The 1,109,215-nt window shown below is 39.2% G+C and overlaps 4 protein-coding genes, 2 long non-coding RNA genes and 1 other non-coding gene across 19 annotated transcripts; 3 read left to right on the top strand and 4 right to left on the bottom strand.

Annotated features, from left to right (window-relative positions):
* The first annotated feature begins 172,625 nt into the window (after nucleotides 1–172,625).
* Nucleotides 172,626–404,774, top strand: LOC130705035 (uncharacterized). 4 transcript variants are annotated; one of them, XR_009005662.1, is made up of 7 exons: nucleotides 340,731–340,825; nucleotides 360,476–360,527; nucleotides 368,177–368,351; nucleotides 381,925–382,058; nucleotides 383,315–383,890; nucleotides 388,451–389,016; nucleotides 403,756–404,774. It is a non-coding gene; the product is annotated as an uncharacterized LOC130705035 (long non-coding RNA). The 4 variants fall into 4 exon arrangements; XR_009005663.1 differs by lacking the exons at nucleotides 340,731–340,825; nucleotides 360,476–360,527 and adding an exon at nucleotides 172,626–172,805; XR_009005664.1 differs by lacking the exon at nucleotides 340,731–340,825 and having other exon boundaries at nucleotides 360,420–360,527; nucleotides 403,761–404,774.
* Nucleotides 312,497–982,649, bottom strand: HTR7 (5-hydroxytryptamine receptor 7). 9 transcript variants are annotated; one of them, XM_057530949.1, is made up of 7 exons: nucleotides 981,360–982,610; nucleotides 897,918–898,676; nucleotides 453,896–453,976; nucleotides 358,003–358,187; nucleotides 326,958–327,020; nucleotides 326,473–326,566; nucleotides 312,497–314,149 (listed from the first exon to the last, which is right to left on the bottom strand). In XM_057530949.1, exons 1-3 carry the CDS (start codon nucleotides 981,902–981,904, stop codon nucleotides 453,964–453,966), a joined length of 1,317 nt encoding a protein of 438 aa, XP_057386932.1. In that variant the 5' UTR covers nucleotides 981,905–982,610; the 3' UTR covers nucleotides 312,497–314,149; nucleotides 326,473–326,566; nucleotides 326,958–327,020; nucleotides 358,003–358,187; nucleotides 453,896–453,963. The 9 variants fall into 9 exon arrangements, with proteins under 9 accessions (XP_057386932.1, XP_057386936.1, XP_057386934.1 ...); XM_057530952.1 differs by lacking the exon at nucleotides 312,497–314,149 and adding an exon at nucleotides 315,885–315,955; XM_057530953.1 differs by lacking the exon at nucleotides 326,473–326,566.
* Nucleotides 479,778–479,838, top strand: LOC114238543 (U7 small nuclear RNA). Its single transcript, XR_003623873.1, has one exon. It is a non-coding gene; the product is annotated as a U7 small nuclear RNA (small nuclear RNA).
* LOC130705036 (uncharacterized) lies at nucleotides 777,139–852,794 on the bottom strand. Its single transcript, XR_009005665.1, has 3 exons — nucleotides 852,725–852,794; nucleotides 850,879–850,988; nucleotides 777,139–777,751 (listed from the first exon to the last, which is right to left on the bottom strand). It is a non-coding gene; the product is annotated as an uncharacterized LOC130705036 (long non-coding RNA).
* Nucleotides 960,049–961,124, bottom strand: LOC103004448 (heterogeneous nuclear ribonucleoprotein A1-like). 2 transcript variants are annotated; one of them, XM_057530957.1, is made up of 2 exons: nucleotides 960,374–961,124; nucleotides 960,049–960,247 (listed from the first exon to the last, which is right to left on the bottom strand). In XM_057530957.1, the coding sequence occupies exons 1-2, from the start codon at nucleotides 961,122–961,124 to the stop codon at nucleotides 960,078–960,080; spliced, it is 921 nt and encodes a 306-aa protein (XP_057386940.1). In that variant the 3' UTR covers nucleotides 960,049–960,077. The 2 variants fall into 2 exon arrangements, with proteins under 2 accessions (XP_057386940.1, XP_057386939.1); XM_057530956.1 differs by having other exon boundaries at nucleotides 960,049–961,124.
* Nucleotides 982,650–999,861: 17,212 nt separating the features above from the next.
* RPP30 (ribonuclease P/MRP subunit p30) lies at nucleotides 999,862–1,028,697 on the top strand. The gene is made up of 11 exons (XM_007187504.2): nucleotides 999,862–999,999; nucleotides 1,001,496–1,001,551; nucleotides 1,002,099–1,002,155; nucleotides 1,003,365–1,003,439; nucleotides 1,006,107–1,006,178; nucleotides 1,013,054–1,013,143; nucleotides 1,021,653–1,021,769; nucleotides 1,022,322–1,022,351; nucleotides 1,022,724–1,022,761; nucleotides 1,023,148–1,023,227; nucleotides 1,026,737–1,028,697. The coding sequence occupies exons 1-11, from the start codon at nucleotides 999,918–999,920 to the stop codon at nucleotides 1,026,844–1,026,846; spliced, it is 807 nt and encodes a 268-aa protein (XP_007187566.1). The 5' UTR covers nucleotides 999,862–999,917; the 3' UTR covers nucleotides 1,026,847–1,028,697.
* A 13,518-nt stretch (nucleotides 1,028,698–1,042,215) lies between these two features.
* ANKRD1 (ankyrin repeat domain 1) lies at nucleotides 1,042,216–1,051,155 on the bottom strand. The gene is made up of 9 exons (XM_007187503.2): nucleotides 1,051,000–1,051,155; nucleotides 1,050,164–1,050,343; nucleotides 1,049,115–1,049,252; nucleotides 1,048,880–1,048,987; nucleotides 1,047,738–1,047,836; nucleotides 1,046,081–1,046,179; nucleotides 1,045,840–1,045,938; nucleotides 1,045,604–1,045,702; nucleotides 1,042,216–1,043,058 (listed from the first exon to the last, which is right to left on the bottom strand). Exons 1-9 carry the CDS (start codon nucleotides 1,051,024–1,051,026, stop codon nucleotides 1,042,948–1,042,950), a joined length of 960 nt encoding a protein of 319 aa, XP_007187565.2. The 5' UTR covers nucleotides 1,051,027–1,051,155; the 3' UTR covers nucleotides 1,042,216–1,042,947.
* Nucleotides 1,051,156–1,109,215: the final 58,060 nt, after the last annotated feature.

The raw sequence follows: 1,109,215 nt of genomic DNA, 5'->3' as shown, positions 1-1,109,215 counted from the left end.
AAAATTAATATATATGGAAAGAAACAGGGAAATGAGTCCCATGGTAAAGAAAAAAACGTGAAGATAAACCTTGACATGGCACAACTGTTGAATTTTGCAGAAACTTTCAAGCAGCTGTTGTGCGCATCTTCAGATTTAAAGGAAATGCTATCAATGAGTAAGGCAAAGGGAATCTCAGCAGAGAGATGGAAAGTATAGAGAAAACAAGTGGAATTTTTAAAACAAATAACTGATGTAAACAATCTGGATAGATTTAACAGCAGATTAGAGGGGTCAGAAGAAAGTATCAGTGAACTTGAAAACAGATCAATTAAAATTGTCCAATCTGAGGATAAGAAGGGAGATTGGAGAAAGAACAGAGCCTGAGAGTCCTATGGAACAATATCAAATGGATTAACAGGTGTAATTGGAGATCCAGAAGGCTAAAAGAATGAAAATAGGGCAGAAAAATATACTTGAAGAAATAACGGCCAAACATTTTACAAATTTTATGAGGAAACATTGGCTTTGAAGCACTGTAAACTCCAATTAAGATAAATCCAAAGAATAGTACACCTAGGAAAATCATAGTCAAACTACTAAAAACCAACAATAAAGAGAAAACTTTGATAGGAAAACCAGCAAAGTCTTGAGAAATACAACAGGTTGCAGATAAGCCGCTGACCTGGAGAAAATACTGCATTATGTACAGGCAGAGCACGTATATATAAAAATATACTAAAAACTCTTAAAATTGTAGTGAGAACACAGCCAACCCAACAAAAATCTGGTAAAAGACTTAAATAGGTGCTCCACTAAAGAAGATACAGGCAGTGATCAGTATACTGTATGTATATTGTATATTGTCACTATACATATGAAAAGATATTCAAGGTTATTGGTTATCATGGGAAGGCAAATTAAAGCCACAAGTAGAAGGAAAACTGCAGTGAGAGAAGGAAGATCAGTGATTGCCTTGAGGCTGCGGTCAAGAGATGGGATCCGAGGACATGAGGAAACTTCTTGGGGAAATGGCTATATTCTATGTCTTGATTGTTTTGTACTCTGTATGCAATTTCTAAAAATAAAATTGTCTTTGAAATGAATGAATTTTATTGTATGAAACTTTACCTCAATAAAAAGCTGGGGAAAAGGATTAAAAAAAAAAAACTGCAAGGAGGTACCATTCTATGGAGACTAGAATAGCTAAAATTAGAAAGATGGACAATACCAAGTGAAAGATTTTGGCTTCTAGCATGATATTTAAAAGAAAAAAAAATTTTTTTTTCCCTGTAGAGTAACTGCACTCATTCTTTATTGTGGCAAGAGAGCATACTTTGGAAAATGTTTTGGAGGCATATTTTGACAAAGAACTGTAAGGTATGGTGACTTAAAAGTAATAGAATTATAATTGAAGCATTTTATTAAAGCTCACTTTAGAATACAGGTATTAATTATTCCACTTGATGAAGTGGTTGATAGCAGATTTGGGGGACAGTTTGAAAATCTGTAGATGGAATTCAAAATGGAATATAAGACAAGTGTAAGTTGAATTAATTCTAAATGCCCTAGGGGAGATCATTAGAGGAATCTTGTTGTGAAGCCTTTTGTAAAGGAAATAATAAGTGTTAATACTCAGGGTAATCACTTTCTAATTTATGTGTTTTATAAGTTTAAATTTTTATTTTTTTCTTATGTAAAGTTATACCTGATTTGTGATTACAAGTCAGTTTAGCAAATGCTTATCAAAAGCTGATGATAAATACTATTTAAATTAATTTATTTTATTTATTTTTGGCTCTGTTGGGTCTTTGTTGCTGTGCGCAGGCTTTCTCTAGTTGCGGCGAGCGGGGGCTATACTCTTCTTTGCGGTGCACAGGCTTCTCGTTGCGGTGGCTTCTCTTGTTGCAGAGCACGGGCTCTAGGCACGCAGGCTTCAGTAGTTATGGCTCGCGGGCTCTAGAGTGCAGGCTCAGTAGTTGTGGCACACGGGCTTAGTTGCTCTGCGGCATGTGGGATCTTCCCGGACCAGGGCTCGAACCCGTGTCCCCTGCATTGGCAGGTGGATTCTTAACCACTGCGCCACCAGGGAAGCCCGATAAATACTACTTAAAAGCATAACAGAAGAAAGCCAAATGTTGTATATCTAAAAATGGAAAGAGGATGTATACTGCTGAGTTCTCCTTTTGGTTGCAGTTTTTTTCGTCTTCAGTAGCATTCAAGAGAAATAAAGACTTTATATTAAAGTTAAGGGAACAACTTCAAAGAAATTTAGTAAAATATTATTGGTAGTATGTTACACAAGCCTGTTATTTTTTGTCCCTATGGCTTTCAGAGGTTTGTTCATCACTTGATCCAATTATACCAGTTTTTGCAAAGTCGTTGTCCATATTCTGAATATTCTCACTGATCTGAGTCTCGAATCTCAGCCAGAAGGAGGAAACCACGAACGTGATGCTCTGGTTACTATAATCCACCATACCAAATTGTGCTTCACTTCCCAGCTGCCCAGCTTCCCTAATCTTGGTCGTCTTCACTACTTTGGAGCAAGATAAAAGTACTGTACTTTACATATTTGATCTCCGCCTACAACCATCACTGCAGATGTAATTGCTATGATTGCAGTTTGGTCAAGATGGGCGTTTTCCTGCCCCTCCACATATTTGGTAAAGCATAGTAGCTATCAGTATATCTGCTTTGGCCAAATCCCAGAGAATGACCAGACTGGGCACTAGACTGGAATTAATCTTCAAAGCTTTTCATTTATTATAGGTGACTAGCACTTTGAACCAATATCTGAACTCTTGTCTCAGTGTCACACACATAGTCAAGTCCCTAGTTTCCCCAAATATGGAACTAATTAAGGAACTACTATATATAAAATAGGTAACTAATAAGGACCTACTGTATAGCACAGGGAACTCAATACTCTGTAATGCCTATATGGGAAAAGAATCTAAAAAAGAGTGGGCATATGTATAACTGATGCACTTCTGCTGTACAGCAAAAACTAACACAACATTGTAAATCAACTATACTCCAATAAAAATTTTTAAAATAATAAAATCAGTAAGAAAATATCTACATTCCTCCCCCACACCCCCCCCCCAAATAAAAAGGAAGTTTAGGCTTTGCTTAGACCTGTTTCATGGCCAAGTAGGCTAAACTTTCATAAATGGGAGACTTCATTGTGGCTTTTTGAACCTAAGGCTTGAGCTAGCAGAGACTAGTCCAATTAATAGTTAGCAAAAAATTTGGTCTTTGGTTCTAAAACTCACTTTTTATTTTCTCTGATCATACCTTCCATGTGCATCAAGAACATAAATTTATGTAAAATAGCAGATGGGCCTCGTGGTATGGACTTGGCATGACTAGGTTCTATATACAATCTAAATTGAGATAATTTCTGTGCAATGTGTACACCAATTCAGAAATATGATGACCGATGGCTAGTCCCACGAAACTAGTGCAGTTAGGCCAGTAGTCTAGCAGTGTATGCTTCAAGGATACAATTTATATATTAACACTTAGCCCCCCTGTATTATCATTCTGTTTATCATTTGTTTTGGGACTCTGCTTGTCCTTAGAAGACCATTTTATAACTTACTTAGCAACGAATAACCATGAATAATCATTTACAACACCAAAATGATGTTCTTGAGATAAAATATGCACATGGATTAGTGGTAAAAGTTAAAACTAGTTTTTGAAAATTTTAATAGAAAACAAATGAGAGATTTAAAATATTCCCTCAGATAACACATTAAGTGGAAATTTGAAGACAAGATACATATCGTTGACCAGTGATCCAGTAGACCAGGGATCTATTTAGTAGACCACAGCCATGCCCTTCACTTATATATCTATAGTTATATTCATACTATAGTGACAGAGTGGAGTGGTTGTGACACCTTGTGGTCTGCAAACCCTAAAATTTTTACCATTTGTCCCTACACCAAACAGAAGATGTTTGTTGGCTCTTGTAGTAGACAGTCCAACATACCTAATGCCAGATGGTAACTGGTACATATCCAGCAAGGTGCCAAACATGTTTGTTCATCATAAATAAGAGGAAGAGCCTAAAAATGCTTAGTATTATTTTTAAAAGTAAATTTTGATTAAAATTTTAATAGTTTTAATAACATCTATAAATGATTTGTGAAGCATTACTTTTTGAGGAACATAGTTTGGAAGGACTGCCCGAGGTCCTCATTACTTAAAGTGCAGTCAATGGCCTGGCAGCCTGGGAATCACTTGGAAGCTTGCTAGAAATACAGAGTCTTGGGCTCCACCCTAGACTCCTGGAAAAAAGCTGCCTTTTTAAACAGGATCTCCAGATAAGTCATGTACAGTAAAGTTTGAGGAGCACTGCCAGTTACATCTCATCAATTAAAACTCCTCCACTTAAGGAGAAAAGCACAAGGAAGACTTGATTCTTAACGAAACTATTTTTTAATATCCTGGTTTTTAAAAATCTTAAAAAATTTTGAAGTACACAAAACTGTATACAGCTCAATGAATTATCACAAAGTGAATACATCTATCTAATGAAAACTCAAAGCAAAAATTCTATCATTACTCTCTTTCCCCGTCTCAGGCATGACATCTCCCTATTACTGAAAGGTATGCAAGAGAGAGGAGATATAGGGATATATGTATAGCTGATTCACTTTGTTATACAGCAGAAACTAACACAACATTGTAAAGCAATTATTCTCCAATAAAGATGTTAAAAAAAAAAAAAGGTAAAGGTAACCAACTATCTTTTTTTTTGGTCGTGCCACTCGGCATACAGGATCTTAGTTCCCGAACCAGGGATCCTCAAACCCAGACCCCCTGCAGTGGAACTGAGGACTCTTAACCACTGGACCGCCAGGGAAGTCCCAACTATCTTAATTTCTAACAGCATAGAATGCTAAAAAATGTATGCATTTGTTTTGTCTGATGCCATTTGTGCTAAATTATACTTGTCAGATTTATCCATGTTTTTCTTTATAGTTTTTTCACTTTTATTGCTATGTGGTATTCCATTATATATCACAATTTATCCATTCTACTATTGATGGACATTTAGGTTTCTAGTTTCTTGTTTTTTTGTGTTTTTTTTTAATTTTTATTTATTTATTTATTTATTTATTTATTTTTAATTTATGGCTATGTTGGGTCTTCGTTTCTGTGCGAGGGCTTTCTCTAGTTGTGGCAAGTGGGAGCCACTCTTCATCGCTGTGCGCGGGCCTCTCACTATCGCAGCCTCTCTTGTTGTGGAGCACAGGCTCCAGACACGCAGGCTCAGTAATTGTGGCTCACGGGCCCAGCTGCTCCGCGGCATGTGGGATCTTCCCAGACCAGGGCTCGAACTCGTGTCCCCTGCATTAGCAGGCAGATTCTCAACCACTGCGCCACCAGGGAAGCCCTCTAGTTTCTTGTTATTTACAAATAATGCTGCCATAAACATGCATATCTATGGGGTGTACCTAGGAATTGAAATTGCTAAGTCATAGGATATATTTGTATGTTCAACTTTAGAAGATACTACCAAACAGTTTCCCAAAATGATTGTAGAAAAGTACATTATCACCAGCAGGGTATGAGAGTTGCAGTTGCTCACAATCGCTTAGTATTGTATGGTTTTATTTTGCATTTCTTTGATTACTAATGAGGTTGAGATCTTTTCATATATTTATTGACTCTTTGACTATCTATCTCCTTTTACTAAGTCCTTTGCCCATTTTTAAGTTGTGTTGTCAGTCTTTTCCTTATTTATTTTTAGGAATTCTGTATCGTCTAGATATGAGCTCTTTTGTCATTTACATGTGTTGCAAATGTTTTTTCTCACTCTTTTCACTCTTTTCATGATACATATTTTGTATAATTTTTAAGTAATACTTAGTGAGAGAGTTGATCAGAACCTTCTAGTCCAGTATTGCCAGAAATAGAACTGGTCTCCTTTTTAATAACTAAATTTTGTACCAATAATGCATGTATTATGATGAAAACAGCCATTATCAGTAGGAATTAGTTTGAGAAGATTTTAAAAAGACAGCAACCAGTTTCAATCTATCTTCATTTGAAGTCTTCTAAGATATGTAAAAATGAATAAATAAGATGTAGCTTCCATATTACATGTGTAAGAACTTCTATAGTTGTATATATGCCTTTTTTAAAAACGAAATTTATTTATTTATTTTTGGCTGTGTTGGGTCTTTGTCGCTGTGCACGGGCTTTTTCTAGTTGTGGTGAGCAGGGGCTACTCTTCCTTGCGGTGCGCGGGCTTCTCATTGCGGTGGCTTCTCTTGTTGCGGAGCACGGGCTCTAGGCGCGCCGGCTTCAGTAGTTGTGACTCACAGGCTCTAGAGCGCAGGCTCAGTAGTTGTGGCACACGGGATTAGTTGTTCTGCAGCATGTGGGATCTTCCCGGACCAGGGATCTAACCCGTGTCCCCTGCATTGGCAGGCGGATTCTTAACCACTGCACCACCAGGGAAGTCCAGTCTAACCCGTGTCCCCTGCATTGGCAGGCGGATTCTTAACCACTGCACCACCAGGGAAGTCCAGATTTAGATTTCTCATATTCTTAACAAGTCCTTGGTGATTTCCCCTCTAGAAATTGTAAAGGGGCCTTTGGAAGATTATAGAATTTGCATACATAGATTGCTCTTTTTCCTTTGTGGCAATCTTAGAGGAGGAATGAATGTCCAATATTCATCATTGATTTAGAGCTTCTTTTAACTCAGTGGTTCTTAACCCTAATTGCACATTAAAATTACCTACGTATCTTTAAAAAAAAATACTGATGGCTGGGTCCTATTCCAGACCTGATTGAATTGGTCTGGGACAGGGCCTGGGTATTGGGATTATTGCAACCCTGGTGATCCTAAAGTGTACCTGGGCCTGAGAACTACAGGTGATGTTGCAAAGATAAGTTTGTTCACCAGAGGGAGACAAAGCACTTCTTTAGGAAAAAGCCCCCACATAAACAAAACCCATTCTCTGACTTCACAGCTGCATCAACTCCAATTTATGTAATGTGCCAAGCAGGGCAAAAATGTGGGAAGATAGGTAAAATTATCTTTGGTACTGTTGCTTGCCAACCAAAGAAGTTCTTGCTATCACTGGGGAAAATTCCAGGAACTAATTTTAAAAGTAATGTGGTTAAAAATATATCTTATTCACCCAATTATCTGGACTAGCATCTAGAAATATTTTCAATCCTTTCCGACCTCACTTTGATAAAATAGACTATATGATAGAAGAGGGTAATATTGTTCATATAAAGTGGGAAATTTTGACATAAGATCACTCCAAGAATCTTGCAAATAGAAATCAACATCAGCAAAAATAAATTAGCTCAAGATATGCTTGCAAGATTTTAGGAAATATGCAGATATAATAATGTGACTTAGATTTATTTTTAAGTTTACATGTACTTGATTGGCATCTCCCAATTTTCATTTCTCCCATCTCATGCCTACTTCCATCATAGAAGCCATAAAAGCTACAAACTTGATCTCTGGCCTCTTGTAGCTGGAGATGGTCCATGAGATGGAGGTGAAAATCACTGGGGAGGGCTTCCCTTCATGAATAAGATGACAAAGAAGTTTCTTTTCTCTCTTTTCCTCACCCCACTTTCTCCATCTGCTTGGGGACATTAAACTTGGAGGTGGAGCAACCATCACTGTCCAAGAGATGACAAGTGTGAGGATAAAGCCAGTATTGCTAAGGATGGCAGAGCGTACAGGCAGGAAGAGCCTGGGTCTCCATCGGTCCTGGGCAGCTACTATGCTAGTGAGGGACTGCCTATCTCTGAACTTGTTAGGGGGAAAAGGGCTTCCTGTTATTTGCAGATAAATTCATTCCTAACTGACCCATCATTGAAAAGTTATGTAGTGGCACATAGACATAAATATATTTATTGTATTGACCTTGGGTATTATCCTTTCTAGTTATTGTTTTTTTAAACTCAAGTTAAAGAAGCCCTGTGGGTTTTAGACAAAGCCAGGAATTTAGGAGCCCAACTTCCTTTTTCAGTTGTTATTTCTAAAAAGCATATATATTTCTAAAAAAGCATAAAAATTATAAATACCAGGCAATTTACCAAGCATTCCTGCCCCAGCCACCTTTTCTGAGCCAAAATACATAGTTTGACATATCACCTGGCTATAGGGTGAATATTTTTAATAGGATGGTGCTCAAAAATCCAGGAGGTCTGGTCACCTTAACTGACATAGCCTGTGATTTCTTCAGGGTCCAAACTAGGTCAAAGCACACAGACCCCTGTTGTGGCCAAAAACACAGTCAACCGACTAGAAACAATAAACCAAATAGTAATAGACCAACAGGATATCAAGACAGGCTGAATCTGATATTAAAGGTAGACATCAAAAAAAGGTACCTAATTTGAAAAAGAACTGGGAAAGAGTAAGATTTCTACATTTTGATTAAGCAGAGTGGCGGGACTTCCCTGGTGGTGCAGTGGTTAAGAATCCGCCTGCCAGTGCAGGGGACACAGGTTCAAGCCCTGGTCCAGGAAGATCCCACATGCCGCGGAGCAACTAAGCCCGTGAGCCACAACTACTGAGCCCGTGTGCTGCAACTACTGAAGCCTGCGCACCTAGAGCCCATGCTCCGTAACAAGAGAAGCCACTGCAATGAGAAGCCCACGCACTGCAACGAAGAGTAACCCCCACTCTCCGCAACTAGAGAAAGCCTGCCTGCAAAAATGAAGACCCAATGCAGTCAAAAATAAAATAAATTAAAAAAAAAGAAATTAAAAAAAAAAAAGCAGGGCTTCCCTGGTGGCGCAGTGGTTGAGAATCTGCCTGCCAATTCAGGGGACACGGGTTCGAGCCCTGGTCTGGGAAGATCCCACATGCCGCGGAGCAACTGGGCCCGTGAGCCACAATTACTGAGCCTGTGCGTCTGGAGCCTGTGCTCCGCAACAAGAGAGGCCGTGATAGTGCACCGCGATGAGGAGTGACCCCCGCTTGCCGCAACTAGAGAAAGCCCTCGCACAGAAACAGAGACCCAACACAGCCATAAATAAATAAATAAATAAATTAAATTAAAAAAAAAAAAAAGAAAGCAGAGTGGCAATTTGCTATTTGATGGCCAGGATATTCAGGATAATTGCTTTTCTATGTTCCAATGTGGGAGGATTTCATGGAAGAGGATTCCCTGGAAATCGGGGGTTGTTTAAAGAATTTGGGAGAACCGAGTTGCAAAAAAGTGGGAAGATATTATAGGCATATGATGTCTCCTTGGAAAGGTCATAAAGGTTGGGCCCTGCCTGGATCACAGCATAGAACCATGTCCCCTGGAACTGCCATATGCTCCCTCTGGGAGCTGCCCAGGGGGCAGTGACAGTGTACTTCCAGAAGACAAAGGCAAAGGTAATTGACTAAGAAGCAGGAGGAAGTAAATCCCTTTAAATGTTGAACTTCATCAGGTCTGCTCCTGATGCTCTTCTCACTTTTAGGCTTTTATTATACGTGGGTATCTCTCAAGTCTTTATCTCCAAACCTAATCTCCCTGACTTTCAAACTCATTTCTAGCTGCTTCCTGGTTATCTACACCTGGATTTTTGCAGTCATTTCAAACTCATGGTGTCCAAAAAGGAACTCATTAAAAGTGTCTTTTTTCCTATATATTCTCTCTCATTCTGTATTTTTGGCAACTATTTATTTAGCCTTATTAAAGTATAATTGACAAAGTTCTAAGATATTTAAAGTATACAACGTGATGATTTGATATATGTATACATTGTGAAAGGATTCCTCCCACCAAGTTAATGAACACATCTTTCATCTCCCATGTTTACCATTTTTTTTTGGATGAGAACATTTAAGTTCTACTTTCTTAGAAAATTTCAGTTATACAATAGTATTGTCAACTATAGTCACCATGTTATACATTAGGTCCTTAGACCTAGTTTTTCTTATAACTGAAGGTTTGTACTCTTTTATCAACTTCTCCCTATTTTCCCTACGCCCCAGCCTGATAACAACTTTTCTATTGTCGCTTTCTAGAGTTATAGACTTCCCCCCCCCCTTTTTTTAATATACCACACATACAATACCATGCAGTATTCAGTATTCATCTTTCTCTTTGACAACTATTTATTGAGTGCTGATTATGTACCACTCACTTTGCTGGTGCTGGTGGTACAAGGATGAGCAAAACCAGACATGATTCTACCCCACTGTGTTTTCAATCTAGAGGGGCAGACTGCCACTAAACAAATAAGCACACAAATGAGTACATATTTCAATCCGTGATGACAAAGGAATGGACACCAGAGGGTATCTGAGAGTCAACAGGGGGACTGCTGTCTATTTAGGCAGAATATCACCCACCTGGTCACCATGGCATCATCCTCTCCTTTCCCTCTCTTACCATTTACATACAACCAACCACCACATCTTGCCTATTTGACCTCCTAAATATTTCTCAAGGCCATCTCCTCTTTCCCGTCCTCATTACCCTAGCTGAGACTGTCTCTATCTTCGATGTAGACTGGGCATCGTGACTCCTTGATACCAGGCTGCGTACATTTTCTCCCTTGCCCTTTATCCCACCCTGCATCCCTTTCTATACTGCCTCCAGACAGCTTTACCCAAAACCTATACCTGACCGTGTCACTTTCTTGCCTAAAGCTTTCCTAGTGGTTTTCTATTTTATGTTATAAAGTCAGGTCAGATTTTTAACCTTGTCATTTTTTCTCATCTTGAACTTTACGCTTGAGCAACACCAAACTACTCCTAGTTCCTTGAGCACACTGGCATTTCATGCCTCTGTGCCTTTGATCATGCTGTCCCGTCCCTGTGGTTGCAACTCACCCTCTCATCTTTGCCTAACTTCCAGTTGGCTTCTATCTCACGTCCCTCCTCTGCTCATAGTGGTTCGTGCTTCTTTACCCTCATTACAGCACTCAGGATCTACATTATATTTCCCATTTGCCTCCCTTTCTAAAATGTGGGCACGTCAAGGGTGCGGGGGGGGGGTCTTACTTTACCTGTCTCTATGTCTAGCAGCATGCTTGGTAAATGCCATATGTGATGGAGCTCATTATGGGATGGAACCAGAGTGAAAAGATATTTGTTTACCTGGAAAGAAATGTATTGATAATTTGATGCCCAAGACAAGGAAGCAACTGACGATTTATGGCTTGAGTGTTTAGCTGGCTCTAAAAGTCAGCAACACAGATATTACAACTCCCTTACACAAACACATGTTCTCATCAGTCCCAAATGGGCACATCTGCTGGAGCCACTGAATTGTGAACATGTGGAGGGCATTATCTTTAAGGTAACACTGACCAGCTGTGCCTTCCACTTTCGACAGGAAAGCCTTCATCTACCCTAATGAAGGTCAGGATTGTTGGGGTAATGGCTGCTGCATCCATAATAGCACATGGAGAGTATGATCTACGAGCTGGGTTTTTGTTGTTCAAACTGGGAATTAAAGAATAGTCTCTCAACAAATACCATATGATATCACTTATATGTGGAATCTAAAACATGACACAAATGAACTTACCTACCAAACAGAAACGGATCCACAGACGTAGAGAACAGACTTGCGGTTGCCAAGGGGGCGGGGGGTGGGTGCGGGATAGATTGGGAGTTTGGGATGAGCAGATGAAAACCATTATATATAGAAAGGATAAACAAGGTCCTACTGTATAGCACAGAGAACTATATTCAATATCCTGATAAGCCATAATGGAAAAGAATGTGAAAAAGAATATACCTATAACTGAATCACTTTGCTGTACTGCAGAAATTAACAAAATGTAAATCAACTACACTTCAATAAAATAAATTTAAAATAAAAGAGTAGTCTCTTGATAGCGATACACTGAAAGCCTTGGTGCTGTAGCAGCTTCAAAGATGAAACATTTATGGACCCTGGTGTTTGGACAGCTGGACAAGTGCAGCTGTATTTGAGACATACTAAAAAATTTTTGTGTTGTTTATCTGATATTCAAATGTAATGGGCATCAGGTGTTCCAACTGGCAACTCTGCACGGAAATAGCTTGAAAAAACATACCCCAAATTAGGGGCTCATTTGATGTGCTAGGAAGAGCTTTGGGAAAAGTGTCAGAAGAACTGGTTTACTAGCCACAGCTCTGCATCTTTCCTCTGCTGTTTCCTTACCTTATGAAATGAGAGGGTTTCAGATTCAGTGATTCTGAGACTTCGCTTGTCTTCAAAAAGTTTGCACGAGTGAAATTTTATTCAGAAGCTCAATATATAAAACAGATGAAAGCTGAGTTGCTCTGACTGACGCTGAGTATGGGTCACGCCCCATCCCAAGGTGGTAGAAAACCACTGGACTTGATTTCTAGAATTCCTTCTACCTGTGACAGTCTGTGAGTCCAGGTGAATTCATTTTACAGGGAGCAATCATCCAGTTTGTGGTTAATCATACCTTGTCCTTTTCTTTGGCACTTAGGAAGGACAAACTAGAACTATTAACTGCCTTCATTTATTCTTTCCACAGACATTTGTTGAGCACTTATTACAGGCAAGGCCATGTATTAGGCACTTTGGAGTGAGACTACAAAGAGAAAACTTTAGAAGGACCTCTTAATTTAGTAGGAGAGCTAAAACGTGTGACAGGTAACTATATCTGCATTTATTAAGATTTGCTATGTGATAGGCATGTATTGCTTCCAATTTTAAAAAGTATTTCCGTGAACATTGGTCTGACTCACAAGTCTTGTTCCTTTCCACCTGCTTTCATCACAACCTTATTTCCTTTCAAATGTTTTTCTAAAACTAATGAGGAGATGATTCCTCTACTTGTTTTTATCTCTGAATTTGCCTGCCTGATTTAGGATATTTCTAAGAAGCCCTGCCATTGCTAAGTGTAGGATAATGAAGTTATAATGTGTTTTTTTTTAAAAAGGCATTCCAGAGACCCAGCCTCCTCCCATAGCATGCCAGGTCCCGGGTCTGTAGTAGAAGAAGTCATTTTGGACATCCTTCTCATCTTCACCCATCCACATGCTGAGGCTCTTATCAAATTTCGCCATTTCTTGCTATTTAGGATTCCTGGCTTTCTCCTTCCTTCTTCCTCGGCCAGGCCTGCTTCCTCACCTAAGTTCTGGTCATCTCGCATTGACCTCACGGCTATTGTCTTCTCCCAAGTCTCTTTCTTCCTCTCTTTAATATTTTTCATGGCTCAGCAAAAGTCCTTCTTGGCCACCTGAAGGCAAGCTGTTTGAACCCACCGCTTTGTCCTTGTCTTTCTGCTACTGAAAATTCCCAGGTGCACGTTTGAACAAATGTCAACATTTTGACATGGCTCTCAATGGCCAGGTATTATTCTTCATTTGTTTTTGGTCTTTAAAAAACATTTTTGTTTTTCTTCCATGGATTACAAAATATCTGTTGATAAAATTTAAGCATGTGCCGATTTTTAAAAAAAGTAAATAAAAATCATTTGTAATTCTACCTCCCCAGGGCGGGAGGAGAGGTGGAGGGGATGAACATCTCTAAGGTATATTCTTTTGGAGTTTTTTCCCTAGGCCTATATATTTTTTTCCTCAACAAAAATAGAAAAAAATGTCCACACCATTTTGGTTTTTTTTTAATACAATTCCGGGCATTTTTATTTTTAAATTTCATTTATTTATTTATGGCTGTGTTGGGTTTTCGTTTCTGTGCGAGGGCTTTCTCTAGTTGCGGCAAGCGGGGGCCACTCCTCATCGCGGTGCGCGGGCCTCTCACTATCGCGGCCTCTCTTGTTGCGGAGCACAGGCTCCAGACGCGCAGGCTCAGTAATTGTGGCTCACGGGCCTAGTTGCTCGGCGGCATGTGGGATCTTCCCAGACCAGGGCTCGAACCCGTGTCCCCTGCATTGGCAGGCAGATTCTCAACCACTGCGCCACCAGGGAAGCCCGTACATACTGTTTTGTAGCTTGCTTTTTCATTTAACAATATATAGTGAACATCTGATTTTATTAAATATTTTTCCCTTGATATCCTTAAAGACTGTGTAGTGTTCCATCAAATGGATGTGCTACGATTCATTTAGCCTACCCCACTTTGTTGGTCATCTGGGTTTCCCAGGTTTTCCCTATTAAAAACATGCTGCCCTGAACAGTATTGGAGCTAAAGTTTAACATACATCAGTGAAATGTATTAAACTTTTTTTTCCCTTAGGTCAATTCATAGAGGAAGTATTTACACTTAACCCACCTTACAGCCAGATTTCACTCGGTGTTTCGGTCAAACTTTCTCGTGGTGCAGCTCCCCAATTCCTGGCTCGCTCCCTCTTGGCCACCTAAGACCTGCTTCCCTCCTTGTCAGTCACACGTCTCTCACTTTACACCACACCCGTGTTAGCAGGTTTCACCTGATGAACACTGCTCATTTTTTCAGTTCTGCAGGTAGAGGGAAAGTAGAGTCACCCACTCCTTTCTCTTTCCAATGTTATTGTTATTCTTGTCTCTTTCTTAGGAACATTAAAGGATGAACAAGTCCCCTAACTACTTGAGCTTCACGTAAGGTGGTGCTGGGGAAGCCTCTCCAATCACTGCGTGACTCATCTCATACACACACACGCTGCACTGCTCAGACCCTCACCTCAGCTCTGAGTCCCAGCAATGCTCGCACAGAGAGCCAGTCTGGGTCAAGCACTGTGGAGCTAGTTCCTGTCTCTGGCTGTGAGAAGAAAGTCAGGCGCTAAGAGGTGTCATTTCCGGAAGTCTCAAGGCTCATTACATGTTATGACATAAAAATTCTTTGGTGGAGGAGGGAAAAACTGTAGTTTTTCAAGCTGGGTTCTGTGAGACCCTTGGTTTCTACCTTAACATAGTAGGGGTCATCGCAGGTGGGGAACAGAAAGCAAAGTTGAGGGGACCTGAGCTGGTTTGTCTTCTTGTCCTGCCAGAGAAGAAGACATGAAGATTGCTGGAAGGAAGTGAGGGGCTTTCTGAAGTAAGCAGAGGTCATGTCTTAACCCAAAGTGCCCAGTCTTTTTCTCTTTTTTGAGAGGAGGCAGCTTCTGAGCATGGGGAGGGCCCAAGAGAATCCCCCAGATGTTGGGAGTTGACTTGGAGATAAGGGCTGGTGCTTGCTTCTGATCTGGAGCCCTGTAAGTGCTGGACGGGGAGGACCGGGCAGAGGCACAGCTGAGAGAGCAAGGGAGAGAGGGAAGGGGGCAGCTGTGTCCCTGCTGCATGACGTGGCAGACACACTGGAGTTCTCCTGTGGGCCCTGAATGATCTGGGAAGTGAGTGGGGAGCAGGGACTGTTTGGTCACTTTTCCACTGCTGGAGGCCTGTGCTGTCAGTGGGTCAAGCCAGGGCCGCTCACAGGGTTTGATGGGGGAGGAAACAGGCCTGTCTCTGTAGGATCACCCATGACACCTCACCAGGTGGGAAAAAATTAGCAGAAGAATAACCAAGAATCTGATGGGTAATGTCATTATCACCTCTGTGCACCCAGATGTTTGGATTGTCCTCCACAAGACTTGGACTTGTGGGATGGGGGTCAGGGGTGAGCTCCCTGGACACTGACACACAGACTGGGAGGGGTCGGGTGTGGTGGGAGAGGACTTAGGAGTCCGTGGTGGCTGATGATAATGATGTTACTTAAGAAAGCGACATTTTAAACCTGAAATGATAGAAAGAAAATGACTAGGTTGAGTCGAGTTTTCCAGATTGGCTTAAATTCAGTTTCATCTTTTCTGAGAACGAATGAGAACTCATAAAAGAAAAATTCAAGTATTTATAAAAATAAAGTGAATCTTATTCTTGCATATAGTTATTTATGGCTGTCTAAGTCACATCTGCTCTTCTATCTTTCAGGTGAGAAATGAGGCCCAGAGAAAGGGAGCGATTTATTCAAGGATTTAGTTATTGAGCAGCAGTGTTGGTCCTGGAACCCCTGTGCTCACTCAGTGCCTCCAGTGGAAAGTCACAGGAACACACTGTTACCAAACAGGATAGGGCTTATTGACTTGCAACAAGGGAGAATGAATGTCATGGAGAAACGTGGCAGGGCAGGGAGAGGGGAGGTGGTAGAATGGACTTACAGGATTTGGGTTTGTGGTAGGTGATTTGGGGGCAGGTTTAAGGAAGTAGGCCTTTGCCATCTTTGCTGAATTGGATGCTGTCTGAAATAAAACATTACTGTCCATTAGGCAGATGACGTATCTGAGGAAGGAATTTGTAGATCAAATATGCCTTGGGACATCTTCTGTTAACACAGGCAATCAGCTTTAATAAAGATGTAACTGAGTTAAAAAGAGAGGCAGATAATTTATAGTGAACATGTAATTTGATGCCATTGTTTTTCCCAAGTGTTGGAAGAGAGAAGGCCAGGTTGTTTTTTAGAAATTTGAATGATGTTGAGTTAAGAGTTAGATTAGGTTTAACATCTAGTTTCCAGCCTTATCATGTTATTACAGAAAGTAAACTGTCCACAAACAAAGAGATCTAAAATACTTGTTTCTTCTCTATTTTTGCCAGTAGGGATTTATCTTGCCTTTCTTCTCCATGGCCCTCACAAATAAGAATCTGAAAATCTCCGCTATCCATCTAATTATAAAGCCCAGGATCTAACCTGGACAGAAAAGAGACCACTGAAACAAAGACCTTGTATATATATTTTGATTTCTTTGTAACTCTGGTAATAATTAAAAATTAAATATTCCTACTTACCTGGGGACAATAATCAGGTACTCAGAGCTCCTCCTCCATTGCATTATGCCTCAGCTTTTTGGGGGAAGAGGGATATGGAACATCTGAGGTGGAAACATTTTCTAGGTTCCTTAGTGGGTATCTGAGTTTGGCTTCTGGCTGGAAGAGGATAAGCTCCTTGGAGAGTGTGTTAGTGAACCCAAAGTTTCAGAATTGGTGGGCAAAAGCTCTACCTAATGAAAAGCCAGGGAAAGCTTGTGGATGTGGTGTTTGTGGGGTTGCATAGATTAATTCCTGACTAAACTCTAGAGCCTGATGAACGGTACATGGCTTGTGAGCTACAGAAAGACCCATCAGCTTCTCTACACATCAGTCAATTAGATAGAAATGTCATTTTGTTCTTAAGTCTTATGAAAAGAAGAGGCATAATGGATGGGGAGCCTCTAAGTGAATCATCTCAGATGCAGAGGAACCGTGTTAGAACACTCTGGAAACATCTAGCTGCTGAAAAAGCTAGGAGAGCAGCTGCGGGTCGGGGGGAGGAAACTAAAGTCTGGGCAAGAGGAAGATCACCCTGTGAGAAAGGCAGTGTGGAGTCCCTGTGGAGTCAGGAAACATCAGTGTCAAAATGCGCTGCTGCTTGGGAGACAAAGTCGAGAGCGTGCATGCTGCCCAGCTGTCTAAGAATCCATGTGCTGCACAGAGGAAGTGAGGGATGCTGGGAGCTTCCACTGTTGAGATACGGGTTTTGAAAAACTTCCTCCTTGCCTGCTCCATGCTAATTAAACTGAACATGGGAAAGGAGCAGGAACCCTGTAGGGAGAAGCAGAGCGTGCCAGGTGAAGGAGAAGCTGTTGCTTGGTCCAATTCCACTGCTTGGATCTCTACTCCATACCTTCTAGCTGTGGAACCTTGACTATGCTCCCCAAATTGTCTGTGTACTGAGTTCCTCATTTGTCAAGGGGAACTGTATTTAAATGCCTTCTTTCTGGGTTGATTTGAGGATGAAGGGAGATGGGCTTTTAAAAGAGCTATGGTGGGTCCTAACACGTAGATGGTTCTCAGTGACTATTGGCTCATTTCTTCCTCCTTGAGCAGAAACGACACTTCCCCTCTGGGTAATCTAGCAAGCTTGGGGTTCTCAGGGACTGCACTCAACTTGGAGGGAAAGGGATTTCACATAACCCTGTTTCTAATTCTTGCTTTAACACAGATTACAAGGAACGGAGGAGTTCTCTGCAGGAGGACTGTCATTTGGATCCGATGCAACCCTTCAAGCTACAGGCCTGAAGACACATACTTCTAATTATCTGGAGTCAGAGAGAGAGGGAGCGGATTGGGTTGACTGACAACACTTATGAACATGGATACTGGTTTATTAATTACTGTCCCCCTTTAAACAGCATGAGGGTCAGGTAAAACTTGGCATTTCCAAATCTCTGCAGGCAGCCAGCAGCTAAAATTGGCAAGAGACTTTCAAATTCTAGTTCTATTTCCATGGAACTAGGTGGAAGTTAGATGGATGAAAACAAAGAAAGCTTAGAAATGGCTGGGGTGAAGAAACCAGCCCTACCTAGGAAGCATTAACTTTTTTTTTTTTTTTTCACAGTTGTAGCCATTCTAGCTCTTCAAACGCACAGCTGTTTATTGAAAGCCAAGCTTCTTGCTACAATGACTAACTCATCCCCATCTACCTGGATGGACTTTTCCTGGCTATATCACTGAAAGTTCCGAGTTCTAGTAAACCTTTCTGTCCTGGACCAACCAGGACAGTTGGTCATCCTCCTGGAAAAGACCAAGAAAAATCACTGAGAAAGAGACAGCCTCAGTGAACTATAGAGGTATGGGCTGGGGTCAGGAGTCAGGGAAGTCAGGTAGGGGGTTGGCTGCTTGAAGTAGGTCCCCAGAGTCACAAAGTTCAACTCTTCAATTACTGGGGAAACCCAGAAGTTGGGGAGGTCACTGAGGCCACTTTGAATAACCAATAAGCAAAATAATCAATTCTGTGCCACCGAAACACAGAAATGAAGAAAATCTACTCCCCACCCGAAGTTGAAATGTAGGCTAGGCTCAAAGACCTCCTCTGGACCTGAGGCAGAGAAAAATTAGTTTTGTAGGGAACTGGTCTGCAGAGCAGGACTCATCAAAATCGCCTGGAGTGCTTATTAAACAGTTTCCTGAACCTCAACCCCACATCTACCAAACATAATTATTAGCTGTTAGGACTGGGAATCTGTCCTTTTAATAAGCACCTTGGGGAATTCTAACATGAAGTGAGGTTTGGGGATCATTTGCTTTCGGGCAGAATCATCAAATATTTCTGACCACTCACCCCTAGCAGTGAAAAAAACTTTTTTAATATATATTGTCGACATATGTATACAAATCTATTTAAAAAGTTCTCTCCCTCTAGTATGCCTACTCATCTTTTAGGTTTCACATTTCACACCTCTGGGAATGGTTTAATCGGATTGGTTTATGTTCTTATCATACCTTAGATCTTTCTTTTCAGAACACATTCCAGTCTGCTAGACTGGAGTTTCATGAGGGCAAAGGGACTATGTCTATATATTTTCTTTCTTATTTATTTATTTATTTATTACACAGCAGGTTCTTATTAGTTATGTATTTTACATATATTAGTGTATATACGTCAATCCCAATCTCCCAATTCATCCCACCACCATCACGGCACGCCCACCCCTTGCCCTGCTTTCCCCCTTTGGTAAGGACTATGTGTATTTCATTTACCTTTGTACTCACAGCAGCACAGTGCTTGGCCCATAGTAGGTGCTCAGTAAAATATTGGTTTGAATTGAATTTGGGACTCCTCTTTAAAAGAGAGAGAGAGAGCTAGTCCATGGAACAGTGCTGCTTAATGCTAACATCGCCTGTCCAAACTGGCACATGTTTCCATGGAAATTCTACGAGTAGTTCACGTAGCCACCTCTACCTGTCAGTGCCAGGTACCCACAATAGTTTAAAATTCCATTTCCTGGTCTCCAGCCGGTTTTCTCCTGCAATGGCAGAACTCCTGCTATAGGAGAAAGGACCCCCCGTTAAAAGAGCAGCAGGAGACATCAGTAAGAGGCTTTCAGTCCAGACAAGTAAAAAGGAAAGGAGTGGAACGCTTCATTCTTCAAACAACACCTCCCCTCAGGAGGCATGACTCTCGGGGAGAAGCCTCCTTGGACAGGTAGAAGGGAGAACAAATGTACTTCACTCTCTCGGGGGGCCTTATTGTTGAGTTCCAACGACTGCTAACATCAATTATGCCATCATTACTTAATAGCACCTTTGAAAATAGGGATTGCTGGTTTTGGAAAAACCTAGTTAGTTTCTTTACTTTGATGGAAAAGATCAACATGAAAATGAAGATCGAAAGACGAGGAGTGCTTCCATGGTTATATAACTGCTTCCAGGCATGGGAGGCAGATGCTGTGCATATTTCAGGGAAATTGTGAAATTGTGGAGTGTTGTAGCTGGAGAGATCTTTGAGATTCTGACCTTCCCTCAATCTGCATCATCACTGAGGTAGGTGTTGTGAAATGACCCAAACTAATTTGCTCTGATACAACCATTAGGTTCTTTCTGCCAAATGTAAGTAGTTCTCAATGATTGGAAGCTCCTGCACATAACTTTCTATTAGATTATGATGGAGGTAAGTTTCAGACCAAACCTGACACACATACATTTAGTAGCCAGCAGGCCCCCAAATGATCAGATCTGATCTTTGAGGCCTTTTGACTATTGTTAAAAAAAAATTATTCCTGATACTTGTTGAAACAATAAGGCAGAACTTATTCAGGACTATCAAGGTAGGTAGAGGGACTAGTGTAATGGGGCTTTGCTGTAAGGGAGAGAGATTGGGCTCAACTCTTAAAACAACAAGGCAAAGTGAGAATTTATAGCCAAGAAACAGTGTGTGTGCAGGACTTGGTGCATGGAAAATTATTAAGAGGAAACATCAAGGGGAGGGGAGGGATTCTGGCTAAATTGATCTAATGGGATTCTTGCTGAAGGCAGGCTGGGTTGATCAGATGTCACCTGGGGAATGGTGGTGAATGGAGACCCTAATTAGGTATGGGGATATGGAGGATGGGGGATTCTGGCTAAACTGACTTAGTAGGATTCTTGCTCTTGAGGACACGCCCAAGGATGGGGCTTAGTTGAAAAAGAGCTCAGAGGATACCAGTTAGAGTTTGGTCAAGGAGAAAATCTTTGTCACCGTATCTCTGTGAGAGGAAAATGTGGCTAGACTCAGCTAACTTTACAGTTATACCCTGACAGCAAGAATCTCCTGAATCAGTAACTGTTCTGTCTGGAATCAAGCTTGGGTACATTTCAAAGGATACAGACTACTGCACTTGCTAGATTTGTTTACCCTGCTCATGCTAGGGCAGGAAGAGATTCCATAATACTTTTAGCCACGTCTTGAAGACCGTTCATACTAGTGGAAAACGATACCTCATTATCACTACCGGGAATTGATAAGGATGGTAGAGACAATCGTGGGAGCCACCTCTGAGGTGTCACTTTCTGTCACAGTCTTTCAAACACTAGCTGCCAACTATGGAGTGGTGTTCCCCTTAGGGCGATGGACCCCTCAGGATTATAATGCCAAGTACTTAATATAAATTACAGACTGCAGGATAGTGGAACTCAGGATTTAAAAAAAAAAAGTCTGTAATCATAACTGGAATAAAGCAAGGCATTCATGTGCTTCTTTCTGGTGTAGTACACCAGTCATACATGGTAGTGATTTTAAGAAAACCCATATCAACAACAAAGGCATAATTTAAAAAAATTTTCTCGGGGCTTCCCTGGTGGCGCAGTGGTTGAGAATCTGCCTGCCAATGCAGGGGATGCGGGTTCGAGCCCTGGTCTGGGAAGATCCCACATGCCGCGGAGCAACTAGGCCCGTGAGCCACAACTACTGAATCTGCACGTCTGGAGCCTGTGCTCCGCAACAAGAGAGGCCGCAATAGTGAGAGGCCCACGCACCGCGATGAAGAGTGGCCCCCACTTGCCACAACTAGAGAAAGCCCTCGCACAGAAACGAAGACCCAACACAACCATAAATAAATAAGTAAATAAATAAATAAATAAATAAATAAATAAATAAATAAATAAAATATATCATAAAAAAAGAGTAAAATAATATATATTAAAAAAAAATTTTCTCAGTCTAACGAGGTGGCAAAGAACATTCCTAATGTATAGCAGAACTTAAAATATTTGTCCCAATCATTGCCTCTCTTAAAATATTCCTCATGGACAGAAGTTGCTTCCAGAAGCTCTCATTTTCTCTCAACTCACAACTTTAAATATTCTTCCATACCCAGACTCACTTCTCTGTCTCCTCTCTTTTCTTTTCTCTCATCATTATTTTTTTCCTTTCTTGTGGAAATCTAGGCTTTCCTGCTGATTTCTCACCATTCTTGCCATCAGCATAATGAAGCACAGAAGTGAGATGTAGGTGGGGAGTTAGGGAGAAAGGCAGGGCCATGGTCAGAATTGTTGGGGGAGGGGAAAAGAATGTGAATATATTTTTTCCCCACCTGTTACATAACTTAAACCCCAGTTTCATGGATCAGTAAGACATCTCTATATACAGATTATTCATTTTGGATCTCTTATGGCTCTTAATCACTCCCCTCCCATTACTATACATAATACTACTACAATTAAAAATATTTTTGTCTTAGATTTACTGTAGCAATAACATATATGCTAATGGTATTATTACAAAATTTCAGCCACTAATGGAATTACTATTTTTCTTGTGCTTAGAAATGATAGCAAAAAAAATTATTCTCAGCTCTACCACTGCAATGTTTAAACACACACAAGATGATAAATAGAGCAACAGGGGACCTGTAACTATATAAATATCCTCTTCAGAGAGAGTTGGCTTTGGTCCCTCTCACAGTGGGAGTCACGTTATTTGACCTGGTAATTAGTGGGAATACGAATGATGAAAGATGGAGAATCCTCCGTCTCGTTGTGCTTCTGTACTGTTCAGAGAAAAGAATATCTGGAGAAGGGCGAAGGTTGTCCTAAGATTAAACCAGCTGGTTAGTGGCCAGAATCTGGTGCTCTTTCCTCTTTTTTCATGCTGTCCCTTTGCCAGGTTTTGGCTGGCAGAAAATGGTTTGTTTTGACTAGGATATAGGAATGTAGAAAAGGAATTTTATTTCTACGCATACGCAAAATTGAGCTTTGGGTAACTGGAACAGTTTGGATAAAAAGAAATAAAGGAAGAGTGCATCCTCCTGCAGCATAATGCAATTTGGCGTATGTTCTCCAGTTTGCTCATAACAAAAGGAACTCAAGTGCATCTCCTAGGCTGTTGCTGTTACGTTGCAAAGTAGCAGCTGGGAAACATTGCTATGATTGAGACTTCCCTTGGCCTGCTGCGAACAGGCAGGGGGATGGCCAGAGCCTCAGAAGGAGGGAGTCTACTTAAAAGAGAAAAGGTTGGCAAAGAAAAATTGCACTGGGTGGAGTTAAACAGGCAAGGAAGACTTAATTTGAGACTATTGCAATAGGGGTCAAGACTATGCAACAAGGGAGGGAGCTCAACTCCATGGGAAAATAAAAAGCCTAGAGGGCTTTTAATATTGAGGTGTGCCAATGGCAAGGTACTGGAGAGTGTTAGGAGGTTGGTTGATGTGATTAGACCACCTGTGTTTGCTTGTTGAAGTTAGCCTCCTACTGCCCATAGATTAGGGCAATAGGAGCCCAATCTTTTTCGATGATTACATTTCCAAGGGCTGCTCCCGGCTGCCCCCGGCCCCGCTTCCTAGAGAATGATTCCTAGGTTGCAGAAGTTAAGTGGCAAAGGGGCAGAGAGAGAATCGACAATACAAATTTTCTAAAGTTAATGCTCTAAGAAAAGGGAGGTCAGTAATGGGTCTATAGTCAGAAAGGAACCAGTCTAAAGGTTAGTCAAGCTGAGGGGCAGGTTAAGGCCTTTGTCAAGGGGTTGAGATCTGGAAGCAGGTAGATACAGGTGTGTCAACTGAGATAAGCTGGGTTATACTGGGAAGAGTCCCTGTTCAAAAATTCCCCGTCCCAGGGAAGCCACCTATGGAAATCACACAGAAAGTGATTCATTCCTCTGGTGTAGGCTTACCCTCCCCGCTCAGTCCACTTTGCAAACAAAGCAGTGAATGGATCTAAGGGAAGGTGGAGAAAGAGCCCCCGCACAAGTGGCCGCCTCAGGGAAGCTGGGAGGGGAAATGTTTGAAGGGATAAAGGAAGATGGTTTTAAAGCATTTTTGAAGTGTGATCTTGGTGAGAATTTACCTTCAACGTAGAGAAGCCTAGAGCATTCCATTTTTTTGCACACCTGCATGCAGATCCAGTGAAGCTCTTCCCTCTCCTAGGTGTAACTCCCTTATGTTTACCTTGGTATCCACAGGCACAATGCTTGGCACCTGGCGGTGCAGTCACTGCTGCTGCAAAGCTCTGCATTGTGCAGGACCTACAGGGGTCTGGCTCTCAACCCTTTTGGCACAGAGGGAGCCCATGGCTTGGCTTCTCTGAGTCTTGGTGGCTGTGAGCGCTCCTCTGCAGAGCGGCTGTACTCCTCACCCCAGGGGCTATTCCTTGTACTGCCACAAGGGGGTGCTGTGCGCTTAGAGTACAACAAGAATGATGCCCCCTGGAGCTGTTCAAGGTGAAGGTTGCAGCTGTCATCTCTCCCAACATCTGCTTCAAACTCCCCCTCCTCTTTGGCCAGTGGGTGTGTTTCCTGCATACTGAAGAGTGTGTGGAAGGAAGACCTTTGCTGTCCTGGCTCTCTTGACCTCTGAGGTAGGTGGTCTTTCTGAATCCCAGGGCGACTGCCAAAAGCTGTTCCAGAAGGTAGAGTGGGCAGGATTCAAAATGACACCCTAGGCTCAAGAAATCTCTTTCTGGAGCATCTTGTTTTCCTCTACCTGGAAAACTCTAATTTTGCATGACCCAGCTCAGATGTTACCTCCTCTGCGACATTTTCCCCTCTTCCCCAGGCAGGATTAGAAGGTTATCGGGGTGGATCCCCTTCCTCCGAGCGTCGTTAGTGTACTGCTTATCCCCTGTAACAGGAATGACCTCATTTATTGAGCACAATCCTCTGTGTCAAGTGTCTTCCTGGGTGTTTTAAATGCATGATCTCATTTAACCATCTCTGGAGTGCACTGAAGTGATGTTATTTTCCAGGTGAGGACCGACCTCAGGAAGGTCAGTTTGTGTGAAGTCACCCACCTAGCAAGGAGTGGAGCTAGGATTCAAACCTGGGCTAATCTGACTCCAGACATGGGCGTGCTTTTCCTCCTATGCATCCTGCATCCTCCATGGTTTCTGCATCGCTCTGCACTGTAATCAACTATCCGCAGCCAACACAAGACCAGATCTGTGAAGTCAGAGACCACATCCTATTACCTTTGAATCTTTGACTCTTAGCAAGCTGCCTGACCCACATAGGAGACCCGCAGTAAATGCCCAAATTGCCACTAATTAGTAATTCAGTTGCATTATCCCACCACTCATACCTCCTTAAAGTTTCCTGAACACAGTAGCAAGAGTGATCTTTTCCCCTCAGATTGATTAAGATATAATTGACACATAACATTGTGTAAGTTTAAAGCACACAACGTGATAATTTGATACACATATGTTTTATGAAATGATTACCACAATAAGATAGTTAACACCTCCATCACCTCACATAATTGCAATTTTTGTGGGGACTGAGGTCATTTCAGGTTTACTTTCTTAGCAACTTTCAAGTATATAATACAGTATTGTTTACTATAGTCACCATGTTATATATTAGATCACTCGGAACTTATTCCTCTTGTAACCGGAAGTTTGTACTCAGCCAATATTTCCCCTACCCCCCAGTACATGCCAACCACTCTTCTACTCTTTATGAGTTGGGTTCTTTTAGATTTCCCATGTAACAGAAAACATACAGCATTTGTCTTTCTCTGTCTGACTTATTTCACTTAGCTTAATGCCCTCAATGTCCATCCATGTTGTTGCAAATGGCAGAATTTCCCTCATTTTATGGCAGAATAATATTCCATTATATATACTATTCCAATGTATATGTATTCCACATTTTTTTTATCCATTAATTTCATCCATTGATGGGGACTTATGTTGCTTCCATGTCTTGGCACTTGTGAATAATGCTGCAATGAACATGGAGGTACAGATATTTCTATGAGATAATGATTTTACTTCCTTCAGATATGTACCTACAAGTTGGATTGCTGGATAATATAGTAGTTCTATTTTTAATTTTTTGAGGAAACTCCATACAGTTTTCCATAGTGGCTGCACCAATTTACATTCTTAACAACAGTGCAGAAGCGTTCTCTTTTCTCCTTATCCTCGCCAACACTTATCTCTTGTCTTTTTCATCATAGCCATTCTAACAGGTGTGAAGTGATATCTCACTGTAGTTTTGATTTACATTTCTCTGATGATTAGTGATGTTGAGCATCTTTTCCTGTACCCGTTGGCCATTTGTTTGTCTTCTTTGGAAAAATATCTATTCAATCCTCTTCCCATTTTAAAAATCAGACTATTTGTATTCTTTGGCTATTGAGTTGTATGAGTTCTTTATATATTTTGGATATTAACTCCTTATCAGATATGTGGTTGCAAATATCTTCTTCCATTCCATAGACTGCCTTTTAATTTTGTTGATTGTTTCTTTTGCTGTGCAGAAGCTTTTTAGTTCGATGTAGTATCACTTGTTTATTTTTGCTTTTTTTGCTTGTGCTTTTAGTGTCATATCCAAAAAATCATTGCCACGACCAATGTAAAGGAGCTTCTTTCCCACGTTTTCTTCTAGGAGTTTTATGGTATCAGGTCTTATGTTTAAGTCTTTAATCCATTTCAAGTTAATTTTTGTGTGTGGTGTAAGATAGGGGTCCAATTTCATTTTTCTGCATGTGCTTATCCAATTTTCCCAACACCATTTGTTGAAGAGACTATCCTTTCCCCATCGCATGTTCTTGTCTCCTTTGTCAATATTAGTTGACAGTATACATATGGGTTTATTTCTATGCTCTCAGTTCCATTCCATGGTTCTTTGTGTCTGTTTTTATGACAGTATTATACTATTTTGATTACTGTAGCTTTGTGATATAGTTTGAAATCAGGAAGTGTGATGCCTCCAGCTTTGTTCTTTTTTCTCAGGATTGTTTTTGGTATTTGGGGTCTTTGGTGGTTTCAGACAAATTTGAGGATTGTTTTTTCTTTTTCTGTGTAAAATACCACTGGAATTTTGATGAGTATTGCATCGAATCTAATAGACAGCCTTGGGTAAAATGACATTTTAACAGTATTAATTCTTCCGATTCATGAACATGAGATATCTTTCCATTTGTGTCTTTTTTAATGTCCTGTAGTTTTCAGCATTCAGATTTTTCACCTCCTTGGTTAAATTTATTCCTAAGTATTTTATCTTTTTTGATGCTATTGTAAATAGGATTGTTTTATTTTCTTTTTCCAAATAGTTCACTGTTAGTATATAGAAATGCAACTGATTTGTGTATGTTGATTTTGTATCCTACAACTTTACTGAATTCATTTAGAAGTTCTAACAGGTTTTTTTGGTGGAGTTTTTAGGATTATTCTATATACAAGATTATATCATCTATAGAGACCATTTTACTTCTTCCTTTTTAATTTTAATGCTTTTTATTTCTTTTTCTTGCCTAATGACTCTAGCTAGGACTTCCAGTACTATGTTGAATAGGAGTGGTGAAAGTGGACATCCATGTCTTGTTCCTGATCTTAGAGGAAAAGCTTTCAACCTTTCACCAATGAGTATGGTATTAGCTCTGGGCTTGTCATATAAGGCCTATATTATGTTGAGGTACGTTTCTTCTATACCTAACTTGTTGAGAGTATTTTTAATTGTGCAAATATGTTGAGTTTTGTCCAATACTTTTTCTGCATATATTTAGATGATTATATGATTTTTATCTTTCATTCTAGTAATGTGGTATATCATGTTTATTGATTTATGTATGTTGAACCATCCTTGCAGCCCAAGGATAAATCCCACTTGATTATGGTGTATGATCCTTTTAATATGCTGTTGAGTTTGGTTTGCTTGTATTTTGTTGAAAATTTTTACGTCTATATTTATCAGGGATATTGGCCTGTAGTTTTCTTTTCTTGTAGTGTCCTTATTTGGATTTGTATCAGGGTAAGACTGGCTCCATCAAATAAGGCTGGGAATGTTCCCTTCTCTTCAATTTTTGGGATGAGTTTGAGAAGGATCGGTGTGAATTCATCTTTAAATGCTTGGTAGAATTCATCAATGAAATCATCTAGACCTGGACTTTTCTTTATTGGGAGGTTTTTGATTACAGATTCAATCTCTTTACTTTTTATTTGTCTGTTCAGATTTTCTATTTCTTCATGATTCTGTCTTGTATGTTTCTAGGTTGTATGGTTATATGTTTTGAGGAATTTATCCAGTTCTTCTAGGTTATCCAATTTGTTGGCATAAAATTGGTTAGACTAGTTCATTATAATCCTTTGCAGTTCTGTGGTATCAGTTATAATGTCTCCTTTTTCACTTCTCATTTTATGTTTTTTTTTTTTTTTGGTTAGTCTAATTAAAGGTTTGTCAAATTTATTGAAAAACCAGCTTTTAGTTTTGTTGATCTTTCCTAATGTTTTTCTGGTCTCTAGTCATTGATTTCTCCTCTGCTCTTTGTTTTTTTCCTTACTTCTGCTAACTTTGGACTTAGTTTGTTCTTTTCTAATTCCTTGAGGTGTAAGGTTATATTGTTTATTGCAGGTCTTATGCTTTTAGTAATGTAGTTGTTTATAACTATGAACAGCTCTCTTAAAATTGCTTCTGTTGCAACCCATAAGTTTTGGTATGTTGTGTTTCCATTTTCATTTGTTTCAAGATTTTAAAAAATTTCTCTTTTGATTTCTTCTTTGATCCATTAGTTATTCAGGAGTGTGTTGTTTAATTTCCACATATTGTGCATTTTCCAGTTTTCTTCCTGTTATTGATTTCTAGTTTCATACCATTGTGGCTGGAAAAAATACTTGGCATGATTTCAATCTTCTTAAAATTTTTAAGGCTTGTTTTATGACCTAACATATGATCTATCCTGTAGAATGCTTTGTGTGCACTTGAGAAGAATGTGTATTGTGCTGCTGTAGGATAAAATGTTCTATATATGTCTGTTAGGTCCATTTGGTTTAAAGTATAGTGAGGTCCAATGTTTCTTACTGACTTTCTGTCTGGATGATCTATCCATTGTTGAAAGTGGGATACTGAAGTCTCCTATTGTTATTGCATTGTTGTCTATTTCTGCCTGCATATGTTAGTATTTGCTTAATATTTATATTTAGGTGCTCCAAAGTTAGGTGCATATTATTTAACAATTGTTATTTCATCTTGATGAATTGACTCATTTATCTTTATATAATGACCTTGTCTCTTGTTACATTTTTTTGACCTAAAGTTAATTTGTCTGATGTAAGTATAGCTACGCCTGCTATCTTTTGGTTTCCATCTGCATGGAATATCTTTTTCCATTGGTTTACTTTGAGCTTACATGTGTCTTTAAAGCTGAAATGAGTCTCTTAGAAGCAGTATATAATTGGGTCTTGTTTTGTTATCCATCCAGCCACTCTATGCCTTTTGATTTGTGGATTTAATCTGTTTACATTTAGAGTAATTATTGATAGGTAAGAACTTACTAATGTCACTTTACTAATTATTTTCTGGCTGTTTTGTAGTTTCCTTGTTCCTTTGATCCTCTCTGGTTGCCTTCCTCTGTGAGTTGATGATTCTGTAGTGGTGTGCTTTGAGTCCCTTCTTTTTTTTTTTATTTGTTTATGTACTGTAGGTTTTTGCTTTGTTGTTACCACAAAACTTACATAAGATATCTTATAGACAGAACAGTCTGTTGTATGCTGACAACAGCTTAACTTCAATCACATATAAAATTCTACCCTTTTACTCCTTCCCCCTTTTTATGTTTTTGAGGTCACAATTTACCTCTTTTTATATTGTGTATTAATTATCAAATTATTATGGCTCTAGTTATTTTTAATACTTTAATCCTTTAACCTTTGTACTACAGTTAAGTGCTTAACACTCCAACATATTACAGTATTAGAGTTTTAAATTTGATTATATACTTACCTTTACCAGTGTGTTGTATATATTCATATGTTTTCTTATTACTAATTAGCATTCTTTTATTCAGCTTGAAGAACTTCTTTCAGCATTTCTTGTAAGGCAAGTCTAGTGGTGGTGAACTCCCTCAGCTTTTGTTTGTCAGGAAAAGTCTTTATCTCATCTTTGTTTCTGAAGGACAGTTTTGCTAGATAGAGTGTTCTTGGTTGACATTATTTTCTTTGAGCATATATCTCTATATATCTATATCTATCTATCTATCTATAGATAGATATAAAACAGTCCATTTCATGCTGATAAAAACTTAACTTTGATGGCATACAAAACTCTACCCTTTTACTACTCCCCCTTGCCACATTTTATGTTTTGATGTCAAGCATGATCTTTCAAAACAAAAGTTAGATCAAGTCATTTATCTGTTCAAAATCCAGTTATGCTAAAAGTAAAAGTCAAAGGGCTTATAATGGCCCACTCCCACCTCTTACCTCCTTGACCTCATCTCCTACTACTCTTCCTATCTCTCTCTCCAGCCACACTGGCCTCTTGCTACTTCTCCAGTCCTGGCATACCCTGGCTGTGGCTCTTTGCCTGGTTGTCTCCTTTGCATCTCTTCACACCTAAGATGTATGCTTGGCCTAATCACTCATCTTCTTCATGTCTACTTGAATATCACTTTCTCAATAAGGCCGACCTGGACCAACCTATTTAATACTCAAGTTGCCTCTTCATTCCACCCTCAACCTCCCTTACCTGTTGTTTTTTCTTTTTTTCAGGGCACTTACAGCTTTTAACATATTGTGTAATTTACTGTGTTTATCATTTATTGTCTGTCATCACTATCCACCGTGGCGGTTCCCCAAGATCAGGTATTTTTATTTGTTTTATTTACTGATATATTTCAAAGGCCAAGCACACAATAGGTATTCAATAAATATTTATTGAATGAATGGATGCAAATGGACTAAAAAATGCCCTGAAAGTGGGAGCTTTGATTTGGATTGGGAGGAAACCCTTTGATAGGGGGAAAAGGGTAAGAAGTCATTCTGGAGCCCAGGCCACCTTGGGGCTACAGTTGGGCATGGGGTGGTTATGGACTGAATTTGTCCCCTCCATATTCATATGTTGAAGCCTTAATCCCTATTGTGTCTATATGTTTAGATAGAGCATTTAAAGAGATAATTAAAATTATATGACGTCATGAGGGTTGAGCCCTAATCCTATAGGACTGGTGTCATTACAAGAGGAAGAGACACCAGGAAATGTGTGCATATAGAGAAAAGGCCACATGAGGACATGGTGAGAAGGTGGCCCTCTTCCAAGCCAAAGAGAGAGGTCTCAGGAAAAACCAAACCTGCCAACAACTTGATCTCAGATTTCTAGCCTCCAAAACTAGATGTGAGAAATACATTTCTGTTATATAAGCCCCCCAGTCTATAGTATTTTGTTGTGGCAGCTCTAGCAGACAGGTAGTATATGGCACGAGAGTTTTTGCTCCTGTCTTGGTTAGAACTGGCAGGAGAAAAGGGGAAGTGGGCAGAAAAATGGGCTTGGAAACTTAGTCATGTGCTAACTGGGATTTTTGCCTAGGTCCCTGTGCTCTTTCCACTCTGCAGGGGTGAAACACATTGGCTACTTGCCTGGTTTCCTTAATAAGCCTTGCTCTCATTTCATGGCTCCCGTTTCAAGTACAGTGGCTGGGGATGAGGAAGAGTGCTGTGTGGCTCGTTTGGTTATTCATTTGTTCATTCACTCATTCAAGGAATATGTGGTAGGTACCTACTATGTGCTAGGCTCCTGTGACGTAGAGATGAATACGATGTGATCCCCACTGTAAGTCAACTCATGTTCTGGTAGTGAAGAAATACATAAACAGATAATTGCATTACAGTGTGAGAAGTTTAATGATAGAGAGGCATTCTTGTTGCAGTAGGGGTAGAAGAAGGCTCTGAACAGGAGGAGCTCTTTGAGTCCTTCTTAGTGACTCCTGAAGTTAACAGATGTTAAAGTTAGCATAGGTGCAAACTGAGCCAAAGAGAGTAATTTTGGCTCATGGATATTAAGAATTTTAAGTTCACAAAGAGCCCTTCAAGGTTTCTGTGAAACAACTGACAAAGCATCATTTCAAAGGTAGCAACATTCCTAAATGGGCACATCTTCATGCTGAAGTCTTCAGGATTTGGAAACCCCATCTACTAAATAAATGCTCTTGATGAAATGTGGGTTTCAAATATTCCATTGCCCCTCAGTTCTGCTGGCCATCTGTTGTGCCTGAATTTCTATGGGGACAGCATTTAACCTTTGGGTTAAATAGTTCTTAAGTGGCACTATGGTGAGGATATTGTCCTATTGTCAAACTATGAATTGCCTCTGTCCCTCAGGTGATATTTTGTGCTTTGTGAGACCCCAAAGTACAGTTTAATGGGAACTGTTGTCACCGTAGATTGGGTAAGGGTATTTTGTCTCAGATTCAGTACTGGCTTAGAGACGGGAAGCAAACTGAGTAGGGAGTAATGCACATTTGTTTTGAAGGAAAAGGATAAACACAGTGGGGTTCCTCAGGGGTTGGTCTGAGTCAGTCTTATTTAATACCTTTATGAATGATCTGCAGAAGGGTTTGTACTGTGAAATCTCCAAGTCTACAGCCAATGCTGCTGAACTATTCTGAATAGGGAAAAACCAAGTTGATGAGTACCAATTCCCTGGTGAGCAAGGAAGACTTAGGAAGCTGTGCTAATGGGCAGGAAAGCGGTAGATGAGTTTAAGTGTGGACAAGTGCAACGTAATGCATTTAGAAGAGGAATATTCAAAAAATTTAAAAGGATGATTCTAAAATGTGACAGGAAAAGGACTCTAGAGTTGTGGTAAATTTTTGCCTAATGACATAAACCCACAAGCTTCTGCAGCCAAATATGTGTATTATTGAGAGGGAAAACAAGGACAATTGTTATCATAAATATGACGTTAGATTTTCTAAAGCTCAGGCTCTTGATCATGCATTAATTTATGTGTTTATGGAGCACGTACTATGCGAAACGTGTGTTTGGCACTGTGCTGAATGGGAACAGGCCTCCAAGGGAGCTGGACTGATAAGTATGCCTCATCTGATAAGTGAAAGTGATGGGAGGAAACCAGTGAGGGTCCTTGAAATTACCAGGAGCCTGGCAGGCAGCCTAGAGTGAGAAGCAGCCAAGAACCTCAGGCACTGGTGGGAATGGCTGCTGATAAGGAAACAGCGATGGTGTCTTAGGAAGGATACCCTTTACTCTTCTGTTGATTTGATACAACAATTGCTGCCACTTAGAAGGGCCTACTATGTGCTCTTAGACTTTGTGCTAAATGCTTTATCTACTTTATTTTGACAATGTGGAACTTTATCTGAGCCCCGTGTCCCTGGAGAGCAGCACCGGTAGAGAAATCCCCCCATTCTTGTGTTCTGGGAAATGGCTAACTGCCCTCACATATGCCAAGGTAGGACCTGTCTCCATCCTTCTTCATGAGACTTGAGGATGACGTCCTTGTCTATCCAACTCTGTAAAAGCCCAGACCCCCTCCCTTTCTTTGACAAAATGAACATTCTCCCTGTTGCATAACCTAGATAAAATCATCATCTCCTTAATTGTCCAGTACATTTTGTTTTTCACGATTTCAAGTAACCAGCTGAAATTTTTATTCACTCACCTATCCTCTGTACATTTGCTCATCAAATGTACTGGCTCTGTATTGGGCTCCAGATGTATAGCACTAAGCAAGGCAGACATAGCTCTCTCCAGAATTCCCAATTCACAATCTAGTAAGGGCATCAGATGATTAAACAAGGAGTTACACTAAAGTGTGATGATTACCAAAATAGGTGATATAAGTGCATTATTGATTGTAAAACAGAAAAGGTTTAATCCAGCATTGAAAAATGCAATGTTTGCATTCCCATTAAATGCTTCTTTAATTTACATCTTAAAATACGGACATTGCTTTTGCCAAGGAGCAATATGACTAATCATACAGAGGCCTGATGTATTTGAGGGGGGGCTTGCCATGCCTCTGTCCTGGCTGCTCAGGGGTCTCCCAGAATGAATAGACAATGGCTAGATGGATTCCCTTTTTTCCTTCATGCTGGAGAGGACTCCACTGTTGAACAAGCAGGCCACCAAACCTCAGGTCTGCTGCAGTCCCCAGACACAAGTTTGAAGGTGGAGAAGGGGATGAAGGTATGTTTCCTTATGTGCTGTGTAAACCTAAATTGCTCTGGATTTTTGATGTTTGACAGAGGGCAACAGGAACTTGCTGATGGTCCATTTAGAAGACAAGATCTCTGAACCAAGGCCTCTGAACAAGAAAGCATTAAAAATATTTCCTTTGAGTCTATTTTATTTAGTGGATTACCATGGCAATGGGCCATTGGGAGGAGACAGTTTTACTTACAAATTTGTATGTGTGTGAAAACTTTGCTCAGAATTGGATTTGGTCTAGGAATTTGCCTGATTCCCGTAGTGCGGAAAACTCACTGTTCACTATTCCCTAAGATTCTGGTGCCCAAATTTTCTAAACTTTTAAAAGTTACCCTGGGGCCTTGAAAGGGACCATGGTAGATATAAACACAGGTCCTGGTTGCTATGAAGACTTTATAGTAATAATAAATATTATTGTTTATGATAATGATGATTATGAAAGTGATCAATATAAAAGTGATTAATTATAAACATTCAGAGAAAAAAATAAGAATAAAATAGTATTTATTAATATTCCCTTCTCAGCGAAGTAGTGATTATCACCTTCATTTTGCGTATGAATAAACTGAGGTTTAAGGTTGAACACCCAGGTCCATCTGGCTGCAAAACCCACACTCAGAACCCCCCTCTGCTATACAGCTTCCAATTCTTAACAGTGTCACGTGAATTCCCATGGCCATTACCTTTAAACATGCTGGCTACTATAAAAGAGAAGTTGCCCCAAACCTGGTGTAGGAAAGAATCTTTGTATATGACATAATAATTTGCAATCTCCTTTCTGGGAAGAAATGAACATTCCCAATAAAATGCTTAAGTAATTTTCTGGTAAAAACTAATGGAACAAATTCTTGTTCTGGGAAACCTGTCACCTGTCCACCCTGCTGACTGACCCTCAACAATCTAGCATCTTCAGCAAATATTCTTTTCCTTTTGTATTTCCCTGTAACATTTTCCTATAAAGAATGCATTTTTGATCCCCTTACTAGAGGCTTTTGCCCTTGCAGCAAGATTGTAATAAACTGTGACAGTGCCCATAAGTAAATAGCCTGAAGGGTTTTCATGAACACTCTAGACTCACATCTCTGTTGTGGAATCTAGTTTTATTATAAATCCAATGCATGAGGATTCTTTCAACTGCCTACTGCTTACCAACCCCTTTCCTGCTTCTCCATTGTCTCCCTCACTGCACAGTGATTCCTGTTCCTAACTGATCTGGACCAGAGACACTGAGATGGCTTAGTCTTTGCCTCTATAGGAGCCTTGTCTTGGAGCATGCTTTTCCTTAAATGATTATGAGCCATATCTCAAATGCTAAGTGCATTTTTTCAGAAAAGATGTCATGGGAGGATGGCTCATGAGGATGAGCTTAACTGCCCAAGATCTAACCCGGAAAGAGGAGAGGTGCATCAGGAAGTAAAATCCCAGCTAATCTATAAGATCAACAGTCTGATCTGGGCGTCAGTAGAAACTGTCCCACCAAATCCTGAGCACAAGAGAGAACAGCCTCCTTTGGAGCTTAAGTGAGACATGCTTAGGATAAAAAAAGGAGATACTACTTCCTGTGGTGGACAGTGAGTTGAGAGAAATATTATTAAGAGATTAAAAATATTTTGATACATTCACCATTAAAAGAGCCATGATTAAAGGACCCTAAAATGCTTGGGAAATGTTGTTCTTGTTAAAATTATAATCAGGGGCAAATTACATCCCAAATGTATTGCTGAAGATGCTGTTGGACTAAATGGACCATTGATCCAATCCAGAAAAGTTATCATTTATTGTTTTTGTTTTGGCTGTGGGGTTTTATTTTTATCATTTTGATAAAAATTATAGAGAAAGAGGCATACTACTTATTTAGCATCTTGCTAAATTTCCCTGTGATAAGGGAAGCAGGGCAGTGGCCATGAAGAGGGCTCAAACAGCATTATATATCATTCCCTAAGGTCTTCAGCATCAAGAAGGTTGAAGAGTACAGTGGCTCTGAGTTCAGACTTGAGAGTCTGAGTCCCACCCAGCTCTGCTATGTGCCAGACTTGAATTTTTCAGCAAGTAACTTCACCTAACTCAGCCTGTTTCCGCTTATACAAAGTGGAAATAACCTTTTCTGTAGTGTATGTAAAGCTATCTACTCCTGTTCTGTTTTTCTTTGCATCACTTTCTGCTTTTTTTTTTTTTTTTGGTAATAATTTTCCTATAGAGAATAATCTCCCCTTAACTTTGATCCAAATAGTTCAAGCCTGATCTCACAGAATGAGCTCGAAGGGTCAGCAGGTGACCCAGACGCGGTAATAAGAGAACCCTCACTGCAGTGATTGTTTCAGTGATGGACTGTGACCTGAACAAGACCAATCAGAATCAATTCTGGGACTTTTGCTGAGGTTGCTGGGGAAACCCTTCGAGTGTTGTGTATTAGTCACCTGGGCTGCCGTAACAAAATACCATAAACTGGATGGCTTAAATAACAGAGATTTATTTCTCACAGTTCTGGAGGCTGAAACTTCCAAGATCAAGATGCTAGCAGGGTTGGTTTCTGGTGAGGATTCTTTCTGGCTTGTAGGTGGCTGCCTCCTCGCTGTGTCCCCACATGGTGGAGAGCACAAACTCTCCTGTGTCTTCATCTACTCTTATAAAGACACCAATCCCATCAGATTAGGGCCCCAACCTTACAACCTCATTTAACCTTAACTGCCTCCTAAAGGCCCTATCTCCAGTATAGTCACATTGGGGGTTGGGGCTTCAACATATGAATTTATTTGGGAGGGACACAAGACAGTTCACAGCAGGTTGTTTGTTGATAGGATGTAAACATGGAACTAATGGCATTCATCTCAAAATAACATAGAGACAACCTGAGAACAAAACAATTTAGAAGGAAGTAGAGCTAAGAGAAGAAAGTGTCTGGATGATATCAGTGAGGCTGTGTCATGTCTTTAGCCAACTATGTTCCAAGACCTCCAGGTATGCAAGCCTATGCCTTTTCTTTTCCTTAAAAATTTTTGAGGTGGACTTTTGCCATTTGCAACCCAAAGATTCTTGACTAATGGTGGGTTATTGAGAAGATAAAATGAGTCTGCACATATAAAATACTTAACACATCACCTGGAGAAGACTAAGTGCTTAATAAATACTAGCTGTTATTATTATTATCAGTGATTGCATCAGTGACAGACTCAAATGATTTTGGATTTTCTGAGACATCTAATGGAAATATGGAACAACTTAATCATCTGAAAAATGTTGTGAGGGTATTTTAGAGAACTATGAGTTTTGTGGAAACTCATTTTTGAAGGGCAGAGGGTGGCTGGACAGATTGCTCTCAGCAAAAAAGAAACAGCTACAGCAGCACACAATCCATAACTTTTAGACAATGTGATTTGTCTTTCCAATGAGTTGAAGGAAGGCCCAGTAGAAATATTTTTAAATGGAGAGGTGAAGTTACAGAAGATGATTACTTTTGGTCTTCAAATCAAAAAAAGTATGAGTAGAAGGGAGAGGAAGAGAAATAGAAAAATATATAATGTTTCAACAAATCATTTAGCTATTTGTACAAACATAGAACAAAACTAGTGGTCTGATGTTTTGGTTTTCATACTTGGTGAGATATTACACTGATGAAAAAACAACTCATGATGTCAGTTGTCACATTTATGATTGACTTTCATAAAGATCACTAGATTTACTTTGTTTTAATGGAAGAAAATATTCTTACTATTTTGCTTATGGAAATATTTTCTATACAGATCTTTTAAGAAACTAGTCATATTCCATTTAAATTTTTGATTTTGAACATTATAAGTTTAAACTGATTTCTCTCTCTCTCCCTTCCTCCCCCCTCCCCTGTACAGGGGAAAAATTTTAAAAGGATTCTGGTATTTTTATCTAGAGCTTAGATAACTCTACAATGCTTAGAGATATTAACAAGATTGCAGTCTTCACCAAGTGAGGAAAACCTAACAAAATGTGTGTGTGTGTGTGTGTTAAGGTGGTATAAGAAATTTTCAGAGCAATGAAAATGCATAGTGATGTGTAGGGGTGTAGAACCTGGAATTATAATTTTTAGAAGTACCTCATCCCCAATGGTCTCTGTCAAAATGTAGAAGACCCAGGACTTTAGAAGAGTCTCTAGTTTTTGTAACCTCAAAAAATAAGAAAATAAATACAAATCCTCAAACTGTTGCCATTTCAAGGTATGAGGAAATAGAAAACATAAAAATAAAATATCTAGGCAGTACAAGGATGTGTTATTCTGTATCTTCAATTTAAAACTATTGATATAAAGCAAAAATTCCTGTTTTGTATTTAGCACCATGTTTGATGTGATAAGGATTTTCAGCAATGTGATCTGGATTTATTTTTGGTGTTGCCATTGGCAAGGACAGACTCTTTATAGAAACACACATTTCGGAGTATCTTGAGTTTAAAAAACCAATATGGAATATGGAATTGGGTCACTGACATCCAAGTGCCTAACTCCTTGAGAGCAGAACTAAAATGGCCCAGATGAAATGTTCTTGTGTCCTTCTCAAAACTTTCAAGAGTGTAAATATATGATTTTACTTTCTATTTAGTCCACTAGTAGAAAAGAAGGGAAAAGTTTCTTTTAAATTTCAGAATGCTAAATTTGTTCAAAATTTGGTATGCAATAATTACCAAATGGATACTTCCCACATTTATCTCCCTATAGTATGTGATATAAGAAAACAAAAGAAAGAAAAAAAAGTCTATTAAAAATGGTGGCAAGGGTGGTTCATTCATTGCCTTCAATCATTGGACAAGGATTTCTATAACACCTTAATATGTCCCAAACATATTAAGATAGAGGACATAGAATGATGTGGAAGACAAACACCATCCTTACCCTAATGGAGCTTCTTGTTTAGTGGGGGAGACAGGCCAAAGATACAAAGGCCTAGATAATAGAGGAGAGGGACCGAAGTCTGTGACATGACATGAATTGGTGGAACCTGTGACAAACCAAAAGGAGGATTTACTGACTGAAGTGTTTCAAGTCTAATGAAAAAGAAAGTGCTCTATGGGATGTACCTTTCTGTAGGCACTTTAGACCCATACACCATTTGAACCCTCTACATTAAAGGAAAATTGCACAAATAATGCTGTAGTTGGAAAGGAGAAAAAGACTATCAAGAACAGTGCAAGATGTCATGAGGAAGTGGCTCCTCACTATAATTCCTGAGGAAGTTTCAATTTATCAGTGACCTGAAAGATCGGTAAGAGTTCGTTAAGCAATAGGGATTGGGGAGAGATTTACACTGAATGCAACAGCAGCACAGATTGTGGGATGGGAAATATCAAGGGATGAGCTGAAGTTTTAGGGACCAATGTGAGATTGAATAGGCTGTCTTGAGAATTTTAAACTTGTCCTAAAATGAATAGGAATTCATTAAAGGGTTGTAAACAAAGGTGATTTAATCATAAGTACATTTTTATAGGAGTACTCTGGTTGGAGTGTGTAGAATTGAATGGAGAGAGGTCGAGATTGGATGTGGCAGGAACAGTTAGGATGCTATTGCAGTAGTTCAGGTGAGATGGGCTGGGCTTGGACCAAGTGGTTGATGGTTGACATGGAGAGATGTTTTATCATTTGAAATTAGGAGTAGCTGTGACTGAAAACTCTGTATTATAAAGTTTAATTTTTATTTATTTATTTATGGCTGTGTTGGGTCTTCGTTTCTGTGCGAGGGCTTTCTCTAGTTGCGGCAAGCAGGGGCCACTCTTCATCGCGGTGCACGGGCCTCTCACTATCGCGGCCTCTCCCGTTGCGGAGCACAGGCTCCAGACGCCCAGGCTCAGTAATTGTGGCTCACGGGCCTAGTTGCTCTGCGGCATGTGGGATCTTCCCAGCCCAGGGCTCGAACCCGTGTCCCCTGCATTGGCAGGCAGATTCTCAACCACTGCGCCACCAGGGAAGCCCAAAACTCTGTATTATAGTAGCTTGGGAAGATAAGATGTTTATTTCTTGCTCACATAATTGAACTCTGCCCATAGTTAGCCTAGAATTAGATTGGTGGCTTCCCAATCGCCGGGGACCAGATCTTTCCATCTTGTTTTCCAACATGTAGTCTCTACCTCCTGGTCCAAGATGGCTGCTCTAATTCCAGCCATGTTATTTTAATTACAGTCAACATGAATGAGGAAGGGAAGAAAAGATTATGTCCCCTCCCTTTAAGGGCATTTATAGAAATTACACATGACATTTTAGTTACAGATTGTTGGAACAAACTTAGTCACATGGCCCCATGTGGTTGAAAGGAGTGTTGAGAAATAAGGTGGTTATTCTAGGACTACAGGTCTAGTTGAAAACCTGGGGTTTTATGACTAAGAACAAAGGGAACAACGAACAATGGAGACAACTAACATCTTCTGCCACAGAAGTATACAAAGTTGAGATATGTTTTGGAGGTAAAATTAGCAGGATTTAATGATTGATTTAATGCGGGGAAGGTGACAGAAAGAGAAGGAAGAAAACTGATTTCCACTTTCCTGACATTATCAATGGGATAAGTGGTAGTACCTTTTTGAATAGGAAGAAATGAAAGAAGGGGCAAGTTTGAGGCGAAGAACTAGAATTAACTTCTGGGAGCTTGTCTACCCTGACTTCAACACTGTAGGGAAGCAGTTTATCAGTTTGTTGTTGCTGTTGTACCCTCCCAGATGTGCTCTGTGACCACACAGTTGTGTGGGTGTCAACGTGTATACAACCTGTGTGTATACATACTTACTTAGACTCATATACGTGCACATTCATTTCTAATTTTATTTCTATGAAATGGTAGTGTTCAATTATCACACCATTATATACCTTGAATTTTTCACTTAATATATCTTGGAGGTATTTCCATGTAAGTGTATGAAGAGGTGCCTTACTATCTTTAACCATCACAGAATATTATACTGTATAGCTGTGCCGTAATTTAGCCAGTCCCTAAGTTGTTTCTAGTTGTTTCCTATTATGAAAAATGCTGAAATGCTGTAATGGATGTCCTTACATATGTCATTACCACATGATTGAATATAATTGTGGGAGAAATTCCTTTAAGTAAAATTGTTGGGTACAAAGGCACATGTATTTGAAATTTTGATTTGCCTATTTCATTTCATGGAGGTTTAAGCAATTTATACCCCCACCAGCAGTACATTAGAATGCCTGTTTTCCTATACTCTTGCCAACTCATTGTGTTAAACTTTCTGATCTTTGCCAAGCATATAGCTTAAAAAATCATACTTAGATTTGGTTTCATTTCGTGTGTTTCTTACTATGAGTGAGATCAAACATGTCAAATGTTTAAAAATCAGTTTTATTTCCTTTTCTATATATGTCTTCAATTTTGCTATTGCATTGTTAATCCTTTTCTTATTGATTTGAAGGAATTAGTGATATATTAAAGAGATCATCTGTTATGTTGTGCAAATATTTTCCTCAGTTTGTTTATTCTTTTTTTTTTTTTAAACATCTTTATTGGAGTATAATTGCTTTACAATGGTGTGTTAGTTTCTGCTTTATAACAAAGTGAATCAGTTATACATATACATATGTTCCCATATCTCTTCCCTCTTGAGTCTCCCTCCCTCCCACCCTCCCTATCCCACCCCTCTAGGTGGTCACAAAGCACCGAGCTGATCTCCCTGTGCTATGCGGCTGCTTCCCACTAGCTATCTATTTTACATTTGGTAGTGTATATATGTCCATGCCACTCTCTCACCCTGTCACATCTCACCCCTCCCCCTCCCCATATCTTCAAGTCCATTCTCTAGTAGGTCTGTGTCTTTATTCCCGTCTTGCCACTAGGTTCTTCATGACCTTTTTTTTTTTTTTCCTTAGATTCCGTATATATATATGTGTTAGCATACTGTATTTGTTTTTCTCTTTCTGACTTACTTCACTCTGTATGACAGACTCTAACTCCATCCACCTCACTACAAATACCTCCATTTCATTTATTTTTATGGCTGAGTAATATTCCATTGTATATATGTGCCACATCTTCTTTATCCATTCATCTGTTAATGGACACAGGTTGCTTCCATGTCCTGACTATTGTAAATAGAGCTGCAATGAACATTTTGGTACATGACTCTTTTTGAATTATGGTTTTCTCAGGGTATATGCCCAGTAGTGGGATTGCTGGGTCGTATGGTAGTTGTATTTGTAGTTTTTTAAGGAACCTCCGTACTGTTCTCCATAGTGGCTGTATCAATTTACATTCCCACCAACAGTGCAAGAGTGTTCCCTTTTCTCCACACCCTCTCCAGCATTTATTGTTTCTAGATTTTTTGATGATGGCCATTCTGACCGGTGTGAGATGATATCTCATTGTAGTTTTGATTTGCATTTCTCTAATGATTAATGACGTTGAGCATTCTTTCATGTGTCTGTTGGCAATCTGTATATCTTCTTTGTAGAAATGTCTATTTACGTCTTCTGCCCGTTTTTGGATTGGGTTGTTTGTTTTTTTGTTATTGAGCTGCATGAGCTGCTTGTAAATCTTGGAGATTAATCCTTTGTCAGTTGCTTCATTTGCAAATATTTTCTCCCATTCTGAGGGTTGTCTTTTCGTCTTGTTTATGGTTTCCTTTGCTGTGCAAAAGCTTTTAAGTTTCATTAGGTCCCATTTGTTTATTTGTGTTTTTATTGCCATGTCTCTAGGAGCTGGGTCAAAAAGGATCTTGCTTTGATTTATGTCATAGAGTGTTCTGCCTATGTTTTCCTCTAAGAGTTTGATAGTGTCTGCCCTTACACTTAGGTCTTTAATCCATTTTGAATTTATTTTTGTGTATGGTGTCAGGGAGTGTTCTAATTTCATACTTTTACATGTACCTGCCCAGTTTTCCCAGCACCACTTATTGAAGAGGCTGTCTTTTCTCCACTGTATATGCTTGCCTCCTTTATCAAAGGTAAGGTGACCATATGTGTGTGGGTTTATCTCTGGGCTTTCTATCCTGTTCCATTGATCTATGTTTCTGTTTTTCTGCCAGTACCAAACTGTCTTGATTACTGTAGCTTTGTAATATAGTCTGAAGTCAGGGAGGCTGATTCCTCCAGCTCCATTTTTCGTTCTCAAGATTACTTTGGCCATTCGGGGTCTTTTGTGTTTCCATACAAATTGTGAAATTTTTTGTTCTAGTTCTGTGAAAAATGCCAGTGGTAGTTTGATAGGGATTGCATTGAATCTGTAGATTGCTTTGGGTAGTAGAGTCATTTTCTCAATGTTGATTCTTCCAATCCAAGAACATGGTATATCTCTCCATCTGCTTGTATCTTTAATTTCTTTCATCAGTGTCTTATAATTTTCTGCATACAGGTCTTTTGTCTCCTTAGGTAGGTTTATTCCTAGATATTTTATTCTTTTTGTTGCAGTGGTAAACGGGAGTGTTTTCTTAATTTCACTTTCAGATTTTTCATCATTAGTGTATAGGAATGCAAGAGATTTCTGTGCATTAATTTTGTATCCTGCTACTTTACCAAATTCATTAATTAGCTCTAGTAGTTTTCTGGTAGCATCTTTAGGATTCTCTATGTATAGTATCATGTCATCTGCAAACAGTGACAACTTTACTTCTTCTTTTCCAATTTGGATTCCTTTTATTGCTTTTTCTTCTCTGATTGCTGTGGCTGACACTTCCAAAACTATGTTGAATAATAGTGGTGAGAGTGGGCAGCCTTGTTTTGTTCCTGATCTTAGTGGAAATGGTTTCAGTTTTTCACCATTGAGGACAGTGTTGGCTGTGGGTTTGTCATATATGGCCTTTATTATGTTGAGGAAAGTTCCCTCTATGCCTACTTTCTGGAGGGCTTTTATCATAAATGGATGTTGAATTTTGTCGAAAGCTTTCTCTGCATCTATTGAGATGATCATATGGTTTTTCTCCTTTAATTTGTTAATATGATGTATCACGTTGATTGATTTGCGTGTATTGAAGAATCCTTGCATTCCTGGAATAAAGTCCACTTGACCATGGTGTATGATCCTTTTAATGTGCTGTTGGATTCTGTTTGCTAGTATTTTGTTGAGGATTTTTGCATCTATGTTCATCAGTGATATTGGCCTGTAGTTTTCTTTCTTTGTGACATCTTTGTCTGGTTTTGGTATCAGGATGATGGTGGCCTCTTAGAATGAGTTGGGGAGTGTTCCTCCCTCTGCAATATTTTGGAAGAGTTTGAGAAGGATAGGTGTTAGCTCTTCTCTAAATGTTTGATAGAATTCTCCTGTGAAGCCATCTGGTCCTGGGCTTTTGTTTGTTGGAAGATTTTTAATCACAGTTTCAATTTCAGTGCTTCTGATTGGTCTGTTCATATTTTCTATTTCTTCCTGGTTCAGTCTTGGCAGGTTGTGTATTTCTAAGAATTTGTCCATTTCTTCCAGGTTGTCCATTTTATTGGCATATAGTTGCTTATAGTAATCTTTCATGATCCTGTGTATCTCTTCAGTGTCAGTGGTTACTTCTCCTTTTTCATTTCTAATTCTATTGATTTGAGTCTTCTCCCTTTTTCTCTTGATGAGTCTGGCTAATGGTTTATCAATTTTGTTTATCTTCTCAAAGAACCAGCTTTTAGTTTTATTGATCTTTGCTATTGTCTTCTTCATTTCTTTTTCATTTACTTCTGAGCTGATCTTTATGATTTCTTTCCTTCTGCTAAGTTTGGGGTTTTTTTGTTCTTCTTTCTCTAATTGCTTTAGGTGTAAGGTTAGGTTGTTTATTCGAGATGTTTCCTGTTTCTTGATGTAGGCTTGTATTGTTATAAACTTCCCTCTTAGAACTGCTTTTGCTGCATCCCATAGGTTTTGGGTCATCGTGTCTCCATTGTCATTTGTTTCTAGGTATTTTTTGATTTCCCCTTTGATTTCTTCAGTGATCACTTCGTTATTAAGTAGTGTATTGTGTAGCCTCCATGTGTTTGTATTTTTTACAGATCTTTTCCTGTAATTGATATCTAGTCTCAAAGCGTTCTGGTTTGAAAAGATACTTGATACGATTTCAATTTTCTTAAATTTACCAAGGCTTGATTTGTGACCCAAGATATGATCTATCCTGGAGAATGTTCCATGAGCACTTGAGAAAAATGTGTATTCTGTTGTTTTTGGGTGGAATGTCCTATAAATATCAATTAAGTCCATGTTGTTTAATGTATCATTTAAAGCTTGTGTTTCCTTATTTATTTTCATTTTGGATGATCTGTCCATTGGTGAAAGTGGGGTGTTAAAGTCCCCTACTATGATTGTGTTGCTGTCGATTTCCCCTTTTATGGCTATTAGCATTTGCCTTATGTATTGAGGTGCTCCTATGTTGGGTGCATAAATATTTACAATTGTTACACCTTCCTCTTGGATCGATCCCGTGATCATTATATAGTGTCCTTCTTTGTTCCTTGTAATAGTCTTTATTTTAAAGTCTATTTTGTCTGATATGAGAATTGCTACTCCAGCTTTCCTTTGATTTCCATTTGCATGGAATATCTTTTTCCATCCCCTCACTTTCAGTCTGTATGTGTCTCTAGGTCTGAAGTGGGTCTCTTGTAGACAGCATATATATGGGTCTTGTTTTTGTATCCATTCAGCCAGTCTGTGTCTTTTGGTGGGAGCATTTAATCCATTTATATTTAAGGTAATTATTGATATGTATGTTCCTATTCCCATTTTCTTAAATGTTTTGGGTTTGTTATTGTAGGTGTTTTCCTTCTCTTGTGTTTCTTGCCTAGAGAAGTTCCTTTAGCATTTGTTGTAAAGCTGGTTTGGTGGTGCTGAACTCTCTCAGCTTTTGCTTGTCTGTAAAGGTTTTAATTTCTCCATCAAATCTGAATGAGATCCTTGCTGCGTAGAGTAATCTTGGTTGTAGGTTTTTCTCCTTCATCACTTTAAGTATATCCTGCCAATCCCTTCTGGCTTGCAGAGTTTCTGCTGAAAGATCAGCTGTTAACCTTATGGGGATTCCCTTGTATGTTATTTGTTGTTTTTCCCTTGCTGCTTTTAATATGTTTTCTTTATATTTAATTTTTTATATTTTTATTAATATGTGTCTTGGCGTGTTTCTCCTTGGATTTATCCTGTATGGGACTCTCTGTGTTTCCAGGACTTGATTAACTATTTCCTTTCCCATATTAGGGAAGTTTTCAACTATAATCTCATCAAATATTTTCTCAGTCCCTTTCTTTTTCTCTTCTTTCTTCTGGGACCCCTATAATTCGAATGTTGCTGCGTTTAATGTTATCCCAGAGGTCTCTGAGACTGTCCTCAGTTCTTTTCATTCTTTTTTCTTTATTCTGCTCTGCAGTAGTTATTTCCACTATTTTATCTTCCTGATCACTTATCCGTTCTTCTGCCTCAGTTATTCTGCTATTGATCCTGTCTAGAGTATTTTTAATTTCATTTATTGTGTTTTTCATCATTGCTTGGTTCCTCTTTCATTCTTCTATGTCCTTGTTAAATGTTTCTTGCATTTTGTCTATTCTATTTCCAAGATTTTGGATCATCTTTACTATCATTATTCTGAATTCTTTTTCAGGTAGACTGCCTATTTCCTCTTCATTTGTTAGGTCTGGTGTGTTTTGACCCTGCTCCTTCATCTGCTGTGTGTTTTTCTGTCTTCTCATTTTGCTTATCTTACTGTGTTTGGGGTCTCCTTTTCACAGGCTGCAGGTTCATAGTTCCCGTTGTTTTTGGTATCTGTTCCCAGTGGCTAAGTTTGGTTCAGTGGGTTGTGTAGGCTTCCTGGTGGAGGGGAATAGTGCCTGTGTTCTGGTGGATGAGGCTGGATCTTGTTTTTCTGGTGGGCACGTCCACGTCTGGTGGTGTGTTTTGGGGTGTCTGTGGTCTTATGATTTTAGGCAGCCTCTCTGCTAATGGATGGGGCTGTGTTCCTGTCTTGCTAGTTGTTTGGCATAGGGTGTCCAGCACTGTAGCTTGCTGGTCGTTGAGTGAAGCTGGGTCTTGATGTTGAGATGGAGATCTCTGAGAGATTTTTGCTGTTTGGTATTACGTGGAGCTGGGAGGTCTCTTGTGGACCAGTGTCCTGAAGTTGGCTTTCCCACCTCAGAGGCACAGCCCTGATGCCTGGCTGGAGCACCAAGAGCCTTTTATCCACACGGCTCAGAATAAAAGGGAGAAAAAATAGAAAGAAAGAAAGAAAGACGATAAAATAAAATAAAACAAAATAGAATAAAGCTATTATAATAAAAAATAGGAAAAAATTATTAAGAAAAAATTTATTAAGAAAAAAATTTTTTAAAATAAAAAGTATAAAAAACTTATTAAGAAAAAATTTTTTTAATTTTTATAAATAGAAAATAAGGAAAAAATTATTAAGAAAACATTTATTAAGAAAAATTTTTTAATTAAAAAAAAAAAAAACCAAAAAAACACGGACGGACCGAACCCTAGGACAAATGGTGAAAGCAAAGCTATACAGACAAAATCTCACCCAGAAGCATACACATATACACTCACAAAAAAAGGAAAAGGGGAAAAATTAATATATCCTGTTCCCGAAGTCCACCTCCTGAATTTGGGATGATTCGTCATCTATTCAGGTATTCCACAGATAAAGGTACATCAAGTTGATTGTGGAGATTTAATCCGCTGCTCCTGAGGCTGCTGGGAGAGATTTCCCTTTCTCTTCTTGGTTCGCACAGCTCCCGGGGTTCAGCTTTGGATTTGGACCCACCTCCGCGTGTAGGTCGCCTGAGGGCGTCTGTTCCCCGCCCAGACAGGACGGGATTAAAGGAGCAGCTGCTTCAGGGGCTCTGGCTCACTCAGGCCGGGGGGAGGGAACGGTACAGAGGAGGCGGGGCGAGCCTTCAGTGTCAGAGGCGTCGTGACGTTGCAGCAGCCTGAGGCGCGCCGTGCGTTCTCCCGGGGAAGTTGTCCGTGGATCACGGGACCCTGGTAGTGGCGGGCTGCACAGGCTCCCGGGAGGGGTGGTGTGGAGAGTGACCTGTGCTCGCACACAGGCTTCTTGGTGGCGGCAGCAGCGGCCTTAGCGTCTCCTGCCCGTCTCTGGGGTCCGCGCTGATAGCGGCGGCTCGCGCCCGTCTCTGGAGCTTGTTTAGGCGGCGCTCTGAGTCCCCTCTCCTCGTGCACCAGGAAACAAAGAGGCAAGAAAAAGTCTCTTGCCTCTTCGGCAGCTGCAGACTTTTTCCCGGACTCCCTCCCGGCTAGCTGTGGTGCGCTAACCCCTTCAGGCTGTGTTCACGCAGACAACCCCAGTCCTCTCCCCTGTTTATTCTTTTATTGCTTCTGTTTTCCTCACAGTAAATTCCATTTTCTGAATTAAATTAGATTATTATTATTTTTTAATTGAGATATAATTGGTTATATTAGTTTCAACTGTACAACATAATGATTCAATATATGTATATATTGCAAAGTGATCATCACAGTAAGTCTAGTCAACCTCCCTCACTGCACATATTTACAAATTTTTTTCTTGTGATGTAACTTTTAAGATCTACTCTCTTAGTGACTTTCAAATAGACAATACGGTGTTATTAACTATAGTCACCATGCTGTACCTTACATCCCCAGGACTTATTTATTTTATAACTGGGAGTTTTGGACCTATTGACGCCCTTCACCTATTTCACCCACCTATCCCTGCCCCCCTCAACTATCAGTCTCTCCTCTGTATCTATGAGGTTTTTTTCTTTAGATTCCACATATGAGATCATATTATTTGTTTTTCTCTGACTTACTTCACTTAACATAAGGCCCTCAATGTCCATCCATGTTGTTGAAAAATTGCAGGATTTCCTTCTTTTTTATGGCTGAATGTTATTCTCTTTATTAGTAATGGCTTCTTATTACGTAGGTTCAATATAGGTACTTCCTGGGGCTTTGAACCTTATTTTCCTTTGCCTACATAATTTTACAAAACGTGCTCACACCATGCATACGATTTAGGTATCTGCTTTTAATCCCACTTAATAATGGAAATCCTTCTATGTCATTCAATATTTTAAAAAATCATTTTTAATGGTTGCATGTATGATTTTGTCACTTGCAGGTACCATAATTTAACCGATCCCCTTACTGTTGTTTAGGTTATTTCCATCTTTAGAAACCAATATTTAGCTACACATTCATGGTAATTTCATTAGGATAAAGTCTCAAAACAAAACTTGTAGGTCGAAGCGCAGAAGTCTCTCTTGGCGCTTCAAGGCCGCTGGCAACTCCGCCAGACTACACGGTCCCGGGAGCTGCTGCTCCAAGCTCGGCCTCAGGGGCGTGGGCGCGAGGCTAGAGGCCTGTGGACAGCCCTGCAGCCCCGTTGCTCACGCCCATCGCAGCCGTTAAGGATGCTGGTGCGTTACCAAACTGCTGTCTCCAAAGCCAGTCAAGATTTGAACTTCTTTCAGAAAAAAAATCAAATATTGCGGGAGAAGAATTGGTTCTTTATTTGGGTACCTACTTTGCAAATTATGTAATACCGACTTTTTCTTTTTTTCCACCCTCCATTCTCCTATTAAACATAAAATGTGTTAACAGTAGTTCAGCTTATCTTGTAGGATATTAAAAGGGAGTGTGATTTATCTAGAAAAGGAATGGACATTCCCTAAAGATAAAGTAACCTGTGGGACTTCACATCCTCATCTGGGGAGAGGCTTAGCGTGCTTTTGGGTGCATCAAGAATAGCTGCGTCCTCTTAGAGGAAGGCTAGATTTTGCTATTGGAAGTTAAATATGGCTAAAAGAGGTGAGTAAGATGCCAATTTGACAAGGGGTGAGCAGTGCTGGTATTGCATGGTCAACTGGCCTAAGCTGGAACTACATTTTCTTTAAGGTTCTGTGTCCGAGTTGGCAAGAGAGATACTTGTGCGAGATTTAGGAGGTGGAAGTGGAGCTGCAGCCGTTAGTGGCTGTAGGTGGAGCTTCGATGTGGTGAGAGGTAGAGGCAGATGTGCTAGCGGGTTCTAGCTTGTTCTCCGTCTCCTCTGTTTTGCTTCCAGCTTCTTCCTCTCTGCCCTGCTGGCCAATAGCAACCCCAAGTCCACCATCAGATGCAGAGGCCACAGCCTTCGCTGGATTTCTTCACCAGCTCTTGTCTGTGTCCCATTCTTACAGCTGGCTGGACGTGCTGTTCCCCAGATTTTCCTGCAAGTTCTGAGTTGCCCCTCACATGACTACTTTGGGAGGACTCGACGGTGGCTTTTCTCTGCTCCTCTCCCTCCTCAGTGTGGACTTTCCTTCCTCAGCTGCTCCTATTATTGTGTAAGTTCTAATTCTATAAGTTATTAGTCCATAAACTCTGGGAAAGTAGGCATAGTGTCTGTTTTGTTCACAGCTATAGCCCCGATGCCTAGCATCTAGAAGAAATTCAATAAACATTTGTTGAACTAGTAAAGGACCTAATACATGTACTTGGCCCATAATGAGCACACAATTAATGATAGCCTATTATTTACCCAGTACTCAGATTCTCAAATATGAGGGTGTGGCCTGAGAAAGAAGGTACATAAGCAACTTGCTTTTACTATCTGGCTTAAAAAGGTTATTAAGGAAAACTACTTTGTAATATTTTGCTCGGCATTTGAGGGTCTCCTGGGCCTCTAAATTCATTCCAGTCCCTGGGAGGCCCCAAATTGCCTTGAGTGATGTAGGTAGGGTGGTCTGAAAACTTCTGGCTTGTACCTCACTGCTCACTGATACCTTCATCATAACTCTTCTCTGCTTTTCCTAGATTTTTTTTCCTCTTCAATATGCTATGGTCTGCAGAATTTTCTTTCCCTACTTCCGTAAAGTGGCGTGGACTTCTTTAAACACTCATTATTTTATACATAACTATTTATTCATGTCTGAGAGAAGAACCATTTTCTTTGCTTTTGTTTTGGCTCAGAGTATCTTTTTTCCTTATTTCCTTTTCAAAATCACACAGCTCACGCATCCATGGATGAGTGCACAGCATTGTGGTATGAACATGCTGTTGTTGGAAAGTTGTTAAAGACTTCAAAGAATCCATGAAAGACACATTCTGAATTTTGGGGGAGAGTAATTTTCTGGGAATAGATTTTCAAATACCTTCAAGGTTTTTGATATACTATATCCTACCTAATATATGCCATTTTAACAGACCATAATAGTCATTCATAAAATATTAATGGTATTTATTCTCTTGTTTTGCTCTTCCTTCAGTGTCTTGTTATGGGGAGCTCATATTTATAACCTATTTTATATTCTTCCATACTGACTCTAACATATTGGCTGTTTCTGGAACTTCTGTTTGATTAGGTTCAGCGTTTTTCACTTTCCTCATTTTCAGTCATTTCCCTCGTTTTGAAGTATTTCTCTTCATCTCCATCATGTTAAGAATTTCACTTTGGCCTCACAGTCTACTCAGTCTCTTTAATGTCCCACGAGCACATCTTTCATGGGTTCTAAGTGTTCTAACGTGCAATTCAGTCATTTTTGCACTTTCTAAACTTTTACAAATTTAAGACACAAATACTTAGAAAAATAGAAAATTCTTCAAGTGAGTATATTAACACTCAGCAATGCTTATAGTTCCTTTAATTTTTTTTTTTAATTTTTATTTATTTATTTTTATATTTATGGCTGTGTTGGGTCTTCGTTTCTGTGCGAGGGCTTTCTCCAGTTGCGGCAAGTGGGGGCCACTCTTCATCGCGGTGCGCGGGCCTCCCACTGTCTCGGCCTCTCTTGTTGCGGAGCACAGGCTCCAGACGCGCAGGCTCAGTAATTGCGGCTCACGGGCCTACTTGCTCTGCGGCATGTGGGATCCTCCCAGACCAGGGCTCGAACCCGTGTCCCCTGCATTGGCAGGCAGACTCTCAACCACTGCGCCACCAGGGAAGCCCCAGTTCCTTTAATTTTAATTTCATTAAAGTAACATATGTTCTCCACCATGAAGTAAAATGTTATATAAGTCATAATGCAAGCCAGCACCCTGTTCTAGTCTTCACCACCACCGATTGTCACTCCCCAAAGGCAACAACTTACACCTCTTTTAACTGTTTCCTCTATTATTTAGCTTCACATTTCTATAACATGTCTCTAATACTATTTATTTTTTAAAGTATAGTTGATTTACAATGTTGTGTTAGTTTCAGGGGTACAGCAAAGTGATTCAGTTTTATGTATGTGTGTGTGTATATATATCTTTTTCAGATTCTTTTCATTATAGGTTATTGCAAGATATTGAGGCTAGTTCCCTGTGCTGTACAGTAGGTCCTTGTTTTTTATCTGTTTTATATATAGTAGTGTGTATCTGTTAATCCCAAACTCCTAATTTATCCCTCCCTCCCCACCCCCCTTTCCCCTTTGGTAACCGTAAGTTTGTTTTCTATATCTGTGAGTCTATTTCTGTTTTGTAAATAAGTTCATTTGTCTAATACTGTTTCTTAATTTTTCCATTTATTTTTTCTCTTTCCTTCCTACTGTAGAAGATGAGTTGGTTTTCTTACAGTTGGACACACATCCCCCTTTCCCGTCTTCCTAATCTAGAAATGTATATTATATCAATTTTCAGTGCTTATTTTGACAATGTATTGTTCACTGCTGATCTAGTATATATTAAGATTACATCTCCTTTCCTATAGACTTGTCTTCCCTTTACTATGTATTGTCTTATTTTTTCTTCACTTAGTTTTTTCTGTGTACTTATTACAAGTCCATTCTGCCAAATTCTGACTGAAGTCTAAATCACCGTTCCATCTGTTCAAATAAAGCTACCCAATTTCTTTTTTTCCCTGGAGGCCAGGGCCACATTATGACTTTTGTAGATCCTAGGCAGTGTTGCCTTTGTGAGCCCCTTCCTCCATAAAAAATAAAAATTATACTTTACAGCTGCATTGGTATAACAATGAATATAATCTAGGCTGGATTCATTATTATATATTCACTGTTATTAAAATTTTTCATAATTTTAAAAGAATTAAAAAGAAAATATATTTGTAAGTCCCTAAAGGTATCATGGGCCCTTGGCACTGTGTCTATTGTGCCTAGTGGAAGAGTTGGCTCTTCTGATGGCATCCATGGCTCCTGGAGCCTTCCTCTCTCTTGCTCCAATCTGGACTTCTTCTCTAGGCCCTGGCATCTCCCTTACCTTCATCCTGACAATTCCTTTCATTCCTCACATATATTGGATCCTCTATTTTTTTAGATCTCATATCTACCCCACCCCCGTATTATTCCCTCATTTTGATGGAGTGCAGCTTTCAGAAGTTTCCTGTCAAGTGATATCTGGGAGGTAAATTTACATTTCAGATCAAGGTTTCAGTTTACTCTTATAATTGGTTGATAGTGTGGCTAGATATAGAATTATAGGATGGAAATAATTCACCTCCTAAATTTTAACTACATACATGTCATTGTAAAGAACTCAAAAACATATAAACAGTAAGAAGAGAGTAAAGGTAGCCTGAAAGCTGCACCCTAAATTAACCCCCAATATTCGGGGAGCCTAGTGGACAAGAGGCTCACTGTTTGGTGTGTAGCTTCTCACTTGTTCCCATGTTTTCAGCACAGCCTTACTGCCTACACAGGAGGCTGGGGCCCTAGAGTCCAGAGCTTTGTTGAATGAGCATCTCCAGGGAGTAAACTTCCAGTCTTCAACCAGTGGAGTGGATATGGACTTCCAGCCACTCTGTGTTCAGGCTCGCATTGACTCCCCTGAGTTTTCACCCACCTGATCCTCCATAGGGTCCCTGACGCCTCCGGTCCAGAGCTTCCCAGGGGCCGCAGCAGGGAGGAGCTTGCTCACACTCTGTTGCTGCTGGTTAGGGTTTGGCTTCCCGCGTTTGCAGAAAAGTTACTACCCATACACACGCATTCTTGCTTCCAAACTTTCATTGCTATTGTCTTCCTGCCGTTTCTGCTTATCCTTGTGGTTTGACCTTGTAAATTATTCCCTCTACTGTCATTTTAGGAGTTATAGGAGGGGAGTGGAGGTAAATGCCCTTGTTCATTTTTTGATGATTGGTGAGAAGTGTCTCATAAAATTCTTATACACATTTTTATACACTATTTAACTTTAGTGTCCTAGAACCCTTAGAGTAACTGTTTTGCTGTGCAAAACAGAGTAACTGTTTTGCTGTGCACCCACACACGCGCGTGCGCGTGTGTGTGTATTGAGGATAAGAGGGCATCAGATGGTAGATGAGCCTTAATTTTATGCTATTACTATATTTATTTAAATCACAAATTAATCTCCTTTACTCATTTTTTCCCCACATTGTTATAAATAGCTTAATTTTTAAAATCTATTCTTTCTTTCACACACTAATGTTAAATCTATGTCAAAACAAGTTCCTTTCCAGGAATGAATAGAACCTGTCTTGCTTGTAACTTAAAAATAATTTTTCAAGACACATTAGACCTCTTTGTTCTTTTTGTTAAACATGCTTGTGCCCCCCCACCTACACCCATTAGGAAAAACTAAACTTGAAAAAATTTGGAAAAATTTAAGATATAAAATTTGTAATAGCTGTAGATATGAGGGTTATAAAAAGACATCTGTAATCATTTCCATTTTTATTAACTCATTTACTTACGATATTAAAGGTCTCTCATGTAAGTCCATTTATGTCTGTAGTCCAAACTAATAGAATCAACAAATGTTAAATACCAATAATATTTAAATACATATATTTTTAATTCTAGAATCTCTTGGGTACAAGTGATGGAAACGCATCTCAAACTAACTGAAACCCAAAAGGTAATTAATTTTTATGAATACTTGGGAATTCCAAGAGTTTATTCTATTCACCTCTAGTTATAGCTGGATCAAAGCGGGTGTTAAAAGATATTGTCAGGGTTCTAGCGTTTCCCTATCTCTCTCTCTCTCTCTCTATATATATGTATACCTATATCTATATGTGTATACAGATATATCTATATCATAAAAACATTTTACAATAAAAATTTTATCATGTTGTCAATAATATTCAGACAAATATCCAAATGAATGTTAATAATTTAAGGTCTTTTTTTTAGGAGGCTAAAACAGTTACTAAAAGCAAAAGACATTTTTATAATTTTTCTTTTGGATTTCCTTCTGAATTAAAGCCACAGAAATCAGTCTGGTAATTTTATAATCATAGTTCATTCACTGGTTCTCATCTGATATACTTTCTCTTATGGACACTTGTGTATTGCATCTGCAATCCCTTGGATGTTTGGTCTTTCCCCAACCTTATTAGCCATAGTGGGATGGAGAGGTTGCCTCACCCCATGGGAGATGAAAATGCCAAACTCTTGCTTTCCTGATAAAGCATAAATCAGCTTATGTCAGTTCTCTGTGAAAACTCTCCAGTGTCTCCCAATTTCTCTCAGATTAAAAGTCTTTATAGAGGACCAAAAGTTTTTCCCCTCAAAACATTCTCATTACTCTGCATTTGATCCCAGGAGAAACTAAGTGCAGGAGGGGATGCTGGGAGGGGAGGGGCCACTTGCTGGGGTCCCCCTGGCCCACACCCCATTTGGGAGCAAAGCCATGTTTTCCTGGACCCCTCAGAGCATCCAGGCTGTTCCACAGGGCAGGAATAGGGAGTGGAGGGAAGGGGAGCCCTTGGTCTAAGGGAGGGATGCAGCGCCATCGCCGGCCAGCGCCCATAACCATCCGTCTCCACGCCAGCTGCGGGGTTGGCAGGCAGGAGCCACTCTGCCCAATCTGTCCCCCAGCCCACGGACAGGCGACACTGTCAGGAAGGGACGGCTGGGAGACAGAAAGATGAGGCAGCAGGGTCCGGTGGGAGGAGCTCACTGCAGAGGAACTAGATGTGGCCCAGATCAGTGCAATCCAGGGTAGCGATGGGGAATAGGACGGTGGGTGGTGGTGTAGTGGTGCTTTCAGACAAAGGCTCTCCTAGAACGGAGAATGCTGTGTCCCTGTCACCAGGGAGACCAACGACCCAGGGGCCCCAGGGGAGCCTAATGTCCCTGCAGCCCCTCCACACTCCCAGCCCCAGAGTGCGTGGGGGAGGGATGGCACAGAGCTGGCAAGGAGGACAGCCACCCCTTGCACAGCGCCCTGTGGAGAAACGCCAGCTCTGGGGAAGGAGGGAGGACTCAGGGCTCGCGGTGTAAGGAGACCAGGCCCCCCCCCCCCCCGCCGCCGCCTCACCTCTGCAGCCCAGGGGCCGAGGTCGGGCAGGCTGCGCTGGTGGTTTGCTTGGAGGGTTAAGTGGGGCGGAGCGGGTAGAGTAGAAGTGGGCCCTGCTAGGGGCCCGAGCCCCTCCCGGGGAACTCCAGAGATCCAGTCTTGGTGTCCCAGTGGAGCGGGGAGGAGAGAGGGCCGCTGGCCAGCAGCTTCCATCAACGCACCCCGAGCCTTCCCTTTCCACCTGGGAGCTTCCCACCGCCCTGCCTGCCTGGGGTCCCTGCCAGACGTAAGTGATGGTGGCCACTCCGCCGACTCTGAGTAAACAGCTGTGTGTTCTCACTGGAGTCGCCTGTGTTTATCTTACAGGGCATCGCGCCTCCCCAGTGGGTGGAAGAGAAGAGGAGGAGGCCGCGGCGGGAGCAGGGTTCCAGGGAGGCGCTCGGCCTGGTTGCGAGTTGGACCAGGTGGGCGAGTGCGGCCTCAGCACGGAGCGCCCCTCCTCTGGTTCCCGGGCGGTGCTTCTGGAGGCGAGGCTTCTGGAAGCTGTGGAGATGAGGGTCCGCGTTTCGATCCCCCGGGTCGGAAGGCCCGCCCTCCCTGCTCGCGAGTCCCGGCTGCCCTCACAGCGGCTGGTCCTGCTTTGACCTCACCTGCAGCTGCTCGCTTGGAGCGCCGCCCGCCCCGCCCCACACCCCCGCACCCTCTCCTGCCCCTGCACCCTCTCCTGCCCCCGCATCCTCTCCTGTCTCCGCATCCTCTCCTGCCCCCGCACCCTCTCCTGTCTCCGCATCCTCTCCTGTCCCCCGCACCCTCTCCTACCCCCGCATTCTCTCCTGTCCCCGCACCCTCTCCTGCCCCCGCATCCTCTCCTGCCCCCGCACCCTCTCCTGTCCCCGCATCCTCTCCTGTCCCCCGCATCCTCTCCTGTCCCCCGCATCCTCTCCTGTCCCCCGCATCCTCTCCTGCCCCCGCATCCTCTCCTGTCCCCGCATCCTCTCCTGCCCCCGCACCCTCTCCTGTCCCCGCATCCTCTCCTGCCCCCGCATCCTCTCCTGTCCCCGCATCCTCTCCTGTCCCCCGCACCCTCTCCTGCCCCCGCATCCTCTCCTGTCCCCGCATCCTCTCCTGCCCCCGCATCCTCTCCTGTCCCCCGCATCCTCTCCTGCCCCCGCACCCTCTCCTGTCCCCGCATCCTCTCCTGTCCCCTGCACCCTCTCCTGTCTCCGCATCCTCTCCTGTCCCCCGCATCCTCTCCTGCCCCCGCATCCTCTCCTGTCTCCGCATCATCTCTTCCCGCTCCATGGAGCTCGTGGTCTCCATCGTCCATCTCAAGTGTAGTGAGCGCGGCTCACTGTTTTATCACTGCCTCGGCTGCTCACCACGTGAGGGAGGAGTGTCTTCCCTCTGTCTTTGCTTTCAGGTTCATTCAGGTTCCTCTGGCAAACCTCGATTTCTTCCTGTCGATTTGGACTTGAACTTCCTGAAGAAGCTCCCAGTGGAGCCGATTGTGGCTTTTGCCACTGGCAGAGGCTGGGGTCTCACCTCAGGGCAGAATGTCTGGGTCTGGCCCTGTCGGGCTGCCCCTGTGGGCGGAGTTCCCTTTGGACAGACCCGGGGCTCCACTCCCTACTGACCTTGCAGGTAGACGGGTGGACTCGGGCACAGGCTGGGGGCTGTGCTGGGCTTGGGCTCCTCACAGGTACTCTCCGTGGGGCGGGGCCGGAGGCCGGCTTCGGCTGCACTTGGATTCCTGGTGCAGGCGGGGCCGGGTTACACTGTGGCAGAAGCACCAGCCAAGGGGACCCCGGACCCTCACGGTTAGGCTGCCTTGGCCATTCTGCACGGAGGCCTGGCTGAGGCTGGCTCTCTCCCAGCGTGGGCGATTCCTGCTCTGGTTTGTGCCGGTGGAGAGGGCGCTGGGGGGTGGGCGGCAGCGGCGGTCTTCTTCCCCTGCCGGCTCGCTGGCTGCGCTGTGGCCCTCCGCCCTGTGCCCTGATCCTCCTCCACATCTGCGTTCCTCCTCGGAGTGTTCTCAGAGCAGCAGTTAGAGGTGGGAATGTGCTGCTTGCAGCTGGCGGGGGCCCTGTGCCGTTCCTGGGGGCGGGGGAAGGAGTGCTGCTGTTAGATCCGCTGAAGGCTGAGGCTTCAGGGTGACCCGGCTCAGATCTCTTATAACCCAGGACCAGATACTGGAACATTACCTTGTCTTTCCAGCCTATCAGTGAGTCCTGAATCTCTGTCTCCACGTGTAACCATGGACGCCATGAATTCAGTCTGCCCGGGGTCCTGGAAGTCAGCGAGTGGCTCCAGGTAGAGCTTTAGTTCCTCATAGCCATGGCCCACAGTAATCCACGGATGCTTCACAGTTTGCTCTGAAGGGCCTCTCTTGTTGGGATCGAGAATGAGAAATTTCTCTAGCAGATATTCACATTCCATCGACAAGAATGGAATGTGATATATTCTGCTCAGAACCCGCTCCCACAGCTCCTTGAGTTTCCATCCTTCAAAAGGCAGGAATCCATCGGCCAGTGTAGACAGGATGACTTCCTGTGGTTCTTCCCTGGAAGAGTTCCGGGCAGCATGAGGGGGACCACCCCAGAAGGTGTCCAGCTTGTTGTCAAAGGTGCATTTGTTGCTGAAGCCCAAGTGTGATGTTCGTGTTCACATGCAAGAGCAGGTTTTCTGCCTTTAAGTCTCTGTGGACAGTACCCTCCTGGTGGACTCTGCTTTCAGCTGCTTTGCGTTCCTACTGCCATGAGCCACGAGGTGCTCAGACACCTCTCCTCCATGAGCGTCCTCCTCTCCGCAAAGGCGGAAAGTTTCCTCAGCCTCCGTCACTTCAAATACTTCACTATGTTGGGATGATCCAAGCCTTCATGATTCCTGCTTTGGGGGACAGTCTCCGGAGGCTGGAGGAGTTCCGCTGAGGCTCATCAACGATCTTCACGGCTCTCGCTTTCCCAGCCGGGATGTGCCGGCCAGCTTCACCGTGGCCCAGTCTCCCTTGCTGATGGTCTCGAGGGTCTGGAGGAGGCCATGTGAATCTGGGTCTCTCCTCAGCAGAGATGGTTAGAGGCCCCGCAGCACGCTGGACTCACTGCTGCGCTTGGAGTCGAGGCGTCCTAAGGTCGGCTTACATCTGGGAAGAGCTGGTGAGAAGCTTGGTCCAAATCAAAAGAAAATCAGTTCAAAGTTCACCCCATGAACTGGTCTTTATGACTGAATCAAAACACAATGCCAGACAAAACTAAGAATAATCAAAAGCAAATACCAACAAAGTAATTTAAAAAGAAGAAACTAAGTAAAATAAAGAGAAACTGAGAAAAGTAGAAATCAAAGAATAAAGAAACAAGAACAAAAAATGAATTAAGAAAAAAAAGGGAGAAACGAATAACAAACGAAACAAACAGAAAACCCGCAGTGCCAAAGCGGAAAAAGCTAACTTTGGTCAAATCCTCCCAGGTCACTGAAAAGCAGCTTTCTGAGCTAGAAGGACTGATAACCTAGGCTCAGCTAGAGATATATTTAGTTCTTGGAATTTAAAAACAATGGCTCCATTTGAGGTCATAGAAGAAATCGACCTGTCATGACTGGGATCATCCACAGTGATTTCTCACTTTTTGGTCTCCAGAATCCTTTACTCGTTTTTTAAAAAAATATTGAGTACCCCAAAGAGCTTTTTGTTTATGTAGGCTGGAGCAATCAGTATTTACCTTGTTAGAAATTAAAACCTGTAGGATGCTTCAGCAGCCTTTTCATTTCTAGTTTGAAAAGCTGTAATAATTTTTGGCTTTTAAAGAGCTCATTATGTCTACATTTTAAATATTTAATCATCTTTTCTTTAAACTCTAAGTGATTGTTCTCAAAATGGTGCCACAACTTGACTGGTATCACGATTCTATACCAAAATGTTCTGTTGCATAAGACACAATAAGGTCCTTTATTAACATCTGAGGGAAGATAGCTATCATCAAATTTCCATTTCTTGTTTATAGTTTTGCCCCGTTTCTTTGCAGTGGATTCCTCTCTTCCATGAGCCAAAGTTTCAGCATCTTTAAATGTAGAAGTTGCAGCTGTGAGTTGAGAAAGCATATCTACTCTTTTTAAGCCAACAATCCGCCATGCTCTGTGTCCCTCTTATTTGGCTTGGGATGGCGGGTAGGGTAGCGGCATCTGGGTGTTGTCACCAGTAGCTCGGAGAAGGAAACCAAGATGCCCCTGCATGATTTTTTTAAAACGTTTTATTGACGGATAATATAGATACAGAAAAGTGCACAAGTCATGTGTGCCACTTGGTGGCTGCTCACAAATTGAACTCACGTACTTAACCGGCATCCAGGTCAAGAAACAAGATGTTACCGGCTCCCCCCGCCACAAGCCCCTTTCCAGTCGCTTTCTCCATGATAGTAATCACTATTTCGTCTTCTAACAGCATAGGTGAGTTTTGCTTGTTTTTGAACTTCAGGTAACTAGAATCACACAGTATTAAACCCTTTGTGTCTGCTTCCTTTGCTCACTGTTTTTGTGAGATTCATCTATACTTCTTGCTTTGTTATTCTAAATGCTGTATAGGTAGCCCATTTTTTATCCATTTTGCTGTCACTGGGCATTTGGATATTTCTCAGTTTTTGGATGTTAAGAATAGTGCTGCTCTGACATCCTTCTCCAGTGTTTGGTGAATATTTACATGGCTTTTTGTTGGATATATACCTAGAAATGGGATTGATTGCTTAAGAGAGCTGCATATTTTTGGTTTTAGTAGACACTGAAATTTGTACCAATTTATACACCCACCAATACTAATACATAGTATTGCCTGCCCTTTAATTTTAATCTTTCTGTGGGTGTGTGGGAGTGCAGCATTGTGGTTTTAATTTGCATTTCCATGATGCCTAATAAAGTAGAACACCTTTTCATGTGTTTACTGGCCCTTTCCTTTTCTGTGAAATTCAGGATCAAGTCTATTGTCCCTTTTTCTATTGGGTTGCCTGCATTTTTCTTACTGGTTTGTAGGTATTCTTACATAGTTTGGCGTGAATGTTTTGTTGGGTTTGGCCCTGGACATACGTTTCCTTTCCTCCCCACCCATCCCTTTAACTCTCTGATGCCACCTTCTACTATTTTATCAATTGCTCATCCCTTCCCTGCAGTTGGACTTCCTTCTTCCTTGAATATGCCTTGCTAGGCACACTCCCATCTCAGTGCTCTGCAGTAGGTCCTACTTCTTCCTGGAATGTTCTTTCCCCAGATCCACTTAGCCCTCTCCCCTACCTCCTTCAAGTATTTCCTTCCAGTGTCACCTTCTTAGTGAGGCCTTCCCTGATTTACATCTTTGGTCTCATAAGGTGTGTTGCAAGAACTATCTGCTACCCCCAATCCATTGCTTTCTTTCTTTTTTTAAAACTTTGTATTGTGTAAAATTTTAAACATACACAAAATTAGAAATATTAGTATAAAGGCCCTTCCTCACAATCTTATTGCAATCTTATTTTATCCATAAATACTTCAGTCTGCATCTTTAATAGGTAAATACCTGTTTTTTAGAACACAGACATCATGCCACCATCCAATCTAACAAAAAGTAATAGTATCATATAATCCTAGTCCATATTCAAATTTCCCATTTGTCTCAAAGATGTTTTGTTACAGTTGATATGTTTGAATAAAGGTCTAAACAAGATGTACCTGTTGCTCTATTATTTTTTCCCATAGCAACATTACCATTCAAATGCTACATATTTTGCTTACTTATTGGCTATTTTTCTGTCCCTCTCCCATTAGACTATCTATTCCATGTGAGCAGTGATTTTTGTCTGTTTTGTTCTTTGCTGTATCTCCAGCACCTAGAACAGTTCCTGGTACATAGTAGACATAAAATAAATGTTTGTAGAAGGAATGAGTGAATGTGTGGGCAAGATGGATGTAATAGCCCAAGGGTTATGCTGTGTCAACAGGGTCACATCTGTTGTTTTCCCTTTCTAAAACTTGGGGCAACTTTTCTGAGCCTCTATTTTCTCATCGGTGATATGGGACCAATAGCACCAACTTTTCAGGGTTATTTTGAGAATTAGACAAAAATAAGTGTACAGTGCCTGGCAGCTATTACACTCTCAATGTAGCTACTAATTTTATTTTTCATTGTTAACTGCCTTTGTTAGCCATATCTGTAAGGCATAAACAGATGAAAATACTGTAGTGAAGAACTTGGCCTTTCCCAAAGAGAGGTCTGGCCTTTGTCCCTGGCTCCTGGGAGGTAACCTGTAAACCCTTGGAATTTTCTGAGTGATAGGAATGTCTTTTTAATTTAGTGTCACACTTATGCTAATGAGGTGACTCCTGGTGGGCCCCTTGGGCCCCTTAATATCAGCCCTACCTCTGGGGTAAGGGAGACAGCTGAATGCTGAGTTCAAGGACATGGGGCCAATCAATCAATTAATTATGCCTTCATAGGAAGTATCTATAAAATCTCTAGACACTGAAGACTGGGTGAGCTTCCCTGGTTGGCCATGCTCCATGCATATTGTCACATATCAGTGATGGGAGGGTAATCTGTCCTGAGGGTAAAGAAGCTTTATGTTTGGAAACCTCCCAGACTCTTCCCTACGTGTCTCTTCACTTGGCTAATATTTTTTTATCTGTATCGTTTCTCTGTAATAAACTGTAACCATGAGTATAAGCTTTCAGTTAACTCTGTGAGTCCTTTTAGTGTATGATCAAGCCTTAGGGTGGTTTTGGGAACCTGCTGGATTTACAGTTTGTGTCATAAGTGAGGACAGCCTTGGAGACTGTGCCTTTTAACTTTACAGCTGGACTCTATCCTGGCAGTTAGTATCAGAAGTTTTGGGAGACTTGACATTCTGAAGGACTATACCCTCAAACCTCACCTTTGGGCTAACTTCAAGTAGTTGGCGTTAGGAGAAGTGGGATTCAGGGGAATGACCCTGACTCACTGAAATATGTGGTTCGGGAAGAGAAAGGATGAGAGAGCAGGGCTTGACAAACCTTTGATTCCTGGTTGGCCACAAGGTCACCCATGGTATGGAATGATGGCTGTGCTGTAATCAGTTACTGGAAGTAGAAAAAGTCACAAGTGGAATATAGAAATGATGAATCCAGCTCCTCAGGAGTTAGCTCATTGGATGCATAAGGAAATGCAAAGTAACAAGAAAAAGGCAGACTACACAGTTCTTTGGTTATTGTTATTTATAAAGAGCTAATATAAAAGTAATCGAGAGGAGTGGTGGACCCAGTGACCGAGCTTGGATTTTGGCAGGACTGAGCTTCTGCTTCCAGCCTAAGGACCACTGCCACTGGGTAAAGTTCAACTGAAAGAAAAAAGTGTGTGGTACATCCTGACACTGGGACAAAATTGAATTCTGGCCATTCTGTGTTACATCCTCTAGCCTCAGGGCCCCTAGCGATGGGTAAAAAGAAAAGCAGAAGAAAGTCTTGGGTAGATCCTGACACTGGACAAAACTTGGATCCCAGCCTGTCCAGGGTACAGCCTCTGGCCTCAGGGCTGCTGCCACCAGGTCAGGTTAAAATGAAAGTAAGAGTAAGTGAGGGTACTTTCTGACGCTGGGCAAGCTTGAATTCCAGCGGGCTGAGCTAGAGCGCCAGTCTCAGTCACTTCCAATGAGAAAAGTTATGATGAAACAACAGCACATCAGTGTATATGTGTACAAAGGTTTCATTTTACCTCTCTTGAGTTCCTGGAAAGTGCAGAGCTTAGTCTAAAGTCAGGTCTGAAATGGCATTTAGTAAATACTTTTGCATGGTGTATTAGAATACTAGACTTGGTGTCCAGAGATCTGCTTTTAAATCCCTTCCTTACCATTTATTATCTTTTTGACTTGGGCTGCCAAACAGAATACCAATGGCTGGTGGCTTAAACAAGAGAAATTTATTTTTTCACAGTTCTGGGGGCTAGACTAGGGTACCATCAGGATTGATGAGTGAAGCCTTTCTCCCGGGCTTGCAGACTGTGTCCTCACATGGCTTTCTTCTGCGTGTGCACACAGAGAAAGATGTCTCTGGTGTCTCTTCCTCTTCTTATAAAGACACCAGTGCTATAGGATTAGGGCCTCATACTTATGACCTCATACAACACTAATTACCTCCTTAAAGGCCTTATCTCCAAATACAGTCAGATTGAGGGGGTTAGGACTTCAACATATGAATTGGGGCTGGGCTGGGGTGGGATACAATCCAGTCCACTGTAGAAATGTTGCTTAATTTTAGTTTGTATCTCATATGTGTCTTGCTTGGTAAGCCTGAAGACCAAATAAGGAGATGTATGTAGTAGACACTTAGTACTTGACTTTAAAATGTGTATCAATTTATTTGGTAGACCTCTGCTATGCACTAGACTATTGAGAGGAGGGGAGATGATAAAAGGAACTTAGAATTTATATAAGTAGATTGAACAGATTACATGTAATTTGATTATATGTTGATTTTCAGCTTATAAATTGATTTTCAGCATTTATGAAAAACACGTAGGAGTTTTTGGAGAAAGAAAACATTCATTTCCTGGATTTATATGCATTCTTTTTACAATGAGCACAAATGTTAAATAAGCCACTTTTAGTCATGACTGTGGGATTGAACATCACCAGAAAGTAATTGATGTTAGAAACCTTTGAAATCTATGAAGTGAAACACAAATGTAAAGCATTTGTGTTATACTTACACCCTGCATCTTTCTCCAAAAGGCTTTGAGGTAGTTTAAAATAAAACCCCAACCCCAAAATGCATTTGGTTGTTTCAGTTTTTTATGGCTTATTGACATCAGTCATGAGTAGTGGAGCTAGCAGTATGAGGGATTTGTCATTTCTGTGACTGAGAACAAGACACAGCCAATTAAAAGAACTTTTAGGTTGCAGTGGGCCTGACACTTTTCGTGCACAGGTAACATAGACTGTGTACATAACCAACTTCTTATTCTGTGCTTTCCAAACAACATTTGCCACACAATCCAGATAATTTTCACCATGTGAAAAACAAGGACTCATCTGGTGGTACAAAAATCCTAATACAATTTTACAGCAAACATTATGTATGTGCTTGCCATGAGCCAAAGGTCAATGCCTACTTGCCAAAACCACCAGGAACACATCACTAGTTGTAGCATTTGGGCTTATTACTCACTGCAGCAAGGGAGAAAGCACATCATAAGGAACTGAGGGGCTTCTCAGTAAGAGGGTATTAGGAGGTGCCTATTATAGGATTTGGTTTCTTTTAGGTGATTTTGTGGAGGGCTTAAGGAAGCAGGAGTTTGCTTTGAATTGGATGTCAGGAAGCTGGGTTCATTCTATGAAAAAAAAAAGGCAGAGAGGAGTGAAGCCATGTATGGTCAGGACACTCAAGATGGCTGTTCTCTTGCTCTCTGTACATCCCCTGCTGGACCAGTGCCTGCTTCTCTTGTACCTTACTCACCTGACTGACCTTCCTATTTGCCCCAGGCCCCAGCTGGTGATTGTTTTCATCAAAGGGGCCGTGAGAGACGTGCCCATCTACTGGTTTCCCTGGTAACTAATGAGCCCACCTGACATCAATTCCCCTGTAACTGATAATCTTCCCCCCGCCGCCCCAGGAGTGAAGACTGCCGCCATGTCCTGTCGTGGTGGGGTGTCGCTCCAGGACCTTGCTTCAGACGTGTAAGCCTCCCCATTCATTAAGTCTCTGTTGCTGACTCCGGGCTCTTTCTTTAGTCAGGAAGCTGGGCAAGCACAGGCCTGGTAGGCCTGCGGGGTGCTGCTGAACAAGCCATCAGGAACGGCAGGAGTGGAGGACTGACTGTGGGAGAAGGCAAACAAAATTAATGAAGCAGAGAGTTTATCTTGTTCATTTGGGGGGTGGGATGGGCAACCAGTAGGCCCTTTGTCTGGGGTGGGTGGTTTGTGCAGTTAGTGGCGGTAAGAGGGGGCTAAGCAATAGGTTGGGGCCAGATTATAGAAGGCCTTGAATGTAGGAAATGGGGAGCCATTGAAGACGTTTGGAAGGAGTGCCAAGAAATCATAAGAAATATTAACCAGCGCTCACAGCTCACCCCGATGTTCCTAACACGGAAGTGGCTTTCATACTCTTCTGACCATGTTACGGTAAGAAATACATTTTACACCAGAACCTAGTACACACACACACACACACGCACACACACACACACGCACACACACACGCATGCACACACACACACGCCTGAAACTTAAGTTCAAGAGAACACGACTCAGCCTCACTACATGAGCTGCCCTCTATTTCCCATTCCATTCGACTACTCTCCACCTCTTTCTATGCCGCTTCGCTCTGTTCTATTTCATGCTGGCTTTTACTCACTAAATTGATTTTTCTTCCTACTCAGGAATGGCCCGAGGTTTGAAAACTATTGTTTTAAGGAGATGAATCAGTGTGGTGAGGGGAAATAGGAGTAGGATGGCTGTTCATAGGGAACAGCAATAGTTCATTTACCAAAAATTCATTAATTCATTCCATCAAAAACATTTATTAAGTATCTCTTACATACCAAGCATGAAGATACAAAGATACCCAGACCCAGTAGTGCCCTTGAAGAGCTCACGGTCCGCAGGGAAGACAGATAGTCAATTCACTGTTGCAAGTCTTTAATAGATAGTTGAGAAAATATCGCAGGATGATCTAAACTACCTGAGGAAACTAGGGAAGGTTTTACAGAGAAAAGGGCATTTGAGGTGGTTCTTGAAGACTGAGTTTGCTGAAGGGAGGGGACTGGTGGAGTGTATCCTAAGGGGAAGAGTCCTATGACAAGGACATGGAGGTTTGAAAGCACAAAGTGTGATCCGGGTAGGGTTTCCAGATTTAGCAAACAAAAATAGAGCATGGGGAATTCCCTGGCGGTCCAGTGGTTAGGAGTCTCTGCTTCCACTGCAGGGGGCATGGGTTCTATCCCTGGTCGGGGAACTAAGATTCGGCCCCGCAAGCCAAGAGGCGGGGCCAGAAAACAAAAAATAGAGCGCAGCCAGTTAAGTTTGAATTTCAGATAAACAATAATGTTTAGCATAAGTATATCCCGTCAATGGCTGGAACATAGGTGAACCTGGGGGTGTATTGGGATCACGTTGTGAAATGTCATGAGAGAATAAGAGTCTCCCCTCTAGACTCAAGCTCACACTGAAGGCGAGTTTGGGGAATAGTCATAGAATGCTTGGAAAGAAATTTAAAAAATAAACACAAAAATATTCAGCCCTTGATTCTTTAGCTTATTAACAATAAAGGTAGAATCCCAGTGTGTGGGTGGGATGATTTTTAATTATTAATGATTATTCATTGCATTTGAGTAATTCTTTCTCACCTTCTATCCTGCTGATTTTAATTGTTTCCAAGAGGCCTTTGTCCCCGTGTTTAGTTGAGAAGAGGGAATGAACACATTTTGCCCTGTATACTGATTTCCTATTACATTCTAGCCTGAAGTCACATTTAGGTTGGTAACAGTCATGGAATGAATAACATGTGTGTGATCAGCCAAGTGAATCTTTGTTGTGTTTAAGCAATTTCCCAGATGTAATAGACACAGGTCGTGTATCTTTCGTCCTGTCCCCTCTACCCGCCTCCCACCCCCATTTGTGGAAACGGTTCCCCTTCCTCAGCTACTCTTCAAAATGTTGGAAGGGTGGTTCCTGGCAGGCCAGGGGGCATGTGACCCAAGCTGGACCAGGCTGACTTCCGTCTCTCTTGTCATAGTTGTACTTGTGACTTTAAACTCAGGAGCTCATGGTAGCCGTGTTTTTCTGCCATAGGGGCTGGAAAATCAGAGGAAGTCAGTCAGTACTGGGAAGTGGGGGAAGGGGACATGGGCAGCCATTCAGTGAAGGAAGGAGAGAGAGCGTGAGCCTTTGTGTTAAAGCAAAAGCATGCTAGAGTGAGAAAGTGAAGAACGAAGAGACCCGGAAAAAGAGGAGAGAGCGAGAAGGAGCTAGAGACAGAGACAGACAGAGATAGACAGACAGATAGATAGATAGGGTTGATTGCATTCCTATCTTTGGGTTTTGTACCATTTTACCTTCTGATGCTTTGATGTTTAAGATCACTTATGGTGGATTCTGGGACTTGAAACGAGTACTAATTAAAAAAATCAGATCACTAAAGTTGTATTGAAAACCACTGTGATTCTCGTGGTTGCGTGGGGATGATGAGAGGGGTGTTCACTCGCTAGGTAGACGCTGACCCCGGAACTCCTTCATGGCGCACAGGAAGAAGTACAGTCTTCATTAAACTGTGTGCACTGCTGCACGTGACAGAAACTACCCAGGCACACAGTTTCTCTTTTCCTCCTGGAGCGAGTTCTGGATTTGTTCTAGGAAAAACCCGTGGGTTTAATTTGAAGCCAGTTTATTTTGGTTGGTTGGGTAGTTGTTTCGTGGTACTTTTAATACTACACAAATTGGTGTTTCCCAGGGTGAGTTCTGTGCTCTCTGAAGCTGCTAGCTCAGCCGTGGACTAAAGGGGGGAAGGTGGTCCTATGGTCGGGTCACGCTGGGGTTAGGTAAACCACTTTGTAGTACCCTGCGGAGCCTTTGCTCTGCTCATATGCATTGTGAATTTCTGAAAGGGAGAGAGCTGCTGCCGCATTTCCTAAACTCACTTGACCATGGCATGGAGTATTTCATCGGACTAGCATCTCCCAGGACACACTGTGGGACAGGATGGCTGAGCACATATGGTGTGGCGGGGTGGCCATCCCTCCTTCTTTGTGTAAGAGGGGACGTCTCCCACCCAGGGCCTCTGGCACGTGGCTTTGCTTTCCAGGTGACAAGAAAATGATCTGACTGCCAGTGATTCTCCAGTACTCTTGATGTTGCTAAGAGAAGAACAGATTATTTAGAAAAGCATCACCCAATAGAAAGGGAAAGCTTGGCACAGTATGTATCTAGGTCAGGGGGTCCACAGACAAGAGATCCATGGAGAAAATTCAGGTGCTCTGTAAACCTGGATAAAAAAGAAAACTGTGTGTTCATTTTCATTAACCTCTGACCGAAATTTAGCATTTCCTACGGTTATGAATGTGGCAACCGACCCCAGTCGTATGAGCAGAACCTGTGACTTTGTCAGCAATAGAAATCATAGGTTTAATCATATTATGTCACAGTTGTTGCAGGTGTTTCAGAATATCATTTATGCTTCTTGCTAGTTTGAAATTATGGTAATTATTATGCCTGCCATTAGATCGATCTTGTTATTTAATGCATTACTAAAGAAGCACATATTTACCAAAGTGGGTTTTTTTTGTTTTTTGTTTTTTGGCCACAGTGTGCAGCATGCAGGATCTTAGTTCCCCAACCAGGGATCAAACCCTGCCCCCTGCAATGGAAGCACGGAGTCTCAACCACTGAACCGCCAGAAAAGTCCCTCTCTGGGATTTAGGTGCCTTTTGTGTAATCTTCACTGGGTTGTTTCAGAGAGAAAGTGGAAAATTAGCCAGGTGAGAATATAATCTGTAGTAGGTTAAATTGTGGCCCCTAAAAGATATATCTAGGTCCTAATCTCTGGTGTTTGTGAGTGTGACCTCATTTGGAAATAGGGTCTTTCCAGATGTATTTAAACTAAGAATCTTGAAATGAGAACATCCTAGATTTAAGATGGGCCCTAAATCCAATGACAGTGTGCTTATACGTGACAGAGAAGGAAAAGACTCAGAGGCACGTAGGGAATAGGGCCATATGAAGACAAAGGCAGAGATTGGGGTGATGCAGCCACAAGACAAGGAATGCCAGAAGCCACCAGAAGCTGGAAGAGGCAAGGAACACATTGTGAGGACACAATGAAAATGTGGTTGTCTATGAACCAGGAAGCAGGCCCTCACCCGACACCAAATCTGCTGGCGTCCAGATCATGGGACTTCCCAGCCTCGAGAACTGTGAGAAATAAAGTGTTGTTTATAAGCCACCCATCTATGGTATTTTGTTATAGCAACCTGACTGGACTAAGACAGACGTTCTTACGCAGCTTCACCACATTTTCCATTGATTCAGAGTCCAGCCCCAGTTGGTTTTGAGCTTCATTTATCTATATTTCTCTCCAGCTACTCTCTCTCTTTTCTTCTCCTTTTATGATAGAATCAAAGGCACCAAAAGACCTAATAATTACTTCCTGTCTTATTCAGAGAGTTGTGTCAATGGCCCCAAATCAACAGGCGTGACTATACCTACCTGATCTGATTCTGTACAAATACATTTTCCCTCCTCTTGTGAAGGTCAGGAGGCTGGAACGATGAGAGACCTGGAAGGAGACGATTGAGGGAGGTCCCACTCTTTCTCTGGGCATTGCCCTGCTCCCACCTGCAAGAGCCTATATCCACACCCTGCCCCTCTACTTGTTCCTCTACTTTTACACACAGGAGCAGGAGAAGAAGGCTTTGCATGGAGGCGATTGTTACTGGCGTGTCACTGTATGGGGTGGTGCCCTTCCGGGGGCCATTTGCGGAAATGCCTAGGAGTTTCCTGAGAGAGAATTTAAGGTAAGGGAAGAGAGAATGGGAGAACACAAATTTGGTCTGGGGAACGTGGCTCAGTGTGAAAGGGAGGGGAGACTTTGGGAGTATTTTGCGTCCCACACCTGCCATCCCTCCCTCCCTGTCCGAGGCACTTGTGCCAGAGCCTCGAGGAGTGGAGATTAAGTACATTAAAGCTCCTCTATCACTACAGTTTCCATATGTGGTAACCCAGCTACATGCAGGGAGTGAAGGCAAACCTTTCTGCCAGCTCACTGGGGAACAGGTGGCCTGGCCAAGGACACCAGGCTCAGCTTGGGCTTTGGAGAGAGCAGTGGCAGGAGTGTCACCATGGCATGTGGAGCAGGGAGGAGAAACCCCATGGGGATTCCATGGAGCTCCCAGACACATTTGGGAGTGGGGGTTGGACTAGGGCAGGGCTGGATTCTGCTCTTGTGGGTGGAAATGGAGCCAGAGAAACAGGGTTTTACTTCTCTCTTCTGTTTCTCTTATGGAGACTCTGGTTTTGACTCCAGGCTGGAATGACCTGGGAAACACTGGTGACAGTAGGGGTCTAATGCCAGTCACATCTGCTGAAAGCCGTCAGTGCTGGAGCTCATTGAAAAACCATAAGCTCACTTTTAAAAGCCAATGAAAAGAACTTATAAAACTTGCAATTTAGTGAAACTGATCAATAAAGATAATTTATTTTGTATAGATGTGGATAGTCAACTTGAATTACGCAATAAATCTCCAGGGTTAGGACACATTAAGGACATCATATCCTTTCTTCTGTTTGCATCATAAACTTGCAGTCGTGTGGCCAAAAGCTGCACCTGCAGTGAGAGGGCAGCTTTGATCCTGCCCCTTCCTCCTCTGCAGCCCGGGCCGGCTCAGTGATGAGGATGTGTAATGCTTCAGGGGGCTTCCTGGTTCTCTGAGTGAAGGTCCTGCTCCAAGGAGCTTCCAGAAAATGTCTCTGTGGCTCTCCTCTCTCGCCTCGGTCTCTCTCAGCCCCCTCAGGCCTGTCAGTCAGGAGGTGTCCAGTATCTGGGAGCGTCTCAGCATCTCCACTCAGGCCTCCACACACCCAGCAGCTTCTCCTGGAAGAGCAGCTGGGAATCCTGGGGATCAGGGACTCCCACTGGGTCACCTTTAATTGTGGGGAAGTGTTCTGGCTTTTCAACCAAGTGCTGTGGTTACTGAGCTACCATGGGCAAGGTGCTGTGTGCTAGGCAGAGTGGGGAAATCTGCAGGGCTCTGCATACTGCCGCCACCCTTAAGAGTGTTTAGGGAGAGAGAACACACACTGAAATTAGAAAAGGAAGAGAGAAGAAAGCAACAGGACAGTGTCATGTAATGGCTAAGAGCTTGGGCTCTGAACTCCCAGTGGCCCTGGGTTGACCCCGTAGGTGCGGGTCTCAGAACTCCTTGTCACCCGGTCGACACTACCCTTATGTAAAGGAACTGGCATCCTGTCAGGTCCCAGGTGCTGGTGGGCGACCTAGAAAATTGTGAGGAAGTCCCTTCAGGAAAGCTCAGGTCCCCTGAGGTGTGGGACAGAGGCATGAGCACATCACCTGCCTGTATCTGCTCCTGGGTTGCCGTGAGGATTACTAGAGCTGATTTATGAAAAGCAGCCAATTAGCACAGCTACTAGCACATAATCTCTCAAAAATAGTACTATTATTGTTTCAGCAGGAAGAATTGCCAGACTCCTGAGGATGGAAGAAATTCCTGGAGGGATTTACTAGAGGGAAGAGATTTAGGCAGTAAGAGGCTTCTGGGATGGGGGGATCTGAGAAAAGGTGACGTCAGGCAGATGTGCTGTAAGATGGCCTTGAAAGTGTCATCAACATATCACCTAGTGACTGGCCTTGGAACTGTGGAGGAAACCTTTATTAAAGATCTGTGGCTTTGTTACTGACCAGGGTTCTTGGCCTTCCTTAATCAATAGAAATTGATGAGAGGCCAGACAAGAAATTCAGGCAAGACTTTAGTGGGGCCCCTGCTGCAGCAGGGGGGGAGCAAAAACAAGGGACAGTTTCCTTGCTCGATCCCTGACGGGGGCGGGGGCTTTTGTCTTATATGGGTGAGGGTAGGGGTGTGTCCAGGGGTCAGGCCGGAGGGGTGACTTAGGTGGTCTGCCCACCCCTTTGGTGGTGGTATGTGCAGGGGCATGCACAGTACCCTACTTTTGCTCCTGGCCCTTCAGAAGTGGAAGTTGGATTTTTGGTCTTTTTGTATCTTACTGTCCATAATTTGCCCCAACTGTGCATGCACACAGGTATTTTTAGTCCCTTATAGTTTCTTTGTATTCTGTTGCTGAAGGAGACCTTTGTCCAGGTGCAAGCACTGCAGCAAAGGGTCCTGGGTCCCAGGTCCCAGCCTGTCTCAGCTTGAGTCCCACAGACCCGGGAGAGCAGGAAGTGTTTTGAGTGGCAGGACCTGAGGGGAGCCAAGGCCCAGAGGCCAAAGTTCAGGGGGTGTTGAGGGAACAATGGGTAAACCCCAGCCCTTCCCAGTTGGAGCAGAGGTTGAGTGCAAACGGTAAAATCGCAGAGAGCATCTTTGAGGCTGTGACATAGGGAGGAGAGAGCTAAGGGGAGGAGATCAGATACCCGGGAAGTCTAGAGCAGCCCCAGAGGGAAGTCACCTGCGGGGCAGTGCTGGGGTGTATGTGGGATGGGGTGCAGGATACCTTTCCAAAGCAGGACTCACCAGAGAAATACCTCTCCCGGCCCCGCTGGAGTGTATACGCTCCTCCCCAACTAATTCGAGGCTCACGCCCCCTTCCCTGCCCTGGGCTGCTGAGCGAGACCGTGGGGAGGCCCGAGGGCTGCCGCTTACTTCAGCAAACAGCGGCAAGCCTGTGCCAAAGAATCCTGAAAACGATTAAGGCTGCAAATTAAAGTTTAGGAAACACACAAAATGAAACAGGGCCTTTTAATATGTAGTCCCAAATAGGCAAACTGCTCTGTTGGAGCTATTCAGCTGCTGTGATGCTGAGCTGCCTGCAGCCGCGCTCTTACAACTAAGGTTGAGCAATGCACGAGGTGACCACAGCCTGTGAGGAAGCCGGCTCTGCACTGCGGCTTTCCGCCCTGCACCCTCCTGGACGCCAGGCGCTCCCTCCTGGCTTCCTGTACACCCAGAATGCGACGGCCTCCCCCTTTCCTGTCAGTAGGGGCAAGCCCAGAAGGATGAGGCTGAGAAAAGGTCATTCATTGGCTGTGGAAGCTGGAGATTGGGTGACCTTTGCAAGGGCAGCTTTCACAGGCCCTGGAAAGCGGAGGGCGCCGACGGGCATCCCCACTAGGGGGCGTGCTTGGCCGACTCACCAGCAGCAGGCCTGTGCGGGGGGGGGGGGGGGGGGGCGGGGAGAGGGGGGCCTCCACCTTCCTCGCCCATGGAGGCCTTCACACCCTCTTCACAAGTGAGTACTTTAAACAACAACACCACTTTCCTTTTGTGTTATTTATTTCAAAACGAATATACAGAAAATTTGGAAAATACAGAAGACCACAGACAAAAAAAAAAAAAAAAAAAAAAAAAAATTGCCCACAATCCCTGAACTAAAGAATTCCTCTGTTAGCATTTTAGTGTGTAATAAGTTGAATTTTTTTTTCTTCTTTTTTTAAATTAAGTAACAGCTGGCATCGGCATTCATCTTTGGGGTGAAATTCTTTTTTCTTTCTCTTTTCTTTTTTTGAGAAAATAAACTGGTACATTTTCTGGTTCTTTTTTGAGAAAAATAAACTGGTACATTTTCTGGAGAACATCTTGCAAGAAGGAGAGAGATGGGGGTGTGGGGACCGGGTGTCCTCTGACAAAGGGGATTCAGAGGTGGGAGGAGGCTGGATGACCTGGCTTTTTTTTTTTTTTTTGCAACAAATTTAAAGAACATTTGTTGCATTGTGTGAATGGGTATTTTGGGGGTGCGGTGCGGAGGTGTTAATTTCAGGTCTAGATCAAAGCAAGCAGCATAAACATGGAGTCTGGGAAGAGGGAACTCAGCAGGCCATGAGCACAGAAACCCACTTGAAGCTGCAGAAATCTCGGGGCGGGCGTTTGGACTTACACAGTCTGTGGTGGACTGACAGGGGTGAGTCAGCTATATCCAGAAATTTGGGGAAGGAAAACATCCAGCTGGGTTATGTGTCGTGCTAGAAATTTATCGTTGAGATCTTATTTGCTTTTTTTGATTGTAACGTGCCTGACATTAAGCTTTTGATTGCTGAGGCATCCACTTCAAAGATATACATCTCCAACAAACACATTGCCAGCTACACAGCTAGATAAAGAGCCAGACCCCTTCCACCCATGAAGTTTCCCCTTTTTTTAGAAAGCTCTGGTTGCCCTAGATAACTGACCTTTTGACTGACCACGCTTTTCCTTCCTGCGCTTTAATCCTGGATCTTAATGGTTTGTTTTTTTTGAAGGGGTGTATTGAATTTATTACCTATTTTTATTAACTGCAGGGACATAGACAGAAATTCTTCACCTTTCCTTGTGTCATTGATAGAAATGTTACCGACTTAGGTTCTTGGACCCTTTAATTAATAGAAATTGATAAGAGGCCAGAGGAGGAATTCAGGCACTCATGCTGCAGCACAAGGGCGAGAAAATAAGAAACAGGTGCCCTTGTTTGCTCCCTGGGAGCTGGTTCCTTAAATGGGGTAAGGGTAGGGGCAGATCAGTGGGTTGAGCTGCAGGGGTGGCTTAGGTGTTCTGCTCACCCCCTTGGTGGTACTGCATGCAGGGATTATAATGCAGTACCCTGCTTTTGCACCTCAAAAGTGGCAGTTGGTTTATGGCCTTTTTGTACCTTGTTGTTCATAATTTGCCCCATCTGCTCATGTGCGCAGTTATTTTTGGTTCCTTATAGTTTCTTTGCATGCTGCTGCCCTAGGAGATGGAGGAGATGTTTGTTCAGGTGCAAGTACGCTGGTAAAGGATCTCAGGTCCCAGGTCCCAGCCTATCTCAGAAATAATAACAAAATTCAAAAATATAAGATTCTGGAGGGAGAGTAAGGTTCTTCTGTAGTCTTTTCTTCCACAAGTGAGTTGTGACTCTTGATTCACAGGGTCTTCTGGGGATTTTTATGCTTTATCTCTTTTTTTTTCTTGATTTAGTTTTTCTGTTGTAGTTTTTGTTTTATTGAGTACCTTTATTGTTTTCTTCTTTCCTGTTTTTGTCATATGTTCTCATCTTTTAAAAAATTATGTCTTTCTTTTTTACTAGCCATTTGTTGAATGCTTATTTCAATTGCACTGTTCTTTGGATTTGCTCATTTAAGATATATTTATCTCTATTATTGTAGTTACATCTCACAACTCTTTAAATGTGATGTGTTCTTTATCATCCTGTTCTAAATATTCTTTTTCCCCCAGTTTTATTGAGATATAATTGACATACACCACTGCATGAATTTAAGGTCTACAGCATAATGATTTGACTTCTATACGTCATGAAATGATTATCACAATAAGTTTACTGGACATCCATCATCTCATATAGATGCAAAATAAAAGAAAAAGAAAATATATTTTTTTCTTGTGATGAGAAATCTTAGGGTTCACTCTCTTAACAACTTTCATGTATAACATACAGCAGTGTTAGTTATATTAATCATATTGTACATTGTATGCCTAGTACTTATTTATCTTGTAACTGGAAGGTTGTACCTTTTGACTATCTTTTTCAACGTACAAAAATATTACATAATTATTGACTATATTCTCCATGCTGTACATTTCATCCTGTGATTCATTTATTTTGTAACTGGAAGTTTGTACCTCTTAATTTCCCTCACTTATTTCACTTATACCCCTTCCCACTGGCAACCACCTCTTTGTTCTCTGTATCTGTGACTCAGTTTCTGTTTTGTTATGTTTGTTCATTTGTTTTGTTTTTGAGATTCCACATATAAGTGAAATCATACAGTATTTGTCTTTCTCTGGCTTAGTTCACTTAGTATGGTAATCCCTAAGTCAGTCCGTGTTGCTGCAAGTGACATTATTTCATTCTTTTTTATGGGGAGTAATATTCCATTGTATATATATACCACATCTTTATCCATTCATCTGTCAGTACACACTTAGATTGCTTCCATTGGATCTTATGTTTTAAATTCACCAGTAAAGAGTGAACACGTGAAACACTAGGCACCCCACCCTTGACTCCAATAAAGGCAGAACTCCAGGTCCTTTCTCTTTCTCTCTCTCTGTCTACCTGTGACCTCTCTGTGTGGTCTCAGGTGTACCATATACCTTCCAGGACATGTGAGTAGTAAGTCTTGAGTTTTCGAAATTCCCTGATAGTTATTGCTGAGGGTGTCTTCCAATTACAATAAGAACCACAAGGGTGAGTCCAGCCAAAATATTGGCTCCAGAAAGGAAATGTCTGTGGGGCTCGCCACAAGTAGTACAGGCCCAGTTAAATGTCCCCAGGCATTTCTGGTCAGTGGCATCACTATCAATAGGCTGAGACTGATCCAAAACGATATTGTTATTTTATATACACACACACACACACACACACAGTTTTTATCCTGTTAAAATTTTTCTTATTTTATATTCTTGGTTATTTTCCCTGTCCATTAAAAAAAGAAATATATATATATATATATATATATATATATATATATATATATATATATATATGCATGTGTGTAGAATTATATATATCTGTTCACACATGCATATATGTATATATACACAACATATATATATGTGTGTAAATACATGTATGAAACTCAAAATGTTTACAAAGTGCAATATATTCCATCATTTAGATGAAATCCTGATGCCTAAATTTTGGATGTTGAGTGTGTTTGTACGGCAGTATTAAAGAAGACCTCCTGACCTGATTTTGAGGTCATGGGTTGAATATTCACTTCTGAAATATCTTCCACAGCTCTGGCCTTTTCTGCCCCAGAAGACCACCCAGGAGTGCCCAGGCACAGTGACGACGATTCTTGCATTGCACTGGACTATTTCAGGTGTGTGTTTCTGCTTCCTCCAGTACACTGGGAGCTCCCTGATCTCAGGACACCTCATGTCTCATCTTCGCAGCACAGCATCAAGCATACTGTGTAGTTTCAGGACATGTTTTAAATAAACATGAGTATTGAGTCAATGAGCAGACCTCCCCGCCCCCACCGAGTCATGGGCGGACACCCACCTCCATCAGGCTTTTCCCATTTTGGTGAAGTGGCATTCTAAGCTGACAGTTAAATCTGCTGTGCACAGTGCTTAGTTGAGCCCTGAGGAGGTGAGCTTTCATGATTCCTGCATCCAGGTAACTGGACTTACATAGATTCTTTTCATGTGTGACACCCAGTGGGTTTTCCCAAGAGTGTTTTGTACTGTCCATTGTTCTGCTTTCTGAAGCTGAAAGTGAGTGGTGGAGGAGATGGGGAAAGAGGGGACAAGCTGACATGCCTTGATATTCAGTTATTATTTTGACTTTCCGTAGGTAAACACTAAAGATTGAATTCCAATTCTGAAAGAACTTAAGACCTCTAGAGGAAAAATGTGAGAACCAAAACTCATGTCTTGCTATTTTGAATTTGAATGGTTCAAAGGATGTCCATGCACACAATTTCACCCAGTCTATGATTCTGTAAACTTTATTGTTTTTAACATTTCTGATACCTGAAGAATTAAGCTAACTAAAAGATAGTCTTCTTTTTATTGGCATCTGAGAAGGACCTTCCAGAACCAACACATCCTTTGTGTGGGAAGTGTTTCCTTTGCTTTTTTCCCCCCAGTAGTTTCTGTTTAGAAAAGCTGAGTCCTGGCGCCTGTGTCAAACAGGTCTCTTTCAGTGGCAAGTAGAGTAGATGGAGTGGCCACTAGGCAGCATGATTCCTTTTTCTCTTCCTACACCACTTGTCGAAGATTATGCAATACATACAGCAAGCTCAGAGAAAAAGAAAACTATAGGTGTTTTTCAGACATTCCATTCAACAGAAGTTGGCCTTCTCCAATTTTTTTTCCTCTCTCTTTCACCTTCTTATTACTGTAACAGAATTTCAATGAGTTAAGATACTTAAGACCAAATCAACTGCCTGGCTATTATACTCTTTGCAAAATAAAAAAGGAAACTAACTTTAACAAACAGAGAAATAGCTGATGTCTTCAATAAAAACACATGCTTTTCAGAGTGCATGGAAGCTTAGAATCTAGAATCTTAGAATCTCAAATCACTAAAAGAGCCCATGGAGTTGACATAGCTAAACCCCTGGGGAATCTGTACTAGCACTCTTTTTTAGTGGCCACGGCAGACATCATTAACTGATCACAGTATTTTCCACACTGTGCAGAGACAGGACCTCAGAATCCTTCTCAGCAAACCATTCTGGTTCTTTATTGATTCATGGGAGGTGGTATTCAAGATGAAAGCTCTTTGCCCATTGTGACTTAGGCATACTACCCACTGTATAATGGGTAGTATAATTCTCTTTTAATGCCTTGGATAGGTGATTCAGGGTTTCCCCTTTCTGCTTCCAATTGATCTCTGTAGCTCCCAACAATTATATATACCATGAAGTTCAGACAAATGAAATGGTCTCTGGTTCCCAAATAAAGCCTTGGTTGTTCTTCTATTACTTTGTACGTCTCCAGCATTGTTACTGCCCTAATAACATTCCAGCATCCTTCAATGATCCAAAAGCTGCCATTGCAGTAAAGACTTCTAACCATTTGTACCTCACAGAATTTTATGATTACTTCTTTATTTTATTTTTTTGGCTGTGCCACATGGCATGTGGGACCTTAGTTCCCTGACCAGGGATCAAACCCGTGCCCCCTGCAGTGGAAGCATGGAGTCTTAACCACTGGACCTCCAGGAAAGTCCAACAATTACTTCTTTAAATCCTCACAACACTCTGCATCTTTTAATAAAGTCTAGTAGGTGTTTTGTCTCCAAGACTTTTTAAAATTTTATACTGGTTTTAAATTCTCTCTTGGCCAACATTTTTGGGTTTCAGAACATCTGGATGAAATATAAAAAGATTCAGATAATCTTTCTAATGTTTGGCTTACCCAGTGCCAAAGTAGTCTGAATTTTTTTCCATTTCCTAGATTTAATTGATTGGAAATTTGATGTTTTTCTCTCCAGTGTGAAATCACTTATTCTTGTTTTCGTTGCCCCAGTCAAATCTGTGTCTCAGCAACTGTTTTTGAGGCTCTTTTCAGTAGCATATGTTTTCATGCAAAACTAGATAACTGTTTCTTTCCCAAAGCATAACAAATATGTAGACAGCTACAGGCTCATTAGCCTGACGATCACGAATTTTATGGTAGAAACTCACTGACATCTCCGTAATGTTATTATTCACAGTAAAATAGAAGTGAGAATAAGACAGGTCTCTCCTAAGGGTACTCAGGTTGTGGTACACTAAAAAATCCAGTTTCATTTTATGGTAATCTCCTGTCCAAATACTGCCTTACATTACAAAGAAGTTTCCACATATGTAGAACTGTGACATAAAAATCACTCTGAAAAATAAGAACTCTCTGACTTCAAACAGAACTTAATGAATATGCATTATATGTGTCATGTAAACACAGACTTCCTTAAATCCATATGTCTGATTATTCTTACTAGTCCTAAACCACAGTTCTTCCCATTTCTTCCTTAGATTTAATGCAAATCTCTCCCTCTTCAGATTGCCAGTTCTTATCTTCTGTGCTCAGTGGAATGGGCTCATGACTAACTACCACTGTTTGTATGATACTCTTTCATCACTTGAAAATTTATAGTCACCTTCTGTTCTTCTAGCTGAAATAATCTTTATTCTTTTAACCTTTCCTCAGAATGTCTGCTTAATCCTTTTTTTAAAAAAATTGCTCTTCTGTAGACCTCTCTGAGTTCACTAGGTTTTGTTCAATTCTAAATTGAACAGAGTAGTTTAATAAAGGTTGTCTTCCATTGTTCCAGTGCAGGTCACTGGGCGATGCTGCATGAGAAAGCATTCTGTGGGCTCCAAAGCAGCCCCCAGATGGAGGAGATGATTGCTGCTTGGCTGCACACCTAGAGCCCGGCTCCTCATTTCTGGAAGTAAGGTTTAAATATTTCTTCACTTGTTTAGTCACTCATTAATTTATTCAACAATAATCTTCCTAGCAAATACTAAGTGCTAGACAAGCATTAGAAGTTGGGCAAAATCCATCTCAAGAGTCTTTACCTCTAAACGCCTATGTGACAGCTGTACTTGCTTTTTCAGTTTTTTAAAAAATTGAAGTATAGTTGATTTACAACGTTGTGTTAGTTTCAGGAGTACAGCAAAATGATTCACACACACACACACACACATATATATACATATTCTTTTTCAGATTCTTTTCCCTTATAGGCTATTACAAAATATTGAGTAGAGTTCCCTGTGCTATACAGTAGATCCTTGTTCGTTATCTATTTTATATATAGTAGTGTGTATGTGTCAACCCCAAACTCCTCATTTATCTCCCCCACCGCCTTTCCCTTTTGGTAACCATAAGTTTGTTTCCTATGTCTGTGGGTCTATTTCTGTTTTCTACATAAGTTCATTTGTATCATTTTTTTTTTCTTAGCTCTTTCAGTTTTAAATCTGTAATAACTAGTGTGAACAAGTTCTCAGGGTAGGGTCAGAGCAACTTTTCAAGACAGCTCTCTCTCCTTGAAGCAAAAGAAAATTTCCTCTCCCTTTAGCCATTCAGTCCCAGAGTCCCAGAACACAACCCAGGCCTCCCAGCTCATTCCTATATGAGGGCAAGTTTCCTGTTAAATGGGACGTATTCTCTCAGACCAAGGGCAGTATCTTTGTCCCTTTGTGTAAATCTTGAGGTTCTAGTGTCCAATTTTTTCCCATCCTTTTTCTCAGCTGGTTCAAAGAGTTTTCATACATGTGGGACACTTATGTTAATTCTATAAATAGGGATGCCATGGCTTAAGCAGAAAGCATTTATCCAATTTATTTAAAAAACCATTCCAGTGCATTTATTGAATACCTAGTATGTTCCATACCATGCTAGCCAATGTCCACTCTCACAAAGGGCTCACACCCTAAGAGGTCGTGGCAGGGATGTGTATAAATGAGACTACAAAAAATTATGTATAATGTAGAGTTTGGGAACCAAACAGAGGACTAGGGATAGGGAAAGTCTTGAGCTGAATCTCAAAAGATCAGAAGATACCGACTTCCTTTGCTGGCCATGATGAGGTAACAGATTTATCCTCTTGTTATAAGAAAATATAAAACTGTGAAAATGATATGAATCAACTGTTTAAAACCATGGGGATAGATTCTTGAGAATAAGGAAATGCATGATGTGAGCTTCCTGTTCACCTCAATCTTTTGCTTGGGTATACTTTCCAAACCTCTGCACAAGGAAGGAGAATCCACGTGGAGATCTGTAGTCTCAATGGGGAGAATAAACAGGGATCAGAGTTTGGTGCTCTTGGATGATTGGAATTGGCGGGGCAGGGTACCCGAGAGGAGGAAACTGCCTAGAAAAGGGCTTCCAGAAATCTGCATAGGGGTTCTCTTCAGTCTTGGGACAGATTTTAAGTTGTGCATGTGCAAGATGAGTCTCTATGATACCTGGCAGAAAATAGCTGCTAGGGGCTGTGAGCCAACTGGAGATTCCAAGGGTTCCCTGGTGCTTGGAGGTAGTGGAGCTCTGAAAAGCTAGAGTGGGAGGCCCTGCCAAACATTCCAGACATATAGCTAAGGGCCCAGAAAGATCATACCTTAAGGATAGGGCTACTTGGGGCATCCCCTGTGGCATAGTGGATAAGAATCTGCTTGCCAATGCAGGGGACACGGGTTCGAGCCCTGGTCCAGGAAGATCCCACATGCCGTGGAGTAACTAAGCCCGTGTGCCACAACTACTGAGCCTGCACTCTAGAGCCTGCGAGCCACAACTACTGAGCACATGTGCCACAACTACTGAAGCCCGCACACGTTCTGCAACAAGAGAAGCCACCACAATGAGAAACCCGTGCACTGCAACGAAGAGTAGCCCCCGCTCGCCATAACTAGAGAAAGCCCGTGTGCAGCAATGAAGACCCAACACAGCCAAAAATAAAATAAAATAAAATCCTTAAAAAAAAGAAAGAATAGGGGTACTCTTGCCATAGACAAATGGCTGCTTAAATTAAAAGGTAGAGAATAATAAACTGGATTACAAGCAAGATCCCATTATATATTTGTAACAGACACATGTTAAATATAAAGGCACAGATAGATGAAAAGGAACAGGATGGAAACAATATTCTCTACAAAGAGAAAGAATGAAAACTAGCATGTGTATGTTAACATCAGACCCAGAAAAAGGGTATGAGTAAAGATAAAGAGGGACATTTTATAACTCTTATGATGGGCAGTGCATTTAGAAGACATCACAGTCCTAACTGTGTAACAGAGTTTCAAAATACAGAAAGAAAAAAATTGAAAGAACTTAAGGGAAAAACAGACAAATGCACAATTACCATCGGAGAATTCAACACCAAAAAATATCTGTAAAGATGCAGAAGATTTGACCAACACTAACAACCCACTTAACCTAGTTGATATTTATAGAAACTGTACTTAACAGCTGTAAAGTACACATTCTTTTCAAATATGTATGGACCATTCATCAAGGTAGACTATACAGTAAGTAATTTAAAAATGTCATTACATTTCAAAGGATTGAAATCATACAGACTATGTTCTCTGACCACAAATTAGAAACCAATAACTAAAAGATATCTAGAAAATCCTTGAATATTTGAAATTAAGCAGGATTTTTCCTAACTAATAGGAAAAAAGGAAATCAATGGGAATTTTGAAAGTAAAAACTAACATATCAAAATTTGTGGGATGCAGCTAAAGCATGCTTAGGAGAAACTTTTGGCTTTTAGTACTTTTATCGGAAAAGAAAGAAAGTTTGGCATAAAGTTCTAAGTTTCCAACATTAAGAAGTTAGAAAAGTCAGAGCAAATGAAGCCCAAATAAATAAAAGAAAGGAAATAATAAAAATATGAGTGGAAACGTTGAAATAGAAAATAGACATTTAAGTCTTTTGTCATTTACAGACAGTTCTGGGTGTACTCTGATGATTTTGCAAATATGTTCCTATAAAAGAGTTTCATCTTCAAGAAATTCATGGAAAAGACTCTGACAAGTACAGGTTTCTGGTAACTGACTGTACTGCTGAACTGAATGAATAAGCATTTTCAGAACTCTAATGAAAAACTGATGAACTCATAAAAGTGCTAACAAAAGATCAAGATGAAAAAAAAGAAATTAATTACATGGGACTGAGTGAACTGATGAGGATGAGTATAATTTTTGTGACTTTCTGTCTGAATTAAAAAAAAAAAATCCCACAAGGACTCAGAGGCAAAGAATATACAAATCAATTTTCACTGCAAAGCAAAGGAGCTGTTACAGTGGAGGATTACTGGACTGAATGTCAACATTATGACATAGTATAAGTGTGTTTCATGTTTGGTAATTGCAATCATTGTTGCTTTTGTTGTGGTCATCCATGTACAATGCTTGGTGTCAGTCTATCTCTTGTAAAAATAAAATACAGTGTGTGTGTGTGTGGAAAAAAAAAAAAAAAAAAGACCATTAAAAAAAAAAAAAAAAAAAAAAAAAAAAAAAGAAAATAGACAAAGAGCAGACAAAATTATCAAAACGAAAGTTGGTTCTTAAAAAGATCAGTAAAATTGATAAACATCTATCTAGATTGACTTTTTTTTTTTTTAAAAGAATTATTTATTTATTTATTTTTGGCTGTGTTGGGTCTTCGTTTCTGTGCGAGGGCTTTTCTCTAGTTGTGGCGAGTGGGAGCCACTCTTCATCGAGGTGTGCGGGCCTCTCACTATCGCGGCCTCTCTTGTTGCGGAGGACAGGCTCCAGACGCGCAGGCTCAGTAGTTGTGGCTCACGGGCCAAGTTGCTCCGTGGCATGTGGGATCTTCCCAGACCAGGGCTCGAACCCGTGTCCCCTGCATTGGCAGGCAGATTCTCAACCACTGCGCCACCAGGGAAGCCCTAGATTGACTTTTAATAACCAATATCAGGAATAAAAGAATGGAATATCATTAGAGACTTACAGTCACTGAAAGGAATGTAAAGGAATGTTATGAACAACTTCATGCCAGTAAATTAAACAATTTAGACAAAACAAATTCCTTGATAGACACAAATTATTGAAACTGACACGAGAAGAACCCTATAATCTGAGTTGCCTACAAAAAAAATTTAAATTTGTTGTTAAAAACCTTACCATGTGAAAAATTCTGGGCCCGGATGCATTTTTTTGTGAGTTCTGTCAAATGTTTAAGGGAAAAATAATACCAATCTTACACTAACTCAGAGAACAGAGGGGGAACTAATAGTTACCAAATTCTTTTATGAGACAGTATAACTCTGATACCAAAACCAGGCAAAGAATTGAGGAACAAGTGAAATTCTGGAGTTGATGAAACTTTCTGTATCTTCTTTATATGAAACCTCATAATAAAAGATATACACATGGCCAATAAACACGTGAAAGAGTTCTTAACATTATTAGTGATCAGGGAAATGAAAAATCCAGTGGGTTAGCACTACACACCTAATAGAATGGCAGAAATAAAACTGATGTAATTAAGAATGTGGAGCAACTGGAATGCTCATAAATTGCTGATGGAATTGTAGAATGGTACAGCCTCTTTGGAAAAAGTGTGACAGTTTCTTACAAAATCAAACATACACCTACTCTTCAATTCTCTGAAATAATAGAAACACAAAACAAAATGGGAACTCCAAAATAAATGGGACTACAAGTCAACAGAAATGCTCATAGAAGAATGTTCATAGCAGCTTTACTCATACCAGTAAAAAATGGAAACAATAAAAAATATCCATCAACAGTAAAAACTAATTGTAATATAAAGTTACAATGGAGTACTATTTAGCAATAAAAAGGAATGAGCGGGACTTCCCTGGTAGCGCAGTGGTTAAGAATCTGCCCGCCAGTGCAGGGGACACAGGTTCAAGCCCTGGTCCAGGAGGATTCCACATGCTGTGGCGCAACTAAGCCCGTGTGCCACAACTACTGAGCCTGTGCTCTAGAGGCCGCAAGCCACAAATACAGAGCCCAAGTGCCACAACTACTGAAGCCCCTGTGCCTAAAGCCTGTGCTCCACAATGAAGAGGAGGCACTACAACGAGAAGCCTGCGCACTGCAACGAAGAGTAGCTCCCGCTTGCCGCAACTAGGGTAAGCCTGCACGCAGCAACAAAGACCCAACGCAGCCAAAACTAAAAAAACAAATAAAATAAAATTTATTAAAAAAAAAAGAATGAGCTATTGACACTTGCAAGCACATAGATGTATCTAGTGGTGTGCTGGTAAATGCTTAATAACTGGCTTTCTAACAGCAAGTAGAAAAAGTTCTGATTTGTAATATTTTCTTATTTTCATGCTATTATTACTGCTATGATGTCCAATTTCCAGCTACCAATGTAATGACGCTGAGCCCAGAATTGGGAAGAAAGGCACAGTAGCACAACTGCTATACAGAAAGGATGGATGTAAATAACCTGAAGAGAATAGATAGTAGTGAAATGCAGTAAAATATTAGGAAATGATGTGTTTTGACTATCTTTGTTTTTGAATATAATTTATTTAATTGTAAGTTTATATAATTTAATTTAATTTTTATTTATTATATTACTTTTTATTTATTAAAAATTTTTTTTTTCTTATTAGTCATCCATTTTATACACATCAGTATATACATGTCAATCCCAATCTCCCAATTCATCACACCACCCCCCCAACACCCTGCCGCTTTCCCCCCTTGGTGTCCATACGTTTTTTTCTCTACTTCTGTGTCTCAATTTCTGCTCTGCAAACCGGATCATCTGCACCATTTTCTAGGTTCCACATATATGCATTAATATACGATATTTGTTTTTCTCTTTTTAACTTACTTCACTCTGTATGACAGTCTCTAGATGCATCCACGTCTCTACAAATGACCCAATTTCATTCCTTTTTATGGCTGAGTAATATTCCATCGTAGAAATGTACCACAACTTCTTTATCCATTCATCTGTCAATGGGCATTTAGGTTGCTTCCATGACCTGGCCATTGTAAATAGTGCTGCAATGAACATTGGGGTGCATGTGTCTTTTTGAATTATGGTTTTCTTTGGGTATATGTCCAGTAGTGGGATTGCTGGGTCATATGGTAATTCTATTTTTAGTTCTTTAAGGAACCTCCATACTGTTCTCCATAGTGGCTGTATCAATTTACATTCCCACCAACAGTGCAAGAGGGTTCCTTTTTCTCCACACCCTCTCCAGCATTTGTTGTTTGTAGATTTTCTGATGATGCCCATTCTAACTGGTGTGAGGTGATACCTCATTGTAGTTTTGGTTTGCATTTCTCTAATAATTAGTGATGTTGAGCAGCTTTTCATGTACTTCTTGGCCATCTGTATGTCTTCTTTGGAGAAATGTCTATTTAGGTCTTCTGCCCACTTTTGGATTGGGTTGTTTGTCCTTTTGATATTGGGCTGCATGAGCCACTTCTATATTTTGGAGATTAATCCTTTGTCTGTTGCTTCGTTTGCAAATATTTTCCCCCATTCTGAGGGTTGTCTTTTCATCTTGTTTATGGTTTCCTTTGCTGTGCAAAAACTTTTAAGTTTCATTAGGTCCCATTGGTTTATTTTTGTTTTTATTTCCATTAGTCTAGGAGGTAGATCAAAAAATATCTTGCTGTGATTTATGTCAAAGAGTGTTCTTCCTATGTTTTCCTCTAAGAGTTTTATAGTGCCTGGTCTTATATTTAGGTTTCTAATCCATTTGGAGTTTATTTTTGTGTATGGTGTTAGGGAGTGTTCTAATTTCATTCTTTAACATGTAGCTGTCCAGTTTTCCCAACACCACTTATTGAAGAGATTGTCTTTTCTCCATTGTATATCCTTGCCTCCTTTGTCATAGATTAGTTGACCATAGGTGCGTGGGTTTATCTCTGCACTTTCTATCCTGTTCCATTGATCTATATTTCTGTTTTTGTGCCAGTACCATATTGTTTTGATTACTGTAGCTTTGTAGTATAGTCTGAAGTCAGGGAGTCTAATTCCTCTAGCTCCGTTTTTTTTTTTTTTTTTTTTCTCAAGATTGCTTTGGCTATTCGGGGTCTTTTGTGTCTCCATACAAATTTTAAGATATTGTGTTCTAGTTCTGTAAAAAAAATGCCATTGGTAATTTGAAATGGATTGCATGGAATCTGTAGATTGCTTTGGGTAGTACAGTCATTTTCACAATATTGATTCTTCCAATCCAAGAACATGGTATATCTCTCCATCTGTTGGTATCATCTTTAATTTCTTTCATCAGTGTCTGATAGTTTTCTGCATACAGGTCTTTTGTCTCCCTAGGTAGGTTTATTCCTAGGTATTTTATTCTTTCTGTTGCAGTGGTAAATGGGAGTGTTTCCTTCATTTCTCTTTCAGATTGTTCATCATTAGTGTATAGGAATGTAAGAGATTTCTGTGCATTAATTTTGTATTCTGCAACTTTACCAAATTCATTGATTAGCTCTAGTAGTTTTCTGGTGGCATCTTTAGGATTCTCTATGTATAGCATCATGTCATCTGCAAACAATGACAGTTTTCCTTCTTCTTTTCCGATTTATATTCCTTTTATTTCCTTTTCTTCTCTGATTGCCATGGCTAAGACTTCCAAAACTGTGTTGAATAATAGTGGTGAGAGTGGACATCCTTGTCTTGTTCCTGATCTTAGAGGAAATGCTTTCAGTTTTTCACCATTGAGAATGATGTTTGCTGTGGGTTTGTCATATATGGCCTTTATTATGTTGAAGTAGGTTCCCTCTATGCCCACTTTCTGGAGAGTTTTTATCATAAATGGGTGTTGAATTTTGTCAAAAGCTTTTTCTGCATCTATTGAGATGATCATATGGTTTTTATTCTTCAATTTGTTAATATGGTGTATCACATTGATTGATTTGCATGTGTTGAAGAATTCTTGCATCCCTGGGAAATCCCACTTGATCATAGTGTATGATCCTTTTAATGTGTTGTTGGATTCTGTTTGCTAGTATTTTGTTGAGGATTTTTGCATCTATATTCATCAGTGATATTGGTCTGTAATTTTCTTTTTTTGTAGTATCTTTGTCTGGTTTTGGTATCAGGGTGATGGTGGCCTCATAGAACGAGTTTGGGAGTGTTCCTTCCTCTGCAATTTTTTGGAAGAGTCTGAGGAGGATGTGTGTTAGCTCTTCTCTAAATGTTTGATAGAATTCACCTGTGAAGCCATCTGGTCCTGGGCTTTTGTTTGTTGGAAGATTTTTAATCACAGTTTCAATTTCATTACTTGTGATTGGTCTGTTCGTATTTTCTATTTCTTCCTGGTTCAGTCTTGGAAGGTTATACCTTTCTAAGAATTTGTCCATTTCTTCCAGGTTGTCCATTTTATTGGCATAGAGTTGCTCGTAGTAGTGTCTTAGGATGCTTTGTATTTCTGAATTATCTGTTATAACTTCTCCTTTTTCATTTCTAATTTTTTTGATTTGAGTCCTCTCCCTCTTGATGAGTCTGGCTAATGGTTTATCAATTTTGTTTATCTTCTCAAAGAACCAACTTTTAGTTTTATTGATCTTTGCTATTGTTTTCTTTGTTTCTATTTCATTTATTTCTGCTCTGATCCTTATGATTTCTTTCCTTCTACTAACTTTGGGGTTTTGTTTGTTCTTCTTTCTCTAGTTCCTTTAGGTGTAACGTTAGATTGTTTATTTGAGATTTTTCTTGTTTCTTGAGGTAGGCTTGTATAGCTATAAGCTTCCTTCTTTGAACTGCTTTTGCTGCATCCCATAGGTTTTGGATTGTCGTGTTTTCATTGTCATTTGTCTCTAGATATTTTTTTATTTCCTCTTTGATTTCTTCAGTGATCTCTTGGTTATTTAGTAACATATTGTTTAGCCTCCATGTGCTTGTGCTTTTTACATTTTTTTCCCTGTAATTGATTTCTAATCTCATAGCGTTGTGGTCAGAAAAGATGCTTGATATGATTTCAATTTTCTTAAGTTTACTGAGGCTTGATTTGTGACCCAAGATGTGATCTATCCTGGAGAATATTCCGTGTGCACTTGAGAAGAAAATGTAATCTGCTGTTGTTGGATGGAATGTCCTGTAAATATCAATTAAATCTATCTGGTCTATTGTGCCATTTAAAGCTTGTGTTTCCTTATTAATTTTCATTTTGGATGATCTGTCCATTGGTGTAAGTGAGGTGTTAAAGTCCCCCACTATTATTGTGTTACTGTCAATTTCCTCTTTTATAGCTGTTAGCAGTTGCCTTATGTATTGAGGTGCTCCTATGTTGGGTGCATATATATTTATAATTGTTATATCTTCTTGTATTGATCCCTTGATCATTATGTAGTGTCCTTCCTTGTCTCTTGTAACATTCTTTATTTTAAAGTCTATTTTATCTGATATGAGTATTGCTACTCCAGCTTCCTTTTGATTTCCATTTGCATGGAATATCTTTTTCCATCCCCTCACTTTCAGTCTATATGTGTCCCTAGGTCTGAAGTGGGTCTCTTGTAGACAGCATATATATGGGTCTTTTTTTGGTATCCATTCAGCAAGCCTGTGTCTTTTGGTTGGAGCATTTAATCTATTCACATTTAAGGTAATTATCGATATGTATTTTCCTATGACCATTTTCTTAATTGTTTTGGGTTTGTTTTTGTAAGTCCTTTTCTTCTCTTGTGTTTCCCACTTAGAGAAGTTCCTTTAACATTTGTTGTAGAGCTGGTTTGGTGGTGCTGAATTCTCTTAGTTTCTACTTGTCTGTAAAGCTTTTGATTTCTCCATCGAATCTGAATGAGATCCTTGCTGGGTAGAGTAATCTTGGTTGTAGGTTCTTCCCTTTCATCACTTTAACTATATCATGCCACTCCCTTCTGTCTTGTAGAGTTTCTGCTGAGAAATCAGCTGTTAACCGTATGGGAGTTCCCTTGTATGTTATTTGTCGTTTTTCCCTTGCTGCTTTCAATAATTTTTCTTTGTCTTTAATTTCTGACAATTTGATTACTATGTGTCTCGGCATGTTTATCCTTGGGTTTATCCTGTATGGGACTTTCTGCGCTTCCTGGACTTGGGTGGCTATTTCCTTTCCCACGTTAGGGAAGTTTTCGACTATAATCTCTTCAAATATTTTCTCTGGTCCTTTCTCTCTCTTCTCCTTCTAGGACCCCTATAATGCTAATGTTGGTACATTTCATGTTGTCCCAGAGGTCTCTTAGGCTGTCTTCATTTCTTTTCATTCTTTTTTCTTTATTCTTTTCCGCAGCAGTGAATTCCACCATTCTGTCTTCCAGGTCACTTATCCGTTCTTCTGCCTCAGTTATTCTGCTATTGATTCCTTCTAGTGTATTTTTCATTTCAGTTATTGTACTGTTCATCTCTGTTTGTTTGTTCTTTAATTCTTCTAGACCTTTGTTAAACATTTCTTGCATCTTCTCGATCTTTGCCTCTATTCTTTTTCCGAGGTCCCTGATCATCTTCACTATCATTATTCTGAATTATTTTTCTGGAAGATTGTCTATCTCCATTTAATTTTGTTGTTTTTCTGGGGTTTTATCTTGTTCCTTCATCTGGTACATAGCCCTCTGCCTTTTCATCTTGTCTATCTTTCTGTGAATGTCAATTTAATTTTAAATAGTATTTGTTTCTAACTTTCAGAATTCCTAAAAATTTGGCACTCAGCTCTTGTGGACCAATATCAGTCAGTTCCAGCACACCAGTGGATGAATCTCAAAAACAGGCTGAAAAGCCTTCAATTTACATGAACCTCTATATCAGGCAAAACTAATCTATGGAGATAGAAATGCAGAATATTGGTTGTCTCTTGGCTTGGGGTGGGGAATAAAATTGACTGGGAAGGAACAGAAGAAAACTTTCTGAGGTGATGGAAAAGTTCTATATCTTAATAGGATGTATGGTTTATCAGATTTTATTGAACTATGTAGACTTAAGATCAGTACTTTTCTTTGCATTTAAACTGTATCTGAATAGTAAAGAAAAGCAAAATGAAATTTGCCATACCAACAGTAAATTTGTTAATGAAAGGAGGACAAAATACACACAGACACACAGACACACTATCAGGCAAGCCAAAAGAGAGGGCCCACCATCAGCAAAGAATATGAAGGTGTGGAAAAAGTCTATTATATGGAACCATTGGCATGAATCCTTGGTTCCATATGTTTGGAGCATCAAGTTTAGTGGGACAACGGCCACAGAGGCAGATTGAAGCCCGATGATGAATGACTTCATACAGTCACCCATGATGTGCCTCTGCTGTTCTGGCCTCAACAAACATTTTCTGTAAAGGACAAGATAGGACATTTTTTAGACTTTACAGGCCATACACAGACTCTGTTCCATCTTCTTCTCCTCTTGAAACTCTTTAAAAATATAAACTATTCTTAGCTCAAGCGTTGTGCAAAAAGCGGTGGGTTGAATTTGGCCTGCATTATGTAGTTTGCTGACCCCTGTCCTCTACTAAGCACCTTGGGTGTATAAAGAATTCCTTCCAACCAGAACCACTATGCAAGGGGTGACCAGAGAGACTTGGGAGCACACAGAAAAAGAGAGGGACTAATTCATCCTGGGGGAGTCTTCTCAGAGGAGATGTGTCTGAGTTTGGAAGGATAAGAATCAGTTCACATGGAGTAAAGCAAGTTGCAGGGGAGGAACATTCCTACTGAGTTGGACTCTGCCATTTGATAATCACATGCTTTGGGGGCAAGGCTTTGCTGGCCCTGAGTTTCTTCATCTTTAGGATGGGTCTTATAGTACCTACCCTTCTAATCTGGGAAGAAATGCAATGCAGGTAAAACAAAACAAAACAGAACACCCCAAAAACCTTGCTTAAAAGAGCTTAAAGTACCTGAAAAATGTGGTTGTTAGACCTTTCATCTTGCCTGAGCCAAGATGACTCATGCCACTCATGTGTGCACAGTAATTGCTGAGATTATTGGGTTTATGCCAGAGTGTTTGGAGCCTACCACTCAGCTCTCAAGAGAGAACAGAATGAGTCAGGAACAGACTTTGGCATCTTCTTGTTGATTGTTATGTGAGCCATTTGCATATTGATCTAAGGCTAAATTTGTCAGCTCCTTGCTTCTTAAAAGTACAAGTCATCGGGGTGGGAGGAAGGGAAATTGGAAGAAGGTGGTCAAAAATATTAGCTTCTAGTTATAAAAAAAGTAAGTACTAGGGGTATCATACAGCACGTGCTGACTATAGTTTACACTACTGTGTGTGATACACATGCAAGCTGTTAAGAGAGTGATTCTAAGGCTTCTCATCACAAGGAACAAAATTGTTCCTTTTTTTGCTTTTTCCTTTTATTGTACCTATAAGAGATGATGGATACTAACTAAACTTTTTACAGTAATAATTTCATAATAGTTTATGCCGGTCAAATCATTGTGCTGTACACCTTAAACTCATATAGTGATGTATGTGAATTATACGTGAATAAAACTGGAAAAAAAAGTACAAGTCAGATGACTTTTTGCTGTTTCCTGAGGAGCAGTGTCTGGATCTGTTCCCCTCTCCCCAACTACTCATTTTTCCATCATTCCACAGTGCCTGATGTTCCAACACAATGGGTCCAAGTGCTTCTTTAGAAAGAAAATAGCTTTTTTGGGGGGTGGGTGGCGAGTAGGACACCATAAACTAACTATTAGCCAGAGAAATCATTTCAGTGCATCAGAGATTCTGAGAAATGAGGAGGTAGAGACATTGGGCTCTGAGGAGACAACCCAGGTCCAAATTCTTTGTGCCAATTATTTAGCTTTTCTGTTTCTCTGTTTCCTTATACAGGACGTGAGGATAATGACACTACCTAGTAGTTGCCATTAGGATGGAATGCACAGCCATATGTCAGGAACACAGGGCCATGCCTGCCAGACAGTCATAGATGTTAGCTGTTATTATTTCTAGTTAAGGCCATGTTGGAACAGAGGGATAGTTTTGTAGCTGGAGCTAGGAGTGGGGAGAGGGGAAAGCTGAGATAGGATTAAATATAAGCATCATCTAAGTTATCATTTTTTTTCACATCCTGGACCTCTGAGTAGTGTGTCTGGGCATGGTGTCTTGCTCTGTGAGCCAGTATTTCTGTCTAGAATGAAAGATCCCCTGTCACCCACTTGGATGAATGTACAACACAGGCTTCACCATAGGGAAACATGGAATGATCACTCTTCCATTTCCTTCCTCTTGTATCTGTTTATTTGACTGTCTTTTCTGCTCTAGACAGTCAGCTACTTGAGGACAGGGCTTCTGTTGTATTCATCTTTTTATTTTTATCACTAGCACAGGGCCACTGGGTACATATTTGATGCTCAGTAAAATTTTCTTTGAATGAACGTGTAAATGAATATCCACATTCCATATTTAATTCCTGGGGAAAATTAGTTGCCTATATGTGTAGGCAGATGTATTTACATATTTATGTTCACAGCTAAATTATTTGGGTCATCAAGATTAGATGCCAAGTACTGTGTACAAGCTTGGGCAAATTCTAGAGATACTTAATCTGTCACTGGTCAATCCAACTAATTCTCCCTCAATTCTAGGGAAAACAAAAGCCTCAATCAAAATGATACAAGCCACTTAAACTCCTCAAAAATCTCTGAAAGTGGATATGTTGCCTAGTGGAGCGTAAGACGAACCAATTTAAGGTGAGGGTTTGAGAAATAAAGTGCTTTACTTGTATTGACAGTGAGCCAATATGATATTAAAACAAAAGGAGAAATTCGGTGAAAAAGGCAGTCCATACCATCTTTGAAAATTCAGTTAAAAAATCAGATTAACTGGTGATTTTCCTGAAGTTACTTGTCATTTTGTTCAGAAAGTTTAATTTGGCAAAATCAGCTTGTTTCCAGGGGGTACCTTAATTGTATCACTTTTCAGAAAAATGTTTCTGTCAATCAGAAACTGTTTTAAGAACTAACCTGCTTGCAAAGCTGAGGCCTAGGAGACCTGGGTTCTTCAGCCAGGAGGACAGCAGGTACCTGTGTCCTGTATCATGGAAGAGAGAACGTTCCATGTGGGGATGGGCGCTGGGATGTTCAGGGAGTGCCTTGGGCCATAAGTTCAAGTTGACATGTTTCCTTTTTGGGGAAGTCCTGTTGGAGGTGAAAGTGTAAGAAGTCATGAATCCTGGTCTTGGGCCTCCTAGTTTCTTTATTTTGAAGGTTTATGACCTGGGGCAAGATACATCTTTTCCCTGTGTCTTGGTTTCCTTAACTAGAAAGTCTGAGTTGAACTGGGTGCCTTCAAAGATATTTTCGTTGTTGCTCTTTAGCTCTAAGCCTATGTGAGTATACAAATCACTCCCCCGAATCCATTTCTGAGGTATTGAGGGGGTTTTAAAACATACTGGGGGATGCTTACAAAGTCAGAGATATTTGGTATTTTCAGGATCACAACTGTTTGCAACTCAGGACCACCTAAGGTGCTGCCCAGAGCATCTAGCGCGGGGATCGGGACAGCCAGGGAGGCTCAGGGAAGAAGCATAGAGTAGATTAAACACCTCTCCCATCAGCTCTCCTCTGACTGTGGTGGCTCAGTAAGAGCTGACTAGTTTGTGCCAAGCAAGACCCATAAGACCACTGTGTGTGCGTGGGCCACATACCCAGAAGTCAGTGAGAAGCAGGGAGCTTTCTGGTGGGGGCAGGGTGGTAAAAGACTATAAAGATTTCTGCCTGATGGAAAGAGAAAAGCACAGATAGATTTTAGGCTGTTTCTGCCATAAATACCTATTCAGTGCCTAGTCTGTGGTAGACACTCCGGATTTAATGCTGAACAGCACAGATAGGGTTCCTGCCTTTGTGGAGCTTATTGCCCAGTGGAGGAAAATACTAAGTAAACAGCAATCCTATTACATATCATGCTAGGGAAAGTATAGGGTCCTGTAGATGCCCATGGGTGGGACAATCTAACTCAGGTGTTGGAAGCTTGGGAGGTTTTCTGAAGAGATGTTTAAGCAGAAAATTGAAAACTACATGGATGGGGAAAGCAGAAGGAAGTGTTTAAGGTGGAGGGGCCAGCATGTCCAAAGGCCTGGAGGTGAGAGATAGCAGGGTGTGTTCAAGCATCTGAAAGCTGTTCAGTATGTCTGGAGGGTAAGAGACGGAGGCAGAGAGTGAATGGTGGAGAGACCGCAGAAATCAGATTCTGGAGGACCTCCTTAAACTACAGGAAGGAATTTGGTTTCTAATTTAAATGCAGTGGAAGTGTCTGAACGACTTTAAACAAGGCAGTGATGGGATCAGATTTGTGTTTTAGAACATTCCTCCTGGCTGCAGAGTGGAGAGAGGATTGGAGGGGGCCAGAGTAGAGATGGGGAAAGATAAGAGAGAGGGCTAGAAGGCTTTTGAAATCCAGGCTGAGAGAGAATGGTACTTTGGATAATGATGGCGGCAGTGGGATTGGAGAGAAGTGATGGGTTCAAGAAATACTTAAGAGGTGGACTAGGTAGGACTCAGTGAATGAGATGATGGGGAGACACACACATTTAGTCCAGAAGAGGTGATATAATAATTTTCACAGTGTTGCTCTACCATTTTGAGACCCCGGTACATTGTAGGTTCTGAACTATGGTGGCTAGCGTATAGAGCTTTTAGAATTGTTCGTCTAGATACAGAGGTAAATAACCATCTATTTCTATGAGAATTGGTCTTCTCTCTGTTTTGTCCCATGATTTGTAAAGATTGGTTTCCGGGCTGAAGTTTTTATCCTGTGTGACCCTAGGTTTCCTGGTCTTGGTCGATTGGATGAAGGGTAGAAACTTAAAGTTTAACAGGAAAATTTGGCTGTTTCTCCTGGGAATTTAAAATTGAGAGTGTTCCGGTAGCTGGACCTTTAACATGTAAACTTGGGAGCTGCAGGGTGAACATCTACCATGTAGATTGGGAAGCAAAGAAAGAAGAGCAGAAAGAAGCATAAAGATTGTGTAAAGATGAGCGTAAGTGAGAGATGGAAAGAGAGATTGATTGATTTATTGAAGTACAGTTGATTTACAATGTTGTGTTAATTTCTGCTGTATAGTGAAGTGATTCAGTTATACATATACATACATTCATTCTTTAATATTCTTTTCCATTATTGTTTATTATAGAATACTGAATATAGTTCCCTGTGCTGCACAGTAGGACCTTGTTGTTTATCCATTCCATATATCATAGCTTAACATCTGCTAACCCCAGCCTTCCACTCCTTCCCTGTCCCAACTCCCTCCCCCTTGGTAACCACAAATCTGTGGACAGTCCTAATGTCTTCCCCGTCCCTTCCTGCAGTTTCTTCTTCAGACCCATGTACATTTCTGCTATGGGGTTCCATGAGATTCTCTTGTATTCCTCTTAGAAATTCTCCCCTCTCCTTTTTTTTTTCCTGGCTAGCTTGAGTTGGTTTCTGCTACTTGCAACAAAAGAGTCTAAGTAAAACACATAACACACTAGATTCCTGGCAAAACATAGGTCTTAACAGAGGCTTCTTGCCTGTACCACCCTTGAATATAGTTCTTTTTTTATGCTTGGCTTGGGCATGCCATTTTACATAGAAGCTTCCCAGAGGTGATGTCCAGTTAGCTCAGTGGTGGCTCTGGACAGCTATATTTTGGCCATGACTTACAGGGCAGTTCCCTTCCTTGGTAGATATCAGAAAAAAGCTTAGAAGTAATTGTACTCCGCTCTTTTCGGAACCAAAGCTGCTTTGATTTGGCATTGTGCCGAGCGTAGCAGCTCGGCTCTGATGGATCCAATCCTTCTAAGAAACTTATGATTAGAATCAGGAACGCTGATAACATTTTATAACCTGCTGAGGGTAATGTTTTTCTACAAATAATGCTCATAAATATCTTAAATTTTCTGTAAATCTAGCCCTGCACCCAAAATGTTTTGGCAAGAATTACAGAGCGTTTTGGGACTTTTATCACATGCTGCTCTCCGAATTTAGTAACTGAGTGAATGCGTTATGTACCAAATTCTTACTTGTTTACAGAAATAAAGAGCTATGTTTTCAAATTTAAGTCATTTTAAGGTTTTGTAGCTGTTAAACTGAAAACAAAACCCCAACACCCTGGCCATATGCGGGCTGAGTCTGCACAGCAAAAGAAAGTCAGGGAGTTGAGGCAATTGGCTGATCAAATCATGAGAACTTAGAAGGGGACCTACTACTTAGTGGTTAAGGGATCTGGTATTGGAGTTAAAGACCCCACACCCGGGTTGGAGCCGAGCCTTGCCTTTTTCCATCCAGGTGGTCCTGAGTCCATTTTGTTACCTTTTTATACTCCAGGCTTCTTTTCTGTAAAATGGGATTGCCATTGTACCTACCTCAGAAGGTTTTGTGAAGTTTAAGCAAGGGGGTGCACATAAAGCACTTGGCCTGACGGTGGGCCATGGTAAAAATCCATCGTGTGTTAAGTAACTATTTGTATTTAGTGCCTGGATGAGGCAGGTTGGGAGAGGGGGGTGCACGATAGGATGGCCCACTGTTAATTTAACAATCCTCCAAAACAGGGTATGGCAAACTATATGCCTGAGAGCCAAATCTGGCTGGCAGCCTGTTTCTGTCTAGTCCACATGAATCACATTTTAAAAGGTGACAACGTTGAATGAACTTCACCTGAGCCCTGTGCGCCTAGAGAAAAGGAACTGTTAAACAATCTCTTCATCTTTTGTTTTCTGAGGCTAATTGTAGAGGACCATCCCACCCTGGCATATTCTGAGATCAAAGTTGTCTCCAATCTCCTTTAAGACTTCTCTAAAACTCATGGATGGTTCCCCTGTGTAGCTCAGGTCCCCTCCCCTTTCTCTGAGACGTTCCTTATTAATGCACGTTGACCCTATTCCAATAGCCTGAATAAAACCAGCACCTTAATTGTCTGGTGCATTTTGTCTTTGCCATAAGGTTATTAAAAACCAAGACCAAACCCAAAAATATGCATGTAACAGGGACTGTTGCCCTCAACGTAAAAAATATTTAATCTGGTTTTACAGACAACCTTGCTGACTCCTGTGTCTGGGATGAAAGGGTCCTGGCCCAAAACTCTCCATCAGCCATGGACATTCCTTTTTATACCCGTTGAACTGTTAAGTGATTCCTATTATAACTCAGATATACCATAAGAATGATCCAATCAGAGCGTTGAAATGGGGGAAGGAAATGAGCAATTTGGAAATTATAGCAGATGAAGAATGGTCAAAGGTACTTGTGCTGGATACTTTCTTGATATTATCTCATTTAATTCTTCATTATTCTGAGAAACAGTAGATACAGGAGAGGCTTTGAAAACTGAGTAGAAGTTACCCTTTTGTAAGGGACGTTTATATTTATAAAGGAAACTTCCATTTGTAAAAGTATTTCACTCTCTGTACCAGGAAGAGAAAGATGATTCTAAATCTTTAGAAATTCCTCTCAGTAGAGAAGGCAGTGACTTAAATCTGCATAACAAAGCTTACTTGTGCTTACCATGATTTTCCTGGTAACCTCTCTAACACTGGCCTCCCTCCCACCCACACTTTTCGTTCTTTTATATTTAGCTGAAGATGGTACTGAAGTTGGAGTTCTAAGCCACCTCTCTGAGTTACTCATTTTTTCCCTGGATATCTCCCATGGATCCATGAGGTATATAAGTTAATAAACTTCCATTTGTTTTTCTCTTGTTAATCTCTTTTATGACAGGGATCTCAGCTAAGAACTCAGAACGGTGGAGGGTATTATTTTCCCTCCCCTACACAATCTTGCAGAGTAGGTAATTATCATCCCAATTTGACAGATTAAGACAATTGAGTCTGAAGTTAAATCATGTGTCCAAGGTCATAGTGAAAATAAGTAGACTGTGAATCTCAAGCTTTCTAACTATAGAGTCCACATTTCTTCTAGTAAAGTCATGTTATGTTCAAGGATTTGAAGCTCCTTTGTGTAGAATAATTAGTAAACTGGGGTACTCTCCCAGAAGGATGGAACTAGGCAATTTATGGCTCATTGAACAGAAAAACTTTTAACAACTAGGGCTTTTAACAACACAGGGGCCTGCTCTGTGAAGTTTTCCATCTGGGATTCTGTATATCGAAAGATGTATTTTCCAATATTTAAAAAAATCTGCAACTCTTGCTACAGAATATTTTAATGTATACAATATAGACTTTGGCAGGATTTTGATCAGTGATTATCAGTGGTGCTTAGGATGGGAGAATAGATCACCTTAAAGGGGGAACACAGCAGAACCAGAGGAATTCTCATTCTAAATGTTCTAACAGGTCTCAACAACTATGAGACTCACTCTTACTTTTGGGAGCGTGTCCTTAGGTTTTGGGGATGAAAAACCATTTGAATACCACTGTTTAGATACATGTGCTGCAAGTTATAACTTAAAAATATCTAAACTGTAAGAGCATTTTGCACCCTAATCCGGAGAATTAATGGTGTCATTTTGTTCCACTTGAACATATTTAATATTATTCTTTCAGCTTTAGGTTTTTCTTTTCAAATATCCCCATACCCTGAAGCCATTTTTGAAGTGGAAATATTTTTTTCTTCTACCTTCTCAGCTGTTGCAAGTGAATAATTGATTTGAATTTAATATTTACCATTTCTTGCCTCCAGAAACATCCCAGTACAGGTTTCCTATAAGCATGTACAAATTCATTCAAATATTGACTTCAGTTTGGGTTTTTTTCCATTTTTCTGGCAATAAAAATGATTAAACAAATCCTAGAGTAGGGTCTTATATAGATGTGTTGATTTGATTTAAATTATTTATATTTCTTGTTGTGCCTTGCTGCCCACCTAGGCTGGGACTGGGGAGTAAATTACCTGCTTTCACTAATCTTTGAAATGGTGATTAGGGGTCTATCTTTGCAGAAATAGTGTGCTGTTAGACTGTTGGTTCTGGAAAATAGAATAATATCTTTTGTCTTTAAATGTGAAAGTTTATTTTTGAACTATAAGATTAATGTTTTGTGATATTCTGAAAGCATTGCATGTGCATGAAGGAATTATTTAGGGTTTAAAATTATTCTGCTTCAACATGTCAGAGGAGGGGCTGTTAATTTTATGTAGCTGGTGCCCTAGGCAGAGAAATCTCTTTGACATTCAAAAGCTATTTAAAAAAATTGGTTTGTCTTCTTTGGCTGTAACTTGACTGGATTTTCAAAGAAGTTTTAATTTAAATAAAAAAGATTACAGATTAACATTCAACAATGCCTGAAGGTTACAATGGGGACCCACATTTGTCATCATTCTGAGCTTTTTTCTTAAACAAAATTCTGGCTTTAACTTAGTAAAACCTATGAGGAAAATATGAATTAAAAACACACAAAGAGGGCTTCCCTGGTGGCGCAGTGGTTGAGAGTCTGCCTGCCAATGCAGGGGACACGGGTTCGAGCCCAGGTCTGGGAAGATCCCACATGCCGCGGAGCAGCTGGGCCCGTGAGCCACAATTACTGAGCCTGCACGTCTGGAGCCTGTGCTCCACAACAAGAGAGGCCGCGATAGTGAGAGGCCCGCGCATCGCGATGAAGAGTGGCCCCCGCTCGCCGCAACTGGAGAAAGCCCTCGCACAGAAACGAAGACCCAACACAGCCATAAATAAATAAATAAATAAATAAATAAATAAATAAATAAATTTATTAAAAAAAAACACACACACACAAAGACTTTTGAAGGGAAACACACACACACACACACACACACGCGCACACACCCAGAATAGATAAATTAAGGCTCACTAAAGGTTTTTAAAAAATATCAGTATAAATAGCTTCCATTTCTTTAATTAGTTTTTTGTATATCTACTATGTGCTGGGCATTAAACTAATTAATATATATTCATCTTGTTTCATTCTCTTAATAATTCTTTAAGAACTATTCCCCCCATTTTAGAGAAAAAAAAGTTGAAAATCTGTGAGGTTAAAAAAATTGCCTAAGGTCACACAACTCTTTCTCTAGTAGCAGAGGATTTAACAGCAGTTCTGACTTCAGTGTTAGAGTTCTTTTGAGTACTAGTTAGCACTCACAAGGGCCAATTAACAAGATGTCATCAATATAGTGGACCAGCATGATGTTCTGTAGAAAGTAAAGATGACCAAGGTGCTTTGGGACTCCATTGTGTCAGAGAGCAGGAGGTGACTTGCTTTGGGGCAAGACATGAATTTACAGTGCTGTCCTTTCTACAAAAAATCAAACTGCTTTTGATCTCTTTACCAATGGGGATTGAGAAGAACACATACAGCGGATCAATTGCTTCATACTGAGGTCCAGAGTCTCTGTTGCTCTGCTCAGTAATGTGAAATGACTTGCCCAAGGAGGCACAGTAAATAGTGGCCAAGGATGGAATAGACCCTGGTCTATCTCTCTCTCAAGTCTGTGTACTGCCCAGCACATTACATAGCCTTTCGTTATGGTTCCTACTAGGTCATTCTACGTGGGAGACATTTTATATAGGAGATATCTTAATCTAGTGATTGGTCACTAAAATGAAAAAAAGCTAGATACCTGAATTGATTAGTTAATTTTATCAACAACTTTGTGACTGATTCGGTTAAAGATTTTATGAAAACCTGGGAAAATTGTGAAATAACCATATGGTGTTTATTATTCTTTTGGGCTTCATTAGTCTGTTTTGATAACTGCATTTATATATTACAGAATATAAGGTATATAGTTAGGGTGAGAGCCAGCTTGGACTCAACTTATTTGCTGAAACTTCAAATACTCTAAACTAGCACCCTTAGTAGTCAGAATCATATTATTATATTTTGAGCCATTAACTTTGTGTAGCACCTACTTCATACTATACAATGACTTCATTAACTTCTAATCACTATTGCTTCAATTGTTCAAGGTGGGTAAAGCAGAGTTTATCTGGAGTTTAAGATTAAGGTTGACAGATTAAATTTGTTCATGTAATCTATTGATTTTTTGTTTTTGTTTTGTTCTGACATTAAAAGAGACATTATTATAACCACAGTCTATTCAAATTATATACTATAATGGATTATATGTGAATAAATTAAAGGATATAGATCTCTAATAATAACACTTTATAGCAGCAGCAGTTCTGTAAATGGATATCTTACTTGTTAAACAAAATGCAATTGAAAAATAAAATACACTGTTACCCAAATAACAGTTCATGTTACAAATAATCAGTTGATGGAGGTACAAGATTTTTCTGGTGCAATAGTAAATTACACTTCAGCAAATTTGTCAAACTGATGAAAATCCCAATCCTATGTGTTTTGTTTTAATTATGTAGAAATATGGACAACAAGATATTTTCTTTCTTTAATCCACTTTAGAATGAACAGAGTAATAATTTCACAAGTGAAGTTTCTAGTGTTTTTCTGGGAAAATCAGGTAATAGCAGTTAGAAATGCCATTAGTTGCTTAAAACAATATTGTTTGTTAAGTTTTTTTTCATAATTGGCATTCCAGGAGTAGGCGGCTACTGGTGTAGGCTCACCCTATCAACTATGCCATCAGGGATCCAGGGACTTTCTATCTTCCTGTGCTGTCATTCTTAGCAAATTAGTTTTCATTCGCCTGTTTGTTGCCTCATGGTTGCAAGATGGCTGCAATAGGTCCGGCCATCAGGAAAAAGGGGGAAGGATCAGGATATTCATGATCCTTTATCAGTCCACTTTCACATATATCTCCTAGACCAGAATTATGTCCTATGTCCATGTCTAATTGCAAGGAGGCTGGGCAAGTGAGGAACAGGATTGGAGTCGTTGGTATGGCCAACCATGACTAATCCTCAGGGGCTAGGCAATTGCTGCCTCCAGACAAAATTGGGGTGCTGTTTAGCAAAAAAGAAGCGTCTGGATGTTGGTTCCACTTCAGAAGTATCTTTATGTTGTTGCTCTTCTTTCCCAATTTTCTCAAAACAGTCTGGACAAGGATGCCACCTTACTGATAACTATTCTCAATGGGTGTGTATGCTTAAGTGTGGATTGTAGGGATTCAGATGTGGAAAAGATCAGTGAGGACAAGAATGGTCATGGAATATCTCATGAAAGACTAGAATTAAAGGGTGAGTAGGATTAAGGTAAGTGGTTGGGAAAGGAAACAGCATCCCAAGCAGAGGAATTGCATCAGTAAAGGCAGGGAGGTTGGCTAAGCATTGTCTAACGACAGAGAAGGAAATCACCTTCTGAGAAGAGTTGAGACCATGTTAAGTGTGCCTTTGTATTCTGATGCTTGGCATCTGGGACCTTGCTGACCTGGAGAGACCATTCCTCCCAGGGCTAGCCAATTCCTAGAGATAGTAAATGATAGTAAATGACTTGCCTGCAGGTACATGCACACCAGCCAATCCAGAGACCATACCCTCCCACTACCTCCTTTATTGAGCTCTTACACTCTGGGCTGCTATCCACCTGCCCTAATCACACCAGGGCCAGGTAGGAGATGACACACCTACATCCCAAAGCCAGCTGGAAGTATTTAAAGTAGCCAGTCCTACGTCTTCTCACCCTGCCTCACTCGTTCCTTCCATGGAAACCACAGTGAAGTCTCCTCCCCATGTTTTCTCCTCACTCCTTCTGCCTCCTGACTGACCCTGGTGCTTCCCTGTTTGGCTCCCCAATGCTGCAGTGCCGTGCCGTGCCTCCTGTGTCTAAGCATCTGTGAGAATAAACTTCTTCCTTCACGGCAGTCACTTCTCTGTCTGCATGTCTTCCCATACCTGATTAAAACACATCCTGGTACATTCTACAACACTGTCCTTTTTGTTTGTTTGTTTTCACCTTATCTTTATTATTTATTTATTTATTTATTGAAGTATAGTTTATTTACAATGTGTTAGTTTCAGGTATACAGCACAGTGATTCAGTTATATATACATATACATTCTTTTTCAGATTCTTTTCCCTTATAGGTTATTACAAAATATTGAGTATAGTTCCCTGGGCTATACAGTAGGTCCTTGTTGGTTATCTATTTTTTTTTTTAAACTTTGGGTTTGTTTATTTATTTATTTATTTATTTATTTATGGCTGTGTTGGGTCTTCGTTTCTGTGCGAGGGCTTTCTCTAGTTGCGGCAAGTGGGGGCCACTCTTCATCGCGGTGAGCGGGCCTCTCACTATCGCGGCCTCTCTTGTTGCGGAGCACAGGCTCCAGATGCGCAGGCTCAGTAGTTGTGGCTCATGGGCCTAGTTGCTCCGCGGCATGTGGGATCTTCCTGGACCAGGGCTCGAACCCGTGTCCCCTGCAGTGGCAGGTGGATTCTTAACCACTGTGCCACCAGGGAAGCCCCGGTTATCTATTTATATGTAGTAGTGTACAACACTATCCTTATTTGAAAGAGCATCAGTGAGACTGGGAAGAGTGAGAAATAAGGTCTCATATTGTGGCCTGAGATTTCTGGTTTTGGTGTGGAGGGGAATAGGAAGCTCGCTGAGCAAGAGAGAGACTTGGAAGCATTCCTAATCTGGCCCCAGGGATCAGAGGACTTGGGTTATTTGGTGGCATGTGGCTTTTTCTTTCAGAGATTCCTCAAAACATGACCGTGTTTCTATGCGAAAGGCAGTTATCTTTCAAAGTGATCTTCAGTTTGCTATTTGTGTCTGAGAAAGATCAGCGAGATTATTAAAAAGATTGAGGCTAATCAGCTACTGATGAGAAGCAATGAGCTCATTTGTAACCTCGTTTCTATAAATGATACAGGTTTTTCAGCGTAAGAAAAAGCGATGTATTGGGAAGGCTAGGAAAACTAGTCTTTTCCCTTCAAACAGAATCTCTTCCTTTTATTCTACCATGAAGTATTTCTGTTGCCCATGTTAATACTCTGTTAAAATTCTAGGAACCCCTCTTAGGAAGTCTACAGTTAATGAGCCCAAATGATTGTTAATACTTTATGGTTGAAATAGCAAGACAAACCAAAAACTAATAAAAACTTGTGGTGATTACCATTTTTACTAGCATGAATTTTCCTATGTAAATAGTCTGCAGTTAAAATGAGAAGAGAGGAGGCCTTGAGGGTAGCGGCTTTTACAAGGATGGACCTTAGCAGTATTGCCACCTGGAGCTGAATTTCCAGCAACCTCCCCTGGCAAATTTCTGTGCTTAGAGGCAGGAGCGAGCCAACTGAGAGAAGAGGCTTAGTTACCCTGCCGGGAGCTGACAAAGAATTGTGATAACTGTTAGCTCTTCAGTTTACTTAAGTTCAATTAAATTTACTCAAATTCAATTAAAGCCGCTTCATATATCTTTGGTAAATCTGAAGTTTCAGAACTCTTGCTGTTAAAATTCAACCTATCGAACTACCCCAAAACACCTTCTCCTCCAAATTAGGTGTCGTAGAATATGTGAAAGATAGGGAAAGAGGCAAATGAATATAGTAACCAGGAAAGACTCCCCCCCCCCCCACATTTTCTTACATGTTAGATGAAAGCCAAAGCCCCTAATAGACTAACATACCGAGAGAACCAGTGTCGCCATCCGAAACAACGAAACGGCTATTTTAATTCATAAAAAAGCTTCATTGTAATAGCTTTCGTTATTAGGCACTTACTCTAAAGCCGTTTAAGAGGAAAAAGAACATGTTGTTCAGATGTAGTAAAAAAACAGGAAGGCAAAACCCCTTTAGATTAGGTTTGGAGATTTTTTATTATTAAACCCATTTTGTAAAAGGGTTTTCCACACGGTTTAAACCAACCATTTTGTTCTTCAAAAGTCTGGATTGTTGTTTTGCATTTTAAAATACAGTCATTCCCCAGGGCACTGTGTCTGATTTAGACGGAGAATTTTATTTTATTTTAATTTTTTAAATAAATTTATTTATTTATTTATTCATTGATTGATTCATTTATTTAATTTTGGCTGCACTGGGTCTTCGTTACTGCGCAAAGGCTTTCTGTAGTTGCGGTGAGTGGGGCTACTCTTCACTGTAGTGCATGGGCCTTCTCATCGCGGTGGCTTCTCTTGTTGCGGAGCACGGGCTCTAGGCTCGCGGGCTTCAGTAGTTGTGGCTCGCGGGCTCTAGAGCCGCAGGCTCAGGCATTGTGGTGCACGGGCTTAGTTGCTCCGCGGCATGTGGGATCTTCCCGGACCAGGGCTCGAACCCGTGACCCCTGCATTGGCAGGCGGATTCTTAACCACTGCGCCACCAGGGAAGTCCTAGAGGGAGAATTTTAAATCCCTTCTGCCACAGAGAGGTGTGTAGAAGAAACACCCAACTGAAAAGTCAGCTTGGCTCTGCCACCCGAGCAAATTAGGTAAATTAGCCCCCCACCTCCAGGCTTTACTTTTCCCCTCTCTAATATGCTAGGGTTGGATGCGATAGTCCACGCAGTGTCCCCCAGCCCCAGTGTCCTGTGATGCCCAGTCTCTGTGACTCACAGCTGTGTAGTCCCGGCAGGTAATGTCATGAGAGGAGAGGGGCAGGTGCCGAGTGGGGCAAACTGAGGGGCGTGTGCTTGGGTTAGAGAGCACAGCTGCCGCTCAGCCCGAGTCCACGGAAGCTGCACAGGACCAGTGTTGCAAACTCTGAGTGTTTCAAGAGTGTCGGCCCAGCAGTCAGTCCTTTTTGCCCTCAGACTTATTCCTCCATTCCCCCCTTCTCCACTCTGAAATGTCGGGGCTGATCCCCACAGGCTGGGGTTACTGGTCTCCCATGTCAGCTGGCTCTTCCTGGCCAGTGAGATGCATTGGAGACAGGGGCTGGGGAGAAAGGGAGAGACCGGGGTATTTCTGACCCTACCTCTCTGCCTTGGACAATGAAGGCTTCCTGTGGCAGAAATATCTCTGCAAGGACCCCAGCTTTTGCAAGGCAGGCCCACTAGGGTTCCAGCTTTCACTGGGTGACCCTAGTCATCTTCTTTTTTTATTTTTAATTTCTGAGATATACATTTCAAAGTGATAACTAGAATTATGACTTATAACATTATACCAGAACATATAAGATTTTTAGAAATTTCATGTAATGTCTGAAACATTTATATTAACATATTTCCATACAAATCACCCAATGAAAGTTTAGTATTAGTTGTTTTGTTTGTTTTTTTTTATACTGCAGGTTCTTGTTAGTCATCAATTTTATACACATCAATGTATACATGTCAATCCCAATCGCCCAATTCAGCACACCACCATCCCCACCCCACTGCAGTTTTCCCCCCTTGGTGTCCATATGTCTGTTCTCTACATCTGTGTCTCAACTTCTGCCCTGCAAACCGGCTCATCTGTACCATTTTTCTAGGTTCCACATACATGCGTTAATATACGATATTTGTTTGTCTCTTTCTGACTTACTTCACTCTGTATGACAGTCTCTAGATCCATCCACGTCTCAGCAAATGCTAGTCATCTTCTTGTCCCATTTTTGCACGCCCTCTCCCCCCATCTCTGCCTCCTTCTCTCCCTCCAGCCTAGATGTGAGACTTTCTCCAATCTAATCCCTCAGGAAAATTCTGGAGCACAGATTACGGCACAGAATTTGTTCCATCTTGAGGCAAGTGGTCAACTAACTACACCGCTATGTGTTAGTTATTGGACAGCTAATCTAACCTTTGGAATACTCATCCTTGTTTCAGCCATGTTTAAGCAGATGTGATTGTTTTAACCTTATTACCTGGGGTAAGGTATGGTGAGAAGAAACTGCAAGGGAGTTTTACAGTTGTGTTATACTCACAGTTCCTTGGGGAGAACACAACACACCATGCAGGGCCACACAGGGAAGTACCAGGGTTGGTCATGAGGCAGAGGGAGAGGGGAACTGTGGGTAAATGCCTTTGTTGTGGTTTTTGTGGGAAGGAATGGGCAAGGCAGGGTAGGCAGGCTTAGGATTGGCTAATTTGAACACTTCCAGAGGGCTCTGGTGGCACAGGGGCTGGCCCTGGTGGTCTGGTACCTGGTCCTGAGGTGATTAGGGTAATTGTATAGTGGCCTGGAGTATAAGAACCCAATATGGGAGGTGCTTGGGGTGTGAACTGAATCTGCTGCTCAAGAAGGGGAGCTGACCAACCTCTAGCCAAGACCTCAAAAGTGGATCAAGAAAACACATACAAAGAACTATATTACAGTGACCCAAATGGAAACTTCTTCAGGGAGATCTTCCTGGGTTGCAGGAAGGTGTTGCCTTTCCAGAGAGACTGGGAGAACTTCCTAGTTCTCCATCTTTGCAAAACTGCTGAGTGACGGTGCCAACACTTCTTGCTCAGCAAAGAGAGAGGTTTGGGGCAGCCAATATTTATTCCAGGCAATGGGCAGGGCCAACAGCCGGTCCCCAGCTATTCCATGGCTCCTTCTATCACTTCTCCCAGCCTCACGGAGGTGAGATGTGCTCTGGACTTGATTGAAAGTTTTCCCTAGCCCCCTCAGGATGAAACACAAGCACATTTAACCTAACGATCATTCTTAGAACATTTCCTTAAGAAAGATCTTTTGTATTTCAACACCCTCAGAGTTGAAAATGACTAGCTTTGAGGTTATAAGAAAGGATCACCTAATTTTTCTCCTTCACCCAGATTTGTTCAAAGGGCAGAAGTAGCAAACCTCAGACTGTGAGCCCAAAAGGAGCTTCATCTTGCTCCCTTTTTGGAAACAGGCTCAGAGAAATGAAGAGACTTGCTAATAAAGTCATGCAGCTAGTTTGGTGACAAAGTCAGAACGGGCATCCAGATCCCTTATTGTCTTGCTAGTGGCTGAATGCTGCTGTAAACCAACTGTCCAATTTTATAGCACACAAAAAAAAACTCAACACGTTGCTAGAATCTGCAAATACGAAGGTTGTTAAAGCTGAACTTTATTTGTTAAAAGTTATGAGAGGAACCTTTCCCTGCCCAGTTTCCCAATGAGGGCAGCGAAAATGGCCTGAACTTGAATCATGCAGCAGGGATGTGCAGATTACTCATGTGTGTGTTTTCTGCTCAAAGAAAGTATTTTATTTGGCCCAGTCTGTGTAGCTGGGTGAACAAACCCGACTTAGCACAATGGCAATTTTAAATGACTGCTCACGGATTGTCTATTTAGTGTGGGTGCTGCCTTATTTGGTCATCACATCCTCCTCCTGAGCACGGTAGGCTGCTTGGAGAGTCCTAGAAAGGAGACGTTATCAGAAGGGCACCTCCCCTCAAAGAGGAGTCACACAGAACTACTGTAAGCAAGAATGGAATGAAAGCACATTTGCACAAAGTCTGCCCAGATTGTTTACAGTCAGCCAAGCTCAGTGCCCTGGGACAACTTCATGATTTTGGCAGCGTAGAGAACCCGATTCAGAGATGTGACCACAATTGCCTCTCCAACAAGTCACACAATTGTCTGGGACCCAACCTTTCTCCAGTACTTTTCAGTGGCTTGAGCACGTGTCTGCAGACAGCTTCTCGTTGTCAGTTGTTAACGGTGATCTTTTTTTTTTTTTTTGAGTGTCCCTCCTTTCTTCCTTAGTTTTATCTGTTTCCTCCTCTACCTTGTATTTCATCTTAAGACAACCAATTAAAATGTCCTAATATTTTTAGTGCTTTAGTCTCAAAGAGCATAAGTTTGATTAATGTCCTTTGAGAGATACAGTTTTATTTGCTCATCTCTAGCGCTGGGTCTTTGCAGCCAGAGAATGAGACACTAGAAGATCATGACTGACCTTGAGTGGATGCTCATATTGTAGATGTGTTTTGATTTCATTTCTTTCTTTTTAAATTTAATTTTTATTTCATATTGGAGTATAGTTGATTCACAATGTTGTGTTAGTTTGAGGTGTACAGCAAAGTGATTCAATTATGCATATACATATATCCATTCTTTTTCAGATTCTTTTCCCATATAGGTTATTACAGAATACTGAGTAGAGTTCCTTGTACTATACAGTAGGTCCTTGTTGATTATCTATTTTATATATTGTCGTGTGCATATAATTAACAGTGATCTTGAAATGAGTAATCACCAACAGCATCGTTCATGTTTTATAGATAAAGACAAACTCCTGTTTGAAAGCCTTTTGTGGCTCCCCGGTGCTCACAGAACGATGCTAAAGCGCCTTGGCTCGATGTGCAGAGAAAGCCCCTGTGTTATCTCCTAATCATGAAGTGTTATTCTCTCATGCCTCTTAGGCTTCAGCCCATTTGGACTCATTCATTCAACAACTATGTGCTGGCCGCACCATGGACCAGCTCTGTGTTGGGCAGCAGGGAGAGAGTGAATCTGACGGGCAGTTTCCCTATCGTGCCCACGGTCAGCACTCTCTTCCCCAGATGTTCCCTGGGTTTCCCCAACCTTGTGTCTCTGGTCTCCCTGTTCCCTGATGGCAGTGACCCCTCCTCTTCATCTCATCACACAACGACTGATGAGCCCTGCAGGCCCTCCCCTCTGAAGCTGTTCTTGGTCTCCCTCGTTCCCATGTGTTTCTGTGGTACTTACCATTTCCAGTCCTGTATTCTAGCCAGCTTTTACAACTCAGATTATTCAAAATATTCATGAACAGGGATCATATCTCATTCCTCTTTTAATCTTTGCTGCCTGGCATGGTGCCTGGCAGCTGTGTGGGGATGAAGAGAGGTGCTCTGGACTGATGGGGGCAATGCCATCAGGCCTCCTGGTCCTGTGGCCAGCCTCCTGATTTCCTCCTCATTTCTTTTCTCATTTATAGTGACTAACATAACTACTAAATGCAAGAAAATGTCCATCGCCCGTGATGTGGAACTCTTAGCGTAGGCTGAGCAGAAGTCAATGTGTGGGAGTTTCCTCCACGTTCAGTGACTCGTTCACTGAGAAATACGGGGTTAATGTACACTTTATTTTTGAGTGTGTTCATTTGTGAATGTTTATTAATATTGTATTTACTTATTCTGATAAGGAATCTTGGTTATTTCCATTTCCATTTACTAGTTTTATTTTAAGCTTTCAGCAGCTGCTTAGAGGAGAGTGAAAAGGATTTTCTTCCAAGAGAATAAAGTGAATATTGTGTGGAGGATAATCTCTAAAGTGTATTGCTCATGTGGCTGTTCAAATGACCTAGTTATTTATGTAAAACTTGCTCTTCATTTCAAAAACTGTTGACTGGACCTAATTGCTTTTTGATTGTAGTGCTAGCAAAACATATTAATCTTAATTACCACGGATTCTATCATTTAAAAAGATGAGATATTTATTTCTGTTTCAGTCTTGAACTAAAAAAGGATATGACCTTCTGTAGGATTTTTCTTTAAAAGCCCAGAGTTGCATGTTTATTTTCATACATTAATTCAAGTGTGAATTACAAGGGACCTTCTTATACATTTTTTGAATTTTGGGTGTTGGAGCTTAAAGCTAAAGTCATCTCTGTATATCTCTATCCCTATATTTATAGCTATACCATCATCTATATATCCATCTCTATTTATCTATATCTATCTATCTATCTATCTATCTATCTATCTATCTATCTATCCATCCATCTATCCATCTATCTATCTATCCATCCTTCCATCCATCCATCCAACTTCTCCATAGAATGAGAGGCAGTAAGATGTGTTTTATGTTTATTTTTGACTACAGTGTGTGGTTGGATTGTTCACCTCTTAATTTTGGATTTATAGTCTAGGGTTTTGCTAAAACTCATAGGTGAGTTTGTTTACACACTGTTTCTAATATTTGAGGAATTACAGAAAATGGAAATGATGCCAAAATACTGGAACAAATTTCTGGATGTATTTGATTCTTTCACAAAAGAGAGAAGAGAATGGAATCTGCAAACCAAAGACTAGTGCCCTTGAGACCAATGTTGGGAAGGATTCTAGAATAAATTATTGAAAGACAGTTACTGAACATTTAGAACAGGAAACAGTAATCACTCAAATTCTCAAGGGTTCATGAACAATATGTTCTTAAAAATAATTTCTACCTGCTTTATTAAACAGGGTTCCTCATCAGACTTTGTTTCCTGAACAATTATATGCAACTCTACCTTCTGCCATTTTTGGAGCTTGGAATACCCTTTTTATCCACTCTTGTCTCTTGAAAGTTTATTCATGTATTGAGATACAACTCAGTGTTTTAGTGAAGCCTTCTCAACTCCCCCAATCAGGGTTAAGTGCAACTTCTCATAGAATAGAGATGTCTATCTCTTTTCCCTTCTTTAATTCTGTGTTACATTTTAGTGTTTACAAATCTGTTCTCTCTCTGTTTATTGAAGACAAAACCTGCCCAACTCAGCCCATGGCTCTCCTTCAGGACAATTGTGAACTTATGTCATGGTTGCTTTCTCCTAGAGTTCTATCACATCTTCATTTTCTTTCAGCTTCTCCTAATTGGATAAAGTTAGCTGTTGAGTTACTCTTGCTCTTTCATTCTCTTACCTTCAAAGGGATGTACTGTGACCACAAGCAGGTCCAACCTTGGTCAGAATCTCTATCTTCAGCAGAATGTAACTTCTATCTCCTGTATCTTGTCTCTGTGCTAGAATCTGTAGCAGATTCACACCAGGGACACACGTCTCCCATTTTCTCTATGGCTGGGAAGCCTGCAGTTTGCTGCATTCTGCTGTTACTTTATCTTGATGGTATTTAACAAAGGTACATCCTCTGGTTTAGATACATCTTCTTTACATCCAGGCTGTTCTTTGCTTCTCCTTACAAAAGCCTGTTTCTCTCAATCAAAATTGAGAATACCATTCATTCACTCATGCATCCAGCAAACATTTATTGAGTCCTTAGTTTTTACTAGGCACAAAGATACAAAAATAAATGAGATACCTTTACTGCTTCCTAGGAGCACTTTGACCTCTCAGAACGATAGATGCTCAAAAGGAACATTTCAATTTAGTGTTCTGAGCTAGTGCCAAAGAGAGGCACAGACTTCATGGGAGCTCTTGGGGACAGTTCTGCCCCTGCTTGTGCAGTGAGGTAGGATAAGAGTAGGTTCCCAGGAGTTGTGATATTCAAGCTCAGCCTACAGACATGAGTAGATATTAGCCCTTAACAGGAATTAGCTATGTAAAAGTGGAGGGTGAGGCGTGGCGGTGGGGAAAAGTTCTTCTGGGCAGGGGGCAAGCCATGAGCAAAGGCATGGAGGTAGAAACATCATGATGTGAGCTGGGAAATAGAAGCCATTGGGGTTGTTGGAATGTGGAGTTCAAGGCAGGGAGTGTCAAGAGTTGAGGCTAGAGAATAAGTCTGAGATCAGATGTCATAGATTCTTTAAACTCAACCAAAGAACTTGGCAGCATTCTTTTTTTTTTTTTTTAATTATTTGTTTATATAACATTTTATTTATTTATTTATTTATGGCTGTGTTGGGTCTTCGTTTCTGTGCGAGGGCTTTCTCTAGTTGCGGCAAGTGGGGGCCACTCTTCATCGCGGTGCGCGGGCCTCATCGCGGCCTCTCTTGTTGCGGAGCACAGGCTCCAGACGCGCAGGCTCAGTAATTGTGGCTCACGGGCCTAGTTGCTCCGCGGCATGTGGGATCTTCCCAGCCCAGGGCTCGAACCCGTGTCCCCTGCATTGGCAGGCACATTCTCAACCACTGCGCCACCAGGAAAGCCCTTGGCAGCATTCTTGTCCTCAGTTCCACCCCAGCAATTCTCAGTAATAACTCTATTGTTATATTTCCTTCTTTGGTTTAAAAACTTAAGTTCTTTTTGGTCTGTTTTCCACAGATACATAAAGCTGGAGCTGATTCCTATTGACTGTTGAATTTTTTAGGAATATTGCAGGTTGATTGTTGAACATAGCCATTATTAAAAATTACATGAAATTAAGTTAAATACAAAGATAATAAATACTGAAAACTCACCACTTTCCAATTATTTTACTACATTTCACTGCACTGTATAGTATCTGCACTCTTATGATTATGTCTTTTGCTCCTGTGTGGTAGAAACACTATATAATGGTGTGCTGCTCTGCATATCCTTTCCCAACTCTGTTTATTACATCAAGTTGGTAGCTTGAAATTGGCCATGGTAGGAATATTTACACCACGGACATCAGCAAACACCGTGAGTCAGGGATTGATTTATTGTTTTGTTGACTGTCTAGACTTAAGAAGGTGAGGGAGCAAATGTAAATAATGCAGATTAAACATAAAAGTGTGTTTGTGTCTGTAGCCATTCCATTGGGAGTAGCGTAAAAAAAAATTGGAAAATATTCTTCCAGTATCTGAAAACTATTTTCCAATTCAGCAAGGAAAGCACTCACATCATGGACAAATGAGCAAAGTTCCAACATATGTCTTTGTTGTTTTGCTTTTGTCCTTACTTGTTAACGTAAATGAAAACATCTACCAAAATTCATTTCAGAACAATGCTCATCTGTCATTTGCAACCAGAGGTTGGATACAGATACAGGAGTTCCGCAAAAATCAACAGAAGCATTTTGTCAGAATCAATTGGCTATACAGAATTTATAGTAAAGAGTATCATATATTTTATCATTATTTGTAAATGGTGAGCTATACATTTTTGTATACATAAAATTTATAATAAACTTTTATGAATATGTATTATATATACATTTTTTTCCTCAAAGAGCTGTTGTTAAACATTTTCCAACATATTATAGCCTAAACTTATCCCTGACTCCAATCTAGCTTATTTTCTTCTGTTGTTCACTGAGTTCTGTCCCACAATGATTAATATTATTTTTCCTATGTAATACACAGAATTTCCCATTACATTTGGTTTTACAAAGATCTGGGCATTTTCTCTCTCCTACCTCACTTTCGGTTTCAATTACTGGTAATCACATTGACAGCTCTCTGGGAAAATATATCTTCTCTCTCTTTTTGTGACTTGCATCATGGCCTTAGCCCATCATTCTATTACCAGGTCCAGAAGATGGAAATTAATTTTGCAACCCCTCTATGCAGCTAGTTGTTCATTTCCCACATTTTTATCTCATGCAGATCTCCAAATCTCAACTCTAAGTTGAAATATATAAAATTCCACTTAGATTTACAAGTCCTCCAGCTTTCCTCCACAGACTTCATCGTCCTGAGAGATGTTTTCTAAGCCTCTTATGGAAGAATTGGCAATCTTCCCATGAATCAGTAGAAGCAGGGAGAGGGTAACTGTCATGGCCTTCGTATTCTCCATTAGAGGGACAGCCACTAGGGGAACATGCCAGGTTTATGAGAACCAAATCTCTGTCATTCCAAGAAGCTATCACTGAGGTCTGAGTGCTTCTTACTGCGGACCAAGAAATTAAAGCCTTCTAGTACCAGGCTTTTTGTCCTAAAAAGCATAAATCACTGCTTCTCCTCTGGGAGGTGCCAATTCTCCTGGAGATACAGCTTCAGGCTGTTATAAAGCTTTCTTGCATGTTTCCTCTCATTATCTTCTTGGTCACATCCTTCCACCCAGCACCCTCTCCCCAGGCTCCTTGTTGCCATCAACTTCTTGGTTATTTTATGTCTCAGATTAGATGTTCTGTCCTCCAAGAAGTCTTCCCTGAGGGGTAGCATTCCTAGGCACTCTGCAGCCCCCAGTATTCTGACTGGAGAAGTGCTGGCCTGACTTCTAAGGTGTCTCCTGTGCTGCTCTGTGAGGGCGGAGACGGTGCCCCTTTTCTCTATGACTTTATTTCCAGCTCCCAGCACAGGACCTGGTAAATGGTAGGCACTCAATATACATGTACTGAATGAAGCAACGAGTGAATAAATGAATGGTTTCGGGTCTGGATGAGGTTCCTCTTGACTCAAAGATCTATGAACTAAGAAGACAAATGTTCTGCTTTCTAACACATAATATAAAATAGTGAAATAATAATATATACTATTAGTGCGGAAGAAATCCAGCCATTACAAAAGGAGAAGACTGGTAGGTACGCAGTAATCACTGGTTTACTGCATTTCTGAAATTTCACTGGGCAGGTGCTGCCAGGTCCTCCTACTCTCAGGGTGGTGAGGAGTCCTAGGTTAGGCTTGCGTCCTGTTTCCTTGGTGTGGCTCCCAGTTCATTGTTCACTATAGCTCCTGGCTTCTCCCCCAGAGATCTTTCTTTTTCCATAAACCTGTTGGCCACTTCTGAACATGGAATTGGAATATATCCTTTGAGTACATTTTTCGCTTTCTTCCTGCCCAGAGAATGTTGGGGACCCACAGACTCTTTCCCAGCTTGAGCATCGTCCGTCTCCTTGAGCTCAGGCTGGCAGTGTCTATATCAACACACCTCTTTGTATATTTGTGGGTTTTCTACATATATGATTTGAGTTTACTCTGTGTGCCAAAGATCACACCAGCATTCCTTTTTTAGGTAGATTTTTCTCTCTGGATTTAATTACTCCTATCTTGGTCATAATTGGTTACTGTGGGACCATGCCCTAAGCTTTATAGAAGCATTTTGTGTGTGTGTGTGTGTGTGTGTGTGCAGTTGAGAAGCTACTTTGTTTCTTCCAGTGGTTTTTAGAAGGGCTGTGCAACCAGATTATTGATTTGATCTTTACCCTGAGGGCGTGTCTAACTAGTGCCCTAGATCTTTGCCCCAGGATTTCTCTTAATTTGAGAATCTTTTACTGGTTGGAGAGGCTGGATAGGAGAAACCAATTTATTTTTCAGATGAGCAGCTCCCTGCATTTCTAGGCTATGCTCCCTCTCAGTTTTGTTTGCAAGTTTGCTAGTTCTTGCTTGCACTGATCTCCCTCTTGTAGTTTCTGGATCATAAACATTAAAAGCAACCAGCTGATGCTTTCAGCGTTGTGTCTAGATACCACCTTGGACAAGTTCAAAATCTTATTATATACCTCTTCTATCTTCCAAGTGACCACAGGTGACAGTTTAACCAAATGTTTCATGTCTACGTAATGCAGACCACAATTTCTTTAGCCTCATACATTTTTCTCACCACTTCTCCAGCTTTCTTTAACACTTTCTTTGCCACTTTCCCAGCCTGCACACATCATCTAGTTCCAAAGTTAATGCCTCATAATTTAGGTTTTTTGTTACAGCAGGACCCACTTCTAGGCACCAATTTCTGTATCACTTAGCTATCGTTATGTAACAAACCATCCCCAAACTCGTTGGCTTAAAATAACAATCAGTTATTAAGTTTTAATTATAAATGGCTCTGATCCACATGGCAAAGGGAATGGCTACAGGGAGGGGTGTTGGGTTGTCATTAAAATAATCTACCCCAAAGATTAAGGCTTTTTACCTTGGAATTATAGAGAAAACATTTTCTGTTGGATAATGGTGTTATTTTCTCTTCACACATTAAAAAAAAGTGTTGATAAAAGCACACTGCTTTCTTTCCAAAAAAAAAAAAATCAAAAGCAGGGTTTTAAGTCTGCAAAAATCAGTAAATGAAGAGAACTGTGGTTTAAAAGTCGTAAATCCAAGTTTGAAGCAACTAAGATTTAGACAAGCTCTTACTTCAAAGGGTAGAGAAACAAGCAGGGCAGCTCGATGGAGGAAAATCTTCTCTTTATTGGCAAAGTCACTCGAGGAACCCATATGTTTTCTTTCCACGAAGGCTTATGGAAGGAACGTATAGAGCTTTGAAGTCAGTTGAACCAAAACCTTTGGGGAAATTACTCAGTAAGGCAGAGACTGAGAATGCAGAAATCGGACTTGGTGGGAAAAGCTTCAGATCTGTATAACCTTAAGACCTGGGGGCTCTGTGGTAGAGTGAGTGAAAGAAAGCAATTTAAGACCTCTTCCCTTCAGTGCTCTGCAAAAAAGGAAGAAAAGTTTAGAGTTCATAATGGGAAGAAGGGTTGTAAATACAACCTTTATACTGAATTTTAAAAATATCGCTCTTTGTATTACTTTTATAAATGTAATAATTAGCTAATATTTGCATACTATGAAATGTTTTTGCCAAAACATCATTGGAAAACAGGTGCTCCATTCTTTGTAATTTAGTGAACTCATCAGGGGAGGCAGAACTCCTTTGAACTCAGTGGTTTAACATAATATAAGTTCATTTCTCACATCACATCACAGTGTCAGTGGATAGAAGGGAGTCACTGCTGGGGGCGGTCGTCCGGGAATCTGAGCTCCTTCTGTCTTGAAACTCCACCCTCTTATGGCTCCTTGTAGTTTTCTCTGTTCAATTGGAAGATGGTGGAAAAGTGTGAGGTGGTTTGAAAATGGCCACATATCCTTTGTGGTCTTTTTATGTGCACACAGCTCCTATGTGCTTGATGAGGTGGCACTTTATTCCCTTCCCATTGAGTGGGGACTTTCTTCTAATGAATAGAAAAATGGAAGTGATGGTGTGTAGCTTCGGAGATTAGATCATAAAGGCACTGCCGCTTCCTGCTTGCTCTCTCTCTCTCTCTCTGACTGTTCACTCTGGGGGAAGCCAGCTGCCGTGTCACAAGGACACTCAGGCAGCCGTGTGGAGAGAGAGGCCCACGTGGTGAGGAGCTGAGGACTTCTGCCAATTGCCAGCAAGGAAGTGAGGCCTCCTGCCAATAGCTCTCTCAGGGAACCACCTGGAAAGTGGATCCTGCAGGTACAGCAAGTCTACAGATGACACAGTCCCAGGTGATGGCTTGACCACAATGACCTTGTGAGAAACCCTGAGCCAGAAACACCCAGGAAAACCACTCCCAGATTCCTGGCCTTCAGAGATTATGTGAGATAAGAGATGTTTGTGGCTTTAAGCTGCTAAGGTTTCGTTACACAGTAATAAGTAACTAATACAGAGAGTGAAGGATTGTACATGGGAGGGTTTTATATTCTGGGCCCGCAAGTACCATAAACTACTTCCTACCCCATTCAGTTGGCTAGAGTGACTCATATGATCACACCTAACAACCCAGCTGCAAGAGGCTCGGGAAGGTCGTCTAGCCGTGGGCCTGGAAGAAAAGGCCAACTTAGATAAACGGCTAGCCACTCTCTGCCATGTTCAGTGAATTTATATTTGGGAATGTTTGGATCACAGGGAGCTGGTGGCAGTTTATCCAAATTCAGACAAAATTCGTAGAGGAAATAAGTAGAGTTTTTGAAATATTAGTATTTATAATAGCCCCTGTTATAGAGTGATGCCAAGAATCTCTGAAGTTACTCAGGAAAATATTAAGAGGCTTTGGTTTGTCTCATTTACTAGAGCTGTCACCATCAGCATAAGCAATAACAGTAATACCACTACCAACAATTAACATTATCGAACACACATGCATCGTATGACATTATTAATCATCACAACAACTGAATGAGGTGGGGAGAATTATCTCAGTTTTACAGATAGAAAAATGAGACACAGAGAGCCTAGGTAACATTCTCAGAGTCTCACAAGCATTTGCCAGCTCTTTAACCCAAGTCTGTATTTCTCCAGGGCTGAGATGCTTGACCTCTCATCAGGGTCAGCAGGGCCTCGAAGGGAGGGTCTGAGCTCGGCCAAGTGTTTTTAGGTGGATGGTGTGGGAGGGGCTCTGACATGCCATTTCCAGGCAGGGGGAATGAGGTTCTGGCACACACTTCTGCACTAAGAAGTAACAGGGCACTGGATGCTTCCAATAAAACTATCATCCTAAAAGCAGGTAGGAAGACATAAACTAGCTGCCTAAAATTCCAACTTGGCCAGATGCACATGTTTTTTCTTCAGCACAGCTCCAGGTAGGATATCTCTGAGCCTCAGTTTCTCCTATATACCAGGAATAAAAATACCCACCAGATGGGCTTGTTGTAAGGTTCCAGCGACATGATGTATGCAAAAACATGTGGAGTATTTCTTGGCAACACTACAGTTTTTTTTCCAAGTCCTTCTATTACCAATGCCATTATTTTCTGGGGGAATAGAGAGCACATCTTATTTATCATTATATATCCTTCGTGCCCAGTACAGTGTCTGACACAGTACAGTTCTGTTGCAGGCACAGGTGAATAAGGCGATAGAATCATTTCTTCTTCATTCTTCCTGGGAGTGAGGTGCTCACTCTGAGATGTGTGGTCCAGTGATCATCTCTTCCCTTTGGGTGCTGCTCGAGCGTTCACAGAGTGCTTTCACACACACAGTCTCCTGGCAGTTCCCCACCAGGACATTGCCACTGCCCACTCCTGCAGAAGTGGGAGGCAACCCTTATTAAAGTACTTTGTCCATTTCAGGATGGAGGAAAATCTGACGAACTCAGAGTGTGCCCAGAGGAGAGCAATAAAAATTGATTAAACAGGCTTTCTGAAGAAAGGTTAAGAGAATTGGGATTATTTCAGCTAGAGCAGCTGGTGGAGGGAATAATAAATTTTCAAGAAACAAAGGAATATCTTGCAAAACTTTTTCTTTTTTTTAAAAAAAGTGGTTACCGTCGGCTATTCCACTGAGGACAGCAGAGAAGGCGTATTGATGACTTTTCTGTTTGACATTAACAAGCAGCCTCTCTCACCCTCTCTGCCCGTGGGATTGTATTGGCCACTTGCTCTCTGAAAATTATTGCTTTCGAACATTCTCTCAAGAGCGTTGTGAGTCTTAGGTACTGTGAGGTCACTGGGCAACGTAGAGAGGAGACATTTGTACTAAGTAAAAGGTTAGATTATATTCATCCCCTGACTTGGAACTTCCAAAGGAGAAGACTATGAACCCAATTAGCCAGAGGCCACAAAGACATTTATAGACACTACGCCTCCCTTCTTTGCTGACATCCCAAGACTCCTCAGGGCTAACTCTTACAAATCTTGCTACATTCCATAACACGTGCATGAGTAACATCCTCATTTTATTCTTGTTCAATTATCTTGTAATATTTATGGACAGAGGAAGATTTCCTAGGACAGCAGGAGCTCAGAAATGGATATTAGTACTACCACTAGGAGCATGATATTCCTTGTCTAAGCCCTGAAGTTAATTTATGTTAACTTTACACAGCTTAATAACACAGCAGATGTTTACTGATTGCATTCTATATGCCAGGTGTTGTGTTATGCACTGGGGATACATACAGTGGTGAGTTGTATATATGTGACCCTTGCCAACACAGGGTCTAAACACAGGCCAGCGGGGATACAGACACATCAAGAGGCAGTTGCAATATTGTGAGATCTGTGCTATGAGACCATATGAGGGACCAACCTAACCCAGAGTTAGGTGGTCAGGGCATGCTTTCTGGAGGATATGATGCCTGAGTCATGAAGATAAATAAGCATTATTAATTATCACTAACTTCTTCTTGGGTCGCAGTATCAGTCCATATATCTCTTATTTTGGAAATGGATGTCATTACCTAAACCATTCAGTCACCCTTCCCCCCACCACCATTTATTACTTTTTGTTTTCTTTTTAAATATTACCTTCATGATCCATCACCTACATGGTTTAGGGATGAAGAAAGTCTCCAGGTATAGTTAACCCAGGTTAAGTTAATGTCAATAATTATATGCTAAGAGTTAATGCTCTCTCCTGAAGCACTTTATTAGTAAAACATCTAGGCAGCCCATATGTTAATGAACGTCTGATCACGAAATTCATATAGGAAAGAACCTACACTCATTTGAACCAGAGAGAGCCCACAGTCCGTTCAGTGATCCAGAGTACTGCCTTGGCATTGGGGCACCATTAGTTTTTAATTATTTTTTGTTTAATAACAATCTGACTGTTGGACTTCCCTGGTGGTGCAGTGGTTAAGAATCTACCTGCCAGTGCAGGGGACACGGGTTCGAGCCCTGGTCCGGGAAGATCCCACATGCCGTGGAGCAACTAAGCCCGTGAGCCACAACTACTGAGCCTGTGCTCTAGAGCCCGCGAGCCACAACTGCTGAGCCCACATGCCACAACTACTGAAGCCCACACGCCTAGAGCCCGTGTCCACAACAAGAGAAGCCACTGCAATGAGAAGCCCTTGCACCACAACGAAGAGTAGTCCCCACTCACCACAACTAGAGAAAGCCTGCGCACAGCAACGAAGACCCAACTCAGACAAAAATAAAAATAAATAAATAAATTTATTAAAAAAAAAGTCTGACTAAGGCCCCAGTATAATAAAAGAACTTTTTGGAATTAAATTTGAGCTGCGCCAAAAGTTAAATAATTAATTGCATTCAGTTTGGAGCAAATACACAAAGCGATGAGTGCCCAGCTCAGGGTGGTTTCCCTTCTTTGGGATGGTGCCCACACAGAGAATGGCCTCCAGTGGCTGTGTGTCTACACTGGCTATAGCTGGTGGATCCAGGGCTGACACCTGTCCAAGCTGGGCCAATCCCATTCCATCTTCGGGAGTTTGGAGTTGGGACAAGAAAGAATATGAATCAGTCTCTCTCGGTGGTAGCTGCTGCAGGATACAAGTCTTGGTCACTGCTGATGACCACGTGACCTTCCCTGGCCTGCATGAAAAGGATGTGAAGAGAGACCCAGGCAAAAATGACAGAGAGAGAGAGAAAGAAAAGGAGAGGGGAGGGGGTGGGAGGAGAGAGAGGAGAGAAGGGGAGGGTGAACATTTTAATGGTAGCACGTGCTTGGCTCCCATAGTTCCCAAGGTCCAGTTATTTATGCGCCTATCTTGCAGTTTGGTTACGTGAGATAGGTCAGTATTCTTTTAATAAATTCCTTGGTCTGCCTAAGCTACATCAAGGTGGGATTTTGTTCCCTGCCACTAAGTGTCCTGCTGAAGACAGGTCTGCAGTGTAGGTGGTTAGAAACCTGCTAATTCACCGAGTGGTGACAGATGGTCATGGGACAGAGCACAAGGCCCTCTGACCTCCTGCTCTGTGAGCTTGCCCGTTGGGAAATCTTTGGGGGCTTGAAGAGTCTTAAGAGACCACACGCTTGGCTCAGCTGCTGAGGTTCTATTCTGTACCTGCATCTGAACCTCAGTACCAGGCTGCATGCTCTCAGCCATCACCTCCTGTGGCTGTGTCTAGGGGCTCTTACTAGCAGGCAGTGCTATGCAGTAGTTACCCACTCAAGTTCTGGAATCAGACGGGCTGTGCTCGGGAGTCCAGCTCTGCTGTTTAGGGGCAGCAGGTGAGTAGCCTTGTGCTAATGATTCACTCCTCTCGGCCTTGGTTTTCTCATCCATAAAATGGAAGCCTCACTTGGTGGTGTCAGGATTAAAGAAGATTTTCACACAGAGTATTGGACAGAGCACCTGGCATATATTAACCACTCAATAAATATTAGCAATTATTCTGATACAAGCCAAGTCTACAAATAGGAAAGAAATGTGCTTGCCCACTCAACTGGTATAAGGCAATGGATGAAGTCAACTTTTCAGACACATAGAGTTACTCTAATCCTGGTATAAAAAATGCTTAGACAGTGCTTTAATGTCTCGGAAGAGACCTGAACAAGGTAAGGGCAAATTGTGATTGCATTGCTGCTTGTGACATAATCTGATGGTCTTGCTTTCTCAACTCCTTTTGGGAAAACCATAGCAGAAACCTTCTGAAACCATTCAGTGACCTTGCTATATTATGCCTCACTTCATCCAGGAATCCCACAGATCCTTTCCAGGGGGTTTAATTACCCAAACTATGCAAATAAACTGATTATAACAACCCAAGGTTACCCTGAAGTTGCATTTATACTCAAACAAAAAGGTCGTAAAAGCTTCCTTGCTCATAGCTCTTGCTTATTTTCCTACAGTTTGAGGTAAAGATTGCTGCTGATTGTAAGAAGAGTTTAAAGTCAGTCAGATTTATTTGTGTTTGTTTTCTTTTTCTGCTCTGAGACCTCTCTCTCCACCACACCCCCTAACTCCCTGGTTCCTGCTCCCCTCAATTTAATGAGAGATTTGAAATAATATAGTTGTTGAGAGTGGCTTGAGAGTCAGATATATCCGAATTTCAACCCCAGCTCAAACAGAGTGACCTACTTCCCCTTGTAAGTACATAATATGTGTCAATAAATGAGAATTATTGCTAATTATTGAAATTTCTCCTATTTCTTCTACGAAAACACCAAAGTGATGATCTAGAACTGTGGTCTGAGGATAACTTTCATCAGAATTGTTCTTACGAAAAATGTAGACTCCTGGGTCTCACTCGGGAGACCCTAGGGAAGGGACAGAGGAATCTGTGTGACAAGCCCACCAGATGATTCTTGTACACATTAAATTCTGAGTCACGAGATTATACTTGAAGATGCCAGAGGTGCAGTCCATGTGTTACCTTTCTCAGTGGTATTTATGTTTTGACCCGACCTCTGACAGGGGAGTGAGAGATTTTGGGATTGTGTCTCAGGCATTGATGAGCAGGAGTGGAAAGCTTTTATGAGCTCCAGGGATTTCTAGTCCCCTGAAATCACACTGGGTTCACATGTAAGGTCAGCCTCAAAGGTAATTCTGTTTTTGTTGTTTGAGCCCTTAGCCTCTTAGCTGTGATGCCCAAATGTGGGTGGTACTGACCCCCAGCCCGCTTGGGCATTTGGGAATGTGTTGGGAGGTTGGTTACCAAAACGACCAGGGTCGGTTCAGAGATGCAAATGTCCTCACATGCATGACGTAGTTCTGCCCAGTGAGGACTGTCCTGTCTTGTAGGACGTCACGTCCTGGCTGAAGGTCAAGGGCAAAGGGAGGCAAAAGGGACAGTTTCCATCACTGCTCACTTGTGATGGCAGAAGCCCTTTCCCAGACCACCTGGAAGCAGAAGACATAGGTGTGCTGTGCTATGTGAGACCTGTTTTGCTTCTGCACAGACGTGCCTCTAGCCCCTCTTTGCCTGGACACCTTCCACGTGCAGGCAGCGCCTCCCTTCTGGACCACAGGAGGTGTGGCTATTACTGGAAATGTCTCTTGATCAGAGCGAGGCAGAGTGACCATAAAGCTAATGAAGCTTGGGCTTCAGAGCCCTTTTATTGCACAGACCCCTGTGGGTACTGAGAGCTATCGAGTGGGGATGGCCATCAGGAAGCTTCTGTCTGTATAAGCATTTCTGATCAGTTGCCTAAGGAGATCTCACAGGAAAGGCACCTGGATCTCTAGGGTGCCAGTAACTTGTGATTTATTTTCTCATTCTAAGCAAATATTTACTTCTGTACCTAGTTCTGTACTTGTAATTTTGCATTTGTTTTCTTAAAAAGCTCCTACTCTCCAAATTGTATAAACTTTAGACTCTTAAAACCTGGATCTGCCCTCCCTCCTGATTGGGGCTCATTAGTTCTCTAGATATATGTTTTGGGGAATTAATAGATTTTCACATGAATTTAAAATGAAGAGCCCAGGGTGGTGTTTGGGGCCACAGGTGAACTGAATACTGTGCTCCATCTTTCATTGGTCAAGAATGGTCACATGGCAGTAAATGCCACCCCCCCCCCTCCATGTTTCCAGGTGCTGACTCAAGACACTCTCAGGTTGCACCTGTGCAGGCTGATTGACCACCCCATCCCCCACCCCGCCCCCCTCAGGGACTGGTCAATGGCTGAAATAAGAGGTGAGGTCGAGCCAATTGACGTGATGCAGCAGGGCTGATAAACGCATCTCCTACATAACCATCACAGCAAAGTCGATCAGGATGGTTCCCTACAGCTATGTATCATCCCACTCCAAAGTTAGCTCTATTGAAGAAGATTCCAGTTCCCAGGAGTCATTAAAAAAATCAGTAACACCTGGTGGATGACTCGTCCATCTATAAGCTAAGAGTTGGCTGCTACTGAGTAGCTGGTAAGTCTTTTGACAGATAATTCTATCTAAGGGTAGAAAGGGAGATGTGAATTAATTTGCTTCTCTCAAAGGAAAATCATGTGTTGACTCTCTGGCCCAATTACTTTTGGAGCTTTTTATCATCAACCTTGAGAAGCTATTTGGCATTGACTTTTGCTTCAGTATTCACTCTGCTTTTTCAGAAATTTTCCATCAAAATAACTGTAATTTTCAGAGAAGCTCTGTTCGACTATTTGTTGAGATTATCCTCACTTCTTTTTAAAAGACCTCTATTCTCCTTCTACCTCTGTGTGCTACAGACAAACTGACCTTGAGCAAATCTTTTACCCTCTCTGGGCTTCAGCATATTTTTGTGTTAAATTTAGGTCAGTTCAGTGGTTCTTACACATCAGTGTACATCAGAGTCACCTAAAGGGCTTGTTAAAACATGGATTGCTGGCCCCAACCCTTGGGTTTCTGATTCAGGTGGTCTGGGATGAGGCTGAGAACTTGCAAGTCTAATGAATCTTCAGGTGAGGTTGCTGCCGCTGCTAGTTTGGGATGGCACTCCTGCAACCCCTGGGCTAGACAAATAGACCCTAACGCTGACTGCTTATCAGAATCATCTGGGGAACTTCCGACCAATGAGGATGCCTGAAGCCCATCCCTGCCTGCCTCAGAATCTCTGGGAGTCTGGGCCAGGACCAGGGTGAGGTGAGTAAGGCACCCAGGGTACAAAAATAAGGATGCACTCACTTAAAATGTTTTTTTCTTTTCCATTATGGTTTATTACAGGATATTGAATATAGTTCCCTGTGCTATACAGTAGGATCTTATTGTTTATCCATTCTATGTATAATAGTTTGCATCTGCTAATCCTAAACTCCCAATCCTTCCTTTCCCCCACCCTCCTCCCTCTTGGCAACCACATGTCTGTTCTCTATGTCTGTGAGTCTGTTTCTGTTTGGTAGATAAGTTCATTTGTGTCATATTTTAGATTCCACATATAAGCAATATCAGATGATATTTTTCTTTCTCTTTTTGACTTACTTCATTTAGTATGACAATCTCCATCCACGTTGCTGCAAATGGAAGATGCAGTCACTTTCAGGGTCGTGCAAGTGCAGACCCTAAGAGCGAGTGCTTCCTTAAATTTTGCACCCTGGACACCTCACTCACCTTCCCCCAGCTTTGCCCCTGTTGGGACTACAGTTGAAAATTTGTATGTAATGCATCAGACTAGCTGCTACACAAATGTCTCTCCAAAGCTTGCTGGAGTGACAAGAGTGTGATAGCCTTTTACCTATTTATAGATTGGGCTATTTCTTTCAATAAGGGATATTGGCGCAGTGATATTTCTAGGGCTAAAGAGTCACAGGCTGTGCTCTTAATAACTGGTTTCAGCTGAATTCCTTCCTTGGGCAGAAACTTTGAGTTACTCAACCTGTTGAGGGTTAACTCCTGATGAACCACTGACCTATACTGGGAAAATATAGAGTGCAATAGAGGGACTGTTGGAGTCGGAGCTGGGGAGATGCTTACTGCAGTAACCGCTCTTTCCTTGTCATTCATATATATGCTTGCAATAATATTTAGTGATAGCATATCACAGAGGCAAACAATGCTTCTTTTTTCTTTTTCCTAAGAATAATTTATTTTGAAACAATTTCAAACTCACAGAAAAGTTGCCAGAACAGTACAAAACACTCCTATTTCCCCATCATCCAGACTTTCCAATTGATAATATTTTATTGCACCTGCTCCATCACCCTGTGTTCTTGGTCCAGGGTCTTATCAGGCACATGTAGTATATGTAGTGTTCAGGTCTTTTGAGTCTCTTCGAGTGTGGAAGACTTCCTTGGTTTTCCCCTGTCTTCTGTGTCCTTGATGGTTTTAAAGAATACAGCCCTTTCATTTTGTAAGATGACTCTCAACTGTCTGATATTTCCTCACAGCCAGGCTCAGGTTGTGCATTTTTGACAGGTGTCCCCCACAGAAGTAACCCCTTTTCAGGGCATCATATCGGGGGCACTCTCTTGACTGGTCCCACTACTGATGATGTGAACCTTGATCACCTGGTCATGTTGGTGTCTGTCAAGTTTCTCCACCAGTTTTCCCTCTGCACTTAATTAGAATTTTCTGGGAGGTATTCCAAGGTCACACTAATATCCTTCCACTTCTCTGGTGGTTGCCAAATGGTGATGCTCCATTTCCATCACTCTTTCTACATTTATTAGCTGCCATTCTACTGAAAAGCTGAGCTTATACATGGACTCATTGTGTATTAGTCAGGGTTCTCCAGAGAAGCAGAACAAATATCTATCTATCTATCTATCTATCTACCTACCTACCTATCTATCTATCTATCTATCTATCTAGGAGATTTATTATATGGTATTGGCTCATGTGATAATGGAGGCTGAAGAATCCCACAATCTGCCATTTGTAAGCTGGAGACCCAGAAAGCCAGTGGTGCAGTTTGGAGGCCTGAGACCCAAGGGAGCTGATGATATAGATTCTTGCCCAAGTCTGAAGACCTGAGAACCAGGAGCACCAAGGAGGGCAGGACAAGATGTCCCATCTCCAGCAATCAGGCAGAGAGAGGGCAAATCCCACCTTCCTCTACCTTTTTCTTCTATTCAGGCCCTCAGTGAATTAGATGGTGCCCACCTGCATTGGGAAGGGCAATATGCTTTACTCAGCCCTCCAATTCAAATGCTAATCTCTTCCCAAAGCACTCTTACAGACACACCCAGAAGTAACATTTAATTAGATATCTGGGTACCCCATAGCCCAGTCAAGTTGATATGTAAAATTAACCATCACACATGGATTCCTATTTTATTTAGTGGTTTGTAATTTGTTACTTTCATTATTTATTTGATGCTCAAATTTTCCACAGTTTGAACAGTGGGAGCCTCTTAATGACGTTTCCATTATTCATTGGCTATTTTCTTACTTTCTGGCACAAAAAAGGATGCTCCAGGCTCATCTTGTACTTTCTGTGTCTCAGCCCAGAAATGAGCCATTTCTCCAGGGACACACTTATAGAGTTCCCCAAACTCCCACCAAATAGCATTTATAAATAAGAATTACATGATAAGAATTCATGTTTCTAAATTTTAGCATAAGCACGTTAACAAATGATAAAAACTCAAACCAAATGTATACTTTAAATGAAATGAGAGCATAGGCCAGAGAAAAGTTTTTATGGCCATTGTTTCCTTCTCCTTGGGTTATACCATCAGCTTACAAATGTGCACACCTCCTAGCATTTTATTTGCACCCTAAATCCTTTTAGTGTTAACTTGCATGTAGTTACTGGGTTTCCTTCTTTTACTGGGGCTTGTTTGATGACCTAGATTGAGGAGAACAGTTCTGGCTGTTGACCTCTCAGTATATCTCCACTGAGATCAACTAGAGGAAGCAAAGTGAAGAGTTCAATCCACAGTTGCTGGTTGAGCTAAAGAAGAATCTGGAAAAGACCAGCTTAATTGTGGGTAGCTTATAGTGCCATTCCTAATGAAACCAAAAATGGTGTCCTGGGAAAGAAATCTGCTGATAACATGTTATTCTGGTGGTGTTCTTAGAAGTTCCCATTGTTTCCCCTGCTGAGCCTCCTTGCCAAATAATTAACTGGCAACCTGGGAACTGCAGTAGGGAGGGTGGAGGGAGAGATAAGACATAATTGCTTCCTGTGGATTTTTGCTTTCCTGAAAAGATTTCAGGCTTTGCAAAGTTCTCTGCTATTTTTAAATGTTCTCATTCTATTGAGAAGCAGACCCTGTGTCATGTAATGGTTGAGTGGTTATGGTAATTGCATTACAGTAAATAGCTGAGGTACTCAGCCCATAGAACTGACCTATGACCCACTGTGCTCTTGCAACAGGGGGCTCTTTAATAGCAACAGATTTTAAGGGGCTGGTATTCCTTTGGACCATTTCTTCCAGGTATAAATAAGGAAAAGTCTACCTTAAGGGCCCTGTGTTGGATATGAGTAATTTTATGTCTTTGCTAAGATGAGGAGTGTTATTATCCAGAGAAAATTATGCTGACACAATTTAGGCAGAAATGATATAGGAGATAGTTGGAAAAAATCAAACCTTTTGTTTTTCCAAGCAAGAAATTATGTGGTTTTACTGGGAGGAAAATGAACTGACAATCACAGTTTTTAAGAACACAACCCTCTCTAGGCTGTGGCACAAGAATACTGGGATCCTCAGATTTATGAAATAGATATGTGGAGATACATTTCATGTATATTCTTTCCCCCCTAATTTCCATTATTGACTGAAGGTGTAAGCTTATAGGAAAAAAAAAAATCATTCATAGGACCCAGTTCACTTGCATTCAAATGTTCTTGTTCAGGGCATGGTGCAAGATGGAATGAAGGATGAGATAGATGTATACAATCTAGCTGTGCCCCTAAATAGCTTATGATCATGGAGTGGGCCAGAGGGGTAATAAGTACTTATGTATCTGAATGCAACACAAAGCTCAGTGTGAAAGAAGCTCCAGGAGTAGTACAACTCAAGGGTGATGTGGGTTAAAGAAGAGAGGAGTATTTAGATGGAAGTGTGTGCGTATATGTGTGTTTGTGTGTATAGGAGTTGTCGACTGAAAAAAAAATGCACAACCTATAAGTTGAGAATTACGTTTTATTCAGTGGACAAAACTGAGGACTTAAGCCCAGACGCAGCATCTCAGGATGACTCTGAGGGACGGCTCCCAAGAGGGAAGGGAAGAGCCAGGCTATATGGCAGTTTTTGCAACAAAGACAAGGTAGTCAGAACATCAAAAGATTACTGTTAATTAAAGAAAACAAGATACTTCAAGTTAAGGAATTTAGTGCTTTTCCATGTGTGGGAAGATGTGGGAGACTGGGTTCACTAGAAACATTCCTTTGATATGCACCTCAGCTCTCTGGGGCCAGTATCCTGTGCTTTCTCATCCTGAGTCCCCTCAGGGTGCACCACTGTGGGTTGCTTGAGCAGTTAACTGCTAGATGGCGGGCATCCTGTTTCTGTCCTGAGTTACCTCAGGGCTCACTGTCGGGGTAGCTGTAATGTCATGACTTGAGGGCTGCAGTATCTTTTACTAATACAGCAGGCAGTACTTTTCATTCACAGTGTGTTTGAGTGTGTGCATGTATGTGTGGCTATAGATGATTCTAATGGAAAAGACACCATTACATCTGGCAAATCAGAGCAAGAGGGCTGGCCGGATACCAGGTGGGGTCTCACAATGTGGTATTTACCTTGGTGAACTCACTAGTGTCCTAAGGACTGGCTCACAGTATTTCAGTGTGAAAAACCGACTTCTCAGTGTCCCAGAGTTGATTGCATTCAGTGATGCTGACTTGGTTTAACAAAGCTTATAAAAGTTTAATGTATAAATCCAGAAAACCCATTTATTAATCCACAATGGGAATTATAAACCTCACTGGACAGGACATTTTTGTTAGCCTGACCAGAGTATTTTTTCCCCGTCGTTTTACATGAGCAGAAGTTCGCTAGGAGCCACAAAATCACAATCAGGATGTTTAGTTATCTGATTTCAGAATATGATGGCATCACGCCTAATTCACTGTTGTTGCATCCATTTCCTAAATGAGGGCACCTTTGATAATAGAACCCATCAGGATGCATCCTTGAGCCTTGATGGAACGTTTTCCCCTGAACATTCTTACCAGCACGGCTTCTGGTGGCCTCTGAGACTCTTTCTTGTATATTTCCATGGATGACTGAAATCCTCCACTTCCCTTTGGATTGACACACTTTTTTTCTTAGTAGAATCTCCTCTCCTCTGGAGAGAGTAGAAGTGAAAGGTGGTGAGTTAAACAACAAAATTGACTAAACTAAAGAATTGTTAAAAATGATGCACATATACTTACATTAAAAACAATTAATAGGTATCAATGTAAATTCACCCCCTAATGTTTTGATGTAGTACCACCGTATCACATTTTCTTTGATTCTTAGTTTGGATTGCATAAATGATACCCATTATGTAGCTTCTATGATTTCTAAGGGATATACGTGTTATAACCATGTAAGGACACTTTATGAAGCAATCCGAGGGCGGAATCTTTCTAGATTTTTATGATTCCCCCCTCACATTATGCTTTTTATAGTTTTCTTAAATGTGCCTCATTTGATAGCAGTTTACTTTTTTCCTTCTCAATGTTTTTTAATCTTTCCAAAGTTTGAAATTTAATAGAAAAGAACAATTATTATTTTCACACTCATATTTCATCTGTCTACTTGTTGTTTAATTAAATAATTTAAGTAAATAGTTTTAGAAAAAACATAATTGACTCTTATGTGCTTGAACTCAACCTGGTATATTAGAGAATATCTAGTCACCCAGAAGTGAGCATTCAGCATGCTAGGGTACAGTCAGTTACATCACAGACAGCATTAGGGAAGCTGCGTTAGTCCAGGGAGTTTCTACTGTATATTAATTGTTCACTTTGTTTACAAGTTAGATCTTGCTGGTCCAGGAGTCATTTCGTCTCTGGCTCTGCATTTCTCTTTATTGGTCCATTATGTGCTATTGAGCAATTAGAGGGAGACCTTATTTCCCTTCATTAGCAGCGTGTACCTCTGGAGATTAGTTTTTTCCCCCTTTCTTTTCTAGTGAAAGAGGTGCCAGAGAAATCATTTTGGAATCACCAGAGACAGCCACACTCCATCCCATGCACCAGAGGGGAAGATGTGATTACTTTGGATCTCCCGGAAGCTTGCCCAGGGGTCAGTGCAGGGTGTAGAGCTCCATTAGCCAGGGAAATGGAGTACAGTCAGATCCTTTGTGTGGAAGAAGCTACCTGCTTCCTTGAGTTAATCCATTGGGAGAGCAAAAGGCTTTGATTCCCGGTTTATGATTATGAAGTGGTGGCAAGAACCAATCCTGATGCAGTATTCCTTGGGTGGGCTAATGCTCTGAACGGGGATGGGTACGTGAAGTGGAAAAGCTGGGCTATGAAAGTTTGGGATCCCAATCATGGGTTACTCTGGAGTGAGCTTAGCATCGAGAGATTGGGTTCTTCATCCCTGTGAACCAGTGTGGTCCATGCAGGGATCTGGGCCAGCCATGTGTTGACAATTTTCTAAAAGTTGGATATATGACAAAGGGAGGGAAGCATGTTCTTTCAGTGTCATGATGGAGCATCGCTTAACGGCGTCATCCAAAAGTTCTTAATTACTTTCATTTTGACTTGCTGTTTTCTATTCATTAAAGCTCAGATTCTGTGAAGTTTCAGGTTAGCGGGTCCATTTTGTTTGCTGCAGATTAAAATGGGTCTGTCTTGTAGAAAAGATAACTCTAAAGTTTATGTTTTTAATGCCTTGTAGGACATTATCAGTTTTATATCCAACCTAGTATCTTATTCTAACATTAAAAGAAAATCAAATACCCAACATCCCAAATTCCTCGAATGGTCTTGGACCCAGCTTGCCCATGAATGAGTTGAATAAGGTTTTGGCATGTGTTCATTCTTTATTTGCTTAAGAGTCAAGTTTGTGTCATGCTTTGATATGCCTCTGTCAGGCTGATTTGGGATCTGTCTCTATTAGTGATGCCATGTGGTAGAGAGAAGTAAAAGCATCTCACCCTGCTGCAGTAGGTGGGAGAGGTGGACTGAGTGCCTCTCTTATTCCACTTAGGTTTCCAAGCTCTTGGAAAATTCAAGAGGAGGACAGCATCCCTAAGTTTTTCTGCTCTTAGTAAAGGAGGTGGGGTAAAGTGGTGGTGGTAGTGGTGAGGATGGGGATCCAGTGATTAACTGGGAAATAAAAGTGATGTAACTACCTTGTTTGTGGAGTAGCTTATATATGAGTTATTTAGAGCAGTGCATTGCTTTTGAATTACTTGGGTAGAACTCATTCTCTTCCCCTTGTATTTCTGATGATAGCATTTGATAGGGGTCCTGAGACTGCAAAGATGAAGGGGTGGGCACAGTTTTGTGGGTCTTAGCACTCAAATAGACGTGTGCTTGCTGGGAGTTACAGAGCAAGGTGTAGCTCCCTTTGAATCATTATAATGAGACTATCTGATCTTGAAATTTTTCAGAATCAGGGGAGAAAATAAATGTGGCCACCCCTCCTTTTGTATGTTTAGCTTGTTCTGAAATTTACCTAGTTGGCAGTCAGGTACTAAATCTAGCACTGGAAGTGTTATACCCATGATGATTACTGTTCCTAAGGTTTATTAAACATTTCCTATCACCAGGCACTCTTCTAATCCCCTACCTGTAGGGATTCACTTTCATAATGAAAAGAGATCAAATTAAGACATATTTTTGTTCTGTAATAAGTGTGATGGCAGCTGTTACAGGTCAGGTTTCCCAGGAAGCAGACTATGAGATGGAGATGTGTGTATACGAGGTTAATTAAGGTTCTGTCTTAGGATCAACACCTTGGGGAAATGAAGGAAGCAGGATGAATCAGAGGGAGAAGTTGGGTGGTGATACAACAAAGACCTCAGCTGATCCCGTAAGAAGCTTTGAGTTTTTGAACCCCTGCGTTGACTAGTCTTTGGATGCAAGCTGACTCCACAGAAGGGTCTCTGACTTTGGGCAGCGTGGTGTTCCTCAGCAGGGGGCTGAGTTGTGAGCTGTCAGTTGTCAACACTTTGAGAAGATGGGGAAATAACGTTTCAGTCCTGGAAATGGTAGTGGGATCTGAGCATCCACTAAGCCAACTTTGGCTTATGTTGTGTTTATAATACAGGCTAGTCTAATTTTCCTATTTTAATACCTGCAATTTCTAGACACCCATGTTTCTGAGCACTCCTTGTAGATCTTTTTAAGGGCTCCTTTGGCTCTTTCCTACTTAAATATTATTTCCTAGGCTCCCAGCCTCAGCCCTCTTCTTATCCCAAACTACATTTATTTTCTAGATGATCTCATCAACACTCATGCCTTTAGCTTCTTATACATAGGACCATCCACCATGTCATTTTTTTTTTAATAAATTTATTTTATTTATTTTTGGCTGCATTGGGTCTTCGTTGCTGTGCACGGGTTTTCTCTAGTTGCAGTGAGCGGGGGCAACTCTTCGTTGCGGTGTGCGGGCTTCTTGTTGCGGTGGCTTCTCTTGTTGCAGAGCACGGGCTCTAGGCACGCGGGCTTCAGTAGTTGTGGCACGCGGGCTCTAGAGCGCAGGCTCAGTAGTTGTGGTGTATGGGCTTAGTTGTTCCGCGGCATGTGGGATCTTCCTGGACCAGGGCTCGAACCCGTGTCCCCTGCAGTGGCAGGTGGATTCTTAACCACTGTGCCACCAGGGAAGCCCCCGCCATGTCATTTTTTATGGATTCCCCTAAGTAGTTATGTGGAGTTATTATTGGGTAGCATATTTCCTTTCCTAGACCTCTTGGTGGTATCAGAATCTTGGGACTGCACACTGCCTTAGCTCTGGCTGCAATAACAAAATATCATAGACTGGTGGTTTAAACAAGACTTATGTCTCACAGTTCTGGAGGCTGGGAAGTCCAAGACCAAGCTGCCAGAAGATTTGGTTCCTTTTTTGATAATAGCTATCCTGACAGGTGTGAAGTGATATCTTGTGGTTTTGAAACACATCTTCCTGATGATTAGTGTTGGTGAGTATATTTGCATATACCTGTTAGGTATTTGTATGCCCTCTTTGTGGAAGTGATAGGCTATTTCTTTGCTTTGTCTTTTGCAGAAAAACATTAGAGGTACAGTGCTTTTCTGCGAGGCAGGCCCAGGGAGTGTTAATTATGCTTCCAGATGTCCCTTGAGAGAGATGGTAGAGTGCAAGTGAAGAGCTTGGGCTCAGTACCAGAATGCCTGGAGTGAATCCTTGAGCAAGTTTCTTGTCTTATTTGTGTGTCTCTTTCCTCATAAAAGAATACCTTCATTAGGCATACAGATGGCCAAGAAGCACATGAAAAGCTGCTCAATATCACTAATTATTAGAGAAATGCAAATCAAAACTACAATGAGGTATCACCTCACACCAGTTAGAATGGGCATCATCAGAAAATCTACAAACAACAAATGCTGGAGAGGTTGTGGAGAAAAGGGAACCCTCTTGCACTGTTGGTGGGAATGTAAATTGATACAGCCACTATGGAGAACAGTATGGAGATTCCTTAAAAAACTAAAAATAGAATTACCATATGACCCAGCAATCCCACTACTGGGCATATACCCAGAGGAAACCATAATTCAAAAAGACACATGCACCCCAATGTTCACTGCAGCGCTATTTACAATAGCCAGGTCATGGAAGCAACCTAAGTGTCCATCAACAGACGAATGGATAAAGAAGATGTGGCACATATATACAATGGAATATTACTCAGCCATAAAAAGGAATGAAATCGGGTCATTTGTAGAGACGTGGATGGATCTAGAGACTGTCATACAGAGTGAAGTAAGTCAGAAAGAGAAAAACAAATATCGTATATTAACGCATATATGTGGAACCTAGAAAAATGGTACAGATGAACCGGTTTTCAGGGCAAAAAAAAAAAAAAAAAAGAATACCTTCATTATAGGATTGTTGTGTGGTAAAATGAGATACTACACACGTGAAACTGTTCTCTGGCACAGTTTTAATGATTGATACACATTAATGATTAATTTAATATCCTTTTTCTGTATATTTAATTTTTAAAAATTTCTACATGCATCTCCTTTTCAATTGCTTTTTTCCTCTCTGCCCACCCAGAGAGAACTGGAGCTGCCCACCCAGTTCCCATTCCCACACACGAGGGCTCACTCCTGTCATGGTCCTGGCATACACACATGTCATATGTTGGATGACTCCAAAACCTCTCTCTGGTTAGCCTCTTCTTCTGGGTTCAGGAAGCCTATTTTTGGCTGCTTGTTAGGAGCCTTTTCCTGAATATCACAGAGATTCCTCAATTCCAGCAATTTCAAAATCAAACTCAGAGTCTTTCTTCCCAAATTTTCTTCTAGAATAACCATACACCAATTTTCCAAGGCAGAAATGTTGACGTCATATCAGATTCTTACTCTTCTTTCATTCCTCATATGCAGTTGTTCATCAAATTCCTGCGGGTTCTACCACCTAGATGTTGCTTCACCTCAATTCATCTCATTCTTTCGAATCCCACTTCTCAGTGTAGGTTTAGGCTCTCATTGTTTCTTTAGTGGATATTGCAATGGTCTTCTAACAGCTCATTTCCCAGGTCCCACTACTGTCTTCTCCAGCTAGACTGACATATAATTTGTCAACTAAATCAGGACACTTTTGAGAGTGAAGCCGGGGTGTTATTAAACCTTACACTCAGACATCAACAAGGACTGTCCCAGGCAAATTAGGACATATGGATAATCCTCTGATTTATCCTGCACAGCTGTTAGAATGTTCTTTCTAAAACACTTGTCTGACCCTGTCACTTGATCTCCCATGTAGTGTGTCTAAGGGGAACGCATGTACTGTTCTAATGACTGGAGCGTTCTGCTCTGCTTGGCTTAGTTTCTTGCTATAAATCAATCAATTAGCTCTCTGCCGCTCTTGCAGTTTGGGGTAAATTTTAGCAAATAGAAGTTTTCCCAGGGCTGGATCACTTCTGAGTATCATAAAAAAGCAAACGTTGGGATTTGCCAAGCTTGGAATATGCTGAGCTGATGCAGACATTATCTGAGACAATTCTACCCTCCCCACCAGGGGCACCCCTACACGACACCACCACCACACAGCCTTCAGCTGTCATCCCTCAACTGCTGGCGGATCAGTGGTTGACTAAATCAACACATGAGCGATTTAATAAATGGCTGAACAAGGCATAAAGTGGCCAGCGAGCCTTCACTTGCTAATGTGAAAAAATACATTAACTTTCTGATTTTCAGGGAAAGTAGCAAAAGAAAAGATTTTTCCTGATGAGAATGCATTTACTTTTCATTCACTGAAGAAAGGAATTCTTACAACTTCTCTGAGGAAACCAGCTAGTCTTTTTTTTTTTTTTTTTTTTTTTAAATTTATTTATTTATTATTTATGGCTGTGTTGGGTCTTCGTTTCTGTGCGAGGGCTTTCTCTAGTTGCGGCACGCGGGGGCCACTCTTCATCGCGGTGCGCAGGCCTCTCATTATCGCGGCCTCTCTTGTTGCAGAGCATAGGCTCCAGATGCGCAGGCTCAGTAATTGTGGCTCACGGGCTCAGTTGCTCCGCAGCATATGGGATCTTCCCAGACCAGGGCTCGAACCCGTGTCCCCTGCATTTGCAGGCAGATTCTCAACCACTGCGCCACCAGGAAAGCCCACCAGCTATTCTTTTAATTGATATTTGCAATCTTTCCTAAATATTAAATTTTTCATTATATAAGAAATCTACATTCATTGCAGAAAAATTGAAAAAATACAGAATAGCCAAAGGAAAAGTACCCATCTTTCTACCTTGTACATAAAATCATATTCATATTGTGTGCATTCCTCAGATGTGTTCTACGTGAATGAGTGTATAAACCCTCACATATAACAAAAATAGGGGCATACTAAGCATGCTGAAGAGCAACTTGCTTTTTTGGCTTAGTAATGAAAAATGCTTTTTACATCAATAAGTGTATCTCGGCATCATTATTTGTAAAGGCTGTACTGTATTCCATTGTATGGTTGCTCCATTCTTTTTTTTTTTTAAACGTTCATGTTATTAAATCTCAACTTTTTTTTTTTTAATTTTATTTATTTACTTATTTATTTATGGCTGTGTTGGGTCTTCGTTTCTGTGTGAGGGCTTTCTCTAGTTGCGGCAAGTGGGGACCACTCTTCATCGCGGTGCGCGGGCCTCTCACTATCGTGGCCTCTCCCATTGCGGAGCACAGGCTCCAGACGCTCATTCTTAACAATCCTATTTGTTAAGACATTTGACATTTAGGAAGTTTCTAACTTTATTGCCATTTAAGAAAATGTTCACAGAAACTCCTGGAATATACATCTTTTCCCATTTTGAGTATTTCTTTGGGGTTCATTTTTGTATGAGGATTTGCTGAACCACTTTTAGCCCTTTGCGCTCTCTGGGCTTGGCATTTGTGTGTGTTACAAAGCCTCACAGCTGCCTGTCTGGGCAGCTTCACTGATGGAGCCTCAAATTCTTTGGTTGCTTATTAGAAAATGATAAATTTTAAACTCAAAGGGATACATTGAACTTTTTTTTTCATTACAATCTTTTGGCTGTGTTTGTGCAGGCAAGCTGGAATAGAATATAGTCTAAAGAATTTGTTCACAGAAAATTTCAAGCCCCATACATATTTTTTCCTCAGAAGTATTTTTGTTGTGGTTTCCTCCTTAACTCTTGGGTCCTTGGGAAGAAACAAACAAAAAAGCATGGCTTCACTTCCTCTCTACCGTTTACCTGGCTAATGGACTCAGTCTAATGACTGAGCACTTCTAGGGAAGATATGAAAAGACATATTCTATATATTTCTAATTTTGAGCAGATATCTATCCAATAGAAGCACTTCGAATTAATCAGGAAAAAATGATCAGAATGTGACATATAATTGAATTCATGTTTTATTCTTCAAATAGTTCTTTTGCGGAATTTGGTATTTTTTTGGATCCACTAAAAAGTAAAGTTTGTGTCAGAGTCCTTTGTGATTGGTGTCAGGTAAAAATTGTCAGCATGACTCAGAATGTGATGGATTGTGGAAGATTGATTCCTCAAGAGAAAAATTGCTGAATGATTCTCAGAGATGGCAGCATTCAGAAGAGTATACATATTCGCCATTTAAAAAGATAATGTCAAAATGAAAGTCAAATTTCTTTAGGTATTTCCTTAGTGACTGTCACCTTGATTTTTCATGTTCTATACTACTTTCCCCTTCCTAAATCAAAGAATTTTTTTCCTGAAATATGCCTCCGTGTCCACCCTGAGTCTCTCTCCAGAGGGATCTTCCTTTCCCTTTAGTCTTTCCACATGGGCAGGAGAGGGATGGGGTGGGGAGTGGGAGTTGAGACTTTGCATCTGGAGTAGCTTCTTACCTCCTGAATTCTGTAACCCTAAAACATTAACCTGGGGGGACAGGAATAATGATAGATGCATCAGTCTTTTTTTCCCTCTAGCATCAATTTCTTGAATCTATTAATAGTGACTTCATCATAGCATACAATTATGGCAAAGGCCGTAATCAGTGGAGCACTTTCCTGATGGCAAATGTAATTGCTAGTTAATGTTTTGATCATGTCAGTAGAATTGGGAGACCATTCAGGTTTCCCAGTTAAGCACAGGGGATTTGAAGGTGTTGCTGCCCTAGTAATAGGCAGTGCTTCTCCTCACTGCCATTCTGCAATAGACAATCTATAGATCACAAAGCTGCAGTTATCTATTGCATCTGTAGAAACTCTCCTGTGTCTAGAATCCATGAATTCTGGGCATCCCCCCACCCAACCTAACGATGCTGAAGCATATGGGATGGCCCCAAGCACAAAGATACCCATAAAAGCCTGCGCTCTTAAGTAGATGTTGAGGATGCCAAGAGCTAACAGATTGGTGAGTTGGCTTCTCTTGGGATAAAGGGTGAGATTTGTAGCAGTGAGTCCACTTGTCTTTCTGGATAATGATCCTTTCATACTTGACCATAAGATGTGGATGGCTACAATGTGGGAAAGAGGGGGATGGAATTGGGAGAAGACAGCAAAAATGTGTGTTGGAGGAAGGGATCTCTGATTTAAATTTGTATAAGTGTGCACATTTTTATGTTTCCTACTTTTATATTCTTTTAAGGAGACCAAAGGGCTTGAATCATAAAAAAGAGCACACTTGTTAGTCATAACAAATAGTATACAAGAGTTTGGAGCTGCCATCTTCTTAACCAGACATATATGTTCTCAAACCAGTTGGTCAGAAATGTGGGTGGCCCAGGAACCCCTGATTTTGTGGCTGAAGTGAGGGCAGTCTAGTGGGGAACTGTGCCCTTAACCTATGAAGTTTGACCTAATTTAGGTAATTAGCATCAGGGGTCAATTGAAATACTAAAAATCATTGGGGAAATAATACAATGAAATAATACAATGCCTGGCACAGACTTGTTGCTTAAAAATGTTAAAGGGTTTTCAGTTAAGCAGGACAAACTCATATTCTATACTGGAATGAAATGAAATGGATAAAATCTACAATTTTGTAGCATCTAACTATGGAAACACATTCAAAGTAATCATGAGTAGAGACAATTTATGCCAGAAATTTTGTCTTATAAAAATATTTGTCGGGCTTCCCTGGTGGCGCAGTGGTTGAGAATCTGCCTGCCAATGCAGGGGACACAGGTTCGAGCCCTGGTCTGGGAAGATCCCACATGCCGCGGAGCAGCTGGGCCCATGAGCCACAATTACTGAGCCTGCGCGTCTGGAGCCTGTGCTCCGCAAAAAGAGAGGCCGCGATAGTGAGAGGCCTGCGCACTGCGATGAAGAGTGGCCCCCGCTTGCCACAACTAGAGAAAGCCCTCGCACAGAAACAAAGACCCAACACAGACATAAATAAATAAATATTTTAAAATATATATATATTTGTCAAAGAAGAAGTGCTATGAATGAAGGCAAAAAGATAAATCCATGAAGATATCTGGCCCGAAATATTTAAAATTTCACTATGAAGAAAATTAGAGTTGAGAACATCATCAGCAAGCAGAATTTACATTTACCAAATACTCTGGCACCAATAGGAAGAATATTTTCTCAGTTAAAACTTATTATGGCTCTTACTACAAAAAGAGTCAATTGAAGATGTCAACAATGTCTAATTTATTAACCATAAAGTGTAACTTTCCAGAGGATTGCAGGCAATTTTTGAACAACTTAAAAATCATAAATCTATATTGAAAAAATCTTTGGAAAAATATCCCTTACATGATATGAAAGGCAGGTGTGGTTGAGAAACTGGATAGTGAAGGGAGCTATGTATTAGTTCACTCAGAATAAAAGCCAAGGTCCTTAGGATGGCCTTTGAGGCTCTCCTAAAGTGCTCAGGCCTCTTTTTCTCCATGACCCCTTCTCCTAACCCTCTCTCCTGGCTGACTCTGCTCCAACCACGCTCCCCTCTTTGTATTCTAGCTCGCATTCATACTCTCCAGACATGCTCTGCTGGCCATGGGCAAGAAGGTTGGTAGACCAGAAAACCCAAAAACATGTCTCGAGTCTCTGATGCTCTGAATGTGCCTTTTGTAATTATTTATTACAAAAATCATTTCCTACTCCCTTTTAGTTGGTTTGAACCACATGAAATTGCCAAATACTGGTGTTATAGAAAAGAGGAAGAGGTTAAATTAATTCCCCCAGTTGTCTAGTTTCAAGCTCTTCTAGAATAAATCAGCAAGTGCCAAGCAAAATGAAAGAGAATGCAATACAGTAGTAAGAAGATACAGACACTGAATAGAAATATTTATATATCACCACAGGAAGATGTATCTGTTCTTTTGTTTACTGACAGGTGTGGTTAAATCCACAGATTTTAATGTAATTAACCCCAGTTACCATGGGGCTAATTATCTAGCCTAGTTTTCATCAACTTTATCTTTCCTTAAACAAGAGGTTTCCACTGCTTCCTCCTCTCATCTCTTTCCATTTTTTCTCTGATGGCTTACACCTGCTCCCAAACACTTTTACTTTTGAAATTTACTAGCGTTGCTTAGTTGCCAGGCTAACCAGCCTTTTCCCAGTCTTCACCCAGTTGTGCCTGAAGGGCTTTTAATAGGCGACCACTCACCAATTCAAACAGTCCATTTTGGTTTTCCATGATGTATTCTTTCTCTCTTACAGTACTGTGACCCTTCTAATCTCTACCTCTTTGTAGAGAGAGATCGAATCTCTAATCTCTCTGTTCCCCCGGTCCACTAACAGCCCTTATTTTTGTTCTCTCCTCTGTGAGCTCATTTACCCTAATGGTTTGTGACCTCTGTAGCACTGACTACCTACTCTCTAAACTCAACCCTACACTCTGGCTCTCTGCTCTAAGACACATTTACAAACACTTACTGGAGCTACCTGCATTTAAAGTACCACCTTGGGCTTCCCTGGTGGCGCAGTGGTTGAGAATCTGCCTGCCAATGCAGGGGACACAGGTTTGAGCCCTGGTCTGGGACGATCCCACATGCCGCGGAGCAACTAGGCCCATGAGCCACAACTACTGAGCCTGCATGTCTGGAGTCTGTGCTCTGCAACAAGAGAGGCCGCGATAATGAGAGGCCCATGCACCGTGATGAAGAGCGGCCCCCACTTGCCGCAACTAGAGAAAGCCCTCACACAGAAACGAAGACCCAACACAGCCATAAATAAATAAATAAATAATTAAAAAAAAAAAGTACCACCTTGCTATGGACAGATGAATGGATAAAGAAGATGTGGTACATATATACAATGAAATATTACTCAGCCATGAAAAAGAATGAAATAATGCCATTCGCAGCAACATGGATGGAACTACAGATTATCATACTAAGTGAAGTAAGTCAGACAAAGACAAATATCATCTGATATCACTTGTTTGTGGAATCTAAAAAAATGATACAAATGAACTTATTTACAAAACAGAAACAGGTTCACAGACATAGAAAACAATCTTACAGTTACCAAAGGGGAAATGGGGGGAGGGATAAATTAAGACTTTAGGATTAACATATACACACTATTATATATAAAATAGATAACCAGGAGGAGCTTCAAGATGGTGGAAGAGTAAGACGTGGAGATCACCTTCCTCCCCACAAATACATCAGAAATACATCTATGTGTGGAACTGCTCCTATAGAACACCCACTGAACGCTGGCAGAAGACCTCAGACTTCCCAAAAGGCAAGAAACTCCCCACGTACCTGGGTAGGGCAAAAGAAAAAAGAAAAACAGAGACAAAAGAATAGGGACGGGACCTACACCAGTGGGAGGGAGCTGTGAAAGAGGAAAGGTTTCCACCCACTAGGAAGCCCCTTCGCGGGTGGAGACTGCGGGTGGAGGAGGGGGGAAGCTTGGGAGCCGCAGAGGAGAGCGCAGCCACAGGGGTGCGGAGGGCAAAGCAGTGACATTCCCACACAGAGGATCGGTGCCGAGCAGCACTCACCAGCCTGAGAGGCTTGTCTGCTCACCCACCGGGGCAGGTGGGGCTGGGAGCTGAGGCTCAGGCTTCGGAGGTCGGATCGCAGGGAGAGGACTGGGGTTGGCTGTGTGAACACAGCCTGAAGGGGGCTAGTGTGCCACAGCTAGCCAGGAGGGAGTCTGGGAAAAAGTCTGGAGCTGCCGAAGAGGCCAGAGACCATTGTTTCAGGTGCGCAAGGAGAGGGGATTCAGAGCGCCGCCTAAACGAGCTCCAGAGACGGGCGCAAGCCACGGCTATCAGCGCGGACCCCAGAGATGGGCAGGAGACGCTAAGGCTGCTGCTGCCGCCACCAAGAAGCCTGTGTGCAAGCACAGGTCACTCTCCACACCTCCCCTCCTGGGAGCCTGTGCAGCCCACCACTGCCAGGGTCCCATGGTCTAGGGACAACTTCCCCGGGAGAACGCATGGCGAGCCTCAGGCTGGTGCAACGTCACGCCGGCCTCTGCCGTCTAAGGCTCGCTCCGCATCCATACCCCTCCCTGCCCCCGCCTGAGTGAGCCACAGCTCACTAATCAGCTGCTCCTTTAACCCCATCCTGTCTGAGCAAGAACAGACGTCCTCAGGCAACCTACACGTAGAGGCAGTTCCAAATCCAAAGCTGGACCCCGGGAGCTGTGCGAACAAAGAAGAGAAAGGGAAATCTCTCCCAGCAGCCTCAGGAGCAGCGGATTAAATCTCCACAATTAACTGGATGTACCCTGCATCTGTGGAATACCTGAATAGACACCGAATCATCCCAAATTGAGGAGGTGGACTTAGGGAACAATGATATATATATATTTTTCCCTTTTCCTCTTTTTGTGAGTGTGTATATGTATGCTTCTGTGTGTGATTGTGTCTGTATAGCTTTGCTTTTACCATTTGTTTTTTTTTTAGTATAGTTTTTAGCACTTGTTATCACTGGTGGATTTGTTTTTTGGTTTGGTTGCTCTCTTCTTTCTTTCTTTTTTTTAATTTTTAAAAATTTTTAAATAATTATTTTCTATTTTTTATTTTAATAACTTTAGTTTATTTCATTGTATTTTCTTTTCTTTTCTTTCTTTCTTTTTTTCTCCCTTTTATTCTGAACCGTGTGGATGACAGGGACTTGGTGCTTCCGCCGAGTGTCAGGGCTGTGCCTCTGAAGTGGGAGAGCCAAGTTCAGGACATTGGTCCACCAGGGACCTCCCAGCTTCACGTAATATCAAATGGTGAAAAATTCCCAGTGATCTACATCTCAACGCCAAGACCCAGCTCCACTCAACAACCAGCAAACTACAGTACTGTACACCTTATGCCAAAAAAATAGCAAGACAGGAACACAACCCCAACCATTAGCAGAGAGGCTGCCTAAAATCATACTGAGTTCACAGACACCCCAAAACACACCACCACATGCAGACCTGCCCACCAGAAAGACAAGATCCAGCCTCATCCACCAGAACACAGGCATTAGTTCCCTCCACCAGGAAGCCTAAACAACCCACTGAACCAGCCTTAGCCACTGGGGGCAGACACCGAAAACAACGGGAACTACGAACTGGCAGCCTGTGAAAAGGAGACCCCAAACACAGTAAGTTAAGCAAAATGAGAAGACAGAGAAACACACAGCAGATGAAGGAGCAAGGTAAAAACCCACCAGACCAAACAAATGAAGAGGAAATAAGCAGTCTACCTGAAAGAGAATTCAGAATAATGATAGTAAAGATGATCCAAAATCTTGGAAACAAAATGGGGAAAATACAAGAAACGTTTAACAAGGACCTAGAAGAACTAAAGAGCAAACAAACAATGAACAACAAATTAAATGAACTTAAAAATTCTCTAGAAGGAATCAATAGCAGAATAACTGAGGCAGAAGAATGGATAAGTGACCTGGAAGATAAAATAGTGGAAATAACTACTGCAGAGCAGAATGAAGAAAAAATAATGAAAAGAATTGAGGACAGTCTCAGAGACCTCTGAGACAATATTAAATGCACCAACATTCAGATCATAGGGGTCCCAAAGAAGAAGAGAAAAAGAAAGGGACTGAGAAAATATTTGAAGAGATTATAGTTGAAAACTTCCCTAATATGGGAAAGGAAATAGTTAATCAAGTCCAGGAAGCACAAAGAGTCCCATACAGGATAAATCCAAGGAGAAACAGGCCAAGACACATATTAATCAAACTCTCAAAAATTAAATACAAAGAACAAATATTAAAAGCAGCAAGGGAAAAACAACAAATAACACACAAGGGAATCCTCATAAGGCTAACAGCTGATCTTTCAGCAGAAACTCTACAAGCCACAAGGGGGTGGCAGGACATATTTAAAGTGATGAAAGGGAAAAACCTACAACCAAGATTACTCTACCAAGCAAGCATCTCATTCAAATTTGACAGAGAAATTAAAACCTTTAAAGACAAGCAAAAGCTAAGAGAATTCAGCACCAGCAAACGAGCTTTACAACAAATGCTAAAGGAACTTCTCTAGGTAGGAAACACAAGAGAAGGAAAAGACCTACAATAAAAAACCCAAAACAATTAAGGAAGTGGTAATAGGAACATACATATCAATAATTACCTTAAATGTAAATGGATTAAAGGCTCCAACCAAAAGACATAGACTGGCTGAATGGGTACATAAACAAGACCCATATATATGCTGTCTACAAGAGACCCACTTCAGACCTAGGGACACATACAGACTGAAAGTGAGGGGATGGAAAAAGATATTCCATGCAAATGGAAATCACAAGAAAGCTGGAGTAGCAATACTCATATCAGATAAAATAGACTTTAAAATAAAGAATGTTACAAGAGACAAGGAAGGACACTACATAATGATCAAGGGATCAATCCAAGAAGAAGATATAACAATTGGAAATATTTATGCACCCAACATAGGATCACCTCAATACATAAGGCAAATGCTAACAGCCATAGAAGGGGAAATCGACAGTAACACAATCATAGTAGGGGACTTTTACACCCAACTTTCACCAATGGACAGATCAACAAAACTGAAAATAAATAAGGAAACACAAGCTTTAAATGATACATTAAACAAGATGGATTTAATTGATAATTATAGGTCATTCCATCCAAAAACAACAGAATACACTTTCTTCTCAAGTGCTCATGGAATGTTCTCCAGGATAGATCATATCTTGGGTTACAAATCAAGCCTTGGTAAATTTAAGATAATTGAAATCATATCAAGTATCTTTTCTGACCACAATGCTATGAAACTAGATATCAATTACAGGAAAAAATCTGTAAAAAATACAGACACATGGAGGCCAAACAATACAGTACTTAATAACCAAGAGATCACTGAAGAAATCAAAGGGGAATCAAAAAATCCTAGAAACAAATGACAATGAAAACACGATGACCCAAAACCTCTGGGATTCAGCAAAAGCAGTTCTAAGAGGGAAGTTTATAGCAATACAATCCTACCTTAAGAAGCAAGAAACATCTCAAATAAACAACCTAATCTTACACCTAAAGAAATTAGAGAAAGCAGAACCAAAAAAAAAAAAAAAAAACCCCAAAGTTAGCAGAAGGAAAGAAATCATAAAGATCAGATCAGAAATAAATGAAAAAGAAATGAAGGAAACAAAGCAAAGATCAGTAAAAGTAAAAGCTGGTTCTTTGAGAAGATAAACAAAATTGATAAACCATTAGCCAGACTCATCAAGAAAACAAGGGAGAAGACTCAAATCAATAGAAATAGAAATGAAAAAGGAGAATTAACAACTGACACTGCAGAAATACAAAGGATCATGAGAGATTACTACAAGCAGCTATATGCCAATAAAATGGACAACTTGGAAGAAATGAACAAATTCTTAGAAAAGCACAACCTTCCAAGACTGAACCAGGAAGAAATAGAAAATATAAACACACCAATCACAAGCACTGAAATTGAAACTGTGATTAAAAATCTTCCAAAAAAACAAAAGCCCAGGACCAGATGGCTTCACAGGCAAATTCTATCAAACATTTAGGGAAGAGCTAACACCTATCCTTCTCAAACTTTTCCAAAATATAGCAGAGAGAGGAAAGCTCCCACACTCATTCTACGAGGCCACCATCACCCTGATACCAAAACCAGACAAAGATGTCACAAAGAAAGAAAACTACAGGCCAATATCACTGATGAGCATAGATGCAAAAATTCTCAACAAAATATTAGCAAACAGAATCCAACAGCACATTAAAAGGATCATACACCATGATCAGGTGGGGATTATCCCAGGAATGCAAGGATACTTCAATATACGCAAATCAATCAATGTGATACACCATATTAACAAATTGAAAAATAAAAACCATATGATCATCTCAATAGATGCTGAAAAAGCTTTCAACAAAATTCAACACCCATTTATGATAAAAAAACCCTCCAGAAAGTAGGCATAGAGGGAACTTTCCTCAACATAATAAAGGCCATATATGCCAAACCCACAGCCAACATCGTCCTCAATGGTGAAAAACTAAAACCATTTCCACTAAGATCAGGAACAAGACAAGGTTGCCCACTCTCACCTCTATTATTCAACATTGTTTTGGAAGTTTTAACCACAGCAATCAGAGAAGAAAAAGAAATAAAAGAATCCAAATCGGAAAAGAAGAAGTAAAGCTGTCACTGTTTGCAGATGACATGATACTATACATAGAGAATCCTAAAGATGCTACCAGAAGACTACTAGAGCTAATCAATGAATTTGGTAAAGTAGCTGGATACAAAATTAATGCACAGAAATCTCTTGCATTCCTATACACTAATGATGAAAAATATGAAAGTGAAATTAAGAAAACACTCCCATTTACCACTGCAACAAAAAGAATAAAATACCTAGGAATAAACCTACCTAAGGAGACAAAAGACTTGTATGCAGAAAACTATAAGACACTGATGAAAGAAATTAAAGATGATACAAACAGATGGAGAGATATACCATGTTCTTGGATTGGAAGAATCAACATTGTGAAAATGACTATATTACCCAAAGCAATCTACAGATTCAGTGCAATCCCTATCAAACTACCAATGGCATTTTTCACAGAATTAGAACAAAAAATTTGACAATTTGTATGGCAACACAAAAGACCCCAAATACCCAAAGCCATCTTGAGAAAGAAAAACGGAGCTGTAGGAATCAGGGTCCCTGACTTCTGACTATACTACAAAGCTACAGTAATCAAGACAGTGTGGTGCTGGCACAAAAACAGAAATATAGATCAGTGGAACAGGATAAAAATCCCAGAGATAAACCCACACACATATGGTCACCTTATATTTGATAAAGTAGGCAAGAATACACAATGGAGAAAAGACAGCCTCTTCAATAAGTGGTGTTGGGAAAAATGGACAGCTACAGGTAAAAGAATGAAATTAGAACACTCCCTAACACCATACACAAAAATAAACTCAAAATGGATTAAAGACCTAAATGTAAGGCCAGACACTATAAAACTCTTAGAGGAAAACATAGGCAGAATGCTCTATGACATAAATCACAGCAAGATCCTTTTTGACCCACCTCCTAGAGAAATGGAAATAAAAACAAAAATAAACAAATGGGACCTAATGAAACTGAAAAGCTTTTGCATAGCAAAGGAAACCATAAACAAGATGAAAAGACAACCCTCAGAATGGGAGAAAATATTTGCAAACAAAGCAGCTGACAAAAGATTAATCTCCAAAATTTACAAGCAGCACATGCAGCTCAATATCAAAAAAACAAACAACCCAATCCAAAAATGGGCAGAAGACCTAAATAGACATTTCTCCAAAGAAGATATACAGATTGCCAACAAACACATGAAAGAATGCTCAACATCATTAATCATTAGAGAAATGCAAATCAAAACTACAATGAGATATCATCTCACACCAGTCAGAATGGCCATCACCAAAAAATCTACAAACAATAAATGCTGGAGAGGGTGTGGAGAAAAGGGAACCCTCTTGCACTGTTGGTGGGAATGTAAATTGATACAGCCATTATGGAGAATAGTATGGAGGTTCCTTAAAAAACTAAAAATAGAACTACCATACGACCCAGCAATCCCACTACTGGGCATATCCCATTACCCTAAGAAAAGCATAATTCAAAAAGAGTCATGTACCAAAATGTTCACTGCAGCTCTATCTACAATAGCCAGAACATGGAAGCAACCTAAGTGCTCATCGACAGATGAATGGATAAAGAAGATGTGGCACATATATACAATGGAATATTACTCCCCCATAAAAAGAAATGAAATTGAGTTATTTGTAGTGAGGTGGATGGACCTAGAGTCTGTCATACAGAGTGAAGTAAGTCAGAAAGAGAAAAACAAATACCGTATGCTAACACATATATATGGAATCCAAAAAAAAAAAAAGGTCATGAAGAACCAGGGGAAAGATGGGAATAAAGACGCAGACCTACTAGAGAATGGACTTGAGGATACGGGGAGGGGGAAGGGTAAGCTGGGACGAAGTGAGAGAGTGGCATGGACATATGTACACTATCAAATGTAAAATAGATAGCTAGTGGGAAGCAGCCGCATAGGACAGGAAGATTAGCTCGGTGCTTTGTGACCACTTAGTGGGGTGGGATAGGGAGGGTGGGAGGGAGGGAGGTGTAAGAGGGAAGAGATATGGGGATATATGCATATGTATAGCTGATTTACTTTGTTATATAGCAGAAACTAACATAGCATAGTAAAGCAATTATGCTCCAATAAAGATGTTAAAAAAAAAAAAGATAGCCAACAAAGACCTACTGTATAGCACAGGGAACTATATTCAATATCTTGTAATAACCTATAATGGAAAAGACTCTGAAGAAGAATACATATATATCATTGTAAAACAACTATACTTCAATAAAAATAAAAAGTAAAAAATTAAAAATAAAGTACCACCATTTGCTCTCCAAATCAATGTAGCAAAATTGAATTCCAAAGCACTTCCCTTTCCCAGTCATCTCATTTCTCTCTTGGGAGTTATTTCAATCTTCCAGGCAACAGAGACTTCAACCCAAAAGAAAAATTTAATTACTAGGAAACTGAAGTCATTATCTTTTCTCCAAAATATTTTCTGCTTTCAGCTTCTTTGTGTCTTCCCTGTATACTCCTGTGTCCCTGCATATGTGGTTGTCCAACAGCATCCTTCCATTTCTAATCCTCCAAATGTGCTCTGTTTCCCCACACCATTCCCTCGACTTGATTTCCGTGCAAGTCATCTCATCTTCACTGAGTAATCCTACTCATTCCTCAAGGCCCAGCTCAAATCTCATCCAGAGCCTCTGGCCAGAATTACTTTTACCTGACACTCACCTGCATTCCTTTAGCACTGAAGTCTTTGGGGATAGAGATATTTCCATACCTGGCTCTCTCTACAGCTCTGTGGTGAGTCCCTAGAGAGCTGAATCCAGGTCTGATTCTTATGTCTTTTAATCCCAAACAGCATCCAGGTGATGTTTATTAAATATTTTTAATTGAAATATAGTTAATGCACAACGTTGTGTTAGTTTCAAGTGTACAGCAAAGTGACTCAGTTATACATACACATATATATTCTTTTTCAGATTCTTTTCCATTATAGGTTATTATAAGATATTGTGTATAGTTCCCTGTGCTATACAGTAGGTCCTTGTTTAAATATTGTTTTAATGGAATAGGATGGAGTCTCCTAGGCGGGGTCTACAGAATAATGAGGCTGATTCTTGCTTAAGCATTTTGAAGCCTTCTTCCGCCTTATTACCTGCAATTAAACGTTAATGAAGGGACTTCCCTGGTGGTCCAGCAGTTAAGACTCCATGCTTCCAATGCAGAGGGCCCGGGTTCGATCCCTGGTCAGGGAACTAGATCCCACATGCTGCAACAATAGATCCCACACACAGCAATGAAGATCCTGCGTGCCGCAACTAAGACCTGGTACAGCCGGATAAATAAATAAGTATTTTTAAAAAGTTAATGAAGAATCATTGGAAGAATGCATAAAGCATAGCTAATAATGTAAGAGGAATGACAGCCTAGCTAAAGATCCAGGCACACATTCACATACCATTAACTAGTCCTTTAACCGTTGTCTCCTGAATTACTGGACACGTAGAAACTGAAGAGTTACACAAGCAGGAACTTATCACAAAAAAGAATACCTGACCAGACTGCCAGGCTTAGTTAGAACAAATATCTCCTGCCGGAGCCTGCCAGGGTATTTGTTCATTCTTCCAGATCGCTTGCAGGAGGAGCTCTGGTGACGGGCTGGAGCTCGTGCCTTAGCTGTCCTTACGAAAGGCATTACTGATGCGTGCGCCAAGCCCAGGATTCAGAGACGGGATTCTCTGATACTGTTCTCTGCAGGGCCTCAAGCTAACTATGGATTCAATCGCCTTCACCTGTCCTCAGCGCTGCCCAAAGTTCCTTCTTACCCAACCCCTCCCCTGACTTTCTCTCTCTATACCTCTGCAAGATGCCTTTACCCATCAGTGGTTGAAAAAATGTTGCGGATACAGGGAGGAGAAATTGGAAAGGGGATAAGTTTTAAATAAAAATAACACATGTATCAATACGTATTTTTTTAAAGTCAGAGAATATTCCAAGGTTAATAACTAAAAAAGCACAGTCACTTGCCTCTTTTCTTCCTCATCTCCTTCTTGTACCACCCAGATGCAACCACTTTCAACTATTTTAGCAGTTTATCCTGGCATTTACCTCCATGTCTAAATAATCTGCTTATGAGCCTACTTAGTTTTGCTTTTGGATATGGAACATTATCAATCGGTTTTCTATGAATGTAATTTAATAAGTTTAGAACCCAACCTCCACCTTCCCAACACACACACACTTCTGCTAAACCCTCAAAATGGCTATATCACAACTGGACGCAAAAATAGTGTTTTTATGAGCTCCGTCACATAGTGTATTATGGTTATGTTTTCTTTCGTATTCAACTTTTTGGGTTTTGTCTAAGTTAATAAATGCCTTGTCTTTTAATGCTTATTTTAATTTTAACTAACTAAATCAGCTCCAAACTTCTCAAAAGAATATCTCACAGTGTAGGCAAGAAATCAAGTCATCGGACTTGCCCAGGGGACTCAGTGGTTAAGAACCTGCCTGCCAATGCAGGGGACACGGGTTTGAGCCCTGGTCTGGGAAGATCCCACGTACCATGGAGCAGCTAAGCCCTTGTGCCACAACTACTGAGCCCACGTGCCACAACTACTGAAGCCCATGTGCCTAGAGCCTGTGCTCCACAGCAAGAGAAGCCACCACAATGAGAAGCCCACGCACCAAAATGAAGAGTAGCCCCTGCTCACCGCAACTAGGGAAAGCCTGCACGCAGCAATGAAGACCCAACGCAGCCATAAATAAATAAATAAGTTTATTAAAAAAATCAAGTCATCTATCAGTTACTTTTTTTCTTTCTTTCTTGGGTCTCCCTTCTGAAGTCTCCTGCGTCAATCTGGTCTAACTGCGCTTGAGACCAACTACACAGCATTGTTCTGGGTCCACCCTCACTCGCGTCCTAGGAATTTCCTTTGTCCCTCTCCTATGTTGGGTGCTCTATTTCTGAGTTCCATGTATTTCTCTTTCTTGTTTTTTGCCCTCATTTTGGTGAGGCACACCTTCCAGTAGCTTCCAGAGGAAGGTGAATAGGAGATACCTATTTTAAAAATTATTTTTTATTGAAATCTAGTTGATTTATAATGTGTTAATTACTGCTGTACAGCAAAGTGATTCAGTTATACATATATATACATTCTTTTTTTAATATATTCTTTCCCATTATGGTTTATCACAGGATATTGAATATAGTTCCCTGTGCTATACAGTAGGACGTTGTCGTTTATCCATTCTATATATAGAAGCTTACATCTGCTAACTGCAACCTCCCACTCCATCCCTCCCCCAACCCACTCCACTTTGGCAACCACCAGTCTGTCTCTATGTCTGTGGTTCTGTTTCTGTTTCACAGGTCCATTTGTATCATATTTTAGATTCCACATATAAGTGATATCATATGTTATTTGTCTTTCTCTTTCTGACTTACTTCACTTAGTATGATCATCTCTAGTTGCTTCCATATTGCTGCAAATGGCATTGTTTTGTTCTTTTATGTGGCTGAGTAGTATTCCATTGTATATATGGACCATATCTTCTTTATCCATTCATCTGGCAATGTATAGTTAGGTTGTTTCCATGTCTTGGCTATTGTGAATAGTGCTGCTATGAACATAGGGGTGCATGTATCTTTTTGAATTATAGCTTTGTCTGGGTATATGCCCAGGAGTGGGATTTCTGGATCGTATGGTAATTCTGTTTTTAGTTTTCTGACGAAACTCCATACTGTTTTCCACAGTAGCTTCACCAGCTTACATTCCCACCAACAGTGTAGGAGGGTTCCCTTTTAGGAGATACATTTCTTAAGAGCTTGCTTGTCTTAAAGTGTCTTTATTCTATGTCCTACTTAATTGATAGTATTTTAAGGGTTATATTTCTGGGTTGAAAATAATTTCTGCTCAGAAGTCTATTGCTTTTGAGAAGTCCATTGCTATTTGGTTAGCTGTCTCTGGTATGTGAGCTGTTTCTTCTCTCCTCCCCTGGGCGCTATCGAATTTTCTTTCTCTAAATCAAGATATTCCAAAGTGCAATTATAGAATTTCAGAATAAAATCTTCTACATCATTTGACCCCTTGCTTAAATTTTTTTTCTTTCTTTTATAAGGATTTGTTTTTAATAATTGCAATTCGCTAAAAGCTTCAAAAGCTGAAAATTTGGGCACTTTATACATGAAATACCACCTCCTAAAACCAGAAGGAGTAAGCACACTTCATTTTAGCATCCTGCATACTGTCCTTGAAAGGGTCTGGGGAAAGGTCAGGAAAAGAGAGAGGGTGATCATTGGTTATTGTCTAGATTTAGCCACAAGTTAAGAGGAGAGGTCTGTTTCCTGCAAATGCATCTCACATGCTACCAAGTGAGAGCATGACAGATGTTGCAAAGTCAAAGTAAAAGTCAACCAATCCCATATAGGCTGATTTTAAAGTAACTATTACTACTAGTAGTACTTTATTACAAATGAAAATAATCTGGAAAAATGGTAAACTAGATCAAAGTGCAGTGGGACTGTTCTAATCAAACTAGGATGTATGGCCACTTTAAATATAGGGCATCTTTAATATTATTGCAAAGAGATCTGTTGCAGAATTTATGGAAGGAGGGTTATATCCTGAAATGTGTATTGGATGTCTCTGTAAATAGCTCTGGCCTGAGCATTCTGAAAAAACTCAAAACAGAGATGAGAGATTTGTAAGGGAAGAGGAGGGTTGCTTGGCTAGAGGAGAGGTGCATAGAAAGTCATACAGGTTGGGCTGTTGCTAGAGGTAAATGCCGTGGATTCATCCTGTAATGGTTGAATAAAACTTCAACCACAAGTTGGATATTTCATACCCTCTTAGTGCTATAAACAGATGTCCCAGTTGGGTGAGGGCTCAGAAAACAGCAAATGTAATGAAATGGCAACTTTCAAATGAACTCTCTAGTTTACAAGGAGTGAGACCTACTTACTAAGTTGCCAGCTTCTAAAAAGGCTAATACTTTTTCTGAAGAGTTGACACATGGTGCTTTTTCTTGAGAAAGCCACACTGCCTCTCTGTTCACCAAGGGCAGTGGCATATCTGAGGTCAAGGAAAAGCTTGACAAAAAGGTTTCATTACGGTGACTTCTATAAAAAGAGAGAAAAATATGTTCACTTGAACTCTGAAACAGATGTTTCAAAACTGGGGAGTTGTTTTAGGACTACTTATCTACCTACTTAAATATATACTATGCATGTTCTTCTTATGTGCCGGGCATTGTACTTGCTGCTGGTTTACAAGGCAGACAAGGTTCCTGCCTTCATGAAGTTTTGAGATGAATACAAGGAAATATTTCTTTGAGTGGAGGTAATTCTAAGGCATTCATTACTTGTCCTTCTTCCCTTCCAACAAGTTGCACATTTCAAGTATAGATTGGTGCCAAGAGGAACAGATTTTTGAGGAGTAAGGGATGTTTGAGAAGTACATTCCTCATCAGACTGATTTAATGGAAGAAAACTATTTAACTCATTGATATAAATAAACAATAGTTATAATGATAAAAATAATATATTGGGTGTTTTCCATGTGCCAGATGCTGTGTTAGGAGCTTTCCATGGATTATTTCATTCAGTCTTCTCAACAATCCCATATGGTAGGCACTCTTGTTATCTCTATCTTTTTAAAAGAAGAAAAGTGATTTACAAAAAGGTTAGGTAACTTACTTGCTCTGGGGGCATTTATAGTGTGTGGATGAACCAAGAACCAAGCCTAGAGAGTCTGACTCTGAAATGTCAGTCTTAACTCCAAACATCCCCTGCTTCCATCAGATTCAGGCTAAGTGGCATCCATTTGTGTGGTCACTGTGGATCGGTCTGCACAGTCACTCTTTTCTGATGCTGGCATGGAGTGAAGGTGTTACTGAAGGGTCTGAAAGGTCTAGTCAACCACTGTTTGGAGCATCACCTTTCATCTAGTACTGTCCTTATTCATGACACAGTGGATGTATTGTCTCTGTCTTGTCAATGCCTCTCTGAGGAACCTCTGTCCAAGAGTCCTAGCATCTGAAAAATGGGCATATACCTACTCAACAGAACCCAGTTAGAAGAAGAAAAGTTTCAATCCCAATTTTTTTTTAAACATCTTTATTGGAGTATAATTGCTCTACAATGGTATGTTAGTTTCTGCTTTATAACAAAGTAAATCAGCCATACATATACATATATTCCCATATCTCCTCCCTCTTGTGTCTCCCTCCCACCCTCCCTATCCCATCCCTCTAGGTGGTCACAAAGCACCGAGCTGATCTCCCTGTGCTATGTGGCTGCTTCCCACTAGCTATCTATTTTACATTTGGTAGTGTATATATGTCCATGCCACTCTCTCACTTTGTCCCAGCTTACCCTTCCCCCTCCCTGTGTCCTCAGTTCCATTCTCTACATCTGCGTATTTATTCCTGTCCTGCCCCTAGGTTCTTCAGAACCCTTTTTTTTTTTTTTGGTTCCATATATATGTGTTAGCATACGGTATTTGTTTTTCTCTTTCTGACTTACTTCACTCTGTATGACAGACTCTAGGTCCATCCACCTCACTACAAATAACTCAGTTTCGTTTCTTTTTATGGCTGAGTAATATTCCATTATATATATGTGCCACATCTTCTTTATCCATTCACCTGTCGATGGGCACTTAGGTTGCTTCCATGTCCTGGCTATTGTAAATAGTGCTGCAATGAACATTTGGTACATGTCCCTTTTTGGATTATGGTTTTCTCAGGGTATATGCCCGGTAGTGGGATTGCTGGGTTATATGGTAGTTCTATTTTTAGTTTTATAAGGAACCTCCATACTGTTCTCCATAGTGGCTGTATCAATTTACATTCCCACCAACAGTGCAAGAGGGTTCCCTTTTCTCTGCACCCTCTCCAGCATTTAATTGTTTGTAGATTTTTTGATGATGGCCATTCTGACGGGTATGAGGTGATACCTCATTGTAGTTTTGATTAGCATTTCTCTAATGATTAATGATGTTGAGCATTCTTTCATGTGTTTGTTGGCAATCTGTATATCTTCTTTGGAGAAATGTCTATTTAGGTCTTCTGCCCATTTTTGGATTGGGTTGTTTGTTTTTTTGATACTGAGCTGCATGAGCTGCTTGTAAATTTTGGAGATTAATCCTTTGTCAGTTGCTTTGTTTGCAAGTATTTTCTCCCATTCTGAGGGTTGTCTTTTCATCTTGTTTATGGTTTCCTTTGCTGTGCAAAAGCTTTTCAGTTTCATTAGGTCCCATTTGTTTATTTTTGTTTTTATTTCCATTTCTCTAGGAGGTGGGTCAAAAAAGATCTTGCTGTGATTTATGTCATAGAGTGTTCTTCCTATGTTTTCCTCTAAGAGTTTTATAGTGTCTGGCCTTACATTTAGGTCTTTAATCCATTTTGAGTTTATTTTTGTGTATGGTGTTAGGGAGTGTTCTAATTTCATTCTTTTACCTGTAGCTGTCCATTTTTCCCAGCACCACTTATTGAAGAGGCTGTCTTTTCTCCATTGTATATTCTTGCCTCCTTTATCAAAAATAAGGAGACCATATGTGCGTGAGTTTATCTCTGGGCTTTCTATCCTGTTCCATTGATCTATCCCAATTTGCTTTCACGTCAATTAAATATGCTATGTCAAAGAGATGGAAGTTGGCTCATAAATGGCAGCTCGTAAATGACTCATCAGTTGGCTTATATTAGTGGTACTAAATATCAACTTGAAAAGCACCAGTGCGTGTTCAGAGTATAGAAGGCTGAGATGTAATCACTTATAATTCCTCTGTATGTGTGTGTGTGTGTGTGTGTGCATCAGTGTGTTATTGTGTGAGTCAAGTAAGTGTCACAAATATTAAATTATTCAATTAGGCAGCAGAAGATTAAGTCAATAAAATGTGCTAACGTGACACATCGTTTCACAACTTTAGGATGGCTTTCTAGGATTCTCCAACATGACAAAAATACCTATTAACTTTTACTGCAGCTTGTCTTAAGATTGAAGTAGAGCCAGCTAATAAATAATTCAAGAAAGAAGTGGTGGGGGGAGGGAACACAAGTTGGAAGTCAGTGTTCTTGAGCAGTGATTTTGTCTTTGTAATCTGCTTTGTTACTTTCCTAAATTCTCCTCAGACATACAAATAAGCTGTCTTATTCTTATTAATCACTTGACAATAATGCCTACTATTTACTGAGTTCTATTCTGATGAATAAACCATGTTTTAAAGAAATAAGTTTTATGCAATACAATAACTTATTGTATATTATTGTTATATGCTATTTATTATTCATATATTATTTGTTACATATTAAACATTGGAAACACTCCACATGCTCAAAAATTGGGAAATGGGTTAGGTAAACTGGGATACAGCCACTTAATGAAATATCATCTAGCTGTTGATGCTAGCAAAGAGGTTTTTTTTTACAAACAAGTAAAAATATTATGTTAAATGAATAAATTAAATTAAAACGTGTTTATATAATCTAATGTTTGTGAAATACCCATAGAAAAAAAGGCTGGAAGGAACATTCCAGAACGTTAAGATTGTTTGCCTCTGGGTTACAATATATGGATGTGAGCTTTATTCCCTTCTTTTTTTTGCTATTCTTTCTGTGTTATTCATATTCTCTGGCATAAGTGTTATTTTCATAATCTCAAACCGAACTAAAAAATCTCATTTAAGAGACATTTGAGGGACTGCCCTGGCGGCACAGTGGTTAAGAATCCACCTGCCAATGCAAGGGATACGGGTTCGAGCCCCGGTCCAGTAAGATCCCACATGCTGGGGAGCAGCTACCCGTGTGCCACAACTACTGAGCTGCGCTCTAGAGCCCGCGAGCCACAACTACTGAGCCCGCATGCCACAACTACTGAAGCCTGAGTGCCTAGAGCCAGTGCTCCACAACAAGAGAGGCCACCACGATGAGAAGGCCGCGCACTGCAACAAAGAGTAGCCCCCACTTGCCACAACTAGAGAAAGCCCGCGCGCAGCAATGGAGACCCAACGCAGCCAAAATAAATTAATTAATTAATTTTAAAAAAGAGAGACATTTGAATTATTCTTAAGTACCAGTGGAAACTTTAATTACCAGAGTCACCATTATGTTTGGGTATTTAAAACGGTTTCAATGTCATGCAATTTTAGTACTTTCAGTAAAAATGATTTGTTCAAAGTATGAAAAAGATACGGGTTAATTATGGCTTTTTATCCAAAGTCCATTTATGGCAAAAGAATCCAGAGTGCCTGGATCACATGTAGACTTCCCGTTGAGCTTGCCCTGGGTGAGTGTGATGCTGGGAGCACAGGGATAGACGATGCCCTCTGCTTGCTGCTCACGTTCTGTCTCCCTGCACCTGGCTCACTCCCACTGCCACTGGTTCAGGGCCTGCTGAGAGGTCGTTCTTTCAGGGAAGTCTTCCCATGCTTCTCTTCTCACTTACCACTCAGGTCCCAGAGAAAGTGACCTGCTAAAAGCACCCTGCCAGCACCTTACATTTCTTCAGGGAGCCCTTTCCATGGTGTGATTGTATGTCCGTGTAATTTATGTCCAGCTGTCCTCCTGCTGCCCTTGACGCTCCATGAAAGGAGGTGCTGTGTCTCTGTGGCTCCCTGTTGCCCTCTGAGCGCCTGGCACAGAGTCCAGTACATAAGAACTCAGTACCTATTTGTTGCACGAACAAGTGGATCCATCACATTTTTAGATGCCAGGTGTAAATTTCAAATGTGTAAAAATCCCCATGCCATTGAAATCGTACTTGAAGGAGAAGCCCGGGAACTGGATCATGATGGGAGTTGGACATGGAGTGGAAAAGTGAGGGTTGTGCCTTCTTTCAGACACATTAGCAGTAAGAGTGTGTGTTAGTCTATCCACCATATTCTTTTATTCTTTTTTTTAAAATTAATTTATTTTTATATTAAAAAAAATTTTTTTTTTTTGGCTGTGTTGGGTCTTCGTTTCTGTGCGAGGGCTTTCTCTAGTTGTGGCGAGCGGGGGCCACTCTTCATCGCGGTGCGCGGGCCTCTCATTATCGCGGCCTCTCTTGTTGCGGAGCACAGGCTCCAGACGCGCAGGTTCAGTCGTTGTGGCGCACGCGCCCAGTCGCTCCGTGGCATGCGGGACCCTCCCAGACCAGGGCTCGAACCTGTGTCCCCTGCATTGGCAGGCAGATTCTCAACCACTGTGCCACCAGGGAAACCCCTATCAATCATATTCTTTTAGTCAAAGCTGAGGTTTAGTAATAGTATAGCATTCTGCCTGCGTACGAAAGCAAACTACTTGGGTTTGCATTCCAGCTAGGCATTTACTATATCCGTGAATATGGCATGTTATTTTATACCCTTATGCCTTAGTTTCTTCGTCTGTATAATGAGCTATAGTACCAATTAAGGTTATTGTAAAGAAAAAATGAGATAAAGCACATACAGAGCTGAACACAGTCCTGGAATACTGTAGGTGTTCACTAAGTCTCTTTAACAGCAGCAGTATTGTTATTATTAATAAATTTTTAGGGACTTCCCTGGTGGCCCAGGGGTAAAGAATCCGCCTTACAATGCAGGGGACGCAGGTTCGATCCCTGGTCAGGGAACTAAGATCCCACATGCCGCGGGACAACTAAGCCCGCTCACCACAACTACTGAGCTCTCGTGCCTCAACTAGAGCTGGCGTGCCGCAAACTACAGAGCCCATGTGCTCTGGAACCCGCGTGCCACGATTAGAGAAGAGAAAACCCCGCAAGCCACAAATGGAGAGAAGCCCGCGCACCGCAGCGAAAGATCCCGCATGCCACAACTAAGACCCGATGCAGCCATAAATAAATAATAAATCTTTAAAAAAATAATTTTTTAATTTCTAAAGTCGTTACCAATTTTCTGAGACAAATTCTCAGTGACCACTAGATGGCATTAAGGTTAATTTAAAATATACACAGTGTGGTCCTTCTTCATATCTAAAAACATGCAATGAAAAGCAATTTCATACATTTTGATTTATAAGATCTGATTTAATAACTAAAGATTTTTCAGTATTTTATGTAGGAAAATCCTTGAAGGGATCGTATTTGATTCAGCTATATTTCCATTAAGGGCTCACCAGGCTTCTTTGGTTTTTCTTGAATTAAGACATTTATTATTGTGTGTTCTGAATGATGCTGTAAAGTAAATGGCCATTTCGGTGCACTGAAAACAAAATTACTGTTTTGTAGCCATGGTGGCATGTACCGATGGTCAGCAATGTGCCAAACTCAGTGGTGAGCAGGACGGCAGGTTCTGTGTGTGGTTTGAGCGGGGAGTTGAAGACAATAAGATAGTGATTATGTGTGAAGCAGATGAGTGTATAAGGGAAATGCCTGAGTGCACCCAGGGGGAAGCCCACTTACTCCCTACCCTGCTCAAGGATGCTGTACTATGAGGCAGGTCCTGTTGCTTCCTCAGCTTTGCAGAATGCAGTATATGAGCAGCAAAAATGCAAATATAACTGTCCTCCTCAAAGATGCTCTGGTGGGCTTAATAATTCAGGATTGCTAAATTTTTTGTTGGTTACCCAAGCATTAATTTGTGAATGTTATCTAATGTGTTGTAGAAGAACTATGTATTTAGGACATTTGCTTGTCACTTAGATGACAAGCAAACTTTGATGGGGTGGGTGGCTATGAGCATAGAGGTACACGAAGGTTAACTGAGGGGAAAGATTAGATTTGTCATAATGGCCAATGAACCTGAGTTGGGGAACCATCAATTTGGCAATTTTGTTCATTGTTAGAGGTGGATTGCCAAATGGTTCAGCTCACCTGTGAACTCCATAGGGGCAGCAAAGGCGTGTATATGTCACCTCTGAATCTTCAAAGCAGAACATAGTTCCTACAGAGAGCATAGTATACATTCAATAAATGTTGGTTGAATAATGAGTAATAAAATATCCAGTCAATTAGACTAAATAAAAGAATCCTATTGGAGGTCAGCAAGGGGGGTTTTTGGTCAAGTTGTTGTAGCATGTTTGTAAGAAGACACTCCCCTTTCAATCCAAATATATGAGAATATAAAATATGAACCAAAAATACGAAAAAGGATCAAAAGGCAAAGTCGAGTTGAAAAATAAGGTAAAGACTTACGTGAACCAGAAATGGAATACAATGACAAAGCAGTGAATGAGGCTGAAGATATAGAATACTGGGCTCCCTGTGTAGGAGCAAGCAGTAGATTTGTGAGCTTTGCTCCTGGGGAAAACAAAGAAAATGTTCTCCTTGTGGGATGGGGAATTGGGCCCAGGCTCACTGCTTGCATTTAACTCTCAAAAGTCTTGATCAGAATTATTAAGAATGTACTTTAACAAGAAGAAAAGTGAACCCACTACAATCTAGACATCTAGCCCTTAGTCTTATAGACTTAAAAAATGTTGGGGTTTTTTTTCTTTAATTTTTAATTTTTTAAATTTATTTTTGGCTGTACTGCATGGCATGTGGGATCTTAGTTCCGTGACCGGGGATTGAACCCACGCCCCCTGCAGTGGAAGCACAGGGTCTTAACCACTGGACTGCAGGGAAGTCCCTGTTGGTTTTTGTTGGTTTGTTTGTTTGTTTTTTAGCAAATGTAGAAAGGAATCATCACTCATGGGAGTGATTCATGTAAGCCAAGGCCCCAGACATTGATGTAAAAAAAAAATAAATCCCCAGAAAACCTAAACTGCAGGTACAGCTAGAAATAATAGATGGCCAAGTCACTCTCTCCTTTGTTGGTATACTACCCAGGAAGTCAAATTATAATCAGAAGTTTGCTTAGTGAGCATGAGATCAGAGTAAGGGGAATTATTAACAGGATTGAAATGATTGAAAAGTTTTATGGTAGAGGTTGGCGAACTTTTCTGTAAAGGGTCAGAGAGTAAATATTTTAGGCTTTGTCAAGACTACACACTGTTGCCGTTATAATGCAAAAGGAGCCATAGATAATGGGTAAATGAATGGACATGGCTGTGGTCCAATAAAACTTTATTTACAAAACAGGATTTGGCCTATGAGCTATAGTTTACCAACCCCTGTTATGCAGCACCAGGTCCTGCATGTCTGATGTATCCCTCTCCATCTCTATCATGTTAATAGAGATACAGTCTGTTTACATGAGGTGCCACGTTCGTGAATCAGGGCTTTCTCTCCCTTAATTAAGCAGAGACGATATTAGTGTCTGTGACTTGGCTTTTTGCAGGCCTCTATGGCCCCCTCCCCCTCATGATTAAGACTTTCTATAGATGTGATCATTCTCCAACTAGATTAGAGTCAAATATTATCGGTTTAGGAGGCTTTCTGTCTTTTTAAGGTGACTTTGCACGTCTCTGTTTCGGTTCACTTTGAGTTTAACTCTCGGGATGTTTTATTTCCCAATTCCCCACTGGTCCCTGGTCCTCTCATTTCCCAGTTCTAAGAGGTTGTTCATGATTGCCCGCACATGGATCCTGCAATGGCAGCTCATGGTGTAGATCCAAGCAAAGGGAACTGTTGAGGCATGGATGTCAGTTGATGCTTGAGATGCTTATTTGTCCCAGCTGTATGGTTTCAGGAAAACTGCCTTAAATTTTATAGCTCCCAGAGCCCTCCTTGTCAGTCTGGGATCCAAAAACACCTTCAGGTGACCCTACATTTTAAATGAAGCAACAGGTAAATGATTTTTTCTTTTTTTCACAAGAACTGTTTATATTTTGTTCTAATTATTCGGGTCTTGTGGCCTCTGATTCCTGTCAATGTGTTACCTTAGTTAGTGATGGAGAAGCGGCCATCTCTCATCTTAAGTGGTGGTATCAGAGTCTACTTTAGCAACTTACGACGCAGACTGTGGGCAGGCCTTCTGCTGCATTAGCATCACCTGGGAGCCAGTTAGAAATGCAGACTCTCAAGGCCCCAGACCTCCTGAATCAGAATCTGCATTTTAACAAAATCCCCAGACAGTAATTCGCGATAATAAAGTTTTGAAGTACTGCTCTAACTTATATTGCATCTTAATATTAATTCTTTAGTTTTTAATGTTTTCAGCTTTGTTGAGGTATAATTGACAAAACTGTAAGACATTTAGAGCATACATAGTGGTGATTTGATGTATGCAGACATTGTGAAAGGATTCCCACCACGTCGTTTATTAGCACATCTACAGCTTAATGTTAGCTAGGAAACAGTGTCTCCTTTTGGTGGCAGAATTAAGAAAGGCCATAACATTAGAGGATGTTGGGGTACCTTCTCCCATATTTTTGTGCCTTTGGGCAGAGCATGAGGTATATGGTGGCCTTGATTGGTGTGGTCATCCCCAAGTGCGTGCATAACCCAAATTAATATGATTAGATAGGGAGGGTTGAGAAGCCTAAAATAAGTGAAATTCTACTTCATCAGCAACCTTGTTTTCCAGAGACTTTTTTAAAAAATTAATTAATTAATTAATTTTTGGCTCTGTTGGGTCTTTGATGCCGCGTGCAGGCTTTCTCTAGTTGCGGCAAGCGGGGGCTACTCTTCATTGCGGTGCACAGGCTTCTCTTTGTTGTGGCTCGCAGGCTCTAGGCGCGCAGGCTTCAGTAGTTGCGGCGCACGGGCTTAGTTGCTTTGTGGCATGTGGGATCTTCCCAGACCATTGCTCAAACCCGTATCCCCTGCATTGGCAGGCGGGTTCTTAACCACTGTGCCACAAGGGAAGTCCCCAAAGACTTTGTTTTTTAAAGCTTTTTATTGTCAGGTTGTGACATTCTTTCTCCTTCATTTCTTTGCAATAAGATATTGACAAACTGGAACACACCTTGTTCCTTTCAGGGCCTTGCAGATCTGGACCTTCACCTTCTAACTCTGTGTTTGACAAAACTCACACATACACACTCAAACCCTCACACAGCAGTCTTTGATTAGCCTTCATTATGTCACTATGCGGCACAATATGGATCACATGAGATACAGCTGAAAGTTTTCTGTGGAACAGGCTTTTAGGGGTATAAAATGGTCTGGTTGTATCTGAAGACAGAAGATAAATATTTGATACTTGGTTTTGCCAGCTTAAGGCTTATTGTGTGTCCTTGGACAAACCAGTTTTTTCCAAAGACGGAATTTATAACAAAATAACATCCTATGCTTTTGGGTCGGGACCTAGCAATCTTAATTTTCTTTTTAAATTGAAGTATAGTTGATTTACAATATTGTGTTACTTTCAGGTGTACAGCATAGTAATTCAGTTTTATATATATATATATGTATATTCTTTTTCACATTCTTTTCTCTTATAGGTTATTACAAAATATTGAATATAGTTCCCTGTGCTATACAGTAGGCCCTTGTTGATTATCTATTTTATATATAGTAGTGTGTATACGTTAATCCCAACCTCCTAATTTATCCCCCCCGTTTCCCCTTTGGTACCCATAAGTTTGTTTTCTATGCAATTTTAATTTTTAAAAAATAGCTTCCTAAGTGACTTGAATGCTTAGCCTGTTTGAGGATAATTAACACATTTTTTTGTTTAACATCTTTATTGGAGTATAATTGCTTTACAATGGTGTGTTAGTTTCTGCTTTATAACAAAGTGAATCAGCTATACATATATATATATATATATATATATATATATATCCCCGTATTTCCTCCCTCTTAATGTCTCCATCCCATCCTCCCTATCCCACCCTTTGAATTTGGCCAGCAAATATTCAACATGACTATTGCCTCTTCCCTCCAACCTATACCCCTGGCAGACATTGCTAATTGATCCAGACTCACTTTACCATGGGGCCTACAGTCGGTCTTGCAGTGGTCAGTACAGTTTTCCAAGTAGCCAGGGAGAATCACATAATTGATATCTAAGGTACAACTTACTTACTCTCCTTGATTTAGCTTAAGTCACCAAAGAAGGCTCTCAGGTAGACTTGAAAGGCTTCTTTGTTCAAGTATCAGAGAAGCATTCTAAAATGTCATAGGAGGCCAGTGAGTGGATAAAGAAGATGTGGCACATTTATACAATGGAATATTACTCAGCCATAAAAACAAATGAAATTGAGTTATTTGTAGTGACGTGGATGGACCTAGAGTCTGTCATACAGAGTGAAGTAAGTCAGAAAGAGAAAAACAAATACCGTATGCTAACATGTATGTATGGAATCTAAAAAAAAAAAAAAAAAAAAAGGTTCTGAAGAACCTAGGGGCAGGACAGGAATAAAGACGCAGACATAGAGAATGGACTTGAGGACACGGGAAGGGGAAAGAGTAAGCTGGGACGAAGTGAGAGAGTGGCATGGACATATATACACTACCAAATGTAAAATAGATAGCTAGTGGGAAGCAGCCGCATAGCACAGGGATATCAGCTCTGTGCTTTGTGACCACCTAGAGGGGTGGGATAGGGAGGGTGGGAGGGAGACGCAAGAAGGAGGAGATATGGGGATATATGTTTATGTATAGCTGATTCACTTTGTTATACAGCAGAAACTAACACACCATTGTAAAGCAACTATACTCCAATAAAGATGTTAAAAAAAGTAAAAAAATAAAAAAATAAAATGTCATAGGAGGCAAAAGAGAAGATAAGGTACAAAGAAAGTCTTACTCAAAATCAGATGTGATTCTTTTACATGGCTGATTGAATATTATTTATGCTTAAGTTGAATGAAACTGCTCCTATGGTCTTTAAACGAGGGCCCAAACTGAAAACCAAAGTTGCTAAATACTCCCACATTCTAGAGAGAGCTGAAAACGAACAGCCTTGAGTTGAAGTCTGAAACCTCCTTATAGGGTTTGTTTATGAAAAAGTAGTCAAATCAGCCCCACTACCACTAATCACCACTGTCTTCCTTCCTGGTCTGTGAGAGAAGCCTGAGAAGCGGGAAAGAGTCATCATTGTCCTCTGGGATTTGGGGGAATTTTCCCTCCCCACACACAGGGAGGTAAGGCTCCAAGAAAAACATCTGTGAAGATAGTTGGTGTTTTCAAGAAGGGAAGACTGGATTACTTTTGTTCCTCATTTGAACAACTTGCTCTCATGTTTCTGTGCTTGTCTGAGCAGGGGAAATGAGAACTGGAGCGACGAGGTGGATCAGAGAGATGGGACAGCAGTAGAGTGCCCGCATGCTGACACTTGGCATGTCAAGGACACATGAGCTTTCCAAGAGTTGGGAAGACACAACAGAAGGTAGCTTGGCCCAGTTTGTCTATCCCCACCAAGGAGGGATGCTTTCTGGGTGTAGGAGTGTCAGTAGTGAAAGGCTGCGACCTTGGCTGCTGGTAGGAGATACTGAAGCAATGACGAAAGAGGTTGAGCCAGAGTTAAAGTTCCCATGTCTGGGACTCTGCAGTGGGAGGCCCCACAGGGCCCTCCAGAGAAGCCTGGCAAGGACGCCACAAGATATTCATCATTAGGAAGCCTACTACACAGAAGACACTGGTTGTCAGAGAGTGTTAGTATAAGAAAAGAAAATCAACAAGAATAGAAATGAGACCTCCCTCAGATATGTGAGAAGACATTTGTGTTTTCCAATGTGGTGGCCAACCTTCAGGATAGCCTACAATAATCCTCACCTCCTAGTAATCATGGTCTTTTGTGGTCCTTTCCCACATGGGAGCAGGGCTGATCTGTGTAACCAGTAGAATACTGTGGAAGAAATGACGTGAGACTTTCTAGGCTACCTTATAAAATACATTACAGCTTCCACCTGGTTTTTTGGACAGCTTTACTCTGGGGGAGCCAGCTGCCATGCTGTGAGGATGCTCAAGTAGCAATGTGCAGAGGCCTGTGAAGAGAGGAACTGAGGCCTCAGGGCCATGTGGAGGAGGATGGTCTGAAGGGTGAGAGACTAGAGACAGAGCGATCAGGGAGAAGCTTGGTGAAATTATTTAGTTAGGGCAGGATGAGTCCTGAGCTGAGATGCACTAAGAGGATGGAAAGGAAGGGGAGGTAAGTCTGAGAAAGAGTTTGGAGACAGTATGTGTCTGGTTGGCTGGCAGGTTGATTGGTTTGATAGGAAAAGGGAAGGTGTTATTATCATGACCAGATGCCTGGCTTGGGTGCTTACAATGATCATGGGGAAAGATAGTTCAGGACTGGATGTGGTAAATATGAGGGTCTGTGGGATATTCAGGGATGCCCATGAAGCATTTAGACTTTTGGATCTGAAGCTCAGGAGACAAAGATTTTGCCGGAAACAAAGATTTAGGCATCGTCAACTTGGAGTAATTAATGTTCTAGGAGTAGATGAAATTGCCCAAGAGACCCATGTATAGAAATATGAAGCCAAAACCCACTGGCTTTTAAGAGATAGCAGAGGAAGTGAAATCCACAAAAGAGATCATACTATGTGGGGAAAATAAAGTCTTAGCACAAGTTGAACCTCAGAAATGCTAAGATGAAATAAACTATTATAATTTTGGCTCCTTTCCTCCTCAGATCCAAAGTTCTTCTCCAGGCCGTTGCCCCACCTCACCCTGCCCACCTTGTGTTGGCAAAGCTTGGGTCAAGGGAGTGTGTGTTTCATGATCCTAGGCTTTATGGGCAAAGGAGAACCCTGTAGGGAGGTGATGATTCATTTTTTCTTTCCTTCAAATAAAAATAAGTCTCATTGAGCCCTGAAGCCCTATCAAATGAGTCTAGACTTGTTTTTGGGTTTTAATCCACTGTAGGCAACAGTTTTTAGCATTTTGGCTCGAACCAGTAAGTGAACACTTAATTCAGTTATTCGAGATCTCTGTATCCACCCACTAAATTAATGAAACAACTACCAAATTACCTTTGTTTTGCCTGTTTTTCAATCAGACCGTATTTATAATATGCAAGGAAGGGATAGATTGAGATGACATCAATGCCGTTGGAGAACACTTGTGAGCTTAATTAATTTTCAGAGGGGATTTGTATCATCTGAAAGATTGCTTTCCTTAGAACCATCTGAATTATACTTGGGAGACCTTGCTCATATCTCTGAGTGGTGTTTGAGATGAACCCCAGACTGCAATTTCCTCAAAAGCAGTTACTAACAAAGGGCCTTATTGAAGAGGTAATGAAGCTGTTCATCATCACAGAAACACTTTCCACCGGGCATGATGAAAACACTTGCTGGGCTGGGTGGGGTGTTTTGTCTTTTTTTTAGTCTCCCTGAGACTATTCCTACTGTACAAGGGAAGTGGGAAGTAGAGGCCAGGATCTGAAATGAACAAGACCAAAAATTTCTGTTGTTGAATAAATATTGACATTATGCTTTTTTCTGAATCATCCAGGCCCAGTATCTACATGAACCCATCAAGTACTCTCACTTTCTTGCTCCCCTGGCTGAATGCAGGCATGTCAATGCCACTCTCGTAGTACAGGATTAGAATGGAATGTAAACTTCTAAATGTGACCTGGCCAGGCTTTCATTCTGCAGCCTCTGAGTCATACTGGGGTGTGAGTCCTGTCTCTGCCACTTCCAGTATGATCTTAGGTGAATTAATTAACTTTGAGAAGGAGACTCGGCTTCCTTATCTGTAAACTAGAGACGATAATAGTAAAGAATAGCCCTCATCTCATAAGGACATTGTGAGGATTAAATAAGTTACAGCATGTAAAGTGCCTGGCAGTCAGTCCGTGCTCAGTGAATGGAAGTCATTATTTATCAAATGAGTAGGTTGGAGAAGTCTATGGGTCTCATACTGAATGGGCATATGACCTGGGGGAAATGTTTAAAAAGTATATTTGGGGGCTTATTTCCTAAAGATTTTGATGTAGTAGGTCTGGGGTGAGGTGCAGGAATCTGCATTTAACCGGTTCCCAGATGATTCTGTTACAGGTGTTTACAAGCGCACTTTGAGAACCACTGGAGAAAATGCGTGGTCTCCCCGAGCCGTCTTAGAGCTCTGAGGCTCTTAGGCTGCAGTCCAAGGTACAGAAAAGAGGAAGCTCACCTGTGATTAAAGATGAGTCCCAGGCAAAGCTCTGCAGGTAGTAGGATTGTGGTTTGATGGAGAAGTAGAGGCAGGGAGGTAGGAGCTAACCACAGGCAGGGGGATGGCAGGTATCATGACAGCGGTCGGAAGGGCAAGGAGGTGTGGCCAGAAAGGTGATCTCCATAACTGAAGACAATAGTGGGAGCTGGAAGGTAGGAGGTGAGAAGAGTCAGCCGAGGAGCCTGGGAGTGTGTGTGAAGAGAGTCCCCCGAAGGTACAGGTTGCAAAGATTATTCTTGTGGGGTTGTGCACGGCAGCCCAGAGGCTGGCGTGTTTATCAGGGGCAGCTGGCAACATTCAGGCCTGGGCTCATTAGGACTGGCATTAAAGGACAGCCATCAGAACAGGAAACCAGCAACAACATCTCTAGGGAATTTCGAGGAACTGTTCACTGCATTTTAAGAGGTGCTCAAGTCCAGCTTTGGGGAATTGCACAGACCCAAACACAGACATTTTACCACCGGACAGTGAATAGGGTCTTTGCTTCAGAGCAACAAAACCTAAAGTATGCAAGGCTGATAGAAACTGTTGAAAAGATTACTATTTAAGCAGACCCCCTTCAGCTCTCCAGTGGTGGTGGAGGGCACACCTGGACCCCAGGTGCAAGGTACTAGATTTGTTCTTTTTCCCTCAGCCTCTGTCTTCATTTTCAAAATTTTTGCCTAACCCAACACATAAGTTGAAACAGTGGGAGGAAAGGGGAGAGAGAAGGTCTGTGACATACTGTCAGGACCCCTGGCTGCGGGTGCTTTTTGCCCCAGCTTGGTGGGTACCAGCTGTGGCGAGAGTGATGTTGACACCCTGGTGCCTTCAGTCTTTTCTCTGTAGTGGCGGCTGGCTCCACCCCGGGAGTGGAAGACTGAGAATCTGTGAGGCCAGGGTGCCTATCATCTCCTCTTTGCTTTCAGGATTTATTCTTAGGTGTGGTATGGAAAAGGCTGGGGAAAACCCATTAGGGCAAATGGGGTGTTTGCAAGGGAAGATGGATACTAACTTTTGATTGCTCTGACAGCAGCAGTCCCTTAACTGCCTCTGGGAACATGCTATATGAGCAAAAACAACGGGACTTTATTGGTAGTAAGTTTTGACTCCAACACAGCATTGCAACTCTGTAATTTCTCTTAAATGCTCTATTTTTCTTGTTCCACCATGGCCAAAATATTTAGAGAGCATCCTTATACTTGTGACTCATGTTTTGCAATTTTTAATGGAATTTGCCTTTAGTCTGGCCAGAGACTTCTTCAAGCCAGCTTAGTTACTGCTTCATAGCAAGCCTCTGTGTAATGTTTCCCCTGTACTTTAATCCTTTCTTCCTTCCTTTTCAATTTACGGTACATTGCTAAACATATCTCACTTTCTGGTTTGCTTTTTTGCTTTCATTATTATTGTGTTTCAGGAAGATGTTTGGAGTAGAGGGTTAGTGGGTCAGGTGATGTAGATAATCACTTTTAAACGTGGCTTTGTTGAGCAGAGACACGTGAGCCTTCTATTACTGTGAATTTTTCTTCTTATTTTCTTTGAAATTTAAGTGATTATTTCAAATCATGAACTCCGCAAATCCACAAATGTAAAGTTAGTGTTCTCCATAATAATAGAATCAGTAGAGCTTAATAAATGTTCCTCATGAGTAAGGCACTGTGACAAATACTTTGTATGCCTTATCTGTTTGAATCCTTTGCAAACTTTATGAGATAGCTGTTGTCTCCATTTAATAAGAAAAAAAACAGGCTCTGAAAGGTTAGGTACTGTGTGGTCAGGCCATTCAAGATGGCCATTTTCCTGCTCTCTGAACTTGCCCTGCTCGACCAGTCCAGGCTTCACTCACATGAGTAGCCAGTCCTCTTAATTATACGGCTTAATCAGTAACTGCCTACGTGCTTGCCCACTGCCCCAGCCGCTGGTTTCCCTGGTAACTGATGAGCCAACCTGACGTCAGTTCCCCCTATAAATGGTAGCCAACCTCTCCCTAGCGTAGTGCTGCCACTTCCTGCCTGCCGTTTGCCGTCCACGGTGGGGTATCTCTCCAGGACCTTTGTTTTGGACGTGTAAAATCCCCTGTCCAAGAAACAGTTGATGCCTCTGTTGGTGTCTCTGCGGTGGGCTCTTCGGTCTCTCAGCTGGGCAGCTACAAGGCTTGCAGGCCTACAGGGTGCAGTCCAACAGGTACATTATCTAAAGTAAGTGGCAAAACAGCAGCATTTCTTTTTTAACCTTTTTTCAAAAAAGTTGAAGTATAGTTGATTTGCAATATTGTGTAAATTTCAAGTGTACCGCAAGTGATTCAGTTATATATGTGTGTATATATATACAATTTTTTCAGGCTTTCCATTATAGGTTATTACAAGATATGGAATATAGTTCCCTGTGCTGTACAATAAATCCTTGTTGCTTATCTATTTTATATATAGTAGTTTGTATCTGTTAATGCCATACTCCTAATTTATCCTTCTGCTCCTTCTCTGTCCCCTTTGGTAACTATAAGCTTGTTTTCTGTGTCTATGAGTCTTTCGGTTTTGTAATTAAGTTCATTTACATCATACTTTAGATTCCACATGTAAGTAATACCATGATATTTGTCTTTGTCTGACTTCATTTAGTATGATAATCTCTAGGTCCATCCATGTTGCTGAAAATGGCATTATTCATTCTTTTTTATGGCTGAGTAATATTCCCTTGTGTATATATACACCACATCTTAAGCCAATTGTCTGTTGATAGGCACTTGGGTTGTTTCTATGTCTTGGCTATTGTAAATAATGCTGCTAGGAACATTGGGGTGCATGTGTCTTTTTGAATTAGTGTTTTCATTTTTTCTGGATATATACCCAAGAGTGGACTTGCTGGATCATATGGTAGTTCTATTTTTAGTTTTTTAAGGAACTTTCTATGGTCAGGCCACTCAAGGTGGCTGTTCTCTTGCTCTCAGTACACCCCCTGCCCAACCAGTGCCTGCTTCTCCTATATCTTACTCACCTGACTCACCTTCCTACGTACTTGCCCCAGGCCCCAGCTGGTGATTGTTCTTATCAAAGGGGCCGTGAGGGGCGTGCCCCTCTGCTGGTTTCTTTGGTAACTAATGAGCCCACCTGACATCAATTCCCCTATAACTGGTAACCTCAACCCCGCCAACCCCCAGCGAAGATTGCTGCCGTGTCCTGCCCTCCACTGCAGTCTGATACACACAGTGGGGTGTCACTCCAGGACCTTGCTTCAGACATGTAAGCTCCCCACTCCATTACACCACTGATGTCTCTGTTGCTGACTCCGGGCTCTTTCTTTGGTCTTGAAGCTGGGCAAGCACAGGCCTTGTAGGCCTGTGGGGTGCAACCGAACAATTGACAGAGCAGCCAGGAGACTGAGAAAACTCCCATGAGCACCGAGATGTCGGCAAATACAGGATGGGGAATGGAAAGCTGCAGGGGCCGTCCACTAGCATGTCGGGCCCAAAAGTTGTGGGTGTAATCCTGAGGTGGTCGTCCACTAACACTTGGGACCCAAAAGTTCCAGGGGTGATCCCGAAAATTACGGGGAAATCCCGAGTTGGCTGTCTACTAGTATGTAGGGCCCTGTGGTGGCCGTCCTTGCTGAAGGGGGACTGCCGAGAGATCTGGAGACCAGTGGCCTCTCATGGCTCTGCTATTGTATCAAAGTGAGCCTTTTGCAATTGGTTAAGCTAGCTCTCCAGAAGGAATTGTTACTTCTGTTGTGCCTTTGAGATGTAAATAATCTGAGCTCTGTGGAACATGTGATCTCTAAGAGCAAAGGAGAAAAAGCTTTTAGGTAAACTATAGAGCAAATGATTATGTTTTGGGAATGTCTATCTAAAATAGTCTTTCCAGATTTTGGTAACTAAACTAGGTGAAATGAAGAGAATTCATTGACTATCTGGGTCATTTCAAATAGGTTAAAATATTGGAATGCTAATTACTGGGAGGGTCTAAGTTTACCTACCCTTGCCTTCATAGGAGAGGAAGACTAAAGCATAAGTTTTCCAATCAGGAAATGCACAATTACTTGCTTTTTGGTTTTTGTCAGAGATTAAGGCTTTTAAGGGTTAAAATTATGATCAGTCATAATTCTAGTTATTGTAACCAAGTTTCTTTATCAATAACATCATAATCAGGTGCTTAACCATGTCTTTTTAAGTCTTTTGTCTTTTATAGACAGTTATTGTTTTATTCTGATGCTTTTGCAAAAATGCTTCATCTTAAGGAAGATTCATAGGAAGTGATCTCCAGTGGCCTCAGCCTGCACTGGCTTGAAGCAGCATTTTGGTTCCTGGCCAGAGACTGAAGTTAGGCAGAAATAAATTCCTACAAAGACGGAAAGTAGTGAAACAAGTAAAGCGTTTATTAGGAGGAAAAAGAGTACGTGTGGATAGACACACGGGTGGACTCAGAGAGAGTTGCGCCCTCGTGGTAGTTTATATCACTTACGTGGGGCATTTCTTTCAGGTTTCCTTTGGCCAATCATCTTGCTTTGCCTGGTTCTGAGTCCATATTTGGTATATCTCAGGATCCTCCCGTGTGTGTGCGCACATCTCTTAGCCAAGATGGATTCCAGCGAAGAGGCCTATGGGTAGGTTGACATCACTCCCCTTTGGACCTCCAAGGAGCTTTTCTGTGCATATATAGGTGGGAAGGTCTCCTTGACCTCAAGAATGAGAAATATGTGGTCTCTATCTTTTATCTGGGCAGGGCTCAGTGTCTTCTATTATTCTCCTGTTAATTTCATCTTGGAGTATTTGTCCGCAGGGGACAAACTCTAGCTGCTCATCCTGTGGCCCATCGATCTCCTGCCTCAGAAGGACCTGTTGATAACAGGTCTCTGAAAAATTTCAGATTATACTGCCGAACTGGGTAAGAACTTAAAGAATCTTAATGGAAGACCCAATGGCTTCATAAAAAGTTAACAAAAGGATTGGTTACTGAGTGAACTGGTAAATATGGTTATAATTTTTATGGGTTTTGTCTGGAATGGTACTGGTTTTGATCTGTGTTTCCCAGATATAGGGAAGCCCTTCCCCTCAAGTTGGTTATGATTTGTTTTATAGCAATTTGGTAAACTACATCTGTGGGTAGAACTGAAGCATTTTCCTTTTTGTCTCTGCCTGGTCCCCCCCAGAAATTGAAGACTCTCGGGTTCTGAGCAGCCTTATCAGGGGAATGGAAAAGACTGTCTCCTGTCATGTGCAGGAATCTCAATATTTTGGGGACCTCTAGAAGAGAAAAATCCACCAAGGCGGAGCCTGATAACAGGCCTTTGGCATGGCTTTCCTGGCCTTGAGAGGCCTTTTGGGAATTCAGTCTGAGACTCGTGAAGAGTTCCCCTTCAACCAGTTTGGAGAAGCCTGTGTGGTCAATTGACCAGACTTATTTTGCAAACAAATTAGTTTTGATTGGCTGTGTTTGGTGGAGGTGAGGGTAATTTTAGAGGGAACAATATTATGTTTCAATGGATGTTAAATTCTAGTTCTGTTAATTGAGGTCTATTTATGACAGTTGTTGAGTTAGCTATACTTTTGCCCCAATGTTCCGGATAGAAAGAAAATTAGTGAAATTCTAGTGAAATTGTCAGAGTATAAGAGCTACTCATGAAGTGTGACACTGCTTGCTTTAAGTCTGCTACTAAAATCATATGTACAATGCTTGTGTGACAGTTGGGTATAAGTGATAAAATGTATAGCCTATAAAGTGTTTCCCCATTAACATACTTCAGAGCTTGTTCACGAGATCTGATTAGTTTTCCCCCAGTGGGAATGACTAGGCCAATATAAAGGAGGCCTAGCACCGAGGGACATGATCTGAATCTGGGGTAGGAGCCAGCACCCCAGCATCTAGGGACGGATATTTTGATAATCAATGCTTTCCACTGAAAGATTTACAATCAAAGGGGGAAATGATGGGAAAATCTATACCTACTGAGGTATAGGGAAGTCATTCTGGCTTATATACATGGTTTAACTTAAATTTTACTGACCAGAGCAGCCCATTTTGTGGTCTTTCAGACAAGCATTGTAACTCTGCTTTGGCCATTGAGGAAGGGAATGCATTTGAAAGTCAAAATGGAGTAGCTGTGGTTCAGACATCCAAGGTAAAACTAGGTGGCCATTGTAAACGTGATTTTATTTTTTTTATTTTTTATTTTATTTTTGGCTGCATTGGGTCTTTGTTGCTGCACGTGGGCCTTCTCTAGTCGCGGTGAGTTGGGGCTACTCCTCATTGCGGTGCGCGGGCTTCTCATTGCAGCGGCTTCTGTTGTTGGGGAGCACGGGCTCTAGGCACGTGGGCTTCGGTAGTTGAGGTCGGCGGGCTCAGTAGTTGTGGCTTGTGGGCTTAGTTGCTCCGTGGCATGTGGGATCTTCCTGGACCAGGAATCGAACCCCTGTTCCCTGCATTGGCAGGCGGATTCTCAACCACTGCGCCACCAGGTAAGTCCCTGTATACGTGATTTAGACACATTCTTGTATTATTGAAAAGTTGAGTCTTCTGTATTGCAGGCTAGGACAAAAACCACAGGTGGGTGTGGTATTATCTCAGAATGTGGTTACTGCTTGTATTGTGCTTAATGGTCATGATCTCCCCTGTGTTGTGCCTATTAGATGTTTTACATTTTGTCCCTAGTCTGGGGGAGGAAATCTGAGGGCTGAGCAGCAACACCGGTCTCACTGTGAAATGAGTCTAATTGCTGGGTCTACAGGGAGATGCCATTGTCCTCCTCTGGACTTCCATGAAAAATCGACCTGGCTAATGTGACTAGGTGGGGACTACTGACAGTGGAGGAAAAGACCATCTTCTGGTACTGTATGGCAATACGTCAGGAGGACCCCTGTTGGTTAACGTTACTGAACAACTGACTGCCCATGAGCACCCCTGGGCTGTGCTATGTGGAATGCAATAGGCTGGCTTCTGGACACACGGTCCAACTAGTGGGATTAAACTGCTTTTTGTTCTGGAAAGACCTAATGGGTCCACCCCTAATGGCACTCAACATAACATGGGGTGACAGATCTGTACTGTGACTGCTGATTCTTGGCTAGGCTACCGGACTGTTTCTTTTAAGGTCAAGCATTCCCTTCCCCATGGGGATGGCTCTGCGCTTGTGAAAACCAGGGTTGGCCTTACCTTCCTTATATCAATAACTGCACAGGGCACTGCTGCTGACTCCCTTTCCGTTGACTCGGTAAGCACTTGGCTCCAGAATGTGCCCACATCCTGGCAAATGGCTGTCCTGAGCATCCTAGGTATCTTACTCTTGCTGCTCCTTGGCTGCTGCCGTCTGTATTGTATCTGTGGTATCTGGTCGCACTGCCCCTCTACATACCTGACCCCAGGGATATTGCAGAAGAGAGGTGGACCAAGATTGTAAGGGTTGTGCAGGGTATGTAGTAGTGGAGTGTATGGTCAGGCCACTCAAGATGGCTGTTCTCTTGCTCTCTGTACATCCCCTGCCCAACTAGTGCCTGCTTCTCTTGTATCTTACCCACCTGACTCACCTTCCTAGGTACTTGCCCCAGGCCCCAGCTGGTGACTGTTCTTATCAAAGGGGCCGTGAGGGGCGTGCCCCTCTGCTGGTTTTGCCTGAAAACTAATAAGCCCACCTGACATCAGTTACCTATAACTGGTAATCCCCGCCACTTACCCCCACGAGTGAAGACTACTGCTACGTCCTGCCTGCTGTCCGCCGCACAAGGTGGTGGGGTGTCGCTCCAGGACCTTGCTTCAGACGTGTAAGCTCCCCCATTCATTAAACCATTGATGTCTCTGTTGCTGACTCAGGGCTGTTTGTTCAGTCTTGAAGCTGGGCAAGCACAGGCCTCGTAGGCCTGCGGGGTGCAGCCCAGCAAACCTCTGTAATGTTCTCCATAGTGGCTGCACCAATTTACATTCCCACCAACAGCGTAGGAGGGTTCCCTTTTCTCCACACCCTCTCCAACATTTATTGTTTGTAGACTTTTTGATGATGGCCATTCTGACAGATGTGAAGTGATACCTCATTGTAGTTTTGATTTGCGTTTCTCTAATAATTAGCGATGTTGAACATATTTTCATGAGGCTGTTGGCCATTTGTATGTCATCTTTGGAGAAATGTCTATTTAGGTCTTTTGCTCATTTTTTGATTGGATTGTTTCTATTTATATTTTTGAGATTGACTTGTGTGAGCTGTTTAAATATTTTGAATATTAACCCCTTTTTGGTCACACTTTGCAAATATTTTCTCCCACTCCATAGATTGTTTTTTCATTTTGTTGATGGTTTCCTTTGCTTTTAAGTTTGATTAGGTCCCATTGTTTATTTTTGATTTTATTTCTTTTGCCTTGGGAGACTGATCTAAGAAAATACTGCTACGATTTATGTTTTGCCTATGTTCTCTTCTAGTTTTATGGTGTCTTGTCTTATAATTAGGTCTTTAAGCCCTTTTGAGTTTATTTTTGTATATGGTGTGAGGATGTGTTCTAATTGCGTTGATTAGCATGTGGCTGTCCAACTTTCCCAACACCACTTGCTGAAGAGACTGTCTTTTCTCCATTGTGTATTCTTGCCTTCTTTGTTGAAGATTAATCGACTGTAGATGGCAGATTTATTTCCGGGTTCTCTATTCTGTTCCATTGATCTATATGTCTGTTTTTGTGCTAATACCACACTAAAAATGTAGCATCTTGATAATCGATTTGTGTCCTATTATGAAAGACTTTTAATCAGCTGTGGAATATTATTGATTCTGGGTTTTTTTTTTTGTGAGTTATGTTTTATTTGGTGATCTTACTGAGGATGACAGCCTGGGAGACAGTCTCTCAGAGGGCTCTAAGGAACTGTTCTGAAGAGGTAAAGGAGGAGCCAGGATACATAGGAGTTTTTGTTTTGATCTCGGGTGACCTCGGCCTGCAGTGGGTTGAAGCAGGATTTCGGTTCTCGGCCAGAGACTGTCAGGCCGCGGCAGTGAGAGCGTTGAATCCCAACCACTAGACTGCCAGGGACCAGTGACAAGGCCCTGGCCTGTCAGCTGTGTAGAAATGAATTTCCACATAGAGATGGAAAGTAGTGAAACAAACTGTTTATTAGGAGGAAAAAGGGTAGGTGTGGATAGACATACAGGCAGGCTCAGAGAGAGAGTTGCCGATTCTGTGTATTTTTCCATTGAATTAAGGATCTGGAAGAGACCAAAACATGTGAATGTCTTTTTTTTTTTTTTTTTTTCCTCTTTTTGAGTGTCAATTAGGTGTAGTGACCAGACAATAATGGAACACTGAGGTTCCATTTCTTCCAGAAGAGCCTTGCTAGCTAATTGTAAATGCTAAAATGGAAGTCCTTGATCTCAGACATGGAGATACCAGATGTGTCATGCAGGTTATGAAACCCCCCCTGTGTGGACCTTGAAAAGAGAGTGGTGATACCACAGTTATTCTGGAATAAATATTGAGAGTCCCAACATGAAAGTGATGCCAATGAACTTAGACTAATGAAACACTCTAGCATATTAGCACCGATATAGAAGGCTAGACAACTCCTCTTGGAAAACAACATTGCAGGAGAAGACGGCAGAAGGAAGAAAGCAGACCACTTTTAAGCCCTGGGGCTCTCACTCAAGTGAGCAAGTCACAGGTAGGTGTAAGGGGCTGGTTTAGCGAGAGGCAGAGATGCAGTGAAACGACCCTCCAAGATGAAATAGTCAAATTCTACTAGGTGAGAAGGCCATAGCAATAATGAATCCATGATGGACTATTAGCTGAACTTTTTTCAGGTAAATGGTACTTAACAGAGTTTGAGGGACCAAAGTTAAGGCTCTGGGCCAAAGGAAAATAGGAGTCCTTGTGGTGGTGGGGGATGAATGAGTTGAAACTTGGGTATAAGGATAAGGCAAGGGCCTTGACTGAGCCAAAGGCAGGGGCTGGATGGTTGAGGATGGTTTGAGGTCCATCAATATGGGCGGTCCATCAATATGGGAGGTCATACCTGGGACTTTATTCCTTGTTCTGACTGGCAAAACAGGACTTGGGAAGCAGCCTGGAATCATACTTCTTATCATTGGCATGCTGAATCTTAGAGTGACACCTATTATAATCTGCATATACCATTCTGTATATATATAATCTGTGCATATACAGTCAGCTTTGAGATTGGATTAGTCGGTAACTTGGACAAGGTAAGATTTTAGGAAGATCTATCCTTGGGTGAAGCTGTGGTCAACCAGTTAGGGCCGTAAAGAAATTGGGAGGAGGCTTGTCTGGACTCTATGAAGGGTAACATAGACCTAGATAGAGGGTCCCTAGCCCAGCAAAATATGCTAGTCTACTTGGTAATGAGTGCCTGGTGGATGCTAAGAGAATGTGAAATTCCAGAGCTGCTCCTCTTCTCCTATTCGTATCATATCTTGCCTTTTATTTTCCTGTTTTCAGTTCCATTCTACCTCTAATCTTGCTTCTCTACCTTTCTTTTTTCTAGAACTTTTTGGCTTTTGAACTTTGGTTTCTGCTATCTTTCCCCTGGCAAGTCATCTTTCCCTGGCAAGTCCTCTTCATTAACTAGCCCTATCTGATGTGGCTCTTGACTTCCCACAAACATTTACTGCTCTCTCATGTAGACCCAAGAGGCAGGGCCCAATTCTGTAAATGGACTTGGAAAGATAGTAGTTGTTGATACTTGTACTTCCGAACAATTCCGTTGTCTCTGGACCATTCCTATCTTGGCTTATCCTCAATATATTCTGTAGAGCAATATTTCCCAAAATATGCTACATAGCATGCTAGTCCTATGAGATATTCTGTGAAAAGAGTTCTGTGACCATAAATGGGAAGCAGAGGATGTTAAGTCCACCTCTCGGAGACATACCATGAATATTAGCACACTAAAGGCTCTGAGAAGTCCTTCAGTAAATGAAACTCTTTAAAAACAAAAATGTTTCCCCAAGTTGCTTGTTCTGCTACTTAAAAAAAATTCCATAGACATAGTGTTCCAAACGACAAATTTGGAGACATACTGTCACAGAGCACAGTTTGTGCTGAATTTTCTGCTTAAGTTATTAGGCTAAGTGAGATTTACTGATAGTTATCAGGTCTAGCAGAGAATAGAATGTACTTTGCAAACATTTTCTCTTGATAGAGAATTCCCATGACCACAAGATCCCTTTTGCACCTGTAGAGGAGATTTCTTAAGATTCTCTTTGTGATTACCTCACATTAGGAGGAGAAGAAACGAAAGCAGTTGCCCTTCAGAATATTATTCAAATACGATTTTGTCTTGGGAAAAAAGTAAAGAATGAACTGAATTTATTTTAATTAGAAATTCACAATAAAGTAGAAATAACTTTGTACTAGTTAACATGACCTGGTCATAAAATGTTGGTTCTTAGAATTAGTGAATTTCTTGTGAAAGAAGATATAGCTCTTCAGCTAGTAATATCAATAATTAGGCCTCCACTTTAATCAGTGGAACATTGAAAGCCAATGAGAAGCAAGTGCTTGTCTCTTATACTGTAATCTCGGGGGAGGGAGACTTGAGGTCTTTGGGCAATAATGCAGTGTACAGAGAGGGCACTATAAAATTTCTGAGCCATATTCACAAGTCTGGGGCTGTTAGTTTTTATGGAATTCAGTTGTATCTTTTATGCTGGTAACCCTTAGGCATTCAACTAAACTCGGTAAGCAATATGTAAGATGGTAAAAGTAGAATTCAGGAGAAATATAATTTCATAGTGCTGGTGATTGTGGCCTATTGCACTCAGTGAGTCCAAGCCTGGGAGAAAGAATGAATGGGAGTGAGTGTAAGCCCACTGTGAAAGAATGTGAATCTTCTTTTCCCTCATTCCCAAGTGCCTCTTCTAGCATGAGCATACTACTGCATCAAGGATGATTTTAGTGGTTAGCGATTTGCATTCCTCATGAAAATGGCCTCCACACACAAACCAATGGCTTCAACTGGAGCTCAACTGAAGAATCAGTGATTTTGTTCTCTTGGATTTATTAAGAGGTTATGTATCAACAAGGTGTAGTGCCTTTCCAAGGGATTTTTCAAGGATAATTTGTCTATATGCAATTTTTACCCTGTGCATGGGCTTTGGAGCTAACCTCCATAGGAAAGGAGACCCTGTTGAACTCAGGTGTCCTGTTCTCTTGCTCTGAGTCTTGATTCTTTTCTGATTCCCCTTCTCAAACAGGGGTCTTGTTGGGGGAGGGGAAAACTGAGTCAAGTTTCAGGAAGAGTCACGAGAGATGCATTTGTCACCAGCCAAATATATTCTAAGGAAGAGAATGTCCTGGCTATACAGAAACTCTTTCCTGGGGGCAGGGGTGGGGTTTTGGTGAACATGGGAAGTTGGTACCACTTTCTTCTTCGTTTACTACACACAGTAAAAAAATACTACCTTTTATAAACTGCTTGATTCAGCCACGTGGCTTGGATTGGGAGGACTGTGAAAAACAGCTAGAAGAATTATGACAGTGGAAACTAACTTAAGTGGCATCATATGAGAGCTGGCAGTGTAAGCCCATTCATTTTTGTGTAGAACTCTTTATGGAAACTGAAATAAAATTTTAATTCTATTAATAAAAGCAAACAACAAATGATAACATATTTGTCTAGCACTGTGAAAATGTCAGGTTGATTCATAGCTTGTAACTTGAATGTAATTCACCCTGGTGAGATCTACTCATAATAGCAAAACAGATTATAACAACTCTGAAACAGACGGTCATGTGTGTCTACATATATCCACTGGCCATGGGCACAGATTGCTGTATCACTGTATTGTTGACCTAAAACAGACTGCCAATTACTTAAGCAAAAATGGGTTTATTCAAGATCAGCAAAGAATTGCAGTTTGGAGTCTGCAACCATGGCCAGTCATGTGTCAGTCCCCCACACAACAAGGAGAGAACTCTCTTCAGGAGGAGAAAAGGAAGTTGGGAAGGCTCAAGTAAATGAAGGGTTCAGTGTAGGAACCGAGAGTTCCAAGTATGGTGGCTTTTCATTGGCTGAGTTGTGACATTGCCTCATAGGCTGAACTCTTGCCAGGCAAGAAGAGGGGGCTTGCCTGGCCCCCTGTTGGGCTGTCTTCCTGTTGGGCTTTCCTAGCATCATAGGATGTGAAAACTTCCTTTCTGCCCTTCCAACTCTATTTTAATTGAGGTTTCTGTTTATTTTCACAGTATGTAGTATGCAGTCATTTGTATTGATTATTAAGTGCTTTAAAGTATAAAGCTTCTGTGCACAGATGCACAAGGAACAGTGGTTATTTCTGGGGAGGAGATCTAGGAGGGTTTGGGGGGATGTTTGAATTTTTAAAATTACATGCATATACCCTTAGTTAAAAAAACAAAAAACAAAAAACTATGGATGGAGCCAACATTTCCATGATGCTAAGCCACCAGAATAGGGAGGGGAAGGCCCAGGAGCTGGGATGCCAAACAATTAGATGATTCCTAGAGAAACTGACACCCCCCCCACCATGGCTACTGGAGCCCCAAGAAGACTTAACTGGGCAAGAGGCTTGTGTTGCCAAGAAACCTACAAAAAATGGGTAATACGGGTCTGTTCTGGGACTCCACCAAGCAGGAGATCTGAGGGGTACCAGGAAGAAAACCCCTTTCTCCTATCTTTTATCTTTGTCCTGGTAACGGAAAGTGGTGAAAGCCAATTTAGGTCCATGCCCAGAACTGTCATGATGGGCTTGAATTTTATCATCCCTCTCATCTCCTCTCTCCTTTCCTTGCCCTTTTTCAGATGGAGGAGTTAGCAGTATATAACGGGCGCTGTGTAGTATGGGAGGGGCCACAAAGTAGAGAAGCAGGAGTCATAGGGGTACTTGGAGCTGAGGGTGCAGAGTGACCCCTCCCTGGATGGGCAGTTCTCTTGGCCAGTCTGCATTTATTCAGTTCTTCTGGAAGAATAGAGTATTGCTCACGTTTCACCTTGATAGATTTTTCTTTCTGCTGTCTCTGCCTGTCTTCACTGAACGTCTATGATATTAGCCCTGTTATTTCTTCAGACTTTTTTTTTTTTTTTTTTTTTTTCAAGAGTTCAGGCAGAAATTCAGACAGCTGCCATTCTGTCTTGGGCCTTTTAGATGGTCGATAGAACTTGGCTTCAGATTCCACTCTTGGTATCCACCTACTCTCTTCAGTGTTGAAGGCTTTGGGACCGCGTCAAGGAGGAGAGTGTGAAAGATGTTTCTACATCTTCTATGGGCTGGATTGTGTCCTTCTGCTTCTCTGCAGAACCCAGACTAACATAGGCTCCTGCCATCCTACAGAGACTGGGAGACGGGGGTGCTATATCCTTCAATGATTACATTTTAAAGGGATGGCTCCCGGGTTCTTGAGAAAGACATCCTTGAGTTGTAAAAACTGGCAAAGGCTGGGAGAAGATTTTCATCTCAACGAGGCAGAAGGAGAATTGACAATTGCAAGTTTTCTAAAGTAAATGCTCTAAGGAAAGGGAGGTCAAGGGCCTAGAGTCAGGAAAAAACCTGTTTAAAGTTTAGTCAAGCAGAGGAGATAAAGGCCATCTTTGTCATGTGCCAGGCACTGTTATGTGTCTCGAGATTCAGAACTATATTTGGGCATCAATACCAGAGGGCATATAATTTTTCCATAATATTTTAAAATGATTTTACATTTAAAAAGTTTATTAGGTACCCTCATGAACAAGAACTTAGTTTCTCCGTGGCAAGAATAATTAACCTAAATGAGAAGATAAAGCATTTTATTAACGTTCACTTATAAGCAAGGCCTGGTTCACAAAATTGATTTAATAGGCTATCTTGTGAAATTTGTCCTGGGTGTCAAAATTCCAGTTTATGGCTCTACAGAGGATGTGACAGTAAATAAGCCAGATGAGATACATGGCTTCCTAGTGGAATTATATTACACAGTGAATATGAAAGCGTCTGGCATAGTGTCTCATATGAGATGCCCTCAAAAAAGGTTTTTTGAAGTAGAAATTGGACTTGTTCCCATTTCCTGGTCCCAGACCAAATGCCAATGGTATTTCACCCCTTGGGTATTTCTACCAGAGGCTTATAATCCTGTGATTTATATTATATATTTTCTTAGCATCTTCACGTGAGAAACTGCTATTCCTTCTGTGCCATCAGATCGCCAGGTATTGCTATCCAGAGATTTCATATGTTACTGGGAAGAACAAGGACATTTGGTGATGGGTGGGAAGTGATGGGCAGTGGGGAGACATGCGAGGGAGTAAAAGAATGAAGGAACAGCAAGAGGGGTGATGGTAAAAGTTTTGAGAAGCTGGGAGGGGAAGAGGCCAGGAATAGACATCAGCCACCCAACAAATATGTGGAGAGCTTGCTGCCCTATCTGATGGCGCGGGGCTGGGTGGGGCAGGCTGAGTCCTGGCCAGAGTCCTCTAACTATTCGGGTTTGCATAGCGATGAAAAGCAGGGGCATATTACTCAACATTAGTGTCATTGATTAAAGAAGGGTAATGATATTTGCCTCATTTGTGAGCATTAAGTGGGATGTGTGTAAACACTGAGCACAGTGGCAGGTACATTTGGGTTAAAAACAAACTACTAAAAGCAGGGGCAGCAGTGGGAAATGCCAATTTCCCCTCCTCAGGTTTTCAGAGGGCTTCCCTGCCAAGGTTTATGCTGCCCCTACTTCTGGTCTCTGGGCTAAGAATAAAACTCATTAAAGCAAGTCCTCTTTGGAGGAGGGGGTAGAAGGGAGGGTTTTGAACCAGCCAGTTGACAGTGTTTTGAGAAAGCAGGAAGTGTGGGCCTGCTGTAGCCGACTAACTGGCTGAGGGTTTGTTTTGCACCTCTGATTATTCATTTTCTGTGATTCAGAAGTTGCCTAAATGTTTTTATTATGTTCCTTTCATTGTATTTTAATGAGCTAATGAATTCTTTCATCCACTTTTTATCCTACAATGGGCCAGTAATTATAACACCCAGAAAATCATTTAAAATTGCTAGGAATCAAAATTCAGTGGAGTTCTTTCCTGGATATTAAAATGAATGTGCTAATTTCGCTAGCTAACAAGCAGCTTTGAACACCTGCTGTTCACTGAGCCCCACACAGAATGAGAGGGATGTGAAATACAAAAGAACCAGAAGTCTACCTTAGGTTTAGTTTTACTTTGGGATGTAAATAAATTATCTCCTCTTCATCTCATTGACTCGTTCATTTGCTTAATAACCATTGGTGGAGCACGCAATGCATGTCAGGCACTGTGCCAGGGACGTTGTGATTGGAAGCTACTGGAGCGTAAACTATAAGGCCAGGATTAGAGAGAGATGAGCTTGAGGTCCATGAGACCAAATCACAGAGACTTTGTATAGAATTAGGTGAAGGGCAGCCATTAAAGGTTTTCAGCAAGGAGTGCTGTGGGCAGATTTACATGTTTTATATAAATGGCTTGGGCTGTAGAGAGGAAAATGGATTAGAGAAAGAGTTACTGGTCATGATGAGACTACTATGGTTTTGCAGGAGAAAATGAAGGCAGTGGAAGTAGGGTTGGATACTGGACATCTGAGGATTCCTCACTTCCTTCTTCCCACTTTTCCAAGAGGCTTGGGTTTCAACTGGGATCTATGTGGTTGTGAGGAAGCTGATTCTACTTGTGGTGCCATTGGGGTAGAGCATGTGATTCGGGCTAAACCAATCACATTGGAGTGAAGAGGATGGAGTGTGCCGAAGAGCATTGACTAAGTGCCTTGCATCACCTGTGGAGCTGGGGATTAGTTTGGAGGTGAACATATTACCTAAAAGAGTCTAATCACAGTGAATCTCAACTTTTCTGGGGATTCTGTGACCAGATACTCTTTCTTGCTCTGGAACGTGTAATGCACAGATATGAGACTCCCCGGAGATCACATTATTTTCCAGAGCCAATGGCAGGTAAATGCAGGGGCAGATGTGAGGCTCAAAGTAGTCACCAGGAGAGCTCTCTAGAACTACCCACTCAGGTCAACAGCATCAAAATGACCACAGAGAACATATTTGGTGCCTTCTTTGACCTTTGCCACCCTTCGCTCTTTCAAGATTCGTTGTCCTCTGTATTTTAAGCCCTTTATATTGACATATATAAAGGGTGTCTTTTTTCCTATCCAAAAGCTGACTGATACAAGGTGGCAGTTAAATGTGTGAGGGAGATTGATATTGAGAGCATCGTCTCCAGTTGGGAAGAGAGATACTTACGTGTGAAACCTTGGGCAATACGAATACTTGGAGATCAGTGGAGGAAGACCAGAAATAAGACCAAAAAGGAACTGTCTGATGCAAAGGAAGAGAACCAGCGGGGTATAGTATCATGAAAACCAAAGCATTAAGTTTCAAAGAGCAGGAGGAATTAGCAAAGTAACGGCACTTAACGAGAAACGGCAAATGATCGACCGGTAGATTTGGTGGATATAAGGTCAAGTAGGACCTTAGCAAGAATAGTTTCAGTTGAGTGATAAAAGATGAAGCCATATTGTAGGGTCAGCTGGGATAACTGACCCAGTCAATTCACTCATACTAAAAGATAGCATGAGTTTTTGCTGCTAGTACACCTTAAACACATATCTCTATTGGGAAATTTTCCCCTTATATCTTGATGTCCCAAGGTAGAAAATAGACATTCTCTTCTTCCCTGACCTTCCTTGCTACTAGAGCAAGGACATGTAACTTGGGCTCTTCTAACCTAAGAAACCCATTTGAGATTTTGATTCAGAAGACATTGACCTAAAGAAGGACGCACAGTGCAACTCTGGTAAAGGTCCACATTGAAAATATTTATGGTACTATATCTTAAGAGCCTTAAGATATGCCTACCCTTTGAGTAATCTCACTGCTCAAAATTGGAAATAATTATCAGAAGCCAAAAGTTAGACTTATGAATATGATCACTGCTGCATCTTTTATCTATAAAAGGAAAAAATGGAAATGAACTAAATGTCCATCCTCAGTAGAAGGGGCAAGTAAACCATGATATATCTACTTTATGGAATTATTATTCAATCTGTAGCTTCCACATTAGTGCCTATCACGTAGTAGTTATTTGTTAAAAGAATGTTATTAAAATGAAAATTATGGCGACTGTGCATGGAAAAACTTACATGGTTTGTTGTGTTAATGCTAAGTAAGAGACAAAGCAAATTTTTATATATATGATTACAGCTATGAAAAGGAAGAATACGTGAATACACAGACTCTAAATGAACTCAAAACTCAAAAATGGAAAGATTTGAGGTAGGGCTGGGGTATGTATGTGATCCACCCCCCCTTGCTCTTTAATATTGTTACTATACCAAAATAAGTTAACATTCAAAATGAAAAAAAGGGAAGAAAAAGCCAAATAAGTCCAGTGCAATTCCTGCTTTGTTCTGGGCTCCAACTGTCCTAGGCCATTCTGCCATCTTAGGTGATCCCATCCACGGGCTTCAAAAGGAAGGTTTCTTTTGATTAGCCCACTAAGCCAGAGAAATTATTACTCATGTCTCAGGAAGTTGGCTGCTTCTGTGACATTGCCATCTATCAACGCTTTCTCTAGAGATTTCCACCTTCATGATCCTTCAGAGAGAGGTGTGAGAACATCCAAGGGGGGAAATGTGTGCTTGGAGCTATGCGCTACTTCTGTTTTACAGCTTTAATTGGGAGTCTGAGAGGCAACAGGATCTGGGAAAGACAAGAGGCTTTGGAGCCTGTATCAGCTGAGTGGTGTACAGATATGTCCAATAGTAAATCTTACTAGGGTGGCTTAAGTCATTTTAAACACTTTTTTATTTTCCTCATATAACAAGAAGTCTGGGGGTAGATAGTCCTGAATGGCTTGATGGCTTACTAAGAAGATCAGTGGTCCAGGCTTTTTCTAGCCTTTGTTCTCTGTGTGTGGCTCCTTGGCCACAGGAAGGCTGTAGTAAACCCACATTCCTCGTAGAGGGAAGATGAAGCACCTGCAGACTTTTGCTTATACATCCTTGGCCAGAACTGTGTCACCAAATCACTCTTAGCTCCAGGCGATGCTAGAAGATTAGTTTTTATTCTGTTTCAGACTTTCTATTTCCTTATCTGAAAAGGGAAATTCAATGAACTTTCTTATATGGTTGTTGTGAGGGTCCAATAAGTGAGTCAGGAAAAGATCTCATCCAGCACCAGGGACCTAAGGTATGTTCAGGGTAAACTCAGTGAAGCTGGGACTGCAAAGAGCCCAACGGTGAGTCACTTTCAAATGAGATGCACGTGTGATTTCAAAACTGTTGAATAGTGTTATATGTTTTTCACTTAAAAAGTTAAATTTTAGGGTTAAAAAAATCATTGCATATATATAGTTGAGAAACAAAAATAGTCCTATAAGACCTCATGAAATCAATAGTCCCTTATCCTCCACACGTCCCTCAATTTCCAGAATGTGATTCTTCAGAAACAATCACTGTGAAATTTTGGAGGAGTATATCTCCTGGAATTTATCTCTTGAATTCTAATATAGCATATTTCTGTTGATATCAGCACCAGATATTTACTGGTATCTACTGATATTTCAATCTTAGTATCCATTGATAAATTACTACAAAAAAGTGAGAGTTTGCTGAACTGGGCTCTACCCACCACCGCACACACATTTCCCTGCCCCTTATATAGTTATATCATCATTTTGGTTAAATCAGTATTCAGTGTTTACCTTATTATTCAGAGCTGAGTCATGTAGCTCCTGCAATGATTAAGCTTTGTTTCGACTGAAGTTAACAGTTGCTTCATTTTAAAATTTTTTGCTGAATTTTTAATGTATCTGTCAATAATTTATGCCAAACTTGGCACCAGAAGTATAGATCTCATCTCCATATGTTCAAACACACGCAGTGTCATGTTTTCCTTCTGGTGCTCTCTGTTGCTGTGTTTAAATATGGGCTGCTGCATGGTAAGCATCCTGGAATTTTTTCTTCTCCGTGGGCCTGGAAATTCTGTTCACTACTCTGTGGGTAGAACGTCTGTCTTCTGGATCCTCTGTCTTTCTTCCTTCTTGGATTGTGCCTTCATTTTGGTATCATATCTTGCATTAATTTCCAGAGAAAGAGTTCTTGGGAAGTAGATTATTTGAGATCTAGCATATCTGAAAACATTTCTTGTCCTTCCTCTACGGTCAATTAATGGTTTAGCTGCATATAGAAATCTAGTGTGCATCTTGTTCCCAAAGACCTTGAAAGCATTGCACCGTAGAAAGCATTGCCTTCTACATTGTCATTATACATTCTAGCTTCTTACATTGTGATTGAGAAATCTGATAAGTTTGATTACTGATTTTCATGTGACTGTTCTTCCCTCTCTAAAAGATCTTAGAATCTACTCTTTACCTCAAAAGTTATGAACTACTTTTTGATCCAATGTTCCTTTTTTTTTTGTTCCTCCAAATAAATATTTATTTGCCCATATGACAAAAAGATATAGGTACAGATGGATAACTAGCTATATACACGCATTTTGACTATTAGTTATTTTAGTAGTTATTTTTATCTATGTATAAAGATATTGATGTAGATATATATACATATGCCCGTTTTTCCTGATTTTTAGCAACATTATACAGTATCTATTTGTATGTTCTGAAGGCTGAGAAGAGTAGCTAATTTTCACTTTCTTCTGTCCTCCCTCTCTCCTTAACCGCCTTATTTATTTATTTTTAAATTTTTATTTTATATTGGAGTATAGTTGATTCACAAGGTTGTGTTAGTTTCAGGTATACAGCAAAGTGATTCAGTTATACATATACATGTATCTATTCCTTTTCAAATCTCTTCCCGTTTAGGTTATTATAGAAGATTGAGCAGAGTTCCCTGTGCTATACAGTAGTTCCTTGTTGGTTATCTATTTCACATATAGCAGTGTGTACATGTCAATCCCAAACTCCCAATCTATCCCTCCCCCGACCCTTCCCCCCGTTAACCATAAATTCATTCTCTAAGTCTGTGTCTGTTTCTGTTTTGTAAATAAGTTCATTTGTATCTTTTTTTTTTTTAGATTCCACATATAAGTGATGCCATATGATACTTGTCTTTCTCTGTCTGACTTATTCACTTAGGACGATAGTCTCCAGATCCATCCATGTTGCTGCAAATGACATTATTTCATTCCTTTTTATGGCTAATATTCCATTGTATATATGTACCACAATGATATTCCTTTTTATAGCCTCCTCTTCTTGCTTTATGGAGACAGAATTTTCTTTTTTGCATATTTAATTCTGAGTACGTTAGGGCAAATTTTCTTCTGTTTCATGCTTTGTCTCTTAGACTTATTTGTGTATTTTAATATGTCTGTCATGCGGAGGGTTTTCTTAAACATCTTAGTGGTTGTTTCACATTTAAGATTGTCTGCTCTAGAAGCAGTGGTGCATATGTACTGGATGGGGTTATTTGAGAGGTTGGCTTTAGTATAGGTTTATCAAGCAGAGACTTGCTATTTTGTTGGGGATCCTCAAATGTCAGCATCATTGGTCTTTTCTTTTGGGCTGGTCACTTTACAGATGGTTCCTCCAATGCAGGCTTGGAGGAACTGGCTAGTTGCCAGTATTCTGTAAGCACATATGGTGAAGGCACTTAGGACTTCACCATGCAGTCACCTAATCCCTGTTACCTTTTGGAAGATCACCTCTTTCCTTACCTGTGCCTTTTGTCCCATGTTTAACCTCTCCAGGAGAGTAAATTCCCAGTCTTCTGTGTGGTGGTAGAGGGATGGTTGGTTGTCTGACAGTGTGGGAGAGGTGTTCTAGAGGTCTATCTTAAATTATTAGGAAATATTTAGGACATTCAAAAGCTATAAAGAATGATAGAGTTAACCAATGACCATATTTCCAGATACTTATCTAGAAAAAAACGTCCTGTTAAGTACACCAAAATAAAATGTAAAATATTGGATGCGTATACACACACCCCCCACACACTTTTTAAAATGAATGGCTAAGCTGCCAGGAACATAGAGAAAATAACCAGAGACTAAACTGAAGCAATACTGTGAATCTAGAGAGGTAAGCAAGTGCTAGAGCAATTGCTAATCCCTGATGATTTTAGGCCTTTGATTTCATGGAGACTCAAGGACAGTTGACAGAGCCCCATGCTTGGGAACATTTTGTAGTTCAGATCAGAGACCCTTGTATGTAGTTAGAACTCCCAGAGGGCTCTGCCCTCAGTGAAAATTGGAGCTAAACACATTCTCCTCTGAAAAGGAGATAGTAAGGCAAAGAAATTGAAGTCGTCTCCCCTTGGTGACTTTCAACCCTTCTCATCTTCCTGGCATCTACCATACTTCAGAGGTTTCTAGAATCTCCAGTTTCTGAGACTTTTGGGGCTCTGTATCATAAATGCTCTTGCTTCTTGGCTTGGTTCCCCACATACAGTTTGCTTTCTGCTCTTTACGATTCACCAAGGCAGATGCCCCATCTCCATGTGTTTCCAAGTTCTGAAACTGCTATCTTTGTCTGCTGTTTCCTGTTCTCTTTATCCTCATGGGTGTCTGCATTTATCCCATTTCTGGAACAGAGTTTTATTTTAGGAACAAGGAGAGGTAAATATGAAGAATTAACTTGTAAATATTTTAAACAGGAAGCCGAAAGTGTAGACCTTTGCTAGTGCTTTCATAGTCCATATATCATAGTAAAGTTTCTTCAAAACACTGCAAACGTTGCTCATTCAGCCCACAATTTCCCACTCAAAGCAGCTGCTCACTTCTCTTTCCCACCAGCACACAGTCTTCTTTCACTGTGTCTACCCCCATCATATCACACTCCTTCCAACTCTGAACACTGGGATTTTTAAAAGTATTCCAGGTGCTACTAAAACGAAAGTTGAGACCCACTGCTTTTCATAGGTTTGTTGATATTTGGATCAATCTAGTGGAGAATATCCATCAACAATTTGGTTAGTAAAGTCCTGGGCTGGGCTTACTCCAGCTGTCTGCTTCAAGTTGTTGAGCCATAGTAGTTTCGACAGCTTGGAGTCTGTCCCTGCCCCTTTCAAAGTGTGTAGATGGCATGTGCACTTGTACACATGAGCACGTGCTCTTGTACTGTGGTGAGAAACTTCACCGACTGCCTTACTGCCTTGGATGGCCACTTGCAGAAACTTCTGAGAAGATCAGACACCGCCTTGTTACCAAAAAGCAACTCCATATGAAAAACACTGTCTGCAATTAGACAACTATACCTCAGTGGGAGAAAAATACAAGCCCAATCTGCAGTGATACCTTTGGGAAGCTGAAATGGTTTTCTGAGTTACGGTCGTCATTCAGCTTTAGGCAATCATAATCCAATACTACATTAAGTCAAAAACATTGGCTAAGTTTCTAACAAGATTACACATAAGTTTGGCTGTCAGAGTAAAAAGGATGGCATATGATGTAGGTGTTTGTATTAACTTAAGTGAACATTGATGGCATCTTGCTTTGGTTGAATTTTGGTATTAAAGATCATGTGAGGAATACAGAGGTGAAAAAGACATTTTCTTATTCTGAGGAATGTACAATCCAGAACAGAATTTATAATCTAGAAGAAAAAGATAACTCCAACTTAAGAAAAAAAACAGACAAAACATTATCATGGAGGCATCATAACAAAGGAATCCTCATAGTAACTTTGCGAACTCCCCAACTCCTTTCTTGCAGCTGTTAGGAGGGTGAACAGAGCTTTATTTTCCAATGTAAGACCTGGAAGATAAAAAGGAAATACCCTCTGGGTCCAAAGAGAAGGGATGAATGCCAGCATCATGCCCATTTGGAAGGTGATTAGTGTTTCTTAAATGCCTACCACATGCTGGCCGTGGAACACAGTTTCAGGGGCCTGTGCTCCCTCCTAGCACAATGGTGTGTGATGTGATTCTGGCTGCTTTGTTAAAAGCATTTCCCATCCTACTTCTAACTGATTCAGGGACTTATTCTCAGAATATCTAGTTTCAGTGATGTTACATGTTACTATAACACATTGGGACATAGAAGATCTGTCTCTAGAAAGTCCCACTGGGCAAATAAGTTCAGCATGAATGATACAACCAAGTGTTCAAAGGGGCCTTAGAGCTCATCTTGTTTGCTCTCTTGCTCCCTTGATATTTCTAATGCAATACCGCTCAGTGTCTATGTGAATACTTTCGTCAATTGGGAGCTAACCATCTCTCAAGGAAGTCTGCCACTTGTAGGCTAGTGTGTACTGTTAAAAATGTTTGTTTTTATTTTGAGGTGAAATTCAATGGACCACATTTAACCTTCTTGAATATTATAGAATTCTGCTGCTTTTTCAGCATATGTAAACATATTGAAAAATCCCAGTCTTGGAAGTCAGCCCTGAGAAAATTCTTCATGAAACAAAAATGTCCTTGGTCTCCTTTATTTCCAATTACCTACTTTTATACTTTGGCTTTGATTTCAATACAAGCTTTGTAGTTCACTAGAATCCAAAGCAGCAATTGATAAATTTCTGGACAAGAACAGCAAACACTGATATTTCCATTTTCAGTCAGTGTAGCAGCAACAAAGAATGAAAAAGCCCAGCTTCTCAAAACACTTTTCACTGAATGGCTGCTCTTCAGTTTTTACACAGAGGGCTTCTGGAAATTAAGCAACAAGGATTTATTGAGTGCCTACTACTTGTTCAGAAAAGCAGCATTAATGGCGCATAGAGATAAAAGACTTGGTCTCGCATCTCAAGGAGCTTGCTGTCTAGCTAGGGAGGCATTGATATGTTTGGAATGAGAGCAAACACTACATGGCAGGTTGGAAAATGCATAAAAGTTTTTTTTTTTTACATTAAGAAAATTTTAGTAGTGACTCATTGAGAAAAATTTGACCTCTGTATTAAATGCAAATTGAGCAATATTTATTGACTTTTTTTAATGGACTTTTAATCTTTAATTAGGCTGATGCATTTTATGAGCAAAGACTAGCAAGAGGTCCTCCCTCTCATGTTTGTCCCACGTCTGTTTCATCTAGGTCAGTTCTGTCCCTCACCAAGACAATGCAAGCCATTGTATAATTAAAAATCTTCCAGTAGACACATTAAAAAACAGGTGCAATTAAGTTTAATAATGTATTATAGAACCCATTATATCTAAAATATTTCAACATGTAATCAATATAAAATTATTGAGATTTTTACATTCCTTATTCCAGACTGAACTCTTCAAAATCTGTTGTATACTTAAACTTACAGTAGCTGTCAATTCAGACGCTGATTTTTTAAAAAATTAATTAATTTATTTATTTGGCTGTGTTGGGTCTTCATTGCCGTGCATGGGCTTTCTCTAGTTGCGGTGAGCGGGGGCTACTCTTTGTTGCCATGCGCGGGCTTCTCCTTGCCGTGGCTTCTCTTGTTGCGGAGCACGAGCTCTAGGCACGCAGGCTTCAGCAGTTATGGCACACGGGCTCAGTAGTTGTGGCTCGCAAGCTCTAGAGCGCAGGCCCAGTAGTTGTGGCGCACGGGCTTAGTTGCTCCGCCACATGTGGGATCTTCCCAGACCAGGGCTCGAACCTGTGTCCCCTGCATTGGCAGGCGGATTCTTAACCACTGTGCCACCAGGGAAGCCCCAGACGCTAATTTTTTTATTAGAAATACTTTGTTTGGATTCTAAAAATTTACAGTTGAAAAGTAAATTCACGTTCCCAAGTTATTCCAAACAATTTTTTTTCTAATAACTGTCAAATATCAGTTTTTAAAATAAAATTAAATTAAATTAAAAATTTAAATGTATTTTCTCAGTTACACTAGTCATAATATTTGAAGTGCTCAATAGCCACATGTGGCTAGTGGCTACCATATAGGACACCTCAGGTCAAGGAGATAAGTTCATGCCCAGGATGCTAATGCAGTAGTCCCCACTTATCTGAAGGTTTGCTTTCCACTGTTTCAATTACAGTCAACTGCAGTCCAAAAATATTAAATGGAAAATTCAAGAAACATAAGTTTTAAATTGCCTGCTGTTCTGAGTAACGTGATGAAATCTCATGCCATCTCGCTCCATCCTTTCCAGATGTGATTCATCCCTTTGCCCAGCATATCCTGCCATTAGTTAGTAGCCATCTTGGTTATCAGATCGACTGTCCTGGTATCACAGTGCTTGTATTCAAGTAACCCTGATTTTACTTAATAATGGCCCCGAAGCACAAGAGTGGTGACACTGGCAATTCGGATATGCCAAGGAGAAGCTGTGAAGTGCTTCCTTTAAGTGAAAAGGTGAAAGCTCTCAATAAGAAAAGAGAAAACGGTTGTATGCTGAGGTTGCTAAGATCAAGGTAAGAACCAATCTTCTATTTGTGAAATTGTGGAGAAGGAAAAAGCAATTCATGCTGGCTTTGCTGTTGCACCTCAGACTGCCAAAGTTACAGCCACAGTGAGTGATAAATGCTTAGTTAAGGTGGAAAAGGCCTTAAGTTTGTACAGTAAGGTATTTTGAGAGAGAGACCACATTCAACTAACTTTTATTATAGTATATGTTTGTAATTGTCCATCTTATCATTGTTGTTAAGCTCTTACTGTGTCTAATTTATAAATTAAACTTTATTATAAGTGTGTATACGTAGGAAAAATATATAGTGCCAAACCCTATGTATACTATCTGCAGTTTGAAGCATCTATTGGGAGCCTTGGAACGTATCCCCTAAAGATAAAGGGAACTACTATATTTGAAGATTTTATAATGTGGAATCTAAAGAGAACTTGTAGCTTTGCATAAAAGTGGCTTTCACAGGTCATTAAAAAATGTGCCTACTAAAGTATAAAATATATACAAAAAAGTGTACATATCAATGAATGTTCACAAAATGACCATACATGTAACCAGACCAAGAACAGAACATTGCTAGGCATCTACAAAACCTCAAGATTTTTACTCTTCTTGGTCATTTGCATTTCCATATATATACTTTAGAACCAGTTTATCAATTACTACAAAATCTGATGGATTTTTAAAAATTTATTTTTTAATGTGGTATAATTGACATACAACATTAGTTTCAGGTGTTCAACATAATGATAAATCAATAAATTGTCACCACAATAGGTCTAGTTAACATCTGTCACTATACATAGTTACAATTTTTTTTCCTTTTTGTAATGAGGACTTCTAAGATCTTAGCAACTCTTAGCAACTTTCAAATATGCAATGTGGTATTATTAAGTATAGTCACCATGCTGTACATTATAGCCCCATGATTTATTTACCTTATAGCTGGAAGTTTGCATCTTTTGATGCACTTCATCCATTTTTGCCCACCCTCCACACCCACCTCTGGCAACCACCAGTCTATTCTCCGTATCTATGAGCTTTGGTTGGTTGGTTCTTTGTATATTTGTTTTGTTTTTTAGTTTTCACATAAAAACAAGATCATATGGCATTTGTCTTTCTCTGTCTGACTTATTTCACTTAGCATAATGCCCTCAAGGTCCATCCATGTTCTCACAAATGGCAAGATTTCATTCTTTGCTATGGCTGGATAATATTCCATTGAGTATATGCACTACATCTTCTCTATCCATTTGTCTCTTGAAGGACACTTAGGTTGCTTCCATATCTTGGCTATTGTAAATAATGCTGCAGTGAACACTGATGTGTATATATCTCTTAGAATTAGTGTTTTTGTTTTCTTCAGATAAATACCCAGAAGTGGAAGTGCTGGATCATATGGTAGCTCCATTTTTAATTTTTTGAGAAACCTCCATACTATTTTCCATGGTGGCTGCACCAATTTACATTCCCAGCAACAAAGGTTCCCTTCTCTCCACATCCTTGCCAACACTTATTATTTCTTGTCTTTTTGTTGATAACCATTCTAACAGGTGTGAGGTGATATCTTATTGCAGTTTTGATTTGCCTTTCCCTGATGACTAGTGATGTTGAGCATCTTTTCATGTGCCTGTTGGCCATCTGTATGTCTTCTTTGGACAAATGTCTATTCAGGTCCTCTGTTTATTTTTTTTTTAATTGAAAAAAAAATTTTTTTGCCATTGAATCATATGCATTCTTTATATATTTTGGATATTAACCCCTCATCACACATGATTTACAAATATTTTCTTCCAATCTGTAGGTTGCCTTTTCATTTTGTTGATAGTTTCCTTTGCCATGCAGAAGCTTTTTAGTTTGATGTAGTCCCCCTTGTTTGTTTTGGTTTTGTTGCCTTTGCTTCTAGTGTCAAATACAACAACAACAAAAATCATCACCAAGACCGATGTCAAGGAGCTTACTGCCTGTTTTATTCTAGGAGTTTTATGGTTTCAGATCTCACATTCAGTGCTTTAATCCATTCTGAGTTTATTTTTGTGTATGGTGTAAGATAGTAGTCTAGCTTCATTCTTTTGCATGTGTCTGTCTAGTTTTCCCAGCACCATTTACTGAAGAGACTGTCTTTTCCCCATTATATATTCTTAGCTCCTTTGTCGTAAATTAATTGACAGTATATGTGCATGTTTATTTTTGGGCCCTCTACTCTGTTCCATTGATCTATATGTCCTTATGCTAATTAGCATACTGTTTTTATTACTATAGCTTTGTAATATAGTTTGAAATTAGGGAGTGTTGTGTAGAATTTTTCTTTAGGAAAGTTTTAAACTATAGATTCAGTTTATTTTATAGGTAAAAAGCTATTCAGATTTCTCTTTCTTTTTGGGCAGTTTTGGTAAGTTGTATTTTTTAAGGAAATTATCCATTTTATTTAAATTGCAAAATATTTTATCTTTTTTTGTAAATGTAGGATCTTAAGTGATATCCCCCTTTTCATTAATGATATTGGTTTTATCTTTTATTTCTTTTTATTTTCTTGATCTGTCTTACCAGTGATGTGTCAATATTCTTAGTCTTATCAAAAAACCAACAGTTGCCTTTGTTTATCCACTCTAACACATCTATTTAATTACTTTATTCTGATGTCTTTGTTTCCTTCTCATGGTTCTTTTGGGGTTTAATTTTCTATTCTAACTTCTTGTAATGGACACCTAGATAATGATTTTAGGAATTTCTTCTTTTCTGATACATGCAAGAAACATTATAAATTTCCTTCTGAGATTATCTCTCAGTGCTTCAAGTTTTCATATACCATATTTTCATTATTGTTTGGCTAAAGGCATTTTTTACAAATTTACATTGTGATTTTTTTGAAACTGCAAAGGTCATTTAGAAATCATTTGTTTAATTTCCAAATATTTGAGAATTTTATAGTTATATTTTTGATACTGATTTCCTGCTTAATATTACTGTCACCAGAAGACATGATTTGTATAATTTCAAAACTGGGATTTGTTGAGCTGCTTTATGGACAAGCACATGTTCAATTTTTGTAAGTCTCCATATTGAAGTTGAAGAGAATGTGTTTTGGAGTGTAGAATTACATATGTGTGTATATATATATATATTATATATATGTCACAAAATTATATAATTTTATATTGTTTACAATATTTAAAGCTTTTACACTTTTTTCTTTTTTGTCTGCTTTTCTGTAAATTACTGAGAGAGGAATGATAGTATCTCCCACTATGATCATATATTTTTTCCATTTATTTTTTTCAATTCTGACAGTTTTACTTTATATATTTTGAGATTCTGATATCAAGTGCATACAGAGTAAATTGTTCTTGTTGGATTGACCCCTTTATCAGTACTAAATATCTCTTTATCTCATGTAATGCTTCTTGTCTTAAAGAACAGTTTCCACAGTGTTAGTAATTACAGCAGCTTTATTTTGGTTTGCATGGTATTTTTTTTTCATTTTTTTACCTTCAACATTTCCGTATAAAGTGTTTTCCTGTAAGTAGAATATAGTCAGATTTTGTTACTTTCAACCAGTCTGACAGTCTTTGTCTTTAAACTGAAGTATTTAGTCCCCTTAAATTTAATATAACTACAGGTACTGAAGTATTTGGATTTAAATATACCTCATTATTTGCTTTCTATTTTTCCACCTACTTTATATTCATTTTTCTATCTTTTTGCTTTCTTTTGCATTAAAGAAAATTCCTCTCCTTCCATTAGCTTCTTTATATGTGTTATTTTACTCTTCTTGGAGTGATTAACCTGGAGATTATGACCTGTATTTTGACATTTTTTTTCTAGTTTTATTGAGAAAAAATTGACTTACATCACTGCATAAGTTAAAGGCATACAGCATGATGGTTTGATTTATATATGTTGTGGAATGATTAGCACAGTAGGTTCAGCTAACATCCATCTTCCCGTATAGATACAATAAAAAGAAAGAAGAAAGGACACAAAAAAATCTCATTGTGATGAGAACTCTTAGGGTTTACTCTCTTAACAATTTTGTATTTTGACATATTAAAGTATAATATACATTAGTATTTTTTACCATTTTCCAGAATGGTAAATGCAACGACCTCTTTCTCACCTTTTATCATTTTTGTTGTGTTTTTAAATTCTATCTCATTATTGCTATTTATGTACAGTCAGTAAACATTTATATTTATTCATATGCTTCCCCTTTCCAATATTCTTCATTTCTTCCTGTATTTCTTTGCTTTCTTCTGTTACCATTTTCATTCTACCTTAAGAACACCCTTTACCATTCCTTTACGGGTCCACTGGTGACACTTGTTGGGTCAGTTTTCATTGGCTTAATTTTTCTTTCATAGAATCCAGGTTGATAGTTACTCTCTTTTAAAACATCGAATGCATAATTCCACTGTCTTCTTCCACTCTTTTTAATGTGACATTAGCTATAATTCCTTTAGAGGTAAACTATCTTTCTTTTGCTGCTTTAAAGATTTTTACTTTTGTCTTGCTTTTCACCAGTTTTACAGTAAGGTATGCAGGTTTGGTTTTCTTTGTTATTATCCTGCTTGAGTTCATAGTGGTTCCTGAATTTGAACTGATGTATATAATCAGATTGGGAAAAAAAGTTCAGTCATCATTCATAATCATTTGGGAAAAAAATTCATCATCTCCATTTGTTGCTTCCTCTTCATTCTGTCATTTCTCCTCTGGAACTCTAATTATACACTGATGAGAATTTTCACTATGTTTTTTCTGCCTCCAATCTACTCTTGGGAATTTTCTATTTTTTTTCTCACTTTTCTTTGGTCTGAATATTTTCTTATCTATCTTTCAGTTCATTAATTTTTTTCTTAGCTGCTGAATCTAATATTCTGTTGAATCCATCTATTTTCTTAACTTCCATTATTATGTTTCCTGTTCTACAAATTTCCATTTGAAATAGAATTTTTATAGTTTCTTCTTTTCCTCTTTTTTTCTCTTGTACATATTAAGCATAATCATTTAAAATTCCATGATAGAAAACCCATGATAGGAAATCTGGATGACTTGTGTGACAATTGCTTTTTGTTTGTTTTCATTCAAGTATTTTATTTTTAGGCCTTTAAAAAAAATTCTTGCTGGGCATAACATGTATAACATTTGTAGAGATAATATGAGGTTATCATAAGATTATATCTCCCTGCAGAGAGGATTTAATTTTGCTTTTGGCAGGCGGTTGGGACAGGGAAGATCACCTTAATTCAGTTAGGGATTGAGCTGTTTGAAGTCGGGCTTCAGACTTTTTGAGGATTACTTATTTTTTTCTCCCTTACTCCAAGAGTGTAGCTTTTGAGGGTTTCCAAATGAAAGTGTGGAATGTTTAATAGGGCTCCACCTCTTGACAGACCCTCAGCTCCAACCACAGCCTATGAGGTTTTCCGAAGGTCTGCCCCATCTCTCAATTGCCACTCTGTGCTCAGTTGTGTAGGCTCTTAGCTGCCCTTTTTGAGTCAGTAAATGCCTTGGTAGAAAAAGCATTGCCAGATGTCAGGCCCACCTCTCTGAACTCCCTTCTGTCTGAAATCTTAATTCTCCAAGCACTCATGGCTTTGGGAGCTCTCAGATGCTTTTTTTTTTTTTTTTAATTAATTAATTAATTTATGGCTGTGTTGGGTCTTCGTTTCTGTGGGAGGGCTTTCTCCAGTTGCGGCAAGTGGGGGCTACTCTTCATCGCGGTGCGCGGGCCTCTCACTATCACGGCCTCTCTTGTTGTGGAGCACAGGCTCCAGACGCGCAGGCTCAGTAGTTGTGGCTCACGGGCCCAGTTGCTCCGCGGCATGTGGGATCTTCCCAGACCAGGGCTCGAACCCGTGTCCCCTGCATTGGCAGGCGGATTCTCAATCACTGCGCCACCAGGGAAGCCCTCAGATGCTTTTAATAGGTTAAAAAACAATTTTGTCAGCTTTTCTAATTGTTTTCAGTGGGAGGGTTGATCTGAAACAAGGTAGTTGGATGTTTCCCTCTAAAATCGTAGTGTTTTCCCCAACCTACCGTACTGACTTCGTGTTCCTTCTTCCACCTTGCTCGCTGTGCTCCAGCCACCCAGAGCTTGTGCTTCCCTGCCTAGGACCTTTGTATTTGCTCTTCCTGTGCCTGGAATTCTTTCTCTCTTTGTCTTCTTCCCCTTGCCTAGGAAATATCTTTACAGTTTGAAAATCTAAGATCAGAAGTCTGTTCTTGCTTCCCAGATTGTCTCTCTTCTATAAACTTTCATTTACTTAATCTTTTTATCACTTACCACAATTGTATTAGATTATTGTGTAATTAGGAGTTTAATGCTTCCCAGCGTATTAATCTCCTATGGCTTCTGTAACAAACTACTACAAACTTGGTGGCTGAAAACAGCACAGATCTATTCTCTTATGATTCCGAAGGCCAGAAGTCAAAATTGATTTCACTGGTCTAAAGTTAAGGTGTTGGCTGGGCTGGTTCCTTTTGGAGGCTCTAGATGCATCCTTGTGATTACATTGGAGGCACCCAGATTATCCGTGATAATCCCTCCATCTTGAAATCCTTAATTTAATCGCATATGCAAAGTCCCTATTGCCATTTCAGGTAACATTCACAGGCTTTGGGATTAGGATGTGAGTATATTTGGGGAGCCTCCATTCAGCTTACCGCAGTTAGCAGGGAAAGTAAACTCCACCTGGCATTGTGTTTTTCTTGTTCACCATTGACTCTCTAGTGTATGGTTTATGGTAGGTACTTTAATATTTGTGGGATGAGTACCCCATCTCCAGTCCAGCAAGGCACATTTTGCATGTTGACACAGAGGCTTTCTCAAGAAAAGTTACTGGAGAGAAAATGATCCCGGACTAATAGTTACAGTGAGCGCCTACAATATACCAGACAATGAGTTAGGAGTTTTACCCTAATGCCTCCTTTAATTTTCACAAAAGCCTTCTGAAATACCTGAAGCTTAGAGAAGTTAAATAACCTGCTCAAAGTCACAAAGCAAGTGATTGGCCAAGCTCACAATCAAATTCAGGTCTGACGGCAGAACTCAAGCTTTTAGTATATATGTGGAATGTTCCCTACAATTAAGGAGCTCATAGTTTAGTAATAATATTTAATATGTGGTTAGTAAATTTTTTACAAAAATTCTGTCTTGACACATGTAGTTTTATTTAAGACTCTCAAATAAGAGGAAACAATATGTATTCTGCAAAGGTAACAGCCATGTGTTAATGAGCAGACACTAATAGACATAATAAACATTTAGCATTTTGACTTGGAAATGTTAGTGTATAAATTAACTATTGAAAAGTATGTATTAATGAGCAATGTCAATGAATAGAAAAACCTACATTGTTCTTAAAAACATAATTGAAATTCAGAGTACACCCGTTTATATGGCCCATTAACATGCTGCTTTTGACAGGTATTCTCCTTATGAAAACTTCACAGGAATCTCTAATTGTGTGCAACTGAAATTTTATTGTCTTTTCATTATTTGATGCTGATAAAAGAAATGGCTGAAATTTTAGAGTTTATAGATCTCTCTTATGTTAGTTAAGGGATAAATTATTCTTTGAGCCTATGATGTATTATTTGAGAATGTGTGTTTTTATATTTTTTCAAAGTCAAAAGGACAGACTTTATTCTTGGTACTTTCTGCCTTTTTGTTGTGTATGGGCATAATCCTGATGTGAAAAAGCTTGTTTGAAAGGATCTAGAAATGTCTGCCTTTTTCTGTTGAATGATGATCTGTTAGCAGAAGTGTTTGCAGGTGGGTTGAATTTGGGGAACTAAAGCCTTCTTCATCAGTATCGGTAAGGCAGTCCTGAATGGGTCATCAGGCAACAGAGGGTGGGAGTCTAGGTCCCTACCCTCGTCATGTGACAGCACCGTCTCTTGTAAGAACAACCCATCTGCCTGCCTGACTCGGGGTGAGAACCCTCTTGGAATGATGCCTATGTGTTCAAACATCTTTCTAACAAATAAGAGCACTTTCTGATTCTCCAGAAGGGAAAAGAGAGGTGTCAGAATATCCCTCCATAGTTCTTTATTAATCTAAAAAATAGCATTTTTCCTGATTATAAAATTAATACATGTTTATAAAGAAAGAAAGTCAGAATAGTTTATAAATCCCCCCAAAATATTGTTTAATATTCTGGTGAATATTCTTCTGAGTTTTTTCCTACATAATATTTATTTTATATGTTATTTCCTACAGATTATTTATAAAAATGAAATACTATTTTTCATAGTTTTAAACCTGCTTTTTCACTTAACAGTATGTTGTTGTCATCTAATTAGTTTATACAGATTTGTTTTAACTATTTCATAGTATGAGTGTACTATAACTTACATATCCCTTCCCTGTTGAGGGGACCTTTGGTTGCTTTCATTGTTTTCTATTATAAACAATCTCCAGTCACATATATCTTTCTACAGCTGGTCTTCATATTAAGTCAGCAAATATTTCTTTATTCCAGGTAATGAAGGTTTGTACCTGATTGAGAGACATTGTCTTTCTCAGTAGGCTTAGAGTAGAGGACTGAAATTAGCCATTATACACATAACTAAAAACAAGATGGTTGTTAAAGGGGAAACTCAAAGTACCATGGGGATGTATAGTAAATAGATTTTCTTGGTTTTGGTGTGTCAGGTACAGCCTATAAGAGGATAAGTCATTTAAATTGATACCTGAAGGATGAACACAAAGTTTGCAGTTGAAATTGATCTAGGGGCACTGGGCACTTTAGGTGAAGCGAACAGCATGTTAAGGGCCAGAGTCAGAGAAAGCATGACATACATATTCATGACTGCAAGGAAGGTCAGGATGTAGAGAGTGAGAAGGAGAGAGGCACAAAATGATGCCTGACAATGAGGCAGGGGCTAGATTTAGTGAAAGAAATATTAAGGATGATCTGGAGGATTTTAGGCAAGGGAGTGACATGGTCATTCTGAATTTAAAACTTTACTTATAAAATTGATAGTGCTCTATGTTGTTTGTATTTTGAGCATGAAAGAGAAGGATCAAGTGAGAATCTCAAGTTTCTGGCTTGAGCAGTATACATGGAAAATGTGTGCCACTTGCCACATCCTTGGTAGAGAAGCAGCTTTGAGGAGGGAAGATGTTATCAGTTTAAGACACTTTGAGTTTGAGTTATATCTAGATGTCAAAATGGAGATGTCTGTAAGTAAACTTTGTTAGCTCACATGAAAGGACTGAGCTACAGACATAGCTTTGCGAGTCATCAGCACCTAGATGGTAATTAAAACCATGGGAGAGGAGACATCGCTCAAGGACAATAGGATGAGGGCCAGGACAGAGCACTGAGAAATTCCTATAATTGAGGGTGGTGTTGGGGATTTGGTGGCAGAAGTAGGTACCAAGAAAGAATAAACCAGAGGGTATAGGATCACAAGAAGCAAGAGAAAAAATATTGCTCTGGATGGAGAAAGTGGTACATTGTGTCAAATGTTGAGGCAGGTTAGGTGATGTTGGAAGTAAGAAGTATGGATATAGTATCATGGAGACCACCGATGACCTTACTGAGAGCAGTTTGGTGGAGTTGAGGGGATGGCATGGGCAATAGAATAAGAAGGGAAGGAATGTGGAAAATGTGTGTGATACTTTCCTTATGTTGTAATTCAAGTAGTGGAATAAACAGGCCAGTGATATATCATATAAATTTTGACACATTTTGCCTATTTACCTTTGGAAAGGTTTTATAAAGTTATAGTCTTTCCTACAGTTTTGAGTGTTCATTTTCACACACCTTTGCCTGCTTTTAAAAAAAAAAGTATCCCCAATTTAATAAGAAACCAAGACAAACCTAATTGATTCTTAATTTGTATTTGACTACTAGTGAAGTTGAACATATTTTCATATTTTTGACCACGTTTAGTCCTTTTGTGAATGGTGTACTTTTCATTTTTGTTATGTACTTTGATTTTTTTAAAAATTGATTTGTAAGGTATTTATATGTCTTTGATTTTAACCTATGTCTGTCATATGTACTGCAGTATTTGATCCTGTTTATCCTTTTATTCTATTTTTTTTGTCATATAGAAGTCTTTAAAAGTTTTATACGTAAAATCTAATTGTCCTTTTCATTATGGTTTCTGTCTTTGGTGTTTTTCTTAGAAAGGTCTTCCTCACTCCAAGTCTATACTTTTCTTCTAATTAATTAAATTGTCTTCTAATTTATGGTTTTGTATTTTTCATTCAAATTTTTAATTCACATAGAATTCCTTTTGATGCAATATCCAAGATAGGGACTGAACTTTATTTGCTTCTAATAGTTAGTTGTTTATCTCAACATGTTCCACAATAATTTAGAGTTGGAATCTGAAGAATGAGTAGATTAAGTAGGTGAAAAGGGAGATTGGAAAGAGAAGAACATTCCAGGTTTAGGTAACAGTATGTTCAAAGGCCCTGAGGTGGAAAGGGTGCCTGGTGATGTCAAGGGTTTGTTAAAAAAAAAAAAAAAAAAAAAAAAAGGGTTAGTATGAGTGGAGGTCAGAACAGGAGAGAGTAGTGTTACATGATGCTGGAAAAGTAAGTGTGGGCCTGGTATTTAAGGTCCTATTAAAGACCTGTTAGTTTTTGTTTCAGGGCAACGGGAAGCCAAGGCAATGTTTTACTTGACAGCATAATCATTTTTACATTTTGAAGCAAACAAAATGCACTTAGTTTGAAATTGGGATAAAGACTGGGAGAGAGCAAGAGTGTGTGTAAGGGGATCATTGGGGGAGATTTTAGTAGCCTAAATAATAGTTGATAGTAACTTAGACTCAGGTATGGGCAAGGGAGATGCGAGAAATAGTAGAATTTAAAATATTTAAAAGGAAAATAATCAAGATCTGCATTAGGGAGAACATCAGCCAGAGTTTGGAGAAATAAAACTACCCTAAGATATTACGAGCAAGAAGGAATTTAAGAGATGGGATTGGGTATTTATTAAACATTGGAAGGGCTGGAGAAATTAAGGTGAGGGACAGCTATCATTAGATCTCAGGTTTCACTGCTAGCTTTCAGGGAGCCAGCAAGTTCCAAGAACCATAGGAAAGGACTGCCGTGATCACATATGTCTCTTGTACCTGGGTGAATGATTCATAGGAAAATATCTGTAAGCCACTGTAAAATTGTCTGCCTGCTGATGTTGAAGAAAAAGACAAAGGCTTTCAATTCTTTCACATTCTAAATTTCATGGTAATGCTTCTTACTATGGCAATCTAACCAAGAATCCACTGGCAGATACCCTTGGGAATAGAGTTCTAGGTTTCTACCCTTTATCTTCCAGGGGAGAGGTACAGAAGGGAGAAAATGGTGTTGAGTTATTAGCAGACAATTTGACACAAGAATTGAAGGAGAGAAAGGTATCTCTCCTTGTGACAACATGGGTGAACCTTGAGGGCATTATACGAAGTGAAATAAGTTCGTATTATTTCAAGTGAAATAATAAAGTGAAATAAAGTATTATATGATTATATATGAAATCTAACAACAGGAACAAAGAACCCCAAGCTCATGGATACAGAGAACAGATTGGTGGTTGCTAGAGGCAGGGGATTGCGGCAGTTGGTGAGGGGGTGGGCAAAATGAACAAAAGAGGTTAAAACGTAGAACTTCCAGCTGTAAAATAAATGTCATGGAGATGTAATATATAGCACAATGGCTATAGTTAACAGTACTGTATATTGTACATTTGAAAGTTGCTAAGAGAATAGATCTTAAAAATTTTCATCATAAGAATAAAAATTTTTGTTGCTATGTATAGTGATGGATATTAATTATACTTACCATGGTGATCATTTCTCAGTATATACAAATAACGAATCATTGTGTTCTATACCTGAAACTAATGTTATATGTTAATTATATTTTCATAAAAATAATTTTTTTAAACAGTTAAGAAACTTGCCAAAGGACACAGAGCTAGTAAGTGGGTGGAGTTGAGATTTCAAATCTGACACTGGAGTCTGTTATTTTAACCCCTATAAACTACTGTGGTAAAATTTATGAACTTGGTTTTGAACATACTGATTTAGAGATGCCTTTGAGGCATTTTAAGAGAAATGTCAAGTAGGCAGTTGTAAAGAACTGTCAAGTAGCTCTATGGTTTGGAAGCTTAGAGGTGAGGTCTGGCTGGACATTTTGAGTGATTGTATTGTATAATACCTTGTGGTTATGAATGAGGTTACCCAGGGAGTGAGTACAGAGTTACAGGAGAGGAATGCTTGGGACTGAGTTTAAAGGAACTCAAACATTTGAGAACTCTGTAGACAAGATTAAGCTTTCTAAGAACCTGGAGAAGGAACACTTAAGAAGGTAGGAGTAAAATTAGGAAATTAGGATATTGTAGAAGGGAATTTTTAAAAAGGAGAGTGTGGTCATGAATGAGTACATTGCTGACCTTACCAGAGTTGATTTCTTAGAGTGACAGAGATAGAAACCACTTTAATGTGGATTAGGAGTGAAGTGGGAAGAATAGAGACAGCAAGTATGGACGATTTTTTTTTAAATTAAATTAATTAATTTATTTATTTTTGGCTGTGTTGGGTCTTCGTTTCTGTGCGAGGGCTTTCTCTAGTTGCGGCAAGTGGGGGCCACTCTTCATTGCGGTGCGCGGGCCTCTCACTGTCGTGGGCTCTCTCGTTGCGGAGCACAGGCTCCAGACGCATAGGCTCAGTAGTTGTGGCTCATGGGCCCAGTTGCTCCGCGGCATGTGGGATCTTCCCAGACCAGGGCTCGAACCCGCATCCCCTGCATTAGCAGCCAGATTCTCAACCACTGTGCCACCAGGGAAGCCCCCTGGACTATTTTTTTTGAGACGTTTGACCATGATAAAGAGAGGAGAGATTCAGTTCTGGCTGCAGGAGAATTTTGTTTGAGAGGTTGTTTTTTGTTTGTTTGTTTTGTTTTTAATTTTGTTTGCTTGTTATCAAGAGGGACAGATTTAAACCTTCCCTGTTTATTTTATTTTTTTAAAATAAGTTACATCAATTAGGATTTATTTTACCTATAAAATTCCCAACTCAAATTACTTTTAACAATATAGGAATAAATTCCTTCGAGTAATTGAAAAATTCAGAACGTTTTGGGTTTCCAGCAAGAGTTGATGCAATAACCCAGCAATGTCACAAAGGAGATGGTGTTGCTCCCTTTCTAGGCTCTGTCTTGCATGGTCTCTGCCTCATCCTCCATCTTGCTCCTGATCCAAGATAGCTGACCTTATCCAGGCTACATGCAGGACTTCAATTTCTTCCCTCAAATATGGAATAAAGTCTTTTTTTAAATTTTTACTTTATATTGGAGTATAGTTGATTAGTAACGTTGTGTTAGTTTCAGGTGTACAGCAAAGTGATTCCGTTATACATATATGTGTATCTATTCTTTTTCTAATTGTTTTCCCATTTAGGTTATTACAGCGTATTGAGCAGAGTTCCCTGTGCTATACAGTGTAGGACCTTGTTGGTTATCTATTTCAAATACAGTAGTGTGTATATGTCAATTCCAAACTCCTAATTTATCCCTCCCTCCCACCTTTCCCCTTTGGTAACCATAAGTTTGTTTTCTAAGTCTGTGAGTCTGTTTCTGTTTTGTATCTCTTTTTTTTTAGATTCCACTTATAAACGATATCATATATTTGTCTTTCTCTGTCTGACTTACTTCACTTGGTATAATAATCTCCAGTTCCATCCATGTTGCTGCAAATGGCATTGTTTCATTCTTTTTAATGGCTGAGTAATAGTCCATTGCATATATGTACCACATTTTCTTTATCCATTCATCTGTTTATGGACATTTAGTTTGCTTCCATATCTCGGCTATTGTAAACAGTGCTGCAAGAAACGTTGGGGTGCATGTATCCTTTTGAACCATGTTTTTCTCCAGATATATGCCCAGGACTGGGATTGCTGGATCACACGGTAGCTCTATTTTTAGTTTTTTAAGGAACCTCCATACTGTTCTCCATAGTGGCTGTACCAATTTGCATTCCCACCAACAGTGTAGGAGGGTTCCCTTTTCTCCACACCCTCTTCGGCATTTATTTATTTACTTATTATTATTTATTTATTTTAAAAATAAATTTATTTTATTTTTGGCTGCGTTGGGTCTTCGTTGCTGCATGCGGGCTTTCTCTAGTTGTGTCGAGTGGGGACTACTCTTCACTGCGGTGTGCAGGCTTCTCATTGCGGTGGCTTCTCTTGTTGTGGAACATGGGCTCTAGGCACACGGGTTTGAGTAGTTGTGGCTCTGTGGGCTCTAGAGTACAGGCTCAGTAGTTGTGGTGCACAGGCTTAGTTGCTCCGCAGCATGTGGGATCTTCCAGGACCAGGGCTCGAACCCGCGTCCCCTGCATTGGCAGGCGGATTCCCAATGACTGCACCACCAGGGAAGCCCTATTATTATTTTTTAACATCTTTATTGGAGTATAATTGCTTTACAATGTTGTTAGTCTCTGCTGTATAACAAGGTGAATCAGCTATATGTATACATATATCCCCATATCCCCTCCCTCTTGCATCTCGCTCCCACCCACCCTCCCTATCCCACCCCTCTAGGTGGTCACAAAGCACTGAGCTGATCTCCCTGTGTGATGCAGTTGTTTCCCACTAGTTATCTATTTTACATTTGGTAGTGTATATATGTCAGTGCTACTCTCTCACTTCGCCCCAGCTTACCCTTCCCCCTCCCTGTGTCCTCAAGTCCATTCTTTACATCTGTGTCTTTATTCCTGTCCTGCCCCTAGGTTCTTCAGAACCTTTTGTTTTTTGTTTTTTGTAGATTCCATATATATGTGTTAGCATACAGTATTTGTTTTTCTCTTTGACTTACTTCACTCTGTATGACAGACTCTAGGTCCATCCACCTCACTATAAATAACTCAATTTCGTTTCTTTTTATGGCTAAGTAATATTCGATTGTATATATGTGCCACATCTTTATCCATTCATCTGTCGATGGGCACTTAGGTTGCTTCCATGTCCTGGCTATTGTAAATAGTGCTGCAATGAACATTGTGGTACATGACTCTTTTTGAATTATGGTTTCTCAAGGTATATGCCCAGTAGTGGGATTACTGTGTCATATGGTAGTTCTATTTTTAGTTTTTTAAGGAAACTCCATACTGTTCTCCATAGTGACTGTATCAATTTACATCCCCACCAACAGTGCAAGAGGGTTCCCTTTTCTCCACACCCTCTCCAGCATTTATTGTTTGTAGATTTTTTGATGATGGCCATTCTGACCAATGTGAGGTGATGCCTCATTGCAGTTTTAATTTGCATTTCTCTAATGATTAGTGATGTTGAGCATCCTTTCATGTTCAGATTGTTGGCAATCTGTATATCTTCTCTGGAAAAACGTCTGTTTAGGTCTTCTGCCCAGTTTTTGGATTGGGTTGTTTGTTTTTTTGATATTGAGCTGCATGAGCTGTTTATATATTTTGAAGATTAATCCTTTCTCCATTGATTTGTTTGCAAATATCTTCTCTCATTCTGAGGGTTGTCTTTTTGTCTTGTTTATGGTTTTCTTTGCTGTGCAAAAGCTTTTAAGTTTCATTCGGTCTCATTTGTTTATTTTTGTTTTTACTTCCATTTCTCTAGGAGGTGGGTCAAAAAAGATCTTGCTGTGATTTATATCATAGAATATTCTTCCTATGTTTTCCTCTAAGAGTTTTATAGTGTCTGGCCTTACATTTAGGTCTTTAATCCATTTTGAGTTTATTTTTGTATATGATGTTAGAAAGAGTTCTAGTTTCATTCTTTTACAGGTAGCTGTCCAGTTTTCCCAGCACCACTTATTGAAGAGGCTGTCTTTTCTCCACTGTATATTCTTGCCTCCTTTATCAAAGATAAGATGACCGTATGTGTGTGGGTTTATCTGTGGGCTTTCTATCCTGTTCCATTGATCTATATTTCTGTTTTTGTACCAGTACCATACTGCCTTAATTACTGTAGCTTTATAGTATAGTCTGAAGTAAGGGAGCCTGATTCCTCCAGCTCCATTTTTCTTTCTCAAGAAAGAAAGATCAGATTATTGCTGATCTGATCTTTATGATTTCTCTCCTTCTGCTAACTTTGAGGTTTTTTTTTTGTTGTTGTTCTTCTTTCTCTAATTGCTTTAGGTATAAGGTTAGGTCGTTTATTTGAGCTTTTTCTTGTTTCTTAAGGTAGGATTGTATTGCTATAAACGTCCCTCTTAGAACTGCTTATGCTGCTTCCAATAGGTTTAGGGTCATCATGTTTTCATTGTCATTTGTTTCTAGGTATTTTTTGATTTCCTCTTTGATTTCTTCAGTGATCTCTTGGTTATTTAGTAGCGTACTGTTTAGCCTCCATATGTTTGTATTTTTTACATTTTTCCCCTGCAATTGATATCTACTCTCATAGCGTTGTTATCGGCAAAGACACCTGGTACAATTTCAATTTTCTTAAATTTACCAAGGCTTGATTTGTGACCCAAGATATCTATCCTGGAGAATGTTCCATGAGCACTTGAGAAGAAAGTGTATTCTGTTGTTATTGGATGGAATGTCCTATGAATATCAATTAAGTCTATTTGGTCTATTGTGTCATTTAAAGTTTGTGTTTCCTTATTTATTTTCATCTTGGGTGATCTGTCCATTGGTGAAAGTGGGGTGTTAAAGTCCCCTACAATGAATATATTACTGTCGATTTCTGCTTTTATAGCTGTTAGCAGTTGCCTTATGTATTGAGGTGCTCCTATATTGGGTGCATAAATACTCACAATTGTTATATCTTCTTCTCGGATTGATCCCTTGATCAGTATGTAGTGTCCTTCCTTGTGTCTTGTAATAGTCTTTATTTTAAAGTCTATTTTATCTGATATGAGTATTGCTACTCCAGCTTCCTTTTGATTTCCATTTGCATGGAATATCTTTTTCCGTCCCCTCACTTTCAGTCTGTATGTGTCCCTAGGTCTGAAGTGGGTCTCTTGTAGACAGCATACATATGGATCTTGTTTTTGTATCCATTCAACAAGCCTGTGTGTTTTGGTTGGAACATTTAATCCATTCACATTTCAGGTAATTATCAACATGTGTGTTCCTATGACCATTTTATTAATTGTTTTGGCTTTGTTTTTGTAGGTCCTTTTCTTCTCTTGTGTTTCCCACTTAGAGAAGTTCCTTTAGCATTTGTTGTAGAGCTGGTTTGGTGGTGCTGAATTCTCTTAGCTTTTGCTTGTCTGTAAAGCTTTTGATTTCTCCATCGAATCTGAATGAGATCCTTGCCAGGTAGAGTAATCTTGGTTGTAGGTTCTTCCCTTCCATCACTTTAAGTGTATCATGCCACTCCCTTCTGGCTTCTGGAGCGTCTGCTGAGAAATCAGCTGTTGACCTTATGGGAGTTCCCTTGTATGTTATTTGCCGTTTTTCCCTTGCTGCTTTGAATAATTTTTCTTTGTCTTTAATTTTTGCGAGTTTGATTACTATGTGTCTTGGCGTTTTTCTCCTTGGGTTTATCCTATATGGGACTCTCTGCACTTGGGTGGCTATTTCCTTTCCCATGTTAAGGAAGTTTTCGACTATAATCTCTTCAAATATTTTCTCGGGTCCTTTCTCTCTCTCTTCTCCTTCTGGGACCCCTATCATGTGATTGTTGTTGCGTTTAATGTTGTCCCAGATGTCTCTTGGGCTGTCTTCATTTCTTTTCATTCTTTTTTCTTTATTCTGTTCTGCAGCAGTGAATTCCACCATTCTGTCTTCCAGGTCACTTATCCGTTCTTCTGCCTCAGTTATTCTGCTATAGATTCCTTCTAGGGTAGTTTTCATTTCAGTGATTGTATTGTTCATCTCTGTTTGTTCTTTAATTATTCTAGGTCTTTGTTAAACGTTTCTTGCCATCTTCTCGATCTTTGCCTCCATTCTTTTTCCGAGGTCCTGGATCATCTTCACTATCATTATTCTGAATTCTTTTTTCAGAAGGTTGCCTATCTCCACTTCATTTAGTTGTTTTTCTGGGGTTTTATCTTGTTCTTTCATCTGGTATATAGCCCTCTGCCTTTTCATCTTGTCTATCTTTCTGTGAATGTGGTTTTTGTTCCACAGGCTGCAGGATTGTAGTTCTTCTTGCTTCTGCTGTCTACCCTCTGGTGGATGAAGCTATCTAAGAGGCTTGTTCAAGTTTCCTGATGGGAGGGACTGGTGGTGGGTAGAGCTGGCTGTTGCTTTGGTGGGCACAGCTCAGTAAAACTTTAATCCACGTGTCTGCTGATGGGTGGGGCTGGGTGCCCTCCCTGTTAGTTGTTTGACCTCAGGCGACCCAACACTGGAGGCTACCCACACTCTTTGGTGAGGCTAATGGCAGACTCTGGTAGGGCTCACGCCAAGGAGTATTTCCCAGAACTTCTGCTCCCAGTGTCCTTGTCCTCACGGTGACACACAGCCACCCCCCGCCTCTGCAGGAGACCCTCCAACACTAGGAGGTAGGTCTGGTTCAGTCTCCTAGGGGGTCACTGCTCCTTCCCCTGGGTCCCGAAGTGCACACTACTTTGTGTGTGCCCTCCAAGAGTGGAGTCTCTGTTGCCCCGAGTCCTGTTGAAGTCCTGCAATCAAATCCTGCTAGCCTTCAAAGTCTGATTCTCTAGGAATTCCTCCTCCCGTTGCCAGACCGCAGATTGGGAAGCCTGATGTGGGGCTCAGAACCTTCACTTCAGTGTGTGGACTTCTGTGGTATAAGTGTTCTCCAGTTTGTGAATCACCCACCCAGCATTTATTGGATTTGATTGTATTGTGATTGCGCCCCTCCTACTGTCTCATTGTGGCTTCTCCTTTGTCTTTGGATGTGGGGTGTCTTTTTTGGTGAGTTCCAGTGTCTTCCTGTCAATGATTGTCCAGCAGCTAGTTGTGATTCTGGTGTTCTCGCAAGAGGGAGTGAGAGCGTGTCCTTCTACTCCACCATCTTGAACCAGTCTCTCCTGAATTCTCTTAACTTTTGCTTGTCTGTAAAGATTTTACTTTCTCCGTCGAATCTGAATGAGATCCTTGCTGGGTAGAGTAATCTTGGTTGTAGGTTTTTTCCCTTTCATCACTTTAAATATGTCCTGCTACTCCCTTCTGGCTTGCAGAGTTTCTGCTGAAAGATCAGCTGTTGGGATTTCCTTGTATGTTATTTTTTGCTTTTCCCTTGCTGCTTTTAATATTTTTTCTTTGTATTTAATTTTTGATAGTTTGATTAATATGGGTCTTGGTGTGGTTCTCCTTGCGTTTGTCCTGTATGGGACTCTCTGCACTTCCTGGACTTGATTGCCTATTTCCTTACCCATGTTAGGGAATTTTTCAACTGTAATCTCTTCAAATATTTTCTCAGTCCCTTTCTTTTTCTCTTCTTCTTCTGGGACCCCTATAATTCAAATGTTAGTGCATTTAATGTTGTCCCAGAGGTCTCTGAGACTGTCCTCAATTCTTTTCATTCTTTTTTCTTTATTCTGCTCTGTGGTAGTTATTTCCATTCTTTTATCTTCCAGGTCACTTATCCATTCTTCTGCCTCAGTTATTCTGCTGTTGATAACTTCTAGAGAATTTTTAATTTTATTTATTGTGTTGTTCATCATTGTTTGTTTGCTCTTTAGTTCTTCTAGGTCCTTGTTAAACGTTTCTTTTATTTTCTCCATTCTATTTCCAAAATTTTGGATCATCTTTACTATCATTACTCTGAATTCTCTTTCAGGTAGACTGCCTATTTCCTCTTCATTTGTTTGGTCTGGTGGGTGTTTTTATTTGCTGCTTCATCTGCTGCATATTCCTCTGTCTTCTCATTTTGCTTCACTTACGATGTTTGGGGTCTCCTTTTCGCAGGCTGCAGGTTCGTAGTTCCTGTTGTTTTTGGTGTCAGCCCCCAGTGGATGAGGTTCGTTCAGTGGGTTGTGTAGGCTTCCTGGTGGAGGGGATTGGTGCCTGTGTTCTGGTGGGTGAGGCTGGATCTCATCTTTCTGGTGGGCAGGGCTGCATCCAGCAGTGTGTTTTGGGGTGTCTGTGAACTTAGTATGATATTAGGCAACCTCTCTGTAATGGGGTTAAGTTCCTTTCTTGCTAGTTGTTTGTCATGGGGTGTCCAGCACTGTAGCTTGCTGGCCATTGAGTGGAGCTGCGTCTTCGCGTTGAGATGGAGATCTCTGGGAGAGCTCTCACTGATTGATATTATGTGTGACTGGGAGATCTCTGGTGGTCCAGTGTCCTGAACTCGGCTCTGCCACCTGGGAGGCTCAGGCCTCACACCAGGCCGGAGCACCAGGACCCTGTCAGCTACACGGCTACATCACAACAGCAAGCTTGTAATAGGGCTGAACTTAGAACTCAGGTCCCCTAGTGCACTTCACTTTCCACTATGTCATTCCAGCTTCTATGTTCTACTTTGTGATGATGCCTTGCAGATGATGCCAGACAGCTCAGAAGAAAAGGGAGACAAAAAAAGAATAATAAAAAATAAAGTAAAATAAAATAAAATTATTGAAATAAAAAAAAATAGTTAAAAGAAAAAAATCAAAAAGCAATACAATAGAGCAACAAAACCAATAAACAAATCCACCAATTATAACAAGTGCTAAAAACTATACTAAGATAAACATAAAAATCAGAAACAAATCAGTCACAGAAAGCAAACCCCAAGTCTACTGTTGCTCCCAAAGTCTACTGCCTCAATCTTGGGTTGACTTGTTGTCTCTTCAGGTATTCCACAGGTGCAGGGTACCTCACATTGATTGTGGGGATTTGATCTGCTTCTCCTGAGGCTGCAAGGAGAAATTTCCCTTTCTCTTCTTTGTTCACACAGCTCCTGGGGTTCAGGTTTGGTTTTGGCCCTGCCTCTGCATGTAGGTTTCCCTCAGCTTCTGTTTCCTGCTCAGACAGGATGGGGTTAAAGCAGCAGCTGATTAGGTGGCTCTGGCTCACCCATGCTGGGGTGAGGGAGGGGTATGGTAGTTATAATTGGAATGCAGGGTGAGCCTGAGGTAGCAGAGGCCGGCGTGACCTTGCAACAGCTTGAGGCGTGCCATGTGTTCTCCCGGGGAAGTTGTCCCTGGATCACGGGACTCTGGCAGTGGTGGGCTGCATAGGCTCCTGGGAGGGGAGGTGTGAATAGTGACCTGTGCTTGCACACAGGCTTCTTGGTGGCTGTAGAAGCAACCTTAGCATTTCATGCCCATCTCTGGTGTCCAAGCTGATAGCTGTGGCTTGCGCCCATCTCTGGAGCTCGTTTAGGCAGTTCTCTGAATCCCTTCTCTTCATGCACCCAGAAACAATGGTCTCTTGCCTCTTAGCCATGTCCAGAATTTTTCCTGGACTCCCTTCTGGCCAGCTATGGCTCACTAGCTCCCTTCAGGCTGTGTTCACGCAGCCAACCCCAGTCCTCTCCCTGGGATCTGACCTCCGAAGCCTGAGCCTCAGCTCCCAGACCCGCCTTTCCCGGTGGGTGAGCAGACAAGGCTCTCAGGCTGGTGAGTGCTGGTTGGCACTGATCCTCTGTGCAGGAATCTGTCTGCTTTGCCCTCTGCACCCCTGTTGCTGCACTGTCCTCCATGGCTCTGATGCTTCCCCCCACCCACCCTCTGTCTCTGCCAGGGAAGGGACTTCCTAGTGTGTGGAAACTTTTCCTCCTTCACAGCTCCCTCCCAGAGGTGCAGGTCCTGTCCCTATTCTTTTGTCTCTCTTTTTTCTTTTTTCTTTTGCCCTACCCAGGTAGATGGGGCGTTTCTTGCCTTTGGGGAAGTCTAAGGTCTTCTGCCAGCATTCAGTAGTTCTGTAGGAGTTGTTCCACATGTGGATGTATTTTTGATGTATTTGTGGGGAGGAAGGTGATCTCCACGTGTTACTCCTCTGCCATCTTGAAGGTCCCCCTCTTCAGCATTTATTGTTTGTAGACGTTGTGATGATGGCCATTCTGACTGGTGTGAGGTGATACCTCATTGTAATTTTGATTTGCATTTCTCTAATAATTAGTGATGTTGAGCATCTTTTCATTTGCCTCTTGGCCATCTGTAGGTCTTTGAAGAAATGTCTGTTTAGGTCTTCTGCCCATTTTTTGTTTGGGCTGTTCCTTTTCTTGATATTGAGCTGCATGAGGTGTTTGTAAATTTTGGAGATTAATCCCTTCTTGGTCACATCATTTGCAAATATTTTCTTATTCTGTGGTTTGTCTTTTCATTTTTTTATGGTTTCCTTTGCTCTGCTAAAGTTTTTGAGTTTAATTAGGTTCCATTTGTTTACTTTTGTTTTTATTTCCATTACTCTAGGAGATGGATTGAAAAAGATACTGCTGTGATTTACGTCAGAGTGTTCTGCCTATGTTTTCCTCTAAGAGTTTTATAGTATCAGGTCTTTAATCCATTTTGAGGATATTTTTGTATGTAGTGTTAAAGAATGTTCTAGTTTCATTCTTCTACATGTAGCTGTCCAGTTTTCTCAGCACCATTTATTGAAGAGACTGTCTTTTCTCCACTTTGTAGTCTTGCCTCCTTTTTTGTAGATTAATTGACCAGAGGTATGTGGGTTTATTTCCGGGCTTTTATCCTGTTCCATTGATCTATATTTCTGTTTTTGTGCCAGTACCATACTGTTTTGAATACTGTAGCTTTGTAGTATAGTCTGAAGTCAGGGAGCCTGATTACTCCAGTTTCTTTTTTCTTTCTAAAGATTGCTTTTGCTATTCAGGGTCTTTTTTGTCTCCATACAAATTTAAAAGTTTTTTGTTCTACTTCTGTGAAAAATGCCATTGGTAATTCGATAGGGATTGCATTGAATCTGTAGATTGTCTTGGGTAGTATAGTCATTTTGACAATATTGATTCTTCCAATCCAAGAACATGGTATTCTTTTCATCTGTGTTAACTTTGATTTCTTTCATCAGCGTCTTATAGTTTTCAGAGTATAGGTCTTTTGCCTCCTTAGGTAGGTTTATTCCTAGGTAGTTTATTCTTTTTGATGAGATGGTAAGTGGGATTGTTTCTTTAATTTCTCTTTCTGATCTATAACACTCCCTGTTTAAAAGCTGATAGAAAGGATTCAAATGAAGGGGAAGAGTTAGAATAGCTAAGAGAAATATGGTCTAATAATTGATATGAAATTCTTTAGAAGGGTTGGAAGGATGAAATTCAACACTTGTGGAAGGTTGGCCGTTGACAGGAGGTGGGATGCTTCTTCTGTTATAATCCTAGGAAGCAGGAGATAGTATTGATGTGGAGGGCTGATAGCATGAGGTGGTTGAGTTTCTGTTGGCTTTAGTTTTTTGTGTAAAAACCTGCTAGAGGGTAGGGTCAGGAAAGTGTGGTAAGGGAGGATAGCAGAGAATAATAAAGATTTGAAATGGTTGTGTTGGTCAAGAGAACATTCTGTGAAACATGATAGGATTACTGGTAAGTGGGCATATGAATTTGAAGATGTTCGTCATACATTTATTAGTGAAATCAATATGACCTATTGTGTGACATTTTTCTAGTAGGGTTTAGCTGCTCAAGGAAAGACATGGAATAAATAGGTAGCTCAACCTCTCCAGGGTTAAAGATTTTGTCAGAGAGGAGCAGCAAAGCATAAAGAGAGAAAGGGTTTTATGGTATTGGTAAGAGTGTGATTAAAATGATATACTGTTGACTCCAAGTTGGATAAGAAGGCACAAAAGAAAGGGACAATGAATTGCAGGAAATTAAGAGGATCAGTGGTTGAAGGTCACGTAGAAGGACAAAGAATGGTCAAAGTGGTAATAGTTGTTAAAGCAAAAGCAAAGTGAACCAATGGTTGGATGCATAGTTAATGATTGAGTATTAGAACAGTTTTTACATAACAAAGTCTCAGGGTCATGAGACTGAGTGGCTGAGGTTGGAGAAAAGTCACTGAGATGAGATCAAGGAATGAGAGGGCTGGATGGGATGTCCAAGTGGACATTAGAGTCAGTCAAATTATGGAAGGATTTGATGTGGGGAGGAAGACGCTGACTCAGAAGTATTTTATATTTCATTATGTTAGTTATACTGTGCTATATTATCTGAACAGGAGGGAAATAGCCAAATGTTATACAACTTTACTCAACAATGAGAAAGAATCAACTATTTTGTTAAGTTGTGGAATTCTCATTAGGCTCAGGGATGGAGCAGCTTCTAGAAGAAAGAATATGTTGCTGCTGGCCTGAGGGAGGTGGGTGTGGTGTTGATAATAGTGGATTTTGGTGTAAGACAAAACTGAATTTGAATGCTGATTCCATTACATAATTTAACTTACTCCTTTCAGCCTGAATTTTCAAGTCACTACAATAGAATTTTTAATGCCAGTTTTATGGAGGTGCTGTCCAGTTTTATGGAGGTACTGTCAGGATGAGACCAGATAAAAGGTGTGACATATGGAAATGCAGTGCCTAGAATTTACCCTGTGCTCAATAAGTCTGAAATCTTCCTCTGTGAAGAGTCCTATCCAGGGAAATTCCAGTATTGAGGGGAAAACTTGTGAGCCGCCCCACTGGATTTTGGTGGAAAAATAGTTTTCTAAATTATAATTTTGTGCAAAAAGACAAGCGAATGAATAGTTTACCAGAAGGGGCAAGATGCCTTACTTCCTAAATTTTTTTATAATATGGAAATTTAATTCCATTCTGTGGTGATTACAATTTAGTCTGTAGAGATAATTGCACCTAACTGTGATCTTGTTAGGAATAACTTTGTAGAGAGAAATGCAGCTGAACAATGAGATTGATTACCTGAGGTTTACAGCATTCAGAGAAATGACAAAAATAGGCCAGAGTCCTTGGCTGATATTGATTAGTGAATGAAAGCCAGGATTTTCTCTGAGATCCAAGAAGTATACTTTTCTTCCAGCTCTAGTGAGGCCTACATAAGGTAGTGACAATCTTAACCACTTAAGGGTAGAAATAGTGTTTTTACTAGTTAATGCTGTTAAGTACAGTTTATTGAGTGCTCATCGTGTGCTCAGTGCTTTCTAAGCACTGACCGATCTTTACCAATGCTCTCTGGGTGAGAGACTGATCCCCATTTTCCAGATGAGGAGGCTGAGGCTGGAGAGTTGAAATGACTCACCCAAGGTTAGTCCTTTGATAACTGGCAACAGCCATGTTTCTTTCAAGCCTAAGTCTCCCCACTATATCACCCTGCCTCCAGGCAAAACTCTGGGTAGCACAGGTGTAATATTTCTTAATTTTTCTAAAAGAAACTCACATGACAAAATTTCTTAGGAGACTGTATTAGTCAGGGTTTTCCAGAGAGACAGAACCAATAGGATGCGTATCTGTATAGAAAGAGATTTATTATAAGGAATTGGCTCATGCAGTTACAGAGGCTGGCAAGTCCAAAGTCTGCAGGGTGGGCTGGCAGGCCGGACACCCAGGATACCCAGTGGGTGCAGTTCCAGTCTGAAGGCAATCTGCTGGAGGATTCCCTCTTGCTCAGGGATGCTGGTCTTTTTGTTGTGTTCAGGCTTTCAAGTGATTGGATGAGTCCCCCCTACATTGTGGAGGGCAACTGGTGCTCACACTTCACTGATTTAAATGTTAATATCATTAAAGTAAAAAACGATCCCCTCCAAGTTGACATAAAGTTAACTATCACAGAGACTTAGGTGAGTCTACTTTTTTTTTTTTTTTTTAATCTTTTGGCCATGCTGCATGGCAGGTGGGATCTTATTCCCCAACCAGGGATCGAACCCTTGCCCCCTGCATTGGAACTGCAGAGTCTCAACCACTGGACTGCCAGGGAAGTCCCTGATGAGTCTACTTTTTAAAACTCATTTCTCCAGGAGGTGGAATTTACCAGGCACTGATATAATTTCCTAACTTAATATTTAGCAGAGCCCACTGAATGGGCTCATGGAAGATTATTGTAGGTTAGATGGTGCTCTAACATCTTAAGAGTGAGCTATAGTTCATGGATGCATAGCAAATAAAATTCTAATTGTAAAACTTCAGTCTCTGAGATTTAGTTTTCAAAGATACCACCTCAGGGAATACCAACAGTCCCCTTAGACTGGCCTTTGTAATCATTATCATCATCATCAATAATAATGATGATAATAGTTAACATTTTATTTTTATTTTATAAATTTATTTATTTATTTATTTTTGGCTGTGTTGGGTCTTCGTTGCTGCACGCGGGCTTCCTCTAGTTGTGGTGAATGGGGGCTGCTCTTCATTGCGGTGTGCGGGCTTCTCATTGTGGTGGCTTCTCTTGTTGCGGAACATGGGCTCTAGGCGCGTGGGCTTCAGTAGTTGTGGCACGTGGGCTCGGTAGTTGTGGCGCACGGGCTTAGTTGCTCCGCGGCATGTGGTATCTTCCCGAACAAAGGCTCGAACCCGTGTCCCCTGCATTGGCAGGCGGATTCTTAACAACTGTGCCACCAGGGAAGTCCAATAGTTAACATTTACTGACTGCTTCTTGTGTGTTGGCACTGGTTCTGAGTTCTTTCCGTGTGTTAGTTCATTTATCTCAGCACTAGGAGGAAGTTACTATTTATTCTTTTACACCTTCTTTTACATGTGTGGAAACAGTCTCAGAGAGGTTAGTAAATTGGCCATGGTAAAACAGCTCGTAAAGGGTGGATCCAGGATTCAAAGAAGGCAGTTTGCTATGCATAAAGATGATTTGGGGTCCCAAAGCACATTTGCCTGAAAATCTCTCATTATTCGTCATAGTGTCTGAAATTGTCACCTTTAGAAGAATCAAACCTTTGAAAGATCAAATAATCAACATTTAGTACTAACTGTGGATCCGGTGCCCATGTAGGTGTAGAGAGGATAGAAAGAATAATAATATAGACTCCCTGCCTTGAAAGAGCTTGCGGTTGTTGGGCAGGGGAAATTTCCCCCTCTACCCTTCTTGAGCTCTTGTGGCTGGACTAATAATAAAATTGACAAAAGACAGTTCAACAGGAGAAAAAGATACAAATTTTAATTTGATGCATGGAAGTCTTATAGAAGTAGGACCTAAGAAGTGGTCAAAGCAGTCAGCTTTTTTACTTTTTAGACAAAGAAACAAGAAATTTGGGAGGAATTTAGAAGACAAAGAAACTTAGGCTTTGGGTGATTAATTAGTGAGGAATCTAAGCAGACTTTGGGCTTGGGGTAGTAAATTGAAGAAGTAACAAGGTTTGTTTATATAAGCTTCTCTGCCTGAATTTCCTATCTCCTGACATAAGTGTGTTCTTTTACCTCCAGATGCAAGGAGTTGCCCCTTTCACATGAGAGATTTATTTCCTGCTTTCAGGGAGACAGAGAGGGTCAGAATGTCCCTCTTGTGTTGGTTATTTCTTAAGTAAATTTAATTCAAAAAAACCAATATGCCATTGAAGCATATTTTGAGGCAGGCTGTTCTGAGTCCCAACACAGTCTCAATGAAGAGGCTTGAATAGACCCAGGAGGAAGAAATGCCTGGAGGCTGAACTGCTATAATCTGTTTGGTATGTTGTTTCCTTGTATTTAGGGAATGGGCATTCTTGCTCTTTTTGGTTTTTGTTTTTTTTAAATGAACCATTTTAATTCTCTCTGGAGTCTTGAGTGGGCCAGAGGCAAAGAACTTGGGTGATTTGGTGGACTCTTAGGTAAATGTATTTAGCAGGATACTTACTAGGACCTATAGAATAAAATAAATCATAATAATAATAGCTATGATTTGAGGAGAGCTCACTAGCTCCCTGGCCTGGGCAGGGGCATGAGTCAGATGCAATTAATTGTATTTGAATTGTATTTGTTTCTCATATGCTAGTAAGATGTGAGCTTTATGAAGGCAGGGGCCATTCTGCCTTGTCATTGTTGAGTTTCCAGCCCTTAGAAGAGAGCCAGAAACATGGAGGGTGCTCAGTAGGTCTTTCCAAAATAAATGAATGGATCTGACAGTTCACTTACGGTCATTCTTTGCTCTGTCAAAATGTAAAAGTCAGAATTGGGTGATCTTTTTTGATCTAAGTATAAAGAATGAGGCCTTCGGAGTTAGGCAGACTTAAGTTCTATCACAATGTTGCCACTTACGTAAAATGTGACCAAAATTACTTTTAAGCCTCAATTTCCTTGTCTGATTCTGCAAAGATGTCAGGGGCAGCAGTTTCTAGTCTTATAATCTTCCCTAATCACCCCCACTCCACCCATAAACAGAGAACAACTAAATAGCAAAATAAGCAAACCACAAAACCCATGGGGAACATTTACAATGAAATTTTGACAAAGTGTCCTCACAAACCCCAAAGGCAAATGGCAGGAACAACCATCAGCCACCAGGAAACCTGTGTGGCATCAGTGTTTGTGTGGGATGAAGAGGAGAGAAGCATTGGCGTGTCTGATGGATATAAAAACAAGAGAACCCCAAAATAGATAACAGGTATTCACTGCAAAACACTGTAGGCTAATTTGAAAACAGCTACTGAAAACTGGGAGGAGTTTTGTCCAATCTAGCGGCAGATGGGTGTAAAGGTTCACATGACTGCACATATTTCCTTGCTAGAAGTTTCTCTCCATCCCTTCATACTCCACCCGTATCACTCCTATTAATTGTTTAGCTTTAAGCTTAGATATCACTTTGCCTGATGTACTAGTTTCTTACTGCTGCCATAACAAGTGATCTCAAACTGATTGGCTTAAAGCAAGATGAATTTTTATCTTCCAGTTCTGTAGTTGAAAAGTGCAGCACAGTTCTCACTAGGTTAAAAATCCAGGTGTCAGGGGGGCTGCATTCTTTTCTTTTCCAGCTCCTAGAGGCCACCCATATCCTTGCTTCATGATCCTTTCCCTCCATCTCCAAAGCCATCAACAGGGGGTTCGGTTTTCTTGACACCACCCCAACTTTCTCTTCTGTAGTCAAATCCCCCGTGGCCTCCCTCTTACACTTTCAAGGACCCTTGAGATTATATTGGGCCCACCTGGATAATCTACAGTAATCTCCCTATTTCAAGATTCCTAGCTTAATCACACCTGCCAAGTTCTTTTTTGCCATATATGGTAATAGATTAACAGGGTTCCAAAGATTAGGACATGGATATCCCTGGGGAGGGGGAATGGCAGTGGTTAGGGTGTACGTTATTCTGCTACCACACCTGAGAAGAATTTCCTGCCCCAAGATGGTACTGGGTACCCCTCTTGTGAGTGCCCATGGATGCTGCCCTGATTCCCTGTTGAGTTGTCTGTCGCATGCATAGATGGGGGGTGTTCCTTAAAGGCAAGTATGTGTCTTCTCTGCCACTCAGTTCCCAGAGTCCAGCACGCTGCTGTTCAACATAACTTATATGGATCAAATTATATTTATCTTAAGTTTTCCAGTGGCCACATTAAAAAAGAAAAATACTCGCACAGTACATTTTAAGACTCTATTTTATCTAACCCAATATATCCAAGATGTTATCATTTCAACAGGTAATCAATATAAAATTATTAGTGAGATATTTTACATTCATTTATTTGGGACTAAATCTTCGAAGTCCAGTCTGTAGTTTTACCCATATAGCATATCTCAATTCGGACCAGCCACCATGCAAATGCTCAGTGGCCATAAGTGGCTGACGGCTACCCTATGGGACAACTCAGTTCTGGCACAATCCCTGGTGTTTAGGAGCGCCCCATGGGAGCTTGTCTGATCATTGGGGGAGGGGACCGATGCGGGGCCAGCATGAGGGCTGAATCTTAGAAGTGAGTGCCAGCTTCAGCGTGCTCCCCTGTTTGTGGCTTAAGTTTTATTAGATTTTACGTAAAAATCAGAAAATCGAATGCCTCGTGAACACACGTCTTTCAGTTTCTAATTTGGCAGTGTGCACCCTTGGGTGAGGCGCCGTCAGTTTCCTGGGGTGACGGAGCAGCTACTGCAGTAAACATTTACGGGCAGGAGTCCTCTTCGGGAGCTCCCAGGAGCGGGAGGTAGTTAGCTTGTGAGGTGAAAAACATATTTTCACATTTCCAAAGGTTTGCCTCGCTTTCATGTATACCTCTTTCAAAAAGTATCCTCAAACCGCATTTTGAAAGCTGACCCTGCTAACTCTGGCTTCCCAAATCGCTTTGAAGTCACAGAACAACCTGAAAACAAAGCATGTTCACAGTGCTGGGACAGAAAAATAAACACACATCGCCCCTGAAGGGGAGACCCCAGCCTCTGAGCTTCAGAGCTCAGTCTGCCCAACAGAGGAGGCTGACTGGTGTCCAGGGCCCTCGTCTCCATCAGGATCACTCCAGATTGGTTTTTTGTCCTCTGCTTTGCTCTTTCAAAAAGCCATGGGAATCCTCTTAATGCATGCACACATTTCCTCACAAACCAGAGCACATGCAGAGTTCTCTGAATTGAGCTACATGTCGAGCCCCTGTGATCTAGTAGGATATTAAACTATAGTTAGAAGCAAATTGTTGCCGTCCCCTGCCAAAAGATGGACTATAAACAGAGATAATCACATAACCACAGTACTCTGTGTGGTTCTTTTCCGCTTTGTGCACTCAACAATGGAGCAAAGAACCAGCCACATGTTAGGTTGCTAAATGGTGTTGAATGCACGCACGAACTGTCCTTTCTTGCTCTCAGCCTTGCAGAGGGAATGGGAGGAGATATCTATTGCTGGGGTTCACGCCATCCCAAGAACACATGTGTAACCAGTTCTCGTGAAAGAGCACCACATTTCAATCTGATCTGCTCACTATCAAAGAGAAGACAAAGGGACACATGCCCAAAGATGTTAGGATTCAGGCTTTCACATAGTCTAAAATGAAGACAAGTCTCAAGGCAAACCAGACACTGCCGAGAACCTGAAGGTCACTTTGTGTTCTGCAGAGCAGACCGGCAGGTTGTCTGTCTGGTGGCTGCTAGAACTACCCGAGGGCAGGGAAGACCCTAGGATTGGAATGAGCGTGAAGATAAAAATCAAGCTGATTGAGCCTGTCTCTGCACCCATACTGTGTAATAGATTTCTGTCGGTTACAGTCGATAAATTGCAGCTTAGTTTCTTTCTTTCTAGCTCCCCTGCATGGTTCAATTTCTCCAAGTGTCCTTTAACCCAGTGCACTTAACAAAGAAGAGAACCTCATTTATTGGGGACATAGATGGAAAAGTAAAGATAGAAATGGCAACATTGTCTTAAACCTCTTCATCCTGCCACTTCTGGGCCTGAGGCAGAAGGGTCTCACAGGTCTGAGCACAATTCCTCTTGCAGATCATATAGGCTACAGCAGTTGTAAGGGTGAGTGTATTCATGCTTCCAGTCATGGGAGAGGAGGTTGGTCCTAGGGCATAACTTTGATAGGGAGCCAGCAAAAGCAGCTGTAGAACCTACCTCACCTTCTGTAGCTCCAGCTTCTCACTGCCGCACTCCTACAAGGTTGCTGCATCAGGGGAGAGATGCGGGCATGTTTGTTTATGTGTGCGTGCAGGAACTTTGTCACTAGCTTATTCCCTCTTAAGAGCCAGCCAGAGTGTCTGATTACCTTTCATTCATGATGTGTTTGAGCTACTTTATAAACTTTGAACAGACTTATATCCTTGACTCTTCCCTTTCCTTCTTTTCTTCCTGTCTAGCAAGAGTGGGGAATCATTGTAAAGGAAACCTGGCACATGTAGTCTCAAATGCATCTTTAAATGCTATTTCTCCACATTTGATTAAAAAAGAAAAAAAAAAAACAACTTGGATACAGATGCACTGTGACGTGGAAAGGTAAAATTGTTGGCCAGTTTTTAAAGGCCAGATGGTGGGCAGTGAAGAATAAAATCAGATTGAGGAATTGGGTGAGGCTGGAATGTAGCAGCTTTTGCAAAGTAATCATGAGTAGTCTATATTAGGGAAATGCAGGACCAAGTGGTGTGGGCCAGTTCAGAGTCTAAGCTTTTTACCTAACTGGGGGAGCGAACAGGCCAGCAATGGATTTCACTTAAGCCAAATGAAAAGAATTGTTGGAAAGCAGATTTGGGACAGGCGGAAGTCAGAAAATTTCCTTGGAATCAGTCAAAGTGAGTAGGGACAGGTAAGCCAAAAAAGAAGGTAGAACAACCAAGTCAGTTTTTCTACTGCCTGTTCTGGTTGCCCGTGTAGCTGCTGAGTGTAAGCAGCTAAGTGCTGAGGCTTTGTGCTCCAAACCAAAAATGAAGGCTGCTAGTAAATTAAGCCTTCTTTTTAGCTACTGGAAGCTGACACTTTATTTGTCCAATTTTTTTTTTTCATTGTAAAAATTGGCTGGAGTTCCATCCACTTGAAAACTACACAATTTTGGTAGGAAATTAAATGTTTGGATTGATGATTGTGAGGTTGACGTTTCAAATATTTTCTCTAAAGTTAGAGGCATCAATAACATTGGGATGGCCACACACTTTTTTTTTTTAACGTCTTTATTGGAGTATAATTGCTTTACAATGGTGTGTTAGTTTCTGCTTTATAACAAAGTGAATCAGTTATACATATACATATGTTCCCATATCTCTTCCCTCTTGCATCTCCCTCCCTCCCGCCCTCCCTATCCCACACCTCTAGGTGGTCACAAAGCACAGAGCTGATCTCCCTGTGCTATGCGGTTGCTTCCCACTAGCTATCTATTTTACGTTTGGTAGGGCCACACAAATTTGATTCATCTATTCAGTGGTGTTTATCCTGGGCTCGTTTTGCTAAATGCTTGGCTGTGGTGTTAGGCTATTATGATAGCCAGGTCACTGTTTTAGGTCAAGTATATGGCTCAGAAATTGAGACCATCTCTCTCTTATCATGTTCTAAATGAGTAAAAATGGTAAATGCTATATGTAATGAGGTGAATTGGCATGGGGAATGGGGCTAGGAAATGCTGGCTATGTTTCTTGATCACTTAGGCTCCTTTGGGGCTGGCATCAGCAGCTTCTAAGCAAATGATTTTGTCTTTGTATTCTTTTAGTGGTTATACTTATTTTTCTAAAAAATGAAACTTAGATGAACAAAATTGGATTACTTATAATCCTGAGTCTGAGTATCATACATCCACTTATCTCTTTTCATTTATTTTTTTTCCTTTTACTCATGATCCCTGGTCCCAAATTTCATTTCTCCTCATCACAGCCACCCATTTTTTTTCTTTTTCTTTTTAATTAGTCAATTCAATCTTATTAGATTTAGAATTATATAAATTATGTTTAACACAATGCAAAAATTTTAGTATTTAAAGATTTGTCAAGTGGTATGTTTGTTCTACAACCATATTTTTTTGTACTTTATGGAAAGTTTTAAATATCTGATTGAAGAATGGTGCAGTTTGATTCAAGAGGAAATGATACCACTTCTAAAGCAGGAAGACATAAAAGGCTGAATGATCCTTGCATTTTTCCTTCCCTTTTTTCTCTCATCTGGGGGAATCTCTAACCCTTTTAAGAATATCTAATCCTTTTCAAAGTTAATTTTTTTTTAATTTTTTTATTTATTATTTATTTATTATTTTTATTTTTGGCCGTGTTGGGTCTTCGTTTCTGTGTGAGGGCTTTCTCCAGTTGCGGTGAGTGGGGGCCACTCTTCATCGCGGTGCGCGGGCCTCTCACTATCACGGCCTCTCTTGTTGTGGAGCACAGGCTCCAGACGCTCAGGCTCAGTAGTTGTGGCTCATGGGCCCAGTTGCTCCGCGGCAGGTGGGATCTTCCCAGACCAGGGCTCGAACCCGTGTCCCCTGCATTGGCAGGCAGATTCTCAACCATTGCGCCACCAGGGAAGCCCCAAAGTTAATTTTTTATATCAGATCACTCTAACTAGGGAGCAATTTTTTTAAACAGAAATAGCATTGGGCAGACCTTTCAAACCCTCATTTGGCAGTAAGGAAAAATTCTATAGGGTATATACAATTACTTAATTCAAGCCATAGAGAAGAAAGCATTCCCAAATAAGAGTTCAGGTTAGTTTCAGCTGTTTCTTATTCACCAATTCAACTTTATGAGCATTTATCACTCGCTGTGTACAGGATGATCATACATTCAAGTTTTCCCAGGACAGTCCCCGTTTAAGTGTGCTTGCCTGCCATCTGTCTGGCGATTATGCCCTTTCACTCTTAAAAGTGTCACAAGCACCCATTCTTGTGCTTTTTAACTTACATAAATATTATTGTATTAAATATCTGTCCTATTCTGCTTCCTACTTTTTTACATTCAATATTAATTACCTCAACATTTGCATATAACGCATTTTGGTTTTCATTTCCTATTGGTGAACACACAGGTGATTTCAAACTCCATTACAGGGTGCACGGCAAATATTTTCATACATGTCTCTTTGTGTATATGTGTTTTTTTTCTGGAAAACATTCCTAGTTATAAAATATAGACATAAAATTTTTCACTAAATACTTTCAAACTGGCCCCCCAAATGAGTATACAATCCTCTCCCAACGTTAAAAAAAAAAAAAAAATCCATTAAAGGAGCCATTCATTATACTGACAGAAGAAGGTATTCTTTTTTTTCCTCTAGCTTTATTGAGATATAATTGATACATAACATTGTGTAAGTTTACGTTATACAACATTATGATTTAATAGTCTTATATATTATAAAATGATTACCACAGTAAGGTTGTTAACATCTCCATCACCTCACACAATTACCATTTCTGTGTGAGAATATTTAAAATTTACTCTCTTAGCAAGTATGTAATACAGTATTGTTAACAGTAGTCATCCCACTGTACATTAGATCCCCAGAACTTATTCATCTTGTAACTGGAAGTTTGTGCCCTTTGACCAACATCTGCCGTTTCCCCCACCTCCCAGACCCTGGCAACCGAGTTTGGCTTTTTTAGATTCTGCACATAAGTGATGTCATACAGTATTTGTCTTTCGCTGTTTGACTTATTTCACGTAGCATAATGCCCTCAAAATTTTTCCCATGTTGTCACAAATGGCACGATTTCCTTCTTTCTCACGGCTGAATGATATTTATCTCTATCTATAACTTTTCTTTATTCATTCATCTGTAGGCAGACACTAAGGTTGTTTCCATGTCTTGGCTATTATGAATAGTGCTGCAGTGAACATGGATGGTGATTTTCATACCTTTGGGTATATACCCATGATATATAAGGATTCCCTTTTCTTCACATTCTTACCAGCATTTGTTACCTCTTGTCTTTTTCATAGTAGCCATTTTAACAGGTGTGAGGTGATATCTCATTGTGGTTTTGATTTGTATTTCCCTGATGATTGATTAGTGATGTTGAGGACCTATTCATGTACCTGTTGACTATTTGTATACCTTCTTTGGAAAAATGTCTACTTATTTTCTCTGTCCATTTTTTAAATTGGTTTTTTCTTTGCTATTGAGTTGTATGAGTTCCTTATATAGTTTAGATATTAACCCCTTGTTAGATGGTTTGCAAATATTTTCTCCCATTCTGCAGGTTGCCTTTTCATTTTGTTGATTGTTTCTTTTGCTGTGCAGAAGTTTTTTAGTTTGATGTAGTTTCATTTATTTATTTTTACTTTTGTTGCCTGTGCTTATGGTGTCATATCCGAAAAACTATTGACAAGACTGATGTCAAGGAGCTTTTTCCCTATGTTTTCCTCTAGGAGTTTTATGGCTTCAGGTCTTATGTTCAAGTCCTTCATCCATTTTTAGTTAATTTTTGTGAGTGGTGTAAGATAGGAGTTCACTTTCTATCTTGTGCATATGGATATACAGTCCATTGTCATATAGGTTGAACATATATTTGTGGGTTTATTTCTGGGATGTTGATTCTGTTCCACTAGTCTATGTATGTATTTTCATGCCCATACCATACCAATTAGATTACTATAGCTTTGTAATATAGTTTGAAATCAGAAGTGTGATGCCTCTAGCTTCGTTCTTCTTTCTCAAGATTGCTTTGGCTATTTGGGTTCTTCTGTGGTCCTATGTGAACTTTAGGATTGTTTTTACTATTTCTGTGAGAAATGGCATTGGAATTTTTATAAGAATTATTTGCATTGAATCTATAGATGGCTTTGGGTTGTATTGTTAATTTTAGCAATATTCTTCTGATCCATAAACAAGGGATATATTTCCATTCATTTGTATTTTCTTCAATTTCTTTCATCAAAGTCTTATAATTTTAGTGTACAGATATTTCACCTTTATGGTTAAATTTATTCCAAAGTATTTTATTGTTTTTGATGCTATTTTGAATGATATTGTTTTCTTTCTTTATTTTTCAAATATTTTGTTAGTGTATAGAAATACAACTGCTTTTTGTATGTTGATTTTCTATTCTTCAACTTTACTGAATTCATTTATTAGTTCCAACAGTTTTTTTGGTGGAGTATTTAGGATTTTTCTATATTTGAGATTAAGATTACATCATCCGGGATATAGGGATATATAGGGACAACTTTATTTCTTTCCAATTTGAATGCCTTTTATTTCTGTTCTCTGTGTGTGTGTGTGTGTGTGTGTGCGCGCACGTGCGCACGCACATGCACGCCTAATTGCTCTGGCTAAAACTTCCACTACAGTGTTGACTAGGAGTGTGGCATTCTTGGCTTGTTCCTGAGTTTGTGGAAATCTATCACACATCCATGTGTCTCTTTTTATTTTCTTTCCTTTTATTATTTATCCCTGATGCCAAATTTTATCATTTGGCAGCCATCAAAAAATAATTCAGGTAAGAATCATCAAAGGATGTTAAAACTCATGGGTGAAAATTTGTTGAGGAATGGATTATTAACACAATTCACCCAAAATTCTCTACAAAATACATAGTAACTGCAAAAGGAAAAATAGTAACTTTACAGTGGAGAATACTGGCACCTGTGACCTTAACCATATAGCAAAGTTAACATCATCAGTATTGGATGGAACATCATGTGACCCCTGACATAATGCATTCAAAAGGACACAGCACCACTTCTGTGGTATTCCTGCCAAAGGTGCATAACATGAATATAATCATGGGGAAATATCAGACAAGCCCTATTGAGGCACATTCTACAAAAGAACTGAATAAAATAGGACTAAATCTAACCAAGGAGATAAACGACTTGTACTCTGAAATTGATAAGAGTGTTATGAAATAAATTAAGATGAAACAAACAAATAGATGTACTGTGTTCATAGATTGGAAGAATTAATATTGTTAAAATGACCATACTACCCAAAGCAATCTATAGATTCAATGCAATACCTATCAAAGTACCAATGGTATTTTTCACAGAACAAATAATTCTAAGATTTATATGGAAATAAAAAAGACCCTAAATAGCCAAAGCAATCTTGAGAAAGAAAAACAATGCTTGAGGTATCACGCTCCCTGATTTCAAAGTATAATACAAAGCTATGGTAATCAAAACAATATGGTACTGTCACAGAACAAACACATAGATCAATGGAACAGAATAGAGAACCCAGAAATAAACTCACATTTACATGATCAATTAATTTACAAGGATGCAAGAATATGTAATGGGGAAAATATAGCCTCTTAAATGGTTTTGGGAAAACTGGACAACTACATGCAAAAGAATCCCACTGGACTACTTTCTTACACCATGTTAAAAAAATCTCACAATGGATTAAAGACTTTCATGTAAGACCTGAAACCATAAACTCCTAGAAGAAAACATAGGCAATATGCTATTTGACATTGGTCTTAGCAATATTTTTTGGATCTGTCTCCTCAGGCATAAGGCAACAAAAGCAAAATTAAACAAATTGGACTACATCAAACTAAAAAGTTTTTGCACAGCAAAGGAAACTACCAAAAAATTGAAAAGGCAGCCTGCTGAATGGGAGAAGACATTTGCAAAGGATATATCTGATAAGGTGTTAATATCTAAAATATACAAAGAACTCATGTAATTCAACATCAAAAAAAGCCCACAAATAACCCATGTTAAAAAAAAAAAAAAAAAAAAAAGGGGCAGAGGACCTGAATAGACATTTTTTTCAAAGAAGACATACAAATGGCCAACAGGCACATGAAAAGATGCTCAACATCACTAGTCATCAGGGAGATGCAAATCAAAACCACAGTAAGCTACCACCTCACACCTGTCATAATGGCTGTCATCAAAAAGAGAACAAATAACAAGTGTTGGCAAGGATGGGAAAAAAAGGGAACCCTCAAGCACTTTTGGTTGGAATGTAACTTGGTGTAGCCACTATGGAAAACAGTATGGAGATTCTTCAAAAAACAAAAAATAGAACTATGATAGATCTAGCAATTCACCTCTGGGTATTTACCCAAAGAAACAAAAAGATATATGCACACCAGAATTCACTGCAGCATTGTCTACCATAGCCAAGGTAAGGAAGCATCAATAGATGAATGGTAAAAAAAAAAAAAAAAAAAAAAAATGTGGTCTCTCTCTCTCTTTATATATACTATATATGTATGTGTATATATATATATATATATATACAAACATATATATATATACGTGTATATATATATACACGTATATATATATATGCAATGGAATATTACTCAGCCATAAAAAAGTTGCCATTTATGACAACATGGATAGCTCTTGAGAATATTATGCTAAGTGAAAGAAGTCAGACAGAGAAATACAAATACCATATGATCTCACTTGTATGTGGAACTAAAAAACAAAACAAACAAAACAGATGCAGACCCATAAATACAGAGAACAAATGGATGCTATCCAGAGGGGAGGAGGGCTGTGAGGTTGAGCAAAATAGGTGAAGTGGATTAAGAAGTATAAACCTACAGTTATAAAATAAAAAAGTCATGGGGATGTAATATATAGCATAAGGAATATGGTCAATAGTATTTTCATGACTTTGGGGATGGATGGTTACTAGACTTTTCATGGTGATCGTTTCATATGTGCAGATGTCAAATCACTATGTAGTATACCTGAAATTAACATAATATTGTACATCAAATATATTTCAATAAAAATAAACTTTCAGCTATAAAATAATGTTATGGGGATATAATGTATGGTGTGGCGACTATAGTTAATAATACTATATTGCGTATTTAGAAGTTTCTAAGAGTAATTCTTAAAAATTCCTATCACAAAAATAAGAAAAGTTCTATAACTTTGTGACAGATATTAACTGTCCTGTAATGATCATTCCTCAATATATAAAAATATTGAATTGTTGTACACCTGAAACTAATATAATGTATGTTGATTATACGTCAGTAAAAATAATCTAAACAAGCAGAACAAAAACAAACGAAAAGCCAAAAACCATATATTCAGAAACAAGAAAGATTGAAAATTAAGGAACTAAGCGCTTAACTCACGACTGCAAAAAACAGTAAAATAATCCTCAAAGAAAGCCAGAGGTGTAGAAAAGCCTGAGATGAAACTCATAGAAATGTTGGAAGGAGTGAGGCTAACTCCAGTTGGGGCTCAGTCCACATTTAGCCAAATTGAAGGGTGAGGATACATGTCCTAGCAAACAACTCTTTTATTCAATAATAATATCTATGGAGATATTTCCTATGATTGACTAGATTCTGAACTTTGTGATTACAACTTCCATCCAAGGGCACTGAAGCTTATTCCCCAGGAGATCTTCAGGTAGAATTTTAAACTTGGACACCATACTGAGGTCAGAGCCTTGGAAAACCTGGCTTCTCACTCCTCTGCTAGCATGCTATTGCTGGAAAAATTTTGTCAGTTATTTATTATTATTTCCCAGGGGTATCTTGACACTAGACTCTGATGTAATAGCAAATTCTTACCTTCTCGAAAGAATTCTTTCAGAAAATTCACCATTCTTTTTTCTCCAAATGAATGTTCATGCCTCCATGACCAACCATAATTTGAACCCAAGGTATAAAATAAATTGATGCCCCATCTGTTTTGTCACCAGAGTCCAAGAATACCCTCTGGCATTTAGAATTCTTCATTCACAAAGCTATCTTGTAACAAATTAACTGCTTTTTAAATAGTGAATATTTGGATTTTGTATTATGATTCAAACTGAGTAGCAATTGCTTTTACAGCTGAGAGCATTATCTTAATAAAAACATTTGGTTTCCAAAAGTAAAACTTTATTTCAGGATTGGATTTCTCTATAATTTTAGTGACTGAGAGAATATATCAAACCAGATACTAAGTTCAAGTCAGTTATTACATTTTATAGATAGCCTTTTGTGTTTCTAGTACATAAGGAATGAATAAATCAACCAAATCAACATACTATATTTATTAACCAGGGCTATGTTTTTACTACTTTTCAGAAATGTATTATCTAGCACTGCTGCCTAATATACTCTGAGAATATTGTTTCCTTCTGTGTTTTCTGATATAATCTGGAGAAATAAAAACCAGAAGCAAACATAATTTTGTCATTCTATTTTTGTTGGAAACAAGGCATTTGTTATTATTTGGTTTGGGGAAAATAAAGGCAACATCTCAGATTTGGAAAATTTCCCAGACTTAAAAATAATATTTGACAGTGTGGAGAGCAAGGCCACTGTGGTCCCTTTTGTATAGGCAGAATAAGCCAGTTTATTTGCAGTTAGATTTTTCTCTTTATGTAGTCAGATCCCATTCACGTGTGGAGATAACTGTAGAGATGCTGAAAACCAAGGACAAAGCATCACATTTTGACAGTTAGCTGTTAGGAATGAACCCTTCAAGAGAATCAATACGGTACCGTGGTTGAGTTCAGCTTTTGCATCAGACATACCTGACTTTGAGTGCCTCTCTGTATCTTACTAGCTGTCTGACCTTACTTTTCAAATCTCTAAAATGGGAATGATAATAGCAACTAAATGATTAGCTTGTTATGAGAATTAAATGAAACCCAACTTAATAAGACTTGCAGCTCTGTGCCTGACCCACAGTGAACTCTTTCCCTGTCTCCAAGATAACTACTAGCATAGAAATTCAAGAAAAAACAGGGAATCATTTACAGTTCATGTGAGGCATCCGTATTTGAGAACAATTGATGAGTTTGAAAACAGAAAAAAGAAAGGCAGTGGAGCCACTGCTGGGGGCGGCATAGAGAGTAGAGGCATTTGACTTTAGGGAAAAATATTGTTACTGAAGGGAGTGATTGAAGGGAAATCAGGGCCATCTAGGGATAACAAAACTTTGAGGATGACTACAGTCTCCTACAGACCATTGTCATGCAGGATGCTGTGTGCATCTGAATTAAGCCCCAGTTCCTCACTCCTTATCCTGACATGCAAGGACTTCACAGGCAGCTCTGACAACCCTATTTCTACTGCTCCCAACCTACAACCCAAATTCTCTGCAAACTGGACCTTCCCTCAAAGATTGTTGCGCTTTCTGGCCTCCTTGGCTTGGTTCCTGCTGTCCTCTCTGGTTTGTTTCTTCCTCCCTTCTCATTTTCTTCCAATTTCTAGCCATCCTCCCTATTCCATCCAAAAGCCACCTTCTCCTTTCTGGATTCCAACATGAAGATTTAATATCTACCTCTTTTGAATTCCTATAGCACTTGTTTTGCACTTCTTTCATAGCACCTACATTATTCATCTTGGATTATAGATGCGATTGTCTCATTACTCCTTCTAAACTTGTAACAGCTTGAGGGAAGAGATGGTCTTACTTATCTTTGTTTCCCCCTTCAAGGTAGCTAGTTCCTGATAAGCACTAAACAAATGGTCATTGACAGGATAGTCATTGCAGATGCATTTCTGAATGGACTACTAATGTGATCCAGCATGGCATGTTTTTTTTTTGATCACATATTGGTAAAAACTACATCAAATATTTATAAAGCATCTACTGTGTACCAGGCACTGTGCTAGATTCTGTGAACAAGGTTGACTTGATTCCTACTCCCTTGTGGTTTATAGACTAATGAGGAAAACAGATTTTAGACAACTAATTAGAACTGCAGTGAGTATAAGGAAAGAAGTAGAAAGAGAAAGGCTCTATTTAAATAGCTTATGTCTCAGAAAGGAGAAAGCGGTTGTTAATACTGAAAAAGTTAAATGGATTAGTTTCCAAATTCTGAAAATCCTGTACCTGTGACTGACTTAGGGTTGAAGCTACAATGTATTATGGGCCACAGGAGCTGCTCTGTGCTCTAGGAGAAAGAGGCTGTCTATAAATTCAGGTTAGCTAATAAAGGAGGTAGGTTGGGAAGTCACGATTGTTAGCCAGCTGAAGCGATGCACTAAATGCAGCATAATATACACTGAGGTCTGCTATTTATTTTCCCCTCAGCTGGCATAAAGTTGTTGAGTTATTGGCTGTAGCAAAGATGGTAAAGTGATACAGTAGCATAATGTATATTATATACAAATTCAGGCATCTACACTCTGAATATATAGGCAGATGCTTCCATTTTATCTTGTTCCGCTAATTTAACTTGGTTTTAGAACATAGGACTTAAAGCACAGTAAATCATTGGAAGTATTTCAGGACACTTACTTCAGAGCAAAGCTATCTCTTTGGCTTAAGACCACTCTGACTACTCTCTAGAAAAAACACTTAAGCAGATGTTCCCTCCTTCTCCTGAGATTCATCTTTCTTAGAGTAGATGGCAAAAAATGACTTTGAATAAAATAATGATATCTCAGAATTTTAATATTTAATTTCAGTAGTTCCTCTAAATGAGGACAGAATTCGGCCTGCAAATAATAATGGCTCTTTGAATTTTCTATATTACCTGAATTTATATCAATCTTGTAAAAACTTGGGAACATTTCTGGGCAAGGTAAGAGACTGCTGTTTTTCTCTGGTAGAAGTTAAAGTGATTAAGCAGCTCAAGTGCCATCCCAACTCACTGAGTTTCCTTTCCTGTGGGTTACTACAATATCTATAGAAAATTTAAAAATTTATTTAAAAATTCCTAATAGAATGATGGAAGTATTTTGTCTACTTTACACAGGCACCTTGAGTACAGCATAAGTAGCTAAACACCAAGGCTCTGAAATGAGAAAGATTTGTGTTCTAATTCTACTATTTATGAGCTGTATGATCTTGATTAAATTATGGAAACTCTCAAAGTCTCAATTTCTGTATCTGTAAATTGTAAGTTATCATATTACCTACTTGATAGAACTGTGGGGATTTAAAGGTGCTAATGCATGAAAGCGCTTAGCATAAAGCCTGAGATGTGGTAATTTCTCAACAAATAAGAGTAGTTATGATTATTAATCTTTATTTACCTCTACCTTTATACCTGAGAGGTACATAGTGAAATGCTCCTTCCAGTGAAGAGTAGAGAGAACCCCAGTTCTCCAGAGGTCTAGAAGCAGTGAAATCACTAAAGAAGAATAGGTATATCCATCAGGATTCTCTTGGTTGTAAGTGACAGAAACCCAGTTTAATCTACTTAAAGCCAAAAGGGGATTTATTGGAAGGGGTAATGTGTTGGGCAAAGAATGTATGTTGCCTTTTATCAGGAGCAGAAGTCCAAACACTTCTAATCACTGCATCTTGGTATTGACCTGCATGCATTCCTCTTGTGCTGCAGGAGAGAGACCTTGTCCCCTCCCCACAAGGGACAGATGTAGTACTGGGGTTGGGTGGGTGCTACATAACACCTGCCCAGTGTTTTAGAGTTTTCAGCATATAGGTCTTTCACCAACTTGCTTAAGTTTATTCCTAGGTATTTTATTTTATTTTATTTTTTAATTTTTATTGGAGTATAGTTGATTTACAATGTTGTGTTAGTTTCAAGTGTACAGCAAAGTGAATCAGTTATACATATACCAACTCTTTTTTAATTTTTTTTTGGATTCTTTTCCCATGTAGCCATTACAGAGTATTGAGTAGAATTCCCTGTGCTATAGAGCAGGTTATTATTAGTTATCTATTTTATTTATAGTAGTGTGTATATGTCAGTCCCAATCTCCCAATTTAGTCCTCCTCCCCCTTGTCCCCTGGTAACCATGTTTGTTTTCTGCATCCGTGACTCTACTTCTGCTTTGTAAATAGGTTCATTTGTACCCTCTTTTTTTTAAGATTCCACATATAAATGATATCATATGATATTTGTCTTTCTGTGACTGACTTACTTCACTCAACATGACAATCTCTAGTCCATCCATGTTGTTGCAAATGGCATTATTTTGTTCTTTTTTTATTGCTGAGTAGGTATTTTATTCTTTTTGACACAGTTTTAAATGGGATTTTTTTTTAACTTTCTCTTTCTGATGTTTCATTGTTACTATAAAAAAGTGCAACAGATTTCTGTATATTACTCTTGTATCCTGCTACCTTGCTGAATTCATTTCAGTTCTAATAGTCTTTTTTTTTTTTTAATTTATTTATGGCTGTGTTGGGTCTTCGTTTCTGTGTGAGGGCTTTCTCTAGTTTTGGCAAGCGGGGACCACTCTTCATCGCAGTGCGTGGGCCTCTCACTATCACGGCCTCTCTTGTTGTGGAGCACAGGCTCCAGACGCTCAGGCTCAGTAATTGTGGCTCATGGGCCCAGATGCTCCACGGCACGTGGGATCTTCCCAGACCAGGGCTCGAACCCGTGTCCCCTGCATTGGCAGGCAGACTCTCAACCACTGCGCCACCAGGGAAGCCCAGTTCTAGTAATTTTTGTGTGGAGTCTTTAGAGTTCTCTATATAGTGTATCATGTCATCTGCAAATAAAGACAGTTTTATCTCTTCCCTTCCAATTTGGATACCTTTTGTTTTTCTTATCTGATTGCTGTGGCTAGGACTTCCAATACTATGATGAATAGAAGTGGTAAGAGTGGGTGTTTTTGGCGTGTTCCTGAATTTAGCAGGACAGCTTCAGCTTTTCACCACTGAGTACTATGTTGGCTGTGAGTTTGTTGTAAATGGCTTTTATTATGTTGAGATATGCTCCCTCTATACCTACTTTGGTGAGAGTTTTTATCATGAACGGATGTTGAATTTTACAAAAACTTTTTTTTTGCGACTATTAGGATGATCATGTGGTTTTCCTCTTTTCTTTTGTTAATGTGGTGTATAACACTGATTGATTTGCATATGTTGAACCATCCTTGCGGCCCTGGAATGAACCCAACTTGATCATGGTGTATGATCGTTTTAATGTATTGTTGGATTTGGTTCGCTAATAATTTGTTGAGGATTTTTGCAACTATAGTTATCAAAGATATTGGCCAAGGCCCCCATTCTCATGTGGTGAAGTTGGAGTAGAAAAACTGCATTCATGTCACTGTGTTTCCCAACAGTATGAGCAGCTTGTGGAACTAAAAGTACTGTAGAAATTATTTACATTAATAAATAAAATTGGGTCTTGAAAGCCACCAGTTATATCTCTGACTGTCTCTCATGTCTGCTTGTTGGCTTCATTTTCTTCTATTATCAAATGACGTATTCCCTTGAAGCATGGATCATGGCTACTGGCAATTTCCAGGGCCATATTTTAACAGCTTGGAAACCAGTGAGGAAACAGTATCTCTCTCTCACCTTCGGCTTAAAAAATTCTGGGGAAGGACTCTGGAATTGGTCAGATGTCCTGTCTTTGGACTGCTTACTGTGATCAGGGAATGGGGTACTAAGACAGGCCTAACCTGGGCCATGTGCCCACCTCTGTTACCTGAAGCAGGTGTGTTATGTGTATGCTGGCAGGTGGGGTTGGGTGGGGTTGAGGGTGGAATCTCTATAGCAGAAATGTGACCATTTAGGGAAGAGTTGTTAGAGAATTTTTCCAAACTCTTCAATTTACAGACAAGAAACTGGAACTCAGAGACAACCAAAGGGTGTTCAAGGTTAGCTGGGCATGACCTTCCTGATGAAGTGTTCTCTGCTGGCTGGAAGGAGGCTTATCTTCATTTGGTCATTGGGGGAATGCAGTCAGTCAGAAGGACTCAAAATACTTTATTAAGCACCCACCAGCCCTCCAGTAGGAAGATTTCTTAGTTGGATTCTCTACATTCGAAGAGGGAGCTAGAGCATAAGAGGGCAGAGAAGGTCACAGGACTTCGATTTGCATCCCTTAGAACAGTTATTTCCTTCAAGCCCTAATGGGATACTAACACCTCATTGGGTTTGCTTGCGGAGGCACAAGTTGTGTGAACACAAGCTTGGGAGGTTTCATTGGCCACCATAGCAGTCTTGGGCATGAAGCTGAGAACAACTTCACAAATTTTGCAGAGGAGAGGGCCCAGTTACAATTTTGCTTCTGAGCACCCCTTCTATCCTCTAGGTCCCTATGGGATTCTGTTCAGCCTGTGAGTGGCCTGGTCTTATTTCTCAACTGGTATAAGATCCCACACTGGGGTGTACTGGGAGGTATTCCATGGGGTGTGCTGGGAGTGTGGGAACCAAACATAAACTAAGAGCATTTTCTAGGTTTGACAATTAAAACATGACTTACAATTAAGACAAGCATTCAAATATTATGCAGTGGAATTTAAGTAGTATTTCAATGTTTACTATGAATCAAGAGATTTTAAAGTCATTTTGATTTTGTTGTCAGTGTCCTGGCCCTGTGTCCTTGGTTCCCTAGGGGTGGGCTTTCATTCTTGTCAACTTCTAGCGGTACCTTAGGTGGAAAGTTTGAGAAACACTGAGGAACTAGTTGTACCTAGAACTTAACTCTGAATTCTGTGGGAGAAAATCATCATACTTAGAATTAGGCTCTTCCTTGGCCCTGCAAGCTTCCAAAAGCTTGTTTCCTTTTGCTAAGGTGATTCTGGAAATGGAAAAACGCTATCGGGGACAGTGTTATCCTTTGCTTTGAAATTCCAGGCTAAAGAACTTGGAGGTCCTTCATTTTTTAAATCAAACTGATTTCCTTCTCTCCTTTCCTTTCATCGTGTTTATTACTTTTCTTATGGAGCTTCCTAGTTCCCTTTAAGTTTAGAATTTGGAAATATAGAATTTAAGAAGTAGAAGATCTAAGAGATTTCCTCACAAATGGAGAGGCTTGAAGCCCAGAGAGAGGAAGTGACCAGCTGAAGATCACACAGCTCGTCACTGTGGCAGAGGCAGGAATGGAACCCACGTTTCTGACTCTCATTCCAGGGCTCTTACCATGATCCCTGATGTCCGTAGACACTAACCCCAAAAGGGTTAGGCTCTTGCTAAAGTTTATGAGGTTTTACTTCTCTGCTTGTGAATGTCTGCCTTAAGTTGGGTTATGTTACCATCTCGAGAGACAGTACTATACTGAGATTCAGCTGCCTTTCAGAATGTATTTGCTCATTTTTCCTTGTATGTGTTGACTTATATGACTTCCATGGTATCTAGAACATTTTTAGGGACTTTTACATTCACTTGTTAATTTCTGAAGTGTCAGCAGATTTCTAATTTCTGAAGTGTCACCTCCTCATCTTAGTGACACCTGTAGAGTCTGCTCTCCTCATCTAAATTCTGTAACTTGTACCCATGGGACACTAATTTGGCAAAGTTTCACCATCAAGACACAGCTTTTTCATCATCTGTGGAAATAATATGTTCTCTTTCATTCTATTAATATCATCAGTTATATTAATGGATTCGCTAATGTTAAAACCTCTTTGCATTCTGAAATGAATCCTACTTGGTTGTGATGTATTATTTTTATTGTAATTTTAGATTCTCTTTGATAGTGTCTTATTAACTTTTTGGGTGTCAATATTCATAAATAAGATTTGTGTAGTGCCATCTTAATCTGGTTTTGGTACCAATATTATTGTTATATTCACTTCTTAAAAAGGATTTGGAGACTTTCCTTTTTTTTTTTTTTTTTCTTTCTATACTCTGGCACAATTTAAACACCTTGGAAATTAACTTATTTCACAGAATTTCCCTGTGAAACCATTCAGGCCTGGTGTTTTTTTCGTAGAGAAGTTTTTTGAAAACATTCTCAATTTCTTTAATGGAAATTGGTCTGTTTATAAGTTCTGTATTTACTGGGGTTTCACTTATGATTTTTAAAATATGTATCAGTAGTTTGTCATTTTGCCACTTCTCATTTTGAATATTCTTCACTCTACCTTTAAAAAAAATTAGGTTAGCGTTTTATATGTTTTTGATTTTTTTGTCCCAATGCTCATTTATTGATTGACTTATTTTTATTTTCTAAATTATTATTCTTTTAGATCAGTCACTTCTTTCTGATGTCTTTTATTAGTTTGCTGTTCTATATCTAGTTTTTTGAATCATTCATTTAGCTCTTCTATTTTACAGTTTTATTTAATGCTAAGAATTTTCCTTTGAGCATTTTTTTAAAGCTACATCCCACCGATTCTGATACGTTTTGTTTTCATTATTTTCTAGGAGTTCTAGAAAAGTCTGTTTTGTATCTCCCCTTTATCCCAAGAGTTGTTTAATAAACATTGTTTATTTATGTTGTTCAGGTGGAAAAAACCTTTTTGTTTTGGGGTTTAAAATTTTATTATTATCTAATAGTTTCATTGTATTGCGTTCAGAGCATGATACTGTTTTTATCAGTATTTTTTAATTTACTGAGGTTTTCTTTGTGGTTGTATAAGTACTCAATTTCTATATATATTCATTGTGTACTTGGAAGTATATCTTCTAATATTTGGATCTGGACCTTCTACACCCTTAGTATTTTTTGATCTATGTGATCTGTTTAGCTCCGAGAGAGGTGAAAAATCTCGCTTACTAGTATGTGTCTGCTTCTTTTTATATACTTTTACTAGTAAAAGATCTTTTATTTTTAACATTTATGAATTATTTTGTTTGATGTATATTTCTTTACATAGCACTGAATTGGATTTTTTAAACCTGTTTAAAAATATTTTTTCTTTATAAATGATGGAAATCCATTTATAAAAATATGACATATATCATATTGCTTTATATTTCATACATTACATAAATTCAGACTTTATGTTATACATACCAAATAAAGTTTTTCACTAGTTGGAATATTTTTATTTCTTACTTCATGGTTTTTAGGAAGGTGTTTATTTTTGTTCTAGTGATTATCTCTAACAAATACTTTTTTTATAAAGTACCTTTAGTTATCTCTTTAGATATTTAGATAGTGTCTCTTGGTTTCCTAATATGAACCATTCTGACATGAGTTATGAATTCTCCTCTACCTCTCCCTTGCCCACTAATTTGTTGCTCAGGGTTTTATCTTTGTAATCTGAGATAAACATCTGTTACTTGATTTTTCAGTTTCAAATGATATTGTTTTATTCTCATCTAATAACCAGTGGCAGTCAGAGACCTTATTCTATTTTATACTTATTGCCTTTCTTATTCTCTCATTTTTTCATTAGTTGCATTATTTCTACATTCTCAGAACATTTGATACTTACTTATAGCTTTGTCTCCTTTTTGCCCATCCTTTAATTTTAGTTCTTCAGTTACTACATTTAATATTAACCCACAGACTTATGCTGGAGCTTTAAAACAATTTTGTATTTTCCTTAAAGTTGGCCTATGGTAGCTTCTTACATGTTCATAACTGGTTGTCTGTGGCCTAAAGTTATACCTGAAGAATAGTTTAGCTAGGATTAAATACCTTGGCTCACACTCTTCCATGAGAATGCCTCCTCAATCAAAATGTTACTGACAAGAAGTCTGATGCCAGTGCTGATTTTCTTTTGCTTTTCTTTGGTTTATAGGTGATTTGGACTTTTCGTATTATGCCCAAAGAATATTTTCCTTATAATGAAAGCCCAGTGATTGTATTGGAATACTTGTTGGTATTGAACATTTTGAGTCAACCTTTCAAGTTATGGAATGCCCTTTCAATACAAATATTGAAATATATATATATATATTGTCTTCTATTACAACAATATTTCCTTAGATTATAGTTTTAAATATTTGTTCCATTGCTTTGGTTGTCTTTTCTGGGGACTCAGATAAAGTGTGTTTCAGGTTTCCCTTGTCTAGCTTCTTGGTCTATCATTTCCTCTAGAAGCTTTTTATTTCTTTTTTTTTTTCTATGTGATTTTTTTTTTATACCTACCTCTTTTTACACTTTATTCCCTTTCTTTGCTTTTAATTGTGCTTATTTTCTCATGTTTGTGTTTGTTCTTTTATTCCTTCTGATTTAGTCTTTACCTCTGAAACATCATTTTTTTCCTAATACATTTTTTATTTCAGTAAGCATTCTTTGACCCCCACCCCATAATTACTACTTAATGCATTAGATTATATCCCTTTTTTCTTTTGCATATTTAAGTGGGATGGGTTTTCCTGGGCTATTCTCAGGAGGTTCCCACGGAAGAGGTAACAGACCAGGGTGGTTTTCACAGTTTCATGTCTAGATGGTTCCCTCCCTTATTATGTTGAAAGACCTAATATTCTTCTCTGTCTCAGAGTTAAGTCTGATCCAGAAATTGGTCTGCTTCAGCCTGTGCCCCTTGCCTCTGATGCCTGGTTCATCTAAGGCCCAGCTCATCTAAGGCCTGGCTGTCATCTTAATGCATCATTGCTATGGCATTTGGGAACTTTCTAGGATCTGTGTTCTCTGGGCCTCTACCTCTGAGATGGAGCCTTCATTCTCCTTGACCTCCAGTGTTTCTGTCCTGCTCAATTGGGCTATTTCCAGTAATCTTTCCTTAGAGTGAGGTCCTGTCCTTCTGGAAGGGAATATTTTATGGATATTTCTGAGTTTCCTCAGGGCTCAGACCAGCAAAACCTTGTTCCATTTTGCACTCATTTGCAACTTGAAGCCTCTGAGAATTGTTCCCAATTTTGCTACTGTCTTAGATCCTCAACCCTGGGTTCTACTCAGAGAATGTTCTTCACTTTGGGGAGTAAGTAACTATGGATTTTTTTTTTTTTCATTTCTGCATCTTTTTGGTTACCTTGCTTGTCCCTTTTCACTTTGTTACTTCTGCCACTCCAGTCTTGATTTTGTGCAGCTTCTATAGCCCTTGGGGTATTGAATCCCATGTCATGCTGCGGCATTCACGTGATTCCGCATCACCTGATGGTGCTGATGATATTAATGGATTAAAAAAAAACTGTCCTGTTAGTCTTGTTTAGAATTTAGGAAGAGTTTTAGAAAGGTCAAAACTTAAACTAAATCTGTGACAACATTACAGAAATTGTAATCTAGAATTAGAATAATATAATCAGCATTGGTTTCAAAAGCATCATGTAGAGTCATTTCTGTGCCAGTAACTAAAGAAATCAAGTCCTGCATTTCAATTAATTTCAAATGATTTATCTGTTCATAGTAAAAATATATATTCATATAACAGTTTTTATTTTTATTGGAGTATAGTTGATTTATAATGTTGTGTTAGTTTCACATATATAGTGAAGTGAATCAGTTAATATACACATATATCCACTCTTTTTTAGTTTCTTTTCCCATATAGGTCATTACAGAGTATTGAGTTCCCTGTGCTATACAGTAGGTCCTTATTAGTTATCTGTTTTAAATATAGTAGTGTGTATATGTCAATCCCAGTATCCAATTTATCCCCCACCTTTCCCCCCTGGTAACCATAAGTTTGTTTTCTACATCTATGACTCTATTTCTGTTGTGTAAATAAGTTCACTTGTACCATTTTTTTTAGATTCTACATATACGTGATATCATGATTGTTGTCTTTCTCTGTCTTACTTCACTCAGTATGACAATCTCCAGGTCCATCCATGTTGCTGCAAATGGCATTATTTCATTCTTTTTTATGGCCGAGTAGTATTCCAGTATATGTATGTACCACAACTTCTTCTTAATCCACTCCTCTGTCGATGGACATTTAGGTTGCTTCCATGTCTTGGCTATTGTAAATAGTGCTGCAATGAACATTGGGGTGCATGGAGCTTTTCGAATTATGGTTTTCTCCATATATATGCCCAGGAGTGGGATTGCTAGATCATATGGTAGTTCTGTAGTTAGGTTTTAAGGAACCTCCATGCTGTTCTCTGTAATGGCTGTACCAATTTACATTCCCACCAACAGTGAAGGAGGGTTCCCTCTTCTCCACACCTTCTCCAGCATTTATTGTTTGTAGATTTTTTTTAACATCTTTATTGGAGTATAATTGCTTTACAATGGTGTGTTAGTTTCTGCTTTATAACAAAGTGAATTAGCTATACATATACATATATCCCCATATCTCCTCTCTCTTGCGTCTACCTCCCACCCTCCCTATCCCACCCCTCTAGGTGGTCACAAAGCACCGAGCTGATCTCCCTGTGCTATGTGGCTGCTTCCCACTAGCTATCTATTTTACATTTGGTACTATAGATAAGTCCATGCCACTCTCACTTCGTCTCAGCTTACCCTTCCCCCTCCCCATGCTCTCAAGTCCATTCTCTACATCTGCGTCTTTATTCCTGTCCTGCCCCTAGGTTCTTCAGAACCATTTTTGTTTTTTTAGATTCCATATATATGTGTTAGCATACGGTAAATATTTTCTCTTTATGACTTACTTCACTCTGTATGACAGTCTCTAGGTCCATCCACCTCACTACATATGACTCAGTTTCGTTTCTTTTTATGGCCGAGTAATAGTCCATTGTATATATGTGCCACATCTTCTTTATCCATTCATCTGTCTATGGACACTTAGGTTGCTTCCATGTGCTGGCTATTGTAAATAGAGCTGCAATGAACATTGTGGTACATGACTCTTTTTGAATTATGGTTTTCTCAGGGTATATGCCCAGTAGTGGGATTGCTGGGTCATATGGTAGTTCTATTTTTAGATTTTAAGGAACCTCCATACTGTTCTCCATAGTGGCTGTATCAATTTACATTCCCACCAACAGTGCAAGAGTGTTCCCTTTTCTTCACACCCTCTGCAGCATTTATTTTTTGTACATTTTTTTAATGAAGGCCCTTCTGACTCATGTGAGGTGATACTTCATTGAGGTTTCAATTTGCATTCTCTAATAAGTAGTGATGTTGAGCATCTTTTCATGTGCTTTTTGGCCATCTATATGTCGTCTTTGGAGAACTGTCTACTTAGATCTGCCCATTTTTGGATTGGGTTGTTTTTTGATATTGAGCTGCATGAGCTGTTTTTATATTTTGGAGATTAATCCCTTGTTGATCGCTTCATTTGCAAATGTTTTCTCCCATTCTTTGGGTTGTCTTTTCGTTTCTGTTTATCATTTACTTTGCTGTGCAAAAGCTTTTAAGTTTCATTAGGTCTCATTTGTTTATTTTTGTTTTTATTTTCATAACTCTAAGAGATGGATCAAAAAAGATATTGCTGTGATTTATGTCAGAGAGTGTTCTGCCTATGTTTTCCTCTAAAAGTTTTATAGTATCTGGCCTTACATTTAGGTCTTTAATCCATTTTGAGTTTTATTTTTGAATATGGTCATATAACAGTTTTAAATCTGACTATTTATCTACATGTACAAATAATTTTACATTTTGGGACACATGCTTGGTAGGGCATTTTCTGGGCCTGCATGCATACCAGTATGTGCTTATATTTAGCAGTATGGTTAGTAACCCAAAATTCCATACACCAAGTCTATAATTCTATTGTTCCTGTGTTCCCCACACCACTACACTCAATAAGAAGTAGGTTTCTGTGTTATACTCTTATAGAATTCTGTACTCTTCATTTTTGACACATCAAATACTGTAGTTATATGGTAGTTGTGTGCTGTGTTACATTCCTGGGGATGCCATAACAAATTGCCACAATTTGGTGGCATAAAACAAGAGAAATGTATTCTTGCAGAGTTCTGGAAGCCACAGTCAGAAAATCAAAATACTGGTAGGGCTGCACTCTGTGGAGGCTATGTGGGAGAATCTGTTCTTTGCCCCATCTAGTTCCTGGTGATTGTAGCCATTCCTTTGTGTTTCTTGGCTTGTGGCTACATCACTCCATTCTCTGCCTCCATCCTCACATCTCCTTCTCTATGTGTCTGTCTAATCTCCTTCTGCCTTTCTTTTATAAGGATACATGAGATTACACTTAGGATTGACTCAGTTTATTCATGATAAGTTCCTTCTGTCTACATGTTCAACTTAATCACATCCTTTGCCATAAAATGTAATATTCACAGGTTCCAAGGATTAGGATGTGGCCCTATCTTTGGGCCCACCATTTAGCTCATTTCTTGTACCAGCCCTCCTACCAAATATCTGGTTGTTTTATTTCCTAAACTTGAAGTCAAGATCATATCCTTTTCTCTCTTGATAAATCCCTAGTTTCCAGCACTGTACCCAATCCATTTAACTAATATTAACTAATAGTCAATAAATAAGTTATTGTGGTATAAGTAAATAAATCTATGAATTATGTATTACTGCATCTCTGTTTACATTTAGTCTGCAGCCTTAGCCTTGAGCAATCTGCTCAACCTATAACGGAATGGGGAAGTGTCTAATGAATTCTAAAGGATCAGACCAACACTTGTGTAAAGATATGGTATGATGCAAGAGATAGCTCTTTTTGAACTGCATTAAGTGCTTTCTAGAATACTGGAAGCATTTCTTCATTTTACCAGACTGAGAGCTCCATGAATTAACTTCTTACATGACTCATAGCAACTATTTCCGTGACCTTTTGTCATCAATTTTTCTTGTATGTTCAGCTTGGTGGAGTTGTATTAAGAAAAGCATTGCTTCAGGGCTGATAGATTGACTACCTTAGTGGCCAGCCATTCTCCTAATTGTGTTCAGCATTTCTTTAAAAATTAATGTTTACCCTGGCTTCTTTCAGTGCAATTTTGAAATAACTTCCATGCTTAATCCCAACAAGCAGAAAATAAAAATACTATTTAAAATATCAGAAACCAGGAAAACAAATCCAGGGGACCTGCAGTGAGGCATCGCAATGCATCATCACAAAGTAGAACATAGAAGCTGGCATGGCATAGTGGAAAGTGAAGTGCACCAGGGGACCTGAGTTCCAAGTTCAGCCCTATTACAAGCTTGCTGTGTGATGTAGCCATATGGCTGACAGGGTCTTGGTGCTCTGGCCTGGTGTCAGGCCTGAGCTTCTGAGGTGGGAGAGCTGAGTTCAGGACACTGGACCACCAGAGACCTCCCGGCCCCACATAATATCAATTGGCAAGAGCTCTCCCAGAGATCTCCGTTTCAACACTAAGACCCAGCTCCACCCAACGGCCAGCAAGCTCCAGTGCTGGACTAGCAAGACAGGAACAAAATGCCACCCATTAGCAGGGAGGGTGCCTAAAATCATACTAAGTTCACAGACACCCCAAAACACACTGTTGGACGTGACACTGCCCACGAGAAAGACGAGATCCAGGCCCACCCACCAGAACACAGGCACAAGTCCCCTCCACCAGGAAGCCTACACAAGCCACTGAACCAACCTCACCCACTGGGGACAGACACCAGAAACAATGGGAACTATGAACCTGCAGCATGTGAAAATGAGACCTCAAACACAGTAAGTTAAACAAAATGAGAAGACAGAGAAATATGCAGCAGATGAAGGAACAAGGGAAAAACCCAACTGACCAAACAAATGAAGAGGAAATAGTCTACCTGAAAAAGAATTCAGAGTAATGATAGTAAAAATGATCCAAAATCTTGGAAATAGAATGGAGAAAATACAAGAAATGTTTAACGAGGACCTAGAAGAACTAAAGAACAAACAATGATGAACAACACAATAAATGCAATTAAAAATGCTCTAGAAGCAATCAGCAGAATAACTGAGGCAGAAAAACAGATAAGTGAGCTGGAAGATAAAATAGTGGAAATAACTACCACAGAGCAGAATAAAGAAAAAAGAATGAAAAGGATTGAGGACAGTCTCAGAGACCTCTGGGACAACATTAAATGCACTAACATTCAAATTATAGGGGTCCCGGAAGAAGAAGAGAAAAAGAAAGGGACTGAGAAAATTTTTGAAGAGATTATAGTTGAAAACTTCCCTAATATGGGAAAGGAAATAATCAAGTCCAGGAAGCACAGAGAGTCCCATACAGGGCAAATCCAAGGAGAAACATGCCAAGACACATATTAATCAAACTATCAAAAATTAAATTATAAGAAAAAATATTAAAAGCAGTAAGGGAAAAGCAACAAATAATATACAAGGGAATACCCATAAGGTTAACAGCTGATCTTTCAGCAGAAACTCTGCAAGCCAGAAGGGAGTAGCAGGACATATTTAAAGTGATGAAAGGGAAAAAACCTACAATCAAGATTACTCTACCCAGCAAGGATCTCATTCAGATTCGACGGAGAAATTAAAACCTTTACAGACAAGCAAAAGTTCAGAGAAGTCAGCACCACCAAACCAGATTTAGAACAAATGATAAAGGAACTTCTCTAGGTAGGAAACACAAGAGAAGAAAAGATGTACCAAAACAAACCCAAAACAATTAAGAAAATGGTAATAGGAACATACATATCAATAATTACCTTAAATGTAAATGGATTAAATGTTCCAACCAAAAGACATAGACTGGCTGAATGGATACAAAAACAAGACCCGTATATATGCTGTCTACAAGAGACCCACTTCAAACCTAGGGACACATACAGACTGAAAGTGAGGGGATGGAAAGAGATATTCCATGCAAATGGAAATCAAAAGAAAGCTGGAGTAGCAATTCTCATATCAGACAAAATAGATTTTAAAATAAAGACTATTACAAGAGACAAAGAAGGATACTACATAATGATCAAGGGATCAATCCAAGAAGAAGATATAATAATTGTAAATATTTATGCACCCAACATAGGAGCACCTCAATACATAAGGCAAATATTAACAGCCATAAAAGGGGAAATTGACAGCAACACAATCATAGTAGGGGACTTTAACACCCCACTTTCACCAATGGACAGATCATCCAAAATGAAAATAAATAAAGAAACACAAGCTTTAAATGACTCAATAGACCAAATAGACTTCTTTGATATTTATAGGACATTCCATCCAAAAACAACAGAATACACTTTCTTCTCAAGTGCTCCTGGAACATTCTCCAGGATAGATCATATCTTGGGTCACAAATGAAGTCTTGGTAAATTTAAGAATCATATTAAGTATGTTTTCTGACCACAACTCTGTGAGACTAGATATCATTTACAGGAAAAAAACTTTAAAAAATACAAACACATAGAGACTAAACAATACGTTACTAAATAACCAAGAGATCACTGAAGAAATCAAAGGGGAAATCAAAAAATACCTAGAAACAAATGACAAATGAAAACACGACCACCCAAAACCTCTGGGATTCAGCAAAAGCAGTTCTAAGAGGGAATTTTATAGCAGTACAATGCTACCTTAAGAAACAAGAAAAATCTCAAATAAACAACCTAAGCTTATACCTAAAGCAATTAGAGAAAGAAGAACAAAAAAAAATCCAAAGTTAGCAGAAGGAAAGAAATCATAAAGATCAGATCAGCAATAAATGAAAAAGAAATGAAGGAAACAATAGCAAATATCAATAAAACTAAAAGCTGGTTCTTTGAGAAGATAAACAAAATTGATAAACCATTAGCTAGACTCATCAAGAAAAAAGGGAGAAGACTCAAATCAACAGAATTAGAAATAAAAAACGAGAAGTAACAACTGATACTGCAGAAATACAAAGGATCATGAGAGATTACTACAAGCAACTCTATGCCAATAAAATGGAGAACCTGGAAGAAATGAACAAATCCTTAGAAAAGCACAACCTTCCGAGACTGAACCAGGAAGAAATAGAAAATATCAACAGACCAGTCACAAGCATTAAAATTGAAACTGTGATTAAAAATCTTCCAACAAACAAAAGCCCAGGACCAGATGGCTTCACAGGTGAATTCTATCAAACATTTAGAGAAGAGCTAACACCTATCCTTCTCAAACTCTTCCAAAATATTGCAGAGGGAGGAACACTCCCATACTCATTCTACGAGGCCACCATCACGCTGATACCAAAACCAGACAAAGATGTCACAAAGAAAACTACAGGCCAATATCACTGATGAACGTAGATGCAAAAATCCTCAACAAAATACCAGCAAACAGAATACAACAGCACATTAAAAGGATCATACACCGTGGTCACGTGGGGTATATCCCAGGAAGGCAAGGATTTTTCAATATATGCAAATCAACCAATGTGATACACCATATTAACAAATTGAAGGAAAATAACCATATGATAATCTCAGTAGATGCAGAAAAAGCTTTTGACAAAATTCAACACCCATTTATGATAAAATCTCTCTAGAAAGTAGGCATAGAAGGAAAGTACCTCAACATAATAAAGGCCATATATGACAAACCTACAGCCAACAACATTCTCAACGGTGAAACTCTGAAACCATTTCCACTAAGATCAGGAGCAAGACAAGGCTGCCCACTCTCACCACTGTTATTCAACATACTTTTGGAAGTTTTGGCCACAGCAATCTGAGAAGAAAAAGAAATAAAAGGTATCCAAATCGTGAAAGAAGAAGTAAAACCATCACTGTTTGCAGATGACATGGTACTATATATAGAGTATCCTAAAGATGCTACCAGAAAACTGCTAGAGCTAATCAATGAATTTGGTAAAGTAGCAGGATACAAAATTAATGCACGGAAATCTCTTGCATTCCTATTCACTAACGACAAAAAATCTGGAAGAGAAATTAAGGAAACACTCCCATTTACCACTGCAACAAAAAGAATAAAATACCTAGGAATAAACCTACCAAAGGGGACAAAAGACCTGTATGCAGAAAACTATAAGACACTGATGAAAGACTTTAAGGATGATACAAACAGATGGTGGGATATACCATGTTCTTGGATTGGAAGAATCAACATTGTGAAAATGTGTATACTACCCAAAGCAATCTACAGATTCAGTGCAATCCCTATCAAACTACCAATGGCAGTTTTCACAGAACTTGAACAAAACGTTTCACATTTTTTATGGAAACACAAAAGATCCCAAATAGCCAATGCAATCTTGAGGAAAAAAAACAGAGCTGGAGGAATCAGGCTCCCTGACTTTAGACTATACTACAAAGCTACAGTAATCAAGACAGTATGGTACTGGCACAAAAACAGAAATATAGGTCAATGGAACAGAATAGAAAGCCCAGAGATAAACCCATGCACATATGGTCACCCTATCTTTGATAAAGGAGGCAAGAATATACAATGGAGAAAAGACAGCCTCTTCAATAAGTGGTACTGGGAAAACTGGACCATGTAAAAGAATGAAATTAGAATACTTCCTAACACCATACAAAAAAATAAAGTCAAAATGGATTAAAGATCTAAATCTAAGGCCAGACAGTATAAAACTCTTAGAGGAAAACATAGGCAGAACACTCTATGACAAATCACAGCAAGATTGTTTTTGACCCACCTCCTAGAGAAATGGAATTAAAAACAAAAATAAAGAAATGGGACCTAATGAAACTTAAAAGCTTTTGCACAGCAAAAGAAACCATAAACAAGATGAAAAGACAACCCTTAGAATGGGAGAAAATATTTGCAAATGAAGCAACTGACAAAGGATTAATCTTCAAAATATATAAGCAGTTCATGAAGCTCAACAGCAAAAAAAAAAACAAACAAACAACCCAATCCAAAAATGGGCAGAAGACCTAAATAGACATTTCTTCAAAGAAGATATACAGATTGCCAGCAAACACATGAAAGGATGCTCAACATCACTAATCATCAGCAAATTTCAAATCAAATCTACAATGAGTTATCACCTCACACCAGTCAGAATGGCCATCATCAAATGCTGGAGAGAGTGTAGAGAAAAGGGAACCCTCTTGCATTGTTGGTGGGGATGTAAATTGATAGAGCCACTATGGAGAACAGTATGGAGGTTCCTTAAAAAACTAAAAATAGAACTACCATATGACCCAGCAATCCCACTACTGGGCATATACCCTGAGAAAACCATAATTCAAAAAGAGACATGTACCACAATGTTCATTGCAGCTCTATTTACAATAGTCAGGACATTGAAGCAACCTAAGTGTCCATCGACAGATGAATGGATAAAGAAGATGTGGCACATATATACAATGGAATATTACTCAGCCATGAAAAGAAACAAAATTGAGCTATTTGTAGTGAGGTGGATGAACCTAGAGTCTGTCATACAGAGTGAAGTAAGTCAGAAAGAGAAAAACAAATACCGTATGCTAACACATATGTACGGAATCTAAAAAAAAAAAAAAGAGGTTCTGAACAACCTAGGGGCAGGACAGGAATAAAGTCACAAACGTAGAGAATGGACTTGAGGACATGGGGAGGGGGAAGGGTAAGCTGGGACGAAGTTAGATAGTAGCATTGACCTATATACACTACCAAATGTAAAATAGATAACTAGTGGGAAGCAGCTGCTTCACACAGGGAGATCAGCTGGGTGCATTATGACAACCTAGAGTGGTGGGGTAGGGAGGGTGGGAGGGAGATGCAAGAGGGGAGGGTATATGGGGGTATATGTATATGTATAGTTGATTCACTTTGTTATACAGCAGAAACTAACATTGTAAAGCAATTATACTCCAATAAAGATGTTTAAAAACATAAAAATAAATAAATTTAAAGAAAAAGATTAATGTTGATATTAGAAGGGATAAATTGTTTATGCAGACCGTGTAAAGGATCAGTATACTTGAGGATGTTAATTATATGTGATATCAAACAAAACAGTTGAAAAGTTTAAGAAAATTATTTGGCATACTGTAAAACAAATAAAACTTGTTTTGCTGCAAAAAAAAAAAAAAAAATACCAGAAATGAAATTAAAAAAGGAGAGGTATAGTTATATTAGATACTTAGGATGAGATAATTATTGTAATCATGTCCTTAGTTAAGCTCTGTTATTACTTGTGGTTAAAAAAGAAACAATACTAAAAAAAAAAAAAAAAAAAAAAGAAACAATACTTAACAAATTAAAGAAAAAGAAGAGTTCATTAAAGGATGTAATATTTTTCCTGACTCTGGATTCTAGGAGGAGGAATTTAGTGTATATATTTTGCTTACAATGTGTCACTGGTTATTAATTAAAATCATCTCACCCCACTCCCTATGTTTTTTCTGAAGCTACTCTCAACCACAAATTTCTTTGTGGCTTTGTGGTAATATGTCAGAGTCAAGGGGAGGTTGAAGGGCAGGCAATAGCGGGGTGCCTTAAGACTTTTCCCCAAATTCATTTTGCTTCTAAATAATGGACATTTAAATAACCAGAGTGATTTTATAAAAAATGTCTATAATCAAGATTGAGGAGTCCTTCAAAATGTTTGGAAATTGATATGCTCACCCCGCTATTGGCAGAAATCACTAGCCTGTAGCAGTGTTCTACCGAATGCATACCTAGTTGGCATGTAGCAATAATAAATGAGTAAGTCCCTGAAGAAATTAGGGCATTATGAGCTAGAATGCAGCTCTACTTTCCTTCCCTGTTTTACATAGATCCCCTCAAGCTGTGTAATTCTCCATTGCCCCTGTTTCTGATCACAAGCTTATCTCACCCTTACAGTCTTTCCTTTCTCTTTTGTGGAGCTGTTTCTCCTCTTTCCTAAGATTAATTCCTACACCTTGTTCACGTCCTTTTGATCTCATAAGGAACTTGGTTCTACCCATCATTTGTTCTCCTTCCTGTAATTTCAACCACTCTATTGTCTCTTTTCTTTCTGTATGTAAACATTTAACAAACAGCTATATGATTCCTATTAGAATACAGTAATGACCAAGGCACCCCCAAAGAGTAATACCCCCAAAGAGAGTATAATAGGACAGAGGGTCAAGTAAACAGGCAATTCTAATACAAAGTAACATGTGTTAGGTGTGAAATAAAATGATACAGGCTCTTTACTGTTCCTTCCTCAAGAGGTGGTGTCTAACTTCCCTCCCCTTCGATACAGGCTGGCCTTAGTGATTGGCTTGACTAACAGAATGTAGTGGAAGTGACATTCAGGGATTTCAGTCTAGGTCTTAAGAAACCTTGCAGCAGGACTGCTCAGAACCTTTAATATGTTGAGGTTCTTTGTAAATCTCCAGGAAGTGGAAATTAATTATTAAGTTTCTTTTTTCCCCCTCGCTAGCTGTCCCATGGTATGTCAGCATGGAAAATACTATTCTATTGTGTTTCTATATTTGAGTAAAACTTGAGGAGAAAATAAGAGAGCTGTGAGAGACAGTGGCTTTGTCGTTCCTTCTCAGAGATGATGTGGCGTAGTAGGAAATAGGTTCTGGGAATTAGGTTAACCTTGTGCTTTTTAAGTACTTTTTTAAGTACTTGTTTGACATTAAATTCCTTACCTTTTATAAGCCATAGATTATTTTAATCAAAAAACAAAGGTTTTGATCTTGATTATAGAATTTTGGATATAGATTCCACAGAGCCCCTAGGTCCATGAACCTTTTGAAATTATACATATGTGGATTTTGGAGGGAGAGGATCTCCTCTATTAGTTTCTCAAAAGGGGTCCCTGACCCAAAAGAGGACAAGAACTTCTAGACTAGATTATTTCTAAGCCTAGCCCAGGTGAATATTGATTCAGTACCGTTTCAAAAAAGAAAAGCATTTATTCAATCTTTATCTTATTGATTTTTAAACCATATGCTTGCACTCGCTTAAGTGACTGGTTCAATTGCAAGAAATATTTTATTATTTTCTTTAAGAGATTAAAAAACTCATTTTCTCCTTCATACTGGAAAACTCCCAACAGTTTTGGTATGCTTTGTAGAGTAACAGGAAGCCCAAAGCTCAAACAATTATGCATGCAGAATTGATCTTGAATTATCAAATCAAAATTGAGGTTGCATTAAAAATGCTTTGAAAGTGATTCTACTCTTGAGTTTTTAACTGATTTTGTTTTAGGCATTAAGAAGAATACTGAGGTGAGTGAGTGAAGAATCTTCCCAACTCAAAAAACATTCACAGTGTGGCTGGAAAGCAAGGGATGAAGCAATTATGTAAATATATAAGAACTAGCTTAAACTATTTAAACTCTTATCTTAATTGCATACTAGACAGGAATGATTTCTTCTTTAGAGGCTCAAATTGTCTAGTTGAGTTTTTTGTCCTGATTAAATTAATTAGATGGATAGATGTTTGCTTGCTTTCTTACTCTTGTGGCAATCACCCTGACATATGTATTTTTTACAGGTGTTTCTTCTAAACATTTACAGGTAAGCTTTATTAGTTGAGTGGAGAAATATCTCTTTATTAAAACTTAGTTTCTTCATTTCTTAGGAGTTACTTTTGGAGGCTTCTAGCTGTGACTTCTCTGGTATCAAATTGAGAAGCTGGTAAACAGGGTCTGGGCATCCATGTACCAGATGGGGTTATGGATTGGGGTGTATTCCTGACACCACTGTTGTCCACTGTTTGTCACTTCTTGCTTCGGGTCTTCTGTTTGTTTCTTGATCTCCATGTTTCACTAAACCAATAGCAGTTGCTAATATCCCTTTCAGGTGAAGTTAATGGGATCTTTTCCTCATTGATCTTCCAGGGATAGTCTGCATTTATTCCTGCAGAGGCCCAAGGGTGGGTCACTGGGCTAATGGTAACTTGTTTCTAGTCTCCTCTGTGGTTGATATAATTGGGTGAGAAATGGACCCAGGTCTATTCCTGAAAGGTATACTTTCACACCTACTGTATTCTATCTTGTCGTAATTTTAGGAGCCAGAGAAGCCCACGTGGTTTTTAGATGGCTAATGCATAATCAGTACACTGCTGGTACTGCCGGTGCCAGTTTCATATTGCCATAGGTACATGGTCCCATCCCCAGAGCCCGAGAGGGAGAATTGGCCATCTGAAGAGCTGACGTTATCCTGACAAACTAGGCGTGGTGTTTTCTTCAGCGGTGTTAGGGGATTACATAATGGGTTTTATCATAGCTTCTTCATGATGGGAATTTTATTCTGCTGGAGAGAGAAGAAAATCATGTTTAGAAATAGGGGAACAAACAGTGATGATCTGGACCACCCAAATGTTGAGAGCTAGAAGGATGCCTTGAGTAGTCAGCTGCTCAGTCACATTAGCGGCAAAGAAAAAAACAAGGTTTGATCCCCAAGAGAAGACAGAGTTGGATTTTTTCCTTGGAATACTACTTAATGGTCACCTCAGTGAAGCTTACCCTGAACATCCTATTTAAAATCAGACTCAGTAACACTCCTTGATCCTCTTTTGTTGGCTCTACTTTACCTTTTCCATAACGCTTATCTTTTCTGTATGTTATACATAACTTATTAATAACTTAAGTTTATTCATCATCCCATGTTTCTCCATTAGAATGTAAGTGCCACACAGGCAGAGATCTTTTTTTGGTTCATGAAAATTCAATTGAACCATATAAAATGAAATTCCATTTTGGGAGATGAATACAGTATGATGTCCCAAGAATATAGAACTGTGCCCGGTACATAGTAGGCCCTCAATGAGTATTTATTGATTGAATAATATAGAAGCAGCACTGATTCTGCACATCAGTAGGACAGCAAGGAGGAGTGTGTGGGAAACATTTTCGTTGATGGTTGAAAAATTTCTCGCAAGCTCTTCCAGAAAAAGGAATGGCTCCAGATAATTATTCAACAGCAAAGTTTTTGGCATGCTAATGTGTATAAAGTATTATGGGAGGAATTGGCATTGCACCTCTACCCATCCCTCTTCCAAAAGCTCATTTCAAGCATTCCACTCTGACTGCCAGCCTGCTAGCATTCTCACTTCAGCAGAGAACAGGAGGACTCCACTCCACTGAGGCCACAGATTTTTCCTTATCGATTTACCCTTTACCTCCTCACTGCCATTCGTACTCTCCATAGTTCCTCATTATAAGTCTTTCGTAAATACCCTCACTCCATTAGTTGTCCCTCCCTCCTGTCATCGCATCTTCTTGACGAACCCTCCACACTGTCTTAGACCAGCTCCCTGAGAAATTGAACCAATGTCTCTTTTTTCACATAAGGAAACCAGAGCTCAGAATTAAGAGATTTATTTAAGGCACACATAGTTAATAACGGTAGTAATTTTAATAATAATAACAAATGCTCTGTGTCAAGCATTGACACAAATACAATCTTGTTTCATTTTCATAATAAACCTTTTCCCCGTGTAGATAAATAAATAGAGGTGCAAGGAGGCTGAGTAAGCTGCCCAGGGTCACCCTGCCTGTCATTCAGGCATTCAGTCTGACATTCAGTCATTCAACAACTGTTAATTGAGCCCATAATCTCTGCAAGCAGTGAACTGGGGACTAAAGTCTACAGTGGTGAACAGAACAGACATAGTCCTGCCCTAATAATGGCACAATGGTGGGCAATATTTATTAAGCTTTTACTAGGTCCTGGGTATTATTTTATTTCACTCTCGCCACAACTCTGATATAGATACTGTTAATATAATATGCAATTTTCAAATGAGAGGTTGAATCTTGAAGAAGGATATTCCCGAGGCCCTATTGCTGGTAGATGAACAGGTTAGGACAGGTATATGAACCCTGACTTCAAAGTTCATTCTTCTTATCACCGTGCTACGGTGGGCATGGAAACTAACAGTAAAGCACAAAGAAACACACGAGAATTTCAGGTTGTCTTATAGACCCATTGGAAGGCAAATCTAGGGCCAGTGGACCTCTTATTACCCTTCGATAACATCACCTTCTTCTGGTTTCCCAGTCCACGGGGGTGAAGGAACTGTGTGCGTGGGTGTCAGCCAGATTGTTCATTCTTGTAATTTGCATGACGTCAAGCAAACCCAACTTTTATAGAATGATTTCTATTGAATGTTTAAAAACAAACAAACAAACAAAAAAGCCTGTCAAGTTAAATAGAAAGAAAGTGCTTCTAAACATTCTAAACATTGTTTTGTGTTGGCTGGAGTTGGAGTCTAAATAAAAGCTCCAAGTGTGACTAATAATTATCATCTAATTTAGTGCACTGAATTGGAAAGGAGTAATTACTGCATAGGACTTTTTGGAGTAAATGATTTATGGTTGACCTACAGTAGATTATTAATTTGAAAAGGGAGGAATTTTATTGCAAATTAATTAAATTTGGAGCCCTTTCTGATTAGGTTGATAGAACAGTGGAAAATTCCAGGGCCTTATTTTATTGGCTGAATTTGGACTTGGGATATGGGATAAACCCTGTGTTGGTGTCTGTAGGACTTAGGTGTGAAGACACAGGCCTCATGCCAGACCCAGAGCTTTTCTGATCTGTTCAGAGAAGAGCCCTAAAAGCAAAACTGTCTTTCTTCAAAAGGAAAATGTCCCCTCATAGAGTGTTTACATGCTCCAAGATATTTGTGCTGTTTCCAATTTGTTGGTCTCTGGAGCCAACAAGAACCATCATCACCACCGTTTACTGAGTGCTTGTGGTGAGCCAGACAGATGTTATGTTCCGGGGTTCTCAACCTTCACAAGATTGACATTTTGCTGTGGGATACTTTTCTGTGCACGTAGGATGTTGAGAAGCATTCTTTGCCTCTACTCACCAGATGCCATTAGCATCTCCCATTGTGACAACCTCAAGTGTTTTCAGACATTGTTGAATATATCCTGTGTGGGTGGGGGCACAGTTGCCCCTGGTAAGAACCACTGTGCCAGACACTTGATGTGCGTTATCTAGTTCATTCCTTACAATACCCTGCAAGGCAGATGTATTAGTGCCCATTTCGTAGGTGAAAAGACTGAGGCTTACAGAAGTTATACTTTACTAGAGTCACATAGGTAATACATGTGGAAGCCAGGATTTGAATGAGGTCAGAAAGAGAAAAACAAGTACCGTATGCTAACACATATATATGGAATCTAAAAAAGAGAAGTTCTGAAGAACCTAGGGACAGGACAGGAATAAAGACACAGACATAGAGAATAGACTTGAGGACAGTGGGAGGGGGAAGGGTAAACTGGAATGAAGTGAGAGAGTAGCACTGACATATCACCTACCAAATGTAAAATAGCTAGTGGGAAGCAGCTGCATAGCACAGGGAGATCAGCTCAGTGCTTTGTGACCACCTAGAGGGGTGGGATAGGGAGGGTGGGAGGGAGACGCAAGAGGGAGGGGCTATGGGGGTATATGTATATGTATAGCTGATTCACTTCATTGTATAGCAGAAACTAACACACCACTGTAAAGCAATTATACTCCAATAAAGATGTCAGAAAAAAACACCAAACCTATATTGACTCAAAGCCCCTATTTTCAGATGAGTTATGTTTTTGAGGTTGTCACGTCTCTCGTTTTTAATAAGTAAGCAGAAGTCAGGCAGTTTAGTTATTTGGTCAAAATTATATAACTAATTTGTAGCAGAGGTTGCACTACAACTTAGGCATCCTTAAACAAGCTGGTCACGGGAAGTGGAGATTCAGCTGATAAATGAAAAGCACATTCACAGTGACTTTGGCTGTGTTGCTGGTCTTAAGTTTTTTCTCTCTTTTCGAATGTTACTCTTTTATTTGTACAGTTTAGCTTTTGGGTATAAAAGGATCTTTAAACTTGTGTCCATTAACTCTCAAACACATACTGAGAGTTTAAATTTTTTTCTTTAATATTGGAAAGAAACAGACCCTTGGATTGCTGCTACGTAATTATGAAAGCATTCCAACCCACTCAAATGTTTTGCCAGCCCATCCTCCCACCAAGGAAAAAGGAAGCCAAAAAATCCAGTGAGGATTCTGTGCTATTCCTAGTATACTCTGACTGCTGGTGGGCCAGTGGGTAAGGGGGTAAGTAGCTGCCTGACTATAATAAAACAGCTTCAGACAGCCTCAAATTGGGTCTTTGCAGTGGCCACTCCAGCCAGCATTATTATTCAAATCCACGTGTAACACAGCGGGGCCTGTTCTGAAATTTCTGCCCAGTGCGTGCCTAACCACGGAAATCAATGTTTTCTCCATAGTAGATAGGCAAGTGCTTTCAGAATCTGTTAGGCTGAAGAAATCTAATAGAGATATCTGCATAATTAGCTCTTTGACTAATCTTGCTCTTGCCTTGGGGTAAGAGGCAATTTAAGCTGCAAAAACAGTTTAAAATATTTGAACTGCAGGAAAAAGATGTTCAGGATTTGTAGACTTTTCAGATCCAGGGCAAGACACTTATTCTTCAAATAGAATGTCTCTGGAAGATCTTCGGCCTTTTGGAATACAGAGTTTCCTGGTGGTGAGCAGGTTTCTTCAGGCTCAGAGGTGCTGCTGGGTTCTGATGAATGTGTGCTCATGGATTATCTGAGGCTAGGGATCCCGACCACAGATGTTGTCAGGGCGTAGGACTAGACCAAGGTGGTAGAAGTCAGCAGGGCAGAGTGAGAATTAGCAGGCAAATAATACCTGCCTGGAGATGATAGACGATATAAAGGAAATTATTCCAAGATTTAAAAACACAGTATAGTACATCTTCTAGGCTTTTGGGTTGACTCTGCTAGAAGGAACCACTGTAGACACAGAGTGTAGGGTTCGAAAGCTCATCCATGGAGTCAGATCACCTGGGTTCCAATCCCAGCTCTCCCTCTCACTGGCTGTGTGACCTGGGGTGAACTGTTTAATTTCTCTTGGCTTTGTTGATCTCATCATAGGACAGGTTTATAATAAGAGCAACCTCATGGAGTTGTTTAGAAGGGTTAGCTGAGACAATGGCAGTAAAGATTTAGATCTGGGCATAACACATAGCACTTAGTGAATGCTGGCCATTATTGGACATTCTAGCTCACTAATGGGGTAAGTAGGGCTCAGAAAAGTAATGGCAGAGCTGGGCTCCATGTTTTCTCCATTCCTAGAATCAAAGGACTGTCATATGAATTGCTATAGCGCCTCCTCACAGTACCATGGCAGGGCAGGGAAATGACATGCAAAGACTCTAGTGGTAGAGTAAGTCTGGCCCAGGTGGGAGCTTTCAGAGCTCCTGAAAAGAAGCACAAGCTCCTTTGCAACCAAAGAACCTCCTTCTTCAACACAGTGACTTCTGGGAATGTGAGTCATTGCTGTTGAACATGGGAAAATTAAACATTGATACCTATCTCATCTTTGTTCATTCAGGACACTATTGGGTACACATATGCCTGACTGAAATTTTAGAATAAAGCAGAAGATCCTAAATGTTTATAGGAGAATATTTCTATCAAAAAGTTGAGATTATCATACCTTGAGGAAAGGTAAAATTAGATCCCTCCCTACATAGGTTTGGGTTTAGATGTTGAATATGTGTTGGTTGATAACATACCCCTTTAAGTACATAGAGTAAATACAGATTTTAACTGGTCAGCCTAACACGGCCACAATTGCTTTAGGTTTTACTGCCTAATAAACTAGGTCTTTCTAAGCAAGATAAAGCAGCTGAACTACTAATCACTGGACCTTCTTTGAACAGTCATTGAGTAAGTCAGTGAGCAGTAAACCTCAATTTCTCACACATTAGTGGGGGTGGACAAACGAACTGGGCCTAATGGAAGGAGCCAGTGGAACAAAGAATGTGGACCAGACCATGAAAGGACTACACCGCAGTCACATGGTGGGCCTTGGAGGACAACCGGATCCATCCTCTGGTCTTCTGAGATCCCACCCTATTCTTCCAACTTTCTCCTAACCAAGTGCTTTGTCAGGTAAAGCTCAATCCAGCCTAATCACAGTTTAGGAGTGGGGTGGGGTTGGGGGTGGGGTGGGGATACTGTATCCATCACCATCCATCTTCATCTTCAGAAAGCCTAGGTCATTGGTATATCCTTTCCTGAGAGTAGGATAAAAGAATGGGAGAGATGGATGATTGGTGTTGCGTTTTTTCTCTGTCCACTTTCCTCTTTTAAAATGCTCAGTTTGATCAGACCATGTTGAAGTAAAAAGGATTAAAGTAATCCAGGATCAATTCGTTACTAACACAGGTGACATTTGTAACAAGGTTATTGCACATCCAGGGAGCAGATAAGCTCTTTCGGACATTGAGGAAAAAGCGCTTACTTTTACATTACCAGGCTCCAGGAGTGGGGTTAGAGGTTATTAGGGATCAGGGGTATTTACAGATGAGGTGACACTTTAACTCCAGGAGATCAGGAGTTGGAAAAGTGATGTCACTTTTTTTTGGACAGCCAGGACAGCTCTTGAAGACTCTGTACATCTCTCTGGTGTGAATGTTGGTGCTTGATAAACGGAAAAATGGTTTATTTATGCTTTTAACATTTCCCATTTCATCTTCCAACTTCAGGTTAATGACTTTCCTTCTTCAGTATTGTGGATGAATTAGATTTTCACAGGCAAAAACACACAATCTGCAAATTCGTCATTTTTTGAGGCTATGGATATCAACAAAGTTACTGATTTTCAGGAACACAGAAATAAAGAATATGATTTATGTTATATAAACTCGTTAAATTGAGTATACATACTTCCAAGTTGCTCTTAATCTTAGGAAAGCAATTTGAGGATTTTATAGAACTTAATGACAGCTTATACAATTAAATTTTTTTTGAAAAAGAAATTAATTTTGTTCCAAAACATTTTGAGGCATTTTATCACTAATCATTGTAGGAACTACCAAAGATCATTAACAATCCTTTAAGTAAAATATCCCATGGGCCCTTGTGTTAGTGAAAGAAGTAAAATGCTAATTTATCGCTTAATTCAATCATAATACATTTACTCATCTCAAGAAAAAAAGGACTTATTTAGAAGTAAGAGCATATCCAGTTTTAAATACTGATAAAAATGAAACAGAACACAAAGATAACCAAATTAGAAATTTTTATTAAAGAACACATCACTGCAGTAAAACACATCCAGGTTCTGACATTTACAAGCTATGTGACTTTGGACGAAGGGCTCACCCTCTTTATGCTCTGCTTTCCTCATGCAGAAAGTATTGATTCTAGGAGGTTTAATTGAGATCGTGTATATAAAGTGTCTGGCACTGTGCTCATTCCAGAGTAACCACTCTACAGATATTATTTTTTTCTTACATACTTGGAATTTATGTATCTTGTTCAATTTTAAGTGGACATAAGACACCTTTAAATATTTTTGGAACAGGCAGGAGTAAATTATAAATTAATATGTTCATTGTGTGGTAGCCACAGAAATGGAGAATGACCCTTTGATGTGGAATTGCTTATTCTTATCTAAAAAAACCCATCTCTTCTACTGAACTGGAGACAGGGACTTGACCAACGCATGGAGGAGAACAAATGTCCTAAATGGGGGATGGTTCAGACAAACTTTTCAGAGGGTAGGATAATCATATATCTGCGGAAGAACCATTGTGGCTCATGCCTGTTGTTTTGGCATAATTACTTATAGCTCCCCTTACGCTTGTTGTGGTTGGACAATACAATTTATGGTCATCCTAATGATAACTCCACCCTGGAAAGAGAATAAGTTGATACTGACTAAGACAGGGGCTTTGAGAGAAGCCAGGGAATTGTTGTTGCTTAGGTCTTGGCCAAAAAGTTGACCTATGTCATCTTACAGAAAAGACTTTTTCAGTGTCTCAGTCCTAATGTCTTAGGGAATTTTTCCATGATTTCATTAAATATGAAAAAATATAGCTAAGCACAGTCCGATTAATTAGATCAGTTGGGTCTTAAGTCTGTGTTTTTCTTTATTTCAATATATTAAAGTTAAGGAGATGACCAAAAAAGTCGTGGATGTGCATGTACTGTTTCTTTGGATGCACTAGGGTGATTGAGCCTTGGTGGAGGTCACTGGAGTTTAGGGTCTGGTCCTCAGCTGTGCAGATCCACAACTTGGATTTTCTAACAGGCTTCTCAGAGCCCAAAGACTGGGTATAGCAGGGAGAAAACTGCTGGTTTCAAGGATGATGAAAATAATAGCTAGCAAGTGTCAAGCACTGTTCTAGGCACTTTGAGTCATTTGAAGTCTTTTGTTTCAAAAGCATAGCATGTGAAGCCGAGTTTTCCTGGGGCATGATCACACTTAATCATAGCAGACACTTAGGGTCATGGGTCATGCTGTGCCCAGCCTTATGTAGTGTCTAAAAAGATTTATATACATTTCAAAAAGACAGAGAAAGAACTTAGAATTATACATTTTCTAAGGTAAATGCCCTAGGTAAAGGAAATTCTAGGGGGAAGTCTATTTATTCCCTTATTTTCAACAGGGAGAATTGAGCCTCTTACTTTATGTAATTTATATTTGTCTCTACACCATTCAGATATAGGCAGCTGATTTTGGAAATAAAGACAAAGACAAAACAAAACAGAAAGCCTTGTTTTCCTAACAAGAAGGATGTGATTTGATGGTTTTGGAGAGTTGGGCTTGCTGAAAATGCCTTCATGATCTTAGTTCAAATCCATTGGAGGGAAGCAGATTTTTCTGACCATACTGTCAGTATGTGATAAGCTTGTTTTAAATTTTTGGCTCAAAGTTCCCCAAACATTACCCAAAGGGTGAACCTCTTCTTCCCCTGGCTCTGAGGACTCATGCTCTAGGCTAATCAGCAAGCCCTAGATGTGTTACTATATCCCATGGAACTAGAATAAGAGTCCAGAAATGATGAAGTCAGCTTAGAATCACAGATTGTTGAATCCCAAAGGTGCCTTAAAGAACACACAGTCCAATATTCACCTAAGGGCACAGCCCAGCTGAGGTAAGTGTTAGGGTCTAGAGTAGGAGAGAGGAGACAAGTAGCTTATTTCTTTTCATAGAGGAAGCTCCATGCCCAGATACTCTGTCTCTGGTCTCTAGTGATTGTAGAATCTAGGAAATGCCATGTCAGAGCAATTGCATTTGGGATTCAGTGTTCTCTCAGCCGTGTGTTAACTGCTTCCTCACTGATCATTATGTAAAGCAAGTGTGGTGAAGTCATTTTGCTGGTGGTGATTACAGAAGACATCCAAGGAGAGTTTCTGGCTAAGGTTGGGAGGCCTAAAAAAAAAAGAAAAGCAAAATAAATCTAGACAAAGAAACTTCTATAGCGTTAAAAACCTGGAAATGCCTGAGAGGTACCATCCATTCACTACTTTCATTTTGCAGATGGGAAAATGGATGAACAGAGAATGTGTTCTCAGCTCTGAGAGGCAGGGTGAACAGCCTTGAAGGATGAGAAAGTGATCTTGGCTTGTAGACTCAGACCATTCCAGAAGATCTATAAGATTGTTCAGCTCCACTTGAACTGTATTTTTCTCTTTACTTCTGCAGTTCACTCCTAAGTGAAGTTGAGCGTGGATGATGTGATGTTGGTGGGCCCTAAAATCCCATTATGTTGTAACAGTGTCACGTGCCATGTCACTACGCACCAAGCTTACTCGTGACATCTCTGCCTTCATGCCCACTCCAGGAGAAAACAAGTCTGGTTGGTTATGGAAAGACTATAAGATTTTATGGGGATAAGCAGGCATCATGTAGAGCTCCCAGTATCTGAAAATGATTGACATTGCTGGTTCTCACACTGTCAGTAATTCATAGTCTGCTTCTAGCACATTCATATTTAGAAAAACAAGGAAAACTTAGGAATTTTTTCTTCTCTTTCAGATTTCTTTAATTTACGTGTTTTGGGAAAATGTTGGCTTCCTTCCCCAATTCTTCAGCTGTTGTCTACTGCAATGAATCAGCTTGAATTTCTCAATCATATCATTTCCTTTTTCTTTCCAACATAATGGAAGAATATAAGCCCTCCCACGCATATCACACCGAGAGATATTGGGGAAAAAAATGGACAAAATGGTTTCTGTGAAGAAATTAATGGCTGATGTTTACAACATGCTTGCTATGTGTTAGCACATAGATGTCTTTTGGGCTTCTCTTCTTTTCTTTGGAAATGCATCAAGCCTTTCATAGTTGAGTGCTGTTCATCCCAGGGAGTCTCAGTGTTCCTGGTCCAATGCTATTGTGTTTACCATTTCAGGGTTTATAAGATGAAACTCTTTTCCATGTCTTCTTTGCATTTTGCATCTTGGGCCTACAAAATGAACCCATTTCCAGATATTTCAGATGATCTTCTTCTTCTTCATTCCACTCATATATTTCTCTCTGAATTTTGGACCTTTTGATACTTTTTAAAAGCATTTTTACTAAACAGGCAGATTTGAACAAACCTTAAACAGACATTGAAAATAATTCTTTAAAGTTCTTTTTTAATTTTATGAGCACTTTTTCACCATTTAGCCAGGAGTTTTCATCACCTAGATTATTATTTTCAAGTACATGGCACAGAGTAAGCAGATGTCAGAAAATCAAATGGTAACCCGTATTTGAGGGTTAATGTCCAGAATGCATTTTGAAAGCAAGCAAGACTCCTAAAACTCAAACTTGAATTCTACTGATTTACTTTTGTAACTTACGGAGCAACTTCATTTTCCCTTAACTCAGCCTTCAATCCTCCCCCCCTCCGGTCTGCTTATGCAGAGTCAACTACCACTGAGATTCCTGCTGAGTTATTTCTGTTATGGGATCTGACCTGCTGCTGAGCTAGTCAACATCTTGTCTCTTATTTGGGTCTTCTGTCTTCCATATCAGCCCCTGGTGTTTTGTCAGCTTATCTGGCCTCTGGTCCTCAGAAAGGACCAAGCCTGGGAGGAGAAGGAGAAAGGCAGGCCCCAGGTGATGTCTATCCCTCATTAATCCAGGCAAGCCCTTCTTCTCTAAACATGAAATCCCTTACCACTAGCGGTTCCTAAAATGTATCTCAATGTTAATAGCTTTATTTAAGAAAAAAAAATTTTTTCTGGTCAAATACATTTACGTGAGCAGTTTCCAAAATTAAATGAGCTTCTTTATTGCAGACCTTCTCCAAGCTTTTAATATGCTAATGTGCATTGTGAATTTCTTAGAGGGTGATGTAGTAGACAGCTTTTCCCAAACTCATTTTACTGAGAAGCATTTTTTTTTCTTCTGGGAACATATTTTGAGACTAATGTTTTATGGAACATTTTTTGCTTAAATAAACTTATTTGAAAAGGAAATTACTGTAAAGGGAAAACAAGGATCTCTTGCCATAAATAGAAAATAATCATGAAATTCAGTAGAATGAAGCAAAGTTATTAATAAAATAAATTCAAAAATAAACTAAAAATAAATAGTGAAATACAGGCAATTATATATTGTGAAGGAGAAAAAATAATTATCCCTCTACCCATCTAGGTTCTTGGCTGAGGCACCCCTGTAATAAAAAGGCCAACGGGGAAAAACAAACAGAAATTTAATAACACGTGTACCTCCTGTAACATGGAAGGTGCCTAGGGAAACTGAGAAACTCCCTAAAATGGTCCAACCCCTCACTTAACATCTCTAGCTAAAGACAAAAGAAGATATTGGGGAGGGAGAGGAATCAAATATGGGAGGTTACCCGGAAAAGCACAGTAAACAAGGGTAAGGTTGCTGTGCAGGTCTAAGTCATTGCCTTCTTCATTGATAAGAGTTTCTAGAGATTTAGAGTCATCTATCTCCTGGTTAAGAGAGGGAGACCCCCTTACAGATAGAGATTTCCCTTGTAGATGTAAATGTCTCTCACAAAAGGGTAACTTCTACTCAGTTTTCAGAACTCTTCTTATGTCTGCTGTTTCCCAAAAATAATCAGCCTACTATAATCCTTATGCCAAAGAGGCATATTTGAGGTGGAATATTCTGCTCTCCTTCAATGTTAAATTGATGTATAAAAATGCATGCTTGAGGATAAGTCCCTCTTGAGAAGAAAGGAGCCAATAATAATCAAATAGTAATAGAAGCAATCTGGTCACTGTTGCTTACTTTGGATAATTATGAGGATTCATTATCGAGAGAATTCTGTTTTCTGGTTGATAGAGAATGTTGATTCCTCTGTGCACATAGTCAAAAAGGCCAAATGCTATTTAAACACTTTCTGAGATAGAGTTGGATATTAAGAACTTATTTCTTAAAAAAATTTTTTTTGGCCAGGGACTTGGTTTTTTCACCTTATTATTTTTTCCTGTTTAATGAAAAATTTCAGACACAGAATGTAGAAAGAATACCACAATAAATGTGCAATATCCATCTCCTCCAGTCAATAAATATTAACATTTTTTCCATATTTACTTCATTTCTCAGCTGAATTATTTTTATGTAAACTTTCTATTGACATGACAGATATTATTGCTGAACTATTTTAAAGTAAATTAATGATATACTTCATTCTTAGATTTTTTAGCATGCATCTCCAAAAATAATATTTTCGTACGTAACCACAATACCAGTATCTATCATACCTAACAAACAACAGTAGTTTCTTAACATCATATAATATTAAGCTCATATTTTAAAACTTTTGTTCAAGAAAACTTTGTTTCAAGAAACCACTGAATGTTCTGTAGATGATTTTCTTTGGAAAATGTCAAGTTATTTGACACTGTCCAATGTTAAAAGATAAACTAAGGCATATTAAAAACTTGAGTTTATTTGAGCAAAAATAAATTTGAATCAGGCAGCATCCAATCTAGCAGAGAAAAAGGAGCTCCACAGAACCACACAAAATGAAAGACTTTTATAGCCAGAAGGGAGCAGGAACCAGGAAGTTATAGTAGGCAAAAAAGCAGGTTGGTTATTGCAAAGTTACTTTCCTTTAGGGGATGGCAGGGGTGTATCAGGCAGATTACCTAACTAGTACTGATCTGGTGATTCTTGATTGTCTGGTTTAAGATTCCATTTCTGGGAGAGCTGAAGTTGTAGTTAAGTCTCAGTTTGTGACAGGGGTCTCCTAAGTGACTCCATTTAGGGGCTGTTGTCTTGTTTTAACACCAGAAAGCGATAAAAAGAATATTCTTTATCCATTCTCCACTGCCATTTAATTTGGGGAAATACTGATGAAGTCTTCTTATAAACATTTCCAGTTTCCCTTCATAACATTCAAAATATTTTCAGTGAGTCTTTCAGATGAGTTGATAAAACATTCCACTTATATGAAGGTTTCAATATTTGTTTGTTGTGAAATGGAAGAACAAGATTAGAGAATAGGGCCCTGGCAGTGCTGTGTCTGATGGATAGAAAGAGAAAGTTACTATATGTTGGGTGCTTACCATGTGCCAAGCACTAGGCTAAGCACTTTGTATCTCAAAACACCTAGGAAATAAGTACTGGATTATTTCCAGGGTGGCTTCCTACAGTTGGGCAAAGGGGTAAGTGGGGCATGAAATCCAGCTTCTGTTCCACTCCCCAAACTGTGTCCACTGGGAGGTTTAAGGGCCTTTTCCCAGTTCACAACAGATTCATGCATGCTGGCTGTAGCCACATGGGGTTTTGCAGCTGAGACATCTGAGGTGCAGGGCAAGACCCCAATCCATGTCTCTTGTAACTAGAATTGTACTCTTTTTTTTAGTATTTTAATTTTATTGGAGTATATTGATTTATAATGTTGTGTGAGTTTCAAGTGTACAGCAAAGTGATTCAGTCATACATATACATATATTCATTCTTTTTTAGATTCTTTTCTCATATGGTTATCACAGAATATTGGGTAGAGCTCCCTATGCTATACAGTAGGTCCTTGTCGGTTATCTACCTTATATATAGTAGTGTGTGTGTGTGTTCATCCTAAGCTCCTGATTTATCCACCCCCCCACCCCAAATGTTCCCCTTTGGTAATCACAAGTTTGTTTTTGATATCCATAAGTCTGCTTCTGTTTTGTAAATAAGTTTATTTGTATCTTTTTAAAAATTAGATTCCACATATGAGTGATACGATATTTGTCTTTGTCTGACTTACTTCACTTAGTATGATAATCTCTAGGTCCATCCATGTTGCTGCAGATGGCATTATTTCATTCTTTTTTATAGCTGAGTGATATTCCATTGTGGAATACATGTGGTATGTATGCACCACATCTTCTTTATCCATTCCTCTGTCGATGGACATTTAGGTTGCTTCCATGTCTTGGCTATTGTACATAGTGCTACAATGAACATTGGGGTGCATGTATCCTTTCAGATTATGGTTTTCTCTGGATATATGCCTAGAAGTGGGATTGCTGGATCATATGGTAGTTCTATATTTAGTTTTTTAAGGAACCTCCATACTGTTTTCCATAGTGGTTGTATCAATTTACATTCCCATCAGCAGTTTAGGAGGGTTCCCTTTTCTCCACATGAAAGTCTATTTTCATGCCCATGATGTTATACTGCCTTCCTTTGGGATATCTAGGAAAAAACTCTTTGTGGTTTTCATTTGAGGGGGCTCTGGAACTAAGGAAGGCTGTTAAATTACCTACAGTCATTGTCCGTTGATTAACTAGTAGGCAGGAGGAGGAAGATGGGGATGAATAAACTAGAAGGGTCAGTGTGACTGTTGGAATCTACAAATGAGATGTGAGCTCTGGAACAGAAATAACACTTCTATAAATAGAGTTTGGTAGGAAAAAGAACCAAGAAAAGGCATCCTGACCAGGAGTGAACAGATGTTGAGCAGGTAGGAGGTGTCTGGAGGACCAACATTTTAATTTTAGCCTAAAAGGAAAATCAGACAAGTCATAGAAGGCTCCACTTTTCTCCTCCCTCCACTTTGTTCTTTTTTTTAATTCAGCTTTATTGAGGTATAATTGACATATAAAGTTATAAGGTATTTAAAGTGTACATCCTGGAGATTTGATATATACAGACATTATGAAAAGATTCCCCTCATCCCATCCAGTTAATTAATGCATCCATCATCTCACATGTTTATCTCTTTTTTTTTTTTTTTTGGTGAGAATATTTAAGTTCTACTCTCTTAGCAAATTTCAATTAAGCAGTTCAGTGTTATCAACTATAGTCACCATGTTTTCCATTAGATTCTTAGGCCTTAACCGTTTTATAGCTGAAAGTTTGTACCCTTTTTACCAACCTCTCCCTATTTCCCTCACCCTCTAGATCCCGACAGCCACTTTTCTACCTTTCTTTCTATGAGTTTGATTTTTTTTCATGTTCCACATGTAAGTGATACCATGCAGTATTTGTTTTTCTCTGTCTGGCATGTTTTTAGCATATTGCCCTCAAGTTCCTTCCACGTTGTTACAAATGGTAGGAGTTCTTTCTTTCTCATGGCTGAATACTATTCTTCCTCTCTGCACTTTCAACTGTAGTATGAAATAAGTCTGAGGAGGAGTTTAGAACCAACTTTTGGGGGGACTTTTGACACCCTGTTAAGCACTAGAGAGAATTATAAGAATTAGAGTAGGCAGTTATAGAAACAAAGCTTTATCTAACAAAAGAATAAGAGAAACACATTTGGTTTTGAATATTCCATGAAAGTTCTAATAACTTAAGGTGTTAAGGTGAAGTTGTTTGATAAACATTTTTTCACTATTTTTCATATGACACAGGAAAAAAGTCTAAATATTTTCCCCCTTAATCCTAAAGCTCAAATTCAGACAGAATTCCAACCAAATCTCAGTCCCTTTGCTAATGACCTTGGGCAATGTCTTAACTGAAGACCTGGTTTCATCAGTTTTAAATGTAATTATGGTATTTAGTTCTTGGAGCTTTTGTGAGAATCAAATGAGATCCATGTGAAACCCTTACTTAAACATTTGGCAAATGTTGGCTCTAAGAAAGTTCTGTGGCTTCTAACCCTACAGTCATAGCGATCCCTATTCCCCACCACCAGGGGTCAGTATATCTAAATTTCCAGGGATGTTCCTCAGGTAAATTAATTCAATTCAACAAATATTTATTGAGTACTTAATATAGGTAAGACACTCTCTTAGACGATGCTGGAGCTATAAAGCTGAATAATATGGTCCCTGATTTTAAAAAGTTTATAACAAGGATTACAAACTGGCTAAATTGGACAGGAAGAATTATTTTATTTGGCTGACATGTTTTTATTTTTGTTCTGTTTTTTATTTTAAATTGATTTAAATGTATTTAGGTATGGTATATACTCTGTTTCACCCTACTACTTCCTTTTCTTGTACTATACTCAACCCAATAATGTTGACTTTCTGGCCCTGGTAGACATTTGAGATGGAAACCCCTGGTGTACTAATGGGTTAAGTGAAGAATTATTCAGCGTAGGAAATATATATATATATATATATATATATATATATATATATATATATATATATTTTTTTTTTTTTTTTTAAACTTTGGGTTTATTTATTTATTTATTTATGGCTGTGTTGGGTTTTCGTTTCTGTGCGAGGGCTTTCTCTAGTTGTGGCAAGTGGGGGCCACTCTTCATCGCAGTGCGCGGGCCTCTCATTATCACGGCCTCTCTTGTTGTGGAGCACAGGCTCCAGACGTGCAGGCTCAGTAATTGTGGCTCATGGGCCTAGTTGCTCCGCGGCATGTGGGATCTTCCCAGACCAGGGCTCGAACCCGTGTCCCCTGCATTGACAGGCAGATTCTCAACCACTGCGCCACCAGGGAAGCCCAGGAAATATATCTTGAGAGCTGAATCTGCACAAACGTGCACTGACAGGAGGAAGGTAAACTGGGGTGAAACTATTTGGCCTATTTAATAGTTTTGCTGAAGCCAACACTGCTCTCTGTTATCTGCTACTTAAAATTGTTTCATGTTCTATTCACTCAAATTGCAAAAAAGTTACAAAATAAAGAAAAGACAAAAACTGCTGACTGGTTTCTAAAACTTTCCAGATGAAAAGGCTGAATAGTGAAGTGTATTTGTACTTATAAAATGAAGCCTCATATGGGAGATATTAAAAAGTAGGAACTGCTATAATGGGTTGGACCATGATACTGTAAGCCCAGTATTTTAGCTGATTTTTACAGCTGCAGGGAAGACGCTTCACGTTTACAGTCATAAAATCTCAGCGTTGGAAGGGAAATAGGTTTTATAAATGGGGAAACTGAGTGAATATATAACTAGATGACTTGTCCCAGGTCCTACAGATTGTGGAAAATGGCAGTACACAAATAAAACCCCTGGTTGCCCAACTTCTAGTGGCTCTTTTCACACTGTAATAATGGAAACAGATAGTATTTTTGGCTTGAGTAATTCAGATTCTTGGTCTATATGATCTATAGTTACCAATAATTCTCACTTCATTTCTCTCTCTGTTTTCGGACCTTGGGATTCTGGGTAGGTGTGTGTACATGTAGCAAAGATTTAGCTTCAGCTAATAGGTTGTATATCACCAGGAAAAGTGAAATAGAAATTTCACCTTGTCATTTGAGCAGTTCAGGGAAAAATAAAAATAATCTGCTACTGAAGGGGAAGAAAAGGGTGTTCAAAATTGATTTTTGACATTGATTCAACCTATTGGGTCTTTGCCCAATTCCTCTCTTTTCTTTATATAAATGGAACCAAGAGTCATAAAGATAAATCAGGATCAGCTAGTTCAAACGATATGACTCAATTCAGAGATTTTATCTCTGAGGAGAAAGCTTGAGAATAAACAGATCCATTCTCTAGGCTGCTCTTGTAGTGGGCTCCAATTCAATTTTGTACTTTTCTGAAATTGGCTATGTCGTAGCACAAAATGTGCGGGGGCCTTGGGTTATCTTTAGAGTATTCACCACTCTTTGAAGTTTGTTCCTGGGTTCCTTCATTCTTTAAACAAATTATTGCTCGTGTCAAGGGGGTATTTATGGATGAAGAATAGGATGAGAAAGCTGCTCTTAAGGAGCTTATGGCTTACTGAATAATGGGGCATAAAATAAGCACGGGCATTTCTACCATGCCAAGTAGACTGTAACAGTGGAAATCCGTTATAAATAGTATCGGGGGAATCAGAAATAATCACAAAAGAGATGTCATTTGTGTTGGATCTTGAAGGCTGGATAAGATTTCTCTAAGCCTTGACTCATGCAGGTCTCTCCACTTAGAATGGCTACCCTACATTTTGGTTGATAAAAAGTAGTGAATGAATCATTATTTTATCAACTACTATTTGAAAGCCTATGAAGTTCTGTGAAAAACTCTATTCCACCTTTACAGCTCAATCAATGCTACCATCTCATTTAAGCTTTCCAGGAACATCTCAGCAAAGATTTCTTCTTTGCATTTCTGGTCTACTTAATTGGTGATGATTATTTTGCACAAACCACATACCTAGGACTGTGGATATTTGTGTATGTGTTTCATTTATGTACTTGGCTTATAAGCGCCTTGAGGGCAGGTATGGTTTTGTGTGTTATTTTAATTCAGCCCAGTGCTTAGTACAGAGTGGGAGTTTAGGAAGACTTTATTGACTAAAATGAGCTAGGTAATTGTCCAATCTTTACTTTGTATTTGTGTGTGTAAGTAGTCTTTGTCTCAGTCATTTGTCTTCTTCATGACAGATACCACCACCATGGTCAAACTTCCATGAGCTATATTTCAGATGATTAAAAAATAAAATGATCAGATGGATAGATCTTGAAGTTCTCTGTTCTCTGTAATGTCTCCTGGGCACAGCCCGGTCTATTCTAATACCTAGTTTTTATGGAAATGGTTTTGAAATTTATTTCAAACTATTCTCCAAAGACAATGAAATATAACCTTAGTAGAAAATTATATAAAGATATATAATTTTGAACTCATGGGGTTTCAATTGTTTGTTATATGTGTGTTAGCTCTTAACATCTTTTAAAATCAGAAAGCTTTGGAGATTAAAAACTAAAAGAGTTTGTGCAGAAGACTGCTCAGGGGTCAAAATGATAGAGCATCTCATTATTTTCTACACTTACCCATCAGTTCAAGCGTTTCCTTTTGTCATATAAAAACTACTGATGTTAATAGGCTGGTTTCAGCCTTGTTCCCCAATCTGCCAGAGGGGTTTAAAGTCAGAATCTGAAGGATGCATATGACATACATTATTGAGTCTGCCTGAATTGTCTTTACACACAGACCTGCCAGAAAAATAAGACAGCTTCAGAGGCTCAGGTTCTTTGTCCCAGAATCCAATGGGATAACATTAAGCATTCAGAATAACTAAAGCTAACACAGCTTAGAATGTATGCTGTCATTTTTCATGCTCAAGAACAGTAAGAGGTAGGTACTTTTTTTATGACACAAACGAGAAAATTGAAGCTCAGAAAGTTTCTGTAAGCTGCCCAAGGTCACTCAGTTGGTGAGTGACAGAGCAATGATTTGAACCCAGGCAGTCCAAATCTATGCCAACAATATTAATCCCCAAGTTATTTTGCCTTTGTTGGAATTCCACCTCCCAATTTTATGTGACACTTTGAGAATACGCCCACTGTCCTCTGAGGAAAGAGACTGACCACAGAAGTAGATTCCATTCTAGATTCTAGATTTTACTACAAGTTGGTTCTTGAACCTTCATGGAATACAGTCTGGTATAATTAAGTGCTACATAGATATTCCCTGAATGAATGAATAGCATGCCCCTAGGTAGATAACTTCTTTACTAAACTCTTTATTGAAATTTTCATTAAATCCTCAATTGGATTCAGTATTGTATAGTCAATGGAGTCTAAGACTATTTCCCCTTTAATTCAAAGGCTGCCTCAAAAAGGAAAGCATTTGGATATGAGTATTAGCAGGGTATTTTCTATGCACTCTATTGCATTTGTGAAATTGCTATTAATTTTCCTCAATTCACTGCCATTTTAAGAGACACTAGGCTGTGATTATATAGAAATTTACTTGCCATCTTTTCCTTTTCCATCAACAATGCCAATGCATAATTAAGCCATGTGCTCTGAGGAAAAGACACTTTTGAGTACAGAGGTAAAAGCAAGATATTGTCTCAAGAAAAGAGCACAGAAACCAATTTAAATACCAAGTTAACATTGGTATATTAATGTCAGTATATGCTTTGGCAAGGGGAACTAACTTGAACAATTTGTTTCCATAGTGCTTTTTAATTTATTGATAGTGTATTGTTGTTGAAGTTTGAAAATATAAAGTTCTCAGCCATAAGATCATATATATAACATATGTTTTATATAACATATTATATAAAATAATTAGACAAAATTAATGATCATTTGATTATTTAGATGTAGCAGTTAAAAAAGTGACAAGTCTGAGTATTCAGAAAGTAATAAGTATATCAAATACTTCAATATAGTTTTTAGGGTTTTTTTTTTTTTTTTTTTGCTACAGATAAGACAGACATTCTGAGTATATAGCCGGCACAGGATGAGCAGATGCAAATGAATGTAAATCCCCTGGAACTCATTTTGCACTAGGTTCTTTGGCATTTTCCCATTTCATAAATAAATGCATCCTATTACATTTATTTATATTTAGCTGCAGGCTAGTAGAGAAAACCCATTTGGCAAATATCAGGCTAAACTGTGCCTGATAATTTGGTAGGGTACATCTCACGGGGTAAGGCAGCTATGAGCTCTAAACATGAGGCACAGAGAAACTAAACACGTGCCGAACACCATTGGCTTGGCTATATTCTACAGATCATGGGCTAGAAGGAAACTTTCTGGAATGTCTCCTTTTTCCTTCCTCTAACTGCTTTTCACCCTGAGAACCTAAGTCAATACTGCTTTCCTTCATAAACCAACTGACCCTTTGCAATGAAGTGATTGTTCACCAGGAAAAAATAGCAAACGTACTCTGGTGTAGGAGCTACTGGATTGGTGAGCCCTTTAAGTTCCTCACAGTCTAACATGATCCCAAATGGCAGAGGAATGCCACAGCTCTGGGCAGCATTTTCCAACCTTCTTTGGTCAAATTCAGGGACCCAAGGCAGAACAAGAGAAAATGAATCTAGAACAAAGGAAAAATACTTTTGAAGGGATCCGTCTATGAAGCTTGGGGCCCACTTCATAGACCTTAAAAATTCAGTTTCTCCTTAGAGTGAATTTGAATGATTTACAGTGAATTAGCGTGAACGAGAACACCCCTTGGGAAGTGATGTGCTGGACCCTGGGCTCTCTCAGGGGGAAGGCTGAACCTTCTGTGCTGCTGCTTGCATCACGTGACACTACATGCTAAACTTCCAACATTAGGGACCCATCCAGTATCCTTTCCACTGAGAGGGGTCTCTTCCTTCAGCAGAGTAAGTTTTCAGGGTCCTCGTTCTTGTCTTCATGTAATCATTTTAAGGAGTTTTATATTTTACTGTTCAATGAAGGACTGCTTTTTATAATAAAAACATAAACAAAACAAACATATCCCCTGATTCTCCTATCAGTGGGTGAACCTAAGAATAAAACAAATCCCTCAGAGGCCTGATACAGACTAAATCTGTGTAGCTTCAGAAGTTGTGATATGGGCATACTGGTGTCCTCCAAAAGTTATCAAAACTTGGGGAATTGCTCAAACATGGTTAATCCCATGGTGTTTCTCTTTGTGTATATATGAGATGTTTGACAAGTAAACATCAGACTGACCTGAAGGTGGATGACCACTGGGACACTGATTATCTATTTGTTATTTTATGTAACATTTAGGTATTTTATAATCTTATGTAATCATTTTTCAAAGTTATGAAATTGTGAAATCCTATTTTTTTTTTTTTTTTTTTTAAGATTTTATTTATTTATTTTTTAATTGATTAATTGATTGATTGATTGATTGCTATGTTGGGTCTTCGTTTCTGTGCTAGGGCTTTCTCCAGTTGTGGCAAGCGGGGGCCACTCTTCATCACGGTGCGCGGGCCTCTCACTACCGCGGCCTCTCCTGTTGCGGAGCACAGGCTCCAGACGCGCATGCTCAGTAATTGTGGCTCACGGGCCCAGCCGCTCCGCGGCATGTGGGATCTTCCCAGACCAGGGCCCGAACCCGTGTCCCCTGCATTAGCAGGCAGACTCTCAACCACTGCGCCACCAGGGAAGCCCTGAAATCCTATTTTTAACGCATGGCAGAAGCCTGTTATTTCAAGGAATCCAATGGTATCTAAGCACCAGATATGCTGGTTTTCCAAGTAGAGATTCCAGCAATATAAGGCATTAATAAAATAATGCTCCCCTAAAGGCCCACAAGACGGTACAACCTTCAAGGCCTTAAGCATTCTCAGCTGATCGTAAAGTTGAGCACACAGGCCTGGCCTGGGTTTCCTGTGTGTGTCTCCCCTCATCAAAGTTACCTGCATTACCAGGCTCAAGTCCAGGCCTGTGGCAACTCCATCTGAGGCATGTTAATGCTGAAAAATGGAGGTAGAAATAATTATCCATATTCCAAGGGCCGTAAGTCATTCATCTGAGGCAACCAACGGTGTCTGGTATGAATTCTGCAATTTGGCTGTCAGTTTTGTTTAACGAATTCATTCAACATACACTTAATGAGTTCCTTTCTGCAGAGCCTTGTCTTAAGTACTGAAGGGGAAATGAAGATATAGAAACATGAATTCTTTTAGTTAGTAGCCCTGTTCCTCCTGTTTTAGTAGCTATGGCCATTTGGCATCCTATGGTGAATGAAATGGAAGATTCTTAAGAGATGTCTTTGGCCCGACTTTCTCCTGTGCAGAGGGGCTGGGTAATGCTCAGCTTCAAGCCAGCATGTTAAAATACCCCAACGACTCACCATCCCCAATTCTTCTACCAATTCTATCCCTCCCCACACACGTGGTGATCCACATAATAAAAGAGAAAAGAGATGGTTCAGATTCTATCTTAACTGGGAATCTTGTCACATCCTGAGATCTTTCTATGATTTGCAAAATCACCAATAGGTTCCGAATTATTGGCTAGACTGATTTTCATCAGGGAGGTGATATTAAAGGTAGTGTTTAAAGCAATTATTTGAGGCAAAAGGAAGAACATTATATAAATGCCTGACCATTCCAGGTCATCTGCCTTGTGGAGCCTTGGCAGAGAGGAGGGAAGACGGAAAGTTTGAAAGTTCTCTGTTATAGGGCCTATTCGGCTTTCTTATCATTATCATCTGCAGGATTTTTAATATTATTCCTTAATAATAATTTCTTATTCCATTTAAGAGATTTCAGTTTAGTGGGAGTAGCTGCAGAGTCACTAGCCCATGTCCTGTCTCCCCTCTTCTGTTTACTTTTTGGGGGGCTTTCACAGGCAGGTTTCATTGCAATCAGTGTTACCCATTCCACAAAGGAGCCATAGAATGTTCTGCTTAAGCCTTAGATCTGTGTCGCATTTCCTTTCCAACAAATTCAGAATTCTCTTTGGCCCAGGACTTCAGAGCTCATGCTAAGTTTTTTGGCAGCACCAATAAAGAAAGATCAGTTTCATTGTGTTCCAGTGTTTTTCAGTAATAAGCTTTTTTTGATTTCAATGAATAGATGAGCTCTTTTTATATAATTGACTAACTTGCTTATTTCATCTTCCTTTTTAAAAAAAGAAAACAGACTGAGAGAGGATACCAGATCCTGAACAACCGTTTGTACAGCTTGGGGCAATCTTAATATAACACGTAACAAGGCACAGGGTTTCTATCTCAGAATTTTGCACACCTTACCTGGATATCAGAGAGGGTAGGCTCTGTTCTCTCAAATCCCTGAGAGGGTTTGTGGTTGCGGTGGGAGGACTGTGGTGGAAAAATTTGTCTCCTCAGTCCCTTTTTTTTAATCTTTCTTTTCATTTGATAATTATATTTTTTATGTAGATCCTCAGAGGATTAAAAGAAGACACTTAACATATGATATACTCAACATTTCTGTACCACCAGGTATATAAGAAATTCACACATTGTATATCACATATTTAGTATTTATGCCTCTCTCCTAATATTAGAACAAATGTATTATGGGGACATTAAATAAATGATAGAAAGCATTATATGAGAAAAATTACAAAGAATTGTGCACACCATTTAGCCTTGCAATGTTATCTGTCATTTCTCATATACTTAATTTATTTAAAGTTTCATTATTTTACTTTTATTTCTGTTCCTCTCCTTAATTTTGGTTTGATTTTCTGGCTGTTTCTTCTTCTGACTCTTCTTACCCTATGCTAGGCTTCTGCATTCTGCCCACGCATGGGGACTCTCCCTCAAGATCAAGAATCAACGCTATTGACAAACACTGTATTTGCAGATAGAAGGTGGTTTCATTGTTAAAGCAAGCAGCAGCTTCAACCGAGAGTTGGCCCTGCTTTGGAGAAGGGTCACAGATCAGCTGTTCTAGAAGTTGATTCAGAGTTATGAATCTGAAAAGTTATGATTTTGGTAGCTGTACTCAGATTTTGCCTGGTTATAGATGTCATCTCTTTGCAGTTTTATCCATCCCCTTCTCCCATCACTCACTTGGCATTAATATTCTTTCGGTTCTACAAACATGTTCCTGCTTCCAAGCTTTCACATATCTTGTTCCTCTCTTTTCATCTCCCCCCTTCAGTTTAAATGCCACCTCCTAAGTGAGGCCCTCATGAACCATCAAATATGTTACACTGTATGATGAACTTTTCCCTCCCTCAGGTGCTTGTTAGAATTTGTCACTGTGTTTTTCAATTCTCTTGCTTTTGTTGTCATAGTAGAATATAATTTTCATGAGGCTGGGAATATGTCTGAGTTGTTCATTATTGCATCTTTATGATTTAGCTGAAGCCTGGAACACAGTAGATGCTCAACAAATACATGCTGAATAAACAGACAGTAGCCTTCATAGCCATTTAATCTCATTTACTTAGCTTGGTATATATATCTTTAACTTAATTCATTGTGGATATATGGGTATATTAGGAATTAGCTTGACTTAAACTACATGGTAAATTTATTGAATCTGTGCTTGGTAGAGTAGAAGTTTGGGAACTCAATTGTTCATCTGTCTCTGTTAATGTGAATTTAAATATTTTATAAAATTCTGATTTTTTTCTTAAAGTTGTAGTACATATTGTGGAGAATTTGGAAAACATAAATATGGCAAAGAAAGAATAAAACTACTGACCATCAGTCAGCAAGTCATTAATATAAGTTGCGTTATCTCTGGCTTTTAGTGTAATATATATTTTTTTTTATTTTTTATTTTTTTGATGGGTGAAGGATATTTATTATCTTGATTGCCATGATGGTTTCATGGGTATAGACTTGTGTCAAACTCATCAAATTGTACTCTTTAAATATGTGCACTTTATTGTATCAATTATTCCTCAATAAAGTTGTAAAAATAGTACAATATAATAATCTAAAAGGAACCCCACCCACAAACATTAGCCCCAGTTTCAAATGCCTAGCATGAACAGTATCCAGATGCATAGAACTAGTTACCTCAAAAAGAAGAGTTTATGAATTTTTTTCCTTCCAGTTTTACTGAGATGTAATTGACATACAGCACTGTATAAGTTTAAGGTGTGCAACATCATGATTTGACTTACGTACATCATGAAGTGATTATCACAGTAAGTTTAGTGAACATCCATCATCTCATACAGACACAAAATGAAGGAAATAGAAGAATACATATTTTTCCTTGTGATGAGAACTCAGGATTTACTCATAACTTTCATATATAACATACACCAGTGTTAATTATATTTATCATGTTGTACATTATATCCCTACTATTTCTTTATCTTGTAAATTTGTACCTTATGACGACCTAATCCAATCTCCCTACCCCTCCCCCCACCGTTGATAACCACAAATCTGATCTCTTTTTCTATGAATTTGTTTAATTTTTTAACATCTTTATTGGAGTATAATTGCTTTACAATGGTGTGTTAGTTTCTGCTGTATAACAAAGTGAATCAGCTATACATATACATACATCCCCATATCTCCTCCCTCTTGCATCTCACTCCCACCCTCCCTATCCCACCCCTCTAGGTAGACACGAAGCACTGAGATGATCTCCTTGTGCTATGCAGCTGCTTCCCACTAGCAATCTATTTTACATTTGGTAGTGTATATATGTCCGTGCCACTCTCTCACTTCGTCGCAGCTTACCCTTCGCCCTCCCTGTGTCCTCAAGTCCATTCTCTACATCTGCATCTTTATTCCTGTCCTTCCCCTAGGTTCTTCAGAACCATTTTTTTTTTTTTTAGATTCCATATATATGTGTTAGGATACGGTATTTGTTTTTCTCTTTCTGACTTAACTTCACTCTATATGACAGTCTCTAGGTCCATTCAACTCACTACAAATAACTCAATTTTGTTTCTTTTTATGGCTGAGTAATATTCCATTGTATATATGTGCTACATCTTCTTTATCCATTCATCTGTCAGTGGACACTTAAGTTGCTTCCATGTCCTGATTATTGTAAATAGTGCTGCAATGAATACTGTGGTACATGACTCTTTTTGAATTATGGTTTACTCAGGGTATATACCCAGTAGTGGGATTGCTGGGTCGTATGGTAGTACTATATTTAGTTTTTGAGGAACCTCCATACTGTTCTCCATAGTGGCTGTATCAATTTACATCCCCACCAACAGTGCAAGGGGGTTCCCTTTTCTCCACATCCTCTCCAGCATTTATTGTTTGTAAATTTTTTGATGATGGCCATTCTGATCTGTGTGAGGTGATACCTCATTGTAGTTTTGATTTGCAATTTTCTAATGATTAGTGATGTTGAGCATCCTTTCACATGTTTGTTGGCAATCTGTATATCTTCTTTGGAGAAATGTGTATTTAGGTCTTCTGACCATTTTTGGATTGGGTTGTTTGTTTTTTTGGTATTGAGCTGCATGAGCTGTTCATATATTTTGAAGATTAATCCTTTGTCCGTTGATTTGTTTGCAAATATTTTCTCTCATTCTGAGGGTTGTCTTTTCATTTTGTTTATGGTTTCCTATGCTGTACAAAAGCATTTAAATTTCATTAGGTCCCATTTGTTTATTTTTGTTTTTATTTCCATTTCTCTAGCAGGTGGCTCAAAAAGAATCTTGCTGTGATTTGTGTCATGGAGTGTTCTGCCTATGTTTTCCTCTAAGAGTTTTATAGTGTCTGGCCTTACCTTTAGGTCTTTAATCCATTTTGAGGTTTTTTTGTGTGTATGCTGTTAGGGAGTGTTCTAATTTCATTCTTTTACATGTAGCTGTCCAGTTTTCCCAGCACCACTTATTGAAGAGGCTGTCTTTTCTCCATTGTATATTCTTGCCTGCTTTATCAAAGATAAGGTGACCATATGTGCGTGGGTTTATCTCTGGGCTATCTATCCTGTTCCATTGATCTATATTTCTGTTTCTGTGCCAGTATCATGCTGTCTTGATTACTGTAGCTTTGTAGTATAGTCTGAAGTCAGGGAGCCTGATTCCTCCAGCTCTGTTTTTCTTTCTCAAGATTACTTTGGCTATTTGGGGTCTTTTGTGTTTCCATACAAATTGGGAAATTTTTTGTTTTAGTTCTGTGAAAAATGCCATTGGTAGTTTGATAGGGATGGCATTGATTCTGTAGATTGCTTTGGGTAGTATATTCATTTTCACAATGTTGATTCTTCCAATCCAAGAACATGGTATATCTCTCCATCTATTTGTATCATCTTTAATTTCTTTCATCAGTGTCTTATAGTTTTCTGCATACAGGTCTTTTGTCTCCTTTAAGTACGTTTATTTCTAGGTATTTTAATCTTTTTGCTACAATGGTAAATGGGAGTGTTTCCCTAATTACTCTTTCAGATTTTTCATCATTAGTGTATAGGAATGCAAGAGATTTCTGTGCCTTAATTTTGTATCCTGCTACTTTACCAAATTCATTGATTAGCTCTAGTAGTTTTCTGATAGCATCTTTAGGATTCTCTATGTATAGTATCATGTCACCTGTAAACAGTGACAGTTTTACTTCTTCTTTTCCGATTTGGATTCCTTTTATTTCTTTTTCTTCTCTGATTGCCATGGGTAAAACTTCCAAAACTATGTTGAAAAATAGTGGTGACAGTGGGCAACCTTGTCTTGTTCCTGATCTTAGTGCAAATGGTATCAGTTTTTCACCATTGAGAATGATGTTAGCTGTGGGTTTGTCATATATGGCCTTTATTATGTTGAGGTAAGTTCCCTCTATGCCTACTTCTGAAGGGTTTTTATCATAAATGGGTGTTGAATTTTGTCAAATGCTTTTTCTGCATCTATTGAGATGATCGTATGGTTTTTATACATCAATTTGTTAATATGGTTTATCACATTGATTAATTTGCATATATTGAAGAATCCTTGCATCCCTGGGATAAATCCCACTTGATCATGGTGTATGATCCTTTTAATGTGCTGTCAGATTCTGTTTGCTAGTATTTTGTTGACGATTTCTGCATCTATATTCATCAGTGATATTGGCCTGTAGTTTTCTTTCTTTGTGACATCTTTGTCTGGTTTTGGTATCAGGGTGATGGTGGCCTCATAGAATGAGTTTGGGAGTGTTCCTCCCTCTGCTATATTTTGAAAGAGTTTGATAAGAATAGGTGTTAGCTCGTCTCTAAATGTTTGATAGAATTCACCTGGGAAGCCATCTGGTCCTGGGCTTTTGTTTGTTGGAAGATTTTTAATCACAGTTTCAATTTCAGTACTTGTGATTGGTCTCTTTATATTTTCTATTTCTTCCTGGTCCAGTCTTGGAAGGTTGTGCTTTTCTAAGAATTTGTCCATTTCTTCCAGGTTGTCCATTTTATTGGCATATAGTTGCTTATAGTAATCTCTCATAATCCTGTGTATCTCTTCAGTGTCAGTTGTTACTTCTCCTTTTTCATTTCTAATTCTATTGATTTGAGTCCTCTCCCTTTTTTTCTTGATGAGTCTAGCTAATGGTTTATCAATTTTGTTTATCTTCTCAAAGAACCAGCTTTTAGTTTTATTGATCTTTGATATCATTTCCTTTATTTCTTTTTCATTTATTTCTGATCTGATCTTTATGATTTCTTTCCTTCTGCTAACTTTGGGGTTTTTTTATTCTTCTGTCTCTAATTGCTTTAGGTGTAAGGTTAGGTTGTTTATTTGAGATGTTTCTTGTTTCTTGAGGTAGGATTGTATTGCTATAAACTTCCCTCTCAGAACTGCTGTTGCTGCATCCCATAGGTTTTGGGTTATTGTGTTTTCATTGTCATTTGTTTCTAGTTATTTTTTGATTTCCTCTTTGATTTCTTCAGTGATCTCTTGTTTATTTAGTAGTGTATTGTTTAGCCTTCATGTGTTTGTATTTTTTACAGATTTTTTCCTGTAATTGATATCTAGTCTCATAGTGTTGTTATATCTTCTTCTTGGATTGATCCTTTGATCATTATGTAGTGTCCTTCTTTGTCTCTTGTAATAGTCTTTATTTTTAAGTCTATTTTGTCTGGTAAGAGAATTGCTATTCCCTCTTCCTGTTGATTTCCATTTGCATGGAATATCTTTTTCCATCCCCTCACTTTCAGTCTGTATGTGTCCCTAGGTCTGAAGTGGGTCTCTTGTAGACAGCATATGTACAGGTCTTGTTTTTGTATCGATTCAGCCAGTCTATGTCTTTTGGTTGGAGCATTTAATCCATTTACATTTAAGGTATTTATTGATATGTATGTTCCTATTACCGTTTTCTTAATTATTTTGGGTTTATTATTGTAAGTCTTTTCTTTCTCTTGTGTTTCCTGCCTAGAGAAGTTCCTGTAGCATTTGTTGTAAAGCTGGTTTGGTGCTGCTGAATTCTCTTAGCTTTTGCTTGTCTGTAAAGGTTTTAATTTCTCCATCGAATCTGAATGAGATCTTTGCTGGGTAGAGTAATCTTGGCTACAGGTTTTTCCCTTTCATCAGTTTAAATATGTCCTGCCACTCCCTTCTGGCTTGCAGAGTTTCTGCTGAATGATCAGCTGTTAACCTTATGGGGATTCCCTTGTATGTTAATTGTTGCTTTTCCCTTGCTGCTTTTAATATTTTTTCTTGGTATTTAATTTTTGATAGTTTCATTAACTTGGCGTGTTTCTCCTTGCGTTTGTCCGGTATGGGACTCTCTGTGCTTCCTGGACTTGATTGCCTATTTCCTTAACCATGTTAGGGAATTTTTCAACTATAATCTCTATAATATTTTCTCAGTCCCTTTCTTTTTCTCTTTTTCTTCTAGGACCCCTATAATTCGAATGTTTGTGCATTTAATGTTGTCCCAGAGGTCTCTGAGACTGTCCTCAATTCTTTCCATTCATTTTTCTTTATTCTGCTCTGTGGTAGTTATTTCCACTATTTTATCTTCCAGGTCACTTATCCATTCTCCTGCCTCAGTTATTCTGCTATTGATTCCTTCTAGAGAATTTTCAATTTCATTTATTGTGGTGTTCATCATTGTTTGTTTGCTCTTTAGTTCTTCTAGGTCCTTATTAAACGTTTCTTGTGTTTCCTCCATTCTATTTCCAAGATTTTGGATCATCTTTACTATCATTACTTTGAATTCTTTTTCAGGTAGGCTGCCTATTTCCTCTTCATTTGTTTGGTCTGCTGGGTTTTTACCTCGCTCCTTCATCTGCTGTGTATTTCTCTGTCTTCTCATTTTGCTTAACTTTCTCTGGGGTCTCCGTTTTGTAGGCTGCAGGTTCATAGTTCTCATTGTTTTTGGTGTCTGCTCCCATTGGGTAAGGTTGGTTCAGTGGGTTGTGTATGCTTCTTGGTGGAGGGGACTGGTGCCTGTGTTCTGGTGGATGAGGCTGGATCTTGTCTTTCTGGTGGGCAGGACAATGTCCAGTGTTGCGTTTTGGGGTGTCTGTGAACTTATTATGATTTTAAGCAGCCTCTCTGCTAATGGGTGGGGTTGTGTTCCCGTCTTGCTAGTTGTTTGGCATAGGGTTTCCAGCACTGTAGCTTGCTGGTCATTGAGTCGATCTGGGTCTTAGCATTGAGATGGAGATCTCTGGTAGAGCTTTCACCATTTGATATTACGTGGAGCCGGGAGGTCTCTGGTGGACCAATGTCCTGAACTCAGCTCTTCCACCTCAGAGGCTCAGGCCTGACACACAGCCAGAGCAGAAAGACCCTGTTAGCCACACTGTTCAGAAGAAAAGGGAGAAAAAGAAAGAAAGAAGGAAAGAAAGAAAGAAAGAATAAATAGGGGAGGGAGAAGATGGCGGAAGAGTAAGACGCGGAGATCACCTTCCTTCCCACAGATACAGTAGAAATACATCTACACGTGGAACTGCTCCTACAGAACACCCACTGAACGCTGGCAGAAAACGTCCGACCTCCAAAAAGGCAAGAAACTCCCCCCGTACTTGAGTAGGGCAAAAGAAAAAAGAAATAACAGAGACAAAAGAATAGGGACGGCACCTGCACCAGTGGGAGGGAGCCGTGAAGGAGGAAAGGTTTCCACGCACTAGGAGCCCCTTCATGGGCGGAGACTGCGGGTGGCAGAGGGGGGAAGCTTTGGAGCCACGGAGGAGAGCGCAGCCACAGGGGTGCGGAGGGCAAAGTGGAGAGGTTCCCGCACAGAGGCTCGGCGCCGAGCAGCACTCACCAGCCCGAGAGGCTTGTCTGCTCCCCCGCCGGGGCGGGCGGGGCTGGGAGCTGAGGCTCGGGCTGCGGTCGGATCGCAGGGAGAGGACTGGGGCTGGCGGCGTGAACACAGCCTGAAGGGGTAGCGCACCACAGCTAGCCGGGAGGGAGTCCAGGGAAAAAGTCTGCAGCTGCCGAAGAGGCAAGAGACTTTTTCTTCCCTCTGTGTTTCCTGGTGCGCGAGGAGAGGGGATTCAGAGCACCGCCTAAACGAACTTCAGAAACTGGCGCGAGCCGCAGCTATCAGCGCGGATCCCACAGCAGCAGGGGCGCAGAGGAAAAACGGAGAGATTCCCGCACGGAGGCTCGGTGCCGAGCAGCACTCAGCAGCCCGAGAGGCTTGTCTGCTCCCCCGCCGGGGCGGGCGGGGCTGGGAGCTGAGGCTCGGGCTGCGGTCGGATCGCAGGGAGAGGACTGGGGCTGGCGGCGTGAACACAGCCTGAAGGGTTTAGTGCACCACAGCTAGCTGGAAGTGAGTCCGGGAAAAAGTCTGCAGCTGCCGAAGAGGCAAGAGACTTTTTCTTGCCTCTTTGTTTCGCGGCGGGCAAGGAGAGGGGATTCAGAGCGCCGCCTAAACGAACTCCAGAGAAGGGCGCGAGCCGCGGCTATCAGCGCGGATCCCACAGCAACAGGGGCGCAGAGGGAAAAACGGAGAGACTCCCGCACAGAGGCTCAGCGCCGAGCAGCGCTCACCAGCCTGAGAGGCTTGTCTGCTCACCCGCCCGAGAGGCTTGTCTGCTCACCCGCCGGGGTGGGCGGGGCTGGGAGCTGAGGCTCGGGCTTCGGTCGGATCGCAGGGAGAGGACTGGGGCTGGCAGCGTGAACACAGCCTGAAGGGGTTGGCGCACCGCAGCTAGCCGGGAGGGAGACCGGGAAAAGGTCTGCAGCTGCCGAAGAGGCAAGAGACTTTTTCTTGCCTCTTAGTTTCGCTGCGCGCAAGGAGAGGGGATTCAGAGCGCCGCCTAAACGAACTCCAGAGAAGGGCGCGAGCCGCGGCGATCAGCACGGACCCCAGAGACGGGCGTGAGACGCTGGGGCTGCTGCTGCCGCCTCCAAAAAGCCTGTGTGTGAGCACAGGTCACTCTCCACACCGCCCCTCCCAGGAGCCTGTGCAGCCCGCCACTGCCAGGGTCCCGGGATCTGGGGACAACATCCCTGGGAGAACGCACTGCGCGCCTCAGGCTGGTGCAACGTCACGCCGGCCTCGGCCGCCGCAGGCTCGCCCCGCCTCCTCTGTACCGCTCCCTCCCCGCGGCCTGGGTGAGCCAGAGCCCCCGAAGCAGCTGCTCCTTTAACCCCGTCCTGTCTGGGTGGGGAACAGACGCCCTCAGGCGACCTACACGCAGAGGCGGGTCCAAATCCAAAGCTGAACCCCAGGAGCTGTGCGAACAGGGAAGAGAAGGGGAAATCTCTCCCAGCAGCCTCAGAAGCAGCCGATTAAATCTCCACAAACAACTTGATGTGCCTGCATCTGCTGAACACCTGAATAGACAAGGAATCAGCCCAAATTCAGGAGGGGGACTCTGGGAGCAGGAGATATTAATTTTTCCCCTTTTCCTTTTTTTTTTGTGAGTGTATATGTATATGCTGCTGGGTGAGATTTTGCCTGTATAGCTTTGCTTTACAATAGCTTTATTTTACTTCACTATATTATAGCCTCTTTCTTTCTTTCTTTCTATTTTTTCTCCCTTTTACTCTGAGCCGTGTGGACGAAAGGCTCTTGGTGCTCCAGCCAGGCATCAGGGCCGTGCCTCTGAGGTGGGAGAGCCAACTTCAGAACACTGGTCCACAAGAGACCTCCCAGCTCCACGTAATACCAAACGGCAAAAATCTCCCAGAGATCTCCATCTCAACATCAAGACCCAGCTTCACCCAACGACCAGCAAGCTACAGTGCTGGACACCCTATGCCAAACAACTAGCTAGACAGGAACACAACCCCATCCATTAGCAGAGAGGCTGCCTAAAATCATAATAAGGCCACAGACACCCCAAAATACACCACCAGACGTGGACGTGCCCACCAGAAAGACAAGATCTAGCCTCATCCACCAGAACTCAGGCACTAGTTCCCTCCACCAGGAAGCCTACACAACCCACTGAACCAACCTTAGCCACTGGGGACAGATACCAAAAACAACGGGAGCTACGAACCTGCAGCCTGTGAAAAGGAGACCCTAAACACAGTAAGATAGGCAAAATGAGACGACAGAAAAACACACAGCAGATGAAGGAGCAGGCTCAAAACACACTGGACTTAACAAATGAAGAGGAAATAGGTAGTCTACCTGAAAAAGAATTCAGAATAATGATAGTAAGGATGATCCAAAATCTTGGAAATAGAATAGACAAAATGCAAGAAACATTTAACAAGGATGTAGAAGAACTAAAGAGGAACCAAGCAATGATGAAGAACACAATAAATGAAATTAAAAATACTCTAGATGGGATCAATAGTAGAATAACTGAGGCAGAAGAAAGGATAAGTGACCTGGAAGATAAAATGGTGGAAATAACTACTACAGAGCAGGATAAAGAAAAAAGAATGAAAAGAACTGAGGACAGTCTCAGGGACCTCTGGGACAACATTAAACGCGCCAACATTCGAATTATAGGGGTACCAGAAGAAGAAGAGAAAAAGAAAGGGACTGAGAAAATTTTTGAAGAGATTATAGTTGAAAACTTCCCTAATATGGGAAAGGAAATAGTTAATCAAGTCCTGGAAGCACAGAGAGTCCCATAGAGGATAAACCCAAGGAGGAACACGCCAAGACACATATTAATCAAACTGTCAAAAATTAAATATAAGGAAAACATATTAAAGGCAGCAAGGGAAAAAAAACAAATAACACAAAAGGGAATCCCCATAAGGTTAACATCTGATCTATCAGCAGAAACTCTGCAAGCCAGAAGGGAGTGGCAGGATATACTTAAAGTGATGAAGGAGAAAAACCTACAACCAAGATTACTCTACCCAGCAAGGATTTCATTCAGATTCGATGGAGAAATTAAAACCTTTACAGACAAGCAAAAGCTGAGAGAGTTCAGCACCACCAAACCAGCTTTACAACAAATGCTACAGGAACTTCTCTAGGCAAGAAACACAAGAGAAGGAAAACACCTACAATAACAAACCCAATACATTTAAGAAAATGGGAATAGGAACAAACATATCGATAATTACCTTGAATGTAAATGGATTAAATGCTCCCACCAAAAGACACAGGCTGGCTGAATGGATACAAAAACAAGACCCATATATATGCTGTTTACAAGAGACCCACTTCAGACCTAGAGACACATACAGATTGAAAGTGAGGGGATGGAAAAAGATATTCCATGCAAATGGAAATCAAAAGAAAGCTGGAGTAGCAATTCTCATATCAGACAAAATAGACTTTAAAATAAAGACTATTACAAGAGACAAAGAAGGACACTATATAATGATCAAGGGATCGATCCAAGAGGAAGGTATAACAATTGTAAATATTTATGCACCCAACATAGGAGCACCTCAATACATAAGGCAAATACTAACAGCCATAAAAGGGGAAATTGACAGCAACACAATCATAGTAGGGGACTTTAACACCCCACTTTCACCAATGGACAGATCATCCAAAATGAAAATAAATAAGGAAACACAAGCTTTAAATGATACATTAAACAAGATGGACTTAATTGATATTTATAGGACATTCCACCCAAAAACAACAGAATACACATTTTTCTCAAGTGCTCATGGAACATTCTCCAGGATAGATCATATCTTGGGTCACAAATCAAGCCTTGGTAAATTTAAGAAAATTGACATCGTATCAAGTATCTTTTCCGACCACAACGCTATGAGACTAGATATCAATTACAGGAAAAGATCTGTAAAAAATACAAACACATGGAGGCTACACAATACATTACTTAATAACGAAGTGATTACTGAAGAAATCAAAGGGGAAATCAAAAAATACCTAGAAACAAATGACAATGGAGACACGACGACCCAAAACCTATGGGACGCAGCAAAAGCAGTGCTAAGAGGGAAGTTTATAGCAATACAAGCCTACCTCAAGAAACAGGAAACATCTCGAATAAACAACCTAACCTTGCACCTAAAGCAAATAGAGAAAGAAGAACAAAAAAACCCCAAAGCCAGCAGAAGGAAAGAAATTATAAAGATCAGGTCAGAAATAAATGAAAAAGAAATGAAGGAAACAATAGCAAAAATCAATGAAACTAAAAGCTGGTCCTTTGAGAAGATAAACAAAATTGATAAACCATTAGCCAGACTCATCAAGAAAAAAAGGGAGAAGACCCAGATCAATAGAATTAGAAATGAAAAAGGAGAAGTAACCACTGACACTGCAGAAATACAAAAGATCATGAGAGATTACTACAAGCAACTCTATGCCAATAAAATGGACAACCTGGAAGAAATGCACAAATTCTTAGAAATGCACAAACTGCCGAGACTGAACCAGGAAGAAATAGAAAATATGAACAGACCAATCACAAGCACTGAAATTGAAACTGTGATTAAAAACCTTCCAACAAACAAAAGCCCAGGACCAGATGGCTTCACAGGTGAATTCTATCAAACATTTAGAGAAGAGCTAACACCTATCCTTCTCAAACTCTTCCAAAATATTGCAGAGGGAGGAACACTCCCAAACTCATTCTACGAGGCCACCATCACCCTGATACCAAAACCAGACAAAGATGTCACAAAGAAAGAAAACTACAGGCCAATATCACTGATGAACATAGATGCAAAAATCCTCAACAAAATACTAGCAAACAGAATCCAACAGCATATTAAAAGGATCATACACCATGATGAATTGGGGTTTATTCCAGGAATGCAAGGATTCTTCAATATATGCAAATCAATCAACGTGATACACCATATTAACAAACTGAACGAGAAAAACCATATGATCATCTCAAGAAATGCAGAGAAAGCTTTCGACAAAATTCAACACCCATTTATGATAAATGCCCTGCAGAAAGTAGGCATAGAGGGAACTTTCCTCAACATAATAAAGGCCATATATGACAAACCCACAGCCAACATTGTCCTCAATGGTGAAAAACTGAAACCATTTCCACTAAGATCAGGAACAAGACAAGGTTGCCCACTCTCACCACTATTATTCAACATAGTTCTGGAAGTCCTAGCCACAGCAATCAGAGAAGACAAAGAAATAAAAGGAATCCAAATCGGAAAAGAAGAAGTAAAGCTGTCACTATTTGCAGATGACATGATACTATACATAGAGAATCCTAAAGATGCTACCAGAAAACTCCTAGAGCTAATCAATGAATTTGGTAAAGTAGCAGGATACAAAATTAATGCACAGAAATCTCTTGCATTTCTATACACTAATGACGAAAAATCTGAAAGTGAAATTAAGAAAACACTCCCATTTACCATTGCAACAAAAAGAATAAAATATCTAGGAATAAACCTACCTAAGGAGACAAAAGACCTGTATGCAGAAAATTATAAGACACTGATGAAAGAAATTAAAGATGATACAAATAGATGGAGAGATATACCATGTTCCTGGATTGGAAGAATCAACATTGTGAAAATGACTCTACTTCCCAAAGCAATCTACAGATTCAATGCAATCCCTATCAAACTATCACTGGCATTTTTCACAGAACTAGAACAAAAAATTTCACAATTTGTATGGAAACACAAAAGACCCCGAATAGCCAAAGCCATCTTGAGAACGAAAAATGGAGCTGGGGGAATCAGGCTCCCTGACTTCAGACTATATTACAAAGCTTCAGTAATCAAGACAGTTTGGTACTGGCACAAAAACAGAAACATAGATCAATGGAACAGGATAGAAAGCCCAGAGATAAACCCACACACATATGGTCAACTTATCTTTGATAAAGGAGGCAAGCATATACAGTGGAGAAAAGACAGCCTCTTCAATAAGTGGTGCTGGGAAAATTGGACAGGAACATGTAAAAGTATGAAATTAGAACACTCCCTGACACCATGCTCAAAAATAAACTCAAAATGGATTAAAGACCTAAGTGTAAGGGCAGACACTATCAAACTCTTAGAGGAAAACATAAGCAGAACACTCTATGACATACATCACAGCAAGATTCTTTTTGACCCAGCTCCCAGAGAAATGGAAATAAGAACACAAATAAACAAATGGGACCTAATGAAACTTAAAAGCTTTTGCACAGCAAAGGAAACCATAAACAAGACCAAAAGACAACCCTTAGAATGGGAAAAAATATTTGCAAATGAAGCAACTGACAAAGGATTAATCTCCAAGATTTACAAGCAGCTCATGCAGCTCAATAACAAAAAAACGAACAACCCAATCCAAAAATGGGCAGAAGATCTAAATAGACATTTCTCCAAAGAAGATATACAGATGGCCTACAGACACATGAAAGAATGCTCAACATCATTAATCATTAGAGAAATGCAAATCAAAACTACAATGAGATATCATCTCACACCGGTCAGAATGGCCATCATCAAAAAATCTAGAAACAATAAATGCTGGAGAGGGTGTGGAGGAAAGGGAACACTCTTGCACTGTTGGTGGGAATGTAAATTGATACAGCCACTATGGAGAACAGTATGGAGGTTCCTTAAAAAACTACAAATAGAACTACCATACGACCCAGCAATCCCACTACTGGGCATATACCCTGAGAAAACCATAGGTCAAAAAGAGTCATGTACCAAAATGTTCATTGCAGCTCTATTTACAATAGCCAGGACATGGAAGCAACCTAAATGTCCATCGACAGATGAATGGATGAAGAAGATGTGGCACATATATACAATGGAATATTACTCAGCCATAAAAAGAAATGAAATGGAGGTATTTGTAATGAGGTGGATGGAGTTAGAGTCTGTCATACAGAGTGAAGTAAGTCAGAAAGAGAAAAACAAATACAGTATGCTAACACATATATACGGAATCTAAGGGAAAAAAAAAAAAAAGGCATGAAGAACCTAGTGGCAAGACGGGAATAAAGACACAGACCTACTAGAAAATGGACTTGAGGATATGGGGAGGGGGTGGGGTGAGATGTGACAGGGTAAGAGAGTGTCATGGACATATATACACTACCAAATGTAAAATAGATAATTAGTGGGAAGCAGCCGCACAGCACAGGGAGATCACCTCGGTGCTTTGTGACCACCTAGAGGGGTGGGATGGGGAGGGTGGGAGGGAGGGAGATGCAAGAGGGAAGAGAAATGGGAACATATTGTATATGTATAACTGATTCACTTTGTTATAAAGCAGAAGCTAACACACTATTGTAAGGCAATTATACTTCAATAAAGATGTTTAAAAAAAAAAGAATAAATAAAATAAAATAAAGTTAGTAAAATAGAAAAAAATTATTAAAAATAAAAGTAATAAAGAAAAAGAAAGAAGAGAGCAACCAAACTAAAAACAAATCTACCAATAATAACAAGCACTAAAAACTATACTATAAAATAAAAAACAAACAAACAAAAAAACGGACTGTCAGAACTCTAGTACAAATGGCAAAAGCAAAGCTATACAGACAAAATCACACAAAGAAGCATACACATACACACTCACAGAAAGAGAAAAAGGAATATATATATATATATATATATATATATATATATATATATATATATATATATATATATATATATAAAATAAAAAAAGGAAGAGAGCAACCAAGTCAATAAACAAATCTACCAATGATAACAAGCTCTAAATACTAAATAAGATACACATAAAACCAGAAACAAATTAGATGCAGAAATGAAATCCCAAGTCTACAGTTGTTCCCAAAGTCCACTGCCTCAATTGTGGGATGATTCGTTGTCTATTCAGGTATTCCACAGATACAGGTACATCAAGTTGATTGTGGAGATTTAATCCGCTGCTCCTGAGGCTGCTGGGAGAAACTTCCCTTTCTCTTCTTTGTTTGCACAGCTCCTGGGATTCAGCTTTGGATTGGCCCTGCAGGTCGCCTGAGGGCGTCTGTTCCTGCCCAGACAGGATGGTGTTAAAGTAGCAGCTAATTAGGGGGCTCTGGTTCACTCAAGCCGGGGGGGAGGGAGGGGTACAGAATGTGGGGCAAGCCTGCGGTATCAGAAGCCAGCATGACCTTGCAACAGCGTGAGGAATGCCGTGCGTTCTCCTGTGGGAAGTTGTCCCTGGATCATGGGACCCTGGCAGTGGTGGGCTGCACAGACTCCTGGGAGGGGAGGTGTGAATAGTGACATGTGCTTGCACACAGCCTTCTTGGTGGCTGCAGCAGCAGCCTTAATGTCTCATGCCCATCTCTGGGGTCTGCGCTGATAGCCGTGGCTCACACCTGTCTCTGGAGCTTGTTTAGGTGGTGCTCTGAATCCCCTCTCCTAGCGCACCCTGAAACAATGGTCTCTTGCCTGTTAGGCAGGTCCAGACTTTTTCCTGGACTCCCTCCTGGCTAGCTGTGGTGCCCTAGCCCCCTTCAGGCTGTGTTCACGCCACCAACCCCAGTCCTCTCCCTGGGATCTGACCTCTGAAGCCTGAGCCTCAGCTCCCAGCCCCCGCCCGTCCCAGCGGGTGAGCAGACTAGGCTCTCAGGCTGGTGAGTGCTGGTCGGCACCAATACTCTGTGCAGGAATCTCTCCACTTTGCCCTCTGCACCACTGTTGCTGGGCTCTCCTCCATGGCTCTGAAGCTTCCCCCCCCCCCCCCACTCCTCATCCCCACCAGTGAAGGGGCTTCCTAGTGTGTGGAAACTTTTCCTCCTTCACAGCTCCCTCCCAGAGGTGCAGGTCCCATCCCTATTTTTTATCTCTGTTTTTCCTTTTTTCTTTTGCCCTACCCAGGTACGTGGGGGAGTTCCTTGCCTTTTGGGAAGTCTGAGGTCTTCTGCCTGTGTTCAGTAGGTGTTCTGTAGGAGTTGCTCCACATGTAGATGTACTTTTTATGTATTTGTGAGGAGGAAGGTGATCTCCACATCTTACTCCTCTGCCATCTTGAAGGCGCCCCAATATATATTTATTTAAAAAATCTATATATTGGGATATACAGTATGAACTTTTATTTGAAATTTGCTTTTTTTGCACTTAATGTCATGAGCAATTTCAGTACCATTAGGTATTGCTCAAAAATGTTATAAGTGGCCACATGGTAGTTAATCCAAATCCCTTCTTTGAGCCTAAATTGGTTGGAATTGGGTTTAAGGTCTTATAACCAAAAGAATCTGCAAAAATATAAATACCAAGGACTTTTACATATGGTTTTGCACTACATGAGGTCAGTGAAAAATCTTGGCTAGTTATGGAAAATGATCTGAAAAAACTCTCTTCTAGAAAATCCTATTTCTATCCCTGAATTAAGTTACAGGAGCAGAGTGCTATAATCCGCGATTATTTTGCATTGGCCCCTTTTAGAATCTAAACTTTGGAGTGAGGGAATCAGCAGATACATTAGGACCCATTAAGAAAGAGCCCACATAATATATTGACATTTGTGCTGGAAAGGATGCTATTTAGGATAGTGTCTGTTTCATTACTCATTGTCTTTATATGGGGACCCTAGTTAGAAATTCCTGTCTTGTCTTGGTATAAGAGAACTTCAGTAGATGACAGGGGCAATAATTTGTTCTGTGAATCCAATGTCTATTTTAATATACTGTACTCATATCTTAAGAGTGAATGAGAGAGCCTCCCATCAAGCCTCTTAGATAGCCTCAACCACCAGAGGGCAGACAACAGAAGCAAGAAAAACTACAATCCTGCAGCCTGTGGACCAAAAACCACAGTTACAGAAAGACAAAGAAGATGAAAAGGCAGAGGGCTATGTACCAGATGAAGGAACAAGAAAAAACCCCAGAAAAACAACTAAATGAAGTGGAGATAGGCAACCTTCCAGAAAAAGAATTCAGAATAATGATAATGAAGATGATCCAGGACCTCGGAATAAGAATGGAGGCAAAGATTGAGAAGATGCAAGAAATGATTAACAAAGACCTAGAAGAATTAAAGAACAAACAAACAGAGATGACCAATACAATAACTGAAATGAAAACTACACTAGAAGGAATCAATAGCAGAATAACTGAGGCAGAAGAACGGATAAGTGACCTGGAAGACAGAATGGTGGAATTCACTGCTGCGGAACAGACTAAAGAAAAAAGAATAAAAAGAAATGAAGACAGCCTAAGAGACCTCTGGGACAACATTAAACGCAACAACATTCGCATTATAGGGGTCCCAGAAGGAGAAGAGAGAGAGAAAGGACCAGAGAAAATATTTGAAGAGATTATAGTCGAAAACTTCCCTAATATGGGAAAGGAAATAGCCACCCAAGTCCAGGAAGCGCAGAGAGTCCCATACAGGATAAACCCAAGGAGAAACACGCCGAGACACATAGTAATCAAAGTGGCAAAAATTAAAGACAAAGAAAAATTACTGAAAGCAGCAAGGGAAAAACGACAAATAACATACAAGGGAACTCCCATAAGGTTAACAGCTGATTTCTCAGCAGAAACTCTGCAAGCCAGAAGGGAGTGGCATGAAATACTTAAAGTGATGAAAGGGAAGAACCTACAACCAAGATTACTCTACCCAGCAAGGATCTCATTTAGATTTGATGGAGAAATCAAAAGCTTTACAGACAAGCAAAAGCTAAGAGAATTCAGCACCACCAAACCAGCTCTACAACAAATGCTAAAGGAACTTCTCTAAGTGGGAAACACAAGAGAAGAAAAGGAACTACAAAAACAAACCCAAAACAATTAAGAAAATGGTCATAGGAACATACATATCGATAATTACCTTAAACGTGAATGGATTAAATGCCCCAACCAAAAGACATAGACTGGCTGAATGGATACAAAAACAAGACCCATATATATGCTGTCTACAAGAGACCCACTTCAGACCTAGGGACACATACAGACTGAAAGTGAGGGGATGGAAAAAGATATTCCATGCAAATGGAAATCAAAAGAAAGCTGGAGTAGCTATACTCATATCAGATAAAATAGACTTTAAAATAAAGAATGTTACAAGAGACAAGGAAGGACACTACATAATGATCCAGGGATCAATCCAAGAAGAAGATATAACAATTATAAATATATATGCACCCAACATAGGAGCACCTCAATACATAAGGCAACTGCTAACAGCTATAAAAGAGGAAATCGACAGTAACACAATAATAGTGGGGGACTTTAACACCTCACTTACACCAATGAACAGATCATCCAAAATGAAAATAAATAAGGAAACAGAAGCTTTAAATGACACAATAGACCAGATAGATTTAATTGATATATATAGGACATTCCATCCAAAAACGGCAGATTACACGTTCTTCTCAAGTGCACACGGAACATTCTCCAGGATAGATCACATCTTGGGTCACAAATCAAGCCTCAGTAAATTTAAGAAAATTGAAATCATATCAAGCATCTTTTCTGACCACAACGCTATGAGATTAGAAATGAATTACAGAGAAAAAAACGTAAAAAAGACAAACACATGGAGGCTAAACAATACGTTACTAAATAACCAAGAGATCACTGAAGAAATCAAACAGGAAATAAAAAAATACCTAGAGACAAATGACAATGAAAACACGACGACCCAAAACCTACGGGATGCAGCAAAAGCGGTTCTAAGAGGGAAGTTTATAGCTATACAAGCCTACCTAAAGAAACAAGAAAAATCTCAAGTAAACAATCTAACATTACACCTAAAGAAACTAGAGAAAGAAGAACAAACAAAACCCAAAGTTAGCAGAAGGAAAGAAATCATAAAGATCAGAGCAGAAATAAATGAAATAGAAACAAAGAAAACAATAGCAAAGATCAATAAAACTAAAAGTTGGTTCTTTGAGAAGATAAACAAAATTGATAAGCCATTAGCCAGACTCATCAAGAAAAAGAGGGAGAGGACTCAAATCAATAAAATCAGAAAAAAAAAAAAAAAAAAGTGAATGAGACAGAAGATGGTGGATATTTCTGTTTGCAACCTCACTTGGCACCACTAGGAGGCAATAGCATGACCACAGTCTATAATTCACTTGACACAACAATCATGAAGTTATGCACTAAAAAATTGGGGGAACCACTATTCCAAAATTTGTGCAAAAGTGGGAGTTTATTACTAGTTTTATATTGCATTACTTGAAGTTCTCATAAAATACAATTACACTCTATTAGGAATGGTTGAACTTCTCTTGGAAAATTGTTCTGTTTGTATCTTGTGAATATTATGGGTTATGTAATTGAGCAGGTTTCCCCATTTTTGTTGTTAGCTAAAAATCAGAGATAAATTTGTTTCCCATTTATAGAAAATGCATAATTATAAAATTTAACCTCATTTCTGGTTTGTAATTAACCTCATTCTTGGATTCAGCTTATATCCATGCCTTCTGGTTACCCACTTACTTATAATCTGTTTTATCTTCCTTTGGCTCATGAATATTATAAATTTAAATTCTTATTAGAAAATAATGAAATATAAGAAGATAAATATATTTTTGTTACCTCTTTTAAGATGATACTTCTGGGTACGCCCCTGCCATTTATTTCCGTTACCTTGTCCAATGACTATCAAGTCTTTTGTTTGTTTCCTTCTCCCCCATTCCTTTCCTTTGGTAAGGGTGTATTCCTCCTCCAATTTCATGTACAATGTTTTAGCCAGCACCTGATTTTGTAAAATACCCCATGGCCTTTTGTTTTGTCTTAATTTGCCTGGTACACATCCTCTTAAAAATTTATTTATTAAGAAATCCATCAATTTCTATTTTTATAAGTATAGTTTAAAATAATTCTTTGCATAATTCTCTTCTGAACCTTTTTTTTTAGGGATGCAAACTTTGTCACTCAGTCTTGCATCAATTTTTATTTATTTTATGACTTTGTTTTTAGAATAGTTTGTCTTGAGGTGAAGGCTCCACTGTGGCCTCATGAGGATGACATGGCAGGGGTCCCCAGTTCACAGCATGCCAGCCTCACTGCTAGGATCTCAATGAGACTAACAGTTGGCATTGGAAAGTATTCAGTCTTTTCTTGTTTGGTAATTATAGCTTCCATTTCACCAGGTAGAATCGTTTTACAGCTAAAGATCCACAGCTAACTAGGGAGCATAAGCAGAAAAATAATTATGCTTCTTTACTATTGGTTAGACTTTATCTTTGTCACATGATGTGGTTTTAGATGCTTACTTTTTCCCCCTGTATTTTAATTACCAGTATCCCTTTTTCAAATCTCATCTATGTGATATCATTTATATACATATATGTATATACATATATGTATATATGTGTGTATATATGTATATATGTATATATATGTGTGTGTATATATATATGATATATATTTAAATATATCTCTATTTACCTTCTCATTTTGATGTTTCCATTTTCTAATGCACTAGTGACTTCAGGATGATTCTTAGCTCATAACAACTTCATTTCTCTGAGAACTGTCCCCACCAGTAGGGAAGGGTCTTTGCAGACAATCTGTATGACTCTGTCCCTTTGCCAAAACACCTGATCTGGATGTCCAGTCATATTTTCTCTCTGTGAGTGAGCCTGTGTGGGTGTCTTGAAATGACATAAAGCTGTGAGAAAGTCATCTTCCACCACCTTCTGTGCTGGGAAAAGGAAGTGAACTCTCAGAAGTAGGAATGGAAAGCCTGGCTGGTTTTCTTGGTAACTTTCCTGTTTCCAAAGCCCCTGAGGTCTGGCTATCCTTGAGCTTGGTGTGTTACTCAATATCCTCCAAATAACTTTTTCTTCCCTTTCCTAAGGCAGCTTCAATTACTTTCTGGTAGCACTAGAAGAACTGTGACAAAGTCATGTTATTAAGAAGTGAAGAGCCTCCAATATAGTATTTTGGAAACAGCAAACTCCCTTCTTCATGTTCCATCTTGTTTTTCTCACAGAGTCTACATTAGTATCGTCTTCCCTCAGAGCCCTATAGGAACCTTGAGTTCCTTTGGCACATCTGTTACATGTTCCTGTTGTGAATTGTGCTTTTGTCCCAAGTTCACGTGATTTTTCTTACTCTGTCAAGTACTCCTCTAAGCTTTCTTTTTCTCTGTCTCTTGCTGTGCTTCTTGCCCTCATTTAGGTTGGGGTATTCCACATTCTTTTGGACTCAAGTTCCATCTGCAACGGGCCTGTTGTTCTCTTTGGCTTTGGTCTCCCTCTACATTAATCCCCTTGCATCTTTTCTCCTCACTTCCATTCATTCTCTCTGGGTTTTTGACAGAGCTGCTCCTACTGAGGCAGGTACCTGTGTCTGTTTTCTTCTGCAAGAACAATTTTCTTCCTACACTTTTCTCATGGTAGCTCTTTTTCATCGCTAGACACTTCCCCTTTTCCTTTTATTTATTTTCCTCTTGGAACGTAAAGTTTCTTCTTTATATTCATTGAGCTGTTCCTGGAGTTGTATCTTACTGTGTTCTTATTGGCCCATGTGTCTCTTCTGCATTCATTCAGGCTGAGATCCCAGCTTAGTCAGGCAGTCTGAATATGGCCAGTTCTTAGGAAATTTGTCTGAGTAGGTCCTTTGTAGTTCCAGAGGTTAAAAAGGGGAAGAATGTATTAGTCTGGGTTCTCCAAAGAAACAGAATATATGTATGTATTCCTAATAAAAAATAAGGAATTGGCTCATGTGGTTTTGGAGGCTGAGAAGTCCCAGGATCTGCAGTCAGCAAGCTGTAAATCCAGGAGAGCCAATGGTGTAAACTTCAGTTTTAGTCAAGTCCGAAGGCAGGAGTAGACTGATGTTCCAGCTTGAAGACAAGATAGCCAGAGAGAGTCTCACTCAGCAATTTTGTTCTATTCAGGCGTTCAACAGATTGGATGGGGCCCACCCACATTGGGGAGGGCAATCTGCTTTACACAGTCTGTCTATTCAAATGTTAATCTCATCCAGAAACATCCTCACAGGCACACCCAGAATAATGTTTAACGAGATATCTGGTCACTCTGTGGTCCAGTTAAACTGACACATAAAACTAGCCATCTCAGAGAGTTAAATAAAATTACCTCAACTGCTCATCCATATCTGGTAGGCATCCAAGACCTGGTGAATCCCTCAGGACTCACCTTCCCTTGGTGTTTTATGGATCTGAGGTCTTGTTCTCAATGAACTCTTTACTTTTTTTTTTTTTTTTTTAACTTCTCTTCCACGCTGATACAGAGAAAGAATGAACCTTTTTTGTGCAAATTCACATAAGGCATTTGAAGATAGCTAGACCTACAGATGGGATGGGAAACAGAAATTGTATACTATATCAGTGCCATAAATCAAAATTATATAGTAGATAGTTCTATTTTTAAAAAAATACCCAGTCACTCCACCTTCAGAATTTCCTCACTGGGCATCTTTCTCCCACCAGGTGCCTCAGCTGTGTCCTCTTCTTCTTACTCTATCTCCTCCTCTCTGTTCTGAAACCCACAATTCCTGTTTGATTCATTTGGACAGCAGTTTAGTTAATTCTTTGTTGCAGTACAGCCTTCCAAAGTGTAATGTGTAGATTCACTTTTCCTACCCAAAGATAGTTCCCTCCTAAAAAGCTATTAAAATGATAGTTTATTCACTCTGCTTTGTTTATGCAAGTAATCATTCATTCATTAAACTTTAACAAGTACCTATTTAGTGTCCATTAAACATGGTGAAGCAACAGAAAGGCAAAAATTGTGTCAAATAGTTTTTTAAGTGGTGCTATTAGCTATTATGTGTTATAATTTAGTATCTATTGCATTAAGAAGGAAGATTTAGAATAAGAAGGAAAGAAATGAATTGTCTCATAGCTTTAGGAATTCCCGCTAGCATAAGGGCTAAAAAATAAAACTAAAATATGAATGATAAAAGAAAGAAATCACATTTGTTAAGGCTACTGCTTGAAAAACACCACCACCAACAACAACCTTTCCATTGCTTAGAGAATTTACAGACTAGTAGCAGAGACAGATAAGCAAAGAGCAAATTGTAGCACAGTGTGATAGAACAGAGGTAAACGTGGGATGGCATGCATGCGCAGTGGTCATCATAGTATATTTTCTAGAAATGGTACCATCTAAACTGAGTTTTAGTTGTTGAGAAGACATAGGCTGGTAATGAAGTATTTGTGTGTTCTTGTGTATTGGCAGGTAAAGGTGAGTGGAGGTGGGACATGATGATGAGGAAGTCAACATCTCCACAGGGATGTCCTACTGATAGGACTCAACATATCCTAAATTAAACTCTTATCTTTTTCTCTAGTTCTGCATTTCTTCTACCATTCTCTCCTCAGTAGATGACACGAACACTCACCTAACTGTTCATCCAAAAGTTGGGCAACATCTTAGTACATCCTGTCCCTCAACAAACATATATATCCATCGGTTACCAAGTCTGGCCATTCTGAACAACTTTCAAAATCCTAAATATGCCGTGACTCCTTTTTTTTTTTTTTTAATTTATTTATTTATTTATGGCTGTGTTGGGTCTTTGTTTCTGTGCGAGGGCTTTCTCCAGCTGCGGCAAGCAGGGGCCACTCTTCATCGCGGTGCGCAGGCCCCTCATCATCGTGGCCTCTCCTGTTGCGGAATGCAGGCTCCAGACGCGCAGGCTCAGCAGTTGTGGCTCACGGGCCCAGTTGCTCCACGGCACGTGGGACCCTCCCAGACCAGGGCTCGAACCCGTGTCCCCTGCATTGGCAGGCAGACTCTCAACCACTGCGCCACCAGGGAAGCCCCCGTGACTCCTTTTATCTCTGAATGTTTATTTCCTCTGTCTGGAACAGGGTTCCTCTCTCACACATTACCCACCTTAGCTTGGCTAACTCATACTCACTTTTTGGTTGCTTTCTATTTTTTAATTGACTTACAGTTGACATACAATATTATATTAGTTTCAGGTGTACAACCTAGTGATTTGAGATTTATATACATTGTGAATTGATCACTATGACAAGTCTAGTAATTGTCTATCACCACAAAAAGTCATTGTAACATTACTGACTATATTCTCTATGCTGTACATTACATCCTGGTGACATCTATTTTATAACTGTAAGTTGTACCTCTTAAACTCCTTCACCCATTTTGCCTAACCTCCCACCCCCTTCCCCTCTGGTAACCATCAATTTGTTCTCCACATCTATGAGTCACATTCTCTTTTGTTTTGTTTGTTCATTTGTTTCATCTTTTAGATTACACATAAAAGTGAAATCATATTGTACTTGTCTTTCTCTGTCTGACTTATTTTCACTTAGCATAATACCCTCCATATCCATCCATGTTGTTGCAAATGGCAAGATTTCATTCTTTTTTATGGCTGAGTAATATTCCAGTGTGTATATGTGTGTGTGTGTGTGTGTGTGTGTGTGTGTGTGTGTGTATCAACCATATCTTCTTTAGCCATTCATCTATCAACGGGCACTTAAGTTTTGTCCATAACTTGGCTACTGTGAATAATGCTGCAGTGAACATAGAGGTGCATAAGTCTTTTTTTTTTTTAAAGATCTATTTTTTATTTATTTATTTATTTTTATTTATTTTTGGCTGTGTCGGGCCTTAGCTGCGGCATGCAGGATCTTTGTTGAGGCATGCAGGATTGCGGCACACGGGCTCTTTATTGTGGTGCACAGGCTTCTCTCTACTTGTGGTGTGCGGGTTTTCTCTTCCCTAGCTGTGGAGCGCAGGGTCCAGGGCACGTGGGCTCTGTAGTTGTGGTGTGTGGGTTCCAGAGTGCATGGGCTCTGTAGTTTGTGGCACGTGGGCTTTAGTTGAGGCACGTGAGCTCAGTAGTTGTGGCACACAGGCTTAGTTGCCCCACGGCATCTGCAAGTAGTGACAGTTCTACTTCTTTGCAGTTTGGATGGCTTTTATCTCTTTTTCGTCTCTGATTGCCATGGCTAGGACTTCCAATACTATGCTGAATAAAAGTAGTGGGAGTGGACATCCTTGTCTTGTTCCTAATCATGGAGGAAATGCTTTCAGCTTTTCACCATTGAGTGTGATATTAGCTGTGTGTTTGTCATATATGACCTTTATTATGTCGAGGTATGTTTCCTGTATCCAAACTTTGTTGAGAGTTTTAATCATAAATGGATATTGAATTTTGTCAAATGTTTTCCTCTGCATCTATTGAGATAATCATATGATTTTTATTTGTTGTTAATGTGATATATCATGTTAATTTGTAGATATTGAGTCATTCTTGCTTGCCTACCTGGAATAAATTCCACTTGATCATAGTTTATGATCCTTTTAATGTATTGTTGAATTTAGTTTGCTAATATTTTGTTGAGGATTTTTGCATTTATGTTCATCGGGGATATTGGCCCATAATTTTTTTTTTTTGAGTGTTTTTATCTGGTATTGGTGTCAGGGTAATGTTGGCCTTGTAGAATGAGTTTGGAAGCATTCTTTCCTCTTCAATTTTTTGGAATAGTTTGTGAAAGATAAGTATTAAGTCTTCTTTAAATGTTTGGTAAAATTCACATGTAAAACCATCTTGTCTTAATGTTTTGTTTGTTAGGAGTTTTTTGATTACTGAATCAGTTTCATTACTAGTGATCTGTTCAGCTTTTCTATTTCTTCCTGTTTCAGTGTTGGAAGATTGTATGTTTTTAGGAATTTATCCATTTCTTCTAGGTTGTTGAACTTGTTGGCATATAATTGTTGTGATGCATTTTGATCCTCTGTATTTCTGTGGTATTGGTTATAACTTCTTTTCATTTCTGATTGTATTTATTTGGATCCTCTCTTTTTTCTCAATGAGGCTGTTTAAAGGTTTATCAATTTTGTTTATCTTTTCAAACAACCAGTTCTTACTTTCATTGATCTTTTCTGGTTTTATTTTTATTTATTTACTTTTTTAGTCTCTATTTCATTGATTTCTGCTCTGATCTTTATTATTCCTTCTTTCTACTAATTTTGGGCTTTGCTTGTTCGTCTTTTTACAGTTCTTTTGGGTGTAAGTTTAGATTATGTATTTGAGATTTTTGTTTGTTTCTTGAGGTAGTCCTGTATTGCTATAAACATCCCTCTTAGAATTTTTTGCTGCATACCATAGATTTTGGAACATTTTGTTTCCATTTTAATTTGTCTCAAGGTATTTTATGACTTGCTCTTTTATTTCTTTGTTGACCCTTTGGCTGTTTAGTAGCATGTTGTTAAGCATCCACGTGTTTGTGGTTTTTGCAGTTTTCTTCTTGCACTTGATTTCTAGTCTCATACCATTGTGGTGGTTGATATGATCTCAATATTTTTAATGAATTGAGACTTGTTTTGTAGCATAATATGTAACCTATCCTGGATAAAATGTTCCATGTGCAGTCAAAAATAATGTGTATTTTGCTGTTTTGGCGTGGAAGGTTTTGTGTATATTTATTAAATCCATTGAATCAAATGTTTCATTTAAGGCCAATGTTTTCTTTCTTTTTTTAAAATATTTACTTATTTATTTGGCTGCACTGAGTCTTAGTTGTGGCACACAGGACCTTTTTTAGTTGCGGCATGCAGGATCGTGTGATCTCTTAGCTTCAGCATGTAGGATCTAGTTCCCTGACCAGGGATCGAACCTGGGTCCCCTGCATTGGGAGCACAGAGTCTTAGCCACTGGACCACCAGGGAAGTCCCCAGGCCAATGTTTTCTTAGTGATTTTTATCTGGATGATCTGTTCATTGATGTAAGTGGGGTTAAAGTCCCCTGCTATTATTGTATCCTTGTCAGTATCTCTCTTTATGTTTATTAATATTTTCTTAAGTATTGAGGTGCTCCTAGGTTGATGCGTAGATATTTACAGGTGTTATATCTTATTGTTGGATTGATTCCTTTATCATTATGTAATGCACTTCTATATGTGTTTTGTTATAGTGTTTGTTTTAAAGTCAACTTTGTCTGATGTTAATTATTGCTACTCCAGCCTTTTTTTTTTAATTTTAATTTTCATGGAATATCTTTTCCATTATTTCACTTACAGTCTTGTGTGTGTCATTAGATCTGAAGTGAATCTCAGAGCAGGAGCCATTTTGGAGGGGTGCCAGTGCCAGCCAGGCCTGCCCACTGGGTGGAGGAGGGTGGGAGCCGCTTTGGAGGGGCTGGCTGGGTTGAGTCGGTTATTTCTCAGGGGAACACAAGGTGTCCAGTGTTAGGTAATTTGATGGAGAATGACAGAATGACAGACATGGCACCTGCCAGTGCAGGACCAGCTAGGTGAAAGAAGAGTTAAAAAAAAAAAAAAATGTCACCTGCTAGTGCTTCTGTCTCTGGAAGAAGTTCTACCAGATCACTGTCCTTCTATCACACACCCTAAAATTAGTCAGTAAATTTTCTTGCATGGCCCAGGTGCTTGTATGGCTCAGCTGCAGCCTCTGCATTGGGACTTAGAATGAGTGAGTTTGTACAAGAGTCCTTCAAGAGTGCAGTCTCAGTTTCCCACAGCCCTCTGGCTCTCCTGGATGTAAGCCCCACTGGTTTTCAAAGCCAGACATTATGGGGGCTCATCTTCCTGGTGCAGGTCCCCCAAGTTGGGGAGCCTGACATGAGGCTTGGACCCCTCATACCTCAGGGGGGACCTCCATGGTTGTGATATCCCTTCTGCTTGTGAATTGCTACAACAGGGGTATGGGTTCTGAATAGACCATGTCTCTGTCCCTCCCACCTGTCTTGATGTGGCCTTTTCTTTATATCCTTAGTTTTAAAAATCTGTTCTGCTGTTCTTCAGGTCATTTGCAGAGATAGATGTTGTAGTTTTGATGTGTTTGTGGGGAGCGGTGAGCTCAGGATCTCCATACTCCACCATCTTGATCTGGATCCTGTCCCTCCTCTTGGCCTCCTCATACTCATTCTTTTTCTTCTTTTATTTTGTTGAAGTATAATTGATTTACAATGTCATATTAATTTCTGAAGTGATTCCATTATACATACATATATTCTTTTTCATATTCTTTTCTATTATGGTTTATTACAGGATATTGAAAGTAGTTTCCTGTGCTATACAGTAGGACCTTGTTGTTCATCCATTCCACACATAACAGCTTGCATCTGTCAATCCCAAACTCCCAATCCATCCCTCCTCCACCCCCTCCCCCTTGGAAAGCACAATTCTGTTCTCTATATCTGTGAGTCTGTTTCTGTTTCATAGATAAATTCATTTGTGTCATATTTTAGATTCCACATATAAGTGGTCTCATATGGTATTTCTCTTTCTCTGTCTGTCTTACTTCACTAAGTATGATAATCTCTAGGTCTATCCATGTTGCTGCACATGGCATTATTTCATTCTGTTTTATGGCTGAGTAGTATTCCTGTGTATACATGTACCACCTCTTCTTTATCCATTCCTCTGTCGATGGACATTTAGGTTGTTTCCATGTCTTGGCTATTGTGAATAGTGCTGCTATGAACATAGGGGTGCATTTAACTTTTCGAATTAGAGCTTTGTCTGGATATACGCCAAGAGTGGGGTTGCTAGATCACATGGTAGCTCCATTTTTAGTTTTTTTAGGAACCTCCATACTGTTTTCCATAGTGACTGTACCAACTTACATTCCCACCAACAGTGTAGGAGGGTTCCCTTTTCTCCACACCCTCTTCAGCATTTGTTATTTGTAGACTTTTTAATGGTGGTACCTCATTGTAGTTTTGATTTGCATTTCTCTAATAATTAGAGCTTATACTCATTCTTAAAGTTTCAGCTTAGACTTCACTTGTACAGGAAGCCTTGCATGACAGCCTATATCCAGATCAGATGTTCTTCCTGTGGGTTTGCCAGCAAAGCATTTATGTCATTCTATTGTAATTGCCTGTTAGTTTTTCTGTCTCCTTCATTAGTTTGTAAGTTCCACAAAGGAAGAAATATTGTCTTTTTTAACTGCAACTACTTTTACAGTGACTAGCACAATGGTCGGCACAAGGAAGGTATTCAATAGGCATTTGTAAAATGAATGAGTAAATGAAAGATTGAAATTTAACAGGTAGAAAATTCCAATGACAGTAAAAGCCATGGTGTGTTTATGGTTCTGTGTGGCAGAATAGAGGTGGAGTTGAAAGTCACTAGAATGGAGAAGGCCAAAGACTTGTCTACCTTGTAGGTGTCTGGAGGGATTGAAGTTGTTCAGGATGATAGAGGAGTCATGAGGCAGATAGAAAGATTATGAGCCACAGGCAAGGTCTTTAGTGAACATAGTGAGTAGACCATGAGGGTCAACAGATCAGAGGCGAGAAAGGGTAAATGGTACAATAGCCGGAATCTAAGAGTGTCAAGGAAAGAAGGAATTTTGCACAAACACGAAGGAATATTTTTTACACCAGAAACATTTTTCCTGTCCGTACAAAGCTCTCAGATTTTCTTCAAGCCCCATCTCTAGCATATATTTACTGTCCTTAATAAAGCTTTAATATTGGACCCCTAAGATGAAAGTATGTGGCGAATATTTTCCACTGTTGCCTTTCAGTTTTTCGTTTCCAAGTTCAGACTTCAAGTCTGCCACTCCTTTTATTGAGACTGCCGGTCCGTCATAATGCCTTTGAAAACAATCACAATGCCTCCTACAGCAACTGTTTCCTCCCTGGAGAGAAAAAAAACATGTTTTTAATCTTAGCTTTCAAAGTATGCTCTCTCACTGGCTCATTCTTTTTCTTTTAATACTCTTCAAAATCCAATTTTTCTAATGCTTTTGTGGCTCACACTGAATCACTTATTTCCAGAGATTTGAATAGCTGCAAGCGGGTCTCTTGGGTGCATCCTAGTGAAATCAATAATAGGCATTTCTACCATGTAACAACGTGCCAGGCAGTGTTTTGTATCCCTTTTTATTTAGATCATCCCAGTGAATCTTTATATAATGGTGTCCTTCTCTGCAAGAGGTTTCCCTTTTACTTTTTTGCCTTCCTTCTCAACTCCTGTAGCTGGTAGGAAAGGCATGATGGAGAAATCAGTGATGTTAGTTTCTTTCTTTCCCATCTTTCTCACATTCACCTCTCCTTTTCTACTCTGACTTCTCCCATTCCAATTCTTCAGTTGTATCTTGCTGGCCACTTTTAAGAGGCTGATACAGAGGCGCCTGAGAGACTCTCTCACTCTCAACGAGACAGTCTCACTCTGAAGGACTCACAGGGCAGACCTTTGATCTCTGGTCCCATGGAAGAGGCTCCTCCCACCTTGACTCTGCCCCCTCCTCACCCCAGGGTTCTGCATGGTTTGAACAGACCCCCACTCCCTGTCACCAGTGCCCTCCACTCTCTCATTTCTTGTTCTTCACTTAGGTCTACTGCAATATCCCCAACAGTTACTCACCCTACTGCAGGACATACATTTCCACTCCATGAGACCACAACTTGATTTGGATAATTGAATTTCGTCAGATATTGAAGGAAAGAAGGCCTTTGAAATGATCTCTATGAAGCCATTTTAACTGATTTGAGGCCTCCTAGCAGAGTATAATAAATGTTGCCATTTAAATTAGTGACATGTGACTATCATATGATATTCATAGAATTTGGTCCTCATTATTTCAGAAGGTTGTCTTCTTTGACCTAGAAGGCAGCTTTAGTAGGAAGCATGAGAAAGGAGAGAGAAATTAAGTCAGCCTGGTAACCAGTGTGTGACAGATGTTGTTCATAGATCATGCTTCTGAGTAGAATTTCTTCTCACGAAACCAAACAGGAACCGTGGCAATATAAATGTTGGCCTGTGGCCTGCTTTCTCTTCTTGGTGTTGTAAAAAGGCTGAAGTTGAAAAGAAAAAAACAGAAGTCTGGGGTTTTCTTTAAGCTGATAGTTTTTCTCTCAATATTAGGATACCCTGATAAATACTCCTTGACTTTCCAACTTCTGCCTTTCTAGGTTATTAGAGGAGACCACACAGCCTTTCTCAACTGTATTTCCCTCTTAGAAATTCCTTTAAAAGAAATACTGATTTAGAGCCCTAGGCCTTTGTTTGCTGCTGGTTCTGATGCTTCTCTCCAATATGAGAAGCAGGCAGAGGAAAAGTCAGAAGGACAACTATTCCAGTTCAAGATGAATTGCCGTAGAGCATACAGCAAACCCATGCCCACTACCAACTCCAGGGTGAAGACGTGGGCCTTCAGAGGCTGCTTGTGTTCCTACAGTGGGATGGGAGCCAGGGCAGATATCTCTGTGCTTTCTTTGTGCTTTTTATAGTCCATAAGGTAGGTGGAGAATCTACTGTTACACCATTTTAGAAATGAAGTGGAAGCAAAGCATGGCTATGTGTCTGGCCAGAGGACATCAGAAACACATCAGAGATGCAACTGAGCCTAGGCCCCAGGTCTTCTGACAACCAACCTGGCTTCTTGCTGTTGGTATAAGTTGCCTCTCTCAAGCCTCCATTCTTGGTTAGAAGTCCTATTATTCTGAACGAAAAGAAGAAGCTACATTAAAAAAAATTCTAAGCATGTTGTTTGTTCTCCAGTCACTGAGCTGAAGCGTTTATCTAATCTGTACACACAGAGCTTTGACTTCCTTGTGTTTTGCTAGAATCACATTCCAGGGCTTTGTGGTCGATATTTTACAATGCCATTTTGCTGGTTTGTGCTCTGCCAATTTTTTGGAGCAAGCTTAAATATGCAAATATTTAATACTTGATAATAGATTATTCATTATAGTCATGCTCAATTATTTATTTTTTATGCATGGCCCCCATTACTTGGACAGAGCTTAGTAACAGCCCATCTCACATCTAACAAGAAGACACAGGCAAGGACATAATTCTGATGCAGGTCAACTGCTCTTATGAGCGTCAAGCTGCATGAGGAAAAATCACATTTGAGGCAAGGCCAACTATTTCTAGGGAAAATGCCAGCTGTTATTGCCTGTCTGTTATTCCCTCAGAGGCCATTTCATGGGACAGGAGGAGCAGTGACACTTAGAGGCAGTAGGACATTACTTGAAATTATGGGTTGAAGGTGAATGGAAAAGAAACCTGTTTGGTCACTTCCACTGATTCCTAAACTGCAGCATTTCCCCATTTGGGCCACTTCTAGCTTTAGGGATAATAAAAAGGGACCTGGAGGGAAAGCAATGAAGTAGAAATGTGCTGGGGTGTTTTATCCTTCTCAGAAGAAAGTAAGTGAAAACAATGCTACTGAATGGAAATAGAAAGGCTGGCTGTCTTTAACTTGTTCATTTTTCCACGTGTCATGACCTTATTGACACGGGACATTTGCATGTTTAAAGGGACTTCACTCTGCCCCTCAGACTTGGATAACTGTTACTCATCATATAGATATCATTTTAAATGTTATTTCTCCCAAGAAGTCTTCCCTGAATACTTCACCTCCATCCTCAACCCCAAAATATGTTATGCACCGCCCTAGTATCGTCTGGTAGAATAAGGTACATTACTTATCAGACCACTTATTTCACTTAATGGGATTACTTGTTTAATTGTGTGAAGGTGAAGATCACGGCTATGCTGCTTACTGATGCACAGCCAGCACCTAACTCAATGCTTGGGAGATGGTAGCCACTTAACAAATATTTGTTGAATAAAATAATAAATGAATGAATGAATAACTGATAGGAAGTTGTGATGGGGGTTCAGGCTTTGCTTTGGTATTTAAAGTCCTATTGAAGTTCAGAAAAGCTCACCTAACTCTGTGGTAATGTCTGTTTCTAATTGTGAAAGACAGCAATATCTTTTCTACTGTGTAGTTGTGGCTAATTGATTGATGAGTTTTGTGAATACAGTGGACAGTGGTGGCTAAAGTATTTGTCCAGCAAACTTTCCCTTAATCCTTCTTCTGCTAACCTGCTCTGTCCCTCTTCTCCTCCACTTGCCCCATAACCACCAGAGGAGTGGGAACAGAACCCAGGACTAACCAGCTATGACTTTTCACCAGGATTGAAATTGGAAGAAAGCATATTTTTTTCCTAATGGGTTATCGCATCAGAGGATTTGGGTCTGAGACCACTGGTAGCCATCTCGTCTACTGTCTCACAGAGAGTCTATAGGTGAAGCCAATCAGGAAGCCAAGTAGAAATTCAGATAGAGCCTAAGATCCTGATTCCTGCACATCTTTCTTCGCTGCCATGACCTTCCTCTGCACACAGTTTCATTAGGAAGCCAATAAAATACTTTTTCTTTCAGTCAATATGAGTTTGATTTCTGTATCTTGCAACTGAATGAGATCTGCCTAATGTATTGATTAAAGTACATTTACTTTTGGGACAAAGGGAGTCAGCTGAAGTCAGCAGAAAAGGCTGCCACAATCATAGTTTCCATGTTTAAATGGGCTTCTGACTTTTAAAACTCAGTGTCCTGATAAGTAAAGAAATTGTTACCGAAGGCCGGATTTAAGGGTCATGTTCTGACATTTCTGGTATTGGCGACTAAGTACAAGAATCAGATCAGAAATAAATTGGGATTTTAATTGTGAATGTGTTAATCTCAGCTAGCCTATACAATATCCCTAATGACGTAGCCCAAGATCAGAACTGCTATCAAAAATTCAGGGATGAGAAACCCAGGATACAGAAAAGCTGATGGTTCTTCTAAGGCTGCAGGGGTGGTAGAGGTAAAACTTGGACTTGAATCTAGTCTTTTTCTTCTTTTTTTTTTTTTTTAACATTTTGACTAGAGATAGATTAGTAACTTTTTTTTACAGCTTTTTTTTTCTTTAAATTAATTAATTAATTTATTTATTTTTGGCTGTGTTGGGTCTTCGTTTCGTGCGAGGGCTTTCTCTAGTTGTGGCAAGTGGGGGCCACTCTTCATCGTGGTGTGCGGGCCTCTCACTATCGCGGCCTCTCTTGTTGCGGAGCACAGGCTCCAGATGCGCAGGCTCAGCAATTGTGGCTCACGGGCCCAGTTGCTCCGCGACATGTGGGATCTTCCCAGACCAGGGCTCGAACCCGTGTCCCCTGCATTGGCAGGCAGATTCTCAACCACTGCGCCACCTGGGAAGCCCTAGTCTTTTTCTTCTTGGTAACATATGAGACTTTGTAGAGAAGGCTGTCCATTGGGATAAGAAACAAATCATAGAGCATTGGTAAACTGGTGGAATCTGGGCCACAAACTCAATTGTGACCATATTTTAATAATTAACAAAACAAACCAGAAAGCCAAATCTGTATCACTAGTCAAATTGTGCTAGTAGGGGGGAAAAATAACCCCAAAAACTGAAAGCTGCCATTTGGAATTTCTTATGTGCTATTCACCAAATCCCAGCCACAGAGGGATAGAAAAATATCACTTTTGAACAACTTGCATTTTCCCTGTTTTAAGTAAAATTCAATACATCATAGGCCCAATGACATTTTAAGAGTTTCAAGTCTGTAGTGGCTGTCATGACATGAATCATTCAGAGGGAGGCCACCGTCCTGAGCAGTGACTCAGAGTAAATAGCTTGAAGAGAGAAAAACATATTTTCTCTCTACTTGGAGCCATTATTCAAATGAAATGAACCTACCCACGTCATGACTACCTTCCAGAACTGGATGGCTTCTATCGTGTCTCCAACAGAAACCTATTCTTAAGGCGAGTTCATCAAATGAAGGGTGGGGACCTCTCAAGGTCAGTCCCTTATCCATCACTAATGAAAACTATGACCCCAGGCAGGTCTTTTCAATTTTCCTTGCCTCAGTTTCTTCATTTGTAAAATGAAACAGTTAGACCACATAGGCTTAGAGGTCGCCCTGGTTCTAAGAATTGTTGATTTCTGGTCGTCTTACTCCAGTACTGGTGATGTTATTGCTTCCAGGTATTTTCTTACCCATTGAGAAAAGCTAATGCGTGGAGTAAGGGACACCTCAGAGCACAGCAGGTGCTGAGGAGTTGTTCCTGGTTCAACTACCACTGTGGCCAAGAGAGGTAGAAGATACAGAGTTATCACTTGGGTGGTAAATACTTTAATTTGCACGAGGATGTTTCTGTACCTTAGAGGGAGTCACTAGGTTCTTACTTACCTAGTGTCTTACCAGGAAACCTCCTTTGTCATGGCAAAGGAAAGCACAGTAGCCAGTAGTTCCATTGCACTTTTGTGTGCTTTGCTATTATGATTCCTGGATTTCGACGTTGCCTCTTACCTCAAGATGAGGAGAAATGGGGAAGGCAGAGAGGATAGAACTGTTTTATCTGTGGCAGGGATGTGGTGGAGCAGTCACCTGTCTGAGGGATAGGGTTGGTTTCTAACTGCTAGTTGGATGATAAATTGGATGATAGCAGAGAATTTTTCTTTAGATTCAGGCACTCATTACCTGTCCTTCCAGATATGCTTAAAGCATCGTTTTGCTTAGGCCAATGTAGCTCCTTGATGAAAGCTTTCATTTATTAATGGATAACTTTTTTCTTAGGGTCAAATTTTTCTGGCAGTGGGGGTTCTATTTCAAATGCCCACTTTTTCAACCAATAACATTCAAATGCTTTAAAGAGTTAAATTATTCTATCAGGTGTATACTCATAATACTAATTCTCTTATAACCTAATTAAACCCATTGAATTTGAAGAGTCATACAATTCTTGCCAATACACAATTCAAGCCATTGTTTCATAATAAGTTGTTTAAAACTGCGGAGTGCAGTGGCCTCCTGAAACCATCACCTGGGAGGCATCCCAGTATTTCCTATCAGGGACATGCTTGTCCTCGCAGGGGATTTATCAGGGTTGCCCAGTATAGACAGTTTGGGATGCTTTCAGTGGTCCTAGGATAGGATGCAGCAAATGCTAATAGACTCATGGTTTGTACAATATCTGGCATGGGGGAGAGTCAGGAGTGGGCATAGTGGCTTCTAGTGCTGTATTTCTAAAAAAAAAAAAAATTGTGGTAAAGTATACATAACAACCTTTACCATTTGAACCATTTTTAAGTGTACAACTTTGTGGCATTAAATACTTCACAAAATTATGTAACTATCACCAGTGTCCATTTCCAGAACTCTCTAATCATCCCATACGGACACTCTGTACCCATTAAACAATATCTCTATTCCCTCCTCTCCCAGGCCCTAGTACCCTCTATTCTACTTTCTGTTTCTCTAAATTTGCCTATTTTAATTACCACATATAAGTGGAATCATGCAATATTTGTCCTTTTGTGTCTGGCTTATTTCACTTAGTATGTTCTCAAGGTTCAGCCATGTCATAGTATGTGTCAGAATTTCATTTCTTTTAATGGCTAAATAATATTCCATTATATGATATGCTACAGTTTGTTTATCCATTCATCTGTTGATGGACAGTTGGGTCGTTGCCTTTTTCTGTTGTGAATAATGTTGCTATAAACATTGGTGTACAAGTATCTTTTAAGTCCTTGCTTTCAATTTTTCTGGGTATATATCCAGAAGTGGAATTTCTGGATCATACAGTCATTCTATGTTTAACTTTTTGAGGGACTATGAAACTATTTTCCATGAAGTTTTCACCATTTTATATTACCGTCAGATGTGCATGAGGGTTCCAATTTTTCCACATCCTTGCCAACGCTTGTTATTTTCTGGGTTTTTTTTGTTTTTGATACTAGCCATGCTAATTGTATGAAGTGGTATCTCATTGTGGTAGTGCTGTATATTCAATAGAGCAAAGGGAAGCAAGGAATAAGAAGAGTACTTTTGCTTGGAAATTTAGCCATTGACTATATCCCAGAAGAGGCAAGTTCTGCATTGCAGTTGTGAGGTCCATCTAAAGCAAGTTACTTGGAGAGTTCTCAAGATGGCAGAGTGGGAAGATCCTGAGCTCACTTCCTCTCACAGGCACGCCAGACTTACAACTATTTACAGAGAAACTATTGATGAGAAATACTGGAAGTTACCAGAAAAGACCTTCTACAACTGAAGCTATAAACAAGGAACCACAACAAGACAGGCTGGAGTGGCAGAGCTGCAGTATAGTCAAGGTCCATACCCCTAGGTGGGCAACCCACAAATGGGAGAATAACTACAATTGCAGAAGTTCTCCCCAAGGAGCGAGGGGTCTGAGCCCCACGCTGTGCTCCCCAGCCTGGGGTTCCTGCACCAGCCGGCAGAGCTCCCAGAACGTTTGGCTTTGGTGGCCAATGAGGCTTACTTTTGGGAGGCCCAGAGAGCTGTGGGAAATAGAGACTCCACTCTTAAATGGCTCACAAAATATCACATGCTCTGGGACCCAGGGCAGAAGCAGTGATTTGAAAGTAGCCTGGGTCAGACCCACCTGCCGATCTTGAGCATCTCCCAGAGAGGCAGGAGGCAAGTGGGACTCACCCTGGGGACATAGACACTGGTGGCAGCCCTTTTTGAGTGCTCTTCTAACAGGAGGACACTGGTGCTAACAACCACCATTTTGGAATCCTCCCTCTAGCTTATTAGCCTCAGGACCCAGACCCACCCCTGCCCACCAGCCTGTAGGCACCAGTACTGGGACACCTCAGTCCAAGCAACAATCAATGTTTGCAGATGACATCATACTATACATAGAAAATCCTAAAAATGCTACCAAAAACTACTAGAGCTCATCAATGACTACTAGAGCTCATCAATGAATTCAGTTAAGTTGCAGGATATAAAATTAATATACAGAAGTCCATTGTATCTCTTTACACTAATAATGAACTACCAGAAAGAGAAATTAAGGAAACAATCCCATTTATAATCACATCGAAAAGAATAAAATGCCTACGAATAAATCTAACTAAGGAGGTAAAAGACCTGTACTTGGAAAACTATAAAACTATAAGACACTGATGAAAGAAATTGAAGTGACACAAACAGATGGAGAGATATACTGTGTTCATGGATTGGAAGAATTAATATTTTTAAAATGACCATACTACCCAAGGCAGTCTACAGATTCAATGCAGTATCTATCAAAATACCAATGGCATTTTTCACAGAACTAGAACAAATGATTTTAAAATTTGTATGGAAACACAGAAGACTCTGAATAGCCAAAACAGTCTTGAGAAAGAAGAACAGAGCCAGAGGTATCATGTTCCCAGACTTCAGAGTATACTAAAAAAAACTATAGTAATCAAAACCCTATGGTACTGGCACAAAAATAGACACATAGATCAGTGGAATAGAATAGAAGGCCCAGAAATAAGCCAATGCAATTGTGACAAAGGAGGCAAGAATATACAATGGAGAAAAGACAGTCTGTTCAATCAGTGATGTTGGAAAAACTGGACAGCTACATGTAGAAGAATGAAATTAGAACAATTTCTTACACCATATATAAAAATAAACTCAAAATGGAGTAAATACTTACATGTTAGACTGGAAACCATAAAAATCCTAGAGTAAAATATAGGCAGAACACTCTGACATAAGTCACAGCAGTAATTTTTTGGAACTGCCTCCTAAGGCAAGGAAACAAAAGCAAAAATAAACAAATGGGACCTAATTCAACGTAAAAGCTTTTGCACAGCAAAGGAAACCATGGACAAAATGAAAAGACAACCTACTGAATGGGAGAAAATACTTGCAAATGACATAACAGATTAGGGGTTAATATGCAAAATATATAAAAAGCTCATATAACTCAATATGAAAAGTAGAAACAATCTGATTAAAAAATGGGTTGAAGACCTGAATAGACATTTTTCCAAAGAAGACATACAGATGGCCAATATGCACATGAAAATGTTCTCAGCATCGCCAATTATCAGAGAAATGCAAATCAAAACCACAATGAGATATGCACCTCGCACCTGCAGAATGACTTATCATCAAAAAGACCACAAATAACAAATGTTGGTGAGGATGTGAAGAAAAAGGAACCCTCATACACTGGGAAAGAAATTTGGTGCAACCATTACAGAAAACAGCATGGAGGTTCCTCAAAAAACTAAAAATAGAACTACCCTATGATCCAGCAATTCCACTCCTAGGGGTATAGCCAAAGAAAATAAAAACAATAATTCAGAAAGATACATGCATCCCAATGTTCATAGCAGTGTTATTTACAATAGCCAAGATATGGAAGCAACCTAAGTACCCATCAACAGATAACTGGATAAAGAAGATGTGTATACATATGCAATGGAATACTACATGGCCATAAAAAGTGAAATTTTGCCATTTGCAACAACATGGATGGACCTGGAGGGTATTATGCTTGGTGAAATAAGTCAGACAGAGAAAGACAAATACTGGATGTTATCATTTCATATGTGGAATCTAAATAATAAAGCAAATGAATGAATATATCAAAACAGAAACAGGCTCACAGAGAACACACTAGTGGTTACCAGTGGAGAGAAAGAAGTGGGGACGAACAAGGTAGTGGTAGAGGATTAAGCGGTACAAACTATTATGTATAATATAAATAAGCTACAAGGATATACTGTACAGCACAGGGAATATAGCCAATATTTTAGACTATTATCTATAAAAACTTTGAATCACTATGTTGTATACCTGAAACTATTATATTGTGAATCAACTATACTGCAATTAAAAAAAAAAACAGTTAAGAAAAATAGTTACTTAATCGCTGACCCACTTTTCTTCCCCAGTACCTGTGATCATGAAGCTCAAAGTAAATAAATCACCTAGGAAATGCCGCCTGCACCAGCCTAAGTTCAGAGCACATGCTGAATGGTGGGCCATGTTTCTTGCTGATTTACTTGCCTTTGATAGTTTATAGATACGGCACAATTTGGTTACGACCGAAGTATAATAGACTACATTTTTTGAAAAGATAAAGATTACAGTTCCTAACTAAAACCTGTTACTTTAAAACACATTCCGTTCAAAATACTGGCCACTTTACTTTTTGAAACTATGAGTTTCTCAAGCTAATATTTTAGATGAAGGGCCTGTGGGATTTAGCCACTGCTGTTCTATGGGGATAATAGTCACTTCATACGGGATTCTATCAGGAATAATATAGAACTATTTGTCATTTTGATTGACCTTCAGTCAGCTTTTGGTTGTGAACAAAAAATTGATTAAATCAATTCAAAATACCTTTCTCTCTCTCTCTCTCCCCCCACAATGCTCACCTACTGATGCTTATAAAGAATCTGAAAATAATATTCCACAAGACTCCAAGTGAGTAGGGGTGCCTCTTAATCAAATAGTCAAGCTTTTTCAGTGAGACAAAGCATGGCTATGTCCTGACTTCCCTTCATTTTAATTAGTTTCTTATCATCTGATAACACACTGGGATGAACATTCTTTTATGTAAGGCTGCTGTGTTTTCAATATTGTGATCTAGGAGAGATCTTAGTAGACAACCTAACATGCCATCTAATTATTACAGAAGAGAAAAACTACAGATTATGTATCCTAAAAGGAAAACTATTCTGCAGAGAATTACTTTTTAATTAATTCATATTTAATAATTTCACATAGCAAGTCACCTCAGTGCTCTTGGTCCATGTTTCTCATGTAAGAAATAGCAGGAAATAACATTCCTCAAAATTAGGCATTCCGTGAATGACATTTTAAAATGGTGGAGCAGTCATTTGGCTATGGAATATTCTGGCTTAAGCAATTTTGGCCATTCTATTTAGAGCCTTCTGGAATGTAGATTGCTTTTTAGTCTGTGAGGTTAAGGTAGAGGGATGCAGATATAAAGATGAATACAAACTCAACTTTCTTCCCACATATTGCCTGAATCCCCTCGCAGAATGGAGGTGAGATGTATATCCTTGTTAGGCTTCTCAAATTTCACAAAAGAATGTCAACTGATCCTCTAACTCAGCTTCAAGTTTAAAGTGCCCAAGCCAGGTAATTGTCAAGGATTACAAATCTGAATTCTCTTGGGCTCTATTCAAACTCTTAGTCAAGAGAAAAATATTTGTAGAGAAGGGCTTGTAGGATAGACAATCTATTAAGTCCTCCAAATGAGTGCTTCTCAATTTCTCTTTAACAAGGGAGATACTAAAATTAGTATTTATTAAAAACAACGTTGCTCTTTGACACCTGGTACAGCACTTGCACTGACCAGTCGGGATGGATGGTGGCTGTAAAGGACTATACTGTACGAGTTGTGTCTTTGAAGATGGAGTTTGTTTGCGTATTGTGAAGTCATGTGGAGCCCCTCACCCACCATTTCCACATGATAATAATTTTACTTCTAGTGTCTATTGTCAAGTAGAGAATGAGAAAACAAGCCTCCACGAATTCTGTACCAAATTTAAGTGTATTTTGCAATCATAATAATATCTATACATATTTGAACACTGTTCATATATCAGTGAGTGAGACAATTATTTATGGCATAGATATATGGGCACTACCTTTGCAAAAACTTTAAGTTTCCCCAGGAATTTGTTGTGCAGAAGCTAGAAGTCACAGAGTAACCTAAGTAAATTATGCTGTGCGATCACCAGATGAAAAGCAAAAACATCTCTTGGAGGGTGCTGAGGGCCTGGTTTGTTATATCACACAATGCCAGACCCCTTCAGTGAAATTTTTCGCTTTATTTATGAAAAACTATTGCTTTTCTTCTTGGCAAATAGTTTGATTTTATCTTTGGGAAGCAGAATCATATGACAAAAAAATTGAACCGTTAGAAAATTTGGAGGCAAATGTGCCACTTTCCTATAACGGGCAAATAGTGCTTCATGAAAGGTATTTTATATCAGCCTCATTTCATTACTATTGTATTCCCGTGCTTTATCGTCATCATCTATCTCTAATTTCTTATCTTGACATATATGTCTTTGATAATGTAAATCTTTTTTGGAATATAACTGGATATCAATAAACAACTGGCTGCTGTCTGTAGGGTGGCAAGTCGACACAAGCAAAAGGACAGAGGTATGTATTTGTTGATTCCTTGTGTAAGCTCTCTGGCCATTTGAATATTATGTCAAGATTTCTCTGCAAATCCTGTAAGCCCCTGCTTCCCTTACAAGGTGGATAGGTACGGTATAGCTGGGAAAATCACTGGAGTGAGAGGAAATTCTGGGCTTTAATTGTTAGCTTTGGTGTCAATTAACAGTATTACCTTGATCAGGGCTTTGGGGCATTTGTTCTTTTAAAAGTCAAGTGTTGATCAGTTCAGAAATCAGAGCTCAGTGCTTTCAGGGGTCCAAGGAACTCTGTAAGACAAAGGCAGAGGTGGGTACTTCGGGGAATGGAGAGCCCCTGCCCCACCTGGGGCATACCAACCTTTTCAATACTCTGTGCCAGCTGAGCAGTGGGGGTCAGATTTGCCCAGAGGCTGTCAGGTGTTTTGTTTTTCTTTGTATAACCCCTGGTCCCAGTGATCCTGCAGGGTCCCGCGGTTCTGTCATTCCGTGGTGATAATTCCATTGTTAGCACAGACCACCTCTTTCAGGCTAGGCAAGTGTGAAGAACGAAATGACAGCCAGAGTGGGGATCGCAGGCAGGGAGACAGGAGAAACCTTTTAAGAATTCATTGACAGCCTCCAGCACCAGGGCAGAGCTGCCGCTGCTTGGGGAATGGCAGGCAGCAGCTCACAGACCTACCTGACTGGCTGCAGGGAGGGGCGGGCTGTCCTCGCCGAGCTTGACTTTGGACTGACCGTGAACCTAAGAAGCAGAATCACAAATAGTGACAGGCGGTAATAAATAACTCTTTCCCAGCTTCCCTTTCTTCCCTCCCCTAGACCCTTAGGCGTTCAGCCTACTTTCTGCTCCTTTTAACAGCTTTCTCATTATATTCTACCCTTCACTCAAGTGCAGTTCAATTGCCAGTTTCTCCTCAAAGCCCTCCTGTCTCTGCAGTTGGAATTCTCTGGGCTCTGTGTTTGGTTTAGATTTCACTGGGTGCAGACTGCATTCTACCAGGCACTGGTATTATTATACATAGTCTGTTTTCCCCTGCTGGAACGTAAGCTGCTTGGGAAAAGGGATCACTTTCTCCCTGCTTTTCTGTCTCCCTCTCGGTGCCTAGAACAGTGTCTTGTCAATCAGGTGTTCAGGAAATAAGGTAAAAAAGCCTAGGCTCTGTGTCCAGAAACACAGACTCAGTCTGGGCTGCTGGACCCATTAGCTATGTGACTTTGGATGAAATAGCAACCTCTCCAAATTTCAGAGTTTAGTATTAGTTGTTTGTTTGTTTTTAGGATTATATGATAAACTCGAACACAGTTCTCAGCATAATAATACCTGTTGCCTGGATCAATGTTAAATGTTAAGAGCTATGTTGCTTCGTGTTGCATTCTATGCCCAGTGTAGCCAGTCCCTTTCTTCATTATCTGAAAAATGAGTTTATGCATGTTGATGAAAAATGGGGCTTTGTGAATGATGGCTTTATGATGGACCAGAAATGTACTGACAAAAATTGGAAAACAAGGATTTGGCATCTTAGATTTCGAGGAATAGGGAGAAAAGGTGACTGACTGCTATTGGAAAGCAGAAATTGCAAACTAATTATGAAGAGAAGGCCTGAGGTAAACAGAGTAAATTTAATTAAGATGAGCAGTTGGACGGGCTGTCCAGAATGACAAGTGTTTTTTCAAAAAAAAAAAAAAAAAAAGAGGAAAGAGTCAGAAGAAAAAATGAGGTAAAAAGTGAGAAAAATTCAAAGAGAAAATCTCCCTGTGGAATCTGTCCTAGGACTAGGGTGCATAGCTGCGGTGGAGAGGGACCAGGAATTCCTGTTGGATGGAATCCTGTTGGATGTATGGATACCTGAGGGTTGAGCAACCCACTTAGCGGCCTAAAGCTGTGCCTGGGACAGGAGACTCACACCAGATCTCACCAGAAAGGACCAGGCATCCTCAAAGCTCAGGGAAGAGGGGTCCTATCTTCTCTGGGAGTGAAATAGCCTCAAACTGAAAAGTCCTGCTCACCTGTAAAAACATGCTAAGCACAAGTTGGTGACAGCTGTGGACTAGTCATCTCCCTCTTTCCCTAGAGCCAGGAATTTCAAAATTCCTTATAATTTTGCAAGTTGATCTTCATTTCTAAAGCACCTGTGAAATGAGTGAATGAAGGTTGCAATAATGGAAGGATTTGGGAGTGGATGAAGTTTCATTTGAAGCCAAATAATTAGAGGTTGCTGGCTGAGCATGGAATTAAACGATCATATTTCATTACTTCTAAGATACATATATTATCACATTTTAATATCTCCAAAATTATGATATGTATTAGACAATGGTGTCTTATTATCATGCTAGCCAGGCAGCAGTCGAGATGGGGCTTGTTAAAATCTGCATACACATAAAATCAAAAGTGCCAGCGTCAAAACTTGCATAATGGGTGCATGTGTCTTTTTGAATTAGGGTTTTCTCAGGGTATATGCCCAGTAGTGGGATTGTTGGGTCATATGGGAGTTCTATTTTTAGTTTTTTAAGGAACCTCCATACTGTTCTCCATAGTGGCTGTATCAATTTACATTCCCACTAACAGTGCAAGAGGGTTCCCTTTTCAACATACCGGTATATTAATGGACATATGTGGAATCTAGAAAAATGGTACAGATGAACCTGTTTACAGGGCAGGAATAGAGACGCAGATGTAGAGAATGGACATGTGGACACAGTAGAGAGAGGAGGGTGGGATGAATTGGGAGATTGGGATTGACATATGTGCCCTGCCATGTGTAAAACAGATAGCTAGTGGGAACCTACTGTTATAGCACAGGGAGCTCAGCTTGGTGGTTTGTGGTGACCTAGATGGGTGGGGTGGGGGGGGGTGAAGGAGGTCCAAGAGGGAGGGAATATATGTATACATATAGCTGATTCACTTTGTTGTACAGCAGAAACTAACAACATTGTAAAGCAACTATATCCCAATTAAAAAAACCAAAAAACTTGCAAAATAGGTCAGCACCTTGGGAGAAAATATGGAGACAAATGTGAATAACTGTTTTAAGAAATGTGAACTCGCCATGACATTGATGGCACAGGGGGTGGAAAAGAACATGAGTGGCTCTTACACAGAAAGTGCTTAGGAAGAATCAGGCTTGCATTGTGAAGAAATCTCAAAAAGAGTTTTTATTTAACTTATATTTTTCAATTTATGTGGGTAGAAGATAAAAATGCCTAAATCAGTTTCTATCAGCTAAGACTCAACAAGAGGCTATTTACACATGCGGTAGGGAAACACAGGGGTAGTGGAATAGTACTGTGACCTGGGAATGGTAACAGCAAAGCCTTTGCCACCACTGGGCAAAGGGCTGGGGTGCAAACTAGAGGCCAGAGTGAGAGAGTTGTGAGACAGGGCTTAGGAGGAGGGGTACAAGCAGCACAAGTGACCCTGCAGGGAGAGAGCTGGGGGAATAAACATCCCCACCTCTCTCTCCCTCATTCTCTGATCTCTTGCAGGGGCTCCCCATTGGTCAAACCCAGTTGGAAGTCAGAGGTAAGAGGATCCATTTACGTAACCTACCAATTTTCAAGCTTTTTGGTCTCAGAACTCCATTACACTCTTAAAAATTATTGAGAACTTCTGTTTATATAGCTTATATCCATTGATACTTACCATATTAGAAATGAAAGCTAAGAAACTAAAAAAAATTATTAACTCAATTAAAAAATAATAAACCCATTGTATGTTAATATAAGAAACATTTCAATGAAAAACAGCTCCTTGTTTCAAAAACTAGTGAGTATGTGGCATTGTTTTACATTTTGGAGAAATGCTAATGTTTGGCTTCATGGAGGACAGCTGGATTTTCATATTGATTTCTGCATTCAAAATGTGGTGACATTATTTTGATTGAAGTGTATGAAGGAGGTATAGCCTCATACCTACATGCAGTTAGAAAAGGGGTCTTTTAAGTATCTTTTCCAAAAATCATGTATAGTCTACTTTAATAATGCACCAAAGCTCAGCAAGTAGTTTCTTAAAGGTTAGTGAAATGTGGAATCTGAAATTATAACAATGAACTTTTTGTATTTGGTTACATTAAAATCCATTGGTCTGTATTGCACTTTGAATGTACCTTTTACCCATGCATGATTTTGTAGTTTTATGCCTTGGTCCTTGGTCGTTTGGAAAATATTGGTTTAGTGAATTAGGCAGATCTACTACATATTGACACATTTGAATATACAATATCAAAAAAAATAACATTTGTTAACACCACCACCAATCTCATCTGAAAAATCTCGGAACTTTGGGAAATTGTCAATCTCACTGTGGCAGATATGTTTCAAAAATTCTAATATTTGCTTAAAAGCTCAAGTTTTATCATTGGCAACAAATATGTCTTTCTCAAAATGACAGACTCACTTGTGTTATTTTCAAGAAAATACCTGCCAAAAGCCAATTCTGAATAACTACAGTTTATCTGGTAGTCTTATTTCCAAATGGTGTTCCATGAGAAAAGCAGATATTCAGCCTGCAGTTGAAACAATCCTGTCGATGCTTTTCTTGGAAATAAACCATCATGCTTTGGTATATCGCAGAAGTATGCTTTATGCATACTCCCATTTCATTACATGGAATATTAAAAAGACATGGACGCAAAAGATGTGAGACTGAATGAAATTAATACTGTTTTTTTGCTGTTTTGTCATGGGCATTCTTAAATGAAACTGGTATTTCTTAAAAAATTGGGATAGTGAAGAACACAGTGACTACCAGCGGTTGGTGCCACTGCCTTGATTCCTGCAAAGGCTCCAGAAGTTTTATCCACCTTTGCTTTTTGCACCATCAATTCAAATTGAAAAAGGCAAGTACTGTCTTAGTTTTCTTATAAAAATCTTTCTGACCTGTGTACCTCCTGAAAAAGTCTTGAGGAAACCCAGGGGTTTGGGGACTATACTGTGAGAACTGCTGAGGTAGCCTATCCAGATCAGTCCCCTGGGTCAGAAGGCAGCATGGAGAAAGGTGAGGAGTAGATTTTGGAGTGGTGGTGGGCAACAGGAAGCTATACAAAATAAAGCCTTAATCAGCACTCTGCTTTAGTATAAAATAAAAAACAAAGCTCAATTATAAGACTACTTAATCTTTGGTTCCCAAGAGCTTGCAGTTTAGAAGGGATAAGTCAAGAGTACAGGTAACAACAGCAACTCAACAGTGGATGGGATCAAGATGGCAGAGTAGGAGGATGTGGACCTTACCTCCCCCCAACAAACACATCAAAAATCAATCCACAAGTGGTACAATTTTCACAGAAAATCAGCTGGAAGCTGGCAGAAGATCTCTTATACAACCAAAGCTGCAAGAAAGACAACCCCCACCCCCGCCATGTATCCAGGTAGGCAAAAAAAAAAAAAAAAAAAAGGCTTCAGGATGGAACTGGCATCCCTAGGAGGGATGTGTGAAGGAGGGAGGGTCCCCACAGGCAGGCCCTCATCCTGGGAAGCCTCCCTGTAGCCTGGGACAGATAGAGGGGTTGTAGGAGCCTGGACTCTGTCCACGAGGAGTGCCTGTGTACTAGCTTGCTAGCAATCAGGGTACAGAGAGACCAGTGCTGATGGCTGCCACCGAGCCCAAAACATGAGCCCTGTGGGGCTGCTAATACGCACAGCACCTACGTGCTGAAAATTGGGCAGACAAACCCTGTGGTCGGGGCTGAACCTTAGAGCCCATTGTCAAGGTGCCTAGAGCAAGGCACGGCTCCTGAGGTGGCAGACTTTGTTAGCATGCACATGGCTGGGGCAGGGCTGACATCTGAGCCCATTATCAGCACTCACAGACTTGGGGCAGAGGGGAGATCCGAGGGTGGGTCCAGCACCTGTGGACTTTGTTGGCATGTACACCGGGTAGTCGACAGCATCACAGATTTGCACAAGTCCAGTGGAAAGCCCCTGGAGAGGAGTATGCAGGGGTTCCTTTCCTGGTGGGAACACTCTGGTTCCACCTACCTCACACTGCAGCTTGGAGACGGATCTGGGGCAGACAGGTCCTGGGAAAGCCCTAATAGAGAGGCAGCTCAGGTCTCAGGCAACAGCAAAACTGCCTTGATTCCTGCAGGTACCATGCCCCAGGCTCTGGTGCCAGCCCTGAACTAGGTCTGGAATGAACACAGTAGAGAAAGGAATACGACCTTGGGCTGCTTCTGGGCAGAACTGTGGATACCTGCACAGGTGCTGCACAGGTTCACTATGACCACATGGGCATCACTTGCTTCAGCACTAACCTCCCTGGGGACAGAACACACACTTAAGGGACCCTTATTGAACCTGACTCTCAGGGCTTCTACTTCAACAACTGGAGCACAGACCCTGCCAGGGCTGTGACAGTCATGGAACAAAGAGGAGGCCCCGCCCAGTATCCATTGCAGGCTCTAGACACCACAACATCAATCACATCCCCTATCAAGGGGATAACAGCCATCATACTCTGAGGAAAGATGTGGCAGCATCCATACCAAAAACAGCCCTTGCATAAAAATATCGGACTAACACAGTCTATACAGGGACACTCCCACATAATAACAACACTTTAAGACCACAGTAGATAACTTTCTCTGTTTCTATGAATTTAGGAAGAATAGTTAAGTTAAATGAAACAGCAGAGAAACTACTTCCAATTAAAAGAACAAGAGAAATACCCCAAAAGAATAATGAAAATGACCTTGCCAGTCTACTAGACCCTGAGTTCAGAAAGGAAGTAATAAAATGCTAAGGGAATTAAGAATTATTGATAGAAATTCAGATCAGTGTAACAACTAGAAACTGTCTTTCTAGGAACCAATCAAAATTAGACAACTCAATTACTGAGATAAAAGCCAATCTAGAAGCAATGAATAGCAGACTAAATAACAGAGAAGAATGCATAAGTGATCTGGAAGATAGGATAATGGAAAGCACCCAATCAGAACAACAGAAAGACAAATGGAAAAAAAAGAAAGCAACATACAAGATTAATGAGATAATATAAAGCGTGCCAACCTCTGCATAATAGATGTTCCAGTAGGAGATGAGAGCGAGAAAGGGATTAAAAATGGATTTGAAGAAAACAGATATCCAGGTACAGCAAACACAGAGGGTCCCAAACAGACCCACACTGAGACATATCATATAGATATATAGATATATATATAATTTTTTTTTTGATGTGGACCATTTTTAAACTCTTTATTGAATTTCTTACAATATTGCTTCTGTTTGATGTTTTGTTTTTTTTGGCTGCAAGGCATGTGGAATCTTAGCTCCCTGACCAGGGATCAAACCTGCACCCCCTGCATTGGAAGGCAAAGTCTTGACCACTGGATGGCCAGGGAAGTCCCGTGACATATTATATTTAAAAGGCAAAAGTTAAATATTCTAAAGGCAGTAAGAGAAAACAAAGAGTCAATTACAAGGGAATTCCCATAAGGCTATCAGCTGATTTCTCTGCAGAAATTTTTCAGGGCAGAAGGGAGTTGCACGATATATTCAAAGTCCTGAAAAGGAAAAACCTGCAACCTAAGATACTCTACCCAGCAAGATTATCATTTAGAATAGAAGGAGAGGGAAAGAATTTCTCAGACAAGCAAAAACTAAAAGATTACAGCAGTACTAAACCTAACCTAAAAGAAATATTCTATTTCTTCTCTAAATAGAAAAGAAGAATCTATAGGAAAGGAAAAATCACAATAGGAAAGGCAAATAGATAAAAAAGATTGAGTATCAAATAAGTCAGTACAAAGATTAAAAGCCAATAAAATTTTTTGTAAAAGTGAGTGTAAGCACAATTAACAGCAGAAGGTAAACATGAAGATGTAAAATAGGACATCAAAATCACAAAATGTGGGGGAAGGCAGTAAAGAAAATGTAGATCTTTTAGATATATGACCATCAGTCTAAAGAAATAGATATAGTTATGGGTTAATATACATGAAAACCAGGGTAACCACAAATCAAAAACATACAGTAGAGTAACAAAGAACAAAAAGAAAGGGAATTCAAGCATAATACAAAAGAAAACTATCAAACCATGAAAGGAAAAACAAAAAGAACAAATGAAGAAAGAACTATAAAATCAACTGGACAACAAGGTTTGGCAATAAATACATGCATATCAATAATTACCTTCAATGTTAATGGACTAAGTGCTCTGATCAAAACACGAGTGGCAGATTGGATTAAAAAAACAAGAATATACAGTATGCTGCCTACAAGAAACTCACTTTAGGGTGAAAGACACACATATATTGAAAGTGAGAGGATGGAAAAAGATATTTCATGCCAAAGAAAATGACAAAAAAGCAGGGGTAGCAATACTCATATCAGACAAAACAGACTTTAAAACAAAGGCCATAAAGAAAGAAAAAGAAGGACACTATGTAATGATAAAGGGATCAATACAAGAGGATGATATTACACCCAATATAGGAGCACCGAAATATATAAAACAAATACTAACAGACATAAAGGGAGAAATTGAAATTGATAAGAATACAATAACAGTTGGGAATTTTAACACCCCACTGATATCAACAGACAGATCTTCCAGACATAAAGCAAGAGATCCTAAATGACACAATAGAACAGTGAGACTTAGTTGATATCTAAAGGACACTACATTCAAAAAACCCAGAATACACATTCTTTTCAAGTGTGCATGGAACATTCTCTAGAATTGCCACATACTAGGACACAAAATAAGCCTCAACAAATTTAAGAGGATAGAAATTATTTCAAGCATTTTTTCCTAACCACAATGGCATCAAACTAGAAATCAACCACACACACACACACACACACACACACAAACAGAAAAAAAAAATCACATGGAGACTAAACAACATGCTACTAAAATATTAATGGGTCAATGATGGAATCGAAAGAGGAAATCAGAAAATACCTCGAGACAAATGACAATGAAAACACAACTTTACAAAATCTATGGAATGCAGCAAAACCACTTCTAAAAGGGAAGTTCATAGCAATACAGGCCTTCCTCAAGAACGAAGAAAAATAACCTAACCTACCACCTGAAAGAAGAACAAACAAAACCCCAAGTCAGCAGAAGGAAGGAAATAATAAAGATCAGAGAGGAAATAAATAAACTAGAGATCAAAAATCAATAGAAAAGATAGATAAAACCAAGAGCTAGTTTTTTGAAAAGATAAAATCAACAAACCTCTAGCCAGACTCACCAAGAAGAAAAGAGAGAGGAACCAAATAAAGAAAATAAGAAATAAAAGAAGAGGAATAACAACCTATACTGCAGATACAAAAAAATCATAAAAGAATACTATAAACAGCTATATGTCAACAATTTGGACAGCTTAGAAGAAATGGACAAGTTTCTAGAAACATACAACCTGCCAAAATTGAGTCAAGAAGAAATAGATAATTGGAACAGACCAGTCACTAGATGTGAAATAGAATCTGTAATAAAAAAAAAAACTCCCTGCAAACAAAAGTCCAGGACTGGATGGCTTCACTGGGGAATTCTACCAAATATACAAAGAACTTATACCAATCCTTCTCAAACTATTCCAAAAGACTGAAGAGGAGAGAACACTCCCAAATTCATTCTATGAAGCCACCATCACCCTGATACCAAAACCAGAAGATACTACAAAAAAAAAAAAAAAAAGAAAATTATAGGCCAATATCTTTGATGAATACAGATGCAAAAAACCTCAACAAAATATTAGCAAACTGAATCCAACAATACGTGAGAAGGATCATATACCATGATCAAATTGGATTCATTCCAGTGTTACAAGGATGGTTCTACATACCCAGATCTATCAACGTGATACACCACATTAACAAAAGACAAAAAACATATGATCATTCTCAGTAGACACAGAAAAAAAAAACAGTAAAATTCAACATCCATTCATGATAAAAACTCAACAATATGGGTATAGAGGGAATATATCTCAACATAATAAAACCTATTTATGCCAAACCTACAGCCAATATAATACTCAATGGTGAAAAGCTGAAAGCCTTCTCACTAAAATCTAGAACAAGACAAGGATGCCCACTCTCACCACTTCTATTCAACATAGTATTGGAAGTCCTAGTCACAGCAGTCAGACAAGAAAAAGAAATAAAAGGTATCCAAATCGGAAGGGAAGAGGTAAAACTGTCACTGTTTGAAGATGACATGATACTCTATATAGAGAACCCTAGAGACTCCACACAAAAACTATTAGAACTAATAAATAAATTCAGTTAGGTAGCAGGATACAAGATTAATATACAGATATCTGTTGCATTTCTTTATACTAACAATTAAATATCAGAAAGTTAAAAAAAATCCCATTTAAATCTGTCAAAAATAATAAAATACCTAGGAACAATCTTAACCAAATCTTAACCAAGGAGGTGAAAGACCTATACACTGAAAACTCTAAAATATTGATAAAGGGAATTGACTATGATTCTAAGAAATGAAAATAAATCCCATGCTCTTGAATTTTTAAAATGACCATACTACTCAAAGCAATGTACAGATTTACTGTGATCCCTTATCAAAATACCCATGCCATTTTTCACAGGATTAGGACAAATAATCCTAAAATTTATATGAAATCACAAAAGACCCAAAATTGCCAGAGCAATCCTGAGGGAAAAAATAAAGCTGGAGGCATAACCCTCACAGACTGCAGACAATACTACAAAGCTACAGTAATCAAAACAGTGTGGTATTAGCACAAAAACAGACATATAAATCAATGAAACAGAATTAAGAGCCCAGGAATAAAGCCATACACCTATGGTTAATTAATCTATGACAAAGGAGTCAAGAATATACAATGGAGAAAAGACAGTCTCTTCAGCAAATGGTGTTGGGGAAGCTGGATAGCTGCATGTAAATCAATAAAATTAGAACACTCCCTCAAACCATATACAAAAATAAACTCAAAATGGTTTAAAGACCTAAATATAAGACATGGCACCATAAAACTCCTAGAAGAGAACACAGGCAAAACCACCTCTGACATAAATCATAGCAATATTTTATTAGATCAGTCACCCATGGCAAAAGAATTAAAAGCAAAAATAAACAAATGGCAACTAATCAAACTTAAAAGCTTTTGCATCAAAGGAACCCATCAATAAAACAAAAACCTATGAAATGGGAGAAAATATTTGCAAAGGATGAGACCAACAAGGGATTAATTTCCAAAATATACTAACAGCTCATACAACTCAATATCAAAAAAAAAAAAGACAACAACCCAATCCAATTAAAAAAATGGGCAGAACAGGGGTGGGGGACAGAGAGGGATGGACTGGGAGTTTGGGGTTGGTAGAGGCAAACTATTATATTTAGAATGGATAAACAAGGTCCTACTATATAGCACAGGGAACTATATAAAGTCTCCTGGGATAAACAGTAATGAAAAATAACATAAAAAAATGTCTCTATGTGTACAACTGAGTCACATTGCTGTACAGCAGAGATTGGCGCAACATTGTAAATCAACTCTACTTTAATAAGAAAATGGGCAGAAGACCTAAATAGACATCTCTTGAAAGAAGACATACAGATGGCCAACAGGCACATGAAAAGATGCTCAACATCAATAATTATTAGAGAAATGCAAATCAAAACCACAATGAGGTATCACTTCCCACTGGTCAGCATGGCCATCGTCAAAACATCTACAAATAATAAACCCTGGAGAGAGTGTGGAGAAAAGGGAACCCTCCCACACTGCTGGTGGGAATGTAAATTGGTGCAGCCACTATGGAAAATGGTCTAACAATCCTACTCCTGGGCATATATCTGGAAAAGATGAAAACTCTAATTTGAAAAGATACATGCACCCCAATATTCATAGCAGCAGTATTCATAATTGCTAAGACATGGAAACAACCCAACTGCCCATCAACAGACAATTGGTTTAAGAAGATGTGGTATATATTTATACAATTGAATATTACTCAGCCACGAAAAAGAATGTAATACTGCCACTGGCAGCAACATGGATGGACCTAGAAAATTCTATGCTTAGTGAAATGTCAGAGAAAGACAAACATCATAAATCACTTACATGTGGAATCTAAAAAATAATACAAATGAATCTATATACAAAATAGAAACAGACTCACAGACATAGAAAACAAATTTATGGTTACCAAAGGGGAAAGGGTTTGGGGAGGGAGAAATTAGGAGTATGGGATTAACAGATACAGACTATTACACGTGAAACAGATAAGCAACAAGGATTTACTGTATAGTACAGGGGACTATATTCAATATCCTATAATAACCTATAATGGAAAATAATCTGAAAAAAAAACTGAATCACTTTGCTGTATAACTGAAACTAACACAATATTGTAAATCAACTATATTCAGTTAAAATAAAACTCAAAATGTATAGCTTAGTGTAATTGTAGCTCTTCTTTTTCTTTAGTGGTATATAAAATAGAATACATCTTTGAACTGATTCTTTAAGTCTTACATTCTATGATGTATGATAAGTAGAGAGAATCAAATGAATCACATGTTGGAGTGACCTGATGCATCTCTGTCCATGCTAAGGTATAACTGCCACTGGGACCAAACCCGTCAGTCTTTGGGACAGATTTCCTGCTCCCTATGTGGAACACCATGCATACTTATTTTAGAAACACTTGGTTTTCTAGCCTTCCATTGTTTATGAATCTCCTTTCTGAGAGATACATTTTATCTTCTAAACTTATGAATGTACAAATGAATGGGTGAATGAATAAATATGAATGGCCTAGAAGTCACTGTGCCTCCTTCAAGGGACTTCACCTATCCACTCTGGTGGGATGATTTTGTACCTATCATCGCACCAGAGATGATAATTTCTCGGGTGTCCAATTTCCTTTCACGCTTGGATAGGAAGGATCATTTTACTGTCATCCTGTATTCCTTGCTTGCTATACGTATGGACTTAATAAATGAGGCAGACGGATACACTATACTGCCTTCAGTCACTCTTCCACGAATGCCCAGCCTTGGCTGAAGAGGAAGGTAATGTTATCTGCAAACTGCAATCACTTGAGTTTACATTTGCAAGGGAAATGGTAACCTAGGAACAATCCTTTACTTCGAGGGGATTAGCTCTTCAGCTGATTTTGGACTCTCTTATTTGTTTCTATAAATTTTTAACAGCTTGAAATGGCATTAAACTCTGCAGAGAGCACAGTATAATGCCACTAATCCTGTTGATCTTACATTGCTTTACAGAGGCAAGAACAGCAATAAATCCTTTTATGTGTAAATCAGGAGAGATGTTAGCCATTTCTCTGCAAGGACATACTTTATTACTAGAGTTGGCTGATATAAGTTAGAACTCAAGTATTAAATTTGAAATGTCTTTTTTTCTTCCCTTTACTAGTCCACTGATTCTCTTCCTTCTCTCATTTCCCCTTCCCCAAATAATTGAACCTTTCCTATATCTATCTATCCATCCATCCATCCATCCGTCTATGCATCAACTTGCAAAATCTCTGTGTTTGACCATCCTGCCACTTTAGGACACATTTCTGTAAAGCATTGTGACAGATGCTTTCTGAGGGAACACAGTAAGACCTGGTTTCTAAGACCTTGCTGTCTAGTGGCAGGGATAAGTCAAGTGCACAGGTAACAGAAACTTAAGGTTGGATTTGACAGGATATTGGTTAAGGGCAAGGGGTCAGCAGATAGTCTATGCTTGTCTCTATCATTTCCTACCTGTACATCCCCAGGCAAATCCTTTGACGTATCTGAACCTCAGGTTCCTCATCTTCAATGTCAACCACATACGATTGTTGTGATGATTAAATAAAGCATAAGTATTTAGCACAATGCTATTTATTGCCCTAAATAATATTAAATATAATTTGTGCTCAGAGATATATAAGCAATAACCAAACTGACCCCTAAATTATTAATAGTACATTTACCTAACCACCAATAAAATGTATCAAATTTGGTTTTCGTTGTGTATATCTTTCAGAAATAAAGCTAGCCAAGAGGCCCTGAGCTGTCACCAGCATTATACATATAGTAAAGTTGTTTCTTACACAGATGATATGGCTATGCCTAAGAAAAGATGCTCCCTGAATTATCTTTCTTATGGTAGACATATGTTGTGGGAAACCACCTGCACTGTTTCAACTAATCCCTACTCTTACAAGCAATTATATCCAAATGTGTTACCTGCCCAGAGCTGGATTTATCCAGACCAAAGATTGTCATGTCCAACATAGGTCATCATATTTGCTGTGCTTGGTCCTATACAAACCAATCCCACTGCTTCAGCCAGTTGCAGGTTTGGCTGACCCCTGTGCTTGGTTTCTGCCCATCTCATCTTATACTAGTTTGAATCCCATCAGTTTCTACTCTTGAAGCACCTCCCCCGCCCCACCCCATTCCAACACAGCCCTCACTGATTCATATAGGTTCTGGGGAAAGAAAGGACCACAGTCTCCAGAACTTCAGAGGACCAGAGGAGACCAATCTACTTCAAGATGTTGGCAGTCTGGAGTTCCCACTGGAAGAGAGGAACAATGGGGGAAAAGGTAAAGGGCCTAGAATCAGAACCTCAGAGTGACTTCTGGCCCCAGTTCTGATTTACTCTGTCATACTGAACAAATCACTGAGACTTTGGGGGCTTCAGCTGACCCATCTACATAGTGAATGTATTGTGCTAAATAATCTCAGCTTATTGCATTCATCAGTTCATCCATTTAATATTTATAAAGTGCCCAATTCTGCACTGTGCAGAAGACACATTTCTATAAGGGCTACACACACACACACACACACCATGGCTCAGAATGTTATATGAGCCACAGATAAAGATACAAAATGTGAGGGGTTGCAGCTGTTCTGTTGTGGGTCTTTAAGCTACTTCTCAGTTCTAACCATTAGGCCAGACCTATCCTTTATCTCTTCAAGTTCACTAAAATGCCATGGAGCATCATCTCTCTGGGGCTCTGTTGTCTCCTCTGGAAAATGAAGCAAATGAATTTAACAGCTATTTCCAAGAATTTTTTTTGAGAGGGGAGGTGAAGAGGAGAAAATCCATGGGGATATATAATTCAGTGGTCACATAACTTTATCACATTTGTCTCCGAACCTCATTGTGAATTGGCCAGTGAAGATATCCTTATATTATTTTGATACAGCAGGAAACTGAGGCTCATAGAAGCTGAAGCACTTACTGGAGGAAAAATCAGGGTGAGGGCGCTCAGTATAGTACTGTAAATATAATGCACAGAGAAGTTACGGCTAGGTTAATTCTCCAAACCGAAAACTCACTTTTGCCATCAATATTTTCTTCTCCTGATCTATAACACATCCAGGGGAGGGGATAATGTACGGTGACACAAGTTTCTTGGTTAATAATCTTCATCTGAGTTGAGGTTTGTGTGTTTAGGATGAGCTAAGCCAGACGATGTTTCCTCCTGCCAATAGGTGGCAGGGGAGGCAAATTTGTCTGAGAGTGGAAATAAAATCTGAAAGGAGGGAGCTTGGGTTGGGATCTCCTGTTTGGTCACCCTACGTTTAGCAAGCACCCACACTGCAAAGCCCACTGCAAAGCAGTAAAGACTTGAAAAAGACAGGGTCTCTACATCTTTTGGAGTTCCTGGTTAGCAGATCCATTACAAAAACAAACAAACAAACACCTTTCCCCTCTTCCAACAGGAAACATTATGCAAATAGTTTCAACTAGAGTAAAAGACACAAAGAACAAAATGCACCTTTGTTAAAGAAACTCCACATTTCTTACCTTCTCTAGATTTGATGCATTCCTTAGTCTTAACTCTATAGACAACTACTCTGTAATTAAGGACACCAGACTTTACTAATAATGAACCCTAGACGAACAAACAAAACAAAACATACATCAACAATAAACCCCCCAAACTTCAGCTCAAACCGAGGGCCCTCAGCCTTCTCTGAAAGAAACAAATGCCTTTTTCTTTTACTATCAACAGACACTGCCTAAAGAACTCTAATATTTTCTCTAGAACAAGCTGTCTTTCTTCCATTCCTTTGAATGACCAAAGGAAACCCACTGAAACTATGATTTAAAGCTTACATAAAGAAGACACCACTTGTGAAGGATATTCTGAATTTGTCCAATTACATACTGAATTAAGTAAAAGGCAAGGAATGGAGGTTGAAAATACCAACAAACCCTTATTTATGGTCTAAAGCTCAGCAAAATCAATGTCTCCTTGGTTAAGGCCTTCCTGTCTTTTAAATTTATTCCCCCTCTCCTCTGGGCTCTCATAGTACCTTCTACCATCACATACACTTAACCTAGGCTCTTTTAACTAATTTTTTTTAAATCTGTGTATTTGGCTCACTAAACTGAGATCTTGGAGGTCGTGACCATAAAATCAGTCCTCTTGTTCCTACAGTGCCAAATACAGTAATCATTAATTATCTGTTGAAGAAATGAATTTATAACTAGACAGATAGGTGAGAAGGAAGGACCTGGGATGTTTTCTAAACTGCATCACCATTTTCAGAGGAAGGCTGAGGTGACCATGGAAAAACTGAGACACGACAGAAAGTTTGGTGACATAGCCTTTGTGACACATTAGCTGTAACACATTTCAGAGCCATATCTTAATTCATATATGACTCTGTCACATATTAGCAAATAATTTAACATCTCTGAGCTTGTTTACTCATGTAAAATAGGAAACATAATGCTTCAAAGAACTGTTATCAGCTTAAGTAGCTAATAAGCACGTTTAAGTTATACATTTTAACATAACACACATATAAAGGATGGTGACTACTATTATCTCTGCAACAAACCATTTTCTCTTTGAAATGATTTTTGATATCTTTAGAGTCAGCAAAATAACTAGCAAATCAAAAGTAGTTTATTCTTTTTGTTGTATCACCTGACTTTTCTCCCAAAGAAGTAAAGGCAATTTTGCAGGTAAAAAATGGTTGATGCACTGAAGGAAAAAATGTACTTGCATTTGTGATTTATTTGTACTATTTTCTCTTATGAACAATTTAGAAATGAAAAGGACTTATTTTATGTGGCGTTGATTTTTATGCTGAATTTTTTTTTTTTTTTTTTTAGAAATTCACGTTCTTTTATTTATTTATGACTGTGTTGAGTCTTCGTTTCTGTGCGAGGGCTTTCTCTAGTTGCGGCGAGTGGGGACCACTCTTCATCGCGGTGCGCGGGCCTCTCACCATCGCGGCCTCTCTTGTTGCGGAGCACAGGCTCCAGACGCGCAGGCTCAGTAATTGTGGCTCACGGGCCCAGTTGCTCCGTGGCATGTGGGATCTTCCCAGACTGGGGCTCGAACCCGTGTCCCCTGCATTGGCAGGCAGATTCTCAACCACTGCGCCACCAGGGAAGCCCCTATGCTGAATTTTAAAAGCGTTTTTGTAAAGACACTGAATTGTGTTATCTATTTGATAGATCTTAGATGCTTTTTTTTCTGGAAGACTTATAAATTAAAATTTAATTTGGTGGAATATAATTAAAACTATGACTTTAAGTTGAAATTGAGGTCTGTGAAAGTTTGAAAATAGAGAACCCTTTTGGCAAAGAGAAAATGCTTGAAATACGTTTGTGGTTCAGCAAGCTGCTTATAGAATGATTCAAGAACTGTCGCTGGAAAATCAGAGGACTGACAATCCTGTTAAATTGGCTGTGTTACCAATGTTGTACAGTCTCCTCCTTCCAGCTCAGTCCTGGGTCATGGTACCTGCATCCATAGCTGTTGGGTCAGAATGCATATGAGGAACAAATGTCTCATCAAACAGTAGAACCTATGCATTCCAGGGCCAGACACCAGATCCTACCATAATTAAAAGACCATAGAACAATAGTAGGAAGTGACACAATCTCCACATGCTGAATTCACCTCAATTCCTTAAAGTTAGTTTTTTCTTGAGGACATGCAGCTTGCAAAGCCCATGCTTTAAAAATGTACTGTAATTTTATCACCCCCACCTCCTGTCTTAAGCTCTGTCCAGAAGGATTTCTTCTTATTTATGTCTGTGGAATGAGATTTTCTTTTCTAGTGCTTGGGAGCTTTCCATGGTGTCCTGTGGATGCTTCAAAATGAAGCCTTCTCTTTTTTAATCCTTTCCTTTTCTTAGACAGAATTGCCTGTTGTAATTTCTTCTTTCTTGTTAAAAAAAAATCAAAAGAAAAGAATAAAAAGCAGCAGAAGGAATCTAGTTCGAGACTGCAGCCCAGGTGTTCTAGAAGACAATTCCTATAATTAGTTGTTAAAAGTGGCATTGCCATCATTTTCCCCACAGATTGAAACTGACTTTTCCTCTCAACATTTCCTTCTGGGGCTAGGGAAATTAACCAATTAATTGATTTTAATGAAATAAGTGTTTAAAATATGTTCAACTACTGGCCTCAAAGAGAAACAAAAGTGTTTTCAAGCATCTCTCTCCTGAACCAAAATTTTGCATAATCTACATGGTGCAGTGTGTGAGTGCTGGTGTTCAAATACTAAATCATTCGAGATCTGTTCTCAGTATACATTTTTCTCATTGAGAAATCTCACACATGATTTAGCATAAATTGTAGCCTATTGTAATGCTCATCCATAAGTGAAATACTCTCATTTGTGTTAAACTGTTGTTAACTGATTGGGGATATCTGAAAAAGATCATGTGATAGCCATGTGTAACTACTCAGGAAAAAGAAAGAGGTTTCCAAGGAAATGAACCTTACTCTCTACTGCTGTGGTGAGCTTTGGAATGTCCAAGATCCCTTCAGTCATTATTGGAATATTGTGGCACTATGAGTGACACAAGTTAGTGCAAGAAAATAGCATCCATGAATACAAATAACCAGCTTACTGGTATGAGCAGTCTCCTACTTTGCTGATACCAACTTTCTGTAGGAAAATTTGGGAATACTTTGAGAAAATATAAAAATGTGCCCATCCCTTCGCTCCTCAATTCCATTTCTAAAAATGTATCCTAATGGAATTTAGGATGTGTGTAAAGATTCATTTACAAAGATTTTCATTGTAAAATTATTTATGATAGAGAGAAATCAGAAGCAATCAAACTAGCCAACAATAGGGTACTTATAGTACTGGTTAAATAAATCATGGTATAAATTTCAACAATGCTATACCACTCAGCTTGAAATGTACTGTGAAGTCAATGGAAACAGGTTACAAAAGTATTATATGTAGGTATAATTCCGTTTTTTTTTTTTTTGCAACTAAAGCATATGAAAAAATTCTAGAAAGTATACTTTAAAAGCTTACTAATATGGTTATCTAATAAGTTATAGGGTTATAGGGGTTTTTTTTAAATTTTTTTTTTATTTTTTATTTTTTAATTAATTAATTTATTTATTTATGGCTGTGTTAGGTCTTCATTTCTGTGCGAGGGCTTTCTCTAGTCGTGGCAAGCGGGGGCCACTCTTCATCGCGGTGCGCGGGGCCTCTCACCATCGCGGCCCCCCCCGCTGCCAAGCACAGGCTCCAGACGCGCAGGCTCAGCAATTGCGGCTCATGGGCCCAGCTGCTCCGCGGCATGTGGGATCTTCCCAGACCAGGGCTCGAACCCGTGTCCCCTGCACTGGCAGGCAGACTCTCAACCACTGCGCCACCAGGGAAGCCCGGTTATAGGGTTTTTTAAAAAAAAAAATCCTTTTGCTTCCTGGTATTCTCTACTTTTTCTACAATGAATGTGTGTTGCTTGTATCAATATAATAAAGTTTCCATAAGTGGTGCTGGGAAAACTGGACAGCTACATGTAAAAGAATGAAATTAGAATACTCCCTAACACCATACACAAAAATAAACTCAAAATGGATTAGAGACCTAAATATAAGACTGGACACTATAAAACTCTTAGAGGAAAACATAGGAAAAACACTCTTTGACATAAATCACAGCAAGATCTTTTTTGATCCACCTCCTAGAGTAATGGAAATAAAAACAAAAATAAACAAATGGGACCTAATGAAACTTAAAAGCTTTTGCACAGCAAAGGAAACCAAAAACAAGATGAAAAGACAACCCTCAGAATGGGAGAAAATATTTGCAAACGAATCAACGGACAAAGGATTAATCTCCAAAATATATAAACAGCTCATTCAGCTCAATATTAAAGAAACAAACACCCCAATCCAAAAATGGGCAGAAGACCTAAATAGACATTTCTCCAAAGAAGGCATACAGACGGCCACGAAGCACATGAAAAGATGCGCAACATCACTAATTATTAGAGAAATGCAAATCAAAACTACAATGAGGTATCACCTCACTCCTGTTAGAATGGGCATCATCAGAAAATCTACAAACAACAAATGCTGGAGAGGGTGTGGAGAAAAGGGAACCCTCTTGCACTGTTGGTGGGAATGTAAACTGATACAGCCACTATGGAGAACAATATGGAGGTTCCTTAAAAAACTAAAAATAGAATTACCATATGACCCAGCAATCCCACTACTGGGCATATACCCAGAGAAAACCATAATTCAAAAAGACACATGCACCCAAATGTTCATTGCAGCACTATTTACAATAGCCAGGTCATGGAAGCAACCTAAATGCCCATCAACAAACGAATGGATAAAGAAGTTGTGGTACATATATACAATGGAATATTACTCAGCCATAAAAAGGAACGAAATTGAGTCATTTGTGGAAAAGTGGATGGATCTAGAGACTGTCATACAGAGTGAAGTAAGTCAGAAAGAGAAAAACAAATATTGTATATTAATGCATGTATGTGGAACCTAGAAAAATGGTACAGATGAGCCGGTTTGCAGGGCAGAAGTTGAGACACAGATGTAGAGAATGGACATATGGACACCAAGGGGGGAAAACTGCGGTGGGGTGGGGATGGTGGTGTGCTGAATTGGGCGATTGGGATTGACATGTATACACTGATGTGTATAAAATTGATGCCTAATAAGAACCTGCAGTATAAAAAAACAAGCAAACAAAACAACTAATACTAAACTTTCATTGGGTTATTTGTATGGAAATATGTTAATATAAATGTTTCAGACATTACATGAAATTTCTAAAAATCTTATATTTGTATTTGTATGGAAATATGTATGGAAATATGTTAATATAAATGTTTCAGACATTAAAAAAAAAAAAAACCTTAAAAAAAAAAATAAAGTTTCCCATTGGCCCACACTCCTCCACTTTGACATGGCTCAGAGCCTCCCCGTTCACCTCAAAATAGCCACAGTAACCATCCTGGGCAAAACTAGAATCTTTATTCTAGAATGTGGAATTGGAATCTCTTTAGAATCTAAAGATTTCGCCGTTGTAACATCTTATCACTTTCTCATTTCACAATATGTTTTATATGTCTTAAATATATACTTCCTAAAAATACGATATTATACATGTTAATGTTTTAAAGTAATATATTTATTCTTATAAATTTATTTGAATATCTCTTGTGATAACTCTTTGCATAATTGGGAACATCTAGGGCTTGGAATCACTCCTTCAGAAAGTAAATTTGTTTTAGGCTCTACTTCATGGATTTGAATTTGAATTTGTATATGGATACATATAACCACATATCCCCTCCCTCTTGCGTCTCCCTCCCACCCTCCCTATCCCACTGCTCTATGTTGTCACAAAGCATCGAGCAGACCTCCCTGTGCTATGCGGCTGCTTCCCACTAGCTGTCTATTTTACATTTGGTAGTGTATATATGTCAGTGCTACTCTCTCACTTCGTCCCAGCTTACCCTCTCCCCTCCCCGTGTCCTCAAGTCCATTCTCTACATCTGTGTCTTTATGACTGTCCTGCTCCTAAGTTCTTCAGAACCTTTTTTTATTTTTTATATTTCATATATGTATGTGTTAGCATACGGTATGTGTTTTTCTCTTCTGACTTACTTCACTCTGTATGACACACTCTAGGTCCATCCACCTCACTACAAATAACTCAATTTCATTTCTTTTTATGGCTGAGTAATATTCCATTGTATATATGTGCCACATCTTCTTTATCCATTCATCTGTCGATGGACACTTAGGTTGCTTCCATGTCCTGGCTATTGTAAATAGTGCTGCAATAAACATTGGGGTGCATGTGTCTTTTTGAATTATGGTTTTCTCAGGGTATATGCCCAGTAGGGGGATTACTGGGTCATATGGTAGTTCTATTTTTAGTTTTTTAAGGAACCTCCATACTGTTCCCCATAGTGGTTGTATCAGTTTACATTCCCACCAACAGTGCAAGAGGGTTCCCTTTTCTCCACATCCTCTCCAGTATTTATTGTTTGTAGATATTTTGATGATGGCCATTCTGATCTGTGTGAGGTGATACCTCATTGTAATTTTTATTTGCATTTCTCTAACGATTAGTGATATTGTGCATCCTTTCATGTGTCTGTTGGCAATCTGTTTATCTTCTTTGGAGAAATGTCTATTTAGGTCTTCTGCCCATTTTTGGATTGGGTTGTTTTTTTTTTCGATATTGAGCTGCATGAGCTGCTTATATATTTTGGAGATTAATCCTTTGTCAGTTGCTTCGGTTGCAAATATTTCTCCCATTCTGAGGGTTGTCTTTTCATCTTGATTATGGTTTCCTTTGCTGTGCAAAATCTTTTCAGTTTCATTAGGTACCATTTCTTTATTTTTGTTTTTATTTCCATTTCTGTAGGAGGTGGGTCAAAAAGGATCTTGCTGTGATTTAAGTCATAGAGTGCTTTGCCTATGTTTTCCTCTAAGAATTTTTATAGTGTCTGGCTTTACATTTAGGTCTTTAATCAATTTTGATTTTATTTTTGTGTATGGTATTAGAGAGTGTTAATTTATTTATTTATTTATTTTATTTTTGGCTGGATTGGGTCTTTGTTGCTGCGCATGGTCTTTTCTCTAGTTGCAGCGAGTGGGGGTTACTCTTTGTTGTGGTGCGTGGGTTTCGCATTGTGGTGGCTTCTCTTGTTGTGGAGCACGGGCTCTAGGTTCATGGGCTTCAGAGTTGTGGCACACAGGCTCAGTAGTTGTGGCACACAGGCTCACTTGCCCCGAGGCATGTGGGACCTTCCTGGACCAGGGCTTGAACCCGTGTCACTGCATTGGCAGGCGGATTCTTAACCACTGCACCACCAGGGAAGCCCTAGAGAGTGTTCTAATTTCATTCTTTTACATGTAGCTCTCCAGTTTTTCCAGCACCACTTATGGAAGAGGCTGTCTTTTCTCCATTGTATATTCTTGCCTCCTTTATCAAAAATAAGGTGACCATATGTGTGTGGGTTTATCTCTGGGCTATCTATCCTGTTCCATTGATCTATATTTCTGTTTTTGTGCCAGTACCGTACTGTCTTGATTACTGTAGCTTTGTAGTATAGTCTGAAGTCAGGGAGCCTGATTCCTCCAAGTCCGTTTTTCTTTCTCAACATTGCTTTGGCTATTTGGAGTCTTTTGTGTTTCCATAGATATTGTGAAATTTTTTGTTCTATAGTTCTGTGAAAAATGCCATTGGTAGCTTGATAGGGATTGTATTGAATCTGTAGATTGCTTTGGGTACTATAGTCATTTTCACAATGTTGATTCTTCCAATCCAAGAACATGGTATATCTCTCCATCTGTTTGTATCATCTTTAATTTCTTTCATCAGTGTCTTACAGTTTTCTACATACAGATCTTTTGTCTCCTTAGGTAGGTTTATTCCTAGGTATTTTATTCTTTTTGTTGCAATGGTAAATGGGAGTGTTTCCTTAATTTCTCTTTCAGATTTTCCATCATTAGTGTATAGGAATGCAAGAGATTTCTGTGCCTTAATTTTGTATCCTGCTACTTTACCAAATTCATTGATTAGCTCTAGTAGTTTTCTGGTAGCATCTTTAGGATTCTCTATGTATAGTATCATGTCACCTGCAAACAGTAACAGTTTTACTTCTTCTTTTCCGATTTGGATTCCTTTATTTCTTTTTCTTCTCTGATTGCCATGGCTAAAACTTCCAAAACTATGTTGAAAAATAGTGATGAGAGTGGGCAACCTTGTCTTGTTCCTGATCTTAGTGGAAATGGTTTCAGTTTTTCACCATTGAGGATGATGTTGGCTGTGGGTTTGTCATATATGGCCTTTATTATGTTGAGGTAAGTTCCCTCTATGCCTACTTCTGGAGGATTTTTATTATAAATCGGTGTTGAATTTTGTCAAACGCTTTTTCTGCATCTATTGAGATAATCATATGGTTTTTATCCTTCAATTTGTTAATATGGTTTATGACATCGATTGATTTGCATATATTGAAGAATCCTTGCATCCCTGGGATAAATCGCACTTTATTATGGTGTATGATCCTTTTAATGCGCTGTTGGATTCTGTTTGCCAGTATTTTCTTGACGATTTTGCATCTATATTCATCAGTGATATTGGCCCGTAGTTTTCTTTTTTTGTGACATCTTTTCCTGGTTTTGGTATCAGGGTGATGGTGGCCTCATAGAATGAGTTTGGGAGTGTTCCTCCCTCTGCTATGTTTTGAAAGAGTTTGATAAGAATAGGTGTTAGCTCTTCTCAAAATGTTTGATAGAATTCACCTGTGAAGCCATCTGGTCCTGGGCTTTTGTTTGTTGGAAGATTTTTAATCACAGTTTCAATTTCAGTGCTTGTGATTGTTCTGTTTATATTTTCTATTTCTTCCTGTTTCAGTCTCAGAAGGTTGTGCTTTTCTAAGAATTTGTCCATTTCTTCCAGGTTGTCCATTTTATTGGCATATAGTTGCCTGTATTACTCTCTCATGATCCTTTGTATTTCTGCAGTGTCAGTTGTTACTTCTCATTTTTCATTTCTAATTCTGTTGATTTGAGTCTTCCTTTTTTTCTTGATGAGTCTAGCTAATGGTTTATCAATTTTGTTTCTCCTCTCAAAGAAGCAGCTTTCAGTTTTACTGATCTTTGCTATTGTTTCCTTCATTTCTTTTTCATTTATTTCTGATCTGTTTTATAGGATTTCTTTCTTTCTGCTAACTTTGGGGTTTTTGTTCTTCTTTCTCTAATTGCTTTAGGTGTAAGCTTAGGTTGTTTGAGATTTTTCTTGTTTGTTGAGGCAGGATTGTATTGCTGTAAACTTCCCTCTTAGAGCTGCTTTTGCTGCATCCCATAGGTTTTGGGTCATCATGTTTTCATTGTCATTTGTTTCTACATATTTTTTGATTTCCTCTTTGATTTCTTCAGTGATCTCTTGGTTATTTTGTAGTGTATTGTTTACCCTCCACGTGTTTGTATTTTTTACACTTTTTTTCCTGAAATTGATATCTAGTCTCATAGTGTTGTTATATCTTCTTCTTGGATTGATCCCTTGATCATTATGTAGTGTCCTTCTTTGTCTCTTGTAATAGTCTTTATCTTAAAGTCTATTTTGTCTGATATGAGAATTGCTACTCCAGCTTTCTTTTGATTTCCATTTACATGGAATGTCTTTTTCCATCCCCTCACTTTCAGTCTTATGTGTCCCTAGATCTGAAGTGGGTCTCTTGTAGACAACATATATACGGGTCTTGTTTTTGTATCCATTCAGCCAGTCTATGTCTTTTGGTTGGAGCATTTAATCCATTTACATTTAAGGTAATTATTGATATGTATGTTCTGTTACCATTTTCTTAATTGTTTTGGGTTTGTTATTGTAGGTCTATTCCTTCTCTTGTGTTTCCTGCCTAGAGAAGTCCCTTTAGCATTTGTTGTAAAGCTGGTTTGGTGGTGCTGAATTCTCTTAGCTTTTGCTTGTCTGTTAAGGTTTGGATTTCTCCGTCAAATCTGAATGAGATCCTTGCTGGGCAGAGTAATCTTGGTTGTAGGATTTTCCCTTTCATCACTTTAAATATGTCCCGCCACTCCCTTCTGGCTTGCAGAGTTTCTGCTGAAAGATCAGCTGTTATCCTTATGGGGATTCCCTTTTATGTTATGTGTTGCTTTTCCCTTGCTGCTTTTAATATTTTTTCTTTGGATTTAATTTTTGATAGTTTGATTAATATGTGTCTTGGCATGTTTCTCCTTGGATTTGTGCTGTATGGGACTCTCTGTGCTTCCTGCACTTGATTGACTATTTCCTTTCCCATATTAGGGAAGTTTTCAATTATAATCTCTTCAAATATTTTCTCAGACCCTTTCTTTTTCTCTTCTTCTTCAGGGACCCCTATAATTTGAATGTTGGGGCGTTTAATGTTGTCCCAAAGGTCTCTGAGACTGTCCTCAATTCTTTTCCTTCTTTTTTCTTTATTCTGCTCTGCAGTAGTTATTTCCACTATTTTATCTTCCAGGTCACTTATACGTTCTTCTGCCTCAGTTACTCTGCTATTGATCCCTTCTAGAGAATTTTTAATTTCATTTATTGTGTTGTTCATCATTGTTTGTTTGCTCTTTAGTTCTTCTAGGTCCTTGTTAAACATTTCTTGTATTTTCTCCATTCTATTTCCAAGATTTTGCATCATCTTTCCTATTATTACTCTGAATTCTTTTTCAGATAGACTGCCTATTTCCTCTTCATTTGTTTGGTCTGGTGGGTTTTTACCTTGCTTCTTCATCTGCTGTGTATTTCTCTGTCTTCTCATTTTGCTTAACTTACTGTGTTTGGGGTCTCCTTTTCGCAGGCTGCAGGTTTGGAGTTCCCATTGTTTTTGTTGTCTCCCTCCAGTGGGTAAGGTTGGTTCAGTGGCTTGGGTAGGCTTCCTGGTGGAGGGGGCTGGTGCCTGTGTTCTGGTGGATGAGGCTGGATCTTGTCTTTCTGGTGGGCAGGACCACGTCTGGTGGTGTGTTTTGGTGTGTCTGTGAACTTATTATGATTTTAGGCATCCTCTCTGCTAATGGGTGTAGTTGTGTTCCTGTCTTGCTAGTTGTTTGGCATGTGGTGTCAAGCACTGGAGCTTGCCGGTCGTTGAGTGGAGCTGGGTCTTAGCGTTGATATGTAGATATGTGGGAGAGCTCTCGTCGATTGTATTACGTGGGGCTTGGAGGTCTCTGGTTGTCCAATGTCCTCAACTTGGCTCTCGCATGTCATAGTCTTAGGCCTGCCACCCGGCCGGAGCACCAAGACCCTGTCAACCACATGGAGATCCCAGAGGGGAGTCACTGCATGCCATGCAGGGCCACAGAGGAAGCTCCAGTTTTTGGTCGGGTGGCAAAGACAGGACAAGAGAAAACTCTAGGCCAGAGCCTTCAATGGGGTTTCTGAACTTGAGTTTACTTGGGAATAGCAGAGGAACTGCAATTCTAGAAGGCACAGTGTTGCAAGTTACAGGCCAATCTGTGGAGAGTTCAGGATGTGCTGTATTTCAATAACTAAAAATTTGACATTCTCCTTGTGAAGAAAGCATAGGATAGAATGTCCATTTACTGTTAAAATAACCTTATGTCTGGACTCGTAGTGATAAAAAGCAAGAAAGGAAAGCAATGTTTTATAGTGCCCATTTCATGATGTATAAGGCCTGAAGAAACATAGTAGTTTTTCTCTCTATTGCATAAGTCAATTTGAAAAAGTGAATACTTTACAGCTGTTTGACTGCTGGGGCATATATATGCATATTCAGTTACTGCTCAATCTCCTCAGATATCTTTTTTTCCAATAAAATTGCAGCTAACTTCTGCAAAAGGCTGATATGATTCTGTCACTCAGAAATCTTATACTGTATCAGAGTTGCTGCAGCAAATATCAGCCAGCACACCCAAGCTTGTTTGGAGCAATGAACAGTCAGTACAGTGGCAGATTTCATTGCAAAACTGCAGTGGAATTAAAGAAGCTTTTACTTTCTCAGGCACTAGAAATGTTTGAGTGTATCATTACTAAGAAAAAGTACATTCTTTCTGTGTATTTTTCCTCTTCTGCTCATATCTGTTTATTTCTATAATGTATGAAGCCCTAGTCATCACATGTAATTTAGGGGAAAAATGTCTCATAATGACAGAATCAAGGAACTCCTGAAGTAGCCTGAAATTCATATAGTAAAACACATTGGGTTAAAATCTTGTCTTTAGCTCTAGGACTTGGAGGGTGTAAGTTAGACACTTCTCCATTCTTAGAGGTCAGTTCAACAGCAAAATATGTTAGGTGTAAATTAAGTGTCAGACAATATGCTGGGTTCCTAGTGGGTGTTGGGAACAGAAAGAAGAATAGGTTGAAATGGCTTTTCTTGAGGGGCTCACAGTCTGGTAGGGCGATAGGACAATATGATACATTGTAAGGACAACCAGAGAGGGCTTTGAGGTCGTAGTGGAGGGACATATCTTCTTCCATATCTTCTTTTGCAGTTACATTCATTTTCTCATTTTTATCACTTGTAACTCTAGGGTCCTGGCTATTGATAGTCTTTTAGTTCTAGTAAACCGGGATCATCATTCCCTAGTCCCTGTAACCTATACAGGGACTTGGGATCCATGGCTATGTCCCTGATCTTTTATCTCTGTCCTTGGTTTGGGACGGTTCTCAATACCTACTGCCAGAATACAGCTGATATTCCTCGGTTTTCAAACTGCTCATTTGTCTCACCTGGTTACACACTCCTGGCTTTTTCACTCCAGGTTTTTCCTCTATCATCTGTCTCTTCCTGGGTCCAAACCACAGCAATCCAGTCACAGAATTCTGTTGGCAAGTTGCTGAATGCAGCTGCCAGACAGGGACTTCTGTCTATTGTTTCAAAAGGCCAGCGGATTTACTGTTGTGTCATGGAACCCTAGGGGACAACTAGCCCTTTCTAGTTGCCACTTTAAGAGACAATTAGGTCAGATTAGATCCAGTAGAATGGAAATTTAATTAAGCAAATTATTTCATATTTATTCAGTGAGCATTTGCTGAGCAGGTTTTGGGTGTCTGGCACTGTGCTAGGAACTGGAAATTCAGAAATGCTCTCATGTAATTGATAGCCAAACAGGGGACACTGACATCAAACCAGATAGTTACACTGTCATGGAAGCTAAATAGAGACTTTGAGGGGGCAGAGGACAGACCTGGAGAACTGAAGAAACCTCCACAGAAGCGGTAACATTTCAGCTGGTCTTAAGAGACCAGGACTTCATCAAGGAGTACAGAACAGTCTGTTCCGAGGCATCAGAGTGGGAGAGAATGCAGTGTGATTGGGGAACGATTTTAGTGCAGCTGTGGGAAGAAGAAAGAGGATTCAAGGGATTGACAAGTTCTGCCTGAGATCTAAGTGGACTGTTCTCCTGCCTGTGCATTTCCTGTTATGTTTTTCCTCTCCTTATGTGGAGGAGAATCTCCATTTCCTCTCTTCCTGCTAGAGACCAGATATTTAATAACTCACTATTCTCAAAATATTGATTTCAACTTGTTTTGGGGGAAAATGTTACATTTTTGACCGTGACCAGGGATGCTAAACTTTATTAGGTGGTATCCAGCTGATCTGAAAGAGTGAATACAATTCTTTAAAAGTGAAATTTACCCAGCAATTTACGTTTAAGGAGTAGTTAAAACACTTACCATCATACAAAATGGGGCCCTGCAGCTTATAAACAACTGCTCTCAGGGTATATGCCCAGTAGTGGGATTGCTGGGTCATATGGTAGTTCTATTTTTAGTTTTTTAAGGAACCTCCATACTGTTTTCCATAGTAGCTGTATCAATTTACATTCCCACTAACAGTGCAAGAGGGTTCCCTTTTCTCCACATCCTCTCCAGCATTTATTGTTTGTAGATTTTTTGATGATGGCCATTCTGACCTGTGTGAGGTGATACCTCATTGTAGTTTTGATTTGCATTTCTCTAATGATTAGTGATGTTGAGCATCCTTTCATGTGTTTGTTGGCCATTTGTATATCTTCTTTGGAGAAATGTCTATTTAGGTCTCCTGCCCATTTTTGGATTGGGTTGTTTGTTTTTTTTTTGATATTGAGCTGCTTGTATATTTTGGAGATTAATCCTTTGTCAGTTGATTCATTTGCAAATATTTTCTCCCATTCTGAGGGTTGTCTTTTCATCTTGTTTATGGTTTCCTTTGCTGTGCAAAAGCTTTTAAGTTTCATTAGGTCCCATTTGTTTATTTTTGTTTTTATTTCCATTTCTGTAGGAGGTGGGTCAAAAAGGATCTTGCTGTGATTTAAGTCATAGAGTATTCTTCCTAAATTTTCCTCTAAGAGTTTTATAGTGTCTGGCCTTACATTTAGGTCTTTAACCCATTTTGAGTTTATTTTTGTATATGGTGTTAGGGAACGTTCTAATTTCAAAAAGAGTCATGTACCACAATGTTCATTGCAGCACTATTTACAATAGCCAGGACATGGAAGCAACCTAAGTGTCCATTGACAGATGAATGGATAAAGAAGATGTGGCACATATATACAATGGAATATTACTCAGCCATGAAAAGAAACGAAATTGAGTTATTTGTAGTGAGGTGGATGGACCTAGAGTCTGTCATACAGAGTGAAGTAAGTCAGAGAGAGAAAAACAAACACCGTATGCTAACATATGTATATGGAATCTAAAAAAAAAAAAAAAAAAGTTTGTGAAGAACCTAGGGGCTGGACAGGAATAAGGACGCAGATGTAGAGAATGGACTTAAGGACACGGGGAGGGGGAAGGGTAAGCTGGGATGAAGTGAGAGAGTGGCATGGACATATATACACTACCAAATGTAAAATAGATAGCTAGTGGGAAGCAGCTGCATAACACAGGGAGATCAGCTCAGTGCTTTGTGACTACCTAGAGGGGTGGGATAGGGAGGGTGGGAGGGAGACTCAAGAGAGGGGGGATATGGGATTATAAGTGTACATATAGCTGATTTACTTTGTTGTACATCAGAAACTAACACAACAATGTAAAGCAATTATACTCCAATGAAGATGTTAAAAAAAATGGTAAAATAAACAACTGTTCTAGTAACGTACTTTACACCCATAAAATGATCTAGACAGCTCACAGTCATCAAGGAGAGCCTTTGTGTTCTTAAACTGAAATACTAATATGATGAGTAAGAAGTTGATTCATACTATAAGCATTCACACTTTGGGAATTTTAATTTTTCAAGACTGAAGATGAACAATTTGGAGAGAGATAGACCAAACTAGTGATTCTCAAGCTGGATGTACATCAGAATCACACATGGAACTCATTAAAAATAAAGGGGGAAGGATCTGGAAGTCAAAATTAAAAAAAAATTCCACGGGTGGCTCTTGTGCACAGTCAGGTTTGTAATTCCATGGTCTGATGACCTTTTGTGATATGTACAGTCATAAGACTGTTAGGCAGTTTTCTCGGTGAATAACTAAATGATGTAAAAATAATCCACCTGAATCTAAAAACACAATACAAATAAATGTATATGTAAAACAGAAACAGACTCACAGACATAGAAAATAAATTTGTGGTTACCAAATGGGAGGCGGGGGGAAAGATAAATTAGGAATATGGGATTAAAGTATATAAACTACTATATCTAAAATAGATAAGCAACAAGGATTTACTTATAGTACAGAGAATTATACCCATTATTTTGCAATAACCTATAATGGAATATAATCTGCAAAAATACTGAATCACTATGCTCTATACCTGAAACTAATACAATCCTATAAATCAACTATATTTCAATGAAAAAACCCCCACCTATTCAAGATTGAATTGTATATATAAATAATTTGTTGGAGTAGAATGCCCAAGTGTTTTTTTGAATTGTGTAAGATTGTTTTAAAAACCGTATTCGACCACAAACCATTCTGTGGGTCCAGTATAGCAATAGATACACACTATATACACTATATATAGTTCAATATAATTGAGAGGAATCTAGAGTTTACCTGTTCTTCTCATTCCTATTAGCAATACTTCTCTCACTTTTGGTCATTGATTCATAAGTGTCTTCACCCCCAGGCAAACGCAGATGGGAATGTGCTGTTACTTCTCTTGGTGAAAGCAGGTAACCACTTCTTCTCTTTTTCCTTTTTCTCCTTGTCCTTCTTTCCTCCAAGTTACTTCCCTGTTTCTTGTCAAGATGAATGTAGAGTTGGAGAAGTGTACAGAAAAAAGGTTTAGGGAAAATGAAAAAAGTGTTGTGAGAGAGAAAATAATATAAAAATAAGAAATGAAAGCCTTAAAGACAGTCTGTTACTTTGCTATAGGAATAGAGACTAATGCAGGCCTTGCAGATTGAGATAAATTAGATGGAAAGAGTCATGGTCACTAACAATTGGCAAAGCTTTTAAACTATTCTTTTGGACTTTTAAGACTCCTTTCTGAAGACGCGTGAAGTGCAAGAGGATTCTTCCATGTGTCTAAAGGGATGGAAACTGTCCTGCTTCCTCTTCCATGGCTTGGAAAGCAGCCTTTAATACAAAGCTTCCTAAAGTGGCATGTGGGAGGAACAGGGAAACAGAAAATCAGCTTTGACACAAGAAAAGAACTTGAAGATGGGAAAATCGAAAAGACAAGCACTGAAAAATATGTAATTGCTTAGATGTCACCTGTGGTTCTGTGTGGACGAAATTTTCACTAAAGGCATAATGTAAGGAGATCACGGTTTTGAAGACTCTTTGGTGAAAGGGTAAAGGTTTAGACAGCTGTATATGGAGTTCATTCCATAATTTTTTGAGGTTCACTTTTATTTTTAATAATGGAAGCAAATATAAGTTACCATCTAAATTTAGACTTGCTAACCGAAGACAATGGATTTGAGGCATGGACGTCATAAACTCACAGGATTTTGGCAACTCTGACCCATCTGAAGGCCTTTGTGGGAGGAAGGGAGATTTAGTGAGCCAGAGGAAATAAGATTTAAGTTTTAATTTCAGATGCAATACACACTAGTCTTAGCGACTTGCACAAGTGGTGGTTTCTAAAGCAATCTCACAACTGTGAAATGGGGAGGAGATAATGAGCAGTCATTTTAATGACCCAACATAGTAAATGCCTACTTGTCATTCACAGTACATATCCATCTCAGGTCAGCAGGCGTGTCCCACTCATTGTAGCCACTTAGGGACACAGGGTGATGGAGGCTCTATCTTGATACATGTTTTTATAGTCACCAAAGCAAGGAAAGATGATGCAGTAAATCATCTTTCTTAAAGCTTTCTGCCAGAAAGTGACACGTGTTAGTTCTGCTCATAATTGAAAAGCAAGTCATGGGACCACATCTAACCTCAAAGCGGGAAGAGAAGGGCAATCCTCACACCCGGTCATAGAATAGGAATATATGCAAACAATTCCATTGCTGACCACACATAGCAAAGGCCACTTAATACAACCTAAATGAATGCATGTGAAGAGCACAAGTATAGGGCTGAGAATAACTTATCCTGTCATATTAAATGGTTGCTTTAAGTAGTCACTGACCCTAAACTCTAGAGCCTTAGCTCTTGACAGGATCCCATGTATCAGAGCAGCGGTCCCCAGCCTTTTTGGCACCAGGGACTGGTTTCATGGAAGACAATTTTTCCACGGACCAGGGGTGGGGGTGGGGGGTGGTTTCAGGATGATTCAAGCGCATTACATTTATTGTGCACTTTGTTTCTATTATTATTACATTGTAATATATAATGAAATAATTATACAACTCACCATAATGCAGAATCAGTGGGAGCCCTGAGCTTGTTTTCCTGCAACTAGATGGTTCCATCTGGGGGTGATGGGAGACAGTGACACCTGAAGTGTGTTGCTTATGTCCAGTCTGCTCTGTAAGATGCAGCTTGTCACTTGCCACTCACAGATAGGGTTTTGATACGTCTGGCAAGCAATTGATTTATTATGGTCTCTGTGCAGTCAAACCTCTCTGCTAATGATAATCTGTATTTGCAGCCACTCCCCAGCGCTAGCATCACCGCCTCAGCTCCATCTCAGATCATCAGGCATTAGATTCTCATAAGGAGCACGCAACCTAGACCCCTTGCATGCACAGTTCACAGTAGGGTTTGCACTCTGATGGGAATCTCATGCCGCCGCTGATCTGGCAGGAGGTGGAGCTCAGGCGGTAATGCGAGTGATGGGGAGCAGTTGTAAACACAGATGAAGCTTCTCTCACTCACCTGCTGCTCACCTCCTGCTGTGTGGCCTGGTTCCTAACAGGCCACAGACCAGTACCAGGGGTTGGGGACCCCTGTATTAGAGTGTTGTTTCTCCTTCTAATGACATACTTCCACACCTTTTTATCTTGTAGTCAGAGGGTACCATCCTTTGGATTCCAAGGTTTAATGATTCTTTTCCTTTTTCCTAGGATAAAGACAACCCATTTTCACCTCAGCCTTACTGACACTGGCATTACCCATTTCTCTTAAGATAAATCATCTTCCACTGCTGCACCATATGTGACATGGTATTCATGACCCAGGTAAATACAGTATTCAACAGACTAGTTCCTAGTGGGCTGTTCAATCTGAATGTGGGAGATTTCTTCCCCTCTCACTCTCTTTTTTCTTCTACCGCATCTCACTCCTTCCTTGATTGAGGTCTTGGGTAAAAATGAAAAATGGTTGAGGATCTGTTGGCATAATACTGGAAGTTCTGCTATGAGAAGTGGTCAGATCAAGGTATTGGGTCTCCTAGCTACAGCAAACCCTGGAGTGGTAGAAGGGACATTATTCTTTGCCCCTGTGAGGTAGTCATATTAATTTGCATGAATTTGTCCCCTCTTGAAACACTGGGGAAAAGTTTCTCTGCTTCCTTGTTTCTCCAATTGCAATGCTATAGGATTTGCTTTTCCTCAGTCTCAGGTTTGGGGTATAGTTTTTGGCTCAAATGCATAACTTCTCTGATCCCTTGTAGTTCCCAAGGGGTCAGAAAACCTGCTCTCTCTCTCACACATACACACACACACACACACACACACAAACAAACACACACAGCTACACAAATTCCCAGGGATATTTCTTTGATGGCCAACCCTCTCAAAGAACTTCAACCTTCAAATGCTTGCCCTAGGCCTCTCCACTCCTGGGACTGTAGCTCCTGCCTAATGCAGAGGTAAACTAAGTTCTGTTCTTGCCTTTAACTTTATAGCAGGTGTGTCATAAAGGCTATTCCAGGGTGCCCATTTTAGTTGTTGTTTTGCTTTGGAGATAATGCAGAATGGGACTTGGAAAGAATAAGACATCAGCAACACACACTCAAGTACCATCTTCCCAAAATATCTACTCACAGAAATATTTGCTTACCCCATCTGAAAGGATAATTCTGATGGGATGATACATTTTTGTATATTCCTAGGCTTATTTATGGCTTCTACAATATTCTTTCCTTGGGCTAGTTCCTGCCCAAATTCTCGCCCTTTGGTGATAATATAAAAATAATTATTTTAAGTGACATTTCTGAGCATTTATGGTATGCCAGATTCTGTGTTAAGCACTTTATGCATATTATTTCATTTACTTCTCTTTACAAGCCCACGTGTAGGTGTTGTTGTTTCAGTTTTACAGATTCCAATTCCAAGATTACCAAGGAATTAGAAGAAGAGTCTGATTTTGAATCTAGGTGTTTATCACTCAGTTCATATGCTCCATGTATATAGATAGATTATTCTTCTTCTGTCTAACTGTGGCTCATAATTCTTTATATTTACTTACTTAATAATAGTATTGAATGGTACTTAAGTGATCTCTATGTGCTCAGCCCCCCTTTAAGAGAAAAAAAATAGAAAAAACAAAAACAAACAAAAGGAAAAAACAACAAACAAGTGAAAATCCAATAACCCAATGTTAAATAGCAATTTCATACTATAGTTTTATCTGCCAGCCACTCCATTGAGGTTGTGACTGTTACATAGAGAAATGAATCAATTGCCCCTTTTGCTAGTCTCAGTTTCCAGGCTGAGCACGTCTCCATGTTGAATGTATTTTAAACGGACCCTTAACCCTTAGCTGAAGTCATTGACTTCATCTAGGGCTCATCAAAGGAAACCCCAACAGGAAAAAACACAGGGAAGAAAACTGCTCTTAAAGAGTGATGTGTATCAGTTTCCAATATGGCACCCTACTTAGGATTTTTTAAGGGTAATTTTGATCAGGCTCATTCTTACGTTCTGCTGGCATCAGAGCACACCATGACACTTTCATCATGACATATGCAATATCAGAGAAGGGACCTTCAAAGCCATTTGGAACAACCCCCTCAAAGTATAAAGACCAGGAAACTCGGGCAGAAGAAGTTAAATGGCACATCCAACAAGACTAGAATGAGTTACCCCAACCCCACCCTGTGGGTAGTAGGCAGTGGTCAGGACTAGGATTCAATGCCTGAGTTACAGACCCAGCTCTATCGTTACCATCTCTGTGCCTATGAGGTTTATTTTTGTCCATTCACAGATGTTGAATAAAATAATATCTCCCTTTTTTCTTTTCGTTGCTGGTAAGTGAAATAATCCGTGTAAACCTGACTTCTAAAATACTAGTATAAATATAAGGAATTATATTGTGTTAATTTTATCTATACTAGGCTGCCTCTTTTTACCTTTGCCCTGCCTCTTCTGCTTCCTCTGTCTCTAAATTCATAACTGTCTACTGTTTGATGCTTCTCTATCTGTAGTAAACCAGTAGTTTTGTAATTTTGACCCCCGTGCAGATGTTTCCCGCATGCTTATAGGGCATAAGCTTGGGTTAAGAGTCCAAAAAGAATCAGACTGTGTGGGTAGGAGATATGTGAGCCTCTCCGTTAGAAGGAAGAAAGAATTCTCAAGTTTGATGCCTCACAGCTTGCTTCTTCATCTTTCCAGGAAACTAACAATTTTTATGACAGCGGAGTATAAACAGGCTTGTGAGGAACGTCCAGAAAAAGGGCTTGATTAGCTATTTATGTGTCCATTAGTATATACGGTGTTCCATGTGGGAGTGACAGTTGCTTTTTTCTCAACTTAGAGGTTTTTGTGCTGACTCAATGTGATGGTCCTGAAACCTAGATGTGATGAGTGAGATTAGTAGTATCACATGTGGGTTAAAAGTATCTTTGGGTAAAAACATCCTGGGTGGGGTGAAAGCTCTGAGAATGTCCAGTTTTGTGACTTTCAGCAAATTATTTAATCTTTCTGAGTCAGGATTTCCTCATGTTAAAAATGGATACACGGATGTGTCAATCTCCATTCATCAGTTGTAACAAAGGTACCACTGTGGTAGGAGATGTTGATAATGGGGGCGTCTGTGCATGTGTGGGGGTAGGGGATTTATGGGAAGTCTCTACCTTTCTCTCAATTTTGCTGTGAACCTAAAGCTGTGTAAAAATAAGTCTTCAAATAGTAAAAGATATAGATATACTGTTTTTACTAACCTTATTAGTGTTGCTGTGAGAAGGATCTAATTATGGATGTACGATACTATACATGGAAAATCCTAAAGATGCCACCAGAAAACTACTAGAGCTAATCAATGAATTTAGTAAAGTCACAGTATACAAAATTAATACACAGAAATCTCTTGCATTTCTACACACTAATAATGAAAGATCAGAAAGGGAAATTAAGAAAACAATCCCATTTATCATTGCAACAAAAAGAATAAAATACCTAGGAATAAACCTACCTAAGGAGGCAACAGACCTGTATGCAGAAAATTATAAGATACTGATGAAAGAAGTCAAAGACGACACAAACAAATGGAGAGATATACCATGTTCTCGGATTGGAAGAATCAATTGTGAAAATGACTATACTACAGAAAGCAATCTACAGATTCAATACAATCCCTGTCAAACTACCAATGGCATTTTTCACAGAACTAGAACAAAAAATTTCACAATTTGTATGGAAACACAGAAGACCTCAAATAGCAAAAGCAGTCTTGAGGGGAAAAAAAAAAAACAACAAAAAAAACGGAGCTGGAAGAATCAGGCTCCCTGACTTCAGACTATACTACAGGGCTACAGTAATCAAGTATGGTACTGGCACAAAAACAGAAATAGAGATCAATGCAACAGGGCAGAAAGCCCAGAGATAAACTCACGCACCTATGGTCACCTAATCTATGACAAAGGAGGCAAGAATATGCAGTGGAGCAAAGACAGTCCCTTCAATAAGTGGTGCTGGGAAAAATGGACAACTACATGTAAAAGAATGAAATTAGAACACTCCCTAACACCATACACAAAAATAAACTCAAAATGGATTAGAGACCTAAATGTAAGGCCAGGTACTGTAAAACTCTTAGAGGAAAACAGGCAGGACACTCTTTGATATAAATCTCAGCAAGATCTTTTTTGACCCACCTCCTAGGGTAATGAGAATAAAATAAGCAAATGGGACCTAATTAAATTAAAAGCTTTTGCACAGCAGAGGAAACCATAAAAAAGATGAAAAGACAACCCTCAGAATGGGAGAAAATAGTTGCAAATGAAGCAACTGACAAAGGATTAATCTCCAAAATATACAAACAGCTCATGCAGCTCAATATCAAAAAAAACGAACAACCCAATCAAAAAATGGGTGGAAGACCTAAATAGACATTTCTCCAAAGAAGACATACAGATGACCAACAAACACATGAAAAAAAATTATTAGAGAAATGCAAATCAAAACTACAATTAGATATCACCTCACACTGGTCAGAATGGCCATCATCACAAAATCTACAAACATTAAATGCTGGAGAGGGTGTGGAGAAAAGGGAACCCTCTTGCACTGTTGGTGGGAATGTAAATTGATACAGCCACTATGCAGAACAGTATGGAGGTTCCTTAAAAAACTAAAAATAGAACTACCATGTGACCCAGCAATCCCACTCCTGGGCATATACCCAGAGAAAACCATAATTCAAAAAGACACATGCACCCCAATGTTCATTGCAGCACTATTTACAATAGCCAGGACATGGAAACAACCTAAATGTCCATCAACAGAGGAATGCATAAAGAAGATGTGGTACATATATACAATAGCATATTACTCAGCCATAAAAAGGAATGAAATAGGGTCATTTGTAGAGACATAGATGGAGCTAGAGACTGTCATACAGAGTGAAGTCAGTCAGAAAGAGAAAAACATATATTGTATATTAACGCATATATGTGGAATCTGAAAAAAAAATTGATATAGACAACCTTATTTACAAAGCAGAAATAAGAGACACAGACGTAAAGAACATATGTATGGATCCCAAGGGGGGTGGATGAATTGGGAGATTGGGATTGACATATATACACTATTGATACTATGTATAAAATAGATAACTAATGAGAACCTACTGTATAGCACAGGGAACTCTACTCAATGCTCTGCGGTGACATAAATGGGAAGGAAATCCAAAAAGAGAGGATATATGTGTACGTATAGTTGATTAACTTTGCTGTACAGTAGAAACTAACACAACATAGTAAAGCAACTCTACTCCAATAAAGATTAAAAAAAAAAAAAAAGATCATGGTGTTTTTAAAACATAGTTGCAAATTCACAGTTCCCATCCAGACTTGGAGTGCATGTCCCTTCTCCTCAAACTTGGACAAAACTTTGTGATGACCTGGATGAAGAGAATGCGGTAAAAGGACACAGCATGGCTTTTGAGTTTAGGTTGGAAAAGACCATGCAGCTTCTGCCTGTCTTCTCCTGGGATTCTGGCAATCTTCACCTGCCAAGTAAGAAGTCTAACTAATGCAAGTTCACTATTGGGAGAGATCCCAAAGAGAGAGGGAGAAAGAAAAAGACAGAAAGACAGAGAGAGAAAGAGGTGTCTGAGCTCCAGTTGGTCCAGTGCCCAATTTCTGAGTCTTCTAGCCCAGGTGCCATGTGAGTGAAGAAGCTTTCAAGACGATCCCAGCCCTAACCCTTGTCTACCTGCATCTGTCTGAGAGACCCCCCAGCATGAACCACCTAACTGAGCCCAGTCAACCCTCAGAACCTTGAGAAATAGTAATAATAATAAATAAATTATTGGTGTTTAAGGCATTATTTTTGTTATACCAGAACAGAGCTTAACACCTAAGGTATTGTTCTAAGTTTCTCTCTGTATGCTTAACTCATTTAATCCTCCTAGCTCTATTATTCTTCCTATTTTACATATTGGATAGTTGATGTACAGAGAAGTTAAATGCATCAGGTGGGTTTTTTTTCTGTGTAACAAATAACCCCCGATCCAGTAGCATAAAATAATAATTCTGCTGGTCTGGGTGTGGCTGAAATGATCTTAGCTGGCCTCGTTCATGCATCTGTAAGTAGCTGTTGGCTCACTGAGGGGTGGGGCGTCTGCAGTGGCCTCACTCACTCACACTTCTGGCCGTTGATGAGTTATCTGGGGATACTGGGGTGACTGGGCCATGTCATCTTTCATCACCTAGCAGGCCAGTCTGGGCTTGTTCACATGGTGGTGGCAGCATTCCAGGAGAACGAGTGAAGCATTGAAGGGCTCCTGAGGTCTAACCTTGGGACTAGTACCATGTCATTTCTGCTGTATTTTGTTCATTAGAGCCAGTCACAAGGCCAGCCCAGAGCCATGGGGTGAGGAAAATAGAATCTGCCTCTTGATGGAAAATCATGTTACAAAGGGTGAGGATACAAGAAGCAGAGTCTTAGGGCTGTTTTGCAACAATTGGCCATATTATGTAACTCGCCCATTCTTATACAGGTTGTAAGTGACAGAGCCAGGATCTGAACCCAGGCAGCAGGGCTCCAAAAAGCATATTTTACCGCACTGCCTCTGAGTATATTATAGCTATTATTCATGGTGAAAACCACCTTAAAAGACAGGCTGGCTCTTCTATCAAATCAGGATCCCAAGGCTTTCAGAGTATGTTAGAGCAGATAGTTTGAATCTTTGCTTAACTACTTGCCAGCTCTTTGTTCTTGGGTAGTTTACTCAAACTCCTCAAATCTCAATGTCCTGCTATGAAAAATGATAATTTTTGTAAGAATTAAACAAGATAATAATAATACAGTCAGTTCTACTGTAACATAACATATGCATTCCCTAAAATCACTGTACTATGCAAAATTACAAAATAAAAACCACAAGCTTACAGGAAAGATGAGTTTCACTAAAACATCGGTGAAACACAACAAAAAAGAAGAAGAGGACACTTTAATGAAAATGGTAGTGCAATTTTACATGATAAGTGGTTAAGAAATATATAGCTACTACAATAAATATGTCCCTTTATGGGGAAAAAGACCTGGAGTTTTCTGTGGAACTGAGTGTCCAAAGTGTTGCAGCTTGTGGGTTATCGTGGAGCGGTGGATGGAGGGTTACCTGAAATTGGAAGGAAAGTTGTGACACTGGATATGGCTGAGTTGACTCATAACATGTGGGGAACTGAGGCAGCTGGTAGGTGTCATATGTATGTATATGTATGTGCTTTGTGTGTTCATAACAGTTGGATTCAGCAGAGTAAAGTTTTTGTTTTGGCCTAGAGCTTCCTGCAGACAAAACAGTGTATAAGCAAACGAATTCTCATTATGTTCCAATCGTTCCCTAATATATCAATTGTTTTGGAACAAGTTTGTGTTTTCAAAACAAGCATTTAAGCAGAACGGACTGTGGAGTGAGCATACATCCACCACTTACTACCACTCAATAAATATTAGCTCATGACTATTAATAATGAGGACTCATTGAATGTAGAAAAAAGACAGACGCTCTTCAATGGCATTAATGCAGGTGAAGACAGAATATGCGGGTGTCCAGCAAGGAATCTAGACAAAGGAAGGCCAGTGAGCAAGTATTGTTAATCTGTTTCCAGCACTGGCCAGAGAATCCAAGTGTCGTGCCTTCCTGGCAGGTCAATCTCAATTTGGAGATGGGTGTGTCAGGCTTACTGACACCAGTTCTTAAGGCCATCCAACTTCCTCCTCCTGCCTCAAGTCCATGCTCACCCAGGAAACTTCAGATTATGATTTACCTCCTCTTGTCTTTAGCAGGCTGCATTCTCCTGCTGACATAAACATTTGGAACCACTTGGCAGTAACATTTCTTAGTATAAATTGCTAAATTGGCACTCTGCTTTGTACCCCAGTCTCTTGTAAATTCCCAGGGATTAATCAACTACAAGCACACTGACACATTCCATTTTCAGGATCTGCAAAGCTGAGGAACAGATGCTGGAATGCTGTGACCCTGAGACGTGACTGCGCCCTGCCAGGCCCAACAGCTGCCTCTCCAGATGACACATTTACCCCTTCTCCAACCGCAAGTGTACTGGCATGTAACTGCATCAGATCTGGACACACGTGCATGTGAGCAGATAGAAGGTAGGATGCGTCTAAGGTTCCATTTCTTATGGAATTCGGACCAGTTTCTTTTTTCATTAGCAATTCATTTCAATGGCTGGAATCTGAACCTCAGTCAGAGTATCTTTAGTTATAACACTGGGATTTTGGATAGCTGACTTTGAATGAATTTGCACCTGCAAAAACTGATTTTTCTTTTTCTTCAGGGGGTAAATTACCTTAGAAAGAAAACGAGTATGACATTCAGCTGTCTACTCTATTCCCTATTCATTTTGAACCAAACCTGAACTAACAAAAAGCACACATGATTAGTGTCATCAAAGACAGAACTTGGAGAGAAATAGACTCTTTTCTTATTTTTTTCATTGCAATACTGTCAGACATCTAACTCCATGATTGGGTCTGAAATGCACCACTTTAGAAGATGCCAGGTTTGCAATCTTTTCTATTACCAATTGAGAGAATTTGTCGGCTTCACCTATGGATGCGCACATACTAGTGCAAACAAACCAAAAATCTGCAAAAAGATGTTTGCAGATATTTGTTGTAGTTTAAAGGCAAAAATAATTGGCCAATTAGGTAAATTGGAACCATTACCATTCTCTGAAATTTTTCAAAACTTGTAAAGTTCAATATATCAATACCTGTCATTTTATAAGAATACCTTAATATTTAACTCAACTGTAGTTTGTATATTTCAAGAATGAAACACCAATTTTCTATGGCTGCATGCATTTTCATTGTCTTTAAGTATTCACTCAATAAGTTAATGATTTGTTCAACAAACATTTACTAAATGCATTAATTCAATTCCCGGCAGCATATTATGTGCTGAACGTATAACAATTGTATGATCCCTGGCCTCTAAGACCTTGATGTTGGCTTGATGCAAAATACAAATAAATGAATGCTTCTGCAAATCATTCATTCATGTATTCAACACATCTTTATTGAGCACGTAAATGTCAGGAATTATTCTAAACATTGGGAATGCAACAATGAACCCAAGGTACAAGGTTCCTGCTTTGGTAAGCTTGCATTGTAGGAAACAGTCAATGAATAAGTAAACAAACAAGATAATTTCAGATGGCCATGAGAGCTATGAATAAAGTAAAGTGGGTGAATTGATACAGATGATGCACTAGGGAGCATAGTACTTTTCTGGGATCATTAGGAACAGCTTCTCTGAGTAGGTGACATCTATGCTGAGATCTGAATATGAGGAAGTGGCCAGCTGTGAGCGTATGAAAGAGGAGTTTTCCATGCAGGGGAGCAACAATTTCAAAAGAAACAAGTTTGGCATGAGAGAAGAACAAGTTTGGCATGTTGGAGACACCATAAGCAAGCCAGCGTGGCTAGAGCAGGACATGGGGTCATAGATGTAGGCAGGGACCTCGAGACCACGGTAAAGCATTGAAATTTTATCCTAAGTGTGATAGGAGCTGCTGTGGTGGGGAGTTGTTGAAAATTGAAATAGCCTGACTCATGTTGTTAAAAGATTATTCTGGCAGTTTGTGCAGGGGCTAGATAGAATTGGGTCAAGAAGTTGGCTTTTGCTGTAACCCATGGGGAGATGGGTGACGGCAAACACAATCTCAGCAGTGACTCGAGTTACCATGTGATTGGTGTTATGACACTGTATATAAAAAGAGCCATGAAAGCACAGATACAAGTGGGTTTAATTCTGCTTTGGAAGGTTGGGACTTCATCAGGAAGGGCTTGTGGACTGCTACATGTGAGACTAAAGCAGAGATTGGCAAATTTCTGTGGAGGATCAAAGGGAAACATTTTAAGCTCTGAGAGGTATATAGTTACCTGTTGCAACTATTCGATTTTGTTGTTAAAGCTCAAAAGCAGCTATAGATAATGTGTAAATAAATAGGTATGGAAGATGGCGGAAGAGTAAGACGCGGAGATCACCTTCCTTCCCACAGATACAGTAGAAATACATCTACACGTGGAACTGCTCCTACAGAACACCCACTGAACGCTGGCAGAAGACGTCAGACCTCCCAAAAGGCAAGAAAATCCCCACGTACTTGGGTAGGGCAAAAGAAAAAAGAAATAACAGAGACAAAACAATAGGGACGGGACCTGCACCAGTGGGAGGGAGCTGTGAAGGAGGAAAGGTTTCCACACACTAGGAAGCCCCTTTGTGGGCAGAGACTGTGGGTGGCAGAGGTGGGAAGCTTCGGAGCCACGGAGGAGAGTGCAGCCACAGGGGTGCAGAGGGCAAAGCGGAGAGATTCCCGCATGGAGGATCAGTGCTGAGTGGCACTCACCAGCCCGAGAGGCTTGTCTGCTCACCCGCCGGGGCGGGCGGGGGCTGGGAGCTGAGGCTCGGGCTTCGGTGCTAGCCGGGAGGGAGTCCGGGAAAAAGTCTGCAGCTGCCAAAGAGGCAAGAGACTTTTTCTTGCCTCTTTGTTTCATGGTGCGCAAGGAGAGGGGATTCAGAGCACCGCCTAAAGGAGCTCCAGAGACGGGCGTGAGCCACGGCTATCAGCGCGGACCCCAGAGATGGGCGGGAGACGCTAAGGCTGCTGCTGCTGCCACCAAGAAGCCTGTGTGCGAACACAGGTCACTCTCCACACCGCCCCTCCCGGGAGCCTGTGCAGCCCGCCACTGCCAGGGTCCCGTGATCCAGGGACAACTTCCCCGGGAGAACGCACTGCGCACCTCAAACGTCACGCCGGCCTCTGCCGCAGCAGGCTCGCCTCGCCTCCTCCGTACCCCTCCCTCCCCCCTGCCCGAGTGAGCCAGAGCCCCCGAAGCAGCTGCTCCTTTAACCCCGTCCTGTCTGGGCGGGAACAGGCGCCCTCAGGCGACCTACACGCAGAGGCGGGGCCAAATCCAAAGCTGAGCCCCGGGAGCTGTTCGAACAAAGAAGAGAAGGGGAAATCTCTCCCAGCAGCCTCAGAAGCAGCGGATTAAAGCTCCACAAACAACGTGATGTGCCTGCATCTGCTGAACACCTGAATAGACAACGAATCATCCCAAATTCAAGAGGTGGACTTTGGGAGCAGAATATATTAATTTTTCCCCTTTTCCTTTTTTTGTGAGTGTATATGTGTATGCTTCTGGGTGAGATTTTGTCTGTATAGCTTTGCTTTCACCATTAGTCCTAGGGTTAGGTCCGTCCGTGTTTTTTTTTTTTTTTTTTTTTACTCAAAAAAAATTTTTTTTCCTAATAAATGTTTTCTTAATAATTTTTTCCTTATTTTCTATTTTTAGAAATTAAAAAAAAATTTAATAAGTTTTTTCATATTTTTTATTTTAAAAAATTAAAGCGTTTTTTAATAAATTTTTTCTTAATAATTTTTTTCTTATTTTTTACTACAAAAAATTAATAAATCTAATTTTAAAAATTAAAAAAAATTTTTTTCTGAATACATTTATTCTTAATAATTTTTTTTCATATTTTTTATTATAATAGCTTTATTTTATTTTATTTTATCCTCTTTCTTTCTTTCTTTCTATTTTTTTCTCCCTTTTATTCTGAGCCGTGTGGACAAAAGGCTCTTGGTGCTCCAGCCAGGGAGCAGGGCTGTGCCTCTGAGGTGGGAGAGCTGAGTTCAGGACATTGGTCCACCAGAGACCTCCCGGCTCCACGTAATATCAAATGGTGAAAGCTCTACCAGAGGTCTCCATCTCAATGCTAAGACCCAGATCGACTCAATGACCAGCAAGCTACAGTGCTGGACACCCTATGCCAAACAACTAGCAAGACAGGAACACAACCCCACCCATTATCAGAGAGGCTGCTTAAAATCATAATAAGTTCACAGACACCCCAAAATGCAACACCGGATGTGGTCCTGCCCACCAGAAAGACAAGATCCAGCCTCATCCACCAGAACACAGGCACCAGTCCCCTCCACCAAGAAGCATACACAACCCACTGAACCAACCTTAGCCACTGGGGACAGATACCAAAAACAATGGGAACTACAAACCTGCAGCCTGTGAAAAGGAGACCCCAAACACAGTAAGATAAGCAAAATGAGAAGACAAAAAACCACACAGCAGGTGAAGGAGCAGGATCAAAACACATAAGACCTAATAAATGAAGAGGAAATAGGCAGTCTACCTGAAAAAGAATTCAGAATAATGATAGTAAAGATGATCCAAAATCTTGGAAATAGAATAGACAAAATGCAAGAAACATTTAACAAGGATGTAGAAGAACTAAAGAGGAACCAAGCAACGATGAAAAACACAATAAATGAAATTAAAAATACTCTAGACGGGATCAATAGCAGAATAACTGAGGCAGAAGAACGGATAAGTGACCTGGAAGATAAAATAGTGGAAATAACTACTGCAGAGCAGAATAAAGAAAAAAGAATGAAAAGAACTGAGGACAGTCTCAGAGACCTCTGGGACAACATTAAATGCACCAACATTCGAATTATAGGGGTCCCAGAAGAAGAAGAGAAAAAGAAAGGGACTGAGAAAATATTTGAAGAGGTTATAGTTGAAAACTTCCCTAATATGGGAAAGGAAATAGTTAATCGAGTCCTGGAAGCACAGAGAGTCCCATACAGGATAAATCCAAGGAGAAACACGCCAAGACACATATTAATCACACTATCAAAAATTAAATATAAAGAAAACATATTAAAAGCAGCAAGGGAAAAGCAACAATTAACATACAAGGGAATCCCCATAAGGTTAACAGCTGATCTTTCAGCAGAAACTCTGCAAGCCAGAAGGGAGTGGCAGGATATACTTAAAGTCATGAAGGAGAAAAACCTACAACCAAGGTGACTCTACCCAGCAAGGATCTCATTCAGATTTGATGGAGAAATTAAAACCTTTACAGACAAGCAAAAGCTGAGAGAGTTCAGCACCACCAAACCAGCTTTACAACAAATGCTAAAGGAACTTCTCTAGGCAAGAAACACAAGAGAAGGAAAACACCTACAATAACAAACATAAAATATTTAAGAAAATGGGAATAGGAACATACATATCGATAATTACCTTAAATGTAAATGGATTAAATGCTCCCACCAAAAGACACAGGCTGGCTGAATGGATACAAAAGCAAGACCCATATATATGCTGTCTACAAGAGACCCACTTCAGACCTAGAGACACATACAGACTGAAAGTGAGGGGATGGAAAAAGATATTCCATGCAAATAGAAATCAAAAGAAAGCTGGAGTAGCAATTCTCATATCAGACAAAATAGACTTTAAAATAAAGACTATTACAAGAGACAAAGAAGGACACTATATAATGATCAAGGGATCGATCCAAGAGGAAGATATAACAATTGTAAATGTTTATGCACCCAACATAGGAGCACCTCAGTACATAAGGCAAATACTAACAGCCATAAAAGGGGAAATCGACAGTAACACAATCATAGTAGGGGACTTTAACACCCCACTTTCACCAATGGACAGATCATCCAAAATGAAAATAAATAAGGAAACACAAGCTTTAAATGATACATTAAACAAGATGGACTTAATTGATATTTATAGGACATTCCACCCAAAAACAACAGAATACACATTTTTCTCAAGTGCTCATGGAACATTCTCCAGGATAGATCATATCTTGGGTCACAAATCAAGCCTTGGTAAATTTAAGAAAATTGAAATCGTATCAAGTATCTTTTCCAACCACAACGCTTTAAGACTAGATATCAATTACAGGAAAAGATCTGTAAAAAATACAAACACATGGAGGCTACACAATACACTGCTTAATAACGAAGTGATCACTGAAGAAATCAAAGGGGAAATCAAAAAATACCTAGAAACAAATGACAATGGAGACAGGACGACCCAAAACCTATGGGACGCAGCAAAAGCAGTGCTAAGAGGGAAGTTTATAGCAATACAAGCCTACCTCAAGAAACAGGAAACATCTCGAATAAACAACCTAACCTTGCACCTAAAACAATTAGAGAAAGAAGAGCAAAAGAACCCCAAAGCTAGCAGAAGGAAAGAAATCATAAAGATCAGATCAGAAATAAATGAAAAAGAAATGAAGGAAACAATAGCAAAAATCAATGAAACTAAAAGCTGGTTCTCTGAGAAGATAAACAAAATTGATAAACCATTAGCCAGACTCATCAAGAGAAAAAGGGAGAAGACTCAAATCAACAGAATTAGAAATGAAAAAGGAGAAGTAACCACTGACACTGCAGAAATACAAAGGATCATGAGAGATTACTACAAGCAACTCTATGCCAATAAAATGGACAACCTGGAAGAAATGGACAGATTCTTAGAAATGTATAACCTACCGAGACTGAACCAAGAAGAAATAGAAAATATGAACAGACCAATCACAAGCACTGAAATTGAAACTGTGATTAAAAATCTTCCAACAAACAAAAGCCCAGGACCAGATGGCTTCACAGGCGAATTCTATCAAACATTTAGAGAAGAGCTAACACCTATCCTTCTCAAACTCTTCCAAAATATTGCAGAGGGAGGAACACTCCCCAACTCATTCTACGAGGCCACCATCACCCTGATACCAAAACCAGACAAAGATGTCACAAAGAAAGAAAACTACAGGCCAATATCACTGATGAACATAGATGCAAAAATCCTCAACAAAATACTAGCAAACAGAATCCAACAGCACATTAAAAGGATCATACACCGTAATCAAGCAGAATTTATCCCAGGGATGCAAGGATTCTTCAATATATGCAAATCAATCAACGTGATACATCATATTAACAAATTGAAGGAGAATAAACCATATGATCATCTCAATAGATGCAGAGAAAGCTTTCGACAAAATTCAACACCCATTTATGATAAAAGCCCTACAGAAAGTAGGCATAGAGGGAACTTTCCTCAACATAATAAAGGCCATATATGACAAACCCACAGCCAACATTGTCCTCAATGGTGAAAAACTGAAACCATTTCCACTAAGATCAGGAACAAGACAAGGTTGCCCACTCTCACCACTATTATTCAACATAGTTTTGGAAGTATTAGCCACAGCAATCAGAGAAGAAAAAGAAATAAAAGGAATCCAAATCGGAAAAGAAGAAGTAAAGCTGTCACTGTTTGCAGATGACATGATACTATACATAGAGAATCCTAAAACTGGCACCAGAAAACTACTAGAGCTAATCAATGAATTTGGTAAAGTAGCAGGATACAAAATTAATGCACAGAAATCTCTTGCATTCCTATATACTAATGATGAAAAATCTGAAAGTGAAATTAAGAGAACACTCCCGTTTACCATTGCAACAAAAAGAATAAAATATCTAGGAATAAACCTACCTAAGGAGACAAAAGACCTGTATGCAGAAAATTATAGGACACTGATGAAAGAAATTAAAGATGATACAAATAGATGGAGAGATATACCATGTTCTTGGATTGGAAGAATCAACATTGTGAAAATGACTCTACTACCCAAAGCAATCTACAGATTCAATGCAATCCCTATCAAACTACCACTGGTATTTTTCACAGAACTAGAACAAAAAATTTCACAATTTGTATGGAGACACAAAAGACCCCGAATAGCCAAAGCAATCTTGAGAACGAAAAATGGAGCTGGAGGAATCAGGCTCCCTGACTTCAGACTATATTACAAAGCTACAGTAATCAAGACAGTTTGGTACTGGCACAAAAACAGAAACATAGATCAATGGAACAGGATAGAAAGCCCAGAGATAAACCCACACACATATGGTCACCTTATCTTTGATAAAGGAGGCAAGCATATACAGTGGAGAAAAGACAGCCTCTTTAATAAGTGGTGCTGGGAAAATTGGACAGGTACATTTAAAAGTATGAAATTAGAACACTCCCTGACACCATGCACAAAAATAAACTCAAAATGGATTAAAGACCTAAGTGTAAGGCCAGACACTATCAAACTCTTAGAGGAAAACATAGGCAGAACACTCTATGACATAAATCACAGCAAGATCCTTTTTGACCCACCTCCTAGAGAAATGGAAATAAAAACACAAATAAACAAATGGGACCTAATGAAACTTAAAAGCTTTTGCACAGCAAAGGAAACCATAAACAAGACCAAAAGACAACCCTCAGAATGGGAGAAAATATTTGCAAATGAAGCAACTGACAAAGGATTAATCTCCAAGATATACAAGCAGCTCATGCAGCTCAATAACAAAAAAACAAACAACCCAATCCAAAAATGGGCAGAAGACCTAAATAGACATTTCTCCAAAGAAGATATACAGATGGCCAACAGACACATGAAAGAATTCTCAACATCATTAATCATTAGAGAAATGCAAATCAAAACTACAATGAGGTATCATCTCACACCGGTCAGAATGGCCATCATCAAAAAATCTACAAACAATAAATGCTGGAGAGGGTGTGGAGAAAAGGGAACACTCTTGCACTGTTGGTGGAAATGTAAATTGATACAGCCACTATGGAGAACAGTATGGAGGTTCCTTAAAAAACTAAAAATAGAACTACCATACGACCCAGCAATCCCACTACTGGGCATATACCCTGAGAAAACCATAATTCAAAAAGAGTCAGGTACCAAAATATTCATTGCAGCTCTATCTACAATAGCCAGGACATGGAAGCAACCTAAGTGTCCATCATCGGATGAATGGATAAAGAAGATGTAGCACATATATACAATGGAATATTACTCAGCCATAAAAAGAAATGAAATGGAGGTATTTGTAATGAGGTGGATGGAGTTAGAGTCTGTCATACAGAGTGAAGTAAGTCAGAAAGAGAAAAACAAATACAGTATGCTAACACATATATATGGAATCTAAGGAAAAAAAAAAAAAAGCCATGAAGAACCTAGTGGCAAGATGGGAATAAAGACACAGACCTACTAAAGAATGGACTTGAGGATATGGGGAGGGGGAGGGGTGAGATGTGACAGGATGAGAGAGTGTCATGGACATATATACACTACCAAATGTAAAATAGATAGCTAGTGGGAAGCAGCCGCATAGCACAGGGAGATCAGCACGGTGCTTTGTGACCGCCTGGGGGGGTGGGATGGGGAGGGTGGGAGGGAGGGATATGCGGGAGGGAGGAGATATGGGAACGTATGTATATCTGTAGCTGATTCACTTTGTTATAAAGCAGAAACTAACACACCATTGTGAAGCAATTATACTTCAATAAAGATGTTTAAAAAAAATAAAAATAAAAAAAAATAAATGGGTATGGCTGTGTTCCAGTAAAACTTTATTGACAAAGCAGGCAGCCAGTGGATTTGGCCTGTGGGATGTGGTTTGGCCACCTCTGGTCTAAAGGTTATTGTTTCCAGCACTGCTGAGTCTCTTCTTTTCCTCCCTTATGTCTTATGCCATTTCTCTTCACCCTCACTCTTCTGATTTCATTTATATTAACTTTGAGAACCCAGTTATTTTTACATTTATTGAACTAATTTACAGCATCATCAACCATGATGACCCTCACCCCTCAAAATTTTGCTCAAAGGATTGGTCTGATGGCCTGTGATAGGTCTGAAACCTGCCCTAGACTCACAGCAACTTCTTTTTTTTAATATATCTTTTTTAAAAAAAATTTTTATTAGAGTATAGTTGATTTACAATGTTGTTTTAGTTTCAGGTGTACAGCAAAGTGATTCAGTTATACATGTACATATATTCATTCTTTTTTTTTAACATCTTTATTGGAGTATAATTGCTTTACAATGTTGCGTTAGTTTCTGATGTATAACAAAGTGAATCAGCTATATGTACACTTATAATCCCATATCCCCCCTCTCTTGAGTCTCCCTCCCACCCTCCCTTTCCCACTCCTCTAGGTAGTCACAAAGCACTGAGCTGATCTCCCTGTGCTATGCGGCTGCTTCCCACTAGCTATCTATTTTATATTTGGTAGTGTATATATGTCAATGCCACTCTCTCACTTCACCCCAGCTTACCCTTCCCCCTCTCCGTGTCCTCAAGTCCGTTCACTACGTCTGCGTCTTTATTCCTGTCCTGCCCCTAGGTTCATCAGAACAATTTTTTTTTTAGATTCCATATATATGTGTTAGCATACAATATTTGTTTTTCTCTTTCTGACTTACTTCACTCTGTATGACAGACTCTAGGTCCATCCACCTCTCACACCAACTTCTTAGTGGAAAACCTACAGCAGTCTTCATTTCTTAATCACTGCTCTATCTCTCAAGTTCATTTTCTGGCACTGAAATTGATTGATTACAAAGATATTGGAGTCGTATTTTATTAGTCACTGTCTTCAGCTCCTATATACAATAAAATAGAAAGTTCTATTGACTCTTCCTCCTAAAGTTTTCCATCCAGCTACTACTGTTGACATAAGTCATGATCCAACCAGCAAACAAAATACTCTAAGTATTTAAAATTTAACAGAGCGACTGGGTATCACCAGTGGTGAATCTAAAGAGGTATATAGGGAGCAGTAAGATAACTCAGAGATTAGCAATAGCAAGAAGCTGCTGACAACCCTCGGCAGGGGTGGGGTGGGGGCAGAGAAAGGAGCTGGGGTTACTGTAGCCCAAGGACTAGAGTCACCAGGCAGAAAGTAGAATTCCTGTTTCTTGGCAAGAGCTGGAGCCATGGAAGTGACACTGCTATTGCTGAGACAATGCCTGACATAGGGAAGGAGAAGGGAAAATCTGTTCCTTCCTTCCTCCCTCCCTCCCTTCCTTCCTTCCTTTCCACAATCACCTGCCTGTTCTTCCACAGGCCAAACTTAGCCAGAAGCTAGCTGACACAAGAGCCTGCAAAACAAAGTGAGACACAGCAGAGCAGAGAAAGGGCAAGGAGCAGATCTGAGAGAAATAGAGAAAGTGAGGAAGGGACTTGATATCCTTTCCTAGATGGAAAGCGGAATGGGAAACACACACACACACACACACACACACACACACACACACACACACACAGCCAAAGGCTACCGTCAGGTGGGCAGAGAGGAGAGCAGGGCCTGGAATCAGCAGGTACTCTGTGCTCTGGTTACAGACACAGGGTGAAATGTGCTTATCACAGGCAGTTAGAACAACAAAAATGTGCAGTAGTTGGTCTTACAAATCTAAATATTTTCAAATGGACTTAGGGGGACAGTTAGCAGAGAAGCCTCCTGTACCCCCGAGAGGGACTCACTACCAAGTTTGTTTGTCGGAAGGAGGACTGCCTCCCGGTCAGATTCCCCAGGCCCTTACTGCCCATCTGTGATGTGAGTTGTTTGAAGGAAAAGAGTTTGGAGTTTGTCCAACCAGGCGCTAGGGATAGACTGCCTCAGAGCCAGAGGTGATCCAGAACTTCTTTGTCATTCACAGCTGATTACACAGCCTCAGCTGAGCTCACCCTGGCTGGCCTGGGATATCCTCCTTTGGTGATGGAGCTTCCCCACACATCAGCAGCTTCAGCTTTCACAATTTGTAATTTTGTGCAAACATAAACCTGACACATCTTGGATAAATAACAGGGTGATGTAACCTGCAACCCAGGCATTTTCATTCCATAACATCTACTAACAAAGAGCTCTTCCTCAACCCATAGGGATGTCCCTTGTAGTTATGCTAGAAAAAAGTCCTTGCTGGCTTCTTCCACTGCCTAACATCCTTCAATACCAGGATCTAGCCCTCCAACCCTTGGGGTAATGGCATAAAAGAGCTAAATCAGTAAGATTTCAATGGCTCTACTGAAGGAACTCCCTCTGAAAGAGGTACTCTTTAAGAAGCAAAGTCATGTTTCTCCTTCCCAGACCCAGAGAAAATAGCTTAGTGATCTGGAAGAGGTCATCAATGACTCCAGGTGACCTGGAACATGACAGAAGCAGTTGCAGTAGTTTGGTTTATATGCTGAGACATCACTGCCTCCTTCAACCTGATGATGTGGAGACTTCAAAAGGGAAAGTGATCGTATCTAGGACCCACAATTTCTGAGACCTGGGAAATGTTTGAATTATGTGTTTTGGAGGAATCTCAGAACTATTTGGGGAAGGTCAACCCTCCTCTCTGGCTAAGAGTATTTCTAACTAAAGAGCAAATGGGGAGTCTTCAGAGCAGGAGTTTTATGGAATTAATGTAAATGCATTTCACTTGTATTCTCAGTTGGCTGGTGATGCCTAGAACATCCGGGTTTCATGAATAGTTTCCTAATAGTGAGAAAGGTCTCAAGATTGCACTGTCTCTAGTGAAAGCGAGTTTTTGAGTGACTCAAGCCTGGACACTTCTAGTAAGCAGGGATTATTGAGGGGATTTGGGTTTCCTTTTCCAGGTGATCATATGACTCTTGAAGTCCCTTCTAATCCTCATAGTCAAAGGTAAGAGAATTTCTGTATAACATTCTTATTGAGCAGCCCCGAAAAATTCTCTTATCTGTCCCTTGGACTCTTGTGTTGTCATGAGGCTGCATGTCTTTATCACTCTAGTCAGAAGTTCTTATTTTCATAGTCAAGAATGTGGGAGAACACGAGGACAGAGTGGCAACAGAAAAGAATCACGAGAGGCCGCCTTGGAAAAACAAATCTTCTGTAGGCTTATAGATCTTATAGGAATTTAGTTCACAGTTGCTTTGAAGATCCTGGATGGCTGCTGAAAATCTGTGCAGTAGGATGTGAGGAACTTCAAGTGCCAAATTATGCTCTCCATCCTTCTCACTTGCCCATATGGCTACATCAGAGTTATACAACTGACGAGAGATTTTTATAGATTTTCTCAGCAGGATAGCACATTGATCATTTGGAGGCTTACTGAGGAAAATTGTCAAGCAGTCAATGGACGCTTCCACACTGGCAAGCTGGCCCCATTACTAACCCGGTTTAAATAACTTGACAGCACAGAGTGTCAACAGTTCAGGCTCTGATGGATCACGTTAGACAGGGGAGAAACTAAATTACCCTTCCAATGGGTTGATAAGGTTGAAATATGTAAAGAGAAGCAGTTTTCTCCTTAGAAAAAGTCCACTATAACACTTGAATCATAATGCAGTAGAGCCTTACAGCAGGAAGACTAATGATAATCTACTAGAGTAAAATTAAGAATTGGGGCAATTTTATGGATGTGATAAACCGACAGTCTCCCGCTTTGCTCTGTCAGTATGGGCATAGAATGGGGCTGACGTCCTGCCTGGTGCTACCAGGGGAAAATGACATTTTGCGAAAACAAACGCACCAACCAAACCAACAACCAGTTCAAGATTATTGTGCTATTTGTGAGCTTCATTTTATTTAACCTTGTCCTTGTACGTTAATGGGTCAAGACAGAAGTCCATTGCTAGAGCTGTTATTTTCTATAGTTTATTTAAATTGTTTGTCAGGAGAACTTCAGCCTCTTTTATTTTCTGTGTGTGCAAAAGCTTTTGTTTATAATATTAAATTTTCTACTGGATATTTTATGGTGTAGATAACCTTTATCAACTTCTGTTTTATCTTTGTAAAAATATTGCCGTATGCTTCTTGTGTAAATATTAAAATCCTCAAGCCATTCCTGCATGAAATTCATTCTTCTTTTGCAAAGGAATTGGAGAAGCCAGCTGATTGCAGTTAACATGTTAAATATAAAAGTTACTACTGCCTCCATATACTTAACCCACTTTTGCCCTTTGCTTTTACCTAAAATAAATCTTTTGATCCCATTATTTAGAATCAGTGCAGAGACTCAAAACTGCCTTGGGGCTCATCAAGCCTGAGCAACAAAATAAATCAGAGAAATGAAAAAAGGAGCAGAAAATATAGGACAAAATATTACAGTCTTCTCAAAATAGTTGCAGAATTGAGGTGAGTATGAGGTGTGGGTCTTTACTTTTCAGATATCACTTTAATTATTTCACACTGAATGTTTTGACTTGGTCGTTGTAAGTACTTTTAATCAGTTGTGGTAAAATATTTTTGGCTTTCGACTTGAGTTAAAAAATATATTATGCATATACATATGACTATGAAAGTTACCTCTATATACAGAGATGGAACATGGTGTTAACTTGTTTTTTGGATTAAGTAAATAGAGGAGTCTGCATTATGTCTGAAATCTTTATATAGCAAATATATTCCGAGCATATGCTATGTGATAAGTCTTCTGCTAGGTGTACGTTATGCAGATATCATGGGGTCAACATTTTTTTATACAATGTACTCAGATGTCTAAAAAAGAGTTGATATATATATATATTAATCAGAAAGATTTCCTTCCAGAGGGGCTGGGAGTTGTTGGAAGAACCATCTTGACAACTCAATGTATCTCCGTCTCTGCTAGGATTAAATAGTTTCCTCTTATTTAGTTCAGTCTCTTTTGGGTTCAAGGTTCATCTCCCTACCAGGTTGTGTTTCCCTTTCAAGTGTTCATCTCATATTGTCTCCCTCCGTGCCTCCCCAAGATGGAATCTGTAAGGATGGCAAATCACTCACGTCCTTTGGAGGTCAGAGGCAGCTGTTGGGTGTATGGGTCCTTGTGTCATCCTGTAGTTCTTTTTTTTTTTTTTAAATTTTATTGAAGTATAGTTGATTTACAATGTTGTGCTTAATTTCTGCTGTATAACAAGGTGACTCAGTTATACATATATACATTCTTTTTCATATACTTTTACATTATGGTTTATCACAGGATACTGAATATAGGTCCCTGTGCTATACAGTAGGACCTTGTTATTTATCCATTCTATATATAATAGTTTGTTTGCATCTGTTAATCCCAAACTCCCAGTCCTTCCCTGCCCGACCCCCTATTCCCCTTGGCAACCCTAAGTCTGTTCTCTATATCTGTGAGTCTGTTTCTGTTTCATAGATAAGTTCATCTGTGTCGTATTTTAGATTCCATATATAAGTGATATCATATGGCATTTATCCTTCTCTCTCTGACTTATTTTGCTTAGTATGATAATCTCTAGGTCCATCCACATTGCTGCAAATGGCATTATTTCATTCTTTTGAATGGCTGAGTTACTGACCTCTGGTTGAGATGTCCTTGTCCACTGAGTGACCGGCTCTTATCTGAGGTACGTGGCTGGTGAAACTCATGTCCTATTCTCTCAATCCAGGCAACCTTCCCTGGGAGCTCCGTCATCTCCGTGCTGACCAGCCGAGGCCTGGCCCATCTGCCTCGAAGCCCTCATTCAGTGCACTTATTGGACCAGAGTCATCAGCTACCTGACTGTCTCCTGTGAGGCCACGGGTGCTTCTGGTGCCCTATCTGCAGCCCTTTCTCTACCCAATACCCCTGCGCCTCCACCACCAGCATTTAACTCTGTGTGCCTGCATCCTCTGAGGCTGGCTTCTCTCAGGAAGAGCAACACAGATTCTTTTTGGCTCAGCTTCTCCCTCTGCTGCAACATATCTGGGCCCGCTATATCATTTCCTCTCTCTCAAAAGCGTATGTAGAAAGGAGGAAGACTTGCATAAGGCTCCCCAGGCTCTAGAACCAGAAAGGCTTTCACCTGTTTGCTGTGAGGTGGTGGTTCCCTCACACCACATCACAGCTTGTTTACACTACAACTCCTAGCCAAGCCTTGCTCTTGTGATATGTAGAGATGAATTAGGTGAACTTTGAAAATCCCTTTTCTCTCTTGAGAAAATTTTCTTTTCCAGACGCATGTTGGCTACCCCAGGTTTTACAGGTGAGTATACCTCACTTGTGAGGCAGGAATTTAACGTACTCTCTTGAGGTGGGAGATACCCAGATACCACAGTTGTCTGCAGCTGATGAGAAAGAAAAAGAGGCTCATTGGGGTCCTCAGTCCCCCACCTGCCTCCGTGTGACCTCCCCCAGGGCAGCTTGCCATCCCCTCCCCAATGGGGTGCACTCCCAGGCTTCAGCCTGCTCACCTCTCCACGTCTATCCTTTTGTCTTATAACATCTTCCCCCATTGCCTCCCATTTTCTCTTCTACCTCTAGACTGTAAGTCAGTCTAGGACTGTAAGTTACTTACATGCAATGCCCTGAGATTTTGGATTGTCATCTTATTCCTTTCTTTATGACGGCTGTCCACTTTTAGACAAAAGGAAGGAAGAACCACTCTCCCTACAATAGGAAGCTCTGGGCAGAGCTTCCTCTTTGAGAGAAGAGGAAAAGAGGAGGCAATCTCTCATTTCTGAAATCTGTTGTAAGACTACATTATCAGAGGAAGAGAAGAAATACTTAAAAGGAGAAAAGGAGACTGCTAAAATTTACGATCTATGTTTTTCAACAGTTATTTCCCTCAAAACTTTCCGCTTACAACAAGGATGATGGATGCTCGTCTGTGTGTGTGTGTGTGTGTGTGTGTGTGTGTGTGTGTGTGTGTGTGTGTAAGTGATGATGGAAACGTCATTTGCTTGAAATCTCATGTTTTAGTTTAAAAGTGTAAGAGAAAATTTTATTCTAATCTAGAACATATCTTTGTTTTAATAGGAAAAAATGACCTCATAAAGTAAATTTTCCATGTTTATCTTTTGGTAGAACTCCAACCCCTGGTTGAAAATCACAGCCTTATTCTCTTTACTGACGTGGGTGGGTGGAAGAAATGGCTAGCTGTCCACCAAGATTCACGCTCCCCTTACACAGTGTAGAGTCATTTTGGGGAAGGAGCTGAAGCCAGGGACTACATTTCTCACCAATCACCTCGGACTCCACCTCCTCCACCAGCATCTGAGTATGAACTTGTGTGACTTGTTCTTGCCAATTAACTGCGAGCAGAAGAAATGTTTGTTCCCCATGTTCCAGAACACTGGGATTAAGAAGCCGGTTTGCACCTCACACTAGTCAGAATGGCTGTCATTAAAAAGTCTACAAACAATAAATGCTGGAGAGGGTGTGGAAAAAAGGAAACCCTCCTACACTGTTGGTGGGAATGTAAATTGGTACAACCACTATGGAGAACAGTATGGAGGTTCCTTAAAACACTAAAAATAGAACTATCGTATGATCCAGCAATCCCACTCCTGGCCGTATATCCCAAGAAAAGCATAATTCGGAAACATACATGCACCCCACTGTTCATTGCAGCACTATTTACAATAGCCAGGACATGGAAACAATCTAAATGTCCATCGACAGAGGAATGGATAAAGAAGATGTGGTACATATATACAATGGAGTATTACTCAGCCATAAAAAAATGAAATAATGCCATTTGCAGCAACATGGATGCAACTAGAGATTATCACAATAATGAAGTAAGTCAGACAGAGAAAGACAAATATTATATAATATCACTTATATGTGGAATCTAAAAATTGACACAAATGAACTTATTTACAAAACAGAAACAGATTCACAGACTTTGAAAACAAATTTATGGTTAACAAAAGGGAAAGGTGGTGGGGAGAGGGATAAATTAGGAGTTTGGGATTAATGTAAATACACTACTATATATAAAGTACATAATCAACAGGGACATACTGGATAGCACAGGGAACTCTACTCAATATTCTGTAATAACCTATATGGGAAAAGAATCTGAAAAAGAGTGGTTATATTTATATGTATAACTGAATCACTTTGCTGTACACCTGAAACTAACACAACATTGTAAATCAACTATAGTCCAATATAAAATGAAAATTAAATAAAAAAAGAAGAAGCCCATTTGCCTTCTCCACTCTCCCCTTCTGCAATGTGCCTGAAAACATTGTGCTGAAGATGATAGAGCCGTAAAAGGGGATGAGCGAATGTTCATCAGTCACCTGTTGGAAGGTATCCACCCAATACCCACACTGGACGGCTGCATGAGAAAGAAGTACCTCTTACATTGTGTTCATCCACTGAGGTTTTGGTATTTATTTTTTTACAGCAGCTAGAGTTGCCTTAAATAATACGAGGTATGTACAGAATTTAGAATCCAAGCATCGTAAATCTGTCTAGATTAAAATAGGTCACTGTGTAAATCAACTTGGGAGACAGCCACCACTAGGAAGGCAGACGGTGTACAGTGGGCAGTTGTACTTTCTGACCATTTCTCCCACAGTGCGTGGAGTGAAGAGAGTGGAAACCTCTGCTTCAATGAGGTATGCATGACAACCCCTAGCGTAATAACTGACACACAGGATATTATCAGGAATATTTGTTGAATGTTAGCCTACAGTGAATTTGTGGGCATGATACCATTTATTCCTCTTATGCAAATACTTTGTAGCATTCAACAAGCATTCATTTAATGCCTGTTGTATGTCAAGTGCTTTGCCTGTCAAGACTTGGCTAAGAAGCAGGGGCTCACCTTTGAGGCAGGGCTAACTATTGGAGGTCTAGCCAAGACTATTGGTGGTCTTGCAAATCCACTTCAGAGACCAAGGATCTAGGACCTTGATTGTAGGGCCATAGATTCCTCCCGAATCAATTTCTTCTCCCTCCTGACCTGTTTTATCTCTCAATTTCCTTTCCCATCTTTTCTCCTCTTCTTGTTTTCTCTCTCTCCATCCTCCCCTTCTCCTCCCCTTCCTCTTCCTTCTCTCCTTCTCCCTCCTTTTTCCTCCTTTTACCCCCTCCTACTTTATTCCTTTTGGTTCCTCTTCTTTCCTCTCCTGTTCTTTTTCAACCTCACCTTGATTTCTGCCTTCCCAGCTCTGGTTGATGTTTCAGATGCTGGAAGCTTCTAGTTCTACATCAAAGTCTCAATCTTAATAAATTCTGCTGCAGGTTCCTAGAAGAAAGGGTCAGTTCTGTCTCCACTGGTCCTAGTTGTAAGTAATAACACATACAAAATATCAACTTGAGCCTTTCAAGGAGCTTTTACTTTGATGAGTATTATTCTGGAAAAGATACCCAAGAACCACAGAGTATTAAACATTGGAAGGACATTGGAGGTCATATAATTCACCTGTCTCTTCCCTTGACAAATGACAAAATTGATACCGAGAGAGGGAAAGTGGTTTTCCCCACAAAGCCAGCTTGGGTCAGAACTAGGACGAGAACCCAGATCTCCCTACCCCAAGTGCTCTTTCCATTACCCAGTGATTCTCATTTGATTGACCCCATACCACCAAGAAGTGTGGAAATATTTTAGGTGGAACTTGAGGCTTTCATAATGGAAATTACAGCAACTTTATTCCCCATAAGGCCTCTGCAATTAAAAATCTACCATGAAAGTGGAATATGAGAGAGGATACTATACACATTTAAATATTCTCTTCAGAAAAAAATGTTCATGTTTCTTTCAAGAGGAAGCTAAGCTCTTTGATAATGGGTGGACAAGAGATTTTGAGAGTCATTGTACTTCACTAATTAGATTATTCTTGGTCCATGCTTGACATTCTTAGGGAAGTTGATCACCTCTTCACAGGTTTGCTACCACCCCCTCTCCACAGCTATAGTTTCCAGTCATTATGATGCCAGGCAATTTTACGTCACATTTTTAGAAATCCATCCAAGTTGTTGATCTGAGCTGGCAGCGTCTTGATTTATGAACACTGTTCTGTGAAATGTGATCCAGTTGACATTTATACTCCACTCATCCATACAGCATGAACCCATTTTTGCTCAGTGCGTACTCTACTCATAGGAAATCCTAATAGTGCAGGCAACTTGCTATTGATGCTCTGGCTAGCTCCAAATCATCATCAGCACTTCCAGATGAGGCTGGTGGCGATCCTGCACTTAAGGAGGCAGGCAGCATAGCCTCCTGGCACAAAAATTTGTCTCTGTGTTCATTCAGTTCTATTTGAATCCCTGCTCTGACACTTTCTAGCTGTGTTATTTTGGGAAAGTTGCTTGACCTCTCTGATCCTCAAATTTCTTGTCTTTAAATTGAATATTATAATAGTATCTACTTAAGGGGTGTGTGTGTGTGTGTGTGTGTGTGTGTGTGTGTGTGGTATTGGGAATAAAGAAAAAATACAATGGGATGTGTGACCAGCATGTGGCAGTTAGTGCTCAGTAAATTTTAAGTTATTAATTACTGTATTAAACACTGCCATTATCATCTCCTCCTCCTGTTCTCTTCCCAAGTTTAAAAGAAGGTTATCTCTGTGAACGCATCTAGTACAGCTAAGGTCTGCTTACTTTATATCCGAAAATATTAAAATGAGGTCTAGTCAAGACATTCTGAATAACCTCTTCCTTTGCCACAGTAATATTGAAAAGTCCATCTTTATTGGGTTGGTTGAGCAGAGAAAATCAACTACATCAACATATATATTTATGGAGTTCAAAACACTTATTATTCTGCTAAGAGCCTTATGTTTTTCTCATTTAATCTTTATAGAAACTCTCAGAGAACTCAAGTAATTTGCTCACCATCATACAACTGGGAATGGGCAAAGGTGCAGTTTGAACTCTGACCTGTTTGACTTCTGAAGACCATGCCCTTTCTATAAAGCAATGTCATCTACCCTGCACCACCCTGCACAGAAGGAGAGATAACCACTAGATTTCACTCACCACTGACGTCACAGCCATTTCTCCTCAACTACAATCAAAATGGCAAGGGCAATGGCTCTCCTAAGTGGACATAGACTCCTAGAGTGCTCCCTGAGGATTCAAGACCTTGGTTTCCTCCAAACCAGTCCCCCATCCCTTGTTCATACTCTCCATCCTGACTTTGGATGATGTCACCAGCCCCTTGTGTCATCACTCAGCTCAACTGCCTCTTTATAAGAAGAGAGTAAGACTAGGACGGTCAAGCCAAGGTGGTGAGGTCTGGATGGGCAGACCTCAGGTCATACCCAGCTATTTCCAGCCCCAGGAGAAGATCTGGAAATTTGCCTGCACAGTAAAGAAAAATGGTCAAATCACATGCCTCATCAATCGTGTGTGATGTGAAAGATTGAGGTAAGCCAGAAAAATAATGACCAATTCTCAAATGCTTGTTTTCTAGCACTTGTTTTGAATCCCATCACAGAAGGCAAGGCCACTTAACCATTGTAATTGGGCCTTGGGATAATTTTTTTGAAATATAAAGTTTTTATCTTTTCAAAAGGGAACATTATTACTTACTGCTTGTATCACAATTTAAATACAATTTTATGTTCATAAACCTTTCTTTTCTAATGTTCTTTGTCAACAGCTGAAGGTAAATAAAAATAACATTTGAATAATGTATGCTGAGAAAATTCATAAAGGGAAGAATGTTTATAATAGAATTGAAAAATCAATGCCGTCAAACCCCTACACAGTCTAAAAACCCATATTCAAAACACATTATTATTTTAAGGACAGTGACATTTCAAAGCTGTTAGGATGTCTTAAGCCCTTCCAAATTATATGACCTGAGAATATTAAATAATTATTTCTTTTGATTTTTGTCCGTAGCTATTCCAGGAATAAAGGGAAAGACAATTATGCGAACAAGCCTGGGCAACTTGCTAAAAGGATCACAAACCACAACTGTTGTTCAGATGCCCATATTTTATGTTAGATGCATCTCCTCAAAGAGTGGAAAACGGATCTCTAATTTTTCCCCCAAGAAAGTTCTCAGTTCAGAGTGTATTTCAGCTCCCAGGGTTTTAAGCTCAAAACATAAGCCAAGTGTAAAAATATAGGAGGGTTTTTCACTATTCCCCAAAACAAAGGGTCTCTGGGTATCAAAGACCGTATTATACAAATATTTTTTCAAAAGGCACAGTCCATGCAAGTAAGGAACTAGAGAAAACTAAAGAGAAATTCAGCATGTTAGCTTTTCTTGGTCTTGAATTTCCCAGATAATTGTCCGAATATTTGTTGCATTTTGTGTAAGGAAATACAGCCATCATTTTTTTGAGACAAAAGCACCTTTTGGATTTCTTTAGTTCATTTATTAACTTATTTTATGGTTCAGCATGAGCTGAGTGATGAGGCCATTCATATAATCCAGCCACATGTTGGGGTTAAAGCCACCAGCCTGTGACTATAGAATCCTGTCTTCTACTCAAGTCGGCTAAACACAATGAATAAACAAGGGAACAAGAGCTGAGTAACTCAGGAAAAAGATATACAAATTCTGTGCAATCAGTATGAATCTAGCACACCAGCTGGTGAGGAGCAGTGGGAAACTAAAAATGATACTGTCGATTTTAAAATAGTGGAAGCCAAGACTTGCCAGTAAATAGTCACATTCAACTAACATTTATTGAGTGCCAGCTGTACACTAAGGCCCATGCTAAGCACTTCCCATATATCACCTCCTTTCATCTTCACAAGAACCCAGCAAAATAAGAGTTGTGGAATTTTTTTTAGAGGTGGAAACTGACATACCTCCAGGTTAAGTGACAGGTTTCAAGGCCTTGCAGCTGGTAAGTCAGGGTTTCCTGACTCTCCTTGAAGTAGTTCCTCCCAGAAGCAGACCCTGAGCCAAGTTTGAGTACAAGTGATGAAGAAGAAAGTGTTCCCAGGAGCAGGGAAGCAGGATAGGGATGGGCAAGGAAACAGACAAGCGTGCAATTTTAGATGAAGCCTCAGATTGAGATATTGCTTTGAGCAAATGAACTAAGACTTTGTGCTCCCTCTTCAGTTCATCTGTGGCTGGCCCGGCCACTTCCCTTTCTGCAGAGCAACCTTATAGTTAGGAGCGTTTATCAGCAAAGCAATCAGAGGCAAGCAGAAGTTGGATGCAAAGAGAAGGTGAAAGAATGTCATAGGAGCCTACTCTAGACTCCAAGACTTGTGCTTCCTGCTGGGTTTTGTGTGTGTGTGTAACTTTGGAATAAATTTTTTTTCCCAAAATTATGGAACCAAAAGTGTAAAAATAAAAGCACCCAAAGCAAGACAAACATAAGGAAGAGACAGATATTCCAAAGGGCATCTTCAAAGATTGCACAGTTACACAAGTTGGGCAATTTCTTTAGTTCCAACAGAAAAAAAAAAAAAAATCATCTGTATAAGACCTATGGCTTCACAGAGTTTGTGTGACATGCAATATTTTCCCTTGAGCTTTCCTGGAACTGAAGGGAAAAGGAGACCATTTTTGTTATTGTTTTGTTTCCTCCCTCTCTTAATTTCACATTTTTGAAAGCCTATATTTGGATGAATCATCAGTTTGTTGGTGTAATAAGTCAAGCAGGACAAATTCTATTACTGTTTCTTAATAAAACATGAATTATTAGTACTCACAACTTGCTACATTTTTTAAAAGGCCCCTCTCCTTTTTTTCCTTCTGCAGCTTCTCTTCACATCTTTATTTCTACTGGGTATATAATTGTTCTGATTAATAGTGGAAACAATGACATTTATTTGAATGAGCTGTGTTAACATTTCTTCAGTGCTGACCATCACTTTACCAATCACTCCTGGGAGCATACCTGCTCCAGGACTCTCTTGTAACCAGGGGGTCTCGTCATCTCTACCTCTTTTCTCCTGTTCCAGGTGCCATTATGGGCTATGAACTTGTGTGCCACCCCCAGGCAGGAAAGAGTCTATCTATTTTTAACACTGTGATTGACCTTCATTGGGAACCAGAACCACAGTCAGTTGTGAATCTTCCACTGAGAACAATAAAAGTATTTGCTAAGAGGCACTAAACCCTCTCTATGGTATGAGTTACATGCTGTGTTTCATCTAACTAACCTAGCAAATTACATGGAATGCATAATATGGTTTTAGTGCTAACTTTCCATCCCTCTTCCCAAGGATTGGGAGAAATGCTTCTGACCCTGCCTCATTTGTGTCCTCATCTTTCCATGCCATCCATGTTCTCCATCCTTCATTGATCCTCCTCCCGGCTCATTCCATTTCCCATGCTTGTCTCTGTCAAAATGGGTACTTCATTTTGATTAGTCTTTGTTCTCCAGAGAATTCTCTCCTTCCAGAGTTGCTCAAAGCGCACGCTTTCCAAAGAGGGCTGAATCTGGCTCTCCCAAATTCAACTGACACCATTCCTTGGTAAAAGAACAAGAGGAAGGTTGGTCCTCTTGCAATACACACTCTATAACCAGCCAACTATAACCACCATTTACACCAGCAATAGCTTCCTTCTCCTGCACTGTCCGTCCTCTGACTTAGGCCCGCTGAGTGATGTTATCCGTGTGTGAGTGTGCACACTTACTGTCTGTCACAGTTGTGCACATGCATCAGGAAGCACTCCATGCTCTTATGTCCCCCCCGCCTGTGGGCTTCACAGAGGTGCTCTGTATGTGGGCAGGGCCCGAGGCTCGGAGCATGCTCATGCATAGCTACCTAAGTTATTGCTCCACGTGGAAATGTAGACTGGGGATTGTAATCACATCTTGGGCCAGTTCTCAAAATCTCTGCCCCATAAAGAAGAGAAATAGGGAGATTGACTGATTTCTTTTAATAATCAGGACAGCTAGTGAAATATAATCTGTCACCACTAATCAAACATGAGAGTTTCAAAGTTTCTGTGACTTCAGAAAAGGCACTTATTCCTAATTTATAATCAGTTCCAGAAAAGTAAGTGACATTCCATAGATCAAATACAAGATAGTCAAACTAGGATACATTAACATCACATTTAACTATATTTTTAAAATCATATGAAGCAATAAATTGAGATGGATTAGTAACTGGAGAGAAGCTGAGAAATGTTAGGCATCTGAAAAGACACTTATCACACATGCAATTTACTATCAAATAATACTGATTGCTTCCATTATAGAAGAAGCCAGATTCTGATAAAGGGGAGAAATATTTCATAAGAATTTTTGAAAAGATGCTAAAATATTGCAAACCTCTTTCTACTTTTAAATGGATGAAGAACTGAACTCTTATTCTCATATTAAAAGCTCTTTGTCACTCTCCTATAAATCACTTCTCATTGCTCGAAATGTGGATCAATTCTGTAGTCATATCCTCAGATTTTTTTTGTTGCTGTGGACTAAAATCCACCACAGGCTTTCAGAGAAGATTCCGGTATGATGTATTTAAAAAACTACAGAGGTAGAGTTCCTTAGCATAGAGATAATTTGTAATTCAGAGGTAATTTCATAAAAAGGAATCATGATAGTAAAATATCATTACTACTGTGTTGTTTTTAATGTAGCATCTAAAATGATTTAACTTGGATTTTGGAAGGAACCCATGCAAAAGACAGAACTAAAACTAATATTATTTTTCCCTGAAAATAATATAGAGTAGATGCTGATTTAAAGGGATAGAGTAGAGAAGTCTATTGGTCACTGTCATCCATTTTGAATGTAGACATGATCAGACGTGAACTGGCGCCAGGCAAAGCCAGATCCTTCTGTGACTGGTTCATAATTTCTGTGCTTCTCCCCGTTGCTCAGCCTTTAGATGAATCTCTGGTTATTACTATCTTTTTATTTTTCAGGACTAACTAAGGTTTCTGAGCTTCACTCTCTTTTTCCTAATTATAATTTCTCAAACATATGACCAGTTTCAGATTTTATAATGTCAGATACAACCAAATGAAACAAAAATGCTCACTGTCTTAGCTTACCAAGGACACAAATCTCAAGCACCTAAGAGATGGTGAAAGGAATGAGGATATGATGAGGTTCCTAAAGGATATGGAAATCAATGTCTTTGATTCTCCTTGGAAAAAGAAAAATAAACAATCATACTCAAGATGAGAGAGCACTGAGCCTTGGTCAGGGGCAGGACTTACGTAGAGTTCTTATTGCTTGCACAGGTGTTTGAGACCTGACTTTAAGATTGAAGTGAGTTCATTCTCATCAACAGTTGAAGGTAAAATTCTATCAGCAATCCCTGAGTTAAAAAAAAATAAACAACCCTGTCTGTCTGTCTGTCTATCTGTCTATCTATCTATCGTCTACCTATTTTTGTTCATTATTCTGTAAGGAAAAATTTAAGACTTTAGAAAGGGAAAAAGGATTACTAGATATCTATTCAGCAGAATGCCAGAGTCCCCGGATAGTCTGCTCTTACAGGGATGTGAACCGTTGTCTTTCACTAGGCTGTTATTTAACTAGTAGAAAATGGATGGTAATGCAAAGCTCTGCAAATGATTCCTGTTCATGGCAATGCAAATGAATTTTTTTCAGTAGAGAATATAAATCTCTGTAAATCAAATCCTCATTTGGACTGGTTCTAACACCTTACCTGTTCCCTTCTTTTTTTTTTTTTTAAGACACCAATTGTACTTGAACATTTGTTACTTTTTTAAAAAATTAATTAATTAATTAATTAATTTATTTATTTATTTATTTTTGGCTGTGTTGGGTCTTCGTTTCTGTGAGAGGGCTTTCTCTAGTTGTGGCAAGCGGGGGCCACTCTTCATCGCGGTGCGCGGGCCTCTCACTATCGCGGCCTCTCTTGTTGCGGAGCACGGGCTCCAGACGCGCAGGCTCAGTAGTTGTGGCTCGCGGGCTTAGTTGCTCCTCGGCATGTGGGATCCTCCCAGACCAGGGCTCGAACCCGTGTCCACTGCATTAGCAGGCAGATTCTCAACCACTGCGCCACCAGGGAAGCCCCTGTTCCCTTCTTAATGTGTCAAAAATATTTCTGACACGTGTTCATTTTATATCTATATGAGAGTCAGAATTTTATATTTGTTGGAAGACTATCCTTTAACAATACTCAATAAGGGACTTCTTTTCCTTTTTAGAGCTAAAATGATTCTGGAGGAAGGGCAATGATGCCAGTAGGAGCAGAATCATTTAGTACCACTTGTGGAATACTTGTGCAGAATACCAGAAATAGTTGGGATATGGTTAGGGATGGGGCAGGGCTGAAAGCGCTGTGATACTGGGAGCAAATACCCGGTTTTGTGCTACATGCACACACACCTTTATAGGTGTACACTACACAAATATGCTTATAGGGGAAAGGGAGAGAGGAGAGAGACATTTCTTTTCCTGAAACTTTCCTCTTACCCTTTGTTTCTTGACTTAATATTTCTTACATGCATCATTATTTGTTTTGCTTTCTTCCTGAAGAAATTTCACAGAATGCCTGCAATTTATACAGCAGATATATTTATTTTGGCATGCTGTCACTTTCATTTCTTTCAAGAGAAAATAATTTCAAAATACTCTGTCAGTAAAAATTTTTTACATCTGTCTTTCTAGACTGTATATCATTTTTGTGTGCTTGTTCAGGGGCACCTTAACAGAACTATCCACTATTCTTTCACACACCCAACCCCTATAATTAACTAAAAACATAGTTGATTTTTAAAATTTTTTATTAAATGTTATAGTGCTTTCCTGTAAGCTACCAGGGCAGATCCTGAGCAAGCCTGTGAACCATGAATAAAGTGCAGCCTATGATTAGGGAACAGAGCAGAAAAGCTCAACTGAAAGCTGTAGGATTAGTGATGGAGGCTGGCTCAGTGATTCCCAAGTAGAGTTTGTAGTTGTAGACTGAGCGAAAAGGCAGGCTCACAATAGAGAGTGTGTGTTGAATATGCCTATTCAACAGTACTGAAACACTGTTCATCTGTTTCCTTCTCTGGAAGTTGTCATCAATTGATGCTGTGTCCCCACAGATGGCCATGAGCCTGGCCAGGGAAGGCCTTGGCAGGGTACCCAAACATGTTTCTTTCCCTAAACACAAGAGCTCCAAAACTTCATAGCCATCTTGAAGGGACTTATTGCTATAGAAGTAAAATGTCCAAGAAAGGGGAGTAGAGAGAACATCAAGGAAGAGGCATTTGCCCAGTGAAAGTTTGTTCATACTTCTTTGCCCTTGCCTTAGGTTGAAGGAGAATTCCTCTGCAGACCTGTGAATGTCTGGGGCTGCACTTAGCCCAGGCTGCAAACACAAAGCTGGATTATCAAAGGGAGACCAGTGTCCCCTCCATAGCAGGGAGGCATCTGGTCTCAGGCTTGGACTCAGAGCATCTGCTTGGTTCTGCCTATCTTGTATAACTTAGTGTCCAGACCACTGTATGACTTTCTCCTTCCGAGCTTGGTAGTTCTTGCTCTGCTGGAGCTGAAATATCTTGCCGTCTTCCTTGACTTATTATATGAAAATCAGGTGAAAGCCAGTTTATTTCAGTCACACACATTCAGGGTCGGTGCTTGAACATGAAAGAAGTGGCAGGTTTGACAGTATAAGTAAAGAGAGTCTAAGAAATGAAGAAGAAAATACCTATCTTTAAAATTGCTCAGACCTAACTAGGTTTTTATTACAAAGCTATTTATTTAAAAATAAACCTTCAAACCCACAGAAAAGTTTATATGTATAATTTTTGCTGAATCATTTGAGAGAATGTTGTAGTGCCACAATCCTTCACTCCTAGGAATAAGGACATTCCCTTACAGAATTACAATGCAATGATCAAATCAAGAAGTTCAACACAAATATGATACTATTCTTCAATATATAGTCCATGTTCAAGTTTCACCACTTGTCCCAGTAATGGCCTTTATAACAAGTTACATTTTTTGATTCAAGACTCAGCATAGTAATAATTCTCTTCAGTCTCCTTATATCTAGATCAGTTTTCAGCCTTTTGTTGAATTGAATTAGACATTTTTGAAGAGTACAGGCCAGTTGTTTTGTAGAAAGTCCCTCAGTTTGTGTTTGTAGGATGGTTTCCTTATGATTAGATCCAGGCAAAGATTTTTTTTTTTTTTTTTTGCAGAAATTCTACATAAGTAATGTTGTGTCCGTCTCAGCACATCAAATCTGGAATTTTGTGATGTTATTTTGTTTCATTATTGGTGACATTAGCTTTGATCATATGGTTAAAAATGAATCCTGTGCAGGATTTGGCAGTAGAAAGAGAATGAAGGATAGTATAAAAGCTTTATTTCACTCTATTAAGTATATTATTGTATCTAATATAGTAATATGTGAGGAGATACTTTCAGACTATGGAAGTATCTTGTTCCCAAATAAACATTTTAGCCAATGGTTTAAATATCTGTAATGATTCTTCCTTGAATCAATTAATACTATAGACTTTGAAAATAATGATTTTCTATTTCATTTATTTCACATACAATGTTAAGAATTCTACTGAAAAGGGGAGCTGCCCCTTTCTCTGTTTCTTCCTCCCTCCCTCTCTCATTTCATTCTAATGTGACAGCTCCCTTTTCCTATGATATTTTATTAGAATTTTAACCTGTTTGCACTGGAGAGTCTATTGACAAAAGTCACTTTGTGGTTATTTGAACCATGTGGATAACAAAGGAAAGGACCTTTATCACCCTCTTCATCTCTGTATCTACTGTACCATATGCTTCACTATTATCAGTGTGCACAAACACTTTTTAATATATCCCACAGAAAGAAATACATTTTCCATTATAATCCTGTGTTCATTTACCTATGCATTAACATAAGCTGAAAAATATCACTTATGTTTATTACCCTTAACATATGCAAAATATATTTTCTAGTCTATTCTAGTTTTTTTAAATAGTGATATCCACCTGTATTAGTCTGCTCGGGATGCCATAACAAAATACCATAGACTGGATGGCTTAAACAACAGGAATTTGTTTCTCAGTTCTGGAGGCTGGAAGTCCTAGATCAAGGGGTGGTCAGATTTGGTTCCCCATGAGGGCCCTTTTCCTGGCTTTGCAGATGCTTGCCTCCTCACTGTGTCCTCATGGCAGAGACAGAGAGAGAGAAAGAGAAAGAGAGAGAGAGAGAGAGAGAGACAGAAAGTTCTCTGGTGCTTTCTGGCATCTCTTCTAATAAGGACACTAGTACCTCATGACCTCATTTAAACCTAATTACCTCCCAAAGGACCCATCTCCAATACCATCACACTGGGCATTCAGCTTTCAATGCATGAATATTGTGGGGGACACAATTCACCCCATAAATTGATCTCATATCAATTACTGGGTAACAACCCACAGTGTGAAAAACTTTGCTCTATGGCCCATATTTTTCCCAGTCTCTGAACTCTAGGGAAGTTTCCACTAAGTTTTATGTTACATGCCCTCCTATTTTCCTAACCACGTGCACACATAAACACTACAGCCCTATATGATGTGGAGATAAATAGGACTGAGAATTTATAATGGCAAACATTCCTTGAAATTAAAAAAAAATCAAAATGGCCTCCCAAATTCAAACAAATTATTTATAATATAAAACGAGTTTCTAGCTACTTACAGAGTTGCAGCTACATTAAATCATTGTTGTCTGGTATTTACAGCAACTAGGCAATTTTTATTCATAGAGGCTGTTTGCATGTGGGACCACTGGATTATTCATTACCACTCCATTTCCTGGTCATTTCAATTACTCATTTCCCTTAACCAGGTTGACTGATTTTCTTTCTTTCCTCAAATAATTCATTGTTTGACTGAATCGACCAAGTAACAGCTTGTGTTCTGGAGATAATGCAAGTAAATGCAGAGCTGACAGCTAATCTAGATGAGACCACTTGTTTTGGGTGGATCTTAATATGGTCTTAAGAAAAACAACCATCAGAAATTATCCCTGGACAGATAAGCTAATAATTTTGAGAAATAGAAGGCAGCTATTATTCTGGCTTCCCTTCTTTTTAATTTGTTTCTTAATAATTTGAAGCTACTTGGGAATGATGAGAATAGATACCAAATATTTCCTCTAAGCTAATAAGGTATTTTTGTTAGAAATTTAACAAATAAATTCACTTTATTATCTAAAGAAGGTCCACAGAAAGAATTGCCAGGGTTCAATCACTCAAACCTGACATCAACTTGAGAATATCATTGAGTTATACTACCAACTCTCTAGGGCTAGGTCGTTTAGAATATTTCATAATGCAATGTATCCTGGAAATCTGTATTTCTCCAAATAAGATAGTTTGATGTGTTCACCATTAAGGTTTTTCTTTGGTGAATCTAAGGGTGATTGGTGACTTCCATATTAAAATTGCCTGGGCTATAATCATCATTGTGATCATACTCTATGGTTTAGAGCTGAGTCTTGTATAGTCATTCACTCTCTGTTGGTGCTAACTTATAACTCTTTCCTGTGTTATGCAATGTTCCTGTCTGAATAATTCCCACCAACCAACAAAGGTAGAGTAATCTCTACACAAACAGAAGTGTTGATTGGGGGCCTTAATTTTAAGAAGATATCAACCTCTTTATTGTCAACCAGTTTTTAAAGACCAAAGATGGTCCAGAATCAGCAATACAGAATACATGTAACTCTGAACATTTTTCAGAGGAGTAACTTAACATTATCTAGTGCCTGAGTTTTTATCCAAAGCTAAATTATACAAAATTCATGGAAGATTGCCTGTATGTTCTGTGGCCCCTTCATTGCTCCATTTGCTTGGATTGAGAGAAATTATAAAAAGCAGTCATAATAAATTTGCCTTTACATCTATATAGGGATGTCACCGATTAAAACACTTATTGTCTTCTATACTTAGAGAATAGGCAGAAGAACTTTTCCTTTAGTATCCCAAATGAGATAAGAGAATGATGACTGGATATCAATTCAGACGAAAGTGATGAAATGTCTCTATTTGCCCAGGATGGCCTCGTCTTTACCTGTTGTTTTGCTGTAATTATTAATAGTGACTCCCTTTATCATTTTTGAAAGTATCTGTGTTTTAAATATTAATCATGTGGTCCCCCTACCACAGGAACACAAATTCTACCCAGTTTGGGGTTAAGAAAAGGAGACAGAGCATCTCCCCTCTTAGACACAGTTGGTTTCTTGCTTACATTCTTGCTTACAGAGTTTGGCTTTGTGTCATGGGCAGAGCCCTGAACAAGTCTACCTGAATGCTAAGTGCAACATTGCAGCCAAGGATCTGGGAATGGTCAGGTCTTGGGAAAGTAAAAAAATCAACTTTGGTTAAGTCTTAGAAGCAGTGTGGGCATTTGAATATTTCCCTGCAGTGTCTTGAATAGGAAATACAGGGTTAGGAAAACTTTTTCTTCACAGTGATTATAGGAGTCAAAGTAAGACCATGGTCAGAGAGGAAAGTGTTTTTAATTTTGATGAATTCTATGACACGCAGCTCAAACGTCGATGGTGTCCTATGTCCTCACACTGATGACTTTAAACTATTTGGATGTCATAGAAATAATCTATTATTTCTATGGTATATATGGTCAAGACTACTGTTTGGAATGTTTTATTCACCTCTAAAGGGGCTGTAAAGAATAACTCTATGCATGAGTAACACTCAAGGAATAAAAACTATTTCTTTCCTTGAATATATTTATAAATCATCAGTGTACTTTTGTAATCCCAAAGAGTACAATATCCTAACATATGATGCATACCAGAGTCACTATTTCTTTAAAAATCTTTTTCTAAAGATTGAAAATTTAGCAGCAATTTGAATTTGAAAGTCAGACATCCTACAACAGCTAGCAAATTGCAGACTCACAAAGTCAGCTACCTTTTTATCCTTCCCTTGATTGGAGAATTGGGCAGAAATGATCAAGATCAATCCAGGATGCATGAATTTCATCTTCTTCAGTTTCTGAATGTTGTATGAGGCCTATAATTTTGTCTAAAAGATGACGCTCTTAGGGAGTGAACAAAGAAAGCAATTGATGCTTTATTCTTACTCTTGTAATGAATTTTGCTTATTACCTTCTTCAAAGTACAATTGAGTGAATAGTGATTGCCCCTGCATAGGCGTAAATGCATATATGTGGAAGAAGCTAAAAATGAATGGCAGGAAAAGAGCCTTCAACTTCCAGAACCATTTGCTCAGTCTGCTACATGAGGCCAGATTTGTGCAGATGTCAAGCCTAAAACAGAATAGACTCTTCCAGCTTTGTTGCTAACTTTGGGTCCAGTAATATAAGGTAAACAGAAGCAAATGTTACTAATATAGGTTTTTCTACCTGTGGACAGGTAGAACATGAATTGTTTACTTCAATGCCATGTCTTTTGAGCACTTACTATGCGCTTCGCATATTTTTAAGGTACATATTTGTGAAATTAGTCCATGGATTCTATTCCGTGAATGACTGGAAATAAATGTTCAGTTGGTTCAATTTACATAAATTTTTCTTCCTTTCCCCTTCCCCATTATAAGTCTTTCTCCTTAATCAAACAGTGTTATTAGAATGTAAACAGATTTTTTTCCATAGCTAAATCATTTGCAAATGATTGCCCACAACTATTGCACTTCATGAATCTCCATTAATTGCATATATTACTATTCAGCTCACACATATATAGTGAACTCTCATTTAGGCACAATAATTAAGGAATGGACACTAACAGTTAATGGACCATTCTGGTTAACTGGTAATTATGTGATACATTTCCAGAAATTAAGCAAAATCACAAGCACTATATAACACATCATTTAATCTTATCTTTCACAGTCACGGGGAATTTCAGAATCTTCATGTGGCTCAAACTCCATCTATTTACTTATTTCATGAGCACCAAGGCCTATCAAAATTTATCTTTGGAATATACGTGTATGTGGACTCAGCCCTATTTTCCCCACCCCTGATTAATTCACTCTTCCTTCTGAAATTGGAGAGATTATTAAAAAGAGAAGTTCATAATTTTACTCCTTTGCTTAGAACAATGGCTATTCTTTCAGAGTAAAATTCAAAATTTTCAGTATGGTCTAGACCATACTTACTTTTCAGGGTCATACATCCATCAGCCTTCTCTATATCCCAATCCCACTCGGCACACATGCGTCATCTCTACACCTTCAGTCTATCCTCTAATTAGAAAAATGATTTTCACGTCGCAGAAGCCTCTGGCTACTTCCTGGCCTCCAGGCCTCTGCACCTGCTGCCTCTTTGACTAGACCATTGTCTTCCCGTTTTACACTTTCTATCCCATTGCATGACTAATTCATATCCATCCTTCAGATATCAGCTTCACCACGGGTTTATCCAAGAGTGCTGCATGCCTCTCTGATACGTCTTTGAACCTTAGCCCAGTTGAGCATGTATCTGTAGTGATCCCATAGAAGATCACTAAACATCTTTCATCCCAGCACTTATATTTTGGACTAAAATTCCCTGTTTACCTCTTTATGTCCCCAAGGCTGGGAGGACCTTCATGGTAATAAGTCTCACCATTAAAAACCCAACACCTAACCCAGTGACTATATATAGAAGTCACTCTACATATTTTAATTAAATAAATGAATGTACTGCTTTCCTTGATACGAAAAAGCATAAAATTTAATCAGTTTAAATATCAGTTTTCTATATGCACTATAAAAAAAGATAGCAGATAAACTATTTACATTGAATCTTTAGCTACCTGAGCGTGTGCCCTAGAAAATTCTTTCTAAAATTAATACCGGATATTAACGTGTTTGCTTGTCACTTAAATTCTTGTCATAAAAAAAATGTGCAGATTGGGCAAATGCAGAGCTGGTTAGGTCAAAATCACCTGGCTGCCCTTCATAAAAATGAATATAAGATTCTGCTCATTTGCATGCTCTGATGATTACAAGATAAAATGAATTGCAACATATAACCTGAGAAAAGATTTATAAAGTGAGAATGGCAGAAAATATGAACAAGGAACCGTGGATGTGTTGTGTTAAACAGATTCTCAAATCTTGAGAAATTGCAAACTAAATATAGTAGCCTGTGATAAAACTCTGAGAATTTAATCAAGCAATTACATACAGGAAAAGTATTTAATTAAGAGGTAATCAACAGGATTTCAGGTTTGTTAAGAAATAATCAAACCCAACTGATGTCATCATCATCCAAGAAGGCATCCTCATAAAGAACTGGCACCTCACATCCTCAAGGGTGTGACCCAAGTCTCAGAGCCTGGTGGAGATGCCTGAGAGAGGGCTCTCAGCTGTGCCAAAGTGAGAGGACCTGAGGCAGGAAGTCTGTCTTCGTAGTTATCAGCTTTGCTGTGGTGATTAATGACCCTTCAATCTCAATGGTTTCCAAACATAAATGCTTATTTCTTATGCGCATTTCATGTTAGCTCTGAGTCAGCTGTAGCTCTGTCTCAACATCCCTTTACTGCAAATCCAGGCTGAAGGAGAAGCACTTATTGGGACATGGCGTTCTCGTGGGAAAGGAAACACAAGAAGCAATATTTAAACACAAACTCACTGCTATGATTCATTTCAGACGTGGCATATGTCACAACTGCTTACATTCCATTGGCCAAAACAAATCATCTGACTAAGCCTGATATTAGACTGAGGAAGTATCTGCCACCAACACAGAAGCCCTGAAAGTCACGTGCAGGCTGGAGTAGTGTTATGTACTCTTCTTATACAGAAGTGAATGAATACTTGGGAACAATAATATAATGGACCATAGTCCTTGAACTGGGACATAGAGAGGACAGAGTCAAAATGAGGAACGTGGCAGGGACGTGTTAGTTTGAAAATGAAAGGCCTTGTGGGATAACATTTCTAAAACCTGTGTCTAGTCCATTATATAGAGAGGCTGGAGGTTAAGGACTCGGGCACACAGATCTCAGACTGTCCTGGATGGGAATCTGGGCTATACTGTTTATTAGCTTTTTGACCTGGTGGGTCACTTCACTTCTCTGAGCCTCAGTTTCTCTGGCAGAGTCTATTCTCTGCTCATGAAATATCAAAGAAAAATCCACATGCTTCTCTATATTTACTCACCCCACCTGCAGTTGGAGTGAGGCCTGAGACAGATTCTGGCTATAGGATTTTCTTCCTGTCCTATCTGCGGGGATAGGAAACTTCCAGACATGGCCCGTTAAATCTGCCCCAAGATCCTCGGCTCATTTTCTTCTCTTCTGCAGAGCAGGAGTTGAAGGAAGTATGGATCTCTGAACCACTCTTTGGAGAAGACTAACACAGGAAAGCCACCCAACCCACATAGGACTGTGCTGGGGTGACAACCCTGCGTTGTGTTAAGGCGTTGAAATCTGAAGCTTTGTTTCTGAGGAATCACTGAACACTCATCTATAGAAGAGGACAAAGAATATCTCCAGGGTTTCTGCAAAGATGAATTGAGATTATGCAAAGCACAGAGCAGTGTCTGGCACAGTAAAGGCTCGTTTTGTGGCAAGTGTTATATTTTAAGGTCATGTTCATTTAGAGGTTAAGAATAAGGTCATTAAGATCAATAGATGGGTGTTTATATCCCAGCTCTGCTACTAACTAACCATGCATGTTAAGAACATTATTTAACTTCTCTATGCCTCAATTTCTTTATTTATAAAATGGCAATAAAAATAGCATCCAACTTACACAAGGTTGTGAATTTATAATAAGATAATCCATGTGGTGGTGGTGATGGGTGATGATCTCCTGCCTGATCTACCGTTATAGAAGCAGAGTTGATTGTCAGGGAAAAGAACTAAAGTGACAAGCTTGTGTGGAGACTGAACTATGATTTTGATCTGATCAACGGAACTGACTAGTCACAACATAAGTACTGACAGAGCTGTCTCTATCCACAAAGACTGTGCCCAGATCAGAGCAGAATGTCTATATCAGTAGGCAGATTTTCTGCTGAAGACAAGAGAAACTTAGGAGCTGGGAATACACATATACCATTTTGACTTTATGTTGTGTTTGTATTTCTTTTTTAGTAATTTCAATGCAGTAAGGGATGTAGCATTAAAGATTAATTTCTTTCAATTATAATAGTAATGTAGTTGATTGTAGGAAGTTAGAAGTACAGATATTTGTACAGAAAAAAATGCATAGTTCTCATCTAACAAACAACTAGTAATTTTTCTGTATTTACGTTCAGCCTTTTTGCTATGGATAAGCTTTGTTTATTTAACATAGTTGGATTTTCTAATGTTATATTAAAATCACAACATAAGCATTGTTGTCAAGGACTTAATTAAATGAATGTACCAGTTTACTTAACCATTTATTTATCTTGGATCATTTATGTTTCTTTTTTGCCATCATAAACAATGCTCCTATTAATTTTCCTGTTATATATTTCTGCATGTTTTGATTTATTAGGACAAATTCACAGAATTGGAATCACTAAGTCAGATAGAAGAGATATTTATAAGAAATAATATATTGCCAAATTGCTACCCCCAGAAATACAGTTGTCCCTTGATATCCGCAGGGTTTTGGTTTTGGTTTTGGTTCTGGGAACCCCCCTCAAGTCCCTTACATAAAATGGCATAGCATTTGCATATAACCTACACACATCCTTTAAACTATCTCTAGTTCACTTATAATACTAATACAATGTAAATGCTATGTCAATAGTTGTAAATACAATGTAAATACTATATAAATAGTTGCTGGCGGGTGCAGCAAATTCAAGTTTTGCTTTTTGGAACTTTTTGGAACTTTCTGGAATTAAAAAAAAATGTTTTCAATCTGCAGTTGGTTGAATCCACAGATTTGGAACCTGCGGATTCGGAGGGCTAACCATATATGAAAATGATGATTTCGCATGACCCATCATGGTTTTAATTTTTAAAAAAATATTCACTAATTGTTTACAAATATTTACTAATATATCTATATTTATAGATTTAAATACATAGAGTTATTTTCTTAATGATACGTGAGTTTGAAAAATCTTCCAAGTTTACTATTACTGCACGGTTTTTGAATCATCTCTTTATGTCAGTTGCCAATTTATCAAATATTTTTATTATTGATTTGCATTACTGTTTTTAAAATTAAACATATTAGACATACTGTCTTCTATATAAATATATATCATCCTTTATATCAGGAGAACTAGAAGCTGGCTCTGCTCTTCTTAGCTCACTTTCAACTGACTAGATGGCTATCTTTTTACCCTCTGTTATGTACTCTCATAGCTGGATTTTCCGATGACCATCACTAAAATCTCCCTTCTGGGTGGACACTCAAGCTTAATAGTAGCCAACTCTCCATGAAGATAGACCTCATGGAGACTTTTCAACTTTTAGTAGATATACTTAGTATCTGTTTTTTTTTGTTTTCAAAAGTAGCATAGATGCAGAGTTTTATTTAACTTTAAGTCTCTCTGTCTCTGCGCAAAATGTTTCTTCTAACACAAATCAGAACTGTCAGAGAGGTACTGAACTGTGACTGAGTTTCTGTGTAAATTGAAATGTGAGAAATAATTGGCATCTTCATAAAAATTTCCATTTCCAGCTCTAATTCACATTGCTGTTTGAACTTTAGACATTTTAAAATACCTCTTCCCGGATTACAGTTCTAAGCATTGGGAGTATTTTCTCAGAATTCGCCCCATGGAGGTGCTGTTTTCCATGATTGCCTGTCCCGGTATAAAGCAGTGGAAAAGTTGGTAGACTCTGTGGTCCAAGCTGTCAGTTGAGCTTTTATGTGTGGTTTCTGCTGAGCCTGATTTCCTGCCTGGCATTAATGTAGCAAAGTTTCCAAATGCCACAGTGCTAAGCAGAAATCCTCAAGGTCATATGTGGCTTTCATATATTGTGGATTCTATTTGAACCATTGTTTTCCCTCAACTCTCACCTATTCTCATGTTTAGGACAAGAGATCTCAAAGAATTTGGCTTCCAGGATTTCAAACGCACCAGGACACACACTGCGTTAACACTGCCATTGTATAATATCATAACTAATATCCTCTAGAATTAAAAGGCATCATCTATCCATTCATTCATTTGACAAATATTGACTGCCTAGGGGAGCCAGTCTGCCTGCATGTGAATTTCAGTTAGTCTGTTTAGCAGCTGTGTAAATTTAGGTAAGTCTAGTTGATCTTCTCAGTTTTCTTACCTGAACTGTATTATTTCAACTATGATGACTATAAGCCAGGCACTGTGCTAGGCGTGGAGAACACTTTAGTGAATAAAGCAAACACCGTCCATTCATGGAGTTTAAACTCAATCAGGGGAGGCTTCTGGGTTTTGGAGAAGATAATGGAGGCTGCTTAAATTCGAACCTCTCTATCTAGCTTTCTAAAATGCAGAAAGGATAACAAGAAGAGGAAATTAAATCTCCCATAGCTCACAGCTACAGCTTTAGTAGGCAAAAGAATACCAAAAATTTCAATTTGCACGTAGGTGAAAGAACATGTCTAAAAACAGTGAAGTCTGCTCAGGAGTCCAAATGAGTCAAGAATCAGATGGGAATTCTGTAGAATTGGAGAGAGGGCAGTGGCACCTGAGTGTCACTGTGACACAGATAATATCAGTTGAAGTTTATCCCCAAAAGGACTGGGTCTTACTCTGAATGGAGAAATAATATGAAGTGTAGGTTCAGAAACCTGGCGGATAGGAGCCCTGGCTACTAAGGAGTCTAAAGAAGGAGGCTTAGAAAGTGAGTGTTGTAGGAAGGCACCACTTCTGGGGAAAAAGGTGGCAACACCACAGAATCTGCAAGTGTCTCTTGGTGACTCGGAGGTAAAGGGAAAGAAGGAAGCATCTGAAGGTGAAAGCCACAACTTAACATGATAAAATCAAAGATTCAGAAGAAAACAGACCAAAAAAAGTCACTTATTAAAGAAATTATACCCCACTGTAGCAATAGAAGAAGGCATTCTTAAACCAAGAAATCAAGTAAACCACTCAAACTCCTATAATACTGCTGTTCTAGGAAAACCCAAGCCAAACAAACATGGATGCCAATAACAAAAAGACCCAACACCCCTACTGAATTGTTATACCCAAAGCAGTGGTATGAGGAAAACACATAGCCTTAAATACTTTATGTTAATAAAGATTTCTAAAATGCCAGTAAATTAATTAACTATCCCACTCAAATAGTTAAAAAAAAATTTAAACTGAAAGACAACAGAAGGTAAGAAATGTCAAAGAAAACTGCAAAAGTAATCATTTAGAAAGCAAAAACATGAGAACTAACAAATAAATAATTATTCTCAATTATTTTCACATGTGATAATGGCAGTCACATGTTTAAAAAGCCTCCTGGAACTTTCTTACATTCCTGATGGAAGGCAAAAAATGGCCCAGTCACTCTGGAAAAGAGTTAGGTAGTTTCTTAGAAAGTTAAACATGCACCTACCATAGGCTCTTATTAATCCCATTCTTTGGCATTTACCCAAGTCTAATGAAAACTATGTTCACTCAAATGCCTGAATACAAATGATGATAGTGGCTTCATAATCACCCAAACTTGAAACATCCCAGCCCTTCAACTGGTGAGTAGATAAACAATCTGTGATACATCCATAACACAGAATACTTCTCAGCAATTAAAAGGAACAAACTATTAATGAAGAAAACAACATGGATGAATATCAATTATGCTATGTCAAGGAAGCTAGACTCCATTTACATTACATTCTGGAAAGGACAAAATTATGCAACAGAAAGCAGATGAGTAATGCTGGAGTTAGTGGGAGGATTAATTACAAAGAGGCATAATGGAAATTTGGGGGTGATGGAAATGTTCCATGTCTTAATTTTAATGGTGTTTACATGACTATAAACATAGCCTAAAACATGGAACTGTACATTTAAAAGGGTGACTTTTACTGTATGTGAATTATACCTCAATAAATCTGACAGCGTCTTAGAGATTAAAGAGTTTTAGAAATTTTTGCTAAAACTTTTATAGATAAAATGAGATCTGAGATTTTCTTCAAGATAACCTGATGGTTTGGAGAGAAGTAGGTGGAAGTATACATAAAATCAGATTGCCCAAGTGTTATAATTGGTTGAAGCTAGGGCTCATTACACTATCCACTGTGCTATTCTGTATATTTGACATTTCTCATAATAAGCAATATTTTAAATGTAATAACTTATCTGGAATTGGAAATTAGTCAACATAGAAGAAGAAATCAATTTCACATATCCTTAAGATCAAGAAGCAAAACTTGGTATACTTTGCAGGAAGCTGTTAATGCTGTTACCACTGAAAAAGACTGGTTGGAAGTCTTGAGCTTGAAAGGCTAATTAGGAATTTTATAAAGTAGGTGTGTTCCATGGGAGTCCCATATTAAACAAAATTAAACTGTATATTCTCAAAGTGGTTATTATCTTGATGTATATAGCATTCTCAAATTTATTTGTCTATATAATCCTCTTTTTTCAGAGCATTTGCAGAAGTAGCATTGCATGGAACATACTTGAGATGCCATACAATTTTTGAGACTAACAGTACATATTTATAGTTGCTTAGGTAACAAGAGGCAACTTAATCCTGAGAGAGAAACTTGGTGCTTCATATATTAGGGTAACACTCTCTGCTATATCACATAATTTCCAGCAGTGAAGTAGCTTAACAAAATAGAATTTATTTCTCCCTCACATATCTGTCGGATGAGGGTATTTTGGGTGGCAGATGACCTTCCTTTATGTGGAATTTCCAGGAACTGATGCTCTTCCCATATTATTCCTGTTTCATCCTCTAGAGGCTCAGATCCTTCTTCATCTATCCAGCCTCAAGAAAGAAAGAATGAAGTCACGTTGACACCTTAACCACCTTCACCATCCATTGATGACAATTAGTCATGTGACCCAACTAGATACACGAGGCTGAGAAATGGGGTTCCTGGCTGGGCAGTTGCTTTGCATGAAAAGCGAACATGAATTTTGATGGGCAATTCAGTGCCTCTACTATGGGTGGCATAAACATGTGAGCAATTCAACTAATTCAGGGTTTCCACCAGAGATTATGACTTTAATGATCTGAAGTGTGGTCCTGGCATCAATATCTTAAAAACTTCCAGATAATTTTATTGCTCAGTTTGAATTAAGAACCACTGGAATAGCCATTAATCCTTAAGGGAGAAAAGGAATTTCTTATTTATTTATTTATATTTTTCCAGCTTTATTGAGATATGACTGACAAAAAATGTATATATTAGGTTGCACAATGTGACTTTTAAAAAAAACAGCTCTGTTATGTATAGGGGACTTCATTTCAACCTACGTTACAAATAACCCAGTGGAAATGCTAACTGATCAGAAGACATTCTATTTAAAATATTTGAAATTAGGTCAATACAAACAAGCACTGTTGACATGATGATCTGCAGCCAATGATACCTTAATGCCACTGGGCAGCTTTCTCCAGAATAATATAGTTTTGCTTCCCAACAAAATAGATGTCATATTTTCACCCAGAATACTCCTGGAAGATAAATCATCCAGATGGCTGAAACTTATTCTTTGATGACATGATAGATCACTGGGCATTAGATACTTGAAGAGATGCTATTTTTCAGAAGTTGACTTTAAATCATCACTCACACTGTCACAACAGATCCAAGTTTTATAACCCTGCAGCTAGTATTCTAAATTGTTGAAGTTGACACTAAGTAGGATGTCCACCATAAAAGACTTTAAAAAGTATATTTGAAATGTATTTCACTTATTTTGATAAATCGCATTAAACTAATTTGAATTTACTACACAAGTGCCCACAACTATATTTGTCTGCTATGTGTCTAGGAGTTTTTAGCTCTGTTCTTTAAGAAATGATTCATTTTGTTTTAGCCACACAGGTCCAGAGCACACTTGTCCATCATTTTTGTATGTGAAGGTGTTTACATTGTTTTATTATGGAACATTGTGTTCCTCCTGGAATGGAGACAATCATAGAAAAGAGATGACCTTTATCTCTGTGCATAACTTCATTCCTGCTTCTCAACATAATCAGTCGATTTCTATGTTTGTCAATTTGGTTTCATCAGCCACCATAATGGTCAATTACTAAATAAGAATTGATCACTAAGTGGCCTGATGCTGTAACCTTAGCAACCCTGTACACAGTCTAGCTATTTTAATCATGTAAATGACTAGATCCGATTAGCCATTTGCCATTTGATCAATAGTGCAGTGACCAGCATAAGACTGACTAATCTTATCGTGCACTTAGGCAAAGTCTTAGGGGAAATATGGTTGTTTAATTAATATACAAATATATTTCTCTGGGCAAAACAAAATATTTGCAGATCTACTATCTAACATTGCAGCTATTTTATTTTTCTCATAAAGTGAGAAAAATACTAGCCTTAAAGACTATGGTAGAAAACCATAGATAACTTATTCATTTAACAAACACTATTAAGAACCAAGTAAGATTTTATGAGCTTGATGTTGCAGATGTAGTGATGAATAATTCATAGTCCCTGCCCGCAAATAAATCATGGGCTCATAACAGAGATATTCTGGTAAGGAAATAATTTCAATAGAGCATGGTAAGTAAAAACAAGGTATGATGAGTGTGGGGGGGAAAGGAGTTACTTTTTTCTACCTGGAGAAGTCAGGGAATACACATACAGAGGAGATAAGGCTTAAGTAGGTTCTTGAACGATTAATAGGAGGCCAATGCCTAGAGAGTAGCATTGACATATATATACACTACCAAATGTAAAATAGAAAGCTAGTGGGAAGCAGCTGCATAGCACAGGGAGATCAGCTCGGTGCTTTGTGACTGCCTGGAGGGGTGGGATAGGGAGGGTGGGAGGGAGACGCAAGAGGGAGGGGATGTGCGGATATGTGTATACATATAGCTGATTCACTTTGTTATGCAGCAGAAACTAACGCACCATTGTAGAGCAATTATACTCCAATAAAGATGTTTAAAAAAAAATGATTAATAGGCATTTCAAGGTAGACCAAGGAGAGCATTATAGTCAGGGGAGGCACAAAATAGCACAACATGTGTGTTTTCTCATATCTCTTGGTTGAAAGTGACAAAAATCAGAAAAACTGATTTGAGAAGAAAAGGGGATTTTTATTGGAAATAGCAGTAGGAAGGCAGAATAATGACAGCCCCAAACTGTCTACATCCTAACTTCCGAAACCTGTAAGTATGTTGTGTTACACAGCAAAGGAAAATTAAGGTTGCAGATGGATTAAGGTTGGTAATAAACTAAATTTAATTAAGATGAGATTACCCTGGATCATCCAAGTAGGCCCATTGTAATTACAGGGGTCTTTACACGGAGAAGAGGAAAGCAGAAACACAAGAACCAGAATGAAAAAGACTTAACCAGCCACTGCTGGCTTTGAAGATGGAAGGGATCCATGAGACAAGAAAATGGGAAGTCCCCAGAAGCCGGAAAAGACAAGGAAACAAATTCTCCCCTAGAACCTCTAGAAAGAAATGCAACCATTCTGACACCTTGATTTTAGCCCAGTAACACTCATTTTGGACTTCAGACTTCTAGAAATGGAAGATAATAAATTTTTTAAGCCGCTGAGTTTGTGGTAATTTGTAACAGTAGTAATAGGAAACTAATGCAGAAATTTACTTGAAACTTAGTTTACTTGAAATTTAATTGAAGGAAGAGCTGGGAAATCAAGCCTCAAGAAGAGAAGGTATAACTGGAACCAGATTCTCCATCTTCTGTGTCTCTCTACTCTCTCTCTCTCAATCTATTGGCTTTATTCTCTGAGAGCAGCTTTCCCCATGGGGCAGGGGATCTGGTCACTAGCTGCCCTGGGCTCATACATCATGGCATTTCAGAGAAAAATATTTTTCCATCTTGGTTCCAGTTTGGAAAAAATGCCATGAAAATATTCTGATTGGTCTATTTTGAGTCAAATGTTCAATCACTGAACTAAGCTCTTGGGGTGAATGATATCAATTAGCCCAGCTGGGGTCATGTGCCCATTAATTTGGGAAAAAATGAGAGATTTTCTACCAAAAGAAAGGGAACAAGAATGTAGGGTAAATTGGAATAGTAGCTGTCTACTACAACATGTTGAATGAGCTACAAGTGGTTTATTATGGTGGGAGCTTAAAGTCAGTGACAAATTCAACCAAAACTCATATGAATAGTTAGATCACGTAATTAAGCTCTAACTCTGTGGACTTTAAATTATTCCCAGAACTCTAGCTTTCCCGAATATATATTTATGAGCTTCCTGTTAACTGGAGAGGTCATGACAGATAAGTTCAGTTTACATTAGTCCACCATCCTGTTTTCAGTATAGGAAATTCAGGAATTGGTCAGCTGTGAGGAAGGTCAGTTTAGGAGAGATCAAGGTCTGGAAATTAGATTCCTACTGAGAAGTACTGGTGCTTGGATCAGACTTAACTCTAGGCAACCAAAGAGTCCATTCAGGAATCTTCAACCTATTGGAAAGTGCCTTGGATTTTGGTTTCAAGGTCTGGATACAAGCCTAAGCTACACTCTTTCTTAATTTTATTACCTTAGACTGGTTCACTCAGCACTGTAAATCTCATTTTCATTATCTGCAATCTATATATTTATCATAAAATCTCCCTGTAAAAGCTGTCATTTATTGAGACCTTATAGGTATCAGGCACTTTACGAGGTTCCAGGAAACTTCAGTCATGAAGGAGAAGTCGCTGGCGTTGAAACAAAGTAAAGCTCTAAACTAAGGAAAGAAGCAAGAGCAAGAGTGCTGGTGAAGTATTGGGTTGGCCACAGAGTTCGTTCGGGTTTTTCCATAAGATTTTGTAGACATAAAATCAAATACTATAGACTTAATAGTATTTGTCTATACTATAGACATAAAATCAAAACAGGACCTCCAGTGAGGTTAACTTGTTGCAGAGGAATTTAAAGTAGGGTTCTTGATACAGATATGATGGCTTGCTGAGCCTGGGTGAGATGGGAATGGGGTTACAGAGTCTACAGGTGAAGGAGGTCAATTATGGAGGGAGACAGAGAGAGAGACAGAGAGTGTCAGACAGAGACAGAGAAGAAGAGTGAGGAGGCACAGAGATCATTATACTTCCTGTTCTGCCTCTGCTTTTCCTACCCCAGGTTTTCCAGGTATGAAAATCACTCTTGAACCTGGCATTCATTTGGCATTTCCTTAATGAAAATGATTCAAATGAATCTAGGAAAGGAACCTCCAACCAAGACTGCTTTTATAATGGTCCCCAAATGGCAACTGTTTCCCAAATCTTAGAATTGGATCATTGCTGATGCTGACCCTTGAGGCCAGCTAGACCCACACTCACTTAGCAGAGTCTCTCATCCAATAAAGCACCGTATTACTGTCAGGAGTTACCCTAGCCCATCCATACTAGTTTCCTAGGGCTGCTGTAACAAAGTACGACAAATTGGGTGGCTTAAAACAATAGAAGTTTATTGTCTCACAGTCTCCCTGTGTACCTCTGTCTGCACATGGCCATTTTCTTATAAGGCCACTAGTCAGACTGGATTTGGGGCCCACCCTACTCTGGTATGACCTCATTTTAACTTAACTAATTACATCTGCAATGACCCTATTTCCAAATAAGATCATAGTCTGAGAATCTGGAGGTTAAGACTTCAACATATCTTTTGGGGGGTGATATAATCCAACCTATAATACCATCCTCTTATTTTTGACCAACTCCTGTTCAGATTCTACATCCATCTGATTGTTGGTTCCTCACTCCTGATTTCTCCCCTATTTAAGACCCAGCTCTTATACTTGGGGTTAAGTGTTCACAGACTGTTGATACAGACACGAGAAAGAGAAAAACAGCCCCTGACATCCGGGAGCTGGCTGGGTATTTTCATCCAGGCCTTGGTGTTGCCATGAGCTGCCTGGCAACTACAGCCAGGCCTTGATGTTCCCTGTTGAACATAAATAAAACTACTGTGAACATGATGAATCAAGACAAAAACAAGACCACTCTATAATCATGTCTGAACACAGAGCAAGATACAAACACTGTCCAAACCACACAAAAGACCAAATCTCTCTTTATCTGGCTAATATGAGTGACTGCTGCTTCTTTCCCAGTTACAGCTTTGCCTTGGTCTAGTCCTCTCCCCTGGTAGATAAATTTAATTAAAATAAATCATTAAACTTGCTCCCACTTCCTGAAAGCATCTGATCCAGAACAAAGCTCCCCTTCCTTAAATCTTCCCCAAATCACATAACACAACCCCAAACCTTATACTAAATTCTTTCTAATACCTTCTTCCTGAGTCACCCCCTGGCTTAGAGATGCGCATTCTCTGTCACTGCAACAAGCAATAAACTTGACTTGTTGAACTAAGAATGTGTTCCTGATGGAATTTGCCTGGAGGGCATTGACAGGAATTTTAATAATGCATATTAGCTAAAATGTGATAATTGAATTAGGAAACATTTTGCATATGAAATGTATCAATCTATCCAGTGACTACTGTGGGGATGATTATACTTCAGAGAAAACCATAAAATATGGTTGTACTTACAAAAGTATTAATTGCTATACAAATCTGGTGTATAAATGCAGTCATACCTCTTATTTTATAAATCAAATTAAACTCAAACTTTGATACATCAGTTTGGCATCAGGTCTAGTGTCTTTTTTTTTTTTTTTTTTTTTTTTTTTTTTGAGTGTCTTCTTCTGTTGAATGGTCAAAAACAAAACACAAAAAAACCTAGAAAACTTATCAACTTCCACACCCAATTTGTAGGGTGTGAGAGGGAAGGTCGGAGATCACATCAGCTGGTCCGTGCCATTACTTCTGGCTGCCCCATGGAGTCACAGTTGGAAATTCATCCCATCCTGTAAGGTCAGGTGGTCAGTCATCTTTGATGATTCAAATCCCTCAGTGGGGACTTCTCTGGTGGTCCAGTGGTTAAGACTCTGCGTTTCCACTGCAGGGGGCACAGGTTCATTCCCTGGTTGGGGAACTAAGATCCTGCATGCCACGTGGTGTGGCAAAAAAAAAAAAAATCCCTCAGTGCCTGGTGCTAGTGCCACCAAGGATATCCCTTATTTTGGTTCTCCAGGTCACAGCTGTTAGCTCTTGACTCATTCAGTCCCAGCAATAGTCATTCTGCCAAGGTGCCAGTCACTCCAGGAGTGCTGAGAGAAGTGGGTCAGAAGCCTGTTGTTTGGGAACTAAAACCACTCTTTTTCCTGTAGCGGAATTGCCTCTCCAGGATGGGCAGCTCATCTTACTCAGACACAAAGGTCTCTTTACGTATATTGCCTCTACAACAGGAGAACTTTTTAACCTCAAGAGAGTTCTTAAATTCCTACTTCCACCTGGAAGGGAAGGAACCTCTAAGTCTCAATGAGAAGAATCGTTCCCAAGGATGACATGGGGGCTGTCTAAGCCCTCTCTCAAAGGAGCAGAGAAGAAAGAAAACATTTTTAATTCATAAGTTAAATGCTTGATGGGGCCATGCTGCCGCATGCAGTGACAAGTAACATAGAGCTTTGTTCTCGAGTGTCTGCTCACTTGGAATTGTTTTCTTTAATTTACATTGGATGTTGGCTTCTGTGGTACAGTTTATTTTGATAGTTTAGAAAATGAATACATTTTGCCTATCTTATATCCTATCCCCAGACTTTTAAATGTAAAGTGCACTTGCTCTAGTCAAATATGATCAACACATTATTTTTAAAAATTTATTTATTTATGTAGTTAGTTAGTTCTGTTTTGGCTGTGCCACACCACATATGGGATCTTAGTTCCCCCACCAGGGATGAAACCCGCACACCCTGCAGTGGAAGCATGGAGTCTTAACCACTGGACCGGCAGGGAAGTCCCAACACATTATTATCTTTAGCTTGAAATAAGAATATATCCTTATATTCTTAAAAACCTTTTTAAAAATCCCTCTAGGAAAGATCACATTATCATTGAAAGTTAAAATTTCCTTAGCTCCTAGCTCTTTTTCCCCAATGAAACATTTATTTTTATAATTTAATTTTTGATAACATGATGCCATCTTGATGATATCTATCTGCAACTACTATATCATAGCAGAACAGACAATATTTATGCTCATTCTAAATTCCTGTCAGGACTTTGACTCTATCTCCTGCCCCTCTTTCCCTTTTAACTGACCTAATAGGGTACCTCATTCTCTGATACAGATTTCAGTATCAAAACATTGGCTTCTGTACAGGTTCTTTGAGGGGAATATGTTTAGGTTACTCTTATTTGCCCAAGTAAGAGTTACTTTCAATGGTTGCAAAATAACTGAGGTTTATTCTATAAGGAGTTGTGCTGGTACTGTAGGGAAAACCATTATCAACTAAGATATTCTTTGCTTAAAAGTGTTTTTTTACCATAGTAGCAGAGAGAAAATCTGAGGATGGGACTCAGACTAGGTCAATTTTTGCTGGAAGCCAAAAAAAAATTGAGAATATAATGTAACCCTCTAGAGCATCAGCTTGTAAGGGTGGCCAAGGTAGAGGGCAGAATAAGAGTGATGGGGATATGGGTAAGGGTAAGGAAGTCAAAATTTAACTCATGTCCTAGTTTTGCTTTGGTCTCTCCCCAAACCTTGAGTTTGTCTATGATAGGAGTTAGCATCTTTTATAACAATGAACTAATTTAAGATAAGAAAGTCAATCATGTCAGGTTTAGATTTTTTTTAATGAACTTAGGTTGAATAATATTCACTCTCTTTCCAACTCCTGACACAGTCTCCTGATTATTTCAGCTAACTTAGATTTGTAGTACCTACCTGGAGTCTAGAAAGCCAGGAGACATACTACATCTCTGTCATCACTGATATCATCATTCTGGAATGTGACTTCAGCTCTGGTGAAATCCAATTGTGATGATAGAAAAACACATTTCCCTGATGCTTTCAACTCAATGTCTGTTCCTGGGCAGTATCTATTTGTTTCTGTTCTCTTCAATCAGACAAAGTATAGAAAAAAGCTCATAGGATAAACACAACACTCCTTTCTTGCTCTACACCGATTCCAATGAAAATTGAACTCGTGGTTCTCTGCAAAGAATATTTGATAGAATACTGACCATGAGTCCTATGGAATATATGCTTCTTAAACTAAGCTGCATGCATTTATACTTTTCAAAGTAGCAGAATCTTCAACCATTGTCCTCTACCTGTTATGTCATGTTCTGATAATTAAAAATTTCTCCATTTGGAGAATCATCACTTCCAAAATTCTTATTTACCTTATATTATTCAGGAATCAGAGTTAAACATCTGTTCATTAAAGGACCACCAATAATAAATTTTCATCTCAAGGCAAGATTCTCAGTGAACAGAATAATAGAAATATTTTTCTTTTCTGACGTTTTATGTTACTTTCAGTTTACTGACTTCATTTACATTTTAGTGCTTGACAAGTGAAACATTCTAATATATCCTTAGATGATGCTTTCAGTGACATAGGTACCTAAAGTAGTGGAAACATGGTTGAAAGAGCCACTGGACTAGATGTCAGTAGAGGTTATTGCAAATTTTGTCCCTGTTATTTATAAACTATGTGATCACTGGAAAACTACTTAAGCTTCAGATTCTCATTTTCCTTTTCTACAAATTAGAGATAATAATTATGCTATGTAGGGTCACTGTGAGGATTAGAGGTCATGTATATAATGTGAGTAAGGGTTTGGCATATATTAGATACTGATTAAAAGGTAGCACTTATATGAAAGCCCTGGGACATATGCATTAGGCAGCTTCGGATGGGCCCTAGTGGTCCTCATCTTCTGGGGTTCATGCTCTTGGGTAATCTCCTCTCCTTGAGTGTGGTTGGACTTATTGCCTTACTTCTAATGAATGGAATATGGCATAAATGATGAAATGACACTTGTGGGTTTAGGCTATAAAATGACTGCCTTTCATCTTGAGTGTGCTCCCTCTCACTGTCTCATGGGTTGTGTGCCCTAAGGGAAGGCAGCTGCCATGTGGTAGGGCAGCCCTGTGGAGTGGTCCATGTGGTAAGTGACTAAGGCCTGCCAACAACCATAGGAGTGAGCTTGGAAACAGTCACTCCCCAGATGAGCATTCAGATGAGACTGCAGCTCTGGTGCACCTCATGAGAGACCCTGAGTCAGAAAGACCCAGTGAAGCTGTGCCCAGATTTCTGACCCCACAGAAACTGTGAAATAATTAATGTTTGTTCTTTTAAGCTACTAATTTTGAGGTAATTTGTTATATGGCAGTAGATGACAAATATATTATTTAAAATCATAATAGCAAAATTTTAGAAAAAGAAAATATTTTCTTCCATTTTATGGAAATCATTTGGTAAATGTATATAATAAGTTCATATATAATACACCTTTAAACTATATTAGACATGTTTTGGAGTGTGAGGTGGTGGAAGGGAGAGTATGAAGCAGTTTTAGAAGGCAAACTTTGATTCTGTTTATCTGACTATAGGCTTGAATCTCAAAATGTATCCATGGAGCACTAGTCAGCTTTTGAAATGCTCCAAGAAATGTGGTCATTGTGCTGAGTCTGGGACACACCAATACCTTCTTTCACTCCTGGAGAGTCACAATGAACAAAGTATATCATAGGTTCTGGAAATCTGAGAGATGCCAAGATTTCTAACAGGTTAATGGTTTTAATAGGTTAAACATCTCACTGTAGACTTTGGGAAATCAATAAAGTGCCAAAATCCTGGCTTATACCTTACAGCAGCCCAAACCTTACTACTTTCAGTCAGTTTAACCTTGTCTCGGTCCCCAGACCCTAAGGGTTCAACCTTTCCCCAGAGCAAATGTTTTATTATAAAATAACAAGAACTCAAGTGTTACAATCACCAGATGGTAACAGCTGAGCAAGTTCTAATCTGACACCACAGAAGAAATTGTTCCCAGTCTCATTCTGTCTGTTCTCATTTCATCATTTTCCTCCTAATTGTTGATTATTGCTTGAGCCCAATAATTCACTCATTTTTTTTCCAGAAGGACTTGTTAACAATGCCTTCTCCACTCCCACCCTTCAAGAAAATATAAATATTGAAATCCTTCCCATTTAAAATTCCTGGTTAAGTACAGTTTTAGTTCTCCATGAAGGACTTCCCTCCACTATGACTTGCAGCACGTCTACTAAATATTGTATAATGTTTTTGCAACATATTGAAAAATTCTTTGGAAATGTTTGCATATCCCTCTAGTACCATTTGCAGCAGTGTGTGGCAGTTGCTATGACAACTACCTTTAAAATTAGAAAGAGAAATTAAAAGTCTTACATAACTGAAAGGATCTTCTGACACTAAGTTGAAGATGTTAAGACTTTAACAGAAATTATGTCTTAGTGTGTAGGTCTGTTCTTATTAGGGTAAGATTTTGGAGATCATTAGAAATGCTGTTCTACCCATTTTTTTCCATGTCAACTAGGCTAATATTGTCAGAAAAAATTTACAAAAAGTCTGCAGGTTATAACGTTTATGAAATGTGCTTGGTTAGCAAATTCTCATTTCTGAGTGCTAGCAACAACAACCACAAAAACCACAACAGTGCTAGCAATCACTGAGTGGCTGTGTGCTGTGCACTACGTCTCTACTAATCACTACATTGTAGATATTCAGGATTTTGTATGATTGTTGTGAGAACAAAATAGAACTGTGCAATTTTACATACACAATTAAATTCCTTTCTGACAACAATCCTACTAAGTAGCTATTGTAATCCCCATTTTACCCATTAAAAAAAACTGAGGCTCAGAGAGATTATATAATTTCTTCAGGGTTATAAAGTTAGTGGGTGGCAGAGACAGCATTCAAATTCAGGTCTGTTTACTGCAAAAGCTGTGCTCTTAATAATTATATTGCTTTATAAAAAATAACAAATATCCTATGATAGCGCTTATATGTGGAATCCAAAAAAAAATGATAAAATGAACTTATTTACAAAACAGAAATAGACCCACAGACATAGAAAACAAACTTATGGTTACCAAAGGGGAAAGGGGGGAGGGGGATAAATTAGGAGTTTGGGATTGACATATACACACTACTATATATGAAATAGATAGCCAACAAGGACCTACTGTGTAGCACAGGGAACTGTACTCAATCTTATGTGATAACCTTTATGGGAAAAGAATCTGAAAAAGAATATATATATATATATATATATATATATATATATATATATATGTACACACACACACATATATATATAACTGAATCACTTTGCTATACATCTGAAACTAACACAACATTGTAAATCAACTATACTTCAATTAAAATTTTTTTAATTTCTAAAATTTATGTACTTTACTTTTTAATTTGTCACTCCTTGCAATTCATACACAAGGGGTTCTTGACATGAGGACAGGGCAGGAGTGATCAAGGGAGAAGCTCTCTAATACAATGCAAAGACCCTTTCACATTCCATTGGCTTGACACAGGCCACTAGGGGAATGCAAATCAAAACCACAATAAGATCACTTTCCACTAGGATTGCTATAATCAAAGAAACAGAAAATTATATGTATTGGTTAAGATGTGGAAGAACTGGTACACTTGTGCACTGTAGGTGAGAAGGTAAATTGTGCAGCCTATGTGGAAGACAGTTTGGTGGATCTTCAAAAAGCTCACATAGAGTTACCAGATGACCAAGCAATTCCACTCCTAGGTATATAGCCAGCACTGAAATCAGGAACTAAAACAGATTCTTATAGACAAATATTCTTTGCAGCATTATCGCAATAGCCAAAATGTGGAAGCAACTGAAGTATCAACACAGAAATGGATGAACAAAACACAATCTGCATACAATAGACTATTATTCAGCCATCAAAAGGAATGAAGTTCTGACACATGTTACAACATGAATGAACCTTGAAAATATTATGCTAAGTGAAATAAGCCAGACACAAAAAGGACAAATATTGTATGATTCCACTTCCATGAGATATCTAGCATAGGCAAATTCATAAAGAAAGAAAGCAGATTAGAGGTTAACGGGTCAGAGGGGAAGGGAAAATGGGAGTTACTACTTATTGGTTATAGAGTTTCTGTTTAGGGTAATGAAAAACATTTGAAAATAAGTAATGGTGAGGGTTGCATTGCATTGTGAGTGTAATTAGTGTCACTAAATTGCACACTGAAAAATGGTTAAAATGGCAAATTTTATGTTATATATATTTTACCACAATAAAAAAAAGTTTCAATTATCTTTACTGTAACTACAACTGTCCTGATTCAGCTTCCTGATACTCAGTTCTAGCTTTAGTTTTATTGTTTTTTTTGTCATTGTTGTTTTACCTGTATAGTCTGTCCAGAAAAGTTTCCTCAGAGGGCCAGAATTTTATGTGTGCATCTAAGAATTTGAGAACTGGGATGAATTTAGACGTTATTTTTTTAAACACTCCAACCCTGTTTTTTAAAAGTTTAGATCCTCAAGGACAAAAGTTAACCCATATATTTCCAGGTGTTACCACAATGCCTGACATGTCACACTTGAAAATTGTTAATTTGAATAAACGAAATGAAAGAAAAGAAGGAAGCAAAATGAAACCCAGAGAAGTACATTTCAATTCATTTTCTTCCTTAATCTAGCCATTCATTCAAACAAAATTTGTGACTGCCTGCTTGGCGTTAGGGTTACAAGATGCTGATATGGTGACCTTTATCCCTAAGGAGCACAGATTCTATGGTGGGATACAGATACAGAGGGATATTTCCAGCACAATGGAGTGTATGGGCATATGTACAGTCAAGGGTAACATAGCCGGCCAGTTGGAGGACCAGACCGTAGTCTCTTGTTTCCTATTTTAGCTTTATTCCTGTATCACTTGCTAAAAAAAGATTGAACAATATAAGTTGTGCCAATAACCTCTCTCCATTAAGGACTGGAACTAGGCCAAAAAAAGGTCACTCTGGTCTCTAACATTGTAGGGACTCTTGAAATTGCATGACTTGTGTTGGATTAGGCCACTTCCTAATTTAGGTGGCTGATCCTGTTCCTGGCTATGGTAGGATATGGGAAGTCTCTGGGAGATTATATCAGGACTCAAGATGCTCAGCATATGTATGGACTGAATATTTGTGTTCCCCATTATACATATGTTGAAGCCCTAATCCCCAGTGTGATGGTCTTTGGAGGTGGGACCTTTGGGAGGTAATTAGGTTTAGATGAAATCATGAGGGTAGGCCCCCCAGGATGGTTTTAGGGTCCTTATAAGATGAGGAAGAGAGCCAGAGCTTGCTCTCTCTCTACCAGGTGAGAACACAGTGAGAAGATGGCCAACTGCAAGCCAGGAATGGGGAGCTCACCAGGAACTTAGTCAGCCAACACTTTGATCTTGGATTTCCCAGCCTCCAGAACTGTGAGAGATAAATGTCTGTTGTTTCAGTTACCAAGTCCATGGTATGTTGTTATAGCAGTCTGAGCTAAGAGCATATACATGAAATGGGAGGCTCTAGGTGTCTGGAGAGGTGGTGGGACTGGTTTGTCTGTTCTGGGTTAGGGTAGATGGGAGAAAGGTACTGGAATGCCTGTCAATATGAGTGTCAATGCATGAGCTCAGAAGGTCAGCTTTATGCACCGTGGCAGGATGGGGACAGCAAGGTGGGACCAGGGTAATAAATGCAGTGTGGACATTCAAAGCCAGCAGTTTACAAAAGAAGAATTGACAGTTAAGGTCCAAAGTTAAAAAAAAAAAAAAAAAAGGGGGAAGATGAAAATAAGATGAAATATAGACTGTGAACAGGAAAGATGGGCATATTTCAGAGGCCAAATTTACACATACACGTGTATAGGTTGAGCAGGTCCCTTTTAGGGGGCTGAGATGGGTTATACCATAGTACAGCCATCTTCTCACCTTGATTTCACTCACTTGGCTCAGCCACCAGGAATGAACTTGGTTCCCTTTACCAGAACCATCATGGGTCTATGTGTTTTTCAAACTGTCACAATGGTCACAAGTCTGCTTCCTCAGACACCTTGGAGGAAGTTTGTGAACATCACAGGGATGCCCAACTACAACCCTGACTCTAAAGAAGGAAGAAACCAAAGATACATTCATGACTCAGCTCCATCAGTGGAATATGATTTGAATTACTTTGTTCCTTTTTCCTCAATGGTTCATCTAGTTTGGCATAGGCCAGACACTTCAGAAACATACAAAAATTTCCTCTAATTCACTCAACTGTGTAATTGGAAACATCTGTATTATCCTGAAAACCTTTAGCCAGACCAAACTGCTTATCAATTTATGCATGAACACTGCATAATTAAAAAAAATTTTTTTGCATGTCATTGAAATTGCTATGTTTTAAAATTGACAAATGCTTGGAAGTTAAAATTGCAACTACACATACTACTTGCAATTTTTCATCATGCATATTTCTGGAAATCTGAGGGGTCCCAATTTAGAAGTTCATTTTTCTTTCTTTCATCCTCCTTAGCATTCCAACCTTGTTCCAAACCAGGCTCTATCTTCCAAATAAAAGGTGCAAAGAGATCGCTCATATTCAATTTTTTCCTTTTGGTTCATTCAGAGGGTCCGAACTGTTTATTTTGCATTGCATTTTAGGTTAGGTATTACTCTTTCTATATTCTCTAGCTTTGGTAGTTAAAAAAAAAAAAAAAAAAAAAGCCCTGGTTGAGAATTTAGAAAACTGGTTCTTTCCCACCACACCAGCTTTGGGTAAATTTCTTAACTCTCTGAATTTCAGTTTTTATTGGCAAAATAGGAACAATAGTTCTTGCTCTACCCACATTGCTAGGCTGTTGAGATGATTAAATGAGGATACCAGATATGAACAAGGCCCTGTAAAGAACACAGCACAACACCAAGAATGCATAATACAAAAAACAGAAAAGAGTCCAGGAAGCTTAGTTATTTAATTAACTACATTTTCAAACATAGAACAAGTTGGAATCTTTCTGGAGTAGCTTTCACCCTGCTCCTAATCCCCATACTTGAGCAAGCAGTATGAGCTCTACAATAAAGTAAGTGAACCACATGCCTGGAGAGGAATTTCCCTGTGAATGTTAGGAGATGAGAAAGAAGCATGGAAGAGCTTGATGTAATTCCCAATCCCCAAACAGATAAGGAGGGGTTACACGAAGGAACAGCAGCCCTATCCAAGAGAGAAATACTCTAGAATTCTCTATACTCGAGGGTGGAGTCCTTCTTACTTAGAAAACTGAAGAGACCCAGGGACTTCTCTGGTGGCACAGTGGTTAAGAATCTGCCTGCCAATGCAGGGGACACGGGTTCAAGCCCTGGTCCGGGAAGATCCCACATGCCGCAGAGCAACTAAGCCCACAACTAAGTTGTGCGCCACAACTACGGAGCCTGAGCTCTAGAGCCCACGAGCCACAGCTACTGAAGCCTGCGCGCCTAGAGCCCGTGCTCCACAACAAGAGAATCCACCACTATGAGAAGTCTGCGCACCACAACAGAAGAGTAGCCTCTGCTCGCCGCAGCTAGAGAAAGCCCGCATTCAGCAACGAAGACCCAATGCAGCCAAAAATTAATTAATTAATTAATTAATTTAAAAAAAGAAAGAAAAGAAATTGAAGAGGTCCAAAGCTCGACTCTGCTTTCTGCTTGCTCTCCCTTCAGTGGAACCAGACTTTCTGCCTTTCCCATACAGGAGAGAGACAACTGTTGGGAGAACAGACTTATTTAAACACTGAGGAAAACTACACAGTCCCTTTCTAATTAACTAGTCACTAAATTAATTCATGTGTAGAGATGAGAAGAATCATCAGATAGCTGAAAGGGGGGAAATATATAAAAGGGAAAGGTTTTGATCAATTAATAGAACTGATACCAGAAGAACTAGAGATAATGTAGCAAATAAAAAAGAACTTAAAAATAATACTTTTTCTCAGAGAAATTTTAAAATATATTGTAGTCATAATATAAAACCATTTTGGAATGCAAACTAAGATATTTAGGACCAAGATAGCATCTTAGAAATTAGAAACATAATTCCTTAAAATGTAAAAGATCTAGAGTGATAGCTGAAGACAGAAATTTTGACCTGGAAAACAAAGTGCGGCTAATCTCTTAGAAGACAATGCAAATAAAATAATGCAATAAAATAATAGAAAAATAATGGAGAAAATGAAGAGATGTGGAAAATTATTCCAGAGGTCCAATATTTATCTAAAGGAGATCCAAAAGCATAGGAATTAGAAAGTGAAGATGGGAGGAATAATTTTTAAAAGATGATTATTTTTTCAAGCTGAGGTAAGTCACAGGTGGAAAGCTCTAAGTGCCAAAATGGGATGAATGGGGTAAACATATAGACAAAAGATGATAGGTAGATAGACAGATAAACAGACAGACAGATATCCATCCTGATAAAATTGCAAATACTCAAACATAAAAAGAGTATTCTCAAAGATTTCAGAAGGAAGAAAAGCAGCTTATTTACATAAGAAGGAGAACCAGATAAATATTAAATTCTTTACAGATGCAGATACTAGAAGATAGTAGAACAGTAGCTTTAGAGTTCTGAGAGAAAGGGAGTTCAAATTTAGAGTTTCATACCCAGCCCCACTGGCATTAGAATGTGAAGGCAAAGTAAAGCTATAAATCTGCAAAGGTGACCATCCACAGAACTTTGCTAAAGAGCTGTTTATGAATATATTGCAGCAAAATAAAAAATGAATGCCAAAACAAGGGAGGCAAGAAATAGTAGTGAGCAAAGAATCCAGTAGAATGCATAGTTAAACTGAAAGTTTAACACTGTTTTAGGAATCCCGGTAGTATTCATGGATTAAACTGCACTAGTAAAAGCTTGAAAAACTTAGATCATAATTAAGAAAACCTCACTCTGTTCTTTTAATAAGTATACCTAAAAAATAACAGAGAAAGTTAGGATATACAGGGGGGTGAAAGAAAGATATAATAAGCCTACAAAAATCACAAAAACTAGGAGTGGCAATATTAATATCAAACTAAAATTCAAGGCCCCAAATAATTGAACTGGACAAGGGGGAGACATTTCATACTGATGAAAGGCATAATCCACCTAGAAAATACAACATAAGCCTCTATTCTTTTTATAATATAGCTTCAAAATGTATGAAGTTATTATAAAAGAGTTGTTATAAGAATTAACAATATCCACAAACTTACTGGGAATTTTACAGGCCTCTCTCAGAAATCGACAGATCAATTAGGAGACAAAGTATAAGGGCCCAGAGCTGTGCTGTCCAACACAGCGGTCATTAGCCATATGTGGCTACTGAGCACTTGATACGTGATTAATTCAAATTGAGATGTGCTGTAAGTATAAAACACACACCTGAATTTTAAAAACAGTCCAAAAAATGGTAAAATATCTTATTATTAATTTTGTATTGATTGGATACTGAAAGAGTAATATTTTGGATATATTGGGTAAAGCAAAATATATTATAAAAATCAATTTCACCTATTTGCTTTTTTAATGTGGCTACTAGAAATTTTAAAATTACATATGTGACTAACACTATATTTCTATTGGACAGTGTTGGTATAGATGATTTGAGTAACACAAAATATAAGTTTGATCTAATAGATCTATCTGGTTGTATATCAACTTTGTATCTCCAAAATAGATGATTTTATTCTAATACCCATGAAAGCTTACAAAAATATATGAAGTAGTAGGTCTCTTGAAAAATATCAATGCATTCCTCCAAAAGACAACATCAAAGACAAAACCAAAGACAGAACAAATTATACAAGAAAAAAATCAAATATGTTCCCCAGACATTATTATTAATCTAAATAATCCTCGTGCTAATACACTGGAGACATATATGGGCAAATAGTGACCATGAAATGCCCACTCATCCACAGTCTAGCACCTTGATAATTTCTAGTTTCAAGGTAACTTGGTGATAGTGAGAGTAGAGTGCAGGCTGCAGGGAGAGAAGGTGTGTAGGCCATGGCATGGGACTGAGTCCACCTCTGCTCTCCAAACAGGCCTATAATGAAAATGTAGCACTTACATATTAACACAAATGCCATAGTCTATCCATCTGTCATTCAGAACCAAGTTCATTGAGCGTGAGATCTGAACAAGATCCTGAGCTGCACCCAAATGATGGGAAGCAGATTGGGGCAAAGTTTAACAACATGGACTTTGGCATCAGACAAACTTGGGTCTGAAACCTAGCTCTGCCAGTTGTAAGGCTTGGACAATTTCCTTAATCCTTGTGAGCTTCAGTGTCCTCATCTGTCAAATGGGCCTAATAATAATTGCAAATTAGATATAATCCATGTAAAATAGGTAGCACAGACCTGGCATAGAGCAGCAATTAAAAAGCCTGTGATTAATATCATTGTTATTTTAGGAATTAGCTAAAATAAAAGGCCAGAGGAATTCTAGTTAGAAGGAATAGAAAGAGGAAGGACATGAAACAAGAAACAAAATAGTGTTTTGGGGGAAATACAAGCAATGGGATCTACTGAAAGGCGAGGAGTGGCAGGGAAGAACCTGCTGAGATGGGCAATGGCCGTGTCGTGGAGAACCTTTAGATGACATGTCAAAGGGCTCACATTTTATGAAGTGATGGGTAGTTTTTGAAAGGTTGTCTCGACAAGAAAAACCTTTGAAATTTATAATGATAAAGACAGACTGTATTTTAGATAGATAACTCTCTTCATGGGGTGGTAAGTGGATTACAGCGGGTCAAAGCCTCATATACACATACATATGTGTTTATGTATGTGTACATATACATATTTATATACGTATCTATATATCCATACACATATAGGATAAACTTAGTGAAAGTTTGTGATTAATTATAACTGAGAGGGAGAATAAAGTAGGTCAAAAATCAAGTTATCACAAAGGGCTAACTAGGAGAATGGTTATGCATATAATAAAGAACATATAAGGAAAAGCAAAACCGGAAGAGAAGATGAAGAGCTCAGGTTTGGATGTGATGAGTTTCATGGGTCTATGGGCCATCTAACAAGAAGGCTATAGGAGTTTGTTTAGTAGGATTCAAAATCAAGGGAAGGCCGGAGGTATTGGATCGTGAGTCAGTGGTACTTGCTCTTGGAAGTGCAAACATCAAAGGGGCAGTCAAAGGAAGGAATGGCTATTAGGGAGACTGAGAATGTATAATCAGGATAAGATAGGAACTGGAGAGTCTGATGTAATAGCAAGTGCAAGGAAGGGGTGTCCAAAATCAGAGTAGTCTGTAAGGTGAAAGACAACAAAAAAGTCCACCAAGGTAAGGACTGAAGTATCCTCTCCTTGAAGAAAATTTTAAGCCACTATATTGTGAGTTTGAAGGAAGAATGAGAGCATGAATGAAATCACAGAATGCGTAATAAAAAGTAAGAAAAGCGGGGGCTAGAGTGGAAGTTAAAATGAAAAGATTTTTTTGATGGTTAAGCTGCAACCTGCTGCACATCCCAAGTTATATGTTCTGTTCCACAGGCACAGCAAAATTAACATGTTCAAACTTAAACTCATCTTCATCCAATGTTTTTTATTTTTTATGGGACTTCAGCATGTTTGCAGAGTGAGGGAAAGAAAACAGTAAAGAGGATAATGTTGAAAATATAGGAAAGAGAGGTGATGACTAACAGAGAACTATACCAGAAAAGATGGGAGAGGCTGGTATCAAGACCATCAGGAGGAATTGTCCCACAACAGATGGAGAGAAACCCCATCCTCTGAACCTAGAGGCAGGAAGGTGATATTGGCGATTGTCTCAGGGTGAGGTGTGTTTGAAATTTTCCAGAAAAGGCACACTTTTGAGAGTGGGGGGTGTTAGGCTGGATGGGAGATTTGGTGAAAATGTGAGAATTTAAAATGACTTTGGACAGAGTCAGGGAAAGGAGAAGACTAAGCAAAAGTGAAAGAAATATTGGTTGGGGTCTATCAGGTGTACAACTTTCCCCAATAGCACTCAGTAGCCTGCGTGGAATGGATATGATATATTGCAGTACTGATTCCCAATGGCTGAGTGTTCTACTGAATGGGTGCTGTAGCAGTAGAGTACTGTGTTGAAGGCGCCGGTGAGAGAGCTGTTGGGTGAAATAGCCATGAGGCTCTGGCAGAGTGAAGAAGTAAGTGAAGCCTAGAGAAGTGGTAAAAAGAAAGGATAAAAATATTTGGAGGACTTAGTGATGTAAAATAGAGAATCATGAGAAACGGGGTATAAAAGAATGAAATGGATTGGAGATTGTAGTTAAAAAAAAAAAAAAGTCAGTTACTTTGAGTGAACTGATTTAGAGCCATTTTGGGGGATGATGAAAAGGCCTGTGGTAGGACTGAAGTGGAGTAGAAATAAAAATAAAAATAGAAATAGAAATAGAAATAAAAATCCCAGGATTGAGGGTACCAGTGGAAGGAAAGGCCCTGATGTTGGATTATCCACCTGGCAGCTCAATTACCCAGGATGGTGATACATTAAGAGGAAGAGCTAACATCTCGGCCAGATGCCAAGAAGCTCAAGAAATGTGAATTTGCAGTAGATAAGAGGAGCGAGGTTCTGGTGTCACATGATCTTGGAAGATGGATGTGGTAGGCTGAATAACACCCCACCCCCCCAGGATGTTATGTCCTAATCCCTGGAACCTGTGAATATGTTATCTTACATGGTCAAAGGAGCTCTGCTGATGTGATTAAGTTAAACATCTTGAGATGGGGAGATATCCTGCATTACCCTGATGGGCAAGCGTAATCACAAGAGTTCTTACGAGAGGGAGGCAGGAGGGTCAGAGACAAAGTGATTACCTGAGCACACGTCAAAGTGATGGGGGTCCATGAGTCAAGGAATGTGGGGAACCTGTAGAAGCTAAACAAGGCAAGGAAACAGATTTTCCCCTAGAGCCTCCAGAGGGAGTGCAGGCTTTCTACCTCCTTGATTTTAGGACCTCTGACCTCCAGAACCGTAAGGTAATATATTTGTGTCATTTTAAGCCACTGAGTTTATGGTAATTTGTAACAGCAGCCATATAAAACGAATGCAATTGGTTTTGTTCAAACACACATGGGAGTGATAAAAGCCTCTACCAGGAAGACACATGCCAAGACATTGAAAGGAGTATCTCATGGATGCAGAGGTCTCTGGGATGGATAGCTAGATGTGAGGGATAGGCCTTCTTTGAGTGAAGTGTGGTCCATTTGCTACTGATGAATCAGCCCTGACTTTCAATAACACCTCTTTCAACTATACCTCTCATGGTAGCTTCTTGAGGACAAATTCTCAATGCAACTGCTATGGCCCTTCAGGTCTGGCTTTTCTCTTAGGATCTCTGATTCCCCAACCTCACGTTTTCTTTCTCTCTAATATGGTGAAATAAGGGAAATATTTACTTCTCTCTAAATGAAATGTTTTCTCATCGTCACCTGGATGAGTTTGGGTTTTTAGAAACCAAAGCCTAGAAGACACCTTTTCACTTTCTGCTTCCTGACTAGTTCTATCTATCACCAGGTACATGAATTACAAAGCCTATGATCTGCTTGAATGGGAGGGAGGCACAGAAAGAAAAGGGTAGGAGCTTGGAAATAAAAGGTTCAGGAAATCAAAAAGTGGTTCTAGGCAGAAAGGTAGCAGAAACTCCAGACATTATCTAGATACCTATACAAAGTTCCAAGTAACAGGTATAAGGTATTAGAGTCAGAAGGCAGCTAGCTATTTACTTTGTTTTGAGTCACTTATTTAGTACTTCCTGCCCAGGGCAAGAGCTGGTCCCGGAGTTCAAAGATTGGGGCAAATGGGTAAATATGACTATAGTGGAAGAGAAAAGGAACATGAAACAAAGGAGTTCTTGACAAGGTAATATTTCTCTATAGTCCAACTGGCTGAGGATTAGAATCATGCAGTATTAAAGCTGAAAAACTCTTCAGAGTCGAGAAATACTAGTAACGATTGATCAGGGTGGGTTAAGTGTTAGGGCTGTGTGCTAAGTGCTTTATATCCATATAATCCTAAAAATCAATCCATGAAGTTGACATTACTACGCTCACCTGACAGATGAAGAATCTGAAACTCAGAGAAGTTAAGTGAACTGCCCAAAGGCATTCAGCTCAAAGGAATTCAGTAAATGTTTGAGACAGAAATCAAACTCACATATATCAATAAAAGATTACAAAACCCAAAATGTATGCAGTCTTGATTTCTACCATATTGCTCACTAATAGTCTCAGCATGAATTTTGTGTTACTATCTAGAGCCCACAACTGCAAAAACATTCTAGCGCAATCTTAGGCTATGCTTATATGAGAAGTCACATGCAGTCACACGGTTTTAATTTAACATTCAATCCATTTCCAAATGATATACATCGATATTTCCTCTTAGAACTATGGGCAAATCTTTCAGTACCTAGCAAAATGTGTCTGTAATCTCCCTGGATTCTACTTATTTCTGGCCAGCAAGGCACAGCCCAAATCACACCGCTTCGGTTTCTAATTTAATGGAACATTAAGCATCCATTTCTGGTACCTAAATTATCCAGTCTCTTATTTATAGAGCTTACATGCAAAGTATTTAACTAAAAAATGGAAATAAAAATAGGAAACGGATGGGTGCCTGTCATTGAAGTCTCATGAGTGATCCCATGATATTATTAAGTCCAGTGGGTAATAAGTGTTAAACAATTTACATTTTAGAAATTTTAAAATAAAGACTTAATTACTTCCTTCTGCTAATGAGCCTCCCGTTTTTCTTTTGTGTTGCAAACAGGGGCTTCTGCAAATAGTCAGGTCAGCCATTCTCCATATATCATTCAGACATCTCTTGTTCTTGGTGGTGGTACAGTAGGACCTCTTTCTGTCTCCCCCCTCTCCCTCCCTCCCTTCCTATAAATCGGTGCTGTGATTCAGAAACCAGAAATGAACCCTAATACTGCACATGCTTGGCAGGGCAGCACGTTGTAAGCCTGTCCAGTACAGTTTCAACATTCCACTAACGAGAATAAATATACGTCATCTGAATGCTGCCTTTTGCTAGGGACATTCAAAATGGATATTTATTTATTTTCGTTGATCTATAAGCACATGGAAAACAAATTTTTTGCTGACAGATTCAGAAATTCCAGCAGCTACTTTAGTAAGGGTTTGAGTACCTAGGACATAGATCTCCACGCACACCAGTCTGACATCTGATTTCACTAATTGTTTGTTAAAAAGCAGTTGGGAGTCACAGCGTGTCTCTCTACCCTTCTATACCTCATATGAGGTCCGAAGTCCAATCCCCTCTTTCCATGCAGCTGTACCCATGCACACATGTTCTTTTCTGCCAGGGTTTCCCCTAGGATACCACCCACATTCTTTTGATTCCCAAAGTACCACCTGACTTTTCCTGATGTTTGGGGGCATCAGGTGTTTTACATGCTAGAACACCAATGATTGGAAGGAATATTAACTACCTGGAGTGCCTCCACTGTCCCTCTCACTAAAGATTCTAGCCTGGGCTGCTACTCCAAGGACAGCCTTGGCCCAGCGCCATGCTGCTCTGCTGCTTCTCCCCTCCCTACCCTCATCTCCCCATATTACCTCCTCACACATTCAGACTTTCCAAGCAAGTTTCAACTTCTTCCTACTTTATTACGCAGAGCGATTTAATTCTCTCTACCTCACTCTCTGCTCATCCTGACCAGGCCTTGAGGGCTTTTGTTCTAGAACCATAGGTTGTTTGGCTAAACAAAACAGTTCTTGCCTGCAAGAATTCTGCAGCCAGGATTAACTGTATATTAGATTAGTCCTTTTTCTCCTTCTAATCTCACATTCCTGACAGCACTCTAACCTCACAAAGTCATTATCAGTTAGGCAGGACTTATACATGATTCCCATTCTATGGACAAAAGATCTGAGTCATAGAGTTGCAGTGACTTGAAGCTGGAAAATTAAAGGTCTAAAACTAGAATGCAGACCTTCCCATGCCTTGTCTTCTGCTTGTATCCTACACATGGTGTGGGCCCCATGGATCATCACAGTTATAGCCAGTGTATGCAAGGAGTGTGACCAGTGGAAGATGTGGTAGTGAATTTTATGTGTTAACTTGACTGAGCCAAGGGATGCCCAGATGGCTGGGAAAACATTACTTCTGGGTGTGTCTGTGAGGTTGTCTCTGGAAGAGATCAACATTTGAATCTGTAGACTGAGTAAAGAAGATTGCCCTTCCCTAATGTGGGTGGGCATTATCCAAACCATTGAGGGCCTGAATAGAACAAAAAGGTGTTGGAAGGGAGAACTCTCTTTCTCTGTTGGAGCTGAGACATCCATCTTCTCCTTCCCTTGGTCATTGGCACTCCTAGTTATAGGGCTTTTGGATTCATACCAGGATTTAGACCACTGGCCCCTGATTCTCAGGCCTTTGAACTTGAATTGAATCACACCACTGACTTTCCTGGTTCTTTAGCTTACACATGGCAGACTGTGGGACTTCTCAGACAACTGGCCATGTCAGCCAATTCCTATAAGCCTCTCTCTCTCCACACACACACACATATACCTCCCATTCGTTCTGTTTCCCTGGAGAACCCTGACAATATACAGGGTTCTGTGGGTGCTCCGATAGCACCCACAATATACAGGTGCTATTGGAGCAATGCATTGTGATGAACATAATCATTGCTGGGCTCATGAATAATATATTGTCTACAAAAGGGTGGCATTGAACGCTTCCCATAATTGGACAAAATGTGTCCTCTCCTCGCCTGGGAGAGAATGAAGAGGAAAGGGAGAAGGAGGAAGAAGTCATGCCCCATGAACAAACTCATACATTTGGAATCAGACAGCCTAAATATCACCTTAGCTCTGCCACTAGACTTGAACAGCCAGACCTTGGGCAAGTCTATCAGTCAGGTCCTAGCAGGAGACAGAGGACTAAAATGATTGAAGAGACTTTCAGAGATTATTTGCAAAGTTGTAGGAGGGTTAAGAAAAAGTCAAGAAGGAATAGAAAAACTCTGAAATTAGCAACCTAGGGAAATCGCTACTACCTCTAGAGCAATGGGCCAGGGCCAATAAAAAGAACTCCATGAGACCTGGCAAGAAGGTGTCAGAAGAATAAATACTCCAACCTCTCTTTCTTCCCACCCACTCATCTCCTGCCAGTACCTCCCTTTGGCTGAAGCCAGCTGAAAGTCAGAGGGCATGGGAGGCCACTGATGCAGTCCATAGACATCAGCCTCCTAAGGCATGGAGCAGGATGGAGAAGGGTAGAGGGTTGATCTGGAGAGGCAAACTGGAAAAATTCTGCACAATCAATACTAATAACAATCTACTGGTACAAAATAGAGAACAAAAGTGCCCATCTCAAAGTTTTGTCTGTTTTGCTTTTGCTCACTGAATGAGAGACAATGATTGCAAAGGACTTAGGTAACCTCTAGATATATGTTACTTGCAAAGCAGTGCTCTGTCAAAGAAGAAAAGTGACACTAGCGTGAAAATTCATTGGATCCATCTGGCACCATTATTTCTATAGTGCCTTTAAGTCAATTTATCCATTTACTGCACAGTCTCTGTGGGTGGAGGATGGGGAGTGGTGGTCCAAGCCACCTAAAAGCACCCAGGGCTGGTAGCAGGGCAGAGGCAATCCTTCATTACACTGATAGTCCTTAGCTCCTAGAGGATGACGAAGTGTTCCCTTTAGAGCAATGACTATGGTTTATAGAAACATGTGTGAAGTTTGATTTATTTATCAGAGATTCTAACATGAACAGAGTAGTTCTGTAATCACATCCAAGAAAAAAAATGAGGCACTTGAGCCATATAACAGTGTCTGGGAAGGCATATTCTTGTCCCCAGCCTTACCAGGCCATGAGGACCAATTGTAAAGGGACTAATCAATATTTTCACGGCTGGTAGCACTGATTGTTTTTGGTTTCTCTGAGATAGGAACATAATCTCAGCTTAAAGGAAGGAATTCTCTGAGGTTTTGAATTTCATTCTCCTGGATTTGTAAAGATAAGGAATTTGTGACTTTATGTTTTAACTGTAAGCCTGAGGAACATTCAAAATAACTCTGATCTAACTACGTTAGGTGCCTACTAAAGGCCCAAGTTTACTAGATTGACATGACCACTGTCTACATTTTAAAATGAGGGGGAAATTGAAGGGACGGAGGAGAGAAGTGAGTCCTGGGGAATGCAGAAATAAGACATTAATAATTTTGATGAAAATTTGGGATCGGTGCTTCCAAACTTAAAGGCTCAGGTGGGAAGAAAGAGCAGAGTAATTGAGAAATTCTGAGACAACATCTAGCAAAATAACCAGTTCTGGGAAACACTGTTCATCCACTAACTCACTCATTCAACAGATGTTTATTGAGCAACTACTACAACTCAGGCACTGTCCTAGGTACAGGGGATACAGAAAAATTCAGGGAAAAAAATGCCCTCATGACATACAGTGAGCAAGTGACATTTGACAGTAGGAAAAGTAGGCAGGAGCCAGGTCACAGAGGACATAGAGATTTGGGTAAGAAGTTTGTATTTTATTCTACGTGTAGTAGTGTAGCATCAATAATGCATTCATCTACAAATGTTAGAATGCCCTAACTCAACTGACATTTAAAAGGGAGAAGATTTATTATCTTACATAGTACATGCCAGAAGTAGGGTAGCTCCAGAAATGGTTAACTTAACACTTCGATAGAGCCCTCAAAGACCCAGGTAATTTACATCCATCTGTTCTGCCATCCTTAGCACACTGTTTTGTCTCCATGATTGCAAGATGGCTACCTAAGTTATACTCTGCAACTTGCAGACATGAAAAAGTTTAATGGTAGTAACTAAAATAAAGCAAATAATAGTGGCTTAAAGAGACAGAAATTTATTTCTTTTTGTGTAAAAGAAACCTGGAGTTGGAGTTGGTATGGTGTCTCCCTAAAGTTTTCAGACTCAGGTTCCTTCCAGCTCTTTACTGCCATCATCCCTAGGATGAGACCCCATCCTCAGAGACAAATATAACTGTTGGAGCTCTGGCTATTTTATCCAGTAAAATGCAATGAGGAAGAAAGAAAATAGGTATACCCCTTGTGTTTTAAGGGGAGTTTCCAAAAGTACACTCAAAACTTCTACTCACATCTCATTGGGTAGTACTTAATCACAATGCCACATGTAACAGCAAGGAAATCTGTGACATGTGGTCTTACAGCAGGACCACAACATAGGCAGTTAAAAATTAAAAATTTATTAACAAAGAATAAAAGGAGAATGAATATGGAGGAGAAATTGGAAGTCTCTTGCACTAAGAAGTATCTTCTTTTCTTTATGTCTCAATTTGAGAGCAAGGAAAATTTCCAGAAGCATCTTAACAAACAGCTTAGTTATATAGGTTCTGAATTTAAACGAGTGGTTTGGAACCTAAAAGTTGGTTTTATTGGATTGGCCAATAAGTTCGTTCGGGTTTTCTATAACATCTTACAGAAAAACCTAACGAACTTTTTGGCCAACCCATATCCCAGCTCTGTTATGCTGAGGTTCAATTTATAATATATAAAATGGGGATTCTAAGCTTGTAAGGTTGTTGGGTGTATTAAATGAAATCATGTATTGCAACAAATGGTGATGATAATAATAATAATAATTTAAAATAATTTCAAAGTGGAATTGCATTTCACTACTGGGATCATCCTAGTGACCAACACAGTTCATCAGTTGATTTGATTTTTTTTTTGAAGATCAATGCTCCTGGATAGACTTTGTGACCAGATAGTACAGAAGGGACTTTGGACTCACCGGCTCCTCTGTAGGCTATGCGTATGAACATCAGAACTTGGCCTTTGAAGCCACAGAACACGTGGATCCTTTCTCCTGTAGCAACCAGCAGTTTTATCATGCACCACTTTCCATCAAGGAAAACTTTAGGATATTTTAGAATTTTCTTAAGTAGGGACTCAGCTGCAAACTATAAACTTTCAGAACATATGGTATGGAGTACAACTCATGCGAAAGTTCCAAAAAGAAGATGAAAATCCTAAAGGACTAAAAATACTTTCTTCAAACAACCTTTTTCAGTACAGCTGCTTCTTTGTTAAACCAGCTGTTAACTAACTCCCAAGGATACTTCTCACATGGGGCTGTATTTGCTTTTTTTTAAATGATTTAATTCTTATAGCTCAAACTGCATTGTGTTCATAATGGTTTTACATTTCTACCTCTGAAAGACAAAGAGAGAGAAGCAATGAAAGAAATTAAAGGCTGGAGGAAGACTGATGAAGAGTTGTGTATATCAAACTCAAAGTGTGGTGGTAGGGAGGAACTGGCAGTATAGCCAAGAAAATGAGGGTGTGAAAAATAAGGATGTTCCTGATGGAGAATAGCTGCAGATTTAGCAAATTAGGCTATGCTCAATCTGCAGATTAAATAATTTCTACACCATGTTGGCCAAAATACAGGAAAGTAGTTGAATGTGCCATTGAAGACAGTGTTCTTGGGAGCACAGTGGATTGTGGAAATCTCAGTCCCACCACTTATTAGTGGTGGGACCTTAGCCTCAGAAAAGTTACTTATTGTCTTTGCACCTTGATATCCTCATTCTAAAACAGAAACAATAATGGTAATGTCTACCACATGGGATGACTGTCAGGGTTAACTGAGGCAATGTGTGTAAAGCGTTTAGGACACTGCCTGGCACATACAGAGCCCACAATGAATTTAATGAATATTATTATAATTTTGCTTTTTCAGAAAAAGTTCATACTTGTCAAGAAAAAATCAGTATATAAGAAATAGATTAAAATATACAAGAAAATGTTCTCTTTCATCATGGGCTCTGTAAGAAAAAAAGTTGTATAGTTATATCCTGTCTTTGAATGGGTCAACCTTTCTTTCTCATACTCAAAGCAGACTGCCTAATATTATTCAGCCTTAAAAAAGAAGGAAACTTTGTCACATGCTACAACATGGTTAAACCTTGAGGATATTATGTTGAATGAAATAAGCCAATCACAAGAGACAAATACTGCATGATTCCACTTATATGAGGTATCTAAAGAATCAAACTTATGGAAATAGAAAAATAGAATGGTGGTTTCCATGGGCTGGGGGAGGGGGAAATGGAGAGTTGTTGTTCAATGTTAACACACTATTGCACGTAGTTAACAATACTGTAATGCACATTTAGAATTTGTTAAGAGAATAAATTTATGCTATGTATTTTACTGCATTCACATGCTACAACATGGATAAACCTTGAAGAAATTGTACTAAGTGAAATGAGCCAGTCACAAAGGGGCACATACTATATGGGACCACTTATATGAGGTACCTAGAATAAATTCACAGAGACAGAAAGTAGAACGGTAATCGCCAGAGGGGAGGAGGAGGGAGGAATGGGGAGTCATTGTTTAATCAGTATGGAGTTTCAGTTTAGGAAGATGAAAAATTTCTGGAGATAGATGGTGGTGACGGTTGCCCAATAATGTGAATGCACTCAATGCCATTGAACTATACACTTAAAAATGGTTAAATGGTAAATTTCATGTTATATATTCTCTACCACAACTAAAACAAACAACCAACCAGGCTATTCTGTGATGGGGTTTACCAGTATGTCTTTACAATTGAATTGGTCTGATGGTAGCATGACCAACTGAGCACTTAAACAGCTGCCATATTCAAAGGCTCAAGAAAGAATGGGGCCCCACCTTCCCATGCAATGTGTGACACTCTGTGTAATGGAAGGAAGGTAAGTTTTGCTTAGGCAAAAATCTTCTAAGGAGGGCTCCTCGCCTGATTTATCTTCTGTAAGAACAAGAATCAAGGACGTTTTTCCTTCTAGAAAAATACATAACGTGGATACTTAAACTCAGGACTTTAAGAAGATGGCAAAAGGATTTGCTGACCATGTTTCAAACCATTCTCTTAGCTCTGTAACCAATTTATAATATACATTTAGGGATGGCACATTTCAAAAGATATATTTATTTATAATTCTTCTCCAATAAAGAACTGGTGTCAATTCCTTAACAGAAAGGCAAAAGAGATGATTCTTATCCAGATTTCCTTCTCCTTTCTTCAAACTCGATGTCACCTTATTCTGTCCCGTGAATTCTGGGACAGAATAAGGGGTGTCACATATGGCTTCAGGGCCATTATTTATGATTTCTTGAACTTATGTAGGTACTTGATTAAAGTAGAATCATTTTGCTCTGAGCCTTTTGGAATCAATTTCTATAGAAGGCTTTGCTTCCTCCAAAATAATCAATCCTGTTCTGGCTGTACAAATTCTTTACACCCCTAGTTGTTCTGTGATCACCAACTTCTCAACACTGTAAATGGGAGGGGAATTTTAAACTGATTTTAGTGGAAAGGGTCACTTCTTGCTCAGATCAAAAGCTGGAAACTAGTACTCAGCATGGAGTACTTCCTAGTAAAACCACTGTGTGTACCCAGCCCCCCAACAAGCTGAAGTGATAATTCAGAGCATTACAGTTTGACTCTTTATGTACTTTATCATTTTGATTTTATAAGGTGGAGATCTTTGAAATGGAAGTTCATGAAAAGTAAAGAGGTCCTTTCTTTAAATGTTTTCCTATGAGAAAATTAAAAATAAATAGCTTAAAAAGCTGCAAAGCACTCAGAAATGGTAAGCATAAAGAACATATTTTCAAATCATAAGTGAGCTCACAAGAAAGCAAGGGAAATCCCCAGGGGCCACAAAGCAAGAGAAAGAAAAGCATTAAATTAATACCAATGCTATGGTTGCCTTGCGAATGGTTGGCATTTACAACACCCATTACAAGGGTCTGGGATTTCAGCAGCCACACGAAGATATAAGATAAGCTGTTGGGCTTGTATAAGGTAGGACAATTGTTACTGAGACTTTTGAATAAAGCTGAGACCCCGTAAGGGCAAACCCTTAGTGAAAAGGAAAATTAGAGAAGAAATCTATGCATTGCAAAGGGAGATAACGTAAAACTCTTCTATTTCAGCACGGTCTTTGATAGAAAAAAATTTCTGCAACCATAAGCTTGTCCTCATATAGAATTGAATTCCAATGTATTCTCCCGCTGCAGTCAAGAATACTTTAACCTAAAAAATTAATTTACAGTGTCCAGAGCTAATAGCAACCCAAGAAACTTGGCAAAGGAAAAGCAAATCATGTTTCAGGCTCATACCCTCAATGCAGGCCACCCATAATTCCTCAAAAAAAGTTTGAATAAGTAAAAGGATATAATTACAAATTACATATTATGGTTAAAGCAAACCACCATGAGTGAGGGACAGAATGGCTATCATCAAAAAGATCACGAACAAATGTTGGCGAGAATATGGAGAAAAGGGAACGCTTGTACACTGTTGGTGGGAATGTAATTTTGTGCAGGCACTGTGGAAAACAGTATGTACGTTCCTCAAAAAACTAAAAATAAAATTACCATATGATCCAGCAATTCCAGTACTGGGTATATATCCAAAGAAAATGAAAACATTAATTAGAAAAGATATATGCACCACAATGTTCATAGCAGCACTATTTATAATAGCTGAAGTATGGAAGCGACCTAAGTGTCCATCAAGAGACAAATGGATAAAGATGCTGTGGTATATACATCCACTGGAATACTATTAAGCCATAAAAAAGAATGAAATTTTGCCATTTGCAACATGGACAGACCTGCAGGGTATTATGCCTAGTGAAATAAGTCAGACGAAGAAAGTAACATACTGTATGTTATCACTTCTATGTGAAATCTGAAAAATGAAACAAACAAATGAATATAAGAAAACAGAAATAGACTTACAGATATAGAAAATAAACTAGTGGTTACACATAGGTAGAAGGAAGAGGGAGGGGCAAGATAAAGGTAGGGGATTAAGAGGTATAAACTACTACGTATAAAATAAATAAGCTTCAAGGATATACTATAGTGCACAGGGAATATAGCCAATATTTTATAACTTTAAATGGAGTATAATCTATAAAAATAAATCAGTTTGTTGTACATCTGAAAATAACATTATAAATCATCTATACCCAATAAAAATAAATGATAACAATTTTTAAGTAGGTATTATTGCAAGTTGTCATTTTTGGTACAAAATATGTATAATATCATAATCATATTGTAAAAGTTTATAATTAGTTGTATTAGTTTCATTTATATATTTTAAATAATTTTATAAATTAAAATTTATGGTATACTTATATATGAACAGCATTTCTTTATATAAAAATATAGTTAGCTTATATTATGCAATTATAATTACATGATATAAATTGTTTATAAATTTTTGACAACTTTTATTTCCATTGATCAGATTGTTCAAATGCAAATATGAATTGTTTCTGAACCACAACGAATTCCAAGTAGACTTCTGTCACATTTATTAAGAATGTTATTTTTACAATGACATTGTGAGCCACCAAAATTTATTATTTGCATAATTGTTACAAAAATCATTTTATCTTCAGTTGTTTAACTTTCTAATTGAACTTACATAAGCGTATATAACGATATCAGATGTTTTACTTTTGGCAGAGTAATCTTTTAAAAGCTTTACTTTTGATTTCAAAAACTGTTATTAAAAATTGAATGATTAGTACTGATTTAATACTGGCATCATTTAACTGTTAGAAAAATCATGCTTTTAAAAGACCCAATATAGTAACTAACATCACCTCAATTTTCTTAGACATTTAAGAACCTTGGATTTGAAAATGAGCAAAATTAACTTTAAAAAAAAGAGTCATTTCGTTTAAATAAAAAATGTGATGTTTCACAGTGGACAGCTGCTTGTGGTAAATCACCATCATCAGAGACAGGCTCCCTAAAATACCTCCGAACAATTAAAGGTGATTCTAATTCTTCTTCAGCAGATATGTCTCCTCTGATTTTCGCGAGCTTAGTGATTTTGACATGATACCATGATATTGCGTAAATATCAATAAGCATTTTGTACATGGTCATTATCACTTTTCTTGAGAATGAAAAACAAAATTCAATCCTTAAATTTTTATTAAATGTACACTTCTTTCTTTGGCTCATTGTTGTGTAAAGGGTTTATTGTAAAATAAGTATGCATAACCAAGAAATAAATATGTATAACTTTGTACCATATATTAAGTGATAAACTGCTATAGGAAGGCCAGACTACTCTCTTTACACTCCATGGCAGAACTGCTCAGCCTCTTCTCATAAAGACTTCATGTATGTCTAACTTGCAGCTTCCCCTGTTCACTATTGACCTTGCCAGCTGGTGGCTTGGTACCTTTATGCTTCTTCCTGGCCTTGGCCACAGCTGGCCAGCAGGGGCATCTGCATTCCTTACTTCTCCCACCACCACTCAGGGCAGGAAATAGGTAGCTATCCCCACTGCTAGTACCTGATAGTACTTTGTTTTATTAGGGAATGATCCACATGCATTGCATTTCCTTTCATCTGGAAAGGTGAGAGGAAAGAGTTAATATCGACAATAGTGTACTATGTGGAAACTTCTGGATGCTCACAAGGTATATCTTTAAAAATGTAAAAATGTAGCTACCATACTTTCACTTCAATTTAAAGTGTTAGATAAATTTAGTGGGAGTAAAAATAATTTTTTCATTAGGTTTCAAGTACAAAATTCAAAACCTGGTCATTTCTTAATGGTTTCACAAATGTTGATTCCTACCTTGTCAATTCTATTATAAGAAGCACTTTTCTGCCATGCATAACTAACAGTAGTAGTTTGACATAATTTTTGTACTCTGGTCATTGACTAATCTTTAATAGTACAAATTCTAGCATCATTTAAATATCCCTTTCTTTTACCAAGTAAACAGTCACTTTTGCATCACTACATATTTTGACCTAATCTCTTAATTTAGGAACATGTTTCAGAAGAACTCTCTCATTCACAGACTAAATCCATTTTGAACATACTAACATTGCCTGTGGGTCTTCCCTAAATTCTCACCTCCATCACTTCCTTTCTTAGCCCCACTCTGCAGCCATTTGATTTCTACCTCTCTCAAGATGCTCAAGTTTCTCTTTATCTTAAACGTAAAAGGCAAATACAGGAATTAAAAACAAATCTTTCCTGAGACTGTATGCCAGTGACCTCTTACTAGTTTTAAAAATGTGCTCTATGCCTAATTTTCTGCTTCTGGTTTATTGCAATGTGGAGTTTTCAATTTATTTTTAGTTTTTCCCTTGGACACAAACTAAATTTGATTTTAACTTCTGCCTCTATTTTTGTAGAATTTGATCCCATATTTCACAGATAATTTGGGGTTAGATACATTCAGTTGTAGTCTTACATTCCAAGTTGATAATCCTACCCAACTAATGTAGAAGATGACCATATAATTTTAATTGGTATATTCCCCTGGTCCTAGGCACTGTGAGACAAATATTCTCTTACTTTCCAACATATACACATATGTTTTGATCATTATTGCTTAAGCCCTCTGACAGAGTTCAGATCATTAAACAAAGATTCTCTTGGTGCTTCCTTCTCTACAAGAAAAAAAAAAAAACCTAAATTGCTCTGATTTGATTTGAATTTAGATACTCTATGCACAGCTTTCTCCAAAACACGGCTGTTACCAAACACATTTTCCTCCTTTCCAGTTAAACACATCTAAGTATCTTATAGAGAAAGACTATAAAGCTTTTGAAAACATAAACAGACCAGTTTTTTTCTAAGCAAGTAAATTCAAATTGGGATTTTTGAAGAATTTCTAGGGAACGAATGGGCAGAATAATCTAGTGAAATCACAATTTGAATTTCTCCAAAGACCAGCAAAACTTAAACACCAGTGACTTTTACCTTAGACATGGGTTTGGTAAGTCTGAGAATAGTACTGTAGCAGGGAGAAATGCCTGAGAGGTGAGAGATTTTTTGGTTTGTTTTTTATTTTAGGATTTTTTTTCTTTTGTTTTTAATAATATGTTAGGGAATCATTGTACAAAACTTAGAAACAGATCTGGTCAATACCACAGGAAGGGAAGAGATGGTGATTATGTAGTGGCAACATCATATAATGCAGAAGGGCAGATAATATTTAGACACTTTCCCCCATCTCTCTGAGCCTTGTTTTCCTCATCAGAAAGAAGAGGACAGTATCCTCTGTATAGAGTGATGTACAACTGCAAAAAATTATGATAAATGCAGTGTGCCAAGGTCATTAAAATTTTTGTGCAGAAACAAATTAAAAAAAAAGGAAATCAATGCTAAATCAGTTAAGACACCAATATATCAGCCATAAACCAGGTAGGATGACCTACCTGGTAGCTAAATGTGCTTACTTTTGCAAAGCATACTGTTTGGGGATTCTCTCTTGGCCTTTTCTCTATGATCTATAGCTTTTTAATCTTGGTCCTTTTTTGAATAATTTCCTCTCATGCCACCAATGAGATGACCCATCAGAAACATGTCTCAGAGGACTGTATTAAAAGATAGTAGGTCTGAACTAGCTCTGTTCTAATATTTATGGAGAAAAGGCTCATTTCTTCTTAAATAATCAGAGTTAGACCTGCCTTGGAAGCCAAGATTCAGGAGTGGATCAAAGGTAAAGAAGGAGAGGAGGGCTCTCAGCATGCTTATGGCCAAAGCTTTGACAGAAGGGACAAATTATGCCACCAAGTGCTATTTGAGAGTTTGTGACCAAAGCCACCTAAGAGGTTCCAAATAGGAGTTTGTGGATGAAGTCCTGCTTTAATAATAGAGTACCATTACCAGGAATCTCCCTCTTGCACATCCTTCTCACGAGTCTACAGAAGCTAGATTTTCAGAGTAACAACTCAAATCTACCATCTTCACCCACAAAAGCCTATTTTCCTTTATCATGTCTGAAAAAATAGCATACATGGTATAATTTAAACCCGGACCCTGAAATCAGAGCATCATATGATAGAAAGAGAATCTAATGATGAATTTGTTCCCAGTGCCAGGGGAAGAGCTGGTCCTAGGACATATTTTAATAAAGACTCTACCTTATATATTCTCCCTGCCTTTCTCTTATATGTTCATTCTACCTCTTACAGCCCTTCACGAATCCCATACCATCATAATGCCTTAAGATACTATGATACTGTGATTTCCCAACTTGGCTTACTCTACTTCTAAAAGTCTGCAAGTTCCTAATTTCCTATCTCCTACCTCTACCCCAAACCCACATGTTTTCTATACAGCTGGCTCAGACAGGGGTATGAAGGAATGCAGCTGATTAAACCAATTCACAGAAAGACTTGAATGACTGATCTTTTACACACCCCCAGATATTTGCATTTTTGGAAGAGAAAGCCTGTTAACTCAAATAAATCTATCATCAGTGAAATTTTTAGACAACTTATCAAAGAGAAGAAAAAAAAAAAAGTCAGGCTTTGACAGGAAAAGAGATTTAGGGAAGGGCAGCAGAAATTAAATTCAATTTTGTCTGGCCATCTCATTCCCAAATATGGTTTTACTCTGGTTTCACAAAATTCTTCAACATACCAAGGTTAATAACAATGGTTCTCATGCAGCAATCCAAACACAGATGAAAATGCATGCACATATACACACACACGTATGTGTGTGTGTGTGTAAGGGAAACAAGTTTGATGATAGGGACAACAGCAATGAATTACTTGTTTAATTGAGATCTGGCCACCACTAATGCCTGATGGTGGTTAAAAATAAAAATAATTCTAGCATTCACATGAAAGGTCTTAAGTGTGAAACAGATGTTTCCTTTGGATTGGTTAATTATGCATCTGTCAGTAAGAGACTGGCAGCACTGGGAAACATTTAGGATGACTGTATTGGTTAACCCTTGCTGAGTAACAAACACCCCAAAATATAGAAGCTTAAAGCAATAATCGTTTATCTTCCCATGATTCTGTGTTTCAGCAATTTGGAATGGGCTCAGCTGGAAGATTCTTGCACTGGTTTTGCCTGGACTCACCTATGGGACAGCAAGTAAACAGGGGCTGAATGGTCTAAGGTGGCCTCATTCAACATGACTTGCAGGAAGAGCTTTAGGCTGGACGCCTCAGTTCTCCTCCACATGACCTCTCCATCAGGCTGACTTAGACTCATTCACATGGAAACAACACTCCAAGAAGGCAAGAACGAAAGCTTCAAAGCTGTCTGTGTCTAAGGCTCAGAATACACACAATGTCACTTGCTTGGTTCCATTACACTCTATTGACCAAAGCAAGTAGCAAGCCCAGCCAGAATCCAGGGCTAAGGAAATAGTTCCACTTCTTGGTGAGGACCACTGCAAAGAGCCACGTTGTTAACAACCATAAAGACTTAGGAGTAGAACAAAAGGTTTTAAATAATTTTCTATTTGAGGTGTTTTCTTTTTTCTTTCACTTTCTCCCTAGTTCAGTCCAATGAGATTATCTTTTTCATAGAGAAATCACACTGGGAGAGCTCATGTTCCATTTATAAATTAGGTTTATGAGAACCGAGATGTTAGGTTGCAGATTATTCCATTTTCGGAAAAGTGAACAAAGCTAGACCTTATAGTTTTTAGAACATTTCAAGAATGACATGTAATCTTTTTTTCCCCAATAAATGGCCTCTAGTGGCACTCTTTGGAAGAATTACACCACTAGAAAATTCATTGTATATCTTCTAAAGTTTTTATTTTAAACTGTTTGAGCAGATGTGCTAAGATATTTGCTTCACACATTTCTCAAATATTGACTCCTTTAAAGGGCGTGTTTAGCTTTTATCCCCTGGGACTCAGATTATGTTTCCTACCACTCTTAATAAGGACTTGAAAGCTATTTTTTTTCTGGCTGAACATCTTATTTCCATTTTTTAGGCTAATAAGGAAAAACTTTTAGGGGACTATTTTCTTAGTTTGTAATGACAACGTCTATGAGAGGCATTGATTTCTTGTGGTAAGCGTCTGGTCATGGTTCATGATGGAATGTAACAGCTGAAATTATGTTCTGAGAAGTTGATATGGGCGTCCCAAGATCGAGCTCTGCAAGTAACATAGCCTATAAAATAAGATGATCAAGGATTCGGTCTAAACCAGCTTGGCACTAGAGGCAAACCAGCAATTTTGAAGAACAACAAATACCTATTTTTAACCTCACCTTCTAAACAATGGAGACAGTAGGTGTCATGGGAACAAATCATGTGTTAAGGAAAGGAGCAACCCCTGGGCACAAGAGGGTTCTTGTACTTTCAGACTCTCTGATCTTGAACTCTACTCATCTCCATCTGTTTTTGTGCTTTCTAAAGTTCAGTGTCATGAGCCAGGACAAGAATTAATCCACACTCTGATAAGCACCAACATCCACAAGGACCTCAGAAAGTGAAAAACCAGTCATCAACCGGCCCTTGGCTTTCTTAAACCCTCCTTATAAACCTTAGGCACAAGCCCAAATGTTGTGATAAGCTCCTCCCAGCTTCCTCCTACTGAGGTGTCCATGATTCCTCAGTGTGCGTTCTCCTTTGCTGCAGCAAGCTCAATAAACCTAAGTTTATCTTTGATTAAAATAAATAAATAAATAAATAAATAAATAAAAATAAAGTTCAGTGTCTTTGGGGTAAGAGCTCTGATTGAAGAGGTGAAAGTTTCTATTCCCCATAATGTAAGAATTGTGATTACAATCTAGTCCTCAAGGAATCTTTCACTCTGTTTTGTTTTGTTTCCAGATGAATTTTCATGCCTTATCTTGTTTCTGCTCATTTGTATTTCAGCATTTTGGAACAATGAGCGTACTTTATTTTGTTGACAGGAAAAAGAAAAGTGAACATTGTTTCTATGACTTGAGTTGGATTATAAAGGAAATCAGCCTGACCACCTATTTTAGATCACCTATCCTTCTTGCAGGAAGCAAAATCTACAATAAACATATAGTGTACCATTTGCAAGCCATATATCAATGAAAACCCAGGCAAGAAGAGTTTTCTACATTACAGCTGATTTTTTTTAACATTATTTAGCCCATTTGACAGAAACCATGACCTCAAGAAACATGAGCTCCTGCTGCCATTAAATGTACCTGTTTCTAATGTATGCTGCTACTAAGATGATAATATTGTCTAGTGAAGTTTCTATGAGTCCTTAGATATTATATGCTCTAAAAAGCTCATTGTCATGAGTGTGAATCTTTCATAATAACTCAGATATTAAGCAGTTTGTAGATATCATCCCTTGAGGAGAAGCCCTAAAAGGTATTGCAACAAACTTGATGAAATTAAGTACATATCATATGAAAACTTTTATATTGATTTTAAGTTTTATTCTTTACATACTATTTCCCACTATGGATGATGATGACGCACACATTCACCTACTTCACTTCCTCTACTTAATTTTCAAATGGCTATGGCTATGTAACTATTACAGTTGAATCCTTTGGTATAATATGATTACATTTCCTTTCTTATAAACTGGATTTTTAAATAGCTTTATTGAGGTATAATTGACAAATTAAAACTGTAAATACTTAAGGTGTATTAGGTGTTTTAAGTGGTGTTTATTGTGGTGTTTTAGGTGGTTGTGATTATACGATACAACTTTCAGTTAAAAATGAATAAGTTCCAGTGATCATTAGATGTACAGCATGGTAACTATAGTTAATAATAATGTATTGTACACTTGAAATTTGCTGAGAGGAGATCTTAAGTGTCCTCACCACATACACACGTAACATGGTAACTACATGAAGTGATATGTTAATGAGATTGATTGTGGTAATCATTACACAAGGAATCTTTCACTCTCCTGCCTCTATTCCCAATCTGCTTTTTCTTCTAGGCCCTGTTCTGTTTCTCATATCCAAAATGGACCTCACACTACCAAATCCAGTGGTCATTTTTTATCCTTAATCTTATTTGATTTCTAAGCAGCAGTTGATATCACTGATCAATTTTTCCTTCCTAAAATTTCTTTTCTTGGTTTCTGTGATGCACTCTCTCCTGGACTTTTATTCTCAGACTCCTTTGCTAACTCAGTACTTCTGCTTGAACTCTGAATATTGGTACTTCCCAAGTTCAGTCTTGGAATTCCTTTCTTTTCTATTTCCACTCTCTTTCTCTACACAGTCTTATCCATTTTCATGATGTTAAATACCAGCTATGCCCCGTCTTTGAAATTTTTACCACTAGTCTTCATATAATCCTGGAATTGGATTGGAATAGCCAACTATCTACTTACAATTTCCATTAGGATGTCCAACAGGAATCTTAAACCTCACATGACTGAAGCAGAACTATTGACTTTGAGTCCAACCTGTTCCTCTGTCTGCTTTCCCTAATTTAGAACAGTATCACCATTCTCCCAGTTTACGTAAACCAAAAATCCAGGTACAATTTTTTCCCCACCTCAAATTAATGCAATATCAAACCCTACTTACTTTATCTCCAACATGTATTCAGAATCCATCCACTCTTCCCATCTCAACTATTTTACCCAAGTCCTATCTACTTCTATGCCTTGCCTGAACTACTACATTAGCCTTTCCCCCTTACTCCATGATTGGATATTATCTTTTGTTGTTTATGTTTTAACTTATTACTAGAGTAATTTTTAAACACACACAAAACTATGGAGAATATTATAATGAATCCCTAATAAAAACTTCATCTAGTTTCAGCAATTAACATTCTGCTAGTCTTGTTTCATCTATCATCTTCTCTTTCGCCTCCTTTGATCAATGAAGTACTATAAAAGAAAGCATGGACATCATTTGATTTCACTATAAAAATCCCAATATCTATCAATAGCAGAAAGTGACTTATGTTTTTAACATAATATAACTATACACCTAACAAAAAACCCCAATAATTTTGTTGCATCATCCAATATCCAATCCACTGTTAAATTTCCTAGAGTGTGTCAAAAATGTCTTCTTATGGTTGTTCTATTTGAATAAGACTCCAAACAAGGCCCACACACTGCATATACCTCTTTTAACCTATAATATCCTCCTGTATTTCATGTCATCCATTTGTTAAAGAAACCAACTTATTTGTCCTGTAGTGTTGCCCACATTCTAGATTGGCTGGTTGCATATTCATAGTTCTTTAAACATATTTCTCTCTCCACATTTTTCCTTAGATTATCAGACCTAGAGACTTTACTATATCTAGGTCCAATCTTATTTTGTCAAAAATAATTTCACCTTATAAGTGATGTGCTATGTACTTCCAATTGCATCATATCAGGGGTATCAAACGTCTGGTTGTCCCACTTTAAGTGATAATGAGATTAATCTGTGGGTTCAGGTGATGTCAGTTTGGCCCATTCATTATATAATTCTCAAATAACTTTTTGCTTTAATGTTCTAGGAAACAGTGATGACCACTGTCTAGATCCATTGTTTCTGTATGGGTTACAAAAGGTGATTTTAAAAAATTCTGTCCTTTCACCTGCATATGTTGGCTGAAACTCCTCTGTAAAGAACATTCCATCAGCAACTATTTTGTTATCCTGAAAGCCGCTTTATACAGGAAAGACGGGATGTATGTTAAATCTTTGCCCTTAATTTACCAATTTTCAGAATAATGAGCCAGTGCTTTGGAAACTTACAACAATCAAAAATATTTAAATTATTGTTTAGTTCTGTTTTTATTATCATTATGAATTTGCATATGTTTGATGGGTGTGAGTCCACAAAACATTCTTAAAATTATTCACCCCATTACAATTATATTCTTACAATATTTTTACTACATTGCAGTCAGTGTGATCTTTGAAAAACCCAAATCACATCATGCCATCTGTCATTTAATACCCTCCAATGTCTCCCCATTGCAACTAGAATATTCCCCAAATTCTTTATCTTAGAAACGTCTACATAACCTTCCTATTTCTCTAACTTCATCTCATATAGATCCCCCCCTTCAACATCAATGCTATTCTGTTTCTCAAATGCCATTCAGGGACTATGCACTGTCTATTCCCTCTATCAGTAGTGCTGTTATTCCTGATCTTTGCCTATGTCCTTCTACAGCCACCCAGTTATTTTACGTCAGATGTCCCACCATGTTTTTATTCTTAATGTAGAATTACCTGATATCTTCTTACTAATTTATTGCTTTTTTGTGTTTGTTTTTATCTTACTCTCTCCTCTGGAATATAAGTCCTATTGAGAGCAGGGATCTTGCCTATCTGGTCTACTACTGAATCTTCAGTGCCTAAAAGAAGCTTAGCACTAGTCTCTCAGTAAATACTTCCGAGTGAATAACTGATTGAATGCATGAAGGGCTCACCAAATTTAAGACTGAATCTCCCCAGAAAAGAGGACCCTTGACATAAACAGATACACTAGTGACTTCTTGGTGGAAGAGATGGCTTTCATATTGCTGAGAAGGCTGGAGTTGCTCTAACCCAAGGATGGCAAGTAAGTTTCAACTTACAAATAAATAAAAGAGAAAAAAATCCTTTGAACAATTTCACATTGAAAGAAAAATTTAAAATCAACACAATTTAATTTAAAATCTTTGTTAGTCTTTCACAGCAAAAGTATTAATTTCAATTAATATTAGTAGTGATTTAAGTTTTACAGTTCAAAAATTTCTGTTTCATACTGTTAGCAGTGCCATACAACTTATTAAAGCCGTATTATACTGCAGTGTAACACACACAGATATTCTTTTGGTGTTTCTTATTCCTGACTGGATAAAATTTCATGTGCAAGGAAATTGACAAAAGACTTTTGGACTAATAAGCTCAATAGAAAAAACGTCAAAAAGTACAAAGTTTTTAGGCCACAAGAGGTACTAGGCTCTAATTGCCAAACTGTTGAACAATATAATGTCAAGATTTTTTTTAGGTAACTATAAAATTTCATTTCATATACTGATGTTATTCCATCTCAATTACATGCTGGCTTAATGTCAAAATTCTGGATGTAACTCTTTGTGGTCCGTAAAGATTTTTGAAATGGTACACATATTTTATTTCTGATTTCAAAATATAGAAGTAATACCACAGTAATCTATAATACTTTTAAAAATTAAAAACATGTGAAATTATTTTTATTGTTTTGATTACAAATATGAACATAACAATTAACCTTTATTTTAAATATTAGCTAGTGGGAAGCGGCTGCAGAGCAGGGGGAGATCAGCTCCATGCTTTGTGACCACCTAGAGGGGTGGGATAGGGAGGGTGGGAGGGAGACGCAAGAGGGAGGAGATATGGGGATATATGTATACGTATAGCTGATTCACTTTGTTATAAAGCAGAAACTAACACAACATTGTAAAGCAATTATACTCCAATAAAGATGTTAAAAAATAAATAAATAAATGTATTTTAATAAAGAAAGTATTTGTGTTCTCTACTGCAACAACTAGTGAAATACAATTTTGCCCAGTTATTTATTTTTGAGGATGCAACTGATTCTAAATATTAACAATTTCTTTTCATTAAAATACACGAAAACAAAGTGAAAAAGTCACAGTTTGGAAGACGATATTTACAATACAACTAACTAATAAAAGACTAGTATCCCAAATACATATAATGCTTAGAAGTCAATTTTTTAGAGTAAAATGGGCAAAGAACAGATATTAAGAGCAGATATTTTACAGAGAAGGAAACATGAATAGTAAATCAGTACATAAATAGCTGCTGAACCTCATTAGTAATCAGAGGAATGTAAATTAAGACCACAAAGATTACAATTTTGCATGCAATATCTTGGCAAAATATTAGAAGTTTGATGATACCAAGTATTAGTGAATATAAAAATCAATGAGAACTCATAAGCAACTGTTTATGAATGTGTAAAATGATATACCAACTGTGAAAAAGAACCAGATACTATCTTAAAAAGTTGAAAATGTGCATATGCTCTTACACAAACATCCCACTCCTAGTTGTATACCTTACAGAATCTCTTGACTATTGACAATATGAGACATGTACAAGAATATTCAGAGCAACTAGTTTAATTTTTTTAAAAAGCAGGGATCTAAACCATAAATGCCCAGTAAAAAGAAAATATATATTTGAAATACATATATATATATATGAATAAAAGAATTACAGATATTCATGATAACATGGTTAATCTGAGAACCATCATACTCAGGGGAAAAGGTAAGTCTCCGAAGACTATAGAAAGTATATACTTTTATAAAGCAAAACCAAACAATATACTGCTTAGAGTTATAAATATATAGAGTAAAATACATTTTAAACAAAGGAATTCAGGATAATGGTTACTTCTGGGTGATTGGCAAGACAACATAGGATATAGGTAGATTCAGTTACATTAGGAATATTCTAAGTAAGGTGATGGATTCATAGCCACCATTTTATTATTTTACCTCAAATTTTATAACCTTAAGTTTTGTTGCCAGCATGGATGACTGGGTTGATTAGGACTAACTTTTCAGTTGAGAAAAACTACAGAATCTGTCCAAAATGTATAAACCATCCGATTTAAGTTATTGGAGAGCTATCAAGGAAGTGAGAATTTTCAGGCCATAACCTGTAAAAATAGTGAAACTAAGAGAAGTATTTATGCACTTAGAATATCACTTACCTGCTGGGTGACTATGGATTCCACAAAAAGCACTGAATGAAAAGGTGAAAAGCTGAGCACAGTTTTCATTAGTCTGTGGAACTAGAAGAAAAAAAAAAGAAAGAAAATTAAGACTCAAGAAGAAGAAATGTCAGGGGTTAATATTCCATATTTCAAAATCAGATTCTGAAGGGGTACACTCTGAAATTTACAATGAACAGAAAATAGGCTAGATCTCAGAAGGACTGAAGCACATCTTTAAATTATCTCAAATCAGGTTTAGTTCATGTGGCTTGTCTCTAGCCTAGCTGCCTACCAGAAGTGAAATATATAATTTCTGGAGGAAAATACCATCATACAGAACTTTAAATTATTTCTACAATTTTTGACATGCAACTTTCAGCCCTTAATAAAAACTACTGAGACTTACAAGTACACAAATTGATCAAAGGGGAAATAAATATTAGAACTAGACCCCCAAAAGATCAAGATGTTGACATTTTAAGGCGCATATTTAGTAAGAACACAAAACTATGCTTAATATGATCAAGGAATTAAATTACAAGTGGAGAATTTAAAAAGAAAGCAAAACTAAAGTAATAAATAAATAGTATATAGCTAAGAAAAATACAAAACTGAAATTAAGAACTCAGAGGATGAGTTTAATGGCATATTAGACTTAGAAAAAGAAACAATAAAATGGAAGATAGGACTGACAAATCTAGCCTGAAATATGAAGAGACAAAATCTGGAAAATACAGAAGTGAGTCTAAGAGGCATATAGTACACAGAGGAGAGTTGTCACAAGAGTCAACTGGTGCTCCAGAAAGATAACAGAGAAAGAGTAAGGCAGAGTAAGTATTTGAAGAGATACTGACTAATAACTTTTCAAAACTGATAAGAGGTATAAATACACAGGTTCAATAAGTGTATGAACCCCAAGTAGTTTTCTAAGTAGGAAAATAACAACAAAAATGTATATATAACTGCATCATAGGAAAACTGCTGAAAATTAAAGACATATGAAATCTTTTAAAAGCAGCCAGGAAACAAAAAAAACGTACCTCCTGAAGAGGAGCATCAATAAGATTAACAATGATTTCTCAACAGAAATGATGAAAGACAAAAGACAGTAGAATAGTATCTTTGAAGTAAAGAATGATGATGCCTGCTAACCTAGAATTCTGAATCAACAAATACAACCTTTAAAAGTGAAAGAAATATAAAGAAAATTTTAAACAAGCAGAAACTCAGAGTTTTTATAATCAAACTTATACTAAAGAAAATATTAAAGTATATTCTTCAAACATAAGATAAATTATTCACAATGAATACAAAGTTCTGCAAGAACAAATAAAAGAACAAAGAAGGGGGTAAATATGTGGTAAAAATAAAATGAATATTTACAATATAATACAATAATAATATAATATCATGTGACATTTAATATATAAATTAAAATCCATGCAATAATAGCACAAAATCTGGTGGGTAGCTGGGTGAAAGGAATTAAATTGTTCTTTGATCCCTGCATTTCCTGGAAGATGTTAAATTTCTAATTTCATGAAACTTTAATAAGTCATGGACATATGTCATAATCTCTATGGTAATTACCAAAAGAATGTATAAGTAGTAAAATAAGAAAGGACCATAACAGAAACACACACACACAAAATCAAAAGTAAAACTATATGAAAGAAGGAAAGAAATTATAAGACAGGATAAATAGAAAATGAATATTAAGATGATAAATTTAAACTCAAGTACAAAAAATATGGAAAAAATATTCCATTTTAAAATAACAATTGTCAATTTGGATGAAAGAAAACAAATATATGCTTCTTACAGGAGACATAAGTTAAATATAAGAATACACAAAGTGTCAGCATAACAGAAAAACTTACAAAAATTACCAAATAAAAGCTATTGTGGCTATACTGATATGATAAATTTACTTTAAAGCAATCAGTAATATTAGAAATAAAAATGGATATTTCATAATGAAAGGTCAATACACCAGGAAGATATAATAATGACAGAGTCTCAATATCTATGAAACAAAAACTGACAGAAATAAAAGACTAATAAAGTTGATAAACTTCTAAAAAGATTGACAAAGAAAAAAGAGAAAAGGCATAAATAGCTAATTCAGGAATAATACTGATAGTAAGAGAACACTCAGACAACTTATGATACTACATTTAAAAATATAGATAGAGACAGGAGGATATAGAACATTTGAATAGTCCTACAGCTATTAAAAGAATTGAATCATTTCAATTCTTTAAAGAAAAATTCAAAGAATTTGTGAAAATCTCCTAACAAAGAAAACCCCCGCTCCAGATGATCTTACTGGTAGATTCTACCAAACATTTACAGAATAGCACAATCTTGCCCAAACTCTTCCAGATTATAGAAAAATAGATAATGCTTTCCAACTCATTCTATTACACCAGTACCTCCAGAGAAATAGTTTATTATTTGTGTAATTAAAATTATTAAAAATATATATATGCTTAGGTAGATAGAAAATATTTCTGGAAGGAGACACAAGAAACTACAAACAGAATTTGCCTTCAAAGAGAAGAGCTGGGAGCACTAGTATGGGAGAAAGAATTACTGTTTATTATATATTTCTTGGTAATATTTGAATATATATGTATAGATGTATATATGATGTGTATGACTGACATATTTAATTTTCAAAAATAAAAGGATAAAGAGTGGAAAAAGGGGACTGCCAGTTTCCAGTCCAGCACACAAGAAGCTTGGAAGTCACTACTCCATCCTAACAACAAATAAAAAGCTGAAAAGTCAACAACTCTCTCAGATCTGTAAGAGAAGAGAAGTCATAGACAAAATCGCTGCCTCTAAAACTGGAGACTGGCAGGCAAATTCAGAGAATCACACTTTACTGGATCAGAAACCTCCATAGGAGCCAGGACTGGGGTAGGGAAACCTGCACTATAATTAATTTCTGGAGGCTCAGAGAGGACAACTCAGAGTTAAAAAACCCAGGTGGGGGCAATCACAGGGTGGGTGGGGGGTCCCCACTTTTGTGAGTGTTACTTCTCCGATCTCTACCAGGTTCTCCCAGTGAACATCAGGGGGAAAAAAAAATCCCCTTGTGCTTCCTGCAGGAGGAGTGGAAAAGGAACCGTTTTGAAATAAACCACAGCATTCGGTCCTTCTTTACAAAGTTTAACCTTGGGAGAAACTATTCAACCAGATCCTAATCTGCTGAGACTTTATTAGAGCCTAACTAACCGGAGGGAAAGAAAATACCCAACTCCAGCCCACATGAATCATCCCGTCCCACCTATGCAGGTGGAGGGACTAGAAAGCATGCATGAATTTCACAAGTCTGGAGACATAGGCTCACTTAAAGACTGACCCTCATCATGGGACCACAGAATGTTTCCCCTCTCCCCTCACCTCACCACTACGTTACTAAGGCCTATTTGCAACAGTAAACTATGGACTTTGGGTGGTACTGATGTGTCAATGTAGGTTTATCAGTTGTAACAAATGTAGCACTCTGATGCGGTTGTTGATAATGGAGGGTGCTATGCCTGCGGGCTGGGTGGGCAGGGAGTATATGGAAAATCTCTGTACCTTCCCCTCAGTTTGCTATGAACCTAAAACTTCTCTAAAAAGTCAAGTCAGTTAAAACAAAAACGAATTAAAAAGGGCTCCTTTGGCTTTTTTACCTAACTTGATGTATGTGACATATTGAGAGACTGACTTATGACTATGGACTCTGCTGGGGGCTCCTGGACACTGGAAGGAGGGTGGATATAGTGAATTGGTTGGTAGCCTCAGCTGCCATCCTGAAACTGGAAAAGGCTGAGGGAACGTAAGCTATCCACCAACCTCAAGGCCAGACTAGAGACCTGAGACATGGCTGTACCAAATGTTGTCTCTGTGACCTACTGCTTCGTGCCTGCCATATCGTGGCAAAGCCTTTAAAGGGGCCCATCTGCACTTGGGTTGATGTTAAATTCTCTCCTGTTCCTTAATCAGCCGCTTAAGAAACTGCTGAAGCTTGCCCTGTGGCATCATATGATGAATCTGGCTTCCTACACCGCTGATCGATGCAATGGTGTGTTAACTCCCCTGTGATTCAGATGGGAGAAAAATAGAAATTAAGATCAACGAATTGTTTTTATAAGCACCCTTGTGAACGTAATCATTTTCTGGTTCCAAGATGTTGCCTCAGAGTGAATAATTCACAGCGCTGGTTTAATCACTTCTTCTATCCCCATTCTTAATGCTGTTTTTGGCAACTGACCAATTGTTTAGCACTCAGCTGTTCTGACAGCTTATAAAAAAGTAATAAAAAATGTTTGGTTGAACGATAACTAGCGTTGCCAGATTTAGATGTTGAAATATAGAAATAGAGGAGGTAACAGTCTGGAAATGTGGAATGTCGAAGGGGGAAGGAAGGCACAGGGCATCAAAATGACTGACGGACAATGTATTGACTTTGAGAAGAAGGAGACTGTCACATAGCTGACAAAAGCAAGTACTGAGAATGCAGCAAAAACTCAGGAAAGAGGGGTGTGGGGGGTAGCCTCATAGAGGTTCAAAGGGATATTTCAAATTTTCACGTATTAAAATATTTGTTTTGTTTTTAGGAGAGCTTCAGGTCTATAACCTCAGATTTTGTATACAATTCTAAAAGTCATTGTTGCCCTGTGTTAAAGCATGTAACAAATGTGAACAAGGTACATGGGACTTCCTTTAGCAGATATCCTACAAAAAGATTAGGCTTGACTGAGAATAAGAGTTACATTAAACAAAATGATGGGGAAAAGCAAACACATGAACCTTCAATATCTAGCAATTTCAGATTATTCAGTAGGGAGACAAAAGACTCAAACACTTAATAATTAGGGCTCAAGCATCACTGTTTTGAAGCTGCCAGAAATGTTGATTCTGAGTCCATCAAGGAAAAAAAATAAATTCTATATACCATAACCTATTTTAGAAAACAAAAGCATATGGAATTCATTTTAGAAATGTTTCCACTTCCAGATTAATTCAAATATGGAAGCCCTAGCCTTATAGACCCACTCATTCTAAACAAGAAAAAAATAAAAGATAGCTACATTTATTGAACACCTATTTTGTGCCAAGATCACACCTTAATGCTAATCCTCAATAATTTTGCAAAGTGTTTATTATTATCCTCTTTAAAGATAAACAAACCAAGGTTCAGAGAAGCTATATCTTATAGCTTGTGAATGACCAAGCTAGAATTCAACCTCAGGACTGTTTGACTCCCTGATCATGTGGCCTCTCAACTAGAATATTCCTAAGGAGTTCAGAGGGCTGAAATCTTGCAATAAGTGATCCTAAAAATAAGTGTAGTTTGTGGACAAGGCATTTTCTTTGTCTTTCATGTGAGTAGAAGCGATCACAGAGTGATAAGAGTAGGCTCACCTGTCAGCACCCCTGTGTAGGAGTTACCTGTCCTGCTTTATGCCAACATGTGACCTGGCACAGTAACCATTCCAAACCCCAGTGTCTTCCTCCACCAGTACAATCTGTATAATAACACTCACCTCACAGAGACTAGAAGAAATTCCCCGTGTGACATAGTAACTGACACCACAAGATCTCAATAAAAGTTAGCTAATATTGCTTTACAACTGAGCACACATATTTGAACACCTACTTCCTTCTGGACAATGTTCTTAATCAAACAAGGATAATTAACACCTCAAGCCCTTAAGTAGCTGATAATCTAATGGAGAAGAAATGTAAAAAAAATACAAAACTTATTAAAAGGGATATAATAAATAAATATATATACATATGAGAGAGAGAGACAAAACATATTTAGTTTTTTGTATTTACCCAAGAAGGCTTTCCAGAGACGAGTGCTTTTCCATCTTGAAAAGGACATGTGGTGTCTAAATAAAACAGCCCTTTTAGGGCATATGTGCTGTTGCCTGCTTCAAATATATTTTCTTGGAATGGTTCACATATGGATGAAGTCACTGCTTCTATTAAAATCTCTCAGAGTCCTTCTCCCATTATCAGGGAGCAGTGAAACACATTTTTGGTATTTCTTTGGCTACTTATTTGTACAGAGCAAAATGTCAGGATATGATTAGTTGCAACTCCTGTATTTCCCAGCTACAGTTCTTGGGAATCTAGAGGCAAAAGCAGAGTCTGGGTTTATTTCTCAATTCAGTATCACACAGAGGCAAGGGGAATGATGGGAAAGGACTCCCTACAGCCAAGAGCCCTACTTTCATAGAAGAGCAGAGGCTGCTTGTTCATGGTCACAGTAAAGTGGTGAATACTGCCTTTGAGATGAGAAGCCATCTACCTCAACCTGAAGAGCATGTGGCCAGCCCTCCAGACTTGGTCCTTTCATATATACGATCAATCACTTAATCACTTAGGGCAGCCCTGATCAAGTTTCTGTTGGAGAAGCCTGATGAATTGACCAATCCTGGCCCTAGAGTGGGGACTGTTTGCACTGAGTCATCTGCTCTGGCTTTCTATCTACATTGATCAAAATCACTAAATATTGGCCCCTCACCACTTCCTTTTGTGCTAAATCCCTGTCTGAGACAAATCTCCAACCAAGGAAAAGGAACTTCCGGCAGTAGAGGATCAAGGGCCAGAAGGAAGGGCACTTTCCTCAGAGGGGTATATGTCCCCTGTTTAACCTTAAATAAAATGTCCTAATTGGAGACTAATAAAAAAAGTAAGTCAGCAGGGTCACATTACTACAAAGGCTACCACCACTCATGTTTTAAAAGAGAAATTTACAAAAGAAATCCGAACTTCAGGTCCAATTTCATAAATAGTTTCGATATGCATAACCTGCATATTTAAGGATTTCCTGCACCTTTAAACATCTATAGAATCAGTTTCTTTTTACATATATTTTACGACATTCATGCAATTTTTTTTTCTGAATAAAATAGTAGTAAATGTTCATCATACAAAATTTGAAAAATACAGAAAAAGTGTAAAGAGGAAAACCAAAATCCTCCACAATTCTACTTCAGAGAGAATCATACTAAGAGTTGCAGCCTTAGAAATTTTGAAAAATGATTTCAAAAAGCCAATTTATTTAAAGAAATCATAGTATGGTTTAATTTTCTGCTTCACTTCCACTGGAATAAAAATCAAATAAGAACTTCCCAAAGTCCGTAACATTTAGGAGAAGAAGGGAATGAAAAGTTAAAAAATACAGAATTTCAATAAACACATGAAAAATTCCTATTTATTTTTCCCTTCTATTTTTCCTCCACTAGTAAAGCCCAAATGCTTTCTGGCTGATTGTTTGAATTAACTGGGCAGGCACACTAGGTGACAAGTACCCTATCTGCAGACATTTATTTCTCTCCTGTGTCAGAATTGGGCTCTCTTTTTAAATAGGCCATCTTTTAATATCTAGTCATTGTAGGAGCTACACATACTGAAATAAAGAAATCAGCTCAGTCTCCCTTCAAAAAAAAAAAAAAGAAAAAGAAAAAAAATGCAGGACAAGATGTGAAAGGATTTTTCATTATCTTCGAGAAACAATTGTGAGAAAAGGCTGCAAGGAAACATCAAGGAAAATGTTCTTTCCCTTATCTTAGGAATAGGCTATATTTGTACATAGTTGCATGGACTTAGTACTTTGCCTGTATTTTTTTAAGGTGTGCTTATAGCTCGTCTCTTAGGTTACAGTTTGCCAAATTTCTAAAGTTAAACCCCAAATTCTGGGCCCCGTCTTTCTGAAGTAGGAGTGTTATATGTCTTAAGAGTTCCGTTGATTCTTAAAGAGGTCCTCGATCAGGAAACCACACTGACTTAGCCGTTTTGATGATTTGAAGTATAGAGGTGGCACAGAATGGTGAAAAGAGCCTAGCAGACTTGGATTCAGATTTTATACTCTTATTTGCCAGCTTTTAGAAAATTATTGAAGCTCTCTGAGTGTTTTTCCTCACATGTATAACAGGAAAAATAATACTAATTTCACAGAGTGTGGTGAGAATTAGAAATAACACACAATGACTAACTGAAGTAGATATTCAACGAGTAGAAAATATATTAGCATCCTTTATATAGACATTTATAATCAGAGAAAAAACTGACCGTTTTCTGTGGATAAAAGGAAGTTACTATAATAGGAAATCTCTAACAAAAAATACATTTTCCTCTGACTCTTTCTTTACCTCCCATCCCTTCCTGAAACCAGTAGTGAGGTCTGTGCTGGGCTACTGTAGGGGCTCAATGACCCACAGTGGGATGCCAGTGTGAGAGTGAGGGGATGAAGAGGGTGACTGCGGGGAACAGAATCGGAGCCTGAGAAGGATGAGGCGGGCATCCGTGCAGGGGACCGGCCTGGCAGCAATGTCAGAAACCAAGAAGAGTGAGGAGGGCATGCACAGGGGATCAGTGCTGACAAAATTTGGGGGAAAAGAAAAAGTCCCATGGCACTATGTCTTGGAAATGCTAAGGTCTACAGGTTTGTTTTCTGTAGGTATGTTCAGTATCTTTAATACACTAATTTACATTTCAACTCTCCAATAGTCTTGGCCATGGAACTCTTTCTTTATAAAAATTCTCTTATGACCACTTATCTGTGATGATAGACCAGTTTATATTTTCAAATCCACCATGAACTGATACTTTTGCAAAAATGAATTAGTAAAAACTGAAATAATCAAAGACTTCAATTCAAACCTCCAATATTTATGAGAGTTTAGATACGTAGAATTACTCTGTCAAATTGTATTTATTTACTTTTATTTATATATTTAATTGGGGTATAGTTGTTTTACAATGTTGCATTCTTTTCTACTGTACAGCGAAGTGGAGTTCCCTGTGCTATACAGTACGTTCTCACTAGTTATCTATATTATACATATTAGTGTATATATGTCAATCCCAATCTCCCAATTCATCCCACCACCCACCTTCTTCCCCTTGGTGTCCATACATTTGTTCTCTACATCTGTGTCTCTATTTCTGCCTTGCAACTGGTTCATCTGTGCCATTTTTCTAGATTCCACATATATGGAGAATAGTATGGAGGTTCCTTAAAAAACTAAAAATAGAATTACCATATGACCCAGCAATCCCACTACTGGGCATAGACCCAGAGAAAACCATAATTCAAAAAGACACATGCACCCCAATGTTCATTGCAGCACTACATACAATAGCCAGGACATGGAAGCAACCTAAATGTCCATCAACAGAAGAATGGATGAAGAAGATGTGGTACATACATGCAATGGAGTATTACTCAGCCATAAAAAAGAACGAAATTGGGTCATTTGTAGAGATGTGGATGGACCTACAGACTGTTATACAGAGTGAAGTATGTCAAATTGTATTGAACATTTTTAAATGCCCATTCTTAATTTCTGCACTAAACTTGTCAGAACCAGAATTGAACCATCTGCACACGGACACTGAACCATGCTTTGAGTAAGACTATTATAGGTCACAACCAGGTCCATTGGTTTACAGATGTGGAAACTGTGGCACAGAGAGAAAGAATGACCAATCCGAGACATACAACTATGGAAGGGAACAGCCAATACTAATGCTCAGGACTCCAGGCTAAAATAAGAATACTCTCTAATATTCTTTGTGTTTGATAATAACCTCTGGAAGGCAAGGACCAAATGTGTTTTGTCATTCTATCAATACTTGTTAGTATGATGCTCAGTACATTCTCAAATATTGAATGAATGCATAAGTAAATGTCCAACTGGATGTTCAAACCACTATCTTTCTTAACTGTTTCACTTTAAATTAACTGACTAATGTTACTATTTCTCCACACTGGTTTATCTGTACACAGTGAGTGTCTTGTGTCAAGGCATGTGGAACTGTATCTTCTTTCATAATTTTTATACACCTGTTATAAGACAATTTTAGATGGAGAAAAACGTCCAGCTGAAATCCAGAATGTGGAAAGTTAGCGAAATCATCTGGAAGGGAGGGTGGTCTAGGATGTGAGAGACTGAGACAGGTAGATCATAGGCACAACTACCGTGTCTGTACTTCTTAAGTCTTTCGAAATCAAATCAGTATTAGGGAAAGTTAATTAAACTCTTTCCCCTTGTCTGACCTGAAACCAGGTGGCTGCTTTCAGATAACAGCCACAGACAGAAACAGTTCCATCAATGGGAGAGCAGTTTCCCAAGAGTTAGAAGCCTTGTCAAAGGAATAATTAACACTTTTTTCACAAGCTGAGAAGGAACTCTCTCCTTGCTCCTCCCCCAAATTAGCCTCTTTGTGAGAATGATTAGCCAAGGGGGGAAAGTCTGATATTAGTCTAGGAAATACAAATATTTCTATGAGCTTTATTACTCAAATTAAGAATATGAAGGATTTTTGTGTTGAAGAACAAAAGATCGCATAGAAATTCTTCTAAATACCACACTTCTCTTTGCCTTTAGCACCAGCAACCTTAGGGACACAAAAAAGGTTCCTGCTAAACAGTAACTCTTCTTACAGCTCTGCCTCTTTTCCAAATGCAGCACAGGGAACTCTGCTGAGTTCGTTCCTCACTGACACCATACAAGGCATGCAAATCCTTCTGAAATATGGAACTCCCAGCATGTCAGTGAGGAAATACCTGATTTGCTTAGTTCCACAGTTTATAAAATTGCACAGAAGAGCTTTGCCCTCTGCAAGTATAATTTTAGCTAGAGTTGAAGATAACTGTTATCACTCTGGACTTGCTGCTGGGTTGATGCCTTAACATATCCTTTCCTGAGCGATTTTTTCCTCTCTTCTGGTTTTTCTCTCCCGGTCTCTTCTCCATTCCAGCCACTAGCCTGAGGCCCAGGGGCTCAGAAAAATACTGTTAAGATGATAGCAAATAATCCCAAGTACATTGCCAAAAACTCAGTGAAGATCCACTCTTGGAGAATGTTCTGCAGACGAAGCTACTATAAGACTTAGATAAAACTTCCTCCCAATATTTTCAATTATAAAATGCAAGTTTTAGGCTCAGTGGTTTCTGAAGTCCCCTAACTCTAAAATATTACAACTCAGTGGGGTACAGTACACCCACTTATTCATAAGTCAAGCTTTCTGGAACACAGCATGAAATGCAAACTTTAGGAGAAATCAACTCCAAGTACCAAAATAATTGTCATTTTCACCAAATCTCTAGTTTCAATCTAGGTAATTTGGCCTCTTAAGTCTTTTTTCCTCAATTACCACAAAATTCTTAAAAATGAAACTTATGTTTTTTAATCATTCTGTGTTCCAGGCACTCATCTTAGTTTATTTCATTTAATTCTCCTTGTTCTATGAGGGAGATAGTCTACCAATGAAGAAATTGATGCTCAGAGAGGTGTTCTAATTTTAAAAGGTCACTTAGTGGTAATTTAACCAAGATGACTTCCACCTTGTACTGGCAGAGCTTAGATTCAAAACCAGTAAAGTATATTGAAATATTACATCAAAAATTTGTTAAATTATTAAGTAAGTACATGGTCATTGCAGAAATTTGGGAAAAATACTAAAAAGAAGAAAATAAAATTCATATTACTCTAGCAATCCAGAGAAAACTGCCGCTACATTAAGATATATTTCCTTCCAGATATAAATATGTAGACTTTTTTTTTTTTAAGTGCAACCCATAATCTTTTCTCCTACAAATTCTGCTTCCTGAGTTGTTTTTTTCTTCACTATCATACTAGAAAGAGCAAGCTGAAAAAAATATAATGGAGAAAACAATTAAAGATTGACAAATTGAAAGAAGAATAAATGTCAGCATGAAATTAAAGAAAGATAAAAAGAAAGGGAAAGAGAGAAACAAGCTGATCACTGCACAGAAAGTCACCGTCTTCAATATGTATTGATGCCTTGGACATATCAAGAAAAGACTAAACTAAATTGTCTTCTTGTTAAAAAGATAGAAAATGCATAATTTAAAAAAAAAACTTATCAAAAAAGAGCTAAAATTTCAGGGAAACATCATCACTTCAGGAAACCATCATCATCCTGAGGTGTCAGCATCAGGAAATCTGAAACATTTTTTCTCTTGGTCCTCCTCATCTTCCAACAAAAGTGACAGTTTTCCCCACAGCCTTGTACAGGGTCTTTATTTTTGAGAAATGGTCTATTATCTCTTGTCACCTTAAATCCCACACCACTTATCTATAGCCCACATTAAATCAGGGCTTAGGGAGTAAATTACAAAATAGCAACTCAGGAAAACAGCAACTTCCATTGCTGAAGGAAGAAGTGAGGGTGGGGATGAATGCTTTAACCAGTCTCTGGATATTTCGGATTGATTCAGGCATTCAGCTAAACCACCTCTTTCTAATTCATGGGCCAGGAAAAATAAAACCTTCTACCATTATAACTCTACCATAAAGTGGTAGAAATTTACATCCAATAGCCTGGAACCCCAGTTTCTTCATTTCAATAGCTGATCTTTAACATCTCAGTTTGGAGAATCCAGTTATTAATCTTTGTAAATACCAGCACAGAAAGTTATTGATGTATCTGAACTGCAACACTGGAATTGAAATTTTCTTTGGATAGTCAGCAAATCCACCAGGACAAATCAAGTCTTACGACCTGGAAGACCCTTATGTTATGTTTAGCTTTCCCGAAACTCCCATGCCCTGAAGGAAAGCTACAGATCCACAGATGGGCTCATAAATGCCTTAGAGAGATATAGACACACCTCATGTCCCATAAGAGATATGCTCTTAAAATTTAGTCATAATTTGGGAACTATACAAAATCACATATGAGATTTGTAAGAGGTAAATCACTTATCAGTGTTATTAGCCCTCCTAAAAAGAATTGTTTCATAACAACAAATGCTTTTATAATGCAAACAATCACTTCTGTTCTTTTAAAAATAAATTCAAATGTTTATACGCTGGATTTGTTTAGAGGACACTTAACTTTCTTATCGCCATATTTTAGCCAGCTCCTAGGTGGCAGTTGTGTCCTAGTAAATCTTACTAAAAACACTTTGCTTTTCGAAATGCAGACAGCCCCCTTCACCATATGCACCCCAGAAAGCCTAGTTGTAGGAACATGAAGATCACAAGCTATATCCAGAAAAGAGCTTCCTGCTGTTCCAAGTTTTTCTTCATTTTCATTTGTGAAGGTTTCTCTCCTTAAGCTGAATCTCACACTGTAAAGTTACCCACAGCCCTTTAAGAAGCAGCACATTTAAATCACAACCTATAAATATTAGAGATGAAAGATAACTTTTAAAATGAGGAAGTTCAACTTCTGGTTGTTTGAAATTAGAAACTGAGGTCCAGAGAGATTAAGATAGACTGTCCATTTTTATACAGGGAGTTATCGAAAGAGCCATGATCAAACCTAGGTCTTCTGATACTAAAAAGTATGCTTTTCCTAATATAAAATGCTGCCTCCTCTGCAGTACTTAACTCCCTGTAATTGATATCCATTTCTAAGCCTAAATCTGTAAGTAACAAGTATGATTAGAAAAAGATGAGAGAGTCAAATACTAACTCATATTTTTTCCTTTGAGTGTGTTTTCTAGGTTCATCTAAACTAAAACAAAAGGCTATTTTTAAAAACTTCTTCCTGTTCATAAAATTGTGAATTCATTCTTAAAATGATGTTCACCTTCTATGTACTTTCCAAATACAGAGATGCCTAAGATGGGGAACTTTCAAATATAACGAAGGTCTTGCAATTGAGAATACTCTCTAACCAAATTACTTCCATCAGCCTGGTGCTTCTGAGGTCTGTATCTAAGGGGAATATTTTCAAAGATGAGCATGAAACTGAAAGACAATACAGGCCTCCTCTTATCTACCTGGAGTTTTAAAGTCATGAAAACCTTATGCGCAGCTTTGAAAAGCTGCCCTGGAACATGGAATACAGACTTTTCTCCCCAGTGCCGAAGGTGGCTTCTTCCAACTTCAGCTTTACTATTTCTCAAGACGGCCAGTTAGATGAAACCATCCTTTCAGAAAGCCTGAGTGAGTCTGAGAGCCTCCCCAGCAACAAATTAGGTAGAAGGAAAGTGAGCTCCAGTGGCGTGTATCATGTAAAGATTTGGTTCCCAAACGGTTGCTCATTGGAATAATCTGGGGAACTTTAAAAGTACTAGCTGCTCACAAAGGTTGCAAATATTCAGTGGTGTTATGGAAATTTCCATTAATATGTTTTGAAAATCCTGACCTACTGATTGAATTTCTGTTTGATTAATTGATTTATAAATCTATGTCCCTTTTATGACTCCTTTTCTGTCTTTTAGGATTGGAGTTTCATTAAGTTTACCCAGATCTTAATGCACAGATATTACTTGATGATTTACAGTGGATTTCCTCTACTATAATATTCCTCAACCCTGTACATTGAGAATCATTTTGGGAGCTTAAGAGGAAAAAAAAAACCAAACAAACAACAGATGCCCAATCCCCAAAAGAGTCTGAGTTAATAGATCTGAGGTTGAACCAGGGCTTAAATACTTTTTCAATGCTCCCCTTAGTAGCCAGCCTTCAAGATGGTCTCCAATGAATTCCACCTACTGGTACTTGCATCCTGGTAAGGCACTCCCACACTGTGCCAAGGGCTGTTCTACATGACCAATAAAACAGTGCAGAAGTGATGATATAATTAGGTTATAAAAGACACTGCAGTTTCCATCTTAATTGTTCTCTCTCTCTCTCAGATTTTTGCTCTGGGGAAGCCAACCACCATGTCATAAGCAGCACTATGGAGAGGCTTATGTGGCAAGGAACTGAGGCCTCTTGCCAATAGTCATGTGAGTGAGTTAGCAAGTCGATTCTCCAGCCCTATCAAGCCTTTCAATGACTGCATCTTTTGTCCACATCTTGACTGCAACCTCATGAGACACCCTGAGCCAGAATTACCCAGCTAAACAACTCCCAGCCGCTCAGAAATTGTAAGAAAGCAAATGCTTATTCTTTTAAGGTGCTAAGTTTTAGAGTAATTTGTCATACAGCAATAGATAACTAATATACTTCCCACATGATTTAATTAGCAGAAAAGACTGAGCCAGGAAAAAGATTAAAGTTTCTGGATAGCTTACTATTACGATAAGCTATTTTCATAATTCTATTATGATAAGAGAATATACTATGTAAAATTTCATTAAAAATTTTATTGAGTTCTTGTATGGCCCACAAATAATACAACTTGTTGAAATTACCATGTGCACTTTAAAAGAACAGGTCTATTTTGCATTTGTTGTGTGTGTTGTATTATAAATGTCAGTTAGAGCATGCTAGTTGATAGTATTTTCCAGATCTATGTTTTTTGCTGTATACATTAAATATTTTATTTTTATTTTATTTTATTTTTATTTATTTTTAACATCTTTATTGGAGTATGATTTCTTTACAATGGTGTGTTAGTTTCTGCTGTATAACAAAGTGAATCAACTATACATATACATATATCCCCATATCTCCTCCCTCTTGCGTCTCCCTCCCACCCTCCCTATCCCACCCCTCTAGGTGGTCACAAAGCACAGAGCTGATCTCCCTGTGCTATGTGGCTGCTTCCCACTAGCTATCTATTTTACATTTGGTAGTGTATATATGTCCATGCCACTCTCTCACTTCGTCCCAGCTTACTCTTCCCCCTCCCTGGGTCCTCAAGTCCATTCTCTACATCTGCGTCTTTATTCCTGTCCTGTCTCTAGGTTCTTCAGAACTTTTTTTTTTTTTTTAGATTCCATATATATGTGTTAACATACAGTATTTGTTTTTCTCTTTCTGACTTACTTCACTCTGTGTGACAGACTCTAGGTCTATCCACCTCACTACAAGTAACTCAATTTCGTTTCTTTTTATGGCTGAGTAATATTCCATTGTATATATGTGCCACATCTTCTTTATCCATTCATCAACTTAGGTTGTAAATACAGATCTATGTTTTTACTCTCTTTTTGCCTAGTTATTCTATCAATTTCTGAGAGAGGACTGTTAAATTCTCCAACTATGATAATGGATTTATCTATTTCTCTTTTTAATTCTTTCAAATTTTTCTTCCTATATTTTGAAGCTCTGTTGTTAGATGCATGAATATTTATGATTGCTCTATCTGTCTTATGAATTCACCAATTTTCCTTATTAAATATCCAAATATCCTTCTTTGTCTCTGGTAATAATTTCTGTCTCTGGTAAAACTCTTTGCAAAGCCTACATTATTTTTGATATCCCTTCTTTTAATATCCCTAAACTTCTGTGCTTATTATTTTCATGGCATATCTTTTTTCATCTTTTAAATGACACAGGATCTTTTATTTAAAATACATCTTTTATTTAAAATACAGGATGCCTTTTATTTAAAATACATCTCTTATGGAAAGCCTATAGTTTGACCTCGTTTTTAAACAGATTTGACAATCTCTGACCATTAAAGTGTTTTGTCCACTAAATGTAATTATAGACATGTTTGAATTGGAAATGAGTAGGTCTATAATTTTACTATTTGCTATCTCTTTAGACCATCAGTTTTTTTTTTTCTTGACTCTTTTAGGTTTTTCGCATTTTAAAGCATCTGTTTACTCTATCTGTTGACTTGTTAGTAATAGACCTTTGCATTTTTAGTGGTTGCTTAATGATTACAATATTCATTTTTAATTCTTCACAGTCAATCTTTAGTTAATATACAACTTGACATAAAATCGAACCACATAAGTCAATTAACCTGTCATTTTTATGCTTTAATTTTCCTTTCTATTACATCTGAATGCATTATAAAATCCAACAAAATAATAATTTTTTAGTCTTATTTTTAATTAAAAGGAAAATATATTTTATATCACAGATATATACCATTTCTGATATTCTTTATCTCTTCCTGAAGATCTGAGTTTCCCTCTGTTATCATTTCCCTCAGTCTCAAGAAATTCCTTTAATGATTTTATAGTACTTCAGCTGGCAACAAAATTTTTGTAGTTTTTATTGATTCAAAATGTTTTTATTTCACCTACTCCAGATGTATTATTTTTAATACTGAAGTTTTTTTAAATATGAGATAAACTTCCACATGACAGTACACAATTTCACATTCCACTTACAATTCTCAAGAGGATTTTCAAAATGTTTGCACACTTGAAGACTTGTTTTTAAAGTCAATTTAAATATCCTATAATTGTATTAAATTCTTTTAAAATTTTTGATAAATTTTGTAATACTCTTAGTTTGGTAAATTTTGGTGCTCCTTCTCCAAAATTATTTGGAAATCTGTAGTCAACTATTCAACAAATGGACTGCCACAAAATTTCAGCCTTTGAAGCTTTCAGCAAACTATAATTACAGAAAATAAAGCTTATAAAGATTTAGAAATTTATCTCAAAAAAGGGGAACTAAACATATTTTTAATGAGAACTAAAATGATATGCAAGATTTAGTTTTAATTTCCAGCAATTTTACTTTTGATATCTCACCTTGTAAGATGCTTTTAATGGAGCTTCTATGAAAATAAATTTGTAGATAAACTTTTATTATGAACTGGAATGGGATGTAATTAAGAAGACCTACATTTTTCAGCATCTAAATTGGTCTTTTTAATGGCCATGGGATCTGCAGTGATGTTCTCACTTTCATTTCTGGTAATAGTACTTTGTGTTTGCTCTCTTTTTTTCCTTAGTTAGCTTGGCTAGGCATATCAATTTGATTGATCTTTTCAAAGAACCAGTTTTTGGTTTTGTTGATTTTTTCTATTGATTTCTTCTTTTCAATTTAATTGATTTCTGCTCTAATTTTTCTTTCTTTCTTTCTGCTTTGGATTTAATTTGCTCTTTTTTTTTTTTAGTTTCCTAAGGAGGAAGCTTAGAATAGCTCTTTTTTTCTAATACACACATTAGTGTGTTTCCTAAGGAGGAAGCTTAGAATATTGATTTTAGCTCTTTTTTTCTAATACACACATTATATGCTATAAATTTCCATCTAAGCACTGCTTTTGCTGCATACCACAAACTTTGATAAGCTGTGTTTTTGTTTTCATTTAGTACAAACTATATCTTAATTTATCTTGAGATTTCTTCTTTCACCCATGTGTTATTTGACATGTGTTGTTTAATTTCCATGTAGTTGGGTATTTTCCATTTATTTTCTGTAATTGATTTCTAGTTTAATTCCACTGCAGTATGAGAGCAGACATGGTATGATTTCTATTTTTTACATTTGCTAAGGTGTGTTTTATGGCACAGAATTTGGTCTATCTTGGTGAATATTCCATGTGAGCTGCTACTGTTGGAAGTAGTGGTCTTTAGATGTCAGTAATATCCAGTTGATTGATGTTAGTTAGACATCAACTATGTCTAACTTACTGATTTTACTGTCTGCTATTTTACTTATTCAACTTACTGATGTTTTGCATGTTAGATCTGTCTATTTCTAATGGGGGGTGCTGAACTCTCCAACTATAATAGTGGATTTACCTATTCCTTTTTGCAATTATATTAGCTTTTGCTTCATATAAATTGCTGCTGTTTGGTTAGTCACATACATGTTAAGGATTATTGTGTCTTATTGGAGAATTGACCCCTTTATCATTATATAATGCCTTTCATTATCCCCTATAGCCTTTATTGCTCTGAAGTCTGCTCTTTCTGAAATTAACATACCTAATCCTGCTTTTTAAAAACGAATTCTAACATGGTATATTTTCTTCCATCCATTTACTTAAAATTTTTATTTTTGAAAATAGAATTTGAATAGAACTACTTTCTAAGTTTCTCAATAAAATAAGATCAATTGGTTGGTCAGTAAATATCTCAAAAATCACATAATTTTTTTTTTTTACCTTATTTCACTGTCAAAATTGAGCCTGTTGGGGTGATAAATTATATCCTTGCCCTAGCCCCTCATTATGGGAAACTTCTTCCTCCTGTGACCCAACTCATCCTTAAAGATGAGCCAATTATTTTCAGAGTCAGAATGAGAACCAGTAACAGGGAGCTCCACTTAGAAATATGTGTAACTGACACTAACCTTCTTGTTTCTATGTATTACACCACTAGGAACTACTGGTTCTTATCTTGGAAGTGGCAGTTAAGGGTAGCTACACAGAGAAGACACTAGACTCAGTTACAATATAATAATATCATAGATCCTTTCTATTTGTATCTACTATGGACTAGGCACAAGTTTGGTATTTACATTATTTCAATCCTGACACATAGGAATCCCTACGTTTGTCATTGATAAGACTGTGAGTCAAGGAGATTATTTTATTGCCTAAGATTATAACCTGGAATGTGAAAGAACTGAGACTAAGCAGTAGGTCTGTGTCATCTCTTTCTTCTTTCAGATTGCCTCTCCACTGAACAGCTCTTAAGAGAGTGTGGTTAGAAATGTCTCTGGAAGGCACAGATGTTACTTTTCATTTTTAAGTAATGCTGCAACTTCTTTCTGTCTCATGTACGCTGGAAACACTGCTGGGCATGTAAAGTAGAGATGTCTGAAATTTCCACAATTTAAGTAGGACCCACAAGTAGGGATCACAAGTCCTGGACCAAGTGTTACTGCCTCACAGAACACTGCAGCACAAAGGAGCAGCACCCATGGACATGTTCTATCCCAACTTTCTCTCTAAACCACCTGAATTCTCTCCATACTATGTCTGTCACAGGTGGAGTTGACCTTAGTGCCTGCCTGGTGGAAGTATAGAGGCAGCCCTGGGGCACTATATGATTCATTTAGCCTGTCTTCATGGTCAACTTGGATAATTCATATTTTTAAAAAATACTGCATTGCTTTAAATTATGTACTTTTTTCCTATAGAGATCAAATTAGTGCTGTGGATATCAAATATTTTCAGTCTGTGTAATAGAAATTCAGCATCAGATTAGAATTTTATTAGCTTCTTTCACTTGTAAAATATAAGGTAGTAGGTGAGTCTCTACAAACAGAATAAGGTATATGGTTTTAAAAATCATTCAGGTAGACCTGTTGCTCATTTTTGCAAGCAACAACTACAAGTATTTATTTAACTAAAGGATTTGAGATATCAAGAAGATTTTAAAATATTACAACCCTGCTTCCATTCCCCTTTCCAGTGTCTAGACATCGCTAATTGTTTACAGCATTTTTGTTGTGTTGTTGCTGTTGCTGAGCTGAGATGTAACCTAGAATTCTTCTCAGATTAATAACTTAGCATTGGATATCTGAATAATGTTTTGATATATGCTGCTTTGCTTAGTTTAAAGGTAATATGAAGACCAGATTAGTTTTCAACGTTGCCCATCTCTACTCCCAACCTACTTATACAAATGTATCTTCCAACTCCCCAGAATTTTCTGATGTGGGCCTTCTTGCCATTCAGGTAAATCATATTGGTTGTATTGACACCTGTGCTTATTTACACTTCTGATAAATTGATTCTGTCAGATTTCTAAACATGTTTGATTATATACCCATAGTTTTTGGGCAAGTACCCCCAATATATTAGTATTTATTGAGTTGGCTAAAAAGTTCGTTGGGGTTGTTCCGTAAGATGTTATGGGAAAACCCAAATGAAATTTTTGGCCAATCCAGTATTTACCTATGAATATCATACATGCACTATTGTGTTAATATGGTATATATAAATATATATAAATATACAAACACACACAAACTTTTAAAAATGAGGATAATAATAAATATAAATAGAAATTCTAATACCCCCTTAACTTTTGGACAGTAGTGTCTTATACAGTGCAGTTATGAATTCACAGTCTATGGAAGCTAGGTTCTAAAGTCAAAACATAAGGTTAACTTCACAGACAGCCACGTTACCCTTAGAAATCACTTAGAAGACACTGTTTTGGAGACTGATAAATAATCTCTTAGGTTTATAAATAAACACACAAGTTCGACATAGCTTGTTTATTTTTTAATGTTGAAAAAGTAGTTGTTGATTCAGTTGAACAAGTTGTGAAGTAGTTGGCTTAGGGATCAGATTGCATGAAAAATATGTGCTAAACATTAGATCATGCCAAATTTTCTGTGATATTCATACTATGTACATTCAGAGATAGGAGGGGACTGAGGAACAAGGGGTGGAAAAGCAGATTCAAATCCCTTATTTCACATTCTCACCAGGACATATGGCTCATTCAGTGCTATGGGGGATGGAAGCACCCACACAGTTTAAATTCTGTCTGTCTGTCTGCCTCTGTCTGTCTCTCTCTTCCCCTGTCTCTACCTCTATCTCTTATTTCTTTCTCACACCACCAGATTTGTAATTGAGTTCAAATAAACTAAATGCAAGTTTATAATGACTTCTTTGCATAACACTTTGCTTCTCCTTTCTCATTATCAGATCACTTAATATGCTTTTATCATGAGCCCTTACCCAGCTCTCTCTCTCCAAATTCTACTAGTATTTTAAGATCAATTTCAAATTCAACCACTCCCCCCACTAAAATTTGCAACAAACGTAAGTTCTTGTCATATTTGAATTATGATACCAATTCCCCTCCTGTTTCATTAAATTGAATATTCATATGAAGTTTATTTACCTTATCTCCCTAACAATTTAGTCATTTTGACTTAAACAATTAGGCAGAATGGTAAGGATAGTAGTAGGAATCCTGGCTTGAGTCCTAATACCTCTCTAACAGCCTAGTGCTGTCCATTTAGTATTTCTGATTATCCTCTTTCTGATCATAGAGTAAGACTGCACTTCCCAGCTTACTTGAAATTACACATGATCTGCGATTTCCTTTGGCTGATAAAATGTGGGCCTTCCACTTTGAATTATATGAGTTGTCCTCCCCTGACCCCTGCCATAACGCAGAGTGAAGCGTCCATCAACCTGATTCCTATTCTGAAGACAACATGGAGCAGCGACACTAACAATTCAAGGTAGACATGTAGCATAAATGAGAAATAAAATGTTTTTTATTAAACCACTACAATTTTAGGATTGTTTGTTACTACAGCATGACTTGCTCTATTCTGAATGCTATATAGGGACATTTCTATCATGCACAAAATAGAGATAACAATAACTTACCTTAAATGTATCATCAAATTTTATAAGAATCAAATAAAATATATAAAATGCTATAAAATTCAGAGAAGCATTAAGAATAAAATAGGAATATCAAAAGTGTCTCAACTTCTGTTTATTACCATTTCTACTGATGATCAGACATGTAGACTATTTCCTCTTATACTGTTAGTACTTTTTACCTCTTTAATTAATTGAACAGCTATTTATTGAGATGCTAAAACCAGCGCCAGATAAGGACAATGAAATAAAACTATAAACCTATATTCCTCATGAATATAGATGCAAAAGTTCTCAATAAAATATTAGCAAACTGAATTCAACAACTCATTGAAAAGATATGATCATCTCAATACTTGCAGAGAAAGCATTTGACAAAATACATCTTTTCATTAGCTCATAGAAGGAACACATTTGCTACAGAAGGAACATACCTCAGTATAATAAAGGCCATCTATGGGACAAGGTGGTGGAGTAGAAAAACGTGAGCTCACCTCTTCTTATGAAAAAACCAAAATCACAACTAACTGCTGAACAACCATCAACAGCAACAACAAAATGCTGGAACATACCAAAAAAGATACATCCAGAAAAGACCTACATCCAAAGACAAAGAAGAAGCCACAACAAGACGGTATGAGGGGCACAAGTGCAATAAAATCAAGTCCCATACACACTAGGTGGGTGACCCACAAACTAGAAAATAATTATACCACAGAAGTTCTCCCACAGGAGTGAAAGTTCTGAGCCCCATGTCAGGCTCCCCAGCCTGGGGGTCTGGCAACGGGAGGAGGAGCCCCCAGTGAATCTGGCTTTGAAGGCCAGCAGGGTTTGATCACAGGAATTCCACAGGACTGGAGGAAACAGAAACTCAACTCTTGGAAGGTACACGTAAGGTCTCACACGCACCAGGACCCAGGGAATAAAAGCAGTGACCTCATAAGAGACTGAGCCAGACTTACCTGATAGTATTGGAGGGTCTCCTGTGGAGGCAGGGGGCAGCTGTGGCTCACTGCAGGGACAAAGACACTGGCAGTGGCAGTTCTGGGGAGTACTCATTGGCGTGAGCCCTCCTGGAGGCCGCCATTTTCTTACCAAGACTTGGCCCCACCCCCCAGCCTGTAGGCTCCAGTGCTGGGATGCCTCAGGCCAAACAAGCAATAGGGCAGGAACACAGCCCCATCCATCAGCAGACAGGCTGCCTCAAGTCTTCCTGAGTCCACAGCCCTGTGGACACGGCCCTTGGCATGGCCCTGCCCCCTCAGAGGGACAAGACCGAACTCCACCTACCAGTGGGCAGGAACCAGTCCCTCCCACCAATAAGTCTGCACAAACCTCTTAGACAGCCTCATCCACCAGGGGGCAGACAGCAGAAGCAAGAAGAACTACAACCCTGCATCCTGAGGAACGGAAATCACAATCACAGAAAGTTAGACAAAATGAGATGGCAGAGGAATATGTCCCAGATGAAGGAACGAGATAAAACCCCAGAAGAACAACTAAGTGAAGTGGAGATAGGCAATCTACCTGAAAAAGGCCATATACAACAAAGGCCACAGCTAACTTCATACTGAACTGTGAAAGGTTAAAAGATTATCCTCTAAGATCAGGAACAAGACAAGGATGCCCACTCTCACCACTCTTATTCAACATAGTTCAGTAAGTCCCAATAAATAAAAGGCATCCAAATTGGCAAGGAAAAAGTAAAATTGTCATTATTTGCAGATGACATGATAGTATATATATAGAAAATACTAAGGACCCAACCAAAAAACTGTTAGAGCTAATCAACAAATTTAGTAAAGTTGCAGAATATAAAATCAACATACAGAAATCAGTTACATTTCTATACACTAACAATGAAATATCTAGAAAAGAAATAAAGAAAACAATGCCATTCATAGTAGCATCAAAACCAAAAAAATACTCATAAATAAATTTAACCAAAGGAGTAAAAGATCTGTACAATGAAAAATACAAGACTTTGATGAAAAAAATTAAAGAAGATACAAACAATTGGAAAGATCTCTCGTTTATGGATGGTAAGAATGTTATTAATGTGTCCATATTATCCCAAACCATCTATAGGTTCAATGAAATCCCTATCAGAATTCCAGTGGTGTTTTTACAGAAATAGAAAAAACAATCCTAAAATTTGTATAGAATCACAAAAGACCCCAAATAGCCAAAGCAATCTTGAGGAAGAAGAACAAAGCTGGAAGCATCACACTTTCTGATTTCAAATTATACTAAAAAGTATAGCAATTAAAACAGTATACTATACTGGCATAAAAATAGACCCATACACCAATGGAACAAAATAGAGAGCCCAGAAATAAACCTATATATATGATCAAGGAATATTTAACAAGGGAGCCAAGAATACTCAATGGGGAGAGAATGGTATCTTCAATAAATGGTATTAAGAAACCTGGATAATCACATGCAGAAAATGAAATTGCACTCCTATATTACATTATTCACAAAAATTAATTCAAAATTGATTAAAGACCTCAACAGAAGACCTGAAACTGTAAAACTCCGAGAAAAAGAGATAGGGAAAAACCTTCATGTTGATCTTGGCACTGATTTTTTTGGATATGACATCACAAGCACAAGCAATAAAATAAAAAATAAACAAATGGGACTACATCAAACTGTAAATCTTCTGCACAGCAAAAGAAACAATCAACAACATGAAAAGGTAACCTTTGGGTGGATGAAAATATCTGCAAACCATACATTGGATAGAGGGTTAATATCCAAAATCTATAAAGAACTCATACAACTCAATAACAAAACAATAAATAATGGGCAGAGGAATGAATAGACATTTTTTCTAAAGAAGATATACAAATAGCCAACAGGTACATGGAAAAGATTCTCAACATCACTAATCATCAGGGAAATGCAAACCCAAGCCACAATAAGATATCACCTCACACCCATTAGACTGGCTATCATCAAGAAGACAAGATTTAACAAGTGATGGTGAGGATGTGGAGAATTGTGCATTACTCAGTATGTAAGTATAAATTGGTTCAGCCACTATGGAGAAAAGAATGAAGGTTCCTAAAAAAATTAAAAATGGAACTACCATTTGACTCAGCAATCCCACTTCTGAGTATATATCCAAAGGAAATGAAATCAGGATATTGAAGAGATACCTGAACTCCCATTGCAGCATTATTCATAATAACCCAGATATGGAAAGAACCTAAGTCTCCATAAATGGATGAATAAAGAAGATACATATATCTTCTCTATCTCTATCTCTATATCTTCTTTATGTATACCTATCTATCTTTATAAAATGAAATATTATTCAGCATGAGAAAGAAAGAAATCTTATTTGTGACAACACAGACCTTGAGAGCATTATGCTAAGTCAGAGAGAATGATAAATACTCTATGATAGCAGGTATTGATATATGTGGAGTCTAAAAAAGCCAAACTCATAGAAACTGAGAGCAGAATAGTGGTTATCAGGGGCTGAGGGTTGGGCAAACTGGGGAGATCTTCATTAAAGAGTACAAACTACAAACTTGCAGTTACAAGATGAGTGAGTTCTGGAGATCACTATAATCTAGTGATTATAGTTAACAATACTGTATTATACACCTCAAAGTTGCGAAGAGACTAGATCGTAAATGGTCTCCCCGTAAAAAAGAAATGATAATTATGCAACATGAGAGAGGTATTAGCTGATGCTATGGTGGTATTCATATTGCAATATATAAATATATCAAATCAACACACTGTACACTTTAGCCACACACAATCTTATATATCAATTATATGTCAATAAAAATAAATAATAAAAATTTTTAAAAGATGATAAATTTTGTATATGTAACAGTTTTTCAGAAATTCCGTTGATCCGTTTCAGAGATTTTTTTCCCTCAATACAAGCTACATGAAACCAATTTAAAATACTCTGTGGAAGTGTTACAGCTCTTTTAGAATTTGTCTAGTAGGTTTTTTGGGCCACATGGGAAACCACCTCCTCCCCCCTCCCCCAAAAAAATACCCTGTGGAAACATGTATGCTAATATTCATAAACAAGAATGCCTGTGTATCAGACTTTCTACTTTATGAAAAGAGAGTGATATAAAACATCTGGCCGCATATTAGGAACATAACTCAACCCCCAGTGAGACCAAATCTGTGATATAAATATATGTTTTTTCTACTCATGCTTTTAAAACAACATACAACCTTATGATGGGCATTTTTCAGGACTTCCATTTAGCCCAATGGTCACCATGGTAACAATGTGAACACACTGATTTGTATGCACTTTCTCATCTAAGGCTGAACGCCCAGAGTAGGCCACTTGGCACCTGATGTTTCCAGATATAACAACACATACTCCCCACAGAGTTCATAAAATTGCTCCTCAGTCAATCTGAATCAGTTGATATGGTAGCCAAAATGGTTGGTTGGTTTTGCTGAAAATCCTGGTACTTCTGGCGTCTTACACACCAGAGTAGACCAATTTTACCATATGTTTTTCAAAGTGTCAGGGCACTGGCTACACCCACGGGTCTTACATGGTGATTGGTTGCAAGATAGATAATTGGGTAAAATCATGTAGATGATTAAACAGGCATCTAGGTAGAAACCAAAAACATTTGAAATGTGGGTAATAAATTAATGTTTTTATATTTTTATCCAGATGTTGAACCTTATATAGACACAAAGTAAATTTTTCACTCATAACAATTTTGAAGTAGAATGATAACTATTGCTTTTCTCATTTTCACCTAAGCTGGCTCTAAAATTTACTCTCAGGAAGAGAGTAGAGATTTTTATGAGGGAAATTGGCTAATGTTAGCTGTTCAGTACATATTAGTTTAATGAATGAATATAAAACTAATGCCAGTTAGTATTTTTAACAGGGAGTCCCGATAGAAATTCAAAAAAGAATATTTATAATTTTATAATTTGTAAAGTATAATCACAAGAATTTAATTTTTAGTCTAGTTAGAAAGTTTATGATTACTCCAGTTTTATAGATGAATAAATATGAGGTTATGCAACTCAAAGACACATAGCAGGTAAGTGGCAGAATAGAATTCAGTATAAGGTTTTCTAATGGTAACTCTCACATCTTTTATAATTCAATATGGTGCCCAATATAGTAGATGAGTTCAAAATAATGCTAAGGTAAGCTATGAGTTGAAGTTTTATTTATTTATTTTATTGCTGTTTCTGCAGATTTTAGAAGAGTTTGAATAATAATTAAGTCCCAAATGTCAAAAACAAAATTTTAATGATTTAAGAAGAAAATACAGGAAACTGTCTTTTCCCCACGGATAGAAAAGAAGACTACGTAAAAAAACACAGAAAAGAACAAACCACAGGGCTTCACTGGTGGCACAGTGGTTGAGAATCTGCCTGCCAATGCAGGGGACACGGGGTCGAGCCCTGGTCTGGGAAGATCCCACATGCCGCGGAGCAACTAGGCCCGTGAGCCACAACTACTGAGCCTGCGCGTCTGGAACCTGTGCTCCGTAACAAGAGAGGCCGCAACAGTGAGAGGCCTGCGCACCGCAATGAAGAGTGGCCCCCACTTGCCGCAACTAGAGAAAGCCCTCGCACAGAAACGAAGACCCAACACAGCCAAAAATTAAAAAATTTAAAAAAAAAAAGAACAAACCACAAGTAAAAGATTTTAACTTTATTGCATTAAAATTAAAATGTTATTTATTACAAAGAGCCCACAAATAAATTCAAAAGGTGAGTCAAAGACTGAAAGAAGTTATTTGCAATGCATACAACGAAAAAGAATTGTTATTCTGAATTTTTAGGGAAAGTTTACAACTGAATAACCCAACAGAAAAATGAACAAAGGAACAGGAATATGAAACTATAGTCAACTTTGCTAGAAATGCAAATTAAATAACAGGAGGAAATGCAGATTTAACCAATAAAATGCAATTTCACGTAGGTTACTTTGGTAGAGTCATCACCCTTGAGAGAAGCATTGACCCAGAAACAGTGACTTTGAAGGCAGCCAGATCAAGACAACATTTCAGAGAGAGAGCCAAGGGAAATAAATGCACTCACTTCACTCCCCTACCTCATTCTGATCTCCTGCCAAAGCTCCCTATTGGCTTAAATGAACCAGAAACTAGAGAGATATGGACATGTGGATATAGTCCATATGGCCAGACTGCCAGCACAGGTAGCAGATGAGGCAGGGTAGAGAGTGTATCTGGAAGGATGGATCAAAGATATTTGACACAGAGGCTCTGATGCTTGGTGCCCCTCCCAAATGACAAATGTCTACAGTTATTAAATGTTAAAAAATGTATAATGCACATACATGACAAAACAATTTTTAACTAGGAAATGGAAAACTTCTTTTATATTATTATTTTAAAAAGGCTAGTTTTAAACACTATATTAAAATTCCTCTTTTGATTCAAGTGCATAAATTATCTTTCTACTGGGAACATACTTTACAAAACAACCTATTCTCAAAATTAGATTACAAAAATAGAGCATTTTAGTCTATAATACCAATTTCAAATAGTACTATTTTTCGATGCTTTACAAAAAGAGTCCTCGAGGGATCAGTTTTAAAAAATAATTTCTTAGAAACAGTATAGAGTAGAGAAGTATATTTATTCTCACTGTTCTATAAGATTTTTTTATGTTCTTTGAGGCATACCTTGGAGATATTGCAGGTTCGTTCCAAACCACTGCAATAAAGTGAGTATTGCAATAAAGCAAGTCATGAAATTTTTGGTTTCCCAGTACCTATAAAAGTTATGTTTATGCTATACTGTAATCTATTAAGTGTGTAATAGCATTATGTCTAAAAAGATGTACATACCTTAATTAAAAAATAATGCTGTTAGAAAAATGGCGCTGATAGACTTGTTCTGTGTAGGGTTGCCACAAACCTTCACTTTGTAAAAAATGCAGTATCTGTGAAGTGCACTAAAATGAAGTATGACTGTAATTTATTTTCATTTTACATTGTTTGCTTTTGGCCTCTACAAGTAATAATCTAAAATGTGAGAGTTCATTTTACCCACTTGACTGCTCTTTTAATTATACCCTTATGGCACTAAAAGGAGCATCTACACAGCCTAGTTCTCTCTTGATTTAGATGGAAGTACATAAACTGAAATCCAGTGAAAGTATCTCTAACAGCTTTCAACTGAGTTTGAAAATGCTTTTCTTTACAGTATGAGCCAGGTGGTATCTATATCAGTTAAGGTAACCCAAACGAAACAAACTTTTAGTTCTTAGTAGTCTAATGAAACTCAACAATTCATCCAATGCATATTTTGAGTATCTTCTAAGTGTTCTAGATGTTTGAGCTACATCACTGAATTATAGAGAAAGATTTCTGTGCTCCTAAAGCTCACGTTCTGGCAGTGGAGACAAGCAATATGTAATAAACATAATAAATATATGAATTGCATAGTATGTTAGAAATGGATATATGCTACAGAGAATGGAAAAAGTAGAAGAGATAAGAGTAACTGGCTTGTGGGGCATATTGCAGAGTTAGGATTAGCTTCATTGAGAAGGTGATATTTACATCAAGATGTGAAATAAGTGTGGGAGGTGACCAAGCTGGAGGAAGAGCTTTCCAGAGAGAAAAGCCATATTCTATATATATGACAGAGAGTGTGCATGTCCTGAAATTAAAAGACAAGTAAGTGTTACTTAGCTGGTATATCATCTTTTTCACTTAACCTCTTCTTTATTACATCTAAAACACCATACTTCCTCACCAAGAATTCTGGTTCTCAAGTACAGTGGAGATGATCGAATAAGAATAGTCTCATAATTACCCATTTGCTTTACCTCTTATTCCATGTGTAATACCAATACTATTACCACCAATTATGATTACTGAAAATAATTAAGAAATTTTTTTGGTTGTTCCCATTTCCTCTATTTTCTTGTGGCTTTTAGCATTGTATGTTGCATATAAGAGCATATAGCCATTACATACTATATTCTCTCCCTTTTATTTACATTCAGTATTAATTCTATAAGTAAGTGTATATTTGATGCTCACCACCAGTCTTATATTGATGTATCTCTATACATATTGATTTTCTGAAGTTTGTTATTTAATTCCTCAGAAAGGGAACATGGCGAGAGCATTTCCTGAGTTCTTGTATGCTGATAACACACGTGCTATCTATACTTGAAAGTCAGTTTTGCTGGATATAAAGTCCTTTCCTAAAATATTTAAAATATATTAATCCAATTTGTTGTGGTATAAAGTACTAGTGTAAAATAGTTTGAAGATAATCTAATATTATTTCTCATTTACTATTTTTTGTCTAGGCACCCAAATACTTTATTTTTAGGGTCCATACTAAAGAAGTATCTTTCTGTTGATGGTTCTAGGTTGATATTCGTAGGTACACAGTATACTCTTTCAAATTGTAGTTACAGATATCTTATTTTTAATTCAGAAAAGTTTTCTTGAATTATAGTTTATCATATTTTTTTTCCCTTGCTTTGGCATTTTCTTCAAAAATGCGTATTATTTGTGTGTTGGATTTTCTTTGTCTATCTTCAGTATTGGTTTTTCCCTCAAATTATTTTCATCTCATTTTCTTATGTGTTACTTTTTATTTTTTATTTATATTAAGACATTATTTACTGTGTTTATTCATTTTTGTCCACTGTATTTTTTAGTCCAGTGTTAATTTCTAAAATTATTTCCCCCCTTATTTCTAATTCTTGAGTTCTGTCTTCTCATTTCTGAGTTTTTCTAATTCTGATTTATGTGGCTCTTTATATCACATCATTTTATTAACATATTTTTGTTTGTTTTGAAATAATAAGTTACCGTTTAAATCTGTTTTATGGGATGCCTATCTGGTATGCTTTAGTTGTCTATGGGAATATTATTTTGCTCTATATTCTCTTTTGTTTTATAGTAATTTTGTGTGGGATTTGTTCCCAATACAGTATATACTGATCAATTTTATTTGCAACTAGTTTTCTTGGACTTTTAGAAGGCAGAATTCAGGGTATCTTTTCTAGTTTAACAGGCCCCCCCACCCCCTTTTCTATTGTATTCACATAGTGTGCGAGAATATGGTGATTTGCTTTCTGAATTTTCTAGCTCTGTCTCCCTCTCAATTTTTATTTTGACCTTCTCTGTCCTTTGTCTCCATTGTCCATACCCTTTTCAATTTTGATTCCACTCCCACCAATTTCTCTTCAATGTTGAGCCCTCTCATGGAAGAGAGTCCTGCTCAGTGTAAAGAGTTCACAGGAGCTACTGCTCAATTTCTTTAGACTTTTCCATGGGTCCCTCGTGTGTCTCTACTCTTAGAGTGGTCAAAACCCTTGTTAGCTTTAGATGTTGTTCCCAAGTTGGCACCCCCTGCTTTTCAGTGAGTACCTGGGTTATTTGGGATTCTATATTCTTTAGGTCACTCCATTTTTCAGTCACTCCATTTGTGCTTCTTCCTTCAGAAATTATGACACTAGGAAGTTCTAGAAATTGGTGAATTTTTTGGTCACAAACTTGTACTTTGGGGTTAGAGGGAGTACCATTTTTGTTATCCGTAAGTTTTTAGTTTTATTATCTAGTTGCTCTATCTAAGGGGATTGGTAAGTTACCTAAACCATACTTCCTCTACTGCCTTCCTAGAATCTCCCTCATCTTGCCTTTTATGATTAAAATACATCTGTTTAAATTTTCACCTCATGGAAGACTTGAAAACATTATCTCAAAACATTATCTCACTTTTCCCATGGACTCCTGGAGTCCATAAATTGCCATAAGCATTCTCATGACAATTATCCAAGAACAACCTCTAAGATGATGAGCTGCCCTGTTTAGAGGATCACTTTCAGTAATTTTTCTTAGCTGAATTCTTGCTATGACTCAGACGTTTTGAAAGCGGTTTGGAACCTGAGAGATCAATGCCAAGTATTCCTCTGGGGCCGGGGGCAGCAACTTTTCCATTATACACCCAGAATCATCATCTTTCTCAAAACTTCTGCCTTTCAATAGAAAAACATGATCATTAGTTTTAGAATGATTTTCCTTTCAGTAGTTATCACCGATCCCATCTGGACCTGAATAAGCTAAAGATATTTTGGGAGTTGGCATATTTCCACATCTTCTAATGGGCCATATGCCAGGGTTTCATTTTCAAGCTCCCCAAAATCACATGAGAAGTGAGATTTTGATATTATTAACATAGCTTTTTAAAGATAATCGATGAATCATCATATTCAGCCAATTATTCACTTTTATATTACCCTCACAGTATTTACTCAGGATGTTATTTTTTGGGGCCAATCAGTCCCAATGACTGACTTGTCTAAGACATAGACAGTCTTACTAATGAGTCATTGCCTAACACCCTGCATGATTCAAGAATATCTTAAAACAACAGTTATCAGGATTTCCAAATTCAGGAAGAAGATTAAAGGACATTCTTTAAATGTATACAGTCAGTACTACAGTACCTAATTAAACAGATTTCTCTTAGGGGGTGAAAATGTCATTAAATTGGCTTGTGTGCTGCTGTGTTTAGTTATTCAAGTAAACCTGTGAAGCCAAATGAAAGTTCAAGCAGTCATAAGCTTTCTAATAATGCACCTATTCTAGAATTTTTTCCCAGAAATCAACATCAATTTTGTTAGGCAGTATTCAGAATCCATTACATTCTCCTTTCTTGAAAACTCAGAAAACATCAGCACCATTATCCTATCCATTCCTTTTTCACAATTCTGGCTAGTTAGATTTTGTCAGAGTATACCAGAAGCAATTCCTTCAGAAGTGACATGGTTAAAATCTTCAGTCCATTCTCAAATGAGGGGAAACACGGCACCCTCACACATTGTTGGTGTGATGTAATCTATTACAAGTATTCTGAAGGGTAATTTGGAATTAGGTACCAAGAAGTCTAAAAAAGAATATTCTCTTTAATTTAGTAATCCCACTTCCAGGAATATATATATTCTAAAGAAACAGTGAGAGCTGTACACAAAAGTTTCTGTGAAAAATATATTCACTGAAGCACTTTTAGAATAGGGAGATCCTAGAAACAACCATTGTTCCACCACCATTAGGAGAATGGATAATGAAGTATGCAACAGCTACATAGATGGTAGAAAACCATACAGCCAATAAAATATCATGTTTGGGAATACTCAGAACTAGGAAATGATCAGTACATTTAATTTTTTAAAAAGCAAGTTGAAATTGGTATATAAATTATGAATTTAAATTTGTTTTATGCACATGGACACTGCAAGTGTCTGTGTGTGCAGAGAGAGAGAGAACACAGAGACAGAGAGAGAAAGACAAAGAGAGACACAGAGAAAGAATTTTAGACACCAACATCAGGCTATAAGAAATGATGCATTCTTATATTTCTCTAATTTTAATTTAATGTCCTTCAATCCCCTACTCACTCACTGTCATTCTTAGGGCCTCCTTCTACCTCAAAGAAACTTAAAAAAAATATTGGATTTAAGTAGTTACAGAAAATAGATGTAGGGACCAAGTTATTAATCCATGATATTTATCATTTTTTCAATGCTCCTAAGCTACAGGATATTCTATTCCTACCAAGTATGGTCCCTACCATTTGTCTCTTAGACACTAATGCTTCTGGAAGCTGCAGGGATGTTTCTCACAGCGGTCCTGCACCCTGGCACACATTTGGAACCCTATAACTATTTCCCAATTTGGAGATCTCATTTTTCATTGTTCCCTAGTCCAGGGCACAAAAGAAAGTTGCTTGGAAGCAGAGAAGCATCTGTTGGCATTTTGTCCAGGGCTATAACCTGGAAAGGAAGAAACATTCAAATAATTACTAGACAACAGATTCTGTGCTACCACAGTTTACCCTAACATTCAGTTAGTAACATATTAATCTCCGTAGGACTTTCCTTCAAAAAATGTCTCATGAATCATCTTAATTAAGGTTTTTATTAATACCTTTCTTGACCACTCACTCGTACAGCCAATGATTTTGAAGGCCTTGCACACTTTTAAAGAGACAGTAGCCGGATAAGAGAACAGAGAGTAGAGAGTAAAGGGGAAAGATGATTTAGATATGCTGGAAAGGATGGGTGTTTCAGAAGACCTAGAAATGCAGAATAAGAAACTTTTTCCCCCTAGTTCTACCAACAGTAAGGGGCCACAGCAGGTGCTGAGCAAAGGAATAGCCATGTCAAAATATGTTTCCCAGTAACATGAATTTAGCAGCAGGAAAAAAATGGGTGGGGAAAATACTGGGGCAAAAGGAAAACACAGTTAAGTGGATATAACGATGTTGGTTTCCACGCAGAAATAAGGACCAGGGTTTTCATTCCAACCAACTATACAACCTCTCATTTTGGTGAATTTAGCATTACATTTAATACCCTGGGTTTTAAGCTTGTAGTTTGCTCATTTCTAACTATTCCTTCTTCCACCGCCTCTCTACTACCTGCTCACTTGGTCATAGTCTAGATTTTGTCATTACAAAAAGTGGTATCACTGTATAAGGGTCACCTGTCACCTCACTGTTCAGCAGGATTGATTCCATTTCTCTGGCTGGACAAGGGGGAGTCCTTCCATCCTTCCCCACTCCATGTGTGTCCTTTCTGAAGGTACAGTGGCTAACTCTCCTTGGTGAAGGAAGACTATTCTCCCATAAGAATCACTGATCAGCGTGCTGCCATGTAGGAAAAAGCATGTCAGATCAAGAACTCAATCCCTCTCAGTACTATTTTGTTTTGTTTCTTCTTAAATGAGCTCATAATAAGAGAATGCAGACTTCTGACTCTCACTTTCCATGACTCAACTTCTCCTTGGTGTTTATAACCAATTCTTTTCATTTTGGAGTATAAATTCAAAGAAAAGGGCTTCAAGACCACAATAAGCTCTCTGGTCATCAGCTTTTATAATTAGTTCCTCAGAGATGTGGCTGTAACTCTGTCAGTGATAAGTAGATCAAAAGTCCCTTATTTTAATTATAGTTGATACAAGGAAGTATTTTTTTTTCCTGAAGTTGTATGAATTGAATTCTGATCACTCAAGAGTATGGGTAAAGACTTAAGTCTTCCCATCTAAGTTTAAAATTCTATATTTTCTGTTCTTAAAATGTTTCTCTATCAAGTAAACGTATTTAAAAGACATATTTTGTTACATGCATGTCAAGACAGACCATGAGTCAAATCTAAATTTCCTTTTAGACTAATACTATAAGTCAATAACATCTGTTGATAAGAACTTGTAAGGAATATGAAATGTTAAAAAAATTCTTCATTATAAATGGCAATTGCCATCCTATTTGAGAAGTGATTGAGGTTCCTTGGATGTGTGTTTCTCTTTTATTAATATGTAAGATGAAAATAAATATATTTTAAATTAGAGTGCATTTTCTATAGGAAGTCATCACTATTCATGGGAAATGGGAGAATATTCTTCAAAATTTTTCAGCTATTTCTTTGTCTAAAATCATAAAAAGTTTGGATGACAAGTTTCAGGATAGAAAAAGCAATGTATAATTTCAGGGCAGGCTCAAGTGGCCACTCCAATTTACCTTTTTAGTTTGCATTTACCTTAGTAGAATAAGCCCTCTAACTTTTCTCAACCTCTATAAAACTTTTCAATGTCTGATTTATACAATCCACAAATCATTTTACTGTTTTATTTTGTTTTAATATGTGTGTTTCATTTTTGTCTAGATGATAACCTCTTAAGGATAAACACGATTTCTATTTGTTTTTAAATTTTTCTTTAGGACTCAGCACTACACCTGGAACATGGTAGGTGCGGAATAAATATAATAGCTAATCTTCCTAACACAATTTTTAGTGATTAGGTGAGTTTTTCCCAAACCTATATATATTAGAACCATTTGGGTAATGTAAAGCAAAATCCAGGTCCTACTCAGGTTTCCTGAATCTGTGAGTAATAGGGCTAAGGAGTTGTTAGATACTGATGTAATCTATCTACTGCATTGAGCACTGCTCAGTACTCTATTAGTTATTGTATTTAAAATACTCTCAACAATCAATTTAAATTACTCTCAAAAATCCTATAAAGTTGATGTTAACAGCTATGTTACACTAATAATAATGATAGTAATAGTAATAATAATAAACAATAATGTTAACCAAAATTTCAGAAACAGAGATCTGATTGAAATAAAGAGGTGTTTCTTTGGGGTTTGTTAGGACTGCAGCCTGGAAGATACAGATTCAAGAAGCGCTTGAACTGTGTTCCGCTGGACTACAAAATGGGGGAGGTTTATAAAGGCCAAAATTGCAAGGCCATAGTCAGTTACATGAGTTGTGTATCAAGAATTATCACCGGAGCTGGCAAAAAGTAAGGGTGCTTGTTAAATAAGAAGTGGCTGGGGTCTGAAATGATTGCATAGTTACAAGGGGGAAAAACCTTAAGATACAAGGTTACAGCTAGCAGATATTGTTCTGAAAACAGCTTCTGTCCTTGGGTTAGGTATAGATTAAGATTAACTTGAACTTTCTCAGTGGTGCAAGGATGTGTCTGAGGCCAGGTCCTCAAGGGCCACGAGACTCGATTTGTGTGTGCCTGAACAGTGATTACTCCATTCTAATTTCAATTTGTCATCAGTAATGATAACAGCTAACATCTGCTATGTGCTTATTCTATACCAAAGTTTAAGTGTCTTTCACTCATTAACTGATAAGAGGACAAAAGGAGTTAATTGCCTTCTTGATATCTGGAAGCTAGCACATGGAAGAGGCTGGATTTGAACTCATGTTTTCAACAGCAAAACTTTTTTCACTGCATCATGATGTCTTCCAGCAAACAATTTATTTGCTAACTTACAGCAAAATGCAACATTCTCACATTACTTAAAAGCACCCTAATCACACTTCTCCCATTCTCTCTATGGTTTTTGTTTTCTGAGATTTCTATTCAGGGAAGGCTAGTCTGCCCAAAGTTTCCTCAACCAATCTCTAAGGTATCTTCAAGGCTATTTTACAAGCAGAAACCATAGCTGTCTCAGACTTCTCTATTACCAAAATGATTGAGGCCAATAACCTGGATTACTAATCTACAGAGGCCAGATGTAGAGAATATGGGAGTAGTCCCTCTGCGAGACAAAAAAATATTGATAAATAAGTAACTCAGAGAGTATAATAAAATTACCTTCCATTATAGAAAGCTAGCCACTGACCCTATTCTTAACAATTGCTTTTTTCCCAGTACTTATCAAAGTTAATCTTACAGAAAGTTCAGTAGTTTATGATCTTTCCGATTTTCTTATCAGTCCCATTTCAGCTGTGCTGTGTAAACAAATTTAGGCTCTCCCTAATATCTGATGACACTTTCATTTTACTTTTTAAAATCATTAAGACTGGAATCATAGTCACCATTCAACCTTCTCTGCCTACTCCTCAAAACCCCTGCCACAAAACAAAATCCAGGGGTTCTCACTGAAGCTGCATTCACTTACATGCTAAAAAATAAGGTGTATAAATGCTGTGTCAAAGTTAGCAGTTCTGTACTTGACAGGATGCCACATACAAGCTAAAATGTCCAGATAAAGCACATGATGGAAAAGACTTGGGAATTTGGAGTGGAACGCCTTGGGTTGTGGAACTGTTTCTGGCTTTTACCAATTTGTTCAAAACAGTCACCATTCTGAACCCGTTTTCTCATTTGCAAAGTGTAAATAATAATATGTATGTGGTAAGGTTGTGATGAAGACTAATGAGATAATATATGCCTCACTGCCTCCCACCCCACCCAACAGGGACTAACTAGCACGCTGGTCTCGGTGTGCATTTCCTTCCAGCCCACTGATGAGCCTTGCCTCTGTTGGGAAGTGGGGACAAAGTCTGAAGCTGCACTTAACCTTGTGCCTACACTAAGTCAACACTGGGCAGTCTCTGCCACTCACACTGACTGACATGCTCCTCAGGATACCCATCAAGTTAACTCAGAGTTCTAAGACTTCAGACACAAACTAGAAATCCTGTAAAAGTAATATCATGCAATGGTGAGAGGAAAGAGAAAAGCAATGTGAGATTTATGTAATAAATGTGTGTGGGCAGAGAGGTGAGGCAGGCACCATCTTAAAGGAATAAAGTCTTAAGGATGTGGTTTTTATATCTCACTAATATCCTTCATTGATTGTCCAGACATCAGCCTTATTTTTTTAAATAAATAAGAATGAGGAAAGCATACTTTGTCCATGCAAAGTGCTCCCAAGTGCTCTATTTCCATTGAAAGAGTGGTGTACAGGGATGAAGAAATACAGGTACCTCTAGATCTTGGAATATCATATACTAAGAGTGCCAACAGGTATTCAAAACATATAGCAGAATTTTATGAAACTTTTCACACCTCTATTTCTCATTTGATCCTCTCAACAACTCTCTGAGATAGACAAGGAAGATATCATTGTTGTCTATATTGTATAAATGAGAAAACTGTGACACTTATCCACTATGTCATGCTGGATAATAACCCCCAAATTTCAGTGGGTTACAAAGACAAGTGTCTACTTCTCACTCATGTACAGGGTAGTTGTGAATTACCTTGGCTGTGTTTCATATCTCCTTTATTCTAGGACCAAGGCTGAAGTAGCAGCTCTCTCATTTGCATGGCAGAGGTGAAAGGGAAATGGTGGAACCACGTATAGTTCTTAGAGCTTTGGCTGAGACTTGGAATACAACACTCTACTCACATTTCTTTGGCTAAAGCAAGTCACATGTTCAAGCCTATTTTTAGAAGTAGAGGGACTATAATCCTTTTATAGGGAACAGAGGGAAAAACAGGACAACATGCACAGAGAGAAAGTATTAGAGGTGAAATTAAAACTGAGATTTTTCTGATCCTTAAGTGCAGTACTATTAGACCTAGCATACTCCAGTGGTGAATGGACATAGTCAACACTGAAAACTAATCTACTGAATGAGTTAATGAAAGAAAGAAAAACAGGATGAATGAGTGTTACCCATGTGGTTTCCCCTTCTTTGTGTGAGAATTCTAGTGGATAATTATTGAGACTTTTGATTGCCAGATATCTTAGATGTCTCCACACAACTCATAACCATGTAGGATTGAGCCCAGGAGACTAGGACAAACACCAGAAATATACCAACACAGTGTAAAAGAAATGCCATAACAGGAGAGTTTCTCTAAAAGATAATAAACACTGCTACACTTCAAGAGCAGTCTTTGAATAAAAGCTAAAGATTAACAATTCTTACCAGTAGGACATTGAGAAGATGGACATGAGGTTCGTCATGGTTAAAGGTTCTGATTCTTTCACAAATACACTCATATGAATGAGTGAAAGACTTGATTTATAAAGTAGAGTGTCAAGAAGGTGCACCTGTGCAGGCTGGAATGCACAGCTTGTTATTTCAATTCAGCTTTTCCCCCAATTAGACTGCCAACTTCCTTCTTAGTCACTCAACAAGTATTTACTGTGAGCCAATTATATGCCAGAAATGATTTAAGATACAAGAGATATAAATTTTAAAAGGAATAAACATTTCCTCTTCACATGAACCTTCTTTTCTAGTGTAATAAAGAATGATTTCTCTGACTGCATATATAAGAAAACAAAATATATGGAAAGTCAGATCGTCATAAATTCTACAGAAAAAAAAAAGGGAGTAAGAAATCTCAGGGGAAGAGATTGGTAGGGTGAATTGTAATTTAATAGAATGGTCATGGAAGGATTTGAGAAGATGACCCTTGAACAAAGGCCAGAATGCATTGAGGAAGCAAACCATGTAGATCTGGGTAAGAGTGTTCCAAGCAGAGGAAACAGAGAGTATTCAGCAGGTCTAAGAAAAAATGAGCAGCCCGTGTGGCTGGACCTGAGTCAATCAAAAGAGAATAAAGGGAAGAAATTAGTTCAGAAGGGTAACTACTGTAACCCATGCTTTGTAACCAATGCAAAAGATGGAGTTCGGTAAAAGTTTGTTGACTGAGATAAGGCATCAATAAACATTAGTTAGATTTGAACAGTGGAGATAAGGTAGATGAAGAAATACTGCATAACTTGGAATATCTGTGGAGTTTTACAGTGTCTGAATCCCACCCTGTGATGCCAGACGCTGTTCAGCTCTGCATGGCAGAAGGATATGAGCATGAATCATCACTGACTCACGGACCCAGCTCATTTCACCTCCAGTGCTCGCCTTAAGTCACCATGACCTTTCCTGACCCCTTGTAATGGCAGCACAGTGGGGACCACAGTTCCTGGACAGTGCACCGTGAATAGGGTGGTAAGCCAGTACTGTTTCTTGTCCCTGGGAGTGAAAGGGAAAGTGAAGCCAAAGAACAATGATTTAATGCCACATTTTTCTTCCCTCAATCGAGAAATGTATCTGAAAATCACCATAAAACTTCCTATTTTTAACAGGTAGTCTTGGCAAAGTGATTTTCGTCTTTTTCAGAGAGTCAAGGACTTTTTAAAGACATTAAAGAATTTATTACTTTTACTCGTGTAGAATAAAAGATAATACAGAAATATAGGGATCACAGAATCCTGAAGTATTTCTTTTAGAAACATCCTGGTTGGAAAAGGAGTTTCTATTTTTAAGAGGGAGATGAGACTAGGTTATCTTAAATCCTTTTAAACACAAAGTTTGTATAATATTAATCCACTAAATTGTAAAAATTCAAATACTGTTTTGATTGAGGTAGAAATTTAGCCAAATGCCTTTACACTGTTCCCAACTGCTATGGACTGAATTGTATCCCCCAAATTCATATACTGACACTCAAACCCCCAAGGCGACTGTATCTGGAGAGAAGGTCTTTAGGAGGTAATTACGGATAAGTGAGGTTATAAGGGTTGGGCCAAAACTTCATAGGTCTGTGGCCTTACAAGAAAGAGAGAGAGATTTCTCTTTCTCTCTCTCTGCTATGTGAGGACACAGTGAGAGGGCGACCAGTAGCAAGCCAGAAAGACAGCCCTTACAGACACTGACTCTGCTGGTATCCTAATCTTGGATTTGCTGTCCCCAGAACTGTGAGAAAATAAGTTTCACTTGTTTAAGCCACTCAACCTGTGGGATTTGGTTATGGCAACCTGAGCAGATTAAGACACCAACTTGCCCACCTTTCTAGAAATGACGTTTATTCCTGAAGGAAAAATTGATTCATATCTCAGTCTTGTTTGGGAGATAAATTCTGAAAATTTATACAACAGTCAAATATATGTGAGACTTTGAGATCTTGTCTTAGGCTGCCAATGTCTCACTGGTATGGACTGTGCCTACTGGTCCACCACCAGCACATGGGGTGAATGGAAAAATGCATGCAAAGAATCTGCTCTCTGGTGAGACTCTGGGAAAGAAGGAAAATACTGAACAATATGTTGCCTTGCAGCACCCATGTGAAATGAAAGCCTTACGGTCTTTAGCACCCACCTCTGTGCTTTTTATATGTCAGGATACCAAGCAGTAGAAAACTCATTTGTGCTTTTTATTTTTCTAATTTAAAATTACTGGCTTGATACTAGCTCACTCAGTATCAAGATTCTGTCTTGAGATCAACAAAAGCAATCACTTTTTTTTTTTTAACATCTTCATTGGACTATAATTGCTTTACAATGGTGGGTTAGTTTCTGCTGTATAACAAAGTGAATCAGCTATACATGTACATACATCCCCATATCTCCTTCCTCTTGCATCTCCCTCCCACCCTCCCTATCCCAACCCTCTAGGTGGACACAAAGCACCAAGCTGAAATCCCTGTGCTACGCAGCTGCTTCCCACTAGCTATCTATTTTACATTTGGTAGTGTATATATGTCCATGCCACTCTCTCACTTCATCCCAGCTTACCCTTCCCCCTCCCCGTGTCCTCAAGTCCATTCTCTATGTCTGCGTCTTTATTCCTGTCCTGCCCCTAGGTTCTTCAGAACCTTTTTTCTTTTTTAGATTCCATATATATGTGTTAGCATACGGTATTTGTTTTCCTCTTTCTGACCTACTTCCCTCTGTATGACAGTCTCTAGGTCCATCCACCTCACTACAAATAACTCGATTTCATTTCTTTTTATGGCTGAGTAATATTCCATTGTATATATGTGCCACATCTTCTTTATCCATTCATCTGTCGATGGACATTTAGGTTGCTTCCATGTCCTGGCTATTGTAAATAGTGCTGCAATGAACATTGTGGTACATGTCCCTTTTTGAATTATGGTTTTCTCAGGGTATATGCCCAGTAGTGGGATTGCTGGGTCGTATGGTAGTTCTATTTTTAGTTTTTTAAGGAACCTCCATACTGTTCTCCATAGTGGCTGTATCAATTTACATTCCCACCAACAGTGCAAGAGTGTTCCCCTTTCTCCACACCCTCTCCAGCATTTATTGTTTGTAGATTTTTTGATGATGGCCATTCTGACTGGTGTGAGATGATATCTCATTGTAGTTTTGATTTGCATTTCTCTAATGATTAGTCATATTGAGCATCCTTTCATGTGTTTGTTGGCAATCTGTATATCTTCTTTGGAGAAATGTCTATTTAGGTCTTCTGCCCATTTTTGGATTGGGTTGTTTGTTTTTTTGATATTGAGCTGCATGAGCTGCTTGTATATTTTGGAGATTAATCCTTTGTCAGTTGTGAAGGAATCACGTTTTAATGCCACTGTAGACTTAGGTACCTGAGATTTAGCAATACCCTCAAATAGATGTCAGCACATAAAAAAGAAAAAAAAAAGTTTATTGCACACAAGAAATTCTAAGTACATAAAAAGTACCAATTCTTACCCCTAGATGTTTTTAAAGCCATTCCCATGGGACTAAGACATTCTTATTATTAGTACAAGGCAGATTACCCAAACTTCCATTTTTCCTTTCAGTTAGTTTGACCTTGTAGGTCATAAAATGTTACAACTCTTTTTAAAAGAGAAAGAAAAAGTCATTAAAAATAACTTAGGCCTCTTCTCTGACCAGTTGGTGAGAGTCCTGGCAGAGTGGAGGTAAGGTCGGCACTCGGAAAGGGAACCCTCCTACACTGTTGGTGGGTATGTAAGTTGGTGCAGCCACTGTGGAAAACAGTATGGAGGTTCCTCAGAAAACTAAAAATAGTTATCATATGATCCAGCAATCCCACTCCTGGGCATATATCCAGAGAAAACTCTAATTTGAAAAGATACATGCACCCCTATGTTCATAGCAGCACTATTTACAATAGCCAAGACATGGAAGCAACCTAAATGTTCATCGACAGGTGAATGGATAAAGAAGATGTGGTACATATATACAATGGAATGTTACTCAGCCATGAAAAAGAGCAAAATAATGCCACGTGCAGCAACATGAATGCAACTAGAGATTATCATACTAAGTGAAGTCAGTCGGAAAGACAAATACCATATGATATCACTTATATGTGGAATCTAAAATATGATACAAATGAACCTATCTATGAAACAGAAACAGGGACATAGAGAGTATACTGGTGGTTGTGAAGGGGGAGAGGGGTGGGAGATGGTTGTATTGGGAGTTTGGGGTTAGCAAATGCAAAGTGGTATCAATAGGATGGATAAACAGCAAGGTCTACTGTATAGCACAGGGAACTATATTTAATATCCTGTGATAAACCATAATGGAAAAGAATATGAGAAGAATGTGTGTATATATATGTATATATGTATAACTGAGTCACTTTGCTACACAGCAACATTGTAATTCAACTATACTTCAATAAAAAATAAATTAAAAAAAAAAAAAAGGGCTTCCCTGGTGGCGCAGTGGTTGAGAGTCTGCCTGCTAATGCAGGGGACACGGGTTCGAGCCCTGGTCTGGGAAGATCCCACATGCCGCGGAGCGGCTGGGCCCGTGAGCCACAGCTGCTGAGCCTGCGCGTCTGGAGCCTGTGCCTCGCAACGGGAGGGGCCGCGATAGTGAAAGGCCCGCGCACCGCGATGAAGAGCGGTCCCCGCACCGCAATGAAGAGTGGCCCCCGCTTGCCGCAACTGGAGAAAGCCCTCGCACGAACCGAAGACCCAACACAGCCAAAAATAAATAAATAAATAAATAAAGTAGGGGGAAAAAAAAAAAAAAAAAAAAGCTGGCTCTTGGCAAGCAGAGTTCATTGCCTCCTTGCTGGGGCAGCAGAGGAAATGTATTTTTTTCCCTTCCATAAACCCAGAAGGCACATTTTTGCCATGTGTTAATCTAGAAAAGGAGACCCAGGGTAGCTGGCTCCCACAAATGTATGAACTTTGTATTTAAAAATATTAACATTGAAAGCATCAATCTGAGGGCCCTGACCCATCCAACTAGAAATAATCTGTGACACTTGTGTGAGGAACTGATGACAATCTGCCAAGTGTTCTGTCAACTCCTCTTCTCTATTCCTTCTTTCTCTGACTCCTTACTTGGTGCATTTCAATCTATCATCTGCCCAGTATGATTCCCTCCTATCCTAGGAAGGCAGTGTAGAAAAATAGCAAAGTACTATTATCAAGTTTTAGAATCAGCCATCTGGTCCATTTAATAGCTGCATGATCTTGGACAAGTTATTTCATCTCTTTATGACTCAATCTCCTCATTTCTAATAATGGAACATAATGGTACCTATTTTTAGGGTTGTTAGATGGATTAAATGAAATAGGCAATACTCCATGCCTACAGTAAATGTTCAAAATCTTAGCCATTATTATTTCATTTTGGGATTCATGTAAAGTGAGATTATTAATCTACTCTTCTAGGTCTTTTGTCTTTTTCCTTTCTACTTCTAAGGATATCAGGGGGAGAAAAATTGGCATGATTCCCATATAGAAATTTTATAACATTAGACAACTGTCCTCTAGGGGAACTCCTCAGCTCTCTGTGCATCTTGCTCTTTTCTCCTGGTTTCTCAGTTCTATCTTATTTTGCTGTTCTCTATTATTCCTCCCTCAAGGCCAAATGGTTTTTCATCTCTATTTCTATGGAAAGCCTGAACTCCCTATATTCTCTTTTGTTGCCATCTGAGCATCTTCTCTGTGTTCACCTGGGCAGGTGTCCTTAGCACCAATTGTTCTCTCTCCCTGTCTTCCTTGGCCAGGCAGCTGGGCCAACTGTGTCCCCTTTGCTTTAGAATAAAGGTCTTGGAGAAGTTTCATAACTTTGCCCCTTTGGTCCATTAAGTTACAAACAAATTCACATCTATTGAATTTACAGAGGCTACTGCTAGGTTCTTACCCCTTCACACTTCCGCACTCTTTTTTGCCTCCTTCTTTCAGCTTTATTTGACATCACTCTCCTGTTTTCCTCATTCTCTGACTCTAATTTGAGTGATAAGCTTTCACTTTGACTTACACACCAATCTGCTTCTGGGCTCTGGGTCTTCCTGCCTCCTTGTCCCTTTGATTGGAATTTTCTTCTCTTTCCTGTTTACTTGATCAATATTTTTTTTTTATCTTTTATATGTCAACTTAGATGTCAGGAAACTTAGTGTGATCTCTCAGGTTTCTCATTTTATGTATTCAGTGTATATTGTGCTTCTGTGAGACACATTTATTAAAATTAAATTACTTCTATATTTACTTGTCAACTGGTTGCCTCCTGCACCAGACCATAAGTTGCTGTTTTGTTCAAGGATACGACTCCAGCACTTACCACCATGCCTGGCAGATAGTAAATTCTCAGGATTACTTGCATGGATGAATGAATGAATGAACATGTGATTTGCACATCCCTTTCCCATTACTTCTCATAGTAAATATAACTTCTTCTTTGACTAGTTCCTCTACCAAAGCTAATCATCCTCTACTATAATACAACATGGCAGACAGAAGGTTCATTTTTCCCTCCATTCCAGAATTTTATATTTATACTTTTCAGTCCAAATTCAAATAAGCATATTTGCTGAACTCTCAGAGATTCAAAATATCTCTTTAATCAATTCCCAATATGTAGCTGTTGATTCTTTCAACCTTAGTTTGCTCAGCAGAGTCGTATGGTTTCTGTCCGTAAGAGTCTCCCCTGTACTCTATGGCTAAAGAGCTCCTCTCAATGCCTGTGAAGCAGACCAAGGTCAATCTCCTCTTGACAACGTTCGCTAAATAGCCTCTTCCCCTCACTGTGGTCCACACTTTTTTTCCTTTTCTTTCTTATACTCCTTGTCTTTGTGGTTCTTGCTGAAGATCAGAGAGCCATATACAGGTATCTTTCAAATCTGTTTCTGCTGCCTTTGTCTTGTCTCTTTCTAGCAGGTATTTTGGGATTAAAGCCCGGCATGCTTCCACTCCCTTTCTGCCTGCCTGCTCCGCAACCTGGGGAGGTTTCTTGCTTGTCAGCACTTTCTCCAGTCGTAGTGTTTCACTCTTCTTTTTAAACCTCACTATGGAGGAAATCCTTGGACCCTCGTGATAACCCCAAAAGCCAGCAAGCATCAGATAAGATTTTGGGAAAACTGTGGATTTAGGGACAGAGAATCTATAGAGAATCTCCACTTAAGGTTGAAAATTTCTTCTCCTAATATGTGAAGCAAGTATGTGTTTTGGTGGAGAATTTGATTCTCCCAAAATGCTTCGTGTGAACTGCCCATAAGAAAGCCAGTTGGAGCGATAAAGGTCAAATTTCCCAGGGGACTCTGAATATTTGTGTCCACGGAGAGGGAAGACTTGGGGCCCAGAACCAGAGTCCTCCAGTCATCTCAGCCTGGCCTGGTGGGACCTGCAGTGGGAACCAGAAGCCCTGGGGGCCAGTCACTCCAATCAGCTGCTGGTGCAGAATTACAGGCAGAGGAAGAGAAACTGAAGAATGTGGACTAAGGTGACAATAAAATAAAGATGTCTTGCAAAAAAAAGAGAGCAGCTGTGCAGGGCCAAGGACTGGGAAGGCAGGGAAAGGGAAAAAGGTAAGTATTGCTGTGGATTATAAATTGTAATTTTAACATTTTAACCAATACTGAATTCCTTCTTTAATTACTTTTGGCTTTTAGACTGGTTTTTTTTTTTTGGACTGCAGTGTTGTGCAGAGACTGGGCCACAGGGTTGTGTTTTTTTTGGTTTGGCTTTTGTTTATTGGTTTTTGTGGGTGTTTTTCCTTAATGTTGTTCTTTTCGGATTTCATTTCTTGCCTGTGGTTTTGTACTTAGTTACAATTCTCAGCTATGCTTCTGATGAACAAAATCAACACAGACTTATGCCAAGGGTATATTTTCGCCATGACTGCCTGACCACTGGATACAGGGTGTAGGGAGTAGGGATAAATTAGATGTGAGTCATTATGGTTCTTGGAATATAAGTACAAAGTCAGTGGGGAGAATGTACAATTGAGGGCAGGATGCTGCAGGCAGACAGACTCACACAGCATTACATGAAATTGTAAACTTGAAAGGAGTGTAGTTTTTAATCTGAACTCCATGGACCCTCAATATCATAAGATATCAGAGTCCTTTTAGGACAACAAGAGGAGTCAGGGGAAATCAGTCAAGATGGCAGAGGAGGAGGTCATGAAACTCATCTCCCTCCATGAACACATCAAAAATACATCTACATGTAGAACAATTTTCACTGGAAACTGGCAGAAAGACTCATGTACAGCCAAGGGTGTTAGAAAGATCCACATGTAATCAGGTAGGAAGGGAAGAAAAGTGAACAGGTTGGGACTTGTGCCCCTGGAGGGGACTCAGAGGAGAAGGGAGAATACACAGGTGGAGACCTGCCCCTGGGGAGTGAGTGGTGAAAACCACAGATTGGGCACCCCAGGCCTGGGGTCCCACACAGAGGAGATGAGTGCCCTTGGCTGGTTGGAGGACCTCTGGGACTAACAGGAGGGCTGTGGGAAGCCTGGACCTTGCTCATGAGGAGTTTGTACCCACTGGCTTGCCCCCAAAAGCAGAGTGGAGAGGGCAGTTAGAGGAATGCTCTAGTGGCTGCCAGTTTTCCTGCAACTGCCTCTATGTGAGCCCCCGCCCAAGCCAAGCCAACCCTTCAGCCCCACTTTCTCCACATCACATCATGGCACAGGATCCAGGGCTGTCACAACCAAAGAGAAAACTTGGCCATGGGATGCAGCGGCAACCTAGTCCCAGGATGGAGCCTGGCTTGGGGAGGGGCAGCAGTCATTATTACACGTACTCAAGCAGTGCATCAGAAGAAGCCCAGAACTCTGTCAGTGTTCCACTCACACCCAGATATACACTGAGGGTCCACGTGGGCCTTGCTTGCCCTGCACTGCGACCCCGCAACAGTTATATGCCGAAAAGTGGACAACGTGGAAGAAATGAACAAATTTCTAGAAACTTACGGCATGCCAAGACTGAATCAAGAAGAAACAGACAATTTGAATAGACCGATCACTAGGAGTGAAATTGAATTTGTAATAAAAAACCTCCCAGTAAACAAAAGTCTAGGACCAGATGGCTTTACTGGGGAATTCTAACAAACATGCAAAGAAGAGCTAATACCTATCCTTCTCAAATTATGCAAAAAATTGAAAAGGATGGAGCACTCCCAAATTCATTCTATGAGACCACCATTACCCCAATACCAAAACCAGAAAAAGACACTACAGAAAAAAAAATTATAGGCCAATATCTTTGATGAATATAAATACAAAACTCCTCAGAAAATATTAGCAAACCAAATCCAACATATAAAAAGGATCATATACCATGATCAAATAAGATTATTCCAGGGTTATAAGGATGGTTCAAATTTTGAAATCAATCCATATGATACACTACATTAACAAAGGGATAAAAAATCACCTGATCATCTTAATAGACGCAGAAAAAGCATCTGACAAAATTCAACATCCATTCATAAAAATTCTCATCAAAGTGGGTACAGAGAAAACATCTCTCAACATAATAAAGCCAGTTATGACAAACCCACGGCTAACATCATACCCAACAGTGAAAAGCTGAAAGCTTTTCCTCTAAATTCAAGAAGAAGACAAGGATGCCCACTCTCATTCCTTCTATTCAACATAGTATTAGAAGTCCTAGCCACAATAATCAGTAAGGAAAAGAAATAAAAGGCATCCGAATTAGAAGGGAAGAAATAAAGCTGTCACTATTTGCAGATGATATGATACTTTATATAGAAAACCCTAAAGTCTCCCCCAAAAAACTATTAGAACTAATAAGAGAATTCAGACAGGTTGCAGAATACAAGATTAATATACATAAATCTGTTGCTATACACTAATAATGAATTATCAGAAAGTTAAAAAATCCCATTTAAAAATCACATCAAAAAGAATAAAATACCTAGGAATAAACTTAACCAAGAAGGGGAAAGACATATATTCTGAAAACTATTAAACACTGATGAAGGAGATCGAAGATGATTCAAAGAAATGGAAAGGTAGCCGGTGTTCATGGATTGGAAGACTTAATATTGTTAAAATGTTTATATTACCCAAAGCAATCTACAGATTTCATGCAATCCTTATCAAAATACCCATGACGTTTTTCATAGAACTAGAACAAGTAATCCTAAAATTTATATGGAACCACAAAAGACCCCAAATAGCCAGAGCAATCTTGAGAAAAAAGAACAAAGCTGGAGATATCACCCTTCTTGACTTCAGACTATACTACAAAGCCAAATCAAAACAGCATGGTACTGGCACAAAAACAGACATATAGATCAATGGAACAAAATAGAGAGCCTAGAAATAAATCCATGCACCTATGTTCAATTAATCTATGACAAAGGAGACAAGAATATACAATGGAGAAAAGAGAGTCTCTTCAATAAGTGGTGCTGGGAAAGCTGGACAGCTACCTGTAAAATAATGAAATTAGAACATTCCTCACACATGTACAAAAGTAAACTCAAAATGGGTTAAAAAGACCTAAAGGTAAGACTGGAAACCATAAATTCCTAGAAAAGAAAATAGGCAGAACGCTCTTTGTCATAAATTGCAGCAATATTTTCTGGATCTGCTTCCTACAGCAAAATAAATAAAAGCAAAAATAAACGATGAGACCTAATTAAACTTAAAAGCTTTTTCACAGAAAAGGAAGCCATTGACAAAACAAAAAGACAACCTCCTGAATGGGAGAAAATATTTGCAAAAGATATGACTAATAATGGGTTAATATCCAAAATATATAAACAACTCATATAACTCAATATCAAATAAGCAAACAATCAATCAAAATATGGGCAGAAGATCCGAATAGACATTTTTCCAAAGAAGACATACAGATGTCTAAGAGATACATGAAAAAATGCTCGACACCACTAGTTATTAGAAAAATGTAAATCAAAACAACAATGAAATATCACCTCACACATGTCAGAATGACTATCATCAAAAAGTCTACAAATAACGCATGTTGGCGAGGATGTGGAGAAAAGGGAAACTTGTGAACTGTTGGTGGGAATGTAAATTGGTGCAGCCACTATGGAAAACAGTATGGAGGTTCCTCAAAGAAAAAAAAAAAAACTAAAAATAGAACTACCATATGATCCAGCAATTCCACTCCTGGGTATATATCTGAAAAAATAACCAAAAATACTAATTCAAAAAGATACATGCACTCCAATGTCCATAGCAGTACTATTTACAATAGCCAAGATATGGAAGCAACCCATGTCCATCAACAGATGACTGGATAAAGAAAATGAGGTATAGTGTGCATATATATATATATATATATAATAAATACAGTTATATATTATGTTTATAATAAAATCAAAATATATATTACTTTATATATTATACAAAATGGAATATTACTCAGCCATAAAAGAATGAAATTCTGCCATTTGCAGCAACATGGATGGACCTATAGAATATCATGCTTATTGAAATAAGTCTGACAAAGATAAACACTAGATGATACCACTTACATGTGGAATCTAAAAAATAAAATAAATGAATGTATATAGCAAAACAGAAACAGACTCACAGATATAGGAAACAAACTAGTGCTTATCATTTTGGAGAGGAGAGAGGGGAGGAGCAAGATAGGTGTAAGGGATTAAGAGATACAAACTACTATGCATAAAATAGAAAAGCAACAAAGATATATTGTACAGCACAGGGAATTATAGGCATTACTTTGTAATAACTTTTAATGGAGTATAATCTGAAAAAATACTGAATCACTATGCTGTACACCTGAAACTAACATAATATTGTATTCAATAAATCAATTATATTTCAATAAAAAAAGAGGAGGTCAATGTCAGACCCACTTGGAACAGCTGTACATTATTGCTGCCCCAGTGGAGAGGGATTCCCCAAGGACTGGGCTGTTTCTGTGGAACTTTAGTGAAACAGGGTTTTAATCCATGGGTATAAATGGTCTTCCTCCAGAAACAATAAATTCTCATGAAGAACCAAGCCAGAGGACAGAGAAAAGACCTTTGAGTCATGGTTTAAATATGTCATTAATGCGGTGCCGGGATTTAAGTCCTCAGAGGCTGATAAACGCTCTTGCTGAGTGAGAGCCCACACACCCTCAAGGCTGTTCCCAGTTGTGCAGCTACAGAGACAGTTGTCCCCAGGGAGAACTGTGGTACTTTGTAAGACAAGTGTGGGGTAGGTAGAGAGCAGCTGCGACTTACAAGACTAACTTATGACCAGGTATCAGTGGACAGGGCAGAATTGCTACAGGCTAAGTGTTCAGAGCGGAACTCCAACAGTGAATTTCCCACCAGGGCTGTAAAATGATGCTCAGAGTATTAAAACCAAACTAAAACAACAGAAAAAAATGTTGGAGCAAATGGTGGAACCAATTAGGGCCCAGATTCACTAAGCAATTTTGTAATTCATGGTAACGCAAAGGGGTTCCCGGAATTTTCTCTGTAAGTGAAGCTAATCAAAGCCCAGGGATGGAAGAAGGATTTCACATCGGTACTTTCACAATGAGGCAGAATATTAGAGCTTTGCTCAGTGATGACCTAGTGGACTCAGGCAGCCTGGGTGCTGAAGGAAATCAGGTGTCCCGAAGTCAGATCTTCCCTACTCAAGCCAGGTCTTGGTAAGTGCAGTAAGAAGCTCCTTCATCCCAATTTGGGGACAGACCCCTGGAAGGTTGGAAGCTGAATTCTGAAACTTGATTCCAATGAGGTTGTGTTGCTATAATCATTCCCTCGTATTTCCTCTTCCATAGCATAGTGGAACACTCTAAATAACCATGGTCATGCTGTCTACAGTTTTAACAGTTTCAGAGAGCTCTGCCTTCAGTTAGAACAGCAATGAACAACTAGCAGCCTTCTGTTCACAAGAGACAGAGAAATTAGGAAACATCATATTCCTCACCTTTCCAGGGTCACAGACCTTTGAGGGGAGAAAACTGAAACCTTCAACTGTCATTTTCCCTGCAGGAAACTCTCCAATCCTTAAATACAAAGATTGCAAGATGGGACCTAATGGAACATCAGGACGATGCTTCTCATGGGTTTCCATACGCTTACTCCCAGGAGGGGTGGTAGATGATCAGGGAAGATAGAGTGACTGTGTCCTCTTGGCATTTTCCAAAGATAAATCCCAGCCCTCCAATGGCAGCAGAAATTATGAAGGCCCAGCAGTTATCAAAACACAGAATGGGAAAATGTTTGTGGAAGTTGGGGAGAGAAAAACATGGGCAAAGATAAACTGGGTAATTACTGTCTCATTTATGGACAAATGAGAATCCATAGGTATCAAGTTAGAATAAAGACAAAGAGGGATTTGATAACGTTTCCTCATGTTATATAATTGGATCCATTCATGTTCTTTGAAAATCAGAGTGAAGACATTTAAAATTACTTGTTCTGATTTATGCCTTGAATGCAACTCTGCTCAGCACTTGGCACCCACAGAGTCTAAAATCTATTATTCTTTATTCATTGTCTTAGTTCGGGCTTCTATAATAGAATACCAGAGACTGGCTGGCTTATAAACAGTACAATTTCTCACAGTTCTGGAGGCTGGGAAGCCCAAGATCAAGATGCCGACAGATTCAGTGTCTTGTGAAAACCCCTTCCTATAGACAGCCATCTTCTCCCTGTATCCTCACATGTTGGAAGGGCACTAGAGAGCTCTATGGGGTCTCTTTTCTAAGGGCACTAACCCCATTCATGAGGGCTCTGCTCTCAAGACCTAAGCACTTCCCAAATGCCCACCTCCTAATAGCATCACATTGGGGATTAGGATTTTAGCATATGAATTTTGAGGGGACACAAACATTCAGGCTATGTCATTCATAGAAAATATCGATAGGTATTATACCCTTTTTATCAAGTAGGAAATAAAAAGGCAGTTAATACCTCATCAAATGGATACCCTGAGATTAAGATTCTGCCAATGTTTACGAGGAGAAAGGAAAATTCAACTTTTATCTCACAGTCTTTCTTAGAGGTAATATTACTTTGCGTGCGTGCATGTATGTGTGTGTACCCACTTGATTAGATGGAATTACTGCGTATTAAGTACATGTGATAATGAACGTTTAAAACTCTATGATAGACTTTTAAGTATGATTATCTTTTCTTTCCTAAACAGGTTATAAATTCCTAGTGGAATGGAACCATATAGGACTCTTTGTAAATTGTCTTTCTCCTTTACCTAAACTTGCCTTGCTGTTCTCTTTCCTATTTCATTTTCTTTTTTTTTAAGATTTTTTTTTTGATGTGGACCATTTTTAAAGGCTTTATTGAATTTGTTACAATATTGCTTCTGTCTTATGTTTTTGGATTTTCTTTTTTTTTTTTTTTTTGGCCACGAGGCATGTGGGATCTTAGCTCCCTAACCAGGGATTGAACCCGCACCCCCTGCACTGTAAGGCAAAGTCTTAACCCCTGGACCACCAGGGAAATCCCCCTATTTCATTTTCAATATCATATGTTTTTTCTTTACTCTTTCCTTTCCTGATCTCAGCCCTTCTCTTGCCCTTTCTTCACCTTTAATTTTTCAGTCTCACATGTCAATTGAACCCTAAAGGATAGCAAACTAATTTTTTAAAGGAGTAGAAAGAAGCAAGGAGACTGAATCTGTTGGTTTCAATCAGGGAAGTCAACCCTACTAGTTATGGAATAAAAGACTGATCATAGGAATTATCATTTACATGGCTATGGGAGGAGCTGGGGAATTAAAGTCCCAGAAAGGGAGCTGGAGGACCAGAGGCAAGTCACCAGCCAGCCCTGCTGAAGCACTGGTAGAGGTGGGCAAGCTAGAGCCAGCAGGGAAATCTGTGAAGCCAGGCATGTCTAGCTGCCAGGCACTGGTAGAGGGACCTCTCGAGCATTGATGCCTCTGCCTCTGATGATGAACCTGGGTTCACAGTTGATCACTGTGTTGCCAGTGAGGAAGAAGAGCAGGAATCAAATCAAGGAAGATCAAGTACAAGCTGGAGTCCGTCAGTATCTTGCCTATGTCTCTCACTGCATGTTGAGTGAGGACAAGCTTGAATCTGCCAATACCTCTGCATGTGTCTCTCACTCCACCTAACCAGGATGGCCTTCAGAGAGTAATAGCTGCTGCTTTAATTCTCCCATCCAGATATTACACAAATGTCTCTTTGGCCAACTCTAAGCTAGAATTGTGCAGGAAGGGGAAGGTAGTTTCATCTTATGTAAGTTAACTAATACAAAGTTCCCAGAGAACATAAGCGTGCTTGTATCATATATGTGAGGGTAGGACAAGGGAATTTGTAAATGTCAGCATCACACAATTGGCTTTCTCTGTTGGGTTCAGAGGCTCTTACAGCAATAAAGACTTTATGGGATTATCTGTTATAGTCATTTTAGTTTCTCTAAATTAGCCGGCCATATAATGTATTAGGCATAAATGGATAAATGATGTATTAGGAATAAGTTGATAAAGGAGACAGAGTTGCTGCCTTAGCGTTAATCTCTCAGGAAAGGCAGACATAAACAGCCAGTGCTGACACAGGGCAGTAGATGCTCAAGTAAAGGTGGACCAAGCATTCTAGGAGTACAGAGGAGGTGCCCCAATATGGCCTGGGTGGGAAGATCATGCTGTCTTCACAGACCAGATGAAGCCTGAAATGAGTCTTAAAGGATGAGAATACTACGGGCAAAATCATGGAATCAACAGTTTGGTGTTGCTGGAAATCAAAGGGTACACATGGGAATGGCAGGAGATGAGTATAGCAAGGTAAACAAGGTCATCCTGAGAGCATGTAGGACCTCAGGCAAATATATTTTGCAGCGTCCTTGTTTATATAAGTAATTTGATTAAAGCCGTATTACAAAATTTGTGGACCCATGTGAGGTATAGTGATTTATTGGTGAAGATTCAGACTAATGGGTAGAAAGGAGGTTTATACATGTTTTCTTATTGTGTCTCAGTGCATGTGAAGATTTTTTTGTAGTAGTTAGGCTCTTCCTGATCACGTCAAGTAATGATCTCTTCAAGTGCTGTATTGTCAAATGCACCATTCCTGCCTAATTTCTTATCTCCCACCATAAGAAAAATATAGTGACAGTATTATAACTCTAAAATGCCATAGCTCCTCAGAACCTGCTTGTATGGAAACGCTATAGCCTTTCTTGACTCTGAAGTTCCCTAATACCACCTGTTTAATGCTGGTTATATCATTATTCATGATTCTGTATCATCCCTCATGCCACCTGTGGATACTACTGGCTTCCAGTGATTCTCTTAAAAGTTGTTATTATGTTTCCTTGATGATGATCATAAATGCAACCCTTATGCAGGAAAATGTGAAGGATAATTTAATGGCCATAACAGATTTATCATTCAGAATGTTATGGTAGAACAACATTTCTCTTTCCGTATCTTCTCTTGAACTCTTTGGGCCACGATCACAGGATTCTTAAAATGTGATTTTCTTATGTGAATCTGTACCCACACACTGCCACAAACAGGAAATATAGGCTAGGGGCCAGACAGGGTAAGAACAGTATTCTCATTCATATAAGTAATGCCTGTCCCTCATCCAGCGCATGACAGATTGAGGAGAACACGTCACCACGTGGGTGTGGATAAGAGAGGCCATCAGTCAGAAAGGGCTGTTGGTGCTGCCATCATAAAAGCCCTCAGATGCTATACAAGCATCCACCTGCAGAGAACTGAAGAGAACATTTGGCACGGAGCCGATGAAGGGGGTGGCAAGCCAGCACTGGCTGGTTTACATGGAGTAAGTGACACCTGCCACCACTCCTGCCACCCTGTGGTGCTGTAGGCTAGAGGTGGCACCACAGTCAGAACACAAATGGGTGAGAGCCACAAATGTAGCACAAGCACAAAGGCCAGCACTGGAACTGTCAATAGCCCACAGCTCCGAACTCATCCTGTGCTTATTATGAGGGCAGTCACCCAAAACCCACATGTCAGCACCCTTCTGGTGGTCCATCTTCATGTAATCATTCCAAAGAAGTACTGTGCTACTCGGCAAGAGAGATCCTGCAACCAGGGCCAGCCACAGGCCCCAGGAAAACCCCATAGCCCGGGTCCCTGAGTTTCGTGTAAGTGTCTGGTCAACTTCACAGGTTGTAGAGAACCTTGAAGGGTATAAATGAAGTCAAGGGCCCCCATGGGTCCCAGTCTGACTTCAAAGTGCCTCATGTAGGTGGTATTTCTACCCAGCTGGTCCCAGGATTTCCAGGAAGGAGACTGAGAAAATTTCAAGGAAGTTGCTCCAAACATAGTAGGCTTCATGAAGCCCAAGCCTAGATCAGGGCCAAAATTTGCCCAAGTCTAAGGGCAGTACTGAAAGGAAGCTAGGGCCAGCTCATGCAGTACCTTGTAATACCATGCTCAGGAACTTAAATTTTATCTGTAAGAACTTCCAACATGTCTTACTTTTCTGTGCAATGAATGTTATTAGGTAAATTGAAAAAAAAAATACGATGAAATAAATGGGAAACACTGGACTTTTGACAGCCTTTAGTGTAGTAGTATGAGTTTTGAATTTTCTATGAAGAGATAGACTACCCACCCTTTTGTAACTTTATCTTAAAAAATAACCTATGAAATTCTTCATCTGTTATGAAGTATATTAATGACTATTCCACAGATTACACTTTAGAAAAAGCTACAATAGACATAAGAGCCACTGCAGGGATTTCATGCAGAATAGATTTCCATTTTAGGAAAGTCACTTACAGGAAAGTCAATAGTTAGAGGAGAGAGAAAGGAAAGATCAAGAGTAGAGGTTAGGCAGTTTTTGCAAGATTTAGTCAAGTGATGATGAGGTCTGAACTAAGCCAATATTAGCAGTATAGTGCAGTCACAAACACGTGTTTCTTAGATAAATTAAACTGCATGCACCTGGCCAAAAATAACTAAATGAGGGAAAGAGTCATTTATTTATTTCAGGATAGTGAGCCTGCCGCTGCACTCAATGATAGCAAACTCCAGACTGTGTGTGAGACTGTTTCCTTGGAGCTTTCATTATCAAGTACATTTTATTCATGACCAACTAGCCCCTCTGAGTGTGATTCTCATATTTAAGAATATGTATTTTCCATAAAACATTGGCTTTAAACAAAAGTCAAACACTTCATCTGGGACTCAATCTGTTCCATTGCTGCAGGGAAAACGGGCTGTGTTGGACTTACTGAGAGACCGTATGTCAGGCTCTGATGTAACCACTTCCTAAGGTATCCTCAAGGGTAATTTGGACCATATGTGATTGTTCTCCTTTGAAGATGACTTCTGTATCCAATCCCAGTGTAGGTTGCAACTGTGTTCACGGAGGCTCACAAAGAGCACATGTCAACCTCTAAGTCGAAGTCTTGTGATTCTACAGCCCCAACCACACATAAGTGAGAGTTTGAAAAATCTCTAGATAAAAATAGAAACACCATATGTATTAGAAACTGAAAGGGCTAGAATTTGATAGATTTTCGGGAAAACTCTAAACTGCTTAATTTTTGGATAATGAAACTGAAGTTCAGAGAGAGAAACTGACCAATCCTAATCCAATATGGCAGAACTGAGAGGTAAACCCAAATACTCTTATAGTTTTAGAAATTTTAATCTCTGGTGACTACAAATCTCTTTTAGAATATGCCATAAAAATGCTTTTATGAAAGCGTAAACAAATAGTATGCTATTTTCTCTTAGTTTCAAAAGGCATTCAAACTTTAGCTGTGTGGAATCACATGGTACAAAGATATATCACCTTCATATGTGTTCCCTAAGTTTCTAAATACCTCATTTCTGTCTGCTGCATAACAGAATAGTTCAATACAAACACAAAACATCTGCAAACCGGTTGCTGTGCTATCCTCTGTGGCTCTGAGGCTCCCCCTCCATCCTGTCTGATCTCCCCACTGGCGAGGGGACTCCCCAGGGTGGGAGAACATTTCCTCTTTCACAGCTCCCTCTCAGGGGCACCTTGAGATGCTTTTTAAGGACTTTAGTTTTCTAGAAATTTACCAGCAATATTCATTCTACCTCTAAATGCAAAGAACAGTGGTTCTGCTCCATAAACATAAACACCCCTCACTTCACCACACCAACCACACCAGGAACCAAATCCTCAGTGCTGCAGCACCTTTTTAGCCAATGTTCGATCTGGATATTTAATTGTAGCCAAAGGTATTTGGTCTTTGGCTAGCTGGCTAGAATCCTGAGCTTTTTAAAATACTGGATGATGAAATTACAGAACAGCTCTCAATATTCTACAACAGGAGCTCATGATTAAGCCTAAGAAGGAATAGAGCAAAGCATAGGCTATGGGCTGGAGAGGAGAACAGCCAGGTCCCTCACTGATGGTGGCTTGGCCTGCCAGGTTGACAAGTAGGCTTCCACGCCCCTTCTGAAGACAGGTGTCCATCAGAACAGGCAGGCATTCTGAAAACTAAGGGACAGCAGAGCAGCAGTTGCCATGGTTAGCTGGGGAAGACACAGCATCATGGACAGAGTGCTGTGATGTTGGACATGACGGATGGAGGGTAGGACCAAGTAGACTACGGCAGAGGAGCCAAAGGGTCAGGGAGCCAAGCAATGTTGTTCAGAAGCTGCTGATAACACAGTGGCAGCACTATTCATGTCAAGCATGTCATGTGCAGCAACCTCATGGCCCTCAAAGGTGATCTGCAAAGGAAAGGGATCCCAAAGCCACTATGTGGCAGAAAAATTAAAACAGCAAAGCTAAGCAACCGACCTTGCTCTTTCCTAGAAGCTTCAGAGTGCAGTGAAAACATAATGGGGGAAAATCAAAAGTTATAGAAAAACAAAGCATAATCCCATCTGCGTTTTTAAAAAATGTATGTATGTGTTTATGTTTTGCATGTATACGTATGAGAGAGTGCATGTGTGCACACACACATATAGATGGATATGTCTGTATGAGTCTAGAGAAATGTCTGAAAGCATACCAAATTGGCCAAATTGTTTACTATACTTACCTCTCGTTGTCAAATAAGATAGGTGGAGGAAAGCACTCTCTCTTCTTAATTACACATACTAAGGTTTAAAATTGATGGCAGGTCCTCAGCCCCTTCTCTCTGAATATTTTTCAGAACACTTCAGCTGCAGAGAGTATATGTGACACTTAACTGAGTATGAGGAACATAACCCAATTATAAATTGGGGCTTGAACACCTATATAAATCTGGCTCTACATACTGTGTTGTCCCCTGAAACAAGTGGTCCTGGGAGGACCTTCAAGATGGTGGAGGAGTAAGACATGGAAATCACCTTCCTCCACACAAATACATCAAAAATACATCTACATGTGGAACAACTCTTACAGAACACCTACTGAACAGTGGCAGAAGACCTCAGACTTCCCAAAAGGCAAGAAACTCCCCAAGTACCTGGCCGTGTGGCTGACAGGGTCTTGGTGTTCTGGTCAGGTGTCAGGCCTGAGCCTCTGAGGTGGGAGAGCTGAGTTCAGGACATTAGACAACCAGAGACATCCTGGCCCACGTACTATCAATCAGTGAGAGTTCTCCCAGAGATCTCTGTCTCAACACTAACACCCAGCTCCCCTCAATGACCAGCAAGCTACAGTGCTGGACACCCTATGCCAAACAACTAGCAAGACAGGAACACAACCCCACCCATTAGCACAGAGGCTGCCTAAAATCATAGTAAGTTTAGATACCCTAAAACCCACCACCAGATGTGGTCCTCCCCACCAGAAAGAAAAGATCCAGTCCCACCCACCAGACACAGGCACCAGTCCACTCCACCAGGAAGCCTACACAACCCACTGAACCAACCTTACCCACTGGAGGCAGACACCAAAGACAATGGGAACTATGAACCGGAAGCCTGCGAAAAGGAGACCCCAAAAACAGTAAGTTAAGCAAAATGAGAAGACAGACAAATACGCAGCAGATGAAGGAGCAAGGTAAACACCCACCAGAACAAACAAATGAAGAGGAAATAGGCAGTCTACCTGAAAAAGAATTCAGAGTAATGACAGTCAAGATGATCCAACATCTTGGAAATAGAATGGAGAAAATACAAAAAACTTTTAACAAGGACCTAGAAGAACTAAAGGCAAACAAACAATGATGAACAACACAATAAATGAAATTAAAAATTCTCTAGAAGTAATCAATAGCAAAATAACTGAGGCAGAAGAACGGATAAGTGACCTGGAAGATAAAATAGTGGAAATAACTACCAAGAGCAGAATAAAGAAAGAATGAAAAGAATTGAGGATGGTCTCAGAGACCTCTGGGACAACATTAAATGCACTAACATTCAAATTATAGGGGTCCCAGAAGAAGAAGAGAAAAAGAAAGGGACTGAGAAAATATATGAAGAGATTATAGTTGAAAACTTCCCTAATATGGGAAAGGAAATAGTCAAGTCCAGGAAGCACAGAGAGTCCCATAAAGGATAAATCCAAGGAGAAACATGCCAAAACAAATATTAATCAAACTATCAAAAATTAAATATAAAGAAAAAATACTAAAAGCAGCAAGAGAAAAGCAACAAATATCATATAAGGGAATCCCCATAAGGTTAACAGCTGATCTTTCAGCAGAAACTCTGCAAGCCACAAGGGAGTGGCAGGACATATTTAAAGTGAGGAAAGGGAAAAACCTACAACCAAGATTACTGTGTCCAGCAAGGATTTATTCAGATTTGATGGAGAAATTAAAACCTTTACAAACAAGCAAAAGCTAAGAGAATTCAGCACCACCAAACCAGCTTTACAACAAATGATAAAGGAACTTCTCTAGGCAGGAAACACAACAGAAAGAAAAGACCTACAACAACAAACCCAAAACAAAGAAGAAGATGGTAATAGGAACATACATATCAATAATTACCTTAAATGTAAATGGATTAAATGCTCAAACCTAAAGACACAGACTGGCTGAATGGATACGAAAATAAGACCCATATATATGCTGTCTACAAGAGACCCATTTCACATACAGACTGAAAGTGAGGGGATGGAAAAAGATATTCCATGCAAATGGAAATCAAAAGAAAGCTGGAGTAGCAATTCTCATATCAGACAAAATAGACTTTAAAATAAAGACTATTACAAGAGACAAAGAAGGACACTACATAATGATCAAGGGATCAAACCAAGAAGAAGTTATAACAATTGTAAATATTTATGCACCCAACATAGGAGCACCTCAATACATAAGGCAAATGCTAACAGCCATAAAAGGGGAAATCGACAGTAACACAATCATAGTAGGGGACTTTAACATCCCACTTTCACCAGTGGACATATCAACCAAATTGAAAATAAATAAGGAAACACAAGCCTTTAAATGATATATTAAACAAGATGGACTTAACTGATATCTATAGGACATTCCATCCAAAAACAACAGAATACACTTTCTTCTCAAGTGTTCATGAAACATTCTCCAGGATAGATCATACCTTGGGTCACAAATCAAGCTTTGGTAAATTTAAGAAAATTGAAATTGTATCAAGTATCTTCTCTGACCACAACGCTGACACTAGATATCAATTACAGGAAAAAAAAAAACTCTAAAAAATAAAAACACATGGAGGCTAAACAATACACTCCTAAATAACCAAGAGATCACTGAAGAAATCAAAGAGGAAATAAAAAAAAACCTAGCAACAAATGACAACGAAAACACGAAGCCCAAAACATATGGGATGTTGCAAAAGCATTTCTAAGAGGGAAGTTTATAGCAGTACAATCCTACCTCAAGAAAAAAGAAAAATCTCAAATAAACAACCTAACCTTACACCTAAAGCAATTAGAGAAAAAAGAGCAAAAATACCCCAAAGTTAGCAGAAGGAAAGAAATCATAACTATCAGATCAGAAATAAATGAAAAAGAACTGAAGGAAACGATAGCAAAGGTTAATAAAACTAAAAGCTAGTTCTCTGAGAAGATAAACAAAATTAATAAACCATTAGTCAGGCTCATCAAGAAAAAAAGGGAGAAGACTCAAATCAACAGAATTAGAAATGAAAAATGAGAAGTAACAACTGACACTGCAGAAATACAAAGGATCATGAGAGATTACAAGCAGCTATATGCCAATAAAATGGACAACCTGGAAGAAATGGACAAACCCTTAGAAAAGCACAACCTTCCGAGACTGAACCAGGAAGAAATAGAAAATAAGAACAGACCAATCACAAGCACTGAAATTGAAACTGTGGTTAAAAATCTTCCAACAAACAAAAGCCCAGGACCAGATGGCTTCACAGGTGAATTCTATCAAACATTTAGAGAAGAGCTAACACCTATCCTTCTCAAACTCTTCCAAAATATAGCAGAGGGGGGAACACTCTCAAACTCATTCTACGAGGCCACCATCACCCTGATACCAAAACCAGACAAAGATGTTACAAAAAAAGTAAACTACAGGCCAATATCACTGACGAACGTAGATGCAAAAATCGTCAACAAAATACTAGCAAACAGAATCCAACAGCACATTAAAAGGATTATACACCATGATCAAGTGGGATTTATCCCAGGAATGCAAGGATTCTTCAATATATGCAAATCAATCAATGTGATATACTATATTAACAAATTGAAAGATAAAAACCACATGATAATCTCAATAGATGCAGAAAAAGCTTTCGACAAAATTCAACACCCATTTATGATAAAATCCCTCCAGAAAGTAGGCATAGAGGGAACTTACCTCAACATAATAAAGGCCATATATGACAAACCCACAGCCAACATCCTTATCAATGGTGAAAAACTGAAACCATTTCCTCTAAGATCAGGAAAAAGACAAGGTTGTCCACTCTCACCACTATTATTCAACACAGTTTTGGAAGTTTTAGCCACAGCACTCAGAGGAGAAAAAGAAATAAAAGGAATCCAAATCGGAAAAGAAGAAACAAAGCTGTCACTGTTTGCAGATGACATGATGCTATACAGAGAGAATCCTAACGATGCCACCAGAAAACTACTAGAGCTAATCAATGAATTTGATAAAGTAGCAGGATACAAAATTAATGCACAGAAATCTCTTGCATTCCTATACACTAATGATGAAAAATCTGAAAGAGAAATTAAGGAAACACTCCCATTTACCACTGCAACAAAAAGAATAAAATACCTAGGAATAAACCTACCTAAGGAGACAAAAGATCTGTATGCAGAAAACTATAAGACACTGATGAAAGAAATTAACGATGATACAAACAAATGGAGAGATATACCATGTTCTTGGATTGGAAGAATCAATATTGTGAAAATGACTATACTCCCCAAAGCAATCTACAGATTCAATGCAATCCCTATCAAACTACCAATGGCATTCTTCACAGAACTAGAACAAAAAATTCCACAATTTGTATGGAAACACAAAAGACACCAAATAGCCAAAGCAAACCTGAGAAAGAAAAATGGAGCTGGAGGAATCAGGCTACCTGATTTCTGACTCTACTACAAAGCTACAGTAATCAAGACAGTACGGTACTGGCATAAAAACAGAAATATAGATCAAGGAACAGGATAGAAACCCCAGAGATAAACCCACACACATATGGTCACCTTATCTTTGATAAAGGAGGCAATAATATACAGTGGAGAAAAGACAGCTTCTTCAATAAGTTGTGCTGGGAAAACTGGACAGCTACATGTAAAAGAATGAAATTAGAACACTCCCTAGGGCTTCCCTAGTGGCACAGTGGTTAAGAATCTGCCTGCCAATGGGGGGGACACAGGTTCAAACCCTGGTCTGAGAAGACCCCACATGCCATGGAGAAACTGAGCCCGTGCGCCACCACTACTGAGCCTGTGCTCTGGAGCCCGTGAGCCACAACTACTGAGCCCATGTGCCACAACTACTGAGGCCCAAGCACCTACAGCCCATGCTCTGCAACAAGAGAAGCCACTGCAATGAGAAGCCCGTGCAACACGACAAAGAGTAGCCCTTGCTCGCCGCAACTAGAGAAAAGTCTGCATGCAGCAACAAAGACCCAATGCAGCCAAAAATAAAATAAATAAAATAATTAAAAAAGAACACTTCCTAACACCATACACAAAAATAAACTCAAAATGGATTAAAAACCTAAATGTAAGGCCAGACACTATAAAACTCTTAGAGGAAAACATAGGCAGAACACTCTATGACTTAAATCACAGCAACATCCTTTTTGACCCACCTCCTAGAGAAGTGGAAATAAAAACAAAAATAAACAAATGGGACCTAATGAAACTGAGAAGCTTTTGCACAGCAAAGGAAACTATAAATAAGACAAAAAGACAACCCTCCGAATGGGAGAAAATATTTGCCAAGGAAGCAACTGACAAAGGATTAATCTCCAAAATATACAAGCAGCTCATGAAGCAGCTCAATATCAAAAAAAGCAAACAACCCAATCCAAAAATGGGCAGAAGACCTAAATAGACATTTCTCCAAAGAAGATATACAGATTGCCAACAAACACATGACAGGATGCTCAACATCACTAATCATTAGAGAAATGCAAATCAAAACCACAATGAGGTATCACCTCACACCAGTCAGAATGGCCATCATCAAAAAAATCTACAAACAATAAATGCTGGAGAGGGTGTGGAGAAAAGGGAACTCTTTTGCACTGTTGGTGGGAATGTAAATTGATACAGTCACTATGGAGAACAGTATGGACATTCCTTAAAAAAACTAAAAATACAACTACCATATGACCCAGCAATCCCACTACTGGGCACATACCCTGAGATAACCATAATTCAAAAAAAGACATGGACCACAGTGTTCACTGCAGCACTATTTACAATAGCCAGGACATGGAAGCAACCTTAATGTCCATCGACAGATGAATGGATAAAGCAGTTGTGGTACGTATATACAATGGAATATTACTCAGCTATAAAAAGAAATGAAATTGAGTTATTTGTAGTGAGGTGGATGGACCTAGAGGCTGTCATACAGAGTGAAGTAAGTCAGAAAGAGAAAAACAAATATCGTATGCTAACACATATATATGGAATCTTAAAAAAAAAAAATGGTTCTGATGAACCTAGGGTCAGGACAGGAATAAAGACGCAGACGTATAGAATGGACTTGAGGACACGGGGAAGGGGAAGGGTAAGCTGGGACGAAGTGAGAGAGTGGCATGGACATATATACACTACCAAATGTAAAATAGATAGCTAGTGGGAAGCAGCTGCATAGCACAGGGAGACCAGCTAGGTGCTTTGTGACCACCTAGAAGGTTGGGATAGGGGAGGGAGATATAAGAGAGAGGGGATATGGGGATATATGTATTCACATAGCTGATTCACTTTGTTATACAGCAGCAACTAACACAACAATGTAAAGCAATTATAGTCCAACAAAGATGTTAAAAAAAAAATTGATGGCAGTAGTAGCAGATTTCACTTTCTTTTAGCGTCTGTCCATATTTCTTAAAAAACATATATACTTATAAAATAAAATTCTGTGTTTTGCAGCCCCATTTAGTTGTGGGAATTTGAAGAAACAAATTTCTTCACATTTATCTTTATTTTCCAACTCTGTTAAAAGGGCATGCCCTTCTGACCAGAGATGTGAAGCTCAAATGAGCTGATGCTTCCAAGAATGTTCTGTAGCTGGAGAAAAAATATAATATAAGCATGAGATTAGTCTTTTTTAAAATTTCTGTTGAGAAACCAAGGTATATGTAAAATATCCATGTAGAAGCATTGCCATTCCAGAAGGTAGAAAAAAGCTTTGTTTTTGCACAGTTCTCATCAATCCAGGCTTCTGAAAATCCTATAACCATGACTGTCCATGTAGATTTGGACCTGCCAAAGAATACTTCTGGAATGTTTTCACTGTAGGCCGCCCATCCTCTCCCTCCCTACTCTGAACCGGGGAGAGGTTATTAGCATGGTTATCTGAGAGGTGGCCAAAGTAGCTTTATTTATCTTTTGATTTGCTTTCTCTGTTTTTCACTTCAGGTTACAGCCAAGGGAAACAAGAGAAATGAGAATAATATCCTAATTTAAAAGATAAAACTGGGCTTTTACTTTCTTTCTCATTTATAAGCTTTCTCCCCATGTAACACTAATTTCACAGTGGGAGAAATTATCCTCTAAGAGTCACATATCAGTCATTAAAATAAATATTAAGGCTTTATAAATGAGGCTTTATAGAGTTTTATTCCCAACACTCTAATTTTTGCTAACTAGAATCCTTCAACTCCAGCCCCTAGTAATAACCCACAAAGAGCATTAGCTTTCAAAGTTAGTGTGCATGGGAATAATTTGGAGTGCTTGCTTAAAACGTAGGTTCTTGAGACTCATTCGTAATTACTCTGATTTAGTTTAGGTCTGGGGTGCATCCCAGGAATCTGCATTTTAACTTGTACCCCACATGATTCTAATGCAGGTAATCTAAAGATTTAGGTTCCACAGCAGTGGCCTAGGAAATCCAGAATAGGATACAAATCCCAATCCTTATTTTCAAAAGATAACAGCCTTAGATATATCTAACACTCACTCATTCAACAAATGTACATTGAGTGCCCATATGTTTTAAGCACAAGGTAATAAGGATATTAACACAAAGCAGCTTTTATCCTCAAGGAGTTTATGAAATAACTTTTAGGAGCTGAAGCAAGTTTTTGCTGCTCTCTCCCCAGGCACTATGTGCCCAATTGGTATTTTGTTATTTCCATTACTTTCAGTATCATCTGGGAGCATAAGGCAAAAGGTCCTTCAAACATTTTCATGTTTTCAAAGGGGAAAAGGAGGGGAGGGATAAATTGGGAGACTGGGATTGACATATACCCTCTACAATATATGAAATAGATAACTAATAAGAACCTACTGTAGAGCACAGGGAACTCAATACTCTGTAATGACCTATATGGGAATAGAATCTAAAAAAGAGTGGATATATGTATTTAACTGATTCACTCTGCTGTACAGCAGAAACTAACACAACATTGTAAATCAACTATACGCCACTAAAAATTAATTTAAAAAACATGTTCATGTTTTGAGCATAAATATTGTCTAGATGACAGTGGAGGAACCTCAAAGTCTGCAGATACCTTATGATGAAAGCTGTTTTTATTTGGTGAGAAATAGGAGGTTGGTAAGGGATGTTTATACAATAGCAGAGAACATTCTCTCTTTGGCAGTGTCCCTCAATACGAAAGTCTTAATGGAAGGTTTGACCATTTGCATTGTCACGTCTAGCACTTTGAAACTGAAGAAGTGGTGCAAAAACAGAGGGCCTGTCATGATAATATCTGTTGCAGAGACTATGGAGAATTTCCAATGTCAGTGTTGACGATTAAGGCACAGCAGCAGTGAATGAACAGTATTGGCAGTGCCCGTGGCAGCATCATAACCAGACTGTTTCTGGGTGTGAGGTTACCTCCTTTAGCTCCAGCCCACTCTCCAAGAGTGGTTCTCCAACCTTCTGATTGATTCTTTCTGATAAATGTATTTTCTGCTTTCGTTGGTCAGTTCAGTTTCTGCTGCTTATAATCCAGAATGCTGATTGATACCAAAACTAGTACCAGCCAGTAGGTAACAGAAAACACATCCTCAGAGAAATGATGGAGGAAAAACCTGAGATTGGATAATATGGACCATGTGGTCCTGAAGTCAGGGAGAATCCCATGAGCATGGGAATCTGAAAGACCCCAGAATGTAATGCCATCAGCCAGGTAAATTCTCATTGCTGTTTACCAGGAATGAAATGCCCAGTGAAGATAAGTCTCTCTGGGGTCAACTTGCCACATCCATAGTAAACTGAAAGGAATGTAGAAGTCAAGGACTACAGAGTGAGATGTTGGTCTGTCACTTTCCTGGAAAGTTCACTGAAAGAGAGTAACAGTCTCCAAAGTTCTCATATAAAGACACTAAATGAAACAGGGACTGTTTATGAGCAAGCTAAAAGAATGTTGTATCTACTGATGCAAAGTGGCTCAGAGAATTATGTCTGTTGAATTCACTCCCATTGTTCTAGGGCTGGTGGTACTCCTGAGAATATACAGGAGGTTTGTAAAAACTTGAAGTACCCCGAATCCTCACCTACATCCTCTGCCAGCCTCCTCCCTGTCAATGAGGCCATCCTCCCTGGCTTGAAGACACTGTCTTCCTTCACCTAAGGGAATTACTTTCCCAAGGGAGCCAATTCTTCTCATATTTCACTCTTTCCCCCTCTTTGTCTCCAAGGACAAATCAGGGAAGAAAAAGAAGAGAAGGCTTACAAACATCCTCGTACTCCATTAATTTATATCTGCTAGAACCTTGAGAATACCTGTGGAAATGGATTCTAAGAGGGGTTGGTTAAGGATGGATCAATGTGAATTTATTGATATGAGTCCCAGAGTTTCTGCGTTAAGTATATTAGTCAAGCAGCTGAGAATAGTTCTAATTATTTACTCAATTAATAAAATCCTGAACTAAATATGGTGTTCACATAATATTAATGTGAAATGGACTGAAGTAGAGAAAGGAATCCAATGATTGAAATAGATGGTCTGGAATAACCTTGTCTTGTGTAATCTGACCAAGCATATACATTCCCCAATTAAGTTACCAATAGGCCCAGAAACTAGTCATTTCACCAATGAAATGGCAAGGGGACTGTCAGCGTATTTGAAGATGAAAGGAATGCTTGGTCAGAGGCACTAGAGATGAGATGAGCCTTTGATTTCAATGTGGATGGGAGAATTCTGAGGTGGCGAAAAAACTAAGTAATATCAGGAAATCGCAAGGGGCATGGCCATGGACATGCCACATGGCATATATCAGAATGGTCTAACACACAGAGCTCTTAAATAATTTTCAGTTGGTCAGTGACTAGCTAGGTCTAAAACAGCTGTGGAGTCCACTAAGGTGTTACTTGGTTTGTATTGACAAGAGCAGAAACCCAACAAACTTCAAAGCTAGTGCACAGAGATCTGATTGGAAGAGCCATGAGAGTCACAAGTCCCTTTTTTATTTCTCTGACTTGAGTCAGTTCATAGACCCGGAGATCTTTGAAAGTAAAGATGATATTGAGGAAAGACCTTGGGGAATGGGGAGGCATAGATGGACCAGTTTTCGTACCTTGGGAGACGTAGGGGCTGAAGGAGCGATGTGAGACTTTGGGGTTATATTTTTATATTTATCATTTATCTAGATAATATTTTGCATATTGTTATACAAATGTTCTGGTATTAACATTTTAAACTGTTTTCCAGTTTTTTAAAAAAGAATTTCAAAGGGATTTTTCTACTTAGCTCTTCAAATCTTGAAGATAAGCATATGATATACCAGTATACCTACAAAATGGCCACTCTTTCTTTATCCATTTCATTATTTACCAGAAATGACCTTGTTTATGACTTAGCAATTTAGAATTTTCTTTTTTGAATGTTGTGGTTACTTAACTCATCTTTCCAAAGGTTTTTTTTTTTTTTTCTTTCGAATGCCAGATGAGTCTGCATTACATTCAGATTCTTACCTGTCTTCTCAAATGGAATGTTTTTCTTTTGCACTTGGAGAATATGTTAATTAACACATTAAGAATGTATTTGGTACATTTGGTTGCAAATGCAAACAGTCTAATCTTCTATTCATTACAGTCTTTTGTCTGAATCATTCAAGTGAGTAACAGGTTGCACTGAGACATCACCAAAATGATTCAGTTATCCTAAAAGTACTCCTTTTGTTTTTCTGGGAAGCGTTATGTATTATGAATTACTCAAATTGCATTTTTGTTTCATCATCATGGTAACTACTATGGCAACATTTGAAGGGATGGCTATATTAATTACTTCACTGAACAAGAGATTCTGGCCACAATTTCTGTGCTGAACTTAGCAGAGAATGCTTACAGCATCCATAGGAACTAAACATCATCAGAAGTTTTATACTTTGAGACTTTATATTGATGTTGGAAGAACACTGAAAATGAGTTCCCCTAAAATTGAGTTCCCCTGCCCAGTTAAGATTAACCTCTCTATCTAAATCTTCATTCTCTTTCTTGTCCCACCCCCTGTCCCCCTCAGGATTGAGGAGTATCAAAGGAAAGGGGGCATTGAAACCAAGCAGGACCCTGTGGGGCCCTCCAGAGTACAAAAGCCCCTCTGTGTCACCACTTTCTTGTTTGTAGAAAAAGGATCTAGTCTCCTAGGCCCTCTGCTGAGTTCCAAAGAGCTGGCTGAAGAACTAACTAATTAGGGAAGTGAGGGAATGAAGAAACAAAGGAAAAGCAAATAGCTCAGGATAAAACAGAATCCTAGTTCCTCCTCAAGAGATATATCTAACAATCTGATATATATCTTTGAGTTGTTCTGCAGACATTAAAGATGCTCAACCCAGGTGGAGGATGGTGACTACATGCTGACCACAACCACATAGACCCCAGACTGGTTAGAACCAGAAGGTTGAATATTAAGATTCCTGAAACATCCCCCCATTACCTCACCACCAACCAATTAGAAGAAAGACCACAAACTGCCTTTAAAAACCCTTCCCTGAAAGCTGTCAGGGAGTTCCAGTCTTTTGAGCGTGAGCTTCCCATTCTCCTTGCTTGATGACCTGCAATAAACACTGTACTTTCCTTCACCACAACCCAGTGTCAGTAAACTGGCTTCGCTGCATGGTGGGCAAGCAGACCCGAGTTTAATTTGGTCACACTTTCCTAGGGGAGAGCACAATTGGAGGGCAGAAAAATAAAGTCATTTATCAAGTGCCTACTATGTGGTAGGTGCTTTCTCTCAATGACCTAATTTAATCGTCCCAACAGTTCTATGGGGTAAGTACTATTGTTTTCCCTTTTGACAGATAAGAAGCCCAAGGCTCAGAAAAATGAGTTCATTCCATCATTCATCTAATAAATAGTTATCAACTGTTCTCTTTCAGCAACTTGGACCAAACCTTACAAATAGAATTAGTAAAGCTGACATTTAAAACAAAGTTCAACTGACATTAGAACCCACACTTTTATATTATATGATTTTTTTCTCCAGGCAACATTGAGTTGCAATGTGTTGTCCCCACTCAGGTCTTGGTTGACAATAGCAGGGTAAGTTATATGAGTGTGTGTGAGTGTATGTGTGTATTAGTGAGAGAGAGAGAGAGAGAGAGAGAGAGAGAGAGAAATGGTTTGGGGACGGATCTCTACATTCACAGTCAAAAAGGGGTGTAGAACTTACACTACAAGGAAGCAGAATACAAGGTCTAATATGGGAAAGCCTCTTTTCCAAAAGACTATTCTTTCTCTACCTTTCAAGAGGGGTAAAGTCTTCATAAATGTAATGAGAATAAAGTGTTAAACTGCAAACAAAAATGCAACACAAGGAGTTAATTTCACATGTATAAATGACTCATAAAGATTCTTTCTTTTCTTGAGATTTATGCTCATAGGGCAGTGAAGGCACTGGGACTAAAGTGAGGGGGAACAGGGTTTGCCACCCCCAAATATGGCTCTTTGGCATAAGGATTATTTTAGACTGATTAATTCTAAGAAACAGCCAAAAGAGAAGCTTTGAAAACTGAGTAGAATTTACCCTTTAGTGAGAGACATTTACACTTATAAGGGAAATCTCCATCTATAAGGGTGTTTCCCTCTCTGTACCAGGAAGATATGGATGACTCTAAATCAGTGGAGAAGGCAATGACCTAAATCTGTATAACAACCTTACCCGTGTTTACTGTGATTTCTTGGTCACCTCCCATAATTGACTCCCCTTCCACCCTATGTTTTCTTTTGTCTTTAACTGGAGATGATATTTAAGGTGGTGAGTTGGGCCATTTCAGAGAGTTACTTAGTTTTCTTGGATATCACCCATGTATACAGGAATATACACGTTATTAAACTTGTTTTTCTCCTGTTAATCTGTCCTCTATTACAGGGGGTGTCTTAGCCAAGAAACTAGAAGGATAGGGAGAAAATTATTTTTCCTTCCCTTTAAAAGGTTAGATTGGGAACTTAGAATGAAAGGCTGAAAATCATTTTGTATCTGCATGTCCTGAAATCATGCTCAGAGAAATGAAGGAAGGCACTGCTATCACATTGCTCTAGAACTCACCATGTCAGGGCAAAATTAGACAATGTGTTAGGTATGGGGATTCCATGATGAGTGAAATCAAACAGCCTCTGCCATCATGGATCTGGCAATCCAGTGATAGAGCCTGACAATCAAATAATAAGGTGATCCTACAAATTAATATAAAATTTCAACTGTTGTAATGACTGTGGAAGAAAGCTCATTGTGTTGTGAGAAGGAATAACACTTCCTGGGCCTGTCATGGTCTGGGGGAATTAAGGAAGATTTCCCTCTAAAGTAGGATCTGAGCTGAGATCTACATCTATCACTTTCTCCTCAATCTAGCTTCTTTGTATGCATTCTCCATCTCTATGAATGGCTCCACTATCTATCTGTTTGCTAAAAAAAGAAATACAGAACTCATCTTTGATTTCTCTTTCTTCCTCATCTCCCACTGAATCATGAGATTCTGTCTCTCTGTAAGCAGATAGGGTAGGGGTTCCCCAGAGAAAGAGAACCAGGCATGGCTTTCTTGACATAAAAGAAGCCATTTTGGGCCTAAGCCATTCTGCAATCTAAGCCTGGTCATAATGCTTGCCCTTGAACAGGTATCAGTAATTAATGATCTTAAGGGAAGTGAGGAAATGCAGGAACAATGGAAAAGCAATCAAGAAACAATAGTTTAGTGATAAAACTGTCCTAGTTCCTCCTCAAGGGATATACATAACTATCTGATACATCTCTTTGAGTTCTGCAGGAACTCAAAGGCCCCTACCCAGGTGGAGGATGGAATAATGATGTTGACTCTTGTGATTTTAATCAACTAAAGCTTGGACTCTCTCAACCTTTGCCCCAATTCTATGCTGAATTCTTCTCTGCTCAAGTCCCTCCATGAATATGCATGTTCCCTTAGCTTAAAACTTCCCCAATTCTGCTGTTCCGAGAGACACTATTTTGGGAAAGATTCCCAAGTGTTCTCCTTACATGCTGCAAGTAATAATAAATTCTTCCTTCTGATCTTTGACTTCATTTTCTCTTTTGGCTCGATACCCACGAAAAGGTGAACCCAATTTTTGGGGTAACATCTCTTTATTCAAAATAAATTTTCTCTTTGCCACCTGCACAACCCTTGTCCATGCCACGAACCAACATCTTTATCTAGACCAACTTAACAGACTCCTAATTAGTTTTTCTGCCTCAGTTCTCATCCTCCTCTTGGCTCTGCCAACCACAGTTTATTTTCCACAATGCAGAAAAAGTGGTCTATCAGAAACACAAATATAATTGAGTCACCCTCTTATGTTAAATCTCCTGGGAACTCCCCATTGCCATTAGGATGAAATACAAACATCTTAACATGGCTTATAAGACCCTTTAGGATCTGCTTTTTGCACATTTCTGTAGCCTCTTCTCTTTCTGCTTGCGTTGTATCCTCTGTTCATCCTCAATGTCTCTCTCCTGGAATACATCCTGTTCTTTCTTTTTTCATTCCTATTCATCTATCGGGAACACTCTTCTTCCTTCCTTCTCCTTGTGCCTTTTATACCTAGACATCTTATACTAATCTTCTAGCTCTTGATGTTCTAACATCTCTTTCTCTGTGTAAACCTGAGGCCCAAAAACTAGGTTAGGAGTCACATAGAACCTATCACACTGGATCATAATTGCCAGTTAAAGGGTTCAGAATGAGTCTCCCCAAAATGGTCCACTTTGGCATCTGGACTACTTTGAACTGAAAGCAATCAAAACCCAGAAGATTTAAGAAAAACATTTACTTCTCCCTTAATTGCCTGAAAGAATTTAGATAGTCTCATCCAAAAAGAAAACTATCACCAGAGATAACTACAAAGAATATGGGCTAGGTGTGGAGAGCTGGGAAGAGCTCAGCTGGGCATGGAGAGCAAATTCCTCTCTGTGTCCTGTTGTCTCTGCAGAGCCTGGTAGACATTTACCAAACAGTTGCTCTTCCTATCTTCGTGTAAATTGTCTTCCTCCACTTTGAGGATTCCTTAGCTCACGATGGCATATAAGCCTCAACTGTCTGACTTCCTTTGGGTCTCACATTCTTATGAGGATCCCGTATGTATGTGATTAAATTTGCTTTTCTCCTGTCAATCTGACTTGTGTCAATTTAATCATTAGACCAGCCAAAGAACCTACAAAGTAGAGGAAAGTTTTTTTTCTCCCCAACACCAGTTTTCACTTGTCTGAATCCCTTACTCGATTGTGACTTGTCTGAGGGCGGGAGTCACGTTAATTCTTGTTTACCATGGTAGCTCAAATGCTTAAACAGGGCTAGGCTCATTGTATTTGTTTACTAAATATTTATTGGAAGAAAAAACAAAAAGGAGGGACAAAGCAATAATGAGAAGATGAAAGGAAAGGAGAGAAGAAGGAGAGAGGAAGGGAGGGAGGAAGGGGGAGAAGGGAAAAACAGAAGAAGGAAGAGAAGAGAGAAAGGAGGCAAAGAGGAAGGAAGGAATCCTTAGGGATAGTTCATTGTTCTTTCCTTATTTAAATGACTCTGATATGGCATGAGGGGCTTTGCTCTCCTGCCTAGAGCAGCATGATACAATTAAATTTCTGCAAGAGAAATGTTCTGTATTTGCACTATCTAATATGGTAGTCACTAGCTTCATGGGGCATTTGAAATGCGTCCAGTGTAATTAAAGAGTTTTTTAATATGAATTTATTTTAAATTTAAACAGTCCACATAGTTACCAGCTACTGTATTGGACAGTGCAAGCCTCAAGGAACTGCTGGCAGAGCCAACCTCCTGTGCTTCATCTGCACAACTCCTCCCTCGCCATTTCTGCTGCCCTGCTGCTCAATACTGTGTTATTTACTGCAATTTCCCTGTTGCTTTTAGGAATTTCTCTAAAATTCCTCCTTGCTATGCCAAGCAGCATGATAGAATGCCATTTACACTTCATTTTCAATAGTCTTAATGAGGGTCATTTTGATCTCATAAATACTGGTGAGTGATTTCTATCTTTATCCCCAAGAGCTGTTTTTTTTCCCCAAAAAACACACTCTATAATGGCAAAATGGTGAAATAAGCCAAGAGCCTCTCAGACTATTAAGCCAAATGCTCCAAAATCAGCTAAAAAAAAGTAACCAAGGTTTCATTTGAACATTGCTCTTCATTCCTTTGGTATACAGAGAAAACAACAGGCTTCAGAATAGCAGAAGGCAGGCAGGTAGAGACAAGAGGAAAGCATGAAAGAGAAAAGGAGTACAAAATCTTTGCCTCCTCACATAAAACTGAGTGATGACTGTCCTACAATTATTGTTATTAGAGAGCCAGCAGGGTGGAAAGGGAAGGGAGCTGGATTTAGGAGTCAGAAGTCTTCTTTCCGTTATACAGACTTGCACGTGTAAGTTACATAACCTCTCTGAACCTCAAGTATTTTTCCTGTCTAAATGGGGGAAAATATACCCACTCTCCCTGTCTGGTTAGGTTTTTGCAAGTTTCAAATGAAACAATATATGCAAAAAGGATATGCAGTGTAAGTTATTCTCACTGTTACACAAGAGGAGGCAATATTAAAATCTCACGACTTGCTGTCTTCCAATAAAAATTTCAGGATGGAAAACAAACAAGAATATATTATTTCTATTTCTTAACAGCCTTAGAGACTACTTACCTACCTTCAGCCATTGAAATTTACCTGAAAACATATTTCTTTTTCTAACAAGTATCTATTGTTGGGAAGTATCTACTTCCACACTTGTCCTGGAGGCAGGCAGTAATATGGCTTCATACCAAAGGCCAGATTATGTCTTGCCGGGTTGGTATGAAGGGAAGGGGCACAGCAGTGGAATTCAAAATTGAATGAGGTCTGCAATGAGGGAACATCTTTGGGTCTCGCCTATCTCCCCTACTTCCATGTTATACTAACTTCCCTCTTTGAGCAGGTACTTACTTACTCTGAAATGTAATAGTCCATTTTTGCACAAAGGGTTCCCTTTAGCTTTGAGAGATATATTCATTCAATAAGCTTAATTGAACTTCCAATGCATGTCTAGCAATATACTCAGTGTTCTGTAAAAGGGAAGGAAAGCCCTCAAGAAGCTTACAATCTGGAGGCAGAGCCCATATGCATGTAGATGACACATGAGATAGCATAGTTGAGTGTACTAGGGAAAAATACCACCCCCCAGACTTTGTAACAGCCCCCCAGAGTATTATAACTGGAGCTACCCATTTTCACTGTCATTCCTACTTTGAAGAGAAAGAATATTGACATCCTGTGGATGAAAATTCAGATTTGCAAATTTTATTTTCCATACAAATAAAACCATCAGAAAATTACAGCCTACACACTAATTATACATGGAGGATTCCATTAGGTTAGGTCAAACCTAGGTGACTACTATATTCAACATATATTTCTAAATTGAGTTTAATAAAGTTTAATTATCCATGGTGTAGTATCTACCATGTGGGAAAATTCCAACTATTTTCTGATACATTTCCATCACAAGAATACAGTTCCATTAAATAGATCTAGCATTATTAAAACCTCTATACACAAATTATGACCCAAATGAAATATTACTGATTTCCAAATGTAATATTTTCCTAGGTAATTTGTACAAAAGCTACATCCACCTAGTCAGATGTGACCCAAGTATACATATAACAATTGCTTCTTGTGTTCATTCACTCATTAATTTATCCATCCATCCATTCATCCATTTATCCACAATAGAAGAAGCTTAATATGGAGAAAGCATAGGTGTTTAGAACTGAGCAGACCTGGACTTGAATTCAGACTCTACTATTTAATATTAATTATGTCTCTGGGCCTCAGTTACTCTTTGTAAAATAGAAATGAATATATAAAATACCTAACCAATATGTCATTGTAGCATTGTGGAGTATGCCCTTGCTGTAAGGATAATTCGTAAAGTTTAATTTATAATTATTTAATCTTGATTGAGATGAGGAAAAGTAAAGCAGTTATTAACCTTGTACTGGAGTTACTTCTACAAAATAGTGATATTAGTCACATATCCTCCATAGAAGAAGAGAAACACAAGCCATGTTAATTGTCAGGGCTCAAAGAATGAGCGTTTTGGTTTCCCACATACTGTAGATTGGAGATAATTTTAGACTGGTGAGCACGATCTTGCTAGTTAGACATTCTGATTTCTAGTAGGCTAAATCATGTTTCCTAAGTAAATTAAAGTAGTTGAAAACAAAGTCCCTATTTTAAAAATAACAACTTTGGGGGACAATTGAGAAGCTAGTTTTGCTCCAACAGAGCAGCCAGGAAGTAGGGCTATCTCAGTACATGTCTCTTTATTCATGTGGTACTTTGAGAACCAATTCAGACTTCTCCTTTGAGAAGGAGAAAAGTCATGAAAACATCAGGGTTCAGCAGCAACCGAGTCTCAACCCAAAAGAAGTCATCAGCATTTGCTCTGTGTCCAGCTCTGTCCAACCTAAGAATGCCAAAGACAATTGATACCATTTCTACCTTTTCTTTTGTGTCTGGAACTTGGCTTAGTATTAATACATACTTAACTTGATCCAAATATGTGATGGACTGAGAGAACTGAAACGGGCATATATATAAGTGGATTTGGTTAAACTCAGAAGCCACCTTGGGGGGAAAAAAATAAAGTGCCAAGCAGAATACCTCCACATAACAGGAACATAGCAGATAATTAGTTTCATTCCCCAAACTTTGAGCCCCTATTGTGTGCCATGTACCATCCATCCTTGTCCAAATAAAACTAGGTCCTTGCTCTCAAGTGCCGGAGGGATTCACTGAAAGATATAAAGTGAGTTTAATAAGTATAATAAGGCACAACATTCTGTGGCCTCAACAGGAAGCAGGAGCGCCCTCAGTGACAGGGAATGGGGAGGTTCATTAAGAGAGTGTGTTGTTCTCAGGCACATGAATGACAAGAGGCTTAGGAAACTTCAGCTTGTGCCCATCTCATGCTTAACCCTGAAACACTGTCTGGGTCTCGGGATCTCTATCAGTAAAGCAGAGCTTGGGAGTCAAGCGATGACACAAATCCTGGTTTTGCTACCCTCCAAGTTGTTCCCATTCATTCATTTAGTCCTTCACTTGTTCCTTCATCTTTTCATCAAATACTTACAGAGCACCTACCATGTGCTAGGCACTCCGCAAACAGCATTAATAATAAAACAGATATTTAGTCTATTCTTGCAGAGCCTATGATAGATAATAACAAGTAAATAAGAATAATTGGAATCAATGTAACAACAAAAACCCATAAGCATGATTTTGCAAATTATAATGCAGCCCATGGAGAAGGAGAAAAAGGGAGTCCTGAGAGAAAATAGAGTAAACCTTCTTCGGGCATTAGCTCCAGGAACTCATGTTCACATTGAGGCATGAAGGCGTAAGAGGAAAGGGAGTGAGAAGAGTGGGGACAAGTGGCAGGGAGAGCATCTCAGAAAGGAAGAGCAGTGTGTGCTAAGGCCCTGAGGTGGGGGCAAGGCTTGGCAGGCTGGAGCTATTGAAAGGCAGCCAACAAGGATGTGGGAGGAGTTTGTTATGGAGAAAGCAGTGCAAAAACCCTCGCTGGCAACTCATTTACATTCATTTCAACATGTTCTCTGGGCAACTCAAGTGAGAGTAGTGTCAGAGTTCCTAAAGTAATATGAACAGGGATGGGGTGCATCCCCTCTCTAACCTCTGATTACTTTCCCTTGCTCATTTCCACCTCTGGTTCTGCTGTTCACTGGGCTCACCAGCCAGGTGGTGCCTCAAAGCCTGTGCAGCTGCTACTGCCTCTGCTTGTAATGCTTTCTGTCCAGATCACCCCATGGCTCAGTTCCTTACCTTGTTCAAACCTTTGCCTCCCCGGTAAGGACTTCTCCATCCACACCATCTACAATTGCATCTCTCCAGACCCTCTGCATACTTGCTATATTTTTCTCCATTGCATTTATCTTCTTCTAAAGAGCTGTAAAACGTCCTTATTTATTCTGCTTAGCCTCTCTCCTCTAGACTCTAAGCTCCATAAAGGCAGAGATGTGAGTCTGTTTTGTTCACTGCTGTAACTCCTATCTTCCAGAATAGTGCCACAGTCAACATTCAAAGCTATTTCTTGAAAGAATCTCATTTAATCTTCACAAGGCAACATGCAATGACTAGCTCTAAGAGGTGGTGTATTAGCGTTCATAAAGTTACAAAAATCATTTCATTGACAAATTAAAATCTTATGTTGATGAAGGCAATAAATACCCACAAAATAAATGCAAATTTTGTATTAATAAGTTTTGACAGTTTTTCCATCTCATGAAATGAAAATCACATAATTTATTAAAGCTAGTAATTTTTTTTGCTATTAATCATATATTATTTGCACTGTGATAATGTTATATCTGTGGATTACATTTCAATTTGAAATTCAAAAAGAGAGTATTAAAATTTTCTCTGTGAGATTCAACTTTCTTCTTAAAAATTGCTATCTCTTGTCTTCTGACATAATGGTATAAACTGTGGATTTTAATTAATTATATATTCAAATAAAAAAAGAAATTGGTCTTAAAAATATGATTCATTTTGCTGCCATTTTAAGTATAAAAAACAGAATGCAAGCAGAGTTTTGGGGCTTTTGTGTGTTAACTCTGAGAGATAAAATGCAAAATAGAGCAAAACTGAAAAAAAACCCAACTAGCAAGACAGGTATGTCTCCTTGTTAAAACCATGATGTTTAAACTTCCCAGTTTTGGTATTCATTTGAACTTGATGCTTTCTGCCAGAAGACTCTCAGGCTGTGGGATGGCTGAGAAGACCTTGTATGAGCATTTTAATTAGCTAATTGTCTGATAATATACTGTAACACCTTTCTTCTCCTATTGAACTCTCAACTCTCCTCTCTGTGAGAATGCTGTACTTTTCACCATCAGGTCAAAAATCCTCAGTCATCTTATCCTTCTGGCTCTCGTCATATCAAATTGGATCTTACAAGTCCCCTTCCAGAACATAACTGGAGGAGTCAGGATGTCAATCCAGCCATGTCAGCTAAGGCAGGCAGTGTTCGTAGGTGGGATCTTGAGTCTGTGGAGTGAGAGTGAGTAAGAGCAGAAGTGAGGGGCAGAGCAAGTGACCTCCATCCAGGGAAAGAGGTCATGTGCCTTTGCCCTTGACTCTGAGGCATTCAGCTGTATTGGAGTATGCAGATACATGACTTCCTGTCAACCTCGTTGTTGACATTTCCTTAGCTTAGGTTAAAAGGATGGAACACAGAGATCAGACAGGACTTGGTGAGCCCAAGTCAGGGAAAAGCATCTTTCAGAACCATAGCATCTGTCCATCCAGAAAACTAGTGAACTGTATCAGAATGATAGAAATTAACCTATAAAATGTCAATGCTAGCATTTCTTCATAACCTGATCAAGAACTCTAGCAATGTGATGGTTTGTTGGTGTGTGACAATCTTTTCTCCAGTGATATAAATATTCTGGTAGCTCTATCTTTATGTAAACACTCTCCAAGCCATATGCAACTCAGTACCTTACACAGAGTAATCCCTTGATGCATACTTATTGATTGACCGATAGATGAATGAACTGGTGACCAACAAAGGAATATCTCTCTCCTAGCAAATATCAGCCTTTTACTCTGAAAAGCAAGTAATGAAGCTGAGAGCTAGCATTTTACAACTTAGTTCTTCTAAAGGCGTTTGATAAAAGCTTTTATATTTTTGACAAAGGCTTTTAAAAAAATACTACAACATATATTAAAAATAAGACAGAACAATTTAGCAGTAATAAAATAATTTTCTTTCAGTGCCATGTTACCAAATATGTTTAAAACATAATTTCTAATCTTAGGTAAACATTGTGGACATTAACATATCAAAGAAAGTTTATCATATACAAAGTCTCCTCTTTGCTAATTCTCCTTTTTTTATCATATAGTAACCTCCATATAGGTAAGATAACTAACGAGCCCACCTGTATCTCCGCTTCTGTTCTACCTCCCATAGGGAGTGAGGATGTAGGAAATTCAGTCCTAGCTGGGCTTCCCTGTATCCATGTGCCTTGGGTAAATCACTTAATATCTCTGGAAAGCTTAGTTTCGTCACATGTAACAGGATGGGAAGAATGCCTGCCCTGCCCACCGCCCAGATAATGTGGAAAGTGCTTTGAAATGCTGAAGTGGAAAACAGATGTATTTATAAGTGTAAAAACCGCTCACAAGAAGTATCACCAAGAGAGGCCCTTCCTGCTACCTTAGAGGGCCTCTACAGCTGCAAGTCTCCACCCAACTTCTCACCAGAGAGTGTGGGAATTTCTAGGGAGATGGGCCTCAGCTGGGATCAAAAGGCAATAAATGTTTCACCCTCTAAATTCACAGGTACAACTGGTATTGCTATTAATGTGTCTGCTGTGTTACCACAGAGCTGACCAAAAGGGTTTATTTCAGAAAAATCAGTTCTGAAAGTCCCACCTGATGCACCTATATAGAGAAGGCTGAGGCTAGGGGGTGTCCCCAAGCTGAGAATCACGGGCTGAGTTGTGTCCCTTCCCAAATTTACGTGTTGAAGTCCTATCTCCCAGTACCTCAGAATGTGACTGTTTCTGGAGCTTGGGCCTGGACAGAGGTAATTAAGTTAAAATGAGGTCATTAGTATGGACCTTAATTCAACATGACTGGTGTCCTTCTGAGAAAAGGAATTTGCACACAGACAGGTACAGAGGGAAGATCATATGAGAACATAGTGAGAAGGTAGCCATCTACACCAAGGAGAGAGGCTTCAGAAGAAATGAACCCTGCTGACACCTTGATCTTGAACTTCTAGCCTTCTGGCTAGAAAACTTGGAACTTCTAGCCTTCCGGTGAGAAAATAAATTTCGGTTGTTTAAGCCACCCAGTCTGATATGGTATGATGTTATGGCAGCCCTATCAGACTAATACACTATACCTTCATCTTTCTCTCCCCATGGGAGAAGAGGATACATTGGACTTAGTACCCATTTCTCCTTCCAAGAATGAGCCCAAATCTTTCCTCCACTAGGTAGGGTCAGTGGTCACTGACCTGAAGGTTGTTGAGTCACTGAATCTGCAGGGTACCTGATTCTTTGATGCTGCCAGTATAAGGAAGGGTGGCAGGAGTTAGGGGATGAACCTGGGAGGGAACCATCCTCTGTTTGTTGTGGGGGGAACACTTAAGTCTCCTGCGGGCTGAGTGCGTGCTGCACAAAGTCTTCCCCTAGGAGGGCCTCCCACTAGAGCAAGGGGACCCGTTGCAGGAGATCTGGGGAAAATTCACTACTGGGAGGATGAAGGTCAGCAAGAAGCCCAGCCTTGCCAACTCACTCATGCCAGGGAACAGCCCAGGAAAATGCCCTCACCTGGAGGAGCCCCTGAACAAGCCACAGGTGAGATGCCCTCCGCAATTCAGACTGAGGTGGCACTGGTGACCAACAGCCAGTTAAGAATAGACATAAAGGCTGTTAAAAAATTAATAAACAGAAACCTCAATGAAATAGAGTTCGGAGACCAGAAAGGGGAGATCTTATGCCTGCAATATTAGCAGAGCCCAACAGGAAGAAGAGTCCTTTTCTGGCAAGGACTCAGCCAATGAAAAGCATGAACTCTTCGTTTACTATAGCCCTCCCGACTTCCTTTTCCTCCCTATGAAAAAGTTCTCCTGCCCTTGCCACGTGGGAACTTGCATGATCCTCACCATGGTTGCAGACCCTGAACTGCAATTCTTTGCTGATGCCGCATAAACCCATCTTTGCTGGAGAAATATCTGAGTGTCTGTCTATTTTGGGTCAATAAAGCTACAGCAACCCATTAAAAGGGGATGGTGAATTTGGAACTGCCACCATATTGGCCATCAGCGAGAGAAAGTGTTTTTCCTCCTTCCATCACCAGGGGAGACGGTTGGAAGGAGCAGACTATATCCTACTAACAATTCTGATGATAATTCTGATGTGTAGGGGGGTTTTTCCCACCACCAAGCAATTCTCCAGCACCGGATGGGTGGCCTACACTTCAACTCAATTCTGACACTACCTGGAGAGAGCATCAGATCCCACAGGCCAAGGGCTCAGTACTACAAGACAGGGCTCTCTCGTCCCCCTTGAGACACCAATTGCAAGTCCAGGCTGTCACCTGTGCTTCTAACTGACCAGCTGTAAATGGGAGGTTCCTACAACCCCCTCCTCAGGTTTGATTAACTTGCTAGAGCAGCTCAAAGAAACACTTTACAGCCAAATGGAAGAGATGCATAGGGCAAGGTATGGGGAAAGGGCATGGGGCTTGTACGCTCTCTGAGCAGGACACCCTCCCCAAATCTCCACATGTTCACCATCCTGCTTCCTTAGAGTAGAACCTGGAAGCTTTCCGAACCCCGTCCTTTTGGATTTTTAGGGAGACTTCATTAAATAGGCACGACTAATAAAATCATTGTCAATTGGTGATGGAACTCAATCTCCAGCCCCACTCTCCTCCTTGGAGGTCAGGAGGATGGAATTGAAATTTCCAACCCTCTAATCATTTAGCTGGTAGCCCTGGCAACCAGCCCCCATCCTTTGGTTACCTAGGGGCTTTCCAAAAGTCACTCATTAACATAACAGAAGACACCTTCATTGCCCTCTTCACTTCGGAAATTCCAAGGGCTTTAGGAGCTTTGTGCAAGAGTCAGGGTCAAAGAACAAATCTATGGTTCTTATTATAAATCACAGTATCACACCTTCTTTAACCACACCTTCCCCTTTCCCAAGTAGCTTCATCCTCTCAGTTAGGCCCAGGAAGGGACAAGTGGTAACATTTTAGTAGTAAGACTGGATTACAGAAACCAATGGACCGGCCTAAATTTTAAATGGGATTGAGGAGGCAAAAAAAGTCTTTTTGGTCAGAATGGGAAATCTGGGGTCTAAAAAGTGAGCAGTCTTGAGGCTTAAGGGAGTTGCATGTTATATGTACCTGTTGTGAGTCTCCGAAGTCAAATACCTCATAAATGAAGTGTAGCAGAGTTGCTTGGCAGGTATTTATTCAAACCTAGTAAATCCTCTTCCTCCCTCAGTGTGTTTTCAAAATTTTATAATCTACCTCACCCTCATAATCCCATTCCTAAATTTTAATGTTGTCTCTGCAAGAAAGAGTGATCTTGAGCAAGTCACTTACCCTCTCTGGCATGGCCTCATCTGTAAAATGAGAATTACTGACCTAAAACAAAGAGGCTTCTAGTTATTTTTCCTGCAAAAATGGGTGTATTTGGGATCAACAAAGAACTGCAATTCGAGTTCTGCAACCATGGCTAGCCATGTGCAAATCCCCCCAAAAATGGAGGGGAGAACTCCTCTAGGGGGAAAGGAAGTTGGGAAGTAAACAAAGAGTCCACTGGAGGAACTGAGAGTCTGAAGTATAGTGGCTTTTCATTGGCTGAGCTGTGGCAGTCTCTCATTGGCTGACCTCTTGCCGGGCAAGCAGAGAAAGTCTTTCTTCTTCCTGTTAGGCTCTGCTATTGTCTGGGGGCATGAGAGCTCCTGCTTCTGGCCTCCTGACTCTATTTTGATTAAGGTTTTTGTTTATTCATTTTTACAAGATAATAATACCAGCTTGCAGGGTAGTCACAGAGAATAAGTGATACAGAGCATTTAAAATCAAGTCTGGTACGTACTACATACTTGATAAATGATAGTTACTATTATTATTATTAACAACAATACTTATATGAGTAAATCCTACATTCTAGGAATACTCATCTATCTGTGTTAACCAAACAGGGATACTCATGCCCCCAAGCAAGCTGTCTGTCTGGAAAACACAAGGCACTCATCCTAGAACACATATCCGGGGGTCATTATCAAATGTCATCCCTGCTGTGAAACCTTTTTTAACTGCAACTTTGTAACCCCTTCATCGGCTTCCCAACATTACAGAAGAAGCCTTTTACCCTGCTGGGCTTCGTTCAGACTGCTGCAAAAGAACTTGGCACCTGAGCCTTTCCAGCTAAACCTCAAGCCCTTTAAGGGTTAGAGCTATAGTTTACTCAGTCTTGTACCTGGTAGTTTGTCAGTGCTCAATGTTTTTTACCTTTAATTCGGGGTTGACTGCTGTATTCTCACCTACAAATGAGGTTTTGGATGATACTCTGAAACAGTTGTGTCAGAATCATCCAGAGAGCTTGTTAAAACTCAGGTTCCTGGGCTGCACCCTCAGGGAGCCTGACTCAGCCAGTCAGGGAGGTCCAGGGCTTAACAATCACCCACCCCTCTACAGTTGATTACTATGTAAGTGATCTATCTTCGCACTGTCTGCTCCTGGCCCTGGGATTCTATGATTACTCCAGTCAGATTACTAACATCTGAATGTGCCTTTTGCTCATTTCCCAACTGAGCTCTTCAACTTGCTTTCGATTATAGAAGGAAAAAAGGTTTTGCTCCTTTGTTCCCAATGTAAGAACTAATTTTTACTAAGAATCAATTGCTCACTGTGGCGCATAGGAGTATTTTAGCATTCAAATCAGTTCAGTGTTGATGAAGCATTTCTTGAAATTATTTCAGAACCCACAGACAAGCCTATTTTTTGCCTAAGAATGGCCTATAAAGCATCATCTGCTGTACTCGCAGTACAAAATTGTCTTCCCGAAACTTTAGGGTTTGTCTTCTAGCTCCAAAGATCCATGAATAAAATTCTGTGAGACTCAAACAGCAGATCTCTGACCTACAAACCTTGCATATCAAATCTAGCCACTTTCTCAGTAATGGTATTCTCCCTCCTCCAACCCAAGTAGCAGTATTAAAAGTGCTAGTCTTTTTTAAATAAATAAGGAATAGCTGCTTTAAAGATGTACATCATCTAAGAGGACATAGATTAGAGTAGTCACAGGTGTTAAAATAGAGATTTCAACATTTTCATTTTACCCATTTCTCATTCTCTGAATAATCCAGCATCCTCTGACACTACCCTACCCCCAACCCTGCCAAGGCTCTATGCAGCTAGAGAATAGAAACAAAACATAAAACCCTCTGGAGAAGGATCTTAGACCTGTGGTCACTGGGAAGAAAGGGGAGAAGTAAATGAGGCAGGTGGCTGGTGGCTGGTGGTGGGAAAGTTCTGTTTTTCCTTGGCTCCTTCCATCAATCAAGGAAGAAGATTGTTCCTATTTCCCCTCCCTGCAGAAGAATGTAGGAGAAAAGAAATTGGGCACACTTCCAATCCTCAATTGGATTGCTGGCAAACTCTGATGAATTATCCTGGGGATATTCTGGTTGAAAATCCAACCTAAATATGCTACTTCAGCAAGTAAAGTTAGAAAAAAGAATCAATTTAATACACTTGCAAGAATGCTTGTTAAGAGTGCCCCATCCCACAATAAACACTAAATATACTTCTTCCTTTAAACCTGTAAATTATCTTTGCTCATCTGTACATATTGGAGGACGTTCTAATTCTGACCATCATATTCCAGTGCTACCTTCTGCCAACTTGGGTTTCTTGAGAGACAGATCATACAGAACCCTCAAACACATTACAGTTATCCTTAAACATACTTTCTTCCCCTAAGTCCTAACCCTTTTCTAGCTTGATGAGCTAGACAGGTCCATGCTGAAGAGTGTTGACCTCTACATGGCACACGCACCATCATTTCTCATCCCTGTGCCCGTGGCAAAATTTTTCTTGTTTAAATTAAAACAGTGTTTTTGAAACATCATAGATAGAGACTTGTGTGTGTGTGCATACTGATCTCAGAGAAAACTGCTGTTCTGACTTTTTCCCCCACTACTTAAGCATTTTAGTTTATACCAGGTAAATGAAATAATTCAAAAATGTCTTGCTTCCCTCCTGCCCATATTTGATCTCCCTCTCCACTTTTCCTTCCTGTGGATTACTTTCAATCAATTTGTGGGCTTGTCAAATTCTAATTCTCGAAGCTATTGCTTACATGGATGTTCTTACAAACAGCTCTGAAGCACTGTCTCATTTTCAGAATTCTATCTTCTGTTAGGTCTCCAATGTTCTCAGACAGGAAGTGATGTTAAGGACATAGTCTAATTCTCTAATTCCTCAAATTGATGAAGCACATGGGAAAATGTTGTACTCAGGATGTACTTCAACTAAAGCTTTCCCTACAGCATTATAATCATGCAAATACTATTCCCGAGGATGACTCTGTCATCCACTTGTTTTCTGGTGGTGACTGTATGCTGACTTTTATGACAGTTATTTTCTTCCTTCTCCTTATAGCTTTACACCTAATGTACATATCTAAACAACCTAGTTTTGCATTGCCTGGTTTTGACCTTTACACAAACGAAAATATATTGCATTTTCTTTTGAGACTTGCTTCTTTTATTCAATATAATTTTTGTGAAATTTTTTCTGTTGATGTGTAAAGCTATAGTTCATTTAGGGCCATCTCTGTATACTGTTCCACTTTATAAATTAACAACAATTTAGGTGTCAGTTCTGCTCTTGATGGGCACTTAGGTTGTTTCATACTTGAGCTATTACACACAATTCTGTTATGAATGTTCTTATATAAATCATTTGGTGCCCATTGAAAGAGTTTTTCTAGGGTAGATAGCTAAAGGTAGGCTTGTCAGACCAGAAGATACACACATTTACTTTATGAGATGATGTCAAATTGTTTTCCAAAGTGGTTGAACCAATTATACTCTAACCAGCAGTGGAGGAGAGGTCTACTTGCTCCCATCCTTGCCAACATTCTCTCCAGTCAAACCCAGTGCTTTTAATCCTTCTTAATACAGCACTCAAGGCCATTATTACAAATTTATCAAAACTGACATATAAGGTAAAACCTGTTTATCATCTCCTTCATTTCTCTTTCTTAAACCTTAGAGTCCAAAGAAGCTTCACCTTGGCTTCTTAGGCTTCCAGAGCCAAAGGCATCCCATATAAAAAAGATCTACCCAGTATTCAAATACATATCCTCAGGCTTAAGATGAAAAGACTACAGGGAACATGTTTGAAAAAAGAGTAAGAAGAAAAATTTTTAACAATCCTTTCCATCTTCCAACTAAATATTTCCTTATCTTATTATTTCTAGGATGCCTCTTTATCTCTGCCCAACTTATAATGTAATCAGTGAGATAACAGTGGGAAAAAGTGGATACAAAGAGAAAAAAAACTACATAAAAATTCAAGAATTTTATTTTCAGCACCAAAGCATCGGCAGTTTCTCAGCCTTGCATGTCACAGAAGGTACTGAGGACCTTCATGATTTGCAAGGAAAAGGGGCTCTGAGTAGCAAATGAAATGTGGAAGAATTAGGATGAATTTTCCAAATATATGCCAAGGAGTCCAGGCTTCAGGTCCCTGAAACCCAGAGCAATCTAATTACCAAAGCCCAGGGGGGAGCAGCTCCTCCCTCTTTTCCAACAGAGCAGAGAGGTTATCTCCAGAAAAGAACAGTCTCCGTGGTCCAGCATGTGGGCCTCTTGTCTCTTTAGGATTAATAAATGAATTGCCTACACTGTACCCAATCCACTTAGTGATTCTCTGGAAGGACCAGTCCTTGAACTCAGTGTGTGACTTGGGAAGCTCACTTAGCCACAGTTACCTCACTAGTAAATAGTGATGTGAAGCCAGGTGATTTTTGACATTCCATTGTACTTTCACATTCTTTGATTACTTTTCATATCTCCAGCTTGAGCGTTCCAGGTCAGATTGACACCCTAATCTAAAGTGTGTTTTAGGTAGGTCACCTATAATTGTTTCTAAAAGCATTTTCTATAGTTCAGCCATGCATTTGTCAGCTTAATCTGAGGCTGATGATAACCAAGTAGATAGCTTAATAAAGCACAATTACTACTGATTTCTTTACTCAGCTGTCAGTCTCTGCATTGTGGCTTTGAAATGGGAAAGGGTTGTAGCAGGTACTATTTATTGGCTCCCAGCAGCCATTTCCTCTTCTTCCTTTTGACAGACCCTCATTTGCAAGCTTCTGCAATATACCCAGTTGGAATCATATAATCTCATTTTCTTTCATGATTGCATTATAGGGGTGAGCATATGATTCCATCCTGGTCAATGAAGCATAAGGAGAAGACTGCTGGGTATTCCTAGAGACGGTTTTTCTCTCTGATGAAAGATAGAGGTATAAAAGGAGACGATCCTACCCTGCCACCTCTTCCTTCCTGATTTTAGATTTTGTCCCGTAAGGACATAATGTTTAGAGCTGCTCTAGCCATTTAGCAACCTGAGAAAAGGCATGATTGAAATGTTGAAGATAACAAAACTGAAAGGGGAAGAGAAGTTAATGATATTATTGAGCAGCTAAATTGTCCCTGGAACCACTGACCTACAGATCTTTTGCTATGTGAGAGTAATAAACCTCTATTATTTGTTTAAGACACTTTTATACAAGTATTCTTATACATACAGCCTAAGAGGCACTTCCTCATACAAGGGTCTAAGACGACTAAATGACATTGCTTTGAGGATGTGGATGCCTTCAGACCTTGCTCCAGGAGGAAACACACATCAATATAATGAAGCACCTATATGATAAACTGCAGCTCACATCATACTCAAAGGTGAAAAGCTGAAAGCATTTCCTCTAAGATCAGGAACAAGACAAGGACACTCGCTCTGCAACTGTCATTCAACATAGTATTGGAAGTGCAAGCCACAGCAATCAGAAAAGAAAAAGAATTAAAAGGAATCCAAATTGGAAAGAAAGAAGTAAAATTGTCATTGTTTGCAGAGGACATGATACTATACATAGAAAAATACTAAACACACCTCAAGAAAACTACTTGTGCTCATCAATGAATTTGGTAAAGTTACGGGATACAAAATTAATATACGGATATCTGTTGCCTTTCTATACACTAAAACTATCAGAAGGAGAAATTAAGGAAACAATCCCATTTACCATGACATCAAAAATAATAAAATTTCTAGGAATAAATCTATGTAAGGAGGTAAAAGACCTGTATGCTGAAAACTATAAGCGACTGATGAAAGAAACTGAAGACAACACAGATGGAAAGATATACAGTGTTCTCATATTGGAAGAATCACTATTGTCAAAAATGATTATACTACTCAAGGCAATCTACAGATTCAATGCAATCATTATCAAATTACCAATGATATTTTTCACAGAACTAGAACAAAAATTTTTAAAATTTGTATGGAAACACCAAAGACCCCAAATAGCCAAAGCAACCTTGAGAAAGAAGAACACAGCTGGAGGAATCAGGCTCCCTGACTTCAGACTATACTACAAAGCTACAATAATCAAAACAGTAAGGTACTGGCACAAAAACAGAAATATAGATCAATGGAACAGGATCAAAAGCTCAGAAATAATCCCACGCACCTATGGTCAATTAATCTACCATAAAGGAGGCAAGAATACACGATGGAGAAAAAACAGTCTCTTCAATAAGTGGTGCTGGGCAAACTGGACAGGTATATGTAAAGGAATGAAGTTAGAACATTCTCTAATACTATATAGAAAAATAAACTCAAAACAGTTTAAAGACCTAAGTATAAGACCAGAAACCAGAATACTCCTGCAAGAAAACATAGGCTCTCTGACATATATCTCTTTGACATACGTCATAGAAATATTTTTTTGGATCTCTCTCCTAAAGCAAAGGAAACAAAAGCAAAAACAAACAAATGGGACCTGATTAAACATAAAAGCTTTTGTACAACAAAGGAAACCATCACCAAAACAAAAAGACAACATACTGAATGGGAGAAAATATGTGCCAATGATCTGACCAATAAGGAGTTAATATTCAAATTATATAAATAGCTCATACAACTCAACATCAAAAATCAAACAACCCGATTAAAAAATAGGCAGAAAAGCTGAATAGACATTCTTCCAAAGAGGACATGCAGATGGCCAACTGGCACAGGAAAAGAAGCTCAATACTGTTAATCATTAGGCAAATGCAAATTAAAATCACAATGACCTCACACCTATCTGAATGGCTATCATAAAAAAGAACACAAACAGGAGACCTTCAAGATGGTGGAGGAGTAAGATGGGGAGATCACCTTCCTCCCCACAAATATATCAAAAATAAATCTACATGTGGAACAACTCCTACAGAACACCTACTGAAGGCTGGCAGAAGACCTCAGATTTCCCAAAAGGCAAGAAAATTCCCATGTACCTGTCTAGGGCAAAAGTAAAAAGAAAAAACAGAGACAAAATAGGGATGGGACCTGCATTTCTGGGAGGGAGCTGTGAAGGAGGAAAAGCTTCCACACACTAGAAAGCCTCTTCACTGGTGGGGACGGGGGATAGGCGGGGGGGAAGCTTCGGAGCCATGGAGGAGAGCACAGAAACAGGGGTGCAGAGGGCAAAGCAGAGAGATTCCCTCACAGAGCATCAGTGCCGACCAGCACTCAGCAACCTGAGATGCTTGTCTGCTCACCCGCCAGGGCGGGTGGGGGCTGGAAGCTGAGGCTCGGGCTTCAGAGATCAGATCCCAGGGAAAGGACTGGGGTTGGCTGCGTGAACACAGCCTGAAGGGGGCTAGTGCGCCACAGCTAACCGGGAGGGAGTTCAGGAAAAAGTCTGGACGTGCGGAAGAGGGAAGAGACCATTGTTATGGGGTGCAGGAAGAGAGGGGATTCCTCCTCCATGTGCCCACAGAAGGCAGAGCACCACCTAAGTGAGATCCAGAGATGGGTGTGAGCAGTGGCTATCAGCTTGGACCCCAGAGACGGGCATGAAACACTAATGCTGCTGCCACTGCCACCAAGAATCCTGTGTGCAAGCACAGGTCACTACCCACACCCTCCCCCCAGGAGCCTGTGCAGCACACCACTGCCAGGGACCTGTGATCCAGGGAAAATTTCCCAGGGAGAACACATGGCATGCCTCAGGCTGTTGCAATGTCAGGCCAGCCTCTGCCACCACAGGCTTGCTCTGCATTCCAATTATGACTACTGTACCCCTCCCTCTCCCCAGCCAAAGTGAGCAAGAGAGCCCTAATCAGCCGCTGTTTTCACATCCTCCTGTCTGGGCCAGGAACAGATGCCTGAGGGTGGCTTACACGAGAGGCTGAGCCAAAACCAAAGCTGAACCCCAGGAGCTGTGCGAACAAAGAAGAGAAAGGGAAATTTCTCTGTGCAGCCTCAGGAGCAGAGAATTAAATACCCACAATCAACTTGATAAACCTTGCATCTGTGGAATACCTGAATAGACAACAAAGGTTCCCAAAATTGAGGCAGTGGACTTTGGGAGCAACTGTAGACTTGGGGTTTGCTTTCTGCATCTGATTTGTTCCTGGCTTTTATGTTCATCTTAGTTTAGTTTTTAGTGCTTGTTATCATTGATGGATTTGTTTATTGGTTTGGTTGCTCTCTTTTATTTTTCTTTTTTCATTTTTATTTATCTGTTTGTTTGTTTTTCTCCTTTAGTGAATGTGTATGTGTATGTTTCTTTGTGTGATTTGTCTGTTTAAGTTTGCTTTTACCATTTGTACTAGGATTGTAACAATTATTTTTTTGTTTGTTTTCTTTTTATGAGTGTGTGTGTGTGTATGTTTCTTTGTGTTATTTTGTCTGTTTAGTTTTGCTTTTACCATTTGGTTTGGGGTTCTATCTATTTTTTTTTTCCTTTTTTTTCTTCCTTATCTCCCAAACCATGTGGCTGGCAGGGTCTTGGTGCCCTGACCGGTTGTCAGCCCTGAGCCTCCGAGTTGGGAGAGCCAAGTTCAGAATATTGGACCACCAGAGACCTCCCGGCCCTATGTAAAATCAATCAGCAAGAGCTCTCCAAGAGATCTCCACTTCAACGTTAAGACCCAGCTCCACCCAATATCCAGCAAGCTCCAGTGCTGGATGCCCCATGAAACAACTAGCAAGACAGGAACACAACACCAGCCATTAACAGACAGGTTGTCTAAAGTCATATTAAGTTCACAGATACCCCAAAATACACCACCAGATGCAGCCCACCCAACCAGAAGGACAACATCCAGCCCCACCCACCAGAAAAGAGGCACCAGTCCCCTCCACCAGGAAGCCTACAACACCCACTGAACAAACCTCACTCACTGGGAGCAGACACCAAAAACAACGGGAACTACAAACCTGCAGCCTGCAAAAAGGAGACCCCAAACACGTAAGTTAAACAAAATGAGAAGACAGAGAAACACACAGCACATGAAGGAGCAAGGTAAAAACCCACCAGACCAAAACAAATAAATAGGAAATAGGCAGTCTACCTGAAAAAGAATTCAGAGTAATTATAGTAAAGATGATCCAACATCTTGGAAAGAGAATGGAGAAAATACAAAAAACTTTTAACAAGGACCTAGAAGAACTAAAGAGCAAAAAAACAATGATGAACAACACATTAAATGAAATTTAAAAAGCTCTAGAAAGAAACAATAGCAGAATAACTGAGGTAGGAGAACGGATAAGTGACCTGGAAGATAAAATAGTGGAAATAACTGCTGCAGAGCAGAATAAACAAAAAAGAATGAAAAGAAATGAGGACAGTCTCAGAGACCTCTGGGACAACGTTAAAGGCACCAACATTTGAATAATCAGGGTCCTAGAAGAAGAAGAGAAAAAGAAAGGGTCTGAGAAAATATTTGAAGAGATTATAGTTGAAAACTTCCTTAATATGGGAAGGGAAATAGTCAATCAAGTCCAGGAAGTGCAGAGAGTCCTATAAAGGATAAATGAAAGGAGAAACTTGCCAAGACAAGTATTAAGCAAACTATCAAAAATTAAATATAAAGAAAAAATATTAAAAGCAGCAAGGGAAAAGCAACAAATATCATACAAGGGAATCCCCATAAGGTTAACAGCTTATCCTTCAGCAGAAACTCTGCAAGCCAGAAGGGAGTGGCAGGACATATTTAAAGTGATGAAAGGGAAAAACCTACAACTAAGATTACCCTATCCAGTAAGGATCTCATTCAGATTTGACAGAGAAATTAAAACCTTTAAAGACAAACAAAAGTTAAGAGAATTCAGCACCACCAAACCAGCTTTACAACAAATGCTAAAGGAACTTCTCTAGGTAGGAAACACAAGAGAAGGAAAAGACCTACAATAACAAACCATAAACAACTAAGAAAATGGTAATAGGAACATACATATTGATAATTATCTTAAATGTAAATGGATTAAATGCTCCAACCAAAAGACATGGACTGGCTAAAAGGATAGAAAAACAAGACCTGTATATATGCTATCTACAGGAGACCCACTTCAGACATAGGGACACATACAGACTGAAAGTGAGGGGATGGAAAAAGATATTCCATGCAAATGGAAATCAAAAGAAAGCTGGAGTAGCAATACTCATATCAGACAAAATAGACTTTAACATAAAAACTGTTACAAGAGACAAAGAAGGACACTACGTAATGATCAAGGGATCAATCCAAGAAGAAGATACAACAATTGTAAATGTATATGCACCCAACATCGGAGCACCTCAATACATAAGCCAAAAGCTAACAGCCATAAAAGGGGAAATTGACAGTAACACAATCATAGTAGGGGACTTTAACACTGCACTTTCACCAGTGGACAAATGAATTTCATTTCCAAAATGAAAATAAATAAGGAAACATAAGTCTTTAAATGATACATTAAACAAGATGGACTTAATTTGTATTTATAGGACATTCCATCCAAAAACAACAGAATAGAGTTTCTTCTCAAGTGCTCATGGAACATTCTCCAGGATAGCTCATATCTTGGGTCACAAATCAAGCCTTGGTAAGTTTAAGAAAATTGAAATTGTATCAGGTATCTTTTCCAACCACAATACTATGAGACTAGATATCAATTACAGGAAAAAAAATTGTACAAAATGCAAACACACGGAGGCCAAACAATATGCTGCTAAATAACCAAGATATCACTGAAGAAATCAAAGAAGACATCAAAAAATACCTGGAAACAAATGACAGTGAAAACACGACAGCCCAAAACCTGTGGGATGCAGTGAAAGCAGTTCTAAGAGGGAAGATTATAGCAATACAATCCTACCTCAAGAAATAAGAAAAACCTCAAACAAACAACCTAAACTTAAACTTAAAACAATTAGAGAACAAAGAACAAAAAAACCCCAAAGTTAGGGGCTTCCCTGGTGGCGCAGTGGTTGAGAATCTGCCTGCTAATGCAGGGGACACGGGTTCGAGCCCTGGTCTGGGAAGATCCCACATGCCATGGAGCAGCTGGGCCCGTGAGCCACAACTACTGAGCCTGCGCGTCTGGAGCCTGTGCCCCGCAATGGGAGGGGCCGTGATGGTGAGGGGCCCGCGCACCGCGATGAAGAGCGGTCCCCGTGCCGCGATGAAGAGTGGCCCCCACTTGCCGCAACTAGAGAAAGCCCTCGCACGAACCGAAGAGCCAACACAGCCAAAAATAAATAAATAAATAAATAAAGTAGCTATTAAAAAAAAATGCTAAATCAGACTGGATACGGTGCCTCTCACATATCAGACACTTAATAACCATACCTAATCTTCAAAAAAAAAAAAAAAAAAAAAAAAAACCCCAAAGTTAGCAGAAGGAAAGAAATCATAAAGATCAGATCAGAAATAAAAAAATGAAAAAGAAATGAAGGAAAGAATAGCAAAGATGGAAACTAAAAGCTGGTTCATTGAGAAGATAAACAAAATTGATAAACCATCAGCCAGACTCATCAGGAAAAAAGACTCAAATCAACAGAATTAGAAATGAAAAAAGGAGAAGTAACAACTCACACTGCAGAAATACAAAGGATCACGAGAGACTACTACAAGCAACTATATGCCAACAAAATGGACAACTTGGAAGAAATGGACAACTCTTAGAAAAATACAACCTTCCAAGACTGAAACAGCAAGAAATAGAAAATATGAACTGACCAATCACAAGCACTGAAATTGAAACTGTGATTAAAAATCTTCCAACAAACAAAAGCCCAGGACCAGATGGCTTCACAGGCGAGTTCTATCAAACATTTAGAGAAGAGCTAACACCTAACCTTCTCAAACTTTTCCAAAATATAGTAGAGGGAGGAACACTCCCAAACTCATTTTACAATTCCACCATCACTCTGATACCAAAACCAGACAAAGATATCACAAAAAAAGAAAACTACAGGCCAATATCACTGATGAACATAGATGCAAAAATCCTCCACAAAATACTAACAAACAGAATCCAACAGCACATTAAAAGGATCATACACCATGATCAAGAGGGATTTATCCCAGGAATGCAAGGATACTTCAATATATGCAAATCAATCAATGTGATACACCATATTAACAAACTGAAGGATAAAAACCACGTGATAATCTCAATAGATTCAGAAAAATCTTTCGACAAAATTCAACACCCATCTATGATTAAAAACTCTCCAGAAAGTAGGCACAGAAGGAACCTACCTCAACATACTAAAGGCCATATACAACAAACCCACAGTCAACATCGTTCTCGATGGTGAAAACTGAAACCATTTCCTCTAAGATCAGGAACAAGACAAGCTTGTCCACTCTCACCACTATTATTCAACATAGTTTTGGAAGTTTTAGCCACAGCAATCAGAGAAGAAAAAGAAATAAAAGGAATCCAAATCAGAAAAGAAGAAGTAAAGCTGTCATTGTTTGCAGATGACATAATCCTATACATAGAGAATCCTAAAGATGCTACCAGAAAACTACTAGAGTTAATCAATGAATTTGCTGAGTAGCAGGATAGAAAATTAATGCACAGAAATCTCTTACATTTCTATACACTAATGATGAAAAATCTGAAAGAGAAGTTAAGGAAACACTCACATTTACCACTGCAACAAAAAGAATAAAATACCTAGGAATAAACCCACCTAAGGAGACAAGAGACCTGTACTCAGAAAACAGTAAGACACTGATGAAAGAAATTAAAGATGATACAAATAGATGGAGAGATATACCATGTCCTTGGATTGGAAGAATCAACATTGTGAAAATGACTATACTACCCAAAGCAATCTACAGATTCAATGCAATCCTTATCAAACTACAATGGCACTTTTCATAGAACTAGAACAAAAAAATTCACAATTTGTATGGAAACACAAAAGACCCCAAATAGCTAAAGCAATCCTGAGAAAGAAAAACGGAGCTGGAGGAATCAGGCTCCCTGACTTCAGACTATACTATGAAGCTACAGTAATCAAGACAGTATGGTAGTGGCACAAAAACAGAAATATAGATCAATGGAACAGGACAGAAAACTCAGAGATAAACCCACACACATGTGGTCACCCTATCTTTCATAAAGGAGGCAAGAATATACAATAGAGAAAAGACAGCCTCTTCAATAAGTGGTGCTTGGAAAACTGGACAACTACATGTAAAAGAATGAAATTAGAACACTTTCTAACCCCATACACAAAAATAAACTCAAAATGTATTAGAAACCTAAGTGTAAGGCCAGACACTATAAACCTCTTAGAGGAAAACATAGGCAGAACACTCTATGATATAAATCACAGCAAGATCCTATTTGACCCACCTCCTAGAGAAATGGAATAAGAACTAAAATAAACAAATGGGACCTAATGAAACTGAAAAGCATTTGCACAGCAAAGGAAGCCATAAAGAAGATGAAATGACAACCCTCAGAATGGGAGAAAATATTTGCAAATGAAGCAACAGACAAAGGATTAATCTCCAAAATATACAAGCAGCTCATGCAGCTCAATATCAAAAAAAACAAAGAACCCAGTCTAAAAATGGGTAGGAGACCTAAATAGACATTTCTCCAACGAAGATATACAGATGGCCAAGAAGTACATGAAAAGCTGCTCAACATCACTAATTATTAGAGAAATGCAAATCAAAACAACAATGAGGTATCACCTTACAACAGTCAGAATGGCCATCATAAAAAATCTACAAACAATAAATGCTGGAGAGGGTGTGGAGAAAAGGGAACCCTCTTGCACTGTTGGTGGGAATATAAATTGATACAGCCACTGTGGAGAACAGTATGGACATTCGTTAAAAATCTAAAAATAGAACTACCATACAACCCAGCAATCTCACTACTGCATATACCCTGAGAAAACCATAGTTCAAAAAGAGACATGTACCACAGTGTTCACTGCAGCAGTATTTACAATAGCCAGGACATGGAAGCAACCTAAGTGTCCATCGACAGATGAATGGATAAAGATGTGGCACATGTATACAATGGAATATTAGCCATAAAAAGAGATGAAATTGAATTATTTGTAGCGAGGTGGATGGACCTAAAGTCTGTCATACAGAGTGAAGTCAGACAGAAAGAGAAAACCAAATACCATATGCTAACACATATATATGGAATCTAAAAAAAAAAATGGTTCTTAAGAAACTTGGGGCAGGACAGGAATAAAGACGCAGACATAGAGAATAGACTTGAGGACTCGGTAGGGGGAAGGGTAAGCAGGGATGAAGTGAGACAGTAGCATGGGCATATATACACTACCAAATATAAAACAGATAGTGGGAAGCAGCTGCACAGCACAGGGAGATCAGCTTAGTGCTTTGTGACCACATAGAGGGGTGGGATAAGGAGGGTAGGAGGGAGACTCAGGAGGGAGGGTATATGGGGATATATGTATACACACAGCTGATTCACTCTGTTATACAGCAGAAACTAACACAACATTGTAAAGCAATTATACTCCAATAAAGTTGTTAAAAAAAATAAAATAATTTTTTAAAAAACACAAAAAATTTTGGCAAGTATGTGGAGAAAAGGGAACCCTCCTACACTATTGGTGAGAACATAATTGGTGCCGCTGCTGTGGAAAACAGTATGGCGGTTTCACCAAAAATTAAATATAAAGTTACTATATGACCCAGAAATTCTACTCCTGTGTATATATCTGAAAAAAATGAAAACAGTAATTCAAAAAGATACATACACTCCAATGTTCATGACAGCATTATTTACAATTCTCAAGATATGGAAGCAGCATTAAGTGTCCATCAACAGAAGAATGGATAAAGAAAATGTGATACATACACACACACACACACACACACACACACACACACAATGGAATACAACTAACCCATAAAAAGAACGAAGTCTTGCCATTTGCAACAACATGAATGGACTTGGAAGTTATCATGCTAAGTGAAAGAAGTCAGACAAAGATAAATACTGTATGATATCACTTATATGTGGACTATTAAAAAAAACTAGGGAATATAACAGAAAAGAAACAGATTTACAGACAAAGAACAAACTAGTGGTTACCAGTTGGGAGGGCAAAGTGAGTAGGCTCAAGATAGGAGAATGGGACTAAGAGGTACAAACTATTATGTATAAAATAAATAAGCTACAAGGACGTATTCTAAAACACAGGAAATACAGTCAGTATTCTGTAGTAACTATTAATGGAATATAACCTTTTAAACTATGAATCACTATGTGGTACACTTGTAACTTATGTAATACTGTACATCAATTATAATTCAATTTAAAAAGTATAGATAAATATTATGAAATATTTTTAAGATTTCACTTCTACAACGGTGTCGATAGATATAAACCATGAAACAGAAACTCTTTGTCATCCTCAATTTTTTAAGAATACAGAGAGTTCCTGAGACCAAAGAGTTTGAGAATCACTGGTTAAGACTTAATCAAGACCCGCCCACTATAACTAGCAACGTCATTAGACTTCCTAGAAGCACATGGATTTCCGGTTTACAGCAGGATACATGAATACATTTAGAGTTCTGTTAGTCAGGAAAAAGGGAGCATCTGATACAATTACAGCTGTAACTTTCTCCTCCCTCTAGTATATGCTGCAATGTGTTGGTTGCCATTTGAGTAATTACTATGAGTGCCTTTGTGACATGGCAGCTCTCAGTCTCTCTGATTTCTATGCTCTGCACCTGTGTTCTCCTAACTCCACCCCAGGATAGTGGTCACTTCCCCATGATGAGTCCCTTTACCTGTCCTGGCTCTGCAGTCTGATGTTTGGAAACAAATTGAGTAAGGCACTGGGCTCCTCTTATAGCACTAGAAGACTGGCATCATCAGGCCATGATCATTGTTGGTAATTCTTGGTCTCACTGCAGCCAGAGGGGAAAAGTGTGAGAATCAACAACTGAGAAATATTCATAAACGCAGTTGCATTTAAGGAGTGGTGGCTTTAAATTTTCTTTATAGCAGGAGCTTAGGAGCAGTAAGCTGGTTGGAAAGGAGAGTTTGTGACACTTGCTTTGAAACTACACTTGCCAAGCAAGCATGCAATTGATGTTTTTAATCCGTGTTTTATATCACAGATAAATAAAAAGAGAAAAGCTTGGTAAAGATGCTTTAATTCACACATTACTTCAGGTTTAGAAAATGATAACTGTCTATTTTAAATAAAAAAGCCTCCAAGGAGTGACTTGGGTGCAGAGCAGTTGATTGAGAAGTTAAAAGGGGAGTCTGCTATTCCTAACGCATTCTTGGGCAACACATCTGTCTTGAAGTTAAGGAAGAAAAGGGTCCAGGGAATAAGGTACAATTGATTCCTAAGTCAGAGATGCTAAATAAATAATAATACTTAGAGTAACATGGGGTGAGGTGAACAATTTCTGCTCCTTTTGGTACCTGGGCAACAGGAAAAGTGTGGCAGGCATCAGGGGAAAAAGAATAAACTTTGGTTGGGGACTTAGCTAAAAGGAAATTTCTGCCTGCTTCCAAGATTCAGCAAATGATTTAATAGAGTCCTAGCAAATGTTGAAGAGGGAGAGGATATATGTATACATATACCTGATTCACTTCATTGTACAGCAGAAACTAACACAACATTGTAAGGCAATTATACTCCAATAAAAAATAAATAAATAACTGGAAAAAAAAAAAAAGGAATACCATCCACAAGACTCTGTGTCATCACTTGGGAAAAGGATTTAGTAACAGGAGTTGGGGTAAGGGAAAGACATGATGCTTGAGTTTGCTCAGGACTTATCAGTATCAATATAAAAGTCCTTCCACCTAATATCTGATACATTTATTACATAATCCCATCAATTAACATGTGTAATATAATATTATGCTGAGAGCTCTTGTCTTCAGTTTCAGATATTCCCAAGAGTTTCCCAGGAAGCCATTGGAGAATGGTAGGTCATCCAACAATATTCTGTGAAATTGATTATCTGGGAAACTCATTACAAATCTCATGGAGCAGTGAACTACAACTTAGTAACATAACAAAAATTATACCTCATGTCTGTGTAGCGTTTAACTCTTTACAAAGCCTCCTTATTCCCTGTCATCCTCACAACATCTAGCATGACATTATCTTATGTTATCTTAAAAACAATGTGCAAGATAAGCTTTATCTGCCTTTGAGATATAGGGAAATTGAGGCTTATACAGTTTTAAACAATTTGCCCCCAATCCATGAACAAGTAAGTGCAGGAACATAATTTGAGCCCAGGTATGCTAAATTCCACTTTCACGTTCTTCCGCGACATCACAGATGCCTGCTTCTTGCGAACTTGCCCTACTACATCCAGAAATATGAACGTAGCTTCCAAAGTCATCTAACTTGCTCACTTCATGACACTCATGTTTTAATATCGAGATGCTCCCTCCTCTCCACCTTCCTCTGCCACTCTGTTGTGCCCATCTGGCAGCACTTATCACTCACTGTCTTGAAGAGCTGGTGCTGTGCACCATGCTTTATCTCCTCTGTAAAGTTGAGGGAAGATAGTGACTAGCCTCATAGATCCTTGTTTTTTTCCAGAGCCTAGCTCAGTGCCGGGCCCATGGTAGGAGCGTAGTAAATCCTTGATCCTGGTTGATGAAATGCTCCAATTACAGCTTTGGAGTGAGTGCCGGGATGGTTTCATAAGAAACTCACCCTGACAGCAAATCAATTATCCTGTGCAATTGTCTCTTTCAACTGAACACAGATATGATCCTGCAGAATACGCCTAAATTCAGCCAGGCCAACCAGCGTTCCCAGCCCATTGGGATCATTGGGGCCATTCTGGGAAGACAATGAGATCCACTGCCCAGGTCCCTCTCAGGGAAGGACTTGATGCCCCAACTGTTGGCAATGCTGTCATAAGACACTCAGCTTCAGCCCCTTCAGGGATGGAACTTGACTGTCCTTGCTCCAGGTACACCCTTATCCCTGACTGGAGTTATAAAGGCCTGGCCATCTCAACTCAACCGAGGTCAACCCTGAAGGGCCATTTCAACTTGAGAGCTCCCTGTGGGGTCAGCTGAGGCTGTCACTGGACCAGCATGACAGCTCCGCCTTGTCCTCTGTTCGACCTTCCTTCCTCTCCTCCCCTTCTCAGGTGTGCATCTCAAGTGCTCTCCTTAATAAGCAGCCTGCACCTAAACTGCATCTCAGAGTCTGCTTCCTAAGTTCCAAACCTGCATCCTAATTTTTTCCTTGATTTGAAACAAATTCAAAACAGGTTCCAAAGGCTCTTCCTTCTTTCTAAATTCACCTTGTGCAATTATAGCCAGCCTGGGTGGTATTGCTTGCTCTCCTTTTCTGTACAGTAAAAATAGCTTTTCTCTGGTTATATAAATAATACAGACCCAATATAATTCTAACAAAACATAAAAATAAACAAGAGAAGTTATATGAATATTATCATGATAATTGCCTTTAATGCTTCGGCAGCTAGCCTTTCATACATTTCTTTACATATGCATACATATATAGTTTTCCAAAATTTGGAACATAAATGCCACTTCTTTGTAATCATAGACCCCGTATATACTGTGCATAGACCTACAACATATATTATGTAAACTTTTGATTTTACCTACTGTTCCCTCCTGTTGCTCCCCACTTTTTTCTACAAGCCCTAGACACACCGCAGGTAAGTAATGTTAGTTACTCAGTGGGTCTCTTCATATTGACTTCTCCATGCTCATATACTTACTTACATACACATTTGTGCATAGAGACAAGAGGTATTTTTGCCGCTGTTTCTTTTTCCAAAATGGAATCATCTATTCTCCTGTGTCTTGCTATTTCACTTAATGTATCATGGACATTTCTCCAAGTAAAATAGATTTCTCTTGTGGCATTATATTCCACCAAATAAATGTACAAGTTAAACAAATATTTGAACCCTATTTTTTATGAATATGTACATTGTTTCTAGATTTTTTTTTACCACCTCTGTGTTGTAATAAACATCCTTGTACTAGTGGTTCTACTTCTAAGATATAATTATAGATAGACAGATACCACATACTCACACAGAGAGAGATTTCTTTCCAAAAACGGTGTAAAAATTCACATTCCCTCAAACAATACTTGAGTGTACCCCTTCTCTTGCAATCCCAGAGTAGGTATTATCACTTTCTAGACTTTTTGACAATCTGATGATTATATATTTATATTTCACATTGATTTGCATTTCCCTAGCCACTAGAGAAATCAATGTTTTTCATATATTTATTGGCTGTTAGATTTGCAGGTTTTGATCCTCTCCACGTTTTCTATTTGTGACCTAGATCTCTACTTATAAATTGTTTATTACTAGCCTTCTCAGTATTTTAAACTTTAAGTGAGAGGTTATTTGTCAGTTGGACATGAATAGTACTAAGAACAGGGAGGTAGGAGTCGGGGGGCTGATTTGGGACAATAAGCTAAGAAAGAAAATATCATTGTTGAGCTACTGCTTTGCCCTAAGTGCTTGGCCTACATTAACTGATTCTATTTTCTCAATATCACTGAGAAGTTGGTATTATTATCTCCCATTTTGCATAGGAAGAAACTGAAGCTCAGAATTTTTCAGGAGCCTCTTAAAGTCACTCAGGTACCGATTCATAGCTGGAACTCTGTGAGCCAGAATTCATGTTCTACCACTGCTCAGTACTGCTTCCCCCTACACTGGCAATTTCATAAGTGTGTATTCACACCCACTCTGTATAAGGCATAAAGTCCTGCATAAGCTTCTCATGCTCTCTCTACAGGGTTAGGAGAGTAGGTCCTGGGGTACAAGGGTGATAGATCAAGAGATAGTCCAGTATTTCATAAGATTGAAGGGGTATGAGAAAGGATTTATGTGTTAAAATTATGTATTATATGAGGCTGCTATGATTTTAGAAACCCCATTTTTGAATGGGACTTTCTCAGGAAACTGTTGCACTGCCAAAGCTTTTTTTTTTTTTTTTTTTTTTAAGGGCAATGACATAGATATTGGTGTTTTAAGAATTGATTTTTCCTAATTTTGTGGAGTTATCCATCTGTGTTCTCTTGTAGTTCACTGAACTTCCTTAAGACAAATATTTTGAATTCTTTATCAGGAAATTTCTGGCTCTCCATTTCTTTAGGGTCAAGTGCTGGAGCTTTATTAGTTTCCTTTGGTAAACTAATCATGTTTTCCTCATTCTTCATGATCTGTGTAGCCTTGTCTTGGTGTCTATGCATTTGAAGGAGAAAACACTTCCTTCTGTCTTTTCAGCAGGTAAAGAACTTCTCCTGCTGGGTCCCTTGACTGATGGGATAGCCTCTGGGATCTCAGTCAAGTGAGGCTGGCCCCAGGCCACAAGGCTGCTCTTGGTTCAAAGTTGGGTTCCAGGTTGGCAGGCCTGTTACCAGCAGCATGGGTAGGTGTGACTCCCACTGGGTCCTGGATGAGCAGGACTGGGCCTGGGTCACAGGGCTGCTTCAGGATCTATGCTGGGGAGTAGGGCTATCCACACACAAAAAAGTGAAGTTGGACCCTTACTTATACCATACACAAAAATCAACTTAAAATAGATTAAAGACTGAAATGCAACACCTGAAATCATACAACTCCTAGAAGAAAACATAGGGGAAAAGCTCCTTGACGTTGATCTTGGCAATGATTATTTGGATATGACACCAAAAGCACAGGAAACAAAAACAAAAATAAACAAGTGGGACTACATCAAACTAAAAATTTCTGCACAGCAAAGGAAACAATCAACAAGATGAAAAGGCAACTTACAGAATGGGAGAAAATATTTGCAAACCATATACCCTATAAGGAGTTAACATCTAAAACATCTAAAGAACTCATACAACTCAATAGCAAAAAAACCCCCCAAAAAACAAAAACTCAATTCAAAATTGGCAATGGACCTGAATAGACACTTTCCAAAGATGACAAATGGCCAACAGGTATATTAAAAGATCATCAATATCACTAATCATCAGGGAAAGGCAAATCAAAACCACAATGATATCATCATAAGTTTGTTTTCTAGGTCTGTGAGCAAACTTATGGTTACCAAAGGGGAAAGGTAGGAAGGGGAGTGATAAATTAAGATTACAGATACCAACTACAGTATGTAAAATAGATAAGTAACAAAGATATACTATATAGCAGAGAGAACTATACTCAGTATCCTGTAATAATCTATAATGGAAAATAATCTGAAATATATATATGTAACTGAATTACTTTGCTGTACACCTGAAAGTAACACAATATTGTAAATCAACTATACTTCAATTAAAAAAAACACATTTGTTATGGCCTCTCGTATGAATTCTATTCATACGAGATTTTACTAGCAGTAGTTGTTATTTTAGCAGTGGTTCTCTGGGCCAGCCACTTTCTCATGTGCTTTAACAAGTATTGCTTCATTTAAAGGTAAGTGCAGATGAAGTCCCATACATTAGTCACACTAAACCCAAGGAAAAGAAGGACAAGTATGATACATTTAAATCATCCTCTGTGCTGTCTACCACAGTCTTCAACCCCTAAAGCTTTCTGTCCCACCTTGTGGGTCCCTGTTGGATCGTCTTACTGGCTCCACTTGCAAGTAGAGAGAGATGGTGACACATGGGAAAAGCTTGCCGTAAGTAGGTTGCTTGCATACGTTATCTTGGAAAACCTCATGTCTGTTCATCAACCTCTGCACCATAGGGAGGGTAAGAAATGAAACGTGCTTGGCTCCAGCTCCCAGTACTTGCATTAGGAAATTATTGTCTGGTTGCTTAGAAGTGCATCTGCTCCTGCTGGGTATTGCCACATTTGGAGGTCTAAACCCCATAAGTCATACCAAGCACTGCCAAGGACCCAGAGTCACTGTAGCAGAGGTGATTAGGTCTCCATGTGGGAAACAGGCTGCAGGAGGAGATGACATTCAGAGCTCTGATTTTTTTCATCCAAAATGACCTATGGCATACTAAATAGAGAGGATGCACAATTTACCAAGAACTGCTTTTTTACAGCTCATGTATTTCTCCACTGCAGTGCAATTGTAGGTCTTTACACTCTGCTTTCTGCATTAAAAAGGGAAATGTGGGGCTTTTAGTGGAATGATTAGTACAAGTATTTTATTAACATGCTTTCCTGAACTGGGAAAGACATAGGTCAGCACTCTGGGGCTTCTCTGTTACGCTGGGCAGACCGGTGCCTATGATTTTGCTCATGGATGAAACGCTCACCTTGGGAGACAGAGTAGAAACCAGGGAAAAACTCTGGGCTGGGGATTCTTCTCCTGACTTCTCCACTGATTTCCTGTCTGGTGTTCACTAAGTGGCTTAATTTTTCTGGAAGCTGAAAGTCACAAATATACTATAACATGCTGTTAACCTTTCAAATCAACTGCTTAGATTCTTCCTCGATGTGGCAGTTCCATTTTGCTTGTCCTCATTCAATGCCCTTTGCTGGTCGCTAAGACATGCCTCCCGAACATCTTTTATACAACAGCGTTCTTCTTTTCCTCAGGTAGGAATTCATACGGTGTACCATTTCTTTGCTAGAGTGTAGGTACTCAAGCTCTGCCCCAGCACATGATAACATCAAGTCAGAACAAAACTCTTGTTCCCACTTTCCATGAGCTATCCTGTGATCCCCTTAGGCTCATGAGCACTGAGGGTGTTTCAATACTACATAGAATATGAACTGGAAAATTAGCAGGTGGTGTTACCAAAGTAAAGAAACAGTCCTGTATCTGACCTCAGAGTGGCAATCTGCCCAGGCAAGTTATTGCTGGAAAAGTGATGCTGAGACTGGTCCTCTAATCTGGGCATTGACTATCATGCATCACTGTGTCAATGCCCACTTCAGCTGTCCATTTCCCTGTTCATGAAAAAGGAGCTATGAGACCCTGTCCAATTCCAAACCCCCCAGGGGTGCTCTTGGGTGTCAGCTAACTTCCAGTCCAAACATTTTTCCGACATTCTGTTTCTCCTTCAGAGTTTCTACCCTAGACCATTGAGGATGGGTCCCAAAATTCAAAAGGGAAAATTCTGCCTGCTATCCAGGACCTCACAACTTCCAGACACTTCTTTTAAAACACAAACAAGGCTGGGTGTAAGCCTACCCTGATGCAAAGGTGGATGACTATTTCTCTTAGCCATTCAAACTACTAAGTAGTATTTTTACTTTGGACAAAGCACTTGTGCCTTCTGAATGTTGGGAGATAAGACCTGCCTTACCAGATTGTGGTGAGAATTCAATGAGATGATGCTAGGAAATGAGGATGACAAAAAGGAATTAGAAATGCTTTATAGGGCTTCCCTGGTGGTGCAGTGGTTGAGAGTCTGCCTGCCAATGCAGGGGACATGGGTTCGAGCCCTGATCTGGGAAGATCCCACATGCTGCAGAGCAACTAAGCCCGTGCACCACAACTACTGAGCCTGTGCTCTACAGCCTGTGCCCGGTAACAAGAGAGGCCGCAATAGTGAGAGGCCCGCACACCGCGATGAAGAGTGGCCCCCACTTGCCACAACTAGAGAAAGCCCTCTCACAGAAACAAAGACCCAACACAGCCAAAAATAAATAAATAAAAACAAAACAAAAAAGCAAAAAAAAAACTCTAAAAAAAAAAACAAAAGAAATGCTTTATAAATTATAAAATTGTGGCACCAATATTAAGTGTCATGTCATTATTCTTAGTAATAATTTATGTTTAATTTAGTTTATGCATAAATGAAAGTTAGATGAGTTTCCCAACATAATTAATTTTTAGAGCTTTGTTGAGTGATTCTCAGCATTCCTGGGAATATCTGAAACATAAGGCAAGAGTTCTCAGCCAAGTTATATTAAGAGGTGAAATTAATAGAAACTATTATATGTGTATGTGTGTGTATCTCAAGCATTAAGTGGGTAAATGTCATATAGACATGAAATTCAGTCTGAAATACTGAGACTGAGAAATATTGCCTTCATACCAAATCCCTGTTAGAGTCAGGCTTTCCTCAAATGTCCATGTGAGTTCTTAGGGGTGCCTTTGCTTCCATTTTCAGCTTATGAACATTTTCTAGAACTCTATTAAACCTGCTGAACCATGGATGCAGACAGAAATTAATTTCCTTTGAGCTGGGCCTCTGGAAGAGGTATTTCTCCTCTTGAGTCCACCTCTAACCCACTCCTGCACCTGTGCACAGTGGTCGCTGGCAGTTTCTGTACTCCCCTCCTTCCATGGAAACACTGTCGGCAGTTATTGCTCATCCAATTTACCCTCTCCCTAAGACCTTCTCTAAATTTGCTAGGGAGAGGGAAATTACTCCTTGTTTGTATTTTTACAATTATTTTTCAACTTTGGTATCATCTATTCTGCCTTGATAGTCACTTTTCCCCAGTTGGTCTTCAGTGGTCCTCAATGACCACAGAGTTTCCATGGTGCCTTGTTGTCATCATGTTGCAGATCAAACAGCATCAGTGTACCAAGTTGAACCCATAGCTGGAAGAAGTTAATGCAGCTTCCCCAAAATATAAGGGTTACTCCCCAAAAGTTATATATTTGAAGAATCTGACTCATGAACTATGAGTCTATATAAGCAGAAACATTTCCTAAGAGAAATTACCATACCACAGTTTTATTTTTCCCTGAGACACAAAGCATGAGAAATAATGTAATTTAGTACAATATAATGCAAAGAATAGACCATTATTCACAAGAAACAGCACATTGCTTAGCAGCTGACAAGAATTACTAGGAGACTTCCTGCAACAGCAATCTACGTGAGCAATAACCAAAGAATATAGCTCTTTCTTTCTCTCACCAGATGGCCAATATACTAATTCAGCTCCATGGGTGAAATCAGAATCATAGAAAATCATTTAATACAAACACTCAGCAGTGCTTCTCAGACTTCGGTGTGCATAGAAATCACTGAAAGAGCTTGCTAAAAATTCAGATCCCTTCACCCCAGCCCCAGAGATGCTGGGCAGGTGGAGATAAAGTCAGAAACTAAGAAAATGCATGTTTAATGTGCACTCCAGGGAACCCTGATGCAGTTAGCCCACAGACCACACTTGAAGCATCGTTACTTCTACATGACAGATGAAAAAATTGCATTTCAGAAATACAAATGTGTGGGCCCAAGGTCAAAGACCCACTTATCAGCAGAGCAGGACAAGTAATAATTAATACTACTACTAATGATAATAATAATAATGATGATGATGATGATAATAAGGGGGAGTAGGAGGGAAAGGAGAAGAAGAAATTGTTAAATGTTTTATGGAAGATTAGAAACAAATCTCCTGCCTCCAATGCAAGAGGGAGTCCCATCCATCCTTTATCTCTTACTTCCTTATGTACATTTCCTCAACATGCAGGCATCTTTAAAATACTTATTTAGTATCTACTATAATTAAGGCACCAAGAGTAAAATGTTTAAAGATAGAACCTGGTCTCATCCCTCATGGAGCTTACAGTATATAAGTATTTATAGGAACAAGGAAGTATATAGAATAAAAACAATGAAAAAATGATTTGGCTAAAGAAAAAAGTCCTTCAGGATCCACTCAATATTTACGGAATTGGTGTAACGATAATGAGGAGAGGTATTTCACATAATCACTTATCCATTTATTCCTTTATTCCACAAGTATTTATTGAGTATTTATTTTGTGCCAAGCACTATGCTAGGCATCAGGGATGCCGCAGAAAATACAAAAGATGAGGTCCCTGACTTCTTGAAGGGTGATTTCTAGTGGACTGAGAAATAGATAATTAATGATTAAGGCACATAACTAAGCAATATAACGATACACTAAGAAAAGTGTTCCAAAGGAAATAAATAGGACAATGCAACAGTGTAAGAGGAGGAAGGGGCAGAGATAGTTTCAACATGATTGCCAGGGAAAGCCCCTGAAGGGACATGATGTTCTATCTGACACCTAAAAACCACACAGGAACCAACTATGCAAAGATCTGGTAAAAGAACCTCCCAGGCAAAGGGAGTAGCAAGTGCAAAGGCCTGGAGATGGGAGTGAGCTTGTAGTAGAGGAAGGCCAATTTGACATCTGATGGGAGGGTAGAGAGTGAAAAGGAAAGTGGTATGACATGAGGTCTGAGCTGCAGGCTGGAGCCAGGACCTTTGGGGACATGCAGGCCACAGTAAGGAGTTTGAACTTCATACAAAGGGCAATGGTCAGCCATTAAGAACAGAGATTAGATTACTCAATTTGTATTTTCCACTCACTGGATAAAGTGTGAAGAATGAACTGAAGGGGAGGATGAACATAAGGAGAAAAACAAGTTTAAAAACTGCTACTTGTTCGAGGATGTTTTATGCTTAAAGGGGAAGGAAGGCTATTCACCAGAAACGAGGAAGAGAGATAAAGGTGTACACTGGGGACACTGATTTTCAATTTAAGTAGGTTTGACTGTGTGCGCAAGTCCTCTTGGCCTAGACAATTCAGCACAGACTGCCCAGCCTGGCAACCAAAAACATCCACCTCATGTCCCAGGCAAATTGTTGGATTTATCTTGCCTACCTGCCTAACAACCAGATTGAACTGCCTGTTCTTCTCCAGTTATCCTTTCCGTGTCCAGTGCCATGTTTATCCTCATTTTATTCCCTTCCATCTCAGTTTGTTCTTGCTAGAGTTCTCTTTATGTAAACTTGAGGCCTTACAAATGTTTCCTCCTTCATAAAAATTTTTCCCTCATTCAGATGCAATCTCTTTCTCCTTGGAAAACACATTTCAATTCACAGTTATGCCCAACATTACTGCAATTTATTTTTATATCTCTCTATCTATATTAGATTGTGAGCTGCTTGAGGAAGAAATAAAGTCTTGTCCACTTTTCATTACCTATGATGCTCTCTGTACCAGGCCTCGGAATGGAGCACAAGGAGCCTTATAACCTGAATTTGATTAAGAGCCTCGTTTCTGATTCTCACCTACTACCTGAATTCATGTTGTTCTACTTGAAGTTCTATGGAAAAAACTATGCCGTGTAATCGTCTGGGCCTTCGTTCTTACTCTGCCATCTGCATGATATCCTCTTCAGCCCCTTGTCTTCCCGGCATCTTCATCTCTCAACACTTGGCCAAGGGTCAAACTCTTAATGAAGTATTTTCATGGCACCCTCACCCTCTCTTCAAGTAGAACTGACAGCTCCCATTCGCCTCCATAACTTAAAATGTAACCCTCCATATATATTATTTAATATAAAATGTATGATATCTTTCAGGACACTGCAAATATATGAAAATAAATAAATGCAAAAGGCAAACTGACAATAACAAAGAGCACAAGAGAGGAGACTACAATAGACAAATACCAATTTTTCAGAAGTTGAAAAACCCTGAGCTAGCAGAGAAAGCTGAGCCCCCAAATGGCTGGATCCCCAACTAATCATTCTATAGTGCATGGTTAGTTGAAAAGCCCTGCATATGCACAACAAACATCACACCAGATTTGTGTTTGTGTGTGTGTGTGTGTGTGTGTATACCTCACTCTTAAATATACACATATGCACAGACTATATACTAGCAAAAAGCTTCTAACAAGAAAGGGAATTCGGAAGCTATAGCAAATAATGGGGGGCGGGGGGGGGGAATGTCTCCAAAACTATAATTAATCTCTTCAGAGAAAAAAGAAAAAATTCTATAAAAAGTAACAGTCTTAGAATTTCCAAAAAAGTTCTTAGAAATTAAGAATACGTGAGAGAAGGAATACTCATTTGCACACATACAAATTGGAAGATACAACTAAGATGATCTCAAAGCTCTTTCTCTGGAAATAGAACACAGTAAGAAAGAGAATGAAAAGTAATATTTTTTAAAAAGAAAATGAGAGGATCAACTCTAACTGGAATCAATTGGAGAGTTCAAACACCAGGAAAAGAATGTAGGAAAAAATGGTGTGTAAAAAAATATCGAAGAAATAACTCACAAAGAAATGCTCAAAACCTACTTTTCTAGAAGGAAAAAACCCACTGAAGGCTCAGCTGAATGACTGAAAAACCCTTACTGAGGCACATGATTCTTAAACTCCAGAAATCTGTGTTTAAAGAGAAGATCCAAAAAGGTCCAGAGAAGAAAAAAATATAGATAATTTACAAATAATCAGAAATAAAAATACTCTCAGATTTCTAACCACAAATGCTGGAAGATAGAGAACAACTGAGTCATGTATTTAAGCTTCTGGGAAAAATTATTTTCAGCCTGGAATCCCATACTCAATGCAACCATGCTGGATGTTTAAGGGCAGAATAAAGACATGTTTGGACACAAAGGGTCAGAAAGCTACCAGCGGGTGTGCTTCTCCAGAACAAGCAGTACTGTATCAGGAAACAGGGGCTCTAGCCCAGGAGAAAGGAAAAGGAGAGAGACAAGGAAGATATTTCTAGAATGACGGTAGTGGGAAATTCTGGGATTAAAAACTGTGAAGCAGGCCTAAAAATTAAACATTTCAGATTGGGTAGAAAAATAGATTGCTTTCAATGGGGAAAAAAATTGAACTGATCAAGATTACCTAGTGTGTTTGATCACAGTGAGAAATCCCACTCAGTCAGAGAGTATGGAGTAGCAGTGATAAGCATATGGAAAACAAAACCAAAAATAAATTGCAATTATTAATTCTATAAAGTAGGCAAGAAAGGAAATGTGATCATAATATATTAGGTGACTCAGCTAGAAACGGTATTTTCATAATCATGATGATGTAAACACTGAATATTGATTTAACCAAAAATTCTGATATAATTGTATTTGAGTGAATGAGGGGAAGGGAAGTCCCTTGAAGGTGGTTGGAAAATGAGAGTTAAATATTAGATCTCTCTACATCAAGAGATAAACTAGAATTTTTTAAATTAAGAAATATATGTGTGTATGTATGTATATATATATATATATATATATATATATATATATATATATATATATATATTCTTTTTCAGATTTCTTCCCCTTACAGGTTATAACAAAATATTGAGTATAGTTCCCTGTGCTATACTGTAGGTCCTTGTTGTTTATCTATTGTATATATAGTAGTTTGTATCTGTTAATCCAAAACTCCTGATTTATCCCACCTCTCCCCTTTCTCAACCTTAAGTTTGTTTTTTACATCTGTGGGTCTATTTCTGTTTTGAAATACTGTCAATACTTTCCTCTTTATAAATAAGAAGTCAACAACATACAGAACAATGTGTTTCACTGTCTTGAAAATAGTATACTTTGCAAAGTGATGATCTGTTGTAGTAAGTGACCCTGAAGATAATGATTTTGAAGGCGTTTGGGCAGTTTTTATAGAGTTTAGAGCCAGAAACTCTATAATTCTGGGGTATGTGAATTTCCCTTTTTTTAAAAAACAAAAAATTCTTGCTACTTATCTAGACCACAAAGTATGATTAGCCAAAATACATGAATTTATTCAGTCATTCTTTTACTGAATGACCACTAAGTATTAGGCACACCACATGGAGCCTAAGTACAAAGGGAAAACTTAAGTGGAGTAGAGCTGTGATCAGATTTGCATTTTAGAAGATCCTGGCTGCTGTATGGATTTGACGGGACTCAGTTAACAAATACTGTATTGAATACTGGAAATCTGCTGAGAGAGTAGATTTCAGGTTATCTATCTCTTATCTCATACACACACATATATATAAAGGTAACTATGGGAGATGTGTTAATTAGCTTGACTGCAGTGATCATTTCACCTTGTATATGTATACCAAATCATTATGTTGTATACCTAAAAATATACACAATTTTTATTAAAAAGAAAGAAATACATATTTTTAAAAGAATTATAGTGTGAAGGTACTCAGATGGGGAGGAGCATGGAATTTTTTGAAAAAAATCCTGTTTAAAAAAATGCAGGATTTGTAAACATTTCTATCCATTAAACTGAGGACTCAGATGACAATCAAAATGCTGAAAGAAAAGTTCCCATCATATCCAGATGCAATTCAGACATTATTATAATAGCATAACTATTTGAAAAATTGACTGAATTTTCTATTCGTGGTGTTGAGCTCATGCCTATAATCAATGAATCTAATAAAGTTGCATGATCATCAAAATATGATAATCAAAAACACATACAGGCAGGGAGATTGGTTCAAGATGGCAGAGTAGAAGGAAGTGCTCTAACTCCCTCTTGCAAGAGCACCGGAATCACAACTAACTGCTGAACAATCATCAACAGGAAGACACTGGAACTCACCAAAAAAGATACCCCACATCCAAAGACAAAGGAGAATCCACAATGAGATGGTAGGAGCGGTGCAATCACAATAAAATCAAATCCCATAACTGCTGGGTGGGTGACTCACAAACTGGAGAACACTTATACCACAGAAGTCCACCCACTGGAGTGAAGGTTCTGAGTCCCACGTCAGGCTTCCCAACCTGGGGGTCCGGCAACAGGAGGAGGAATTCCTAGAGAATCAGACTTTGAAGGCTAGTGGGATTTGATTGCAGGACTTTGACAGGACTGGGGGAAACAGAGACACCACTCTTGGAGGGCAAACACAAAGTAGTGTGAGTACTGGGACCCAAGGGAAGGAGCAGTGACCCAGGGGAGACTGAACCAGACCTACCTGCTAGTGTTGGAGGGTCTCCTGCAGAGGCGGGGGGTGGCTGTGTCTCACCGTGAGGACAAGGACACTGGCAGCAGAAGTTCTGGGGAGTACTCCTTGGTGTGAGCCCTCCCAGAGTCTGCCATTAGCCCCACCAAAGAGCCCAGGTAGGCTCCAGTGTTGGGTCGCCAAACAACCAACAGGGAGGGAACCCAGCTACACCCATCAGCAGACAAGCGGATTAAAGTTTTACTGAGCTCTGGCTACCAGAGCAACAGCCAGCTCTACCCACCACCAGTCCTTCCCCTCAGGAAACTCGCACAAGCCTCTTAGATAGCCTCATCCACCAGAGGGCAGAGAGCAGAAGCAAGAAGACCTACAATCCTGCAGCCTGCAGAAGGAAAACCATAATCATAGAAAGACAGACAAAATGAAAAGGCAGAGGACTATGTACCAGATAAAGGAACAACATAAAACCCCAGAAAAACAACTAAATGAAGTGGACATAGGCAACCTTCCAGAAAAAGAATTCAGGATAATGAGAGTGAAGATGATACAGGACCTCAGAAAAAGAATGGAGGCAAAGATCAAGAAGATCCAGGAAATGTTTATCAAAAACATAGAAGAATTAAAGAACAAACACTTAGAAGAATTAAAGAACAAACAGAGATGAACAATACAATAACTGAAATAAAAAATACCCTAGAAGGAATCAATAGCAGAATAATTGAGTCAGAAAATGGATAAGTGACCCAGAAGACAGAATGGGGGAAATCACAACCATGGAACAGAATAAAGAAAAATGAATGAAAAGAAATGAAGACAGCCTAAGAGACCTCTGGGACAACATTAAACACACCAACATTCACATTATAGGGGTCCCAGAGGGGGAAGAGAGAGAGAAAGGACCTGAGAAAATATTTGAAGAGATTATAGTCAAAAATTTCCCTAACATGGGAAAGGAATTTACCACCAGGAAGTGCAGAGAGTCCCAGGCAGGATAAACCCAAGAAGAAACACACCGAGACACATAGTAATCAAACTGACAAAAATTAAAGACAAAGAAAAATTATTAAAAGCAACAAAGGAAAAACAACAAATAACATACAAGGAAATCCCCATAAGGTTAACAGCTGAGTTAGCCAGAAGGGAGTGGCACAATATATTTAAAGTGAGGAAAGGGAAGAACCTACAACCAAGAACACTCTACCCAGCAGGGCTCTCATTCAGATTCAACGGAGAAATCAATAGCTTTACAAACAAGCAAAAGCTAAGAGAATTCGACACCACCAAACCAACTCTAAAACAAATGCTAAAGGAACTTCTCTAAGTGGGAAACACAAGAGAAGGACCTACAAAAACAATCCCAAAACAATTAAGAAAATGGTAATAAGAACATACATATCAATGATTACCTTAAATGTGAATGGATTAAACACTCTAACCAAAAGACACAGGCTCGCTGAATGGATACAAAAACAAGAGCCATATATATGCTGTCTACAAGAGACCCACTTCAGGCCTAGGGACACATACAGACTGAAAGTGAGGGAATGGAAAAAGATATTCCATGCAAATGGAAATCAAAAGAAAGCTGGGGTAGCAATACTCATATCAGATAAAATAGACTTTAAAATAAAGAATGTTACAAGAGCCAAGGAGGGACACACATAATGATCAAGGGATCAATCCAAGAAGAAGATATGACAATTGTAAATACATATGCACCCAACAAAGGAGCACTTCAATACATCAGGCAAATGCTAACAGCTCTAAAAGAGGAAAATGACAGTAACATAATAATAGTGGGGGACTTTTAACACCTCACTTACACCAATTGACAGATCATCCAGACAGAAAATTAATAAGGAAACACAAGCTTTAAGTGACACAACAGACCAGATAGATTTAATTGATATTTATAGGACACTCCACCCAAAAAGAGCAGATTACACTTTCTTCTCAATTGCACACAGAACATTCTCCAGGAGAGATCACATCTTGGGTCACAAATCAAGCCTCAGTAAATTTAAGAAAAATGATATTGTATCAAGCATTTTTTCCGACCCCAGTGCTATGAGATTAGAAATGTTACAGGAGAAAAAAAACGTAAAGAACACAAACAGAAGGAGGCTAAACCATACACTACTAAATAGCCAAGAGATCACTGAAGAAATCAAAGAGGAAATCAAAAAATACTTAGAGACAAATGACAATGAAAACACGACAACCCAAAACCTATGAGATGCAGCAAAAGCAGTTCTAAAAGGGAAGTTTATAGCAATACAATCCTACCTCCCAAGAAACAAGAAGAATCGCAAATAAACCATCTAACCATCAACGCCTAAAGGAACTGGAGAAAGAAGAACAAACAAAACCCAAAGTTAGTAGAAGGAAAGAAATCATAAAGATCAGAGCAGAAATAAATGAAAAAGAAACAAAGAAAACAATAACAAAGATCAATAAAATTAAAAGCTGGTTCTTTGAGCAGATAAACAAAATTGATAAACCTTTAGACAGACTCATCAGGAGGGAGAGGACTCAAGTCAATAAAATTAGAAATGAAAAAGGAAAAGTTACAAGGGACACCACAGAAATACAAAGCATCATGAGAGACTACTACAAGCAACTCTATGCCAATAAAATGGTCAACCTGGAAGAAACGGACAAATTCTTAGAAAGGTATAACCTTCCAAGACTGAACCAGGAAGAAATAGAAAATATGAACAGACCAATCACAAGTAATGAAATTGAAACTGTGATTAAAAATCTTCCAACAAACAAAAGTCCAGGACCAGATAGCTTCACAGGTGAATTCTATCAAACATTTAGAGAAGAGTTAACACCCATCCTTCTCAAACTCTTCCAAAAATTGCAGAGGAAGGAACATTCCCAAACTCATCCTATGAGGCCATCATCACCTGATACCAAAACCAAACAAAGATGTCACAAAGAAAGAAAACTACAGGCCAATATCACTGATGAACATAGATGCAAAAATGCTCAACAAAATACTAGCAAACAGAATCCAACAACACATTAAAAGGATCATACACCACGATCAAGTGGGATTTATCCCAGGGATGCAAGGATCCTTCAATATACTGAAATCAATCAATGTGATACACCATATTAACAAATTGAAGAATAAAAACCATATGATCATCTCAATAGATGCAGAAAAACCTTTGGACAAAATTCAACACCCATTTATGATAAAAACACTCCAGAAAGTGGGCAAAGAGGGAACCTACCTCAGCATAATAAAGGCAATATACAACAAACCCACAGCAAACATCATTCTCAATGGTGAAAACCTGAAAGCATTTCCTCTAAGATCAGGAACAAGACAAGCTTGTCCACTCTTGCCACTATTATTCAACATAGTTTTGGAAGACCTAGCCACAACAATCAGAGAAGAAAAAGAAATAAAAGGAATACAAATTGCAAAAGAAGACGTAAAACCATCACTCTTTGCAGATGACATGATACTATACATAGAGAATCCTAAAGATGCTACCAGAAAACTACTAGAGCTAATCAGTTAATTTGGTAAAGTATCAGGGTACAAAATTAATACATAGAAATCCCTTGCATTCCTATACACTAACGACAAAAGGTCAGAAAGAGAAATTAAGGAAACAATCCCATTCACCATTGCAACACAAAGAATAAAATACCTAGGAATAAACCTATTTAAGGAGGTAAAAGACCTGTATGCAGAGAGCTATAGATGAAAGAAATCAAAGATGACATAAACAGATGGAGAGATATACAATGTTCTTGGATTGGAAGAATCAATATTGTAAAAATGACTATACTACCCAAAACAATTTACAGATTCCATGCAATCCATTTCAAATTACCAATGGCATTTTTTTTACAGAACTAGAACACAATACCTTAAAATTTGTATGGAGACACAAAAGACTCTGAATAGCCAAAGCAATCTTGAGGGAAAAAAAAAAACAACAGAGCTAGAGGAATTAGACTCCCTGACTTCAGACTATACTACAAAGCTACAGTAATCAAGACAATATGGTACTGGCACAAAAACAGAAATATAGATCAATGGAACAGGATAGAAAGCCCAGAGATAAACCCATGCACATATGGTCACCTTATCTTCAACAAAGGAGGCAGGATATACAATGGAGAAAAGACAGTCTCTTCAATAAATGGTGCTGGGAAAACTGGACAGCTACATGTAAAAGAATGAAATTAGAACACTCCCTAACAATATACACAAAAATAAACTCAAAATGGATTAGAGACCTAAATGTAAGGCCAGACACTGTAAAACTCTTAGAGGAAAACATAGGCAGAACACTCTATGACACAAATCACAGCAAGATCCTTTTTGACCCACCTCCTAGAGAAATGGAAATAAAAACAAAAATAAACAAATGGGCCCTAATGAAACTTAAAACTTTTGCACAGCAAATGAAACCATAAACAAAATGAAAAGACAACCCTCAGGATGAGAGAAATATTTGCAAACAAATCAATGGACAAAGGATTAATCTTCAAAATATATAAACAGCTCATGCAACTCAATATCAGAAAAAACAAACAACCCAATCCAAAAATGGGCAGAAGACCTAAATAGACATTTATCCAAAGAAGACATACAGATGGCCAAGGGGTACATGAAAACCTGCTGAACATCACTAACTATTAGAGAAATGCAAATCAAAACTACAATGAGGTATCACCTCACACCTGTTAGAATGGCCATCATCAGAAAATCTACAAACAATAAATGCTGGAGATGGTGTGGAGAAAAGGGAGCCCTCTTGCATTGTTGGTGGGAATGTAAATTGATACAGCCACTATGGAGAACAGTATGGAGGTTCCTTAAAAAACTAAAAATAGAATTACCATACAGCCTAGCAATCCCACTACTGGGCATATACCCTGAGAAAACCATAATTCAAAAAGACACATGCACCCCAATGTTCATTGCAGCACTATTTACAGTAGCCAGGGCATGGAAGCAACCTAAATGTCCATCGACAGATGAATGGATAAAGAAGTTGTGGTACATATATACAATGGAATATTACTCAGCCATAAAAACGAAATGGGGTCATTTGTAGAGACATGGATGAACTTAGAGACTGCCATACAGAGTGAAGTAAGTCAGAAAGAGAAAAACAAATATCATATATTAATGAATATATGTGGAATCTAGAAAAATGGTACAGATGAACCAGTTTGCAAGGCAGAGATAGAGACACAGGTGTAGAGAACAAACATATGGACACCAAGGGGGGAAAGCTGGGGTGGGGGTGGGATGAATTGGGAGATTGGGATTGACATATATACACTAATATGTATAAAATAGATAACTAATAAGAACATGCTGTATAGCACAGGGAACCCCACTTCGCTGTACAGTGGAAACTAACACAACATCGTAAAACAACTATACTCCAATTAAAAAAAAAAGAATAAATGTAAAAATAATAATAAAAAATAAATAAAAACTATTTAAGCAGCAAAAAAAAGAAAAAAAAATGAGCTGATGGTAGACAAACCTAGGGTGGTGACAGTGGAGATGAGGAGAAGTGTATTCATTTGAGATATATTTTGGAGGCAATTATCAATATGTTTTGGTGGTTAATTGGATTTCAGGGTTGACAGAGTGAGGTACTGAGGATAATTTCCAATTTGGGACAACTGAGCAACTAAGAGCATGACAGTGCTGTTAACCGGGATGGGCAACAGTTTCATTATTGTCCCACATAAGGATCTTATTTATGCCTCTTCCTCAAAGCAACCAGGTTTTCAATCCATTGAAACCTATAAATAAAGCACCTAGGAACTTCAAGGAACAGCAAGACTCACTTCTTGACATTTTGGTTTTGACGCCAATGAAAGGACACGGGAAAGGGTGTCTATTCATGCTTCTGCTCAGATAGACCGTAAATAAATGAAGTTAGTTTGGGGCCAGAATTTTTTGTACCGATAACTGAAAACTGTTCTTTCAGTTTCATTGTTTTCCTAGGACTCTAGTAGGATATTCTATGACTTCCTAATTCTGATTGTGTCCCTACTGAGCTGGCTGAGTGTCTGACTCTCTTTCATAACCCCAGATGACACACCCACAGCTCAGGTAGCACCAACCAGAGCAGGTCCAAAGTTCACCCTCTGAGTAGTATAGAAAATGCATAGATTTCCTTTGGAGCCTTATTAAGAAATAATACAGTCTGTTGTCAGGAAGATGTAGAATATATAATCGGTGTGCATGGTGGAATGGATAGGGTTGCAATATTCAGTTGAAAATAACCACAGGAACCATAGGAGTCCACAAGATTAAGGGAGCAGATATACCTGCTTTATCACGCTGGGGATTGTTCAGTTGGCCGGAGAATAACTGAATATTTTAATCATCTTCAATTCCACTAGTTCTTGTGAAAGCCAACACTTTAAGGTGAAACTAAAATTTGAATCCAGTTTGCAATGACAGACTCTATTGTGAAGAGATAGGTGATCAAAATGGTGGGGAAGAAACAAGAGGGGTTGCAGAGGAACAATGTGGGATAAGGAGCAAGCACTGACTTTTGATCCAAACCAGCTGGCATTTCAAAGTCTGTCCAGGAAACAATTTGAGAAAACATCAGGCAAGTAACTGAATATGTTATTCTTGGGCTTAAAAAAATCAAGTATGTCTTGAAAGTCTTAGGGGAAGCATCTTTTACCTCTCCTATCAATAATATTTAAAACACCATTAGCTTCTTAAGGGATAATGAATGTGTCATTGCCAAGCTAGGACCCCAGATTCAAACTCAAGATGGCCTCATTCTTTCCACTATAAGCGTTAAACAGTCATTTACCCACTAGGTCCTTTTTACCTTCTCCATTGTATTGGACTTGCCGGGACTAAGCTAAGGAAATTATTAGCATTTCTCTTGTCAGCTTTAGGTAAACAAGATATTTTTCTCTCTGCTTCTGTGAGAGGGTGTGTATGTATGTGTGTGTCTCCCAATGGACCTGAATGACAAAAAGCCTTCCAGGAACTTCCAAAAGGGGTCAGATGAAATAGAAAAATATTTCCCTTATGCACAAAGGTTTCTGAGGTTGAATAAATAAGAACATTTTAATAGAGAGAAATAAAGGAATGTTCCAGCCATGGGGAGAAATCTCATGTGGGAGTCTTTTATAATATTTGTATTTATATTCAACATAGTTTAACAAGATAAGAAAGCAGAACATAAATACCATTGAAACCTCAAACTTCTCACACATTTTGTTATCCTTTTCGGAATTTCTTTAAATATGAGAATGTGCAAGCTCCTATCACAGTTGATTCTTCAGGAACCGCAAATAACTCAATAAGAAGCAAGTATAATCTACCTGGGTTAAACACACACACACTTATTTTTCTCTACATCATGTCCATGAAAATACTCTAAGTGTCTGACTAAAGTCATTTAAATTCTAGGAGAGCCTTCAAACTAGACATTAAAGAATAGGTTCAGTATACTTCAGCTACATCAACGTTTTCTTAGCACTGTTCATGCTTCATCTATATAAGTATATCCTCAGCAGTCCTCAGGCATATCTCACAAAAAACTCATTTTTATTTCAACTTCTAAGGAATTAAAGAAAACTTTCTTTCAGGCTTTCAAAACTATGGCATTTGGTTGTGCAAAGTATACCCCCCACCCATAAACAAGGAACATGCCTGAACTTTGAGTTGCCTATGAAATGAAATGGGTCTGACATATATGGAACTTTCATTCAATATAATTTATTAAAGTTTCTCACTCCTTTGGATCACAGGTCAATGTTCATTAGAGACTTGTTGGAACACCCACAGTCCTCCCACCCCCCGGGGATAAGGGAACATATTGTCATTTCAACAGTGCTCCAAGATGTGTTTTGATGAACACTGGGTTTATAGGTCTTCTGGGGATATTTCAGTGTCAATATTTGGAAAGCAGCAATTCCTCAGAGCCAGTCATCCTTCTAACACATGTAAGAGTCATATTTTTTTGGGCCACTTGGTTTGCACTCATGAGCTCTTTAATCTTCCAGAAGTTGGGACTGACATCAAGCCCACTGTGCCGTATGAGAAAATCATCTTTCATTCTCTCTCCGCTCTCTTTCACTGTCTGTATCCCTGTTCTGGGGATCACTACAGGAAACACCAGTACCCTGGGCTGGTTTGGGCTGTACAGAATCTTGCCTCTGTTCCTGCCTGCCCCCTTGAATCATATAATCAGTATTCCCAAGGAGATAGACCCAAATCAGGTCCCACACAGACCAATTTGACCAATTAATATGTCATGATATTAATGACTGACAGTGGAATAATAGGTCATATTAATGCCAGCATGTTCTCAGAGTCCCTAAGTGAATCCATTCTGTTGACTACCATTCTGCTCACTATAATCAAGACCAACTAGACAATGAATTTAAAATAATAACATATGTCACCATTCTTCCTCTCCTATGTCCATGGCAGACAATTATAATTGAAGGACTGTACTTTCCTAAGGAGTAAAAAGAGCCTCAAAATCCTTTGCAGCACCCTACTCCAGGCAGCCAGTACTAATATGCATTAACTATCCATTGCTTTGTTTAAATTACCCTAACATGTTGATTAGTGACCAAAATCAACAAATATTTATTATCTCACAATTTCTGTGCATCAGAAATACAGGCATAGCTTAGCTGGGTGCCTCTGGTTCAAGACAAAAATTCAACTGGGTTAGGATCTGCCTCTAAGCTAACTCATATGGCTGGAACAGACCACCTTAGGTCTTTGCTGGTCAGAGACATGTCGTCCTTATCACATGGTCCTCTCCATGAGAGAGCTCACAACATGGTTCTTGATTTTTCTTAGAGATAGTGAATGAGAGGCAGAGAGTATGAAGGAGGTAGAGAGGAAACCACAGTCTCATTGTAACCTAATCTCAGAAGTGACATTCTATCACTGTTGCTGTGTTTTATTTGTTAGAACTGAGTCACTAGGTCTAGTCTTTATTCAAGGGGAGGGGATTACACTAGGACATGAAAACCAGGAGGTGGGGATCATTGGGGGCTATCTTAGAGAGGGTCTACTGCACTGTAGCAATCTGTCAGATTAGACATGCAACATGGGCTTCATTCTACAAATTATTGTTAAATAATTTCAACTGAAGGCATAAAAAACTTGAATTTAATAATCAATCAAAAATCTAAAATAATAGCCTGTCTTGAAGCTATTACTTTAAATGGATGCATTTCTTTAGCTTCTCTTAAAAAATCAACTACCTAAATCTGGAAAATAGCTATTTCCTTTAGAGTTCCAAAAAAACAATACCAGGTCTGTGATGAGATATCCTCTTGTAGATTTAAAAATGTAACAAAAATGTAACAAATAGCCATTTATAAAACCTAGGAGAGTATAAGAAAAATAAATTTACCTATGATTCAACCTTTCATGAACAACTACTTTTAACAGTTTAGCCTATTTAAAAATTAGTTTATATGTGCATTTATTTTCTACATTTAAAAATTTCACATTTGGTTGAGAACATTTTAGCATTTACCAAAGGGCAAATAAAGCTGGAAATATTATCTTGTGAAGTGCATGTCAAGATGGTTTATTCACTTGCAGGCATATGGACATAGACTTGAAGGAAACAGTTGTAAAAACCACTTGGGTCATAACACACTGTGAGCCTGTGGTAACTTTTTTATTCTTTGTAGAACGTCTGCAACTGCCACAATAATGGTTTACCAATAAATGAAACCTCAAGAGAGGAAGGCAGAGGGTATTTTCTCTTCTTAACTGGATTGAAGAATTATGAGAGTACTTATGAGCCTTTTTTAAGGAAGAAGATACAACAAATCAACAATTTTTCTTTTGAGTTCAGCCTCCTATTACCTTTGTTTAGTATATTCTTTTTTTTTTTCCTATTCTGTTTACTTCTTTTACTAAGATCACTATTCCCATTATTAATTCTGATCCATCTGAGAGAATCTTCTTGTCCTCTTAACAATGTTTTAGATTTGGATGTACAAGCAAAGTCTAAGAAGACCGCTTTGTTCGTAGAGAATATCTTTAAAGCGTATTTTAATAGTAATGTTAAAGTTAAAATATGTACCTCTTTAGGTCATTGGGAGGACTGAGTGGGATAACGTTAATAAAGGGCAGGTACATACCAAGCACTCAGTAATGGTAGCAGTTTGGAAGTGGGAGCCTGGGCCAATCAACTTCTATAAGCTGGATTTTCTTAAACGTTAACATGTGTAATGATGCAGAAGAGAGGATTCTGCAAAAGCTCTGACTTCCAGGGCACTATGTAAAGAGGGGTGGAAAGAAGAAGATCCACACTTTAGGCCAAGATGAATGAAAGAAGGAAAAGAATCTTTTTTTGAATTTTTATGTTTGGTCCATATTTACTCCTTTAAAATTTCACAGAACATTTTAAAAGATTCAGAAATGTAATATACTTTGCTGCAATCATCTGAACTCTGACTGACCTAGGAAATTCCTTCAGACTCCCCTTTCTCCTCCTGGTGCACCTCGTCCATCTTGGTTCCCTTTCTGACTCAACCTTACTCAAATCTGTTATTGTGGCAAAGATGGCTTACAATCAACCTTTCATGTCCTCCTTCACATAGAGCTGTTTCCAAGGAAAGGCTGGGCAGCCAGTGACTGCATTTCCCAGGCTCCCTGCATGCAGGTAGAACTCTGTAACTAGAATTTTCCAGTGGAATGTGAGGGGAAGTGGCATGTGTCACCCCCAGGTTAGGAGAGGTCTCTTTCCCCAGGTGCTGGATGAAAGAAAAGAGAAAGCTAAAGCAGAGGACAGAACTAGCGTAGGTCCCTGAATGATTACATGACTACCTTGTTACTGACTAGGGAACTCTCTAGAACTCTATCTTAGGCAATTACCACTTAACTGCACATATACAATCTGTGGGTGCTTGGAACTGTACCCAATTGCCTAGCTAAGGTGGCTATCTACCTTATAAATCCACCCACTCCTCTAGACCTCACACACCTAGGAAGAGAGAGGAGATCATGTGTTTGCAGACAGCCAGTTCCAGCCTCTGTGTCCCCTTGAAATTTCATTGTCTTGTCCCCAAGTCCAATCAAAGAAACACTGCCATAAATAACTTTCTAATGGACCTTGATAAGGCACAATTTGACTGATAAAAGTTATAGGGAAGCTAATTATGGCATCAAATGGCAGGAGACATACTTCAGTAGCTAAGTGGGGGAAAAAGCAGGGATGGGCAGTCCAAATTAATTACCAAGCACCAGGAGTTTCGGTACCTGCTATAAAGAACCTAGAGTCACTCTCCATTGACCTCAATGATAAGGCATTAGCTGACTTTCTGGGTTATAGTTGAGCCCCCAATAACCATTACGTTGCACAACTAATAAAGTCTGCTGCAGAGAACGGTGGGTGTCAAGTGTCTCCTAGACAGAAGCCAATTGTCAATTCCACTCTATCCATGCAGTACTGCTTGACTATCTACAGAGTTCCAGTATCCAGCAGCTCATACCCAGGGCTGCTAAGACAGGCCATTTGAAGAACATTTGGACAGCTGTACTTTTATATCTGATATGATGGGGCCAGCAAAATTGGCCCCCGCCATTCTAGTCATGTAAGACCTTTGTTTGGTGGTCAACACACAACTAAGGGATTTTTCTACCACAAACAACTTCAAAAGGAGTCTGTACCAAAAATGAGGAAAAAAGACATTTAATTCAGACCATATAGAAGATATAAAGGTAAATTACAGAGTTAATTAGGTAAATAATTTTAGGAAAGTTGTGTCCATCTTTTAATTTTATTTATTTTGTATTGACAAAGATTAAAACCCAGTAAGCTTTTGGTTTTATATCAGTTTGGAGAAATAATAAAACATCTCCTGTCATTTTCTGATAACAAATATAACTTATAGAGCATAAAGCCATATTTATCTAACCGATATGGGCACTGGTTCTTATTTTACCTCTTAAAGTACTCTCCTACTACTTCTATTCTAAGACCCAGGTCACCAAAGTATAGCTAAACTGTTTTTAGATGCCGGTGAATCACTGTGGAAGCACAAATCCTGCATTATTAGAACAGCAATAGGGAAAGGTTGCTATCAGAATTGAGACAGTGCCAATAGATATTCTCTCTCTACTTCTCTTCTCTCTTCCTTCCCCTCTTCCCTTCCTCCTCTTTTTCTCTATCTCTCCCTCCCCTACTTTTCTCGGGAAGGCTGGTAATGAATGAAATTTTTACAGAAGAGAGTGGTAACTCTGATGGAGATAATAAAGTCATAAAGTCCATGTGACTCCTAAGTAAACCACAAATAATCTGCTCAAATTATATCTAACTACAAGTTATCCAATCAGTTAAGCCATTAGGACTGTGTATGCCCCAGTGAAAATGAAAAGTAAATTAATTAATCTGGGACATCTATAGCACAAAACATATTCATCTGGAATATCGAGGCAATAAGGGATATTTGGTCACTTTCAAGAATACATATACTGGGACTTCCCTGGTAGTTCAGTGGTTAAGACTTCGCCTTCCAATGCAGGGGGTGAGGGTTCAACCCCTGGTCGGGGAGCTAAGATTCCACATGCCTCGCAGCCAAAAAACCAAAACATAAAACAGAAGCAATACTGTAACAAATTCAATAAAGACTTTAAAAATGGTACACATCAAAAAAAAGTAAAAAAAAAAAAAGAATACATATACTATCAATTGTCTAGCTCCATCTACATTTGTGAAATACAGCCCTAAATGATGTTTGCACAGAATGTGACTTGTACCATGGTATTGGTCAACCTACTCAATTCACCTATTGGCTGAACTGAAGACTGAGCTTTGTCAAGGACTTTAGTGATGTTTGATCTATTTATTACCCTAAGCTAGATAAACCCACTCTTTTCACCGAAAACTATTTCACATAATATTTACTATCTCCAAGTAATGATGAATTTCTGTATTCTAAAATGTTAATAATTAAGCCTAGTAGATAGAAAAGGAGGAAGAGAACAAAAGAAGGTAATTATAAGGTTGTGAACATCTCTGTGCCAAATATTGGGAAGTAGTTTCACATACATGATTGCATTTAATCGTCACAGTAGAGAAGGAACTATAACTTTAGTTTTACAGATGAAGAAACTGAGATTCCAGGAGGCTCACTAATTTGCCCCCAAATACACAACTAATGAGTATTAGGGCTGGAATTCTAATTATGTCTGTTTCATTCTAAAGCCTTTGTCCATACGACTCCATCTTCCTGCCTCTCACTTCCTATGCGTCACTTACTTTCCTTGTTGGTTAAGTTGTAGACTTAAGCTTGTTAGCATAAGGTCAAGGGAAATAGATTTGACTATGTTCCTACAAAGCATAGTTGAAATCTAGGCAAAAAGCCCAGTGCAAGTCACTGCAATTCACAACAGATTAACAAAAAATTATACATAAAATCATCATCATGATGTCAAGTTTTCCTTTTAGACCATCTGTCAAACTGAATACATCACAGAAAATAGAGACGACAACAACACTTGGAAACTAACTCTCCAAATATTGAGTGGTGGACTATAAATCAAAGAAATAAGACGTAACAAAAAGAAAAACAACTTTAAGATTTTTTGGTGTTTTCTGAACACTTCTAAATGTTGCTTAGATGTTGGGTGACTGCTTCCATTGGTGAAGAGTCTAGTTAGAAGATCACCTAACTGGGAACTTTGTGAAACAAGAAGGAAAAATACAAGAATCAAATTTATCTAAACTGTAGCTTTCAATTCTAAATAACCAGTAGGCCGGACAGTCTTCAAGATGTAGGTCAGGGGTTGGCAAACTTTGCCCATAAAGGGACAGACTGTAAATGTTTTAGTCTTTACAGGCCACACGATCTCTACTGCAACTGCTATAGCCCTGCCATTGTAACATGAGAACAGACATAGACAATACATAAACAAATCAGGGTGGCTGATTTGTTCCAATAATTTTTTTTTTTAACCAAATATATGTAGTGGGCCAGATTTGGCCCACAGGTTGTAGTTTGCCAACCTCTGGCTTAGGCTATTCTTTTTGCCTAGTGTGGGAGAGGGAATAGAGGTTTGCTTAAGTTAATGTCCATCACAAGACAATAGGCTCTTGATCAGGAGAGCAGGAAATAGAAGGCAGAAGGAAGACCATAGCATTATAGTGATGCTAAAGCCAACAGGAAAGTGGATCTCTCAGAGAAGCTGGAGGGAACTACATAGATATTGCCTGGACTGGAGAAAGAAGGAGGTGACCCTTTAATTTCAGGAATTCATTCTCCTCATTAGCAGAACTAAAGGCTGAAGTACAGCAAAGGGTGTGAGAACACTTTCTTCAAGTGAAGTCTTGTGGAACTCCAATATGTAAAGCAAATTAACCTACTGACACTCTTGTTAAAGCTAGAATGAGGGAGTCTTATCTCACAAGAGTGATCCTGAATCAACTAAAATGTCCACATCTCTGCCCAAGAAATCATAACTTCAAGGGTAGGTTGAAAGCTTCTAGGGTAGACAAATATGAAGACTCTAATTCTGACATTCTATGATTGCGTGATTTATCTTTGCTCCTGCTCTTAAGATAGCTAGATAGATATAGATAGCTACATTTCTATATATGCATCTACATACTAATATTCCCATTTTAAGATGTCATTAGCTATTGAGGGTATCATTGTAGTAAATCTGTCAATTGCTAGATTCCCAAAAGAACCACACAGTTGGTATGAGTTAACATGGTGTTGCTGTTTCTCTGTACAACAAATTGATGGCTCATATTTGTACAGTTGTTTAACAATTTACCAAAAACTTTTAAATAGCACAGTCCAATAGACCAGTCTTCATGTCCATGTGAACTAAATTTCAGATTTGGCCGGTTGGATCTTGTCTTCATCTGTTCAGGCTGCCATAACAAAATAGACTGGGTGGCTTAAACAAGAAAATTTTATTTTCTCATAGCTCTGGAAGCTACAAGTCCAAGATCAAGGCACAGGCACGGTTGTTTTCTGGTGAGGATTCTCTTCCTAGCTTGCAGATAGCTGCCTTCTCACTATGTCCTCACATGGTAGGAGGAGGGAGGGACAGAGGGAGGGAGGGACAGAGGCAGAGAGAGAAAGCAACCTCTGGTGACCATTCTTATAAGGGCACTAATCCTATCATTAGGGCTCCATGCTCATGATCTGATCTAAACCTAATTATCTTCCAAAAGCCATCTCCAAATACCACCACATTGAGGGTTAGGGCTTTAATATATGGATGGGGGAGTGACATTGAATGTATTATTTCATTCCATAGTAAATCACATAGGCTATAAAGAGAAGGACCTCAGAAAAAGCAAAACAGATAATTTCTAACAATTGGAGGAGAGTTATGTTTCTTTCCTTCCAAGATGTTTTTAGAAACCAGCAAACAAAAATTTTTGCTTATCTCTGTTTAACCTCATTTTACATCGATTTTGCCATCTTCGTTATTTTTAACTTCTTCATTAAACTCTATCCTTCTAGTCCTACTTTTTTCAGGATGAACTGTTTTTAGGTAATAGTGTTTGGAGGACTAAAATAAAAATTAGATGAAAATGCTACTGTGCTTGGAATGGATATATTAACAGGAAGTATTATCTTTTTTTTTTCTCTTGATTGATTAAATATAGGAAGAACTAGTGAAGCACCTTTCCTCCACACTGTACAGATTTGAGGTCTGGCTCTAATGGTCTGCTTTAACAACAAGTGTCTTGATTATGAAGGTGTTCTCAGAAGTTGCCCTTCTACAGTCACGGGAAATTGAATTACTTCCATGAGACTGGCAAACAGACTGACTGCAGGTTTTATATGAGGAAAACACTGCCTGGGTTGTAATTGAGTTTGGATTTCATCAGAGGTGGAAATTGTCCTGCTGATAAGTTTTTATCTTGAGCGACTACCTTGCTCCAGTTTCTAGCACAAAGCTGGGCACCAAAAAGGCATTTGGTGTGGGTGTTCCAGTTGCTTTATTGCCAAGAAGCATCCTCTTATCTGAGACTTAGGACCACTCAGGAAGATAATATACAGAAATATTGAAGGAGGTTGGTACAGCAATTATCTTTTGGGAGTAGGATAAGTTTGTTCCTCCAAGCATAGTTCTAGTTGTTTAGCAGAAAGAAATATCAGGCCATTTTTAACTACATTTTGTCATAGACAGCTGTGACACTTTATGCAGTAGTTCCTTTTATTTTTTCACTCCTTTGACACCCACAATAAAGAAAGTTTATTTTTTCCTCTCTTATAGCCTCACAATACATAATGCATAGTCACTGTCATTATTTGCAGAGGCAGCACGGTCTTGCATTTGTCACTCACCAGAGGACACCATGTTTCCTATTAGTGGTAGTGAACTTGATGCCATTATGTATAATTTCTTCCAGATGAGCAGTAGCACTTAACTTTCTGCTTCAAAATACTGATTTATGCTTAAAGCAAGCCCAGCTTCTATAAAGTGATTTCCCAGAGCAGAGAATTCAAGTATAATTAAACACATTTCTTCCCCATCAATGTTTTCTCTGTGACCAAATTGTTCCTTAAGAGGTAGGCAGGTAACAAATCAAGCCTGGAAATAATTTTTAGGTTTGGGGTGGACATTAATAGAGATAGTAGCTTACTGATGCATAACAATAGTCATGAGTGAACTAAAAATAATTTATAAGAATAATGTTGTTTTTTTTTTTTTTTTAACACTGCAATGCAGGGTTTTCGCTCGCTCTGCTTCACTGTACTCTCATAATCCTTTTTGGGGTTTTCCTCCTATGTAAAACACAGAAACAGGAACTTAAAAGAAACATTTTGGAATTAAGTGCTACAATTTACTAAGTGCCTACTGTGTGCCAATGCGTTAAACAGGTTATATAGTTTATTTCTAATCCTTGCAACACGATGTAAGAAAGTATTACAGATATGCAATCCCTTATCCAAAATCCTTGCAGCCCTGTGTGTTCCAGAATTCAGAATTGTTTGGATTTTAAAAGATAATAAGGAAAAAAGGAGGCGGGGATTCCCTGGCGGTCCAGTGGTTAAGACTCCGTGCTTTCACTGCCGAGGGCCCAGGTTCGATCCCTGGTTGGGGAAATAAGATCCCACAAGCCCCGTGGCACAGGCCAAAAAAAAAAGAAAAAGATAATAAGGTGCATATATCACATGTTTTGCAACCAAGTGAGATCTGGTATAGTGTTTTGGAAGCAAATAAAATATTTTCAGTGAACCACATGAGTCATCATATTAAGTGGGATTAAAAACACACACACTAAAAAAGGTACATCAGTTATCATCAATAAACTTGCCATATATTTGCAAAATATATTTTCAGATGTTTTTGGATTTTGTACTTGTGAATGAGTTATTGTAGATGTTTAGGCAAGTTTTTTAAAGAGAGATTAAATAATTTGCTCAAAGTTACTATAGCTAGAATATAGCTAGATTGAGATTAAAACCCAGCACTGTCTGCCTCCAAAGTCTATGTTGTAACAGATGAAGAGAATAAGACAAGTCAAAAATTATCTTGGGGTATGATCTTGAGAAAGTAGAGCAAAATAGAGGTCCAGCAGAGGGAGGAACATGATAGGAAACACAAAGGACAGTAAGTTGAGTAAAGAAAGAGATAGCCATAACATGAGCTGCCCAAAGTTAGGCAGAGAGACAAAGATGAGTTATCAGAAAGAGAAAGGTGATAGGCTGAGTGGGAAGAGGGTAATAGTGTGCTGAGGGTCCATGAGCTCATGTGGAAAAGACGAGGATGAGGGGGTTCTGTACAGACGGGAAATTGAGGATCTGGGGATGACATAAATCTGCTCACTGCATCAAAATTATCTCCAATTCCCATAGCTCCTGGCTATTTAGTAAAATATATTCAAACAATGCTTACTATAGCTGTGCAACCTTAGCAAAGCTGCTTAACCACTCTACGTTATAACTGGTTCATTTGTAATGTAAGGAGAATAATATCTACCTCACAGAGAGTAAATGGCGAGAATTAAATGATATAATACATGTAAAGAACATAGCACAGTGTGTAGCACAAAGCCAATGATATAATATTAGCCAATATTATTATAGGACTTTTATCCTTTGAGACAAATGGTTACTCCAACCAAAGAAAGAATGTCCACATTCTGAGAGTATTTGCAGATAGCAAACCACAGTACAAAGCACCAACTTCTGGTCAAGTATAACTGCTGTGCAATCAGCAACCCTGGTAAGCCTGCTCTAATTTCAGCCCCAACCCTACTGGTTGTGCTATCTTGAATGAGTCATTTACTAGCATATGCTTCCCCTTCTGTGAATTGACTTCTGCTCTTTAACTCAAGGGTAAGGAGGTGGCTTTAGGGATAACTGAAGGAGAAATCATTGCCCCAGCTAATATGCTGCTTCAAAACATTTCTTTTTAGAAAACTCTCTTGAACTTGTTTGAAGACTATGAAAGACACACCCTGAAAGAAAGCAAGCTCCTCTTCAAAGCTCATACCCGAAATGAGTAGAACCTGTATGGGTGACCACAGTGTAAGCAAAGGAAGTCTGATTCAACATATTTTTCCCTCAATCCTGCAGTAATATTCTCAATCAAAAGTATGGTGCTGGGGGACAAGAACCAAGATGGCGGAGTAGAAGGACGTGCTCTCACTCCCTCTTGTGAGAACACCAGAATCACAACTAGCTGCTGGACAATCATTGACAGGAAGACACTGGAACTCATCAAAAAAGATACCCCACATCCAAAGACAAAGGACAAGTCACAATGAGGCGGTAGGAGGGGCGCAATCACAGTAAAATCAAATCCCATAACTGCTGGGTGGGTGACTCACAGACTGGAGAACACTTATACCACAGAAGTCCACCCACTGGAGTGAAGGTTCTGAGATCCATTTCAGGCTTCCCAACCTAGGGGTCCGGTAACGGGAGGAGGAATTCCTAGAGAATCAGACTTTGAAGCCTAGTGAGAACTGATTGAAGGACTTCGACAGGAATGGGGGCAACAGAGACTCCACTCTTGGAGGGCACACACAAAGTAGTGTGCGTATTGGGACCCAGGGGAAGGAGCAGTGACCCCAGGGGAGACTGAACCAGACCTACCTGCTAGTGTTGGAGGGTCTCCTGCAGAGGCGGGGAGGGGGGGAGTTGTGGCTCACCATGGGGACAAGGACACTGACAGCAGAAGTTCTGGGAAGTACTCCTTGGCTTGAGCCCTCCCAGAATCTGTCATTAGCACTACCAAAGAGTCCAGATACTCTCCAGTGTTGGGTTGCCTCAGGCCAAACAACCAACAGGGAGGGAACCCAGCCCCACCCATAAACAGTCAAGTGGATTAAAGTTTTACTGAGCTCTGCCCACCAGAGCAACAGTCAGCTCTACCCACCACCAGTCCCTCCCATCAAGACTCTTAGATAGCCTCATCCACCAGAGGGCAGAGAGCAGAAGCAAGAAGAACTAAAATACTGCAGCCTGTGGAACAAAAACCACATTCACAGAGAGATAGACAAGATGAAAAGGTAGAGGGCTATGTACCAGATGAAGGAACAACATAAAACCCCAGAAAAACAACTAAATGAAGTGGACATGGGCAACCTTCCAGAAAAAGAATTCAGAATAATGATAGTGAAGATCCTCCAGGACCACAGAAAAACAATGGAGGCAAAAATCAAGAAGATTCAAGAAATGTTTAACAAAGACCTAGAAGAATTAAAGAACAAACAAACAGAGATGAACAATACAATAACGGAAATGAAAACTACACTAGAAGGAATCAGTAGCAGAATAACTGAGGCAGAAAAATGGATAAGTGACCTGGAAGACAGAATGGTGGAATTCACTTCTGCAGAACAGAATAAAGAAAAAAGAATGAAAAGAAATGAAGACAGCCTAAGAGACCTCTGGGACAACACTAAACACAACAACATTCGCATTATAGGGGTCCCAGAAGGAGAAGAAAGAAAGGACCAGAGAAAATCTTTGAAGAGATTACAGTCAAAAACTTCCCTAACATGGGAAAGGAAATAGCCACCTAAGTCCAGGAAGTGCAGTGAATCCCCTACAGGATAAACCCAAGGAGAAACACACCAAGACACAGAGTAATCAAATTGGCAAAAATTAAAGACAAAGAAAAATTATTGAAAGCAGCAAGGGAAAAACGAAAAATAATATACAAGGGAACTCCCATAAGGTTAACAGCTGACTTCTCAGCAGAAACTCTGCAAGCCAGAAGGGAGTGGCATGATATACTTGAAGTGATGAAAGGGAAGAACCTACAACCAAGATTACTCTACCTGTCAAAGATCTCATTCAGATTTGATGGAGAAGTCAAAAGCTTTACAGACAAGCAAAAGCTAAGAGAATTCAGCACCACCAAACCAGCTCTACAACAAATGCTAAAGGAAATTCTCTAAGTGGGAAACACAAGAGAAGAAAAGGATCTACAAAAACAAACCCAAAACAATTAAGAAAATGGTCATAGGAACATACATATCCATAATTACCTTAAACGTGAATGGATTAAATGCTCCAACCAAAAGACACAGGCTCGCTGAATGGATACAAAAACAGGACCCATCTATATGCTGTCTACAAGAGACCCACTTCAGACCTAGGGACACATACAGACTGAAAGTGAGGGGATGGAAAAAGATATTCCATGCAAATGGAAATCAAAAGAAAGCTGGAGTAGCTATACTCATATCAGATAAAATAGACTTTAAAATAAAGAATGTTACAAGAGACAAGGAAGGACACTACATAATGATCAAGGGATCAATCCAAGAAGAAGATATAACAATCATAAATATATATGCACCCAACAAAGGAGCACCTCAAAACATCAGGCAAGTACTAACAGCTCTAAAAGAGGAAATCGACAGTAACATAGTAATAGTGGGGGACTTTAACACTGCACTTTCGCCAATGGACAAATGAATTTCATTTCCAAAATGAAAATAAATAAGGAAACAGAAGCTTTAAATGACACAACAGACCAGATAGATTTAACTGATATTTACAGGACATTCCATCCAAAAACAGCAGATTACACTTTCTTCTCAAGTGCACACAGATCATTCTCCAGGATAGATCACATCTTGGGTCACAAATCAAGCCTCAGTAAATTTAAGAAAACTGAAATCATATCAAGCATGTTTTCTGACCACAACGCTGGAGACTAGAAATGAATTACAGGGAAAAAAAACGTAAAAAACACAAACACATGGAGGCTAAACAATACTTTACTAAATAACCAAGAGATCACTGAAGAAATCAAAGAGGAAATCAAAAAATACCTAGAGACAAATGACAATGAAAACACGACCATCCAAAACCTATGGGATGCAGCAAAAGCAGTTCTAAGAGGGAAGTTTATAGCTATACAAGCCTACCTCAAGAAACAAGAAAAATCTCAAGTAAACAATCTAACCTTACACCTAAAGGAACTAGAGAAAGAAGAACAAACAAAACCCAAAGTTAGCAGAAGGAAAGAAATCATAAAGATCAGAGCAGAAATAAATGAAATAGAAACAAAGAAAACAATAGCAAAGATCAATAAAACTAAAAGCTGGTTCTTGAGAAGATAAACAAATTGATAAACCATCAGCCAGACTCATCAAGAAAAAGAGGGAGAGGACTCAAATCAATAAAATTAGAAATGAAAAAGGAGAAGTTACAACAGACACCGCAGAAATAGAAAGCATCCTAAGAGACTACTACAAGCAACTCTATGCCAATAAAATGGACAACCTGGAAGAAATGGACAAATTCTTAGAAAGGTATAACCTTTCAAGACTGAACCAGGAAGAAACAGAAAATATGAACAGACCAGTCACAAGCACTGAAATTGAAACTATGATGAAAAATCTTCCAACAAACAGAAGTCCAGGACAAGATGGCTTCACAGGTGAATTCTATCAAACATTTAGAGAAGAGCTAACGACAAACCCACAGCAAACATCATTCTCAATGGTGAAAAACTGAAAGCATTTCCTCTAAGATCAGGAATGAGACAAGGATGTCCACTCTCACCACTATTATTCAACATAGTTTTGGAAGTCCTAGCCACAGCAATCAGAGAAGAAAAAGAAATAAAACGAATACAAATTGGAAATGAAGAAGTAAAACTGTCACTGTTTGCAGATGACATACTATACATAGAGAATCCTAAAAATGCCACCAGAAAACTACTAGAGTTAATCAATGAATTTGGTAAAGTTGCAGGATACAAAATTAATGCACAGAAATCTCTTGCATTCCTATACACTAATGACGAAAAATCTGAAAGAGAAATTATGGAAACACTCCCATTTACCACTGCAACAAAAAGAATAAAATACCTAGGAATAAACCTACCTAGGGAGACAAAAGACCTGCATGCAGAAAAGTATAAGACACTGATGAAAGAAATTAAAGATGATACCAACAGATGGAGAGATATACCATGTTCTTGGATTGGAAGAATCAATATTGTGAAAATGACTATACTCCCCAAAGCAATCTACAGATTCAGTGCAATCCCTATCAAATTACCAATGGCATTTTTTATGGAACTAGAACAAATCATCTTAAAATTTGTATGGAGACACAAAAGACCCCAAATAGCCAAAGCAGTCTTGAGGGAAAAAAACGGAGCTGGAGGAATCAGACTCCCTGACTTCAGACTATACTACAAAGCTACAGTAATCAAGACAATATGGTACTGGCACAAAAACAGAAACATAGATCAATGGAACAGGATAGAAAGCCCAGAGATAAACCCATGCACATATGGTCACCTTATCTTCAACAAAGGAGGCAGGATATACAATGGAGAAAAGACAGTCTCTTCAATAAATGGTGCTGGGAAAACTGGACAGCTACGTGTAAAAGAATGAAATTAGAACACTCCCTAACACCATACACAAAAATAAACTCAAAATGGATTAGAGACCTAAACGTAAGACCGGACACTATAAAACTCTTAGAGGAAAACATAGGAAGACCACTCTTTGACATAAATCACAGCAAGATCTCTTTTGATCCACCTTCTAGAGTAGTGGAAATAAAAACAAAAATAAACAAATGGGACCTAATGAAACTTCAAACCTTTTGCACAGCAAAGGAAACCATAAACAAGACGAAAAGACAGCCCTCAGAATGGGAGAAAATATTTGCAAACGAATCAACAGACAAAGGATTAATCTCCAAAATATATAAACAGCTCATGCAGCTCAATATTAAAGAAACAAACAACCCAATCCAAAAATGGGCAGAAGACCTAAATAGACATTTCTCCAAAGAAGACATACAGATGGCCAAGAAGCACATGATAAGCTGCTCAACATCACTAATTATTAGAGAAATGCAAATCAAAACTACAATGAGGTATCACCTCACACCAGTTAGAATGGGCGTCATCAGAAAATCTACAAACAACAAATGCTGGAGAGGGTGTGGAGAAAAGGGAACCCTCTTGCACTGTTGGTGGGAATGTAAATTGATACAGCCACTATGAAGAACAGTATGGAGGTTCCTTAAAGAACTAAAAATAGAATTACCATATGATCCAGCAATCCCACTACTGGGCATATACCCAGAGAAAACCATAATTCAATAAGACACATGCACCCCAATGTTTATTGCAGCACTATTTACAATAGCCAGGTCATGGAAGCAACCTAAATGCCCATCGACAGACGAATGGATAAAGAAGAAGTGGTACATATATACAATGGAATATTACTCAGCCATAAAAAGGAATGAAATTGAGTAATTTGTTGAGACGTGGGTGGATCTAGAGACTTTCATACAGAGTGATGTAAGTCAGAAAGAGAAAAACAAATATCATATGTTAACACTTGTATGTGGAACCTAGAAAAATGGTACAGTTGAACTGGTTTGCAGGGCAGAAGTTGAGACACAGATGTAGAGAACAAACATATGGACACCAAGGGAGGAAAACCATGGTGGGGTGGGGATGGTGGTGTGCTGAATTGGGCGATTGGGATTGACATGTATACACTGATGTGTATAAAATTGATGACTAATAAGAACCTACAGTATAAAAAAACAAACAAACAAAAAACAACTGATACTAAACTTTCTTTGGGTTATTTGTATGGAAATATGTTAATATAAATGTTTCAGACATTACATGAAATTTCTAAAAATCTTATATGTTCTGGTATAATGTTATAAGTCATAATTCTAGTTGTTACTTTAAAACGTATATCTCAGAAATAACTAAATTTCCTTTTTCAATTGCATTATTATGAACTTTCATCAAATCTTTAACCATGGTCATTTTTAAGTCTTTTGTCATGTACAGACAGTTCTGGGTGTACTCTGATGCTTTTTCAAAAATGTTCCTATAAAAGAATTTCATCTTCAAGGAATTCATGGAGAAGACTCTGACAAGTACAGGTTTCTGATAACTGACTATACTGTTGAACTGAATGAATAAGCATTTTCAGAACTCTATTGGAAAACTGATGAATTCATAAAAGTGCCAACAAAAGATCAAGATTTAAAAAAAATTAATTACATGGGACTGAGTGAACTGATGAGGATGATTATAATTTTTGTGACTTTCTCTTTGAATAAAAAAAAAAATCCCACAAGGACTCAGAGGCAAAAAATATACAAATCACTTTTCACTTCAAAGTAAAGGAGCTGTTACAGTGGAGGATTACTGGACTGAATGTCAATATTATGACATAGTATGAGTGTGTTTCATGTTTGGTAATTGCAATCATTGCTGCTTTTGTTGTGGTCATCCATTTACAATGCTTGGTGTCAGTTTGTTTATCTCTTGTAAAAATAAAATACTGTGTGTGTGTGTGTGTGTGTGTGTGTGTGTGAAAAAAAAAAAAAAAGTATGGTGCTCATTTGAATACAACTATTATTTTCTTCCAAATCAGAAAATTGAGAACTGCTGAGAGAACTGATATATTTCAGCTTCTTTGCAGTACAGACTGATAATCCAAAAGACAGTCACTTATTTGTGGCAGGGACCATTAAAGTATGTTTTGTGGGCAATTACATTCATTGAAAACTACCTGTGGTTGTCTGCCTACTTGCTTACCTATACAATGTGGTCCTGCAAAAGCAAAGAGTCAAGATCCAGTGCTGTGGGTGCACAATTGGCAAAGCTGCTGCTAGGAGATAATTAACTGAAAGTACAGTGCTTGTTATATTTGCTGTAAATAAAATGTGGAGAATCCATGCTTAAACTGCAATGAAAAGCTACCATCTTTATTACAAGAAATATATATGGAAAAGCTTGGATCATATAATTATAGCACCCTATTCTCTATGGGATTAAGTTCCTGAAATTTTAGGGCAGTAGCCAAGGGGCATAAAATATTATATTTTGTCTGGAATGGAAAACTAAAGTCATGAGACAGCAGCTTAGGGAACAGACCTAACACCTCTCCTCCAAATGCAGACACTCTTAGTCTGAATTTTCTCATCCTCCAATCATTCTCCAGTCACACTCAACCACTTGCAGATCCCCAACCCTGCTGTGAAGTCTCTTTCAGTCTCTGAACATCTTATTCCCTTATGCTCTCTTCTCCTAATCTCCTGGTTAACTCATACTTCATGTTTCATACTGTCACTCTGGGAGAGCTTCCCTGACCTCCTAAGTCTTGGTTAAGTGCCCCTCCTTTGTGCTCACTTAGTACTTGTCCCTCTGATTAATGAAAGCTTCTCTTCTTCTCTGCCTCTTCCACTGACAACAAGCAAATTGGAGACAGAGGCTCTATTATACTCATAATTGAATCCTCAGAGCCCAGTAGCACAGGGCTAGTCACATAGCAGACACTTTGAAAACATCTGTGGAATGGTGACTTACAGAATGAATGAGGCTACTTGGATGAATTTAATCAAAGGATTACTGATTTTTCCTACTTCATGGTACCATTGCCTAGATCAACATCACAACAAAAATTTACCACATGTAGCTCATAAGTGAATGCCATAGGGGCATTCATAGCCTTCTGGATTTATAGCCATCCAGAAAGCTGGCAGCTCTAGATCATCAGGAGGTTCCAATTCTAGTTCAGAGTGTAAGTAAAGTTATGGTTATAACCTCTGTGACAGAAAAAAAAAATGTCTTGGCAACCCATTAGTAGTTTTGCAGATGAGAATGAGCAGTGTAAAAAGTGGAAATCTCATTAAACTTGAAAGTATTTTTAGTCAGAGAACATTGACATTAGATTGTCAGAAAACCAAATGGAAGGGAATTGTGATGAACAGTAAATATGTTAGTGAAAATGGTCAGTGAGATCATGATTCAAAGAAGTGCCTACTATTTCTACCAAATCAGTCTGGTTGCCCAGCAACCACTTCATAAGGGAGCTGCACAGACTGATGACATATTAGATCCCAATCTCAAAAGTGGACTGACAAGCCAAAACTTTGTCCTGCAGTCTGACTTGCACTAGCTTTATCACCTTATTAAATTGTGAATGAGTCTCATCTTTTGCCTACACAAAAGATGAGGTCTTTCAAAAGAACACACAAATACCTTGGGTGCTTTGAGATACCTTGGACGTGTTTAGGATAGCTGAATTCATTATGCCTACAGATTCAATGATCTGCGCTATCCCAGACTCTTTCCACTGCACTAGTTATAGGCTAGTGATGAGAGGCGATATCTAGGCTAGCCCTCGTACAAAAAGAAGAGTGTGTGTGTTTTCTGTGCCAGTTTTGAGTCTCGTCTTCCTTCTGATCTCTTACTTTACTGCCCACCCTCAGAAAGAAGGAAAACAGCAAACCGTAAAGCTAATGTTAACATTTTTGTCAATCAATAGGAGAAAAGAACTGTAATAGAAAATAGACAAAAGGATATCGATGAATCCATATACAAAATGAACAAATAAACAAATAAAATCGTTGACATATGTTAAGGATTAATATACCATTCTTATATGTATATTCTTATATGTACATTCTTATATGTACATACTTATATGTACTTAACACACTGATTACTTACATGAATTAATTTTATGAGATACATACTAGTAACATCACCCTCACTTTTTAGGTAAGGAAACTAAAGTATAGAAAAGTGCAAATAACCTGATACAGGTCAAATGTCTAGAAAGCGTCAGTTCCTGGATTCAAACCAGGCTGCCTGACTCCAAAGACCACTCTCTCAAAGACTGAAAGTCCTGTCTTTCAAGAATAAATGAAAGAGACAATAAGTATCGAAAAAAATGCTTATATCTCTAATAATCAAAGAACTACAAATCAAACCAAACAAACAGCAAGCTGTTACTTACCAATTCAGCTATGATTTTGAACAATGACGTTCAATGTAGACAGTGCTTGTATAGCATGTAATGTGGGGAATTGCTACTTTACTCCCAACTTTTTGTTTAGTTGCTATCACAGTGAAATGACAAAAAGTTGGGAGTGTAAGAGTGATTCTCCATATTAATCACCTATATGCATACTTTCAGTGAATAATGGGCACTTTTGTAATTATTTTCTTTCATCCTATGTTGTTTGTTCTAATTACATTTCTTGAAATGTAATTTTATGTCCTTTCAATCTACTAAAAAAATGGGCTTGGGGCTTCCCTGGTGGCGCAGTGGTTGAGAATCTGCCTGCCGATGCGGGGGACACGGGTTCGAGCCCTGGTCTGGGAGGATCCCACATGCCGCGGAGCGACTGGGCCAGTGAGCCACAACTGCTGAGCCTGAGCGTCTGGAGCCTCTGCTCCGCAACAAGAGAGGCCGCGATAGTGAGAGGCCCGCGCACCGCGATGAAGAGTGGCCCCCACTCGCCGCAACTGGAGAAAGCCCTCACACAGAAACGAAGACCCAACACAGCCAAAAATAAACATAATAAAAAAAAAATGGGCTTGTAAAAATATTCAGTGTAGGCAAGGAGAAAGTAAAACTGAGACTTTTAGAAACTGCTGATGAGAATATTAATTAGTGTAAACATTCTAGAGTGAAACTAGGCATTATGCAAAGGATTAAAAAGCTTATATTCTTTGACCTAGTCCAAGAAATCTATTCTAAAGAAATAATCAGAATTTTAGGGAATCACAAACATTAAAGAATATTTGCTAAAACATCATTTAGATTTGTAAATAATTGGAAAGAATCTAATGTCCAAAATTAGGGGACTCTTATGAAGTAATTAAAGAATATCTAAAATCAATCAGAGCACAGAAAATTTCAGTGTAACATAAAGTGAAATTAGCAGAATATAAAGCTGTGTTTATTGAATGACCCCTATATCATATATTCAAACACACACACATGTGTATGTGTACACACAAAAACACACATACATGTGTATGTGTACACACAAAAACACACATACACAACTACTTCCCAAAGAGAGAGAGAAGGCAAGGGAGAAAAAGAAGGCTTCTGAAATACACAAATAACTTTCAGTATTTATTTTTGGATAATAAAATAGTATATCTTTTATTCCTAACTTTTTTATTTCTAAAACTTTTCATAAGGCTTTATGCTTCTTAATGTAAAGGTATTAAAAATAATGAAAATCTGTACTATCCTCTAATAATTCTCTTTGAACCCGAATTAGATCACCAGAAAGCTAATCTAGTCATGAATTATGCTCAGTTGTTAATGTTATACAGTGGCTCAGTATGTTTACCACTCCCATATAACATTTTAATTTAAATAAATGTCTTCAGTGCCTTAAAGCAGAGGTGATAATATGAAAATTTCAGTCTAAAAAAGACCCGTAGATCAACACTGTGTTTTGTAGTATACAAAGTCCTTTCTCAGAGAATACAAGACTAGTTTGATCCTAAAGCAACTTTTGAGTTAGGCAAATTCTAATATAAAAACAGAAGGAAAGGAGCAGACTTCACTGTTAGATTCCTAGGGCAGCGGGTGGTCTGGTCTTTCACCTTCTCTAAACCCAGCACTGAACTAAACCGAAGAGTAGTTCTACCTGGCCAGGATCACATTGTTGATCAGTAGTGGGATCAAGGCCCAGATCTAGGACCAAGCGCCTTTGATCCTAAATCTGGTATACTTTCCACTAAACCATCAGAATAATCATATGGCCATTTTGTGAGGAACACAGCAGGAAGAGGGAGAATTTCCATTTTTCTGAGTTCCCAGGCAGATGTAGAAAACCAGCATGGAGCATATAGACTTTCGAGTAGACTAAACCTGAGATTAATTCATAACCAGGTGTTTGCTACCTGATCTTTGCAAGTCACTGAACTTGTCTAATTCTTGGTCTTTTCATCTGTAGAACAGGAATAGTAATGCCCACATCTGCAAGGCAGTTATGAAGATGAAATAAGACAAGATATGTAATATGCGCATGGTGTCACATGACCTTGGGTACAACACATACTACCTGTGTCTGCCACCCACCTCCTCACTGCCTTGCCCGACTCATGCACGGGCGCAGCCTTGGTTTGAGCCTGCCCATCTTCCTTTCCTACTCAAGAAAACACAGAGTTGAGCACCATCCTACAAAGAAGCAATATAGAACACAATGGGTTTCAATCTTTAAAAAGCCCACTTTCCCTAGATATTTTCTTATAGGTCGGTACATTTGCTAAAGAGAGTGATCAGACTAATATAGACCATCAAATCTCTTCTGATGCTAAAAATAAGAAACTACTTGGATAATGTAGCACTCAGTCTTGTGTTCAGCTTAGAGAATGTTAACTGAGTAAAAGGCAGTTTTGACTGCAGGTGACCAGGGACTTCTTAAATTTGCATTTTTGTTATTTCCTTTTTAAACATGGAAAATCTGGATTGAAGATAGGCAATGGGAAAATGCACATACATTTTATCTTGTGACTCAGAGGGCTTTTTACTAAGCCTAAAAGCTTTTGGCTAAAGTGCAAAAACACTAGAGACTCATTTTGAATAGCAAGAGAAATTGAAAGGATTTCAACTCATCGGCAGTTCCAGTGGCTGGCAGGAGGTACCTTTTTTTAACTGATTTTTCAAGAACATTTAAGTCATCAAGCTTGTAGATTTTAACCTTTCCAACTGAGTATTAGCAAACCTTCTTAAAGAATGAGACTCGTGAAAAATCCTAAGTTATTTAGTCTCTCACTTTGGAAGTGGGGAGTCTGGAGACATTGATAGTAATCCTAATGGAATGAAGGTGCCCAAATAAATTTTAGATATAAGGCCAATTCTTAACTGCTTACATGAATATAGCAGAGAAGCCAAGGAAAGGCCTCATTTGAATAGCCCCCTGCCACAAAACCCTTGCCAGCAAGTTCCAAAATCAGGCTTTTTTGCTTTCCTCTCCTTTGCCCACATCTGCTAACCTTGTAGTGGGAATGCTTGAATAAAATGTCTATTAATTGCAAGGAGAGTCCAGGGAGTGATCCATATATCAAAGGAACCAGTCTTGCAATAGACTGCCACTAAATCAGGGTACCTGCAGGCAGCATGACTGGGTGAAGCCCTTTGGTGCTCCCATCATTTTTCCTTCAAAGGTAAAAGATTCTAAATTACAAGATGAAATGCAATGAAGCCCAATAAAACACTCATTTTACCCTTCATGATTATTTTCCCTTTCTTTGGAGATACCTAATATTCAATTATGAACAAATATTTCTGCTCATTCATTTTGAGGTTACAATTGTTTTACTGTTCCCTGAGCATGAACTTTGCCTACCATTTAGATCATCAAGCACTGAACAATTATTTTTCCAAAAATCCAGTAGTACTAAACCATTTGTGTTCCAGAGAAAATTTTTTTTATAATTTATAAACAATTAGTTTTTGTTTTACTTGCTCTACTGTGATTTTTGTTCACTCAATTGGAGCATTAAATAATACTGCTATAAAATTACAATAAACATTTTATATAAAAACTATAAAATATAGAATATTACATTACAGGTTTTTATGAGGTATTAGAACTCCCTGTGTATATTAGAATTCCCTGTGTATATGTGTCCATATTCCCTGAAGGCAGAGAAGTTGTTTCTTTCTTTCTGGTAGCTTCTGTGCCTACAACAGTGCTTGGCACACAGCAGGCACTGAATCAATGTCTGATAAGTGACATGACAGATTCCAAGGACTCTGAAATGATTTTCTCCTGTTGGTATTACTGGTTATGTCTCTCATATAATGAGAAGGGAAGTTTTAAGAAGTTCCATGAGTATCCAAGGTCAATCAGCAGCAGACAGAAGCACATCTTAGATGACTTTTCTGAAGTCCTGAGAGTGATCTTTCCACGACACTATCCTATTTCCCAGCAATCACCTGTCTTAACTTCATGGTGACAGAGTGAAATACCTACAGTGGCTGCAAACAATGTAATGAGTCTTGGAGATGTGTCTATGTTGGAGATAGCTATAAAAGAGCTGCTTCCTGTAAACTTAGCTACCCAGCTTAGTTACACTCTCTCATGAATATGGATATAAACATTTGGTTGTCAGATCAAATATTGCTAATTCCCCCAGACAGAAGAATCACTTTTTTGGTCTAGGAGAAAACTCTCTCCCCTTCCCACTTCTCTTGGCCCTTCACCAGTTTCCTCAAATCTTGTGCTCTTCGATGAGCCTAAGGATTTGAGGTGGAGGGAGATGGAAGGGAAACCAGAATTTCTTGCAGGCTACTTCTGTTTCCTACAACTCATATCTCCCCTAAGGCAGTAAAGCACAAAGTCATAAATGAGGGGAAGACAAAATTCCAGGGGGTGACAAGAGAATGCAGGAAGAAAAATAAAATTTATATCTCAGAACATTACCCAGCCATAAATATATATAAAGTATATTTACAAATCAGGAACAAATATAATTACCACAGCAAGAACACGAATAGAAAATTTACAAAATTAAGAAATATAAAATATGTCCCACTTCTATTTTCAAAATGATCAACTTTACTAGTAATTAAATACAAATTGAGGATACAACTCGAGATTATCATACTAAGTGAACTCAGAAAAACACCAGATGATATCACTTATATGTGGAATCTAAAACGTGACACAAATGAACTATCTATGAAAAGACTCACAGAGAACAGACATGTGGTTGCCAAGGGGAAATGGGTGGGGGAGGGATGGACTGGGAGTTTGGGGTTAGTAGATGCCAACTATTACATATAGAATGGATAAACAATAAGGTCCTACTGTATAGCACAGGGAACTATGTTCAGTATCCTGAGATAAACAATAATGGAAAATATAAAAAACAGTGTATATATATGTATAACTGAGTTGCTTTGCTGTACAGCAGAAATTAATACAACATTGTAAGTCAACTATACTTCAATCAAACAACAACAAATTGAATCTTTTTAAAACTCTTATACTTGTAAAGATTAAAAAGTTTGATAATGACCTGTATTGGAGAGAGTACAAGGACATTCCTGTTAGAAGACTTCTCAAGGAAATATTAAAAATATTTTTGAAAAGTCTTCAAATTTTGCAGTTCTTTTGACCCAGAAATTCCATTTCTATTCTTTATCTATTGAAAATAATCATGCAAACTGACAAAGATGGTTGTATAGAGATGTTCATTACAACAACCTGAATGCCCAATAACAGGAAATCGGTTTTAAATATGGACCACACCTTGCAACGGCATCTTCTGCAACTGTTAGAAGTGATGCTAAGTTAAAAAAGAGGTTGATAAAATAGTATTGAATTCTACTGTGTGTGTTTATACATATAGAAAGTCTGAAGAGCCATATAATCTGAATGATGGTTATTTCTTTTCTTTTTTTTAATAACTTTATTTATTTTTGGCTGAGTTGGGTCTTCATTGCTGCGTGCCAGCTTCTCATTGTGGAGCACGGGCTTTAGGTGTGTGGGCTTCAGTAGCTGTGGCTCGTGGCCTCTAGAGCACAGGCTCAGTAATTGTGGTGCACGGGCTTAGGTGCCCCGCAGCGTGAGGACCAGGATTCAAACCTATGTCCCCCACATTGGCAGGCGGATTCTTAACCACTGTGCCACCAGGGAAGTCCCTGAATGGTGGTTATTTCTTGAAACTCCTTTTAGAGATTTTCTTCTCCTCTTTTTTAATTTGGTCATATTTCCTGTGATTTTTGAATATATATTCCTTTTATAATTAGATACACATTAAACATTATGGTCATTTTCATTCTGGAAAGACATGCAAGAAAGGAGGCTGGGAAGAGGTCGGAGAAGAATCTGTAGCGACATCCCCTAACTCAAAGATTTGGCAGCAAAGAGTGCTAATGCGGAAAAAGTAACAAGATCAGAATAAAAGACAAAATCCTCAAAAGGACTTTGTCTTTTAATTCCCCTGAAGTTCTTCTCTATGCCTACGGTCCATTGGCCAGATGGTAAAATATTGTACTGTATCACTTCCACCTCAGATACCCTCTTATCATTCAGCTGTTTTTCCTTCTTCAGCAGTTCCTCCAGGAGCCCAACCTCAGCTCCCCTTACGAATTTAAGTTCGTAATTCCCAGAATTGCATATTATTTCTGTCCATGTCCTTTGCTCAGGATTTATACCTCTCTTACCTGTCAAAATGCATACATCCTGATGTCTGCTAAATACCAGTTGATGCTAATGAGATAATACACTAACTACGACTCGGTAGAAATTTTTTCACAAACACTTTGTTATAAGAGTACATGTTAGGTGCTTGGGGAAAAATAAAGAAATAGCAAGCCTGGCTCTTATACCCAACTTTGGGAGACTATAAATAAGAACAACTAATTAATACCAGAGTTTTAAAAACTAACAACAATGTGAGCTACATCACAGAGCAATATGTGTTTAAGGGATCAGTGGTGTCAGATGAGTTGGAGATCATAAGACCTGAGTTTGAGACCCATATCTGCCACTTTCTTGCTCAGTTTTCTTAACTCCTAAGGGTCTCAGTTTCTTTGTCAATATATTAGATACTATAACTGTAATAGCTTCTTCACAAGATTTCAAGAGATCACGTATTTGTAAACATTGCATTCATGGATGTACAGCCATGGATGTTGCCCTTCAAACTCATTTACATTATCATACCCTATGTGATAGGCTGCCTGGTCTACCTCCATGTTAGGCCAACTCTGTTCACTTCTCCCTGCCTTGCAGAGACAACCTGCATTAAAACCAGGCAGGAGCAAGGCACGTGAGTCACAGAAGCAGCCACACATCTGGACTATCACATCTAGTTAGATACCATCACTGGGCCCTGGACCCTGGGAGATACTAGTCATTTCTCTGAGCAATAAAAAATATCAGACTAAATAATTCAGTTGAGTGATATCAGACTAGATATTTCAGTTCAGGCAAACACTATGTGAACTTTATTTTTTAAATATTCCCTTTAACCCATGGTCTCTCAGTGCCAAGAACTTTCCAGAAGTCATAGAGAAGGTAAAGAAGGTAAAGCATATTCCCTAGTTTATTTCTGCCTCAATTTAGATCAATAATTTTCAGACCAAAAGAAAGATTTGAAGTTATTTTGAGGGTTTGGGTCCTATCTTGTACTTTCCCACTTAATTTAACTTTGGCTTCAAAAAGACTCAGAAATCCCAAACATAAAATATTAGAAGAAGCTCTGATTCCTTTGAAAATGGCAAATCTCTCAAATAGTTGATGTGATGATAGATCCACTGTTTTCTCCCCCACGTTTACTGAGGTATAATTGACAAATAAAAATTGTCTATGTTTAGGATGATGATTTTATATAAGTATACACTATGAAATAATTACCATAATCAAGCTAATTAACACCTCCATCAACTTACATTTGTGTGTGTGTTTGTGTGTGTGTGTGTGTGTGTGTGCGTGCATGTTAATAAGAACACTTAAGATCTATTGTCTTAGCAAATCAGGTGTAAAATAGAGTATTGTTAACTATAATCACCATGCTGGACATTAGATTCCTAGAATTTATTCATTTTATAATTCAAAGTTTGTACCCTTGAATTTGAGAGAACATGGAGAATGGGGGCATTGCCAGATAGGTAGAGACTGGCAAATAATACTTGAAAGAGAAAAAAAAGGCAAAATGCTGTAAATTACAGATTTTATAAGCTTGTAATATTCATAGCAGAATCCTGAAATTGTTTATGCAGTAGGTGATTTATGAGCCTTTAGCTTATAATCTTATGATCATTGACTTACTAAAATTAAGTCATATTGTGAATGTGGATGAGCTTGTAGACTTATTTTATGTAAGTCTATTAGAATGAGCAATAATGCTTTCTATGTATTTAACATTTGCTGATTTCCAAGGCACTTTCACAATGTTTCTTGAAATCTCATAACAGCCCCATAGGCTAGAAATGATATTTTGTTCCAATTTCATACAGGAGGAAACCACCAAAAAGTGATTAAGTGTTATGAGGGAGCAAAGCTGGTGAATGGAAGAGCCAGAATGTTGACTTGAACTTGTGACTGCAGATCCAGTGTCCTGGCCACTACGATGTCATTTCCTCTCCAGTGGCCAAATTTACAGATGTGAAGATATTAGGGGGAATGTTTACTTCGTAATTTTTTGAATTGTTTAACAATGGGATGATTTGTTTTACAGACAAGCACAGTTCCCTTCGGTCCAAGAGTCAAATTAATAGTGAGGTGGCTGAGAAGTAGAACAAATAATTCTTATATTGGTAACCACTGAAGTCTCTGCATCTCTAAATTCTAAATTAGAAATTTCAGTTATGCTTCAATCAGTCAAGCTGACCAGATTTTTCCTGGACATTTGCTATAGACTATAAATTGCTTAGTTTTTCAACCACTGTTAAATGAATTGGCACTAGAATGACTTCAACCTAAGTAATCACTAACAATTTCTATATAAGTATTAAATCTTCGTTTTCTGGCTTAATTCCTTCTTTTTCTGGTTTTCATCACTTTGGAGGTCATGATTTTGAAGACTGGCCATTATATTTCTGCATATTTTATGCAACTAATCATGATGAAAAGATAGACTGTGATCCACTTAAGATATTTTGGTCTATTTGACCCTTATATATATATTTGAGGTATATATACCTCATAATTAAACAAATCCTTTATTTAAGGCTATTATTTTCTTAAATGATATGACCTTCTTTTCTAAATGCAAATAAGCAACAGGCACTTAAAAATCTTCAACATTTTTAGAATCCTGCTGAAAAAAAGCAGGTTGAAGTAAAGTTACTTCGATGTTATTTTTTCACCCAGTCTTGTATCACCATTACTACCACTGCACTCCCTGACACACACGTGTGCATGTGAACATGCTTGTGCCTGCATGTTGAGCGCACATGCACACACATGTATGCACACATAGTTAAACAGTTCCATTCAAAGAAATTTGAAGATTTTGCCAGGAACCCGTTAAAGGTCATACAGGATTTGGGCCTGGGCTTTTAAATTAGGCTAAATCACAAACCAACAGTCAGTGAAAATTAAGAATTAGTCCTCACAGATCCAGTCCTATGTATTTTCTTGGCCCTTTTCCCTTTTTTTGTTTAACCTCATTCGATTCCAATGAAAGCTGGCTCTGAATGTCTTCGGCTTCGCTCCCCACGTGGTAAGAAGCCCATTTGTCTGTTTCTGAATTTCAGTGCTCCCCAAGATATTGTTGTTTATCTGCCAGCCTTTCCATATCTAGCCATTCTGTTACCACCAAAAGCTGCTTTCCCAAGCCCCCCATGTCAGAGCCTGTGCCAGTCTTGTCCAATTTGAAGAAAGGAGACAGGAGGATCAAAGGGAGAAGACAACAGTGCTACCAAGTAAAGAATGATAGTTTGTCAAATCTTTTATTCCCAAGGCACACTGCATTCCTCCAGAAATTTAGATGAGGTAACTGCGTGGAAGTCTTTAAACTATGCCACGATCATGGGTTACTGATTATCACTGGAGAAAATTCCCCTGGGACAAGGGCTGCCACAGGCACTGCATTTCAACCACTCTTCAGGGACTCATTTTCCCTGAGAAAGCAAGTAAAGGAAAAATGTTGCTCATGTTCAGCTAACATGTCTATTTAAGAGGCAGTAAAATGCAGTAATGTCATTTTCCATGAGTCAAAAAATATTCATTAAAACTGCTGATTTACAAACATTCCATGGCAACATTAGAGTATTTGGGGAAAAAAAATGACAGTGTTTTAAAAATGATATTATGGTGCTACTAGGGAGAAGCTTCTCCTTTGACGACATACCTAAACGGCCCAGATTTAATTCTGAAGCTAAGAATCTGACTTATATTGCAAAACTACTCACCTACAGATACGATCAAAATTGAAAGTGACTTAGGTTACCAAAAGAAAGTGTCTTTAACCATAAGGCCTACCTTGACAGGACTGCCATGGGCCACTAATTCAAGCACTTGAGACTAATTTATTTGGCTTTAGAATTCTTATCTGTTAAAATGAAAATAAACCTGGTTTTATAGCATAATAAGTCAGATTTAATCAGTAATATCTTAAAGTGAATTAATTTATCAGGCCTTTTCTTAAATACACAAAAGCTTTGTATGACTGAAGTCTCTTATAATTCTGTCACAAAGAGTAAAAATAAAGAGAGGTGCAAAACACTGCAAGGGAGGGCCATGCATGGCAGATCCCTATAGAAGGGTACAGAGAAAAACAAAACAAAATTAAACAATAGGGATGAAGAATTCTGCTTCTTTAAAGATGGAGTAGACACTTTTTCCTAGTCCTCCAACTAAGTACAGCTAAAAATGATTGACCTTATATGTAAAACAAATGTAAGAAGACTCTGAATGGTAAAGTGAAGAAAGCAAACTGGCTAGGGGCTTAAGGAGTGACATAGTTTTGAGTTCCCAAGGGTTTTCTTTTTGACTCACATATCCCAAACTGGATGCTAGAGAAGCCAGTAACCAGGAAATGGCACTGGGAAGATACAAAAAAAGCCCCAAGGAAATAAGAGTCCTGGTCCTTTCTAGTCAAAGGACCAGGAAAGGAACAGCTTACCAAGATATAAAATTTTTAGTCAGCAAATGTTCTAGCCCAGTCAAACACTACAGAAAAAAGCAGTAGATCTCTCATCAGAAACTGTGGAGGCCAGAAGTAGCACAGGATTATGCAAGTGCTGAAAGAAAAGAACTGTCAATCCAGAATTCTATAACCAGTGAAAATATCCTTCATAAATGAAGGGAAAAATCAAGATATTCTCAGATGAAAGGAAAATAAGAGAATTTGTCACCAGCAGATCTACCCTAAAAAGAATGGCTAAGAAAATTCTCTAAACAGAAAGAAATAATAAAATAAGGAATTGCAGAACATCAGGAAGGAGGAAAGTACAATGAATAGAACAAAAATATAGGAAAATAATAATAGACTTTCTTCTCTTGAGTTTTCTAAATTATGTTTGTTTGTTGAAGCAGAATTAATATCACTAGCAAGTGGTTCTCCATGTATATATAAGAAATATTTAAGACAACTATTTTACAACTGTGAAGGGTAAATGGATGTAAAGGGGGGGAGATTTTTACACATCATTCAGACTGGTAAAATGTTAACACCAGTAGACTGTGGTAAGTTATGTGTGTGTAACTTAATACCTAGATCAACTACTAAAAAAGCTACACAAAGAGATACACTCAAAAACACTTCAAATAAATCAAATGGGAATCTAAAAATGGTCAAATAAACAACAGTGAAGAAGAGAAAGAGAAGAGAAATATGAAAAGGAGAGAGCCTACCAAAAAATAGCATTTCTAAAACATCAATAATAATTACATTAAAAGTAATGGTCTAAATATACCAATTAAAAAATAGAGATTGGCAGTTGGTTAAAAAGAACAACTACAACTACAAGAGAAAACATGGCCTAACTATATGATTTCTATAAGAAACTCACCTTAAATATAAAAATATAGAGAGGCTGAAAATTTAAAAGATGGAAAGATATACCTTGCAAACACTAGTTAAAAAAAAAAAAAAAACAGGGATAGTTATATTAATATCAGACAAAAGGAAAGAAATTTACCAAGGACAGAGAGGGATATTATATAATGATGAAAGGATAAATTCACTAAGAAGACACAGTAATCCTAAATTTGTATGCACCAAATAAGAGATATTCAAAACATGTGAAGTAAAAAATGATAGAACTAAAAGAAAAAAGAGAGAAATCCATAGATACAGTTGGAGACCCCAACATCCTTCTCTCAACTAGTGATGAAAAAACTAGACAGAGAATCATCAGAGGTATAGAAAAAACTCAAAAATATCATCAACCTATAGGAGCTAATCAACATTTATAGAATGCAACAACAGCAGATCATATAGGCACACCTTGGAGATATTACAGGTTCGATTTCATACCACTACAAAAAAAAAAAGTGAATATTGCAATAAAGCAAGTCACACAAAATTTTTGTTTTCCCAGTGCATATAAAAATTATGTTTACTCTATCTTGCAGTCTATTAAGTGTGCAATGGCATTATGTTTAAAAATAAAACAATGTACATACCTTCATTTAAAAATATTTTATTGCTAAAAAATGCTAGCCATCACCATAGCTTTCAGTGAGTTGTAGTAGTAACATCAAAGATCACTGATCTCAGATCACCTTAACAAATACAGTAATGAAAAGTATGAAACATTGTGAGAATTACTAAAATGTGACACAGAGACACAAAGTGAGCAAATGCTGCTGGAATGTGCCAAAAGACTTGCTCAATGCAGGATTGCCACAAACCTTTCATTTGTAGAAAACGCAATATCTGTAATGGGCAATAAAGTGAAGTGTGCTTAAACAAGGTATGTCGAACTTTCTATTCAAGTGCTCAGGGAACGTAGTCCAAGATAGACCATATCCTGAGCCATAAAACAAACCAAGACAAATTTAAAAGAATTAAAATCATACTGTGTTCTGACCACAGTGGAATCAAAGTAAAATGCAATAACTGAAAGATAACCAGAAAATCTCCAATTATTCAAGCATTTGGAAATAAAACAACACTTCTAAATAATGGGTCAAAGAGGAAATCTTAAGATATCTGTATAAACACGCAATGAAAATGAGAATACAACGTATCAAAATTTGTGGGACACAGCCAAAACAATACTCAGAGAGAAAATTATGGCAATAAATGCTTATATTAGAAAAAAATTAAAGGTCTCAAATCAATATTCTAAGCTCCTAACTCAAGAAATTAGAAAAAAAAGAACAGAATAAACCCAACACAAGAAAAAAGGAATGAAATAAAGAATGGAAATAAATACAAACGGATATAGAAAAACAGAGAAAATTAATGGGATGGAGGGGAAGGTGGTTCTTTGAAAAGAAGAACAAAATTGATCAGCCTCTAGTAATACTGGCAAAGAAAAAAAGAGTAAAGAAACAAACTACTAGTCTCAGGAATGAAACAGGCTATATCACTACAGACCCTATAGACATCAAAAGGATAATAAGGGAATACCATGAATAACTCTACACAGATAAATTTGACAATTAGATGAAATGTACCAATTTCTCAGAGTATAAACTGTTCACAACTATGAAATTCATATGAAATATATAACACTAAAAATATATTACACAGATCATCTGAATTTGTAATTTGAAACTTCCTCCAAAAAAGAAATCGCCGGAGCCAGATGGTTTTGCTGAAGAATTCGACCAAATGTTTAAAGAGGAATTAACGCTGATTCTATGAAATTCTTCCAGAAAATTAGAGAAAAGGGGATACTTTCTAACTTCTTCCATGAGATAGGCATTCCCCTGGCATTAAACAAGACAAAGAACAAAAAAAGAAAACCAGAGTAATATCCTACATGGAGATAGATGCACAATTTGTTACAAGATATTAGCAAATAGAGTTCAGTAATATATAAAAAATGATCAAATGGGGTTTAGAATAGGGAAGCAAGTCTCATTCAATATTTGAAAATCAATCAATATAATCCACCATATTAACAGGCTAAAAACAAAAAATCACATGATCATATTAATTGATAAAGAAAAAGTATTTGATAAAATTCAACACCTGGTCATGATAAAAACTATAAAAACTCTCAGAAATCCAGGAATAGGAGGGAACACCTCAACTTAATAAATAACAGAAAAAGCTTCAGGTTATTACCTTTGCTTCTTCTGAGTAACCTGCTATAGGGTTAATAGCAGGGTTCCAATGACATCCTCCTTAAACTTCAGACACCAGTCACAAGTTCAGGTTGTCACCTGTACTTCTGAGTGACTGGCTATGAATCAGAAGTTCGATAAATTTGCTAGAATGGCTTACAGAACTCAGAGAAACATTTTACTTACTAGATCACTGGTTTACCATAAAAGGATATAACTCAGGAACAGCCAGATGGAAGAGTTACATAGGGGAAGGGTGCAGAGCTTCCATGCTCTCTCCTAGTGCACCACTCCCCCTAGTCTCCGCATGTTCACCAACCTGGAAGCTCTCCAAATCCTGTCCTCTTGGGTTTTTAATGGGAGCTTCATTACATGGTCATGATTGATTAAATCATTGACCATTTGTGATTGATTCAACCTCCAATCCCTCTCCTCTCCCAGGAGATTGGTGGCAGCCTCTCATTTAAGAGCGAGATGTTAAAAAGCGGACTGGATGAAAGAATTGGTGAATTGGCAAGCCACATTATGAATGAGGAGCTCTGGATCCAGCAGTTTTGTTGGATGTAGTTCCTGCATCTCCCAAGGGTTAGAACCTTTGCTCTCAGTTTGGTCGGTTTCTCCAAAGATACATTTCAGTCTTTTGCCCTGAGGTCAGAAGCTTGGCTGCTAGTGTTCTGGGAGTCCAGTGAGACCTGGGTTTGGGGACAGGGTATCTCACCTTTCAGTATGGTTTTCATTCAATCCCCTTGTTTTCATATGGTGCCTCACTTTCCCCCTGCACCCCAACTGTATCTGCTGTTCCCAATAACATAGTGTGTAGCATTTCCACAGAGTAAACACCCTTTTCCCCCCAGTTGAGATGGGGAGGGTAACTCTCTTGGGGTGGACGGAGAACTTCTAAATAAATGGATAAACTCTTAGAAACATACAACATACTAAGACTAAATCATGAAGAAATAGAAAACCTTAACAGACCAATAACAAACAAGGAGTTTGAATCAGTAATCAAACATCTCCCAACAAAGCAAAGTCTAGGACCAGATGGTTTCACTGATGAATTCTTCTAAACACTTAAAGAATTAATGCCATTCCTTCTCAAATGCTTTCAAAAGTTTAAGAAAAGAGAATACTTCCAAACTCATTTTACAAGGTCACCATTACCTTGATACCAAAGCCAGAAAAAGACTTTACAAGTAAAGAAAACTGCAAGGGGCTTCCCTGGTGGCGCAGTGGCTGAGAATCTGCCTGCCAATGCAGGGGACACGGGTTCGAGCCCTGGTCTGGGAAGATCCCACATGCCACGGAGCAACTGGGCCCGTGAGCCACAACTACTGAGCCTGCGCGTCTGGAGCCTGTGCCCCGCAACGGGAGGGGCCGCGATAGTGAAAAGGCCCGCGCACCGCGATGAAGAGCGGCCCCCGCACCGCGATGAAGAGTGGCCCCCACTTGCCGCAACTAGAGAAAGCCCTCACACGAAAACTAAGAGACCCAACACAGTCATAAATAAATAAATAAAATAAATAAATAAAGTATAAAAAAAAAAAAAAAAAAAAAAAGAAAACTGCAGGTCACAATCTCTGATGAACATAGACACAGAAATCCTCAACAAAATACTAGCAAACTGAATTCAACCACATATTAAAATGATCATAAGAAAATGTGTACATTGCATCAGGATGTGGGAATCACCAACCCTGAAGATAATTTCCAGGTTTTTTTTAAGTTTATAAAGCCAAGCAAACTGTAAATTCTACTTCTTGAATATGTTAACTGAAGAATTTTTTAAATGTTCAGCACATTTTACAGTAGAGAATACTCAACAGATGCTGAGACATAAATGAGAAAAACAAAAAGATACAGACCTTTTAATAGAGTGAGAAGACATTTTTACAGCTTTTCACAGATAAGGAAACAAGCAGCCCCAGAGCTCTGACTCACCTCCATTGAGACAGCTGGTTATTGGCCAAGCTGAAGCTAAACCATGTGCTTCTTAGCTCTTATTCTAGACTTCTTTCCATTCTACCACTTTGAGCCTACAAAAATAGAGAAAAGAAACAGAAGAACATACTAGCAAACAGAATCCAACAATGCAATAAAAGGATCATACACCATGATCAAGTGGGATTTATCCCAGGGATGCAAGGTTTCTTCAATATATGCAAATTAATCAATGTGATACATCATATTAACAAACTGAAAAATAAAAACCATACGATCAACTCAATAGACGTAGAAAAAGCTTTTGACAAAACTCAACACCCATTTATGATAAAAACTTTCCAGAAAGTGGGCATAGAGGGTACCTACCTCAACATAATAAAGGCCATATATGACAAACCCACAGCAAACATCATTCTCAATGGTGAAAAATGGAAAGCATTTCCTCTAAGATCAGGAACAAAACAAGGATGTCCACTCTCACCACTTTTATTCAACATAGTTTTGGAAGTCCTAGCCATGGCAATCAGAGAAGAAAAAGAAATAAAAGGAATCCAAATTGGAAAAGAAGAACTAAAACTGTCACTGTTTGTGGATGATATGATAGTATACATAGAAAAATCTTAAAAATACTACCAGAAAACTACTAGAGCTCAATGAATTTGATAAAGTTGCAGGATACAAAATTAATACATAGAAATCTCTTGCATTCCTATACACTAACAACAAAAGATCAGAAAGAGAAATTAAGGAAACAATCCCATTTACAATCCCATCAAAAAGAATAAAATACCTAGGAATAAACCTACCTAGGGAGGCAAAAGACCTGTACTCAGAAAACTATAAGATACTGATGAAAGAAATCAAAGATGACACAAATAAACGGAGAGACATACCATGTTCTTACACTGGAAGAATCAATATTGTGAAAATGACTATACTACCCAAAGCAATCTACAGATTCAATGCAATCTCTATCAAATTACCAATGGCATTTTTCACAGAATTAGAACACAAATTTTACAATTTGTATGGAGACACAAAAGACCCCAAATATCCAAAGCAATCTTAAGAAAAACAGAGCTGGAGAATCAGGCTCCCTGACTTCACTATACTACAAAACTACAGTCATCAGAACAGTATGGTACTGGCACAAAAACAGAAATATAGATCAAGGGAACAGAATACAAAGTCCAGAGATAAACCCAAACACCTGTGGTCACCTAATCTATGACAAAGGAGGGAAGAATATACAATGGAGAAAAGACAGTCTCTTCAATAAATGGTGTTGGGAAAACTGGACAGCTACATGTAAAAGAATGAAATTAGAACACTGTCTAACCCCATACACAAAAATAAACTCAAAATGGATTAAAGACCTAAATGTAAGAACAGACACTATAAAACTCTTAGAGGAAAACATAGGCAGAACACTCTCTGACATAAATCGCAGCAAGATCTTTTTTGATCCACCTCCTGGAGTAATGAAAATTAAAAAAAAATAAATGGGACATAATTAAACTTAAAAGCTTTTGCACAGCAAAAGAAACCATAAACAAAATGAAAAAACAACCCACAGAATGGGAGAAAATATTTGCAAACAAAATGAACAACAGGGGATTAATCTCCAAAATATACAAACAGCTCATGCAGCTCAATATCAAAAACACAAACAACCCAATCAAAAAATGGGCAGAAGACCTAAATAGACATTTCTCCAAAGAAGATATACAGAGGGCCAAAAAGCACATGAAAAGATGCTCAACATCACTAATTATTAGAGAAATGCATATCAAAACTGTAATGAGGTATCACCTCACACCAGTCAGAATGGCCATCATCAAAAATATCTACAAACAACAAATGCTGGAGAGGGTGTGGAGAAAAGGGAACCCTCTTGCACTGTTGGTGGGAATGTAAATTGATACAGCCACGATGGAGAACAGTATGGAGGTTCCTTAAAAACTTAAAAATAAAACTACCATATGACCCAGCAATCCCACTCCTGGGCATATATCCAGAGAAAACCATAATTTGAAAAGATACATGCACCCGAATGTTCATTGCAGCACTATTTACAGTAGCCAAGACATGGAAGCAACCTAAATGTCCATCAACAGAGGAATGGATAAAGAAGATTTGGTACTTATATACAATGGAATATTACTTAGCTATAAAAAAAGAATGAAATAATGCCATTTGTAGCAACATGGATGGACCTACAGATAGTCATATTGAGTGAGGTAAGTCAGACAGAGAAAGACACATATTATATGATATCACTTATATGTGGAATCTTAAAAATATGGTCCAAATGAACTTATTTACAAAACAGAAATAGAGTCACAGATGTAGAAAACAAACTTATGGTTACCAGGAGGGAAGGTGGGGGCAGGGAGGGATAAATAGGGAGACTGGGATTGACACATACACACTACTATATATAAAATAGCTAACTAATAAGGACCTACTATATAGCACAGGGAACTCTTCTCAATACTCTAATAACCTATATTGGAAAAGAATCTAAAAAAGAGTGGATATATACATGTATAACTGATTGGTCTCTCAGTTGGTCTCTCAAATTGTGTGTGTACAGCACAAGATAAGACAACATTGTAAATCAACTATACTCCAAAATTAAAAAAAAACAAAACATAGAAACACAGAATATAGATATGCCCTAGACGGTATTCTTTTTTTTTTTTTTTAAGTGCTCTTAACATATTTTTTTAAATAAATGTATTTATTTTATTTATTTTTATTTTTGGCTGCGTTGGGTCTTCGCTGCTGTGCCTGGGCTTTCTCCGGTTGCAGCGAGCGGGGGCTACTCTTCGTGGCAGTGTGTGGGCTTCTCACTGAGGTGGTTTCTCTTGTTGCGGAGCACAGGCTCTAGGTGAGCGGGCTTCAGTAGTTGTGGCACACGGGCTCAGTAGTTGTGGTGCACGGGCTTAGTTGCTCTGCGGCTCGTGGGGGTCTTCCCTGACCATGGCTCGAACCCGTGTCCCCTGCATTGGCAGGCGGATTCTTAACCACTGCGCCACCAGGGAAGCCCCTAGACGTTAGTCTATAAGCTAAAAATCAAGGCTTTCTTCAAGATATGCCCAGAACTAGTCCAAGTACACTGCCTGAAAGACGTGACTAGAAAGGAAGTCAAGGAAGGAGGGAGATGCAAATCATGCTAGGCATTAATTCTTTAAAATAACAGCAAAATATTAATTGTGGAAGAGGGAAGGACAGTTGTATACATTCTCCTGACTTGGGGGAAAAGAAGAAAAATGTGAAAGGTCTAGTTCATTATTTATTCATTCATTCAATAAAGATTTCTTTGTAGCTACTATGTGGTATTGCAGAGCTGAGTCCTGGAAACATGATGGTAAACACAAAAGACATGTTCCTACCCTCCAAGAGCTTACAATCCAGTAAAGGAGACACATGTTTAGCCTAGTAATAGCAAAATTGCAAGAGCTATCTTAGAGAAAGTCGAGTGGATCGGGAGAAACTTCCCCAAGGAGTGATAGTAGAAGATCTGCTCAAGGGAGCGGTATTCATCTGAATCAAAGGGCTGAGTTAAGAGCCACGCAAGGAAGAGGAAAGGAGTACCTCAGATGAGGAAATCCCTCTGTTACCATCTCTCTTGACTTCTCTACAGACCCAACAGAATCGGTGCGTCCTCCTTCTTGGACTGACTGACATCACCAGCCACCTCTTTTCAATCCTCTATGCAGGCTTAGCCTCTACTCAACATTTAAATGTTGCTCAGCCCCGCAGCCCTCTCCTCTGTCTACATTCTCTCACTTGGTGATTTATGCAGATCGCTAGTTTATTTCCAGGCCTGGTCTCACCACTGAGCTACAAACCAATGTGTCCAAACTCCTATTTCAAATCTCTGCCTGCTGTTCATTGGACATTTCAAACGTTACACGGCTTGCCTGGGGTTGCCCTCCACCTTTCTTCCACCTTCTCTGTTGAGTATACAAGCTCTACTGGCACACACTAACGTTAGCAAATGGGGCCAAGGTTGGTAAGGAGAGAAAGGAAGAAGTATTTAAGCTAAGACACAAGGATGAGTAGTATTTGGCTGTGCACAAAAGGAGAAAAACAATACTCCAAGCCAACGCTGATCTCTATTTTTACCTTATTTGGTCTCTTAACAATTATCCCATAAGGCACAGGTGATTTTTATTTTATTCTTTATTCTTTTATATGTAGCCCAAATTTTTACAAAAGAATAAACTATGTCCATACTCAGTAATCAAGTAATCTTTTAAAAGAAAGATTTATGAACCTGGATCACTAGGAGAACATCACTAGTGATGCCAGTGAAGGCTCCCGGTATAGGGATTCGTTTTTAGAGACTGGACTTGATTTTTCACGTTTCCTTCCCTCCATCTAGCCTGATGAGTATAGCAATGAAATCCTGCAGCAATTTGAATGAGTCATCACAAAAGCAAAAACAACAAGAAGGTTTTCTAACTTTTAAAAATTCCTAGTTATACATGTATGTGGAACCTAGAAAAATGGTACAGATGAACCGGGTTGCAGGGCAGAAGTTGAGACACAGATGTAGAGAACAAACATATGGACACCAAGGGGGGAAAACTGTGGTGGGGTGGGGATGGTGGTGTGCTGAATTGGGCGATTGGGATTGACATGTATACAGTGATGTGTATAAAAATTGATGACTGATTTAAAAAAAAAATTCCTAGTTATATGGCCTTGCCTTCCAGTCAAAAGAATTCATTTTTTTAACCAAGCCACATCTTTCATTGACAGCTATTTGTTGTAAATACAAAATACAGTAATGAAAAGAGTGAATAGTTCAATTCTCAGACTGATTTATAATGACAGTTTTCTGATACAGGGGGAATGAAAAATTGAGCAGATTCTGTGAAGTGAAAATTCCCAATTATGTTGTTCTCTTGTATTAATTAAACAGGTGCTAGGTAGTTTTCAGAGTAGCACTCTGAGACCTCTATTGTGCGGAATTTCTTACAGTTGTTAAGTACTATCCTCTTCTCAAGGAAAGTAATAATACAAATCTTGATTGAGCCTCTATAAGGTACAAAGTACAACTCTACTTGGACTCCCTTGAGGAGTCACAGACTAATCTTGAGGCACCTCACCTGTTTCACCAAATTTTCATTTGTTAAGAAAAATAATGTGCTTCAGAGGGCCTCCAATATTTATCAAATATACTACTGGCAAAATTATTTCAAAATCTTAGCCCAATCTACCACTACCATCTTATTCCGTCATTTCCAAAAGAAAAATACTTTTACCGGGAATCATGTGCATAAAAGAAATGGTCCATATTTTTAGCCTAGTATTTGTGGTCTCCCAGAAACTGGACAATCTCATCCATGCCCGTGGCTTAAACTAATCTAAGTTTGTGACTTCAAAACCTGCAGCTCTTGACAAAAGTTCACTTCTTAACTCCAGAATCTAAGAGCTAATCAATTTATCTTCTTAGTTATCTTGCTGATGCCTCAAAATCAACATGGTGAAAACAGAACTTGTTATCCTGAATGAAACCATTCTCTCATTTACATCCTCTGCTTCTTTGAATGAGAGTATAATACCTCAAACCAGAAGCCAAGAAATTACCCTGGAGTCTTTCTTTTTTCCTTACCCTTCATATTCAGTTCATCAGCAAGTTCTTTGAATTCTTCTACCTAAATACAGCTAGAATCCTTCTTGCCTCTCCATTACCAACTCTGCTGCCTCAGTTCAGGCCCTCATCATATCTCATCTGAACAATTTATACAGCTATACAAATAGCTGTTTTTCTTCTACGTGTCCATCCTTCCCATCAGACAGTCATACTGTCATGGGAGTCTGCACTCCATACTGTCATGGGATTTATCTAATTCATGACTCTGATCACATCACTACCATTGTCAACATTCGTAATGGCTCATCACTACAGAATATTAGCTAAACTCCTTCACGTGGCTTACAAGACCTTTTTTGACCTGACTTCCTGCCTCCTCTCTCACCAGTCTCTTTTTTTTTTTTTTAATTTCTTTATTGGAGTGTAATTGCTTTACAATGGTGTGTTAGTTTCTGCTTTATAACAAAGTGAATCAGCTATACACATATATATATATCCCCATATCTCCTCCCTCTTGCGTCTCCCTGCCACCCTCCCTATCCCACTCCTCTAGGTGGTCACAAAGCACCGAGCTGATCTCCCTGCGCTATGTGGCTGCTTCCCACTAGCTAGCTATTTTACACTTGGTAGTGTATATATGTCCATGCCACTCTCTCACTTCGTCCCAGCTTACCCTTCCCCCTCCCCGTGACCTCAAGTCCTATATGACCCTAAACACTTTGTTTTCCAGTTCTTAGAAAATGCCTTTGCTCACTTTTATCTCCAGGTCTGTGCACACTTGGGTTGTTCTTTGCACAGAATCCTGACCCCTTCTTGTCCATCCATAAAACTATCACTTATAATTTAAGTCTTAAACTCAATATCTGCTCTATAAATTTTTCTTGACTCCTGATATCTTAGAATCTCCTTTCCCTCTACACATTGAATATATTTAAAATACATAATTGTCCCTTCATAATATTTTTTTCTGTATTTATCTATCTTCTATTAGGTTATACCTTCTTTGAAGTTAAGATTTTTGTTTATACAACTTTGCACCTTCATCACAGTGTTAGACAGAGTCAGAGCCAGTATTCTGAAGAAATTGACTCAAATGAATGTATACATGCCAATATGGGTGAGGCTGACTTGGAAAAAGAAAAAAGAGTTATTTTTACTTCAACAGCTTTCCAACACTACCACCTATTATGCCAATAGCCTAAGTTGCTTTGGAAATTTGATGTCTGAATCTTGTCTCTTGGGTAAATTCCTTAAAGGCAGTTTTGTAACGTTTCCTGTAAAAACGGGCAGGGTTAGAGTGGGAAGAACAGATGTGGAATGCAAAGATGGATTTTCCGGGCTTCCCTGGTGGCGCAGTGGTTGAGAATCTGCCTGCCAATGCAGGGCACACGGGTTCGAGTCCTGGTCTGGGAAGATCCCACATGCCACAGAGCAACTGGGCCCGTGAGCCACAATTACTGAGCCTGCGCGTCTGGAGCCTGTGCTCCGCAACAAGAGAGGCCGCGATAGTGAGAGGCCCGTGCATCGCGATGAAGAGTGGCCCCCACTTGGCACAACTAGAGAAAGCCCTCGCACAGAAACGAAGACCCAACACAGCCATAAATAAAATAAATAAATAAAAATTTGAAAAAAAAAAAAGATGGATTTTCCTTTGATCACCTTTAGAGTCCCTTTCAGTCTCATGTGTGGGTCTCTGTCAAGTGCCAATGCAGATGTGTGTTATTATTGATGAGTTATTTCAGACCATTTATCAGGCACACAGCTCGACTGGATTTCCTAAACATTATGAGGAAAGTAAGAACCGAGTGAGGAAAATGACATGAAGCAAATCTTCATCCTTTTGTGAAGGTAAGAACCAACCCAGGGTTTACAATGCATCAGCTTACAAAATTGGAATGCTCTTTTTTTCTGTCTTTACACTGGAGATTTGCCCATTGCAGACCTAGTTCAGCCTCGGAAGAGAGGACAGTGCCAAAAGACTGGAAATAGGAAATGTGCCCAACACAGAGAGGCTTCCAAACTCATTTGAACAAGACCAAAAATGAAAATATAAAATGACATAGAATCAAGGAGAAAGTGGCCCATACACTTTGTTTCATCAGGCCAGAGGGGCCATAATTTATTTGTTCAACTTCCACATTTTTTTTCTAAGATGTCACATGTAGCATCAGATACTGTTAGTGTTAGAAGAGATCTTAGACACCATGCAGCTGGGTGCTTCTCAAATGGTGATCCCCAGTGCCTTTGGATTCTGATGTGACACCTCAGGGACCAAACCGGGGAGAGCAAGATCCAGCTTCCCTGCCTTGTTTCAACTCAAGCAGCAATTCTCTTCTCTGTTTCATTTGTTTGTTTAATAATGAAATTCCACAGAATGTAAATTGGTGCAACCACAATGGAAAACAGTATGGAGGGTCCTCAAAAAACTAAATATAGAGTTGCCATATGATCCAGCAATCCCACTCCTGGGCATATATCCTGACAAAACTATAATTCAAAAAGATACATGCACTCCTATGTTCATAGCAGCACTATTCACACTAGCCAAGACAGGGCAACAACTTAAATGTCCATTGACAGATAAATGGATAAAGATGTGTTACATATATACAATGGAATACTACTCAACCATAAAAAAAAGAATGAAATAATGTCATTTGCAGCATCACAGATGGACCTAGAGGTTATCATACTAAGTGAAGTAAGTCAGATAAAGACAAATGCCATCTGATATCACTTATATGTGGAATCTAAAATATGACACAAATGAATTTATCCATGAAACAGAAACAGACTCACAGACATAGAGAATAGACTTGTGGTTGCCAAGGGGGAAGGGTGGTGGAGGAGGGGTGGATTGAGAGTTTGGGATTAGTAGATGCAAACTATTACATATAGAATGGATGGACAACAAGGTCCTACTGTATAGCACAGTATACAGTATACTATATTCAATATCCTGTGATAAACCATAATGGAAAAAATATGAAAGGGTGTATATATATATAACTGAATCACTTTACTGTACAGCAGAAATTAACACATTGTAAATCAACTATACTTCAGTAAAATAAATTTTAAAAAATGGAATCCCACACAAGATTTCAGTTGCTAGGAATAAAAGAATTCTGTTTAAAAGTTTAAAATACTCTGATTTACACCAACTCCCTTGATTGATTGATTGATTAACATCTTTATTGGAGTATAATTGCTTTACAATGTTGTGTTAGTTTCTGCTGTATAACAAAGTGAATCAGCTATATGTATACATATATCCCCATACTCCCTTGATTTATAGATGAGGAATCTGAGGTTCAGAAAGGTTAAGTGATTGATCAAGTTAGTAATAGATGACTAAGACCTGCCCAGATTTTCTAATGTCCATTAACATGGAGGTAGTATCCTTGGACATGAGTTTTAGAGACCAGGTACGTGAATTCATACCCTGTCACTGTCACCTGACTTTGGGCAAGAAACTTGTCCTTTCTGGGCATCAGTCCTCATCTGAAAAGTGGGGTTCATATTGGTACATGCCTCACACAATTGTTTTGAGGAGTAAATATGTTAATATACAGAAAGTGTCTGGTACTCCAGCCTCCATCTTTAACATTTTTCATTTATAAGGACACTGGTGATTACACTGAGCTCACTGAGATAATTTAGGATAATCTATCTCAGTATTCTAAACTTATCACCTGTGCAAAGGCCCTTTTACCATGTATGGTGATATATTCACAGATTCTGGGGATTTGAACACGGACATATTTGGGGAACCATTAGTCTGTGTATCATAGGCAAGTATGCAAAAATATGCATAATATGCAAAACGGCTTTGTATAAGAGAAGAGGGAATGATGGGCACTGCATATGTCTTACCTAAAGGCAATCATACTTTTAAAAAATACTAGACTAGCCAAACTAGTACAACCCAGACCTGACTTGGTGTTAGGTGGCTGGTTTGGGATCCCTGCCCTACGACGTTCCACTGTTTGGTTAGACCAGGTCTACGTGATATAAAGCAAGGAAAGATGGTGACTGCCTGAGTCTGTGCTATGTAAGAACCCTGGATAATTCAAGATATTTTTCTCATAATGAAACAAAATGATGAATTTCCATCCAAATTCATGCAATCTGCTTCCTATAAGCTTTAAATACCTGGTTGTGGGAAATGACCCATTTTTATCTCCCCCCTGTTGACTATTTCAAATTAAACTCTTTAGCAGCCAATAACAACAGGCATCATACCAACAGGTGTTTCATCCTACACTCCTATTTATGTCTCTCTTTTAGCCTTTACACCTGGTTGACTTGGAGATCCTCCAGGGATGGCATCTGTTATCACCGTCTCCCTTGAAATCCAGGTCCATGGTGTTGATCTGCAAAGGTTGATGAAAACCCAAAATGTACTTGTCTCCTGGCTTTGCCACCATATGCCAAACCAAATTACATTTCACAGTTGGCAGTGAAAGAAATGAAGAAATAGTCAAAGACATCTTCCTTGGCACCACTGGGGAGGTAAAATATAAAACCTTCCTCCTTATCTCCTTTACCACGTCTGATTGTTATAATAATTGCTAACATAGGAAGTGGCTTTTTAAAATGAGCACTAGAGGCTCCTTCTCCTGAACCCATATCCCAGTTGCTAAAATGAAGGTTTGTTTTCAAGCATGAGAAACAAGAGAGTGTCCTTGAGGTGATGACATTGAAGGAAGGGTGAGCAAGAAATAACACGTAGGGAGAAGAGAGATGAAAGTAAGAAAAATAGAAGTTGAAGTTATCATCTATTCATTATGTATGATTGAGCGGGCATGTGGGAAAACAACTAGTGGATGATTATTAAAAGTCTTAGATAAAAGAAGGAAAAGGCTTGTCTTAGTCCCTTTCTGGTTACTAACTAGGTGAAAGAGTGCTAAAGGTAAGAGTCTAGAGCCCGTGGAGGCATTACTTTACTGAACTGTAGTTTATGAGTCATTATTTAGCCAATAGATGGAAAGAAACAATTCTTGTCATGTGTCATGTTTTAGAAAGGAAGCAAACTCCTAACCATTGAGTCTCACACTCCAATGAATCAGTTCTTTTGCCACTAAAGCTACATCAGTATGGACACTAAGACCAAGTGGAGAAGACACTGGTATAAATGAAGGATAGGCAGTTTTTAAACTTAGATCGTGTATACATTTCCTACTGTTGTTGTAACAAGCTACCACAAACCTAGTGGTATGAAACAACACAAATGTATTATCTTATATTTCTGGAGGTCAGAGGTCTGAAATGAGTTTTATGAGCCCAAAATCAAAATATGGGTGAGGCTGCATTCCTTCTGGAGACTCTAGGGGAGAATCTGTTTTCTTGCTTTTCCTTCTAGCGATCACCTGCATTCCTTCACTGTGGCCCCTTTCCCTGTCTTCAAAGTGCATTGTTACTCCAATCTCTGCTTCTGTTATCATATCTCCTTTTTATAACTTGGACCCTCTTGTCTCCATTAAGACCCTTGTGATTACATTGGGGACACCAGATAATGCAGGATAATCTCTCTATCGCAAGATCCTTAATTTAATCACATCTGCAAAGTCTCTTTTCCCAGCTGAGGTGACATGCTCACAGGTTCTGAGGATTAGAATGTAGATATCTTTTGGGGCACCATTATTCAGTCTAGAACTGACAAATTTGTCAATAAAGGCTTTATTCCAGAAGCTATAAACTCAAAATCCACAGAAGGCAGGTAGATAACAAATGAATGAAACAGACCAAAAATGGTAAAAGGGAGGTGAACTGGAAAATGAATAGAATTCTAAAGCTTTCAAAATGTTTAAAACCATATGTAATTACTGAGTGGGTGAAACAAAACATGTCTCTGGTTCTTGCCTGCCTATTTGCAACCATTGTTTTAAACCAAATATTTACTCTGTTCTCCAAGAGCCTCTTTTGCCCAAACAAGAGAGACCCCTTCTATTAAAATAGCCACGTGTACTCTACAGCCAATTCCACACTGATATGAATATATAAAAGGCTAAAATACAAGAATATGCTGAAAAGAAGAATGAGGTTAGAACCTGTGTTAGCTGAGACCCACTGAGGACTAATTGGAAGAAATAGGCCAGGAAGGAAGCTGACGATTGCAGGAAATAATGGGATAAATAAAAAAGATGGTGACCCTGTTCCCAGCAGGCTCAGAAGAGTTCTCTGGCTGGGAGGCAGATGAGAGCCTGCTAAGTAATCTGCAAGGACTGATAGCCCATAAGTTTGAAAGTAGCATTGTAGCACTATGACATTACAGCACAAGTTCCAAGGATACAGGCAAAGAGTAGCAATGCTGTGTTTCTGCTGGGCTTTATCTTAGAGGGTTTCTGCCAACTCCTGAGGTTTGGTGTGTGTTTTAAGGGCGTGGGGGAGTGAAGTATGGTACATAACTTTGTGAAGATGTGTTGAGTATTTGACCATGGTAAGAACTTAATTCATCATCACTTATGGAACTCCAGGTTACAGACATTCTGAAGTCTGCACCAAAATCAGAATATATGTCAAAGTTTTATATAGGTTTAGATCAAAGATCATCAAGAAATAATCCTGGGAGATCTAGTTCCCATGTTCAGATACGCAGCATTTAATAGATGTAATGTATACCAGGGAGGAACAAAAAGATGTATAGTTGGTCAAGGAAGACAACTGCGGCAGCTCACACATAGGGGGGCAGCAGAATTCAATTAGAATTCATATGGGGAGGGCAACATGTCCTTTTATTTAAAAACCAAAATAAGTAAACAAACAAGTACATGGATGTTTGGTTATGAAAGGGAAGGCCCTATGCTTATCTAGAAAGAAGAAGTTGAGACAAAGAAAGATAAACTTACTTGCACACAAAATATAACAGAAATGTAAGTGTGTATGAGAAAGATGGAAGAAAGAAGAGAGTGACATGTAGAGAGAGAAAGATGCAGAGAGACAAAGATGCAGAGAGACAAAGACTGAGAAATTGCTTTAGTGAATGATTTGTATTCAGTAGGGGTGAAATTTTAACTTAGCTTTTTCTGTTGTTCTATGCCACTGCCTTCTGACAAGTTTTGTCAATCATTTTCTTGCCTCTGGATGAAATCTCAAAAACATAAAATAGCTTTTCTTGTCACTCTCACATATAAGTAAATAGTCAATATAAAAGCCCCGTTTAGTCTGGCCTAATATCAAAGCCTATTTTCCTGCGTGAGTCCAATCTACTTCCCTACCATCTTGCATCTTGGGCTGATTGAGGCTCGGAGAGTTGCAGTGGGGGAGGGGAGCTGGACCAACTTCTGCACTTTGCCCTTGTTCTCATTTTTCTTTTTCACACTAGACAGTCTCTGGTTTTTCCAGGGCTCCAGAGGACAGAGATGAGGATGAAAAGATTTACTTGACTGGTATGGTTGCCCTTGACATTGGTGACCACTGAGAGAGCAGCCCCTTTCCTCCCTTTCCTCTCTCATTCGTGGTTTCTCAACTGGAACTCATGTGGAATCTTCAGAAACCTCAATTACTGTGCACTTCTCACCTGCTGTTCCCTTGTCACAGGAGATACCACCTCTAGCTGGTTGCTCATGACCCTCCCCACAGCTCTAGCATCCAGTGCTTTACCCCACGGATATCGCCCATCATGGGGTCCCCATACCCTCCAGGAGATCCTTCAGGGCAGGATCTTTCAAGATGGCCCATTTTCAGCTCCTACATCAATTTACATCTTGTCCACGTCTAGACAAGCAGACCTCTTGAATGCAGCCCTGTGTCTTTGCTCTCCTGCTACAAATAGTTCCCCTTAAGCTCTTTCCTTTACAATATTTAGGTATAAATCAGGTTCCTAAATATCAGCAGACACAGGTCAAGCTCTCCAGGTGGTAATCTAAAGCATCCCTCAGGAGATATGAGGCCAGAGTTAAACACCCCTCTACTCATCTCTTCTATACCTTCCTGCAGTTACCCACAATCTTTGCATGCCCTGTACAGATAATCTGGCAGCTATTGTTCTCAGCCTCTGTAATCCCTTCTAGAACTCCTAGATAGAGAGAAAAGCCACAGTTAATATCCTGTTAGAGAGATAGCATGAACCTGGATCTCTCTCTCTCTCTACCCATCGCTGTCTCTCTCTCTCTAGATATACATATCTAGGTAGTGGTTAGTTAGCTGAGAAATAAGAAATTGGAGCCCTAGAATTCAAGGAAGAAAGGTGAAGGTAGAGCAGGAGTTTCTTGCAACAGACCAACAGACAGGTACTACGAGAGAGCACTGATTAATAATGGTGGGGAGGCAAGAAACTTTTAGAAGAGTGATGACTGGTATTTGATTTTTAGTTGTTTGTGGATCTGAGTAGAAATGCCCTCCACTATCCCTAAATCTTCAGGGCAATTCTGTTACCCTATTAGCATAGAGTTAGTATGGCACTGCTTTGGATAACAAAGGAGAGGAGTTTTCATTTCCACTTAGAAGAGAAGGCATAAGACAGATTTGGAACAGGCAACGTCCATGGTGAAGTGAAGGTAGGAAGTTCGCAGTGATCCAAAGCAGGAAATTATACATAATTTTAGGCCAGAGTTAGCCTCTCTTCTTGGGAACCTACAGAAATACTGAGAGTCTTGGACTTCTCTTGGTTATTTAAGTTGGAAGCTTGAATTATTTCATGTGAATGTCAGATAAATTACCTTCAAAAGGCTGGATAGCTTGGAGGTATTCAGGATACATATGACTAATGTAGTATTCCCTATCTTTTAAACTTTCTAATGTAAATTTGAGGTAAGAATGTTTAATCAAACTCCAAAATCTTTCACAATTTTGAATAATAGAAATACAGCAATAGAGTTTCCCTGGTGGCGCAGTGGTTGAGAATCTGCCTGCCAATGCAGGGGACATGGGTTCGAGCCCTGGTCTGGGAAGATCCCACATGCCGCGGAGCTACTAGGCCCGTGAGCCACAACTACTGAGCCTGCACGTCTGGAACCTGTGCTCCGCAACAAGAGAGGCCGCGATAGTGAGAGGCCTGCGCACCGCGATGAAGAGTGGCCCCCACTTGCCACAACTAGAGAAAGCCCTCGCACAGAAACGAAGACCCAACACAGCCATAAATAAATAAAAAGAAAAAAAAAAGAAAAGAAATACAGCAATAGAGAAACACTCCAAGGACTTAAATACCTGAAATAACCCAAGCATGAGCTATGCACCTACTAGCACAAATCTTACCTACTTCACCAACAGTGGGAGAGTTTCGAGGATTAGACTTGGCAATTGTCCCTCCTCTTTTGAGCCTCTATAATTTTAGTGATTTATTCTATGACCTCTCACTTCCATTGCCTCCAACTTTCCTAATTCAGATCACATGCTTCCAGTCTCACTTTGAGGACGAGAAAGTGATTAAGATCAGACAGAAGTAGAGGACAGGAAAATAACTGGTTTTCCCAGGACTCCAGAAGTCTCGAGTGGAGGTCTTGCTATGGGCTAAAGGGCAGTATACAAAGATGAGTTTGCTGCTTGTCCTGGTTTGCCATGTGAGGGCCAGCCATGCTTGGCTGAGCTGCAGGGGTTTCTCCCTGTCTGCCAAGGTTTTCTACCTCCTGATATTCCAGGCCCTTGTAGGTCGACTCATTAAAACCACAGGAGACTAGCTCACAACACTCAGGCTCACCCAAGGCTGATTTGTAAACCAGAAAATCACTTTGCTAATTTACAGTGATTCAGATTCAGCTACCATTTGTTTCGAGTATGCTATGTGTCAAACACTGAGCTTGAGGCCTTCTTACCCATGATTTCATTTAATCCTCCTGTCAATGGTCCGTAGATGACCCCAGAGGGAAGCAATTTAGAAAAATGAATTAAGTTTAAAGAGTCTCTTGGAAGTACGGTATCAAAGCACAGAGAACTAGATGATCTGTGGAATTAATCTTGAAATAGAAGGATGCTCTTGAGTCTTTGCTGTTATAAATTCCTGCTTATGAAGCCAGTCTCAGTAAGGAAACCCAGACTCTGCCCCATTGGCAGTGCTGGACCCTCACTGACCAAAGCTTTCTCCTACTCTTTTCAGCATTTCCTGCTGACATTTTTTGTCTCCCTACAATATCTTATTCCCGCACAATCAGAGTACCTCTGTAGAAGGCATCTAGGCACAGATACACAGGTAATAGAGTATCCCCCATCTCCTAAATAGATGCAAACTCTTTCTTGAATCTGACTTATCTCACTTTCCACCATAGCAGACTTGGCAATGTGCCTCCCGAGTAAATCTCTAGAGCCTTTCTACTCCTATGCTGAGAGTGTAGAAGGTCTTCCGTGTCCTCTCTATGGCTCTAGGCATGGCATGAAGGAGTGGAAGGGAGGAGGAACAGACATAGAAGAGACTCAAACTTTTAAGGTTGTAATCATGTAAAAGAACTGTCTCATGTATAGAAGTCTGGTATTTTAAATTAATTAATTTATTTAAGCATTTATGCAGTGCCATGCTCTTGGTACACAGAGATGAATAAGTCACTCTACTCTCAAAGAACTTATTGTCCAGTGGGGAACACAAACTCATAAAGAAATAATTTCAATGCAGTGAGCTAAAGGTTAATTGAAGTATAAACATGGTACCACCAGAGAATTGAGGTTTGGAAAATTGTGTCTATATGGTCAGGGAAGGGCTCACAGCTAAGGTGACATCTGAGCAGTTTTAAATGGAGAACAGAAATCCATTGGACAGGAAGAAGGGCTGTGGAGGAGGGTGTGAGAGGAATGTTTAGGGGAGGGCATTTCAAGGAGAAGGAACAGAGCCATAAGACAGCATAGGAGTTTTGAGAAATGATATGAGATACGTGGTATGCCTACAGCAATTTATATGAGTGGAAATGAGGCTGAGAGTTAGGCAGGGTCAAGTCAAAATTGACTCCTATTGTTAAGATTTTAAGTTTGAATTGCATTCAGTAGCCACTGTGTATAAAATTGAAGCAACGTAATGTCAAGAACATATTTGTGTTTTTAAAAGACAGATTTAATAGCATTATGATTTGTGGAAGTTATTGTTTGGTAACTCCTAAGTAAAATTAATATATGAATGATGATATTTTGTTTTAGGGAAGCATATTATTCTAACCCAGTGTTTCATAATTTTTTATAGTATTGTAAGTAATTACTTTGCAATGTATTTTTTTCCCTTATTGTAGTCTTTCCTGATACATTAACAACTTAAAATGTAGTATATAGCTCTGGTGTGGTGAGAAGAGGGCTGAATCCGGAGTCAGTAAACTTGGCTCTGAGACCCTACACTCTTCCTCTTTCTATTATTATCATCATTATCATTTATTATTATTTGGCTGCACCAAATAATACACACGACTTGTGGGATTTTAGTTCCCCAACCAGGGATCGAACCCGGGCCCTTGGAAGTGAGAACACAGAGTCCTAACCACTGGACCGCTAGGGAATTCCCTCTTCCTCTTTCTAGCTGTGTAACCTCACACACTTAACTGCTCTGAGACTCAATTTCCTCATTAGTGAAATGAAGATATCGATACCCACCTTCTGGTTTGTTGCAAGGATTCAATTACAAACAAGTAACATAGCCCTTGGACCTAAAATATTCCCCAGGACTCATCCCTAGGGTTTCCAATTCATGAAATCTAGGATGCATTTAGATGATATTTAACAGACACTGCTGATCCTAAACTGGCAAACTTACATTTCTGCCTTTCTTTTCTGAATGAGAGCATTGAGGCTCAGAGAATGGAAACTAGTGATAGAGCTAAAACTAAAGTCTGGACCCTAAAATTTCACTTTTATAATTCAGAAATGGTCCTCTGGGATGGCTTCATCAACAGCAAGCCAAAACCTCATTCAAAATTAAAACTTATATGAAAGTGAATTAATACATATGGAAAGAGATTCTATTCCTTGATCCAAATGTGACTGGTTTGCTATTTAAGTAAGAGAAACTCTGATGGTTAGAAGATAACATGTATTCTAACTTCTTCCCCTCTGAATGAAAAAAATTAGATCTCTTTCTTACTCACCACAAACTATACTGTAAGCTGATAACCAATTCTGGTGTCATCCACTGATCAAAGATTGATTTACCGGAAATTAAAGAAGAATCTTGATTGAATAATAATCTCACTAAAGAGAAATATATGCAATCCTGTCTTAACCCATATGCACTAAAAAAAAAAAAAAAAAAATGTACTTTTTGATTGAGTTTTCAGTAGCAAGACTCTAGATAAAGCCATCAAATATAAGTAGAAAAAAAGAAAAAATTTTGAACAAGTGAACAGAACCTTGTTTATCAAAAACAGACTTGGTGTTTTTTAATTGATTAGAATGCCAAGATTAAATTGAATAGAATAAGTGAGTCTAAATAAAACCATTCAGGTGGAAAGGGGAAATTTCTTTGATAGAACTATAATAAAAATTCAAAGTAAGAAGTCCCATTTCAGAGAAAATGGTAGGTTAGATTATCAAACTGATCCCTTTGCTAAAGAAAATCTAAAAATACTGGGTAAAATGTACTTTTTTAAAACTCAAGAGTACAGAACAGTTGAGAAGATAGCATTAGCTGTTCAAATACTAAGGAAAAGCATGAAATCCTAAGTGTAAGTGGAGCACTCAAGCTGCTTTTGTTCCTACAGCATTTACCAAATTTGGCAAAATTAAACGCCAGATTCAACAATGTTATACAGTAAAAAAAAGAAAGAAGTCAAACCTAGAGCTTTCCCATGGTAAAGAGACTAGCAGGAGACCCACTTGATATTAAGATGGAACCTCAGAGAAGTAACATCCCAGGTAACGATGAACCAGAATAGATATGTGCCCTAGTCGTGAAAAGACACTCAACATCACGAATTATTAGAGAAATGTCAATCAAAACTACTATGAGGTACCACCTCACACCAGTCAGAATGGCCATCATTAAAAAATCTACAACTCACAAATGCTAGAGAGGATGTGGAGAAAAGGGAAACCTCCTGTACTGTTGATGGGAATGTAAATTAGTGCAGCCATTTTGGAAAACAGTATGGAGGGTTCCCAAAAATCTAAAAATAAGGGTTGCCATCTGATCCAGCAATTCTACTCCTGGGCATATATCTGGACAAAACTATAATTCAAAAAGATGCATGCACCCTTATGTTCATAGCAGCACTATTCACACTAGCCAAGACATGGAAACAACCTAAATGTCCATCAACAGATGAATGGATAAAGAAGTGGTATATGATACATACAATGGAATACTACTTAGCCATAAAAAGAATGAAATAATGCCTTTTGCAGCAACATGGATGGACCCAGCAATTACCATACTAAGTGAAGTAAGTCAAAAAGTGAAAGACAGATACCATCTGTTATCACTTATATGTAGAATCTAAATTATGACACAAATGAACTTATATATGAAACAGACACACAGACATAAAGAACAGACTTATGGTTTTCAAGGGGGAGGGAGGAGGATGGATTGGGAGTTTGGGTTTAGCAGATACAAACCATTATTTATGGAATGGATAAACAGCAAGGTCCTACTGTGTAGCACAGGGAACTATATTCAATTTCCTGTGACAAACCATAATGGAAAAGAATATGAAAAAGAATGTGTATATATGTATAACTGAATCACTTTGCTGTACAGCAGAAATTAACACAACAGTGTAAATCAACTATACTTCAGTAAAATAAATTTAAGAAAATATGTGCCCTATTTCCTCCCACCCAATTGCAAAGAAAGTTGTGCTTCAGAGAAGGGGAAAAAAACTAATCAAAAACAAAAATAAACAAAAACACTAAAAAAGAAAAAAACCATAAATCTCTTGTTAGAGACAGTTATTTCCTGAAGATTGAAATGAATGTCATCTCAGTTTCCTTATCTCTGTGATTTGGAATCTATGGCCTTTCCCGTTAGAGAGGTTAGCACATTCCAGACATTCCATATCAGCAGATTCACATCTATAAATCATAAAACTTTGTCATAAAGAAAAATCCCTCAAAAAGTGATCCCAGAGTAGAAATGTCCCCAGAGACCTGCCAGAAGTGAAAACAAATCCTCTCTGGAAGAAGGAGTCTTCGTACTCAGCCTCTGAGTATTATTACAAATAGATATTTTCAAGGATAAAAAGTAAATGGAGGAATGGATTACAAATGACCATGAGGAAACCTTCTGGGGTCATAGAAATATTGATCTCCTGATTGCAGTGATGATTTTATGGGTGTGTCCATGTGTCAAAATTCATCAGTTGTGCACTTTAACCTATGAAGTTTATTGTATGTCAATTATAACTCAATAAAGATTAAAAAGCAACAACAGCGAAAAAACAAAAACAGGTATAGAAGATAAAGAGGTTGCAGCAGAGGACAAGTGATGGAATTATTTGGTCACACTAAGTTACCCATCACTGGAAAGCTTTTTTAAAAAAGTATGAATGAAAATCATCCAGGCGTTTCAGAGACAGTTATTTTCTAAAGATTGAACTGAATGTCATCTCAGGTCCTTTATCTCTGTGATTTGGAATCTATGGCCTTTATCATAGAGGTCGACACATTCCAGACATTCTGTATCCCAGATAAGAGATTTCACGTGAATATTTTTTAAAACACCAGCTACTTTTATGATTCTGGTATACCTCCTGCTTACATAATTCTGCATGACTTTTCCAGTCCTCTTTTAAAGTAATGACAATGGTTTAATTGCTGTACACATCCAAAGTTAATTATTTTGGTAACTTTAGCTCTTTTTGTTTTTGTTTTTTAAATACTGCTCTTATAAAATGGGAAAAAATGTGATGCTTGTGAATTCAATGGATCAATAAACTTGAAAGGCCATGTGTATACCAAGTGCAGTGCATTTATTTGTTTTCTCTTTTTAATGAGAAGAATGTTTTACTTCAGAAAATGTTCCTGTGAAATAGTGCTTCTTTTGAGTTTGTACATCTGGGTAAGACAATAATTATAATTCAGTGTATAAAACATTAAATTCAGTAGCTACAATTTATTAAATGATGTTCATTTTTTCCTGTAGTATTTTAAAAGTAGTTTTAACATTTGTTTAAATTTGTAGTACTTAATGTAGTAGTGATGTGTTAACACTGTAAGTTTTAAAAAGAAATCATACTGCAGTGTTCTTAAAACACATATATATCCACAGATTATACAATTCATGCCTCTTCACAATGGCAGGAAAATTATAAATAAATGTACCATGAATTTGAATGCAAAAGTACAATCCCATGTCTTATTCTCTCTTTTAACACATTTTGGAACTTATTATTATTTTTTTGAACACTTTCATTAAAAAATTTATTTAACACTTTTATACAAATATCCACAGGTATTTTCTAATCATGAAATAATTTTACACTGCTAGTTAGTATAAAAATGTATCAAATGCAAACAGACCAGTGACTTGACTTGAGATGACATTTTTAACAACTATAAATTTAAACACCACTACATTCTTGTTTCTTATGTTGTTGAACCACACTTGCACCCACAGCCCCCCTTCTTAGGACATTCATTTTTATAACAAAGGTCTGTAAACACTTTCAAAATATCAGCTTCTCAGCAACCTATAAGCCAGTGCACTAGGTTGCAAGTCACCTAAGCAAGAAACTTGAGATTTTAAACACTGTTATGACCTGTTTTAGAGAAATTTTTGTAAACAAAATATCATTTATAAGACTATTTTTGCTTTGAAAAACAAAACATTTGTTTACTGTTTAAAAACTTTAGTTTATTTATTTAAAAATAAACGTCTTTTAACATTTTCCACTCTGTCTTCCATGCCTCTTAACCACTTTTCCATATTCTCCATCTTTTTGTCTCTATGTGTTACATGTCCAGTATTTTCTTCTCACCTGTCTTCTCAGTTTACTAATTCTTTATCAGATTTTGTCTAATATATTGCTACACCTACTCTTTGAGTTTTAATTTTGGTTAATGTAATTTTAATTTATAGAATTTCTGATTGGTTATTTAAAATCAACTAGGTCATTTTTTATTGTTTCTGTTACCCTTTGGTACTGCTTTACATCAAAATTCAAGTTGGTAAATTTCCTCCAGGCAAGAGCAGCTTTGGATCAGTCTATCTTTCTGAATTTTCACTGTTCATTCAATTTTAATCAAGTAATTATTTGTTATTTCATCAGCTTTTTGATGATTTTGATTATACTTTCAAAAAATATTTTCTCCAGCAATTTTCTTTATAATTGTGTGTGGTATATACATGAATGGTGGTGAAAGGGAGGAGACTAAGCTGAAAATCTGGTCCAGCACTATAGGAAATTGAAGTCTGAAAATTGTTTGAACAATTTTAAAAATATGAAAGACACTCAATTTATATTAGTTGGATTATTTGGGGTATATATCAAATCACCTGTGTGATTGATCTGATCTGTCATGAAACTCTTGAAAATACTAAATATCTAGAATAACCATTTTCAATCCATTTTTTGTCAAACCTGCAATATTTGACCATTTTCAGACTGAGAGTAAAACTGTGCAAAACAAACATCCAAGCAAATTAATTCTCTTTTTAAGGTCTATAAATCCTGTCCCCATAGCGACACAAGTACTTCTCAAGATTTCTTCCTTTACACTTCATGTTTTGCCCAGTCATGAATTTTCAAACAATATCTTAGGCATTTATTTTGTAATTAAATCAATTACTTTATTGTTAACCCAAATTTCACTTCTGTCCTTTCAGAGAATTCTTAAAGCATTCTGATGAAAAGTAAAATGTTGTTACAGACTAGTTATTTACAAGAAAATAAAATAGACTGCTTCTGAAATGTCGACAATATAATGCACAAATAAGCATGTTTCTAAATTTAATTGTTAGCTTTTATAAAATGATGGCAAATCATAAAAGTAGTAAAAAAAAAAAAAACAGTGTGATTTTTAATTTATTCTTCTTGTGTCAAACTAAAGACTTGAACTTGAAACTAAATCAATTCCACCTAATAGTCACATTATATAACAAATATTGACAACGACTAGAATTGAATATTTCAAAAATGCTCACATACACATATAAATACAGGGATGGTCGGTTATAGCTAGATCAGTGAGTCCTATCACCTCACATCACAATAAATTTCTTGTTTTCCCTTACTAGTCTTCACTATCCTCTCTCTTTAACCCATGGCTTAAAAAATAACAAAGAGGATAACTCAAATCTTCAAATAATTCTTTCTTATTCCCTTGTAGCTATACATTTTAATTTACCCCAGAGTTCTCAAATGGACCTAAGAAAGCTCAAAGTGATACAAAGTATTATTAAGATTTTATATATACAATCTCACCCCCTATAGAACTCCAAACATACTTTTCACAACTGAGAGACATAGAGCATCCCAGAAGAGTCTGAAAAAAGATCTAGAACTCACCAATATACACATTGTCAAAAGCTGGACAGATCTGGATTCAAATCCTAATTAACTGTGAAACTTTGGGCAAGTTACTGAAACCCTATGTATCAGAGTTGGGTCAAGAATGCAGAAATTGCTTAAGGTATTTCAAATAGAAAGAGATGTCATCTAGAGATTGGAGAGTTACCAAACCATTGGGATGACCAGTGAAGCAAGGGTCAGGGAAGTCATTGCTAGTGTTCAAAAATTCAGGAAGACTAAGAATCACAGGAAACTGCCACTGCTAATTCACAGGCTGACACAAGGGAGGCACTCATCAAACCTCAGATCTGTCACCTCTGCAGCCTATGGGCTTGAGCCTCTGCATCAGGAGCAAGAGTCGCTTCTTCTATTCTTATAAGCGCCCTTGTTGGCAGAATGTAACATGGTACCTTGATGTTAGGAATTCTGGAGAATACAGTACCAGGCTTTCAGCCTCTGCAACACAGGGGAGAGAAGAGTGGGGAGAAACGTTGCCGAACGGCCAAGAGAAAATCTAGCACATTCCATACATCTGTCTCCAAATGTAAAAATACTGTCAAAATAAATCAAAATAATAGATGGAGCACCTGTTCCAATACTCTTTTCTACATCAAATCTCCTAAAGTGAGAGAAAAGAAACATATATGTAAATATACATATTTATTCAGATATAGCTATAGATGATATAGACATGGATAAAGCCATAATGGGACAGGAACACAAATTGTGAAGAATCCTTGAAAGATAGAAAGCATATGGGATAAAATTGGTAACAGCTGTGACAAACATAGCTCAAACAAATTCAGGGCACTACCACTGTAAAGACTAAAAACAATCTAAATTGGATTAAAGAAAAAAGCAGAAAAATGTTCCAGAAAATCATTAGAGTAAATCAATTAAAAAACTGAATTTAGGAAAATAAGACCAAGTCCTTTCACACTGGCAATGTGTGATAGGCCCAAGTTTTATTCATTTTTATTAGTGGTATAAGGTTGGTTTTTCATTACCACTTTTGAAATAATGTTTGTGTGATTTAATTAATTTTGATATAAATATTGTTGCATTGCTATCGAAGTTCTTTAATTCAGCATCTAGTAATAGATTGCTTAAAAATAACTTTTCAGATTTTCTTTAAAATACACTGTTTTGCCTTTAATGATGATTATACCATTAAACAAAAATATCTTTTACCTGTTATAAAGCTTTAAGAGCTATTTCAGGGGGGAAATTTTAACAATTCAACTGAAAGGGGCCATATATATATATATATATATATATATATATATATATATATATATATATATATATATGTATGTATATTGTGTTGTGTCCCTTCTAAGTGGGCCCTTCTTTTTAAAATTTGGTAACCAGGCCATAAGCCCATTCTCACCCTTTTTCAAACTCTTTCCTTTTTATTAATGAGGAAACTGAAGACCAGTGTCTGTTTTTAACATGTGAATAGGCAGGTGACCTCATCTCACCATCAAAATATTTTTCTTAAATATTTGTTGAGTGTTTTCAAAATGCCAGGCTACACTGAGATTTTTAAAAACAAAATCTTATTTAATCCACCAAATAATAAAGTGGATACTGTTATTATATCACTTTCACAGATAGGAAAACTGAGATTAGGAAACATTAAGTTATGTAATATCACATTGTTAAAAGTGACCAAGTTAGGATTTGACCATTATCAAGTTTTCAAATCTCATGTGCTTATTCACTGTGCCAGTGTTTCTTAAACTGGGCATCTGCAATAGTCTGAATGTTTGTGTCCCTCCAAAATTCATATGTTGACATTCTAACTCCCAAAGGTGATGGTATTAGTAGGTGCTGCCTTCGGGAGATGATTTAAGTCTTGAAGGTGGAACCCTCGTGAATGGAATTAGTGCCTTACAAAAGAGGCTCCAGAGAGCTTCCTACCCCTTCAGCCATACGAGGATACAATGAGAAGCCTGAAACCTGGACCATACTGGCACCCTGAAATCAGACTCCCAGCTTCCAGAACTGTGAGAAATAAATTAATATTGTTTATAAGCCACCCACTCTGCAATATTTTGTTACAGCGGCCTGAAAGTGCTACAGCAGCATCTATGTTCTTCTGGGGTCAACTGTCTTTTTCTCAAGGGTCTGCAAATCTAGGCATATTTTTTTTCTCTCATTTTGAGAAAAGCACAACCTGTGAATTAGCTGGATGAGCACCTTCCATCTGACTACTGACAGATGATTACAGGGCCCATATTTGCCTTAGTATTTTCAACTAGGTGCACACCAAGTGAAGGTCCAATGAGGTTGGAACTTGCTGGTGGATGAAGAGCTTCCAACAGTTTGCAGAGAAAACCTGGACGCACGGCGTCATCTCAAGACAAACGTTGGTAGAGGCATATGCCATTTGTGAAGAAGCTGCATAGTAGGTAAGTCTCATGAAAGTTACCTTCAACCTCTACAAATCTAGAATTCTGATGGATTGCCAGGCCACTCAGTGTTCATGCAGGAAACAGATGGCCCAATCAAGGGGATAATGGAGGAGACTTCAATGAAGAGACTATTGACAAAGGTGTGGCCAAGGTTAAGGGAAATTCATAAGAGATGGAGTAGTGCTTCAGGATAAGTAATGAGAAACCTGGAGGGGTTGGGGAAGGAGCTGGAGAGAGGAGCTGTCACCTTTAACAGTGGGATATAACCAGGGCTTGGGGACCTAGCCAAGAAGGTGTCAGAAGAATTAATACCCTGTCCTCACTCTTACCTCTATGTATTACCAATCTCCCGCTGGTATCTCTATGTAAACAGTACCAATCTCCTTCTGGTAGTCTCCAACCCCTGACCTAACCAGAAGTCAAAGGACAAATAGCCCTTGATGCAGTTCATACAGGTCCGCCTCCCTGGGTACAAATCACTGCAGAGTGAAGGTGGGGGGCAAATGAGATATCCAGCTTTGTTATATTATCCAATGATGTACTGCTTTGTCCTGATAATAACATTTAAATTGATGTTTTATTTTCTGGAAAGTATAAATATGTATTAATACTCATAATGTTGAGTGAGAACAAGATTCTAGGGACACATCTTTCTTTCCCCAGTTGAAAGGAGGTAAGATTAAATAAGAAACTTGGTAGAGACATTTTAATAAAGAGTTTGAGATTTTATGTCTCACTTAAGTTAACAAATATTCTCGTTCACTGGCATTTCAAGTTTTTGAGTTGAAAATTAAGGTGTTGAATTAAAGTTAGGAAATAGGCAAGCAAATAAAAGTGCATCTTCCTGGTTGTTTGTTTCTTTTTTTAAAGGCTGAAAATTGCTATTGGATGACAAAAGATTTCAAATGATTTCATTTGGTTCGAATGATGAATACAACTTAACGAAAGGAAAAGCCTTCATTTCTTTTTCAAAAATTAAGTTGTCCAAACACAATATAAGGAAAGTCATACCTAAAAATAACTATTGAGTAAAAGACCTAGTGGTTTTGATAAACACAAAATTTGTTATGAGCTAAAAAAGTGACACAGTTGATAGGAAATTCAATGCAATCTTAGGCCAAAGGAAGATTAAGGAACTTCAGATCAAGGGAATTAATAATTCCATGGGGGTCTGTATAGATTAAACACCACCTGGAATTACAGGAGACTGAAAAGGAGAATGGTTCTCAAGGATGTTGGAAGATTCTTACAAAGAAGATATGGTTGGATTGAATGATCTCTGAGGTTCTTTGATTAAAAAAAAAAAAAAAGCATATTGAAACTGATACCTGATGGAAATGGCTAGCATAGGGTGAGGAAGAAATTAAGGAATTTTAGATTTAAAAGAGGAAAGATAGAACACTAACCGTGAGTGTCTCTGATGGGGCATATCAAGAAAGAAATGGAGAACAGGTGAAAAGGCCACAGAGAGAACAAGAAAGCATACATACCCTAAAGAACAAGGGAAAGTATTGAGAGGAAGATGTATATTGTACTTTTTGGAGGTTATTTTTCTAAAAATGGACTCAAAACAATTATTTATAAAATTCACTTACTTTGTCACTTATCTTCTATACTTTCTGATAGCAGACAAACTCCATAGAGAATGTGACACTTTTCCTACATTTTTTATACCAATATACTTGAAACAGCATTCGGAAGCAGAAAGAAAGCAGGAATAAATTATTTTGTCAATGTCTCAGAAACATTGCATGATTGTACATGAAAATTGCCAAAGACTTAACTGTGGCAGTTAGAAAATATGATTTCTGAAATGTAGAACATTTCAGTTGATCAGGATCTTTATCTCCCAAAATGTGGAACAGCTGTTGAATTATAAAACTTAATAAATGAAACATTGCTCTTCCTCACCACTTTTTTTGGTGCCACTTTAAATCACAATGAATTCAGAAGTTACTCACCAAGAGTGAATTATTTTTTATACATATGATGGGCAACAATGATTTAGAATCAAATAACTAACTTTCAAGAAAAATAAAAAGTGTAGAATTTGATTCAAATTAGGCCCTAGGGTAGGAATTTTAAAGCATATTTAAAATAATGTGCTTTAAATTTGGTTCTTTTTGTGTTTTCATCTGTGAGGACAACATGACCTAATGGGTTGGCATCTCTTCCCTGACCCTTAAAATGAAAGAATCTCAACCTTTAAACACTAAAGGATAAGCAAGACAGGTCTTTGGGCTTCTGTGACAAGATTCTTTATCTATCCTTAAAATCGTATAAAGAAATGAGTAGGACAAAGAAAATTGAGAAAGACACAAAGTCCCACACCTTCTCAGCAACCAAAAGTCAGCTGAAAATAGTACCTATTTCCTCTCATTTTGTCAGAATCTAGTTATCCCACAAAAAAGAAAAAAAAAAAACCCTCCTAGTGGGACTTCCCTGGTGGTGCAGTGGTTAAGAATCCACCTGTCAATGCAGGGGACACGGGTTCAATCTCTGGTCCGGGAAGATCCCACATGCCACGGAGCAACTAAGCCCGTGCGCCACAGCTACTGAGCCTGCACTCTAAAGCCCGCAAGCCACAACTACTGAGCCCGCGTGCCACAACTACTGAAGCCTGCGTGCCTAGAGCCCATGCTCCGCAACAAGAGAAGCCACCACAATGAGAAGCCCACACACTGCAACAAAGAATAGGCACTGCTTGCCACAACTAGAGAAAGCCTGCGCACAGCAACGAAGACCCAACTCAGCCAAAAATTAAAAAATAATACAAATAAAATATATATATATATATAATTTCTTTACAAAACAAACAAACAAACAAACAAGACCCTCCTAGAGTTAGAGACCATAACTGAGGTCAGTGAAGTCAAGTAACTTGAAGTAAATACACGAGTAAGTAAGGATTTCCATAGACAGAACTGTCTGCAAAGATGAATCAGACATGACCTCTCCCTTGGGTTGGGGGAGAGGTGGCTCTAGGGCAGAAAAAAACATAAACTCTCATACAAAGATTATAGCAGAGGTATACACATAGTATATGAAACTCAGTGAAATGAGAGTTCATTAAGGAAAATAAAAAGAAGTAGTGCTGATTCTGAGCCTTGAATGATGAGCAGAATTACATCTGATGGAAACAGTGGAAAGAGGTGGAAGAGATTGCAAACGTAAAGGCACCAAGAGCTTGAAATGCCTGGTAGACCAGCCATTTGCTCGGCACCGCTGGAAGCCTCCTGGTATCCCCTTGCCATGTCCCATCATCTGATATCCCTGCATGGATATTCCAGTAACATTGACTGAGTTTGAATACGTTTATTTCCAAAGAGGATGCCAGAAAGTTCTTTAGGTCAGCTGACTCAGCAGGAACCTGCGTCTTTACTGAATGTTTAAGGTCATGGGAAAGTAGAAGGATACTAAGATCTGAGTTGCCACAGATGCTATTTATATGTGTCTTAGGGATCAAGGCACAGAAGGAAGGCCACAACCCTGCTAGGGATGCAGCATGAGCAAATAATAAGCCAAACTGATTCTACGTGGGAGAACTCTAAGTGGCAGAATAAAGAGCTTCATTGAAACAACGAATAAAAAAGACAGATATTTCATCTGCATACTTCCATCCAAACTTCTCAAGCTCTAGCCAACTGCACCTGAATGCACTCATTTAATCAAACAGGATATGTGAAGCCTTAGCAATCAATCAAAGGAGTTGGCTATGACAAGTCTCTGGCCTGCAAGGCCAGATCTCAAACTGAAATGTTTTATTCCTTCAAACTCATTGAGCTCCCAAGACTGCTGCCTATTGGAGATGGTTTAGAAGTATGACTTTTGGGCTTCCCTGGTGGCGCAGTGGTTGAGAGTCTGCCTGCCAATGCAGGGCACACGGGTTCGAGCCCTGGTCTGGGAAGATCCCACATGCCGCAGAGCAACTGGGCCCGTGAGCCACAATTACTGAGCTTGCGCGTCTGGAGCCTGTGCTCCGCAACAGGAGAGGCCGCGATAGTGAGAGGCCTGCGCACCGTGATGAAGAGTGGCCCCCACTTGCCACAACTAGAGAAAGCCCTCGCACAGAAATGAAGACCCAACACAGCCATAAATAAATAAATTAAAAAAAAAAAAAAAAAAGCTTGCACTTCAAAAAAAAATGGAATTCAGCCCCCCTTCCCTTACCAGGAATTCACACACATCCTTCCCCCACCCCTTACCCCTCTAAGCCCTCCCCTATCTTCCTAAAAAAAAAAAAAAGAAGTATGACTTTTTACAGCTACCTTAGTTCTAACCCAAAGGCTAATACGGATGAGGTTATAATTCATTTCCTAGTAGAGTCTTCAAATACAGTGTCTCAAATCATTTAAGGAGACAAAGCTACTGATCCAGCACCATGAGATCATGGAATTCAAGATGGTTTTCCCACAGAATTGTATTTATTGTAATTATTGTATTTATTGTAATTATTGTATAGAGGAAGTTACCTATATCACTAGGACCCTTCTGTAGATTTCACCAGGCTATTGGGACATAGCTGCCTATGCAGGTGAGTGACCTGCAACCATGATTAATCACTGAGTGCATACAACATTCCAGGCACTGTGCTAAGTACTTTCCATGCATCATATCATTTGATCCTTCCAACACCCTTATGAGGTCTTGATTATATTCTGTAGGTGAGAAAACTGAAACTTAGGTCAAGAACCTGTGATATCCCACAGTTGCTAAGCTGGAGCTTACATGGAGCTTACATTCTAATAGGGGAAGACAGACAACTATTATACAAGTCAATGTGAAATACGTGAGATAGCAGTAGATGCTAAGGAGCTAAAAAGAGGGATGGGGACAGAGGCATTTCTGGTTTTTATAGGCCCGTCACTATTAAAACATGAGGAAGTAAAGGGACAAGCCTTGTAGATATCTAGGGAAATGTTACCGTAGGGAAAAGGAAACACAAATGCAAAGACTCTGAGTGGGGGAAATGACTGATGTGTTGAGATAGAGCAAAGAAGCCAATGCAGCGAGAGCAGAGTCAGTAAGAAAGAGGCTAGGGAGGGGAGCTTAGAGCTGAAACAGGGCCCAGATAATGCAGGACCTTGTAAATCACAAAAACCAATTTATACTCTACTCTGAATAACTAGGGAAGCCGTTGGAGGTTTCTGAGCAAAGAAATATTATAGTATAATCTGGCTTTGGTTGTTATGTTAGGGATAAATTTCAGTGAAGAAACACAGTAGTTAGGAGACAATTGTAGTCTATGAAATGATGGGGGCACAGACTAAGGTGGTTGCAGCAGAATTGGTGCCAGTTCGTCACATTCTGGATAGATTATGAAGGCAGAGGTGCAAAGATTAAATGGTTGTCAAGTGGGATGAGACACAGGTGGCAAAGCTGCCTGAGATTTTTGACTGAACAACTGGGAAGGCGAAATTTCCATTTCCTGGCATGGGGAAGCTTGTGGGAGAATTGGAAATAGAAGTTTGATTTTGGACATGAACCTCTCTAAGTGGAGAAAATTCAATTAGGCAAATGAATATAGGATTTTGGAATTTAGGTAAATGTATGGATTGGAGATACATACATTTTGGGATGACCTGTGTAAAGATAACGTATAAGGTCATGTAGCAGGATGAGATCACATATGAGAGTGAGTATAGGTTAAGAAAACAGATCTGATGGGCTTCCTTGGTGGCCAATGCAGGCGACAGGGGTTCGATCCCTGGTCCGGGAAGATCCCGCATGCCGCGGAGCAGCTAAGCCCGTGCGTCACAACTACTGAGCCTGTGCTCTAGAGCCCACGAGCCACAACTACTGAGCCTGCATGCCTAGAGCCCATGCTCCGCAACAAGAGAAGCCACCGCAATGAGAAGCCCGCGCACCACAATGAAGAGTAGCCCCCGCTTGCCGCAACTAGAGAAAGCCCACGCGCAGCAACAAAGACCCAGTGCTGCCAAAAATAAAATAAATTAATTAATTAAAAAAAAAATCTGAGAACTGAGTCCTAAAATTGCATTAAGATGTTCATCACTATGCCCATCTCTTCTGATGTATACCTCCCCACTCCCCGAAATGTACTTGTAACTCCTCCACCTCACTGGAAAAACTATATAGAATAGTTCCCAACTATACCTTGCCTGTGAGAACTCACATCTAACATTTTAAATGCTGAGATATTCTTAAAGCGCACACACATTATATCTTTCAGCTGAGAACTGACATGTTTGGCATGGTTTCCCTTATTTCGTATTTCAGCAAGGTCAGGGAGATGAAGAATCAGTGGTGGAAACCAAACAGGAGCAGTCCGTGAGTTCAGAGAACTAAGAGAGTGTGGGCCAGAAGCCAAGAGTAAAGTTATTTTAAAAAGAGGAAATGAACCACTGTATCAGATGCTGCTGATACACACTAAGAAAGAGGATTAAGAAAATCTGATTGGGATGTGTCCAGAGAGAATGAGAAGAACAAAAGAGTCACCAAATTATACTTCCACTAGCAGTCTTAAATGACGTCTTACCACTCATGGCAAAAGAAGAAACCCTCACTTGAACCCATCCCTGGATATGGTTCCACTGAAAAATGTCTACACGTCCCTGAATTCTGACTTATCTGCACCCCCTCCACCTAGAGCACAAGCTTCAACTTTAAATAATGTCCTGCTTTCCTCCTATTCTTCGGCCATTAATTACTTGCACCCAATTACTCCCTAGCAGTAATCAAATCCCTCTAAGTCATTTGTCTTACGAGAGTTGGCCCTTTTGTGTATGCCAATTAATTTTATGTCTAACAGTAGGAAACTGCTTCATTCTGAGATGGTCTAGATTATAATGTTACCCACTGAACAGCTCAGTCTTGTCTGGTTAGACACAGTTATATCAACCAAATCACATTCATTTGTTGAAAATGAGGGCATATTTCTTTCCAGATTTTCATGGCAAGTTACAATTCTTGATGAACGTATTTCTGGCAAGGCAAAATCCGAAAGCCTAACTGGATGCCTAATAGCATTTTGGTCTGAGAGTTAATTCTTTTACTAGCAGTGAAATCCTTCCATAAAGTCAAGTGGAATACACTGATTCTTTTTTAAAATAGTTTTATCTTTTATCCCTCAAAATTTCATGCCTGTCGGGAATAGCAGAGAATTAATAACTAAGACTATATCTCAATTATTAAGCACTGACTTTGTTTTGTAAAAGAGAAAACTGAGGCTCAAATTGTGTAGAGAGAGTTGACAATGATAGGTAAGAATGTAGCTCTGGAGGCAAACTAAGTTAGAACTCTGCCTCCACAATTTCTAACTGTGTGACTTGGATTAATTTACTTCTCATCCATTAAATGGGTACATAGAATTAGCTCACATAGTTGTTGTGAAAATAAATGAACTGCCAAATGCAAAGATCTTCATTTGGGGATTAAAACATACTAAGTACTCAATAAATGTCATCTATTCTTAAGTAGCCTACCTAAGAGCAGAATCTGTTCACCAAACTTTTCCATTGCTGCTCCTTCTTCTGGGCCAGGATATCTTTTAAACTTGACACTGTAACAGAATTTGTGCTATACCAGCCGTATCATGTCAGAGGGTGAAAACGGAAATGAGAAGGTGGGGCAGTCTGTGCTCAAGCCTATGATGATTTCATCTCAACCAGAGGAACCCTCCTTTCACCCCAGGTCATTCGCTCCTCCAGCAGCCCTGGTCAGACCTCCACAAGGCAGATGTCCCAATGAGTTGGGTGTCCTGACAAGGAGCACAGCTGCTGGGAAGGAAGGGGCTGAGCCTGTCACCGCTGATTACAGTGTACTTCCTAGGCATAGGAGACGTTGTGAACACATCAGCAGTAAGACAAAGTGAAGGACAGGGTGAAGGGTGAGAGCTAAAAGACTCAGATAACTTTCCTAAGGGGGGCCATTGGCCTCACCCTCTGACCATTTTGCAAGCAAACCTTCCTTTGGGAATTCTTCCCTGCAGAGATCCTCAGGCTTGCTTTTGCAGAGCTTTGTACTGTCCTTAACTATTTTTAATTCACACAAAGCACATCCTTTGGAGTGGTATGCCAACCAGACTTGCAAGACTTTACTGTAAATTTTTGCTTTAGCCTAGTTTTATTTATTTTTAGCTAATTCCTCTCCCACTTTTTATATGGAAAGGAAGAAGAACCAGAACAAGGGAAATGGTTTACAGGTGAGTTCCTGACATAAATATAGAAGACAAAATGCCTTTTATTCTCCAGTTATCACTGCAGGGTAATTCCTATTTGGGAACACAGATGTTCCAGACTTAACTTTGAAGAATCCTACACTGAGCAGGAAAAAGCAGAGAGCCATATTCCCAAAACGTTTTTCCTTGGAAATGGTGGAATGATGCCCTAATACAGAGACACCACTGAGGAATCCTACAGTATCAAAGCTATTTTGACTCTTTTCCCCACGTGTAATAGACTTTAAATTTTTAGAACAGTTTTAGATTTACAGAAAATTTAAGAAGATAATGCAGAGATTTCCTATACATCACATACCCAGTTTCCCTTATTAGTGACCATCTTACATTAGTATGATTATATTTATAATGATTAATGAGCCAATGTTGATACCTGATTATTAACAAAAGTCCATACTTTTTTCATATTTCCTTAGTTTTTACCTAATGTCCTTTTCGTGTTCCGGGATCTCATCTGGATACCGCATTACATTTAGTTGTCATGTCTCCTTAGGCTCTTCTTGGATGTGACCGTTTCTCCCTGCCTTGACAGTTTTAGGGAATACTGGTCAGGTATTTTGTAGAATGCCCCTTATTGGATTTGTCTTATGATTGGGATTATGAGTTTGGAGGAAGATCACAGAGGTAAGTGCCATTTTTATCACATCACATCAATGGTACAAACTAACAACACGATTTATCACTATTGATGTTAACTTTGATCACTTGGCTGAGGTAGCGTTCACCAGTTTTCTCCATTGTAACGTTATTCTTTGTTCCCCTTTTCCATACTATCCTCTTTAGAAGTCACTATGTGCAGCTCACACTTAAGGCGTGTGAAGTTATGTTCCCTCTTCTTGAGGGCAGAGTATCTACATAAATTACTTGGAATTCCTCTATACGGGAAATTTGTATTTATTTATTTCAATATGGATTTGTGGAAATTTATTTTATACTTCAGATTGTAGTGTAATATTTATTTTCTTGCTCAAAATTTTTCTAGCTTTGGCCATTGGGAGCTCTTTCAGTTGTCACCTATATCCCTTTGACATACCTCCATCAATAAGAGGTTTTGTTTTGTGGGTACTTCCTTACTTTGTGGCTGTGCTGATGTCTCCAACCCTAATCATTACCATATGGACCATTCTAGTCTCCTCCCCTTGCTCATCTGTAAACTTCTACTCCAATAGTGAGAAACCTGGTTCCCACTATTCACCACCTGTATTAGTTTCCTGCGGCTACTGTAACAAATTACCATAAACTTGGTGGTTTAAAACAAAAGAAATTTATTCTCTCATGGAAGAAATTTTGAAAAAAAAATTTTTTTTTTTTTTTTAAATTCTGGAGGCCCAAAGTCCAAACTCAGTTTCACTGAGCCAAAGTCAAGGTATTGGCTTGGCTGCATTCCCTTTGGAGGCTCTGGGGGAGAATCTCCTCATCTTTTTCAGATTCGGTGCCTGCCAACGTTCCTTCACATCACTCCAATCCCTGTCTCCATTTACACATTATCTGTTCCTCTTCTGTGTAATCTCTTTCTGCCTCTCTCTCACAAGGATGTTCTTGAGATGGCATTTAGGGTCTACCTGGATAATTCAGGATAATCGATAATCTATTTTAAGATCCTTAACTTAATCACATCTGCAAAGAGAGTTTTTCCAAATAAGGTAACATTTACAGGTTCCAAGGACTAAGACCTGATATCTTTGGTAGCTATTGTTCAGCCTACTATACCATTCTTTTACCTACTGTTCCATTCCAGTGTACACATGTCAAAAATAAAGCTAGACACTAAAGTGGAAAGGACAGATTTATTCAGCATTAACCACTGCAATAGGGAAGAGACTCCAGCATGAACTGAACTCAAGTGCAATTTGCACAGAGGTTACTGGGCATGTTAAAGGGAGAATGAGGGAATATGGAGGGGGGAACAAGTGGGGCTCCAGCAGAGCAGGAAAGTGGAAATTTACAGAACGCAGAAAGACATATTGGTCAATGCAATTAGGCCATCTGGGTTTGCTAACTCACATTTACTGAAGTTAGGCTCCTACCCTCCCGCAGAGACTGGGAGACGGGGCCCTGTCTTCAGGTGTTTAATAGAACAAACAATAAATCCTTTCAGCAGGCTTGACCTTTCAAAACAGATAGGAATGTAAGGGGGGCTGGAGTCTTCACCTAGGGATGCAGCCTGGAGCTGTTAGAAACTATGCTAGCATTTGATCAAGTCCCTTAGTGTGTGCCAGAAGGAGCATTTGTGCTTTGTGTCTGCAGTTTTTATAGCTCAAGGCTGAGACCCATCCAAGAAGAGGGCTCAGAGGAGCCAGACTAAAGTTTTATCAAGGAGACAGTCTTCGTCACATACGTAATAACATTGGAAATGTTAACCTGTACAACCATGGAAGACAACTCTACCAACTAGAGTACAGTGCTTACATACAGTTTATTTGCCTTTAGTCTTACAGGCAGGCTATTATTTCCAAAGTGACTTAGGTCAGCCCTTTCCCTCTCACACCTTTAGTGTGGTTGTTTCATATATTTACTACAGTTAATTTCTCCTGTCTCCATCTGCATTCCTTTCTGGGATTCTCTACCTCCTAAATGATTTTTCTTTATTTGAATATATTAAGGTCCGTTCTTTGTGCTATAAAGTTGTATGGGTTTTGACACTTGTCTACAATTATACACTTGTCAAATGATACACCACAGTAAAAAATGACCCGTGATTCACCTACTTCACTCTTTCTTCCTCCTGCTAACCCTCTGATAACCATTAATCTTTTTACTATCTCTACTTTGGCTTTTCCAGAATGTCATATAATTGGAACCACACAGAATGTAACCTTTTCAGACTGGCTTCTTCACTTAGAAATATGGATTTAAGGTCCATCCATGTCTTTTTGAAACTTGAGAGCTCATGTTTTTATCACTGAGTAATATTCCATTGTGTGGATGTACTTACAGTTTGTTTATACATTCCTCTATTAAAGGACATCTTGGTTGCTTCAATTTTGATGACAGAATAAAGCTGCTATAAACATTCATGTGCAGGTTTTTGTGTGGACATAATTTTTCAAACCAGGAGCATGATTACTGGACTGTTTGGTAAGATACTGTTTAACTTTGTAAGAAATTGCCAAAATGTATATGTGCCATTTTGCATTGTCACGAGTAATTAATGAGAGTTCCTATTCTTCTGCATCCCCATTTGCAATTGGTACCATCAGGTTTTTTTGTTTTTTTTTGTTTTTTTTTTGTATTTTAGTCCTTATAATAAGTGTGCAATGGTATCTCATTATTGTCCTAATTTGAAATTCTCAATAATAAATGTTGTGGATGAAACATCTTTTCATATGCCATCTTTTTTTTGTTGTTTTTTGGTTTGCTATACAGTAGGTCCTTGTTGGTTATCCATTTTAAATATAGCAGTGTGTACATGTCAATCCTGAACTCCCTAACTATCCCTCCCTCCCACCCTTCCTCCCTGGTAACCATAAGTTTGTTCTCTAATTCTGTGAGTCTGTTTCTGTTTTGTAAATAAATTCATTTGTATTTTTTTTAGATTCGCATATAAGAGATATCACACAATATTTCTCTTTCTCTGTCTGACTTACTTCACTCAGTATGACAGTCTCTAGGTCCATCCATGTTACTGCAAATGGCGTTATTTCATTCTTTTTAATGGCTGAGTAATATTCCATTGTATATATGTACCACATCTAGAATCAATATTGTCAAAATGACTATACTACCCAAGGCAATCTACACCAATGCAATCCCTACCAAATTATCAATGGTATTTTTCACAGAACTAGAACAAACAATCTTAAAATTTGTATGGAGACACAAAAGACCCTGAACAGCCAAAGCAATACTGAGGAAGAAAAACGGAGCCAGAGGAATCAGACTCCCTGACTTCAGACAAAGCTATTGTCAACAAAAAAGTATGGTACTGGCACAGAAATAGAAGTACAGATCAATAGAACAGGATAGAAAGCCCAGAGATAAACCCATGCATCTATGGTCAATTAATGTATGACAAAGGGGGAAAGACTATACAATGGAGGAAAGATACTCTCTTCAATAAATGGTGTTGGGAAAACTGGACAGCTACATGTAAAAAAATGAAACATGAAATTAGAACATTCTTTAACACCATACACAAAAATAAAATCAAAATGGATTAAAGATATAAATGTGCAACTGGACACTATAAAACTCTTAGAGGAAAACATAGGCAGAACCCTCTCTGACATAAATCTCAGCAGTATCTTTTCTGATCCGTCTCCCAGAGTAATGGAAATAAAAACAAAAATAAACAAATGGGACCTAATTAAACTCAAAAGTTTTTACACAGCAAAGGAAACCATAAACAAAACAAAAAGACAACCCACAGAATGGGAGAAAATATTTGCAAATGATGTGACCGACAAGGGATTAGTCTCCAAAATCTATAAACAGCTCACATGGCTTAATATCATCAAAACAAACAACCCAATCGAAAAATGGGCAGAAGACCTAAATAGACATTTCTCCAAAGAAGACATATAGATGGCCAAGAGGCACATGAAAAGATGTTCAATATCACTAATTATTCAAGACATGCAAATCAAAACTATAATGAGATATCACCTCACACCAGTTAGAATGGCTATCATCAAAAAATCCACAAACAGTAAATGCTGGAGAGTGTGTGTAGAGAAGGGAACCCACCTACACTCTTGGTGGGAATATAAATTGGTACAGCTACTGGGGAGAACAGTATGGAGGTTCCTTAAAAAACTAAAAATAGAGCTACCATATGATCCTTCAATTCCACTCCTGGGCATATATCCAGAGAAAAACATGGTCCGAAAGGATACAGGCACCCCACTGTTCATTGCAGCACAGTTTACAATAGCCAAGACATGGAAGTAACCTAAATGTCCATCAACAGAGGAATGGATAAAGAAGATGTAGTTCATATGCCATCTTTATATCCTCTTTGGTTTAGTGTGTTTGAGATCGTTTGCCAATTTTTAAATTGTTTTCTTTTCTTGTTTAGTTTTAAGAATTATTTGTATATTTTGGATACAAGGCTTTTATCAGATATGCATTTGCAAATATTTTCTTCTAATCTGGGCTTATATTTAATTCTCATAACAGTGTTTTTCACAGAGCAAAAGTTTAATTTTAATGAAGTCCAACTTATCAATTTTTTCTTTCATGGATCATGCTTTTACTGTTGTATCTGAAGAGTCATCACCAAACCCAAGGTCACCTGGATCTTCTGCTATGTTATTTTCTAGGAGTTTCATAGTTTCACATTTTATATTTAGGTCTATGATCATTTTGAGTTAATATTTGTGAAAGATGTAAAGTTTGCATCTAGATTCCTTTTTTTTTTTTTTTTTTTGCAGGTACATGTCCAATTGTTCAAGTACCATTTGTTAAAAAGACTATCCTTTCTGTATTGAATTGCATTTGTTCTTTTGTCAGAGATCAGCTCACTATATTTTGTGAGTCTATTTCTGAGCTTTCTATTCTGTCCATTGATCTTTGTCTATTCTTCCACCAATACCACACTATCTTAATTACTGAAACCTTATCATAAGTCTTGAAATTGGATAGTGTGAGTCCTCCAACTTTATTTTTCTTTATAGTATTGTCTTGACTATTCTAGATCTTTTACCTTTCCATATAAACTTTTGAATTAGCTTTACAGTATCTACAAAATAGCTTGCTAGGGTTTTGATTGGGATTGCATTGAATCTATAGATGTAGTTGGGAAGAACAGACATCTTAACAATATTAAGTCTTCCAATCTATGAACACAGAATAACCTATTTATTTAGATCTTCTTTGTTTTCTCTCATCAGAGTCTTAATTTTCTGCATATGGCCCTTGTACATATTTTGTTATATTTATCATGAAGTGTTTTTTAATTTTTGCTATTGCAAATGGTATGTTTAAATTTCAAATCTAATTGTTCATCACTGGTATATAGGGAAGCAATTGACTTCTGCGTATTAACCTTGTAACCTGTGACCTTGAATTCTCACTTATTATTTCCAAGAGATTTTTGTTGATTCTTTGGGGTTTTTACATAGCCAATCATGTCATCTGCAATCAGAGTTTTATTTCTCCCTTCCTGACAGGTGTATCTTTTATTTCCTTCTGTTGTCTTATTGTGCTAGCTAGCATTTGCAACATGATATGAAATAAGAGTGATAAAAGACATCATTCCTTGTTTTCAATTTCTCACCATCAAGTATTATGTCAGCTGTAGGTTTTTTTGTAGATTATTTTCACTTTTTAAATTCTGTGTTTTCCAAATTTATTTGACCATGAGGCCCTTCAATTGAAGTACACTTATTAATATTTCACTGAACAATAGTGTTCCATGGAACACAGGAAAAACTTATCATGGTAATAATTATTCAGGAGTAACAGATCAAATTTGCCCTCAGGAGCAAATAAGATCAGTTCTAGAGAGAGATGAGAGAAAACTTTGGAATGGTTCCTCTACCTGGTTGCCAAAACAATTTGAGCTGGTACATGGAAATCTGCGGTTTTATACTCATGGTTTCTAAACTTTATGTTCACCTGAGTCATTCATTCATTCCTTCATAAAATATTTGTTTTGCGTTCTCAGATTAGTGGGGATTACAAGAGTACAAAGATGAATAAGGCATAATTCTTGCATTGGAGGAATGCAGTCTAGTGGAAAAATATAAAAATTAATTCCCAAGCACCCACTCACTTATATGGAAAAGAAAGCACCCCAAAATTTCCCCTCAAGGAAGACTCTTCAGGATAACTTTATAAGTCTAACTACAAACAACTTTTATCAGGGTTTTGATTATGAAATTTTTATCATACAAATTTATTTTTAAAATAAAGTGCCTGTTATTTACTACCTACTTAAGAAATAAAATGTGACCAATACTCTTGAAGTCCATATGCACACTCCCACAATTTTATTCAAATTCCTCTCCCTCACTACAGGTAACTATTATTTTGAACTGGGTATTTATCTTTTCTGTGAATGTCTTTCTACTCTGTTAGGTGAGTTTGTATTCCTAAACAATATATACTCTTTGGCATACCTTTAGATTTTATACGTATGATGTCATAATGGGTAGAGCCTTCTGCAACTTGCCTCCTTCACTGTATATTTGTGAACCATATCCATATTAACAGCTCTAATTCATTTTCACTGGTGAATAATGTTCCATTGTATTAATACAGCACAATAAATGTATCTATTCTATCCTTGATGACATTTAAGTTGATTCCAAGTCATTGATATTTCAAAAAATACTACCATGAACATTATAACCCATGTGTCCTGGGCTTATGTTCCAGAGTTACATTCAGGTAAATGCCTAGAATCAGAACTGCTGCCTGGAAGGGAACATGCAAATTCATCTTTACTAGTTTTTGTTAAATTGCTATCCAGAGTGATTTTTCATTTCATTTTTCATTTCTATCCATACTAAATGAATTCCCATTTCTTTGTGTTTTGCCCACCCTTATTATTGGCCAGTCCATAAGCTATGAAATGATAGCTGCTGTGTTCCTAATTATTAGAGAAGTTGAGTGTGTAAGCTATGTAGTTTTCTTCTGTGAACTTCCAGTTCATAATCTTCACCAATTTCTCTTCAGATGTTATTTTTCCAAATATTCTAGATAATATCTAATCCTTTGATAAATAGGCTCCAATTATTTTTCCCAGTGGGTACTTCCTTTTTGCTCTGATAGTTTGCATGTCATGATACATATAAGCTTTTAATTTTATGTAATCAGATGTACAGATTTCATTTTCCTTTGTTTACTCTTTGTCGTTTAAGAAATACTTTCCTGAACTTAGGTCAAAGATATAATCCTATATTTTAATTTAAAGCTGTTAAATGTTACTTTCACCATTAGATTTTATTTCACCTAGAATTGATTTTTTTTTTTTGGTATGGCTTATGTTGAGATATAATCACATCACTTTCTTATTTTCTTAGGGTTAAGATGTCGATCCTGTCCCAACTGATTTGCCAAAAGAACTATGTCATATATCAATTTTCCATATATGTTTATTTTGGAGCTCTTTTTATGTTCAACGGACCAATTTCTCTTCTTTTAACGCTGCTGGCCTAAATCATGCTATTTTATTTACTAAAGTCTTGCTCTCTGGGAAGAGAAATTGCCCCACCAATTTCCTTTTCCACAAATTGTCTTAGCAACTCTTGGCCCTTTTCTTCTGCATATTTTTTTTTAATCAGGTTTTCAAAGACTTGTATGTTTTAAAAATTTTCTTAAATGGGAATTGTGCAGAACACGTAGATTAATCTTGGAAGAACTAGAATATTAATGATATTAAATCATATTACCTTATTATCTTGTTCTCACACTTCATTTTGAAGATTCATTCATAGGTATGTTATATTTGTGGCTATATATTATATATATAGTATTTAAATTTTTGCTGTTGGTATATAGGAAACCAAATTATCTTTGTTTATTGATCTATGTTCAGTAACCTTGTTGAGCTCTCTTCTCAATTCTAAAACTTGTATATTCTCTTGGATTTTCTATGGAGATAATCATATCCAATATGGATATCCATATCCCACAGTCTATTTCTTCCTTTCTATCTTTCTTCTCATTATTTTCTTTCCTTTTTCTTACTATACTGGTAAACCCCCATTATAATGTTGAATAAAAGTTGGGTAATGAGAAATTTTACTTCCACTTGATTTTAAAGAAAATATTTCTAAATTTTTGCCATTAAATTTTGGGTTTCCTGTAAGTTTTTGGTATCTGCCTTTGGCCAGGTTAAGCAAAGTCTTTTTCTTTCTAGTTTGCAAAGTTTTAAGTTTTTTCTTCAATTAATGAGAGGGTGTTGAATTTTATTAAATATCTGTCTACATTTATCTGGATGAGGTTAATTATCTCAATACATTTTCTAAAGCTAAACCAAACTGGCAATCTTGTTAAAAGCCTAGTTTTCCATAGTGTATTATCAATTAATATTATTTCACAGTAATGCTACATTAACAAACCACCCTAAAACACAGTGACTTGGAGCAGTAATCATTTACACTCATGGATCATTGGTCAGCTGAGGTGGATGGAATGGCAAAGGAAGCTGATTCACCAGTGGCATCTGGAACACCTGCTAACCTAAGATTGTGAGTTTGTGCTCATGTCTGCTGGTCAGCTGATTTAAGCAGGGCTGAGCTGGGCAGCTCTATCAAGTTGCCAGTCTGTATGTTAGCCAACTGGCTCTGCTCCACACAACTCATCCCCCTTAGACCAGCAGGTTAGAGCAGGTTTAGCCCTTGCGTGTTCTTCCCATAAAGATGGCAGAGGGACAAGAAACAGCTTTATTGTACAAGCTCATTCCAAGCTCTTGTACCATTTCTACCAAATTCCCATTGACCAAAAAATAGCACATTAAAAAAATCCCAAGTCAAATGGTTGGGAAGTGCACTCCACCTTTTGTGAGAGGAATTGCACAATTACATGGCAAAGGGTATTGATGTCAGTAAGAGCGAAGAATTTGGGCCAATAACGCACTCTGCCACAATGTATTGTTCTTCTAATACATTGCCTAGCTTTGCAAAATCCCAAAATATTATTTATTAAGTACATGATCTTAGAATTGTCCTTTAGTGCACTTGTTATGGAATAAAGTTCAAATAACATTATCATTCTCCTTTTTCTCTTACATAAGATATGAACAAATTGACTAGTGCCAATATATCTATATATCTAGGACATGAATTACCCCAGAGATTTCCCAAGGCTGGGAAATTTACTTTACTTCTTTCCTAATTCTACTAATTCCTATATTTTTGGAAAATTTTTTCTATGCTTCAGGAGCCAATTTAGGTTGAAAACTCTCAAGAATTTCTTCATACATTCAAATAAAAAATGTCACAATGGGTAATGTAAGTCTAAATCAGTCTAAGTTCAGTCAGGAAAATAGGGTCTCTTGTTGCCTAAATAAGGGGCTTAACACAGGAATTGGGACAAATATCTGTGTTGCTAAGGGACAACTTTTCCTGCCAGGACATTTCCCACATTTAAGACCTTTCAATTTACCTGATTCATTTCACAAAATGGGCTCAGTCTGAAAACAAGATACATTAACCATAGAAACAAAGAATGTAAAGTGTATAGAAATGAACCTAATAATGAATGCAGAAAATCTTTCAGAGAAAATGGTTTAATTCTGTTAAAGGACATGAAAGAAAATTTGAGTAAATTGAGTGACACAACATGTTTATGCATGGACTAATTAATATGGCATTGAGGTCTATTATCTCACAAAGCAGTCTGCAAATTCAACACAATAGCAATAGAAAGTATAGCTGGAGGCATTAAACTCATTCTAAAGTTTATATGGAAGAAAAATCAAAGTCAACTTTGAAAAAGAATAATAAGAAGGAAGATCAACCCTACAAGATATTAACATATATTATTAATTCATAGTAATTAGATCATCAGACTAATGGAACACAATAAAAGAAACAGAAATAGATCCCTGCACATATGAAAACTTGATATATAATAAAGATGCTACCACAAAGCAATAAGGAAGAGATAGTAGAAAGCTATGTGAATCTACTGATTTAAAAAAAAAAAAAGCAAAAATTAATTTTTGTCTCAATTAAGAATATACCTACTTACTCAGTTGATTTTCTGCCACTAAAAAGCCTTTTTAAGATTCTTGCTCAACTACTATCATCAGAAAGTGCCTGTTTTGGAGGTGCAATGGTTCCCGATGCCCCCACTTGGAGAAACAGATTTACCTGAAAAAGTAACTCATAGAAAGCACCAGACTGTAACATGGTGTGGGAAGGTCATAGAGCTAAAGGGATTTGGAGACATAAGAAGGATTTCCTAAAAGATATTATAAAAAACTGGGCAGATAGAAGACTGGAAGAAGATATTTACAACCTTTAAAACTGATAAGGAAACAATACTTAGATTCTAAAAACGATCGTGACAATAAAGAAAAAGATAAGAAGTATAATAGAAAACTAGAGAAAGACCAACAAGTACAAGAACATGTTCAAAGTCAAAACTAACAGGAAAAATACTAATTTTTCTAAAAAAGCAACAGTGAAAAATTAATGTACACCCATCAGAATGCAAGAATTAGGAAGATGGGTAACATCTAATGTTGGCAAGCTGTGGACCTGAACACTCATGCACTGCAAGTAAGAACAATAATTAACTGATCCAGGCATGCCAGAAAGCAGTATGGTAGTGTCCAGGAAAATAAAGTATGTGTATGCTTTATGACTCAGTGATGTACTCCTGGAGATTTATATCTCAGGGGAGCTCTCTCAGAGAATCTCTTAAGGGTACATGTTCAAGCATGTTCAGCATGACATTGTTTTTAATGACAGGAATAGGAGGTATGTTCAATGTATATTTCTAGTATGAAGTTTGTAAAATGAAATAGCTGTATATCATGGAATTCTATGAAGCTCTATGAAGCTCTAAGCTCAACAAACTAGACACACATACAATAACGCTGACCAACATTTAACACATTGTAAGAAGTGAGCAAACTATTAGAATGGGATTTATAGTGCAATATCACTTGTGTAAATTAAAAATAAACACACAAATCAAAACCATATATTTTACAAGGACACGTATTAAAATACATAGAAATATATATACTTAAACATATATAATACAGTTAAGCAGATCTATTAGAAGGGAAAAATTAAATTCGTAGGAGTAAATCTTGTGTGAATCAATTATCATCATGTGATATATATGCAGGAGTATGATGAGTTCCACTCGCTGCCTGAGTTGCAATAGCTAAAAGAAAAAGAGAAAAATAAAAGTACCCACTTATTCCTTGATCCTGAGGGCTCTCTGTAATATACCACACAATGACAAAAATCTTCTGGTGCAAGGTTAGAGACGGGAATGGAAGAGACTGAATCTATACTAATAAACGTTCTGTCTTTTGCATGATTTATTTACAACAGATCAAGATTTTAGAGAATTAATTCCTCCCATATTTAAGATTTTAGGCTGTTTTAATCCTGTCACAGTACTTTGTAACAGGGCACAGGCAAAGATGGATTTGCTAATCCAACCTCATTGAACAGTACTGCTTAGCAGAGTTCAGGGAAGATTGTCCCCTCTGAGGTATACAACACTTATGCCTCCCCATGTGGATGAAGTTATCTAACAAGATGCAACTGATAGGTGCCTTTTTTTATTCGCAAGTTTGGTCACATCCTGGTAATATTTGTAAGTTTCCAGCTATTGCACCCATTAGCTGACACAATGACTGATTGCCAAAGATCTGAATGCTGCAATTAGTCAATGGTGTCATCTTAATTACTAACTTCTCCCTAATAGTCCCTCTTCCTCACTTCTGACAGGGAAATCACAGGAAAATGGCAGAGATTGGTTCTAAGCTAGTCTTAGAAAGTTGGATTGGCTTTAATGCTTTTGCTTTGAATTAAGAGGGTTCTTTCAATAAATAATCACTACTCAAACTAAAAGGAAAAAATATGCGTCCACCAAGAGAAAGAACCATGAAAGTCCTATTCTATTATTCACCAGTCAGAAGACACCTGGAAGAACTTTGTTCAGCTCTAGAAGTCAGTTTTTAAGAAGGACTTAGACAAACTGATTCCTATATAAAGAAAAATGAACATGATCGTATTAAGTCTGGAAGCCACATCAAATCAGGAGCTAAGGGTGCTGGTACCAGAGAAGAAAATGTTTAATATTTGAAGGAGAGCACTTTTTAAATGCAAGTGTTTGTGTTCTATCCCATCAGGGTCTCCAAAGTTCTGCCATGTTTATAAATCTCACAAGTTCTCAAATGGCAAGGGATTTGTTTCTGTGTTTATGGTAGACTGCAAGAAGATATAAGTATCTGATGTTTCACTAAATGACAACTGTGGACACCTCCAGCCCTTATTTTCAATACATCTGTGAAAATGTTTTTAATATGTTAAAGGAAATGAAGATGCTCTCTTCCTAAATGGCACATACACTTGATTTTCAAATCACCACTTTTTTCTTGACCCCAGAATAGAATGAAATAAATGTTTTCCACATCATTCTAGATCATTTTATTGCTACCTTGACTCTGTTGGACACATATGACTGGCTATTGGACACATATGACTGACACTTTAATATCTGCAAAAACCCAAGAACATAATCTTGGAATGAGTCACCATTTTCTACGACAGAGGCTGCCAACAAAGGTCCCAATCAGAAGTGGGACGTTCAAAGCAGAAACTATAGTTGAAACAATACACACGTGAATTTCTGAAACTGTCTATTTTCCCATTTTTTCAAAAGCATCTGAGGGACTGTCTACAGTACATTGACTCTGGAGCTTAAGGGCATTTGTATCAAAAACATGAAGGTACCTATAAGCCTGATGGAAAAGCTATGCTGTTTTTTAGCTAGTTTATTCAGTAGCACCATCAAGATGGAAAACTGAGATTTATGATAGTGACAAAACCACAGCGAGCCAAGAGAAGCACTTTTCAAGATTTCTGTCAAGAAGAGGTCACTCTGGAAAGCAAAGCTTCTATGCACAGCCATTACCTAAGACAGATGCTCTGGGGGCATTTTTCAAACCAGGAGGGAGAGCAGGGCCCAGACACTGTTAACTCAAAGCCCATTGGGACTCGTGGGTCTAGCCTACACGGCCTTCCCATCTATGCCAAGCTATTTTCAGGGACCAGCTTTTAATCTGGCACCTCTCTAAATGTACTTCATTCACTGTCAGTATTGTAAGTATTCAGTTTGTCAGCTTTTATGGGCAACCAACCAAGGAGGTAATTGCTAGCTTCTTTATATGTGCCAGGCAACAATTCAGCAGAGATGATCTCCATCATTTTGCTAGAAGAATATTCTTATTTCTAAAATAAATAAATAAGTATTTTTCAAACATAGAAAGTGGTAGGACTTTATTTATGCATTCATCTGTGGGAAGAAACTAAGCCAATGGGAACAGAGAAGTCCCCATTGAGGTATTACCCAAGCAGGAAACCTTAATTTTTTTCTTGGTTGCATTAATGTAACAGTGGTTTCCTTCAGAGCTGGTACCAGCTGCTAGGGGACATTTTAGGAATTTGTGGGGGAGGTTTTTTTTTTGATTGTCACAATGTTTGAAGACCCTTAACTGTGTTTATTAGTTGGGGTCTGCAAAGAGTTGGACAGTCTCACACATTGAAGAATTGTAGCCTGAGTAACTTTTGAATGTACCATAAGACTTTCTCTTGTGGGAGGAAATTTGTTAATAATAATCCAAGATGAGAACCTAACTGTATTTTACACATAAACACAAATTACATTTTCAAGTTTCCAAGAATTCAAAAACCATGAAAACAAAATAGTTTTGTTCAGAGACTTACAACAATTCTCCACGTCATAGATAGCAACCCTCTCCCTGGTATTAGTCTAAATTCCAAGCTGTCACATTCAGAATAATTCTATCTCTAATTAAGAGATATCTCTAAGTAAGCATCTGACTGCTTCATTTATGCATTGTAACACATGTTATTTTTAATTAATTATTTATTTTAAATTATTTCTCCTTAGGTTATAGTTAAGGCATTATATAGGTTATTTTTGGATACAATTCTTTTGTGAGATAAATATATTGCAAATATTTTCTCTTAGTTCATAGCTTATCTTTTCATTCTCTTAACAGCTTTTTGAAGAATGGGTGATTTTAATCCTGATAAGCCTAATTTATATTTTTAATATTTACTGTTTTGGTTTTCTGTCAAAAAGTGTGCCTACCCAAAGTTCACAAGGATGTTCTTTTGTTTCCTTCTAGAATTTTATGGTTTTGCTCTTATATTTAGGTCTACAGTAAATTTCAATTAAATTTTATGTCTGGCATGGGGGAGGCAGATATTTGTTTATTTATTTTTGGTATAGGATGTCTACTTGTTCCAGAAGCACTTATTAAAAATATAAAGCCATTTGCCATTGAATTACCTTAAAGTTTGTTAAAAATCCATAGCTTACATATGTATAGCTCCATTTCTGGACTCTTTATTCTGTTATGTTGCTCTATGTTTCTCCTTACATAAATACCTTGGTTTATTGTGGCTTTACATTGCCTTGACATCAGGTGGTATAATTCATTTAAATTTTTTCCTTTTCAAAACTGTTTTAGCTCTTCTAGGATTGATACATTTCTACATATATATAAGCATTAAGCATGATCTTGTCAATTTCTGGAAAAAGCATGTTAAGATTTTGAATAGGATGGCCTTGAATGTATATATAGATCAAGTTGGGAAGAAATGGAAGTCTTAACAAATTGAGTCTTCCAAACCATCAACATTTGTCTAGGACTTTTGCTCAGGAATACTTTATAGTTTTCAATATAGAAGTCTTTCACATCTTTTACATGAATCCTAACTATTTAATGATGTTACTGTAGATAGTAGAAAATAAAAAGCAATATTCTATTTTTTGTGTATGTATAAAGAAATATATTAACTTTTGAATATTGACATTGTATCCAGTAACTTTACTAAAGTCATTTACTAATTCTACTATTATTTTGTAGATTCCTTAGGATTTTCTCCATAAGCAATCACATCAGCTGCAAATAAAAATAGTTTTTTTTTTTCTTTTCAACTTTTGTGTTTTTAATTTCTTTTACTTAGTTGTCCTGGCTAAGAACTCCAGACCAAAGTGAAATTAAATGGGTGAAAATGGACCTCCTTGCTTTTTACTCATCTTTGGAATAGAGCATCTAATGTTTTTCCATTAAATACAAGGTTTTTCATCTGTGTATTTTTTCAGATTGAAGATATTTTTTCTGTTTATATTTTATTGAGAGTTTTGGCATGAGTGTATGTTGGTTTTGTCAAATACCTTCTCTACATCTATTAACATGATAACATACCTTTTCTCTTTGACTCTGTTCAGGTGATGAATTCCATTGATGGATTTTTGAATGTTGAATGAACTGTACATTCCTGGGATAAACCCCAAATAATCATGATGTTTTTATCCTTTTATCTATTGTTGGATTATCTTTTTCTCAGGACTTTTACATCATTATTCATGTGATATTGGTCTTGGGAACATGGTAAGGAATATGGCTCTGGACTCGAGCTGCCAGGATTCAAATGGCAACTGTACTACTATCTACATGCTCTTGGACACATGTAATCAGGATAATAATTACATGTCTTGCCAGGATAATAATAAAGCCTACCTCATAAATTTGTTGGGAGGATTAAATGACTTGTGTATACAACTGACTACTGGAAATCTCTAACTGGATGTGTTAGAACCATGTCAGATTTGAAATATCCAAAATCAAACTGATTTTCTACTACTCCAAAACTTGCTCCATTCACTGACTTCCTCATCTCATGAAATGACAACTCCAATCTACTGTCCTCAGGTCAAAACCTTGTAGTTTCTCATGCTGAACCCTTTGCAATCATCCTCAACTCCTTGTTCTTTCTCATATCAAATATACAAAATGTCAGCAAATCCTGTAGTTTCTACCTTCAAAGATACCCAGAATCTGACCACTTCTGACCACTTCACTGCTACCACGCTGACACTCTAACTTGGATCATTCTGATAATATCCTGACTGATCTCAGGGCTTCCACCTTTGCAACCCAAAAACCTGTTCTCAGCACAGCATCCATTATATTCCTGCAAGCATTTCAGTCAAATCATGACACTCCTTTGCTCAAAACCGTCTATCATCTTCGAAGTCCATTCATGACCTTCCAAGCCCATTATCTGGCCCCCTATTCTCTCTATAACCTTGTTTCCTACTACACTCCCCTAGCACTCTTGCTGCTCCAGCCACATTGACCTCCCAATCTTTATTAATCACACCAGGCGTAGGTCCATCTTAGGGTTTTTGCAGTTGTTTTTCCCTTCACCTAGAAGTCTCTTCCCCCAGATATTCGAATGGCTTGCTCCCTTACCTCCCTTCAGGTCTTGATTCCAAAGTCAACTTCTCAATCAGGCCTTCCATGGCCACCTTATTTTTAAAATGTGTGTGTGTGTATTGACACTGCAACATTTCCTAAACTTCCTGCTTTAGCTTTCTTCAAGCATTCGTCATCATTTAATGTACTATGTAATTTACAAACATATTTTTTATATGTCTCGTCACCATTACCCATCAGAATATAAAGTCCATGAAAAAAAGAGATTTTTATATTTTGTCCATTCCTCTGTTCCAAGTGCCCAAACTGTACCCAGCATTTAGATCTTCAGTAAATGTTTATTGACTTAATTAAATAACAAGTTATAAAGGTATTTATAACACACGGCTCTTACACTCAGAAAATTCTCAATAAATATTAATGTTTATAATTTTAACATTTACATCTTTGTTCAGCCTCCCAGCTTTCCAAGGGCATCAAAACATGTTCTAACTCTTAGAAGAAGCAGGAAAATTGTTTTATCTCTTTATCGTTGACAGCACTGCTTGTGTTTAGTTGGGCAGACATGCCATAAAGCTCTGCAATTCCACAGGCTACAAATGAGTTGTACCTGCCCAGACTACTGCCCACCCAAGGACACACCTGGAAATAAGAAATATGATATACTTCTGCGCTTCCCTGGTGGTGCAGTGGTTGAGAATCTGCCTGCCAGTGCGGGGGACACGGGTTCGGGCCCTGGTCTGGGAGGATCCCACATGCCACGGAGCGACTAGGCCCATGAGCCACAATTACTGAGCCTGCGCGTCTGGAGCCTGTGCTCCGCAACAAGAGAGGCCGCGACAGTGAGAGGCCCATGCACTGCAATGAGGAGTGGCCCCCACTTGCCGCAATTGGAGAAAGCCCTCGCACAGAAACGAAGACCCAACACAGCCATAAATTTAAAAAAAAAAAAAAAAAAAAGAAAGAGAAATATGATATACTTCTACTATTCTTCCTACCTTGGGGAAAAAACCATGTTCAAATCCAATCAACTCCTCCAAAATCCTTTCTGACGACTCATTTCTCCAACACCCCTTAGCTCTATGACCCTCCCACACCCCTGTTACAATCTGGTGCTTTCTATCAGTTACTTTTTTCAGATAAATCTGTTTCTCTAAGTGGGACCATAGAGAACCCAGGATGTACCTCCAAAATAGGCACTTTCTGAAGCAGTAGTTGAACAAGAGCTTTAAAAAGCCTTTTAGTAGCAGAAAATTAACTGAGTAAGCAGGTAGGTTCTTAACTGAGCCAGTGTTTTTAACCCAATATATTCACATAGCTTTCTAGTATCAATTTCCCTTTATAAGGTACTTCCATGAAAATTGTAAATAAGACCGAACTTATACATATTCCTGAATACCAGTCTTCCTAAATAAACATCTAAGTACATAAATTATTTTCGGGCACTTGTGTTCCCTCCAGAACTCAGAGCTATGGATATTCAAACTTACTAATGAAATCAGAGTGTAGCAACCTCATAGACCATGGTGTGCCTTGCACGCCCTCATTCCAATAATACAATTCCAGAAATATAAAATGTTAGATTCAGAAATAATCCACTCTAAACTTTACACAGGAGGGAGCCAAGGCTGTGCCAATGTCACAGAGCTAGCTAGCAGCAAAGTGGAGGCTAGAAATTGGGGCTTCAGTTTCATGTCTGCAATGCTTACTCACTACCCACTCAAGTCTCAGGTACTGGCCTCATTGTGAGTCCTGAATATTGAGTACTTTAATTGCACTAGGATGCCTGAGTTAATATAGGTTACAATGATCTAAGCAATTTAATTCAACTTGTTCAAAAACCTGTAATGAATTTCCACTCTACACAAGATCAGAGAGAGAGAACCACAGATGAGAGCACGTTTTGGATTTAGCTGAAAGTTCTTCAGAAATCTGAAGATCTACAATATAGCTTAGAATATTACTAGCTATAGCAAAGGAATTGTCCTCTTTTAATTATGCAGGAGAGCAGGACCTAATCCACTTCACATTTGTGATGATAAAGTACCTCTTCAGATAAATGGAGAATGGTACTTTGTACCATATTCATTTTATCAGGGTAGAGTACAAATAAATCCATAGAACGTGACATATAGTTCTTATTACATCAGTCTGCTGGCTCTTGATACAGAAATATTTTAAGTTATAAAATTGTTATTACATACTACACTGCTCCTTCATGATAGAGAGCTGCATGGTAGCTAATAGCAATTTGAACGGACCTTGAGATTTTCACCAGCAAGGTCATCATCCAGAATCTATATACAAGCAATAATAATTTCACATGCTCTCCCACAAGAGCTCTTAAAGATGGTCTCTCCTCTACCTGAGATTTAAGAAGCAGGACAAGAATGGCTTTCCTAGCCTAGGGAAAAGTGAATGCCAAGTAATAATTCAGAACCACAACACAAATGAGTTTCAGCAGCATATATAATTACTATCCAGTTTCAAGTGGGAATGAATTTTTTCTTCTATGTAATTCTATAAGCTCAGACTTCTGGCAGTATTAGTTACCCATAAAAATTATAACTTAAGAAGTTGAGAATAATTGGAAGGATTATTTTTACATGTGGTTAAGAAAGATAACCAAGTTTCTATATTAAGGGAAAATCAAAAATGAATGTAATTAACATCTTTTCCAGGTATGGTTCTGAGTTATGTTTGGGTATCCAATAATGGATAAAACATAGTTCTTGCTCACAAGGAATTCAAATCTATTTGAGGGACACTGGTATATAAATAACAAGTGGGGAAAACTTAGAGTCTACGGTCATGAATTCAGCTTTGCCGCTTATTAGCTGAGAAACTTTAAGCAAGTTTCTTAACCTCTCCCAGGCTTTAATTTTCTCACTTATAAACCAGAATGCCTTCCTTCTGAGGTACTGTGAGGATTAAAGCAGATAATACATGGAAAGGGTTTAGCACATCTCCAGGTAGTAGTATGCAAAATTACCATCATTATTATTACATAAGGTACAAATAAACAAATGCTAATAGAAATACAAGCACTGTTCCACGAAAGCAACTTATTCTGCCTGGTGATTAGACCTCTGCTCTGAGCTACACATGCCCTTTACAAAAGCAGCACAAATAGAACATGTTTCCTAAGATATGTTTAAAATATTTTCAGTGCAACAATCATGAGGTTATTACTATTCCTGATCAAAGGGCAAGGAGTAGCCTTGTATCTGAAACTGCTCTGTCTATGACTGACTGAAGAGAAAGACAAATCTATTATCTGCATTGTTTAAAAAAATTGCTGGAGAAAAGGATATCACAAGGAAACCCAATTTACCTCATAGTGAAATTTGGCTTAATCTGAATCTGACTTAAACCTAGGACAAGAATTATCTGGCAACACTAAATGGTCCTTTCTTTTTTTTAAATTGTACAATGTTGTGTTAATTTCTGCTATACAGCAAAGTGATTTAGTTATACATATATACATTCTTTTTTATATTCTTTTCCATTACGGTTTATCACAGGATATTGAATATAGTTCCTTGTGCTATACAGTAGGACCTTGTTATTTATCCATTCTGTATATAATAGTTTGCATCTGCTAACCCCAAACTCCCACTCCATCCCTCCCCCACCAACTCTCCCCCTTGGCAACCACATGCCTGTTCTCTATGTTTTAAATGATCTCTTGAAAAAGAGGCCTCACCTAGAAGTTTCTGTGGACACTGTCTTAGTCTGATTGGGCTGCTGTAACAAAATACCATAGACTGGGACGCTTAAGCAACATACATTTATTTCTCATGGTTCTGGAGTCTGACAAGCCCAAGATCAAAGTGCTGACAGATTCAGTTCGTGGTGAGCGCCCACTTCCTGGACTGCAGACAGTCACATCCTCACTGTATCCTCACATGGTAGAGAGAGGAAGATTTGGTATCTCCTCCTCGTCTTAGAATGGGTGCTCTACTCTCATGACTTCATCTACATCTAATTACCTCCCCAAAGCCCCACGCTGTAATAGTATCATATTGGGGGTTAGAGCTTCAGCATAGGAATTTTGAGAGGGACACAAATTCAACCCATAACAGACCACATAGTTACACACTGCTCCGTCATGTTTTTATTAAAGTATAGTTGACTTACATTAGTTTCAGGTGTACAACCAATGACTCAATATCTTAAAAGATTATACTCCATTTAAATATATTATAAAATACTGGCTATATTCCCTGTCCTGCACAATATATCCTTGCAGCTTATTTATTTTATACCTAGTAGTTTGTATCTCTTACTCCCCTACTCCTATGTGTCTCTGCCCCCTTCCGTCTCCCCACTGGTAACCACTAATTTGTTCTCTATATCTGTGAGTCTGCTTCATTTTTCTTATATTTACTACTTTGTTGTATTTTTTTTTGGATTCTACATATAAGTGATATCATACAGTATTTGTCTCTGTGTGACTTATTTCACTTAGCATAATGCCCTCAAGTCCATCCATGTTGCTACAAATGGCCTAAGTTCATTCTTTTTTTTGGTCATATCATTTGCAAATATTTTCACTCATTAAGTTGTTTTTTGTTTTGTTGACAGTTTCCTTTGTTGTGCAAAAGCTTTTAAGTTTAATTAGGTCCCATTTCTTTATTTTGCTTTTATTTCTTTTGCGTTAGAAGACAGAGGCAAAAAAATATTGCTGCAATTTAAGTCAAAGAGGGTTCTCCCTACGTTCTCTTCTAGGGGTTTTATGGTTTCATGACTTACATTTAGGTCTTTAATCCACTTTGAGTTTATTTTTGTATATGGTATGAGAAAATGTTCTAATTTCATTTTTACATGTAGCTGTCTGGTTTTCCCTGTACCACTTATTGAAGAGACTGTCTTTCCCCGTTGTGTATCTTTGCCTCCTTTGTCAGATTAATTGACCATAAGTGTGTGGGTTTATATTTGGGCTCTCTATTCTGTTCCAATGACTTTTGAGTCTGTTTTGTGCCAGTACCAAACTGTAACTTCATAGTATAGTCTGAATTCTGGGAGTGTGATATCTCTAGCTTTGTTCTTTGTTCTGAAGATTGCTTTGACAATTTGGGGTCTTTTGTGATTCCATATAGATTTTAGTATTATTTGTGCTAGTTCTATGAAAGATGGCATGAGTATTTTGATGGGGATAGCATTAAATCTGTAGATTGCTTTGGGTAGGATGAATATTTGAATATTAATTCTTTCAATCCATGAACACAGGATATCTTCCCATTTCTTTGTATCATCTTCAATTTCCTTCATCAATGTCTTATAATTTTCAAAGTATATGTCTTTCACGTCTTTAAGTTTACTCCTAGGTATTTTATTCTTTTTGATGCAGTTTTAAACAGGATTGTTTTGCTATCTCTGATAGTGCATTATTAGTATATAGAAAAGCAATAGATTTCTGTATATTAATCTTGTATCCTGAAACTTTAATTCTTTTAATAGTTCTAATAGTTTTTTGGTGGAGACTTTAGGGTTTTCTATATGTCAATTGCAAATAGTGACAGTTTTACTTCTTCCTTTCCAATTTGGATGCCTTTTATTTCCTGTCTTGCCTGATTGCTGTGGCTAGGACTTCAAATACAATGTTGAATAAAATTGGCAAGAATGGGCATCCTTGTCTTCTTCTTGATTTTAGAGGAAAAGCTTTCAGCTTCTCAGCCCTGAGTATGATGTTAGCCAGGATTTTTTTCATATATGGCCTATATTATGTTGAGATATGTTCCCCTCGACTTCGGTGAGCATTTTTACCATAAATTGATGTTGAATTTTGTCAAATGCATTTTCTGGATCTATTGAGATCATGTGATTTTTATCCTTTGTTTTGTTAATGTGTTGTATCACATTGATTGATTTGCAGATATTGAACGATCCTTGGAATAACTCCTACTTAATCATGGTTTATGATCCTTTTTACATATTGTTGAATTCAGTTTGCTAATATTTTGTTGAGGATTTTTGCATCTATATTCATTAGAGATATTGGCCTGTAATTTTTTTTGGTGATATCTTTGTCTGGTTTTGGTATCAAGGTAATGGAGGCCTTGTAGAATGAACTTGGGAGTGTTCTGTCCTCTTTGATTTCTTAGAATAGTTTGAAAAGGACAGGTATTAATTCTTCTTTATGTGTTTAGTAGAATTTCCCTGTGAAGCCACGTGGTCCTCGATTTTATTTGCTGGGAGTTTTTTGATTACTAATTTAATGTCACTACTAGTGACTGATCTGTTCAGATTGTCTACTTTGTTGGCATATAACTGTTCATAGTATCCTCATGATTATTTTTTATCTTCATTTTTCATTTCTTATTTTATTTAGATCTTTTTTTCTTGATAAGCCTTTAGTCAGGCTCAATTTTGTTTATCTTTTCAAAAAACCAGCTAATGGTTTCAATGATCTTTTCTATTGTTTTTTTGTCTCTATTTCCTCTCTGATCTTCATTATTTCCTTCCTTCTGCTGACTTCAGATTTTGTTTGTTCTTCTTTTTCTCATTCCTTTAGATGGTAGGTTAAGTTGTTTAATATTTTTCTTGATTCTTGAGGTAGCCCTGTACTGCTATAAGCTTCCCTTGTAGAACTGCTTTTGCTACATCCCATAGATTTGGGAAAGTTTTTTTTTTTTTTTTTTTTTTTTTGTCTTAGGGTATTTTCTGATTTCCTCTTTGATTTCTTCATTGGCCCACTGGATTTTAGTAGCATATTATTTAGTCTCCACATGGTGGTGAGTTTCCCCTTTTCTTCCTGTAATTGATTGCTAGTTTCATATTTTTGTGGTTGGAAAAAAATGCTTGATAAAATTTCCATCCTCAAATTTGTTGAGGCTTGTTTTGTGGCCAAGCATGTGATCTATCCTAGCCAAACTTCCACGTGCACTTGAAATGAATGTATATTCTTCTGTTTGGGGAAGGAACGTCCTACAGATATATATTAAATCCAACAGGACTAATGGGTCATTTAAGACCACTGTTTCTTTATAGATTTTCTATATGGATGATCTGTCCATTGATATAAGTGGACAAGTCCCGTACTATTATTGTATTTTTGTTAATTTCTCCCTTTGTGTCCCTTAATATTTGCTTTATATATTAATATTTAGTTGCTCCTGTATTAGGTGCATATATATTAACAAATATTATATCCTCTTTTAGTATTGATCCCTTTATAATTATATAATGCCCTTGTTTGTCTTTTGTTATAGACTTTGTTTTAAAATCTGCTCTGTTTGATATGAGGACTCCTATCTCAGCTCTGTTGTTTCTATTTGCATGAAATATCTTCTTCCATTCCCTCACTTTTACCTGTGTATATCTTTAGCTCTGAAATGAGTCTCTTATCAGCAGCATATAGATGGGTTTTGCTTTTTATCCTATCAGCCACTCTATGTATTTTGATTGGAGCATTTAGTCAGTTGATATTTAAAGTGATTATTGATAGGTATGTATTTATTGCCATTTTGTTACTTGTTTTCTGTTTGTTTTGCAGTTCTTCTCTGTTCTTTTCTTCTTTCAGTTACTTCCCTTGTGGTTTGATAATTTTCTTTAGTGGTATTCTTGTGTTGTTTTCTCTCTAGTTTTTGTGTATTCATTGTCGGTTTTTGGTTTGTAATTACAATGGGGTTCATATACATCGACTTATATCTACTTGTTTTAAACAGACAGCCCTTTAAAGTTCAAACACATTCTAAAAGATCTACATTTTTTACTCCCCTCCCTTACATTTTGTGTTTTTTGGTGCCATATTTTACATCTTCATGTCTATCCCTTAGCTATTTATTGTAGTTATATTTTATTTTTATCTTATAATCTTCACTTTGCTTATTTAAGTGGTTGATCTACAGCCTTTAGTATATGTTTGCCTTTACCAGTGGGATTTTTCCTCTCCTATCCATTCTTCTTATTGCAGCTTTTTCTTTTCTACTTAGAGAATATCCTTTACATTTCTTGCAGTGTCTGTTTAGTATTGATGAACTCTTACTTTTTTACTTGTCTGAGAAGTTGTTTATCTGTCCTTCAATTCTGAATGATAATCTTGCTGGGTAGAGTATCCTAAATTGTAGGGGTTTCCTTTTCAGCACTTTAAATATATCATGCTATTCCCTGCTGGCCTGCAAAGATTCTGCAGGAAATAAAAATCACATGATAACCTTACAGGGCTTCCCTTGCATGTGACTATTTTTCTCTTTCTTGCTGCCTTTAGAATTCTCTCTTGATCTTTAACTTTTGCCATTTTAATTATGATATGTCATGGTGTGGGTATCTTTGGGTTCTTCTTGTTTGGGACCTTCTGTACTTCCTATACCTGGATATCTGTTAAGTTTTCAGTCATAATTCCATCAAATACGTTTTCAGCACCTTTCTCTCTCTTCTCCTTCTGAGACCCCTATAAATGCAAATTTTGGCTCACTTGATGTCACTCCTAGGGGTACATGTAATGACCTGATCACTTCTCTTCCTTTACTACCCAACTCTGTGTGGATCTTCCTTTACAGCCTTGGTTGTACAAGAATCTTTCTACTAGTGTCCAGTTGGTTTTCAGTGAGAACTGATCCACATGTAGATTTTTTTGATGTGTTAATAGGGGGAGGTGAGCTCAGTGTCCTCCTACTCTGTTTTCTAGGTCTCCTCTACAGCTCCATCTTCTTTGACTATGGTGCTAAGAGTTTTTGAAATATAAAATTTTTAAAGTTTTATATTTACAGAAAAACTGCAAGGATAGAGTTCCTATGTACCCCATGCCCACCCCCCCCCCATTTCCCCTAGTATTAACATCTTACATTAGTATTGTAATCTGTATATCTGAAGAAACCAGATAGACCCCCACCAAAATTCTGGTCTGGATATCAAGATCAACGATGTCACACACACATCAAGAAGTTATGAAAAATCTATTACTATTATATAGTGAGGTTTTTTGAGTAGAGCAGGGAAGCCTTTGCAGTCTTAGAATCAGTGATTTCTCCAAGAATTTCTGACTCCTTTTATTGGAGCATGGAATTAGAAACCAGTATCTGGGCACTAGGAGTGCTCATTGTTACTGGGGTATTGTTGCTTTTAGGCTCTGAGACAGAGCAAAAGCAATATACTCTATGCAGTAACCCATATATACATATCAAAGACTTTTTAAGAGGCAGAAGCAATACTGAAAGCCAGGAACATATTGAAAATGTCTTTGGCTCTTGTGCAGAGTTCTATCAATCTCTGTACTATTAACAAGTTGGGCTGGATGAGACTTTATTGTGAGGGCTGGAATGTGTATTGTAGAAGGTTTAGCAGCATCCTTGGCCTCTCCTCACCAGATGCTAATAGCACTCTCCTTCCCCAGCTGTGACAGCCAAAAATGTCTCCAGGCATTGTCAAATGTTGTCAACCACAACTTTAGTCCAAATGCTCAAGAAAACCCTTTGATTTCTATATATTTAATGGAATATATTTACCTTTTGAAAGTTATTTTTCAAATAAAATCTAAATTAAAAGGACACCATTAACCACCAAATCAAACTACATCCAAGAGATTCTCTTTCCTCCTTTCTTATATCTACTTTTAAAAATTTATCCTGTTACTTTGAAAATTCCCTTTTCTCTCTAGCTTTTATTTGCATTTAATAAAAATAAGTGTCTGTTTTTAAATAGTTTCTTAACTTTGCTAGTAATTTGCTGGCAACCATACTCTGATATTTGACCCACCACTTTCCTATCAGAAGAGGGTTGGCTATCAATGGAAGACATTATCCTGAGGTCTCAAGAGAAACCAAACCTGCCAACACCTTGATCATGGACTTTCCAGATTCCAGAACTATGAGGAATAAATTTCTATTGTTTAAGTATCCAGTCTGTGGCATTTTGTTATGGTAGCCCTAGCAGACTAATGCACCCTCCTTAATGTTTTTGAAGTTCTGTAATAGCATACATTGTCCTAGAATATACCATATGGATAACATGTTGGTCTACCTAGATAGGCTGATGAGCTGCTTGAAGAAAAAGACTTCATAGATTAAATGTGCATTGTGGTCATTTGATTTTCTCTATTGAATTATTAACTAGAAAACAGCATCACAGATCTTGTCTATCACCCACAAATCCTAAATCCTAGTCTATTAGAAATGACTGCTGGTTGAAACAGTTTCTTTTAACAAAAGGCCCCGAGATTCTCAGAATAAAAATCATAGCCCTCTCTTTCTAGTTCAAAAAACAACAGTAACAACTAGTATTGATCCTTCTTATGTGTCAGACACTGGTCTCTATGCTTGGCTATTGGTGAGGCCATCTGAAACAACAAGCTTCCTTCCAAAAGCAGCCACTGGGTTGGTTCCCATTTTCTGTCCAAAAAAATACTTATTGGGACTTTTAAGAAGGATGAGATCACAATTTTATCTCTTACAGTCTAAGATACAGATGCAATTGACCTTTCCAACATGTGAAGCCCTAAAATACTGGACTATCAGTCAGTATTAATTCAGGTTACAGCTGGCAAAAGCTACCCTTAGCAGAGCTGTGTGATTTTCATCCCTGCTTGCAAGTGAGCTAATTCTTACTTTGGTTTCTCTCTCTAAAACTTGGTTAAAAGAAGCAAGTAGCATTTATCACCTACCAGCATTCTGACTTCTACTAACCTATTCCCATAGAGCTTCAGATTCAGGAATCCCACACCTGTCTTCAAGGGATCACAGTATTCATTTTACCAAGTATTTGTTATGGCATGACAAGGATAATCAACTTTCCAGCCTACAATATGTGCTTGACCACTAAGCCAAAGCAGCTCCACTTCTAAGCAACAAATCCTGTAATGGTGGTGGTTCAGCATAGGAAAAAGAAATCATTCTAGGGATTTTAAACTGGAAGGAGTTTTATATAAGAAATTAAACAAAACTATTAGATCACTAGAGTAGCAGTGTCAGGATCTCAGTAGAGCCTGAAAGAAAACTGAGCTGCCAAGTGTCAGAAATGCTGGTTAAAGCAACAAGCCAAAATGGAAGTTACAATCAAGTCTTTGATCACTTACAGTGGTAATATAAGCAGGAGGGTAAAATCTCAGAAAATGCTGACTCTCCCACGATATTCCATTTTCTCCCATGGAAAGGTACACAAGTGGAGGGTCGACCAGTAGACCAATACAGTACCTGGGATAGACCCAGTACAGATGTGGGGGGTGCTCTCACTGTTGAGGGCACTCCAAACAAAAGTTTCCTGCAATTTTATGGACTCTGGATCAGGGGAATAGAATGGGAGGGGGAAGGCTAGGACTAGAAAAGCACTGAGCCAGAGTGGAGGAAAGTATCTTCAAGGGTCCCCCCATCCTCTTCCCCATAAGGAGACCTCAGCAGAAGCACCTGAAGAGGACCTTGGCAACAAGACACCAGATAAAAAGACTTCTGAATGCAGATGCTTAGTCTAGAAACACAAATATGTTTAAGAGCATGGTGGGCCAGAGGGCCTGAGTGTTTGATTCTAACTCCCTTATAATGTGCACCAAGTCTTGTGTATAGTGACTGGCAGTTTTCCCTGTGAGGTCTGCCAGGTAAAGCCTATGGTCAGGCCTGAAAAATCATACAAAGGCAATTTTTGGTGAAGAACCAGACTCTTCAGCAAGATCTAGGCAGGACCTTCAGGAATGAGTCCTAGAATACAGAACTGACCCATCAGGAAAGCCACTACTGTGAAGGCCACCACTTAGTGTTTTGAATGAAGGAACCAACATATCTAACATCCATATCTGATACCCAGTGGAATTAGGATGCTATCACAGTTGCCACTACTGTCACCACCACAATTGCCTCTAGACACTCAGGAGCCTAGATAATGGTCCATGGAGAATGTTGCAGAAAAACGTCATTTCTCCACAACCTAGTTTTCCATGAACAACCAATTAAAAGAAGATGAAGATAGAGTGAGTGTGAACAAGATGGCAAATGAGGCTTCTTCTGGTTCTTAAATGTTATGATTTTCAGTATTTAATGAACTCCTGGGTTAGTCTTTCAAGAATAGAAAAAGGCAGGAGACAGCTCCTGCCCATGAAGAAACTGAAAATATTGATTTCCTCAAAAAATTGATTACGCAACATCTATGATCTTAGTGGATTTTCTTTAGAGTGATATTGCAGAATATGTTATCTGTCACCTACTCATGTCTTCTTCCCTTCTCTCCTCTCTCATCGAAGATTGCTGATAGTGTTTCAAATTCTTCTCCCACCATTATGCAGTATAATTTCTAAACTTTATACCCAAATGAATAATGGTGCCCAAAAAGATAAAGTACCTTCCATACACCGGAAGTCATATTCTTTTTAATACAATCAGAGCCATAAGTGGCATTTTCTCTTCTAAGATAACATCATAATTATACATATGATTTTAAGAATAATTAAATAACTGGGGACTGGTTTCTGTTACAATAATTATGGGAAGCAAAGACCTCTGACTGAATGAACCTCACTGAAATCTTTAATAAAGTCTGAGAAGTGCTATTTGTCATGCAAAGAAACAATGAGTTAAGGCAAATGCCAGCTTAGGATAAAAAGAACATTAACTGGGGCTTCCCTGGTGGCGCAGTGGCTGAGAGTCTGCCTGCCAATGCAGGGGACATGGGTTCGAGGCCTGGTCTGGGAAGATCCCACATGCCATGGAGCAACTGGGCCCATGAGCCACAATTACTGAGCCTGCGCGTCTGGAGCTTGTGCTCCGCAACAAGAGAGGCCGCGACAGTGAGAGGCCCGCGCACCGCGATGAAGAGTGGCCCCCACTTGCCGCAACTAGAGAAAGCCCTCGCACAGAAATGAAGACCCAACACAGCCAAAAATAAATAAATAAATAAATTAAAAAAAAAAAAAAAAGAACATTAACTGTCCCTACCTTCATTATCCCAACCTCTCAGTCACTAATCACTTAACCTTTTATACCTTTGTTGAAACCTCATTAGTAAAAAGGAGACCTGCTTACTAAGCATAATGGTAAGGCTTTAATGGATTTTAGAGATCTTCACCATCTATGACTGAAATGCAAATTCGTTTTATTTGAATATTTAAGAGCACTAATTGAGCATTTTTAATGGGTTTCAATTGTCAGAATAAAATAAAGTTCTCCAGCAGAATCTGAATTTTAACAAATATTAAAGTCAAAGAAATTAAATAGAGAAAAAGTACTTTGGTGACATGAATTTTAGTTAGCACAGTTAGTTTTATAATACAATTTTTAAAATCTGTTTATTTGGCTTTAAAACTAACTCAGCAAATCTCTTCACCCAGGGAAATTATTTCTTGAAACTGTTTCACTGCCTTTAGAAACACTGCTTTTTTGGATTTATTTGGCTTGGTTTTTCTTTGTCTAAGAGACTAGAAGGGAGTCTTGGAAGGTAAGTATCTTTCAGTGGTGTTAAAAGATAAACTGAGGCATATTAAAAATTTTAAGAGTTTGAGCAAAATTCAATTTAAATTGGGCAGTACCAAACCGGAAGGGGTTAGGAGCACTCCACCAAAAGGAACTTGGGAAGAGACTTTTATAGAGAAAAAGGGGAAGCAAATGCAAGTAAATTATTGACTGGTTATAGCTTAACGCCTAGTTGGCTCTTTGTGATTGGTTGTCCTTAGGTTTCAATTTCATAACCTTGAGGCATTTATAGGATTAGATTTTGTTTCCTTAACTAGGTTGCCACAGCATTAGAGCCATCTCTGTCTAATGACCTCCTTGTTTAACTAATTTAACAGTGGGCATATTTCAATCTAGATAAAATTTGGGAAAAGAGAGAATGGATACTGAATGTTTACCAGTAGTATCTGCCATGAGATATTTAGACAGAGAAGCATAAGGCTTACCATAGGAAGGATCCACAATTCCTTTTGACAAGAATTATGTTCTCCCACCTGTTCATCTAACTAATGTCTGTCTATTCTTGATTGTTTTGATACTGTTTTAATCTTGGATAAATATTCACAGAAGCTAGATTCTGCCCCTGCATCCTTTTTAAGACCTTCTGATACATGATAAGTGTTATCTAATCACATGACGCTGTGCACAAACCTCTATTATAGCAGGCAACATGCTCCATTGAAATAATTTGTTTTTATGTGCATTCTCCTCTACTGTGATCCCTCTGGGCATCAACCATGTTTCGTCATATAGGACGGTGCCTGGCACATATTTAGTGCTCCATAAATCTTTGTAGAATTAACAAATGAATGAATGAATAAAAGTATCAATAGAGTTCTACCATATTTCCAAATGTTTTTATTTCTGAAAATTTAAATATTTACGTTCTATTTTTTCATCTCATAATTATATTTTAAAAGGTAATACACTTTTTCCTTTTATTTTCCTGAGGGTTTTACAAGGAAATTACATGCAGGGTATAAACTTTTTAGAGAGAGATTTCCACAATGGATACCCACACTGGATAGCCAGGGCATAGGGAAGTGAACATGCAGACTAAAATTCCTAAAACCAAGCCAATTATTACAAGTTTGTCAAGATACCTTGATTTACCTTAGAATAAGACCTTATTACCTTCCCTCTAAAGGCAATGTGTGTTATGAGCATTCCCTATGAGTATGCATAAGTGGAAAATTAAAAAGCATACTTAAATGCAACATTATTCTACAAAAATGTTGGCAATGCCCCACATTTGACTGTGTATGCTATTAGATATTTCTGAGAATTTACTTTGCCTGTGGTGAAGAATTTGCAGTAATTCCCTTCTTGGGTAAAATTAGGGCATCATCAGAGAAGTAAACTCCATAATACAAACAGTAAATTTCTACTTTTCACAATAAAGTGTTCCTAGAAACCATGTTATGAAGCAAAAAGATTAAAATAGATTTTTGGATTTCATACAGTTTTTGTTAAGTTTAAAACTGCAGTTACTTATTAATTTAAGCAAGTAACATTTTTATACGGGTTAGGCAGAATATTGACTGGGGCTCTCTTCTGGAACCAAGAGAGAGTAAAACAACTAGACTGTGTAAAGTAGGCTAGGTCTCTCAGTAATTAATGCAGTAGAAAATCTAGTTCAAAGTAAAAAACCTATGGCATATATGACATTACTTCCCATTCCAGAGCCTATGAAGACAGGACTACTTGCTCATGTCATTCTTTCCTGCTTTACCCAGATTTAACTTTAAACTCTTTCTTTATACTGAGCTCCAGGGGGTCACTAACACTCATTTGGAATTTTTACCAATATTACATAAATTTAGTGTTGGCCTAATATCCTAGACTTAGGTTATTGACTTATATAACTACAACAAGGAAATAAGCTTTTACCTGGTGACAACACCTTGAATTGTAGCCATAACCTCAGGAGAAGGAAACCAGTAACTTAAATCTAATTCATTAATTCAGATTCACAAATAGTGGCAAACATAACTTAAGCTATTATATTAAAAAAGTGGCTTGTACTAAATTTCTTGAATTGTTACAGTCCCCTAACTCACACCATCATGGGGTATTTTAATAACAATTTAATTGAATTATTATGTAGATTTGCCAAATAATTCAGTTAAGCCAGAACCATTTACTTCAGCAGATATTTACTGATATCTCAATGTATATATAGCATATTAGTGGATTCTTTTAGGACTTTGAAAAAATGCTTCAGTGCTGTGCTCAAAATGTTTACTGTTTTAATATCAAAAAGACATGTAGAGTTCTGCTTTCAGTAATGGTGGAGTAGCTTGTATTGGATTAACTTTACCATAGATTATAATTATAAACTCAAGACAAAACATTTTTTAAAATAAAATGCAAGTATTTAAAAATACAAGACAGTGGTCAAATTCAGTCAAAAAAAAAAAAAAAATAGAAGTCAACATTCAAAGTAAGGAAACTACAGTGGGTAAGACTTGTGTTTATGTGACTTTTTGCCTATGGGAGCTCCCAAAATAGTAGATTATCTAGTACTCAAGCAGAAACTTACAATCTTGCTGGCTTAAGAGTCAGGGGACAAATTTCAAGGCTGCAAAAGTCCCTGAAAGCTAAGGGATGAGTTCATAAGGGAGGATGTCAAATCAGGAATTCCAAAATAAATATAGATAAACAGATAAATACATACATTCATAAATACACAACACCAGAGTTCTTGGCTGGCCACTGAACAGCACCTATGTGGGAGATCCCAAGGAGCCTGGTAGAAAGCTACAACTGGATGGCTGAAAGAACTAGGCAGATTTCAGATGTTAACCACCACAAAGGATATGGAGTTTGGAGTTGGAGTCTAACCAAGTTAACAGCATAACAGAACTAATATCAACACTCTTCAGAGGACAATAACAAAATTCAGAGTCTCTGTGTAACAGACATCGTCAGTGAAATAATCAAAGATTATTAGACATGTGAACAAACAAGAAAATTTGACCAGTAGTCAAGAGAAAAAAAAAATCTGTTAAGAGAAACCAACCCTGAGATGACTCAGATGTTAGAGTTAAGCAGACAAGGACTTTAAAATACCTATTATTAATATATTCAATAATTTAAAGGAAATTACAGTCATAAGAAGTGAAAGTATGTGGAAAATAAACAGAAAAAGGAAAACAAATAACTAAATCAAAATTCGAGAACTAAAAGTATAGCATCTAAAGTAAAAAGGTCACTTGATGAACTTAACAGTAAATTGGAGACAAAAAAAATTTTGGAAAACTAATAGCCAAGAATTTCCTAAATTTGATGAAAATACAAACTTTTAGATACCTGAAGTTCAATGGACCAAAATAGAAACAAATTAAAGAGCACCACAGAGTCAAACTGGTGAAAACCAAAGATAAAGAGGCAATCTTTAAAAAGCTAGAGAATATAGTACATAGAAGAAAAATATGAATGATGGCTTATGCCCTATAAATAATGGAAGTAATGGAAGCCAAAAGACAATAGAAAGAAAAATATCTTGTCAAGCACAGAAGTCTATAGACAGAGAAAATACTATTTTAAAATGAAGGAAAAATAAAGACAACAAGTGCAAAAGAACTCATTGACAGCAGTTTATACTAAATTAAATGTTACAGGAAATTATTCAGGCTGAAAGACATCACAATGTGTGGGACCTCAGATCTACACAGAGAACTGAAGAGCATCAGAAAAGCAAGTAAGTGGATAAATATAATGGATTATACTTTTCCTCACTGAATTTCTTTAAAGCCTTTGCTGTTTAAAGAAAACATTATAATATTGTAAGACTCATAATAACGTATATGTAATATACATGGTATCAATAGCACAAAGGATAGAGTAGAAGGTTAAATGACACTATACTACTGAAGGTTTGCATATTATCAACTCTACAAAGATTGTGATGAGTTGAAGATATATATTACAACTCCTAGAGAGAACATAAGAGTAAATCCAAAGAGGTATAACTAGAAAGCCAATAGAGGTATTATAGGCTGAATTTTGTCTAAAATTTACATTAAAGTTCTAATCCTTAGTATCTAATAATGTGACCTTATTTGAAGGTAGGGTCTTTAGAGAGGAAGTCAAGTTAAAAAGAGATCATTAGGATGAGCCTAATCCAACAGAATTGGTATACTTATGAAAGGGGATATTTGGAGACAGACATGCATACAAGAAGAAAGCCATGTCAATGGAGATGGCCATCTATAAGCATTTATGAAATAAATAAGACATTTTATAGAAATTGATGAGCTGATTCTATAATTTATATGAAAATTCAAGGGACATAGAATAGCCCAAACAATCTAGAAGGACAAAACTGAAGGACTTTCATCACATGACTTCAAATCTTAGCAGAAAACTACAGTAATAAAGATAATGTAATACTGGTCTAGTAACAGGTAAATAGATCAATGGAACCTAATAAAGTCCAGAGATAGACAAATTCTTATATGGCCAATTAATTTCCCACAAGACACCTGGTTATTTAATAACCTGGGGAAAAGAAAGTCTTTCCCTTAAAAAAAAAAAGGTGCTATAACAGCTTAATATTCACATGGAAAAAAATAAACTGTAAACTCTACACCATAAGTAAAACCTATTATGAGATGGACCATAAACCTAAACATAAAAGCTAAAACAATGAAGTATTTAGAGTAAAACACAGAACACTGCATTTGTGGCCTAGAGTTGGGCAAACATTTCTTAAACAAGACACAGAAGGTAATGATCATTTTAAAAATTGATACATTAGACAAATTAAAATTTTAAATGTCTGATCATTAAAAGATACCATTAAGAAAATGAATAGGTAAGGCTCACACTGGGAGACAATGTTTATGAAACAATATTTCTGACAAAGGATTTGCTTTCAGAAAATATAACTCCTACAATTCAATAACCAAAGGACAAACAATCCTATAAAAATGAGTGAAACTTGAACAGATACTTCACAAAGAAAGATATACAAATGATTAATAAGCTCAAAAATAAAAGCACTCATCATCATTAGCCCTCAGAAAAATGCAAATTAAGGCCATAGGAGATACCAATACACACTCAGTAGGATGGCAACAAGACTTACAAAACTGACACCAAGCAGGGCCCTCTGGGGCCCTCCCAGGTACAAGTCATTTCTGTGTCCCCCATTTCTTGTTTGTGGGAAATAGGTTTCATTCAGCCTCCTTGATCTTCCTTGCGTTGCAAAGGGTAGATTTAAACAGTTGCTTATCAGGGAAGTGAGGGAATGCAGAAACAAAGGAGGAGAGATCAAGAAACTATAGTGTAGCATGGGGCAGGGTCCTGGTTCTTCTTCAAGGAATAGACATAACGGTATCGGAGTTCTGCAGGAACTAAGGCCCCCACCCAGGTGGAGGATGGTAACTTCAGGCTGAACACAAAATTCCTGGAAGAGCACCCTCTTACCTCACCACCAACCAATCAGAAAGAAGTCTGCACACAGTGGAAGGTAACAAAGATTCTGACCTCCTCCCCAAATGATTCTCCTTTTGAAAACTTTCATGGTCAAGCAGAATCTTCAGAGTCGGTTTTTGAACATGAGTCTGCCTTCTCCCCAGGTGGCTGACCTCCTAAATAAAGCAAACTTTCCTTTCCAACCAACACTAATCTCTCAATTATTGGCTTTCTAGTGGCGAGCAGCCGAACCTGAGTCCGGTAACAAAATCAAATGTTGGGATAACATAGAGAAACTGGAACTCTCATATACTGCTGGTGGAAATGTAAAATAGTACAGCCACTTGGAAAAACAGTTTAACTGTTTCTTATAAAGTTAAACATATACCATCCCTGTTTTCCAAGAAGAATGAAAACCCATGTCCATGAAAAGACTTGTTCCAGATTGTTCATAGTATATATTCATAATGCAAAAAAACCTTGTAAACAACACCTGGTTTGCAAATTGGCCCCCATATACAGAGGGCAAGGAATGACCAAAGAAAGAGGCAGCTCCTCCAGGTTGGTAGGTGACAATTTTAATAAGCAAGGAAATTAAGTACCAGGTTTGTGTCGGGCGGCTGCAAGATAAGTAGAACTTCACACCTGACAACCAGAATCTTAAAAGTTTATACAGACCCCTTAACCATGTTTAATCATGTATTCAGTCCCACTGGTCTCAACAACACATTGCTCTCTCAAGTCTGTGTCTCTGAAAACATCTCCCACCATGAGACTGGCAGGCAGAGAGTACCTTCAGGGACTGGAGAGGAGATGAAGGACCTCTGATCGCCCGGGTCCAGTTTGCAGGTCAACTAGCAGTCACGTCCTCTAGATGACTTCCTTCATTAACACAGATACCCACCAGTAGGAAAATGGATTAACAAATTGCAGTATTTTTGTAAAAGGAACACTATTCCACAATTTTTAAAAAAATGCATTACTGATATATATAACAACACGGAGGAATCACAGAGCAGAAAAAGCCAGACACTAAAGAGCACACGTATTGTACGATTCTGTTTATATCAAAGTCTAGAACAAGGTTAATCTACATTGAAAACAAAAAAATCAGAAAAGGGTTGCCTCTGGGGGCAGGGGTCATTGACTGAGAAGGAATTCTCTGGAATGACAAAAATGTTCTACCTCTTGATATGGCTAGCAGTTACACTGGTGTATGTATTTGAGAAAACTCATTGCGTTGTACACATTAAATTTGTGCATTTCATTGAATGTAGATTTTAAAGAAAACTGAGAGCAAAAGCAGTACTGAAAGTAAAAGACAGCCTCATAGAAAACTGACATATACACATGCTACAGACATAAAAACAAAAGCTATCAATGCACGAATTTTAAGAATTCTACTTATAATGGCCTTATAATCACTGTCTCAGATAATTCACACAATATGCCAGTGAATTCCTAATTTGGTTCTCCAGGGTACTCTGGGCAACACTAAGGCAGTGTATTAAAAAAATACAATATGGTGGATTTGTCCCAAGTCAAAGGAATGAAAATAAGCTTGTAAAATTCTCAAATTTAGTTTTTTCTCCAATACATTTTCAAAACATATGTTTTTGTTTTTAACAGCTTGCTTGAATATGCTAACAAATATCACAGTAAAACAAGATTCAAATTTTAATGGGAATATTTAGAAGTCTGATTTCTTAAATCTATGTCATCAGTTTGCCAAGGATTTTTGTTTGATAAGACCACCTATATTCATATTGAAATTAATAGAATCATATTTTATACTTACAAATGTGCTTCTAATTGCTATGACGTAATTAAACATAGTAATAATCCCTAGTGTTAACAAAGGGTGTCAGAACCTCCAAGGTTGTGCACCATGAGGACAAGTTTGAGATCCACTGTCCTTGACACTCAGGAAAGCATGATGTCTATTGACTTTATAGAGGAAAGCATCTGGAAGATATTGGGCTTGTGCTGAGCCTTAAAAGTGGGATTCCAAAAGGTGGGGAAAGACTAGGGAACTTCTAGCTGAGATTATGTAGCACTTGGGGTTAAAAGCCCAAGTTTGGGTGTGAGGTCAACATTAGCTCAAACTCTGGCAGTGGTATTTATTAGCTATGTGACCTTGAGCATACTTTTAAACCTAAGTCGCACTTTTTCCATTCATAAAATGGGAAATAATACCTATTTTTCAGGGTTGTTGTGATGAGATAACGTGCATATAATGGTTGACACAAAAGTGATCAAAATCAGTAGTTATTAAAAATTGTGAACTAAGCTACAAATATTATAAATAGGCAAATCATTGTGGGATTAATTTGAGGTGACCAATTTACTTTTTTCAATGATATTTTTCTGAAAATGAGTGAGATAAGGCTATTTAGTTTTGTTTTGTTTTTTAATTAATTAATTTTTTAATTTTTGGCTGCGTTGGGTCTTCGTTGCTGCGCACGGGGTTTCTATTCTTGCGGCTAGCAGGGGCTACTCTTTGTTGCAGTGCGTGGGCTTCTCATTGCGGTGGCTTCTCTTGTTGGGGAGCACGGGCTCTAGGCGCACAGACTTCAGTAACTGTGGCACTCAGGCTCAGTAGTTGTGGCGCACGGGCTTAGTTGTTCCGCGGCAAGTGGGATCTTCCCGGACCAGGGCTCGAACCTGTGTCCCCTGCATTGGCAGGTGGATTCTTAACCACTGTGTCACCAGGGATGTCCCAAGGCTATTTAGCTTTATATATGATGAGAGGAGTAATTTATAAAAGACATTGAAAGTTAGGGTAAGGAATCAGATTTAGACACATGAGTACCTAAAGACAAGTTTGAATATAATTCAGGACAGAGGACTCCATGTCATTTTAATTAGAGGAATATGTACCTTTTCATATGTAAAGAAAATATGGACATAAAAGTATGTATATAGTAATGAGATAAAGTCTAGATATTTACAGATATGTAGTCACTGTGCTAAGATATTCAAGGAAACAATTTATTCCAATTATATCGTGCTAATTTGCCAAGAAAAATGACTAATTTTCCAACCTGGTGCTTCCCAAGGGAAGTCTAACTTGGCTGCAATTTTTAAATTTCTTTTATTCTGTTGACTGTATGCTTCTGGACTTCATTGTTAAGGTGTCTGCTTACAAACAGTGCAACACAAGAAAAATACAAAAATGGTAGTAGCACACACATTTACGTATTATCTCAAGAAATAGCATCTGCTTCAGTTATGCTAATGAAATCATTCTGCAACTCATAATGGAGCTTGCTATACTATTTCCTGCATACTGAAAATAAAAACACAGCAAATTATGCTAATTTCAAACTAATTTACACCCAATGTTTCTCATTTATGAAAAAGAGCAGTTAGCTGGCTTGTTCAATGATAAAGGCAGTATCTTTCTCACTTGGTGTCATCATCTTTCTAACAATTTCAGTTTAGGAAAATGATTAGACTACAGCCCAGAAAATAGCCATTAGGATATTATTATGCATAATACATCTTGAAACAGTGAAATAACATAAAATTATGTGTTTTGTTAATAGAATGACCTACTTCTACATGACCAAACTGCTACTTGACTTGGTTTTCCATGTTTCAGATGGTCTTCTCATTTGCTATTTCCTTCATCTTTTTTCCTAGATGTCTGGTCACTACAAAGGCTTGAAGCCATTCTCCTTTGCCTTAGGAAATAGGTCAGAAAAGTTTCAATATATCAGCCCCCCCTCAATGCCCATACTTAATATCTACATGGTCTCTTCTTTGAGTCACACCAAGCATAAGTCCAAAACCATCAGAGAGTTCACATTTCTTGTGTTGATACTCTAACGGCCATTGGAAATGCCATGAAAACTAATATGCCTAAATCAGTTTTTGCTCTAAGGAAGAGCTCTTCTACATTTCATGCAACAGGGCCTCCAGACCACTTTAATTTGGTCCAGTGACTCAGTCCCTAGCTCCAGGGAAATCCCTGGCCCAACAAATTAGTTTTCTCAGGTTGCCTTCCACCCCAAGCCCCAGTCATTTCTTTGCTCACCATTACAGGAGAATTGAGTAGCCTTGAGCCAAACAAATACATTAGAGAAGCACTGCTGGGATGGAGAAGAATGGTAGCCTCGGGAGAGAACTGGATGGGTCCCTTATCGCCTCAGGTTAAAGCTCAATTCCATTACAGCACAGGGGATTTTCCCCATTTTGACACCTACTTACCAGGGCAGGGTCATTTCTTATGATTCCCTTTTTCTCACACTGAATTCCAGCCAAACTGAATATCTTTGGCTTCTTCTCAAGTATAGTACCCTCTTTTCTGTGACTTTGTTTTACTAATTGCTCTTAGAACTCTCCCACATCTCACACGTATACCTTCCCCTATTTTACTGAACCAGTTCCTATCTATCCCTCAGACCTCAGTTTAGCTGCAATTTTTTCAAAGACTCCTTTCTTGATGTTCTTAGATTCTCTTTAAATGACATTCCTAGGGATTGCCATTGCATAATCTAATCCTTCGAGAATTAATAAATGAGGTCCTAGGAAGAGAAAACAACACAGAAAACACTGCATTTCTATAATAAAAATAAAATAGAAATATTATAAACCAAGATCTTATCCTTCCACAGGCTGAATCCATTCTAGGGAAGTTAGGTCTGATCCACAGAGTATAAAAATTGGGTGACATTAAATAAAAATTTCTGGCTTCTCTTTTTTAAAAAGTCAGAACATCTGGCAACACTACTCCTATGCTTCAACATGCCAAAAATTAACTGGGGAGCAGCTAACCCCTTTGAGAGGGCATATGGGCTCCAGTTCACCATAATCCCCACCACTCAGTAGCCACTGCCTGACTCACTTATTTGTGCTGCCCACTGGACCCCTGTAAGCATGTGAGCTTGCAACCCTGAACAGAGACTGAGATTGAAAAATCTCCATGTTTATGTTGACAATGTGAGATCAAAGGTGAGATAAAGAAGAAAAAGGACTTGGGTTAGGAGATTTAAGGTTTGAAGGAGGAATAATGAAAATTAACAGGAAAGGAGGGATATATCTCCAGTTTTTCTTCTTCAGTAACTTCAGTTCTAACTAGCTTGCATATGGCTTTTTTTTTAACCATCAGACAGGAAACTAAGGCAGAATGGTAAATACCATGCATTTAATTAAAACTCTCTGCATATCTAGGTAGACCAGTACCTGGATACAGGTGATAACTGGGCCACAGTATCACAGAGCTGAATTTCTAGTGCAAAAGCCATCATTCAAGGATGTGTTTCAGGGGCTACAATCTGATGCCCTATTCTGCCCTAGCAAACAAAATGGGTGGTTCATTTATCCCCAGACAATGAAGAAGGCATGAGCCCAGTGAGAAAATCCGAAAGGAATGGTCCACAAGAAACCAACGCCTATACTTCACCACTTTTGTTCCTTTCAAAAGCCAAAGTATTCTTTAGGGTATGATCTCATTTCTGGAGATTAATGAAAATACATTACTTCTAGGAGATGCAAATTTTTACTTCAGTGTTATAGGAAAATAGGGACACTTTAGACCATAAAATATGCATTTTATCCTTTGGTGAGAAAGACTTTTAAACGTGCCTTATCATCCAAAATATAAATAGCTTCATAAAACTGCCCTAGAGAAGATGAAAAGGTTGCAATTATAAGAACAAAATCTCTTGAGACATTCAATAGCCCACAAAATGCAATTATTGACCATAAGATTATGTTCTTCATGATACTTAGGGGATCCTCTAGAACATCCTTTTCCATACAGGTGAACGAAGCTACTCGACATTGTGTTAGTTTCCACTGCTCTAAGAATCTTCATGGCTTAAAACAACACTAATTTATTATCTTGCATCTCTTGAAGTCAGAAGTCCTAAAATCAAGGTATATGTAGAGCTGCTTTCCTTCTGGATGCTCTAAGGGAAAATCCATTCCATTCTTTTATCCAGCTGCTTAGGTCCCTTACATACCTTAGCTCATAGACCCCTTCCTCCATCTTTAAAGCCAGCAGTATAGCATCAGCCACTCTCTCTAGGACTCTGATCCTCCTACCTCCCTGTTATGGAGCCTTGTGATAACACTGGCCCACCCAGATAACCCAAAATAATCTCCCCATCTCAAGGCTCTTAATTTAATCAGCAAAGTCCCTTTTTCCATATAAGGTAACATATTCATGGGTTCTGGGGATTAGGACATGGACATCTTTCGGGGGGTGAGGGGGCATTTATTATTCTGCCTACAAGACACATTGATTGGAGTTGTCAGAAACCCTGGCAGTAAGGAAGGTAATTGGAGTAAAAGTACATTTAGGGAGTTCTCAAGGTGGTTTCAGACAAAACTCAATCACATAAGAACACTCTATTCTGCTATAATTTTATATTTTTAATCTACTAATAAATACATATTTCAAATAATTGTTCTTAGAAACATCTTTATTTGAACCTCATAGATGCAAATGAGATCAAATTTTAAAAATGGATAAATATTTAATGAACATTGTACTAAGATTTTTGAGCAGCATACTCTCATTAAATACTTATGTATTTTAAATAATATAAAAAACATGGAGCTATTGTCTAAGATAGTGGCTGTATTTAATATGTCATGTGGTTAAATGAGAATGCAAACTTATAGTCCCTGATGGGAGAACAGGATCTTCAGATACAGTTAAGATTGCTCTTGTGCATAAAGTAACAGTAATAACTAACATTTATTAAGTGTTTACCATGTTCCCTAGGCAGTGATTCCCTACAATGACACATATTTTACAGATGAGGAAATAGGCGCAGAAAAATGACTTATCCCAAATTTTAAATCTACCAAGTGGTGTCTGTCTGAACCCAGGTGATCTGCATTCAGAGTCAGATGTTAGAAAGGTCTAGAAGTTTTTGTTATCTAAGGAAATAAATTCAGGAAGAAACTAGAGAATGGTAGAATATATTGGAGTTTCTCTATGCAGATCAAGATATACAGTTTGTACTAATTTTCTTCATATTAACCCAGAAACCTGCAAACATTATTATTTGGATTTGGATCTCTTCTAATTTGGAATTGATAGAGTTGACTATGCACAGGTTAAAAAAAAACACTGCATTTGTTGATGAAATACAGAGAAAGGAGGAAAAATGAAGATAGTACTTTTCATATATATTCACACACACACACTCATTTAAAAAAAAGTAAAAGTGAAACAAAGACAAACAACTGTGTGCTGAGAAAAACAAAAATCAAAGGAGTACGTTCCACTAAAACATTTGTTTCAAGTTCTCCCACTCAGCTCAAAGATCATGACTAAGACACCCTATGCCTTCCTGAAGCTGATGGTTAAAGCTCCTCAAGGCTAAAGGAATGGGAACTGTTAGATGAAAAAGGATTGGGGCTTGAAACAAAACTCCTTGGGCTCAAAATGCTTGTTCTAAGCGCCCCTGTCTCACCTTCCACACAAACTTTGCTACCTACTACTTTGCATCCAAATCTTTTGTCTTTTTAATTTCCTGAAATAACATGGAATTGTTGTTTCTAATATGGCAGCTTCTTCACACAATATTTTATGATGAAAATTGGTATTTTGTGGTTGGTTATAGAGAACTCCATCCCTTTCTTTCTGAAGCAGGCCATGAGTACACGCACATACACAGTCAAGAAGAAATAAATAATACAGAGTAATACAGAGGGATTGCTCACCTCCAACAGGCCCAAATTAAAATGACATAAAACTTATCTAAAAAAGTGAATGTAAAACACCATAAAACATTTCTTACATTGTAGAGCTAACGGAAGACAACATTTGGAGCTGGGAGATGTCTCAGAAGCCATCTTGGCCAACCCTCATATTTTCTTATTGAGGAGATGGAAATTCAAGAGGGGAAAAAAATTGCAAAAGAGTCATCAGAATAGTCTGTGCTGAATTTAGACGTCATCGCTGATACTGGCTCACATTCATACCTTAATAATGACAACTTCATAACAATGGTAATAACAACCAATATATTTGAGTATTTCAATGTGCTAGGCACTTCACACACGTTAGTTTATTTATATTCCCCAAATCCCTTAGAAGTTAGGTTTTGTTAGCAAGTGCCTGTTCAAGGCACTTACAGAAGGTCATTTTTAAGACATTTATATTGCTTTGTCAATTTCCTGTTTGTCAGGTCCTCACAAATAGAAATCCATCTGTAGTGACCATGACAACAAATTCTCTGCACTGAGGCCTCATCCTTTTTCTGTGCACTGGGCAGCAGGACAGTAGAAAAGAGACATACACTATTTTTCTGAAAGGCAGTTTTCCAGGATAGCTTTGGTTTGCAGTTTCAAGAACCATATAAATTACTTATTATAGACTTTCTAAGTAAGTCCTCCTTGAGGCTTAAAGACTTTCAATCTACTCACATCTTTATGGCAAAGGAATTTCAGAATAATAAATCGTTTTCTTTTAAAAGACATCATAAAGCTGAGTATATTCGAAATTATATTGGCTTAACAATTTAAGTGAGGTGATTGAACAGGGAGGTTTTGGCCTTCGGGAATGTGCATCTATAAGTATGTAAATCAGCTACAAATATTATTATTTCTATATCCTAAAACCCTGAAAAATGCCCTCATGAAGGCAGGTGTGCCTCGCTGACCACGAGAAGACAAAGGACATGACTAAAGGAACTGCTGGCCTTTCCCTAACTCCAGGTATTTGCCTGAGCCTCCTTAGCTATGTACAGTCTGTCCTCAACCTCCAGCTGCCTGTCCCAACTAAAGGCTCACTCACCTTCACTTTGAAGTGGAGTCCATACGGCCATAGCAGCTCTAGCCCCACATGTTGATGTTTCTCGGAAACTACGTCTGAGCACCATCCTACAACTTTGGGCTCTTTCATCTCAGGGAGAGCAACTTAAAAAGTATGTATCAGCTGCTAAAATACAATTGACCCTTGAACAATGTGGACGTTGGGAGCACCTACATTCTGTGTAGTCAAAAGTCTGTGTATAACTTCTTTACCCAAAATGACCATTGATAGATGAATAGATAAAGAAGATGTGATACATATATACAATGGAATACTACTCAGCCATAAAAAAGAATGAAATAATGCCATTTGCAGCTACTTGAATGGAACTAGAGATTATCATACTAAGTGAAGTCAGTCAGAGAGAGAAAGACAAATACCATTATATCACTTATATGTGGAACATTAAATATGACACAAATGTTTGTTTCATAGATAAGTTCAGACTCAGAGACATAGAGAACAGACTTGTGGTTGCCAACGGGGAGGGGGGTGGGGGAGGGATGGAGTGGAAGTTGGGGATGAGCAGATGCAAACTATTATCTATAGAATGGATAAACAAGGTCCTACTGTATAGCACAGGGGACTGTATTCAATATACTGCAATAAACCATAATGGAAAAGAAAAAATTTTTTAAATCCATGTATAACTTAGTCAGAACATCTGTATCCAAAGTTCCTAGATGTCTGTGTTCCCCATCATTAATTCAAACAACTGCAGATCATGTAGTACTGTAGTATTATGGAAAAAAATCCACATATAAGTGGACCCACGCAGTTTGAACCCATGTTGTTCAAGGGCCAACTGTATATACTTGTCTCAACAATTCTAAAAGTTTCTGGTAGGAAAATGTTTAGTGACGGATATATTCAAAGACTTAGTTACAAGGTTGTTCCTTTGAGTTATTTTTAAGGCCCAACAATAGAGGATTATTTACTTATTCAAAATATTGTTACAAATGTCCATGGTATAATGTCAGTGAAAAGCACAGGTTCCAAAGAGTAAGAACATTTTGATCCCATTTTTATGTATGTGCACACAGACACATACATGCACACACACACACACCTAGGTATAGGATGGGAATATGAGTATTTCCAATTTTCCTTTGTATGTATTTTCTATTGTTTTCTATAATAAGGTTTTGTAATAAACAATGATTTTTAATTGTTTTTTAGTTTATGTATAAAAGATGAAAGAGCATAGAAACAAAGATAAAAATGAGAGTGTGAGTAAAATACTTCACCTCCTTGAGGTCATTCTCAAATGTCAGCTAATCAATGTCAGCTTCCCTGGCTCTCTTTTTAAAATTGCAACTTCCACCCTTGACCCTCACTCTTCCCCTCCTGCTTATCTCCATAGCACTTCCTATCATATCATCTAACATGCAATATTTTTATTTTTTACATTGTTTTGGCCTTTTATTCCCATAGGTCAGCTCCTGGAGGGCAGGAACTTGGTTTTGTCTACTGCTACTTCCTTGGTGGTTCCTAGAACAGTGACTGACCCTGCACGACTGCTGTTCAAAAAATATCTGCAGAACACCCAATTATAAAGGAATGGCTCAGACCAGTAGCAAGAGTCAAGGAAAATAAATTCTCTAATGAGCAAGAATTGTAAAAATGCTTAAAGCAACAAAAAAAAGGGACGTGGGGAGAGGTAAACTATATTCAGAGCAAGGAGATAAAAATTTGATAGGCCACTGATTAAGATAGTGCAGGGTTAGATGATAAGAAAAAAATCAAAACTTCTCACTTGTTACTTCACTACTGTCTTCTTTAAAGGATGATAGTGAGAAAAGGTAGAACTAAGCACTGAAATAGGGACAGTGAAAAGGAAAGTAAGTGAGAAGGATATAAAAGAGTTCTGGTTGCTCTACATGAGGTCTGGCTTCAGTGACTATCGCTGTTTCTGGGAGGACTTCCATCTGGCTTTATGTATCCACAATATGCTGGGTTACCTTGCTGTAAAATCACAATTTATTGTAATTAATTACTGCTCATTTAGAAGGTCAAAACTTTGAGCATAAGCATTGTACTCTCTGTTCACAGTTGAAGCCTCAGTGCCTATCTTAGCACAAAGTTCCCAATAAATGTGTGTTTTATTAGCTCCTTAACTACAAATCAGGGTACTAAGAAAACTTGCAAATTAGTATATTGATCCACCCAAAGGGAACATTAAAAAACAGAGGATTAGAAAGGGAAAAGACAGAGCAGACAATTGCCTGATTTTTACAAAAGTAGAAGAAATACTTGGTAAATCGTTCACTGATGTATTCTGTTGTTGATCTCCAGCCAAATTCTATACTGAATAACTGAATGGAGAGCTGTGATCAATAGGGGTCATCAGGGGTTCACCTAGAAATGCTCTTGCTGGGCAGCCAGATTTTCTTGTCTAGGGTTAATAAACATTTTAGAAAACCACCAGAAACTTTCAGTTTCTGCAAGACATTGAACAAGGGCTCATATGATATCTTTATTGACAGTATCCTGCACATAATAGATACTTCATGAAAACGTATTGGGCAAATGCTTGCAAAGAGTACTAACTGAACCATTTTTCTTCCAACATTTTTTGTGATTTTTTTTCCTTTCTTTTATTAATCCATGTTCCTCTACCTTAAGGCACACATTTCTTCTTACCTGCCAAGAGTGCTAACGCTTTGTTGAAATTAAAGTACTATGGTGCACCTGGGATAATTACAGGATTGGTTTCATCTATCAATTTTGCCTTGGAGAAGACTAAAGCAGGTCAATGGAAGCAATGAAGTAGATGCTAGAGGTCAAAATTGGGAGCTCTGTCTTTCCTTGATCTTTTTCTTGCACCCTCTCCGAGTCAAATCCCAGTTGCATCCCCATCATCCTTTGCTACCCTGGCATCTGCATAGAAAAAATATCAATCTGATAAATTTATAATACTAAGATGTTGAGCACTGAATGCTCTATCACCACAGGGCTTTTATATTAAAGGAAGATATCAGAGGGTAACTGACCTATAAAAGGTATAGACAATGATGTGCACTCACACACACTCAAACTCACTTCCTCCCATTTTCTGATACATACAAATGCTCTGGGCATGTCTACAGAAACTTACATACACACCACTCACACCCATGAAGTGACACTGGAGCCCCGCATGAACTACTTTCTCCTTTGGCTATGCGGGCTTGAGTAGAAAAGCACTCGAATGGGAGTGAGAAGGCTTGGATTCTTGTCTCAACTCTTCTACTATAAAGATGTACAATTCTGAGCAAGTCAGTTCTCTCCCTGGGCTCTAGTTTCCTTATAAAATGAAATGGATTTAGCACAAGAAATTAAGTGTTGACATTGCTGTTGGAAGGCTGAAGGAGCAAGCTCCAGGTCAGCCTCTTGGAAAGTCTCCAGACCAGGACAGAACTGACCCCCTAAAGAAGCAGCTACCTCTGAGGCCACCACTGGAGTTATGCTGGCCTGCATCTCACTGTGCACCATTCACTCACTGCACAGCAGCCTGTGAATACTGGCCAAGCTGCATAACTGACACCCAGACCAGCAATCCAGAGATTGCAGTCAGATGCCCCTAAACCCACTAATTATTGACAGCCAAACGACTAGAAAATGAACTCTGGAAACTTCTGTTGGAAAAATCACATTCTTGTTGGCTAGCACATACAACCAGAAGCTGGAGATAAGAAGCCTCTTCTTCCATTCTCTCTTCAAATTTCATAGAAGGGACATTTGGTGAAATCTATGTCAAGTCCGGATCCTTAGTTGCAAGGAAATCTTGGGAAGGCAGGTTTTAGCTTCCTAACTTCTGTGATACAGATGAGCACATAGAAGAGACTAAGACAGAATGTTGAATGCTAGAAACAATATCCAGCACTGGTATGTTCTGAAAATGCAAGCAGCTGTTTCAGGAGCTAGTGAGTTCCCATCACTGGAGATGTACAAGCAGACACCAGATAAACTACTGTCAGGAATGTTGTAGATGAAACTGGTTTTGACCAGTAATCTGCTGACCTTGCTGCGTATTTTAATCCACTGGCCTCATTTCCAAAGATTCTGGTTCAGTGGTTCTCTGGTTGGTCCCAGGAATCCATGTTTTTTAAATTCTTCCACACAGATTGTGAGGTACAGCTGGACTTAGGCACACCTGACTACAATGTCCAAGATCATTTCCAGCCCTGCATATTTTTAAGTCCTTGAATCTAGACCTTTAGGACTATACAGTTGTACGTGCCACACACTTCTAGTACAGGAATTCAAACATTACCTTCAGGTGAATACAGATCCTTGAGAAATCGCAGGCTGTAAACTGAGATGTTATTCTGTTACCTTATTTGAAAGGAATCTGGTTATCAACTATTCTGTGGTAACAGTAATTGGTTCCAAGGATATTCTAACTGAAGGCATTCTTTCACATGAAGAATTCATGACTATAGCATCCTGAGGTAATTTGATTTTTCCTGTAGAGGATTTACAGGCCAATAGAATACAGAAATGAATTTTGAGCTGTTCCTATGTGAAAGGCATTTTAAGATTTTCTTCTTTTTTCTTTTCCTTTGTGGTGAATTAGCTCATCTGGATGGTGTCTGGGGATTTATCCTCTGCACAAATACCAAATCCAGTGCTCTAGTATGCTTGCCCTTGAAGGGTTGATAAATGTTTGTATTTGTTGTTCTGCTCAGCCAAACAGGTTTTATTACTGGTATTATAATCAGTGACTCAAAATTATTATTTTATCAAATTTACAGCTAAAATCCAGATTTGTTACACTATGATAAGTATCAGGGTTTGTGCTGTGATTGCAGGTCCTGGTGTAGAAAACATATGTAACATAAAGGCACAGGTTACAGTCTATATACCAGAGAGATTTATGTGAAATTTCAATTTTAGGAAGAAAGCATGCAGTTGGCCCCATGCTGGGGACTGAGAGCATAGACTAGGAGCTTGGAGGTACCCATAAACAGAAAAATTGACTTTGGCCTAAAGAGAGTGTTCACAGTTTGGATGGAAAAATGAGAGGTAGGCCTGGAGTTGTATTTTTCGCAACTCTACTTATTTTTTATCCTATATCCACAAAATAACAAGTTTTATATTCATAAGGCAACATACACTTCAGCCAAAAAAAAGCCTTGATTCATTAATGTTTGGTGATAGGTAATATAAAGTTACGCTGAAGTTTATAACTACATCTGAGTCTACATCAGGCTACCGATTTTCTTTTCCTTTCTAGTTTCTTTATGCTAATATCATACCCTAATGATGACTCTTATTACTGTTCTTTCAGAATTTTTCAAAATACGTGAACCAAATGTTATACTCCGTCATTATCAATTTTTAGGACGCAATTATTAAGATGTGAAGAAAAGAAGGTGGAAAGAAAAGTTTGTCCAAATTGGTGAGCAGAATAATGGCCCTCAAATATGCATACACCTTAATCCCTGGAACCCATGAAAGACCATATTATTTTGCACTGCAAAGGAATTATGAGAATGTGATTAAGGGTATGGGCCTGAGATGGTAAAATTATCCTGGATTATCTGATGGGCCCAATCTTTTCACATGAGTTCTTAAAAGTCCATAACTTTTCCCATATGAATTGATCCGAAAGATGTTACAGGAGAAGGGCTCAATCTGCCATTGCTAGCTTTGAAAGTAGAAGAAAGGGACCGCAAATCAAGAATGCACGCCACACCTAGAAAATGGAAAAGGCAAGTAAATGGATTCTCCTGTAGAGCCCTTAGAAAGGAATGCAGCCCAGGCAACATCTTGATTTTAGTTGAGTGAGATCTGTGTTGAACTCCTGCCCTACAGAACTGTAAGTTGCTAAGTTTGTATAATGAAGCCACTAAGATTGTTGTGATTTGTTATAACAGCAATAGAAAACTAAAACATCCAGTATCTTTCCTGTCCATGATTGTTCCTGTTTCATCACAGAGTAGCAGGGGCTGGTAACTTCCCAATAATAATCAACAAAATAGTTTAAGATTTTAAAGAAGTTTAGATGAAGCAGGAAGGACATGAAGTTTGTAGCTGAAGCCATGACTCAACTAACAAGCAGCAATGTGACCTTGAGAAAACTCTCAACTTTTCTGAGGTTTAATATTATCTCAGATACTGAGAATAATAAGACTCGCTTATTTTAGAGAATAGTTGAAAATATCAGATTTCAAAAGGGATAAGAACATGCTTTATATATATTATACTCTATAAAGAACCATACTGCTCATTACTTCTTTCTCCAAGAAAATATTTATCTCCACTATAACATTTATAGTCCAACTTCTAGGAGAAATGATCGTCTCCCAATATCCATTCTTTCTTTCTGCTCCTATACAACAATCTCCCTGCTTTCAGCTGGGACTATGGCAATCAAGCCACACTCTCCAGCTTCCTTTGTAGTCAGGGATGGTCACGTGGCTACATTCTAACCCATGGGACATCAGTGACAACTGAAGTATGCAAGTTTTAGCTGATTCCCTTAAAAAGAGGATGTTGCCCTCTGCTTCTTCCTTTCCTGTTCCCATAGGCTGGAATGGCTGTGGCAGCACGAAGACAGCACTCATCATATCAATGAGAGCATCATGCTGGGTCAGGGTGCTCAACAACACAGACATACCTATTCATTTATATATCATCACGGCAACAGCAGAGTAGAGCAACTGCAACAAAAAACACAGGATGTACAAAGACTAAGCTATTTACCATTAGCCCTTTACAGATAAAGCTTACTGGCCCCTGCCGTAGGTAATAGGAGATCACTGAAACAGATGAAATCTGGGTCTTTGGACAACATCCTAGAGCAGAGATCTCTTCTCCTCTGACTACCTACCAGCTTGGATTTTTATGTGAACCAGAAATCAACTTTCTATATTGTTTAACACACTATTTTATCAATTACAGTGGGCATAGTAAACTAGAAATAGTAATAGGAATAATGCTGATTATGAAAACAGTTAACACTTATATGGTGCTTACTACATTCTAGGACTCTTCTAGGTATGTGTGTGTATTACATATATGCACACATTTCATGCTCATGATAATTCTATGAATTACTATTTTTTATTCCCACTTGACAGATGAGGAAACTGAGGTCCAGTGGTTAGGTAACTTTCCTAAGGTCATACCAAAAAAGTGATAGAACCGGGATTTAGACACTAGTCATTCAGCACTAGCATCTCTGCTCTTAACCATCTATTAGATTCCCTCTTGGTAGATCACAGCTGTTTCATTTTGAATGAGAGCAAACTTATAGTCAATCCTCCTCAAACTTATTTTTTTTTTTAAACAGGAGTAAACAATAGCTTAACCCCAAAATATTGACAAGAGGTGGTTAGGGTTGGGAATATATAATAAATAGCAATTTGTTTTCTTTTAAATAAAATGTCCTTTTTATTGTATACCTCGTCTTCAGACTTAGAAATAGCTTAAAGATTTTTAATTATAGAAATATTATTTGAATTGGGATAATCTATTTGGAAAAAAGATAAATGCAAAGCATGGTAAAAGTTCAAAGTAATAAAATGAAGCCTGAGAATTAATAATTTTAAAAAGGAGGGTGGGAGAGGGACTTTAAGAAATGGGGAACCTGAAATCATTGTGTCCTTCCAGGTGCTAGAAAAGGAACAGAATACTTGTTTTCGTAACTACCTATGAGACTTTTTAAATTGGAAAATGAGATTCAGGAAAATTAAGTTAGTTGCTCAAGGTCACAGAAATCGTCAATGAAACTCAGATCTTTGTTACCCCAAGCCAAGTTTCTTTGTGCTACGATATCCGTAAGAGAACAAATAAAAACAAAACACCCTAGTCATTCCAGGCAAGACGAAGTTTAAGAATGAGATGGGTGCTTATTTAGAGCTTCTGTGAATGATCAAGCAGGCACTTCAGAAGGCCATAATGCACAAGACTGACCCAAAGCTGATCAAATATTTACAGAAAAAAGAGGAAAGAAAATGGCCAAGTGCTGATGGCATGGAAGAAAGCAAAGTCAGTTAAAAGTCAGAGCCCCATGATGGGTACCAGATCATGAAAAAGAAAAGTTACATCTGTGAGGAAACTGTTGAGCATTAAAAAAACTCACTCTCCCAGCTGGCATATGTATTTTCACTGCCAAGAAGGAGATTAGTTGCTAATCAGCTCTTTATTATTGATTTCTCTGAGCCTTGAAGTTCCCCTAAAGATGGAGAATATGATAAGATAAGCTTCATTACAATTGTGAGGTTAAATGCAAGGCACTGTGGTTGCCTCAGTCAACTAAAAAGAAATGGCCTGCATAATTAACTCACTGTATAATCTTTTTATCCCTTAGTTCCATACTGCCTAGAATTAATCAGTAAGGAGAGCTAAAGCATTATTATCCTTCAAAAATGACTTTGAATCATGGACTCAGAAAGGCCTTTTGGAGATCATCTATTCATTTTATAGATAAGAAACAAAAGTTTCCAGGGAAGACTTGGGTGATATTGTGCTTTCTTGGTCTTAAAGCATGAAATGAATCTCTGTTGCCAAGCACATTTCAAAACTCATGACATGGTTGTATGCTGTCTGCAGCTGATTTTGTTTGAGCCATAGATCAGCATTCTGGGATGTTCAGGAGGAAAGATTTGTATATAATGTATACAACTTCCACATAAGTAAACAGATTGGTATCTGCTTGATGTGGTCAAAGAATAGGAATTGGCGTAGAGTGATGTGGGCCAAGAAATGGCAAGATGTGGCTGGAAAAATAAGCTGTGTCTTGGTCACCAGGTGCATTGTAGACCACAACTGGGAGGTTGGATTGCTTTTTCTAAGTGCAGCTCAGGTCATTGGAGGAGTTTTGGCAGAAGCATGACATATCTAATTTCAATCACTCATCCACTCATTCATTTTGTAAGCAAGCATAGTTTTAGGCTCTCAGGAAACAGTAAGATACATTCCCTGCCCAGGAGAACCTCAAAGTCTATTGGAGGAGACAAAGCTATATAATGTAATACAAAGTAGCACTAAAGCCTGGAGAAGCAGGAGAAAATCTATAAGGAATGGAAGGGTTATATGTGTTCTCCAGCCAAAGCAGTCTAGTTTTCAAAATGATTTCATATATGGACTCTCATTTGATCTTCATAGTAAAACTGGGATGTACAGGTCTACCCTCACCATTTACGAAACTGATACTCAAATGAGCTGAATGACTGAGAGACCAGACCTCAAAGGACAGCAGAGTCTAATGCCAAACCCAGACTCTGACAGTAGCAGCTGCTTCCACTTGTGTATTGAGAATTATTATATAGCACTATGGAAACTCAGTAGGAAAGAATTTTGTGATGTGTTAGGATATCTAGAACAGAAAGATGGCACATTCCTACTTTTAGGAGAGAGACTATTGAAGGAAAATGCAAGAAAGAAAGAAGCCTTCTAGCTAGAGCACCTCAACAGATCATTCAGAGGTCCATAAACAACTTTGAAACTTCACCTATTCTCATCATTTGGGAAGTAGACAATGGACATTACCTTCTAATGAAATTACCTTCATTTTACCTTCTAATGAAATTACATCATCGTGGCACTTCAAACTCAGCTTCCAAATGAAGAAATATCTTCTATCACTGCTATTCTTTCTTGCTTCCTTCAGCATTTTTTTTTTTTTAGTTCAAAGTTCTGAAGGAGGAGATTCATAAACAACTAACTAAATTAGTGATGATAAAAATGTTTTCTCATAGAGTTGTTGTAAAGATTAAACAAGAAAACGCTCCCTGTATTTGGGTGTGGGGACATTCTGGGAATTTTGGAGACTTGAAGCCCAGCCACCCTCTCAGGACAACTCCAGTGGATTGCTTCTCCTACAGCAGACAGTTGCTGGAGTTGGAGATTGAGTATGGCTTGGAGGGAGGGTGCAAGGTCCAGGATCCAGACATAGAGGTCGAACTCTCCCACCTCTGTGCTGCAGGAGAGCGTGGACCCCAGTGCAAGCGAGACCTGGGGTGATCAGCAAGAGTTTCCTGGAAAGAACTTGTCCTGTAACTCTGAGGAGTCCAGGGAGGAAGGGCAGAGCTGGCCTACATGAACACTCTGGGAAGAATTCTGGTCTTTGGGGACCTTCAAAGCAAATAGGAAGTAGGTTGAGTTCTCTATATAATAAACCGGGGAGAATGCAAGCCTTTATAGCTGATGGGAAGGGAAGCAAAGAGGCCTGTGTCAGATGCCTTGAGAGGAGACTGACAGAACGGAATTCTTGCGAGTGCAGCTGGTACTGTCCAATAGGCAGCCAGTCCCAAGATGCAGATTCTGCTGGGCTTAGTAGCGTCACTAGCATGACTGACCAAACTGTTTACCTGAGCCTCAGGTCATGTTCCTTTGTGTCACTCACTAACTCAGCTTGAGAGGAGAAAAATAGAGAGATGTAGAGACAATCTAGAGCAGGAAACTCTTGGGAAAACAAAATTACTGAAATAGATGGCAGTTGGTTAAAAAGATTAATAAATGACATTTGATCACAGCACAAATAACTTACTGAATCTATGAAATATGATTATCATAAAAATGTTTAGTAGATGAACTGAATAGGTTCATGATATTTTCAGATAATGACAAAAATCAGCATTTATCACCCCATTTATGTAAAACTATGGGAAGGAAGGAAGGAAAGAAAAGAAGGAGAAAAAATCCTCATCAAAATCTTAAAGGTAGTTTTCTCAAGATAAGCTGAAAAGGAGATTTATGCTTCCTTTACATTTTTATGTACCATATGAATTATATCAAATAATATATAATCAAAATTATATTTTTCATGAATTAAAAAGTCCAATAGTATTAGAATTACAAGCGCTATTGTAGTCCACAGAATAGAAGGCATGAAACGATAAGTACTAAGATAGTTTGGCTTACTACAAAAGTAATCCTTTTCTCAAAAGGACTGGATCTTACACCCATGCACTGACGAGCAGCTGAACAGAGAGGCTGAGGGGGCCACGGTGAGCCAGCGGCAATGATAGGACTCCCCTTTCACCCCACTTCACTCTCACCACCTCAGTGGGACCACTTGTCTCAACCCTCACCTGCAGCTTACTACACACAAACATGTATCCACTGATTCACACACACGTTGTGCATGTATTTCACAGTGAGCTTAAGAGAGAAAAGACTGTTTCAGGATCTAACTTTGTTGGCTAGTCAAAGTAAAAATCACTGCATAAATCATAAGAATTAAACTTTATTTTTAAAAGGCTATCAAAATTAACAACTTTTGAATGTACATCACTGATTGAACTCTGAACCAAAATTGAATATGACCAATTAGAAATTAGCAATTCCCCCATGATATGCTGCTCATGCAGAGATGCTTATTTCTGCCCACCCTCAGAATTGAGAGACTGAACTGTGGTGGCACTTAATGACGCACTTTATAAGCAATAGAAATCAATCGAAAAAGAGAATTGCCAGTAATTACTGTGACTAATACTAATTAAAAATGTCTCTAAATGGAGGTAAGACAAAGGCATACGATTTGAATGAGATTATGCAGAAAGCCAAACTCTACTTGGGAAGACTACAATTTGCCTCAGATCAATTGATGGCAAAGAGCCCACTGGGCCTCAAGCTGCATCTACCTTTAATTGATGGCCAAAAGATACTTAGCTAGAGAAGCATCCAGCAAACTTCACCTCCCACAAACGGGAAGAGCGAGATGTCACTCAATAATTATCAGCAGATATTTCTGCAAAGTACTTTAGAAGAGAAATGCCCTTCTTACCTTCTACGCAGTCAGAGACATATTTATAGAGCTAACATTAGTGAAAATAATGAGAGTATTAGAGACAGCATTTAAAGTCTGAACTTTAAACAAATACAGACCAAGATGCTGAAAACTCTGCATATTTGATTAAGGCCCTGATATAAAAGCTACTTCAGCACAGAAGAGTATGGGATGCACAGAACTGTGTAGCTTATTTGTGATCTATCATGACTCTCTATCTTCTTATAAAAGATCTCCCCTTGGCTGTGGCGAACACCTTCCTTGTAGTTTCAGTGTGGTTGATTTTGCCTCTCACTTTTCCACAGGTCATTCTTCCTGGGATTAGCCAAAGAGTACTTCACACATCTGACCACACTGATCAGATCACCGTGGCCCCATCAGATCATCTCTAAGGCTTGTCATGTAGGTAACTGAAGAGAGAGCATCAGTCTTGTTCTGGAGTGAAGAGCTCTAGGTACCATCTAAATCGTGAGTTTCTGGTCACTATCATTCCTGCTATCTGGGAAAAAGGAGCTCATAAAAACAAAGTCCATACTGAGAAAAAGGAAAGACAAAGAGGGAGGGAATCAGGAAAAGAGGAGAGAGAAGCCAGAGAGGAAGGAAACAAATGGAGGGAGAGAGGAAGAGGAGGGAATTGCTGGGCAACCTCATCTGAGCACCCAGATGCAGCCATGCCTAAGTCTTGTTTGGTCGTGGACTTTCCAGCTGCAAAATTTAGTTTGAGGTCCACATATATTATTTGAAACAGAAACGATACAGCATGAGATGCAAATATTAGCCCTGAGTTACACAGCAATATCTGAAAAGCAATAGAAAATAAAAATACCACATCAGAAAAGTTAAAATTCATTTGCCCACACTGCTTAGGGTTTTATCAATTATTTTCAAGGGAGACTTGAAGTCAATCCCATAGTAGAAAAATACAGAACTATAATTTATAGTAGCCAGATGCTATTATTTATGTAATTATAGCTAATGTAATTGCATAGAATGCTAGATAAATCTCTGCAGCTCTTCTCATAGACCAAAGATTACCATAAGATTAAATTTCCAATTTGTTTAACCAAGAATACACAAACATACCAAACGTACGGTGGCAATACAGGACAGGAACAGAAGCAGCATTTCTAATCATGGGTGGCCTCAACCCTCACAAGATATTCAGTAGCTAGTCACATTGTCCTTACAAGCTAGGATCTCCCCAAATGTAAGAAATTCAATTTTTGCTATCCCACTGCCATCGTTTACTCTAGAATTCTCTTTTCAGGAAGAACTAACACCAAGTATCATTTTTGTTTTAGAGAATTACAGAAGGCTCCTTTGTTCTTAAAATTCAGTGTCATCTAAAAAAAATGGCACAAACGAACTTATATACAAAACAGAAATAGACCCACAGACATAGAAAACAAGTTTATGGTTACTGAAGGGGAAAGGGTGAGGGAGGGATAAATTAGGAGTTTAGGATTAACATAAACACACTACTATATATAAAATAGATAACCAACAAGGGCCTACTGTATAGAACAGGGAACTATACTCAATATTTTGTAATAACCTATAAGGGAAAAGAATCTGAAAAATATATATATGTATAACTGAATCATTTTGACGTATACCAGAAACACTGTAAGTCAATTATACTTGAATAAAAAAGAATATTCATGATAAATTTGAAAAAAGAAAGTAAAAGATTAGCAAGTTAAAAAAAAATTCAGTATCAAACCTATGCCCTAATAGGTGCTCTAACAGAAATTATGCTCTACGCTCTAATAGAAATTAGTCATTCTCCACAGGTCCCTGATTCACGTCTCTGCCTTCAGATTTCCAGTGTATAGAAAGTGCATTTACCCCCACTGATGTCTTGACTCTGATTTAATACCCTTTTAATCCCGAGTTTAGTCTGAAGGTGAAGATCACAAATCAGTTTCCACAAAATTTTAATTCTAAAAGGCAGGTTCGAAGATGGAGGAAGAGTAAGACGTGGAGATCACCTTCCTCCCCACAAATACATCAGAAATATATCTACATGTGGAACAACTCCTACAGAACACCTACTGAACGCTGGCAGAAGACCTCAGACTTCGCAAAAGGCAAGAAACTCCCCACATACCTGGGTAGGGCAAAAGAAAGAAGAAAAAACAGAGACAAAAGAATAGGGACGGGACCTGCACCAGTGGGAGGGAGCTGTGAAGGAGGAAAGGTTTCCACGCACTAGGAAGCCCCTTCGCGGGCAGAGACTGCGGGTGGCGGACGGGGGAAGCTTTGGAGCCACGGAGGAGAGCGCAGCAACAGGGGTGCGGAGGGCAAAGCGGAGAGATTCCTGCACGGAGGATCGGTGCCGAGTAGCACTCACCAGCCCGAGAGGCTTGTCTGCTCAGCTGCCGGGGCGGGTGGGGACTGGGAGCTGAGGCTCGGGATTCGGTGCTAGCCAGGAGGGAGCCTGGGAAAAAGTCTGCAGCTGCCGAAGAGGCAAGAGACTTTTTCTTGCCTCTGAATCCCCTCTCCTCTCGCACCAGGAAACAAAGAGCGCCGCCTGAACGAGCTCCAGAGACGGGCGCGAGCCGCGGCTATCAGCGCAGACCCCAGAGGCGGGCAGGAGACGCTAAGGCTGCTGCTGCCACCAAGAAGCCTGTGTGCGAGCACAGGTCACTCTCCACACCGCCCCTCCCGGGAGCCTGTGCAGCCCGCCACTGCCAGCATCCCGTGATCCAGGGACAACTTCCCCGGGAGAACGCACGGCGCGCCTTGGGCTGCTGCAACGTCACGCCAGCCTCTGCCACCACAGGCTCGCCCCGCATCCGTACCCCTCCCTCCCCCCGGCCTGAGTGAGCCAGAGCCCCCAAAGCAGCTGCTCCTTTAACCCCGTCCTGTGTGAGTGAAGAACAGACGCCCTCAGGCGACCTACACACAGAGGCGGGTCCAAATCCAAAGCTGAACCCCAGGAGCTGTGCAAACAAAGAAGAGAAAGGGAAATCTCTCCCAGCAGCCTCAGAAGCAGCGGATTAAAGCTCCACAAACAACTTGATGTGCCTGGCATCTGTGGAATACCTGAACAGACAACGAATCATCCCAAATTGAGGAGGTGGACTTTGGAAGCAACCACACATATTTTCTTTTTCCCTTTTTCTCTTTTTGTGAGTGTGTATGTATATGCTTCTGTGTGTGATTTTGTCTGTATAGCCTTGCTTTTACCATTTGTCCTAGGGTTCTGTCTGTCCTTTTTTTAGTATAGTTTTTAGCACTTGTTATCATTGGTGGATTTGTTTTTTGGTTTGGTTGCTCTCTTCTTTCTTTTTTTTTTTTTTAATACTTAAAAATTTTTTTTAATAATTTTTTTTTAGTTTAGTAACTTTATTTAATTTTATTTTACTTTATTTTATTTTTATCTTTTTCTTTCTTTCTTTCTTTCTTTTTTTCTCCCTTTTATTCTGAGCCGTGTGGATGACTGGCTCTTGGTGCTCCAGCCAGGCATCAGGGCTGTGCCTCTGAGGTGGGACAGGCAAGTTCAGGACACTGGTCCACCAGAGACCTCCCAGCTCCACGTAATATCAAATGGCAAAAAACTCCCAGAGATCTACATCTCAATGGCAGGACCCAGCTCCACTCAACAACCAGCAAGCTACAGTGCTGGATACCCTACGCTAAACAAATAGCAAGACAGGAACACAACCCCATCCATTAGCAGAGATGCTGCCTAAAATCATAATAAAGCCACAGACACACCAAAACACACCACCAGACATGGACCTGCCCACCAGAAAGACAAGATTGAGCCTCATCCACCAGAACACAGGCACTAGTCCCCTCCACCAGGAATCCTACCCAACCCACTGAACCAACCTTACCCACTGGGGACAGACACCAAAAACAGCGGGAACTACAAACCTGCAGCCTGTGAAAAGGAGACCCCAAACACAGTAAGTTAAGCAAAATGAGAAGACAGAGAAATACACAGCAGATGAAGGAGCAAGGTAAAAACCCACCAGACCAAACAAATGAAGAGGAAATAGGCAGTCTACCTGAAAAAGAATTCAGAATAATGATAGTAAAGATGATCCAAAATCTTGGAAATAGAATGGAGAAAATACAAGAAAAGTTTAACAAGGATCTAGAAGAACTAAAGAGCAAACAAACAGTAATGAACAACACAATAAATGAAATTAAAAATTCTCTAGAAGGGATCAATAGCACAATAACTGAGACAGAATGGATAAGTGACCTGGAAGATAAAATAGTGGAAATAACTACTGCAGAGCAGAATAAAGAACAAAGAATGAAAAGAATTGAGGACAGTCTCAGAGACCTCTGGGACAATATTAAAAGCAACAACATTCGAATTATAGGGGTCCCAGAAGAAGAAGAGAAAAAGAAAGGGACTGAGGAAATATTTGAAGACATTATAGTTGAAAACTTTCCTAATATGGGAAAGGAAATAGTCAATCAAGTCCAGGAAGCACAGAGTCCCATACAGGATAAATCCAAGGAGAAACATGCCAAGACAAATATTAATCAAACTATCAAAAATTAAATACAAAGAAAAAATATTAAAAGCAGCAAGGGAAAAACAAGAAATAAACTTATGGAGATTCCCTTGTGTGTTAACAGCTGATCTTTCAGCAGAAACTCTGCAAGCCAGAAGGGAGTGGCAGGACATATTTAAAATGAGGAAGGAGAAACACCTACAACCAAGATTACTCTACACAGCAAGGATCTCATTCAGATTCGACAGAGAAATTAAAACCTTTACAGACAAGCAAAAGCTAAGAGAATTCAGCACCACCAAACCAGCTTCACAACAAATGCTAAAGGAACTTCTCTAGGCAGGAAACACAAGAGAAGGAAAAGAGCTACAATAACAAACCCAAAACAATTAAGAAAATGGTAATAGGAACATACATATCAATAATTACCTTAAATGTAAATGGATTAAATGTTCCAACCAAAAGACATAGACTGGCTGAATGGATACAAAAACAAGACCCATATATATGCTTTCTACAAGAGACCCACTTCAGACTTAGGAATACATGCAGACTGAAAGTGAGGGGATGGAAAAAGATATTCCATGCAAATGGAAATCAAAAGAAAGCTGGAGTAGCAATCCTCATATCAGAAAAAATAGACTTTAAAACAAAGACTATTACAAGAGACAAAGAAGGACACTACATAATGATCAAGGGATCGATCCAAGAAGAAGATATAACGATTGTAAATATTTATGCACCCCGCATAGGAGCACCTCAATACACGAGGTAAATGCTATCAGCCATAAAAGGGGAAATCGACAGTAACAATCATAGTAGGGAACTTTTACACCCCACTTTCACCAATGGACAGATCATCCAAAATGAAAATAAATAAGGAAACACAAACTTTAAATGATACATTAAACAAGATGGACTTAATTGATATTTATAGGACATTCCAACCAAAAACAACAAAATACACATTCTTCTCAAGTGCTCATAGAACATTCTCCAGGATAGATCATATTTGGGTCACAAATCAAGCCTTGGTAAATCTCAGAAAATTGAAATTGTATCAAGTATCTTTTCCGACCACAATGCTATGAGACTAGATATCAATTACAGGAAAAAAAATCTGTAAAAAATACAAACATGTGGAGGATAAACAATACACTACCTAATAACCAAGAGATCACTGAAGAAATCAAAAAATACCGAGAAACAAATGACAATGAAAACACGATGACCCAAAACCTTTGGGATGCAGCAAAAGCAGTTCTAAGAGGGAAGTTTATAGCAATACAATCCTACCTTAAGAAACAAAAAAACTCAAATAAACAACCTAACCTTACACCAGAGCAATTAGAGAAAGAAGAACAAAAAAACCCCAAAGTTAGCAGAAGAAAAGAAGTCATAAAGATCACATCAGAAATAAATGAAAAAGAAATGAAGGAAACGATATAGCAAAGATCAATAAAACTAAAAGCTGGTTCTTTGAGAAGATAAACAAAATGGATAAACCACTAGACAGACTCATCAAGAAAAAAAGGGACAAGACTCAAATCAATAGAATTAGAAATGAAAAAGGAGAAGTAACAACTGTCACTGCAAAAATACAAAGTATCATGAGAGATTACTACAAGCAAATATATGCCAGTAAAATGGACAACCTGGAAGAAATGGACACATTCTTAGAAAAGCACAACCTTCTGAGACTGAACCAGGAATAGAAAATAAGAACAGACCAATCACAGGCACTGAAATTGAAACTGTGATTAAAAATCTTCCAACAAACAAAAGCCCAGGACCAGATGGCTTCACAGGAGAATTCTATCAAACATTTAGAGAAGAGCTAACACCTATCCTCTCAAACTCTTCTAAAATATAGCAGAGGGAGGAACACTCCCAAAATCATTCTACGAGGCCACCATCACCCTGATACCAAAACCAGGAAAAGATGTCACAAAGAAAGAGAACTACAGGCCAATATCACTGATGAATATAGATGCAAAAATCCTCAACAAAATACTAGCAAACAGAATCCAACAGCACATTAAAAGGATCATACACTATGATCAAGTGGGGTTTATCCCAGGAATGCAAGGATTCTTCAATATATGCAAATCAATCAATGTGATACAACATATTAACAAACTGAAGGAGAAAAACCATATGATCATCTCAATAGATGCAAAGAAAGCTTTCCACAAAATTCATCACCCATTTATGATAAAAACCCTCCAGAAAGTAGGCATAGAGGGAACTTACCTCAACATAACAAAGACCATATATGACAAACCCACAGCCAACATCATCCTCAATCATGAAAAACTTAAACCATTTCCACTAAGATCAGGAACAAGACAAGGTTGCCCACTCTCACCACTATTATTCCACATAGTTTTGGAAGTTTTACCCACAGCAATTAGAGAAGAAAAAGAAGTAAAAGGAATCCAAATCGGAAAAGAAGAAGTAAAGCTGTCACTGTTTGCAGATGACATGATACTACACATAGAGAATCCTAAAGATGCTGCCAGAAAACTACTAGAGCTAATCAATGAATTTAGTAAAGTAGCAGGATACAAACTTAATGCACAGAAATCTCTTGCATTCCTATACACTAATGACGAAAAATCTGAAAGTGAAATTAAGAAAACACTCCCATTTACCATTGCAACAAAAAGAAAAAAATACCTAGGAATAAACCTACCTAAGGAGATAAAAGACCTGTATGCAGAAAACTATAAGACCCTGATGAAAGAAATTAAAGATGATACAAACAGATGGAGAGATATACCATGTTGTTTGATTGGAAGACTCAACATTGTGAAAATGAGTATACTACCCAAAGCAATCTACAGATTCAATGCAATCCCTGTCAAACTACCACTGGCATTTTTCACCCAACTAGAACAAAAAATTGCACAATTTGTATGGAGACACAAAAGACCCTGAATAGCCAAAGCTATCTTCAGAAAGAAGAACGGAGATGGAGGAATCAGGCTCCCGGACTTCAGACTATACTACAAAAGCTACAGTAATCAAGACAGTGTGGTACTGGCACAAAAACAGAAATATACATCAATGGAACAGGATCAAAAGCCCACATATAAACCCACGCACATATGGTCACCTTATCTTTGATAAAGGGGGCAGGAATATACAATGGAGAAAAGAGAGCCTCTTCAATAAGTGGTGCTGGGAAAACTGGACAACTACACGTAAAAGAATGAAATTAGAGCACTCCCTAACACCATACACAAAAATGCACTCAAAATGGATTAAAGACCTAAATGTAAGGTCAGACACCATCAAACTCTTAGAGGAAAACACAGGCAGAACACTCTATGACATAAATCACAGCAAGATCCTTTTTGACCCAGCTCCTAGAGAAATGGAAATAAAAACAAAAATAAACAAATGGGACCTAATGAAACTGAAAAGCTTTTGCACAGCAAAGGAAATCATAAAGAAGACATAAAGAGAACCCCCAGAATGGGAGAAAATATTTGCAAATGAAGCAACTGACAAACGATTAATCTCCAAGATTTACAAACAGCTCATGAAGCTCAATATCAAAAACACAAACTCAATCCAAAAATGGGCAGAAGACCTAAATAGACATTTCTCCAAAGAAGATATACAGATTGCCAACAAACACATGAAAGAATGGTCAACATCATTAATCATTAGAGAAATGCAAATCAAAACTACAATGAGATATCACCTCACACCAGTCAGAATGTCCATCATCAAAAAATCTACAAACAATAAATGCTGGAGAGGGTGTGGAGAAAAGGGAACCCTCTTGCACTGTTGGTGGGAATGTAAATTGATACAGCTGCTATGAGAACAGTATGGAGCTTCCTTAAAAAACTAAAAATAGAACTACCATACGACCCAGCGATCCCACTACTGGGCATATACCCTGAGAAAACCATAATTCAAAAAGAGTCATGTACCACAATGTTCATTGCAGCTCTATTTACAATAGCCAGGACATGGAAGCAACCTAAGTGTCCATCGACAGATGAATGGATAAGGAAGATGTGGCACATATATACAATGGAATATTACTCAACCATAAAAAGAAACAAAAATGAGTTATTTGTAGTGAGGTGGATGGACCTAGGAGTCTGTCATACAGAGTGAAGTAAGTCAGAAAGAGAAAAACAAATACAGTATGCTAACACATATATATGGAATCTAAAAAAAAAAAAAATGTTCATGAAGAGCCTAGGGGCAAGACGTGAATAAAGACACAGACCTACTAGAGAATGGACTTGAGGATACGTGGAGGGGGAAGGGTAAGCTGGGACAAAGTGAGAGAGTGGCATAGACATATATACACTACCAAACGTAAAATAGATAGCTAGTGGGAAGAAGCCGCAGAGCACTGGGAGATCAGCTTGGTGCTTTGTGACCACCTAGAGGGGTGGGATAGGGAGGGTGGGAGGGAGGGAGATGCAAAAGGGAAGAGATATGGGGACATGTGTATATGTATAACTGATTCACTTTGTTATAAAGCAGAAACTAACACACCATTGTAAAGCAATTGTACTCCAATAAAGATGTTTAAAAAAAAATAGTATACTGTGAAAGGAAAGATAAATAAATAAATTAAATGCAGGTTCCATCCTTCTAAGTCAATCTTTTGTTCTTGTGTTCTAAAGTCTCAAATTAAGGAAGCAATTGCTTCAGATATTTTTAAAAGGTAGAAATCTGAAATAGGCATACCTCAAATAATAGTTTCAATTAAGTTTTTGCTTCCTAACAAAGCCAGACCAATTTGAAAACACTCCATATAAAATATAGTCTTTAATGCAATGCCTGTCAGAGTGTGTCATATATTGTCACAAAATAGATTTATATATTTATATAAATTGGTATGAAAGCAAAGGAAAAAATGGTTAATTCAGTTTGCTTGGAGAAGCCGTAAGTCATCATAATAATCCCTATCATCACTGAAATATTTATTGAATGTTTCATTCTATTATGTAATTTCTATGACAATGTTCATTTTATAGGCTTAAAAAAAAATAACAGCACAAAGCAATTTATCTTAGAATCTGACTCTTTCCTTCTACCAATACCTAGAAATTCTGGATAAGACACAATTAAAAACATGAGAGAGAAGTGAACATGGGATTGCCAGGCTGCCTGGGAGTATCTGCTGACACAAAAAAAACCCAAATATTTTGTTTTAACAGTAACAGGGGAATAGAAGACAAAATCTTTGGCCCTCACAAGTTGAGGTGTTAGAACGAAACTTCTGTAGGCATCCAGGACCATAGGAGGAGGAATGGCAAGAAGATTGTCCATCCCAGGCCTCTGCTTGGGGAAAAAAGTTAGGGATCTCCCAGAAAATCTGTAATCACAAGCTAGCTGTATTAGTTTATTGCTACCATAAGAAATTGCCATGAATTTTGTGGCTTAAAACACAAAGTTATTCTCATAGAGTTCTGGATGTCCAAAGTCCAAAATGGGTCTCTTGGGGCTAAAATCAAACTAAGACCAAGAATGTGTTCCTTCTGAAGGCTGCAGGGGAGAATTCATTACTTGCCTCTGCCAGCTTCCAGGCACCGCTCCTAATGGCTTTCTTCACCTTAAAAGCCAGCATCATCTCTTCTTTTTGGTCTCCCAACTCCCTTTTAATAGGACTATTGTGATTCTCTCAGGGCCACCTGGTTATTTACGATTCTCTCCATCTCACATTCCTCAATTGAATCATATCTTCAAGGTCAATTTTGCCACATAAGGTAGCATATTCACAGATTCTAAGGATTAGGTTGTTTACATCTTTGGGGACCATTATTAAGCCAGTACATTAGCCTTGAGTTGGATCTGAGGGTTGAATTTAGAATGGCCCAGGGGACAGTGAGTCAGGAACTTAAAGTGACAGAAGCCACCATGAATCCTCTCTGGAAGAATACACCTTCAATATAAGCTCCTCAATGCATAGGCCTATTAAGTTTTAACATAATCAGGTAAGCAGAGGTTCACTAACAATATTTACCCACTACAAGAGGAAACAAGCCCCCATCAGTAAGTGTCAGGTGGAGTAACAAGTAACAATTATACCCCCAAGAACTTCAGATTATGAAATTATTCGGTACAGAACAGGAAAAAAAATAGTATGGTTAAAATGTTCATAGAAAATAAAGGAGAAATTTGATAAGAAGAATTAAGAGTCTATATAAATAATGGCCAGATAGATTTAATAAAGAACTTGTGAAAAGAAAATAGTAATTGAAATTAAAAGCTCAAAGGATGGGAATAACTTGCAGCAGGCCAGTGCTCTCTTTAAGAACTAAAAATTCTAGATAAATTTTAAAACTCACGTAACTAATAGTATTAGAGCTACAAAAAAATTGAGAAGCAGAGGGGTAAGCATTCGGGGAAAAGGAGAGCTTCAAAGGGATGAGTGACAACATAAAGACACTTTTTACTGGGGTTATTGATGATATTGTGCACAGAACATAAAATTTGCTGAGGCTAGTGAGAAACCAGAAGAGCTTTCAGCAGTTTGAGAGTCTGCAGAGAGAAAATTAATGCCTTAGGCACAGGTGGTTTTCCTCTCAAGACATTTGCCAAATTCTCAAGACAGGGAAGGGGAATCTTTACCGGAAGGGGTCCCCAGAATAAACACCATCTATCAGTTGAAAACACTGGATGCCTATACCCAAAGAATGGGAGTTTAAACAGAAACTAACTGAGCCTTACCAAAACTCCAATCCAAGGTCATGGTCAATGCTATTCAGGCCTTGATTACATTAAAGCATTTCACATTCTGTCTGTATCTAACAGAAGAGTGAACCCTGTCTTATGGAACTTAACCAAAAGTTCATCTAGAGTCTTCATAATTTTTATACACAATGTCCTATATTTAAAAAGTTTCTAGGCATGCCTAGGGGCAGAACCATAAAAGCAGAAGAAGAAAGACAGAAACCGATATATTGGAGTTAGCAGAAAGTATTTTTAAATAAGTGACTTAGAGTGTTTTAAGTAGAGAAATAGAAGAAAACATGGAGAATTATGACAGACTGAAATTTATAATATATATTGGAATGAAAATTACATCTGAAATTAATAACACAATGTTAGGTTTATAGCAGATTATGCATAGCAGAATATAGGGTTAGTGAAATGTAAGACAGGTCAATAGAAAATATTTGAAATGAAAGAAAAGGAAATATGCAATATATATATACATGTATTACATATACATTTTTATTAGAATCCCAGAAGGAGAGGGGAATGGAGCAAAAACAATAATATTTGAAGAGAATTTTCTAAAACTAATAAAAGGCCCACAGATAAAAGAATCTCTGCAAACCCCAAGCAAAATAAATATGAAGAATCACCACACCTAGACACATCCTAGTACAACTACTGAAAACCAAGAACATAAATTAAGATTTTTAAAGCATCCAGATTAAAAAGTCACATTATCCTCACAGGAGTAGCAATAAGACTTACACCTGAATTAACAGAAACAGTGGGAGCCAGAAAACAATAAATGACATCTTTAAACTTATGAAAGAAAATAACTACTAATCAAGAATTCTATAGTGAGCAAAAATATCATTCACATACATATTTTCAGAAATCAAAATCTGAAATAATTTATCTTGAGCAGAGTTGCTCTAAAACAAATTCTAAAGAGTTGTTCAGGGAGAAAGAAAGTGATCCCAGAGGGAAACATGGGAATGTAGGGAAGTATGAAAAGCAGTGGAAAGGAAATATGTGAGTAAACATAAATGAAAACATAATGTCTACATAATGTGTGGTTTAAACAGACTTAAAACAGAATTATAAGGCATGAACACAGTAATTCAGAATATGGGGGAGATAATTCAAAATGTTCATTCATCTAACAACTGAGTTTCAAAATACATGAAAAACTTGTAAAACTACAAAGAATGATAGACAAATTCACAGATTAACTCCACTGTCTGAATAATTAATATAATAAAGTCAGTAAGGACATACATTTGAACAACAAACAATTGACATTTATTACAATACCTAAAAACAGAAGAAGATACATTCTTTTCAGGTATATCTGGCACATTTATCAAGATAAACCATTCGAAATTCTGAATAAATTTTAAAAGATTCAAGTCATGGAAAGTTTTTTTTTTTTTTTAAACCACCACCAGAACAAAAAATTTGAGATAGAGAATGGAAAGATATCTGGGAAAATTCCAAATATTTGGAAACTAAAACAGTTCTCAATAACCCATGTGTCAAAGAATAAGTTAAAAGGGAATTCAGGAGTGATGTCAGCAAGATGATGGTATAGGAGTTTCTAGCACTCAGCCCCTCCCAGAAACATCAGTTTGAATAACTATCCACACACAAAAATACCTTCACAAGAGTTAAGGATTCCAGGTGAGGGATTACAGTGCTTGGGTGAAACAAAGAAAAGACACACTGAAAAACATAGGAAAGATGGTTTCCAATTACCTGTCATACCTCCCCCAAACCCAGGCAGCCTAGGGCAAAAAGATATCATCCCCAAGGGGATGGGCTAAGGAGCCTCCGATTGCCCAGGTCCAGCTCAAGAGTCAGCTGGTGGTCACATCCTCTCAATGACCTCCTCCAACACAAGTGTTAGCAAGGATGTGAAGAAAAAGGGAAACTTGGTGCACTTTTGGTGGGAATGTAAATTTTACAGCCATGATGGCAAACAGTAGGGAGGTTCCTCAAAAGGTAAAAGACAAAATGACCATATGATCCAGTAATTACATCTAGGTATGTATTTAAAGAAAATGAAATAAGTGTCTCAAATAGATGCCTACACGCCTATGTTCTTTGCAGCCTTATTCATAATAGACAAGACATGGAAACAAACTAAGTGTCCATCAACAGTTCAATAGATAAAGAAAATGTGTTATGGGGGAGTGGCCAAGATGGCAGAGTAGGAAGAAACTTGGCTCACTTCCTCCCACGGACACACCAAAATTACAACTATTTACAGAGCAACTAATGATGAGAATGACCTGCAGACTAGCAGAAAAGATCTTCTACAACTTGCTATAACTATAGATACAAAGAAAGAACTACAACGAGATGAGTGAGAGGGGTGGAGATACAGTATAATCGAAACCCATATTCCCAGGTGGGTAACTCACAAATGGAAAGTAATAACATTGTGGATGTTCTCCCCAAGGAGCAAGGGGTCTGAGACTCACATAGGGCTCAGCCCAGAGGTCCTGCTTGGGGGAAGATGAGCTTCCAGAATATTTGGCTTTGAAAGACAGCAGAACTTACTTTTGGGAGAGCCAGGGGGCCATAGGAAATAAACACTCCACTCTTAAAGGGCACACAAAATCTCACATGCTCCAGGATCCAGGGCAGAAGCAGTAGTTGGAAAGAAGCCTGAGTCAAACCCACCTGCTGATCTTAGCTTCCCAGAGAAGCAGGAGGCAATCAGAGCTCACTCTGGGTACATAGCAGCTATTTGGGAGAGCTTACTCTACCACAAGTATACTGGTGCTGGCAAGTGCCATTTTGGGAATCCTCAGCCATTGGACCCCTCAGCCAGATGACCCAGAATGTGGTCCCACTCAGCAGTGGACCAACATCAGTATTTAGACACCCCAGACCCCATAGCCAGCCATGTCAGAAACTGGCCCCACCCACCACCAGGCTGACACTAGATCTCAGACTACTGGCCTACAATCACCCACCCCAGAACATGGCTCTGCCCACTAGTGGGCCAGTACTAGCCCCAGGAACCCCCAGGGCTCAGCAACCAGCCACCTCGTGACTGGGCTCCACCCATCAGTGGACATTAAGCTCTGCACAAGGAAAAGCCTGGCAACCAACCAGACCAGGGGCCAGCCACACCTACCAGACTGCCCAGAGCAGTCAGCCCACTACAACAGAAGGACCCACACAGCCCACATAGGAGGCACCCATATAGCATATAGCTCTGGTGACCAGCGGGAGTACCCTGTTGGGATGAATATGACATCTCCTACAAACGGCCACTTCTCCAACACTGGGAAACATTATAAACCTAAGTACATAGAAATTAAAACAGAAAATAGCTAATTAGGCAAAATGAGGCAACAGAGGAATATGTACTAAATGAAGGAAAAAGACAAAACCCCCAGAAGAAGAACTAGGTAATGATTGTAAAGATGCTCAAAGAACTTAGAAAAATGGATGAACAGAGTGAGAAGTTAGACATTTTTAACAAAAAGTTAGAAAATATAAAGAAGAACCAAAGAGAGATGAAGGAAACAACTAAACTGAAAAAATACATTAGAAGGACTCAACAGCAGATTAAATGATACAGAGGAATGGATCGGTGAACTGGAAGACAGTAGTGGAAATAAGTAATGCTGAACAGAAAAGAAAAAAAAAATGAGAGCAGTATGAGAGACATCTGGGACAACATCAAGCATACTACCAATCACATTCTAGGGGTTCCAGAAAAATAAGACAGAATGGGGCAGAGAACTTACTTTAAGACCTAATAGCTGAAAACTTCCCTAACCTGGGAAAGAAACGGACATCCAGGTCCAAGAAGCACAGAAAGTCCAACCAACCCACAGAGAACCACACCAAAACACATTGTAATGGAAATGGCAAAAATTAAAGATAGAATATTAAAAGCAGCAAGGTAAAAGTAACAAATTACATACAAGGGAACTCCCATAAGGCTATCAGCTGACTTTTCAGCAGAAACTCAGTACACAAGAAGGGAGTGGCACAAAATATATAAAGTGATGAAAGAGAAAAACCTAAAACCAAGAATACCCAGCAAGGCTTTCATTCAAATTTGAAAGAGAGATCAAAGTTTTACAGACAAGCCAAAGCTAAGAGTTTATCACTACAAAACCAGCTTTACAAGAAATGTTAAAGGGACTTGTCTAAGCAGAAAAGACCACAACTAGAAATATAAACAAATATGAAAGAAATCTTACTGGTAAAGACAATTCTATAGTAAAGGTAGTAAATCAATCATGTATAAAGCTAGTAAGAGGGTTTAAAGACAAAAGCAGTAAAATCATTTATATCCACAATAAGTAGATAAGGGATACACAAAAGATGTAAAAAATGTCAAAAACAGTAAACATGGGGGGGGGGGGGTGTAAAAATGCAGGGTGGCTAAAGTGCATTTGAAATGCAGACATCAGGAACTGAATCTATATATCTATATCATGGTAACCACGAACCAAGAATCTGTAATAGAAAAACATAACACTAAATACAGTCATCAAATCACAATGAAAGAGCAAAAGAAGAAAGGAACAAAAAGACCTACAAAAACAACCCCAAAACAATTAACAAAATGGCAATAAGTACATGCCTATCAAGAATTACTTTAAATGTCAATGGAATAAATGCTCCAATCAAAAGAGTGGCAGAATGGGTACAAAACAAAGACCCATATATATGCTGCCTATAAGGGAATCACTTCGGATCTAAAGACACACATAGACAAAGTGAGGGGATGGAAAAATGTATTCCAAGCAAATGGAAACAAAAAGAAAACCCGGGCAACAATCAGACAAAATAGATTTAAAAACAAGACTGTACAAGACACAAAGAAGGACATTACATAATGATCAAGGGATCCATCCAAGAAGAAGAGAACAATTGTACATATATATGCATCCAACATAGAAGCACCTAAATACATAAAACAAACATTAACCAACGTAAAGGGAGAAACTGAGAGTATAATAATAGTAGGGGACTTTAACACTCCCACTTACATCAATGAACAGATAATCCAGACAGAAAATCAATAAGCAAACACTGGACTGAAAGGACACATTAGACCACATGGAGATAGATTTTATATATATATATAAATGATTCCCTCCAAAAGCAGAATACACATTTTCAAGTGCATATGGAACATTCTTCAGGATAGATCACACGCTAGGCAACAAAACAAGTCTCAGTAAATTTAAGAAAATTGAAATAATATCAGGCATCTTTTCCAACCACAATGCTTTGAGACTAGAAATAAGTTACAAGAAAAAACTGCAAAAAAAGCAAAGAGAGGCTAAACAATATGCTACTAAGCAACCAACTGATCACTGAAGAAATCAAAGAAATTAAAAAATACCTGAAGACAAATGAAAATGAAAACACAGCAATCCAAAATCTATGGGATGCAGCAAAAGCAGTCCAAAGGAGAAAGTTTATAGCATACAAGACTACTTCAGGAAATAAGAAAAATCTGAAACAGCCTAACCTTATACCTAAAGGAACTAGAAAAAGAACACACAAACTCAAAGTGAGTAGACATAAAGATCAGAGCAGAAATAAATAAAATACACAACAAAAAATTAGAAAAAGATCAATGAAACTAAAAGCTGTTTCTTTGCAAATATAAACAAAATTGATAAACATTTAGCCAGACTCAAAAAGATAGAGGGCCCAAATAAATAAAATCAGAAATGGGAAAGGTAAACCAACACAGAGAAATATAAGGGATTGTAAGATTACTATACACAATTTTATGCCAATAAAATGAATAACCTAGAAGAAATGAATGAACTCTTAGAAATGTACAATCTCCCAAGACTGAACCATGAAGAAATAGAAAACATGAATAGACCAATCACCAGAAACAAAATTGAATCAGTAATTTTAAAACTCCCAAAAAACAGAACTCTGGGACCAGACGGCTTCACAGGTAAATTCTATCAAATATTTAGAGAAGAGTTAAAATTTATCTTCCTCAAACTATTCCAAAAAATTACAGAGGAAAGAGTGCTTCTGAACTCATTCTACAAGGCCAGCATCACCTTGATACCAAAACCAGATAAAGATATCACAATAAAAGAAAATTATAGGCCAATATCACTGATGAACATAGAGGCAAAAACCCTCAACAAAATAATTGCAAATTATTTTGCACTGAATTCAAAACATTAAAATGATCATACACCATGATCAAGTGGGATTTATCCCAGAGATACAAAGATGGCTCAATATCTGCAAAACCAATCAGTGTGATACACCACTTTAACAAATTGAATAAAAATCATATGATCATCTCAACAGACGCAGAAAAAGCTATTGACAAAATTCAACATCCATTTATGATAAAACTCTCCAAGTGGGTATAGAGAGAACATACCTCAACATAATATAGACCATATGTGATAAGTGCATAGCTAACATCATGTTCAATGATGAAAAGCTGAAAGCATTTCCTCTAAGATCAGGAACATGACAAGGATGCCCACTCTTGCCATTTTAATTTAACATAGTATTGGAAGTCCCAGCCACAACAATCAGGCGAGAAAAAGAAACAAAAGGAATCCAAAAGAAGAAGTAAAACTGTCAACTGTTTCTAGATGACATGGTACTATACACAGAAAACCCTAAAGATGCTACCACAGAACTACTAGAACACAATGAATTTGGTAAAGTTGCAGGATACAATGCTAATACACAGAAATCAGTTGCATGTCTATATACTAACAATGAACTATCAGAAAGAGAAATTAAGTAAACAATACCATTCACAATCACATCAAAAAAGAATAAAATACCTGGGCATAAATCTAAGTATGTGAAAGACCTGTACTCAGAAAAGTATAATACACTGATGAAAGAAATTAAAGACAAATAGAAAGGTATACAATGCTCATGGATTGGAAGAATTAATAGTGTTAAAATGACCTCACTACCTTACTATCCAGGCCATCTATAGATTCAACGGCATTTTTCAGAGACCTAGAATAATTCTAAAATTTGTATGAAAACACAAAAGACCCCAAATAGCCAACACAATCTTAAGAAGAAGAAAACTGGAGCTATCATGCTCCCTGATTTCAAACTATACTACAAAGCGACAGAAATCAAAACTGTATGGTACTGGCACAAAGCAGACACATAGATCAATGGAACAGAATAGAGTCCAGAAGTAAATCCACACTTATATGGTCAATTTATCTACAATGAAGGAGGCAAGAATATACAATGGGGAAAATACAACCTCGTCAATAAATTGTGTTGGGAAAACTAGACAGCTACATGCAAAAGAATCAAACTGGACTACTCTCTCACATCATATACAAAAATAAACTTAAAATGGATTAAAGATTTAAATGTAAAACTGAAACCATAAAACTTGAAGAAAACCTAGGCAGTATACTCTTCGACATTAGTCTTAGCAATATGTTTTTGGATATGTCTCCTCAAGAAAGGAAAACAAAAGCAAAAACAAACAAATGGGACTTCAAGCTGAAAAGCTTTTGTACAGTGACAGAAACTATCAACAAAATGAAAAGGCCACCTATTGAATGAGAGAAGGTATTTGCAAATGCTATCTGACAAGGGGATAATATCCAAAATATACAAAGAACTCATACAACTCAACATCAAAAAAGACAAACTGATTTTAAAACTGGGCAGGGGACTTGAATAGATATTTTTCCAAAGAAGACATACAGATGGCCAACAGGCACATGAAAACATGCTCAATATCACTAATCAGGGAAATGCAAATCAAAACCACAATGAGATTATCATCTCACATCTGTCAGAATGGCTATAATCAAAAAGACAACACATATCAAGTGTTAGCAAGGATGTGGAGAAAAGGCACACCTAGTGCACTGCTGATGGGAATGTAAATTGGTGCAGCCACTGTGGAAAACAGTGCGGAGACTCCTCAACAAATTATAAATAAAACTACCATATCATCCAGCAATTCCATTCCTAGATATTTATCAGAAGAAAATGAAAACACTAATTAGAAAAGATATATGCACTCCTACCTTCATTGCAGCATTATTTACAGTATGCCAAGATATGGAAGCAACCAAAGTGTCCATCAACAGATGAATGGATAAAGATAATGTGACATATATATATATAAATACATGTATATACACACATACAAACACACATGTGTATATGTTTGTGTGTATATATATAATAGGATATTACTCCACCATAAAAAAGAAAAAAATCTTGGTATTTGTAACAACATGGTTGGACCTAGATGGTATTACGCTAAGTGAAATAAGTCATGAATAGAGAGATAAATACTGTATGATTTCACTTATATGTAGAATCTAAAAAAACAAATGAATGAACATAACAAAACAGAGTTATACAGAGAAAAAACAGGTGATTGCCAGAGGGGAGGAAGAAATAGGTGATGGAGATAGGTACAAACTTCAATAGCAAAATAAATTAGTCACAGGTATGAAATGTACAGCATGGGCAATATAGTCAATAATTATGTAGTATCTTTGTATGTTGACAGATCATTTACTAGATTTATCATGGTAATCATTTTGAAGAAACACATAGAAATATTGGATCGCTATGTTGTGTAACACAAACTAACATAGTGTTGTAGGTCAATTATACTTCAAAAACAAACTCATAGAAAAAAAGACCAGATTTGTGGTTAGCAGAGGCAGAGAGTGGGGGGAGGGCAAATTGTCTGAAGGCAGTCAAAGTTACAAACTTCCAGGTATAAAATAGATAAGTACTAGGTATGTAGTGTACATGATAAATATAATAAACACTGTTGTATACTATATATGAAAGTTGATGAGAGTAAATCCTAAGAGTTCTCAACACAAGGAAAAAATTTTCTATTTCTTTAATTTTGTATCTGTATGAGAGGGATGTGCACCAAACTTACTGTAGTAATTATTTTATGTTGTATGTAAGTCAAGTGGTCATGCTATACACCTTAAAGTTATACAATGCTGTATGTCAATTATATCATACTAAATATGGAAAAATAAAAGAAAATGTGTTATATACACACAATGGAATATTATTCAGCCATAATAAAGAAGGAAACCCTGCCTTTTGTGACAGCATGGATGGAAATTGAGGACATTATGTTAAGTAAAATAAGGTAGACAGAGAAAGACAAATATTTATGATCTCACTTGTATGTGAAATTTTAAAAAACTGAACTCACAGAAACAGAGTAAAATAATGGTTGCCAGGGGCTGGTTGTGGGGGAGAATGGAGAGATGTTGGTAAAGAGTACAAACTTCAAGTTATAAGATAAATAAGTTCTAGGGCTCTAATGTACAGCACAGTAAATATCATTTATAGTACTGTATTATATACTTGAAAATTGCTGAGAGAGTAGATCTTAAATGTTTTCTACACACACACACACACACACACACACGGTAATTATGTGAGATGGAGATACTGACTGACATTATTATGTTAATAATTTCACAATATATATGTGTATCAAATAATGATGCTATACACCTTAAACTTACACAATGTTATATCTCAATTATATCTCAAAGCTTAAGGCAAAAAGGAATTCAGGAATTTTAAACTGAATAAAAATAAAGTACAACATAATATCTGCAAGATGCAGCTAAAGCAGTGCATTGAGGAAAATTTATAATACTAACTTCTTCACTGAGAAGACCAATAAAATTGATAAACCTCTAGGTGGGGTACTGAAGAAAAAAGATGATACGTAAAATAAAAATATCAGCATTGATTGAGGTGATATTACTACAGATAATAAAGGGTAAAAAAGGAATATTATAAACTTAAGCCAGTAAATTAGACAATTTATATCAAATGGACACATTTCTTGAAAAACACAGATAAAACCACAATTGTTTGTAAATAAAGTTCGTTCTGGTACAGATATCTGCACAGGGATATTTTCTTTGATGCCACTCCTAATCTAGGGAGTGAAGTATGGGACCCAGATAAGTTAAAAGACCACAAAGCACTGTTCTTACCAAGATTTATTAGGTTTTCTTCATTAAGTGTTCCTCTGATTGCTGAAAGCTTTTGGTTAGTTTACAGAGTTCCAAAAATTTTGATTCTGGCCATTTTTGCTAGTTTCTTGCTCTGCTTTTATAGAGGAATGTACTTTGGGGTTCCTTATTCTGCTATTTTCACTGACATCACCCTCCTCACATAATTTTATGATCACAGTATAATCTTAAAAACAAAACCAAGTAAGGACAACACGAGAAGGGGAAATTGTAGCCCAATCAATCTCAGTGACATGAACTCAAACAACCTAAATGAAATACTAGTTTGTAAAAGATAGCAATAAATATACACACTATAATAAATTTGTATTTATAACAGATATAAATACAGGATGAGATTAAATACAGAAAGCTGAGTAATATAAACTGCCACTAAGAAAAATCCTACCATCAATACAATAGATGCTGGAAAAGAATTCCATATAAGTCAATACCGTAATTAACAGCTCTTAATAAACTATGCATAGAAGGAAACTTCTTTTACCAAATAAGGAGTATGCACCAAAAACCTACGTCAACTACCTTACTTAATGGGGAACTGTTTAGAGCCACTTGCTTTAAAAATCAAGAACAAGTCAAGAATGCCCATCATTACCTCTTCTTTCCAATATTATTAGAGATTTCTGCCACTGGGATAGGACAAGAAAAATAAGAGGATGTATACAATGAAAAGGAAAAGAAACTTTCATTTTTCACTAGAACCCCCAAGAGAACGTATAGACTTTTTTTTTTTTTTTTTTTTACTGAAATACAGATGATTTACAATATCATATTAGGTTCAGGTGTACAGCATAGTGATTGAGGTGTTGTTTTCTTTTTGTTGTTGTTGTTGTTTTTACAGATTATACTCCATTAAAATTTATTACAAGGTAATGGCTGTAATTTCCTGTGCTATACAATATATCCTGTTGCTTACCCATTTTATACATAGTAGTTTGTAGCTCTTAATCCCATACCCCTAAGTTGCCCCTTCCTCCTTCCCTCTCCCCTTCATTAACCACTAGTTTTCTATATCTGTGAGTCTGTTTCTGTTCTGCATATACATTCATTTGTATTATTCTTTAGACGCCACATAAAAGTGGTATCATGCCGTATTTATCTTCACATAGACATTTTAGACTTAATAGAAATTGAGTTCAGTAAAGATCTTGTATACAAGATCAACTTAAAAGAATCATTGCATTTCTGTTTCCTAGAACAAATAGAAAATTTTAAAAAATAAACAATTTAGAAATAATTTTATATGTCTGATCATCAAAGAGAAATATAGAACTGTTTGAATTATAGAATAAATATATGAGAACTATAACTATACTTATATATAACAGGACAAGGTATTATAAAGATAGCAATTCTGGGGCTTCCCTGGTGGCACAGTGGTTGAGAATCTGCCTGCTAATGCAGGGGACACGGGTTCGAGCCCTGGTCTGGGAAGATCCCACATGCCACGGAGCAGCTGGGCCCGTGAGCCACAATTGCTGAGCCTGCGCATCTGGAGCCTGTGCCCCGCAACGGGAGGGGCCGCGATGGAGAAAGGCCCGCGCACCGCGATGAAGAGCGGTCCCCGCACCGCGATGAAGAGTGGCCCCCGCTTGCCGCAACTGGAGAAAGCCCTCGCACGAACCGAAGACCCAATACAGACAAAAATAAATAAATTAATTAATTAAAAAGAAAATCCTTAAAAAAAAAAAAAAAAAAAAAGATAGCAATTCTGCCCAAACTATTCTATAAATTCCATTCCATTACAAAGAAATTTCCAACAGGGTGTTTTGGGTTCTTAAACTGACTCAAATTTTATGAAAAGATAAAAGACAATGAACACACAATAGTTTTTAAGAACAATGTGGGGAGATTTTTTTTAAAGCTATAGCAATTAATGAAAATTCAGTGTGACAGAATCAGAAGCTCTGAGGTAGAATCATGCATACGTGAAAAAAAATCTAGCATTTCAGATCAATGGTAAGAAGAAAAATAATTAATCCCTGCTAGAATAATTAGAATTTAGTTACGTTATTTCCTCACACAATGCACAGAATTCCAGATGTATTCAAGACATAATTGTGTAAAGCAAACTCAAACTTATAAAGACAAACATAGGAGAAAATTTTTGTCTTTCAGTTAGTGAAGGATTTCTAAATCAAGATGTTAAAAATAATCTGTAAGGGGAAATATTGATAAATCTATGTGGCAGATGTTTTCCAAAGATGACCACAATGATATTTTCCATTCCATATGCTCTTCTTACAATGTGACCTTGACACTCCTCCCATTAAGAGACAAGGTCTATGTCTCCTCTCTTTGAAAATAGGTGGGATTCTGTGACTGTTTTGACAAAAGAATACAGCAGAATTGACAACAAAATCCCAAGACTAGGTCATTAAAGGCACAACAGCTTCCTTCTTGATTGAAGCATACACCCTGGAGCCTTGAACTGCCAAGCAAGCAGCCCAACTACCTTACCCTGTCATCTCATGCCATGAAGAAACCCACACAAGATCCTACAGATGCGTCATATAGAGAATTTCTGGGACTACATGAAAAAATAAATGCCCAGTCAGCTTCCCACTGTTCTGGTTCCAATCACCATCCCTTTGCAACTACACAAAAGATCTTGAGTCAGAGCACTCAGCTGAGCCCTTCCCAAATTCCAATCCAGAAAAACCATGGGATGTAATAACATAACTGTTAATGTTTTAAGCCATGAAGCTATGGGATGCTCTCTATACAGCACTAAAAACTGGAACAGTCTGGCTATATTCAAATTGAAAAAATTCCAGTCATTCAAAATATCATAAAGAATGGAAAGATAATCTGCAGATTACAAAATAATACTTGCAACCCATACAAAACATCATATGCAGTGCAGGCAAAGAACTTCTCCAACTAATAAAAAGGCAAACAACCAAGTAGAAGAATAGGCAAATAATATGAACAGGAAATTCAGGTGACCAATACCACTAGCATGGCAAATACCATGTGAATAATTATCTAATCTAGCCAGTAAATAGGAAAATATAAATGAAAATCAAAATGATACCATTTCACTTTATCACATCACAAAAACTTTAAAGTCCAATAACAAACACTGGCAGTGAAAGGAGATTGGGGAACTTTCCTACACTGCTAGTGGGTGGGTAAAGTGATGTGATCAATTTTAAGAATTAAAGTTAGAGACACAACCTATGAGTCAGAAATTCCACTCCTACATGTACATTCTGGAGAATTTCACCTACCTATATAGCAGGAAATGCATATGAAAATATTCATAACAAAATAGTTTTCTTGTTGTAGTTGAAAACTATTATAATATCCAAAACAGGAAAGTCAGTAATTATAGCATATTCAAAAAAATGATTGATATATAACAAAAAACTGGGTGAACTAGAGCTGTATGTTCTTCAACATGGATGAATCTCAAACATGTAGAACAAAAGATGTAAGTTGAATATATTTGAAGCTCTCCATATGAAATTTAAAACCACTCAAAGCAGCACAATACATTGCTTTCTGAGATATAAAGAGGTATAGAAGTATAAATAAATGTATGAGAAAGAAACACCAAATTCAGGATAATGGTTACCTCAGGGAAGGGGAAAGGGAGGGTGATCAGAGAGGGCTATAGACGTGGAAGCTGGGTTGTCAAAATAAAATAGTAGTAGGTATGTTAATATTTGTTATACATTTTTTAGACTTTCAGGTGTCTTAATACTGTATAATAAGTTTGACATTTTCAAAGACATAAGCAAGACCTGACACAGAGGGAGAAAAGTCAGCACTGAAAATGACACTAAGGAACAGAAAGCATGCCCACCTGGACTCTTACAGTCATCCACGGAGACCCAGACTTAGAGCACTACCGAGAAATACACAGATGGGGGGAGATTGGAAGTCAATGGACAAAACAGAGGAAATGACTGTTTGCCTGGACTCTTACTATTGATCCCTCCAGGCTGACATCCTCTGGCAACACTTGCAGCAAAGACAGCTCTCACTCTCACTTGGGAGGGTAAAACTTGTGTCAGATTTCAGCCCCTACCCGATGCCTCCAATCATCTCTGAATTCAAGTCTCAGCCAGAAGGCTCCAGACAGTTGATCATATTTCTACGTGATTCCTATACAGAGGATCCAAAAAGGCCACAAACTACAGAGGTACTTCTTATAGGATCTCTCACTTTTCCGTCTCATGAAAAGAAAAAAAAAAACAAACAAAACAACCACCACCACCAAATACTGCTATCTGGGAACTGGTCTGACATTTGCAACTAGGCTTCTGTGTTGTTTGAAGCTGGCCTGGCATTCAAGCTAGGCTGTTATTCTCATGTTGGACATAAACAATCTTATGGAACACCAATATTAGATATGATCACTGAGTCCATGATAAATTGAGACAAAACAAAGCCACTTCGTAACTTTGTCTAAGCACAGGAAAATGCACAATCACTGTGTAACCACTAAAGACCAACTATACCCATCTCCTGGCTGGTATATGAGTGACTGCTTTTCTTTACCAATTACAGCATTATCCTTGCTCTCTTCTGCCCTTCCTACAGATAGCCTATCTCAATCAATCTTATCATAGGATTGCTCTGCTTTTTGACAGCACCCAATATAAAGCAATCTTCACTTCCTTAGACCCTTCTAAAAATCACCCAACCAAAGCCCAAATCTTATAATAGATCTTTCTAACACCCTCTTACAGAGAGGCCCCACAATTTCTTATGTGTGCGCTTTCTCTCACTGCAACGAGTAATAAACCCAACTTCAACTACAGGTATACTCCTGGTGGTGTTTGGCTGGAGGGCATTGACACTTGCCATCACCTATCTTCAAGAAAGCCAATTACCTGTTGAAGTGAAATCACAGTTTCTCAAGCTGTTCAAATAGTTATGCCTACCACTTTGAAGTACAGAAAAGGAAGCTGAAATACTGACTACTACCCCACATCAAAACTGTAAGTAATAATCTCCAGTTTCACACAATTTCCTCCCCTTTGATCATGACGATAAACATGTAATTGCCTCTATTTGCTTTTATTTTTCATCTGAGCAGAACACAAGAACTAGTTTTCTCACGGGGTAGGAGAGAATGATGTAACTTGTAGAATGTCATCCAGCTAGTAAGCAGCATGCAAACGGACATTCAAACCCAACCAACACTGTCTAAATCCAGAGTCCACACTTCATCGCTATGTCATCTTCAAGATGATTAGTAGTTGCAGTACAGAAAAGAGAGGAAGAACAGCCCAACCAGAAAACAGCGTGTGTGAAAACACAAAGAAGCTGTATCTCTGGGTTCCTGGCATGGCAAACATTTACATGTGGTCCAAGAGTAAGCTTGGTGGAGGGAGATATGGAGAATGCTGGCATTTGTGAGAGGAGTGGTTGGGAGGTTAGGTAGGGTCCCATGTGTCAGGTGAAACTTTGGACAATACATATCTTGTAGCCAACAGAAGTTTTAAGACATGGATGGAGGCAAAGGTGTGAGATCAGAGCTATGTGTTAAAATGGTAACTGAACAGCGTGAAAGATGGATTAAAGAGGGGAAAGAACTGATAGCCTATGGGAAGTACATTTTATGAAACATGTCTTGAAATTACTACCAAATGGAGGCGTTTATTCTATATATAAATCTCTCCACAACCAGGTGAGACAGCTTTGCTGTTATTTCAAGACCCATGGGTTTTAAACAACCATAGTAAGCTTTCATATCTTAGGGAATGTTAATGCAGCTCAGTTAAATTATGAGTTCTAATTAGGGTTTAATTAGAAATAGAAAGCAGCTTAGTTGGAACAAGGCTTTCTGTAGTTAGTTACAAAGCTTCATCTGCATCTTTGTTATAGATTTTTTAAAAACCCTCTATGTGCTGAATTAAGGAAGATAGTGATTTTGAATCCATTCTGCAAAACCCGTGGGTTCCACGAATCACCACCACTAGGCAATATTGGGGAGAGATATCCCAAGAGAGCCCCTGCATTTGTATTCATGCTTCCCTTCCCAAACCCTATTTAAAACATATACCCAGAAGACCAAGGTGACAGGTAATAGATTTAATCTTGATTAAACTTAACACTGATCAAATGATAGGGACTGAAAAGAATGGGATTGTGAGAAGATGTGTCTTGGCACAATGGGGAAAAGTATTGGGAAAGATTTTGATAAATAAGCTAAGAGAGGGGTGAGTAGTGGCATCACAGGTAGTGACTTAACACCTGGCAGCAGTCTCTTCAAGCAGAAGACTCAGCAATCAGAACAGGGATACAATATAGCCTTGTAAATGCTTGATTTGTTCTGCCCAACGTATCTTACAATTGTTTTCTGTACTCCTTTAGATCCAATGGTCTCTCTCCTAGTGGGTCAGAGCATTCACATTGTCTCTAGAAGAATTAAATTCCTTATAGCAAGATAACCAAGAAAAACAGTAAATATTAAGATATTTGTATTCCTAAAATAGATTTTCTTATCTATTAACAGAAGCAATAGTTGTGAAAGTTTTGAATCATGAGAGCGCTTAGCTGAAAGAAGACTCTTTAAGAATCAAAGAGAAAGCTCTGAAAGAGGCAGGGCAGAACAATAGATTGGGAAGACAGTGGAAGACATCGACTCCTCAGACTAAGTGAGGGTGACCTGGGCTGGGAGAGATGGGGTGAGCTTGGAAGAGATTGTTTGCACAAAGACAGTGGCCTAGTGGAAAGGAGCAGATCTGGCAGCCTGTTGGCCTGGGAAGAAATGTATTAGTTAATATATGCATAAAATACAGTCACTGAAAAATTTGTGTGTTCAATTATTACTTTATGTGCTTGAAAATACGTTGCACGCTATGTCGATTGAACTAGAATGTACGAAGTGCATGTTTTAGTAGAGCATGCCAGAGTCACAATTATATATGAAGACACAGAGAGGAGAAGGCAGAAGGGTCTGTTCGGGATTCAGCTCTAATAGTCACCTGTGCAACCAACTCAGTTGGCATTTGGCCAGGTGAACAGAGATTCACAGGACCCCTCCAGTTTGCCCTCCCCATCCCCGCTTACATGGTAACTTTACCATGCTGATAACATTATAATGAGCTTTGGGAGAGGGGCATAGAGTAAAATCATAAGGGGAAGAGATTAGCTGGTCGCTCAAAGGGAAACCCCTAGACTGGGTGTTGAGATCATCTTGGACACATAGTTAGTTACCTGTCATTATTCCCTCTGGCATGGTCACAGCCAGGACAAAAAAATGTGAACTTATGATTTCATTGCACTCCCTGTCTGCCTGTTGGCATTACTGCTTGGAAGCAAACTCCAGAGCTGAGGTCATACATTGTAATTACAATCTATCATCACTATGAATTTGTTTTTCTAAAAAGAACATTTTAACCCACACCAGAAAGGATAAAAGATATCCTTTAAGTTTTAGCTTTATGAAAAACTTACTATATATTATATTTATTTTCCACCTTTTGCCTCTCAGTAGTGAGAATGTTGTCTTACATTTTCTGCAGAGGTATTTTGGGGAACACCCTCAAAAGATACAGCTGTAATAAAGTGAGGAAGGCAAGACTGGGTCAAAGGTGAAGTTGACTTACAATGCTGACCTCATTTTTATTTTTTGTAGTTTCTCCTAGGAAAACTTTTAAAAGGCAAAAGCTTACCATTAGGAGCCTCAGATCAAATGTCAAGAAAGTATTTCCAGTGTTAGGACAATAAAGGCATGTGCCTCAAGTTAAACTGTGCAAAAATTAGTCTCTTGGGTTTTAAGCTCTGAAATATACATCACGTTAAACTTAGTCATGGCTGTTCTAAGACATACTTAAGGAGAGAAGGAATTTTTGTTCATTTTTTTACATGTGTTTTATACCTGCATATCTGCAAAAATACTTTTTTACTCATTTAAGTCCAGTTGCTGACCAAAATAAAAAAGGATTGTAGTTGAGCTCATTCAATCCTACAAGGAGCAACGGACCTGGAATGACTCTTCAGAGTTATCCCAAATTGAGCCTTGGGGCTGGGTCTTCACCTCCTGCCTCAGTCATAGACCACAGGTCTTGTCTTCCAGGGAGTATAACCTTGGGTGAGGCAGTTTCCTGCAGCTGAGGGCAATTTCAGTGGAGGGCATAGCTTTGATCCATTTGAAGCCATATTTCCAGTACTGAGGGAAAGTGATGAGAGGAACCAGCAAAGAATCTCAGTATACATTACATCATGTGAAGCACAATCCGTCAAAGTATTAACATGAGAAACTACTGTCTAGGCAATGCTTCAATTCTGCCTTTTACAAAGACTCCATGAATGCAGGCAAGGTCTCCCATTATTGCTCCACCAGCCTACCAGCTTTCATTTACAAACCGCAGTCCTTGACTATGAATTACTAGAGAAATCTGGGTCTGCCTGGAAAGTGATGACCACACTGGGGGTGCGGGTGGGAAGCCTACATCTGTTTGGCTAGCTTGAGACCATGAAAGAGGGTGAGAGGAATGGGAGATTTGTTACTTTTCTTTTCCCTAAGATTTCATGTGCAAATAAGTGTAAGCCACCTCTGATGTACTGTAAGGTCAGCCCTGACAACTGTCACGTGTGGTGTGAACACTGAGTTGCTGACTGGTACCCCTGTGAATTGCAGAAGCAGGAATACTGGAATCCAGCAGTGGTGGTGCGTACTGATGGGTACATCTTTCCTGTTTTTCATCCTTTTCATTGTTGATATAAATTAATCTGTTGGCCTCCTATGGTTAATATTACAGTGGCTTCTTTCAGCTCAACTTCAAACTCTACACATCTTAGTGGGATAGATAAAGGATAAAAAGGCACTCACAAGAAAAAAGTTAAATTTTTTAAAATATACATTTTAAAATATAAAAATATTTAAATGATGTGTATATATATTCATGCATACATATATGAATATATTTATATATGTGTGACTTTTATAAAGGTTCTCTTAATCTGTTTTTCCTTAACTTTAGCATTGTCTTTTAAGGACCTATGATGTCTTCTGCTGGTGAAATAATAATTTCTAAACTACAAATTAACTCCATTTCATTTTCTTCTTTTGGTTTAGTTCAAGGTAAATTCAGTAATTTATTTTTATTTTTTTAAGAAGTATCGACCGATGCCTTTTTTCTTAAATTACTTCTTGCTATTGATCTAGTCATCTTCCTCTCTGAGTACATCCAGAGAAGGTATCATTAACAATTGGTGAACATCACTCAATATACTTCTGTGTTGGAATTTTAAATGATATTTTACGTCTCCCATATTTTTCTACCGCTTGAATTTTAAATAAGCTTATTTTTATAAAACTAAGATAAATGATAACATTACAATTTAAGAAGAAAATAGAGGAGAAAGAATGTGGAGCTCCTTTAAACTTTATTTCAGTATAAACAGATTATCTTTTTGTCCCCGTTTAATTACTTCAACCTCAAGGTAATGAAATGAAACCCATGGACAGAGACAGTCCTGTGTCTGAGCCAAAAGAACTGAAAATTGAAATGGTCAGAACCATGGGACTATGAGGTAGGGCTCTTTTTACTTCCATTTCTTCATTTATAGTCTTAATTTGTCTATTTCCTCAAAAGAAGCCGCCTGGAGGAAATGTAAAATCTGGATGTGAAAGCCGTGCAATTCAAATGAGCCCCCTACTGGGGCCACACTTGAAGCCACTTATTAATGAAATAAGGCAAAGGAAGAGCAAATTTTAATTTAATCAATAGGATAAGGGTTACTTTCCTTCATGTTTCTTGCTCTGTTTTTGGCATTCTGCTTTTTATTTTATTTTTTTTAATAAGTTACAAAAAAAGAAAATTTTGGAAAAGTAGAGAAAGATGCATGAGGAAAAATTATCATTCATAATTTCATTTCCCAGAGGCAACTGCCATTAACATTTTAGTTTAATTTCACATTTTTTTCTAAGCATTTTGGTTAGCACTTGGAATCAAACTGAATAAGAAATATTTATTTTTTCTCCATGTAATGTGATATTGAAAAGTTCTTATGAAATTTTATATTATACAAATAGATGATCATTGAAAAAATAAGAATAAAAACTCATCCTGCCACCTAGTATACACAATTTTTGTTCTATGTACTTCCAAGCTTTTTAAAAAAGTTATACAAAACCTTCTGACCAGTTTCTTATTTAACAATAGATCATAAACATCCTAGGTATCTCTAATTTTTTGTTATTAAAAAACTGAAATTAAAATGTTTTAAGGTATATCCTTGCTTTTATTGGACATGTGTCCAATTGTTTCCTTAGGAGAAATGTCTAGAGGTGAAATTGCCGAGTCAAACTGTAGTAACATTTTAAAAACTATTTCCAAGATTTCTGGAAGGTTGTACAAATATGCAGTTGTACTGAAAGTACCTAAGAATGTTCGTTTCACACACTCTTAGCAATTTTGAATACCATTACTAAGTTTAGCTTTCTAATCCAGTAGGAAAAACATTATTTCTCATTGTCTTAATTTGAATTCCTTTGATTACTATCAAGGCTAAATAATTTTTCATAGAATTACTGACTATATTTTTCTTCTATTTCTAGGCTTAACTTATTGATGTGCTTATTTGTTATTGTAACCATTTAAAAATATGAGTTTATATTACTCCTTTATCTTCCGTATTTTTAATGTTGGTATTTATTTTTCTCATCTAATTGAATTGGCTAACATTAAAGAGTGAAGTTAAATACTAATTAATAACAGAACCTTTGTTCTTATCCTGGTTTTAATGAGAATAAATCTAGTCTTCCAATAACTAAACATGTCTGGTAGTTTGAGCTTTTAACCATATCAATTTCATCTAATCCTATTTTACTAAACTTAATATTTAAGTCAAGATGTGTTTCATACTTTAAGTGCCTTTTTAGGATCTACCAATATATTTTTATTGATAATATAACATCTAACTATTTTTTCTAATATTGAAGCTCTTGGCATTCTTAAAACTCACCCTCCTTGGCATTGAATGTTTGAATCTGTTCTATCTGCTTTGTTCTCATTTTCAAAAATACCAGCTGTACATATATTAGACCTCCCTTATTTACCTTCTGTATATATTATAAAACCTTTACTCTTCTAGTTTTTTTCATTTTAGATGATCTTCCAAGCCATCCATTGGATCTTTGCTAGAGTTTGTTATTTTTCTAGTTTTTGTTGCTTTCATTCTGTAATATCTAAGGTGTCACTTCCATTTCTTTTCTTAGCTTTTCCTACTGGCTTTTCAGATTATCCTGTTACCATATAACCTTCTCCCCGAGCTTTTCTTATTTTTAGAATTGTATTATCTATACTTTGTTGGAATAACAAAAGAGAATATAGAGAATTACTGAACTGAACCCTATGTTTCTTTGGGCAATTCAGTTTACAACGTGTATTGTTGATTTCCTTTTGTTTAATACTTTTACCCATCTTTGTATGATTCATCTGCCACATTCCAGAAGAACATTCTATGGAGGAAGAGGATGTGATGTGGCAACCCGCAGCCTCCTCTTTGATCTCCTTTACCTTCTCACTAAATATTTTATTGACCTAGGGAAAAGCAAGTAGTAAAATTGGCAGGGAGGAGGAGGCAAGGCACAGAGGATTATAATTAAAAACATAGGCTCTGAAGCCACTCACTGGATTAAAATCTCAGTGCTGCCACTTACTAGCTTAAGATCCAAGAACTAGTCATTTTAAATCTGTCTTTGTTTTTTCATCTGTAAAATGAGGATTGTAAACTCTGATAGGTTATGAAAATTAAGCAAGATAACCTTTATATAATAATTAGTATGTGATAGGAGCTGCTCTAGATTAAATGTTAACATTATTAACTATTATAAGGCTCTATGACCTCTCTGCTTCAATATGCAACTGCTACCTTCCTTGTCTTGGGTCACTCTACCCTACCCCACGTACCCACTTCAATTAAAAGGGCTGGTTAGAGACAGTAGAAATGCCATAACAAGGTATATTGTTCAATTGTACTTCCTTGCCTTTTTGTGGTTTTGAACCAAGTCTCTTCAGGGACATTCTATATCTCCCATGAGTGTTCCATTCCTTATCTTGCAGAAGGTCAAGAGCACCTCTCAGCTCTCAGCAAAGTCTCTTCCCTGAGATATGTGAGTATCTCTGGCCAGTGCTTTGTAATTTGAGGTTGTAATAGACATCATTGCCTTCTATCATTGTAGATGAGTTATGCTTTTTTCTTGCTGTTTCTGGCAGGTTTTAAGAAGATGAGGGGAATAAACATGTTTTAACTTGAATATTTCTACCAGAAATCTGGAATAGTTTTAACAGCTTAAGAATGATCTGAAGAAACTAACCTGTGAGGTACTCCAGTCTGAAGCCTAATAGTGAATCCTTAATAAATTATAAAATGTAGCATGATCATTACACTGTTTATATGTTCTACTCAAGATTTTTTATTAGTTGATGTTTTTAAAATTTCACTGAGATTTTCTATTTTATCTATTTTCTATTTTTTTACCTATATTTTTAATTGTCTTAAGGTTTCTGGTTATATCCTCTCATTCAAATACTATGTATGTGTGGTCTCTCCATTATTTGCATTGCCAGGGTTTGAGGTATTTACTGGTCTTTCCAAAAGCCTATTCATGGCTTTATTTTTATGTTTTTATCCTTTTTGATTCCATCTCCTATTTTCCTTAGCTTTTAGTTTGTCTATATTCTTGAATAGAATACCTGATTTTTATTCTTTGCTGTTAATAAACCATTTGCAGTGAATCATACTGCTCTGAATATAGCTTGGTGATACTACATCCATTGTTGTTTGCATAATTATTTAATGACAATGAAATATTCTATGCTTTGAAAAGACTAAACACATTAACTATTCTCAGTGTTGCTTGTAGGTTAGTTCAATTTTTTTGGTTAATTATAAATAATTCTATTTTGTTAAAAATATGACTTTAGTGGGTATAGTAATACATATTATAAAAACCAGAAAAATTCATAAAAGTTAAAAGGACACTTTGCACTAAAGACTCTAGAATACATTTCTTAATGCCCCCAGACTTACAGAGTTAAATATTATTTTCATGTTATTTGTAGTATGTTTTCATTAATTGCCAAAGAAAATTATCACCATCTGTTTAGCATCAAAGACCTGGGACACTAACTGTGGTCAATGACAGACATGGTCAAGAAGGGCTAACATTAATGCTTTTCTTTGTTCATTGCCCTGAGATGGTCTCGGGTTTCATTTTATTGGAAAAAACTCTGTCACCTTTGCAAATCATGTTACTTTTACTAGTAGCCTAGTGAAGGATATACTTGGCATTATGTATCATTGTAGGCAAAGAATTAAACCATGTTCTCCATAAAACTCTTGTGAAAACAATGGTGAAATGGTTAAAAGAAGGCTCTCAAAAACAAGAAGCCACTAGAGAGCTCTCTATTGGGAGGCTATGATGAGGAAATGGAGATCTTCCAGGAACAGTGCTAGCAAATTGACATATGCTTATCAATACCAAATCCTATGATTTATCAAAGGATTTCATGTGGAAATAACCAAAAATATATGTTCAAGTTACTTCTTCCTCCTCTCAGTAGTAGCCTGAGGTTCATTCTGACTCTATGAAAACTGTCCTGTCAGTTTGCTAATACTGAAAATGTCAAGTTTACCATCAGGTACTAAATTCCATACATGCAAAATCTCATTTAATCTTCATATTAATAAAACCATATGGTGTAACCTTGATGGACTGAACTAATAAATAACTACTCCCACTGCAAATGCTTAGAAATTCTGAATAAAAGAAAAGCATTTTTTAAAAAGCATGTTTAAATACACTATTGAGGTAGCTAGAAAAAGAAGCAAAAGCCGTGGGCATCAGGAACAAAAATAATGGAAAGTACACAAGTTGACACTGCAATAGCCAGGGGTCAACATGAGTGGTATGCAGGAGGATACAGAACCCAGGAGGTCTCCTCTAATTGCTAGGGGTTCAGATCCTAATGCCCATGTGGGTGATCCGACCTGTGTGAGATCAGGAATTGAAATGTAAATCCCTGGATAAAGCCAGGACCCTCAAAGTGCTACACCCTCAGAAAATGGGGAACAGATAAAAATGTGCCTACTTTCACAGTGAGATCTCAATAATATTTTCACTATCTTGGATTCTGGATAAGAAAAAAAAAAAATTACCTCAAGCCTACATCATCTGGGGTTTTGAGTACAATTTACAACGCCCATGAGTGATGAAAATCCAAGCTGACACCACTGAGACACACAGCACGAGAAAATGGAAAACTGGGCTGAACCAGTGCCATGTGAAATGTCTAAAGAGGGAAAAATGACATACTAGAGGTTCCCAGTCAAAAATTATGAGACATGTTAGAAAATAATCAGCAGACAGAATAAGTAAGATTAATAGCCCCTAAGAATGACAAATAATCTGAATCAGCTTAGAATATTTTAAATGCCTAAAGAGATAAAAGAATGGAAATAAGAAATGTAAAGAACCATAAAAAAATACCAGAAATCTAGAAAAGATGGGACTTCTAGAAATGAATATATTTTTCATTGATATTTAAAATCCAATTGATTGAGAAAACTAATATAGTCAATGGGAGAATCAATTAACAAAGAGCTGAGGAAATAACCCAAGAGGTACCACTGAGTGATAGTGATGCAATTTTAAGAAATGTTGAAAGATATGGAGAACAGAAGGAGAGCATCCAACATTTGTCTAGTAGGAATATTAGAAAATGAGAATGAAGGAGAGCAATATTCAAAGAGGTAATGGCTGTGAAACTTCCCGAATTAATAAAAATACGTGAAATCTCAGATTGAATAAGCACCAGAAGTCCTGAGCAAATTAAACAAAATATCTACATCTACATTCATCGTAGAGAAATAGCAGAATATCAAAGATACTGAAAATAAAAATTTAGAAGTTACCAGAAGAGAAAAAGACAGATTACCCAGCAAAGGAATACAGTGATAGAGTTCTCAACAGCAAAACAGACACTAGGAAAGAGATGAGGAAATTGAGTCACAGAGAGATCAGGTCTGCTCCATAAAGACTGATAACCAGTAGTGGCACAGTCAGGAATTAAAGACATCTGACTTCACATTTGTCAACACTACAGTGCCCCTTTCTGAATAATATCCTAGACAGTTGTCTTTATCTCATCTTTATAAAGAAGAAAAAAAATCTTATTTCTCTCAATAATTCAAGAACTGCAATTTTGAGAAAAACCATATGTGTGTCTTTTAGCAAATACAAAATTGAACTAATATTAACGATGTTTATAAAAATTCAAAAGTAGGATTTGGAGCACTGCTCATAAGCGGTAGTGCAGATGGTAGATTTCCACACGGGGTCCAATTAAACTATATTTAGACATGTCTGAAGGTGAAGCACCCTTGACAATGCCATGCAAAATGGAAGGTGGGTGGGTTTCAACGGATAAAAATATTTCCAATTTTTAATTGGGCATGACATTTGTAGTAAATGGAGAAATCTTAAACAACAGATCTCAGTTTCCCACATCATCTCTAAAGCATATGATCTTGAATATAAATGAGCTGGGCAACAGATCTTTAATTTAGTGAATGTTACACATGTATTTGTAATCTCAATAGTAGAAGAAATTTTTTAAATGGGACAGATTCTTTCACAGCTTGTTAACTCAGTCTGAAAATAATTCCCAAAGTGAGGGGCCAATGGTGACTATAAATATTTACTATAAATATAAGTTGAAATAAATATTTGACCTCCTAAAGTGTATACTTTGAAGGACAATACATGCTCACATACATAAAAATTCTTTTATCACAGCTCAAAAAGGGTGAAAGGCACTGAATTTTTAAAATACTTCTACATGTACCTGTATTACTAGAGAATGTTTCAGTATTGCATGGTACAAAAGAAAAAAATACTCAGTTTACCAGAAGAGTCTAAGAAAATTGTTCTGAAATTATTAACACTTTATTTCCTTTATTAACAAAAGCTATTAAATTAGTGACCAGAGAATGGTTAAAGCACTAGAATAGGCTCAGTCTACTAATAAGTTAAAATTATTTTCACGTTAACACTGCAAGCTCACTTTTTAGTAAGTGAGACACCTACTGGGAGGTGAGTGGTATAGCTGAAGCTTAAAAGATTAGATTTAAATCCTTCCTATCCTATGACCTTGGGAAAGTTACTTAAATCTCTACTTTCATTTGGATAATGGAGATAACAATACTTATTTCAGGCTTTTGGTGAGGATTAAACAAGATAAGGTATCAAGAAGGAAATCTACAATTGGGAATCATATTTATCTCCAATTAAATTGTGCCTAGAGTAAAGCTGATATGAGAAGCTATCTGGAAACTCTTGGGTTCTGGTCCTGTCAAGAAAGGCAAGCACTCACACACACTTAAAACATGTGTAGTACCTGGGATGCTTAGAGAGGCAACCACAGGAGTTGGTTTATTTTGATCCAGAATTCCCCAAACACACCCCAGAGTCACTAGAGGTCTACCCCGAAGAAGACCCACCCCTCACACGGGAGGAGGTGTGTTCTGCCCCATACGGTTGCTCATGACACTTCATCCCATGTCATTAGATAGATATTACTCAGCAAAAGTCAACATTAAACAAAAGTGTAAGTCGGTGAAATAGAAATGGATTAGAACCGGGTGTCAATCCATTCTGCTCCATCCCATGAGTTGAGCTGCCTCCCAGACAAGTGGCCCAAACATTAGTCCAGTTCCAGCCTTTGACATTCCTCATGCTACTCGAAGGAGGGGGTCCTCAACCTTTGGCAAATGCCTTCCATAGGCTAGTGTCCTGGTTTACTAGGACACACCCAAAACAAACTCTGACATCTTTCACCAACCACAGTCCCAGCTCTGACCTATTAGGAAAGGAGTGGGCCTGGGACGAGGGCCACTAGCTCTTGCCTGTTCCCCTGTGCCAGTCATAGGACTTCACTTCCTCCAGTAGATCCCTCTCATCTCCAACAGCCTCCATCCATTCAGTATAAAGTACTGAGCACTTACCATACTACAGCAGTAGTCCTGCTTATTGAGTGCTTACTGTGAATTCAGCACAGTACTAAGTGTGTTTATAGTTGCATCATCTTGTTTAATATTTCAATAACTTTGTAACTATTTATGTTTTCCATTTCCTACCTAAAGGAACTAAGGCACAGAAGATTTCAACAACTTGACTAATATTCAATTTGAAGCATGATCTGCTCATGACTATTCTAATCCTGGAAGGAAAAAAAATGAGTAAGACACACTGTCCTCCAAGAGCTTAGAGTTCAGTATGGGAGACACATGTATACAACTCACAAGCTTAGCTGGCAAGTGCTCCAGATAAAGTCCAGACAGACTGCTTTCCCCACCCCCACCCCCCAATAATAGGAGTCTCTCCTATCAATGTCAGCTAATAACACTTGACAATATGGCAACATATTCATACTCCTCAGGAAGCATGGACATTATAAACAGATCTACAATAATTCTGCATGAGAATCTATCAGGGCCCTGACAGCGTCAGGAACCTTAGGCCTTTTGTCATGATGATGTTTGCATCTGTATTATGAAAGAATGCTTGGTCAAGCCAGAGAAAAAGAGCTCTGCAGGATAGAAGCAAACCCTCACAGAACTTGCCTCAGTCTGAGATGGGTAATGACTGGAAATGCTCTTCCCTAGCAGGTCAGAAAGCTATCAGGTGGCCTGAAGAGCAAGGTTAATAGACCTTCTCTAGGCCCGGAGGCACAAGCTCCCTGGGTTAGAGGATTTCACAAGTTTCAGGTTACAAAGTTCTAACAAGCTCCCTCACTGTCCTGGCTTTGATGGGTCACTGGGCAATCAAGGCTCACTCTGAAACCTGATGACTACGGCCACAGGACAAAATAGCCTTGGGTCTCCATTCTAATCTGGCATGTGGTCTTAGTCACTGAGACATATGCACACTTCTTCCACCCCCACCTCCAGACTGAAGGAGGATTACTCATTTATGGAACAATAAATACAAAGGAGCAAATAGTCACAGAGGGAGAAAAGGTAAGGGGAAAAATTTAGGAAACTGACCATGAACAGACATGAACATGAAATTGGATGATCTCTTTTAAAGCTCAGATCCCTTGCCCCTTCCCCTTATCAAATCCTGATTTTTAGTCTTCTGACCAAAGTTAGAATCAGTCACTCACATCCCTGTTCCCTCAGAGCACTTTTTACCTCTTTATAGCATTTTTTTCACTCCATCTTATAATGTAACCTCTCTCATTGGATTAAGAGCTCCTTGAGGACAGTAAACAGTTGATGTATATTTTAATCATCTCAGCTTCCCAGGTACAGGAGACAGCAATGCGTAACAGAAGACACAGCAAAGTTACACGTACCTCTAGAGGACACCCCTCCATAATGGAAGGATCGAATACCCCAGGATGAAGGTAAGAGGCTGAGAACAATTGCCCACCATTCTGCCTCTTTGACAGTTCTCACGGTGGTAGCCACTAGTTCCAAGTATGTATATGAGTGTTGGCCTTGGGCCAGAGTGAGTGAACTAACCCCAACATCTAATACACACGCAAATCCCATCTTGTCTGCCATCAAAATACATTTTAAATTCAGCCACTTCTGACCACCCAAGTCCACCAACATACCTAACCTGGTGGCAGCCTCCTAATTGGATAGTCTGCTCTGCTGTCCCCCCACACACACCCCCATAGTCTTTTACCAATACAGCGTCTTTTAAAAACAGTGTATCACATCCCAGCTCAAAAACCCTCCAGTAGATTCCCATCACACTGAATACCCAAAGCCCCTACCACAGTCTAATTGCTGTGCCCACTTCTCCCAGATACCAATCCTATCATTTCCTTTCACTCTTCCCTCACCCACCCCAGTCAGTCAGGCTTCTTGTTCATCCGTGAGCACATCTAGTGTGTTTCTACCTCAGGGCCTTTGCACTGCCTGTTTCCTCTGACACTTTCCTTCCAGATATCCATAAGACTCACTGCTCATATTATTCAAGTTTAATCTCAAATGCTGCCTCTTCTGAGAGGTCTCCTCTATCTATCTCTCCATCTAACATAGTATCCCCATCATTCATAATCCTCATGTCCTACTTTGCTTATCCTAGAGGGATTATCACTATCTGACATGATAGTATTTCTTTGCTGTCTCCTATACTAGAAAAAGCTTCCCAAGAGCATGAACTTTGACTTCTGTTCACTGTTCAATCCTCAGTGCAGTGCTGGAGTCGGAAGGCAACAGATGCATAGAAAGTAACTTCTCACAAGAACAGCATGTTTAAAGGGCCAGGAGATGACAGGCTCTGGGAGATGACAACCTCAAGGGCACCTCCTAGTCAAAGGGTCAGTGAACAAGTCCTGAGAAAGGGACTCAGATGAGAGTGGAGAGCTCCCCACCTTCGGCTGCACAAAGTTGAATTGCACAGGACATCCTGGCGACAAGGTCAGCAGCATCATGCACTGGGCAGTTGGGGCTTAAGGAGAGAGCACAGGAATGAGCCTGAGAACACTTGGACATAAGCCCCAATCAGCCAGTCATCGGCTGTAGGGCTTAGGCAGTTAGTTAATCCCCTCTATGCCTCAGTTTTCTCAGTAGAAAGAGCAAAATGGTAATAGGCACCTTGCAGGACTGCATGAAACAAATTGAATGAGCTGATACATATGGAAGGGCCCAAGACATTATAAAGGCTAAGCAAATGTTAGATGAACGTGAATCTGGTCTCAGAGGCAGCAAGGTCCAAACTACCAAACCTTCATCTTAGACCTAGAGCAAGAAAGAATCACAGTACTAGATGATGAATGGAAATAAAAAAAGTCAGCTACCAGTGAAGCTGTCTCACAGGCCTGTGTATGGTGTAAATTGAAAATAAATCTGTACTAGTGCACAGGAGAATTTACTAGCAGGTCCATCTCTGTCCTAAAGACCTTCACCTGGGTCCAGCCTATTCCCAGACAGCCATGTCACCAAGATGACCAAGGAGCCAGATTTTGTTCAACATCCAACAGTTCAAAAGGTATCTCCAAAGGCCCTTGGTGCTTCTGAGTTCCAAAGTCAATAAGCCCCTGAAAGGCAGGTGTAGAAATAATCGTAAAGAATAGGGCCTGTTTTACAAATTGCTACACCTAATATAAGCTGGTGAGTATGCATTGTGAGTCAGCTGATTATAACTTTTGCCCCTAACCATGAAAAGCCATCTTTCAACCCTGGCGCTTTGTACTGCATAAAACACAGGAGGGCAGGGAGAGTCCCCAAGCTAAGATTTCTAAATCCGCCTTACACTGGATATCTTTCCCATCACCCTAACTTAGATCTAGGGAAAAGATAGCAAATTCGTGTTAAGTGAGGCCACCTTGCGCTCCTAAGCTTGCAGATTCATCGCGGCCCATTTCCCAGAGAGCCCTGATATGGCCTCAACAAAGTGTTCCTGGCAGGCATTAAATTGAAACATACGAAAAAAAAATCAATTTCCTATCCCTAAGGATTGTTGAGAACAGAGAAAGAGTAACAATCTTTACGTGACCCCTCAACTCTAGCCATGCCAGCGTGTTCAACTCAAAGCCTAAAGAAGAGACATCATTCACTTTTTCCTCCTCCTTCGCCCCACCCCCACCCCTCCTTTCCCCGAGCCCCATCACACATTGGCCATTTGGCAACTTAGTGTATTCAATGGCACTAGCTGGCTAATTTGAGAAAAAGAGTCTGTTTCTTTAGCACTCCACTTTAAAGTATTAATGAAAGTGTTCTATTTCATGTTCTTGCCTTTTCCTAAAAGAAGTACAACACAGTAATTCCCTTATTATAGAAAGATGCTTTACAATTCAAGATGACTGTCCACAAGACAAAGCTATCATCTCACTTTATAGATGAAGAGACTTGGGTTCAGAGAGATTAAGTGACTTGCCATGTATCACACGACTAAATGACAAAGCAGGGCCTAAAAGCCAAGTCTTCTGAATTGAAACTCAGAACATTTTTCACTCCACCAATGAGTTTACCTGAGCAACTACAAAGGTTTCAACCCAGCACACATAAGATCATCATTGGCAGTTTCTCTCACCCAAGGTTGGAAATGAGACAAACCGAGCAATTTTTTTTTTTTTTTTTTGGCAAAAGACCATCACATCCTCAACAAGAAAACTATGTGGACGTATATTTCAGAGGCATTCTTCAGCAAGCTTTGTCTTTTGTTGTGGCTGCTACTTTAGCAACAACCCAACTTCCTACATTCCATGAAGAACGAAGAGTCCCAGAAGAAAACAGGATGTGGTCCAAAGGAAACAGGGAACCACAAAAGGAAGGCCAATGAACCAATGAATAGCAAAAAGAAAAACAACAAGACTTTTTAACTGAAGGTTTTGTTTTTGTTTTTTTTTTTTTTCACGTGATAGAAATGGCATCTAGGAAGCCAGGAGCCCCTGTGAATGTCGGTGACAGAGGAGCAGAGAGCTAGTGCCACAGGGCCTAGTTCTCTCTGTACCCCACTGACAGTGGGTCATTCACCCCCTCTAAGGCTCGGCTTCCATCATACTACCTCACAGGGTTTTATGGTACCTGTAAGACAGTTTATACAAAGCTATGAGCACGGTGTCAAAATATTTCCAACACTCAGTAAGTTGGCTATTATTATTACTAACATTATCATCACTTGCACTAGAAAGAAATCCTAACAAGGACTCTTTTCCCTTTCATGCCTCATCTCAGTCTGACCTTGTGCTCAACAGTCCATCTCACTGGGCTCCAGGTTCCTCTTCTGTAGACAGTTACAGCAGCCCTACCCAATTCACCACGTCCTTAACAGGATCAAGTGGGATAGAATAGTAGAGGGTGTTTAGTAAATATTCTTTGATCACAGTCTTTTCGACTCTAGCCAGGTGATCATATTAAAAACGTGAGTTGAGCAACTGAAGTTTTTTTTTTTTTTTTTTGTGATGAGAACTCTTAGGATTTATACTCTTAACAACTTTCATACATAATATACAGCAGTATTAATTATATTAATCATGTTGTACATTACATCTCTAGTACTTATAACTGGAAGTTTGTACCTTCCGACCACCTTCTTACAATTCCCCCTCCCCCAACTCCCCACCACTGGTAACCACAAATCTTATCTGTTTTTCCATGAATTTTTTGTTTGATTTTTGAAGTGTAATTGACTACAAGATCACTATACAAAACTCAATTGTATTTTGTGATATACAGAAATATCAAATCACTATGTTGTGCACCAGGAACTAACATAGTGTTGTAGGGCAACTGAAGTTTTTAAGAAGTGAAATCCTGGAATCCTCTGTAGCTCAGATAGAGGAAATGTAAAAGTGTTTATGTAAGAATGGGGTGGGGGGGATAGGGGAAGGTGGGTGTTGTCATGCCCATTATTTATTATGCCTTTATTTCTTCACTTACAAATAGAGTACTTGCTATGTGCTAGTCACTCAAGTTATGATGGGGATAGAGTGTAGACAGAACAGGCTGAGCCCCTGCCCTGGCCCTGCAGGCTTGTATAAGCAGTTGGAAGGTGTATGTAGGAAGGCAGGGTGCACTGCTGGAGGATTAGGAGGGGTAGGAAAGGACACCCATGGAAATAATATTTAAAGTAGAGATCTGAAGGTTGAGAAAGCATTAATGTGCAAACGGGAGGGAATCCCAGCAGCAGGAACACTAGTACAAAGACCCCAAAGAAGGAACAAATATGAAACATTCAAGAGACCAAAGGAGATGAGCGTGAATGGGACTGAGAAAGCAAGGCGGAGGCAGCTGGGGAAGTGGACAGGGGCCAAGCCTGACCAGCCAAGTCAGAGGTTGTGATCTTTATTCTAAAAACAGTATGTTAGAAATCTACAGGTTTAAAATAAAAATTAACATTTTGAAAAGATCACTCATCTGACACCATGGAAGAATGGATTCAAGGGCCATGCATGGATGCAGGAAAAGCAGTGAAAGGGAGGGCTCCTATCGTGGTCCAGGCGGGTTATAATGGCAGTTTGAAGGAGCAGGTGTCAACGAGGATAGTGAGAAGTAGACAGATCCAAGACGTATTTGTGAGGCTATAGCCCTAGAACTTGGCGCTAGATTAGCTCTTGGGTGAGAGGGGGAGACGCTCTGTTTCCGCTTGGAGTAACTAGGAAGACAATGGAGTGAGTCTCTGATGTTGAGAATGTGCTAGAAGACGAACACGTTTAACCGACTGAGGAATCCACATGGAAGTATTGAGCAAGCAGTGGTATACAGAGTCCAGAATACAGAGAACCTTGAACCACATCTGAGCTGTATTTGTTTTAGGCTAAAATGTGTAGAACTCAGGGGAGATGGTCCCTTCTGATGAGGGAGAGAGAATAACAGAAAATGGGCTTCTCTCCTCTTCAGAAGCCAGATTCAGCAAAGACCAGATCACTACCGTGAGTTCACTCCCTTCTCCATTCATAAACCTTCACAGCTCTGACACTGCTGCCCTTCTGCCCATTGCATTTATAGCCACAAATGGCTGTCAATGGAGCTTTCAGACCTTCTTTACTGGTAGAGGGCTTATTTCCTTACGGGGACAAAAAGAGTTGACATTTGACAGACAACAGGAGAAAACAAGAATTAAAGCAGTGAGGCTTTCTAATTTTCTCTAAAACTATTCTCTTTTTCTTACATGCAAGGCTGGCCAAGCTTACAATTTCTCAGAATTTGCAGCACTGGAACATCTTTCTGATCCTAGCACTTCCCTAGAACCTCTCCCTGCCTGGGCCAAGTTATGTCAACAGCTGTGCTTCTGCTTCTCAGCCAGGTCCTCTCATCCATCCTCTTTGAGCCAAGAGCTGATGACCCTTGGGGCTCAGCTAGTGTACCAACAGGAAGCACGGCAAAGTGTAGGAAAATTAATTCATGGTTAAAGCTTTCCTTGTCCTTAGCACTTCAACTCAACAGTCATGAGTGATTTCAGACTTTGCTATTTACTAGCTCTGTGTTGTTGGACAAGTTACTTCATCTCTTTTACCAGTTCTTTAACTGTAAAATGGGATAATATTGCTTTCCTCATAGGATCCTTATGAAGCTGAAATAAAACATATTCGTCATAAACAATTAGTATATAGAAAGGAAACACTCTCTTCTCTTTCCATTCTAAAGTATTTTTCCAAGGATGGTCCATGAACCATCTGAATTAGTATCAGAGAGGCTTCTACAAAAAAAATCAGGTTCTAGGACCCCCTCCATTGAGAATCCGGATTTGTATAGCAGAAGACACAATCTTATTATATCCCTCAGTTTGAGGAGCCATTTCTGAAAACACTGAAAAATCTGAAGACTCTTCTGGTCCTAGATCAGTGTTTCTCAACTCTGGCTGTACATTTCATAATACAGATGCTCAGGCCTCTACTCAGACTACTTAAGTCAGAACGCCCGAGCATGCGGCTCCAGGCATAAGTATTTCAAGAAGTACCAGGTGACTTCGTGCAGCCAGAGATGAGGGCCACTGGTTTCTACCTTACTTACTGAGTGTCCAGAAAATTCTATCATTCCTTTAAATTTCCATTAATATCTAGCTGCTTCCCTTCTCTTACCCTAGCAATCAGTCAGCCTCCTCCCATCTTGGATGCCTGTCTCCTCTTTGGTATTTTATCTTTATAACACAGAACCCTCAAATCACTTTTTAGAAGAGAGAACTATCCAATATTTACCTATAAACAGCACTGCCCTGTTGACATTTCCCTACTTAGAAATGCAGAGTGCACTAGGCCACTAGGGGGGAGGTCTGGAATTGGGAGAAGGCACTGACCACACAACCCAAGGAGATACTGAGTCTCTCCCACAAGACCAAGCAGGTAGATACGGCAGTAAGAGGAGTTAGGTATGTAAAGCGGCGCTCATTATCTTTAGGGTGGCAGCTGTGTAGAGGAATTGCTACTATGTGTAAAAAGCAGGCTTTTTTTTTTTTGACCTATCAAATTCTAACTTTGTAGTCTCTTTTAATTAAACTGTTAGTTGCAATCTAATGGGATAAAAAAGGTAGACCAAAGAAGTTAATTGCTAAGAAAAAAAAGCTAAAACTTTAGACAGCAGATTTTTCCATATTGGCACATGGAAAACAGAAAAAGGCAGCCAAAGAAAACTTGAAATATGGAGTCTCTAATGTTCCATGGTTCTCTGGCTTAAATTTTTCTATTGAATGACAAATGCCCTGGGGTAGGGGATGGGGGGGAGGCAAGACTTTTGTCTTCAGTATAATCAAGTTGATAAGCTCCTTTCTTGGGAGTAATATTTGATAGGGATGGGTGAAAGCACAGACCTCCATAAACTTACAGAAGGAGGTATAAAAGGAAGAGGAACATGGAAGGTGTCTAAGGAAGCATGAGTGGTGTTTTTGGAAGGAGACCTTTCATATTTTATACATTCACGTTAGCATAATATTATCACAGCTTCCTTTGTTCCAGATCAAACCTGGAAAACTAGCTCAACATCAGACAGAAAGTAATCAGCAATCTTAGAGGAGGGAGACTCCATGCATCCTGAGACTTTTCCTTAGGCCTACCTCATCTCTGATTTTGCCCCCTGGTGCCTCCCATATATTTTCCTCCCTTGCAAAACTGTCCTGGCCATTGAAGATGATTGCTTTTGACACCCACATGCTTCTGTTACATCGTTCCTGCTTGCGATACCAAAATATGTTGCAATTGCAATTTATTTTCCACTTAAGGCAAACATGGTCCAAGCTCTCTAGTCAATAATGGGCTCAAAAACTTCACATCTCTAACTGTGAAACAGTGCCCCACAAATTCCTCAGGCAAGATCCAAGGTTGGGGAACAGATACCTTCACTTTGCCCAGTAGGGACTCTACTTCTGATCCTACTTTGACTGCATCCCAAGGATAGGTGCCAGACCGCAAGGGCTGGAAAGAGCCTCCGAGGAAAGCCAAGATGAGTACCAGATAAGTTCAAATATCACCATGATTACAGTTTACATATGTCCTTTTTCTTTTTTTATTGTATCTTTTTCTGTTCTAATAATAAATCCCCTTTTTACTCACAAAAGTAGGGAAACCTAGTTCAGATGGTTTAAGAGGAAGAAATTAAGTGGACATCACATCCAGATCTTTATTCCTAGAGAAGAAACCTTCTAGGGAACTCCCTACCCCCTTAAGTAGCCAACAAGCCAATACATCCACTTACTTCCGTATTTTCTTTAGGTCTTAAAGGAAAACCCTAGTGGAAAACAACACTAAACAAGGGAATGGAGAAAACTGTGCTGGGGAAATTTGAGTATGAGGAGAGGAATTCAAACTGCCTTGGGGAGGGCATGAAGGAAGAGTACTTCTCTAAATTTAATGCATGATGTTCATAGGGACCTAAATAAAACACAAAGATTCTAAAATAAATTGTTTGATAGGCACTTCAGAAACATGGGTGGAGGTTATGAAAAAGAAGAACATTTTGGTTAAGAATCACCAGCCTAGATTCAGGGGGGAAAAAAAAAAAGACCTTGTCTTAATACCTGCTGCAGCCTTTGAAGTTGTCTATTCTCATGACAATGAGTCAGTGAGGGCAATACACTCATTTTTCAAAAACCTTTTGACGTAGTTTAATTTCTGGAGATAATAGCCAAAGCAAATATCACAGAATAAAGGATAAAATAAAGTTTTATGTAGAAAAGACCCAGGGCCAGGAGATTAAAGAAAATCCCATGTAACTCCAGGATTTGCCTAACATGGTCGGCTCAGCCCATCCTTAATGAGGTCAGGAGAAAGATCGCATTCAAGCTCCTGAAGGAACAATTTCTATTTCTGGGAAGACGACTCTAATCCCACCCAAACCATCTTCAAGTGTGTTCCTTTGGTCACAGAGGATAGGAAAGGATAGGAAAGAATGAAAAAGGGTACACAGGACAGTCTAAAACCATGTCCTTGCCTAAACCAGTAAATGAATCTATATCAGATAATTAACAATACTGTATTGTATTACAAAAAAATTACTAAGAGGGTAGCCCTTATATTAGGTGTTCTTATCACAAAATAAGAGGGTGGGAGGCAACTTTTGGAGGTGATGGATGCGTTTATAGCACAGATTGTGGTGATGGTTTCAGAGGTATATACTTCTCTCTACATTCATCAAGTTGTGTAGATTAAATCTGTACAGGACTTCCCTGGTGGCACTGTGGTTAAGAATCGCCTGCCAATGCCGAAGACATGGGTTCGTGCCCTAGTCCAGGAAGATCCCACATGCTATGGAGTAACTAAGCCCGTGAGCCACAACTACTGAGCCCATGCGCCTAGAGCCCGTACTCTGCAACAAAAGAAGCCACCGCAATGAGTAGCCCGCGCACCGCATGAAGAGCAGGCCCTGCTCGCCGCAACTAGAGAAAGCGCACATGCAGAAACGAAGACCCAACACAGCCAAAAATAAATAAATAAAAATAAATTAAAAAAAAAAAAATCTGTACAGCTTTTTCTATGTCACTCATACCTCAATAAAGTAGTTTAAGAAAAAAAAAGGGAAAAGAAACTCTTGTCCAGTCTCTTACTCCAGCTTTTTCACCCTAGCCAGCCATTTCCAGTTGCTTCCTCCTCCTAGTCTCTAGGAAAGTTTCACTCAAAGACTAACTCTTATAAAAAACAGGTGATGAATAAAGACAGCTAGAACTTGGGGAGCATACCAGCTCATCTATCAAGTTCCCTCTAGTTCCCCTCCTTCCCTACTCCAACCCCTGCAGAAGTCTATCTTCTGCCTGAAATGACACTCCTAGAAGTAGATGCCCAGGACTTGATGAGACCCAATATTCCCCAACCCCCCCCTTACACCCCAATTGCCCACCAACAGGGATGGACTTTTAGGAGCTGTTTACTACATGAGCCAGATCTCTAACCTTTTGTGATTGGACTGGAGTTGGACCTCTGACCCAAGGTGGACAAGTCCTCTATCCTACTGAAGGGATCTGAATAGCAAGTTAAAGAGCTAGGCAGTCTCAGCTGTAGCTTGAAGTGTTAAGTTAAAAACCAAAAACTAAGTCACCACGGGACAATCCTACTCCTCCATGCAGACTAGGAAGTAGAGAAAGCTGATGAGCTGAGAGAGGAGAAGGATAAAAGGATGTACAGAGAAAGAGATGGAGAGAGTCCCAGTTGAATTACTAATTTCTATTTTCAGCCATTTCTGTCCATGAAACACCCCTGCCTCTTCCTCTTTTTATTCATTGTTGGCTAGAATTGTTGTCTCCTCCTTAGAAATCACTCCCCTTGACTAAATGCACTCCCCTACTCCCTCCTCTCTACTCCCCTCCCTCACCATGGATACTTATCTCCCATGTCTTTCTAGTTCCCTGGCTCCCCATCTCCTGTTCCCCCTAAGTGCTAACTTGGCAGTATCCTATCATTGGCTCTGGGAAGCTCTGCTATTTTGTCTTTAGGAGGCTGAGCTGAGGGTGAAAGGATTCTATGCATCTCCAAGTTTCAGTGATCCTGGAGGTATCTTAGTTATTGGTGAGATGAGCCATGATAGAAAAACCATTTCTGAGGTGCCCTTAGGCAAAGTATGCCTTATCTACCAATCCTGCCAGCCCTGAGAGGATCTGGAAGCCATGTGGATTCTAAGGGTCACAGAGGCACTATTCAGAAAGTAAATGAGGTCTTCCACACATCCTTTTCATCATATGCATTCTGGGAAGTGTGGATACTTTGGGCCAAATATCTCAAGGCCCTACTTCTCTAGATTGCGTATCATGACATGGCTTCCAGGATGCCTCCTGATCCCTGGGGAAAAGAGATTGTCACCATGAGTTCCCAGGAAACCCTGAAATTCCATCATGTTCAGGCTATGTGCCATAAGCAGATCTTCCTGAAGAGATAAAAATTAGGATCCTTACTTAGTGGATACTCTGGAATAATACGTTGTTGGTTTATGAGTAATCCAAAACTCTAATTTCCGTGCAGTCTCCAGGCTCCTTCATTAGTTGTTTCATGTATTGGAAAAATATTCGTGTAATATTTCTATATCCCAATCACTCTAATACATTGATGCAATGAGCAGAATCAACCAAAAGTGATCCAGGGAGTTCATTCTAGGTTGTCTGGACAATAAGCAAATTGAGACAAAAGAGTCTGCTTCCCCAGAAGGGGTTACACCTGAACTTAACTCCTTATGGTACCAGGGGCTTCCTTTTGCAGTAGAGGATGCTATAACCTCCCATGGGCTGCAAGATCCTCAGGAACTGATCCCTTGGCTTTCCCAGACAACTCCTTTAAATAGCCAGCACTAAAATCCAGACTGCCCGGTGGCCAAATCAGCTGATTACTCCCCCACTGAGGAAGCTGCTCTCATTTTTGCCCTCTAAAAAGATAGTGTGTTATGGGTTGAATGCTTGTGTCCCCCCAAAATTCATGTCAGAAAGCCCACCCTCCCATGTGATGGTATCGGGAGTTGGGGCCGTTGCAAAGTAGCTAGGATTAGATGAATTCATGAGAGTGGAATCCTCGTGAATGGGATTAGTGTTCTTATAAAAATCCTGAGAGCTTGTTCCTCTCTGCTCTCCACCACGTGGGGACACAAGGCGGCAGTCAACAACCCAAAAAAGGTTCTTATGAGACCGCGACTATACTGGCACCCAGATCTCAGACTTCAAGTCTCCAAAACAAAAGTTTGTTGTAAGCCACTCAGTTTATGGTATTGTAGGGGAAGAAAAAGTTTTCCTCAACCCTTTTAGGGTTCCTGGCTGGGTCTGACAAAGATTAATAGGAGAAAAGCTTACGTTATTTAAGTATAAAATTTAAGTTTTATGAGTGAGAACCTTCATAAGGAACTGAAGATGTGAAGTAATGGTTAAATGGGGTATTTTTATGCTAGGGTTGATGAAGAATGGACAGGCACAGAGAAATATGATAGGGCCAAGAGTATGAGGTAAGTGTAGCAGACCAGGGGAAACAGGGAAGCCTCTTTGGATTCCCCTGGGGCATCCCTCTGTCTTTGTAGATATGGGTGTTATAGAGAGGTTATAGGGAAGTCAATCCTCACACAAGGGCTTTATGACCTACTTCAGGGGAGAAGGGAAAGAAGGGATGGGGGGAGAAGGTCAGCGACCCTGCCTCTGCCATTTTCTCAAACTCCTTCAGCTGAAAATATTCAATATGCAATACTTATATTTAATATCAGCATTGTATTAAACATTATAGTAAATACAGATTTTTAATAAGCAATACACATATTGAATTGCAAATTCAGAAAAGTGCTATGAACGTGGTAGAGAGAATCCTGTGACAGAGGATAGAGACCAGCTTAGGTGAGATTTTCAGAGAAGACCTGGCTGAGGAGGGAAGGTAAACTGACACCTAATAGATGAGAAGGGCCAGGCAGCCATGTGAAGAGCTGGAGGCAGGACAGCCCAGACTGAGGGCAAGCACAGAGGATGTACCAAGGGAGGAAAGGACCTGTGAACTAAAGGAGCTCAAAGGAGATCAGTGCAGCTGAAATAGGGTCAAGAGTTAAAAATGTGGTTAGAGGGGTGGGATAGGGAGGGTGGGAGGGAGATGCAAGAGGGAGGAGATATGGGGATATATGTATATGTATAGCTGATTCACTTTGTTATACAACAGAAGCTAACACACCAGTGTAAAGCAATTATACTCCAATAAAGATGTTAAAAAAAAAAAAAAGTGGTTTAAGACGAAGCTGTAGAAGTACCAGCCTTAACCCAATCACTAACCAAAGTCCATACATCACCCTGGTTTGGCCCCTGGAATGGAAGCTAATCTACCTTTCGTAATAATGCCAAATCAAGGGCAGTGCTATCAGAATTCTTCAGAATACCTCCAAGGGGCACTTTCAGTGAGCACTCCCGGGCTTCCCTGGTGGCGCAGTGGTTGAGAATCTGCCTGCTAATGCAGGGGACACGGGTTCGAGCCCTGGCCTGGGAAGATCCCACATGCCACAGAGCGGCTGGGCCCGTGAGCCACAACTGCTGAGCCTGCGCGTCTGGAGCCTGTGCTCCGCAACGAGAGAGGCCCGCGCATCGCGATGAAGAGTGGCCCCCGCTTGCCAAAACTGGAGAAAGCCCTCGCACAGAAACGAAGACCCAACACAGCCAAAATCAATCAATCAATCAATCAATCAATCAAACGCATCTGATTCAAGATCCTCATTAAAAAAAAAAAAAAAAAAAAAAAAGCACTCCCCCAAGATGGGAGTACCCCCCCATATATTTTCCACCACATGGAAAGGGTAGGTTCAAGAAATACTCTTCACTACTATGATGTCTGCATGCTAGACTTGCATCCAGCTGTTGAGAATAATGATGCTGATGCTGATTACAACTGACAGCTAAACTAGCATTTGTTGATTGACTATGTGTCAGGATTTAGGTAAAATACTTCATGATTTAATCCTCACAAACATATACACTTGTCGCAGAGCCAGAGTCAAAAGTATAGAGAGTACATCTGTGTGAGAAAGAGGTGACGAAAGATCAGGTTTTCCTTCCAGTACATTTGCCATAATGGCATGAAAAATTGGGTCCCAAAGCATATTTATGTTACAGAATCACTGTTTTAGAAATAAAATACAAGGATGTTTAGGCATGTCCTTGAACTGGACTTGGGAACTCACGGTTCACAAAGCAAAAACACACTGCTTCCAACATTCTCCAAACAAGAATCCTAAAATCTGGCAGCTGATAAAAACTTTGAGAAAATAATTAGGACTTTCTGAAAAAGAGGAACTTGTGGTCCTCAAGCCCGGAAGGCAGAAAAGCGGTTGCATTGTCTTCCTTATAAGGAGTATGTATGAGGGAGAAACACTTCTTTTAGATACTTCTAGGCTTGCTCTAGTTCAGTTTATTTTCTACACTGCAGGCAGGGCATTTTTCTAATTCCTTTTTAACGGTCTTGCTGAACTTCTCTGCAAAAATAAAGTTATCTCCCCCAGGCCCTAATACCTTCTTCATTCCCAGGCACTGAGTTGGACAGTGCAGCTTTGAACCACTAGAATATGGTCTTCTCGAGCACACCCTGGGCATTCTCTGATGCCCACACAGACCCTGAGAACTTCACTAGCTGCCCCGGCCATGCTACTTGACTGACTTCAGGATGCCCTTAACACTCCTCTCTATCCTCTTTTTAACTTTGGATTTGCCTCATGCCTTTTGTTTTCCCACGAGAGCTCTGCCCCTACCTCTCAATGGTTAACACCCTCTCCTGGTTTAGTTTCTTCCTAGAGCTTCCACGTGGGTAGTGACCCCACCTTGCCACCTAGCTCACCCTGAAATGCAAACGAGACATGATCCTGCAGAATTTATCTTGTGATTTTGTTCAGGCATGAGCTTTTAGGACATTACCCTCAATAATGATTTTTGATACAAAAGCCACTATTAGCGTAGTGAAGTTTGCTGGGATCTTTAGAGAAGCTGCCGAATCAATAACGCGCAAGAGAAATTCCACATGCTGCCTCTAGGCTCACGTACTTTCTCTTGCCTGGACCTAGGACAAGGTTAACTCTTCTCTTCTCCACTTTTGTTTTTCTTCAAGTCCTTGAGCCTTTGAGGAAGAAAATACTTTCCGCTTCCTCATAAATCATTTTCTAAGTGTGTTTAACGAATTCAATTGTCTTAAGAAACAGAAGCAATATCACTGATCCTCCAAAAGATAATTTTCCTGGTAATTAAGTACTTGTTTTTCAATTCAAGAATGACTAACATCCAAAGAATTTTGAAGATGTAAGCAAAAGGAAAGGGAGCTAGCTTTATTGTATAACTTCTTTTGGACACCTGCACACTGCACTAGGCATATTATACAATTTAACTTTTTAAAAATAGATATTTATTTTTGGCTGCATTGGGTCTTCATTGCTGCACGCGGGCTTTCTGTAGTTGTGTTGAGCGGGGGCTACTCTTCATTGCGGTGCACAGGCTTCTCATTGCGGTGGCTTCTCTTGTTGAGGAGCACGGGCTCTAGGCACACGGGCTTCAGTAGTTGTGGCACGAGGGCTCAGTAGTTGTGGCTCACAGGCTCTAGAGCACAGGCTCAGTAGTTGTGGCACATGGGCTTAGTTGCCCTGCGACATGTGAGATCTTCCCGGATCAGGGCTCAAAACCATGTCCCCTGCCCTGGCAGGCAGATTCTTAACTGTGCCACCAGGGAAGTGCCAACTCTTAAGTCCAAACTGCATGCACCTCAGCTATTCCACAGAAGAGCATAAAGCTTTCTGGGTTGCCTGGTAGAAATCCCCTTTAAGTCTTCTGCAGTAAGTTCCTTGGGGTATGTCTGTCTTATTCACTATTATATCTCAAATGCTAGATGCATAGGTAGACACTAAATATTTCTGAAATTAGTATGTTTTTCTGATCTTAAAAATATCTAAGTGTGGCAGGAAATGTAAATACCACAAAATTATGTAATTTAAAAAGTGATCATTTCCTCAAAATTACCCCTCACCCCCATAATACAAGCACTGTTGGTTGAATTATTTTTTCATTTGCAGACTGGCCCCCTTCTACTTCTTGCTTTAACTGAAATCTCATTCTCTCTTCCCCTCTCCTGGCTCACATTTGTCATCCCACTTCCCCTAGAGTGGGTATCTGCCATTTGTGTCTGCCTAGCACCACCTCTTTCCCTTGGCTAATGTTCTTCTCTCAGAAAAATCATGCATTCTTGATCGGGGCTGCCAATATCAGGACCCCATCCCCCAGCCTCAGTGACTGGCCTTCACTAGTTGTGTGTCTCACAGTGAACACAGCACTGTGGTTATGAGAACGGAGAACCATGATTGGCCAGACCTGTGTCTTGGTGTAGAACATCCACAAGAAAGTTCCTGGCAACAAGCCCCAATTCCCACAAGATAAAAGGCAGCCTATTCATCAAACCAGCCTGGCTCTCAGTAAAGGTCATATTTAAACCACCTCAAGCCCACTGGAATTACTTAGAAGTCTCCAGATTGAGGGCAGAGATATCCTACTTGGCTACCGTCCATACTAGACCTAGGCCTAGACTGATGGGACTGAGATCTGGATTCGCAGACAGATCTGTTGCTTTATAACCCTGATTTGTTCCTGCTGAAAATAAGGTGATCATCAACCACAAGCAAAGTATAGCAGAATTTCATTTCTTTTCTGCTTTCCTGTTGACTCTTTCTGGGTTTTCTGGGTTGATTACTGTGGTCAACTGCCTCCAAGAAAATGTGTGTTGTCTCAGTCATCAGTTCCAAACACTAACTTTGACATTCTGTTGTGAAGCATCTTCACATATAAAGACATATCCTCATTTGGGTAAAAAATTCTATGTACAATAGGTAAAGTAACAGGGATGACCCAAAGCAATAGCACGTCAACTGCATATTTTACTACTACTAACTTCAAAATATTTTCCACCTAAGAAAACTCCCCCTTCCCACTATTTCTCACAGTAATTGTTTTTTTAATAGATCTTTATTGGAGTATAATTGCTTCACAATACTGTGTTAGTTTCTGTTATACACCAAAGCAAATCACCCATATGTATACATATGTTCGCATATCCCCTCCCTCTTGAGCCTCCCTCCCATCATATGTATCCTACCCCTCTAGGTCATCACAAAGCACCGAGCTGATCTCCCTGTGCTATGCTGCTGCTTCCCACTAGCTATTTTACATTTGGTAGTGTATAAATGTTGATGCCACTCTCAGTTCACCCAGCTTCCCCCTCCAACCCCATGTCCTCAAGTCCATTCTCTATGTCTACATCTTTATTCCTGCCCCGCAACTAGGTTCATCAATACCATGTTTTTTTCTTTTTCATTCCATATATATGTGTTAGCATACAGTATTTGTTTTTCTCTTTCTGACTCACTTCACTCTGTACGACAGACTCTAGGTCCATCCACCTCACTACAAATAACTCAATTTCATTTCTTTTTATGGCGGAGTAATATTCCATTGTATATATGTGCCACATCTTCTTTATCCATTCATCTGTCGATGAACACTTAGGTTGCTTCCATGTCCTGGTTATTGTAAATAGTGCTACAATGAACACTGTGGTACATGTCTCTTTTTGAATTATGGTTTTCTCAGGGTATATGCCCAGTAATGGGATTGCTGAGTCATATGCTAGTGGTATTTTTAGTTTAAGGAACCTCCAACACTGTTTTCTATAGTGGATGTATCAATTTACATTCCCACCAACAGTGCAGGAGGGTTCTCTTATTCAACCACACCATTTCCAGCATTTATTGTTTGTAGATTTCTTTATGATGGTCATTCTAAGCAGTGTGAGGTGATACCTCTTTGTGGTTTTGATTGCATTTCTCTAATAATTAGTGATGTTGAGCATCCTTTCATGTGTTTGTTGGCAATCTGTATATCTTCCTTGGAGAAATGTCTATTTAGGTCTTCTGCCCATTTTTGGATTGGGTTTTTTTTTTTTTTTTTTTTTTTACTGTTGAGCTCCATGAGCTGTTTTTATATTTTGGAGATTAATCCTTTGTTGTTTCATTTGCAAATATTTTCTCCCATTCTGGGGGTTGTCTTTTTGTCTTGGTTATGGTTTCCTTTGCTGTGCAAAAGCTTTTAAGTTTCATTAAGTCCCATTTGTTTAGAAAATAAAAGGAGTACAAATTGGAAAAGAAGTAAAACTGTCACTGTTTGTGGATGACATGATACTATACATAGAAAATCCTAAAGATACCACCAGAAAATGACTAGAACTAATCAGTGATTTTGGTAAGGTTGCAGGATACAAAATTAATGCACAGAAATCTCTGGCATTCTTATACACCAACAGTGAAAAATCAGAAGGAGAAATTAAGGAAACAATCCCATCTACCATCACAACAAAAAGAATAAAATAGTTAGGAATAAACCTGCCTAAGGAGGTGAAAGACTTGTACTCAGAAAACTATAAGACACTGATGAAAGAAATCAAAGATGACACAAACAGATAGAGATATACCATGTTCTTGGATTGGAAGAATCAACATTGTGAAAATGACTATACTACCCAAAGCAATCTACAGATTCAATGCAATCCCTATCAAACTACCAATGGCATTCTTCACAGAATTAGAACAAAAAATTTTACAATTTGTATGGAAACACAAAAGACCCTGAATAACCAAAGCAATCCTAAGAAAAATGGAGTTGGGGGAATCAGGCTCCCTGACTTCAAACTATACCACAAACCTACAGTAATCAAGACAGTATGGTACTGGCACAAAAACAGAAATATAGATCAATGGTAAAGGATAGAATGCCCAGAGAAAAACCCACACACATATGGTCACCTAATTTACGACAAGGGAGGAAAGAACATACAATGGAGAACAGCCAGCCTCCTCAATAAGTGGTGCTGGAAAACTGGACAGCTACATGTAAAAGAATTAAATTAGAATACTCCCTAACACCATACACAAAAATAAACTCCAAATGGATTAAAGACCTAAATGTAAGACCAGACACTATAAAGCTCTTAGAGGAAAATGTAGGAAAATCACTCATTGACATAAACCACAGCAAGATCTTTTTTGACCCACCTCTTAGAGTAATGGAAATAAAAAATAATTGTTTTTTATAAATGGAAGCCAGTATTTCATAAAATGAGGCTTTACCACTGGATGAAATCTGAAGAGATAATCAGGCTCAGAGTCCTGTCTTTAAAGAGCCCTGGTAGTGAACACGTGGAGATGTGGGGAGAGTGGGGCACCTGGAAAGAGCATGGATGCTTCGTGACCCATCCCACATTCTTTTCTCTATGCATCTCTTCCATCTGGCTGTTCCTAAGTTTTATCCTTGTGTAATAAACTGGTAATCTAGTACAATCAATTCATACTACAGAACCACATCCAGAGGACTTTGGATTTCACAAAAGAAACCATCAATGGGGACCTTCGGGAAACATCTGATTTCCTAGTCGTGTGGCTGACAGGGTCTCGGTGCTCCAGCCTGGTGTCAGTCCTGAGCCCCTGAGATGGGGGAGCTGAGTTCAGGATACTGAACCACCAGAGACCTCCCAGCCCCATGTAATATCAAACAGCGAGAGTTCTCCCAGAGATCTGTTTCAACACTAAAACCCAGCTCCACCCAACAGCCAGCAACCTCCAATGCTGGACACCCCATGCCAAACAACTAGCAAGACAGGAACACAATCCCACCCATTAGCAGAGAGGCTGCCTAAAATCACACTAAGTTCAGACACACCAAAACACACCACCAGACATGGCCCTGCCCACAAGATAGATAAGATCCAGTCCCACCCACCAGAACACAGGCACCAGTCTTCTCCACCAGGAAGCCTGCACAAGCCACTGAACAAACCTCACCCACTGGGGGCAGACACCAGAAATAACAGGAACTATGAACCTGCAGCCTGTGAAAAGGAGACCACAAACACAGTAAGTTCAGCAAAATGAGAAGACAGAAATATGCAGCAGATGAAGGAGCAAGGAAAACACCCACCAGACCAAACAAATGAAGAGGAAATAGGCAGTCCACCTAAAAAGGAATTCAGAGTAATGATAGTAAAGATGATCCAAAATCATGGAAATAGAATGGAGAAAATACAAGCAACATTTAAAAAGGACCTAGAAAAACTAAAGAGCAAACAAACAATGATGATTGTTTATTGTCCACAATAAATGGAATTAAAATTTCTCTAGAAGGAATCAATGGCAGAATAACTGAGGCAGAAGAACGGAAAAATGACCTGGAAGAGAAAACAGTGGAAAATAACTACCGCAGAGCAGAATAAAGAAAAAAGAAGGAAAATAATTGAGGACAGGCTCAGAGACCTCTGGGACAACATTAAAAGCACTAACAATCGAATTATAGGGGTCCCAGAAGAAGAAGGGAAAAAGAAAGGGACTGATAAAATATTTCAAGAGATTATAGCTGGAAATTTCCCTACCATGGGAAAGGAAATAGTCAATCAAGTCCAGAAATTTCCCTACCATGGGAAAGGAAATAGTCAATCAAGTCCAAGTCCAACAGAGTTCCACACAGGATAAATCCAAGGAGAAACACACCAAGACACATTAATCAAACTATCAAAAATTAAATACAAAGAAAAAATATTAAAAGCAGCAAGGGAAAAGCAACAAACAACATACAAAGGAATCCCCATAAGGTTAACAGCTGATCTTTCAGCAGAAACTCTGCAAGCCGGAAGGGAGTGGCAGGACATATTTAGAGTGATGAAAGGGAAAAACCTACAACCAAGATTACTCTACCCAGCAAGGATCTTATTCAGATTCGACAGAGAAATTAAAACCTTTACAGACAAGCAAAGGTAAGAGAATTCAGCACCACCAAACCAGCTTTACAACAAATGCTAAAGGAACTTCTCTAGTCAGGAAACACGAGAGAAGGAAAAGACCTACAAAAGCAAACCCAAAACAATTAAGAAAATGGTAATAGGAACATACATATGGATAACTACCTTAAATATAAATGGATGAAATGCTCCAACCAAAAGACATAGACTGGCTGAATGGATACAAAAACAAGACCTGTATATATGCTGTCTACAGGAGACCCACTTCACACCTAGAGACACACAGGACTGAAAGTGAGGGGATGGAAAAAGATATTCCATATGAATGGAAATCAAAAGAAAGCTGGAGTAGCAATCCTCATATCAGACAAAAGAGACTTTAAAACAAAGACTATTACAAGAGACAAAGAAGGACACTACATAATGATCCAGGGATCAATCCAAGAAGAAGATATAACAATTGTAAATATTTATGCACCCAACATAGGAGCACCTCAGTACATAAGACAAATGCTAACAGCCATAAAAGGGGAAATCGACAGTAATACAATAATACTAGGGGACATTAACACCCCACTTTCACCAAGGGACAGATCATCCAAAATGAAAGTAAATTAGGAAACACAAGCCTTAAATGACACATTAGACAAGATGGACTTAATTGATGCTTATAGGACATTCCATCCAAAAACAACAGAATACACTTTCTTCTCAAGGGCTCATGGAACATTCTCCAGGATAGATCATATCCTGGGTCACAAATCAAGCCTTGGTAAATTTAAGAAAATTGAAATCGTATCAAGGATCTTTTCCAACCTCAACGCTATGAGACTAGCTATCAATTACAGGAAAAAATCTGTAAAAAATACAAACACATGGAGGCTAAACAATATGCTTCTAAATAACCAAGAGATCACTGAAGAAATCAAAGAGGAAATCAAAATATACCTAAAAACAAATGACAAGGAAAACACAAAGACCCAAAACCTATGGGATGCAGCAAAAGCAGTTCTAAGAGGGAAGTTTATAACAATACAATCCTACCTCAAGAAACAAGAAACATCTCAGATAAACAACCTAACCTTACACCTAAAGCAAGTAGACAAAGAAGAACCAAAAAAAAAAAAAAGTTAGAAGGAAAGAAATCATAAATATCAGAGCAGAAATAAATGAAAAAGAAATGAAGGAAATAATAGCAAAGATCAATAAAACTAAAAGCTGGTTCTTTGAGAAGATAAACAATATTGATAAACCATCAGCCAGACTCATCAAGAAAAAGAGGGAGAGGACTCAAATCAATAAAATTAGAAATGAAAAAGGAGAAGTTAAAACAGACACCGCAGAAATAGAAAGCATCCTAAGAGACTACTACAAAGCAACTCTATGCCAATAAAATGGACAACCTGGAAGAAATGGACAAATTCTTAGAAAGGTATAACCTTCCAAGACTGAACCAGGAAGAAATAGAAAATATGAACAGACCAATCACAAGTAATGAAATTGAAACTGTGATTAAAAATCTTCCAACAAACAAAAGCCCAGGAGCAGATGGCTTCACAGGTGAATACTATCAAACATTTAGAGAAGAGCTAACACCCATCCTTCTCAAACTCTTCCAAAATATAGCTGAGGGAGGAACACTCCCAAACTCATTCTACAAGGCCACCATCACCCTGATACCAAAACCAGACAAAGATATCACAAAAAAAGAAAACTACAGGCCAATATCACTGATGAACATAGATGCAAAAATCCTTAACAAAATACTAGCAAACAGAATCCAACAACACATTAAAAGGATCATACACCATGATCAAGTGGGGTTTATCTCAGGAATGCAAGGATTCTTCAATATACTCAAATCAATGTGATACAGCATATTAACAAACTGAAGGATAAAAGCCCTATGATAATCTCAGTAGATGCAGAAAAAGCTTTTGACAAAATTCAACACCCATTTATGATAAAAACTCTCCAGAATGTGGGCATAGAGGGAAACTACCTCAACATAATAAAGGCCATATATGACAAACCCACAGCCAATATCATTCTTAATGGTGAAAAACTGAAAACATTTCCTTTAAGATCAGGAAAAAGACAAGGTTGCCCACCTTTGTAGTAGACTATACTACAAAGCTACAGTAATCTAGACAGTATGGTACTGGCACAAAAATAGAAATGGAATAGGACAGAAAGCCCAGAGATAAACCCACGCACATATGGTCACCTCATCTTTGATAAAGGAGGCAAGAGTATACAATGGAGAAAAGACAGCCTCTTCAGTAAGTGGTGCTGGGAAAACTGGACAACTATATGTAAAAGAATGAAATTAGAACACTCCCTATTATTTAAAAAAAAAAAAAAAAAAAAAAAAGAACACTCCCTAACACCATACACAAAAATAAACTCAAAATGGATTAAAGACCTACATGTAAGGTCAGACACTATAAAACTCTTAGAGTGTTCTGCCTATGTTTTCCTCTATGACATAAATCACAGCAATATCCTTTTTGACCCACCTCCTAGAGAAATGGAAATAAAAACAAATGGGACCTAATGAAACTTAAAAGCTTTTATACAACAAAGGAAACCATAAACAAGATGAAAAGACAACCCTCAGAATGGGAGAAAATATTTGCAAATGAAGCAACTGACAAAGGATTCATCTCCAAAATATACAAGCAGCTCATGCAGCTCAATATCAAAAAAACAAAGAACCCAATCTAAAAATGGGTAGGAGACCTAAATAGACATTTCTCCAAAGAAGATATACAGATGGCCAACAAACACATGAAAGGATGCTCAACATCACTAATCATTAGGGAAATGCAAATCAAAACTACAATGAAGTATCACCTCACACCAGTCAGAATGGCCATCATCAAAAAATCTACAAACAATAAATACTGGAGAGGGTGTGGAGAAAAGGGAACACTTTTGCACTACTGGTGGGAATGTAAATTGATACAACCACTATGGAGAACAGTATGGAGGTTCCTTATAAAACTAAAAATAGAACTACCATACAACCCAGCAATCTCACTACTGCATATACCCTGAGAAAACCATAGTTCAAAAAGAGACATGTGTGGGCTTCCCTGGTGGCGCAGTGGTTGAGAATCTGCCTGCTAATGCAGGGGACACGGGTTCGAGCCCTGGTCTGGGAAGATCCCACATGCCACGGAGCAGCTGGGCCCGTGAGCCACAACTACTGAGCCTGCGCGTCTGGAGCCTGTGCCCCGCAACGGGAGGGGCCGCGATAGTGAAAGGCCCGCGCACCGCGATGAAGAGCGGTCCCCGCACCGCGATGAAGAGTGGCCCCCACTTGCCGTAACCAGAGAAAGCCCTCGCACGAACCGAAGACCCAACAGAGCCAAAAAATAAATAAATAAAAAAAAAAAAAAAAAAAAAAAAAACTGACAGAATCACTAAATAATATTAAAAAAAAAAAAAAAAAAAAAAAAAAAAAAAAAAAAGAGACATGTACCACAGTGTTCATTGCAGCAGTATTTACAATAGCCAGGACATGGAAGCAACCTAAGTGTCCATCGACAGATGAATGGATAAAGAAGATGTGGCACATATATACAATGGAATATTACTCAGCCATAAAAAGAAATGAAATTGAGTTATTTGTAGTGAGGTGGGTGGACCTACAGTCTGTCATACAGAGTGAAGTAAGTCAGAAAGGGAAAAACAAAGACTGTATGCTAACACATATATATGGAATGTAAAAAAAAAAAAAAGTTTCTGACGAACCTAGGGGCAGGACAGGAATAAAGATGCAGATGTAGAGAATGGGCTTGAGGACACAGGTGAGGAAGGGTAAGCTGGGACGAAGTGAGAGAGTAGCATGGACATATATACACTACCAAATGTAAAATAGCTAGCTAGTGGGAAGCAGCCGCATAGCACAGGGAGATCAGCTAGGTGCTTGTGACCACCTAGAGGGGTGGGTTAGGGAGGGTGGGAGGGAGACGCAAGAGGGAGGGGATATGCATACATGTGGCTGATTCACTTTGTTGTGCAGCGGAGACTGGCACAGCACTGTGGGGCAATTATACTCCACTAAAGATGTTAAAAAAAAAAAAAAAGAACACTGGTAGCACTGTTCACTGAGTTTTTTCTACTTCCTGGGAAGTAGATTCACTTTAGTTGCACAGGATTGAAAGATGGGGCCCACATGGTATGGGTTAAGTTTCTACAGTTCATTTCTTTCTCACCTCTGAAAAAATGATTTCATAGAACAATAGTACAGAGGCTTTGACTTCAACTCATCAAAACTGATTTAATCAAAAGCAAAAAATAATTAAAAGAAGCAAAGGCACTCAGAACATCAGCACTATTTTTTCTTAAAAAAAAAAATGGAGTCCAACTCAAACAGTAGTGATCTTCTGGTCAAAATGAAAAAGTTAAACCTCTATCAGCAGATAACAATACTTCTCATAGAGGCAGGTGTCATCATAGTTAAGACCTTGGCTGTACCATCTGCCAGTTGTGGTACCTTCAGCAAGTCAATTTTTTATAATGGAGGTAATAATATACGACCTCGGTGAACAGACTGGCTTAAGAAAAAGAAAAAAGCATAATACAGATTGATATTTGGAACCTTTTCCCCAAATCAGTTTAAGAGTACCACCCTCGATGCCTACGGACAGGGAGCTGACCCCTAAAATCATTTAGAGCCTTTGTTACACAAATACCCTTTAGGAATTTAAGAGAAGCTGCCTGTTAAGATGAAGTAGGTTTGCAATGAAGTCATGTTTACTAAAATTCAGTTTGTCATGTTCTTTATATTGTGAAATAAAACTTATATTTTATGGCAAGACAAGAAAAATTTAAAACACACAAAAATTTTCTCTGTCCTTTGGCCTCCTCTCTCCCCTCTACTGTGCATTGTGTACCTACATTATGCATCCACCAAACCTCCCCCATCAGCAGGAATACCTGCTCAACCATAAACAGCAACATTCTCCCAGCATCAACAAGACAACTCCTTAAAAGATAACATTCTTTCTTCATCTCGTAAAGGGCCACAATGACGTTTAGATGTGGACTGTGTAAAATGTCAATAATACATCATTTAATGTACAGCCCTCTGTTTCAGAAAGCTTATACAACTGTACCTTTGACTTCTAATGAGCAGAATGGTTCTCAGAGCTTTCTGAGATGCTGTTCCCAGGTTACAATCTTCAATTTGGCTAGAATAAAAATTTCCATTTCTTTTAAGTCAACTAATTTTTCATCGACAATGTCAGATCAACCTCCAAATCCTCTTGTTTATCTCAAACCTCGCCCTTATTTCTTGCTGCTTCCTCTCTTCAGAACTCTCATCCTGTGTCATATTCCCAGTAAGTCAATGTTTAGCTAAAATTAAAGAGATTATTCCTGTGAAATGTTTAGTAATGAGTATACAAATTTCACCTGAGCAAGTGTAAGTTGTTTTGAGCACAATTCCATTTTGGCAAACAAATATGACTGGTGAAACAATGAACTGTCAACTCTCTTATCCAAGGCAGTCTGTCAGTACACTTCCAGTATACCTGATCTGGAATAACAGGTTTGAACTGTGCAGGTCCACTTATACACAGATTTTTTTCAATAGTAAATATCCTGGCTGCAATAGAATACGTGGATGCTTGTGGCAGCAGCAGGGCGGGCACAGTGACAAAGACAGAGACCGGGAAGTAATGAAGACATTGGGCCCTTAGAAGATTTGCCTGGGTGCACGGGCAAGTCAGTAAAGGAAAAAGGAATTGACACTGAGTACTTAGGTGCTTAGTAATAAGCCATTAGAAACATTAGCATCTTGATCATCAAGAGGGGATAGAAAATTTTTGGATGAGAAGTCCTGGGAAATTTTCTGAACCCTATGATTTCTAACGAGACATGCTGAAAGAGCAATCATAAGCATCTCCAGCCTAGCTCCAAAAATGGATGTTTGCAGGCTGACAGGAAAACAGAGAGTTTCTTCTAGAACAAGCGTTTACTATTTTGCTATTCCCTCTCAGTTTTACCCCCATTCCGATTTATTAACCCCTTATCATATGATCGGAAGCAGGTGGGTGCTGCTAGGAGAGGTGGGAGACATCGGCCTCCCATTAGAAATTGTCCTCCATCTGTATTTTGCTGTACACACTTGCTGTCTTGTGTCTCCAAAGGATCTGGGCTTTCCAGGTATCTTGGTGCTTGTAGCAAATCAGATCAAACAAATGTAAGCCATTATACAGTTCCCACCTACAGATCAACATTTATCAGCCAATAGCATGTTACTTCTCATCTGCTGACTGTCTGATGGAGAAGAAAATGCAGGGTAGAGGCTATTGCATTTAGTCCTGGAGCTGCTTGGATTTTCAGCTCCATTGCTGAACAAATCTGGCCCTCAGATTCTCCGACTTCTAATTCTTCTATTAGAAACTCCTTTTCTCTCCCCTACCATCAAGTGCCCTCTAGACTGAAGGTCACCAAATTGCCCTGTATCAGTCAACTAACCAGCCCTCTCCAAGCTGGAGGACAAGTGTGGCCTCTGGCACTCCATCGGGAAACAGCAATGTGAATTCTATTATGTCCGTCTTTCTTGGGGGAAAAAAAGAGCCTGTATAGCACTAATGTCCCAAATATAATCTGCTCAGTGGTATGGCAGCTTCTGAGGTGGCTTCTGCCTTAAGTCACACAAGAGAATATGAGGAAAATAAAGTTTACACTGAGGTTTTACTCTGCACAGTGAAGGCTCCCTCAGATCTCTCAAAGCGAAATAACTACTTTTCTTTCAACCCAACTATAACCTGTATACACTTCTATTGTAATGCCCCTAACCTCTTGTACTTTTTAAATGATTATCTGTCTCCCTTTAGAAGAGGAAACGCTGGGGAAGAGGGACAGATAATTTGACTCATTTATCTATCCAAAGTATTTACCTCACTGTTTGACACATGAGAGGTCCTCAATCAATTTGTTGGATTGAGTATTTTTACATCCTGAAATTCATTCTAGAAGAGGTGGGAAAAGAAATGTAATAGCCACTAGTTATTACAGAAAATACTGATGCAAAAAGAGTAGGCTTTTGATTTTTCATAGACGAGGAAGAATTAAATGTGTTAGGGTTCTCCAGAGAAAGAACCAGTGGTGTATATGTATACATGTACGTGTGGGAGATTTATTATAAAGAATTTGTTCCAGCAATCATTAAGGCTACAGTCCCAATTTCTGTGGTTGGCAAGGTGGAGACCAGGGGAGCTGGTGGTGTAATTTTAGACTAAATGTCAGCAGACTTGAGACCCAGGAGTTGCCAAAGTTTTAGTTTGAGTCTAAAGGCATGAAAAAGCCTCTATCCCAGTTCAAAGGCAGTCCAGCAAGTAGTCCCTCTCATTCAGGGGAGGGTCAGGCTTGTTGTTCTACTCAGGTCTTCAACTGATGGAATGAGGGCCACCCACATAGGGAGGGCAATCTGCTTTACTTGGTCCATTGATTTGTGTTAAACTAATCCAAGAACACTCTCACAGACACACCCAGAATGTTTCTCCAAATATCTGGGCACCCTGTGCCCAATCAGGTCGACATATAGAAACTATTGTTGTATTGGCCAAAAAAGTTCGTTCAGGTTTTTCCATAAGATGGTATGAAAAACCTGAATGAACTTTGTGGCCAACCCAATACATTAAGTATATAAAAGTCCAAAGTGAATAGATCATCCCCTATCCTCTTACATTCATTCAAACACATAAGGACGTACTATGTGCCAGGCATTACAGGATTCTCTTGCTTCCCTCTCTTTTCTCTCTCATGGGGTCTAACATTCTACCAAGGTGGTGGGTGGCACCCACATGCTAGAAGGGACAGGTGAACTGGGGCAACACAGACATGATCTGGAAACCATCAGAATGTAAATGCCCCATCCCAGCCCCCAGACAGGACTCTCCACTCAGATTTTCATTTCTAGGCAATACTACTGGGGAGAAACGCTTTCCTCCCAGAGAAATCAAAGGAAGGCTTACTTGGAATGATTCACACAAAGATTCTCAAACTTGGCTGTACTTTTAAAATCACCCTGGGAGCTTTAAAAGCCACTTATGCCTGAGCTCCGATTAAATTAGAACATCTAGGGGTGGAGCCAAAGCATTCTTAGTTTTTAAAAGCTCCCAAAGTGATTCTGTAGCCAGGGTCGAGGGTCCCAGATGTTACACTGATTTACACACTCCTACATGTTAGGCTCCTGATTATAATTACCTAAGTGCTCACTTGTCTGCACTATCATCTACACCATTCTTGCTGGGGGTAGAAATATGGTAAAGATGAGAAATATGGTAAAGATTGGACACCCTGGTTAAGTTGTCCAATGGGTCAGTGGAAAAAAAAAATCAGTCCAGTGTCACTGTTGAGAACTGGTTTTGGTTTGAGATTCAGTGGCTCATGCATGTGTGTTAGCCTCTTGCTGGAACTATTCCCTCTTGCTCTGTTCTTCCTCAGTCTTGGTGCCACTGTTTGTTCTCAATGACAGAGCCAAATACCAATGTCTGATCCAATTGCTTGGTCCTCTCTCACCCGAGTTTGTCACCAATTTTTCAAAGCAATGGGTAACACTGTGCACCTTGCTTATTATACTGTGGTAGCATGGTAGACTCCTCACGGCAGGAGGCAGTGGATTCTCCACTTATGGTCAAGGCAGCCCAGCTACAAAAGGGGGAGCAGCCTGATTTACGCCAAATGGGCTCCCACAAAGAGGCAGGGATGGAGTGCAAAAAACTTTCCTGGACCCTACAGAGATGGACACTAGTACCTGTGCTGCTTGGGCCAGGAGGGAGCATTTTACAGTGGGAGGAAGCCAAGCCCAAAGCCTTCCTCTCCCCCAGTTCCTGTCTCCCATAAATAATGGAGTCAATTCTGAGAGTCTCAGGACTTGTAGGGGTAGCATACCTGAGTGGTTTAAGAACACAGGCTATCCAGACGAAACAATGCAAGTTTGAATTCCAACATTACCACGTATTACCTGTGTGACTTTGGGCAAATTACTTAACCTCTCTCATTTATTTTGCTCAGTTAAGAAAGGGGATAATGATAGTGTTTGCCTGTTAAAGTTGCTTTATAATTATAGGATATAAAGCACGTGGAGAGGTTAGCACAGTGCTTGGCACATAGTAATCTCAAGTAAATGTGAGTTATTCTTAATGTAAGTGTACCACCCAGAAGTCCATGCGTTTTAGATTATACTAGTGACTAAGGAAATCTCATGGCCCATCAGAGTCTGGGCTGCCTGTCATGAGTACCAACTATTAGCTTAGTCACACCACACCTCGGGCCAGGGAGAAGTCAGCCTGGTGGCCCATGAGGAACCACCTCATGCCCAGAGCAGACCACGCCACTAGTGGCAGATGGGCCCAGTCCTATGTGGTAGATTCATCTTTCTGCCATGTTTAAAGTGCTTGCATCACCCTCTCTACTGCTTTCCAATCCCAATCTCTCTCTGGTTCATCTCAAAGACTGAAGTGAGCCCTAGACTCCAGCCAGTTACTTAGGGGGCTTGAACCTTTCACCTAATTCACGCAAACTCTTTTCCTCTGGAGAGCACGTCTATGACCAACACCATCCATCTTCAAGCCTCCAACACACGACTCCCAGCCTTCCCTCAAAGCAGACCTCTCCCCAAGTAGCCACTATCCTCAGCCTACATGGGACTCATCTCTCAAATTTGCTATCAAACTTGCTATTCAGTTGCCAGGCTACCTATTAGTCTGATGCCCTAATACATGTCCCCACATCCCTCATGAGGAGGAGGAGTTAAACTGATCCAGCCAGCTCCCTCCTCTTCGGTAAGAGTTATGACTGTGCCACAGAGTCACGCTTACACCGGGATCTTATTCACCTTTGCTTCCAAAACACTCTATCCCTCACCTGCCTGCTGATCAAAGCTTTGATCTCTTTGGCACTTGTGGGTTTCACCTCTTGCTCCCAACTCTATTCCTCCATCTCTACTTTGAGACTTCAGTCTAAATTAAGAAGCATTTAATATAGGTATGTCAAATACAGAAGTCAGTACACAATCCATGGCAAACAGATTGCAGCAAAAGATCAGGAGCCAAAAAATTTTAAGTTTAATCCATTTTCTATGGTTTGTAAATATCTCAAACATCTTTTGGTCTTTATATTACACAGAAACTAAGTCAACGGTGAGGGGCTGCAAATTTTTCTTCATTTATTCAGTGTCTATATATGTTTATTTGTTCAGACAATGGGCTCCTGGCTTTTGAATTCCCAGGGAGGAAGCCAGCCACTACCACTGCTCAGGATAATGTTTCTGAGCTTCATTGCACCAAGAGGACATGTAGCCCTGTCTGCATTTCCCTGGCAGAGACACCGTCTCTATCTTCATCATGAATTCCCTTAAAAGACAATTCCTTTCCATCTGAGCATGTCTTTCTTTGTGTACGACTTGATCATATTTGGGGGTCAAAATGTTTTCCAGTGGGACACAAAATTATAAAACGTTTGCCTTTAGAAAGGACTGTTGAAATAACCTAGTTGAGTGATTCCCAAATCATGGGATGCATCCCACTAGAGAATGACAAGATTGTAGGGAATACATAGAACAATAAATAACAGTGAGTCACATGGTAAGATAGTATTCTCTTTTCAATTCTCTTCCAACCACCCTGATTGGTCTAGGAGAAGGTTTCAGTTTGGTGCTAATATATCTTCAACACCTCTCTGGCACTTCCTAAACTGCCTTTTACATAGAGAAGCCTCTGTCTCAGAATCTTCTGACCACCTCATCTAGCGTGGATTAACAAGGTTTTATTTTAATTTATTCATTTTATGGTTACCTGCTATTTGTGATGTCATATCAATTTTTTTTTAATTTGCAGTCACAACAGAACATTTCCTTAAAAAAATTTTTTAAACGAGTCAACTTAAAAGAGTATTAGATAAATTAGAACACAGATATATTCATGTTGCAAAATTTGCCAAGGCAATATACAAATTGAAATTCAACCCCCGTTTTTACCAATGAAGAAATTGACACCTGGGGACCTGATGAGGATACTGATGCCCACAGTCACATGTCTGTTTGTTGGTGAAGCTGAGACAAGAACCAGTCCTGTCAATCCTGAGTAAATGCTGTTCGATAATTCCATTAGGAGTATGACAACATAAAAGAGAATATAGTGGGCCTTAATGTGCTCACACATCCTGTTCAGTTCTACTACACCTTCTTCACACCTTGTTGGAAAACTTTCTAGTGCAGCATTTTTGAAAGTGACTTCCTTCTCTGTTACATCTTCTAGGTTGTATGTGAACATTTAGGCCTTCATTTCAGAAATAAGGAGATCAGTAAGTGAGTTTATTACAGGATAGTGAATGTTTTGCCTCGATTTCACAAGTCAGAAAATACAAAAAAGTGCTTTGAAATTCAGCAGTGATCCCCAATTAGCAAACAGCGTAATTACATCCAACACTGTAACAACACTATTTTTTCGCATTTACGACTCCCTAGTTATATGATTCTCTAATGGGAACCACAGCAAAATGTCATCTTTTGCTAGAAGATTAATACACCGTAAGAAAGAATGGCCTCCCATGCACTAAGCACATCAGGCAGTGTTTCTTTGCCACATGTAGAGCAGAGCTGGCTACACATTTCCCCCTTGGGAGGATACCATGTTTGCAAATGAGAATACGTGCTCTTAAGATACAGTTTCTTTCCACCCTTAAGATTATTCTTTGCAGCTGGTTGATTGATTACCAGAGATTTCTCATTACCTACATTCTTTAGGTTCATCCATGACAGTATATCAGTTGTGGCCCATATGCAATCATAATTAACAAACATTGGTGTACCACGTCCGAGCATACTACAGTTTTAGCCAACCAATGGTAGTTGCCATTATTGGAAACTTGGCTAAACATTTTGCATGCATTACTTCATATAATCTTCATAACACCCCTGTGATCCCTATCTTACATGTAAGGAATCCAAAGCTTAGAAAAGTTAAGTTCTTACCCAAAGATACGAATTAAGAAGTTGCAGAACGAGGATGTGAATACGCACCTTCCTGACTCCCAAAAGCAAACGGTTAACCACAAACTCTGAGAACTTGCCATGACAATGCAATGCTCTGTGCCAGGTGGGAGCATGAGACACAGTCAACTCAGACCAAATCATAATTCACTCATAACCCTTACAGACTGGTTGTTTCTAAACATTCACCAAGTTGATAACGGCATCAAAATAATAAAGGATTTTTTAAAATCAACATTTTTAGGGAAAAAAAACTAGTAATATCCACAATACAGCCATTTTTTAAATAAAAATGCACTTATATAAAATTATAGAATAAATAACTAGTAAAATATCTATATAACTGCAATAGTTTTCTTGTTAATGCTATAAAAAAAACTACCAAACTTAGTGACTTACCACAAATTTGTTCTCTTACAGTTCTGGAGGTAGGTAGTCCAAAATCAGTTTCACTGAGCTAAAATCAAGGTGTTAGCAGGGCTGGCTCCTCCTGGAAGCTCTCAGGGAAAATTCCTTTCCTTGACTTTTCAACTTCTGAAGGCCTCCTGCATCCCTTAGCTCCCGCTGGATTCCTGGCATCACCACAAACTCTCCCTACCAACTTCATAGCAACAACTGAGTTTGAGCCTCCTGCCCCACTCTTATAAGGACGCTTGTGATGACATTGGGTCCACCTGGATAACGCAAGATAATCTTCCCATCTGAAGACCCTTAATTTAATCACATCAGTAAAGCCTCTTTTGCCATGAAAGGTAACATATTCACTGATTCTGGGGGTTAGGACATGGACATTTTTGAGCCATTACTCTGTCCACCACAATTACCAACATTTACATTTTTTTTAGTTGAAACAAAATTTTAAATTAAATTGGAAAGGAATCGAACTTTTACTGTAATCACCTGCGTCCAATTTCCAATTAATTTATGGTTTTCTGGGGCTTAATTTCATGGCTAAACAATGATTTTTTTTCCTTCTGGTTGAAAACGTTCTGGAGCACGTGGGTGCAGTGACTGGTATGGCTCTGGGTTACCAAGCAGAAAAAAAGGTAGAGATTATAAAATGCAGAAAGTGGTTAAATAAATTCATTTACTGTTAGCACTTCACTAGGAATAAGTGAAGGAACAAAGAGGATTAAAGGAGGAGAGAGGGGAAAACCTACAGCTTCTTGACTGATCATTGAGTCAGTTAATCATGTTCTGATTAGAACAGGCATAGCAAGAAAACACGTGCTCCATAAGCACGTGTAAATTTTGTCTTCTAACCATGGAAGAGATCCTCAGTGCCAAGAGGCCCTTGACATGTGACTGGATACCAACCAACCAACAAAAGACAAAACAAACAAACAAACAAAAATTTGGCAAAATCTGAGTAGGGCAAGCCCATGCAGAAATGTATTTGCTTTTGTTTTGTTTCTCCTTTGAATTGGTATTTGGAGAACGTCCACTCACTTAATGCCCTAAGGAGAGATGGACAGTCTCCTGATATCTCATTCTGATTAAAAAAAAAAAAACCCTACAAGCGTTGCTACACAGATAGAGCTAAGTGTTTTGAAGGTTCAAGTTGCTGCTTCTAGAAGAATCAAGTGACACTGAAAGTACATTTGTAAAGAGATCAACACAGTTCTAATACTGTACTGGAAACTTGTTTTACCTAAATGTTTCCCTTTTTATTCAGGCTTGCTTCTAATGACATTTCAATGTGTCTATTCATCTCCTAGGAGGACATTAAATAATACATAATGTTACTTTATTAAGAACCTATAATATAGCTTGTTTTTTAAAATAATCAAATGTGAAAATATATTAGATGCTTTGAAACAACTAGCCATACCTAATAAAATATCTTTATTACCCTAATTAGAATTCCTTTATATCAGTGAGGACAGAGAAAAAGAGAGAGAGAAGACTTGGACTGATAGTTCCTAAAACTTGCTCTTGTGTTTCTCAAACTTTAATGCATATACAAAGCATTCAAGGATAGTGTTAAAATGCAGATTCTGGTTTAGTAGGTAGGGGAAGGGGAAAGGGGGAAGCTCATGGATTCTGCATTTCTTATAAGTCCCTAAGTGATGTCATTGTTGCTATGCTTCCCCCTTTAAGTAGTGACCTCACAGAGAACTTTATAAAATTACAAATTCCAAAGTACCACCCCAAACCTTCTCGCAGATCTGTAATTTCAACAAGCCCCTTCTGACTGTTTCTATACCACCAGCCTTACACTAAGTGAGCTGAGTTGTCACCACCCAGATGCCTGCTGGGAGGATGTGGTTATATAAATACTTGAATTGGATTTATTCTAAAATGGGTGCTAAGCTGGTTGGGCTGGAACTAAGCTTCAGACCAGCCTAATCACATGCCTTTTAACATGCTTTGCAGCCATAACACAATGGCAAATAATGGTACACAGCCCACCAGTTTATAACCTCTGAGCCTAGAGCTGGCAGTCTTAACATTTTGGAGACTATGGCCCCTGTGAGAATTTGTTATAAATTATGGGACATCTACCCCCATAAAAGTCTACAAACACACATGCACACATTTCATAAACAGTTTCAGGAAATTGCATGTTTCCTAGTTTGTCCATGGATTCTTGAACAGTTCATGAACCTCTGGCTAAAAATCCTTGGTCCAGTTACTCTGCCTTGCAAACACCAACTGTTTTAGTAATGGACAACATACTACTTTTAAATATCATCTTGATATCATTTTGACTCCTCTAGGAAAACTGTCTCTGAAACTAACCTACTGCACCTGGCTATGGGCTTCTCCACACCCACTCTACCCACCCCCAGGTGTTCCTCAGAATCTGCCTTCGGGCTGCGCTGCCTGTCTCCGTTTTCCAGCCTGTCTTGGCTTGCTCCCTGGTTGAGCTTCTAAAACGTCCCCCCTTCAATTGCAGTTATCCCTTCTGAGGCCAAGCCTCTGTTTTTCAAGTTCTTTTTACCTGTCTCCCAACTTGGAGAGTTTGAGACTGCTACCTTTAATCAGAAATTATTACTTAAAAGATTTCTCAGACAATCACTTAGTATTTTACCTTCCTTCTCCAAGAATAGTCTTTAACATGCCGGGAAAGGTCTTATGCCTCTTACGCTGGCGGTTTTACCAGTCTTAGAAGCCCTCTGCTTAAAGGGGCTTTCTTTTTCAATCGTTTTGGAAAAAGTTATTAAAATGCAAATATGTTTTGAAGAGGACACAATTGTACTTCAGAGGATATGCAAAGAAATAAAGAATTTTAGCATTAAAGTGGAGAAATGGAGTCAGATCTGGATTGCTAATGCACATACACACACATACGCTAAAGATCTTTGGCATGTGTGGTTATACAGTTTATTTTATCATCTATTCCTGTAAACTTTCTTAGGAATTTATGTTTCATAATATTTTATGTGCAATAATTGAGGGTTATAGAATTGAGCATTACTAGTGAGTTGCAATATGTGGCATTACACACTGAAAAATTTTGTTGTCATTTCTCCTCATTTAAAGACGTCAAATATAGTAAGTCAATTGTAAAGGTAAAACTAAGGAATATCAGCAAATTTTAGTTTTTTATTGGAAAGTTTATTACGTTGTAAGAGCAAAAAAATAAGAGGAGGAGGGATGATCTGAAGACTTATCCAAATAAACATTTACTCCTGTCTTATCCACATGATTATTAGGTAGGTACCAAGTTTTCTAGTTTACATGATGAAAAAGGGACTTTAGAATTCAAGAAATGATTTTTTTGTTTGAATATAAACCTCTTTCTTGGTAAGTAGGCATGGTGTTTGGAGTCCAGAATGAGACTCTGCCATATCACTGGTAATAATGGGAATTAGCTTGACCTATGACAGTAAAATTTTAAATCGACAGAGAATTGATCAAAGTGAAATTATGCACAATCAAACCTATAAAAATAGAGTTAGTCTCATAAAAGCACAACTTACCTGAGACCTATATGAATATAATGAATATCCAAAGTAAGACTGTGACAATTGTGAATGGATAGGTCAGTCAATGGAGCATTTAAAAGACTTCACAAAATGATTTTATAGTAGTGCACACTCACACCTTATGAAATTTTGTTCAGTAGACTTTAATCATTCATCCTTATTATTAGGTGGATAAACCAAACCATCTTAGCCTAATTCCATTAAATATTTGACCCTTCTGACTTTTTTCTTGATCACTTGCTTAGTGGTTTTCCATTGCAGATGTAACAAATTTCCGTAAACTAAGTGGCTTAAAACAACACAAATTTATTCTCTTTTAGTTCTGCACATTGGAAGTCTGAAGTGGAGCTAAAAATCAAAGTGTCAGCTAGGTTTTTTCTGAAGGCTCCAAGGGGGGAATCCTTTCTTTTCCTCTTCCAGCTTCTGGTGGCTGTCAGCATTCCTTGGATGGTGGCCACACCACTCCAGTCTTTGCTTTTGTTGTCACACTGCCTTCTCCAATCCTAATCACCTGCCTCCATCTTATAAGGATGCCTGTCATAACATTGGGACCACTTAGGTAATTGAAGAAGCAAACCTTCCCATCTCAAGATCTTTAAATTAGTAGCATGTGAAAAGTCCCTTTTGCCATATAAGGTAACATAGATTCAGGAATTAGAATGTGGATATGTTGATTTTACTCCTGCAAGGTTCAGAAATCTGACATTAAGGGCACATGAATGTAAATTCATTGCTTGGGGCAGACTTACAAACTCACAAGCCTGACGTATAAGACCAGACTGTCCATTTTTGTTAATTTATTTTGAGAAATATAATATGTAAGTACTGAAATATTTAAGCCTGTATGGATAGCTCTTTATATCTCTACAGGAAAGTGTACAAGGAAAATCAAATCATAATCAGAAGGTTGGGCAAGATCTTCAGTTCCATGTCATTTGAGTCCTAGAAAGAGAGGACAGAAAGATTCAGGTAGAAAAAAAATATTTTAATAAGCACTGTTCTAAAACATCCCAAAGTTGGTGAAAGAAATAAATTTACAGATTTAAAAAAGCACAGTGAACCCCATGTAGAATTAACTCAAAGAAAATTACAATTGAACACATCATAATCAAATAGCAGAAAACCACAGGGGAAAAATATATCTTACAATAGCTAGAGTAAGGCGATACATTACATACAGGAGAAGAGCAATATGAATGATGGCAGAATTCTTAGCAGAGACCAGAAGATAGTAGAACTACACCTTTAAAGTGCTGAAAGAAAAAAACCCTCAATCCAGAATTTTATATTTAGTGAAAATATCCTTCAGGAATGAAGGCAAACTAACCATTATCAGATGATGGAAAACTTAGAGAATTTGTCACCAACAGACCTACTGTAAAAGAACTGATAAAGGATGAAGGATATTCTTCAGGTTGAAGGGAAATGATGCCAGAGGAAAAGTTAAATCTTCAGGAATGAAGAAAGAGCAAGAGAATGGTAAATATCTTTGCACATGTAAAAATCTATTTTTCCCCTTGAGTTCTTTAAAATATATATGACTAATGAAAGCAAAAATTATAAGATTTCAATGGATTTCAATAATTGTAGATTAAATTCATATGGAAACTATAACATAGAGGTTAGTGAAAGGTAGTAAATGGTTGCAAAGAATCTACATTTTACTTGAAGTGGTACAGTATTGAATCTAAGCAGGCAGTGAGAAATTGTCTATGTGTAGTGTAATATTTAGGGCAAACACTAAAAAGAATAATACAAAGAGATATAGCCAAACAGCCAATAGAAAATTAAAATGGAATACTAAAAAACATATTCAAGTAATCCAAAAAGGTCAGGAAAGAAAGAAAAGGGGAATAAAAACCAAAGTTAAACAGAAAACAAATACAATCAGCCCTCCATATCCATGGGTTCTGCATCCACATATTCAACCAACCACAGATTGAAAATATTTGAAAACAAAATTCCAGAAAATTCCAAAAAGCAAAACTTGAATTTGTGGCACTCCAGCAACTATTTACATAGCATTTACATTGTATTTATAACTATTTACATAGCATTTAAATTATAAAAGATAAGTAATCTAGAGATAATTTAAAGTATATGGGAGGATGCCTCTAAGTTATAGGCAAATACTACATTATTTTATATAGAAGACTTGAGCATCCATGGATTTTGGTATTCACAGGGTCCTGGGAGCAATCCCCCATGGATACAGAGAGGCAACTGTAAAATGGTCAACTTAAATCCAACCATATCATTAATTACATTAAATTTTAATGGTCTAAAGAAAACACTACAGTTTAAAAAAGCAGAAATTAATAGTATATATTTTAAAAAGCAAAAACTTACTATATGCTCCCTAAAAATGACAAACTTTACGTATAAAGGCAAAGATAGGTGAAATGAAATGGGAGGGAGGAGGGATAAAGATATATCATGCAAACAATGTGCATAAGAAGGCTAGAATGACTTTTTATATCAAAAGAAAAGATTTCAAATATCAAAATAAATAAACTTTAAGACAAAAAATATTACCTGAGATGCAGAAGGATTTTTCATAATGATGAAAAAAAAAAAGATACACCAATTTAAAATGTGTATTCACCTAGTGACAGAATCTCAAACTACATGGATCAAAATTGAAGAATTAAAGGGAGAGATAGACTACTATACAAATAGAGGAGAAGATTTTAACATCTATTTTTCAATAATTGATAGAGAAACTAAACATTAAAATATCAGGAAGGACAAAGAGATCTGAACAACACCCTGAAACATTTCAATTTAATTGACATTCATAGAACACTACATCCAACAAATGCAAAATACAAATTTTTTTCAAGTTCACATGGTACATACACCAAGAGAGACTATATGCTGAGTCATAAAGCAAGTCACAATAATTTTATAGCACTGAAATCACACAAAGTGTATCCTCTGACCACAATAGTATTTGATTTTAAAATATTTACTAAAAATAATATATCTGGGAAAATTCAAAATAGATAGAATTTAAATAATATATTTCTAAATATTTGTGTCTGAAAGATGAAATAACCAAAGAAATTTGAAAATATTTTGTAGGGCAGGCCAGCAGGCTGGAAATTCAAAGTAAGGGTTGATGTTGCAGTGTTAAGTCTGAAATCTGCAAGCAGGACAACAGGCTGGAAATTCAGTCAAGATTTTATGTTTCAATATTGAGGCAGAATTTCTTCTTTAAGAAACCCCATTTTTTGCTGTTAAGGTTTTCAACTAATTGGATGAAGCCAACCCACATTTTGGAAGGTAATCTGTTTTAGTTAAAGTCTGCTGATTGTAAATGTTAACTACATCCACACATACATTCACAGTAACACCTAGCCTAGTATTTGACCAAACAACTGGGCACCATAGCCAAGACAAGTTGACACATAAAATTAACCATCAGATACAATACATCAAAGTGTGCAAGATGATGCTAAGGTATTGCTTAAAAAGGAATTTATAGTTTTGAATGCCTAAATTTGAAAAGAAGAAAGATCTAAAACCAATGATATAATGTCCCCCCTTAAAAATAAACTAGAAAAAGAGCAAAGTAACCCCAAAGAAACTAGAAGGAAGAAAATAATAAAAAACAGAATTTAATGAAATTTTAGAATGGACAGATAATAGATAATTTTAAAAATAAAAGGCTACTTTTTTGAAAATATCAGTAGTATTGAGAAACTTCTAGATAAACTGATCAATAAAAAAAAAGAACAAAAGTCACCCTTAGTAGGAACAAAAAGAAGGTTATCACCACAAACATGAAAATGATAATAAGAGAAAATTACATACAACTATGTGACAACAAATTCAACAATGTAGAAGAAATGGATAACTTCTTTTTTTTTTTTTAATTTATTTATTTTATTTATTTTTATTTTTGGCTGTGTTGGGTCTTCGTTTCTGTGCGAGGGCTTTCTCTAGTTGTGGCAAGCGGGGGCCACTCTTCATCACGGTGCGCAGGCCTCTCACCGCCGCGGCCTCTCCCGTTGCGGAGCACAGGCTCCAGACGTGCAGGCTCAGTAGTTGTGGCTCACAGGCCCAGCCGCTCCGCGGCATGTGGGATCTTCCCAGACCGGGGCACGAACCCGTGTCCCCTGCATTGGCAGGCGGATTCCCAACCACTGCGCCACCAGGGAAGCCCCTGGATAACTTCTTGAAAGGCACAATTTACCAAAACTGACACAAGAAGAAACAGAAAACAGGTATAGTTAAATATATATTAAATAATTTAAATTTTATATCAAAAACATCCCCAAAAAGAAAATTCCAATAAAATTCATATTAAGAGTGAATATCGGGGCTTCCCTGGTGGCGCAGTGGTTGAGAATCTGCCTGCTAATGCAGGGGACACGGGTTTGAGCCCTGGTCTGGGAAGATCCCACATGCCGCGGAGCAACTAGGCCCGTGAGCCACAATTACTGAGCCTGCGCGTCTGGAGCCTGTGCTCCACAACAAGAGAGGCCACGATAGTGAGAGGCCCGCGCACCGCAATGAAGAGTGGCCCCCACTTGCCACAACTAGAGAAAGCCCTCGCACAGAAACGAAGACCCAACACAGCCATAAATAAATAAATAAAAATAAATAAATAAAAAGAATCCCTGCAAGTGATTCTGATGCTTTCTTAAAAAAAAAAAAAAAAAAAAAAAGAGTGAATATCAAATATTCCAGGAAGAAATATCACCAACATTACCCAAACTTTTTTTAAAAATAGAGAAGGAACAAAGGAATATTCTTCATGTATACAGAAGTAAAATCCTTAAGAAAATATAAGCAAATAATTTCTTAAATAAATTAAAAATATAATAGATAATGACCAACTAAGGTTTATGCTAGGAATGCAAGGTTAGCTTAACATACAAAAATCAATCAATATAATTTACTACATTAAAAAAATAAAGCAGAAAACTATATAATACTTTCAATACATGCAGAAAAAAACATTTGAAAATTTTTAACACTATTCATAATGAAAGCTCTGAACAAACTAGAAATAATAGTGAATACCTTCAAAGTGGTAAACAGTATTTTAAAAAATCTACCGTTAATGTCATACTTAATGGTGAAAGTGCAAATTATTTTATCCAGAAATCAGGAACAAAGGAAGAATGCTTGCTTTCACCACTTCTAACCTATATTGTTCTGGCACTTCTAGTCATTGCAATAAGATAAGAAAAAGACAAAAAAGACAAAACTTGGAAAAGGAAAAGAAAATCATCATTGTTTGCAGATGATATAATTTTTCACATAGAAATTTCAATGAGTCTACAGAACAACTAGTAGAATCAATAAAAACATTATCCAGGATGCAGGATACAAGGTTATTATTTGTAAAACCTATGGTATTCTTATATACTAGCAAAAATAATTGCAAAGTAAAATTTAAAAAATTCCTTTTAGAGTGGTATCCAAAATATAAAATACCTAAGAATAAATCTAACAAAAAACACCCAATACCTTGAAATTTAAAGCTGTAAAAAATTGTGAGAGAAATTAAGGAAGTCCTAAATAAATAGAAAAATATGCCGTGTTCATGGATTGGAAGACTCATATTGTAAAGTTGGCAATTCTCACCAAATTGATCTATAGCTTAATTATAACAGACAAAATCTGGAAACAACCCAAAAGTCCATCAAGAGGTGAATGAGAAAACAAACTGTGAATTATCCACACACAATGGAGTACTACTCAACAATGAAAAGGAATGGATTACTGATAGATGCAACAATTTGGATGAATATATACATCATTATGTTGAATGAAAGAAATCAGGGGGGAACAAGAAAACATTCTGATGATTCCACCTATTTAAAGCAGAAAAACTGGCAAAACCAATCATGCTGTTAGAAGACAGTAGAGTGGATACATTTGCAGAGTGGTAGAGACTGGGAGGGAAAAAGAGAGGCTCCTTGGTCCCCATATTGTTTTTTATTTCTTGATGTAGGTGTTGGTTACAAAGTTGTGTTCATACAAAGAAAATTTATCAAGCTGAATATTAATAATATGTGTATATATGTGTATATATAATTAATATAAATTTTAAAATATAAAACAAAAAAACACAGCTACAGACTTTGCATTTTCTACTCCCTTGAGCAATTAATAGTAGAACTAGTATTTTTTGTGCCCTCAGGGACCTTATACCATGATATCAGAAGTCACACTCTCTATTCTTGAACTCTAGAGCTAGTGACCCTCATCTTCATCAGTGACAAATACTATACTTGTATCAGCACCAGTGGCAGCAACAAGAACACTATACACCACTTGGCTGACATCTAATGATAATGAGCCACTGTCCTATTCAAAGAACATTTGCTGGACATTCTAAGTTTCCTCACACACAAACACACACACACACACACTACCACCATGTCTACCATTGCTAAGGAAAAGAACACAAATTATATTCTAGCTATCAAAAGAAGCATTCTTTACCATATGTTTGCCTATGTTCCCCTCTTCTGAAGATCATGAAGTAGATTATTCTGTCATTATTTGGGGCAATAATTGCCTTTTTGAGCAATCCTAATTGACAAATGCATTTGTCGATTCAGGCCATGTCCAGATGGTCACAATTCTATGAGTTAATAGGCATAGCATTTTATTCCAAATCTGAAACAAATGTTTGTCTCTCCAGGTCAAGTTCTGACAGGGCTAGAACCATCTCTTTTAAAAATCTTGTCTCAACTTCAGGAATCCTGTTGGGAGAGAACAGACTGAGGGAAAACTTAGTGGCCTACATGCGTCAATCACCATAAGCTACTGGAGAACCTGAATTCTCCCCCAGGGAAGACAAAGATTTGTCTGGAGAACACATCAGAGCTCACTGACAGATACCAAGACATCTGAAGTTATGAAAAATTGGTTTAAAAAAATAGTCCCAATTATAGGCCTTATTGTATCCACACTCCTTTCAAATGTATCTTTGCAGCTTATCCTATGAAAATGATGTCTCTTTTTTTTAATTAATTAATTTATTCATTTATTTTTGGCTGTGTTGGGTCTTTGTTGCTGAGCACGGGCTTTTCTCTAGTTGTGGCGAGTGGGGACTACTCTTCGTTGCAAGGCGCGGGCTTCTCATTGCGGTGGCTTCTCTTGTTGCGGAGCATGGGCTCTAGGCACGCAGGCTTCAGCAGTTGTGGCACACAGGCTTCAGTTGTTGTGGCTCGCGGGCTCTAGAGCGCAGGCTCAGTAGCTGTGGCGCACGGGCTTAGTTGCTCTGCGGTATGTGGGATCTTCCCAGACCAGGGCTCGAACCCGTGTCCCCTGCACTGGCAGGCGGATTCTTAACCACTGCACCACCAGGGAAGCCCCTGATGAGTCTCTTTATTCACCCCTTGAACTTAGGCCAGTCCTATGACTTGCTTTGGCTAATACAATATGGAGAAAGTGATGTTGTGCCAGTTCTGAGCCTAAGTATCAAGAGGCGTTATGTGCTTCCTTTTTCTTTCTTGGAACCCTGCCACAATCATATGAACAAACCCAAGCTAGCCTGCTGGAGGAGAGTTCAGTTGTACTAGCCAAGGCTGTCCTAGACCAGCCTACAACCAGCTGATCCATATATGTGTAAGAGAGCCTCGTCACGATCAGCAGAGTTGCTTATCCAACCCACAGCTGCTCACAGACACAGAATGAGCCCATGGGAGACCAGAACTGCCTAGCTGACAGACTTGCAAACTAAATATACTTGTATTTTTAAGCCACTAAGATTTGGTTTTATACAAATTGTTAGGCAATAGATAACTAAAACAGAAATAGATGAGAGCGTCCATAGTGCCATCATCAGAGATATAGATCTTTGGGAAGAATCTGGGTCTAATTTCCTCAGTTTGTGAATATAAGTAAAGGTAAAACATAAAGGACATGAACTAAGAGTCAGAAGCACCGGCTCTTTTCTTTACTACATTTAGCTAATATTACAAAATTTCTTTGATCAGTTCTATTACAATAAACATATTACTAACTAGCACTTAGGCACTTAATATAGACAGATGATTATGCTAAACATTTTACATTGGTTTTTCCCTATAATCTGGGGGAATGAAGGATTGCTCAGAATCACACAGGGAACGTTTATGAAGGTGAATTTTTCTAACACAAGAGCCCATGTCCTACAGTTTCATTATATTCTACTGCCTCTCACTATGGTAAGGCATAAAGCTGCAACTTAACACAGGGCTGAAATTCTAACATCAGTACACTAAGCCAATAATAACTGCAGTTCAAATTATCCTTGAAAATGTCTTTGTCTATAAATTACAACACCAGCTGTCAGGAAGTACACCAGAGTCAGTTTTTTCCTACAGTATTGAACAGACACCTAGAGTTTGGGAGGGAGAGGGGTCAGTATAAATAGATAGATTGAGTTTCAGAGTCCAGGTTGAATTTAAAAGAAAAATATATACACACACGGCCATGTATTTTATAAATGGTTAGATGCTCACACTACGAGAGATATATGAGATTTGAAACCCACTGAATGATCATCATACTCACCTTTCCCATCTCATTTTTCCTTTGGCCCATAAGCCAGACTGACAGATGGAATCACTTGGGATATTAAAATTTGCTCTTTCTCTGTTCCTGTGTCTTTCCATTGCCAAGTGTTTAAACACTTAAATTCACAAAAGTGAAATGTGTATTTGGTGCAACTCCACTCTACTGTTTCAGGAAAGCATAATATGCCATCACTTCCAGAGTCATCAAGGAAATAAGAGTATGTGGAGAGCTGGAAAGGGTGCCAGACTAAGAATCAGGATCCCCTGGACCTGATCCCTGATCTGGCACTAACTTGCTATGTGACCAAGAGCTATGTGACCTTGCTGTGTGTCAAAATCCATTTGACATCTCTGGAGCTCAGTTCCCTCACCTGTAAAATGAATTTGACTCTGAGATATGTGCCTTAACCCTTTTATACCAAGAGATAAAACCAAGCAGGTAAAATTTGACTGCTTCCAGGATATCAAAAAGGGTGTGGGAGGGGTGGGATTGATGCTTGGCTCCCGTTCCTAAAGGAACAACTGGTTTCCCTGCAGCTCTCCTGGATGCTTCCTGAGACCCAGACTCGTGGTGCCTTCTGTCAGCCGCACACTGCACCCCCGGGCTCTGTGATGTCATGGATCCAGGGTATGACAGTCCTGAGCTCCAGCCTTAGCTCTTTCTCTCATTACCAGCATAAACCTTGGCAAATTACCTAAGCTCTAATTTTAATTTCCTCATGCGTGCAACAGAACTAATAATATATATTTAACCTACACACATAATAATAGACAGTATTTTTGTTAAATACATAAGATAACATATGTTAAGCCCAGTTATTTTGTGCCCCTTGGGATCATTTAAACACTCCATAGGCAACAAAAACAGAAAACTACTAACTTAAGCAGAAAAATAATAAATTGGAATGCCACTGAATGAGCTCAGAAAACTGAAGAGAGAGCAACCAGACCTTGGAAGGACTGCGCCCAGGGCTGACTTGGGCATCCCCACAGTAGAGTGAACATTCCTACCTGGGTCTCCGCCCCATCCACCTTCTGTGTTTAGGATGGAAATTGCCGGGAGACATAACCCGATTGGCTTAGCTTGGGTCATACGAAGGGAGAGAGCTGTGTGATGGAAAACCCCGTTCAAGCTGTATGAAGTGAAGAGGGGTGACATCCCTGAAGGGAGGAGGTACTGTTACCAGAATAAGGGACAGACGTTGCTGGGAAGAGAGAAACCATATTCCACACCCAGTCCTGAGAGTCATCATGAATGTTACACAAGGTTAAATCCTTCTGAAAAGGCATTGTTGGGTTGTTGTTGTTGGTTTTTTTTAATGGCCTGTTCAGTGATATCACCCTCTGGTTATATCCTTGCCATGACCTTTCCTGCTCCCCAACCTGCCTTCCTGTTGGGCCTTTTGTGCTCCCAGCCAATTTCCCATTGAAAGTCCTGGTGAGTTTAATTGCCTTTAGGGGCAAAGCTCTTTATGGGTTAACTGGGCCACAAAACACCATCAATCTAATGGGTAGGCCTAGGTGCTCCAAATGGAAGACTTGGTTTTCTCACTTAGAGATGCAAACAAACTCCACAAAATTGATGACTCAAAAAAACTTAAAAACTGTGATCTTCACCCAGAAACAACACAAAGAAACTCAGAAACCAGAGCAGAAATGTAGCCTCTCCATGAACTCCCTTCCTCTGTGAACTCCCTTATGCTATTTGAACAGCTGTCACAGGCTCAGTCTGGTCTTCTGAACCCTCCATGACATCAGGTCAGACAGTAACATCAATACTATATTTAGCCAGGAGGGAATTAGGAGATGAGGAAAATCAGGGGCAAAACAGACCAAAATGAATAGTGCAGGCTATTCTTTGTAATTTTTCTTAGCAAAGCAAGGAGATACTTGATCTATATACTTAGGCTCAAGGGCTCCAGATCCTAATGTAAACTTTCTGGGTGATGTCTTGTGGTTCATTTAATCTGTGGCCTTTTCCTACCCAGCACAAAATACCTCGATAAAAATTCATACCTGCAATCCACAAGTGAGGAACCATAATTCAGTCTAACTCAGTTTTCAGTGTAACAGAACCACTAGAAGTCAGGATACCTGGGTTTTCATCTAACTGCCAACCACTACCTAACTTAAGAGGTGTTGTTTTCCTTCTGTGGGTCTCAGTGTTCTCATCCTTCGAGTGAGGATGCTGAACCACATGTTTCTAAGGTCCCTTCCTTCCTGATTTAATGTTCAATGAAGCTAGGGTCTGAGGGATTCCTAGGAATAAATGCTTCCAGTGTACACAGAGCCCAGGTTTCTCCTGGGGAGGAAATACATGAAAATTAAAGGGCTCCATTTTCCCACCTTGATCTAACGGGGGTGAAGAGCTGAATAGGGCATTTGTTAATGTTGCTTGTGAACTCTGGAAAATCATTCTTTGTGGGCAAGGGTTCTACAGTATTTGGGATGACAATAAAAGTCAGGGGTGAGCAAACTTCTTCTGTAAAAGGTCAGATAATAAATACTTTAGGCTATGCAGGCCTATAGTCTCTGTTGCAACTATGCAACCCTGCCTTTATAGTGTGAAAGCAGACACAGACAACAAATAAATGAGTATGGCTGTGTCCAGTACAAAGACACGTGTTGGGGACTTGACGCATGGGCTGCAGTTTGCTAACTCCTGATATAAATGATGGTCTTATCTTTACAGAGATATTCAAGACCTGATAGATTTTATGGACGGAGTCTGGGGAAATGTTGCAAAGCTATAAAATAATTTGCAATAATAATAGTAACATGAAGATCACTGAAATAAGAGCCACAACATGGAAGTTAAAGGCAAATTCCAGGGCTTCCCTGGTGGTGCAGTGGTTGAGAATCTGCCTGCTAATGCAGGGGACACGGGTTCGAGCCCTGGTCTGGGAAGATCCCACATGCCGCGGAGCAACTAGGCCCGTGAGCCACAACTACTGAGCCTGCGCGTCTGGAGCCTGTGCTCCACAACAAGAGAGGCCACGATAGTGAGAAGACTGCGCACCCCGATGAAGAGTGGCCCCCACTCGCCGCAACTAGAGGAAGCCCTCGCACAGAAACGAAGACCCAACACAGCCAAAAATAAATAAATAATTAAATAAAATTAAAAAAAAAAGGCAAATTCCATCATTTAACTAGTTCGCAAATTGTTTAACCTCTGCGAATCTCAGTTTCTTCATTTTTAAGTGGAAAAAAAGGAAATGCTGTGCCTAAAGGAATAAGAACAAGAATAGTAACTATTCACAGTTGAATGTCATCATAAAATTTTAAATGCTCCTTTCACATTTATCATTATATGTAATTCTATAGTAATCAAGATAGTATGGTACTGGCACAAAAAAAGAAATATAGATCAATGGAACAGGATAGAAAGCCCAGAGATAAACCCATACACATATAGTCACCTTACCTTTGATAAAGGAGGCAAGAGTACACAATGGAGAAAAGACAGCCTCTTCAATAAGTGGTGATGGGAAAACTGGACAGCTACATGTAAAAGAATGAAATTAGAAAACTGCCTAACACCATACACAAAAATACACTCAAAATGGATTAAAGACCTAAATGTAAGGCCAGACACTATAAAACTCTTAGAGGAAAATGTAGGCAGAACATTCTATGACATAAATCACAGCAAGATCCTTTTGACCCACCTCCTAGAGAAACGGAAATAAAAACAAAAATAAACAAATGGGACCTAATGAACCTTAAAAGCTTTTGCACAGTAAAGGAAACCATAAACAAGACGAAAAGACAACCCTCAGAATGGGAGAAAATATTTGCAAATGAAGCAACTGACAAAGGATTCATCTCCAAAATATACAAGCAGCTCATGAAGCTCAATATCACAAAAACAAAGAACCCAATCCAAAAATGGGCAGAAGACCTAAATAGACATTTCTCCAAAGAAGATATACAGATTGCCAACAAACACATGAAAGGATGCTCAATATCACTAATCATTAGAGAAATGCAAATCAAAACTACAATGAGATATCATCTCACACCGGTCAGAATGGCCATCATCAAAAAATCTACAAACAATATTTGCTGGAGAGGGTGTGAAGAAAAGGGAACTCTCTTGCACTGTTGGTGGGAATGTGAATTGATAGAGTCACTATGGAGAACGGTATGAAGGTTCCTTAAAAAACTAAACATAGAACTACCATATGACCCAGCAATCCCACTACTGGGCATATACCCTGAGAAAACCATAATTCAAAAAGAGACATGTACCACAATGTTCATTGCACTATTTACAATAGCCAGGACATGGAAGCAACCTAAGTGTCCATCGACAGATGAATGGATAAAGAAGATGTGGCACATATATACAATGGAATATTACTCAGCCATAAAAAGAAATGAAACTGAGTTATTTGTAGTGAGGTGGATGGACCTAGAGTCTGTCATACAGAGTGAAGTAAGTCAGAAAGAAAAAAACAAATACCTTATGCCAAAACATATATATGGAATCTAAAAAAAAAAAAAACGGTTCTAATGAACCTAGGGGCAGGACAGAAATAAAGATACAGACATAGAGAATGGACTTGAGGACACGGGGAGGGGAAGGGTAAGCTGGGACTAAGTGAGAGAGTGGCATTGACATATATACACTACCAAATGTAAAATAGATAGCTCGTGGGAAGCAGCTGCATAGCACAGGGAGACCATCTTGGTGCTTTGTGACCACCTAGAGGGGTGGGATAGGGAGGGTGGGAAGGAGATGCAAGAGGGAGGGGATATGGGGATATATGTATACATACAGCTGATTCACTTTGTTGTACAGCAGAAAGTAACACAACAATGTAAAGCAATTATACTCCAATAAAGATGTTAAAAAAAAATTCTAAACAAAACTCTTAGCTTCTATCTAAAGTGGTAGATGTTATCTAAGTGTCAACATTCTGGTTGTAGATATCATTATTTACATTTTACAGATCAGACACTGAAAGTCATGTGAAGAGTAACATGAAAACGCTCTGAAAACTGTACATTAGCATAAGGTGTTATAATTACTCAAGGAGTATAATGTTTCCCAAGTCTTCCTTTCAAAGATTAAAGTAGTGCATTTTCATCACAGAATTTAAAATCTAATTCATTTAAATTCTATTGAATTTAAAATGCATTCAGTAATGCATGTTCAGCACCCACTATTGTGTGTAATCAGCTTCCACCCTCAAGGAGCTTCTGACCCCATATGTACAGAGCCCTAATCTACCCCTAAGGAGAAGCTAGAGAATCTCTCCTATTTCCTTTCCCTCCCTAATGCATATCCAGGAAAATTGAGTTGCTGTTATTTTCATGGATGTTATAGTTACATGGCGACAGAGATCCAGGCATGGTTCCCACCTGTGCCAATAAGATGAGTGGAGGAATGGGGAGGGGGAGATTCTGAGCGAAATCTGGCATCTTCCAACTCCCAGCGGCCCTGTGGGTGAGAAGGCTGCAGAGGTTCTCCTTTGCCTGAACATGTATAAAGGCAAAGATGACAGGTATACAGCGAGTATCTTCCCATGCTTTACACTGGATGATCAGATGAAAAAGACACACATGCAAGTCACTGCTTCCAAGTGTTTGAAATCATCCCAGGCATTACCTTTAGACATTTTACAGTTTTAAAGAGCAAAGATCATGGTTGTTGAATTCCATCTGAAAGCACCTGACAGTATAATTTGACACTTGCATGACTTTTTTTGGTGTTTTTTGATGTACATTTTTGTACTACAGTTGACCCTTGAACAACACAGGAGTTGGAGGCACTGACCCCCCATGCAGTCAAAAATCCATGAATAACTTGACAGTCAGCCCTCCATGTCTACAGTTCCATATCCAGGGATTAAACCAATGGCAGATCATGTAGTACTCTGGTATACATTTATTGAAAAAATCTGCATATAAGTGCACCCATACATTTCAAACCTGTGTTGTTCAAAGGTCAAGTGTAAATGGAGCATTGTTCTAATATAGAAAACTAGGAAACACATACACACACACAAATAATTGATGAAACGAGAGTAATCTACAATTTCATAAGACAAAATAACTATTTAAGTGGTAAATCATTTACAAAGATGGCCACAACCACCTCCTGCATGCACTTTTGCAATGTGACTGCCACTCCTCTTATCTAGAGATGGAGTTTGATTTTCCCTCCCCGTGAATCTGGGCTGACATCGCAGCTTGTTTGCCAGTAGAATGTGGCAGAATGACATTTACAAATAATGATGTTAGGCTTTAAGAGGATTTACAGCTTTTGTTTTTGCCTGCTTAGAGCCCTGAGTCTCCATATTTAAAAAAAAACGTTTTCTAAAATAAGCTATTTAAATAAGATCCAGTCTTATAACATCACAAGTGCAAGTTTCAACTGAAAATCATTCGTACCAAGAACAAAGAAGATCTCAAATCAAATGAGAAAAGAAAATCAACAAATATGACACAAATGTTGGAATTATCTGACTTGGATTTTAAAGCACCATCTAAAAAAAATGCTTCAGTGAGCATATGAACATGCTTGAACCAAATGAAAACACAGAAAGTCATAGAAAAGAAACAGAAGATATGAAGAAGAACCAAATGGAAATTTTAGAACTAACACACACCATAAATGAAATAAAAAACTCAGTTGATGGGTCCAACAGCAGAATGGAAAGGACAGAGAAGAATCAATAAAGTTGAAAATTAAAACAATAGAAATTACCCAATCTATACAACAGAGAGAAAGCAGTAAAAAAAAAAAAGAAAAAATTAATAGAGCCTCAGGGACATGGGGACTATGACAAAAGGTTAACATTCATGTCACTGAAGTCCAGGAATAAAGGAGAAAGAGGGTGGGCTGAAAAAGTATTCAAAGGGGGCTTCCCTGGTGGCGCAGTGGTTGAGAGTCCGCCTGCCAATGCAGAGGACACAGGTTCAAGCCCTGGTCCGGGAAGATTCCACATGCCATGGAGCAACTAAGCCCATGCGCCACAACTACTGAGCCTGTGCTCTAGAGCCCGTGAGCCACAACTACTGAGCCCATGTGCCTACAGTCCGTGCTCTACAACAGGGGAGGCCACTGCAGTGAGAAGCCCGCACACCACAACGAAGATCCAATGCAGCCAAAAATAAATAAATAAAACAAGTAAGTTTTTTTAAAAAAATTAAAAGAAAAAAAAGTATTCAAAGAAATCATGGCTGAAAATTTCCCAAATTTGGCGAGACATAAGCCTACAGATACAAGAAGCTGAAAGAAACTCAAACTCAAACCCAAAGAAATCTATGTCAAGACATACTATAGCTAAACTTCTAGAAACTGAAGACAAAAAAATCTTGAAAGCAGCCTGAGAGAAATGATGCATACCTACAGGAAAAAAAAAAAAAAAGTTTGAATGAGTCAGACTTCTCATTGGAATCCCTAAAGCATGGAAAAAAGTAGCGCAACAATTTTCAAGTGCTGAAAGACAAGAACCATGAATCCAGAATCCTATAATTAGCAAAAAAATCCTTGACGAATAAAGAGGAAATAAGATATTTCCAGATAAATGGTAACTAGAATTTGTTGCCAGCAGACCAACTAGAAAAGAATGAGTAAAGGAAGTTCTCTAAACAGAAAGAAAAATGATGAAAGAAGACATCTTGGAAAATCAGGATAGAAGAAAGAGCACAGAAAAATCAAAAGAATGGGTAAATGCAGAAATATTTCCTTCTCTTAAATTTTCTAAATTGTGTTGGATGGTTGAAGCAAAAATTGTAACACTGTCTGCTGTGGCTCTCAATGTGTATAGAGAAAATATGTAAGACAAGTATAATGAGAGAAAGTAAAGGGATTGAAAAGAGAGGTGAGCTTTCTACACTTAAGTCAAACTGGTAAATGTAGACACCTGTAGACTGTGATAAGGTGTTTACATATAACGTAATACCTAGAGCAACCACTATAAAAACTATACAAAAAGAAACACTCAAAAATGCTATAGATAAATCAAAACTGAATTTAAGTAGCCCTCAGGAAGGCAAGAAAAAAGAACAGAAAAATGAAAAAACCAGAAAACAAAATTCTTCAAAAAGCACAGTTATAGTGGCCTCCAAGCAATCAGGTGCAGAGTGGTTCAAGCCGGTACTCTGGAGCCAGCCTGTCGGGTTACATTTCTGACTCCAGCACATTGGGCAGATTCCCTAATCTCCCTGTGCATCGGGTACTATATCTGTCAACTGGAGATAATAGTATCCACTTCACAGTATTTTGTTAAGGTTTAAATAAGTTAATATTTATTGACAACACTGCCTAGCAAATGGTAAATTATACATGTGTTTTCCAATTAAATAAAATATAGTTGACCTGAACAATGTCAGGGTCAACCCTCCCTATATGCGATTCCTCCGTGTCAGAGGTTCCTCTGGATCTGAGGTTCCTCTGGATCCAAGGTTCTGGGTCCTTGGATTCAACAACCGAGTATCCTGTAGGACTGCGGTATTTACTGTTGAAAAAAATCCACAAATAAGTGGACCCACACAGTTCAAGCCTGTGTCGTTCAAGGGTCAAATGTAATTAAGCTGATTTCCCAACTAGGGCCAGAGAAACATCCAACTGGTTCTCTTTTTTGCCCTCATAAATTACACTGTGACAAACTTTCTTGTTCTTTAGGTTTATTCCATATTTCTGACTATTCTTAGGATACAGGAGTCCTCTGAAATATGTCTTGATGTTCATATGCAGCCCCACTTTTTTTCCTGACAGGATAATAAACATCACAGACTTCTGTAAGAGGTGGTTTTGACACAGAACTTGAATAAACAGAGTAGCTGGAGTTTCCACCAAATTCGTTTTGCCAGCACAGAAAATAGAGAGTGGAGGTCTTTAAGACAGATGATGTAAATAAAGAAGCCCTAATTCCTTATGATTTTATACCAGTGAATTCACTAAGGCAGCATGGTATCTTGGGTATGAGCATAGACTCTGAGTTTAGATTGCCTGGGTTCAAATCCCAGCTCTATCATTTATTAGCTGTGCAATCTTGGGCCCATTGCTTAACTTCTCTGTGCTTCAGTTTCTTCATCTGTAAGAAGGGAGGAATAATAGTATCTACCTCGCAGGGATGTTATGAGGCTGAAATGAGTTAATACACCTAAAGTACTCAGAGTAGTGCCTGCCATTCAACCAAATAGAAGAGCTAAGTGAAACCCCTTTCGTGATGGCCTAAATTCATCCTGAAAGCATGCAGATAAGAAAACAATCATGAACCTCAATGTGAAATGGTGAGGAAAAGAGGGAAAATACCTCCCTCTCTCATCGTTGAGCAGTGTCAGCTGTCAAGAGTGCTGTAATAGAGCCACTGGTTATGGGCCATCACTATCTGTAGCCTGCTGAACGTGGACTTCTCAATAAATCATCTCTAAAGGATGAGTGAAACAAGCAGTTTTGCATAAAGAATTTTTTTTTTTCATCTGAGCCGATTCCAGCTGCCTGCACATGTGGGAGCTTAGCACAATTATTTGATGACAAACAGGTTGGCCCGTCCCATAGGGGCATCTAAAAGGCTCAATGCTTAGTCTGAAATCTTTGACTATCTTGGTTTAAAGGAATTCCGCTATTTTTGGCTTAAAGGAACTCCATGACTCAATGGGTTTATTCTTAAATTCCTTATGGCTGTAAATCAAAATATAAGATCATGCTTTGGGAGATGTTGTTTGTTATGTTTTTAAATGGAGTTAAAAATAAATTGCTAAAATCTCTCAAACTCTGGGCTTAGGATAGATTCTATTTTGGGAAATTATTACACAGTATGTAAACAAACTGTACCAAGATAAATTGTACAAGATTCCATGATTCCTTGCTACTAAAGAATAGCAGCTGCTTGTTGTAAAAATGTCAGCTTCCTCGCTATCTTTAGTTTCTTTTTTCCTCACTTATAATGACTGATTTCACTCTGAAATCTAGACATGGGGCAGACTATAAAAGCATTAATCCATCCATTTTATTCAACCTGGCAGCAGGATATTCAAGACGCAAAGGAATTACTCTGTAATCGTCAGATTTCATACACTGTAAAAACAAACAAACAAACAAAAAAAACCCAGATGTTTGGGGCTGATACTTATGCCCTCAACTCATACCTAATTAGTATATTGACTATATATCTTGATTTCCTAATCCAGTTCCAATGTTAAATATTCTGGCCTATTCTTAGCATAAACTCTCAGATCACCCAGGAAATTCGAAATCCTAAGTGGTTTTTTATTACTTCCCTATAACCCTGAAGAGCCAAGTGTTCCATTTTAAGGTGTGAAAAATATTAAGACCGTGAGCCCAGGCAGCTCCTCCTGTTCCTAATAGCTGAGTATTGCCTGCCCATTTCCAGGACACAGTGTTGGGGTCTGGCCTCCATAACTTGGGGAACTTGATTACTGTTCTGAAGAAAGCTTCAGAAGGGAGGCGTCTTACGACTTCTTAAGAATTTCTGCTCCAGTGTGCTTTGGAGACCTCACAGATTGAAAGGAGAGTCTGGAGTAAATAAGAAGACTCCACTAGAGGACTTCCAGCTGGGGACTATTTGTATATTGGACCCTGTTCTCTTAGGGGATAAGCTCACCAGAGCAAGTCCAAGGTAATGGGAAAAGAGAGCAAAGAGCACTCCAGCCTCTATAGCTTTAGAGTTTGGACTCTGGAATCCAAAGACATGGGTTTGGATCTTGTCTTTACCACTTATTAGCCGTGTGACCTCAGATAAGTTAAAAAATCCTCTTTGGTGATAAAAACAGTGTCATCCTGATAGTATTGTTGTGAGGATTAAATAAGCTAAAATACCTAGAATAGTGCTTCTAAAATAGTATTTCCTGTTTTAGTATTCTTATTGAGGCTGTTATTAGTACTGTTACGTCCATATTGAGAGATATTTACAACGGGTGCTCAGAAAACAAGAACCAATAAAACATATTGAGTGCCTACCATTCCCCTGGTCTATTCAATAATGTGAAAACATATGGATAAATGGGGAGAAGAGACAAATCTGCTATGCAGAAGAATTCCAGATAATTTATGTAGATACTCAAGCATAACTCCCCACTCATAAGTGAGAGCCCCACGCGGTGACTCTCTTCCAAAGAACACAATGTAGAAAGTGGCAGGGGACCAACAACTTTAAGGAACCTGACAAAACACTACCTCAGCCAGATGACCAAGGTCACCATCAACAGTGATGCGTCAGGTTAATTGCATGTACCCTAACCCCAGCCGACTCGTGAGAAGAACATCAGATACATCACAGTTGAGGGACATTCAACAAAATACCTGACCAGTACTCCTCAAAGCTTTCAAGGTTATCGAAAACAAGAAAGGTCTGAAAAACTGTCATAGCCAAGAAGAGTCTAAGGAGACATGAAAACTAAATGTAATGTGGTGGCTCCTAGAACAAAAAAGGATATTAGGTGAAAACAAAAGAAATCTAAGTAAAGTATGGATCTAGTAATAATACCACACCATATTGGTTCCTTCATTGTAACAAATGTACTGTACCAACGTAAGACATTAATAATAGGGGGAACTGCAGAGGTATATGGGAATTTTCTGTACTACCTTTGCAATTTATCTACAAATATAAAACTGTTCTAGAAACTAAAGTTTTTTTTTTTTTAAAGATATGGGTTAGGTTCACAAGGAACTCCCAGAGTAACGGGGGAGACAAGTAATTAAATTGTAATGCAGTGTGGTATGTGTAAGGATGGAAGCATGTAAAATGTGCAGAGCCTGCACAGAAAACGGAAGGGTTAATGCCAATGTTGCGGGTGGTAAATGTGGGCTTTTAGGAGGGAGGCACTGTCTGAGCTGCAATTTTCTGGAATGAATCAGGAGGTGGGGAGGGCCGGCCTCCTAAGCAGGACAGCTTGGGTAAAGATGTGGATACTATTGAGCCCTCTGGTGTTGTCAGGGCATTAAGTGGGCAGGAAAGGTGTCACAAAACAGGACACTGACGTGGGAGGAGCCAGATCAGAAAGGACCTGGCAGCTGGACTAAGAACTGGACCGCACTCAGTCAGAGGGAGGCCCGGCCCATCAAGGCTGTTTCCAAAAGGGGATGGCTGGAAGGGCAAAGCAGCGGGAAACACTGCTGACAGGCGCCCCATTCCCTTTACATTCAAGTGCCTGTCATTCCTCCACTGCCAGAAACGACAGCTGAAACATACCAGGCCTGACCTACTTTTAATTCCATTTGTCTGCTAATGCCATTGGGCTCAACTTGTTGGTGGCTAATAGGCTCTTTCTAGAGAAAGATTCATGACTAGAGAAAAAGAATTTAATATTATTAGTCAGAAGGCTTCTCCTGGAAGGGAGAGAGCAAATAGCAGAAGGGCCCAGTCCTTAAGGCTTGGCCTGGATGACAGGTCTTAGCCATCTCAGCCTGTGTGTGGTCATGTGAAACAGAGCCCCACCAGGGAGGGCAGGGGGCAGACATTAGGCCGGGGGTTGGGATGGAAATGCACTTTTATAAGGGGCTAGAATTGAGGAAAATGCCCTGGGGATTGGACTCCAAACTGAACACAGGCCAGCAGCCTAGAAAGGCTATTAAAATAAGAAGACAAATCTCTATCATTTTTTGCAAAGTTACCAGCATACTGCTTACATCATTAAGAAGAGCAGTGTGGGTTATGAGTTGAGTTGTGCAGATTTAAATTCCAATGTTTGAAATCCTCAAAGAGAATTTGTCCAACCAATACTTTTGGTTGTCACAGTGATGGGGAGAGGCAGGAATTGCCAGATGTCCCACAACACCTGGGAGGGTCCCACCTACCAAACAATTATCCTCCATTCCACACGATTTTTACATGTCACTCCAGAAAGCCATGACGAGCAAAATCTGGGCATACTTATCAGAGCCTAGGACACAGTTCTGTGTTACATAGAAATACAAAGTATCTTTTGCAAGCTATTAATTTTGCAGAAACAACAACCGCCAGGTAAACCAAAGAGTTTTCATTGTTTGAAACTTCCACAAGCTGTTCACCATTCTGGACAGTACCATGACTTAGAGCAACACGGGTGGTAGTTTTTGGATCTTAAACTGTGTGAGCTTGCACTTGTAGTCTCTGCATTTACAGAGGTTCCGTATATAAATGCCTGGTATATAATGCCTTCATTAGGTCTTCCACTGTGGTTATGTTTGAAAATTTACATATTGAAATACATATATCACTTTAGCAGAAATTGTTTTCTTTTTATTTCCCCTATATATTATCACTAAAATGTTATATTAACGTTTTAATTGTGTGAATAGGTATCTTCCTTTAGGATAGTAAAGAGGACATTACCAAATGTTTGCTGTAATTAGGTGTTGGGTCTGATAGGGTTGAGAAACACAGTATTAGATACAAGGTGGTGGTGAAAATGGGAGGGGGGAAAGCCTCTCTCAGCAGCCTGCCCTTTCATCATCTCTAGGAGGAAAAGAAATGGCTCTGGTGGGCTCTGTTATTCCAGGAAGCTTCTGGACTGAAACCACAGGGGACTCAGTTTAAGGAAATTCCTGTGGATAGAAGCCAAATTGGGCTCCAGGACTGTCCCAGAAATCTGGAGCTACTCTGAGGCCCAATTAAATGCAATTAAATTAAACTCCAAGCATGCTTCAGAAATATCAAGGGAAGTCTAATCTCCTTAGGGTTCTGAGACCAAGCCAGGATTGGGTTCTGCTTTAAAAGAGTGATACTTCCCACACAGAGACAGAAGGAAGCCTCATGGAACTGTTTTCTATGAGAGGGCAGGGCGACTACTTACCAGAGTTTCCTACATTAGGTGTCAGCACCTGTGCTGGAATTAAGTCGATTTCCTTTGGTCCGATAAGGTTAGGTTTTGTTTTCACCTTTATGAGGATTTGGTGAAGATGCGGCTGTTAGTAAAGACAAATATGCTTGTGATGATACCAGCTGGTACACAGCGGAACAGAAAGGCCCTTCGGGTTCTGATGTCAGTATCCACTTCCTCCTCGCTAAGCACCATGGAGACAGCCTTTATCCAGTGCAGCCAGGGGACAAGCTCTGATCCAGGCAGTCTCTTCCTTTGCACAGCCCATATTGTTTTTTGTTTTGTTTTGTTTTGTTTTTGTTTTTGTTCTTGCCCATTTTGTTTTTGACCCACACAACCTCACTGAGGTATCTGGTTTCTTGCATCAGAGTAGGGTACACAGTTCTCAGAAAAGAGGACCTGAACAGACATTCAGATCAATGGTGTCTACCACCATGCCCCACAAGAGTTGTAGCAAGAAGCTTCCCTAGTATGCAATGCCTGTTTCAGAAGACTCTGGACATTAGCACTGGATGAGGATTAGAGCCCATATATAATTTCTCAGGGTACTTGTGATTTTACTAACTTGTCAGCAACAATATTACCCTCCTTGATTCAAATTGTGTTATTTATCTCTATTTCCCTTAGTGAAAATATTAAAAGGTAGGTGCTTAAACTAGCTGAGGAAATTCATGTTGCACCCAAAGAGTGGTATGCTAAACCCAATCTGAGAGAGAACTTTCAACTGAAGTGCTTCGCGCAGAACCCACGTGGTTTATACTTACTATCAGCACCAAAAGTCATTTACAGAGAGCTGTAGGTCAGGTGTTGATTTCTTTAAGAATCTGGAACTTTTATGGCAGTTTCAGAGGAATATTCCTCTAAAGGAAATAACAGCAAAAATAACAAAAACAGTACCATCAATAAAGTGCTATTTGTTGAGTCCTAACTACATTTCAGATGTAGTGCCAAGGGCATGTGGCCTCTGCTATCACATTTACTCCTCATAATAACTCCATGATACAAGTATTATCATCTCTGATTTCCAGACAAGCAAACTGAAGTTCAAATATGCTAATTAGCTTTTCCAAGCAGCTTGGAAGTAGAAGATTTGAATCCAGGACTGTCTGGCTCCAATGCCCTGGTTTTTAATCACTGCCCCAAGAGAGGCAGTGTGGACCGTGGCTAGAGTATGAAGCTCGGCATAAAACATGTCCTGAGTCACTGGCTGTGTGATCTGGAATAAGAATCTCAACACTGGGGTTCTGCTTCTCCAAGATTTCACGGTTAGTCCGAAGAGAGCTGAGTTGGGTGCAGAGAGCTGGCTGAGGCCGGGCTGCATCGTTATTCTCTGAACCAGCTCCCAGAGTCTGCTGAAAGGTCATGCAGTGGATATTCCAGGTGCACACTGATGAGCTAGCTGGATGCACGCTTGAAGAATAATGGTAACAACTAACTTATGGATTTATGTGCACAAGGCCAGGCCTCCTGAAGCTGTTCATTTCCTGGTCAGTCCCTTCGCACGAGGTGAGGAGTGGAGACAGCTGTCCTCTACAGTCAGGTTTTTGCTGCCCTGTGTTTGCAATCTAAATGCAGCTGTCCAACCTAAGTGTCCATTCACAGATGAATGGATAAAGAAGATGTGGCACATATATACAATGGAATATTACTCAGCCATAAAAAGAAACAAAACAGTTATTTGTAGTGAGGCGGATGGACCTAGAGTCTGTCATACAGAGTGAAGTAAGTCAGAAAGAGAAAAACAAATACCGTATGCTAACACATATATATGGAATCTAAAAAAAAAATTTCCTGATGAACCTAGGGGCAGGACAGGAATAAAGACACAGACATAGAGAATGGACTTGAGGACACTCTGGGGGAGGGGGAAGCTGGGGTGAAGTGTAAGTAGCATAGACATATATACACTACCAAATGTAAAATAGATAGCTAGTGGGAAGCAGCCACATAGCACAGGGAGATCAGCTCCGTGCTTTGTGACCACCTAGAGGGGTGGGATAGGGAGGGTGGGAGGCAGGCTCGAGAGGGAGGGGATATGGGGATATATGTGTGCATGTGGCTGATTCACTTTGTTGGGTGACAGAGGCTAGTGCAGTATTGAGAAGAAGTTATACTCCAATAAAGATCTATTAAAAAAATAATAATAAAAATAAAAATAAATGCAGCTGAGATTACCTCACCCTTCTGGATTTTGCTGCTATTAGATGGTAGAAACTGCTGACTGAGTAGCACAGCTACCACTTCTGGACTCATGGGAACTAAATCCAAAAAATATATATAGAGAGAGATACTATGTAATACATATAGAATACATAGTATTATACATACACAACACATACATTATATAAATTATATAATTTATAATGTATAAATTATATAATATCTCATGTGACATTGTATAATGCCTAATATGCGTGTGTGTATATATATATATACATATATCAAAGCCTAATTACTAGCTGCACATACACAAAAATACACAAAAGTTAAAACTATTTATAGATCAAAACAAGTACTCATATGACTGCATTAATACATGGCATGGATATAAAACACCCAGGAGAATAAATTTTAAAGGAATACAAACTTTATCTAATTATAGTTCTTGAGAGGAAACATGGTGGAAAGAGCTTGGTTTTCCTCCAGCTCTGCCACTAACTAGCTCAGTGAATCTATAAGATCCAGTGAGGTCCATAACAAACTTATGGGTCAGACAATTTAAATTATGGTGAGGCAGAGCACTGATATGCACAATACAATTCACATGTGCAACAAAAACAAAACAAACAAAAGTCCTTTTTGTCCCATAACTAATCACATCTTTATGGGGCTCTCATTCCCACCAATAGTGGAAAAAGGAAATAAATATGACAATTCAAGGTTATTTAGTTTCAAGTTTTAAAGCCTCCTTCAGTGTAACAACTTCATTTGAGCAAATAGTCTACTCAAACTCTCTCTCAGCAGTTTTTCCCTCTTTCTTCAATTTCAGTGTTCTCCTATTCCCTCCTTCTTCACAGTATAGTATCTGAGTATGCATCCTCGCCTCATAGAAATGGGCCATCTGGTCTACCTGCTTTCCTTACCTCACAGTTCTACAATGCAAGTGTTGGTGCAGACAGGCTCCTAGGCACTCTCTACCAGTGTCTGTGGAGATGCAGCTAATCCTGGTGATGTAGGGTGTCATGCTGGCCCCTGCTCCTAAATCTCCTAAATAAAGTGGTCAAAAGAGTTCCAGAAATAAATGTCTGAGAAAGTACAAGAGACGGAATCTTATTCATCATTCCAACTACACCCACGACATCAATAACCATTTACAGTAGATGACACAACACATTTTATCTCCAGTCCAGACTACTCCTTGAGCATCTGACATATGTAGCCAACTGAAACTCATATCTCTATATGGTGTCAAATTGAATATACTCAACCAAATTCATAATCTTAATCCCCCCAAATCTGGCACTCTCTTGGAATTCCTTAAAACAATAAGTGCATTTACCATACCCCAGCTATTCAAGCTAGAAATTTAGAGCTCATACTGACAAGCCTCTCTACCTCAGCCTCTATATATAATTCATCATCAGGTCCTATTTCTTTGACCTCCTAATTACCTCACAAATCTGTCCCTTTCTCTCTGTCTTCACTGCTACCTCCTGCTCCAAGTCACCATTGTCCCTCATTTGGACTTCTTCAAACCAGTCAGGTGGCTGGTTTACCTGTGTCCACTCTGGCCTTCTTCTAATCCCTTCTTCTCACCTCAGCCAGAGAGATGTGTCCCAATCAGCTCACACATACACACACACACACTCCTCTTAAAACTCTAGCTGGCGTCCTATTACTCTAAGGTAAAACCAAAGTATTTAACATGCCTCTCAGAACCCTGCATCTTCTGGTCCCCACTTCCCTCTGCAGCCTCCCTTCACACACTCCCCTTCACTCTTGTTCTGGTGACACTGGTGTGATTTCAGTCTCTCAATCTGAAAGGCTTCCGCCTGACACAGGGCCTTTGTGTATACTATTCCCTCTGTCTTGAAGGCTCCTCTCCCCACTTAACCCTCCTTTGCCTGGCTAACAGAACTCTTCCTTCTGACCTCATCTGATCATCATTTCCTCAGGGAGCCTTTTCTAACCTTCCTAAAAATGTAAAATCATCTTGTCATATGTACTTCTTCTCAGTGGTAAGTTTACATGTATGTATATGATTCTTTGATTAATGTATATCTCTCTCTCACTAGACTGTAAGCTTCACGAGAGCAGAAAAAACATCTGTTTTTGTTCACCATTTTCTCCTTAGCACTCAGAACAATGTATGGCACATAGTAAGATGCTTCCGCATATATTTTCATTTCTATGCATTGTATACATAACTGAATGAATAAAATCCCACCCGAAACGGATGATTATATTTTTAAAAACTCAGTTATTGATATTTGTGGCATTGACTCTCAACAGGAGAAATGTTTTCAGACCAGAGAATGAGTGCAGTCTATATCACCTGTTAGCCAGGTAATCTTTGGAAAATCATTTACCTCAGCAGTAGCATTATAATAATAATACCAGTTTTCAAGCACAGGGCTATAGATAAACTGTCAAGGGCTATACAAATGTAAGACATTATGATTTATTAGCAAAGTTTAAAAGCTTTTTATGCAAAGGCCACCAAAAAATACATAAAAACACAAACTTAATGTTGAGAAAAGCCTTATGATTTCCTCCCACATGCTTCAATTTTATATTAGTTGATATAGATGCTTAATCAAATGATACACTGAAATATTTATGGAACATTCTTTAGGTTCCAGTACCTTGAAAAAAATCTCTTTATTTCCTATTTTTTAGTCATTATTATAGTTAAGTGGGTGAAATCAGTCCCTTCCTCATAGATGAGGAAACTGAGCTTTAAGAGAGCAAGTACGTTGTCCAAGGTCACAAGCTAATAAGGGATGAACTAGGATTCCAACACCTGTTCTGTGACTTCAAAATCCATCCATGCTTCTGGAACTCTGGATAAATTTAAAGGAGAAATTTTATCAAACAAAAGTAGCGTTTCACTTTTTTGTGGAGGATCAATATTGAAACCAGAATTAGTAGCCAAAAAATGGCCTGCAAGAAATATCCCAAACACTTGAGGAAAAAAATATAGAAATGGAAATCATGAAGAAAAATTTTAGAGACTTAGAGTCTATATCCAAGAGACCTAATATATGAATAACAGATATTTTAGAAGGATAAATGGAGATAGATGAGAGGAGGTAGTATTTAGACAAATAAAAGGAAAAATGTTTCTGAGATAATGAAAGACTTTAGTCTGCAGATTGAAAGGGCTCTCTGATTTCAAGGACAGGAATAAGAAAAAGAGACACTGAGGCATGCTGTAATAAAGTTTTTGATCTCTTAAGGATAAAGAGAGATATCTTACAAGCTCCCAAGGAAAACAACAATAACAACTACTACCTACACAGGAAGAGAAAAATCAGACTAGCATTTATAACATTGGAAGTTAAACAGTAGAATCAAATCTACAGCTAAGAGCAAAGACTGCAACTTAATTCTATGACCTATCAAGCTATGATTGCCCTTTCAGGATGTGCAAGACCCCAGAGAGTGAATCACCTATATATTCCATCTAAGGAAAATACTCAGGAACATTAACCAAATAATAAGTGAAACCAAAAACTGACCGAAAGATGGAAAAAGAGAAAGATAAAAGAGCAGTGAACAAAATAAACATGATGTATTTGTACATAAAGATGGATACAGATATAGAGCTGAAGATACAGACATAAAAAGATGAGGATAAACTACATGATATTGCTTAACTAAGGGGTAAAGAAGGCTTTTGAAATAGCAGGGACATACTCTAAGGAAAACTCTAATAGGTACTAAATTGTGATAACAAAATCTAGGCATTTGGAAAAACGAAAAGCATTCCAAAAGATTAATGGTAGCGAGAGGGGAAAGAAAGGTGAGAGAAGTGAAAGTATTTTAATGGTCTCATCCTGTAGGGCAGGGAGAACTGGAGAAACAGCATCAAACAGTGAGTGCACACCAAGTCAGGGTTTATTCACCTGGTGGAAGACAATCATTACTAAAAGAGAAAAATACACAAGAAATTCCAATTTAACAAGGGGAAAGAAACAGAATGAATATCAACTTAAACCAGCTAGGTTAAGAAAAAGGAAACAGAAGAAATAAGAAAATGACTAATGAAATGCAAAGAATGAAGAAATAAAGTCATTACATTGAATGTGAATAGACTGAAGTCTCCTATTAAAATATAAAGACTGTTGGATTAGGTTGTATACATTTTGTTATTTGCAAACTTGCATTTAAGTTTAAGTGGTAAAGAAGATGGAAAATAAAAGGATCAGCAAGGAGACACCAGACAAGAAAACAGAAATGGCGACATTAATATCATATAAGGTGGAATTTAAGGCTAAAACATTATATACGATTGAAAGAATCATTATGTCGTGATAAAAAGCATAATTGAGGAATTTAGCTAAATCACTACAAACTATACATACTAAAAAATGGCAGCTAAATATGTGAATCAAAAACTATTAGATATACAAAGAAAACTTGAAAAACGCAATTGAAATAGGAGACTTCAATACAATTCTTTCAGAACCTAGTGGTCAAAAGTTAGTTAAGGTTACAGAAAAATTTAATAATACGGTCAATAAGGTTGATTTAATAAATTATGTGGTAGGGTAGAGGAACTAGTTTGTACCAGCTTTTGGAAGCCAATTGTGAGTATCTCTTCCCATCTTCATATTCAGTGATGTCACATTAGTAACTAGAAATAGGTCATGGTGGGAGTATATACACCATGGAAAACAGAAATGCTATAAATGCTACAAATCGTATCTAGAGATTTGGCTGTTAAACATTTATCAGCACACCACTGAGTCTCTGCATGAACATTTAAATTCAAATAGAGGATACAATTTTTCTTGTATGTCAATGGAACACGTTGAAAAGTTAATCATGTAATCAATTCAAAAACTTAACGGATTCCAAAAATGAAGATTTTTACAAGCTATGTCTTTTTGATCATACACCAATGAAACTTGAAATACGTGACAAAAATTACCACTGAAAAATTTAGAAACATATTTCTAGTAAGTCTTAGATCAAAAAAGCACAATAAAAGAGAAATCAGTATCATCTAGAAAGCAATGAGAGAACCATTTATTCAGAATCTATGGGATAAAGGGAAAGCTCTACTTCATAGAAATGTTATAGCCTTAAATGTCTTTATTATTAAAGAAGAATGAGTAAGGAAGAATAATGCAAAGGGGCTAAGTACTAATCTTAAGAAATTGGAGAAAAAGAACCATAAAATGGACCAAGAAGCAATGAAGAGAGAATAAAGATAAAAACTGAAACTAATAAAATAGAAAAAAAAAAGAAGGGATTGAAAAAAGATAAAGAAATCCACAAACTGGTTCTTTGGAGGAAAAAAATAGATAATTTTTTCCATCGGGCTCTTGAATAAGAAAAAACAAGAGCAAAAGTAAAGCAATATTAAAGTTGAGAAAAGAAATATAACCACAGATGTAGGAGTAATTAAAAGAATTATAAGAGAATATATCACGAAACTGTTTAAGATGCATTCAAAACACATTTGAAAATGCTTTTGCTGAAAACACAAATTCTTTAAACTGACCTAAGAAGAAATGGAAATCTCAAATATTCCAATCATCATAAAATTGGAAAGGAAATTAAAAGTCCACCATTCAAAAAGGCATCAATACCGGATGGGGTCATAGCCATGTATTGCTATCTTTTAAAGAACAGACAAATATTTATTTAATCTATTCCATTCCTAGGAAGAAGATGAAAATTTCTTCTGTTAAACTTTGGGAGATAAAATTATTCTAAGATCAAAACTGATAAAGGTATTAAACAAAAAAGAAGAAGAAAAAGAGGAAGAAGAGGAGGAGGAAGAAGGGATGGAGGAGGAGGGGGAGGGGGAGGAGAACGAGAAAGAACCCTTTCCCCTAGATATAAACTCAATAAGGACAGGGATGTTTATGCTTAAATACTACAACCTTAGTACCCAGACTGATACATGACATAAAGCAGGTGCTCAATAAACAACATTTGAGTGAATAATGAACCAATTCTCCTCGTGAACATAGATGCCAAAAGTAAAAATAAATTTTTGCAAACCGAATTTGATGACACGTCAAAATATTTATATCATATCAACAGATGCTGATATGATATCCTAATGTGATACAGTATTTTAAATTAATCAGTATTACAGAGGAAGTGATATATAATACCAACATTCTTTATTATTTCCATGAAGCATCTAGAAAATCCAGTAAGTAAAAAAAAGTAAAACAATGAATGTAAGCATTAAAAATAATAATAATAATAATATGTTATTCCTGATATATGTCTCTATACCTAGAAAACCCAATTATCCTAGAGAAATTTCCATAGGAATTATTAATTGATAAAATCCAAATGCACTGAAATGGGAATAATATCTCACTTTCTAAAACAATGACAAAAAGAAACATGCAAGGGAGAGCTACTTAAGCATGGAAAGATATATACAAGATTATCACTTTGCATTACCATGTGGCATGGAATGGAATCAAGGAAGAAGAACAGGAAGGAAATGCCAGGTGAAGTTCAAATGCAAAAAATACGTAACAAGTTCAGATTTTAATTTTATTAGTAAAATGGTTCTTAAAAGATGCATTTGTTTATTTTCAATCGATTGCATTGTTCCAAAGGAAGGTATAAAATAAAAGAATTAAGACGTCATCCTTCCCAACTCCAACTTGAGGTGGTGAGACGCAGGTCGAGAGCATAAGAAGCATAAATTTGAACTCCAACATCTCTCCTTCCAGGGCCCTGGCCTACTTTGCTGCATAATCTTTCTCTGCAACTTTCTATAGGGTTGCAACTTTCCACCTGTGATATATTAGCCATAAGAGGGAAGGAACCGGCCAACCTCAGGTGTGTGCTGCTTGATTAGATTTCTCCACCAATGGTCCCCATCAAGGGCTGGTTTCATTCCTCTATGTTGCTGCTCCAATAACTGCATGATTAAAATTTTTAATTGTTTACTCTCTCTAAGCTTCTTCTAATCCCACTGCATCACACTTATGAAACTAGTAGTCTTACTCTCCTATTGAAGAGCCTTCATTCTAAAGCAGCGTCCTCCCCACCACCAGCCACCACCACTCATCTGACCACGGAATTCGATTAAAAGGTAGTTCATTGAACACATTCAGATAGGCGCTTATATGACATAATCCATGATTGAATGAACATAATTTTAAAAAAAAGAAGAAAAGTCATTCAGATGTGTTAAATGATGTTAGAAATGTTCAGCGTATTTTACCTTATGAAGTAACAAAAATATTAGAGGCTTAAATCATCTTAATTTATTAAGATCAAAATTATATATTTAATCTTACATTTTTGTTATAAATTTTGGATATAAAATATTTTACTAAAAGAAGTGGGGTTTTTTATCTTTATTACAAAGCCTCTAACTATTAGGTTTATTTCTGATTCTGGTACAGTACCAAGATGATTCTTATATTTATTTTCACTATGGCATTATGTAGAAATCCCAGTTCACACAAGTCCATGGAGTAAAAGATAGAAGCACACAGGTTTTATGTCTTGAGATATTTGGATATTTTTAAATTACACTAATCCAAGAAGTATCAATTGTTTCATCATGGACAACCACCTCTTTCTTTTTTAAAGAAACTAAGGGCTTTGATTGTTCATCTTCAATGTTGTAATAGTCCTCCATTGTGTTTTTGAAACTAAGATACAGCTTTGAAAAACCACAAATGTATGCTGTTTGGATTAAAACTCTTTAAGCTATAGCTAGATTCATGACAGACTAATTTGTGTAGTAAAAATATTGATAACAATTAACATTCAATAGCACAATAACGTTCATCACCCTCAACCACCCTCCTGAAATCAAGAGAGACCTATATGCAGGGATTAGAGAGAAAGTGAGGAAGTCTGGATCCACTTTCTGGCAGTCCCCACATTACAGCAGAATCAAACCCACCTGACAGGACAGAACTTACCACGATAAAGGTAAATTTCTTTCTAAAGATCGATATTTGGTCTATATACATTTTTTTCTTTTTTCTTTTTAATTGAAGTAGAGTTGATTTACAAGTTGTGGCAACCTCTGCTGTACAGCAGTGACTCGGTTAAACACATAGAGACATTCTTTTATTCATATTCTTCTCCATATGGTTTATCACAGGATACTGAATATAGTTCCCTGTGCTCTACAGTAGGACCTTGTTGTTTATCCATTCCAAATGTAATCGTTTGTATCTACCAACCCCAAACTCCCAGTCTACCCCTCTCCCTCCCGCCCCCCACACTTGGCAACCACAAGTCTGTTCTCTATGTCTGGACTATATACTTTTTTAAAGTTTGATTTCTCTTATTAATATGAATTTAACCCAATTCCTTGCAAAACAATATCCACGTCATTTCATAGTAGAGATACATTTGTCCTCTCCCTTCCTCATAGTAGTAAGCAATAAATAGTTGCACACTGAAATCACTCTTTTCTAGTCCCCAAATTTCCCCTTTGTCCACCAAAAAGGATACAGATAGACATTTCAGCCCATCCTGACACAACACATCATTGTTAATACTTAATGAATACCCTGCTTTCCCCACTAGAGTGTAAATTCTGTGAAGTCAGAATCCTTGTCTATCTGGAAACCCAATGTCATCATATCCTGAGTCTTAAATAGTTCCTGGAACATAATAGGAACTCAGTATTTGTGGAAACAAGAAGAGGAAGTGCTGGGAGGGGAGGGGAGAGGAAGAAAGGAAAGAAGGAAGTCAGGAAGCGAGCAGGCATATAATAATAAATGGTGGCTTATTATTCAAAAAGTAGGTGTGATTATTATTGCTGTCACTATGCACTTTTTATGAAGGGGGTTGTAAATCCGTTTGCCTGCATTTACGAAGACATCATTAGCCCGTCAGACGTTTTGTTGGACCTTAGCCACAATAGAATCATATTTCCAGGCTAACGTCTCTGAAAGAAATTTATTTTGGCTTCTGTTTATTTCTAAGCTAAGTATAGGGTAACCATATTTTAAAACAAAACAACAAAAAAACTGTCTCTGAAGCTATCTGAATCAAGAACAGCAAGTTCTGTTTTTATGAGGAAATGGATTTTCCATTAAATGGAAAACAGTATATTTTAAAATTTATATGTTTAAATTTAGAGCACGGAAAGTCCAATTTAAGAATGTTTTCTGATCATGGAAAGATCATCTTCACTCAGTTTTGAAGAAGGCCAATTTTCATTGACTTTAGACTTTCACTCTAAGTATTGTGTCCTTCTGAGCTAGGAAAACAAGCAAAGGCATTCTCTTAGGCTTTAAAGTTTCTCTCACAGTCCACATAATCATCTCAAGAGTACTGTTCTATTTCAGCACATTTTTGGAAAAGTTATCATACTCAAAAAATATGGCTATTTGTCAACATCCTCTTTCCTCTGTAGCAAGATGAATTTTCCCCTGCCTTTGCTCACCAGGAACCCTTTCTCATTGTGTGAAGTCATTTTAAACTGAAGAAGCAATTCTCCATCTCTGCTGATTTTAACCAGGAATGGAATCTGTGTATCAGGAGTATCAGCACTTTCCTATCCCTTACCCGTGTCAGACATCACTAATCAATCATGGCAAATCCAGAGCCTGGATTTGATCACAGAATTCATATCAACATAGGCTTTCAGGCAGTCACTGCAATTAATTAGACTATTTATGTGAGTCTAAACTTGTTTTGCCATTTCTGGTCTAGAAACTACCTGAAAGCAGTGAGGCCTATTAGATGTCTTAAGATTCATTTTAGTTCTACTATTCATTCTTATCTACAAATCATTTTACCCCAAGGATCTAGGAGAGACAATTCAAGCAATCTTCCATACTCTTGAATAATAAAACATCAACATTCTTTGTGCTGATGTCAGCAATCAAGTTAGAGAGTAGTGACCAGGTATAAGTTTAAGTAGTAGGAGTTGTGTGTCCTGGGAAAGACATGGAACCCCATTTATGTTCTGTAAAATTGGAATGAAACTCCATGACCTGAATTACACTATCCTTCCCCAGCCCAGCCTTTCAGTGACCAAGATTTCAGAGTCTATTTAGATCTTGTACAAATACAAGGAAAACTAATTACACTAGAGGTAGGTAAGATGTATGCTATTAGAAATGTGGAGTAAAGTTGGTCTTGGGGAAAGGGGAATGGAAATAAAATCCTAAGAACAAAGGGACAGAGTATGGAGCTAACCCTGCCACCCAGGTTGACAGAACATGGGACAAGAAAGGAAAAAATGCTGCTACAGGATGGAAGGTCCAGGGTGGGATGACTTGAAATTGATGAGAGGATGGGGCAGAAACAGAAACTCTGCTTCTGAATCTTGGTTCTAGCTATTTAGGAGCCATTTTGCTACCATCAGTGAGTGAAGTGATGGGCAGTGGTGGCAAATGGTATATACTACAATGAGATATACAACCAATGATATATGCAACCAGCTGGGTATCAACCTTTGGAATCTCCAGATGTTTGGCTGGTTTTATTACAGATACAAGCTAGGGCAATAGAACAAAGTGAGTCACCTCAAGTACCAATACCCCAATACCAAGAAATATCTCAAAATCAATCTTAGCTACAAAATATTTGAATCTGTGACTCTAGAAATATATCCACTATATCTTTTCTAGTTTTCCTCTTCACATCACTTCACGTCATGTATTAGAGATGATAAAAATGCTGTCACGAGATGAATGCTGCCAGTGGCAGTGCTCCTTGAGCCCCATCATATAGAGAAGTGCTGAAGCACTGCCACTCCCTCCAGGACAGGCTCATGACTCACAGCATACCTGCCAGACCCATGTGATGGCTTATTAAGATTCAAAATCTTACCCATATTTTTCTGTTTTGCCAACTATACAACAAAATGAATCAAATGAATGGATGTACTCAGTGTTCCTCTCCCCAGCACCAAGCTTTCTTCCTTTTGGGAGGGGGCAGCTTTAAGAGTGGGACACTGCCTTGGCTTCCTTTTTAATCTCTCTGGTCTCACATCAGAGCAGTAGAAATCTAGAAACTGTTACCAATTTTTCCCTGGTCCAACTGGATTGCAGGAGAGAAGAATCAAACAGTCAGACCTAACAGTCTGCAACAGTCAGAGTTCTCCTGAGAAGCAGAATCATTCACATATATATATGTGTCCATAAGTACATGTATATCAGTCCATAAATATATGTATATGTGTATATCCATATACATGGAGAGACATGGACAGATATAGGAGATACACACACACATATATATATCCTCTGTGTGATATATACCTATATATGGTATATCCTATTTTATATATATGGAAAGATTTATTTTAAGGAATTGGCTTATTCAATTATGCGAGTTGGTAAGCCTAAAATCCCTAATATAATATTGTTAGTGAAGTATACTTCAATTTAAAAAGAAGTCCCTAGGGCAGACCAGCAACCTAGAAATTCAGGCAAGAGGTGACGTTGTAGTCTTGAGTCCAAAATCTACAGGGCAGGCCAGCAGGCTGGAAACTCTGGCACGATTTCTATGTTCCAGTCTTGAGGCAGAATTCCTTCTTTTCCTGAAACTTCAGCTTCTGTTTTTTAAGGTCTTAAGTGATTAGATGAGTCCCAATCACATTATAAAGGGTAATCTCTTTTACCTAAAGTCAACTGGAACTGTACATATTAATCACATCCACAAAGTACCTTCACAACAGTATCTAAAGTAGTGTTCGATCAAACAACGGGGCACCATAGTCTAGCCAAATTGACACATAAAATTTCACCATCACCCAGTCCTACTGATGCCTCAAACTATTGATCTTCTAGAATTTAATTATTTATATATCATTCTACCAGAGTAATAAATGTATAACTTTTCTTGTTCTAAAAGAAATTCAAGAAATGTCAAAATGATTGTTTCATACACTTGGCATAGCTCTTTTAGTAGTAAAGGAGAAAATTATGTCACAAGTAAGCTTTAGAGTTGTTTAAAGATAAAGAAAAAGCTCTAAAATATTACAAGGTTCTTCTTTATAAATATAGGAATAAATTGGTAGAATGTTTTTGAAAGCGTTCTAAGGTCAGGTATCCAATGCCATATCTCCACAGAAGTACATGACAGGAATTGAAGCAACACAGGCAAAAATCAACACACACATAATACTCACTACACCAGAAACCTGAGGGGTTTTTTCCCCTTTTATACGGAAGAGAAATGCAACTTTTTTCAGGAGTTTACATTCTCTGTGATTTTTTTGATTTCAGAAAATAAGATCAAGAAAAAAATGAAAGTGCTTTATTATTGCCAAAAATTCAACAATAAGTAGAGAAAATGTGGAATTGACTTATTCTATGACACCACAGATTCAACATCCTATGGTTCTAAAAGTCCCTTTCATTTATCCATTAATGTTATTGAACATTATTGCATGCCTGCTATGTCCCAGGCCCTCTCTTATGTGCTGGCAATGCAGAGATTCCCAGCACCATGGCAGAGATCCTGAGAAGGAATTGTTTGTGTTTATGAAATAATTGCAAAGCAGTGAGATAACATTTTTTTCTCTGCATAAATGCATAAACATTGTGTAAATGGCTACCACCACCTGCCAGATAGGTGAATCTACCAAGCTGAGGCGATGTTTGTATGTTTAGGAACATCCCTCTTTAAAGTATGCCTACCTCCTGACACACCCACCATCCACACTCCCAAACCCATTATTTTTCTCCCTCCTGGTCCCTTGGAGTTTTTCCTCAACATAGCGTGGATTAGCATTTACTTGTGTTTGTCTCTTTCTTGTTTACCATGCTAACCCCCGCTCTTGGCACAGTGCCTAGAAAAGGGCAAGAGATTCAGTTACTTGTTGAGTGAATGAATGAATGGCATTTCACAATTATACATATGCCAAAACCCGACCTGAGTCAAGGGGTTGAAGAAAACATATCCTACCCCCTGACCAAAGGGACATCCCCAACCATGGGCTGTCTATATTACTAGCCCCATCTTTGAAACATGCTATGCCAAGAACAGTGGGGACACTTTCTTAACCTGAGAGAATTAAGATTTATTGCCCTAAGGCATCCACTGTATGTCATAAATTAATGTCTCTCTTATGCATCTAGAATGTTCTATATTATCCATAGGGAATCTGAGAAAATCGGCACCCAAACCCTTTTCCGTGTTCAGTTGAGAAAGGCTGAATGGAGGTACCCCTCACGGCTCGGTGGCAAACCTTCCAGACTGTATAAATGCAATTACACTGACCAACTGTGCATAATTACTCTTTACTCTTGGCTATTTCCCTACACGTCCCTCTATCCCATTTAACTCCGACCATTTTGATTCTGCACTGGTGGCAGGAACACTCAGCTGTGTCGTTTTAATGCATCACCATGAGGTAACATCTCTTCTCTCCTGAGTCAAAGGCCTCTTTGTCAACTTTTCTACGCCATCATTATGGGGCCCTGGGCAGGGGGAGTTCCAGGCTTCCAGCCCCTTCTTAGAATAGCCATGTTCTTCATGCAGTTTCTGATATTTCTGAGTTAGCCATAGAGGACAGTCAATGTCAAGAATTTCGGGAGATGAGGGAGGTGGGGTGAGCCTAGAACCCCTCTATCAAGTCTGCTGCATTGTACGCAGCAATAGGAGCTAATTCAGGAACAGCCAGAATACCAGGTGCAGGAGGGGGCGAGCAGTACCGAGTGTTCCCTATGCAGTGGCCGCCTGCTGGCCGGCTGACTCACCTCTTATTTTCCTTTCATCATTCTCCTGAGAAAAACAGGACTCCCTCTCCCTGTGTTATGCTGCTCTCGGTAGGAGCCCAAACCTCAAAGCAGCTGGGACAAGAAGGTGAAAACAAGGATGTTTGATCGCTTTATAGGAAGCCTTGATATAAGCAGAAAAGAGCCTACTTCTGCTTCCATTAAACAAAAAATGGCTCAGTGGTCTGCTTAATCAGGATACCACTTGGCTATTTTCTCGGCTATTTTACCATTTTCATCTTTCAAACATTCTTTCAAGACAGATGTGACAGGAACAGTGCAACCTGTGTGTCTCTCCAGGAACAGTAAGTAGAGAATTATTATAGATACAGGAGAGGTGAGTTTTGCATCTACCCCTATGGTGCTACTGAATTTCTAAAGTTAAGATCCTCGTCTAAAATCCCAAGCAGTATACATATATAACAGTCTAGAGTGGTTTTCTAATGCCATTCCAAATACTTGTGGGAATAAGTGATGCTGATAAATAAAACAAATCATTCAGCTAGAGTTTGTCTTTGTGTGTGAGAGATGTTTGCCATTGCTTAATAGGTTTAAAAATAAAAGATCAGCCCTACGCAGACTACTCCCTTCCTCTCCAAAGCCTAGTCTGCTGTGGGTGTGTGGGACCAGACCAAGTAGGTCCCCATTCAGCATGGTTAACAGAGGAAAATGAGATAAAGTGTACTTCCACACTGCTTGATGATTTTTCTCTTCAGAGGAACTATCAGAAGAATAATGTATTTGGTCATCTAAACACAGTACTTATTAAACATAAATGTATATTGTAATAGCAATAAAAGCAAATACTGTGAGTGAGCAGGCACTATTTTAAGCATTTTGCATGTATCAGTTCATTTAATGCTCACAAGACTCCCATGCAGTAGATGCTACTATTAATCTCATTTTACATATTAAGAAACTAAGGCACTGAGAGGCAAGTAACTTACCTAAGATCACATGATAAGCAGGTACAGTTGTCCCTCGGTATCCGTGGGGGATTAGTTCCAGGGCCCCTCATGGATAGCCAAATCCATGCATGTTCAAGTGTCTGATGTATTATAAAATGGCCTAGTACTGTCCCTCCTCCCTCCTTATCCACGGAACCTGCGGTTAGGGAGGGCTGACTGTATTTTGAAACAATATTGAAACAAAGATAGGTGAAGAATAGTACCTCTTGCCACTACATTTTGTTTCCATCGCCACTTAATTAAACCTTGGTTTAGGAAAAGTTTTATTTTCTCGAAAAAAGAAATAATTCCATGCCTGAGACCAGGGCTCCCCTCCTAACTATTTGTAGTTTGCGTGTTATATAACACAGGGTGTGTCCTCCTGCTGACAAAGTTAAATTGAGGCTAGTTCTCACTAAATATTCACACTATGGGTAAAGAAAACTGCTGTCTGTTCCTGGGGGTTGTGTTACCTGTGGTGATTCCATACTCTATTTCTTTTTCTGCATCAGAAAGAGGAAAATTGAGACTTTTGAAATCCCCATGAGTTTCCCCCAAATGGCTATTCCAGCCATTATCATGACTCAACCCAAAAACTCATGAAGGAACCAAGTTGCCGGTTCATTCGAATAGCCCTCCTCCCCAGGCCCAGGAGTTGCCTGCTACACCACTTGACCTCTCTGGCTTAGCTGTGCTTAGCAAAAATGATTCCTTACTGGGGCCTTTGCTCCTGGAACATTTAAAAGCACAATTTAGAAAGAGCAGTAGCTTTTAAATACGGTTACATACCGCTTCCCTCACTAGGTGTAAATGTCTCATGAATTTTAAGTGAGACTTTTACCTAAACCACTATACAGACCTCGGTTTCCAAAATAGAATTTGCCACATTTTAAATCCTAGGTAAATTCTAGCTAACAAATGGCCTCAGGTTCCAATATGTACAACAAGGAAAATGTACAGCTCCTTAGCTTGTGTTTTACTTCCTACTTTCCTCCCCAAATGATGAGACTAATATAATGAAGGATTCTAGACTCCCAAGCTTTTAAACAATGGCCCATTTAGTGCTGGAAACAGAAAGCAACACACCATTTCTCTCCCTTCCCCTACCTCCATATGCCCCTTGACCCTCCAGATGGAAGCATCTCACGGACATATCCTGTGGTTTATTGAATACAGCAGGTCAGAGAATTCTCAGACTAGTCTTAAGTACATGGCTTGTTGTAGGGACTCACAGGTATTTGTCTGGGAGGACACATTAAGAAGATTCACAACACAATGAACTTCATAATCAATAATAGCTACCTTTGAACACTCACTGTGTGCCAGGCACCTTTCTAAATGACTTACATGTTTTAACTCGTTTAGTCTTCACAGGGCAACAATGAGGTAGGTACTCTTCTTATCATCCACATTTTATAGAGGAGAATATTGAAGCACAGAGAGGTTAAGTAACTTGCCAAGGTCACACAGCTGGTTAGAGGCAGAGCTGAACGTTTGGACTCAGGCATTCCAGGTTCAGAATTCCTGAGCTTAGCCACTGTATTCCAGCCTCCTCTCAGAGTAGAAGTTTTATGCTGACTGCCCTCCTCTTCCAGGCCTCAGAGATAAAGAAAGAAATGGTCAGCTACATACTTGCCTGGGGGTTCGTGGGAAGGGTAGATTTCAGAAAACCCAGTTCTGGGGGCTTTTGTTTGGTTTTGTTTTTGGAGGGGGCCATTGTTTCTGATACTGAAAAAAGACTCCTTATAACAAGTATCATAATGTTTGTCTAGCAGAGAACCTTTGGACATGTTTATCTGACCTTCCAGGGCAGAAATAAACAAGAGTTGAGACCTGCATTTGCACTTACAGTTCTGACACATTAAGAATCCAATGAATACCAAAAGCACCAACATAGGTCACAAATGATACAAGCAGAGCAGCATACCTGGAGGGTGGGTGATTTCTAAGCCTGTTTTATCCCTCTGCATCCAACCAATATGGATTTGTTGATAGAAACATGTCAGTTTCAACTCTTTCAGTATTCCTGACATTTACTTAGACTCGAGGAATAGAGAAGAAATATTGTAGTCTACAAAAGCAATCAAATCATTGGACCATCTCCACTGCAGAGTTTCAAACTGGCAAACTCCATTCCTCTTTGAAAATCCAGCACGATTCTGGAACTTTCAGAGCCTAAACTATAAACCAGAGTGTAAGGAGAGCCAGAGCCTTATTTATCTTGCTCACAAATGCATTGCAGTTGCCTAGCAGAGAGTAGGCACTGAATATGCTGACTAAACGTTGGTAAATGAATGAGTTGGGACAACAGAGTTCCCTGTGAGTCTGCTTCCATTCCTGCTTTGAGGGAACCAGGTAAGACTCCTATTCCAATTTATTCTAGAATTTCTGCAGGATATGCAACCTGAAACATAGCAGCCAAGGAAGATCTTTGTTCAAACGCATACCTCTAAGACAATTTCAGTAGCCACAGGACTTGTTGACTATAAGACCAGCGTCTGACCACAGGTTAAAGGTAAAGGCCTCTGCCCACCCATGGCATGTACCGCAAACCCACTTGCAAAGTAATTTAGTGTAATTGGTCTTTGGGGTCAGACTTAAATTCACATCTGAACTCCACCATTTATGAGCTGCATTTTGAACCTCTCTTAACCTCTTGTTTCCTCACCTTTAAAATCAAGAGAATAATTCATACCAGAGTTGTTGTAAGAATTATATTAGATAATATTTTTTAAAGGCTAGCAGAGTACCTGGCATACAGGAAATGCCTAATAAATGGCTAGAAAGAGTAGAATGGGAAGAGGCTGAATACTTTTTCATTCTAGGTGCCTTCTCCATGTAATTTTTTAAAAGCCTCACTTTTATCACTAAGAGCACGCAGATTAGATAATTACTAATTTGTCTTTCAAACAGTCTATGTGTATCCCCCATGTGATACTGAACCTCTCAGAAGAATTGTGATCTCTTCTAGCAATGTGCCAAGGGAGCTTTGGCAAGAGTGGGGCTCATCACCATGGCGCTGGCAAGTCAGTGGTGTTACACTCATAATGAGAATACATTTCACTAAATGAATGAATTTATGTAGTTTCCAGAAATACTTAGCTTGCTGCTAGGCTGGGGTCCTCACTGATGTTACTCTCAGACCACCTTCCCAAATAACTTTAATAAAGAAAAGAACTCTTGACTATTCCATATTCTGAAGATTTCAATCTAACATGTTATTCTGATAACACATGGAGAAGCCTCTTAGATTATCTTGGTCCCTGTCAGGAATTTTGTTTCCTGTACTGAGAGCATCTGACTGAGTCACAGAAAATATTTGTGCTTATATGGTGATAAGGGCCATAAAATATGAAAAGCATGTTTTGCCTATCAAACCATTTAATAAGCGTACAATGATGATTGCTACCACTAGCAATGTGATCCTAAGAGAAGCAGACTCTTGGATTCAAGGGGGAAAGGAAGAGAAATGAAGCTACTATTGTAAAATTCATATCATGTCCCAGAAGCTAGTATATTTAACTACCATCACTCACTGAGTTTCCCATGTGCCAAGCTCTTTGTTAAGCACGTTTATGCCCATGTTCTCTCATTTAATCATTACACATATTCTCTGACATTGGTAAAAACAGATCCTATTTTCCAACCGGGAAAACCGCAAGGCAAAAGCTAACTTGCCCAAGGTTCCTTATCTAAGAAGTGGCAAGTTCAGAACTTAGACCCTGAAATCTGGATTTGAAGTCTAAGATTTCTCATGCTACCATTTCATGTTTCTTACTGTTGACTTCAGCAGATGGTAAAATCTTGACCCTTACAATTGGAGCAAGTAGGGGTGTAGGATCTCATTTTCTGACTAACATACAGTAACAGATATTATCATATAGGAGGACAACTTCATGACCTCTCTATTTATACCAACAAAATGAAGGTGCACCCCAAATAGACTGTCAAGTGAGGAACAAGCTAGATCTTGATCTCTCTAGAGATCAACTGGTTCCAACAGAACTCTAAAATTCTGGAGTCTCTACTTATAATGATTTTGTTGTGTTTGTATCATGGTCCAGTTTTAGATCAACTGCTTACATGTAGTAAGTTTTCCTCACTCACCAACTTCTCCCAACTCATGGCTTTTCCTCCAACACCTTTTCCGTTCACAGGCATACCTCATTTTACTGCGTTTCACTTCATTTCACTTCACAGATACTGTGTTTCTTACAAATTGAAGGTCTGTGGCAGTCCTGCATTGAGCAAGTCTATCAGCGCCATTTTTCCAACAGCATCTGATCACATTTTGGTAATTCTCACAATATTTCAAACCCTCCACCAGCAAAAAAGATTTTGACTCGCTGAAGGCTTAGATAATAGTTAGTCTAATTTTTTAGCAATAAAGGATTTTTTAATTAAGGTAGATACATTTTTTAGACACAATGCTATTTCACAGGTAATAGCCTACAGTATAGTGTAAACAATTTTATATACACTGGGAAACTAAAAAATTCACGTGACTTGCTTTTTTGCAATATTTGCTTTATTGTGGTGGCCTGAAACCAAACCTGCAGTATCTCTGAGGTCTGCCTGTATTTTCATAAATAGGTTTCATAATCAGAAATACAAGAGAATCATAGCAACGCTAATTCCACCCCCCAGGACTAGTTCCTGAAGGCACGCTTCAGACCTTTCACTTGTTTTTCAGACAAGAGTGGAAATAATTGGGCTGCACTAGGTCTCTTTTTACGAAATTATTCTGAAGAACAGTCATTAAGTTGGGAAGAGTCTACCTTATCCATCTGCATGGGTTTGCTAAATGAGGACAGTGGTTTGTGAAAAAGCAGTTGTGAGCTCTTTTAAAACCACCACGTTTCATACAGTAGTTGATTTCTTACATATTTCAGTGGGCCTGGTCTCAAAGCCCAAACTTAAAAGAAAAATAGCCATCACTAGCTCTATTTTAATAACAATTCTTCTCTACAGTATCCAGAACTATGTGACATGTTCAGAAAAAATATCCTTATAAACATATAAATTCACATCATAGGAGCAATGTTGCGATTATTAAACTGTGGGGTAGTCTGTCCATTAGTGGGATGTTTGTTTTTATGATGGGTCTCTAAAATGTGGTCCAGAGTGTGAGGTTGACTCATGCAGCATATGATTTCCCAACAAGGCTCTTTCATCCTGAGATTTGCAGAGTCACCTCAGTGGCTTTCACAGCTGCAAGTGGTTTAGGGCAACTAGAAGGGTTTCCAGGACAAAGACGTTGGTTCTAATCCTGGATCTGTCGGTAGAATTCACTTCATTTCAATATATTTCCTCATCTCCAAAACGTGTGGTTTGGACGAGATGATTTCTGAGGTCCTCCAGAAAGCTCAAGCTCTAAGGCTCCTTCTTCTACCCTCCCCACCCCCCATCCCGTACACACATTGGTTTCTTTCCTTCCCATTGCAAACACCACTGGAAACAGGAGTGACATCTCAGACTTGTCTGATGATCAGACTCCAAGATACTGATGGGGGCACTTTCACTGCTGAGCGCGGTCTCCGTGCAGTCAAACGCACACTTGGGAGTGGGATGCACTTGGCCGTAGCTCCCTTCCCTGCTCTTAGCCATGCAGATGAAGTGGAAAGTTGGCCCAAGGCTTGTTTTCTGTACCACTCTGCCCTCCCTTGTTCCCTGTCCATGGCAGAGCTCAAGCCCATCTGCAGCCTCCACTATTTTAGGCACTGGATTTTAAAACAACTGCATTTTTCCTTACAGTCTCTCTCTCCTCCCTCTCTCTGTAGTTCCGTACCCCTGCTGCTGCGGATGTGATAAATTGGGTATAACCAGCTGGGGGGGAATTAAAAATTAGGCTGATACAGTCCCATTAGCTTTCCCAGAGTTCTATGAACTGAGACCTCAAGCCCAAACCCCCTTTCAACCATGTAGCTTTCTCAGCTTACTTTCTGCATGTTCCATATGGTTGTCCCTTCCCAGAGAACCTTCTAGGGAGGAGAGGACTCGGGCTGAGGTGAGAAGCAGAAGCTCTCAATTCCTTGGCTCTGACACTCTACTGTCACCAATTATGCCATACCAATGAGATGGTTAGAATACCCTTTGATTTCAGAAACAAATATAGACAACCGTTTTATCAGAAGTTAGCTCATATCCTAATTAATAGAGAGTCTGCATAAAATGGAAGCTCTTACCTGACAAACATATGGCAAAAATTCCTTTGTCTGAAACTAGTTCACATGAAGCTCAAGCCTCTTTTTCTCAGAGTATCTCTAGCTCTATCGTTTTCTTTTACCGTGTGTCTGTCTCCCCCTCTCCCGGTCTCTCTCTTTCTCTCTCTCTCTCTCTCACACACACACACACACACACACACACACACACACACACACCCCACACACACTCTGCAGGGTGACCATGTGGGTACATCACTGCATCGCATTGAGAGGGACTGAGAATTTACTCCTTCCCAGACAAGCCACCTGAACAGGGAGCCCGCTTGGAAGGTCCAAAGGAGAAATAGTACAGTTGGTCCCAGTTTTTCCCATCCACAGCCCACATAGACACCCCCTAACACACGCACAGCATCTGGCTTGCACACCCTAGCATTCTCCCAGCCAGTGGGAGCTGTGCACCTCGGATGACTACTGCAGCTCTGAAGACTGACTTCTCGAGGACATACCCCTGGACTGAGGAAATGTGCTGGCCAGAGGCAGCTGCCCGCCCTGCCCAGTGGGGCTCAGGCTACCCTCCTCTCTAGCCAAGTTGAGCTGGGCTCCCTTCCAGCTTTTCCCTGAGGGCAGTGACTTATCATTAATGAAATTTTCCAGGTCCTTAGCCTCGCATCCTGTCATGAGAATCCTATCATTTGCACACCATTGACTGCGGCCTAAACGCTGCTTTGGGTGTAGAAGAAAAAGAACGTTAGCTGAAAAAAATATTCAGCAGGCATCTCCCCAGGCAGTTATGAAAACTCAGCTGAAAGGATTATGTCTGGCCTCCCAGAGAAGAAGGGAGAAAGAAGAAAGACAAAAAACATTCAAGAGCTGTCAAATTCCAGAGTTCCTTCTGTAAGTCCTTTCTTCCCCTAGTGATAATAAATGTGGGCTGTGTCAAAGATTTCTCATTTTTCCTAACACTCCCTGAGCAATTCTCAAGCTGTTGTCATTAAGCTAATGTTTTCTAATGCATAAGCACATTTATAGTAATTAGACATGGGAGGCTTCTTACCATTCCAGAACTTTAATGCTGGAGCCTAGTAGAGGAAGCTGAGCAGTCTTCTCAATTACAACGGCTACTCTCTTGTACCATCTTTTTGTGTTTTTTTTTTCAAGAGGATGGGGAGACCCGGGGTATGATGACAAGGTAGCACAAACCTAGGGCAGAGCTGGCTCCCCAGAGAACCCAGAGAAGAAGACCTGTACCAGGGACCACCCTCTGCACCGCGCCACAGCTGAGAGAAGAGGCAAGATGGGAATTGTGTGCCTTAGAGACTGTCCCATTTCACCTCAGTGCTAACCAAAGGTTCTTGGTGACACTGTATTCCTGAGGGTGGCAGGCAGTAAGAAGCCATTCTTTCTGGAGTGATCCCATGTGCTTCTTACCCCATCCAGCTTCATCAACCTGCAAGCAAACACAAATACCTGGAGCTCCTCTATATAATGGGCTGCCCTAGCCAAGACTGGTCCCAAAGATTAGATTCGTTACATATTGTAAAAATATTACATATTCAGAGTAAAATCTTCACTTATGCAGAATGGTATATGATGAAAGGTAAAATTCCTCTCCTTATCACCTGACTCCCCCAAGTGCCCTAACCATAGGTAATCACATTTCACAGTTTATATCCTTTAAGAAATGATTTCTACATATGCAACTGATTCTATAGATAATAATTTTTTAAATATTCAAATGGGGACCACACAGAGCACATTGCTTGTTTTTTAAACTTAATGTATTTGGACATTTTTCCATATCGGTAAGCTCGGATCTAATTTGTTCTTTTTAAGAACTGAATATTGTTTGGGCAGACTGTAATTTAATGAGTCCTCTCAGAAGAGACCGTTAGGTGACTTTCCGTTGTTTGTTGTTACCAGCCATGCTGCAGTTAAATTGTTTGTACACATATATTTGTGTAGCTGTGCAAGCAGATCTTCGAAGTGGAATCCTAGGCTTAAAAAGTATGTACATTGTAAATTCTGATAGATGAAGTCAGATTGATCTCAACAATAGTTGAAGGTAAAGTGTTTGCTTTTCCACAGCTTGGCCCATGCCCAGTTTTCACCATTAAGTGAAAATGGGATTTTATTGTTTTAATCTCCATTTCTTTAATTATGAATAAAATTGGGAATATACCTACTCACAATAAATCTTCAGTGTGCATTTATAATGCCTTAGTTTTACAGAAACACGTTTCCTCCATGAACTGCTTATTCATATCCTTGACTCATTTTCTTTTGGACTGTTCAATTACTCTTCTGGATTTGTAAGATGATGTACATATATAGGAAATGACAATATCTTTATCATTCACATTTTTTCCCACTTTGATCTTCGAAATTTTTTGCTTTGTTTACAAGTATTATTAAAATACTAAAGTTTTATACATTTTTAAACGTAACCCAATTTATCAACTTTGTGCTTCATAACTTCTGGGTTTTATGTCAGACCCCAGGAGCTTCCCCACTCCAAAATTATTTTTTTAAGTACTGGTATTTTCTTCTAGCCCTTTCATTACTTAATTCTTTAAGTATAAATGTTTTAATAATTTGGAATTTATTTTGGTATAAGACATGACATAAGGATTGTTTCCAAATTTCCAGTTGTCCAAACATAATTTATTATATAATCTAATTTTGCCTTAGTGATGTCAAATACTACCCAGCATGTCTAGTCTGAAAACATATGCAGGTCTATTTCTAGACTCTGTAATCTGTTTCATTGATTTTCTATTTACACCTTGATTATAAACTGACTTAATTACTCTAACTTTATTATACATTTTAATACTTGGTAGGATTAGTTTTTCCTCATAATTCTTCTTTAGTATATTTTATTTTCAAGCTGGAAGAGTTGCAGGCAGACTCCCTCTTCAAAGGTAGCGGCTTGAGTTTTTGATGACTGTTCTTTAGTTCTGTGAAAACCCAATTGAGTGGGTCCTTTGGTTGTGCAATGCCCACCCACTGGCTCTGGGGAAGACCTAAATGCAAACCCAGACGCAATCTGTTCCATCTGAAGCCAAGGAGTCTGTTTAGAAATGTAAATTGGGCAGATCTTTGAACAGATCTATGTTTCTATAGTTTATATAGCCAATAGAGAAACATTTCTTCCCTAAGTGTGATTTATAATGTGTTTAAATGTGAAAAAATAAAATTATAATGTTTTAAAAAAAAATGTCTGTGCCTTAAAATAAATTTAGAATCCTTGGGAAACAATAATATTCCATGCCAATGTTAAAAATATAATAAACTTGATACTTTTTGTTATGTTTTACAAAATAAGCAAATTAACATGGGGTCAGCTTAACCTTAGAAGGGTACTTAGAGGAGTTGACTCAGCAATTTTTTTTAATTTTAGAGATGAATATGAGTAAATCTTTTAAAAGTTATTTTTCATATAATCACGATATGGAAACTTTGGAAAATGAAAAATAAAACACCACTATCCTAATTGATATTATTAGCATGGATAAGAAAAAAATAATGAAATGGAGTATGTACTAGAATGTTTCCTTCCATTGATTTTTCTAGTATGTACTAGAATGTTTCCTTATATGCTATTTATAAATATACATGTATATCTATCTATATATATAATTTAATGTTCTTATTTTTAACTAACTTTAGGGTGTAAATATTTATATGCTCCCTCAGAGTGTTATTAACCATCATTTTAATACTTATATCATATTACAGTGAGTGACTATATCATAATGTACCATATAACCACTGCTCTATTACTAAACATACAGAGTTTTCCAACTTTTCAACTATTTTGAGCAAAATAGTCCTCCCATATTGTTGTTTCCTTAAGTTCCCTACAAGAAACCTTTTTTTTTTCTTTTTTGGAAACCTATTTTGAGTAATCTATCTTCTTTTGAGTTGGAGCTTTCTTGCTGAAACTATGGTAAGTCCTTGCAAAATTAAGGTGATTAAAATCTTAATGAAGATTTTTGCTGCAATTTTCACTAATTTAAGTCTACATCCATTCTTGAATGACTAGTCCTTTGCCACAATTTTTTCTGCCTGCTTTATTCTTCTGCCAGGTAAACAACATATTTTTTTCTGTCAACGTTTTGTTATACAAACACGAAACCATTACCATCAATAAAACACACTAATTAAAATGAAAGTTGTGCTATCTTTAAGAACTAAACATAAAAAACAAATCAGTAGTGACACTAAGCATATTTTCTGGGTTGAATTAAACTGTACAACATTTTGATCTGTGGAATCACTCTGGTGCATTGAAGACAGATTTAGGAAAACATTTTCCTGAGTAATCCAGTGAATTTGCTCTGTTTCTGTTTAGTTTTTGTCTCCTTTAATTAACCAGTCCTCTCGAAATCACCTTTCACTTTCCTCCCACGTTGTTCTAATTCTATCCACAGATCCCGTTGTTGAGCTGTTCACAGTACTTGCTAGCGTCCCATTTGGTGGTTGATTTTATAAGCAAAAGCAAATCAACACTTTTTTTAACATTTAAAGTTTCACATCCAGATATATTTACTGTGGGCTCCCTGCAGTAACTTCTACACATCTTTTTCTTGCAGGAAATTTCAGTGCAGATCATTTAAAAAGTGGAGAAATGGGCAATTATTGCCAAAACAAATGCTGCAGGATCAAATTCCTCCAACCAAAAATAAATAAATAAATAAAAGGTCCACAGGATACATGCAAAGGTCTCTCTATAAATGTCAGGATGTTGAATATAACTAGGAGTACTTCATAAGATTGGTTAGCTAGTTAAGCTTTATATACAAAGAAGATTGGAGAACAAATATTTTTATGTTTAATGTTGTTACAAAACAAATACATGTTTACTGTAAATATTCAAAATTCACAAAAAAGCACAAAGAAGAAAATAAAATAAAATCCACCAGTAATACTTTAATATTCTCTGTCAAGAGAACCACACTGTTAATATGATGGTTTTCTTTTTTATAAAAATGGAATCATACTCTACATCAGGACCTACAATCATGCATTTTTCAATTAACAGTATACTGTGAGCAATTTCCTGTGTTATTAGTGTCCTAAAACATGATTTTTGTCTTATTCTATGTATAAATATACCATATGTTATTTAATTGCCATTTTTTTAACAGTTGTGAGGTTCTTTTTCTATTATAAGTAACTGTAATTGTGACCTTACATAAATTTTTTGTACATCTCTTATTATTTCCTTAGGAGAGATTTCTGAAAATCTAGAAAAATTCCTAGTTTTGCTGGTCAAAAAATACGAACAATTTTAGAAATTTTTAGTAAATGCTGTGGAGTTGCTCATGAAAGACTTTTCATTCTTTCAATCTATGAAAATGTACTGCATATATTCCTTCCTACGTTTAAATTTTTAAAAATCAAGTGTGATATTGTTAACTAACTTCATCTGTTTGCCTATGCATTCATCCTTCAGTCCCTTTACATTTTAATCCTTTTGTTTCTGTAAAAATTATGCACCTAGAAAAAATGGCATTTTGTCCCATCATGCTTATAACTGGAAGAAGCCCACAGTTCATTTCAACCTTAATCCCTTCAACCAAAGACTGTGCTCTCCCAGGAGGGGACTCTAAGATTAATGGAAAATCACCACTTCTGACTGAAAAAAAAAGACTTTATACTCTAAGATGGGCATCTAATATTTTAGCTGCCCAGTATCCCTTCCTTCCCTGAGTTAATATTTTTGGTGGGGCGCGGGGGGAACAACACCTGCCCCATCCTGTCTGATTAGACCACAGTTGCCAATCAGTGTCCTGCTCCTGGTCACAGTGATTCATTCATCCCTTCAGTAATTATTTATTGAGTGCCTATTTTGTGCCATGTGCTAGTCTAGGATCTTGGAATTCAGCAGTGAGCAAAAAATGAAAAAGTTCCTGCTTTCTTGGAGCTTAGATCCTAGTTGGAGGAGTTAGCCAAATTAGACCAGTTGGAGTTATTTTCTAGAGTTTTACATGCAGACGGTGAAAAAAATACTCCTTTTTTTCCCCTTGATTGAGAGCTGCAATGATATGATCCCAGAGCTCCCACCAGGCATGTCCTCTGCCCTGTGATGGCACTAGAAGAAGGAGGCCAAGACGTACCGTAGAAGCTGAGAAAAGAGCTGAAGAGTGAGAGAGAGCCACAGTCCTTAAGCTGTTTTGCATCCCCAGACCCATCCCTCTGTTTCCCAGTTACAAGAGACAGTATAGTGTTCCCTGTCTTTCTTGTCCGTAACCTATTTGTCTAACACAGACTCTGGTCCCACACTGGTAAGTGCCTTACTTTCTTTTCTTCTGTCCTAGAAGATGGAATCCAGGAGTGCTAGAAGCAGGAGATAGCATATGCTCAGCTTTTGTTTATGTGTTTATTTTTGTCTTGCTATTAAGTAAAAGTACTAAAGTAAAGTACTAAATAGCAGTACTTTATTTAAGTATTTCATTTGCTTGTACATTTCATTCAGCAAACATTCATTGGGCAACTACTATGCATCAGAGAGTCTCAGTGCTAAGGACACAGCAGTGAACAAAACACACAAAAATCCCTATCCTTAGGGAGTTCAATTTCTAGTGGAGCCGGCTGACAACCATCAAACCAACAAATAGAGTGGTTGGCGATAAGAAAACACAAGGAGGGAAGGAGAATAGGGAGTGCTGAGAAGGGGCAGTCAGGGATCATTGTTTTATTAAGAACAGCCTGGAAGGCCTTGTTTTTTAAGGGGAGGTTTGAGCAGAGCCCTGAAGGAGAGACGGGAGCAAACCACAGATCACTGAGGGAATGTTATTGGTTAATAGAGGTGAACAGCTGAGGAATGCCCTGACACTGCACAGTAAGTCAGCTCATGCTATCTATTCCTGGGAAGAGTCTTTGACTCTAAGACAATTAATTTTAAATAAGAAGGAAAGCAGGAGAGACCTTCAAGATGGCGGAGGAGTAAGACATGGAGATCACCTTCCTCCCCACAAATACATCAAAAATACATCTACATGTGGAACAACTCCTACAGAACACCTACTGAATGCTGGCAGAAGACCTCAGACTTCCCAAAATGCAAGAAACTCCCCACGTACCTGGGTAAGGCAAAAGAAAAAAGAAAAAACAGAGACAAAAGAATAGGGATGGGACCTGCACCTCTGGGAGGGAGTTGTGAAGGAGGAAAAGTTTCCACACACTAGGAAGCCCCTTCACTGGTGGAGACGGGGGGTGGGCGGGGGTGAGGGGAAGCTTCGGAGCCACAGAGGAGAGCACAGCAACAGGGGTGCAGAGGGCAAAGTGGAGAGATTCCCACATAGAGGATCGGTGCCGACCAACACTTACCAGCATGAGAGGCTTGTCTGCTCACCCGCCAGGGCAGGCGGGGGCTGGGAGCTGGGGCTCAGGCTTTGGAGGTCGGATCCCAGGGAGAGGACTGCGGTTGGCTGCATGAAGACACCCTGAGGGGGCTAGTGCGCCACAGCTAGCCGGGAGGGAGTCCGGGAAAAAGTCTGGACCAGCCAAAGAGGCAAGAGACCATTGTTTCTGGGTGCGTGAGGAAAGGGGATTCCTTCCCCACGTGCCCACAGAAGGCAGAGCACTGCCTAAGCGAGCTCCAGAGATGGGTGTGAGCTGCAGCTATCAGCTCAGACCTCAGAGATGGGCATGAACCGCTAATGCTGCTGCGACTGCCACCAAGAATCCTATGTGCAAGCACAGGTCACTACCCACACCCCCCTGGGACTTGAGCAGCACGCCACTGCCAGGGTCCCGAGATCCAGGGACAACTTCCCCAGGAGAACACACAGTGCGCCTCAGGCTGTTGCAATGTCATGCCAGCCTCTGCCGCTGCAGGCTCACCCTGCATTCCAACTATACTACCATACCCCTCCCTCTCCCAGCCTGAGTGAGCAAGAGAGCCCTAATCAGCTGCTGCTTTAACCTCCTCCTGTCTGGGCAGGGAGTAGACTCCTGATGGCAGCCTACATGTAGAGGTGGGGCCAAATCCAAAGCTGAACCCCAGGAGCTGTGAGAACAAAGAAGAGAAAGGGAAATTTCTCCCAGCAGCCTCAGAAGCAGTGGTTTAAGTCCCCACAATCAACTTGATAAACCCTGCATCTGAAGAATACCTGAATAGACAATGAATGCTCCCAAAATTGAGGTGGTGGACTTTGGGAGCAACTGTAGACTTGGGATTTGCTTTCTGTATCAAATTTGTTTCTGGTTTTATGTTTATCTTAGTTTAGTTTTTAATGCTTATTATCATTGGTAGATTTGTTTATTGGTTTGTTTGCTCTCTTCCTTTTATTTTATTTTTAATTTTTTTTTGTATTTTTAATTTATTTTTTATATTTTATATTTTTTATTTATTGTTTTTCCTTTTTCTCTTTTTGTGAGTCTGTATGTGTATGCTTCTTTGTGTGATTTTGTCTGTTTAGGTTTGCTTTTACCATTTGTCCTAGGGTTTTGTCTGTTCATTTTTTTTTTTTTTTCTTCATTTTCTTCTGAGCCATGTGGCTGGTAGGATCTTGGTGCTCTGGCTAGGTGTTGGGCCTGACCCCCTGAGGTGGGAGGACCAAGTCCAGGATATTGGACCACCAGAAACCTCCCTTTTCCACATAATACAACTCGTGAGAGCTCTCCCAGAGATCTTCATCTCAGCATTAAGACCCAGCTCCACCTAACGGCCAGCAAGCTCCAGTGCTGGACGCCCCAGACCAAACAACTAGCTTAAAAGGAACACAACCCAACCAATTTGCAGAGAGGCTGCCTAAAATCATACTAAGTTCACAGACACTCCAAAACACACCACCAGACACAGCGCTGCCCATCAGAAGGACAAGATCCAGCCCCACCCATCAGAACACAGGCACCAGTCCCCTCCACCAGGAAGCTGACACAACCCACTAAACCAACCTCACCCACTGGGGGCAGACACCAAAAATAAGGGAACTATGAACCTTCAGCCTGTGAAAAGGAGACCCCAAACACAGAAAATTAACAAAATGAGAAGACAGAGAAATATGCAGCAGATGAAGGAGCAAGGTAAACACCCACCAGACCAAATGAATGAAGAGTAAATAGGTAGTCTAAGTGAAAAAGAATTGAGAGTAATGATAGTAAACATGATCCAAAATTTAGGAAATAGAATGGAGAAAATAAAAGAAACGTTTAACAAGAACCTAGAAGAACTAAAGAGCAAACAATGATGAACAACACAATAAAATAAATCAAAAATACTCTAGAAGGAATCAATAGCAGAATAACTGACGCAGAAGAAGGGATAAGTGACCTGGAAGATAAAATAGTGGAAATAACTGTGGCAGAGCAGAATAAAGAAAAAAGAATGAAAAGAAATGAGGACAGTCTCAGAGACGGCTGGGACAATATTAAATGCACCAACATTTGAATTATAGGGATCCCAGAAGAAGAGGAGAAAAAGAAAGGGTCTGAGAAAATATTTGAAGAGATTATAGTTGAAAACTTCTCTAACATGGGAAAGGAAATAGATAATCAAGTCCAGGAAACACAGAGAGTCCCAAACAGGATGAATCCAAGAAGAAACCTGACAAGACACATATTAATCAAACTATCAAAAATTAAATTCAAAGAAAAAATATTAAAAGCAACAAGGGAAAAGCAACAAATAACATACAAGGGAAACCCCATAAGGTTAACAGATGATCTTTCAGCAGAAATTCTGCAAGCCAGAAGGGAGTGGCAGGACATATTTAAAGTGATGAAAGGGAAAAACCTACAAACAAGATTACTACATCCAGCAAGGATCTCATTCAGATTCGATGGAGAAATCAAAACATTTACAGACAAGCAAAAGCTAAGAGAATTCAGCACCACCAAACCAGCTTTACAACAAATGCTAAAGGAACTTCTCTAGGCAAGAAACACAAGAGAAGGAAAAGGCCTACAATAACAAATACAAACCAATTTAAAAAATTGTAATAGGAACATACATATCGATAACTATCTTAAAGGTAAATGGATGAAATGCTCCAACCAAAAGACACAGACTGGCTGAATGGATACAAAAACAAGACCTGTATGTATGCTGTCTACAAGAGACCCATTTCAGACCTAGGGACACATACAGACTGAAAATGAGGGGATCGAAAAAGATATTCCATGCAAATGGAAATCAAAAGAAAGCTAGAGTAGCAATTCTCATATCAGACAAAATACACTTTAAAATAAAGACTATTACAAGAGAGAAAGAAGAACACTACATAATGAGCAAGGGATCGATCCAAGAAGAAGATATAACAATTGTAAATATTTATGCACCCAGCATAGGAACACCTCAATACATAAGGTAAATGCTAACAGCCATAAAAGGGGAAATCAACAGTAACACAATCACAGTAGGGGACTTTAACACCCCACTTTCACCAATCACAGGTCATCCAAAATGAAAATAAATAAGGAAACACAAGGTTTAAATAACACATAAGACCAGATAGACTTGATGTTTATAGGACATTCCATCCAAAAACAACAGAATACATTTTCTTCTCAAGTGCTCATGGAACATTCTCCAGGACAGATCATATCTTGGGTCACAAATCAAGCCTTGGTAAATTTAAGAAAATTGAAATCATATCAAGTATCTCTTCTGACAAAAACGCTATGAGACTAGATATCAATTACAGGAAAAAAACTGTAAAAAATACAAACACGTGGAAGCTAAACAATATGCTACTAAATAACCAAGAAATCACTGAAGAAATCAAAGAGGAAATAAAAAAAATACCTAGAAACAAATGACAATGAAAACAAAATGACCCAAAACCTACAGGATGCAGCAAAAGCAGTTCTAAGAAGAAAGTTTATAGCAATACAATCCTACCTCAAGAAACAAGAAACAAATCAAATAAACAACCTAACCTTACACCTAAAGCAATTAGAGAAAGAAGAACAAAAAAACCCCAAAGTTAGTAGAAGGAAAGTAATCATAAAGATCAGATAAGAAATAAATGAAACAGAAATGAAGGAAACAATAGCAAAGATCAATAAAACTACAAGCTGGTTCTTTAAGAAGATAAACAAAATTGATAAACCATTAGCCAGACTCATCAAGAAAAAAAGGGACAAGACTCAAGTCAACAGAATTAGAAATGAAAAAGGAGAAGTAACATTTGACACTGCAGAAATACAAAGGATCATGAGAGACTACTACAAGCAACTATATGCCAAAAAAATGGACAACCTGGAAGAAATGGACAAATTCTTAGAAAAGTACAACCTTCCAAGACTGAACCAGCAAGAAATAGAAAATATGAACAGAACAATCACAAGCACTGAAATTGAGACTGTGATTAAAAATCTTCCAACAAACAAAAGACCAGATGGCTTCACAGGCGAATTCTATCAAACATTTAGAGAAGAGCTAACACCTATCCTTCTCTAACTCTTCCAAAATATAATAGAGGGAGGAACACTCCCAAACTCATTCTTTGAGGTCACCATCACCTTGATACCAAAATCAGACAAAGATGTCACAAGGAAAGAAAACTACAGGCCAATATCACTGATGAACATAGATGCAAAAATCCTCAACAAAATACTAGCAAACAGAATCCAACAGCACATTAAAAGGATCATACACCATGATCAAGTAGGGTTTATCCCAGGAATGCAAGTATTCTTCAACATATGCAAATCAATCAATGTGATAAACCACAATAACAAATTAAAGAATAAAAACCATATGATCATCTCAATAGATGCAGAAAAAGCTTTCAACAAAATTCAATACCCATTAATGATAAAAACCCTCCAGAAAGTAGGCATAGAGGGAACTTACTTCAACATAATAAAGGCCATATATGACAAACCCACAGCCAACATCACTCTCAATGGTGAAAAACTGAAATCATTTCCTCTAAGATCAGGAACAAGAGAAGGTTGTCCACTCTCACCACTATTACTCAACATAGTTTTGGAAGTTTTAGCCACAGCAATCAGAGAAGAAAAAGAAAAAAAAGTAATCCAAATCAGAAAAGAAGAATTAAAACTGTCACTGTTTGCAGATGACATGATATTATTCATAGAGAATCCTAAAGATGCTACGAGAAAACTACTAGACCTAATCAATGAATCTGGTAAAGTAGTGGGATACAAAATTAATGCACAGAAATCTGTTGCATACCTATACAGTAATGACAAAAAATCTGAAAGAGAAATTAAGGAAACACTCCATTTACCACTGCAACAAAAAGAATAAAATACCTAGGAATAAACATTCCTAAGGAGACAAAAGACTTGTATGAAGAAAACTCTAAGACACTGATTAAAGAAATTAAAGACAATACTGACAGATGGAGAGATATACCATGTTCTTGTATTGGAAGAATCAACATTATGAAAATAACTATACTACCCAAAGCAATCTACAGATTCAATGCAATCCCTATCAAACTACCAATGGCATTTTTCACAGAACTAGAACAAAAAATTTTACAATTTTTATGGAAACACAAAAGACCCTGAATAGCCAAAGCAAACTTGAGAAAGAAAAACGGAGCAGGAGGAATCAGTCTCCCTGACTTCAGACTATACTACGAAGCTACAGTCATCAAGACAGTATGGTACTGGCACAGAAACAGAAATATAGGTCAATGGAACAGGATAGAAAGCCCAGAGATAAACCCATGCATATATGGTCACCTTACCTTTGCTAAAGGAGGCAAGAATATACAATGGAGAAAAGACAGCCTCTTCCATAAGTGGTGCTGTGAAAACTGGACAGCTACAGGTAAAAGAATGAAATTAGAACACTTCCTAACACCATACACAAAAATAAACTCAAAATGGATTAAAGACCTAAATGTAAGGCCAGACACTATAAAACTAATAGAGGAAAACATAGGCAGAACAATCTGTGACATAAATCACAGCAAGATCTTTTTTGACCCACCTCCTAGAGAAATGGAAATAAAATCAAAAATAAACAAATGGGACCTAATGAGACTTAAAACTTTTGCACAGCAAAGGAAACCATAAATAAGATATAAAAACAACCCTCAGAATGGGAGAAAATATTTTCAAATGAAGAAACTGACAAGGGATTAATCTCCAAAATATACAAGCAGCTCATGCAGCTCAATATCAAAAAAACAAATAACCCAATCCAAAAATGGGCAGAAGATCTAAATAGACATTTCTCCAAAGAAGATATACAGATTGGCAACAAACACATGAAAGGATGCTCAATATCACTAATCATTAGAGAAATGCAAATCAAAACTACAATGAGGTATCACCTCACACCAGTCAGAATGGCCATCATCAAAAAATCTACAAACAATAAATGCTGGAGAGGATGTGGAGAAAGGGGAACCCTCCTGCACTGTTGGTGGGAATATAAATTGATACAGCCACTATGGAGAACAGTTTGGAGCTTCCATAAAAAACTAAAAATAGAACTACCATACGACGCAGCAATCCCACTGCTGGGCATATACCCTGAGAAAACCATAATTCAAAAATGGACATGTACCACAATGTTCATTGCAGCACTATTTACAATAGCCAGGACATGGAAGCAACCTAAATGTCCATCAACAGATGAATGGATAAAGAAGATGTGGCACATATATACAATGGAATATTACTCAGCCATACAAAGAAACGAAACTGAGTTATTTGTAGTGAGGTGGATGGACCTAGAGTTTGTCATACAGAGTGAAGTAAGTCAGAAAGAGAGAAACAAATACCATATGCTAACACATATACATGGAATCTAAAAAAAAAAAAATGGTTCTGAAGAACCTAGGGGCAGGACAGGAATAAAGATGCAGATGTAGAGAATGGACTTGAGGACACGGCGAGGGGGAAGGGTAAGCTGGGATGAAGTGAAAGAGTGGCATGGACATATATACACTACCAAATATAAAACAGATAGCTAGTGGGAAGCAGCCCCATAGCACAGGGAGATCAGCTTGGTGCTTTGTGACCACCTAGAGGGGTAGGATAGGGAGGGTGGGAGGGAGACACAAGAGGGAGGGGATATGGGGATAGATGTATACATATAGCTGATTCACTTTGTTATACAGCAGAAACTAACAGAACATTGTGAAGCAATTATAATCCAATAGAGATGTTTAAAAAAAAAGGAAAGGAAGGGAAAAAGAGAAAAGCATTAAAGGCTATTGTAGATTTAGTTTACACTGAAAGCTTTTTTTTTTTTTACTATCACCTTTAAAGACATGTTTAATGAAATATTATTGAAATTCCTGTTCTTTTGGTAAGGAGATAAAATGTTATAATTAAGGGTGGGATATCAAAATGATCCTTTTGGGAGACTTAATAAGAGATCCAAGTCTGAGTGCCCCTGGTGTCTAATTTAGCTCCTTTAGCATGGTCCTTGCCTAAAAAGTCACTGAGAGGCAGAGAGAGAGTCTAGGTGCCACTGGATTGAAATCTAGAGTGGGGAGTCCTCAACTGAGATGACAAGAGACACTGACACCATAAAATCAGGCAACAGGCACAGCCTCAGGGCCAGACAGACACTGTGTGTGTGTGTGTAAACATATATATATATGTGCTAATATGTATGCATATATATACTAATATGTAGGCATACGTGTAGTATATATATACATACATCATACAGTGTGTGTGAATATATATACATATATACATATATCTAACACTGAGACCCAGGGTAAATTGAAACAAGGCTTCCCTTCTCTGCCAAAGATAAATGGTTCCACTATTAGCTGAAACCCCAAACTCCTCCCCTCAGAAGAAGTGAATTATGAATGTGCCCAGGATTGCTGCCCTTCTAAATCACAGGCCCTCCCTTTCTCTATATCACGTGTTTATGAACAAAGACAAGATCAAATTTAAATGCTCAGAGAGCCATCGAGAGAGCGCCTGGATTTAAAACCCTGGAGAATCTCGGAACAAACCTGTCCAGTGATGTGTCACTGTCTTGTGGGCTGCAACCCTGATGGAGGCAAGCCTGTGAAATTGGTCAGTCAGAGAATCACAAATGCCTTTTGAAACGTGATGCCTTTCTTCCCATTCAGGGCACCCTTTATTCATAGGCACCTAATACGCTCTTATTCTATCCTCTGCTGCTTGGCCTTCATTTCCTCACTTGTAAAATATAATGGTTGGATCAGATTTTCATTAAGGTCCCTGAAGCTTGAAGTGATAAATTCATGCACTCTTCAGTGTTAGAACCAAATGATCACCCTGTAAGGACTGCACTCAACACCAATACTGAGCGGAGCTCCAAAGAGCTCCCTCTGGTCTATAAGCAAGACATTTTAAACAGCTTTCTACTTAATGTGGAAGTTTCGTATGTTTAGAAGAAACCAGTCCAGCCTCCTTTTTTAAAAGAAAATCTTCTAGTTAGAAGAAAGAGGAACCATTTTCAACAATATTGGGAAACTCTGCAGTAAGGTTAGAAATCCTGTGGCAAGTGATAAAGTACCACTCCCTTCGGTGACGCACATGTGGATAAAACACTAAGAAACCCAGAGGCAAGCTGAAAATAGCCCCAACCACAGAGGCTTGGGAAGTGATCGACTTCTGCTCGCCAAGACGCCACGGGCTGGGACTGGCCCGAGAGAGCATCCGAGAGAACATCCGGGAGCGGAGCCCTGAGGGCACCGCTATTCCACTTACTTCTACTTAATGTTTCCAAGTAGATGGTAGAGCCCAATTCTGCTCTTTTTTTAAAAAGTAAATAAATAACATTTTACATAAAAAGCACAGGGCGGCAGATGATAATCCTTGCCCTTCTCACATATTTCCATCTCCTATAAGCCTACCTGGCAGACATAAGTTACCCAATAGATGCACAAACTACCTGAGAGGGGATTAATCCTGGGAGGGAACTTCTTCACTCTCATAAGCTTAGTCTTACACCTCCAACCTGCATCAAAATTCCCCAGAGCGCGATGCTGAATGGAGATTCCCAAATCTGCACAGACCTCCTGACTCAGAAGTACGAAGGATAGGGCCCAGGACCCCACTGCAGTCACCATGCTAGGTCATCCTTCCACACATAGAACTGAGAAGGACAGCAGAATCATATCACAGGGAACATCCGAACAGAAGGCCAAGACACTGAGGTTCTAGCCCAGATGTCACTGTTAGCTGTGTGGCCTTAGGGATTACTTTTTCAAGGAGTCTCTCTCTAGTTCAGTTTCCTAAAGAATCGGTATGAACACCTTTATGGCCACTCATACTTTGGTTGTATTTGACATTTAAAGACGAAATCTTAATGGGGCAATGACTCTCCTGGGGAAATATTGCATTCACAGCACAGTTCCAGGCATTTGGAGCTAGCAGGAGGGAGAGGGACACTGCTTGTCCCTGAGTCATAACACGTGGTGGGCAGCCACTTGGCATAACCAGGCAGGAGCTGAACCAGCTGTCAGGCCCGCACTGCCACATCATCCTTGACTGTGAAAGTTCTAGAATCAGTCCAGCACCTGGGTGTGCAGCAGGGTTACCCCTGACATGGCACAATTAAAGTAACTTCTCCAGGATATCTCGGGGGTCATTTTTTTGCTCATTCTTACTCATTCTCATTCTTTAAGTGCCTATCATATAAAAGAACCTAGAGAGTTACTAGAGATGCCAAGTCAAATAAGACACAGTTCTTACCTTCAAGAATCTACAAGTTCAGGACTTCCCTGGTGGCGCAGTGGTTAAGAATCTGCCTGCCAATGCAGGGGACACGAGTTCGAGCCCCGGTCCGGGAAGATCCCACATGCCACAGAGCAACTAAGCTTGCGAGCCACAACTACTGAGCCTGAGCTCCAGAGCCCACGAGCCACAACTACTGAAGCCCGCGTGCTTAGAGCCCGTGCTCCACAAGAGAAGCAACCGTAATGTGAAGCCCGCGCACCACGACAAAGGATAGCCCCCACTCACCACAACTAGAGAAAGCCCGTGCACAGCAACGAAGGCCCAACAACAAAGAGCCAATGCAGCCAAAACTTAATTAATTAATTATATTTAAAAAAAAGAATCTACAGGTTCATGGGAAAGACAGACAAGTTCACAGGTGACTAGAGTCCCAGGCAACACGTGCTGTGGGACAAGTGAGGCTGGACGGCAGGTGGAAGTAGTGGCATCTAAGCTGGCTGGGGGAGAGACGAGGCAGGGGAAGCTAGCCAGAGAAAACCAGGCTTCTCTGGAGTTGCGAGGACGTGGGAAAGCCCACCAGGTGCATGAGGTGGACAAGGATGTAAGGGACATGGAACTGCATAGACATGAACGTCAAAGGCAGCAAATACCATGGCATCTTCAGGCAACTGCAAGTGATTTAGTTTGTCTGGACACAGGGTACCTGAGTGAGAAATGAAGCTCTAAAAGAAGTAAGAGCCAACATCCGGAAAGTCTTCTGTGCTAAACTCGTGAAAATTATAAGGAGACGATGGTGAAAGAGTCTAAATAGGGAATACCATGATAAGAACCTCATTTTATAACAATCCCTCTTGGAGAGCACAAGGAAGGGCAGGTGGCAGAGGAGCCAAAATGAAGGCAGAGAGACCCGCTAGAACGTTGATGGATTGATGTATTTGAGAACTGCACAAACCTGAACCAGGGCAATGGCAGTGGGCTCCAGAGACAGGAATGGAGGTACATGCTTGAAAAGATGGGCCATACAGGGCTTGTGACAGGTTGGATATGGTAGTTGAAAAAGAGAAGCACCCATTATTTAAAAAAAAAAAAGGTGGGGTCTTCCCTGGTGGCGCAGTGGTTGAGAGTCTGCCTGCCAATGCAGGGGACACGGGTTCGAGCCCTGGTCTGGGAGGATCCCACATGCCGCGGAGCGACTGGGCCCGTGAGCCACAACTACTGAGCCTGCGCGTCTGGAGCCTGTGCTCCACAGCAAGAGAGGCCATGATGGTGGGGGGCCCGCGCACAGTGATGAAGAGTGGCCCCCGCTCGCCGCAACTGGAGAAAGCCCTCGCACAGAAACGAAGACCCAACACAGCCATAAATAAATAAACAAATAAATAAAAAATTTTAAAAAATCAATTGACCATAATTTAAAGAAAAGAAAAAAAAATTCAATGAGAACTGGAAACATTTGGTTCAAATATGCCAAATCAATAGTCTGATGAGTGTCTGGGCGCTGTCTTCTGTTGCCACTCTGAATCCCTCTAATGGACAATTCCTAAATTAATGTTTCAGGAAGCTAATCTCCTCTTGGACATAGAACAGTAAGGCAAAACCTGAAAAGGGCTTAGAAAAGTCAATGACGGGAGCACTTAGATCTTCACACAAGAGAAGGAAAAGATGTCAAACCCTCACATCACTTGGCTAAAGTTTCTTCAGGAAATGCTATTTGTCACTTCACTGTGCTCCAGGATGTCAGCCACCTCCATCCACTGTCAACCAACAGCAGGATTAAAAAAAAAAAAAAAAAAAGACAAGAAACAGGAGGAATATTCCAGAGAACTTCATACCATTGAGAAGCAAGGAAACAAGATTAACTGGATTAATAACAGAAATAAACAAAAGATAAAAGAAAAACCTTCCAAAGCATCCCTCCCTCTCACTTTTCCAAACCCTCCACTCACTGCATTCACCAAATACTTTCCAGGAAAAGTTGTCGATGTGTTTGTTTTATTCCAAAATAATTAAGGCTCAAGGTATTGGTGAAGCACAGAGAGGTTATAACATGAGAATCCCCAGGAAATTCATAACATAAGAGTGTCAGGGAATCATGTCACAGACCACGTCAAGGTCATGTGGCCAAAATGCTCCCTTAGTTTTGTTTGGATTCTCCTCCTGCAGCAGCAAGAGTCCTGCCAAATCACTAGACTGGTGGAGGGACAGGACGCTCTGCTGAGAATCAGGATCTTTGGATTTCAGTCTCAGGTGTGTCATGGAATCTCTCTAAGCCTTGGTTTCCTTCTTTGTAAAAGGAGGAATTCATAAACCTTGCTTCTTCAACTTCAAGGGGCTCTTGGGAGGATCAGATTAAGAGAAGGTAAATAAAAACCTCTTTGCACGTTACAAAATGCTACAGTAACATAAGTCTGTTTAATTGTTACTCTTCTTACTATCATCATCAGAGGAAGTGTGGGCTAGTTCAACCAGCAGAGCCTGAGTGGTCTGGGCCAAATCTATCTTCATTCCTGAATATAATCCCCAAACCCTCACCTCCTTCTTAAGGTGAATTACTATGGTCTCTCATTTTCATATAAGAAGGATAATATTTGTGGAAACCAGTGAGCTTAGAACAATAACAAATTTGTTCTAGTGCTCATTGTGCTTTTTTTTTTCCTTTTTAAAATTTTATTTTAAATGTTTACCTTTTTTTAACATCTTTATTGGAGTATACCTGCTTTACAATGTTGTGTTAGTTTCTGCTATATAACAAACTGAATCAGCTATACGTACACATATATCCCCATATCCCCTCCCTCTTGCGGCTCCCTCCCTATCCCACCCCTCTAGGTGGTCACAAAGCACCAAGCTGATCTCCCTGTGCTATGTGGCTGCTTCCCACTAGCTATCTATTTTACATTTGGTAGTGTATGTATGTCCATGCCACTCTCTCACTTCGTCCCAGCTTACCCTTCCCCCTCCCCGTGACCTCAAGTCCATTCTCTATGTCTGTGTCTTTATTTCTGTCCTGCCCCTAGGTTCATCAGAACCTTTTTTTTTTTTTTAAGATTCCATGTATATGTGTTAGCATACAGTATTTGTTTTTCTCTTTCTGACTTACTTCACTCTGTATGATAGACTCTAGGTCCATCCACCTCACTACAGATACCTCCATTTCATTTCTTTTTATGGCTGAGTAATATTCCATTGTATATATGTGCCACATCTTCTTTATCCATTCATCTGTCGATGGACACTTAGGTTGCTTCCATGTCCTGGCTATTGTAAATAGTGCTGCAATGAACATTGTGGTGCATGACTCTTTTTGAATTATCGTTTTCTCAGGGTATATGCACAGTAGTGGGATTGCTGGGTCGTATGGTAGCTCTATTTTTAGTTTTTTAAGGAATCTCCAAACTGTTCTCCATAGTGGCTGTATCAATTTATATTCCCACCAACAGTGCAAAAGGGTTCCCTTTTCTCCACACCCTCTCCAGTATTTATTGTTTGTAGATTTTTTGATGATGGCCATTCTGACTGGTGTGAGGTGATACCTCGTTGTCGTTTTGATTTGCATTTCTCTAATGATTAGTGATGTTGAGCATCCTTTCATGTGTTTGTTGGCAATCTGTATATCTTCCTTGGAGAAATGTCTATTTAGGTCTTCTGCTCATTGTGCTTTGTTGACCTCAGATGGATGTTACTGAATATGTTTCCATTTTATTTATTTATTTACTTATATTTTATTTTTGGCTGTGTTGGGTCTTCGTTGCTGCATGCGGGCTTTCTCTAGTTGCGGCGAGCGGGGGCAACTCTTCATTGTGGTGCACGGGCTTCTCATTGTCATGGCTTCTCTTGCTGCGGAGCATGAGCTCTAGGCGTGTGGGCTTCAGTAGTAGTGGCTCAGGGGCTCTAGAGCGCAGGCTCAGTAGTTGTGGCGCACGGGCTTTGTTGCTCCGCAGCACGTGGGATCTTCCCAGACCAGGGCTCGAACCCGTGTTCCCTGCATTGGCAGGTGGATTCTTAACCACTGCGCCACCAGGGAAGTCCTCCATTTTATTTCAACGTGTAGAACAAGCAGAGCAATACACGTTATGGGCCTCGCTGCTGTGAACTGAGCACATCTCTCATTATTTAGAAACTATATGAACAAAATTCTAGGAAGAAGCTTGGTTGATCCATAAGAACTAATGGGTTTGCTTCTATTTTCTCCTAGTTTATGGTACTTCTCATTAAATCAGTAAGTCATTTGATTACTAGTATGAGATTCCTTGTGGATAAAATGGGATTAAAACATTATAACAGAAATCACCCAGTAAGTAAACTCCTTAACAATTCCAAATTATTCTTTGGATTCTGCATTTTTCTTAATGCTCCAAAATAGATAGACCAGTGTAAGTGGTGATGCTAATGTCCTCTGCTATGTAATCCCATCCTCAGGAGAATATGCCAAGAAAGGAATTGATTATAATCAGAATTTCATGCCACTGTAGCTTAGCCATACCCTTATACTAACATCTAGTTCTAAAATAATGCCTCCTATCTTGGTATATTTACACAAAAGAAAGAGCAGCAGTGAGATGACAAGATGAGCCAAAATCGACATGAATGAATTATTCATATTTATTGATATATCTAAAATGATAGCAGCAAATCAGGACGTGCAAACTAATGATGTATCTAAATAACACTGCACATTTTAGTGATGAAGAATCTAATCAATTACCTAAATGTTTGACCTGTGTAATATACTAAACATCCAGACTAATGGCTGGATCCCCCCTCCTTTTGGTCAAAATGTACTGGACTCCTATAGACCCCAGGCAAATGCAGATAGGGAAGGAGTGTCGTGTGACAAGCATAACCATAATGTAATAATCATTAACAAAGTCATTTTAGAATCACAAAGTACAGAATGACAAGGGGGGGAGACTTCTAATCAGTGGGCAGATTTTTATGGAAACCACTCCTGAAACAGCCCTAAAACTTAAAATTCTGGATGAAATCTTTTAAAACCTTTAAAAATTTATAGCTGAGCTTGTGGGGAAAGAAGAAATACGGGTCAAAAGTAAGCACCAATCTACCATTAATCCTGGGAGGTCTAGAGCTGGGGTTTAACAGGCATAAGGAGGCTGGAAACAAACCTATCAGAATAAGATAAGAGGTCAATCAGAGACTCTAATTAAACCTGGAACCGCTCCCCCCACCAAGGATTTTCACCCTTGAAGGAGAGGACAGGAACGCCTGACTCTCTTGGCCTTGGCCATAGAAAGAGCTGGGGAAAAGGCTCCTTAGAATTCCTAATCATAAGTTCATAACCAGGCAAATTTGGGGCTAAAACTCAAGTAGCCTGTGCAGCCCAGGAAAACCTAAACTAAAATTTTAGTTTAAAGTGGCTTAGGTTTGTTATGCCCCCAGGAACATGGCAGCAGCAAAAGAAAATCCTTTCTGTATTAACATATTTTAGGCACAGGACTCAAAGAATTTAAGATAAAGTTCCCAGGAAATTGAGCACACAATGAAAAAAATCCCTAATCTTATGAGGTAAGAAGACACTATAGTAAAAAATCAACAGCTGGGGGGAAAAAAACCCTATAGAATCAAATCCACAAAACTTCAGGTATTGGAATTATCAGATACAGAATACAAAATGTTTATGTTTAATATATTTAAAGAAATAAAAGAGGCTTCTTCTTAAGTATAAGACAAGAACAAGTTACTATCAGAATTGACCAGACATGAAATAGAACTAAATAAAATTTCCACTTTCAATAATTACAGACTAAGGAAAACAGACAAACCTTTCCACCGGGGACAATTAGAGAAGCAGGGTGGAATGTCAAACACATCCGCTTAGGGACACTGGAGAGCTCACAGGACATTGAGGAGTGTGATACAAAGATTCTGGGATAATTGGTGGTCCAAGAGTGTTGGAGGATGCTGTTCTGCTATGAGTGTTTGCCCATTCCAGGAGAAAACTGAGTGGTAGGAGCAAAATGGTCTAAAAGAGCTAAGTAGTAAATCCAGGGCATGCCAAAGGTGAAGACCGGTGAATGCCCCTAGCTTTGTTCTAGGGCCTGAGGAGCTACACTCAAGGAGTAGGAGATTCCTAGAAATCAATAGGCTTTCACAGAGCCTGCAGCTCAGCTTCGAATCATATCAACCTCTGAGGCTTATCCTGGATTCCTATGTCCCCAGATGCCTAGCAAAAGCAAACTTAGATCTTAACTGGAGGAAGATACTATCACCTAATATTATTTTTGCAAACAATTATTTCCACAAAGAAATCAATAACAGAAAGATAAGAGAGAATCCTCATTTGTTTGCAACTTCAGAAATACCACTTTTCAGTAACCTCTGAGTCAAAGAAAAAAAATTCAAATGGAAAATAGAAGGTATGTAAATTGTTTTTTAAATGACATATCCAAACTTATGAAAAACAACTAGAGGCAAATTTATAATTTTAAAGCATGTATTAGAAAAGAGGAAAGACTGAAAATCAATGGATAAACATCCTAACATCCATCTCAAGAAATTACAAAAACCTACCAAATGAAGATAAATAGAAGATGGAAGATAACAAAATTAATGAACTAGAAATAATACATACAACAGAAAATATCAACCAAGCCAAAATGTGTGTGCTTTAAAAAAACGAATAAACTTATCAACTCTTGGAGATATTAGTCAACTAAAAAAAAAAAAAAGAGATGGGGACTTCCCTGGTGGTGCAGTGGTTAGGAGTCTGCCTGCCAGTGCAGGGGACACGGGTTCGAGCCCTGGTCCGGGAAGATCCCACATGCCACGGAGCAGCTAAGCCCATGCGCCACAACTACTGAGCCTGAGCTCTAGAGCCCATGAGCCGCAACTACTGAAGCCCACGCGCCTAGAGCCCGTGCTCTGCAACAAGAGAAGCCACCGCAATGAGAAGCCCGTGCACTGCAGCGAAGAGTAGCCCCCACTCGCCACAACTAGAGCAAGCAACGAAAACCCAACAAAGTCAAAAAATAAAGAAATTTTTTAAAAAAAATATTAAAAAAGGAGATGAATTAAATAAATTCCTAAAAAATAAGACTTAGAAAAACTGATACAGAAGGTATAGTAAATTTGCAGTCTACTAACAATTTAAAAGTCTGACTCTGTAATTAAAAACCTTGTAACCCCACAAGGCTCACAGAAAGTTGGCTCACAGGAAAATATTACCAGAGAATATATACAAAGAATGAACACGACCCAATTCATTTTATGATTCTGAAACCGGGTAGGACCCTACGGGGCCCTCCCAAGTATATATAAAGGCCTTTCTGTGTTCCCCATTTCTTGTTTGTAGGAAGAAGGCTTCAGCCTCCTAGACCTTCTCTGAGTTACAAAGGGCAGGTTCAAACAGTTAGTAATTAGAGGAGTGAGGGAACACAGAAAAATGATAATGCAGCGATGGGGCAGGGTCCTAGTTCCTCCTTGGCAGATGTTCATAGCAATCTGATACATACCTCTGAGTTCTTTTACAGGAACTATGGCCCCCACCCAGGTGGAGGATGGTAACTACAGGCTAAACACAAGAACATGGACCCCAAACTGGTTGGAACTAGAAGGCTAATGATTGAGATTCCTGGAACACCACCCTGTTACCTCACCACCAACCAATCAGAGGAGGGTTACATTCCCTGCAACCCTCCTCCCAAATTTTGCCTATAAAACCTTCTTCCCTGAAACCCACTGGGGAGTTCAGATCTTTTGAGCATGAGCCACCCATTCTCCTTTCTTGGCCCTGCAATAAACTTTTCTCTGCTTGAAACTTCAATGTTTCAGTTTGTTTGGCCTCACTGTGCATCGGGCATGTGAACTTGCTTTTGGTAACAATTCCATAATAGCTTTATTATCAAAACTTGAGAGACACTGCAAGAAAGAAGGTTACAAGCAAAACCTCAGTCCTGAACACAGACACAAGAAATCCTAAACAATATATTAGCAAAACAAACCTAGTAACTTATTTTTAAAGGCTGGGTTTGGTGCAGGGGGTTTATACAAGAAACAAGGTAGGAGACTTTATTTATGAAGATAGAAAGCTACATTAAATTAGATTGTGCACAATAAGAAAATGAATGACCCAATTAAAAACTGGGCCAAAGACCTTAACAGACACCTTGTCAAAGAAGATACACAGTTGGCAAATTAGCAATATAAAAGATGCTTCGTATCATATGTCATCAGGGAAATGCAAATTGAAACAACAATGGAATACCACTACATACCTACTAGAATGGCCAAAATCCAGAAAACTGACAACACCAAGTACTAGCAAGGATGTAGAGCAACAGGGACTCTTATTTATTGCTGGTGGGAGTACAAAATGGCACAGCCACTTTGGAAGACAGTTTGGCAGTTTCTTACAAAACTAAACACACCCTAACCATAGGATTCAGCAATTGCACTTCTTGGTATTTGCCCAAAGGAGTTGCAAACTTATGTCCACACAAAAACCTACACATGGATGGTTATAACAGTTTCATTCATAATTGCCAAAACTTGGAAGCAACCAATACGTTCCTCAGTAGGCGAATGGATACATAAACTGTGGTCCATCCAGACAATGGAATATTATTCAGTGCTAAACAAGAATAAGCTATCACGCCATGAAAAGACACAGAGGAACCTTAAATACATGTTGCTAAGTGAAAGAAGCCAGTCTGAAAAGGCTACATACTGTGTGATTCCATACCATATGATATTCTGGAAAAGGTAAAACTATGGAGATTGGAAAAGGTAAAACTATGGAGATAGCAAAAGGCTCAGTGGTTTCCTGGGGCTTGGGGTGGGAAGGAAAAAAAGATGAATAGGTGGAGCACAGGGAATTTTTAGGGCAGTGAAACTATTCTGTATGATACTATAGGGTAGATACATAACTTTATGCATTTGTCAAAATCCATAGACCTATACAACACATAGAATGAACCTTAATGTAAACTATGGACTTTAGTTAATAATAATGTATCAGTGTAGGTTCATCAATTGTAACAAATGTACCACTCTAGTAGGAGATGTTGATAATAGGGGAGGCTATGCATGTGTGAGGGCCAAGGGGTATATGGGAAATCTCTGTTCTTTCCACTCAGTTGTGCTAAGAACCTAAAACTGCTCTAAAAAATAAAGCTTATTTTAAAAAATTAGACTGCAGTATTGATGAAAAGATAGAAATATCAGAAAATATAAGTATAGAGAGCCCAGAAACAGACCCATACACTTATGGAAATTTGATTTATGACAAAGATAACATGGCAGAGTAGTGGGGAAAGGATATTACTTACAATAAATGGTCCCAGCACGATTGTAAATCCATTTATAATAAAAGAAACATAACCCCCTAATTCACACCATACAGAAAAATTATTTCAAGGTAAATTATAGATCTAAATGCAAAGGCCAAAAATAAAGCTCCTAGAAGGTAATGAAGAGAATATTTTCATGGTTTAAGGAAAAGGAAAGACTTCTTAAACCTGACACACAAAATGGTAACTATCAAGGAAAACTCTGACAAATTTGAATAAATTAAAATCAAGACACCTTTAAGATAGTAAGAAGATAACCCATGGAGTGGGAGAAGTTATTAATATTATTTATAACTGACAAAGTGCTCATGTCTAATGCACATTTAGAAAGAAAATTATCCCTACAAATGAATGAGAAAACGTCAGACGACTCAACAGAAAAATGAACAAGAAATTTGAACAGGTACTATATGAAAAGTCTATCCAAAATGCTGATAACCATATACAGACACGTGAAACCTCGTCAATGATCAGAAAAATGCAAATTAAAGTCACATGAGGTACTACTATATACCTACTAGAAGGGCTAAAACTAAAAACAATTTTTTATTTATTTATTTATTTTTGGCTGTGTTGGGTCTTCGGTTCGTGCGAGGGCTTTCTCCAGTTGCGGCAAGCGGGGGCCACTCTTCATCGCGGTGCGGGGACCGCTCTTCATCGCGGTGCGCGGGCCTTTCTCTATCGCGGCCCCTCCCGTCGCGGGGCACAGGCTCCAGACGCGCAGGCTCAGCAACTGTGGCTCACGGGCCCAGCCGCTCCGCGGCATGTGGGATCCTCCCAGACCAGGGCTCGAACCCGTGTCCCCTGCATTAGCAGGCAGACTCTCAACCACTGCGCCACCAGGGAAGCCCAAAACAATTTTTTAAAAAACTTGACGATACATGCTATTGGTCAGGATGGGAAGCAAAAGGAATTCTCACCCACTACTGGTGGAGGGTGTAAATTGGAAGAACCACTCCGGAAAACAGTTCTGCATAACTACTAAAATTGAAAATATGCAGACCTTATGACCCAGGAATTCCACTTCTAGATATATATCCCACATAAATGAGTGTAAGCGTACACAGGGTGCAAGAATGTTCCTTGCACCATTATTTACAATCGCTTCAAACTGGAATAAGCCAATGTCCGTCAATAGTAAACTTGATAAAGTGTGATGTGTTCGTACAATGAACTATTATAACACAATAAAAACGAACAAGATAAAGCTACACACTGAACCTAGGTGAATCTCACAAACCTAATGTTGCGTTAAATAAAGCAAACCTGGAACACTTTACAAAAGGTGGTTCCCTTTAAAGTAGCTGATAGTGTGATCATCTCCAGGTCCATCCATATCGCTGCAAATGGCATTATTTCGTTCTTTTTTATGGCTGAGTAATATCATGCTAAGTGAAGTAAGTCAGAGGGAGAAAGATAAATATCATCTGATAACACTTCTTTGTGGAATCTTAAAAATGATACAAATGAACTTATTTACAAAACAGAAACAGACTCACAGACATAGAAAACAATCTTACAGTTACCAAAGGGGAAAACGAGGGAGGGCGTATATTAGGAGTTTGGGATTAGCAGATACACACTACTATATGTAAAATAGATAAACATCATCAAGAACCTACTGAATAGCACAGGAAACTATATACAATATCTTTTAATAACCCATAATGCAAAAGAATCTGGAAAAGAATATATATATATATATATACATACATACATATAACTGAATCACTTTGCTGTACACCTGAAACTAACACAACATTGTAAATCAACTATACTTCAATAAAGAAAAAAAAAAAAAGATTGAGTTCTGACCCTATAAAAAGTGTTCTAGGGCTTCCCTCGTGGCGCAGTGGTTGAGAGTCTGCCTGCTAATGCAGGGGACACGGGTTCGAGCCCTGGTCTGGGAAGATCCCACATGCCGCGGGGCAACTGGGCCCGTGAGCAACAACTGCTGAGCCTGCGCGTCTGGAGCCTGTGCTCCGCAACAGGAGAGGCCGCGATAGTGAGAGGCCCGCGCAACGCGATGAAGAGTGGCGCCCGCTTGCCACAACTAGAGAAAGCCCTCGCACAGAAACGAAGACCCAACACAGCCAGAAAAATAAATAAATAATAATTAAAGGTGCTAATAATTAAAAAAAAAAAAAGTGTTCTAGTTAACAACACTTGTAAGAGAACAAAGCATAGAGAAATTTAACATCTACACAAACCAACAGGACAAACTGACCAATAAGAGTGTATACCTCAGTGTAATTTGGGGAAGAAATAAATTACACTGCTCATGCTGCAGTACCATATGTCACATAGAGCTGCGGGGGTCAGGAAGATGCAGTGATCATAATGAAAAAAAGTTATTATGCATGAGTGAATTCCCTCATGTTGTGTCTGGAAGATGTTATGCCTGGCAGTAGGGGACTAGTGGGAATAAAAGTTTTAAGTTCTTTTTCTGTATCCTTAAAATAAATCAGAAGTCGAACGACAAAATAAATAAAATAGCCCATACTAATCCATACTGTTTAGGGATGCATTCCTAGGTGGAATATAAATAAATATGTTTTCTTTTAAAAAATGAGGCTGTTTTACAGAGTAGTTATCATTAGGGAGAAGGGAAAAAATGATTGGGAGGGGGTACAAAGAAGACTTAAAGGGTACAGGCAACATTCTATTTTTAGTGGTTATGTGGGTTCATGTTGCATTAAATTATAGAGGTATACACTTTAGTGTGTACACTGTGACAGACAGAATCTAGGGTGAGCCCATGATTCCCATGCTTTCTGTGGGTGGGTCCTGTGACTTGATTTTAATCAAGAGAACATGCCAAAGGTAACAGAATGTAGGTGACTGTGTGTACATGATTACGTTACATAAAACAAGCCCATCTTACCAAGAGTCTCTCTCTCTGTTGCTTTCTTTGAAGAAGAAATCTGCCATATTGTGAGCTGCCATATGGAAAGGGCCAGGCAAGAAGGAGCTGAAGGTAGCCTCCGGCCAAAGCTGAAAAGAAATTGAGGCCCTCAGCCCGACAGCCTGCGAGGAACTGAACACACCCAAAAACCACATTAGCTTGAATGCTGATGCTTCCCCAGATGAGTGTCACATAAAACAGCACAAAGAGATAAAGAGATAAAAACATGGAAAAGTAAAGAGGCAAGAAAAATTACATGAGTTCCAAAAATGTCTGTCGGGAATTCATGGAAGAGAGAGCAGAGACAAGAAGGGAGAAACAATATGTTTAAGATACAATGTTTTGTTCTGTTTAGTTTTTTGAATTTTTATTTTATATTGGAGTATAGTTGATTTACAATGTTGTGTTAGTTTTAGGTGTACAGTAAAGTGATGTAGATATATATATGTATATGCCTAAGAAGAAAGATGAAGGAAATAGGACTACAGCATAATGTTGTTCTCAAATCTGATTCTCTTTTCCCTGGGCAATGCCTGCACCTGGGATAAGAATGTTTGGCAGCATTCCAGGGAACCTATTTGCCTTTCTTCCTTGACCCCATGTCCTGTAGCTTCTACTACTTCCTGTTCCTGAGAACCAGGATAGAGAGTGCTTTTTTGGAAAGAGATGGACTCTGATGGCAGAGTCCACTATATCAGCTCCTCCTGGGCAAAGTAACAAACTACCCTTAGGAGTGCCATGAAGAGCCCCACCCTATGAGTGAGAAAATAGAAAAGAAAGTCCAAATGAAATAAATCGAGGTGATAGCATAGAATGCATGACACCACAGAAAGAGCAGGGAGAAATGGAAGGAAAGCAGGGAGGAAAGAAGCAGAGAGCAGCATAAAAGCAAAGTGAAAGAAGAAAGTGAGGGAACAAAGAGAAGAAATGATTAGAAAGCTGACAACGACAAGCAGACAGCGAATGGTCCCCAGTGAGAGTAGGTCACCTCCAAGATGACAGCCCAAGGGGCAACACGATCAGTAAATCTTTGGGAACTGATTGCTCCATAGGAGAAACCAACAGAGACGGCTAACAGGTGAGGAGATAGAGTACAGAGAGAGACCAAGACCCTCTTCTTCGGCTTATCAGTTTTTGCCAGCTCCCTATTGATCTAAGTACAAAATGCAGTGTTTGTGCAGGTCTGCCTGTAGATATAATGGCATAACATGTTAGGAGTCAATTTTGTATAATTCTTTATGTATAGAGAGTAGAAAAGAATGACTCATAGTTCTATAAATGTATACATTCTCATGAAACAATTCTAGAAATACTGAATAGTAGAAAAAAAGACAACAAAAACGTACCCAAATCCCACCTACTGGAGATTAGCATTGCTACCACACGGTAGACATCATTTCAGGTAAATCAGATAAATATATCTATATCTATATCTATCTATATACACACACATATATATAAACATACATATATACAAGCACACACATCTAAGTACACACACACACACATACACATATATGTCACACACATAACTGTATGCATGGTTGGATGAACAGAAGGATGTACACAGAGAGATACAAAACAAATAGATAAAAGATAGAAAGAGGAAGCAAGCAAGCAAGCAAAAATAAAAGACAAAGGAAGGAAGGAGGAAAGAAGAAAGAAGGGAGGGAGGGAGGGAAGGAAGAGAGAGAGAAAGAAAGAAAACTTTTGCAAAACGAACTTACACTACCTGCTGTTTTCATTAAAATATTTCCATGGAGTCACATTATCTAATGTGGATACAGCAAAAATTAAGATTGCTAAGACAAAGAACATTACTCACCACTCAGTTCTACAAGGGTTAAGTCAGAACCTACTGCAGCTGACCACCAACATCGAACCCAGAAAGGAATTCAGGATGAAAAACAGGATGAGGCACTCTGTGCTTCCGGAGAAGCAAGCCCTTAAATAGTTAGATGCATACTTCAGGAAGAATTTCAATGACCCCAGATTCTCGCATCTTCCCATACACAGAAAAGCACTAAAATCATTAATCTGAGATATCTGTTCCTCGTGAGCAGCAGCAATCTTTTACTAAGATGTATGCTTGACTGCATGAATTTCCTAACCAAAAATCATGTATAAACTGGTTCCTCCCCTACCTTCTTGGAGCAGTTTCCTCAGAGCTACTGAGTAGCTGTCTCTCAGGCTCTAGTCCTCAGCAAGACCCCGAATAAAACTTAAACTCACAAATCTTACGCTGTCTTTTTTTAAAGTCAACACTAAGCATTTCTTTAACTTACACATATACAACCATACACTTATATAAAGAGAGAGAGAAAGAGACAGAGAAGAAAATTAAAAATTTACATAGTGCAGACATTTCAACTTACCTTCCCTTTCACTTAAGGAGCATGAGAGACATTTCTATCTGTTCCTCATTCACAGTCAACGACAATGTACCTCTGTAGTGCAAGTATCTCGCTGAATTGAATACGAGCTTTGGCATTCAAGAGGAGATACTGTTTGCATAATATGCCTCCAAACACAAACTTACTACCTTACCTAGTACTCTAATGAGGAAACAATGATTTCTTCCAAAGCTGGAGATTAAATTGTCCATGCTGAACTTACTAAGCAAAAGTGGCCTTCACTGCCACACACTTTGAGGAGATTTTCAAAGAAAATTTTGATGACATGTAGCATTCACATTCTGGGATCATGTTAAAACCTATCTCTTAAGCAAGATAAAAATTTTCAGTGTTCTTGAAATTTGCTGGAAGGTACCAAAGAACAACTGAAAAATTACTAAATCTCAAATCAATATTTCTGAGAGTTAATTTATAAAAAGGAATCCAAACAAAAAGACATAGAGTTATTTTTTTAAACTATGCTAAGATTCTTTTTTAATTACTTATTTTAAGTTTAGTTAATGCCTAGTCATTCCCTTCTTGAAAGGTATGGAAATTAACACCATACTTTCTCCCACGATCCCTCCCTTAATTCCCACTTTGTATTAGTTACACAATTATTTTACATTGTCAAAGTTTATAATATTACAGTCTGTTCTGTGGTCGTATTCCTCATAGCTGTTTGGTCTCTAATTCCATGAGTTTCACCACTACTCCGCAAATCATGACATTGTCATCTATCTCTTGATGTGCTACATTTTGTCATCCTGTATATTTTTCAAGATTGGATCACAGATACCACATGATTTAGAATGTCTGTTTTACAACTTTCCATTTGCATAACCAAGCCACTTGATATTGGTAGATACTGTTCCATTGTCTTCAGACACCGACTGGTCTCATTAAGAAAGCTGGGATCAAACGTATTTTTCCCTTGTACAAGATCTAAATTTTCTGACCACTGAATTTTCCTTTATTCCTAAAATATAGTAATTTCTCCTAGATGTGCCTTAACTTCAGTTATTCTATATCAAGGTTGTTATTTTTTTCTTCCTAGGATAAACTGTGCTTTTTTTATCTGCAACTTCATGTTTTTATTTAGTTCAAAAAAGTTGTCTTCTATTATATTTTTACTCAATAATTTTTCCCTTATGTCTAGAGTTACGTAAGCATGCAATCAATATTCCTTGAATGCATAAATGATATGTTAGAATACTTTTTCTGTTCCATTTATTGTTCTCTTCTTCAGAAAATCAATTATACTTTTGTTGATTATGCTTTCTCTGTCTTCCAATCTGACCACTTTTTTTATACCTTTCTTTTCTTTCCTTTTCTTTTTTTTTTTTTTTTTGGCCACACTGTAGGATCTCAGTTCTTCTACCAGGAACTGAACCTGGGCCCTCAGCAGTAAAAGCACTGAGTCTTAACCACTGGACCACCAGGGAATTCCCATATACGCTTTTTAATATCTCTGTCTTTTCCTTTTTGTCTTTGTGATTCCTCAAGCCTATTCATCACTTTTACCTCTGGCTGTGTTTTCAGCATTGTGTCCTTTATTCTTATTGCTTCTGAAGTGTGCTTCATCTCTGTAATGATTTTGTTTTCTTGCAGTTCTTCCCTAAATTCTACTGGCACACTATTCATTTCCTGCTTGATGTATTATAGTCTCTTCACAGAACCCTTTGAGCTCTCTTTTGGAAAACATAATGTAATTTCTTTAAAAATATATACACTTATTTGTCTGAACTCTTCCTTTTTGTGGGTAATTTTTTGGGGGTGATTCTTTTTGTGATGTATTTTTTTCTACCCTTTAAAATGAAAATAGTGAGTCTTCTTTAAATGGAGCCAACTATTAGCCAAGGAATAATGTGGACAGGGGAGAGTGATCTAGAGCAATCCACAAAGTCAATTCAGGTTCATGGCTGTGGACACAGTCTCACTGAGTCTATCTCAATTTATATGGCGGGCTAGGAGCTCTGGTGCATATGTTAAGCTAACAGTTTTAATCAGAATGAAAGGAAACAGCCATCTGGACACCTTCATCCACTTTGAAAGGGTGCTCATCGCCAACATTCCTGGCTGATGAAACATATAGATTACCAAAGAGACTGGAATATATACAGCCCCTGCTGTGGACCCGTCACTTTCAGCTATGGACAGACCCCTCTCTATCTTTCTCCAGCCTTCCTTAGGAGTGAGAATTCATGGAGGTAACACTTCACCTCAGTGTTGTTCAGCATCACAGTGGAATATTTTCTCCTCCCCAGTGAAATACTGAAATGGTAATGAAGACTGCTGGTGAATAATAGACCCAGGGATAGGCAGGGGCAAAATGAGTTAGAACCAAAAGATGTGTAACTGAAAAGGATGCTTGGGAGAGGGAGAAAGGGGATGACTCATACTCAGAATTATGCAGGTGGCAGAGTTAAGTGTATAAGAAATTCTAGTATTGGGATTTAGAGCTTGAGTACTGCAGAATTTCAGAACTGATCTGTGCCACTGGTTAGACAATCAATTAAGCTCTGATTATGCACATTTATCCTCCTGACTCATATTTCTAGTACCTACATGGAAAAGCCAAAAGCTGAGGAAGGATTCAAATCACAGCCTTGACTGCTCTGCTCCTTCCCAAGTGTTTCCTCTTGCCATTCCTAGGAATTCAGAAGCCCCAACTGATTCAGAGCAGGAGCTGAGAAGCCAGGGGGTGGGGGGGAGGGGGGGTTGTGGATGGGGACATCAAGGTGGAGAAGGAAGAGGATGTGGTTGAAATCTGCCAGAGGGCAAGTCCAGAGGTGGGAGACCTAATGCTTTGCCCTGGGAGGATGTCCCCCCTTTGACTCTGAGGGTTAGTGCCACTGTCCATCAAGTCCTTTCTAGGTTATGAGTAGGTGAAAAACAGCTTCCCTGCTCTCCTTTATCCTGCTGCTGTTTGGATGGATTTAGACAAGAGGAATATCCTAGACTCTGATCTCAGCTCTACATTTTACTTCCTTACTCCCAGGGTAAGCTTCAACACTCTAACCTCTCTGGACCTCAGTTTCCTCATATGTGAGAGGTACAGTCTACTGTGTATAAAATAAATAGGCTACAAGGATATACTGTACAGGGAATATGGCCAATATTTTATAATAACTATAAATGGAGTATAATCTCTAAAAATTGTGAATCACTATCTTGTACACCTGAAATTTATATAATATTGTAAAGCAACTGTATCTCAATAAAAAAGAGAATTAAACTCGCAAAAAAAAAAAAAAAAAAGGAATGTCAGTGAGGCTTTTCTTTTAGAGATGCCATCACTGCCCGTGAGAACTATTAACCTGGGTCTCCATAGGGCATTCCTCACTTAGTGACCTGTGTCCTGTCACAGCATAGAAGATATCCTGTGAATCTAAAGAATTATAGGATGAGTCTTTAGGTTTGGGACATTTGAGAGAAATCTGGGGCAGTTTGGGGCAGGTTGCAGTTGGGGCCATTTTATTGTTTCATTGAATATAAGGGGGTTTCCCCCCTGTTTTTCATTCTTTTTGCTACTTTAGGTGAGTTTTAAGGGAGGAAAGAGGAGTAAAAATGCTTTTACAAGTATTTAACCAGAAACTCCCTAAGTTTGGCTTAAATATTTAGCACATTTTGATTACAATTCACAGTGTACGTGCAGAGGGAGTTTGGGGGTTTAGAGCATTGAGTTTCAAGTCAGTTTAAACACTACCCCTATCACTCATGAGATCTTGGACCAGTGACTTAATCTCTCTATGCCTCAGTTTCTCCATAGGAAAAAAATGGAGATAATAAAATCTTAATGATAAGCTTATTTGGGGGCTTAAATAAAATAACTCATTTTAAACATTGAGCAAATAGGAGGGGAACCAAAAAAATACTACTTAACTGTTATTATAAATTTGCCTTAAAAGTGCCAGCTTAAAGAAACAATGAAGTATTGGTTGATTTGCCAAACCTAAATCTGGATAGACCCTACTAATGCTCAAGTGTTTATACCTATTGTACATCCAAGTAAGAAAACACAGCATTCTTTTCCCTGAAGGAACAATATGGGACACTTTCTTGTAGTTCTATCCCACAAATGTATCAGTGGGATAGAGTACCAACCCGTGATGGAAGCATGCATGGTACTTCACAAGGCAAGTGTGTAGTCATTATTATCTTTGATGGTGCAGTAACACTCTGAGTCAGACATTATAATTACCACTATGTAGATAAGGAATAGAAGTGACTTGTCTGAGGTCTCACAGTAAGGGTCTCAACTTGGAACTTCTCTCTTTTTGTCCTCACTTTGACCCATGGACCCTCATCAGAGAGGTGCACAAGGAACATGAGTCATCCTCTGCCTCCCGCAGGTATTGGAGAAAATAAAATACCAAAACAGACAGAGGTGGCGCACCTCTCCTCTTTATAGCCATGCGGTTTAGGAAGGCTTAGAATGAATGAATAGAAATTTTCCCAAGTCCTGTATAGAATAAGGTAAGGTATAGAAGGAAGAAAAGGAAGGAAGGAAGGAAGGAAGGAAGGAAGGCAGGCAGGCAGGCAGGCTACTTCTGCCCTAAGAATATAAGTTGCCAATCTTATACTCTCACAGACCTGTATTATTTAAGATATTAAGATGTATTATTCCTACAATCTCTGTGAAAGCAACTTATATTCATGCTTGACATTATCAATTGATTTCAAACTTAACTTCCCCCTGGTATCTGAAAAAAGGATGAAGCCTGAAGAGATGACAGCAAGAGATATTAGGAATGTAAGCATACAAATTGTTCAATATCGGGCTATCATTGGGAGCTGAGCATTGTTTCACTGATGGGAGACTGGCTAGGGAAGCAGTGATTGTGAATTAAAGAAAGAGCTTTATAACTGTCTTCTCCTCTGTCTATAGACAGCAGGTGAGCATCCAGAGCAGATATTTGTCTGTTACAATAGATGGAACAGTTCTTTAAGACATGCCTTTATGGAGATGCCAACAATTTTATGAGAATGACTAATCCCAATTTGTAACAAGATCCATGTACAGTTTTACAATACAGTTAACTTAAGCACATGGACAGGCAGAAAATATTTAAATGGGTTTTCCCCCCAAAGATGCTCTCTCCCTAGTTCTTCTACCCATGTTAGTCCACGTCCCTGTTCTGATTCATTTTACAGCATAAAGGAAGTTTCATTTCTTAGCTTTGGGGAAAGAAACATAACTCCCAGACTGAGTGTAAGTTGAAAACAGGGATCACTATTAAACATCCTCTGTGGAGGTCAGCGCTTTAAATGTGTAACTGTTCACTAATCATGATCATTAATCAGGAAGGCTAACTACAGAATAGCTGCAAACAAAGAAAAGCTCTCAGTGAGGAAGATCTGTTTAGGACACCTAATGACACTTTTGCTGGGGGACTTCTCTAAAAACAGCTAAGGAAATAAGCTAGAGAAACACAATATTCAATAGGTCAGCCTTTCTATTAGTTGAACTTGCATGTTTTTATCTTTATCTTCTTATCTCTTAAACTAAGGAAACAACGTCTCAGAAGATAATTAGGCATCAGAGGCACCATGAAGCCATTCATCTTCAAAGCTTCTGCCTGGCAATTTGACACAATGTTGAGACAACTTCAGTTTCTTAATTTCCTTCATATAGTAATCACTTAAATAATTGAAACAAATTCTCTAAGTCATATCCTTCCCTATTCATTCATAATTCCCCAATCAATTGAAGTACTTTCCTGTAATTTCAAACATAATATAATAAGTGCTATAATCAGATAAGTTTAAAGTTTAATCAACTCAGACTTCTATGTCTATGGAAATGTTTTAGTAATCTAAATTAAAATCACCTCCGATAATTCACGCACTCCTCTCAATGGTATTTGGTAGTTCAAGGAAGGGCATGGTGTTAGCATTCAATGGCTTTGTACTGTATTGAGCAACAGTTATTTTCTTTAAGCACAACATAAATTACATTTTAATATCTCTACAGATTTCCATATTGACAGGAAGAAAGCGAAGCAAATTTACTAAATAAATTTGAACGGGATGGCCTAGTGTTATTACATCTCCATATTTTAAGGACATGAATTTCCTTGCTTAAAAGCCATCTGAGGAAATTCTAGTGCCTGTATTTTGAAGGGCAGGTAAGCTCAATCTCATTAGAGTCCGTGGTGACACAGTCTAGGAAAGCATATTCAAACTGCACTTTGGGAATAATCCACTCTGTTGTAAAAATCCATTTATAATATAAATACATACACACACACACATACACACATACACATATATTCAGGTCTACAGAGCTATTGGAGGCAAAAGTCTACTAAATTAGGAAGCCACTTCTGCAGACAGTCCCTCAGTACACAGTGATATCAATACTGTGAATTGATCGATGCTTTTTTCCAGTTATACATTCTATGCAGAAAATTATAAGGGAAAAGAATAGGCTGTAAATCGCATTTACTCTTAAAAATATACTTATCATTAACATTTTGAAAATATAGAATAGTATAAAAAAGGAAATAAAAATCGTCTATAATGTCAATATTCAGTGATAACCACTTTAACAGTTTGATATACACACGTATACATACATACACAAGGACTTACACATATAAGCTTTTCTTCAATTGGGATTTTACTACTATATATGCAAATGCAGCTTCTTACCTGGAAGTTTTCACTTGAAATTGTGCCATTCATTTTCTTTTTGTATTATGTACGGTCAGGCCACTCAAGATGGCTGTTCTCTTGCTCTCAGAACATCCCCTGCCCGACCAGTGCCTGCTTCTCCTATATCTTACTCACCGGACTGACCTTCCTATGTACTTGCCCCAGGCCCCAGCTGGTGATTGTTCTTATCAAAGGGGCCGTGAGGGGCGTGCCCCTCTGCTGGTTTCTTTGGTAACTAATGAGCCCACCTGACATCAATTCCCCTATAACTGGTAACCTCTCCCCCGCAAACCCCCAGCGAAGACTGCTGCCATGTCCTGCCCTCCACTGCAGTCTGATACACACAGTGGGGTGTCGCTCCAGGACCTTGCTCCAGACGTGTAAGCTCCCCCCCTCCATTAAACCACTGATGTCTCTGTTGCTGACTCCGGGCTCTTTCTTTGGTCTTGAAGCTGGGCAAGCACAGGCCTCATAGGCCTGCGGGGTGCAGACCAACATATTATTAACTATATTTCCAAAACGTGTTTATTGTTAATGGCTGTTAGACTATAAGCTCCATAAGCATAGGGACTATCTTGTTCGTATAACCAGTAAAAAGTATGCCATAATTTATTTAACCATTTTCCTATTGTTTGACATTTAGGTGGTTTCCAAATTTTCACTCTCATAAATATTACAGTATTCTTAATGTATGACTTTTCCCAGTCTTTCCCCTTTACTTGACAGCTGTTTTGTTTCTATCTCTCTCCCACCCTCAGAGGGGAGCTCTATTTTGCCTGTTGAGTCTCTGAGCTTTTGTGATGCAGATTTAGAAGGAAAGAGGTGAAGCTGAAGTTGAAGAACAAGAGGTGTGTGGGCGCTAGCAGTGGAAGAGGGATTTTCTGAGAATTTTGGAGCACAAGATGTGGGAGTAGCTATGTGAGAGAATTAGATGGGAGGCAAAAAGTATTGCAGTGGTCTGTGTAGCCTCTTCACTGTGTTCTTAAAATATAAGTACAGAAATTGAAGTGAATCAGGTGGGTTTCTTTGCCTGCCCAACATTCATCCTTTAGGATTAGGGAGTCCTAACTTCTGAAACAAACAGCCCCCAAATCTCAGTGGTTTAACATCATTAAAGGTTAGGATTTGCTCATGTCACTGTCCACTGGGGTGTTCAGTGGGTGAACTTCAGGTGGTGACACAGGAACTCAACTCCTTCCATGCGGTGGATCTGACATCCCACAGGGTCTCCCGAGTCTTGCACTGGTCCTTCTACATCCTGCCTGGAGGTAAGGAAGCAGAGAGAGCACCAGGGACTCTGCAGGAGGTTTAATGGGCCAGACTTGGAGGTGGAGTACATCGCTTTTGCTCCATTCTGTTTTCCAGAATTCAGTCAGGTAGCCCCCATCTAGCTGCAAGGGAAATTGAGAATGTAGTTTATTGTGTCCCCGAGATGGCTAGTCTCTGTTATCACTTCCTATTCTCTGAAGTCTTGATAAAACTCTTACTCAAGGTATCTGTGTCCTCTTGGCCAAATGGTAGACAGGGCCCAAGTAAGGCTATTCGGAATCTCCTTCCTTCCCAATTATTTGAATCTTGAGTAAAGTGACAAAAAGATGGAAAACATTTGGGACTGGTTCATTCTGATGACAGTGCCCTGTAATAACCATTCCTTTGTTCCTGCAAGGGGGACCACCGTAGCCTGGGAACTGTCTTTTACAAGAACTAGATATTCTACTTTTCCTTCATATCCATAATCTACCCACATCCTTACAACAAATTCCTTTGCTGCCTAAGTTAGCTACAGCTCTTTGTTGTTGCTTATAATCAAAGGACCCTAACTAATACAGAACTTGAACTCTCTTTGAATTATGTTCCTTTGTTATTATTACTAATCTGTGTTTCTTCACTCATAGTACCACTTTGGGATGATAGCTTTATAAATGTTATAGAAATAGTGTTGAAATAAACTGATTTGTACATAAATCTTTACCTTATTTCCAATTATTTCCCTAAACCAAATGCCTAGACCAAATATATTTTTAAAAAGCATTTTAGCCCTAATTATGTATTTCATTTAAAGACCCATACAAAATCTTTTCATATCATAAACATTCCATTTCAGCTTCAGAAATTGTGTTTTCATCATTACAAGTAATAGCAAACACAAGAAAGCACGCATCACACAGCCTAGCGTTAAAGTTAGGTTGATGAATCTAATCATAAGTGAGGAAATCCTTCCAGAAACTTTAGATAGAGTGTGAGTTTTCTAGAAAGCTGTGTCCTCAGTTACAATAGGATGGCAAGAAAAGTTGTGCCGTATCATTAGTGAGCCTTCAGTCGCTTATTTGCTTTTGGTCACAGTCAATTCAGATCTCAGTTTCAGTGGAAGCCAGTCTTGGTCCCCTCTCTTTTATTCTTGTCTCTTTTCCTCCACACTGGGACGTCTCTTAACCTCCATGAAGCACCAGGCCACTAAGTTCTGCCCACATAAGTCAGTCAGGTCTTTATGAAATTGCCCATGAGGTTTTGCTGTTGCATGAAGACAAATTCTTTCATAGAGGGTTGGTTTGTCTTCTTGGTTTAGGAATGAAAATGGGAAAATCTGGCATACAGATATTCATGTATATCAAAAAGAAAGATAAAGACAATTTTTCTTTTTAATTTCCAAAAAGAGGAAAAGCTTGTTTGAGCCCTGCATACCTTGGGCAATTCTTTTTTTTTTTTTTTTTTTTATCTACAGCATTACACTTTATTGACATATAATAACCAACTTTTATTAACACTTTATCATTGTAAAGATCTCACCCTTACTTTTTTTTTTTAATATCTTTATTGGAGTATAATTACTTTACAATGGTGTGTTAGTTTCTGCTGTATAACAAAGTGAGTCAGTTATACATATACACATGTCCCCACATCTCTTCCCTCTTGCGTCTCCCTCCCTCCCACCCTCCCTATCCCACCCCTCTAGGTGGTCACAAAGCACCGAGCTGATCTCCCTGTGCTATGCAGCTGCTTGCCACTAGCTATCTATTTTACACTTGGTAGTATATATATGTCCATGCCACTCTCTCACTTTGTCGCAGCTTACCCTTCCCCCTCCCCATGTCCTCAAGTCCATTCTCTAGTAGGTCTGTGTCTTTATTCCCGTCTTGCCCCTAGGTTCTTCATGACCTTTTTTTTTTTTTTTCTTAGATTCCATATATATGTGTTAGCATACGGTATTTGTTTTTCTCTTTCTGACTTACTTCACTCTGTATGACGGACTCTAAGTCCATCCACCTCACTACAAATAACTCAATTTCGTTTCTTTTTATGGTTAATATTCCACTGTATATATGTGCCACATCTTCTTTATCCATTCATCTGTTGATGGACACTTAGGTTGCTTCCATGTCCTGGCTATTGTAAATAGAGCTGCAATGAACATTTTGGTACATGACTCTTTTTGAATTATGGTTTTCTCAGGGTATATGCCCAGTAGCAGGATTGCTGGGTCGTATGGTAGTTCTATTTTTAGGTTTTTAAGGAACCTCATCTCATAGCATTGTGGTTGGAAAAGATACTTGATATGATTTCAATTTTCTTAAATTTACTGAGGCTTGATTTGTGACCCAAGATATGATCTATCCTGGAGAATGTTCCATGAGCACTTGAGAAGAATGTGTATTCTGTTGTTTTTGGATGGAATGTCCTATAAATATCAATTAAGTCCATCTTGTTTAATGTATCATTTAAAGCTTGTGTTTCCTTATTTATTTTCATTTTGGATGATCTGTCCATTGGTGAAAGTGGGGTGTTAAAGTCCCTTACTATAATTGTGTTACTGTCAATTTCCCCTTTTATGGCTGTTAGTATTTGCCTTATGTATTGAGGTGCTCCTATGTTGGGTGCATTAATATTTACAATCGTTTTATCTTCTTCTTGGATCGATCCCTTGATCATTATGTTGTGTCCTTCTTTGTCTCTTGTAATAGTCTTTACTTTAAAGTCTATTTTGTCTGATATGAGAATTGCTACTCCATCTTTCTTTTGATTTCCATTTGCACGGAATATATTTTTCCATCCCCTCACTTTCAGTCTGTATGTGTCCCTAGGTCTGAAATGGGTCTCTTGTAGACAGCATATATACGGGTCTTGTTTTTGCATCCATTCAGCCAGTCTCTGTCTTTTGGTTGGAGCATTTAATCCATTTACATTTAAGGTAATTATTGATATGTATGTTCCTATTCCCATTTTCTTAATTGTTTTGGGTTTGTTTTTGTAGGTCTTTTCCTTCTCTTGTGTTTCCTGCCTAGAGAAGTTCCTTTAGCATTTGTTGTAAAGCTGGTTTAGTGGTGCTGAATTCTCTTTGCTTTTGCTTGTCTGTAAAGGTTTTAATTTCTCCATCAAATCTGAATGAGATCCTTGCTGGGTAGAGTAATCTTGGTTGTAGGTTTTTCTCCTTTATCACTTTAAATATGTCCTGCCACTCCCTTCTGGCTTGCAGAGTTTCTGCTGAAAGATCAGCTGTTAACCTTATGGGGATTCCCTTGTGTGTTATTTGTTGTTTTTCCCTTCCTTGGGCAATTCGTATACAATAATATCCAACTGTGAAATTGGAATAACTGTCACTGGGTAAAATTTACCTCAGGTGTGGCCAACTCAGCCAAGTATTTTGTTATTGTTGTCCAACTTGTGCTGCTTGAAATACATTCTTTATCAAAATGTTAGCATAAAATGTTTAATTAGTGTTTAACCCAAAATATAATATATATTTAAAGAAAAACAGGCACAAAATTAACTAACAATAGAAAATTTTAACAAAGCAATACAAAAGTATGAGTAAACACTTTTAATAAAATTAGACTGAAACAAGTCTTTCTTAACTTGAAACCAAAGCCAGAAGAAAATGAAAAAGCTTTTAAAAGCCACTTATCAAAAAGACCTGGTAGAATAATTTTGTGAGCAAATGTTAAATATCTATACGGAATAAATTTTGTTACTGAGCCCTGGAACAATTTAAAGAAAAAGGAAATATTCCAAATACATGGTCTAAACAACATTACACTATTGCCAAATCTTACTAAACTAAAAGAAAGCTACTGACCAATCTCACTTACGAATATCAACCAAAAAATATCCTAAACAAAATGTTAGTAAATAGAATTGGATAAGACACTGAAAGGATAGTAGATCATGAATAAGTGTAATTCATTCTAGATTGCAAGGATAATTTGATATAAGTAAATAAGTTAACATACTCTTTTAGCTGCCAAAAACATTTGTTTAATTCCAAATCTATTCCTGATTTTTAAAAAAATTTCTGAAGTAGGATGGAATGGATATTGCCTGAATATATAAGATAAATACATATTGAAAATTTAAGGCCAGTATTTAGTGGATAAATAATGGAAATGTTTCCATTAAAGTCATAAATAAGGATTTCTTAGATCATCACAATTATTTAGTACTATTCTGAACATTTGAGACAATGCAATTAATCAAGAAAATGAAATAAGAGGTATACATCCTTGAAGGGAGGATGCAAAATTATCATAATTTCCAGCCAATATAATTTTATACTCATAAATGCCAGGAAAACAAACTGTAAAACTTTTGGAACTATTAAGAGTATCAGTAAGGTAGCTAGTTTTAAAATAAATATACAAAAATGCAGTCAGTCTTTTCATTTACCAATGATAACTAGTGAGAAAACTACCACATTTACAACAACTAAAAACAAAGAAAATCAAATAGAAAAATTACTAAAAAGAAATATACAGTAATACAAGTTATAAAACTCTATCAATGCACAAAAATTAACTGAAAATGGATTAAAGACTTGAACATAAGACCTGAAACCATAAAGCTTCTAGAATAAAACATAGTCAGTAAGCTTCTTGAAATACGTAGGTCTTGGCAATGATTTTTAAATCTGATACTAAAAGCAAGAGTAACAAAAGCAAAAATAAACTGGGACTACATCAAATTACAAAGCTTCCGCACAACAAATGCAGCAATCAACAAAATAAAAAGGCAACATACTGCACAGGAGAAAATATTTGCAAATCACACATCTGATAAGAGTTTAATATCCAAAATATATAAAGAACTCATATAACTGTGGTGATCATTTCACAATGTATACAAATATCAAATCATTATGTTGTACACCTGAAACTAATATAACGCTTTATCAATTATACCTCAATAAAAATGAATTTAAAGACATACCTTGCTTCTGGACAGAAAGATTTGGTGTTGTAAAGATGTCAATTCTCTTTAAAATAGACTACAAATTATATGAAATTTCAATAAAAATCCAACAAGATTATTTTACAACATGACAAAAATTACTTTCAAGTTCATCTGCAAAGACCATAACAAAGGAGTGGTAGGGAGGGGGTACGCACTTTCCCTATTAGATAGTAACATCTTGTATTTGGCAGATAACAACAACAACATGGATGGTATTGGCATAGGAAAAGACAGACTGTGAAGTGGGGGGGTGAGGGGGTAGATAATCACAGAAACAGACTCAAGTATTATGAAAGCTTAGTGTTGTTGGTTTGCAAACTCAGGAGCTTCCTGGGTGACATCTGAAACTGTCCCCCCCACCCCTCCATGGGGAGGCAAGCCACTCCCTATTGGTGGGTGGCAGGTTTAATAAGGAAGGGAACTTAACGATGCTTGCCATGGGTGGCTGCAAGATGAGTAGCTCTCTGCACCTGCCCCCCAGAATCTTAAAAGTTTATACAGAGGCCTTAACTGGGTTCAGTCATGCATACAGTCCAGATGGTCTCAACAACACAATACTCTCTCAAAGCTGTGTCCTTGAAGGGCTTCTAGGTAGGCAGAGTAGGTGGTACATGCATTCCGAGGATAGAGGAGGGGGCGAGAAGTCTCTGATTGCCCAGGGTCCAGCTTTCAGGTCAACTAGTAGTCACGTCCTCACCGTGACCTCCTCCAACAAGTGTATGATAAATGTGGCATTTCAAATCACAGGGGAAAGATTTGCTATTCACTAAATAATTTGGGGCAACTGGCACCTTAAGGGAAAAATTACCTGTCATGAATTCAATTCCAGGTAGATTAAAATTTTTAATAAATGTCAAAAGTGAAACAAAAGTCTGAGTACACACTTTTAATAACAATAAAGTGGAACAAGTCTTTCCTAACTTGACACCAAAGCCAGAAACCACAAAAGAAAATGCACTTACATAGAAATTAAGTACTTCCTGGCAGCAAAAACAAAAACAAAATAACACAATTATAGAAGTGTAAAAAACTTAGAAAAAACTAGTAACACACAGGATGGACAAAGAATTACTACTACAGGATGAAGAGCTCTTACAAATCAACTGTAAAAAGAAAAATGGTCAAAGACTATGAATAATTAATTCATGAAAGAACAAATTAAAATGGATGAAGAGTATGAAAAGATGTTCAGTTTCATTATTTTCTAAAACACAAACAAAACAACAAAAAACAAATCTTTTTAAACCATAAGATTGGCATCAGGTGAATCAAATGTTGGTATAGAGGAGGCAAATTTTTACCTCCACCCTCTTACTATTTTTGGCTGGGCCTGAGAATTAAACTGACATAGACAGATTAACAGGAGAAAAGTATACACATTTAAATTAAGTTTTACATGACACAGGAGCCCTCATAAGGAATGAAGACCCAAAGAAATGGCAGAACCTACATTTTATATTAGGTTTTATATTAGGTTGAAAAAAAGAAGCAATTGTGGAAAAGTAACTAAACAATGTAGAGAGGCTAAAGGAAGGTAAGAATTATTTGACCAAGGTCTGTTTGTACAGAGTTCTTTCTGCCTCAGTTCCGTGTCTCTGGTGATAAGAACGTCTTCCTTTTTCGTGGCACAGAGATCACACCTTTCACATGGGAGTTTTATCTCCTGCTTTCAGGAATAAAAAGGAGAGTCTGAATGCCCATCTTGCCTCTGTTGTGTCTCAAGTGCCTTTAACGCAAAATAATCAATATGCCAAATCTGCGTATTTTGGGGTGACATGCTCTGAACTCCTTCACTGGCAAAGGAGGGAAAAAACTGGCATTTTTTCAAAACTTTTGATAGAGGTATGAATGGATACCTTTCTGGGAGGCATTTTTATCAATCCATATCGCAATTATAATGGTACATCTCATTCAATCCAAGATCTCATATGTAGAAATTCTCCACAAAGACATAGTTACAGCATAGGGGGGAAAATGTGTAAACATGCCCGTCGTTTTAATAATGATAAAAGCAAAACTGAAAAAGCAAAACGTGACAAAATGTCCATCACTAGCTGATTGGTCAAGTAAATGAGACACTTGGCTACCATTAAAATTTAAGGCTGTAGTTTTTTATCTTTTGAGGTGGAAACACGAAATCAGCACATTTTTGAGTGGGAAAAAAATAGGCTGCAGTAAAGGATGAATTCATTTATAAAGCATATGTCCACATATCTATACATGTGTCCATGTACATGTAGAAATCTGGAAGTTTATCTCTGGATGGTGAGATTTGGTGATTTTATGGTCCTAATGGTTTTTTTCTCATTTTATTTTTATTCATTTATTTACTTGCGAAATGAGCGTGCACCCTCCTAACTATAAAATATTAAGCGGGCTTCCCTGGTGGCGCAGTGGTTGAGAATCTGCCTGCTAATGCAGGGGACACGGGTTCGAGCCCTGGTCTGGGAAGATCCCACATGCCACGGAGCGGCTGGGCCCGTGAGCCACAACTACTGAGCCTGCGCGTCTGGAGCCTGTGCCCCGCAACGGGAGGGGCCGCGATAGTGAAAGGCCCGCGCACCGCGATGAAGAGCGGTCCCCGCACCGCGATGAAGAGTGGCCCCCACTTGCCGCAACTAGAGAAAGCCCTCGCACGAACCGAAGACCCAACACAGCCAAAAATAAATAAATAAATAAATAAAGTAGCTATACAATTAAAAAAAAAAAAAAAAAAAAGCACATATTAAAAAAAAAAAAAATTAAGCTTTTCCAAAATAAGTCACCTTGCCAACCAGTTCCCCAACCCTTTTGGTTCTGTCCCTCCCTCTACACCAACAGTACCACATTTCTTCAATACTAAATTGCACATTTTTTTCTCACTAGGAGCCATCTTAAAATATATGGCATCTCACAATTGCTGTTGGCCAGGAGGCTGACATGACTTAGCTGTCAGTGCCTGTGTATGTGCAAACTTGGTTATAGTTATTTGTATTGTCATCAATTCAGTTAATTGCAGACATCACTGGTACTACATCTGTTGAGTATAACTGGTATTTAAAATTGCTTTGGTTACTGTTGCTACATAACTAATCACCTCAAGACTTAATGGCTTAAAACAACAATCATTTTTTAAATTTATTTATTTATTTATTTATGGCTGCGTTGGGTCTTTGTTTCTGTGCGAGGGCTTTCTCTAGTTGCGGCAAGCGGGGGCCACTCTTCATCGCGGTGCGCAGGCCTCTCACTATCGCGGCCTCTCTTGTTGCGGAGCACAGGCTCCAGACGCGCAGGCTCAGTAGTTGTGGCTCACAGGCCCAGTCGCTCTGCGGCATGTGGGATCTTTCCAGACCAGGCCTCGAACCTGTGTCCCCTGCATTGGCAGGCAGATTCTCAACCACTGCGCCACCAGGGAAGCCCAACAACAATCATTTTATTATCTCTCATAGCTTCTGTGGGCCAGGAATTCAGGAAGAGCTTGACCGGATGCTTCTGGTTAAGAAATCTCTCATGAGACTGCAGTCCCATAGCGGCTGGAATCAGAACAGCAGAGGCGGAGGGAGCAGGAGCACCTGGAAACTGGCAAAGCATCTTTCTCTCTTCGCTAGTCTCAGGGCTTCTCCATGTGATCCTTCTGAGTTAGAATAGTTTGGGCTTCCTTGCAGCATGGCGGCCACAGACCAGCCAGACTGCTAACATGGAAGCTCTGGGCTCTAGAGCAAATATTCCAGCAAACAAGGTGGAATTTGTATCATCTTTTTCAGACCTGGCTTCAGAAGTCATGCAGTGCCACATCGGATGCTTTCCACTGGTTACACGCAAGCCACAAACTAGCCTAGATTCAAGGAATGAGAAACTAGACTTCTCCTCTTAATGCGGCAGTAGTAAGCTTCTAGAAGCACATGTGGGACAAGAGCTATTATTGTGATCACCTTTGGGGAAAAAAATACCTGCCACAAAATGTTCTCAAAAAGATTATACTTGTGTTTAGCACTAAAATGTAAAGTTATCTTAAATCCAGAAAAGTACTACCTGATAAAAACAAATCCCTTTCTTTATGTCTAACAGAACTCTTTCAATAGGTATAAAATAAAACTTTCAAGTGATAAAGGAGCAGTATCTCATAGTTTAATTGGCAGAATTTATTCTGTCTTGGTGTCTGTTGCAGAGATGTCTTCCATTCACCTGTTCTGGTCCACTTCCTACACTTCTCCTTGCGAGGCTGATGGATGTGCTCCTGTGCCCACTGGCTTCAGGTTGGGTTGGATCAGTGGAGAGGCCCGGCAGGAGATGGGAGGGTGGGAGGGAGGGAGGGAGGGCAGGCGGACGGAGCATTCACTTACCTGTTCTCTGCCTGTGAGCTCCTGACTCAGGTTGTCGCTCTACAATTCGCTCCCCTTCCAGGTTTATGTAACATCCCCCATCCCTCTTTTTTTATACTAAGGTAGTGACAGTTCCTCAGATGTTAGCCCTAGGTTTCTACACTTTCCTTTCTGGTTCCCCTACACCTTTGTAATTAGTGCCTTTGTAAATAAGTCTCTGACTGGTCAAGAGGTGTATAGAATAATGTTGCATTTTACAACTAATGGCATCTTAGAATAGATTAAACACAGCTTTAGAAGTGACTTCACTTTACATGTTAACAGGATAAACAGAGACTAGCCTGTCCAAGGCCTTCCCACTGTGGGGAGGTAGGCTGGTGAAGCTGGAAGCTAAGGGGAGAGACATCAGGCAAATTCTCTCCTGTAGAGAGGCATGGCCACTGGGCTCTATGGGCGTGATCCACTGTAATATTTTCTGTTGTAATGCCGTTGTGCTACAAACACACTGTCAGTTATGTTTGCTTGGTGTTACAGCCTGATCTCATCTGTGGCATAGGCAAGGCCCAAACCTACCCTTGTTGTGTAGCAGAAATACAAGAGCAGCAGGAAGGAGAGACTGTTGCCAAAGCAAGAAATGACCTAAGAAGGATGGAGAATGCTCACATAGAAACAGCTGACTGAAGGGATAAGTAAGAATCAGAATGGATAGGACATGGATGATTTCTTCGTGGAGTCTCAGATACCTGCGGAACCTCTGCTGCCGTATGTGACTTGGGGTCTCAAAGGAGAGGGGAGCTGCCTGAAGTCTGGGGACACCTAGGTTTCATAGTTTTAAACCTATTTAGGTGAGACTATTTGTTGAACACTTTTAGGCATGAGCCCACTCTTAGCCATATCTCTGTGTCTTACTGGTGGGAGGCAAGCCAGAACCTCCTAAATCACCTTGAAATCTGCTTAAAAATTTTATGCATTTCAATTCTGCCAGATACACCAGTGGTACACTGCTCTGAAAACTAGGCATATTCTTTGCAAGTAGAAATGGGTAAAGGGACCTGTTCTTGCTTTCATTTGACACATTACTGATTCTTCTGAAACTTACCAAAATAGAGCATGCAGACTCTAATTGGTTGTGGAAACTACCTTATAAAAATTCAGTTAACACTTTCTTGAGTAAAAAATTATTTCAAAGGTGACTGTCAAGTTGATTTCAACAATTATGAATCCTGTTTTTTCAATAATTCTAATTATTGAAATGTCAAGGAAAAATAATTATATTCCCAAAAGAGGGATTAAAAAGGATCATTAGGAGAGCCAGAGCTTTGGCGCACCGTGTACTGTTTATACTGAAAGAGCTCTTGCAACTCCCTGTTTCTCCACTAACTTGTCTCTTTCCCATATTATAAGAATCCTCTATGTGCAAAGATCTCTGTTTCCACAACTGCAGCAGTTGTTACTTAACTTTCTTCCCTCAGGGTATTTAGAGTGTCTCCTAAAAATTAGCTGTGATGTTCCATTTTGCCAAAGGTGCCCACCTCCCTTGAACAAGACCTCCTCCAGCATGGTAATTCTTTAACGTTTCAGAGTTAAAAAGAAAATGTACTGAAAATGAGAATTATCTGTAAGACAATCCCATTCTGAGGGCTGTCAACTTTCATTTGTGAATGGATTAATAAACATGGCTATGGAAGATTAACATAGGTTTATCTTTATATCATTTGGCCCCCGACTTAAGATCATTCAGGTCTAGAAAACCTACCTGCAACAGTAACCCTGGGCAAATAGTCCCAGGAATTCCAATTGTCCACATATGCCATGTTTGATACAAACATTTTATGTCATAATTAGTAGGTAGAGAAATATAAAATATTATACAATGTGGCTGGTGAGGTAAAATGTTTGTTTTCAAAAATCTGAACTTTGAGGGCTTCCCTGGTGGCACAGTGGTTGAGAATCTGCCTGCCAATGCAGGGGACATGGGTTCGAGCCCTGGTCTGGGAAGATCCCACATGCCGTGGAGCAACTGGGCCCGTGAGCCACAACTACTGAGCCTGCGCGTCTGGAGTCTGTGCTCCGCAACAAGAGAGGCCGCGATAGTGAGAGGCCCGCGCACCGCGATGAAGAGTGGTCCCTGCACCGCGATGAAGAGTGGCCCCCGCTTGCTGCAACTAGAGAAAGCCCTCGCACAGAAACGAAGACCCAATACAGCCATAAATTAATTAATTAATTAATTTTTTTAAAAAATCTGAACTTTGAGACCCTAGAAATAGACTGGGAGAGCCTCTGCAATATTCTTTCAGCAGAGGTTCTCTATAAGGCAGGATTCTCCTAGTTGCGCATGTCAGAAACCCAATTCAAACTAACTTCTTTCAGAAACTCAAACTTGTCTAATAAGATCATTCTAAAACTCTGGTTAAGATTTTTTTTCAAGAAAACATGTCTTTTTCTCAGCTGTCCTCACCAATGGTAGATAAATTAGTGCCCTTTTTTATCTTTGCTGTGGTGAAATGGAAATGAAAACATTTTACCTCAGCCTGTATTAGGTAGTGTTGCTATAAAAGCTCACGCTCCACTACAGTTCATGTTATAATGTTGAAGAGATGGTTTACATCCAAAAGATCTGTGCTTTGCATGATCCAAATGGATGATTGGGAATTAGGCCAAATTTTCCCTTAATTGATTTAATTTACTAAATGTTTTACTTTTGCAGATAAGTTAAAAGCCAGTATTTAAAAGCTTGCTACAATTAAATTTCTAAGAGCCAAGCAAACAAGTATAAAGAGTAATCTTTGACTATGCACCCAGAAATAGTTTCAGGTGTTAATTTTATCTCCACGTCTAAAATATATTCTAACATTCCATTCAGAGCCATTGATGAGAAAGTCAGTGGAGTAACGGGGATGAGAGGCAACATTCCTCACTACAATTGCTCTCTTGAGCCAGAAAAAGCAGTCAAAGCTGTCTCACAGGAGCAGATCTCCCAAAGACCAGGACTGGGGGCAACTGGCCAAATCTTCCTGACAAACCTCAGCTATTACCTAATTACCCTCATTTGTCTTTGCTTTAAAAAGCTAGGGAATTCCCTCAGTTCTCAGCTCCAATGGAGCGGGAGAGAGACCTGGCCCATGGCATAGATGGATTTGGTTAACAGCTTGCTTTCAGTTGCAAGGGAACCTGGGGGTGGGGGGTCTGTAAGTAACCGAACAAGGTCTGATTTGAGCTACTATTGCCAACACTGTCTGAAATTTCTATAAACACTCTCTCAGGTTCAGACACTGATCCAAGGAATGTATCTTGTAAGAAGGGGACATTGCCTCTGAATAATGGATTAGTGTATTTGATCAACTGGCTGACCACAAAGAGACAGCAAAAGATGAGAGAATGGGACATAGGTGAGTTAAGTTTTAATGAGGGGACTATAGAAAGGCACACATTAAAGGGCAATAGCAGTTAGGGCAGTGTATTAGGGTTCTCCAGAGAAACAGAACCAGTGTTATTTTATATATATATTATATATAGGTTTTTAATATACATACATCATATATATATATATTTACATATCAACCAATACTCTATTGAGATATATATGTGCATATATATAGATATCTATGTCAATATCTATACATATATAAAGACAGAGAGTTTTATACACATACATATATAAAGAGAGTTATTATAAGGAATTGCTCACGTGATTATGGAGGTGGAGAAGTCCCTCGATCTACCATGTGCAAGCTGGAAACCCAGAAAAGCTGGTGATGCAGTTCAGTCTGAGTCCAAAGGCCTGAAAACCAGAGGGCTGATGGTCCCACTTCAAATGCAGGAGAAGACTGATGTCTCAGCTCAAATAGTCAGGCAGAGTGAATTTTCCCACCTGCCATCTTTTTGCTCTATTTAGGCCCTCAATGGATTGGATGAAGCCCACCCACATTGGGGAGAGCAATCTGCTTTACTCAATCTATGGCTTCAAATCTCATCCAGAAACACCCTTACAGAAACACCCAGAAAAAACGTTCAGCCAAATATATGGACACCCCGTGATCCAGTCAAATTAATACACAAAATTAACCATCACAGGCAGGCTGCAATAGAAAGGGATAACCAGGAGAAAGCACTGAGATACTAGGTACCTAGAAATGCAGGAATCCAAGAAAAGGGTTTGGAAGCAGGAATCACAACATTTGTTCCCTTCACCATGATCTGGGATTTAACCCTGAACAACTGCTTTTGGGTATTCAGTGTAAGACGAGGTATTTGGAGAAGCAAGAGTGACTCCCCTCTGAGTTCAGATGCATATTTCCAGGCCCACAAAAACAGTCAGTAATCAGCGAGATGCATTTTGTGGAAGGGAGAATGTCAGGAAAAGTACACATCAGCTGGAAAGCTCACATTTATTACTTACAAGTTAATGTCCTTGAGCTCTGTAAACCTCAGTCCCCTTACCCAAAAAATGGAGATAAGACCTTTTAGGGTTGTTTTGAGGATTAGCAAAATGACTGGTGAGTAAAAAACACTCAATGAATGTAAGCTGTATCAATCGCTGCCATAACACACACACACACACATACGATGGTGAAAGCCTGGACCTTGGCCAAGGTCAACATCTCATTCTCAATGGCTAATATTCAACACATATTTGACAAAGATCAACTCTGTTTTGTTGACAACATTCTGATCAGCTGCTTGGCCAGGGGGACAGAAATATGATGCACTGATTCTTACCCGACCCTGTACTAGCACCAATATTAATTAGTTTATGTCAGGAATTCCTCAATAATGTAGGAATTAGCCAGGTCTGCACTTAAACTTAAAACCCGTATGTCTTTAAATATAATTGAAAACTACCTAAGATGACCTGTGGGTTATTTCCTTCGACAAGCTTGCTGGATTTTTGGTACGAACAGTAGCATGGAATCCTAAAGCGTACTTACGAGAGAGTTTGTGAGAATCTTGTGTATTCCTCTGACAAGATTCTGTAACCATATACAAATGATTTAAATATTATTTCACATTAATCATGCTTTCTATACTAATTGCACACAGAATCAGCTAGATGATTCAGCTTTCCAGCATCTGTGGGAACAGTGATTCTCAGCATTTGGAACCTGGGTGAGCTGTACCAGAATCACCTGTTAGGCACTCTCCACTGCACCCCAGGGCATAATGAATCAGAATTTCTGTAAATGGGGCCCAGGAATCTTTATGTTTAACAAGCTCCCTGGATCATTCTTATTCAGAGCGAAGTTCAGAAGACACTGGGTTTAAGATGTAAGGTGGTATGGCTAATGTTAGAATTAACATTTCTAATATCAGAGCCCTTCGCCTTCAAACTCTGTGGCTGACATTCTATCAAAATTCAGTCTCTTTCTTTGCCTTATTTAAGAACAATTCAGTTAATAGAATCATTCAAAAAATGAAACACTTTTCCGTGCCTTTGGGTCAGCATTCTGGATTCAATTTAACTGTAGATAATTAAAGAGCAGAAACACAGAGCGGGGAAAGTTCAGTTGTTTAAAGGCTCTGATCTGTGACCGTGGGTAACTTCTCTGCACTTCTACTACCCCAGGGGTAGTTCTCAGAGGTGAGCTATTCCTCACCTGTCCCATCAGTACACTCTCCCTATATCACGCTCATCACACGTGCTGTGTCCTGCCTTGCACACGTGCCTTGCACACTTGGTGTTCTGCACATGTCATGGTTATGCTACAGTCATTTCTCAGCTGGGGAAGTGCTAGGCTTTCCCTAATTGAGTAACTGCACACTCTCAGTGGATGATGGTCAGTTTTTGTGATTCATTTCTTTTCCTCCACGTGATGTTTGCTCTGACCATATTTATTGCAATGCAGTTTTACATCTATTGAACTTAATAAGGAAAAAAATTGAACTTATATTTTGTAGGTTTTTTTCACTTCACTTTTCTTGTAATAATCATTTTTATTATATTTTTAAATGCATAGCTGTGTCACAGATTTATAAAACATTCCTTCACCAAAAATAGTTTGCAAAGCACTGCTCTATATCCCATTTTGTAAACAACTTCAGACAAAACAGCTCTAATTACCATATTCTCACTTGCTAACCAGGAGGGGGTTGTACTAGATCAGCCATGAGATTCTCTAGGTCTGTAATTCTCTGTGTATACAGTATATCTCATTTTCCTATGGGTGGATTATTCACTTGTGAATTATCCATGATAAACTTTTATATCTACACTGATGTTTTGCTGCCTCTCCTCATAGCTCTGCACCATCTCTCCCACTGTGAGACCATGTAGGTCTAAAGAATAAAGAACATTTTAATAATAGCCCAATCAAAATGTAATTAAGAAAGGTAATTTGGCACCAAAAATATCATATAATACATATCAAAAATAAATTCTACATAGTTCTTGCCATCTGCTATTTTGAATTACCACTTCTCTTCTCCACTGAGATTTAAATATTTATATCAATGTATTGAAGTATGCATTTCTTTTTGAACTCCCTGCATGTGCCTTATCATAGTAGAAATCACATTTTATTATAATCATTTGTGTAACATTTCAGCTTCTTTGCTAAACATTTAGCTTCACAAGAATGGAATGCATTTCTGTCTTACTCACCACTTAGTTCTACTGTTTAGATAGCCTCTGACATATTAATAAATATTTATGTGATTGAATGAGTGAATGGATGAATAAATGAATTTCTTAGAGGAAGAAACATGGATTAGTCTTTCATTTCTTTATTGTCTCCTGAGTATTTCTTGTCCATTACCTTCCTTTTGTTCCATAATCTCTGAGCACAAATTATATAGTTTGAATAGAATCTAAGATTTCATGTGTCTGTTCAGGGAGCCATAGTTACAAGATGTCTTAATTCCTTCTCAGGTTTTTGTAAAGTGCCAAATGCCCAGAATAACTGTTATCTGTTAAGTCTACTTCTGATAAGTTATCAATCTCTCTCCCTTTCTGTTTTGGATTAGACATCATAAATTTTGCTTTTAGATTTTTACTGATGATCACATCACATCTCTCTTGCTTGCATTGCATAAGCAGGGTTTTGGTTTTGTCTTCTTTTTTAATGTATTTAGCCAGCAGGAGCTTAAAAAGCAAAGTGTTTTAATTTAAGAAATTACTTTTTTTCTCCAGAGAAAGTGTAGACAAAGCAAGTTGAAAGAGAGACCCAATTAAATAAACTTCTGTCTCTGGGCATGAGATTCCCAAGGTCTGCATGCTTCACACGTAATACTAACAAGGCCTTCCTTTTTGGATTTACTCTGCTTAGAGTAAGGAATGACATCACAATATGCATTACTCCCAGTGCTTTCAAAATGTGCTGACTTGCTGAAAGTTTCCAAATGGCTTCTTTGTAAGCTGTTAGGGACCATATGGCTAGCTGTAGATAAACAAGTTTCAACATATGGACCATAACACATACATGGCACTGCTTCACTACTGCAGAAAATTAAGAAAAGTTTGCTCTCCTGACACGAGAAACTCATGCTAAAGATGCAGCACCATGTAGCGGAGGGCCTGCCCTAAGTTGCACATAGGAAAGCTTAATTCCAGCTCCTTCCTGCCCACTCACTGCACGTGTCACTAGATGACACCAAGTCTCCTGGATTTCCTCATCTGAAAATTAAAAAGAATGCCAAGTCAACATTGGCTTTCCTCCTCCTCTTTCCCTCCTTCTTTCCCTCTCTCCTTTTTTACCTTCCTTCCTATTAAGAAATATTTATCAATGTTTTATAGTTCTCAGCACATGGGTCTTTTGCCTCCTTTTTTAGGTTTATTCCTAGGTATTTTATTGTTTTTGAAGTGATTTTAAACAAGATTGTTTTTTACTTTCTCTTTCTGATATTTCATTGTTAGTGTAAAGAAATGCAACAGATTTCTGTATATTAATCTTATATTCTGCTACCTTGCTGAATTCATTTATTATTTCTAATAGTTTTTGTCTGGAGTTTTTAGGGTTTTCTCTATACAGTATCATGTCATCTGCAGATAATGACAACTTACCTCTTCCCTTCCAATTTGGATAACTTTGATTTCTTTTTCTTGCCTTATTGCTGTCACTAGCACTTCCAATACTATGTTGAATAGAAGTGGTAAGAGTGGACATCCTTGTCTTGTTTCAGATTTTAGCAGGAAGGCTTTCAGCTTTTCACTGTTGAGTATTATGTTGCCTGTGAGTTTGTCATAAATAGCTTTTATTATGTTGAGATATGTTCCCTGTATACCTACTTTGGTGAGACTTTTTGTCATGAATAGATGTTGAATTTTATCAAATGCTTTTTCTGCATCTATTGAGATGATCATGTGGTTTTGTCTTTTTTTTGTTAATGTGATGTATCATACTGATTGATCTGTATATGTTGAACCATCCTTGCTGCCCTGGAATGAATCCAACTTGATCATGGTGTATGATCCTTTTTATGTATTGTTGGATTCAGTTTGCTAAAATTTTGTTGAGGATATTTACATCTATATTCATCAAACATATTGGCCTGTAATTTTCCTTTTTTGTAGTGTCTGTCTGGTTTTTGTATCAGGGTGATGGTGGCTTCATAAAATAACTTTAGAAGTGTTTCCTCCACTTCAATCTTTTGGAATAGTTTGAGAAGGATAAGTATAAGTTCTTCCATTGAAAAAGGAAACACTGATAAAGGAAGTTGAAGATGATTCAAAGAAATGGAAAGATATCCCATTCTCTTGGATTGAAAATTCATATTGTTTAAATGGTCATACTACCAAAAGCAATCTACGGATTTAATGCAATCCCTATCAAATCATCCATGACATTTTTCACAAAACTAGAACAAATAATCCTAAAATTTATATGGAACCACAAAAGACCCAGAATTGCCAAAGCAATCCTGAGGGGGGGAGGGGGGAAACAAAGCTAGAGCCATAACCCTCCCAGGCTTCAGACAATACTACAAAGCTACAGTAATCAAAGCAGTGTGGTACTACTGGGCATATACTCAGAGAAAACAGTAATTCAAAAAGACACATGCACCCCAGTGTTCATTGCAGCACTATTTACAATAGCCAGGTCATGGAAGCACCCTAAATGCCCATCAACAGACAAATGGATAAAGAAGATGTGGTACATATATATAATGGAATATTACTCAGCTATAAAAAGGAACAAAATTGGGTCATTTGTAAAGACGTGGATGGACATAGAGACTGTCATACAGAGTGAAGTAAATCAGAAAGAGAAAAACAAATATGATATATTAACACATATATGTGGAATCTAGAAAAATGGTACAGATGAACCAGTTTGCAAGGCAGAAATAGAGACACAGATGTAGAGAACAAATGTATGGACACCCAGGGGGGGAAAGGGTGGGGTGGGATGAATTGGGAGATTGGGATTGACATATATGCACTAATATGTATAAAACAGATAACTAATGAGAACCTGCTGTATAGCACAGGGAACTCTACTTCATTTCGCTATACATCAGAAACTAACACAGCACTGTAAAACAACTATACCCCAATTTAAAAAAAACAAACAAAAAAACAGTGTGGTATTGGCACAAAAAACAGACATATAGATTCAACAGAACAGAATAGAGAGCCCAGAAAGAAACCTATAAGCCTATGGTCAATCAATCTTAGACAATGGAGGCAAGAATATACAATGGAGAAAAGACTGTCTCTTCAGCAAGTGGTATTGGGAAAGCTGGACAGCCGCATGTAACTCAATGAAGTTAGTGCATACCCTCACACCATACACAAAAATAAACTCAAAATGGTTTAAAGACCTAAATATAATACATGATACCATAAAACTCCTAGAAGAGAATATAGGCAAAACTTTCTTGGACATATATCATAGCAATATTTTCTTAGATCAGTCTCCCAAGGAAAGGAAATAAAAACAAAAATAAATACATGGTACCTATTCAAACTTAAAAGCTTTTGTACAGCAAAGCAAACTATCAACAAAAAGAAAAAACAACCTACAGAATTGGAGAAAGTATTTGCAAACAATGCAACTGACAAGGGGTTAATTTCCAAAATATACTAACAACTTAAACAACTCAATGTAAAGAAAAAACAAACCCAAACAACCCAATCAAAAAATGGGCAGAAGACCTAAATAGACATTTCTCCAAGGAAGACATACAGATGGCCAGCAAGCACATGTAAAGATGCTCAACGTTGCTAATTATTAGAGAAATGCAAATCAAAACCACAATGAGGTATCATCTCCCACCGGTCAGAATGGCCATCATCAAAAAGACTACAAAGAGGGACTTCCCTGGTGGTGCAGTGGTTAAGAATCCGCCTGCCAATGCAGGGGACACGAGTTCGAGCCCTGGTCCAGGAAGATCCCACATGCCATGGAGTAACTAAGCCCGTGAGCCACAACTACTGAGCCTGCGCTCTAGAGCCTGCGAGCCACAGCTACTGAGCCTGTGTGCCACAACTGCTGAAGGCCAGATGCCTAGAGCCCGTGTTCCACAACAAGAGAAGCCACCGCAATGAGAAGCCTGCGCACAACGAAGAGTAGCCCCCACTCGCCGCAACTAGAGAAAGCCCGCGTGCAGCAACGAAGACACAATGCAGCCAAAAATAAATAAATAAAATACATTAATTAAAAAAAAAGTGTACAAAGAATAAATGCTGGAGAGGGTGTGGAGAAAAGGAAACTCTCCTACACTTCTGGTGGGAATGTAAATTGATATAACCACTATGGAAAACAGTATGGAGATTCCTTAGGAAAGTAAAAATATAGCTACCAAACTAAAAGTAGAGCTACCATATGATCCACCAATCCCAATCCTGAGCACATAACTGGAAAAGACAAAAACTCTAATTTGAAAAGATATATCCACCCCAAGGTTCACAGCAGCACTATTTGCAATAGCCAAGACATGGAAGCAACCTAAGTGTGCACCAACAGATGAATGCATAAAGATGTGGTACACACCCACACGCACTAGAATATTACTCAGCCATAAAAAAGAATGAGATAATGCCATTTGCAGAGATTGGTTCAAGATGGCGGAGTAGAAGGACGTGCTCTCACTCCCTCTTGCGAGAGCACCAGAATCACAGCTAACTGCTGAACAATCATCAACAGGAAGACACTGGAACTCACCAAAAAAGATATCCCACGCCCAAAGACAAAGGAGAATCCACAGTGAGACGGTAGGAGGGGTGTAATCACAATAAAATCAAATCCCAAAACTGCTGGGTGGGTGACTCACAAACTGGAGAACACTTATACCACAGAAGTCCACCCACTGGAGTGAAGGTTCTGAGCCCCAAGTCAGGCTTCCCAACCTGGGGGTCTGGAAACGGGAGGAGGAATTCCTACAGAATCAGACTTTGAAGGCTAGCGGGATTTGATTGCAGGACTTTGACAGGACTGGGGGAAACAGAGTCTCCACTCTTGGAGGACACAAACAAAGTAGTGTGTGCATCGGGACCCAGGGGAAGGAGCAGTGACCACATAGGAGACTGAACCAGACCTACCTACTAGTGTTGGAGGGTCTCCTGCAGAGGTGGGGGTTGGCTGTGTCTCATCGTGAGGACATGGACACTGGCAGGAGAAGTTCGGTGAAGTACTCCTTGGTGTGAGCCCTCCCAGAGTATGCCATGAGTCCCACCAAAGAGCCCAGGTAGGCTCGAGTGTTGGGTCGCCTCAGGCCAAAGCACCAAAAGGGAGGGAACCCAGCCCAACACATCATCAGGCAAGAGGATTAAAGTTTTCCTGAGCTCTGGCTACCAGAGCAAGAGCCAGCTCTACCCACCATCAGTCCCTCCCATCAGGAAACCTGCACAAGCCTCTTAGATAGCCTAATCCACCAGAGGGCAGACAGCAGAAGCAAGAAGAACTACAGTCCTGCAGCCTGTGGAACAACAGCCACATTCACAGAAACATAGACAAGATGAAAAGGCAGAGGGCTATGTACCAGATGAAGGAACAAGATAAAACCCCAGAAAAACAACTAAATGAAGTGGAGATAGGCAACCTGCCAGGAAAAGAATTCAGAATAATGATAGTGAAGATGATCTAGGACCTCGGAAAAAGAATGGAGGCAAAGATCAAGAAGATGCAAGAAATGTTTAACAAGGACCTAGAAGAATTAAAGAACAAACAGAGATGAACAATACAATAACTGAAGTGAAAAATACACTAGAAGGAAGCAATAGCAGAATAACTGAGGCAGAAGAACGGATAAGTGACTTTGAAGACAGAATGGTGGAATTCACTGCCATGGAAAAGAATAAAGAATGAAAAGAAATGAAGACAGCCTAAGAGACATCTGGGACAACACTAAACACAACAACATTCGCATTATAGGGGACCCAGAAGGAGAAGAGAGAGAGAAAGGACCCAAGAAAATATTTGAAGAGATTATAGTTGAAAACTTCCCTAACATGGGAAAGGAAATAGCCACCCAAGTCCAGGAAGCACACAGAGTCCCAGGAAGGATAAACACAAAGAGAAACACGCCGAGACACGTAGTAAGCAAACTGGCAAAAATTAAAGACCAAGAAAAATTATTGAAAGCAGCAAGGGAAAAACAACAAATAACATAAAAGGGAACTCACATAAGGTTAACAGCTAATTTCTCAGCAAAAACTCTACAAGCCAGAAGGGAGTGGCATGACATATTTAAAATGATGAAAGGGAAGAACCTACAACCAAGATTACTCCAACCAGCAAGGATCTCATTAAGATTCAATGTAGGAATCAAAAGCTTTAGAGACAAGCAAAAGCTAAGACAATTCAGCACCACCAAACCAGCTCTACAACAAATGCTAAAGGAACTTCTCTAAGTGGGAAACACAAGAGAAGAAAAGGACCTACAAAAACAAACGCAAAACAATTAAGAAAATGGTCATAGTAACATACATATCAATAATTACCTTAAATGTGAATGGATTAAATGCTCCAACCAAAAGACACAGGCTTGCTGAATGGATACAAAAACAAGACCCATATATATGCTGTCTACAAGAGACCCACTTCAGACCTAGGGACACATACAGACTGAAAGTGAGGGGATGGAAAAAGATATTCCATGCAAATGGAAATCAAAAGAAAGCTGGAGTAGCAATACTCATATCAGATAAAATAGACTTTAAAATAAAGAATGTTACAAGAGACAAGTAAGGACACTACATAATGATCAAGGGATCAATCCAAGAAGAAGATATAACAATTAAAAATATATATGCACCCAGCATAGGAGCACCTCAATACATAAGGCAACTGCTAACAGCTATAAAAGAGGAAATCGACAGTAACACAATAATATTGGGGGACTTTAACACCTCACTTACACCAATAGACAGATTATCTAAAAAGAAAATTAATAAGGAAACACAAGGTTTAAATGACACAATAGACCCGATAGATTTAATGGATATTTATAGGACATTCCATCCAAAAACAGCAGGTTACACTTTCTTCTCAAGTGTGCACGGAACATTCTCCAGGATACATCACATCTTGGGTCACAAATCAAGCCTCAGTAAATTTAAGAAACTCGAAATCATATCAAGTATCTTTTCTGACCACAATGCTATGAGATTAGAAATCCATTACAGGGAAAAAAATGTAAAAAACACAAACACATGGAGGCTAAGCAATATGTTACTAAATAACCAAGGGATCACTGAAGAAATCAAAGAGGAAATCAAAAGATACCTACAGACAAATGACAATGAAAACATGATGATCCAAAACCTATGGGATGCAGCAAAAGCAGATCTAAGAGGGAAGTTTATAGCAATACAAGCCTACCTCAAGAAACAAGAAAAATCTCAAATAAACAATCTAACCTTACACCTAAAGGAACTAGAGAAAGAAGGACAAACAAAACCCAAAGTTAGCAGAAGGAAAGAAATCATAAAGATCAGAGCAGAAATAAATGAAATAGAAACAAAGAAAACAATAGCAAAGATCAATAAAACTAAAAGCTGGTTCTTTGAGAAGATAAACAAAATTGATAAACCATTAACCAGACTCATCAAGAAAAAAAGGGAGAGGACTCAAATCAATAAAATTAGAAATGAAAGAGGGGAAGTTACAACAGACACCACAGAAATACAAAGCATCCTAAGAGACTACTACAAGCAACTCTATGCCAATAAAATGGACAACCTGGAAGAAATGGACAAATTCTTAGAAAAGCACAACCTTCCGAGACTGAGCCAGGAAGAAATAGAAAATATAAACAGACCAATCACAAGTAATGAAATTGAAACTGTGATTAAAAATCTTCCAACAAACAAAAGTCCAGGACCAGATGGTTTCACAGGTGAATTCTATCAATCATTTACAGAAGAGCTAACACCCATCCTTCTCAAACTCTTCAAAAAACTGCAGAGGAAGGAACACTACCAAACTCATTCTATGAGGCCACCATCACCCTGATACCAAAATCAGACAAAGATACTACAAAAAAAGAAAATTACAGACCAATATCACTGATGAATACAGACGCAAAAATCCTCAACAAAATAGTAGCAAACAGAATCCAACAACACATTAAAAGCATCATATACCATGATCAAGTGGGATTTATCCCAGGGATGCAAGGATTCTTCAATATACGCAAATCAATCAATGTGATACACCATATTAACAAATTGAAGAAGAAAAACCATATGATCATCTCAACAGATGCAGAAAAAGCTTTTGACAAAATTCAACACCCATTTATGATAAAAACTCTCCAGAAAGTGGGCATAGAGGGAACCTACCTCAACATAATAAAGGCCATATATGACAAACCCACAGCAAACATCATTCTCAGTGGTGAAAAACTGAAAGCATTTCCTCTAAGATCAGGAACAAGACAAGGATGTCCACTCTCACCACTATTATTCAACATAGTTTTGGAAGTCCTAGCCACAGCAATCAGAGAAGAAAAAGAAAGAAAAGGAATACAAATTGGAAAAGAAGAAGTAAAACTGTCACTGTTTGCAGATGACATGATACTATACATAGAGAATCCTAAAGATGCCACCAGAAAACTACTAGAGCTAACCAATGAATTTGGTAAAGTTGCAGGATACAAAATTAATGCACAGAAATCTCTTGCATTCCTATACACTGACGATGAAAAATCTGAAAGAGAGGAAACACTCCCATTTACCATTGCAACAAAAAGAATAAAATACCTAGGAATAAACCTACCTAGGGAGACAAAAGACCTGTATACAGAAAACTATAAGACACTGATGAAAGAAATTAAAGATGATACAAACAGATGGTGAGATATACCATGTTCTTGGATTGGAAGAATCAATATTGTGAAAATGACTATACTACCCAAAGCAATCTACAGATTCAATGCAATCCCTATCAAACTACCACTGGCATTTTTCACAGAACTAGAACAAAAAATTTCACAATTTGTATGGAAACACAAAAGACCCTGAATAGCGAAAGCAATCTTGAGAAAGATAAACGGAGCTGGAGGAATCAGGCTCCCTGACTTCAGACTATACTACAAAGCTACAGTCATCAAAACAATATGGTACTGACACAAAAACAGAAATATAGATTAATGGAACAGCATAGAAAGCCCAGAGATAAACCCATGCACCTATGGTCAACGAATCTATGACAAAGGAGGCAAGGATATACAATGGGGAAAAGACAGTCCCTTCAATAAGTGGTGCTGGGAAAACTGGACAGCTACATGTAAAAGAATGAAATTAGAGCACTCCCTAACACCATACACAAAAATAAACTCAGAATGGATTAGAGACCTAAATGTAAGACCGGACACTATAAATTCTTAGAGGAAAACATAGGAAGAACATTCTTTGACATAAATCACAGCAAGATCTTTTTGATCCACCTCCTAGAGTAATGGAAATAAAAACAAAAATAAACAAATGGGACCTAATGAAACTTAAAACCTTTTGCAAAGCAAAGGAAACTACAAACAAGACAAAAAGACAACCCTCAGAATGGGAGAAAATATTTTCAAATGAATCAATGGACAAAGGATTAATCTCCAAAATATATAAACAGCTCATGCAGCTCAATATTTAAAAAACAAACAACGTAATCCAAAAATGGTTGGAAGATCTAAACAGACATTTCTCCAAAGAAGACATACAGATGGCCAAGAAGCACATGAAAAGCTGCTCAACATCACTAATTATTAGAGAAATGTAAATCAAAACTACAATGAGGTATCACCTCACACCAGTTAGAATGGGCATCATCAGAAAATCTACAAACAACAAATGCTGGAGAGGGTGTGGAGAAAAGGGAACCCTCTTGCACTGTTGGTGGGAATGTAAATTGATACAGCCACTATGCAGAACAGTATGGAGGTTCCTTAACAAACTAAAAATAGAATTACCATATGACCCAGCAATCCCACTACTGGGCATATACCCAGCTAAAACCATCATTCAAAAAGACACATGCATCCCAATGTTCACTGCAGCCCTATTTACAATAGCCAGGTCATGGAAGCAACCTAAATGCCCATCGACAGACGAATGGATAAAGAAGATGTGGTACATATATACAGTGGAATATTACTCAGCTATAAAAAGGAACGAAATTGGGTCATTTGTAGAGACATGGATGAATCTAGAGACTGTCATACAGAGTGAAGTAAGTCAGAAAGAGAAAAACAAATATCGTGTATTAACGCATATATGTGGAACCTAGAAAAATGGTACAGATGAATCGGTTTGCAGGGCAGCAATTGAGACACAAATGTAGAGAACAAACGTATGGATACCAAGGGGGGAAAGCGGTGGGGGGTAGGGATGGTGGTATGATGAATTGGGAGATTGGGATTGACATATATACACTAATATGTATTAAATGGATATCTAATAAGAACCTGCTGTATAAAAAAATAAATAAAATTCAAAAATTCAAAAAAAAACCAAAAAAGAAAAACAGAAAAAAATAAAACCACATACAGGCATCTCAAGCACATGACACCATGGTAAACGCTTTAAGAATTTATGAAACAATTTCCAGAAAACCTAGGCTCTATGAGTGCCTCCTGTTTAATATTTACAGAATCAAACTAAACACTAAGGCAACAGTCACTATGTTATCTCTTACAAGTACATTACTGCTCAGTAATCCTTTCCCAACATTCAGTCTTACCAAAAGATGATAGCTGATATCCTAGAGTGAGAAGAGAGCTTAGAATAGTCATTCTTGCTGAATAGTCCAAAAATATATGTAAAATGTTTATCTCAGTGATCTTCCCAATTCTTAGTTAAAGCAAAAGCTGTACCTTTGGCACAAATTATATCATAGGTGAAATAGTATAAATTGTTTGACATTTTTTCTCATTCTCTCTCAATTTCTACCTTTTCCTTTCCTTTGGCTGCCACACACGGAAAGCACAGTGTCCAATGTCCAGCCTCTGTAGCCAGAATGAAGCAGAGAGTTCAAGGATCAGGCGTTCAAGTCAGGCAGGATAAAGAGCCAATATGAAAAACTAAGGTCCTAATAAAAAAAATTAAACACATATGAAAACCTGCATCAACCCAATTAACCATAATGCCCTGTCTTAAACTACAGGAAAGAAACATGTCGTTCCCTACAAACCGCTACAGCACTTACTATACTATATGGTGACAAGCTGAGAAATGTCTGCCTTCTGATGGCAAATTCCTCAAAAGGAAGGACTTACTTTACCCATTCTGGTTCCCTTGATGTCCACAGTGCTGAATGTAGCAGGAACCCAATAAATGCTCATTAATCAAATCAAGGAGTCACTATTTTTTTTAAAAAGTTACAAAATGGATGCAATTAATTACAGAACTGTCTTAACTACCTGTTAGGATTGTAGCAGATATATAAAGTTTGTCCCTCTGTTATTCTATGTAGAGTGACATTTATAACATCAGACCTTCAATTAAAAGTCATTTAAGTTGCTTTATTACAGCTACAAATAAACTTTATTTGATGTAATGTAATAAAACATTTTCAAATTTAACAACATTTATCTGACCAGAAATAATCATTTAAATTATGAATATAAGTATTTACAGTTACTTTAGCAAATCTGCGGTTCAGGAATTTGTACAAGCTTTGTTGGAAAAGACAGTGCCCACCTCCCCTTTCAGAAAGGCAGACCCTTCCCCGTGTGTTGTAAGAAGCGATGTCAGTGAAAGTTGGAAGAAATCCACCATCCACGTTGGAATTCCACATTATCCTGTGAGAGAACAGCTATATATATTATAGGAAAATAATATTCTCTTTCAGTTCTCTTTTGTCAAATGAAGGTTGGTATTCATTTTGTCTCCTTAGAGGTACTCTTCTCTGATCTACTGTCTTTCTGTCCCCCTAGCTCATACATATTACACAGAACCATTTAAAAAAAAAATACTATCTACAAAGGGATCTTTTGTTTCCTGACCTGCCCTGAACGTCTACCACTTTGGGGAGAGGGAGAGGAGAAGAAGAGAATTGGCCAGGCGCACATTTGATTTAAGATACAGAGAACACAAAAACCAATCCTCCAGAAGGAACAGAATGGTATTCTGGAGGGTTCCTAACACCGGCCCAGGTGACCTCCGATGCACACAGTTTAATACAACGCTGCTCAATGAGAATTACCATGTGGATATTCCATCTCCAGAAGTGTCACAGTCTTCCATGGAAACCCCATTATTCCCATACTTCCTCCCCCAAACCTCACAGTTAGGGACCAGCCTGTGGGCCCACTGCGCCCAGGTGTAAACAACTGTCACAAGTTCTGTGCCAACAATCGTGTCACTACATGGTGTGGTGAGGTAGCCCCCGCTCTTCATCCAGGGAAAACTCCTCACAGGAGGAACTGCCCTCACCTCTCAGGATCCCCCAGAAGAAGAGCGAGTGCGAGTAAAAGCTTTATTCAGGTTTTACGATTCTCTCCATCCTGAGATGTTCCTGAGTTACACCATAACGAGAGAAGCGAGTTAACAAAGAAAGTACACTGGTGGGGACGTCACAGGGACCCTGCAAAAAAACCAAACCGTTTGACAGGAGCTGAACAGACACTGCTCTGGGAGATCATTTGTAGTAGCTGATGACAGGGTTCTGTTTTCTAACGTGGACATGCAAGGTATTCATCTCTATGCTTACCGCAGTTTGCTGGGGAAAACACCCTTCTGTCCCACAGCAAAATACATCTGTCTCATAAATGATTCCTGAATATTCACCACAAGGCCTAGACTCAGAAGCATTGGAAGCGTGCAGGGGAACTTTCTTCACTTGCACGGACTTGGACAGAAGCAAAGCACCAGAAACTGTTTCCTTTCTGGAACTCAGTTCTGTGCACGTGCTTACTGCTGAGCTGATTGGGCTGTTTTCATCTGCACACAATAGCAGTGATCCACAGGATAAAAAGGAGAGGTCACCATCCCCCTCATAATATACTTTGAACAGCAGGTATACTTTGCTGGTCACATTTTAGCCATCCCAAGAAAGGACAGAAGCCTCATTCCATTCCGAAGTCTCAGCAAATGATTTCGTTCTGTTTCCACCTCTGTCTTGCCTTGTTTATTTCATCTCCATTATTCTGCTTTTGATCATGAATGACTTTTTTTTCTACGGTAGTCAGAGTTTTGTCTATAAAGAGAAAGAGAGAGAGAGAGAGAGAAAAAGGAGGCAAGAAAATGATTTAGCAGAACTGTAAATGTGAGTTTTCATTCTGTGGTGGGTGGATTTAATTTTTACTGCATTCAGTAATTTGAATTATTTGTGGTTTCCAGGGGTTATGAGCATCTAAGGGGAAAGAAAAAGTGCTATGGCTCTTTTCATACATTTCATAGCTTCTACAAGTTTCCAGGGCCTTAATATATTTGCAAATCAGCTCCAGATAACCCACTTTTATAATATAGCTTTAGCCCAAAATGGCTCTACTCTCAATAATCCTTGCAAAATACTACTGCACTTGCCATACTTGAAAATAATAATGTTGACTACAACGCGAGTGTTCTCCCCGTCAAACCTAGGAGGGTGCACTATAGTAAACCCTGTGTGCAGACACTGGGAAACCCCACCTCCCTGACTCCTTCCTCCTAGATTCACAGAAGTGCTATGAGTCATGGAGAAGTTTTGGCCAACAGCTGAGGAAGTCTCTTTCTCCTGAGTGTAGAGCCACAGTCCCTCTAGATACACACTCTCCTACCTCTGTACCATCACAGGACTCAACTTACCGAACTACATCCATGGGCATGAGAGCCAGGTCTAAGAGGGTCCAGGGCCTCTGCCTTCCCATCCCATTGAAAGTGCCCCTCTCACTTGGCTGTCAAGACTTGTTGGATGGGTTTCCCTGGTGACAGGATCAGTTTCTCCATAAGACACCATCTCTCGCTTTGTGCCTTACCCCACATGATGGTGCCTGAGGAGAAGGACCACGCTTCAGCTCGGACCCATGGCTCCAGGCTGCTGGGTATGTAGGAGCAGACACTGGAAAAAGGCTGTGTCCCCATTGGGGCTCCACACTTACACTCTTAGCCTGGGGCCTCTGCCTCTTCTCCCATAGAGGAGACTGCACTTCCTCTGTAGCTCACAACGGCTCATGAACTTTACTGAATCTCTCCAGGCTCCAGCACCATCTCTGATGTCTCCCTTTCCTCACCACCCACCTGCTAGTCAACTTCCAAATGTCCAGACATCCTTGGCCTCTTTCCTAGTCTCAATGCCACCCTCCTCGTGCAGGGCCTCCTGACAGGAGACCTCACTTTTACATTGGTCTCCAACCTATTTCCTTTCTCCTACTGTGAACCCCTATTTACACTGCATACCTTGTCTCACTCCAGCTCAAAAACCTTCAGCTCTCCCCACACCCACTTTGCCTACCTGCCCTCCAAGCTGACCCCGATTTACCCAGTTTCCAGGTCCTGCTGAAGACATACCTCAGGTTCTTTATGTACCTCCATCCATTTCTGTGTCCCTCTGTCCATCCTGTCCCCTCTGCTTTGCGTAGTCCCAAACCCACCTCCACCCCTGCCATCCCTTAATCCTACTCTTTATTTAAGACCCACCCCAAATATCACCTCCTTCATGATTTCCACCATGAATATTTTCTTTCTAAGACATCCCCCCGAGGCTTATTTTTCTCGTAGGTATGTTTGTATTGCTTCATTTTATTTTGTGCTATGTGTATTTACTGTCTACTAAGAAAACAAACAGACAAAAATATTAGAAAAAGCAAGAGAGGTCAATTGCCTGCATTTCCTACTTTAAAGAGACACTGCAAAGTTAAAATGTAGGCAACTACAAAGCATGAAGCGAACAAGCTATTATTAGTACTAATTGATGATTTAATAAAAATAAAGAGCTGAATTCCAGCTAGTTAATGATGAGGAAACTACTACTCTGGGGAAAGAAAATCCATGAAACAGCCAAATTTTTGTTTGTTTCTGTCTTTAAGACAACATCCCACCACAGATATCCAGGTGCTTGGTGCTTCTTCCTAATTTCCACCGGGACCCATTTCATCTTTCTTTTTTTAATCACTGGTTTCTGTAAAGAAAAGGTAGAATCACCCTGAACTGCAAAGCTTCAGTACAAACCAGGGAGCAGCATATTGACAGAATTCATGGCAGGAACTCAAGGTTATTCCACTAGAACTGCAACTGACAGGGATTATAAAAGGCTCATTGACGAAAAGAAGGGAGAAGGGAAGGCAGAGCTACTTCAAAACAATTTCATGAAATTCTTTTAGATGGAAGTATTTTAGAAACTGCTGTTCAATATTGTTCACAGTAATGGTGTCAAAGAACAAAAGTCATCTAAATGTGACACTTAAAAGCCATTTACAGTGATTCAAAGCAAATCCATGAGTAAAGCCATCAAATTAAAAAAAAAAAATCCCTGCTTCTATCACATTATCACATTTGGTTTTATATTACCAGTATTTGAATACTTGTGAAAAGGTGACAGAGACTGTAATTTAGACTAGTGAATTACAATTACCAGTGAAGTATTTATAGCCTTTTCCCTCTATTCACTCCCTACCCAAGGAAGACTCCTGAGTGCCTGCCAGACTCGTGAGCCTCTCATTATGTTGATCAAGAAAATGGGGAAATATTTGGAAGTAGCAATACACAATCCAATAGATTGTTTTTACAGGAAAGGAGGAAAAATATTATATAGGAGAAAAAATAGAGCCAAGAAGGTGGAATTATGGACAAAAGTAAAAGAGACTAGAACCCAAGCAGCCAGAGGGGAAGAAAAGAGCTAGAAAGATTGCAGGGAGCAGCCCGGAGTCTCTAGGTTGGCCAAGAAGTGTGAGCGCTAGAGAGATAGGGAGGGGGAACAAAGGGTTCTAAGGTTTGCTGTGAGCTATGGACTGGACACCACATCATTCTTCCAGAGACTCCAGTAGAGTTAGGATGGCTTGGGGTTATCCAACTGGTGTTTACTTGAATGCAGCTGTGCAGAGCGTGGACCATGGTGGGAGTTCTGGTTACTAGTCTTTTACTAGCCGCCACCACATCTACAGCCACCCCAGGCCCCTGGACTGTAAGCTTCCAGAGGCAAGGATTGTCACCTATTCATCCTTATATCCCAGCCATGCCTGGCGCCATGCCTTGTACACAACAAGCCCTCAAATGTTTCTGGAGAAAACAAGCCAATGAAGAGATGCCTTACTTCCAGCCTCTAGCTTCTAATTCATTCCACATGATGCCACTAAATCAGTCTTCATGGCTTTGGTGATTCCATTTTCCTACTTGCAGAGATTCAGTTAATGGCTTCCTTCTGCCCACACTAGGGTTTCTCAACCTTAGCATTATGGACATTTGGGGCTGGGTGATTCTTTGCTCTGGGGGCTGCCTGTGTAAGCAGCATCCTCAGCCTCTACCCACCAGATGCCAGGAGGTCTTCCCCTCCCCCAGCTGTGACAACCAAAATGTCTCCAGACATTGTCAAATGTCCCCTGGGGGCAAAATCACCCCAGGTTGAGAACCACTTATCTACACTAAAAATCCCAAATTTCTGGGGCTGGAATGGAAGATCCTTCATAATTTAATTTATTTGACCTTTCCATTATGATCCCTAAATCTCCCCTACAACAATGCTTAGCTCTGGGCAGCCTGTCCTTTGCATAAGGTCCCACACTGACGCCTCTATCGCAAATGTCTCCTTCATGTGGAATGCCATCTCTAGTCTCCTTTAGTTATAAATGCTTTAACTTTCATAGATATACTCGAGCCCATATCCTTCCGGAAGTCTTCCCTGATTAGAGTTAGGGAAATCACTGAGTTATTTTCCTCTCCTTTGAATCCTATAGCTCTTCCTGTCTCCACTTTTCCTGTGTTCTCAACACAGAAAGAGTGAATGAGCATGTGCATGTTTATGTACAGTCTGTGCAACAGAAATACATGCACTAAGGCAGGAAAGACATCATGTGTTTTCTGTATCCTCCTCAATGCCTGACACAGTTATAAACAAGAATTTAAAAAGGAGTCCTCCCACATTGGAACTGAAAAGAAAGCTGCCTGGTATAGAATTTTTTAAATAGCAGCTATCCCAACTCTCTAATTAGAAACTTCCTAGAGTTAATAAATATTTAGGCCATTCATCCCAAATGATTTTAACATTCCATAATTATAAATAAGATCAATAATTATAAATTCAAACAGAGAGAGATGTAATGAGGACACAGTCATTTTCTGAGGCCAGGGGAGAGCAAACTATGACCCGTGGGCCAAATCCAGCTGGCTACTTGTTTTTGTAAATAAAGTTTTATTGGTACACCACCATACTCATTTGGCTACTTGTGTCTGGGACTGCTTGCTCACTACAAAGCCAGAAATAAGTAGTTTCAGTGGAGACCGTATGGCTAGCAAAGCCTAAAATATTTACCATCTGGCCCTTCACAGTAAAAGTTTGCTGACCCCTGTCTTAGATTAACAGGAAAATAATACCCAAGACTCTGCATTAGCTAAAGGCACAGAGGCAAATATCCTTGGATGTTATGTTGGCTGATTTACTTTTATAAAAGTCACAGTAGTATGGAAGTTAAAAGTACATTTAAACACAGATGTCCTGTGCTCAAATTCAGCTCCACATGGATGACTGAAAAAATTATTTGACCTCCCCAACAGAACAGAGATGAAGGAACCCAACCTCTCATAAAGTCATAAGGATTAAGTGACATAATTCACATGGAGTGCTCAGCATAATACGTGAGAGTGAATCATCAATATATGTGGGTGACTATTACTTCAAACTGGAAAGCCTGTTTGTGTGACATTTGAAAATTAGCATTTTGTAAACTATCTGAATTATGTGTGAATTATCAGCTAAAATAATCAATAAAATTATTCTCAAGTTCTTTGACTGTATAGGAGGAAAACTAACAGGGTGGTGTTTCCTAGTTCAGGATTTCAATGGTTCTTTCCTAGTTTCTATACTGGCTACTTAACTGGACCCCCTGCCACCAGTCTTTCTATTTTATCCACCCTTCCCACTGCTGCCAGGGAGACTCTCTTCAAACGCACCTTTCAGCATGTTACTCCTGGGAACTGGAACCAGAATGCTTTTCAGCTCCTGTGCTAAACAACTCTGGGGCCAGGCAAAATCACCCAGTGCTTGTTCCAGGAAATAGTTATTTCCAAAAGATAAGACTGAGCACCAACTAAACAAGCTTACTCATCAATAGTAAGACTATTAGACTTACTGATAGTTTCCTTATTAATACTGGCATCAAGGCGCCTGGATGGGAGGGGAGTTTGGGGGGAGAATGGATACATGTATATGCATGGCTGAGTCCCTTTGCTGTGCACCCAAAACTATCACAACATTGTTAATTGGCTATACTCCAATATAAAATAAAAAGTTAAAAAAAAAGGCCCTCACTTAGTTATACCCACCAATCCAAAGTTATCATGTCATAATCTCTGTCCAGTCCCTACCAGTTCCTTACCTTAACATGACCCAGCCCAAGCTCTAAAACTCTATCAATATCCTTTGCTTATTCCCTCCATCTGAGAAACTATCAAGTCTCTGTCAAGGAGGTGTCCTCCTAAGCTGCAGTAAGTCTAATAAACTTAACTTACTTCTATTAACAAGTTTTTTCTAAATGTCTTCTTAGAGAGCTGATGGCTAAAATCCCCAGCTCAAAACATTCAATAGCTCTTCACTCCTACAGACTCAAGTCATTTGACAAGTAGTGTTGCATAATAGCTAAGAGCACATGCATTGGAGTGATTCATACCATATCTACCACTTAGGGGCTATGTGATCTTAGGTAAGTTACTTTACGTCCCTGAGCCTCAGTTATTCTTCTGAAAATTGGGGATGCCAGAAGGACCTGCTTTACAGGTAGAATGATGTACACCATGATAGCATGTAGTAGGTGTTCAATAATTGTTAGAAATTATTACTTTTATTATCTACCGCAGTGTCAGGCACTGTACTAGATTCTGCAAACAGAAATTTGACTAAGACATAGCTCCTTCCCTGAAGGAATTTAGAATCTGGTCCTGGTGAACAAACACTAGTGGTCAATTCGGTAAGAATCTTATAGGCCTGGAAAGATCCCTGGGGATATAGGTTGCTCACTGCATATATTCTGCAACCTAAGATTGTATTCTTTCTTAAAAAGAAACTTTAACTTTTTACTGCGAACAATTTCATATGTACCAAAGAGTGTATATAATAGAAGTAAAAATAAATACCTGTGAAGCTATTTCACAGCTCAAGAATTAGCATATCTGTAGTCTTACAACTTTGAGTTCCTAGGACAGGAAATGATGATCTCTGGTTTCCCTTATCCATATTAAGGAGATGTTTCTGCCTCCTTCATCCTGGTGATGAGTTAGAGAACAAGCTGAGTTCCTTGAGGTTTTCAGAGTCATTTGGGGTGTATCCTAGGTTGGGAGCCCCGAGAGTCTACTGTAATCCATGGGGGCACTTCGGGACCCTGTTCCCCTGAGACAGCTGAGAGCACAGAGGTCTCCTTGGTCATCTTGATCACAGATAAAGGCAGGCTAGTATATGGAGAGTATATAGAGGTAAGACTCACATGATGTGGGATCTAGACCCAGTGGTAACGCTAATCGCTGTGGGATATCTCACTTGCCAGGACTCAGTTACCTCTTCTGTCAAATGAAGGGGTTGGACAAGATGACTGAGGAGGTCCCTCTAAGCTACCACTGTCCATGGTTCTCTGGTCTATTCCAGAGAACCATGTTCAGTGAAGAGGGATACCTCTTCTCTCACATCCAACACTGATCTGCTCTCTCTCTCACCAGCACCTTCTATTTCCTCAATCCAGTTTCTTCCCCTCAGCTTTCAAACATGCAGATGTCTCCTCTACCTCAAATTTAAAGCAAAATCTTCACTGGACCTGCCAACTTTGCTATATTGTCTCCTTCCTTCTTTACAATGCCAAATTCAGTCATATGTGTGTTACATGTAAAACCCATTTCCTTCTTTACAATGCCAAGTTCAGTCATATGTGTGTTACATGTAAAACCCATTTCCTTATCACCACTGGCCCTTTGTGGTCCTTTTTTGGATCCCAGTGCCCTACTGTAATTGCTTCTTGGAAAGCTACTAGTGCTTCCCAGACAAACTCAACAACTCTCTATCAATTCCCAACTCCTAAAGATGGGTAGTACTTTCTAAAAGCTCTGTAGTTTTCAAGACTTTGCTCCATCCTGACATCTCCCCACACGAACCACTCCATACTGCCCCAGACTATACAGGCCCCTCCCCCACCCTCCCCGTGCAGGCCCTCCTGACAGGAGACCTCTCTTCTACATTGGTCTCCTACCCATTTCCCTTCTCCTGTTGTGAACCCCTATTTACACTGCATACCTTGTCTCACTCCAGCTCAAAAACCTTCAGCTCTCCCCCCACTCACTTTGCTTACCTGCCCTCTGAGCTGACCCCAATCTACCCAGCTTCTAGGTCCTGCTGAAGACACGCCCCAGATTCTTTATGTACCTCCATCCATTTTTGTGTCCCTCTGTTCATGCTGTCGCCTCTGCTTTGAGCAGCCCCAAACCCACCCCTCCACCCCTGCCATCCCTTAATCCTACTCTTTATTCAAGACCCACCCCAAATGTCACCTCCTTCATGATTTCCACCAGTAAAGGATGAGGTCATCAAAACAGTTTTACTGGATGTAAGAGTAATAGCAACTAAAATGATAATGTTACAAGAATCAGAGCTATAAGGACGTAATGTGGATGATATTTATGGAGAAAGGATGAAAAACATCACCGTCCTTGTCAGCACTGACATCAGTTGCAATTCATCAGTGAATCAGTCTCTTCTTCCAATCCAACTAAAACCCTATCTTTGGCTTTTGGAATTCTATTGGGTGGAAGACTAGAGTCTACAGTATTCTAAATTCAAATCTGATACGCTTAGTAGAAAATAAGCTCGCTACTGATTCTGGAAGCTTTCTACGATGTGCTTCAAAAAGGAGTCCCATATAAGGGTTGGGGGGATAGAAGGAAAACAGTGATAAATGACCTTACAGCACAAGCTCAGGTCTCTCAGGCCTCTCGGCAAGCTTCAGGGCCTCGTGCATGCCTGCAGCCGAGAGCTTCCGGTTGATATTCCGGTACTGGCACTGGAGCAGGCTGCGGTAGGTGGTCCTCAGGTCCCGGTTGAAGAAGGCATATATAAAGGGGTTAATGAGAGAGTTTGCATAGCCCAGCCACAGAAATGTCCTCTCCACCCACAGCGGGATGCAACTGCACGCGGTGCCGCAGATGAAGGGTCTGGCCGTCGAGAGAAGGAAAAATGGCAGCCAGCACACAGTGAAGGCCCCGACGATGATCCCCAAGGTGGTGGCTGCTTTCTGTTCCCTCTTAAAGATGGAGATGTTTTTCCGTTCATGTTTGAGGAATCTCGAAAGGTTTGCACACTCCTCCACCTCCTTCTGGAGCTTCACCATGCCGTTCAGGGAGACGACGCTGTCGGGCTCCTTGGGACGCGGGAAGCCGTGGAACTTGTGTTTGGCGGCGCTCTTCCTGGCGGCCTTGTAAATCTGGTAGTACATGAAAAGCATGACGGACATGGGGATATAAAATGCCACTGCGGTGGAGTAGATGGTGTAGCCAAAATCCTGGCTGATCAAGCACACCTTGTCATCATTTACGTTCTGAGCCCAGCCGAAGAGTGGTGGTAAAGTGATGGAGGCGGACAGAAGCCAGACAGAGAGGATCATCTTGGCCATGCACTTCCCATTCTGTCTCACAGGGTACGTCAGCGGCCTCGTGATCCCAAGGTACCTGGGAGAGAAATGGAAAGAGAACACGTGACTGCAGTGATCACAGCAGATCAACTGGGGAGTACCACCAGCCAGGGAATAGGCTGTGTACCTAGTAGCTCCCTTCTTCACACAGCCCTTCCAGGTAGGAATCATTATTCCCATTTCATAGAAAGGTAAACTAAGACTCTGAGAGGTTACCTATTTTTTTCCAGGTCACACAGTCAGCCAAAGGCACTGCCAGCATTCAGCCGAACAGCCCTCTGCCTGTAATGCTAGTCTATGCTCTTTTCATACCTTGTAGCTTCTCACAGTCTGTGTAGTCAATGAACTATAGATTCAACATATGCCTTCCCTCCCCATGACCACTGCCACTGAAATCAGCCAGGAACAAAATGTCAAGCCTGATGGGATGTTGTGATGCATCCTCACGAGTTAGCCAAGCTCTACCACACTCAGATATTACACACCCATTGATCTCCTCTGTGGTCTTAATTCAGGCCAGCTCTGAATTCATTTTCACTTCCCCTTTGCACTGAAATGAAAGCACTTCTTTACGATCACAGAGAGCTGTGAGATATTTAGGAAATCCTAGGGTTTTGGAATGGAAAGTACCAAGTGATCATTTTTTTATCCCCAGAAAATTCTCACGCAAGAATAATGTCCAAGGAACAATCTGTAAAATAAAAACAGCCTGTCTCGTCTCTCCAGTTCTAAGGAGGATCACAAGGAAGGGCATAATTCTGAAAAATATTAGGCAAATTCTGTGCTTAGTTCTATATAGAGAATAAATATTTCTCTGTCTCTGTTATCAAGGATTTATAATGCAAAAGAGACTCAGCAAACAGAGAAAACATAGTTAGCAAGATGTTCTGTCAAATGCTTGGTAGTTTTCAGCTTTCCAAATTTGTTTTCTCCTCTGTATTTAATAGTCTTAGCTTCTATTTGAGGGAGGATTCAAAGAGCACTTGAGAAGCTAAGATAGGTAAAAGCCAGCCATTTTGTTGGTTTTCTACTTCATTTATGTACATAAAAGATACACTCGTGAAACATGAAAAATTATTTTCTGAAAGTAGGTCACTTGGTGGTTTGGAATTTAAAAAATAATTATTTTTGTGATAGAAATAGCCTCACATGTTACGTTTGAATTATTTCACAGAAGTCACAAATCATGCTTTCACAATGAAAATTAGCATCACTGCAACACTTACAACAAGGCAAAATTGAAATACAGTAAAAAAAGAATAAGCCAGATTTGCTTATTCAGTGTGAATATTCATTCTATCCTTCAACAAATATCAATAGAGTTCCTTCTATATGCCAGATGCCGTTTTAAATGTTGGGAATATGGCAGTGAACAAAAGAAACAAAAATCGTGAATACAGGCACATGGGGAAATCATGCAGGGGGTGAATGGGAGGACTGAGCCTCGTGGTAATGTTGAAGGGACTTCTGATCCCTCCTCCCAAGGATGCAGGCGCTAGTGGTACCAGTTCTTCATTTCACCTCTGCCTTCCCTTGTCCTTGATAAAGCTGACCCACAAGCACTATCTCTAGGTTTTTCAGCTGTAAATAGGATTATGTTTTGGTTCCTGGATAGAATGAAGGATGAGAAAGAGGGAGGGTCTCCTGAGAAATCAAGAATAAGAGCTGAAAAGGAAGGGAAAAGAGAAAAGGAAGTGGGAAGGAGGGAGCAAGGGAAGAAGAGGGGAAAGATAGAGAGAAGGGAAGAGTGAAGTAGCCTCGACCTTATGTGGAATTGTCAAATTATCTGAGTTTTAAGCTATGGGGAAAAAAAAAAAAATTTAAGGAAAAAAAAAAAAAAAAGATAGATGAGGAAAGCCCTGAAGAAAGGTGTTAGAACTGACTGTGTGCTCACAATTAAGCTCCTCCCTGCCCTGAGGCTGAATGCAGAGCTTCCCCCAACCCAAAAAAAAAACAAACTCCCCTTCTTTGCTTTGGTTCAGGAGCTCTCTCCAAGTTTTTCCTGCTGGAACTCCTTTGCAAACCTCTCTTTTTGGACCTAGTCCTTGCTCTCTATCAACTCCTGTGAATGGAGCCTTTGGGCTCCTTCCCAGATTCCCCAGGCAGCCTTTGCCAGGGATTGGACTTTGATTATTTTCTCCCTTTGCCTGTAGCCACAGGCATAAACTGCTTGTTCCCAAGCCTGGACCTGGCTTCCAGGATATTGTACCAACCCAGGTTGGAGGTCCAATGACAGAGATTAGTTCATATAGTTTCCTAGGTGGCCACCAGATGGCATTGTCAGACCATCTTACACCTACTTACTGGGGGGTTGGGATGGTAGGTAGAGCAATACTGTAGGTGTTTGTTGGAAGGAGGATTACTCATGACAAGAAAAGAAATTATATTGTATTTGGGGGGGGGGGGTCATACAAAAAATTAGCAAGCCTGGAACTCACAACCTGGTAAACTCCAATTCTTGAGGAAGTCAGTTCCATTTTCCCTTCCATCCTTCACATTTTCATTACTTAAATAGGGACTTATATCTTCAGGCTTAATTAAATCTAGCCTCTCTCCTGCTCACATAAGTAATATCAAATCTACAAAGGTTAATCCTGAGAGATTAATTAATTGAGTATCAAAGGACACCTCAGAGTATTAAATAATCTCATAAGAACAACATACTTATTCATCCTAATATATTTAGTCTGACTTACATTACATTTCAGTGATGAGGACTCAGTCCTTCCTGGATATACAAATTATATTCCATAAACTCCCCTATTTTAGGCTCCATTCTCTAACGGCCTCAAGTAATATCTTACAATAAGGGAATTATATTTTCTTCTTTAGTCTCCTGGGTACCACCTGGGACTTTTGAAAGCTAAAATCAACCAAAAGATGATCAGAAAAAAATATGAATGCTCATTAAAGTGTCTGGAAATAAAATAAATAAACAAAAGTCAACAACTTTCTAAAACAGGATTAACAATCAGAAAGTATCATGGAAGAAAATTTCATTCACAGCAACAATCAAAAAATTAAAATATCTAGAAAAATCTTTTTAAATGACCAGGGCCTATACAAAGAAAACATAAAATGATACCGATAGACCTAAGAGAATGCCTGAATCTATGAGAAAAAAAATTTTTAATAAGAAAATCTAGTATTATAAAAGTGCCTATTTTCCCTTAATTAATATAAAAATATATAACTCTAGCTGAAAATCTTAGCATTTCTTTTGTTAGTTCAACCAAATGATTTTTAAGTTCATCAAGTAAATAAGCAAAAATAGACAAAATCTGAAAAAGATGAAAAATGAAGGGATACTTATAAAAAAAAGAATAAAGCCACAGAAATAAAAATTCAATAATAATTATTCAGAAATAGACAGATCGATAGAACAAAATAGATCCCAGAAGTATATTCAAATATATAAGGGAATTTAATATCAGAAAGTAAGTCATTTTAAATAAGAGTAAAAGATTAGATATTCATGAAGTCTGACAACTGGCTAGCAATTGGGGTAAAAATAAATCTGAATTATCTTTCTCCTTATTCAAAAATAAATCCCAGATGGATCAAAGATTATCATGTAAAAAAATTAAACCCTAAGACTACTATGAGGAAATATGGGTATATCTGCAATCTGGCCAAAGGCCATTGTTAACCATGATACAGAAGCTTGAAACTATCAAATGATGCATTGATAAATTTTTGACAAAAATTTTATTAAAAAATAAATAAATGGCATTTAGTTTAATTTAAAAATCACTACGTACAGAATTAAGTCAAATGACAAACTTGCAGTCCAAATAACAATATCTCAACGTTTACAGATCTCTTACAAGTCAGTAAGAAAAAGACAACCATCTCAACAAAAATAGTGAAGCAATTAAACAAAAAAGAAATAAGAATATCCAATAAGCACTCGGAAATATGTACAACTTCATTAATAATTAAAGATATACAAATTTTAAAATAAGGACAAGTGCTCTATCATTTTGCTAACGGGAGTTTCAACTGAGATAACAGTTTTGGAGGGCAGTTTGGTAATTAATATACATTAACATTTGCCTTTTGGCTCAGTCAGGTTTCTAGGAATTTGTCTTGGGAATATAATTGTACAGGTGCAAAATGATTAACGTGCAAGGAAGGATGTTAACTAAACATATAATAGAGGAGAAAAGAGATGCAATCTAAATATCTATCAACAGATTAAAGTATAGTGTGTGTGTGTGTGTGTATATCATGTAACCATTAAAAATTATGAAGTATATATCTATTTACTGATATGAAAACAACCCAACCAAAAGTAGATAGAAAACAATGACTAGCCCTAAAGGACAAGTAACAGAATATCATATATTCTATTAATCTGTTTATGTAAAACTAGGTGGTTGTATGAGTGTGTGTGCATGTGTATATACTGAGATGTCTCGAAAAATATCCACCAAAATATTAATAGCAATTTTATCTGAGTTGTAGAGATTCGATTAGTTTTAAATTTTTTCTCTTTGTTTTTTTATGCACAATTTTTTAACTGTATATAATTTTTTAAAAACCATTTTAATTCTAAGAACAAAATGAAAGATTTAAGATGATTCTGTGATTCCTAAGTCACGTAAGTGATTTTGGCAACAGAGATGATCTGGTGCATAAAATCTTTAAGAAGCTGATAATTAAATCTTAGATAGTTTTATTCAATTAGCTTTTCAAAAGTGTTTTATTACATTCATAAGTTCACACAAAGAAAACAGAACTCATTGGCATTTAAAATCCCATAATTACTATATAAAGTAATATTGGTATTCAGGGAAGTGTTTGTCCAAATTACAAATTCATTCTCCCCAATCTTGTATAGTATAAATCTTACCTTTCGGGGCGGGGAGGGGCGGGGGGAAGCAACCTAGATTGATTCTAAATATTCCCTAATATGCATGGTTAACATTTGTCACACTAGCATTTTATGCTCACTGTTAATTAGAAAGCGGGTGCTTATAAAGCCTTCAGAATTTTACTTTAAAATGCATACAAATGTGTAAGTACAGTAAATCTCAGAGACAAAGGCACCAAAGTATTATATAATTGAAAAATGTATGCAGCTCACATTAGGGGTTCCATTATAGTGGGGGTTTAGAGAAAAAGAGGATTAGGGAGTTAAAACACACATGGAGAGGGATTGGAAAGCAAATTAACTCGCTGCCTGTCTTCTATCCTAACTGTATAGAAATTATAGATAATGGTTCTTTAATTAAATGGCTTCTCCTGAGTTTTGTTGCTATAGAATAATACTTTACGGGATAAAGGAAACTGGGGAGAATTACTCTGAAATATAGTGTTTTGGGGAATGTTAGGCTTAAAAAAGGTTTGCACACTTAGAATCTCTCTTCCATGAGACCTCCTCCCTTACAGTAGGTGAAATTCACTGCAATCTCCACCCTACATCAGTGGTTCCCAAAATTATCAGATTATCAGACTCACCAAGAATCTTTTGAAACATACAGACTCTGGGGCCACCATCCACAGATTCTCTTTCGAGGTCTGGAGACTCAGAGTTCTGTATTTAGGACTGATGATTCTGGTTCTTTACCCCATGCACTTTTAGGGTAACTTTCCTTCATTCAATTACAAAGACTTTACACTTCAATACAAAATACAAAATTCAAATACAAAGACTTTACATACAATACACTTATTGTATGAAGGACTTTACTTTTACTTTTCATATTTCATCTTAATGGTGTGCTTCCAGTTTGGCCTAACAAAATCGTCACGAATCATATTTCCAATATCTCAGTTATGAGTTCTATCTTTCAGAACTGTGCTAAATGCAAATGAGGTAAGCATGGTTTTTATGTCTTCATCAAGTTGTAGATTTGTTTAAATGCGTAATACACAGTAGGGTTTCATAAACCTTTCTGACAGTAAGAAATAAGAATATTTTTACAACAAGAAATACATTTCCCACAGTCGCTCAGTGCAAATATATATATTTATATATACAAATAAGGAATTGATACATACATATGGGTGTACATCTATGAAGGTATATAGATACAGATGCATATATTTATACATATGAAACTGAAACAAAGTTTCATATGTATAAATATATACCATACTTACCATTACAACTTGCAATTCACTCTCTTCTACTGCATGCTACTCTACTTCAGATTTTTTAAATGCTGGTCTTAATGCACTAATTTGATTTCATGACCCAATAATGGAGCATGATCCAAAGTTTGAAAATTACTGGCCTTCAATAAACACATGGAAAGGTATTAAACATCAGGAGTCATGAGGGAAACGCAAATTAAAAACACACTGAGATAATACCAACATACATCAGACTGGTTAAAATTTAAAATAATGATGATGGTGACAATAATAGTAAGAATAATAAATTATAATGCCAAGTGTTTTGTGAAGATATGGAGCAACTTTAATTGTCATGCACTGCTGGTGGGAGTGTAACGTGATGTAACTTTGGGAAACCATTTCTTAACACCTACTGAAGCTGAAAAAAAAAAATACATATATTTTTCTTTCTGTGACCCAGCAATTCTTCTACGTATACAATGAACATTCATCAGAATACATGTATAAGAATGTTCAAAGCAGTGCTAATGGTAATAACCCCAAATAAAACCAACCCATTTTACAAGAATAAAATAAGTACAATTCTGCAACAGTAGAATGGGTACATAAATTGTGGTACGTTTACACAGCAAATTCTATAAAATAACAAGAATGAACCAACTACTGCATCAATATGGATGACTCTCACAAACATAACATTGAGCTAAAGAAGCCAAAACCAAAAGAGAACACAGTGTCCCAAAACAGGCAAAACTAACCTATGGTGATAGAAGCCAGAAGAGTCGTTGCCTTGAGGGCAGAGGGCATGTCCTGGAAATGTTCTATTTCTTTATCTGGGTGTGTACATAGGTATGTTCACTTTGTAGAAATTAAGTGAGCTGTGCAGTTAGGACTTGTGTAATGTTCAGAATATATATAAATAAAGTTAATTTTTAAAATAAAATTTTAAAAAACACCATGGACTTAACATATGCCATTGAACTGGATGTTGACCTGTTCTCTAAAACTATTTTTTTTAATTTTTATTGGAGTAGAGTTGATTTACAATGTTGTGTTAGTTTCAGTTGCACAGTAAAGTGAATCAGTTATACATATACATATATCCACTCTTTTTTAGATTATTTTTCCATATAGGTCATTACAGAGTATTGAGTAGAGTTCCCTGTGCTATACAGTAGGTCCTTATAAGTTATCTATTTCATCACCTGGATACCAAAACCAGACAAAGATACCACAAAAAAAGAAAATTACAGGTCAATATCACTGATGAACATTGAAGCAAAAATCCTCAACAAAGTGCTAGCAAACGGAACCCAACAACACATTAAAAGGATCATACACCATGATCAAGTGGGATAAAACTATTTTCAAAATGGGGTTCCACTATACTTTTAAACCATTTTCATCAGTGTGTCCAAGCTGTAATTATAGATAAAACCAGTTAACAATCTAAAATCCCTATTCTGACCTCAGTGTTGAGGAAGAGAAGTGGGCAGAGGAGCGGGGACAAAAAAGTAACAAAATTCAACAAAATTTGGAAAGCGTAACAAAAGCTTCCTCTTTGAAAAAGTAAATAATGAAACAAGAAATGAGCTTTTCCCTCTAGGGAGAGAATCAGAATTAATTAAAATAAAGCAAATCGCTTAAAAGTACTTTTAAAATATTCATATATTGTTGCTACCTAATTAATGACCACAATTTAGTGACTTGACACCAATCCTGTGGGTGTCCTCACAGTTCTGTAGGTCAAAAGTCTGGACACAGCACAACTGAGTTCTCTACTCAGGGTCTCATCAGGCTGAAATCAAGGTGTTGGCCAGGGCTGAGGTGTCACGTGAGGCTCAGAGTACTCTTCCAAGCACATGTGTTTGTTGGCAGAATTCATTTTCCTGTAGCTACAGAACTCACAGAGGTTACCGCCTTCAAGCATCGGCTGCAGTTCTCAACCTCTCTGATCTTTAGACCCTCTTTGAAAAGCGCTCACCTGATTAGATCAGGCCCATTGACATTCAAGGGGAAGGAAATATACAGAGAATGCACACTGGGGAAGGGGAATCTCGGGGCCATCTTAGAACTCTGCCTACCACAGACACTTGGTCATAACAGAAGCTAAGGAGACACAAAATATCCCACCAAGGGAGCTCAGCAAAGACCTATTTGTTACCTACTCAAGCTGAGACAAGCCTTCCAGTGAGACTAATGTTGTCTGCACTCTATCATAAGGCAATGGTTTTTCTGCTGAATTTTTCTGTCATTTAATGCAAAAACATAAGGGTCCTCTTACTGTCCACTTGGTTTTTTAGTCACCTATTACGTAAAACTCTTTATGTCTATTAAAAACTATCAAAGCAGTGTTTTTAGGTAATTACAGAAAGTGATGAAAATGAACAATATAGGAGATCACTAGTGACCCCTACATTATGCCTGGTGTTAATCACTGCAGTTGTATCTGAACTTACAACAGACTCTGAATTTTCCCACCACAGAATTTTTCCACTCAGAGAAACAGAGAAATGGCAAGGCAAAGAGTGAGCCCCAAATTTACCAACAACAATAAAACAAAGGAATGGCATAAAAGCTTAGCTAAAAAGTTCAAAGATTACAGGAAGTGAAAAAAATATATATATATATTTTTTCTGTTGTATGATTGTACTAAGGGGCTTCTAATCCCACCTCACCCCCAGAAGCAGTACTGAAGAAAGAGGGTAAGTGAATAAAATCCTTAAAATTCGGACTACTACCCTCTTATTTGGACAGAAGCAAACTGAGGTGGTAAGAAGCCAGCCTGAAAAAAAGTAATGAAAAACCATCGTGAACAGAAGCCCCAACATACCATTTCAGCAAAGGTAGGAAGGGCCACCAGAATTTGCTCTTTTAGGACACTGGGCTGAACCGGGATACACCAAGGTCCACAAGGGGTAACCCTCAGCTTAGTGGAAAGTACTCAAGTACAGGACATTGAATGAGAACTCAGAAAAAAGAACAGTCCTCCATTAAAGGCTACACTCAGCTGCAGTGAAGTCTACTCCCTTCCCTTCCTCCAGCCCTGCACCTTCAGGCTACGGAGAAGTAGATACAATAAAACAGTAGTCTAAAGAATAAAATTAACTGATATCAAATAGGGCTGAATATCAAGAAGAATTCAACCACACTATGTCAGAACAAACATTAAGCTTTAAATAACCCATGAATGAGCAAGATGGAAAAAAAATGATATAGTAACTATACCAACATGCTATAAAAATAACCCCGGTGAAAGAAGCAACTGAATATGCATAAGACTATTGAAGAACAAAGTTCAAAAAGAAAACACAACCCTCAGAAGAGAAGCAGTTTTCCTACAAACACTTTTCACTGTGAAGGACCTTAACAAGTATATGTTATCACTACAGTAGAGGCTCAAAGATGAGATGTTAAAACAACAGAACAAGACACAAAATGGGACTGTAGGGACTTCCCTGGTGGCGCAGTGGTTAAAAATCTGCCTGCTAATGCAGGAGTCACAGGTTCGAGCCCTGGTCCTGGTCCGGGAAGATCCCACAGGCCGCGGAGCAACTAAGCCTGCGAGCCACAACTACTGAAGCCCACGCACCTAGAACCCGTGCTCCGCAGCAAGAGAAGCCACCACAGTGAGAGGCCCGTGCACCACAACGAAGAGTAGCCTCCGCTCTCTGCAACTACAGAAAACCTGCTTGCGGTGACAAAGACCCAATGTAGCCAAACATAAATAAATAAAATAAACTTTTTTAAAAAAAGGGACTGTAGAGTTAAGGAAATAAATTGAGGCCAAAACACCACCAGTGCAGATTTAGCAGATAAATTAGAAGCAGCTTGGAATAGAACAGACATACCTGAAAAGCAAATCAATGGCATGAAGTAAAGGCTTGAGGTAATAACAATAAATAAAACACAGAGGGAAAAATGCATTCAAGCAATTAAAAAGAAGATAACAGTCATACAAAGAGAATGCAACTGAAACATCACTGGTGTTCCCAAAGAAAAGAAAGAACCCAACAAACATAAACAACAAAATTGAAAACAGAGGTGCAGAGGTAAGCAGAGGTACAATACATAAAAAGTATAATATAGGATATTTTCCTTAATGAACGAGCTGAATGTTATGATCCAAGGGACACATAACATAGTGGGGGAAAAAATGACAGAATTATTATCAACGAGATCTATCCAGGTAAAGTCACTGAACTTCAAAGCGCGGAAAGATGTACGCAGACATCTGAAATCAAAAAAGAAATAGAGGAATATGCAAGGGGAAAAAAAGCGAGCTGGTTCTCAAAAGCATCAATCCGTAACAGGACGAACTTAAAAAAAGTCTAGAAAGATGTGAGTGTACAATAACATTATATCTGCTAGTTAAGGTTATGAAATCAACAAGGAGACTTTCTCAAACATGAAAGAATTTGGGAGGATATAGTGCCCTTTATGGGTTTATCCCTTTTTGGGGGGAAACCCAAAATTCATCCAACCAAAAGATGAATCAAATTGAAGAATTTAGAACCATGATTCTAAACCAAGGTTATCACTGAACCTGTTTAAATGTAGAAACTAACACCTGTGGGAATGATATTAGAAAAACAGAATGTAAATTTCACAAAGTAAAAATAATATAAACCACAAGAATCAGGAGCTGAGGGAAACAGCGTAGGATACAGTGTTAGAATTCTAACCATGTCAACTTTCACAGTGGGGAACAATTGATACTGTCTAAAATTTTAATATATACTTTATGTAAATCCAATTTCTTGCTGGTTTTCATATTTTCCCCATGACCTTCATACAATCTTTTAGGAACTACTAGCTCCAAAATTAATAGCTCTTACTTGTAGTTCTTCCTTCTTTTTCATTTTTCTTCTTTTAAATTCAAGTAGACTCAGTTTCAATATTTCATGAAAATAACATGTATAGTGTGATCTCATTCTTATAAGTTTTATCTATCAACTTTCTATCTACCTGCCTGTTGAGTCAGCCAACCAGACAGCCAGCAATCCTTTTAAGTGGACATAAGCACAAAGAGACATCTCAAATGATGCTCACCAAATATTATCATGGGTTTTTTTCTCTGCATCAAAGAGACATCTAAAATGATGCTCACCAAATGTTATCATGGGTTTTTTTCTCTGCACAGGGAGAGTTTAGATGATTTGTTGTTTTATTTGTATTTTTTACAATTGCTTGAAATTTTTATAATGAGCACATTTAATTTTCACAAAAATTAAATTATTTCTCTAAAATATAGCAAGGCCTTTTTAAAAATAATTATTTCAACCAGTCATTTAACTCACCTGCCAGTTGGTTCCTTACAAATCTCTCCATGAACTTGACAAGTTTGGAATTAACTGTTAATTTAACCATATTCAATTCCTCAGAAATTTTTGCAAATTATCTGTGCTCTCTGAATTCTCACTAACTTCTTGGACTGCAAAGTAAATTGGGAGAGAAAGCCAGTTCTAAGCATCCTAACAATATAATCTCCTAATGAGATGCGGTGGACTAAAGATGGCTACGTATTCTTTGTCCCTTCTCTCTTTGAGAGGTAAACTCTTCCCCTCTCCTTTATTCTAAACTCACCTTGTGACTTATCTTTACTAACAGAGAGTGGGGCAAGTGATACTGTGTGACTTCTGAGGCTGAGCCTTAAGAGATCTGCAGCTTCCACCTTCACTGCTTGGAAAACTCCCTCTTAGGAGTCCACCATGCTGCGAGGAAGCCCAAGCTAACCCTGTTAAGAAAGACAGTGCCACATGGGGGAGCACTGGGGAGTCAGACATATAAATGAAGCCTTCTTGGACCTTTCAGTCCAGCCTAGATACCAGCTGAGTGCAGCCAAGTGAGTAATCCCACATGATGCCTTTTGGAGTCAACAAACCACCCACATGAACTCTGCCCAAGTTCCTGACCCAGGAAATTAGGAACAATAATAAATAAAGTTACAGGGTGGTCTATGAGGCAACAGTAGATAATTGAGACAGCGTAACAATGCCTTATTCTCCTAACTAGCACGTGACCTTAGAAACTGGATTCGCTGGCAAGTACTTCACCGCATCACTAGGAATGAGTCTGTCCAACCCTACTGTTTTAACTTGACACCTGCATCCTCTAAAAAGTGAGCCACAAACACTAGTGTTTGAAGCAACTCTAAAATCCATTCCATGCCTACACTGGGACTTTGACTCCATCTTGACTGATTAATTTATTCATTCAAAGACTATATCTTAAGTATCTGCAGTACACCAGGTACTGCTTTATGGACTGGGAAGATACAGTAGTGAATGAAACAGATAAAAATCTATGAAGCTGACAAACTGGTGTGGGGTGGAGAGACAACTCATAAATAAATAAGTAAAAGCATATAATAGGGTCAGATAATTATGAGTGCAATGGAGGCAAATAAGGCAGGGGAGGGGACTAGGGAGTTCAGGGTGGGGTTGGGGGCAAGCTGCAACACAGATTTGCATTGTGATCACAACCTCGAAGCCCTTTCACCTCTACCTGCCAGGCTAGGTGTCTGGACCTCAGCTTTTCCTTGAAATTTGAGATTGGCATGTCCCTTTGGGTTGAAGATCCCCATTATCTCAAGCAGGAGTTTCCTACACAAGTTTTATTCAACAGAATCTAAACCTTCCCCGTGCAAGGACGTATTTAAAGAACACTGACTGTGGGCCTGTGCTTTCTTCCCTCCTCTAAGGCCCAGCTTCTAAATTATTTCTCTTCCTCTCTCTCTAACTTTCCAAGTCTACAGGTTTATTCTGTTCCACCTACAGGTAGAAATGTATGGGTGGGTGCATGTGTTTCTACTGTATGTCTATATTATATTCCATTCAATCCTCCATAGTTCTCGTTCCTTTTCACCCCAATTTTATGGAACACCTTGTCTATCTCAGCTGCTTTTATTTCCTACCCACCCACTTCCTTCTGATTCTCCCAATAATCTGGTTTCCACCCCCATCATTCAAAAGCAGTTTACTCTAAAAGGTTACCTCCCTTTTAGTCAATTCTAATTGCTATTTTCTCATTTCTGATAACTCTCGACTTCTCTCCTCCCTGAAGTGTGATTGCAGACTGCCCAGTCTTTCTCAAAATGCTCTCCACCCTCAACTTCTGTGGCACTGCCTTCCCCCCTTCCTTATCTTAGGCTGCATGGACAGGTACCATCTCTGGAGTGGCTAGATGATATTTAACCTCAAGAGAAAATGAAAACAATCTAAACCTTGCACTGGGCAGATCTGGTTTGAATTCTAGCTCTGTCCTTTTAACTGGCTAAAGTATTCTGAAAAAGCTCCTCAACCTTCCTGAGCTTTCTCTGCCCCACACATAAAGCAACAGCAAAAGAATATCTATCTTGTGATTCACTATGATGATTACATGAGAACATGTATGTAATTAAAGCTTTTGCCCCACTCTCTACCTAACAGCCACTCAAAATATATAGCTGACTTCCTTTCCTCCGAACCCCCTTTTAAAGAAAGGAATGGGCAAATAAAACTGTAACCTGAGTCGATCCAATAAGAGAGTAAGAGGGCTGTAATACAAAGCATCTGAGAAAGGAAGTAAGACTAGAGGGGAGTTATCTCTACATACAACACAGTATAGCAGCACACAGTAGGTGTTTGTAGAATTCACTGGTGTGATTGCTGGCTGGATCTGAATTGGTGAAGTGGCAGTACGAATGGTGAAAAGAAGACAGAAGCAAGAGATAACGGTGAAACAGAGTAAACAGAACTTGAAAATGGTTTAGTAAGGATGAGGGATAGGGATAAAGATAAAGGAGGAATTGAAGACGCTCATCTGTTTTCAAGCCAGGATGACAGGGAAGATGGTGGGCCGGTATCTGAAGGAAGCAGTTCTCAATCCACTGTAATCCACCTTTCACCCAAGAGGCCTCTGAGACGGATCTCGCTGGGATGACTGATGCCCTCTCTAGATCCCGAGGACATTTCTCCATCCTCATACCCGATAGCTCTGCAGCTCTCAGTATGCACTCACTGCCTCCTTCTTGAAACTCTTTCCTTGGTCCAATATTGCCACACTCTCTCAGTTTTCCCACCCCTCTGCCCACTCTTGCCCAGTCTGCTTTGCTGCCTTGTCCTCTACTAGTGGGCCTTGACGTTTTGGAATTCCTCAAGGCTGGGTCCCAACCCCACTTTTCTTCTATTTCTAATTTCCTAGTTGTCCTCCACAATTACCAGTGCTTCAAAAACCTCTATTGGCTGATGATCCCAAAATTCGAATCCGTAGCCCGGACCTCCCCTTGGAGCCCCGGACTGACGAATCCAACTGCCTCCTTCATGTCTCTACTTTGCTATCTCTAAAACATTTTATTCACTCCTTTGTTCAACAGACTTTTATTAAACACCTTGTTTGGGTCTGGCCCCATCTCGACATGTGCAAATGTATCATCATCTCCACCAACTGAGCCTTCTTCTATTTCCCTGATTCATGAATCCATCTAAGGGTGTGGTCCAGAAACCTGGGAGTCATCCTTGACTCCTCCTCCTCTTTCATCATTCCCCTCTCAGTTATCGACACAGCCCTGCCTATTTTACCCCCTCAGTGCCTCTAAAACCTACCCGCTTCTGTCTGTCTCCACTGCTACCACTCTAGAATCATTCTCTCTCCATGGGTCACCACAACAGCCTCTAAATCGGCCCTCCATATCTCTTCTTCTCCTTCCTAATCCATTCTCTTCATGCATCCAGGGTGATATTTTCTTTTTAAATTTTTTAATGTTAACTTATTTCATTGGATAAGTAACATCTTCACATACTTCAACGTTTTACATATAATTAGGTGTATATTGAGAAGTCTTACTTCAAATCCTATTTCCATCCTCCTCACCCCCGCCTCATATATGTTATCACCTTTATTAGAATCTTGTGCACTCCTCCAGCTTTTCTTTGTACAAAGGCAAGCAAATAGAAATACATGTTCACGTCCACTTTCTTACACGTGAGACAGCATACTGGGCACACTATTTTGCATTTTTCACCTAACAATATATCCTGGAGATACTTTTACACTAGTGCATTGAGAGCTCCCTCATGCTTTTTCAGAGCTGCATAGCATTCCATTGCAGGGCTTTGCCATCGTTTATTTATCCAGTAATCCATAAATAATAGGATAAATAAATTCAAATGGTATCAACAACATTTTTACCTACGCCATCCACTAATCAAGGACATCCACACTTCAGATGCGAACACCCAGACATATAAAGGATGAAACAATTCCAACATCTTGGTGATATGAACCCTAAAACTTAGGGGCCACCTGTCCTTCAGTTGGCCTTTGAAGAAAAGGCAGGATGTGGCTGGCAAAGGCTGGCGTTCAGCCACTCAGGGTCCCACTGACACACAGCACAGAACTGATGTTTCTTCCCATTAGCCGAGAACACTCCCATTATCTGGAGCCCAGGGCCTAGTTCACAAAAATCCTGCAACGGCTGAAGGTGTGTGTCCTTGAGCCATCCTTGCAAAAAAGACAAGAAGGCAAGTTTCCTCAATGTACCCCAAGTTGCTGCACCATTTGAATATGAACATCATTTTACTCCTACGTTAAGAATATCATGCATAGCAGTCTAAATTCATCGATATTCAAGTTATTAAAAAGCATAGAAAAATATGGCATACATAGCTTTGGGAAAGACACGTCTCTCTATTTAATACTTTGAAAACACCACTTCCCCTTAAATGAATTGTATAGAAAGTTACACATGAAATTTACTCTATACTCTCTTTTCTATTCATTATTGTTGATAATTAATTTGCTCATTTCCATTAATCTTCCCCCAAAGCAATCAACTAGCAAGTATATTTAATCTTCAAAAGCATATTATGTATGCATATGAATAGATAATTCCAACGTATTTTCTTTCTGAACTGAATTGCTTATCTGACCTAGGCCCATCACAAATGTTCACATATTTCCACTGAAATAGAGTAGAATATAAATCAGCATATACTTACCAAAATGCATTTTCTCGCTTAAAGTTTTAAACATACTCAGTTTTATACCTCACGACTAACTATAACCAAACACATACTTTAAATAATTATGAGAACAATGAACAAAAGATGTCTTACAATTAGAAAATCAATGATATAATATATTCCAACCTACAAAAGGAATTTTAAAAATTAAGTTCTAAAAACCAAAGCAAAAATACAACAGTAACATCAGAACCAGTTGGCAAAACACCAAATGCCAAGAGTCAGTGCTTTGAACAAAATAAGTAAAACTGGGGGCTTTCCTGGTGGCGCAGTGGTTGAGAATCTGCCTGCTAATGCAGGGGACACGGGTTCGAGCCCTGGTCTGGGAAGATCCCACATGCCGCAGAGCAACTGGGCCCGTGAGCCACAACTACTGAGCCTGCGCATCTGGAGCCTGTGCTCCGCAACAAGAGAGGCCGCGATAGTGAGAGGCCCGCGCACCGCGATGAAGAGTGGCCCCCGCTTGCCGCAACCATAGAAAGCCCTTGCAGAGAATCGAAGACCCAACACAGCCAAAAATAGATAAATAAATTTTTTTAAAAAATGAGTAAAATCGAAAATCCCTTTTGTGGACTGTGAGATGAGAAAGAAATTAAAAGAGGAAAGAAACGAATAGAGAAAGAAAATATCAGGTAGAAAGACCAATAATTTTCAAAGTAAATTAAAACATACAACAAAGAATTAAGAAAAACCTCTTGGTAAGAACCATAAATCAGTATATCTTTAAAAATAGTATTTAGGAAGGCATCTCAATTGAAAACTGATGACAAAATTACCATCAAATAATTCAATAACCTCCTAAGTTCAGAGGATATTAAGACAAATTCCTAAAAACAAAACCTCCACATCATAGCAGCACAATTTTATTCTTATCTACGTAATACTTTAAAACAGCAAATAGGCATCAGGTATTTGGTTACTTATTCTTGTCTTTCATTTTAGTCCTTTATTCTCACATTTTTAAAACTATTTCCCCATAAAATGGCATTATTTATCAGTTTGAAATAATATTCAGTATTAGTAGTCTATATGAGCCATTGCAGAGTCTAATAGCTTAGCTGTCTTCCTCTCCTAGGATACATGAAGTACATCAGTAAGAGAGAGACGTTCCCCTCCTCTTCCTTCCTCCTTTGGCACATGAATCACTAAAAAACCACTACAACTTTAATTTAAAGGTTACCTGGAATATGAAAGGGACATTTATCCCCCAAGGAGAGAGGGGGACTACTTAAAAGGAATAAAACTTTTATTAATATTTTTCAATCAAATGTTGCAATCTCTTTATCCTTTTTCCTTTTGTAATTTTCATGTTGGCCTATGCAAGTGCTTTGTCCATGTAATACTCACCCTTTCTAGGCAAGTCATCATATGGGACGAGTTTATTGAAAAAGAAACAGAATTAAAAATTCAATGACCAAAAAAAAAAGAAAAACACACTACAACTTTAGTGCAGAGGCTATTTCTATTCTTCTCTTCTTTCCCTTAGTCCCGTTTCACGACATGTGTCTTTACACTAAAGCAAAAACCTTCCAGAATTAAAAATCATAGCTGATAAACTTACTTTCTACATGTATGGGGGGAAAAAATTGTGTTCTTTTTATATATTTGTCTACCCATAAACCCACCCTCCATTGTGTAAGTTTAATGAAATATGGCTTATTTTTTCCTTTTATCCCCAGAATGATTATGCTAAAAGAACAAGAAGAGCAAAAATAATTCTGCCTCATGTTTTCATAGCATTTGAATAATACCGGCGGATATCTACTGAGCATACAGCATGCCAGGCTCTGTGATAAATGCTTATACACAGCATTGGATTCAGTCCTTACAACCCTAAATGGTAGGTATTATCCCCATTTTACAAATGGGAATTTGAGGCTCAGAGAGGTTAACTCACTCTCCCAATGTCACATAGTTAATAAAGCTCAAAACTGGGTTTCAAACATGGGTTTTTCTCCAGAGCCTCCCCTTAACCAATACACACTTTTCTACTGAATCAGTTACAAAGCACATCCATATACCTGGTCTAGTATAATCCCTGTTTCCCATTTATATTGGAGAATCATTGAATATCTAGCCGGAAAGAGCTTAGAAGCCCTGACTCTAACTCAATATGGAAATTCCCACTTAGAGCATGACTAGCTTTTAGTTAAATTCATACACTGACAGAGAAGTCACAGCTGTTTGAAGCAAACACCTACACTGTCGGATGGTCACAAATGTTTAAAAAGTTCTACGCTAAGTCCAGGACAACCGTACCTTTTAATGGATTCCCTTCCATGGGTGTTATTCTTTTAGAGCAACTGAGACTAATTCTTAATCTTTTCCATATGACAACTATTCAAATGACTGCAGCCATTTGTGATCTTTTCACATCTTCTGTTCAGTTAGGTCCTTTCCATTGGCAATGACAGAACTCCACGCCCAGACAAGATTAAGCAAGAAGGCAAGTGTAAGGGCTCACAAATAAAACAAGCTGAGGTTACACTTCAGGCACATCTCAATCCAGGGGCTCAAAATGATGTCACCAGAATCTGGGTTCTCTCCAATTCTCACCTCTATTCCCATCAACGTGGCTTAATTCTCAAGCTCAGTGAATGGCAATATGGTGTCCAGCAGCTCCAGAGTTATATTTTGCAAGGTTCAATCTGATTCAAAAGTGTATGCTTTCCCCCAGCACAGCCAGAAAATGTCTTATTGTGTTTTGTTGGCTCTGATCAGTTCACACATCCATCCCTGAACAAATCATGCAGGCCAGGAGAAACACCCAACACCCCAGACTGGGGCATCCACTTAACCAAAACACATGGAGTAAAAATAGGGGTAGGGATAGTTTCCCAGACCAAAATAATAGTTGTTTTCGACTGAAAACAAATCGTCCTTCTTTTCAGTAGAATTTGTCAGTGATCTTATAACATGACTACAGACTTGAACTCAGGACTCCAAATGTGCCTGAACCAGCATAGATTACGTGAAAAGCAGAATCATTTTTTCACATTTGTGTGTTAGATTTATAATTCAAGCTTATATAATTATATTGGTAATTCAAGGTGTTTCTTCTTTGTTGGAGTTGTTCTTCTCTCAAGTACTGAGCGCACATTTTGTGCTAATTGTGTCCCTAGCCTATTCCTTAGGGAGATTCTACAACCATATCTCTTATTATTACTTCTGCACTTTTGTCTGACAGGTTTATAATTTGGAGGCTGCTTCACTTGAATTTTGTTATAACAGAGGATCAGTTAGATACATTTGGCTTGGAAAAAAATTTTTTTCAGAAAAACCAGCTCAAAATGGCCCAAACACAGAGAATGATTTATTTTGTCCCCAAACATGAAGTCACAAAGTTGGCTGGCTCTGAGATACTTAATTTGCCAGCCCAAGAACATCATGCGGGACTGGGTTTCCTTCCATCTTTTCACTCTGACATCCTCAGTGTTGGGACCGGCAGCTCCATGGACAGGATAGGGAAACTGCCATTCCAAGCATCACACACAAACCAAACCCGGTAGGACTCCGACATACCATTTCTTCACGAGCATCTCTTTTTAAGCAATAAAACCCTCCCAGATGGCCTTCTCCACAGACTTCTGCTCAAAGCTCGCCAGCTGTGAATGACATCACATATTTATCCCTAAACCAATCACAGATAGAAACACGAGACAACCATGAGTGGTTGAGTGAAACATGACCACGTGTAGAAGAGGGGGTGCCTGAACAAAATAAGGTTCTTTTAACAAGGAAGAAGAGGGGACATACTTGGGGAGGTAGCAGAAAAAAGTTAAAATCAATCATACTCTCATCACCCCAGAAACAGATCTGATTAACACTGTGGTGTATTTCCTTCCAAACTTTTTTCCCATCTTTTTTGGTTGCTTCTCTTAAAATGTCTTCATTCATTCATTTGCTTGACAAATATTTATTGAGAACCTAACTGCTTCCCACTACTGTTCTAGGCAATGGAGATATGGTGGTGATAAAGGCAAGGAAACAATCGGATATGGCCTTTCCAGGCAGTGTTAGGTGCCAGGTAGATGATTTAAAATGGGATTGAGAGCGAGGACAGTGCAGTGGGCGAGGAGAGGTGGTGAGGTGAGGGCAGGCCTATCTGAGCAGAGTCCTGAGACAGGTGACAGTGAGTCACAGGAGGATCCAGAGAAAGTGACTCCTATATGCAGAGGCCCTGAGAGCAGCACACGGCCATGTCCAAAAGCCAGCTGAAGGGCCAAAGTGGCCAGCATCATCGTGTGAGCAAGAAAGGGAGATGTAAGTGACACATCTGGTCAGGAGCCGGACCTTGTGGGGCCTGGCAGGCCCTTATGAGGCCTTTGGTTTTATTCTCAATGAGATGAGAAGCCCTTGGAGGGCTGAGCAGGGGAGACGGGGCCTGACTTACATTTTGCGACGTTCACTCGGGCTGCTCTATGCAGGAGAGACTCTGTGGACACAAAATTCTAGTAAGCAGACCTCTTTCAAGAATTTCTGACAGCTTTTTAATGTCATTTTTTCCTCATTTATAAGAAAAATGCTGTCTATTCACTAGCTTTCTCCTATGTCTCTGAGAGTCTGTTTCAATTCCTTACTGTAGAAAGACACTGGCCAGGAGAAATATATAATGAGAGCCACAGATTTAAAGTTTCTAGTAAAAAATAAGAAGTAAAAAGAAATAGGTGAGCTTGAATTTAATATTTTATTTAACCCATATTTCCTAAATATAATTTCCACATATAACCAATATAAAAATTTTAATGAGATATTGTACAGTCTTTCCCTTGTATAAAAGCCTTTGAAATCTAATGTATATTTTATACATACAGCACATCACAATTCTCACTAACCACATGTAGTTACTGCTTACCATATTGGACCTGGAAGTTTGGGACAATAGTTTCCACTTGTTCTGTATTCCTTCTAATGTGTCCCTTATGCTATATCATACCTTTAATATTTGAGGACTTAACTTCATAAATATTTTAATTTTAAAAGGTCTGGCTGGCTTTAATATCCAGTATCACTCAGATCTGTTGGGTGGAACTTGTCTCATTCTATTATCTCTTTAGATTAACTTTTTATTTTCAAATACTTTAATTAAAAAACACACTCATATAGTTGTAGGCTGGCTAGCTCTAGTTCAGGATATTTACTTGAAAAAAGTAGAGTACTGGCAATCTTTATATCCTGTAATTAACTGGATACATTTTATTAACCTTAGAAAAGATGTGAAGCTGAATTACTTTTTCTTTCTTTTAAGTTCATGACCTAAATTTGATTTAGTCAAGTAAGTAATTTCATAAACTTCACACCTCACACTTCTCAGAGGTTGAAAGAACATAACGTCATTTTTTAATTTTAAAAGCAGCATTTAAGCAGAGTAAAATAAAATTATCAGGTATAAAAATGCTGATTAACCAGAATACTTAGGAAATAAGAGGGTTTTGTTAATTGAATTCTAAGGTTAATGTTTGTTCCTTATTGTGAAAAATCTTTCTAAAATATATTAGGCAGACTTCCACTTAAATAAGTATAGTCTACTTACTGTAACATAATTTTGTTTGATGATTCCAGAAGTTGTGCAGCTTCGGTGTTATTATTCTGAATAACAGCCATTCTTGTACAGAGATACAAAGAAAATCCAATTATTTAAGGTCTTAGTTTAGCTGAGGTCTGGCCAGAATTCCCTACTGCATGGCAAATGAGAATAACTATTATTTTATAGAGTAAGTGAGAGTGTACCAGTTAGGAATGCTTTTGGCTGAACATAATAACCTCTCCAAAGTGGGGTTTGTTTTCCCATGGAGGTCAGGGGTCCCAAACAGGTATGGTGACTCTGCAATGCCATCAGGGACCTATCCTTCTAAATTCCCATTCTTAACAGACTTATTTTGTGACCTTAAGATAGCTCCTACAAAGAGAGGCATAACTTCCACATTCCAGGCAAAAACACAGAAGAAAGGCCAAAAGGCAAAAGATTAAGCCAACCAAGTCTGTCCAGTTGTAAGCCCTTCTCCAGGAGCTGCCCCCAAGAACTTCCATCTCAGTCTCCTTGGCCAGGACTGTGTAAAATGACCGCTCTAGTGCCAAGAGAGGCTGGCAGGCTAGTAGTTCAAGTGGAAGCATTGCCATCCAAAGCAACCAGCGTCTTGTTAATAAAGAAAAATGGTAGAATGTATTGGAAAAGACAACCGGCAGTTGCACACAAGGAATTCCCACTGTGGGAAACAGGGAGTTGGCTCCTGAATCCCCTACGTTTTGTGGCAGCTGAACAGGAAGTGAGAAGCAAATAGGATCAGTAATGAGAGGACACAATTTGTATCGACAAGTAACAATGCCACCTGACATCCACACATGCCTCTTCATCAATTCCTCCTCACTTGATGTTGGAAATTCCTCCATGGACAGACACTCCCAAGTGTACAATTCCTACTTGTTCTTTCCTCCTCTGATTCCCCTGAAGTTGATTCTAACTAGCTGAACCATGGATCCCAAAGGATGTGGACAATGGCATGACTCTTTCTACGCCAGCCGTGTCAGCCAGCAGGCTAGACCACTGGACACGCTGAGGCTCCTGACTAACCTAAAAACAGAGACTGTAATATTAAAATGAAAGACAAGTCTCACGGCTCCAGCTGCTCAAACATGACCCCTTTAAACGAACTGGGGTCCCCCACAGAAACATATGCTAGATATTCGCCTTCTACCTCTATAATTAATCCAGGCCACTTCCCACTTGCCCGCACCCACTGCCTCTCACACAGGGCTTTCCTGTTTCTTCCACCGTCCAAATATGGCTCAACTCTGAACCTGATTTTTCAGCTTTGACTGCAACATCCCTCCAGACTTCAGAGCACTCTTCCTCCAGCCCCAGGCAACCTGACCTTCGCCTTGTTCCTGGGTGACCCCCAACTGGTGTTGTCCCACCTGTCGGAAAGGAGATCAGGCACCCCTAAATTTCTACTTGGAAGTAGGAGAGCTGCCACCTCGATCCTGGCTGGGAACACTGGTGAAGTGCCAGTGGGAGGGAGGATTTTACACCGGCCACTTGATGGCGCTGTTGTCTTGCACAGCCCCCAAGCACGGTCCCTGGGGAAATGTGTGTGCCCCCCTGAAGATTCATAAGAATTCCAGGGACTTCCCTGGCGGTGCAGTGGCTAAGAATCCACCTGCCAATGCAGGGGACATGGGTTCGAGCCCTGATCCGGGAAGATCCTGTGGAGCAACTAAGCCTGTTCATCGCAACTACTGAGCCCATGCTCTAGAGCCCACGAACCGCAACTACTAAAGCCTGCATGCTCTAGGGCCTGCGTGCCGCAACTACTGAGCCCGCGTACTTCAACTACTTAAGATTGCGTGCCTAGAGCCTGTCCCCCGCAACAAGAGAAGCCACCGCCATAAGAAGCCCGCGCACCGCAACGAAGAGCAGCCCCCACTCGCCACAACTAGAGAAAGCCCATGTGCAGCAACGAAGACCCAAGACAGCCAAAACAGTAAATAATAATAATAATAATAAAAACCAGAATTCCAGCAAGCTCTCTTCCTCTTTCTTCCCCTTTGGAGCAGAGAATGCTGGAACAGAAGAGGGTTACAAATGACAGGGGTAGAGGGACTAACATCATCAGAAATGACAAAACGAAACTCCCTACGTTTCTGAGTCAGCTAAGAAATAAAATCTGATTTGACTCTGGAAAGCGGTCAGTGTTACATCCCAGCTAGGAAATAGCAAGAGACAGCCAAGGCCCTCTGTGATCTGACCCCTGCCTTCCGCTCCAACCTCACCGCAGGCTACTCCTGCCCTCTACCTGCTTTTTCTTTCTCACATAGTGTGTTGGTTGAAAGAAGCTGGGTTACGTTCTGAGCAAAAGCAACTCTAAGATCACAACAGTTGTTTATTTTTCACTCCTGTCACGTCTTCTATGAGTCCAGGTGACACGGTAGGCCAGCTCTCCTCCTTAGTGGTGGCTAAGCGGTGCCTCTCTGTGTCACGGCATTGCTTCCACCATCCCCGTGGCAGGGGAAGTGTGCTCTGGAGCCCCACACCCACAGATGAGTGCTCCCACCCAGAAGGAATGCTTGTCACTTCCACCCACATTCCATTGGCTATGGCATATTATGTAGCCTTAACTAACCACAGTGGGACAGGAAGTCAATCCGCCACGTGTCCAAAAGGAGGACGATGGAAATACTGGTGAGCAAGGCTAATCCCTGCCACACGGTCCGTGTTCTCTTCCACCTCCACATGCTAGGTCCTCAGAGTGGACCTTGGTTAACTTCCGTTCCCATCACTTATTCCTCACCCTCCAGCCCTGTACCCAGGCTAAGTGAGAACGGTGCTGATTATCATTATACTTGTCACAGCATGTTATTATTTGTCTTACTCACAAAATTGCATGCTTCCAAAGGTATTTTACTTGTCTTTTAAAAATTCAAGTATGGAATTCAGTACATGGTACAGAAGGGGCACATGGTAGGGGATTCATCAATGTGCGATAAAGGGTTAAGTGAATAAACACAGAGCAGCTCAGGGGGTACGAAGGAATAGTGAGAGGCACAATGCCGCAGGGAAATGGAACAGACTCACGTTCAGTGTGAAGGTCAATCGTCACTAAGACTGACAAAATCAAGCTCCCTACATTTGTAAATCTAAGAAGTAAAATCCAATGGAATTATGGGAAGTTATCTGAGTTTTTGTTAGTTTTTTAGGTGGTGCTGTAGTTGTTTGTCCCAGCAAGAGAGAGACATAGCCCAGTGCCTAGAACATTGTAGGATTCCGTATGTCTTAAGTTTCTCCCTCTCTCCTAAGAGTACTACTGGTACTCTTGAAGAAGAAAACAAAGACAATCAAAACTCCCTTACAAGGAATAAATATTTACATCTATGACATATAAGACTTGAAATTTTAAATTTTGAAACCTTTTTCAGTTTTTATATTAGAAAGTAATATGAGATCCACAGCAAAAATTTTGAATAATATGAAAAGGTATGAATTCAAAAGTGGAAGTCTCCTTGCCCATTTCTACCCTAGGTTCCCAATACTACTCTCAGAAGAAATCGCTATAACAGCGTATTCTTCTAGAAAGTCTCTGCACATACTGCATTCAGACGTGTTGATATGTAATCTTTTCACATAAATGAGATCATACCCTACAAATTCTACAACCTGCTTTTTTCTCTTCACTGTATATATCCGACATGTCTCTATTATGTCTCCTTTATTTTAAAGCTGAATAGTGAGAATAAGGAATTTAAGCCAAACCAATGAGCCACAATTTTTTGGAGTTTTACTTTTAAATGTATCTTTCAAAGAGAAGAAGAGTTTAAGACATTCTCCTATAGAAACAATGAGAAAACTGAGCTCATATTCCACAGAAAATCCAGAAGACATCAGAAGAGTACTATATGGTCAATACAATGCAACTATTCATCTTTTAACTGAAAATAAGAATCTGAGAAAATAAGTATTTTACTTTCCTAGAAAGCGTGTGTGATTCTACCAGGAAGAAAAATCTGATTTCAAATGTCCTTATTTCAAACATTCTGTCTTGTTATATAACAAGGCCTCTTCTTTTATTTTCTCATAAGCAGAGAATCAGAATTAAAGTCTCTCCCCATCAACTTAAAAGCAATATTCATGCGTCAAATATTCTCCATGAAAATCAGCATTTCGGGGCTTCCCTGGTGGTGCAGTGGTTGAGAATCTGCCTGCCAATGCAGGGGACACGGGTTCAAGCCCTGGTCTGGGAAGATCCCACATGCCACGGAGCAAGTAGGCCCGTGAGCCACAACTACTGAGCCTGCGCGTCTGGAGCCTGTGCTCTGCAACAAGAGAGGCCACGATAGTGAGAGGCCCGCGCACCGCGATGAAGAGTGGCCCCTGCTTGCCGCAACTAGATAAAGCCCTTGCACAGAAACGAAGACCCAACACAGCCAAAAATAAATTAATTTAAAAAAAAAAAATCAGCATTTCGCTTGGAAAAGCCCTCTCTCTGCTGTTCTTTGACCACTATAATGTTCCTGGCATAACCTTGCCTGCGGCCACAGTGAGTACACACAGCAATCAAGCCGCCATCTGCACCTTACTCAAGAATTACTCCCCCAGCCAGGCTCCTTGCTCTGGGCACACTCTCCTTTGGTGCCAGACCTTGGCTCTCTCACTCCTCCGCCTGAGTTGGATCAGACTGCACTCCAGGACCGAGCATTGACCTCTGGCTCTGCTCTGGTTCCCCCGTGGGAGGCTGATTCCTGTCATTCATGGGACATCACAAACACAGCAAGGACTGATCCTCCCATGTCCTGGAGAGGCTCCTGGATACTGGCACTAGCTGATCCACGGCACCTCCAATTCCACAGTCATTGTCTTAGTCATTGTGCAAGAGACAATGCACCCAATGCCCCAGCCTCCTCGGGATACCACAGTGGCTACTCTACTTCTCCAAGAAGACACTGAGCAGCTTCTAGAAGCAGTCAAGTCAGGAATGTGCGTTCAGTAGTCAGTCTGACTTGGGGTCACACCCGACTTCTAATTCATAAGCTTGAGTGAGCCATTTAACCTAAGACTTCATTATCTCACTGATAACCTTGGGTTAATGACAGCATTTATATAATATGGTTAAGTAAGGTAAAATCTTACTTAACAAGATTAAATAATCCCTATTATTTATTGTGCTCAGTTAAAGTTAAGTCATAATAGTATTACTGTGCTTAGCACAATGCATGAAGCTCAGTATGTGCTTAATAAGTGTTAGTGGAGATGTGATGCTGATAGTGACGATAATCATGCTAGACCTCTCCAAGAGTCTTTAGAATTACGGACTTCCTAAGTAATTACCTCCCTAGAATCATGCCCCATTACCTTTCCTAGATATCAAGGAATGAGATGCCTGGATCCTTCCAGAGGAAAGGCACTCTGACAAAGCTATGACAGTGCCCTGAAATAACCAAGTAGACTCAACCAGGATCCTCCAAAACAAGGCAAACCCTTGCCCCTTTCCATGTTCTTGAGGCTCCCAAGAGCTCATGTGAGGCTCGGACAATTTTCTAATACTCATCCTGGAGCCTTTTATTTCCTCTTCCCACAAATCTGCCTGGTCATTTTTGATAGTTTTTGTTCCTTGCTCATACTTTCGATTCCATCTTTTACTTCTTTAAAAACAGTAAACACGGGTATCTGAGGTTCAGTATTTTATAATTACATCTAAAGTCTACAGACCCAGTTGGGCTGTGTGTAGTGTCTGCTAGTAGGGCCTGGTTTCCTGAGGAGTTTTATGATGTGGTGATTGGAGCCTGGGCTTACTGGGACTTTAGCTGCAGGGATTCTCTGAGGCCTGTAATGAACGCGTGTTTCCCCAGAGACCGTTTGCATCCATTTCTGCCAGGCCGGGCAGCACAGTCAATCCATAATCCCTTTGTACCAAATTCTAGTTTGGGGTTTTCTGTTTGTTTTCCTTACACCTCAGGAGTAGTATGAACTTGAACCTAAACCCCGTCAGTGCCTGCTTCTGGTTACACATCCTTAAGAGAGATTTTGCACTGTGCAGCGCCAGGGCTAAGAAAAGCAAATTTCCCTGCTAACTGCCTGCAAGTCCCCACACCCACAGGGCATCCTTTCAAGGGTCCTGAATTCGAGTGGCAGCTTCAATCTCATTCCCTGTTTTGTAAAAACCCCGGGTTTATCTCTTGCCTACAGATTGCAGTCTTTGCAGTCAAGGTTCTAGGTCGCCAAAAATCAGCAGCTCTCCCAAGGGAGGCCACCAGCTTCCAGGCTGGTTTTCCCCTCTGACTGGTTGCTTTTTCTCCATTTCAGGCTTATAAGGGTTCCTCTCACTTTCTTGCCAGATCAAGCATTCAGTTTAAATGACATATATTCTTTTTAATTTTATCCGGCATGCTAGGGTTTTGCATTAGGTAGGCTTTACAGAATAACTAGTCCATCCATAATACTACCAGAAGTAGCCTGGATTTTAATCTGATGCTAAAGTTTACTCAGTATTTTGTTCACCCCATTATCTGAATGGTTTGTTTGCCTCTCCTTGTCATCTGCTTCGATAATCATGATGCTCCTGCTATCCTGTGGAGCCCCCTCAAACTCACCTCTGCCTGAGTTGTCTCTTATCATCTCCTCTCATTTTCCATTAAGCTCTGGCTCTTCACCATGGATTTTTTCCAACCAGGTCTGCCCAGAGGAGACAGGTTACTGTATAATTATTATTTTTATTATGTGACTTCAAGCAAGAGTTCTAGAAAATTTAGTTCTTGACAGGTACAATAAAATTACACACAGAAAGATGGGGATTAATTACATTCTCACTAAGACAAGTCCTATTGAAGAGATGATGTGGAATAGTATGGCATTTGATACATTATCTGTCATAAAATACACCACACACAAAACTATCTAACTATGTTGCCAACCACCTCAGGGGATATAACCATCTACATCCTATAACGCTTTCATTGTCTTAAAATTAATCACAAAGGACTCTGAAAAGATCCATTAATAGCCCCCCCGCAAAACATACTAAATACCTCCATGTTGTTCTCTCTTTGATGCTCAAGCATTGGGATTCCAAGCCCAGCCTCTGAGATAAGCAATCTGGGTTTGAATCCCTGCTCTAATCCTCATAGGTGAGAGCCTGGAGCCGGTCACTTCATCTCTATGAGCTTCTGGTCCTCGTCTGCACAACAGGGATAATAGCTCCTCCCTTACAGGACCACATCAGGGTTTAAATAAGAACATCCGTAAAATCCTTGGTACAGTTCCTTGCACATAGGTTGTCTTCAATAAACAGCAGCTAAAAGAACGAATCCTATTAATACATAGTTTAAAAAAAAATACCCAGAATTCTCATAAATGGAGTAGTGAGCACAACGGGGCCAATATCAGTAAAGTGTAAGGAAGCCAAGAGGTTTGTTTAAGGACTGGAAATGAATGTGTGCTGACCTGACCACTCTTCTACTTGGTCCTCTGTGGAACTAACCCACTCTCCAAGATGATCAGTCAGGATAAAGCTTCAATTCAGAATCTGTAATAGCTGGTTGTGTGACTCAGCATCATTAGCACAAGTACATATAGTTCTATTCCACTGCCCAGCTCATTCATCAGCTGTTCGTGCTCGTGACCACTCTGGGGAAGACTCAAGCTCCCAGCCATTGCCCTGGATGCGACTCTGCCTGGAATACTCCATAGTCTTCCTTAGGCTAAGTCCTACTCATTCTCTACATGCCAGCTTGGCTGCAGCTTCCTCCAGACTCTCCAGTGTCACTGAGAGCCCTGCTCTGAGTTCCTAGAGCATCTCCTTATCACAGCCTCAACCACCCTGGCCTATGACTACACACTTATTTGCTTGGATCCTCAGTAAGGTAAGAGGCATTAGGATAGCAGCCATGTTCCTCCTTGATCGGCACGAAATCTAAACCCTAGTACGACGGCTGACAGGCATTAAATATTGGTTGGATGAATGAATGAATGAAACATACAAACAACTGTAGCAAAAGACTTATTTGTCCCATAGACATCACTTAGAGGTATTAGAGATATCAAAGGTGTTTGATCACTCAGACAGACCTAAATATCTAATTGAGGTAATCGAATTGAAGAAGTGGCAGAGACATACACATTGAATGCTGTCTACTTGGTGAAAGCCAAGAAGAGTCTAAGGGATTTTTAAATCCTAGATGCAAATCCCTTTTCACCTGTATAAGGTCCCCCATCTGTCTATCTATTTCTTTCTGTCTCTCTCTGATACACACACACACCTCCATATAGTACATGACTCGGTACCTGGTACATAGCCACTAAATAAATATTATCTGGGGCTTCCCTGGTGGCGCAGTGGTTGAGAGTCTGCCTGCCGATGTGGGGGACGCGGGTTCGAGCCCTGGTCTGGGAGGATCCCACGTGCCGCGGAGCAACTGGGCCCGTGAGCCGCAACTACTGAGCCTGCGCGCCTGGAGCCTGTGCTCCGCAACAAGAGAGGCCGCGATAGTGAGAGGCCCGCGCTCCGCGATGAAGAGTGGCCCCCACTTGCCACAACTAGAGAAGGCCCTCGCACAGAAACGAAGACCCAACACAGCCATAAAAATTAAAAAATAAATAAATAGATAAATAAATAAATAAATATTATCTGAATAACTGAATGGCAACCCTATATTTTCCCCCCATCAATCCTAACACTTTGCCTGTGGTTGAAGTGTTAACTTCCAGCAATCCACCTCCAGCCTCCATTTTTGTGATGTATTTTAAGTAATATTTACTATAGTTGACCCTTTTGTTTCTCACTGAACATACACAGTATTTTATTAATATCATTTAAGAACTTTTAAAAATAATACATGTTATATCAGGTAATCACTAATATTTCACTAGTATATGGCCAGGTGTTTTTTCCTTTCATTAATTTTGGGATTTGGGCATTTTTTTAATTTATTGTTTTTATTGAAGTATAGTTGACTTACAATGTTGTGTTAGTTTCTGGGGTACAGCAAAGTGATTCAGTTACATATTTTTTTAAATTATAGGTTATTACAAGATACTGAATATAGTTCCCTATGTTAAACAGTAGGACCTTGTTGTTCATCTATTTTATATATAGTAGTTTGTATCTGCTAATCCCAAACTCCTAATTTATCCCTCCCCACCAACTTTCCCCTTTGGTAACCGTAAGTTTGTTTTCTATGTCTGTGAGTCTGTTTCTGTTTCATAGATAAGTTCATTTTTGTCATATTTTAGATTCCACATATAGGTGATATCATATGATATTTGTCTTTCTCTGACTTACTTCACTTGGTATCATAATCTCTAGGTACATCCATGTTGCTGCAAATGACATTATTTCATTCTTTTTTATGGCTGAATAATATTCCATTGTATACATAGACCACATCTTCTTTATCCATTCATCTGTTATGGACATTTAGGTTGTTTCCATGTCTTGGCTATTATAAATAGTGTTGCTATATGAATATAGGGGTGCATGTATCTTTTTGAGTTATAGTTGTTTTTCTGGATATATGCCCAGGAGTGGGATTGCTGGATCATATGGCAACTTTATTTTTAGGTTTTTTTTTGGGAACCCCCATAGTGTTTTCACAAATGAACTTATCTATTAAACAGAAACAGACTCACAGATATAAAGAACAGACTTGTGGTTGCCAAGGGGAGGGGGGAGGGATGGATTGTGAGTTTAGGATTAGCAGATGCAAACTATTATACATAGAATGGATAACTCTCCACAGTGGCTGTATCAATTTACATTCCCACCAACAGTGTAGGAGGGCTCCCTTTTCTCCACACCCTCTCTGGCATTTATTGTTTGTGACTTTTTTTTATAGTTGATCCTTATTCTTTACACAGTCTTAAAATCGTGGGTTCTTTTGCCCAATATTTCTTACTGTTCTTCAAAGTGCACTGTAACGCCTGATGATAAGGACTGAGCCCTGAATACAGAGATCCACAAAGTCCTCCAGCCCTCAGCAGCACTTCTCAGGAGAGCTAGGAAATAGTCACTGTGTGGCCTGCTAAGCAACCCAACATGAGAAGGTACCTGCCCCTGCAGTGTGCTTCCCAACCTAGATTCATGTGACCATGGGGGTGTGGCCTTTCTGTGAGGAGCTTTCACACCACCTGACTTCCAGCTAAAATACTGCTCCTTCCAGGCCTTTCTGGGGAGGAACTTCCTCCGCACGTTCTGCCCAGGTTTATCTCCAACCTGAACCAACCTGTGTTTTCATTAAAAACACATAATTTAGAAAAGCAGCTGGAGGACCACCAGCTCAGCGTTGGCCCACACACCCAACAAGCAGGATAACCGCCTTGGGGGCCTTCACACTCTGTCAGTGCCAAGTGGCCAAGGGTAGGCCTCAGCTAAGAAAGGTTCATCCGCTTCAGCTGCAGGAAAAGGCTGCGTATACTTGCCTGCTGCTAGAGACCTGTTCATATTTCTCTACGCAGGTCAGTGATTTTTTTCTTCCCACACACATTCTCTTGGGAACTTTGAAGCTAATAAAGAGGCCAGCTGTGATGCCTGGGTTAACACTCCCATGTGTGTCTGTTCCTGACATCAGGGTACATGACATAGGAACAAGATAAGAAATGCTTAAAAAATGGAAAAGCGATGAGACGGGGAAAGAGTGCGAAACCCTGACAGAGTCTAACTTCCCTTACTCTCGGTTATTACCTGAACTTTTATTTTTAAAACCACAAAGCCTTGAAATTCATGAATAATACAGGAAATCTGTAAAATGCCACTTTTCTGGAATAAGCAGGACATTAAAATGCAAAGTGCAGTTCCACACACAGCTGTACTCAATGTGACAAATTAAGCTCTTCTTATTCCTAGTCTTGACATTTACCTTCAAGATGTTTGTTCAATGTAGAGAGAAAGAGCAGGGAAGAAGCAGATGAGAGGAGTGGCCACAACAACCCCCAGGAGGCCAGCCCCCCATAAGATGCCCTCAGGGGGTGAAAGGTTACCCTGGGAGCCCTCCTTCACCTCCAGCAGAGGACATGGGAAGAACCATCTTCTGCACTGTTGCATTTTCTCAGGAAGACCTTCTCATAAAAACAGCATTCTTTAATCACAACAATCTCTCTTCAGAATGAGCAGGACAGAAATCTAGAAACTGAGTAAACTAGAAAGTTTCTGACTCCCTGTTGGACCCATAACTCCATCCTTTACTCACTCAGCTAGACTCACAAAGCCCATCCTCACACCCTCCCTTATTATTCAACATATTTATTCAGGAGGAGTGCCTACTATGTGCCTGGCATGCTTAGGATCCCTCAGTAAATAGTGCAGACCAAGCTCACTGTCTTCTGCCGGCAGCTGGGGATGGGCATGAAGAGCCAACACTTCCATCAGCTGCAGTAATAAGTGTTTCACACATTAGCTTACCCAATCCCCATTGCAGCCCTGTGAGGGAGGTACTATTATTATTCCCATTTTACAGATGACAAAACTGAGGCACAGAGAGTGTATTTGGCTAGCGAACTAGTAAGCAGTCGAGCTGGGGTGTGAACCCACGCACCCTGGCTCCAGAATCAGCATGCTTTAACCACTTCACTAGTTTACCTCTCGCTATGGCCTCCTCCACTTGCTGCCTTACTATTTGTTTACAACAATGAGCGCACCCTCCCAAGGGCAGGGTCCACACCCTAGTTATTTGGGAAACCACCACTCACAACCCCTATAGAGTTTGGGTCATGGGTACTCAATAAATATTTACTGAATAAATGATTCACCTTCTATTACTATTAAATTACCCTGGAGCTACAACAGCAAGCATTAGTGCCATCGAGTAGAAAGAGGCCTGGCACAGGAAAGACTACTAATATTACCGAGTGGTTGACAGCATAGTCAAAGGCAGTGAAAGGTTATAGCAATTACCTGGCATGCTTAGGGTCCCTCAGTAAACAGTGCAGACCAAGCTCACTGCCTTCCACCAGCAGCTGGGGATGGGGACGAAGAACCAACTTTTCCGTCAGCTGCAGTGCTAAGTGTTTTACACATGAGCTCCCCCAATTCCCATTGCAGCCCTGTGAGGGAGGTACCATTATTATTTGCATTTTACAGATGAGGAAACTGAAAATGTCAGGAAAATGTCTCCATGTAGGTGCCTTGCCATCATGCTACACACCTCACGCTTGATTTGATAACCAACTCTAGTCGCCTAGTATATAAAGTTAACATTCCAAACCCAAAACCAATCAATCCATGGTATTCTTAAGGGGTCAACAAAGCAGAACATTTTAAACAGAGCTCTTCTGAAAAATCCATGATCATGGACACAACATAACAAGGAAGATCTCAAATTCTTACAGGAAAAACCTATATATATGTAGCAACAAAAGACTGTACTAATCTTGTGAAAAGCAGATAAAACCAATCATTTGGAGACCAAGAATTCAATTGGGTCCAGATATAAAGCCCAAAAGAAAATGACTGTTCCTGATGTCTACTTCTGCAGGAACCCAATTCTCTTTGCACACTTTTTTTTACTAATACATTGTGATATCAATGTATTAGTATGAGATAAGAATAAAGGCACTATCTAAACCAAACAAACTGAATTTACTGCTTTTTTAAGACCTCTTATCAAAAATAATAGCAAAAAATAAGAGTATCTTATTTCAGTTAGTCATTTTTGGTTGCTTTTCCCCTCTGACATAAAGTGAAGATAAAGAAAGAGAAGAAGTCAATGAAAAATGCTGGGAAACATTGTCATAGGCCAAAATGCAAACGTCAGGGAGAGTCTGTACACTTCTAATCCCCACTTCCTAACCTAGTAAACTCCTATTCATCCTTCAAGACCTTGCTCAAGTGTCACCTCCACTGTGAAGCTCTTCCCTTCTGTGCCCCACTTCCAGCTGCTCACTCTCATTACTGAGATCCTATAGCACCTGAGAAGTAACACTATCATATCATATCATGTCATATCATATCATATCATATCATATCATACTATAACTATGCACTGACATCCTTCTCCCACAGATAATATGAGGCCTTCCTTATGAAGTTTCTCAGTACATCCACCAGCTAAATAACTGTTGAAACGAGAAGTAAACAATGATCATTTAAACAAATATTATTTCCTTCTTCCTAAGCTATTTGTATTATTGCACAACAAAAAGCTCTTCAAAGCAGCATAAAGACCCAGCAATTCTCAAGGCCTTTACTTTGACTCTCCTTTTGTGATTTTTTTTTTTTCCTGTATGGTCTTCAAAACTAGTCCTGCTGAGCTACAAAATCAACCATCACTGAAATGTAAAGTAGAAGAAATAACCAAGGACTTTGGTTTTCAATGCTATTTTTGTCTGTTCTGCCCACGATAAAACTGTCAGTAAGGACACCCCACACACATCAGTGCATCTGCCTGAACTGAAAAGAATGCGGAAAGGCTCACTGGGAACATCAAACCTACTTTATAAATCCAAGTGCCCAGACATGATCTCTTTCTTTAAATGCTCTTGGCAAATGTATGGCTGAAGGTTAACAGACAATTAAGAATCACTGTAGTTCCATGAAAATGATGAATAAAACAGAAAGATCAGCCTTGCAGGGTTGCATAAAATCAGCTACAATTAAACAAAAATAAGCCACTAGAGAAAGCACTGTGCTTGCTAAGTGCATCTTGCTGGTATAGTGCCATGGTTAAACGTTTGGATTTAGGGAGATCACAGAGGCAGAATTTAAATCCATGCTCCGCCATGTATAAGCTGGGCAACATTGAACGTGTTACTTGATCTCTTTATGCCTCAGTTTTCTTATCTGTAAAATGGGAATAATAATAGTATAATCCCGGGTTTGTTATAAGCACTTAGCAGAGTGTCTGGCATATGGTAAACATTCAATAAATATTAACACTTACCATTCTTTCTCTTATCTCATTTATTTATTCATTAGTTCAAGAAAATAAACATTTAATGCAGACACTAAACATTGTGCTGGAGACTTTCACACACCATTGCGATTCCTACCTGGAAAAATGAAAGGGTTAGACACGATGAAACTTTCCAATGCCAACATCTTTTATCCTAGTTGTGTGAGTAGTCAAACATGGCTACTAGGGTTCTGCAAATATTTGATTCAAATTTCATTGTTAAAATATATCAATAATTTTTTTGGAACTGTGCTATAAAGCATCAGCCACACTCACTTGTGTTCTCTATCAAATTTTAACAAAAATCAGACTCCAAATGATTTAATTTGTGCTGCCTGGTTACCTCTGCTTTTTTCTGGAGCCCTCATGGTAAAGTTTCCTTGTGGATATATTTGAACTTCTTGGGAATGTGATGCTGACTAAGAAGACTGCAGGTCTTTTCTTGTTTTGTTTTGCTAAAATTCAGACCTACCCATGTCTACTCACATAAAATCATACAAGCCAATACAGCACAACATACGTGTGCTCCACTCAATTAAATGACAAGATACGTTCATATGGTATTTTCTGCTAAATGGTGACAAATTAAGATGGCCAAGGAACACATTAATTGACTCTTTAAACTGAACACTTAATTAATAATTGCATGCACTTGTTACTTGCTGGGATATTAATTTGAAATGAGCATTTCCTACTCTTTTGAGCTACTGTAACAGTTAAATTGAAGAGCAAGCTATTAAAAAATACTACCATGTGCAGCTACTCATCTGTGTGAACCCAGATTTTCTTGATACCATGTAAAGAGAGAGTGTGTGTGTATATGAGAGAGAGAAAGAGATACAGAGAGACACAGAACGAAAAGAGAGAGAAAATTAAATTGGATGCTTAGATTGATGTGACTAGAACTGTTTTCTATAAACACAAATTTCATTGGATATTTATTAAATCAGCCTCATTGATCTTTTGGATTACTTTATAGTAATCGAACGTCGCAAATTCAAACTAACAGCTTATACTAACAAAATGTCCCTTTAATCTCTTCTTCATATTTGAATCTTACATGATATTTCATTTAAAAGGGGGGGTTCAGAAATCTTTGTTCCAAGCTATTCTCTTTAGTGAGCAATTACCACAGGCCAGTAACTATTAGGATTCCTAGGTGGGACACAAAGAAAAATATTACCAAGTACCTGTCCACAAGCTTTATATCTAGAAAAGACAGACATATGCACATTTACAATAAGGCAGTACATGGGAAGTGCCATCAAAGTGTGTGTGTGTGTGTGTGTGTGTGTGTGTGTGTGTGTGTAATTATATATAATACCTGAAGGAATGAGGAGGTAGATTGGGCGATGATCAATTTCAACTGGGAAGTTACAGGAAAAGTTATACAGATAATTAGTATTTAAGTTGCACATTGAATACTGAATAGAATTCAATAGGAGGGTTAAATGGAAAGATTCAAAGGTAGAAGATTCAGGAAATGTTCAAGAAAAATGCATGGTCCAGTGTGTGTATATACTTTTTTGTTCACATGCACTGAAGGGGGGAGGGGAGGAGAGAGAACAACCTGAGATAAGGCTAGCTTAAATTAAAATATGTTGTAGCCCCTAAAACTGTACCTAGAATAAAGATGTACATTTGGTATTTATCCTATATCTAATGAGCCCAAAGAGAAAATGTTTAAAGTGAACTGTTGATATTCCCTCCTTTCCAGTTTTTTCTTTCAGTCAGGATATCATTATAATTTCCAGTAAACTGAAGCTTGATAATCCTCCTGTTTCTTGATCTTTCCTAACAATTTCTCACAAATGTGAAAATTATTCCAGTATTTGACAAGAGTTTTAATTCTTCAAATTTGAAGTATCTGGTCACAGCTGCTCCCTATAATTCTTTGGTATTTACCTGAGAAATCTCCAAGTCTGCTTTCAGTATAGTCTACAAAAAAATACATCACGAAATTAAAGAACTTTGAAGAGGGAAGGAACCATAAAATCATGTAACTCAAATTCCTCATTTTCAAAGGCATCTATGACCCACAAAGGTTAGATGACTCTGTTGAAAGGATGAAATGAAATGGAGCATGAAACCATTTTTTAACTCAAAAACCACTAAAAAAAAAATTTTTTTTAAGTGGCAAACAAGTTCATCACACAAGTTCTCAGTGTTAGGACTATAAACATGATAGCATGATTCCAATTTTTAAGTTTCTTGACTTCCAAGCTAAGCTTATCCTCTTGCAGGGTCCAGTGGGGGATTAAAAATAAGGCAACACCAAGTCCCTGGTTCCAAGACTTTTATGTCTAATTGGGGAAATAACAGATAAAGTCTATAAATAGAAGACTTTTTTTTTGGCTACAGCCATACCAGATGGAAATAATCATAATTCTTCGTTTATAACACATTATCAACATTGCTCCATGTATGACCCTCTTTTTCATTTATTTTATTTATCTTTAAAAATACAGTGAACACCATGAATGCCCCATCCATCCCAAGAACCACGATCCAGACGATCATACCTACCCATGGGCATCTTCCTGTCCCTTTCTCTGCCTTCCCTCACACAGGAGGGGAAGCCCACTTCCTGCTGTTAATAAGGGAAGACTCAGTGGAGTCGGTCCAACTTGAGCCAAGGATGATCACTAGCATTTGGATACATGGAAAATAATATCCAAACGTGAATAAAATCTTGAACAAAGTTCAAACACAAAAAACTACAAGGCAGGTTTGTGGAGGGAGTAGGAGGGATACAAAGACCGATTCAGCGGAATAATAATTTGTGAATGGGCTTAATAAGAAACAATAGAAGATACACCTTATGGGTAGAGGGCTCTAAATGCCACCTAAGGGGTCTTAAGTTTATTCTGAAGATAATGGGGAGATCCTCAAAAGGGAAATGAATGATCAAAGTAGTGTTTGGGGAAAATCAGCAGGATGGATATAACCAAAACAGTCCGAAGGGAAGGAAACCAAAGTCAGAAAGTTCAGAGTTGTACAACAAAATGTCACAGAAAATGACAACTGGCCAACATTCCAGTAGCAGCCACACCCTGCTTCCCACAAAAATAACCACCCGTCATGAAAAACAAAAACGTAAGACTTATAAAATCACTTAAGTAAATAATCTAACTATTAACAAGAACCCTCAGATTATCTTTAAAAATATTCAACAAGAGATAGCTTAAAATAAACACATCTATTAAAATCACAGAGAGTTAAAGGATAAACAGAGTCACTGGGCAAACGCTAATTTTAAAAAAGCAGATGGCCATATTAATTTCAGATGAAGTAGAGTATACAATTCAGCTGACCTGAAATGTCTAGCGGAAAATATAAATTTCACAGATAAACCCCCCAAAGAAGTACACAATGTAAAGAGACTAATTAGTAGTGAAAGAAACTGAAAAATTAAAGGGAAGAAAAAGGCTCCAGAACCAGATGTTCTAATATGGACAAAAAGATGTAAAACCAACCAATTCATTTTATAAATCTAATATAATTCTAATATCTGAGAAAACTAGCTCCCATTAAAAACAAATTGCTGAAATTAACTATGGACCAGCCCCATGTCTTTAATTTTAATACATATTACATAGGGTCCCTTATCTACTAGGCACTATGCTAAAACATAAGAAAAAATATGTTCTCTGTCTTCCTGGTACTTACAGTCTAGCCATTAAACAAGTAATTATTAGTGTGATGGGGTAGATATGTGAAAATCACAACAAAATATTGACAAACATTTTTAAAATAAACTAAAAGAATCATTCATAGTGACCACAGAGGTTAATCCCAGGAATGCAAGTATAGTTTAATGTTAAGAAATTTATTTATGAAAATGACTATACTAACCAAAGGAATCTACAGATTCAATGCAATCCCCATCAAATTACCAATGGCATTTTTCATAGAATTAGAACAGAAAAATTTACAATTTATACGGAAACACAAAAGACCCTGAATAGCCAAATCAATCTTGAGAAAGAAAAATGGAGCTGGAGGAATCAGGGTCCCTGACTTCAGACTATACTACAAAGCTACAGTAATCAAAACAGTATGGTACTGGCACAAAAACAGAAATATAGATTAGTGAACAGAATAAAAAGACCAGATATAAACCAATGCACCTATGGCCACCTAATCTATGACAAAGGAGGCAAGAATATACAGTGGAAAAAAGAGAGCCTCTTCAATATGTGGTGCTGGGAAAGCTGGACAGCTACATGTAAAAGAATGAAATTAGAACACTCCCTAAGGCCATGCACAAAAATAAACTCAAAATGGATTAAAGACCTAAATGTAAGAACAGACACTATAAAACTCTTAGAGGAAAACATAGGCAGAAGAACACGCCTTGACATAAATCGCAGCAAGATCTTTTTTGATCCACCTCCTAGAGTAATGAAAATAAAAACAAAAATAAACAAATGGGACCTAATTAAACGTAAAAGCTGTTGCACAGCAAAGGAAACCATAAACAAAATGAAAAGACAACCCTCAGAATGGGAGAAAATATTTGCAAACAAAGCAACCGACAAAGGATTACTCTCCAAAATATACGAACAGCTTATGCAGCTCAATATCAAAAAAAACAAGCAACCCAATCAAAACATATGCAGAAGATCTAAGTAGACATTTCTCCAGAGAAGACATACAGATGGCCAAAAAGCACATGAAAAGATACTCAACATCACTAATTATTAGAGAAATGCAAATCAAAACTACAATGAGATATCACCTCACACAGGCCAGAATGGCCATCATCAAAAAATCTAGAAACAATAAATGCTGGAGAGGGTGTGGAGAAAAGGGAACCCCTCCTACACTGTTGGTGGGAATGTAAATTGGTACAGCCACTACGGAGAACGTTATGGATGTTCCTTAAAAAACTAAAAATAGAACTACCATATGACCCAGCAATCCCACTCCTGGGCATATACCTGGAGAAAACATTAATTCGAAAAGATACATGCACTCCAATGTTCATTGCAGCCCTATTTACAATAGCCAGGACATGGAAGCAACCTAAATGTCCATCAACAGAGGAACGGATAAAGAAGATGTGGTACATATATACAATGGAATATTAGTCAGCCATAAAAAAGAACAATATAATGCCATTTGCAGCCACATGGATGAAACTAGAGATTGTCATACTGAATGAAATAAGTCAGACAGAGAAAGACAAATATCATATGATATCGCTTATATGTGGACTCTAAAAAGGGGGTACAAATGAACTTATCTACAAAACAGAAATATAGTTACAGACATAGAAAACAAAGTGGATATATGTATATATATAACTGATTCACTTTGCTGTACACCTGAAAATAACACAGTATTGTAAATCAACTATACTCCAATAAAAATTTTAAAAAATAAAATAAAATAAAGTTCTGGGGCATGGATTCAGGTACCTGAATCAATAAAAAAAGAAATTTATTTATATAATATAGTCGTATATCAACATATCTAATATATATATACACACATGCTAATATATAGCTAGTGAAAAGTTTAATTATATTAAAAACAAATTTTTTAAAACTCTTAAAAAAAAAAAAAAAAAGATCAGCTCAGAATTGCAGACCAGTGTAAACTGCGGCCTTAACCCTTATATGCCAATTCCTTGATGTATAAAAAAGTATTTTTTAAAAACCCAAAACAGTTTTGGAAAGCAAGAAAGGGAACATTCAGTGAACCAAAACTCATATGGAATCCCTTAAAGACAGAAAGTAGACTGGATCAGATGAAAAGAGGAACCACAGTCCAAAATACTCAGAGAAAATGACTGCTGAACAATGTGGTGGAGATTCTGGGGGTGTTCTAAGCTAAGAAGTAGGATGGATATAGGAGAGGGATCCAGGGCAACCAATAGTGTGATCTGAGTGGAGATAGTTATCACAGTAGGAACAGACAGGCAAAACCTGTCACTCCCCACTCACCCCTGTGCCCCAAACACTGACCAGTAGAACAGCCCACCTGGAAATGCATCCTCCCTCCCTTAACATTACTGGGCTGCTTCAGTGAAAGAGACACCATTAGCAGACAGGCAAGATGAGTCCACAACCAAGAACTCCAAAACATTTGGGGACAACCAAAATCATCAAACTCAACAAGACCTAACACCAGAGGAAGAATTATTGTAACAAACAGGGAGAGACTTTAAAATAAGTATAATTTTTGAAAGCATAATTAATAATCCCAAAATGATCAGGCAAGATATTAGTCATTAAAAAGTAAAAGTTTATAAAGAAATTGTATCTTCGAAATATAATAGGATATTTGTGTTCTCAAAATGAGTCAAGTAATTCTAAAGCTCATCTAGAAGAATACCTAGATGATATTAGCCAAGAAATTTTGGAAAGGAAATAAATGCTCTTAGGAGATAATAAAAAATTAAAACAGCAAGATAGTGGTATAAGAATTGATAATTAATCAGATAGAATAATAGCCCAGAAACAGACCTCGGTATGTATTAAACCTTACTACAACAACAAAAATAATGAAAGAACTGACTGTAAAAAAAAAAAAAAAAATCCACAAAATAGCTAAAATAACTCACAAGTATTTAAATTATCAAAGGATAAAGACATCCTAAGCAAAAATGCAATCTAAGAAATAAAAGATAGTTTTGACTGTATTAAAAATACTACACAAAAATAAAAAGCAAACGATAAATCAGAAAAATATATCTGCAAAATATATGACAAAAAAGGGATTAGCCTCCAAATATAGAGAGCCCCTATGACTTAATTTTTAATTAGTATAGATATTGAGATACAAAGAAAAAAGATTCTTTGAATATTCACCATTTTAATGGTATTTATCTCTAAGTCGTAAAAGTAAAAATTTTACTTCCTTTATATTTTTTTGTATACCCCAAATTTTCTACAATGAACACAGTATTTTTATAATCAGAAATAAAAGTTATTTCCAAATCAGTAAAATGAAGATGAACATACAGGCAAAGACAATTCACAAAAGAAGAAACAGAAGGCCAGTTAAGATATGATAAAATGTGGACATCTCTAATCAAAACTACAAAATAAAATAGGATGCCATGTTTGTTTCTTAAATTGTCGAAGTTTAAAAAACAATTTTTTCTAAATGATACTACCAAGTGTTGGCAAGAATTCAATGAAACAGATACTCTCACATACTCTTGGTGGTGGAAACTAAACTGGTATAATCTTTCCAAAGAATGTGGCAATTTATACTGTAAGTATTAAAAATAACAATCTCTTATAATTTCTACTTACAGGAAATTACCCTCAGAAAATAATCATAGCAGCAAACAAGTATTTTCAAATTTTATTTTATTTTTTTATACAGCAGGTTCTTATTAGTTATCTATGTTATACATGTTAGTGCACATATGTCAATCCCAATCTCCCAATTCATCCCACCACCACCACCATCACCACCCCCACTTTCCTCACTTAGTGTCCATCCGTTTGTTCTCTACATCTGTGTCTCTATTTCTGCCTTGCAAACTGGTTCATCTGTACCATTTTCCTAGATTCCACATACATGCGTTAATATACGATATTTGTTTTTCTCTTTCTGACTTACTTCACTCTGTATGACAGTTTCTAGGTCCATCCACGTCTCTACAAATGACCCAATTTCGTTCCTTTTTATGGCTGAGTAACATTCCATTATATATACATACTGCATCTTCTTTATCCATTCATCTGTTGATAGGCATTTAGGTTGCTTCCATGACCTGGCTATTGTAAATAGTGCTGCAATGAACATTGGGGTGCATGTGTCTTTTTGAATTATGGTTTTCTCAGGGTATATGCCAGTAGTGGGATTGCTGGGTCATATGGTAATTCTATTTTTAGTTTTTTAAGGAACCTCCATACTGTTCTCCATAGTGGCTGTATCAATTTACATTCCCACCAACAGTGCAAGAGGGTTCCCTTTTCTCCACACCCTCTCCAACATTTGCTGTTTGTAGACTTTCTGATGATGCCCATTCTAACAGGTGTGAGGTAATACCTCATTGTAGTTTTTATTTGCACTTCTCTAATAATTAGTGATGTTGAGCAGCTTTTCATGTGCCTCTTGGCCATCTGTATGTCTTCTTTGGAGAAATGTCTATTTAGGTCTTCTGCCCATTTTTTGATTGGGTTGTTCGTTTTTTTAATATTGAGCTGCATGAGCTATTTATATATTTTGGAGATTAATCCTTTGTCTGTTGATTCGTTTGCAAATATTTTCTGCCATTCTGGGGGTGGTCTTTTCGTCTTGTTTATAGTTTCCTTTGCTGTGCAAAAGCTTTTAAGTTTCATTAGATCCCATTTGTTCACTTTTTTTACTTCCATTACTCTAGGAGTGGATCAAAAAAGATCTTGCTGTGATTTATGTCAATGAGTGTTCTTCCTATGTTTTCCTCTAAGAGTTTTATAGTGTCCGTTCTTACATTTAGGTCTTTAATCCATTTTGAGTTTATTTTTGTGTATGGTGTTAGGGAGTGTTCTAATTTCATTCTTTTACATGTAGCTGCCCAGTTTTCCCAACATGACTTATTGAAGAGACTGTCTTTTCTCCTTTGTATATCCTTGCCTCCTTTGTCAAAGATTAGTTGACCATAGGTGCATGGGTTTATCTCTGGGCTTTCTATCCTGTTCCATTAACCTATATTTCTGTTTTTGTGCCAGTACCATATTGTCTTGATTACTGTAGCTTTATAGTATAGTCTGAAGTCAGGGAGTCTGATTCTTCCAGCTCCGTTTTTTTCCCTCAAGATTGCTTTGGCTATTCAGGGTCTTTTTTGTCTCCATACAAATTTCAAGATTTTTTTGTTCTAGTTCTGTGAAATATGCCATTGGTAATTTGATAGGGATTGCATTGAATCTGTAGATTGCTTTGGGTAGTATACTCATTTTCACAATATTGATTCTTCCAATCCAAGAACATGGTATATCTCTCCATCTGTTTGTGTCATCTTTGATTTCTTTCATCAGTGTCTTATAGTTTTCTGAGTACAGGTCCTTTACCTCCTTAGATAGGTTTATTCCTAGGTATTTTATTCTTTTTGTTGCAATGGTGAATGGGATTATTTCCTTCATTTCTCTTTCTGATCTTTCATTGTTAGTGTATAGGAATGCAAGAGATTTCTGTGCATTAATTTTGTATCCTGCAACTTTACCAAATTCATTGATTCGCTCTAGTAGTCTTCTGGTGGCATCTTTAGGATTCTCTATGTATAGTATCATGTCATCTGCAAACAGTGACAGTTTTACTTCTTCTTTTCCAATCTGGACTCCTTTTATTTCTTTTTCTTCTCTGATTGCCATGGCTAGGACTTCCAAAACTATGTTGAATAACAGTGGTGAGAGTGGACATCCTTGTCTTGTTCCTGATCTTAGAGGAAATGCTTTAGGTTTTTCACCATTGAGTATGATGTTTACTTTGGGTTTCTCGTATATGGCCTTTATTATGTTGAGGTAAGTTCCCTCTATGCTCACCTTCTGGAGAGTTTTTATCATAAATCCGTGTTGAATTTTGTCAAAAGCTTTTTCTGCATCTATTGAGATGATCATATGGTTTTTATTCTTCAATTTATTAATGTGGTGTATCACATTGATTGATTTGCATATATTGAAGTATCTTTGCATCCCTGGGATAAATCCCACTTGATCATGGTATATGATCCTTTTAATGTGTTGTTGGATTCTGTTTGCTAGTATTTTGTTGAGGATTTTTGCATCTATATTCATCAGTGATATCGGTCTGTAATTTTTTTTTTTTGTAGTATCTTTGTCTGGTTTTGGTATCAGGGTGATGGTGGCCTCATAGAATGAGTTTGGAAGCATTCCTTCATCTGCAGTTTTTTGGAAGAGTTTGAGAAGGATGGGTGTTAGCTCCTCTCTAAATGTTTGATAGAATTCACCTGTGAAGCCATCTGGTCCTGGACTTTTGTTTGTTGGAGCAGTTTTAATCACAGTTTCAATTTCAGTGCTTGTGATTGGTCTGTTTATATTTTCTATTTCTTCCTGGTTCAGTCTTGGAAGGTTATACCTTTCTAAGAATTTGTCCATTTCTTCCAGGTTGTCCATTTTATTGGCATAGAGTTGCTTGTAGTAGTCTCTTAGGATGCTTTGTATTTCTTCCATGTCCGTTGTAACTTCTCCTTTTTCATTTCTAATTTTATTGATTTGAGTCTTCTCCCTCTTTTTCTTGATAGTTTGGCTGAAGGTTTGTCAATTTTGTTTATCTTCTCAAAGAACCAGCTTTTAGTTTTACTTATCTTTGCTATTGTTTTCTTTGTTTCTATTTCATTTATTTCTGCTCTGATCTTTATGGTTTCTTTCCTTCTGCTAACTTTGGGTCTTGTTTGTTCTTCTTTCTCTAGTTCCTTTAGGTGTAAAGTCAGATTGTTTATTTGAGATTTTTCTTGATTCTTGAGGTAGGATTGCATTCCTATAAACTTCCATCGTAGAACGGCTTTTGCTGCATCCCATAGGTTTTGGATTGTCATGTTTTCATTGCCATTTGTCTCTAGGTATTTTCTGATTTCCCCTTTGATTTCTTCAGTGATCTCTTGGTTATTTAGTAACATACTGTGTAGCCTCCATGTGTTTCTGTTTTTTATGTTTTTTTTCCCTGTAATTTATTTCTAATCTCATAGTGTTGTGGTCAGAAAAGATGCTTGATATGATTTCAATTTTCTTAAATTTACCAAGGCTTGATTTGTGACCCACGACGTAATCTATCCTGGAGAATGTTCTGGGTGCACTTGAGAAGAAAGTGTAACCTGCTCTTTTTGGATGGAATGTCCTATAAATATCAATTAAATCTATCTGGTCTGTTGTGTCATTTAAAGCTTGTGTTTCCTTATTTATTTTCTGTTTGGATGATCTGTCCATTGGTGTAAGTGAGGTGTTAAAGTCCCCCACTATTACTGTGTTACTGTCGATTTCCCCTTTCATGGTTATTAGCATTTGCCTTATGTATTGAGGTGCTCATATGTTGGGTTCATAAACATTTAAAATTATTATATCTTTTTCTTGGATTGATCCCTTGATCATTATGCAGTGTCCTGCCTTGTATTCTGTAACATTCTTTATATTGAAGTCTATTTTATCTGATATGAGTATTGCTACCCCAGCTTTCTTTTGATTTCCATTTGCATGGAATATCTTTTTCCATCACCTCACTTTCAGTCTGTATGTGTCCCTAGGCCTGAAGTGGGTCTCTTGTAGACAGCTTATATATGGGTCTTGTTTTTGTATCCATTCAGCAAGTCTGTGTCTTTTGGTTGAAGCACTTAATACATTCACATGTAAGGTAATTATCAATATGTAAGTTCCTATTACCATTTTCTTAATTTTTTGAGGTTTGTTTTTGTAGGTCCTTTTCTTCTCTTGTGTTTCCCACTCAGAGAAGTTCCTTTAGCATTTGTTGTAGAACGCTTTTGGTGGTGCTGAATTCTCTTAGCTTTTGCTTGTCTGTAAAGCTTTTGATTTTTCCATCAAATCTGAATGAGATCCTTGCCGGGTAGAGTAATCTTGGTTGTAGGTTCTTCCCTTTCATCACTTTAAATATATCATGCCACTCCCTTCTGGCTTGTAGAGTTTCTGCTGAGAAATCAGCTGTTAACCATAGGTTAACATCCCTTGTATGTTATTTGTTGTTTTTCCCTTGTTGCTTTTAATAATTTTTCTTTGTCTTTAATTTTTTTCAGTTTGATTACTATGTGTCTTGGTGTGTTTCTCCTTGGGTTTATCCTGCCTGGGACTCTCTGCAATCCCTGAACTTGGGTGGCTATTTCCTTTCCCATATTAGAGAAGTTTTCAACTATGTCCTCAAATATTTTCTTGGGTCATTTCTCTCTCTCTTCTCCTTCTGGGACCCCTATAATGTGAATGTTGTTGAGTTTAATGTTGCCGCAGAGTTCTCTTACACTGTCTTCATTTCTTTTCATTGTTTTTTCTTTATTCTGTTCTGCTGCAATGAAATCCACCATTCTGTCTTCCAGGTCACTTATCAGTTCTTCTGCCTCAGTTATTCTGCTATTAATTCCTTCTAGTGTATTTTTCATTTCAGTTACTGTATTGTTCATCCCTGTTTTTTTGTTCTTTAGTTTTTCTAGGTCATTGTTAAACATTTCTTGCGTCTTCTCGATTTTTGCCTCCATTCTTTTTGCGAGGTCCTGGATCATCTTTACTATCATTATTCTGAATTCTTTTTCTGGAAGGTTGCCTATCCCACTTCATTTAGTTGTTTTTCTGGGGTTTTATCATGTTCCTTTATCTGGTACGTGGTCCTCTGCCTTTTCATTTTCTCTGTCTTTCTGTGAACGTGTTTTTTTTTCCACAGGCTGCAGGACTGTAGTTCTTCTTGCTTCTGCTGTCTGCCCTTTGGTGGATCAGAGGCTATCATTCTTTAAGTACAGATCAATAATTTCCCCTCAATACATTATCTTGTATTTGCTCACACTGAGGCTCATTTGCCACTTCTCTACCCACATAATTTTTTTTTAATTTATTTATTTATTTATGGCTGTGTTGGGTCTTCGTTTCTGTGTGAGGGCTTTCTCTAGTTGTGGCAAGCAGGAGCCACTCTTCATCGTAGTGCACAGGGCTCTCACTATTGCGGCCTCTCTTGTTGCGGAGCACAGGCTCCAGATGCGCAGGCTCAGTAATTGTGGCTCACAGGCCCAGTTGCTCTGCGTCATGTGGGATCTTTCCGGACCAGGGCTTGAACCCGTGTCCCCTGCATTGGCAGGCAGATTCTCAACCACTGCGGCACCAGGGAAGCCCCTACCTACATAATTCTGTGAGAGCCTTCTATAATTTATTCCCAAGTCTTGCTACTTTTAAAATATACCTTCTTTCTTTTAATAAGTGTAGGGGAATCATTGAATTACAAAGCTGGAAAAGACCACAGCCTCTTTATCAATTTCATCCTTCTCAGTTTTATAGTACAGCTTGGAGGTATTAAAACACTTGTCTAAAGCAAATGCTCTCCACCTCGCTGCCTTTCTTGGCGGTCGCCACATTCCCCATGACTGAGACGATGAAAGGAAGGGGTTAGGGAGGGGAAGGGGAGCCGGTGCCATCCCCGCTGCTCCACAGGCTGAGGAAGCTCCTGCTTCTGCACCGGTCAGAGCGGTCAGTGCTCCCGGCGCTGGTCCCTGTAGTGCGGGCGGTAAGACTGGGCCGATTCTGAGGCCAGGGCTTCAGCAAACTCCTCAGCCTCAGCAGCAGCAGCGGTAGCAGCGGCAGTGACAGTGGCGGCAGCGGTGGCGGGCAGACACCAACAAGTATTTTCATCATACTCTTTAATAATAGTCAAAACCCAGAAATAACCTGAATATATCAATAAATAGGGAAATAACTACATAAATTATGGTACACAATTATGCAGTCTCCAAAAGACATACTTTTGAAAAATGACTTAATTGTGGGGTAACTGCACCCAAGATAATTTTAAATGAAAACAGCAAGACATAAAATTCTAACTACAGTGAGAATTTTAAATGGTGCAGCTGCTGTGAAAACAGTATGGTGGTTCCTCAAATAATTGAAAATAGAATTAGCCAGCAAAATATAACCCAGCAATTTCATTTCTGGATATACACCCAAAAGAACAGAAAGCAGGGTCTTGAAGAGACATGTGTACACCCAAGTTCAAAGCAGTATTATTCACAATAGCCAAAAGGTGGAAGCAACCCAAGTGTCCATCAACAGATGAATGCATCATCAAGATGTGATATACCCATACAATGAAATATTATTCAGCCTTAAAGAGGAAGGTTATTCCGACACAAGTTACAGCATGGATGTACCTTGAGGACATATGCTGACAGAGATAAAACATTCACAAAAAGACAAATGCTGTCTGATTTCCACACAGATGTGGTACCTGCAGCTGTCAAATTCATAGATAGAAAATAGAATGGTGGTTGCCAGGGGCTGAGGAGAGAGAAGAATGGAGAGTTATTTAATGGGTACAGAATTTCAGTTCTGCAAGATGAAGAGAAGTGTACAGTTAATAATGGTCAAGATCGCAAATTTTATGTGTATCCTACCACAGTTTTTTAAATGGGGGGGGAGAAAACTAAGCATGAACCCACTTTTGAAAGACATTGATATGTAAGAGAAAAAAAATTATCACCTCCCTCAATCACCTCCACTACCACAATTTTCTAAGGAGACTGATGGTATGAGCGCAAAAGCTTAAAAGTTATCTGAATAATAAATAATAAAATAGTATCTTCCATAAGATAGTAGAAGTCTAGGAAAGAGGTAGGTGGAAGAAGGCAGGATCTAGTAAGATGGGAGCCCACAAAAGGGAGAGGAGGATTAAAAGGAAAACAAAAACTCCATTGCCAAAGAAAATTTACAATACGTTAGAAATGGCTTATAAATACTTTTGTGCAAGTGGATTCTTCTGGGGAAGCTCAGAGATGAGGCTGAGTGGCAGCTGACACCTGGGTTATATAAGAAATGTCTAGGAAAAAAGACTGGAAGGATACCCCCTAACTGTCAGTGATGGTTATTTTTGGATAACAGGATTCCTGGTGATTTTTTTTTTCCTTTTCACATGTATTCATTTATGTATTTTCTAAACTTTCTACAACCAGCATGTGGGGATTTATTTTTCCATGGTTGTTTTGGAGTGCAGTAAAAAAAACAGGGGAGGGGTGATGGGCATGAAAGAAAGGTAAACAAGAGACACTGCCTTGTGAAAGACAAATCTACAGGATTTAGGAGCAGGGCCACTGAGGAACTTTATCCTTTTGCAGTTCATTCATTTGCTGATTTGCTGATCTAACACACATTTATCAATATCCAAAGGAAACTAAAATGAAGAAGACCCAGTCTTTGCCCTCAAGTAGCCGTAAGTCTAACAGACTCATAGTCAGCTCACCATAAAGCCATGTGAGAAGCACTGCAAGAATGCTTCGTACTAAGCATACACTATAAGAAGAACTAGAAATCTTGTCAAAGTACCAACTAGAATCTAAGATGGAAAAATACTTTGAATTAGTATAAACCAGTAGATGCAAGATATTGTCGTAACTATCTGAATTATTCCACTGAGGAACAAAACCCCCATAAAACCATGGAAAATATATCAAGGAAGATGCCCCACTGAGCAAATTGTTCAAACAGTGCACGTTTGGGCAGCAAACATTTTGATAAGCATTTTTGAATGAAATCTTTCAAAAATAATGTGCTTTCTTTGCATCCTGAAACAGCATCAGCGGAACAAAATCGAATGCTTTCCTGATGACTCAGTGTCATCACCCAAAGAATCAAGTATTATGCTGCCTGTGACCCAGCTCTCACATGCTCTCAAGAGCTATTGGTTTCTCTAGGATTATTTCCCCCAGACTGGGTCCAGATTTCTAGGTTTTTCTCATTCTTGTATGTGTTTTTGGCAGCTTTTTATAAACTTTATCTTAAATACATTGAATTTTAGAGCTGGAAGGGAACTCAGAGATTAACCAATTCAACCCACTCATCTCAGAGGAGGAAGCCGTTTCCTCCTTCACTCTGAAGTTCTGCCTCTAACTTAATGCCATTTTAATGCTCCTGCCGTGATGAACTCCTCTCCATTTTCCGATTTTCTGCCTCTAATCTGACAACTGGGAAACCAGATAAGCAATCTTGTCAGAACTACACCAAAAATAACAGTAATTGAAATGGAAAAAAATATTCTAAGAATACAAAGTATGACTTTTAACGTTGTTCTCTTGGGCCATACATTGTGGGAACATGGAAGCCTCTTTTCCAAACTTCAGGTTTTGCAAATCTGTTTGCAATAAGAAACTGAAGGTTTCCAGGACTGTCACATGAAGAATGCTCATCCTCTGAGAAGGAGGACTTCTTCCCCTTATGAACTGTGTGATCTTGAGTAATCACACATGTAATCATGTAATTCTGAGCCTCGGTTTGGTCACGTGTATAAAGGGAACAAAGTCTACCGGGATAATAATTAACGGATTACATGAAGTCATGTGCTTTAATGAGTGCTCAAAAAACGGGAGTTGCGGCTACTGCTTCTCTCTGCTTTTCCTCAAGCAGCACAAGAAGGCGTGTTTGCAGATGCTCCGTAGTATCTTCATTTTACTTTTTGCAGATGCTCCGTAGTATCTTCATTTTACTTATCTCCTTAAGGACTGGATGCAATCCTGCTCAAAGCAAAATGGGTTCTCCCTAGGGCTTCTCAATGTAGATACCATTAGAATCATCTGGGCGCTTTTAAAATGCTTGCTGCCTAAGCCCCGCCTGCAGATATTCTGATTTGACTGGCCTGGGTTGGGATCCAGGTGCAGACACTTTTTAAAGGGTCTCCAGATGATTCTCATAGGAGCCCAGGTTGTGAGTTAATACTCCAGAGAAAGACCTCGAGTCGTCCTGAGCCTCCATGCCTGTCTGCGTCGGATCAGAACCCCTAAAAGCCCCCTGTCCACTGGCCAGACTCTGGGTTGGTTTCTTCTTGGTGCTTCCACACTGATACTTTGAGACCCTCTCCTGACTCAACTCCTCTTTCCCTCAAATTCCATGACAATGTCTGGTGTAAGTCTAATCTCATACCAGGTATATACACTGGTATGACTGTACCACTTGTTAATATAATACTTCCATTCTAGCTGGCAAACAGCTACTGCCCCACGCTCTCTGAGTGGCCCCCACTATCTCCATCATCCAGCCCTAAGACCCACATCCACTGTGATTGGTCAGTGGTCATAGCTAAATATCTTGAATATCATCCCTGGCGTTCATGACCTAGGACTTTGCCCCAGAGCAATGAAATTTAGAGGGTGAAAACACTGTGAGTCATGATTTGTAAAGATTATGAGTGGGACCCTTTGCATAGACAGCCATGCAGCTTACAGCCTAATTTTATTCAGGTCTTTGTTCAAATGTCCAAATTCTGGAGAAAATGTGTCCCAGACCACTCACTCTAAAAAGGCGCTTCTCTACTCACCTCACCATGTTTTAATTTGCTGCAAAGCACAAATTACTTACTATTACACCTTTTAGTTTATGTGTTATTTGAGTCCCTCCGCTAGATCCAAGGTTCTGTGAGAACGAGGATTTGGTCTGGTTTGTTTGCTCTCTATTCCCAATGTGTTGAACAGAATCCATTCCATAGTAAGTGCTAATCAATATTTGCCAGCAATAAATGAATAAAATAATTCACATACTACCAAGAAAATATATGGATGAAAGAAAATATCTGCAAATCATATATCTGATAAAGGACTTGTGTCCAGAATATATAAAGAACTCCTACAATTCAATAATAAAACCACAAACAATTCAACTAAAAAGGGGGGATGGAGTTTTGAATAGACATCTCACCAAAGAAAATATACGATTGGCTAATAAATTGCTCAAAATCAGGAATGGATAGGAAAACGCAAATTTAATGACAACGAAATTCCACTATACACCCACTAAAGTGGCTATAAGCAAAAAAGACGTGTGAACATAAAGAAACTGGACTCCCATACATCGCTTTTGGGAATGTACAACCAATTTGGAAAATAGTTCGATAGTTTCTTAGAAAGTTAAACATATTCTTACTAGTAATTCCACTCATAGTTATCTGCCCAAGAAAAATAAAAACAATGTCCACACAAGGACTTAGAACTATTTATAATAGCCAAAAACGTAGAAACATTCCAGATGTCCTTCAGTTGTTGAGTGGATAAACAAAACACAGTATATCCATACAGTAGAATACTATTCTGCAAATATATGTGTGTGTGTGTGTGTGTATAAAACGAATGATCTACTGATACATACTACAGCATGGATGAACCTCAAAAATATTATGCCAACTGAAAGAAGCAAGACACAAAAGACCACATATTGTATGATTCTATTTACATGAAATTTCAAAAAAAAATGGCATATCTATGGATACTGAAAGCAGAAGACTGGTTGCCTAGGAATGGTAAATGGGAAATAAGGGCACAGGGAATTTGGGGATGTACTGAAAATTTTCCAGAACTGGATCAAGGTGATATATACACAACTCCATAAATTCACTCAAAATCACTGATCTGTGTACTTTACACGTAAATTTTATGGTATGTAAATTACCCTCACTAAAGCTGTTAAACAACAATGAAAAGATGAAATAAAAACCACTATGGAAACACGTGTTCATTGCACTCCCTCCCAGAAAATCTCTCCTACTCCCTTTTCACTAATACTGCTTCTTTATCCACCATGGCAAGCAGACATGTCTAGGGCTGGGAACCAAGTCAAGAGGGATCTGCTGGGTTTGGGACATTGTCTTTGAACAGCATACCCCGTTCCCCCATAACTTCTCCCAAACAGCCAATGATTTGTGGATAATTTGGAGTCACAACCCCAAATTGCCCCATGAAGGCTTAACCTGATATATGGTTTCTACTTCTGTGGCCTACCTGCTTTCGAACTGTCCTCATGGTTCCCAAGCTCACTTTTGTCCTGGACACTAGCTTTGGTTCAGCCTTATTCTTCAGTGTATAAACCTGAAACGAAACCCCTCAATTCCATCCTAGGTCCTGTGCAAAGAACCTCATTTAGACTGGCACCAGCTAGCGTCCCACTAGTTCTGGGGAGGAATAGAGTTCAGGCAGTATCTCACAATCTAAAAGGTACATCCCAGGGATTCCTGTCCTCCTTCAAAAATGAGGACCCCTTTTAAATGTCAAAACATTTTTCAAGCCCACACTTAGTAGTAATTGTACTTTTAGTATCGGTTGTCTGAAAAAATACAGAATGACGAAAAGCTATGATAGCTTAAATGCTCTTAAGTAAATTTGCATTTTATTAATCATAACTACATCTATATTTATCAGGAAGGAAAATCTCCTATTTTGAAAAAGGGGGAAACACTTACTAAAGCTGCTTCTGTGTTCGGAGAAAGTGAAGAATTCACCTCTGGGGGAAAAAGTCATTCTGTTGCTTAGGATGACACGGCCCCTAGGTCGTGAAAGGGAAGGTTCTAGGCTAATCTGATGAGAGAGAAAGGGGCTGAAGGGAAACAAATTGTTCTACATAATAAAATAATACAGATCTTTTAAGTTGTTCCCAGGCAGCTAAAGAGAGTAACGGCTTTTAGGTTTTGTTTTTGTTGTTGGAGGGTGTGGGCAAAGAGGGAAGGAAGGACCCCAACACATTGAAAGAGATGTTGGGGGGAAAAGAGTTGATGAGAAGAGGAATTGAACATGAATTCAGACCATTATTATTTGGAGCAAGGACCTGGAGGCTCTTAGAATGACCCAACCCACAAAAGGGGGATATCCACTATAGGAAATGTGGTTTCTGATCATTTTCTTGAGTTATTTCTTTAGAATCATAAGAACTACAAGTGACTTTTACAGATACCGGGAGAAGATCCCAAGCATCTGAACTAGTACATACAAGGATTAAAACATCAACACAGACCCCACAGTCCTGCCAAGTCTGTTGTTTCAAAGGACAGTTGTAACACCCTAATACTACAGTAAAAGCAACAATCTCCACAACTTACAAAAAAAGCACTCTTGCATATACGTTTTTATTTTTACCACCAAAATACCCCAGGAGAAAGGTATTACCAACCCAACTTCACAATGGGGAAACTGAGGCTCAAAGAGAGTGAAATGATACCTTACAGTTAATAAGGAAGTCACAGAATGAGAACTAAAAGCAGGGCCTTTCCATTCTGAAAGCAGTGCTCTTTCTACATCATCACAGGTATGGAAAAGGAACAAGAAAAAAAAGGGCATCAATACAATTTTAATTAATTTTATCAGATTTCAATAGCCAACAGAGAACACCTGAGAGGTCAAAGAATGAAGAATCTGCTCTAGACAGATTAGGTGCTACTGCTGACTTTAAAACATTTCCCACTCAACAATATGAATATTCATATGAATATTCATTCATTCAATAATTCAACAGACTTTTATTTATTGACTGTTTATCTTGTGCTAGTGCATGGACAAAAGCCAAGTTTCAGTCATTACAATTGAATACCGTTCAATAATTGTTATCAATAAACAGTGTAATGATATTCTTCCCTTGATGGTAAGAAGCTGATGGTAAGAACCTGATTCACTGCCATATTGGTTTGTGGATGTTATTAAGCTGATGAAAATCCTGCCTTTCCTAAAGAACAAAAAGCATTTACCCTGAAAGACATTAATAACACTCACACACAAACCATCTGCCTACATTGCTTTTAAATCTGTAACCAGATAAACACAGAAGCTTATTCATGAATTTTTTTATTCTAGAGCACCCAAGGTAAGGCAAAAGTCATAGCTGAGAAGTTGCCCAAGTACAGTTGAGCAATGACATGGGCCAAAGTCATCACAGGAAGATGTGACCCAGAAAAGTTGCTCTACAAAAAAGGGAAATAAATGAACAACTTCCTCAACTTATGTTGTGCCAGTCACTGTCTTTCGTCACTGGAGTCACTGGACAAGTCAGTCCAGTGTGCCTTCCAAGTTCTGGTTCTGCCACTTAGTCAGTTGCTTCAACAGGGACTTACTTTCTCTGTGCTTCAGTTTTCTCTTTATAGAATGTAAAGGTTGGACTACATAATCTCTAGAATTCTCTATCAATCAGGGTCTCAGCAAGAAATAGACTCAAATTAGGATAATTCAAGGAGACTATTCACGGAGGTATGGGCAGGAGGTAGGGAAACTACAAAGGACAGGGCAGGCACAGAAGAATAATCACCATCCAAGGTCCAAAGGGAGGAGGGAAGGAGGCAGTTACAGGACCCAAAAGGAAGGAGTCATGTAGCAAGGGCCACCTTGAGAGGAGCAGCGACTTCCCATCAAGGGGCCCAGTCAGGGCAAGGTGATCACCTTGCAGGAAGGGCTCGATGTCCCTTTGATATCCTTCCCTGGACTTGCCATTGGCTGAACTCAACCAGAAGCCAAAGAACATATCAGTTTCCCAGGGAAGAGAACACAGTGGAGAAGGGTAGAGGGTAAGACCTGGAGATGGGAACTAGCCCAGGTCCCTTCCAGTTTTAACACGCACTGATTCTGTTTGTCTGTTAATTTGACCACTGACATGCCAAACCTGGAACTTCTGGGCAGTTAGGAATGCGTATGGGGCAACATACACACCAAGGTCGGCCCCTATGCGATCACTGTACAGAATATTTCAAGGTGCTGATATCATGCTCCTAGGTGAACCTCCAAGGTCTAGATATGTTATCTGATTTTCATCTTTAAAAGAGGATACACGACCTAAAAGGAATAGACCATATTTTCTATCCACTTCTCTGTGAAGCATAAGAGTTAAGATGCCAGCGCTGAAATCAGACACACCCAAGTTTGATTCCAGGTTCTGACTCTGGATAACCTGATTAAACTCTCTAAGCCTCTCCTCGTTTGTAAAATGGAGATAATAGAACCTACCGCGTGGGGCTGTTGGGAAGATTCAAAGAGACGGTCAGCATGTAGCCCAGAGTCTGACTGATACAAGGCAACATTTAATCCTTCACTGGGCATTTATCCAACAAAAATTTCTTGGGGAGTTGTTAATGACTATTACCTGAGTTACCTTCCTCTTCCTTCATTCTGACTCTGAAGGACTCCTTCCTATGACTGACTTTCTAGGGTTCCCAAAATGCCAACAATCAGTCAAAGATTTTTACCGAAGCTACACATTGAACGAATTTGTTTGAAGAGTTATCACCTTAGACAAGATGAAATTAATAGCTTTCAGTGGAAAAACTGTTCATTTTGAAAATATAAATCTTCCACATTGAAAATAAAATCAAATCCAAAGAAAATATAAATCAATCATCACGTAATGCCATTTGAAAACTATAATTTAGAAAAAGGAAACTTGGATTCCACCAAAAGGATTTATTCCGGTAGTGTCTTTTATGACTATATAATCCTATTTTTAAAAAACTTGGGGGACTTTATTATCTATAGATACCCAAAGATAGGATAAGGATGGGTAAAAGACCACCATAACTATAAAAGAGAATGTGAAAATACAAAATGTCACGAGTATAGCAAACATCAGGTTTTGGAGACCTAGCTGGGGAGAGGGGAAGAAATAAGTGAAGAGACTGTTGGTGACACAGAAGCCAAGATCCAAAGACCTCACAACTGAGCTGCACATTCTCATCTGGCCCGTCCACATTTCCAGAGTGCGTTCTTGGTCCAGGCACTGGGATAGGCCTTAGGTGAGCAAATCCTATTAGTCCTCCAGACACCACTGCTGCTTTTGGAGTATCCAAGGTCTACTGGGAAGGTAGACTTATAAACAGCCATCCAGAGAACATTATGGACATTGTGCTATAACACAAACAAATCAACATGGGAACATAAATTCAGGGGAAAGGAGGGTCAAAACACCAAAGGCTTGCTGTCGGTTAGCCTTTGCTGTGTAAAAACTAATCTAAAACCACGTGGTTTAAACACCAGCCATTTATTCAGCTCCCTATTTGGCGGGTTAGGGGGGCCGTTCTGGGCCAGGCAACTTCAGTCCATCTCGAGTGGGTTTTCTTATGTCTGTGGTCAGGTGGCAGACCTGCTGGTGCCTGAGTAGTTTAGGATGGCTTCATTCACCTGACTGGTAACTGGCAGCCAGGGAAATCGGAGGACTAAGCCCTGGGTCTCTCGTCATCCAGCCTGGGCTTCCTCACATGATAGCAGTCACAGGGTTCCCAAAAGCAGCAAAAGAAGGCAAATTCCAAGTCTCTGCCTACATCATGTTTGCTAAAGTCCCATCAGCCAAAGCAAGTTAGAAGGCCATGCCAAGAGTCAATATGGGAAGGGCTGTAAAGTCACACTTGAAAGGCATAACAGACATGGGAAGAATTGGGAGCCATTTCTATAATCTATCACAAGGCTACACACAAATGATATCTGAGGGGAATGTAACAGTCTCCTAGGAATTTACCAGGGTAGGAGCTATTCCCTGGAAGAAGAATCAAGACAGGAACCAGCATGTAAATGGAAAAATGCCTCGGACTCACCAAAGATGGAGCAATGAGAGGTTCTGGAAGCAAGGTTAGATTTCATCACATGATTTCTTTTTGTACATATATTTGAAATATCCGTGGCTGTAGTGCATCCCATCATACTGTCTCCAGTGTCTAGTCTTGCCCCTGGGGCTTGGAAGCTAACCCAATAAGGCTGCTGGGGACGCTCACATAATACGCTCTGCAGGTAAAAACCCTATTATACTGACCATCCTTACACGGGGACCTTGATGACAGGACATCCTGGAAATGAAATCCACAGCATCTTCATAAGCCATGAGAAACAGAACTGTGCCTTCAAAGATACAGAAAAAAGGCTCTGGCAGCTATGATGAGGTACCCACTCAAGGGAGTAAGGAAACAAGACCCACCGAAGCAGAACTGTGTCATAAATGGTGTGGCTTCTATGTCCCTCTTTCATTTTCCCTTCCTGTTTCATACTCAAGACACAAGTAAATAGTCAATTGTTGCCAGTTTCATTCATTCATTCATTCATTCGTTCACTTCTCCAGCCAATATTTATTGAGACTTTCCACACACCAACAGAAGCTGGGAGCAAACAGAGATGAATAAGATGTCTCTGTCCCCACAAACCTCAGCACTTGGTGTGTGGGGGACAGAGAAATATAATCAACTACATTTCAGCCTGATGGTAATAGAGAAGGAAGCTCAGAGTGGTCAGGGAGAGCCTGGGAGGAGCACCTAAGCCAGACCAAGGTGTCAGGGACAGCCTCCTGGAGACCACGACACTTTTGCTGCGTCATGAAGAATGCTTGGGAAATAGGCTGAAAAGAGGAGGGCATTCTAGGCAGAGGAAACAGAATGTACTGGGACATGGAAGCAAAGAAGGACATGGTATATGCAGGAAAACAGAAGCAGCCCCTATACTTCCTGTGACACATAGGAAGTACACAGAGGAAAGGGCAAGAGCAGGAGACAGCCAGGATGTTATCTGAGGAGTGATGGTGTACCACAAACTCTCCCCTCCCCATTCTCTACAACATTATACAAGGTACCAATCATTTATCCTTCCTGACTGACCCACTGAGCACACCTCAGCATGAATGAACTCAAGTCCCTGACATGCCTCAAGCAGCATCTGAAGTAAATCATGGAACTGACCTTGGCCCCTATTTCTGGCATCATTGGACAGGTAGGGTGGTGTGCAAGCAGGCTGGCATTCCCTGAAGCCTCATCAAGACCCCATATAGACTTTTCCTAAAGGCAAACTTGATTTATTGATACTTTTTCCTTTTAGGATGAAAGAAGAAAAGACTCAGAAAGGGCATCAGTGAACCTTCCCGTTCAAACAACTCTCCAGTCCCAGAGAGCTGCCCTGACTAGCTGGTAGAACTCAATTCCCTGGCACAGCTATTATTAATATTAATATTAGTAATAATAACAATGCTCTGAATCAGCGGTTGTTTTATATGGGTCAGACCCTTGGCTAAACTCCTCATGTATATAATCTCATTTATTCCTCATATTAACTTCATGGAGATATTTCTATCACGCATGAGGAACGAGGTTTAGAAATAAGGTACAGTGACTTACGCAAGGTCACAGTTAGGAGCCACAGAAACAGAATCTGTATACTGTCCCCTGGCTTCTGTCTTAACAGAGCTTTCTGTGCCCTTCCCCAATCCTATGGGAATCCTGGTCTAAACAGCCCAGATCCCTGACCTTTCCACACCAAGCTCCCCTACTCTACTCCCAAGTTTACCAGACTCATTTATTCATTCAGGGATATTTTTGCATCCCCACTAGTGTACATGAGCCTGAAGAAGATGAATCAGACACAGTCTTGAGCCTAAAGTGTTTCTATTCTAGTAGGATATTCCTTAATCCATTGATCCATTCATTCAACAAATATGATTCAGCGCCTACAGGGTGCCAGGAGCTCTGCAAATGCTAGGAAAATCGAAGTCAAAGTTCTTGCCCATTCTAATGGAATTTAACACAGGCACATAAATAATTATCACGAAGGTACAACGCAGCAGATACAGGGTTGGAATGCAGGTTTCCCGACTCCCAGGTGAGTAGCTAAACTTCTTGAAAGAGCTGTTTCTAGTCAATGCCTCTCCTTCCTTCCTCCCAATCTCTCCTCACCTCGCTCCACCGGGGCTTCCATTGCACTGTTTCACTGAAACCTCTCTTCTCAAGATCACCAGTGACTTCAAGGTCACCCAACTGATTGGCCATTTTTCTAGCTTTATCTTACAACAGCGTTTGACACAGTTGATATTCTATCCTTGTCAAAACATTTCCCTTAATTTCCGTGATAGCACTCTCCAGGTGTTCCTATTTCACTGCCCATCCCTTTTTAAACTTTGCTGGCTCTTCCTCTTCTCTTGACCTCTAAATATTTTATCTTGCTAAGGAGCGGTAGCTGGACCCCACCCTATGGCTTTAAATATCATTTCCAATGACGCCCAAATTTGTATCTCCAGTCCTGACTTCTCTCTGGAATCCTAGACTCTTATATCCAAATGTCTAATGATATCAAACTTACCATTCAAAACAGAACTCTTGGAAATGCAAATCAAAACAACAATAAGGCATCACCTCACACCAGTCAGAATGGCCACCATTTTTTTTTTAAAGACACATTTATTCAGCGTCATGATCAGACTATTACATTTAGCAATCAACAGCATGGGTGCAAAAAAAAAAAAAAATCTACATTAAAACCCTTTGTTGGAATGCTTTACACTTTCCACAGAACAGAAACTAAAATAACCTGTTATACAATTAGTCACAAATACAGTCCTCGAGTTTTTTTGCCCATACACATGAGTATTGTCTAAAACATGTCTTCTTTGTAGCAGCTAGGCCCTGCCACCACTGTGCTTGGCCGAGTTCACAAATCTGCTGACCCTGTAGCTTCCCTGTCACTTCCCTGGCTCTCCTCTCCTGCTGAGCTTTGTTTCCTGGCAGTAATCAAAACCTCCGCCACTGCCATAGCTCCTGCTGCTGCTGGAACCACCATAGCCACTTTGGTTTCAGGGTTTGCCAAAGTATTGGCCTCCACCACCATAGGGGCCAGAACTTCTGCCTCCAAAGTTTCCTCCTTTCATGGGTCCAAAATTTGAAGACTGATTGTTGTAACTGCCAAAATCATTGTAGCCTCCGCCACCTCCAAAATTGCTTCCACTACCACCGCCAAAGCCGCCTCCGCCCCCTCCGTTGTTATAGCTGTCACTCCGGCCATAGCCACTGCCCTGGTTTCCATAATGTCGACCACTTCCATAGCCTCTGCTTCCTCCAGAGTAACCAGGGCCGCCTCTTCCATAACCACCATCATTACCAAATCCATTATAGCCATCCCCACTGCCACCATAGCCACCACCACCGCGGCTGCCACCAAAGCCAGCTCGCCCACTGAAGTTTCCTCCACGACCAAAGCTGTCATTCCCACCAAAACCACCTCCACGAGCACCACCAAAGTTTCCAGAACCACTTCCACCTCTTTGGCTGGATGAGGCACTAGCCATCTCTTGCTTAGATAGGGCTTTCCTTACTTCACAGTTGTGGCCATTCACAGTGTGGTATTTCTGAATGACAATCCTGTCTACGGAGTCGTGGTCATCAAAGGTTACGAAAGCAAAGCCTCTCTTTTTGCCACTGCCTCCATCAGTCGTGATTTCGATCACTTCAATTTTCCCATACTGCTCAAAATAATCTCTTAGGTGATGTTCTTCACTGTCTTCTTTAATGCCACCAACAAAACTCTTTTTCACAGTTAAGTGGGCACCAGGTCTTTGAGAATCTTCTCTTGAGACGGCCCTCTTTGGTTCCCCAACTCTTCCATCCACCTCGTGTGGCCTTGCCTTCATGGCCGCATCCACCTCCTCCACAGTGGCATATGTGACAAACGCGAAGCCTCTGGAGCGCCTGGTGTTTGGATCCCTCATTACCACACAATCTGTGAGCATTCCCCACTGCTCAAAATGGATCTTCAGACTCTCATCGGTTGTTTCAAAACTCAAACCTCTGAAGAAGAGCTTCCGCAGCTGTTCGGGCTCTTTGGGTGACTCTGACTTAGACATGACGGCAGTGGAGGGGCGGGGGGGAGACGTCAACGATGCTTACTCGGTGGTGTCCACGGGCAGAAAGCAGAATGGCCATCATTAAAAAGTCTACAAATAACAAATGCTGGAGAGGGTGTGGAGAAAAGGGAACCCTCTTACACTGTTGGTAGGAATGTAAATTGGTGCAGCCATTATGGAGAACAGTATGGAGGTTCCTCAAAAAAAAACTAAAAATAGAGTTGCCACATGATCCAGCAATCCCACTCCTGGGCATGTATCCAGACAAAATTATAATTCAAAAAGATACATGCACCCCTATGTTCACAGCAGCACTATTCACAATAGCCAAGACATGGAAACAACCTAAATGTCCACCAACAGATGAATGGATAAAGAAGATGTGGTACATATATACAATGGAATGCAGTGCTCAGCCATAAAAAAGAATGAAATAATGCCATATGCAGCAACACAGCTGGACCTAGAGATTAGCATACTAAGTGAAGTCAGAAAGAGAAAGACAAATACCAAATGATATCACTTATAGGTGGAATCTAAAATATGACACAAATGAACTTATCTACAAAACAGACATAGAGAACAGACTTGTGGTTGCCATGGGTGGGGGGAGGGAAGGATTGAGAGTTTGGGGTTAGCAGATACAAACTATTATATATAGAATGGATAAACGACAAAGTTCCACTGTATAGCACAGGGAACTATATTCAATATCTTGTGATAAGCCATAATGGAAAAGAATATGGAAAAGAATGTGTGTGTATGTGTGTGTGTGAGTGTGTGTATGTATGTATTATATATGTATAAGTGAATTATTTTGCTGTACAGCGGAAATTAATATGACATTGTAAATCAACTATATATCAATAAAATAAAATTTTTTTAAAAACCAGGATAAAAAAAAAAAAACCAGGATAGAACTCTTGATTTTCACCACCAGTTCTGCTACTCTCTTATTTGATCAACAGCATAACCATCAACTGAGTTGCTTGAGCCCAAAGCACATAGTCATCCTTTTTTCTTCTCTGTCCCTCGCCCACCACATCCAATCCATCAGTTAGTCCTGCCAATGTGCCTCCCAGACGTATCTTGAACCCCTCCACTTTCCTCCATCTTCACTCCTCTCAATCATCTTTTATCTTAACAACGACAGAAGCCTTCCCATTGGTCTCCCAGCTTTCACTCACACTCCTCTCCATTTCATTCTCTACAAAGTAACCACAAGGAACTATTAAGAGCACAAATCAGATCATGTCACCCGAGACTTCAAACTCTACAAGGCCTCCACTGCATTTAGAATAAAATCCAATCTCTTTACCTGTCCCAAATCCCAATATGAGTTGTGACCACTGCTCTACTCTCATCTCCTTCTGGGCTTCCCTTTGATCTCTCTACCCCAATCACACTGGCCCAGGGCCTTTGCACCAGCTGCTGCCTTTGCCTGGAATGTTCTTCCTCCTGATCTTCACATAGCCAGCTCCGTCATGTTATTTACATCACGATGTATATGTCACCTCCTCAGACAGGCCTTCCATGACCAACCACTCTAACATATCACTCTGTTTTAATTCTCCATGTGGCACTTATTACTAATGAATCAGTGTGTGTGTGTGTGTGTGTGTGTGTGTGTGTGTGTTTAGTTTATCTGTTTCTTGCCTATTTATTCTTACTAGAATGTAAGATTCAAGACAGCAGAGGCCTTATTTGCTTTTGTTCAGGATATAAAAGAGTAACCAATGAAGATTAAGTAATCAATAAATACTGAAGATGTGAATAGATGAACCCCCTAGGACTCCCATAAAAAGAAAAGGCAAATTTTCTATGTCAAGAAATTGCTAACATTCACAGGAAGATAGACTAGATGAAAAGGCAGAGGGCTATGTACCAGATGAAGGAGCAAGGTAAAACCCCAGAAAAACAACTAAATGAAGTGGAGATAGGCAACCTTCCAGAAAAAGAATTCAGAATAATGATAGTAAAGATGATCCAGGACCTCGGAAAAAGATTGGAGGCAAAGATCGAGCAGATGTAAGAAATGAGAGACCTAGAAGAATTAAAGAACAAACAAACAGAGATGAACAATACAATAACCGAAGTGAAAAATACACTAGAAGGAAGCAACAGCAGAATAACTGAGGCAGAAGAATGGATAAGTGACCTGGAGGACAGAATGGTGGAATTCACTGCTGTGGAACAGAATAAAGAAAAAAAGAATGAAAAGAAATGAAGACAGCCTAAGAGACCTCTGGGACAACATTAAATGCACCAACATTCGCATTATAGGGGTCCCAGGAGGAGAAGAGAGAGAGAAAGGACCAGAGAAAATATTTGAAGAGATTATAGTCAAAAACTTCCCTAACATGGGAAAGGAAACAGCCACCCAAGTCCAGGAAGTGCAGAGAGTCCCATACAGGATAAACCCAAGGAGAAACACGCCGAGACACACAGTAATCACATTGGCAAAAATTAAAGACAAAGAAAAATTACTGAAAGCAGCAAAGGAAAAATGACAAATAACATACAAGGGAACTCCCATAAGGTTAACAGCTGATTTCTCAGCAGAAATTCCACAAGCTAGCAGGGAGTGGCATGACATATTTAAAGTGATGAAAGGGAAGAACCTACAACCAAGATTACTCTATCCAGCAAAGATCTCATTCAGATTCGATGGAGAAATCAAAAGCTTTACAGACAAGTAGAAACTAAGAGAATTCAGCACCACCAAACCAGCTCTACAACAAATGCTAAAGGAACTTCTCTAAGTGGGAAACACAAGAGAAGAAAAGGACCTACAAAAACAAACCCAAAACAATTAAGAAAATGGTCATAGGAACATACATATCGATAATTACCTTAAACGTGATTGGATTAAATGCTCCAACCAAAAGACACAGGCTCGCTGAATGGATACAAAAACAAGACCCATATATATGCTGTCTACAAGAGACCCACTTCAGGCCTAGGGACACATACAGACTGAAAGTGAGGGGATGGAAAAAGACATTCCATGCAAATGGAAATCAAAAGAAAGCTGGAGTAGCAATACTCATATCAGATAAAATAGACTTTAAAATAAAGAATGTTACAAGAGACAAGGAAGGACACTACATAATGATCAAGGGATTGATCCAAGAAGAAGACATAAACATTATAAATATATATGCACCCAACATAGGAGCACCTCAATACATAAGGCAACTGCTAACAGCTATGAAAGAGGAAATCAACAGTAACACAATAATAGTGGGGGACTTTAACACCTCACTTACACCAATGGACAGATCATCCAAACAGAAAATTAATAAGGAAACACAAGCTTTAAATGACACAACAGACCAGACAGATTTAATTGATATTTATAGGGCATTCCATCCAAAAACAACAGATTACACTTTCTTCTCAAGTGCACACAGAATGTTCTCCAGGATAGATGACATCTTGGGTCACAAATAAAGCCTCAGTAAATTTAAGAAAATTGAAATCATATCAAGCATATTTTCTAACCCCAAAGCTATGAGATTAGAAATCAATTACAGGGAAAAAAATGTAAAAAAACACAAACACATGGAGGCTAAACAATATGTTACTAAATAACCAAGAGATCACTGAAGAAATCAAAGAGGAAATCAAAAAATACCTAGAGACAAATGACAATGAAAACACAATGATCCAAAACGTATGGGATGCAGCAAAAGCAGTTCTAAGAGGGAATTTTACAGCAATACAAGCCTACCTCAAGAAACAAGAAAAATCTCAAATAAACAATCTAACCTTACACCTAAGGGAACTAGAGAAAGAAGAACAAACAAAACCCAAAGTTAGCAGAAGGAAAGAAATCATAAAGATCAGAGCAGAAATAAATGAATAGAAACAAAGAAAGCAATAGCAAAGATCAATAAAACTAAAAGCTGGTTCTTTGAGAAGATAAACAAAATGGATAAACCATTAGCCAGACTCATCAAGAAAAGAGGGAGAAGACTCAAACCAATAAAATCAGAAATGAAAAAGGGGAAGTTACAACAGATGCCACAGAAATACAAAGCATCCTAAGAGACTACTACAAGCAACTCTATGGCAATAAGATGGACAACCTGGAAAAAATGGACAAATTCTTAGAAAGGTATAACCTTCCAAGACTGAACCAGGAAGAAACAGAAAATATGAACAGACCAATCACAAGCAATGAAATTGAAACTGTGATTAAAACTGTTCCAACAAACAAAAGTCCAGGACCAGATGGCTTCACACGTGAATTCTATCAAACATTTAGAGAGGAGCTAACACCCATCCTTCTCAAACTCTTCCAAAAAACTGCAGATGAAGGAACACTTCCAAACTCATTCTATGAGGCCACCATCACCCTGATACCAAAACCAGACAAAGATACTACAAAAAAAGAAAATTACAGACCAATATCACTGATGAATATAGATGCAAAAATCCTCAACAAAATAGTAGCAAACAGAATCCAACAACACAGTAAAAGGATCATACACCATGATCAAGTGGGATTTATCCCAGGGATGCAAGGATTCTTCAATATACGCAAATCATTCAATGTGATACACCATATTAACAGATTGGAGAATAAAAACCATATGATCATCGCAATAGATGCAGAAAAAGCTTTTGACAAAATTCAACACCAATTTACGATAAAAACTCTCCAGAAAGTGGGCATAGAGGGAACTTATCTCAGCATAATAAAGGCCATATACGAGAAACCCAAAGCAAACATCATACTCAATGGTGAAAAACCTAAAGCATTTCCTCTAAGATCAGGAACAAGACAAGGATGTCCACTCTCACCACTGTTATTCAACATAGTTTTGGAAGTCCTAGCCACAGCAATCAGAGAAGAAAAAGAAATAAAAGGAATACAAATTGGAAAAGAAGAAGTAAAACTGTCACTGTTTGCAGATGACATGATACTATACATAGAGAATCCTAAAGATGCCACCAGAAAGCTACTAGAGCGAATCAATGAATTTGGTAAAGTTGCAGGATACAAAATTAATGCACAGAAATCTCTTGCATTCCTATACACTAACAATGAAAGATCAGAAAGAGAAGTGAAGGAAATAGTCCCATTCACCATTGCAACAAAAAGAATAAAATACCTAGGAATAAACCTACCTATGGAGACAAAAGACCTGTATGCAGAAAACTGTAAGACACTAATGAAACAAATTAAAGATGATACAAACAGATGGAGAGATATACCATGTTCTTGGATTGGAAGAATCAATATTGTGAAAATGACTATACTACCCAAAGCAATGTACAGATTCAATGCAATCCCTATCAAATTACCAATGGCATTTTTTATGGAACTAGAAGAAAAAAATCTTAAAATTTGTATGGAGACACAGAAGACCCCGAATAGCGAAAGCAGTCTTGAGGGAAAAAAATGGAGCTGGAGGAATCAGACTCTGTGACTTCAGACTATACTACAAAGCTACAGTAATCAAAACAATATGGTACTGGCACAAAAAGAGAAATATAGATCAATGGAAGAGGATAGAAAGCCCAGAGATAAACCCACGCACCTATGGTCAACGAATCTATGACAAAGGAGGCAAGGATATACAATGGGGAAAAGACAGTCCCTTCAATAAGTGGCGCTGGGAAAACTGGACAGCTACATGTAAAAGAATGAAATTAGAACACTCCCTAATACCATACACAAAAATAAACTCAAAATGGATTAGAGACCTAAATGTAAGACCGGACACTATAAATTCTTAGAGGAAAACATAGGAAGAACACTCTTTGACATAAATCACAGCAAGATCTTTTTGATCCACCTCCTAGAGTAATGGAAATAAAAACAAAAATAAACAAATGGGATCTAATGAAACTTAAAGCTTTTGCAAAGCAAAGGAAACTACAAACAAGACGAAAAGACAACCCTCAGAATGGGAGAAAATATTTGCAAACGAACCAACGGACAAAGGATTAATCTCCAAAATATATAAACAGCTCATGCAGCTCAATATTAAAAAAACAAACAACCCAATCCAAAAATGGGCAGAAGACCTAAATAGACATTTCTCCAAAGAAGACATACAGATGGCCAAGAAGCACATGAAAAGCTGCTCAACATCACTAATTATTAGAGAAATGCAAATCAAAATTACAATGAGGTATCACCTCACACCTGTTAGAACAGGCATCATCAGAAAATCTACAAACAACAAATGTTGGCGAGGGTGTGGAGAAAAGGGAATCCTCTTGCACTGTTGGTGGGAATGTAAATTGATACAGCCACTATGGAGAACAGTATGGAGGTTCCTTAAAAAACTAAAAATAGAATTACCATATGACCCAGCAATCCCACTACTGGGCATATACCCAAAGAAAACCATAATTCAAAAAGACACATGCACGCCAATGTTCATTGCAGCCCTATTTACAATAGCCAGGTCATGGAAGCAACCTAAATGCCCATCAACAGACGAATGGATAAAGAAGATGTGGTACATATATACAGTGGAATATTACTCAGCCATAAAAAGGAACGAAATTGGGTTATTTGTAGAGACGTGGATGAATCTACAGTCTGTCATACAGAGTGAAGTAAGTCAGAAAGAGAAAAACAAATATCATATATTAACGCATATATGTGGAACTTAGAAAAATGGTACAGATGAACTTGTTTGCAGGGCAGAAATAAAGACACAGATGTAGAGAACAAACGTATGGACACCAAGTGGGGCAAGCAGCAGGGGAAGGGTGTTGTGATGAATTGGGAGATTAGGATTGACATATATACACTAATATGTGTAAAATGGATAACTAATAAGAACCTGCTGTATAAAAAAATAAATAAAATAAAATACAAAAAAAAAAAAAAAAGAAGAAGAAATTGCTAACAAAGGACTATCACCTTTGTGACCCAGAAAGGAAGCCAGAGTGGTAGGAGCCTGGCAGTATTCAGAAAACTATCAAGTATAAAACCGTGAGGCAATCTATTTATTAAACGGGAGAATCTGCAAAGACTTCTCTTGTGAATATCAGAGACTTTTTCAAACCAAACGTATAGAACATACATCTCCCAAAATAAAATTCTGAAATATTCAGGCAGCTGGGCTGGATTGATTACAGATGGATTGAAGCATGTCATTTAAGTCTCCCCATGATAGACTATAAATATTGATAGCCCCCTTTAGGTGGACGGTTCTGCTTGATGTTCCAGATGAAAGAACCGTTTGGAAGGAAGAAAGCTATCCAGCTGCCTCTCTTTGAAAGATTGGGAAATATTATCAGAATGCCCAGAAATACAGAATTTGAATCAGAACAGAGGCCAGGATGAAAGTGAGAATACAAACCGGCTAAATGGGCAAAAATAAAGCTCCCAAATAGGTTCACTGGAGATGTTCCCCCAAAGGCCCACAGCTGCTCAGCCCCCAGAGGCTGGCATCCTGTACTTCAACAGGCAACATCAGAAGCATGAGTGCTTAGTTCTGACCTAGCAGTCCTCGTTTTGCAGCAGTCCTTAACAAGAATTCTCCAGGCACAGAAAGGCTGTTCAAAAACAGACCATAGAGTACCGGGGGTTTTATTGATGGAAGTGCTCAAACTAGCCAATTGTTTGCAACCAGAAGCTAAATGACTCATAAACTCTTTCAAGAAAGGTCATATCGCACAGGGATTGACTGCAAAGCAATATGTACAACCTAACTTTTTAAAGGTCCAAATTTTCTGGTACGTGAATAAAATAATCTTAATTTATGCTCAACTAGATAACCTCTTGAGGACGAGGCTGTGTCTTTATTCAGCTTTGTATCCCCACAGTACTTCAATACCCAGTAGGCAAACAACAAGGGTTTGCTTAGTAAATAAATCTCACCCCCACCATCTCCTCTAGATTGCTCGCCCTTGTATCCTCTCTCTCCCTCTCACCTCCCCTCCCTCTCTTTCTCTCTCTCTCCATCCATATCCCCACGACCTACCTAACCCTCTCTCCATCCCTCTTCTCTCTCTCTCTCTCTCTCACACACACACACACACACACACACACACACACACACACACACACGTATACACACTTGGCCTCTTTGTTAGGGCCTCCTGCTCATCTAACTTAAAACTATGAAGATGTGGATCTTAATAGCCCATAGTGACCTCACCTTAACCATAACCCCAAAGCTAACAGAGGGACTGGAGGGAGAGATACCATGGATCAACACTAGAGGAAAATGTGCCAAAACACATCTGGCCCCAAGGATATTAGATAAGAGACTTCGGACTGATACGAATATAATAATAATTGCTATTAACATCATCACTGTCCTGTCTGAACAGCAGGAGAAAACACTTATCACTTGACATGGTTCAGAGATGATGTTCACAAAGCCAACACCCCTCTGAGCTGGAGTCAGACCTTCCCTCAGCCAAGCAAGATTCACTGCTTTCCTCCTGTGTGCTCTTAGGCAAATTACTTAACCTCTCTCAGCCTCCCTTTCCTCATCCTGCAGGGGTGGCAGGGATGAGAGTAACCACAGAGTGGTCATGGGGATGAAATGAGATGCATCACATAAATCCCGTGGCACTGGGCCCGGCACATAGTACGTGCTCAATAAATGATATTGCGACTGTCAGTTACTGTGCCTCCCTATTTGGGTATCTCCTTCATGCCTGACACCTACGGCTTTCCTTCTGGGATGCATGAGCTTGGTCGAAATATGTTTTGTTCATTGAAACGAAAAGGATCTGGGATTTTTGCTTAATTTTTCCTGCCTTTTCACCCTGCTTCATGGCACAGCAGTGATTATAATAAAGAGCTGACTCCTGGCTCCAAGCTGCTAAATCTTTTGCATCACTAGGGCCTTGTTTATGTCAGTGTTCCGCACACACGTGGAGAGCAGAAAGTGGCTCACCAGCCTACCATGCCTTGATGGGATGACCCCTTGGGACTGTCCCGCTGCCTCCACGCTGCTTCTGTTTCATTATACAATCTCCTGACTCTAATTTGGCTTCCCAAAAAAACTTCACCAAGAAGAATATTTCATACGAAAGTGGAGAATAAGAAGGCAAGGCCAGACATTTGGGAATCAGAGGCACCCACCTTCCCTCTCTTCCTTCCTCAGTCAATCCACACGGATTAACTGAACACCTACTATGTGCCAAGTACTAGGCTGGGGGCTGGGGATTCAGTCTCGAACAAGAGAGACCCTGGTCCTACCATGCTTGCTGTATGGATGACCCCACAAATCATGAACCCATTACAGTTAATTTCACAAACCGGTAATTACAAATTGAGGTGAGCGCAAGAAAGAAAAAATGCAGGGAGTTATACGACTGTCTAAGATCGTCTGGGGATTCTCGGAATGCTTCCATGAGGCAGTAACATCTAGTCAAGGACCTGTCTGAAGAGTGATAAGAATTAACCAGCCCAAGAGGCACATAAGTGTGTCAGGGGGGTGGGGTGGGGAGTAGGCAATAAAAAGACTTGTGAAGTCCCTGAATTGCAAAATGTCAAGGAATGGAAAGAAGCTCAGAGTTGCCAGAATATGGGGGTGGGGGGGGCGGGGTGGGAAGAGGGGCAGGGGAGGAAGAGAGATGATCTACACGATAGTTAGAGAACTGAATTGACTTGAACGGAATCGTTGGCAGAAGTCGGCACACTCCAGCAGGGTTAAATCTGGTCCCTTCCTGGTTTTGTATAGCCTCCCCCCCCCCACACCAGCTAAGAATGTTTTCATATTTTTAAATAGTTGAAAAAAATAAAAAAGACTAATATTTAATAACATTGTGAAAATCTTACGAAATTCAAATGACAGTAGCCATAAAAAAAGTTTTACTGGAACACAGCCATGCCCGTACATTTACATATTGTCTACAGCTGCTTTCACACTACAGCGGCAGAGCTGGGTAGCTGCGACAGAGACTACGTGGCACACAAGCCTAAAATATTTACTATCTAGCTCTTTACGGAAAGAAATTGCCAACCCCTGATCTAGTGAGATAGGCAGAAGTCAGATTATAAAATCTTTTAAATCATATTAAAATTTTAGGATCTTATCCCAAGAGCAGGGGAACTCATTAACCCATTAAAGAGTCTGAAGAGGAGAACAGCATAATTTCAGCAGTGCCCAGACCTGTCTGCACATTGGGTTAACCTAGGGAGCTTCCAGAATATAATGCATGAGTCTCACCCCCGGAGACTGTGCATCAGTTGGGTTTGTGTACGGCCTGGGTATGGGCTTTGGAAATTTTTGAAGATTCCTAGGTGATGCTAATGTGCAAGTAACTTTGGGAACCACGGATAAAATCGCGTTTGCATTTTTACAAGATCACGCTCACTCAGGGCTTCTCCCTCTGGCTGAATACACATTGGAATCACCTGGGGGATATTTTCAAAGATACTGATGCCAAGGCCCACCCAGACCAATTACATCAGGATCTCTAGAGATGGGCTCCGAGCATTGCCCAGGTGATTCTAATGTGCAGCTCAGGTTACGCACTCTGCATTAATGTGCAGCAAGGGTAGATACACAGAAAGCCCTGGGAGGCTACTTCGCATGGTCCAAGTGAAAGCCGGCAGAGGCTTGGCTTGAGTTTCTGGCGCTGGGACCGGGGAGAAGAAAAGTGAAGGGACAGTGAGCAGGGCTTGGTGAGGCACTGGTGACAGTGGGGGGCTGGGTGGAAAGTTTCAAAAGCGATACCTAAATGTCTAGCAAAGCAAATGGGTGCAGCCTGATGCCATTTATTGGGATGGGAACCTTGGAAGAGGAACAAGTTTGGGGGGGTAAGAACATGAGTTCTGTTCTGACATCCTGTTAAAAGGGAGGATGCCTATGATGGGATTAGTCAGACTGAGGCTATAAAGGAGGCTGGGGTCAAGTCACAAGAGGCCTTGAATGCTATCTTAACAATGTTCTCTTTATATAGCAGACAATGGCTACAATGATGTAGAGGAACACATATGGGCTTTTGATTCAGATGGTGTTCCTGCCACATACAGTGTGTGTGTTTCCTCAGTTTCCTCATCTACAGAATGGGATTTAAAATGGGGCTTCCCTGGTGGCGCAGTGGTTGAGAATCTGCCTGCCAATGCAGGGGACACGGGTTCAAGCCCTGGTCTGGGAAGATCCCACATGCCGAGGAGCAACTGGGCCTGTGAGCCACAACTACTGAGCCTGCGTGTCTGGAGCCTGTGCTCCGCAACAAGAGAGGCCGCGACAGTGAGAGGCCCGCGCACCGCGATGAAGAGTGGCCCCCGCTTCCCGCAACTAGAGAAAGCCCTCGCACAGAAACGAAGACCCAACACAGCCAAAAATAAAAATAAATAAATAATTGTATTGGGCTTGTATTAAAAAACAAAGTCTTGATTAAAAAAAAAAAACTGTTTACACTGTCTCCTATACCTTTGGCCAGTCGACCTCAATGACAGCACAAGCCTCAATAAATACCCTTACAAAGGTGTTGTGAAGGTTAAATGAGATATTATGTGAATCTCTAGAAACTTATGTAGCACAAAAGACCCTCAAAAATGGTAGCTGTTATTCCTAAAGGAGAATGACACAGTGACACCTCACAGTGATGTTTTAGGAAGTGTAAATGGACAATGGTGTGAAGGATAAGCACATAAGATAAGAAACTGGCACTTAGGTTTAGCAGTTATGACAGACAACATGATGGCATCTGTTCATCTGTCAGTAAGAAGTCAGAGTCCCGCAATCCTGTGGAGTCTGCAATCCTCCAGAATCCTGGCTACCCTCCCAGGGCACTGCTCCTCCTTCCCAAGTGTGGCTCTGGTTGTCTGTCTTGACCAAGATGAAGGCCAGGCGACAAGATGGAGAAAAAGACAAAAAGAAGAGGATTCCATCAACTCTTAAAGTGTATATACAAGCTGAAAGTTAATTTCAGAGATGAGCAAGAATGACTTCCTTCAAAGAGAAAGGAGATCCAGGGAAACCAGAATGCACCCTGCACTGCTGATCACAGCAGAATTAAAGCCAAGAGCAGAACTCAGATCATCGAAGCAAATGAGTCATAGTACCTGGCGAGGAAGCAAGGCTTCAGCCAGACACCAGCCAGAACTAAAGATTATGGCTCTTGCAAATTAGCCAGAGGAGTTCCTGTAACTGTGGACAACCCAAAAACGACCCCTGCCCACAAACATGAGGCTGAAAACTAATGGATGCTGATAGCATTAAAACAATAACTGTATCTGCTCAGATTAACCATACATCTGATGTAAATCCATATACACCTCACAAGATGTCATCAAATAAATACTTCTGTCCCTTTAATGTAAAACAAAATACATATGTAGGAAAGTGCCTAAAATATACATGAATATTTTAATAGTAATTTGTAAAGTGAACCCTCATGTAACTACCTCTATAGGCAAGAGATAAAACATTACACCACCTCAAAAGCACACCTCTCTGATCACAACACCCCTCCTTCCCACCTAGAAGTAATTAACTACTATCCTTGTTCTCATGATGTATACTTCCTTCCTTTTCTTTACGATATTGACACTTATGTATGCTTCTAAACAATGCTGTTTCTTTCATTTTTATATGAATGGAATCATGTGTTCTTCTGGACTCCACTTCAGCTCAGCATTATGTTTGTGGCCCCAAAGAATTTATGGGTGAAACTACATGATGTCTGACATCTGAGTTAAAATACTGTGAGGAAGGAGGAGTTGCACAGTATACTTTGAATACGGTGGTCATAAATTCATCACTGTTGAAGCTAGGCGATGGATAGATTAGGCTCTTTATACTATACTCTTGACTCTTAAATAAGTTTCAAAATTTTTATAATAAAAAATTGTTTAAATTACTTTGTGAGATTCATTTTACTACAACAATTTTCATTGCTGTATAGCAACAGTTTTCTAAGTAAGGTCCCAAAACCAGGAGCATCAGAATCATTGGGGAATTTGTTTAAATGCAAATATGCAAATAATTGGGCTCCACCCCAGACTTACTGAACCAGAAACTCTTGGAATGGGGCCCAGTAATCTGTGTTTTAATAAGTCCTCCAGATAGTTCTGATGCATGCTCAAGTTTGATAACCACTACTCAATAGTATTCTATTCTGTGAATGTTCCACAACTGATTTATCCATTCTACTACGGATACACGTATATATTATTTCAAGTTAGGGAGTTTCAAATTTGTGGATATTATAAATATTCTTGTACAAGACTTTTGGTGACAAGAGTCTCTCTGACATATACCTAGTGGTAAAATAACAGAATCCCAGAATCATAGGGTGTATGTATCATCAACACTACATGATAACGGCAAATTATTTTCAAAGTAGTTCACCAATTCACAGTCCCACTAGTAACATATGAAAGTTCCCTCTGCTCTACATCCTTGCCAATATTTGGTATTTTTCAGACATTTTAACTATTGCCATCTTAGAGGGTTAAACACTTTTAAGCTATCCAAGTTGGGATCAAAAAACATGTATTAGGGAACAGAACTCCAGACATGAAATCATAGTATTACAAATATATTAGTTGGTGGGTTTGCATGGAATAGGCCTGATGTAGGAAGAATTTGGCATGCTGGAGAAACTGAAAAAGGTCAGTATGACTATACTATGGAAAGCAAGGTGAAACACAGTACAAAATGTTGTTGGGAAGTAAGGGAGGAACAAATCAGGGACCTTGTAGGTGTGCCAAAGACTTTGAATTGTATTCCTAGTGAAATGAAAAGCCAATGAAGGGTTTTAAGCACAAAATTTACATCATTATATTTCTATATCTGCATACATTTAAAATCTTTCAGGCACACATCCACTTCTACCTATGATGGGGTTGCTTAATGCTTCAGACTAATGCTTCTGCTGAAAACAACTAGAAAAGCTGGATAAAGCACAAATACATACACACACACACACACACACACACACACACACCTGCTTAAAGGCATAACAGAGTTTTTGAGAAAACCAGGAGTTGAGGGGACAAAATCCTAGAAATGAGAGAACCACAAAGAGATGAGCCAAAATTCTGCAGCCACTCTTTCCCTTGGGACATTTGCCTAAACTAGGTGAGGGGTAAGGAGCTGAGGATCCAGGCAAAGAGCCTCAACAGAAATGCTATTAAGAGGCAAAAATACCAGAAGAAATTTTGGTAGTCTCTTGAGGAAAGACAAACAAAAATTAGAGACCTGAGATGCCAAGATCCAAATAAGAAGGAAGGAACAGAAAACTATGCCCAACACTTGGCTGGTATTCCTCTCAAGACATTTGCTGAATTCTGAAGCTGTGCAGGGCAGGAGGCTAAGAAGCCAAGGAGAAAGCTCCCAAAAAAAACTTTCAATGAGAGTTGTGATAGTCTCACACTGCTAAGGAGAAAAAAAAAACAGAGTTCTGAACTAACCAGGGGGGGAAGTCATTGAGAACCCCCTATGCTCTTAGCTGAAGTTCCAAGAAAGCTACACCCTAGAAAGAGGCATTGGCCACTGGCAGACACAGCTTTATCAAAACTAAAACAAAGCCTACAGTCAGCTAAGTCCCTAACTGGATTACAATAATCAGTCCCCCAATATGCCTGCCTAGAAGCTATTTCCTCTGGAGTAGAATAACATCATATACAACATCCACAGTTTTTCATACAAAATGTTGAGTATACAATTAAAGTTTATTAAGCATGCCAAGACACAAAGCCAAAACCCAGAGCTGGGGGTTGGGTCGGGGGGGAGAGATCACACACAAAGAAACCACAAGTGATTCAGATATTAGAGTTGGTAGAAAAGAGTCTAACTATGATTAATATGCTCAGAAGTATAATAACAAGTTGGAGAAATTCAGTGAAAAGGCAAATAATTTCACCAGAGAGTTAGAATCAATAAAAAGGATCAAATGTAAAAAAATAAAAAATAAAGATCAAATATAATTTCTAGTACTCTAAAATTAAGAACTCAATAGATAAGACCAAACAACATATTAAACAGAGTGGAAGAGATGATTAATAAATTGGAAGGTAGGTCAAAATTCTTCAAAGCTGAAGAACAGAGAAAAATATAAAATGGAAAAGAAAGAAAAGAGTGTAAGATACATGTGTGATAAAGTGAAACAATCTAAATTATGTAACTTTGAAAACGTAGAAGAAGAAAGAATAGGACAGTAAAAGTATTTAAAGAGATACTAGCAAACTGATTAGAGATATCAATACACAAATACAAAAGTTACTAAGAACCTCAGCAGGGTTGACAGCAAATAAACAACAGAAAATAACCAATAATGCCAAACCTAGGGACATCACAGAAAAATGCATAAAAACTAAAGACAAAAAGAAAATCCTGAAAGCAGCCAGAGGAAAAAAGACACATTATCTTCAAAGAAGTAATAACACTGTTGGTAAATGACTAATGTTTCAACAGAAATGATGGAATCCTGAAGACAATGGAATAATGTTTTAAAGTGCCGAACAAAAACTCAAACATAGAATTCCATACTTAGAGAAAATATCATTCAAAATGATAGTAAAATTAAGACATTTTTAGATAAGTAAAAACTGAGAGGATCAGTCACCAGCAAACCCTCACTTTAAAAAATGCTAATGAAAGTCTAACGGGCATAAGAAAATGATCCCAGATGAAGGCATGATAATATAGGAAAAAATAAAGAGCAATGGAAAAGGTAAACATGTGGGTAAATAAGAATGAATACTGACTGCTTAAAATAACAATAAAGATAATATCTAATAGGTTTTTAAAATATGTAGATTAAAATGCATGACAATAACACAAAAGATGTGAGGGGGGTATATAGAATTAAAATACAATAAGGTACCTTATTATCCAGTGTTATATTTACCCAAAAGGAATGACAATATGTACACAGGATGACTTATAAATAAATATTTATAGAAGCACTGTTAGTGATATATAGAAAATGGAAACAATGCAAATGTCCATCTACAGGTGAACTGATAAGCAAATTAAATGGAATACTAATCAGCAAAAAAAATGAATAAAACACTGACTGGCTAAAAACTATGGATGAATCGCACAGCAGACATTATTATTGAGCAAAAGATGCCAGATTTAAGAGTACACACTATATGATGCCATTTTATGAGGTTTTGTCCAAGAAAAACTAATCTATGATGCTAACAGTCAGGACAATGGTTATCTTTGGGAGTATTAGAAACTGGAGAAGAGCAAGAGAGGACCTCTGGGAGGTAGGTGATGTTCAATTTCTTGATCTAGCTGCAGATTACCTCCATGGGTTCACTTCGTGGAAATGCATCAAGCTCTACATTTAGGATTGCTCACTTTTCTATATGTATTTCCAAAAAACGTTCTAAAAATATATTTCATAAGTACAGAAAGTTATATGCAGGATAACAAGACTGTATCAAGCATCAAGATTAAGAAACAAAGCATGACCAACATCATTGATATGTATGTTACTCCCTGATTACACCTCCACCCACCCCACCAGAGATAACTACTCTCATGAATTTGGTGCTCACCATTCCTCTGCACTATTTTATACTTTGACTCCTTATATAAGTTCACCTAAACAATATATAGAACTGTTTTGCATGTTTTTAAACTGTATATAAAAGATAATTTGATTTCTATTTTTTAAAGATCACTCTGAAAAGGGCACAAGGAAACTTTCCGGGATGACAGAATATTCTATATCTTATTTGGAGTGTTGGTTACATGGGTACATACATTTGTCAAAACTCATCAAAATGTACATTTAATATCTGTGCATTTCACTATAGGGAAATGTTATCTCACTTAAAACCATTTAAAAAATAAAATAGATCATTCTAGCTTCTTCATAGGCAATGGACGAGGACTGGACAGAAGTGAAATCAGGAAGGCCAGTTAAAGTATTACAGCAGACCTGTTGAGGGTCAAACTCACCTATCTGAGGAGTAAGGAAATAAAGTCAGGCTGTGGTCACAGTTCTTTGAGAAGCTTAACTGTGAAGTGGAGCAGTAACTGGAGGGACGAGTGAAGCCAAAGAAGGAGTTCTTAAAAATGGAACATCAAGCTTGACCCTGTTGAGAGTCAACACTGAAGACAAAGAAGAGATGAGGACCCAAGGGAAAAACCAAGTCCTCTAGAATGTGAGAGGGAACAGGATGTGAAGTGCAGGTGGTTTGGTCTTTGCTGGGACACCATGTCTTCTTGTTTTTTAACTGGAAGGAAATAAAAAGGGTAGAGAAGCAGGAAAACTCATTTGGTGGTGGAAAGACAAAGTAGTTTCCATCCAATGGCTGCTACTTTTTCAGTGATCATGGTTCATTATCTATAAAGGGTGGGGATCAGAGTGTTGAAGCCTGTGAAGAAGAAGGGCACGAAATTCCATTGGAAAAGGCTGGAAAAGCATCCCAGCATGGTGGGGAGGGGTTAAGAAAAATCAAAGGTTCCATTTTAGACAGGTTAAATGCCCAACAGGTAACCAACTTCTTGTAACAAAGCATGGGCTCAGAATATTATAATTCATCTTTGCTTATGCTGCACGAAGCATGGCATAACACATATTAGGTACCCGAGAGAGAATGGATAAATGAATGAATGAAGATTAAATCTTTTTCATATTTTCTTAGCACATTTTTATATCGTTGGCTATATTCCACAATGGAACTGAAGAAAAAATAGAAATAATGCACCTTATCAATCAACCGATAACAAATGCATTTTCCTTTTTCTCATTTTTAGTTCTGTGTGTTCTTGGAAGAAAGGCAATCTGTGTCTTCCGATGCTATAAATTCTTCATTTTATCTAAATAAATGACATGTTCATCTTCTAAAATAACTGTTAAGCAGAATTCACCAATGGGGCAATTCTCATAAAAAAACTAAGAGACAGAATCTTTATCCTTATGTTAATACAATTTGTGACAATCATAAGGATATAGTTGGCAAAGAAATTAGAAGCTCTTGTCAAGGTGGATGGACCTAGAGTCTGTCATACAGAGTGAAGTAAGTCAGAAAGAGAAAAATAAATACCATATGCTAACACACATATATGGAATCTAAAGAAAAAAAAGGTTCTGAAGAACCTAGGAGCGGGATAGGAATAAAGACGCAGACGTAGAGAATGGACTTGAGGACACGGGGAGGGGGAAGCGTAAGCTGGGACTGGAATGAAGTGAGAGAGTGGCATTGACATATATACACTATCAAATGTAAAACAGATAGCTAGTGGGAAGCAGCTGCATAGCACAGGAACATCAGCTCGGTGTTTTGTGACCACCTAGAGGGGTGGGATAGGGAGGGTGGGAGGGAGATGCAAGAGGGAGGGGATATGGGGACACATGTATATGTATAGCTGTTTCACTCTGATACAGCAGAAACTAACACACCATTGTAAAGCAATTATACTCCAATAAAGATGTTAAAAAAAAAGAAAGGATTAACCTCATCTCTGTATTGGAGACGTTCCTGCTGCTGCTAAGTCACATGTGCATCACGAGCAGAGAAAACCTTTAGCTCATCTACAGGAATCTCAGCGCAGTCCCACCCAAACCTGGTCATCCTAGGAGACAAATTAGCACACTGTGCTGTTTGTTTATCATTTATCAATTATGAAATGAAAAAAGCTTATAAATGCATTACTTGCAGCAGAAATTGTTATTCGCTTTATTACACTAAGTTCCGTTTAAAAGGACTCCATTCATGCAAGAAGCACCGTTTTTGTTGGATGAACAGTCGGATTTTTACGCTTATAATTCAAGCATATACTTACTATGTATATTGAGTGCACTCTCCCAGTTCCTGTTGCCACAGCCAGACTGTAAATGCATATCTGTGGTCATGCTTAACTACAGTCATTCAGAACTTCAGCTGTCAAGTTTGGAGCTAATATTCTCACATATGCAGTTCATGCTCTACTCTTAAAAATAATTCCTTGTTTGCTATTAGAAGCTCCTAACATAATATACAAAATGGCAGGATCAATTTTTTAAAATAATATAGATCTTTAACTAAATGCAAATACAATGTATTTTTCTTCCCTGAAAATATCCCCTTCCTTCAGTAACTATAAACCCTGGCCAAGCAGTAAAACAGCACAACATGTTAAATATTAAAAACAAAAACAAAAAAACCCCCACACACAATATAGCAGTGTTTACAGGAAGGAAAGGAGGAAAACCTCAGTTTTGTGCTACACCATCCTTTGAGACACTCTCATTTTAAGTGTGGAGGCATCAATTATCTCTCCTTTGCTGGAAGGTCTACACATTTAAAGGTTCTGTAGGTCCACTAAGAAAATAAGCAACTGTTTCTCTGTATCATTAAACACAACAGGATACCAGCCTGTGCTGGTTTTAAAACACTAGCAAAATTCCAACTGTGAATATTAAGGTTTACTATTTCAGCCTCCAGAGAAACAGAGAGTTGTTCTGTTGCCAGAGCATTAGGACCGTACTTCAAGTTGTCAACTGCACAATATTTCTAGGACCAACGACTAGCTCCACTGCAGAATCTTGTAATCCTAGAGTCTGAAGAAACCTTGCAGGTCTCCTATTCCAATCTGACATCCAAGACAGGAATTTTTTCCCCCCAGCATCCCTGACAGAAGGTCAGCCTCTGTTTCAATTACTCCAGTGGGGGAGTTCTCAAGAGAAGATTCCCAAGGGATATGATGAAATGCTAGAACCAACCATTCAGACAGGGAATAAGGCTCCAGTAAGCCTGTAGGATACAGACAGCCTTGCCAGACAGTAAAACCAGACTTCCAAAAGAATGTGACTCAGAATCAGCAATCATAGAGGTGCAACGTTAAAACATGTAGACCCCCCAATTTTGGGACCATTCTAGGTCTTTTTTATTGGCCTGAGAAGTAGCTCGTACAATCAGGAAAGCAAGGTGGCTTTTCTCCTGCTGATTTCTTAAAGTAAGAACTGATTCTTTCAGGCTCACAGCAAGGGTTTGTCAGGCTCAGAGAGGATCAAATCCCTCCCTTCTGAAAACCAAGCCAAGGGACCCCCTGGTGGAACTGCTAACGCTTAAAATACTCTTAACTTTGGTCTTAAAATTCTCACTACTGTAAACCAGAACATTTCGAGCCCTTCTTTTAAAGGTGTATATAGGCTACGCTGTAACTGAAGTTGTTTGGTTGGTGTCGGGTTGATGTGTGTGTGGGGGGGGGGGGGGGTGTTTTAAGCGCAGCCCTTCCTCCCGCAGGGGAGTCTGGTTTATTCGACCAGGAAAGGCAAGTGTGCGGGGCTGAGCTGCCAGCACATCCCCAGGCGGACCCCAGGACGGGGCGGCCCGGCCCTTACCTGTCGATGCTGATCACGCACAGGGTCATGATCGAGGCCGTGCAGCACATGACGTCCATGGCGATAAAGACGTTGCAGAAGAAGTGGCCAAAGATCCACTTGCCCCCGATAAGGTCGGTGACGCTGACGAAGGGCATGACCGCCACGGCCACCGAGAGGTCGGCCAGCGCCAGGGACACGATCAGGTAGTTGGAGGGCTGGCGGAGCTTCTTGACGAAGCACACCGAGATCACCACCAGGCAGTTGCCGGCGATCGTCAGCAGCGTGATGAGCGTCAGGATGGAGCCGATCACAACTTTCTCGGCTCTGCCGTAGTTGATCTGCTCCCCGCAGCCGGAGGCATTGTCCGGGAGTGCGTCCAAGGTGGGCACGGGACTGGCCGTCACCTCAGGGACCCCGTGCAGCAGGTGCGGCGCCCAGGAGCCCGCGACCGGGCCGGCGCCGTCGGGGCTCAGGTCGGGCAGCCCGCGTCCCACCTCTGGCAGGAGGAAAGAGCGGAGGTGCCCGTAGAGGTCCGGGCGGCCGCTGCTGTTAACGTCCATCATCGTGCCGCTGTGCGTCGCTGCCCATGGAGCCGGCGCCCCCGCCACGCGCTCCGGCTGCCGGCCCGGGGGCTTCACCTCGTCGGTTCCGCTCCGCTCGGCCCAGCCATGGGGCCCGTGCAGTCCGCTGGGGGGCGCCCCGGCTCGGCCTTGCTGCCCCGCACGTCCTGGTCCCCCAACAGCAGCGGACGACGCGGGAGCGCGGCCACCCGGGGACTCTCTGCGGGAGGCGCCTCCAGCACCCGACGGACCCCCGAGACGCGCGGGATCGCGGGCCGGCGGGCCGGGCTCGGCTGGCCGCACCGCACCGCTCGCACCGCTCGCAGCCTTCAGCCGCCGAGTGGCTCGGCCGAGAGCGCCCGGGAGGCAGCGGCAGAAGTTGCGGAGAGCGCCCCGCCCCTCGCGCCCGCCGCCGCCGCCGCCGCCGCTCCCCTGCGGCAACCGCGCCGCGTCCCCGCCGCCAGCGCCGCCGCCGCGTCCGGCCGCTGCCCGCGCGCCCCGGGCTCCCGGACGGGTTTTCCCGGCTGCGCAGGGGCCGCCGTCTCTCCGGCGCGCCCCGGCACTGGGCGGGGGGCGGTGCTCCACGTGCCTCCCGGGATCCCGAGCCGCTTTGCCCGGGGATCTTTCCGCAGGAGGCTCACACTCCCTCCGACAGACCCGAACCTCGTCACTAGTGAACGACAGTTTGGCGGGGGGGAGGACTAGGGAGCCCGCGGACGCTCGGACTCATTGCAAAATGAAGAACCCGGGGAGGGATTTTTTTTTTTATCTTAATTTTAAATAAACCTTTCTTAGCACTCCACCAAGCAACAAACATACTTCCGTTTCCTATTTTGACCACTGATGGGAGAAAGCGAAGATGGAAAAAGAGAAGCGGCTGAATGGGGGTGGGGGTGGGAGCTCAGAAGAAGGAGAAAAGGGAGAGGGAGGGACGCCCGGGTCCTGACACCTAGGAGGAGATGGGGGCTCTGGGGAAGGGACCTCCAGAGGGCTTCAACCCATTGTGACCAACCCTCCAGGCGTCTAGAAACAGGCCTCTCAGCTCTGAAAATAGACCTTGGCTGCTTTTACATTCAGACTTCAGTGCCTAATATATTAAAATGAGGGTTAATTCTCCCATGGCATTCTGGAAATCTTGCACATAAAAGAAGAAATGACGGGTTATAAATGTTCTGCAGAATCCTGGATGTGTATGTTGATTTAATTAATGCCTATTGCCTAAAATCGCCTTGGTATGGAAACCCTGTCAGAGTGGCTGATTTTTATTATTTGTGAGACTTATTTCACTCCATTTTGTTTAAAGATTTTATCGGAAGCCAGCAGTGATTTCTTTAAAGACTAAGAATAATCAAATCTGTTTTCTTTTCTAGTTAGACCCTAGCGGATCATAAATAAGAAAAGGAACAGGAACCTCAAAATGTATTGATGTGAGTGCTGGGTAACACTCCTCATTCTTCAGGGTGGGTATTAGCCCTGTTTTTCCAGATCGGGAAACACAGTTGCTATTGCAATCAGCTGGTAAGTAAGAGGTTTCAAACCCAGGTTTATCTGATTACTATGTTCATATTCTTCCCTCTACACGTTCAAAAAAATTTTTTTAAGTAGAAAAAATAAATCCCTAAATCATGGGCCAATGCTGACAGCTCTTTCACTACTGTGAACATGTCAGAGGCTCTCTTCTGTCTGGGGTAAGCGGATCAACACATTCAGAGGAAGAGTGGAGCGTAACATGTAGACCACAAAACAATACTACTTCATGGTTAAGAGGATGGGTGAGGAAATTTCTTCAACCTTACTTAAGTTAGTATTAAACATAATTTCAGACAAAAGAAAACTAGTTTGTAGCTGGAAGGCATCTGAGAAACCATTTGTTCACCCTGCAATACAGAGAGGGAAACAGAGGCTGGGACAAGTTTAATGACTTGTTCAAGATCACTCGTGACTACATTGAAATGTCTCAGGTTTTTGGTTTTTGAGGTTTAGAATTGTCTCAAGGCCTCTTAAAAATTCCTTAAGTTAGTAAATTTCACAAGCTACTTGGGACTTTTCTCATTTTAACTTATTTTAACTCATTTTGACTTTTCTCATTTTTTTTATCTACCTTGAGTACTCTAATCAGGGTCAGCTTACTTTATGTCTTGGCTCTTTTAAATAATATTCCACATTAATTAATTATACAAAGAATTTGAAAAGCAATATTTTTTATTCGAGTTTACAGTCAATATAATTTGCCACCTACACTCTGGTCAGCCCTTACCCAGCCCACTTATGTTTCATAGCTGCTTCTGATGTTTTCTGCTTTTGCTTTTTCATTGTAGACATATAAATGCACCAAATAATCAGTAAAATACTACTTTCAAATTTACTTCCTCTTCCATTTTCAATATAGCATCAGGTCCAGACTCCCCTTTTTTTTTTTTTTTTTTTTTACTTGATTTTATTTATTTATTTATTTATTTTTGGCTGTGTTGGGTCTTCGGTTCGTGCGAGGGCTTTCTCCAGTTGCGGCAAGCGGGGGCCACTCTTCATCGCGGTGCGGGGACCGCTCTTCATCGCGGTGCGCGGGCCTTTCTCTATCGCGGCCCCTCCCGTCGCGGGGCACAGGCTCCAGACGCGCAGGCTCAGCAATTGTGGCTCACGGGCCCAGCTGCTCCGTGGCATATGGGATCTTCCCAGACCAGGGCTCGAACCCGTGTCCCCTGCATTAGCAGGCAGATTCTCAACCACTGCGCCACCAGGGAAGCCCCAGACTCCCCTTTTTACACAGAAGTCACTTATATTATCCCTGGTGATGGCTGAGTGTATTTCCTGAGAGTTGCTAGGTTTTTAATTTATAAGTTATCACAGTGCATAAACACAATTATTGAAAATCTCAGCTTCTGCAGCATTACCTTGCTTATGTTGAGTTTAAATTTCATCTATCATTGTATCATTCCAAAATCCAGACAGAACAATTTGGAATTCTTTCTGTTTCCCTCTAACCTTGAATAACAAATAATCATATCTTAATAAAAATATTAAAATCTCATTTATCCTTTTCCATAATTTTCTCACACAAAAAAAGCTAAAGATACAGCTTCACAAAATATTCATAAAAATACCTAAACATTCACCTAAATGTGTTGTTTTGCCCTTGGTTTCCTGGGATTTTAAAATCCATATCAAGGTGTTGCTGCCTTTCCCCTCCCCCTGCCAGCCTACTCTGGCTCTTATATTGGAGATAATAAGAGAGGGGTTGGCATCTAAATCAAATCACGTCTTTAGTTTTTAATCCCTTTGATTTCTTTCATTGAAAAAATAACTCTGCTACTTTAAAAAGTACCAAACCTTGTGTAGACTCTCGTTTCCTATAACAGCATTTTCCTAAAATTGTCAATGAGGGTACCTGAAACGACAGCTTTCTGAGGTTTCCAACTGGCAATCTCCTGCACTCAAAACTGCTCTGGGGGAGTACAGAAGAGTAGCCTCATCCTACAATAAGAATTATCGTCTTTTTATAAGCTCTTCTTCCTGTAGGTACACATCTGGCTCATCTAAATGCATGTGCTTAATCATATCTCTGCAGGCCCACACATACCCATCCAGAGGACATAAGCTTAGGAGGGTTTATTTTCCCATAAACCAGCATACTCTGACAGTCTAGATTTACTTTAAGAAACACAAGTAAAATAAAGCTTTCTATGACATAGGATTCATTGGCAACACACTGGTCAGTTAAGCATACCAACGTCATGCTGACTGGGGCTCTAGTAATTTCCAGTGCCCAATGAGGCTGACTTTCTACAGGACTACTTTTGCACTTCTCCAAAGTTTTTCAGCTACTTACTTGTACACCCCATTGGCTCACTCAACTAAACTAATTGTCTGGGTGTTGACCCCAGAATTGGATGAGAAAAGACTAGGAAAACGATGCTTAGATAGGTATAGTGCTAAGATTAGTGTATATAAATATCCAAATCCTACCCTGTGTACCAGTCGGGTTGTAGAGCAGTAGCACAGAGCCAGAACACACCTCCTAGCAACTGTCAACACAGATATTGGGAGGCCCAGTTGGGATAAAAGGTAGTCTGGGACACAAGAATGTCCCCATCTCTGTGACAATCCCCCTCACCATGGTTGGTCTCACCCTTTCTAGGCTCTGAAGGCTCTTAAAGCACTTTTTTCACATCTTTATTATAGCACTTACTGGTGCATTACGCTTATGTTTACATGACTGTCTTTTCCAGCAGACTGTGAACTCCCCAAAGGCAAGGATATTTTCTTATTCCCGCTACATACTAGGTGCTCAATAAATGTTTGTCAAAGTGTAGAAAAATGCCTATAACCAAGAGTCGTTCGTGATTTAAAATAATTCCTCAGCTTAAAAGTGAATGGTGGGGCTTCCTTGGTGGCGCAGTGGTTGAGAATCTGCCTGCTAATGCAGGGGACACGGGTTCGAGCCCTGGGCTGGGAAGATCCCACATGCCACAGAGCAGCTGGGCCCGTGAGCCACAACTACTGAGCCTGCGTGTCTGGAGCCTGTGCCCCGCAACGGGAGGGGCCGCGATAGTGAGAGGCCCGCGCACCGCGATGAAGAGTGGCCCCCACTTGCCGTAACCAGAGAAAGCCCTCGCACGAACCGAAGACCCAACACAGCCAAAAATAAATAAATAAATAAATAAAGTAGCCATAAAAATTAAAAAAAAAAAAAAAGTGAATGGTGAGTTTTGTTTTGATTCAGATATATATGTCCTTTAATTGTGATACTTTCACTTGCATTTTCCCTTAATGCTAACTAGAAAAAAATGTATTTTTTCCCCCTTTGGTTCCATTTAGAAAATGTTCATTCTCTTTACAAAGTAAATGTATCCTTTAAAATTTTTTCTCAACAACAATAAGAAAATATGAACAAAAAATCAGAGAATGGATAGATCTAAGAGCACTTAACTTATTTTTCTAATTACTCCATTTTTTCTTACCGTGACCATCTCGAAATATAAGTGGTACACGCTCACCCTCTAGTGGTGAATCTATTCCTCATACAAATTCCACACAGAGAGAACTTCCATGGAAAGCTCTTTTCAGGGAACAAATTGGACAATGTCAGCTTCCATGGTCCAAACCTGAAGGACTAATTGAAAGAAAAATTAAGTCCTTCACCTTAAAGAAAAACAGATAATATGAGCATTCTCTCATTGATTGAGTCAACATTTATTGAGCATCTAATACATACCAGGTATTGTTTTAGGAGTTTTTTTTTTGTTTTTTTTTTTTTGAGCTATTTGAACATTTATTTGTGGTAATCAGTATGTAAAATAAAATATTTTGTATACAGTAATGACACATCCAAAAGAATATTATTTATTGTGTCCAAATTTGAGACATAAATTTCCATGTGTGATTCCATGAGTGAGGATCTCTATAATTTATCACTCACTTATTTAACCATGAAACACATTTGCTTGAATTGTGGCTTTCAGCTTTTCTTTTTTATTTATTTATTTATTTATTTTTTAACATCTTTATTGGAGTATAATTGCTTTACAATGGTGTGTTAGTTTCTGCTTTATAACAAAGTGAATCAGTTATACATATACATACGTTCCCATATCTCTTCCCTCTTGCATCTCCCTCCCTCCCTCCCTCCCTATCCCACACCTGTAGGTGGTCACAAAGCACAGAGCTGATCTCCCTGTGCTATGCGGTTGCTTCCCACTAGCTATCTATTTTACGTTTGGTAGTGTATATATGTCCATGCCACTCTCTCACTTCGTCACATCTTACCCTTCCCCCTCCCCATATCCTCAAGTCCATTCTCTAGTAGGTCTGCGTCTTTATTCCCGTCTTGCCACTAGGTTCTTCATGACCTTTTTTTTTTTCCTTAGGAGTTCTTTTTAAAAAGGACACGTTAAGTTGGAGATCCTATTGGACATCCAAGTGGAGATGTCATATAGTCAGATACAAGTTCAGGAGAAGATCTCTCAAGAAGAAGAGCAGATAGAGAAGAAGCCTGAGGAATTAACCCTAGGATGCTCCAACATCCTGAGGTTGGGGAGAGGAAGAGAGACCAACAAAGCCTGAGGAGAGACCATTGAGTTAGGAGGAAAACCAAGAGAGATTGGATGCTCAAAGGCAAGGGAGGAAGATGTTTCAAGGAGAAGAAATTGATGAACTCGGCCAAATGCCAAGTAAGGAAAGAACTATTCCAGTGAAGTGGCAGGAATAAAAGTATACTAGAATGGGTTCAAGAGATCATGAGGAGAGAGAAAATGGCAACTGGGAGGGCAGACAACTTTTGGAGTAGTTTTATTCAAAAGAGTAGCAGAGAATTGGGCAGAAGCTAGAGGGACATGTGGTATTTAAAGATAAGTAGAATAGAAAGAAGTAAGAAAGTCTTTCATTGAAGAATTGATAACCTGCATCTTATACTACATTTTCTACTCCCCTGTAGAATTTTAGGAATCCTTCTACAGTCTTCAAAATAATATGTGATATGAAAATTGCCATTATGTTCATGTCCGCATTTCCAGGCAAAACTATCCCTGATCCAGTCATTCAATAAACATGCACCAGCTATATATGAATAGGCACTGTGCTAAGTGCTAGGGATGAACAAATAAGGCAAAATTCTCCACTCTGCAGGTGTTCATTACCTGGTGAAAGAGACAGACTAGATACAGTGCAATATGAAAAGCCTCATAATATAAGTATGAAACAAAGATGTGGGAGTCCAGAGGAAAGGAGCATTGGCTCTTCCTGGGTAGACCAAAGAATTCACAGAGCTAACACTTCCTCTCAGGCAGAAGTTTCATCAGTAGACTGGAGGAAAGGGGAGTGCAATGCCAACAGGGGTCCATTAATATGTGGAACACTTGCCATAACTGCATCATATAAAATGCAGTGGGAACGGCGAGGGTAGACTTCTTGGGGGCCAATCATAAAGAATCACGTGTGCCATGCAAGGTGCGTATGAACTTTACTCTGCAAGAAGGGTCATATTTTTCTAAAATTAAATGTGACTCTGAGCCCCCACCCTATTTATCCGATGGGCAATTCAGCTCCAGTCATTATTGTGGCTCCCTCTTCCCCTGCCCTACCCTGAGGTTCCAGTGATGGACCTGGAGTCTTGTACCCAAAGCAGACCATTCCACAAGGCTGCTCTGTTTCTCCCTGTTGTCCAAGCCCACACAATCCCACGAAGCAGCACTGCTGCTCCTGTGTCCTTCAGGAGCATGGGAGCCTTGGCTGAGGCTGTACACCAAGAGTCTAAGGGTCCACGGCCCTCGGTGAACGGAGCACCCATCCCGCAATAGGTCTGCCTGCTTCCCTGAGGGTCCCTACTACGTGAGGAAAAGCAAACCGCATCTTCCCTATAGTCAGGAAATGTATTCCTTTCACTTTCTAAAACCACCCTCCCCCAAAAAACAGACACTGACCCTACAATTACCTGGCATGAACGCTTAAATGTTACTGGCCTGGGATTTTGCCCTTCGGGGTACATTTGGCAATGTGTGGAGACACCTACTGTTATTACAACCGGACGGATGCTACTGGCATCAGTAGTTAGAGGCACAGGACAACCTCCCACAACAAAGGATTGTCTGGCCCAAAATGGCAACAGTGCTAAGGTTGGGAAACTATGTTATTGACTACATTTTAAATTGCAAATGCACAACTTGAGAAATAAAAATATTTAATTGATTTTTAAAAATCAGTATTCCTTTGATTTATAAATTTTTTAAAATATTTTTATTTATTTATTTTTGGCTGCGTTGGGTCTTCATTGCTGTGCACGGGCTTTCTCTAGTTGTGGCGAGTGGGGGCCACTCTTCTTTGCGGTGCTCGGGCTTCTCATCACGGTGGCCTCTCCTGCTGCGGAGCACGGGGGCTCTAGGTGCGCGGGCTTCAGTAGTTGTGGTGCATGGGCTCAGCAGTTGTGGCTTGTGGGGTCTATAGCGCAGGCTCAGTAGTTGTGGCACATGGGCTTCGTTGCTCCACGACATGTGGGATCTTCCTGGACCAGGGATTGAACCTGTGTCCCCTGCATTGGCAGGTGGATTCTTAACCACTGTGCCACCAGGGAAGTCCTTATTCCTTTGATTTAGACTGGAAACTTGATGAATTTTTTTTTCCTGAACGAAAATAAAGTACAGAGTTAGTTTCAGGTATTATTATTATTATTATTTTGCATCATTGTCTACAGTACAGAATCCAACCTTGATTCCTCCAACTGGAAGCAATATTTAGTTGTATTCATTTTTATAACCAAAGACTATTGTACAGAAATAAAAATACTTCTGAACATAGATAAATTCTTTGCACAATGGATTTTATATTCGAGGCAATAATTCTCAACTTATGAGATTCAGAACCCCCTGTTTTAGTCAGTTCAGACTGCTATGACACATTACCAAAGACTGGGTGTCTTAAACAACAGAAATTTATTTCTCACAGTTCTGGAGCTGGGAAGTCAGGTTCTGGTGAGGACCATCTTCCCGGTTTGCAGATGTCCATCTTCTTGCTATGTGCTCATATGGCAGTGATCAAAGAGAGAAGAAGCAAGCTTTCTGATGTCTCTTCTTATAAGGGCACTAATCCCATCATGAGGGTTCCACCCTCATGACCTAACTATCTCCCAAAGGCCCCATCTCTAAATACCATTACATTTGGGGTTAGAATTTCAGCAGATGAATTTGGGGGTACACAACATTCAGTCCATAGAACCTGCTTTTTAAATAAAATATATTTTGTAGTAATAGAGGAGAGAATAAATAAATATGTATTTAAGTATATGAATGCTTGGGCACCACTGTATCAAAAATATAGCAGATGCCTATATCTACTTATAACAAATATGTTTATATTTTAATATGTTTAAATATAGATTTAAGATAACTAACTGAATATTGTCAATAGTTCTAACTTATGCATAATATTTTGAAGTAAGAGCTAAATACATATATATATTTACTTATTTAACATATATCAGATAGTATATAAGATGACGTATGTATGTATGTGTGGGTATGTCTGGTAATATGTATATATATGAATCACCATGAATGTGACTGCTGTAAATGCAGAGTGATACAGGTGTGCCACATTGTCAACTCGAATAACAAAAGTAGTGTTGCTGCAATGACATAATTTTTTGAAATGGGGAACAACTCTTATAGTTCTCTTATATATGTAGTTCCAACCAACTCTCATAGTGCCAAGCAAAGCAAAGTACAATCTTCCCTCTATTTACTCAATAGTTATACTCCTAGAAAGTTCTGTGCCTATAAAAATTGTGAAAAACTTGCTGTGCTTCTATATGTAAAACCTATTTAGGTTCTAGGCTCAGGTAGTGATAAGCAAGCTCTACCCCATGTGAATGTCTGGCTTGATATTCAAAAGTCATACAAGATGAGGGACAAGTGTTCATTGTATGAGACTTTCTCATTCACTGCAGCATAGTTAACACTTCTGGCCCCTTCCTACTAAAAGCTAGTGTCAACCACCTCACTTCTCAATTATAGTGACAATGATAAGATTAAAACAACAAATTACTATGACAAGTGAAAAAAAAAAAACATACCCACACAAATTTTCAAATGCCCCCCTACGGTTAGCTGAGAGGTAGAATAGAGGGTCTGAACACTGTTGTGGACCTCTGATTTAAAAAGGGTTGAGCAGATAAAAACAAGGTCTTACTGTACAGCACAGGGAAGTACATTCAATATCCTGTGATAAACCATAATGGAAAAGAATATGAAAAAGAATGTATATATATGTATAACTGAATCACTTTGCTGTACAGCAGAAATTAACACAGCTATAATTTTACAGCTGTAAATCAACTATACTTGAATAAAATAATTTTTAAAAAAATAACGAAGGGTTCAGTAAACGTTTTCTGTAATTTACAACAGATAGTAGATATTTTAGGTTTTGTGGGCCAAGATGCAAAGTTGAGGCTATTATGTAGGTGCTTAAATAGAAAAACTTCCTTTTGTAATTTTTAATCACATTAGTGATATTAATTGAAAAGGGCAAATTAAGCAGATTGTCATAAAGTTTCAAGGTTTAAATCATAGTATCTTTTTTTGGATCATAGTCTTCAAGTCCACATTGGTGCTGCACTATGAGGTTAGACCATAATTTTCACATCTGGAGCAGTTTCTATGCCAAAAATGAGCTAGATTATTCCTAGCCAGATCAGTTTCCCAAAGACACAATTTTGCTATATATGAACAAATCAGTTTATATGCTTTTTCAAAAGGTGGGGAGAGAGAGTATTTAAAGGGGTTATAGCATCGACAAAAGAAGCAAATCTGGTCCAGCCTCCTGTGGTGAGCCAAGGTGGAGATTTTTTCCCTTGATATCATCAGTAAATAAATTTCTTTCAGCAGTTCAAAATTTTCTCAGCATCCACTATATGCACTACAGCTATTTGGAGCACAGACTGTGTGGGTCATGGTCAATTATGATGGCTATTATTTGTATAGTTTCTAAGTTTAAAGCTCAAAGTGGTTCTGGCCTATAGTATAATAAATTGGCTAAAATTCTGTGTCTTGACAAAATGTCGCATTGTGCTTATGTTTCATGAGTCTGATGTTAACACTGACCGCTGCAGGAGTCCCATCTGTAGTCATGGTTACCAATTCTAACACGTCTACCTTAAAATGCTCAAAATTTTTCTCCATACACAAAAATAAGCCACTTCCTAATGATGTGCCTTGTTTGAGCACCATTTCCAAAAGATATTTAGTCATAGCAAAATTCTCAACACAAATAACTTTTATATATCTACTTGCTTATCAGCTGTAATAGAAAATGCCAGAAATAACCTAGTTTTTTCATGCAATTTACCCTGCAAGTTCTAAGCTATATTTCCAACATACTGAGAATAGAGTTTGCAAATGGTAGTTTCTGTTTAGGACCTGTTCTTTCTTTTGCCTTCAATAAATATTCTTTGCAAACTAGTCTTCAGTAAAAAAAAAAAAAGTTTTAGTTGCCTGAGCAGTTTTTTTCTTCACTTAATACACAACAATTTCCCACTACGGGGCATATACCCAGAGAAAACCATAACTCAAAAAGACACATGCACCCCAATGTTCATTGCAGCACTATTTACAATAGCCAGGTCATGGAAGCAACCTAAATGTCCATCGACAGACAAATGAATGAAGAGGATGTGGTACATATATACAATGGAATATTACTCAGCCATAAAAAGGAACAAAACTGGGTCATTTGTAGAGACGTGGATGGACCTAGAGACTGTCATACAGAGTGAAGTCAGAAAGAGAAAAACAAATATCGTATATTAATGCATATTTATGGAATCTAAAAAATGGTACAGATGAACCGGTTTGCAAGGCAGAAATAGAGACACAGGTGTAGAGAACAAACGTATGAACACCAAGTGGGGAAAGGGGAGGTGAGATGAACTGGGAGATTGGGATTAACATATACACACTAATATGTATAAAATAGATAACCGATGAGAACTTGCTGTATAGCACAGGGAATTCCACTTTGCTGTACAGTAGAAACTAACACAACATTGTAAAACAACTATACCCTCCCCCCCCCCCAAAAAAGTACACAACAATTCAAGGCAGCATCACTGCAGTGGTTCTATCAACTTGACTGGGCCACTGGATGCCCAGATAAGTGTCAAACATTCTGGCTGTGTGTTTGAATTTTTTTCTGAATGAGATTAGCATTTGAACCAGTAGATTGAGTAAAGCAGATTAACCTCCATAATGTAGGTGGGCTTCATCCAATCAGTTGAAGACCTGAATAGAACAAGAGGACTGACCCTTCTAATAGGGGAGGATTCCTCCTGTCTGACTGCCTTCAAGCTGAGTCAGGGGTGTTCCCCTTTCATTGGACTCAAACTGAAATATCACCTCTTCCTGAATCTTGAGCCTGCCTGCCTTCAGACTGGAACTATACCATCAGCTCTCCTGGGTCTCCCACCTGCCAACTGCAGATCTTGGGACTTGTCAGCCTCCAAAATCACACAAGTCGACTTCTTTTTAAAAACCCCTCTCTCTCTCTCTCTCTCTCTCACTATATATATATATATATATATATATACACACACATATATATATATATATATATATATGTATATATATATATATATATGTATACACATACACACATATACACTCTCGGTTCTGTTTCTCTGGAGGACCCTGACACTAATACAATCACTTATTTTACTTGCATTAAAAAAACAACCGGGGAACTTTCCTCAACATAATAAAGGCCATATGTGACAAAACCACAGCCAACTTTGTCCTCAATGGTGAAAAACTGAAACCATTTCCACTAAGATCAGGAACAAGACAAGGTTGCCCACTCTCACCACTATTATTCAACATAGTTTTGGAAGTGTTAGCCACAGCAATCAGAGAAGACAAAGAAATAAAAGGAATCCAAATCGGAAAAGAAGAAGTAAAGCTGTCACTATTTGCAGATGACATGATACTATACATAGAGAATCCTAAAGATGCTACCAGAAAACTCCTAGAGCTAATCAATGAATTTGGTAAAGTAGCAGGATACAAAATTAATGCACAGAAATCTCTTGCATTTCTATACACTAATGACGAAAAATCTGAAAGTGAATTAAGAAAACACTCCCGTTTACCATTGCAACAAAAAGAATAAAATATCTAGGAATAAACCTATCTAAGGAGACAAAAGACCTGTATGCAGAAAATTATAAGACACTGATGAAAGAAATTAAAGATGATACAAATAGATGGAGAGATATACCATGTTCCTGGATTGGATGAATCAACATTGTGAAAATGACTCTACTACCCAAAGCAATCTACAGATTCAATGCAATCCCTATCAAACTACCACTGGCATTTTTCACAGAACTAGAACAAAAAATTTCACAATTTGTATGGAAACACAAAAGACCCCGAATAGCCAAAGCAATCTTGAGAACGAAAAATGGAGCTGGGGGAATCAGGCTCCCTGACTTCAGACTATATTACAAAGCTTCAGTAATCAAGACAGTTTGGTACTGGCACAAAAACAGAAATATAGATCAATGGAACAGGATAGAAAGCCCAGAGATAAACCCACACACATATGGTCACCTTATCTTTGATAAAGGAGGCAAGCATATACAGTGGAGAAAAGACAGCCTCTTCAATAAGTGGTGCTGGGAAAATTGGACAGGTACATGTAAAAGTATGAAATTAGAACACTCCCTGACACCATGCACAAAAATAAACTCAAAATGGATTGAAGACCTAAGTGTAAGGGCAGACACTATCAAACTCTTAGAGGAAAACATAGGCAGAACACTCTATGACATACATCACAGCAAGATTCTTTTTGACCCAGCTCCCAGAGAAATGGAAATAAGAACACAAATAAACAAATGGGACCTAATGAAACTTAAAAGCTTTTGCACAGCAAAGGAAACCATAAACAAGACCAAAAGACAACCATCAGAATGGGAGAAAATATTTGCAAATGAAGCAACTGACAAAGGATTAATCTCCAAGATTTACAAGCAGCTCATGCAGCTCAATAACAAAAAAACGAACAACCCAATCCAAAAATGGGCAGAAGATCTAAATAGACATTTCTCCAAAGAAGATATACAGATGGCCTACAGACACATGAAAGAATGCTCAACATCATTAAGCATTAGAGAAATGCAAATCAAAACTACAATGAGATATCATCTCACACCGGTCAGAATGGCCATCATCAAAAAATCTAGAAACAATAAATGCTGGAGAGGGTGTGGAGAAAAGGGAACACTCTTGCACTGTTGGTGGGAATGTAAATTGATACAGCCACTATGGAGAACAGTATGGAGGTTCCTTAAAAAACTAAAAATAGAACTACCATACGACCAGCAATCCCACTACTGGGCATATACCCTGAGAAAACCATAGGTCAAAAAGAGTCATGTACCAAAATGTTCATTGCAGCTCTATTTACAATAGCCAGGACATGGAAGCAACCTAAATGTCCATCAACAGATGAATGGATAAAGAAGATGTGGCACATATATACAATCGAATATTACTCAGCCATAAAAAGAAATGAAATGGAGGTATTTGTAATGAGGTGGATGGAGTTAGAGTCTGTCATACAGAGTGAAGTAAGTCAGAAAGAGAAAAACAAATACAGTATGCTAACACATATATACGGAATCTAAGGGAAAAAAAAAAAAAGGCCATGAAGAACCTAGCGGCAAGACGGGAATAAAGACACAGACCTACTAGAGAATGGACTTGAGGATATGGGGAGGGGGTGGGGTGAGATGTGACAGGGTAAGAGAGTGTCATGGACATATATACACTACCAAATGTAAAATAGGTAACTAGTGGGAAGCAGCCGCATAGCACAGGGAGATCAGCTCGTGCTTTGTGACCACCTAGAGGGGTGGGATGGGGAGGGTGGGAGGGAGGGAGATGCAAGAGGGAAGAGAAACGGGAACATATTGTATATGTATAACTGATTCACTTTGTTATAAAGCAGAAGCTAACACACCATTGTAAGGCAACTATACTTCAATAAAGATGTTTAAAAAAAAAAAAAACAACCATACTGAAATTTTAGCCCTTTTCTTTCCATTCGTTTCCATCACACATCTTTTCCAGATACCAATCATAGTTCTTCTTTTGATTTCTTTCGTAATAACGTCTTAAGTTGTATTCTTTTGTCACAGGCATACTTTGCATCTTAAAAAGGTAGGAATACTCCTTATTTTTACAATGATAATTTTTATAATACACTAGACTTCTTCACCTGTGTTTCGTTTTCAAACTTTTGATAGAAACATAGATATAAAAAAATCACTTTTATCTTAATTGCACTTTAAAAAAAAACCCTACCATTGCAAGCAGGGATACTCACACCCTAGAAGATGGACAAATTCTTATGCTATCAGGTCAGTAAGGGGAGTGTCTGAGGGAGGAATTATTGAGAGAGGCTCCTTGAATTGGTGATGTCCTGTGGAGTCCCATTTGAGTTCTAGACTTAGCAATTAACTCCTCTAGTATGCTTTACCAGGGCCCCTGGGAAAAGCTGGACAGGTGATTCACTGTACAGACTTACCAGCCATGTGATGAATAGGGGCAAATGCGAGTCTGGTCGGAGGAAGGGCATCTTTTTCTGATCGGCACAGGAGCTCCAGTAAGTGCTCCATCATTGGGAACAAGAGGGGGTGTTCTATTTGGGTTGCTGGTGTATCATGTCACTCTACCACATGCATAGTTCAGTGAATTTCTGGCCATGTGTTTAGGTAATTGAATACATCCAACAGTGCTACAACTCGGTTGACATGGGTATGAAGGTAAACAAGAGGTCATGGGTTTATTTATTAAATCTGCAACTTTTTACTGAGTACCACCTAATTTATGCCAGTTCTGGATACATGCCAGACCTCTGCATCTTGGTGCTCCTCGATTTCATGCATCAAAATTTAATTCAAGCATCACCTCCTCCAGGAAACTGTCCCATATCCTCTCCAAATCTCCCAAACTTCTCCCTCAATCTGGAAGACAAGACCCTGCCAGATGTTTTTGACACATCTGTGCAAGTCATAATATTGCTTTCTTGCCTTGCCCCACCTCAGCCTTAAGCTGACAGAGGACAGGGAGCCCAGAGGAGTGTTTCTCAGCTCACTCAGGAAGGGTGAGCCAAGTCAGAAGAGGATAAGGGCACAGACCAACTGAGCATGCACTGACACTGAGGGGCCAGCCCAAGAAAGAGAGGTCCTCAGGGAGACCCAAAAGGGCTGGAACATTGTTTTGAATGCTAAAGCCCATTTTCTCTTTCTGAGCTCCCTAAGGAAGAGGAAATAACTGAAGAGTCATCCTCTTTGAGCCCAGGACTCCTACTTGATATAATAGGAATAACAATAACAATATTGGCTGGTTGTGAGGATTAAATCAGACAGTAGATAGGAAGTATGTAATTATACAGTACTATTATCTTCCAGTCAGAAATTTCCAAGGTCTTCTAACTCCAGATCCTTTGTGCTCTAGGAACCCACCCCCCCAGGCCAACCTCTGACCCCTCTTCCCTGCTCCTCTCCCCATGCCATCGTCCCTTTTCCCTCTTCCCATTCCTCCTCCCCTCTTCCAACTCCATCCTTTCCACCTCTCTCCCTCCCTACTCCCTCTTTCCTCTTCCTCCAGCCCTCCATTCTCTTCTTCCTTTCCCTCTTCTTCTCTCCCTCCTCCCTTCCCATCCTCCAACTCTCCTCTCTGCTTGCTTTGCCCAGGAGACAGTACACCAAGTGAGAACTGAACCAAGCTACCTGGATCCAAATGTAGGTCTACCACGATTAACTAAGCCTTAGATGACTCAGATGTAAAATGCAGACGTTGCTAAAAAGCAGGACTTAACTCACAGTTGCTCTGAAAATGAAATAGATATGTAGGTAACTACTTAGCAAATAGGCTTGCCCTCAGTAAAGTGCTCAAGTGTTATCCATCCATTTTCCTTCTTGCCCTTTTCCTTCCTTGTCACCTAAGCCCAGGGTGAAGATGAGAAAAGAAGTCTAAAGGGTACAGTTCACAGCAACAGCACCATGACTTTCAAGGAAAGAAGCTCTCTGTAGTCTAATGCTGGCATCAAATAATGAGTCATCTTATTCACCTTCACCACACATATTTCTGACCAATCTAGATTTTGTGGTCATAGGTGAAGACCTGTGAAATTAACACCAGATTTTCTGATGAAAAGCGAAGGGTTTGCATTATATGACTTTGTTCTATTTGCAGAAGTACATTTTTCTTCTGTTCTTACTCAGGAAATACCAAGTATTGGGAAAGCAAAAGATTTCTTCTTTACTAAATTAAACCAAAAGGAGAATTACATGCTACTACATGGGACAGATCCCTCTTAAAATTCTCTTCTGAGACCAAGAAAGAAATCATGAAGAGGAGTACAAATCAAGATGCGGCCCTATAGACCAGAGACTGTGTATTTTTTGTGATAAGTTAGCACAGAAATTGGAAATGTTTAGAAACTTTCACAGCCATTAGGCATTGTCTGGATGCCCAAGCCCCCAGTTAGTGGACTCTTCTTATTCAGCTGAGTACAGAGCAGTTCCGATGTTAGATTAGTCTTTTGAGGCCAGATCTGCCTATTGGTAATGCACAATGGACCACGTACTGGTCCTAGAAGAATGGGGGTGGGGGGCGGGGGGCGGCGGGCGGCGGCGACCTGGCCCTTCATCACAGACGTTTGAGAAGCACTGATGTAAACCATAGTTCCACAGTTTTATGTTCTCGGATCACTGATTTATCAATCTTTAAGAAGAGTTCGTTTACACGAAGTTCAAAAATGTAGAAACATCAAATGCGTGGGATTTGATTGTACATTTCTTAGATGGAAAACTGTAAAACATTTTAATTTTGCCCCTCCTTGTCTAACCGGTTTTTGGCTACACCAGTGTTGGAGCTAACCGCTCATCCTAGAAAGAAGCCTGTCATCTCGTGGCTGAGGACGTTGACTGTAAGGAAGGGTAGCGTGCTGGGGCACTGCCAGTTGTGATTGGGCAAAAAGACCTTTTTCTCGGGCAGTCCTCTTTTAGGTCAGTTTCTCCATTTCCCCGTTAAGTCCATTTTATAAACAACGGAATGGACTTTAGGGGAGGGAAAGAAAAACGGGTTCCTTACTACTTTTTAAGCGTTTCCGGCCCTTAGCAAAAGGGTTTGGTTCACGGTAGGCGCTCAATAAACGCTGTATACGTACATTTTGAAAGAATCACTTTCTACATTATTTCATAGGAGGAACGGTGGAAGATGTGAACTCCTCCGGGAGAAACCAAACATTCTCATTCGGAAGAAGACGAAGAAGGAGTGAAGTGAGGCTGTAGATGCCCACACACTAATTTCTGCCGGTACTTGAAGGCGAGCGAGGAACCTGCGAACCTTAGTCCACGGGAGGGAGAGGCGGACCGCGCAGGTAAACTGCAATTCCCGGCATGCCCGAGGGGGCGGGCCCGGCGGCTGCGCAGATAGGCGTGCGGCCGTCACGTGATTTCGACATGGCGGTGTTTGCGGATTTGGACCTACGGGTGGGTTCCGACCTTAAGGCGCTGCGCGGGCTCGTGGAGAATGCCGCTCACTGTGAGTCTCCCCGGCTTCGCGGGCCGCGGTGCCTGCCCAGTCTCGCTGTCCCCCCAGACTGTCGGGCCACGCTCCGGAGGGACCCGGGCGGGCCTCGTTCCGGTCTCGTGGGGTCTCCCGGCTGTCCCTGGAAGCTGAGGCCCCTGCGGTGTTGCTCTGATCCTGGGCGCGGGAAACTCGAAAGCACTGGGGAGCTGTTACCCAGTCTAGCTCCTTATTTCTTGCAAATTGAGGAGACTGAGGCCCTGACAGGGCGGGGGATTTGCATAGGGCCCCACAGCTGATGGATGGCAGAAGCCAGGGCTTCCAAGTGTAGTCTCCTACCCCAGTGCTTTTAATATCGCCCCTTCTTGCGTCTGACGACAGTGTTCTGACACTCAAATGCAGGAAGCTGGTGCACCTATGGGTCCGAGAAGTGGGGGAGGGACATGGGGTCGCGAGTGTTTGAATTATATTATGTAGAGGGAGGGTTGGTGGGGGCGGAGGACATACTAGGAGGGTGAGAGGGGAGCAGCATGGCCAAAATGCTAGCATGTTACTCATATTTGAATCCAAGGGAAGCAAAAGCTCTGAGAGGTAAGATCCCATTTTAATTACTGGAGTTAATCGCGACTGCTGTCTCTTTCCTTAGACTGTGAAATGTCTACGTGGGGATAGAGGGGGTTAAAAATAAAGAGGTTTCTGCAGGGCCTGTTAAGTAATGGTTGCTCAGTAAATAATTGAGGGAGGAAGAAAAGAAGGAAACTGGACAAACTAATGAGAGGGGGGACCACTATTTTGGCATTAATATGCATTATCTTTTAATATTTATATCCTGTTGTTCCCATTGGTGTTTAAATAACTTAAAGATTGGAGTCATGATTTAGGCATGTTTTTGTTAGTCCACATGTCCAAAACAGGGCTGTATTGAGGCTGATAAAGCAAGGCCCTGGCTTCAAAGAGTTCCCAGTCTCTTGGTGGGTAGCTCAAAGGCGTGTGTGGACAGTGGTGTGAGGGAGTCGTTACTCCATTTCTCCTTAGCAAAAGGGCCTTTGAAGTAGAAAGGGTAAAAAGCAAAAGAAACGAGTAAGAACGAAGGTGAAAAAGTATACACTTGATGGGATGAAAATGAACAAAGGGACACGAAGGAAAATGATGGTTTAAAGGAGTTGCGCAAAGTGTCTTTGGTGTAATGCTAATAATACACCACCAAAGTCAAACAAAGCCCTGACTCTGTGCCAGCCACTGTTCTAAAACATCCTTTGTGTGTTATCTCATTGGATTCTGCCAGTCGTATAAGGTGAGTTCTGTTATAATCACCATTCGGCAGACGAAGAACTTGAAACTTAAGGTTAAGTAACTTCTAAGTAGTAATGCTTAGATTTGAAAATGGGCCGTCTGACTCCAGAGCCCATAACCATTCTTCTTACTACCTTCTAGTCTTGACATGAATTGGGATGAGTTTATGTGTAAAAAAGGTGTTGTATTTAACAAGAATGTTCAATTTTTCTTTTCAGTGGGCTATTCAGTTGTTGCCATCAATCATGTTGTTGAATTTAAGGAAAAGAAACAGGTAAAATACAATTTCTGAAGTTAATAATAACCAGCATTTATAGTTATTTTGTGTATATTGGTAATATTGAAGCTGCAGACGAGCCCTCTTTGTGCATTATCTTATTTTAATGTTAATAGTTGAGCTGATGCATATTTGTACAAATGATAGTTTTTTGTGAAGTGCTAGGGCATGGTGTAAGGATTCTTAAAGTTGATTTGATGTTAAGTAACTTTCAATAACTTCTTAAAAGTGCATTGTTATTGATTAAACTGTAATCACAATATTTAATCTTTTTTATTGTAGTCATGGACTCATTACTAATTGATTTCCCTCCCAAACATGCTAGTAAATATGTATATCTCCCTTTAGGCCAACAACTGTTCCTTACAGATTGTTTCATTCTAAAAACTGTTGTTCATCCCTCCTATCCATTGATGTCCTCAGCTGCTTCTCTGCTTCAGCTTTCTTCATTAAAAAACACACATATGCACATACACAGAACTTATTTAGTGTTTCTGAGTGCCAGAAATTAGCTTTTTAAAAAAAATATTCTTCTTTGTTGTAGGAAATTGAAAAACCAGTAGCTGTTTCTGAACTCTTTACAACTTTCCCAATTGTACAGGTAGGTGTTTTGTTTAAGAAACATAGTACTTATTCATCCAGTTCAGACATGCCCAGTCATATATGTGGTTCTCTTATCTGTACTGCCCCTTCCTCTGTCTACCAGTCTTACCTTTCCATGAAGACTCAGCTCTTCCACGAAACATTATGTACATCTCTTTTTCTCTGGCTGTACAGGTATACCTCAGAGATATTGCGGGTCTGGTTCCAGACCACCACAATAAAGCGAGTCACATGAATGTTTTGGTTTCCTGGTGCATATTAAATTTATGCTTACGTTGTACTATAGTTCAATAAGTGTGAAGTAGCATTATGTCTAAAACAAAAAAAAATCAATGTATATACCTTAATTTTAAAATATTTTATTGCTTAAAAATGCTGACCATCATCTCAGTCTTTAGCAAGTTGTAATCTTTTTGCCTGTGGAGGGTCTTGCCTCAATGCTGAAGGCTGCTGACTGATCAGGGTGGTGGTTTCTGAAGGTTGGAGTGGCTGCGGCAGTTTCTTAAAATAAGACGACAGTGAGTTTGCTGCGTGAATTGACTCTTCCTTTCACTATGATTTCTCTGTAGCGTGCAACGCTGTTTGATAGTATTTTACCCACAGCAGATCTTTCAGAATTGGAGTTAGTCTTCTCATACCCTGCCACTGCTTTATCAACTCAGTTTATATAATATTCTAAATCCTTTGTTGTCATTTCAACAATTGATTAAGTTCGATGTCTTATATGGGTATGCTTTTGGGCACTGAAAACAGTTACAATAGTATCATCAAAGATCAGTGATCAGGGAATTCCCTGGCAGTCTAGTGGTTAGCACTCGGCACTTCCACTGCGAGGGCCCAGGTTCACCTTGATCATAGATCACCATAACAAATATGATAATAATGAAAATGTGTGAAATACTGGGAGAATTACCAAAATGTGACACAGAACCATGAAGTGAGCAAATGCTTTTGGAAAGTGGTGCCAATAGACTTGCTCAATACAGGGTTGCCACCAACCTTCAATTTGTAAAAAATACAATGTCAGTGAAGCACAACAAAGCAAAACACAATAAAACTAGGTACGCCTGTTTTATAAATTCCTTGAGAGTGAGGACTAGGTTTTACTGATCTTCACTATCCTTTATTGTTAGTACCTTTTAATGAGTACTTTCCACTGGTAAGGAGGAAAATCAGTCATTTCTATTTTGTGCTTTTTTGATTACAGGGAAAATCAAAACCAATTAAGATTTTAACTAGACTGACAATTATCGTTTCGGATCCATCTCACTGCAATGTTTTGGTAGGTTAGTTGTTTTTCTTCTCTCTTGGCCTTGTAAGTTGTATTGATTTCTGCTGAATACTGTTGTTTTTCCAACTCCTCCCATTCTTACATCTCCCCTGACCCCCGTGTGACACTTGACTGCTCTCCTTAGCTCAGAATTCACACAGTATAACAGAATCTCTTCTACTCACGGCACATGTATAAGAATACCACAATTAAAGAATCTTTTGGCAAGTGGTATTCATTGAACTTACATGAAGTAGACATAGGTGGGTACTAGGGATATTGCTGTGAATAATACGGACACAATCCTTTTAAAAATGGGAGGAATGTTTAAAAAGTGGGAGGTAACAAATAAGGGATGTCCTAGGAATGTGCAACAGGAGGCCCCCCAAGGAAGCTGATGTTCAAAAAGGGGCCAGAAGAATCAGTGTTACAGGTGCCAAGTGGGGGAGAGAATGTTTCCGCAGACAGGATGGATTATGCAAGGTCCTGAATCCAAGAAGAAACATGGTGCATTGTGGAAGATGAAACACCAGTTGAGTTGAGCCTGTTGAGCTGTCTGTCCTGGGATGAGGTTAGGGAGGTGGGTCTGGGTGAGCAATTAGAAGAAGCCTTTGAAGGTTTTAACCAAGGGAGTACAGTTATGAAGTTTGCATTATAGAGAATAGATTAGAGGGGATAAAGGAGGGGATTTAAGAGGCATTGGGGCTGGGGGAGAGGGGAGGATTGACAGGATTTGGATGGATTTGTTGATTGGATAGAAGGTGATGACTCCCTGCCTTGGCCTCAGCAGCCAGGTCAGTAGATGGTACCATTTCCTGAGGTGGGACATAGAAAGAGAAGTGAGTTTAGATCATCATGTTTCAGACATGATGGGTTATTGTGAGAGTTCCAATGGAGCTTGTCAAATGCGGGGTTGGAAAAAAAGGTGTGGCCCTCAGAAGAGGGACCCTAATTAAAGATACTGATTTGGAAGTGGTCACGCTGTAGAGAGTAATTGAAATCATGAGACTGGATGAGACTCCTTGGTAAAAATATGATGTGGGAAGAGAAGGTCTAGGACAGAGCCCTGAGGAAGTTCGGTATTTAATGGTGGAGTAAGGGATGAGGGATGAGCTAGGATTAGAGACGGAGGTGGGGCTGTCTGAGAAGTCAGTGGACAGCGAGGAACGTGAGAAGGCTCAGCAGCATCAATGTGCCTGAGTAGTCAAGTCAGAGAAGGGCTAAAACGTGTGTCGGATGGGCAAGTCTCCTAATGACGTGGAGGTCATCAGTTGCCTTAGTAAAAGCCATTTCCACGGACATGATAGGGACGTGAGAACATGCAGCCAGTGTGTGCTGCTGACTTTGCTTGAGAAACTTGATTCTGTGGAGGAACAGAAGGCATAGGAAGCTGGTAGATGAGAACCTGCTGTCTAGATTTTGTTCGTTAGATGGAGACTTGAGAATGCCTGGTGCTGATGGGACGGATCCAGTGAGGGAGAGAGAACGTGAGATCTCTGAGCAGGTGAGCTGCTTCATCTTTAGCTGGAATGGCCTCCTCTCCCACAGAACAGGCGTAGTCAAGGAAGGGCTGCCCTCCTTTCTAACATCAGCATTGCTAAGGGAATTACGGAAAGCCAAATTTTGGGATATTATACAACTGCAGGCAGCATTCTGGTTCTCTAAGCCCCGGGAGACATAAATGGAGCTGACTTTTTATGGTCACGAAGAGTTTGATTTTCTCTTGTTATCCTGAACATCCTGGTCGCCCCTATTTGTCCACATCCCAGGTGGGAGTGGGCAAGCAGAGGACAAAGAGTCCTGGATCCTGACTTTTTCTGAGACCCGGAGCCTGCCCTGTCTCAGCACACATCTGCCCAGCAGGTTTTCTTACCTGCTCAAGCACAGTACCTGCTGCTTCTCTCCAACCTATCTCTTTCCTCCTCTAATTTTTATCATGCCTTTTCTTTTTACAGAATAAGAGGTAAAAAATTTTAAAGGTGCCAACAGGCAAAGAAGAAATATCACATATCTCATCACTCAGAGATTGTACTCTTGAATATATATTTTTCCAGCCTTTTCACATGCATACACATATGATACAAGTTTGAGACTTTCTTTTATAAACGATCTTTAACAGATAAATTCCTCTTTTTCTGTCTTAGGACTCTCGGGTATTTTCTTGCATGCTTAGCAGTTTAATTTGTTTTTAACAGTATTCTCATTGTGAACCTAATCACATCACACTTAGTCATGTGTATTTCTTGTCTCACCAAAAAATGGTGAGTTCCACTGAGAGCAGACATATGCCTTAAATGATTTTGTATCCCCAGTGCCCCACACACAGCAGGTGCTCAGTAAATTTCTGGCAAGCTCCTCCACTAGCTTGTAAGAGCAGCAGCTATCTAATTTGATTTTTGTATCTCAAACAAAATGTTTGGTACACAGTTAAAGCATAACAATGTGGGAAGGAAGGAAGGAGGATGATTCCTTCCTCCTTAGCGGGATGGATGTTGGTATCTGGAGTCTCATGTGCTGAGAAAGTCTTTTCTGACAACATACAAAGCAAAGCAGAAATGTCAGTGGCATATTAGAAGTGTTACACAATTGAAATATAAGTGCAGCCAGAACACTAGTCAGAGTTCCATATGCATTTGTTGTTGTTGATACTGTATGGTAACACTCTTTTTATATTACTAGAGAGCAACTTCCTCAAGAGTCCGGCTGTATGATATCGTTGCCGTTTTTCCAAAGACAGAAAAACTTTTCCATGTAAGTAATAGATAGTAAAAGAAAATAGTACTCATTATTTTATATAAGAAGTCTGATGTTATACCTTTGTAGGTGACCTGTATCATCTCATCTGGAAACTTTGAGGATTTTTCATTTATACTTGTTGTTCTGGAATTGCACAAGGGTGTATTTGGGTGACATATTTTGTTTTATTTATTCTGCTAGATATTTGGTGGGCTGAGATTAAAAGAGTCCATCAAGTTTTCTTCTGTTTCTTTATCTCTGCTTCATTCATTCATTTGAAACTTCTCTTAGGTAAATGATGGTCCATCTCTTTCTAGCTGTAAAAGCACTTCAGTTTCTGCCCTTCTTACTATTCGCTGCTGCCTGTGACAGAAGAAGGGAGCAAGGTTCTACTGTGGCATAAAAGATCCCTTCTCTGTTTTAGCTTTCTCATTTGTGTGCTCTGAGGTGTGGTCCATATGCCAGCATGATCATGTCAGCCTTTGGTCTTCTAGAAATCCTTCAGAATCAACCATCTGCTGATACTATTCCTTTTTGTATAAGAGAACCTTTATGAATTTAATTTCTTTTGTCCTTTTCAAATGGCCATTTCTATGACTTTTCAGGAGGGAAAGTTGTTTAATGTGTATGGTCATTTTGTCAACTTGAGACAGAACACACTGGGCATTGTAAGTGATCACAGAAAAGAAAAAATCAACTGTAATATAGTTTTTCAGGAATATGTTTTACTGTGTAAAGTGAGGTATAGCTACTTTTAGGAAGTTCGGAATGTTGTCTTTATTTAGGTTCAGAAAAGTAGCCATCTACCGAAAGTATATGCACCAAAGGGATACTATGGGGGGAAAAAAAAGCACTGGTCTTTGATGTTTTAATTTTACAGCATAATTTGTTTTTAAGCAAAGTCTGTTCTAAAATTACAAGATTTTCCCTAAGTTTATCCAGTAGATGGAGTTGTTGACTAAGGAGACTGGTGTGTGGCAAATTTCGTTTTCAAGGCACATTAACAATTCTTAATTGTTTATACAGTAAGTACCCTATATACGAATGAGCTCCATTCCAGGAGCTCATTCGTTAAGTCCAATTTGTAAGTCCAACAAAGTTAGCCTAGGTACCCAACTAACACAATCGGCTATATAGTACTGTACTGTAATAGATTTATAATACTTTTCACACAAATAATACATAAAGAACTAACAAACACAAAAAATAAAAACATTTTTAATCTTACAGTACAGTACCTTGAAAAGTACAGTACAACAGCTGGCATACAGGGGCACGTTTGCATCTTTGAAAGTTCGTAATTTTAAGGTTTATATATAGGGGACTTACTGTATTAATGCAGAGAAACAGTACAAGTTATCTATGAATTCCCGTTTTTTGGTGACTCCTTTTCTAAAATGCTCAGTTATAGTAATTCTCAAGAATTTCATTTCAGAAAAAAGGGGAGTAGGATTGAGTAGTTCTTAGTCATCAGAGACCCCTGTGGAACCTTTTAAAATCAGGCACATTCAGATCTCCACTGTTGGAGATTCTGATCCAGTAGGTTTGGGGTTGAGTTTGGGTATCTTTTTTTTAAGTTCCACAGGGGATTCTGATTCAGTGCCGAAACCCTAAGATGGACCATGGATATGTCCAAATTTGTTAAACAGCAATTTAGTTTTGTTATTAAATATTAACAACTCAGTTATACTGTAGACTGAAAGTTGGTAGTGTACCCAGTTTTTTATTGTACACTTGTTTTTTGAATGAATTTTGAAGAGCATACAACTTAAAATTTCCATAGCCATTTACTGGTGATTAGAGAAAACAACAATCCTGGGGATAATTGGGACAAAGGCTTATTATTATCCCCATTTTGTAGAAAAGAAAATTGAGACTTAGGCTCAATGATTTGCTCTAAACTTAAAGTATTTATGTCATAGAGATAGGACTTTGGAGTCTTAGAATACATTATAATTTGATTTAGTGAATTTATCTTATTACTTGTTTTTCTCAGATTATTCACAAGTTTTAATTCAAAACTGTGAACACATAATTCATGATGATGGGTGGAACAGTCAGAAATATTCTGGAAGATGGAAGAAAGCTGTAAATAATTGACAGAGTGTTTGGAATTGACTGCAGAGAAAACAGTTTTTAAAATCAGAACATCTTATCTTTCCAAATCTTACCCATCCTTTAAGATTCAGTTGAAGTTGGCATTCTCCCTGTTTTATATAGAAAATCAATTTAAAAAGACATTTTTCTTTTAATTATAAAACTTTTGTAAGCATATCATGGTTTGGAATTGGGTCAAATGCAAGCAGTTTGTTGCTTAACAGGTTATGTTCTGTTAAGTGATTTCATTTGTTTGGTTTGTAAGTTGATTATCTAGAATGTAAACAAGTGTCCCTGTAGATATGATATTCTGTAACTAAGGTCTCTAAAATGAGTTATAAAAGCATTCCTATACACATATGTTAACAATTAGTAGTATAAAATCTAACCACCTTAAATAGAGTTGTTTCCATGGGAAATAACATACTCTTTTCCACTCAGAGTATCTGGAAGATATCTCATAGATAAATCCTTTTTCTCCATAGTTACCCCAGGGGATAAGGCAAAGATGAAAGGCTGTAAGCAGAGTCCATTGGCTGGGGCTTCTTAGGATGGGGGCTTTTGCACAGCAAAGGAAACCATAAACAAGACAAAAAGACAACCCTCAGAATGGGAGAAAATATTTGCAAATGAAGCAACTGACAGAGGATTCATCTCCAAAATTTACAAGCAGCTCATGCAGCTCAATATCAAAAAAACAAACAACCCAATCCAAAAATGGGCAGAAGACCTAAATAGACATTTCTCCAAAGAAGATACACAGATTGCCAACAAACACATGAAAGAATGCTCAACATCATTAATCATTAGAGAAATGCAAATCAAAACTACAATGAGGTATCACCTCACACAGGTCAGAATGGCCATCATCAAAAAATCTACAAACAGTAAATGCTGGAGAGGGTGTGGAGAAAGGGGAACCCTCTTGCACTGTTGGTGGGAATGTATATTGATACAGCCACTATGGAGAACAGTATGGAGGTTCCTTAAAAAACTAAAAATAGAACTACCATATGACCCAACAATCCCACTAGTGGGCATATACCCTGAGAAAACCATAATTCAAAAAGAGTCATGTACCACAATGTTCATTGCAGCTCTATTTACAATAGCCAGGACATGGAAGCAACCTAAATGTCCATCAACAGATGAATGGATAAAGAAGATGTGCCACGTATATACAATGGAATATTACTCAGCCATAAAAGGAAACGAAATTGAGTCATTTGTAGTAAGGTGGATGGACCTAGAGTCTGTCATACAGAGTGAAGTAAGTCAGAAACAGAAAAACAAATACCGTATGCTAACACATATATATGGAATCTAAAAAAAAAAAAAAAAAAGTCATGAAGAACCTAGGGGCAAGATGGGGATAAAGACGCAGACCTACTAGAGAATGGACTTGAGGACATGGGGAGGGGGAAGGGTAAGCTGGGACAAAGCGAGAGAGTGGTAGTGTATATATGGACATATATACACTACCAAATGTAAGATAGAAAGCTAGTGGGAAGCAGCTGCATAGCACAGGGAGATCAGCTCGATGCTTTGTGACCAGCTAGGAGGGTGGGATAGGGAAGGTGGGAGGGAGATGAAAGGGAGAGGAGATATGGGGATATATGTATATGTATAACTGATTCACTTTGTTATAAAGCAGAAACTAACACACCATTGTAAAGCAATTATACTCCATTAAAAAAAATTATTTGCATGCTCCATTATATCAGTGTGCTTTATGAAATAATATACACACACTGAACAAAACATTTTAAGGGAAGGAATTAAAAATAAATGAAAATAGAAGTTCTGTTTTCTTCCTGCTTCCAAAATCCATGCCTTACTCTTTGCAGAGCATTATTGTAGTATATGCTGCTAATACCTGAGGCTACTGAAAGGGCGTATCTTTCAAGGCAGTTCTTCTTAAGGTGTGCTCTGGCTCTGCTGGTGTCAGATTTGCCAGGAAAATTTTTTTAAAACGCAGGTTATTAGACCCTGCTTACTGAATTTACTGCTGAGAGTAGGGCCTGGTAATCTCCATTTTAAATAAATTCTTCAGGGAGGTTTTTTTTTTTTTTTAAACAGTTTAGGTTGGGAGGCCCCATTTATGGGCATCTCTTTTTTCCCTGGGCAAGCCTGGCTCTCCCTTGAATAAAATATCAGAATGTACTAACCTGACATCCATGAAGGGGAGCTGGGGGAGACTGAACCCCCTTCTCTTATTCCGCTTGTTCCATAAAATCAAAGATAAATGTATGTGTGTATATGTGCAGTTTGGGGAATACCTTCCTTAAATCCTCATAGGAATCCTTGGCCAAAGAAAAGGTTAAGAACAGTTGATATGAATTCATATACAACCTGCCAAAACCACTATAATCAAATTCTTAACCACAAATATATTTGGACGTAATTTAATCTTTTTAATGATTTAGAAAGCGTTTCATTATAGTGTGAACATTAGCTCTTATTTTATAGTTATCTAAATGTATCAGTTGAACATTTGGATTAATAGAAAGCTAAATAACAAAAGAATTCGGTTTGAAACATTTTAAGTCTGAGGTGTCAGAGGGAGCCAAGTGAAGCCATCCTTTGTAACTGAGAGTTTATTATAATGCATGTACTTAAACCAACACAAGGGATATTTTTTAATTAACTACTGTACATAAAAGAGGGAAGAAAGGAGCAATACATAAGTAAAAAGGTAACCTAATTTAGCTTTACTCTGGGGAAGAATGTTTAACAGGCTTTTAAGAAATGAATCAGCTTTTTGAAATGAAAAATAATTTGTGTTTGTAATAATGAATTGAAACAGTGCAAAGAGGTATGCACTGAAAAGTACACCTTCCTCCCACCCAAAACGCCCTCTGCCTTTTCTCCAGAGGCAACCACTGCTAGCAGTTCTTGTGTTTCTTTTCAGAAGTATTTTTACCTAGTCCTTCCTTCCTTTCTTCATTCTCCTCTTCCTCTCCTTCCTTCCTTCCTTCCTTCCTAATACCATGGTTTTTTCACCTGACAGTATATCTCAGAGATGGTTCTATAATATCCACTAGAGAGGTACCTCATTCTGTTTAAGGAGTCAGCATATTCCATTGCATAAAGGGGCCATAATTTTTTTTAAGTAAAATTGAGGGATGTTTATTTGTGTCTAGCCTTTTGTGATTGGTGTTGCAGCGACCGTCCTTTCACCAATATCCTCAAGCATTTGTAAGGTATATGGCTATAGAATGCATTTCTAGTCTCTATAGGATACATTCCTATACTTATAGGAATTTGCTGGTGTGTGCTTATAAAATTTTGATACCTATTGCTGAAATGCTTTTCAAGACCCTATACTGATTTAAAGACCCTGTGAGTCCCTGTTTATTTTTGTGTCACCTGTATATTACTAAACTTTTTCATCTTTGCTGATCCGGTAGTTTAAAAATGGCAAACAGAAGCCGAGCGTGTTTTATGTTTTATCTGCTATTCAGACCTTTACTTCATCCATTCTTATCAAATTTTCAATGACTCTTTTATGAGTTGGACAGCTGTAGAGTTGGGATGGGGCAGATTCTTTATGAGCCAAGTGTTTCTGCCAAACCAGCATTATTTCCCAGGCTTACTAAGTTACTACGACTGTCTTAAAGCGAGGCAGCCTCTGATCACTACCTGCTTCCTGGAGCCCTGGGGTGGGGGTAGGAACGACTGAAGTGGGGATTCTGAAGAGAAAGGATAAGATGTGACATTCCTGTCACTGCTGAAGGTCGAGCTGACCCTATGGGGCATTGTCACCCCCTCTTGACCCCTTTCTCTTGGTCTGTGCCACGGATGTTAGTTTGCCAGCACAGCCACCCTGGCAGCTTGGATTTGTTTGTCAAGCCTGATTACACCAGCATTGATAGTAAGGCTTATTTTTGTCATGGTACAAAACAGCCAATTCCTTTTATTGCTGTAAATCAAATAATGGCAAAACGAGAGCCGGGTATGCAGCTTCTAGCCCTGTCTTTTGGCCTGCACTGTTATGCTAGTAACCTTTCCCTGGCTTTATGTTCCTTCCCTGATTTTCCTTTTATCCTGATTTCCTTATCTATTTATTTTATCTTGAATGTCTTTTTTTATAAGCAGCTTCAAATCTCTTTTGGAAGTAAATGCAGAGTATCAACAAATAGCAAAAATGAGAACAAAGGAAAGGGAAGTTAAAAGTTGAAAAAAATGCATTCGATGTCATTTGATTTATAACAGCTCTGCTTTGACCGTTTATGGAGATGCTCTCTTTCTATTAGCATCTGAACAAAATGCCATTGGTAGTGCCATGTATTTCTTTGGCCAGTCAATAGACTGATAGGAACCACAGGCGTGGGCCGATTACTGGCACAAAAATAAATAATTTCTGGAGTAAGTGGACCATGCATACATTCCTTTTGGCTTATTTATTTATTTTTTCTTGGATTTCAGAGCAGTTAGTTTCCTTTTTCTAAAACAATCTGAAGTAACCTTCCAGAAACTGAGCCTCTCTTAGCAACCTCTCCTTATGTAGCTGACCATGAATTAGAGGGTCTCTAGACCCTATCTGTTGAGATGGTCTATAGACATATCACTCTGCTTCAGCTAGATTACAGCTAAACCATTCAAACCAAATGTGAAGGAATGGCTAACCATTGACTTTGTAAAGGGACAGATGTATTTGAACACAGAACCATGTAATGCCTGTGGAGTGAGCCATATCTATTTACATTTCTTTGTATCACGTTTGACCCTACCCCATTCTTAACATGTGCCAATTTTCCTTTTGTCTTTACCTGTTTTTTTCTTCTTGACAGGTTGCTTGTACACATTTAGATGTGGATTTAGTCTGCATAACTGTAGCAGAGAAGCTACCATTTTACTTCAAAAGACCCCCTATTAATGTGGTAAGTGTCACACTTTCCATTCTATATGAATCTCTACATGTGCATTAACACACTGGAAAAGGGGCAGAAGAAACTGCTGTTCTTAGAGGGGGAAAAGCAAAGGCTAGTAATAAATAGGCAATTTAAAAAGAGGATTTTTTTTTCTAAACTGACTAAAGGTAGAAAGAAAGCTTAAAATAAAAAATATCCAGTGAATTACCAAGATGTGTTTGAAAGGCCTTAGAAGCTCAAATTTGTGAAGGAAATTTCCTAAGAGGATAGCTAATAATGATGGACACTTACAGTCTGAATGTTGAACATTAAGGGCACAGAGCAGCCAAGAAAAGAGTAGGACAAAATAGAGAGAGGGTTCCCAAGGCACCAGCAAACTGGAAAGGTGGGGTGGCAGGGACTGAAGGGAATGGGGCCTGGAAAGCACGGTAGGCGTGGTCTCTGCAGAATTAAAATTTGCATTGAAATGTGCTGGCTCACACAAAAGCCCAGGGTTACTTTTGTGATAACCTAAGAGGGGGACCATGCATTCAACAGATCTTGTGCTCCTTCCTCTGCTATAGAATTTTTCTCGTTACCTTTCTACATAATTTCTCTTGTTTTCCTCTACTCCTTATCTTCCACCTGTCACACCTTTTTATGTCTTACTCCATCATAAAAGTGATATTGTTTCACAATGGGAGCTGTAAGGTTGGCACAGCTGTCAACTATTTGCATTGGCAGCCAGATCCTGGGAGGAGTTAGGATGCTTTTGTAGAATAGAGGCTTCCGAAGCTCTCTCCCATTCTCAAGAAGTGCTGTTGAAGGAGAAAGATGGTTTGACAGACAGTCTAGATTACATCCCCAATCCTGTCAGAATTGGAAAATTAAAAATTTATGGATTTTTTTCAGGATAGATAACTCCCCTATTCTTTTGTCTCTGTAGAATCACAAGTTCTTCCATTTTTGTTTCCCTCTCCACTGCTAAGGAATTAGCTTGATGCTGAGAGTAGGGAGGCAGCGAGAGGAGAAAATGATCTGTATGGTATGGAAAAATTGAATCCAATGTGGAAAAATTTAAGATGGCTTGTGTTCTACCCCTAAGTGTATGCTGCTAAAGCTGTACTTGAAAAGTATTCAAAATTTTAAAGTTATATATTTAAAGGGCAAACTATAAAACAGCTCTTTTCTGACCAATAATGAGAGTACTACTGAACATATAACATTATTGGTTAAGCTCAAATCATTGTTTCCCCACATTCTTGCTGGTACTTAAATAAGTAAACACTAAAAAAAAAAAAGACCCTTAATCATCACATTTTAGAATTGGAGATCTATGTTGTTAAAAGTGGTAAAATGAAGAAGGAGAAGCTGTTCAGCTCTTCAGACACAGGGTTGGGACAGACCTGGTTGACCCCCCATCAGATGAGATCTCCGATGTGCCCCAGCTACCATGATAAAAGGCTCAAACTAACACAGTACACAAGGTGATGACAGTCTTACTGGCCTCACATGTTGTTCCTCCCCAGAGCTAGTACACTCTGTCTCTAGAAGGTTGCCAAGGCTTTTTACCAGCCTCACACTGCCAACCCATTTCCCATGTAGGTGGCACCCTCCGCAAGTTGCTCTTAAACTTACAACTTTTTTACTTTTCTCTTCACCTTAATGAACTAGGAAGGCCGTTTTCTAGACGGCTTTGCCTGAGTAAACCCACATACGATACTGTGTCCTTGGCTGGGCGGAGATGGTGGCATGTGATGCTAAGGCCGAGTCCATGGCATGGACGGCCGTGCACAGCACGTAACTCCTCATGTCCCACAGCAGTGATAAGCTGCCCAGTGGCTGTTTTGGCTTCGTCTTTTGATTGGTTTCTTAGGAACATGCCCTGCTGTCCAACCCAGATTGTGAGCTTCTAGAGAGCACCAGCTGTGTCATGGTCCTTTTTTAATTACCCAGATACCTTGCCTGTAAGAGGTCTTCCCTAAAATCTGTCAATTGAACGAGTATACGTCTAATTTTGTATGTCTGGGTACAGCTTGGGGAACACAGCCAAATCCTGTGAACCGTTAGTCCTCAGCTGGCTGTCAGGGCTTGGCAGGCAGCATCCGCCGTGGGGGGAGTGGGGCGTTGGGGCAGCGCGAGGAGGAGGTGCACTGGAGGCGGCAGCGCTAGGACAGCCCACCTCCTGATTCCATCTGTAAGTTCCTGAAGGTGCTATTTTTTGATGGATATTTTTGGCTTCATTCCCACATTTTTCAATTTAAGAATTCTGAAAAGTAAAAATTTGACAAGTGAGAGGGATAGGCAGTATTTAACACAGTGTCTGCTTTTTAAAAAATCTGGTATGAACATTTTACATATGTTGTTTAATAAAAACTAGATGATGGAGTAGAGGGAAGGCTGTGCAGGATTATTTTTAGCCCTCGTCTAGTGTAGAAGTAGGCTGCGGTGTGAATTGGTCAGGAAGCAGAAGAGTTCCTATTAATTCATTCACCTCCTTTTTATTTAAGAGAAACTGGAATTAAAAGTTAAATTAATTAAAATTAAATTAAAAGCTAGAAACATACAATAAAAGGTGTCCACCTTATTGTTCAGGGTAAATAATAGTAGTTCTATAGGTATGTGTATATTATTTGTACCTAATAATATCTATTCTGGATATGGAGCCGTGTGATTAAAGTATGGAAATATATTCACCATGAAAGTATAGAAGATGTAGTGAATGTGGGGAACAGTTCAGTCTTAAGTCTTGGTCCTTGCATGCTCTTTTGGCCCTGAGAATGAACTTGTCTTTGGCCATGAAAAGTGGATAGGTTGGCTTTATAAGGATCACTGTATTGAGCACAGATCTTAATTTGGATGGGGTGGTGAAAAATAGGAGCATTAAGATATTTAATTCATTAGCCTTTAACCTAGAGGCCATAAGCCATGTGAGAATTATCAGCTCAGAAGGTTGGGATTTTAGGTCAAAGGGTATAGATTTTCACTTAAAAAAAGAACAAGTTCTGAGGCTCTAATGTACAGCGTGGGTGACTGTAGTTAGTAGTCCAGTATTGTAACTCAGAAGTGGTTGAGAGAGGATCCTAGGCACTCTCACCACAATCACCACACACACAAAAAAACCAAAAAAATGGTTAACTATGTCAGGTGGTGGATGTGTTAATTATCTTGATCTCAGTCATCATTCTACAATGTAGAGTATATGTATATCAAATCATCACGTTGTAGACTTTAAATATATGCATTCTATTTGTCAATGATCCCTCAATAAAGTTAAAAAAAAAAGAAGGAGGTTGGGATCATAAAGGAGGGCCCAGGAGCTAAAACATACCAAAGCACTCCTTATGTATAACTTTCAGCTCCCAATCCTTTTGTTATATTCACCACATGCTTAGGGCACCATAATTTCAATTATGTTAATTCCCGCTAAAATCTCCTACAAACCTCCTCTGGAGTCTTAAGTAAGTTGTATGGGAATCATTTTATCATGTAATAGTTGGGTTTCAAAAAAGTTGAATTCAACTCCTCTTCTTGGATAGCCAGATGGCTTCTAATTATTTAGCATTTTAAGGCTTAAGCACTTTCACACCTGCTCTAGCCCTGCAGCTTTAGGGTGGGGTAGATGTGAATTACCTCCCTGATGCAGGTGATGGAATTGAGACTCAGGTAGCTTGTGGCTCACAACAGATACATGTCTCTCTCAAAGGTTGACTTGGGATTTGTACTTAAGCTTTGATCCTAAATCTGCTATCATTTCCCACTGGGAAATGCTATTTAAAATTACTTTACAGCGTTAAGCACAGAATAATTCCATATTTTAAAACATGATCTTTATGAATTCAGGTTTTGAGAAGAATTTTTTTAAGCAGCACGTATCTTCACCTTCCCTTTGATTTTTTTTTTTTTTGCAGTTAGTGCCATTCAACAATAACTTCAAGTTTATTGAGCCATTTCCAGTGATTGTATGTTTTATGCTCTCTTTCCGATGTTTTCCCCTCAGCATTTCCTTTAACCCTAATCCATTTCTGTCTTCATGGTCCAGTTAGTCTCCACTAGGAGAAATCCAGTAAATAGTATCTGAAGCAGTGAGGTTGTTCCAGGAGTCTTGTTGCCATATATCCTTGAGTTGGGTGTGAGTGCCCTATAAACTTTGTTTTTCATCACACATATTGTGAACCTAACTATGTTAAGTACCTTATCGATCCAGTACTTGGAGCAGTGCCAGCAAACCTGTCAGGATCAAAAAAATGTCTGTGTGGCCCAAAAAAAAAAAAAAACCATCAGAAACAAAGTTAGAAGGACTAATGACAGACTGGTAGAAATAGTTTCACTTATATCATAGACAGGTGACTAATCTCTGTAATATATAAAGAGCTGCTAGAAGTTGATACAGTTAAAAAAAAAAAAAAAGAGATGATCAATCCAAAAAAATGGATTAAGAATATGGAAAAGACATTTCACAGGAAAGGAAATACAAATGGCCTTTTAACAAATGAAAAGATGCTTAAATTCATCATGCTAAGAGAAATTCACATTAAAATCACCTCTCTGATTGGCACAAACCCAGAAGTTTGATGATACACTTTTGTGAGGCTGTGGGAAAGTAGGCATTCTCATACTTTGATTGTAGCAGTGTAATTGGAACAATGCTATGGGGCAGTGGGTAATTTGGCAACAACTATCAAAATTATAAACGCTTTACCCTCTGACCTAGTGTATTAGTTTCCTGGGGCTACCATAACAAAGGACCACAAATGGGGTGGCTTAAACTAACAGAAATGTATTGGCTCACAGTTCTGGAGACTGGGAGTCTGAAATTAAGACATTACTGGGGTTATGCTCCCTCTGAAACGTTAGGGGAATCCTTCTTTGTCTCTTCCTAGCTTTTGATGGTTTGCTGGCAATCTTTGGTGGTCCTTGGCTTGCAACTGCATAACTCCCATCTCTACCTCTGTCTTTACAACATGTTCTTTCTCCCTGTCTTCACATGGCCATCATCTTATAAGGACACCAGTCCTACTGGATTAGGGGTCTGCCCTATCCCAGTGTGACCTCATCTTAACTAATTACATCTACAATGATGCTGTTTCCAATTAAGGTTACATCCTAAGGTACTGAGGATTAGGACCCCAGCATAACCTTTTATGGGGGGAAACAATTGAACCCATAATATCCAGCAATCCCACTTTAGTGTTTATTCTACAGATAGACTGGAACGACCCAAAATCTATCAGTAGAGGCTTGGGTAAATGCCATACCGCCGCAGTGGAGTACTCTGCAGCTGTAAAGCAATGCTGAAGTTAGGAGCTGATGTGGAAAACCCTTCAAGTCAGAACCAGAATGTAGTAGGCTACCTGTGGGGTAAGAAAGTGGAAAAATAATAATATATATTCATGTTTGCTTGTATTTGTATGAAGAAACTCTGGAAAAAGACACAAGAAGTTAGTGAAAGTGATTATGGGAGGTGTGGGTGGGGCAAGTGGGAGCAGAGATACAGTGAAGACTTTTTATTGCTTTCTTATGTTACTTGATTTGTGAATCATGTGAATAAGTTACCTGTCTCAAAGAATGATACCAGGAATGACACCAAGAGTATCATCCTTTCGAATTCAATAAAGAACTAATTTTTATGAAATTAACAGGGAATCTGTATATTGTCCCAGTAATCAACCCCCTATTTCCTTTCTCTCTTCTTTCTCTTAAGCTTTGCTTAGTTCTTGGAATTTTACCATCACCATCTCTTTTCAAATATCACACACCTGTTCTTGGTATGTAGCATCGTTATGACTGTTATTTCTCATTAGTAAAGAAATCATCTGCCTATTCCAGAACCTTTGGTCAGAGATGCAAACAAAAGCTAATCAGGCGGGCACTGGCATTCTTTATGAAAAGGCTGTTATGAACAATCAGTTGATGAGCTTAAGGCAATTTACATTAAAATGGTCTTAGAAGCAGGAGCTCAGGTAGTGAGTCTGTATTTCATCTATCTAAAAATTTTAAATAAGGTGTTATGAAAGAAATGTTCACAACCTTCAATAGCACATTATCTTCAGTTTCTCTGAGAGTTTTCAGCTTGAAAGTGAATTTGATTAATGTGCTAAGATCAGAATCAGAACTTTTTTCTTAAAAAATAATTACGCGGATAATTATGTCCATTTAACCCTCTCCACCCCCACAAAAAGGAGTTTTTATTTTGATCTGGTCCCCAAGTGTGGGGGGCAGCAAATTTTCCAGAATCCTTTGGGACCTGGTCACCTAGTTCTGTGTGTCATCACATCTTTTATGTCCCCTCTTCTCCATCCTACCGACTTGTGTTTTAGTTCAGCAGCTAGAGGGATGAGGAAAAGAAATACCTGTAAGTAAGCCTCTTTGGCTAATTAGTAGTTTTGGTAAGAGAAATAGCCAGGGGGATAGTTGAGACTACGGTTGAAGGACATGTTTTGGTTTATCTGTGAATTTCAGGTTGCCAAGTTAACCCTGGTTTCTTTTGTGATGGATAATCCATAGTGAACAGCATTATCACATGACCTCTTTTCCATAAGCTACTATTTATTCACTCAGAATATAAATATATTAAATGTTTTTTGTATAAAAGACAGTTCTGTGTTACAAAGAAGTATCATGATACCAGCTCTCAAGTGTACAAGTTAGGCAGGGAGAATGAGGTATATATTTATGGCACAAAGAGTATCATAACAGACATCATTCCCAGATATAATTAACACAAGCCAAAGAATTGGAGGCAGGAAAAAGTTGTCTAAAAAGGGGAGAGGGGGAGGTTGCAGTGTGGAAAGTAGCATGTAAATGCTAATTAAATTAATATCAGATATATAGGGAAATCTAAAATAAAATCTGGGCACCTCAAGGCAGGCAGAAAAGGTAAGGAAAGGGAAGATTGGGGGGTGGGCAGAAGAAAAGAAGTCTGTGTTCAGGAAGGGCAAGTGGAAGGAATCTGACAGGCATATGTGAATTAAATCAAGGTGGGTGGACTGCCAGATCTGAAGAAGACAGGTTTTTCCAGTCCTTGTAACACTCAGGAGTAGACCTCCAGCAGTCACAGCTGGACCAGTCCCAACTCATCCTCTGGGTAATAAATAGAAAATCGTTTGCCAGGCAGAGACTTGGACCATACTGCCTGGTCTTTGCCTGCTTTTCCCCCTTTGCTCCTTTGAAAGACCACTGCAACCAAGCGACTTCACCATCCTGACTCTGATTATCACCTCCATGCTAAAATCCTTAGATGCTTCGTGTGGCTGTTAAGATTAATTCTGTCTCCGTTTGGCACTTCCCATCCTCTTCAGCCCCTGCTCCCACCACAGGGCTCTCCTCATTCTCTCCTCCCCAGCCTTTGACTTTCTCTGCATGCTCCCATGCTTCCTCCAACCCTAGAGCCTCTTCACATACTGCCCCCTCCCTCTGCAAACGCTCCTCTCTCTGCTAGTCAATTGATCAAGTCTTTCCTCACCCACTCCCAGACTTCTTGATGGCACTTAGCACAGTGGAAGTTTTGTATTTTTGTGTAATTAATTATTTGATGGTCTCCCCCACTAAACTGGAAGCTCTTACAAGAGAGGGACCATGTCAGCTTTTGCTCACCCATTCCCACGCACAGCTGGCTTAAAAACCTATCTGTTGTGAATGGATGAAGATTTGAATCACTCATCAGGGAAGCTGCATAGTGTAGTAGATCCCATTGCCACTTCTTCCAGGCTGTTTTCTTACCTGTGGATGCCTACCTATTAAGAACATCTTAAAGAAGAAAGAAGTTTCTTTTTCTCATGTAAAAGGCCAAACTGGTATGGTAAGCTGGGCGGAATTGTCAAGGGCCCAGGTTGCTTTCCTCTTTTTTGCTGGGCATCCATGAGCCCCGTTTAAGATCAGGGGCTCTGTTAGTAAAGAAAAAGAGAAGAGAAGAGATAGCGGGGCAGTTAGCTGTCTCTGCCACAGTGCCTTCTAAAGGTATTGTAGGGGTTAAATAAATACATAAGACTCTTAGCACAGTGCCTAGCGCATGGCACTCAACTGTGGCCGTTAGTTTCTTCCTTCAACATATCATAATAAATGACTTACCTGAGAGGCGTTCCACTCCTGTTCTTTGGATATTTTTCAGCTCATTTCTTTGTCTCTTCATTCTTGGGTCAAATTACTTGGTTTACTATGTTTGCAAACAGTTTATCCTGCATGTAGGGAACACATCTCCAGTTTCCTTTTGATAGTTCATGGAGTAGTAGCCCTGCTGCCACCCCATTGGGACGTTGCTCTCCTCATCCGCTTGATGATTCCTGTTTATATAAAGTCAGCTTCCCCACAGCTAAGATAAACTCTGTTGAGACAGGGCCACAGATCTGTTTTGTTCTCCCGTAGATGGTGCCGTTCGGGCACAAATCCGCCTTTCTTCAAGGCTGTACCTGGACGTGCAGGAGGTGGGCAGTGCGGGGGGAGGGGTGTGAGGAGGGAGGTGAGGGGGAAGTTCAGTGAAAATAAAGTAAGACAGTGTGTGTTTAGCTTTGACAGTTTATTTTCTTTATTTCCTGTGAAGGCAATTGACCGAGGTGTGGGCTTTGAACTTGTCTATAGCCCTGCTATCAAAGACTCCACAATGAGAAGGTACACAATTTCCAACGCCCTCAATTTGATGCAGGTCTGCAAAGGAAAGGTATGGTTCCATAATTTTAGGATATTTTTCAAACCTAGCAGTTTATTATTATTAATATACTGGGGTTATCAAGCTGACCCCATTTCCTTAAAGCAGAAAGTTCTCAAGGCACAGCAACAGATTCTCCCATTTCAAAGATCTCTGCAAGTTTTAAGAGAAAAAAATATCCTAGGGAAGAATAATATGAGGGGGGAGAAGTTGTGTTGAAAGTCTTTATCTTTCAGTGGAGAATTGGCCGTTTACCTACTGTGAAAGAATCATCTAGATACAGTTGTCATCATTGAGTTGAATTAAGGTTATATGACCTTTTCAACTAGTTTTTTAAACTAATCCATCTTTTCTAAGATCTGTTGGGAAGGCTTCTTGTTCTGTTTCTTATTTTAGGCTGCCTTTAGTTTGGCATGAGGTCTTTCATCCTTTCACTTTATTTACCTTAACTTTAGAAGAAGTTGGTATTTATGTTAAAACTTGATTACTGGTTATTTGTATTATAAGACTTCAATTTTTTTGACATTTATCTAAGATTAATATTGATTACTTTCTATTTCGTAGAACGTAATTATATCTAGTGCTGCTGAAAGGGTAAGTCTGGCATTAAGTACTTTATTTTCCCTTTTCAAGTTAAGTTAGCCATGTAAAAAAGGTTTATTGCATGTTTTCATTTTTAATTGCATTTGCTCATTGTAATTGCTGAAGAGTAAAATTTATCTCCATTCCTTTGGGGCTTCAAATTTTGCTTATATAAATAGTTTTTCCTTTAAATTGTTGCAAAATGCTTTTCAAGGGTCTTTTATATTTTCAAAAATGTAAGTAACCTGTCAAAATTATAAGGAGTTAAATTTATGCAGACTTCCTTGTTTTTAGATACTTGAGCATCCTGTTTACTGCAGATGAAGTCACTGAAATGTTACAAATAACTTCTTTCATATCTATTTTTTGTTCATTTTATTTTAGCCTTTAGAAATAAGAGGCCCATACGATGTGGCAAACTTGTATCCTTTTCTGAGTAAGAAGTCATTGAACTTTTCTTTTGGGAAATTTGGAATTTGGTATGTTATACTTTTACAAGATTTTTTAACCTTTTACTATGAATTTATCAATTAATAGCTTCAAAACCAAATTACATCAGGTTGTGAAAACTTCATCCTTTTGTTTTCTGGATTAAGGGTGAAATAGAAAAAGGGAGAAAGAAGGACTCTATAAAAGCTTAGAGTTAAATGAGTCTTTTCTCAAATGCCTGTTCCATTTGGACTAAGAACTATAGAATTAAAGTGTCTCTCTCAGTGCCTCTCCCTGGTGAACTGGCATTGTCAGTTATGTTTCTGTTAGTCTCCTGTCCTCAGCTGACTCTGGGTTGAAATCTTTAACGACCCCCCAGAGGGTTGCTGTTTGGGCTGTCGGAAAGTGACGCCAAGGCCGCAGTGTCCACCAACTGCCGAGCGGTGCTTCTGCACGGAGGTGAGCAAGTCCTTCCAAGAAAAACACAGAGTGGTCATGTTAAGAACCAGTCATTTCTGTGAAACAGTTGAGCCATATCTACTTTCATTATCCTGCCCCTCAGAGTTCCTTTAGGGTCATCTTTTCTGAACCTGTTTAGCCATACCCATCAGTGCTTTCTCACCCTTTACTTCAGGTTTTATTTTCTGTAATTTGTGGAATGAATATAGTTTGCCTTCCAGAAATGAGTGTTGAATGTGTTCTCTCCAGTTCTGCACGTGTGTCCCCGCCTACATTTTGACAGGCTTCTAAACTCCCTTTTTCCTCCATAGGGACATGCTTTCCCTGCTGAAAATCACTGTTTTAGAGAACTGAACGGTGAAAAATATATGTTAAGCCAGTTATGAGGAACACAAAAGCACCAAATACATTTTTAAAAATCCCACTAACAAACTCAAATCATAACTTTTCACATTTATTACAACTTGTGATTCTTTTCTCATTTTTGGTTTACATGTTCAATTATGCACAGACTACACATTTTTTACTCACATTTCATTTATATATATATATCTTCCTCCTCACCTTAATTTCACTACTTGAAGGCACTGAATTTCTTATTCATCAGATGATAAAAATTGAACTAGAAGTGTTTGATATGCTAGGACTTTGGAGAATAAAAATGAGGCTTTTTAAAAGAAAACAATTTACACTTTTCATCTGCTGTTTTATCTTCATTCTCTTTGTAATTTTTAGCACTAATGGTAGTGGTCAAGAAGTAATTGACTTGATATCACCCAGATGAATGTTAAACTTCAGAATTGGTTGCTACATATAAACTGGGTGATTTAGCATATGAATAGTTAGGTTATTGAGGGCTTGTGTATTATGTCTGGATTTTAGTGATCTGATTTCCACTTCGTAGAACTGGTTACTGTATTAACTTACCATGAATTAGATGATTTTGCTTTTGTTTTCAACATTTTTAGTTAGAGATTGTTGTATTATATAGCCTAGACCCATCACATAAGCTCTGGGAATGACCAAATTAATTAAAACTTTATCAAGATTTTCTTGAAATTAGGGCACAGTTGGTTCACACTGGTAGTTCTGCCATTATTTTTGTCTACTTTAAATGAACGTAAGGAATCGTCAAGATTTTGGATAACAATTAGTGGTCTAAAACAGACTGAGACAAGGAAGGGAAATTAATTTTTAAAATTTAGTAGGGAAAAATATGAAGATCTGTGCTTCATAAAACTCAGCTATTCAAAATAAGTTATATATAAAGCTAGGCTTTTACAGAAGCTAAACTAAAAGAAGCCTTGTGGACTTTAGCATTCCCATTCATTCTAGTTGTGCCCGGGACAGTCCTAGTTTATGCCTGCTGTCCCTGCAGAATTAACAGCACATCTACAGGATGTTATAATTACCCTGACTTTAGTTGACATTGGGATGAATTTGAGACAGCAGTTTCAAAGTTCAATTTACTAGGACTGCAAATTCAGCCTAAGGTTACATTAGAAGAAATACAAGATTCTGAGGCAGGAAGATTCAAAGTGTCATCATTATCCTCTGCACTGATAAGTCCCGACTGGCATCTGTATCATCCTGAGTGCCACATTTAAGAAGGACAGCACTGCACTGAAGCACTACCAGAAGATGGTTAATTCTTGGAGGGTGTGAAAACCTTATCATGAGAGCAATTGTTGAAAGCAGTGCAGGAATGGATACCTGGAAAACAGAAGACTTGGGACACGCAGTAGCTGGGCTTCTACATTGGAAGGCTTGCTACAAGGCATCACAGTTAGATGGGTCCTGTGGGATTCTAGAAACCAATGAATAACAGTTCTAAGGAGGTTGTGGGGAGGGGACAGAGGAAAGAGGTTCAAGATTTAAAAGAGTTACTTTATCTGATAATTATAAAAGTCTTGTTTTTCTACGGTTTATAATCCGTTGTCTTAGATTAAGAAGTAAATGTTCATGTGATGTAAAAAAAAATATTTCTGAGGTGGAACTAAAATAATTTTGAAACTAATGCATTTTGTTTTGTTACAGAGTATTGATTTTCACAATTTAATTTTTGTATTTTTTATTCGTTCTACTGATTTTTAGACTTTTACTCATAATCATAGTGATAAAATAAACATCTCTAAATGTAACATTTTTTGGAAATCATGGGCAATTTCTTTTTATTTTGAGGTTCTCTGATTATGTTGGTATTTTAATGACCTTGAGAGCAGTTTTGTCCCTTTTATAAATTAAAATGCTTTTAAATAACTGGCAAAGATTTAGTAGACTTGGTAAATTAATCCTGATAAATGAGAAGGTAATGTTTAACTTTTAGAATTGACTTTTGTACATGAAATAAGAAATAATTCTTAACTAAATTTATGTTTATCAAATCCTTTTGATTTTTATCTCCTTTGTATCCAAAGGGTCACTCTTTCTCTCCTCCCCAGTCCTTCCCTGTTTCCTAAGGACTAAGTTTAAATCTCTTTTCACAGCACTGTGGCCCTTCACAAGCTACCAGCCTCGTTTCCCCCTAATTTTTTCATGCTCCTCCTTTACACTGGCCATATCGTCCCCAAAGTATATTAGATTCTTCGTACCTCTCTCTCTATGCCTTTGCAAAGGAACACTTTCCTCTCCTTTCCTTTTCCTTCTTCCCTATTCTTAGCATCACTTCTTTCATGATACCTTCCAGATTCATCCAGGCAGAGTTACTTCTTGTGGTGCCTCCATTCCTATTATATTTGCCCCAGATGTGCTACCTCAGTGTGTGGTAGGAAAGCACTCTCTTAGGCATCCTGAGATCCTCTGTAGATGACACAGAGCCTGGCCCCTTAGTATATTTTTAGCAGAAGTTAGCTACATTTAAGTTGAACTCTGCTAGCAACCTAACCTAAACATTTAATAATTCCCATTCTTCTTTGTTCACTGTCACCAATATATAAGAGATCAATAACCATGTGCGTTATTCCTCATTCACTCAACGAGTATTTCTTAAACACCTGTTAAATAACCAGGCATTGTTGGATGTTCACCACACAATTGATTCTTCAGAGGTATAATCATGATCTAGTGGGGGACACAGATAATGAATGGTCTGTGCTGTAAAATGAAGTGAGCGCACACACAACCACGGAAGCAGACTGTTGTAGTTGCCGTCTTGATTCATTTGTATTTCTACCACACTTTAAGCATGTGCTGCACCAAGCTCTGAAACTTGGGTTTTGGCTACATAAGATGCCTCGGACAGACCATTAGAGATAACCTGCCCTATAGTTTTACCCTTGGGGTAGTCCCTTTGGAATGAACTAGATGTTAAAAATATACAGATATTTGTAGAAGCTGGTGGTGGGGAAAGGTGAGAACTGTAAATGGCATCAACACTCATAGCAGTTTATTATGGTTTCATCATTTACTCATGCTGTAAGTCACAGTAACATGGGGATGCTTGTTAAAACCACCTCTTTTGAAATCATGGCTTAACTTCGGGCACTTTGGTTTCCCTGTTTGTCTTATAGAAACTAGAAAAACTGCTTTTGGAATTATTTCCACGGTGAAGAAACCTCGGACATCAGAAGTAGATGATGATTCTCTTCCAGCCTGCAAGAAAGCCAAGTGTGAGAGCTGAAACGAGTCCCCCTGTCTCTGTCAACACTCCCTTCTGCCTTTTGAGAATCCATCAGCCACAACAGAAACGGAACCTCCGTATGATTCACTATTTTCACTTGGAGCTAGATACTGGTAGTCTATAAAAGCAGTCTTATATTTAAGCCATTAAAATAACAAAACCTAGTAAAGCATTTAAAAAAAAAAAAAAAAGGCTGCCCCCATAATGAATTTAGATATTTTAAGAGAAAAGCAAAGACCAGTTCATTTATCCTTTCTGTTAAGTGATAAATGGAAGGTATAATTGAATAAGATGTTTCAGTATTTCAAGAAACTCTTTAAAAATGTTTCTTCGTCATTTAAAAGTTCATGCTTTTCAGCTTTACTTGATATACATGGCTTATTTTTTAATTTTACTACTCAAAAAGTGGTTATTTTGAGGACTCTTAAAACTTATGTTATGGGGTTGGCTTTTGGTTGATCTACTCTTGCTTTAAGCCTCTCTTTCATTATAGTCATCAAGTCCAAGTCCTTTCTAAAAGGAATTGCTATAAAATTTGTGGAAGAAAAGGGAAAGTGCACGTAAAATCACACTTGGCCTCTTCCTTTGCTGCTTCTTACCTCCGTGATGTCCTTGAAATAGGATTCCTTTGAGTTGGAAGCCCCTGAAAACCTAATATTGATTTTTCTAATTGCTATAGTAAAAATCTCAAAGCACTGGACTCAATCAACTTTGGAAATAATTTTTTTAATAACAGGATCATTATATTAAGGAGAAGTAGCCTTTTTTGTAAATATCTGTATTTATACTATATTGATATTAAGAACATCATTTAAATGAAGCTAAGAACACTGTTCTGAGAGTCAGAGAAAAGATAATTTTAAAAAGAGAAAGCTTTACCCCAGCCTCACTTATGAGTTTAGATCCTTAAATAAGATATTGGTAAAACAGAGTATACCATAACCGGGTGAGATTTATTCTAGAAATGTAAGGATTTTTCAGTTCTTTTCAATGTACTATACTTTATCATATTAATAGGTCAAATGAAAAAAATCAGAATCATCTTAATAGATGCCAGTAAGACATTTGATAAAATTTAAAGTCCACTCCTGATTTTTAAAAAATAAACAAGAATAAAAACCCTTGACAAAATACAAATAGAAGAATATTTCACACATACATGTATATGTTCATTTCTCTTTATATATATTGTATATATATTAAGCATCATGGTTCTAAAAATAAAGCATTCTTTACTTCTTCTTAAGCAATATGATGGATTAACCTACTACACTCCCTCCATAAAACTTATGGCCACTGCTCCTGAACCCTCACACCCAGAGTCTGCCACTTCCTTGAGAGTGCCAGCTTGCTTCTGCCTTCACCCCACTTGGATTCACCAAAAGTTAGGTGTGTGTTTATTCACAAGTCTGTTTATGCCATTGTATTTAGCATTGTAAAATTAATATAAGTTAATTTAAAATTATAAAAACTGATGAACCAGGAGGGGAAAAAAAGGAATTCCCTGGAAAATTAATGCTTTTGAAAAGTTTGAAAAAGATGAGTCATTAAAAAGAACTGTCAAAATAGGTGTGAGCAAGACAACTAGATTTAGAGGAGATCCAGTGGAAATTCTGCACTTGGATTGCTTTCCAGAGCCTTTATAAGTTCTTTTTTCATCTTCTTTTTTTTTTAATTGAGGTAACATTGTTTATAACATTGTTTTATGTGTATACATTATAATTCAACTCATGTACATTACAGCTTGCCAGCAGAAGTTTCCGTCCATCACCATACAGTTGACTCCTTACCCGTTTTGCTTTCCCCCCCATCCCTCCTTCCCCGCTGGTAACAACTACTCTGTTCTCTTTATCTATGTGTTTGTTTTTGTTTCATTTAGTTTGTTCTTTTTCTTTTTTTTCCCCCCACATAAGAGTGAAATCATATAGTATTTGTCTTTCTCTGACTTATCTCATTTAGCATAATACCCTCAAGGTCCATCAGTGGTGTCACAAATGGCAAGATTTCCTCTAACTTTATGGCTGAGTAGTATTCCATTTTATATATATGTGTGTGTGTGTGTATATACACACCACATCTTTATCCATTCATTTGTTGATGGACATTTAGGTTTTTTCCATATTTTGGCTATATAAATAATGCTGTAGTGAACATAGGAGTATGTATATATTTACGAATTTGTGCTTTCATATTCTTTGGATAAATTCCCAGAAGAGGAATAGCTGGATCATATGGTAGTTCTATTCTTAATTTTTTGAAGAATCTCCATAGTGTTTTCCTTAGTGACTGGACCAATTTACATTCCTACCAATAGTGTATGAGGTTTCCCTTTTCTCGACATCCTCTCTATAACATTTCTTATTTCTTGCCTTTTTGATAATAGCCATTCTAACAGGCTATCAGGCATGCCATAGGTATTAGCATTATCTTTCCGCATATATCTCCTCAGGCAAGGGAAACAAATGCAAAACTAAACAGCTGCACAGCAAAAAAACTATCAACAAAACGAAAAGACAACCAACAAGGACCTACTGTATAACACAGGGAACTATAATCAGTATTTTGTAATAACCTATAAAGGAAAAGAATCTGGAAATATACATATATATGTGTGTGTGTGTATGTAAAAAAGTTTTTGTCAGGTTAAAAAAAAATGACTACCTACTGAATGGGAAGATATTTTAAAATCAAATATCTGATGAGGGGTTAATAGCCTAAATATATACAAAACTCATACAACTCAACAACAAAAAACCAAACAACCCAATATAAAAATGGGCAGAGGGGGCTTCCCTGGTGATGCAGTGGTTAAGAGGCCACCTGCCAATGCAAGGGACATGGGTTCGAGCCATGGTCCGGGAAGATCCCACATTGCCGCAGAGCGACTAAGCCCATGCGCCACAACTACTGAGCCTGCAAGCCACAACTACGGAACCCACGTGCCACAACTACTGAAACTCGCATGCCTAGAGCCCATGCTCCACCGCAATGAGAAGCCCACACACCGCAACCAAGAGTAGCCCCCACTTGCCACAACTAGAGAAAGCCTGCGTGCAGCAACAGAGACCCAACACAGCCAAACATAAATAAATAAAATAAAAATAAAAATGGGTAGAAGATCTGGAAAATGTCCAATATGTCTTTGGACATTTTTCCAAAGAAGATGTACCGATAGCCAATAGGCACATGAAAAGATGCTCAACATTACTAATTATGCAAATCAAAGCTAAATGAAATATCACTTTTCTTTCTTCCTGAAAGAGACTGGAACTCAAGAACAAACTGTAGATCTCCCATCAGTGGAGCCATACTTCCAAGAATAGGCTTTGACCTTTCTTTAAAAGATTGGCACGTGAGTGTACATTTATATATTTTAAACTTAAAATGTTTAAGGGGATGTATGTTCAACTTTTTTTTGATGCCCCACCAAAATCTGCTTTTTCAACCAACTATGTTTTAGCCCCAACTGTACCAGGTATAATATTGAGGTCTTTCATGTTATATTAGAAAGGAGGAAAAGTTAATGGCACAATGTGAGTCTTCTTGAAAAATTCAAGAAAAGCAACTGGGTAAAGGTTAGAAATACAGGTGCTTTTTAGCACCTGTATTTCAAATACATTTGTTACGTATTTGCAGTTGTGCCTGCTTTCTGTTTATGAACAGGTGCTTATCCTATTGTTCAAAATAGGAGGGCATGATGGCTGGTCACCAGTGAAGAGCAGCAGGTGGGCTTCTTTAAAGTTTGCTTTTGTTAGAACATGAACTTAGTTGCAACAAGATGACAGTACCTTCAATAAAAGTTCAGCAAAGTGGTCAATTATAAATACAAAAGCCAATAGTTCTAATTAACAATAACATGTTATAAAATACCATTTTAAAAGATGCCCCTGAGGGAGGAGCTTCAAGATGGCGAAGGAGTAAGACATGGAGATCACCTTCCTCCCCACAGACACATCAGAAATACATCTACATGTGGAACAACTCCTACAGAACACCTACTGAATGCTGGCAGAAGACGTCAGACCTCCCAAAAGGCAAGAAACTCCCCACGTACCTGGGTAGGGCAAAAGAAAAAAAGAAAAAACAGAGACAAAAGGATAGGGATGGGACCTGCGTCAGTGGGAGGGAGCTGTCAAGGAGAAAAGGTTTCCACACACTAGGAAGCCCCTTTGTGGCCAGAGATTGCGGGTGGTGGAGGGGGGAAGCTTTGGAGCCACGGAGGAGAGCGCAGCAACAGGGGTGCGGAGGGCAAAGTGGAGAGATTCCCGCACAGAGGATCGGTGCCGACCAGCACTCAGCAGCCCGAGAGGCCTGTCTGCTCACCCGCCGGGATGGGTGGGGGCTGGGAGCTGAGGCTTGGGCTTTGGAGGTCAGATCCCAGGGAAAGGACTGGGATTGGCTGCGTGAGCACGGCCTGATCGGGGCTAGTGCGCCACAGCTAGTTGGGAGGGAGTCTGGGAAAAAGTCTGGAGCTGCCAAAGAGGCAAGAGACCGTTGTTTCGGGGTGCGCGAGGAGAGGGGATTCAGAGTGCCGCTTAAAGGAACTCCAGAGACGGGTGCGAGCCGCGGCTATCAGTGCGGACCCCAGAGACGGGCATGAGACGCTGAGGCTGCGACTGCAGCCACCGAGAAGCCTGTGTGCAAGCACAGGTCACTATCCACACCTCCCCTCCTGGGAGCCTGTGCAGCCCGCCACTGCCAGTGTCCCATGATCCAGGGACAGCTTCCCCGGGAGACCACACGGCGCGCCTCAGGCTGGTGTGTCACGCTGGCCTCTGCCACCGCAGGCTCGCCCCGCATTCCTTACCCCTTCCTCCCCCAGGCCTGAGTGAGCTAGAGCCCCCAAATCAGCTGCTACTTTAACCCCGTCCTGTCTGGGCGGGAACAGATGCCCTCAGGCAACCTACACACAGAGGCGGGTCCAAATCTAAAGCTGAGCCCCGGGAGCTGTGCAAACAAAGAAGAGAAAGGGAAATTTCTCCCAACAGCCTCAGGAGCAGCGGATTAAATCTCCACAATCAACTTGATGTACCCTGCATCTGTGGAATAGCTGAATAGACAATGAATCATCCCAAATTGAGGAAGTGGACTTTGGGAGCAATGATATATTTTTTTTCCCTTTTTCTCTTTTTGTGAGTGTGTATGTGTACGCTTCTATGTGTGATTTTGTCTATATAGCTTTGCTTTTACCATTTATCCTAGGGTTCTGTCTGTCTGGGTTTTTTTTGTTTCTTTTTTGTTTTTAATATAGTTTTTAGCGCTTCTTATCATTGGTGGATTTGTTATTTGGTTTGGTTGCTCTCCTTTTTTTTTTATTAAAAAATATTTTTAATAATTATTTTTTATTTTATTTTATTCTATCTTCTTCTTTCTTTCTTTTTTCTCCCTTTTATTCTGAGCCACATGGATGACAGGCTGTTGGTGCTCCAGCCAGGCGTCAGGGCTGTGCCTTAGAGTTGGGAGAGCCAAGTTCAGGACATTGGTCCACAAGAGACCTCCCAGCTCCACATAATATCAAACGGCGAAAATCTCCCAGAGATCTCCATCTCAACGCCAAGACCCAGCTCCACTCAACAACCAGCAAGCTACACTGCTGAACAAACTATGCCAAACAAGTAGCAAGACAAGAATACGACCCCACCCATTAACAGAGAGGCTGCCTAAAATCATAATAAGGTCACAGACACCCCAAAACACACCACCAGACGTGGACCTGCCCACCAGAAAGACAAGATCCAGCATCATCCACCAGAACACAGGCACTAGTCCCCTCCACCAGGAAGCCTACACAACCCACTGAACCAACCTTAGCCACTGGGGGCAGACACCAAAAACAACGGGAACTACGAACCTGCAGCCTGTGAAAAGGAGACCCCAAACACAGTAAGTTAAGCAAAATAAGAAGACAGAGAAACAGCACATGAAGGAGCAAGGTAAAAACCCACCAGACCTGACAAATGAAGAGGAAATAGGCAGTCTACCTGAAAAAGAATTCAGAATAATGATAGTAAAGATGGTCCAAAATCTTGGGAAGAGAATGGAAAAAATACAAGAAACGTTTAACAAGGACCTAGAAGAACTAAAGAGCAAACAAACAGTGATGAACAACCCAATAAATGAAATTAAAAATTCTCTACAAGGGATCAGTAGCAGAATAACTGAGGCAGAAGAACGGATAAGTGACCTGGAAGATAAAATAGTGGAAATAACTATTGCAGAGCAGAATGAAGAAAAAAGAATGAAAAGAATTGAGGACAGTCTCAGAGACCTCTGGGACAACATTAAATGCACAAACAATCAAATTATAGCGGTCCCAGAAGAAAAAGAGAAGAAAGGGACTGAGAAAATATTTGAAGAGATTATAGTTGAAAAGTTCCCTAATATGGGAAAGGAAATATATAATCAAGTCCTGGAAGCACAGAGAGTCCCATACAGGATAAATCCAAGGAGAAACACACCAAGACACGTAATAAGCAAACTATCAAAAATTAAATACAAACAAAATATATTAAAAGCAGCAAAGGAAAAACAACAAATAACACACAAGGGAATCCCCATAAGGTTAATGGCTGATCTTTCAGCAGAAACTCTGCAAGCCAGAAAGGAGTGGTAGGACATATTTAAAGTGATGAAGGAGAAAAACCGACAACCAAGATTACTCTACCCTGCAAGGATCTCATTCAGATTTGATGGAGAAATTAAAACCTTTACAGACAAGCAAAAGCTAAGATAATTCAGCACCACAAACCAGCTTTACAACAAATGCTAAAGGAACTTCTCTAGGCAGGAAACACAAGAGAAGGAAAAGACCTACAATAACAAACCCAAAACAATTAAGAAAATGGTAATAGGAACGTACATATCGATAATTACCTTAAATGTAAATCGATTAAATGCTCCAACCAAAAGACATAGACTGGCTGAATGGATACAAAGACAAGGCCTGTATATATGCTGTCTACAAGAGACCCACTTCAGACCTAGGGACACATACAGACTGAAAGTGGGGGGATGGAAAAAGATATTCCATGCAAATGGAATCAAAAGTAAGCTGGAGTAACAATTCTCATATCAGACAAAACAGACTTTAAAATAAAGACTATTACAAGAGACAAAGAAGGACAGTACATAATGATCAAGGGATCAATCCAAGAGGAAGATACAACAATTGTAAATATTTATGCACCCAACATAGGAGCACCTCAATACATAAGGCAAATACTAACAGCCATAAAAGGGGAAATCGACAGTAACACAATAATAGTAGGGGACTCTAACACCCCACTTTCACCAATGGACAGATCATCCAAAATGAAAATAAGGAAACACAAGCTTTAAATGATACATTAAACAAGATGGACTTGTTTGATATTTATAGGACATTCCATCCCAAAACAACAGAATACACTTTCTTCTCAAGTGCTCATGGAACATTCTCCAGGATAGATCATATCTTGGGTCACAAATCAAGCCTTGGTAAATTTAAAATTGAAATCATATCAAGTATCTTTTCCCACCATAGTGCTATGAGACTAGATATCAATTACAGGAAAACATCTGTAAAAAATACAAACACATGGAGGCTAAACAATACACTACTTAATAACCAAGAGATCACTGAAGAAATCAAAGAGGAAATCAAAAGTACCTAGAAACAAATGGCAATGAAAACACGACCCAAAACCTCTGGGATGCAGCAAAAGCAGTTCTAAGAGGGAAGTTTATAGCAATACAATCCTACCTTAAGAAACAAGAAACATCTCAAATAAACAACCTAACCTTACACCTAAAGCAATTAGAGAAGGAAGAACAAAAAAAAAGCCCCCGAAGTTAGCAAAAGGAAAGGAATCATAAAGATCAGATCAGAAATAAATGAAAAAGAAATGAAGGAAACAACAGCAAAGACCAATAAAACTAAAAGCTGGTTCTTTGAGAAGATAAACAAAATTGATAAACCATTAGCCAGACTCATCAAGAAAAAAAGGGAGAAGACTCAAATCAATAGAATTAGAAATGAAAAAGGAGAAGTAACAACTGACACTGCAGAAATACAAAGGATAGTGAGAGATTACTACATGCAACTATATGCCAATAAAATGGACCACCTGGAAGAAATGGACAAATTCTTAGAAATGCACAACCTTCCGTATTGAACCAGGAAGAAATAGAAAATATGAACAGACCAATCACAAGCACTGAAATTGAAACTGTGATTAAAATCTTCCAACAAACAAAAGCCCAGGACCAGATGGCTTCACAGGCGAATTCTATCAAACATTTAGAGAAGAGCTAACACCTATCCTTCTCAAACTCTTCCAAAATATAGCAGAGGGAGGAACACTCCCAAACTCATTCTACGAGGCCACCATCACCCTGATACCAAAACCAGACAAAGATGTCACAAAGAAAGAAAACTACAGGCCAGTATCACTGATGAACATAGATGCAAAAATCCTCAACAAAATACTAGCAAACAGAATCCAACAGCACATTAAAAGGATCATACACCATGATCAAGTGGGGTTTATCCCCGGAATGCAAGGATTCTTCAATATGTGTAAATCAATCAATGTGATACACCATATTAACAAATTGAAGGAGAAAAACCATATGATCATCTCAATAGATGTAGAAAAAGCTTTTAACAAAATTCAACACTGATTTATGATAAAAACCCTCCAGAAAGTAGGCATGGAGGGAACTTACCTCAACATAATAAAGGCCATATATGAGAAACCCACAGCCAACGTCGTTCTCCATGGTGAAAAACGTAAAGCATTTCCTCTAAGATCAGGAACAAGACAAGGTTGCCCACTCTCACCACTATTATTCAACATAGTTTTGGAAGTTTTAGCCACAGCAATCAGAAGAGAAAAAGAAATAAAGGAATCCAAATCGGAAAAGAAAAAGTAAAGCTGTCACTGTTTGCAGATGATATGATACTATACATAGAGAATCCTAAAGATGCTACCAGAAAACTCCTAGAGCTAATCAATGAATTTGGTAAAGTGCAGGATACAAAATTAATGCACAGAAATCTCTTGCATTCCTATACACTAATGATGAAAAATCTGAAAGTGAAATTAAGAAAACACTCCCATTTACCATTGCAACAAAAAGAATAAAATAGGAATAAACCTTCATAAGGAGATAAAAGACCTGTATGCAGAAAATTATAAGACACTGATGAAAGAAATTAAAGATGATACAAACAAATGGAGAGATATACCATGTTCTTGGATTGGAAGAATCAACATTGTGAAAATGACTATACTACCCAAAGCAATCTACAGATGCAGTGCAATCCCTATCAAACTACCACTGGCATTTTTCACAGAACTAGAACAAAAAAGTTCACAATTTGTATGGAAACACAAAAGACCCTGAATAGCCAAAGCAATCGAGAAAGAAAAACGGAGCTGGAGGAATCAGGCTCCCTGACTTCAGACTATACTATGAAGCTACAGTAATCAAGACAGTATGGTACTGGCACAAAAACAGAAATATAGATCAATGGAACAGCATATAAAGCCCAGAGATAAACGCACGCACATATGGTCCCCTTATCTTTGATAAAGGAGGCAGGAATATACAATGGAGAAAAGACAGCCTCTTCAATAAGTGGTGCTGGGAAAACTGGACAGCTACATGTAAAAGAATGAAATTAGAGCACTCCCTAACACCATACACAAAAATAAACTCAAAATGGATTAAAGACCTAAATGTAAGGCCAGACACTATCAAACTCTTAGAGGAAGACATAGGCAGAACACTCTATGACATAAATCACAGTAAGGTCCTTTTTGACCCACCTCCTAGAGAAATGGAAATAAAAACAAAAACAAATGGGACCTAATGAAACTTAAAAGCTTTTGCACAGCAAAGGAAACCATAAAGAAGACCAAGAAAAGACAACCCTCAGAATGGGAGAAAATATTTGCAAATGAAGCAACTGACAAAGGATTCATCTCCAAAATTTACAAGCAGCTCCTGTAGCTCAATATCAAAAAAACAAACAACCCAATCCAAAAATGGGCTGAAGACCTAAATAGACATTTCTCCAAAGATGATATACAGATTGCCAACAAGCACATGAAAGAATGCTCAACATCATTAATCATTAGAGAAATGCAAATCAAAACTACAATGAGATACCATCTCACGTCAGTCATAATGGCCATCATCAAAAAATCTACAAACAATAAATGCTGGAGAGGGTGTGGAGAAAAGGGAACCCTCTTGCACTGTTGGTGGGAATGTAAATTGATACAGCCACTATGGAGAACAGTATGGAGCTTCCTTAAAAAACTAAAAATAGAACTACCATACAACCCAGCAATCCCACTACTGGGCATATACCCTGAGAAAACCATAATTCAAAAAGAGTCATGTACCACAATGTTCATTGCAGCTCTGTTTACAATAGCCAGGACATGGAAGCAACCTAAGTGTCCATCAACAGATAAATGGATAAAGAAGATGTGGCACATATATACAATGGAATGTTACTCAGCCATAAAAGGAAACGAAATTGAGTCATTTGTAGTGAGGTGGATGGACCTAGAGTCTGTCATACAGAGTGAAGTAAGTCAGAAACAGAAAAACAAATTCCGTATGCTGACACATATATATGGAATCTAAAAAACAAACAAAAAAATGGTCATGAAGAACCTAGGGGCAAGACAGGAATAAAGATGCAGACCTACTAGAGAATGGACTTGAGGACATGGGGAGGGGGAAGGGTAAGCTGCAACAAAGTGTGAGAGTGGCATGGACATATATACACTACCAAATGTAAAATAGATAGCTAGTGGGAAGCAGCCGCATAGCACAGGGAGATCAGCTCGGTGCTTTGTGACCACCTAGAGGGGTGGGATAGGGAGGGTGGGAGGGAGGGAGGGAGATGCAAGAGGGAAGAGATATGGGAACGTATGTATATGTATAACTGATTCACTTTGTTATAAAGCAGAAACTAACACACCATTGTAAAGCAATTATACTCCAATAAAGATGTTAAAAAATAAAATATTAAAAAAAAAATAAAACAAGTCTATTTTAAAATGGAAAAAAAAAAGGTGGCCCTAATCACACATAAATTACCAAGAAACGATGGGACTCTGTGAAGAAAACTCTTAAATAAAAGTCACGTGGGAAATTAAAGACTGGAATACATGAAGGGAGACATGGTACATCAAATTCTCCCTCAATTTAATCTATGAATTTAACAAAATCCAAAACAAAGTGTTTATATGTATTTTTGTTTGCTTGTGTATAGGTTTTGTTTTTAGGCTTGGTATTTTGAAAGAAAAAAATTTGAGAATAGCTAGGGAATTTTGTAGAAAAACAATGAAAGACACTTATATTGTTGAGTATTACAGAGTACAACGGAACTCTAGTAACTAAAACTGTATAATTGGTACAGAAATTCATACAGAAGAATGAAAGAGATGGGAGTCCGGAACACTTCAGTTATAGGGAGAAATGATGGATTGTTCCGTAAGTGGTGTTGGAACAACTGGTTACCTGGCAGGAGAGGCAGGACAGCACAGTACAGTACAGTTACGTGCAAAGACTGAAGACACACTGCCTGTGTGAAAACTCCAACTTGCTAGTACTTGCTACCTGTGACCTTGGACAAATGACGTAACCACTCTGTGCCTCACTTCCTTCTTCTCTTCTCCCTATGGCATTATTGCAAGGGTTAAGTGGATTAAAATTTGTAGAAGGCCCAGAGCAGAACCTGTCATATAGAATGTACCTACTAAATATCAGCTGTTATTCTGTCATTTAGGAAAAACAAGAAGTCCATTCCCTATGTCATACCCAGTACACACACATAATAAATTTAGGTGGATTAAAGATTTAAATTTTTTTAAAGTGTAAAATACTAAAGAAAAAGGTAATTATTTAAAAAAAAAAAAAGCTTGGATTGGAAAAGACCTAAACGTGGTCATCAAAGCCAGAAAACATAGAAGCTTGATCAATTTGTCTATAAAAATGTAGTGTTAGAAAAGTACAAACAACTAGGAAGGAACATTTACAGTGCATATTCCAGAGAGGTGTAGCATCCTTAGCTTCTTTAAAGAAATTGCTTTTAAAAAACAAATATGCAACATGACAAATACTGCTAGTGTCCATCCAGATCCTTTTTACCAGGCTGGTGTACCCCTTCTCCAGCTGCTGCTTGTTGGATATTAACGGTTTATCCTCACCTTCCCCTGGAGGTTGGCCCATGGTGAATGCCTGATGCAGGGCATTACAGCCTGGCCTTCTGGCCTCTGTGGTGCAGTTTATGCTCCTGAGCTCCCCCATGGGGTTAGGTTTAGGAGAGACTTCTGAAACCATGTCTTTGCCTCTTTTCTTCTCCTGCACTGTCCTGTTTCTCTCAGTCCCTTATAGACCACTGTCAAGAAATCACTTCCACGAGAATCCTTATTTCAAGCACCACTTCCAGGGAACCTGCCTTAGTAGAAAGTTGAGCAAGGAAGATTGGCCCAGAAAAATGCTCAATAAACCTGAAGACGCTGAACTTTTTTAGTAATCAAGGGAAAAGCATCAAAAATATATCTTTCTTTTGCTGATCGGGTTGAAAAAATAAAAGATTTATAAAATGAGTATTTTCATGGTTGTGGGAAAAGGCAATAACATTGTGGAAGGGATAATTTGATACCAACCTTATAGGTTTCTATAAATGTATTTCTTCAGAAATAACTGGTTAGGTGTAAAGGATGCATGGATAAGAATATTCATTGCAACAATGTCTAAAATGGGAAAATGGAAACAACCTGAATGCCCAATAATGATAGGATTGGTTAAATGATCCATTGTACATTGAAACATAAGACTACCATTTATAAAGATGTCTAGAATAAGTTGTTCAATTGAGAACAGAGTTATAAAGCTAAATGTACAGTGCCCATATGTAATGTGCACAGAAATAATCAGTGTCACGAAATTAGGATTATTGGTGATGTTTGCTTTCTTCATTTCTATAATTGGCTTAATACTTAATGAGCATGTATTGCTTGTTCAAAGGGAGAGGAAATTTTTTCATTTGGGTAAAGGCAGTATGATAGATGTTATGACATGGAGAAAAAAAGTACAGCAGGAACACACTTGAGACTAACAAAGTCTAAGTAAGAGTTAAGGGTGGCTTCCTAGAGGACATACAGCTACCCTGAAGGGGAGGAATGAGGAGAAATTATGCAGTGGGGTAGGAAGAAGAGACTTCCAGGGAGTTGGCACAGTATATGAGAACAAAAGCTAGTGTCTGGATTTTTTAAGAAACTGAAAATTCAGTAGAGTTGAAATTTGCTGTTTAGCTAGGAAAGTAATGAGAAATAGATGAGAATAAAGAGTTAACAGCATCCAGATTTCAAGAGTTTTAGAAAACGTTAAGGCACTTTTATTTCATCCTGTGAGAAATGGGCAGCCACTGAAAAATTTTGAAGTGAAGAATGACTTGATCGTATTTGCATTTTAGAAAAATCACCCTGGCTGCAACTTGAGGAACAGACTGGAGGGAAGTAAACTGAGGGCATTTGAGTAATCCGGGAGCTGCTGTGGTGATCTGAACTAGGGGAGTGGCCCCTAGGATGAGAGGAAGTGGACAGATTACAGCACCCCTTAGGTAGTATGCTTGATAAGAAGACTGGGTGGTTGGTTGAAAGAGGGATGAGGCAAAGGGAAAGTCTAGAACAACTTCCAAGAGTCTCCATCGGCCAGTGGGACATTCCCTTCACTGGTAAAAGAACACAAGATGCAGACTGTGGGCAAAGAGCTGGCTTAGTTGGGAAGACAGGGAGCTTATAAAAGTTGACCGCCAGTGTGAAACTTGAAGTGAAACTTGAAGGTTTTGCCTGAAGTGTTTATCTTTTCCGTTAGCAAAGGTCACTGAGTTGGCCTTGTTATAATGGGACTTATTCCATGTTGATTCTCATGCCCCCTACCTCTGTACTAGTGCAGATCTTTATATGCAGCAACACAAAAGTGTTTTAACCCCTTACTTCCTTCTCTCCTTTACCTTCCAGCTCTTGTGGGGAGGGGAACTTGAGGAAGACATCAAGAATAAACTTGGCCACGTAAATAATAACACACCCAAGCTATGCTGTGGGAGACATCATTGCAGCAGTGGAGATGCTGCCTATGTTGTAGGTGCTTTACTTGGAAGAAATGGAAGGACCCCAAGCCTTAAGGATCTGACCGGTTAGAGCCAGGACCCTCAAGGGAGAGCAGGGGGTGGCAGAAGGGGATTGAGAGGGAGATAACAGAGAGAATGAAGCTCCCGAAGCCCCCAGGAGGTGGACTCTACAGATTGTTCAGAGACTAGATAGAAAAGGTACAAAAATATTTCAAACCATCCTCACAACTCCATGATCAGCTAACTGGAGGATCTTCTGGTTATGGATTGTGCCTACATGCCCTCTCAAAGTGTTAGAGGCATAGCGAAGAGGTTATGAGTTTTATCCTATCTGGGGTGTTTTTTGGGAGGGGTACTAGTGCGAGTGTTTCATGTTGGCCTTCATACTTTTCCCATAACCTTGCCCTTTTCTGTGTTCTCTCTGCTGCCTGGAACACTGTGCTTGAATAACTCCAGTTTATCCTTCAGACTCCCCTGAAAGGTTTCCACCTCAAAGAAGTCTTTGTAGAAACCCCCTCTGCTGCCTCCCCATCGAATGATGGGCCTCCACAGCTTAGACTCTCGGCACTCTGTACTTTTTACTTCTTTATGTACTTACTTCAGATTGTTACTGTATATTTATTTCTGTGATTATTTCTTTAATATTCATCTATTCCAGGAAGGCAGGGTGGGGACAATTTGGTTTTCTCATCACAGGTCATAGCACCTGGCCCAGCACATGGCAGCAAAGTAGCTCCCCTTGGAGGTCAACAATCATTGGCCAGATGTGTTTTCTCGTGGGCAGTCTTTGACATTACCGCCAGCGTGCACAATAATTGTTAAACCTCAGATTAGTTTAGCCCCAGGGGAACATCTTAAGGGAACACCTTAACTTGCAGTAATCATTTTGCCCACCAGGGGTCTCTTTCTCCCCATCACTGGGGCCAAAAAAGCTCGAACTCCTGGGTATCTTTATGGTTTTCACAGCCATGCTGCTCAACGTGGCTGTGCCGTACCACCACCTCTGCATCGCCTGGGGGCTTGTCGTTAATGCAGAATCTCAGGCCCCACCCACACTGGAGGAATCGGAATCTGCATTTTAACAAGGTCCTCAGGTGATCTGTGTACACGTTAAATACTGAGAGGTGTGGTTCTACAGGACATTCCTAATATGAAAAGCTTGGAAGACAAAGAAAACCCCATCTAAATGGCCTTTTTTTGCATGATTCTTTCCCACTAAAAGGAGGAAAGAGGGTTAGGATTTGCTTTTATTATGAACATAAAATATACATACAGCATAATATACATTTACACATTTACAATTCGCAGTTACTTTCATCTTTTTTGAACTCATTCAGTTCTGCACGGCCCAGTGGCCCACTCCTTCCACTTACACTCAAGACATTCTCTTTACCTTGGTACGTACAGTGTGTGACCTGGTAAGAATTACCAGGCCCAGGCGTCGAATGGCTGGCTTTACTGTCCTCACAGAATCACTTTCATTCTGTTTCCTTTCCTGTCGCTACAGGCTTTCCACGGCCTCACACTTCAGCATGAAAAATTCAGGAGAAAAGAGGGCTGCAATAATCCCCTTTGTCTTTCAAAAACACCTTGAAACATCTTCCATGAGCGAGGTGACACGTAAGTTGGCACTGACAGCACTTCTGGTTAACATGGTTTAAGAACTACCTATGGGAAGGCTCTGACGCATCACATACAAACTAAGCTTGTTCACCAAATGGGTGATCACGAAGGATCTGAATATCGGTGGTATCGCAGTAAATAAATAAATAAACAGTAATAAATACAAATAAATACAGTGGGTTTCACTAAGGGAAATGTCAATACCTACGTCCCTGTGCTTTCTCAAAACATAATTAGGTGCCACTTTACAACAGGTTGATAAAGAGAAGCTAGTTTTCATGATGAGTCGCTCTGGGGCGGTGAAGAGAAGCCAATGGAAGCTTCTATCGTCGTTTTTCTCAGAATGTCTCTATGCGAGAGGATTTGTAGGAGTTCTCTTTGAGGTTGTCAAATATTGCTTTGGTTCCATTCTGCCACTGTAGCACCAGATCTGTCGGAGTCTTCCCAGCCTAATCAAAATAGAGGAGGGAATTTGACTTCCAGGTGGGAGGCATCTATAAATTCATCTCGTGTGTGTGTGTGTGTGTGTGTGTGTGTGTGTGTGTGTGTGTGTATTTAATGAGGTAATGGATAGGTGTATGTTATTGAAGTGTTTTATGTTTTCCACTATGAGTGATTTGCAGTTTATATTCAAACCAGCCCTTCACTGTTTCTCACGGGAATGCTTTTGGCATTTCAGATTAGCAATGGTTTTCTTTCCTGTGGGATATCCCAGGTGGTGGTAAAAATCCCTGTCCCTAGACACTAAACAGCAAGAGTAAGCCAAGTCATTTTCAAACTCAAAAAATGCCTCCATACTTACCCAGTATCCTGCAAAATGGGTGTGGGGAGGTAGTAGTATCCCTCTTGGTCAAGAACCAGTTCCTATCAATTTGGAAAATGATTCCTGATTGATAAAAACTGGTGGGGAATGAGCTGCTTCAACACCTTGGCTTAAGTACACAAGTACCACTCCAAGGGGTAGATTTTTCACAGCTGCTCAGAACTTACATTGGTCTCTCCCAGGAAATTTATTTTTCTTGGAGATGATATCAATGATGTACGAATAAATAACTTTTGAGACCAAAATTTTTTTACCTTAAGCATACATCTCAAGATATTTACAACAATTAAAACTGCGTCACCTCTCAATTCTTGTCTTTAAATTTGAGAAGTCCTAAAATTTTCCATCTCTCTTCGTTCAGAAGTCTCTCTTTATCCCAGAGACTGGCAGACTGGCAGCTTTGAGATGCAAATAAAGCTAGAGACCTGTTTGGGCCCAAATAGAGCTTAGATTTTTTTTAAAAGTTGGAATTAATTAGCAACAGTTGGAAATTAAGAGATTTCCCAACTGAATGTGTGATCTCTGCGAAAAAACTGGGAGACCTGGCCGCACAGTTCCCGTGGTTTCACGGAGCGGCAGTGGACGGAGTTGGGGAAGGGCTGCTACCTTGAAGTAAGTTGTGTGCATGGCACCAGCGGCCACCATGTAAGTCATCTACGCCGTCTGCCTGGGCCCTGTGCGGATCTGAGTTAGGGGCCCTGCAACCTTCACTCTGGACCTTCTCGCCTTGTAGCATCCTGCCTTGAGGGACACTCCTCCGCAAACGTGAAGACAGAGTTTTGGACAACAATACAGTAAGGTATTGTTTCCAGTTCCCTTCAAGATGGTGTCCAATAGCTTAGTGGTCTTTTTTGGGAACATCCATCCATTGGGTCAGTGACATTAACAGTTCCAGAACCTTTATGCTGGGGTCTTACTGATAATTCAGAGCCCTGATCCCTATTTGTATATTTGGGGCTATTCTTTCATGAGTTCCTCGAACTCCTCTGTATTGAAATTTATCTCGTGATCCCCTGGCTACTTACACAGTCTCCCCAGATCTGTACGCTATTTATCTCTGCAGGTAGTGTCTCTCACTGCCTGAAAAAAAATCATATTTTCTGCAGGCTTGGGGATTTCATTGAATCTACTCTTTCTGATAGTTTGTTTAAATTATTTGATAAGACCAATCCCAATATCAAGAATGAGGGGACCCGACTGTTAACGCAGTCTCTATTGGATTTATTTTTTGTTCCTGTCACCAAGACTTCTTTTTTTTTTTTTTTTGAATGATGAAGTATTCCTCTCAGTCTTATAGTAACATAGTAAGAGGAAGAAATTATTCACAGTATAAGATGACTGGGGTTTTCTTTTCTTCTTTGTAAAGTGATTCTCCAAAAGCTTCTTTCAAATTACTTCTTCAGTACTTTACACTCATTCCTCCCAGTGATATTTTTAAAGCTTAGATGATGCTTGACTGGGAATTGGGACCATGAGGAAAATTTGGTTACATTCCCTGGCTTACAGATGAAGCTTAATTAATACGTACTTGTAACGGGGACTTATACAAGCATTTTCAGGGCCTATATATAGGAAAGTATTTTGAGGGATGTGCAGATAAACCAAAGAGGAGAATGAACAGAAATTATCTCAAAAATATAGGCAAAAGCATGGCTACCCCTGGAAAAAGTGGTAGCCTGTCATGCTGTTGTAAGGAGGGGAGGACTATTCAGAATTACTTGGATTAGATGTTGATTAATTTGAGTTCCTTGGCCCTTGGTTGCATTGACCACTGTGGAATTTTTGACAACTTCAGCAACGGTGGGTGTCTTTATTCCTGACTACCCCAGACCTTGCTCAGCCAGGGATGGCCAAGGCAGACTGTGCTTATGTCTGTAAGTGTGGGCGGTTTGGCCATCTTTTATCTTCAAGGCCAAATTTTTAAAGAATTACTACAGGCTATATTAGGCACCGAGGTCACAGCAGTCACTATGGCTTCCCCATCTCTGACCAGGTGATCTGAGTCCTTGCCAAACTCAGCAATGTCCTTATGGGAATGACCAGGGGCATTTAAACCGTCAAGAGACCCCTGAAATATCAACACTACCGTTGTAAGAATATTTCCAAGTATGCGAGCCATATTTTTGTTCATTAGAAAGCTGGCAAGCAGGGCCCCTTGCTTGAGCACTTACACAGTTCTTGATGTTGAGGTCGGCGCCATACATGATCAGGAGTCTGATCATCTTGTAGCGGTTCAGCCTCACGGCGTCATGCAGCGGGGTATCTCCTTCCTAGAGAAGCAGAGTGAACAGACAAGGTGAGCCTGAGGCCAGGAAGTGGGTCCCGCAAGGGTGCCCGGCTGGGGCAGTTATTCCAAATATGTAAATGAGTGAAGCTTTAGGAGGCCAAACTCTGCCGGGCTACTCACTCGGTCTTTGGCGTTGCGTTCCGCCTCGCAGGCGATGAGATGCTCTGCGCACTCGTAGTGGCCGGTCCTCACCGCCACGTGCAGCGCCGTGCTGAGCAACTGCAAAATGCAAGAGCCTGCTGTGTCCCTGGGCGTGAGGACAGAGGCTGCCCAGACCCCAAGGCGTGTGTGAAGGGGAGAAGTGGAGGAGGGACAGGGAGGCGGAGGGGAAGAAGGAGGGGGCCAGGAGGAGGAGAAATACCTTATCCCGCGCACTGATTTTTGCTCCTTTGTTCAGCAACAGTTTTAAGACATCCAGGTTTCCTCCGCGGCTTGCCCAGTGGATAGCTGTGGATTCAAGCTGTACCGGGAAGGTAAAAGGACAGGAGTTAGTGAAAGAAGAACCTAGACAGAGGAATTAATACTTCGTTTCTAAAGCCCAGGAACGCCAGGTTTGCTAGGGCATCCGTGGGTGACACTGGGCTGTCCTCGTCTAGGTTGCCAATTGTAACTATTGTAGTCGAAGACTCTTGCCAAATGTTTTGGCTAAACTCTTAAGTGTGTGAATGTGCGTGTATGCCCTCCTGTGTATGTATCTATGTGCGTGTTTGCATCATTAGGAGGAATAAATCTTTTTAAAAGAGGATAAGAACTACAATTTATTGGGACTTTCCTCGTGCCGACATAGTGCCTCATACTTCAGACGCAGTGATGCTCCCAGCAACATTATGAAGTGGGTATTCTGTGCTCGTTTTGCAGATGAGAAAAACAAGGCTCCAAAATATTCAAGTTTCTTGCCCAAGGAAACACAGCTAGTAAGTGGCAGAAGAGATATTCCAACCCACAGTCTGCCTGGAACTTTTAACCACTTTTGCCATATGCACTCAAAAGTTCTAGACAAATGTATTTTAAAATTCTGGCAGAATAAAAGTAGTCCCTTCTAAAAGATATTCATCTGGATCTGACACCTATCCATGTCCCTGTTGTTTTTTCCTCATCCCTTGCTGGGTCTCTCCTGCCATTTGTGCCAGCACACCCTCTGTACCTTGACCATCATCACTCGTGGTCACTGCACTTACTCATAGGAGTAAGTTTGGTATATCCCTGGCCCTCCAAATCCCATGCTCATGAATTTTTGTGTCTTTCTATACAAACTTTATATTTTGTTTCTTTTCTTGTTTTTCTGTGTGTACGTCTTTTGGGTTCAATTTTGGCCAGTTCCTTTGGACTTTTCCAGTCCCTTTTCCACTTTGCTGAAAAGTCAAATTGAGCTGTATTTATTTATTTTTTTATTTTATTTTATTTTTTTTGAGCTGTATTTAAATAAAGCATTTTCTCAGCTCAGTCTTCAGGTCATAAAATATGCTGTGTACCGGTCTGTGTAGAAATCACAGTGGTTGAATTACTGAGGTCTGAATAGCAACTACTTTCCATAGATGCAATTCATTTTGTATGCAGTCTAGCCCCAAACCTCACTGATGACAATCAGCATCTATCATATAAGGTGTGCAGCTAGAGAATTCTGAGATGTTGTTGGCAGCCAAGGGGCCAGGAGCAGGCGGCCACAAATGGTAGAAGGACATGGAGGCTGAAAGGCAAGTGTTGACTGCATTACTTCTCAGTAAGGCTACTGACTTGATAATGACCCAAGTCTTCGATGAGGATATTGAATTCTGTCCAGCAGCTCTCACTTCCTTCTTTTCCCTGGAACACTCCTCTCCTTTCAGTATGTGTGAAAAATACTTCCCACATGACCTAGTCCCATCTCCCAACTTCCCTTTGTATGGAGAAACGAGCTTCTGCCTAGTTCTCGCAGATCAATTTTCAATACAGTCAGCCCCCTTTTCCATTGTAGGTTTTCTCAAGTTTCACATAGTCTACTTACTTTGGCTCACTTCCAGACAAAGAAATATATTTACCATATCACGGAATTCAGTCTGGGCTCCAGCTTCTATTAACTTCTCCACAATTGCCAAATGTCCTTCTAAGCATGCTCTATGAAGAGCTGTCCGTTTATACTGTCAAAATAGAGATTTAAGAAAGAGAGAGGGAGCAATGCATATAAAAATGAGCATAAATCCTTTCTAAGAAGTATGAAGCTGGGGACTCTGATGACCTAGTTGATAGAAACTTGAGTGCTTCTTTATGAATTAGAAATGTCAAATTTACTAAAATTGTTGTCTAGAACAATTATTCTGCAACTGAGATTTGCGTCTCCTGCAACATACATTTCTAAGTGCGTAGAGGTCTACATCGAGGCACATGGGCTTAAAGATTCAAAACTACCTAAATGCTGACATTTCCCTTTCTTATATTTTGTGCCTTCATGGTTTCTGTAGTATTTGCCATGCAGTTCAGGCTGTTTTCTTCCTTCTGGGACGGTTGATAGGTTGAATATCAAAAAGCATTCAATTCATTTTTAAGAAAATGGGAGACATTTTTCATTCAACTTCAGAAATAATTCCCCATTTCAATTCATGGGGGAAAGGATACAAAAAGGATTAGTGATTTCTGGTAAATGGCTTCATATAAATGGATTAATAGACTGTGCTGGAACACCTTTTAGGCATTATTTCATTCCAATGCCCTCTATTTTCAGATAAGGAAACTGAGGTCCAGAAAATGCAGATTGGCTGCTGAAAATCAAATAGGCAAGTAGTGACAGAGCTAGCACTTGAACTCCAGTCACAGATTCCCTGTGTAGAGCTGATGTATTTGAGTCCAATCAAAGATAATGCTAATAACATATTTCTCCATTGGTGACTCGTTGGTCCTGCCATATTAAGAGTCTATCTCAAAGATCTAAAAATTAAAGACAAGCTGAAAAAGCAGTCAGGAGTATATTAGAGTGCAAAAAATAATGCAATCCATAGCTCTAATCCAGCATTTTCTTTTTTTGGACCACTGCACTCCCCTGTTATGCTATTGGCATATGTGGCAACAGCTGGGGAGACTGTTTCAGGTAGATTGATTTTTGGCACCAGATTAGCAAGGCTGCAGCAAAGCATAAGAAACACAAAATTAATGAGCTGGATTTTGCAGTGCTTTGTATAAGCCTTACCTCATCACAGACATCTGGATTGTTCTTGTCTGACAAGAATTTTTCTACTACTGGCAGTTTATTCTCCAGGGCAGCCTTCAGAAAACTAGGCACATCCACAGGTTCTGTCTAAAGCCAAAAAAACAGTGTGAGAGTTACCATGGGTTTTCCAACATTCAATCAAACCCTCCACAGATATTTACTCCCCTGTAGCCTAATGCCGAGGTGTAATACTGCAAAACCAAGCAGCCCTTACAATGATTTCGGGTTCAGGTTCCTTCACAACTGGAACTTTAGTTTTCCTGTATTTTTTCCTTTTCTTCAGTTGAATGATTATTTCAAGGTCTTCTAAATTTTCAAGCTTTGATCTTTGTTCTAGTTTTTTCTTCTTGAGCTAAAAAAGAAATCCATGTTTCAAAATACAGTGAGTTCTACTGACAAGCATTCTGGTTGTGTCAAAACAGAATCTACAAGGTCTGAGCTAAGTATGTGAGCAGTTTGCGCAAAAAAGATAAAAAATTTATAATAAATCTTTGACTTGGATTTAGTGATTTCTCATTCAGGTACTTAGGGGTCAAATTTTTCAGCTAATTGCCTTCATCTTCACTTTCCTTGCTCATAGCATCAGCTTTTCACTGGAGATAGGCTCTAGTCTCTAAGTGATGATTTTGTAATTATTTCCATAAACAAACCCCAGATTTCTGTAGAATTTTGTATCATGCTCATGAATTTTTTTTTTTACCCAAAAGACTCCACTAATAAGTTTTAAGCTCTAAAATTTCAATGCCAGTGTCTTTCAGGTGGCCCACTAAGCAGGGCTCATGAAATAGACTATCCTGGACTACAGCTAACAAATGCATGTTTTATCTGTGGTTAGTAAGTAATGAAAATTCACCCAGCAACACATTTTGTCAACACAGAAAGCGGCCACAGTCAAACAATGATCCGTGGACCACAAACCACATTACTAAGAAAAAGAAGGCTCCCTTGTTTGGGATTAACTAGACAGTGTAAGACATCAGAAATTCACTGGACACATTTCTCTTTCCAAGTCTTTCAATCAAAACACAGTCACAGAACATACAGTGATTGATTCGGAATCCAGAGGTCATAGTCTTGCCAAAGAATTATTTTCTACAACCTATCCCATAGAAGTTGCCTCTTTATAGGTTAGAATCTGGCAAAGAAACATCTTTGGAATGGTTGCATTTGTTTGGTTTCTCTCTCTTCTCCTTCCTGTCTGGCACCTCCATCCTCTGCCCCGTCCCCAACCTCCCACTCATGAATTTCATGGAAGGGTCTTACCTCTGCCTCTCGCTCTTTATCAGTTTTCCACTGTTGCTCCCGCAGGCTCACAAAATGTGCTGGAAGTGTTTTCAGGTCCTCTTGCTTCTCTAAAGTGACAGCAGCTTCATACTCTCCATCTCTGAAATCCTCAGGAAGGAACTCCCCAGCGTCCCCACTGCCATTCTTCTTCCCTGTAACCTACAAGGGAAGATGGCAGGGTCAGAAGTAGCAGGCCTGTCCTGGGGTCGTTCTCCACAGAGGATGCTGCAGGCAGCCCCCGGCCCTCCCTCCCTGCTGACAGTGGCCTCCATGCAGCACATTCTCATATCTCAGGCAGCAACGAGTTGCTGCAGTGTTCCAGGATAACCTTCAGATGCTTGTCCCCCTCTCTTGGTTAAATCAAGGTTTAGGTTAGGTTGAAATGTTTAAATCTACTTTTAATCTATTTAATCACATTTCTCCTAGGAAAATCACAATCTGTCCTCCCCATCCCCACCGATTATTTAAAATTCTTTCATTTTAGGTTGATGATCCCTTGCCTTGAGTTATAGTTTCCAGACATATATTCTTGCAATAGAACTTCTCCCCTAAGGCATTTTGATAACTATACATAATTACACACTTTAGTAATAAAAGCAAAGAAGATAATAGATAGGAAATATGTAGAGAATTCATTACTGCCAGCTCCCTTTTTCCAGTTTCACTTATTTCATCACATAAACCAACCATTTTCCATATATGATATTTTCAGAGTACCAGCACATTATGCGAGAAAGAAAAGGGCATTTCAATTTTCAAATAAAAATCAAGGCTGCCCCATTTTTCACTGCGTAGAAATAATGTGCTTTACATACCAGCTCTTCTACTTTCAGAACCATCATGTTGACCTGAAGTTCGTCTGTCTGTTTTCCTCCTGGGGGATGAAACGTTGAGTCGGCCCTGGGGAGCCCCCCCTGCTCTGATCAGCTTATATAGCTAGGGCCGGGTGAGCTAATCTTCCAACCTGGGAACCCAAGTAACACCCCTCCCCCCCCACCCGGGGCCAACTCAGAGGCAGGTGAATTTTCATTCCAGACTCAGTGTCTGGGAAGCAGGAGAGGGAGGGGATGACAAGTAACCCCACTGAATATGTGAATCAGGAAGAAATGTGAGAGGGCCATTCCTTTGGCAGTGACCACACCGCTCAGCAATGCAAGTCATCCTATTTATCGGGAAGCCAGGGGACAGCTGTCTGTTGACATTGCACCACACCACTGCTCCTTTTCCTTCTTTGTCAGCTTTCATATGACTAACCCTATCAAGAAAATGTAAATGCCCTGTGTATCACACCACCAATAATATCTTTCTGATAACCAGACTTATCGACACGTCACTTGGGGGAAGTGTTGCTTCAGGACATCCTATTCCCATGGGTAAACAGCCTGAGAGGAAAGGATCCAGGTCCTAATTGCCCTTGTCTATATCTGTTTGGAATTCTCTGGGGTGATGTCTAGGGCTAAAAAGGCCCCATGACATGCCACCTTCCCATCATTATAAGAAATAGAAAGCATTCAGTAATGCACTTTTATTTTATGGTGTCACAGGCCATAATTAGCACATGACATGCTCACTGTCTTCTAAAACAGCATGCTTACTGGAGCAATTTTTATTCAAAAAGTTTCCAAAATGTCCCAAGATAGGTTATATGAGACCGGTTATTAGTAACAGTACAACCTTGATTAGGTCATAGAGCCAAAGTGCTCAGGTGCTGTAGATAAAAGACTAACCTGTGGGAGCTGGTCAATGGAAAACTGATGAATTCATAAAAGTGCTAACAAAAGATCAAGATGAAAAAAAAAATTAATTACATGGGACTGAGTGAACTGATGAGGATGATTATAATTTTTGTGACTTTCTGTTTGAATAAAAAAAAAAAATCCCACAAGGACTCAGAGGCAAAAAATATACAAATCAATTTTCACTGCAAAGTAAAGGAGCTGTTACAGTGGAGGATTACTGGACTGAATGTCAATATTATGACGTAGTGTGAGTGTGTTTCGTGTTTGGTAATTGCAACCATTGTTGCTTTTGTTGTGGTCATCCATTTACAATGCTTGGTGTCAGTTTCTTTATCTCTTGTAAAAATAAAATACAGTGTGTGTGTGTGTGTGTGAGTTGTGGGAAAAAAAAAAGAAATTTTAAATTCCTGAAAAAAAATAAATAAAGTTAATTAGTAAGTAAAAATAATAATAATAATAATTTAAAAATACATATCCCTGGGCCCCACCTCAGTCATTCTGAGTTGATTTATGGTGAGTCCTAGGAATCTGTATTTTTCAAAGCACTCAGGTAATTCTGATGCATGAAGGCTTGAGACAGGTTGCCAGAGGAGCAAAAAGCTTTGCTTTGGGGTGGGGTGAAAAGACCTCTGTTTCTGGTTTCTCATCTCTGAGGTGTTTAATTATGTGAAAATACTTAGATCTCTTTACAGTTCAAGGAGAAACTGAGGTTACTATCTCCAAAGCCATTTAAAACCTAATTTTTCTCAGTAAAAGAAAGGAGGGGGGGAGTGAGAGTCTGAATGAAACAAGTGTGTTCATTAGGATGTTATGTTGACCTGTGTTTATCACTCCCTTAAACGTGCCCACACAACAAACATGGCTGCCAATCTCTTCTTCCCCCTTGAACTGATGGTTTTTCTGGAACTTTCAGAATGAGACATTGACACACACCCCCAAAACCAAAGTGCTGGCAAAGAGGGACCCTCCCAATAACTCCTGTTATCTATTCTGGTCCCCTAATGTTCTATCCTAAAAGGTTTTACTTAAAGGACATTTCCTGGTGTTTTCTTTGAGGTGGAGACAGCTATAACCATTTTCATTGGTCTCTTTAAATAAGAAGTGGCCATTTAAGCTTTTCCTACCATTTGTGTTATGCCTTTTTGTTCCAGGCCTGACCCAAACTGAGGGGAGCCTTAGGAGATATCTTTGAGGGAAGGGTCGTGTGTTGTTTAAGCGTCTTGGATATAGAATCCCAGAGCTGTTAGTGCCCTCAAAGTTCAAACAAGACCAATGCTTTCATTCTGCAGAGAGGGTGCTGAGGCACAGAAATGTGTTAAGTCACTGGCTGCAGACGCACAGCTAGTTGGTGGATGCTAGGTTGAAGAGTTTGGATTCCATCCATCAGAAGCAGAGAATCACTGAGGCCAGAGCAGATTTCCCATGGTGGTTCATACCTAGACCCACTCAGGGCGCAACCAAAACTGATTAAAGGGCTCTTCTGTGTTCAGATCACCTCAAAAAATGCAAGTGAAAGTGGGTGGGACGGCTCCCCAAGCCCATTCCTTCCTCTGGTCAATTAATCATCCCCTCAAACCTGACTGGTTGTATGCAGGAGAGGCCAAGAAGTATTAAAACTTTGCAGAGGATGACGCTTGAGGAAGGGTTGATGGAATGGGCAGAACTTAGAGAAGGAGCCTGCGGGCCAGATCCTCGGGTATCTTCAGACGAGGAAAATCACTGCCAGCCTCTCCACTCCCCTTTCCCATGTTGATCCCATTTGTCATTATAAAACGTGAGAGGATTTTGCTCTTCAGAAAGAAATTCTAGATACATTTAGCTCCCTAACAACACATCAGACAAAATTGTATTTTCAAATCATTCTTATTCATCAAAACTGAGAATCAAACTTTGCAACTAGAGGAGAGTTCTCTGTCACTTGTTTTTCAGGAGCTTCCCTCCCATAAAAGTTCCCCTAGCGGGATAAGTTCTGAAATTTGTATATTTGGCTTGATCATAACCTCAAACTAGGCGTAACCTTTCCTTACCAAGATGAATTAAGACAACAGACCTGCAAGTTGGTTCTAGAGTGATTTAGCAACCCAGTGTCAACTCTCTATGGCCGGAATGAGCAGGGGAATGGTCCTGAGCTTGGCCAGAGTTACCTGATGAGCCTTTCCCCTCCCTTCAGGATTTATGCATTTCAGTGAGACCAGAATTATAGCCCTGTTTACAGGTGAGGAAAGTGAGAGGCAGAGAAGCAGGGCCTAAAGCACCTATTGCTGTCCCCCAGGGTTTGAGAGACATGCCCAGACACCACGAGGGTTCGTGGGCCACAGCTCAGCTCCAAGGACAATTTTGTCTTTCCAAATTTTAGGATATTATACTTCTACTCAGACTTTTTATTTTTACTATATTTTCTTGACTGTGTAAGTTATGTATAAATATGTTGTTGAAAATTAAAACAACACAGAGAGAAGGTTGCTTAGTTGCAGTCTTGCTGAGTGTTGATTGGGTACTTGATTTGTTTCACTTGATCCTTGTCTTAGAGATCATCTTCTACCAGCACAGATAAGTCTGTCTCATTATCTTCAACAACTCTATGGATTTCTCTGTGTGGACATACCCTTGCTTATTTAACCATGCTCCTATTTATGGACATTCAGGCTGTTTTTCAAAATGGTCCTTTTATTTGCTACAATCCAAGGTATTTTATAGCACATAAAATGTTATTGTTATTAATACTCCTTGCCCTTAGAGCACCCACCTTGATACTAAAAGGAAGGACTTGGAGGACTGTAGCCAGATTCTGACTTGGAAGCCACATTGTTCTGCTGCTGCACCTCTAATTGCTCATTTTGCCATCCCTCCTAATTGCCTTCCCAGTCCCAGCTGCTACTCACCACTCTTGGCTCAGTGAAACAGCTGACTTTGCGCAACTAGGAACCCAAGTGTCCCTACAAGGAAGCCAAGGCTCAGTTACACACTCAGAAATACCAAAGGGAGGTCATAAAGCTGAAGCAAACAAGGTTCAAGGTTGTTTCCCCTCCCCTGCCAACCAGGGATGGAATCACGTGCATTTGAAAAGCCGCACGTACTGGGGACATTTTGAGCAGGGTTGTGACATCTGCCTTCATCTCCTCTCAAAGGACAGAGTCAAGACCAAAGTCCTCCTGTATCCAGGGCTCTGTATAGAAAGTGCATGCACATTGCTGTAAGCAACCCAGTACAAGCTGCCTTTTGGCAGATATCGGCGGCCTCCTTTGGTAGGTGTAGGTGAAGGCTTAGGTCTCTCCTCCACACCTTACAGCAGCAGGTGCCTTGTTGTAAATTATGTAAATTATGTCTCCAGCCAAATTCTGCCGCACATATGGATTCATGTCAGCCAACAGGTACACACAGCCACATGACTGTTCTGTAAACTCAATGAAGCAGCCCCTGGCCATTTAGATCCTAAGAGTGCCCAGCATAAAAAGTTCACTTGAGGCAAATGAAACCATTCTAGCAGTTACTGAATATAGGCCTAGGACTCTAAAGGGCATAGCAAAGTGCCTGACACATAGTGAGGCTAAATATTTAGTTGACACCTGGCAGGAGTCTTACATTCTTTTCTAGCCAAACTACATATCTTAGATCCTCCTTTCTTAAATAACAAATAATCTGCTAATACTAATTAGAGGTAAAGATAGTTAAGGTGGGTGACCTACTCTGGAGTGTAAGCAACTTATTAGCATCTTTCGAATGCTAACTAACCACAACAAGTATAACCTCCCAGTTAGGGCACCTCAGAAGTGCGCCTTCCTAGGGTGTGATTCCAAGGCTGGGTGTATCTTAGAATCTCCTGTGAAGCTTTTAAAAGGTGCTGATGCCCTGACCTCAACCCAGGTGAATGAAATCTGAATTTTTGCTTTAATATCCAGGTATTGTCTTGGAAAAAAAAAAAAGCAAAACTCTCCAGTTGATTCTAATTTCCACCCAGCATTGAGAACACCACTCCAGGGTATAGATTTAAATGAATATGTACATAAATATACATACTATATCCTTGAAGATGTAGAAGGCAGTCAAGCCATCCTTATCCCAGTCTCAGAATTCTGATTGTGAAAGGCTTTGCCTTTACTACGACTATGGGAAACAAACACACACACACACATAAAATTTACTCATCAATATTTATTTGTCCGTACTATGTGTCAGGCATTTTTTAGAGCTGAGATATACCAGTGCACACAAGAGACAAACTCTCCTGCCCTTGTGGAGTTTTCAGTTTTACTGAGCTATTTAAGGAAAACTGCAGGCAATATAATATGCTTCTTCTGGCACAAAGCCAAGGAGGGTCAGGGAAGGCAGCAGTTGTATATATATGAAGTTGTAAAGGATGAAGGGTGTAGTATGAGGAATTAGGGAACCTGGCTTTTAATCCTGCCTCTGCCCTGGGACTAGTTGAGCATGTCCCTTCAACTCCTCAAGTTACCAAAGGAGAGCTTTGAACAAAATGATTTCTGGGCCCCTAAAGTTTTATTGAGGTCTCAAAATCACTGAATCAAAAGATAGAAATAAACAACACTCACATATGAAGCATCACATGCAGACCACAAAGTTGATTCTCCAAAACCTCTAAAACAGGAAATGGCCGGTAAAGCCTTCACTTGCCCAGTGTATTTCAACCATTTTTAAGACATGCCCCACTTGATAAACATAAAGATCTCACACCCTCTGTTAACATGAATAGAAATGGCCAAGATCAGCCTGGGGCCCAAACCAATGAAAGAAATGGTAATATGCTTTTCCAAAGTTTCCCAGGCCTTAGAGATATTGATAAGGCTCCTTTCCTCCTCCTTCCCCTCTGAGAATCTCTGCCCAGGTTCTTGCTTTTGCCAGAGTCCGTGCAGGAAAGGTACCAATAAGCAGGAAGAGCTGTCAGTGACTTTGTTTCCTCAGTGTGTTCTCTTTCAGGCTTCTGTACTAATTCCCAGTCTTAGTAAGGCAGAGCCTTTAACAACCAGCATTCTGAGATGGTGATAAGGATGAGTGGACTGCCTTTTTTTTTTTTTATTAATTTATTTTTTGGCTGCTTTGGGTCTTCATTGCTGTGCATGGGCTTTCTCTGGTTGCGGCGAGTGGGAGCTACTCTTCATTGTGGTGCACGGGCTTCTCATTGCGGTGGCTTCTCTTGTTGCAGAGCGCGGGCTCTAGAGTGTGCGGGCTTCAGTAGTTGCATCACGTGGGCTCAGTAGTTGTGGCTCGTGGGCTGTAGAGCACAGGTTCAGTAGTTGTGGCGCACGGGCTTAGTTACTCCGTGGCATGTGGGATCTTCCCGGACCAGGGTTTGAACCCGTGTCCCCTGCATTGGCAGGCGGATTCTTAAGAACTGTGCCACCAGGGAAGTCCCGAGTGGACTGCCTTATACCACTCGGAGAAGAAGGGGTGTGTGGAAGAAGCAGCTAATGTGAGTGCATAATGATTCCCCCTGCTGCCCCTAAGCTTTCTGAAAAGATAAACTTACTTCATGCGATGAAATTGTACTGAATGGACAGTGGGATGATGGAGAGTTTGCATTGAAGTGGTTTTTTAAAAAGAAGTCTGATTGTCATAGTAACACTCTGAAAAGATTTTGATGCAACTTTGGAATTACTTCACATTCAATTACGTAGGACATCCACTTGGGGTGAGAGATAAGTGCTCTGTCACTGCAAACATAGAAAGAAAGTCCATTTAAGCTTTTTGGCCAATTTATTAAAGCAGAGGAGAATTATTTTTAAAATACAGTTTCTGACTTCAAGGAGTGTTGGAAAAAAATTTTTCTTAGTGTAGTTTGGAGTTTCCTAATAAAAGAGAAAATGCTGCAAAACATCTTAAGTTTGGGTTCTTTGGGAAGAAGAGAACTCGAGGGCCAGGAAAAGCACTGAGCAGTCATTGAGTCCATTTGCTGATCATCAGGAAGGGCCAGGTTAAGGCAAGTAGGACCCTCTTACTTTAAAGATTAAAACCTCCCTTTGTAAACATCCCAATGCTTAAACTTTTCCTTTAACATAGTTTTTTTTTTTTTTTTTTTTTTTATGGTTTACCTAAATCTTGGCAGTTCAGTCTGTTTGTTTCATTCTAGCTTCAGGAAAGATCATCACCACCAAAAACGTTGACTGAGCACATTTACAATGAGTTTTGTTAGATCAAGAGGAGAAAAAGCTAAAAGGTGAAGTTTCTGCCCTTGAACTCTTACAGGAACAATCCCCTCTATGGGCTCAAAACCCTTCTTATAACTATGTATTGTTAAACTCTTCAGGACATCAAATTTTGGAGCATAGAAAGGGTTTCTGTACTGTCTAGCCCAGTCCCCAAATTAAACACAGTGGAGCAAGTGACACCAGAAGAGATTAAGTACTTCATCCCAAATCACACACAGAGTCGGGATCCAAATCGAGGTCTCCCTACTTCCAGGCCACTACTCCATCCCCAGCTTAAAAGTATCTTGGTTATTTTTCTTCACGCTAGCTGATATTTAGTGGTCTATTCCCTTCAAAGTACTTAAATGCCCACACTGTATCATTTCATGTTTTGTCTCCTCCTATACAGAGGTTTATACCTTGGTCACTTTAATATATATAGGCTCCCATTCCTTGGAGAAATAGCTGATTCCAGGTCTGGAATGGGGAAGGTACAAGATGAGCTTAGACTACACTGTGCTGGAAAGCAAGGAGGTACTCATGGACTATGGGGAACTTGCCCAAAGATGCAGCTGTAACGGCTGTAAGGGCTCCTGCTCTCCAAATTTGGGATATATCATGTCAAAAAGTATGATGATGGTAACTTCTGAATAAAACAAATAATCTATTGAGTCCATAGTGATAATAAATAAATAATATAAATATATAAACAAGTAAATAAATAGAGAAAGGAAAGGAAAGGGGAAAGCTCTTCTTTACAGAAGAATGCCAGCTAATTGTTATGGAGAGAAGGATACAATTAGAAAGTTCACAATTTTACAACCCCCAGTGAAATAACTGATTCAAGCAAAGATCATCAATGAATGCTAAGACCATTTTATAAAAGGTCGTTGGGCATCAGGATATTCTCATAGTACTAAAAGATCACACAGAGATTACATATTAAATACGAAGGATCAAAAAGCACCTTTACAATGGAGAAATCTGGCAGGCACCACCTTCACAAGTGACCAGATTTATCAAGAGAAGTGCTAGGGACCAGATATCGGCATTTTTTAAAAATTTTCAAGCTGATTCTAATTTCCATCCAGAATTGGGAATACCATCCCAGGGTTTAGATTTACACAAATATGTATGTATGTGTACATATATATTCCTGAACTTGTAGTAAACAAATAAGCCATCCCTATCATGGTCTCAGAATTTTGATTGTTAAACACTCCACCCTTACTAAGACTGTGGGGAAAAATACATACATCATATATATAATTCCTTCATTCAACAAATGTTTATCTAAGTCCTGTCAGGGACAACCTGATATTATGCATTTCCTGAAGTATTGCAATAAGAAGTAGCATCACTTATGTAATATTCTTACCAAAAATGTTTAACCTGAATCCAATCCTGAGGCAACATTCTGACAAATCTAGAATGTTGGACAGTCAACAAGACAACTAGCTTAAGCTCCTCAAAAGGTCAGTGACTTGAAAAACCAAACAAAAAAGAAGTGGGGAGTTGTTCTAGAGTAAAAGAAACCAAAGGGACAGAACAATCAGACAAGATGCATGAACTTTGGTTGGATCCTGTAATTTAAGGAACAAAAGCCATAAAATACATTTTGGGGCCAATTAAAGAAATCTGAATTTGGGCTGTATTTTAGACACTGTATTTGACTTAATGATAGTTTTCTTGTGTGTAATAATGATTTTGAGGTAGTATAGGAGAATGTCCTTATTCTTAGGAAATACGTTCTGAATTATTTAGGGGTGAGGTGTCATGATACCTGCTTTCAAATGGTTCAGCAAAAACAGTGTGTGTGTGTGTGTGTGTGTGTGTGTTGAGACAGATGTGGAAAGAAAAAGAAAGAGCACAGCTTTAAAATATTAACAGTTGAATCTAGGTGAAGAGTATACAGGTGCTCACTGTACTATTTCCATGTTTCTGTCCCTTTCAAAATTTTAGAATAAATAAATAAAACCTCTTAGTAAAATAGGAACCTTAGGACATAAGCTCCACGAAGCAAGGAATGTACGTTTGTCTGTTTCTCTCACTGGCGTTCGGCACGTCCTTAGAGCAGCCCCTGGCACATAGTAGGCACTCAATAAACATTGTTTAATGAAAAACAAACAAAAAAGGTGGCCCCAGCCTGGACTCAGGGTGCTGGCTGGAGGCCAGGGAGCAGGCGTGTCTGTCCAGCAGCGCCCTGCCTGTCAGCGTGGTTCTGAGCTCCCTCAGGAGACTCCAGCACTCGCCTGGTGCTGCCAGCTAGGTGGAAGGTTGGGGGAAAGAAGAGTCTCTCAGCCAGAATGGCTTTCCCATGACCTGCTTTCTCACCATTCGCCACGATCCAACTGGAAACGACCAGGAGACGCTTCTGATGAGAGCGTTAAGATGTAGGCACCCGTCGGCACACACGTGGACTCAGGGGAGAAGCTCCTGGACCACAAGCTCCAGTAGACCCCGGGCAAATGGGGAAATGGAAAGTCTTATAGGAGAGCCACAGCTGACTTCTTTTTTTCATTTTATCTCCTGTAATGCCACCAAAACAATACAGTGTTTTTTCAAAGATGAGTTTTCTAAGATTCTGCCAGTTGATGGCTTACTACTTTGTTTCTAAATTCTGGGGTTAAGGAAACGTATATCTTAAGAAATGATACACTATGAATTCAAAGAATGAACTGGAAGTTAATGGAGGAGTTGGTGGTGAGGGACTAGGGTGCTCAGTGAAAGTCCTGCCGCTAAAAATGTCTCCATCCTCCTCTTTCTTTTTCTCTTTCTCCTTCTCTTCTTTCTTCTATCGTCTTTCTTTTACTGTCTCCTTTCTTTCTTTCCTTCCTCCCTCCCTCCCTTCCTTCTTTCCTTCTTTTTTTCTCTCTTTCTTAAAAAAAAAATCACATGAAGCTCAAGCTGAACCCAGCCTCCACCCCTACACCTCCTGTAAGTGGAGCCATGTCCCTCCTAATAGTGACAGTCGGAGAAAGAGGTTCAGACCCTCTTAACTCAGAAAATCCCCCCAGGCCTGTCATCTCTTTCCTGTGTAGACCTGCAAAGGAGGTGATCTTACGTCTCCCACTTGGAAGGAGACTGGCAGTGCTTTCTGAACTGAATTCACATAAGAAAGGGAAGAACCTGTTTGGAAGAACATCCCCTTCTGCTGCCAACACAAGCAGCTCTTTAGAGAGGAGGGAAACTGTAACCCCTCCAAGATCTTTGCTCCCCTTCGGAGCCCAGGCGCTCAGGTTTCACAAAGGAATTTATAGAGCAGACTGACGCCTCTGGGGTTGGAACGGGCTCAGGACCGAGTGGAGAGCGTGAAGAGGGACAGGCACCCCTCTCTGCTTTGTGTGGACTGGGATTGTTTACCAGGGGATGAAAACGTCCTCTCACTGAAAAGGAATGTTTGGCAAGGAAATGACCTCTGGAGGCTCAGCCCAGTGGCTCCCTGGGGAAGCAGTTTGGGTGAGTGACAGATCAGAACTGCCAACCTGGGCAGAGCACACTAGGCGGGGCAGGAGAGGGGGCTGGGATCACAGGAGCTTTGTGGTGTTTAAAGCAACTCCTGCCTTCAAAGGACAGCTGTCCTCTTGGTAAACTATGTTTTGCAAAAGAAGAAAAAGAAAAAAAAATTGAGAGGTGAGAAAGCATATTGAAAAATAAAAGAAATGTTTCCTAATGTACCACTTAGCTCAGAGCTTGTCCTAGATCCTTTCAAAACCATGTTTGGAGTTCCTGAGATGGTATGGGGTGAGTTGCTCTGGTGACTGACATTTACACTTGGGTGAGATGGAGAGAGATGACATTCTTCCTTATTTGGTGGCTCTGGAAGCCACATTCCCTCCTCATCTCTCATCCCATAAGACCCTGGCCCTGGTCAGCAGAAGCCCAAGCCATTCAGCAGCTTCCCCCCTTGGCACTTCCTTATCTCACAGTCTTCACTGTGGAATTCCCAGGCCCACCCCAGTGCTCCGGATGTGTTTCAATCTATGGCCTGCCACTTGGCTCCTCTTGTGATGACAAGCAGACAACATAGCTCACATGCCTTCTCCTTTTCCTGCATACCAACCAGACCCCAGCTTCGAAAAGGAAATGCACCACAAACCAAGAGAGATGGAGTTCTTATTTTTATATAGACATTGTTAAGACTCTGCAATAAGCCTAGTGCTTTCCCATGTTACTGCTGTTCCCTGAGTTAATCCCCTCAATCATCTCAGGATTTTTATGGATGAGGAAATTAGTGGGTACAGAGGTTAATTAAATATTCACAGTCACATAACAAATGGGGTGTGTGTGTATGTGTGTGTGTGTGTGTGTGTGTGTGTTGATGGTGAGGGGCAAATTCAAACCCTAGGCTGACTCCAAGTCCAAAGCACTTTTATTGTAGTTAAATCCCATCACAACTACGCATGACCCCGATGGCAATCACTCTCAAGAAGATTCACCAAGTTCCGACATCATTAACTTCAGGACAAGTATTCTTTCTCCAAGGCATGCTAGCAAAAGCGGCACTTTCATTATTCATCAACATCACTATGGTTACAACCACAACTCAAATGCAATTTACAAATTTACAAAGACTCCATATCTGAGAAACAACAAGAAAGCAGAGAAAATATTTGCTAAGCACGTCAGTAAATGAATAGGTGTAAACGTGAAATAAAGTGGCAGGAATATGTCCAAATCAATAAATATGAATGAGTTAAATGCCTCTTTTGAAAGACAGATGCTCTTATATGGGGTAAAACAATATGAACCAAACTATCTGCTGTTTTGTAAGAGACATACTTATACCAGGATGACACTGAGAGGATGAAAATAAAGGGATGGACAAAGAGATACCATGTACGTGCTACCAAAATATGCAGAAGGGGCAATATTAGTATCAGACAAAATAAATTCAAAGCAAAAAAGCACTAAATGAGACAAAGAATGATGAAAAACACCATCCAACAAGAATTTCTACCAATAATTAATTTTTATGCAGTCAACAACATAACATCAAAATTTCTAAAGACCAAATCTGTGTACTCAGGCATGCTAAGAATGGGTACCCTTGAATAAAAAGTACTCTTTGGGCTCAATAGGAATTTGCTGTCTCTTCCAGTGGATAATTTGTATGCAGTGTATTTAAAGCAGGGAGCTTAAGCTCAGACTTCCAGATTGGAAAGATTCAAAGTATTTCAGGGAGAGCTTATTTACGCTTTACCAGTGTTTTACGTCAGGGAAGCATTATAACAAATAGACCGTGAAGATCACACCACATCCTAAGGAAAAACAAAAAGCCACAGAAGGTTCTTGGAGTGTCTCTTCAGGAAATCCTCAAGCACTCAAGGCCCTTGCCAGTTAGGGTAATGTGTTCATAAATTTCCCCTAACAAACTCATTCCAGCATCAGAAAATGACAAATCAATCAAACTTTAAAGGATTGATAGCTAAACTCTTCCAGGACTGTGGGCATGAATCCAGGAAAGGAATTTATGCCAGAAAATTGAACCCCTTCCTGCCAGAAATGGAAATAAATACAGAAAGAAACCCAGTTACTTCAACTCATATATACCATGTTTTAGGCAAGAGAGTGAGGATGTAGCTTAGAGCTTCTCACAGATGAGAAGTAAGGAAAAGTAAGGAACTAAAGCACTCAGTTCTTAAACAAACCTCATCTTCTCCAGCAGGGCTTGAGCCAGTGGAGGAAAGGGGTCTAGAGGCTAATGAGGGTGAAGGTTGTCTGTGGACTAGGCACCTAGGTTCTAAATGATGTCTTTTGAGGGGGACACAATTTGAGTTGATATTAAAGCAAACCTAAAACTAGTAAGTGCAAATCTAGACTATTTTGTCTGGTAAGTGTAAATTAAGCAATGAATAAATTAGGAACACTTGAGGGAAAATTAATGTAGTTGAGCTCACAGGTACCTTATGTTCTACATCCAAGTCCAATAAATACTTCTAGGACTTCCCTAGAGGTCCAGTGGTTAAGACTCCACGCTTCCACGACAGGGGCAAGCGTTCTGCCCCTGGCTGGGGAACTAAGATCCCACATGCCACATGGCAAAAAAAAAACACAAAAAACAATAAATACTTCCAAACTCTGTGGGAATGTAGAATGGAAACCCTACTAGGTGATTGACAAGGTTTTTTGGTGTGTAGATGGATTGAACACGCATGCACACATATGTATTTTTATTTGTGTATGTGTATGTCTATACATGTATATACCTATAGGTAGATAGGCAGATATTAATTTAGGTCCTATTTCTGTCTCTCTCTCTCCATTCCTTGCATTCTCTTTTCTCTTTCCCCCCTCTGGCCTAACTCTCTGCCTCTGCTTTTCATTCCCTGTGTGTCTGCCAGTAGGTAGTTCTTTTCTCTGCATGTCTCTTCATGGAGCTCAGTGTATTTCTGTCAGTCATAGGCTGTCTGCCCTTCTCTCTTCCTCTCTCTGTCTCCCTCCTCTTCTTACTTTTGCCTTTGGCTCTGGTTGTGCTGCTGCCCCTGCTGCTATGATGCATTTTCTATTGATGGCGTGAGCATTCAGGATGACCAAATACGGTAACGGGTTTCAGTCAGGGTTGAGATCATGGTAGCCAAGCAGTGCTTGTACCCTGCACAGTGCTCAGGAAACGCAGGACTATCGCAAACACTGACCCACCTCACATCCAGGCTCCTGAGATCAAGAGGAGACAGAGAGATGTAGCCAGATCCCGGTTTATAAAAGGCATCAGAGGCTCTCTGTTGGCAGCAGCCACTTGTTAAAATTCAGTCAATTTTCCATCCCAAAGCAATTTACATTCATGTCTCTGTAAGGATCACTTTGCTGTGCCCTTACTGGAGGGGAAACTGTCTTCCTTAGAATCATTTAGATAATTAGAGTAAATCCACCGGATAAGGAATGCTCAGGTACAACAATGAAACTATTGAAAGATATTTTTTTTTTTAAATTCACCCTCCTTTTAAAAGAATGTTCAAAGAAATTGCCACATCAGAGTTCTGAAATGTCAAGAATTCCTCTCATTTCTTGCCGTAGCTAATGCCAGGAACATTCTAGAATACTGCAATTACTTGTTCTTTAGAGTGAAGGATAAAGGATAATTTTGTTTGCCTGAGCTTTAACCCACCTGAGAAGTATTTTTCCAAGGTCCTCCTTGAGCAAAAGGCTGATGGAAAAACGTTCAACCAACCTATGGGGAAATAACTTTTTTGTTAAGGGACTTTGCTTAATCAAGCATTCGTCTATGGCATTTTAGGGATTTCACTTTTACTGAATCCTTCCAGAACCTGCAGAAAGACTTCAAAATGGACAGCACTAACATCAGCTGCAGAACACAGCTGCAGTGAGGGTTAGGGGAGATAGGCTATAGTGCGGTATGTCAAGGGTACAGCTTCATTTTTCTGTATTTTCCTTTTGTGATTTTTTTTTTTTAAAGAGGAGTCCAAATCAAAAAGGTAGGGAAGCCGATCCCTTAAATTCATGGCTCATGAAGTTGATTAGAAGGTTTTTTTAAGTCTTGTGGAAGGGCTATGTAGGGTGTGAAACTTCCATCCTATAGGACAAATTCTAAACTGTAATGGGACTTTCCCCTCAACCCAGCCTATTTATTACCATTTACTGAGCATTCACCATATGCCACATCATGGGATAAATGTTTAATTAGCTCATTTGAATCTCACAGCAATCCTTTAATACAGATAAGATTAATATTCCCTATTTTACAATGAAGAAACTGAGCCCGATGAGTAAAGCAGTTTGTTCACACAGCTAAGAAGGAAGAGATATGGGATTCAAACCCAGGTCTGCTGACCTTACAGTCTGTATTTTTAAATACCTGTCCCAGGGCTAGACTTGACATCAGGAGTTCAGCTACAGGGAGAAAATTGGCTCCAAGCCACAATGGGAATGAATGTCCCAGATGGGAAGATTATGGAGACCATTGTAGTAAGAACTATTTAGCTTTGTTAAGCCCTATACATTTGCAAAGCCTGATATCTATTATCTCAGGTGATCTTTTCTAGAATTTAGCGATTGAGAGGTTGTTGTTCCCATTTTAACAGAAAAAGAGACTAAGATTCAATGAGGTTAAGTGACTTCCTCAAGGTCACATACCTGGGAACTGACAGAGCGAAAACTTGGGCCAAGGTTCATCTCACTTTTGTCCTTTGAGCGGCTTCTCCTGGGCCAACTACAATCAATTGAGCATTACTAGTCTGAAGTGTTGTTTTGAAAAATAGTCTCAGGATGGATCAAGACTTGGCAAGAAAAAAGTGTCATGATTGATTAGTCATGTCGGCATGGACACCAGAGTGAGGATTGGCAGCGCACTTGCCACAATTATGTCATCACTGATCTATTTTGTGCGATCCCATAATTTTACAGAAGAGGAAATGGAGACCAGCTTCAGAAATTCTGAGAATTCTCAGAATTTGAATTGAGTTGATTCTAACTGAACTGGAACTGAATTGAATGAACTAAGGTAAAGTAAATGTACCTGGACCAAAGTAAATATGGTAGGCCTGGTGATCAATGTATTACACAGTGAAATAGTTCAATAAAACAGGAACAGAGCTAGAATTTATGAGAAGGAAAATACAGAACATCTCCCTATCTGACATTTCCAATATCCAGAAATCACCAATAAATTAATAATATTAAATATTATTAATTAATTTATACCTGTAATAAGATGTTACATGGTAAGGAGGGCAGGTGCCAAGAGGATTGAGTATAGAGATTGAAGAAGCATGAAAAGGAGATTGGCATCTCCTTCCCCCAGCTGGATATTCACAGCAGACCAGCTCCCCTGTCTCTGCATCAAAGAGGATTGGAGAGATGTGGAAGGTGCAGAGAAATGATCCACCACTTGGAGCTGCACGCCCACCACTGGGCCTGGCAATGAGCTTGAGCTGCCCATGGGACAGCTAGACACAGTGCACTGCAGCGAGCTGGGCTTGAGCCATCTTGCTGTTTTTCCACCTAAGAGGGTTGTCTATCCAGTGCAGATACCCACCGAGAGGATGTTGCCTATGCCACCTTCAGTGGGAGCTGAGATGCAAGGAGATCCCAGGAGCAGAGGACATGGAGCTGGAGCCAGATGTTTTAGTCAGGGAGTTACACAGCAGGGGGAGGAACAGAGGGTCTTCAGGATCCTCCGAAGAGCTGCTATATGCACACCTATCACATGGGCGGCATGGACATTGACCGGCCTAAGCTGGATAATTAGCAACAGGTGAGGACCTTAACTAGTTAAGTGAAGACAAGTTTTCCGTTTCTTCCTTCCTCTTCTCCACTTGCAATGGCTGATATTATGTGTCAACTTGATGGGCCACAGGGTGCTCAGATATTTGGTTAAACATTATTCTGGGTGTGTCTGTGAAGGTGCTTCTGGATGAGATTAACATTTGAATCCATAGACTGAGTAAAGCAGATTGCCCTCATCTAACCCGTTGAAGGCCTGAATAGAATAAAAGACTGAGTGAGAGAGAATTTGATCTCCGCCTGACTGTTTCTGAGCTGGGACATCCGTCTGTCTTCACCTGCCTTGAGACTCAGACTTGGACTGGAATTATACCATCAGCTGCCCTGGGTCTCCAGCTTGCCACTGCAGATCTTGGGACTTGTCAGCCTCCATAATCACCTGAGCCAATTCTTACAATAAATCTGTGTGTATATTTATTTTTCTTTCTTTTTTTTATTTATTCAAGTATAGTTGATTTACAATGTTATGTTAGTTTCAGGTGTACAGCAAAGTGATTCAGTTATACATACAGGTGTATCTACTTTTTTCAGATTCTTTTCCCTTATAGGGTATTACAAAATATTGAGTATCGTTCCCTCTGTATATATTTAGCACCCTGACAAGTGGAGAGGAAAGGTATAGAGCTTTGAACCACGTAAGAGATTGAAGTTTTATACTGTATCAGGCTAAATTGTAATAGCAGAAAGTGACAGCAAGGTTATGAAATATACCTAACTTCTGTTAAAGCCTAAAGAATGATTCGATGGAGTATAATTGGGACTTGGGAACAGCTATTGAAAGAAATCGAAATGTTTCATGTTTATACTCCAACAAGTCAAAATTCTTCAGTAACCTAGTTACATGCCTGACCTTGTCCCACAAAAGACTTAAAGTCGTTTATAAGAAGCCATTTGATACAATGGAAAATGAAAACTATGATAAGAAAAAAAACTACAAACTGAATAGTATGATAATCAAGAAGAAAGAAAAGTCGAGTCAAAGATCCACAGGCTTTCCAGTCCTGCCCTGCCATTGGGGTTAAGTCACTAATTTGGTTCTGATTGTCTAGCAGCCAAAGCAGAAAGAGGAACTTGACCCCTTAACTGATAACAGGGATAAAATACGCTAACAATTTCCCAAATAAAAATGCTCTGGGGGCTTCCCTGGTGGCGCAGTGGTTGGGAATCTGCCTGCTAATGCAGGGGACACGGGTTCGAGCCCTGGTCTGGGAAGATCCCACATGCCGCGGAGCAGCTGGGCCCGTGAGCCACAATTGCTGAGCCTGCGCGTCTGGAGCCTGTGCCCCGCGACGGGAGGGGCCGCGATAGAGAAAGGCCCGCGCACCGCGATGAAGAGCGGTCCCCGCACCGCGATGAAGAGTGGCCCCCGCTTGCCGCAACTGGAGAAAGCCCTCGCACGAACCGAAGACCCAACACAGCCAAAAATAAATAAATAAATAAATAAATAAATAAGAAAATCCTTAAAAAAAAAAAAAAAAAAATGCTCTGGACGCTGTGCAGTGTGATTAAGCAGTGAACACCAGTGGCTGTCACAGTCTAATTCCCTGTCCTCCATTGCTTTAATGCTTAGCTATGCCCTCCAGTTAATAATATGCTTTAGATGAATAATACTGATGACTAAAATGGAGAACCATGTGCTGAGAACAGTGCTAGTACTTCTAGTTGTCGTCCTCATTTTATAGATGGGGACCCTGAGGCTTGTAGAGATTAAGTAACTAGACTATGTCGACCCAGCTAGCAAGTGGCAGAGCCAGAGTCTGAAGTCAGGTCTGCTGGTTCCTAAGCCCACACTCTTCACTAAACCCAACTCTGTAATGCTGTTATGAGAAATGAGAAAATACTGATAGCTCCCTCTTAGCCCAGGTGCTCAAGGACCAGGGTGCTCTGGTCAACTGAGGAGTGAATACACTGGTGACCTCTCACAGTATGGGGAAACACAGCAATATGATGACAATGGTTAACAGTGTTTGAAAACTCCACCCACTATGGGATACGCTCCATGCTAGTTCGTCTTTCATGCCACAAAATGAGAATCCATATCCCTCTCACCAAATTTAGGGCAGGAATTTGAGAAATATACATGTATATAAACATACATACATACATATATATTTTAAATATATAATAAATACATAAAATATATTTATAAGTAAATATTGGTTTAAAAAATAAGTTGACTCATAGAGCTTTTACAGTGAAGCTTTGGTTTCACAACTTAAGGTGAGAGCTAATTTCCTTGATTCTCTGGTCCAATTGGCTTTGTATTCTGAGATGTCTTCATTCATTATTAGGGAGGCAGCTGAAGTGTAGTAGAAAGTGGATCGAGTTTGGAATCTGAAGACCTGAGTTCAAGTTCTGTCCACTTAAATTGGTTATCATTTTTTTTTTAATATTTATTTATTTATTTGGCTGTGCTGGGCCTTCATTGCGACACGCAGGATCTTCGTTGAGGCATGCGTATTCTTAGTTGTGGCATATGGGATCTAGTTCCCTGAAGACAGATCGAACCTGGGCCCCCTGCATGGGGAGTGCAGATTCTTAGCCACTGGACCACCAGGAAAGTCCAAATTGGTTATCTTGAGTGATCTTGAGCTCCCATTTCTCATCTATAAAACTGAGATAATAAATCCTATCATTTGGGACAAAGATGAGAATATATATGTAAAAAAATATATAAACCCTAAATTGAAATTATGCAATATGACATTTCTCAGTTAAATTTAAAAGAAGGAGACGAGCTAGCTGGCTGGCAGGAAGAGCACTTGGTCAAGAATTTAAAAATCACAGTTCTTGCATAGTGGGTCCCAGGAAATGACCTAACACTTTGACTAACTTCCTGGATTTAGATAAAGCATACATTTTTTTTAAACTTCATTTTTCTCAGCTATTAAGTGAATTTAGACTAGCTGTTATCAAATACCCCTTTTTATCCCTAAATATTTTGATTTTTGACTGTTGATTTGCTTCAATTTATGTTTTCATGTTTGTGTAGGAATATAAATTAAGATCAAGAATATTGCCTGGATTTCTATTTTGAAAAAGTGTGATATGTGAAGATTCCCAGCCCTTGGTATTTGTAACTAACACATGTAAAATCCTTCAAAATGACTTCTGAAATATTTTTATCTGTCAACAGATTTGAACAGAAGCATCTGAGTGCTGAACTTCAGATCTTCAATGTGTTATAACCTGTCATTGATTTCTAGTTGCAGCTTCAGCTCTTGAAAAATTGCCTTTTACTTATGGTTACTGTATTAGTTTTCTAGGCCTGCCATCACAAAGTACCACAAACAGGGTGGCTTAAACAGTAGAAATTTATTTTCTCACAATTCTGGAAGGTAGAATTCTGAGATCAAGGTGTCAGCAGGATTCGTTCCTTCTGAAGGTCTTGAGGAAGACTGTTCCATGTCTCTCACCTAACTTCTATTGGTTTACTGGCTGTTATGGGATGATTTATGTTCCCCTTAAGTTCATACGTTGACATCTTAACCCTCAGTACCCCAGAATGTGACCTTATTTAGAGGTAGGGTCTTTATAAATTTAATCAAGTTAAAAGGAGGTCATTAGGGTGGGTCCTAATCCAATATGACTGATATCTTTATAAAAGGGGAAAATTTGAACACAGATGCACACAAAAGAAAGAAGACTTATGAAGACACAGGGAGAAGGCAGGTATCTGTAAGTCAAAGAGAGAGGCCTGGAACAGATTCCCCTTCACAGCCCTCAGAAAAAACCAACCCTGCCAAAACCTTGATCTCAGACTTCTAGCCTGCAGAACTATGAGACAATAAATTTCTGTTCTTCAAGCCACCCAGTTTGTGGTACTTTGTTATAGTAGCCCTAGGAAACTAACATACTGACAATCTGCTGTTCCTTGGCTTGTAGACACATCACCCTGATCTCTGCCTTCATGTTCACATGGCGTTCTCCCCATGTGCATGTCTGTCTCTAAATTTTTCCTTTTGATAAAGGACATTTCATATTGGATTAGGGCCCATCCCCTATTCCAATCTGACCTCATCTTAACTAATTATATCTGCTACAACCCTATTTCCAAATAAGGTCACTCACTCTACTCCAATGGTTTACCCTACTCCAATATGACTTCATCTCAACTACTTACATCTGCTACAACCCTATTTCCAAATGAGGTTGTATTCTGAGGTACTAGGAGTTAAGACTTCAACATTTGAATTTTGGGGAGACACAATTTAACCCATAACAATTACTCATTATGGTAGAGTGAAAAATATGGCCACAATATTTTATAGCTCCTCCCAAGAAGAGGTGGAGTCTATTCCCTCATCCCTTGAGTGTGAGCAGGACTTGTTACTTACTCTGACTAAGAGAATATAATGGTGTTGATGTTTGAGGTCTGGAGCCTAGGCCTCAAGAGTCCTTGTAGCTTCTGTCTTCCCCCACTTGGATGCAGCCCTGAGACCGCCAGGAACCGAAGCCAAGGATAAGAGGCCTTGTGGCGGGAAACCAAGGTGCCCCAGACAACAGCCAGCAACTGCCAGGCATATGAGTGAGACCATCCCAGACCTTGTAAATAGGGGTTGGCAAACTACAGTCCGTGCACCAAATCAAGCCCAGCTCTTCTTGTATAGCCTATGAGCTAAGAATGGTTTTAACCATTCCAATGGTTGGAAAATATCAATAAAAGAAGAATATTTTGTGACTCGTGAAAATTATATGAAATGCAAATTTTAGTCACAAATAAAGCTTTATTAGAACATAGCCACACTTACTTGTTTACAAATTGTCTATTGTTTCTTTTGTGTTATAATAACAGACATGAGTATTTGTGACAGAGATCATATGACCATAGAAAACTAAAATATTTAATAGCTGACCCTTTATAGAAAAAAAGTAAGCACAGCTGAGTCTCCAACTGAATACAGCTGGGTGGTGAGTGGGCACAAAGGAAGCAAGGAGAGGCTAGGACCTGTTCCTGATGCAGGATCAGGAAAACAAATCCTTATTTTAGACCACTAAGTCTAAGGGTGGCTTGTTATACAGCAATGGATAACCCAAATACTTATTTATCTGACTTCCAGTTAAGTGAAAAATAATTTCTAATATGAAGCCAAAACAAAACATGTCTGTTTTAGCAAAAAACCAAAAACCTCTCAAAACATTGAGGATCTAAACCAAACTTCTCAAACTTTTTTTTTCATGTGCACATTTGTGATTTTTCAGGTAATTATATTTAACAGTCTAGAGAGCAAATAATTAGTAGAACCAAAAGTCTCCACTGAACTATGTTAAATGCCCTCGGTTCACAATGGATTTCTTCCTTATCTCTGATTTTCAGGATTTCATGCCAACAGACTGGTAGCCTATGATTCAGATGAGAACGCCTGAAAACAGCTGAAAACAGTTTATTCCTTCCTTCGGCGTCCTCATCACTGGTAATTGAACTGCTCCGAGACGAACCTAAGAAGAAATACCTTGCATCGGTTTGCTTTCTGAGTACTGCCACGGTTAACTGACATCCTGTGCAGGAGACGCAGCCGTAGCCTAACCACAGAAACAGAAACGTACAGTTTCCGGCCTCTAACAATGAAAGCTGGGACCTGTGAGATCTGGGAAAAGCTGAGTCTGAATCTTCCCACTTGGAGCTCCTGCCTCGAACACAGCAGTCAAGTTCCCAGAATGTATCAGAGGGATCACAGAATTAAGAGGTAAAAGACCCAAGTTGTCATCCTGGGGCATTTCAGGCATCTTCTCTACAAATGAGGAGTATGATAATGCCTCGCTTATTACCTAACAGTCATAATGCCTAATAACACCTGACAATATCTAACGTTCACATATTGAATGTTAACACCGTGCCAGGTAATGTTCTGGGGATGCCGCAAACAAAACTGACTCCTTGCGCTCATGGAGGTAAAATTTTACGGTGGGAGTGACAACTCTTGATGTAAGTTTTACAGGGATCTTCTGGCCACTCTGATGAGAACTGATTGCAAAGAGAGAGACCAGTTAGAAAGCTATTGCAGTAAGACAGGTGAGATTTGACTGTGGCTTGATGATGGTAGAAGGAAAAGTGAGGAAAGGTGATCAGAGCATGGATGTGTTTTGAAGGTAGAACCAACCAAATTTTTCTGCTGGAGAAGTGGTGAAGTGTGAGAAAAAGAGGAGAGTCAGAGATGACCCCAAGGGGTTTCTTTGAGTAATCGGGAGGGCGGCGCTTCCATGTGGAGTATGGAGATGGAAGACACCACAAGACAAACTCTTCGAATATGGCTGCTCAGGCAAAGTCCTTCCCTGGATCCTGGCTCTTTCTCCATGGGTTGGACACGTGCTGGACACAGTGACCCCCAGTGGGCAGTTATTCAGCTCCAAGCAGCTCCCACATTTCTCTGGGGCAAGCACCTCTGTGCCCTTCACTATGGTGGTCCCGGGCAGCCCTGTTCTCCCTCTGGTGCCCACTCTCATCTACCCTTTGGAGACTTTGGGCGCAAGAGGGCTCCATTTTATGTGCCTTTAGGGGAATGAGAACTTGAGGGTGATGTCCTTATTCCTCTTTGCCTCCCCTCCTGCTCCTGCTCTCTCCCCCGGGCTCAGACCACTGGGGTGGGTCTGTAGCTCAAGAGTCAGTGCAGACTTTCATCTCTAGGGATCGAAATGGCAATCTATCCACCAGAGTTTAGACAGTTATCTTGGGCCTCACTTCCCTAGCTGGAGGGAGAGATGGTGGGTGGCCTTCTCCCTGAGAGAGGGGCAGCCTCTCTTTGAAAATGATGGATTGTCTCAAAGGGAACCTCCTTCCAGATTCCAGTCCCCTCTTATATCTCTTCTCCCCGTGGGCCCCTGTCTTGCACAGGTGATGATGGTGGGTGGTAGCAGGTGAGAGGAGTGGTCCTATAGCCGGAATGGGACTTTCTTTGAACTGGAGCTCTGAGAACTTAAGATCTCACTAGTATTATCTCTGCTCCATAAAGCAAACTCAGGAGCAGGGAAAAAAAAAAAAACCTTAATCAATACTTCACAACATCCCATGATGTACAGGATGAGTTGTTGCCATGAAGAGAGCCCTGTCTGTCCCTAAGGACACACATCAGAAATAGCGGTCCCTGCCCAAGGCAATGAGGGAAATTCCTATCAACAGAAGAGATGTGGAAATATCCATTTCCCACTGATGTCAAGGCCAGGGGTGGAGATTCTGGCCTAAAATAACTTTCTCTGGGCCAAGCAGCCTAATGGGACCTTTAACCTCTCTAAGACTCAGTTTCCTGACCTGTAAAATTAGCATTGAATTAGTCTGCCTGGTTTTCCCAGCTCAGATTTTTAAGAGTTAAGATGATGGAATGTGCTGATGTTGTATAAATAAAAGAAACCAGTCATTTTTTTAGCTATCTGGAAATCCCCTTCCCAATTTGTGACTAGAGATAGAATTCAGACTTATAACCCAAGATAATCTTTTCCTATCTCAAATATCCCCAATTTACTCTCTGGCTTACTGTTATATTCCATTGTGAGTTAAGCCAAATAGATGTCCTGATTAAATAAAAACAAAAATCAAGTAACTTGTACTTCAAACTGGTAAGTAAACTCGTAAAACTAGAGTGGCATGGCAAAGATGTCAACTGTAGCTCACAGAATCTCTTAAAGGAGTCCAATGACAAATGGATAAGGAAAAAGCAGGGGTGTCTTTGTCCAGGACTTTTAAAATGATCTTAAAACTACAAGTTGGGTTTGTTGGAAGGACACATGGGGATCTCCTGGAACCCAAGGGCAGGCCGGGCAGCAGACCCCATGGGGACTGGTCCCAGGGGCTGGGGCAGTCCTCCTTACCAGCAGCTATCCAGGCACATGGCCTTTTATCTCGGCTTCTGTCTGCATATCTACAGGCAGACCTCAGAGATAGTGTGGGTTCAATTCCAAACCACCACAATAAAGTGAGTCACATGAGTTTTTTGGTTTACCAGTGCATATAAAAATTATATTCACACTACACTGTGGCCTATTAAGTATGCAATAGCATTATGTCTGAAAAATGCACATACGTTAATTTAAAAATACTTTAGTGATAAAAAATGCTAACCATCATCTGACAACGCAGCGTTGTCACAAACCTTCAATTTGTAAAAAATGTAACAAAGCAAAGCACGATAAAACACAGATATGCCTGTACTTCCCTTTTACTGAGGAGGAGGTGTAGGCAGCGTTGACAAACTGATGACACAGTGTATGACAAAGTGCCAATATCTCAGTGAGCCTTTTTCTTAATAAAACTAAGTCTTGAGTTTTGATTACTTGTGCTTCTGGTTTTAATGGCCTTTGCTGCCAAGGAGTGCCTACGAAGCTTAAATTGAAGGTGCCTTAGGATCACCAGTAAAAAAAAAAATGATAAAGCACTGGATAACAAGAAAGGGAGAGTTGATTGAAGACTTTCAACTCCCTGGGCTTCCCTGGTGGCACAGTGGTTAAGAATCTGCCTGCCAATGCAAAGGACATGGGTTCGAGCCCTGGTCTGGGAAGATCCCACATGCCGCAGAGCAACTAAGCCAGTGCGCCACAACTACTGAGCCTGTGCTCTAGAGCCCACAGGCCACAACTACTGAGCCCGTGTGCCACAACTACTGAAGCCTGCGCACCTAGAGCCTGTGCTCTGCAACAAGAGAAGCCACAGCAATGAGAAGCCCGTGCACCGCAACTAGAGAAAGCCCGTGCGCAGCAATGAAGACCCAACGCTGCCAAAAATAAACAAACAAATTAATTAATTAATTTTTTTTTAAAAAAAGAAAACTTTCAACTCCATGAAAGATGGGAACAAGGCCTGAAGACTCCCACATCCCTAGCTCATGATTCTGGAGACAGTTGTCCTGTTGAGTTAAAGATGTCATTTTAAAAGTTTGGCTAGAAATAATGACAGTGTCAGAACCTGCTAACCACGTTAAGATTTGAGAAAGAGACTTCAGTAAGAAAAAGTGAAACTTTGCCTATTATTCAGACATCTTTGGCCTTTTTTCTTTCTTTTTGGAAATAATTTCCAGACCTCACAATAATTTGAGCCAAAAGTTACAGGCCCAGATCCTAGCCCAGGCTTTGACGCTAATTTTTCAAAAACCTTCTCCCTGGAGCCTGGAGTTTGATGAATGGCACAGAGTTCCTTCGCTGCTGCCCTTGGTGGCAAAATGCTTTGCTGGTTCCATCGCTTACCAGCTATGTGCCCTTGGGAATACACCTAACCTCTCTAAGTTTTTCTCATAAAGACTTGAATGGTTAGCTTTCTTGTGGTGTGTCATTTGTGTTACATTCTTTAACTCTTTAGATGCAGTGTTTCTCACCTACAATACTTCATCCTATCTCCTCCACCACTGTTGACACAGTGCCAAGCTGGGAGCCCGTGTTCAATAAATGTTTATCATTTTCTTGATTTTGGCAAAAAATATTTATAATCATTTATTAAAATTTCACTCTGGGCAACACATCAAATCTGGTTACTTTGCTGGGGGAAGAGGGAGAAGGACAATCAAGGAATAAGCTTTGTCTTTAGGAATGTTCAATTCAGGTAACTGACCTGGCAGTCTCTCCTCTTCTCTCCCACAGTGTGTGACTCTAGGGAATTACTTGGGAGTAGAAACTGTTGGGACCAGAGTTGTCGTCTAGCTAGATGATTCTGGCTTTCTGGTGGCCTACAGAGATACAGAGAGGGGGCTGCTGCTACCCGTTAGCTGCCCCGTTTTCCTGAAACAAATACGTATTGGACATTAAGGAGCTATGCAATTCTTTTCTAAAACGTTCACTTATTGCCTCAGAGATCTGGAGCTGCAAAAGCTGGGGGGCAGGGCAGAGGTGAAGAGGAGAGTTATTTGTGCATCGTCCTTCTGGCTTTGCCCCCTCTCCTAATTTCCTTGCACCCCAGAAAGGAGCAAGTCCTCACCCTGCAGGCACCCAGGGCCTCTCCTGTGGACGCCCTCCCCCTTCTCCAGCTCTTTCTCCTCCAGCCAGTTCTCTCTCATCTTCCAGGGTGGAAGGTTAAGGTTGGAGGAGCGTGAGTTCTGGTCCCATGGATGAGGGGAGGGGGATGCAGCAGAAGAGAAAGGGAGGGGGAGGGGGAGGGGGAGGAAATTTCCATTTCAGGTTGCCATTAATTTCCTCCTCAATAATCTAAAATCCAAAATCACACACTATTTGCGAGCCAGAAGACTAACTTTCCTCTGCTAATACCCACTCCAGTGTAACCTGGGTGAGGAGTTCCTACTCCTCTGAACAGAACTTTGGTCCTGTTTCTGGTGAAATAAAAATTCTGGCCTTATCGAGCAGAGAGAGTTTGTCTCCTCCATATTTTGGGTAATTGTGAAGCTTCCTGGCATTAACTGACGATGATGGATGCCTATTATCCCTGATTTCTCCCCCTTTCCAGGTTAAAGAATAGGAGGCAGGTAATGGTGGAGGTTCAGCCAACCTCATAACAATGGATTACAAGAGCTAATGTCAATTCACACAGCATCCTTCCATAGGATTCCAAGGAAGTGTTGGTCCCCTGAGAAATCGAACTGCCTTCTCCACGATTTCTAGAGAAGCTGCTTGAATTACCCTTTCCTGTATACTAAGAATACCACACACAACTCAAGTGTAATTGTTTTATCCATCTCTATCACTCCCCGCCTAAGGCCGTGAGCCATCTGAGGGCAAAGGCTGCCCCACCACCAGCAACTAAGGGCATACTAGCTGCCCTCCCACCACCCCTTGCACACAACATTTTGTGAAAAGAAAAGAGGAATCTTTTGCCTCCCTTGTAAATGTTCAGTAGGTTCAGCCCATAATGGATGAGATGAGATGTATACAAAGACAGGCAAAAGACAGATTGGCTTCCAGGCCTGAAGTTGGAAGGCTGGGCAGTTCTGTCTCCACTGACTTGTCTAAAGCTTCATGGAGTGAATGGTATTACCATAACCCAGAAGGATGGTCGGACAACTGTAGCTCTAGTAAAGGACAGACCAGGAAGAAAGAACCTGCAATGTGTCTCCAGCGCTGACCCTCAGGTGTGACCTGTCTGTCCGGGTTGTACAGACAGATGATTCAGCTCCCAGAGCCTGGAGCCATAAATTATTTGAATCATACACGCAATTCCCCTTCTGATTTCATGTTCACTAAGCAACTGTAATTGTAATCGAATTACAATTTGATTTCCCACGTATTTATTACTACCCCACTTTGTTCTAAAAAGATATGAGGGAGCTTGTGAAAGTGCACATGCTTCCATTTAAAAAATAAAATTTAATATAAATTGTTACTGTGGGGTTTTGGGTCTTGCCTGCCCTATATCCATTTTTTTTTTTAAGTCGTTATTGAATTTGTTACAATATTGCTTCTGTTTTATGTTTTGGCCTTTTGGCCACAAGGCATGTGGGATCTTAGCTCCCCGACCAGGGATCGAACCTGCAACCCCTGCACTGGAAGGCGATGTCTTAACCACTGGACCGCCAGGGAAGTCCCTTCCCTATGTCCATTTTATCCTTATTCACCTACATTTTCTTGGAGAGAACTAGCTACCTCTCAGGTGGATCTGGTACCATCTCATCACAAGTTCCTACACCCGGCCAATATGAGAATTCCATGAGCCTGGTCTCTGGGGCTTGGCCAAGTCCCCCATGGAAACTCAATTCCTGAGATCTTATTGGAATCACGGGGAAAAAGAAGCTCTTCTTCCACTGGCACTGCTGTCTGTAGGGTGATGGAGGCCTGGTGGTGCCAGGAACCACCAGGTGGGGAGGCAGGAGCCTGAGAACGGAGGCACCACAGAAGAGAGCAAAGCTAAGAGATGGAAGGAAAGAGACTGAGTACTGATGAGAATATTTTTTAATTTTTAAAACTAAAAAAAAATTTTTGGCCGTGCCACTCGGCATGCGGGATCCTAGTTCCCCAACCAGGCATCGAACACGTGCCCCTGCGTTGGAAGCGCAGTCTTAACCACTGGACCACCAGGGATGTCCCCACTGATGAGAATTTTTGAATTCTTAGTTCCGGCCATGGCTAAAGCTAGACCAACTCGTGGGGTTTCTTAGTAGACCTAATATAGTCCCTTTTTTCTTCATTAAGTTGAGTTTCTAGCCACTCTCAGCTGAGGGTCCTGATTAATTCAGTGTATGAGAAAAGTAGAGAGAGAAAAAGAAATTAGCATAGAGAAGAAAAAATAAGACTAGTAGTAAGGTGAGCATACATACCCACAAAATGCTTGCCATGAACTCAGTATCCTTGTTAGAGCCGGCCCACAAACTCACCTCAAACTCCATAGCAGTCCGCGGGGGCGGAATCTGCTCACTAACATTAATTAGAGGACTCAGAAGAAGAAAACTAAGCAAATGCTCAGGAGAAAGATTACTATTCCTGATTATAAAAATTGAAAGGAATTTCCCCCTCGGGCTCCTTGTAAAGATGCTGTGTGAAACAGTGAATCACACCCTCAATAATATTCTTACAATAAATCCAACAATGATTAATGACTTACATGGGACTGTTTCTTATAACATCTTGCGAAACGTATTGATGACCTAATACCAAAGCCCAATTCAACAAGGACAGCTTTAAAGTGGGGAGAGTGATGCCAATCTTGTATATGGCTCTCTGCTAACACTCTTGGTCAAAGTGACCCCTCTAAGATGAACAAGCTGCACACTGTACCTTTAGGTGACTGAATGGTTGGGGGCCATAAACCAGTTACAATTCCTTTGCTTTGGGAAGCTGATCTGCATCTTATATTCTATGGTAATTAGATGGGTGAATCATTGTCTATTAAAGCCATTTTTACTCTGATGCCATAAAACTATGTCATATGCAAAGAAGAGAGTGGGCCAGGAGAGGGAGGCTTCCTTTCTAGTTTTCCTAGAAGGGATCCCTCCCTGATTTAAAGGCGCCTTCCTGCCTGCGATCTGACAGAGACACAGGATTTTTGTGGATTTTTAATCTAATGAATTTCTTTTTTTTTTTTAGATGAGGTTGCTATTTTTTTAAATTGAATTATAGTTGATTTACAATGTTGTGTTAGTTTTTTCTTTTTCTTTTTTTTTTTTTTCTTTTGGCCGTGCCATGTGGCATGTGGCATCTTAGTTCCCAGACCAGGGATCGAACCCATGCCCCTGCATGAAAGCTCAGAGTCTTAACCACTGGACCCCAGGGAAGTCCCCATGCTGTGTTAGTTTCTGCTGTACGGAAACTAACACAAAGTGTTTCAGCAAACTGTAGAGCAAAGTGATTCAGTTATACATACATATATATCTATTCTTTTTCAGATTCTTTTCCCTTATAGGCTTTTACAAAATATTGAGTATAGTTCCCTATGCTCTACAGTAGGTTCTTATTGGTTATCTATTTTATATATAATAGTGTGTATATGTTAATCCCAAACTCCTAATTTATCCCACCCCCTCCCTTTTCCCTTTGATAACCATAAGTTTGTTTTCTATGTCTGTGGGTCTATTTCTGTTTTGTATATAATTTCATTTCCATCATTTTTTTTTAGATTCCACATATAAGTGATATCATATGACATTTGTCTTTATCTGGCTTACTTCAGTTACTATGATAATCTCTAGGTCTATCCATGTTGCTGCAAATGGCATTACTTCATTGATTTTTATGACTAAGTAGTATTCCATTGTATAAATATACCACATCTTCTTTATCCATTCATCTGTTGATGGACATTTAGGTTGCTTCCATGTCTTGGCTATTGTAAATAGTGCTGCAATGAACATAGGGATGCATGTATCTTTTCGAATTATGTTTTATTTCCAGATATATGTCCAGGAGTGGGATTGCAGGGTCATATGGTAGTTCTATTTTTAGTTTTTAAAGGAACCTCCATACTGTTCTCCATAGTGGCTGCATCAGTTTACATTCCCACCAACGGTGTAAGAGGGGTCTTCTTTCTCCACACCATTTCCAGCATTTATTATTCGTAGACTTTTTGATGATGGCCATCCTGACTGGTGTGAGGTGGTACCTCACTGTAGTTATGATTTGCAGCGCTAACCGTGTGGCTAGCATTGTGGATTTCAAAGGCAGGCGGCCCCTGCTTGGTGACAGAAGGTGTTTCTTAACACATGTGAGTTGAATGTGTGATAATTGCACCCTAGAAGTATATCTAAGAAAGGTTTTCTGCTCCTATTGAGATGGAAAAGTCTATAAAATCCCTAATAACACTTCACCCTCTGAATATAATCTTGGAAGCTAGGTTTCAGCATTTTGTGTGTCTGTACGGTCAGGCCACTCAAGTTGGCTGTTCTCTTGCTCTCTGTACATCTCCTGCCTGACTAGTGCCTGCTTCACCTACACCCTAGTCATGACTGACCTTCTTACATACTTGCCCCAGGCCCCAGCTGGTGATTGTTCTTATCAAAGGGGCCATGAGGGGCGTGCCCCTCTACTGGTTTCCCTGGTAACTAATGAGCCCACCTGACGTCAATTCCCTTATAACTGGTAACCTCCTCTTCTCCCCGGGAGTGAAGACTGCCACCATGTCCTACCTGACACAGTGGGGTGTCGCTCCAGGACCTTGCTTCAGACATGTAAGCTCCCCCCCTCCGTTAAACCATTGATGTCTGTGTTGCTGACTCCGGGCTCTTTCTTCGGTCTTGAAGCTGGGCAAGCACAGGCCTTGTAGGCCTGTGGGGTGCAGCCCAACAGTGTCCAACCAACTCTTTTTATTTATATGGCCATTATCCATTTTTAAAATGTATGAACCTGTTCATCTCTAATAGGCACGAATTTTAATTTCTTCCTTTTCCTCCTTGTATTTCCATTTCATTTCTTCCATAGAATTTCATTCTAATGTAATATATTTTTATATTTGGAAGTCTTTTATTGATATTTATCTTGAACAAATATACTTTTGTAAATCAAAATTAATTCTTTTTATTCTTGCGACTATAAAATTCTTAGTGTTAAAATTTTCATCTGGATTCAGTTAACATTACATAGATATTAATACATAATTGATCAAAACAACATAACTATATTACAAATTATAATAAGTACTTATTAAACATAAGAAATAACATTTTATGAAATAGCTTCCTCTTAATGAGATAAATGGGACTGGTTTTTTTCAGTTAGTTCATATACGCATGGATGAGTATTACTTACTGATAGAATGAGACAGGATTCAACATCAATTCTATTTCTTCTTTTTGTTTTTATAAGCATAAGCATTAATAAACCTGGTTCACATAACTAATTAGATGGGAATGGAAAGGATTTTGTTTTCTCAACTCAATTATATTCTTAGTTATAGTCTTTATTTATATTTGGACTCTAAGTTCTTATATATATTCTTCTAATTAATATAATATATAATTAATATATAATATGTTATATATTCATATGTATATGATTCTTGTATGTTCTAAGTTTTATTCAGAAAATCACAGTGATCCATGTTAAAATAATTTTTAGTGATCTTTGAAAAGATTACTTGGCCTCCTTTTTTTTTTTTTAAATTAATTAATTTATTTTTATTTTTGGCTGCCTTGGGTCTTTGTTGCTGCGCGCCGGCTTTTCTCTAGTTGCGGCGAGCGGGGGCTACTCTTTGTTGCGGTTCGAGGGCTTCTCATTGGGTGGCTTCTCTTGTTGCAGAGCGCGGGCTCTACGTGCGTGGGCTTCAGTAGTTGTGGCACTCGGGCTCAGTAGTTGTGGCTCGCAGGCTCTAGAGCACAGGCTCAGTAGTTGTGGCGCACGGGCTTAGTTGCTCCGCAGCATGTGGGATCTTCCCGGACCAGGGCTCGAACCCGTGTCCCCTGCACTGGCAGGCGGATTCTTAACCACTGCGCCACGAGGGAAGTCCCTTGGCCTCCTCTAATTTAGCTGAAAGCAAAGCATTGGACATCATAATACTTAGAAAATGATTCTTTAAATCCTATCATTAAAGTCATTTACTTTCTCAAAACTATCCATTTCAATTGCCCCTTTCTGCAAGCCCCAGACTTTTATACCCATTGTGAGATTCAGGATGGATGAATGGCACGTAAAGCAGAGAAGCACAATTGTGATGAGAGTAGGGAAAGGAGGACTGGCATGATGTCTCCTCTGCCAGTCAGTACTCATATGGAAATTAAGGCTCTTGAAAAAGGCTCCCTTAAAACTCACTCTTCATACCTTCATCCCTTAGAAAGGTACTTATTAAACATACGAAATAAAATGTGCATCTCAGTTTGAGTGTCAATGTTCCAGTAAAGAAGGAAAAATTTATTAAAATATAGGAACTGTACTAAAAAGTGCTGTAAAGAAGCAGCAAATGGTAAAATCCTGGAGGGAGGGTGCTATGTGAGATAAGGCAATGGGAGAGGCCTCGTGACAGGTGCCACTGAATTTGAGTCCAAGGATGAGCTTAGGCAGCTTACAGAGCTGGGGAAGCACATTCTAAGGAGGAGGAACAGCAAGTACAAAGGCCCTGCTGGGAATAAGCTTGTGCGTTTGGAGTGGCAGGAATTAGGCCAGTGTGGCTGGAGCACGGTGGGCGGGGGAGGAGTGGAGGGAAGTGAGCCCAGAGAAACAGGCAGGGCCAGAATGGGTGGGGCCCTGAGGGAACTGCATATTATTCTCAGTGCAGCCCAAAGCCATTCGAAGTTTAACCAGGAGAGTGATAGGAGCTGAGTTGTGCTTTAGAAAGATCATTCCAGATGCTAGGAAACGAGGCAGCCGATGACAGGGAAGTAAGAATAAAGCCAGCCAGCAGCAAGGCCGTAGACTAAGGCAGTTGTCTACAAGGGGAAGGACAGTGGCTCAGGATAGAGGAGAAGAGTGAAGCTGTAGGAGGGGTTGAATTGGGGCAATAATTTGTAGAAAAAGCCTACAAGAATTACTGATGGATGAGATATAGAGTGTAGAGAAAGGGAAAGAATCTACCTGTAGGATAAATCCGAAAAGTAGGATTGCTTAACTATGTCTAGGACATATTTCAACATCAGAAACTTTGAACCCAGAAGTACTGGGCAGCTATTCAGGTCATGGCACTAAGTGACCAAGAACACCAGTCTGAAAATCTACCTGGATAAGCAATGATATGGACCCCACACATGGGTCATTGCTCCAAGCCACCATACACGTACCAGGCTATGAAAACTGCCACATAAAAATCTCTCAAAATGAGGTCCATTTTTGAAGGGGAATTCTTATTGCCACAGTTCTGGTTAGTCCAAACTCCATGCCTATCAAGTTTTAAGTGAATTTTCTTTATTACCAAATAGGAGTTGTGATGGTAAAATAAATGTTTCGGAATTATCCATAATTTTAGAAAATTAATTTTGAATAACTTAGCAAGAGAAACGAGCTGATCTCTCTTGCTTGTAGAAAGTGTTGTTATACAAAGAGGCGGTCAAAGAGAGCACAGCCAAAATGTAGGGAGAATAGTGTTATAGAGTGTGCCAGGCAGGCAATTAATAAAACATTACATGATCTTTCTTTTTTAATATTTATTTATTCATTTATTTATTTGGCTATGCCTGGTCCTCCCAGCTGCGGCACCCGGGATCCTCGTTGCGGTGTGCAGGATCTTTTTAGTTGCCGCATGAGGGATCCGTAGTTGCAGCGTGCGGGGTCTTTGGTTGCAGTATGCGGGATCTAGTTCCCCGACCAGGGATTGAACCTGGGCCCCCCAAATTGGGAGCACGGAGTCCCAACCACTGGACCACCAGGGATGTCCTTCCATGATCTTTCTTGATTTTGTGATGATTATGGTATTTTTCAGCATTTTGAAATTTGTAATTCATTTGATTTCTCAGCCTAAATGAATATTTATTTTCATACTCAATTTGTATTTTAATTTTGTATTCTTTATGTTAAACAGGGCTCTACAAATTATTTCAGCTTTAGGCCCACAAAACCTGCCCCTGGCTAGTGGCATCACTTATAAGTTGGGGAAGGCTTGGCAGGGAGCAGAAGATTGTTGTTGTTTGGGGGGGATATGGTGTATGTGGGATTATCAATAGGTTTTTTTTTTTGGAGGGGGCGAACCTAGGTTAAATTAGAAATGACTCTTACACATCCAAATGGATCTAAGCAGTTGGATCAATAAGTCTGGAGCTCAAGAGTTCTGGGTTGGAGATATCAGTTTGAGTGTAATCAGTGCATAGTTGGTGTTTGAAGCCCAAGAGTCTAAGAAATTAGCTAGGGAAGGAGTTTATAGAGAAGGAAGAGAAGTGAGTTCCTGACAGAGCTCTGAGGTCCTCAACATTTAGAAATTTAGTATAAAAAAAGGACTCAGGAAAGGAGGCTCAGCAGCAGTAGCCAATGACACAGCGGGGAAGCCAGGAAAGTGGGCGGCCCAGAGGACTAGAGGAAAGGACCCCATGGAAAAGGGGAGGTCAGTCAGGCCAAACCCTGCTGCGAGGCCAAGAAAGACGAAGACAGAGCTGGCCAAGGGATGTGGCCATTGGTGACTCTGACAAGAGCCATTTCCCCAAAATGGTGGGTAAATCACAACTGGGTGTGGAGAGAGTTTGGGAGAGTATGGACGGTGAGGAAGCAATGACGGTGCCTGTAGACAGCCCTCTTGCAGAGCATGGCTGTGATGAGGAGCAGAAAAGGCAGCAGTAGCTGGCGGAGGGTGTGGGCTCAAAGGAGTGTGTTTGGATTTTTTAAAATGTGTGATATTAAGGCATATTTGTGTGTGGATGGGAATGAGCCAATAGAGAGGAAAACTGATGATGTAGGAAAGAATGGGGATAATTGCAGAGGGATCTGGGTCTAAATGGAAGCATTTAGCTTAAGTAAGAGCAAGGACAGAGGGCTGGTAGAGAATCTGGTTACCAGTGCAGGTAGGCAGATGGATTTGGTGTTGGGAACATGAGGTGTCCTCATCTGATTGCATCTATTTTCTCTGTACGGCATGGGACAAGTTTGGAATCAGAGAATGGCTATTCTTTTTTTTTTTTAATGTTTATAGCAAATTTATTTGAAATGACTAAGAACTGGAAGGAAAAAAAACACCACCAAATGTGTATCAGCTATAGAATGGGTAAATAATGTTGATGTCCAAAATGACTCTTCTGACTATTGGGGATGAGGAACAAGAGAAAGAGTATTGAAGATTTGAAGTGAGAAAAGAAATGTGAACAGGTTTTTTTTGTTTTTTTTTGGTCTGCATTGGGTCTTCGTTGCTGTGTGTGGGCTTTCTCTAGTTGCGGCGAGCGGGGGCTACTCTTCGTTTGTGGTGCGAGGGCTTCTCATTGCAGTGGCTTCTCTTGTTGCAGAGCATTGGCTCTAGGCACGCGGGCTTCAGTAGTTGTGACTCACGGGCTCCAGAGCACAGGCTCAGTAGTTGTGGCGCACCGGCTTGGTTGCTCCGCGGCATGTGGGATCTTCCCAGACCAGGGCTTGAACCCGTGTCCCCTGCATTGGCAGGCGGATTCTTAACCACTGCGCCACCAGGGAAGCCCTGTAAACAGTTCTTGAGTGGAAAAGTAACATGACTTTGTTGTTTGTATACTTTTCTACAAAATTGTAAACTCTTTGAGGGACGACCCATGTGTTACCCATTTCTGGAAACCCTATAGAGCCAACGTGGCATCTTGGACAAGGTAGGCCTCTGATATACTCCTGTTGGGCAGGTGGGTGGGTGGCTGAATGCGAGGACCCTTGGAGAAATCCAAAGGGAGAAATGAACTTCATCAAATAAAGTAAAAGACTTCATCAATTCAGGGAGGATTTGAGTGATCAGGAGGGTTTTAGATGGGAATGTGGCATGAATAAAGATGTAAGTGTAGCATCTTCTGGGAAGGCTTTTCCCCGACTTGGGCAGATATATGCATGTTTGAAATGATGGGAAGATACATTCATATGTGCTGGTAAGATAGGCCCAAGTGTGTTGTGCCTTGAAAGTTATGCTAAGGAGTTTGGATTCCAACTGAAATTAGCATGTATGTGGTGCCCAGGCTGAGACTTTTATTTGAAACCTTAATGAATACAACCTGGAAAAACTGAAATTTTAAAACCACAAGTAGTTTTATGTCACTCAAAAAGTAGAAACTTAAATTTAAAAAGTACAGACTTCTGTTTCTTAGGAAACCATCTGAATGAGTCTTTATACTACAAAAATGTAAAATAAGTGTGGCTTTCTAAAATGGAGATATTATTAACTCCAGAGGCTAAGATCCTCTGTAAGATAAGGGAAGAGGTGACTACTGATGGTGCAGAAAGAGCTGCATCTCTGCAGATATGTTTCTCCTAGAAAAATGGTTTCTTATACCCACTGGCAGATATATGTGTTCTACTTGAACGGGTGTGTTCTTATTCAGGCAATGTTCACAAGAGGCCAGAAGGCAAAACGGTGGGAATGGTGAGCCGGAGATGACCTCACCTTACCAAGGGGACTGGTTTGGGTTTGGCAGTATTCAATCTGGACTGAGCTTCTGGTCTCCTGCCCATGGTATTACTGAAGATTGGTTAGCTCAGAAAGTACTATTATAAGACTGCTGTGTTATAATGTGGTTGCCCAGAAATACTCCTGTGGGGAAGGGCTATGTTTCTCTTGAAAGGAGTGAACATCACTGCTGTCAGTCACCCTTGGAAGACGTAGATCCTAGGACAGGAAATAAAGATTGAGAAGGTTGATCTCAGACTAGAGAGGAGGAGAAGCTCCTTTCTTTCACTGAAACTCGAGTAATGGGTCTGGCCATGCTTTGAGTAGTACTTCCAAAGATGCGTGTGATGACATCTTTGTAGGCAGGTCAACATTTAAGCAACTGTAAGTCAGCATAGATTCAGAGAAACCATATCTTATATTAGCTGTCAGTTCTCTTCCTGTGCTTCCCCAAACCTTGAGTCAAGTTCAACCTAAGCGAGGTTGTGGGGAATGAAGAATGATCTGGGACATGTTTGGGTCCTAGTGAGGAGGGGCAGAGCAGGGCCCCTCCCAGAGGCCAGTGTGATGAAAGCATTATACAAAATGCCACGTGCCACAGAGCAGCAATCCCTGGGTACCATGGGCAGCAGTGGTGGGGGCTTGGTGGCTTTGCAAGGAAATATTGTTAATAGACATGGGACATCAGACACCCCATAAGGGATTCTCTGAAATAGCTGGGAGAAAGTCTACAGGAGCAGGCGGTGGCCAAAGTCATAGTTTAGCAATTTAATAAAAATTGTTGGCGTTTAAGCAGGTCATGATAAAGCAATCCCATACCCCCCTTCCAAATTTGGAGTGGACAGAGATTTAGACATAGGGGTCAAAATATGAAAATGTCAGCAAATTACCACTAGCACTGACTTGGCTGTTACATACAAACGTGGCAAATGACCAGACAGGAGACACACCAGCTCTGATGGGGCAGTGTTCTTTGGGGAAAACACAGAGACAGGAACAGTAACAGGTGTGTGGGTCCCCACTGCCCTCTGCCTTCTAGGGCAGAAGACAGTGATGAGTGGAGCCAGACATCAGATTCCAGGAAACAGACCCTGACTCTTAGGCTGTGAAGTGTAAAGCTATGTTATTAAAGAAACAGCAAGCCGTCCTCTGGAGTGACTGGTGGTCAGAGTACAACACAAGGTTCTGGAATGGTAGAACCTTGGCCCTGGCCCCTCCCCTTGCATAATTGGGATTGGGGGATGGGTCCAGGCTTTGCCTCTGCAGCTGTAGCAGCAAGGCTCATCCCTGGATTCCTGACTGGGGAAGTACCACCTTTCTCCTGGCCTGTTCAGGAGACTGGATCCAAGCCTAGAGATTACCTGGGATTGGCTGCTTTCAATCCGGGGCTGTAACTTGCTTCCTTGGATCTTTGCAACCAACTCTTTTTCTAGAAGGCTGATTGGTAAGAATCAGTCTTGGACAAATTAAGGCATACCTTTCTGAGTCTCACCCAAACAAGCTTTCTATGCTTTCTTCCTGAGTTGATCTCACTTTCCCAGAACTGCAGACCTTCTTGGGCAGGGGCAGGGACTGCCTAAGTGAGTTTACTCATTGGTGGAGCAGAAAATATGTGCGTCCTGCGGCAGGATACTATGAAAGAGAATATCCAGAAAAGGCTGAATTTCTGCCTTCTCCCAAATCATCAGTCAGCTTAGTCATTCACCTACCCTTGGGGAGGGGGAGTGAAGAGTTGAGAAGGCTTCAGAAAAACCTTCCACTGATGCTTTTCCCTCCTGGGGAAGGAATATAAGTTTCTTGTCCTTTATGGAAATGTACAGCAGCTCTGAATCAAAAATGAACTGGATCTAAAAGTTCTGGACATGCATGGTGATGGTTTTACAACAATATGAATGTATTTAATGCCCCTGAACCATACACTTAAAAATGGTTAAAATGATAAATTTTATATATGTCTTACTATTGTAAAACAAACAAACAAACTGAATCTAATCCTGTTTTTGGTTTTGTTCTGCTTTGTTTTGAACAGTTAGTATATTCACAAGGTTTTAAATTAAAAAAATGAAATGGCACCTCTACGGTCTATTTCCTAGCCAATCCATTTTCTTCTACAGAGGCAAACGGTAATACCAGCATTTTGATATTCTTTCGGAGATATTTTATGCAGACCCAAGCAAATACTTAAAAAATTTTTTTTGACATAAATGGTATCAAATCTTACACTGTTCTGCAATTTGCTTTTTTAGCTTAATGAAATTTCTTAGGGAATATTCCATATCAGTATATCAGAGTTCCAACATTCATAGCTACCTATTTTGCCAGTGCATGGATGGTTCACAGTTGATTTAACTAGTCCTCCTTTGTGGTGCAAATCTAGATGTTTGTATTCTTTTGCTATTCCAAACACCAAAGAGCCTCTAATATGTTTCATTTCTCACCTATATCTACTCAGAGGCTAAATTCCCAGACATGGAATTGTCTAGCCATGGTTTTAATAGTTTTTAACATAGGCAAACTTAACTCTAATACTCTTGAGTAGACGTTGGAACTGAGTAAGAACTCTAATCTGACAAGGTAGCCAGAAAAGTGGTGATATGTATTCCACTCATAAACCATTGCACCACACTTCTGTACGTGTACTAAAGTGGGAAAACCATCAAATGAACCCCAAGAAAAAAATGTCCATTTTCAAAGAGCAACTCTTTCTGACAGAGGTCTGGCCTGTCTATAATATAACTACTTGACTATACAGACGTTTTCTTTAAATAATTTCTTACATTTTTCCTAATGTAACTTCCTTCATATATTTTTTTTGATGTGGACCATTTTTAAAGTCTTTATTGAATTTGTTACAATACTGCTTCTGTTTTTATGTTTTGGTTTTTTGGCCACAAGGCATATAGGATCTTAGGTCCCCGACCAGGGATCGAACCCACACCCCCTGCATTGGAAGGTGAATTCTTAACCACTGGACCACCAGGGAAGTCCCTATTTCTATACATATTTTCTGTTTTGTTCTGTAACAATTCAAGAATCCCATCAGGTTAGCCAGAGAAAGTGATTACCTGCTATGATAGGTAAGAAAACAAAAGGACAGAGGTCAAGCGAAGTTGTAACTTGTTTGATGTCACCCAGCAAGTTAATGGAAGAGTCTGGATTAAGATCCAGGTAAGTAAGTAAATAAATATAAAAATAAATAAATAATAATAATAATCCAGGTCAATAACCTAATACTGTGCCCTTTCCACTAATCTATATTGTACTGTTGCTCCAGCTCTCCAGTTCTCAAAAATAATGGAACTGTCTGAACTTACTGGGCTCAGGAGAGCTCTCAGCTTATGCACAGCCAATGACTGCCTCTCTATTTATGACTTTGTCCTGTTGCTCCACAGATGCTGAAGATGAACAGAGAGGATCTCTCAGGAATAAAAGATATCTTCAAACAAGGGAGATCCAGAAAGGCCTCTGTCTTCCAGGCTTGCCTACAGCCTTATGTGGCTCACATGCCAAGATGGGAAGAGGTAAGTCTGAGCTTTGGTTGATACCACTACCCAGAAGGAACCAGAGGGGAATGAATTTTGCACAGTGGGGAACACTCTTTCATATTATGTGCACTAAATAAAATGCTATGAACTATTTAAAACCCTTCCCATGCAACACAATGCAGGGTGGCGTGGAAAAGAACAAAGAACTCCAGCATTGCAAGCCCTTCTGGGGTCACCAGACAATAGGCATTGTATTGATGGGAGTTACTCTGTGTGTATATATACAGTCAACAAGAAATTTACTCGGTCTAAACTTTAAGCCATAGTAAACATAGTAACGAAGAATTCTTCAAAGTTAGTATTTCTAACCTTGGTCTATGAAAGCGTCTATTCTGAGTGCTGTAACAAGCTACCCTCAAATCTCACTGGAATAACACAAGAAAAGTTTACTTCTCACCTGTGTCACAATGAGGTAGTGGTTGTATGGGGGAGAGGGGGCTGAACTCCTTGTGATCACGGAAGAGGTGACGTCATCACCTCTGCCGCATTCCATTGGCCAGGGCTCAAAGAATGGTTCCCATTGCTTGGGAGGCTGGGAAATGAGTTTTCCACTGTGCTCAGGAGAAAAAGAAGAATTTGGGTAAACACACAGCAATCTCTCTGCTTCATCAACATAAACAGGCTCAGAACTTAAATGGTAAAGGGCACAGAAGAGGACACCAAATAGATTAGAACTGGGACAGTGAAAAGAAAAAAGATCTGAACAGAATTGCATAGAGATATTTGTCTATAGACAAATCTCTGATAAAAAGGATGTGGAAATTGATTCCAGAACTAGGGTGTCTATTATTGATAGCTTTGGGACTGTGTAACAAACTGCACATAATTCTCATTTCATAGTTGGAGTCAATCATTCTCAATGGGCCATTTTTGTTGTCTTTATAAGGTCATGGGTTAAAGAACCCTACCGGGTATTTCTAACATGAGGTGTCTGGGCACGGAGAGTCTTGCTGACAACTGAGGTCAAGATTCTGGGCCCAGGGCACAGAGCAGGAAGGGGTTCACCTTCAGGATGGCCACCCTGGGCAGGCCTATTCCTGTCTGCTGTGCTACACACTTCCCTTCCATCCTGGAAAAACTAGTGAGCAAACAAGTATCAACCGCAGGGTCCCTGGCAGGGTTATTTTGAAATCACACACCATGACAAATCTCAGGGAAGTTACAAAACAAACAACAATAACCAAGGCATCCCAGCTCTTTTAAAAAGAGCTGGAGATTCATTACTTCAAAACCAAATTCCTGTGAGCTTGGCAACCACTCTATTCTGAAACGAACATCCCTTTCCCAGCCGCGATGTTTAAAAAACACAGCTAAGCTCTATTCTCTGAAGTATAAGCCTTCTCTGACCTCAGAAATGTGTCTATGCGGGAGGGCCCATGAGAGTGGGTTTATGAGAATATGTCTGTGTTAGAGTGTTTGTCTGGGTGATTGTGTATATTTGTGTTACTCGTGTACCTGCATGTGTGTGTTTGCATGTTTGTGAAATTCAGATCAGGACAGAGAAAGGCAACTCAGGTGGCTCCAACTTTTACCTTAAATAATGTGAAACTCTAGTTAATTGGCTGAAGAGAATTAGAAACCCACAGGTAACTGATAGTAAGGCCGTTAAGAACCTCCCAGAAGACCTAACCCTTGCTGGCTCTGTAATCACAAGCACCTGCAAAGTTCTGCCTGGCTGAGGAGAGAGCAGGGTGCACCTGGCAGCCAACATCTGCCTGGAGGAAGGAAGACAGGGCTTCAACCCTGAGCAGAAGAGGGCCATCCCCTCTCCTGTGCTCTGCTGTCCCGCTCAGGTGCACTGTGCGTGGGTCTGCCTGTCAGCTGGCGCTGAATCCTACCACACTGTTCCAGGTCTGACTATCTGCTCTGTGTTCCCAAAGACCTGTTGCCCCTGCCTGTGTGCACCCAGGAACACTCTGGTTTCTATAACAACAAACCCCATCCCCCCAGAGTTTCCTCTCACTCTGCGCAAGGCCACCTGCCAATCTGTGCTGACTTCACCCACCCCTCAGCCTGGCCCTTCCAGACGTGCTGTGCCTGCCCCCACCCAAACACCAGCACTGAGCATCTGTGTTTCCCAAGAGGGCAAAGAGGGAAATGGAGACTCAGTAAATGTCAATAAAAGCAGAGCTTCTGTAAGTCATTCTGATCTTGGCACAGTTCGCCTTTCCTTCAGTACTGCTTTATCTAGGTTCTTGGAAGCTTGCAGTGAGACTAGGAAATCGGCTGTCAATTGGCTTGTGGTGATGTTTTCTCAGTAATCTTTTTGAAGGGCAGTTGAATTCAAGATGTTTTCAGATCTAGAAGGAGAATCGTTCTGTATTTATGGCCATGATACCTTTTGGTGGAGTTGTCTTTTCATGTGTAGGGTTTTTCTCAGAGTCCAAATTGGGGGAAGGAAACAGGTGAGGTGTTGCCCTGTGACCTTGCTGCAAATCAGGTTTGCACGCTCAAGGCTTAAGGATTGTGATTGTTGTACTGTGACTGGATGCACATCTGCAGTCATCCTCATAACCAGAAGAGCTGCTTGACTGATGTGTGCTGTGAAGGCACGAACAGAACTGCCTATTCTAAAGCAGAAGCGGCGGCTCAGGGCACTGCAGGCTTAATAAGCAATTGTCCTTACAGTTGTAGGGCCCGGCGTGAGCATCAGTCCTCTGGGTGAATTCGGGGCTAGTTCCTTCCCTACCAATCTTGGTTGCTAAGAGCAGGTGACCTCACAAACTATTTTAGCAACTTTTACTGCTGGGAATCATTCTCTTGGGAACCTCAGAAGCTGGCAAAATAAATCTTTGTACTCTGTTTATATTCTGACAACACTGACTAAAAGCCTCTCCTTTGAAGAGGAAAGGCTTATCCCAAGCAAAGGCAACTGATGGAATAGATTCCCCTTGTGTGGCTTATGAATAATAGTAATTGCTTAAATTTTGATAAGTTTTACAGGTTCCGGAGTTCTCTCGTGAGCTCCATTTCATTTGTTGTTTGCAGTTACCACATGAGGGAGGCAGGGCTGACCTTGACTGGCATCCCTATCAGCAGCTCAGTGGTATTAAATGACTTGCCAGTGTCACAAGGTGAGTCGTTGGCACAGATTGCAATGCAAACATTCTGACAAATAAGTTAGCTGGCTTTCCCTTCTGCCATGACCCTAAACTTCTAAAATAATCCTGTGAATTTAAAAAAAAATGTAATGGCCGCTCGTGCCTAAGCCCCTGGAAAATTCACAGGCTGATGAAAGGGGTCCATTTTGGTGATGCAAGTAAATACCAGGCTGCTGATTTTGAGCAAAAGCAGCCAATGCAAGTAAACATGATATTTTCATATATTCATCCATTTGAAAGAACTCTGATGGCAGGAATTTGCTCCCAAATTCGCAGATTTTCGCATGTGCCAGCATCTGTACAAATGCATGTCATTCTCTGCAACCTCCATGCCCATAGGAGGAGGTGGATTCCCTGAACATGAAGATGAGACCGGGCCTTAGAGATGATTTTGTGCCACCTGTTCTACAGGAGAGGAAAGCAGATTCAGAGAGCAGTGCCTTACACAAGGTCACACTGTTAAGAAGTGTCAGAAGTAAGACCAGAGCCCAGACCTTCAGACACCACAGTCAGTTTGGAGTGACGCCTCTGAGCCCCTGAGTGGTTCCAAGTCACTAAATTATGCTCAGGGCAGTACTTAAGCAGATGAGTGCAGTCAGGCCCTTTTAGCAGGACTTAGAGCAATGAAAGCTGGAATCAAAGGCCTGCAGCTTGTTTAAGGTTGTTCTGACAGTGGGTCTCTCCAGAGGGCAGGCTCACTGGAAATCAGCCTCAACTCTGCTTTGCCTTAGAGCCTCGGCATTGCTGTGTGAAGCCAGAGCTGGCTGGTGCCCGGTGTGGTGTGATGGTGGGGACAGGGTTTGGCCCTGGGCTCCCTGCGCTTTCCACATGGCTTCATTTATCAGCCAGGGCACAGTGCGAGTCCCAGAAAACCAGGCCAAAACAATTGTGACCAGTGGCACAAGGGGTGATGGTATTTATTCAGGAGCTTTCTCAGAAGGCTTTCCAAATAGTCCACGGGGAGGTTTATTTTCAGACCTCAGTCCAAGACCAAAGCACTTAGAGTTATGTCAGCCTCTTTGCTCAAAGTGTCCCTGAGCTGCTTTCAGCAAGCTTCTCAAAGAATCACACAGACTTAGTGACTTGAACTGTATCTCTGAAGGAATGGTCTGAGACCGGATTCAATAGCAAACTTTCCTGTGCGTCTCTGTACAGGGACTTAATCAGATAAAATTGTGTTGGGGGCTGCTCCTGTGCTGTGGTAGATGCCACGTGTACTGCTCTGACCCCTACCTGAGGACCAAGGCATGTACCCTACCCCCCCAGGTGCCAGGAGTGTTGCCCATGGATGACCCACAGCTGAGTCCCTCCCCAGGGATTACCTTTTGAATATCACTCAAGATCACAACCCCTTCCCAGGGAACAGCCTGCATCTGATAACTGGTCATTGTCAGGGGTACAAAGGATTGGCCCCTTTGCTCAATTCAGGACGTGTTTGCAGGGCTACCCTAACTCCAGAGCTCCCTGTGGGACTGGCTAGGGCCTCTGTGCTACTGCCCCAAAGTACAACCCTCTCTGCCCAGGCTGGCTTCCCTCACGCCTGTACGGTGGTGTTCCCCAGAGCACTCTCAGTTAACCACCTACATGCAAATCTTTGTCCCAAAATATCACCCCCCCCCCACCCCGCCCCCTGCCTTCTTTTGGGCCAGAATCTTGACCCTTGTCAAATGGCCATCAACCTCTAGGCCATATCAAAATGTCTAGAAATCTTCTTTTATCAAGGTAACCAAAGAAATCTGCATTAGTTTCCTATGGCTGCTGTAACAAATTACAACAAACTTGGTGAATCGGAAGCAGGAAATCAGTTTCACTGGGAGAAAATCAGGGTGTTGGCAGGGCTGGGCTCCCTTTGGAAGCTCTAGGGGAGAATCCATTCCTTGCCTTTTTCAGTTTCTAGAGCTGAATTCTTTGCATTCCTTGGCGCAAGGCCCCTTCCTCCATTTCAAAGCCAGCCACAGAGCATCTTGCTTCAGTGGTCACATTCCTTCTTATTCTGTCATATCTCCCTCTGCTTCCCTCTTATAAGGACACTTGTGATTGCATTTAGGGCCCAGCTGGATAATCCAAGATAATCTCCCCATCAAGAGCCTACGGTTAATCCCACAGCAAAGTCTCTGTTGCCCTATCCGGCAACATTTACAGATTCTGGGGATTAGGCCTGGATATCTTTGCAGGCCATTGTTTAGCCTGCACAGAATCATAGAGTAAACCCTGGGGGACACACATTCTGATTTTGATTTGTACTTTGTAGTTGTTTACCTGAAAGTGAGGAGGCCTCCAGATCTTCTTTTTGCAATCCATTTGCTATTGTCCCAACTAGCCTGCTCTCAGCTGGGAAACCTACTTCTTGATTCTGGCCTTTATTATGAAACAACAGTGATTCTTACTTGCTAATGTGAGAACCTGTTCTCTGTTCTTTGTCTCTCTCTGTCTCTCTCTCTTTGTCTTTCTCTTTCTCTCTTTGTCTCTCTCTCTTTTTCTTCCTTTCTAACCATCTAACCCACCTAATTTTGTGTCTGCAGTCACCCTCGTGGTTGTCTGGTCTATGCTGGTATAACATTCTTAGGCATGCGATGGCCTGGGGTGTGGAAGGAGTGGATAAGGGAGGGGAGTGGGATAGTGGTTTAAGCCTAATTGTCAGATTCCTGTGTCAATTCTGTAAAGCAGCCTCTGTTAGTAGCAACTTGGGATGATACCACATGACCCTTCAGGTAGGGATTTGAAGAACAATCCTCACATAGTCATTGACCAGAAATAAGGCTGATCTGAAATTCTGTTGGTTCCAAGAAATCCTCTGCAATCTCATTTCTTCCCCTGCCCCTAATTCTTTTAGCAAATTGTTTCTGCCTCTTTTATGGACCGTGTATCTTGGTCTATATATTTGTCTTCCCCACCAGACTGTGAGCTTCTCTTTTTTTAAGACTTTTTTTTTAGAGCAGTTTTAGGGTCACAGCAAAATTCGAGAGGAAGGTACAGAGATTTCCCATATACCCCCCTGCCCACACACACGTGTAGACTCCCCCAAAATCAACATCCCCCACCAGAGTGGTACATGTGTTACAATCAATGAACCTACACTTGCAAGTCCGTAGCCTACCTTAGGGTTCACTCTTGGTGCTGTACATTCTATGGGTTTGGACAAATGTATAATGACATGTATCCACTACTGTAGAGTAGTTTCATTGCCCTAAAAAACCTCTGTGCTCCCTATTTATCCTCCCCACCCACAGCCCCCCAAATCCTGGCAACCACTGATCCTTCTACTATATCCATAGTGAGTTCCTTTTTTTCATCTCTCTCCCAATAAGCCAATTATCCAGGGTCATCCTGGGAGAACATGGCCTCTGCAGAAGATCCCTGCTATCTGCAGTCCGCGAAATGGCCTAGAATCCCAGCATCCCTGGTTATGCCACGTGCGCAGTGAGAGGCGCCATCATCCAGTGAAGTCTTGGCAGTCAGAGCGAGCTTGTGACTGTCATCTGTAGCCATGGCAGCCAAGCATGTGACCCTGGGGAAAGCCCTTCAGATGGGTCTTTCCTTGTTGCATTTATATTTAGCTCAAATGAAAACTGCAGTTGTTTTCCTCAGTGGCAGGTACCAAACAATAGCTAAAAAGGCTAAGGAATAATTGTTACCATTCTCCTCATTAGGACATGTGGTCCTTGAATTTGGGACCACATCTCTCTGACAACTGACTTTCCTATACCTGCCCCAGGGAATGTGCACAAATGTTTGTTGTATTAAACTGTACTGAAGAAGACTCAGAGGGAAAAGACTTGAATTCTGGTTCTTAGCTTTGAAAAAATGTTTCTATAATTTAATTTTTAAAATTAAGAACTATGTCAAACATATCAAAAGGACAGAAAATAAAACAGACCACCATATGGCTAACATCCAGATTAAACAGCTGTTAATATTTTTCCATTTACTTTAGGTCACTTGTAACAGAAGCCAGATTTAAACAAACAAACAGCTAACCACCCTCCCCACTCCCCTTTCACTCTTATCCCTTGTTTTCTTCCCTCTGTAGAGGTATCTCTGCCTCCTGTTGGTATGTGTTGATCCCATGTATGATTCTGGACTTTCACTAAATGAAATGAAAAAGTCCAAAACAACGTTTACTATCATTTTACGTACATTCAGAATTTACTTAAATGGCATTATGTTGTCTATATTCTTTTGCAGCTTACTTTTCTCACTCAACAGTGTATTTTAGAGACTTGTTCAGGTTGTATTGATACAGTGTAGACCTTGTTCATTCATTCTAACCACAGCCTAATACACCACAGTTTCTCCATTTCTCTATGGAGGGACAGTTAGTTAGTTAGTTGCTTTTCTGTGGTTATTGCAGTCAACATGGTTGGGCATGTATCTTTGTGCACAGTGTGCATTATTTCTTTAGTGTAGATATCCAGAAATGGGATTGCTAAATAGTAGGGAATGTACTTCCACCTTTCCTCAATATTGACAGAGTGCTCTCCCAAGTGGTTATACCAATTCACATTCTACCAGATTAGAAATTCCTATTTTCCTGCATCCTCACCATGTGAGACTTATATTTTTCCAGTCTGATAGTATGAAAGGCATTTTACTGTCTTAATTTACATTTCCCAGATTACATATAAGCTTAAGTATTTTTGTATGTTTGCTAGCTGTTGTGTGTGTGTGTGTGTGTGTGTGTGTGTGTGTGCACGAGGGAGAGGGAAAGGGAGAGAGAGACCAGTTCTAATCCTTTGCTCCTTTGAAAACACAGGTTTATCCTTTTCTTATACTTTTGTAACTGTCCTTTATTTATTCTAAAGTTATTATTTGAATTGCAAATATCTTCTCCCAAACTGTATCTAGCCTTTTTATTTTGTTTATGTTATCCTCTGTTGTAAAAAACTTTAAAATTTTAATGTAGTCAAAATGATAAATCTTTTAAAGATTTGTGGGTATTCTTTATTTAATAAATCTGTTCATGATTCTACATCCAAAATATTCTCCCATATTGTTTTCTAAAAATTCTAAATTTTTGCTCTTCACATTTAAATTTTTGTCCATCTGGAATTTACTTTTGCTTATATGGTGAAGTAGGAATCTAATTTTATCTTTTTCCAAATAGAAAGTTAAGTGTTTCAGCACCTCGTAAGGATAGTCCAGCCTTTCTCAGTGTTTGAAATGCCATTTCTGTTAAATACAAGTTCCCATGCGTAAGTGGGTCAGTTCTTCGTCTCTTTATAACATTCTCTCGGTCCATTTATCTATCCCTGCACTATAATGTAATTTTAACATTATTATAGCTAATAGCTACACTTAGTAGTTGGTACAGTGAGTCCCCTCATTCTCTGTCCTCAAATTTGGTTTTTTGTTTTCCAGCTTTACTGAGATATAGTTGACAAATAACATTTTTAAGTTGTACAGTGTGATGATCTGATATATAAATATTGTGAAATGATTACCACAATAACATTAGTTACCACATCCATCACCTCACATAGTTACCATTTATGTGTATGTGTGTTTGTGTGTTGAAACATTTAAGGTTTACTCTCAGCAAATTTCAGGTATACAATACAGAATTGTTGACTGTAAACTCAAATTTGTTTTGACTTCCATTAGTCCTTACTCTTCCAATATTTTAGAATTAGCTAGATGATTCGTATGAAAAATGCTATTGGAATTGATACAGGTAGTGCATCTAACTAGATTAATATGGGAAAATGTTGCCACTTGTATAATATGGAGGCTTCCCAGTCAGAAATGTGATCTCTCTCTCTACATAGGCCTTCGTGATAAATGATACATTTATATTATTTACTACAGATTTATGCCTTTCCCTGTAAAGATTATATACATTTTTGTTAGCTATATTATGAGGTTTTATAGTGCTTGCTACAACTGTAAATATCTTTTTGAAAATTATATTTTCTAACAATTTGTTGCAGGTGTTCAGGAAACATTTTTAAAAATCAATTTTAAATTAGGCAACTTGTTAATTCCCTTATTTCTTTTAATAGCTGCCTATTCTCTTCTCTTGGATTTTTGAAGATAGTATCCATAAATAATGACACTCTTATTTTTTCATTTTGAATCTTTATTCATTTTATTTCTTCTTGTCATTACTTCATTGTCTAGGACTTATAAAGTACTAGTGAATAAGCGCTTTTGAGAATAGTCATCCTTGTCTTGTTCCTGAACATAAGTGAAATTATATTAGAGATACACTGAGTATAACTCCTACTGTAGATTAATAGTAGATAAAATTTCTTGGGTTATTCTTTTTATTCCTAGTATACTAAGAGATTTTGGTTATGAATGGGTATTGCATTTTATCAAATGCATTTTCTGCATCTTTTGAGGTGATCACATCTTTTTTCTTATTTATCATGTGTGTAGCAAATTACACGAATAGCTTTCCTATTGTATTGTATTTCTAAGCTTCATTTCTTGAGTAACCCAGAGTGGCTATGATGTATTATTTTAACACTGCTAGGTTCAGTTTGCTAGTTTGATTTCAAAATTGTGTATATTTCTCATAAATGAAATTCTCCTGTATTTCCCTTTTTTGTACTGTTTCTTCCAGTTTCTGCTGTCAAGGTTATATTACTATCACATAATGAGTTGGAAAGCATTTCCCCTTTTGCTTTTTTCTGGAACAGATTGCATAAGATAGGAATTCAATTTTCCTTGAAAGTTGGGAGACACTTACCTGTAAAACTCCCTGAAGTATCAACTCTTTTTTATGGATAGATTTTTAAGTTACTGATTAAATACTTGAAAAGCCATGTCTATTCAGCTTTTCTTTTTTTTTTTTTTTCCAATTAATTAATTAATTTATTTATTTTTGTCTGAGTTGGGTCTTTGTTGCTGGGCGCGGGCTTTCTCTAGTTGCGGTGAGCAGGGGCTACTCTTTGTTGTGGTGCGTGGGCTTCTCATTGCGGTGGCTTCTCTTGTTGCGGCGCATGGGCTCTAGGCACGCAGGCTTCAGTAGTTGTGGCACGCGGGCTTCAGCAGTTGTGGTTTGCAGTTCTAGAGCGCAGGCTCAGTAGTTGTGGCGCACGGGCTTAGTTGCTCCATGGCATGTGGGATCTTCCCGGACCAGGGCTTGAACCCGTGTCCCCTGCATTGGCAGGCGGATTCTTAACCACTGCACCACCAGGGAAGCCCTTTTCTATTTCTTTTTGAGTTATATTTTCTGGAAGTGTTTCCATTTCATCTAAAGTATCAATATTATTACACTAAAGTCATACATGGTAGTCTCAGGACTTGGACAATTTATATTATATCTATGGTTACATCTTTTTTTTCTTTCCCAGAATGGTTCATTTGTACCATCTTTCCTTTCTTCTCCTGATCTTTTGCCTTTGTTGGCCGTCTCAGTTGTTTGTTTTCTATTTCATTAATTTTTGCTCTTATCTGTATCTTCTTTCCTTTGTCTTTTCTTGGGTTCACGCTGTTATTTCTTTTTCTGACTTCTTTAACTAGATATGCTCATTAATACTCAAACTTTCTTCTTTTCAGGTTTCTGTATATATGTGTGTAAATATATATCTATATCTCCATAATTTTCTCTCTGATTGTACTTCTTTAGCTACATCTCACAATTTTGATAGGCAGTTTTTCCCTGGTCATTCAGCTCTAGATACTTTAAATTTTCCATTATGACTTCTATTTTAACCCATTAATAATTCAGAAGTGTTTAAAATTTTCCAAACATATGGTTCCTTTTTTGTAGTTACATTTTTGTAATTTGTTTCCAATTTAATAGCATTTTGAAAGGGAATGTGGTCTGTATGATATTGATTCATCTGTTACTATATTAGATACTTGCTTTGTGGCCAAGTGTGTGGTCATTCAAAAATAAGTTCAATGTGTATTGTCTAATTGTTAGATATAGGAAATGTCATGTTGAAGTTATTAAATGTGTTTTTTAAATCTTTTATAAGTTTACTAATTATTTTGTTTGCTTGAGCTATTTAAGATTGAGCATTGTGTTAAAATATCTCATTATGATTGTGGATTTCTTGATTTTTTTTGCCATTATGATCATTTGTGGTTCATATATTTTGAAACTACCTTCTTAAAAGTCAGCAATTTCAGAATGCTTTGATCTTTCTGATAGACAATTCCTGGCCTGTCTGTGTAATAATTCCTCCTTTGTTTCCACTCCTTCTTCTGGGAACTAAATCAGGTCCAGGGGATACTGCCACCATTGCCCATACTGCATTCCCACTGTTCTAGGATTGAAGTTTAGACCCTACCTCTGAGAAGGTTTTGCTAACTTTTACTGAGATTTGCAGCCACTGATGCTCTTCATGCTTCCACTCATGTACTCCCTTGCTTGAGGTCCACTGCCTTGGGGGAGCATTTCCATTTATTCTGTGACTCAACTTTTAGCTATTTCCCAGTTTTGCTAAAATTGGAGGTCAACTTTTACTTTTTTTTCTTCTTGTTGCTTTTGGATGTTTTCCAGGAAATACCAATTTTTGCTGTCATCTTCACACTAGAATTTTGACATAATGAAACCTCAAGTGAATCAGTATCTTTGCCTGCCTCCTGAACATTGCCTTATTCCTTTCATTCTGACCATTCTTTCTTGTATTATATGCTCGTTTTGTCTACTATTTTAGTTTTTATAACCCCCAAACAAGTCACCATTATATTGCTTTGTGATCAGTGTTCATTTAGACTTGCCCGGGTATTTACTTATCAGTCTCTTCACTCACCTTTGCTTCTGGCTTCCTATGCCTTCTCTCAGAGGAGTAGAACTTTTGGAATTCTTTCAGTGGGGGGCCCGTGAACTAGCCAGTTATTTCAGTCTTTGCTTACCTGGTGATGTCTTTAGTTTGCTTTCACTCTTGAATTTTAGTTTAGCTGAGAATAGAATTCTAAAGGGTTAGTTATTTTCCTTCAGCATTTTGAAGTTATTGTTTTATTACATTTATATTATTGCTATTAAGGAATTAGCTAGCAGTTTAACCCAGTGGGTTCTGTATTCACAACGAAACATTTTTTGATTTCACATCCTTATAAGTAAAACCAATTTTGAGCCCACACCTCTAGTGTGTATGTGTGTGTATACATGTGTGTATATATATACTCTAATATATATACTGAATACATAAATATACATAATATATATTAATGTGTATATTAATAAATCTATACATATATTAATGTACTAGTATGTACAAAATACAACATATATAAAATAGAAACATAAAAGACTGCATATATGAAAGAAATAAGTTAAAATTTTATTTTCTTAATAATATAAAAAGCATTTTGCTTTTGCTAAATTAATAGCTATAATTGGGACTTCCCTGGTGGTGCAGTGGTTAAGAATCTACCTGCCAATGTAGGGGACACGGGTTTGAGCCCTGGTCCGGGAAGATCCCACATGCCGCAGAGCAACTAAGCCCGTGCACCACAACTACTGAGCCTGCGCTCTAGAGCCCGCGAGCCACAACTACTGAGCCCACGTGCCACAACTACTGAGCCTGTGCTCTAGAGCCCGCGAGCCACAGGTACTGAGTCCGTGTGCCACAACTACTGGAGCCCGCATGCCTAGAGCCCACGTTCCACAATAAAAGAAGCCACCACAATGAGAAGCCCGCGCGTCACAACAAAGAGTAGCCCCCACTCGCCGCAACTAGAGAAAGCCCGCATGCAGCAATGAAGACCCAACGCAGCCAAAATAAATAAATAAATAAATTTATTTTAAAAATAGCTACAATTAATAATACCTTAAAGAATTAAGTATGGACAAATATGCTTCATTGTTTTTAAATATCTTGATTGACACTTGATTTAACATGCTCTAAAATAAAGCAATAGGAAGGTCTGGCTACATGTTTGGCTTATTTTGATATTTGGTTTTAGGGGTTATAACGGCTAATAGCAAGAACAAAAAATCTGGATCCCTCACAGGACATGTGGATACAAATGAGAACAACGGTAGTAGCTCTTGCTAAGTCAAGAAACTCATTTTTTATTCCCATTTGTTAATTACCTAAAAGTTTTATTTAAATTCTACTATTACATTTCTATTTCCCCTGATGTCAATCAACTATTCTTACAAATTATTTGGAATTTGTTGAATTTTTACACATTTAACATATGTGTTTAACTCACTAAAACTCTATTTGAAAGAGCTGTAAACAGGTTAGAAAATTCTGTTTCCAAATTTTGTTTTGGTTCTTTTTTGTAAATGTGCAGCTATGAGGTGTTTTCCCTTCAGAAGTGACATCCTTACATTGTTTTGTATGGTGGAGTATGGTGCAGCCATAAAGAAATAAGGACACTCAGTGTGTGCTGATATGGGTGGATTTCCAACATATCATTTAAAGAAGACAGACAGCAAGGGGAAGAAAGGTACATGAAATATGATCCATTCTACATAAATTTTAGAAAGATCAAACCATGTGTAGTTGCTAGTAGAAACAATTTGAAAGTGGGGAGAATCAGTGGTTAAGTGTTCACAGTGGTTAACAGTCATGGGAAGAGGGACTAAGGAGTTGAAACCTTCTCTCCCTCTCTTTCGTTTTTTTGAAGTATCTGAATTGGGTAATTCAGAACAAATTTTACATATATATGTGTCATATATTTATGTGTGTGTATGTATGCATGTATACAAATACATAACATATATACTATATATAGTATTAATATATTGGGATTATACATCTTATATATAATCTATATTATATATTATATATAAAACAGAAAGTTATATAGTATATCTATAAAAGGATAACATATACTGTATATATAAACATATACTATATATAACATGTACTATATATAATATATAAAAGGATAACGTATACTATATATAAATTATATAGTATATATATAAAAGGATAACATATACTATATATATAAAGGATAACATATACTATATATATATTTTTTCTGTGCAGGGTGACTGAAAACCATTTTTTCTGGCTTATTTTCTTTTTCTTTTTTATAAATTTATTAATTTTATTTTTGTTTTTGGCTGCATTGGGTCTTCGTTGCTGTGCAGGCTTTCTCTAGTTGCGGTGAGCAGGGGCTACTCTTTGTTGCGGTGCACGGGCTTCTCATCATGGTAGCTTCTCTTCCTGCAGAGCATGGGCTCTAGGTGTGCGGGCTTCAGTAGTTGTAGCATGCGGGCTGAGTAGTTGTGGCTCGCGGGCTCTAGAGCACAGGCTCAGTAGTTGTGGCACACAGGCTTAGTTGCTCTGCGGCATGTGGGATCTTCCCGGACCAGGGCTCGAACCCGTGTCCCCTGCATTGGCAGGCGGATTCGTAACCACTGAGCCACCAGGGAAGCCCTGGCTTATTTTCTTCTTTATACTTTTCTGTTTAAAAAATTTTAGGGAAAAAATGTGGAAAACAGAAGGTCTCATAGTGTACCTTTACTAGTTTCCAAGAAGTGTCATAATGAAGTACTACAAATTGGGTGGCTTACACAAGAGAAATTTGTGGTCTCACAGTTTTGGGGGCTAGAAGGCCGAGATCAAGGCGTGGGTGGGGTTGGTTCCTTCAGAGGTCTGTGAGGAAAGGATCTTTTCCAGGCCTCTCTCCTGCACTTTTTTGGAAGTATTTGAATTGGGTAACCCAGTGGGTTCTGTATGCACAGATTCAACCAACCACAGATCAAAAATATTCAGAAAAAAATCCAGAAAGTTCCAAAAAGCAAAAGTCAAATTTTCCATGCTTTGGTAACTATTTACATAGCATTTACATTGTATTTAGAGCTATTTACATAGCTTTTACATTATATCAGGTATTATGAGTAATCTAGAGATGATTTAAAGTATACAGGAGTATTTAGATGTTACATGCAAATACTATGCCATTTTATGTAAGAGACTTGAGCATCTTCAGATTTTAGTATGGGGAGTGGTTCTGGAACCAATCCCCTGAGGATATCAAGGGATGATTGTACTACTTAATATGACAGGAATTCATAGAAGAGGAGACAATAAATAAATTAAATGGAGACACTTTCTGGAGGAGGTGACATCGGACCTCATTCTTGAAGTGTAAGTTGTCTTCATTCTTTGTTAGGGAGGAAAGTTAATTTCACAACTCCCTCCCCTCTTTCTCTGGAGTTATATGGGAAAAAGAATGGTCTGGAATGACCAAGACACTCAGGAGGTCTGTCTGCCTTTTATTCCATGCAGTGAATATAAATTGGGATAGAACTGATGAGGCCAGATGAAGGAAGTAGATCTAGGGGGACACAAGGAAGAACTTGCAAATATCCAGAGTGGTTGTCTAGTAGAAATCCCCCCCACACACAGGTAAGGGCATGCCCAGGGGAAACTGAGGTGGAAGCCACAGAAGGGGTCTCACTGGCTAGGCTGTTGGGTTAGACCAATTCTCCCCACCAGGGAGAAACCTTGATGGGGTATGGGTGGGGTAAGAGTAAGAGTAAGAGCGTTATGAACTACAACACTCACACTGGGAGAGAAATGAAACGCCAACACAGGAAGGGGAGTTCCTTTCTAAAACCCAAACCACTGATGATGGGGGAAACAAAGGTGCAGGGGGAGAAGATACTTACTCTGATGAGGAAGGTCTGATTCCCCAGAGCAGAGCTTTGCGGCCATATTTTCTCAGAGCCACAAAGTTCAGGCCCAAAACATGGGGTCAAGAATATGAGAATTTTGGCCCAAGATGAATAAACCTGGCCTCAGCAGCTGCCACTGCTCTGGAAATTCGTATGTTGAAAGAATGTGAGCACTTAAGACTATTTCTAGTTCCAGCTGCTCCGCGGTATTAGTAAAGGTCTAATTGCTAAAACCATGTGCAGTGGACATGGTGTTCATTTTCCTGACACATGAAAAATGTGGTTTGGAGGCTGAGCTGTCAGGCCCAAATCACCTCCAGACCCTGCCTATTGCTAGCACATTTCATCACCGGGCAGGACTTGCTAAGCTTGGTCGATGGCCTCATCACGTCTATTTGTATCCTGACACTGGAGCTGACATGACAGGTTAGCATTCCTGTCAAAGAAGCCTGGCACCAAGCGTCCTTCCAGACCCATTTCCCAGGGGATACAGTGTGGACAGACTCCATCACATCATCTCACTTGAAGACGAAGGAGCAGTTTGTCCAGCATTGAGATCAGGTTCCAAAGGTGTCCCCCAACTCTCACCAGGCAATTTAATATAAAGGATGCCACCTTATAACTAGGAGACAGTTAGGCTTCCTGTGTAAATGGAGGTGGGTGAGGATGGTAGCACTGTAGCCACATGCTCTGCCTGTCTGCAGGGACAGACGCCAATCTCCATGTCATAGGAGACAGCTCACTCTTCCAGCCCTGCCCCACCGGACCATACCCGCAAATCACGGTGGCTTATCTCTCCTCCAAATCTAAATATATTTTACTACCTTCTTGCTTCATGGTACCACAGTGCGTATTCACAAAGCTAGTCATAAACTGTCCCATGCTTAAAACCCCAAAGTCCATACATTTAAAACAATTTTTATTTTATATTGGAATATAGTTGATTAACAATGTTGCGTTAGTTTCAGGTGTACCAAAGTGATTCAGGTATACATATATAAGTATCTATTCTTTTACAAAATCTTTTCCCATTTAGGTTATTACAGAATATTGAGCAGAGTTTCCTGTGCTATTACAGTAGGTCCTTGTTTGTTATCTATTTAAAATATAGCAGCGCGTACGTGTCAATCCCAAACTCCCAATCTATCCTTCCTCCCAACCCTTTCCCCCCTGGTGACCATAAGTTCATTCTCCAAGTCTGTGAGTCTCTGTTTTGTAAATGAGTTCATTTGAATCATTTTTTAAAAGATTCTGCATATAAGCGATATCATATGATATTTGTCGTTCTCTGTCTGACTTAAAGTCCATACATTTATAATTTAATACTAGGTCCAGTTTTTTATGGGGAATTCCTCTCCCTAAATTTACTCAATTTTAATTCATTTTTCTGGCTTGCGAAGGGAGTTCCTAGCTAGGGCTTCGTTCGTTATTGGGCTTTCCATGCAGGCCTTGGACTTCAGAAAGTTAAATGATTCTTATGAGAGGGTCCACACAAATGCACCTTGCTGATTTATGGACTCAACCCTGGACATTGACAAGCTGTATGACATAGTGATTAAGAGCCTGAACTTCACAGTCAGACCACCAGGGGTTCCATGCTGGTTCCACCATTTATGCCTCATGTGACCTTGGGCAAGTGTCTACAACAGCCTGTACCTTGGTTTTCTTATATGTAAATCACGAAAAATAATAGTACCTCTGCATAGGATAAATGTGAAAATTTAGTAAGTTATCACATGTAAAGTGCTTTGTAATAAATGCCAGCCATTGGTATCATCTCCACAGAAAGAATGTGGTTCGATCAAATGAAGTGGGGTCCTGGAAGCATCCTCTGGAACATGAGGGTTCAGCTCCACATCCTCTCCCACAGAAGACCCAAAAAACAAATGCTGGATTTGCACAAATGTTCCTCAACAGGGCTATGCTGTTTCCAGTGTAAACAGTAGATAGTGGGCATGAAATGGTTAAACAGAAAAATCAAATCTGCTTCCCATTCCTTGAGGGGTAGTTGTTCAATACTGCAAAACAGGAAGCCCAGCCTAGTAGAGGCTGTTTACTGTGGAAGAGTCCTGGCCCACGGTAGCCAGAGGCAGCTCAAAGAGAGACAGATACCTCTGATTTACAGTGAGCTCGGCAATGACCTGGTACAGATGAGGACAAGCTGTCCTTTGGTTAAGTGGGTGGCAGGAATTTTGCAGAACATTTTTGGGGGGTTCAGCAGTGCCTGAACCTGTGCAGCAGCCAGCAGGGACATCTAGAGCAGTTAGGGATGAAGAATGTACTTTATGCCCAAGCTTAGTGGAATTGTTAGGAGAGACAATTGGTACGGTTCACAGGTCAAGTCGGTGATTAAAGCCAGGATGATGAAAGAGGATTCAAATGTCATATGTGCAGAGATATTTTCT

This window comes from Balaenoptera acutorostrata, chromosome 16 (genome assembly GCF_949987535.1).
Source record: "Balaenoptera acutorostrata chromosome 16, mBalAcu1.1, whole genome shotgun sequence".
Classification (NCBI taxonomy): domain Eukaryota; kingdom Metazoa; phylum Chordata; class Mammalia; order Artiodactyla; family Balaenopteridae; genus Balaenoptera; species Balaenoptera acutorostrata.
The sequence above is the reverse complement of the archived record's forward strand: the minus strand, read 5'-3'. Positions and strand labels throughout refer to the sequence as shown.

What these genes read in the sequence shown, in the direction of transcription:
- LOC103004448 (XM_057530956.1), bottom strand. Translation starts at nt 961,124, where the DNA reads ATGTCTAAGTCAGAGTCACCCAAAGAGCCCGAACAGCTGCGGAAGCTC.
- RPP30 (XM_007187504.2), top strand. Translation starts at nt 999,918, where the DNA reads ATGGCGGTGTTTGCGGATTTGGACCTACGGGTGGGTTCCGACCTTAAG. An exon ending in CGTGGAGAATGCCGCTCACT is followed by an intron (nt 1,000,000 to 1,001,495) that starts GTGAGTCTCCCC and finishes TTTTCTTTTCAG; the next exon opens with TGGGCTATTCAGTTGTTGCC. An exon ending in CCATACGATGTGGCAAACTT is followed by an intron (nt 1,022,762 to 1,023,147) that starts GTATCCTTTTCT and finishes ACGACCCCCCAG; the next exon opens with AGGGTTGCTGTTTGGGCTGT.
- ANKRD1 (XM_007187503.2), bottom strand. Translation starts at nt 1,051,026, where the DNA reads ATGATGGTTCTGAAAGTAGAAGAGCTG. An exon ending in ATAAAGAGCGAGAGGCAGAG is followed by an intron (nt 1,049,253 to 1,050,163) that starts GTAAGACCCTTC and finishes TTTCTTTTTTAG; the next exon opens with CTCAAGAAGAAAAAACTAGA. An exon ending in ATCCAGATGTCTGTGATGAG is followed by an intron (nt 1,047,837 to 1,048,879) that starts GTAAGGCTTATA and finishes CTATTTTGACAG; the next exon opens with TATAAACGGACAGCTCTTCA.
- HTR7 (XM_007187505.2), bottom strand. Translation starts at nt 981,904, where the DNA reads ATGATGGACGTTAACAGCAGCGGCCGCCCGGACCTCTACGGGCACCTC. An exon ending in TGCGTGATCAGCATCGACAG is followed by an intron (nt 898,677 to 981,359) that starts GTAAGGGCCGGG and finishes TTTCTCTCCCAG; the next exon opens with GTACCTTGGGATCACGAGGC. An exon ending in GAGAGACCTGAGCTTGTGCT is followed by an intron (nt 890,041 to 897,917) that starts GTAAGGTCATTT and finishes TTCTCTTTATAG; the next exon opens with ACAAAACTCTGACTACCGTA.